At 40.2% G+C, this 1,153,433-nt stretch overlaps 7 protein-coding genes and 1 long non-coding RNA gene across 23 annotated transcripts; 6 read left to right on the top strand and 2 right to left on the bottom strand.

Moving 5' to 3' along the window:
• The first annotated feature begins 16,123 nt into the window (after window positions 1-16,123).
• On the top strand, window positions 16,124-116,733 carry fhdc2 (FH2 domain containing 2). Of its 5 annotated transcripts, XM_059977065.1 has the most exons (14): window positions 16,124-16,136; window positions 19,634-19,691; window positions 31,482-31,678; window positions 47,710-48,278; window positions 60,642-60,703; window positions 62,641-62,743; window positions 67,456-67,541; window positions 70,760-70,860; window positions 71,715-71,785; window positions 92,999-93,106; window positions 97,937-98,007; window positions 101,470-101,587; window positions 106,259-106,420; window positions 112,289-113,593. In XM_059977065.1, the coding sequence occupies exons 4-14, from the start codon at window positions 47,862-47,864 to the stop codon at window positions 113,588-113,590; spliced, it is 2,601 nt and encodes an 866-aa protein (XP_059833048.1). In that variant the 5' UTR covers window positions 16,124-16,136; window positions 19,634-19,691; window positions 31,482-31,678; window positions 47,710-47,861; the 3' UTR covers window positions 113,591-113,593. The 5 variants fall into 5 exon arrangements, with proteins under 5 accessions (XP_059833048.1, XP_059833049.1, XP_059833047.1 ...); XM_059977064.1 differs by lacking the exons at window positions 16,124-16,136; window positions 19,634-19,691; window positions 31,482-31,678 and adding an exon at window positions 40,884-41,103; XM_059977066.1 differs by lacking the exons at window positions 16,124-16,136; window positions 19,634-19,691; window positions 31,482-31,678; window positions 92,999-93,106 and adding an exon at window positions 40,883-41,103.
• On the bottom strand, window positions 115,324-140,939 carry LOC132398103 (uncharacterized). Its single transcript, XR_009513545.1, has 3 exons — window positions 140,814-140,939; window positions 124,599-124,645; window positions 115,324-115,400 (listed from the first exon to the last, which is right to left on the bottom strand). It is a non-coding gene; the product is annotated as an uncharacterized LOC132398103 (long non-coding RNA).
• On the top strand, window positions 140,519-144,628 carry LOC132398102 (rho-related GTP-binding protein RhoG-like). Of its 4 annotated transcripts, none has more exons than XM_059977073.1 (2): window positions 140,519-140,748; window positions 142,100-144,628. In XM_059977073.1, exon 2 carries the CDS (start codon window positions 142,126-142,128, stop codon window positions 142,699-142,701), a length of 576 nt encoding a protein of 191 aa, XP_059833056.1. In that variant the 5' UTR covers window positions 140,519-140,748; window positions 142,100-142,125; the 3' UTR covers window positions 142,702-144,628. The 4 variants fall into 4 exon arrangements, with proteins under 4 accessions (XP_059833056.1, XP_059833055.1, XP_059833058.1 ...); XM_059977072.1 differs by lacking the exon at window positions 140,519-140,748 and adding an exon at window positions 140,755-140,903; XM_059977075.1 differs by lacking the exon at window positions 140,519-140,748 and adding an exon at window positions 140,755-140,927.
• Window positions 144,629-162,568: 17,940 nt separating this feature from the next.
• taf1 (TAF1 RNA polymerase II, TATA box binding protein (TBP)-associated factor) lies at window positions 162,569-291,073 on the top strand. Of its 5 annotated transcripts, XM_059977058.1 has the most exons (42): window positions 162,609-162,701; window positions 162,772-163,651; window positions 164,210-164,343; window positions 181,752-181,879; window positions 183,442-183,550; window positions 184,645-184,761; window positions 188,585-188,701; window positions 189,590-189,918; window positions 196,980-197,195; window positions 199,540-199,782; window positions 203,644-203,872; window positions 205,346-205,468; window positions 207,221-207,388; window positions 208,644-208,771; window positions 209,869-209,976; window positions 227,085-227,258; window positions 232,532-232,705; window positions 234,180-234,284; window positions 239,841-240,041; window positions 240,293-240,434; window positions 240,554-240,684; window positions 244,531-244,611; window positions 246,672-246,821; window positions 249,074-249,193; window positions 252,724-252,899; window positions 254,717-254,958; window positions 255,691-255,904; window positions 256,993-257,158; window positions 260,050-260,261; window positions 261,516-261,624; window positions 262,485-262,583; window positions 263,242-263,419; window positions 264,332-264,399; window positions 271,507-271,629; window positions 271,730-271,822; window positions 271,912-271,996; window positions 272,468-272,535; window positions 273,730-273,846; window positions 278,254-278,385; window positions 278,481-278,631; window positions 286,639-286,816; window positions 289,403-291,073. In XM_059977058.1, the coding sequence occupies exons 4-42, from the start codon at window positions 181,766-181,768 to the stop codon at window positions 289,623-289,625; spliced, it is 5,913 nt and encodes a 1,970-aa protein (XP_059833041.1). In that variant the 5' UTR covers window positions 162,609-162,701; window positions 162,772-163,651; window positions 164,210-164,343; window positions 181,752-181,765; the 3' UTR covers window positions 289,626-291,073. The 5 variants fall into 5 exon arrangements, with proteins under 5 accessions (XP_059833043.1, XP_059833040.1, XP_059833042.1 ...); XM_059977060.1 differs by lacking the exon at window positions 162,772-163,651 and having other exon boundaries at window positions 162,569-162,701; window positions 278,254-278,358; XM_059977057.1 differs by lacking the exon at window positions 162,772-163,651 and having other exon boundaries at window positions 162,569-162,701.
• An 11,522-nt stretch (window positions 291,074-302,595) lies between these two features.
• Window positions 302,596-354,305, top strand: LOC132398096 (UDP-N-acetylglucosamine--peptide N-acetylglucosaminyltransferase 110 kDa subunit). Of its 3 annotated transcripts, none has more exons than XM_059977053.1 (22): window positions 302,599-303,026; window positions 306,395-306,545; window positions 306,802-307,045; window positions 308,902-308,970; window positions 312,107-312,223; window positions 314,347-314,426; window positions 317,260-317,455; window positions 318,908-319,048; window positions 324,801-324,901; window positions 327,017-327,170; window positions 327,343-327,444; window positions 328,126-328,305; window positions 330,958-331,116; window positions 332,226-332,315; window positions 333,120-333,245; window positions 341,109-341,279; window positions 341,771-341,887; window positions 343,020-343,187; window positions 343,560-343,712; window positions 345,724-345,985; window positions 350,602-350,725; window positions 352,312-354,305. In XM_059977053.1, exons 1-22 carry the CDS (start codon window positions 302,990-302,992, stop codon window positions 352,493-352,495), a joined length of 3,126 nt encoding a protein of 1,041 aa, XP_059833036.1. In that variant the 5' UTR covers window positions 302,599-302,989; the 3' UTR covers window positions 352,496-354,305. The 3 variants fall into 3 exon arrangements, with proteins under 3 accessions (XP_059833039.1, XP_059833036.1, XP_059833037.1); XM_059977054.1 differs by having other exon boundaries at window positions 302,606-303,026; window positions 345,724-345,976; XM_059977056.1 differs by lacking the exon at window positions 327,343-327,444 and having other exon boundaries at window positions 302,596-303,026.
• Window positions 354,306-370,016: 15,711 nt separating this feature from the next.
• gcna (germ cell nuclear acidic peptidase) lies at window positions 370,017-417,358 on the top strand. Its single transcript, XM_059977063.1, has 13 exons — window positions 370,017-370,058; window positions 370,814-370,926; window positions 374,986-375,271; window positions 380,019-380,076; window positions 384,399-384,457; window positions 385,618-385,687; window positions 390,244-390,329; window positions 391,135-391,515; window positions 392,912-393,110; window positions 393,720-393,855; window positions 402,281-402,416; window positions 410,769-410,973; window positions 415,447-417,358. The coding sequence occupies exons 2-13, from the start codon at window positions 370,840-370,842 to the stop codon at window positions 415,694-415,696; spliced, it is 1,953 nt and encodes a 650-aa protein (XP_059833046.1). The 5' UTR covers window positions 370,017-370,058; window positions 370,814-370,839; the 3' UTR covers window positions 415,697-417,358.
• Window positions 417,359-432,963: 15,605 nt separating this feature from the next.
• tex11 (testis expressed 11) lies at window positions 432,964-576,463 on the top strand. Its single transcript, XM_059976395.1, has 27 exons — window positions 432,964-433,063; window positions 444,802-444,923; window positions 448,282-448,366; window positions 449,265-449,344; window positions 468,173-468,292; window positions 471,273-471,353; window positions 476,745-476,830; window positions 484,371-484,428; window positions 486,139-486,234; window positions 488,004-488,085; window positions 489,032-489,107; window positions 498,809-498,960; window positions 500,455-500,540; window positions 502,400-502,537; window positions 513,257-513,359; window positions 519,900-520,024; window positions 523,025-523,110; window positions 526,831-526,961; window positions 542,662-542,748; window positions 550,499-550,569; window positions 551,466-551,582; window positions 561,821-561,899; window positions 562,850-562,999; window positions 568,157-568,265; window positions 570,928-571,048; window positions 572,841-573,008; window positions 576,392-576,463. The coding sequence occupies exons 1-27, from the start codon at window positions 432,964-432,966 to the stop codon at window positions 576,461-576,463; spliced, it is 2,781 nt and encodes a 926-aa protein (XP_059832378.1).
• A 5,985-nt stretch (window positions 576,464-582,448) lies between these two features.
• On the bottom strand, window positions 582,449-1,085,405 carry dlg3 (discs, large homolog 3 (Drosophila)). Of its 3 annotated transcripts, XM_059977050.1 has the most exons (22): window positions 1,085,349-1,085,405; window positions 986,557-986,721; window positions 845,562-845,615; window positions 830,400-830,450; window positions 825,003-825,127; window positions 818,505-818,674; window positions 811,065-811,201; window positions 810,043-810,187; window positions 808,340-808,490; window positions 719,435-719,591; window positions 710,297-710,399; window positions 658,392-658,506; window positions 647,434-647,610; window positions 631,611-631,686; window positions 626,270-626,372; window positions 620,414-620,455; window positions 619,568-619,618; window positions 600,785-600,886; window positions 598,138-598,310; window positions 593,883-593,992; window positions 591,606-591,697; window positions 582,449-587,038 (listed from the first exon to the last, which is right to left on the bottom strand). In XM_059977050.1, exons 2-22 carry the CDS (start codon window positions 986,647-986,649, stop codon window positions 586,932-586,934), a joined length of 2,334 nt encoding a protein of 777 aa, XP_059833033.1. In that variant the 5' UTR covers window positions 986,650-986,721; window positions 1,085,349-1,085,405; the 3' UTR covers window positions 582,449-586,931. The 3 variants fall into 3 exon arrangements, with proteins under 3 accessions (XP_059833033.1, XP_059833034.1, XP_059833035.1); XM_059977051.1 differs by lacking the exons at window positions 808,340-808,490; window positions 810,043-810,187; window positions 811,065-811,201; ... (4 more) ...; window positions 986,557-986,721; window positions 1,085,349-1,085,405 and adding an exon at window positions 803,025-803,129; XM_059977052.1 differs by lacking the exons at window positions 710,297-710,399; window positions 719,435-719,591; window positions 808,340-808,490; ... (6 more) ...; window positions 986,557-986,721; window positions 1,085,349-1,085,405 and adding an exon at window positions 680,726-681,250.
• Window positions 1,085,406-1,153,433: the final 68,028 nt, after the last annotated feature.

Genomic DNA, 1,153,433 nt, shown 5'->3' with positions numbered 1-1,153,433 from the left:
GGGATCTGCCAGAGAAGAGGAGATGAGGACTGGAGCAGATAGCCATAATCATTTTAAATGGCAGGGTAAATTTAAGGGGTCATATGATCTATCCCTGCAGCTATTTTCTATTGTTCTTTTTAATCATCCATCCAATGAATGTGTGCAATCCACTGCAGACACAGCTATATTAGTGATGAAAGTATGTTGACAGATGTATCATACTCTTGGATCTCTACACTGGTCATCTAGGTAGATGAGGTACCAAAAACTAGATGTCAGATACTCAAGTAGCAAGGTCAAAAGTTTAGGCCTTTCCTCATGGCTTATATATTTTGTCAAGACTACATGAGTGTACAGAGGGCACAAGTTTGGTGAACTAGTAATCTAGATGTCTCTGTTAGGTTGCTAACTGTTAGCCACACGCTCCAGCTCAGATTGGAAAACACACTTGCAATGTTTGCAATGCACCATATTCAGCATCATGCAATGTTGGTGAAAAGTGGCATCTTGATTTACAGTGCTCTCAACAAGTTTTAATCACTATTTATAAATTCTAATTGACAGTGTTATATGCCATTCAGCTAGGTCTAAAGTACAGAAACATACTACAACAAATCCAGAGTGGTTCAAATTATGGATACATTTATTCACTTGCAAGACGTTATCGTCTGGAAATAGCTTCAATCTTATATCTCAAACAAAGTACTTCTATACTTCTTACAAAGAACAGTAATTAATTCCATTCCATAACATTCCTCCATTATCTGCATGTTTATCTGGTTCCTGACATTTGTTCTTAAGAGGCTGTGTCATGTTTACCTCTGTTGTCAAAACATCCTCCCTCCATAAAACACACATTTTCCTGTCATAAAACATACACACAGAGGCACTTGTAAGCCTCCCATCCAAAACAGCAAACTGGGATTTCATAGGTTCTATTTTGACACATTACATTTTACAGAAGTTACAAGTTCATAAGGACTTAAAGGTTACAGATTTATTTCCATAACAGTGATAAGCCATTGACCAGGGCATGGCATTTGTCTTCAAGGTGTTAATGATCAACTGAAAATTATTATGTGAGTAAGTAAGACCATTATTAGCTGCTGCAGATAAACCCTTGTATGGGATAGTGGTGCACCATTTTGGCTGGAGTCACTCTCTAAAGATGACCCAGTATACTTCGTCTTGGCTGTCAGTGAACAAAACTAATCAAATTTCAATTGTTTATTCCCCTCCATAGATGCTGCCTGACTTCCTGAGTTCCCCCAGCAACGTGTGTATAACCTAAATTTCTATTGGTTTAGGTTTGTAAATGGACACCCTCTGCAAAAGGACATAAGACGTAACCACATCAATAGAGAACATCTAGAGTGGCAGAGCCAGAATCCATCCTGACTAACCCTGCTGCTGTTTTTAGAGATCATGTGCAGTCTCAGAGCAGCTAACCTTATCTCCTGTATTATTATGAAAACAAAAGATCACACTGAATAGCTTTGGCAAGCAGCCAATTCCCTTCAGCAGCATGAGTAAACCACCCCACTCATACAATCTTGGTGAGGTTGATAAAGGGAAGAAAGACATAATGGTCTTTTTTGTTCACAGCATTTCTTTTGCTGATGCCCGACTGAGATTGTATCAATTGTGAATCTCACAGATTTAAAACCATGCTGCATTCAGGGTAAATTACTTTGGCCAACATCTACATTCTGGTCAAGGCAACATGGTAAATTTCCCATTATGTTCACAAGACAAAGGTCTTGTAGTTGTTACACTCACTGCAGTCACTTAATTCCCACAGAATCATAGAATAACACAACACAAAAACAGGCTCTTTGGTCTAACTGGTGCATGCAGACCACAGTATTCTCTCACTCCCATTCTTCTGCCTTCTCCCTGTAACTTTTGACATTCTGACTCATGAAGAACTGATAACCTCCTCTTTAAATATACCCAATGACTTGGCTTCCACAGCCATCTGTGGCAATGAATTCCCCAATTTATTGCCTTCTCGCTAAAGAAATTCATCCTCATTGCTGTTCTAAAGCGATGTTCTGAGATGGTGCCCTCTGGTTCTAGGCTCCCCACTTTAGGACACCACTTCACATCCACGCTATTTAGGCTTCAATGAGATTTCCCCCTCATTCTTCTCATCTCCAGTGAATACAGGCCCTGAGCCATCAAATGCTCCTCGTACACTACCCTTTCATTCCTGGAATAATTCTCATCAACTTTCTTTGGACTCTTCCAATGACAGCATGTCTCTTCTTAGTTCAGGGGCCCAAAACTGCTCATGCACTAAGTGCAGTTTGGCCATTGTCTTATAAAGCCTCAGCATTACATCCTTGCATTTATCTTCATACTCTCAAAATGAATGTTAACATGAGATTTGCCTTCCTTACCACAGACTCAAACTGCAAGTTAATCTAGGGAATTCTGCATGTGGACTCCCAAGCCCCTTTGCACCTCTGACTTCTGAATTTTCTCCCCATTTAGAAAATGGTATACATCCTTACTCCTTCTACCAATGTGTATGACCATACACTTCCCTACACTGTATTCCATCTGTAATTTCTTTACCCATTCTCCTAATCTGGTTAAGTCCTTCTGCAAACCCCTCCTTCCTTAACACTACTTGCCCCTCCACCTACCTTCATGTTGTCCACACATTTAGCAATCAACACAAAAGCACAAATCTGTTTATAGTAAAGACAGATTCCTTTAGCATTTGTAATGCATTTCCTATAGCTCAGTTTGGAAGGTGCAGTGGTGAAGGCCTGGAGCTTGATTATCCATTCTGCATCAAGGCCAGTAGACCAGGAAAAAAAGGAAAAAAATGTTTTTAAAAAGTTATGTTCTCACTGATAGACCTTTTTATGCTGCACATCTACTTACAGTTGAACCTTTATGTTTAATTGTAAAATGATAGGTGCTGATAAAGAGCCAATAACATCATGAAGGATTCCACCAACCCTGCTCATGGACTGCCTGTTCCACTGCTTCAGGCAGGAGGCTATGTAACATCCACACCAGGACCAACAGACTCAAAAGACAGTTATTTTCCCCAAGCAGTAAGGCTTATCAACTCCTCCAACCACCATTATTTTATCATTTCCGATCAGTCACCTTATGTACAAACTTTCCTATGCCTTGCATCACTTTATGGGCTTACCTTATGTGTTTTTTGTGAATTTATTATTATTTTTGTGTTCTTTATCTCATTGTGGGGTTTTTTTGTGCTGCTTTGGTTCCAGACTGACAATTATTTCATTCTCCTTTACACTTGTGTACTGAAGATGGTATGAAGCAATCTTGAATCTTGAATATTAAATCTTAAATCTTGAATCACCACTGAACACAATATCAAACAGAAGCAGAAAACCAACTAGGATGAACCTGCCTGATCTTGATATACTAAACTAATTTGGGACAACACTTTTAAAAGTGACTGCTCCAAAGTCCATGGAAAGACAAAATCCCATTTTCCCACCAAGGATACCACTGTGTTTTGCAGAGCAACAATTGTGTTAGTTAGGATAAACTCACAAAAGATCTGGCAGCTGAGAACTAAGCATGAATCATCAACAGCAGGAACGTACATGACCACAATCTTTAACCCCAGTCATGCAAATTAAAGCTTTAAAACCAGGGCCTCTAAACCCCTTTGCAACTGGATCCTCAACTTCCTCGTCAGAAGACCACAGTCAGTATGGATCAGTGATAATATCTCCCCCTTACTGAGAATCAGCACTGGTGCAGCTCAAGGTTTCATGCTTAACCCTGTGGTCTGTGCTCACACTTGTGTGGCTAAGCACTATCAAGCACTATGTCATTTATTTATTTATTTTGTGACGTAACGAGAAATAGGCCCTTCTGGCCCATCGAGCTACACCGCCCAACAACCTCAATTTAGCTCTAACCTAATCATAGGACAATTTACAACGTCCAATTAACCTCTCTGGTTCATCTTTGGGCTGACTCTGGAAGACACGGAGAAAATGCAGGCATTCCATGGGAAAGGCATGGAGAGATTCCTCTCAGAGGATTCCAGGATTAAACTCTGAGCTCCGACACCCTGTGCTGTAATAGTGGTGCGCTAACCATTACACTACCATGGCGCCCAATCTATACTTGGCAGAATCCCAAATGATGAGGAGGAGGTGTACAGGAGTGAGATAGATCAGCTGGTTGAGTGGTGTCACAACAATCTTGCACTGAACATCAGCAAAGTCAAGGAATTTATTGGTGACATCAACAAGGAGGAAGTTTGGGGGATCAGTTCTCATTGAGGAGTCGGCATTGGAAAGGGTGAGCAGTTTCAAGTTCCTGGGCCCGACATATTGTTTCAATCACAGAAAAGGCATGACAGCAGCTCTACTTCATTAGGAGTTTCAAGGGATTCAACAGGTTACCAAAGACTCTCAGATTTCTATAGATATATGGTGGAGAGCACAATAATAAATTCCAAGATAGCCTGATACAGAGGCTCCAAAGCACACGATTACAGGAGACTGTAGATGATTGTAGACTCAGCCATCTCCATCACAGGAATAATCTTCCCCATCAACGAGAACACCTTCAAAAGTTGTATCTGTTACTGAGGACCCTCACCATTCAGGATATGCTCTGTTCTTGTTACTACCATCAGAGGAGAAGAACAGGAGCCTGAACATCTATGCTCATGATTCAGAAACTGCTTCTTCCCTTTAGCTATCAGATTGCTGAACAGTCCATGAATACTACCTGACTCTTCTATTTTTGTATTCATTTATTTATTTATTGTAATTTATAGTATTTTATGTCTTTACACTGTGCTGCTGCCATAAAATAACAGACTTCATGTTATCTAAGTCAGTAATAATAAATCTGATTTCATCTGGCAGCTCATTCCAGATCTTCACTACCCTCCATGCAAAGAAATCACATTTACCTTTCAGATCTCTTTTAAACCTTTTCCCTCTTTTCTTCTATCTGTGCCTTTTAGTTTTGGACTCCATACCCCATGTGAAAAGACAGTGACAGTCTTCTGTAACATGGCAACTACAACTGTACACAATACTCCGAGTGTGGCCTCACCATTAACTTAGATAACTGCAACATAATGTTCCTATTCCTAAACTTGATGCCCCAGCTAATGAATGCCAGCATGCTAAAACACCTTCTTCACTACCCTCCAGCCCCCTCCGGTCTTCTCCTATCATTTTGCATTCCCCCCTCCCCCCACTACTTTCAAATCTCTTACTATCTTTCCTTTCAGTTAGTCCTGACGAAGGGTCTCGGCCCGAAACGTCGACAGCACTTCTCCCTATGGATGCTGCCTGGCCTGCTGTGTTCCACCAGCATTTTGTGTGTGTTGTTCTTCACTACCCTGCCTACTTGTGCAACCTCTTTCGGTGAACTGACCACTGGTACTCCCAGATCCCTCTGTTCCACAGCATTCGTAGTGTTCTGCCATTCACTGTATAATTCATATCCCGACAAAATATATCACCTCTTATTTATCTAGGCTGAAATCCATTTACCATTGCTCAGCCCATTTCTGAACTGATCAAGATCACTTTATAATCCATTGTAACTTGCTTCACTATCAACAAGATCCCCTAATTTAGTATCATCAGCAAACCTACTAATCATGCAATATACAGTACATTCACATCCGAATAGTTTATATAAACAATGAATAACAGATATCCCCACATTGACTCCTAGGAACCCTACTAGTCACAGGCCTCCAGATACAGAATTGACCTTCAACCATCACCCTTTGCTTCCTATCATCGTACTAGTTCTAAATTTATCTCACTAGCTCCCCCTTAAATCCCATGTGACTTAATCTTCTCAATCAGCCTGCCATGCAGGACCTTTTCAAAAGCTTTACTAATGTTCATGCCCTACCTTCATCTATCCCCTTAACTCCAAAAGATTTGTCAGTCATCATTTCCCACACACAAAACCATGCTGACTGTTGTCTGAGCTAGGGGCTGTCATGATGTGAATATCACAAGGGCCAGGACTGGAACAGATGACTGCTGGATAGATCATCATATGATCTCCATGAGACTCATGATAGGGAGGAGGGTTCATAAGAAGCAGACCAGGCCAAGATTAAAGCTGAGGAGCCTACTGGACAATGCTACCCAACAGCATCTTCTGGCTTCGTGTGGAGAAAACCTCCAACAGCAATATCCAAGGGATATCGAAGAACACAGGAGTCTGCTTAAATCCACCCTCCTTGATACTTGCTGAAACATTCTTGGGTACAAGTCCAGAAAACATCAGGATTGGTTTGATGATCATGACATGGAGATAGAAAAGTTTATCTCCAAGAAAAGGAAATCCTTTTCTGTCCACCAGAATGACATCAGCAGCAAGGCCAAAAGAGAATCTTATCCCAGAGCCAAGGCAAATGTACAGCATAGGACGAAGGAGCTAAAAATTCTTAGTGTACGGAGAAAACCTTGGAAATTCAGAGACTACCAGACTCTGGTGACACAAGAGGCTTCGTCAGTACCACCAAAGCAGTCTATGGTCCAAGTTACTTCAGATTAAACTTCATGCAGTCAAATGTTGGAAGAACTAATGAATTGGAAGGATATTAACAATTGATGGAGAGAGCATTTTCAAGAACTTCTTAACCACAACAGCACTGTGGAACCAAAGTTTAGGAACCAACCCCTCCAGAGACCTGTGAGAGACAACATGAGGGAATCTCCCAGTATGAGAGAGGTCCATGATGCCATCAGGAGCCTGAAATACAATAAAGCCACTGGTCTTGATGAGATCCCGGCAGAGTTCCGTAAGGAAAGTGGACCAGCACTCCTGCAACACATACATGCCTTATTCCTTATTCTTGGAAAAATAGGATACTGCCTTCAGAGCTCAGGGATACTCTAATAGCAACCATACAGTATTCAGAAAGGGAGACAAGGCAGATTGTGGCAATTACAGAGGCATCTTCCTCCTATCAACAACAGGCAAAGGACTTGCATATATCCTTGTCAACCAACTCCTTGCACTATCTGAAGAAGTACTCCTTGAATACAGCCCCTCAGAAGAACACCTTACTCGACTTCAGTGATCACTCTACTAGTGCCAGGTTATTTGCATATCTGGACATATATCATTTCCTTCTGGAGAAGATGGCGCCGAGCTGCAATGTCCATTGAGATTGAGGCTCAGGTTTAGCTTTCGGTTTGCAAGGATGCTTTCAGGGAAGCGTGGGGAGTTAGGGGACAGGGTAGTGTTTAAGGACAGAGATTAGGAGAGTTAGCGATCAAGGGCAGTAAATGAAGAGTTATGGCAGGCACTAACATTTAGAAGGAGACGTAATGTAAAGATTGTTACACCTTGTGTATGTGAAGGATGTAAGAAATATAGTCAATGCAATACAATTCACTGGATTTTAGGACTGAGCACTCTGCAATAGAAGGTCAGTGTTCACCACAAATGGCTGTTGGGTCAACGGGCACTGAGCACAAAGACAAGTAATTCCTGTAGTCGATGACTGAGGTCAGCAGGCCGTGTGGATGAGGACTGGTGACGCCTCAGGTGGGCAAGTCCCGGGGTCAGAGTCTGTGTAAGTCCACAGTTTGAGACCCTGATTTCAAATATCAATGATCAGTAAGTCCTGGAGTCGATACCAAATGTTGAAGACTGAAGTCAGCAAGTCAGGAAGTTGAGGCCTGGTTATTGAAGCCCCTGGTTCACAGTGTCTGGAAGTTGGAGGCCCTATATCTGCAACTCAGGGGCCCAGTGGCATGTCTGGAAAGTGGAGGCCTGATGACTGTGACTCCATGAGCCCAGGTCAAGGACTGGAGATTAGAGGCCTGGAGGAGGTTGGGGGCCTATCAGTGTGTGAATGGGTGGAAGGGATGAAGCAAATTTGTTTTGCTGCCGTTGTCTTGGTTTGTTTCTGCCAATGTGCTGTTATTGGTGTTACTTGTTTTGCTGTGCTGGATATTGCGGGCATACTATATTGTGCCAGAATGTGTGGCGACACTTGTGGGCTGTCCCAGCACTTCCTTAGGGTGTGTTGGCTGTTAACACAAACAAAGCCTTTCACTGTTTCTTTGTACATGTGGCAAATAAATTAATCTGAATCTGAAGTTTTCCATAAACAGTCTACGTATCCGTTCATATATCATAACATACCATCCTGGTGTCTCTTCTACGGCCACAGAATCTCCTGTCTGTCCCCCTCATTGTGAACTCTTCTACCATTATGATAGCACCCTTCCCACTTAGCCTAAGAGCCAGTCACAATGGTAGAGATCTGACCACTGTGAAGAGCCCCTGAAAAAACATCCCTCTCAATAGCATCCAAAGAGATTCATGTGTTAGTGATGGGAATGGCCACAGGAAACCCTGCACTATCTGCCTATTCTAACAAGCGGTCACCCATCTATATGAAACCTGTACCCTTGATGTGCCCACTTTGGTAAAAGTCTCATTATACAAAATCAACCTAAATGAAAGATAAATATGACAAAACTATCCTCAGTTTTGAGGAGCACAAGACAGACAAACATCCAAATTGCACCATTTATTTTTTCCATCAAACCAGCACTGCAATCCCCATGGTGCCCATGGTTCCTAAGTCTGCTAACGAATACATGAGTTCCTTAACAAGGGCACAGACTGAAACACAGAAGTTAAACAAGCAGACAGAGCGACAATGCACAGACTTTCTAATAATCTGCATCCTTGTGTTGACAGATGTATGGTGGAAAATAATAGAAATTCTGGCACAGGAAAAACTTGCCTACTTTGCAATGTAAGCCAAAGTCAACAAAGAATTCTGAATATGATAGTGAGACTGTAAAGGCAAATTACATACTATTTGCCAAGACTTCAACCACAAATTAAATATAGCTGTATGGAAATCAATGAATTTGGGAACTCCCTGCAGTTTCTATTGTTTTAATAAAATATCTGGATTACAGGGATTTATTTGTGTACTTCAAGTCACCAAACAATTCAGTCAAGGGCCTGTGTTTGTGCAACTGAATATGAGAATTTCTAGTTAGAGTTTCCAGCTGACTGTGAAAATTTTAAAAAATGTAGATGTTGAGAATCTAAAACAAAACCTGACAAATGGCTCCATCCTGAAATGTTGAGTCTGTTTTTCTTCCCCCAGGTGCAGCCTGACCTGTTGAGTGTTTCCAGAAGTTTCTGTTTCTCACTGATAGGCTGCAAATTAGCAGGGTCACCTGCTTGCAAAAATTCTCAAGCAGTTATTTATCATTTTTTATTAATACATTTTAAAAGTTTGTGAATTCATAATGAGATGACAAGTAAAGTTTTAAATTCCAATGAAACACAGTCAAGTGTTGTCACTGTATTAACACTGGGACCTCGGCAGTGAAATTGGACACTGCAAGATCTCACAAGCATTATGAGTTTATTCTTATTGGTCGAGCTGACGATATTAATGGTTCCCTTTGCAAATTTGTTACTTAGTTCATTGATATATTGTGTATATTGGACTAAACACAGGGGAATTTCTGCAGCTCCTTTTAAAATAAAAATATCTTTGAATCCTTTACAGAAATGTGTCTGTCAAATGACTGAGCTGAAATCAGAATCAGAATCAGGTTTATTATCACTGGCAGGTGTGGTGAAATTTCTTAACTTAGCAGTAGCAGTTCAATGCAATACATAATATAGAAGAGGAAAAACATAATAATAAATAAATTGCAGTATACATATATTGAATAGATTAAAAATAATACCAAAACAGAAATAATATGTATTAAAAATGAGGTAGTGTTCAAGAGTTCAATGTTTATTTGAGGGGAGGAGAAGAAGCCGTTCCTGTATCACTGAGTGGGTGGCTTCAAGCTTCTGTACCTCTTACCTGATGGTAACAGTGAGAAAAGGGCATGCCCTGGGTGCTGGAGGTCCTCAATAATGGACGCTGCCTTTCTGAGAAGGCAACATCTCCAACAGTTCTGACACTGAGTCTACCTAGCTTACGGCTTGAAGTTTCTAGAAACTGACAGAAGTGTGCTTCCACTGATACAAGAAAGACATTGCCACCTGACCTGAGATTGCAGTGCTGACATATATATATGTCACAATATGTGTACTTGTGTGTTCATTAGTAAAATAATGAGACAAATAGAAGAGCTTTTGATTGTTTCTTGATTGTTGTATGTGATTTCTGCCTTTTGTCATCTGTTAAAATGGGATATTGATAAAGCTGCAGGGGTCCAGCCCCGTGGCCTTTTATGCAATATGGAGAATGAAGCTATCAATATGGCTACTTCAACCAGCTGGAATAAATCCACATTGTTTCAAAACTATGCAATGTTTGAACTTAAATTAGTGCACATAGCCAAGTTAATCACATCCAATTGCAAATTAGCAGTTGCTATTGTTGAAAAAAAGCATATGCAGTAGGATTCAGTTTTTTGGCATCCACTTTCATCAGGAAATTACATTCAAAATGACATTCAGTTTGAAGGGTTGAAGTTATCAGAGTGCCTGTTCATATTGACATACAATTATGATTATTAAAATATTGAGAAGATTAGATTTAATTTGTTTGGCACTTTTATTTAAGGATGTGTTAAAGTGCAATATATCATATTTGCATAAAGAATTGTATTAGATAGTTTATTTAACAGTATCTAACTTTGCAGGTTGTCATTACACTGGGTACACACCAAGTATAAATTTGTGAAAGAGGGAGATATTGCAGGTAAATAGGATTAGAAAAGATGTATGGAATAAATCTCAGAGTATTTCATCAATTAGTCTATGTAGTTACAGTCTAAATAAAGAGTTTGAATGTTTGATGATTCAATTTAAAGATATCTGAAATAAATCAGCCAACAATGAAATAGGAAGGAATTTGACAACATCTATTGCTGAAATATTGACATATTTGTGCAGAACAATGTCATTCTGACCATATCTAAATGTTTTAATTTCAGAAATTAAATTACTCAATTTGCCTGGTGGAACAGATTTATAGGCAATGTGATCTTTCCTGTCCTTTACATGCATTACTTATTGAATCATTGCAAGGATCACAGGAAGTAGCCAAACACAAAATGAAGGAGCTGCTTGCTGAACACATCTTGAAGATAATGGGTATTTCAAGGATACTAAGGGTTTCAAGATTATTAAGAGGGGAACAATGGTGAGGGAAAACTAATTTACAGGAACTGAGTGATAGTGAGGCCTAAACTGGAAAATAGAGATGGAGGAATTAACAGAGGTTAGTTATTGTAAGATTATGGAAGAATATATTGTTGGGAATCATGATATTTTAAAAGTGAACCAATGAGTGAGGATGAGGACGCCTTTGAATTTAGTGCATGTTAGGTTTTTGGAAGTTTGCTGTGTGATTCTTGAAAATACTGTGCCAAGACTATTGAAAAATTTGAGCAGAGAGACAGAAGGTACAGCGACATTGGAATAATCAAGCAACAGAGTTGCCCTTAGTGCTGAACTAAATTTGGCTTCTGAAGTTCAGCCAAGGATCCAACAAGATGACTTCATTACAAGGCATGAAATTCAGTATAAGCGAACAACTAGAGAGTTAATGGAAGATGATATGTTCACTGCCTTGTGGTATTTTTGACAATCTATCTTCCTAACTTTGCTTGTGCTCTGAATATCCACTACAATGTTAAACAGGATATTTGATGCCATGCTTTATATAAAATCTGGAATAGCATTATATAAATCTGGTATGGAATGTCACTGGTTGAACCTTAGGGTCATTGCACACTGTATAGGAATAGGCATTGGATGCATGCTGTACGATCCACTCAATTTCTGATAAATTATTAGCTTCTCACAGTGGAAACAAAGCCCAGGAAAAGAGTCAATGGGTTGAGCATAGAAATCAGTTTCAAGAAGTGAATTTTGTGCTGAAAGTAAGGCTCAGCAGGGTCCAATTATATTTCCTCTTTGTATCATTTGTATTCTTTGTTGCTTGTACGACTGAGTTGACAAGCTAAAGTATTATTTTTGGAAAAGAACGTGAAGATGCATGCAACGTTTCAAAAGAATAGAATAAGGAAGTTTATTTTTGGTTGACATGCACAGAATACTCCTATTAAATTGTATCACATAGATTTAATTTTGTGATATTCATCCCACAGTTCAAATCTAGCTACAATCAGGAACTATGGATAAATTGGTGTGGGTGGTCCAAAATCATCTCCAGCAGCTTTCACATGATCTCCCTGACCTGAATCCTAATATTTCTAATGATTTCATACTGCTCTCCTTTCTTTCTTAATTGATGAGTTTCTCAGCTATATTCATTAGGCTTTCCTGCTTCCGAACAGTGAGATTCACAAGACTGTTTGCTCGGGGGCCTTCTTCACTAACCTTCATCCGGCTCTTAAAATAAGTTCTAACTACCCCCTCATTTATAAATATTTTCACAGCACAGTTAATGAGCTCAGAAATATATTCTTCGCAGTCAGCTTGTAAACATTAATTACTTTTCAATAATTAAGTACAAAAATGTCATTATGAAGTCCTGAATTATCGTTATTACACTTACTAAATTACTGAGTAATTTGAAGAATAAATTACTAACCGCTACAGATGATGTCACCCTCTTGTCCAAATTATTATCCCTGATAGTCTTTATTTTTGTGCAGGAGTTGATAAGAATCCCAGCAGCAGCAATGATGTTAAGTTTTTGGTATGACATAATGTATTCCACTAACTGTGTTATGGAACACTGTAAGTACCCTTCTTCTTTTTGTTAATATAACTATCTCATGGTGTAATCTTCTGGAAACATGGGAAATTCTAAGATAATATTCAATCCTTATCAGTTTGTTTTTATACGGAAGGATAAAGAACCTTTATCATTGGGAATAGCTGCTCAACCACAGATGAAAGACTCTGGGGGCAGAATGTTCGACATTCACTCGTGTGGGGCAGACAGTGGAGAGGGTAAATCTCATTAATCAAGAGTAAGGAAGTGCACCCCAACCAAGGAAGGCCAGGCCATATAATAATAGCAACTTTATGATTCAGGTCAGGAGGTGGGGGTAACCATGTGAAAGCTTTAGGAAATGGACCACCCACAGTAGAGAGCCTTCAACTATTTTTGGATTTGGGTCTCATTTGTATTGTGATGCAAAGCAGTTCAGATATGACTAGGTTTTTGTGAGCACTTTTCTGTGGAGGGGTGGGGGAGTGATCGGGATGTCCAACAGCTCCATAGTGGAAAATGGAGGAAAGTTGTAAATGTGGAAAGGAACACCAGCCTGATCCCACGAATTGGTGTATTTCCACGAATTAGGATGGCTGAAAGCAAGTGTGAAAAGTTGGGGACATTTAGTTCAGGCCAGAGTAATGAATATTCATGTGGGCTGATTGCCTAAGTCTCAGCTAGCATGTAAAAAAAGATCCTTTGGGTGGAAACTTCTGTGGAAATTATTGAAGTACACCGAAACATTGCCAAAAATACTCAAATTCAGGTTCTTTAATGTTTCTCAAAGCTATTCAAACAATAATTGTTTTTCAGCAGAGGTTATAATTGTGATCCAATTTTCATTGATTAAAATTAATTTATTAATGATAACGGGAACTATGGACTTTTCAAAATAATAATAACTTTCTAGAATAGGGTGCTTATAATAAATAGAAGTAGGATATTTATATAGAAATAAAGTGTTCATAATATCCTGTCATCCCCTCAAAACTAATCAATAAGCTCCAAGACCTTGGCCTCAATAATTCCTTGTGCAATTGGATCCTCGATTTCCAAACTTGCAGATCCCACTCAGTTATACCTTCTCCACAATCACCATCAGCACTGGTGCACCACAAGGCTGTGTGCTTAGCCCCCTGCTCTACTTGCTTTATACTTACTACTGTGAGGCTAAGCAAAGCTCTGATGACATATTTAAGTTTGCTGATGACACCACTGTCATTGACTGAATCAAAGGTGGTGACGGATCCGCATATACTGTAGGAAGGAGAATGAAAATCTGGCTGAGTGCCACCATAACAACAACCTCACACTCAGCGTCAGTAAGGCCAGGGATCTGATTATTAACTACAGGAGGAGGAAAGCAGAGGTCCATGAACCAGTCCTCATCAGGGAATCAAAGATGGAGAGATTCAGAACATTGGCATTATCATTTCAGAGGATCTGTCCTGGGACCAACATGCAAGTGCCGTTACATTGAAGGAACAGCAGTGCCTCTACTTTCTTAGACATTCGTGCAGGTTTGGCATATAATCTAAAACTTGGACAAACTTCTATAGAGTATCCTGACTGGTTGCATCATGGCCTGGTATGGATGCACCAATGCCCAGGAACAGAAAAGTCTCAAAAAAGGTCGTGGATACAGCTCAGTTCATCACAGGTGAAGCCCTACCCATCCTTGAGCACATTTACAAGTAAAACTACTGCAACAGAAGCAACATCCATCCTCAAGGAGTCCCATCATCCAGCCTATGCTCTCTTCCTGCCACGACCATCGGGGAGGAGGTGCCACACCACCAGGTTCAGAAGCAGTTATTACTCTTCAACCATCAGGGTCCTTAACCAGCATATTTAACTCCTCTGACCTCGCCAAGGAACTGATGCCACAAGCGTTGGTGCTTCACTTTCAAGGACTCTGCAACTTGTGTTCTCAATACTATTTATTACAATTTTTATTATTATTTGTTTTTTCTTTGTATTTGCACAGCTTGTCTTCTCTTGCACATTAGTTGCTTGTCCATCTTTGTTGGAGTTTTTCATTGAAACCATTTCATTCAATTATTTTTCTGATAATCTCCAATGTCAGTATCCTTATCTTAAATCTTACTAGTTTTTACTCAGAAAGCTGTCATAGCAACTTTCGAGATGTATACACCGCAAAACAGCCGACTACTGACTTGATGAAAAAACTTCTAGTTTGTTTGTTGAAGTACTCACGCAATGTTCAAGCTATTATCTGTTAAAGAAAAACCGGAACATTGTATTTTGAAATTCAGTTGGACCGCAAGAGAAAGACAGCCATTTTTGATTTTCAGTCAGATTGAAGCATGTTTTCACAACCCTGTGCCATCTTTTTTTTCATTTGTGCCATCAAAACCATTATTGTTTTAGTTCATAAAGGAGAACACTATTTGAGCAATATCTCATGTTTATATAAGTAAAAAGTTATTCCTGATTATCAATATAGTGTTTAACCAGCCTTGGTAATTTAAAGAATGCTTACATGATATTAATCTTCTTACGTAATTTAAAACTTTGTTTACTGATGTTGTGTGGAATTTTTGAATATCTTGTATGTAAGTCTAGCTTCATATATTCCTAATTTCTTATGAATGTGTGAGTTATAGTCATCATAAGTTTGCTGCATTAAATACTAAGGGCATTTTTCTGTTCTCACTCAGTTTTACACTTATTCAACCATATATGTGAGGGCTGCCCAATAAAGCACCTGGAGCCTGGACACTATATCCTGACTCCTGTGTTCACTCGAGTGGACTCTGGCTTAGTGCTGAATTGTGCTGTATTTCCTAGTGTGTGCTTACTTCACACACAAGGGGAGCAGTACATACAGACTAGGTAGAATACAGACATAATATAGTATTCATATGTAAAACAATCAAACGTTCTAAGACCTTGGAATTGTACTACAGATCCTCCCCTTCCTGTCCCCTCATCAGCCACTGGGACTTTGAAGTATAGATTTGCAGAGAGTTTAAGGAAAGGTGGAAAAACAATAAGTTTGGTGTCATAAGAGACCTCAACTTCCTTAATATAAACTGGGAACTTCTCAGTGCAAGAGGTTCAGATGGTGCAGAATTTGTAAAGTGCATCTAGGAAGGTTTCTTCAATCAATAAGTTGATCGTCCAAAAAGAGGAAGGGCTGTTCTAGACCTGATGTTAGGTAATGGACCAGGCCAGGTGACCAACCTTACCAGTGGGTGAGCCGTCAGAGCATGATGGCCACAACTCCTGAAGTTCTAAGACAGCTATAAATAAGGATATGGACCTTGTGGGAGAGTATTAAATTGGAACTGAGCAAATTGGGCAGGAACTAACAAGAGTTAAATGGGAACAGCTGTGTTGGAGCAAGCTCACATCTGACATATGGAAAGTTTTTAAAAACTAACTGCACAGAGTACAAGACAAGTATATTCCAGTCAGTGTAAAGGACAAGGATGGCAGGGTAAGAGAACCTTGGATATTGAGAGAGGTAATGAATTTAATCTAGAAAAAAAAGGAAAAGTATGAAAAGTTTAGTAATCTAAGATCAAACAGAGCCATTGAGGATTATAACCCAGCCAGAAAAGAATTCAAGAAAGGAATTAGGAAAGCCAGGAGGGGCCCTGAAATGTCTTGACAAGTAGAATTAAAGAGAATCCCAAGGCATTCTATGCATACATCAAGAGCAAGAGGAGAGGGTAGGACAACTCAGAGATAAAGGGGAGAACATTTCCTTAGACGCAGAGAATATGGGTGTTGGCCTTAATGAGTACTTTACATCAGTGTTCACTAAGGAGGAACACATGGACGACAGGGAGATCAGTGCCAAGTGTATTGATATTCAAAGGCACTTCGAGGTAAGGGAGGAGGTAGTGTTGAGTTTCTTAAAGAGCATTAAGATTGGTAAGATCACAGGGGCTGATGGGATATAACCCAGGTTATTGAGAGAGGCAAGAACGAAGATTGCTGCAGCCTTGACCAATATCTTGGTGTCCTCTCTAGCCACAGGCAAGGTCCTGGAGGGCTGGCTAGTAGTTAGTGTTGTTCCATTATTTAAGGAATGAACCAGGGATAATCCTGGAAACCATAGACCAATGAGTCTCACATCATTGGTAGGGAAGTTACTGGCGAGAATTCTTAGGGATAGAATTTACAAGCATTTGCAAAGAGTGGCCTAATTAGGGAAAGTCAGCACAACTTTGTGCACCGTGAGTTATGTCTTAGAAACTTGATTGAGTTTTTTGTCAAGGTGACAAGGGTGAGTAATGAAGGCAGAGCTGTGGATGTTGTCTGCATGGATTTCAGTAAGACGTTTCTCAAGGTTCCTCATAGGAGGCTCATCTAAAAGATTAAGATGCATGGGATCCATGGTGAATTGGCCATCTGGATTCAGAACTGGCTTTCCCACAGAAGACAGAGGATAATGGTCGAAGGGAGCTCTGTGATTTGTGATGTTCTGTAGGGATCTGCACTGGGACCTCTACGGTTTGTGTTGTATATAAATGACCTCGATGAAAATGTAGATGGCGGGTTAGTAATCTTGCAGATGATACATAGATTGGTGGTGCTTTGGATAGTGTGGAAGACTGGCAAAGAATAGAGTGGGATATAAAGCAGCTGTAAGTATGGGCAGAGAAATGGCAGATGGAGGTTAACCTGGCCAAGTGTGAATTAGGTCAAATATAACTAGACAGGACACTGTTAAGGTCAGGGCCCTTGATAGTGCTATCTGAGGAACAATTTATTGAGTGATCAGTAGCATTGGTAGCTACTCAGATCCATTTTGAGGACTGCATCCTCTGTCTCAGTGAATATATAATCCTTTAGAAGCCAATATGCAAAAATCTGAAATTTTCTGTTGGGGAAATCAATGAAAATGATTCTGTGGTATCCTATACGAAATCCAAATTGAGTTCACTTTTGTACATTTCTCTGATTTAAATGATCCAAGATATTAGATAGTTAAAACATTAAGTAATTATCTTCAGTATGATTTCCTCAGAATATGTAGTTTTTATTTTGTTTCATATTGATAGATGACACCAGTGTTGGTGATCTTTGATCTCTGAGTGAGAACAGAAAATTATGAATAAATTTTGGCAGTCCACCTTCTGCAGTGGGAGCACTAAGGCAGAAAGATCTCAAAGCTGGCAGACACAGAGAGGTTAAAATGCAAACAGTAACTGTATAAAGCCAAGCAAGTTGTCCATGGAAGTGGAGTAATGATTTTCTGAATCCATTGTTTGTCACATCATGCAGTGACAAATGCCATTGATGGAAATAAGCAAATTCAAACTAAGCTTAACTGTCTGGAAATGAACAACATGTTTAATAATTTATAACAAGTATTTTTTTTATCAGTATTATCGTCCGAGAGATACAGAAGTGTATGTCTTTAAGATATGACAATCCAGTCCAAAACAGAAGGGGGCACTTTTGTTACATCCTGGGTGTCTGAACCAATTTCTTTAAAAAAATGATTAGCCAATTTACTGGAGCTACAGATGCCATTGAACCTGATAAATTAGCTGGAGCAGATCTGAATTTCCAATGGCTTTATTGATTTAATCTGGCAGACAAAGTACTTGATACTGTTCAGTTGCAAGTGTTCACTGAATTATTTGAATATGGCATTTCAAACTATAATTTAAAGAGGAGATTTGTGATACAAGTTATTTCCACATTAAAAAGATGTGATTTGATCTAAAGTTGTTTGGAAGAAACATTTAACGCATATCAAAAGCAGCCTTTGAGAAAGTGATGGTGAGTCATCTTCTTGGATCAATGCAGTCCCTCAGTAACAGAACCCTCAACCCTTGAGTAAGCAGATCCAGGATTTTGATACTGAAGAATAGTGAGTCACTCACCACAGAACCCACAGGCTCTGATCACATGATTTAATGGCTAGTCAGGGTTATAAACTGCATTGTCTTGATGGTGGAGGACTTGTGGTGGTAACGATGTTAAATGTCAAGGGAAAATGGTTAAGCAGACCTCTGTTGCTGGAGATGGATAGTTATTGGGCATGAATATTACTCACCATTTGTCAATGAATGCACAAATATATAAAAGCCCTGATTCAGGTAGAGATAAGCTGCTTTGTCATTTTAAGATTGATAAAAGAATTTTCCAGTCATTAGCAAAAACCCACATCTTCAGACATGATGGCTTGGAAGGTCAATGATGGTTAGTTCCTGACATTGCCCTGAGGAATTCTTGTGTTAATGCCCTCAGGATGGGACAATTAGCCTCCAACAAGCAAAGTTAACTTTCTTTGTGCTAGTCAGTGGAGTGTTTTTACCTTGAAATCCATTAATAATAACCTAGTATCACGAGTCAATCCAATATTGCTTGACTGTGAAGGACTGTCAAAATTACCTAGAGTAACACACATAAAATGCTGAAGGAACTCAGCAGGTCAGATAGCATCAATGGAGAGGAATAAACCATCAACAATTTGGGCCAAGATTCAATGTATATCAAACTTACCTTGCCTTTTGTTCCTGTTCTTTATTCCATGATTGAATTAAGACTGTAATAAGGACAGAGGTCAAGTAATTCTAGCAGAATCCAGGCTGAGCATCATTGAACTGGTTGTTATTATTAAGCAGCATTTGATGAAACCTATAGCAACATCATCCACCAATGTGCTGAAGAATTGCTGTTTTGGATTTGTCCTTTAATTCTGGACCCCCTCAGAAAATTTTCCACATTAGCGGGTGTCTATGTTGTAATAGCTTGGGTTCATCTGACACTGGCTTCAGAACATTAACATCAGAATTACAGTCAGCACGCCATTGACTATCATAACTTTACTATATTCAGGAGCCTCAGAGATTTCTTGATATTACTTGAACTGAACTGAATTGCCCGAAGACTGACTTCTGTGATAATGCAAAGTTCTTGAGAAAACTGTGATGTATTATTTCTGACTGGGTTCATGCTTTGTTGTTTTTCTAGGCTTTGGAAGAAAAGACTTGGCAGAAACAACTTCGGTTGCATCATCTATAATTTATTGGTAATCCCATAAAAATCCCTACATTTTTCTGTTATTTGGAGAAAAAGAAAAGAAAATCAGGAAAATTAAAAGAAATAGAAGAACAGCACCGATAGGAATGATCTACGAGCTGGCATGAATTTGATGAGCTAAGTGGTCTCCTTCAATGTCCTAAGAAAATGTAAGACTGTAATATGAGCAGACATTTAAAAAATTATAACTACCCTTACAATCTATCCCCCTTGGTTCAGTCCCTTCCCATCTAAATCAGCTACACTTCATATGCTTTTGATCTCAGTTTTGATCTTTTGGTTATCTAGATTGGTCTAAATCTTATCTGAATTTGATTAAATTCCAAGGAGTAAATAAGTTGTCTGCTTGGCCATTCTTCTGATCCCTAGCTTTCAAAGTGCTTGCAATCAGCATTGTCTTAGGTTGTGGATCTCAGGCCTCAATACTCCCATCAACAAGGCATTTCTTACACATCTATACATACCTGACATACAAAGTTTATCAAAAGGTACATAAATGCAGAAAACTGTGGCTGAGCACTTCACTGCTAAAGGTGAAAATTTGTGCTATTTTATTGTTGATGGTTAGACATTTTTCCACATACAATGTAAATGGACAAACTGATATTTGCAAGGCAGTTAAGGAAGCTTTATTTTATTGATCATTGGTAAAATAGCGCCATTAGGTAGTGACTGCATGCAGTTCGAATGGGAATTATCAAATATTCTAATATAGAACCATTACGGCTGAAATCTACAGACACAGCTATGGGTACTTCAGTAAGCAACATCATTTTAAGACTTCTAAAAAATCAAACGATCTCCAAAATTGATGGACCCTGGATGGCAGATTTGGGTCACAAGTGTAGTTCCCCTTCAAGAACCGGTAGCAGAAACACTGAGGACTCCCAACAATCATGCTGGTGAATGTACAGACTCTGGAAAATAAAACTGAAGATTTCGAAGAAAGATTGCCGTACCTGAGGGACATCAGGGATTGCCATGTACTTTGCTTCACAAAAACATGTTTATCCCCTGCCATTTCGGATGCAGTACTGTAGCTCAATGGCTTCATCATTCTCCACAAGGACAGGACAACTCAGTCTTTTAAAAGCAGAAGAGGTGAAATATGCTTTATGATTAACTCATGGTGGTGCACAACATGATGGGTCTGTCTCAGTCTGCTCACCAGATCTGGAACATCTAAAAGTCAAATGTTGTCTGTTTTATCTGGGGAGGGAGTTTTCCACCAGCATCCTGATAGTGATACACATTTCACCTCTGTCCGATGTCAGGCAGGCACTGGTGGAGCTGAAAACTTTAATCAGCAGACAGCACATCCTTTCATTGCTTGGGATTTCAACCAGGCTAACTTGAAGAAGTCTCTGAACAGCTACCACAAGCATATCACCTGTGGACCCAGAGGAGCCAACATGCTTAACCATTGTTATGTCACCGTCAAGAACGCTTACGGTACCATCCAATGCCTACTCTTTGCAAAGCCCAATCACCTGGCTGTACTACTCCCAGTGTATAGGCAGAGACTAAAGACTGCAGCAACAGTGGTGAGGACAAAGAAGATTTGATCAAGGGAGGCTGAGGAGCTCTTGCAGGACTGCTTTGAGTTGGTGGACTGGACAATATTCAGGGATTCATCTTCCAGTTTGAATGAATATGCCACAATTGTCAGCGACTTTATTAAGACCTGTGTGAATGAGTGTTTGTCTTTTAGAACATACAACACATACCCAAACTAAAAGCCATGGATGAACCAGGAGATTTGTGTTCTGCTGTAGGCTAGATCTGTGGTACTCTGGTGATCCAGAACTATACAAGAAGGCTATTTTAAGGGCGGCAAAAAAACAATTCCTATTGAAGTTAGAGACAGAATTGGATGCACATCAGCTCTAGCAGGATTTGCAAGCCATTACTTCCTATAAAGTGAAAGCTAACATCATGAGTGACTGTGATGCTTCACTCCCAGATGAGCTCAGCGCCTTTCATGCATGCTTTGAAAGGGAGAATAAAACAAGAGCTGTGCAAATCCCTGCAATGTCTGGTGACCCTGGGATCTCTGTCTCGGAGGCTCAAATCAGAATATCTTTCAAGAAGGTAAATGCTTGTAAGGCATCAGGCCCTGATGGAGAGCTTGCTATGGCTCTGAAAACCTGTGGCAACCAACTGGTGGAAGTGTTCAATAATAGCTTCAATCTTTCACTGCTGCAGTCAAAGGTTCGTACCTCCTTCTAAAGAGTGATAATCATACCAGAGCACAAGAAGAGAAGGATGAACTGCCTCAATGACTCTCACCCTGTTGCACTCACATCTACTGTGATGAAGTGCTTTGAGAAGTTGGTCATGGCTGGAATCAACTCCCGCCTAAGCAAGGACTGGACCCACTGCAATTTGCCTAACGCCACAACAGATCAGCAGTGGATGCAGTCTCACTGGCTCTCCATTTGGCCATGGATCATCCAGACAAAAATAGTACCTATGTCAGGTTGCTGTTTATTGTCTATTGCTCAGTGTTCAGCACATTTATGCCGTCAATACTAATCAACAAGCTCCAAAACCTGGACCTCTGTGCCTCCCTCTGCAACAGGATCATTGACTTCCTCACTGGGAGACCACAGTCTGTGCAGTTTGGAAGTAACATCTCCACCTCACTGACAATTAACACTGGCACACCTCAAGGATGTGTGCTCAGCCCACTGCTCTCCTCTCTCTACACCCATAATTGTGTAGCTAGCCATAGTACAAATGCCATTTATTAATTTGCCAACAATACAGTTATTGTTGGCAGATTTCAGATGATGACAAGGAGGTGAACAGGAGTGAGATATATCAGCTAGTTGAACGGTGTTGCAGTTAGAACAAAGAATTGATGTGGACTTAAGGAAGTGGAAGTCGAAGGAACGTATGCTAGTCCTCATTGAGGGATCAGAAATGTAAAAGGTGAGCAGTTCCAAGTTTCTAAGTGTAAATATCTTTGAGGATCTATCCTGGGGCCAACATATTGATGCAGTTACAAAGAAGGCTTGACAGTGGCTCTACTCATAATGAGTTTGAAGAGAATCAATATATCACCAAAGACACTTGCACATTTCTACAGATGTACTATGGAGAACATACCGGTTACATTACTGTCTGGTATGGAGGGGCCATTGCACAGAATCGGGAAAAGCTGCAGATAGTTTTAAACCCAGCCACCTCTATTATGAGCACTAGCCTCCCCTGTATCCAAGACACCTTCAAAAGGTGAAACCTTAAAAAGGTGGTATCCATCTGGACCCTCATCATCCAGGACATGCCATCCTCTCATTGCTACATCAGGGAGGAGGTACAGGAGCTTGAAGACACAAACTCAATGTTTCAGGAACAGCTTCTTCCTCTCTGCCGTCAAATTTCTGAATGGACAATGAGCCATGAACACTACCTCAGTTTTTATTCCCTCTCTTTTTCCACTACTTATTTAATTTTCTTATATACCCTTCTTATTGTAATTTATAGTTTTTATTATTATGTATTTCACAAATTTCACAACATCTCCCAGAAAAATTGAACCTGATTCTAATTCTGTTCTTTCTGAAAAAAAGAGCCACAGACTGAACAAAAACCAGCAGGAAACTAAGCTTGTTTGTAAAAACAGGCATTCATACCCAGCCAAATTGTAAAAAACTCATTCTCTTTTCCTTTTCACTTGTTTTCTGGATGTGACATAGTATAAAGCCATTCGAGAAAACCAGGTCTTAGACGTCATCCTGGGCAACAATACTACAAGCTTCAATATTCTTCTAATGAGCTGAAACATAAGGTCAAAGTTGTGAAGCATTGCCACTTAATCTGAGCACAATCAGCTTGCTGAAACTGGAGAAAGCAAGTTGTGAGAAATCACACAGCAGCAGTGTCTCCCATCGTGTACATGCGCAGATCAGCAGCTTATTCATCTTGGATTCATACACTGTTCACAGAACGTCTCAAATCTGGAAAGTTAGCAAATGTGTTCAAGCAGAATCAAGATTTTTTTAAAAATTAGTGTGTCAGAGCTGCAAATGAGATATTCCATTATAAAATAGATCGCTGATCATTATGTTTAAAACCAATGAAGTGGGATAGTCATGCTGGCTATGTTAAAAATAAAGAAAGTGTCATGTGTTAAGTCAACAATAAAATAAACAAGATGATTATTGATAATAAAAGCTGATTGAAAGCATAATTTTAAAATAACTGGTTCATATTAACAAATATTGAATAACTGAATCAACTTATTACACAAATACTGTTTTATTTGGGGAGAAATTAAACCAGTCAGTAAATAAATTACAAATAGAGGAAGATGGAATTCAGGTATGATCCAGTTGTTTTTTTTAAATTTGAATAGCCTTCAAATGCAGTCTTACAACTTTCCTCTTATGCTTGAAGTATCAGACGATGTAAATTTTGTTCTCACAGTCCAGCAGGGCTGTTATCAATGTAACATCTGCCCCTGCCCCAGACTGCTAAATTAAATCACTTCAATCAATGGAACACATTATTGCCAAACACTGGCACAGGTGATGGGCATATTTAGAAAATGTGCACTTGTCAAATAAAGGAGACGTTTGGAAGTACAAAGCAAACTCTTACAAATTTCGCTCTTGCCTTAGACATTTCCTCAAATCTGATTATTTTATAAGCACTCTGATTATCATATGCATATGATCTACACTTATTTTGTCTGGTATTCATTGCAATACTGTAAATCAAAGGCATAAACCAAAGAGTGTCCAACTGGGTTCTGAGTTGAATATTTGTAACTTTAGCATCTGCTACACATGTCACCACGTGCACTTCAATGATTAGGAAAATATGGTTAATCAAAGCTCGGTATAAATCACTAAGCTCTCATTCACAGCAATTAAATACGCAGAGAAAAACACAAACACACAATAATCTGCAGATGCTAGAAATCCATAGCAACACACACAATGATGTATTCTGAAGAAGGGCCTCATCCTGAAACATCGACTGTTTACTCTTTCCCATAGATGCTGCCCGGCCTGCTGAGTTCGTCCAGCATTTTGCGTGTGTTACTCAGAGAAAATGTTGTGATTGGCCAATTTGGTTCAATCAGTTCAAATTAACTTTATATAATAAAACAAAAGCAGTGACTGTCCAATAATTCCTAGATCAGTAATTCAATTTGCTTAACTTAAAATGACTTCCAAGTGATTTCCTGCAATTCAATTTTCTGAGTCGAGCAGAGAGATTACCATGAAGTTCCTGTTTAAATAAATCCAGGCATCTGGTCTCTCTGTGTGTTTCTGCTGGCAACAGGTCAGACGTGGGGATGTTCAATAATGTTACACAGTGTTTGATTCCATTCACAACTTCTCAGATAATGAAGCAGTTTGTGTTTGTATGCAGCAAGACCTGAACTAATTCAATGTGGATGATATTTTCTTTGGCACACTTTGCCAGGAAATGACCATTTCTAGGAGGAGATCTAGTTACCTCCCTTAAATAGTCAATGGCTTGACAATCACCAAATCCCCACCATCACATCTTGATCTGAATCTTAAAAGACCAGCTAAATAAGTATTGTGATTTAAAAAAGAAACTGCTACTAGGCATCCAATGCCCTTTGCTTCACTTTCTGGCTTCCCAAAGCCTTTGCACGACCTGCAAGTACCAGCTTAGGAGCATAATGGAGTCCATTCTATTTCCCTGGATGAGTTGAGTTCTGACCACTGTTAAGAAGCTTCATGCCAAGCAAAACTTAGTAGTTGATTAAATCTGTCCACCATTCTGCACATTAATTCTCTTCCACAATACAGTAACATTGACAGAATAGATACTGCAGCAGTACACCAAAGCATTTTCTATGCCAATCCTTCCTTTCCTCTCCGGGTCAAAACATTTTGACTGTGTCACTATTCTTGGTTACTCTTTAGTACAATGATCATAACCTTTCAAAAATACAGTGTCATATTTTCAAAAACAATTATGGGTAGGTACTAAATATGACTTTGCAACCAATAGCCACACCACATGAATAAATTTTAAAAAGCTGAATGAGCTGCCTGATAGACATGATTATTCATGATTAACAGGTTTGAAACAACCCACATGAGGTGTCAGCAGCAGCACTCAAAACCAAGTTGAAATGCACATTGGCCCATCATCTGGCTTATATAGTCTCTCATATAAAGGGAAGTTAATGTCTTGAAGAAACCCATGTTACAGAAGAGGAGGTACTGGATGTCTTAAACACATAAAGATAAATAATTCCCAAGAACCTGATCAAGTGTATCCTACAACACGTTTAAAGCTAGTGAAGAAACTGCAGGCCCCCTAGCAGATATATTTGTATCATCAATAGCCAGAAGTGAGGTGCCAGAGACTGGAAGGTTAGCTAATGCTGTAACTTTATTTGAGAAAGGCTGCAAGGAAAAGCCTGGAAATACAAAGCAATACGCCTAACACCAGTGGCAGGTATTTGGAGGGAATTCTAAGACATGGAATCTACATGCACTTGGAAAGTTAAGAGTTCCCTTTGTGCATGGGAACTCATGTCTCATGAAATTGATTGAGTTTGTGAAGATGTGACCCAGGAGATAGATGAGGGCAACATAGTATGGTGTTGGCTATGTGGATTTTAGCAAGGACCTTGACAAGGTTTTAAATGATAGGCTGGTCCAGAAGGTTCAATGCAAAGCATGCTAATTTTTTCTCAGACTGGAGGCCTATTACTGGTGGTGTGCCTCAGGGATTGGTTCTTGGTCACTATTTTTCACCATTTATATTAATATTTAAAATTAGAACATAGAATAGTGTGGTTAGTAAATTTATGGGTATTACTAAATTTAGTAATATAGTGGACAGTGTAGAAATTTATCTAAGTTTACAATTTACTAGGTCAGTGGGCCGAGGTATGGCAGATAGAGTTTAATTCAGATAAATGTGAGGTGTTGCAATTTGATAAGGAAAACAGGGAAAGACTTGCACCAAACCTTTGATTGTCTCTCAGTATATGTGAAAATAATAGACCGATTCCAATTCCAAACGTAGATCTTTGGGGAGTATAGAAAACAGAGGGACCAAGGGGCACAGGTACATAGATCTTTGAATGTGGCAACAGGAGGCAGGGTGATAAAGAAGACAATTGCCTTCCTCAGTCATGTTGAATACATCAGGATATCACTAAAATTGGTGGTGTAGTGGACAGTGAATAAAGATGTCTGTTTACAATGGGATCTTGATCAATGGAGGAATAGTCTCACTGAAGTACTGTGAGCAGTTTTGGCACTATGTCTAAGAAAAGATGAGCTTTCAGTGAGAGAGCTCAAAAGAAGTTCACAAAAATGATCCAAGTGGAAAGGCTTATCATATGAAGAGCTCTTGATAGCTCTCAGTCTGTATGCATTGAAATTCAGAAGAATGATGGGGGGGCTGTCATTGAAACCTATCGAATGTTGAAAGGCCTCGATAGAGTGAATGTTGAGAGGATGTTTCCTCTGATAGGGAAGTCGAATACCAGAGGGTGCAGCCTCTGAATAGAGAGACGTCCATTTAGAGTGGAGATGAGAAGGAATTTCTTTGGCCAGAGAGTGGTGAATTTGTGGATTTTGTTGCCACAAGTGATTGTGGAGGCCAAGCCACTGGGTATATTAAGGGTAGAGGTTGATAGATTCTTGATTGGTCAGGACATGAAGGGATATGGGGAGAAGGCAGGAGATTGGGGCTGAGTGGGCAGAAATGGTGGAGCAGACTGGATGGGCCAAATGGCCTAATTCTGCTTCTATATCTTATGTTCTTATAGTCTTATATTAAGTACAAGAGATGGGTCATCATATTACAGTTATACATGATGTTGGTAAGGTCACATTTATAGGCTGTGTACAGTTCTGGTTGCCCTTCTTCAGGAAGCCCATAATTAACCTTGAAAGAGTACAAAAAAGATTTATGAGCAGGACTGGAAGGTTTGAGTTATAAGGGGAGACTGTAAAGGCTCAGACTCTTTTGCTTTGGAGACCAGGAGGTTGAGGTGTGATCTAATCGAGGTTTATACAATCATGAGTGGCATAGATGTGAAGCACCTCTCTTTTCCAGGGAAGGGGAGTTCAAAACTAGAGGGCATAGCTTTAAAGTCAAAGGAGAAAGATTTAAAAGGAACCGGAGAAGCAATCTTTTCACGCAGGGGATAGTGCATACTGTAACTGGAATGAGCTGCCAGATGGCTTGATAGCAATTGTTACAAATATAACATTTAAAAGACATTTGCACAGGTACAGGATAAGAAAGGTTTAGACAGATATGGACCATACCCAGGCAAACATGACTAGCCCAGTTCGGCAGTTTAGTTAGTACTGGACAGATTGGGCTAAAGGGCCTGTTTCCATAGTGATTAGCTCTGTATGCTTTCCATGAGCAGAGAAAACAAGTTACTGTATTTCCCTCTGCATGATGTATGATGCAACCCTATTTTCCAAAGATTCTGCTCCTCATGTGACTGAACATGTTGTCCCTAAGTATGCCATTCTTTTAAATTTAGCTTGTGCTATAGTTTAAACTGACTGTCTATCACTTCCTGAACCATTGGGTATTGTTGGTTATTATCAACATCTCCTACACCTTCCTTCATTTAACACCACCTAAATCTTGTATAAATTCACTTATTGTGTACCTTGATAGGTATCCTTATTTCCCAGATTGGAGTTATCCAGAATCAGTGGTCATAATGTCAAAAGTCCAGCTGCTCTGGAGTGAGGTGAAAACAGCACAGTAGTGAAGCAGTTAGCACATCACTTTACTGAGCCAGTGAACTGGGTTCAATTCCTGCCAAGTTTGTACATTCTCCCTGTGACCACGTGGGTTTCCTTTGGGAGCTCTGGTTTCTTCCCACATTCCAAAGACCTGGGGATTCAGGTGGATAATGGGTCACATGAGTGTAATTGAGTGGCCCAATCTTGTTGGGCCAGGAGGGCATGTTACTGTTCTGTATCACTTAAAAGAGTCCATCTTATTGTATGAAGGATGACTAGTCTTATAATAGCACGGAGAAAAGCTGTTCTTGAACCTTGTGGTATGTGATTTCAGGCTTTTTTAATCTACTTCCTAATGGGAGAGGGGAGAAGAGAGAATGTCTGGGGTGGGGAGTTGTTGATTATGCTGGCTGCTTTACTGAGCAGGGGGAAGTGCAGACAGAGTCTTTGATGGGGAGACTGGTTTCCATGACGTGCTGAGCTGTGTCCACAACTCTCTGCAGTTTCTTGCGGCCACATGTAGAGCCAGCCATGGTGCATCAGGATATGTTCCTTTCTATGGTGTGTTTATAAAAGTTAGGGGACCTGCCCAATTCCTTCAGCCTCCTGAGGAAGCAGAGGCACTAGTAAGCTTTCTTGGCCATGGCATCAGTTGGTTGAACCTGGACAGGTTCATTCTCAACCTTCTTTACCACAGCATTCTGTAAACTTGTAAATGAGTAGAACAGAATCTGGCCTTGCAGTGGTGTGTGTACAGGGAGTAGTGTAGAGGCCTGTAGACACTGCCTTGTGAGTCAAAAGTGTTGAGGATAATTGTAGTGGGGGTGTTGCTGTCTATCTTACACTTTGTGTCTGTTGGTCAGCAAGTCAAGAGTCCCTTTGCAAAGGGTGGTGTTACGATGATAAGTGCTTAAGACATAGGAGCAGAATTAGGCCATTCAGCCCATCAGGATTGCTCTGCCTTCCCCGTGCACATGTGGGCTTCCTCCATATGCTACTGTTTTCTCCCACAGTCCAAAAATGTAGCAGTTAGAAGGTTAATAGGTCATTGTAAATTGTCCCATGATTAAGCTGAGATTAAATGGTAGGTTGCTGATATCACCGCTTGGAGGGTCAGAAGGGCGTACTCCATGCTGTATCTTTAAATAAATAAACCTCATTATGGTTGATTAATTATCCCTCTCAACCCCATTCTCCTCCCTTTACCATGTTACCTTTGATGTCCTGACTAGTAAAGAACTTATCAACTTCCACTTTAAATATACCCAGTGACTTGGCCTTCACATCCATCTGTGGCAAAGAATTCCACAAATTCACCAAATACCTCCTCATATCTGCTCTAAAAGGACATCCTTCTATTCTGAGTCTATGCCCACTGGACCTAGATTCTCCAATGCATGTCCAGTCTATCTAAATGTTCCAATATTCAATAAGTTTCAATGAGGTTTTCCCTTATTCTTCTAAACTCAAGTGAGTACAGGTCCAGAGCGATAAAAAAACTCCTCTTGTATTAACCCTTTCATTCCTGGGATATTCTCATGAATCTCCTCTGGACCCTCTCCAGGGCTAGCACATCCTTTCTTAATAAGGGGCCCAAAACTGCTCACGATGCTCTGTCAGTAATGGAGTCTAAGAGTTTGGAGATGCTTGGAATCGTGGGTGCTTAGGAGGATGATGGCACCTAACGGCGACTCTTTTGCCTGCATCTTCGGAAACAGCTCTATTTTTATCTTCGATATCTCTTTTTTTTCCCCTTTCAAGGTTCTTTTGAAGACCCTGACTTCGGTCAGGAGTTACACGCTGACTTAAATTCTTTGCAGAAATGGGACCGCTCTCAGGGCCTCACAACCGGCCGTTTTTCAATTTTCCCACAACACGGTTTCAGGGTCTCAGATTTTCATGGCTCTGGAGGCGGGCGGATTCCAGGCTGCTGCTACTGCCTGGTGTACTGTGGGAGTACATGGAAGATCGAAAGCAGTGAGCTGATTCCTGGCTGTGTGCCCAGAGACCCGAGTTCTTTGGGCACAGAGCTCAGAAAAAGTGACACAACTGACTTCTAACACCATAAATCAGCAAGTTGTTTTGTTATGTCTCCCCTCTCATTGTGAAATGGGGATACCTTGCTTTCCCTGATTATGGAGGGAGAGAGGGAGAGAGAGACACTGTGGTATGTCGAATACCAGGTGAATGAGTAGTCGTTGGGGTACTGCAAGTCTGTGTCTTTGCTGATGCTTTGTTGCACGCTTGAGTGTGCTCAGTGGGTGATGCTGATGCTTTTTTGATGGTGGGGGAGAGGGTCATTGCTTTGCTGCTGCTTGTGCATGGGAGGGGGGAGTTGGGGGGCTTTGGGGTTCTAACATTTAACTGCCATCCATTCTTTGGGGAACTCCTCTGTTTTCATGGATGTTTGCGAGGTAAAAGAATTTCAGGATGTATATTGTATACATTTCTCTGACATTAAACATACCTTTTGAACCTACTGAATTATAGTATTGAGGGTGGAGCTGTAGTCAACAAGCAATAGTCTAACGCAGGTTCCTTTACTGTCCTGATGCTACAGAGATGAGTGCAGGACCAGTGAGAAAGTGCTTGCCATAAACCTGTTCATGAGTAGGTAAATTGAAATGGGTCAAAATTGTCTGGGTGGGGCTGGAATTAAGACATGCCATGACCAGCCTCTTGAAGTACTTTAAAATGGATTTTGGTAACCACTATTAAGAAATCATTTCTGGAGGCAGTTTAGTACTTGACTGATCAAGAGTACAGAATCTTCAGGCAGCTGGCAGTATGAGCCAGTCATTTTGTATTCAGTGAAGTCAGAGTTGGGTGGCAAGGATCTCATGCTGAACAACCAGCAGGAAACTGAGATGATAAACCTTCACCTTGTGAGCCCGTCCAATTGCACTCTGGTTACTCATAGGACACAATGGCATAAATTAACTTTACACAGGAACTGTGAGTAAGTTTGGACCACAGTCTAATGTAGCATGCTTTATTAGCATTTCAAGTTATTAAATACTAATGCAAAATTTATAAAATTGCATATTCTTCAACAGTAATATACATAGGAATTTCCAGTCCCAGAGACTGAGACACAAGAGAAACAGACATTGACATCCAGCCTATACTAGAGATGGAGGGAGAAGCAAAGAGACAAAAACAAACAGGCAAAGATAAAGAAAAACAGACACAAGTGGGACAGAGGATAAAGCAGAAAACCTGACACAGAAAGAAGAACAAAGAAGGCCAATATGTAAGTTATTGAAGCTACTTACAATATTTGTTTCTAATTGACAGGAGATAAAAGCAGCAGCATAATATATGGGGATATTTTTACAGGGTATTCTGAGACTACTTTTGAAAGGAATAGATTCAATTTGAAAATAAAAAGATTTTGTTTTTCTGTGAATCGGAGGCTGAGATGAGCAAGATGTGTGTCATGACACTGGCAGACAGTCAAATCATGCTGAAAAGGATTATTTTTTGCTTGAGAATTCACAAGGATCAAGGCTGTTTTTATAGCCTTGCATGGACAGGATACTGATTCACCCTCACCAACTACAGAGTGGAATGTACTGACCTTATCGTTCTGCAAACCAATCAAAAATTAAAACACAGTTGCTACCAACTGATCCCAATCCAACAGCTTTGATGATATCATGGGATTATCAATAGGAGGAGTCAAAGATAAAAGTCCACACGAGGAACATTTGCAAGAAACACATTTAAGTTATGGTTAGTGCCTCTAGGGTGCTGGTGAGATCATCAGTTATCTGGTGCTGTAACTGTATTTGAACATGAAAGTAAAAGTGTTGGTGCAGGACGACTATTTGGGCTGTCATATGTGCCTTTCAGACTTGTTTTGTTTTACACATTACATTGCAATAAAAAGTCTTATTCACTTACGATATTTCAAAATCTGTCTGGATACTTTATATTGATTTATTGAATGAGCGTTTTAAGCATCTTTCATTCTCTTAAACTATTATTTCAAATTCAGTGTAATCGCTACTTGAGCATAAATGCTCTTTACTTTAATGTATCTGGTAAGAAAGTCCTTTCTTGTCTCTTTTATAAAGTTCACTGGTGGTAATTTGCCAATGACATGGAAGTAGGTGGGAGGACATGTTATGGTGCAGATATTTGGATTTTGCAACATGAAATAGATATGTAGGTTTAGTGAGTGGGTGCAAACTTTACAAGTGAAGTTTAATGTGGGAAAATGTGAGGTTTTTCTCTTCAGCAAATTGAATGAAGGCAAACTTTATCTAAATGGAAAAAAGTTGCAGATCAGCAAGGTACAAATGCATAAATCACAGAAGGTGAACAGGCAGGTATAGCATATGATTAGGAAGACAATGGCAATTTGTGAGTGGGTTGGAGTTTAGAAAGTGTTACAATTTTATGTGGAACTAGTGAGGCCACTCTAGGACTTCAGGGAATAGTTTTGATCTCCTTATTTAAGAGAGGATATACAGGAAGCTGTCTGAAGGTGATTCAGTAGGTTAATTCTTGGGATGAGAGTTCTATTCCATCTTGACTGGCTAATGAAACTAGACTTTTATTCTTTGGAGTTTACAGGAGAAGGGGTGAATTTATTGAAACATTTAAGATCCTTGGGGAGCATGCCAAAGTAGATGTCAAGATGTTTCCACTCGTGCAAAAACCTGAAACAAGGATAAGCACACAGATAACAGATGAGGAGCTCAAAACTTTTCTATCCATGTATGTGTCTGACTGCCTTTTAAATTATGTTAACATACCTGCTTCAATCATTTCTGGTAGTTCATTGCATATCCTGACCAGCCTCTGGATGAAAAAGTTGCCCTTCAGGTTCCCTTGAAATTTCTCCCCTCCCATATTAAACCCTGGGTAAAGGAAGAATGTGAAACTCTGGAATTCTCTACTATAGAGGATTTTAAAAATAAATTGATGTATTTCTGAAAGATTAGGCCTATAGAAAATTACATTCAAGAGGATGTGAGGCAAGAGGTAGATAATCCACAGCCATATTGAATGACGGGGCAGGTTGAGGGACTGAATGACTTGCTCCTCCTCCTATTCTCTTCTGATCTTGTAAGCTGACATTCCCCAACTTTAAGGGTAGTTTTAAATTCTTTTAATTTATTCATGAGTATAGATGTTACTAGCACAGACAGAATTTATTTCCCATCTTCAATTGCTCTTTCGAAGTTGATGGTGATTTGCCACCTTGGATCAACACTCTCCTCTTCATAATGACACTCCTAAAGTGCTGTTGGTTGATGATTGTTACAACATACAGCGAACTATGAAGAAAGGGCAGCAAGGTATTTCTACGTCAGGGTGCTGAGTGCCATGCTGAGAAATCTGCATCTGGTGTTGCTCCCACGTGCTTGCAGCCATCTCGTTTGGTGGTAGAGAGCCACAGTAGCATAGTGGTTAGCACAACGCTATTACAGCTCAGAGCATCGGAGTTCAGAGTTCAGTCCCAGTGTTCTCTGTAAGGAGCCTCTGTATGTCTTCCCTACAGAATACGTGGATTTTCTCAGTGTCCTCCGATTTCCTTCCACAATCCAAAGACATACCGGGTAAGTTAATTGGTCATTGTAAATTCTCTCTTGATTAAGTTCGGATTAAATCAGAGTGGCCAGTGATTGCTGGGTAGGGCAGCTCAAAGGGCTGGAAGGGCCTACTTTAAACTGTATCTCTAAATAAATAAAACAAGTAAATGGAGGCCACAGGTTGATATGTGCTGTCTGAAGATAACTGGAGAGAGCTTTGTAGTTTGTACAAACTGAAGCCATAGTGCACAGGGCTGCAGGGACTGAAAATTTAGATGATGCAAGGGATACCAACCAAATGAACAGCTTTGCATCACCAATGGAAGCACTAATGCCCGAGACTGGAAAAGGCTACAAAAAGTGATGGATAAAGCCCAGCCCACCACAGGAATAGCTCTCCCACTATTGAGGACTTCTACAAGGATCACTACTACAAGAAAGTAGCATCCATCATCAGGGACCCCCACCATCCAGGCTATGCTCTCTTCTAGTTGCTGCCATCAGGAAGGCAGTACAGGAACCTGAGGTCCCACACCACTGGGTTCAGGAACAGTTATTAATTTTCAACCATCAGACTCAGAATCAGAATTGGGTTTATATTCATCGTACGTGTCATAAAATTTGTTAACTTAGCAGCAGCAGTTCAACAATGCTCCTGAACCCATGTGGAAACTTCACTCACCTCAACACTGAGCTAATCACAGAACATAACCTATGAACTCACTTTCAAGGACTCTATAATTCATGCTCTCAATATTTTTTTTCTCAGCTCAAGCTGGTAGAACCTGAGGTAGGGGCATAGCCAAGCATGCTCATTGATCGATTGCTAGGAACTTGTGGTGTTTAGTATTGTGGCTTTCTGAAGATTTACATAGATATTACTGTGTAGTCCTAATTGTTTAATACTGTTGTGTAGTGCCTTTGGGATGGCACCAGTTGTAGATATTACTATCAGGACAATGTATACCATGTTTAAGTCTTTCAATTTCCTCATTTAGTTCAGCATATTTTTGTTGTTTTTCACTTAATTGATTTCTGTAAGTTATGTGTGTATGGAATGGCTGTATCTATTAAGTAAATTGTTCTTGCTTGTTTATCTTGTATTATTAGATCCAGACAGTTATTATGGATTGCCCTATTTGTAATAACTAATATAATCTGTGGTATTCTGATTCTAAAACTATTATTCTAAAATTATCATTTTTTATTGCATTTGCATAGTTTGTCTTATTTTGCACATTGGTTGCTTGTGTGTAGTTTTTCATTGATTCTACTATTTCTTTGTTCTACTGTGAGTATCGGCAAGAAAATCAATCTCAGGATAGCATATTGAGACATATATGTACTTTTGTAGCGGTGTGCTACACGCAGTGCTAAAATAACGACACGGAGTTGGTAAACTGCAGTCAAAGATAACTTTATTCAAACTACACAGCCTTGCTTTTAAACCTCCCTCAACCCACCCCCCCGTGGGCGCGGATGCTCCAAAAGACACGTACTCACAAACCCCCGTAGGCTATCTCCCTTAGCCGGAATGCTGGCTAATTGTGAGCCGGTTCGGATGTGTCAGGAAATGGATCGCCACACTTTGATAATAAATTTATTTTGCACTTTAAACTTTGATGTTTTGTCATGGATGGTCCTAACTTTTTGATACTAGTGCTGCATTCATCCACACAAAGGAAAATAATCTTTCATACTGCTTACTTTTAGCTATTGGAAAGACTTCAAGGAACCACAAGCTAGAAAAGAAAACACAAGAGAACCCACACCAGACCTCATGGAGGGACCAGAAGTAGAAAAAGTCAGCAGTTTCAAGTTCCAGGGTGTTAACATCTCTGAGGATCTATCCAGGGCCCAGCATATTGATGCAATTACAAAGAAGGAATGACAGTGGCGATATTTCTTTAGCCATTTGAAGACACCAAAGACACTCGCAAATTTCTACAGATGTATTATGCAGAGCATTCTAACTGGTTCCATCATCATCTAGTATGGAGGGGGGGTGTCTATTGCAGGGGATTGAAATAAGATGCAGAGAGTTGTAAATTTAGTCAGTTCCATTCTGGGCACTAGCCTCTGCAGTGTGCAGGGCATCTTCAAAGAGCAATACCTCAAAAAGTCAGTATCCATCATTGAGGACCCCCATCACCCAGGACATGCCTTGTTCTCATTGCTACTATCAGAAAGGAGATGCAGGAGCCTGAAGACACACACTCAGTAATTCAAGAACAGCTTCTTCCCCTCAGCCATCAAATTTCTGACTGGATATTGAACCCATGAACACTACCTCACTACATTTTTTTAAATTTTTGCACTACTTAATTGATTTAAACAAATATTATATATACTTACTGTTAATTGCAGTTTTTTTGCAATTATTATATATTGTATTGTACTGCTGATGCAAAGGCAACACATTTCACAACATATGCCAGTGATATCAAACCTGATTCTAACTCTGATTCTGATCACTATCTCAAATCAAGAGGCTGATGACTTTCTTAAGTTCATTGGTGATCCAATCACCAGTTTCATTTTCCTGCTTGCTTCCCATAACACTTGAGTCCTCTATTGCCCAAAAAAACTTTCTTGATGCAGCTTGCCCAGCCTCTGACACGCTGTGCAGGAATACCTCTCTGGTTCTCCAGTTAAATTGCTAATTTGCGATGACTAATTAGATAATAATGGTGAAGGGCTCAGCAGTGATTATCCATTGAACCTTGTGTAAGTGCCAAAGATTATCATTACCTGCACTTGCCTGGCATTAATGTTGCTGCCACTCATTCCTTGCTTCAAGAAAAAAACCTGCAGAAATTCCCAGCTCACAAGAACAAAGGTCCTCCTATCAATGGACCTTGGCATACTCCAACAAGTAAAGTGTTGTGAAGACACTTAACGTGTATGAATAAGTTGTTGCTACATGAAGATGAAATACGTGCAGCTTCTTCCCCTCTGCTATTCTATTCCTGAATGGACTTTGAAGCTTTGGACACTGCCTCACTTTTTTAAAAATACAGTGTTTCTGTTTTTGCACATTTTTAATAATCTATTCAATATACGTAATTGATTTACTTGTTTATTTATTATGTTTTATTTTATTTTTTAACATTATTATTATTTTCTCTCTCTGCTAGATTATGTATTGCATTGAAGTGCTGCTGCTAAGTTAACAAATTTCATGTCACATGCCGGTGATAATAAACCTGATTCTGAATCTTCTAAACATGGTGGTAGATATATTACCACTAGCTATCATTTTCACTGTCTCAGTAAAACAGCCAGTATAATCAAAGACCTCACCCATCCCGGTCTCTCTGTCTTCTTCCCACTCCTGTCAGGCAGAAGATACAAAACCATGAAACCATGTACCACCAGGCTCAAGGACAGCTTCTATCTGCTGCTATTAGACAATTGAATGTTCCCATTTTATGATAAGATGGACTCTTGACCTCAGAGTTCATGGCCTTGCACCTTATTGTCCTCCAGCACTGCATTTTCTCTGCATTATCTTATTGCTTTTCCTTTATACTATCTTGACATGCCAAACTGATGAAATTATGTGTATGGATAGAATGCAAAACAAAGTTGTTCACTATGACTTGGTGCATGTGATAATAATTTAACAATTTATTAAACTGAACAGCAACTGACCTGGGGATATGAATGGACAATAAACTGGACTGGTCAAAGAACACTGAAGCTGTCTACAAGAAGGGTCAGAGCCATCTCTATTTCCTGAGGAGACTGAGGTCCTTTAACACCTGCTGGACAATGCTGAGGATGTTCTACGAGGCTGTGGTAGCCAGTGCTGTCGTGTTTGCTGTTGTCTGCTGGGGCAGCAGGCTGAGGGTGTTGTGGGGATGGAACTGAACTCTCTGACGGTGGTGTCTGAAAAGAGGATGCTGTCCAAGTTGCATGCCATCTTGGACAATGACTCCCATCCACTCCATAATGTACTGGTTAGGCACAGGAGTATATTCAGCCAGAGACTCATTCCACCGAGATGTAACACTGAGCGTCATAGGACGTCATTCCTACCTGTGGCCATCAAACTTTACAACTCCTCCCTCGGAGTGTCAGACACCCTGAGCCAATAGGCTGATCCTGGATTTATTTCCACTTGGCATGATTAACTTATTAATATTTAAATATTTAGGGTTTATATTGCTATATTTCTTCACTATTTTTGGTTGGTACAACTGTAACAAAACCCAATTTCCCTCGGGATCAATAAAGTATGTCTTTCTGTCTGGTTCCAGGCTCTGGAAAATTTGTTCTTCTGTCATGGTCCGGTCTGTGAAGTCCACAATCTGGTTCACGGTTCGGCCCATTGTTCCTTATTCCAGGTTTTCCAGTTTTCCCTTGTTCTGTTGGGTGCTCTAACTGAGGCATCTGATTCTCATTTTGGGCTGGCTACATAAATAACTTCTGGGGTCAGCTTCATTTGCTGGACTGTTCCCTTCACCTTCCTCCTGAAGCCTTTCTGGTGTCCTTGCTGTCAAGTTCTACTGCAAGACTGGAGCCTTGCTGTGTCTAGAAAAGGAACTGTCTCTGTGTCCATGCCTTTGCTAGGTAGGTCTGGCTGTTTGCCGCTACCTTGTGTTGGGAACTGTCTCTGTGTCCACACCTTCGCTAGGCAGGTCAGGCCATTTGCCACTACCTTGTGTTGGGAACTGTCTCTCTGTGTTCTGTGTATGAAGCCCAGCCCTACGTCCAGCTCCCTAGGAGGGGTCCTGGCTCTGTGTTCCATGTCCCTGTATTCCTGCCTCTCTCAAGACCAAGGCTCCGTGTTGCTGCCTCTCTCAAGGCCAAGGCTCCGTGTTGCTGCCTCTCTCAAGACCAAGGCTCCAAGTTCCCACCCTGTGCAGGAGTTCCATGTCTAGTCTGACAGCCAAGCCTCAAAGAACCCAAGACCCATCTAGTCCTCTAGCCACGTCATGCCCTCACCTAGTTCTGGGGTCTGATCCTGAGTCAAGACCCAGGTTCTGGGTCCTTGTCCAGTCTCTGGCATGGAGTCCAAGCCCAGGCTCCTAGTTCCCAGTTCCTTGTCCTGGTCCTGCTTTCCTAGCCAAAGTCCTAGTCCAAGTCTGTGTTCCTGTACCAGCTCCTAGTCAGTGTCCTGTCCCATCCTTAACTCTAGTCCAGTCCAGTTCCAAGTACATCAGTGTCTGTGTCTTGCATTTGGGTCCGCTCCCAACACCCCCCCCCCCCATATGACATCTTCTGGCTTTTGAAGCAAAGCTTCTATCACCTGCCTCATTGATTGCATCTTTGCAAGCTGATCACATTGATCCAAAGAAGAATGGAATGCAACTCAACTTAAATCAAGGAAATCAATACGGGAGAAATGCCAGTGATATGTCTCAGTCATAATGGAGAGATAATGAAGAATGTTGGAACAAGTACAATATTTCCAATGAGATGTCATCATATCTCTACAGACATTGAACCTGGATTCGATCCTATATATCTATATTAGATCCTTGTATATAGATTACACTGAACCAGATATCAGCTGGACAAGGGAGATATGGTCTTCATTTATAAAGGTAGAAACTCAAACCGAGAAATAGCTGGATTTCCAGGGCACTTGACAATCAGTCACACAGGCATACACAGAAGCCATTGTATGCCTCCAAAATTTGGAAATTGATAAGCAGGATGCTATCATTGCTATGCACTATCATCAGCGACCTATTTGGTCAAATGAAAGAAAGATGGAGTGGATGGAACCCCAGCCCAAAAAGCAATCTGTGGATGGCGCAGCATCTGTGCAAAGAAGGGAACAGTGATCATTCTGAGTTGAAACTCTTCATCCCACTCCCATGAACGCTACCATGTTCTCCCGATGCCGGACAAAGGTCGCATCCTCGCCTCCAGTTCTGATGCAGGCTGTTGACCCAAAGCGCCGATAATTCCTTTCCTTCCCACAGATGCTGCTGAGTTCCACGAGCAGAATAAAATGAATATCGTTGACAAGTCAGCAGAAGGTGGTTGAGTGAAGGACATTCTTATGTGAAACTTCAACAGTGATATCCTGGGGCCGAGATTGAACCTAGCATCCTGAGTCCTGGGGAAATACACCTGTCCATCTCTAAAGCAAGGTGCCCCAAACTCTCCCTGTGGTTGTGCACAAAGTCTAATGCAAAAAAAAACTAGTCCTTCGCAAACATTTATTGCAACGTTCCCATATTAGCATTGTAATGTAAATAGATTATGTTTTCATATCTATCCCTGATATGAAATGCGAAACATCTTTTAAATCCTCCATGTCTAACATCCATGCTGATCTGGCAATGCTCCATTTGAAATTGGGCCAGACTTCACCGTAGTACCTCCAATATTATATTATTTTGATTAGCTTCTTGTTCCTTACTTCATTACCTGTCATCACGATATGCAACCGATATGATAAATGCATCATTATTGGAGTCTTCAAAAAAAGTAGTCGGCACATTGAAATGATTGTGTATTGATCCAAGTATCATGCTGATTTAGTTATTAATGCACCATCAATAACTCTCAGAGGCAGGAAGTGAATGATAGGCTTTTATTAGCAGCAAAAAGGGAGCCCAGTACATCTCGGAGACTGAGGGGGGAGCAGTGCCCCAATCGCCTTTATACAGGGGTCTGTGGGAGGAGGCTACAGGAGCAGTCGGCAGAGGGGTGTGTCCAGACAGGTATACACATAGTTTACCGCAGTTATACTTTTCATTCCAGTCCTTAGAAAATGTATGGGATTTGTCCGTTTATTTTCTCACTGGCCAGAGGACGGGTGTCATGTGTCGCTCTGAATCCCACTCATATTGATATTATCCCTTTCAAAATTGCCTTGATTTTAATCTCGGCTATGATCCCACCCTGTTCGCTAACTCCGGATCCCCGCGGACTACCGTCACAGAACCACCTGTAGTTGGACACTCCCACTTAATACGCCAAGTTCCCATTATCCCATGATTTGGACGATTGCACACTGCGTTCGTGCCCAGGGACAGCAGCGTTAAGCTTTCGAACCTTTGGAAAAGCAGGGACAGAAATTTCAGAGTAACCGGCATCGAGGCACTGGACCAGCGAACAGAGCATCAGAGATCGAGAAATCTGTACGGATCTGATTGCACTTCAGGAAAAAACAGTGAGTAAAGTTGGGGAGAGGGGCTGAGGGTGATTTAAGAAACAAATGTGAGTCTGTCCCCAGGCACAGTGGCTGGTATTTCCGCACTGCTGAAGGACATAGAGCGGCGCACCTCAGTCTCTAACGGGGATCAGGACCGACCGATGCGGGAAGTTTTCGAAGGGTCGTTCGCAACGTATGTGCTGTGCATGTAGTTCTGACATTTTATTTAGGAATAGTTGATCCGCTTTGTCTTGGAATTCTGCCTCAGGATGAAAGAGATAATTGTACACTGGCGCCCATCCAGAATCACAGAGTAACACATGAAACCTTCAATGTTAAAATCGAATTTATTTTGCTATTGTGCGTTCTTCAGTAGTCCCTTCCGACTTTTTTTTGTGTTTTATCGAACACTTGGCGCCACGACAGTTTTCTTATTCTGTCGAAGTTGTCAGAACTAAAAATCTCTTCTGACCAGTTATATCCCAGATATAATTTGCAGACAGTGCTGGATTTCTGGTGGTGTTAAACTTTGTGCTTAATTTTGTCTTGCAATCCAAATATAACTTCTCTTGGAAGGGTTATAAATATTTTAAATATAGAAATAAAAATATTTGTCCCTGTCCTGCAAAAAACGGCAATTATCCGGCAGGAAGGGAAATAGGCTGATAACCCTTTCGAAATATTTTGGTAAAGCTGTAAATAGTGGACAGAGGAATCTTTTTGAGATTGTTTGACTACTGTTATTATTGGCAATTGAAATGTCCAGCCCATTTTCCTCTTTTGACCTCGCTCTTTTGTGTTGGAAACTTAAAAAAAAATGAAGCTGTAGGGGAAAAAATCACACGCTGAAGAGCTGGTGAGCTTTGTTCGCTGAGATTAAATATCATGCTGTCAAATGGGGCTGATCAACAGCCTGGACTGAAGTTTATTAATTGAATATGGACTAGTACTCTTATCATTCCAATTTTCTGCTGTTACTACAGCTGAATCCACATTATATGCATCTGCACTATCTGAAAATGAATTAAACATTACTATTTGTTAGACCAAACAGGATCAATAATATTCAAAGAATGCCTGATCATAATGTCTACAGCATGAAGCATCCTCTTAGTTTTATTCTTGATGTATTCACACATGTAGAAGTTTATAAGTAGCTGATTAGACATTAATTAGAGCACTGTGAACAATTTCGGACACCACACATCAAATTATGCAAAGAACATAAATAAGAAAGTTGCCAGGGGTGAGAAACTTAAGTCATGAAAAGATTGAAAAAATATTAGGAGTGCTGTTTTTGGAACAGGGTCGTAAAAGAGGAGATGGTAAAATAAAAAAAAACATTTTGTCTGGTGAGTTGTGAGTAACCAGAGGTCATGCATTAACTCATTCGCTAACGCCGCAGTTTAAATATTTTGCACTTAGGATTTGGGAATTTCTAATTAAAACAGTAGTGAAAATTAATTCTACAATACATTTTAAAATGGAGTTGGGTGGGTATTTGAGGATATAAAGCTGAATGGATTATGGACAAAATCAGTAATATAGGAGGAAACACAATTGTTCAAAGGTTCCATTTAATATCAGAGAATGTATACAGTACACAATCTGAAATTCTTGTTCTTCGCAGACATCCACAGAAGCAGGAGAGTACCCCAAAGAACGAATGACAGTAAAACATTAGAGCCACAAATTCCCCTCTCCCCATCCCAGTACAAACAGCGAACATCAACCGTCCCTCTTCCCAGCAGCAAGCATTAACCATCCCCATCCCCCAGCAGAAAGCATCAACCGTCCCCCTCCCCAGCACAAAGCATCAACTGTTCCTCTTCCCAGCAGAAAGCATCAACCGTCCCCATCCTCCAGCAGAAAGCATCAACCATCCCCATCCCAGCATAAACAGCCGAAAGCATCAACCGTCCCCATCCCCCAGCAGAAAGCATCAACCATCCCCATCCCAGCACAAACAGTGGAAAGCATCAACTGTCCCCATCCTCCAGCAGAAAGCATCAACCATCCCCATCCCAGCACAAACAGTGGAAAGCATCAACTGTCCCCATCCTCCAGCAGAAAGCATCAACCATCCCCATCCCAGCATAAACAGCCGAAAGCATCAACCGTCCCCATCCCCCAGCAGAAAGCATCAACCATCCCCATCCCAGCACAAACAGTGGAAAGCATCAACTGTCCCCATCCTCCAGCAGAAAGCATCAACCATCCCCATCCCAGCACAAACAGTGGAAAGCATCAACTGTCCCCATCCTCCAGCAGAAAGCATCAACCATCCCCATCCGAGCACAAACAGCGGAAAGCATCAACCGTCCCCATCCCCCAGCAGAAAGCATCAACCATCCCCATCCCAGCACAAACAGTGGAAAGCATCAACTGTCCCCATCCTCCAGCAGAAAGCATCAACCATCCCCATCCGAGCACAAACAGCGGAAAGCATCAACCGTCCCCATCCCCCAGCAGAAAGCATCAACCATCCCCATCCCAGCACAAACAGTGGAAAGCATCAACCATCCCCATCCCCAGCAAAAAGCATCAACCGTCCCTCTTCCCAGCAGCAAGCATCAACCGTGTGGGGGTCTGGAATGCACTGCCTCGGAAGGTAGTGGAGGCCAGTTCTCTGGATGCTTTCAAGAAGGAGCTAGATAGGTATCTTTTGGATAGGGGAATCAAGGGATATGGGGACAAGGCGGGAACCGGGTATTGATAGTAGATGATCAGCCATGATCTCAAAATGGCGGTGCAGGCTCGAAGGGCTGAATGGTCTACTTCTGCACCTATTGTCTATTGTCCCTCTCCCCAGCAGAAACCATCAACTGTCCCTCTTCCCAGCAGAAAGCATCAACCATCCCCATCCCCCAGCAGAAAGCATCAACCGTCCCCCTCCCCAGCAGAAAGCATCAACCGTCCCCCTCCCCAGCACAAAGCATCAACTGTTCCTCTTCCCAGCAGAAAGCATCAACCATCCCCATCCTCCAGCAGAAAGCATCAACCGTCCCCCTCCCCAGCACAAAGCATCAACTGTTCCTCTTCCCAGCAGAAAGCATCAACCATCCCCATCCCAGCACAAACAGCGGAAAGCATCAACCGTCCCCATCCCCCAGCAGAAAGCATCAACCGTCCCCATCCCCCAGCAGAAAGCATCAACCATTCCCATCCCAGCACAAACAGTGGAAAGCATCAACTGTCCCCATCCCCCAGCAAAAAGCATTAACCATTCCCATCCCAACACAAACAGTGGAAAGCATTAACCATCCCCATCCCCCAGCAGAAAGCATTAACCATCCCCATCCCCCAGCAGAAAGCATCAACCATCCCCATCCCCAGCAGAAAGCATCAACCATCCCCATCCCAGCACAAACAGTGGAAAGCATCAACCATCCCCATCCCCAGCAAAAAGCATCAACCATCCCCATCCCAACACAAACAGCAGAAAGCATTAACCATCCCCATCCCCAGCAGAAAGCATCAACCATCCCCATCCCAGCACAAAGCATCAACTGTTCCTCTTCCCAGCACAAACAGTGGAAAGCATCAACCATCCCCATCCCAGCACAAACAGTGGAAAGCATCAACCATCCCCATCCCAGCACAAACAGTGGAAAGCATCAACCATCCCCATCCCCAGCAAAAAGCATCAACCATCCCCATCCCAGCACAAACAGTGGAAAGCATCAACCATCCCCATCCCCAGCAAAAAGCATCAACCATCCCCATCCCAGCACAAACAGTGGAAAGCATCAACCATCCCCATCCCAGCACAAACAGTGGAAAGCATCAACCATCCCCATCCCCAGCAAAAAGCATCAACCATCCCCATCCCAGCACAAACAGCGGAAAGCATCAACCGTCCCCATCCCCCAGCAGAAAGCATCAACCATCCCCATCCCAGCACAAACAGCGGAAAGCATCAACCGTCCCCATCCCCCAGCAGAAAGCATCAACCATCCCCATCCCAGCACAAACAGTGGAAAGCATCAACCGTCCCCATCCCCCAGCAGAAAGCATCAACCGTCCCTCTTCCCAGCAGAAAGCATCAACCGTCCCCATCCCAGCACAAACAGTGGAAAGCATCAACTGTCCCCATCCCCCAGCAGAAAGCATCAACCATCCCCATCCCCAGCACAAACAGTGGAAAGCATCAACTGTCCCCATCCCCCAGCAGAAAGCATCAACCATCCCCATCCCAGCACAAACAGTGGAAAGCATCAACTGTCCCCATCCCCCAGCAGAAAGCATCAACCGTCCCCATCCCCCAGCAGAAAGCATCAACCATCCCCATCCCCAGCAAAAAGCATTAACCATTCCCATCCCAACACAAACAGTGGAAAGCATTAACCATCCCCATCCCCCAGCAGAAAGCATCAACCATCCCCATCCCCCAGCAGAAAGCATCCCCCTCCCCAGTCGAAAGCATCAACCGTCCCCTTCCCCAGCAGAAAGCATCACACCAGCCACCCACTGAGCAAGCAATAGCAAAGCCTCCAAAGAGAGACCATGATCTGCTGTACAACAAAGACCAGTTGTTCACCCCACAATTCGACACGCCACAATCCCCCCTCCCGATAAAGGGACAGAGGCATGACACCCTTTCCACAGCGAGAAAGGAGACCAAAACCAAGCAGCCGCTAATTACAATGCTACAGTTTGCAACGTCACTTTTATTCCAAGTTCTCTGACTCGAGGATCAGCAGCAGACTCTCCCCCACCATCGAGAGAGAGAGAGAGGGGAGGGGGCCTCCAACAGCTGATCCACCGTTCGTGATCCTCCATTTCTCCCACAATACCTCAGTCAGCGAAAACAGCATAGAATTGGCCCGTCCACAGGGCTGCAGGACCTTGCCCCAAAGGCACACACATCTTCCAACCTGCATCCTTGGGTATCAATAAATGGCCAGTCATTCAACCTCAGGAGTGGGAACCTTCTCACTAGAGAACTGCAGTTTGTAGCTATCAATCATGGACTCTGACAGAACCCCATCCACCTTGAAAAGAAAAAAAGAGACATAAAAGGAAGAAATTAAGCTGTACTTGTACTTGAAAGGAGTCAGCATGGTTATAAGGGTTATATGGTCTCCTTGTGTTGGTGAATGTTTTTGTAATTACATGAAAATGCTGGTTAATCTTATGTCATATTAATCACTTTTACTTTGGAGTGCATTTTCTTAGGATGAGGTATGTTATAAGTTTCCTATTTTTTATTCTTTTTAGTTTATACAGAATTGCTGCTATTTTTGGAAATCTGTTATTCAATTTGAGCAGTTTTCTTTTCTCTTCAGGTTAATACCTGATATAATGTACATAAGGGACATCTTCAGCCTAGGAGTCTGAAACTCCATAAAAAGACTATGTCCTCAAAGCCAGTTGTCTAATAAAACACTCGTTATTTTAAAATAAACAATTGATAGCTGTAGATGATACCCAGTAGCCAAAGGTAATCTTTTTCTTCATTTCCACCACCTTCCTCAACAGAGACCCAGAGAAGGCATTTTTCCCTGCATCAACACACACCCACATACGGGTCCAAAGACCAGGAATGAGCTTTCTTCAATATTTTTCTGATCATTTTGTTAATTGCTTTCATTGCTATCATCAGTGTTCTCCTTCCCATGTATTAAAATGATAAGCCAACTGTTGGCTGTCGACCATTTTACCTCAAAATTCTTTGAGACGTAGTGCTTTCAGGTAGCATGAGACAGTCTTTACTTTATTAACAGACCATTAGCCACCGCGGCCATGTAGTAATTAATATTCTATTCAGGAGAACCACACAATTCAATTCTTTCCTAATCAAGTCATATAAACAACATGAAAAACCACTCCAGTTCTACAGACTATTAATCTTCACACAAGTGCCAGAAGAAATCAACAGAATACATGTGCCAATCAAGGCCCCATGTGGCAATGCATTAGATTTTATAAACAGGAAAGGCTTTCATTCAATGAATGAACAGTTGCCATGCAAAATCAGTCACCTTGGTACTGTTGAATACAGTCCACAATTTTCATATTTTGTTTCACTTCACAGAAATCTGTATTCCATCAGGCAAAGTTATTCCCAGGGGGAGGGAGTCCCCATTACATCATTGGTTTCTGTACATCTTCTGTGTCCCTTGCTTGATCAAGATCAGCTACGTATTGTCAAGGCAAAATCCTACTGTATTTAAAATAAGCAGAAATTACAATTGATACCTTTTACATTGAGAAATTACTCAGAGAAAAATGCATATCTATGTCCTCATTGGATTTATAATGGGGATGTTGCACATGCTGAGGGTTGGTAGACCAGCAGATTACTTTTGTTAAATCTGTTTTTTGAACATCTTGCTATAAGAAGTAGATGAGCAACAGAAATGTTATGGGAAATTCTACAAATTGGAAATGAATATGGCTTTCTGGTAATGTGGGTCAATGGTCCAACATTGCTTCTTATGTATGTGACTCACTAACTTAAAATAAAAACTGAAAATGTCAACAACAGTCCTGATGAACCAGGCAGACTCATAGACTTCGTAACTGGAAATGACTATTTTGTTCAGTGTGCATTTAAACAATAGATATACATAATCAGTAGCTGAACACTTGGCAAATGAACTTTCCTTTCTTTTATTGAAGGATGCAAACACAATAAATGAAGGACTGCAGAGAGCAGCTGGATAACAGAGGCTGCAGATGGATGTGTGCATGCAAAGTCGCTGAGTAATGTTCATCCTGGTGATGAAAACTGTCACATTCGTTGCTCCTCCTTATCAAGAGGCTGCATTTAGATGATGATGGATATGACAGTCGCTACAAAATGCACTGAAGCTATCAAACTGTGCCCAACACCATTTCCTCCTGTCCTTGATACCACTTCTGTGCCATTACCAAAAAGTGGCTTTCAGATGGCACCACCAGTTCCCCCATCTCCACCACCCCCACCCCCACCACTACCACTCTTGGAATCAACATCTCCCTCCCTTCTTCACAAGCCCAAACTGAAAAAAGTGAACTGGATCCCCATTCCGAAGGAGAGGATTTTAGGAAAAAATAACATCTGGACTGCAGATAAATATGATGATGACTTTCAGTTAGACACTTCAGTAATGAAGGACTTATTTGAGCAGGTGGTGAATGTATCATTGGAGGAGAAGAACATTCGAAGAAGTTTTAAAAGCAGCTGTCCATACCGTACCAGTGAAAGGGTAAGTTAGTTGGAAGCAAATCAGGTTATGTATCTGGAATTCAGATGCTGGAATCTAGAGCAAACTGCTGGAGGAACTTGGTAGGTCAAACAGGATCAATAGAGACATGGAGTTGGTTGATATTTCGGGTCATAATCCTGAATCAATCCTGAGTTTCTCCAGCAGTTTTTTTTAAAATTCCATGTTATGACTGTGACATGGTGAGAGAGGTGGGGTGACAAAATTAATTAACAAGAAAAACTCTGCAGATGTTGGAAATCCAAGCAACACACCTTTTTCATCAAATGATTGCAGGGATACAGTCCTGACCTCCTTCGACAGGTTTCACAAGTAGCCACGGAAGTATTAGGAATGAGACTGCAATTTTTTACCTGATTACTATGAAATGTTTTTTTGCTTTATGTATGATTGGCTATAGGTTTGCAAATTGAATTCAGATTTTCCTTCTCAGCCTCCTCAGCAATACATTCGCTCTTTGGCAGATCATCTCTGTAATATCTGAGTGAGACATCATAGAGACTGGTGGAAAGGGAGCCTTAAAAGGAAAACAAAGTACTTCATTCTCTTGCTCTGCTCCCTTTATAAAAATCCCACAGTGATCCACAAAGTGAGCTGGAAAGAGTAAAATGCAATGGATTTCGCAGCCTGATGTTGCAGAAATACAACCTATAGAATAATTTTATAGTAGCACTGTATTGAAAAATAATCTTGCTACTTCATTTAAGGTTCATATTTAGTGGGTGTGAACTAATTGCTTCCTGGAATTGATATATGCTAAAGGCAACATGTCTACTTTCTAAATACATCACTCAAATCAGAACAGGTGGAGTTTGAAAAAACAAGAACTTTGACCTGATTAAATCTGTTATTTTTAGACACATAATTTGTGGAGATAAATTTATCTCTGCCAACAACCAATTCTGTCTGATTTATTTCCCAATTGTTAGTCCCAATGCCAAAACTACATGATTATCAGACTATCATCAACATAGAATATCAGAATATTGGGTCCATCAAATCTTGGAAACAAGAACACAGACGAAGCCCATGTCAAATAAATCCTGTTTGCTTTACATTCACTGATATCAATTAGAATGTCACAAAGTAGGGTGATAATTTTCAAAGTGCCACATTTTGCAGTGAACAAATTCAAGATTAAATACTTAACAAGAATTACATCATCAAATATTGACTGGTGGAAATGCAATGCAACGGGCAGTTCTGAGCTTCATTACTTATCCCTCTGGCTTTCCAAGTTAAAAGTGAGATCACTTAGCCAACAGGGTTTGTTGATTTTTTGACAAAGGATGGCATGAAATGTAATTAATTCTGCAATAGGGACGCAAAGATGATAGTGGTTTTGTGAGAATTCAAATCTGAACCCTCCACCCCCCCAACCCCAACCCTCTAACCATCTTCATCCTAAACCACCTCAAGAAGAATTGCCCAAAGAAGGTGAATGCTAAGTTTACCCATATTTCTAGTGCTAGACAAGACACAGATTGGGATTGGGAAGACATCTCTGATGGAAATTACCTTCCCTGGGTCCATAGGTTCTGGCATCAGTAGGCCTTGTTTAAGTTGGCTTCAAGTTCCATTGTGTGCACATTGCTAGATGCACTGAATTTCCATAAGGTGAGGCATCACTTCTGGTTGACTACAGCAGAGCTTTATCCCTTCTCATGCGAATTCTAATGCATGTTCTACAAATCATCTAATGAGGAGAGGTTTTATAATTTAAACTTGTACCTGCCCAAGTTCAGGAGAACAAGAGAAGACTTGTTTGAAAATTTTAGATATTGAATGATCTTGAAAGGATGGATAAGGCAAGGACGTTTTCTCTTGTGGGAAAATCTAGAACAAAGAGCCACTGCAAAGAAAATGAGTTGACCATGTAAGAGAGAGATGGGATGATTTTATTTTTTTCTGAGGGTTGTGAGTCTTTGTAATTCTCTTCCTCAATGGTGGATCAGATCTAACATGGTGAGTTGCCTGGTTTTGCTACTAATTCAAATGTTTCTGTGTAGGTTGTGTGAAAATAGATCTTTGGAGTATTTTGCGAGATGTAATTCCATGAAAAAATACCTGAACAAAAACTTATAGAATAGTTGATTCCTGTACGTTTTGTAGTTAAATAGCTGTCTCTTGGGATTGTTGGTGTTAAATTGGATGGTGCTTTGTTTCATTGTGCCAAGTAAGGCACAATTTATTATTTTTTTCCAAGTATGATGTTAAAATAAAACATATGAACAAGAGAAGGCTGTACAGCCTTTCAAGTCTTTCAGTAATATCAACACTCACCTCAACTATATTTAATCACAAAGTCTGACTGCAGATAATTGAACCAGATTACCCACCCATTAATCATCCCATTCCATTTTGATTTCTGTTCAAGTTAATAACAGGAAAAATCAAGAAAGGAAACCAATGTGTTATTATCCCACTATATAGATTTTAAAAGAGTCTTGTTTTTAAATCTGGGTGATAGGTTGATTAAGGAGCAACAGTCATTCTTCCTGGAATTTAATGTTTTGTACTGTTTTCTTTTACCAATTCAGAGGCTTTATTATGATGCCTGCAGTCTACATTGCTGAACTTTCTTATAGATTATATGTTTAAATCCAAATTGAGCCCTTGATGTGAACACTTTAATAGGATGCTGCTATTAACTTAGCAAAATTGATTCTTGGCGCAGAGATAATGCTTTTCATTGGGGTCAGAACAATGTTTTATGCTTTTTATTCAACATTGAATGAGATATTAGTATGCATGGTGAATCAAATGTGAAACTGATTGGTAAACTAGTAGTAATATGAATCATGGATTTATGCAGAAGTCCTTAATCTAGAACTTTTATTGGCTAGTTACATGCAATTGGGTACTTAGTCTGTGTAAAGTGTACTTAAGGAAATTAGATGCTCTGTCACAACAAAGCACAAACTGAAGAGGGCAAACTGAGCCTATGCAATGACATCAATTTGTATGAATCGACCTCACTGTATAATGTATTAACTGCACACCTCATCATAGTAGTGTAAGTCCTTCATTCTACCTGATTGACAAATGATGGCAATTTCAACAACAGAAGCAAGACGTAAGCTGGTGTCTAAGACTTTCCCCTGTGCTACTTGGTGGGGGAGGGGCATTCATGCTCCAGCTTCCAACTTCCTCTCTGATTAGGTTTCATCATCTTCAGTCCTTTGTCACTTCTACCTACCACCTCCCAGTTTCTAGCACTATTTCCACTTTGTCCTCTCCTTCCCCCAACTACCTATCAGCCCTCTTCACCTGGATCTACCTATTGTTTGCTGGCACTGGTTCCACACCTTCCCTCCAAATTTTTTATACTGCTATCACTCTTTCAGTCCTGATGTAGGGTCTTGGTCTAAAATGTTAACAGTTCACTTCCCTGTAAATATGTTGCCTAACCTGCCGATTCCATCTAGCATCCTGTGTGTTGCTTAACCAAGCTGTGTTGGGGAATCTGACAATGAAAATCTTCAAGAATCCATTGATCTCCCTAAGCATGTTTCTATTTTTGTTTCATAACTAAAGAGGGCACCATTCCCTCTATCCCACACATTCCCTGTCTCTGCCAGTGTCTTTCATGATACCTTCCTCCCCACCCACACCTGTGCAATCACTACACCTCACTGACGTTCTGACCATTAGCCTGACCTTTATGATGCACTGATGTCCTCTATCGTCCCTTCTCAAAGGCCGTCGCTGTCAATTAACTATTTCTAAAAATTCTAATCACATGTTTGATGAGCTGGTATACTAATATCATATCTATTATGTACTCTGTCCATTTGCATTTTGTTCAGATCAATGCTAAGGAGTATCAAGCAGGGAAATAGTCCATTAACAACTATATTAGATCACAAGTTTAAAAGGCTAGCAGCTTTTTATCAAGGATTTCTCTCTATCTTACCATCAGTCATGATCCTAGATTTCCAGCCCCTGCTGCTTAAAAACATCCCCATTGCATGTTGCTACCTCCACCACACTTTACAATAGGGATTACCAGGCTGATAGGCAGTTTTAGATTTACACCGTACATACCATTTAGTGTGAGGTCAAAATGTTCCACTTTAGTCTCATCTGACCACAAGACCTCCCTCTACATCTTCTAAATGATGCTTTGCAAAGCCTTTGCAAGCAAGGAATTGCTTTTCTTTTTCAGCCAAGGTTTTTTCCTATCCACTCTTCCATAAACACCATTATTGTGCAAGGCGTTAGAGATTGTCGAGCAATGAACTTCATCTCCAGTTGCAGCCACTGGCTTCTGCAGCTCCCTCAGAGTGACTGTAGTCATCACAGTAGACTCTCCTACAAGTGCCATTCTTCTCCAGTGACTGAGTTTAGAGGGGCGGCCTGCCCTTGGTAGTGTGTCTGTGGTTTCATATCTTTTCCGCTTTTTCACAATGAACTGCATTGAGAAACAAAGTATCTTCAATGCCTTTAGTATGGTCTTGCACCCTTCCCCAGGCTTGTGCTTCTATATTATCATTTCCTTGATTTGTCTTGAACTTGGTTTGGTTTGTTGAAAATCCACAAAACTGTTGGACCTCACAGTGAGAGGGGGTATTTGCCTGGCACCAGGCCTTGAGCTTTTCCACCTTCTCTCTGTAGGCCATCTCATCTTCCCTTGAGGAGCTGTGTCTCCTCCTCACCACCTGATCATCTCCATGTCACCGTCCAATTTTTAACCAGGCTCACTGCTCATCTTCCTTTCCACCCTCACTGATAATCTTCCTTAGAGCCTTATTTCACTGCTCTCACCTTTATCAGGGTAGGAGATTATGGGTAGAGATTTAATATGTACGTGTAACTGTACACGTATAATTTGCCACTTCCATCCTCACCGTGCTATGGCCATTGTTTAAAACTGGCGTGGTCCCTCAAGCCCTGCCCTTTCATGAAGATAACCATTTCCAAGCCACCAATACAAGTTGCTGAGTTATAATAGGGGACATTTGCAATCATTAATACAGAGATTGTGTTGTTTACCAAAGGTGCAACACAAAAGGTACCAAAGAAATGTAAACCAGAGGTATTACATTTATTATTAAATTATTAACTACTGATCCCATTGGATTGTTCATAATGGATTAGTGCATAAAACCCCTTCTTTAAGTTATCCACTTTTTCACATCTTGGTATTGCTGCCATTTATTTCTCTTCATTGCTCCTGATTGAATAGTGACATCCTCTTTTTGAATGCACTGGAGCTGTGATCACAAGATTGTTAAGCAAGGATTTCCAAGATTTTGATCCGCTCTCGATGGAAGTTGATTAATGCACTTGCATTTTCATTCTATACATTTTCAATAGAAACTTAACTTTTTAGGAGGAGACTATTCATCACATTCCATCCATGCCAACCAAAAACTGAAGGCTCAAGTGACTGAACTCTGTAACAACAACAAGATGCTGGAGAAACTCATGGATCAGGCAGCGTCTATGGAGAGAAATGAAGACATCAACCATCGATTTCCTTCCACAGATGTTGCATTACATGCCGAGTTCTTCCAGCATCTTGCTTGCTGCAGCCATAAAGTGAGTTTGCATTGAAAATCAAAAATTGTAAGTGCTGAAAATTTGAGATAAAAAGATATGGAAAGGCTGGGTTATGGCAATGTGGCCAGATAAACAGAGTCAATGTTACAGGTGAAGAACCCTTTGATAGAACTGGGAAAGAGAGAGAATGAGATATTTCTAAGTCACAGTGGAAGTGGGACAAAATGAATAGGGCGAAGAGGACACCTCGGAAAGCCTAGGGATGCTGTGTGTGGGGATCGACTGGTTGTTCAGTTACTGAGTTAAGTTGAAAAGGAGAAACAAATAAAGGCTATGAGATGGTGGCAGTTGGAAAGTGTAAAAACAAGACGATGAAAAGTTGTTAATTACAGGGCTAGTAGATGCCTAATAGGAAACAATACCATGGCTGGATAAAATGTATAATTCTTATACAGACAAGGAAAGCAAGTTATCTGGAATTGTAAAATTCAATATTGAAAGGCTGCAATTTTCCCTGATGGTAGATGAGCTGCTGTTCCTCAAGCTCATGATCAGCATTATTGTAGGGCAGGGGACTACAGACAGGACAATGTGAGAGTGGGATTAAATAGGCAGAGATCAGGGAGTTCTGAGGGGGTCCTGCGGAGTGAAGTCAATCAGTATGTAGTTTCTCTAAAGAAGAGCACAATGTGAACATCAAATGCAGTAAAGTACTCAGCTTATTTCCAGTTCCCAGCTCCCAATCATGCATTCAAGTGTTTCTCTACATGCATAGTAAGAACACTTCTATCTTCACAATCTTTTCGGGAAGCATTTCAGACCCCATTACTCTTTGGGTGAATTTTTTTCTATTTTATTCCCCTTTACTGGGCACCCTGTTTGATCTTCTTATAATGTTGTACTACGCAATTAAATAACTGCACCATCCCCTTACTCTGCCTTTTCTCACACCTGTAATTCTCCAGCCTTAGAACTATTTGCATTTATCTCCTCTCTCACAGTACCACGTCCTTCTTTATGTGTCATGACCAGAATCTGAGCTACAACCCTGTAAGTGCTATGTATAATTCTAAAAGGATCTCCTTGCTCTTACATTTGTATCTTGCTCAATAATGGAAAGTAGTCCATATAAATTATTAATCACTTTACCTATTTATTCTACTATATTCAAAGCATTGTATCACAATGTGCTCTAAGATCCCTTAGTATCCTTTCATTTATCATGTAACCCTCACCTTGTTTTCCCTCTCCAAATGCATTCTCCACAGGGTGAATTCCATTTGCCACATTTGTGGCCACCTAATGAGAAAATTGATATCATCTTTTAGAACTTCCTCCCTCACTATCAACAAACTTGTCAGCTTTTATATAATCAAAGGGCCCACATTTAAGTATTTGTCAATATACTTGGTAAACATAAAGGATCTAATCCCAAGGCTTATGGATCCATACTGTACATTGCTTTCCAATTACAAAAAACTACAGAACTATTATTCTTTGCACTCTATCACTAAGGCCATTTTTAACCTAACTGTTGGATTTCATAGATTTTTATTTTCCAGATCAAATGCTTGGGATTTCATCAAATTGCAGGTAATGAATCCTATGGCAGAGGCTGTTGTAACTCATAACTCAATCTACCATACCAGACCCATTGGTTTATCTCAACTCAAACTATTTAGCATGGTTTTAGGTTTAAAATTCCACATTAACTCGATTAAAACTATAAGTAAATGGCTTTGATAATTATTCTTTTGGACATGTTCTCAATTTTAATCTGCAGATGAAACTACAGAACACATAAGAAAATGAACGTTGCGTTATGGTAGATTCTTAGTGGTCTATTTATTGCCCAAACCAGAAAGTGCCTGGTTATTGCCCAAGCCTAAATTAATTAGTTCCTTGGAACATGATCTCATTGTTTTTTGCCTTACATGTTTACCCACTTCATTATCCAGTAATATATTCTAAGCATTGCCTGTGCTTGGAGTTAAGAACTTTGTTAAAATCAGTTCCAAGTTTCATTTCACCTGCATGTTATTGCATTTGAAGATAGTAGTGCCCCAGTAAATACCATTTCACCAGCCTACTCATTTGCTATCCCTTTCTGTTCCACTTATCCACAGAAAACCTCCACCAACCAGTATCTGCTGTTTTCTGATCAATTGCTCGACCATTCAGAATGCTTAACATGAATTTTCATTATATTGAACTCAATCAATCATGTTGAGCTCTCATATGTATTTTTCAGAAGTTTAGTTACCCGACCTGATAAGGCTCGCTACAATCCATCAAGAAACTGAGTTCACTAAAAAAGAATGCTGGAAAAATTGAGCAAGTCAGATAGCACCTGTGGAAAAGAAGACCCTTTCTCAGAAAAGGGGAAAGAAACAAGTTAGTTTTAAGTTGCTGAGAGTGTGAGGGAAGATGCACAGGATGATGAGGTATCTCAAATGGTTGGGGCCAGGATTGCTAAGGCAAAGACTTATTAGTCATAAAGCTGATAGCTTAGAGAGGATTTTAAAAAAAAACACAAACTGCTGGAGGGCCTCAGCAGGTTGAGTAGGATCTGTGGGGAAAGAATCATGTTGATGTTTCAGGGAAGGTCGCCAGTCAGTCATAGTGCAGAATTTTGACCTGTTAAATAGAAAAGGGAAAGTGATGAGTCGGTTGTTGGTAGATTATAAATGGACAGTATAATGAGGGATGATGGGCTTAAAGAAGTCAGGTAAGGGAGGGAGAGGGAGAGGGGGAGGGGATGGGGATGTGAAAGTGGAGACAGGCTAGAGAGTGATAAGAAAATATTGGAACTAATTATCCTGTGGAAATGAAGGCTCGTGTTGAGAGCAAATGCAGTGCAGACAGAGAAGCTGAGGAAAAGTGATAGCCATCCTTGCAAGAGACAAGGTGGAGAGAGGTGTAGTCCAGATAGCTGTGGAGTCAGTGGGTTTATAGTAAATGGATAATCTGTCTCCTGAGATGGAGGCAGAAATGAGTGAGGTATTGGAAATGCTCCAAGTGAATATGAGAATGGGATTGAAGTTTGTTTAGAAGGAGATAAAATTAACGCATTTTGCAGGGGTGCAGAAAGCTGCTCTAATGCAGTTATCCATGTTATAGAAGAATTGTGGAGTGGTACCAAGACGCTTTGGAAGAAGGACTGTTGGACATACCCAACAAGAAGACCGGGTGTAGCAAATGCCCATGGCTACTCCTTTGATTTGTAGGAAGTGAGAGGAATCAAAATGGAAGTGGAGAGCAAAGTTAAGGTGATGAACAGTCAGTAACTCAGGATTACTCCTGCAGAACATGTGAAAACTTTCAAAAAGCATTCAGATTCCCCATTGTAGGGGAGATCACATTAAGAACACTGGATGCACTCAACTGGACTGGAGGAAGTACAAATGAATTGCTGTCTCACATATACAAGGTAAAACTGTTCGAGTTCCTAAATGGTAAGAAGTGATAATATAACAGATCAGGTGTTTGATCTGCTGTGGTTGCATGGGAAAGTGCTGTGAATGGGGCAGGGAGTTGTGAAGGGAACAGTCATCTTGGAATGCTGAAAGAGAAGAGGAAGGTATAACCAGTGATGAAATCTTCTCACCATGCCTCCCGTAAGGACTCTTTTCCATTCTTCTTGTTCCTCTGCTTTTATTGTATCAGCTCCATTAATAAGTCTTTCTGAACAGTTACCTCTGAGATGTCTACCTTACTATTATTCCCTCTTCCATAATTGGCAGAGCCCTTGTCTACATCTCATTGACGTATTTCTCACCCTGTGCCCCTGGACACCTTCAAGCCCACCAGTTTCCAGATTCAGCAGATCTCCTCTAAGATTTCTCTCTTGCATGAAACTTCACTGCCAGGCCTACATAACTGACCTTTCCCCTTGCAATTCCCTGGTTCACCAGCTGCTCTCCTTCTCATGACAACCTGTACAAGCAAGCCCAGGTGGACTAAATTCAGCTCCAGATACCTAAACAGTGAAGCAATAATTCTCCTGCAATTTTTCCAAACTAGTGTATTGCTTCAGTACTCTCTTGTACACAGGGGAAATCAAACCTAGTTATTACTGTAATGTCCTGGTTAAAATTTCTACTGCTGTGCTGTAGGTATTTTATATTAGCAGTTTCTGCAAAAGGTAGATGTAGATGTAGATTGTGTGTGTGTGTGTGTGTGTGTGTGTGTGTGTGTGTGTGTGTGTGTGTGTGTGTGTGTGTGTGTGTGTGTGTATGTGTGTGTGTGGAGAGACATCTCCAGCACGTGAGTAGGAGATACACCCATGAATACCCAGATTTGGAAGGTACTGCTTCCATCGTTGTGTGCACATTTAGACTACTTTAACTGCACCAGGCCTTTTAAGTTTTTCTTTCTTTTCTCTCTCTTGATAACTGTCTGATAAATCTGAGATTGGTAAATATACTTTCTTTATAATTTTATGCAGTATACGATCTGTTATTTCTTGCTTAATAATAATTTTGTATGGACAGTATTTACACAACATTCATTCCAATCAAATTTGATCAGAACTTCATTACATTCCTGTTTGATTGAACCCCAGGACATACCAACCCTGGACATATTTTGCCTATGAAAGGTGGCCTTTTCACCGCTGAATCCCATGGCTGTTGGCAGAGCCAGCCAACAAGCCGAGTTTGCTTACGAGCCCAGTGAGGGAGCTACACTACTTTCCAGAGACCACCTTTTAGTATTCAAGGGCAACCTTGCCATTATTTTAAATCTCTATTTCACCCACATTCAAATATTTCTGCTTATGACTGCCTGCATTGTTCCAATGAAGCCCAAATTAAGCTTGTATCTCATTTTACATCTAAGTATGTTGTAGCTTTTGTAATTTAATAATGAATTCCACTGTATGTTTAGTGGCGGAGTTTTGTTGAAGAGAAAGTTGATTTCTCTGTTTGTAACTGGCTGCCCAGTTTTCTCCCGCAGGTAACCATTTGTAATATTAACTTAGTTCTTTTCTTTCCACTGATACTGCCTGATATCATGGGCACTTGCAACCTACATTTCACGGTGTTTGTATGTCCCTTTGTCTATTTTCTCACTCTTCAGTTGTCTTATTAGTCCATCAACAAGATGGTTTTGTTCATTGTTTTTCGCCACAACCATTCCAGCCTGCCCTATCAGAGATAGTTCCTTAATACACATATAATATTGGAGGAATTCAACAGGCCAGGCAGCATCTATGGAAAAGAGACTGATGAAGGGCCTGAAGCATCAACTGCTTACTCATTTCCATAGATGCTGTCTGGCCTGTTGAGTAACTTTTGAGTGTGTTACTTTGATTTTCAGCGTCTGCAGGTTTTCTCTTGTTGGGGTTCGTTCCATAGTCACTGTGGAGCAAGTTTCACAGGGACAACAACCCATGTTGAAGCCTGACCTCAGGCCATTGTGGAGTTTGCATGTTCTCCATGTGAGTTTCCACTGGATGCTTCTGATTCCTCCCATGTCCCGAGGACTTGCAGCTTGACAGGCTAACTGGCAACTGTAAAGTAGGTGGGTGCTAAAGTATGGTGGGGTTGGGATGCTTAATGAGAATGTGAGCAGAATTAAAAATAAGATTAATGTAGGATTAGTGTAAAGAGCTATTTAAAGGTCACTGCATACTTGGTAGCTAATGGGGCCTGTTTGGGTGTTCTGTCTCTCGATGACTGATGTTATGAGTCCCTCTCCCACCCTTTTCCTGTTCTGTTGTATCTTTGTCATGAATAGTTAAATCTGGTTCTCTTTCTATAGATGGTGCTAGACCTACTGAGTTAACAGCTTTTATCATTCCCATTTTAGATTTCCAGCATCTGCAGCTTTTTGAGTTTCTTCAGCTGGGTCAGGGGATGTTTCTCAGGAGCCTTCTGAGGACGATACTCCCTCAGGGTGGGTGGTCCACGATTCACTCAGCAATGATAGTGGAATGGCAATTAAATAAGCCTGTAATCATACTGTAGCTTTCACATACTTAGAAAGTTGCAAAGTATTTAAGAAACAATGAATTACTTTGAAGTGTAGTCACCTTTGTAAACATATATAGAAACATAGAAATATATAAAACCTACAGCACAATACAGGCCCTTCGATCCACAAAGCTGTGCCGAACATGTCCTTACCTTAGAGCTACCTAGGCTTATCCGTAGCCCTCTATTTTTCTAGGCTCTATGTACCTATCCAGGAATCGCTTAAAAGACCCTATTGTTTCCGCCTCAACCACTGCCGCCGGCAGCCCATTCCACGCACTCACCACTCTCTGCGTAAAAAAAAAACTTACCCCTGATATCTCCTCTGTACCTACTTCCAAGCACCTTAAAAACCATGCCCTCTCTTGCTAGCCATTTCAGCCCTGGGAAAAAGCCTCTGACTATCCACATGATCAATGCCTCTCATTATCTTGTCACCTCTCATCCTCCATCGCTCCAAGGACAAAAGATCGAGTTCACTCAACCTACTCTCATAAGGCATGCTCCCCAATCCAGGCAACATCCTTGTAAAATCTCCTCAGGACCCTTTCTATGGTTTCCATGTCCTTCCTGTAGTGAGGTGACCAGAACCGAGCACAGTACTCCAAGCAGGGTCTGACCAGACTCCTATATAGCTGCAACATTACCTCTTGGCTCTTAAACTCAATCCCACGATTGATGAAGGCCAATAGCAACTATATTGCATTTTTTAAAACCCCATAAAGTAAAATAAAATAAAATATGGTTTTTCTCTTCCTCTTTCTGTTCTGCCCTTTTTAACTATTTTTCATTTTCACTATCTCTGTGATTGTCCCTTCTGGTATTTCTCATAGTGGCTACTGAATTTTTCTGTTTTTACTTGTAGATTTCTCTACTGGATTCCAGAAGAAGCATGAATGTGGGAATATTTCTAAAACAGTTCAAAAGGTAGGAAGAATTCAGATTGTAAGCCTATAAGATAGAGCAGCAGAAATAGGCTATTTGAGTCTGCTTTAGCATTCAAAGTTCAAAGTAAGTTTATTCTCTAAGTACATATATGACACTGTATACAATCCTGAGATTCACTTTCTTGCAGGCATAGTCAATAAATTCAAAAACCAGAATAGATTCAATGAATTCCATTCAGTTGAAGATATTTTTTTTCAACCCCATTCTTCCACCTTTATCCTTGTAATTTCTAGCACCCTTACTAATCAAGAATCTATCAATCTCCACCTTAAATATACCCAATGACTTGGCCTCCACAGCCCTCTGTGGCAATAAATTTCACATATTGTCCACCCACTGATTGAAGAAATTCCTCCTCAACTGAGTTTTAAGGGATATCTTTTTATTCTGATGCTGTACCCTTGGATCCTAGACCTTGCAACTAAAGGAAACATAACTTTTTCTGATTGCTGTTTGATGCCCATCTTGAGAATACTGTCAAGAGAGTTATCAAAATAACTTCCATTTTGCTGATCACATTAAGCTCTTTGGAGAAATGGTTTTCTAAAATTCAATTTTCTTCTGCACTGCATTCAATAATTGGCAAATGATTGTATTTTGCACTTAATGTTCCTTGTTAGGAAGAGAAGTAGTCCTGAAAAATTAGCTATTCTGCAGTAGCTGTAATCTATATTTCAGCCATCATTGATCCCATTCAACTCACCACACCCCACCTCTCCTCTATTATTTGCATTACCGGTTAGAACTTGGGTAAAGATCAACCTTCATAAGGGAAAGTTGCTACTTGACCCACATTAAGCTTTCTGTGGGCCTTATTAGAGGCCAAAAATAAATAATTGGTACTGTATAAGGCTTCAGACTTAAAACAAATGCTCTTTGAAACTCTTCAGAAATATTAAGAGGCATTTAGTCATGACCTGAAAAACCCCAGGTAAACTGAATAGTGTACACCAGAATATCACAGTGTTGGAACAAGGTATAGAAAATAATTTGCAAGGGAAACTGTGGTGAACTACATATACCTGTCTGGACATGCCCCCTGCTGACTGCTCCTGTGGCTCCTCCCACAGACCCCGGTATAAAGGCGATTGAGGCCTGAGCCTGGCCTCTCAGTCTCCAGGATGTAGTATGGTGGTCAACCACTGCTTGTTCCTTCTTCTAGTCAGTAAAAGCCGATATCTCACCTTTACACCTCAGAGAGAGTTATTGATGGTGCATCAGAAACAATATTGACAATGTAATTATTTCAGTATTTCTGGAATAAATTAGAACTTTCTATTCCAGATTTATGATCTGAATCAGCATGAAATAAATGTACTGCAAAGGTAACTTGAAACTCAATTCCTGAATCCCCATAATTTGGTTTCTAATTGATCAAACTGAACTGTAGAGTATTATTTTTTTTAAATATATAACCCTACTGTGTTCATTTGTGCCTTAGTTCTGGAATATTCAGGAGATAGGTAAATTCAGTTGGCACCCTGTTGGATATGTTGGCCAAATATTGAAATAGTCAAACATTATCTTCCACCTATGAACATTTTAAAATACTGAGAGTTCAGAAAAAACGTCTTCAACCTGGAACATTAGTAGTTTTCTTTCCTGAGGTTTTGCTGCATTTTTGGTTTTCATTGCCTTGATTTTCTCAGCCAGCTGGACAAAGGAAATTAAAATTTCTTAGCCCTGAAAACAAACATATATTATTAGAAAGAGTATTATTTGAATTTTCAGGAATGTTGTCTGTAAAAGTAGGAATAACTGTGAATTATAATAATTACTAAAGCATTACAATATCTTTCCCTTAATTTAAAGTCATGCTTAGTGTCAGTTGTGCTGCCGAAACCATTCAAGGGATTTTAATGTTACTTCTTGATATAAATAACATGGTACTGAGTTGATATTTTTTAACACCAAAGATCTGCACAAGAAATTGTAGAAGACATTAGACATGGAACAGCGAAAGGATATGGGTCTGAAGAATTAACTAAGCTGCTGAAACTATTGCCAGAAGCTGAAGAGGTAAATTCCTTTATTTTAGGGACTATGAATGCGGCACAAAGTTGATGGAAAAATTAATTAAAATCAACGTAATCCGGTCTGCCACGGACTTCAGTTGCAGCAATTTCTGAGAACCCTAAAGCAATTGTGAATCTCATCTCTGAAGCTCAGGTTAACAAAATCTAGCCAGAGCAGCTTGGCCTTTAAAGTGTTTTACTTAACTTATCAAAAATAAGTAGTTACTGCTCCAGAATCTATACTTCAGATGTTTTATATAATACAAACACGAGGAAATCTGCAGATGCTGGAAATTCAAACAACACAAACAAAATGCTGGTGGAAGTCCTCTTACTATCTTCCCTTTCAATTAGTCCTGATGAAGGGTCTCGGCCCAAAACGTCAACAGTGCTTCTCCTTATAGATGCTGCCTGGCCTGCTGTGTTTCACCAGCATTTTGTGTGTGTTGTTTTTATATAATACAGTTGGATTTAATGTAAAAGGTTTAATTTCATTTGTATAAGTTTTCTTCATAGTAGCAATTAGATGGTTAATGTATTGTAATTTCCTTTTGATTGGCAATGAGCTATGTGTGAATGTTATGATAAAAATTAGTCAAAATTTTGAATGGTTTGACAATGACCCCATGATCATCCATTGTTTTCCTCAAATTATCTACCTTCAGTGCTCATGCCCTTCATTTCTATCATAAATGCAATTGTTATAAAACTGAAGATTAAAATTCATACTTGTTTATAATTGCATACAAATTCTTCATATATTTGTATCTCAAGTGTTTTTTAAAACAAAAATGACATAATAATGAAAATATATACTAATAATGCCAAAAGTAATTTCTGGAAATATCATTCTTTCTTCCATGGTATCCAAAGAGGCAATGAAAATGCATTTCAAATTTTTGATCGTACTTTATTTGCATCTTTCAGAGACATCAATATTTCTCATTTCTTCTTTCTCCACCTTAAATTCTTCTTCAATTCTCGACACTCATTTTACTATGATTTCTCTCATGACCTCAAATGGAACTCCCATATTTCCTCTATTGTTTAATTTGCTACAAACAGTTGGGTTTCTGCCAAAGTTCTTGCCAAATTTCTTTTTTTCATTGATCAACTTTATAAAGCCCAAGTGTGAATGAGACTGCAGTGCTGTTATCCTGTCTGGGCAACATATTCCAGCATGTTCACTTCATTAACAAGATACAAAACAAGAACTTCCAATCTGATGGACAATACTTCTGCAACCACATCATTTTATTTTCTTCCTATTTTTCGACAGCTTTGCTGTGCTTATTATCAATGCTATCATTCTTACTGCCCCCATTCTTCATATTTCTGTTCCACACAATGTATTTTCTTGCTTATCTTCTTTAAGTATTAAAAACAAGATTAATCTGCAATTTTGACTTGTTCTTTTCTGAGCTCAAAACTGATGAACTATAATTCTCTCAGTGTTCCTATCCCCTTAAAATGTATTACAACTTGCATAACCAAATTACCACTTCTTGATTTAACTCACCTTCCTTTATTAACCCTACTTTGTCTTGCAGAATAAACATGGGTTCATCACCTACATTTCCTATCAAAAAGTAATATTCACTCAATTGATTTCTGAAAATATGTGATATTGGCTTACAACATTTCATGAAATCAATATAGTATGTTCTCATAGTTCTGATCTCCTGATAATGTTTATTTTGGAAAAAATAAGTGTCATGTTCAATAAAGTTTTCATCTGCACTACTTCAGCCAAATCACTTTCAAATTCTACTGTAGGTAGATGACTTGATTGCAATGATATTTTGCAAAAATAACTATCTTTGATTTCATGTCTGGTTTTGTATATACCATAAAGACTGTAGACACAAGGATATTAAGATGTTATAACCTATGTAATTGAGAGTCTTGTGATATGTTGACAGTCATCCTTTTAAATCTGTTCCATTGTTGGTTAAGAGCAAGAATCCTCCCCTTCTCTGTCCATTCTGAAAGCAGAGCTTGAGATCCTTATTTATAAACACAAGGACCCCTGCTGCAATATGGGGACCATTACATGCCATTCTTAGGAAATGAGTCTACATACTGTCGGTAGGTAGTTCAGGCAGCAAACAACAAGGTAAAATATTAATATATCTGAACTTAACAATTGTATAAGTATGGACAAGAATGCTATTGTAGCCTGTCAGGTCAGTACCAGTTCCCATGACCACACACCAGACTTCCAGATGTTGTCACTTCTTATAATCCAACTACCATAATCATTTCCACCTTTCAGGCTAGTTTATCTCTCTATGCATGGCCTTTGGGCTTTCTATTTCCAACATGATCCATGCACCCCCAGCCCTTTCCCACAATTTCAGTTGTTCCTTTTCCACCAATCTCCAGAACTTCTGCCATCTCCAATGGAATCCCATCACCAAACACATCTTTCCCTCCCCCACACTTTCCGCTTTCCTTTTCACAAGGATTGCTCCCTATGTGACTCCCTCTTCCATTCACCCCTCCCACAGGCAGGATGGAAGTTGGAGGCAAAGTGGATGAAGTCAACGAGTTCAGCATGGGTGCAGGAAGCAGCACCAATGCAGTCGTAAAAGTGCAGGACAGTCACCAGTGTAGCCTTGCAACATAGACTGTTCCATGTAGCCAACAAACAGGCAGGCGTAGCTGGGACCCATGTGAGAGCCCATGCTACACTTTTTGTTAGAAGGAAGTGGGAGGAGTCAAAGGAGAAATAATTTAGAGTGAGGACAAGTTCCGCTATGCGAAGGAGAGTGGTGGTGGAGGGGAACTGGTTAGTTTGGTGTCCAGAAAGAAACAGAGCTTTGATGCCTTCCTGGTGGGGGATGGAGGTGTATAGGGACTGAACATCCATAGTGAATATAAGATGATGTGGGCCAGGGAACTTGAAATCCTTGAAAAGCTGAAGAGCATGTGAGGTGTCAAGGATGTAGGTAAGAAGGGACTGAATCGGGGGGGATAAAACAGAGTCGAGGTATGCAGATATGAGTTCAGTGGGGCAGGAACAAACTGAAACAATATGTCTACCTGGACAAGTGGGTTTGTGGATCTTGGGTAGGAGGTGGAAACAGGAGGTACAGAGCACAGGAGATCACTAGAGCTACTAATGTCAGTGATGGTGTGGTCAACAATGACCTGGTGTTTCTTAGTGTTGTCCTGTTCAAGGGGTAAGTAAGCAGAAGTGTCTGAGATTTGTCACCAGGCCTCAGCAAGGTAGAGGTCAGTGTTCCAGACTACTATATAGGACCCTGGTCAGACCCCACTTAGAGTACTGTGCTCAGTTCTGGTCGCCTCAGTACAGGAAGGATGTGGAAATTATAGAAAGGGTGTAGAGGAGATTTACAAGGATATTGCTTGGATTGGGGAGTATGACTTACGAGAATAGGTTGAATGAACAGTCTTTTCTCCTTGGAGCGACAGAAGATGAGAGGTGACCTGATAGAGGTGTATAAGATGATGAGAGGCGTTGATCATGTGGATAGTCAGAGGCTTTTTCCCAGGGCTGAAATGGCTAACATGAGAGGGCACAGTTTTAAAGTGCTTGGAAGTAGGTACAGAGCAGATGTCAAGGGTAAGTTTTTTTTTTACGCAGAGAGTGGTGAGTGCGTGGAATGGGCTGCCGGCAATGGTGGTGGAGGCGGATATGATAGGGTCTTTTAGGAGACTCCTGAAAAGATACATTGAGCTTAGAAAAATAGAGGGCTATGGGTAACACTAGATAATTTCTAAAGTCAGTACATGTTCAGCACAGCATTGTGGTTTGAAGGGCCTATATTGTGCTGTAGGTTTCTATGTTTTACTACAGCACCCCCTTATCTGCAGGGAGGTGAGGTTAGGATTAGTGCGGAGAGAGTGGAGAGCAGAGTGTTCAGAAGGAATTGGAGAGGGAGTGGTGAAGTCAAGACAGTTGATGCTTCATCAGCAGTTGGCAATGAAAAGATCTAAATGATAAAGGCATTAGATAATGGGTGGCAGAGTGGCACAGAGTTGGCGTAATGCTATTACAGCCCCAGTGCAGTTAGCATGACACTATTACAACCCCAGTGCAGTTAGCGTGATGCTATTACAGCCCCAGTGACACAGGTTCAAATCCACTGCTGTCTGTAAGGAATTTGTACATTAATAAATGGTCACATGGGTGTACTTGGTGGTTTGGGTGCATTTGGCCATGAGGGCACATTACTGCGCTGAACCTCTAAAGAAAAAATAAATAAATATCTTAAAGGAGAGCAGAATAAGCAGATTTATGTAATACTTATATTTTAAGTAAATATTGGAAACCCAAAGTGAAAGATTGTTTCTAAATACAAAAAGAATTATGTAAATGAGGCTTTGGAAGCTGAAGAAAAAATACATGCGGCATTGACAAATATTGAAGTTACAATTAAGTCTTATTTTTCAGTGGAGTTCAGTGTTTTTTAAATAATAATATTGAATCATTTCTTTTCAGGTGAAGCACAAGAAGAATTTAATAAACATTAGATACCAAATGATTCAACATAAAATAAATACTTCATGGCAAGTTATCATTGGAATGTATTTATTCAGTCTAGATTGCAAAGATATATTTAGCCTGTTTGAACAATTGTGACTGCTTTGTGATACCATTGGCTCTAACTTCTCAGTTAAGTTGTACATCCAAAATCAAGGTGCAAGACTATAAAACGTGAGCCTTCATTTGAATTTCTACTGTTTCAGGTGAAACGTCTAAAAATGTTTCAAGGAGACCAATGTAAGCTGCCTGAGGCAGATCTCTTCATGTTGCTCCTGGTGAGAGTGCCAAGGTAGGAGAGTAATGTGCAGGGAAACAAAACACTTCATTGATATTCCTGGAAAAAGAGCTAATGTAAAGAATCTATTTACTAAGTGAGTGTATAATACAAAGCATAGTAAACAATGTGTTTATACCGCTGTTGTTTATCTACCTGGACCAAAATGATCCATTAGCCCACATCTCTTAACATGACTCAGATCTGAGGGGTATAAGCTGAATGAAACACAACTGAAGGCCCACTGTTAGTCACACATGCCCGGCTTACCACAAGTGATATTGCCTTCTTATTATGGAAACCAATAGCAGCTAAAGAACAATGCTAAAGAGCAATAACAATTGTGAACTCCTCACTTACAACAAAGACCACCTCTGTTAATGCCTCTCCTCATCTGGAATTTCCCCCTCACTGTCATCCTTTCTGCGACACCTTACATAGGTCAACTACATCTCCCCTTGTTACAAGTTAAAAATTGTTCACAATAACTTGTGCCCAACTTAATGTTTAACACTTTCCAAGGCAAGACAAAATTCGTCAGTCAGTACAGAATATCCGATATGTGATGGTGAATCTTAACTGTAATAAATCAGTTTGTAGTGAGTCATTAGATTATTCTGCAAGTTCTCCTATCTCAAAAGATGCTTTTGCTGCTGCTTGTGCTTTGGAGGGGGGAAGGTTGGGCTTTGGGGCTCTGACTTTTTCTGTCATTCATTCTTTGGGTTTTTTCTGTTTTGTGGATGTCTGCGAAGAGTAAGAATTTCAGGTTGTATGCTGTATTTATTCTCTGATATGAAATTGAACCATTAAGGTAGAAAAAAAATCACTGTGCCTCAATGACAGTGTACAAATTTTAGTTAGAGCAATACATAATCAGAAAGGTTGGGAAAATGTTAACACCCAGAAATTTACACTGTTGGACAAAATTACTAACATTTAATGTAGAAATATAAATACAAATTTACTTAATCTAACTATATAAGTACACATCTGGATACAGAATGATGTATTCAGTTAAACTTGCATGCCACACCCTTGGCTGATATGCCCTGAGAATGTGTTCAGCTGTACAAACGTTTGCTGCACTTCAAGATTTGTACCTATAGGAGGACAGATGCAGGATTTTGCAAAATAAAACTGTAAAAGGTTCAGAACCATATTATCGTGATAAAAAGAGGCCCATAGAGAATATTTGCAGGATGTGGTTTATGCTCCTACATTCAATTATTGAAGAGTTTGCCAGTACCACTTGAATTATCTTTAAACTCAGCATCAGCCGGAACTGTCTGAGGTGCAAAATGTTGTATTTGATTGTACTTATGTTGTCTGCAAGAATGCAGATGCAGTAACTGAAAGCTTTGATATTTTACTAGGTTATTAATGCAGTGTAATGGCTGCACTACAACCCTGTTCTTGGTTTAACTCAAATAATGATGATTGATAGATCAGGTTTACTTTTGTCCTGAACTGATTCGTTGATATCTATGAAATAAAGACATATATTGAACCAGAAAAAAAGAGGTAATTATGCATTATGTTTCCCTCTCTCCTTCACTCCACTTCCATCTCTGTCACTCCACTCTAAGAAGGGAGGAAGGCGAAAGACATGACATTATAGGCCCGTTTGTCTGACTTCAGTGATTGGCAAGATATCCATTATTAAAGATGATGTTTCAGGGTACTTGGAAATACATATTGTCATTTAAAGTAAAATTGGATAGGTATATGGACAGGAAAGGAATGGAGGGTTATGGGCTGAGTGCAGGTTGGTAGGACTAGGTGAGAGTAAGCGTTCAGCACGGACTAGAAGGGCCGAGATGGCCTGTTTCCGTGCTGTAGTTGTTATATGGTTCTATGGTTATATGACATAGGTCAAACTCAGCATGGTTTCCTTAATGAGAAATCTTGCCTAACAAATAGTTTGGAATTTTTTGAGGAGATAACAGGCAGGATAGACAAATGAGAGTCAGTGAATGTTGTTTACTTGGATTTTCAGAAGGCTTTTAACAAGGTGCACACATGAGGCTGCAAAACAAGATAAGAGCCCATGGTATTAGGAGGAAAATACTAGCATGGACAGAAGATTGTCTGACTAGCAGAAGGTAAAGAGTGGGAATAAAGGAGGATATTCTGGTTGGCTGTCGGTGATGCGTGCATTTCAGAAGGGCAATATTGGGTCTGCTACTTTTCCCAATATACGTTAGTAATCTGGATGATGCAACTCATGGCTTTGTGGCCTAGTTTGAAGATCTTGCAAAGGTAGGTGGAGGGGAAGTGAGTATTGAAGAAGCACAGAATCTACGGAAGGACTTGGACAGATTAGGAGAACTGGCAAAAGAGTGGCAGATAGAATATAGTGTAGGGAAGTATATGCTCATGCAGTTTGATAGAAGGAATAAAGGGGTATAGTATTTTCTAAACCATGAGTAAATTCAGAAATCTGAAGTGCAAAGGGGCTTTGGAGTCCAAGTGCAGGATTCCCAATGGTTAACTTGCAGGTTGAATCAGTAGAAAGGAAGGCAAGTGCAACTTTAGCATTCATTTCCAGAGAAAAGTAATATGAAGTCAACAACATGATACTGTGGCTTCATAACGTGAGAGTCATACCACATTCAGAGTAACATGAAGAGCTTTGGGTCCCATATCCAAGAAAGAATGTGCTTGCATTAGTGACGATCCACAGGAAGTTTATGAGAACAATCTTGGGAATGAACGGTTTGATGTATGAGGACCATTTGATGGCTGAACCTGTACTTCCTGGAACTTAGAAGAATGAGCAGGGATGTCATTGAAACTTGCTGAATTTTGAAAGACCTAGATAGAACGGAAGTGGAGCTGATGTTACCAATAGTGGGAGAATCCAGGACTGGGGGCACAACCTCAGGATAGAAGGATGTCCCTTTTAAAGTAGAGACAAGGAGAAATTTCTTTAGCCAAAGAGTGGTGAATCTGTGGAATTCATTGCTGTTCAGGCCAAGTCATTGGGTGTATTTAAAGTGAAGGCTGATAGGTTCTTGATTAGTACAGGTGTCAAGGGTTATAGGGAGAAGGCAGAAAAATGGGGTTAAGAGATAAAATAAATCAGTCAGGATCAAGTGGCAGAACAGACAATAGGTTGAATGGACTAATTGGGCTCCTGTGTCTTATCCTCTTATGGTCATTTGTTGCAAACCTTGGAGTTTCAGGGAATTTTCATTTTGATTAATTTGGTCTTTGTGAATATTATTTTTCAGCTACTACCTTCGTTTGGAAATTATGATACTTAAGGAAGAATTTGAGCCACAAGTAAAATTGCTTCTGACATCTGTTTGTACGTTGATGGAAGCTGCACAAGGTAAGATTCTGAAAAAGAGCTCTTCATGCATGTCTCTGCATGGAAACATATGCAGATAATTCATATCCTCACATTTATTATTAATATAGTGATTTATAAAATTATGAGGTATAGATAGGTTCACAAGGCAGAAGCTTTTTTTCAGGGCATGGGTTTAAGGTGAGGTGGGAAAGATATGAGGAGATCTGAGGGGTATGTTTTTCACAGAGGGTGTGGTGAATATCTGGAACACTGCCAGAGGAGGTTGTAGAAGCAGACACGATTACAACACCTAACTAGCTTTTGGATTGATACTTTGATGGGCCAAATGTGGGCAAACGTCATTGGCATGGGGAGGAGTTATTGTCCGTATGGATGTGCTGGTCTTTAAAGGCCTGTTTCTGTGTGGTACATTTCTATGATTCTATAGTTCACCACATTTAAAATAAACTTCAACTTTTCATCAACATTTTATGGATAGTACTATTTTGCAGACACAGCGGTGAAGTCAGATGTTCAACCAGGCAATCTACAGATGGGTGATTCTCAGAGGGATGTATTAACAATTCAGAGAAGAAATAAATACTAACCAAAACTATGCAAGAATCACCTATAAATATCAATTCTGAATTTTAGAATAGATTTCCAAAATGAGTATTTTCTTGATATGGTATTTCAATGACCTCTGTCAGAAATTCAGCCCTTCTGGACCACTCCCACACAAAGAAGGCTTACACCAAGATTCTGAAATGGTAAAACAGACAACATGCTTGAAAAGCATGTGCTGTTGGTGCATAAACTCTACCAATTGGTGTATTGTTGTTCACACGTATGAAAGAGTTCTGAATGTGCACGATGCTTTTGCTGTCTTGCAGAACTGCAGAATTGTAATGAATTGCATACTATATTGAGGTTGGTGTTGAAAGCTGGAAACTTCATGAATGCAGTAAGTATATCGATCAAAGTAAATCTAATAGAGTGGAATTCAAAATCAGCTTTTCATTAATTTGCTCACTGCCAAAACATTTTGTCATTCTTGTATCTGTCTCAAGATGATATCATGAAAATTCTAGGGCACCCAAAAAGGCTGTGTGCCCACTACAATCTTCAGTTGGTTTTTCTTCATAAAATATGCCTCCTTCCATTCTGCTTTTAGATTGCAATCTTCTGTGGCCATTTTGTTCAGGTCAGTGATATTAGGGCCTGATGATGGATGGTCAAGTGGTGAAGAGATATTTGGGCCTTTGATAGATGGTCAAAGAACCAGGTGGAATCCAGTGTAAGTGATCATAGTGTGGGCTACAGGTGGTTAGAACTAAAGGATGAAAAATATGAGGAACTTGACTGACTTTGGCTTCAATGCAAAATTTCTTCCCTGAAGACCAATTATGAAGCAGATGGACTTTTAGGATAATCCAGTAAGTTCCTACCCATCACTGTTCTCACCAGCTTTGTGTTTCAGCCTGACTGAAATAACTGCATTTTCTTCCTAAGTTTCCAAAGTGAGACTCAAATATTTCTTCACATGACTGATATCTAGATAATAACAAAATCACATTACCAACATAGTCTAATACCTAATCTCACTTCTCCAAAGGATCAATGGAGACACATAGTTGAACTGCCCAGAAAAAAAATTCTAGAAACATGAAACAGCCAAATCATTGATTGAAAAAATTAGTTTTATGTAGTAGAATTTCTAGGCAGATGAGTGTTTGAGATGTACAACTTGAAGGTCAATAGTGATTTGTATATGGCAGATCTGTTCTTTAGAAGGCAATTTGCAGGAAGATTCAGTTGCTGCAATTATAAGAATTGCCTGCATTAAGACTCAATTGCCGTATGTCTCACTGTGTGACTGAAACGAACACTCATTTTTTTCAAATTACAAAGCATCATAAAGTATCAAGACATAAATAAAACAAAGTAACTACAGTGGATTCCAGTTGATTGGGCTATTAGTTAATCAGGGCAGCTGCTCATGTGGAACAACTCTTAAAGAACAAAACTAAACAATTTTTAGTTTACTAAAAACTAAAACAATAACATAGCTGGCATTGCCTTTGTTTTTATTTAGGACACTATGCCACTTAATTGGTTCAAGAGATTGTTGCTGAACAGTATCTAACTAAAGTCAGTCAGGTGAACTTGTGGCTGTTAGACACTACACGGAGCATAGAGCAAACGGCTTTTAAACAGTGTCAATTATGTGTGCTTGTGTTCAAAAAGCAGTGATTTTTGTCGCTGATAATTGTCGAGAAATAAGTAGTACGATAATTTAGAATAGGTTTGCTCATTGCAGTTTCAAACATTTAGGCTTGGAGATGCCAGAAACAATTGGGATTGAAAATGAAACAATTCATAGTAAGAACTATGAAGAAATCAAAGGTATCGACAATAATCTTGAATTTTAAAAAATAAATGAACATTTGGAAAATGCAATTGTCTTGAAAACAATGTATGAAGTCAGTTCATGTCCTGCACTAGGTGTCGGCACTGATTTTGTTCATTTACAGTCTATCAAAAGAACATGCAGTATACACAGGATAAACTCCTCTGTTGACAACTGTTAGGAACTAATACACAGATTTATAGTACTGCAGTAGTATTGGTACTGGTCAACATTGTTCTGCATTTCATTTAAATACACAATTCATTACTAGTTAAATGGATAGTTCATATTTTTATACCTTTTTAACAAATACCATTAAACTTTCACAAAATGCTGGTGGAACGCAGCAGGCCAGGCAGCATCTATAGGGAGAAGCACTGTCGACGTTTTGGGCCACGACCCTTCGTCAAGACTAACTGAAAGGAGAGATACTAAGAGATTTGAAAGTAGGAGGGGGAGGGGAAAATGCGAAATGATAGGAGAAGACCAGAGGGGGTGGGGTGAAGCTGAGAGCCAGAAAGGTGATTGGCAAAAGGGATACAGAGCTAGAGAAGGGAAAGGATCATGGGACAGGAGGCCTCGGGAGAAAGAAAGGGGGAGGGGAGCACCAGAGGGAGATGGAGAACAGGCAGAGTGATGGGCAGAGAGGAAAGAAAAAAAGGAGGGGGAAAAAAAACTATATATATCAAGGATAGGGTAAGAAGGGGAGGAGGAGCATTAACGGAAGTTAGAGAAGTCAATGTTCATGCCATCAGGTTGGAGGTTACCGAGCCAGTATATAAGGAGTTGTTCCTCCAACCTGAGTGTGGCTTCATCTTGACAGTAGAGGAGGCCATGGATAGACATATCAGAATGGGAATGGGACGTGGAATTAAAATGTGTGGCCACTGGGAGATCCTGCTTTCTCTGGCAGACTGAGCGTAGGTGTTCCACGAAATGGTCTCCCAGTCTGAGTCGGGTCTCACCAATATATAAAAGGCCACACCGGGAACACCGGACTCAGTATACCACACCAGCTGACTCACAGGTGAAGTGTCGCCTCACCTGGTAGGACTGTCTGGGGCCCTGAATGGTGGTGAGGGAGGAAGTGTAAGGGCAGGTGTAGCACTTGTTCCACTTACAAGGATAAGTGCCAGGAGGGAGATCGGTGAGAAGGGATGGGGGGGGATGAATGGACTAGGGAGTCGCATAGGGAGCGATCCCTGTGGAAAGCAGAGGGGAGGGAGGGAAAGATGTGCTTGGTAGTGGGATCCCATTGGAGGTGGCAGAAGTTACGGAGAATTATACGTTGGATCTGGAGGCTGGTGGGGTGGTAGGTGAGGACAAGGGGGACCCTATCGCAAGTGGGATGGTGGGCAGATGGGGTGAGGGCAGATGTGTGGGAAATGGGGGAGATGCATTTGAGAGCAGAGTTGATGGTGGAAGAAGGGAAGCCCCTTCGTTTAAAAAAGGAAGACATCTCCTTCGTTCTGGAATGAAAAGCCTCATCCTGAGAGCAGATACGGCGGAGACGGAGGAATTGTGAGAAGTGGATAGCACTTTTGCAAGAGACAGGGTGGGAAGAGGAATAGTCCAGGTAGCTGTGAGAGTCTGTAGGCTTATAGTAGATATCAGTAGATATCTCCAGAGATGGAGACAGAAAGATGAAGAAAGGGGAGGGAGGTGTCAGAAATAGACCAGGTAAGTTTGAGGGCAGGGTGGAAATTGGAAGAAAAGTTAATGAAGTTGATGAGCTCAGCAGGGTATACTGCATCCGGTGTTCCCGGTGTGGCCCTTTATATATTGGTGAGACCCGACGCAGACTGGGAGACCGTTTCGCTGAACACCTACGATCTGTCCACCAGAGAAAGCAGGATCTCCCAGTGGCCACCCATTTTAATTCCATATCCCATTCCCATTCTGATATGTCTATCCATGGCCTCCTCTACTGTCAAGATGAAGCCACACTCAGGTTGGAGGAACAACTCCTTATATACTGGCTCGGTAACCTCCAACCTGATGGTATGAACATTGACTTCTCTAACTTCCGTTAATGCTCCTCCTCCCCTTCTTACCCTATCCTTGATATATATAGTTTCTTTTTCCCTCCCCTTTTTTTCCTTTCTCTCTCTGCCCATCACTCTGCCAGTTCTCCATCTCCCTCTGGTGCTCCCTTCCCCCTTTCTTTCTCCCTAGGCCTCCCGTCCCATGATCCTTTCCCATCTCTAGCTCTGTATCCCTTTTGCCAATCACCTTTCTGGCTCTCAGCTTCACCCCACCCCCTCCAGTCTTCTCCTATCATTTCACATTTTCCCCTCCCCCCTCCTACTTTCAAATCTCTTACTATCTTTCCTTTCAGTTAGTCCTGATGAACGGTCTCGGCCCGAAACTTCGACAGTGCTTCTCCCTATAGATGCTGCCTGGCCTGCTGCGTTCCACCAGCATTTTGTGTGTGTTGCTTGAATTTCCAGCATCTGCAGATTTCCTCATGTTTGACCATTAAACTTTGTCTAATTGAGTCAGCCACTTAATTGGATCATCCATTTAAACTGTGGCTGATCTATTATCTCAGTTCCACCTTCCTACAGCAACCACTTACCTCATGATTGCCCATTCATCCAACTTGTATATACTGGGGCCAAAATTTATTAGAAACTAACTTTAAACAGGCACTGCAATACTGTGGAATGGTATGTTTTTAATTCTGCAACAGGAAGCATTTCTAAAACATATAAGACTAAACTCATTAACCAAAGAATATCATCGGTGCTTCAGTTAATATAATTTTAATCACATCTCTTCTTCCTCAAAGAGTACAGCTCCAACGGCACTGACAGATGTGTAGTGGACAGTATTTTGATTGGTTGCATCACCACCTGGTGTGGAGGCTCTAATGTGCAGGATAGAACGAGGCGGCAGAGGGTCATTGGTTCAGTCGGCTCCATCACGGGCACTACCCTCCTCCCCATTGAAGGCATCTTCAAGAGGCAGTGCCTGAAGAAGGCAGTAGCCATCATTAAAGACACACACTATCCAAGACATTCCTGTTTCTCATTACCAGCATCAGGGAAAGAATCCTGAGAACCCACTCCCAGTGATTCAGAAACAACTTCTTCTCCTCTGCTCTCAGACTTTAAAATGGTCCCTAAACCCATGAATGAACAGTACCTTGTTATTTCTCTTTTCTACTATCTTGTTAAGTTATTTTTGTCTTTTTACTGTTGTGGCAAAATAACAAACTTCACAAAAACTCCGAAGCTCAAACTCATCAAAATCAAAGCAGCCATCTAGTTTCCCATCGCATGTATCACCTTCAAATTTACTGCTCCCCATTACAGACACAGTATGTGGTTTCTATAGGAAAGAGTGACTAGTAAAGGTTCCAGAACAGCACAAGAAAATTTCTTGTTCTGTCACCCTTAAAGACAAGGCCAAGATTCATTTGGATTCTCTCCAACACTTTGCAAAGTCACCTCCTAGTTGCAGACTGTGGATTTGGAATCATTTACCCTTATTGTTTACTGAAGCAAAATATCAAAGCTTCCCAATCAGTAGTATGTGGGAGTTACTTCATCTCAGGTACTGCAATAGGTCAGGAATAAGCCCCTCAGTGACGTAAAATCAGTGGAAGATGATTCTTATATCCTGATCACATTCCCCTGAGGCTGATCCAGTTCTTTCAATATCATCATTTTATCTCCGTTCATTTCTCCATCTACTTCGTCACAAATTCTGAAAGGATAATTTTTATACAAGCAATCAATAATAAACCATAACATCATATAAGCCCTAATTACTCAAGTGCAAATGTCTAGTTCTCATGTTCCATGGTCTTTTGTCGGCCATGCAGCTTATTGGAGGGATTTCCTTGGTGTCTGTAGACAGGCTGGTGGATGGCTGACATTTTGCAGTGTTGGACTTGGCAGGTGGAATAGCTGGTTAGTGGGCAACAATGAGGTTATTGGAGGAAAGAGCTTCAAAACTTAAGCACTCCCACTAGATAGTTTGGTAAACTGTTACAGGACAGATTATTGGAGCACCGTGAGGCTCTTTTGAAAATAGAAATCCAGTGTCCAGTTTCAGAAGTCTGAGCACTCTATGCCACATTTGGAAATTGGGGAGTTACCCCTCTGCTGCAGAGGAAGTTGAGGTCATGGCTATCAGATTCAGTTTCAGTTTATTGTCATTTAGAAACCACAAATGCAATGCAGTTAAAAAATGAGACAACGTTCCTCCAGAATGATATCACAAAAGCACATGACAAAACAGACTACACCAGAAAATCCACATAACGTTTGGCAATCCCCAATCCAGAGTCTGGAGAGGCTGCTGCGTATTAATATCGCGCTACTGTCTTAGCACGTTCCCCAGAAAGGAGCTCCAAAACCACCAGACAAAACAAGACCAAAAACTAAAGCTACAAGACCTGCACAAAACCACATAGTTACAACAGTGCATCGCTGGGCACATAAGTTTTGATGTGGAACTTCCCTACTGCGTAATAAAGGCTCCTGACTCCTCTCAGCCAAGTGCAAGGATGAAACTGACCACGTTTAATGCAGATTTTTTGAGCGGGCCTGAAAATAGTTCATTTCGGAATCAGGTTTATTATCTCCAGCATGTGTCATGAAATTTGTTAACTTAGCAGCAGCAGAACAATGTTGTACATTTATCTAAATGTGCAACCCTTAAACTGTAGAGGGTTTTTGTTAAAAAGTTTTTGTTAAAAGTTGAGTTGCAGGAGTATGACTTTGCTCTCCGGAAAGTTGACTGATTCAGGATTCTGTCTGTAAACTATCCCTTCCTCCAATGTGAAGTGCCAATATGTCAGGAATGAGAGGGTTATCATATGAGGAATGTTTGATGGCTTTGGGTCTGTACACACTGGAATTCAGAAGGATAAGGGGGGATCTCATTGAAACCTTTTGAATGTTAAAAGGCCTAGACAGAGTAGATGTGGAAAGGATGTTTCCCTTGGTGGGTGAGTCTAGGACAAGAGGGCACAGTCTCAGGATAGAGGGGCACCCTTTCAAATCAGTGATATGGAGAAAGTGTGGTGAATTTGTGGAATTTGTTGCCACATGCAGCTGTGGAGGCCAAGTCATTGGGTGTATTTAAGGCAGAGATTGATAGATTCTTGATTGGACATGGCATCAAAGGTTATGGGGAGAAAACCGGGAACTGGGGTTGAGGAGAAGATTTTAAAAAAGTATCAGCCCTGATTGAATGGAGAAGCAGGTTCGATAAGCCAGATGGCCTAATTCTGCTCCTATGTCTTATGGTCTTACATGAGTTAATGGTTAAGGGGGATGGAATTGCTACTTTGACATTTCTTCCTTCTCAGCAGTCTGATATGATCCAAATGATTTATCTCAGAAAGAAAGGTTCAACATTATGCCTATGATAAGCCAGGTTGCAAAGCAAAAGAAATGTGCTTAAATCATCTGCATCCTGAGCAGAGATTGAGATAAGGGAGAAAGTGAGATATGACAAGGAGAAATTTGTATGAGCAATACTCTTTCAAATCTTACATCTATTGTTAGCAAGGTGTTCATGGCAGCCAACTCCACAACTGCTAGCAAAAACAGGAAGCACACAGTATGTAGAACAGAGTCAGTGGCGAGAGAAACAGTTAACATTTCAGTCAAAATAAAAAAAACAAGATGTTTTAATTTACAGAGAGGGGGAGGAATGAGAGAACATGTTTCAATGTTGATCAAAGTTTCCAAGGTATCATTATTTTTAAACTGCCAGTTGTAGTCAGAAAATTTTTAAAAATCAACAGAATTACAACCATGTGTGAAAAGGGAGTGGCGACCTGAAATTGTTAAATTCCACATTAAATCCTCAGGACTGCAAAGTACTTAAACAAAAGGTGAATTTTAGAAACAATCACTTTACAGCAATTCTATCAATTCTAACAGCGACGAAGTCTATAGCACTGACTCTGGCTGTCTGGCTTAGGAGGGAAGGGGGAGAATGAGAAGTGCAGTAATGATAGGGGATTTCATAGAGGAACAGACAGGAGATTCTGTTGACGTGAAAGGTATTTTTTTAATCACAGGTGCCAAAGTAAGGGATGTCTGATTGAATCCACAGTATTATAAAGGGGAGGGCGAACAGCCAGAAGTGATGGTGCATATTGGTAGCAACGACATAGCTAAGAAATGGAAGGAGGTCCTGAAGAGAGAGCATAGGGAATTAGGTAGATAGCTAAAAAGCAGGACCTCCAGGGTAGTCATCTCTGGATTGTTGCCTGTGCCATGTGTCAGTGAGGGTAAGAATAAGATGATGTGACAGATGAATGCATGGGTGAGGAATCGGTGCAGGTGGCTGGGTTTCAGATTTCTGGATCATTGGGATCTCTCCTGGGAAAGGTATGACCTGTACATAAAGGAGATCAATATCCTTGCGGGTAGGTTTGCTAGAGCTGTTTGGGAGAGTTGAAACTAATTCGGCAGCCGGATGGGAACCAGAACGAGAAGGCTGAGGATGGAACAAACAGTATACAGGCAGATGCAGTATGTAATGAGACTGTGAGGATGGACAAGCTGATGACAGGGCAAAATTGCAATCAGTGAGATGAGTTGAATTGTGACCTGGGGGCAAAATCAAAAAAGCTGATGAACTCAAGACTGAAGGTGTTGTAATTGAATGCATGCAGTATCCGGGAAAAGGTAGAAGGTTTTGTAGCATATTTCAAGATTGGCTGGTCTGATATTGTGAGTCCATTGAGCCATGGCTGAAAGAGGATTATAGTTGGGAGCTTAAGTCAATCAAGTCACTCTTTATTGTCATTTCGACCATAACTGCTGGTACAGTACACAGTAAAAATGAGACAACATTTTTCAGGACCATGCTGCTACATGAAACAATACCAAAACTACCCTGAACTACATGGAAAAACAACACAGAAAAGAGAAACTACACTAGACTACAGACCTACCCAGGACTGCATAAAGTGCACAAAATGGTGCAGGCATTACAATAGATAATAGACAAGACAATAGGCGCAGTAGAGGACAGTAAGTTGGTGTCAGTCCAGTCTCTCGGTATTGAGGTGTCTGATAGCTTGGGGGAAGAAACTGTTACATAGTCTGGTCGTGAGAGCCCAAATGCTCTGGTGCCTTTTCCCAGATGGCAGGAGGGAGAAGAGTTTGTATGAGGGGTAAGTGGGGTCCTTCATAATGCTGTTTGTAGTGAGACTGAGGATGGACAAGCTGACGACAGGGCTTTTAACATCCAAGGATACACCTTGTTTCAAAAGGACAGATAGGTGGAGTTGACTCTGGTGATAAGAAATAAAATCAAATCCTTGGAAAGAGGGAACATAAGATTGGAAGATCTTTTTAGAATCCTTGTAGGTAGAGTTAAGAACCTGCAAGGGTAAAAAGACCCTGATGGTCTTTTTCTACTTGTACAGAAGCCTACAAGTAGTAGCCAGAATGTGGGATACAAATTACAATGGGAGATAGAAAAAGCATGTAAAAATAGTAATGGGAGATTTCCATGTGCAGGTGGATTGGGAAAATCAGGTTTGTGCTTGATTCCAAGAGAGGGAATTTGTGGACTGCTTACAAAATGGCTTTCTAGAGCAGCTTGTGGTTGAGTCTAGAAAGGCAATTCTAGATTGGGTGTTATGTAATGAACAAGATTTGATTAAGGAGCTTAAGGTAAAAGAACCAGTTATATTTGTGGTACTGGGAGGCCAAGTGGCTGTGAATAACACACATGAGAGGTAGAGTGGTCAGGAACTCATGCAGCTGTTTATTTTGCTTGTCAGGGAACTACCCATAACATCCTCTCACATTAAATTCAGTACGTAACACACAGGGAAGTTTGACAGCAACCTATAAGGTACAAAATACACATGAATACAAAACATATCATTCCTCCTTTTACTGAAGTTTTCTTCTCCTTCCCATACTTTCTAAACTGGGGAAAGAGGGTAAACTGCCTATGTTCCCAGATATGGAGATTATTCTGCCCCATGTGCTGAGGGCTAGTCACTAAACTAGAGATTCAATCTGCCTGGAGGCCGCCTGTACCGACCACCTGGAGATGACGACAAAGTCATTTTATCTTTTGATATTGTATGTATAGATCTTGGCTTGGGTACTGCATTGTCAGTAGGGGGCACCTCAGAAAACACTTGACCTTAATAGAGATTCTGCAGTCAATGTTTCAGAATCTTGTCACATTTCTGCCACTGGATCAGGATTTGTCAGTTTGTGTTGGTTTTAGTAGCCTTAGAGATGGACAAGAGCTTTTTCCAGATGGTGTGATTACTAATTTCCACTGTGTACGACACAGGATGAGCTTGTGCCACCATCATCGCAGGTATCCACATTGTTCCACAGATGTAGTTCTGGGCAAGTACTCTTTCTGCTGTTGTGAAACTTCTGTACTTTGCTTTGGCACATCTCTCTTTTTGGGTTTTCTGTTCATTTTGCACAATCTGGTTTGTGTTTGGGGTCTAAGCAGGTCAAGCAGGGTGCACAGAAGGTACAGGCATATTTGATATGCCCCCTTTAGCCACAGCTTCATCAATCTAAATCCTTATATCTGCAATCTTTTGCTGAATGCCCAGCTTTCCCACAACGGTAGCATTGGTCGCCAGCAAGGTGTCTTATTCTTCAAGTCAGTAGAAACTTTAGGAACTTGGGAAGATGTGCTTAATAGCTGTGTTTCTTAAGCTGTCATCTCCATAGATGTACTAATTTCAATTGCCTTCTGTAATGTATGTTTGTCTTCAGTAACCAAATATTTCTGAATTCCCTCACTATGCAGACCACACATGAGTCCATCACATAACGTATCATTTAGTGACTGCCCAAACTAACAGTGTTCAGACAGTTGATTCAGCACTGCCATAAACTGTGAAATAGATTCACCTTCCTCTTGCTTCCTTTTATGTAATCTGAACTTCTCAGCAATAATCAAATGTTTAGGTGAACAGTGGCCCTTTAAGACTTTAACGATGTCCTCATAAGGCTTATTGCCAGGCTCAGCAGGTTGCACTAGTCTGTGTAATGAATGAAATGTTTTTTGCACCCATCACAGTCAAAAAAATTGGAAAATGAATATCATCTGAAATTTGATTTGCCAGTGCAAAATATTGAAATCTTTCAGTATATGAACTTTATTGCTCTGTCGTTGCATCATAGGGCCCCGTATTTCCAAACATTATCGCCATTTTCAAACACAATCACGTTCCAGAAAAGTTAACACACAAAAAGCTGGAGGAACTCATCAGGTCAAGCAACATCTATGGAAAGGAGTACAGTCGGCATTTCGGGCCAAGACCCTTCATCAGGACTGGAGAGAAAAAGATGAGGGGTCAGAGTTAGAAGGGAGGGGAGGAAGAAACACAAGGTGATAGGTGAAACCGGGAGGGGAGGGGTGAAGTGAAGAACTGTGAACTTGATTGGTGAAAGAGATACAGGGCTGAAGAAGGAGAAATCTAATAGGAGAGGACAGAAGGCCATGGAACAAAGTAAAAAAGATGGAGGAGCACCAGAGGGAGACGATGGGCAGGCAGGGAGATAAGGTGAGAGAGGGAAAAGGGGATGGGGGATAGAGGAGGGGTGGACATTACCAGAAGTTCAAGAAATTGGAGGCTACCCAGACAAAATATACCTTGTTGCTCCTCCAACCTGTGTGTGACCTCATCACAGCAGTAGAGGAGGCCACGGATGGACGTATTGGAATGAGATTGTGAAGTTGTATTAAAATGGCTGTCCACTGGAAGATCCCACTTTTTCTGACAGACAGATCGTAGGTACATGGCGAAGCAATCTCCCAATCTACATCAGGTCTCACCAATATAAAGAGGCCACAGCAGGAGCACCAGATACAGTAGATGACTTCAACAGATTCACAGGTGAAGTGTCACCTCACCTGGAAGGACTGTTTCAGGTCCTGAATGGTAGTGAGGGAGGAAGTGTAAGGTCGAGTGTAGCACTTGTTCCGCATGCAAGCATAGGGAGCGATCCCTGTGGAAAGCAGTTGGAGTCATCTGTTGTTCACAGTGCTTTTGGTGTGGCCTCTTGAATAACAGGCAGGATAGACAAAAGAGAATTGGCAGATGTTGAGTACTTGGATTTTCAGAAGGCCTTTGACAAGATGCCACACGTGATGATACTTAACAAGTTAAGAGTCCATGGTATTAGAGGAAAAGGTACTAGCATGGCTGATTGGCAGGAGGCAGAGAGTGGGAATAAAGAAAGCCTCTACATTTTGGCTGAGAGTGGCCAATGGTGACCAGTGGTGCTCTGGATAATGTTGGGACTACTTCTTTTCATGTTATACATTAATAATTTGGATGACAGAATTGATAGTTTTGTGGCCAAGTTTGCAGGTGATATGAAGATGAGCAGGTAGACTGAGGAAACATTGAGTCTGCAGAAGGACTTGGACAGATTAGGAGAATGGGCAAAGAAGTGGCAGATGGAATATAGTGTTGGGAAGTGCATGGTCATGTACCTTGGTAGAAGGAATAAAAGTGTAGACTATTTTCTAAATGGGGAGAAAATTTAAAAATCAGAGGCACTAAGAGGACTCCGTTAGGGAGTCCTCATGCAGGGATAAAATTGGTCCCTTAGAGAATCAGGGTAGTCAGCTATGTGTGGAGCCGAGGGAAATGGGAGAGATTTTGAATGATTTCTTCTGTTCAGTCTTCACGAAGGAGAAAGATATTGAATTGTGTAAGGTGAGGGAAACAAGTAAGGAAGTTATGGAACCTATGACAATTAAAGAGGTGGAAGTACTGGCACTTTTAAGAAATTTAAAAGTGGATAAATCTCCGGTTCCTGACAGGATATTCCCCAGGACCTTGAGGGAAGTTTGTGTAGAGATAGCAGGAGCTCAGATGGAGATCTTTCAGATGTCATTAGAAACGGGGATTGTGCCGGAGGATTGGCATATTGCTCATGTGGTTCCATTGTTTAAAAAGCGTTCTAGAAGTAAGCCTAGCAATTATAGACCTGTCAGTTTGACATCAGTGGTGGGTAAATTAATGGAAGGTATTCTTAGAGATAGTATTTATAATTATCTGGATAGACAGGATCTGATTAGGAGTAGCCAGCATGGATTTGTGTGTGGAAGGTCATGTTTGACAAACCTTATTGAATTTTTTGAAGAAGTTACGAGGAATGTTGATGAGGGTAAGGCAGTGGATGTAGTTTATATGGACTTCAGCAAAGCCTTTGACAAAGTTCCACATGGAAGGTTAGTTAAGAAGGTTCAGTCATTAGGTATTAATGCTGGAGTAATAAAATGGATTCAACAGTGGCTAGATGGGAGATGCCAGAAAGTAGTGGTGCATAATTGTTTATCGGGATGGAGGCCGGTGACTAGCGGGGTGCCTCAGGGATCTGTTTTGGGCCCAATGTTGTTTGTAATATGATGATGGGGTGGTAACTTGGATTAGTAAGTATGCCGATGATACTAAGGTAGGAGGTGTTGTGGATAATGAGGTGGGTTTTCGAAGCTTGCAGGAAGATTTATGCTGGTTAGAAGAATGGGCTGAACATTGGCAGATGGAGTTTAATGCTGACAAGTGTGAGGTTCTACATTTTGGCAGGAATAATCCAAATAGAACATACAGGGTAAATGGTAGGGCATTGAGGAATGCAGTGGAACAGAGAGATCTAGGAATAACAGTGCATAGTTCTCTGAAGGTGGAGTCTCATGTAGATAGGGTGGTGAAGAAGGCTTTTGAAACGCTGGCCTTTATAAATCAGAGCATTGAGTACAGAAGTTGGGATGTAATGTTGAAATTGTACAAGGCATTGGTAAGGCCAAATTTAGAATATTGGGTACAGTTCTGGTCACCGAATTATAGGAAAGATATCAATAAATTAGAGAGAGTGCAGAGACGATTTACTAGGATGTTACCTGGGTTTCAGCACTTAAGTTACAGAGAAAGGTTGAACAAGTTAGCTCTCTATTCATTGGAGCGTAGGTTGAGGGGGCATTTGATCGAGGTATTTAAAATTTTGCGAGGGATAGATAGAGTTGACGTGAATAGGCTGTTTCCATTGAGAGTAGGGGAGATTCAAATGAGAGGACATGATTTGAGAGTTAGGGGGCAAAAGTTTAAGGGAAACACGAGGGGGTATTTCTTTACTCAGAGATTGATAGCTGTGTGGAATGAGCTTCCTGTAGAAGTAGTAGAGGCCAGTTCAGTTGAGTCATTTAAGGTAAAATTGGATAGGTATATGGACAGGAAAGGAGTGGAGGGTTATGGGCTGAGTGCGGGTAGCTGGGACTAGGTGAGATTAAGAGTTTGGCATGGACTAGGAGGGCCGAGATGGACTGTTTCCGTGCTGTGATTGTTATATGGTTATATGATTCTCTAATGGTTATCTTGCAGTTTGAGTTGGTGATAAGGAAGGCAAATGCAACGTTAGCTTTCTTTTTGAGAGGACTAGAATATAAAAGGAAGGATATAATGCTGAGGCTTTGTAAGGCATTGGTCAGACCACACTAGGAGTATTGTGAGCAGTCTAAGATGTGCTGACACTGGAGAGTGTCCAGAGGAGTTTGCCCCAGGAATGAAAAGAGTGTTTGATGCCTCTGGGCCTGTATTTGCCAGAATTTAGAAGAATGGAGGTGTTGAATACTGAGACCTATATAATGTGGATGTGGAGATGATGCCTTCCATTGTGGGGGAGTCCAGGACCAGAGAACCTAGTGTCAGAATAGATGAACATTCCTTTAGAAAAGAGACGGAGGAATGTCTTTAGCCAGAGAGTGGTGAGTCTGTGGAATTCATTGCCATCGATGGCTGGGGAGGCCAAATCACTAGGTATCTTTAAAATAGATATGTCATTTCTTTGGCAGTTTGAACGGGGCACGACTGCGCAAGCGTGTGAAGGTCAGCCTCTGAGATCAGCGGGAGAGTTTAAAAAGCGAGCAGATTAGCAGAGCGGGTGACGGAGTAGAGGGAGACAGAGTAGGAAGGCTTTGGCTTGAGAGGCTTCGGCAAGCAGAGGCTGAGGACGAGCTTGCTCCCAGTCGGGTAAGGCCGGGTAAGCTCCTCTAATAACTCTAATTAGCTTAGGAGTAGGTAATGGAGGCAGCAGTTAGGGCAGTCGAGTGCTCTGTTTGCAGTATGTGGGAAGTTAGGGCAAGCACAGCTTCCCTGATGACTACACCTGTAAAAGGTGCATCCAGCTGCAGCTCCTGACAAACCGAGTTAGGGAACTGGAGCTGGATGAACGTCAGATCATTCAGGAGGCAGAGGCAGAAATAGACAGGAGTTACAGGGAGATAGTCACCCCTAAGATTCAGGAGAGAGAAGGGGAAAAGACAGAATGAGCAGAGCATCCCTGTGGCCGTTCCCATCAATAATAAGTATACCGTTTTGGATACTGTTGGTGGGGACGACCTACCAGGGACAAGTTGTAGTCTCTGGCACCGAGACTGGACTGTCAGCTCAGAAGGGAAGGAGGGAAAAGAGGAGAGCAGTAGTGATAAAAGATTCGATAGTTAGGGGGACAGGTAGGAGGTTCTGTGGAAGAGATGGAGAATCCAGGATGGTCTGTTGCCTCCCTGGTGCCAGGATCCACGATATTTCAGATCAAGTTCTCAGTATTCTCAAGAGGGAAGGTGAGCAGCCAGATGTCGTGGTCCATGTAGGGACCAATGACATGGACAGGAAGAAGGAGGAGGTCCTGCAAAGAGAGTTTAGAAAGGTAGGTGCAAAGTTGAAGGACAGGACCTCCAGGGTTGTTAGGATTGTTACCTGTGCCACGTGCTAGTGAGGCCAAAAATAGGGAGATAATGCAACCCTGCTCCTGCTGCCTGCTCTGCTGGGTGAGAAGCTGACAGTGATGCAGGTGGATGCTTCCCTGGTGTCATGGATTATTGATCACCTGACTGGCAGACCACAGTACGTGCGCTTGCAACACTGTGTGTCACACAGAGTGGTCAGCAGCAGTGGGGCTCCACAGGGGACTGTCCTATCTCCCTTTCTCTTCACCATCTACACCTCGGACTTCAACGACTGCACAGAGTCTTGCCATCTTCAGAAGTTTTCTGAATACTCTGCCATAGTTGGATGCATCAGCAAGGGAGATAAGGCTGAGTACAGGGCTACGTTGGGAAACTTTGTCACATGGTGTGAGCAGAATCATCTGCAGCTTAATGTGAAAAAGACTAAGGAGCTGGTGGTAGACCTGAGGAGGGCTAAGGCACCGGTGACCCCTGTTTCCATCCAAGGGGTTGGTGTGGACATGGTGGAGGATTACAAATACATGGGGATACAAATTGACAATAAACTGGATGGTCAAAGAACACTGAGGCTGTCTACAAGAAGGGTCAGAGCCATCTCTATTTCCTGAGGAGACTGAGGTCCTTTAACATCTGCCGGACGATGCTGAGAATGTTCTATGAGTCTGTGGTGGCCAGTGCTATCATGTTTGCTGTTGTGTGCTGGGGCAGCAGGCTGAGGGTAGCAGACACCAACAGAATCAACAATCTGATTCGTAAGGCCAGTGATGTTGTGGGGGTGGACCTGGACTCTCTGACGGTGGTATCTGAGAAGAGGATGCTGTCCAAGTTGCATGCCATCTTGGACAATGACTCCCATCCACTCCATAATGTACTGGTTAGGCACAGGAGTACATTCAGCCAGAGACTCATTCCACCGAGATATAACACTGAGCGTCATAGGAAGTCATTCCTGTCTGTGGCCATCAAACTTTACAACTCCTCCCTCGGAGTGTCAGACACCCTGAGCCAATAGGCTGGTCCTGGACTTATTTCCACTTGGCATGATTAACCTATTATTATTTAATTATTTATGGATTTATATTGCTATATTTCTACACTAATCTTGGTTGACACAACTGTAACGAAACCAAATTTCCCTCAGGATCAATAAAGTATGTCTCTCTGTCTGACTGTAAATACATGGCTAAGGAGTTGATGCAGAAAGGAGAGCTTCATGTTTCTGGACAATTGGGCCTTGTTCCAAGGAGGTGGGACCTGTTCCGATGGGACGGGTTGCACCTGAACTGGAGAGGGACTAACATCCTTGCGGGAAGGTTTCTAGTGCTGCTCTGGGGGGGTTTAAACTATATTTGCAGGGAGAGGGAAACCAGAGTGTCAGAGCAGATAGTGAGGTGGAGAAGGATAAAAGTCATGCGAGAGCTGCAAGTATAGTTCATGGAGAAAAGCTAGATTTAGCATATAAAGAGGCTTTGAGGAACAAGAAACAGAATAAAGGGTGTAAAGGTAGAAGGGCTAAAATGAGTGTACTTCAATGCAAGAAGCATCAGGAACAAAGGTAATGAAGTGAGAGCTTGGATACATACATGGAATTATGATGTAGTGGCCATTACGGAGACTTGGCTGGCACCAAGGCAGGAATGGATTCTCAATATTCCTGGATTTCAGTTCTTTAAAAGGGATAGAGAGGGGGGGAAGGGGAGGAGGGGTGGCATTACTGGTCAGGGATACTATTACAGCTGCAGAAAGGGTGGGTAATGTAGCAGGATCCTCTTTTGAGTCAGTATGGGTAGAAGTCAGGAACAGGAAGGGAGCAGTTATTCTATTGGGAGTATTCTATAGGCCCCCTGGTAGCAGCAAAGATACCGAGGAGCAGATTGGGAGGCAGATTTTGGAAAGGTGCAAGAATAACAGGGTTGTTATCATGGGTGACTTTAATTTCCCTAATATTGATTGGCACCTGATTATTTCCAATGGTTTAGACAGGGCAAATTCCGTTAAGTTTGTCCAGGACGGGTTCCTGTCACAGTATGTTGGCAGGCCAACTTGGAGGAATGCCATACTAGATCTAGTATTAGGTAACGAACTGGGTCAGGTCACAGATCTGTCAGTGGGTGAGCATCTGGGGGACAGTGACCATCGCTCCCTGGCCTTTAACATTGTCATGGAAAAGGATAGAATCAGAGAGGACAGGAAAAGTTTTAATTGGGGAAGGGCAAATTATGAGGCTAGAACTTGCAGATGTGAATTGCAGGGAAATGTACTATGGACATGTGGTCGATGTTTAGGGATCTCTTGCAGGATGTTAGGGATAAATTTGTCCCGGTGAGGAAGATGAAGAATGGTAGGGTGAAGGAACCATGGGTGACAAGTGAAGTGGAGAATCTAGTCAGATGGAAGAAGGCAGCATACATGAGGTTTAGGAAGCAAGGATCAGATGAGCCTATTGAGGAATATAGGTTAGCAAGAAAGGAGCTTAGGAAGGGGCTGAGGAGAGCAAGAAGGGGGCATGAGAAAGCCTTGGCGAGTAGGGTAAAGGAAAACCCCAAGGCATTCTTCAATTATGTGAAGAACAAAAGGTTGACAGGAGTGAAGGTAGGACCGATTAGAGATAAAGGTGGGAAGATGTACCTGGAGGCTATGGAAGTGAGCGAGGTCCTCAATGAATACTTCTCTTCGGTATTCACCAATGAGAGGGAATTTGATGACGGTGAGGACAATATGGGTGAGGTTGGTTCTGAAGTATGTTGATGTTAAGGGAGAAGAGGTGTTGGAGTTGTTAAAATACTTTAGGACGGATAAGTTCTCGGGGCCTGATGGAATATTCCCCAGGCTGCTCCACGAGGCGAGGGAAGAGATTGCTGAGCCTCTGGCTAGGATCTTTATGGCCTCATTGTCTACAAGAATGGTGCTGGAGGATTGGAGGGAGGCAAATGTCCCCTTGTTTGAAAAAGATAGTAGGGATAGTTCGGGTAATTATAAACCAGTGAGTCTTACGTCTGTGGTGGGAAAGCTGTTGGAAAAGATTCTCAGAGATAGAATCTATGGGCATTTAGAGAATCATGGTCTGATCAGGGACAGACAGCATGGCTTTTTGAAGGGCAGATCGTGCCTAATAAGCCTGATAGAGTTCTTTGAGGAGGTGACCAGGCATATAGATGAGGGTAGTGCAGTGGATGCGATCTATATGGATCTTAGTAAGGCATTTGCCAAGGTACCACATTAGGCTTATTCAAAGTCAGAAGGCATGGGATCCAGGGAAGTTTGGCCAGGTGGATTCAGAATTGACTTGCCTGCAGAAAGCAGAGGGTCGTGGTGGAGGGAGTACATTCAGATTGGAGGGTTGTGACTAGTGGTGTCCCACAAGGATCAGTTCTGGGACCTCTACTTCTCGTGATTTTTATTAACAACATGGATGTGGGGGTGGAAGGCTGGGTTGGCAAGTTTGCAGATGACACAAAGGTTGGTGGTGTTGTGGATAGTGTAGAGGATTGTCGAAGATTGCAGAGAGACATTGATAGGATGCAGAAGTGGGCTGAGAAGTGGCAGATGGAGTTCAACCTGGAGGTAGTACACTTTGGAAGGACAAACTCCAAGGCAGAGTACAAAGTAAATGGCAGGATACTTGGGAATGTGGAGGAGCAGAGAGATCTGGGGGGTACATGTCCACAGATCGCTAAAAGTTGCCTCACAGGTAAATAGGGTAGTTAAGAAAGTTTATGGGGTGTTAGCTTTCATAAGTTGAGGGATAATGATACAGCTGTAAAAGTAGCTGGGTAATGATACAGCTGTATAAAACTCTGGTTAGGCCACACTTGGAGTACTGTGTCCAGTTCTGGTTGCCTCACTATAGGAAGGCTGTGGAAGCATTGGAAAGGGTACAGAGGAGATTTACCAGGCTGCTGCTTGGTTTAGAGAGTATGGATTATGATCAGAGATTAAGGGAGCTAGGGGTTTCTTCTCTGGAGAGAAGGAGGATGAGAGGAGACATGATAGAGGTATACAAGATATTATGAGGAATAGATAGAGTGGACAGCCAGCGCCTCTTCCCCAGGGCACCTCTGCTCAATACAAGAGGACATGGCTTTAAGATAAGGGGAGGAAAGTTCAAGCGGGATATTAGAGAAAGGTTTTTTACTCAGAGAGTGGTTGGTGTGTGGAATGCACTGTCTGAGTCAGTGGTGGAGGCAGATACACTAGTGAAATTTAAGAGACTACTAGAGAGGTATATGCAGGAATTTAAGGTGGAGGGTTATATGGGAGGCAGGGTTTAAGAGTTGGCAGGACATTGTGGGCCGAATGGCCTGCACTTGCTGTATTGTTCTATGTAGAGGTTGATAGGTTTTGGATTTATCAAGGTTTCAAAGGTTATGGGCAGAAAGCAGGAGAATGGGGTTAAGAGGATAATAAATCAGCCATAAAGAAATGATAGAGCAGACTTGATAGGCCGTGTGGCCTAATTCTGCTCCTATGTCTTATGGTCTTAGAAGGTGAGGTGCTGTTCATCAAGCTTGCCTTGAATATGCTGGAGCAAAATAGGGGACTGAAGGCAGAGATGTCAAAGTGTGAGTGGGATGGAGAATTGAAATCTTTGGTAACTAGAAGTCAGGATCTTTGATTTTTCATGATGGAAATAAGTTATTGGTTGTGATTCAGTCACCCCATTCTATGTTTATTTCCCTTGGACTGATGTAATGGAATATTGTGTGGAGTGTGCATTGATCTGTTGAAAATAAAACCTACACTCAGTCTCTAAATACATTGAGGACTTCCTGGTAATCATGCTGTTTTCAATCACATTCAGGCTTCCTGCTTCTAACAGTGTTACCACTTTACACAGCAGAATACTAACAAACCACACTGGTCCCTCGCTTAGCACTCAAGATGCACTCCCAGAATGACAGCACTAATGCAATCAGCTTTACTTCGAGAGAAGTGTTTTGCTCTGCTGGGAAGTGAGCATGAGTTTAATAATAAATCACTCATGGCTCAGTAACAAGAAGTTGTCTGTGATTTCTGGCCTTGGGCTGTCTAGGGAGAGCTGTGTGGCCACTCAGTGCTAAGCTGAGCTCATAGTTACATTCTGATCAACTTGGAGAGTATGGCCATTGCTGGGTATGATCAGCTACTCCATGCATTGACAAGCTGTCCATAGCATCACATTCTGATAGGTACGGAAATAAGGTCAGTGACGATCGCTGGACTGCGGAGAGCTGTAGTGAGAGGAATTTTAGGATCCAGACAGTGTATCAACCCATGGTGCAGATGCTGCCAGTCCACAATAATATCATGGTCAGAGTGCAGCCTGAGCTCCACATCTCAGATAAGACCATAAGATATAGGAGCAGAATTAGGCCATTTGGCCCATCACATCTGCTCCACCATTTCATCATGGCTCATACAATTTTCCTCGTAACCTCAATCTCCTGCCTTCTCCTCAATTCCCTTCATGCCCTGACCAATCAACAATATATCAACTTTTGCCTTAAATATACATAAAGACTTAGCCTCCACCGCTGCCTGTGGCAAAGAGTAAACAGATTCACCACTCTCTGGCTAATGATATTCCTTTTCATCTCCATTCTAAAAGGACGCCCCTCTATTCTGAGGCTGTGTCCTCTGGTCTTAGACTCTCTCACCATAGGAAACATCCTCTCCACATCCATTCTATCAAGGCCTTTCACCATTCAATAGTTTTCAAATGGGTCACCCCTCATTCTTCTGAATTTTAGTGAATACAGACCCAGAACCACCAGACATTGACACTGCTTTTCCCAGCCGTCCCAGCACCAGTTTGCTTGTCTTCTCTCCCTTAACTCTTGGGAGTGACTGGAGAGAGTTTGGCACCAGGATTCCATTTACTCAAGTACAAAGGGAGCCAGCAGGTATGTGTTCGTCCTGGAGGATCAATAGTGCTGTTAGAAATTATTACCCTGCGAATAGTGCTAATTGAGGTATCAGCGCTTTCCAACAGTTCTCAGTACAAAAGCAAATCACACAGGTTTTTTTGTCACCATTCACATTCCCCTATTGTCGTTATTCCATTTACAGGGAGGATATTCAGGAAATGCTGCAGGATTTCGCATTGCTTCGTTATTGAAACTCGCTGACATCAAAGCAAATAAACCTGGCATGAACCTAATGCACTTTGTGGCCATGGTGAGCATTCTAAAGTAAAAGAAGACCTTACTATAAATTCCTTCTACGTGTAAAGTTGGTTGTTTTGTTGCTGGCTTGGAAATGGAAATGCAATAAAAATAATAACTTCCCTTGTTTGAATGTCAGGAAAAAAGAACTGTTTCAACAAAATCTTGAATTTAATGGGTTTACTGAATTGTGTTGTTTGGATGAAACACAGTAGCAAATGCTTTATGATTACATCAACAGCTCAAGGAAAGCACTCTCATTTCCAAGTCAAGCAATTGTGAGTACAGGTCCCAACAGAGGCAGCACTGCCGGAATAAGTCTTCAATGAAGTTATGCAGAGTATAAATGGAATGAAAAGAATTCAAACGAATTTTACCAGATAATTTATATAAAATATTCAGTCTGTCAAAAAACTGCATGTTTCTAATCTGTAAAGGTTTAGACACAATGACCTCATTATCTGTTGATTTACTATCTGTGGACCTGCAAACTCACAAGGGCGGTCCCAGACCAGAGCTGCACCAGAAAGATTTGAAATGCCTCCAAAACAGCACAAGTGCATACAGAGATATTCTTCTGCCTGTGAGAGTTCTTTATTAAAACTAAGCCAGCTGCAAAGCCAGTGGAAGAATCACAGTTCTGTGCCTCTTCCCTGCTACCATGTTGCACCCAGACTCGTCTTTCTCTCGGCCTTCAGCTCCTCAATCAACAGCTGTTAACCCAGGAGAACAACCAGCAATTCACTCTACATCACCAATGCTTAAGACGGTGCTACCGAAGACATGTGACAGCCTACTGGTGGTTCGAAAGCAGAGGAATTTGATTAAAAATATTACTAATAAAACTTTTTGAAGAAAAATTATGGTGTATTATCACCGCAAACAATGAAGAGGTGAGAGAAGGCAAAGTGAATTCTCCAGATTCACCCTGCCGGTGCGCTGTAAAATGGGTTCACTTGGAACTGGAGCCATGCTGGTTGGAGTGGATGATTCGGAGAGGAGAAGACAGGACAGGGGATTTCCAATGCCCACCCTGCTAACCCGGGTACGAGGGTGGATCGCTCTAAGCACCGGGTTCATTTGGCAAGGTCAAGAGCTTCTTTGGCACAGAAACCCAGGTCCAAAGCGAATCATTAGGCAGCATGTTCTAAGCTCGGAGCGATTTGCCGCGGTGAGACCCAGGTCCTAACGTGAGGCACGGTACACTGCCAGCCCAGATAGACTGGAAGGCAAGGTGTTGGGCAAGGTTGGATCGCTCTGGGCGCCGAGCCGAATGGGAAGTCAGAAACGGCTTCCCAGGCAACGCCATCTAGGCGTGGAGTGATTCGCCGCAGCTGGGCTAAGTGCCAGTGTGAGGTTTGGACAATTTAAATGCCAGCCCTGATAGTCTGGGGGCTCCTCTCTCCACAATGCCAAAGCTGTGAGACTGCCCGGTTGCTGTGCTTCATGTCTGCGAATTTTGTGGTGATTTGCCCTGTTAACATGATGAAGTGAATACCAAGGCTTTGGGCTGCTCCAAGAATTTGCATCTAAGGATTCAGTTTGGTTTGGAATGCTGTTGTTGTTGCTCACTTCTATTGCTTATATGATTTGTTTTGCGTTTTTTTCTCTTTCTCTGTGAGCACAGGTGTTTGGTCTTATTTTTTAAATTGGATTCTTTTGGGTTCCTTCCTTTGTGTCTGCCGGCAAGCAAACAAATCTGCAACATTCTTTTATAATAAATACATTTGAATCTTTGAGTGCATGAAGAGTGCCTGAGCACCATCTTTCCCCTCAAAATACAACACTCAAGATTAAAAGTGTATATATTTTATTATAATTTTTTGTATTTTGTTGTTGAGATAAGGAATTTCTTTTGCCAGAGGGTGGTGAATTTATGGAATTCATTACCACAGACAACTATGGAAGCTTGGGTGTATTTAAAGCAGAAGTAGATAAGTTGTTGATTAGTAAGGGTGTTAAAGGTTACAGGGAGAAGGCAGGAGAATAGGGTTGAGAGGAATAATAAATCAACCATGATGGAATGGTTCTGTGGAATGGCTCTTCCACAGTTTATGATATAAAGAAAAGCTGCTCCAGTTCTTTGCTGACAGTGAATCAAAAAAACAGACATGCATAAGGAAAACAATGAAGATGGAAGATGTTCACAACTAGATAAAGTTCTCATAAAGTGGGTTAAATTCCATAGCGAAGGTGTAGAACCATTAGGAGAGATGGTGGAGGAACAAGTGAAATTATTTCATGAAGAATTCAGACTGGATTAGGAGTGTGATGACAGTGAAGGGTGGCATCAATGTTTCCAATCAGCCACATGGCATAAAACTTCATGCAGTGTGGGTGAAAAATGGTCAGCAGATAAAGAAGCAGCTGCTGAGTTTGCTAAGTTAGTTTCTGATGAAAATTTAAGTCCTGAGCAAGTCTATAATGCGAACGGAAAGGCCTTATATTGGCATTGTACTCCAAGGTGGACACTGACTACAGAGGATGCAGTATCAGCAACAAGTTATAAAGCATCAAAAGATCATGTCACTGTGTTGGGCTGCTCTAATGCTTTTATGTTTAAGGGAAAACCATAATACATTTTATTGAACTCCAAAACCTGAACACAAAGCGTGCTAAAAGCCCTTTATGAAATTCCGTCGTCACTTGAGACCCACCTCTTAAAGTAGACCCTAACTCAATGTTGGTGGCTGTGAATTATGAACATATCAACCAGTTACATTGCCCTAATACTGCTCTGCACATCTAAAAGCAGAATCCTTAGCAAAGAATAATGTTTACAGTATCTATCCACCACCTAATTGTACATCATTAATTCAACCCCTGGACAATAGGATATTATGCACTTTGAAGCCTAAATATCACTCTTTGTTTATAAAGTGGCTACAGAGTGCAGTTGACTCTGGCAAACCAGTACAGGAATTTATGAAATAAGTGTGAAGTGGTTCATTTTGGTAGGTCAAATTTGAAGACAGAATATAATATTAATGTTAAGAGACTTGGCAGTGTGGAGGATCAGCGAGATCTTGGGATCTGTGTCCATAGCTGCTGCTGCATTGTGTTGTTGTTAAGAAGGCATATGGTGTGGTGGCCTTCATCAAGAGTGGGATTAAGTTCAAGAGTTGTGAGGTAATGTTACAACTATGTAAGACCTTAGTTAGACCCCACTTGGATTACTATGTTCAGTTCCGGTCACCTCATTACAGGAAGGATGTAAAGAGAGTGCAGAGGAGATTTACAAGGATGTTGCCTGGATTGGACAGCGTGCCTTATGAGAATAGGTTGAGTGAACTCGACCTTTTCACCTTGATGCGATGGAGGATGAGAGGTGATCTGATAGAGGTGTATAATATGATGAGAGACATTGATCATGTGGACAACCAGAGGCTTTTTCCCAGGGCTGAAATGGCTAACATGAGAGGGCACAGTTTCAATGTGTTTGGATGTAGGTACAAGGGGAATGTCAGAGATAAGTTTTTCATATGGAGTGGTTGGTGCATGGAATGCACGGTCAGTGAAGGTGAAGTAGAGGCAGATAGAATAGGGTCTTTTAAAAGATTCTTGGATAGGTACATGGAGCTTAGAAAAATAGAGGGTCATGCGATTGGGAAATTCTAGGCAGCTTCTAGAGTAGGTTACATGGTTGGAACAACATTGTGGGCTGAAGGGCCTGTAATGTGCTGTAGATTTCTATGTTCTAGTTGCTTTCATTTGTTATTTCTTTTTTCTTTATTATCCAAGGGTAAGTTAATCATCGAGTAGGTTAGAGGTGTTAATTTAATTAATCCAAACCACCTGTGATTTGGCAAAATCACAAATCTGGCTCTCCACTCACTCTGGATTGGTGGTGGTCGACCTATAATTGACATAAATCAGCTCCTGATGAGATCTTCTGGGCCTTGAAGGGATCTTAACCAAAGTCTCAATCCTGTTGTTGTTCTATCATAAATCATTTGTCTACTAGCCTTTACATTTTTAGGCACTTGCGAAGGCTTTCTTCTCTTCGAAGCTCCCGGTCAAATTGTGGTCCAAAACTAATATCCTTTAATTTTAAGTGTTTCAATTTGTGGGATACATTGTGACTGCTTTACTTTGATGCATGTCATTTCACTTGAGTTATTTAAATTCTCCTTTTGGGAGGAAAATTTCATTTCAATGGCATCTGAACTTATAGTTTTATTTATCAGAATGGTAAGTTAAGGCATGAACCTCAAAGAGAAACATCAGCAATTCTACAGTCGGTAAGTACAGTCACTGGCCATTTTACTAGATACCTTCTATACCTAATAAAGTACCACTGAGTGTATAATGGGGTGGTTCTTTGATGGTTTTCCATCACGGAGCAAAAAAGGCAATTGCATCATTGCACATTACACTCCCTAATTACAAGTATCAAGTGTATGGAAAATAAGTTTTAACTGTGAGGTTGGCTTATTTTTTGCAGCCAGGTTATGCTTTTATTTTCAGCTACCGCAGCTTTTTTTTCTCACCAGTTCTCTTTGCAGGCTCCCTCTTCACTACTCATAAATAAGTCAACTTCAAGCACAAAATAACCCAATATATCTTTACTCAGAATATTAGTCCACGTAGCATAGATCAACTGCAGAACAAAATTTGAGTGGTACACTGTTGGTAGACACTAAAGTATGTTGAATTCCAGAGGCTGAAGTTTAAAATTTGCTATTTAAATTAATCACAAATACATTATATGCAAATGTGGGATTTTTTCAAATTTCTGTGGTTTGGAACAGAGTTCCTCACTCTGGTGAATTTGGGTCTCTTGACATCAGAACTGTGTTCCACCTCGTTCCATTGTAAGAATGATAATTTTTTTCTTCAACAGGAAGCAGGAAAAAAAGACAAAAACCTTCTCTCCTTCCCGGATAAACTGGAACACATTGGCGCAGCAGCTAGGTAAGATGAAATTCCTTCCCCACGGCCCTGCTTCAGATTGGCATGCAGTAATGAAGTCAGAATGCACAAACTTACAAATCTGACTCAACTAGTGAACACTAACATTTCTATATGAAATGCCTCTAATTTCCTCTGCCTGTAAATGTTTTGTCACTCGCTTTGTGGCTTTTGCTTTTATTGCACATTGATTGAATACAGTTGAATTAATTTTGCACTTTTGCACTGCTCTTCATGTGGCTGTGATCTCATATCAGGATTTCTTGCAGCTTTGTCAAGTCTTTCTCACAGACATAAGAGACTTATAGAATAATACAGCACTGAAATAGGCCCTTCAGTCCAACTCATCTATGTTGACTAAGGTGCCCTTTTAGGCTAGTCTCAGTCCCCTGCATTTGGCCTATTATAACCTTCTGAACTTTGCCTATCCATTTACATATCCAGTGCATGTAATACATGGCCACACATTAAAATCAAATATCTTTGTAAAATTCTGTAAAAACTTAGTAAAACTTAGTAAAAGTTTTGTCCTGCTGAAGGGTCTCAGCCCGAAATGTCGGCTGTACTCTTCTCCATAGATGGTGCCTGGCCTGCTGAGTTTCTCCAAATGTTGTGTGTGTTGCTTGATTTTCTCTTGTAAATTTTTGTTAGGCTGAATCCTGAAAACTTTTTATAATCCTTCTTCTCTGCTCTTTATCCTATCTGTGTGGAAATTTTGAGTGCTACAGTGTATCGTATTGTTCCTGTTTCATTATTGGGGCCTGCAATGATTTGGCAATAAAATAAGCTTACGTCATCCTTTGTTGAGCAATTTTCTCCCAGGGTAGTATGTTATGCAGTTAGATTTCTGGGCTTTTAGATATTATGCTGCATGGAGAACAATTAATAAATATTAACATATATCTAATCACTAGCCACATTTTTGTGAAGTTATACACTGCTAATTCGATATTGGAAATTGATTTTTTATTGTCACAGTGAAAAGTTTGGTTTTTCATGCCAATCAGATTGATCATTACAAACGTATCTATATCAAAGTAGTTCTAAAGGAAAGCAATAAGAGAATGCAGAGCAGAACGTAGTGTCACAATTACAGAGAAAGGGCAGTGTATGCACATAAATAAGGTGCAAGGTTCATGACGAGGTAGACTGAGAGATCAAGAGTTCATCTTTATTGTATAAGAGATCCATTCAAAAGACCTAACAGCAGCAGGATTGAAACTGTCCTTGAGCCTGGTGATGCATGTTTTCAAGCTTTTGCCTGAATCAAGGAAAAGAAGAGAAACTGGCCAGGGTGTGAGGGGTCCTCAATTGCTTTGGCTGCTTTCCTAAGGCAGCAGGAAATGTAGACAAATTCAATGCTGTATTAGTGAGGATTATAGAAGACTTCCCACATTTCCTTGGCCTTCTGAGGAACTAGAGGTACTGCTGTGCTTCATTGACCATGATATCCACATGGCTGGACTCAGGACGAGATGTTGGTAATATGTACACTGAGAAACTTGAAGCACTCAAACATCTCCACCTCAGTACATTGATATAAACTTCCCACTTCCTGAAGTCAATGACAAGCTCTTTTGTTTTGCAGACATTGAGGGACAGGTGGTTGTCTTCCTCCAAGAGCACCACAACCTTGTTGTGGTTTGGAGGCTTTTGTGCCTCATGACCCACAAAGCCATGTTGTTTGGAGTCATGGGTCATCCATGCCAATCAGGTCAAAAGGTAGAGGCTAGAAAAAGAGTGGTCCACCACTCTTCCAAGTTTGGGGGTTCAGCTCAGGACTAACAACCCTGACTAATAAAACAAAATTGATTTGGAAACAGCAATGAAGGATCCTTTTACATCTGAGTGTGATGGTATTCTTGAATCTCCATCTGGGACTGACAGTAGTGAAAATTTAGTAAAATGGAAGCTACTGCCATGATGAAGGAATCCCTGAACACTGCCAGAGATGGAGGACCTTCATTGTTGCCCTATTGCCCTGATGGGCATTAAGTGAGTTGTTGTCTTGATGTTGTGCCACTAGGCACTCCGAATCCACCCTGCATGCCATCTGTAATCATTTGGCATCTGGCTCACTATGTTGTCACCTGTGAGCTTGCAGGTGATAGAAACATAGAAAACCTACAGCACAATACAGGCCCTTCGGCCCACAAATCTGTACCGAACATGACCTTACCAAACAACCTAGGCTTACCTATAGCCCTCTATTTTTCTAAGCTCCATGTACCTATCCAAAAGTCTCTTAAAAGACCCTATCATTTCCACCTCCACCACCACTGCTGGCAGCCCATTCTACGCACTCACCTCTCTATGCATTTTTAAAAAAAAAACAACTTACCCCTGACATCTCCTCTGTACCTACTTCCAAGCACCTTAAAACCATGCCCTCTCGTGCAAGCTATTTCAGCCCTGGAAAAAGCCTCTGACTGTCCGCATGATCAATGCCTTTCATTATCTGGTATACCTCTGTCAGGTCACCTCTCATCCTCTGTCGCTCCAAGGAGAAAAGGCCGAGTTCACTCAACCTATTCTCATAAGGCATGCTCCCCAAACCAGTCAACATCCTTGTAAATCTCCTCTGCACCCTTTCTATGGTTTCCACATTCTTCCTGTAGTGAGGTAACCAGAAATGAGCACAGTACTCCAAGTGAGATCTGTCCAGGGTCCTACATAGCTGCAACATTACCCCTCGGCTTTTAAAATCAATCCCACAGTTGATGTTAAGCAAAATCTAACTACACAATTGTTAATGTATAGAGAGTAAAATAAGGCACTGAGGATACAGCCTTGCAGGTCACCAGAACTGAGAATAATCATGTGAAGTGCTGCTGCTTATCCTTACAGATTGCATTCTGTTAGTTAGGAGATCAAGGATCTAGTTGCATTGGGAGGTGCCAAGTCCTAGGTTTAGGAATTTATAGATAAGTTTGTGTGGAATTGTGGTATGAAAGGCAGTGCTGTAGTAAATTGGAGTCTAATGTAGGGGTTTTTGTTATCCAGATGCTCCATTATATTAGAATAACATTCCTATATAAAAAAGTTTTATTATTTTGGAAAGCAGAGTAAATTATTCCTTGATGATGACTGAGGATTTCAGCCAACAAGTCATCTATAATACTGATAGGATATTGACAGGACAAGAGAAAAGAGGATAATGTAAGCTAAGACTTGATTGGTTGACAGTAAATGATATTAGTATCAAGATCGACAGTTAATAATTATTAGTAATGAGTATAGAAAACCAGACACATTCAGCAGCTTCAATTCCAAGATGAAATCTGACAGAATTGTGATAAGGTGTGTAATATGGAGTGAACATTAAATTATTTGTTTGAGTAATGGAGTCTGAATTACATTTCAGCAAACTTAATGCATGAATACAAGAGCTCCAAAATGACAGTGTAATATTGAGAAAAAAACAGCAAAGTGAATTTGCTAACTTCTCACTCTTCAATATCCAAGATTATCTGAAGATGGGTTGACAGAAGAACTGAATAAACTGGAGGAAAGACTTGATTCTCTGCGGACAAATTTGCATGAAGATCCAGAGCTTGAAGTTCAGATGACATCATTCCTGCAGGTAGAGTTTGGTTAAGATTTTAATACAAATTAAATAAATATTTAATACAAGTTACAGAGTTAAACAGCACTACTGCACCAGAAGAGATCCTATGTCCCATCTAGTCCATGCCAGGCTATTATCTGCCTACTCCTATTGGCCTGCACCTGCACCTTAGCCCTCCACACCCCTCCCATCTACATACTCATCTGAAGCATTAAAATCGAACCTGCATCCACCACTCCCACTGTCAGCTCATTCCACACTCTCACCATCCTCTGAGTGAAATTTCCCCTCGGGTTCCTCTTAAGTTTTTCACCTTTCATAATTTTAATAAATAAATTAGCAATAAATATTGAGAACATGAGATGAAGGGTCCTTGAAAGTGATTCCATAGGTTGTGGGAACATTTTAAACATGGGGCAAACGAAGTTGAGTGAAGTTATCCCCTTTGTTTCAAGAGCCTGATGGCTGAGGGGTAATAACTGTTCCTGAACCTGGTGGAGTGAGTCCTGAAGCTCCTGGACCATCTTCCTGATGGCAGCAGCAAGATGGGAGCATGGCCTTGGGTGGTGTGGGTCACTGATGATGGATGCTGCTTTCCTGCAACAATACTTTCACTCTTAACCTATGTCCTCTAGTTCCAGTTTTACCCAACTTCAGTGGAAAAAGCCTGCTTGCATTCACCCCGTCTATCCTCTCATAATTTTGTATACCTCTATCAAGTCTACTCTCATTCATTTCTGACATTAAAATTAGCAGCATAGCATTTAGGTAAGTTTTGTTGCAATTACAAATTTTGGACTTTGTGCTTATCACAGTTTCTGGTTCTGGTCCATTTCTGGAAGGAAAGAAATGTTAGACTTTCATCTTATTTTTTTTAGTTTGGTTTTGAGTTATGGTTTATATCTCTGCTTATGCTGGGACCATTAAGAGTCAGCATATGCTAACTTTGTCAGATGAGGCAAGATATTGGGTTCAAACTCTGAAGTTAATCTCAAAGTTTTAATGGCCATTCTCTGACACTAATACACAAATTGCCATATTTGAACTCTCAATCTTTGGAGGCACCATAGCAATAGTACACACTCACATCCATTATTGTGATAGTAGTCACTAGCTTTGATCCTATGGATGAATGGCATTATAGTTACTGTTATATCAACAATTTCTATATTTGATATCATGATAAACAGACAGAGGAGTTGTGTTTTAAATACTATCTCTGTTTGGCTGCATCTCTTGAAAGGGTACCACTGGTCACAAATAAACAGTCAGGTTGTATAAATAATATGGTTGTTACAGAAAATATCCAGCTCTGGTGTATTTCCCCATGATTGTGTCAACAGTCCTTGAAATCAAATGAATTTTAAACTTTGATGTTTGGTAATCCTTGATTGTATTGTTAACATATGCAGCCTAAGAGATGTGATATGAAAGACAAAAGAAAAAGGTTTGCTGAAAGTCAACGTTATTCAATGCAATGCTTGTCCCATATTCTCTTCTGCTGTTATAGACTTTAGAAGTATGCACTCAGTGGCCACACCTGTACACCCACTCATTAATGCAAATATTTAGTCAGCCTATTGTGTGGCAGTGCCTCTCCCACTTATAGGAAACATCCTCTCCGCATCAACTCTATCAAGGTCTTTCACCATTCAATAAGTTTAGATGAGGTCACCCCTCATTTTTCTGAATTCAGTTATAAACTGCAATGATTGAATAATAACATCATTCCCATACAGTTTCATGTAAAGGTCCCTGAGAGGATATTGCCTTCAAAAATTCTAGCAAATATCAAGCTTTAGAACAATTCTATTCTTGTGGATTGATTCAATTAATTTAAATATTGAACTTTCCGTAACATGAATTCAAAGTGTTTCTTGTATTTTAACTTGTGGATAAATTTCACTTTAAACTTTAGGCTACATGCATCTGTGTAGCAAAGGAAAAGAAGCATTCATGGACACAGAGAAACTGCAAAAAGTGGTTTAAAAATTCAGTTTACCAATTAATAATGACTAAAGGTGTTTCTGCTCATCTAGCAGATTGATCTAGGAAAAAATCCTGTAGTCCTTCTATGGAATGTAATTGTTATATATTCGCAGGATATTTGTCTTCATTACTTCATCTAGAAGTTCATTATGTCTTACCACTCTAAATCATTTCCTTCTTTAACCACATCCACATTGTAATGTGAAATAATACTCCGAGACTCTTTCACTATTCTTGGCCATTTTGTTGATCTTTGAATCTGCTTTCTGATGCCTACTTCCAGTCCAGAAAACCTAAATGTCTCATGTTCTTCTCATTGCCTGAATGTTTCCTTGTTTCCTGGCACCCAGAAACAGCAGTATTCACAGTTTAATCAAAGCATTGTAAAGTTTGGTAATGACTTCCCTTGCCTTCTATTGTTTTGCTTTGCAGAAATAATTGTACAAGTTAACAATGTTATCTTTTTAGGCCCCTAGGTGTCTTTTACCTTCATTTTAAACCATTTAATGAACAAGGTGTTTTCTGTTCTGTCACTCAACTAGACAGAAGGGAAAGCTTACAATATGTGTGAAGGAAGTTGACTTGGTACTCAGGAGTATCACCCATGTGATCAGTTTTTACAATAACAGACACCTTGAGGCAATAATTTACTCAAAGCTATAGACAAATATCATTGAAACCACTCATTACTAGCTCTCGTTAACTCAGATAATTCTGTCAAAGGTGTCACTGGTTATTTTGAAATAACAGCCTGGTATTTATCAATATATTTCCCTGCAAGTAAAACAACCCCCAGTAGCTTGATTTAGATAGATAAATAGATAGATACTTTATTCATCCCCAAGGGGAAATTCAACATTTTTCCAGTGTCCCATACACTTATTGTAGCAAAACTAATTACATACAGTATTTAACTCAGTATAAATATATGCATCTAAAATCACCCTCCCAAAAAGCATTAATAAATAGCTTTTAAAAAGTTCTTAAATAGTTTACTAAAGTGCATTGAGTGGTAACTTAAGCTCAGTCCTAACCCCGGCACTTAACATGTCTTGCCCCTGGTGGTTGAATTGTAGAGCCGAATGGCGTTGGGGAGTAATGATCTCTTCATCCTGTCTGAGGAGCATTGCATTGACAGCAACCTGCCGCTGAAACTGCTTCTCTGTCTCTGGATGGTGCAATGCAGAGGATGTTCAGGGTTTTCCATGATTGACCGTAGCCTACTCAGCGCCCTCTGCTCTGCCACCGATGTCATACTCTCCAGTTCTGTGCCCGCAACAGAGCCCACCTTCCTTACCAGCTTATTAAGACGTGAGGCGTCCCTCTTCTTAATGCTGCCTCCCCAGCACACCACCACAAAGAAGAGGGCGCTCTCCACAACTGACCGATAGAACATCTTCAGCATCTCACTACAAACATTGAATGACGCCAGCCTTCTGAGGAAGTACAGTCGACTCTGTGCTTTCCTGCACAGGGCACCTGTGTTGGCAGTCCAGTCTAACTGCACTCCCAGATACTTGTAGGTCTTAACCTGCTCCACACATTCTCCATTAATGATCACTGGCTCCATATGAGGCCTAGGTCTCCTAAAGTCCACCACCATCTCCTTGGTCTTGGTGATATTGAGATACAGGTAGTTTGAGTTGCACCATACCACAAAGTCCTGTATCAGTTTCCTATACTCTTCCTCCTGACCATTCCTGACACACCCCACTATGGCCGTGTCATCAGCAAACTTCTGCACATGGCAGGACTCCGAGTTATATTGGAAGTCTGATGTGTACAGGGTGAACAGGACCAGAGAGAGCACGGTCCCCTGCGGCGCTCCTGTGCTGCTGACCACCGTGTCAGACCTACAGTCTCCCAAACGCACATACTGAGGTCTGTCTGTCAAGTAGTCCGTTATCCAAGCCACCATGTGTGAGTCTACTCCCATCTCCGTTAGTTTGTGCCTTAAGATCCTGGGCTGGATGGTGTTAAAGGCACTAGAGAAGTCCAGGAATGTAATCCTCACAGCACCACTGACCCTGTCCAGGTGAGAGAGGGATTTGTGCAGCAAGTACGTGATAGCATCCTCCACTCCCACCTTCTCCTGATACGCAAACTGAAGAGGATCCCGGGCGTGCCTGGTTTGTGGCCTCAGATTCTGTATTATCAGCCGCTCCATGGTCTTCATCACGTGTGACGTCAAAGCAACAGGTCTGAAGTCATTCATCTCCCTTGGTTGTGGTTTCTTCGGTACCGGGACATTACAGGATGTTTTCCACAGTCTGGGTACCCTTCTCTGCTCCAGGCTAATGTTGAAGATGCGCTGAAGGGGTTCTCCCAGCTCAGACGCACAGGCCCTCAGTAATCATGGGGATACTCCATCCGGTCCAACCGCCTTGCTGGTACAGATCTTCCTCAGTTGACCGTTCACCTGTGCAGCCGTAATCTTGGGCGTAATCTTTAGAATGGAACTCGAATGCCATTGAACCATCCCTCACTGTTCAACTACAAATTTTCGTCAGAGCCTCCATCTTTAAGTATCAGCATGCTATGCATTCTAATTCAGTCACTGTACACTGGCTGGATACTTTTTTAAAGGGCTTGTGCAATGTACTAAACCAAAATGGAAGAACTGAATATTAAAATGATCTGTTTATACAGTACTTCAGGTGACCTTTTTGTAAGCCTTTATTTGCCTTTCATCTACAGACTGCAAAGAAAGAACTGGAAGTGATATGGGAAAAAATTGAATTGTTCCAGAAGCTGAGAAAGTCCTTGGTAGAATATTTCTGTGAAGATGAAAAGTTTAAGCTGGAGGAATACTGCATTGTTCTCAAAAGCTTCTGTGAAAAATTCCTGAAGGCAATTCAGGTACTGTCAAGTATTCATAGAGTTAAATTAGTGTTATCGTTCACACTGTACAAGGTTATAATTATAAGTGGCATAATATTTATATCATTAGTTGAGAAACAGGTGGTGCACTCGTGTGCTGACCCTGTATAATATGTAGGAGGGAAGATCACGTGTATGGATGAAGTGAATGCCACACAGGAATCTCTGGGGCATTTACCAATACATTTAGCTGGAAACTCCAGCATTCATTTCCCCTCCTAAGGTGAGGTGATTTTTTTTGTTGTTGTTTAGGTCATCTCTCCTGAAGTCCACTGGGCCCTTTATACATACTTGGAGATTTGATACATCCCTGCTTATTAAGTGTATCATCTCCCAAGCTGAATTGCATTGGAGGCTGAGAGGCAGAGACTCAGTGTGCTCTCCCTAGCTGTGTTTTATCATGAGGGAATGGAATAATATTCCACTGTGGAACTAATAGAGATTCATGTTGATGCTATCCTCATCCTTCCCACCACATACTCATGAAATGTTGATCCCAGTGTCTTCGGTGTTTGCATACCACTGTCAGCATTTTGTGAGCATGTTAAAAAGTAATGACAGTAGAGCATTATCATAAACCCAGGACAAATTAACTGTTTGACTCACTTAAATAAATAAAGATGGTGAATGGAAATGTGATATTCCAGTTAAGAAGATACAGATTAATTAAAGATTAGGCAGGGATTATTAATGGTAAATTATATCTGACAAAGTTGATTGAGGGGTTGTGGTGAACTACATATACCTGTCTGGACACGCCCCCCTGCTGACTGCTCCTGTGGCTCCTCCCACAGACCCCTGTATAAAGGCGATTGGAGGCACTGCTCCTCCCTCAGACTCCAGGATGTTGTGTGGTGCTCTCTTGCTGCTGACAGTGCTTTCTTCCAGCTAATAAAAGCCTATCTTTCGCCTCACGTCTCCGAGAGTTATTGATGGTGCATGGGGGTCAAGAAGGATTAATGTGAATAGTGAATTTGATATAGTCTACATGGGTTTTAAACAAGACATAGTATAATGATTACAGAGGATAACTGTTCTTGGGTATTTTTTTTATAAAGTTGGAAGGCTTTTGCTAATGGAGTTCCACTGGACTATGTATCTTGATTTATCAGAAAATATGAATAGCTGAGTCATAAATGTGCGAATCAGGATAAAGAGAAGTGGGCCAAGGGACTGATTGTCTGATCAGTGGAAAATGAAGTAACAAATCAAATTCAGCCCCGAGAAGTGTGGGGTAATGTAAATTTGGAGAAGCAAAGACATAAACAAGAAATGGGAGAATACCAATGTCTATGGAGAAATGAAGGGATCATAGAGTTATGGTAGAAGAGTAGCAGGACGGGTCAATAAGATAGTTAAAAGGGCAATTGTATGCTTCTTTATTAGCAAAGGTGTAGAATATAAGAACAAGCAAGTTACAAAAAAAAACTGTATGCAATTCCAGTTAGGCCCAGCTTGAATATTGCATTCTATTCTGGTTACCCATCTTGAAATAAAAATGTGATTGTACTGGAGTGGGCACAGAGGATCGTTACAAGTACATAGCCAGGTGAGAAGTATTCTGGGGATTACCTGTGGTGGCTTTCTTTGGGAAAAGTGGAGGCTAAAGGGAGATTCAGTTGCAGAGAGAACCAGGAAGGACCTATTTCTATTAGCAGATGGGTTAAAGATCTGGGGTCATGAATTACATAGAACAATACAGCACTGGAGGAATAGGTCCTTTGCCCCACCATGTTGACAGTGATCATGATTCCAATCTAAACTAATCCCCTTGGCTTGTACATGGTCACTATCCCTCCATTCCATGCCTGTTCATGTGTATGTTTAAATGCCTCTTCAGCATTGCTGTCACATGTGCTTCTCCCTCCTCCCATGCGGTGCATGTAATATAAAAGAATTATATTACACTCTGAAGAGGTTGAAGCTTGGAAATTACTTTAGTGTACAAACATCTACTGGCGTGAAAATTCAGTCCCACTACTCCATGTTCCCACACATTGTTGCCATCCTCTAAAATGCACTCTTGAAACAGTTTTTGTTGGGACGACTCATCAGCTTCCCCTTGATGAGCCAGAGTGACTTTGACAGTATAATCATTGGAAATCATCATCGTCAACATAATTCGAAGTTTCATCCTCTTCAGTAATTTCTTGCTGTGGCATTTATCAGAATGAGAATCAGGTTTATTATCAGGAACAAATGTCGTGAAATTTTTAACCTTGCGGCAGCAATACAATACAATACCTTTGAGAAAAAAAAATGTGTTTATGTATATTAAATAGTTAAATTAAAATAAGTAGTGCAAAAACAGAATTTTTTAAAAAAGCAGTGAGGTAGTGTTCATGGATTCAATGTTCATTTTGAAATTGGATGGCAGAGCGGCAGAAGCTGTTCCTGAATTGTTGAGTGTATGCCTTTAGGCTTCTGTACTTCATTCTTGATGGTAACAATGAGAAGAGGGCATGCCCTGGGTGGTAGGGGTCCTTACTGATGGACACTGCCTTATGAGGCACCGCTCCTTGAATACTATAGAGACGAGTACCCATGATGGAGCTGACTAATTTTGCAACTTTCTGCAATTTTTAAATGGTGCAGTAGCACCCCCCCCCCCCCATACCAGTCAGTGATGCCCCCAGTCAGAATGCTCTCCACGGTACATCTACAAATATTTTCAAGTGCTTTCAGTAACAAACCAAATCTCCTCAAACTCCTAATGAAATATAGACACTACCTTGCCATCTTTATAGTTGCATTGATATGTTGTTAGGTCCTCAGAGATACTGACACCAAATTTGAAATTGCTCTCTCTCCACTTCTGGTTCTTCTATGAGGATTGGTTCATGTTCCTTCATATTACCCTTTCTGAAGTCCATAATCAGTTCTTTGGTCTTACCAATGTTGAGTGCAAGGTTGTTGCTATGACACCACCCAGCTAGTTGGTATATCTTGCTCCTGTACACACTCTCATCACGATCTGAGATTCTGCCAACAATGGTTGTATCATCACCAAACTTATAGATGGCATCTGAGCCACACAGTATGAATATAGAGAGTGTAGAGCAGTGAGATAAGCACACATCCCTGTGGTGTGCCAGTGTTGATTGTCAGCAAGGTGGAGATATTATCTCTAACCCACACAGGTTGTGGTCTTCTGGTCAATAAGTCGAGGATCTGACAGAAGGAGGTAAAAGGCCCAGGTTCTGTAGCTTTTTGATCAGGATTGTAGGAATGATGGTGTTAAACACTGACCTATAGTCAATGAACAACATCCTGACATAGATACTTGTATTGTCCAGGTGATGCAAGGCCACGTGGAGAGCCATTGAGCTTCTGTCTGCCATAGACCTATTATGGAGATAGGCAAATTGCAGTAGGTCCTAGTTCTTACTGAGATAGGAGTTGATTCTAGCTATGACCAACCTCTCAAAGCATTTCACTGTAGATGTGAATGCAACTGGATGATAGTCATTAAGGCAGCTCAGCCAGCTCTTCCTGGGTACTGGTACAATTGACGCCCTTTTCAAGTAAGTGGGAACTTTCGACTGTAGGAATGAGAGGTTGAAAATGTCTGAATACCTCTGCCAGTTGATTGGTACAAGTTTTCAGATTGTTTCAATTGTTTTCACTGAGGAGAATATAGGTAATATTGTTATTTCCAAATGCAATGGCAATGCACCAACATTGCTAAAGGGTTGTGTTACCAGTTACAGTATATTCATGCCAAATGTTCACACATAACACTGATTGTGTTTTGCAAGTTATTTTCATGTTTACAGATGAAAATCAGGATATGGCAGACTCCTCCCTGTCTAGAGCAAACTTCAAAACCATTTCTTTCCAAACTTTAAATACACATTTTATTCCTGCATCTTCAAACAAGGCATGGAAATTCTCACAAGGCCAGGAAACATTGTCCACAGTGTTCAGTGGAACAACCTTATTTACAGCAGTTTCAGAACGTGAAGTAGACCAGAGAAAGGGTAAAGAGAAGTGATGAACAGAAAAAGAAGATCGCGGCTACACTGAATGGAAAGTGAAAACCAGGATAAGTGCACTTTGGTAGTGGAGAGCAAAATGTGATCAATTTATCCATTTACCAAGTGCCACACAGAGATGTAAAGTGCCGCATTAATTTTGTTGGGTGGAGAGCAGGTGAGGTACAGAATCCTGTCTCAGAGAAGGATGTATGAAGTGGAAAGAAAAGAGTTACTGTGGAATATGAGAGGTGGAGAGGAATGCCAGGATCCCTTAATGAAATAACTTAGTCTGCCTTCCTAACTGGAGGCAGAGCGTGGAAGGGATGGGTTGAAGAGTGGGAGGTTTTAAAGATAAAATCAATTGATGAGAGAAAGAGTACCACTGATTACTCTAGGGTAGGTATTGGAGAAAAAGTTGGTTAATTTGGAAAGGACCATGGAAAATAATGTCAGCTTCAATGGAAAATCAACCTTCCCCATCTAACAAAAAACAACAAAAATAGAACAAATATTGGTAAAGGTGCATTGAAAAGTTCGATTTAATGCCCCTTAGCTAATCAAAACCAGGGCAAGAAGTTAAATGTGTTAAAAGTTTAAAAAGTTAAAAGAAGTTTAAAAAAAAAAGTTAAAAGAAATGCCAGCTATTTTTTACTTTGACACTACCTTCTAAACTATTTGATTTCTTCCCTCCTCAAGATCTGGTCACTGGAGAGTTGAAAGAGGTTGTGAAATGACAAAGAATGCATGGGCCAAATGATTTTGATTGAGGCATGGCACAGATCTGGCTAATTTGTTGAATGACATATCTTGTTTTCTTTTTCATTTTATTAAGATTTAAACAGTTTCTGTTGTGATGTGGAAGCATTTAAAATTAACCAGATCCATTCAGTTTTTAGTTGGAACGAAAACTTCTCTGATGGGAAATATACTCCACAACATTCAGAAGATGCATATATGTTCTGAAAATTCCCATCTCCATTAGTCAATAAGATTAGTTTTGAAACTTGTATTTGTTTTAATCAATCAGTTTCTTGACATCAGTAATTTGTTTCTTTCAGGATTGATTATAGAAAAAATATTAAAAACAAGTTGGTATTTTATAATAATATTCAATCATCTTTGAAAGTCCCAGCCATGCTAAACTGTACCAAACTTTCTGTGAATATCCCCTAAAATGCACCTTAGTTTTTAACCTAATTTGTGTTATTAGATTAGTTCTTTTCCTTGAATACAACTGAGGAAATGGTAAATCTATTTATGTCTTGCATAATTAGCCCATGTCTTACTGCCTTCTCAGCAAAATTACATCCTTTCATATGACTTAACCATACATTGGAGGTAATTTTTCTGATGTTAGGCATTTGTATTAGTATTTTAAAAATTGTTGACCAGAGCTTGCCAATTTTTAAAGTTGAAATATATCCAGGAACAGTGATGGTGTCAATAAGGATGGTGGAAAATGCTTTTTCCAAGAGTCTGCAAGATGAATTAAATTGATTATTCTTTTCTAAAGTAACTGTGTAGGATATAATGGAATCTTAGTAAAATGAAGACATACCTTCACAGTTGCAATTATTTATTTATTTGTATTTATAAGCCCTTCTGGCCCTCGAGTCACGCCACCAGCAATCCCCCGATTTAATCCTATCCTAATCACAGGACAATTTACAGTGACCAATTAACCTATATACTAATACGTCTTTGGACTGTGGGAGGAAACCAGAGCTCCCAGAGGAAACCCACTCTCTCACAGGGAGAACGTACAAACTCCTTACACACAGCAGTGAGGGTAATAGATTGGAATAGGAAAGGGACTCTTCTAAGTTTTTATTGCCAAACTCTTAACACTCATTGTTTGTACTTTCCTCAGGAGAATACAGATCGTGAAATTGCAGAACTGAGAAGGCAACAGAAGGAGCAGAAAAATGCAGAAAAACGGCACTCTGTAGCCATTTGTTCATCAATCGAGAATGAACTGGGTCAGGATGAACTGGAAAGGGCATTTATCAGAAACCTAAGACCTCAGAGTATGAGACGATGGGAATGCAAGTCTTTCAAACGTGACACTTTCTCAGATGCATATAGCATGAAAAAGCCATCCAGCTCTGGTGAAGTAACACAGGTAGAGCGAGAACGTGACACAAATAGCATAGTTAAAGACTACAATGATGAAGAACTAGGAAATCTCATGAGAAAGGTGACTGAGAAAGTGCTGAATCAACAGTTGGGACCCTGTGTGAAACAGCCAGTGAATCCTGTTCCAAAGAAAAGTATAACAATTCTAAACCAGGAACCTGAGACAAAGAAAGCATCAATCAAAACAGTGCAAGAACCTGAAGTACCACAGCAAGCTCTTCGGCTCGATAAGGATTATTCAAAGGTTAATTGCAGAACTGTGTGCAGCACTACAACCAAATTAAAACCTAATGACAATTTGTTGACAAAGTCTAATCCTAGTCACTGTTCAAAATGGAAGAGAGAGTCTTTGGAGCGAAGTAGAGAAGAAATCGCAGCTGCAAAGGGGAAGCAATCAAACCAGTCTTCACCCACTGCTAAAAGGACTTGTGGAGCAGAGACCAGTATTAATCAGAAGGTTCATTCTGTGAAGACAAGAGAACAGAAAGACACAGAGTTAAATAAAGATAATAGGGGAAGTTTGATTACAAACAGAAAAGGCAAAGTGAGCAACCCTGATGCCAATAAGATCTACCCAACACTAACTCAAGGGCAGAGGGGAATAACTTTGGGACATAAAGGACAGGTAGATGAAAAATTCTCTCCCAGGCCAACTCTAACACAAAGGAACTTACAAGCTCCAGTACAGAGACAACTGGGCACATTACCTCGAGGTATAAAGCAAATGAGTAGCATCAAAGAGAAGACATATCAGGCAGCTGTAAGAAATGGGAGAAAATCTATCCAAAGTCCAAAGGAAAAAAGTACCTCTTCTCAATCAACTTCCCCTATAACCGGTTCCAGAACTGTCCAAAGCCAATCAGAGACTGCAACTACAGCTCGCATGAATCCTCATGCCAAACAATCTATGCTACTCAAGAAACCAAACTCTGAGAAAGTTGTTATGGTAAATCACCAAACAGATTCTCTCACACACAAAGGAGCAATTCAACAGTGCAGACCTTTGAAAAAGAGTAGACAGCCAGTATGGCGGTGATGTGCGCCTATTGAGGCTTAGATGGTAATGCTGTATCTTGCAGTCAACTGAGCTACTCTGAATAATATTCTTATTAAGAATTTTCCTGTTATTTAATAAAACAGTTGAGATATTTATCATAAGGTTTGGTGCAATGTTGCCTGTAACTGGATACAATAAAAAATAGTGGAATGGCAAGTCATAAAAATGATTTGTTTTTCAGAAAACAAAAAAAAGGAAAGGCCTATTTTAGAAACTGCGAACAAGCCATTAATTCAGTTCCTTTTACTTTGTGCTGAAACAGGATTGCATGAATATTTTTTCTGATCTTGGAATAACAGATTGGATGTTTTTAAATGATTTGGCTAACTTCAGCTGGAAGGGAAACCGTATTTGAGCTGAGAGTGTGGAAGTGACTCTGACTGGCACTTCCTGTTATTTTCCAAATTTTTGATTCCCAAGACTTATTTCTTGGTCTGAAAGCTTTACATGTTCATAATTCCAATGTTAAGCGTAACAAAGCAAAAATGGTGCCAGTAAGTGCTGGATCATCACACGCATTAAGCACTTCAACTTTCAATAAGAAGTCCCCTTCTATCTAATTTTTCTTGGTAAGAATATAAATTTAAATGTTGACAGATGAACTTCAAGCAACATTACAGATGGACACAAAAATGATCAGACATTCCCCGATTCTCATCAATTCATACAGATTTTTAACTGTAGTCTCTAAATATTGTTGCTACAATATTCAGTTGCAAGCTACAACTACAAGCGGCTATCACAAGACTGAAATGAAGGACAATTTGGCTGTTAAGTCCAGAAGAGCTTTATGTAAGTGCCAGTTCACCCCACCCACCCTTTCTCCATAGCCTTGCAATTTCCTACTTTTCAGATTCTTGTCTAACTTCCTTTAAACAAGTGTTATGGACCTGAAACATTAATTTTGTTTTCCTTTCCAAATGCTGTTTGACATACTGAACACTACCAGTGTTTCTGTTTCCATATTTGGTTTTCAGCAACAGTAGTTATTTTTATTTTCCTTCTGAATACTACAATTGAAACTTCCTCCTGTAGCACTTTAACATTGCATACCAGGCATGACTATATCTTTCAACACATTAATTTTGATTCTTTTCTAATTATCTTCATTCAATGACGCCTGTTCTTGATGCTTTTCTGAAAACAAAAAATTCCCCTCTGTCTAATCTGAATATAAGCTTCATAACTCTCAATGAACCCTACATAACATCCTATTCTCCAAGACAAACCACTCCAGCTTTCCCAGTCTATTCACATATCTCATATCCTGCTTTTTCATAAATCTCTTCTATGCCTTCCAAAAAGCATTAAAGTTTTCCTTGATGTGTACCACCCAGAACTGGACATATTATTCCAGTTGTGTCCAGTTATGTTGGAACCAATGCTTTATAACAATTCACCATTGCTTCCTTGCTCCTGTACTCTACACCCTCATGCATGTATATATAGTCCATGATGTTGCATTTAATTTTAACCACTTTCTCAAATTGCGTTTCCATTTTCAGCAAATTATGTGCAGACTCTCCTGTACCCCTTTTTCAATTATGCTGTACATTGCTCTTGTCATACCTGTAACCAGATTTAACACTGTTTCCAAAGAAACAGGTGTCACCAAATGAAAGTAATTACAAAAGAATCAAAATCATTCTGAGGAAACATTTCCTCATGTCTGTTGGAAGCATTAAATTTCATCTGCCACCATCTTACTCATTTCAGCATTCTGGGCATATTTCCACCAAGTTTATGACAATCTTCTCACAGTTGACAGTGCCATGAAATTGTACATTATCTGCAAAAATTAAGAAATAAGTACATTACTGGAGAAAATACTACAAAAAATAGATTAATTTAAAGCTAAATATGATATTCATAGAATACTATATACGTTTTAGAAATGATAAATAAGCTTTTCTATGTTTTCTGAATTCAATAAATTATTGCTCATTGCAAAGTTTGACACCAATAGTATCAGTTAATATATTGCATTTGTTCACTTTGTTTTATAAGTTTTAAGAATTTAAGGGAATGTGGTCTTGAAAGTCTGTCATGTAATTAACCATTTTGTGTGTTATATGGTGGACTTTTATTGTTTTACTTAATACATTTCAAAGTTTGTGATTTCAAATCCTCTTTCTATACAACACACTAACATTTAGAGATGCCTAGATAAACATGTCCAATGCACGTTGACGAAACTTATTCACATATGCATGAACCATGCTGATTGGGCATCACGTAGAGAAGCAGGTATTCATTATGAATATGAATACTACTTAAACAAGAATCTTCCTAACCTGGTCTTAGCCCCTGAAATTGAATGCCAGAAACTAGTTCCGGGAAGGAACCTTTATGTTAAAAGCTAACCTACTGTAGGAGGTCTCCATCAACCCTAATCTCAATCACAACTTCCCACACCCATCATAGCTCAAACTTTCTTCACTACCTGATAATGAGTTTCATGATACTCCATATCATGATTTTCCTTCCCATTTCAGTTTATACTCAAACCCCAACCAACCTCTCCCCCAATCCATACTGATCGTCTACCCGCTACGTTCAACTAAAAATGTTTCTGTATGTTGGTGGAGCAAGCAGAGGAAAAGCTTTAGAGTACTTTAAACATGCAATGCCCTAGCCTATTTTAGCTTGGGCTTCATGCATAATAGAATTCCCACTGCCAGTTTCCAGTATAAAATGGTGCATTGGCTTTTCATGTACTGCATGTTTTACATACACTTCACAACGCAGGGATTTAGTAGTCCTGTAACCATTGTTATGCACTATTGAATTTATAAATAGAAAGTAAGAACAAAATCCTGCTGAAATTAAACAGATAACGTATGCCCAAGCTAATTAAAATGCAGCTTTCAATCCTTCTGCAATCAGAAGAAGCTATTTCATAGGAATACTATAGGTCAGGCAGAGGAGAGATGGTAGAGTTTGGATGGGTGAAAGCTGGTTGTAGATTATCAGATTTCTAACAAGGAAATTTTGGACATATACACTCTGGGCTTAGTCAGCAATTTGTAATTGTTGCATTTGCACTTTATTTAAAAGAATTTATAAAAATGTATTTAAAATTAATGTTTTGTTACTCAAATTAAAAGTGTATTTTCATGAATAATGAATTGATGAGTTTTGATGTGCTTTTCTCTGTAATGACTGTTCTGTGGCTGAGAGTGGTAATAGAGGGGGATGATAGTGTTTAAAGTTAATCAGACATCTATAAGAACAGCTTAAAGTTTTGGAAGTGAGACACTGAGCATTTTATGGGTGAAATTAATGAATGCAATAAATTAGCATGGAATATTATGAAGAATAATGTGCAGAAGCTCAAAAACAAAAAAAAAGTTGGTTTTCAGTTTCTGCCTCCAGCACTGATTGCATCCCTTTTAAAAGATTACACCATATTTCAACAATAATAACCAAAATCACTAGCATTTGCTCCATTTTTGTGATCACAATTTTATATTCAGCTTCAACAAAAGCTTCTTTCCCATGCCCATTTTCTCAGAGTCCCCAATATGTATAGCTGGGGTGCCTAAGACTTTTGCAAAGTACTGTATTTGTCAACATGGAGCAGAGGGCAAGTTTGTAAATCTGGTAGGAGCTGCTCCATGGGAGGGGTGTGGACAGATGACAGAAACAGAGTACCAAGGGCAGGGGGTGGTGCGAATGCAGACACACCCAGCCCCAAGACATCAGGTAAGGTCATTTGATTCCAGACAATTGGTTTATTGATCATTACAGAATGTCTCTCCGGTGCTTCCTGCTCCCTTCCCTCTCCCTTTTCCTTTTCCCAACCATGATTCTCTCCCTGCCTCCTTCCCACTCTCAGTCTGCAATAGAGACCTACATCAGAATCTGCTTTATCATCACTCATATATCATTAAATTTATTCTTTGTGGCAGCAGGAGAGTGTAATACATAAAGTTACTATAGTACTGTGCAAACGTCTTTGGCACCTTAGCCATATACTGTATATGTGCATAAGACTTCAGCACATATCACTTTGCTTTCTATTCTTGTCAGTTAAAATGGATGAGATTTGGCATGTATGCTAATGCCTCAACCCTGTTGCTGTCATCTCATTAGTATCCCCAGTGAAATAGTGTCCAGTGCAAGCCAACTTCAGACTCAGAACCCCTGCTTCAGACTCAATTCCTTTCCTGATGATTTCACCCCATTTCCCAAACACTAATTCCGTTTAACCCAAACTGCTTGCAGCCATTCACATTTACTATACTAGCAAATGATGCACCATCAGCTTTATTACAGTGCAAAAACATAAAAATCTATAAATTACAATCATAAATAGTTCAAAAAAGGAGTTATGGGGTAATGCTCATGGATTCGTGGATCATTCCAAAATCTGTTGATAGAGGGGAAGAAGCTGTTCTTAAAACTTTGAGCATGGGTCTTCAGGCTCATGTATCTCCTTCCTGATGGGAGTAATGAGATGGGGTATGTCCCAGATGGTGAAAGTCCATAATAATGGATGCCATCTTCTTAAAGATGTCTTTGATGGTGCCTGAGATGGAGTTGGTTGAGCCAATATAACTCTCTGTAACTTCTTGTGATCCTATGCATTGGAGGCTTCACCATAAGCTGTAATACAAACAGGCTCTCCACCATACATTGAAAGAAATTTGTAAGAGTCTTTGGTGATAGACCAAATTTGAAGCGTTTACCCAGCTCCATCATAACTCAGAGTAGTTGTGTTGCATTTACATTCTAGTCAGCTGCAGCTGTGGCAAAAACAAGGTTCCCTCCATTGTCCAGCCTTTGCTATCGATTGCTTTCATTCCATTTTATTATTGAAGATAAGCATATTTCATAAAACATCAGGTGAGCATTACTCCAATGAGATTGATTCATTTGCCCAGAATTTCACAGAGCACAAAACTGACAGATGCACACCGAGGATTCTTTCATTTGATTGCAATCCTATCCAAAGTACCAGTTAGGATCTGCCATGACAGTTTGTTTGGATGCACAACTTTCTAAATCTTTTTATTAATATTAATAATATGGACAGAATACAGATGATATATTGATAAAGAAATTACCAACATACACATTCCATTACATATGAAAAAAAACATACATAATAGTTACAATATAAATGAGTTTACCAAGACATAAGCCATAAGATATATGTATGGACATAGTAAATCTAAATATTTCATAATGTATAATATAAAAAAAACAGAAAAAAGAAAGAAAAAAAAACAAAAAAAATTTATATAATGCAGAACTAACTAATCTAATCTAATAACTATAGCTAATAAGTAATATAAAAGAAAAAAAAAACAAACAAAAGAGAAGGAAAAAAAAAGTGGGCTGTTTATAATATCTCACAAAAATAAGTATTCATCAATGCCGTCACTTCCGGTCCTCTCAAAATACATAAGCTAAAAGCTGGGAAATCAAATGTACTTGGCATAGGGTCATATTACATCATATGAAAATGTTGAATAAATGGTCTCCATAACTTTTCAAATTTAATAGAAGTCTCAAAAGTACCACTTCTAATTTTTTCTAAATTTAAACATAACATAGTTTGAGAGAACCAATTAAATACAGTGGGAGGATCAATTTCTTTCCAATTCAACAATATAGATCTTCTAGCCATCAAAGTTAGAAATGCAATCATTCGACGGGCTGAAGAAGATAAATGCTGTGAATCTAACATTGGTAAACCAAAAATTGCGGTAATAGGATGAGGTTGTAAATCAATATTCAAAACCGCAGATATAATATCAAAAATATCTTTCCAATATTTCTCCAAAAATGAACACGACCAAAACATGTGAGTTAAAGACGCAATTTCAGAATGACATCTATCACAAATAGGACTTATATGAGAGTAAAAATGAGCTAATTTATCCTTGAACATATGGGCCCTATGTACAACCTTAAATTGTATTAGTGAATGTTTGGCACATAACGATGATGTATTAGCTAATTGAAGAATTCTATCCCAATTCTCACTAGAAATACTAAAACTAAGCTCTCTTTCCCAATCCTGTTTAGTCTTATAAAGGGGCTCTGAATGTATCTTCATAATTATATTATAAAGTTTTGAAATAAGCCCTTTTTGAAAAGGGTCTAATTCAAATAAACTCTCCAAAGTATCTGAAGGCACAAAATTTGGAAACGTAGAGAGTACAGAACTTAAAAAATGTCTAATCTGTAAATATCTAAAAAAATGAAATCTCGGCAAGTTATATCTGTTGGATAATTGTTCAAAAGACATGAAACAATTATCTAAAAATAAATCAGAAAATCTTAGTAATCCCTTAGTTTTCCAAGCTGAATAAGCTTGATCTATAATGGAAGGGTGAAAAAAACAATTAGATACAATAGGACTATTTAAAACGAATTGAGTCAACTCAAAAAATCTCCGAAATTGAAACCATATACGCAATGTATGTTTAACTATCGGGTTGTCAATTCGTTTCGGCAATTTAGAAAGAGCAAAAGGGAGAGAAGTCCCTAAAATAGAACCCAAAGCATAAGCTGATACCGATTTAGTTTCTAAACTCACCCAACAAGGGCCAAAAGATCCACCCCCATCTTTCAACCAGCATAACAAATATCTAATATTAGCTGCCCAATAGTAAAATCTGAAATTAGGTAATGCTAACCCGCCTTCCTTTTTTGTCTTCTGTAAATATGTTTTACCTAACCTGGGATTATTATACTGCCATATATATGAAGAAATTTTAGAGTCAACATTAGTAAAAAAAGATTTCGGGATAAAAATTGGTATCGCTTGAAAAATATATAAAAACTTAGGTAAAATAACCATCTTAATAGCATTAATCCTGCCTATTAGAGATAGAGACAAAGGTGACCACCTAGTAAACAAACCTTTAATCTGATCAATTAAGGGTAAAAAATTAAATCCAAACAAATCTTTATGGTTCTTTGTGATTTTGATCCCTAAATAAGTAAAAGAGTCATTAACTAATTTAAAGGGTAAATTTCCATAAATTGGGACCCGTTTATTTAATGGAAACAATTCACTTTTATTAAGATTTAACTTATACCCAGAAAACTCACTAAATTGAGCCAATAATGATAAAACTGCTGGAATGGATTTCTCCGGGTTAGAAATGAATAGTAATAAATCATCTGCATACAAAGATAACTTATGAATATCTGTCCCACGATTAATACCCAAAATATCCTGTGATTGTCTGATGGCAATTGCCAAAGGTTCTAAGGCAATGTTAAATAGTAATGGACTAAGAGGACATCCCTGTCTAGTGCCCCGAAATAGGCGAAAAAAGGGAGATCTTTGATTATTGGTAACCACTGAGGCTACTGGAGTATGATAAATCAATTTAATCCATGATATAAATATCGGACTAAAATTAAACTTCTCCAACACATTAAATAAGTAAGGCCATTCAACTCTTTGGATGCACAACTTAACAAACAGAACTCGATATGGAGCCCCTGATAGGGCAGGGAAAATGATCCAATTGGTGTCAACAGCCTGCCGAGGATGCAAAGGATAACATGTTGTCAGCTACAAGCAATACTTATGATATTCTCCCCAAGGAAGATTTCTTTCAGCATTGCTCAGTAAAAGAAGCAGAAAGGATACTGAAGCATGTTAAAGAGATGGCGCATAGTTGCCTTTCATAGGCAGAGAAAGCAGGAGCAAACACTTCTAAAGCTGAATTTCCAAAATAAGCATTAAATTGACTGATATTTTTAAGCTACAGACTCTTAGCGATCTTTAGGAAGTTCTTGGAATAAGAAAGTATGACAGAGAAAGAGAAAAGCCATGTGCAGCAGGACAGATGTCATAAAGGAGGATGCTTTTTGCTGATTTCAAACTGGATAGAAGATTTTTTTATTCATTATGGAAGAATCAGCTCTGGAGAATCAATTTATTTTAGCCAGGTACCTGTTCTCATCTGCTGTCCTTTTGCTTTTATTAGTTTTTTTTTCTGATTTACCATTTGTGCAGTAAATCCACTCTTCGTTAGCCATCAGTTACTGCCTCAGGAAAGCTGAAGAGAATGCAGTTGAAGAGCAGATATAGCTCCTGATTGCCTGAGGGTCGTTAGCTCCCACAAGTAATCAGAGTTACTGAACGAAAACTGTGCTTTGATATTGAAACAGCATACATCCAGCTAAGTTTCAATAATTACTCCATACTTTACTAATAAAATGCTTAAATAGACAAGGATGGGTGGCTATACCTTTACCAGGCAATGTTGCAAAGAATTTTTAATTTAAAAGGAAGATATTTTTAAGGCATATTGTAATTTGTGATAATTTGACCCAATTCATTTGTTTTTGCTACAAACATCCTTAGAGGCAACTGCATTATTTTACTATAGTATTTGCTAGGGAATCATATTATTAAAGAGTATCTAAAAATCAATTCAGTCTACAATGTGTATGGAATACAAATTGAATAAGCTTTGTAAAGAAACTTTCTTAGGGGTGGTGTTTAAGCACACTTCACAGATTCCTGGAGTTAGAAAATACTGCCCTCAAAGACTGTTTCATAAGCAGGTGAGCTTCAAACATCGGTCAAAGCATTGCACACAAAGGAAAGACAAACATAAACATAAACAGAGACAGAAAGAAGTATTCACGCTATACATATAGGCACACCCAGGTGCATGGGTTGTTTTGGGGATAGTTTGTGTCACTGAATAACAGCAAGCTGTGGCATAGAAAACAGCACAAAATTTAAAATGTGGAAAATAATTTTTCTAAACATGGACGATATACCCTGGTACATAGTTGCAGTTTGAAAAGGGCTTATGTATTTCCTCAGAATGCACACCATATTAAATTTGATGATACTTAATGATTTCAAAGACAGTAAATAAGCAATTGTGCTCAAATCTCCTCCTCCTCCTTCTGAGGCAGATCAAGGAAAACTTGTTTCCATTCAAGTTTTGTGGAAAGTATGCCCAATGTGGAAACTCTTCCACAGACAGGGCAAGTGATGACAGAGGTTGAGTTTGTGAGATGGTACACTGCTCCAGCTGCTTAAGGAGGGCCTCTGTCTGTTCTGTTTGCATGACATCAACATTTTCTATACAGTCCTGAATGTGACCTCTACTTTGAGGGGTTGTGTGTGCGTCAGAGAACAAACTGATTAATTTTCTCAACCTGGCTGGTGATCTATTCCCACAGCAAAGCTTGAAGTAGAGCATCTGTCTGGTGTTGGGGATGTGAATGATGTAGCCCATTCTTATGTAGCCGAATGATATCTATTAATCCTCATTGCTGAAAATGTTGGTCTCAGAGAGGAAACTGACATTGATTTGCTTATCCTTCTGGTGACATTAGAGGATTTTGCAGACAGAATATTTGGAGTATTTTTTCTGGTGCCTTTAACTGCCTGCTCCAGATAGTCCAAAACTCAGAAGCATATACTGTAGGTGGCAGAGATTACTGCTGCCTGGTACATCATAAGTTTAATGCTGGGTCTGAGGTCTCAATCTTCCATATTGTGTCATTACTCAAAGAATTACAGCCCAAAATTATTTTAAATAAATATCTGATACTTCTTGCAGTCACATAGTTTCATCTCATTTTCCTTTTAAGAGTGCAATTAAGCTTATAAAGGTCCTAGTCAGTTATTCTGCTTTAAGTCTGGGAATGAACATCGATAGATCCCGTATCAGATACAAACGATTGAATAAGACAAACATACAGTTTCATCTTGAAAAAGACCTTTGGTCAACGATCAAACTACTAATAAATCAGCATGTGTCAAATCATTTGATGCATTTGCTTTTTTAGATTCATGTAATTGGTAAATGGATTAAATTCCTTTTTACATGTCAGTTAATTCCTTTGTTAGTATCGAATTTAGTCTTAAATCCATTTTCCCGTGTCATCATTAAGATTGTTCACCAACACCTACATTCTGCTCAGACTTCCACTCTAGATGCACAACCATAGATTATCATGGCTAAAGTGGTAGTATGACAGCAGCACTTACTCTCAAAATGAAATAATGCATTTTGAAAAGAAAACAACTGAAAATACTGCACATCTCCTAACATCAACCCCAAAGGTTCCCATTAAAAATTTAATTCTCAACCTGTCAAGCTGTGACAGGCAAGAAGTGGTGTTTAACAATTCTCCAGAATGTTGTATTTTGAACACAAGTAATGATCACAGGAGGGCAGGTGATGAGCATGTCTAAGGAAATCATGCATAAAATGATTACTTGTACAATTACTCAGGGTGTGTTTCTCAACTGTATCATCCAATTGTGCACAGTACTGGTTTCCAAATGCCCCAGGCATATTAAGTGCTCTGGGTAGTTTTTTCAAAGAAATAAAATTACCATCTTAAAATGCTTACATAGATTTTTTTTACTGAGTCAGATCAAATAGAATTGTTTTATTGTTGAGATAGTACCCTTGATTAAAATCTATAAAAGTGGCAGCTAACAAATTTGTGCATGGTGCCTGAATTGCTCAAGGTTCAGACTGTCTCCACAGCTTTTCAGAAAATTAGGTGAACATTATGCAAGTTCCAAACTCGTCAAATCCAGGCTCTGAACAAGTTAAGGAGAAATTCATACAGTACAGCATTGAGAAAAGGGCCAAGATAAGGACCTGGGTTAAATTCAGCAGTAAACTGCACCTGCAGCTGTAACCAAAGCCACTGATTTGATGCAAAATAATGGAACTAATCATCCATTTTAACCCCTTAAATTAAAAAAATGCAAAAGAACTACATTTCATTTAATCAGTGACCCTTCCTCAAATTAATGGCTCTAAGTAAAAATAAATAGAATCGCTGAATGTGAACAAAATTTTGTCAAAAATCTCAGAATAAAATAAAACATAAATTTTATGGTAACACTCTGACACTGGCTGAACATATAGTCTGCAGAACTGCTCTACATCCATTTACTAATTTCCTTCTGTCTCCGTCTTTCTTTTTCTGTTACTCTCAACTTCTTTTAATTTTTGACTGTCATTCTCACCTTTCCCTTTCTTTTTTGTAAGTTCCTTCTTTCTCCCATTACTCTTCCTGATTAAAAAAATAGAGAAGTATCAGAACAATGAATATTTGTGTGAATTAGCATCATGCCCTTGCCCATCACAAGCATCCTGAGCTAATGCTACAACTCATACTACAGAAATCATTCAATCTTTCTCATTCTTTTCATGGCAAGATAAAGACAGCTAAACATAACATGATAATTGGACACCAGAGATGAACTGAGATCCAAGAAGATAGTTGCTTATTTCAGTAAAAATGTACAGGTAACGTTTTGTTAATATTCTAAAATCATGAATAAACATTATCCCATAAATGTTTGATAAAGCCTTTAGCCCTAACCAGAGGACACGGATTCAAGCTCAGAGTTTTGGGTCAATTGATCTTTCAGACTGCAGTTTTGAAATAATTGTATTATTATATTTTCTTCTGCTTTTTGCTGCTGCACTTTTGTGCCAGAAGATTTCTGTGTAGATTTTCTCCCTTCCAGAAACAGTTGCCAAGCAAGAATGCAAATTGTGTTGGTTATACACTCAATTTACTGCAGTAAAGAAGATGCCCAAGTGCAACCTAAATATTGTGCAGAAATTGTGACGCTGATATTGCAGTTAAAGGTGAAATTAGTTCGAACACAAAGCCCAACGGCACAGTATCAATGAAACAAATGTAGATTTTAGATTGTGCTGATTTCTCAATGTGTGAAAACAGTACAAAAGAAAGGTTAAAAATACCACTGGGGCCTTAGGGTATGGACAAAAACAACGCAGGACAGGCTGACTGTGCCTCTGTAGAGGGGATTAAGACAAATAGAGACAAGTTAAAAGTAAATATGCATCGATATAAACACGGGTTTAAAAGCAGCAGCTGTTCTGAGTTTGAACAAAATCACAGAGATGGTAAGAAAAATAATCACATAAAAAGTGACTTGGGGAGGGGCCTAAAATTGAAGAAAGAGAACCAAAAAAAAGCAAAGCTGAAATAAAGTGATTGACAAGAAATGACATATGGGATTCATTTGGAGTACATAAAGAGCACCATGAACCAATAGAGGAAAGATGACCACTCCATGGAACAGAGATTGGGGTGAATCTGTTGAATCTAGCATGGAAATGTTGTCCACTGCTCTGAAGCTGGACTATTCAAATTTCAATATTGCATGTGAACTTCAAGCACTTGTAGATCAGGAGAGGGGCAAAGACATTAACCTAGAATAATGTGCCCTAGGAACTACTCTGAATCATATTAGCATGTCATCCCCATCTTACACTGAGAGGCAACATTTAGGGGGCACTGGCTGGAGGTAGCAATTACAAGGTAATGGTCAATGGGAAGTGCTCTGGCCTCACCTTGATCACATTCGTAACCAAGTCCAATAGTCACTATCTTGGCATAAATCTTTTTTCTCATCAATACCACTTCTGATCCACAATTAGAGACTCTCTGTACCACTTTGATTAGAGAATATAGACTTTCCTACTGAATACAAAATAATGAATGTTTTTGATTAGTGAGTGCAGTGTAGCACTAAAAGAACAGTGGAGCATTTTCCCAGGCATTACCCCACAACCTGTGAAAGAAACATCATATAAGTAAGGAATAATGGCAGTGAAAATATGAAGCTATTTTCACAGAAACAGTTCCCTAAGAGTTAATACTGAAAAAGGACAGATGACAAAGAATGTGGCAAATAGATGACAATGAATTAAACAATGAATTAAACAGAGGTTGATTGGAGCAGGGAGAAAATATAAGAATATCATTTTAACTGTATTTAGGAGAGAAAAGAGTATCAGGCTATTGAGCAGGAGACAAAAATACTGACATTATGAATGGGGATGATTGGAGAGTATGTGTATTGAACGTGTTGTTATTTGTGCATATTTGACAATCACTTTATACATTTGCACAGACAAAGAAGAAAACAGTGTACCTTTTAGGGATCTTCAAATTTCCCATATTTTATTCTGTGCACTCTGGAAATTATAAATAACAAATTCACAAACATACACATTGGTGATGAGGGGAAAAAATGAAACTTCCCGAAGTAGTGAAGTTGCTGTAGATACCAAATGACGTCACTCCTCTGGTGATCAAGCTGTAACACTAACATGCAGATTGGAAGTGATGGGGCTCAAGCATAGGATTGAATACACAGAATTAAAGGCCAGTAGAAAGGAGTTTTGAATATGTATTACAAGTGTGTAAAGAAAAGGCTATGAGATGACAATGTAAATTCAAAGTGATTGCATTAGGAGCCCAGGGGTCATCTAGTCCACATATTGGAAGGATGAAGATGTTTCTTCAGAGCAAACAATGTTCTCTTGTATACATACCAAAAATGGAGACGTACAAGATTTCAAGAAATAAATCTCACTGATAGAAATTAACTCAGACAAATAAGTCACTTTGGCTGAGCTTCTGGTGGCAAGCAAAATGTAAGTGGTTTAATTTGATTAGATGACTGAGAGGTTAAAGCATCATATTAACACAGTTTCCTCACAGATTGCAAAATCTACAAGTTTGAACCAGAAATTTATGGTCAAGAGCAGCTAGTTGAGCTTATATTGGCTTTGAAGAACTTGTTGCAACATTGCATTTTGGTGCCTTCTTAGACAAACTGGAAGTGAACAAGTTGTGGCTTAGCAGATGAGACTCAATCCAACCATTGAATGTGCAAGACCAAATGTTTGAACATGCCTGTAAGATAGTCATTTCAACACAGATTTTATAACCACAAACCATTGAACAGGCTACCAGGGACATTAAGTGGAAAAGCAGCAAAATCAAATTGAAATAAAAGTTACTGATCAGCATATCAAACTAGATGTCAATGATTGCTCAGTCAGTACGGATTGGCATCACTGTCAGCACAGACATGTTCTAAGTTGTATGGTCATATGGGCAGAGATATTTACAGAAGGAAATTGAGAAAGTATCATTAGCAAAAAAGCACAATGAATTTGAAGACATGCTGTTATCTGGTGAGATACTGAAAACACTATTGTAGGAGTGATATACAGCATCTATTTTCATCCAAAAGTGAGGGTACCCATTATGATAGCTGACCTACTGGGGCAAGTCTGGCTCAAAGAATAATGTGTTCAGTGTGAGCCAATCATATCTTGATCAAAATGCAGTATTGTTCAAAGATTAAGGGGCATGTGTATGACCCAGATGCCAAGCTAATCAATTGCAAATAATCTGATACTATTTGCATTGAAGTCTCAAAATGGAAATGACTTGAAGAAGCTAAAACAGAAAGTATGGTCAAAACTCAGAGATGGTAACTCTCATTTCTCTTTTGGCTTTGCACACACCACAAAGTGACTCAACCAAGCTGAGGGCATGGAACGATATCCTTTGCTGGATTTGTATGCTGAGTTGAGCATCGAGCTAGCAACTCGACCTCATAAAAAAGAAATTGCCTGCTACAGGAACATCGACAGCCTATGCTCTCTCATGAGGAAAGACAATTTCACTTTAGTTTCCAAAGCTGTCAAGCCGAGGAGTGATAGTGGGGACAAACTCCCACTACCTAAAAGTGATCCTCATGGCATGCACCTCAAATAGCCTCTGACAACCAAGTCCAACTCCTGGCCTTCTCGCATGGCTTAGCCTCTAAGCCCGGGCGGAACTGTTTCTACTGACAGGAGAAGGGGTGAAGGTGGGTCCTGATGCCTTAAAACTAGTGCTTCGGGTAGATGGAGCTCATAAGCCTGGGAAGGCAGTCCATCTAGAACATTAGAACACTACAGCATAATACAGGCCCTTCAGCCCTCCATGTTGTGCCAACCCATATATTCCTTTAAAAAATACTAAACCCACACTACCCCATAACCCTTTATTTTTCTTTCACCCATATGCCTGTCCAAGAGGCTCTTAAATACCCCAAATGTTTTAGCCTCCACCACCATCCCTGGCAAGTCATTCCAGGAGCCCACAACCCTCTGTGTAAAAAACTTACCCCTGATATCTCCCCCAAACTTCCTTCCCCTAACTTTTTATATCTGCCCTCTGGTGTTTGCTATTTGTGCCCTGGGAAACAGGTACTGGCTATCCACCCTATCTATGCCTCTCATAATCTTGTAGACCTCTATCTAGCCCCCTCTCATCCTTCTACACTCCAAAGAGAAAAGTCCCAGCTCTGCTAACCTTGCCTCATAAGACTTGTTTTCCAATCCAGGCAACATCCTGGAAATCTCCTCTGCACCCTCTCCATAGCTTCCACATCCTTCCTATAAGGAGTAGACAAGAACTGAACACAATACTCTAAGTGTGGTCTCACCAGAGATTTGTAGAGTTGCAACATGACCTCTCTACTTTTAAACTCAGTCCCCCTATTAATGAAGCCTAGCATCCCATAGGCCTTCTTAACTATCCTATCAGCATATACCTTGAGGGGTATATGGACTTGAACCCTAAGGTTCCTCTGTTCATCCACACTCTTAAGTAACCAACCATTAACCGCGTACTCAGCCTTCTGGTTTTTCCTTCCAAAATGCATTACCTCACATTTATCCGGATTGAACTCCATCTGCCACTTTTCTGCCCAACTGTGCATCCTGTCTATATCCTCTTGTAACCTCCGACAACCTACAGCTCCATCCACAACTCCTCCAATCTCCGTATCATCTGCAAACTTACTCACCCATCCTTCCACCTCTACATCCAGGTCATTTACAAAAATCACAAAAAGCAGGAGTCCCAGGACAGATCCTTGCAGCACTCCACTAGTCACTGACCTCCAGGCAGAATACTTTCCTTCCACTACTACCCTCTGCTTTCTTCTTGGAAGCCAATGTTTTTATCCAAACAGCCGAGGTTCCACTGATCCCATGCCTCATGACTTTCTGATTGAGTCTCTCATGGGGGATCTTGTCAAATGCCTTGCTAAAATCCATGTAGACCACATCTACCACCCTACTCTCATCAACTTCTTTTGTTACCTCTTCAAAAAACTCAATTAGGCTTGTGAGGCATAACCTTCCCTTCACAAAGCCATGTTGACTATCCTTGAGTAGATTGTACTTCTCCAAATGCTCGTAGATCCTATCCTTAAGAATCCTTTCCAATAGTTTGTGGACCACCAACGTAAGACTCATCGGTCTGTAGTTCCCAGGATTCTCCTATTACCTTTTTTAAACAATGGGACTACATTTGCCATTCTTCAATCCTCTGGCGCCTCCCCTGCAGCCAAGGAGGATTTAAAGATCATAGCTACTGCTCCAGTGATCTCTTCTCTCACTTCCCACAGCAACCTGGGGTATATTACATCCGATCCTGGGGACTTATCAATCTTGATGTTTTTAAGAAGATCCAACACTTCTTCCTTAATCTCCACATTATCCAGCACACAGGCCTGTTCTATTTCGACCTCACCCTGATCAAGGTCTTTTTCACTTGTGAAGACTGAAGCAAAGTATTCATTTAGGAACACCCCAACCTCCTCCGCCTTCTTTATCCTTTAGCGCCCCACCTTCATTCTTGTCATCCTTCTGTCCTTCGCATATGCATAGTACACCTTGGGGTTCTCCTTGATCCTACATGCCAAGGCCTTCTCATGACCCCTTCAAACTCTCCTAAGTCCTTTCTTTAGCTCCTTCCTGGCTACCCTATATTTCTCATGAGCCCCTCCTGCTTCCTATATCTAACATATGCTTCCTTCTTCCTCTTGACGAGTTGCCTCACATGTTTCGTCAGCCACGGTTCCCTTTTCCTACCATTTTTTCCTTGTCTCAGTGGGACAAACCTATCCTGAACCCAGCACAAGTGGTCCCTAAACTTCCTCCACATTACTTCTGTGCTTTCACCCTTAAACATCTGTTTCCAATTTACTCTCTCTAGTTCCTGTCTCATCCCTTCATACTTAGCCCTTCCCCAGTTAAGCACTTTCCCATTTTGTCTATTTTTATCCTTTTCCATAGCTATGCTGAACTTAAGGGAGTTGTGGTCACTCCCACCGAGAGGTCTGTCTCCTGACCGGGTTCATTACCCAGAACTAGATCCAGTATGGCCTCTCCTTGTCGGCCAGTCAGGAATCCTTCTTGATCACACCTGACAAATTCAGCCCCATCTATTCCCCTTGCAGTCAGGAGGTGCCAATCAATATGAGGGAAGTTGAAATCACTCATAACTACAACCATTCTAAAATCTGCCTGCTTATCTGCTCCTTGGTGTCCCAAGAGCTATTTGGGGGCCTACAGACTACTCCCAGCACAGTGATTGATCCTATTTCTGACTTCCATCCACACTGACTCAGTAGACACTCCCTCTGCAGCATTCTCCATTTCTATAGTCGTAATACTATCACTGACCAATAATGCTACTCCCCACCTCATTTTCTACCTCCCATCCTATTCCTTTCAAAACACCTAAACCCTGGTGCCTGCATCAGACAATCCTGCCCTTTCTCCAGCCAAGTTTCAGTAATGGCTACAACATCATAGTTCCACGTACTGATCCGTGCTCTAAGTTCATCCCCTTTATTCCTAATACTCCTAGTGTTGAAATAGACACATTTCAACCCCTCTAACTGGCTACATTTATGTTTTGCCCCCTGCCTGTCCTTCCTCACCAACTCCGAACATATAGCATCATGCCCTTGTCCTTCTACCCTAATCTCTGCACTCACATTCTGATTCCCACCCCCCACCAAACTAGTTTAAACGCTCCCCAACAGCTCTAGTAAACCTGCCTGCCAGGACACTGGTCCCTTTCCAGTTCAGGTGCATCCTTTCCTTTTTATACAGGTCAGACCCCAGAGGAAACCCCAATGATCCAGAAATCTGAACCCCTTCCCCCTGCACCAACTCTTCAGCCACACATTCATCTGCCATAACTTCCTGTTCCTACCCTCTCTGTTTCATGGCACAGGCAGCAATCCCAAGATTACCACCCTTGAGGTCCTGCTTTTTATCTTCTTTTCTAACTCCCTATATTCCTTCTTCAGGAACTCATCCCTACTCCTATCTATGTCACTGGTCTCCACACCTGGCTGCTCACCCTCTCTCCTGAGAATACTGAGAACTCAATCCAAGGTATCACAGACCCTGGCACCAGGGAGGCAACAGACCATCCGGGTTTCTCAATCTCTCTCACAGAACCTCATATCTGTCCCCCTAACTATCGAATCCTCTATCACTACTGCTCTCCTCTTTTCCCTCCTTCCTCTCTGAGCTAAGGGTCCAGTCTCGGTGCCAGAGACATGACCACTACAACTTGTCCCTGGTAGGTCATCCCCATCAACAGTATCCAAAACATATACTTGTTGGTGATGGGAATAGCCACGGGGGTGCTCTGCTCTTTCCGTCCATTCCCCTTCCCTCTCCTGACAGTCACCCAGTTACCTGTCTCCCTGAAACTCCGATCTATTATTACTGCCTCAGTCTCCCGAATGATCAAAAGTTCATCCAGCTCCAGCTCCAGTTCCCTAACTCGATTTGTCAGGAACTGCAGCTGGATGCACCTTTCACAGGTGTAGTCATCAAAGACAATTGTGCTGTCCCTGACTTTCCACAATCAGAGCACTGGACTGCCCTATCTACTGCCTCCATTACCAACTGCTAAGTTAATTAAATTAATTAAAGAAACTTACTCAGCCTTAACTCACCGGGAGCAAGCTCATCCACCACCTCTTCTCGTCAAAGCTCCATTCCTTCACTAGCTGCTCTGCTTGAGCTACCCCTCTTTTTATTTGTTTGAGCTTTTCAATTTTCGATTGCCCAATCAGCTGCTTTCTGCTGAGTCTGAACTATTCAAATCCTGATTGACTTGATTGCACAATCCAACTGCCAAAACCTCTCAAACCAAAGCCTCAAAGCTCCACTCCTTCACTGACCCACCCAGAGGGCCACCAAAGAGAGAGAAAACTCTGATTTCAAACCTCTGCTGCCTTGCGGCCATACCCACTTATGGGAAAGGCTTCGGGAGTAAACCCTGAGGACAAATCCGGAACTGGAGTCCCTAAGGCAGTCCGACGTTGTCTTCAACCTTGCTCTGGCAACTCCTGCGACGACACTGGTGCCAAGCTGTATCGGCCCTTGTCCTTCCCTTGGTGGCGTGGAGAGGGGAGACTTGCTACTTGGGAAACAGCCGGTCTTCCATACAACCTTGCCCAGGCCTGCACCCTGGAAACCATTCCAGGTGCAGATCCATGGTCTCACGAGACTAATGGATGCCACCATGCTGAGTTGGCCAGGACCAAGATCTTTCTCAAGTTAATTTAGCTTCTGACTTCATTAAATATAGATAAAGAAAGCCAGCATTAACTAATCATCAATGCCTGTAAGAGGACTTAGACATATGTGTTATCATTATTGATTGAAGTTTATCAACCAAAATATTTCATGCCACAATGAACAAGCTATTAAAGGGAATTCAATGCTATCTATACAACCAAAGAAGAGATAAATCTCTGAATGCCTGATGAGGTAATAAGGAGGCTACCTACCCTGTTTAAGAAAAGTAAATTATTTTTGTGAAGAAAGAGGTATTTTTCTTAGGTCTGAGGCTCAATAAAAATAGTCTACAACCCACTGCGAGAGTAAGGAATTCTGAGTGACTAAAGTCCGACATTTCTTTGGGATGCTCTGATTTCATGCCAGGTTTCTGTCAGACAAGCTGTTAAAGAAGATTGGAAAATGAGAATAAGGTAGGAACAACAGAAGGTATTCAGCTACTGTTAGTAAGGACTCAGCAGTTTATCTTTTTATTGGCATGTTGTGAGACCATCAGACCCACGAACCCTTGGGTGATTCCTCAGATTTGTTATAACAATAAGCCACTCTGCGGAGAGTAGCAGAAAGTCCCATTGTCTTTGTGTCATATGCATTAAATGAGAAATACATGCCCAGATAGAGAAAGAGGCATTAACAGTCTTATTTGGAAGTTCCACCAGTTTTTGATGGATGATTCAAGATTACCAGTCCATAACTGTAAGGAGAACAAAGTAATTGTTACTCTGGATCCAGTGTAGCACACAAAAAAACACACAAGGGATAAAGAACACAATAATAAAAAAAAACAACAAATATAAATACATAATATAGCTTATATACAGAACATTGAGTCCATAAAGTGATGCCAGGTACATACGGTGACTGTAGTGGTGGTGGGGTCGGTTAGTAGATGGAGGTGCTGAGCAGTCTTACTGCTTGGGGAAAGTCACTGTTTTTGAGTCTGGTGGTCTTAGTGTCGATACTACGTTGCCTCCTCCCTGATGGGAATGGGACAAACAGTCCATGAGCAGGGTGGGTGGCACAGCATCCACATTTGTTGGCTATTCTTGGACCCCCAAGATCATTATTTTCAAAATGAAGCTGTCACGATGTGCACCCGACCACTCCAGCTTCCAGCATTTAAACACTCTGAATCTCTAGAATATGGATAGCTGGCATGATCCCTTTAAATATTCAGGCTCGCCCCCCCACTAATCGGCAGCTACATTTGGCGCCAGGATTTTAATATTTAAAGAGCACCGAACTGAGGTTTGGTGGTCAATCATCAACTCTACTTTGGATTCTCATCTAGCATCTAGTTTAGAGCACTGTCCGCATTTCAGTCCTATATCATGTTTCACTTCTCATCTCAGATACTCCAGCACTTGGGTCCTTACCAACCTTGCCTAGGGCTCTTATCACAGAGGTCTTCCTGAATGCAATGGTTGGCTGTGCTTTTATTATAATATGACAATGACATTGTGTATGGAGCATCGAAACAAAATGTTACAGTAGGTGTGTTGTTTAAACTGTCATACAAAGCTGCTGGCAAAATACTTTAATGCAGACAGTTACAGTTGTGGAGATATTGAAATGGATGCAGAAGAATTTACTTTTAAAGCATGTATGCAGTTATATTTTGAGTGTCTGGACTCAAAAGACTAATGTTTGAATGGCAATATAAAGCTTTTCCACCATAGATGCTATGAAGATTCAATAATTCCAGGCCACATCAAATGAGGTCATAAAATATTTATATTGAGCTATGAAGAATAATAATAGAGAAACCTCACTGAGAACATCTGGGTATTGTTAAAATGAAGACAATAGCTCATTGCTTTTTCTGCTGGTCTGGCATAGAAAAAGATTTGGAAGAGCTTAACGAGTATGTATACAACTTATCACGAGTGTAAACCCAAGGGTGAGCACATAGCCTATCTTCACAGGGATAAGGATAACTTTTTTGTGTTCATGGACAGTTATTCAAGGTGGATTGATGTAAAGTGTGTAGGATCATGCAGCATTAGTAACATAGCAAAAGGAGCACTTAGATCCATTTAGGCAAAGCATGATCATCCTGGAAAGTTTATATCACATTATTATTCATAACTTTTGTTGTTTCAGTTTGAGAAATAGAGAGATACATCTCTTCACCTCTCCTTACTGTCCAGCCTCACATGAAGACTATAAGATATAGGAGCAGAATTAAGCCATTCAGCTCATCGAATCTGCTCACCATTCCATCATGACTGGTCCCGGATCCCACTCAACCCCATACACCTGCCTTCTTGTCATGTCCTTTGATGCCCTGACCAATTAGGAAATGATCAACTTCCACCTTAAACATACACATGGACTTGGCCTCCACTACAATATGTGGCAGAGCATTCCACAGATTGACCACTCTCCGGCCACTCTCTTCTGCCTTAACTCTGTTATAAAGGGTCACCCCTCAATTTTGAGGCTGCACCCTCTAGTTCTGGATACCCCCCACCATAGGAAACATCCTCTTCAGATCCACCTATGTAGCCCTTACAACATTCCGTAGGTTTCAATGAGATACCGCTTCCCCCCCCACCGCATTCTTCTAAATTCCAGTTAGTGCATGCCCAAAGCTGCCAAACACTCCTCATCACTCCCCTTCATTCCCAGAATCATCCTTGTAAACCTCCTCTGGTCTCTCAATGACAACACATCCTTTCTGATAATATGGGAGCCAAAGTTGCTGACGATAACCAAAGTGCAGCCCGGGTGTTTTATAAAGGCTCAGCATTATCTCCTTGCTTTTATATTCTATTCCCCTTGAAATAAATGCAAACGTTGCATTTGCCTTCTTTACCACAGACTCAACCTGTAAATTAACCTTCTGGGAGTCCTGCATGAGGACTCCTAAGTCTCTCTGCACCTCTGATGTTTGAATTTTCTCCCCATTTAGATAATAGTCTGCACTATTGTTCCTTTTACCAAAATGTATTATCATGCATTTCCCAACACTGTGTTCTATCTGCCACTTTTTTGCACATTCTTCCAATTTGTCTAAATCCTGCTGCAATTGCCCTGCTTCCTCAGAACTACCTATCCTTCCAGTTATCTTTGCATCATCTGCAAACTTTGTCACAAAGACATCAATTCCATTATCTAAATCATTGGCAAACAATGTGAAAAGTTGTGGTCCCAATACTGACCCCTGAGAAACACCACTAGTCACTGGCAGCCAACCAGGAAGGGCCACTTTTATTCCCACTCAATGCCTCCTGCCTGTCAGGCATTTCGTTATCCATGCCAGTATCTTTCCTGTGATGAAATAGGATTTTATCTTATTAAGCAGCCTCATGTGTCGCACCTTATCAAACGCCTTCTGAAAATCCAAGTAAATGACATCCATTATCTCTCCTTTGTCCACCCTGCTTGTTACTTCCTTGAAGAACTTGCACAGATTTGTCAGGCAAGATTTCCCTTTACAGAAACCATGCTGACTTTGACTTATTTTATCATTAGTCTTCAAGAACCCCAAAACCTCATTCTTGATTCTTTACCAACCACAGAGGTTAGGCTATCTGGCTATAATTTCTTTTACTTTGCCTTCCTCCCTTCCTAAAGAGTAGAGTGACATTTCAAATCTTCCAGTCTTCTGGGACCATTCCAGGATCAAGTGATTCTTGAAAGATCATAACCAATGTATACATTATCTCATCTGCAACCTCTCTCAGGACTCTGGTATGTAGACCATCTGGCCCAGGTGACTTATCCACTTTAAGACCTTTAAGCTTGCCTAGTACTTTTTCCTTTGTATAGCAATGGCACTCACTCCTGCTCCCTGCTGCTCACAGACCTCTGGCACACTGCTAGTGTCTTCTATAGTGAAGACAGATGCAAAGTACCCATTAAATTCATCTGCCATCTCTTTGTCCCCCAATACTACTTCACCAGCATCATTTTCCAGTGGTCCAATATCAACTCTCACCTCCCCTTTACTCCTCATATGGCTGAAGAAAACTTTTGATATCCTGCTTTATATTATTAGCTAGTCTGCCCTCATATTTCATCTTTTCCCTTCTTATAGCTTTTTTAGCTGCCTTGCAGATTTTAAAAGTTTCCCTATCATCCAACTTCCCACTCACTTTTGCTACCTTATATGCCCTTTCCTTGGCTTTTATGCTGTCCTTAACTTCCTTTGTCAGCCACGGTTGCCTACCCCTGCCATCTGAAAACTTCTTCCTCTATCCTGCGCCTTGTGAACTATTCCCAGAAACTTTAACCATTTCTGCTAGTAATCTCCTCCAATCCACCTGGGCAAGCTCCTTTCTCATATGTCTGTAATTCCCTTTATTCCATTATGATACAGATACATACAACTTCTGTTTCTCCCTCTCAAATTGCAGTATGAATTCAATCATCTTATGATCACTGTCTCCTAAGGGTTCCTTTACATTAAGCTCCCTAAGAAGATCTGGTTTATTACACAACTCCCATTCTAAGATAACCTTTCCCCAAGGCGGCTTAAGCACAAGCTGCTCTAAAAAGCCATCTCATTGGCATGCAACAAACTCCCTCTCTTGTGATCCAACATCAACCTGACTTTCCCAAACCCCTTGCAGATTGAAGTTCCCCATTACAATTGTGTCATTACCCTTATTACATGCCTTTTCCAGCTCTATTTGTAATCACAACCCCACTTCTTGCCTACTGTTTGGAGGTCTATGTATGATTGCCATAATGTTTTTTCACCTTGCAATTTCTTAACTCCACCCACAAAGATTCAACATTCTCTGACCCTCTGTCACCTCTTCCTAAAGACGTAATTCCATCTCTTACCAACAGAGCCACACCACTGCCTATGCCTTCCTGCCTGTCCTTTTGAAACAAAGTATATCCTTTGATGTTAAGCTCTCAACTATGGTCTTCTTTCAGCCACGACTCAATGATGCCCACAATGTCATATCAACCAATCTGTAATTATACCATGAGTTTATCCACCTTATTCTGAATACCACAGGCATTTAAATACAGCGCTTTCAGCCCTACATTCTTCGCCCTTTTGAATTTTGCCTCTGTGGTACAATTTAACTCTTTGTTCTGTCTGGACTTGTACCCAATCATTGGCTTGTCCTTCCTTACGTACACCTATCATTTACTTGTAAACCTGCTGGCTCATCTTCATCTCTATCATACTGGTTCCCCTCATATAAGTTTAAACCACTCCCAGCAGCTCTCGTAAATTTACTCAGTAGAATATTGGTTTCCTTCAGATTCTAGTGCAATCCATCCAGTTTGTACAGGTCCCACCAGCTCCAGAAGAGGTCCCAATTATCCAGAAATCTGAATCCCTGCCCCTTGCTCTAATTCTTCAGCCACACATTTATCTGCCACCTCATTCTATTCCTATCCTCACAGTCGCGTGGCACAGGCAGCAATCCCAAGATTACTACTTTTGAGGTCCTGCTTCTTAGCTTCCTTCCCAATTCTCAGGATTCTTTTATCAGGACCTCCTTCCTTTTTCTTTCTGTGTCATTGGTATCAATATGTACCACGACTTCTAGCTGCTCACCCTCCCTTTTCAGGATATTGTGGGCGTATCCAAAAACATCTCGGACCCTGGCAACTGAGAGGCAAACTACCATCCATGTTTCCTGTTCATGGCCATAGAATCGCCTGACTCTCCCCTTGAACGTAGAGCCCCCTATTACTGTTGCCTTCCTCTTCATTTCCCTTCCCTTCTGAAGAAGCTGCATTACAATATAAGCATTGGGAAGTAAACTAGATATCAAAATTAAGCATTGATCTACAACCTTTCTTCTGAACTAAAGATTAACATCTCTGCAGGGTATATACTGCACAGGAAATATTGGATGTGTCCGAGCCTTGTCCAGGATAAAAAGGTTGAGGAATAGCCAATGACAGAGTAAACAATATGACTCGAGCTACACAATGACAAAATTCAGATTGCATGATAAGGTTCATGTGCTGAGACCTCTAGGCAAGGGTTTGGAGAGACTGTGCAGATGTGCATTTTTTAGAATTAATATGTAGGGATTTAATTATTATTAATGAATTCCTCCCACACCTCATTGGTGCATCAGGTGGCACACTTGACGTTTCTATAGCATTTGTCTGTTTTTAGGAGATTGAGTTGCTAGCTCAATGCTGTACCCAACAAGGATGGAAAGCATGCAAGGAGCCGGCCAGGTTCGAACCCAGGAACACTCACCCCAAAGTCTGATTCAGATGCCACTACACCACCGGCCAGCTTATTTAGGGGTTTTAAGAGAGTTTCAAAATGGTTCATGAAGATGACTTTACATGACTGCCAGATACCCATGAGAGTAAGATGAAGATTATAAGTTTATATTCCAGAAGTAAATCCAACATTGGTAGAAGAGTTAACACAGGACATCATTGAAAAAAGCAGAATTGCCATGAATCCTGAAGTGAATACTTTGTCAATATCATATGTATCTAAAACCAACATAAGAAAAGCCATTGTGGTTGACAAGTTTGATAAGTTTGAAAGATCACAAAGTTAGCTAAATGTTGTAAATGTTGTGATTTTATTACCATATTTTTTTATTTTAAAGGACACAAGAAGTGTAATATGTTTAAATGTATGATATAACTTGTGACATTTTGATCACATGCATTATTATGTGCAAGTACACCATCTGAGAAGAATGTTAACTAAGTTTGACCTTTCAGAGTTTGCTGTGTTTCCTGCCTTTCATACTGCACACACTGCAAATTACTACTCTGAGAATTCACAATAGTTAATAAAGCGAGAGGAAATGTGTTTGTGGGAAGTTGGAAATGGTAGAGCGATTTTGTGAATTTGGTTGTCGGCCTAGATGTGGTGAAGTTACTACTTTCATAACCAAGACAAAATTTTTGTCCTTTATCTATTTAGAGGAATAATAATATATTAATTGTGATATTAACAAGAAGTGTGGTTAGTAAAGAGAGGACCTTGGTGCCCTGAGGGTTGAACACCTGAACCCCCAGAAAGAAATCCTTCCATGCCTTTATCCTGATTTCCATAGCTCACTTCCAGCACCTCTTTTGAAAATAGTTACAGTCCTCCAAATGCTGGTTTCTTGAATGTGTTTATCTTTCCTTCCACACTCTGAGTTGTGCCTTCAAAAGCTCTAGAATATCATTCCTCACACCTCTTAAAAATTTGACTTTATCATTCAATTTCAATTGTTTTTTACCTCTTCTGTCTCTCAGCTTTTAAGGTAATCATTATCTTGACAACATTGGTCTACACTATCTTACAACCTTTCCCCCTATTCTTTCTACCTCTTCCTGATCTGCAGCTGAAACCATTAAGAAAACTGCAGACGATGAAAATCTGAAATAAAAACAGAACAAACTGGGTGGTCTGCAACATATCAAAAAAGTTAACATTTTAAATCCCAGACCTTGATCTGACTGAAACATTAACTGTTTCTCTTTCTACAGAGATATAGTCTATTTCTCTCTGCATGGATTCTACATGACGCAAGTGTTTTTTTTTCCATTATTGGTTCTTTCATAGTGCCTCTAGAACTTTCTATACACATTGTTGTGGAGCAGACAATCTTTAAAAGGCTATTATTAAAACAATTATTGTCCATAAATTTAGATGTGTCATATCTGTTACAAATCTTATTTATCTTGGAATGTTTAATGTGCAATTAAGTACAAAGGATCATTGTTCCCTCTTCATATCACCATCCTCTCTTAAAGTAAGAGAACATAAAGCACACTCCTACTCGCAGCCAACTCTAAATGATATCATGTTGACTGTACGCCTGCGCCGCCAGCTCGCTGGGCGGCTCACCACACCTGCCTTATTGCGCAAGCGCGCCGGTTGCTGTTCGCACTACATTCCCCGGCAGGCCGTGTTCGAGAGTCCCGGATGAGGCCTGTCCCGGGTAGCTGGAGGTAAGTGTCTTCGGGTTTGTGGATTTCGGACGCTCCGCGGCGGGCTGGCCCGCTTACCCACTCACCCGCTCGTCGGGTGTCTGCTCCTGACCAAAGTCCCATTCTTGACGCCGGCATTGGGGGTATTATGCTGAAAGGGAACGGAACAAGTGAAGGTGCGTCGGTTCCGGGAACGGGAAGTAAGAAGTCGAAACTAAAGTTGGAGTGAGGGAAGGATGGTGGGACGGGAAGGGTTGGAGCGGGGGCGGGGGGGGAAGGTACGCTGGGGTGTGCCAAGTAACTTTGGCCCTATGTAGTTGGACGACTTGTGGACAACTTGAATATGGGAGGTTATGTCAAGTTTGGAAGAAGATAATTCAAGATTGTTTAATGTCATTTCCTGCACGCAAGTGTGAGGAGAACAAGATAATTGTTACTCCGGATCTGATCCAGCACAAAAAACAAGATAATAATTATAATAATAATAGTAAAACACGCAATATGTAATATAGTTTTATTGGGTGTGGCGAAGTTGCGGAGGAGGAGTTTACTGAATCAGGAGTGGGAGATAGATGAGATCTGAGGTAAGAGAAAGGGGTGGTGTAACAGAAAGAGAAAACCAAACTGGGTTGGCGGACAATGTTGATGGGTTGAGGATAAAAAGACAGGCAGTATTGTTTACCGAGATCGGCAGAAAGGGGAAGAAGGGAGAGAATACCTTTACTCAATTCTGAACTTTGTGTGGTTCTTTTGCTGCAGCTGTTTGTTGTGAAAGCTTTGTTCAATTATTTAGCTGGCCTGCTTATAATATGAATTTAAAAATTCGTGTTGGGGTATAACTATTAATGGTTCCTAATGCAAGTTATTGTCCATATGCTTCAAATACGTTAAACAGGGACCTGAGTGAAAAAAATCTGCTTGATTTCAGTTGATATTTATTGATCACCAAGTAATAGAAATCCATCAGGATTGATTCAGATAAATTTCAACTTACTGAAATTTGGTTCAGCAGTAGCCATTTTACGAATTGCAGATTTTCAAAGAATATGAATTGTATTCAAAATAATAATGAAATGAGAAATACTTCCAAATTCACCTGCTGTTCAAATAATAATGTAAAATTAACACGTCTCTGGTAAAACAAATGCAGTTTTCAGCTCTGATAGCTACATGTTTGAAAGTTTTAGTTCTCAGGAAATGGTCCACCATATTTGTCTTTGAATTTGTTGAACACCAAATCAACTGTCAGCAACTTTTGACTCCTAATTGCTTTGCAGCTGATTGTGATTGGATTGAAGCCAGTCAGAGTTGAGCTGAGTGATTGCTGGGTACTGTGGAGTTGTTTTAATGTCTGTTAATTTTTTGTTAACAGAGTGTGACCTTCATACTGTATGAATAATGCAGACTATAAAATGCGTGGTTGTTGGAGATGGTGCAGTTGGGAAGACCTGCCTTCTCATTAGTTACACAACAAATGCTTTTCCTGCAGAATATGTTCCCACTGTATTTGACAACTATAGTGCACAGATGACTGTTGATGGACGAACTGTAAGCCTGAACCTTTGGGATACAGCAGGGCAAGAAGAGTATGATCGTCTTCGCACTCTATCTTACCCACAGAGTAATGTTTTCATCATATGTTTTTCTGTTGCTAGCCCTTCTTCCTTTGCCAATGTTCGCCATAAATGGCAACCAGAAGTATTACACCACTGTCCAAATGTTCCCATACTGTTGGTTGGTACGAAGAAAGATTTAAGGAGTGATCCTGAAACCGTAAAAAAGCTCAAGGAGCAAAGCCTTTCCCCGACATCATTTCAACAGGGAGTAACCTTGGCTAAACAGATTAGAGCAGTCAAGTACCTGGAATGTTCAGCACTCAATCAGGAGGGCATCAGAGAGGTGTTTGTGGAGGCTGTGAGAGCAGTCCTTTATCCTCACAGAAAAAAGAAAAACAAAAATTGTGTACTTTTGTAGCCCGAATACATGAACATTGTGGTTGCACATAGATTGAAAGCCATGGATCGACTGTGTTTTGGATTGCATTGTGGTGTCACGCAAGGATCTTGCACAAAACAAGCTTGTATGACTGAAACTGGAAATTGTTGAAATGCTGCTTTTTTGGCTGGGTGTTATTTTTACAGAAATGCAGGCCTTTAATGAGATTTGATATAATGGCACTGGACTTTCTAGCTTGCAATTAAATGTCCTCTTGTTCCTGAGCTAAGCTAAATCGATTGCCTTCTAACAGCCACTTTAAAGATTTCAGATTCTTAACTCTGTTAAATTAATAGCTTTACTCACAACTATTTTTTTTAGATGTAATGGTTTAACAGCAAACTTGTTTTGATCACTTTAAACAAATGGCAATTTTTTTCTGCTGTTGCTCAGGTTTCAAATAGCTGATGCTGGCTTTCACAACTACATTGGTTAATAAGCAGAGCATATTTCACACATTGGCACTAGTACGAAATTATAAATGATCACAAGCATACATTTCAATGTAAAATCCTGAACTAATACTTACTACAGTTTACTGTTATAAAAATGAAACACATTCCTTGCTGTCTGCATTGGCACTGTCAAAAGACTTGGTGAAACATCTACCATTGCACCAAGTTTCACATTAATCAAAAAGCAACAAGCTTTAAATATCAGATTTCAAATGGGTGAAATTAAAATCACATTTTAATTCTATGCAACTAAATTTCCCAAATGCATTTTGGTACAAAGATATTCGTGGTGGTCTTCACTGGGTGTTGTAGGGTATTGTTCAGGAATTTTCGGTTGGTGACCATTTTCATACATGCAGCTCCAATCGCACACAAACAAATTAAGTTTGACCAATACTTATATTGCACAAGTGCAAGATCTGACAAGGTACGAATTCTAGAATCAACCTGCTACAGCGTGAATTTGCAGGTGTTTAAGCGCATTGCAGATGGTACTGACATAGGATGAAAGGGAAAATGAGAAATTACTGACATTTGCCAATGTGTGGGGGAAGATGGCTAATATGAATTATCTTAGATCAAGTCTGAACTGTTTGTATTGCATCACTTCTACATATGGTGGTACGTTTGGTGCACAATTCTTGTTCTTTGAGATAAACTCAGATGTGACTAACATAACATTAAATCTGGTAATTGTGGAACAGTGATATTCAGCTTGTATTAATTAATTTTTTGAGTTAAAATAATCTTTGTTTGTGTTGAGGGATTCTGTGATCTGTTTTTAGTTCCGTCTGTGGGATACCCTGTTGGCATCATTTAGCAGAAAGATGACCAAAAGTGAGCCAACCTGAATGTATCAGTGTAGGCAATTTAACTGTCTAACATTTTGTTTTTGGCATGCATGATCAAGGCAAGATAGGGCAAAACTGCTTTCTACATTAAGATTGCCAAATAAAGACCTGGAAAGCAGTTTGCTCCAAATACATTTCAAACTCTAACCTTAAATGTAACATTGAAATTCCGTTGTATGTTTAAAACAAAATTTAATTTATCCCATCTTCTACTCTAGAGGAAATTTGATGGTTTTTATTGCAGTATTGATGAAGCCTGTATTAGATTCTCATTTCAAAATGGCCCAGTCCTTTGTTTTACAAAGCTGTACATTTGGGATCCAGTAATTTAGTTTTGCTATCATTATTGATACAGTGATAGCTGTGAAGCAAGCACAAAGAAAAATGTTGCCAGTCTGAGTGGAATTAAAGAAGAAAATCCTATTTTTTTGGTTTTGTCATTATCATGCTTTTCACTACGCTGTAACCATGATGGGAAATGCTATTACTATGCACTAGAAACCTGAGTCATGTTTTTAGAAAAAAAATGTAAATTAGGACTGCATTGTTTTGAAATGATTTATTAAGAATTGTACTGCTGAAATAAAATTTAATTTTCATTCATAATTGAGTTGTGTAACTTTCTGAACTGTGGGTAACTACCTTATTTTAAAAATCTAAAATGTTTTATATTCAGCTGTTTGCATAATTGCAGCAGCTAATAGATTTTTTTTATCAGCCCATAGCAAATGACCTAATTTTACAAATTATTCACAACAAAATGCAATTACTGTGCCTTTGTTCCTGAATTTGTGATGTTGTCTTTCAGTTTTAGACAAAACCTCAATTTTGTGGTCACACTTGGATCAACTGTTTCAGATTCAATCAGATATTTAACTGCACTGCAAGTTTACTGATACATTGGAACTAAACCTACATCTGTTCTTTATCTGATAAATGGGGGCTTAACAATCTTGAAGTCTTACTCTCCTCAATCCTACTGTGAATTTCTAATTTTCACAACTTTTTTCTCTAACAGAAATATTAATAAAAACTTGTGAAAACAAACCCCATGTCAATGGAAATTTGGATTGATTCATTCCCATTTAAGGTTGCTTGTTCCTTATAAATAAAGTTACTAGCCAGCCACATGACTAATCACTTGCACTTTTGCTATGCAAACTATAGGCTTTATTTTGAAAGTACATTTGTTTTGTAGTTTGCCTTATGTACTAATCTGCCACTATAAAATTTAAGACTGCAATAAAAAATTATCTAAGTATTGTACAAATATATTCACCACTTAGATTAAAATGGTTGCAGGTTTATTATCAGTTTTGCAGTTTTCAATGCGAGTAATCAATGCAGTACTTGCCAGTGATGCTTGCCTCTCTAAGCATTATCAAACAAAGTTGCCTCAAGTGCGTCTTATTAAATAAGTATGGCTGTTGCATTTAGTGAATATTGGCCACCATGGTAGTGTAGCATTTAACGCGACATGAAGACAGTTGGGAGTTCAATTCTGACATTGTTCTATATGGAGTCTCGGTACATCCTCCCTGTGGAATGCATGGGTTTTCCCTGGGTGTTCTGGTTTCATTCCACAGTCCAAAGACGTACTGTGTAGGTTAATTGGTCATTGTAAATTGTCCCTGTGATTAGGTTAGGGTTAATCGTGGTTGTGGGGTTGCTAGGGTGATGTGGCTTGAAGAAACTTAAATCATTAATTTCATGGATGACTTTAATATTTTAAGATACTGATTCTAAAGAAAGAGATTAAAAATTGTTACATTAAATTGTGCTGCAACCCTTGACTACAAGAAAGTGAAATGTATGTAATTGCTTGGTACATTAACGGGGAGTTTGGTTAAAAACATGAGTGTAATTTCCTATGGAATATGTTTAAATTTTGATTACGTCCAATTTTTAAAATGCATGTGACAGCTCATTTTACATGTAAAAGGATTACATACAGGGAAGTGTTTTTTTTCATCTAAACAGGTGAGAAAAGTACGTACAGTTTGAAGCTGATAATGGGAAAGAAATGTCATCAACCTATTCTGGTACAGAATGTGATATCAACAAGTACTTGTGCAAAGCAACCCACATAAGAGTATTGCACTGAATGGATTTCAATGTTGTATCACTAAAAAGGGAAACTTCTATCTGTTTGGTCATTAAGGTTAGAAACTTTAATGCAGGATTGAAACCTATTTAATGATTGTAACTGTACATCTGTAACATGATAGTCAGGAAATAATATGCCTGATCACTATTTAAAGCCTCTGATACGGAATCTATTTTTAGGTGCTTTAATAAGGTCCCACCTAAGAGGTTAAGAGTGGAAATTTAAAGCAAATAGATAGTAAGAATTGATTGGCAGACAGGAAACAGAATAAAGGAGTCTGCTTCAAAAGGACAGGCACATTATTGGATGCAAGAGGAACAGTGCCTGGGAATATGTATATCAATAACTTGAATAAGGTTATTGTTTCAGTTTCAACTGCCTCAGGTTGCAGATGAATTGAAGCTGGGATGAGGTCAACTGAGTAAAGGGTGCGAAGAAGCCCAGTGTGAGTTACACAAGATAAATGTAAGTTCAAGTTTCGTTATCATTCAATCGTCAGGGCAAAGAGTATCAATAGCACAAAAATTAGGAAAATTGAGTGACATGGCCTGAAGACTGAAGTTGTGCTGGAGCCAGGTTTCTGCAAGAACAAGTATGCTACAGTTCCTCTGAGTCAGCTGCAGATGAATGCAATCTAGCATGTCTTCCAGGAAGCTAATGCTTCCGAGCCAGCATCGGTTCCAGCTCACCCACTGCAACCACCGTACTCTCCCACACTGCCTGTGGTGCCTCCTCCCCTGGATGGTTCTAATGAGTGATACTGGGGCATGAGGGACTGCTCCATGCAACAACCAAGATCACACAATTCCCTTGCTGTCAGTCTCGGCAATGAACTGCATCTGCGGTATTTTATATTACCAAAGTTTAACAGGATCTTGTGATAACAAAAATGTTTCAGACACATTTGTTCCACTTTCTAAACCTGGAAAGGCTGCTGCAGCCAAACATGCCACCATCTTACCAGAACAGGTTATCCGCTTTGCTTCTAAATATAGGAAAACATAAGAATGGCAATAGTTTGGGAAAAGAGAAGATGGAGGAAGCAGTTAGGAAGGCAAAAGATGTATTGGCTTTTGCTTCAAGAGCAAGAATGTCTGTTTATACCTGTACAGGACTTGGTGAGACCTCTACCTAAAATTTTGTGTTCTATGTTAGCATCCTTTCCATGGCACTAATCCTACAAAGATTTACTAAGATTGATCCTTGGGATGGAAGGACTGCTATCTGAAGAGAAATTGATCAGGTTTGATCCAAATTCACCACAGTATAGAAGAATAAAAATAATAGAAACCCATACAATTCTAGGAGTAGACACATGAGATATAGGGAGGATGTTCCCACTAGCTAAAGTGACCATAACTAGGGAACATAGCCTTGGGATATGGGGTATGTCATTTAAATTGAGAACAGGAAAAAGAACCTCATTCTCCAATACACAGCATTGTGGATAAAATGTTAACTTTCTTTAATCATAATAACTTACTTATAGAGCACTTTTCATGCAAATGATGTGGTTCAAAATGCTTTACAATGGGATAAAGTGCAAATATGAAAATAAAAGATAATATGTTAATTAAAAGCAGGGTTAAGTAAGTAGGTTTTGACCAGGTATTAAAAGTATCAATGGAGTCTGTATCACGTACAGGTATTGAGTTCCACTGTTTAGGAGCATTGTTCCAAAAAGCTGACCTGTGAGGTACTTCTTGAGGGAGATCGTTTAACAGACTGGCAGAGAAAGACCTGAGAGCTTGAGCAGGATTACAAAAACGAAAGCGATTCTGATGAACTCTGGTTCATTGAGGATCATTGAGAGCTTTAAAAACAAGTAAGGGAACTTTAAAATCAATTCTAATACATAAGCCAATGTAGAGTAGCTGGGATGGGAGTCAGATGCCCCCTCATCATGGTTTCAATTAAAAGTCCAGCACAGTGGCATTCTGAATGAGTTGAAATTTGTCAATAGGTTCCTTCAGAAACCAGTAAAAAAAAATGCATTGCAGTAAACACAGCCTTATACAGCGGGCAGCAGAGTGAGCCAGGAGCAGAGCGAAGGCTTAAGGCCTTTGGCTCAACAGGCTTATGCAGAAATGGGTGATGCAAGGTAGGTTTTGTTTTCAATTTTTCCTGTTATTTGAGGAAAGGGGGAATTATGAGTGTGAGGGCAGCTTGTTGTTCTCGGTGTCGGATGTGGGAGGTCCTGGAGTCTCCTTGCTTCCTGGACATCCATATCTGCGCTAGGTGCGCTGAGCTGCAGCTCCTAAGGGATCGTGTTAGGAAACTGGAGCTGCAGCTGGATGACCTTTGTCTGGTCAGAGACAGTGAGGAGTTGAAAGAGAGGAGTTACAGGCAGGTAGTCACAACAGGACCACGGGAGGCAGACAGGTGGGTCACAGTTAGGAGGGGGAAGGGGAAGAGTCAGGTACTAGAGAGTACCCCAGTGGCTGTAACCCTTGATGATAAGTACTCCTGTTTGACTACTGTTGGGGGGGGGGGGTGCAGAGAGACAGCCTGCCTGGGGAAAGCAACAGTGGCCATGCCTCCGGCACAGAGTCCGGCCCTGCAGCTCAAAAGGGTAGGGAAAGGAAGAGGAAGGCAGCAGTAATAGGGGACTCAATAGTTAGGGGGTCAGACAGGCGATTCTGTGGACTCAGTCAGGAGACCTGGATGGTAGTTTGCCTCCCTGGTGCCAAGGTCTAGGATGTTTCTGATCGTGTTCAAGATATCCTGAAGTGGGAGGGTGAGGAGCCAAAGGTCGTGGTACATATAGGTACCAATGACATAGGTAGGAAAAGGGGAGAGGTCCTGAAAGGAGAATATAGGGAGTTGAGAAGAAGGACTGCAAAGGTAGTAATCTTGGGATTACTTCCTGTGCCACGCGACAGAGTAGGAATGGAATGAGGTGGAAGATAAACGTGTGGCTGAGGGATTGGAGCGGGGGCAGGGATTCATGTGTCTGGATCATTGGGACCTCCTTTGGGGCAGATGTGACCTGTACAAAAAGGACGGGTTGCACTTGAATCCTAGGGGAACCAATATCCTGGTGGGGAGATTTGCTAAGGCTACTGGGGAGACTTTAAACTAGAATGGTTGGGGGGTGGGAATCAAATTGAAGAGACTTGGACAGAGGAGGTTAGTTCACAAATAGACAAAGCTGGTGGACAGTGTGTGAGGGAGGATAGGCAGGTGATAGAGAAGGGGAGCACTCGGACTGAAGATGGAGGGGAGAAGGAAGAAAAAGATAATGTTTTAATAAAGGGATAAACAGAGAGTAAGAGGTGGAGAATTTCTTAAATGCATCTATTTTAATGCTAGGAGCATTGTAAGAAAGGTGGATGAGCTTAGAGCATGGATTGATAACTGGAAATATGATGTTGTAGCTGTTAGTGAAACATGGTTGCAGGAGGGCTATGATTGGCAACTAAATGTTCCTGGATTTCATTGCTTCAGGTGTGATAGAATCAGAGGGGCAAGAGAGGAAAGTGTTGCATTGCTTGTCAGAGAAAATATTACAGCAGTGCTTTGGCAGGATAGATTAGAGGGCTCGTCTAGGGAGGCTCTTTGAGTGGAATTGAGGAATGGAAGAGGTGCAGTAACACTTATAGGGGTGTATTATAGACCACCTAATGGGGAGTGAGAATTGGAGGAGCAAATTTGTAAGGAGATAGCAGATATTTGTAGTAAGCACAAAGTTATGATTCTGGGAGATTTTAATTTTCCACACATAGACTGGGAAGCCCATTCTGTAAAAGGGCTGAATGGTTTGGAGTTCGTAAAATGTGTGCAGGATAGTTTTTTGCAGCAATACATAGAGGTACCAACTAGAGAAGAGGCAGTGTTGGATCTCCAGTTAGGGAATGAGATAGGTCAGGTGATGGAGGTAAGTCTTGGGGAGCACTTCGGGTCCAGTGATCACAATGCCATTAGTTTCAATATAATTATGGAGAAGGATAGGTCTGGACCCAGGGTTGAGATTTTTGATTGGAGAAAGGCTAATTTTGAGGAGATGTGAAAGGATTTAGAAGGAGTGGATTGGGACAATTTGATTTATGGGAAGGATGTAATAGAAAAATGGAAGTAATTTAAAGGTGAAATTTTGAGGGTACAGAATCTTTATGTTCCTGTTAGGTTGAAAGGAAATATTAGAAGTTTGAGAGAACCATTGTTTTCAAGGGATATTGGAAACTTGGTCTGGAAAAAGAGAGAGATCTACAATAGATATAGGCAGCATGGAGTAAATTAGGTGCTCGAGGAATATAAAGAATGTAAAAAGAATCTTTAGAAAGAAATTAGAAAAGCTAAAAAGATATGAGATTGCTTTGGCAAGTAAGGTGTAAATAAATCCGAAGGGTTTCTACAGTTATATTAATAGCAAGAGGATAGTGAGGGATAAAATTGGTCCCTTAGAGAATCAGAGTGGGCAGCTATGTGTGGAGCCTAAAGAGATGGGGGAGATTTTGAACAATTTCTTTTCTTCGGTATTCACTAAGGAGAAGGATTTAAATTGTATAAGGTAAGGGAAACAAGTGGGGTACTTATGGAAACTATGATAATTAAAGAAGAGGCAGTACTGGCGCTTGTAAAGAATATAAAAGTGGATAAATCTCCAGGTCCAGACAGGATATTCCCTTGGACCTTGAGGGAAGTTAGTGTAGAAAAAGCAGGGAAAATGACAGAAATATTTCAAATGTCATTAGAAAGGGGGATGGTGCTGGAGGATTAGCATATTGCTCATGTGTTTCCATTGTTTAAAAATGGTTCTAAGAGTTAACCTAGCAATTATCGGCCTGTGTTTGACATCAGTGGTGGGTAAATTAATGGAAAGTATTCTTAGAGATTGTATATATAATTATCTGGATAGACAGGGTCTGATTAGGAACAGTCAGCATGGATTTGTGCATGGAAGGTCATATTTGATAAATCTTATTGAATTTTTTTTGAAGAGGTTACTAGGAAAGTTGACGAGGGTAAAGCAGTGGATGTTGTCTATATGGACTTCAGTAAGGCCTTTGACAAGGTTCCACACAGAAGGTTAGTTAGGAAGGTTCAATGTTTGGGTATTAGTATTGAAGTAGTAAAATGGATTCAACTGTGGCTGGATGGGAGATGCCAGAGAGTAGTGGTAGATAACTGTTTGTCAGGTTGGAGGCTGGTGACTAGTGGTGTGCCTCAGGGATCTATTCTAGGTCCAATGCTGTTTGTCATATACATTAATGATCTGGATGATGGGGTGGTAAATTGGATTAGTAAGTATGCAGATGATACTAAGGTAGGTGGCGTTGTGGATAATGAAGTAGGTTTTCAAAGCTTGTGGAGAGATTTAGGCCAGTTAGAAGAGTGGGCTGAAAGATGGCAGTTGGAGTTTAATGCTGATAAGTGTGAGGTGCTACATTTTGGTAGGACTAATCAAACTAGGACATAGATGGTAAATGGTAGGGCATTGAGGAATGCAGTAGAACAGAGTGATCTAGGAATAATTGTGCATAGCTCCCTGAAGGTGGAATCTCATGTGGATAGGGTGGTGAAGAAAGCTTTTGGTATGCTGGCCTTTATAAATCAGAGCATTGAGTATAGGAGTTGGGATGTAATGTTAAAATTGTACAAGGCATTGGTGAGGCCAAATTTGGAGTATTGTGTACAGTTCTGGTCACCGAATTATAGGAAAGATGTCAACAAAATAGAGTACAAAGGAGATTTACTAGAATGTTATCTGGGTTTCAGCACTTAAGTTACAGAGAAAGGTTGAACAAGTTAGGTCTTTATTCTTTGAAGCGTAGAAAGTTGAGGGGGGACTTGATAGAGGTATTTAAAATTATGAGGAGGATAGGTAGAGTTGACATGGATAGGCTTTTTCCATTGAGAGTAGGGGAGGTTCAAACAAAAGGACATGAGTTGAGAGTTAAGGGGCAAAAGTTTAGGGGTAACACGAGGGGGAACTTCTTTACTCAGAGTGGTAACTGTGTGGAACGAACTTCCAGTAGAAGTGGTAGAGGCAGGTTCAATGTTGTCATTTTAAAAAAATTGAATAGGTATATGGACAGGATAGGAATGGAGGGTTATGGGCTGAGTGCAGGTCAGTGGGACTACGTGAGAGTAAGCGTTTGGCACAGACTAGAAGGGCCGAGATGGCCTGTTTCCGTGCTGTAATTGTTGTATGGTTATAATCCAATCTATTCGATATAAAGACATAAATTATTTTTTCAGCATTATTACATGACAGAAACAAATATTCTCTAAGTGTAGAAATTCTGTGGTCAGTTTCTTCAGATGGGATTTAGTTACTTCTGATTTTACAGGGGGAGCCAAATTCCCAAATGTATCAAAATGTTTATCTCTTTTGGCTTTGGGACTAACCAAAAGTGTTTCAATTTTATCTTCATTTGATGTTAGGAAATTATTGCTCATTCATTTTTGTTTATTGCAGCCATACCAGAATTCGAGGAAGGTAGGATGTTATCATCAGGCTCAACCGAGATATACAACTGTGTGTCATCCGCATAACTGTGAAAATTATGTTTATGCTTTCTAATGATGTCTCCTCAGGGGAGCACGAATAAGGAGAAAAGTAGGGACCAAGACAGCTTCCTGAGCAACACCAACAAGTACCTTGTATCTCAGGAAATTGGTCTCCAATACAGGCAGTTTTTTCCCACTCTGAGATATCAGCGAAACCAATTAAGAGCACTCCTGGAGAGGCCAGCCCAGGCAATCTTGAAGAATGTTGTGGTCATTTGTGACAAAAGCAGCATGTGGATCTAGGAGAGTTAGAAATGATATACTGTTGACATCAGTGCTGAACCTGAAGTCACTGACAATTTTGATAAGGGCCATCTCCATACCATGGTTTGCAGTAAAACCTGATTGAAATTTTTCCAGAATATTGTTCTCATTCAGAAAGATTTGATTTTGGCCTGTGGGTAACTAGTAACTCACTATCAAGATTTAACTTTTTAAGTTGAGCTTTGACAGCCGCAGTTCTGAAGGCATCTGGAATAACTCCAGTTTCAAAGGATGTGTTAATTTTTATAACAGATTTGAAAACACTATTAAAAGAGCCTTTAAAAATGTGATGGCAACAGGATCAAGCCAAAGAGGATGATTTACTCTTTGTTACAATCTTAGATCTGAATTGGAAATCCTTGTAAGTTGTGACATGGTTGCTGTCTTTTTGGGGTTGGCTATAGGGACTACTAATTTCTGTATCTATACTCTCCCTAATGGAAGTACTTTTGATTCAATTTAAAATATTGTGACTTCCTCAAATTTTGTGGCAGATGCTTGACTGAGAACATTGTATGGGGCAGGGTTCTACTGTTGGTTTATAGTCGAGAACAATATTAGACCATAAGACATAGGAGCAGAATTAGGCCATTCAGCCCATCAGCCTGCTCCGCCATTCCATCGTGGCTGATCCTGGATCCCACTCAACCCCAGACACTTGCCTTCTCGCCATATCCTTTGATGCCTTGACCAATCAGGAAACAATGAACTCCTGCCTTAAGTATAACCACGGACTTGGGCCTCCACAGCAGTCTATGGCAGAGCATTCCACCGATTTACTACTCTGGCTAAAAAATCCCTCTTTACTTCTGTTCTAAAGAGTCATCCCTCAATTTTGAGGCTGCGTCCTCTAGTTCTGGGTCCCCCCAGAGTAGGAAACATCTTCCCCATTCTTGAATCACTGCTATATCTGAAATAATCTTGGAAGAATGGACTCTTCTTGCAGAGCAGAATAGCAGTGTTAAAGTAGGCTTGCTTTTCCTTGAAAATATTATGGTGAACTTCTAGTCCATTTTACCTCCATTTTTTCTCAGCTAGTCTGCGTGATCTCTTGAGCTCTCTTTATCTACAGATGCTTCCTGATCTGGTGTTTTCAACATTGCTTTTTTTTCAAATTTCCAGTTTCTGCCATTTTTGATTACTATTTCAATGTACTGAAGTGGATGGTCTGCCATGATCATGAATGGTGGTGTAACCTCAAAGTGCTGAAACACCTATTTCTCTGTAATCATACAACTGCCACTTGAAATCCAGAAGGAAGTGTTGTGTCTATGCAATGTAATAAGCTCTAAAATTGATACTATTTTTAGGGACTTTCCAATTGATTACATTCCAAATCAGCTTGTAGCTGATGGATAACTGAAATACTATTTTGGCTCTTCAACCTAGTGATTTTTTTAGAATTGTTCAGTGAATGGCTGGATTAGTACAGCAGAGGATGTTTAATAAAATACAGGTCCATATAGAAGCACAAGTGATATGAAGGTGCCATGATCTAGTTTTCTGACAATGTAATTCCTGTCAATGGAAAAATCCAATTGCCTTTTTCCATTCACTTCACATAATTGTATCACTTACTTTTCAATCCATATCTATTTATTTATTCACTCACTCAGGGAAATGCACATTTCTAGTTATTCCATATATTTTTTGCAATCAAGAAGGCAATTAGAGTCAATCGCATTCACAATGGAATCTATCATCAGCAGACAATATATGGCAATCTATTCTATGATTGGAATGTTATCATCCTGAAGTATTAATGGTTGAGATTGCAAAATGGAAAGAAGGACTAATCACAGTCTGCCTGCTGGTGTCTTTGACCATTATCCATGTAATTTATCTAATCTGTTTACCAAATCAATATGGATTCAATTATGAAATCTAAAATATTTATAGGAAATGCAGAAATTACTCAGCAGTTCACTTAACATCTGTGGGGAGCAAAATGTAATGCCTTGAGTTTGATCTTTCTTCAAAATAAGCTTTTTGTTTTCCAAAAGTTGCAAATAAGAATTGAGATGGAGAGAACAAAGGTTGTGTCTCTGAGCAGGTATAAACAAAAGGAACTGAAGTAGTGAGATGAGAAAGGGTGGTGAAAGATTATTATGTGCGAATTATATGAAGGAGCTGTTAAAAACCATGGAGATAATGAAAATAGGGGTTATAAATGCTGCAGCTATGAGATACAAAACAATGGACTTGCCAGTTACTGTTAGGCTGTATCACACAATTTCTTCATTATTTTTCTCTTTTCTCATTCGTCTCCATCTATTTACGTTTCTTCCAGAGAGATTATTAAAAAAGCCTTTATCATTCTCTCTCAGATGACATCACCATTATTTGCATCATTTAGTCTCTACTGGTCTTGATTTTATCACAATCATTTGTTTTATACGTCCCTCCCCTCTCCCAGCAAACTAAAACAAGTTTGCATTTCTTAGTTTCGTAATTAAATGTCATTAACCTGAAATATTAATTGTTTCCCTCTGTCAGGATTTACTTGAGCTGCTGAATGTTTTAATTATTTTATGTATTTATCACATTATAGACCTTAAACTTGTAAAGAGTCACCTTTTGGTCAACCAAAAGAAAGTTGCCTTTTGTCCAGTTTGTCAAAAAATGTCGAGCCACTAATGATCTCATGCCTCGTTCACAGGAATACTGTTACAAAATGGAGAAAAATAATCATGGGAAAGACTGAGGGGAAAAATTGTATTGTAATATACACTATTCTTAAAATAAATTAATACTAGAACTTAGCTCGATATTAATATTCAATAAAGGTGTTAATATTTAATAAAGCTTTGGGACTATGATTTCACTTGAAAATTCAGTAAATTTATTAAAGTACATACCAAAAACAACCTGAGATTCATTTTCTTGCAGGCATTCACATTAAATACAAAGAAACCCAAGAGAATCAATGAAAGCAACGTGTACAACATGACCAGCAACTAATACACAAAAGACAACAAACTGCAAATACAAAAAAATATATACAGAACATGAGGTGATGAGTCCTTGACAGTGAGTCCATTGATTGTGGGAGAAGTTCAGTGTTGGGGTGAGTGAAGTTAGTCCCTCTGGTTATAGAGCCTGATTGTTGAGGGGTAATAACAGTTCCTGAACCTCGTGGTATGGCTCCAGAGGCTCCTGTACCTCCTTCCAGATGGCAGCAGTGAGAAGAGAGCATGGCCTGGATGGTTGGAGTCTTTGACGATGAATACCACTTTCCTGCAACTGTGCTCCTTGTAGATGTACTCAATGGTGGGGAGGGCTTTATCCACTTTTTTTTTTGTAGGTTTTTCCATACCAGAGAATGAGACAACCAGTCAATAAACCCCCCCACACATCTATAGAAGTTTGTCAAAGTTTTAGGTATCATGCAGAATCTTTGCAAACTTCAAAGGAAGTAGAGGTACTGCCATGCTTTCCTTGTAGTTGCAGGTCCTGGGACAGATCCTTTGAAATGATAACACTGAGGTTACTGACCCTGTCCACCTCTGATCATCTGATGAGGACTGGCTCATGGTCCTCTGATTTTCTTCTCCTGTGATCAACTAGCAACTCCTAGGACGTACTGTCACTGAGTAACAGATCATCGTTATGTCATCACTCAGCTAGATTTTCAATCTCCCTCCTATATGCTGATTTTTCACCACCTTTGATTCTGCCAACAATAGTGGCGTCATCAGCAAACTTAAGTAACACATTGGAGCTGTGCTTAGCTTTGCAGTCATACATATAAAGTGAGTAGCGCAGGGTCTAAGTACACAATCTTGTGTTGCACCTGTGCTGAAAGTGATATAGAGGAGATGTTGCTGCCAATCCGAACTAATGGGGGTCTGCAACTGAGAAAATCGAGGATCCAGTTGCACAAGGAGATATTAAGGCCTAGATATTGGAGCTTACAGATTTAGCTTTGAGGGGATGATAATATTGAATGCCAAGCTGTTGTCAGTAAAGAGCTTCCCAATGATCCATCTTCAGTGTCCAGATGTTCTCGGGTTGAGTGAAGAGCCTATGCTGTTGTTCTATTGAGGCAGCAGACAAAGTGGAGTGGATCCAAGTCACCCCTCCAGCAGGAGTTGATACGTTTCATCACCAACCTCTCAAAGTACTTAATGACGTGAGTGCTACTGTATGATAGTTATTGCAGCAGCTTACTATGTTGTTTGTGAGAACCAGTGTAATTGAAGCCTGCTTGAAGCAGGTGGGTACCTCACACTGCTAAAGTGAGAGCTTAAAAATATCAGTGAACACTCCAGTCAGTTGATCAGCACAGGTCTTCACTGCTCAACCTGTGCTAAATGCTTTCTGTAGATTCACCCTACAGAAGGATGCTCTCATATCAGCCTCAAAGACTAAAATCGCAGTGGCATTAGGGGCTGTGGGAGTGCCTCCATGCACTGTCAGTCAAAGTGAGCATAAAAGGCATTGAGCTCATCTGGGAGTGAAGCCCTGTTGTCACACATGTCACTTGATTTTACTCTGTAGGAGGTTGATAGCTTTCACTATCACAGCTATTGAGCACCCTTCTGTGATTCCATTTTGGTCCAGAATTTGCAATGAGATGCCCTGTTAGTGGTTGTACTGGATCGCTTGTATTTGATCGCCAGACCTGAATGCCACTGATCTGGCCCTCAATAGAAGGCAGATTTCTTGGTTCATCCTGCTGATTTTTGTTTATTGTATGCTGGAGGGTTAATTTTTAAATTAAAAAAAATCTGGAATCCCTGAGGCCTCTGTCAGTCAGAAATGACCACGGATATTGTGTATTAGCTGTCTAGATACACAAGCCTGGCCAGTACGATATGGAGAGCAAGCTGCTGCCCATGAAGCAAGCTCCCCCTCTCTACACATCTGAACCCAAAGGAATGGCAGGGACTGAAACAGTTTCTTACAGCAGCGTCGCAGGAGTTGCCAGTCAACATTGATCTCAATGTAGGACTGCCTTAAGGACCCCAGCTCCAGACTTCTCCATCAGGGTTTAGTCCTGAAGTCTTCCCTGTGAGTGGGTATAGCTGCAAGGCAGCGGAGGTTTAAAATCAGAGTTTTCCTTCTAGATCAGCTGCCAGCTACGGCTGCCGAACCCCATTTGCCCGATGCGAATGTTTTTAAGGTACCAGTAACCTGCCTTTGCCCTTTCTGTCAGTAGAAACAGTTCTGCCAGGCTTAGGAGCTAAGCCACACATGAAGGCCAGGAGCTGGACTTGGTTGTCAGAGGTTATTTGAGGCACACGCCATTGGGAGCATTTCACAGGTAATGGGAGCTTGTCCCCATTACCAGCCCAGGCTATAACAACCTTAAGGAACCTCTAGAATCCAAATCACAATTATTATCACCATCTTTTTTAACTTTTATCAGTACAGAGCAAAGGCACATAATTACTACAAACTGACAAATAATTAGTGTAAAATAATCAAGGATTGACAAGGTAGTTCAAGTCATGCTCGTGGACTGCTTGGAAATCTGATGGTGGAAGAGAAGCAGCTGTTTCTGAACTGCTAATTGAGACTTCAGTACCACCTCCCTGATTGCAGTAATAATGGGAGGGCTTGTCCTGGATGGTGAGTGACCTTGATGAATGCAGTTTTCTTGAGGCATCACCTCCTCAGCTTTTGAGGATGTCCTTGGTGGGGGGGAAGGTGGGATTGTACCTGTGATGGAATTGACTGAGTCTCTACAGCCTCTTGCAATCTTTTACATTGTAGTGATGTAACTAGTCCAAATGCTGACCTCCAAACATGTATAGAAATTTGCAAGAGTCTTTCTAAATTTCTCAAACTAATGAATTTGAGCCACTGTCATACCTTTTCTATGATTGCATAAATGTGTTCGGCCCAGGGCTGAGATGTTGACACTCATGTCCATGAAGCTGCTTACACTTTCAGTGAGGAAATGTCCACTTCTTGAATTCCTCAATCAATTCCTTGGTCTTACTGATATCGATTGTGAATCTGTTATTGCAACTTCATTCCACCAATATTTCACTCCTGTCTGTCTCCCTGATGCCATCTGATATTTTATCAACAATGGTGTCATGTGCTTAGCCACACATGTTGAGTGTAGAGAGAGATCAGTAGGTGAACCATGCCTCTTCTGAGTGTTGATTGACAGTGAGGAAAAGATGTTATCATTGGTCCATACGGACTGTGGGGTCCTGATGAGGAAGTTGATGATCCAATTACCGAGGGAAGTATAGAAACCGAGTTTTAGCAACTTGATGATTAGTACTGAGGATTGATGGTATTGAATGCCAAGCTGTAATTGAAAAACACTGGCATGGCCTGTTTTGCTGTTGTCTAGGTGCTCCAAAACAGAGTGAAGTGCTACTGAGTTTGCATCTGCTGTAAGCCTCTTTGGTTTATCTTTCTTTTGGGAGAGAAATTTGAAACCTTTACCCAAGGTGGCAAACATGTGACTCAGGGCCTACGGGAATGTGACTGACCCTAGCAAAGACACTTACTCAAGGTCAATTAGAGAACTACCAAGTTCCACCTTACCAATATAGTATATTTCCAAATATGAATATTTTTCAACTGGAACATTTCCTCATTGGGATTAATTTTTAGGCAGTTCACCAAATAATTCTCAAAAGTTGACCTCTCATTCTTCTACAGGTGAAAGATGTCTTTTATTTGAGGCTTCATTTAGAGCACAAATACACTGAAGATGCAGTAAACATCAAACTGCTAAAGCTTATAAGTTGCTTATCATGCCCTATTCCAGAATTTCCAGTGATTTAATAAAAGCTACAAACTTGCTATTTTAGAAATTTAAATATGTAGATTTCCCAGTTTGATTGCTAACATCTGTCTGTTCATAAGTATTTCAATGGAAAGGGATACCTTTTCCTCGTGGAACCTAGGGCAACTGTAACTTATGTTCCCTTATGTTCCCATCAACGACCCTTTGGTTTGTTTGCCACTTACCTATAATTAACCCATCATGTCTCTGGGATGTGGGAGGAAGTGAGGACTGGGTGGAAACCCATCCAGTCACGGGGACATGCAACTCTGCTCAGACAGCTCCAAAGGTCAGGATTGAACTTGGGTTACTGGAGCAATGTGAAAATGGCAGTAACTACTGTGCTGCTCACCTATCGTTTTGACCACATTTGTTTTTGGCTAATCTCCTTGGCGTTCCACTCTGCTTGAGAGCACCCAGACAACACTAAAACATATATTCTGCTGCTGTGTATTGATTGCAGCTCCATGTTCAACACCATCAGTATTAACAAACTTCAAAACCTGAGCCTCTGCAACGTGGATCATTGACTTCTTGATCAGAAGCCTACAGTCAGTGCAGATTAATAATGATATCACCTCGTCACTGGATCAACACAGATGTACATCAAGGATGCATGCTTACTCCATTGGTCGGCTCTATCTACACTTGTGATTTGTGGCTAAGCACAGTTCTAATGCCATCTATAATTTCACAGATGACACCACTCTTGTTGGTGAAACCTCAGATTGTGATGTGGTGTACAGGAATGAAATAGATCGCCCAGTTGAGAGGCATCGCAACAATGACCTCACAGCAAGATGAAGAATTGATTGTGGACTTCAGGAAAGGGAAGTCAGAAGTATGCATAAATGTCCTCATTGAAGGGTCAGCAATGGAAAGGGTGAGCAGCTTCAAGTGTCCGGGTGCCAAATTCTTGGAGGATATCTCCTAGGCCCAACACATTAATGCAATCAAGAAAGCACTCCAGAGGTTCTGCTTCGTGAAGAGTTTGGGGAGATTTGATAGCACACCACAGACTCTTGCAAATTTCTATAAAGCATTCTGATTAGTTGCGTTGCTGACTGGTATGGAGGCTCTGATGCAAGAATTGCAAGAAGTTATAGACATTGGCCAATTCCATCATGTGTACAAACCTCCCCACCATCAAGAACATTTTCCAGAGGCAGTGTTTCTACGAAAAGGCAGTTAGCACCAGTGAGTAGGATTCGATTCCAACTACGGTCTGTAAGGAGTTTGTACATTCTCTCTGTGACCATATGGTTTTCCTCCTGCTGCTCCTGTGTCCTCCCACATTCCAAGGACGGATGGATTAAGGTTATTAAGTTGTGGGCATGCTGCGTTGGAGCTAGAAACATGACGACACTTGTGGTCTCCACCCCCCCCCCCAGCACATTTGTGAACTATGTTGGTCTTTGACACAAATAACACATTCCACTGTGTTTTGATGTGCGTGTGACAAAATAAAGCTAACTGAAGCTAACTGTGTGGTCTCCTGTATATTGGCAAGACCCAGTATACACTGGGAGACTGCTTCACCAAGCAACCACGCTCGGTCCGCCAGAAAAGGAGTATCTCCCGGTGGCCATCCATTTTAATTCCACTTCCCGTTCCAACATGTCAGTCCATGGCCTCCTCTACTGTCGTGATGAGGCCACATTCAAGTTGAAGGAGCAACACCTTATATTCTGTCTAGGTAGCCTCCAACCTGATGGCATATACATTGATTTCTCTACTTCTGGTAATGCTCCCCTCTTCACCATTCTCCATTCCCTTTCTCTCTCACCTTATCGGCCCATCAGCTCCTTCTGGTGCTCCTCCCCCTTTTCTTTCTTCTGTGGCCTTCTGTCCTCTCCTATCAGATTCTCCCTTCTCCAGCCCTGTATCTCTTTCACCTATCAACTTCCCAGCTCTTCACCCTCCCAGTTCCACCTATCACCTTGTGCTTCCCCCTCCCTCCCACCCAGCTCTGACTCCTCATCTTTTTTTTCTTGCCCTGTTGAAGGGTCTCAGCCAGAAACGTTGACAGTACTTTTTTCCCTAGATGCTGCCTGGCTTACTGAGTTCCTCCAGCATCTTGTATGTGTTGTTTGGAATACCAGCATCTACACATTTTCTCTTGTTTCTAATTGTTAATTTTTTACTTGCACTATTTGTTGGCTATCCAACAATGACAGGAGACCTGTGCAGGAGTGTTTTAAAGAAGAAAATACATTGCACTGGGGCAGCTCCATTCACACGATTTTGGAAGTCTGGGTCCAGTGGTATGAGTCGTCATTATAAGCTTCTATGCCTTGACATCCCCTTCTCCATAAAGTGCTGTAATACTTCCTCCCTGGCCATTATGTATTGCTGTTGATCTCACTTGTTCAGTCCACTGGAGCTGACCTCACGTGCTCGGACAGGCATCTCCCTATCTCACTTGGGTATTGGCCTACCCGCTACTCTCACCTGCCTGTCAAATTTAGTTTGTAACTTACAGTAATTTTTATTCATTTATACTGTACTGTTAAAGCAACATATTTCACATTTCACTTGATTCTGTGTCTGGTTCAGTCGCAATGATTCTGTCCAATGTAGTTATTGGTTTGCGACACATTTGTGACACTATTGAGAATGTAAAGTGCCTCCGCAAACCCAAAATGTCGAAGGTTTCCAGTTTCCACAGATGCTGCCTAACCTGCTGAGTTGTTTCAGCCAGCACTTTTTGATTTCCAGCATCTGCAGTTGAGTTCTTGACTTTCACTTTGTCGGTCTGCGGACGGCGCTGTCGCCCATCGGATCGTCCGGGGTCTGCACATGTCGGGAGGGTGGTGGAGTGTGTCTGATCCTGGCGCAGAGCTGGAGGTGGCAACGTGATCCTCCGAGCCTGGAGGTGGCGCTGCCCTGTGGGCCTCGGTAGTCTGCCCGGATCCGAGCAGCCTCGGCTTTGGTTCGGGTGATACACTGATCCTCCGGGTCCAGCGGTGGCGATCCAGCTGGAGGTTGGCCGGCGTTTTTGCTGGACGTATCGGGGAAGGAGTCACGGGAGTGAGGTAAGACTGCGCTATACTTTGGTATCGGCGAGAGTGGTGCAAAATGTTTGAAATTGTTTTTGTGCCGCAGGCTGTTTGATAGACGCTGCAGGACTGGGTGAGGCCCGCGTTTGGGAATCGCTGGCGAGCCGAGGCGGCGTAAATGACACCACTCTACTTGAGGCGCCTTTGTAGGAGAGGAAGCAGAGAATGGGCCGGTGCAATCAGCAGCTGATGTTCTACTCTGAGCTGCAAAGAGCAGGGGATTCGAGCGAGGAAAGTTAATGATCCGACAGATGCTGCAGACAAGGGAGTTAACTGAGGAAACATTTAGGAACGTAATAAGTAGACTGTCTTTTGAAACTTTGATAGTAGGGGATTGGAAATTCATTTCGGAGTATATAGGATTCCAAGACTGCACATAAAGTATCGCTGTCTGAAACGGTATTCAAGATTGGGTTGATGAGGGAACCCGGTTTGGTAGGGGGTATGTTTCCGGTCTTTCCAATCAGTTGGATGAAGTTTGGACACCTATAAGCCTGGATGTTGCAGAAGCAATCTGACAATAAGGGCATGAAAAGTGACAATAAGGCAGTGAAACTTATCTGTACACATGAGTGAACTGATGTTTGTTGGGATGACTTGGCTGAATGCTAGCAGGTAGGTTTGGAAATAAAAGGACCAAGGACAGATCTTTCAGTGACATTGAAAATAATATTACAAGAGGGGCAAGAGAAGCAAGAGTTTTTGGCTGCATCTGAGTAGGGAAGAATGTAATCAGGGAATGCAGTTCCATTCATTCAGACAGTGGAGAACTCTTGGAGAAGAATGATGTCAATTTTGCCAAGGTTAATGTGAGATTGGATGGAACACTATGGTTGAGGTCAGAGTTCTAGTTTAGTTTCTTGTCATATGTAGCAAAGTTCGATGAAATTCCTTGTGTGAAGCTCGCATAATAAACAGTATACATGGTAAGTATTGTATACAACAATAAATAAAGTGAGTGTAAGGCAGCAGGGGATGTTGACCTTTAAATGCTTTAGGTGAAACAGAAAGGTGTGATTTGAGATATATAATCAGAATCAGGCTTATTGTCACTGACAGGTTCTTTTCAATTTTACCCTTCTCACCCTAAGCTTATGACGCCTAGTCTTGGATCCACCTATCTTGGGAAAAGACAGTTACCGTACACCTTACCTATGCCTCTCATAATTTAAACACCCCTATAAGGTTGTTTCTCTTTTCTCCCACAGTCTTAAAAAATAAAACTCTAGCCTGGCCAACCTCTCCTTATTAACTCAGAACTTTGAGTTCTGTTAACATTCTCGTAAACATGCCCCACATTCTTCCCAATTTAATCAATTTTTTTCTAGAACAGAGCAGTCAAAACAGTCCACAGCACTCCCAAGTGTGGCCTCAAAAATGGCTTGTATAACTGCAACATAATGTCTCAACTCCTATACTCAATGCTCCACTGATGAAGGCTAGCATGCTAAACACCTTTTCCACCCTCTTGTTGACCTACACAGGCAGGATACTGAAAACCTTTGCCAACCACCTGACAGGAGTGTTCAAGGACATCCTCAATCTGTCACTGCTGCTGTTGGAGGTTTCCATCTGCTTCAGAAGGGTCATAATCATACCAGTGCCCAAGAAGAGCAGGGTGAGTTGCCTCAATGACTATTGCCCATTTGCATCTATGATGATGAAGTGCTTTGAAAGGTTGGCTAGAATCAACACCTGCCTAAGGAAGGACCTGGACCCACTGCAATTTGCCTATCCCCACAATAGGTTTACAATGGATGCAATTTCACTAGATCTCCATTTGACCTTTGATCTTCTGGATCATAGCAATACCTACATCAGGCTGTTGTTTATTGATTACAGTTCAGTGTTCAACACAATCATAACCTCATTTCTAATCAAGAAGTTCTAGATACCAGGTCTCTATGCTTCCATCGGCAAATGGATCCTTGACTTCCTCACTGGGAGACCACAGTCAATGCAGATCGGAAATAACATCTGATGCATCTTAAGGTTCCATGCTTAGTCCACTGCTTTACTCTGTCTACACTCACAGCTGTGCGGCTAGGCATAGCTCAAATGCCAACTATAAATTTGCTGATGACACAACTATTGTTGGCAGGATATCAGATGATGACGTGAAGGCATACAGTCGTGAGATAGATCAGCTGGTTAAGTTGTGTCACAGCAACCTTGCACTCAGCATCATTAAGACCAAAGATTTGATTGTGGACTTCATAAAGAGGAAGGCAAGGGAACACATCGAGGGGTCAGAAGTGGAAAATGTGAGCAATTTCAAGTTCCTAGGTGTCAGCATCTCTGCAGATCTATCCTGGGCCCAACATATTGATGAAATTACAAAGCTAGCATTACAGATAAGGTTAATTGGTGTTTTTTTTAATTGGCTTGGATTAGAGGGGATGTCTTATAAGGCGACAATGGACAAGTGTGGCTTCCTTTGGAGTGGTGGAGGCTGAGGAGAGATCTGATGGAGGTTTATAAGAATATGAGAGGCATTGATAGACAGCCTGTATCCTTTTCCCAGGGTTGAAATGTCTGATGCTAGATTCAAGATTGCTTAATGTCATTTTCTGTACACAAGTGTAAGGAGAATTAATTAATTTTTACTCTGGATCTGCTGCAACACAAAAAAACACGAATGATAAAGAACATAATAATAATAATAATAAACACAATAAATATACATACATCAGATAGCTTATATGCAAACATTGCTTGTATTTCCAGAAAGTGAGACACGGTTGTATATAGGGTGATTGATAGGAAATAATAATAAAGTAGTTGTGGAATTGGTGGATGGAGGTGTTGATCAGTTTTACTGCTTGGGGAAAGTAACAGTTTTTTAGTTTGGTGCTCCTGGTATGTATGCAGCGTAACTGTCTTTCTGATGGGAGTGGGATAAACAGTCCATGATCAGGATGTGTAGGATCCTTCATGATCTTACTGGTGCTTTTCCAGCACCTTTCCATATACATGGCCTTGACGGTGTGTTGAGCAGATTTAACTACCCATTGTAGAGCCTTCCTCTCCACCATAGTACCTTTACCTTACCAACCAGTGGTTCAGCTTGTTAGGATGCTTTCCACTGCACATCTGTAGAATGACGTGAGTATGGATAAAAAGTCCAGCTCTCTTCAGCCTCCTCAGAAAGTAAAGGTGTTGGTGAGCTTTCCTGACTCTGTAGGATGTGTTCCGGAACCATGAGAGGTTGTGTGTAATGTGCGCTCCCAGGAATTTTGTACTTTTCACTGTTGTGTTGCTGATGTAAAGGGTGGCGTGAGTGGTGCAAGTTCTCCTGAAGTCGATAACCATCTCCTTTGTCTTGTTGATGTTACGAAAGAGGTTATTTGCCTTGCATCACACTTCTAGCTCTTCCACCTCCTCCCTGTAGGCCACCTCATCATTGTTGATGCTGAGCCCCACCACTGCTGTCACCAGTGAACCTGACGATGTGATTACTCGGATGTTCAGCTTTGCATGCACGTGTGAGCAGAGTGTATAGCAATCAGCTCAACACACAGCCCTGGGGGTCACCTGTATTGAGTATGATGGGGAGGGAAGAGCAGTTGTGCATCCTGACTCTCTGAGGTTTGTTAGGAAGCCCATCACCCAGTTGCACAGTGGTGTATTCAGACTGAGGAGTAGGAAGAGTTTATTCACCAAGGTGTGTGGGACAGTAGTGTTGGATATTGAACTGAAATCCAGAAACAGCATTCTGGCATAAGTGTCCTAGTTTTCTAGGTGTGTCAGGTGAATGATAGATGCTGTAGCATCTGCCATAGCACGGTTCAGTTGGTAAACATATTGGTGAGAGTCCAATGTGGTAGGAATGGAGCTTTTGATATGTGCCATTTTCAGACGTTCAGAGCACTTCATGAAGATTGGCACTAGTGCCACTCAGCAGTAGTTATTTAGTTCTGAAGGTGTAAGAGTTCTTTGGTACAGCGATGATGGTGGCTTATTTGAAAAGCATGTGGGGTCAGCAGCTTGAATGAGGTGAAATGTTGACAATGTCTGTGAAGTGGGCACACTAACTGAGTACTTGGCCTGGGGTGTTGTCATGTGCAACTACCTTTTGGGGGGGGGGGGTTGACTCTCTGCAGAGTCCTTCTCACATCTGCTGTTATTATAGAGAGGGGGTGCTCACCAGGAAGGAGGTATCTTTCACGGCCAGCATTGTGTTGCATGCCCCGAAGTGTGCATAAAAGTAGGTTAGAGCATCAGGGAGGGAGGAGTCACTGGTTCACTCGATGCAGTTATTCCTTGTGTTGTCAGTGATGCCCTTGATGCCCAGCCACATAAGCCACAGATCATTTTCAGACAGGTGTTCCTGAATATCTTGTGCATAGGTGGTCTTTACCCTCTTGTTGCCTAAGATGAAATTTCACCTGGCTGTTCTGAGAATTGTTCTGTCACTGGATTTGGAGGCAGCATCCAAAGCTCTTAGTAGGGAGCGCACCTCTGAAGTCAGCCAGGGCTTCTGGTTGGACCATAGAATGACCGTTTTTGAGGTACCTTCATTCTGTACAGCAAGTTTAAATAATTCAGAACTGAGAATAGGAATGGATACACCAGAGGCTTCTGGTTGGACCATTGAATGACCATTCTTGAGGTACCTTCATTCCGTACAGCAAGTTTAAATAATTCAGAACTGAGAATAGGAATGGATACACCAGAGGCATGTGACTAAGACCACATCTTAGTCATTGTGACAAAAACATATGATATCTTTACATATATATGGAAAAGGGAGAAGAACACAAGAGACATTAGGCAGTAAAGAACGTACAGTGAGTTTCGGTTAATTGGGCCATTGGCTAATTGGGACAAATGCTTATTTGGGACAATTCTTAAAGAATGAAAGCTAATTGAGAAAATAGGCAGGATTCTATTCGTTTATTTGGGGCACCGTGCCACTTAATTGGGACAGGAGGCTTGCTGAGCAGTTTCTAACTGGCATCAGTCACATGCACTTTTGTGGCCATTGGACACTACACTGTGCTTTCTGTTTTTAAATGGTGTCAGTTGCATGTGTTTGTGTTCAAAAAGCAGTGACTTTTGTTGCAATTAGTTGTTGGGAACAATTCAGAACGGTTTTGCTTTCTACGGTATCAAGCATTCAGGCTTGGAGATGCTAGAAATGTCTGGGAGGGAAAATGAAGCGATTTCACAACTTCAAGTTTGGAACTAGGATGAATTTGAAGGTATCAGCGATCGTCTTGAATATTCCAGTGAAAATAAAGATTTGGAGTATGCAGTTGTTCAAAATGTTTTACAAAGGTAGTTCATTATCTGCCCTCGGTGTCTGCACTGCTTTTCTTTATTTACATTCAATCAAAAGAACACAGCAACTTACACTGGATGAATATTTCTGTTGATAATTGTTAGGAACTAATATACAGTTTTATATACTCTAGTATTACTGGTAGTGCAGTAATTTGTGTTGTATTTCATTTGTACATAATTTGTTACTCAGTTAAATGGTATTTTATCCTTTTTAAAACTATTTCGATGAAATTTTGGTTAGCTGGGGCAGCCACTTAATTGGATTTGTAATCTGTTTTTGAGATTACAATGAGAGCTGTATTCAGCAGTAAGTGGTGTGGTTGAGTTTGCTAATACAGGCAGTCCCCAGGTTGCGTACGAGTTCTGTTCCTGAGCCCGTCTTTAAGTCGGATTTGTTCGTAAGTCGGAACAAGTACATACGGTATTATTTAGTGTCAGTTAGTCAAACGTTTGTCTTAGTATATACTATATGTTTTACCTTTCTATGCCTATAAAGAAACTTAAGAAACGTATGTATTCCAGTAATTAAACCACCGCATTGCTTAGTAATAATTGTAGCTTTCATCGGGGTAAGGCCTTTCACATGTTCCGTTATTCTCACTTTATCCTTTAAAATTGTTCTGGTCATTGACCAACTGTAGCCTAACGCTTCTCCAATGACCAATGGCGTTTCACCTCTTTCCAAACACTATTATTTCCACTTTATTTTCGATCTTCCCGTCAATGGAACAGAAACACTACGGGCAGCGGGTCCTGAGCCGCACCGGCTCCCGAGGTCTGCTGGTTCCTAAGGACCACTGCACTGAATTCCCCAGGTCCTAAATTCTACCGCAGTAAGACAGGTTAAAGGGGACAAGTGGGGGATGTGCTGGGTCTGGGTACTATATTTGATCCTCCACAATATTCTGCGTGGGAATTTAATCTGGAGGTGACTGTTTTTTTTTACGAGGTAGAGTTGCGCGCTTGACATTATCCCGGCACAGATGGTACGGGAGTCACTGGATCGACATCAACCTGGCACGGGAGCAGTCTGTCACTAAACTGAACTGGGGAACCTCTGTTCTCCAGCCTGGCGCTGATCTCACTGCGCCGCCAGCTGACAGGAACTGGGGGGCTGGGGTCAAGGTGAATCTTACTAAGGAAAATTTAAGCCAAATACAAAGTTACATGCTCAACACAGTGTCAACGGCAACGACTTAAAATGGCGGATGGCGTCGCGATCCAAAATGCGGGCGGAGTCCTCCTTCCTCAGTTCATAAGTACAAGTTGTCTGTAAGTCGGACGTTCGTAACTCGGGGACTACCTGTATAGATAAAACAGTTTTTCTATAGCTGAATTTTGGGAATAAGTAAGGCGGCCAAGTTGAGGGAATACTTGAGTCAGCACACTTGGAAAAGAGTTACCTCTTTTCTCAGAGTAACCTATACCACACAAGATTTCTCTCCCAGCTGTGGCAACAATGTTCCCAATGACATAGGAAGGGAAAGCAAAGATGTCCTGAAGAGTGAATTTAGAGAGCTAGACAGAAAGCTGAGAAGCAGGGCCTCCAGGTAATTTCTGGATTGCTACCTGTGTCGCTCGCCAGTGAGGGTAGAAACTGGATGATTTAGCAGATAAATGCGCGGCTGAAAAACTGGTACAGGGAGCAGGGCTTCAGGTTCTTGAATCAGTGGGATCTCGTCTGGGGGAGTTATGACCTGTACAAAAGGGCTAGGTTGCATCTGAACCCGAGGGGGACTAATATTTTCATGGGCAGGTTTGTTAGCGGTGTTGGGGAGGGTTTACACTAATTTGGCAGAGAGATGGGAACCAGAGTGAAGAGACTCAGGATAGGACAGATGGTAAAAAAGCAAAGATAGCGTGCAGTCAGACTGTTAGGAAGGGCAGGCAGATGATAGGACAAATTGCAGCCAGCAGGGTGAATATCAGTGCATTAGAGATGCAGAATCAAAAAGGGTGGCAAATACAGTATTCAAAGTGTTATATCTCAGTGCAGAGAGTATAAGAAATAAGATGGATGATCTTGTTGCACTTTTACAGATGGTTTGATATATTGTTGTGGCCATCTCTGAATCATGGCTGGATGGTTGTCGTTGGGAGCTGAATGTCCAAGGTTACACATTGTATTGGAGGGATAGGAAGGTAGGCAGAGGGGATGGTGTGGCTATGCTGGTAAAGAATGGTATCAAATCATTAGAAAGATGTTGAATCCTTGTGGGTTGAGTTAAGAAACTGCAAGGGTAATAGGAGGTTGATGGCAGTTTTTACAGGCTTCCAAACAGTAGCTGGGATGTGGACTACAGAATACAATGGGAAATAGAAAAGGTGTATCAAAGGGGCAATGTTATGGTAATGAGAGATCGTAACATATAGGTAGATTGGGAAAACCTGGTTGGTAATGGATCTCAAGAGAATGAATTGTTGAATGACTAAGGAATGGCTTTTTAGGCAGCTTGTCGTTGAGCCTACTAGGGAATCAGCTATACTGATTTGGGTATTATGTGATGAACCGAGGTGGCTAGGGAGCTTAAGGGAAAGGAACCTGTAGGAGACAGTGATCACAACTTGAGTTCAACTTGATGTAGCAGTATTTCAGTGGAGTAAAGGAAATTACATTGGAATGAGAGAGGAGTTGGCTAAAGTAAATTGGAAGGAGGTGATGGCAGGGATGATAGAGAGCAGCAATGGCTTGAGTTTTTGGGAAAAATGAGGAAGGTGCCAGATAGATGTATTCTAAAAACAAAGAATTACTCAAATGGCAAAATAGTACAACCGTAGTTAAGGGAAGTCAAAGCTAATGTAAAAGCAAAAGAGAGGGCATACAGCAAAACAAAAATTAGTGGGAGGATAAAAGATTGGGAATCTTTTAAAAACTTACAGAAAACAAGTAAAAGGATCATTAGGAATTTAAGGATGAAATATGAAAGCAAGCTAGCAAACAATATCAAGGTAGAAAGAAAAAGCTTTTGCAAGTGTATTAAAAAAGAGGAGAGATGAGAGTAGAAAAAGGACCACTAGAAAATGAGGCAGTTGAAATAACAACTGTGGAAGACACTAGCAGTGTGCCAGGTGTTGAAGGGTGTGGGGAAGAGAAGTGAATGCAATTACTATTACAAGGGAGAAGGTGCTCAGAAAGCAGAAAGACCTAATGGTACATATGTCACCCGGACCAGATGAACTGTACTCTATAGTTCTGAAAGAGGCAGTGGTAAAGATTGTAGAGATATTAGTAATGATCTTTCAAGGAGCATTGGACTCTGGCATGGTTCTAAAGGACTGGAAAATTGCAAATGTCACCCCACAAGGAGGGACGCGGCAGAAAGGAAATTATAGACTAGTAAGCCTGACCTCAGTGGTTGGGAAGATGTTAGAGTCAATTGTTAAGGATGAGGTAATACTTGATTACACAGGACAAGATAGTACAAAGTCAGCGTGGTTTCCTTCAGGGAAAATCCTGCCTAATGAACCTGTTGGAATTCTTTGAGGAGATTACAAATAGGATAGATCAAGGGGATGCAGTGGATGTTGTACATCTGGACTTTCAAAAGGCCTTTGACAATGTGCTACACAAGAGGCTGCTTACCAAGTTAAGAGCCCATGTTATTACAGGAAAGTTACTAACGTGGTTAGAGCATTGGCTGAGGCAGTGAGTGGGAATAAAAGTATCTTTTTATGGTTGGCTGCAAGTGACTAGAGGTGTTCCGCAGGGTGTAGTGTTCACTTTTTATTCTGTATATAAATGATTTAATTGATGGAATAGATGACTTTGTTGCCAAGTTTGCAGATGATCTGAAGATTGGTGGAGGGGCAGGTAGTGTTGAAGAAACAGATAGGATTTGGAAGGACTCAGACAGATTAGGAGAATGGGCAAGAAAGTGGCAAATGAAATACAATGTTGGAAAATGCATGACCATGCACTTTGATAGTAGAAATAAATGTATGGATAATTTTCTAAACGGAGAGAAAATCCAGGAATCTGAGATACAGAGGGACTTGGGAGCCCTTGTGCTGAACACCCTGAAAATTAAGTTGCAGATTGAGTCTGAGGTAAGAAAGGCAAATGCCATGTTAGCATTCATTTCAAGAGGTCTAGAATACAAGAGCAAGGATGTAATGCTGAGACTTTATAAGGCACTGGTGAGGCCTCACCTTGAGTATTGTGAACGGTTTTAGGCCTGTCATCTTAGAAAAGATGTGTTGGCATTGGAGAGGGTGCAGGGGAGGTTCATGAGGATGATTCCAGGAATGAAAGGGTTATCATAAGTGGAACTGTAACGTTCTCCTTCGCGTGTCGGTTTACTGCCCTTGTCGCTGGGCGGCGTCGCCTTGATGCTGGATTGAGCTGACATTGCAGCACTTGAAACACCTGATAATGCCGCTTTTTCACTGTAACGTTCTCCTTCGCGTGTCACGAACGCCGAATTTAACGTCGAGATAAACCAGTTAATAAGAACCAGATCGCAGTAAGATTAACCATTTACTGTTCACTCTTCACATTAACATATGGTGAAAACTGTTGATAAAACAATACAAGATTGATACAGTATTTGTTCCTTCCTTAATATCACATTTCAAGTGTAAATACTTGCAAAGGTGACTATAACTACATTACACTAAGGTGCAGTATACAGGGAGAGTTTACCTGCTCCATTGACTACTTTAAATACACTTCCATGCAAACTATCCGCGACTCTTTAACTAACGAAAGCATAAACATTATCTACCGTCGTTACTTCTAACAGGATCAGCATTAACATCTTAGTTCAATATATCGATTATCTATTAACTTACAGCGTTGCTCTCACTGTGATTTCTCATGCCTGCAAAACAACTTCTGCTCAGGTGAGCCTCGTGGTAAGCCCCCACCCTTGCGCTAATTTCAAACCGGTATTTTCCCACAAGACGCGGCGAACCGGATGTGACGTCATCGCATGCCGATATATTTTACATGCAATGAATATACTTTAAACACTTCTAATTCTAACTAGAAAATACTATTGAATGAATTACTAAGCGAAAATATTATAAACTAAATAACTGTCGTAAAGACAGCACAGGAACGTTTGATGGCTCTAGGTCTGTACTCGCTGGAATTCAGAAGGATGGGAGGATCTCATTGAAACCTTTCAAATGTTGAAAGGCCTAGTCAGAGTAGATGTGGACAGGATGTTTCCCATGGTGGGAGAGTCTAGGATAAGAGGGCACAGCATCAGGATAGAGAGGCACCTTTTCAAAACAGAGAGGTGGAGAAATTTCTTTAGCTAAATGGTGGTGAATTTGTGGAATTTATTGCTACATGCAGCTGTGGAAGCCAGGTTGTTGGGTGTATTTAAGGCAGAGATTGTTAGGTTCTTGATTGGCCACGACATTAAAGGTTACGGGGAGAAAGCTGAGGTGTGGGGCTGAGGAAGGGATAAAAGAATCAGCTATGATTGAATGGCGGAGAAGACTCGATGGGCCAAATGGCCTAATTCTGCTCCTCTCACAGTTTATTAATAATAGACAAACACAATCTGCCTAAACTAATAACACAGAAATGATTGTACTTTTCATGTCTTTATTTGAACACATTGTTTAATAATTCATAGTCCAGGCTGGAAAGAATATATGAACCCTTGTATTTAATAACTGATAGAACCTCCTAAAGTAGCAATAATCTCCACCAAACATTTCCTTTAGCTGCTGATCAGACTTGCACAATGGCGAAGAGAAATTTTAAATGATTCCTTTTTCCAAAACTGTTTCAGTTCATCAATATTCTGGGATATCTTGCATGAACGGCCCTCTTCAGGTCATTCCACAGCATCTCAATTGAGATAAGGTCTGGACTCCGACATTCCAAAACACAAATTATCATTTTTTAGGCCATTCTGTTGTTGATTTTCTCTTGTGTTTCAGATATTGTCTTATTGCATCATCCAACTTCTATTAAGTTTCAGGTGACTGACCGCTACCAACACATTCTCCTATAAAATGTCTTGATACAACTTTGAATTCATTGTTCCCTGAACAATTACAAGCTGTCCAGGCCCTGAGGTGGCAATGCAGTCTCATACCATAATGCGCCTTCCACCATGCTTCACACTTGGGAGGAGGTTTTGGTGTTGGTGGGCTGTACCCTTTTTCATCCAAACATAGTGATGTGCATTTCAGTCAAAAAAATTCAACATTTGCCTCATCTGTCCACAGAACATTATTCCAGAAGCATTGTGGAACATCCAGGTGGTCTTTTGCAAACTAGAGCCTTGTAGCAATGCTTTTTTTTTTGAAGATTGGTGGTTTCCTCCATGGTGTCCTTAAATGAACACAATTCACGTTCAGTGTTTTTCTTATAGCGGATACATGGTTTCTACATGTATTTTGCTGTTACCCTTTGGTTCTTTATTACCTCCTTCAGCATTGCACGTTATGCTGTTGGTGTGATCTTTGCATGATGCCCATTCCTACAGAGAGTAGCAACAGTACTGAGTTTCCTTCATTTGTAGGCAGTTTCTTTTACTGTGAACAGATGAACACTCAGATCTTTAGAAATGATTTTGTAGTCTTTTCCAGCTTCATGCATCTCTACAATTCTTCTAAGGTTTTCTGAAAGTTGTTTTGATTGAGCCATGGTGTGCATAAATGGATCTCTCTTGAGAAGAGCAGGCTCTGTCAGTAAAGTGGAAAAGCCGTTGCACTGAGATAGTTCTACTCTCTTGATCTCAGAAGTCCAATGGTTCAAAAAAGTCTCACAAACTGAAGTCTTCCTTGGTTGCAGTGGATGACCATGAAGTCTTCAGTGCCTTGTCATGTCCTTCACTCTTCCTTGGAATGTTGTAGTACCACCTTCCTGGCCATTGGATCTCGCTGTAGATCTCATCCTCCTAGTCAGTCGGAGCTGACGTTCGCATGCTAGAACAAGCATGTCCCTACCTCACTGGGATATGAAGCTGCTGGTTACCCTCACCTGGTTTAGCCTGGCTGTTGAAGCGGTGTACCAAAGTGTGGTCGCTGTCACATGCATCCTAGGTGACCTTTCTTTATGACTCGGAAATGATGCTTTTGGTTTTACTCTGGATAGTTTTACTTATGTTTGCAGCTGTTTGGATGCAGAAACTGAACCTTGTGCTATTAGAAATTACTATTACGGATGCAGAAATTAAAGGTGTTATTTCCTCTATGAATTCTGGGAAAGCACCAGGTCCGGATGGGTATACAGTGGAATTTTTAAAGTGTTTTTCCTCTACTCTTTCTCCTTGGTTATGCAAGGTTTTTGAAGAAACAGTTAGACTAGGTAAATTGCCACAATCTTTTTATAGAGCTTCCATTTCTTTAATATTGAAAAAAGATAAAGACCCTACTGATTGCGCATCCTATAGACCAATATCCTTATTGAATGTAGATTCCAAGATCTTTTCCACATTACTGGCGACCAGGCTGGAGAAGGTATTACCTCAAACTATCTCGGAGGATCAAACTGGTTTTATTAAAAATCGCTATTCTTTTTTCAATATTAGATTATTGAACATTGTTTATACTCCTTCACGCAGCACCTCAGAATGTGTCATTTCATTAGATGCGGAGAAAGCATTTGATAGAGTTGAATGACCATATTTATTTACTGTGCTTGAGAAGTTTAATTTTAGTCTGACATTTATATCCTGGATTAAATTGATATATCATACTCCAGTAGCCTTGGTTTTTACTAACAATCAAAGATCTCCCTTTTTTAGTTTATTTCGGTGTACCAGGCAAGGTTGTCCTCTTAGTCCATTATTATTTCATATTGCTATAGAACCTTTGGCAATTGCTATTAGAGAATCACCTAACATTTTTGGCATCACTCCTGGGATGGATATACATAAGTTATCATTATACGCAGATGACTTATTATTATATTTGTCTGATCCTGAGAAATCCATTCCTGCAGTTATATCACTGTTGGCTCAGTTTAGTAATTTTTCTGGGTATAAATTGAATCTTAATAAGAGTGAATTGTTCCCCTTAAATAGACAGGTTCCAATTTATGGAAATTTACCTTTTAAATTAGTTAATGACTTTTTTATATACTTAGGGATTAAAATTACAAAAAATCATAATGAGTTATTCAAGGTTAATTTTTTACCCTTAATCAGATTAAATGTTTGTTCACCAAATGATCACCATTGTCTTTATCTCTTATAGGTCAGATTAATGCTATTAAGATGATTTTTTTACCCAAGTTCTTATATATATTTCAAGCGGTACCAATTTTTATTCCAAAATCCTTTTTTGACAATGTTGATTCAAAAATCTCCTCATATATATGGCAGAACAAAAATCCCAGATTAGATCAAAGATATTTACAGAATGCAAGGAAGGAAGGTGGATTGGCATTGCCTAATTTTAGATTTTATTATTGGGCAATTAATATTTGATATTTGAAATATTGGTTAAGGGATTGGGATTTATCTCCTAGCCCTCATTGGGTAAATCTGGAAACTAAATCTGTACAAGGATTTTCATTGGGTTCTATTTTAGGGACTTCTCTTCCCTTTGCTCTTTCTGAATTGCATAAACGAATTGACAATCCGATAGTCAAACACACTTTACATATATGGTTTCAATTTCGCGAATTTTTTGGGTTGAATCAATTTGTTTTAACTATTCCTATTGTATCCAATTTATTTTCTCATCCTTCTATTATGGACCAAGCTTATTCAGCTTGGAAGACTAAAGGAATACTACGATTTTCTGATCTATTTTTGGATAATTGTTTTATGTCTTTTGAACAATTATCTAATAAATATAATTTGCCCAGATCTCTTTTTTTTTAGATATTTACAGATTAGGAATTTCTTAAACACTGTACTTCCTACCTTTCCAAATCTTGATTCTTCGGGTATTTTGGAGAAATTGTTAGAACTAAATCCTTTTCAGAAAGGTGTAATATCAAATGTTTACAATATAATTATGAAAATAATTCAGAGGCCTTTTATAAGCTTAAAAGTGATTGAGAAAGAGAACTTAACTTTATTATCCCTATTGAGAATTGGGATAAAATTCTTCAATTAGTTAATTTATCCTCTATATGTGCTAAACATTCATTGATGCAGTTTAAAGTTGTGCACAGGGCTCATATGTCCAAAGATAAATTGGCTTGTTTTTATTCCCATATAAATCCTATATGCGACAGATGTCATTCTGAGATAACTTCTTTAACTCATATGTTTTGGTCATGTCCACTTTTGAAAAAATATTGGAAAGACATTTTCGATATTATTTCTACGGTATTGAACACTGATTTACATCCACATCCTATTACTGCAATCTTTGGTTTACCAATGATGGGGTCAATCCATTTATCTTCTTCTGCTTGTCGGATGATTGAATTTTTTACATTAATGGCTAGAAGATCTATTTTGTTGAATTGGAAAGAAATTAATCCCCCTACCATATTTCATTGGTTTTCTCAAACTATGTTAAGTCTAAATTTGGAGAAAATTAGAAGTGTCGTATATGACCCTTCTATTAAATTTGAAAAGATTTGGAGGCCATGTATTCAATATTTTCACATGATGTAATTTGTTCCAATCCTATTTGTTTTTCCGGTTTTGATTTTATATATATATATGTTGAGAGGATCAGAGTCGGGGACACTGATGATTTTGTAATTTTTTTAACAGATACTATAAACAGCCACTTTTTTTCCTCCTTTTTTTTCTTAATAGTTTAGTTTTTCTTAGGGTATTAATTTTTTTTCTTTTTCTCTTTTCTGTTTTTTTTCCAACATGAATTACTTAGTTTTTTTGTCTCGTTTATATGATATTTGTATCATTCATGATTTGAGAAGGCAACTATTATTGCTTATGTATCCTTTTATGTTCATTTTAATTTTGTAAGTTTGTAATCCCATTATCTATGTACTAATCTTATCATGTTGATATTAATAAAAAGATTGAAAAAGAAAACCAATGTTTGACCTCTTTTAAGTTATGATTGAAAACCAACACCCTATGTTTGTGTTTCTTCCATCTAATCGTAATCTTACAATGGTGATTATTTTCTGCTGTCATCTCTTTTAACCTGTGGCACATTGGTTAGCATTATGCATGACTGCATCCATTTTCCACTTGTGTGTCTGAGCCATATTTTGAATTTGTCAGAAGACTGAGGTGCCATGGGTTGTCCAGTGTTGGAGTTCAATTCCGGTGCCACTTGTAAAGAGTTTGTACATTCTCCCTGTGACCACTTGGGTTTCCTCCAGGTGCTCCAGTGCCCAAGGAAAACATAGATGTACCAGTTAGTAAGTGAACTGGTCATTGGAAATTGACCTGTAATTAGGACTGTGTTAAGTAGGTGAGTTGCTAGACAGTCTGGCTTGTTGGGCTAAAAGGGCCTGTTCCACGCTGTATCTCTAAATAAGTAAAAATTTAAGGTGATTCTAGAACAGAAATGAATGTGCTTCTGCAAACTGAACAGAGCTTGTTGAAAAGAATCCATCCAGTGTCAGAGCTAAGTTTTCTGAATAGCATTTCAAGTTTCCTTAAAATGCATTTCTGGAACCCTTGGCAAAAGAGGACCTGGAGAATATATAAAAGGGATTTAACCCATCCTTATAAAAATAGACAACACTCACCTTTTACATAAATGTACTGGAAGCATATAGAGTTTTTAACAATCTTTGTACTTAATTCATTCTGCATGTTGCTCAAAGGATCCAATTATATACTAATTTGGATTTCTGATTTTATGATTGGAGAGTTGGATGTTCTTTTGATCTGTACCAGTGGTAAACAAAGTAATTAAAATTTTCTGTTACTTCCAGATTTAGGGATCTGAGGTGATGGAGAATAAAGTGAATAAATTTTAACTTGGGTCCTGCATAGTACATATTTAGGAAGGTATCATACTATGATAAATCATGGTCATAATTAGTATAGATATGTCCCTATGATTTGTTGTTTATGGAAATTCTTTTTTTTTTAATAATTTTTTATTGCATTTTTAAATGATTACAAAGTATGAAAAAACAATGTATATAACCCATACCCCCTCCCCTTAACCCCTCCCCCCTAACTGCCCCATAGAGAAAAAAAAAAGAAAGAAAGAAAGAAAGAAAGAATGCCTGGTGGTTGGAAGATCTCCACATGCTCCATGGAGTTCGTAATAATTTTAATATGTATATTTATTTCTTTCCCCTAATAACCAATTGTTTTAAGATGAAACAATAGATGCGTTTATGGAAATTCTTGAGAGAAACATTTATTTAGCATAAAACAGCAAGGGAAAATCGTGTACTTTGGGAGGCAGTGAAGTGGGAATGTGGTATTAGTATTTTAATTTAGGTCTAGAATTCCTCAAAGTAATATTAACGAAGTATGTATATGCCACCACCTAACACCTTGAAATCCATTTTCTTGCCGACATTGAATAGAATCAATGAAAAACTACACACAAAGTCTGACAGCCAACTAATGTGCAAGTGAAGACAAACTGTAAATACAAAAAATAATAAATAGTTAAGTAAATAATACTAAGAACATGAGTTGTAGATTCTTTGAAAGTGAGCCCATAGGCTTTCGGATCATTTCAGTGTTTCTGTGAGTGAAGTTATCTACGCTGGTTCAGGAGCCTGATTTTTGACATTTAGTAACTGTTCCTGAACCTGGCGGTGAGGGACTTGAAGCTCCCAGACCTCATTCCCTACGTCAACAGCAAGAAGTGAGGATGGCCTCGATGGTAGGAATCCATGATGATGGATGCTGCTTTTTTGTGGTAGCACTGCTTGTAGATATGCTCAATGCTGGGGAGGGCTTTTCCTGTGATAGACTGAGCTGTATCACTACTTTTTGCAGGCTTTTCCATTCTTGACCTTTGGTGCTTCCATACTAGAATGTGATGCAACCAATCGGGATACTCTCCACTGTGCATCTGTAGAAGTCTGTCAGAGTTTTAGATGACATACCAAATCTGTGCAAACTTCTAAGAAAGTAGAGGCGCTGTTGTGCCTTTTTGTAATGGCACTTTAAGGACAGATTCTGTGATATGATAACGCCAAGGAATTTAAAGTTACTGACCCTCTCCAGCTCTGATCCCCTAATGAAGACTGGCATATGGTTTCTTTCTCCTGTCATCAATGATCAGCTCTTTTGTCTTGCTGATGTTGAGTGAGAAGCTGCTGGTGTGCGACTATTCAACCAGATTTTCAATCTCCATCCTATATCCTAATTTGTCACCACCTTTGATTCAGCCAACAACTTTAGTGTCATCAGCAAGCTTAAATATGGTATTTACAGTCATAAGTATGAAGCAAGTTAAGTTGGGGGCTAAGCATATAGCCTTGTGGTACTCCTGTGCTGATTGTGATTGTGGAGGAGATGTTGTCGCCAATCCATACTGACTGGACTCTGCAAGTGAGGAAACCGAGGTTCCAGTTGCTCAATGAGGTATTGAGGTCTATGTCTTGGTGCTTATTGTTTAGTTTAATGGGGATGATAGTGTTGAATGTTGTGCTGTAAGCAATGAAGAGCATCCTGACGTATGCACCTTCACTTAAGTATTTTATGCATATTATTCTTGTAGAATAATATTGTCTCCTATCCTGCTATTCTGAAGCACTTCTGTAATGCTCACTGGATTAGGATATGTACATCTAAATGTTGATCATTTCTTCCTCCAGTTTTGAATGAGGTTGAAATCTGAGCTTTGGTTCAATTTCTTCCTGTTCACATCGACTGCCTATCAGAAGTCAGTGGAGATATATTTTTAACTTAGGTTTAGAAATGTCTTAAGGGACAGGTTAAAAGATCAATTTTATTCACCATATGCATTTAAATGTGTTAGAAGTTTGCTGTGGTGTATTGGTGTGACATGCAACAGGAAACAACAACGTTCAGCAATTATAAAGAATTATATTAAAAATAAAGTTGGAGGATGGATATGGAATTAATATGTGCATTAATACGTAGATACTAGCAGCGTGTGTTTATAATGTAAATAGCATTGTAAAAAAAGTGGTTTAAAATATTTACAACACAGTGCAGTGACTGAGGTAATAAGTGTGACAGAGGTCTCAGCTAGAATAGTTGATCTTATTAACTGCCTGGGGGGGAAGAAGATTTTAAGATTGCTTGAAGATTTTGTTTAAATAGCCCTATATTAGTTTCCAGTAGGGAAATTTTGGAAATGGCAGTTTGCTCAGTGGGTAATGTCCACAATGGGTTTTTTTCCTGTCCATTCATTGTTCTGGATATGTACAGATTTTGCAATGACAGTAGACTTCAGCCAATGACCTTTTCTACTGACTGACAGTTCGCTGTAGATTTTGTATATTGTGAGATTTATTCAGATTAGAATTTAGTTGTGATTGATCCTGTGATACCCTCACAGATGAAGAAAAAAGAGATTTATCAGTACAGTTAGTTATGCAATAACATCATAGATGTGTTCTTGAAAAGATTTTTGCCTTATAGAAAATCAAGTTTTGGTAGACAATTGTATCAATGGGGAAGATGGGAGCTTCAGACTCGCATAACGAAGTTATTTGTACTGCAGGATTTTCAGTGTTTTTTATTTGTTGTAAATTGGTTGTAAGTTTATTATGTTACTGCAGGCTAGAAATACTAAAGGCTGGATTTTATGTTGTTTAAAAGAGATTATTTGCGCAGGTATCAGTAGAAGTGGTTATTTGTTAATTTCCAGATGTTTCCTGCAGTGAAGCTAGCAGCCTGTGTTCTTAAGGTGGGGGTGTTTACATGTAAACTTTTTTCCCCCATTTAGGAAGACTCCTGAAAATGTCAGATTCAGACAGTGATGAAGATCATGAGCAGCCATTTTCTCTTACTGGGTTTCTGTTTGGAAATATCAATGAGGATGGACAATTGGAGGACGACAGTGTTCTTGACAAGGTACGCACTTCATCTGGAATAATCACTCTATCATTGCAGCATAGAATGTTTATAATAACAATTCCATATAAAGTACAGTCGGCCCTCCTTATCCGCGAATTCCGCATGCGCGAATTCAACCAACTGCGGATCGGGAAAACCGGGAAGTCCGCTCTCCAGCACTTGTTGTTTGAGCATGTACAGACGGTTTTTTTTATCATTATCTCCTAAACAATACAGTATAACAACTATTTACATAGCATTTACATTGTATTAGGTATTATAAGTAATCTAGAGATGATTTAAAGTACAGTATACGGAAGGATGTTCATAGGTTACCACAGATTGGGAATCGATAAAAAAACAAGTTAGTCAAAATGTTTGTCTTAGTATATAGTATATATTTTACCTTTCTATGCATATAAAACACTTAAGAAACATATGTATTTAAATAATTAAACCTCTGCATTGCTTAATAATAATTGTAGCTTTCATCGGGGCAGGGCCTTTCACATGCTCCATTATTCTCACTTTATCCTTTTAAATTGTTCCGATCGTTGACCGACTATAGCCTAATGCTTTTCCAATGACTGATGACGTGTCACCTCTTTCTAATCGCTTTATTATTTCCACTTTATTTTCAATCGTGATCGTTTTCTGGAACAAAAACACTGTGGGTGGCGGGTCCCAAGCTCCGCCAGGTCCTAAAGTCCACTGACTTGAGCATCCGCATTTTTTGGTATCTGTGGAGGATCCCAGAACCATTCCCCAGTGGATTAGGAGGGGCGACTGTATTCGTATATGTTGAAGGTTAAATCTACCAAAGTTATTACTATTTGATCCAATCTGGTGTTCATGTCATTAATTCTGTGCAATTAAATAACTTATGAATTATATGAGTAATTCCCACACTTCATTCACTTTTTACTCCTTGAGATCAGGCTGTTTCTTTTTTTCTATTCCATTATAAGCAGCTATGTATTGGCCATTAGGTCAATGCTTTTGAGAACTCCTTTACTGAGTACCATGTTTTTACTTTGTAAAATTATTTCAATTTTTGTACTCATCTATTCTGGACAAACTTTTCCCTTAGTGCTTATTATCTGCTTTTTGATCCATAAATCTTTACTCTGTCCAAAAAAAGAGCTTACAGAAACATATGTTCCAAAGGAACATATTAATAATGTAATTAATTTTGATGGTAACTACATTATTGGATAGAGCAATTTGAGGCTATAGAACATTGTTTTCAATTTGGAAATATCAACAAAAATCACCCAGTTGACACATGCTTGATGATTTTTTCTTTTTTTTACTGGTTTGGTTAAGGTCACTATTGCCACCAGCCCGCCACTTGCAGCTAAAGGAAGAACATAAAATTGAATTGGAGAAAACAGGATTAAACTTCTAAAGTTCTGTTGTTTTTCGAGTTCGATCATTCCCTTCATTACGTAATTATTTTCTCTTTCTGTACACTTTGTGGATCTAAAGGAACATCTTCATTTTATTGACGTAGCTGTGCAGGTAACTAGCAGAGGTGTATTTATTCAAGAAGGGCTAACATGTACACTGTCTGCTGTCAGGAGTCAAAAAAGCATCTCGATGGCTTGGGGACATTGGGCCTTGGAACCTTCATTAAGGAAATCACAGCCAATGAAGAGGAGTCCATTGAAGGGAACACCAATTCAGAAGGTGTGTAATGTATTCATGCTGTTACTAATGTCAAAGTAAACTCAAGGACTCTATTCCAATTTTTGTATGAAGATTTACTAACTTTGTCCATAATAAGACGTTTCATACTTTCTTTGCTTCTAATTTCACAAACACTCGCTTGTCCAAGGTTCTGGTCCTCATGTCCTATCCTGCAGTAGCTTGCCTGTTAATCTAATTTATGTTGCCCTACATTGTAAAATTTTCACCTTGCTTTTTGATAGCCCCTGCTTACTTTTGAACAAGGCCTTTTTAAGTTTGATATTTTGTGTACTTCACCATTTTATTAAAAATACACCTTCAATGTCTGGGCCATTAGTTATAGATCTTACTGCCATAGAATTCACTCTTAGAGTTACCACCTCTCCACCTCTTTTATCATGGTTAAGACACAATTCCTCATAACCTCTTGGTTTAACAACTATGAATGTCCTTCAAATGATGTTTCAAGCAAACAAGGATGCTACGTAAATGCCAGCCAGCATTCCAATCAAGTGTGTAAGTGATAGCTATTTGTGCTAAGCTCCTTGGATGCACAGCTATTACCAATTCAAATGGAAAAGCTTCCACTTAAGCTTTACACTTTAATTGAAAGTGATTGTCAATTTTTATCATTGAACCTGAGCTAAATTCTACTTTAATTAGGTTTACTTGCTACTGAAGCTCTCTTGCTTCCAGATTCCAACATTCTGGCATCGATCTTATAGAAATTACTATTCCTCTAACTCACACTGCCATTGTGACTTGCACCATCTCAACATTTTCATGCTCTTTAAAAAGAGTAGGACCCACTTCCTTTGATCCTTCTTCTTAACCATCTCACTTTGGCCTGCTGTTATTTTTTTGTGCTTCTGTGAATAGCCATGGCGCTGTATGTAATGTGGGAGAATACACAACAGACCAGAATAAGAGGAACAGCGTGTTCAATAAGTAAAGTGTATAATTTGAAACATTACCATGTTCTTAAGCAGATCCATAAAGAAGGCCAGAGCTGCTATGTGGTGGTGTCACTCTGGAGGAACTCAGCAAGTCATGCATTTATTTTAAGGAATTAATAATTATCTTGTTCTTTTTAGGTTGGATTCAAAGTAAAGATGATGCCATTGATTACTCAGATATTAATGAGGTAGCAGAGGATGAGACCCGCAGATATCGTCAAGTGATGGGGAATCTTCAGCCTCTCAGGAAAATGGGTAAATACGACATTTCTAAACATACATTAATAAATTAATGCATGGATAAGTGATTAGCTTTAATCAGCTTTAACTTGAACCGGTAAGGTGGTGGCGTGCTTGGACACAGCGGCCACAGAGTCCAGTCCAAGGTGCTTTTGTTCATCTTGTAAGTCTTTTTTACTATTGCAAGTTACTGTTGGATACTAAGAAGATCAAGTATTGAAGAACTATCCCTTCAGTGAGTTGCTCAATAGTAATGGAGTTGGACTTAATTGTATATCATTGTTGTGTTGTCACCTGGACTTGGGTACGTTTGTGCTGAGAAGATGCGTGGAGCAAGTGATTGTCTTGGATATTTCTATTGTGGTCGCAAGATCCTGTAAGCATTGATAATGTAGAATAAAGCAAGTCCAGATCACTGGTTCATTGGTGAGACCAACAGCGGACCTGCTGTGTTGTTGGTTGTGGCAAGGATGAGAGCTAGGCCGGGAGAGGAGGCACTGAGGCAATGCTGCTCTCTGGTGTTTGCACACTGCTGCCCTCCAGTGTTCACTTGGTGAAGAACTAGCTAGACCAGGTAACCATCAATCTAGTCATCCCATGCAGGGCAAACACAAGGAAATCTGCAGATGCTGGAAATTCAAGCAACACACACAAAATGCTGGTGGAATGCAGCAGTCCAGGCAGCATCTATAGGGAGAAGCACTGTCGACGTTTCGGGCCAAGACCGTTCGTCAGGACTAACACTGTCTTTCCTTTTCAGTTAGTCCTGATGAAGGGTCTCAGCCCGAAATGTTGACTGTACTTCTTCCTATAGATGCTGCATTCCATCAGCATTTTGTGTGTATCCCATACAGGGACTAAGGCTAGATTTTTTTTTCTTTGTGACTGTATATTTTTCTGAAATTATAGCCATATGTACTTTGTGCGGTGTGTTGTGTGCTTGTGGATATGTGTTTTGCACCTTAAGGCCCCAGAGAATCACTGTTTAGATTAGCTATGTTCATGTATGGTTGAATGATAAAATCTGAACAAACATAATGCTGATAATACACACAAATTAATATAGGACTGCCACCGTTTCAGTCTTATGAGATACAAGAGATACATGTTAAAGGATATACTTAGTTTTGGTTTGAATATCGGGATCTGATGACAAATACTTAAATATTTTACATTTCTTCAGATTTTTAAATTTATATTTTGGTAACGTGTTGGGGGGGAGGGGGGGGAATGAGTCCACTGGCAAATCAAGCAAACTAGAGGTATTGCCCATCTCTTTCTTTCTTTTTTCAGTCTTTTTATTGATTTTAAAGAAGTGTGTATACAAACAAGAGGAGAATATTTCTGGTATATATGTCAATAGCAGTACATACAGAAGGTAAAATAAACAATATCAGAATCACACATAGTGTTGATCTACAAAGTATGAACGATAAAAAATGTATAATCTTATCAATTTATAAAGAAAGGAAGGACTATTAGAAATTTTTATATAAAAGAAAAGAAAAAAAAACACTAGTAAACAGGAAAAAAAAAGGACTGGGCAGTCCAAGAGAAGAGAGACTCTCTGATCAAATCCTAGGTTCTGAAAAAATAACTGGGAGACAATCAGTACAAAACTCAAATCATCTGAAAATATTGAACAAAAGGTTGCCAGATTTCTTCAAATTTAAAGGAAGTATCCAATGTCCGACTTCTTATTTTCTCTAGACTTAAACAGGACGTGATAGAGGAAAGCCAATAAAAGGCAGCAGGAGGGTACGGGTCCTTCCATTTAAGTAAAATGGCTTTCCTAGCCAATAAGGTTGAAAAGGCCATCATCCGCTGAGCGAAAGCAGGAATGTATCCTGCTTCCGATGGAATAATCCCAAAAATAGCTGTAAATAAGTTTGGTTGTAAATCCAGATCCGCACTTTAGATAAGGTTTCAAAGACACCTTTTCAAAAATTCTCCAACTTTATGGAAGACCAGAGCATGTGAGTTAAAGTGGCCACCTGAGGATTACATCTATCACAAACAGGATTAATATTGGGAAAAATTCAGGCTAATTTATCCTTTGGCACATGTGCTCGATGCACTACCCCAGACTGTATCAAGGAATGACGGGCACAAATAGATGAAGTATTTACCAGATGGAAAATTTTACTCCATTGATGATTATCTGAAAGTAACTCTTGTAATTCCAATTCCCTGGCAGCTTTAATTTTTTCGTTAGATATCATTCATAAATTCAATAACCATTTATGAATTGTAGCTATTGATCCTTTTTGGAGTGTTTTAACCTGGAAGAGGAAATCTATTACATTAGATGGATAAGCGGAGGGATAATTTGGAAGCAAAGTACATAAAAAAGATTCTTAATTTGTAAATATCTAAAAAAGTGTACATTGGGGATAAATCAAATTTATCCGCTAGCTGAGTAAAAGACATTAAACAATCCCTTATATACAGTGCCCATCTCTAATTACGTTGGAGAAGGTGGCAATGAACTGCCTTCTTGAACCATCAAAATATTTCTGATGAAAATGCTCCCACAGTGAGTTTGAGTAGGAAATTGGGGGAATTAAATACAATGATGCTGAAGGGCTGGTGGTATGTTTCCAAATCATAATGTTGTGTGACTTGGAGATGATCTTGCTGCCCTTGTCTTCCTTGATGGGAGGTGAGATGAGTTTAAGAGGTGCTGTCCGTCAGAAGGTACACGTGCAGGTGCAGTAGGATGGTAGGAGGGTGTGGCTGTTCAGGATAATGGGTAGGATGCTTTGTAGAATCCAGAAAGTACCTTGTCTTGAATGGTATGACAAAAAATAGTGTGATGTGTAAGTATCACCCAATAACATGATCAATGATCGTTTCCATCACTTTGTAGATGACGGAGAACAGCTAGGGAAGTAATTGCATTGGATTTGTATTGCTGCCGAATTTCCACATTGTAGTGAGCTTCTTGAGAGTTGTTGGCACTGTATTCATCCAGGCAAATAGAGACAATTCCATTTGGTCCCTTACTTATCCTTGTAAATATTAGAAGAGCTTTTGGGTGTCAGTGGGTGAGTAGCTCATCCCAGTTTACCCAGCATCTGACCTGTAAGCAGTGAGTTAATTCAGAACTATTTAGTGATGCCAGAAACAGCCAGGTGTGAAAATGAAATTATTTCACTACTTCAACAAGTTAAGAATAACAAAGAATGAGAAGGTATTGACAATAATCTTGAATGTTGTAGTGAAAGTGAAAATTTAGAGGATACAGTGGTCAAAAGCATTGTATGAAAGTAGTCCATCATCTGCCCTAGGTGTCCGCACTGATTTTGTTCATTTACAGTCTATCAAAAATACAACAGTGTACGCTGAATGAATTCCTCTATCGATAACTATTAGGAACTAAGAGTTTTGTAGTAATGCAGTAGTATTGGTAGAGTTCTAATTTATTCTGTATTTAAGTACATACTTTGTAACTCAGTTAAATGGTAGCTTGTATTTTTTAAAAATGTCCATGAAACTTCAGCTAGGTGGGACTGCTGCTTAATTGGGCCAAGATGTGCTGGTCCCAGTTAACTGTAATCCACAGTAAATCAGGTAACTTCTGTAGAAAACAAAACAAAGAAATTCAGATTTTTTTGGGGTTCTGATGGAAGGCTATTAACCTATTTCTCTTAATTTAGGTGCCCAACATGTTGAATATTTCCAGCAATTGTTTTTATTTCATATTTATTGCATCAATTACATTTTTGGTTGTATTAAAAAGGTCTTAAATTCAGGCATTAAGTAGCTAGTTCAGTAAATCAGACCTGGACTCTATAATGGGAATTGTATACTAAAGGATTTCTCTTGCTGGCTGCAGAAGACGATGATGATGACTACGATGCAGACAATGAAGACATGGACTCAAAACTCATGCCACCTCCACCACCACCACCTCCATTAAGCAAAGATGAGGGTGGTTCACAGGAATCATGTGGTGAGTAGAAGTAAATAATTCCTTTAAAAGAGAGAGTAATGTTGGATGGTGGGGTGGAGATACATCTCCACCAAAGTAGGTGTAAGACACTTCTTCCCTCTGCTAGCCTGCAGGTCACCTTTGGGCAAGGTGTATCACCTGATTAGCCCCCCAATCAGGGTCACGTGAAACCATGGGAGCAAGTGGTGGATGGTCATATGAGCAACCGGTGCATATCACAAGTTCTGGTTTAGCAACCACTGACACCAGGCAGACAATCTCTGAAGAATATTGTTCATGGCTGGGGTCACCCATCTTGTAAAGGTGCTGCCCAGAAGAGGGCAATGGCAAGCCACTTCAGTAGAAAAATTTGCCAAGAACAATCACGGTTAAAGACTGTGATTGCCTACATCATACGATGCAGCACCAAATAATGATGATGATAAATCTAATGTAATCTAACTGACGCCATGAGATGCGAGGAACAATCAATCAATCAATGTAATGAAGGAAAAATAGGTAGGATGAGATTTTGAATTGGGTTCCATGACCATCTAAATTTCTTCAGTAATGTGAAACCAATGTGCATTATTTATAGTCAGTAATTAAAGAAGACCTTCCAAATAGCAATTTAACAAGTTCTATAACTGTGTGTAACCCTTCATCTAATTTACAGGAATTCTTGACAAATATGAATTCCCAGGACTGAATGCAGGATAATCCTTTTGAGATTGACTTTTTAAAAAAAATTAATGGGAAAAAAACATTTCTTCAACTTAGTATTGGTGTATATTAGCACTGTGATTGAAAATTGTCAATTGAAGGAGAGCACTGCATTGTGAACTGCCTACTGTAATAACACTGTGTTGTAGAATATCATTTGCTAATTTTTATCTTTTCTCCCCCTAGCAAATGGGGTAAATTCAGCAGTTCTCAGTTCCAGTACTGCCGGAGGATCTCGTGTTACTGATGGTCTTTTCCCTTGTCCAGTGGCTGATGAGAATGATGGGATCATTTTACCTTCCATAATTGCTCCTTCGTCGTCCTCGGAGAAGGTTGAGTTTAGTAGTTCCTCTGATTCAGAGTCTGAGACTGATCGGCATGATCCACGAATAAGGCAGAATGAATCTCAGAAGGAGGATAAGCTTACATTGCCACTGGCGGGAATCATGCAGCGTGATTCAACGAAGCAGTTGCCTAATGTCACTGAGCTCTTCCCAGAATTTCGACCAGGACAGGTGAAAAACTGTTCATTATGTTGTAAATTAAGTAGAAAATTTGAATTATATGTGTTGAAATACTTTGCTGCAGTATAGGGTCATTGGAGGAGAAAATTCCTCAGTTTGGGACTGTTGGGGAGCAATTCCTTAGTCTGAACTCATTACTGCTATGAATGTTTCCATATATCCACATAATAAATATACATAGCTCACTTTTGAAACACTAATAAAACTGGTATTTTACCTCAGAATCATGAAATATAGATTTATAAGAAGAGCATCACCTGGAATCTAATTAGCTATGTAGTTAAGCCAACACAAATTGATAAAGATCAAATTTGAAATTTTCTACATTTTATGACCATAAGTTAATTTAAACCTTGAGATAGTAATAATGAACACAAAATAAGAGCAGGAGTGGGCCACCAGGCTGCTCAAGCCTCTCCGACCAATCAATATAATCATGATTGATCTATGGTTGTCTGAACTCCACTTCTGTTCCAGTTCCCATAGTACACTATTCATTGATCTATTAAATATGTTTACACTTCCATCTTAAAATGTATCTAATGACATAGCCTCAACTATTGCAAGCAAAGAATTCCAGAGATTCAGTATCCTGTGAGAATAGGAACTTGCACAAACATCAGTTCTAAATGACTGGCCCCTTAGTATGTATCTATGCCTATGTTCATGACATTTCTGTTCATGAAAACATTTCATCATCTGCTTTGTCAAGGGCCCTTGGAATCCTGTAATTTTGAATAAAATCACCTCTCATTCTTTCAAATTCTGAGGAATACAGACCCAAACTGTCTTGTCTCTTGTTTGAACATTATTTCCACTCTAGGAATTAGGGTTTGGTGAATCATCTTTGGATTCCTGAAGTGGTACTTCATGCTATTTTACGTAGGGGGACGAAAACTGCATGGTATTTCAGGTGTGGCCTGCACAACTAAAATTTCCTTATTCTTAAATTCCAACTCCTTCACAATAATAACAAATATGTCATTTGCCTTGCTAACTACTTGTAGGATTGCCAGTTAACTATTTGTAATTCAAGCACTAGAACACATCTCTCTAAATTTTATTCCTTGCGGTCTCTCATCACTTAGTTCATTTGCGGTTTGTTTCCTCCTACCGAAGTGCATGACCTCACATTTCTCCTAACTCCCATTTGCAGATTCACAATCTATCTAAATTCTATTGGATAATCCCAATATTCTCTTCATAAAAAATATCCTTCCACCTTGTATTATGTTTGTTTTATTGGCAAAACTTGCGTTTTGTTTCCTCCAGGTGTTAATCTAAATAGTAAGTAATTGAGAGTTATCCCTGGGATACTCACTGGTTGCATCATTCCAACCTGAAAAGACCCCACTCATTCTAATTCATTTTTGTGACAATTTTCAATCCATGCTAACACAGTTACTCTAGTACCTTAGGCTCTTAATTTACCAGCCTGTTATGTGGCACATTGTCAAATCCCTTTTTGAAATCTAGATACACAACATCTATAAATTCCCTTCTATCAAATCTCCCTGTCACATCTTCAAGGAATTCAACCATATATGTGAAATATAATTTACCTTTCATAAAGCCATTCAGCTTTCCTTTATGATTAGTTAGTTCCATTTAACATCAGAGAATATATACAATATACAGCCTGAAATTCTTGTTCTTTGCAGATGTCCGCGAAAACAGGGTACCCCAAAGAATGAGTGACGGTAGAAACGTTAGAACCCCAAAGCCCTCCCTCACACACACACGAGCAACAACAAAGCATCAACCCTCCCCCTCCCCCATTTATTTCAGCAAAAAAAAAGCATCAGCACCCCCCACCCACCAAGCAAGCTTTAACAAAGCCTTCAAGAAAGACCATTATCTGTGGAACAACAAAAACTAATCATTCACCCAACAATTCAACATCCCTCCCCCCTCCCTCCCCCCCTCTCTCTCTCTCACTCACTCTCACACACACACACACACACACACACACACACACACACACACACACACACACACACACACACACACACACATGTGTCACACAGCAAGAGGGGAGACTAACAAGATAAAAATAAACAACTTGCTGATTTATGGTTTTGAAGACTGCCAGGTCGATTTTTTTCCCTTGAGTTCACTGACTCAAGAATTGACAACAAATACTCCCCCACAGAGAGAGTGATCTGAGTACAAAGTCCTCCGACAACTGATCCACTATTCCCCGTAATTTTTCATCTGCAACACTAAAGTATACTACTAATTTCGACAATTTAATGAGCATTTTCTGTTCAAGTAGCTGATGGTCACATCAGATATGATAGACTAACTCTTCTGAACTTCGGAAATGCAGCATTTACTCACTGTGTGCTGCCTTTCCTACACTGGGAACCCCTGCTTGCACGAGCTATGGGAGACTCATCTCTTACACTGCCACTACCTTGGAAGAAGCGCCGACAGTGAGGGAGAAGGGCCGGCGTCTTGGTGAGGCTGAGACGGGTTACAAATCGGCTGCTGCTCCCTAGCATACTCTTGGTTAACGTTCAGTTCCTGGACAATAATCTGTGCAAACTGAGAGCCAGAATCTCCTGTCAGATGGAAGGAAAGGAACGCAACGTTTTGTGCTCCGTGGAGACCTGGCTGATGGAGGAGATATCGGATCATGCGATTGAGCCCTTTGGGTTCTCCCTGTTCCAGGTGAATGGGTGTAAAAATCTCTCTGGGAAGAGTAAAGGAGCAAGGGTATGCTTCATGGTCAACAATACCTGGTGCAACCTCCAGAATGTGCATCCACGCAAATGCTTTTGTTCCCCAAACCTGGAATACCTGGTGCTGCTGTGCAGACCTCACTGGCTGCCTAAGGAGTTCATGGCTGTTATCATCACAGTGGTGTACATTCCTCTGCAGGCTGATACTCACCTGGCTCTCAAGGAACTGTACGAGACCATCCACAGACTGGTCTGCACACCCAGAGGCCGCCTTCATTGTCGCCAGTGACTTTAATTGAGCGTCACTGATGAAAATCCGAAGTTTTGTGTGCACCTGTGGAGATAAAACACTTAACCACTGTTACACTCCCTTCCACAATGCTTACAAAGCTCTCCTTCACCCAGCATTTGGAAAATAAGATCACTCTTCGAGCCTGCTTTTGCTGACATACAGGCAGAAGCTGAAAGAAGAGGCAGACATAGTTAAAACTGTCCACTGTTGGTCTGACCAATCAGCCTTCATGCTGCAGGACTGCTTCAATGACGTTGACTGAAATGTCTTCCATGATGAAGATGTCTTTGAGTTCATGGATGGAGTCACTTGCTTCATCCGGAAGTGCATCGACGATGTTGTTCCTCAGAAGTCGGTCAGGGTCTTCCTGAACCAGAAACCCTGGATCAATAATTCCGTGCGAGCAGCACTTACCACGTGACATAGAGCTTACATTGCTGGTAATCAGCAGGAGCTCCAGAAAAGCAGCTACAATCTGCGCAATGCTATCAAGGCTGCAAAACAACAATACAGGGACAAGACTGAGTCAAGATTCACAATGAATATCACACGTGACTTGTGGCGAGGGTTACATACCATCGCAGACTTCAAAACTAAACATACTGGTGCCGCCAACATCGCTGCCTGTCTCCCAGATGAACTGAATCGCTTTTATGCTCAGTTCAATGTCTCTTAACTCTGAGCCTCCGAGGAAAGCCACCGCTACAACCTGCTATCTGGTCATCTCTGAGGCTGAGGTACGCAGATGTTTCCAACAAGTGGACAGTCACAAGGCTGCAGGACCGGATGACATCCCAGGGTGAGTACTCAGGATGTGCGCAGCACAACTGGCAGGTGTGTTTACTGACATTTTTAATCTCCTTCTCCCAATGTAGAGTGGCTTTCTGCTTCAAATTATCCACCATTGTCCCTTTACCAAAAAAAAAGACCAAGGTAACATGCCTTAGTGACTGGCGTCCTGTCGCACTCACCTCAATAATAGGCAAATGCTTTGAGAGGCTAGTCAAGGACTACATCTGCAGCTTGCTACCACCCACACTGGACCCCCTACAATTCACCTACAGACACAGAGGATGCAATAGCCACTGCTCTACACATCTGGAGAAGAAGGATACTTATGTGAGAATGCTATTCTTGGACTACAGTTCAGCATTCAACACCATAGTTCTATCCAGGCTCGACAGGAAGCTCAGAGACCTCGGCCTTGACCCTGCCTCGTGCAGCTGGATCCTGGACCTCCTGTCACATCGCCAGCAGGTGGTAAGAGTGGGCTCCCTCACCTCCACCCCTCTGACTTTCAACACAGGAGCCCTCAGGAATGTGTACTAAGTCCCCTCCTTTACTCCCTGTATACCTATGACTGTGTCAGCACCCACAGCTCTAATTTGCTAATCAAATTTGCCAACGATACTACATTGATTGGCCTAATCTCAAACAATACAAGGTGGCCTACAGGGAAGAAGTCATCTCTCTGTCACAGTGGTGTCAAGAAAACAACCTCTCCCTCAGTGTCGCAAACACAAAGGAGCTGGTTGTGGATTACAGGAGGAATGGAGACGGGCTAACCCCTATCGATATCAATGGATCTGGGGTGGAGAAGGTAAACAGCTTTAAGTTCCTCGGCATCCACATCACTGAGGACCTCATGTCATCTATACACACCAGCTATGTGGTGAAAAATGCACAACAGTGCCTCTTTCACCTCAGACGGTTGAGGAAGTTTGGTATGGTCCCCGAAATCCTAAGAACTTTATACGGGCACAACTGGGAGCTTTCTGACTGGCTGCATCACTGCCAGGTATGGGAACTGTACCTCCCTTAATTGCAGGACTCTGCAGAGAGTGGTGCAGACAGCCCAGTGCATCTGTAGATGTGAACTTACCATGATTCAGGACGTTTACAAAGACAGGTGTGTAAAAAGGATCATTGGGGACCCGGGTCACCTCAACCACAAAGTGTTCCAGCTGCTACCATCTGGGACAGGCTCCAGGACAGCTTCTTCCACCAGGCCATCAGACTGATTAACTCACACTGATCTGAGTATATTTCTATGTTACATTGACTTTCCTATTTATTATAAATTACTATGATTGCACATTTAGAGGAAGACATAATGTAAAGATTTGTATTTCCTCAGGTATATGAAGGATGTAAGAAATAAAGTCAATTCAGTTCAATTCAATTCACTTCATTTGCATAGAATTCATTCACTGGCACAGAAGCGGCTCATCCCCAGGGCCACAAAACCTTGGACCCTGAAGGCACGCTTGTCTTCTCGTCCCCATCTTTGGTACATCGATCAATGGCTGGTCAGTGAGCTGCGAGAGTGAGAACCAAAGTTTGAATGCAGCTGTAGGTCAGTGTCTCTGACAGAACTCCATCCATCTTTAAAAGGAGAAAAAAGACATTGAAGGTAGAAATTATGCTGTTTCTACAGATGAGCTCAAAGAAGCCGCTGTCTAGCAACATCATAACTCTCCTTTTATTAACTCTAGCATCTTTCCAAAAAAAGGGTGTCAAGCTGTCTGGTTAATAGTTCTCTGCTTTCTGTCTTCCTCCCTTTTTGTGCAAGAAAGTCTCATTGGCTGCTTTCAAATGTTCTGATACCAACCTATAATTCAGTGAAGTTTGAAAATTTTTAACCAATGTGTCATCCAGATTTCCAATCACTTCCTTTAAAACACTTAGTTGCAGGCAGTCAGCCCTAGTGATCGCCTTGTTTTTAGCCCAGTGAACTTCTCTAATACTTTATCTTTTCTGTTTAGTCCTCTGTGTCATTTGAAATTAGTTCATTTGTTATCTGAGAAATATTTGCAGTGTTCTTCTATTTGTATTGATATAAAGGTGAAGTTGCTAAGATGGACTGAGAAAATAAGCTAAGCTTATTTATAAGCTGAATTGTTGCACATGTGCAAATAGCTCATCCACAACACTTAATGGAAATTTATCTTAATTAGAAAGAGTGATTCCATGAGAATGTGGCGTGTCTGTGATGAACAAAGGTCGAGGATAATAAATTGAAAACAGGGGAATACAAAGTGGCAAGAACCTAGCAGACAGTGGCATTCACCTTCAAATTGCATCTGGAATCCTGTCGTCACCACCTCCTAAGGGATCTTTAACCACAAGATCTCTTGTTAATCTTTCATTATTACTCATGTGGAATTAATATCCATTAATATTTTGAAATAAGGAAGAAATCACTAGGACACTGTAAATTAATGGTCCCTGATTATATATTTAACTGCACAGCTTATGGTTTCAATCACAGAGAATGCTGACTGCGTTCATTCTGACTAATGCCAGGTGAAATTTGCTTACATATTCATAAGTGCTGATTGGGTCACAACTTTTCAACATAAAATTCATTTGGATTTCTTAATGTCAGTTTCTGAATATAGGGGGAAAAAACATTTTTCAGGTGTTGCATCTTTTTACTTCCAATTATGCCGGTTAGTGGAACTTAACTTTTGCTTTCTCATTTAAATATATCACAGCAAATGTATGTGGCAAATCTTCCTAGATTTTGTCTGTTGCCTATGGCCCTTGTCTGCATTGACATGGTTGGGTACTTTGGATCAATTTAACTGGCATTTTGTATCTTTAGGTTGGAGTGTGAAATATGAGTGATGATTAGCCACTGCTGAATGATTTCTTTTACTCCACTGTAATCCTACGGAATTCTCTCAAGGCTGCTGTGCAGTCTCGGGTTGGAGAGTTGTGAGAAGCCAGGTGGATTTATAGTGGACTGGGTGCGGGCCAGGATTTGATTTGCTGAATACTGTGGCATTTTTTCAGTGACTTAGATTGGCAATTCATCTATTTTTTTCACCTATTTTTTGTACATTCAACACCTGAACCTCATTTGTCATTGTTGTGGCTCAACGATTTGTATTAGTGAGGTTTTACAACTGCTCACTCGTTCATATATGGGAACATAATGTTTCTCCAATGGATTATGCAGAGAAGTTTCAGTACTTTAGTCCAACTTCTGACAGCTTTTAAGATTTTTTTTCCGGTTTTTTTCTAGTGTTAATTGGGATATATAATCAAGATTGCTTTGCTTAACTTTGCAGGTGTTACGTTTTTTACGCCTGTTTGGACCTGGAAAGAATATTCCATCAGTCTGGCGGAGTGCTCGGAGGAAAAGGAAGAAGAAACACCGTGACCCACAGCCTGAGGCTCCGGCGCAGGAGGGAGATGGAGAAGAGGCAGCAAAGGAACCAAAATCTGGCTGGGAATATCACTATGCTGCCCCACCACCACCTGAGCAGTGCTTGTCTGATGATGAAGTATGTAATATTAATGATAAATAAATGCTATCATTTGGGAAACTATATTTTGAAACCTTCAATATAGTATGTGTCTATACTTGTACAATATTACAAAATCAACATATCAAATTCAAATCTGAATTGGATAAAAAAAATACCTTTTTGTGAAACATCACACATAGTTCTGTGCGATCATTGATATAGAAAACATTTTAACAATTCCATCCATCCTATCCTAAGTTACTTTATGCCTCTGAGATAAATAAATTCCAGAACAATGCAGCTCTCATACCAACAAATACCAGCCAATTACCACATGATAGCTCATAGGAATTTATATACTTGTACCTTGTTTTCAGCTTGAGGATATTCCAAAGTACATCACAGCATGAGAAATGGTGATGTAATCGATAGCTTAATACACTGTAGTAGTATTTTCTGAGCTATTGATGTTGGATGAGAGAGCAAGCAGTTATTCTGAGCATTTGTGTAAAATGACACTTCTGACAATATTGCACTTGCTCAGCTAGGTAAATGAATATTACTCGAGTTTGCTGTATGAATAAGCCAACAGTTTCCTAATTTATTTGACTTAGATTATCGATATAACATAAAAATTACAGGTTTGGTTATGGTAGATTTATTTTCCTTTCTTTTTCCTCATTCTTCCATGAGGGAAGCAAGAGCAATTGGTTTGTTTCAATATCCAAAGCAAATGCAGACTTCAGTACAACCAATTTGCGCAGCTTCGTAAGATGGTACAAATATCTTTCAATTCTTACATTTTGTGAGCCTGCCCAATATTAAAGATAAAACATCAAGGTTGAATTTTTTTTCTCATTTCCATTATTTATTCTTGCATTTTATTTTATTCTAGCAGTTTGAAAGAATAAAGTATAATTTACATGTGACAGCATGCTTGCCTTAATCAGATGGGATAGGGAGTATAAAAATTGGCAAGAAATATTGAAGCTGTACAGAACTTTGATTAGACCACATTTGGAATACTGTGTGTACTTCTGGATGTTACACTACAGGGAAGATGTGGGGGTTTTGAGTGAGTACTAAAATAGTTCATCAAGATGTTGCCTAAATTAGAGTGTAATTTTCATAAGGAAGGTTTGGGCAAACTTGGGTTGTTTATTCTTCGGCATCAGGCTGAGAGACAACCTGATAGTAGCTTGTAAAATTATGAGATGTAGATGGGGTAGATCATCAAGGTCTTTTTTCCCCAGAGTGGAAATGTCAAATACGAGAGGGCATAACCTTAAGGTTTAATGGGGGGGGTGGGGGGATGTTTAAATGAGGTTTACAAGGCATGATAGCATAGTGGTTAGCACAATCGCTTTACAGAGCCAGTGATCACTAATTGGGGTGTGATTCCTGCCACTGTCTGTAAGGGGTTAATACATTCTCTCTGACTGCATGGTGCTCCAGTTTCCACCCACATACCAAGGATATATAGGTTAGGGTTAGTAGGTTCCAGGCATCAGAAAAGTAGCAACACTTGCAGGCTACCCCAGCATGCTATTCAGTTGGTGCAAGACAACACATTTCACTGTATATTTTGAAAAGTAGTGAGAAACAAAGCTGATCTCTAAAGATTTTATGTAGATAGTGACAGGTGCAGGGAGGGAGCAGAAGTGGTTGCTGGAGACTATTTTGCTTGTTGCTTGGGTGAAGTTAATGGAGGTAGTTCCATGATAATGATAATGTTAAGTTCTTTACATTTAGATAAGGTGACAGGAGATAGGCTTATTGTAGAAGGAAGAATCTTGGCAGTCACATTTACTCTTTTGTCACGGAATTGAGGTCGATTTTATCGGACTGAGTGTTGGTATGAACAAGCCACATTCTTCAGCTACTAAGTCCAAGTAATAGTGTTCCCACACTCCTGTTCAGTTACGAATTCTAAATGAATATTGCTGGAGAGGGATACACCAAAGCATTGGGATTACATTGACTTTGATCAAGCCTAAGCAAAAGAAAAGTTAAGTTCAGGTGCTGTTTGAGTAAGTGCACTTTAACTCAAGTAGCACCTGAGTGCATGTACGATGTAAGAATTTGTACAAAGAAATTTAGGGGAGCATGGTTGTGAATTCAGAGGCAGGAAAAATGAGAATTAGAAATTGAGATTGAAATCACAGAGTAATGATATCGTTCAGTACAGAAGCGAATGAAGGAATAGAATGAGGGTTTTTGTTTTGAAGATTTTATTTGGGGCAGGAGAGTGAATTTCACTCAAAAAAAGTGTAAAGTGCTTGAAGGAACATGTTCTGATAATACTTTGGAAATATAATCTTTAACGTCATTTATTAATTCAGAATTACTTATAAAGCCATCTTTTGTTATAAACTTTCAGATTACAATGATGGCCCCTATTGAGTCCAAATTCTCTCAATCCACTGGTGATACTGATAATATAATGGACATGAGACCAAAAGTTGCAGAATGGCGCTATGGACCTGCACAACTCTGGTATGATATGCTGGGTGTGCCAGAGGATGGGGAAGGATTTGATTATGGCTTCAAATTGAAGCAAATAACAGAGCAAGAAGATATGCTGGAGGAAAAAATAACCTGCCAAGTAGAGGTACAGATACAGGTAAGTAATGCAGAAAAATGGTAAAAAGAAGTGAATTCTATCCATCATTTAATTTTGGATCATTGTCAAAACATGTTTATTTTATAATCTTTTGTCATTATGATTTTAATAATTACTATATCAATTTGATTTTTAAAACTTCACAAGTATAATTATAGGCTGTAGCTGTTTAATCTGGATCACAAGCTGCTTTAAGTGAAAGTACATTGATGATTCAATAAACTGATGCTCATTTGTTCACAACTGTCATGCTTTCCATTTTGTATATTTTAGTATACTCGTTGTGACTTTTGTCATCATCAGCCATTCCCTATTTTTATGTTACAGTCAACCTCGACCCCTAAATTGTTTATGTTTTTATATTCCTTGTGTGCTCCCTCAATCAGGGCTTGAGCTTCTTTACCTGCACTTCCAAGCCTTCCTGTGAGTGAGGTTGTTCATAACCCAACTCCCTTCTCTTTCTCCTAGATACACTTGCCTCTCATTTTGAGTCCCACTTCCAGACACTTGAGCACAGAACTTGTAATGACATCCTTGTACAGCACTTAGGAAATGTGCATATTGAGAGATAGCAACTTTTGACCAAGATCTATTTGTTATCTCAAAGAAATGTCAGAACAGCAAGGGGCTTCTCCATCTTTCTTGGCCAATATTTATCTGTCAATCAATACCCCAAGCAGTAAAGGAATACATCATCTGACATTTAGAATATTGCAAAACAGCTGTCACTTTTACTGTATTGTTGAAGTCATTCTCTTCATCCAGCATGTAAGATTTTGTTTTATTTCTCATCCTGCAATCCTCTTCATTGGACAGTGATTTTATAGATGTATGTATATGTGTGGTACTGTGCAAAAGTCTTAAGCACCCCAGATTTTAATATAAATTTCATTTTTCTCTTCTGCACTAGTGTGTAAGTCAAAAAGAACACATTTTAGATTTGCAAACCTCCATTTTCCAAAAAAATTAAATGTTACAAGAGCTTTTTTTATATTTTGTTGAAGAAAGCAACATATTAAGTAATCGACTACTTTTTATATAAAAACTTGATTACTTTGTTGGTATTTACCCAGTTGCATGATAACAACCAGGTGCAAATGACAAATAACATAGTGAGTTGCATGAACTAAAACAATTAACTGAAACAGAAACAGGTGTAGGAGGAATCAAACTGGGTGAAATACACCAAATTGAAAGGTGAGGGTGTAGCAGTTGTGACAGTTTAAGCTTCAAATCATTAATTCTTACATATTGGCAAGAGTGAGCATACCAGTAAGACACAAGGTGGTCATCCTGCATCAGCGAGGTTCCTCAAAGCAAAAATTTTGCTGTAGACGGGAGTTTCAAGATGTGCTGAATAAGCTCTTTGAAAAGAAAAATACAAAGAAATGAGTAAGGCTGAGGACCAAAAACATAGTGTCAGCCACGGAAACTAAGCGCAGCAGATGAGAGATACATTAAACTGATATCCCTTCTACATTGGAAGAAGTCAAGTACTGCTATCAACTTTGAACTCAGAGAAACCACTGCAACCCAAGTACACCCCTCTATAGTCCGGAAAAGTCTTGTTAGAAGTGGTCTTCATGGAATAGTTGCTGCGAAAAAGCTATTCTTCCAAAATGGAAAAGAAGCAGGAGACTCACCTATGCACAAAAACACAAGAACAGGAGTGCTGAACAATGGCAACAAGAGCTCTGGACTGACTGTCAACATTTGAAAAATTTTGCTCAAGCAGGAGGCAGTTTGTCCATTGAAGAGCTGGAAAGCGCTACATGGATGAGTGTCTGCAGCCAACTGTGAAGCACGGTGGAAGTTCTCTGCAGGTTTGGGGCTTCATTTCTGCAAATGGAGTTGGTGATCTAATTAGAATTAATGGAATTCTTGATGCTGAGAAATAGAAGCGGATTCTCATCCATCATGCAGAACTATCAGGGAGGCGTCTAATCGGTCCTAACTTCATTCTGCAGCACGACAGAGACCACAAACAAATGACCAAGGTAATGAAGAACTACCTTCAACAAAAAGAAGAACAAGGAATTCTGCAACAGATGGTATGGCCTTCACAGAGCCCGGATCTCAACATCATCAAGGCTATCTGACATTACCTGGAGAGACAGAATCAAGCGAGTATCCAAATCGGCAGACGAACTGTGGCAAGTTCTCTAAGAGGCTTGGATGACCTACCAGCTGATTTTCATATAAAACTGCATGACAGTGTACTAAAGGGAACTGATGCAGTTTTAAAGGCAAAGGGGGATCTCACTAAATATTTGATTTAATATTTTACTGTTTACTGCTCTTTGTAGTAAATTGTTGATATTTAGAAACATTTCTTTATTTTTGAAAGCATCTTTTTACATGTGCCTAAGACTTTTGCCTTATACTCCATGTATATGTATATGTGTATATGTATGTAATATATGTATTCAAAGTAAATTTTATATATATATATAATATAGTGTGTGTGTGTGTGTGTGTGTGTGTGTGTGTGTTACCTTATACAACCCAGAGATTCATTTTCTTGTGAGCACACTCGATAAGTCTATAATAGAATAATTACTATAACTGAATTAACGAAAGATTGCACCAACTTGGGTGTTTAACCAGTGTGCAAATAAACAACATACTGCAAATACAAAAATAAATAATAAACAAACAAATGTCAAGAACATGTGATAGAGTCCCTGAAAGTGAGTCCGTGGGTTGTAGAAACATATCAATGATGAGGTAAGTGAAGTTGAGTAAAGTTATCCTCTTTGGTTCAAGATGGCTAGTGGTGTGTCCTGATGGCAGCAGTGTAAAGAGAGTATGTCCTGGGTGTTGGGGGGCTTTTGATGATGGATGCTGCTTTCCTGTGACAACACTTAGTATAAATGTGCTCAATGGTGGTGGTGGTGGCTTTGCCAATGATGGACTGGGCTGTATCCATTACTTTTTGTAGAATTTTTCATTCAAGGGTATTTGGTTTTGCCATACCAGCCTGTGATGCAACCAGTCAATATAATCTTTAGTACACATGTATAGAGGTTTGTTAAAGTTTAGATTTCCTGTTGAATCTACACAAACTCCTAAGGAAGTAGAAGCACTGCTGTGCTTTCCTTGTAATTGCACTTGCACGCTGGGCCAGACAGGTCCTCTGAAATAAAAATGAGGAATTTAAAGTTGCTGACCCTCTCCACCTCTGATCCTCCAATGAGGACTGATTGTGGACCACTGGTTTCCTTCTCCTGAAGTCAACTAATCAGCTTCTTGGTCTTGTTAACATTGAGTAAGAGGTTACTGTTCTGGGACCACTCCGCCAGATTTTCAGTCTCCTGTTCTGGGACCACTCCGCCAGATTTTCAGTCTCCCTCCTATTTGCTGATTTGTCACCACCTTTAATTCGGCCTATGACAATGGTGTCATCAGCAAACCTGAATATGGCACTGGAAACTATTATTTAGATATATTGTGATTATTTCTGTTGGATCACATCAGTTTTCCTTGGTAATAGCACTAGAAAAACATGCCTTCAAGATCCCTGCTGGGCTGTAAATTTACGGCAGTAGAGGAGTAGCTGCTGATGATCTTTTGAATGATTTGATATTTCAAAGCTAAATCTATTGTTTAGTTCATTAAGTTTTTCACAGATCATATAAAAGCAGAGGATTGTCTTTGTAAGCATAGGCTTAAAATTAATTGGTCACTTATCTGTGTTGCAGGATTCACAGAAATCAAGCAAACACAATGCATTTTAAATATTTATTAACCATAAGATGATTCATAATGAATTATTATGTTGTTACTATAATTCTGTGGTAGCACCTTTTTGCATGGAATACTGTAATTGATATTGCTGAAATTTGTACATTATGGTCATAGGAGCCTTCTGAAGAGTTGGATAAGTTGGCAGATGAGAAGTTTGAAGATGAAATGGAGGCACTTCTGGATGAGCACTTTCTAATGGTCACTCAGCTGCCCTGGGAAGAGGACATTATTTGGAATGGAGAGGATGTCAAGCATAAGACTACAAAATCCCAGCGAGCTAGCCTGGCAGGCTGGCTGCCATCGAGCATGACTCGAAATGCCACTGCATACAATGCGCAACAAGGTAAGAATTCTGCCCCAGTCTGAAAATTTTATGGCAGTGAAGTCAACTTATCAGTGAATACTGAATTAACAGAATGCAATGGATCTTGTTTCCTTTCCTTTTAAATTTCACTGTTGCATTGCAAATATAAATATTCACATTAAGCTCAATAACCAGGACTCAATTCATAACAAAACTACATTCACTCAGTGGCCACCTAATAAAGTGACCACTGAGTGTATATTTGTGGTCTTCTGTTGCTGTAGCCATCCACTTCAAGGTTCGACGTGCTGTGTTTTGGAGATGCTACCACTATTGTCATGCTAGTTATTTGAGTTGCTGTCGCCTCCTGACAGCTTGAGCCAATCTGGCCATTCTCTTCAGACCCCTCTCAATAACAAAGGCATTTTCATCCACAGAGCTGTCACCTATTGGATTTTTTTAATGTTTAAACCATTCATTATTTACTCTCAAGACTTATGTGTGAAAATCCCAGTAGATTAGCAGTTTCTGAGATACTCAAACCATTCCATCTGGCACCAACCATCATTCCATAGTCAAATCAGTTAGATTACACTATTCCCCATTCTGATGTTTTGTCTAAACAACAGCTGAACTTCTTGAGCATGTCTGTATGCTTTTATGCATTGAGTTGCTGCCACATAATATTTGCATTATCAGAAAGGTAGGTGTACAAGTGTACCTAATAAAGTGGCCACTAAGTATAAACCAGCATTGTTGATGGAACACGAGGAAATTTGCAGATGCTGGAAATTCAAGCAACACACACAAAATGCTGGTGGAACGCAGCAGGCCAGGTAGCATCTATAGGAAGAAGCACTGTCGACATTTCGGGCTGAGACTCTTTCAGGACTAACTGAAAGAAAAGATAGTGAGAGATTTGAAAGTAGGAGGGGGTGGGGGAAATGCGAAATGATAGAAGACTGGAGTGGGTGGGGTGAAGCTGAGAGCCAGAAAGGTGATTGGCAAAAGGGATACAGAGCTGGAGAAGGGAAGGATCATGGGACGGGAGGCCTAGGGAGAAAGAAAGGGGGAGGGGAGCACCACAGGGAGATGGAGAACAGGCAGAGTGATGGGCAGAGAGAGGAAAAAAAGGGGGAGGAGGAAAAATAAATAAATCAGGGATGGGGTAAGAAGGGGCATTAACAAAAGTTAGAGAAGTCAATGTTCATGCTATCAGGTTGGAGGCTACCCAGACAGTATATAAGGTGTTGTTCCTCCAACCTGAGTGTGGCTTCATCTTGACAGTAGAGGAGACCATGGATAGACATATCAGAATGGGACATGGAATTAAAATGTGTGGCCACAGGGAGATCCTGCTTTCTCTGGCGGACAGAGCGTAGGTGTTCAATGAAACGGTCGATGGAATATTATTTTCCTTTTAGTTAATTGGTGGGTATATACTTTCAATGTTTACATTTCTGGAAATTGTTTACCTTCCAATATCATTTCATGCAATTTCATTTTTTTAAGGGCTCAATCGTGGTGGCACTTGGTTGTCGAATCCTGTGCCTCCTACTCCAGTGCAGAAAACGACAATACCAGGCCCTCCAATCCCAGCTAAAGGGAAGGACAAGCATGCACCAGAGCAGCACGGTACACCATCTCAGCAAATAGTATATGTGTTTTAATGGGGAATGAGAAGATCATTGACTAGAATTCTGCATGATTCACAGTGAAAGCAGCAGAACAAGGCAGAGTACTTGTAGAATGAGGCTGGGGATTAAGAGTTATCATTGGGAGGAATTGAGTATGGGATGTAAGTTAATACTTGAAATATATGGTGATGATGCATTGTGTAACTGGGGATTAAAATGGAAACAAATCTGGGAAACTATATTGTACAATGTGGGAATTACACTGAATCGTTCAAGGAATCGCTGAGGAATATTTTCGCTCCTTTGCCTTCAAGTACGATTCACTTGTAAAGGAAATAGATGCGTTCCTCAGAGGATCTAGCTGATTGAGCTCAAGCATCTTCAACTGCTTAATCAATGGATTTTCTTCCATTAAAAGGCAGAAATGGGACTGTTGGCTGATGAATAAGCAGTCTCCTGATCCGTTTATAATTTTGAATATTGAAATAGTCCTTGTCAATGAGGCACGAATTCCTGGCTGACATCCAGGCTTGAGCTGGTATGTCAAGTGTTCAGTTCACAATGGTGTCAAGCAATAACTTTCTCCAGCAAGAGCACTTTAACCCATCTCCAACTGGTATTTTCTGACATTATCACTGTCCAAACCATCAAGACCTGCAATCATTAGAAACTAAAATGAGCCAGCAAAAATAAATGTCCTAAATTGGGCTAAAGCAGATCAAAGGAAAGGCATTCTACAGCAAGTGGCCCATTTTTGCATTTACTAATATTTTTTTCCACTTGGAGAAGGCACATGGATGAAATTCATTGCATTGTTTTGATGAAATCTAGCTATAACAACACTTAAGTGCATTAAAATTCAGGGCAGACCATTCTGCTTATTGACACAACATCACTGGTAGACCAAAGCTATTTGTATGTTACCTATTGTAGTGGCTAGCTCTGACTTCACTGATCACACCTCCCAAACTTTCATTTTCCAATACTTTTGAGGGGTCTGGTGAATGTTGTAGTTTCTTTTTAGGTCAAACCTGTCATTCTATCAGCTCGAGGAAACAGAAATCTTGAAATTCCAAACCTAACAACATTCGCAAGATGAATTGCACTAGTTTAAGAAAATAGTTTTTTTTTTCTGGATAACTAGAATTGCTCAGCGATGCCTGTTTCTAAATTGGTAAAGAAAAGTATCTAATTTAAAAAGAAACAATAGTAGTGTATCCTGTATAAGAAGTGAATTATTTTGATAAATTCATAACACATCAAGTTAAATTGGGGAAAAGAATTGTGTAAGCAATTGACTTAAATCACCATTTCTATTTTTATTTATTGTTTCCTTGTTTCTTGTTTTTCACCTACATGATACTTGACTTGGATATACAGAAAATTTCTCCAAATGAACATTAGGCAAACTGAAATCATTTTCTCAGTCTCTTCTGCAAATTAATTTTACTGGCTTCAACTTCTTGTTGCTGACTGTACCTCAGCCATTGTCCAAGGTTGAACAACATGATTATTAAAACTTTGGTCCCCAAATTTTCAACATCACCAAGAATACCTAATTCGATCTCTGTAACTTCACATGTCTCTGCCTCAAATCATATGACTCTGAATTTGTACTTTTGTTACTTCTTGTTTTAATGATTTTGATTTCTTCAAAAGTTGATGTTTAATCTGTTATGTTGTATGATCAGGAGTGGGTGAAGCCTCAGAATCAGTGATTTAGTATTTGCTTTGCTGTTTCTTTTAACAGTTTCCCAAGAAGATGATAAGACTTGGTATTCTATCTTTCCAATTGACAATGAGGAGCTGGTGTATGGAAGGTGGGAGGATAACATCATCTGGGATGACCAAGCCATGGATAAAATTTTGGAACCACCAGTGTTGACTCTAGACCCAAACGATGAAAACATTATTCTTGGTATGTTCTAAAGGAAGCATTTTACAACTAAAGAAGAACAATACAGGATAGAAACTGCCATGTCAAATTATTTAAAAAATGTAAAGTTGGGAGGGAAAGATAATATAATTAGTAGAACTAGGACTGGGCTTTATGATCATTTGATCTTTTTTAATGGATCTTAGCTAATACATGTACTTGAGACTCTTTGATTCTCTTGATAACCAAGTTTATCAGTTCTCAGCCCTGAGCATTTTTAATTCTTTGAGATTGAAAGTCTAAATATTTGCATAATTTTGTTCATTCAGTTTTCTGGGTAAAAAGACAAGAAGATATGGGGAATTGAAAGTTCCTGGGTTTTATACTGTGGTGGGGAGCTAGGATGGCAAACGGTGCTGGTACTGGGTAGCCAAGCTAATGGTGGGTTGGCAGAAGGCTGCAGCTTGAGCTCAAAGGAAGAGAGGGCAACTGGGCTAATGTTTGGGAGTAGGGATGGAGGACCAGCAACTGGATGGACAGATGGTCAGGCAGATGATCAGTGGGGATAGGTGTCTGATTGAGCAAGAGATAAATGAAATTATGAAGTTAATGCACTGTTTTTCCTTGATAAGTGCAGAGTCAACACTTTGCAGAATTACTTAACAATGTAAGATAAAAATCAATGTTTAATATATAAAGTAAATTGGGCTACTCTTTTATATGGAAGTGAATGCCTAATTTTAAAAAAAAGTCAGGAAGCCTCTCTTCCAGTCTGCTGTTGAAGTGTCTCATATTGGTGTTGTGCTGCTTTCAGATGAGATGTTAGTCATGGATCCATCCTACCTTTTCAGGTGTGCCTTGCGCAAGTCACAGAGCAAAGTTGTCGTTCTCCTGGTTAATTGTTATTCAGCTGGCAGACTGAAATACTTTATTTACTAATTTATTTTGCCATCTTTGTGGGACCTTATTGTGAAATGAATTAACTGCCTTATATCCTTAAATTACTACAATAATGCTATAAACATATATTTAATTGGTTATGAATTACTTTTGGACTTCCTAATGTTTATGTATGTATTTCTTTGTGAGTCATAAGAGTAGAATATAAGTAGGATTTTGCTCAATACTTGGTGGTTAAATTATACATAATAGTGATCAGTAGTGGTGTGACAGTAGCTGCTTTCTGGTTTTAAACCATTAGAATCAACCATGCATAATGCAATGTTTTCTGTTTCATAATTAATGTCACAGCTAATTATTTTAGATGTACATTCATGACTTTTCTGCATTATTCCAGAAATTCCTGATGAGAAAGAGGAGATGACATCTAACTCTCCTTCCAAGGAAAATAAGAAAGAATCATCAGCTCGGAAGAGCAGGATCCTGTTAGGAAAAACTGGTGTCATCAAAGATGAACCACAGCAGGTTAGTAGGGTTGGGATAAAATCTTCTAATCAGATGATGGATGATGTAATAAAGTCCTGATTTCTGTTGTTAATAGTTTTTAGAATCTGCTATTGTACAATATAGTCCATTTTGCAATGTAAGATTCAGAGACCACAGCAGAATTCCAGCAGTCCTTTTTCATTACTTTTAAGTAATTTTGTGAGATCATAGTGACTTTACCTATAAACGTAAAATACACTTTAATAGTCTGTTATTGAGACTTGTGTAACTGGATTGTATAACAGAGGATATAACCACTCTTGCCTTCTTTCAAGGCTTTAGTGCTTATTACTGGATGACTAATCAAGAACAGTTTACAGGGAAGGATAGATATATCAATGTCAGAACTATTTGAACTATATTGTTCACAGCTCAGTCCTTTTGCACCATTTCAAATATATTTCTTCACCTGTATTTTGTCTTACCCCATTGTGAGCAATTATTTGTTTGCATTATTGTGATATGAACTTAATTAAGAAGTAAATGTAACTTTTGTATTCTGAGTGAAACGTGTGAGGGAACCTCTCGGTTAAATTCAGCCTAAAGATTTTTGATCACTCATGGGTGCTTAGAGTCTGAGTAGTGATAAATTCTACATTTCAACAAGCATAGAAGGATACCACAGTTGGCAAAAAGATGAGATTTTAGGTAAGGAGTGAAATGTATGCTTTTCTCAAGTTGGATATATTTTGCCAGCTGTTACCCAATGTGAAGTGAAATATTAGCATTTATTATCATGACTTGTGATCTGCGCATATGCAGTGGCAAATAACGTTTGCAGGTCTGTGTGCAGTCAACTATACATGTAGATTGCCTATATTTTTTGATAGAACATATAACAGTATAATACAGGAACAGACCCTGTGATCCCAATGTCTACACTGAATAAGATGCTGAATATTTGTATCTTATTTGTTGTATGTGTTTGTACTCCTTGCATTGTCAATGCCAATTAGGGCATAATTAAACTATATATACCTACAGTATGCATGTTCTTCCTCATTACACTGTATATTGAACTATTGCAATGGCATATAAGAATGTGCTTTCCTCAGTATCCCTTGTGTCTTTGGTAGAACATGTCACAACCAGAAGTCAAGGACCCTTGGAACCTTTCCAATGACGAGTTTTACTATCCCAAACAGCAAGGTTTGCGAGGGACGTTTGGAGGGAACATTATTCAGGTGAGTGGAGCTGGGTGTTTGTACTTCTCCTGAGTATGAGTTTTAGTTAGTCATACTCCAAATTTGGAAATCACAAATTGGTAAATATACACGGGAGGGAATTTAATGACTTTACAGTTAAGGTAGCCAGACAGTAATTAGGTATGGAATCCTGGCTGCCCTTTTACTCCAAGCATTGTTTACTCCAACAAATAGTAATTACTTGAGATTAGAAACCAAGCACAAATAGAATCCTCAGCCATTGATGTGTGAGAGTGAGTCAGCTCCTTGCAGTTTTACTCAGTGAAGTCACCAGTAGAAGATCATGTAGAACCAAAATCAAAACTACCTTAAGTACACAAGGTTTGTTCTGACAAAAGATTAATAAACTAGCCTTTTCTCCTCGAGTGTTGCTTTGTATATTTGCAATAATTTCAGTTTTTGTTTTAAAATTTATAATACAGTGGACTCCAATTAATTCATTTATCAGTTAGTTGGGACAATTCTTGAATAAAAACTAATCAGGAAAGTAGCAGCGATTCCTTGTTTATTTGGGACATAATGCTGCTTAATTGGGACTGGAGACTGTTGTTGGAACGATTTCTAAATAGCATCAATTACGTGATCTTATGTGACAGTTAGACAAGTGGCCGGCATTTACGTGTTTTTGGTTCAAAAAGCAGTGATTATTGTAACTGATAGGTAATGTGAAATAAGCAGTGAAACCACTTAGAATTATTTTGCTCACAATGATTTCAAGCATTCAGGCTTAGAGATGCCAGAAACAGCTGGAAGTAAAAATGAAACAATTTCTCTACTTCAACAAGTTAGGAACTATGAAAAATTTAAAGGTATTGATTGTCATCTTTAATGTTACAATGAAAATAAAGATTTGGAAGATGCAATCGTCGAAAGCATTGTATGAAAGCAATACGTTTTCTGCACTAATTTTGTTCATTTGAACTCAATCAAAAAATACGGCAGCATGTTGGTTGTCTGTCATGTGTGACAATGACAATGAAACCCTGTGTGGGAGAGATATTAAAGTGGAAAAGTCATTATACTAGGACAGTTCCACTCTCTTGACTTGGAAAGTCTGGGTCCAGTAGTACAAGAAGTTGTCACAAATTGGTGTCTTCCTTGGTTACAGTGGATAACCATGAATTCTTCTGTGCCTTATAATGTCTTTGCTGTCCTCGAAGCATTGCAGAACTGTTCTCTTGGCTGTTGGATCTCACTGTTGATCTCATCCACATACTTTGCCGGAGCTGACTTCACATACTAGGTCAGGCATGTCTCTATTTCACCAGGTTATGAGGCCCAGCAGCTACCTTACCTGGTTTAGCCTGCCTGTCAAAGTGGTGTACTGGGGTGAGGCCACTGTTGTATGGAAACAACTACTTGGAGCCACAGGTGAGAGCTGAGTGTCCAGTGAGTGAGTGAGTTGCCCCAGAGTGGACACAACAAGCCCCTTCACCAGAGGTGCTGCCCTTTCCTGGATACACTGCAGCATGTTCAGAGTTCAAAGTACATGTACGACACCATATGCAACCCTGAGATATGTTTTCTTGCAGACGTACACAGTAAATTCAAGGAACAGAATAGAATCGATGAAAGACTGCACCCAGCAGGACGGACAAACAACCAATGTGAAATAGGCAGCAGACTGTGCGAATATGAAGGAGAAAAAAATAAGCAATAAATACCAAGAACATGAGATGAAGAGCCCTTGAAAGTGAGTCCATAGGTTGAGGGAACAGTTCAGTGTTGGGCTGAGTGAAGTTATCCCCTTTGGTTCAAGAGTACAGTGGATGAGGCGTAATATCTGTTCCTGAACTTGTCCTGAGGCTCCTGGAACTTTTTTCTGATGGAAGCAGTGAGGAGAGAGCATGGCTTTGTGTGGTGGGGGTCCTTGATGATGGATGCTGCTTTCCTGCAATAACATTCCACGTGGATGTGCTCAGTGGTGGAGAGTCTTTACCCATGATGGACTGGGCCATTTCCATTACTTTTTGTAGGATTTTCCATTCAAGGGCAATTGGTGTTTACACACCAGGCAATGATGTAACCAGTCAATAAATTCCCCACCACCAAACTATAAAAGTTTGTCAAAGTTTTAGATACTATGCAGAATCTTCACAAACTTCCAAACGAGTAGAGGCATTGCTGGGTTTGCTTTGTAATTGCATTTCATGCTGGGCCCAGGACAGATCCTCTGAAATGTTAACATTGAGGAATTTAAAGTTAGTGACCCTCTCCACCTCTGATCTCCAGATGAGGACCTCGTGGTTGTCAGGTTTCCTCCTAAAGTCCTGTGGTCCACAGAGGTCTGTGTTGGGAGCGATTCTTTTTGTGTTATATGTCAGTAATTTGGAAGATGGAATTGATGGCTTTGTTCAAAGTTTGCAGATGATATAAAAGTAGCTGGTAGTTTTGAAGAAGTGGAGAGGCTACAGAAGGACTTACACAGATTAAGAGAATGGGCAAAGAAATGGCAGATGGAATCCAGTGCTGGGAAGTGCACCTTGGTAGAAGAAATGAAAGAGTTGACTGTTTTCTAAGTGGAGAGAAGGTACATAAGTGCAACGGACTTGGGAATCCTTGTGCAAAATTCCTTAAGAATTAATTTGCAGGTATCATCTGTGATGAGGAAGGCAAAAACAATGGTAGCATTCATTTCAAGGGGACTAGAATTTTAAAGCAAAGATGTAATGTTGCAACTTTTTAAAGCCTCACTTTATAAAGGTGAGGCCTCTTTTGGAGTATTGTGAGTAGTTTTGGGCCCCTTAGCTTAGAAAGGATGTACTGAAACCAGAGGGTTCAGAGGAGATTCATGAAAATGACTCCAGGATTGAATGGCTTGTCATGTGAAGAGCTACCAATAGCTTTGTGCTAAGATTCACTAGAATTCAGAAAAATGACAGGTGACCTCATTGAAACCTATCGAATGGTGAAAGGCCTTGATAGAGTGGGTGTGGAGAGGATGTTTCCTATGGTGGGAGAGCCTAAGGACAGATGGCACAGCCTCAGAATAGAGGAGTGTCCTTTGAGATGAGGAATTTCTTTAGCCAGGGAGTAGTGAATCTGTGCAATTCTTTACGTTAGGCAGCTATAGAGGCCAAGTCTTTATGTATATTTGAGGTTGATAGATTTTTGATTGGTCAGGGCATGAAGGGATATGGAGAGAAGGAAGGAGAATGAGATTCTTCTTTGTTTCCTCAACAGCCTTCTACCCGCATAGTCTCTGTTAATTGGAGGCCCAACTTATGCCATTGACAAATTGCTACTGTCTATTTACTTTTGAAGTCATACTGTTGTTTGAAGGCAATAAACTGAACAAGATTTCCAAGTGTTGTACCTCTCTTTTATAACCAGGTTCCTTACAATTAGAGGGAGGCTGGATACATGATCTTGTTTCCCAGAAAGCTACTAGTAAAAGTCCCCCTAACACCCAGACATCACGGGAGAGGGATCTGAAAGCCATTTTTATCCTATCGCCTAGTAATGAAAGGGTGGCCTCCTGTGATAGCAAATTAGTAGCTCTCGAAGACTGGGTGTTTTAGATTTTGATAATAAAGGAGCATAAGATACCAATAAGAACTTTGAAGCAACCAAGTCAACATACAATGAAAGTATGAAAAACATTTTTCTTGGATGTATAGATGATGCAGGATTAGAGGTTAGTATTGATGATGCTTGGAATATTGAACAGGACAACAAGATTGTGCTTGACTAATTAATCTTTGGAAAGTGGTTGTGGAAGGAAGTGTAATCCATGGCAACTTCAAGTTTAATTGTCATTCAACTCTACATGAGTACAGTTAAATGAAACAACATTACTCCAGGGCCAAGGTGCAACATACAGTAATAGTCATAGACTGCATAAACATATATATGTACTTATAAGAAAAGCAGTAAAATACAGTTTCACAAAAAATATATAGTCCAAGTCCCTGAGTCCATGAATGTGGCAGCAGTTTGCAGTTGATCCTAATACTGCTTGTCTTCCGCCAACTGGAGTTGGAACACTGGAGAAACAGCTCTGGTGCCACACCACACCACCTCCTGCACCAACTCAGATTCTCCCTCTTGGGTGGCTGCAAACAGGCAAGAGCACAGCTTGAGGCTGGTCTTCCGCTGAAAGAGCACTGGTGGACAGCACCAGCTCCAGCATGGACACTGCGCTACATCGACTCTGATCCCTCTCGACTGGATAGTTGCAAACAGGTGACATCATGGCTTGAAGCCTTATCCTCAATATGATCAAGGCCACACAGCTCCCCTGCCATCGTCTTGCCATTAGAACAATGACTCAGACTTGTAGCATTCCATGCTACCAATGTCCAACTTGGTCTTGCAATCACAAGAAAAGCAACTTAGATGAATCACTCACTATTAGTCTATACACTGCCTTCGTGCACCAGTTCTGATGCCTCTCTATAGCAGGCAGCTCCTTCAGTTTCTCTGCCAAAGAGCAACTCACTGATGGGGTAGACCTGTAATACTTTAAGTTCATAATATCATGCCATTGTAAAAAATATGTTTAGAAATGATAACACCTTTGATTGGCCCTGTAGAAGCCGCTCTGTGTCCAAACACTCTGCCATCTTATCAGAACCCTCTCAATCCCAGGCTAGGGTAAATGGTTACAGTAGAGACTGGGACATGGTCTGATAACCCAAGTAGTTGAACAGATGAGAAGTATGCTTGATGTGGTCATGAGAAGCCATTGCTAGAGATGTGTAGAAACAGATGGATAGTGATACATACGTTCACAGTAGAGTCAAACCAATTCAGGGTGATGGCATAATTTTCTGTTGGATGTCTATGAAAGGTCATGGTGGTTTAAGTTGCCGAATAACATTAGCCTGTTCAAAGTAATAGGTATAATCCATTTATATACTTGGCCAAAATGATCATGGTGCTGGAAAGAAAATCTGATGAGGAATTTTGAGCATGATTTTAGAAAGCAGAGACTTGAAGAACATCACAGTTGAGGAATGGGATACTTGTTTGGCAAAATGGGCGAGAAAATGGAGAGTTGAAGAAGAGTTTTGAAACAAACTAGGATTGTGCCAAAGGCAAAACAATTATAAATATGAAGAAACTTCTTGTTATTTTTTATCTGCAAAGACTGGGAAGCAGAACAAGGAAATAAGAAGCGATTCTTAAGTGAACAATGAATTTGGGGAAGGAGAAATGGTTGAAATAGTCCTATCATAGAGTGAGCTACATTGAGGACTGGAGTCAAAGTAGGTTATAATGTAAAGTGCAAACACAAGGAAATCTAGATGCTGGAAATTCAAGCAACACACACAAAATGCTGGAGGAATGCAGCAGGCCAGGCAGCATCTATAGGAAGAAGTACTGTCGACGTTTCGGGCTGAGACCCTTTGTCAGGACTAGCTGAAAGGAAAGATAGTAAGAGATTTGAAAGTAGGAGGGGGAGGGGGAAATGCGAAATGGTAGTAGAAGACTGGAGGGGGTGGAGTGAAGCTAAGAGTTGGAAAGGTGATAGGCAAAAGGGATACAAAGCTGGAGAAGGGAAAGGATCATGGGACGGGAGGCCTAGGGAGAAAGAAAGGGGGAGGGGAGCACCAGAGGGAGATGGAGAACAGGCAGAGTGATGGGCATAGAGAGAAAGGAAAAAAAAGGGGAGGGGGAAAAACTAAATATATCAGGGATAGGGTAAGAAGGGGAGGAGGGTCATTAGCGGAAGTTAGAGAAACCACCAGGTGGAGGCTACCCAAATGGTATGTAAGGTGTTGTTCCTCCAACCTGAGTGTGGCTTTATCTTGACAGTAGAGAAGGCCATGGATAGACATATCAGAATAGAGGTTTATGAGGAATGCAGAAGAGTGTCTGTCATGGAGTTGAGAAATCAGAGATCAGGACTCTCCAGGTGGATGAGTTCTGTGAGTTGGTGAGATCAGTGGAGTAAACAAGGATGAGAAAAAGGAGATTAATTGATAGAATAACATAAATAATTCAGGGGGTGGAGTTTCAAGATGGCGACATAAGCATCTGCCTTTTAGGCGCTCCTCATTCTTTAAACTATAATCACCCTTTAATCAAATATTTTCGAACTTAATCATATGAGTTGCTACTTCTGATTAACTTTTTTTTTCCTAAAACAATATTTGATCTAATCTTATCAAACTTAAAATGGCTACAAGCAAGAAATCGTCTAAAGATCCTTTATCCTTCGATATAATTTCTAACCTTCTGGATGCTAAACTTGCGGGTTTGGAAGGCAGGTTAGAAGGCAAATTGGAAAGTAAACTGGCAAGTTTGGAAAATAAGATTACCATGAAAATATCTGAACTTGAAGAAGTTATTAGATGGCTTGAAACTAAGCTTCAATCACAGGCATCAGATATTCAGCGGCATGAAGATAAGATCACGACTCTTGAAAAATCAATTTGTGAAAAAGCACGTACAATTGAAGTGCTGGAGAAGAAGATAGAGTCGACTGCTAAAACTATAGATCAGTATAAGTTTAAAATTACTGATCTCGAAAACCGATCTCGCAGACAATTTGCGTATCATCGGATTTCCCGAAAAAGTTGAGTCCGGTGATTTAACTGAATTTTTCTCTGAATTACTGTGGGAAATTTTTGGTGATGAAGGTTTGCATAATAAACCTGTTATCGACCGCGCTCACAGAGTTGCGAGATTTTCGGCTGTGACTACTAAACCACGAGCGGTGATTGTTCGCCTTCATTATCCTCGGGAGAAAGAGCTTTTAATTCGATTAGCTCATAAAAAAGGTGTGATTTCTCACAATAACAACACATTTTGAATTGTTGAAGATTATTCATTCGAAGTAATGAGAGCGAGAATCGCTTTTAAACCAGTGATGGCAGAGATTCACTCGATTGGACAAGCTTTAACATTTCCAGCGAATCTTAGAATTACGTTGAACGACAACAGTCAGCAATTTTTTAACACTCCGGAAAAAGCGAAGAAATTTGTTGAAGAATATCAATCTTCTAGTGCAACTTGAACTATGTGCTATGTTAAAGATTTTTCGGAGAGAAGATACCATTTCATTTTAAGTTTTAACCTAGGAAGCTGGGTTATAACTTTTTACCCTGACCTACGGGTCTGGTTTCTTTTTTTTACTGTCATCATTGTTTATAGATGCTCTTTTAATTTTTATAATATTTTTTCTTTTATTATTCTTTTTTCTGTTTCGGATATACACGTTTATATTTTGCAATAATGATTTACTTTTTTTTCAAGCTGTCGTTTCTTCTTCCCACAAGACTTCGCTTTCTGTAAGCATTTATCTGTTTGCCTATACTTAGAAATGGGACGAATGTTTTGGATTTTTTGATCTTTTTTTTATATATTGTAGTGTCTATTAAATCCTTTTTTTTAATCCTATTTTGATAACTTTTTTATTATTAAATTTTTTTAATAGATTGCTGAATTTATATCTATATTTTGTAATATGGCTTTTTTCAAAATGTCGTTTCTTCTTCCCATAAGTCTTTGCTTTTGAAACGTCATCTTTCTTGTATTTGAACATGGGATTTTTGTTAAAGGTATATTACACTTTCAAATTTTAATGTTTATACTTTCTTTTTATTAATGATTGTTTGTTTTATTATATTATTTTTTTCATTCTGACTGATATATATTTTCTTTTTGCAACCCTATATTTAAATCTGGGTGTTATATAGTTTTTTTTAAAAATCTTTTTATGGAGCTGCCATCTTGAAATGGGGGTAATGTTAGTGTTAGAGTATGCGCCTGCTGCTTGGCTTTTTTTCCAGGGGTGGGGGGAGGGGGTAGGGATCTTTTTTCACGCTTTTGCTTTTTATTTTTTTGCTTTTAGTTTATGGGCCGTCTTTAAATTATTAATATTGTTGAGGTGTCATGTTCTCTGGTTGCTCCTGAATCAATTTTCCTTCTTCCTGAATTATGGGTTATGTGTCTTTTTAACCTTTTATGATACACACAACTAATATTGGCATGATGGATAAATCTATTAACTTTATCTCTTGGAATACTAATGGTTTAAATCATCCGATTAAACGTAAAAAAATATTTAAAGTATTCCATAGATTGAATGCTAATATTATTTTTGCAGAGGAGACCCATATTAGGAGGGAGGATAATCAACGTTTTTTTAGGTTCTGGAAGGGTCAACAATTTCACTCGAATTGTACCGCCAAAATTAGGGGTGTGTCTATTTTTATAGACCCCTCAATTTCGTTTACACATCATGAAATTACCTCTGATCCACAGGGCAGATTTTTGTTGATAACTGGATCACTTTTTAATCGAAAAGTGGTTCTAGTTAATATTATGCTCCAAACTTTGACTGCCCTGAATTTTTTAAACGTTTATTTACTTCCCTTCCTAATCTAAATGAATATATGTTGATAATGGGTGGAGATTTTAATTGTTGTTTGAATCCTTCGATGGATAGATCTAAACCTATTCGAACTCTTCCGAATAGATCAGCCTTACTTATTAATTCTTTCATGGTTGATTCGGGAATTACTGAAATATGGCAGTTTTTGAACCCTAAAGATAAAGAATTTTCTTTTTTTTCACATGTATATCATAGTTATTCTAGAACTGATTATTTCCTTATTGATCATCGGTTATTAACGGATGTTATTGATTGTAAATATGATTCTATTACTATTTCGGATCACGCACCTTTGAAGTTATCTATTAAGATTTCGGACTTTTCCAATAATACGAGATCTTGGAGACTTAACGCTACTTTGCTTCAAGTCCCAGAATTTATCACCTACATAAAACAGCAAATTGACTTGTTTTTCTCAACAAACTATACTGAAGAAATTGACAGAGGAATACTTTGGGACTCTTTTAAAGCTTTTATCTGTGGACAAATTATCTCATATTCCGTTGGTAAAAGAAAACAAAGATATTTAGATATTGCTTTATTAGTGGATAAAATTAAGGAAATTGATAAGATTTATTCTGTGACTCCTACCAAAGAACTTTATAAGAAGAGAGTTGAGCTTCAAATGGAACATAGTTTATTATTATCTTCTTCAATTGAAAATCAATTAACTAGGACCAGGGCTCAATTCTATATTCATAGTGATCGAACTAGTAAACTGTTAGCTAATCAATTAAAAGCTATTTCAACTAAGCGACAAATTATTAAAATTCGTAAACAAGACGGTAATCTAACTACTGATCATAAAGAAATCAATAACACTTTTCAAGATTTTTATAAATCTTTATATCAATCAGAATTTGATCGTGACCTGTCCATGATGGATAATTTTTTTAACAATTTGAATATTCCTAAACTGACAGATGAAGATCGTAGCTTGTTCGATGCTCCCATCTCTATGGCCGAAATAGGAGAGGCTATCTCATCAATGAACTCAGGGAAAGCTCCTGGCCCTGATGGTTATATTGTAGAATTTTTAAAAACTTTTTCTTCTTTGCTTTCCCCTTGGTTATGTGAAATCTTTAATGATGCATTTGCTAAGAAGAGATTACCTCAATCTTTTTATGAAGCTACTATCGCTTTAATTCTTAAAAAAGATAAAGATCCTAATTTATGTGCATTTTATCGCCCTATATCATTATTAAATGTAGATTCTAAGATTCTTACAAAAATTTTAGCTATTAGATTAGAAAGGGTACTATCACAGATTATTTCAGAGGACCAAACTGGTTTCATTAGGAATCAGTATTCCTTTTTTAATGTCAGAAAATTGATTAATATAATTTATACTCCATCACCCACAACCCCAGAATGTATTATTTCATTAGATGCTGAAAAAGCTTTTGATAGAGTTGAATGGACATACTTATTTAATGTATTGAGAAATTTTAATTTTAGCCCTAATTTCATATCATGGATTAAATTAATATATTATAAACCTGTTGCTTCTGTTCTTACAAATAATTACAGATCCTCTTTTTTTCAATTATCTCGTGGTACGAGACAAGGTTGCCCATTAAGTCCTTTATTATTTAATATTGCATTAGAACCTTTAGCCATTGCTATTCGTGAATCTCCTAATATTTTTGGTATTACCCGTAATGAGAAGTTATACAAGTTATCACTTTATGCTGATGACTTGCTGTTATATATTTCTGATCCTGACAGATCTATTCCTGCTATTTTATCTTTGTTGGCTCAATTTGGTAGTTTTTCTGGTTATAAATTAAACTTGGATAAGAGCGAATTATTCCCCTTAAACGCGCAAACTTTATTGAATGACAGTTGTTACTGATAACTTTATCTATTTAGGTATAAAAATTACCAAGAAATATAAAGATTTAATTAGACTGAATTTCTTACCTATGCTTCATCAAATTCAACAACTTACTACAAGATGGTCTCCCTTATACTTATCATTAGTTGGTCGGATTAATGCTATTAAAATGATGATTTTACCAAAATTTTTATATTTATTTCAAGCCTTACCAATTTTTATTCCTAAATCTTTTTTTGACAACATTGATTCAAAAATTTCCTCATTTGTGTGGTAAAATAAAAACCCCAGGTTAAGTAAAAGGCAATTACAAAAATCTAAAAAAGATGGTGGTTTAGCTTTACCTAATTTTAGATTTTACTATTGGGCGAATAATATTCGTAACCTAATATATTGGAAATTAGATTTGGATTCACCATTGTGCCCACAGTGGGTAAATTTGGAATGTGATGAGGTAAAGGGATATTCTCTAATCTCCGTTCTTGGTTCTTTTCTTCCTACTGATTTAGTTAAATTCAATAAACAGATATCTAATCCTGTTATCAAACATACATTACGAATTTGGTTTCAATTTCGTAAGTTTTTTACTTTGAAAAACTTTGTTCTTGATAGCCCTATTTTACTTAATTTTTTTTTTCAAACCTTCCTTAACAGATCAAGCTTTTAGCATATGGAAAAAGAAAGGTATAAAATGTTTTCGTGATCTTTTTTTTTGAAGGTACTTTGATGTCTTTTGACCAACTTTCCAACAAATTTAAATTACCTAAATCTAACTTTTTCAGATATCTACAAATTAGAAATTTTTTACATAAAGTTCTACCATCTTTTCCCAATTCAACTTCAATGGATTTTCCAGATTTGATTTTTACCTTAAATCCTTGTCAGAAGGGATTAGTAGCTTTTATTTATAATATGATTATGAAGATACAACCAGAAATATCAGTTAGAATTAAACAAGAATGGGAAAAAGAACTTCGATATAATATATCAACAGATAAATGGGAAAAAATTTTACAAATGGTTAATTCCTCTTCTATATGTGCTAAACATGCCTTAATACAATTTAAAATTGTACATAGAGCTCATATGTCTAAAGATAAACTTGCTCGATTCTATTCTCATATTAACCCTCAATGTGACAGATGTCATTCAGAAGTGGCTTCATTGACCCATATGTTCTGATCATGTCCCCACTTTACATAATTATTGGAAGGACATATTTACTACCATTTCCTCAATTTGGAATATCAATTTGTGATGAGCTAGTGAAAAATTGCATTCTTAAAAACTGAATAGGTTAATCTTTTTGGAAGGGAACAATTTAGTATAATACAGGAAAAGACAGGAAAATAGAATTAGCACAGATAGTTCTGATTGAAGAATGAGCATTGATACTGGGTTGAAGGGCTGAATGCTTTCCTTTTCTGGTGTGATTTCTATTTTCCTAAGATGGAGATTTTGTAGAAGATCAGCTTAAGGAGAATCTTCAAATAAGTTCACCAATCATCACAAAGGAAGAAAATGGGATTATTGTTTATCCGGCAGGCAAGATAGCTGGGTAATAGTGGGACAGTGTAAAGAAGTAAAGCAGTTGAAAAGAAGGAAAAGGTTGATTAATGCACTGGGACAGTTCAGTTTATACGCAACAAAATAAAACATTACATTTATTTACGACCTTTGTGTAGAAAATTTTCCCAAGGTGTTTCAAAGACACAATATAAAATGACAATTGAGCCAAAAAGGGGACATTCGGAGCGATGATTAAGATTTGCTATGAGAGGTGGATTTAATAAAAAAAGAAAATTGACAGCGTGAAGAGGCTTCAGCAGAAATTTCCAGAACATTGAGCCCAGGTCAAATATGGATCCCAACAAAATATTGGGCTGATTTAAGTTTTTTTTGGGAGGTTTCAGGACTGGAAAAATTATAATGAAACACAAAGGGGTCAGCCATGGAAAATCTTCATATGAAGAATTGAGAAAACTTATAAAAACTTAAGAGCTTTGTACCATCTGCACATATCTGGAATCTGACCCAAAGTCTGAGGTTGATGTTGCCAAGGGGCAGCCTGTAATTGAGGAAGCTCAGGATGAATCTTTGGCTACAGTGAAAATAAGGCTCTTGCAGGTGAGGGTCTGATTGGAGTGATTTAAACAAGTTATTTGCAGAAAAGATGTGTACAGTTTTTCAAATTCAATGATGTTAAAGTACTGAAGAGTAAAAACCAGTTGGAAATGAGAGTGTAGTTATAACTTGGCGATAGAGGGAAATTATCAGACAGTTTTGATGAAGCTCCAGAAATGCTACTGAACAAGGTGATTATGGGAAGGATCCATTTGGTTGTAAAGAAAACAAAAGCTCTGTTGGAGCTAAGTAGTGAGTAATCAGAGCACAAGAGAATGATACTTGAGAGACAAAACATTGATGGATTTAGAACTTGTGTGGTGCTGGAGTCGTGAAGAAGAAAAAAAGAAATTAGTTTCTTTTTGCCTGGGACTAATGTATCAACAATCAGGAAAAGAAGAAGTTGTGCAGAATTAATAAATGATTATAAATCTTTTCAGGCAGATAGAGAGCTAAAGGCTGAGCAATAGATATGTGCACTGGAAGGAATTATTCCAGTATTGAAGTCAGAAGTAAAGGAAAGTGATGAGTAAGCATTATGAGGAAATAATTATGAAATCTATGCATGTGATTAAGACCCAGAGGGTAGAAATGCACCTGAACTAACAAGTTTAAGGACATTGTTAATGTAGGTGTAGGGCATCCTTGAGAGAAATGTTTAGAGAACACATGAACATAAACAGTGGTTTACAGAAGTGCTGAGGCTAGGGTGAGCTGAGGAGAAAATTAAAATTAAAAATTTCTCCAAGCAGGAGAAGTTGTGGACAACAAGATTAGTGGCATAGTGGACATCAGGGAAGGCTATCAAAGCATGCAGCATGATCTGGACCATCTGGAGAAATGGGCTGGAAAACAGCCCAAGCAGACAAATATGGGGTGTTGCAGTTTGAGAGGACAAATCAGAGGCCTTCATAAATATGGAGTGCAAGAGTAGAGATGTTATGTTGAAGTTGTATAAGACAGTGGTGTGGCCTAATTTGGAGTATTATGTGCAGTTCTGGTTACCTGCCTACAGGAAAGATATCAGTAGGATTGAAAGACTGCAGAGCAAGTTTACAAGAATGTTAACAGAATTTGAGTACCTGAATTATAGGGAGTGGTTCAGTGGTTCCACTTCATATCAGAGAAATGTATACAATATACAATTTAAAATTCTTGTTCTTCACAGACATACATGAAATCAGAAGAGCGCCCAAAAGAATGAGTGACAGTAAAAACATTAGAACCTTAAACCCCTCCCATTCCCCCCTCACACACAGTAGCAAGGCAATGACCCTCTCTCTCCCCCACTTCAGAAAAAAAGCATCTGCACCCTCCACCCACCAAGCAAGCTATAATGAAGCCCCCAACAAAGGCCATGATCTGCAGGATAACAAAAACTAATCCTTCACCCTGATGATTCGACATACTACAGGCTGTCTCTCTCACCACAATAATGGGACAGGTGTTACCGTTTCATAACGATAGGGGAGACATAAACAAAAGAAGTCACTGATTTGCAATGATAAAGTCTGCCGTGTTGCTTCCTCCCCCCCCCCCCCTCCCGAGTTCTCCAACTCAGAAATAAACTCTCTCCACCAATGAGAGAGAGCGATTTGCTGAGTACAGAAGCTCTGACAGTCAATCTGCTTTTCCTGGTGTTCCGTTTTCTCCTGCGACGCTTCATTCAGCAGCACCAGCATAGAGTTGGCTCATCCATAGGGCTGAGAAGCCTTGGAATCCCGAAGGCACGCTCGTCTTGTGGACCGCATCCTTGGAATATGGAAAAGTGATCAGTCATGAGACCCTGGGAGCAGGTTTCACCACTGCAAAGAATCGAAGCCTGAGTGTAACTGTAGGTCAGGGTCTCTGACAGAACCCTTGAAAGGGAAAAAGAGAGGCTTTAAAGGCAGAAATTAAGCTGTTTCCACAGATGATCTCCATGAAGCCGCTATGAAGCGCCACTGTTAAAATAGGCTTAGACTTTATTCCCCAGAGCGTAGCAGAATGAGGAGATTTGATAGGTGTATCAAATTGAGGAATTTATATTCCAGGATTTTTTTTTCATTGAGGTTGGATGAGAATAGAATTAGAGGTCATAAGTTAAGGGTGAAATGAAATATTTAAGGGGAACCTTGATTCAGAGGGTGGTGAGAGTGTGGAACGAGATCCCAGCGGAAGTGGTGGATACAGGTTGAATTTCAACATTTAAGAGAAATTTTTACAAGTGCATGGATAGGTGGGTTATAGAGGATTATTGTCCAGATGGAACTAGGCAGAGTCATACACGAGGAAATCTGCAGATGCTGGAAATTCAAACAATACACACAAAATGCTGGTGGAACACAGCAGGCCAGGCAGCACCTATAAGGAGAAGCACTGTGGACGTTTCGGGCCAAGACCCTTCATCAGGAGTCATAGGAGGCAGAGTCATAGTTTGGCATGGACTAGATGGGCCAAAGGGCTTGTTTCTGTGCTATGTTACCTTACAATTCAAAATTACTCTGAAGAGACTGAAGGAGCCTAACCTTCAACTTTTCTGAATCAAGTTTAAATTCACTTGCATATATCATGAAATTCTTTGTTTTGAGGCAGCAGTACAATGCGATATATAATAAAAAAACTAAATTACAATCAGATAATAAGTAAATAGTGGGGTAGTGTACATGGATTCATTATCTGTTCAGAGATCTGTTGGCAAAGGGGTAGAAACTGTTCCTAAAACATTGTGCAACTCCCTGGGTCGCCTCAGGCTCGCTCAGCTCATTCTCGTCTGGGGGAGCAGCCTTCGGCCCCGCCAAACTGGAACCCCCTTTACAATTGAGTGTGTGTCTTCAGCTCCTGTAACTCCTCCTTGATGGTAGCAATGAGAAGGTGGCATGTCCTGAGTGATGAGGATGCTTAATGATGGGTGCTGCCTTTTTGAGGCATCGCCTTTTGAAAATATTCTCGTTGCTGGGTTGGCTTGTACCAAGAGCTGGCTGAGTTTGCGTTTTCTGCAGCTTTTTCTGATCCTGTGTTATAGCCCCTCCATACCAGACAGTGAGACAGCCAGTTAACGTTGCTAGATCTCCTCAAGCTCTGAATGAAATGTAGCTGCTGTCATGCCGCCTTTGTAAATGCATCAAAATGTTGGGCTCAGGGTCGATCTTCAGAGATGTTGACACCCAGGAACTTGAAACTGTTCACCTTTCCACTGCTGATCCCTTGAGTAGAACTCGTGTGTGTTCCCTCAATTTCCCCCTTTTTGAAGTCCACAATCAGTTCCTTGGTCTTACTGACATTGAGTGCAAGGTTGTTGTTGTGACAAACTGATGTATCTTGCTCCTGCATGCCTCCATGTCACCATCTGAAGATTCTGCCAACAATAGACATCAGCAAATTTATAGATGGTGTTTGAGCTGTGCCTAGCCACACAGTCATGGGTGTAGAGAGAGTGGGGCAGTGGTCTAAGCACACATGTGCTGGTGATGATTTTCAGTGAGGAAATGTTATTTCCGGTTTGTACTGACTGTGGTCTCCCGATGAGGAAGTTGCAGCAGGAGCTAGGGAGGTACAGAGACCCAGGTTTTGGAACTTGTTGTTATGTACTTCTGTTGAACACTAGAACTATAATCAATAAGCAGCCTGACATAGGTATTGTTGTTGTCTATTTGGTCCAAGGCGAGTGGAGAGTCATTGAGGTTGCATCTGCTGTAGACCTATTGACCTATTTAGCAAAAGGCAAATTACTGCAGGACCAGGTCCTTGGTTAGGCAGAAGTTAATTCTAGCCCCTTGACCAGCCTCTCATAAGCACTTCACAGTAGATGTGAGTGCAACTAGGTGATGGACATTGAGGGAGCTCACCCTGCTCTTCTTGGGCACTGTTATGATTGCCACATTTTAGAAACAGGTAGGAATCACTGACCGCAGTAGTGAGAGATTGAAGATGAACTTGATTACTCCTGTCTGTTGATTGGCACAGGTTTTCAGTGTTCTACTAAGTGCATCATCACGGCCTTCTGCCTTGTAATGGTTCACCCTCTTGAAAGATTTTCTGACGTGGGACCCTGAGGCAGAGATCACTGAGTCATAACATGATGCAGAGATTTCCATAGGTGTAGTTTTATTCTCCCTTTCAAAGCATGCAAAAAGTTGTTAAATCATCACAGCCATTCATTGTTGGGTTGTGCCTTGTAGGAAGTACTGACCTGCAAACCCTGCCACAGCTGACGTACGTCTGATTCTGTCTCTAACTTCAATCGGAATTGTTTTTTGCTCTTAACATAGCCTTGCACATGTCATACCTTGTTTAGTTCTGGATCACTGCTCTTGAGTGCCACAGAGCTAGCATTTAGCAGATTGCTAATCTACTGCTTGATCCACTGCTTTTGGTATGGGAATGTCAGGGTCTTCTCGAAGGCACACTCATCCACATGGGTCTTGATGAAGTCAGTGACAGCTGTGGCGTATTAATTTAGTTTCAGAGATGAATCCCTGAATATTGTCCAGTGCTCCGATTCAACACAGCTCTGTAAGCACTCTTCTGCCTCCCTTTTGTTTTTTTTTTCATAACTGTTCCCAGAATAGTAATGGCAAAAAAGAACCAATAAAGTAATGCACCTAGAAATAGTTGGTGCCTGTTTGAAAGATGAGCTAAGTATCTAAAGAGTAAAATGTTTCTAAAGTTTTACTAACTTTTAAGAAGGTATAAAAATATGTATTTTCACGTCAGTTTCTTATTGCATTAATGGTATGTGATATGAAACATTGGAATGTGTTTATTTCTATTATAAAATTAATATATTGGTTTCTGTTGCAGCACTCTATCCCTGCTGTGGAACTCCGTCAGCCATTTTTCCCAACTCATATGGGCCCAATGAAACTCAGGCAGTACCATCGGCCATCACTGAAGAAGTATTCCTTTGGTGCTTTGTCACAGCCAGGACCTCATGCTGTGTATCCACTTTTAAAGCATATCAAAAAAAAAGCTAAGGTAAAGATCCTTGTTGATCATTTGATGTTTATTTTAATTTAATTTTCTTTTTTTTTATATGCATTGATAGCAGCGATTGGGGTCATTTTTTTATTTTCTAGTTCCACTCTGTTCTGTGTCCTTGTGTTTCATCTACCTGTATCTTTTTGGTTTTTGACCCTCCTATTTCCTTCACACAACATTCACACTCTTTTTCTGACCACTTCAGGTTCAGATTATTAAGTGGATAAGCATGTAACTTCCTTTGTTGATGAACTAACACCCATCTTCTACTTCATCCTGCATTTCTTGTCATTTTTCTAATAATACCCACCTCTATGTCCTTTCTCATATACAAAAAATCTCATCCAAACACTTGTCCAAGAGTAAACCTCATCAATGTTATCCCAGCCTGCTTCTCATTTCAGTAATCCCGATTGGACTTCCTGTTCTAGATAATCGACAGCAAGTCTTTACTCTTAGCTGAAAGGCTGCAGGATTTCTTCAGTCTTGGACATTTTATTGTTAATATCTGTCTGATTTGCTACAAGGCTTACTGACACTGACTCTGTAACTCTCGTTGAACTTGCCTTCTCTCCAAGTAGTTGCATGGTTCTCATTTTAATCTCTATTTCACTCTTCTCATGAATACTTCTCAGATAGGAAGGGCTTTGGCTCAAAATGTCAAACTGTTCATTTCCCTCCATGAAAGCTGCCTGAGCTGCTGAGTTCCTCCAGCAGAGTTTTTTACTTTGACTACTTTAAGTGACTTGTGTTTATTCACTCATTGGTGCCATCCTTAAATTTTTGTTTCAACTTATAGGAGTGAGCAAAATCTCTTTCTATTCATTTGCTTCCTGAGGCTTTGAGAAATGACTTAATTTTCTTGCATTTAAGTCTTCACTCATATCTTCAAATGCTCTTAGGGCTTGGCTGCAATGGTGTTGTTATGTCATCTTGTTACCTCCTGAGGTTTTGACTATTCACAAGTCTGCATAGATGGTAGATGGTTGTTTCTCTGATTTGAGTCTTGTGACTCTTGGTATGCCATGGGGATCTGTATTCTATGTTGCTTATCATCCATATTAATGATTTAGAAGATAATGTGGTAAACTGGATCATCAAATTTGTAGATGACACACCATAGTAGACAGTGAGGATGTCTATCAAAGCTTATAAAGTGATCTGGACTGAAAAAGGGCAGATGAAATTTAATGCAAACAAGTGAGATACTGCATTTTTGGAAGAACACTAGGGTAAGACTTACACAATGAAAGGTAAGCACTTAAGTGTGCAGTATAACAAAGAGACTTGGGAATACAGATTGATAATTCCTTGAAAATGGCATCACAGGTAGATAGAATGGTAAAGAGAGCTTTTGGCATGTTAATGTTCATAAATCAAGACATTGAGTATAGGAGTTGGGATGCTATGTTGATGTTGTATAAGACCTTGTTGAGGCCAAATTTAGAACTATAAGTGCAGTTCCGGTCACCACATTACAAGATACAAACAATAAGTTATTGAAGGTGATGGAAAATAATAGTTGTGAAAGATCTTCGGAAATGGAAGGAAGTATGCAGTAGAGTTCCTCGGGTGACACTGCTCAGGAAGCTACATAATTTCCAAATTTACAGATGACACAAAATCATCTCTGGGCTAGAGATTTACATAAATTCATCACCATCTCACTGAAACCAACTCACTTCCCTTATTCTGAAATTGCCTCCAAATCGTAGACTCTTTATTCACTGATAGGAATATCATATTATTTGTCAAGTTCTTGAAATTTGTATGTTGTTATCTTAGCTGAAACTTAAAGAAACCAGAAATAACATGAAGAAAATAAATTGCTGAATTAAGGTCAATAGTGCACTGCTAGGGCCAGCAATCGAGGCACATTTCAGCTGTAGCACTCTGAAGGGATATAGAAGAGTACCTGAAAGGAAAGGATTTGTAGAAATGTAGTAAGAGAGCAGTGGAGTGGAACTAACTGGACTGTTCTTGCATTGAGCTGATATGAATTTTTCTGTTCAAATGGCCTCTACACATTGAGGTAATTCTAGTAAAAATTAGGCTGAGATGGATCAGTGTTGATCATATTCAGTGGCAGAGCAGGTTCTAGAATGCCCAATTTGGCTCTTATGTAATTACTTAATTTCCCGAAATAATAGCCTTTTGGCAAACTTCTAATTTGGTTATCAACTGTGCTTTCTTCATTCTAATGTTCATCTGCATGCTCTTTTCAATTCCTGTTTCATTTAATATGCATTATCTATCGTGTATATTAATAGTACAGAGCAAGAACAGGCCCTTTGGCACACAATGTTGTGCTGAACCAATTAAATTAATAATCAAATGGCCAACTAAAATAATCTCTCATGCCTGCAGAATGACTGTCTCCTTCCATTTTCCACACATTCATGTGCCTATCTAAATGTCTCTTAAAAGTCTCTAATGTTTCTGTCTCTACCACCATCGTAGGCAACAAACTCCAGGCACCCACTACTCTGTGTTTAAAAACAAAACTTGCCCTTCATATTTACTTTGAAATTACCCCCTCTCACCTTAAATTCCACAGCTCTATCTTCATCAATCACTCTCATCACCACATCAAAAAACTCAAATCAAGTTAGTAAGACACGACTTGCACTGCACAAAGCCACGCTGGCTGTCCCTAATTACACCATGGTTTCCCAAATGCTCATTAATCCTATCCTTAAGAATTCTCTCCAGTAAATTCCTTGCCAGACATGAGACTCACTGATCTGTTGTTTTCCTAGTTGAATAATGGAACATTAGTTATTCGCCAGTTCTCTGGCTTTCCTGTGGAAAGAGGACACAGGTATTGGTCAAGGCCAAGCAATCTCTTCCCTTGCCTCACTTAATAACCTTAATATTCCATCAGGCCTGGGGACTTATCCACCTCAAAGCTCTTTAAGAGACCCAACATTCCCTCTCCTTTTCCTTGATGTGGTCTAACATATCAATACACTAAGCTCTGGTAAATACTGATGTAAAGTACTCATTAAGGACCTCATCCACACCCTTCACATTGAAGCTTATGTTCCCCCTTTGTCCTATCCTCTCTGTAATACTCCTCTTGCTCTTGATTTATGTATAGAATGCCTTAGGATTCTCTTTTGTCCTACTTGTCAAGGACTTTACTTGGCCCCTCCTGGCTTTCCTAATCCCTTTCTTGAGTTCTTTTCTGGCTTCTTTATAATTTTCAAGGGCTCTGTTTGATCCTTCCTTCCTAAGCTTTACATACATCTCCTTTTTCTTATTTACTAAATTCATTAGTTCTCTCAACATTCAAGGTTCTCTATTGTGCTAGCCTTGTCCTGACTTGAACACATCTGTCCTGTACTCTGTGCAGTTGATTTTTAAACACCCTACTCATTTCAGATGTGGACTTGCCCAAAAACAGCTGTTCCCAATTAATTCTCCCTAGTTCCTGACTTTTAACTTTTAACTTCTTCTTTTAACTTTTCCTCTTTTAACTCCAATTTCATACTCTTCCACAGGGGCCATACTTATCCTTATCTGTAGCTATCTTAAAACGGAAAGAGTTGTGGTCACTATTCCTTAACTGTTCACACACTTGAATAGTCGGTCACCTGGACAGACTCATTTCCCAACACCAGATCCAGTATGGCCCCTGTTCTTGTTGGACTACATACATATTAATTTATGAAACCTTCCTGGATGCACCTAACAAATTTTGCCTCACCTAAACCATCTGCACTTAAAAGATCCCAGTTTATATTAAGGAGGTTGAAGTCCCCCATGACAACAACCCTATTGTTTTTACACCTTTCCTTAATCTGCCTGCATATCTGTTCTTCAGTGTTCCAATGGTTATTTGGGAGGTCTGCAGTACAATCTCATCTGAGTGATTTCACCCTTCCTACTTTTGAGTTCTACCCATATAGACTGAGTGGATGTGCCCTCCATTATGTCTCCTCAGAGTGCAGCTGTGATATTGTTCCTGATTAGTAGAGCAACTCCTCCACCTCTTTTACTTCTCCCTCTTTCTTTATTAATACATCAGAACCCTGGAACATGAAGACATCTCTGTAATGACCACAACATCATGGTTCTGTGTACTGATCTGTGATCTAAGTTCATCACTTTTAGCCATAATATTGCTAGCATTAAAATACATGTGCTTCAAACCATCATTCCCATTATATCTACTACCTTGCTCCTGCTTGGTTTTTGCTGGCCCTGACATCTACCTTCCTCTCCATTTCTTTTTCTGATCTCATGCTCTGGCTCTCATCCACCTTCCAAACTAGTAGCTAATGTTTTCTGATATGGTGATGACACCAAAATCCTTGGAACAATCCACAGGAAATTTGGTGAATCACAAGGTATTGTAATAATATTTGATGTTGATGAATGCAAGTTAGTGTACAAAATTTCAAAATTAGCTGGTGAAGTTGTTTGCCCAGTCCAGAGTAAATGGACTTAGGGCTTTCTCAAAGGTGTACAGGTTTCCCCTGCTATCCAAAGGTAGAGCATTCCTATGAAACTGTTCATAAGCCGAAATGTCGTAAAGCGAAGAAGCAATTATCATTAATTTATATGGGAAAATTTTTTGCACGTTCTCAGACCCAAGAAATAACCTACCAAATCTTACCAAATAACACATAAAACCTAAAATAACACAACCATATAGTAAAAGCAGGAATTATATGATAAATATCCAACATATATAAAGTAGAAATATTGTATGTAAGGTGTTGTTTCACTTATCAAAATTGGGAAGACAGTGAGCCAAAATCAATTTGAAGGAAAAAAATCAGCACGTACACACATGCGCACACAACTGCTCGAACAAGGCTTCACGGTCATGGTAGTCTTTCCCGGGGTATACACACGTATAAGCCGGGTGCTTTTTTTTCGTAAAAGCGAAAATCCTCTTTGGTTAGCGAAATCAGGTACTAATGTAAGTCTTTCATCACAGCCAGCTGTCGTAAAGCAAATGTTCGAAAAATGGGGGCCACCTGTATAAGATTTGTTGTTGCAAGGTAAAAAAGTAAATCAAATGAAAAATGGAATTAGATTGAACTTTCATGGTTTGATAAATGGCTATCCAACTCTGGTGAGAGAAACCTGATCACATATGAAAGAAAAGGTTAACAGGAAATAAGGGAGAAGGATTCTTCTAAGTGCCAGCTTGCAGTGAATGCACATTTGTTTCATGGTTCTTTAAATTCTCTGTGATAATATGCTCAGTTAACTGCAGAATTGACCAGAATGATGTCCTCTTCTTGATTTACTCACAGATGCGTGAGCAAGAACGTCAGGCCTCTGGCGGTGGAGAAATGTTCTTCATGCGGACTCCACAAGATCTGACGGGTAAAGATGGAGACCTCATTCTTGCTGAGTATAGTGAAGAATACCCACCACTTATGATGCAAGTTGGCATGGCAACCAAAATCAAAAACTATTACAAACGAGTGAGTTAAAATTTATTAAGTTAATTCTTTAAGGAAACAACAGGGAGGATAGACAAAGGAGAGTCCTTAGATGTTGTTTACTTGGATTTTCAGAAGGTCTTTGACAAGTTACTATGTATGAGACTGCTAAACAAGATAAGAGCCCATGTTAGTACAGGAAAGATACTGGTATGAACAGAATAATGGCTGACTGACAGAAGGCAAAGAGTGGGAATGAAGGGGCCCTTTTCTGCTTAGTTGCTGGTAACTAGTGGTATTCCAAAGGGGTTGGTGTTGAGTCTGTTGCTTTTTGCATTATATGTTAATGATCTAGAATTGATGACTTTGTGGCCAGGTTTGCGGATAATACAAAGATATGTGGAGGGGCAGGTAGAGTTAAGAAAGCAGAGTCTGTAGAAGGACTCAGACAGATTACAAGAATGGGCAAAGAAGTGGCATATGGAATAAAGCATGGGGAAGTGTGTGGCCATGCACTTCTGTAGAAGGAATAAAGGCATAGACTATTTTCTAAGCAGTGAGCAAATTTAGAAATCAGAGGTGCAGAGGGACTTGGGAGTCATAGTGCTATGTTCCTTCAAGGCTGACTTGCAGGTTGAGTAGATAGTAAGCAAGGCAAATGCAGTGTTAGTATTCATTTCGAGTGGACTAGAATATAAAAGCAAGGATGTATTGCTGAAGGTTTGGTCAGACCACATTTGCAGCATTGAGCAGTTTTGGGTCCTGTATCGAAGAAAGGATGTACTGTAATTGAAGAGGGTCCAAAGGAGATTTACCAGAAAGATCCAGTGAATGAAATGGTTACCGTATGAGGAGCATTTGATGGCTCTGGACCTGTATTTGCTCAAATTCAGAAGATTGCTGGGGGGTGGGGGAGGTGGGGATCTTAGATCTGATTGAAACCTACCAAATATTGAAAGGCTAGATAGAGTGGACTTGGAGAGGATACTTTCAATGATAGGAGAGTCTAGGACCAGAGGGCACAGCCTTAGAATCGGAGGGCATCCCTTTAGAACAGAAATGGGTATGAGCCTCTTCAGTCAGAGTGTGGTAAGTCTGTGGAATTCATTGCACAGATGGCTATTGGGTAATTGGGTCATTGGGTAATTTTAAAGCAGCGGTTGGTAAGTTCTTGATTAGCAAGGTTGTTCAATGGTTATGGGGGGAAGGTAGGAGAATGGGTTTGAAAAGGAAAATAAATCAATCGTGATCAAATGACAGAGCAGACTCGATGGGCTGAATGGCTTAATTCTGCACCTATTATGGTCTGAATTCTTTTATAGGAAATATTCATTGCAATAAATTTATCATATCTGAGTAGTGTACAGATTTATGATTCAAACCAGTGTATAAATAAACAGTCCTTTCATTGAAGCTTCCAGTACATTTTAAATTACATTTAAGTGTTTGTATTTTTAACATTCTAAATCTGTTGTGTATTACTAATATTATTGGATTTTATTATTCTACAATACAGAAACCAGGCAAGGATCCTGGTGCACCTGACTGCAAATATGGAGAGACAGTTTATTGTCACACTTCTCCTTTCCTTGGATCTTTACATCCAGGCCAGTTATTGCAGGTAGGTATGATTCTGCATTAGGTTGAATGCAAAACAGAATATCAAGCAGTATTGAAACATTCTATAGTATACACTTAGCAGCCACTTTATTAGGTACACCTGCTCATTAATGCAAATATCTAATAAGTCAATCACATAGCAAGGACTCATTGCATAAGCATGCAGACATGGTTAAGAGGTTCAGTTGTTGTACCAATCAAACATCAGAATAGGGAATAAATGTGATTGAAGTGACTTCGGTCATAGATTGATTTTTATTGCCAGATGAGGTGGTTTGAATTTCTCAAAAAACTACTGATCCCCAGGGATTTTCACGCATGGCAGCCTCTAGAGTTTACAGCAAATGGCGTAACAAGAAACATCTAGTGGGCAGCAGTACTGATGGTGGATACCTAGGGAGTTCTCATCCATGATCCTCACCGGAGTTTACATACCACCTGCAGCCAAATATAATCAGGTGCGTGAGATACTACAAACAAGACACAATCCATCCCGGTGCATTTCAAATCATAGTCGGGGACTCCAGTGAGGTTTATTTGAAGAAATCCCTGCCAGATTACCATCAGCATATGACTTGTAGTACCAGAGGTCCCAACACATTAGACCACTGTTCCACTCAGCTAAGGAATGTCTACCATTTCATGCCCAGACCACATTTCGGGAAATCTGATCACTTGGCATACAGGCAGAGGCTAATGAGCAACGCTTCAGAGATTAGCACAACAAAGAGGTAGTTGCAGGAGGCAGCAGAGCAGCTGTGGGGTTGGTTTGAGTCGTGGACTAGTTTGTGTTCAAAGACTCCATTGTGGATTTGAATGAATACAGCATAGTTGTAACAGACTTTATAAAAATAGTTGTGGACAAGTGTGTCCGTATAAAATCATTCAGAGTCTTCCCTAACCAGAAGCCCTTGATGAACCCTGAGATTCACAATCTGCTGAGGCATTTAAATCTGGTGACCGGGACATAATTAGTGTAGGGGGGGGGGGGGACTCTGTCTGTGGAATTCATTGTTGGCATGTATCAGGTTACTACCATAACCCTTGTAAATGGTTCATAATAAGCCACTCCTCTTGCCACCTTGTTGATTTGCTTGGTTTCTATCAAATTCATTGGGATCTGGATCCCTGAAGGCTGCAGTACAATGTAGTGCAGCTACTAGTCTACAAGTTCAGATCAAATCATCTAAGAATAAGCCCACTTTAATGTTGACTTCTATTTTTCTCCACAGCCAATCTCCCCAGGCTGTTCTCCCAATTTGCCATCTGTAAAGAGCAGCTGGATTTTCTGATTGTTTAGTTTTATGTAGCATTATAGTGTAGAGCACAGGTAATCTATTCTCAGGGATATCAAGATACAATCCTTCAGAGGTACAAGGAATAACCGCACAGTTTACAGTGTGTTTGGTGTTCAAGTAAATTTGCAGGTTTCATCAATCAGATTTTCCCTATCTATTGCAATTGACTCAGACGGGTTCTATCATAGGAACTCTGGCTATCCCTACAGTCTGAATACTGTTGCTGCCTTTTGGTAATGTTACTTCAGATTGGTCAATTTAAAACTATGTGCTGCCTCTGGTCAGAGACAATTTATAAATGTTTGCACTGCCGGTAGGTTGTTCCCTTTCAGAGGTATCCCTGCGCTTGATTCCCAAGTATCTTTAAACCGTACTATAAAATCAGTAATAGTCTCCCCCTTCTTTCGCTGACATTTAGTTACTTCTCCAGAGTCCCTGTGTTGCCTGGCTCTTGTGAGTGGCAGTCATTCATTCCATCAGCGGTACTCCTATCACCATTCCCCTTGTTCCCTGGTGGAGGGGCCCATTCCCCTTGGTGCACCTTGGGAAAGCCTGTTCTAACTCCTGGCGTTGAAGTTCAGTAGGCTATCTTGAGCAATGCCTGAACTTCTCCAGGAAATGGATTAAAAATTTGGCACGTCTGGACCAACCAATTATGGAAGGATACTGGTTTGCTTTGTTAATCATGTTACATGCTTCAGCCGGGGTCTGCGGTTTAAGTATCAAGACATTCCTACCATTACGTAAGGAGCCTGGAACAGAGAATCTGAGCTATCTCTCAGCCCTTCCTTGGCTGTTGCTGTTGTTGCTCACAATGCTGGGACATCCCAACAGCCATTTCTAGGGGGTATTATTCAAGGATATAATCTGGTGCCTGAGGCAGTTGAAGCCAAGAGTCCTAATGTAGGCATCTTGGCCTTCTGCATAATTTGTTCTAACTCTTTTTTAGGTTTAACCTTCGGAGGCTTGTGCTGTTTAACCACCACTTCCCGTTTGTTAAACTCCACATAATATACTCTAGACCAAATCCTTACTACTCCACCCATCCTACTTCACGAGAAAAAGTTAGGGTACCTGCTATCTCCCATTTCTAACCAAACCTTGTCTGCAGGGGACCCTGAGGGAACCAACGGGTCACCTACGAGTTGTTTCATCGTCTTACACCTTTCAACCACCTTTTGGGTATTCTGATTTATGAGCACCTTTGTCAGAGGATTGGCAGGTATCAATTGGAGAGATCTCACCCCAGAGTCTTTTTCCTTGAGTTTTGCATTGAAACTTATTGTTGTTAGTACTCATCCTCCTTCTCCAGTTCCTGTTGAGACAATCTTTTAACTATACAGGATCTAATATTCCTAACAGGTAATATTTACAATCCCTGCTCCCAAATGGTTGGTCAACCATCTACCATACATTGAAGTCCCTCCTTTTAACTTTTAGTCTAAGTTTTAATCTCCCAGAGCTCTTAGTATCCCTCCTAATCCCCATCTTGTTCTTTTACTCAAACTCAGGGGTGGTCACTGGTTAGTATGGGACAGCTATGTTACCCGCCTCTGGCCTCAACCCCTCTCCCTCAAGCAAGTCTCATGGATGATTTTGTTCAGAATCTCATATCACAGGGATCCCATTCTTGTCGCCAATTTACTGTTGGAGAATTTTGTTGCCAATTTACTGTAAGAGACTTCACTCTATTATCAAACAGAAATAAAGACACAGATCTCAGTATATGGTTAACTCTTTAGTACATGATCACGGCAAGCTGTTCCACGGCTCTGGCAATGTCAGGATCCAACTTAAATGTATACAATAAATGCTGGGCAATAGGATCAGCGATTGGTCAGCGATTTCAGAAGCACGTGTTTGGTTTCAGCCATTCTGCAATTATTTCTGCACAGTGCACCAAGTTAGAACTGCATATCCACATTCACTTCCCCTAATAGCCATTCAGATTCGACAAAGATCAGTAATACCTCATTATTGGCATGACCTATTCTTAATGGGTAAACGTATTGAGACCTAGCACACTCAAGACAGAGTCTGCATCTTATCCTGTCACCTTCATGACCCAAATCTTGAGCAATACTTTGCTAGTCAAGATTGACAGCAAAATTTAATTCAAAATTGAGTTTTCTTCCACAGTTACCATGAGACTATCAATATAAGCCTTGTTTGCATTAACATTCTGAATAACTGGTTCTCCTCAGGCCCTATTTTACATAAGAATTTATTTTGGAGAATATCCTTTATTTTTAATGCTGTAGCATCTTGCCCATCAATTTTAGGATAGAATTTGGGGTTGATAGCTCATTAGGAGGAAGATTGTGTGCCCCAGTAACTTAGCGGATAGTGCAACACTGTTACAGCTTGGGGTGGTGGAGTTCAGTTTTAGCGCTGCCTGTAAGGGTTTGTTTATTCTCTCTATGACTGCATGGGTTTCCTTCATGTGCTCTGCGTTCCTTCCACTGTCCAAAGACTATCGATTAGTAGGTTAATTGCTCATTGTAAATTGTCCTGTGATGAGGGTTGGGTTATTAGCTAAAGAGCTGATGGAACAGGAAGCTCTTGGTATCCAATACTAGTGGTCACCAACCTTTTGAAGCGCAAGATTCCCTACCTCGGCCTTAGTGAAAGGCAAGATTGACCCCAAATCGATTAGTTACACACATGCGCACCACAGCAGAAAAGACCGGAAGTAAAGCCCCATAACCCGGAAGTAGAAATAATGTATGAACACCAGGGGTCACCACCCCTTTTTGCACCGCGGACCGGTTCAATATTGACAATATTCTTGCGGACTGGCCGGAGGGTGGGGGTGTTAAACACAACTGGAATACAGCGATACTCAAAGCAGGTTCCTTATGTCCAGTCTATTTTGCAATTTAGTTTTTGTGGCTCTCAGCACTTAGCTGCTATCCCGCTTGCTCATGTTTTTCCCACTGGAAAAAAAATAGGTTTGTTTTTAAATGCAGGGTGCTTGGACTCAGAGTACCGAAGCAGTTTTGAGTGCTTCATTGCCTCATTAGACAACCTCCTGCCCACCCACCACCAGACGCTTTGGCCAGGTGCAGCTGTTCCTGTACTGGGGCCACGGCTGTCGCAGTCCGGAGAGAGCAACCGACCGAGCAATGAGTGCAACAGGGTGCCCGCCCCCCCCCCCCCCCCCCCCCGTAGGATCTATTGGCCGACAAAAGTTTGGGTCGAGAGATGACTCTCAGTTGATCGCAGCGAGGTAGCTGCTCTGCTACTTACGAAAACCTGAGCCCGAATTAGATCGTCTGCGAATATTTTAACACCGGGTTCCCCACGAACATTCGGTGTGCTAAACAGGCTTAGAGGCGGCGCCCATCTGTCCATGCTCTAAGCTGGTAGCAACGGCACTTCTCGCTGGCCGTGTGACTAACCACATGCTGGCGCAAGAGTATCACTGCGTTTAGGCGACTGATGACCTCGCGTGGGTTCAAGTTCAACAATGGGCGTGACAAGGAATGAGGAAAGGTGCCGCTGACTCATATCGTTTCATATCGACAAATCATATCGTTTCCTTGCGGCCCAGTGGTTGGGGTCCACTGAAGTACACTGTGTAGTGTGTGGCAAGGGAGCTACACCCATGCGCACTGGGCAGAAAGAACGGAGCTAAAACCCCACAACCTGGAAACAATCTCTCAACAATATTTGTGAATTTATTTTTCTTTTTTTTTTCGGGATCTCCTGGGGAAGTCTCAAAGATCGACCAGTCGATCACGATGGACGGGTTGGCGACCACTTAAAGCAATTAAGTCTCTTTCAGCCCAGAACTGTTTAATCAGAAAAGTTCAACTCAGCAAGTAATGAGAGGCAAACTCATCAAAATAGAGACATCTTGTGTTGTTCCTGCAAATTCCCCACTGTAGAGGGATTCATAATTTACTGAACTTAGAGCCGTGAACGTTCAAGTGGAATTCATATTTGGATGATGTTGGGTGGGGGTTGGTCCTTGCAGTAAAGATTTACATGTTTAATTTTTTTCAGTTAAATAAATTGTTAAAAGAGTGAACTTGTAATCGGTAGTCTTTGGACAAATAACTTTGTGATTTGCCTCATTCTCTTTCCTTGTCCCTTCATTAGTCTCATTGTTATATATTTCTGAAGTTCAGAAATGTAAACCTTGTCATGAACATGAGGTCAGTAAGTTGTCAGTAAGCAAGGTCAAAACTAAACAAAGGTCTTTGAAGTAGAGCAAGATAATTTGATTTTCAATTGGCTGCTTTTTGTCTTGACAGGCATTTGAAAACAACCTCTTTCGCTGTCCAATATACCTACACAAAATGCCAGAAACAGATTTTTTGATAATACGAACTCGTCAGGGATATCATGTTAGAGAGCTGGTTGATATTTTTGTTGTAGGCCAGCAGTGTCCACTTTATGAAGTTCCTGGACCAAACTCAAAGCGTGCAAACACACATGTGCGAGACTTTCTTCAGGTAAGCATGGTGTTTAATTCTCAGAATTTTAATCTTATGACATTTTAAGGAGGCCACTTAGACTATTTAAGTCTAAGACTTAAGGCCATTTAAATCTGTGCCAGCTCTCACAGTATTCCCATCAGACCCATTTGCCCACTTATTTCCTAAACATATTTTATCTTAGATACCCATGAAATTATGGTTTGATGAATTTGTAAGTTTGTGCCCTTTATAAGATTGATGTATAATAGTTGCTAACGTTTTTTTAGGTATTTATTTACCGTCTTTTCTGGAAAAGTAAGGATCGCCCACGCCGAATACGCATGGAAGACATAAAAAAGGCATTTCCTTCCCACTCTGAGAGCAGCATCAGAAAGCGATTAAAATTGTGTGCTGACTTCAAGCGAACAGGTATAAACTCGTGAATATGCACTCATTACCAACTATGTACTGAAAAGAGGTTTTCTTTGTTACTTATAAACATACAGATGATCAGCTTAGTTATGTTATTTTAATCTGTATTTCTGAAGGGCTGGATTCAAACTGGTGGGTACTGAAACCAGACTTCCGATTACCCACTGAAGAAGAGATTCGAGCCATGGTATCTCCAGAGCAGTGCTGTGCATATTACAGCATGTTAGCAGCAGAGCAGCGTTTAAAGGTTAGATGGAGTAATGCAGCCTTGATTATGTTGAACTGAATGTACATGAGAAATATAACACTGATTATATTATAATAATATTTTGTACAACGTGGGATTTAAAATAATCTGATCCTGATTGAACTGTACCTCGATTATATATTACCTTATGGTATATGTATCAGAAACTCTATCTGGGTAGTAGTATAAGTTTACATTAGCTTTGCCATTTCAGGTCACATTAAATAAACTATTTCTTGAGAATTTAAAAGTTACTTCAGTGCCACGTTCATTAAAGATCTGCATCCCACATCCTTTTCTACTCTGAATGCGGATATTCAGATTTGAAGACATCACATTTCAGTTGATCTTGACTAACCTCTCACACTCTCGTCTCAATTCCCCTTTCCGGTGTAGGTAAAAGGCCAGAAATAGTTTAAGATCTGACAAAATCCTTCCTTGATTTTGCAGTCCTGATGTTTGCCCATCAAGCACTCAACCAGTATGTTCAAAGACAACTACTTTGGTTTTTGCTTGACTCACAATAGTCAAAGATTGTATTTTAATTTCATGTCTCATTGAAGTCAGAAACAAAGGAACATAGGGAAGGGATAATGAGAGAACAAATGAGTTAAGGAGAGGGGCTGGGAGGGAGGAATGTGCAGAGGCATGCAATTTCCAATATACCCTGAGTATCTAGAGCTGGTCTCTTTGAAAGCTGGAGTCTGCACTGTCTGACCATTGGATCTCTTTGTGCCATTAGTTAAGCATCAGTACTGTTAAAAGTTGTTTTCATTAAATCTACAGCTTTAATGATTCTGGGCTTTGTCACATCTTTTGTCTTGAAAATGACTTCTTGACTCTTCTTGAAATAATTTGAATTTCTTTAGTTCTTGTGCACCATCCATATAGCACTAGACACCTGCAAGTGTCTCTACAAAATTCTGTGAATAAGTATTCATCTTGGATCAGCTCACTCATCATGATAAGAGCTGGTGGAGAACAAGGAGTTGTCAAACATGGATTCCCAATCCAGGTTCTTTGCTCTATCCTTAAGCTATGAATTCTTCTATCCTAGCTCCAAAGTCTATTTACCTCTGGCCTCGTATTCTGCTGCCATTCCTTCATAGGGTCCACATTGTTGACTCTGCTTGTGAGCCCACTGGCAATACTATTAAGTGGCAGTATTTGCTGCTTAAGTCTGGATGTAATTGAATGTTTGGAAGCCATATTGTTTCTTAGTTTATTTTATGATATTTGTATTGTGTCTCCATTGAAATTTCAAATTGATCAGTAATACTTAATGACATAATTTAATATATTCTAATGTAATGCCCTGGTTAAGATTTTTACTGCTAGTACTGTAGGGTATTTCATTTAGTCGCTTTCTGTAAAAGTAGTGTGCCCTGCAGATAGCTTGTTTAAGTTTTCAGCTAAAGATAAGGGGCTACGACATTCAACTTAGGGATGTTGTCTCAGCCAATCAGAAAGGTGGAATTGGGAGAAGGTTCTTGAGAAAGCTGGGCGGAGAAAGATTGGGGACGGACGCTGGTAGTGTTAATGGTCTTTTTGCGGGAGCTGTGGAGGGAACAGAAAGGAAGATGTCTGAGGTTGCCGTGGGAAGGAGCATCCCTGTTGCACAAGGGGCTTTGTGCAAATGAACAGCTCCAAGGAGGAAGGACCATTGAGAGGGAGAGGGAATGTTGAGCAAAGTTCAGAATGTAGTGTGTGTTTTCACGCAGACCGTGAGTCCAGCACAAGGGTAAACACATAACTTCAAGATGAACTCCAATGATGTACACATTGAGACTGATTTACTGTCATGAGCCCTTTAGTTTTTTTCCCCTTTTCTTTTTCCTACTGACTTTGATAAATATACTTTCTTTATGATCTTAAGTGGTTTGTTATTTCTTACAGGCTGACAATTGTGTATGGGCAGTATTTACACAGCATTTGCTCAAATTGAGGTTTCTTTAATCGGAATATTATGATGTTCCTGTTCAAAGCTCAAATCATACTGACCCCAGACGTACATTGCTTATGAAAAGTGGCCTTCTCACCACCGAGTCCTGTGGTTTTGATACTAGCCCGATGAGGGAGCTGCACTAATATATGGGGAGATTCTCTCTCCTCAAGTGTGGCCAAAATCCTGTTGTAATAATTGTACATGAGTCTGATTTTGGAATGAATTTGGAATTGTTTCTAGAAAAGCTAATGCTTTCTTAACAACTGAATCTCGAATAATTTTGCATCATTCTTAGAAAGATCATGTTGCTGAAGTCTCAGGAAAGAAAGATGTAATTAAGATGTTTAATGTGTTAAAAAATGTAGAAAGGATGCAACTAAAAATACTAGTTTTAAAGTTGATAAGTCACCTTGTCTAGGTGAAATGCATCCTGGATTGTTGAAGGAAGGAAACGGGAAATTGTGGAGGCACTTCCAGATGTCTCATGGTATCTGGGTGGTGCATGACAACGGAAGAATTTCAAATTATTTCAAGGTGGGTGAAAAGATAAACCCAGTGACTATAGGCTAGTCAATTTAACCTTGGTGGCAGAGGAAGTTTTGGAAATAATAGTAAATTTGATAAGCTTGGATTAATTTGGGAAAATCAACATAAATTAGTTAAAGGCAGTCAAAGCTTAATTAATCTGACAATGCAGTTAATGAGATCTTAAATGCTGCAAAATGGGCTTTTCATCAAGGTTGAAGTCCGTGGATTAATATAGGCATTAACAGAATGGATAGTAAATTAGTTGAGACAGAGAACTAAAAGGAGTAAGGAAGGTTGTGTTTTGTATTGGACTAAATTGTATGGTGAAGTTTGCCAGAGATCTACTTTTTAATCAGATATTATTGGCTTTGATAGTGAACACAATTGAGAGCAAATGTCATGAGAATGAATGGACACGGCGCTTGAAATTTAATATTTAGTGCTAAATTTTAGTTGGATGAACAAGGAGGTGGTAAAAAAGTCCTGTTTCAGAACATGTATCTGGGTTATATGCTTGTCGATTGGGAAGTTGAAAAGGTTGTTTAAAAAAAACATAAATGCTGGTTTTATGAGTGGATCTACTGAGTATAAGAACAAGGCAGTCTTGATAAATCTTTTTATTTTGCCCACAGCTGGAGTTCCATATCTAGTTCTAGTTACCACTCCTTACAAAAGACCTGTAGGCTTTTGAAGGATGTTGGAGAAAATTTTAAAATGATTCTGCAGATATAGGACTCATGTTATTTGAATAGAGTGGAGAAGCTGTGTTCTTATTTGAACAGAGGAGATTCAGGGGTATTCGATAAAATAAGGAAAAGAGTGACAAATGGATAGAGGAAACTGTTCCCATTAGCAAAACAGTCAAGGATCAAGCAATATAAATTATATTTGTTGGGCAAAGTAACCAAAAGTGATGTGGAAAAAATATTTTATGTAGTAGATGGTCGAAGAGTAAACTGCTGAAGTGGATCATGGAGTAGATTCCAATATGGTGTTCAGAAGAGACTGGATACTTATCTTAAAGGAAAATGAAATGCATGTTATTGGGAATGTGGGGCTGGCAGTGGGGGTGAGGGAGTTATAGAGTGGGACGAGCTATTGCATTGAACCACTGTAGACTTTATATGATGAACAGCTTCCTTACATTTTATAACCTTTCCTGTGATTTCTTTGAACTTGAATCTGAACTTAGTGTTCCATTTAGATACTAATCAGACTAGCAGGCAAAATTCATTGCTCAATGTAAAGAACCTATGCTTTACTTCTAAAATAAATCTCTGTTGAAAGTAATTATTGAACTAGATCCAATAAACATATTCATTGAAGTTTGGTCAACCAAATTATGTTAAGTTCCTTGTATTCACTACTTGCAGGATGCTGGATATGGCGAAAAATCATTTTTTGCACCAGAAGAGGAGAATGAAGAAGAATTTCAGATGAAGATTGATGATGAGGTAACAAAGGAAAACAGCTCCTATTAAAGTAAAAATTCTCAGCTCCTGAAATTAGAATCTTGTACTTAATGCACGTGTTGAAACACCATTATAATTCCATGGAATTGAAGTATTATCTCATTAGATTCTTGGATTGCTAAACCTAATAGGTTAGATTGTATTTTGCCCCCCACTTCCACCTTTTTCTCTCCAGCTCATTCTCCTTACCCCCCCCCCATTCCTGTTATTCCCACAGTCACAATTAGTTTCTGTAGCCCCATAGCATAAACTGAGTTCTAGGCTTCAGTGTTACAGCTGTCCCACAGAATAAAATGATCATGTGGCAAGTAGGTGTCGGGATAATCACTTACATTTAAGAACAGTTGAAATGTAGGAGCAAACACAGGAACTACAATAGTTTTATATCCCTTTTTGATGTAAGGATTTTTAAAAAGTGACCCCCCCCCCCCCCAACTGTGCCTGACAAATAAATTAACAAGAGACTACAGGTGTTGGAATCTGGAGCAGCAAACTACCTGCTGGAGGAACTCAGTGGATTGAGTATTAAGATGCATGGTTTTGACCCAAAGTGTAGACGATTCCTTCCCTCACACTGTTGCTGTTGAACTTGCTGGTTTGTTCAAGCAGTTCGTTTTGTAGATCAAGGATAGAACTGGATCCTGAGAGATGTCATGTAAGAATGCCAGGCAAAATAGCAGGCTTAGTGATTAATTTAGATATTGGAAAAGAAAGATAAATAAATTGATTGAGAGCAAAAATAGAACCTGAAAGCAAACTTGCAGGGAAAATAGAAGTGTACTGTTGAAGTTTCTACAAATATTCAAAATAAGAAAAGTTACTGAAATTAACCATAGCTCCCCTACTTTTAGAAATGGGAGAATTCATAATTGTGAACAAAAAAAATAGAGGGGAAACTAATGTAATATTTTGGCCGTCTTCAGTAAAGGGGTTGCAAGTAACTTCCCAGAAATGTTGAAAAGCCCTAACTATAAACAAGGTGACAAAAGAAATAGTGCTGGAGAAATGAAATGTACCGAGGCCAATAAATGCCCAAAGACTGATCATTTGCATCCAAAAGTTTCAAAGGGGTTAACCATGGAAATGGTGGATGCACTGGGAATCAGTTTTATAAAATTTAATAGATTTTGGAATGGTTCCTGCAGAGCGGATGATGGCAAAGAGAAAGCAAAGAAAACACAAAACTAAAGACTGCTTAGATCATTAGTGGGAAAAATCTTGGCAGTTGTTTTAAAGGATGAGATAAAGGGCATACTTAAGGGAAAAAAAATCAACATGATTAGGTAAATTCAACAAGGATTTTGAGAATAGAAATTGTCCTTAACTATTTTATGGCAGTTGTTTGAAGATACAACTAGAAGAATAGATAAGGCAAAAATCATCTGCTGTGGTGTACCTAGATTTTCAGAAATCCTTCAGTAATGTGTCACATAAAAGGTTGGTGTGTAAAATGAAAATGCATGGAGTGGAAGGTAATTTATGGCATTCTCTTTGCCAGAAGGCTATGGAGACCAAGTGTCATAATATTAAAGAAGCTGACATGGTGTTGATGATAATGTCATGCAGTATGGCCTTCCATCCCACTGAATTCATGCTGGCAATCTAGTAGCCGTTTATCCTAATCCTATGCTCATCCCATTTTATTCTCCCCATATTCCCATCAATTCCCCCCATGTTCTCTAGTGACCCACACAGCTAGGTGGAATTTACAATGAATGATCAAAACTTTGGCCTGTAGAAGAAAACTGAAGACTTCTGAGGAAACCCATATGGTCACAGGAAGAATCAGCAAGCTCCTCACAGACAGCACCAGATGTTAGGTTGTTAGAATTTTCAGGTAGTAGTACTACTAGCTGTGCAATATTGCCACCTATGCCACTACACAACCATCATAGGTCCAGATGCAGGTAAATTTATCTGGTTATCATTACTTCAGTAAGGATGTATTGTTGTGGATTATAATCAAGCTGAGATCACTAATATCCGTTTTCATGATGTCTATATCCTTTTGCTGATATTTCCTTCTTATTGCCCTTTTGCAGGTCAGGACAGCACCTTGGAATACAACACGAGCATTCATTGCTGCAATGAAGGGCAAATGTCTACTGGAGGTTACTGGGGTTGCTGATCCTACTGGTTGTGGTGAAGGATTTTCCTATGTCAAGGTTCCTAACAAGCCACAGCAACAGAAGGTAATGCTGTTATACTCACTTTATTTCCAAATTTTCAAATAAAACCTTCAGCAGAGTTGATGCTAAATTTCATATGACATTGGCCAGAATTATGAGACTTAAATCAGTAACCTAATGTTATTATAAGATGTAAATTGATTTCATTTTGGTGTTTATAAGTGAAACCAAGTTATTGTTTGTTGGCAAGTAATATCAAGTGGAAAATTTCTAGGATTTAATTTTTGGATGCTAGGCATAAACGATTTTTTTAAATCAACATTAGTCTGCAATTTTTAGCTGTACAATTATAACTGGCCTTGTGCTTATTATGTGAGAAAGGAAGTTTGGAGATGGCATATGGTCAATGAATAGCTAAACAAGTGGGCTAGTCTATGGATTATACAGTGGCGTGCCGAAGTTCGGGCACCCCTGGTCAAAATTTCTGTTACTGTGAATAGCTAAGTTAGTAGAAGATGAACTGATCTCCAAAAGTCATAAAGTTAAAGATGAAACATTCTTTTCAACACTTCAAGCAAGATTAGTGCATTATTTTTGTTTTATATAATTTTAGAGTGTAAAAAAGGAAAAGGATACCATGCAAAAGTTTGGGCACCTCAAGACATTTGAGCTCTCAGATAACTTTTACCAAGGTCTCAGACCTTAATTAGCTTGTTAGGGCTATGGCTCGTCATAGTCATTGTTAGGAAAGGCCAGGTGATTCAAATTTCAAAGCTTTATAAATAACCCTGACTCCTCAAACCGTCCCAACACAAATATGACCTTCATGGAAGAGTCATCAGAAGAAAACCTTTCCCTTGTCCTCACCACAGAATTCAGCATCAGAAGTTTTCAAAGGAACATCTAAACAAGCCTGATGCATTTTGGAAGCAAGTCCTGTGGACTGATGAAGTTAATATAGAACTTTTTAGCCACAATGAGCTAAAAATATGCTTGGTGAAAAAAAGGGTGCAGAATTTCATGAAAAGAACACCTCTCCAACTGTTAAGCACAGGGGTGGATCAATCGTGCTTTGGGATTGTGTTGCAGCCAGTGGCACGGGGAACATTTCACTGGTAGAGGGAAGAATGAATTCAATTAAATACCAGCAAATTCTGGAAGCAAACATCACACCATCTGAAGATGAAAAGAGGATGGCTTCTACAACAGGATAATGATCCTAAACACACCTCAAAATCCACAATGGACTACCTCAAGAGGCGCGAGCTGAAGGTTTTGCCATGGCCTTCACAGTCCCCTGACCTAAACATCATCGAAAATCTGTGGATAGAGCTCAAAAGAGCAGTGCATGCAAGATGGCCCAAGAATCTCACAGAACTAGAAGGCTTTTGCAAGGAAGAATGGGCAAAAATCCCCCAAACACGAATTGACTCTTAGCTGGCTACAGAAAGTGTTAACAAGCTGTGATACTTGCCAAAGGGTGTGTTACTAAGTACTGACCATGCAAATTTTTGCTTCAGGCCCTTTTCCTTTTTTTGTTATTTTGAAACTGTAAAAGAGGGAAATAAAAAAAGTAATTTTGCTTAAAATGTTAAAAGAAATGTGTCATCTTTAACTTTATGCCTTTTGGAAATCAGGTCATCTTTTACTTGCTTAGCTATTCACAGTAACAGAAATTTTGACCAGGGGTGCCCAAGCGTTTGCATGCCCCTGTACCTATATGCTTCCAGCTGACTATATTGAGTAAATTAGATTGATAACTTGTGCTCAGAATGTGGCAAGTTTTTGCATCCAGGAATTCTCATGAAGAATTTTATTTATTTAAGTTTTTGATGCCAATGCAACAGTTGTTACTTTTTTGGACAGTGTTGAGAACTTTTTGTTACGAATCTTATGAACTTTGGATAATGGAGCATACTAACACAAAGAATTTGTTTAAAATTTATGTTAGTTATTTAATAAAATCTACTTTGCATGTGAGCAGACTTTGGAGGTGGATCCCAGTAATTGCCTTTAAACCCATAAATGTTGTGATGCAACATAAAACCAAAGGGTAGAATGAATTTAATGCTAGTAGAAAGTCTATATAGGATCCCACTGTTGATATCCAGTGCTGAGAGAAGGTCTGATTTGATTCCACCATAAATTAGGCATTATAGCACAGTGGTTACATAGCTATTGCAGCACCAACGACCCAGGTTCAGCTTTGCCGCAGTCTGTAAATACTATGTACATTTTCCCCTGGGTGCTGCTTTACTGCTTTAAATTTTATGAGTAAGTGCAAAGTATATTTTAAAATTTGACTTGATTTCCAGGATGACAATCAGCCTCAACCAGTGAAGAAGACAGTGACAGGAACAGATGCGGACCTGCGGCGACTATCTTTGAAAAATGCCAAACAGCTTCTTCGGAAGTTCGGAGTTCCTGAGGAAGAAGTAAGTTGTTCCATTGTACAATTTTACCAGGAATAAATCTTTCACTGTAACACATACAGAATGCTGGAGGAACTTAGCAGGTCAAGTAGCACCTATGGAAATAAATAAATAGTCAGCATTTCATGCCGAAACCTTTCATCAGAATTGGAAAAGAAAGAGGAAGAAGTCAGATTAAGATGATGGGTGGAAGGGAAGGAGTACAAACACAAAGGTGACAAATGAAACTAGGTAGTTGGGAGAGGGGGATGACGTAAGACACACACACACACACTACACATATATAAAATTTAATTAAATAAGTAGTGCAAAAAGAGAGCAAATAAAGTGTGCATGGGTTCATTGTCCATTCAGAAATCTGATGGCGGTGGAGAAGAAGCTGCTCCTGAAATATTGAATGTGCGTGTTAAGACTCCAGTACCTTCTCCTTGATGGTAGCAATGAGAAGGTGGCATGTCCTGGGTGATGGGGTCCTTATGATGGATAGCACCTTTTTGAGTCATCACCTTTTGAAGGTACGCCTCACTCAGGAGACTAGTGCACATGATGGCTGAGTTTCCAATTTTCTGTAGCTTTTTCTGATCCTGTGCATACCAGATGGTGATGCAACAACCAGTGAGAATGTTCTCCATGGTACAGTACAACTGTAGAAATTTGTGAGCGTCTTTGGTAACATACCAAGTCTTCTCAAATGCCTAATGAAATATATCCACTTATCCACTGTTGTTACTTCTTTGTAATTGCATCAGTATGTTGGGCCCAGGATAGATCTTCAGAAATGTTGATCCCCAGGAACTTGAATCTGCCCAACCTTTCCACTGCTGATCCCTCGATGAGGACTGGTGTGTGTTCCTTGACTTCTGCCTTCCTGAAGTCCACTGTTAATTCCTTAGTTTTAATGACGTTGGGGGCAAGGTTTTTGTTTCAACACCACTCAAACCAACTGATCTACAGTGGTGCTAGAAAGTTTGTGAACCCTGTAGAATTTTCTCTATTTCTGTGTATGTGTGTGTGTGTATATATATATATATATATATGACCCAAAATGTGATCAGATCTTCACCTAAGTCCTAAAACTAGATAAAGAGAACCCAATTAAAGAAATAACACAAAAACATTATTCTTGTTCATTTATTTATTGAGAAAAATGATCTAGTAATACATGTATTTGTTAGGAGAAGTATGTGAACTGTTGCTTTCAGTAACTGGTGTGACCACCTTGTACAGCAGTAACTTCAACCAAGCAGTTCCGGTAACTATTGTACAGTCCTGCACATCGGCTTGGAGGAACTTAGGCCATTCCTCCTTTCAAAACTGCTTCAACTGTGGGATGTTGTTGGGCTTCCTTGGTCCTTCCACAACATTTCTATAGGATTAAGGACAAGACTTTGACTCTGTCATTCCAAAACACAAATTTTCTCCTTTTTAAACCATTCTGTTGGTGATTTATTCTTATGTTTCGGTCTTGTTGAATTATCCAACTTCTATTAATCTTCAGGTGATGGACTGCTACCCTGACATTTTCCTGAAAGATATCTTTATACAATTTTGAATTCATTGTTCCCTCAACAATTGCAAGGTATCCAGACACTGAAGCAGCAAAGCAGCCCCAAACCATGATGTTCCTTTGATCATGCTTCACAGTTGGGGTAAGGTTTTGGTGTTGGTGTGCAGTGCCCTTTTTCCTCCAAACATAGCAATGTGCATTTCTGCCAAAAAGTTCAACTTTTGTCTCATTTGTCCACAGAACATTGTTCCAGAAGTGTTGTAGAACATCCAGCTGGTCTTTTGCAAAAGCAGTAGTTTCCCCCATTGTATCCTTCCATGAACACCATTTTTCTAATTCTTATAGTAGACAGAGGACAGACACTTTAGCAAGTTCTAGAGATTTCTGTATCTTTTGCTATTACCCTGTGTTCTTTTTCACCTCCTTCTGCATTGCATGTTGTGCTCCTGGTGTGATCTTTGTAGGATGCCCACTCCCAAGGAGAGTAACAACAATACAGAGTTTCCTTCATTTGTAGACAGTTTCTCTTACTGTGGACTGATGAACACTCAGGTCTTTAAAAATGCTTTTGTAACCTTTTCTAGCTTCATGCATCTTAGTAACCTGTGTGTGTCTTTTTTTATATGGTAGGGTACCTCTGCAACCCACACCTCCAATCTCATCTCATTGATTGGAACACCTGACTCCAAATAGCTTTTGTAGAAGACATTACCCCAGAGGTTCGCATACTTTTGCCAACAAATACATGAAATATTGGGTCATTTTTCTCAAAGAGATGAAGTGTGTTTTTTTTTGTGTTACTTATTTGATTGTGTTCTCTTTATCTAGTTTTAGGGCTTACATGATCACATTTTAGGTCGTATTTATGCAGAAGTAAAGGAAATCGTACAGGATTCACAAATTTTACAGCACCACTGTTTATGCCACTCCTGTACGCCTCCTCACCACTGTCTGAAATTCAGCCAACAATAGTTGTATCATTGGCAAATTTATAGATGGCAGTTGAACTGTGCCTAGCTATACAGTCATGGGTGTAGAGACAGTAGAGCAGTGGGATAAGCACGCATCTTTGAGGTTTGCCAGTGTTGATTGTCAGTGTGGAGGAAATGTTATTTCTGTTGCACACAGACTGTGGTCTCCTGATGTGGAAGTCAAGGATCCAGTTACAGAACGAGCACAGTGGCCCAGGTTTTGGAGTTTGTTGATTAGTACTGAGATTGTGTTGAACACTGAGATGTAATAAATAAACAGCAGTCTGACTTAGATATTGCTATTGTCTAGATGATCCAAGCCTGAGTCGAGAGCCAGTGAGATTGCATCTGTTTTAGAACTATTGTGATGATAGGCAAATTGCAGCAGGTCTGGGTCCTTACTTAGGCAGGAATTGATTCTGGCCACGACTAACCTCTTAGAGCACTTCATCACATTAGATATGAGTGCAACTGGGTGATTATCATTCTTCTTGGGCACTGGTATGATTGTTGCCCTTTCCAAATGCAGAAGGGAGAGATTAAAGATGTCCTTGAACATTCCCTTCAGTAGGTTGGCACAGGCTTTCAGTGCCCTATCAAGTACACCATCAGGTCCTGATACCTCATGAAAGATATGCTGACATCAGCCTCCGAGACAGAGATTACTGGGTCACCAGATGCTGCATGGATTTGCACAGCTGTAGTTTTATTCTCCCTTTTAAACCATACATGAAAGGCATTTAACTCTTTTAGGAGTGAATCATCACAGATGAGCTAGATGTGGAATATGATAGGAGAAAAGAGTCGAAAATTGGAGAAAGGGAAGGAGGGGTATTGGGGAGGTGATAGGCAGGTGAGGAGAAGAGAAGTCTCTCACTGGACTGCTTTGGAGCAGAGTGACAAGGATCTTTAGAAACTTACAGAAATCATTAATAAACTTGATTTGTTGGAATTATATCTTCTGTGTGAAATAAAAAAAACAGTATCATTATATGCAACAACTAAACAAATCTGAAACTTTTGATTAAAGCTGATGCTTTTATTTTTCTTGACAGATTAAAAAGCTTTCTCGATGGGAGGTCATTGATGTTGTGCGTACAATGTCAACAGAACAAGCCAGGTCAGGAGATACCCCCATGAGCAAATTTGCCCGTGGATCACGTTTTTCAGTGGCTGAACATCAGGAGCGATACAAGGAGGAGTGTCAACGCATTTTTGATCTTCAGAACAAGTAAGAAAGAATTCTTACTATTTTATATCTTCAGTGTTAACTTCCATCAAATATAAGTTGATGTTAGAATTGGTGTGTATATTGTTTGAAGACTCAAATTTTAAAGAAGTTTAATTCCCATTAAGTTTCACTGTTTTGAAGCCTTCCCACAGAATGTCACATCTAAAGAGGAAATATGATTGAATTGGATTTAGTTCAATAATATATTAAAATGTTCATTTATTTTTATCAAAAATATTGCTAAGTTATTGTTGCCAGTGCTAAATGTCCTATATCAGTTGATCTTTATCAATTAGCTAACACTTGAATTTAGCCATGGAACTAAAATGCACCTTGGTCAAGTTAAGGAAATAAATTAAGACATAGGAAAGCAACCCTTGTTTTTTTTTCTGATGAAGTTGTCAGTATACAACTTGTCCCTTAGACTGAATAGAGTCATAGAAAAGTACAACATGGAAACAGGTCCTTCAGCCCATCTTGTCCATGCTGAACCATTTAAACTGCCTAGTCCCATCGATCCGCATCCAGACCACAGTCCTGCATACCCCTGCCATTCGTGTACCTAACCAAGCTGCTCTTAAACATTGAAATTCAGTTAACATGCATCATTTGCATTGCAATAGTCATCCAGTCCTTTGTGAGTTGTATTTTTTCAGATGGCAATGTCATGTTTTCTTTGTGATTAATGACAATTGTTATTACTACTTGTTTTAACTCTTATACTGTACTACTTGTTAGTAATCAGTTTCCGCGTGTTAATGATTATGCCTTTGGATTTACAGTTTTTCTGCCAAAGATGGGTTTACTTTTATTTGTATCTTAAAATTAAAGCACAGACATTGGTTTAACCATCTGGAAACCTTATTCTGTCTTTGAACTTCAAACTGCACCAGAGTACTTTGCAATAACATTATTGTAAGAACCACATTTTATTTTCCAGCAAAAATTTGCAAAATGATCAGAAGACTGCAATATTGACTGCAATATTTTAGTTCTCAGTCAAATGTAATTCCATTTTTTCCAAAACTACTTTTAGATACTATGCTAAAGATCTCCATTGATGAGCATTTCAAATCTCAACATGGAATTAAATGCATACTTTTTCCAAGTGCTGCTCGCTGCATTTTAGATCTAAAATTTGATGCTGTTGACAGAACCTTGTCTTCCAAAGATCCGCTAAAGCTGAGGTCTAGGTGATTATTACTGAAGGATTATTGTTTTTAACCTGTTGGATTATTCCCTTTTTTCAAACTGAAAACATGTTCCTATCTGATAACTTTTTGAGCATTAAAGTGAATCATACTCTTAGTACATTTTCTAATGGTTGAAAAGTATGTCATTAAAAAGTAGAGTTAATGTAAAATTCATGTAAATGGGTGGTTGATGTGGATGGAATTGTTACTGTGTTGTAACTCCCTCTGACTTTAAGACTGTATTTAATGCAATGTGGTGGTTACATTTACTGTATGTGACTACCACATAGAAATGATGTGGGGCAGAGATCACCAGAGTTCCATATATTTGAAACCATTTTGTTAACCTAAACAGTTAACACCACAGTTAATTGCACTGAGAGCCCTACATTTGTTTGATTCCAAAATAACTACTCCATTCGGGTGCCAGCATTATTACACTGCATCTTCATGCTCATGCCAAACAAAAGATTTGGACTGACCTCCAGTTTCTCAGTACTACCTCTGAGCTGACTTCAAAGTTAGTTGAAGGTTAAGTTGTTTTACAGTTCTATTAATGGATTCAGCAGATGTTTTTTACCCAATTGACAATTCAGAATACTCAATTCTTCTGTTAATTTTTAGGGTCCTATCTTCAACTGAGGTTCTCTCAACAGACACAGACAGTAGCTCAGCAGAAGACAGTGATTTTGAGGAAATGGGAAAAAATATTGAAAACATGTTACAGAACAAGAAAACAAGCTCACAACTTTCTCGTGAGCGTGAGGAACAGGAACGTAAGGAACTGCAGAGGATGTTGATGGGAGAAGAAATGGGAAATGACAAAGACCGTGATAAAAAGGAGAAGAAAGACAGGAAAGGTTCATGTGAGTTACATTTGATATTGTTGCAGAAGAAGCAATGTTTTACTGATTGTTCCTTTAGCTTCTCATATGTGTGAATGACTGCTGGAATAAGAGGAACTAAAGGCAGAGTTGGACAGAAGAAGGAAATTATGCAGTGGCAGTATGTGAGGATAGATAATAAAAATTAGTATGGCATGTTAAGCTTTGAAGGGGTTCATGGCGCAAATGTTAATTGAACCTAAATAGTTATCTTTTTTTTTGAAAAACACTCAAAATTGCAGTGTCTGTTTTTCAGAATATGATTGTTTATAATATTGAGACAGATGAGCAAAACTGTATCCTTTTTTGGTGTGCGCAGTAAATTTTATAAATGTTGGAAAATAATCTTATTTTCAGTTTTATTCTGGTGTTGATTTTGTCCATTCATATTTTTTTCAACTCCAATTTAGATGACCATTCTCGATTATTCTGCAGTTTGCATTTTAAAACTGCATTTCCGTGCCATAATTGGCTCAGTTTAAGGGCCAGTCTAAGGAGGAACTAACTTAAAACAGCCAAATTTGTTTTATGTAGCATCAGAGTAAGTTGACTTTCATCTTGCTGAGTTTGGATCTGAGAAAGAGGATAGTTCAATGCAAAATCTAATAATCCACTCAGATCTACTGTCTATTATTTTATCTTTGGATTAAATATATTATTTTGTAACATTAAACAACCTGACATTTATCCAAATCCCTTTTTTTTGTCTTTTAGCATGCAGTACTCCAACCCCAGGGGTGTTTCATAAAGATGATGACACAGCCTCTGTTACCAGTCTTAACTCCTCAGCTACAGGACGACGGCTGAAGATCTATCGTACATTCCGTGATGAAGATGGGAAGGAGTACGTGAGATGTGAGACTGTCAGGAAAGCTGCTGTAATTGATGCATATGTTAGAATAAGGACCACAAAAGATGAAGACTTCATGTAAGTTGAATTTTATTTTATTATTACAATTATTTCTCCTCAGCTTGAACTGTACCTTAGTTGTACTTCATTATTCTGCATGAAGTTACGTAATATTTGAGGCTATATAATACTTGGTTTTCATTTTGCAGTGGAAATAATCAGAAGTGAAAATAATTCTTTGGATAGATTTGTAGCAAAGAGTAAACTAAAGGACAATTGGGGTGTTCAAAATCAGTTTATTGAAATATAATCTATGGAAGGAGATGATAAACTGAGATTCTCTTGATAGATGCAAAAGTGTTCTAGCCAATTATTTCATTCACCTAGGTGCAAGAAAAACATTTTTTTTGGTAATTTTCTGTTTTACTTTCAGGTTGCTTCATTAGCTGTAATGTTTGGGATGGCTTAACATTCTGAATTGTGCTTTGTAATTGAGGTTTCATTTTTCACTTTCTTTTTGTTAATCTTCTATCTCTCACTTGTAAAGCATTACTTCAAATCCACTGCAGTTACTGATCTGTACCTTATTGCTGTCCCTTTTGATAATCAGGTTTTGCCGAACTATAAATTGCCTGGAGATGAAATGTCAATTATTGGTAGAAAAACTAGTTGTAGAAATGTTCAAGTTTTCATATTTATGGAGATACTTTGAGGAAAGAGGTAGAATCTGCCATTGGGCAAATAAATGTCAGATTGAATTCTATACAGATAGATTTATCTGTTCATAAAGAAAAGATATCCCTTGTGTTCTCCAGCCTACCATCTGGCTTAACGTTTAGAATGAGAGAGACACATGAATATGAAAGAAGGGAGGAATATGGAATTGAGTGCAGGTAGAAGGGAGGTATTTCATTTGCTATGTTTGGCAGAGACATCATAGGCTGAAGGGCATTTACCTGTACTGTAAAATTCTATGTTCACATTAAGCAATTCAAAGAAAAATGTGGATGCATTCTTTTATTGGAATGGAGTGCAGTGTGGCTTAGATTCATTTTACTGTGGTCTAAGAAGGCAATGGATGAAGAGTAAAAAACATTGAAAATGGATGGAAAAATTATTCATTCTTCTTGCCTTTTTTTTACAATTTTGTGCTTATTTTTTGTTAGCCGCAAATTTGCACTGTTTGATGAACAACATCGTGAGGAAATGAGAAGAGAACGACGCAGAATTCAGGAGCAACTTAGGAGACTCAAAAGAAATCAGGAAAAAGAGAAATTAAAAGGACCTCCAGAAAAGAAACCCAAAAAAGTCAAAGAAAGGCCTGACCTTAAGGTAATTAATTTCAGAATAAACTCTGAATGGGGACTTCATCATCCAAAATCGAAGAGTGGCTTGGGTTCATCACTATTAACCAAGCTGGCTGAATCTAGGCATGATGTGAGCAAGGCACCATCAAGGGATAAAGCTATTGATTATCCTTGCCATTGACCTGTGCCATCTGTACCTGCCCATTGTTGCATTGGTTGGAGTGAGCCTTATACAGACTAAATCTTGTTTTAGATTTCAGGACATGATATTGTATGAGTTTCCCAAAATGTTAAATGAAATAGACTTAGAAAAAAATCTGGCAGCTTAAATGTGGGCATTCTTGAGGAACAGTGGACCGTCAACTGCAACAGAACTGTATTCAACCACAGTTTGTAACTATGAAGCCAGATGGTGGTGGTTTGTGAAACAGCTAATGAGACGAGTATCTCCAAGAATATTTCTATCTTTAAGGTGGTGGGGTTTAGCATATAAGTGCCAGTGTAAAGCTGAAGAACTTCAAGCAAACGGTGATGTTGTTGGCGATCAATAATTTCTAGCCATAAGACACAAGTGCAGGAGTTGCACTTAGACCTAACCATTCTCAGTTATTTCATCAATGAACTTTCTTCCTTCATAATGTCAGAAGTGAAAATAATCAGATTTTCAACGATTATTACAGCGTTTTCAGTTTTGTTCACTAGTCATTAGCAGTTGAAGCAGTTTGTACCTGCAGAAAAACTTAGACAAAGGCTACTAAGTGTCATGTGGTGTCTTTTCCAATGAGAGGGTCCATCCGCCCAAGATCATTACTGTGGTTAAATCTCACATCTGCATTCCGGGAGTCACCACTGACCTTAAACTCAGTTGAATCAGTTTCATAAAACCATGACTGCACCAGCAGGATATCCTGTAGTGAGTGGCTCAACTCCAAATATCCCCAGGGTTTTCCACCATTTACAAGGTGCTAAGAGCATGATGGAGTACATTTCACTTACTGAATCAGTTCAACACCATCTAGGACAAAGCACTTTCTTGATTGACACCCCATCAACCAATCCAAACATTAATTCTTTCTAACTTTGCACATAACCTGCAAATGTACTGCATTACATGTGCAGGAAATTCCAGCTGCACCTGCCAAATCTGTAACATCTACCACCAAGAAGTACAAAAGGAACACATTAGAATACAGCAACCTGCAGGTTCCCAGCAAGGCCACAGCCCATTGTGTTCTTTATTGTTGCTGGATTTACCTTGGCTATGGGAATGTATTGTAAATTATAAAAAAAAGCTGCCAATACTGGGAATCTAAAACATAAGCAGACCACGTTGAAATGCTCAGCAAGTCAAAAGAAAGAGAAACAGACTTAAGTGCTCAGCAGCTCAGTAGAAAGAGAAGCATCTAACATTTCAAGCTTAAGACCTTTCATTAGATGGAAACATAGAAAATCTACAGCACGATACAGGCCCTTTGGCCCACAATGCTGTGCCAAACATGTACTTACTTTAGAAATTATCTAGAGTTACCCATAGCCCAATATTTTTCTAAGCCCCATGTACCTATCTTCGAGTCTCTTAAAAGACCCTATGGTATCTGTCTCCACCACCGTTGCCAGCAGCCCATTCCATGCACTCACCACCCTCTGTGTAAAAAAAAACACACAACTTACCCCTGACATCTTCTCTATATCTACTTCCAAGCACCTTGCACCTTAAAACTATGTCCTCCTGTGCTAGCCATTTCAGGCATGGGAAATGACCATTCACATGATCAATACCTCTCATTATCTTGTACACCTCTAATAGGTCATCTATCATCTTCCATCGCTCTAAGGAGAAGAGGCCGAGTTCACACAACCTATTCTCATAAGGCATGCTCCCCAAGCCAGGCAATATCCTTGTAAATCTCCTCTGCACCCTTTCTATAGTTTCCACATCCAATGCTATGGAAGATCTAAGGCATCTTCTTAAGGACAGTCAGGGGTGGTCAATAAATGCTGGGGTTGTAGGTGATGCCCAGATACTGAAAACAAATGAATAAATACAGGGTATGCTATAGTTATTTTGCCTAGGCCACTTGGATAGTTTCTCTTAAACCAGCAAAATCTGCTACTAGGAAAGAAAAAGCAGAAAGTGAATGAGAACACCAATTCCTACAGGTTCCCCTGTAAATCGCACACAACCTTTCCTTTGATCACTTTCCAGGATCTGTTTGCCCAGTGATTGTCCCAGGATGTACTGTCAGTAGGATGAGATGGAATTGCATTCTGCATATGGTCTTCAGAGCACATGTGTTTTGTGGAGAATATTAAAAAATAACCTCTCCCTTTTGTATGCACATATATCTGATGTGTACTTGAAGGATAGAAGTACTATGATTAGAGCTAGTTTATAGATCATTTATGGAACTAAAATGTAATTTATGTAGGAAGAAGGTACAGGAGCCCCAGGTTCCACACCACCAGGTTCAGGGACAGTTGTTACCCCACAACCATTGGGCTCAAGTTATCAGAGGGGATAATTTCACTCAGCTTCACTCACCCCAATGCTGAATAGTTCCCATTAACTATGAACTCATTTTCAAGATCTCTTCATCTCATGTTCTTCATTTGTTGTTAATTTATTAATATTATTATTACTATTTATTTTTGTATTTGCACTGTTTGTTGTTTTTTATATGTTGGTTGTTTGTCCATCCTGTTGAGTGCAGCCTTTCATTGGTTCTGTTGTATTTCTTGTATTTACTGTAAATGCCTGCAAGAAAATGAATCTCAGAGTTGTATATGATATCATATATATACTTTGATAATAAGTTTACTTTGAACTTGAACTTTTTTGAATTTTATAAAAAACATTCACAGTTGGAAACTCAGTATGAAACTCAAGTCTCTCTTGTTTCTCTTACTTTCCAATAGTTAAAATGTGGTGCTTGTGGTGCCATTGGACACATGAGAACCAATAAGTTTTGTCCTTTGTATTACCAAACAAATGCTCCTCCAAGTAACCCTGTTGCTATGACTGAAGAACAAGAAGAGGAGCTTGAAAAGACTGTTATACCGAATGATAATGAGGAACTTATCAAAGTAGAAGGAACCAAAATCGTTCTTGGCAAACAGCTCATTGAGAGGTAAGTAAGAAGTTGTGATTTAACATGAAAGCAAGAGACGAATTCTATGTAGATCAAATCTTCCAAGGCAGTATTTACAAACAAAATTAAGTATTTAACAAAACTGTTTGTGGCAGCTTTGTGGACCTTGATTCAAGACTACAGGCCCTTTTTAAATCATGAAATGTACTTTAAAAGTGCTTTCACTTAATGAAATTTCTCACTCTCTTTCTTTCCAGATCACTTCCTCTGTTCAGTGCTCCCAGACCTAGGAGAGCCTTGTATCAGTGTTATATCCCGTTCCTTAAGACTGCACGTGGTCTCACTTTTTACTGTGTTCTAAGGCCCTGAACTCCATTTCAGATCTTTTGTGCCAGTACTTATGGTTGGTTAGGTGAACTTTGTATGGTCATGAGCATTATATTAGTTAATTATACTGCCAAAAAAATCACTTAAATAAAAATAGGAAACATTGGATGCAGTTACTAAATCAGAATCAGGTTAATTATCACCGGCATGTGACGTGAAATTTATTAACTTAGCCTCAGCAGTTCAATTCAATACATATTCTAGCAGAGAGAGAAAAATAATAATAAATAATATAAAACATTATAATAAGTAAATCAATTACATATATTGAATAGATTATTTAAAAATGTGCAAAAACACAAATACTGCATATTTTTTAAAAAGTGAGGTAGTGTCCATGGATAATGGATTAAATGTTAGCTTTGGATCAGAGCTATTGTTCTGCTTACTTTTTAAAATATTTCTATTAATGTCATTTGAATGCAGACATTCTGATTCCAGCGTTTTGAAGGTCATTTTAAATTATTTTTAAAACCTTTACCTTATCTTTTAAAATTACACCAGAATATTTCATTAGAAGAATTGTGTGTCTCTTCACATTCTTTAGTAGAGTGTTTCTAATAGTCATTATTTATGTTTAGGTGTATTCATAATGGAGAGGTTGGTAGATGTTCATGAAATCAAAGAAGTGGTTACTACAGAAAGTGGTGCATGTAGGTGAAAGCAGTTGTGACCTTGTTGAACTGTGGCCCAGGCACAGGGGCTGAATGGTCATCTTGTATTATTTGAACTTGTATTTTGCGCTTTCACAGTTGCACATGAAATATTTGTAAGTCTACTTTATACACTTGGTGATGTGCTTTAGCAAAGTTTTTTCTGACATCTAAATTGTGGCACAATTAATTTTGCATCTTGTTTTCTGAAGCTTATCCTTTCTCTAATATTATTTTATTCTCTGTCATTCAGTGCAGATGAAGTACGCAGGAAATCTTTGGTTCTCAAATTCCCCAAACAACAGCTTCCTCCAAAACGCCGCAGAAGGGTAGGAACTACCGTCCATTGTGATTACCTAAATGTAAGTGCTATTTTCACCTCTACTGCCTTCTGAAGTATAGCTAGTTTTGAAGCAATTACAGAATTATTTGAGGATTTAAAACAGCCTTAGAATAGCAGGTAAAATTACTGTAATTTCAATTCAAGCAATGAAACTATATTTCTTCAATATTCCTAATGGTTTGCTCTTAACACATTATTTATTGTTAGCCAAAATAGGAACTTTATGTGAATGTATTCAGAAAAAATATTTCATTTGCTGATTTAATCTGCTTCCCTTTACAGTAAAATAATTTGCTTTGGTTTTAGCATAGTTAACCTCAAAGCTTACAGTGGTCCTCAGTGAACAGATAGGTGAAGAATTTGGAAATGTGAATGAAAGTTTATTATCAGCATAGACTTTGAAGGGGATTTTAAAATTTTACATTGCCTCAAGTTAAGATCTGGGAAAATACTCAAATGCAATACTTTAGCCGAAGTGTCATTTAAAGTATGAAATGAGTAGCATACATGACAGGTGAATGAAGGAAAATGGCTGAGATAGAGTTGAAAGAAACATATGGAGTCAATTCAGACAAGCCCATTGAAGAGTTTTTGAATGAGGTACAGAATTTAAATTCAGAATATTTAATAGATTGAGCAGACAGTGAATACAATGGGTGAATTTATTATGCTTCGTGTCTGATGGACCATTGAGAGGTGCGGGGGAGAAGAATAGGAAGTCCAGTAATGATTTGAGTGGTGGTGCTGATGATGAGATCTGCAAGATGTGATGAACTGGTGAGAATTATTCAGGTACTATTTGATTTTTTTTTTCTTGGTTTTATTTAGAATTCTTGATATTGAAAAATACTGATTTTTGCTTTTACTTTCCCTTTTAAGAGACCTCACAAATCCATTCACAGAAGACGAACAGACCCAATGGTAACCTTGTCAAGCATACTGGAAGGAATTATCAATGACATGAGAGACCTAGTAAATGTGAGACTTCCAAGATATTATTTAATTTAACCTTAGCAGCAGGAAGGGCAAGCTGAAATATGAGGTCATTCACTTCAGACTGATCTGATGAAAGTTTTTTTTCCATTTGTTTAAATCTGTTATTGGCAGTTTGGTGAACTTTGATCCAGTTCCTTGTGGACTTGGATGTATTGCTCAAAAGGTTTAAAATTGATGATTGTAGATACTAGTTTGAGATCAGTGGTTCATAAAAATTGATCTTTGAGCCTTCTTGTGATAACATCCACTGTAAATACAACCCTTTGGACTATCTGTTAACCTGTTGCATGATACTGTAGTGATGTACTACATACAGAGCTAGAAACAATGACACACAGACGGTAAGTTGTTTCGAGATTAGTTTATCCAAACTTCGCGGCGCTGGCTTTTAATCCCTAGTTCCCACCCTCTCCGGGTGGAAATCACGCCAGAGGTGCATTACCAAAGTCTCTCCCCGTGCACAGGCTATTTGTGAGCCGGTTCGCCTGCGCAGAAAGTGGGTTGCCACAATACCATTCTATGCCAGTTTTCTTATTAAGTTTTAAGCAGCTGTATCAACAGATAATGTGTTAGTTCAGTTAAGAGAGACAATTTAATTTCATTGTATTCTTTATACTAATTTGTTCTCTTTCTTTGCCAGACTTATCCATTTCATACTCCAGTTAATGCAAAGGTTGTGAAAGATTATTATAAAATCATTACAAAACCAATGGACTTGCAGACCTTGAGAGAGAATGTCCGCAAAAGAATGTGCCATTCGCGGGAAGAGTTCCGAGAGCAAATAGAACTTATTGTTAAAAACTGTGCTACTTATAATGGTGAGAATTGTAACTTAATTTTAAATTCAAAACTGCAAATTGTATTCTAAAGTACTTGTGTTTCTAGATGTTTTCTAGAATTTGCTTATCTGCAATACTAAAATAGTAATATTAGTGGAGTAGTAATAAATAGTGGAATGGATGAACACACACAGAACAGTTGGAATTCAGTTTTGTAAAAACAAAAGTAAAATGAGAATGAGGAAAGGAAAATAACTTTAAACCGATATTTTATAAACAGACCAGAAGAGCAAAGTAATCCTGTACAGAATATACTTCATAAAAACTGGCAGTGCAATTAGATTGTATCATAAATGAATTGAATAGACCTCTTTAAAGTACAATGTTCAACTAATAAAGATCTTGGACCACGTTAGAAATAATTTGTCCATTTTTGGGGACTTGAGTAAATGAAGTACTTTAATAAATGTGAGATTTGTCTGCTAGGATTCTATGTCAGGAACTTGTTGTGAAGAAAGGGGTTAAATATTAAAGCCTTATACATTAGATTGAGATAGTTAAGTGATTATCATAAATATGATTATAACGGGTTGTATGGTATTTTTTCAACAGATTGATGAAACAGTAATATGAAGGTACACATTCTTTGTAGCATGGTAATTACACAGTTGAAATGCTAAAGCTTATTCTAGATATTCACTGAATGAAAATTAATTGCTTGAAAAGGAGACTACAAGAGGAGATACAAGTGGGAGATTTTACTTGAACTGTAATGTTTATGTGAAGACAACCTGAGACACAGACTTCAAGGGCTCATTAGAGATTTTATATGTTCGTGACTTGGTTAGTTTTGTGAGGAAGATACAATTGTGGGGTAGTAAACATCTTGGTATAATGCCACTGAAGCAATTTATGCAATGGTTCCACTAAGCACTAGGTTTATCTCTCCAGGTCCAAAGCATCCTCTGACCCAAATTGCCCAGAGTATGGTGGACCTTTGTGACATGAAATTCAAAGAGGTGAGTCATGATATTTCATAAAGCACAAAACTACAAATTCTGTAAATCTGAAATAAAAACAGAACATTTGAGAAATAGTCAGCAGGTTAGGGAGTATCTGAGAAGGAAGATCATAACTGGGAATGTTACAAACTGCTCTAATCTTTCTTAAGATTCACCTGAAATATTTATTCTGATCTCTGTCCATAAAATTTGCCTAAGCTGCTGAGTATTTTCAGCATATTCTGTTTTTATTTGAGATTTAGCACATCTACATTTAGTTATTCTGTATAATTTTTTTCCTCATTACAACCTAGCTGTGTGTTTGACCACCCCACCCCCACTTGTACTGTTTAAAATGAGAATGCTAAAATGTATAAAAGAGTGAGTTGAAATTGGAAGAATGTATGAGAGCTGTGCTCCATGTGTTAATTTTCTGAAGGAATCTTAGATTAGGGATTGATTTATTATTATCACATCTACCGAGTTATTGTGAAAAGCTTTTCTTGCATATTGTTTATATAGATCAGATCATTACACATTACATTGAGATAGAACAAGGTAAGATAATAACAATGCATAATAAAGTGTAATAGCTACAGCATAAGTCCAGTGCAGGGGAAACAATAAGGTGCAAGCTCATAATACGATAGATAGTGAGGTCAAGAGTACATCTTATTGTATTAGGAAACCATTTGATAGTCAAGTTACAACAGGGTAGAAGCTGCTCTTGAGCCCTTAGTACGTGCTTTTAGGCTTTTGTATCTTTTGCTTGATGGAGTGGGGGAAAGAGAGAATGTCTGCGGTGTGCAGGGTCTTTGATTATGCTGGTTGCTTCACTGAGGCAGCATGAACTGTAAGGAGACTCTACAGAAGGTTTCTGTGATTTGCTAAGGTGTATCCATTACGATCTGCAGTTTTTCTTTTCTGTTAGGCAGATTATCTTCACTGAAAACTATTTTTCATGTGCAGTTGATAAGAGGATTCTATAAGCGTGTGGAAGGCATTATAAAAGCTGTTGAACAAAATCTTTTAACCCTTTGAAAAACTCATTTGCACATCTCCCACCAAATGTTGTTATGAAGTATAATCACCATTAAAGATGGTCGTCAGTTTATGCTGATAAGGACGTTCATTTACAGAGCATTAGTGTAACCCTCAGGTCCTGTCGGCTACATAAGTCTAGGGAAGACTATCCCTGGCCCCACTAAACGTATGCAGTTGAGGTGCAAAACCTCCTGTTTGTGTGGATGCTGTGTAATGTGTTACCCTGTTACAAATCAGTTCCACAAAATAACGGATGATACATCATATGCAATTAAATGATTTAGCCTTAAAATTGTTAATTTGACTAAAGGGTTAGTAAAGTAAAATGAAAAGAAAAGGCCCTATTTTAATGAAACAGTGCACAAGTTGGAGCTCATGGTTTTCCTTCCACTGGTCCTCCATTGATTCCCTGGGCTTTTTTGACTCCCAGCCCCATTCCAAGTCCACTTCTTTCTGGTGTCTACAACCTCTCCTTTCTGGCACCTTCTCTCCCCATCTTCTGCCGAACAAATGACCTAGATCCTCAGATCCCAGAAGGCACACAGCCAGAAAAAACACTCCTCTCATTGGGCAGCTCACGTTCCAAAGTACCCGTTATCTCTAACCATAACCCAAACACTGCTACTACAGAAAGACCATTACATTAGCAGTGAAACCTTTCACAGGGTGTTACATTAGTTTTACTAATGGCGGATGATGATTGGACGATCAGATTATTATTTAAACGGTAAAAGATCGCAGCAGGCTGCTGTGCAGAAGGACTGCTTGGGAGTGCTTGTGCATGAATCGCAGAAGGTTGGCTTGCAGGTGCTGCAGGCTGAAGACGACAAATGGAATAGAAACACAGAAATATAGAAAACCTACAGCACAATACAGGTCCTTCGGCCACAAAGCTGTGCTGAACATTTCCTTACCTTACAACTACATAGGCTTACCCAAAGCCCTCTATTTTTCTAAGCTCCATGTATCCATCCAGGAGTCTCTCAAAAGACCCTATAGTTTCCGCATCTATCACCGCTGCCAGCAGCCCATTCCACGCATTCACCACTCTCTGCGTAAAACAACTTACCCCTGACATCTCCTCTGTACCTACTTCCAAGCCCCTTAAAACCATGTCCTCTCGTACTAGCCATTTCAGCCTTGGGAAAGAGCCTCAGACTATCCACAGGATCAATGCCGCTAAAATCTTGTACACCTCTATCAGGTCACCACTCATCCTCCATCTCTCCAAGGAGAAAAGGCCGAGTTCACTCAACCTATTCAATAAGGCATGCTTCCTAATCCAGGCAACATCCTTGTAAATCTCCTCTACACCCTTTCTATGATTTCCACGTCTTTCCTGTAGTGAGGTGGCCAGAACTCAGCACAGTACTCCAAGTGGGGTCTGACCAGGGTCCTATATATCTGCAGCATTACCTCTCAGCTCTTAAGCTCCATCCCACGATTGTTGAAGTCCTATGCACCGTATGCCTTCTTAAATACAGAGTCAACCTGCGTAGCAGCTTTGAGTGTCTTATGGACTTCGACCCCAAGATCCCCCTGATCCTCCGCACTGCCAAAAGTCTTGCCATTAATGCTATATTCTGTCATCATATTTGACCTACCAAAATGAGCCACCTCACACTTATCTGGGTTGAACTCCATTTACCACTTCTCAGCCCAGTTATGCATCCTTTCAATGTCCAACTGTAACCTCTGACAGCCCTCCACACTATCCACAACACCCCCACCCTTTGTGTCATCAGCATATTTACTAACCCATCCCTCCAATTCCACATCTAGGTCATTTCTAAAAATCACAAAGAGTAGGGGATCCCAGAACAGATCCCAGAGGCACACCACTGGTCACCGACCTCCATTTAGTATAGGAACAGTCTACAACCACTCTTTGCCTTCTGTGGGCAAGCCATTTCTGGATCATAAAACAATGTTCCCTTGGATTCCATACCTTCTTACTTTCTGAGTAAGCCTTGCATGGGGTACCTCATCAAATGCCTTGCTGAAATCCATATAGACTACATCTACGGCTCTACTTTCTTCAATGTGTTCAGTCACATCCTCAAAAAATTCAATCAGGCTCATAAGGCATGACCTGCCTTTGACAAAACCATGCTGACTATTCCTAATCATATTATACCTCTCCAAATGTTCATAAAGCCTGCCTCTCAGGATCTTCTCCATCAGCTCACCAACCACTGAAGTAAGACTCACTGGTCTATAATTTCCTGGGCTTTCTCTGCTCCCTTTCTGGAGTAAGGAAGCAACATCCGCAACCATCCAAACCTCCAGAACCTCTCCAATCCCCATTGATGATGGAAAGATCATCACCAGAGGCTCAGCAATCTCCTCCCTTGCTTCCCACAGTAGCCTGGGGTACATCTCATCTGGTCCCAGTGGCTTATCCAACTTGATGCTTTCCAAAAGCTCCAGCACATCCTCTTCCTTAATACCTACATGCTCAAGCTTTTCAGTCCACTGCAAGTCATTCCTACAATCGCCAAGATCCTTTTCCGTAGTGAATACTGAAGCAAAGTATTAATTAAGTACTTCTGCTATTTCCTCCGGTTCCATACACACTTTTCCACTGTCACACTTGATTGGTCCTATTCGCTCATATCTTATCCTCTTGCTCGTCACATAATTGTAGAATGCCTTGGGGTTTTCCTTAATCCTCTCCGTCAAGGCCTTTTCACAGCCCTTCTGGCTCGCCTAATTTCATTCTGAAGCTCCTTGCTGCTAGCCTTATAATCTTCTAGATCTCTATTATTACCTAGTTTTTTGAACCTTTCATAAGTTCTTTTCTTCTTGACTAGATTTACAACAGCCTTTGTACACCACAGTTCCTGTACTCTACCGTCCTTTCCCTGTCTCGTTGGAAGGTATCTACACAGAACCCCACGCACGTATCCCCTGAACATTTGCCACATTTCTTCCGTACATTTCCCTGAGAACATCTGTTTCCAATTTATGCTTCCAGGTTTCTGCCTGATAGCCTCATATTTTCCCTTCCTCCAATTAAATGTTTCTCTAACTTGTCTGTTCCTATCCCTCTCCAATGTTATAGTAAAGGAGCTAGAAAATGCTCTCCCACTGAGAGACCTTACACCTGACCAGGTTCATTTCCCAATACCAGATCAAGTACAGACTCTCTTCTTGTAGGCTTATTGTGTCAACCTTATGTTGACCTCAATTGCTAGAGGGATTGAATTTAGGAGCATGGAGGTTATACTGCAACTATACAAGGTACTGGTGAGGCCGCATCTGGAGTACTGCGTGCAGTTCTGGTCTCCTCACTTGAGGAAGGATATACTGGCTTTGGAGGTGGTGCAGTGGAGGTTCACCAGATTGATTCCAGAGATGAGAGGGTTAGACTACAAGGAGAGATTGAGTCACCTGAGACTGTACTCGCTGGAATTCAGAAGGATGAGAGGAGATCTTATAGAAACACATAAAATTATGAAAGGGATAGATAAGATAGAGACAGAAAAATTGTTTCCACTGGTAGGCGAGACTAGAACTTGGGGACATAGCCTCAAGATTCAGGTGAGTAAATTTAAGATGAGGAGGGACTGCTTTTCCCAAGGAGTGGTGAATCTGTGAAATTCTCTGCCTAATGAAGCAATAGACAACTGGTGCAGGAGTGGGCCATTCGACCCTTCAAGCCAGCACCGCTATTCAATGTGATCATGGCTGATCATCCACAATCAGTACCCTGTTCCTGCCCTCTCCCCATATCCCTTGACACCACTGTCTTTAAGACCTCTATCTAACTCTTTCTTGAAAGCATCCAGAGAATTGACCTTCACTGCCTTTTGAGGCAGTGCATTCCACAGATCCACAACCCTCTGGATGAAAAAGTTTTTCCTCAACTCCATTCTAAATGGCCTACCCCTTTTTCTTAAATTGTGGCCTCTGGTTCTGAACTCCCCCAACATCGGGAACATTTTTCCTGCCTCTAGCATGTCCAATCCCTTAATAATCTTATATGTTTCAATCAGATCCCTGCTTATCCTTCTAAATTCCAGTGTATACAAGCCGAGTCGCTCCAATCTTTCAACATATGACAGTCCCGCCATCCCGGCAATTAACCTCGTGAACCTACGCTGCACATCCTCAATAGCAAGAATGTCCTTCCTCAAATTTGGAGACCAAAACTGCACACAATACTCCAGGTGCGGTCTCACCAGGGCCCTTTACAACTGCAGAAGGACCTCTTTGCTTCTATACTCAACTCTTCTTGGTATGAAGGCCAACATGCCATTAGCTTTCTTCATTACCTGCTGTACCCACATGCTTACTTTCAGTGGCTGATGAACAAGGACACCTAAGTCTTGTTGTACTTCCCCTTTTCCTAAATTGACACCATTCAGATAGTAATCTGCTTTCCTGTTCTTGACACCAAAGTGGATAACCTCAGATTTATCCACATTAAACAGCATCTGCCCACTCACCCAACCTGTCCAAGTCACCCTGCATTCTCATAACACCCTCCTCACACTAGTCACTGCCTGTCATTCTGAAAGGGACCCATTAATCGCTACTCTTTGTTTCATGTCTGCCAAACAATTTTCTATCCATGTCAGTACCCTATCCCAATACCATGTGCTCTAATTTTGCCCACTAATCTCCTATGTGGGACCTTATCGAAGGCTTCCTGAAAGTCCAGGTACACTACATCCACTGGCTGTCCCTTGTCCATTTTCATAGCTGCATCCTCATAAAATTACAGAAGAGTAGTCAAGCATGATTCCCCCTTCGTAAATCCATACTGACTCGGACTGATCCTGTTACTGCTATCAAAATGTGCCGCAATTTCATCTTTTATAATTGACTCCAGCATCTTCCCTACCATTGATGTCTGGCTTAACTGGTCTATAATTCCCTGTTTTCTCTCTCCCTCTTTTCTTTAAAAAGTGGGATAGCATAAGCTACCCTCCAATCCACAGGAACTGATCCTGAATCTATAGCACATTGGGAAATGATTACCAATGCGTCCACGATTTCTAGAGCCACCTCCTACAGTACCCTGGGATGCAGACCATCAAGCCCTGGGGATTTATCAGCTTTCAGTCCCATCAACCTACCCAAAACCATTTTCTGACTAATGTGAATTTCCTTCAGTTCCTCCATTACCCTAGGTCCTCTGGCCACTATTACGTCTGGGAGATTGTTTGTGTCTTCCCTAGTGAAGACAGGTCCAAAGTACATGTTCAGCTCATCTGCCATTTCCTTGTTCCCTATAATAAATTCACCCATTTCTGTCTTCAAAGGCTCAGCTTTGGTCTTAACTGATTTTTTTCCTTTTCACATACCTAAAGAAGCTTTTACTATCCTCCTTTATATTCTTGGCTAGCTTACCTTCGTACCTCATCTTTTCTCCCTGTATTGCCTTTTTAGTTATCTTCTGTTGCTCTTTAAATTTTCCCAATCCTTTGGCTTCCCGCTCATCTTTGCTATGTTATATTTCTCTTTTTATACTGTTCTTGACTTCCCTCATCAGCCATGGTCGCCTCTTACTCCCCTTAGAATTTACTCCCTATTAAGCAGTGGAGGCTACCTCAGTAAATATATTTAAGACAAGTTTGGATAGATTTTTGCATGGTAGAGGAATTTGGGTTATGGAGAAAAGGCAGATAGGTGGAGATTGAGTCCATGGTCAGATCAGCCTTGATCTTATTGCATGGCCTACTCCTGCTCCTATTTCTTATGTTTTTATGTTCTTACGATAAATATTGGCCTGGAGCCCAAGGAGAGTTTCCATTTTTTAAAATTGCACCATGGATTTTGTTTTTAACATTTACCAGAGGTTACAGAGTGAACATTGGTGTGACTTCCCACTTGAAAGATAGCTGCTGACATTGTAGTACTTGTTTAATGCTGCATAGGATGATCAACCTACATTTAGAGTTCAAATCTCTGACACAGGGAGCATCTGTTCTGCTCCCTGCCTCCCTCCATTTCCCTCACCTACATGAATGAAGAGAGTCCATTAGAGTCAGGGATTCAAGCTTCGCCCTGACTCCCACTTCAAAAGTTGTTAAGTATACTTTACTGTAACAAATTTTTAACTGCATTCATTAGAAAGAAGATAAACTGGTCCGCCTGGAGAAAGCCATCAACCCTCTTCTGGATGATGATGACCAGGTTGCCTTCTCCTTCATATTGGATAACATTGTCACTCAAAAGATGATGGCAGTGGCAGATGTAAGTCAGAATGTTTATTTGTCTTTTGAAAAGAATACATTAAAATTAAATCATGAGAGTTTTTATGTGTATTGTTAACTATTCTCCTTCCCTCTGTCAGTCCTGGCCCTTCCATCATCCTGTTAATAAGAAGTTTGTTCCTGATTATTACAAAGTAATTACAAATCCAATGGACCTTGAAACATTGAGAAAGGTATGAAAATTAAACTGAAAATCTGTTGGAAGTAGCTATGTTAACTTTATGAATTGTCTAAATTATTTCATATGTTCTTGGCATTGCAGAATATTTCTAAACACAAGTATCAGAATCGCGACTCTTTCCTGCAAGATGTGGAACTTATTTTAACAAACAGCATCAAATATAATGGTAAATATATGACTTGTCTGTTCCTGACTCATTGCCAGTAATGCAGGTTCAATCCTGACACTGCTGTTTGTGTGGAGTTTCCCTGAGAGTTTGTGGATTTCTTCAGTTGGGTTTTCACCCACATCTGAAAAACGCTTGTTTGGATGGTGTAAATTGCCCCTAGTGTATAAGTGAGGGGTAGAATCTAGTGGGTGGTTGTTGGGAATGTGAGAGACAATAAAAATTTGTGTTATAATGGGTATTTAGTTGACAATGTTCTAGGGTCTAATTCTGTGATGCTTTTCTCCATATCTTTATGATGTAATATTTTCTATTTTTACTATGGAAATTTGTACATGAAATTGGACTAAGTGGTAAATAATAAAACTTTACCCATGATAGGTGGTAGTTCTATGGAAATTTTTGAGTTTGCTTGTTCAAGCTTGTTCAAAAACCATCAGTAGAACTTACTATTTCTCTTTTCACTTGCAGGCACAGATAGTCCATACACGAAAACGGGCCAGGAGATTGTGAGTGTCTGCCACCAAACGTTGGCTGAGGTAGAAATTTTCAAAAATCCTTCATTTAAAGCTTGGGTTCATTTTCAGAGTTCATAACTGAGTGGAATAAACATCAGTAAAATAATAAATAGATAGTATAAAAGTCATAACAGTTTTTTTAAAAAATCATTAATTGCATGGTTTATGGGTGGGACTTTATTGGTATTCTGTGTTTTTGGTTGTTTTAGATGTTCCCTTTGCAAATTTCATTCTTGTGATTTTCACTTTATGGGGTTCCAGATTTTTTCCCCCGTGTAGTATTCCTAAAAGGGAAAGTTTGGGGATTGTTTTACTATTGTAACATGTACCAAGATACAGCAGAAAAATTTTGTTTCCATGTACTCATAAAGATAATTTCAAAACATGAACAAGCCAGAACAAGGGAAAAATAAGAGGATGCAGAATATAGTGTTACAGTAACAGAGAAAGTAGACACAAAGGTGCAAGGTACATGATGAGGTAGATTGTGAGGTCAAGAGTTTTATAAGGATGTTGTCTTTGAGCTTGGTAGTGTGTTTTCAAGCTTTTATATTTTCTGCCCAACAGAGTGGGATAAAAAAAGAGAATGTCTGTGGTGTGAGGGAACTTCGATAATTCCTGAAGCAGCAGGAAGTGTAGACAAAGTCCTTTGTGGGGAAGTTGGTTTTCATGATGGGCTGGGTAGTGTCTGTTTGATAATCCTTGAAAAATACTTGAAACAACAAATATTAACAATATTCATAAGTAGGGCGCTCAAGTGAAGCTGATCTTTTTATGACCTCATTTATGTATGATTTGTTTTGTTTTGCATACTACAGGATATTTACAATTATTTTGAAATTAAGTTAACTCTCTGTAGTTTTCAAATAGAATTATTTGACTGAAATCTTTTGAGTGTTACCATATAAAATACTCAGAATTCACAATAATATCTGATATATGAAATATAAATCACAAAAAATCATAGAAGTTCAGAGGAATAAAACACATGCATGGCAATAACATGACAACTTTACCCCACATCATTAAGTCTCTTGATTCTGATGTGAAGTTGTAATTAGTAAATGCTGAGAACTCCCTTTTAATTGATGTAATTATTTTATAAATGCTATCGATTTGATACAAGTGAAATGGTTATAGTTGAGGTTAGATCTTCTATCACTGATCTTTGCATTTCTCTTTAATTTTTATTTTTCCATTCTTTAAAAACAATAGTATGATGAACATTTGACTCAACTGGAAAAAGATATTGCTTCTGCCAAGGAGGCTGCTCTCGATGCTGCAGAGTTTGATGGTCTTGATCCCCTGACCCCAGGGCCTCACACTCCTCAGGTCAGTCCTGAAACAAGCAGATGAATATAATATAACTCGAGTATGCATGGTATGAGACAATGGTTATAATGTTTCTCTCAACTTGGTTCATTCACAGTGTGTTATTGTTGTCATGGCAAGGTCAAGATGGGAAATATTTTGCCTGCTTTAGCTTTTCCGGTAGGCCTTTCAGCTGCAAGGTTTTTGTTCTGTTTTTGCAGTTCTACTACTTTTCAGAAAAATTGTGACCTTCACCAAGAATTCTGTAATAGCTTAAGTCCAAATACTGAAGTACTGTCATGGTTAGCACAATACTTTACAGTAGAGGTGACCCCGGATCAATTCCCACCACTGCCTGTAGGCAGTTACTACGTTCTCACCTTGACTGTGTGGCTTTCCTCTGAGCGCTCTGGTTTTCTTCCACAATCCAAAGACATACTGGTTGGTAGGTTAATTGGTCATTGTAAATTGTCCCGTGATTAGGCTCTGATTAAATTGGGCGTTGCTGAGCGTTGTGGCTCAAAGGACCTGTTCTGCACTGCGTCTCAATCAACCATTCAATAAACAAATGGATTCAGTTACAATTCTGGTATGATTTGAAATCTTCTAATAATTTTGAGAATAGTTCAAAACCAAGCTACATTTTTAAAAATGGTAGATTAAACTATTAAAGATCAGCATAGTTAAAATTTTCACCGAATCTTCAAATACTACTTAGCTGTTTCTAATTTTTCTAAAAACAGTTCTTTAATAAAATAATTTGTTTTATTTTGAAGTATATGATTATAATGGACAGAATCTAAATGTAAACAACAATTTAACTTGAATTAGGAATGAAAATGAGAAAGTAAGACCGTAAGATATAGGAACAGAATTAGGCTGTTTGGCCCATTGAGTCTGCACTGCCATTTCATCATGTCTGATCCATTTTCCCTTTTAGCTCCAATCTCCCTGTATGCCTCCATGCTCTACTAATCAAGAATCAACCACTGCCTTAAATGTAACCATTGACTCGGCCTTCACAGCTGTCTTTAAAAACCAAAATATATTGATTAGCTTATCTTCGTATTCCATCTTTTCCTTATTGCATTTTCAGTTGCTTTTTGATTCTCTAACTTCCCACTAACTTTTACTGTATAACTCTCTTTGGTTGTAATGTTGGCTTTGACTTCTGATGTTGTCTTTTTCTTTGGGATGTATGTATCCTATGTCTTCCGAATTGTTTCCAGAAATTTCAGCCATTGCTGCTCTGCCATCATCCCTGCTGATGTGCTTTTCCAATTTCTGGCTAACTCCTCTCTCATGCACCTGTAATTCTCTTTGCTCCATTGTGAAATGCATACATCTGAAAATATCTCCTCCTTAAATTTCAGGGTGAATTCTATCATATTATGATCACTTGTCACTCGTGTTACCTTACTTTAAGCTCTCTAATGAATTCCGGTTCATTGCACAGCACCAAATCCAGAATAGCTGATCAAGATTCAATATTCATTTATTATCAAAGAATACAAAAAATTATACAACCCTGAGATTTGCTTGCTCACAGGTAGCAACAAAGCAAGAAATCCAAAAGAACCCAATTAAAGAAAAAAATAATAAAAATAAAAGACCAACACATGATGCGCAAGAGAAGGAAAAAATATATAAAAATCATGCAAACAACAATGTTCTGAACCAAAATTGTCCTCCAATACGAATGCCAGAGTAGGCCCAAAGCCTCGCTTATCAGGTCATCATACTATTGGACACAGAGCACGGCAACCGGGGAGGTCTTCATAGCCTCAGCGCCATGGAGAGAGCAATTGAAATTGGTTCTTGTCTCAACCAACAACCTGTCTTTTCAGTCTTTCTGGATCAGTGTTGATGACCCAATGATGGGTCAGCAAGAGACTCCGAGCCCTGGAGAATGGAGTGAAGATTACGGAGAGCAAGTGAAATCGACTCGCCTCCAATCTGGGCTAGTGTTTAAATTGTCTAGACAGTGCACTGTACCTTACACTGGGACCCAACTTCAGCAAAAGGCTTTGGATCTAAACCACACTGTCCAGTGACTCGTTCCAGGCCCAGCCCAAAACCACTCTGAAGCTCTTTAGATCAGTTGGGCGCTCAGAGCAATCCAACCTCACACCTGGGCCAGTTCAACAGGCATCAGAACTTCTCTGCTCAGACCCCAACTTTTTTCCGCACCCAGAGCGATCCAACCTTGCACCTAGGCCAGTTGAATGAGCCATACATCTTCTCTACCCAGGCCCCAACTTATTTTGGCACCCAGAGTGATGCAACCTCGTACCTGGGCCAGCTGTCCAGGCATCAGAACTTCATCTGCAGCGATTCTGCAACACCCCATAAACTCACCTCACCATCGCTTGCCCCTTCAGTTTGCAGTGATAATTTAACACAACTTACAACAGAAAATGTATTTTTAGTGATGCTTTTTGTCAGATCCCCTAGTGGGCTCAACCACACGTTGCTCCAAAAAGCCATCTCGTAGGCAGTCTCCATGTTCCTGCTCTTAGGATCCAGCACCAACCTGATTTTCACAATCTATCTGCATTTCCCCGTGACTATTGTAACATTGTCCATTTGGCATGCATTTTCTAGCTCTTATTGTAATTTGTAGACCACATCTTTATTATTGTTTGGGGGTCTGTATTCAAGTCCCATTAGGGTGTTTTTAACCTTGCAGTTCCTTAGCTCTACCCACAAAGATTCTGCACCTTCTGATCCTGTATCACCTCTTTCTAATGATTTGACTTCGTTTTTCACCAACACAGCAACGCCAACCACTCTGTCTACTTGCCTGACCTTTTGATACTGTGTGTATCCTTGGACATTAAGCTCCCAGTTTATTCTCCTTTCAGTCATGATTCAGTGAAGCCCACAACATCATACATGCCAATCTGTAACTGTGTTACAAGTTCATCTACCTTACTCCATATACTGTATGCATTCAAATAAAACAACTTAAGTCCTGTATTCACCCATTTCAATTTTGTCTGTCTTCTACGTTGCAACTGATCCTGTTGACTGCAGTTTTGTTCCGTCATCTGCCTCTTCTTGCTAGCAGTCTCACTGCACACTGCCTCTGTTTGTAAACCAACCAAGCCAAGCTCAGCATTATCACTCTGGTTCCCATTCCCCTGCCAAATTGGTTCAAATCCTCCCCAACAGCTCTAGCAAACCTGCCCATAAGGATATAACCTGTCCTTATGCACCAGTTTGTCAGCCATGTATTCATCTGTCAACTTACCCTATTTTTGCCCTCACTGGCACATGGCACAGTGAGCAATCTAGAGGTTGCTACCCTGGATGTCCTTTTTTTTTTTAGCTTTCTAGCTCTCTATAAGACCATAAAATATAGGAGCAGAAGTAGGCCATTTAGCCTATCATGTCTGCTCTGTCATTCAATCACGGGCTGATCCAATTCTTCCAGTATCCCCACTCCCCGGCCTTCTCCCCATACCCTTTGATGCCAGGGCTAATTAAGAACCTATCTATTTCTGCCTTAAATGCACCTGGTGACTTGGCCTCCACAGCAGCTCATGGCAACGAATTCCACAGATTTCTCTGTGTCTCTGTTCTAAATGGATGTCCTTCAACCCTGAAGTCATGTCCTAGACTCCCCTGCCATGGGAAATTTGCCATATCTAATCTGTTGAGGCCTTTTAACATCTGGAATGTTTCTGTGAGATGCCTCCTCATTCTCCTGAACTCCAGGGAATACAGCCAGACATTCCTTGTATGGTAACCCTTTCATTCCTGGGATCATTCTCGTGAGTCTCCCTTCAGGACCTCCTCATCTTTCCTACCTATGTCATTGGTGCCAATATGTACCAAGACTTCTGGCTGCTCATCCTCCCCCTTTAGAATGCTGTAGACCCAACCCGAGATATCCCCGACCTTGGCACCTGGGAAGCAACATACCATCTCGGTGTGTCTATTGTGCCCACAGAATCTTGCCACTGTTTCTCTGATGATTGAATCTCCTGTCAGCACCACAGTCCTTTTCTCCTCTGTTCTCCAGTGAGCCGGTCACTGCAGCTCCAATGTTAACTAATGCCAAGTACAGATAAAGTACTGAAATTAACCAATGAGAAGTATGGATAGAGTGCACTCAGTCACATTTCTGTGTTTTAAGTTGCAAAAACATTATAGATATTTCTAATGCAGACTCTTTAAATATTTACAGCATCACCTTGAAGGAAAGTTAATGAGGTTGGATTTAGAAATTCTTAAAGGCAGGATTTCAATCTGTTGTTTATTAGTCAAAATTGATAATTTTTTGCAGACTTATATTTCCGTCATCAAAGCTGAAGTTTCTTCATTAAAATAATCTCTTCAACCAAAGAAATTTAACTTCCTTTGCATTGACTTGAGACTTTCCTATCAGTATGTCAAGTTTCACTTAATGTGTTTGTTTTGTAGGGACACTGCCGTGAGGGTAGGGCAAGGACAGGTGAAGAGGAATCTGATGTGGATGTTGAAGGTTTTGAGGAAGACGATGATGGCAAACCAAAAACACCTGCACCAGCAAGTGACTTTTACCATCCTTTGCATGTAATATTTCATTATAACTGTGAATGTTTCATTTGACTTTGTATTACATTTTGTATATTTCTCATGTAACCGTAAATATTTTCTGCCTGTATTAGGAAGTAACTGAGGGAATATGTGAAATGGAAGATGAGGATGAGATCTCTGTGCCACAGCGTCAGGCAAGTGTATTATATGAAGATTTACTGATGTCCGACGGAGAAGATGAGGATCATAGTGAAGAGGAAGAAGGTGACAATCCATTCTCCTGTAAGTTAGTTACTCCTTGCTCTTCTTTACTGTTTTGACAATTTGAAGCTTTTTGCCATTTGGGGAGTACAGAGACACAGATAGTGGAGCTGCTGTCCCAGAACTCCTGCAGTCTAGTTTCCGTGCAAACGTTCAGTATTGCCTGCATGGAGTTTTGATATTCTCTCTTTGACTGTGTGGATATTGCACTTCTGTCCCACATTCCAAGAACTTTCAGACTGGGAGATTAATTCCTGACTGTAAATTGTCCCTAGTGTGTAGGTGAGTGGTGGAATTTAGGAGTTAAAGGGAATGTAATACAATTAGTATAAATGGGTGTTACAAATTCTGGGCTGAAGGGATGATTTCCCTGCTGTAAGATGCTATGACCTTGATTTTATAATAACAAATATGGCCACACATGAAAATAGATAATTAGTGCCATATTTAAATTGCTCAGTTCTGACCACTGATGTCAGACTACGATTGCAATGTACTGGATCACTGGCCCCACTGAACTTGAGTCTTGAAAAGTCACCAACCAGTCCTGGTCTCTCTAACAACCTTCTCTTCTAATTAGCCAATTAGTTAATTGAACTAAATTATATTTACCACAGGTTTCTACATCTTGTCTGCAGTTCTGCACAATTAATTTTCTTAATGAAAATAAGTCCCTGGTTCCATAGGGCCAGAACCTTCTTGAGAGTATTTTTAGTCTATCTGTTTTAGAAAATGGAATGTGGAACAGTACAGGACAAAAACAGGCCTTTCAGCCCACTAGGTTGTGCTGAACAAATAAATTAGTAATCAAATGGCCAACTCTCTGCTTTGTCTACACAATGTCCATATCCTTCCATGTTCCTCACATTCATGTGCCTATTTAAATGCCTCTTAAAAGTCTACTGTATCTGGCTCTATCACCAGCCCAGTTAGCACATTCCAGACACCTACCATTCTCTGTGTATTTTTAAAAAAATCCTTACCCTCACATCTACTTTAAAATTATCCCCTCTCACTTTAACTGCATACCTTCTGGTTTTAAGCATTTCAACCCTAGGGAAAAGATACTGTCTGTCCACTTTATCGATGCCTCTCATAATCTTATAAACCTTAATCAGATCTCCCCTCAGCCTCCACCACTCCAGAGAAAACAATCCAAGTTTGTCCAACCTCTCGTTATAGCATGTGCCCTATAATCCAGGCAGCCTTCTGAAAAGCATCTTCTGCACCCTCTCCAAAGCTTCAACATCCTTCCTATAACGGGGTGACCAGATCTGTATGTAATATTCCAGGTGCAGCCTAACCAGAGTTTTATAAACCTACAACATAATTTCCTGATTTTTGCACTTTGTGCCTCAACTAGCAAAGGCAAGCATGCCATATACTTACTTAACCCTCTTATCAAATATGTACCTGCTTTCAGGGAGCTATGAACTCAGATCCCAAGATCCCTGCACTCCTCAGGTCCTTGCCTTAAAGCAGTACTGTCTCTTTACATTGCACCTATCAAAGTGCATCACTTGACATTTTGCTGAGTTAAACTCCGTCTGCCATTTCTCTGCCAATATCTACATCTGATCGATATCCTGCTGCGTTCTTTGCCAGTTATCTGTGCAATCAACACCTTCAATCTTCATATCATCTGCAAACTTACTAACCCACCCATTTAAATGTAACCCTCTCACCAGGGCTTGTATACAAACTTGGCCAATTAGCTAACACTGCTAATAGCCACATGACTCAGTGATGAGAAGGCCACCTTTCATAAACAATATACGTCTAGGGTTGGTATGATTTGGGGTGAAACCAAGCTGGAAAGTTGGGATGTTCTGATTAAGGAGCATTGATTGCAGAGAATGCTGTGTAAATACTGCTCACACACAATTATCAGTTGTCAGGAAATGACAGAATGTACACCAGTATAAAATTATAAAGAAAATATATTTACCAATTTTTCAACTTTATATTGAACAGTTAATAGGAAAAAAATGATAAAAAGGGCCCAGTCTAAATGTGCACATAAACATTGGAGCTCATTTCTTTAGTAGCTGGGCGAATCACGTTGTTTACAACACTGAATCCCCATCACCAGTCGCACAACCTCCCTTCGTCTCACAAAGCACTCCTTGCATTAGGGTCTCCCCTTGGGATGGGACTCTCCAGGGGCTTTCCCTGGTACTCTTCTCTCTGCTCCTCCCACCAAAAGACCCCGTACTGACTACTGTCCTCCGGAAATCTCTTACTGCCCAGCTCTCTTGAACCTTCTCTCACATCCCACTGGGTAGAAAGTTACAACATGTACCCAGATAGTCCTGATCGGCTGACTCAACATTCCTAAGTTGGGCAACATGGCTCCTTACTTTTAGCTGAAGCCAAAACACTCTTACTAGCAGGACACACTGCTTTACAGAAAGCTGCTAAAATAAAAATACCTCCCAGCATAGCAGTAGAAGTCTTACCCAGGGCATTGCATACATTTTTATCCAGGTCATTTATATTCATCTCAGAAAGTAGAGGTCTCAGTAAAGATCCCTGCCAGAACACCACTAACTGCAAACCTCCAGCTCGAGTCAGTCTCTTCGACCACTACCCTCTGTCTTCTGTGAGCAAGTAAGTTCTGAATCCAAACGTCTAATTCACCATTGATCCTGTGCATATTCAAGTTTAAATTCAGTTTATTGTCATTCAGCTGTGCACATGTATACCACCAAATTGAGCAATATTTCTCTGGACCAAGGTGCACAACACAGTACATTCAACTCACACACTTAAAATAATATTACCATAAATAAATTAACAAATAATAGGTGCATCTATCATATAAGTTTAAAAAGTAAACAGTATAGCATTAGTGGTGTTTCATATGAGATGAGACATGGGTGGTGGCAGGGAGTTCACTAGTCTTATGGCCAGGGGAAGAAGCTGCTTCTCCTAACTATTCTTGTCTTAATTCTATAAGACCTCCTGCCTAATAGTAGGGTGTCAGAGAGATTGTTGGCCTGATGGAAGGGATCATTGACAATGCTAAGCACCCTGTACACACACAGCACTCCTGATAAATATCTTGATGGGTTGGACAGAGACCCAGTGATCCTCTCAGCAGTCCTTGCAGTCTTTTGTAGGGACTTATGGTCAGATGCTTGGCAATTTCTGTACCAGATGGTGATGCAGCTAGCCAGAACACTCTCAATGGTACTTCTTTAAAAATTGGTTAAAGTGGGAGGGGGGAGTGGTGAGTCTAACTCACCTCAATCTCCTCAGGAAGTGGAGATGCTGCCATGCTTTCTTGACTAAAGAGGTGGTGTTGAGTTACCAGGAGAGAAGCATAATTTGATTAGACAGTATGGCTTTGTAAGGTGCAGGTCACGCCTTACAAGCCTGACCGAATTCTCTGAAGATGTGACAAAGTACATTGATGAAAGTAGAGCACTGGTTGTGGGGAGTGCCAGTGCTCAACAGGATGGAATTAGAAGTGGTTCTGCCTGCACAGACTGTGGCCTTATTGTCAAGAGATCGAGGTTCCAATTTCAGAGAGAGGTGTTGCGACCTAGTAAGGACAGTTTACCTACCAGCTCTGAGGGATGATCATATTTAATGCTGAGGAGAAGTTAATCAACAGCATCCTGGCATACGAGGCGCCATTTTCCAGATGGGACACGATGGAGTGGAGTTAAGAGGCTATGGCATCATCACTGGACCGATTTGAGTGATACGTGAACTGAAAGTGTTCAGTGTAGCAGGAAGACAATCTTTAATGTGATCCTTAACTAGCCACTCAAAGCATTTTATTGTTGAGGTCAGTGCCACTGGATGGTAGTTGTTGAGACAGGGTACTGTTGCCCTTTGGGCACCAGGTTGATGGTGGCCACCTTGAAGCTTGACGGTACAGTGGACTGTACCAGAGAGACGATGAAAAGCTCTGTTAGAAACACAGTTAACTGGGCTGCATAATCCTCAGTGTGTGATCAGGCTCTGCAGCTTTATGTGGGGTGACCCTGGCTCGGGTCTTCCTCAGACAGCTTCAGCCAGTCAGAGTGCCTGCTCCCTGGGGGTGGGGAGGGAGGCCTTCCTTACTGGCACATTGTTCTCTGCATCAACCAAGTGTAAAAGACATTCACCCAATCAGGAAGAGATGCGTCACTGTTGTTAATGCTCAGGGTGGACTTGTACTCAGCTTTGGACTGAATGCCTTGTCACATGCACCTCATATCTCTGCTGTCACAGAAATGGCTGTATATTCTCTGAGAGTAATCCTGTTTGCCTTTCTAATTGCATCCACAGTTCTATTTTCATCAACCACCCTTGTCAACTCGTGAAAAAATTTAATAAAGTTAGTAAAACACGACTTGCCCTGCACAAACCCATGCTGGTCCTCCTTAATTAGCCCATGACTTTGTAAATGCTCATGCATCCTATCCCTAACAAACTTCAATAAATCCCCTACCACTGATGTGAGACTCACCTGTTGATAGTTTCCAGGATTATCCCTGGTTCCCTTCTTGAATAATGGAACAACATTAGCTACCTGCCAGTCCTCCGGGACCTCACCTGTAACGAGAGAGGATGCAAAGATAAAGTGAGTCAGTTCAGATAAAGATAAAGTAGAATCAGTTCAGAGTTGAGTGTAACTCTCCATGCTGGATGGTTCTTCCTACACCTGGACAACTATGCCCCGTTGTAGGAGTGAGAAGAGAGCATAGCCGAGGTGGTGGGGTTCCTTGATGATGGATGCTGCTTTCTTGTGGCAGCGCTTCATGTAAATGTGCTCACTGTTGGGGAGGGCTTTGCCTGTGATGAACTGCACTATATCCACAACTTACTTTTGTGTAGACATTTCAGTTCCTGGCTATTGGTATTTTCATAGCAGGCCATAATACAACTAACCAGATACTTTCCTCTGTGATTCTATAGAAGTCTGTCAAAGTTTCAGCTGACATGCTGAATCTATGCATACTTCTAAGAAAGTAGAGGTGCTACCATGCCTCCTTCATGATGGCATTTACGTGCTAGTCCCAGGAGGGGTCCAATGATATGATAGTGCCAAGGAATTTGAAGCTACTGACCCTCTGCTCTGATCCTCTAATGTCAACTGGCTCAGAGCTCCAGTTTCGTCCTCCTGTGGTTGATAATCCACTGTTTTGTTTTGCTGGACTTTGAGTGAGAAGTTGTTGTTGTGGCACCATTCTACCTTTTATATCCAATTCATCCCCACCTTTGATTCAGCCAACAACAGAGGTGTCGTCAGCATGTTGTTCTTCAATAGTCAGATTAGACAGAGCATTGAGTTTAGGAATATAGACATTGTTGCAGTTATTTGAGTTGTTGCTGAGACTGCACTTGAGGTTTTGTGTACAGTTTTGGCCACACAGTTTTAGAAAAGATGGTGTCAAGCTGAAGACAGTGCAGAAGAGATTTATGAAGATTCTAGATGGGCTAGAGAGTCTGAGTAATAGGGAGAGGTTAGTCATGCTGTATCTATATTCCTTGGAGGGTAAGAGACTGAGGTGTGACATCATAGAAATTAATAAAATCAGAAGCGACGTGGGTAAGGTAGACAGACATAGTCTTTTACCTGTGGTTAGGGAGTCCAAATCCAGAGGGCATAGGTACAGGATAGGAGGGGACTGGTTGAAAAGTGACCTGAGAAGTAACTTCTTTACACAGATGGTAGTGAGTACCTGGAATGAACTGCCAGAGGAAGTGGTTGAGGCGGATACTATTGCAATATTTAAGAGGCATTTGCATGGTGGGGGTTGGAGGGTTATATGCCAGAAATGGGCTGTTGGAACTAGCAGGGAGAGTGCTGTGGTCATCATGAATAGATTGGGCCAAAGGACCTATTTTCATGCCATGTAATTGAATAATGCTTAATGCAGCTCACTTGACTGATCCCTACACCTAATTTGTAAGTTCATTGCAGCTTTCATGCCCTTATGATGGTGCTTATTTAAGTTTAAAACACCATTCTTCTCTTCCCCAAAGTGAATGTAAAATTCAATCATGTAATCACTGCCTCTGAGAGGTACTTTTGCTATGAGGGATGCTCCGAGGAATTAGTTGTCCAGTATAGCTCAGTCTCTGGGCGGTTCCGGAATATGCTGTTCTAAGAATCAGTTCTGTACTCTATAAACAATACTCTATTTACTCCTTACCTGGGCTACCCTTGTGTGTCTATTTTCTTTTTGGTCTTTCTGTAGGTTTAAATTCCTTTGTATTATAGCTTTAACTTATTGACAACCCCGTTTATTTCTTCCTTTACAATCTGTTCTACAATATGGTTACCATTCCAGAAGTGATTTTTTTTGTGTATTTAAGAATTGAAAATTGTAACTATATGATGTTTTTGAGTGGAGGTACAAACTAAAAAATCCCTTAAATCCCTTTTCTATTTTGTCCCTACCATTTATTTAGCTGCAATTTAATTCCTTTCATATCTGTCAAATCCCCATCCATCTACACTCAGTTAGACCAGTAACCTACAAACCAACTTGCTTTTGGAATTATGTTGCTTAATTTATAAAGCAAGACAGTTATTTCAATTGCCTTTACTCTATTCTTTGTCAGAGCTACCTCAACCCCTTTATTATTTTGCCTCTCTCTACAAGTTAAATAATTCCTGAGTCTAGTCACTTTTCAACCATGTCATTAAAATGGTTGGCAGATGGTACCCATTAATTTCTATTTGTTTCTTTAATTTATATTCATTGGAGTGTACATTTAAACAAAAAGATCAGTTTAATCCTTTTGTCTTTGCTTACTCTGCCTCCAGTTCCAAATACACTCGTGTTTCTATGTCCCTCTTGACAAACTCTGGTTATTAGTACCCAATTTGGTATCCTGTACAAAGACTTCATGTCGTCTGATCAATTCATACTATGCTGAAATGGGTCTTTCCACCAATGAGTGTGCGACAAACCTCAATAGACATTGACGTAAATCCTACACTAATTACATTTTATTCCTGCTATATCTATCAAAACTACATCCAAGATTCTATCCCTCATCTACACTTGAGACAATTTCCAGTTGTCAATTAGCCTGTGATCACACACGTCTTTAGCAGTGGGCGGAAACCTGACTACCTGAAGAAACCCAGCCAGGAAAATGTGCAGATTCCACATGGATGGTACTGGAGGTCAACTGGATTCAATAGTTACTAATTACACCATTGGTCCACACCGCTTTGTCCCCACTCTATAACTACCTTCCTCCCTCCCCCTCCTCTGCAAGATTCAGATGTAAGTCTTGTTCACAGCTGTAATTTATTTTGTTAGGACTGTTTCCCAGGACTGCTTCTAGTGTCTATGAATTCAAATCAATTTCTTCACAGGAATTTCACTTCTCAAAGTGAAATATATTATCCTTGCCACCTGTTTTGGTTTCCTGTAAGGAACTTTCTGTTTCCTTCACATTGATCTCAAAGTTCAAACTTCAAAGTAAATTTATTATCAAAATACATATATATCGCCACATACAATCCTGATGATCATTTTCTTCATGTTTGGTGTTAATTTTGGTTGTCCTCTGCTTTGTAAAGATTTAGATTCTTCCTTGCATGAAAATAATTAACCATTTCAGTAAATTATTTATTTCAGTCATTTATGTATATCCTGTCAGGACTATAGGTACGTGGACTGGTCAGAATACATAGGACATATTGTTACCGCTGCATCATGTCAACTTATGGGCAATATGGCAGGCACACTAGATTTTGCAAATTTCCTATTTGATCAGCAAATTGAATTGCCTTGTACTTTTTATAAATGGAGTTTATCCATTTGACATATAGAGTTGACATATGGAGTTTATCCATATGACATATATCATTATGTCACATGCATTTCAGCTACAGCAGAGTTGTTTCCTGGTGCCATGGGCTTGACTGGAATACTGAAGTATCTTAAAAGATTCAAAGCACATTTATTATCAAAGAAAGTATAAATTTACCTTGAAATTTATAGGCAGTCTTTGTTGGTTCAGCAATAAATAACATTGTCCACTTATCAAATTGTTCATTGTTTTACACAGCCATTCAACTTAGTGAGAGTGGCAGTGACTCTGAAGTTGAAACAACTGCTATGCGACCAAAAAAACTTCATCTGATACCAGAGAATACACGTATGGGAATGGAAAATGAGGAGAGCCTAATGTCTTATGAAGGAGATGGTGGTGAGACTTCTCAGATCATGGAAGACAGTAATATAAGGTATATTGTAATTTATTTATTTATTATTATTTTTCTTTCCAAATTATGTATTGCATTGAACTACTGCTCCTAAGTTAACAAATTTCATGTCACATACCAGTGATAATAAAGCTGGTTCTGAGTTTGATAAAATGTTGATTTTTACAAATCACCTTTATCAGCTATGATTATGAAATTTTTGTTTGCTTTCTATAACCTGTTTTGGCTGCAAAGCATATCCTTTTTCTTTTCTAAAACTGTTTGATTTATAATTATGATTCAACTTGTTGGTTCAACTAAAAAAGTCATTAAGAAGGTAAAGATGGAATACGAAAGTAAGCTAACCAATAATAATTAAAGTGGATACCAAAAGTTTCTTCAGATACATAAAGTGTAAAAGAGAGGCGAGAATGGATATTGGACCGCTGGAAAACGATGCTGGTGATGGGAGCCAACAAAATAGAAGACAAACTGAATAAGTATTTTGCATCAGTCCTCATGGTGGCAATTCCAGGTGTCAGGGGTCATGACGTATGTGAAGTTACAATACATAAAGAGAAAGCTCTTGGAGAAATTGAAAGGTCTGAAGGTAGATAAGTCACTTGAACTAGATGGTGTACACCCCAGAGTTCTGTCTGAAAGAAGTGGCTTAAGACATTGTGGTGGCATTACTAAAGAATCGTTCAAGAATCACTAGATCCTGGAATGGTTCCAGAAGACTGGAAAATTGCAAATGTCACTTCACGGTTCAAGAAGGGAGAGAAAGTTAGTTTGACCTCAGTGGTTGGGAAGATGTTAGAGTCGATTAATATGGATGAGTTCTCAGGGTACTTGGAGGCTGAAGTCAGCATGGTTTCCTCAAAGGAAAACCTTGCCAGACAAATCTGTTGGAATTCTTTGAAGAAATAACAAGCCGGATTGACGATGGAGAATGAATTGATGTTGTGTACTTGGATTTTCAGAAGGCCTTTGACAAGATGCCGCACATGAGGCTGCTTAACAATCTACGAGCCTGTGGTATTACAGGAAAGATTCTAGCATGGATAAAGTAGTGGCTGATTGACAGGAGGCAAAGAGTTGGAATAAAGGGAACCTTTTGGCTGCCAGTGACTAGTGGTGTTCCACAGGGGTCTATGTTGGGTCTGATTCTTTTTACATTATATGTCATCAATTTGGATGATGGAATTTTATGACTTTGTTGCAAAATTTGCAGACAATATAAAGATAGGTGGAGGGGTAGGTAGTTTTGAAGAAGTAGAGAGGCTACAGAAACACTTGACAAATTAGGAGAATGGGCAAAGAAAGGGCTGATAGAATACAATCTCGGAAGGGTATTTTCATGCACTTTGGTAGAAGAAATGAAAGGGTTGACTGTTTTCTAAATGGACAGAAAATACAAAAAATGAGGTGCAAGGGGACTTGGGAGTCCTTGCACAGGATTCCCTAAAGGTTAATTTGCATGTTGAGTGTGGTGAGGAGGGCAAATGTAATACTAGCATTCAAGATGAATAAATAGAATATAAAACCAAGGATGTAATGTTGAGGCTTATAAAGCAGTGGTGAGGCCTCACTTGGAGTATTATGAGCAGGATTGGGGCCCCTTATCTTAGAGAGAATGTACTGAAACTGGAGAGGGTCCAAAGGAGTTTCACGAAAATGATTCCAGGATTGAATGGCTTGTCATATGGAGAGCGTTTGATGGCTCTGGGCCTGTATTCACTGAAATTCAGAAGAATGAGGGTGAACGGTGAAAGGCCTTGATAGAGTGAATGTGGTGAGGATGGTGGGAGAGTCTTAAGACCAGAGGACACAGCCTCAGAATAGAGGGGCATCCTTTTAGATTGGAGATGACGATTTTCTTTAGCCAGAGAGTAGTGAAACTATGGAATTCTTTGTCACAAGCAGCTGTGGAGGCCTAGTCTTCATGTAAATATAAGGCAAAGGTTGATAGATTCTTGATTGGTCAGGGCATGATGGGATACAGGGAGAAGTCAGGAGATTGGATCAGCCATGGTGAAATGGCAGTGCAGACTATGGGTTAAATGGCATAATTGTGCTCCTGTATCTTACGGTCCTATGGATGATGAACTTAAGCAACACATTTGAAATTTTAATAGAAACTATGGAGTAGAATACGGGGAGTTGATTGTCTCAGAGTTGACTATAATGATTAAAACTGGAACAGATGATTTATTTGCCCTGCTAAATACTAAAAAGGCTATGGAAAGATTTGAAAGTAATAGTAGCAGAGAAAATGAGTGGAGGGATGGGTTGAAATTGCTTTAGAGAATAAGTTTTGTAGAGTTATTTGAGTATTTACCTGCTTTCTTCGGCATTTGCCTAGAAAACAAGTAGACTGCACAGTAAAATGTAGATATTGAAAGGTAAGGTGAGTTTTACATGTTTCAGAAGAAAGAATGCAGGAAATGTAATCGTGCTTTTTGACTGGAAAAAATATATTTATCAAATGACTGCACCTCTAATTTAAGACAGAAATATGGCCATTATGTAACTTGATTGGTTTACATAATTTCATTTTTTATTTCATCCTGGTTCAATTAAACTAGTTTTCCCTGAAAAATGAATGCAACTTTTATTTTTCTCTAGCTATGAAAGTTACGAAGAAACTGACCTGAAGTCAAATACTCGTGACACAACCTTTAGCAGTGGAGGATGTGATTATGAATTGTCAGAAGAGGAGGATGATGATGAACAAAGGCATGGGCCAAGTGTTCTTAATGAGGTTCAGCTGAGTGAAGATGAGGAAGATAGTGAAGAATTTCATTCAATTGGAGGGGACAGTGATGTGGACTCGGATATCGAAGGCTGATCATTACATTTTGCAGGACGAGCTGCATCAGCTCCACCCAGTGTTGCTATCACTGCAATGAAGGCAGACTTCATTGAATAATGTCAGTAATAACATCACAGATTTCACACTGGATTACTTAAGAACATACGAGCAGTTTTTCGCTATATTCCTACAATAAACTTTTACTATGATTAGGAATCTTCTGTAAAGTTATGAAGAAATACCAAGTCTACTAACAAATTGTGCTTAGTATCAAAACACATGAAACTCTGTATATAAGCTGGTTCCTGGAATATGTACAAAGATTGTATGTAAAAAAAAACCACGAGTTTAGGAATTTTTATTCTCTGTTCATGAGGGAGCCCTAAAAAATGTTTGCTATTAGTGAACATATATCACAGACTTCATTATTACTGCTTTAAAAGCTTGTTTTTAACAGACTTCTCTGGCAGGAAACAATATTTGTACCTAAGTGATAGCAATGTTATGCTTCTGAATTTACAGCCCTTGATATAATTGCATCTGTTTGTAATGCCTACTTTAAATTTGGTCTTTTTGTTATTACACTACCCTTTATAATGAACAAGTAAAAGCTTGGCCTAGTCCCAAAATGAATACAATACCTCATGATCTGATGAATATACAGATGGATTGACTTCTGCCTATTATGGACATTTTGAATATTGTCCATCCAGTGTTATGTTAATTCAAAGCTATAGCCAAGAGGGAAATGTATAGTAAATGAAAATGGAAAACCGGGGAGATTTAAAAATGGAACTCCAACTGTCACCCTCCCCACCCTTGATTCAAAATTCAAAGAACTGTTGGTAATGAAGTGAAAAAGCTTAAAGCCTTAAGTAATTTTAAAGTTAGATTTCTTTTGCTGGAAGGATGCCCACATAATGAAAATTTTGTTGAATAGTATCCATTTGTACTTGTCTTGAGTGGTTAACTGAGAACATTGGTCTTTGGAAAATATGTTGATCTTTCTGTACAAATGTGTTTTTAGATTAATTTCTATTTATCATGGTTCTATCCCAGTAGCTTGTTGTAAATACTCCCTTCTGCAGTTCTAAACCATATTAAGTCATTGACACCATTGTGTTTTTGTGGATTTTGTTTGGTAAGCTGATTCAGTATTCTGTACTAAACTTTCCTGTTCTTGATCTAGGTATTTTAAATTAGGAATTCATTTCCTTGACACCTAGTCAGTGAACCACTGAAACTCTCGTATCACTCCTGCATAAGAACTAACTTGACCATGATAAAAATCGCAGTGAAATATTTTGTGAGCATTTAGTATTGGAATTCTTCTGTGGAATTACCACTTGGTTATGCTCTGCAGTTTGGTTGGTACTCCAGAAACTGTACAAATGGGTCAGTACCCTTGGGTTGGAGAATTTTGGCATAAAAGGTATCATGATTTGTATTTTACAAATACGATTAAAGAAAAATATTTATTGTTACATTTTATGATGTACATGTTGCAATTTTGTAAAATCTTCTTGTAAATGGCCACATGCAGTTTTCCATTAAAATATCAGCTTCTGGTACTTAATTTTATTTTCAAATAGAACTGGTGTGTCATGAACGTCTCAGGAGAAGTTGTATTCTCAAAGTGGTTGTTGCTTTTGTTTTGAATTCAGTTTTCAGAAGCAAGTAACAAACACAATGTCAAAAATCCTTTTTCTCTGTATACAGGTTACTTTTATTTGGGAGAGAGATTTTTTAATTTCATTATTATTCCTCAGACATTACTGTACATATATTTTGAGTTTTCATTGTTTAATAAATTCAATTGAGTATTTTACTTTGCTAAATCAATTGTACCACCATTTACTTTCTTACTTTGAAAGTAAATGCTATATACCAGCATTTACAATAGTGTTAGCATATAAGTATTTTGTACTGATTTATGGAGAAAGAGGATTTAAGAATAAAATTGGGTATTCAAGAGACAGGGGCAGGAGCTGGAAGTCAGAGCATTCTGCAGTCAAAGGCTTTCAATTGTCGAAGACAGAGGTTGGTTTGGCAGGTACTGAGGATGAAGACCAGTCAAAGGCCAAGGTCAGTGGGCCCCGAGGACAAGAGTTGGTGAGCCTGCAGGTCAACAAGTCCTGGGGTTGGAGACCTGTGTAAGTACAGAAGTCAAAGTCCCATGATCAGAGCGTCCTGGATCTAAATACAAAAGTTGAAGTTCTGAGGTTGAAATCCAGAGACTGACGTTTGTCAGAGGCCTGATGTTTTTTAGTCCAGGAGAGGTACTGGAGGTTGAAGGCAGCCTGCCCTAGATTTGTAGGCCTGTCTGTGTGTGTGAGTGAGTGGGTGGTTTGCAGATTGGGAAAGGGGTTTGATTTGCTATGATTATGTTTCAGTTGCTGCTTGTGTTAATTCTATGAGAACAATGTTGGCGTGCTGTGTTTGCACTGGAATGTGTAGTGACATTTGTGGGCTGCCTCCAGCACATTCTTAGGTTGCAAAGGATCCATTTCACTGAATGTTTTGAAGTACATGTAATAAATACATGTAATAAATCTGAAAGATAGCAAATATTTCTGTACTCTTAGCTTTTGAATTAGTTTACAGTTTTCACTTCCATTTTCTTCAGTTATTGGGTACATTTTTTTTAATTGAATTTTCAAATAGGTTACAGAAGGAAAAAAAAATTATTTAAAAAATTTATCAACCCTTCCCCCCTCCCCTTAACCCCTCCCCCCTAACATATCCCTGTAGAAGGAGAAAAAAAGGGAGAAGAAAAAAGAAAGAAAGAAAGAATGCCTGGATATCAGAAGATCCCCACATGCTCCACGGAGTTCATAATAGCTTTAGTATATATATTTATTTATTTCCCCAGATAACCAATAATTTTATCTTCAGAGCACCTATATATTTAATCCTATCTTTTGTAAATTAGGGCACCAAATTTTCAGAAATATTTCATATTTCTTAAATTATAAGTAATTTTTTCAAGTGAATGTAGCTGAAAATTTCATTCTTCCAACGATCTATACTTAAGTATGAATCCGATTTCCAAGTAACTGCAATAGCCTTTTTGGCTACTGCCAATGCAATTTTTATGAATTCTTTCTGATATTTATTCAGTTTGGATTTTGGTTTTATCCCTTCAATATCGCCTAGTAAAAATAATGTTGAATTATGTGGAAGTTGTGTTCCAATAATTTGTTCCAATAAAATTCTTAAGTTTGTCCAAAAAGGTTGAATTTTAAAACAAGACCAAGTAGAGTGTAAAAAAGTACCAATTTCTTGATTACATCAGAAACATTGATCAGATAAATTTGGGTTTAATTTATTTTTTGTGGTGTAATATATATAACTGATGTAAAAAATTATATTGCACTAATCTTAACCGGACATTTATTGTATTTGTCATACTATCAAGACATAATCTTGACCAATTTGTTTCTTCAATTTTAATATTCAAGTCACTTTCCCATTTTTGTCTTGACTTATGGACTCCTTGTTTAATTGCCTGTTTTTGAATCAAGTTATACATATAAGAAATAATTTTTTTAATCTTTTCTTTTTGAATTAAAGTTTCTATTTCATTAGATTTCGGCAATAACATTGTTTGACCTAATTTTTCTCTTAAATAAGCTCTGAGTTGGAAGTAACAAAAAAGAGTATTGTTTGATACTTTATATTTATTCGTTAATTGATCAAATGACATTAATATACCTCCTTCAAAACAATCTCCTATATATCTAATCCCTTTTTGAAACCAATTATGTAAAAGTTAATTATCCATTGTAAAAGGAATAAGTCTATTTTGAATTAAAGATCTCTTTGCTAATAAAGATTTTTGTCTCATAATCAACATTTATCTTATTCCATAAGTCAATCAAATGTTTTAATATAGGAGATTCTTTCTTTTCCCGTATCCATTTAGATTCCCACTTACATATAAAATCTTCTGGTATATTTTCTCCAATTTTATCTAATTTTATTCTAATCCATGCCGGTTTATCTTCATCAAAAAAAGATGCAATAAATCTAAGTTGATTTGTTTTATAATAATTCTTAAAGTTTGGAAGTTGTAACCCAACTAGGTCAAATTTCCATGTCAATTTTTCCAATGATATTCTTGACATCTTACCTTTCCAAAGGAACTTCCTCACACATTTATTTAACTCTTGAAAAAACTTCTGTGGTAATTGTTTTGTTAGTGTTTGGAATAAATATTGTAATCTAGGGAATATATTCATTTTTACAGCGTTTACTCTGCCTGCTAATGTTATTGGTAACGTCATCCATTTATCAAGATCTTGAATTTTTTTCAATAATGGTAAATAATTTAATTTATATAAATTCTTTATATCATTATCAACTCTTACACCTAAATATTTTATACCATTTATCGGCCATCTAAATTGAGTTATTAGTCAACGTTGACTATCATCTCCTTTAGTAAGGGGTAGAATTTCACTTTTATCCCAATTTATTTTGTAGCCTGTTATTTTCCCATATTCTTCCAATCTAGAAGATAATTTACGCAGCGAATACAATGGGTTTGTTAAATAAAGCAAAATATTGTCAGCAAATAAATCAATCTTATATTCTTCCTGGTTAACTCTGAAACCCATAATATCTGGGTCCATTCTAATTAATTCAGCTAATGGTTCTATCGCCAACACAAATAAAGCAGGTGATAATGGACAACCTTGTCTAGTTGACCTTGTTAACTGAAATGATGTTGAAATTTGACCATTTGTCACTACTTTAGCTTTGGGATTAGTATTTAAGGTCTTAATCCATTTTATAAAAGATACTCCTAATCCATATTTTTCCAATACCTTAAATAAAAAATCCCATTCCAATCTATGAAATGTTTTTTCTGCATCTAAGGCAACTGCCACACTCATTTCCTCCCTCTTTTGTGCCAAATGAATTATGCTAAGTAAATGAGTTACATTATCTGCCGATTGTCTATTTTTGATAAATCCTGTTTGATCCATATGTATTAATTTTGGTAAGTATTTAGATAATCTATCAGATAAAATTTTTGCTATTATTTTATAGTCAGTATTCAACAAAGAAATAGGTCTATATGATGTTGGTTTTAAAAGATCTCTTTTTTTGGCAATACTATTAAAATAGCTGTCGAAAATGATTCTGGAAGTTTATGCGTTCTTTCTGCTTGGTATATTAACTCCATAAAAGGAGGAATTAGTAAATCTTTAAACTTTATATAAAATTTGGGCAGAAAACCATCTTCTCCTGGGGATTTATTACTCTGAAGTGATCCTAGAGCTTCTTCGACCTCTTTTAATGTAAAAGGCACATCTAATCCCTTCTGTTCTTCCGAATTCAATTTTGGAAGAGTTATTTGTGATAAAAACCTTTCTATCTCAACATTATCATTTTGTGATTCTGATTGATACAGTTCAGAATAAAAATTCTTAAAAGTTTCATTACTTTCTAAAGGTTTATAGGTACTTTTATTTATTTCTGTTCTAATTGCGTTTATCGTTTTCGAAATCTGGTCTGTTTTTAACTGCCAAGCAAGAATCTTGTGTGATCTTTCACCTAGTTCATAATATCTCTGTTTAGGTCTCATAATTGCTTTTTCTGTTTGATATGTCTGAAGTGTATTATATTGTAACTTCTTGTTAACAAGTTGTCTTTGTTTTTCTTGTCATATATCTTTGAGATTCTTTTTCTAATTTTGTGATCTCTTTTTCCAATTGATCTATTTCTACCATATATTCCTTCTTAATTTTAGAAGTATAACTTATTATCTGACCTCTCAAATATGTCTTCATTGCTTTCCAAACTATAAATTTATCATCAACTGAATGTAAATTTGTATCTAAAAAAAAACTGAATCTGATTTTTCATGAAATCACAAAAATCGATGCTTTAATAATATTGAATTAAATCTCCATCTGTAAATCAATTCCTCTTTATCCATCATTATCATTGTCAAGGGGGAATGATCTGACAATATTCTTGTTTTATATTCCATATTTTTCACTCTGTCTTGAATATTTGTTGATTATAGAAAAAAAATCTATCCTTGAATAAGTTTTATGTCTATTTGAATAAAATGAGTAATCTCTTTTGGATGAATTCTTCTCCATATATAAATCAAATTTAAATCTTTCATCAATGATAAAGTTAATTTTGCTACTTTTGATTTTGTAACAACCTTTGTTGATCTATCTAAAACTGGGTCTAGACAAAAATTAAAATCTCCACCTATTAATATTTTGTCATGTGCATCAGCCAAATTCAAAAAGATTTCTTGTATAAATTTTACATCATTTTCATTTGGTGCATAAATATTCATAAGAGTCCATAGTTCTGAAAACATTTGACAATGTATAATTACATATTTCCCCGCAGAATCAATTAACACATTTTGTATTTTAATTGGTAAAGTTTTATTAAACAAAATTGCAACTCCCCTTGCCTTTGAATTAAATGAAGCTGCAATAACATTTCCGACCCAATCTCTCTTTAATTTCTGATGTTCTATCTCTGTTAAGTGTGTTTCTTGTAAAAAATATTTTCATATTCTCAATGTAATGTTAAAATTATTTTTCTTTTCACCGGTCCATTAAGCCCATTAACATTAAAACTTTAAAAATTCAGTAAATTAGTCATTATTTTTAACGGGGTTACTCCAATCTATAGTAATACCTAACCTTTCAACTTTCGTAGTACCTTGGGGAATCTTTTTAAAATTCTCCATGTTGCTATGTGTCTCCCCTTCCCCCCCCCCCAATTGTCCAGGCAAAGAAAGAAAGATAAAAGGAAAATAGATTATAAAGAAAAAAATAAGAAAATACCCCCCTACTAATGTTGTGAATTAAAAAATACACATTAACCCCCTCCGTTGTACGAGTCATGGCAATCGCCATGATTACACACGTGAGTCCTGTAGCAATCGATCCGAAGTTCCCCCAGCTCCCCCGTAACATAAAAAAGTATATATAAGAAAAGAAAAATGATATCACTACTCTTGATAAATATTTCTCAAATTTTTACCTTTCTCCCCCTGGATCATATAATTAAGAATATATTTAAATATTTTTCTGTCCTTAAACATCCATCAACTCCATTCACTGTCCCTGTCTTCATTTTTAATCCATTTCACTTTTAAATCTTTGGCTGTGGTTAACGAATATTTGGGAGTTCTTGTGCAAATTCTTCCGCATCCCGATAATCAGTAAAAAATCTTTTTCCGTCATCCAAAATAATTATCAGGGTTGCCAGGTGGCGCAATATAAGTTTATAACCTTTTTATTGGATACATTATTGAAGTTTATTATTTTTGTAATTTTTTTTATTGAAGTTCATCATCAAACAAATATTTCCATAAGATGTATTTCAGACATTGTATATATATGTATAATCATATAACCATATAACAATTACAGCACGGAAACAGGCCATCTTGGCCCTTCTAGTCCATGTTGAACACTTACTCTCACTTAATCCCACTGACACGTACTCAGCCCATAACCCTCCATTCCTTTCCTGTCCATATACCTATCCAATTTTGCTCTAAATGACAATACCGAACCTGCCTCTACCATCTGTCAATATATGTCACAAATCTCCACATAGTATTTATCTGAGGTATACACTTACAGAAAAGAGTGGAAAGAAAAAACAAGTAAAAGGAAAAAACTATGTACAAGTAGGGAGTGATCTTTTTTTTATTGATCTGATTTGTGAGAATAAAATCAGGCCTGTGAGGCATTATGTAGTTAAACCATTTTTCTCAGTGTGAATCAAATTGTTCCAGTTTATGATTAACAGATGCTGTTATCTTCTCCAGTTTGTAAATGTCCATTGTAATTTCCACCCAGGCATTTAAAGTTGGGCTTTCCTGTGATAACCATTTCCAAGTAAGAGTCTTTTTACCAGCCACCAACAGTATATTCATTAAATATTTATCTCTTTTCAACTATTCTTGAGGAATATGCACAAAATATACGTTCTTACTCTCTAAAGGTGTTTCACATTTAAAGATGTCTTGTAGGGCATTGTGTATCTCCCTCCAATAGTCTTTGATAACAGGGCAGTCCTAAAAAATATGATAATGATTTGCATTTTGTTTTCCACAATTTCTCCAGCAAACAGGGAGGTGACTATCATAATGGGATTTCTGAGAGAGTGTAATAAAATATCTTATCAAGTTTTTCCATTCGAACTCCCTCCATTTCTGTGAACTGGTACACTTCCATTGATACCTCCATATTATTGTCCATTCTTCCTCAGATATAATTATCGCTCCTTCCTTCTCCCATTTTGTTTTAATGTATGAAGTCAGACATGTTTTAAGATTTGACAAACCCTTATACATGCTTGAAATGATTCTACTACTGTTATCTGAATTATATGCTTTTCTAAATAGCTCTATCAAGCGTGTACTTGCCTTGGTTACATTTTTAAGTGTCCTATTAACATATTGTCACATCTGTAAATACTGATAAAAATCTTATTATTGAAGTTTAAAGCAATGAAGAAGACTTATGTTAATTCTTGGTGTAGCTAATAGAAGGAATTAGCTGGAGGGTAAGACAGTGAGGCTGAGTGGTAGTAGATTAGAAGTTTAAAATACTACACAAAAACAAACCAAATTGGATTTGTAAGTACAAAGCTGATGATTGAGTAGAATGTAATGTTGCCAGTCTGGCTTTAGAAAAGAGTAGGATCCCAGTAGGATATTGATGTTGAATATAAAAGTCAGGAAAGACTGACTGTATTTGGGGATATGAGGGATTGTTTTAGAAGCAAATATTTTGTTGTTAGTTCCTTAGACCCAATATTGTTCACTAAAAGCAAGAATGACGAAGTGGGACTGAGCAGGGTAGGGGATTCTGGAATAACTGAGATTTTGAGTACAGGTGATAGAGCTTTGGATTTGCTGTGAGATATTCTTATGCATGCAAGATTCAGAAAATTTATCATACAGGGCAAAGAATGAAGTGGGTCTTTGCAATGGGGAGAGGACACCAATTCAATCTGTGGTCAAATAATTCACCTGGGTTGTGGCCTTTGGCCTGGGGAGCCAGGGCAAGGTTACAGAGTTTATGGGAAATGTACAGTTGTATCTTCTCAATACTTAATTTAGGTAAAACGTTATCTTTAAAACAAATGTGAAAGGGTTGATCGATGAAGGCACGGTAGAGTTTACTGATCTGATCTATGGAAGGTGGCTACCTCGGATATTACCTAGAGATAAGATGAGGAAGAGGTCAAGGCCAAGGACAGATTCTTATGACAATCAATAGAACACTCCTTACTGTCTATGTGTGACCAAGCTTCCAAATCCCTGTCAATTTTCAACTCGTTTTATTTACACTGTTCCAAAGAAGTTCAGGTACAACACAGCTGAATAGGTCACATTTTCAACTTTGGGAATGCAGAATTCAATTCAACCATTTCAGGTAATTAGTAATTGCAGATTTTTGTCATTCCTTGTAATTTAAGATATTATTCATCTTGCTGTACATTGCTGTACCTGTTGTACTCACCAACATCTTTACTATAACTTGCAGCTGGATCCATATCTTCCGTTATTAACCTTAATCAACTTTGCCATTCCCTTACACCCTCCTTCACTCCCACACACTGTATCTCAAAACTTGTTTTCTTCAGCTTTGTCTTATTAAAAGATCATTAACAAACATGAACTCCTCTTGTAGAAATGTAGCTTGATTTACTGAATACTGAAGTGCTTACTTTGAGGTCAATATTTTGCCAGGACTTTGACTTCATTATCCTTAATGATGACATTAACTGCCTTTTCAAAGTTAGTATAAATCAGATTAACTGTATATTTAGATTTATATAATTATGATATGTACAAATTTCATCTTAATCAGAGATTGGTAATTTCTCCAGTTCCCAAATTGTTGGGGGACCTTGACAAAAGAAATGTTGTTCTTCTTTTTATTTTTCTGAAAGCTAGCAATGTATGATTTGAAAGGAACAGTTTCTGAATGAATATAACTTTAGAGATCATAGCAAGATCACATGCAATATTGTACCTGCTTTCATTTAGCGACCTGTTACTCTTTATTTTTCTATTTACTATGAATATTGAATATTTTTGCACATACTCATGCATTTAAATATCAGTTTTCTTGGGATGTCTGGCAAGCTAAGTGCCCTTGCTTCATTAATGTCAAACCAAAATAATTTGATACGTACACCATTGTCTTATTTTCATTAATGATTTTCACATAATTTAAGTATAGTCATCTTTTGTTCTTTGTACCTCACTAAGTTATCAGGTACAGTACTGTATTATTTCAGTTGTATGTTGCCTTCGCTTTAGGGTAGAAGTTGATTCCATATTTTATTCTCACTCACTTACCTAATTGTTAGTTTGTTCATAAACTGATTATCCCAGGTTAAAGTCAACCAAATCAGCCATGTAGCTGTTTTTCATATTTCTTCATTAAAGCACAAAACGAAATTCAGTCAAACTGATGTCACAATTTGATGTGAAAATAAACTATCGGGTTGTTAACTGCAATGTTCTTGTTAAATATTAAATTTAATATGTCAGCTGCTTTGATTCTTGGATATTATTGGAAAACAAAAACAATTGAAAATAGTTACTTTACTCAATCTACATGCAAGTTACAGTACAACATTCAAACCACTTTGCTTTAATTTCTGTATTAGTATTTTTTCACAGCTGCAACCAGAGCTTAATGCAAAGTTTTTAAGTTTGTGTTGAATTCTCCTAACCTGATGTATCAACAAGTAAATCTGTTTTTAATCAATAATACGAACAACAGAAGATACCACTTAGAATAGTGAAACTGGCAGAGGGGACAGGAATGGTAAATAGCCCAACATTCTGACACTTAAAATATCAAGCAAAGTGGACCACAAGTCAAGCTATAAGTAAACATTGGTAAGTAATTTCTGGATAGTCATAGTATCTCTTTTTGTGTGTTGTATATTTTCTGGCATTATTTATTACATGCAGTGCTTCTGATGTGACTTTCTCTTCACAGATTGGGCAACCACTTTTTCAAGCACAGTCACTGTGTCTGCTGGGGCTGTCCTGTCTAAATCTCCTGGTTGCCAGCCATTTTAATTCTGCTCCCCATTACCACAGTATCATAGGTCCATAGCCATCTATTTTGCCAAGATGAGGTTAAACACTAATTAGAGGAACCACCTTCTATTCCACGTGAGTATTCTATAATCTGGTGGCATGAACACTGAACACTCCAACCTCAGGTAAACTCCTCTCCCCACCCCATCCCTCTTTCCTCCTGATTTTTACAGTCTCTTTCCTCCACCCACCAAACTCCATCTGCCCTCTCTATATTCCATGCTCTACCTTCCTCTACCATCAGATTACACTTTTTTCAGCTGTTTGTCACTTTCACTTCAACTTCTGGCCCTACTTCTACTCCCCTCCTCACAATCACTTCCCCCTTCCTCCATCTGCCTATCACCCCTTCCCCACCCAAACTCCCTCACCTGGATCCAACTCATGCCTGCCAACTTTTACTCCAGCCCTTCACCTTTTTTTACTAGCTATCTTTCAGTTCAGATGAAGGATCTCAAACCCATAGTGTTGTTTCCACATAGGCTCCCTGACCTGTTGAGTTCCCACAGCTTTTAAAGTATGAGTATTCCAGATTTCTTGTGTCACCCTGGAATCTTAGCATTTGCTGTCAGAAGTTACCCATTTCAGCATCTGCGTTCCAAATAAATAATTAATGCGTTTACAAAAGTAGTGTTCTTACTCTTTAATTTGATATTAATGTCATTTACTTTTCTACAACTCTAAAATCAATGGTGGCACAGGGCAATCTACAAAAAAAAAGTATGATTTCTGTTTCAAAGAAACTCGTCCTTTTAGCCCTCTTCCATGTGACTGTCGTCTGACCTTCCCTAACTCCATTTTGCATGCCTTTGATTTGAATTGTTCTGCACCTGTCCAAATGGCTTTGAAACATAATCGTATCTACCTGCACCAGTGGCTTGTTCCAGTTAACCACCGCCCTCTGTAGAAAAAATTACCCTGCAAGTTATTTCTAAAAAAAAAGTGCCATTTTTCTTTGCAGATGAACTATAACGGTTCTGGATAAAATGAACTTGCAGATACTGGAAATCCAAAATAAAACCAGAAAATTTTGTAAATCTTATTAGGTCTGCCAGCATGTTTTAGAAGGCGAACCGAGTTAAACGTTTCATGTCGAAGCCATTCATTCGAGATTTTTATACATAGAAGAAAATCTTCAACTGTAAATATTGTTTCTCCTTCCACAGTTGGTGTCTGGCCGGCTGAATATTTACAGAATATTTTCCCCCAATACTTTCCAGGCAGAATTAGTAAAAATTTTATTGCTTCCAAATACCTCCCTCCCCAAGTCAAGAATTGTTTGCATTTCGCCAGTGTGTGTACGTGCGTGTGTTTGGGGAGCGGGGGAGGGTAGGGAAGTGATAGTGGTTGGAAGTGAATGTTTTGTTCTTCCATCAAACCAAGTTAATCCTTTCGGACACGAGATGAAGGGTGTCGACCTTCATCTCGAGAACCCTATCGATATAGGGTTTCCCCTATGCTGCCTGATCCGCTGAATTCCTTCAGCGCTTTGTATGTTGACTGTTCCCTCTGAGATCACAATACTCCTGTTAAAGCCCTTAACCCTGGACTTCCACGCCAATCGGCTTTCGTTTCAAAAATCACCAATTGGTTTATTTTTCAGAAAACTACCAGAACGTTTTGATATACAAACGAAACATCCATTATTTTCTATCCGACGCCTAGCTCCACCACAACACGGCCCCAACGAGACAAACATTCTGGACTTTTCCACGGAATCCACACAATCGCCTCTGTTGCGCATGCGATTCCTGCAGCGTCGCATTGCTGCCGCGCAGTAGTACAACATGGTGAAGCGGTGAGCAACCAGGCGGAACTGACACGCTTCAATTGCCTAGCCCGTCCGCGGAAAAAAGTTAACGAATTTCGATCTCTATTAAACTGTCACGGGACGAGGAATGGCATTTCGTAGATCATCACCAGCGGACAAGACGAAGTAGTTGGAGTGGCGGCGTCATTGTTCGGCGGGCGCGGGGGACTTTTTGCTGTGAAAATAGTGCGGGCGAATCCGGCCGCCATCTCTCCGCGAAGGGAAGGCGGACTCGGAGCCGCGTCGCGTTGCTCTTGTTGATGGTCGCAGGGTGGAAACGTGAAGTGGGAGCGGGCGGATCGTCTTCACTCGCCCCTTGTAACGGAGAGTGGAGGAAAGCAGGGATCGCTGTGTGCTCGTTGGGCTCGAGGCTTCGGGCGTAACCTCGAATCGGGACCGGGAGTGGAAGGAAGAGACTCGCCGTAGTGGAAACGGCCCGGAGTGAGTTAAACGAGCAACAGGAAGATGGCGGCGTCGGTCGGCGGTGTGGCTGACAGCACAGGTGGGAAAGCCCATGGGGAACTGGGCGATGTTTTCCTCGTACTGATCTCTATGAAATAATCAGAAGTCTTGTATCGGTGCTGCATTTCATTGGGGGTGTCAGCTATAGTTTATTAGAGTAATCTTCAAGGAAGCGGGGATACTTACCAGCAGAGAAATAGGCCTAAGGACTGCATTGAAAGTAACATGATACATTTATAGACCCAGGCATTGGTGTTGTGAACGTGTAAACTGTTTCGAAAAAGTGTCTACTTCTCTACCGTTTAGAGGAGTTTAAGTAAATGTAGGTGGTACAAAACCCCATGAGGTAGCAAGGGAATCTGGGTTGGTGAATAAGGTGAGCTGGTGTGTTTTATGAAATTGCGGGTATCCACAGCTCAGTACGAGAATATTTGTAGATTTACAGCTCTAGGTAAATTCTATGAACCAGAAACTTAATTTGGTCAAATGTTTTAATAGATGGAAGGAGAATAATGAATTTGGAAGACGCTACTTGAAGTATCTTTGGGGGAAATTGGATTGATTCAGAAGTATGTTTGTTTCTTAAGGGCTACTGGAGTTTTGGATATTACTATTGAATGTTGCCAAATAGCTCTTTGAGCCGACTTTGCCTTCAGTAAAATCATGATTGATCTGATTGTACTTTCAACTCTGCGGTCCTGCCTACCCTTGGAGTTCTTTCAGCTCCTTGTTTATCATGAATCTATATACTCCATAAAACTATATAATAATACAAGTTGGACTGTTAGACCATTAGACGTAGGAGCAGAAATAGGCCATTCAGCCTGTCGAGTCTCCTCCGCCATTCCATCGTGGCTGATCCTGAATCCCACTCAACCCCATACACCTGCCTTCTCGCCTCGTCCTTTGATGCCCTGTCCGATCAGGGAATGATCATCTTCCGTCTGAAATATATGCACCGATTTGGCTTCCACCGCAGTTTGTGGCAGAGCATTCCACCCTGGCTAAAGTCATTTAAAAAAAATTACTGCTCTCTGGCTAAAGTCATTAGGAGCTGAGATAACAAGTCCAAAGTAAATTTATTATCAAGGAGAGTAGAAGATGAAAAGCTGCAAATAAAAAAAGTAATAATAAATAGGCAATAAATACTGCAAACATGAGATTAGTCCTTGAAAGTGAGTTGTGGAAATATTTCAATGAAGGGGCAAATGAAATTGAGCTCAAGAGCCTGATAGTTGAGGGGTAGTAACTTCATGAACCTGGTAATGTGAGTCCTAAGGTTCCTGTAGCCTTTCCGGATGGCAGCTGTGAGAAGACTGAGATTGTACATGAGAGAAGTCTGCACTTAGCAGAAACAGTAAAATGATTTCGGAGCTCATCATCATTTTAAATGTTTCTTTAAGTTTGTGGGTGAATGTTTCATTCTAACTTTTAGCAGTCCCAGATAGTTGTCTGGGAGTTTGTGGGAGTAGGTTGGGGTATGAACTAATGAATTTTGTGGCAGAAACTAGACTGCTTTGATCATCCCAGTTAGTGGGAAGCAAAATTATTGTGGCTTTATAAGACTGAAGAAAGGAAAAAATTAAAGCAGATTTTCCCAATTGAATGACAGGATGGTTAATGGAGAAGAGTGTGATTAAGTATATAAATTTCCTAAGAAAAAGGGAACGTCTTGTTTGTGTAGTAATTTTAAAATATTGTAGATACTTGCACAAGATGGCTTCCTCATAGCACTATGCATGATATATGAAATACTGTGTCAGTAACAATGTCACAGTAATGTTTTAATATGGTATAATCCTCAAATGCCTCATTACAGCTCTTGAATTGATTTAGAATCTTGATGATTGCACTTAAACATAACTGGCCTAATTCTGTAATTTTGTTTATGCATACCAAATCTATTTTAAAGATTCTTATCTATGTGAAAGCCTGATTCTTCCCAAGGCTATTGTTATACTTCCTTGGAATTGGCATTCTTCTAGAATAAAACTATCAGGGACCAAGACCAAGCTTGCTTTTGTGTACCCTGTGTGATATTTTAAAGGAGGAAATGGGTTCAGAAATAAGTGGATATATTTTTGCTTCATTAGTAATCTGGCCACTAAAGACTGAACTAACTTTTTGGTGTGGAATTCCTTTATGTCATAAGTTACTGTTGTGGGAGTTTTCAGGGATTTTGTGATAATAGTAACATTCATTGGGTTAGTATAATTAGGTTATTTCAAATACTTTATCAGAGATATTGGGCTACTTGTATGAATTATGATTGTAACTAAAAATTGGGCTTTTCCAAAATTCTATGAATCTTAATTTTGTATTTGGCATATTTTAGAGATTTTGAGCTCATTTGGTGGTTACAACTTAGTATATTATTTTAAAAATAGATTTAAGCTAATTTGTTGAGGGGAAATAGCTTTCATCTCCTGTCAGTATTGGGTTTTACTGCAGCAAAAATATTGGACCAAAATTATTCTTATCAATTTACTGATTCTCTGCCGTTTACCTCCTGAAGGCTGAAATTAGTTAATCACTTATCACCTTTGTGTGAACATCAAGTTGCTATTTATTTGCTCCATGATGAATGCTACTGATTTTGCTCCAACATTTGCTTTTTCTGGGTCAAAGTATTTCTTTGGAGTGAATTGGCCCAACCTATTAATAAATCATACTTCGGCTTTGTGACTTAAAATCTTTGATTAAATGTCTATGTTGCTTTGTATGCCCCTAGTGGAGCAGTTCTCCATCAGTTTCACTCTGGCATTTTCTCAGCTAGGTTCTTAATGGGAATATTGTTTTTTCTCCAATACTACATTTTCCTCAATAGGTTGAACCAACTTGTTAATAATAGTGTAGAGCATTGATTCTTGCATTACAAGTAACTGACTTGCCATGATAATGGTATGAACAAAAAGTGAAACCAGTTTATTCATTTAGAGATTAGCAATTAGAATAACCACGCCAAAGAATGTATTCACCTTTTTGAATCTGTGCTACATGTAATAGCAACTGAACCCATTCTTCCTGTAACCCCAAATTCCTTCCTTTCAGAAGCTTATCAGGTCCCTTTTTATATGTTATTGTACTATTGGAGTATATCTTGCAGCCTAACAGCTTGCTGTCATATTTTTTAAAGTCATTATTTTGACAATTGCCTTTATTCTACATCTCCTTTGTTTGCCAATGAACAGTTCACTCTTTGACCTGAAATATCGATAATTTCTTTCCTTCCACAAATGCTGCATGACCTGGTTTCTTTCAGCACGTTGTTGCTTTACAATCCTCTGGCTTGTTTCATATGCCAGTCCTGTCCTTGGGCTTAAATATAAACTTTAAAGTAAGAACCAGCTTGTTTTTCCTTTCATTTTGCATATCATTCCAGAATTGACAAATGTGCATTCGTTTCAGGTCTGGCAGAGTTGGCACATCGTGAGTACCAAGCAGGAGATTTTGAGGCAGCTGAGAGGCACTGTATGCAGCTTTGGAGACAAGAGCCTGACAATACTGGTGTGTTGCTGCTTCTCTCTTCCATTCATTTTCAATGTCGCAGACTGGACAGGTAAGTTACAACATGTACATATTTCCATTTCAGAAGCCCTTCAGGGCTTTTTCAATCTGGAATGTAGAACAAAATTCTGTAACCGTTAACACTGTAATATAGTCAAAGTAAAATTTGCTATTTTGCATTTTTAGGATAAACTTGTTGGCAAATGAGTTCAATGATGACCATATAAACTGCATCTGATAGGAGGGGATCTGTGGGTATAGTCATGAAAACTCTGACTCTGAAAACTCTGGAATTCTTTTCATTTTAGGTCTGCACACTTTAGCACTCTGGCTATTAAACAGAACCCGATGTTGGCTGAGGCCTACTCCAATTTGGGGAATGTCTATAAAGAGCGAGGCCAACTTCAGGAGGCTATTGAGCATTATCGACATGCTCTCCGGCTAAAACCAGACTTCATCGATGGATACATCAATCTGGCAGCAGCATTGGTTGCAGCAGGTGATATGGAGGGAGCCGTACAAGCCTATGTATCTGCTTTGCAGTACAACCCTGTAAGTTAGCACGTGCTTTTTGGTTATGCAGTAACTTAATCACATTCATTTCAGTTTATCATGCAAGTGTAGTAAACTGCCACATTTTTTTATAAAGAAAGATATATCGATAAGCATGATAGAATGATGTACATTTGAGCTTGAGAGAAAGTGACTTGTGAATGACAGCAGATTTTGGAAAAGAGTTGACAAAAGAATATTGAATGACAATGGAGACCAAAAGTGAGTGCAGAAGTAATATTGTTGGTAGTTCATGCTCATAGGTTTCAGGAAGTTAGTGCTAAAAATGAACTGAAGCAATTTTAGAAATTGGAGATTTTTAAATGCAGGTTTAAAAGATGTTTGAAATGCAGTTTTTATTTTACTACTGCATATAGAACTTACTTTATCCTAATCATTTCCTGTAGCCTGAGATTATGAATGCTTGTCTCCATGAGAGGAGAATGTTAGTACATTTGCAGAGTCAATTTTGAACATCAAACTGTTCAATAGATACATTTAATGCCAGAGAAATGTATACAATATATATCTTGAAATTCTTTTTCTTCATAAACTTCCACAAAAACAGAGGAGTGCCCCAAAGAATGAATGAGAGTTAAACATTGGAGCCCTGGACACCCCCCCCCCCCCCCCCCAAATGTATAAGCAGCAGCTAGGCAATTACCCCACCACCAACAAAAAAGCATTGGTGCACTCAAGCGTGCAGCAGAGCATCAATAAAGACACAGACTTGCAGTAGCCCATAAATTACTCGATTAGCTAGTAATTCAACATACCACAAGCAGTCCCCCCCCCCCCAATAAAGGAAAAAGGGCAGAGCAAGAAGGAAGACGTAACAAACAACTCGCTGATTTATGATGTTAAAAGTCTGTTGCGTCACTTTTGCCAAGCTCTGCACCCAGAGAGTTGGCCCCAGAAAAGCTCAGGTCTCTGAACACACAGCAAATGGGAGCTAACCCACTGCTCCCAATATTCCGTGTTTTCCCATGACGCCTCGGGAGCACCGGCTTAAAATCAGCCCATCTCCAGAGCCATGAAAATCCGGTGCCCTGAAGGCCCACTAGTCTTCTAGGCTGCATCATTGGGATATCAAAAAGCAGCTGGTCGTGAGATCCTGAGAGTGGATCCCATTCCCACAAAGAACCAAAGTCAGAGTGTAACTCCAGGTCAGCGTCTTCAAGAGAACCTTGAAAAAGAGCTGTTGAAGATGCAAGCAAAGGAGTCGCTGTTTAGTGCCATCATAACTTTGCTCCACCCCTCATCATTGTTATTGAAACATAATTAGCAGGGTTGACTAACTGCAAGACTTAAATTCATTAAATAGAAATGTACTGTTGTAAATCTTGTTGTTTTAATACAGCATATCATTGAATATGAGGAAAGCAAAGATCACTTGCAGTTTAGTGACTCTCTGTCGGTGCTGTCCATAATATCCACATGTGAATAACCTCATGGTCAGAAAATAAGTATTTCCAAAGCCATCTATTTGTCCTTCTTAGTGGAGCAGTAGGATTCTGGAGGGAGCTAAACTGATGTGTTGCAGTTTTATAACCTGGTAATTAAGGCCTACCTTGTTCAGTTAATGTATTCAAAAATATGAAACTGGAACCATTACACAGGATATATTGATTTTAAGTGTTTGTGCAAAAGTGTCTTAACTAAATAATACACAGATTGAAGGTTCTGATTGCAAATATTGCATGTAGATTGTCGGCAAATTGGTAGAATGTTCGGAAAAGGTCTGGATGGAACAAAGGATCATACAATTTGGAAGTGTTTTTTGAAGAAACATTAGTAAATTGTGATTTGGGTAGTCATTTTCATGAATTGTGAATAAACCTGTTACTCTTTTGCAGGATTTATATTGTGTTCGTAGTGACCTAGGGAATCTCCTTAAAGCCCTTGGTCGCTTAGAAGAAGCTAAGGTATGTGTTTTTGTTGGTATTTGGACCATATTGCAAAGATTAAATTCCTCACGGTTCATGATAGCAATCTATTATTCTGACTGGTTAGAAACATTGACTGGATAGTGCTCAAGAAAAAACACTTAGATACACACTTTAGCACCAGAGATGACCAGAACATTCTGACTGAACAAGGATAGGAAGAAAGTAAGACTGAAGGCGCTTCTTGAAAAGATTGGCTGAAATGGTCTGACTTGGTGTAGACTGTTTCATCCGATTTTTTAGTTCTGTCTATTACTGAGACAGATGTTATGTACTTCACTATATCCTCCCCTAGTGCAGACCATCAATGTGAATGGGAAGAAAGGCTGCATTAGTGCTTCCTGAAGTTGCCAATTAAGTCTGCAAATTTTGAGTTTTGTAGTTTATTTTTCGCTGCTGGTTTGGTCTTGATAGGTGAACCGATATACCAGATTTGCTCAGTTAATAAGGTGGCTTCTAGCAGTTGATTTTTTTTTTCTCTGATATGGTTTAGTTACGGGTTCAAAGTGGTGTTAATCACCCGTGTTTTAAAGTCTCATTGTTAATGTATGTGTATACAGATATATGTAAATTTTACTTATATGTATGTGTGTATACATACATAATTGTAACCTTTTTGGAGCGTTAAAAGCCACCTTATGAAAAGCCACTGAGGGGCAAAGAATGTGAGGAGAAAGGGACCTTGTCCAGAGTCCCTCGACCTGCCATTCTGTGTCCCGCGCGCTTGCAAAGTGGAGTGTCTGCGCAGCGTAGCTGTCCATTTGACTTTGTGTATGTGTGCTTATTGGGGGGGAGGAGGGAGGGTTTGTATACAGGGGATGAAAGATCATTGGGGTAAAGAGAATTTCAGCCCACAGGCCGTTGAATGGAGAGCTAACATTCAGTGCATTCCACTGCAGCTTCAATCTATATAAAGTGAGACTGCGCTTGCTCCTGGATGCTGACTTCTTTATTTCAGCGGTGGAAGGTTATAGTTAGCAATTTCGTATGATGAAATATAAAAATGAGATTTAATTTCAAGGTCTGATCGGTACATTTAAAAGACGAAACCAGCAGATTTGCAGAATAGTTGGGTTCTAAATTAGAATTAACTCTTGTAATAAATGATGGCCCTTTCTTCCTTGAATTTGAGACTGTCTGGCACATAAAGGGGTCTACATATATTTTTGTTTTATTTTCTATATTTTTGTTGGGTGACTCGAAATAACCTGACTCATGTTTCACAAAATTGGTGCTGTGATAATGTCATTATCAGATGCAGTTATATATTACAGCACTTCACGTGCATGACCTGAATCTGAACATTTGGACTACATTTGAGTATAAATGTGAAATTGCATCTGTTTCTTTTCTTTCAGAAGATTGCATTTTAGAACAAATCCAGGAATATGTTGTTGGATTCTTTACTAACTATTTTGTCTTTCTTATTTGTCTTTTTCGTTTTCATGATTGATATTATACATAGAAGGTTTCAGGCGGGTGAAAGCTCTCCCCTGTAGGTGCCTCGCTGACCGGAGCTCGAGGCCTGGATCTAGGGGTGACACCGTCTGCTCTTCCCACCATCGACTACCTTGAAAATGAGATGAAATAATGGTAACGGGTTTGTAGCACTGCCACAAACAATTTGCCTCCATGCCTGAGTTCTTCTGTCTCGTGGCTTCCAAAAAGTGTCTAAATAATTAAGTATTTTATATTTACTTTTATAAAATGGGAAAATTGTAATTTGGAAGAAAGAATTTTCAACTTGATACATGTTTTAAAAGTAGCCACTGTCTTAGAAAAAAATTAGTTTTAAAAAGTAAAATTGGCAATAGCTCTACAAAGTACCAGTAATGCTTCTAACTACTGATTTTGTTAATTTCTTTCCTCTTTGTTTGGTTTGCAGCGTTCTGCTCTACTGATAATGCGCTGTGAGCCTGCAGTGACGCATAGGCTGCGCCGCGATGCGCCTGCGTGCGCCAGCGTTATTCAGTGGATGGTTGGCTGAGTGTTTTACCTTAGATAGTTCTGAATGAGATAAGGTGTCCAGGTTGTTTTTGGTCCCAGTTAATCCTTAAGAGAATCAAACACAATTAATGTCTGCAGTGTGGCTTTGAACAGCTACCAAAATAAAGCGGTGTACTTTTATTTTAATTTTCTATTTCTTCTATGAGCTAGCTCATTTTATTTTAGTGCTCTTGAAATGGTAATATTTAGTTTTAATATTTGGATTTCATGTTAATTTATTTCTTGGGTTCAATAAAATTGGAGTTATGTAGTCTACTCATGCCCGGGCAAGTTAGCACCTGCATCTCTAGTGATTCCTTTGTTGCCATGCAGGAGGTAAGAGGTGCTACGGACTACCTATGGTAAAATCTCAGTTAGCTATTTACCTTTCTGCAGTTTTGCGCATGCGCATGCGGTGCGCTGTGCTGCATTTTATTTTTTTAATTATTTTTTTTCCCAAATCGGCGCCTGCGAATTGCTGGTGTTGCCGCTGCAACTTGTTGCAGAGCCGTGCATGGCACACTGGCAAGAGCGCTTTGCATTACAGGGACCTTTTATCCTCATCCTGCACTGTCATTTGAGGTTGTGCACTTCATTCTGCAATATATTTTTACATATACTGGCAGTCTTTTTCTAATACTCTCAAATTTGCTTGTTAATGTGTATGATGTAAACCTTTCAAAATCCTTCGTAAAATGAATATTGCTATCAGTGAAGCTTAAATTGATTAAAGTGCTAAAATTTAATGTCAAAAACACTGCATTTTTTTGGGTGCAGTAGTGCTGAAATTAGGCCGTTGAAGTTTTTTTTTGTAGAGAACTGTGCAAAAGTCGTAACGTAATCTAGTTGTGGAAGAAGTTGAAGTGGAAGAGTCAAATATTATTCAACACTACATAACTGAAAAATGCCTGGCTGTATGTGGGTTGAGGTTTTTTTTTGCGCATGCACTCATGGGGCCAGTGAGCGAATTCAGCGCTAGCCTTTGCTGCAGGTTCACTTTTGTCTGGTTTAAGAATGAATACTAATAAAGTTGTTTTCCCTCTTTTCAATCTTTGTTACAAATTTCCCATCCCATCTTTCTGGTTCCCTCCTCCCTGCCCTTGCCTTTGTTTCAATTAAACTAATTAAGGCTTGTTACCTGAAAGCGATTGAAACTCAGCCCAACTTCGCTGTTGCCTGGAGTAATCTTGGGTGTGTGTTTAATGCCCAGGGAGAAATCTGGCTAGCTATACACCATTTTGAAAAGGTAATTGATTACTTTTTGTCTTGCCACTCTTGTGTCTTCCATCTTAGAAGCTGTTTTGAAACTTACTCATGAGCTGGTTGCATTGCACTGAAAGATGAGCACAGATGCCTATGTTAGGTTGATCATACAGTTTGTCTTGTAGAAGAGGCTCCTTTCATCAGTTTTTTTGACTATAGAGTAATAATTTTGGCAACTTACATATTTAAAAAGTTAATCAGAACGTATTTTGCAAAGTTTTTATATTGGAAGCACCTGTCCTTTGGTCAATGATTAAATTAGTAAGTATTAATGATAGCATCTTCTGAAGGATTGTACAAAAAATAAGAGGTGGTTCTTTAGAGGGCATTGTCTGATAATCAGAACTTTTCAAAAGGGGATGTATTTGAAAACATCTTAAAATGGTATGGTGGTGTGGGTTTAGGTAGGGGGTTCCAGAGTTGGCAGCTTACTGAAAGTACAGCTGGCAGTCACTATTAACTGTGGGGAGAATTGACAGTCTGGAAGAGTACAGGTGGGACTTTCAGAGTTGGATGAAATTCAAAGCTCAGCAATTATTTCAGAATAAAGGGAAAAATATTAACATTTAAGGCACTGCTTTCCAGTTTGTACAGGTGGTGTGTCAAACTGCACTGAAATTCAATTTTATTTTTGTATAGACATGCATGTGCAGGGTATAAGTGCATGATAATTAGCTTTATACAGCAAAACAAGAGAAGACAAAATGTTAACTTACACCTGTGCAAAATAAGTATCACAATGCTAGTAGAAGGGGTACAAGATAGTGTTAAGTTGCTGTTTCTTCAAAGAATAATTGAAGGGAGCATGAAATATGTGCGTATTCCATATATCCCAAGGGTATAGACATTTGAATTTGAGGGATACAGTCTTGTAAATGGCCAAAATGAGTCAACTTAGAGGAACAAAACAAAAACCTTTGTAGATCAGGCATCATCGTTGGGAGAGAGAATTTTAGGTTCATGCTGTTTAATCAGAATTGAGAATAGTTGAGAATTGGCGGGTGTATAACATTGAGAAGTGTGTGGGGTGCACAATATGTATGGACTAGGGATTACTGTGCATTATTTCTGGGTGAGAGAGAAAAACAAGGCAAAGGGTAGTTTTGCTATTGCATGGTAAATTGCTATGGGAAGCTATGCTGATAGAAATGGGGAGGGGGGTGAGTGTGCTTGTTAATATGATTGTATTGGAAATGTTAGAAGTTGAATCTTGTGTGCAGGTGAGTGAAGGAAAATCTTAGCCTGGTTCTGGGAGGAAAAACGGGTGAGCAGAAATGTGGTAAGGTGTAAAGGTGGTGTCATATGTGGTAGTGGCTAATTCTTTTGGGGAAAGTAAAACATATCTGAACACTAGTATGGAAGGTGGTGTCATGGGGTTAAATCAGATGAAGAGAATAGAATTGCCTTTGCAAGAAATTTGATGGTAGAAAATACTTCAGAGCTTGTTCCTTACCTCTTAGATATTGGTAAGTATTATTCCCGAAGTAGTGTGGACAAATTTCCAGGGCTGTAAAGAAATGTTCACACATCCATTTCCTCCCATGTAACAACAGTGTGTGCTTAAGATATAATGAAGTTACTGAGCTTTACTGTTGAAAGCAAAGTTGTAGAATTTATTCTTAGTGTTTGTTTCTCAGTATAAAAAGAACTCTTTATTAAAAAGCACAGTGCTAAATGTCTCAGTGCACTGCAAAACATTCTTCTGATGTTATATCAGCAGATGTTTTTAAGAACTCAGTTTATTTTTCTAGTCTCTTCTGTTTCTGATTTTTTTTTTGTTAATTGGCTTTGTGAACAGTTTGTACGGTCTTCTGTAACACGTCCGATGAAACTACCTCTTTAAACCACAGTCTTCAATTTCATTTTTTAATTTAGTTCTGGGTAAATCTTACTGTGGCTCAGAGAAGTAAGCAATGCTGGGTAAATCTGTCAGCCACACATGCTTATAAATGCAATGTAAACAGCATATTTCTGTCAGTAGGTGCAATGGAAAGTTTGTGTCTTAACTGAGTTCAGTATTTGTTACTTAAGTATTTGAAGTTCAGAGTTTGGACTACAGGAGCATATCATAGATTTATATTTAAGAATTTTTTAATTCAATTCCAGGCTGTTACCTTGGATCCAAACTTTTTGGACGCCTACATCAATTTAGGAAATGTCTTAAAGGAGGCGCGCATTTTTGATAGGTGAGCAAAAAAATATCTAAATTAAAGTTACCCTAAAGGTAATGGCAGGCAGTGATTGCTTATGGTCATCATTGTGTTGGTGTTCTTTTGAAATTTGACTTAATTATTAAGTTGCTGGTACTTTAATAGTTTTACATTTTACTCTTTATTCCTGCCACCCAACTCCCCAGGACTTACTACTGAAGAGTGAAAATATGTTAGGAATGCTCTGGAATCCTCCATGTCAATACCTGTTTTTACTTGAAACTGAGTTTCAATGTCATTTGAGAGTAGTTTAGCTACTTCTATTTAAAAGTAATGTAGTAACATAAATGTACATATCCAGTTTATTTGGAATGCCAGGTGTTACAGTTTTCAATCTAAATATTCTCCTTTCAGCCCAGTTGATTGCAGGTCATTAGGTGATAATTGTTCTGGCTGAACTGCAATCACTTGAGTGTCAATTGAGTAGCAAGGTGGATGTTACATCATATATTTCTGCCACTACTTTTTTCTGCCCATTTGGAGTTTACAGTTTTTAGTGACATTTAGACAGATGTATGTGTGGGCAAGGCATTTAAAGATGTGGGTCTAATACAGGTAAATGAGATTCGTGTAGATGGACGTAGAGGTTGACATGAACCTAATGAGCCATTATGCCTGTTTCTGGACTCAGTGACTGCATTAAGCTACATTTTATGATGCTTAGTGGTTAAGAGCAAAATTATTTTGACCAGTAATAAGCAAGACCCTAGAAATTGGAGTACAGCAATGGGTGTCCTTGTGAGTCACAAGCTGAACCATTGAGTTTAAGGACAGTTGAATAGTAGATAAACAGAATTCTATTGCATGTAGAAATTCAGGTTGTATGGATTATACAAAAATTGAAGTAGTGAATGGTTCACATTTATTTGAAACGTAAATCAAGCAAATACAGGCGGTCCCCGTTTTTCGAACGTTCGCGTTATAACAGCTTGCTGTTATGAAAGGCCTACATTAGTACCTGTTTTCACTAACCAAAGAGGATTTTCGCTTTTACGAAAAAAGACACCTGCTTTATACGTGTGTTCACCCCAAGAACGACTACCACAACCGTGAAGCCTTGTGCAGCCAGTTGTGTGCATATGTATGTATGTGCACATGCGTATACGTGCAGATTTTTTTTCCTCCAAATCAGTTTTGGTTCGCTGTCTTCCCGATTTTGATAAATGAAACTACACTGTACATACAATATTGCTACTTATATAGGCTGTGTATTTATTGTATCATTCCTGCTTTTACTATATGTTTGTGTTATTTTAGGTTTTATGTGTTATTTGGTGATTTGATAGGCTATTTTTTGGGTCTGGGAATGCTAAAAAAAATTTCCCATATAAACTAATGGTAATTGCTTCTTCACTTCACGACATTCTGGCTGACAAATGGTTTCATAGGAATGCTCTACCTTTGGATAATGGGGGAAACCTATATACAAGAAAACTGGGTACAGTGCTGTATCTTGGAGATGATTCAGATAAAGTTACTGAAAATTGCCAGGAGTTCATTAAAGAATTTTCCTAACTACTACAAATTTGGGTTTCATGTTTGCTTGGTGTCTCCTAGTCTGCACTTAGTTTGTCGCCTCAGCCGGTTATGAAGTGAAATTTTGTGGTATTTATTCAGCTCTTACCTGCCATTTTTGCTCCATGGTTAAATCTATTGAAGGGATAAGTCTTATCTGTTCTTAAGGAGAGTGAAGACTTGAAGTGTTCATGAGTAATATTGTCTGTGTAACTTCTTGACCTTCACCATTTTGTTTAGATAATGTTAGATTTTCATCTTTAATAACTTTTAATTCTATTGTTCAACAAAGGAGATTCTGAGTTCCAGAAGGGAAATGTCAAATATTAGATGAGGTAGGGTTAAGATGGGTGGCAGGGGTGGGGTGCAGTTTTGAAAAGATTTGTGAGGCAGGTTATTTTGACAGGTCGCAGGTTCCTATATCATACAGCAAGGGGAGGGAGATGGTAGAAGCTGTGAGCATATTGACATTTAAGAAGCATTTTGATAGACGTATGGACATGCTGAGAATTGGGTGATATAGATCATATATACAGGCAGTTGCCACAGACCTTGTGGGCTGAAGGTTTTGTTGCTTACTATATGGTTCTTTGTATAACATGTGCCAGATCTTTGCTCACTCAATCCGTTTATATCTCTCTTTCTGGGCTCCACGTGTTTGTTCTCTTTGCAATTTAACAGCATTTCTCTGTTGTTTTAACCCAGAAGTTTATAAATAAATGTTTGAATTTTGGGGGCATTTGTAATTTGAAATATTTTGATAGTTGCCAACTAGGCTGGATGGCATGTCTTAGATAGCTGTTTGTATTTTTACATTTGTTCAAGGTGCTGGACATCAGCATTTGAGATTCTAAGTGGTGTTTGGCATGAAGTTTTATTATATATTGTGATACAGCGCAGAATAGGCCTTACCGGCCCTTCAAGCCACACTGCCCAGGAACCCTTGATTTAACCTTGCACTATTAATCATGGGACAGTTCACATTGACTAACCACTGTGACTGTGGGAGGAAACGTGCAGTCATGGTGAGAACTCCTTAAAGACATGCTAGAATTAAACCTAGGTTGCTGGTACTGTAAAGCTTTGTGCTAACTATTATGTTACTATGCCACCCAGGGTGCAGCTGTTAAAAAGTAAGTTATTTCTTACCATAGTTGTGAGTGAGCAGCTAGTTACTGATATCAAATCCTGATCTAGGTTATCCTTCAGTGTATGTACCAATGGCACTAAAATAATTAACTTATAAAATGGATTGGGGTTCTGTTGCTTATCGTGTTTTTTTTTCTTTCACTAGGGCTGTGGCTGCATACTTGCGAGCTCTAAGTCTAAGTCCCAATCATGCAGTGGTCCATGGAAACCTGGCTTGTGTCTATTATGAACAAGGATTGATAGATCTTGCTATTGATACATACAGAAGAGCTATAGAGCTACAGCCTCACTTTCCAGATGCCTACTGCAATCTTGCCAATGCACTAAAGGAGAAAGGAAATGTAAGCATTTGAGACAAGTGTAATGTTGTTGGCTGTATGTATACAAAACAGTTTTCAGCAACTTTCAACTTCAAATTGCAAATTTAGATTTTTTTTATTGCATGGCATTAATGAATAATGCATCTGCCATATAATACAAAATGAGCAGATGGGATGAATTCTTTAGCTGAAAGCAAATGGAAAAAAATACACTGAAGGAATGGTGTAGATAATGAAAAGGTTCCTTTTATTTACAGTAGTTCTATATTCCTATTTCAGAATTCCCTCATTTTTGCTAAGTCAAAGCTAGTCTGATATTTGATTTTTTTTTTAAACTGCATGTTCCTATCTGATTTAAATAATCCTCAAGGCCTTGAATGTGTTTCATCCTTTGCTTCTGGGCTAGTACTCTCAATATTTGCACCCCCACGATAAGAGACCTCTGTTCATAATCTTTAAATAACCACTGCTTTGAATTGTGATCCCTTAGTTGTAGGATGTGACTGCTCCCCATCCTCTCCTATCCACTTCTACAAAACAAACTGCTAAACATCCATGATCTTAATGAGTAGAATGTTTTCCTCATAGTTTTGTTTGGATCCATTCTGTCCAATCTACAGTGACTCCTTTATTTGGGACTCAAACCCTATTTGTTTCTATTGCACCCCTCCTAAGGGAAAAGTGTAACATATCTCAAGACCAAATATCATTGGTGATTAGCCAGAATCCTGAGGCAGTTTAATTTAATTAGCTGGTATCTGAAGGATGCCCAAATTTCTGTGTAGACGACATATGGTCTTGTGCAATTTTTTTTATTTGTTTTGCCAAAGTTGTTAATTTCATATTTTCTTTTATTATTCTACATTTGCAAACCTTGTCTATGAACCTTTAATGGATTTCCTTGCAACTTGCTTTTCCATTTGCTCTATGTAAAACAAACAAGTGAATAATATGGTTTGTAAACATTTAAGACTTCAGTTTTAAGATGATTCTAAGATTAAAAAATTTAAAACTGCATGTGCTGGATATCAAATAAAAATACTAGAATTGCTTTGCAAATCAGGGAACATCTAAAAGGAAAAATGGGGGTTAACATTATAGGTCAAAGACCTTTTGTCAGGAGTCCAAGTATCCGGTGGCCCCAAAACATAGACTTTCCGTGGGTGTTTGATCTGAAAGTTGAAGATTGCTGTATCCTTTTACTTAGTCTATCCATCAGTCCTTGATCCTATGAACCCTTATCTTATATGCAGAATCCAATTGAATGCTCTTTGGATATCCAGAGATGCTCTTTATTGGCTCCCTTGTATGTTCTGTTAATTGTATGAAAAGATACTTAGTGAACTTTTTTTTTCAGAAAAAGCACACTGACTGCATAATCACACAACACTTTTCAACTTGGTATTTTATAGCTTCATTTCAATTCTCTGTTCCTCATAATTATTACTTGGCTGACCAAATCTTCTGTGGCAGGTTGCTGAGGCAGAAGAATGCTACAACACTGCCCTCCGCCTCTGTCCCACCCATGCTGACTCTCTCAACAATTTGGCTAACATCAAAAGGGAACAGGGAAACATTGAGGAAGCTGTGCGGTTGTATCGAAAGGCTCTGGAGGTAAGTTGGAAAGGGAGAAATCTGTGTACTCTGTATTTGGTATAGTATTTCTAATCATATCAGAATGACGCTTCCTTGTATATAATAGTTGATTCTGGATTTGTGGAATTCTTTGCACTTTTTTTTTTCTCTGTCACCACACAAAATAAGGAGCAGAGCTTAACCAGCAGATCCTTCCAAGCCTGCTCCGCCATTATATGATAATAGCGGAGCTGTGTGGGCCTCAGCCTCTTTTCTGTGCAAGTTCCCCAGTATTGCTACTATTTCGTATCAAATATTTATCCACCTGTAGCGGTGTGCTACAAGCAGCGCTAAAATTACGACACGGAGTCGGTAACTGCAGTCGAAGGAAAAACTTTATTCGAAAACTTCAGCCTCACTTTTAAGCCTCTGTCAACCGGCCCCCCATGGCGAAGAGGCTCCAAAGCTCTGTGCTCGCAAACCCCCGTAGGCTATCTAATTGTGAGTCGGTTCGCATACGCTAGGAAATGAGCCGCCACATAACCCCCCCCCCAGAACCGGCGATACACCCCCCAATGTCCACAGCCTGGGCCAGAACCTGCTTGGGAGGTCGGCCTCTGCGCCGAGGCGCCGGAAACTCGGCCGGTTGCGCCAGGTCCACATGGGCCGGCTTGAGGCGGTCCACCGTGAAAACCTCCTCCTTCCCCCCAACGTCCAGCACGAACGTGGACCCGTTGTTCCGGAGCACCGTAAACGGCCCCTCGTATGGCCGCTGCAGCGGCGGCCGATGCCCGCCCCTTCGTACAAACACAAACTTACAGTTCCGTAGGTCTTTGGGTACGCAGGTCGGGTGCCGCCCATGCTGTGAAGTGGGTATGGGGGCCAGGTTACCGAGCTTCTCGCGAAGTCTGCCCAGGACTGCTGCGGGAGCTTCCTCTTGCCCCCTTGGGGCTGGTAGGAACTCCCCGGGGACGGCCAGGGGCGCGCCGTATACCAACTCGGCCGACGAGGCGTGCAGGTCGTCCTTGGGCGCTGTGCGAATGCCGAGTAGGACCCAGGGAAGCTCGTCCGCCCAGTTGGCTCCTCGCAGGCGGGCCATGAGGGCCGACTTCAGGTGACGGTGGAAACGCTCCACTAGCCCGTTCGACTGTGGGTGGTAGGCAGTGGTGTGGTGCAGCTGAGTCCCCAAAAGGCTGGCCATAGCTGACCACAGGCTGGAGGTGAACTGGGCGCCTCTGTCGGAGGTAATGTGGGCTGGTACACCAAAGCGGGATATCCAGGTGGCGAGCAGGGCTCGGGCGCAAGATTCGGAGGTGGTGTCGGTGAGCGGGACCGCCTCTGGCCATCTTGTGAACCGGTCCACGATAGTCAGGAGGTAACGCGCTCCGCGCGACACTGGCAGGGGGCCCACGATATCCACATGAATGTGGTCGAAACGCCGGTGGGCGGGATGGAACTGCTGCGGTGGGGCTTTGGTGTGCCGCTGCACCTTGGCCGTCTGGCAGTGCATGCACGTTCTGGCCCATTCACTGACCTGTTTGCGGAGTCCGTGCCAAACGAACCTGCTGGAAACCATCCGGACAGTTGTCCGGATGGAGGGATGCGCCAAGTTATGAATGGAGTCGAAAACACGTCGCCGCCAGGCTGCGGGGATGACCGGACGGGGCCGGCCGGTGGCGACGTCACAGAGTAGGGTCCTCTCACCTGGGCCCACGGGGAAGTCCTGGAGCTGCAAACCAGAGACTGCAGTCCTGTAACTCGGAATCTCCTCATCTACCTGCTGTGCCTCTGCCAGTGCCTCAAAGTCTACCCCTTGGGAAAGGGCATGAACGGTAGGGCGAGAGAGCGCATCCGCCACGACATTGTCCTTACCCGAGACGTGCCGGACATCCGTTGTGTATTCAGAGATGTAGGACAGGTGGCGTTGCTGGCGGGATGACCAGGGGTCGGATGCTTTCGTAAACGCAAAGGTAAGCGGTTTGTGGTCCGTGAACGCGGTGAAGGGCCGGCCTTCTAGGAAGTACCTGAAATGCCGGATTGCCAGGTAGAGCGCCAACAGTTCCCGGTCAAAAGCACTGTACTTGAGCTCGGGTGGCCGCAGGTGTTTGCTGAAAAACGCCAGGGGTTGCCAGCGACCTGCGATGAGTTGCTCCAGCACCCCACCGACTGCCGTGTTTGATGCGTCCACTGTGAGGGCGGTAGGGGTGTCCATTCTGGGATGTACTAGCATTGCGGCGTCAGCCAAAGCTTCCTTCGTTTGAACGAAAGCGGCGGCGGACTCCTCGTCCCAGGTAATGTTCTTGCTCGGACCCGACATCAGGGCGAACAGGGGGCGCATGATCCGGGCAGCTGAAGGGAGGAAGCGGCGGTAGAAATTGACCATACCTACGAATTCCTGAAGGCCTTTGATCGTGGTGGGTCGGGGGAAGTGGCGGACCGCATCTACCTTAGCGGGCAGAGGGGTTGCCCCGTCTTTAGTAATCCTGTGGCCCAGGAAGTCAATGGTATCAAGTCCGAACTGGCATTTGGCAGGGTTGATTGTAAGACCGTACTCACTCAGTCGGGCGCAGAGTTGACGGAGGTGGGACAGATGCTCCTGACGACTGCCGCTGGCTATGAGGATGTCATCCAAATAGATGAACGCGAAGTCCAGGTCCCGTCCCACCGCGTCCATTAACCGCTGGAACGTCTGTGCGGCATTCTTCAGGCCGAACGGCATGCGGAGGAACTCGAAGAGGCCAAACGGGGTGATGAGAGCCGTTTTGGGGACGTCGTCAGGATGCATCGGGATTTGATGGTACCCTCGGACAAGGTCGACCTTGGAGAAGATCCAGGCGCCGTGCAGGTTTGCCGCAAAGTCCTGAATGTGCGGCACAGGGTAGCGGTCCGGTGTGGTAGCCTCGTTCAGCCTGCGGTAGTCGCCGCACGGTCTCCAGCCCCCCGTCGCTTTGGGCACCATGTGCAGGGGGGAAGCCCAGGGGCTGTCGGACCGCCGGATGATCCCCAATTCCTCCATTCTCTGGAACTCCTCCTTCGCCAGTCGGAGCTTGTCCGGGGGAAGCCGCCGAGCACGGGCATGGAGGGGTGGTCCCTGTGTCGGGATGTGGTGCTGTACGCCGTGCCTGGGCATGGCTGCTGTGAACTGCGGTGCCAGAACCGATGGGAACTCCGCCAGGACCCTGGTGAAGTTGTTGTCGGACAGCGTGATGGAGCCGAGGTGAGGGGCTGGTAACTGGGCCGCGCCCAGGGAGAACGTCTGAAAGGTCTCGGCGTGTACCAGTCTCTTCCTGGGCAGGTCAACCAGCAGGCTGTGAGCTCGCAAAAAATCCGCACCCAGAAGCGGTTGGGCTACGGCGGCCAGTGTGAAGTCCCACGTGAACTGGCTGGGGCCGAACTGTAGCTGCACCTGACGGGTGCCATAGGTCCTTACTGTGCTGCCATTCACGGCCCTCAGGGGGGGACCCGGTGCCCTGCTGCGGGTGTCGTAACCCGTCGGAGGTAAAACGCTGACCTCAGCCCCAGTATCGACCAAAAAGCGGCGTCCCGACCTGCTATCCCACACATACAGGAGGCTATCCCGATGGCCAGCCGCCGTAGCCATCAGCGGCGGCTGGCCCTGGCGTTTCCCGGGAACTTGCAGGGCGGGCGGCAACGGCGGGCTTCTGCGCCCCACCGCTGGTGGTAGAAGCACCAGTGGTCATTGGGCCGGGGGTTAGTGGGCTCTGCTGCCGGGCCTGGACTGGTTTGCTGCCGGGAGCATGGCTGGGAGATCTGTGCGATGGACGCCCCGCTCACCTGTTTGGCGTTCCACAGCAAGTCCGCCCGGGCTGCCACCTTCCGGGGGTCACTGAAATCCGCTTCGGACAGCAGCAGGCGTATGTCCTCGGGCAGCTGCTCCAGGAATGCCTGCTCAAACATGAGGCCTGTGTGTCCCTCGGCCAGAGACAACATCTCATTCATTAAAGCCGATGGAGGTCTGTCGCCCAAGCCATCCAGGTGCAGTAAACGGGCAGCCCGCTCGCGCCGTGAGAGTCCGAAAGTCCTGAGGAGCAGAGCTTTGAATTCCGTGTACTTGCCGTCTGCCGGGGGCGACTGTACGAACTCCGCGACCTGGGCAGCTGTGTCCTGGTCGAGGGAGCCCACCACGTAGTAGTAGTGGGTGTCTTCTGAGGTGATCCGGCGAACGTGGAATTGGGCTTCGGCTTGCTGGAACCATAGGTCCGGGCGCTGTGTCCAGAAACCCGGCAGTTTCAACGAAACCGCATGAACAGAGGCGGCGTCGGTCATTTCTGGTCCAAAAATCGTTTGGACCGTCGGGGTCACCAATTGTAGCGGTGTGCTACAAGCAGCGCTAAAATTACGACACGGAGTCGGTAACTGCAGTCGAAGGAAAAACTTTATTCGAAAACTTCAGCCTCACTTTTAAGCCTCTGTCAACCGGCCCCCCATGGCGAAGAGGCTCCAAAGCTCTGTGCTCGCAAACCCCCGTAGGCTATCTAATTGTGAGTCGGTTCGCATACGCTAGGAAATGAGCCGCCACACACCTTTAGTTTAAGCACTTCTGATATAGCATTTGTATCCCACTGGTGCTGAGAACTGCTTAGATTCACCTACACTGAGAAGAAATTTCAGTGCATCTTAAGTGTCTGTTCCTTTGCAATTATGGCCTTTTAATCGAGACTCTCCCACTTTCTGACATCTATCCTGTGAAGTTCCCTTGTAATTTTAGGTTAGAATGAGGTCGTCCCTTTTTGTTTTAAGTGCACGATAATACAGACCCAAACTATTTTGTGTCTGTATGGGATAACCCTCTCATCTCAGAAACAACCCGTTGCATTTCCTTTGTACTGCCTGCAATGTTACTCTATTTTGAGGTAAGGTGACCAAATTGTATGCAGGCTATGTTGAGGTTTTGGTAATGCCCTCTCTACAATTGCAATAAAACCTCTTGTTTTTACATTCCCATCCCATTATAATAAGGCCAAACTGCTATATGTCTTAATTTGTTGGATCTGGTTGCTCCCTTTTGTGATTCATATATATAGTAGAATACCTAAATCCCTTTGCTCGTTTGCAGTCTTTTAGATAATCTAATGGTTTCTCTTGCTGGGGCACATAACTTTACACTCCCATTTGCCAGTCATCTGCCCACTTAAACTCAAATTGAAGAATCACAGTATCTTGATCATAACGTGCACTAGCACCTACTTTTATATTATTGGCGAAACTTGTTCACTGTTCCTTCAACCAGATCATGAACGTAAACTGTAAACAACTTTAGGCCAAGAACTGGTCGCTGCGGTACTCCACTAGTTACTTCCTTCTAGTTTGAAAAGGGGTTATTTATTCCAACTCTCATCTAACTATTCATGTAAAGAAACGGAAGCATTTTTTTTTACAGTTGCTTGATAATCAGTTGAATTTAAGATCAATGAGGGAAAAATGAACTAAGTTTGTCCATAATCTTATGACAGAATAGTATTAAGGAATTAGGTCTACTTTTGATTTGGTGATGCTGAACAAAGGTAATGCCACTTTTTATTGATTACTTGCTCCCTTGCTCTCTGAAATACATGCGCCCTAATAATGGTTGTGAAAACAATCTAAAATTGAAAGCAAAGATGAACAAAATACTACTGTATGTCTGCACTACTTTTGAGGTTCTTTGATTTGTGGGTTTGTCATTTTGCTTTTTTGAGCTTTTCTAATTGCACTGTATTTGTAATTTATACAATTATGGAAAATATTTAAATGAAAACTGAATCATTGTAATTTTTTTGGGATATCATAGGTATTTCCAGAATTCGCAGCTGCCCATTCAAACCTAGCCAGTGTACTACAGCAGCAAGGAAAGCTGCAGGAAGCTTTAATGCACTATAAGGAGGCTATCAGGTATTTCTTTGCATAAGATGCCCAGCATTATGCATCAGATATATTTTCCTGATCTCAGCTGCATTTTATGAATTGATGATTGAAGAATATTAGAGTATTTTTGCACTGAACAATTGGAGTTTATCAGTGAATATCCATGGATGTGGGAAACAGTGTCATAACACAATATATAGATATGATTTAAATTTGTTTATGTAAAACATATATATTTTAGTGCCAACTTTTTGAGCCATTTTGAGAATTACTGATTTTCTGGAGCTCATTGATTATGTAGCTCAGGAAAATGTAGTGAACATTGTATTCAAGAATTGGGCTAAATATTTGTTAACACGAGGAATATGGGGAGAAGGTGGGAATGAGGACTGAGGTGTATAATGAGCTCTTGATATCACATTGAATGGTGAGCAAATGCTTGATAATGTAAGGCATAAAATTTAGTCCAAAATGGAAGTATAACTGCAATTTATAAATTTAAAACGTTGAAATTTTATTCTGGTGGCTCTAATAATTGTAAAGTGTAATTTGAGTAATAATTATTCCATAAGTGGGGACAGAAAGCGGAGTTGGGTCAGATTTGGATATAGAGACTGGGATGTGAGGGAATTAGAGGAGAGGCTGGAGTCGAGGTTGGAGTCTAAGCTTCTACTCCACGTTTGAAGGCCAGCGATATGAATGTGATCAGATGATGTGCTGGCAGACCAGTGAGAAGAAGGCTGGTGGTGGTTTGTCACTTGCTGTGTTCTGTGTTGTTCTGCTGGGCTTGGTGGGCATCCTATATTGCTGCTGGATTGTGTGGTGGCACTTATAAGCTGTTTCCAGCATATACTTGCGTGTTGATTGTTATGTTACGTACCCCGTAAGTGGGTCACTTACCAGCAAAGATAGAGAGGTCCGTTGAAGTCTGATGGTACTATTTTTAACAGTATTTATTGATTTAAAAAAATACACAAGAATAATATCAATGCAAACATACAGATAATATACGTCGTCAATACTAAATCTAAAAGCACGGGTATAATAATAATAATCAATAAGAAATTTATCGTTTTCTAGGGGATAATGTATTGTCCGATGGAAATATAAAAGTCAATTTAGTTCATTCAAGCTGCAGCTTTCTGGTTTGAGAGAAAGACGGGTTAAAACTTGCCCAATCCTTTTATGATGTCAATCCTTCGAGAGTCGTTGGGAGTTGATTTCCCCGTTGTTAGCTAAAAACCGTTCTTCCATGGTCAAGGCACACCGATTCCGGGGCAAATGGAAACAGACGCACGTGGCCTTCCCACCGGCTTTTACTATTACGGGATCACTAGCGTTTCTTCTGGTGCGTCTGAGGGGCTGTTCCCACAGACCCTCTTTTATCCTGACTCACAGGGTCTCAGATGTCAATCAGGTTGGGATGATGCAATCTCTCCACCAACCCCCCCCCCCCCGGTTCATTGCCTGGGGCTTCGATGCATCGTACAGGATGCAATACATAAGTCCGTCTCCAAGAGACAATAGCCGGTATCAATGGGTCCGCCTTTTGGAGGCCAGGACACATTCCAATTCTTTGTGGATTCTGCACGTCTTTCTCTCATTTCCTGGGTCTCCTGAACTGACTTAATAGTGATCTTGCGATTCTCACAAAGGAGGGGGCTACCCCGCACCCTTCAGCCCCTCAGAGCGGTGGTACATTCGTAACAGTTAATACAAATGATTCATTTCACCATATGTTTTGGTGTGCATTTAGTGATAAATCTGAATCTGAAATAACTGTCTGCAGCCTCAAAGTGGAATATAATTGAGCCAGATGTAAATTGAGAAAAAAGATAAGGAATGCTTAATTTGTTTAATTCCCAACCTAATCTACATTGTGCAATATCAAACCTAGATTAATTCAAGGAACTAAAGTTAATGGAAAAGTTAAACTTTGTTCTCAATATGCAGAGTATTTTAATCAGCAAAGCATTTTCCTTTAAACCTATTAATGTATTCATTAGAACTTTTTAATTATCTATGAATTTCAGTTTTCTAGTGCTCTTTTTATTCGTATGTATGAGGTTTGCATTGGTCTGAATTACTCTGTTAAGTTTGTTGTTCAGCTATTGGTAATGATTACTATCTTCAATTTGCCAGAATCAGCCCAACCTTTGCTGATGCTTACTCAAACATGGGGAACACACTCAAGGAAATGCAAGATGTACAGGGTGCCTTGCAGTGTTACACCCGTGCAATACAGATAAATCCTGCATTTGCTGATGCTCACAGCAACCTAGCTTCCATTCACAAGGTAGTAACTTGATCTTCTTCCTGATTGAAGAAATTTGCTAGATTCTAATCTAACCTGCTGAATCCAAATATTGGATTAAAAAAACTAAGAATACTTGTAATTGTCTAAAAAATTATTTTTAGTGGGCATATTGCTACAGATTTTTAAGCCCATATTTCCCTTTTTATTGTAGGATTCTGGTAATATTCCAGAAGCAATTGCTTCCTACAGAACTGCCCTGAAGCTGAAGCCAGATTTTCCAGATGCCTATTGCAATCTGGCACACTGCTTACAGGTAACTGATATCACATGAAAAGAGAGCAAATGTAGTGAAGCATTTGCATTGACATAACATAGAAGGTGTCTACATTGTGTTCCTTTTTCTCAGCCCAGCATCTGTTCTTTAATTTTCTATGAATATATATTTCCCATTGTAGATAATTATAAGATGCCTCAGTTCACTGAAAAGTAATGTTGAATTATAATGATGAAAAAATGGTTATTTCTGTCTATAACAGAAGTTCCCAACCTAGGGTTGATGTCATGGACCAATACCATTAACCTTGCTTAATGGTACTGGTCCATGACATAAAAAGGGTTGGGAACCCCTGGTCTATAAACAAAAATTTAGAACTCACTTTGATGCATGGTAGAAGACTCTGCACCCCCTTTCATGTACACATTATTTAAAATCTTGGAACAAAACAAACTAACTTCCCAATAATGAAGTGCAAGTAATTTTAAATGAATTAATGGCATTGTTTTGTTGTTAGAGAGCTTTATCTGATAAAAAGAAAGGCAGCATAAACAGTGTATTCAAATTATTATAAGTTGCCTATTGATGTTCTAGTAGTCTGGAAAGTTACTGTCTTTGGGTACGCTTCATGTTGAATTCTGGTATATATTCCTTGAGATTTTATTATTCAAAATAGAATTCTATATCAACTATTAAGTTAATTCTGGCATTTTCTCTCAGATTGTATGTGACTGGACAGATTATGATGAGCGAATGAAGAAACTAGTCAGTATTGTTGCTGATCAGCTGGAGAAAAATAGGTTGCCATCTGTTCATCCACACCACAGCATGTTGTACCCGCTGACCCATGCCTTCCGTAAAGCCATAGCTGAACGACATGGAAACCTTTGTCTTGACAAGGTACTTTTTAAAATTATGGCTATTTGTGTAGAATATTCATCTTTCGAATTTTCATCCTAGGGTGCTCATTATGGGACATACAGAATCTGGTTGGCCCCAGGCAATGACATCTGATTGCAGGCGTGTGTATATATTCATGAGCTGCTAAGTCTTATCTATGTATTCTTCTTCCTCTGAATGGTATAACTGTATTCTCCTTTTTTCTCTTTTCTCCCTCACCCCCTCTTAGTAATTGTTTTTTTCTCTTTGCAGTTTGATGTGCTTTTAATGCTATTCGGTGTAATGCTATAGAGTGATAGTTATATTGAGTGATTGTGTTTTCTGACTTGTGAGCAAAATGAATTTGAAAGCATTTGTTTTAGGAAAAAGAAGGGACCATTTGATGTCTGGGGCTCTTACACCTGCTCTAAAATTTAATAAAATCTTGCTTTAGCCTCGGTGCTACTATCATGCACTAGCCCCAAGTACCAGTATTCACTCAATCTTTCTAAAATAAGTCAGTCTTTTTTTAAATGCACATAGTGACTGAGCTTCCGGTGCCATCTTCAGTTTACCAACTCCCAAGTTAAGAAATTCAACCTTATTTGTCCTGTATGACATATCCATTACTTTAATTTCAGGCATGCCTGCCAAATGAGATGTCAATTGTGTCTATCCTGTCAAGGTTCATAAAACTTTGTAAGCTTCAATGAGATCATCTCTTATGGTTTTTGATCTTGAGAGTAAAGACCCTGTCATTTTGCTTAACCTTGTGACAAATCTTTAGTCTCAAAAATCTCTAGCGAATCTTAATTGGACTTCAATTTTTAAAAAAATAGAAGCCTTTGTTTTCTACCAATAACGTGTTTCTCCAGCATTGTTTTTCGTCTTCCATTTACTTGATCATCTGCTTGGCCTTTTTGTATTAATCTGTCCTTTCTTTGTCTTGCCCTGTATGAGGTTCTTCGCATACTCACCACCCACAAGGCCATTTAGCTTGGTCAGTAATTGTGATTGCATTATACTTGATCCATTCATTGCAAATTATTGCTATAGACCATGAACAAGAGTTCTCCAACATTATTAACTACCATATCCTACTGTATTCAATCTTTCAACTCATGACCTGTTTAGTCTTACTATTTTCATTCAGTTTTAGTCTGCTTTGTTTGATTCATTAATCATTTGAAATATTGATCATGATGGCCACTGCTGATGCATTAGGACAAATGGAAAGTGTGGTGCAGCTTCTTGTTTGGAAACACATTAAAATCTTAATCATTTCCTCAGCTCTTGAGTTCTGCTTGGCCTGCACGGTTTAGTCTTGTCAGTTCATGGATGCTATTGCCCTGGAAGGGTTGTACTGGCAGTCTACAGAGTCAAGGCCATGACTCTTAGCAGGGGTGGTGACACCATAACTTGGGGCGCTGTGATGTAAACTCCTTACTCTTGAAAAGCTAGTTTCCATTTCCCTGGCAACTTTAAATTCTATGTTTATGAAAAAAACACAGGATATGTGCAGTGTAACAGCCTGAGAAGATAAACTCTGCATGGCCCAGCAGCAGTATTCATAATTCTTAGCAATTTCTTCAGGATTCCACCTGCAAATATGCGGGCAACCCTTCCTATACCCGTCCTGCCGAAGGGTCTCAGCCCGAAAGGTTTGACTGTACTTTGTTCCATCGGTGCTGCCTGGCCTGCTGAGTTCCTCCCCAGCATTTTGTGTGTGTTCCTAGCTATACTAAATTTGTTGCAGCTTTTGACTTTGTGAACTTTAGAGGAGCTTTGAAAGATAGGTTTGGACAAAGACATGTCGGGGACATCACGTGATGACGTAGGGTCGAGACGTTGGGAGCCCAGCTCCGTCATAAAAAGTAATGAAATAAGGTTTAAATGAAGAAGAGTTAACAAATATCTATTAGAAACTATTTATAAGTAATTCAGGATTATATTTTGATATGGCTCCTAAACTGAAACAGAAGAAAGCTACTACTTCGAAGACTCCGCAAATCGGCGGGGAAAAAGGCAAAGCCTCGGACTCAAGTTGGATCTCCTCCCGGCGAAGTGCATTGCACTTCCGATGATGCGGGACCAGAAGTTGCAGCAATGTTGGGGGTCTTTAAGAAGAAACGGCAAGAACAACGCATGCGCGGAAGTGCGCATGAACAGATGTTAACAAAACTACAAATCCCAACTACGGCTGGAAGTGGATCGGAAGTAGAAATAGACTCTTTGGGAGATTCAGAGGGAGAAGAGGAAAGATAGGTTTGATACAGGACCTTGAACTGAAGCAGAATGATAGCTTTGAGAACTGGCATGCAGCAGGCATTCAGTAGTAGAGGACAATTTAAAAATAACTGCCTCCTTTGCTTTCAGTGTTTGTGATTAGATTCTGAATGCTGAAGATTTATCTTTCAAATGGTGGTGTTATTGTTGTTATTCAGTTCCTCTTCACATTTTGTAATCTTCAAACTCTTGAGAAATGTGTTATTGACACAAAAGGCAGCCAGATGAGGTTGATTAAATTAGAGTTGTTTAGTGCAGTTTACCATCAGCTGCTCTTGGTTTTATGGCATCTGCTTAATATCCCTTACCCCTTTCCCAATTCGAAAAAAAAAGTTGTGCTTTGGGTGATACTTAGCTATATTCTATGCTTGTGGCTTTTATTTGCAGATCAATGTGCTTCACAAACCACCATACGAACATCCGAAAGATTTAAAGGCTAGTAATGGCCGTCTGAAAATTGGTTTCGTGAGCTCAGATTTTGGGAACCATCCTACATCTCATCTAATGCAGTCAATCCCTGGAATGCATAATTCTGAAAAATTTGAGGTAATTTGATTTTCTGAATGATTTTTAATTGCAAAATTATAGAATTAAAACTTTGTAATAGTTTCGCAGCATGCATGATTTGGTCTTGTTGCATAATGAAGCTGTTCTGTTGCAGTTAAATTTAATCGTCAAGCATTTAATGTATGATGGCATCTTAAAATAATTCCATCAAATAGCCTGAAATATTTATAATTGAAATGTTGTTCTCTTTTGGAGTAGTGGAAATTTTGTGGTGACTACTGTATATTACAGTATGAAAGGGGAGCATTTTGATTATCTTTCTTGAGGTGCTGTTTTCAACTGGCTAATTAAGAGGATGATGAGTGAGATGACAGAAGGGTGAATAAAGCATCCCGATAAATAACAGTCAATTTAGTGCAAATGATTGTTCTGTTGCAGATAGCTGTTCACAAGAACCCATATGAACTTTGTTGGCTGGGGGGCGGAATAAATATGCAGAGATTGTTGGTTAAAGTTTACCATTGATCATTTAGGCCCACCTGATTTTGTATCCATTTTTGGTCAATAAATATTTACAATTTTGCCATCAAAGTTAACAGTTGACATCAATTGTGTTATTTGGAAGAATTCTTGGACTTTTCCTGACTTAATATGGCTCTTTTTTTAAGATTTCATATCAATAACTTAAATAATCCCTTCAATTTACAAACTAATGTTGGTGCTTTAATTAACTGAAAATGTCTTAAAGTGTTCTCTTGATCGATCCAGTTAGACTTGGGTAATTCTCAACGCAAGTAAGGCTAATTTATTGATCTGAGATTTGCTCTCTATGACAGATGCAAAGCTTCAGTATTTTCGATCTAAATAGGAGTTCCTGATTTGAGAGTTTTGTTCTCAATCTTGTGTATTTTTAGCATGTTCTTGTCACCTAGATATACCAAACTGATAGCCGAAGTTAATTCAAAGTTGGGCGTTGAAGTAAGTGGTGAACTATTCATAAGCTTATCCGTCTATCAGAATATCAGGTTTGCAGGTTAGACGTAGTATCATGAGAAATGTAGTTTGCTGTACCTTCCTAGAATTATATTTTCATGCATCAGTGGTGTGCATTAGTTTATTTTTGTGTATCTTCTCTCTCTATTGAATAGGTATTTTGCTATGCACTGAGTTCTGATGATGGTACTAATTTTCGTGTGAAGGTCGTTGCTGAAGCTAATAATTTTGTTGACCTATCCCAGGTAAGAGGCAGTGGGATGTGCAGGTAACAACGTGTAGGAATTTCAGTGTATTCAGTTCAGATATAATGCAGCATTTGTGCTCTTAAACCTAACATTATAAAAAGTCATGTTATAGCGTAACAGGTTATAGTTGGCTTCAAAGCTCAGATTTTAAACAGGGATTCCCAGGTTGTGATTGTGCTAAAACCACTGTAATCTTTATAATCTATAACTTGGATTATAGCCAAGTTGTGTTAAGGAAATGTGATAGAAAATGTATAAATGTGGGAAAAATAAAGAGAACAAAATGTGAGAGACGGCAATAATGTTAACTTTTATTTTTAGTCTCTCATTAATGTGGGCCATTGAGGTTTGGATATGACATCATAGTATCAATTGACTTGGTAGTTACAGTCAATTCTTTACTTTGTCATCTCCTATCTAGTCTGAAGTTGTCATGAATGCAGTACTGCCGTGTTTTTCATCTGCAAGGTATTTCCTCTGATGTTCTGCATTGAGGAGCTGCAGCAGCCAGGTCTCGTCCTGAACTGGCTCATTAATGTAAACCCTTAACCTTTACTCCATATCCAATAAATTGTTGCACTTTTAACTCAGTACCTCCTTGAACACCCCTGCTACCTTTATCATAAACTTTCACTCCTCAAATAGCATACTTTTTAAACCCTTAATCGTTCCATGAACGTTGTTCATTTCATAAGTGATGTTGCCCTTTACTGTTGAATAATGGCCTATCCCAGGCCATTAAAATGCAGAATTAAAGATTGTTTTGAACTTGTATTCAGTGTTTTTCTTGGCATTTTACAGATCCCTTGCAATGGCAAGGCAGCAGATCGTATCCATCAGGATGGAATTCACATTCTTGTTAATATGAATGGATATACTAAAGGAGCACGAAATGAGCTTTTTGCTTTACGGCCAGCTCCTATACAGGTCTGAAACTTGCACAATGTTTTTTTTTAACTCTGACATCGGAACATAGAACAGTATAGCACAGTAGAAACAATTTGGCCAACAATGTTGTACCAGCCTTTTAACCTACTCCAAGATCAGTCTAACTTCCACTCCATTTTTCTTTCATCCAATCTGACAGTCTTAAATGTGCCTCTTCCACCACCTATGGTGATATAGTGACAGGGGATTCGATTGTAAGGGGAATAGATAGGCGTTTCTGCAGCTGCAAACGAGACTCCAGGATGGTACATTGCCTCCCTAGTGCAAGGGTCAAGGATGTCTCTGAGCTGGCTGCAGGATATTTTGGAACGGGAGGGCGAACAGCCAGTGGTCGTGGTGCACAGAGGTACCAACGATATAGGTAAAAAACAGGATGAGGTCCTGCAAGGTGAATTTAGGGAGTTAGGAGATAAACTAAAAAGTAGGACCACAAAGGTAATAATCTCTGGATTACTACCAGTGCCATGTGCTAGTCAGAGTAGAAATAGGAGGATATTTCAGATGAATACGTGGCTTGAAAAATGGAGCAAGGGGGAGGGATTCAAATTTCTGGGGCATTGGAACCAGTTCTGGGGGAGGTGGGACCGGTATAAACAGGACGGTCTGCACCTGGGCTGGACTGGAACCAATGTCCTAGGGGGAGTGTTTGCTACTGCTGTTCAGGGGGCTTTAAACTAATGTGGCAGGGGGATGGGAACAAGTGCAGAGAGACAGAGGGGTGTAAAATGAGGGTAGAAGCAAAAAGTAGTAAGGTGACAAGTTAAAGTGGCAGGCAGGCAAATCCAGGGCAAAAAGCAAAAAGAGCCAGTTTTCAACATAATTGTATAAGGGCTAAGAGTGTTGTAAAAATAAGCCTGAAGGCTTTGTATGTCAATGCGAGGAGCATTCGTAACAAGGTGGATGAATTGAATGTGCAGATAGTTATTAATGAATATGATATAGTTGGGATCACAGAGACATTGCTCCAGGGTGACCAAGGATGGGAGCTCAACATCCAGGCATGTTCAATATTCAGGAGGAATAGACATGAAAGAAAAGGAGGTGGGGTAGCATTGCTGGTTAGAGAGGAGATTAACGCAATAGAAAGGAAGGACATTGGCCTGAGGATGTGGAATCAATATGGGTAGAGCTGCATAACACTAAGGGGCAGAAAACACTGGTGGGAGTTGTGTACAGGCCACCTAACAGTAGTAGTGAGGTTGGGGATGGCATTAAACAGGAAATTAGAAATGTGTGCAATCAAGGATCAGTAGTTATAATGGGTGACTTCAATCTAAATATAGATTGGGTGAACCAAATTGTTAAGGGTGCTGAGGAAGAGGATTTCTTGGAATGTATGCGGGATGGTTTTCTGAACCAACATGTCAAGGAACCACCTAGAGAGCAGGCCATTCTAGATTGGGTATTGAGCAATGAGGAAGGGTTAGTTAGCAATCTTGTCATGCAAAGCCCCTTGGTTAAGAGAGAGCATAATATGGTGGAATTCTTCATTAAGATGGAGAGTGACATAGTTAATTCAGAAACAAAGGTTCTGAACTTAAAGAAGGGTAACCTTGAAGGTATGAGACGTGAATTAGCTAAGATAGACTGGCAAATGATACTTCAAGGGTTGACGGTGGATATGCAATGGCAAGCATTTAAAGATCGCATGGATGAACTACAACAATTGTTCATCCCAGTTTGGCAAAAGAATAAACCAGGAAAGGTAGTGCACCCGTGGCTGACAAGGGAAATTAGGGATAGTATCAAGTCCAAAGAAGAAACATATAAATTAACAAAAGAAAATGCAGCACACCTGAGGACTGGGAAAAATTCAGAGACCAGCAGGGGAGGACAAAAGGCTTAAATAGGAAAGGGAAAAAAGATTGAGAGAAAGCTGGCAGGGAACATAAAATCTGACTGTAAAAGCTTTTATAGATACGTGAAAAGAAGAAGATTGGTCAAGACAAATATAGGTCCTTTACGGTCAGAAACAGGTGAATTGATCATGGGGAACAAAGACATGGCAGACCAATTGAATAACTACTTTGGTTCTGTCTTCACTAAGGAGGACATAAATAATCTTATGGAAATAGTAAGGGACCGAGGGTCTAGTGAGATGGAGGAACTGAGGGAAATACATGTTAATAGGGAAGTGGTGTTAGGTAAATTGAAGGGATTAAAGGCAGATAAATCCCCAGGGCCAGATGGTCTGCATCCCAGAGTGCTTAAGGAAGTAGCCCAAGAAATAGTGGATGCATTAGTGATGATTTTTCAAAACTCCTTAGATTCTGGATTAGTTCCTGAGGATTGGAGGGTGGCTAATGTAACCCCACTTTCTAAAAAAGGAGGGAGAGAGAAACCAGGGAATTATAGACCGGTTAGTCTGACATTGCTGATGGGGAAAATGCTAGAGTCGGTTATCAAAGATGTGATAACAGCACATTTGGAAAGAGGTGAAATCATTGGACAAAGTCAGCATGGATTTGTGAAAGGAAAATCATGTCTGATGAATCTTACAGAATTTTTTGAAGATGTAACTAGTAGAGTGGATAGGGTATATTTGGATTTTCAAAAGGCTTTTGACAAGGTCCCACACAGGAGATTAGTGTGCAAACTTAAAGCACACGGTATTGGGGGTATGGTATTGATGTGGATAGAGAATTGGTTGGTAGACAGGAAGCAAAGAGTGGGAGTAAACGGGACCTTTTCAGAATGGCAGGCAGTGACTAGTGGGGTACTGCAAGGCTCAGTGCTGGGACCCCAGTTGTTTACAATATATATTAATGATTTAGACGAGGGAATTAAATGCAGCATCGCCAAGTTTGCGGATGACACAAAGCTGGGCGGCGGTGTTAGCTGTGAGGAGGATGCTAAGAGGATGCAGGGTGACTTGGATAGATTAGGTGAGTGGGCAAATTCATGGCAGATGTAATTTAATGTGGATAAATGTGAGGTTATCCACTTTGGTTGCAAGAACAGGAAAACAGATTATTATCTGAACGGTGGCCGATTAGGAAAAGGGGAGATGCAACAAGATCTGGGTGTCATTGTACACCAGTCATTGAAGGTGGGCATGCAGGTGGTGAAAAAGCAAATGGTATGTTGGTATTCATAGCAAAAGGATTTGAGTACAGGAGCAGGGAGGTTCTACTGCAGTTGTACAAGGCCTTGGTGAGACCGCACCTAGAATATTGTGTGCAGTTCTGGTCCCCTAATCTGAGGAAAGACATTCTTGCCATAGAGGGAGTACAGAGAAGGTTCACCAGATTGATTTCTGGGATGGCTGGACTTTCGTATGAAGAAAGACTGGATTGACTAGGCTTATACTCACTGGAATTTAGAAGATTGAGGGGAGATCTTATTGAAACGTATAAAATTCTAAAGGGATTGGACAGGCTAGATGCAGGAAGATTGTTTCTGATGTTGGGGGGGTCACAGTTTAAGGATAAAGGGGAAGCCTTTTAAGACCGAGATAAGGAAAAACTTCTTCACACACGGAGTGGTGAATCTGTGGAATTCTCTGCCACAGGAAACAGTTGAAGCCGGTTCATTGGCTATATTTAATAGGAAGTTAGATATGGCCCTTGTGGCTAAAGGGATCAAGGGGTATGGAGAGAAAGCAGGTACAAGGTTCTGAGTTGGATTATCAGCCATGATCATACTGAATGGCAGTGCAGGCTCAAAGGGCTGAATGGCCTACTCCTGCACCTATTTTCTATGTTTCACCTCACCAATGTGTTCAATATACCTGCTATTCTCTGCTTAATTTTTTTTTAAAACTACCTCTAACGTCCCTCGCTGTGCTGTCTTCCAGTCACCTTAAAGGTATGTCTTCTCAAATTAGCTATTACCACCCTGGGGAAAAAACACCGGCTGTGCATCTTATCTTATACACCTCTTGTCAAGCCACCTCTCATCCTCCTTAGCTCCAAAAACTCCTAGCTCCTTCAACCTTTCCTCATAAAAAATGTTCTCTAATTCAGGCAGTATCCTATTAAATCTCCTTTGTACCCGCTCTAAGCCTTCCACATCCTTCCTACATTAGGTGATCCAAACTTAACACAATACTCCCAAGTGCAGTCTAACCAGAGTTTTATGCAGCTGCAACATTACCTTGTGGCTTCTGAACTTAATCACCTGAATAATAAAGGCTAGTATACCGTACAGTGGCATGCAAAAGCTTGGGCACCCCGGTCAACATTTCTGTTACTGTGAATAGTTAAGTGAGTAGAAGATAAACTGATCTCTAAAAGTCATAAAGTTAAAGATGAAACATTCTTTTCAATATTTTAAGCAAGATTAGTCTATTATTTTTGTTTTATACAATTTTAGAGGGGGGGGGGGAGAAAAAGGAAAGCACCGTGCAAATGTTTGGGCACCCCAAGATATTTGAGCTCTCCTTAATTAGCTTGTTAGGACTGTTCACAGTCATCATTAGGAAAGGCCGGGTGATGCAAATTTCAAAGCTTTATAAATAACCCTGACTCCTCAATCCCTGTCCCAACAATCAGCAGCCATGGGCTCCTCTAAGCAGCTGCCTAGCTCTCTGAAAATTAAAATAAATGATGCCCACAAAGCAGGAGAAGGCTAGCAGAAGATGGCAAAGCGTTTTCAGGTCGCTGTTTCCTCAGTTTATAATGTAATTAAGAAATGGTAGTTAACAGGAACAGTGGAGGTCAAGTTGAGTTCTGGAAAATCGAGAAAACTGCTCGTAGGATTGCTAGAAATGCAAATCAAAACTCCCGTTTGACTGCAAAAGACCTTCAGGAAGATTTAGCAGACTCTGGAGTGGTGGTGCACTGTTCTATTGTGCAGCGACACCTGCACAAATATGACCTTCATGGAAGAAAACCTTTCCCTCATCCTCACCACAGAATTCAGCGTCAGAAGTTTGCAAAGGAACATCTAAATAAGCCTGATGCATTTTAGAAGCAAGTCCTGTGGACTGATGAAGTTAAAATAGAACTTCTTGGCCGCAATGAGCAAAGGTATGTTTGTAGAAAAAAAAGGGTGCAGAATTTCATGAAAAGAACACCTCTCCAACTGTTAAGCACGGGGGATCAATCATGTTTTGGGCTTGTGTTGCAGCCAGTGGCACGAGGAACATTTCACTGGTAGAGGGAAAAATGAATTCAATTAAATACCAGCAAATTCTGGAAGCAAACATCACACAGTCTGTAAGAAAGCTGAAGATGAAAAGAGGATGGCTTCTACAACAGGATAACAATCCTAAACACACTTCAAAATCCACAATGGGCTACCTGAAGAGGCGCAAACTGAAGGTTTTGCCATGGCCCCACATCCCCCAACCCAAACATCGAAAATCTCAATAGACCTCAATAGAGCAGTGGATGCAAGACAGCCCAAGTATCTCACAGAACTAGAAGGCTTTTGCAAGGAAGAATGGGCAAAAATCCCCCAAACAAGAATTGAAAGATTCTTAACTGGCTACAGAAAGTGTTTACAAACTGTGATGCTTGCTAAAGGAGGTGTTACTAAGTACTAACCATGCAGGGTGCCCAAACTTTTGCTTTGGGCCCTTTTCCTTTTTTGTTATTTTGAAACTGTAAAAGATGGAAATTAAAAAGTAATCTTAAAATGTTGAAGAAATGTGTCATCTTTAACTTTTTGTTTATTAAATTTTTAGAAAATTACAAAGAATAAATGTAATGATAAAATAGTAAGAGAGAATCTTTATGCGTTTTGGAAATCAGGTAATCTTTTACTCGCTTAGCTATTCACAGTAACAGAAATTTTGACGGGGGTGCCCAAACTTTTGCATGTCACTCTGTCTTAACCACGCTATCAACTCATATGGCAACTTTATGGGATTGGTGTAATTGGACCCCAGGATACCTCTGTTCCTCCACATTGCTGAAAATCCTACCATTAATCTTGTAGTTTGCCTTAAATCTGATGTTCCAATGTGTATAACTTAACATTTTTCTGGATTGAACTCCATCTGAGACTTCTCAGTCCAGCTTTGATTGCAGCCAGTGTCCAATTGTGACCTATGACAACCTTCTACACTAGCCACACCACCACTAACCTTCATGTCATTTGTAAACTGTAACTAATCTACTGTTCCACTTCCTCATCTAAGTCAATATTTAAAATGTCACAAAGAAAAAGGGTGCCATGACAGATCCCTATGAAACACCACTAGTAACCAACCTTCATATGCTTCATTCTGTGGACAGGCTACACATTGTTGAAGACGCTGTCTGCGTAATTAGGCATTAGACAAGGTCTGATAAAAGGAAGTTAGGTTTGAGTGGAGTGGTCATTGTGTGTGTGTGTTTGTGGGCTGGTATTCAGGCATTGACTCAGATTCTTCGGTGCTGAGAGACCATTTGGAGTATTGTGTTCAGTTCTGGTCACCTACCTGCAGGAAAGATATCAGTAAGATTAATGAAGTCCAGAGAAATTTTATATGGATGCTGCCAGGACTTTAGGACCTCAGTTATTGAGAAAGGTTGAATAGGTTAGGACTCTTCCCTTGAGCTTAGGAAAATGAGGGGAGATTTGATAGTAATATACAAAATAGAAGGGTACATAAGGTAAATTCAAGCAGGCTCTTTCCATTGAGATTAGAACTAGAGGTTGTGGGTTAAGGGTTGAAAGTGAATTGTTTAAGGGATATATGAAAGGTGGAGGGGTGAGTGTGTGAAACAAGCTGCCAGGGGAAGTGGTAAATGTGGGCTTGATTGCAACACGTAAGGTAAATTTGGATAGCTACCTGAATGGTAGGGGAATGGAGGGAAATGATATAGGTGCAGATCAATGGGATTAAGCAGATTAATTGTTCAGCACAGACTAGATGGCCTTGAAGGGCCTGTTTCTGTGCTATGGTGCTGTATACAGTGCAATTCTGAATCCATACAGCCAAGTTTCCCTTGATCCCATGCATCTGGAGTTTCTAAATGTACCTACCTTGGGAAACAAAAGTTTAATACCTTAGTAAAATCCTTGTATATCACATCCACTGCTGTACCTTTAATTACTTTTGTCATCATGCTCTAAAGTTAATCAGGGTCATGAGATGGCCTGCCTCTCGCAAAGCCCTATCCCTAATCAAACTACTCTTTTCCAAATGCTCATAAATCCTGTCTGTAAGAATTCTTTCCAATTGATCGTCTACTCACTGGTCTGTGATTCCCAGGATTATCTCCCTATTCATGAACAAATGAATGACTTTTGCCATCCTCCAATCCTCTGGCACTACTCTTGTTGGACTATTACTACCTCATCCTTAGATTTTCTATTCTTTTATTAAGATTTTCCTGTTCGCATCCAGCTTCATCTGTGGGTGCCTAATCATTTACGGTTGAGATAAATATATTTCATTGCTAATAGATATAAAGAGCCAGTGGAAAAGTGAATGAGGTAGAGGATCAGATAATATTGAATGAACAGACTGGAATGGCCCAGTGTCCTGGTATGTCTTGTGTTCTTAGTATCTGAATCTTAAGAATTAGTCACATAAATATTAACACTGATGTTAATTGCCATGGTACACTTCGTGGACTAAATTCTGTCATGTTGATTTTACTTCTGACATGCATTGAACTATTGCTGCAGAAAAAATGATTTGATATTATCATCATCACTAAGGTGGCTTGTTTACTATTTAGAAAAATATTGCTATTTCATGCTTTTTTTCTATATATAATTAGGACACCATAGCATTTTAATGTGTTTTATTGAATCCACAGTATTTTGATTTTTGTGCTTGAACTGGCATTCTCTTTAAAATAGTGACTTTTGTACTTAGTACTCTGGTTTGATTTATTTTTGACATATTGAATTCATAATTTAGAATGGTCAGTCATGTACTGAAATACATTATTGTTTCCCCAGGCAATGTGGCTTGGTTATCCTGGAACAAGTGGAGCACCATTCATGGATTATATTATCACTGACAAGGAAACATCTCCACTTGAGCTAGCAGAGCAGTACTCTGAGAAGCTAGCCTACATGCCCAACACCTTCTTTATTGGAGATCATGCCAATATGTTCCCACACCTTAAGGTAATGCATAGATCTTTCCTATCAATGTTAATGCCATAGTATGAATTATTTGCCTTGTATGAATGGATGGAGGCCATTTTGGCGCATAAGTCACATTGCTCCAGCTCACATTGTCCCTGCTGACATGATCATAAGGAAACTCCACACAGTATCAGAGGTCGGGATTGAAAGCAGATCAATGGAGTTATGAGCTGCTCCTGTGCTGTCCCAGCAGAATAGAGGCAAATTGGTTTTAACTCTTGATTATTCTTAGTTTGCAACATTTTCAGTTCACCATGTGGCTTGTCTTTAATCTTGCTGTTTTGTATGTATTTTTGGAAGGTTGGTACCAAAATTGTACAGCACCCCAGTAAGCTCTTTGTCCCACCACATCCATACCAAGTAACAAGTAATTGCATTTGCATTTCTCTTGCATCTCCATCGACACATTCCACCTTCATTTATCCTGCCAACCTTGTAAACAAAATGCTAACAATTTTTTTTTGTTTTAGAAAAAGGCCGTTATTGACTTCAAATCAAATGGGCACATATATGATAATAGGATTGTTCTTAATGGTATTGATCTGAAAGCATTTCTGGACAGCCTACCTGACGTCAAAGTAGTCAAGGTAAGAAATTGAAATCAGCATATAGATTGTGTTGAACGGGTATATGTCCATGCTTTACTGAGCTGAATTAAATTTATCTAGTAATAGGGATTTTCAGTGATTTTTGTTAATAGTGTCAACCTAGGAGTGGGCCACCCTTTAATGATGTATGAAACCTGCATGGATTTTCAACTTCCAGTAAATCATACCACTACGTTCCACATTCTTGTATCAGAAAATGGAAGATTGTGTTGAAGATCATTAAAGCATTACAGGCCCTGATGTTAAATATAGTGGCAAAGTGATGAGATTTCCAACTGATTTCAGAGAGACATGTTCAGAAAGATTAGGTATCTGAGGGGTATTTTATCTGGCTAAAATTATTCTTGCATCAAACAATTCTTTCAACTCTGCTCATTTTCTTCAAGCAAAAATGTAGCTATGGGAGCTCGTTAAGGCCTATGCCACATCTGCATTAGTTACTTGAAAGGGTTTGTTTTATTTCTATTTGCATATCCTTGCTCAACTTTTTTGGTATGTTGGTGTTTCTTGCAGTTGCAAAAATTTCATTCCTGCACTCCTTTTAAGTATGATCCTTCTGCGTCTCCCTATTGATGTATTTATTTTTCCATAAGACATAGGTGCAGGTTTAGGACTTTCTGCTCATTGAGTCTATTCCGCCATTCAATCATGGCAGATTTATTTTCCTACTCAACACCATTCTCCATGTAACCTAATTAAGAACCTATCAACCTTTGCTTGAAATATACTTAATGACTTGGCCTTCACTGTTGTCTGTGGTAATGAACACAGAATTTGGTGCTGAATTTAACAATTCTGGGTCACCTTTTATTTTCTCTCAAAGTATGGCATTATTTTTTTTTCTTCTGTTGCATGCTCCTGGTTTCTCAAGTAAAGCATTGGCAGCTTCTATTTGTACTCCATCAAAGACATTCCCTTGGTCTGACATTGCACTCACCAACTTCAGATGTACTTGATGTCTCACTTGTTGACATTGTTTATCACCCCAGAAGTGCTGTTTGACCTGAAGAGTATTTCCAGTTTATTATTTTGGATTATAAACACCTGCAGATTTTTGTTTTTGTTCTTAAGACCCCACTTTTGTAACTAATGCCTTCCAATCTGTTTACAGCTAAAGTGCCCTGATGGTGGGGACAACTCTGACACAAATTCTGCACTTTCAATGCCTGTTGTTCCTATGAACACTGCGGCTGAAGCCATTATCAACATGATCAACCAGGGGCAAATTCAGGTTACAATCAATAATTTTACAGTCAGCAATGGACTGGCAACAACTCAAGTAAGTGATGGTGTGGATATTTTGGAAAGGTGGGGAAGGGGTAACATTTAAAAAGTAAATGAGTAAAATTTCCATGCAGCTGTAGAGCTGGGGTGGAAGAAGCTTGGAGGAAATGAAACTGTCAGTAACATAAACAATATCTGGTCTTTTGGTATAAAGCTAAGATGTGTTTAAATGGACATGAGCCCCTGTTTATTTATCATAGAGCTGCTTAGTGAATCAATGATATTTGTTTTGGGTTAAATGGGGCTATTTTAGTGTTGGCAAATTTCAGTTTGCAGAAGTATGTTTGTATTTTTCTGATTATGGTGATGGCTTTCTGAATGAAACATAGCTGTTCTGTTAATTTGCAAGAATTTTGTCTTTCGTTAGATTAACAACAAGGCAGCAACTGGAGAGGAGGTTCCCCGAACAATTATTGTTACAACACGCTCTCAGTATGGCTTACCTGAAGATGCCATTGTTTATTGTAACTTCAACCAGCTGTATAAGATTGATCCAGCTACTCTTCAAATGTGGGCCAGTGTAAGTATTACTTACAACAGCCTATCATTGTAATTTGTTTTATTTGTGAAAGTTGGATCAGTTGTTTTGTGCTTAAAAGGGAAAATTAAATTTAGAGTGGTGAAAGAAAATGCACTTGCAAATCTGGTTATCAGTTGTTCCAGTCATGAAATGAATTGTCAAAGAAGGTTGAATATTGGCATTTTTTCCAAAGTGGTCAAATACAAAGTAGTCCACATTTGTTTAGATATATTAAGGTGGGAACTTTTGAGTTTTGGATTTTGAAAGTATCAGTGTAGTTTTCTCTTCTTGTTACATTGATCAGTAAAATTACGTCTGATGTTTTCTGTTTGCCACCTCATTGCATAATTCCCTTGATGTCCAAAAGATCAATTCAATTGTCATTTAGCCAGACATGAACACTGCAAAATGAGACAGCATTAATACAGGGTCAAGATGCAAAGACACATTACCAAAAGTCATACACAATTACATAATAAGAGTCATGATGCAACGGCTTGATGTATACAAGTCAACAAACACATATACATATATACAAACACATATACATATACATTTATGTGTCGTTCAGACACCCCAGCCCACTGATATCATCTGTCGACTGGCTTCCGCTCACTGGATGGGGCTTTGAGGTCCAGTGCTCGCATATACAAACACATATAGATTAGTAAAAACTCAAGCAGACAAATATATATGTATATAGTTCAGACACCCTTAGTCCGTTTTAAATTTTCAGTTAACCACAACTCTGCTATGCCGCCCCTGGTGGAGCATGATGGCCCAGATGCCTGTCCTTCAACAGCTGAAAAGCAAGTGACCCTGCAGCTTGAGGCTCAAGTCCACAGAGTGCCATTTTAAAAATCAGCAGTTGGCACAACAGAGCTTTTCTTCTACCAATTACAACTCCTTATCACTGAGGACTAGGCCCCCTCCATCTGCCCCTGCTCACTTCTGACAAATCAGTGAATGGGACTTGTGGCATAGCAGATTAAGAATGTCCAAAGGGATCACTATTTGATTGTAAGCTTCCATTGACTCAGGAAGCAACACATTGCTCAGCTTCTTCATTATCTCCACTAGTGAGCTGCTCACTGATGGTGAAGACCTGCAGTACTTTGAGTTCTTAATGTATAACAGGATCTTATGAAAATTAGATGTACGTTTAAGTAGAATGGTAGCATCTTTTGTTGATCCCAAAGAATCTACTGCAACCTGTAGCATTGACATCTTGCCGGATAACATCTTGTAGACAAGTTGACATTTGACATAGTAGATTTATGCATGGCACATGAGTGCTCACAATCTTCAGAAGTAGAAAAGATTTTTAATTTAATTTTTTAATATAAGAGATTTCTCAGACCAGTTTTAAATGTTCAGCTGTTTACCAGTAAAAATCATGTGAGCTTATATTTATTTTTACTCAATTACTGTGAACAAAGTTGGGCATCTAGTTCCTGACTTTGTGTCATCCATGATTTATTCTCTTGATAATTTGTTGAAAGGACTACTTTTCAGATCTTGTTGCTGGCATTGTTCCTCCTTTGTGAAGGTCAAAGATATTTTATGATTAATTGTGATTAATCTAGTAAGCAATTACCTTAGATAAATTGTAAATAATTCAGATATATTAATAAATAGATTTTATTCCATGTCTGCCTCTGAGGAAAAATGTGTATGCAGCAATATATCTGGGAAGCAATTTTGCATTGAATGGTAATTGTGTAACTTGAAATTGGTAATCTCTACCTGTTTGTGTCTGCTTTGCTAACTAAGCTGCAGAAGTTATCACCCAGAACATTTTGCTTCAGGGAACAGTTTAAGGTTAATTTTGCTTTCGTAACTCTTTATAGTTTAATGAGTGCAGATCTTAAGATGGATGCTAATATACAATAGCTTAACGTGTACATGCAGGATGAAAGTTTGTAGATATGTTCTAGTTTTGAGAGCACTTTTTTCCTTCACAGAAATGAAGGTATGGAAAAAAAATTCACAATGTTGTCTTACTCTACAGATACTAAAGCGGGTTCCTAATAGTGTACTGTGGCTCCTTCGATTTCCTGCAGTTGGAGAACCCAACATTCAGCAATATGCCCAGAATATGGGTCTGTCTGCTAACCGTATTATCTTTTCACCTGTTGCTCCAAAAGAAGAACATGTCAGGCGAGGACAGCTGGCTGACGTGTGTCTTGACACTCCACTTTGTAATGGTCACACCACTGGAATGGATGTGCTCTGGGCTGGAACACCAATGGTGACAATGCCGGGTATATGCAGTTATGTTTCTATCTTTTGAAGCCATAATTATTGGACAAATGATTTGTGTTGAGGGATTCTGAACTTAAGTATCTTTCTTCTGTTCTTTTAAGTACCTCACTCTTGTTGTGTGATGTCATCTGGCTAATATTTTTTGGATGAGAGGATTCTTTATTGAATTAATAATTCTATTATATTCTCCAACGTTAAAATTGTTAGTCAGGGAAATGTCCATTTTGCCTTCACTGAAATGGTATTCTTGCAAAGTATAGTCTTTGGGTGGCTTTGGACTGGATGATATAGTTAGGTAAATTAACTTCTATTACACTGCCTGTGTTTTGCTATGGTATGATTATCAAGGACATTTTTAAATTTTATCAACCTATTCATTTTGTGATGCAAGTTAAATGATAATTACCATTGTGTGTTGGAAAGCTTATTACCACATAATGTAAAAATATTAACATAAGTTTTTCAATCCAGGATATTGAAAATGATAGTAATAAATTGTTAAAGCATTGTCCATAATTTTTGCCAAATACAGAGTCTTGAAATGTTAAGTCAGAGAGAAAATGTTGCTCCTTTTTTTTTAAAAAAAAGGTGGTTGAGGGAAACCAGCTGTCGTAAGGTAGCTTGTATAATTCCAACTGAGTGGAAACATGAAGGGTATTATTAGGTTTAAAATGTTAGAACATTTGGAGCAACTGGGTTTCTTGCTCAGGGTAGGTCATCAGGTGTAGCTAAATACTTCTAAGGAAGGCTTGTTTTGCAGAGAAAACTTTTGAAAAGGGGCACAAAGTTGGAAGTAGACTTTAGATCTGGTTTTGAAGAAGGGATGCTATAGATGAATTGATAGTAACTCTGTAAGCATTAAATTTTCACCATCTTGGTTCAAGGAATACTATCAAGGTAAATTACACAGATAGAAAAAGGAATGTACATAGAGATTAGGATTAGAAAGGTGGTACAGGAAATGGAATTAAAGTAGTTTAAATGTGAATTCTTTCTGTTCAGAGAGACAAAGATGAATTTAAGATTCTTGCAGTAACAACATTATAGCTGTTCACATTGGGCATGTTTGTGTAATAACCCTATCAAGCAAGTTTAGGGGCTGACATTGATATTTGTGAGGCAACACAGAATGCTGGAGGAACTCAGCAGACCAGACAGCATCTATGGAAAAGGTAGACTGCATTTTGGGCCGAGACCCTTCATTGGAACTGAAAAGAAAGGAGAAGTCAGAGTAAGAACGTGGGGAGGGAGGGAGAGAGATGTTCAAGGTGATAAGTGAAACTGGGGGAGGGGTGAAGTAAAGAGCTGGAAAGTTGATTGTCAAAAGAGATAAAGGGCTGGAGAAGGGTTGAATCTAATAGGAGAGGATAGAAGACCATGGAAGAAAGAGGAGGAACATCGGGGGGGGGGGGGTGATGGGCAGGTAAAGAGATACAGTTGGGAGGGAGACAGGAATGGTGAAGGGGAGGAGTAATGAACTTTAGCCCTTTATCTCTTTCACCAAACAACTTCCCAGCTGTTTACTTCACCCCCTCCCCATCTCCCGGTTTCACCTATCACCTTGTGCTGCTACTTCTCTCTCACTCCCTCCCTTTCTCCTTCTCACTCTCCCCCCCCCCCTCCCTCCCCTCTGTCCCCCCCCCACCTTCTAACTTTGACTTCTTTCCAGTCTGATGAAGGGTCTCTGCCCATAGATGTTTTACTCTTTTCCATAGATATTGCCTGGACGGTTGAGTTCCTTCAGCATTTTGTGTATGTGTTGCTTTGATATTTGTGATATCTTTATGTAACTATTGTTCAGAAAAGAGCAGTTCGTTCTTTCTTTTTAAATCTTTTTATTAATTTTCAAACAGAACATAGAAAAAGAACAAATACAGAGAGCTTGAGGGTACATAATTAATAAGGCTGGAACACAAATGCAAACAGTTGATAACACAGATATAATAACCTCCCGAACTTGTACTGTATTTGCCTTTTTTAAAAAAACCAAAAAACTGACAGCAACTAACCTAACCAACCTGGGCTATTGTATCATATCAGATATACACAGTAGTGTCAATAACTCCGCACCTCTATCCAAATAACAGAGTGGTAAAAAAGGTTCGGGAAAGGTCAGTTTAGCTCATGTGAAAATGTTGAATAAATTTGACTGAAGGGTCAAAAATGATGCATCTGATTTTTTCTAAACTCAGACAAGATACAGTTTGGGAAAATCATTGAAATGTACTTGGAGGATTAATTTCTTTCCAGTTCGAGAGCGGTTCTATTTCAGTTTCTTGTTGCAAATGTTCTACATATGATAATCTTATGACTGCTTTGTGTTTGATTTAGTATCTTAATTTGCAGATGTCATTTCTGGGGAAAGATTAGACATAATAGTGCAGTATTGTGCAGAAGTGTTTGGCACCCTAGATTTTTTTTATATAAGTTTTGTTTTAGATGGTTTTGTCTTCTACATTAGTGTCAGTAGAAAAGAACAAATTTTAATTTCCAAATGTTAATTTTCCAAGAAATAAAATGTTTTGTTAAAGTAACATTAAGCAATAGACCAGTTTTCAAATAAAAACTTGATTACTTTGTAGCTAGATAGCCCAGTGCATGACTAAACAAAGATAACAACCACGTGCTAATGATCAATGACAGAATGAGGTGAATAAAATAAACTAACTTACTGAAACATAAATATTTAAGAAATCTTAACAAACAGGCATGGCAGGTGTGATACTTTAGCCGTCAAATTATTAATTCTTACACCATGGCAAGAATGAGCAAAGCAACAAGACCGTTATCCTGCATCACCAAGGTCCCTCCAAGCAGAAATTTTATAGCAGACAGGAGTTTCAAGATGAGCTGTCCAAGCTCTTATGAAGAAGCACAACGAAAGGGCAAGGTTGAGGAACAGAAATGCAGTGGTTGGCCATGGAAACTGAGTGCAGCATTCATGGGATACACCAAACTGATGTCTCTTCTAAATCTAAAGTAGTTCAGCACTGTTATCAGCTCTGAATACACAGAAACCACTGGAACCAAAAACACCCCTCTGCAGTCTGGAGAAGTCTTGTCAGAAGTGGTCTTCATGGAAGAGTTGCTGCCAAATAGCCATTCCTCTGAAGTAGAAACAAAACCAAGAGACTCACCTATGCATAAAAACACAAAGACTGGAGTGTTGACTGATGGCAGCAAGTGCTCTGAGCTGTTGAGACAAAATTTGAAATTTTTGACTCAAACAGGAGGTAGTTTGTCAGTAGAAGAGCTGGAGAGCACTGCATGGATGAGTGCCTACAGCCAAAAGTGAAACATGGCAGAGTTTCCCTGTGGGTTTGGGTCTGCATTTCTGCAAATGGAGTTGGTGATCTGGTCAGAATTAATGGTATCTTCAATGCTGAGAAGTGCAAGCAGATTCTCATCCATCACACAACATAATCAGAGAGGCGTCACAACTTCATTCTGCAGCAAGTCAATGATCCCAAAGATATAACCAAGGTCATAAAGAACTATCTTCAGCAAAAAGAAGAACAAGGATTTCTGCAGCAAATGGTATAGCCTCCACAGAGTCCTGATCTCAACATCATTGAGGCTGTCTTGTGAAAACCTGGGGAGAGAGAGAAGTAAGCAAGATATCCAAAGTCTACAGAAGAACTGTAGCAACTTCTCCAAGATGCTTAGAACAACCTACCAGCCAATTTTCTTGTAAAACTGCATTGTGGTTTTAAAAGCAAGGGTGGTCACACCAGATACTGATTTTTATTGTTTTTTTCTCCTAATTACTGCCCTTTATAGTAATTTTTTGATAATTAGTAACTTTTCATTATTTTTGGAAGGATTTTCCCTTTACAGAGTTGTTTTGTGTGCCTGTAACTTTTACACAATACTGTAATTTGTCACTCTCCTTTTTGTTCACATATTGATCTCATTTCCAGATCATTATTTAATCCTAGTATGTTCTTTAGTGCAACTTGTTATATTTGGGTAATCAAAGTAAAGTGAGCAGTCTATGTACCTAATTGCAGGAAATTTGTTAGCAGTCAGCTGTCCATTTTCATTTAACCACTCTAAAGCAAGCTTTGTCTTGAATGGATAAATGTGCCAGTAGCTTGCCTCAATTCCCTTTGCAATATCCACGTAGCATAGAGTTTGCTAGAGGTAAATGACATTGTGGACCTTTGCGAGAACAAGGTCCATTGAGAAAGATGTTGAACACAAAACCATTTTAATAGTGCTTAAGTCTTATTTCAGCTGGCAAGGTTGTCAAAAATATAAATGCCTCAAATCCAGGACTATTGAAAAATACTAAATATTGGGAATGTTTCTTTAAATTACTTCTAAAAATAATTAAAAGTTAAGCAAACTTAATTATATTAACAAACAGGAATAATACTACAACTGTTTATCTCTATTACATGAATAGTCATTGGACCTTTTCCAAGTCTGAATAGCCGTTGGCCTGTTTGGGGCTCTTGCATTCCTTCAGGTATTATACTTCTGGACCTTTCGCATAGGGAAACGCTGACCAATCAATGCGAAACTATCTGCATTTCTTGGGGAAGGTCTTACCTTAAAATCCTTGAAGAAAGGCACATGTTTGTTAATGCATGCATGAATTATTTTTTTTCCCTTCTTGCAGGGGAAACACTAGCATCTCGTGTTGCTGCCTCACAATTGACATGCTTGGGATGTCCAGAATTGATAGCAAAGACTAGACAAGAATATGAGGATATTGCTGCCACGTTGGGCACAGATATGGAATAGTATGTTCTCATTTTCTCTTTTTTGTGGGGGGGTGCCTATTAATGTTTTATTGGTGCATATCTCCTGTTAGTACTTGTTACCTTAAGTAACAAGCTTGGAGAGTGCTAACTTGCAATTTGTGAATAAATTAGTTTAGTATGGTGCTGGCTCTACTGCTTCACCTTAGAAATTAATCATTCAAAGATTTCATGGTCATTAATGTTTACCATATTTAACATGTTTAACTTATTAACATTTAAAGGGACAGTTTCATGATCTGACAGTAGTCTCTTTAAAGTAATGTTAGCAACAATTATTGGAGTACAAACACAAGAGATTCTGCAGATACTGGAAATCCAGAGTAACATACAGAAAATGGGGGAACTCATTTAAACAGCAATGAAGGATGTTGGTCCAAACATTGACTGTTTATTCTTTTCCATAGCCTGTTGAGGTTTTTTTAAAAATGTAAACTGTTGTAGGGAACAACTGACAATTTGACCTGAAAAGGCTGCCACCAAAAGCATATCTTATCCAGGAGAGCAGGACTATGGAAATATTACCCTGCGTTTCTTTTTCTCTGTTGGCTCCTTTCAAGTGACGGCAGCTGTTGATCAGGAAGAAGTTACCTGTCAATCTTTGTATTTTTGTTCTGTAAACCATCCCTTTTACTTTGCACTGTTATTTTTTGTCATTGTATTTTCCTGCTGACTAGACTTGCTTTTGTTCCTTTCTTTGTAACTTACACCCTTTTAAATGTTTTAATTTTCATCAGAACCAGAAAGTTTATTTTGAAATATTAATTCAGTCATTCTTTCCAGAAATGCTCTTGAACTTTTAAATATTTCTAGTGTTGAACATCTTTATCCCTATATCAGTCTAGCATTCTCTCAACATAGCAATGCATATCTCTATAACTAATAACCACATCTAAAAGGGCAGTAGATAAATATTTTCAAACACAAATATACCCCATCTGTAGAGATGCCTGAAATTAATTTGATTTGTGCTGTACTTCATAAATTTGCTAAATTACTACTAAAGATGTGCTACTTAGATTATATTTTGTTGTAATAAAACAGCTTTCCTGATACCAAAAAACTGAAATTTGATAATGGTTTCCCATTTCATCGAAAGACTTAACAATATTGGAACACCAGCTTAATTTTAGGATATAGCTGAGAATCCTGGATTGGAAATGAACAGACCATAGACTTCCATTAATTTTAGAATGATCTGCTAGTGTAAAACAGATCTAAGTTTGAAATCTCACAATGGAAAATTAAGGACTCGACCTATTTTGTACTGGATGTCAATTGTAGTTGAGATGCTCATTACTTAACTTAAAAAGATGTATCGCTTAGATATACAAGATTATCAGATTGTGGGTATACCTACCCACAATCTGATAAGTGGGATAACATAATACTTTATAGAGAGGGCTCCTATTTTGTCATTAAATTATCTGGTTCTTCAGTGCATTTTGTTCAGCTGCCAAGTGCAGGAAGTGGATAGAACGTTTGGCAGATTATAGGAGCTGCAATGTTTGAATGTAGAGAGCTTTAATTTGTGAGCCTGACACCATTTTTACAATGTTTTTGTACAGTCTAAAGAAGATCCGTGGAAAGGTGTGGAAGCAAAGAGTGACCAGCCCATTGTTCAACACCAAGCAATATACTATGGATTTAGAGCGTCTGTACTTGCAAATGTGGGAACATTATGCAGCAAGCAATAAACCAGACCACATAATCAAGCCATTTAAAGCTATGGAGACAAATGAAACTGCGTAAACATGCTCCATTTGTAAAGTATGGCGAATGAACATGAGAAGACCACGCTGCACTCTTGGCTCCAAGACTTCCTTTGCAATGATTGTTTTAGATTTTTAAAATGAGAAATTCTGGCAATAATGGAATTTCATACCAACGCAGAGTGACTGAAGATTGGAGCCAGTTCATTGGAAGAATCTTTTTTTTTATTTGAACTGAACTGTGAAAACAGAATTGGCCCAAACATACCCTGTGCAGAAATGCAACTTATTTAAATTGAGTAGTGGTATTCTAGTGGATGAAAATGAAAATATTTGTAATATTTAATTAAGACTTCAGACTTGTGATTTGATGTTAAAAATCTGATATTAGCAACTCGTTGCTTTACAAATGGATGGCAGAGGCTTCCTTTTGAATGTCAGAAGGAAAAGGCCTGATGGTCAGATAAGTTTATTAAGGCCTTATATTAACACTTTAAAGAGGTGGCATTATGTTTTTACCTGTCTGTCAAATTATTTTTATACACCATAGGCTCCCTTTCATGGTAGCCTTTGTGCTCTTTGCCTTGCAGGCTTCTTGGTTGCAAAATCTGTGTTTGTGTTGAAAATTTGCTTTCAATATGAAAAGGAAGTGTGCCAAATGAACAATTTAACTTTGTTGCTATTTGCTCCAGGTCTTCAAATATTTGTAGCCGGATTACCAGTTGTCCTATGGTGGCTCCCATATGCATTTGGATGAATTTAATTGTGTCAGACACAAACTCAAATGCTGCAATGAAATGCATTTCCTTATCTGTCCCATAAATTTGAATGAAGCTGTAGTATGCGTTTCTTTGCATGACCATGCAGATGTAATAATTATATGGAGTAGCAGTGCAAGAGCTGTCGCTGAGGTCTGAAATGAAGTTTTGAAGACTGACCCAGTGCAGGAACCATTTGGAATAATTAAAAGCAGTTAATCGGGAGAGTGGTTGTTCTTCTGCCTCACTGAATGGACTCAATTTGATTTTTGTAGGATCATTTGTGAAGGGCTAAGGATTAGCCCCCAGGTAAGTATTTCATCTGTTATTAATATTATGTAGATTTAGCAGCATTCTACAGTTCTCTCATTTTACATGTTCGATTGGTGGAAAAGCTTTGTGGGTGTATTTGGGAGATTTTCTTTTGCTCTGAGTTTACATGTTCTTAAGTATAACCAAACTTTTCAGAGTTTATTCTCAGGTCTGCATCAAGAGTTACTTCAACTTGAGGCTTCATCACTTCAACTTGATGGTTAATTGATTTGCTGGGAGATGGGAGAAACCATGATTGTAAATGTTAACCTTAGAGTCTCCCTCTTGTTGCTCATCCAAAAGTTTCATAAAATAATATTAAACAGAGTCCAGTTAGTTTAATATATAATGAAACCAGATTTTAGTAGCTGGAATTCCCAAGCACCTTTTAGTGGGGAGAGGGATAATGTCTGGTTCATAATGTTTAGTGGATTGATAACTTTATTTAACAAAAATAAACAGTGATACGGTTTGTACTGAAGCTGAGAGATATGACAACATATACGGGTGAGCATATTCTAAAAAGTCATTCACTTGGGTATGAAGTAATAATACGCACCAGAGGTGGTTATTTTTACTTGTAGATTTTTTTTAAAGATCCCTTTGATTATCAGCTATTTTAACATGCATCTTATTCATATTTTCTTGCTAAAAAGACTTCCTCCAATTTTGGAATTGTTTGCATTTCGGGCTGTTTAAGTATGAAGCTGTAAGTACATGTGATTGAGAATCTTATGTATCTGAATACAATAAATAATAAAGCAGTTGAATGCTTCTCCAGATGCCTTCGATTTCTTTATTGTTATTTATATGTGTGATCTTTGTCACTGACAAATTTTTAATTGCAATCGGTTTTTAAATAGTTACCCATTTATACTGTTAAAATATTTGGCAGGTAAACTCATAAAAATTTCTGCCACTTCAGCTGTGAAATTTGCTAAGCTGCTTTTTCTGCAAAATTTTTCTACTATACTTTACAAGGGACTCTGATGATAGTTAAAGTGTCCATGTACATTGAGTACACAAACAAGTAACCAATAGAAATTTTGTTACAAAAATTGATTGTCATATCTATGTGCCTATTAAAATGTTGCCATTTCAGATTAATAAAGTACCTGCACCAGAAATTAAGTGAACTCAAAACTTCATCTAAAAGTCGATTCTGCAACTGAGATTGTAAATGAAATGGTTCAGTTATGGACATTTGCCATAGCATCTGGCTTGAGGGTGATTATGATTGATTGGGATCAAATATGAAAAATTTGGTGTTTCCAGTGTTTGGAGGAGGTATGTGCTAAGTTAATGGATGTGTAATGAAAAAGGTATTCTTAAAAGCATAAGGTGTGTATGTGGCAACTAATCCTATGTTTTCAGAAGCCATTGCCAAGGACACAAATGTATTGCTATTGGTTTATTGTCACATGGACCAAGATAGCAGGAAAACTTGCCCTGCTTATTATTTGTACAGATCAAATCGTTAAATGGTACACTGAGCTAGAACACCTATGTCAGGATGTTGTTCATTGACTATAGCTCAGCGTTTTAACACCATCATTCCCGCAGTCCTAATCGATAAGCTATAGAACCTGGGCCTCTGTACCTCCCTCTGCAGTTGGATCCTCCATTTACTTAACCGGAAGACCACAGTCTTTGCAGATTAGTAATAATATCTCGTCATCACTGATGTTCAACACTGGCACACTTCTGGGATGTGTGCTTAGCCCACTGCTCTACTCTCAGTATACTCACGACTGTGGCTAGGTGAGCTCAAATTCCATTTACAAATTTGCTAATAATACAACCATTGTTGGCAGTGTTACAAAAGATGAACAACTCTGATGGAGCAGAAGGGTAAAGAATTGCCCATGTCCCCATCTCCCCTGGGAGAATTACAAACCGTTACTGTTGCCAGGCTGCTGATGAGAGAGAAAGAGATGGAACAAAAACATACTGGGACTGGAATATTTGCTTCAGACAAGGGAGAGAGACCATATTATGACTCCTGTAAGATGTATGAGGCTGGAGAGGGCTGTTTACTTGGTACTATTCTGTTCATTAAAATTCCTCAGTGGACAGCTGGAGTGGGCTGGTTTGATGGGCTAAGCCATTCAAAACTGATCGACACCTGAGACCCTGTGAGTAGGGATAAAAGTGAGGTCTGGGGAGACACCCCTGAGATGCACCAAGAGACACACTAGTGAGCACTGCTCAAGTGTTGGAACCCACGAGAAAGTGTGGGGCATCGGAGACTGAACGAAGGATCGGTCAATTTTAACTCAGTGTTTTTAGCGAGGCGGGTGGGGGCTTGTGTGTGTGTCCACCCTTGCCTGGGTGACAAGTCCACCATAGAAAAATGGTCTAGCTAAAGGACAAAGGGGGCATACCTGAATGGCCACAACAACACATCGATGGATCAAGAACGTAAAGGAAGGTTTGACTGGCTGTCACTGTTCGCTCTCTCTCCCCAACAATTACCTCAGCCTGTATGAACTGAATTGAACTTTGTATTCACATATGACAATTCATTATTCCCTAGACATCGATAGAGCTTGTTTATTATTGATTATTATTATATCCACCCTTTTGCTAACGTGTATTATCTGTATATTTGCATTGTTGATATTAATTTGTATATTTTACTAATAAACACTTTTGAAAATAGTACCAGACTCCAACGGACACTTCTAACTTTGCTGGTAAGACACCCAGTTACGGGGTACGTAGCAAATTGGGGCGTCATCTCGAGATTTGATACCAAATTGGGGGGGCCAGTGAAGCGGGCTATAAGTCCATTATTTGATCTGGTTGCGTGGGTAACCAGACAGGAAACCAGCAGAGATGGACATTGTCAAATTTTTAAAAGACCCAACTGCAGGGGCATTAGAGGTTGCCAGGAAGGCTGACTTGGTGAATATTGCAAAAGGTTTAAATCTCCCAGAGGTGAAATCAATGAAAAAGTGGGAGATACAGAGGGCCATAGCCCAGTATTATATATCCAAGGATGTGTTCACACCTGATGCATTGAACCTGTTCCCTGAAAAGAAATCAGTTGTTGGGGTGGCTCACTTAGAGATGGAAAAAATAAGGTTGGAGATGGAGAAGAGGAAAATGGGAGTATGAGATCCTGCTAAAGGAGTTGGAGGCGAAAGGAAGAGCTGAGTTGGTTGAGAAGGAGAAGCAGAGGGAGCATGAGCTTAGGTTAAAACAGCTGGAAGCAGAGGAGGAAGAAAGGAAAGCTGAAAGGAGGATGGAGGAAGCTGAAAAACAACGGCAGTTCGAGAGAGAAAAATAGCAACGTGGGTAGTGGGGCAGACCGAGAGGAGAAGTTTAATATTAGTAGGGAGTTTAGGTTAGTACCTCTGTTGGAGGAGACGGATGTTGATAGTTACTACTTGCATTTTGAAAAGGTGGCAGTGAATCAGAAGTGGCCCAGAGATCAGTGTGTGGCGTTGTTACAAAGTGCATTAAAAAGTAAGGCTCAACGGGCATATGTGGCATTGTCCATGGACGAGTCTGAGGATTATGAGGAAGTCAAAGAGGCTATCCTTCGGGCCTATGAGTTGGTACCTGAAGCATATAGACAAAAGTTCAGAGATTTAAAGAAACTGGAATCAGAGGTATGCAGAGTTTGCCTATGAAAAGGGTGTGTTCGTGGATCGTTGGTGTGTTGCAGAAAAGGTGGAGGAGGATTTCCATCGTTACAGAGAATTAATTCTGATTGAGGAATTTAAAGGTTGTGTTTAGGATAATATCAGGATGTATCTGAACGAGAAGCCGAATAAGTCTATATCAGAATTTGCCAGGTTCGCAGATGAATATGCCCTAACCCACAAGACAAAAGTTTTCCTCAAATAAGAGTTACCAGAAAGGCAGTAGGGACGGTAAAGAAAGCCCGCCGGCTAAGGTAGAGAATAAGCCGGGAGCTAGTGGGAAGGGTAAGGAGGACAAGCAGGCTGGCAGGAAAGTTCCTGGCTTGACCTGTTATAATTGTGGCAAGGTTGGTCATATTGCATCTAAGTGCTTTGCTCCGAAGAAAGAGACAGGAAAAGGGAAAGCGGCAGTCCCTACAGGGTGTATTGAGTCGATCAGCAAATCAACGAGGAAGGTAAAGTTAGATAGAGTACGAGAGGGGCGTGAGAAATTAATTTCGGAGGGGATGGTGTCTGTGAAAGAAGGAGAGACCCCAGTTCCAGTGAGAATCTGGAGAGATACTGGGACTGACCAGTCATTGATCCTAACTAAGTAAGATGCTAGATTTTGGTCCTGAGACTGGAGACGTAGTTTTAAGAGGTTTAGGAAAAGGGGCAGAAGCTGTGCCTTTGCATGGGATCATTTTAAAATGTGACCTGGTATCTGGACCAGTCGAAGTAAGGGTGCGGTCAGAATTACAGACGGCATGGATGTCTTTCTTGGTAATAATTTAGCAGGTGGTGACGTGGGTGCAGCAGTGAAATTGATGAGCAAGCCTGTGAGTGCTGAGGACCGGCCCCTAGATTCTAAGATCTATCCTGCATGCGCAATCACTCACAGCATGTCGAGCAAGAGGACAGTTTAAATGAGTCCAGTGTTGATTAGGCTGAGACGTTTTTACCGACCCTGTACCAAGAGGGGTTAGGAGATGGTAAAATGGAGAAGGGTGAGATGGAGGAGAGGAGGGAGACCTACTCTTAGCTAGGAGGGAATTTATAGAGGCTCAGAGTAACAATGAGAAACAGATAAGGCAGTTAGAAGGTCCAGGGTTGGACAAGGATGATCTGTCTGGCTTGACAGAGCAGTTTGAAGTTGAAAAATTTAAATGTGTTCCAGATAATGATGTAAGAGCAGTCCTAGCTGAAAAGGATGCCATTACCTTGAAGGAGTCTGCTGGGTTAGCAGATGAAGTTGTTTTAACCCGCAGGGTTGAGTTTACTCAGGATGGGAGTTGCCCAGGGAATTTGAAAAAGGGACTAGTATTGAAAGCCTGGAAGAGGTAGAAGTCTCATTTGAGTGTGTTCAGGATGTGAAGGATGTGGATGCACGTGATACTGAACCTAGTAATGAAACTCAGGAAAAGTCTGAGTTATCTGATTTAGTTGAAAAGGAATGCAGTTCTTTTGGGTCAGATGGACTTGGTTTAGTGAAGAAAGGGTTAACCTTGGTACCAGTGGAGAGTGAGAATTCTCAGTTGTTTGTGTTAGAAGGTGTGTTAAAAGTTAGTGAGGAGGTGAAAGCTGGTGATATGAATATTATTGAAGGAGAAGGGAAAGGTGTTGTTCCTAAATTGAAGAAAATTTAAAGTCTGAATTGGTTTTAGAAGCAGTAACCATGCTGAAGGAACAATGGCTTGTTAACAAGATGCCTGTGAATCAATTCCAGTTTATTTTGGAACTTAAAGGTAAACAACTTGCAGATGTTAAACTGAAAACTAATAGAATGAAGGGTCCTGAAAATAAAATTAATGACTTGCTCAAAAATAAAGAATTGTGTGGAAGTTCAGAAAATAGGCTTAGTTTGAAAAACATTGGTGATAAGATAACTCCTATGAAAGGAGTATGTGAAAGCCTATTCCACACTGGTGAGCAAGTTAACCATGTGAGAGTTAAATGGAAAAGGGGCAAAGTTTGACAAAATGCCACTTTGAATAACAGGATCTGGTTTTGAGGGAATTTGACAAAGCATGTAAATAATAAAGACAACACCATGGAAGATTGAATGTTGAGTTTAAAAAGTAAAATAGAGATTAGGATTTGCACAAACTTTTGTAATGTACCGTATTATAACCACACGTATTGGTTCACATTTTGTAATATACACTTAAGCTAAAATCACAACCCTTTTGCTGACGAAAGAGAAAAAATAGGTGATTATTAAATTGGAGTCTGATGCTACAAGAGTTTGATATTCAGATACAACATATTAAAGGAAGTGACAATGTAATCGCTGACTGTTAAGATGCTAAGTGAAGGTATATCTATATTGCTTTATAGTTGCTTTATAGTTCTGTATTTTTGCTAAACTCTGTAATCCTGTAAAATGCTGTACTAGTTAATTTTCCCCTATGGTGAAAATTCCTAGAAGGATGGGCGTGTTACGAAGGATGAACAACTTTGATGGGCAGAAGGGTATAGAGTTGCCCATATCCCCCTCCCCTGGGAGAATTACAAACCGTTACTGTTGCCAGGCTGCTAATGAGAGAGAAAGATGGAACAAAAACATACTGGGACTGGAACATTTGTTTCAGACAAGGGAGAGATAACACAAGGGGGGGAAGATCATATCATGACTCCTGTAAGACATACGAGGCCAGAGAGGGCTGTTTACTTGGTACTATACTGTTCATTAAAATTCCTCAGTGGGCTAGTTTGATGGGCTAAGCCATTCAAAACTGATTGACACCTGAATAGTCATACCTGAATGGCCGCAACAACACATCGACGGATCAAGAACGTAAAGGAAGGTTTGGCTGGCTGTCACTGAACAGCTTCTTCCCCTCTGCCACTCAACTCCTAAATGGACATTGAACACTACCTCACTTCTTTTTACCCAAATTAAACTGTTTTTGTCAGTAAATGCTTTGCAGCATTCAAGCTTTACAATGTCGTGCATTTGTCATGGACTCATCCATTACAAATCTTTCATCATTTGAGAGTTTAACAACACATTGTCCTAGTCCGGGGGTCGGCAACCCGCGGCTCCCGAGCCATTTGTGGCTCTTTCACCTCTGTGCTGCGGCTCCCTGTGGCTTTGGGAAATAATTGGTCAGTATTTAATTAAAATGTATTTTATGTTAGTTTGTTAGTTTTGAAATGTAATTCTAAATTTGAAGATTATGGTGATCTTGTACAATCTAAGTGTGGCGACACATTTCCTGGCACATCCGAAACGGCTCACAATTAGCCAGCATTCCGGCTAAGGGAGATAGCCTACGGGGGTTTGTGAGTACGCGTCTTTTGCAGCATCTGCGTCCATGGGGGCTGGGTTGAGGGAGGCTTAAAAGCAAGGCTGTTTAGTTCGAATAAAGTTATTCGACTGCAGTTTACTGACTGCGTGAGCACACCGCTACAACGTGTTTTTATCGCTGGCTGTCCAGAGGGGAGGTGCTGAAATGCTTTGTCGCGTGTCTGGAAGAAGTGAAAACTTTCCTGGGCAGCAAAGGGCTCACCTTTCCTGAGCTGGAACAGCCAGAGTGGCTGGAAAAGCTACACTTCATGGTAGACATGACAGCGCACCTGAACACACTGAAAACAGCTCTTCAGGGGTAAGGACTTACAGCCCTACACATGTTGGAGGATGTTTTGGCATTCGAGCGCAAGTTGACAGTGCTTGCCAGAGATTTACAGAAAGGCACATTGTCTCACTTCCCCAATTGGAGAGAGTTCAAACAAGGTCACGACATGATAAATTCGGAGTATTTACATTCTGCAATCATCGCAATGCAAACATCGTTTGGGAAACGCTTCTGTGAGTTCAGAGAGGAAAAAAACACATTATCCTTCCCGGTCACTCCCCTAAGCATCGATCCATCCCTACCGAATACGACTGCATTGTCAGGTGTGAGTCAACCTGGCCAAGTATGATAAATATTTTAATTGCCTATTATTTTACGTATATTCATATGTTTTCATTGTTCAGTGAAATACTCCTTTTATTTTTCAGGTTGACAGCTGGCTGATGTTATTTTTGGTTTGCTGCTGGCGGCAAATTTAAGTTTAGCGTTTTTCATAAACACAAGAAGGACTCAAATAGACGTTGAGTATTTTACTTAAAAGTAACCTTCAACCCAACATCTTATTTTTGGAGTTCAAAATGTTTTTGTTGCATGCAGAAATGTAATTTCGTTTTCTCTGCAGGAGCTCATCAATTTCATAAATGCAACACATTATAGTTTGTTTATACATAGCATAAAGGCAAAACAAAACGTTGTATGCAGTGTTATTTCATTTTAAATGTCAAACGGGTTTTGCGGCTCCCAGTGTTTTCTTTTCTGTGGGAAACGGGTCCAAGTGGCTCTTTCAGTGGTAAAGGTTGCTGACCCCTGGTCTAGTGTGTTGGGACCTCTGGTGCTACAGATTATTTGCTGATACTAATTGGGCAGTGATATCTTCAAAGCAAGCTTGATTGAAATCCCAGACTATAATGTGAAATTCAGAGGGTGGACTGTTTGGTGTTGGCACCATGCAGTATCTCAAGTGCTTGATTGTAGTCAACTGCTGGTGGTGTGTAAACTGCAGTTGGGATCATGGAGAACTCTCTTGGTAAATAGGTGTTCAAGGTTAGGACAGCAAAGTACGTCAAAAACACCACATTGGAACACCATACTGTTTATCATCAAATACATACCTCAGCCTTTTTGCCTTTTTCAAATAAGCAGCTCAGTACATCCTGTGTATCAAGAAGCCTTCAGATCTGGTGTATTCTAAGTAAGCTAAAACTCAGTAAAACACAGAGCACAACAATCCCTCATTTCCCAAAGATAGGGCAATCTTGCCCTTCGGTCCTCAATTTTGTTGTTCAGCAACCGCTCGTTTACCAACAATATGTTGTGTGTGTGTGTGTGTGTGGGGTGGGGGGGTCTCATCCCTCTGCATACCAGCCCAGCTTGGAGTACATCCCCTTCTGTCTCTCATCCAGCAAGGGCAATGAATTTTCATCAACATAAAGGTACACAATGGTACTTTTCATGTCTTTATTGAACACATTGCTTAATCATTCACAGTCCAGGCTGGATAAAGTATGGGAACTCTTGTAATGAATAACCGGTACAACCTCCCTTAGCAGCAATAACCTTCACCAAACATTTCCTGTAGCCGCTGATCAGACTTTCACAATGTGGATAAGGGATTTTAGACCATTCCTTCATACAAAACTGCTTCAGTTCATCAATATCCTGGGATACCTTGCATGAACCACCCTCTTCAGGTCATGCCACTGCATCTCCATGCATCTCCATCGAGCTAAAGTCTGGACTCTGACTCGACTCAGCCATTCCAAAACATGAATCGTCTTCTTTTTGCGCCATTCTCTTGTTGATTTATTCATGTTTTGGATCGTTGTCTTGTTTCATCATCCAACTTTTATTAAGCTTCAGATGATGGACCACTTCTCTGACATTCTCCTGTAAAATATCAGTACAATTTTTAATTCATTGTTCCCTCAATGATTGAATTTGAATTGAATTGACTATTTCTTACATCCTTCACATAATTGAGTAAAAATCGTTACATTATGTCTCTGTCTACTTGTACAATGTGCAATCATAGTAATTTATAATAAATAGAACAGTCAATATAACATAGAATACACTCAAATCAGCGTGATTTATTCAGTCTGATGGCCTGGTGGAAAAAGCTGTCCCGGAGCCTGTTGGTCCTGGCTTTTATGCTGTGGTACCACTTCCCAGATGGTAGCAGCTAGAATAGATTGTGGTTGGGGTAACTAAGTCCCCAATGATCCTATGGACCCTTTTTACACACCTGTCTTTGTAACTGTCCTGAATCATGGGAAGTTCACAACTATAGATTGCGCTGGGCTGTCCACACCACTCTCTACACAGTCTTGTGATGAAGGGAGGTACAGTTCCCATACCAGGCAGTGATGCAACCAGTCAGAATGCTCTCAGTTGTGCCCTATAGAAAGTTCTTAGGATTTGGAGACCCATACCAAAACTTCTTCAACCGTCTGCAGTGAAAGAGGTGCTGTCGTGTTGTTTTCACCACACAACTGCTGTGTACAGACCACACAAGGTCCTTGGAGATATGGATGCCAAGGAATCCGCAACATGATGTTTACCCTCTCAGACCCAGATCCATTGATCTGCTATCCAGGCCCTGAGGCAGCAAAGCAGCCCCAAGCCATGATGCTCCTTTTGCTATGCTTCACAGTTGGGATGAGATTCTGGTGCTGGTGCGCAGAGCCCTTTTTCCTCCAAACAGCAATGTGCATTTCTGCCAAAAAGTTCATCTTTTGTCTTATCTGTCGACAAAACAATGTCTCAGAAGCATTGTGGAACATCCAGGGTTTTTTTTTTGCAAACTTGAGATGTGCAGCAGTTTTTATTTGGAGAGCAGTGGTTTCCTGCATGTTGTCCTTCTATGAACACCATTCTTAGTCAGTTTTTGTTATATGGAAACATGAACAGAGACTTTAGCAAGTTCTAGAGATTTCTGCAGATCTTTTGTTATTACCCTTGGGTTCTTGCACCTCCTTCAGCATTTATGTTGTGCTCTTGGTGTGGTCTTTGCAGGACACCCACTTGTAGGAAGAGCAGCAACAGTACTGAGTTTCCTCCATTTGCAGCCAAGTTTCTCTTACTGTGGACTGACGAACACTCAAGACTTTAGAAATGCTTTTTTAGCCTTTTCCAGTGTCATGCATCTCTACAATTCTTCTAAAGTCCTCCGAAAGTTGATTTGATCAAGGCATGGTGCACAGAAACTCATCTTTCTTGAGAAGAGCAGGCTCTGTCAGTAACCTGAATGCATGATTATTTTAATAAAGGCACCTCTACAACCCACACCTCCAATACTTTGTCATTATTCGAAACACCTGACTCCAAATAGTTTTTGTAGAAGGTATTACCCCAGAAATTTACATACTTCTTTTAAACCTAGACTGTGATTGTTTAAATGGTGTACTCAGTACTGATGAGAAGTACAATTGTTTGTGTTTAGTTTAGGCCGATTGTGTTTGTCAATTATTGTGACTTGGATGAAGATCAGACATTTTATGAGTAATTAATGCAGAAAACCAGGTACTTCAGGTTTAATATTACTGGCATGTGTCAAGAAACTTGTTATCCTAACGGCAATAGTACAATATATGGATAATACATTACAAAAAAAATCAATTAATTATATATCTATATTAAATAGTTAAATTAAAAAATGCAAAAACAGTGATATTAGAAAAAGTGAGGTAACACATACAGGACATGAAAGAACAACCAGTCCATTATCTTTGAGAACAATCAGGCAGACTTGGAGAATGTAACAGAAGTGCTGTCTGGAGAGGGACGTATCCCAGGATTCCCTACAGGACATCAAGCAAAAAGTGCAGGACAAGTACAGATACTGTGAGTCGGAGGAAGATGTTGCTGCAGCACATGCACGAAGGCTATGAGAAAGATCTCTGGGAGTATATCGAGGACTGAGGCTCATCTTACAATGAACTGTCAACCCATCAGCAATAGAGTGCTGATGCAAATAAAAGTGGGCGGCACAGGCCCTTGCAGACACTGCTGGAGTTCTACCCTACATTTTGTTAATGTAAAGTTTAAGTAAATTATATTGTAATAAAAAAGTAGATAAAACCACTATGTACAGCAGTATTGTAAGTGGATGAAAGGCGTGACACACTAAAAGCCCTCCAGCTTTAATCTGTAATGTAGCTACATTCTGAAAGTGGAACCATTTTCTGTTTTCTTTCATTTATTCATTCTCTGTGTGTAGTAATTGAACTGAAACTGTTTTGAGCTGGCTTCTCTTTCCCAGATATACATTAATGTATATAGGTTCCTTGTTTCTAAATGTTGACCGCCTAACTAGACCATTGTTATACTAAGATGAGGAATATCTATTGTTCCATGCCCAGTCTGCATTTTGGGAAATTGGTCACTTGGTTGTCCTCCTCTTATCTGCATACTTTTTTAAAAAAACTTTAATCCTTTTCGCTCCTTATGGAACAGACAGAGGTTAAACAGCAAGGCTCCAGATATTAGAACAATAAAGAGGTGGTCACAGGAGGTTGAGTGGCTATGGGATTGCTTCAAATTGGTGGACTGGGTTGTTTTCTTCAAGGACTCCTCCGTAGATCTCAGTGAATACACCCCAGTTGTCATGGGCTTTATATAAAAACAGTTGTAGATGAGTGTGTCACCTCAGAGTTACTCAGTCTTCTCCAACCAGAAGCCCTGGATGAACCATAAGGCTGAGTGCTTAGCCCCCTTGTTTTAACTTAAGACTGTGTGGCTAAGCACAGCTCCAATGCTGTATTTAATTTTGCTTATGACACCATTGTTGGCCAAATCAAAGGTGGTGATCAATCTGCATGTAGGAGGGAGATTGAAAATCTGGCAGAGTGGAGCCACAACAACATCCTCTTATTCAATATCAGCAAGTCCAAGGACATGATTATTGCCTTCAGTAAGTGCATAGCAGCACCTCTACTTATGAGTTTGTGAAGATTTGGCATGACATTTAAAACTTTTACTGTTTTCTATAGATGTGTACTGGAGAGTATATTGATGAGCTGAATTGCAGCCTGGTATGGAAACACCAATGCCCTTGAACAGGATATCCTACAAAAAGTAGTGGATATGGCCCAATCCATCCCCACAGTTGAGCACATCTATATGGAGTGCTGTCGCATGAAAGCATCATCCATCATCACGGACCCCCACCACCCACATTTGCTCTCCTGGCTGTTGCCATCAGGAAGAAGGTACAGGAGCCTCAGGACTCTTGCCACCATGTTCAGGAATAGTTATTACCCTTGAAACATCAGGCTCTTGAACCAGAGGAGATAACTTCACTTGCCCCATTACTGAACTGTTCACACAACCTATAGACTCAATGTCAAGGATGCTTCATCTCATGTTCAATTTATTGGTGATTTACTTATGATTAATTTGTCTTTTATATTTGCAGAGTTTGTCCAGCAGCCCCCAATTTAACCCTAGCCTAATGACAGAACAATTTACTGTAACCAATTAATCTACCAATCGTTACACCTTTGGACTGTGGGATTAAACAGGAACAGCTAGAGGAAACCCAGGTGGATATGAGTAGAATGTAGAAATTCCCTACAGACAGTAGTGGGAATTGAATCCAGGTCACTGGTACTGTAAAACATGCTAACCACTTCACTACCTTTCTGTCTGATGGGAGAGTGTAGTAAATGTCTGGGTGGGTGGTTCTTTGATTATGCTGGATGCTTGACTGAGACAGCAAGAAGTTTAGACAGTCCATAGAGGGGAAGCTGTTTACTGTGATGTGCTGAGCTGTGTTCTCAACCCAATACCTTCACTTATTCTTGGTGCAGGAAATAGGGCAAGAAAAGGTCACCATTATGTCACCAAATGAATCAGTAAAAAATATATATATTTTTGGTTATTTTTCTGTCAACATATGGACATAATTTGGAACAAGTGAAATGTAATACTGTAGTGCCTTGAAACAGCATTTAGCTCCCACAACTATTTTGCCTCAAAATTGTGACGCTGAAAAAGTATTCATCCCCTTTGTAATTATTATGCTAGCTTTCCTCAGATTGAATACCATATATTGCTTAACCAACTCACCCAATTTGTTGATGTAGAAAATTGGAGGATCACTTGAATAAATGCCCCCCCCCCCCCCCCCGTAAGGTCCAACTGTATGGTAGATTTTCAACAGACCAAATCAAAATGAAGTCAAAAAAGCAGTCAAGGCAATTCAGGGAAATAATAATAGAGAAGCACAAAATTGGGGAAGGGTTCAAGACCATCTCAAAGACATGAGGGAGCTGCAGAAATCAGTGTCTGCAACTGGAGATGAAGTTCATGGCCCCACAATCTCTAAAAGCCTTGCATAAAAAAGGGTTTTTTAAGGAATAACAAGGAAGAAGCCCTGGCTAAAGAAGGATATCCTTGCCTGTAAAGACTTCGTAAAGTGTCACTTAGAAGATACAATGAAGATGTAGAAGAAGGGTTTGTGGCTGGATGAGACTAAAGTGGAGCTTTTTGACATCAATATTTAATGGTATGTTTGGTGTAAATCTAATACTGTGCAATAAGCCATGAAACACCATCAACATGTCCCTCTCAGCAGCAGGGACTGGAAATCTAGTCAGGATTGATGGGACAATTGATGTTAAGTACAGAGAGTTCCTGAATAAAAACTTGCTAGCCTCTGCCAGAAAGATTAAACTGGGGAGGAAGTTTGTCTTTCAGCAGGACAAAGACCCAAAGCACACTATCAGAGCAACTATGGAGTGGCTTCAAATGAAGAAAATTGATGTCCTTGAGTGGCACAGTCAGATCTTGACCTTAACCCAATCAAATATCTCTTGCAAGACCTCAAGACTGCTGTACAGCACTGCTCCTTTACTTTAAGGATACTTTAAGATAACATTGTTTAGGAGTATTCTGGAGTTAAGTGAATAGGGCAGATGTTAATTCAAACAAGAACCAGGTTCAGTTCTTATTGTGAATGTAACTAAGTTCAGGAAGCTTGCAATTAGTCTTAATTCATTTTGTAAATTTCAAGCAATAAATTGAAGCTAAAAACACAGGCTGTTCCACAGACAATGAGGTTGTGTTAATTGTCTTGCATCAAACCAGGCAACATGTTATTTGCATCATTGTGACTTGAGTGCAGGTTGGCAGATCAGACAAATGTTATTAGTTAGCACATCAAATATGGTCACAGGTATAGGCAATCAATTGTGTTTGTGTACTTATCAATTTTGAGTGTCTGGAATTTCTGCCTATGTTTTTAGACGATTTGTGTGAATTACTTTCTGACAATGGGGTTCAAACATTCAGAGACATCTGTTGCTGTAGATATGTAATTCAAAGGAAGCATTATTAACCCAAAATATTAAAGAAAATGTAATTGCAACTATTGAAACTCTAAGAGTTACTGTTATCTTGGATATTAAGGGGTACCTTTACAGAGAGTGTCTCTGTGAGAATCCCAGATTTTTATGACAAATAAAGACTTCTATCTCATCAGTTTCAGTTTTTCTCTGGTGACTTTGATCACAGTTACAACAGTATTACAGTCATCAAATGTACCTAAAAATATTACTTGTTCCTTTGCTGGTCCTTTGTTCAGGTGCATGATTAAAGGACCAGCAGTACTTTGTGGATATAATTTCTCCATGTACCATTTGTGAAAAAAGGAAGATTGGAGATTTTATATTAGGTTGCAATGGATGGTTAAGAACTGGTTAACCTGAAGTGCAGAATTGATATCCGAGTGTAGCTAGTGATGTCAGCAAATGTTGGGATCGTGAAGGGAAACTGAGTGGTAACTAATTTTGAGAACACATTTAGGACTACAAAAATTTGGAAAGATTAGTGAAACTTTTGTTTAACTGTTTTTCTGTGCCAGTGCTCCATGTAGATGTGCTCAATGGTGGGGAGAGCTTTACCAGTGATGGACTGCACTGTATCCATGACTTGGCAGGATTAAGAGCATTGATGTTTCTATACCAGGCTGTGACGTATCCAATCAATATACTCTCCATCACACATCTATAGAAGTGGCAGGTTACCACATTCTTCTTGGGCACCAATATAATTGAAGCCTGCTTGAAGGAAGATGGTGGAGAGTTGTTTTTCTCCAGATTGAAGGCCTGTGACCAGTGATATGCTGCAGGGATGTGTGTTGGATTGTGTTTACCAAATACATTAATGATTGGGTTGTGAACTTGGGTGGTATGATTAATAAGTCTGCATATGATGTTAATACTGATGGGAAAATGGAGAGTGAAGCAAGTTGTCTAAGGCTGTAATAAGATATAAGGAAATTAGGAAAATGGACAAGCAAGTTGCAGGTGGCATTTAAATCAGACAACTTTAAGGCTAGGGTGTATATAGAAGATGGTAGGATCCAAGAACTTTTTGTTGAAAAGAACAATGGGATGGATTATGGCTCCCTGGAAGTAGCAATAGGTACACTAGTGTAAACAGTATTAAATGTTAGGTATTTACTACAAAATAAAAAATATTTGGCTAGGGTTGAAAAACGTGGAAAGGAAATCTGGATCTCAAGCAGGTAAATGGGATCTGTTTAGAAAAGAATCTTGCTTGGGTTGCAAGTCTTTTTCCAAGCTGGCAAATCATCTGGCAATTCATTACTACAATTTTGCAACACTAATTGTGTTCTTTCTTATAGGCATTATGTATTAATTTCAGTGAATTCCGCTTGTATGTTATGTGCCCCAAGTAGCAACTAAATTTTTCATTGCACTTGTACTCGTGCTAATGAGTAGCTCAACTTTGAACCTAGTCCAGATGACAGAACATAAAACAGTATAGCACAGGGCTTTCAGCCCATAATGTTGCGCTGAATTAATTAGTGCAGACAGAAGAGATTAGGCTACTCTATCGATATCATGCACCTCCGTGTGTCTAAGAGCCTCTTAAATGCATCTACTGCCTGAATCTGCCTACACAAACAATCCCAGCAGAGCATTCCAGATAGCCATGGCTCCGCAGAGGGCTGTACACTCAATCACCTCCATCACGGGCCCTATCCTCCCCACCATCGAGGTCATTTTTAAAAGGCGGTGCCATATGAAAGCGGCATCAATCATTAAGGACTCTCACCATTTGAGACATACCTCTCCTCTATACTCCCGTGAGGGGGCGGTTTTGGAGCCTGAAGCTGTAATTTAAACGCCTAGCGTCAGTCATTGATGCCCCTCCCCGTGTTGTGACCTCTGCCGTGTGGGCGCCTCGTTCTGGCGCCAGAATTCAAACTCGCCGACGGTTACGGGAACAGTCTCCTTTTTATTTTGGTCTTGGAGCAAGGCTCGGCGTGGCACGGTTTTCAGATTCTTGGTGTGCGGGTAAGAGTGAGCTGGTTCTGAGTCTGAGATTGACAGAACTCATGAATCCTTTGCAGCTCAAACAACGTTCGTCCGGAGACTGCCATTTTTGCGGGCTTCTGTCCCATTCTCTGAGTGACTCACTGAAACAGAATATGTTGCAAGCACTCAATTTGCTCAAACTGCTGAAAATTTCCAGCCGATTTTGTTCTGTCAGATTTCCAGCATCTGCATTTGCTGGGTTTTCATTTCACTGTAGTAGTTCAGGTTTTGATTTGGTTCCATGGGAAACCCATGAACTCTACTTCACTACCTTTTTTCTCTTTTATTTTGTCACTACTTATTTAATTCAACTTTATATATATATATATATATATATATATATATATATATATATATATATATATACACACACACACTGTAATTCACAGGTTTTAGTATTGTATATTGCTGCCGTATAACAGTGATATTAAACCTGATTCTGATCTTGAAATAACCCTGCATCTGGGCATTAGCTCTGAGTTAGCCTTTTCCCCGATGCTGCAAATTATCTCCCGGTAGTACTGGCTGTTGTAAGTTCGGAGTTTGTCCATTTATTCTTTCCAGCATTACGTATTTATATTTTCACCGTTCTGTAGTGGAAATATACATCCGGCAACATAATTCTAACGCCTGGTGTCCAAGAAATATCTTTGATAATTTAGCAGTCTGCATTTGTTTTGCTTAATATTTCTATGAAGATGAACGTGTTAGTGATTTTTGGATTTTAACCATAGATCTTGCAGCTGATCATTGACTTGGGATGGATGAAACATGTGGCTTGTTCCAGCGCTTAGCTGATCGACTTGGTTGGTCTAAATATGATGACCTGGATGTCCTGGAAACAGAGGTAAAACTGAAGTCAAAACTGCCTTTGAGGTTGTCTCCTTATCCTCTATATTATTTATACATGGAGCCATTAGACAGCTTGTAATAAATGTTTATATTGTAAGTGATTTAATTAAAAGCCATGAATATTCTATAATAAAAGTCAATCAAATTTAAACAACTTTTCACCTAGTTTTCCCCTAATGGTGTAAAATGAGAAGGCAGTCCCTTTTAGAACAGGACTGCACAAAGGTTTGCACTTAATAACACTTAATAAGAGTTGTGGAAATCTGGAAAGGATTCTGAACTTCCACAAGGGGAAAAATGCGGAAGCAGGATCAGTTAGAAATTCTAAATCTAAGTTCCATTTTGTCAAAGATATTACAGCCACTGAAGGAAGAGTTCCAAACCCATATTTTTCCACGTGTATGACCTCATAAGAGACTGCATAATTTTAGTAAGATAGTCTTGCTCTTTTTTTTTCAAATTCTCAAATCATTTGTCTTTGTCCTTTCAATGTCAAACTTTCAATGATTTATTTACAAGGACACCCAAGTTACCCGACAAGAGTCTTTCATGTGCATGTTTCTCCTTTCAAAGATGCTGCCTCATAGGTTTTTTTTCAGCACTTTATTTCATCTTGTGGGGTCTTTTAATGTTGATTGTTTTCAATCTCTTTTTTTTTTGACAAAACTTATTTTCTACTGAAGTGGTGACTTGCATTTTTCCATAGGATATTCAGGAATATGAGAGCTACAGAGGCCCACGTTTAATCCTGTCCTCTGCAGTATAGAATAAACAGTGTTTAGGATGCTTTCCAACCAGAGTCACAGAGTTTGGCATCAACACATGTTGTTTGTCCTCTCTTGGGCATCAGGTCATGGTGTTCAGCTGGAGATAGTTGTGGCATCATCCAGTACCTTTCTTAATTCAGCTTTATATGGCTTCACTGCAGGGGATGTGGTGGCTTGCAAATTGTAGATGAATCTAATCAAGTTGCAGTTGTTTCAGCCAGTCATGCATTCACAATGCTGGTCCTTACGTTTTTACCATATGCAAGCTTGTTGGTTGTTACACAGTCAGCCCTCCTTATCCGCGAGGGATTGGGTCAGGAACCCCTTGCGGATACCAAAATTCGTAGCTGCTGAAGTCCCTTATTCAACTTGTCTCAATGTGGTGGACCTTAGGAGCCAGTTGAACTCCAGACCTTATTTAACCTGGCTCAGTGCGGTGGACATTAGGACCCAGCGGCAGAGATCTGAATCCGCAGTGTTTCTGTTCACGAAAATAATCACGATAACAATTGAAAATAAAGTGGAAATAATAAAGCTTTTGGAAAGGGGTGAAATGCCATCGGTCATTAGAAAAGTGTTAGGCTACGTCAGTCAATGATCGGACCAATTTTAAGGATAAAGTGAGAAAGGCTGTGCCTCAATGAAAGCTACAATTATTACTAAACAACGCAGTGGTTTAATTATTGGGTTTGGGGGTTTCGGGTTTTTGATCCTCCACATCAACCCGCCACGGTGGAGAGCTCATTGATAGCGATCTGTCACTAGATCGAACTCTGGAACTTCCTGAGCCTGGCGCTGAAACGTGCGTTCTTAAGTGTTTTATATGCACAGAAAGGTAAAATATATACTATATACAGATGCAAACGTTTGACTAACTGACGCTAACTAATACTGGATGTACCTGTTCCGACTTACTTAGCAAGAGAACTTCTGATTTTTTTCGATCCCGATCCACGATAACCTACGCACATCCTCCAGTATACTTTAAATCATCTCTAGGTTACTTATAATACCTAATACAATGTAAATGCTATGTAAAATAGTTGTTATACTGCATTGTTTAGGGAATAATGACAAGAAAAAAAGTCTGTACATGACATGCTCGAACAACAAGTGCTGGAAGAGTACTTCCGGGTTTTCGTGATTCGCAGTTAGTTGAATTCAAGGATGCGGAATTCGCAAAATCCAAAGGCGGACTGTATTTCACTGTCAAGAATGTCATTCCGTCAGCAATTATCTTTTAAATACCGTCAGTAATCAAATACCGTCAGTATAAGTTCTTAGTTCTCCAGACTTCAGTTTGGTATCTTTGAAATGCAGTTCAAGCTCATTTTGTGGAATGACTGAAACAGGTGAGCCAGTGTCCAATTCCATTTTAATTAATTTGCCGTTTAATTCTGGAATAATCCATATTGCTTGTCTATTGCTAATTTTCACACTGTAAATCTCAAGGCCACACAATCCTATGTTACTCTCATCAGTATCAGATTTTCATCAACAGCATGCAGATTAGTGCTCTCTTTGAAACTGCAACTTGATTTTATAGCTTTTTCCTCTTCCTTGAGTAGTCCATTTATTTTTGTCTGCCCAACATATTTCTTGTATGTCTTTGCCTTTAAATCTGCATTTGTTTGATGTATGTGAGCGCCTGCCACAATGGTAACACAATTTGTGCAGCTGGGCAGTTTTCATTTCAGATGTTGCAATTTTGTTCGTGCTCACTTTCGTTCCTGGCTGCTACTCAAATGAGCCTCTGTCTGCAGTTCCCATTGAAACAGCGATTTCCACTGTTCTTTTAAATGTAATTGTGCTTCAGTTAGCCAGTCTCTTAGTGTATCATTAAGCTCATTACCAAACTGACAATGCTCAGACAATCTCTGTAATTCAGCTACATATGTTGAAATGAATTCCCCTTCATTTTGATTCTGCTTATGAAACCTAGAGTTCTGCTTTATATAATTCCACATAGTTCAGATTTTCACAGAAAACTTTTTATATGCTAGCCATTCACTTAACACCAATTTAATTAAGCTCAACATAGGCCCATGTTTGTTCCTTTTTTTTGTGATTAATTTCAATCAAGACCCTGGAAAATGTTTATTTCATTTTCTTGCAGGCTAATATAGTTAGTCCCACTTGCAAAATAGCTGAATTGCTTTGCAAGAAGGAAGGAATCAATGAACTAGTTCTGTTGCACCTATGCTGGTTGAAATATGACGATATTGTTTTGTTTTTATTTTGAAGAGATTGTTTTAGAAAGCTACCTCCTGCCACTGATTAATCTCTCATATTCTCCCAACACCGTTACTTGTGCCTTTTTCATCACTTTGCCTGATTATAAACCTTATGAAATTCCTGGAAAACTCCTATAGATTCATGCAGTATGTAAGCTGGCCTTTCAGCCTAACTTGTTCATGCTAATCAATATAAGCTAAGTCCATTTGCCTGGGTTTGGCTCATATTCTTTTAAACCTTTCCTATTCATACGTCTGTCCAAATGTTTCTTTAATGTCGTAGTTATTCCTGCATCTGCCACTTTCTCTGGCAACTTGTTCCACCTAGTCATTACCCTGGGGGGGAAAAGCCTGCTTCTCAGATCCCTTGTATATCTTCCCGCTCCCACTTTAAATCTATGTCTATGAGTTTTAAACTCTCCTTCCCTGGGATAAACATTTAGAAAATCATGTCCAGACCCCTTTGTTCTAAGGAAAACAATCTCTGTGTAACTCAGTCCAAGCAACATCTTTATGAATCTTTTCTGTACCTTCTCGCTTCATCACATCCTTTCTATAATATTTCACAAGCATTGCACATGATATTCCAAGTGCATTCTAGACAATGTTTTGTACAACTGTAACATGATGTCCCAATTCCTGTATCAATGCCATGGCCATCAAAGGCAAGCACACCATTCTTTGCCTTCACCACCCTGTTGCTACTTTTCGGAAATTATGTAATTGGACCCCTAGATCTCTATTTAATGACATTCCTCTGGACCCCAACATTCACAGTGTGTGTCCTGGCCAGGTTGAACTTCCCAGTAATATAGTGTCCATTAATTTATTTTGGAATTTAATTTCTAGGTTGAAAACATTCTATAATTTTTAAAGTTTTTTTTGACTTGGGTCAGTTGGAGACAGGTCTGTTTATAGAGATTATTTAGTTGTAAGCATGAGAGGCAATTTAGGAGTGAGCTCAAAACAGATTAATCTATTGGTTTTTATGAAGCAATTGATATAAGAATATGTCAAAATTGTTTTTGAGTGTTATGCTGTTCTGCTTCACAGCTTCAGCAAAAAATTGCGAAATCCAAACAGCAAGATCATGGTAAAGATACTTCAATCAGCCTGCCATCAGAATCTAGGGAGAGCCCAAATATCTCTGATTCATGTGTGTGCAAGTTGACACTTTCTAGCTCGGAGGATGTGGCTGAATCACGCACAAGAGTATTTTTGGATAACGGACACAAAGAACATGACAAATGTGCATTGACTAAGAAAATGCTTGAACTGCCTCAAATTCACAGTGGAAATGAAGCTGACTTTGACTCCAATGATGACAGTTTTGAGATTTGTAAGTATGAAGTTGTGGTTTAGTGCTGATTTTTGCTTTATTGTGATTTGCTTGTGCCAAGTATTGAGAAACACTGAATTACATAATGTAGAACATAGAAATTTACAGCACATTACAGGCCCTTCGGCCCACAATGTTGAGCCACCATCTAATCTACTCTAGAAACTGCCTAGAATTTCCCTAGTGCATAGCCCTCTTTTTCTAAGCTCCATGTACCTATCTAAGAGACTCTTAAAAGGCACTATCGTGTCCGCTTCCACCGCTGCCGCTGGAAGTGCATTCCACGCATCCACCACTCTTAACCCGACATCCCCTCGGTACCTATTTCCAGGCATCTTAAAACTATGCCCCCTTGTGTTAGCCAGTTTAGCCCTGAGAAAAAGCCTCTGGCTATCCATACAATCAATGCCTCTCATCATCTTACACACCTCTATCAGGTCACCTCTCATCCTCCGTCGCTCCAAGGAGAAAAGGTGAAGTACAGTTAACCAATTACATTTTTAAAATCTTGAGCACACACATTGATAGAGTTTTTTTCTAGAAGTATGCCATTGCATGGGACAAATATATGCAGGCAGTTATAAATGTGGACCTGGGAATTTACAAAGTATGAATATTTGACTGATTATATATACCTGTTTGATTTAATCTACCAGCTGTATTCTCTGTCCTGCCTACTTCTTTGTTTTGGAGATATAGTGCCACAGGTGATGAATAATTAAAGTTCTAGAGCTTTAATTTTTGGTGTTTCAAACAGCAACCAATCAGAGATTGAAAGTGTTAGAAGACGTAGCTCGCTCAGGTTCACCGTTGAGTACATAAGGTATCAAGTTATGGCAGTTTGGTGTTTTGAACAGTGGCCAATCGGCGATTGGGATTGATCAACAAGAACAAATTAAAATAGGGCGGGAGCAAGCTGAACAGCCAAGGTTGGAGCGGTTATTTGAGGATTTAGCTCTTCGAGGCTTGAGTGAGAGAAAGTGAAAAGCTGTAGCTAGATTCTCCCTGCAACCCCCCCCCCCCAGTTTATTTATTGTTTTACCTTCTTTACTTGTGGGGATGACAGGCAGGATAGTTGAATGCTCCTCTTGCAGGATGTGGTAATGCAGGGAGACCTTCAGTGTTACACCCAAGGCGCAGGACATAGGAAGCTAGGGTGATAGTCAGGAAAGGGAAAGAGGCTGAATTGCCAGTGTGGAGTACCTCTGGCCAACCCCTCAACAACAGGTATACCACTTTGGATACTGTTGGTGGGGGTGATCTAGCAGAGGAAGGTCACGGTGGTCAGTTCTCTGGCACTGAGTCTGGTCCTGTGACTCAGAAGAGGAGTGGGGGTGAGGAGGCGAGCTATAGTCATAGGGGATTCATTAGTTAAGGGAACAGAAAGGAGGGTCTGTGGATAAGAACGAATTTCCCATATCATACTGTACTTCCCGGGTGCCTCAGTCCAGGACATCTTTGACTGAATCCTCATCATTCTTAAGTGAGAGGGTGAACAGTCCATGTAGGTACCAATGATATCAGTAGGGCGACAAGGTTCTGCAAGGAAGTTCAAGGGTGCCAAGTTAAAGATTTAGAAATAAAATTTAAAAATTAAAGAGTTGGGTGCTAAATTAAAGGATAGGGCCTCCAGGATTGAGATCTCAGGATTGCTACCCATCCGACTTGGAAGGGAGGCCAGAAATAGGAAAATTACATAGTTTAACATGTGGCTAAGGAATTGATGTAGGAGGGAGTTGCATCAGATTGTTGGATCCTTGAGCTCTCTTCCAAGGAAGGTGGAATTTGTACAGAAGAGATGGTTTGCACCTGAATTAGAAGAGGACAAATATCATAGCAGGAAGGTGTGGTGCTGGGAGGGGGTTGCTTGTTTTAAACTACAGTTGCAGAGAGATGGGATCCATTGTGCCAGAACAGATGGTAGAGGGGTTGCGGAACTGGCTGTTATGACCTCAGACAAAATTGGGAATCAAAACATTGAGCATTGTGTGACTAATATCTTGAGCTGCATAAATTTCAGTGCAAGAAGTATCATAGCAAAAGCAGATGAGTCAGGGCATGGGTCATCATATGGAATTATGATATTGTACCCATTAGTGAAACTTGTTTGCAGGAGGTGTAGGACTGGCAGCTCAATATTTTGGGGTTCTGTTGTTTTAGACATGACTGAGTGGGAGGGATTAAAGGAGGAGGGGTGGCGTTAGTAGTTAGGGAACTATCAAGATAGACTGGAGAACTTGTCTAGCGAGGTGTCATCTGTGGAATTGAGGAATAAGAAAGGTTAATGGTTAAAGGTTAATAGCCACGTTAATGAGGCTATATTACAGACTACCCAACAGTCCATGAGATTTAGAGGAACAAATTTGTAGAGATCACAGACTGCTGCAAGAAACATAAGGTGGTTATAGTCAGAGATTTTAACTTCCCACATATTGATTGGGGCTCCCATACTGTAAATGGAGTAGAGTTTGTCAAATGCATTCAGGAAAGTTTCCGTAAGCAGTACATACAAGTTCCAATGAGAGAATGTGTGATACTTGATCTGCTATTGCAGAATGAGAGAGCAGGTGACACAAGTTTGTGTAGGAGAGCACTTTGCATCTAGTGATCATAATGCCATTAGTTTTAAAGTAAATATCCAAAAATATAAGTCTGGTCTGTGGGTTGAGATTCTTAATTGGTGAAATTTTGAAATTATCAGAAAGGATCTGGCAGGTGTGTATTGGGATAGGCTGTTTTCTGGCAAAGGTGCTCGTTGTAAATGGGAGGCCTTCAAAAGTGAAAGTTTGAGAGTACAAAGCTTGTTTGTGCCTGTCAGAATAAAAGGTAAAGATAACTGGTTTAGAGGCCTTGATTTTCGAGAGATATTGAGGCCCTGGTTAAGAAAAAAGTGTATAACAGGTACAGGCAGGTAGGTAGGAAAAAATGAGGTATGTAAGGAGTATAAAAAATGCAAAAGAACACTTAAAGAAATCAGGAAGGCTAAAAGAAGGCATGAGGTTGCCCTAGCAGAAAAGTGAAGGAGAATCCTAAGGGATTGTTGAGAGTAATTGATTGTAAGGGACAAACTTGGTTCTGCAGTAGATCAGAATGGTAATCCATGTGTGGAGCCAAAAGAGATAGGGGAGAGACCTTAATTTTTTTGCATCTGTATTTACTCAAGAGATGGAGACAGAGTCTATAGAAGTAAGGCAAAGCAGCAACAAGGTCCTGGACCCTATACAGATTACAGAGGAGGAGGTGTTTGCTGTCTTGAGGCAAATCAGAATGGATATATCCCCAAGGCCTGACAAGGTGTTCCCTTGGATTCTGTGGGAGGCAGTTGCAGAAATTGCAGAGGCCCTAGCAGAGATAGTTAAACCATCCTTCGTGACTGGTGAGGTACCAGAGGACTGGCGGATAGCTAATGTTCTATTGTTTAAGGAAGGCTCTAAAAATAAACCAGAAAATTGTAAGCCATTGAACCTGACATCAGTAGTGGGAAAGTTATTTGAAGGTATTCTAAGGGACAGGATATATGAGTATTTGGATAGACAGGGACTGATTAGGGATAGTCAGCATGGCTTTGTGCATGGTAGTTTGTGTCTAACCAATCTTGGAGTTTTTCGAGGTAGTATCCATGAAAGTTGAATGCAAAGTAGTGAACATTGTCTACATGGAGTTTAGCAAGGCCTTTAACAGGGTCCCGCATAGGATTGGATTAGATACTTTGTTAGGCCCAACCAGGGTAGTTCTTGCACAGTGAGTGGTTGTACACTGAGAAGTCCTGTAGAATAAACTGTCTGGGAGTACAGGCCAGTAATTCATTAAAAGTGGTGTCACTGGTAGATGGGTTTTAAAGAAAGCTTTTGGTACATTGGCCTTCATAAATCAATGTATTGAGAACTAGAGATGGGATGTTATGTTGAAGCTGTACAAGTCATTGCTGAGGCCTAATTTGGTGTATTGTGCGCAGTTTGGTCACCTTGTTTACAGGAAAGATGTAAACAAGGTTAAAAGAGTACAGAGACAATTTACAAGGATGCTGCTGTGACTGGAGGACCTGAGTTATAAGAAATGATTAACTAGATTAGGACTTTATTCCTTGGAGCGTAGAAGATTGAGGGGAGATTTGATAGAGGTATACAAAATTGAGGGGTATAGATAGGGTAAATACAAGCAGGGTTTTTCCACTGAGGTTGAATGGGCTACAACTAGAGATCATGGGTTAAGAGTGAAAGGTGAAAGGTTTAAAGAGAATATGAAGAAAAACTTCACTCAGGTTTGTGAGTGTGGGCAACGAGCTGCCAGCACAAGTGGTGCATGTGAGTTTGATTTTAACGTTTAAGAGAAGTTTGGATAGATGTATGGATGGTAGGGGAATGGAGGGCTATGGTTCAGGTCCAGGTTGATGGGACTAGACTGTTTAAATGGTCTGGCACAGACTAGATGGGCCAAAGGATCTTTTCTGTGCTGTACTTTTCTATGACTCTCGTGAGTATTTTTCCTACTTGTGCCTCTCTACCACCCCAAACTCAATTGGATTGATTGAAATGTAACTGATTTACTGCATGTTTGAAAGAATGATTGTAAATGAAAGACATTGGTCTCCATTTTAAGACATCTTTGGTGTACAGCACTATTTGAATGGTGTATGTGAGTTTAAAGAAAGTGGATCTGGAAAAGATTTTAACTGTAGAGCTATGTATGTGATTTTTTTTTTAAAAAGTCAAGTTTATTGTTTACATTTTTGCATAATTTCTTTTAGCTTTGACACAGAAGTTAGACTTCAAAGCAAACAAGCCCTCAAGATTCCAGAATAAAAGGTATGAGTATACACAAGACTTTGCTTCAATAAAACACAAAGTTAAATAATGCTGGTACTGGGAATCAAAAATAGTGCTGGAAATACCAAACAAATCGGGTGGTTTTTGGGGAGATGGAAACTGAGATGATGTTTCATCATAATTGGAAGAATTATAGGTGAGCAGGTTTCAAGGTGGCAAAGTTTGGGTGTGGTAGGGAGGAGGAAAGGGGAAAGCAAGTTTGTAAAGGGGTAGAAAGCAGGAGAGATCAGATACTTAAAATAGTAGAAATGAGTGACAATAGTTAGGAAACAAAGCTGCTCTGGAGAAGGCGGAAGGATAATTTATGCAGGATCGTTTTCTGAATTATACTACAAAATTAGTGGAAGAAATTTCAATCCAATTGATTGAAATCCAACGGCTTTTCTGAACTATTGCATTGGTGATTTTGTTGAGCATATTCCCATATACTAATTAAAACACAAATGCCCATTTTGGAAGAAATATTGCATTTTGTTGAGCTGCTACTCACCTGTTTTTCTGTGTTTCTTAAAAATAAATACAACTTGATTTGGTCATGGACAGGATACAGAGGTATTCTGTCTTAATGATAGTAGAGTTTCTTAAGATGAGATATATAATGGAGCACAGTTAGGCCATTTGGCCCATTGAGTCTGCTCCACCATTTCATCATGGTTGATCCATTTTCCCTCTCAGTCCCAAACTCCTGCCTTCTCCCCATATCTCTTTATAACCTGCCCAATCAAGAATCTATCAACTTTTACCTTAAATATACTTAAAAACTTGGCTTCCACCTCCAAATTCCATAGATTCATCTCTCTGTCTAAAAGGACACCTATCTATTCTGAGGCTGTATCCTCTGATCTTGTGCTCTCCCACAATAGGAAACATCCTCTCTACAGCCACTCTGAGGCCTTTCTTCATTTGATCGGTTTCAATTGGGTCACCACTCAGTCTTTTGAATTCCAGTGAATATAGGCCCAGAACTATCAAATGCCCTTCATATAACAAGCCATCCAATCCTGGGATAATTTTCGTGAACCTTCTTCAGTGTCAGTGCATCCTTCCTAAGATAAGGGGCCTAAAGCTGCTCAAAATATCCAAGTAACACCTCACCAATGCTTTGTATAGCCTCAGTATTGCATTGTTCCTTTTATATTCTAGTCCTCTTGAAATGAATGCTAATATTACATTTGCCTTCCTCATCACCGACTCAACCTGCAGATTAACCTTTAGGGAATCCTGCACAAAGATTTTCAAATCCCTTTGCACCTCAGATTTTTGAATTTTCTGTCCATTAGAAAATAGTCTACCTTTTCATTTCTTTCTACCTATGTGCATGACTATACACTTCCCGACACTGCATTCCATCTGTCACTTTAACCATTTTCCTATTCTGTCTTGGTCCTTCTGCAGCCTCTACTTTCTCAAAACTACCTGCCCTTCTACCTATTTTTGTATCATCCTCAAACTTTGCAACAAAGCCATTAATTTTGTCATCCAAGTCATATAACATAAAAAGAATCGGTCCCAACACAGATCCCCGTGGAACACCACTAGTCATTGGCAGCCAACCAGAAAGGTTCTCTTTTTTCCCACTCTTTGCCTCCTGCCAATCAGCCATGACTATGCTAATATCTTTCCTGTAATACCATGGGCTTTTAACTTGTTAAGCAGCCTCATGTAGCTTCTGAATATCCAAGTACATAAACAGTGATCTAGGAATAATGGTACATAGTTCCTGAAGGTGGAATCTCATGTGGATAGGGTGGTGAAGAAAGCTTTTGGTATGCTGGCCTTTATAAATCAGAGCATTGAGTTTAGGAGTTGGGATGTAATGTTAATATTGTACAAGGCATTGGTAAGGCCGAATGTGGGGTATTGTGTACAGTTCTGGTCACCGAATTATAGGAAAAATGTCAACAAAATAGAGAGAGTACAGAGAAGATTTACTAGAATGTTACCTGGGTTTCAGCACGTAAGTTACAGGGAAAGGTTGAACAAGTTAGGTCTTTATTCTTTGAAGCGTAGAAGGTTGAGGGGGACTTGATGGAGGTATTTAAAATTATGAGGGGGATAGATAAAGTTGACGTGGATAGGTTTGTTCCATTGAGAGTAGGGGAGATTCAAACAAGAGGACATGAGTTGAGAGTTAGGGGGCAAAAGTTTAGGGGTAATACGGGGAGGAACTTCTTTACTCAGAGAGTGGTAGCTGTGTGGAACGAGCTGCCAGTAGAAGTGGTAGAGGCAGGTTCGGTATTGTCATTTAAAGTAAAATTGGATAGGTATATGGACAGGAAAGGAATGGGGGGTTATGGGCTGAGTGTGGGTCAGTGGGACTAGGTGAGAGTAAGCGTTCGGTGTGGACTAGAAGGGCCGAGATGGCCTGTTTCCATGCTGTAATGGTTATATGGTTATATAACATACACCGATTCTCCGTCATCTATCCTGCTTGTTGAATTCCAACAGATATGTCAGGCAAGATTTTCCCTTGAGGAAACCATGCTGACTATGGCCTATTTTAAAACGTGCCTCCAAATACCCCAACACGCCATCCTTAACAATCGACTCCAACATCTTTTGAACCACTGTCAGACTAACTGTCCTATAGTTTCCTTTCTTCTGTCTCTCTCCCTTCTTGAAGAGTGGAGTGACATTTGTAATTTTCCAGTCTTCCAGAACTATTCCAGAATCTAGTGATTCTTAGAAGATCTTGAACTTCCACCATACAGCTAGTGTAACAGCTTCCCAATCCTCTAACTTCCCATTAATTTTTGCTCTATCTTATGTCCTCTCTTTGGCTCTTATGTTGGTTTTGATGTCTCATTAGCCAAAGTTGTGTCATCTTGCCTTTCAGAATACTTCTTCCTCTTTGGGATGTAGACATCCTGTGCTTTCTAAATTGCTTTCAGAAATTCCAGACGTTGCTACTCTACCCTCATCCCTGCCAGTGTTCTTTTCCAATCTTGGTCAACTCCTCTCTCATGCCTGTGTAATTCTCTTTACACCACTATGATATTGATACATCTGACTTTAGCTGCTTCTCCTCAAATTTCAGGGTGAATTCAATCATATTATGGTCACTTGCCCCTAAGGTTATTTTACCTTAATTTCTCTACTTAATTCTGGTTCATTGCAGAACACCCAATTCAGAATAGCTGATCCCTTAGTGGGCTCAACCATGAGCTGCTCCAAAAACCCATCTTGGCATTCTAGAAATTTCTCCTCTTGGAATCCAGCACCAACATGATTTTCCCAATCTACCTGTATATTGACATATTAATGAAAGAGCTCTTCCATTAAGATTAATAAATTTAATGGGATTGCCAAAAGAGTGGTTCAGTGGTTATGCTAAGTATTATAACCCCCAGTTACCTTGACTATACCTCTTCCCATTGTGCCCCTTGTTATTTGTAAAGATTCTATTTCCTTCTCTCAGTTTCTGTGCCTCTGTTTACTTATGTTCTCAAGATGATGCTTTTCATTTCAGAATATTTGAGATGTCCTCTTTCTCACTAATCCAGATTTGCTTTTGCTTCCACCACTGTTGATACTGCCCTCACCCACATTTCCATTTTCCGCACAACTACCCTTACCCCATCTCCCCAATGGACTCCATCCTGGCACTTGCACTGCATCCGTGACAATTGTTACACCTGTCCCTGCAGCTCATCCTTCACCACAATTCAGCAAAATAAGCAGTCCTTTTGTATGAGGCAGCACTTCCCCTGTGGGTTTGTTGGTATCTTTTGTTGCATCCAATGCTTCCAGTGAAGCCTCCTTTACATCAGGGAGGCCAGTCATAGACTGGGATACTGCTTTGTTCGAGAACCTTTATGCCATCTGTCGCAACAGCCAGGATCCCCTGGTGGCCACCTCTTTCAACTTGACTTCCTATTCCTATAGTGTTCATGGACCTCTCTACTGTTATCATGAGGCCAGACTCTGGTTGGATGATTTGCACCTCATATTCTGTCCAGCTAGTCTTCCATTTGATGCACTAACATTGATTTTCCTAACTTTAAGTATGCAGCCTCTTCTGTTTTCCTGCCCAATTTTTTTTTCATATTTTGTTTCTTTCCCTCCAGTCTGGTGGTTCCTTCACCTTTCTCATCTCCTATGCAATCATGAGCTCCCTCTGCTTCTGTCCCCTTTTCCATTTGCAATGAAGGGTCTTGGCCTAAAACATCAACTGTTTATTTCCCTCCATAGATGCAACCTGATCTGCTGAGTTCCTCCAGGATTTTGTGTGTGTTGCTTGGTATAATAAATTCTATTTTATGGCTTTAGAATGACAGTTGTTTTCTTTGTTTTATCATCAGATCTGACAATATTCCTGAGTTGAGCTCTGATTCTAGTGGGGATGAAGAGTTTGAAAAATGTGAGTTGTATCTTAAATGTATTTTAATTTCCTCTTCAAATTCAGCAATGGAGTTTGCAAATATTTACACAGGGCACACCAAGACTGAGTATGACACATTTTATTTGTATAATGTGATTGAGAAATGTATTTTGACTTGCACCTCAAAAGCACATGTATGGATGCTCAGTGTCAATTTATATGCTGGATCCTTTTCTCCCTTTGTGATCTGCTAGTTAGCTGAGTTTAGAAGGTGCTTTTGCATTGTGACCTATGTATAGTACCTAGGAGGAAAAAGTGAAATATTGAAGAGCCTTTATCGATTTAACTTTGCTCAATGCACCTTTCTAACTCTCTCAGTAATATAGTCAGTGACTTTTTGAATGTGCCAAAAAAGATAAATCAGAGATTAGATGTTAAATTTTACCAATTTGTGTTAGTGTTATTCATTCAAATAATTTTAATATAAAGTAATGAATTTTGAAAAGAAATCCAGGAATGGCTGAAAGCAGTCGATGTGGTAGAGCAAGAAGATTCAAAGGCATTGCCTTTTGGGTCATTCTAAGGAAATTGAGGGGCATTATGTTGCTTTTTAAAATTACGATGTAGACTATAAGGCAATATAATTTGTACATCATATTACTTTAGATGAGCTGGCCAGTGATGATTTAAATGTGTATATATAATATTTTTAAAATTTACATTTAGATATGTAATATATTCCATGAACAAAAATATATTATAATATATCTTAAATATTTATAAATATATACTGTTATGTGTGTGTGTATATATATATAAATGTTATATTTACATATATATAAATTTAGCTTCATCAGGCTGATCCTATGCAGCTATGAGAAGAGAAGGAATATAAATTAAAATTTGATTTAATTTACTTTCTATTGGGTAAAGAACATGGAAGTAAAACAATTATATTAGCTTGATGGAGGTTTTCCTTCAACAGATGAATAACTACTTTATTGTAGAAGTTCACTTTGAGATAATTGTTTTGTGTTAAATCTTCTAAGATCAGTCATTGCATTTTGTTGGTGAATGTTGATGCTTGGGTTTTTCTCTATATTGTTGCTGCAATCCAGATTTTGTGCAATGCAGGATTATTTGATGAGTTTATAATTAGTTGGAAGAGATCCGCTTTATTAATAATATTTCTCCATCAGTTCTAATATCGGTAAAAAAGCCGCATTCAAAATCACAGAAGTACAGAACTTTAAAGGAAAATGACGACAGGTAAGTTCCTGAAAATAGAAATTGCAGATCGCCAGAAATAATTGTAGAACACCAAGCTAAGATAAAGCACATTTGTCTCCTTTAATAGAAATGTGTGCACTTAAGTTGGGTGCAGTCCACATTCCACTTTTTGTTTCCCAGTTCTGTGGTCACTGGCTGTTTTTTTCCCCAAATGGTCACCAACGATGTAAAAGGTTTTCTTTGTTAAATATTACAGTTGTGCTTTTCTTACATTTTGTATATGATATGAATAAATTCCACAGAAACATCAGAGGATTAGATTTCACTGGTTTTAATATTAAACATGATAGGCATTTAATTCATTGATAAGAGTGAGGTAATAATATGAGCAGAAAATAAGTCATTGTGATCTAAGAGCACTGAGCAGTTTGGAGACCTTCTGTCAGAACTGGAGTGCCTGTAAACCTTGTCTTACCGACACAGACACAAATTCCTTTTCTTAAATTACTAGTTAGGTATAACTGGTCAACTGTCCTCCCCCCCCCCCCCCCCTTATCTATTCATATGGATCCTATCTATCATAGGATAAATCCATTTTAACATAGCAAGGCATTTAGTAGGAATAATATAAAACAACCTGACCACATAGACATGCTAAGACAGGGTGACCAAATTTTGATTCATATTTAAGCTGAGTCTCAATGCTGGAAAAAGGCTTAATTCCAAACCATGAGGGCTTACCCAGTGAGGGATGGGTTGTAAATGTTGGATTGATCAAATTGGTGAATGATAGAGGGTAGACATGAAGGAATTTTATTGTTGTTGTAGAGAGGAGCAAGGCCATGAAGGAATTTGAAAACAAGATTGATAATTTTAAAGTTGAAGTAATGTTTAACTGGAGTTTATTGCAGGTGATCAACAGAGGGGTGGAAAAAAATAACAGAATCTTGTACAGTTAGAACATGTTAGAAGACATTTGAGGTGACCTCAACTTTGCAATGCAACAAACTAAAACAGTGAAATGTAGAGATAAAAGATATCTATTATGTTTCGCCTGCAAATTTATAAGCTAGGGATAGTTGGAAATAGAGCCGGTTTAGTCATGATATGAACTCAAAATGTGAAGCTTGCTGCTTAAGTGTTAAATGTTTTTTTTAAAAACTTTTTTATTGAGTTTTCAAATAATTACAGAAATAAAAGAAAATATGAGAGAGAAAAAAAATATATACCCTACCCCCCTCCCCTTAACCCCTCCTCCTTAACATCCCTATATAAAAAAGAAAGAAAGAAAGGAAAAAAAAGAAAGAATGCCTGGATATTGAAAGATCCCCACATGCTCCATGGAGTTCGTAATAACTTTAGTATATATATTTATTTCTTTCCTCAAATAACCAATTATTTCATCTTCGGAGCACCTATATATTTAATCCTGTCTTTTGTAAATAAAGGTGCCAAATTTTCAAAAATGTTTTATATTTATCTCTTAAATTGTAAGTAATTTTTTCAAGTGGAATACAGCCATAAATTTCCTTCTTCCAACGATCTATACTTAAGTATGTATCCGATTTCCAAGTAACTGCAATAGCCTTTTTGGCTACTGCCAATGCAATTTTTATAAATTCTTTCTGATATTTATTCAATTTGGGTTTCGGTTTTATCCCTTCAATATCGCCTAGTAAAAATAATATTGGATTATGTGGAAGTTGTGTTCCAATAATTTGTTCCAATAAAACTCTTAAATTTGTCCAAGAAGGTTGAATTTTAGAACACGACCAAGTAGAATGTAAAAAAGTACCGATATCTTGTTTACATCGGAAACACTGATCAGATAAATTTGGGTTTAATTTATTTATTTTTTGTGGTGTAATATATAATTGATGTAAAAAATTATATTACACTAATCTTAACCGGACATTTATTGTATTTGTCATACTATCAAGACATAGTCTTGACCAATTTGTTTCTTCAATTTTAATATTCAAGTCACTTTCCCATTTTTGTCTTGACTTATGGACTCCTTGTTTAATTGCCTGTTTTTGAATCAAGTTATACATATAAGAAATAATTTTTTTAATCTTTCCTTTTTGAATTAAAGTTTCTATTTCATTAGATTTTGGCAATAACATTGTTTGACCTAATTTTTCTCTTAAATAAGCTCTTAGTTGGAAGTAACAAAAAAGAGTATTGTTTGATACTTTATATTTATTCTTTAATTGATCAAATGACATTAATATACCTCCTTCAAAACAATCTCCTATAAATCTAATCCCTTTTTGAAACCAATTATATAAAAGTTGATTATCCATTGTAAAAGGAATAAGTCTATTTTGAATTAAAGATCTCTTTGCTAATAAAGATTTCTTTGTCTCATCATCAACATTTATCTTATTCCATAAGTCAATCAAATGTTTTAATATAGGAGATTCTTTCTTTTCCCGTATCCATTTAGATTCCCATTTATATATAAAATCTTCTGGTGTATTTTCTCCTATTTTATCTAGTTCTATTCTAATCCATGCCGGTTTATCTTTCTCAAAAAAAGATGCAATAAATCTAAGTTGGTTTGCTTTATAATAATTCTTAAAATTTGGAAATTGTAACCCTCCTAGATCAAATTTCCATGTCAATTTTTCCAACGATATTCTTGACATCTTACCTTTCCAAAGAAACTTCCTCACATATTTGTTTAACTCTTGAAAAAACTTCTGAGGTAGTTGTATTGGTAATGATTGAAATAGGTATTGTAGTCTAGGGAATATATTCATTTTTATGGTATTTACTCTACCTACTAATGTTATTGGTAATATCATCCATTTATTAAGATCCTTGAATTTTTTTCAGTAATGGTAAGTAATTTAATTTATACAAGTTCTTTATATCATTATCAACTCTTATACCTAAATATTTTATACCATTTGTTGGCCATCTAAATTGAGTTATTAATCGACATTGACTATAATCTCCTTTAGTAAGAGGTAAAATTTCACTTTTATCCCAATTTATTTTATCTGATATTTTCCCATATTCTTCTAATCTATAGAATAATTTACGCAACGAGTGCAATGGGTTTGTTAAATAAAGCAGAACATCATTAGCAAATAAGTTAATCTTATATTCTTCCTGATTAACTCTAAAACCCTTAATATCTGGGTCCATTCTAATTAATTCAGCTAATGGTTCTATCGCCAACACAAATAAGGCAGGTGATAATGGACAACCTTGCCTAGTTGACCTTGTTAGCTGAAATGGTGTTGAAATTTGACCATTTGTCACTACTTTAGCTTTGGGATTAATATTTAAGGTTTTAATCCATTTTATAAAAGATACTCCTAATCCATATTTTTCCAATATTTTAAATAAAAAATCCCATTCCAATCTATCAAATGCTTTTTCTGCATCCAAAGCAACTGCCACACTCACTCCCTCTTTTGTGCTAAATGAATTATACTAAATAAAGTGTTAAATGTTTAACTTGGTTATGGTATTGCTCATTCCCAGTTTCTTGTTAGAGAGAAAGGGTTAGCGCAAGCAGATAGAGGATCAAAATTGTGAGGGAGACCTAAAATTTATTAGAGGAAGTCCCTGATCACCTGGTATGGAATATCAAGCAAGTGATAAGACAATTTTAAGAAGGAAGGGATTGTATGGTAAATGATAAAGCAATAAATGAGGCTTAAACTTCAAATTTCTATATGACTTTAGGCTTATTACTTAGCATTTTCTGCTTTAATTTGCATCCCAGGCTTCTACGTAACTCGTTATGATCCCATATTTTTGAATTTGCAGGAACAGTATATAAAATAAAATCTTAAAATATATAGTTTCATATGATTCTTTGTGGAAAGTTATTGTAAGTTTGTCTAGAACAGTTGATTTTAAGTAAGGTAGCTCCCAAAATCATACTGATCAATTTGTTGGTATTGGGGGGGGGGGGGGGGTGGTTGGTTGGTTGGTAAGTGGTATTATTGAATGACATTATTTAGACAAAGAGCTTATTCACTCCATTAAATTCATCCTTATGATCTAACTTTTCTCCCATATTCTCCCATTCTAACAGATTTAACATTGTGAATGTTGAGTTATTTTAATATTTGCTATTCCCAGCACACTTATGATATACCGTATGGATATAGTATATCTGTTTTCTATTACCTTTTAAAAATGTTACAGCTTTTTGCAGAAATTGTATGTCCTTTTATTCAAATTCTCCAATTATGTATCAAAGATTAAAATAGCAAAATGTGCTTGAGATCACTGGGATGAGTCTATATTGTGCTGAACAATCTTACTTAAGTTTTTCTCTTCAATGGTTTCTAAGGCAGGAGATTTTAATAAAGTTGAGCCGATGAGAAATTGCATATTCTTAGCAAGAAAATCTAGGACCTAATCATGCATGAGAATGGAAGTCAAAAAGAGATGGATTTTTTTCCCCTGCTGGTGCTGTTTCCTCAGTGTCAAATGATATTTGAGGAGTGATTAGTGGTTATTATTAAAGTTCAACATTGTATTCTGACATCAGGACATCTGACTGCAGGTTTAGTAACTTCATTTTATGCTCCTCATTTTCTAAATAGTAATAACATTTTCTTCTACAGCCTGAATGATTTTATAGTGAGTGACTCATCTCTGGATGAATTGCCTATAAAGAAGATTGTGGAACTTGAAGACACTGCTGATACTGGCAAGTACCTTATACATTCCTGTTTTTTTAATTGAGTAATTTTTGATGTATAAATAATTAAATCTCTGGTCAGAAAACTTAGTTTTATTTGTTGGTAAACCATCCAATGGAAAGGTGGGTAGCATGCTTTCTACATATATTAAATTATTTTTAATATTTATACAGTCACACACAGAGAAGGATGCAACATGGAAATGGGCCCTTTGACCCACTAAGTCTGCACCAATTTTACATTAATCCCTCACATTCCCATCAACTCTTCTGTCAGATTCTATCACTCACCTGCAGAAAGGGGTAATTGTTAGTGGCAAATTAACCTACCAACTCTCTTGTCTGCAGTGTATGGGAGGAAACGAGCACTTTGAAATTCACAACACCTGAGATCCAGGTTGAATCTGGGTTTCTGGCACTGTGAAGCAGTGGCTTTAATTGGTATGTCACTATGCCACCCCCAATTTCATTTTTCCTTTTGACCATGTAACAAGTACAGCTCCAAGCTAATTTCAGTATTGTATCCAAATCTGCATGTGACTTAATTTTTCTATATTGGAGGCAAACTGATCCATCAATTAACTATAAAGTCATCTATGGAAAGAAAATCACTATCTGCTTAAAAAAGAATTGTAAGGAAAGGGCAGGATTTGCAATTTTATGTTAAGTATTTATAATTAAAAATTATTTGTTGGACTTTCATTTTTGAAGGGCTTGTTTGTTTCAAGGACATTTTGGAAAATGTGAAAGAAATTTGAGCAAGCTCTGCATTTGGTTTATTTATTTCATGTTAATATTTTCACTTCTTTTCTAGAATTACATGAACAAAGCTGTAAGCCAGGAACTAAATATTTTAAGGAACAAGTATCTAGTGTATCCTCTGTAGCAAGATCAATGTCACCAGTGTTGAACAGCAGTATAGAGGATTTTGTTTTTGAAAACACACAAAGAGTTCCCACTTTGGATGGACAGAAAATGAAGTCTAAGCAGCTCAGTTCTCACACTTGGGACAGAGGATCTCTGCAATCAGATGATAGTTCCTCATACCATTCTGTGCACTCCAAGAGGTTAAACCACATCTCAATTTCGTCAGATACTTCAACTGATGAGTTTGAGTCTCTAATCGAAAGAATAAAGATCAAAACTCCAGCTACAGCTTCAAGTATAATGAATGGGAAGAGAATGGCTGTTACTGGTGAGCTCTCATTTATTTCAATTTCTTACCAGTGGCCCAACTGCCAACAATATACCAATAAAATATGACCATATATCAGTTCAATCTCTTCCAACAGCTGTAATTTACCAGTCTAGTCATAAACCTCCTCAGCACATTTCCCCAGTGCAATCTAACTAGAAACTTACTCAAACTTTGGCATTGTTCGTAGTTAGAGCATAACATTTAATACCTTAGCTGATAATGCAGAGCATTCTGTTTTCTTTAACTATACTTTTTATCACCCTGTTGTGGTGCCCTTTTGAGAATGTGTGGACTTGCAATTTTGTTCCTCCACACCAAGCTCTGCTTGTATTGCTGGATTATCTACATTGTGTATGTTGTTATTTGAGTTTGATCTGTTTATTGTATGCGACATTTATCTTTTTAACCTATGGGATTTTTGTATCGTTCAGAACTTCTCCCCCCTGGCTTGTCTGGCTACGAATTCCATGGTCTGGATGTAAACCATTCCTTTATCATTGTAGTCAAAATCAAATTCACTTTTTTGTTTATAGATTGATTCCACCTTGGTCTCACTTGTTCATTATTATTAATGCTTACATGATCCTGATGTTTGCCCACCACTGAAGCTCTAATATCTGGCCTGTAATTGTTTGGTTTATCCTCCTCTTTTAAATAAATAATACAATTTTAATGGTCATCTAATCCTCTGACACCACTGCTGTAGCCAGGGAAGCTTTTAAAAAATCTGGATTCTGCACTTTTTTCCTGTGCCTTTTAGTTTATCTATATCAGAGGGATGGACACTGATTTGCTAGCTGAAGGACAAAAGGTGGCAAGCAGAAGGCCATTTCTTTGCTTGTATTTGACCTGATGCCATGAGGCTTCGAGTCCTGAGTTGAATGCTAGATATCTATCTTGTTTGTCACTGTATGATTACCTCTTTTGGGTCTGTCTTGCTAGATCCTAGGATGTACTTGGGGATAATGATGGAGTTTGGTTGGCTCTTTGTCTGTTAGCAGTATTTCTGTATATAAAACTATGATAGGCTATTTCTTGTCTAATGTGTACAGTTCTTTCAGTTAAATGATTTCTGATGTACAGAAGGGCTTTTCAAAGTGCAGGTAATGACTATTGTTTGAATTCTACGGCAGTGGCAGGTGTTCTGTCTGGGTTTGTTCTTGAGTTTGAAAGGGCAGTAATATCACACTTGACTATTTCAGAGTGCTCCAAAGTCATCCTTAAGCAAATACAGATCCAATTAGATAACAATGGCAGATTAGCTGCTGGGTTCTATTTTAGGCTAAGTGGTGGTATATTTTTAAAAGCAAGAGCAACTGAAGAAGATCTGAATTTTATGGGTAGGAATTGTTTATTTTGTTTCATTAATATTTTTTGTTAATCTTTTGTTTAGAGCCAGTGAAACAAAAAAACAAAAGTAAAATACAGGGAATTAAACCCAAACCTGAAGAAAAAAATGTTGTTCCGGTCTTTATCCAGCCAACTAAACCAAAGAAAGGTGTTCTATCTGATTCTACTTCCCTGAATCAAGTGCCAGACTTCAAAATTTCTGGTCTATCTGAATCACAATCCCAACATGGAGTTAGGCGCAAGTAAGTAAATAGGTAATTAAATTTTGGTCTCATTGTTTCTCTTGTTGCTTTCATTTCCCTTAACGTTATGATTTGTGTCCATCTGAGAGGTGAAAGGAGATGGGAGCACCTTGGCACTAGAAGTGCTCTTCTATATTGTTGCCCTCAAGTTTTCAGTTTAGCTCTCGAACAATGACGGCTACTTAGAATAGAGAGACATATTACACATTTCATGTTACTTATGCCATTTGCTTCCTTCCTCACTTTGATGCATCTACTCTAAATTATTTCCCTTCCACTGAAGTTTTGTATTCAGTCTTAAATGCTCGTTAAATGAAGGCTATGTAGAAAGGAAGGATATAGGTTATCTTAGTATAGCACAATATCATGGGTCAAAGGGCCTGTCTGTGCTGTAATTTTCTATATTTGATATTTCTTGCTCAAATTATTTATTTCTATTTGTATTCTTTAGCAAAGTATAATGATTATTTCTTGACTAAAAATTTGCAAATTCTATTTTCTTCATAGAGCTTTCTGTGTAATTGAAAGTGAACACATTTTAGAATTCTTTTTCATACTGAATAATTTAATTTGACTTAAATTCCTTGGTGTTTATTTTCATCTCATCAGGTGTAAGGCACCAGGCTGTTTCCTTCAGGAACTGAATCTGAGTTCATCGAAATACGTAAAAAATTTCAAGCGCCATCGAGAGGAATTAACACAAGAACTCTATAATTTATACAATAAGACAGTCTTTCAACAAAAGGTAATTTTTTAAAAAACATTATTGGCTGGCTACTCATTGAGATGTGAAAACAAATGGAAATGGTTTTCTGTTTTGGAATTTTTTATTTATTAAATTTTTAAGAGAATTACATAAAATGAATAGAATATTAGAATAGTGAAAAATTAATATTGGCCCCCCCCCTTAGATCCCTATCTGAAAAAAAGAAAGAAAAAAGATAGAAAGATTGCCTGGATATCGGAGGATCCCCACATGCTCCATGGAGTTAAAAATAACTTCAATTTTTATTTTCCCCAAATAGCTTATAATTTTATCTTCAAAGTACCTATATATTTAATCCTATCTTTTGTAGATAGGGGTGCCAAATTTTCAAAAATATATCATATTCATTTCTTAAATTATAAGTAATTTGTTCAAGTGGAATGCAGCTATATATTTCATTATTCCAACAATCCATAGTTAAATATGAATCTGATTTCCAAGTATGCAATAGCTTTTTTGGCTACTGCTAATGCAATTTTTATAATTTTTTTCTGATATTTATTCAATTTAGGTTTCGATATTATCCCTTCAATATCACCTAATAAAAATAACATTGGGCTATGTGGGAGTTGTATTCCAATAATTTGTTCCAGTAAAAGTCTTAAATTTATCCAAAAAGGTTGAATTTTAGAACAGGCCCAAGTAGAATGTAAAAAGGTACCAATTTCTTGATTACATCGAAAACATTGGTCAGATAAATTTGAATTAAATCTATTTATTTTCTGTGGTGTTATATATAATTGATGTAAAAAATTATATTGTACTAATCTGTCGGACATTTATGTATTTATCATACTATCAAGACATAGTCTTGACCAATTTTTTTCATCAATTTTAATATTCAAATCAGTTTCCCATTTTTGTCTTGATTTATGGATTCCTGGTTTAATTGTCTGGTTTTGAATCAAATTATACATACAAGATGTAATTTTTTTAAATTTTACCTTTTTGAATTAAGCTTTCTATTTCATTAGGTTTTGGCATTAACATTGTTTGACCCAGTTTATCTCGTAAATAGGCCTTTAGTTGAAAATAACAGAAAAGAGTGTTATTTGATATTTTATATTTATTTTTTAATTGATCAAACGACATCAATATACCTCCTTCAAAACAGTCACCTATATATCTGATCCCTTTTTGAAACCAGTTATGTAAAAGTTGATTATCCATTGTGAAAGGAATAAGCCTATTTTGAATTAAAGTTCTTTTTGCTAATAAGAATTTCTTTATTTCATCATCTATATTTACCTTATTACATAAATCAATCAAATGTCTTAATATAAGAGATTCTTTCTTTTCCCGTATCCATTTGGATTCCCATTTATATATAAAATCTTCTGGTATATTTTCTCCTATCTTATCTAGTTCTATTCTAATCCATGCCGGTTTTTCTTCATCAAAAAAAGATGCAATAAATCTAAGTTGATTTGCTTTGTAATAATTCTTAAAATTTGGAAGTTGTAACCCTCCTAAATCAAATTTACATGTCAATTTTTCCAATGATATTCTTTCCTTTCCAAAGAAACTTCCTCACACATTTATTCAATTCTTGAAAAAACTTAGAAGGCAGTTGTATTGGTAATGTTTTGAATAAATATTGTAATCTAGGAAATATATTCATTTTTACAGCATTAACTCTACCTATTAATGTAATTGGTAACATCATCCATTTATCAAGAGCTTCTTTTACTTTTTTCAATAATGGCAAATAATTTAGTTTATATAAATTCTTTATATCATTATCGACTTTTATACCTAAATATTTTATACCATTTGTTGGTCATCTAAATTGAGTTACTAGTCGACGTTGACTATAATCTCCTTTGGTAAGGGGTAAAATTTCACTTTTATCCCAGTTTACTTTATACCCTGATATTTTCCCATATTCTTCCAATCTAAAAGATAATTTTTGCAACGATCGCAATGGGTTTGTTAAATAAATCAGAACATCATCAGCAAATAAATTAATTTTATATTCTTCTTGGTTAACTCTGAAGCCCACAATATTGACATGTAAGTCTGTTCTAATTATTTCAGCTAATGGTTCTATTGTAGCGGTGTGCTACATGCAGCGCTAAAATTACGACAAGGAGTCGGTAACTGCAGTCGAAGGATAAAACTTTATTCGAAATCCTCAGCCTCACTTTTAAGCCTCCCTCAACCTGCCCCCCGTGGTGCAGAGGCTCCAAAGCTCTGTGCTCGCAAACCCCCGTAGGCTATCTAATTGTGAGCCGGTTCGGATGTGCCAGGAAATGGGTCGCCACATACCCCCCCCCCCAGAACCGGCGATACACCCCCCAATGTCCACAGTCTGGGCCGGAACCTGCTTGGGAGGTCGGCCTCTGCACCGAGATGCCGGAAACTCGGCCGGTTGCACCAGGTCCACATGGGCCGGTTTGAGGCAGTCCACCGTGAAAACCTCCTCTTTCCCCCCAACGTCCAGCACGAACGTGGACCCATTGTTCCGGAGCACCATAAACGGCCCCTCGTATGGCCGCTGCAGCGGTGGCCGATGCCCGCCCCTTCGTACAAACACAAACTTACAGTTCTGCAGGTCTTTGGGTACGCAGGTCGGGTTCCGCCCGTGCTGTGAAGTGGGTATGGGGGCCAGGTTACCGAGCTTCTTGTGTAGTCTGCCCAGGACTGCTGCGGGATCTTCCTCTTGCCCCCGTGGGGCTGGTAGGAACTCCCCGGGGACGACCAGGGGCGCGATGTATACCAACTCGGCCGACGAGGCGTGCAGGTCGTCCTTGGGCGCTGTGCGGATGCCGAGTAGGACCCAGGGAAGCTCGTCTGCCCAGTTGGCTCCTCGCAGGCGGGCCATGAGGGCCGACTTCAGGTGATGGTGGAAACGCTCCACTAGCCCGTTCGACTGTGGGTGGTAGGCAGTTGTGTGGTGCAGCTGAGTCCCCAAAAGTCTGGCCATAGCTGACCACAGGCTGGAGGTGAACTGGGCGCCTCTGTCGGAGGTAATGTGGGCCGGTACACCAAAGCGACACTGGCAGGGGGCCCACGATATCCACATGAATGTGGTCGAAACGCCGGTGGGCGGGATGGAACTGCTGTGGTGGGGCTTTGGTGTGCCGCTGCACCTTGGCCGTCTGGCAGTGCATGCACATTTTGGCCCATTCACTGACCTGTTTGCGGAGTCCGTGCCAAACGAACCTGCTGGAAACCATCCGGACAGTCGTCCGGATGGAGGAATGCACCAAGTTATGAATGGAGTCGAAAACATGGCGCCGCCAGGCTGTCGGGACGACGGGATAGGGCTGGCCGGTGGCGACGTCACAGAGTAGGGTCCTCTCATCTGGGCCTACGGGGAGGTCCTTCAGCTGCAAACCGGAGACTGCGGTTCTGTAACTTGGAATCTCCTCATCTGCCTGCTGTGCCTCTGCCAGTGCCTCAAAGTCTACCCCTTGGGAAAGGGCATGAATGGTAGGGCGAGAGAGCGCATCCGCCACGACATTGTCCTTACCCGAGACGTGCCGGACATCCGTTGTGTACTCAGAGATGTAGGACAGGTGGCGTTGCTGGCGGGACGACCAGGGGTCGGACGCTTTCGTAAACGCAAAGGTAAGCGGTTTGTGGTCCGTGAACGCGGTGAAGGGCCGACCTTCTAGGAAGTACCTGAAGTGCCGGATTGCCAGGTAGAGCGCCAACAGTTCCCAGTCGAAAGCACTGTACTTGAGCTCGGGTGGCCGCAGGTGTTTGCTGAAAAACGCCAGGAGTTGCCAGTGACCTGCGATGAGTTGCTCCAGCACCCCACCGACTGCCGTGTTAGATGCGTCCACTGTGAGGGCGGTAGGGGCGTCCATTCTGGGATGTACTAGCATTGCGGCGTTCGCCAAAGCTTCCTTCGTTTGAACGAAAGTGGCGGCGGACTCCTCGTCCCAGGTAATGTCCTTGCTCGGACCCGACATCAGGGCGAACAGGGAGCGCATGATCCGGGCAGCTGAAGGGAGGAAGTGGTGGTAGGAATTGACCATACCTACGAATTCCTGAAGGCCTTTGAGCGTGGTGGGTCGGGGGAAGTGGCGGACCGCATCTACCTTAGCGGGCAGAGGGGTTGCCCCGTCTTTAGTAATCCTGTGGCCCAGGAAGTCAATGGTATCGAGGCCGAACTGGCATTTGGCGGGGTTGATTGTAAGACCGTACTCACTCAGTCGGGCGCAGAGTTGACGGAGGTGGGACAGATGCTCCTGACGACTGCTGCTGGCTATGAGGATGTCGTCCAAATAGATGAACGCGAAGTCCAGGTCCCATCCCACCGCGTCCATTAACTGCTGGAACGTCTGTGCGGCATTCTTCAGACCGAATGGCATGCGGAGGAACTCGAAAAGGCCAAACGGGGTGATGAGAGCTGTTTTGGGGACGTCGTCAGGATGCATCGGGATTTGATGGTACCCTTGGATGAGGTCTACCTTGGAGAAGATCCGTGCGCCGTGCAGGTTTGCTGCAAAGTCCTGAATGTGCGGCACAGGGTAGCGGTCCGGTGTGGTAGCCTCGTTCAGCCAGCGGTAGTTGCTGCATGGTCTCCAGCCTCCCGTCGCTTTGGACACCATGTGCAGGGGGGAGGACCATGGGCTGTCGGACCGCCGGATGAGCCCCAATTCCTTCATCCTCTGGAACTCCTCCTTCGCCAGTTGGAGCTTGTCCGGGGGATGCCGCCGAGCGTGGGCGTGGAGGGGTGGTCCCTGGGTCGGGATCTGGTGCTGTACGCCGTGTCGGGGCATGGCCGCTGTGAACTGCAGTGCCAGAACCGATGGGAAATCCGCCAGGACCCTGGTGAAGTCGTTGTCGGACAGCGTGATGGAGCCGAGGTGAGGGGCTGGCAACTGGGCTGCACCCAGGGAGAACGTCTGAAAGGTCTCGGCGTGTACCAGTCTCTTCCTGGGCAGGTCGACCAGTAGGCTGTGAGCCCGCAAAAAATCCGCACCCAGAAGCGGTTGGGCTACGGCGGCCAGTGTAAAGTCCCACGTGAACTGGCTGGAGCCGAACTGTAGCTGCACCTGACGGGTGCCATAGGTCCTTACTGTGCTGCCGTTCACGGCCCTCAGGGGGGGCCCCGGTGCCCTGCTGCGGGTGTTGTAACTTGTAGGAGGTAAAACGCTGATCTCGGCACCAGTGTCGACCAAAAACCAAAAAACGATGGCCAGCCGCCGTAGCCATCAGTGGCGGCTGGCCCTGGCGTTTCCCGGGAACTTGCAGGGCGGGCGACAACGGCGGGCTTCTGTGCCCCACCGCTGGTGGTAGAAGCACCAGCGTTCATTGAGCCGGGGGTTGGCGGGCTCTGTGGCCGGGCCTGGACTGGTTTGCTGCTGGGAGCGTGGCTGGGAGATCTGTGCGATGGACGCCCCGCTCACCTTTTTGGCGTTCCACAGCAAGTCCGCCTGGGCTGCCACCTTCCGGGGGTCACTGAAATCGGCGTCGGACAGCAGCAGATGTATGTCCTCGGGCAGCTGCTCCAGGAATGCCTGCTCAAACATGAGGCAGGGTGTGTGTCCGTCGGCCAGAGACAACATCTCGTTCATTAAAGCCGAAGGAGGTCTGTCGCCCAAGCCATCCAGGTGCAGTAAACGGGCAGCCCACTCGCGCCGTGAGAGTCCAAAAGTCCTGAGGAGCAGGTCTTTGAATTCCGTGTACTTGCCGTCTGCCGGGGGCGACTGTACGAACTCCGCGACCTGGGCCGCTGTGTCCTGGTCGAGGGAGCTCACCACGTAGTAGTAGCGGGTGTCTTCTGAGGTGATCTGGCGAACGTGGAATTGGACTTCGGCTTGCTGAAACCATAGGTTCGGTCGCTGTGTCCAGAAACCCGGCAGTTTCAACAAAACCACATGAACAGAGGCGGCGTCGGTCATTTCTGGTCCGAAAATCGTTTGGACCGTCGGGGTCACCAGTTGTAGCGGTGTGCTACATGCAGCGCTAAAATTACGACACGGAGTCGGTAACTGCAGTCGAAGGAAAAAACTTTATTCGAAATCCTCAGCCTCACTTTTAAGCCTCCCTCAACCTGCCCCCCCGTGGCGCAGAGGCTCCAAAGCTCTGTGCTCGCAAACCCCCGTTGGCTATCTAATTGTGAGCCGGTTCGGATGTGCCAGGAAATGGGTCGCCACACTATCACCAATACAAATAGGGCAGGTGATAATGGGCAGCCTTGTCTAGTTGACCTTGTTAAGAGAAATGATGTTGAAATTTGACCATTTATCACTACTTTAGCTTGAGGACTAATATTTAAGGTTTTAATCCATTCTATAAAAGATTTTCCTAACTCATATTTTTCCAATACCTTAAATAAAAAATCCCATTCCAATCTATCAAATGCTTTTTCTGCATCCAAAGCAACTGCCACACTAATTTCCTCTCTTTTTTTGTGCCGGATGAATTATGCTAAGTAACCGAGTTACATTATCTGTCGATTGTCTATTTTTAATAAAGACTGTTTGATCCATATGTATTAATTTTGGTAAATATTTAGATATTCTATTAGATAAAATTTTTGCTATTATTTTATAATCTGTATTCAACAAAGAGATAGGCCTATATGATGTTGGTTTTAAAGGATCTCTATCTTTTTTTGGCAATACTATTATGATCGATGTCGAAAAAGATTGTGGGAGTTTATGCGTTCTTTCCACTTGATATATTAACTCCATAAAAGGAGGTATTAATAAATCTTTAATTTTTTTTTATAAAATTCAGGCGGAAAACCATCTTCTCCTGGGGATTTATTACTCTGAAGTGATCCTAGAGCTTCTTCGACCTCTTTTAATGTAAAAGGCATATCTAATCCCTTCTGTTCTTCCGAATTCAATTTTGGAAGAGTTATTTGTGATAAAAACCTTTCTACCTCGACATTGTCTTTTTGTGATTCTGATTGATACAGTTCAGAATAAAAATTCTTAAAAGTTTCATTAATTTCTAAAGGTTTATAAGTAATCTTATTTGCACTTGTTCTAATTTCATTTATTGTTTTAGAAGCCTGTTCTGTTTTCAGCTGCCAAGCAAGAATTTTGTGTGATCTTTCACCTAATTCGTAGTATCTCTGTTTAGTTCTCATAATTACTTTTTCTGTTCGATACATCTGGAGTGTATTATATTGTAATTTTTTTATTGACAAGTTGTTTTTCGTTTTTCTTCTGTCGTATATCATTGGGATTCTTTTCCTAATTTTGTAATCTCTTTTTCTAATTGATCTATTTCTACCATATATTCCTTCTTAATTTTAGATGTATAACTTATTATCTGACTCCTCAAATATGCTTTCATTCGTTCCCATAATACAAATTTATCCTCAACTGAATGTGAATTTGTATCCAAAAAAAATTGGATCTGTTTTTTCATAAAATCACAAAAATCTTGATGTTTTAATTAAATTGAATTAAATCTCCATCTATAAATCAATTCCTTCTTATCCATTATTATCATTGTCATTATCAAGGGGGAATGATCTGACAGTATTCTTGCTTTATATTCCACACTTTTCACTCTTTCCTGACTATTCTTTGATAATAGGAAAAAATCAATCCTTGAATAAGTTTTATGTCTATTTGAATAGAATGAATAATCTTTCTCTTGGATTAATTTTTCTCCATATATCAATCAGATTTAAGTCTTTCATTAATGATAAAGTTAACTTTATTATTTTTGATTTTGTAACAGCTTTAGTTGACCTATCTAGAACTGAGTCTAAACAAAAGTTAAAATCTCCACCTATTAATATTTTATCATGTGCATCAGCCAAATTCAAAAACTACTTGTATGAATTTTGCATCATTTTCATTTGGTGCATAAATATTCATAAGAGTCCATAATTCCAAAAAGATTTGACAATGTATAATCACATATCTCCCCACAGAATCAATTAATACATTTTGTATTTTAATTGGTAAGGTTTTATTAACCAAAATTGCAACTCCCCTTGATTTTGAATTAAATGAAGCTGCAATAACACTTCCAACCCAACCTCTCTTTAATTTCTGATGCTCTGTCTCTGTTAAATGTGTTTCCTGCAAAAAAGCTATATCTCCTTTCTTTTTCTTAATATATGTTAAACTCTTTTTCTTTTCACAGGTCCATTAAGCCCATTAACATTAAAACTTAAAAAATTAAGTAAATTAGTCATTCATACTACCTTGGGGAATCTCTTTAAAATTCTCCATGTTGCTATGTGTCTCCCCAATCGTCCAAGCAAAAAAAAGAAAAATAGAAAAAAGATAATTGATATAGAGAAAAAATAGTACAAAGTAAAAAATTAAGCGCCATCGAGAGGAATTAACACAAGAACTCTATAATTTATACAATAAGACAGTCTTTCAACAAAAGGTAATTTTTTTTAAAAAAACAGTATTGGCTGGCTACTCATTGAGATGTGAAAACAAATGGAAATGGGTTTCTGTTCTTACAGCTTCCAGAGAAAATGGAAATCATCTGGAATAAAAACATGCGAAAAACAGCTGGGTATTGTGTAACTGGAAGGAAACGGGATGCTTTGCAACGCTATGCTAGAATTGAGTTATCAGAGAAAGTGTGTGACTCGGCTGGTGAGTGTAAAGCAAAATATGATAGGATCAATGTGCTTTTTTGATTTTCTAGTGTTTGCTTGGAAGTAAATCCTTCAGTCCAACTGGTTCACGCTGACCAGATTCCCATCCAAGATAATGTTATTTGTTCATGTTTGGCCCATAACCCTCTAAATCCATGTAGAATTGCATGAGAAACTTGGTGAACCTTTTGCAATTACCTAGTTTTCTGCATTAATTACTCATAAAATGTCTGATCTTCATCTAAGTCACAATAATTGACAAACACAATCTGCCTAAACTAATAATGCACAATTGTACTTTTCATATCTTTACTGTACACATTGCTTAATCATTCAGTTTATACTGAAAAGATATGGGAACCCTTGTATTTAGTAACTTCCTTTAGTGGCAATAACCTCCACCAAACATTTCCAGTAGCTGCTGATCAGACTTACTCAATGGCAAGGAGGAATTTTAGACCATTCCTCCATATAAAATTGTTTCAGTTCATCAATATTTCTGTGGGACACCTTGCATGCTCGGTCCTCTTTAAGTCATGCCACCGCATCTTAATTGGGTTAAGGTCTGGATTCCGACTTGGCCATTTGAAAACCCTTATCTTCCCTTTAAATAATTCTCTTGTTGATTTACTCCTGTGTTTCGGGTCATTGTCTTGTTGCAATATCCAACTTCTTTTAAGTTTCAGGTGATGGACTGCTGCCCTGACATTCTCCTGTAAAATGACTTGATGCAATTTTGAATTCATTTTTCCCTCAACAAGCTATCCAGGCACTGAGGTAGCAAAGCATTCTCAAACCATGTAACACACACAAAATGCAAGAGGAATCAGCAGGCCAGGCAGCATCTAGGATACGTACAATCAACGTTTCCGGCTGAAACCCTTCGGCAGGACTCATTTCCTAGATGCACTCTTTTCCTAGGTAATCCCTGGCCTGTTGGATTCCTCCAGCATTTTGTGTGTGTTGCTTGGATTTCCAGCATCTGCAGATTTTCTTGTTTGTGATAGGCCCAAACAATGATGCGCCTTCCAATGTTCACAGTTGGGATGAGGCTTTGGTGCTGGTGTGCAGTGTCCTTTTTCCTTTAAATGTAGCAATATGCATTTCTGCAAAAATGTTTAACTTTTGTCTCATTTGTCCACAGAGCATTGTCCCAGAAGCATTGTTGAATATCCAGGTTTTTATCCTGCAAACTTGACATGCAGCAATGTGTTTTTTAATGGAGAACAGTGGTTTCTTCTGTGGTGTCCTTCTATGAACAACATGCTTGTTCAGTGTTTTTCTTATAGTGGACACGTGAACTGAGACTTCAGCAAGTTTTAGCAATTACTATAGGTTTTTCCTGTTCTGCTTGGGTTCTTTTTCACCTCTTTCAGCACTGCACGTTGTGCTCTAGGTGTGATCTTTACAGGATGCCCACTCCTAGGGACAGTAGCAACAACACCAAATTTCCTCCATTTGTAGACAATTTCTCATACTGTGGACTAATGAGCACTTAGATCTTTAGAAATGCTTTCGTAGCCTTTTTTAGCCATGCATCCCTACAATTATTCTTCTAAGGTCCTTTGAAAGTTGTTTTGATTAAGGCATGGTGCACATAAACAGATCTTTCTTGAGAAAGGCAGGCTCTATCAGTAAACTGCCTTTGTGAGTATTTTTTTTATAGGGCGGGACACATCTACAACCTACACCTCCAATCTCATCTTATTGATTGGAACACTTAACTCCAAATAGCTTTTGTAGAAGGCATTAGCTTAGAGGTTCACATACTTTTTTGAACCTAGTCTGTGGTTATTTAAACGGTGTACTCAGTATAATGAGAGTAAGTCCTATTTTTTTTTGTGTGTTCTTAGTTTAGGCAGATTGTGTTTGTCCATTATTGTGACTTAGATGAAGATCAGACCATGTTTTAAGAGTAATGCAGAAAATCAGGTAATTGCAAATGATTCAGAAACTTTTTCTTGCAACTGTATCTGTCCAAATGCCTTTCAAATGTTATTTTACTTAACTACTTGCTCTGGCAGTTCATTCCATATACAGACCATCTTCTGGGAGTTGGTCCTCAAGTTCTTGATAAAGCTCTCCCCCCTCATCTTTGAACCTATACCCTCTAGTTCTTGATTCCACAATCTTGGGAAAAAGACTGTGCATTCAACTTATCTATGCCCCCCTTATGGCCTTGTGCACCTTTATCTATCACCTCTTGTTAGCTTCCAATCCACATTTTTTTTTTGGTTAGCACCTAATTTCATGACACACACAAAACATCAATTTTGATTGACATTGAACATAAATTTACAAAGCAATTGGAAAGAAATACAGTATCATCTGGACAAAGCTATCTGAAGAACTATTCCATTGTTATCTAAACTTATTATTAAATAATAACTCTGACAGATCTAGACCATTAGCAGTTAATATCTGTCTTTCCCTCTGCGCTTTTGTTCTTTTTGGATTTTGTTGTGTTACGAACCCTGTAACGGGGTCACTTACCAGCAAAGAAAGAGAGGTCCGTTGAAGTCTGATGGTACTATTTTTAACAGTATTTATTAGTAAAAATACACAAAAATAATGCAAACATACAGATAATATAAGTCTTCAATACTAAATCTACAAGTGCAGGTATAATAATAATCAATAAGAAATAAGCTCTATTGTTGTCTGGGGATAATGTATTGTCCAATGGAAATATAAAAGTCACTCAGTTCATTCAGGCTGCAGCCTTTGGTTGGAGTCAAGAGAGAGATTTTAGAAACTTGCCAGCTTTTCCTTTTTATGATGTCGATCCTTCGAGAGTTCCGTTGGTGTAGCCGGTCCTTTAGCTAAGCCGTTCTTCCGTGGTAAGCCCGCCAATTCCTAGGCAAAGAAAAAGGACGCACGCGAGCCCCACCGGCTGTCGCTATTAAACGCTGTCACGGGATTTCTAGCGTTTCTCCTGGTGCGTCTAAAAGGGTTGTTCCCCAGACCCTCTTTTATCCTTACTCATGGGGTCTCAGATGTCAATCAGGTTGGGATGATGCAATCCCTCAACCAGCCCACTCTGGTCATTCCCTGAGGGCTTCAATGAATAGTACAGTACTCAATACACAATTCTGTCTCCAAGAGACAATGGCCGTTATCCGTGGCTTTGTCTCGCTGAGGCCAGAACACATTCCAAACCCTGTGTATTCTGGACGTCTCTCTCTCTCACTTCCTGGGTCCCAGACCCGACTTAATAGCGATCTTGCGATTCTCGAAAAGAAGGGGGCTACTTTGTACCCTTCGGCCCCTCAGAGTTGTGGCACATTCGTAACACCCCCTTCCTTCAAAGCGTTTTTACCATCGGTAAAAACGAAGTAATACAGAGTCTTACAGGATTTCAGAATCTAACACAATACAAAAGTTTTTTTTCACTACAGAGTAATACAGTTATACATTCAATTCAGCATCTAAACAGTTAACGATTACATCGTCACTTCCTTTAATACCTTAACATCTTGTACCTTACTAAAGCCTTGTAGCAACAGACTTCAATTTAATAACCACCTTTTTTTTTATTTCTTCAGCAAACAAAAACTAAAGAGTTGTGATCTTAGCTTACGTGTATACTACAAAAGTTCATGCAAATACTAATCTTTATTGCTACTTCCAAACTTAACAGTCAATCTTCCATGGGGGTTGTCTTTATTATTCACATGCTTTGTCGAAATCCCTTCAAACCGGATCCTGCTATTTAAAATGGCAGCCCGTCAACCCTCGCCCCTTTTCCAGTTAATTCCCACGTGGTGAGCTTGTGCACCAGTGGGGACTAGGCTTTCACCTGCGCCTTTCATAGGAGTTATTTTTTTAACAATGTGTTCCAAACTTAGACCATTTTCTGAATTTCCACACAATTCTTTAATTTTAAGCAAGTTGCTAGTTTTTTCTTCAGGACCCTTCATGCAATTAGTTTTCAATTTAAGATCTGCAAGCGATCCTTCTTTGTTCAAACAGCATTTTGAATTCTGCTTTTTCACACCACATTCTTGAATAACAATAGCGTGTGGGTCACCTTTACATTCCAAATCAACCTGTAATTGATTCGCAGGCACTGCGTTACCAAGCCATTGTCTCTGTAGCCTGGTTGCTGCTTCTGACATCAATCCAGACTTTAAAATTTCTTCATTCAATTTTGGAACTGCACTTTTCCCTTGTCCTTCAATAATAATATTCACCTCACCACCTTTTATCTCCTCACTAACTTTTAACACACCTTCGAGCACAAACAACTGGGAATTCTCACTTCCCACTATTACCAAGGTTAACCCTTTTTCCACTGAACCAAGTCCATCTGACCCACAAGGACTGCATTCCTTTTCAACTGAATCAAATACCTCAGACTTTTTCTGAGCTCCATTACTAGGTTCAGTACCACGTGCATCCACATCTTGGACACACTCTTCCAGCCTCTTCCAGGCTTTCAATACCTGTACCCTTTTCAAATTCTAAATTCCCCTGATCCTCCCAGCTGCTCTCTGGGCAACTCCCTTCCGGAGTAAACTCAACCCCGCGGGCTGAAACAACCTCATCTGCCAACCCAGCAGACTTCTTCAAGGTAATGGCATCCTTTTCATCTAGGACTGCCCTCATTTCATTATTGGGAACACCTTTAGAATTTTCAACTTCTTCAAACAGTTCTGCCAAACCAGACAGATCATCCATGTCCAACTCTGGACCTTTTAACAACTTTATCTGTTTCTCATCTTTACTTCGTGCCTCTATAAATTTTCTCCTGGCTAAGGGCAGGTTTACCTCCTCTCCCTTACTCTTTTTCACTTTCCTATTCTCCGTTTTTCCACCCTCTAAACCCTTGTGGTACAGGGTCGGTAAAAACGTCTCGGCCAAATCGATACTGGCCTGATTTTAAACTGGTCTCGTTCTCAGCTGCCTTTCTCGACATGCTGCTAGTGATTGCGCATGCGGGATAGATCTTGGAGTCTAGGGGCGGGACCTCAACACTCACAGGCTGGCTCGTCAGCTTCATTGCTGACCAAACCTTACCACTGGCTAAATTGTTACCAAGAAGGACGTCCACGTCAGTTCTCGGGAATTCTGATCGCACTCCTATTTCAACTGGTCCAGATACCAGATCACAATTTATAATGATCCTATGCAAGGGCACCGCTTCTGTCCCTTTTCCTATTCCTCTCAAAGTTACTATTCCCGTCTTGCTCCCAAAATCCAGTACCTTACTGCTAATCAATGACAGTTCAGCTCCCATGTCTCTCCAGATCCACACTGGAACTGGTGTGTCTCCCTTTCTCACAGACACGGTTCCTTTTGAAATACATTTCTCAGACCCTTCTCGTACTCTGTCTACCTGGGGCTCTCTTGTCGATTTACTAATTACCACAGCACATCCTATAGGGACTGCTGCTTTCCATTTTCCTGTCTCCTTCCTCGGAGCAAGGCACTTAGATGCAATATGTCCCCCCTTTCCACAATTAAAACAGGTCAAGCCAGGAACTCTCCTGCCGTCTTGCCTCTCCTCCTCAATCTTACCACTAGCGCCCGGTGGGACCTCTGCCTCAGCCGGCGGGCTTTCTCTACCGTTCCCATGGTCTCTCTGGTAAATTTTATTTGAGGAAAACTTTGTCTTGTGGGTTAGGGCATATTCATCTGCGAACCTAGCAAATTCGGAGATGGACTTATTCGACTTCTCATTCAAATACATCCGGATATCATCCGAAACACAACCTTTAAATTCCTCAATCAGAATTAACTCCCTGAGACGCCAAAAATCTTCTTCCACTATTTCTCGAGCACACCCTTCTCATAGGCAAACTCTGCATACGTCTGATTCCACCCTTTCTTTAAATTTCTGAACTTTTGTCTATAGGCTTCAGGTACCAATTCATAGTTCCAAAGAATGGCCTCCTTTATTTTCTCATAATTCTCAGACTCTTCCTCCTCCATGGACAACGCTGTATATGCTCGTTGTGCCTTCCCTTTTAACACACTTTGTAACAACGCCACCCACTGCTCTTTGGGCCACTTCTGATTCACTGCCACCTTTTCAAAACGCAAGAAATAACTATCAACATCCGTTTCCTCGAACGGAGGTACTAACCTCAATTCCCGACTAACATTAAACCGCTCCTCTCGGTCTGACCCTTGAACTCTTCGCTCTTGCCTTAACTTCTCCATATCCAAGTCATGTTGCCTCTGTTTCTCTTTTTCAGCTGCTTCCAGCTGTTTTAACTGAATTTCATGCTCCCTTTGTTTCTCAGCTCTTTCCTGCTCTTTTTCCTTCTCGGCCCTTTCTTTTTCCTTCTCAGCTGCTTCCAGCTGCTTTAATTTAATTTCATGTTCCAACCTTAATTTCTCCAACTCTAACTGAGCCATGCCACTAGTGGGTACCTTTTCAGGGATATTTTCCAATACCTCAGCCGAAAACACATTCTTCACAATATAATACTGAGTTATGGCCCTCCGCACCTCCCGCTTTTTCATTGACAACCTCACCTCTGCGAGGTTTAGTCCTTTAGCAATATCAAGTCCGACTTTGTGGCCGCCTCTAGTGCCTCCAGAGTCGGGTTTTCTATGAATTCCTCCACGTCCATCTTTGCTGGTTTCCCGTCTGGCTACCCGCGCAACCAGACCCACGTTTGGACTTAAGCCCGATTCACTGGCCGTCCAATTTGGTATCAAATCCCGAGACAAGATCCCACTTTGTTACGAACCCCATAACTGGGTCACTTACCAGCAAAGATAGAGAGGTCTGTTGAAGTCTGATGGTACTATTTTTAACAGTATTTATTAGTAAAACTACACAAAAATAATATCAATGCAAACATACAGATAATATACGTCGTCAATACTAAATCTACAAGTGCGGGTATAATAATAATCAATAAGAAATAAGCTCTATTGTTGTCTGGGGATAATGTATTGTCCAATGGAAATATAAAAGTCACTCAGTTCATTCAGGCTGCAGCCTTTGGTTGGAGTCAAGAGAGAGATTTTAGAAACTTGCCAGCTTTTCCTTTTTATGATGTCGATCCTTCGAGAGTTCCGTTGGTGTAGCCGGTCCTTTAGCTAAGCCGTTCTTCCGTGGTAAGCCCGCCAATTCCTAGGCAAAGAAAAAGGACGCACGCGAGCCCCACCGGCTGTCGCTATTAAACGCTGTCACGGGATTTCTAGCGTTTCTCCTGGTGCGTCTAAAAGGGTTGTTCCCCAGACCCTCTTTTATCCTTACTCATGGGGTCTCAGATGTCAATCAGGTTGGGATGATGCAATCCCTCAACCAGCCCACTCTGGTCATTCCCTGAGGGCTTCAATGAATAGTACAGTACCCAATACACAATTCCATCTCCAAGAGACAATGGCCATTATCCGTGGCTTTGTCTCGCTGAGGCCAGGACACATTCCAAACCCTGTGTATTCTGGATGTCTCTCTCTAATTTCCTGGGTCCCAGACCCGAATTAATAGCGATCTTGTGATTCTTGAAAAGGAGGGGGCTACTTTGTACCCTTCAGCCCCTCAGAGTTGTGGCACATTCGTAACAGTTGTATTGATTTTATAGGCCGTATGATTGAAAGGAATGCATGTATGTAATTTAAACATTTAATATAAATGTTCATATTTTTCTCCATTAGTATGAATTGATTACAGTTTGGCTTGATAGCAGACATGTATGCCATCAAATCATATCAACTAAGCAAGAATTTGCACTGGATTGCTGTTGCTATCTGAGAATCTTCATTTGGAATTGTAGTGGTGGTGTTTTTTTTTAACCTGTTATGCTTTTGATTTAGCTGAGTTGCCACAAATGCTAAGCCGAAATTAAGCTTTGCCATATAGAAGAGAAAGTGTTTGAGACAAATGATAACTTACTGTTTCTCTTTATTTTCCAGATGGTTACAATTAGGTTATTTTGACTAAGTTATTGATAGGAACAGGTCCTTTGAGGAAGAAAAAGAGCAGGTGTGAATTGAACAGTTCTGTTCACTGGAGTGCAAATGTTATCATTTACTTGTCTCCACTTTCCTGATGTTCCTTTTTTAAATGACATCATGGCCTCTAAAACATTTTTAGAACAGCTTGTTAGGCTGCACCCATCTTTGTTAATATTGTCCTGGATGCATGTTGGAGGAAGTCATTGGTCAGTGTTACATATGTGCGCAAATTTCCACAGTAATGGCTGTAAATGGATAAGCACGTTAAAAATTTATTGCAGAGGAATTTTGTATCTGAATCAATTTACCATTTTGAATGCTTTCAAACTTGTATTCTTGAACTACTAAACATAAGAATTCGTATATACTTAATGTGCATTGAAAATGATATAATTTTATTCGTGGAATGTTTTCTTTTTTTTTTGCTTTGCAGAACGTCTCAGGGACACACTCATCCATGAGCTGTGCCATGCTGCTACCTGGCTTATTAATAATGTTCGTGATGGTCATGGACCCATATGGAAATTTTATGCACAGAAATCTATATTGATCCATCCCGAGTTACCGATGGTGAAGCGGTGTCACACTTACGAAATAAATTACAAATACACCTATCAGTGTAGCAGGTGTAAGAACACGTGAGTCTGCAAAAAGTTTCCTTTTAGTTTAGTATTCTCTGAATGTTTGTTAGAATATGATATACAAATAATCACTGGCAAATACTTGATTGAACAGATGAGAACAGTCTTCAAGTCAAGTCACTTTTTATTGTCATTTCGACCATAACTGCTAGTACAGTACACAGTAAAAATGAGGCAACGTTTTTCAGGACCATGGTGCTACATAAAACTGTACAAAAACTACACTGAACTATGTAAAAACAACACTGGAAAAAAAAAACTACACTAGACTACAGACCTACCTAGGACTGCATAAAGTGCACAAAACAGTGCAGGCATTACAATAAATAATAAACAAGACAATAGGCACAGTAGACGGCAGTAAATTGGTGTTAGTCCAGGCTCTTGGTATTGAGAAGTCTGATGGCTTGGGAGAAGAAACTGTTACATAGTCTAGTCGTGAGACCCCGAATGCTTTGGTGCCTTTTCCCAGATGGCAGGAGGGTGAAGAGTTTGTATGAAGGGTGTGTGGGGTGCTTCATAATGCTGTTTGCTTTGCGGATGCAGTGTTAATGTCTGTAATGGCCGGAAGAGAGACCCCGATGATCTCAGCTGACCTCACTATCCGCTGCAGGGTCTTGTGATCTGAGATGGTGCAATTTCCCTACCAGGTAGTGATGCAGCTACTCAGGATACTCTCAATACAACCCCTGTAGAATGTGATGAGGATGGGGTGTGGGCGATGGACTTTCCTTAGCCTTGGCAGAAAGTAGAGACGCTGCTGGGTTTTCTTTGCTCTGGAGCTAGTGCTGAGGGACCAGGTGAGATTCTCCGCCAGGTGAACCCCAAGAAAGTCTTAGACTTTAGTTGCAGTTTGAAGTGCATTAAGTGGTCTTTGAAATATAAGAAAGTGGTCTTCTTACTTCAGTAAGTTGATGGAAAAGATCCTGAGAGGCAGGATTTATGAATATTTGGAGAGGCATACTATGATTAGGAATAGTTAACATGGTTTTGTCAAAGGCAGGTCATGCCTGAGGAGCCTGATTGAATTTTTTGAGGATGTGACTAAACACATTGATGAAGGTAGAGCAGTAGATGTAGTGTGTATGGATTTCAGCAAGGCATTTAATAAGGTACCCCATGCAAGTATAATTGAGAAAGTCAGGAGGCATGGGATGCAAGAGGTCCTTGCTTTGTGGATCCAGATTGGTTTACCCACAGAAGGCAAAGAGTGGTTATAGATGAGTCATATTCTGCATGGAGGTGGTGTGCCTCAGGGATCTGTTCTGGGACCCCTTTGTGATTTTTATAAATGACCTGGATGAGGAAGTGGAGAGATGGTTTAAGAAATTGCTGATGACACAAAGGTTGGGGATGTTGTGGATAGTGTGGATAGCTGTCAGAGGTTACAGTGGGACATTGATAGGATGCAAAACTTGGCTGAGAAGTGGCAGATGGAATACAACTCAGATAAGTATGAGGTGGTTCATTTTGGTAGGTCAAATATGATGGCAGAACATAGTATTAATGGTAAGACTTGGCAGTGTAGAGGAGCAGAGGGAACTTGGGGTCTGAGTCCATATGACACTCAAAGCTACTGCGCAGGTTGACTCTGTGGTTAAAAAGGCATATGGTGCATTGGCCTTCATCAACTGTGGGATTGAGTTTAAGAGCCGAGAGGTAATGTTACAGCTATATTGGACCCTGGTCAGACCCCACTTGGAGTACTGTGCTCAGTTCTGGTCACCTCACTACAGGAAGGTTGTGGAAACTATGGAAAGGGTTCAGAGGAGATTTACAAGGATGTTGCCTGGATTGAGAAGCGTGCCTTATGAGAATAGGTTGAGTGATCTTGGCCTTTTCTCCTTGGAGGGATGGAGGATGAGAGGTGACCTGATAGAGGTGTATAAGATGATGAGAGGCATTGATCGTGTGGCTAGTCAGAGGCTTTTTCCCAGGGCTTAAATGGCTAATACGTGAGGACACAGTTTTAAGGTGCTTGAAAGCAGGTACAGAGGAGATGTCAAGGGTAAGTTTTTTACGCAGAGAGTGATGAGTGTGTGGAATGGGGTTACGGTGGCGGATAGGTGAACAGATCTCTTGATAGTATTGTTCATGAGACCATCATTTTCCCCTTACTTTACAATAATCAGCATGATCTCACCACCTCTTCACCTATAACTTACTCATCATCACCTTATAATATGGATTATCAGAGTTGAACTGCATGGAAACAAGCCATTAGCACTCTACATCCACTTCAACCACTGGGCGTGCATTAATTACATCTTGCAGTACCTGACCCAAAGCCTTTTCTGCAGGGTGATTCAAATGCTTCTCTAAGCACTTCTTAAAAGCTGTCAGTCACAGCTTCCACCATTCTCTCAAGCAGTGTATTTCAGGTTCTCTTCATTCTCTGGTTGAAAAGGGTCCCCATCAGATCCTCTCCAAATCTCTTGCCCGTTTACGCTGAATTTATTTTATATGCACTTGATGTAGGGAAAGTTTCCTGCAGTATACCCTTTTATACTCTTAATAATGTAATATATGCACCTTCATCTTAACCTCCTCTACTCCAGTGAAAACAGGCCTTGTCTCTCCTCATAACAAATATGCTCCTTTCGAGGCAATAGAATGTCCTTTGCAGCCTATCTACGTCAAATTACATCATTCCTTTTGTGTGGTGACCAGATCTGCAAGCTGTATTCCAACTGAGGTCTGTTACGAACCCCGTAACTGGGTTACTTACCAGCAAAGATAGAGACGTCCGTTGGAGTCTGATCATACTATTTTTAACAGTATTTATTAGTAAAAATACACAAAAGTAATATCAATGCAAATATACAGATAATATACGTCGTCAATACTAAACCTAAAAGTGCAGGGATAATAATCAATAAGAAACAAGCTCTATCGTTGTCTTGGGGATAATGAATTGTCCGATGAAAATCTAAAGTTCGCTTTAGTTCACACAGGCTGCAGCCGTTTTTTCGTCGCTGTGTTGTAATTGTTGGAGAGAGAGAGAAATAGAGAAAAACTTGCCGCCTTTCCTTTATGATTTCGATCCGTCAGGTGTCTCGTTGTCGTGGCCGTTCAAGTGTGACCTCTACTTTAGCTAAACCGTTCTTCCGTGATGAGTCCGCCACCCCGGCAAGGGAGGACGCACACGAGCTCCCACCGGCTTTTGCTATAAAATGCTGTCACTGGATTTCTAGCGTTTCTCCTGATGCGTCTAAAGGGGTTGTTCCCCAGACCCGTCTTTTATCCTCACTCACGGGGTCTCAGATGTCAATCAGGTTGGGATGATGCAATCCCTCAACCAGACCACTCTGGTTGTCCCCTGAGGGGTTTCAATGAATTGTACAGTACTCAATACACAATTCCTTCTCCAAGAGACAATAGCAGTTGTCAGTGGTTCCGTTCCGCTTATGTCAGGAGACATTCCAAACCTTGTGTATTCTGCGCCTCTCTCTCATTTCCTGGGTCTCAGACCCGAAATAATAGCGATCTTGCGATTCTCAAAAAGGAGGGGGCGACTTTGTACCCTTCGGCTCCTCAGAGTTGCTCCACCTTCGTAACAGGTCTAATCAATATTTTATAAAGTTGGAGTAGAACCTTCCTGTTCTTGCATTTGCTGCTCCAACTATTTAAAGCTGATGATGCAAATGCCTTGCTGACCACATTATCTATTTCTGTTGCCGTCTTCAAGGATCTTTACATTTGATCCTGTGAATAATCAGAAAGACAATTAAAACACTTTTTCATTGGATAAAATTAATCTGTATGTAAATAGTTGTATATAATTCTTGCATTTTTCGGCCCATAATTTTGTTCCAACCTTTTAACCTACTCTATTTTCCCTCTGACATAGCCCTCCATTTTTCTATCATCCATGTGCCTGTCTGAGTTTCTTAACTGCCCCTAATGTATCTGCCTCTACCACCTACCCTGGATCCACCACTCTCTAAAGAACTCATCTCCGGCATTGCCCTTATACATTCCTCCAATCAACCCAAAATTTTGCCACCTTGTATTAGCCATTAGTAACTTCTTGTATAGTCAATGTAAGGGTGTAGAGCATTATAAAAGATTGTTTCATATTTTTACTGTAAATGAGGCATTGATAAGAAAGATAGTTGGCATTGTTTTTGATACTTCTATCATGGGAGAAAATAGTTTTTCTAAAGAGAGTCTTATGGGAATTGATTTTAACTGTACTTGATGCCTGGAGCTTGTTGCTTAGAGAAGATGGTGGAGTCAGATACGATCACTAAGTTTAAAAGAAGTTTTTTGGGCACTTAAGTAGGCAAGGCATAGAAGGACACAAAACTAGTGCAGCAATTGCAATTAGTATAGGTTGGCAAACGGCTCAGCATGAATGCCATAGCCGAAGAGCCTGTTTCTGTGTTGTACAGCTCTGTCACTGTGATTTAAGTTAATGCTGAAACTGCTCTGCTACATGTGCTATGTAATCATTTTTTTTCTCCACAGGATTGGCCGTCACTCCAAGTCACTGGACACGCAACGTTTTGTTTGCGCCATATGTAACAGTCCCCTTGAGCTTTTATCAAATTCTGTTAATTATAGCACTCCTGCAAAAAGGGAGTTAGCACCATTTGCTAAGTTTGTGAAAGAGAACTATAGTTCAACCAAGAAGGAAAATGAAAGGCTTAAACATGCAGAGATTATGCGGAAATTGAGTGTAGACTTTGGGAAAAAAGCTCAGATTTCTGACTTATAAGATCTCCTTCATAAAATAAGTAGCATTTCATCTTTTTGTTGAAGGTTTGTATCCTATTTTCTAAGACAATAATTAGAAATATGGAAGCTAATTTTCTGTGTTCTAACCAAAAATAAGTTGCATCAGGTATGTTTACCTTCCACAAAACAAAATAATATTAGAAATATTAAGTATTTCCATTCCAATGTAACGTCAGTCACAATTGATGATACTGATGAAGGTAATTTGAAAGGTCCAATTGAATTTATTGATTATGAAAATTCTGAATTTTTTCATTATGGAATAGCTAAGATATGGATAATTGATAAATTTGTGAATGATGAACAAGGGTTAGTTGAATGCTTATTTCTTGATTTAAATATTGGATGTCTCATTGCTTTGGTCCTGGTATCAAACTGATTAAATTGGTGTAAATCCATGCAGTGGTAAGAATCTTTGGAAATAACAAGGTTTTGGCTATTGCATACATTGCTGTAATTGTGTATAAATTTGAGTCTTTTGCAGTAATAAATTTTGAACATATTTCAGTTACATTGAAAAGTTAAAGAGGGGTTCCCCTGCAGCTATGTTATGTTAAAGAGAATGTTTTTGATCAGCAAGCTTTTGTTTCCTGGTGCTATTCTTTATCACAAAATGCACACCCTCACCAAAAGAAGACTTAGATGTCTCATTCCACATTTTTATGTCCTGCATTTGTTTTAAAACTTCCTATGAAGTACTAATGTCCTGGGACTATTTTTTTTTTAAATTCTATTTGCCTGACAAAGTCAATTGCTGATTGTGGAAAGAACTCTTAAATCAGGAAATACTCAATAAAATGAATTTTATTCATAAATCACTACTCAAAAACAGTGCAATCACTGTATTAGCACAGGCAAACAGTTATGTGTACAAACTAATGCACTATAGGTTATTCATTTTAAACCACCTGTATTATACTGAGCCAACTTTTGTAATTTTTCCTTTAGTTTTGATCGCAAAATGGCCGTTATTTATTGATCTTTTTATAAACCTTCAGTAAATGGCAGAAAACATTTTTTTCAGAACAAGGGACTAAAATGTTGTTCTTGTACAATGTCACTTGTAACTTTTAAGAACTGTTGTGCAGATGTAGTTTCCAGGATATTGACTCTGATGAAAGTGTCCCCTTTCTGGCACTTTATGCAAGAGCAGCAAACCGGTTAGTCCAATATAAATGGCAACAATTAAAACATTTGAAATGTTAAGGAATAGATCATTTCTATAACAGAATGTAGCCTTATAAACATATTCATTTCAAAACGACTCTTTCTGATTAAAAGTTATGTGCCTGAAATAAGCAAATGAAGGCACTAGTCTAGAAAATGTTGCAGAAATTTGATTTGCTTATCCATTATTGTAAAGAAAGTAATTTCCCTGTAGGAATTCATATTGATTTGTTCTCAAGAGTTTCTACAAATTGATTCATTTTAATTACATTGAATTGAGTAAATGACATTATTAAGCTTAAAATGTGACATTTGGCCAGTTGAAAGGGAAGTAGAATTGAATATATTGGACCATGATCTGTGAGGTTTTTAACTAATGAGATTATGCCTTTAGTAAAGTTAGTAATTACAATTCTGTTCTATCCTAATGGATTATGCTTAGTCTATGATAATTGTGTATTAGGGTTAGCTGTGGAAAATGTAACCTGATTGTGTTAAATAAAGTTTGATTACCAAGAATGCTGCTTTCTTCCTTTATTACTAAATCTGTCTGAAAGTATTTTGTTTGTGAAATTGGAGTTGAAAATCAATGAGATTTACTTGAGAAAGGGATGTAGAATTGCTTTGTCAGAATCTGTATGAAAACCTTAAAGAATAGTATTTGTAGGCCATCAGGTATTGGGAATTTCTGGAAAGTTCAAATATTATGTATCTTTTTAAAAAAGAGAACAATATTGGTTGATTTCTCCCCCCCCCCCCCCAGTACGGTGGAGTGGCTATAAACATCTATTATTAAAATAGGAAAGGCATGCAGGACTGTTTTCTAGATTAACAATATATTGATACCTTGTACAATGGAGAAACATATATATATTAGTTTTGGGGAGATGTGGATAGAGAAATAATAATGGAAACAGCATTAATTTTAATAAACTCCTCGTTGTGAGATGGAGTGATGAAAATTTTAATAGTAGAAACGCTCCAGCGTGCCATGCGGTTTATTGGGGCACATGGGGACCAGTACATTTTGGGCCAAGTAAGCAGCTTCATGGAAATAGTTAAAAGGTATAAAAAGGTCAAACTGCCATTTAACTGATAAATTGTGTATTTAAATTATATACAGTAAAAGTTAGAACACTACCAATAGCATTCCAAATACTATAAAACTATATTACTACTTAATCGACGGAATGTACGCTGCCGTTTTTTAATTGTGAATTAATGACATCAAAAGCCTAGCCAGGTGGCTACACATCGAGGAAATGGAAGTCATCCAAAGAACAAGGGACAGATCTGAATGGGAAAACCATGGTTACCAGTGTCCCCATAGGATATGGTACCTAGACAGGCAGAATGAAATCGGCGCCTAGTGCAATTAATGGATTGCCTTTCTGCACAAAATTATCAAAAGTCACTGTTTTTGAATTGGTTTGTTCGCCCCAAATGGATAACACGCATATGCAAATGATGCTCTTTAAAAACTTCAATGCACGGCGCACAAAATACTGGAGTCACGGTCTAGTTTCTAATGGCCACACAACTGCACACGACCGACGCTAGTAAGAAACTGCAAGTCTCCTGTTCCAATTTAAGTGGCACAGCGTCCCAAATAAACGAAGGGAATCCCGGCTGTTTTCTTAATTAGCTTTTGATCTTAAAGATTTGTTCCTAATGAGCGGCTGCCCGATTAACTGATGGCCCAATTGTCCGGAATCCATTGTATTTAAATAATTTTATTCCAGTGGATAAAGGATACATCTCAAATCATTACGCAGGGACTCCATACTAAACGATGACTAACCCTTGCCTCCATAGATGAATTCTAAAGGAGGCGGACGGATAAAACGGCTGCGTTCTCACGCTAGTTTGGTTTCGGCTAGTTTTATTGCGCCGAGCTCAATGATTGCTTTGTGTCCTAATTTACTGGTAGCCTGGATGACTATCCTCCATAAACGCAGCCCTGCTGCTTTTACGAGTTAAAAATTATGTCACAGATCAACAAGGTTCACATTTCGAATGAACTATGTGGCTTCACTTTCCATACGACGTCCGAGTTCCGACACCGGACCGGGCCGGACCGGACCGGACCGGACCGGACCGGGCAAGGCCGCGCGAGCGAGCGAGCGACGATGACGCGTCACGGCGGTTCCCGCGCTCAAAGGCGCGAGGCTTCGTCCTTTTCCACGGATTGACTGAGGCGTCAGCGCGAGTGCCAAGCTTTTCCCTTCTCTTTGAACAGTTCTAATGTAACTAATGCTCCCCTTTTATATTCCCGTTTAAACAATTCCCCTGGTACTACTTGTAAAGTATTAGATCTTGTCGAGTTGTAATGAAAGGTTACACGTTTGGACATTGGATAAGGTGAGATTCCAAGTTTTGCATGTAAGACTATCAATCTCTTTATTTGAATGAATATTTTTCCTGAAATCCTCTAAACTATTTGAGGATTTCCAGTAAGTTAAGCAAACGACATACCTTATTTGCAAACGAGACTGCAGAGAGGGATTTAATGGCTAAAAAAATACAAGTAGGCCTGGGCCATTCAGCCTCTTGTGTCTTTTTAGCAATTGGTTAAGATTATGACTGACTTTTTACTTCAACTCCACTTACCTCACCCCTAACTCGCAAATCTGTAATAACTATTAATATCCAAAAATCTACCGAACTTTGAAATACAGTATAGTGCAGTGGACGTGTGGAGCCCAGACCCTTCAGCAGGACTGGAGGGAAAAAGATGAGTAGAAGATTTAAAAGGTGAGGGAAGGATTTTAAATCTTCTCTACTCCTTTATCTCTAGTCCTCCTGAAGGGTGACTGCCGTACTTATTTCCATAGATGCTGCCTGGTATGCCTCCAACATTTTGTGTGTGTTGCTTACATTTCCAGCATCTGCAGATTTTCTTTGAAATGTATTTGGTAACTAACTGTCAACAGTTAGGTTGAGAATTTCAAAGATTCGACAGCCTCTGGGTAAAGAGACATTTTTCCACTCCTCCATTTATTCCTCTCATCCTAGACACCATGGAACACCTTCAACTCCACATCTATTCTCTCAAGCCCTGTAACAATTTTATATGAGTCTGCAAATCATTTTTCTAAACCCTGAAGACATAGAGTCAGTCTACTGGGATAAATTGTGTATTTCAGAAATAAAACTGGTGAGCTTTTTTTATTCTCACTGTTACGAAACCCAGGAACTGGGTCACTTACCAGCAAAGATAGAGGTCAGTTGAAGTCTGATGGTACTATTTTTGAAAGTATTTATTGATAAAGGGCACAAAAATAAGATTAATGCAAACATACAGATAATATATGTCGTCAATACTAAATCTAAAGCACGGATATAATAATAACCAATAAGAAATAGCTCTATCGTTGTCTAGGGGATAGTGTATTGTCTGATGGAAAGATAACAGTCACTGTTAGTTCGTTCACGCTGCAGCGTTTTGGGTTTAAGAGAGTGGCGGTTTAAAACTTGCCCCAGGTCTTTTAGGATGCCAATCCGTTGAGTCAGGGGAGTGGGTTTCCCCGTTGTTAGCTAAAAGCCGTTTTCCATGGTTCCAGCCACCAATTCCAGCAACGGAACTGAACACATGTGGCTTCCTTCAGATGACTTCCTGCTGTTACGTGGTCGCTTAACGTTTCTTCTGGTGCGTCTGAGGGACTGTTCCTACAGACCCTCTTTTATCCTGACTCGCAGGGTCGTAGATGTCAATCAGGTTGGGGGTGTGCACTCTCTCCCTCAACCAGCCCACTTTGCCTGAGGGCGTTCACGTAGTATAGTAGCTCAATCCACAAATTGGTCTCCAAGAGACAATGGTCATGTCCCGTAGCTTTACATCGCCGGGGAAACGAGACAGTCTGCACGTCTCTTCTCCCATTTCCTGGGCCCCTTGACCCAACCCAACAGTGATCTTGTGATTCTCACAAAGGAGGGGGCTACAGGGGGGGACGTCACGTGATGACGTAGGATCGAGACGCTGGAACCCAGCCCTCCCGTAAAAAAGTTAATAAATTAATGTTTAAGTGAAGAAAAGTTAATTAATACTTTTTTAAGGTTACTTATAAACTACTCCAGATTGTTTTAAGCTATGCCTCATAAACAGAGGACGAAGAAAACTGCTACCGCGAAGACTGCTCAAGTTGGAACAGAATCAAGGCCTACTTCTACCGAAGAACCGCGGACTCAGGTACAATACACCACCGGTGAAACAGAAAAGGAGACTGCGGCAGCATCGGCCATTTCTAAAGGGAAAGATCAACGAGAACTGCGCAAGCGTAAAGGAACGAGCATGCGCAAAAGAGAGCAACCAGAACTACAAATCCCAGCAACGACTGAAACCGACAGTGAAAGTGAGTCTGAGAGAGAGGCGGACTCTCTGGAAAAATCAGACGAAGATCGAGAAGATGAAAGTTCCTCTGAAAATACAAAAAAGACTTTGAGGCAAATAATGCTTAGATTTCTAAAATTAGAAAAAGTAATTAAAAGTAACCAAAAAGTAATTACAGAAAAAATAACAAATATGGAGGCTATGTTTGATAAAATGACAAAGAAACAAGAAAAAATGGAAAAGAAAATTATAGATTTGGACGTCAGAATGGAAGAAATGGAGGGAAGAATGAAGAGGATGGAAGATGATAATGATGCCTGGACATCAGAAAGAAAACAACTCGTGGGAAAAATTGATAAACTTGAAAATTTTAGTAGACGCAACAATATTAAAATTGTTGGACTTAAAGAAGGTACCGAAGGAGAAGACCCAATAAATTTTTTTCAAAAATGGATTCCTGAAAAATTGGAAATGGGAGAAGAAACTTTAATTGAGATTGAAAGGGCGCACAGAGCTTTAAGACCAAGATCTCAAGATGATCAAAATCCGCGATCAATTTTGATAAGATGTTTAAGATACCAGGATAAAGAAAAGATTTTGAGGGCGGCTGCCCAGGGTGCTAAAAGAAGAAAAGGTCCGTTGATGATAGCTGAGAAACCAGTTCTTTTTTATCCTGATATAAGTTATAACCTTTTGAAGAGAAAGAAAGAATTTAACCCAGTTAAAAAGGTTTTGTGGGAAAAAGGTTATAAGTTTTCAATGCGTCACCCAGCAACACTGATAATTTTTTTGGAGGAAGGAAAAAGATTTTTTTCTGATTATCAAGATGCGGAGGTGTTTGCACAAAGACTTCCATCTCTTCGTTGAATAAAAGCAGAGATTTCTAAATGTAATGGTTAAAGACGAAGACAGAGAAAGTAAATGGAACTGATGGACATTTAAGGATGATATAAGGGAGAAAAGTAATATTTTAGAAATATTAATTGAGAATAGTATGTTTTTTTTATATATATATATTTTTCACGTTGCGGGGGGGCTGGGGAGCTTTGAATCGGTTGCTATGGGATTCACGTGTGTAATCATGGCGATTGCCATGACCCGTACAATAGAGGGGGGTAATGTTGTGTTTCTTTTCTTTCACAACATTAGTAGGGGGGTATTTTGTTTTTTTCTTTATTTTCTATTTTTCTTCTATTCTTTTGCCTGGATGATTGGTGGGGACACACATAGCAACATGGAGACTTCTAAAAAGATTTCCCAGGACATAATGAAAGTTGAAAGATTAGGTATTATTATAGATTGGAGTAACATAAATAAAAATAATGACTAATTTATTGAATTTTTTAAGTTTTAATGTTAATGGGCTTAATGGACCAATAAAAAGAAAAAGAATTTTAACATACATTAAAAAAATGAAAATAGATATAGCTTTCTTACAAGAAACTCATTTAACGGATATAGAACATCAGAAATTAAAAAGAGACTGGGTTGGAAATGTTATTGCAGCTTCATTTAACTCAAAGGCAAGAGGAGTTGCAATTTTGGTTAATAAAAATTTACCAATTAAAATACAAAATGTATTAATTGATTCGGCAGGAAGATATTTAATTATACATTGTCAAATTTTTTCAGAACTATGGACTCTTTTGAATATTTATGCACCAAATGAAAATGATGTAAAATTTATACAGGAGGTCTTTTTGAATTTGGCTAATGCACATGATAAAATATTAATAGGTGGAGATTTTAATTTTTGTTTAGATCCAGTTTTAGATAGATCAACAAAGGCTATTACAAAATTAAAAGTAGCAAAATTAACTCTATCATTGATGAAAGATCTAAATTTGATTGATATATGGAGAAGAATCAATCCAAAAGAAAGGGATTATTCATTTTATTCAAATAGACATAAAACATATTCAAGGATAGATTTTTTCCTGTTATCAACAAATATTCAAGATAGAGTGAAAAACATGGAATATAAAGCAAGAATATTGTCTGATCACTCTCCTTTAATAATGACAATGATAATGATAGATAAAGAGGAATCAATTTATAGATGGAGATTTAATTCAATTTTACTAAAACGTCAAGATTTTTGTGATTTTATGAAAAAGCAGATTCAGTTCTTTTTAGATACAAATTTACATTCAGTTGATGATAAATTTATATTGTGGGAAGCAATGAAAGCATATTTGAGAGGTCAGATAATAAGTTATACTTCTAAAATTAAGAAGGAATATATGATAGAAATAGATCAATTGGAAAAAGAGATTATAAAATTAGAAAAAGAATCTCAAAGAAATATGACAGAAGAAAAACGAAGACAACTTATTAATAAGAAGTTAAAATATAATACACTCCAGACATATCGAACAGAAAAAGCAATTATGAGAACTAAACAGAGATATTATGAATTAGGTGAAAGATCACATAAAGTTCTTGCTTGGCAGTTAAAAACAGATCAGATTTCTAAAACAATAAATGCAATTCGAACAAAAGTGAATGAAATTACTTATAAACCTCTAGAAATTAATGAGGCTTTTAAGAATTTTTATTCTGAGTTGTATAAATCAGAATCAAAGAATGATGATGTTAAGATAGAAGAATTTTTATCACAAATAACTCTTCCAAAATTAAATACAGAAGAACAGAAGGGATTAGGTATGTCTTTTACATTGAAAGAAGTTGAAGAAGCTTTGGGATCACTTCAAAGTAATAAATCTCCAGGAGAAGATGGTTTTCCACCTGAATTTTATAAAAAGTTTAAAGATTTATTAATTCCTCCATTTATGGAGTTAATATATCAGGCGGAAAGAACGCATAAACTTCCAGAATCTTTTTCAACAGCTATTTTAATAGTATTGCCAAAAAAAGACAGAGACCTTTTAAAACCAGCATCATAATAGACCTATTTCTTTATTAAACACTGATTATAAAATAATAGCAAAAGTCTTATCTAATAGATTATCTAAATGCTTACCAAAATTAGTGCATATGGATCAAACAGGATTTATCAAAAATAGACAATCGGCAGATAATGTAACTCGGTTATTTAGTATAATCCATTTAGCACAAAAGAGGGAGGAAATGAGTGTGGCGGTTGCTTTAGATGCAGAGAAAGCATTTGATAGATTGGAATGGGATTTTTTATTTAAGGTATTGGAAAAATATGGATTAGGAACATCATTTATAAAATGGATTAAAACCTTAAATACTAATCCCAAAGCTAAAGTAGTGACAAATGGTCAAATTTCAACATCATTTCAGTTAACAAGATCAACTCGGCAAGGTTGCCCACTATCACCTGCTTTGTTTGTGTTGGCAATAGAACCACTAGCTGAATTAATCAGAATGGACCCAGATATTAAGGGTTTCAGAGTTAATCAGGAAGAATACAAGATTAACTTATTTGCTGATGATGTTCTAATTTATTTAACAGATCCATTACATTCACTACGCAAATTATCTTATAGACTAGAAGAATATGGGAAAATATCGGGTTATAAAATAAATTGGGATAAAAGTGAAATTTTACCTCTTACTAAAGGAGATTATAATCAATGTCGATTAATAACTCAATTTAGATGGCCAGCAAATGGTATAAAATATTTAGGTATAAGAGTTGATAATGATATAAAAAACTTATACAAATTAAATTACTTACCACTTTTGAAAAAAATTCAGGAAGATCTTGAAAAATGGATGGCATTACCAATAACATTAGTAGGTAGAGTAAATACTATAAAAATGAATATATTCCCTAGATTACAATATTTATTTCAATCATTACCAATACAATTACCCCAGAAGTTTTTTCAAGAGTTAAACAAATATCTGAGGAAATTCCTCTGGAAAGGTAAGATGTCCAGAATATCGTTGGAAAAATTGACATGGAAATTTGATCTAGGAGGATTACAACTTCCAAATTTTAAGAATTATTATAAAGCAAATCAACTTAGATTTATTGCATCTTTTTTCGAGAAAGATAAACCGGCATGGATTAGAATAGAATTAGATAAAATAGGAGAAAATGTACCAGAAGATTTTATATACAAATGGGAATCTAAATGGATACGGGAAAAGAAAGAATCTTCTATATTAAAACATTTGATTGATTTATGGAATAAGATAAATGTTGATGATGAGATAAAAAAATCTTTATTAGCAAAGAGATCTTTAATTCAAAATAGACTTATTCCTTTCACAATGGACAACCAACTTTTATATAATTGGATTCAAAATGGGATTAGATATATAGGGAATTATTTTGAAGGAGGTATATTAATGTCATTTGAACAATTAAAGAATAAATATAAAATATCAAACAACACTTTATTTTGTTACTTTCAATTAAGGGCTTATTTAAGAGAAAAATTAGGTCAAACAATGTTATTGCCGAAATCTAATGAAATAGAAATTTTAATTCAAAAAGGAAATATCAAAAAATTTATATCTTGCATGTATAATTTGATTCAAAGACAGGTAATTAAGCAAGGAGTCCATAAGTCAAGACAAAAATGGGAAAGTGATTTGAATATTAAAATTGAAGAAACAAATTGGTCAAGACTATGTCTTGACAGTATGACAAATACAATAAATGTTCGGTTAAGATTAGTGCAGTATAATTTTCTACATCAATTATATATTACACCACAAAAAATAAAAAAATTTAATCCAAATTTATCGGATCAGTGTTTCCGATGTAACCAGGAAATTGGTACTTTTTTACATTCGACATGGTCTTGCTCTAAAATTCAACCTTTTTGGACAAATTTAAGACTTTTACTGGAACAAATTACAGGAACACAATTTCCTCATAATCCAATATTATTTTTACTAGGTGATATTGAAGGGATAAAACCGAAACTCAAACTAAATAAGTATCAGAAAGAATTTATAAAAATTGCACTGGCAGTAGCCAAAAAAGCTATTGCAGTTACTTGGAAATCGGATACACATTTAATATAGATTCTTGGAAGAAAGAAATCTATGGTTGTATTCCATTAGAAAAAATTACTTATAATTTAAGAGATAAATATGAAACATTTTTGAAAATTTGGAGCCCTTATTTACAAAAGACAGGATTAAATATATAGATGCTTTGAAGATGAAACAATTGGTTATTAGGGGAAAGAAATAAATATACATATTAAAATTATTACGAATTCCATGGAGCATGTGGAGATCTTCCAACCACCAGGCATTCTTTCTTTCTTTCTTTCTTTTTTTTTCTATAGGGCTGTTAGGGGGGAGGGGTTAAGGGGAGGGGGTATGGGTTATATACATTGTTTTTTCATACCTTGTAATCATTTAAAAATGCAATAAAAAAAGTTTAAAAAAAAAAGGAGGGGGCTACAGACATAACACCCCCTTTCTTCAGCGCGTTTTTTACCATCGGAAAAAAACGAAGTAATACAGAGTCTTACAGGGTGTTAGAATCTAACACAACACCAAAGTTTTTTTTTCTACAGAGTACTACAGTTATACATTCAATTCAGTATCTAAACAGTTAATGATTACAGTGTCACTTTCTTTAATTTTTTAACATCTTGTACCGTACTAGTCTTGTAGCATCAGACTTAAATTTAATAACCACCTATTTTATTTTTTTTCCTCAGCAACAAAACTAAGGAGGTGTGATCTTAGCTTACGTGCATTGACAAAAGTTTATGTAAATACTAATCTTTTGGTCATTTTCAAACTGAACAGGCAGGCTTCCAAGGGGGTTGTCTTTATTATTCACAGGCTTTGTCGAAATCCCGTACAACCGGCTTTGCTATTTAAAAATGGTGTCCCCCTGAACCGTCGCCTCTTTTCCGGGGAGTTCCCACGTGGGGAGCTTGGGTAATGTGGCGAGATATAGGAATTATTTTATCAACACCGTGTCCCAAACTTAGACCGTCTTCTGAATTTCCACCCAACTCTTTAATTTTACACAGGTAGCTAGCCCTCTCGTCGGGACCCTTCAGGCTTTGTGTTTTTAGTTCGACCACTTTGCTCAAGCAGCATTTCAAATTCTGGCTTTTCACACCACATTCTGGAATAACAATAGCGTGGGGGGCCACATCATCTCCCGGCTTAATCGGTAAGCGATCGGCAGGGTTTAAAATTTTTTCATTCGATTTGGGAACTACAGATTTCCCGTTTCCTTCAATGATAATATTTATCTCCCCATTTTTGAACTCCGCATTAACTTTCAACACACCTTCGAACACAAACACCTGGGAACTCTCACTTCCCAAGGTTAACCCTTTCTTTACTGAACCAAGTCTATCTGACCCACGAGGACGGCAGTCTCATTTCACTGAATCAAATACCTCAGACTTTTTCTGCGCTCCGTTGCTAGGTTCAGTACCATGTGCATCCTCATCTTGGACACACTCAAAGCCTGGCCTCTTCCAGGCTTTCAATACCCGTACCTTTTTCAAATTCTAAGTTCTCCCGATCCTCCCAGGTACTCTCTGGGCAACTCCCTTCCGGAGTAAACCCAACCCCACGGGCTGAAACAACCTCATCTGCCAACCCAGCAGACTTCTTCAAGGCAAGGGCACCCTTTTCATCTAGGACTGCCCTCATTATTGGGAACACCTTTAGAATTTTCAACTTCTTCAAACAGTTCTGCCAAATCAGACAGATCATCCCTGTCCAACTCTGGACCTCTTAACCGCTCTATCGGTTCCTCATCTTTATTCCCTGCCTCTAGGACCTTTCTCCTCGCTAAGGGCAGATCTACCTCCGCTTCCTTACCCTCTTTCACTTTGCTACTCTTCGTTTTACCACCCTCTAAACCCTCGTGGTGTAGGGTCAGTAGAAACGTCTCGGCCAAATCGAAACAGGTCGGATTTAAACAGCTCTCATTCTCAGCTGCCTTTCTGGACATGCTGTGAGTGACCGCCCATGCAGGATAGATCTTGGAATCTAGGGGCGGGGCCACAACACTCACCAGCCAGCGTGTCGGCATCACGGCTGCCCAAACCTTACCACCTGCTAAATTGTTACTGAGAAGGACGTCCGCGTCAGTTCTCGGGAATTCTGATCGCACCCCTATTTCAACTGGTCCAGATACCAGCTCACAATCCATAATGACCTTATGTAAGGGCACCATTTCTGTCCCTTTACTATTCCCTTCACAGCTACCATTCTCGTCTGGCGACCAAGCTCTAGTTCCTTACTGCTGATCAACGACAGCTCAGCCCCTGTGTCTCTCCAGATCCGTACGGGAACTGGTGTGTCCTCCTCCCTCTCAGACACGGTTCCGTGTGACAGACAAGTCTCAGACCCTTCTCGTACTCTGTCTACCCGGGACTCTCTTGTCGATTTACTGATTACCATGGCACATCCGATAGGGACTGCTGCTTTCCCTTTTCCTGTCTCTTTCTGCTGAGCAAAGCACCGAGATGCAATATGCCCCCCCTTCCACAATTAAAACAAGTCAAGCCCGGAAATCTCTGGCTGTCTGGCCTTTCCCCTTCAACCTTACCACTAGCTCCCGGCGGGACCTCTGCCTCAGCCGGCGGACTTTCTCGATCATTCCCACGGTCTCTCTGGGAACTTTTATTTGAGGAAGACTTTGTCTTGTGGGTTAGGGCATATTCATCTGCGAACCTAGCTAATTCCGAGATGGACTTATGCGGCTTCTCATTCAAATACGTCTGGATATCCTCCGAAACACAACTTTTAAATTTCTCAATCAGAATTAACTCCTTGAGACGCCCATAATCCTCTTCCACTCTCTCTGCGGTGCACCACCGGTCCCTTCTCATAGGCAAACTCGGTATACGTCTGATTGCACCCTTTCTTTAAATTTCTAAACTTTTGTCCGTACGCCTCAGGTACTAGCTCATAACTCCGGAGAATGGCCACCTTTACTTTGTCATAACTCTCCTCCTCTCCCTCCTCTATGGCCAACACCATATATGCCCGCTGTGCCTTCCCCTTTAAGACACTCTGTAACAGTGCCACCCACTGACCTCTGGGCCACTTCTGATTCACTGCCACCTTTTCAAAAAGCAAGAAATAACTATCAACATCTGCCCCCTCGAACGGAGGTACTAGCCTCAACTCTCGACCAACATTGAACCGCTCCTCTCGGTCTGACCCCGGAACTCGTGGCCCCTGCCGTAACTTCTCCATCTCCAAGTCATGTTTCCTCTGTTCCTCTTTCTCAGCTGCTTCCAGCTGTTTTAACCTCATTTCATGCTCTCGTTTCTCCTCTAACTCCTTCAGCTGGAGTGCATGCTCCCTCTCTTTCTCTCTCTCGGCCCTTTCCCTCTCTCTCTCTCTCTCTCTCTCTCTCTGTCTCTCTCTCTCTCTCTCTCTCTCGGCTGCCTCCAGCTGCTTTAACTGAAGTGCATGTTCCAACTTTAATTTCTCCAACTCTAACTGAGCCGTCCCACTAGCTGGTACCTCTTCAGGGATATTTTCCAATACCTCATCTGTAAACACATTCTTCCCAATATAATACTGAGTTATTGCCCTTTGCACCTCCCGCTTTTTCATTGACAACCTCACCCCTATGAGGTTTAACTCCTTCACCAAACTTATTAAGTCTGATTTGGTGGCCGCCTTTAGCGCCTCCAGAGTCAGGTTTTCTATAAATTCACCCACATCTATCTTTGCTGGTTTCCCCTTTGGCTACCCGCGTAACCAGATCCAAGTGTGGACTTACAAGCCCGATTTGCTGGCCTCCCAATTTGGTGTCAAATCCCGAGACGAGAACCCCAATTTTGTTACGAAATAGAGAGGTTCGTTGAAGTCTGATGGTACTATGTTTGAAAGTATTTATTGATAAAGGGCACAAAAATAAGATTAATGCAAACATACAGATAATATACGTCATCAATACTAAATCTAAAGCGCGGGTATAATAATAACCTATAAGAAATAGCTCTATCGTTGTCTTGGGGATAGTGTATTGTCCGATGGAAAGATAACAGTCACTGTTAGTTCGTTCACGCTGCAGCGTTTTGGGTTTAAGAGAGCGGCGGTTTAAAACTTGCCCAGGTCTTTTAGGATGCCAATCCGTTGAGTCAGGGGAGTGGGTTTCCCCGTTGTTAGCTAAAAGCCGTTTTCCGTGGTTCCAGCCACCAATTCTAGCAACGGAACTGAACGCACGTGGCCTCCTTCAGATGACTTCCTGCTGTTACGTGGTCGCTTAACGTTTTTTCTGGTGCGTCTGAGGGACTGTTCCTACAGACCCTCTTTTATCCTGACTCGCAGGGTCGTAGATGTCAATCAGGTTGGGGGTGTGCACTCTCTCCCTCAACCAGCCCACTTTGCCTGAGGACGTTCACGTAGCATAGTATCTCAATCCACAAATTGGTCTCCAAGAGACAATGGCCATATCCCATAGCTTTGCATCGCCGGGGAAACAAGACAGTCTGCACGTCTCTTCTCCCATTTCCTGGGCCCCTTGACCCAACTCAACAGTGAATTTGTGATTCTCACAAAGGAGGGGACTACGGTCGTAACATCACCTTATTATTTTTATATCCTCCCCTTGTTATGGGGAACAGTTCTGTACATTTTTTCCAGGTGTAGTTTCACCAGGACTCTAAAATTACAATAAAACTCATCTTTTGTAATAAAGATGATATATTTATTACATCTTTCATCTTGAAATAAAAACCAGCATACTAATTCATAATTGTTTTTCTATTTTTATTCAATAAAAACAGAAGACCTTATTTTTCTACATTGTACATCTGCACCTAATTATTATGCCTTATCCTGTAACAATACTGCATCTTGAACTGTTATACTTGCAATCAAGCCTAATGCATTTGGAGTTCATTATCTCCTGTCCTCTTAAATGGAGAAGCTAAACATAGATTCAGTGACGGCTTTAGTGAAGCACTTGCATTCAATACGGAAGGTATTCCTTAGCTTCCTGTAGCCTGCCAGTTTAATTTTCTAAACTACTTGCACTAGATTGAGGAACTAGATTGCATTTTCCATCCAGGCCATATTGAATTCTTTAACTTTTGATAAGTCTCTCTCTCTCTCTCTCTCTCTCTCTCTCTCTCTCTCTCCCCCCCTCCCTCCCTCCCCCCCCTCTCTCTCCCCCCCTCTCCCCCTCCCCCTCTCTCCCTCTCTCCCCCTCCCCCTCTCTCCCTCTCTCCCCCTCCCCCTCCCTCCCTCCCCTGTAGCAGGTTATCTGTTTCCATTTGCATAGCTTCATTAATACGATCAACACCTCTCTCTAAAACTGGATTGTAGACTTTTTGATAGAAAGTCCATATTCTCTAGCTAGAATTCTCTAGCTCCATCACACTAAAAACCAGTGCTGTTCAGGGCTGCGTGCTCAGCTGCGGCTGTAAACGCTGCTAACACATGACTGAACTGCTAGATTCACTTTAAACTGAATCATCAAGTTCATTATTGTCACAAGAGCAGTTGCCTTCATTAACGATGACATGACGAGATGTCATGCGAGGAGGTAGAGTGACTGGTAAAGTGGTGTGAGCACAATGACTTGAGTCTCAACACAGATAAGACCAAAGAGATGATTATGGACTTTAGGAGAGAGCTCAGAACACCAAGTTTCTGGAAGTGCATATAACAGACATTCTCACCTGGTTCCTCAACACCATCTCTTTGGTCAAGAAAGCCCAGCGGTGTCTCCACTTCTTAAGGAGAGTGAAGCGCCCCCCCCCCGCTCCCTGTTCTAGCCAAGTTTTATTGGAGCACTATTGAGAGCATCCTGCATCACTGTCTGGTATGGGAATGGGAAGGCATTTGATTGCAAGTCCCAACCAAGAATTGCAAGGATTACTGAGAGGATCATCAGGGTCCCTCTTCAAACCATCGGAGATATTTATAAGGAGCATTGCATATGCAGGGTCCAAAGCACTGCCAATGATGCTTCCCATCCGTTTAACAATTTCTTTGACCTCCTGTCATCAGGCAGAAAGCACCATAACATTAGGACAAGAACTGTTCAGATAGGAAGCAGCTTCTACCCCCCTTCCCCCCAGGCTGTAAGACAGCAACCACCCAGCTCTCATCATGTGTGAAGTACCAATAGCATTCTGTTTACTTTTTAATTTCTTGCAAGTGCACATTATTATTTGTCAATTCATTTGTGGTACTATTTGTGTTATCTTTGCAAGTATATGTTCTGTGTTCACCTTGGTCTGGAGGAACATTGTTTCGTTTGGCATTATACATATGTACGGTTGAATGACAACAAATTAAGCTTGCACTTGATCTGCTGAACATGTGTCATAGCACTATGCTCTAACAATAAATTCTGATCATCTGCTCTTTCCTTCCCCCCCACTGCATGCTCACCTCCCATTCACCCACCTTCCCCCTCCTGTCTTCAGTCCAAGCTCTCCCCCTCCCAGCTCCCCTTCCTGCCTCTCTCCCCTAAGGTTGCCTCCTAAGCGGTCATTTGGCTCATATCTCTTTAGATCTTTCCTATCCATGTACCTTTCCAAGTAATTTAGTGTTGCTAATGTACCTGCCCCAAACTCTTTTTCTGGTGCTCTTTCCATATATTGATCACTTTCTGAGTGAAAGGTTGCTCTTCAGGTACTCCACACTCATGTTAAACCTGAGCCTGAGTTTTTGATTCCATAACTCTGGGAAAAAGACAGTGCATTCACCCTGTCTATGCCCCTCATAATCTTATAGACTTCTCTGATCATTCCTCCTTCTCCTATGATCCAAAGGAAAATAGTCCCAACCAGCTCAATCTCTCTCAATAACACAGTCCCTTGAGTTTCAGCAACATCAGGTTTAAGATGGCGCTCGTGAAGCCCAGCAACTACTTACTGGTGGCAAACAAAACAAAGAGTACAACTAAGTACTTTATTAATGACACTTTTTCTTGTAAAGTTTATGGTAAACAATCACCCTGAACAATGGAAAGGTGATGCTGAGTCAATGTTCAAAGCCAAGTCGGGGACAATAGAGTGGAACAGAGAAGAGGCGGATTCGAGGCCTGTCCACCTAAACTGAGAGCGAGGTTTGATTGATCTAAGCATCAGGTAAAGGTTGGGTATGGGCTGAAATGTAGGGGCAAGTTCCAGGCCCAGAGCATATTGATGCTACTGGGTCCGAGTTCAGTGCAAGGAATGATCTGATGTTTGAATGATTTAAAAGCCGGATGTTTGAAAAGGCAGGGTGTTGGGACAAGAGGCAAGGATCAGGCCTCTTCTGTTTGCTGCTCTGTAACGTTTACTCAGCTCTGTGTTGAACTGAGGCTGTGGCCTGCTCCGGCTGCTCTGGACTCTGTGCCTATGGACTTTCTTTTGTTCTGAATGCTACTTGCTTATTTTTTTTATTGCTTGCATTATTTTTTTCCCTCTGCACATTGAGTGTTTGATGGTCTTTTTATGAATGGGTTCTTTTGGGTTTCTTTGTTTTCTGTAAGGAGACAAATCTCAAGTTTGAACTTTGAAATCTACTCTGTGTCTTTAGAGCTTAATGACATCTTTCCTAGAGCTGGATGATGAAAATTGAATGCAATACTCTAGGTGTAGCCTCAGCAACATCCTGTGAATCATAGGGTATCCCAATTTATGGGGACATTAGAGACTACAAATGTAATGTGGAACAGGATCTCAATCTGAAATGTTATCTCCATGGATGCTTTACTCACTGATTTCCTCCAGCAATTTTTTTTTTTTGCAGCCTACAATTTCTGATTTCATTGAAAGATTAAAAACAGCTGACTGAATGATGAAGCTACCAAAATTTGAAATGAGGAAGAATGCGTTATTGTTCAATTTTAAAAATCTTGTATGTTTATTGAATTGCCTAATGTTATTTTACAGCTATGTAATGGTGCACTACTTAACAATGGATATTTTCATTTTAGAACGAAATGGATATAAACTTGATATTCACAGAGATAAAAGGTAAACTATTTAAAGTATATATTTTTGCAGACATCCTTTTATTTTCTTGCATGAATAATGCACGAATAGCACCCGAATGTAATGATTTTGTGTTGGAACAGACAATAGTTCTTTCAAATGCTCTAAATTAATCAATGGGTTCACTGTTTTATTTAAATTCTAGAAATGGTTTGTGGCCGAGTTTGTAAAATTAGCATTATGTTAGTGTTTGTTTTACAGAGGACATGCATTTGGCTGACATGGTTCAGACTGTTTTGTTGCTAGCAATGTATTACAGTTTTTCTTGATGTGCTGTTGTCATTCATGGTTATCATTGCCTTTGATACCTCAAGATTTGACTGTTATAAAGATCCTCTGGCATCTTCCCATCTTGTACCTCATGTACAGTAGAGTATATCCAAAACCTTGCTGCCTGTTTCTTAATAAAATCCTATTCATCCATTGCCTTTGTGCTTGCTGATCACAATGGCTTCTAGTCCATGATGCCTCATTCTTAATTTTCATTTTTATTTGCAAATTCCATTACCATTCCCCTTGCTCATAACTTTCACCAATTCTACAAGATCTGTGTTTTCCAATCTGGGTTCCTTTGACTCCCTGAATTGCTGCCCTGTGAATAAATGAACCCAAGGTTCTGGTCACTTTTTCATGTATGGATGATGCCAAATATTGTTTGATAAATACAGTAGATTCCAATTAATTGGGACATGTTGGGACCAGTATATTTTGGCCCAATTAAAAGGCTGCTCCAGTTAGCAGAAGTTTCATGGAAACAGTTGAAAGGCATAAAAAGACAAACTACCATTTAACTGAGTAACAAATTATGCATTTGGATGAAACTTGCAACAAATTAGAACAGTACTAATGCTATTACAGTATTATAGAACTGTAATAGTTCCTAATAGTTATTGACGGAAGAATTTCTATCTGCTTTGAATGTAAGTGATCAAAATCAGTGGAGATACTTAGTGCAGATAATGGACTGCCTTCATTGCCTTCCTGCATGAAGTCAAAATAAAATGAAAATGGTCAAAAATCACTGCTTTTTGAATTGGCACCCATTGGCCCAAATGGATGACATTACACAAGCACATGCAACTGACGATACTTAAGAGCTGTTCACTCTGTAATGTCTAACAGCTGTTTCTGGCATCTACAAGCCTGAATGAGTGAACAAAACCATTCTGAATTGACTTACTGCTTATTTATCTTCAACTGTCAGTGACAAAAATCACTGCTTTTTGAACACAGACACACACACCTGATGCTATTTAAAAACTGTTCACCCTAAGCGCAGCATAGAGTCTAATGGCCACATAAATGTATGCAGCTGATGCTAGTTAGAAACTTGATCTAGTGCTTTCCAGGCATATATGACAAATCAGCTCTTCTTAGGCTTCAATCTGGGTATAGTTATAGATTATAACTGATCTTCTGATAACAAACTCTGCCATCTTCTTCAGGAATGATGCCTGATTTTAAATACCACTGGACTAGAATGCCCAGGCTTCATCCCTGAAGAAGATGGCAGAGTTTGTCTTTTCTTTCTAAATCTTTTTATTAATATTAGTAATGTGGACAGAATACAAATGATATATTGATAAAGAAATTACCAATATATAAATTCCATTACATTTGAAAAAAAACATACATAATAGTTACAATATAAATGAGTTTACCAAAACATAAGCCATAAAATATATGTATGAACATAGTAAGTCTAAATATTTCATAGTATATGGTATAAAGAAAACAGAAAAAAGAAAAAAAAAACAAAAAAAATATAATGCCAAACTAGCTAATCTAATCTAATAACTAATAACTAATATAGAAAAAAAAGAAGCAAAAAAGAGAAAAAAAAGGGGGTTGTTTATAATATCTCACAAAAATAAGTATTCATCAATGCCGTCACTTCCGGTCCTCTCAAAATCCATAAGCTAAAAGCTGGGAAATCAAATGAACTTGGCATAGGGTCATATTACATCATATGAAAATGTTGAATAAATGGTCTCCATAACTTTTTAAATTTAATAGGTCTCAAAAGTACCACTTCTAATTTTTTCTAAATTTAAACATAACATAGTTTGAGAGAACCAATTAAATACAGTGGGAGGATTAATTTCTTTCCAATTCAACAATATAGATCTTCTAGCCATCAGAGTTAGAAATGCAATCATTCGACGGGCAGAAGAAGATAAATGCAGTGAGTCTAAGATTGGTAAACCAAAAATTGCGGTAATAGGATGAGGTTGTAAATCGATATTCAAAACCGCAGAAATAATATCAAAAATATCTTTCCAATATTTCTCCAAAAATGAACAAGACCAAAACGTATAAGTTAAAGACGCAATTTCAGACTGACATCTATCACAAATAGGACTAATATGAGAGTAAAAATGAGCTAATTTATCCTTGGACATATGGGCCCTATGTACGACCTTAAATTGTATTAGTGAATGTTTGGCACATAACGATGATGTATTAACTAATTGAAGAATTCTATCCCAATTCTCACTAGAAATACTAAGACTAAGCTCTCTTTCCCAATCCTTTTTAGTCTTATAAAGAGGCTCTGAACGTATCTTCATAATTATATTATAAAGTTTTGAAATAAGCCCTTTTTGAAAAGGGTCTAATTCAAATAAACTCTCCAAAATATCTGAAGGCAGAAAATTTGGAAACGTAGAGTACAGAACTTAAAAAATGTCTAATCTGTAAATATCTAAAAAAATGAAATCTAGGCAAGTTATATTTGTTGGATAATTGCTCAAAAGACATGAAACAATTATCTAAAAATAAAACAGAAAATCTTAGTAATCCCTTAGTTTTCCAAGCCAAATAAGCTTGATCTATAATGGAAGGGTGAAAAAAACAATTAGATACAATAGGACTATTTAAAATGAATTGAGTCAATCCAAAAAATCTCCGAAATTGAAACCATATACGCAAAGTATGTTTAACTATCGGGTTGTCAATTCGTTTCGACAATTTAGAAAGAGAAGTCCCTAAAATAGAACCCAGAGCATAAGCTGATACCGATTTAGTTTCTAAACTCACCCAACAAGGGCCAAAAGATCCACCTCCATCTTTCAACCAACATAACAAATATCTAATATTAACTGCCCAATAGTAAAATCTGAAATTAGGTAATGCTAACCCGCCTTCCTTTTTTGTCTCTGTAAATATGTTTTACCTAACCTGGGATTTTTATTCTGCCATATATATGAAGAAATTTTAGAGTCAACATTAGTAAAAAAAGATTTCGGGATAAAAATTGTTATCGCTTGAAAAATATATAAAAACTTAGGTAAAATAACCATCTTAATAGCATTAATCCTACCTATTAGGGATAAAGATAAAGGTGACCACTTAGTAAACAAATCTTTAATCTGATCAATTAAGGGTAAAAAATTAAATCTAAATAAATCTTTATGGTTTTTTGTGATTTTGATCCCTAAATAAGTAAAAGAGTCATTAACTAATTTAAAAGGTAAATTTCCATAAATTGGGACCCGTTTATTCAAAGGAAACAATTTACTTTTATTAAGATTTAACTTATACCCAGAAAACTCACCAAATTGACCCAATAATGATAAAACTGCTGGAATGGATTTCTCCAGGTTAGAAATGAATAGTAATAAGTCATCTGCATACAAAGATAACATGAATATCTGTCCCACGATTAATTCCCAAAATATCCTGTGATTGTCTGATGGCAATTGCCAAAGGTTCTAAGGCAATGTTAAATAGTAATGGACTAAGAGGACATCCTTGTCTAGTGCCCCAAAATAAGCGAAAAAAGGGAGATCTTTGATTATTGGTAAACACTGAGGCTACTGGAGTATGATAAATTAATTTAATCCATGATATAAATATCGGACTAAAATTAAACTTCTCCAACACATTAAATAAGTAAGGCCATTCAACTCTATCAAATGCTTTCTCCGCATCTAATGAAATCACGCATTCTGAAGTGTTATGTGAGGGAGTATAAACAATATTCAACAATCTCCTAATGTTAAAAAAAGAATAACGATTTTTAATAAAACCACTTTGATCATCTGAAATAATTTTGGGTAATACCTTCTCCATTCTAGATGCCAGTAACTTGGAAAAAATCTTGGAGTCTACATTCAATAAAGATATAGGTCTATAAGAAGCACAGTTAGTAGGGTCTTTATCTTTCTTCAATATTAAAGAAATGGAAGCTCTATAAAAAGATTGTGGCAAATTCCCCAATCTAATGGCTTCCTCAAAAACCTTACCTAACCAAGGGGAAAGAGTAGATGGCAGAGTTTGTCATTGAAACATTGGTTATAATTAATACCTGTACCTGGCTTGAAGCCTGAGAAGAGTTTATTAGTTCGAAACTGTTTGGCAATGGACTTTTGAACCCATTAATTGGTGAAGTGTCCCAACTAAACAAAGGGATTTCTGGCTATTTTCTCAATTAGTTTTTGTTAGAAACATAGAAAACCTATGGCACAATACAGGCCCTTCTGCCCACAAAGCTGTGCTGAACATGTCCTTACCTTAGAAATTTCCTAGAGTTACCTATAGCCTTCTATTTTTCTAAGCTCCATGTACCTATCCAGCATAGGGTCTCTTAAAAGATCCTATTGTATCCGCCTCCATCAACGTTGCCGGCAGCGGTTTAAGTGTACTTTAAGAGTTGTCCCAAATAAGTGGCTGGCCAATTAACTGATGGCCCAATTAACTGGAATACAATATATTTCTGTGCAACATCTTGGTAACCTTGTATTAAAAGTATTATGTAAATGAAAACACAAAATGCTGGCAGAACTCAGCAGGCCAGACAGCATCACTACCTCCTCCCATAGATGCTGTCTGGCCTACTGAGTTCTGCCAGCATTTTGTGTTTTTATTTATTTTCAGCATCTGCAGATTCACTCGTGTTGCCTTCTGTAAATGAAAGTTGCTTTTCATGGATGTGAAGTTACAAAATAAATGGTTATAATGAACTGTGTTAAAAGCTGTGGAAAGCTGCGTCATGTTAAATCTGTATTGGTGGAAAGATTTCCAGTTCAGGTTATGTAACAGATTTAGATTTGACTTCTCCATCGCTGACTCAGCAAACTTTTAAAACTAGGTAATCAGCATGTTCCACCTGTTTCTAGAACATTGTGTATGCTTTAGAATATCTAGAGGAATAAATACTCTGTTCCATATAAAGCAGCTTTATTAAAACCACTCTTGGACATGTTTTTGGTGTTTTTCTTAGAGTTTTTAAATGCTGGCAAGGGCATAGTTGAGCCTAATGGAAGCTCTATTAATAAAGGTTTGATACCACAATGATGTTAGTGCTTCGGCATTGCACATTGAAAATGCTTTGAATTTATGGAAAAATTTGTGTACGCTGAAATTAAATTCTTGGATCAATTCTTTTCTGAGGAAGATTATATATACAGTAAATAAGAGCAGAGAATACAGCGGGCAATGCATGGATTAGATAATGTCTATAAAGATAATAATGAATCTAATGTGGTTTTAGTCATAGAAAGTAAAAGGATATGCTGCATTATAAGGAATGGTGAATTCTGCTACATAATGAAATAAAACTATTACACCATTAATTAATTTCTGAGAAGATTAGTGACCATAAAACATGAGCAGAATTTATGCACTAAAATCATAGAACACTACAGCACAGAAATAGGTGCTTTGGCCCGTCTAGTCCATGCTAAACTACTAATCTTTCTAATCCTATCAAATTACACTCAGACCATAGCCTTCCATATCCCTTCCATCCATGTACCTGTTCAAATTTCTCTTAAATATTGCAATTGAGCCTGTATCCACCATTGCTGCTGGTAGCTTATTTCACACTTTCACACAGCCACTGAGTGAACAAGTACCCCTTAAGTATTTCCCCTTTCCCCCTTAACTTATGACTTCTAGTTCTAGTCTCACCCAACCTCAGCAGTAAAAGGCTGCTTGCATTTATCCTATCTATACCCTTCATAATTTTGTATACCTCTATCAGATCTCCCCTCATTCTCCTACGCTCCAGGGAATAAAGTCCTAACCTATTCAACCTTTCCTTCTAGCTCATATCCTCAAGTCCTGGCAACCTCCTTGTAATTTTTTCTGTGCTCTTTCAACCTTATTGATACCTTTCCTTTTCTTAGTTAACCAGAATTGCACACAATACTCCCAAGTTAGGTCGTGCCAGTGTCTTACACAGCTTCATCATAACATCCCAACTCTTGTACTCCATACTTCAATTTATGAAGGCCAATGTGCCAGTAGCTTTCTTTTTGACCCTTTTTACCTCTGACAATAATGGATTAATGATCTGTGTTCCCAGTTCCCTCTGTTCAACCACACTCCTCAGTGCCCTACCATTCACTGTACAAGTCCTACAAACAATGGACGCAGCACCAATTACTGCATGACACTAATACTCACAGGCCTCCAGAGAGGCAACTACTACCACTCTCTTGTCTTCTCCCATGAAACCAATATCTAATCCAATTTACTACCTCATCCTGAATGCCAAGTGACTGAACCTTCTTGACTAGTTTCCCTTGTGGGACCTTGTCAAAATGCCCATGTTGACAACAACCACTGCTTTACCTTCATCCACTTTCTTGATAACTTCCTTGAAAAGCAATAAGATTGATTAGACCATACACAAAGCCATTCTGACTACCCTTAATCAGTCCATGTCGATCCAAATACTTGTGTGTCTGGTCCCTTACAATATCTTCCAATAACTTTCCCACAACTGATGTCAAACTCACCGGACAATAATTTCCTGGTTTCTGTTTAGAGCCTTTTTAAAACAACAGAGCAACATTGGGTATCCTCCAATCCTGTGGTACCTCTGCCCTTGTGGGGGTTATGGATTATTCTGATTGTTAAAAGTTGCTTCCGTCATGATTTGTTGGTTTAGGATCTGCAGCTGCTTTTCAAATATCCCACGTATAAAATAGCACATAGAAGAGGCTTGCTTTCTATTCCTTTGTTTAAGGCAAAGAGTGCAGATAATGATTGGGAAGGTATGTCCTGCACATGCCTTCAACTAAGTATATTTGTTGAATATTCAGCTTTGTAGTGTCTGTAATTTGGGGAACATGAATACTTGGTTGAATTTTTGCTGTTTATAAATAAATGATTAATGTACTTATTCACAGTTAGTGTTTTCTGTAGTATCTCACCAGACCCACAAACCCAATTCAATTTTACAACCTCTCCTGTCGCAAAGGATTTTTAAAATACTCTATCTGCAAGGACCCTGGCAATTTCTGCACTTGCCTCCTATAGGGTCCGAGGGAATACCTTTGTCAGGCCCAGGGTGCCTCAGGGTGGCAACCACCTCCTCCTCTGTAATCTGTACAGGGTACGTGAAGTTGATGCCACTTTGCTTCACTTCTATAGGCTCTGTATCCATTTCCTGAGAGAATACATTCAAAGAATGCATTTCAGATCTCTACCATCTGTTTTGGTTGCACAAATGGATTACCATTCTGTCTTCCAGAGGACCAATTTTGTCCTTTGCGATACTTTTGCTCTTAACATATCTGAAGAATCCCTTTGGATTCTCCTTCATCTTGTCTGCTAGAGCAATTTCATGCCTTCTTTTAGCTTTCCTGATTTCTTGTACTCCATAAGCACCGTGTTTGTTTCTATCTGCCGATACCTGCTCTGTACCTCCTTTTTTCCCCCTCTTAATCAGGTCCTCAATATCTTTTTGAAAACCAGGGTTCTCTACACTTGTTATCTTTACCTTTTATTCTGTCAGGCACAAACAAGCCTTGTATTCTCCAAATTTCGTTTTTGGCCTCCCACTTTCCAAGTACACCTTTCCCAGAAAACAACCTGTCCTAATCCACACTTTCCAGATCATTTCTGATACCATCAAAATTGACCTGTCTCCAACTTAGAATCTCAACCTGTGACCCAGGCCTATCATTTTGCATATTTGCTTTGAAACTAATGGCTTGTGATCACTGGATGTAAAGTGTTCCCTTACACAAACTTCTGTCACCTGCCCTGTCTCATTCCCTAATAGCAGACCCAGTCTCACATGTTCTGTCATTGGGACTTCTATGTACTGATGAAGGAAACTTTCCTGCATACATTTGTAATATTTTTGCTCTTAACATATCTGAAGAATCCCTTTGGATTCTCCTTCACCTTGTCTGCTAGAGTGGCTTCATCCCTTTTTTTAGCCTTCCTGATTTCTTTCTTAAGTGTTCTCTTGTATTTCTTGTACTCCATAAGCACCTCATTTGACAAACTCTATCCCATCTAGTTTTTTTTTACAGTATGGGATTCCTAGTCATTATATGGAAAATTAAAATCACCCTGCAAAGTTATCTTTCTTGCAAGTCTGCGATCTCTTTACAGATTTGTTCCTGTAAATCCCTAGGACTGTTTGGTGATCTGTAATATAGCCACATTAATGTGGTCATGCCTTTCTTATTTCTCAGGTCCACCCATAAAGCCTCACTAATTGTGATCTCTTATCTGTCCTGACGGAAGACTACCATGACAGTTTCTCTGACTAGTTATGCCACCTCTCCTCCTTTAATCCCTCCTGCTATGTCATGCCTAAAACCCTGGAATATTGAGTTGCCGGTCCTGCCCGTCCTGCAACCAAGTCTCACTAATAGCTACAGCGTCATAGTTCCAGGTGCTGATCCATACCCTGAGTTCATCCGCCTTTCCTACGATATTTTTTGCATTGAACTATATGCAGCTCAGGGCATTAGTTGCACAATGCTGAACCTTTTGATTCTTGACTTTTTATCTGTGGTTTTACCAACATCTGCCTCCACAACCTCTTTATTAACTGTTCTGGCACTCTCATTCCCATCTCCCTGCGACTGTAGTTTAAACCCTACCCCGTGCAGCATTAACAAATCTTCCTTGCAAGGATATTAGGCCCCCTCCATTTGAGGTGCAAACCATCCCTTCTTTACAGGTTCTACCTTCCCTGGAAGAGAGCCCAATGCTTGAAAAATCTTATGCCTTCCTTCCTACACCATTTCCTTAGCCATGTGTTATATTATATAATTTTCCTATTTCTGGCCTTGCTAGTATGTGGCGTGGGTACTAATCCTGAGATCTTGCCTTTTAACTTAGCACCTAACTCCCTATGCAGAACCCCATCACTCATCCTACAACATACCATCCAGGAATCTCGTTCTCGCCCACAGAACCTCCTGTCTGTTCCCCTAACGGATCCCCTATCACTACAGCATGCCTCTTCTCCCCCCCACCCTTGGAGTCACAGAGCCGGATATTCTTTAAATATCAAGTGATCTAACTTACATAGATTTTCTAGGATGGAGAATTCCAAAGATCAGAATCAGAATCAAGTTTAATATCGCTGGCGTATGTCATGAAATTTGTTGTGTGGCAGCAGTACATTACAATGCATAACAATAAAAACTGTAAATTACAATAAGTATATTAATAAAGTTATATTAAATAAGTAGTGTAAAAAGTAGTGAGGTAGTGTTCAGGTTGAATATCCATTCACAAATCTGATTGCAGATGGGGAAGAAGCTATTCCTGAATCGTTGAGTATGTGTCTTCAGGCTCCTGTACCACCTTCTGATGGTAGCAATGACAAGAGGGCATGTCCTGGATGTTGGGGAGGCTAATGCTCATGATGAAGCTGAGTGCGTTTACAACTTTCTGTAGCATATTTTGATCCTGTGCGTTGCTTCCCCCCTCCCCCCATATCAGACAGTGATGCAACCAGTTAGAATGCCCTCCACAATACATCTGTAGAAATTTGTGAGTATCTGGGGATATACCAAATCTCCTCAAACTCCTAATGAAGTATAGCTGCTGTCATGCTTTCCTTGTAATTGCATCGATATGTTGGGCCCAGGGTAGATCCTCAGAGATGTTGACACCCCAGAACTTGAAGTTGTTCATCCTTTCCGCTTTTGATCCCTTAATGAAGACTGGTGTGTATTCTCTCATCTTATCCTTTCTGAAATTCTGCCAACAATAGTTGTGTCTCCAGTAAATTCATAGATGACATTTGAGCTGTTCCTAGCCACACAGTCATGGGTATAAGACAGAGTTGAGCAGTGGGCTAACCACACGTCCTTGAGATGTGCCACAGTTGATTACAAGGCGGCAATATTATTTCGGATCTGCATAGACTGGTCTTCTGTTGAGGACATCAAGGATCCAGTTGCAGAGGGAGGTACAGTGGCCCAGGTTTCAGGCTCTTTGATTAGAACTGTGGGAATGATTCTGTTAAATGATTTGCCACTTTCCGCAAGAAGTAGTACCAACATACCTCTATTTTCTATGATCTTTCCAGGTATTCTGCCACAGGATCTTCTTTAGATAGTTGAGGGTTTAATCTACTTCTTGAAAATTTAATACAAAAAGTTGACACCATAATGCTGTATGAAGTGGATTTTACTTTAAAGGTGCCATCATTTGGATGAAATTTTAAAATTAATTCGCACTGGCTGGTTTAAGTTGACATAAAATATTCAAAAGCTCTATTTTGGAAAAGTGTAGGGGAATCCTGGTAAATATCTATCCCTCAATCAGTATCACACATAATAAATTAATGGTCTTCATCACATTGTCATTTTGCGGGCTTACAGCACTGTCATTTTAGAAATATATCTTAGAAATATATTGTTGGTTGGAAAATACTGACATGTCTTGGGGAAAGGGACATTATAACTGAAAAAAAGCTTTTGATTTTTTTTAAAGGATTTGCTGAAGAGCTTTTGAGAAATCAGTTAGTTGGAAGTATAGAGGAAGCGATTGACACACTGTTTGATAAAGTTGCAGTTTTGAATGAAGTAGAAAACAACAAAATCAAGGATGCACAGGTTTGTAAAAGCACTTGATAACTTTGCCCAGAAGTTTCATTTGTTTTTCTTTTAGAGATGATTTAGATCAAACATTTATCCTGACCGTTCTTGGAGAAATAAATGCCAGTTACTTAATTTATAATTAGATATTATGTAAGTAGTACTACATTTTAGATACAGGGAAACCAACTGTCTATAAAAATGAGATAAGTGCCCTTTAAAGATTATGGAATTGATTTAATACTAGTGGGAAAATAAAACTTGGAAGGAAAGGATCAGACCAATTGTAGGCTGTTTATAATATGAAATATTTGTATGTTATGAATGGGACATATGATGGGTTTGGACTTCATCAATGAAATAAAATATGCAGGATGATGAGATAAGGGAGGAATATATTGGTATTCTAGATATTTATACGGATGAGGTGTTGGCCGTATTGAAAAATGTTAAGGTGGCATGACGATATCTACCCTAGGAAACTGAGTGAAACAAGGGAAGAGATTGCTCAGGCTTTGGCAAAGATCTTTGTATCCTCAGTAGCCAAGGGCATTCTGTCATGAGGCCAGAGAATAGCTAATATTCCTTTGCTTAATAACGGGGACAGACTAGGAAATTATAGGCATGTGAACCTGCCTTTAGTAGGGAAATTATGGGAGAAGATTCTTAGGGACAAGATTTTCTTGCATTTGAAGAAGTATAGACTTCTGAGTGATAGTCAGCATGGCTTTGTGTAAGGGAGGTCTTGTCTTGCAAATTTGATTGAATTTTTCCAGGAAGTGATGAAGGATGATTGATGAGGATAGGGCAGTGGGTGCTGTCCATCTGGACTTCAGTAGATCATTTGACAAGATCCCTCATGGTAGGCTGGTCCAGATTAATTTACATTGGATCCATAGTGCATAGCAAATTGGATCCAGAATTTCCTAGATCCTATAAAACAAAGGTAGTAATTGAGGTTTTTTTTTCTTGACCCATGAACAGTAGTGTTCCACAAGGATCAGTGCAAGGACTTTGCTGTTTGTAATATAAATTATTTGGGTAAATATGTAGGTGGTCTGATGAGTAAATTTACAGATGACATGAACACTTGTGGAATTGTGGATAGCAAGGATAGTTGGCAAGGATATAGATCATTTGAAAATTTGGGAGGAAAAATGGAAGATGTAGCTTAATTTAGACAAGTGTGAGGTAATGCATTTTGAGAACATAATCAGTAAATAGCAAGATTATTATGAGCATTGTTGAACAATGAATGATGTGGCGGTTTAAATCCAAATGAGCCAACACAAAGTGACAACATTGTGTTTAGGATGGTAAAGAGTGTGTATGGCATGCTTACCTATTGTTGCAACATTAAGTATAAAAATTAGCAAATCGTGTTGCAGCCACATAAAACTTTCATTCAGTTACATTTGGAATATTTACAATTCCGGTTGCCACAGTACAGGAAGGAAGTTGGGTCTTTGGAGCAAGTATAGAGAAGCTGTAAAAAGTTGGATAAACATTGATTATTTTGTCTGGAGTGTTGGAGGCTGAGAGCAATTATAAAGTTATGTAAAATTATGATAGGAATAAATAAGGTGGATAGTCTTTTTCCCAGAGTGGAAATATCAAATAATCTTAGTGCATAGATAAAAAGTGAGAGAAGGGAAGTTTAATAGTATTTTACAGAGTTTTTTTTAAACATAGGTGGTAGGTGCTTGGAACACACTGCCAGGGCGGTGTTACAATAGCAGCTTATCAGAGGCAATGAACGGACGCATGAACAGGCAGGGAATGGGGGAACCATGTGCAAGCAGATAGGTTTAGTTTAGAAAGGTGACATAGTGAGCCAAAGTGCCTGTTACCAAAAGAACATAAGATTCTAAAATAAATACATGTTCGACACAGCATTGTGGGCCAAAGGGCTTGTAGTGCTGCAAGTTTTCTGTATAGGAGCAGATTTAGGTCATTGGGCCCATTGAGACTGCTCTGGCATTTCATCATGGCTGATCCATTTTTCCCTTCATCCCCAGTCCCCTGCCTTCCCCCCAAATCCTTTCATGCCCTTACTAATCAAGAATCTATCAAACTGCCTTAAATATACATATAGACTTGGCCCCCATAGTTGCCTTTTGCAAATAATTCCACAGATTCACCACTCTCTGGCTAAAGAAATTCCTCCCTTCTCTGTTCTAAAAGAATGTTCCTTACTTTGAGGCTGTGTCCTCTGGTCTTAGTCTCTCCCACCATAGGAAACATCCTCTCCATATCCACTCTATCAAGGCTTTTCACCATTCGATAGGTTTCAATGAGGTCACCCCTCATTCTTCTGAATTCTAGTGAATGCAGGCCCAGTGCCACCAAACGCCTTTCACACGACAGACCATTCAATCCTGGAATTATTTTCATGAACCTCCTTTGACCCTCCCCTATTTCAGCACGGTTTCAGTTAATGTGCTGTTGGGTGGCGGGGTGGAGGTATATCTCTACCAAAGGAGGTGTGAGGCTCTCCTTCCCTCTGCTAACCTGCAGGTCACCCTTGGGCAATGTGTATCACCTGTTTAGCCCCTAGATCAGGGTCATGTGAAGCCCTGAGATCAGTTGGTGGATGATTGTATGAGCGCCCAGTGTATATCACAAGTCCTGGTTATGTGATCTCCAAAGAGTATTGATAATGGTTGGGATCACCTGTCTTGTAAAATGCTGCCCAGGAGAAGGGAATGGCAAACTACTTCTGTAAAAAAAAAAATTTGCCAGGAGCAATCATGGTCACGGAAATACCATAATTGCCTATGTCATACACTTGGCACATAACGAACAAAAAAACTGTGCTGTACTATTTAATGTAAATAGTATTTTGTCCATGTACTGATTTTTTTTGCAAAATTCTTTGAAAATAAATATTACAATATTGATTATATTGCAGAACATCAGAGTACCTGGCTTATTGTAATTATCAGTTAAATTTTCTGAGTGAATACTGAATCTCAACTGTCTTTTTGATTCCCTACCATCAGACAGGAGGTACCATAATATTAATATAAGGACTGTTGGGATGGGAAACAGCTTCTTGCCCCAGGCCGTAAGATTACTGAACTCCCTGCCATCACCCAGGTCTCATTGCGTATGAAGCCCCAGTAGTGTTACAATGTTCACTTTTTAACTTGTGTCATAAATGCACCTTAATATTTGTTAATTTACTTGTGATAGTATTACTTTATGTGTTGTGTGTAAGTTATATGTACTGTGTTGTGTGCCTTGATCCGGAGGAATGTTTTGTTTGGTGGTATAATGTGTACGGTTGAATGACAATAAACTTGAACTTGAATAGTAAATAATCAAAATGCAAGTTCTTAGAATAGTCATAAAATATTTTGTTCTTTTAATAAAGGTGGAAGAGTATGCTATTAATCTGTGGAACTGGGCAGTAACTAAAAGACTGGAATCTTCAATTAATGATGAACAGAGAACAAAACGTGAGTATTTGATTCCATTGCTATATATTTAATTCTCTTTATTTTTCTTTTACTATTGGTTTAGTGCAACCTATCACTAGCTGGCCTGCTCTCACTTGTGCTAGTTGCTTTTTATGCAAATAATTTTGCAATTTTCTTTGTTGTAAGCCTCAGTGCTTCTGGTTACTAATATCAGGCTTACTTATCTACAATTCACTATTTTCTCTATTTTTGGATATTGATATTTGATTTTCCACCTTAAAATGTACTGATGGAAGACTGCTCATTTTGAGTAGATTTTCTTGTTCCTGCAATTTAAGATCAAAGTGGGATGAGGTGGCTAAGCCATGCGTAATGGTAACTACCCCTCTCATGAATTCCACTTGTGATTCACTGCTGATTGAAATACAGTCATGGGCTGGACTTGATGCTTGCTCAGACACTTTTTATTTACTAACTAAACTTCTGCTGCTCAGTTTTTGTGTAGTTGTTTTGCCCTTTTTCTCCTCCTATGCTTCTATCTCACCAAAGATTCTGCTCCCTGATGTCAGTGAATCTGATTTTGGTGCAAATGTATGAATCATAGCTTATATATAACTTGGTCTAGTTTTGCTGAGCAATTTTACACTCAAATTATTTATTTCAAGTACATTGGAATTTTCAGTTATTTTGGTAAATACAGACTTGGAGCTTTGACCCTAAAATAATTTTTCTTTAATCTAAAATTGGAGTTGAAATAATTGTGTAATTTATTGCTTTTGACCGTTATACCTGATGCTATGATACGGGGTACAGACCTCTTAAGTTGCAGCATAAATGCAATGTTAGTGAAGTTTTCTTGAAGCTTGAAAATGGAGTAGAATACTGAAAGATCAGGCATGATGTCTAACTATATGTCTGTGAACTTTTTATTTTTCAGTGCGTCATGTGGCCTGCAAGCTTGCCTATTTGAGTGATTGTGCTGATCCCACTGCAGTATCACTGCAAAGACAAATACTGGTGAGTTTTAAATACATTTAATAGATTGTTAGATATTTTTATAAATAGAATATGCTTGATTATATAGTAACTTCAGATTGATCATTTATTTTTCTATCTTATGTGGGCAAATCGACAAGGGAGAGCCAGTGGATGTAGTGTACCTGGACTTCCATAAAGCTTTTGATAAAGTCCCACATAGGGGATTAGTGGGCAAAATTAGGGCACATGGTATTGGGGGCAGAGTACTGACATAGATTGAAAATTGGCTGACTGACAGGAAACAAAGAGTAGTGATTAACGGGTCCCTTTTGGAATGACAGGCTGTGACCAGTGGGGTACCACAAGGTTCAGTGCTGGAAATAATATAGATTTAATGTCCCTTTTATTGTACTTTCTCCCTTTAAATCCATCATTTTAGTGATCTTTCACCAGCTTCTGAAAAATCTTCCAATCTGCAGGCCCCCAGCCACTTTTTGCAACTTCACAAAAATACATTTTTTGCCCAATCTAGTACCATCTTTCTGTGGTTAGCTAAGAATGAATCATATTCTCCATGAACTTTTTTACTTCTTGATGGAATGCAGAGGCATTCCAAGATTTGCGAACGTTCTATTTGTAATTTTTTACAATCATTCATCTGACTCTTTAGGTATGTGCCCTATACTTTTTCTGTAACCAGTGTTCCTAGTATATTCAATCCTTTGGTTCTCAGGATAGTGAGTTGTTTCTAATGCTTTCAGGATGTAATTACACATAATTTATGCATTGTATTAGAGTTTATTTTGCTCTTAACCTTGTTCTGCTGTTACAGAATGTTGAAACTTAAACTAAATTTATAGGAATTACTGAGGTGCTCCAGGACACATTATAGTTTCTCACTCTGATCCTATTAAATTAATAGTAAGGCTCAGTGTGCACAGCTTGCTTCTTATAACAACACATTACTACCTGGTTTTAGCATCCATCCACATGCTTTTGGTCTGGTCAGTCAAATTTCTGTTTGAAAGATTTGAAGTATTCCATGGATGCCGATGGATAGGGAGCCAATAGAGGGAGTATTTACCCAGCTTTTGAAAACATTTAAAAAGTCACATTAGTGAGAGTCATGAGTGATCATAATTCAGCTACTGGCATTGTGCTACCATCACTAATTCATCTACCACTATGCACATGGTATTATTAAATCTGTAATCCCAATGGTCACCAGTACAGGTTTCCCCCAATATTTGAAGGTAGAGCATTCCTGTGAAATGGTTCGTAAGCTGGAATGTTGTAAAGTGAAGAAGCAATTACCATTTATTTATATGGGAAAAATTTGTGAGCATTCGCAGACCCAAAAAAATAACCTACCAAATCATGCCAATAATGCATAAAATCTAAAATAACAGTAACATATAGTAAAAGCAGGAATGATCTGATAAATACACAGCTTGTATAATGTAGGAACACTTTCCTGCAATTATTGTAGCACCGTCCACCGTGGCGAAAATCTCACGCAAGCGCTCTTGGCAGCACTTGTGGCGAAAACACACGGTGCAAGTGCTTGCGGCAGAAATGCACAGCACAAGTGCTCCCAGCAGAAGCACTCTTTCCAGTAACCTTTAAACTACGAAGCTTCCAAATAACACATAAAAATACACAGCCTATATAAAGTAGAAATAATGTACGTCCAGTGTAGTTTCACTTACCAGAATCGGGAAGAGAGTGAGCACACTGATGATGGTGTGTTAGGCTGAGTTGTTGGAGGTTGGGGTGATGGGAGACTAGGGTATCATCTCATCGTCATCTGCTTCCATCAGGGCAGGCAGGTCACCTTCTTCTATATCTGCCTGCCTCGATGTCGGAAGGTTGAGTTTCGTCGTCTGCTGTGGCTGATGTGGAAGGCTTGAAAAACGACAGTGTGCTTGACTGCTTAGCCTCGCACATTTTTCTATCATACACTTCTTTGTAAGCACTCAAACCATCCTGCAAATATGCCCTAAACCTACATACCCTTTCAAAATTAAAGTCATACTTTTCTGCAATCATTGCAGCATTGTCAATCGCAGCAAAAATCTTACTGAATTGCTTCCTGTTCAGTTCCTGGACGACTTCACTTTCGCTACTGCTTTCGGCTTCAACTGTTATCCTTTCCTCTTCATCAGCTCTTCATCTCTCAGTTCTTGGTCATGGGATGCCAAAACCTCTTCAACATCATCTTCATCAACTTCCACAAACCCTTAGCCAAACTCACTATATTCTTAGTTTGTCCACCACAATCAAAACACTTAATTATTTCTAGTTTTACGCTAAGTGTAACACCATTATGCGCTCTTTTAGGCTTTTCTGATACTTGGAACTCATCTTGCTAATGGATGTACAAAATAAATCGACATAAAGCACAGATGCTCACAGGCACGTGTTTAAGCAATGCCAGCTAGAATGCAGTTCTGGGGGAGGAACTTGGCTGCTCAGTGCATGCGCTGCCTTTTTTCATAACAGTGAAAACACCTTTTTGCAAAAACTGGTTACTAATGAATGTCTTTTGTAACAGCGAGTTGTCGTAAAGTGAACGTTCGAAAAACGGGGGACACCTGTATAGCTGTTTCTGTTAAGGCTGCCTTAATGTTAGCAGGCAGAGAACCTATCAATAACACAAGTAGCAGTCTTCAACCATTTTCAATTTATCCTATGAGAGTTTCCAGTTCTCCTAGACTGCAATCAGTAAGGATGGGTAGTTACATCACTACCATGATTATTGTTGATGCTTGTGCCTCACAAGGTTGCATCATCAGCCCCCTGCTCTACTCTCTATGCATTAATGACTGCCTGGTCAGATTCTTCTCTAACTCCATCTACATGTTTGTAGATGATATCTCAACTAATTATGAGTCAGAGTAAAGGAAGGAAATAGAGAGCCTAGTAACATGGTGTCATGACAAGAATCTTTCCCTGAATGTCACCAAAAGAAAAGATCTGGTCATTGACTTCAGGAAGGGAAGGGATGAGGTTTGGGGTTGGTGCACAATCTTTTGTTTACCTCCACAGTGGTGAACTTGAAGAGCTTCAAGTTCCTAAAAGTGACGTCACCAATAGCCTGTTCTGATGAAACCTCATTGTTGCCACAGCCAAGAAAGCTCGTCAGCTTATACTTCCTCAGGAGGATCAAGAAATTTGTCACGTCACCTTTGATTATCCTCTTCAGATGTGTCACAGCTTGGTATGGCAATTGCTCTGCTGATGACTGCAAGAAACTGGAGAGTTGTTGACACAGCTTGGCACATTAGAGAAGCTAGCCTCCTCTCCTTTTACTGTATCTGTACTTCTCACTGCCTTGGTAAAGCAGCCAGCGTAATTAAATATCCCACCCATCCCAGATATTCTCTCTTCTTTCCCCCTCCCATTGGGCAGAAGATACAAGAGTGTGAAAGCACATACCACCAGGCTGAAAGCACAACTTCTATCTCGCTCCAGTAAGATTATTGTATTGTTCCCTGATATCATAAAATGGGCTCTTGACCATGCATGTCTACCTCATTATGACCTTGCACCTTACTGTCTACCTGCACTACATTTTCTCTGTAACTCTAATACTTTTTTCTGAACTCTTATTGTTTTACGTTGTATTACCTCAATGCACTGTTGTAATGAAGTAAACTGTATGAATGATATGCAAGACATTTTTCACTGTAACTTGGTACATTTGACAATAAGAAACTAATTTACCGATTTACTCCTGTGACTTGTAATTAAGCACACAACTTCATAGTGCTACATTCTTCATTTCACTTACCTGTTTTAAGTTTACTCTTATTATTGAACTTTATTTAACTTAAAGCTCTGCCTGTAGCCTTTGTTTTTTCATTCAACAGAGCATTTGTTTCAGCCTGATTTAAACAAAACCCTCACAATAGTCCAACTCCACTATTCTTCAAGGTTGGTGCCAGTGCTCCTAAATTGAAAACTATTTCTTATGTGCCAGTTTTGAGCTGTGTGTTCAACACTTTTCATCTATGTATGCCATGCTAATTTGTGGGAGGCTAAATCTGTGATTAAAGGATTATTGTCCTGGCTGTTCTGCTCATTAATTTAAATCCTAGCTCATATTCCCTCAGTAGAGTCATATTCTTTATTTAGCTCATGGCATATGTTATTTTGTGGTCCAATGAAACTGGATGTCCCTCTCTCTTTGGCCTTCATCATTCTTTACAGGCCAGAGAAGTTGCCCTTAAATGACAATGATATACATATATATGATTTCACATGCAAGACTCAGGACCTTAATTTGTGCACTAATACTTCTTCCCAATAGGTCAAGAACTTTGGCTGCCCATCCAAAAGCCCCAGACATATTGACTGACTGGAATCCAAGCGTACACAAAGGTCTTGGTTAATTGATGCCATTTTAGGACTGTTCCTTGTATATCAGGCCCCCTTTAAAATTAGCTGTCACGCATTTATAAATAGTTCAATAGTAGACTAACTTACAGATGGATTACATAAAGAATAATTATTACTTTCTATTCCAGATGTTCACAAAAACTGGGCGAAGCTGGCTAGACTGTAGGAAGCCACTGTTGGCAAATGGATTTCTGGACTTAGCTGTGACAGTATTTTACTTTTTTTAATAACCTTAATTGAATACATAGTTTTATCTATAGAAATATTTAATTACTAGTATACTATACTATAAATGTAATTTGGTTAATAATTTTGAAGTAGCATAATATGGATTTGAAATAACATAGAGGATTGTACTTATTATTTACCATGTTGACATTATACTTATGTGATGACTTGTTTTTCTTTAATTTTCAGTTTACTTTCATTTGGTAAAGATGTTTCAGAGTAAGCTTAGCTATAGATACAGTGTTCCATTAAAATTTCCAAAAGTAGGAGTTCTGATTTAGTGGCTAGTATTGTCATGGGGAATTAACTGTACTGGAGGCAGTACCAGGTTACAGCCAAGGAACTATTATGGTTCTTGCTATTTGTGGTAGAAATAATGAACAAATTGTCATGCTTCTGTTTTCATAGTTTGGGGTGAATCTGCAACCCTATAAACTAAAGCTTAACAATTTAGGCATGACAGGTGGAAGGGAAATCAATGGTTTTGATTGGAGTTAAGAAAACATTTTCTTTAGGGTGTCACCAGCAACTCGTAGCTTAAGCTGGATAGAACAGTCCTTGTCTCCTTTAATGTTGTTTCCTAAACAACATTAAAATTGAAAGTGATAGAAAACCTGAGGCATATAATCTATTTAAAACAGTGAGGAAACAAATGTGTTTGAGCTGCATAGGATGGAAAGTCTACAACAGGTTTGAAATCTCTTGTAAACAACACAGCTGCTTTTGGTACTTTCTAAGATTTGCATCTGTGTGAAAGAAAGTAATAAAGGAAAATGAAAGTTAGAGAGGGAGTCCTGGGAGAGAGATGTCAATATAATTAAGTGGGTGAAGACCAAAGTTGTTTATGTGACACAGTGCCTTCTGTGTCATCTAAGAAAGGAATCTGGAAGAATGTAAATAAAGGAAGAAAAATTAGGGTAGTTGCAGAGGAGAAAAAAGCATCAATGATGCTAGACAGTTTCTGGAAATCTGAAATAGAAGATGTTGGAAATCCTAAATAGATTAGATGGCATCTGTAGGGCAAGAAATGCGTTAGTGTTACAGGCTAATGATGCTAATAGGGCTCTGAAATATGTCGACTTTTATTTGCCCTAGTTCTGCTCTCATCTCCTTTTTCTCCCAGCCAGAAGGAGAGGGTTTCCCTTTTTCTTGTTATCCACTATCATCTTCTATAATTTCCACCATCGCTACTTGTATTCTATGACAAGCATACTTTAAAGGGGCATGACACCCCCACCCCCAATTCGCCCTTCTATTTTCTGCAAATACTGCTGTTCTTTCCAAAACAGCGAGAAGATGAAACATCTTACCTTTAAGCTTATGCCTTCTCACCATCTAGTAGTCAAACAATTCTAGCTGAAACAATAATTTACTTAGTCATGAAGCATGAAATCAGTTCTTTGTAGCTCATTACGTCCATGCTGGTCACCTGGTACCTATTTATGCATCTCATTTTCTGAAGCAGATTCCTTGGCTTTTGTGCTTCCTTTACTGTTGTATAGGTATCTGCATTCACCAGTCCCTTAGGTATTGTGTTTTAGATGTCAACAATCATGTGAGTGGGAAAAAAATTCATCCTCAAATCCCTTCTAAATGTCCTGCCGCTTAATTTAAATGTATGCCCTCTATTGCTTGGTGGTGCAATAATATCAGCACCAGACTCCGGAGCGAAGGTTCCCAAGTTCGAATCCACGTCGGGTTGAGTGTCGAGCTAGCAACTCAGCCTCGTAAAAACAAGAATAGCTTGCTATGGAAGACTGTGTCCCAATAGCTCCACTGCTGAGTTAAGGGCAATTCTTTTTCTTCTCCTTCCTCTATTATAGGTATTACTGACAAGGGAAAAATTTCTACCATGATAATGCCCCTTAATTTTATATATCACAATTAGGTCTTCCCTCAGTCTGAGTGAAACAAATCAGTATCTCCAGTTTATCCTCATAGGAAAAGTTGTTCATCCCAAGTAAAATTGTGATGAATCTCACCTGTACCTTCTCCAGTATAATCATATTCTTCCTGTGATGTGATGACCGGAACTGTACTCAGTACTCCAGCTGTGGCCTAATACATGTTTTATGAGATAGCACCATGACCTCCCTGGCCTTATATTCAGTACTCCAAATAATAATGGCTAGATTCTTATCACCTGTTGTGCTGCCTTCAAAGATCCTTACACATGTTCCACTGTGCCTCAGTACGTCCTAGATTGCATTTTTCAAGATTAAATTACACTTTTCTCTGCCTTTCTTAATAACTCGTCAATATTGTCCTGAAACTGAAGGTTATCCCTCTCACCAACAACACCTCCACCATTCTTCATGAGATCTATGAACATACTAATGTAACTCCTACATTCACATTTAGATTGTTAAAAATATCAATACACCATTGGTTGTGGGCTTCCAATGACTGAAACAACCCTTGACTATTACAGATAGCCTCAGTCACGAAGCCAATTACAAATACAAATTGCCTGGATCTCATTAATCAGTCGTCCTTTTAGGATCTTGCAAATCTCTTATTAAAGTTAACATAAACAACATCAATTGCACAAATGTATTCAGTCATCGTCCACAAAAATCAGATTAGTCAGAAATGATCTGTTCCTTACCATCATACTCACAGTGCCACATCAATGCAGTCTTCATGCTTTCCATTAGCATTCCTACCACCGATATTACACTGCCCTATAATTAACATGTTAGATTCATGATATCTTTCTTGTATAAGGTATATTCTATGCCTTTGTGGCCGGAGAAAATTTGAAGATTTTGTCAGATGTCCAGCAATCCTTTTCCTGACTTCAGTAGCAACTATTGGACACATCCTATCAAGCCCTGGGAATTTATACATTGTCAAGTCTTTTAAGACATCTTGATGGCAATTCATTTTAGAGTTTCACATTCATTCTCCCTGAATTCTCCAACTTCATTGACCTTCTTTCTCTGCAGTAAAATCAAATGTATCCTGTGTACATATTTCCTCTTTGGTCCCTCATGGGCATTATTTTTTCCTGGTTACCTCCTAGCACTTGGTATACTTGTGCTATTTTGGGCTTCCCATCATCCTCAGAAATCCTTTATGAAATAACCCCTACATATTCTGTAGTTGTGATGACAAACCTTCACGAAAATGGCTTGGGTCTAAATGCTGGAGTATCTGAGGCTGGGATCAAGATGCAGTCTTAAACGGGATCAAGAATGTGAGCTAAATGAAATCGTTGGTAAGCTTACGATTGAGCACTGAACCTATGTTCAGGTGTTCCTTAAATACTGACTTCTTGGTGCCCAAAACATAATTATCAATTATGTTTTGGGCACCAATGTCCTAAGCCCTTATAGAGGCCATGTTAGCTATCCGTACTCCGGAGAGTTAGAGCGCTTAATTCTCAGAAGCTGGCGTGGTTGGGAGCATCTTGTAACAGAAACCCCTCCCCTATGGGCAACTCCTGTCAGCCCTGGTTGCTTGAAGAGGCAGTGATGGTATAACCGGATATATTTGTGGATGAGAGCTAGATCTGGTACCCAGCATCTTTTCTCCAGTCTGAATCCCTCCCAATCCACTAGACATTGCCAAACACCTCAAAAAGTATGTGAGTTCAAAAGACTTTTCACCCTGAAAATCTGTACCCTCTTGATAAACCTGGGTGATGGTGGGGCTGAGGGGTTGGTGCAGACAGGTTTTAATTTAGATATGTGGAAGGTGGAGTTGATCTTTAGGGTCATGGGAAGCTGCATGGTGTAAGCCACCGGTTATACTTTCCTCATGATCTTAAAGGGACCAATGAACTTGGATGCCAACTTTCTAGATTCCATTTGGAGAGGCAAATCATGAGTGGGCAGCCAGACCTGTTGCCCAGGCTGTAGAATGGATTCCAGACTTCTTCAGTTTGCCTTGGTCTTCGCTGTCTGGTAGAGGCCAGCAAAATCTCTCTTTCTTTCATTAATTTCTTCTTGCAGTGTTGAACAAGATCTTCTGTTGCAGGGACCCCAACTTCAGCTTCTTGTTCTGGAAAGAGAAGCAGAGGATGACCAAGCTGGCACTCGAACGGTGACATCCCATGCACTGAATCTGTAAGATATTGTGAGTGATCTCTGCCCATGTCAATGGTCATCAGGTCTTTCCGAGTCTGGCATCTCAGGCTATGCTATAAATCTTGGTTGGTCCGCTCCATCTGGCTGTTGGACTGTGGGTGAAACTTGGAGTAAAGGCTTGCTGTTTCCCCTATCAGTTTACAGAAAGCCTTTGTGAGATCTGGATCATGATTTGAAACAATGTGCATTGGAAATCCGTGGATGAACTTGGCCATCTCTGCAATGGAAGGTAGCTTCTCCAAGGCAATGAACTTACAGGCTTTTGAAAACCAATTGACAAGCACCATGATGACTGACTTCCTTTGGATGGTGGGAGACCTGTAGCAAAGTTCATGGAGATGTGTGCCCAATGTCTTTTTGGAGTGGGTAGAAGGTGGAGGAGCCCTTGAGGACGGGTATGGTACACCTTGTTCCGGCCGGCCACGTTGCATCCCTACACATACTGCCGAACCTCTCTAATCATTCCAGGCCACCAGTACCTCCTCTTGATAAGCTCGTGGGTCCTAGCAATCCCTGGGTGTATGGTCATTCTTGACTGATATCCCCATTGCAGTTCCTGGGACTGGATGAACAGCCAGCCTGGAGAACTGTTCTCAGGAATCTCCCTTTGCGCTGGGACCTTGTGAACAAGAGTGTCGATTCCCCTATGAATTGGCGCTACCACCCTAGCTTGGGGTAAAATGGTAGTAGGCGGCTCCTCTCATTCTGGTTCGTCAAACTAGTGGAATAGAGCATCAGGCTTTTGGTTCTTAAACTCCAGTCAATAGGTCAGGATGAAAATAAACTAACTTAACCGCAAGAAACTCCCGATTCTCAATGCTACAGTTCCTCTGCTGGTGGTAGCCATCTGGAGAAGAATGCACATGAGTGTAATTTACCTTCCGAAGGTGATCGTTGAGACAAGACGGAATCTACTCTGATGTCTGAAAGGTTCCTCCTCCACGATGAAGAGAAGGTCTGGATTATGAAAAACCAAGATGGGAGCTGAAGTAAACTACTGCTTAAGCTCTGCAAAAGCAGTGCCTGCTTCTGTAGTCCCAACAGAGGGGCTCATGGATTTCTTATTCATGGCCATCAGCAGAGCTTTCACTGAGCTGAATTTCCTGATGATCTTCCAGTAGAGGTTAGTGAACCCCAGGAACTGTTGGACCTGTTAGAGATTGGGTAGTGGTGGCTAGTGTCTGATTGCCTGCATCTTGGTAGGATCCATCTTGAGATTACCATTAGAGGTTATGAAACCCAAAAATGAAACAGTTGTCATATGAAACTTGGACTTCTCCAACTTGAGATAAAGTCCATGGTCTAGTAACCTCTTTACTAGAGGTAAGCGACGTGCTTGATGGACTTTGAGAAGATTAGATATCATACAAGTAGACTTAAGAAATACTTATGGAGAGTATTCCGGAGTATGTCATTTATAAAGGCTTGGAAAACGGCTGGGGCATTTGCGAAGCCCAAGGGCATAACCTGGTACTCATAGTGCCCTGTCAGTGTGTTGAATGCTGTCTTCATCCATTCATAGCCCCAGGTTCATGAGGATGATTGGGAATGAAGGGGTTAATATGAGCATTTGGCATCTTTGGGCCTGTACTCACTGGAATTTGGAAGAATGCGAGGGGATCTTATTGAAACCTACCGAAAGTTGAGAGGTCTAAATGAGGTGGATATGGAGAAGATGTTTCTTTTGGTGGGGAATCCAGAACCAGAGGGTACAGCCCCAAAATTGAGGGGTGACCTTTTAGAACAGAGGTAAGGGGGAATTTTTTTAACCAGAAAGTAATGAGTCTGTGGAATACTCTGTTGCAGATTGCGATGGAGGCCAAGTCTGTGGGTGTATTTAAGGCAGAAGTTGATAGTTTCCTGATTGGTCAGGACATGGCAAGAAGGCAGGTGTATGGGGTTGAGTGAGATCTGGGATCCTGGGATTCCATGATGGAACGGCGTGGCAGACCCAGTGGGCTAAATGCCTGAGTTCTCCTATGTCTTATGGCCCTCCCTGATTCAGACCAGATTGTAAGCACTTCGGAGGTCTAACTTTGTGAATACCTGTGCCCATTGGAGTATCTTGAAAGCATATTCATAAGAGGAAGGGGTAGGGATTCTTGGTCATAATGCTGTTTAATCCTCTGTAATCAATGCACAGCCACAGGCTTCCATCTTTCTTTTGTACGAAGAAGAAACTTGCACCAGTGGGTGAGGTGGAGGGCTGAATGAGGCCTGTGGCAAAAACTTCCTTTATATACTCCATGGTGTTTTTCTCTGGGCCTGAGAGCATGTACAAACAACCCTACAAAGGACAATTACCAGGCAGCAGGTCTGTGGCACCCTTATAGAGTCGGTGCAGTGGAAGAGTTGAGGCCTTTCCCCTGCTGAAGATCTCTAAGCCCTTGTAAACAAAGGAGATTTCAACCAGTTTGGGTGCTGCTATCTACTGCGAACCTATGTTCGAAGACAGCTCCTGAGACTTTGCTGTTAGGGGTGATTTGATGGGCTTCAGAGTCCTCTCTCCAAGCTCACAAAGTTCATCAGTGGAAACAGTGACCAAATCAAAGTTTGACTCCCTGCCTGTATCCACATGCTGTGGCAGCAAAGCGTTACAAAGGGTTCTTGCATCCATGGGAATAGGCCTCAAGGATCAGCATAAAAGGAGTCTTTCTCTTCCTTGAGGCTTGGCAGCTGGTTCCCTTCAGCTTAGTGGTAAGTCTCCCAGACTGCTCAGGCATTTCCTTGGTCTTCTGACCTAGAAATTTCCTCTCTTTAGTTCCTGTGGGATTCTGACTAAACTGTGTCGGGACTCGCACTCTCCATTGGCCAGAACCGGCTTGTCCGCTCTTGAGGACTGGACTAGATCTCCAGAAAGTCTCAGGTTCTCTTGCACTGAAGCCTATAGGTCGTTGATCACTAGAGAGTCTGCGTGTCGGAACACCATGCTGTAAACAAAGCCTCTTAAAATGATTGGACGAAGCAATGATTATTCCCTCCCTACAGTCCATGGATGGGTTATCCTGAGACAGCCAAGGGTACCCAAGGATCAGGATTATGAGTGGAGAGTTAATAATGTAGAAACTACATGATTCCCTTTCCTCATCTTTAATTCCACAGTGTGTTGCTGAATCTGCCCAGAACCTAGCAGTCAGCTGTCCAAGAACTTGCAGGCAAGGACTGGCTCATCTTGCAGTGGTATTTTGAAATGATGGGCGTTTTCTAATCCACAAATTTACACATTGCCCACGAGCCCACCAAAACCTTCATCTGCCTGAGGTTCTTACCCTGGGTGAACTCCAAAACTGCAGCCACTTGGGGAATTGCTAAGCCATCCAATGTCGGGAGGACTGTGATGGTAGCAGACACGTGGGATTGGGCATAGTGACTGCTACCATCACAGCCCTGACGACACTGGACAGTCACAGCGGACAATAGTCTATCATACCCTACTGGGTCCATGTTGGCTCAATTGTAATGTGATGAGAGTCCTTGATGAAGATGGCTTGGACCCATATTCTGGAGTATCTGAGGCTGGGATTGAGTCACGGTCTTAAATGGGATCAAGAAACTAAGCACAAAAACAAACAATAAATGAGATCATTGGTAGGCTTACGATTGAGCACTGAACCTATGTTCAGGTGTTCCTTAAATACTCAATTCTTGGTGGCCAAAACATGATTATCAATTAATAGGAATGTCCTAAGCCCTTAAAGAGGCCGCACCAGCTATCCATACTCTGGAGATTTAGAGCATTTAAATCCCGGAAGCCGGCATGCTTGGGAATGTCCCATAACTGTAGTGGTGTCCAACCTCTCCCTTTATCTAATTCTCAATATCCTTTGACATCAAGGGCATTTGTTTGCCTTACTTTCATCATGAAGAAAACATGTTGGCTTTAAACTTGGTGCTTTAGTTTTCCGTGGCTCCCACTGGACACATGTAGACTTATCTGCAAGTAACTACTCTCAGTCCATTGTTGCCAAATCCTGTCTCATCATGGTGAAAGGGTCTTCTCCCAATTTAGAGCCCTTAGGTTTCATTGTATGTTCAAATTTCTCCTTAACCATTTTAAAACTTAGACAAGGAAATCTGGAGATGCTGGAAATTCAAGCAACAATATTTATAACATCTTTTCTGAAGCTAATTATGGAGAACTATCGCCATAGACGGTGAGGAGGCAGGAAGAGGTGAGGCTAGTCCAGGGGATGAGCCATGCTGGGGTACTGAGAGTTTGAGTCAGGGTCGCAGGTTGTGTTTGTATTGCTGCTGGAGATGGAGTGAGTGATTTGGAGAGGAGTTGAGGCAGAAAATTTCAATGCCTGTCCACCTAACCTGGGTGTGAGGTTGGATCACTTCAAGTGTCGAGCTGACTTGCAGAGACCGAGAATAGTTTTGGGCTAGGTAGCCCAAGCATGTTGTGGCACCAGGGTCCAGGTCCTAGAGCGAGGCACTACCTGGTGTTTGGACAATTTAAATGCCAACACAGGTGGACTGGAAGCCCGAGTGTACCCTGAGGGAATGGAGGCAAAGTTTGGGCTGATCTTGCTTGCTGTCCTGTGAATGTTCATTCCTTTCTCTGAAGCGCCAAGGCTGTGAACGTCCAGCTGCTCTGTTTTTACCCTGCTGCTTGGGCCTACTCTGGCTGCTCTGGGAGTTGATCTGGGACTCAATCTGGTTTGGAATGCTGTTGGTTTGCTTCTATTGTTTGCATGATCTTATTTTTCCCCCCTCTCTTTCTCTGCACAGTGGCTTTAGTCTTTTTTTAAATTGGGTTATTTGGGTTTCTTGCTTTCTTGCCTGTAAGCAGACAAATTTCAAGGTGCGTAATTTATACATTCTTTGATAATAAATGTGCTTTGAATCTTTGAATCAGATTTGATATCATAGCATATGTCGTGTAATTTGTTGTTTTGAGGCAGCAGTACATTACAGAGTGTAATAATAAAAAAATTATGTAGAACCATAGAACACTACAGCACAGTACAGGCCCTTCAGCCCTCCATGTTGTGCCGACCCGTGTAATCCTTAAAAAAATGTACTAATCCCACACTACCCCATAACCCTCCATTTTTCTTTCATCCATGTGCCTGTCCAAGAGGCTCTTAAATACCCCAAATTTTTTTGCCTCCACCACCATCCCTGGCAAGTCATTCCAGGCACTCACAAACTTCTGTGTTTAAAAAAAACAAAAACAAAAAAAAACTTAGCCCTGATGTCTCCCCTAAACTTCCCTCCCTTAATTTTGTACATATGCCCTCTGGTGTTTGCTATTGGTGCCCTGGGAAACAGGTACTGACTATCCACCCTATCTATGCATCTCATAATCTTGTAGACCTCTATCAAGTTCCCTCTCATTCTTCTACGCTCCAAAGAAAAAAGCCCCAGCTCTGCAAACCTTGCTTCATATGACTTGTTCTCCAAACCAGGCAATATCCTGGTAAATCTTCTCTGCACTCTCTCCATAGCTTCCACATCCTTCCTATAATGAGGTGACCAGAATTGAACACAATACTCTAAGTGCGGTCTCAACAAAGATTTGTAGAGTTGCAATATGACCTCTCTACTCTTGAACTCAATCCCCCTGTTAATGAAGCCTAGCATCCCATAGGCCTTCTTAACTACCCTATCAACCTGTGCAGCGACCTTGAGGGATGTATGGATTTGAACCCTAAGGTCCCTTTGTTCATCCACACTCTTAAGTAACTGACCATTAATCCTGTACAGAGTCTTCTGGTTTGTCCTTCCAAAATGCATCACCTCACACTTGTCCGGATTGAACTCCATCTGCCATTTTTCTGTCCAACTGTGCATCCTGTCTATATCCTCTTGTAACCTTCGACAACCTACAGCTCCATCCACAACTCCTCCAATTTTCATGTCATCCGCAAACTCACTCACCCATCCTTCTCTTCCACCTCTGCATCCAGGTCATTTATAAAATTCACAAATAGCAGTGGTCCCAGGACAGATTCCTGCGGCACTCCACTAGTCATCAACCTAATTTAATAAAATAGATAAATAAGTAATTCAAAAGGAGAGGAAAAATATTAATAAGGTAATCATCATGGATTCATTGTCCATTGAGAAATCTGATGATGGAGGGGGAGAAGCTGTTCCTGAAACATTGAGTGTATGTCTTCAGGCTCCTGTACCACCTCCTTGATGGCACCAATGAGAAGAGTAAATATCCTGGATGACGGAGGTCCTTAATGATGGATGCTGTCTTTTTGAGGCATCGTCTTTTCAAGGTGTCCTTGATACGGGTAGCCTAGTGCCTATGATGGAGCTGGCTGGCTGACTTTACAACCTTGTGCAGCTTTTCCCGATCCTGTGCAATGGCCCCTCTGTACCAAATGGTGATGCAACCAGATAGAATTCCCTCCATGTTACATTGGTAGAAATTTACAAGTGTCTTTCGTGACATACCAAGTCCGAATTCTTTGGTGCCTTTTCCCAGACGGCAGGAGGGAGAAGAGTTTGTATGAGGGGTGCGTGGGCTCCTTAATAATGCTGTTTGCTTTGCGGATGCAGTGTGTAGTGTAAATGTCCGTAATGGGAAGAGAGACACCGATGATCTTCTCAGCTGACCTCACCATCCACTGCAGGGTTTTGCGATCTGAGATGGTGCAATTTCTGAACTAGGTAGTGATGCAGCTGCTCAGGATGCTCTCAATACATCTCCTGTAGTATGTGGTGAGGATGGGGGGTGGGAGATGGACTTTCCTCAGCCTTGACAGAAAGTAGAGATGCTGCTGGGCTTTCTTTGCTATGGAGATGGTGTTGAGGGACCAAGTGAGATTCTCCACCAGGTGAACACCAAGAAATTTGGTGCTCTGAACGATCTCTACTGAGGAGGCGTCGATGTTCAGCAGAGAGTGGTCGCTCCGTGCCCTTCTGAAGTCAACAACCATCTCTTTTGTTTTGTTCACATTCAGAGACAGGTTGTTGGCTTTGCACCAGTCCACTAACCGCTGTACCTTCTCTCTGTAAGCTGACTCATCGTTCTTGCTGATGAGACCCACCACGGTTGTGTCAACGGCGATCTTGATAATATGGTTTAAGCTGTGTCTTACAGCATAGTCATGGGTAAGCAGAGTGAACAGCAGTGGACTGAGCACACAGCCCTGGGGGGCCCCCGTGCTCAGTGTGATGGTGTCGGAGATGCTGCTCCCGATCGGGACTGACTGAGCTCTCCCAGTTAGGAAGTCTAGGATCCAGCTGCAGAGGGAGGTGTTCAGGCCCAGTAGGCTCAGTTTTCCAATCAGTTTCTGAAGGATGATTGTGTTGAATGCTGAACTGAATTCTATGAACAGCTTTTGAATGTACGTGTCTTTTTTGTCCAGGTGGGTTAGGGCCAGATGGCAATGGCGTCGTCCGTTGAGCGGTTGGGACGGTACGCAAATTGCAGGGGGTCCAGTGAGGGGGGCAGCAGGGTCTTGATATGTCTCATGACGAGCCTCTCAAAACGCTTCATGATGATGGACATGAGTGCAACGGGACAGTAGTATTTAGGCAGGACACTGAAGACTTATTTGGCACGGGGATGATGATGGTGGTGGCCTTGAAGCACATTGGAACAGTGGTGCTGCTCAGGGAGATGTTGAAGAATTATGTGCTGGATGCAGATGCTGGAATGGTGGTAGGTGAAGACAAGAGGAACCCTATCGGTGGGGTGCTGGGAGGATTGGGTAAGAGCAGACATTCATGAAATGGAAGAAATGTGGTTGAGGGCAGTGTTGATGGTGAAGGAAGGAAAGCTCCTATTTTTGAGAAAGGAGGACATCTCCTTCATTCTAGAATGAAAGCCTCATCTTGAGAGCAGAAAAAAGGGGATGGCATGTTTACAAGTAATGGATGGGGAGAGGTATAGCCTGGGTAGCTATGAGAGTCTTTGGGTTTATAATAGACATCTGTGGATAAGCTGTTTTCAGAGATAGAGTCAGAGATCAAGAAAGGGGAGGGAGGTGTTGGAAATTTGAGGGCAGGGTGGAAATTGGAGGCAAAGTGGATGAAGGCAACGAGTTCAGCATGGGTGCAGGAAGCAGCACCAAATGAAGTTGTTGCTGTAGCATAGGAGAAGTGCAGGATGATACACCAGTGTAGGCTTGGAACATAGACAGTTCCACGTAGTTGACAATTAGGAAGTCATATTGGGACCCATGCGAGTTCAGTAGTCTGGTTTGGGGTCCTTTGGTGGGAGTTGCAGAGTGGGACAGAAGGGATGATGCTGCAAAATGCTGTTGGAAGGAGAGCCCTACATTGTAATAAAGGCCAATGATTAAATTGGTCCTTGGTTGATCATGAGTTAGCAAGCTTTACAGGGATTGGGTTAGGTGGGGTATCAATCTGAGCCAAATCTGTCTTAGTTTTAATAGAGGGAGTATAGTGAGGGCGTTGAGGAGGAATAGTAGTTAATCATCCTGCTCCCGGGAGGCAGGTGTTCCAATAATTGGAAAGGAAAAAAAATTATGAAATGCTAGAAATGTGAAATACAAACAAAAATGCTGGTGATAGTTAACAGGTCAGATAGTGAAAAGAGAAACAGAACTAAAGTTTCAGATCATTAACTTTTTATCAAAACCTGAAAAGTGAGAAAACAACATTTGTAGCAAGATAAAGAGGAGAAGAAAAAAAAAATTCTCCTTGAAAGGGAGTTGGAAGTGGGAATCAGAGTTGTCCAGGTGATGCAATTATTTTAATTGCTGTTTAAGAAGCAAATCTGGAAGCGTGTAAAACAGGAAGATCAACAAGTGCAGTTACAGAGATGTTTTGTTTATGTTTGATTTACTATATGAAAGTTTCCACACATAATTGTGGGGTTTAAAAGTAGAATATTGGAAATATTTAGCGTGTATTCTGATAAAAGGTAATCAACTTGAAGTAATAACATAGGTTCTCCTTCCACAAATACTTCTTGTCATAAAACAACACACACAAAATCTTGGTAGTACTCAGCAGGCCAGGCAGCATTTATGGCAAAGAGCAAATAGATTACATTTTAAAGAGACAGCAGGGTAATGGAATGAGAGGTGATGTGAGGGAGTGGTTACCAGAAGTTAGAGAACTTGATGTCATCAGGTTGGAGACCATCTGAAGTGTTACTCCTCCAATTTGTATCTGGCTGCAAAGTGACATTAGATGTGTTCGTGGACAGACATGTCAATTTGAGAATGTTAAGTAGAAATAAAATGGATGGCCACTGGGAGATCCTGGCTGTTGCAGCGAATGGGGCAAAGGTGCCTGACGAAGTGATCCCTTAGGTCTCACTGATGTAGAGGAGGCCACACTGGGTGTCTAGTCATTTCCTGACAAGATATCCCACCATACACTTATCTCTGCAACTGTTGTAAGTGTTACAGCTGTCCCTCACCCACATTCAGCCTTTCAGAGCCAAAGTAATAAGGGAAAAGAAAATGGGGGGGGGGGATGGGGGGACATGCCCACCACCTGTGCCTTCCTTGTTTCAAACCTCCTTTGCTTTATTCCATGAGACAACACTTCTGCAATCCTTTTTTCATGCCCATGTTATTTCTTCATGGCTTTTTATATCTGAAGTTCTCTTAACTTTGCTCTAGATGGCAATCTAATTCTACAAGAGAGTAGGCCATTTTATCTGGAAAAATAAAGGTATTTTACTTTTAGCACTGGCAAACAGGGCATTGTTGACCTGATTCGTGATATAATAACAGCAGATTGAAATGTGAAATCAGTCCCCTTCAGAGCTCCTGATGCATAAAGTTGAATGGTATGGTTATTCTGTGCTCTTAGCTCTGGTTATTTGGCCACTTACTGAGGGAGGCTGCACTGAGATTTGCATCTCACTGCAATCTGCTGCTGATGTCCAAAGTTTCTTTTTAGTTAGTGCTGACAAGCAAATTACATTGTTGCCTCAAATTTCAAAGTTCATTTACTTTGATCCTGACTACTATTATTTTGATGTTGATTGATTTTAGAGTTGGCTAGTGATTAGACTAACTGCCAGAAATGATTTTCAAGCTTGCTGTATGAAAAATAAATTAAAAAAAAAATATATATCTATGGTTAGGGATTTTCTCGCAGATTCAATAACATGAGTACTTAAAAAAACTTTCTATTACTTGTGCATTAAGAAAGTTAATAACAATGTGCATCTTTTTTTCCCTTCTGTCTGTATGATCTCCAGAGTTCGGAAAAGTTATATGCGAAACTAATAGCTGGATCTGATGGCATTTCAGATGTAAATATTCTTAAGAATGATGTGGAAAAGGACCTTTTCAAAGTGCATTCCTATCAGGCAGAATCAGTATGTCAAAATCTTGAGACACTAAATTAAGATTAGAAGAGTTAACAATTTATATAATATGTCATTATTTCCAGTTGAACATTTTGGTTTTATCAAAATTATTTCCAGGTGATATACTGGAAACATTTGTAGCTTCTTGACAAGTATGTTAAACTAACAACAATGATTTCTGATCATCCTGTTTTCATATAAACACTTGTAAAATGTGGCATGATAACCTTAACAATGCTTTTGGTGAATATTCTGCATAACAATTAACAATTGTTTCACATTGTGGTGAAAATGTACACCTGCTCAAGCAGCAATTGGGTCATAGTGGATCCTTCACTTGCAGCACCTGCCAGAGAGGTACACAGATTTTAGGCTGAACAAGAGAGCGTAGAGAATTTTCCTTTTCATGTCATCTCGTAGGTGCCAAAACTTTAGACAATAAAGAAAGCTAAGACAAAATATGTGAGTGTCTGAATTTGGCACAGTCTTAGAAGCATAATAACAGTAACAACAAGTAAAAACTAAAGCTGTGTATCTTTGAAATTTCTGAGCACTTAATTTTATAATGAGGCCTTGTACCCATTTTTAATCAAAGTGCTTGTTAGTCAACATCCAAATGCATTTAAACCCATTGATGCACATATTAATAATACTCTTCCACGTGCATCTATTAATAATACTCTTGCCAACCTTGGAGAAATCTAAGGTATCTTTCTGAGTTTCTGTATTTTTTGGTGGGTTTCTGGAATAGATTCTATCATATCACCCCAGTTTGTTACAGTAGTGAGATGAAAGTTGTCTTTAATAAAACAAGACTAAAATCTTAATAAGAGAAAAGATGACTAATGTTGCATGGAATCCCAACCTTGTGCATGACTTCTAACATGTGGAGAGATGCACTCAGTGGCATTAGGTACACCAGCTTGTTAATGTAAATGTCAGTTGGCAGCAACTCAGTGCATAAGAGCATGAAAGTCAAGAGGTTCAATTGTTCAGACCAAACATCAGAATGAGGAAGAAATGTGATCTAAGTAACTTCGACTATTGAATCACCATTGGTACCAGATGGGTATCTCAGAAACTACTGATCTCTTGGGATTTTTATGCACAACAGTTTCTAGAGTTTACAGAGTGTGATAAACTAAAAGCATCCAGTAAACAACAGTTCTGTGGGCGAAAACATCTTGTTAATGAAAGAGGCAGAGGAGAATGGCCAGACTGTTTCAAGCTGATTGGAAGGTGACAGTAACTCAAATAACCATGTGTTATAACAGTGGTGTGCAGAAGGGCAACTTTGAATGCATAGTACATTGAACCTTGAAGGGAATAGGCTACAGCAGCAGAAGGTCACACCAGTTCTACTTATTTACCAAATAAAATGGTCACTGAGTATATACCATTAGTTTATAGAATAGTTTAATTGTAACTATAGAAGGAAGATGGATGAAATATACAGAGATAGCTCAATTAATATCCAAGAAACTTACCACCTCTGGAATGAAAGAAATAAAATTATTTTGTTTCACTAAAGATACTACTTACTGTAAATTCTGGTGTATAAGCCAAGAATTTGGCCCTAAATTTTGGTCCTAAAATTAGGGGGTCGGCTTATACAGAGGGTGCCAACTTTGGAAAAACGAATACATGGAAGACAGGTCGTATTTATTGGCTGTTTTTGAGTCAAATTGGTTCCACTGTCGACGCATAAATTCTTTGCTTTGTTTAAACTCACATCTAGTGGCAGGGACACGGACATCAAACCACCGGGGATGACTGCAGTGTCCATATTTTCAGCATTCAGTGCTGCTTTTGTCTCACCTGACAAGTGTGCTTTGAATATGTCCCAGACAAGTAGTGACTTTTCCTTCCTGATACCTTCGGACCTTGATACCATACCTCTTTAACCCACTTCAAGCAACTCGCTTTGTCCATCCAGTAGCGTTCTTGAACATAAACAACACCCCGCAGGAATTTTCTGAGCAATCTTTGTTTTTTGTCTCAACACAAGATCATGTCTATTCATAAATCGGCTGCACCAAATTCGCGTAGCTTTTAAATTTTCACTGACCTCACGGTGTTTTTCAGCCCATTTCAACACTTGCACTCAAATCATTTCTCTGTTAACCATGTATCCAGACGATCACTGGTGATTCACCCACTAAAACTTTTTCTTCCAGTTCTGGCCACTGGCATATTTTCTTGCAATTTGCACATTTTGTCTTTGGCATTTCCCTCAGCGTGTCCTCTGCCTTTCTCCACTCTCTCACTCTCTCTCATTTACACTAAACTTCTTAACAGCTGCAGAATTATTCGTTCCTTTAGCAAAATCAACAACCTACAGCTTGAAGCCAGCATCATATTGCATTTGTTTTAATCTTTTGTACATGGTGGTCGCAAACTCAATACTGAGTACACATACTGATCCCGCCACCTCATGTTACATTTTAACGAGATTGTGATGGGCGCTAAATGGTTTCATGGGGGTTACATTTTAGAGGGTTTTTTTCCATTGGAAACCTAATCGAAAATTTCCCTCCTTGATTTATTTATTAAGAATTCGCTGATAACACTGTAGGCCTGTTTTCTTAGCAGGTACTGGTTCACAATATTTCCTGGTTCCAGATCCGGCAAAGCTGAGTACCATCATGTGAGATCTTGTGATCTTAGCTGGTTAAGTCAAAAACCTCTTCAAAAAGGGTCGGCTTATACAAAGGTAACATGAAAACGGTCACTTTTTTAACCTTGAAAATGGGGGATCGGTTTCTACTCCAGGTCGGCTTATACTCTGGAATATACGGTACATTGAATTATAATTCATAATTCAGTTGCACTGATCTTCTCAGTTCACTGGCTCTCTTAGTGCTGAATGATTTCTGCTTAAGGAGGAAGAATCTTGACTTTAATATGGTGAATCTGTAAATAGTGTCATGCAAACCAGTGTTCTATTTTGATTTATAGATTCTATTGACTTTTCCTTCTTTATCATTAGGCTATGATTCAGTGTGAACATAAGAATGCAGTAACTTATATCCAGCGCTGTAAAGATATGCTGCTCAGAATGCCTAAAGAGGTTTGTTAGTGCAATTTATATGTATATAATAATTATGGTTACTGAAAAATGCAGATTGTGGCCATGGTGAAATGGAGTATTCATTGGATATTGATTTTAACTCATCCTTGGGTTGTCATATTTGATTCAGAGTTGAGTCATCAGTATAACTAACGTAATAGAACATAGGCCACTGCACAGGTAATTCAACCCACGATTTTGTGGCAATGTTGATGCTTATTTGTCTTCTTCCTGCATTTCTTCATATTCATGTATCTGTCTAGAAGCCTCTTAAACACCACCAAACTGCCTGCTTGGAGGACTGGTAACCCATTCTAGGCACCTATCTGCATAAGAAATAGTGCCCCTTACATTACTTTTAATTTTCCCCCTCTGATCATAAAAGTATGTCCTCTGGTGTTTGACATTTCTACCATGGAGTAAAGGTTCTGACGGTCTACCTTATCTATGCTGCTCATAATTTTAAAAACCTCTTTTCGGTCTCCCATGAGGCTCAGACACTAAGGTGAACAACCCAGGTTTTTCCAACCTGTCCTTATGGCCCGTAACCTCAAATCCAGGCACCTTCTTCTACCAGTTTCATTTGGAAAGCTCCTACACCTTTTCCACAATCTCCAAATCCTTTCTAAAACCATAGAGTGTGGAGTGACTGAAGCTTCTTTATTCTTATAATCAGCACCCCCACCAGTAAAAGCAAGTGTTCCATATACTGTATCTTCCTTACCATCTTACCTAGTTGCATAGCCACTTTCAGTGAACAATAGACCTGGACCCTAAGATCCCATTGTAGCTTAATGCAATTAAGGGACCTCCCATTAACTGTATACTTTCTCCTTTCATTTGATCTCCCACCTCACACTTGCCTATATTAAATTCCAGCAGCAATTTCTCCTTTCATATCTTTAACTGATATTGACTGTATCCTTTGATAGTCCTTTGCAGTCTGCATAATTCCACCAATCTTTGTGCTACCCTCACCATCTAAAATGTTTTCATCCAATATGCTGTATGTATACAGTGGTCTTAACACCAATCCTGGTCATGGTCTTCAAGCTTCCACACTGTATCTCTGTTTTCTATGCAAGTTCTGAAACCAAGCTTGCAATTCACTCCAGATCTCATGCATTTTTATCTTCTGAATCAACCTACCATGAGGAACCTTATCAAATGTCTTAACCTCATCAAGCACCTTTGTCATCTTAAAAAAAATTCACTCAAGTTTGTAAGGCATGACCTGCCCCATATAAAGCCTGCTGACTGTTGCTAAGCAGGCCATACCTTTTCAAATATGCATAAATCCTGTCCCTCAGTGTCCCCTCCAGTAGCTTCCCTACCATTAATATGAGGCTTAATGGCCCATAGTCACCTAGATTACCCCTATTTCCCTTCTTGAATAAAGACACAACATTTGCTACTCTCCAGGACCTTGCCTGTTGCTAATGAGGACACAAAGATCCTTGTCAAAGCCCAGCAATCTCCTTACTTCTTTCAATATTCTGGTATAAATACCATCAGGCCTTGGGGTCGTACCCACTCTGATGCTTTTCAGAATGTCCAGCATAATCTCCTCTTCCATCTCAGAATGTCCCAGAGTATTAGCATGCCCCACTCTGTTCTCACTATACTAATGTAAAGTACTCATTTAGTATCTCAGCCACTTGCTCTGACTCCAAGCACAAATTTCTTTCTTTATTCCCGGGTGGACCTCTTCTTTCCTTAGATATCCTCTAATTCTTAATATTAAACTGCATTAGAATTATCCTTAATTCTACTCTCCAAAGACATTTCATTGACCCCTTTGCCTTTTTAATTGGTTACTTGAGCACTTTCTTGCTATCTTTATATTCCACAAGGGTCCAGTATGATTTTAGCTTCCTAAATCTAATGTAAGATTCCTTCTTCTTCCTGACTAAATTTAAGACCTCTTGGTTTCCTCTCTTACCATCTTTGTCTTTGTTCTTGCTTATTTTTATCCTTTTAAAGATTGAATTTTATTCTTACTCATAACTATTTTAAAACATAATGAGCTGTGGTCACTATTCCCAAAATGTTCATACCTATCAGGTGTGTAATCTGGCCTGCCTCATTCCCCAGAACTAGGACTAATATGTTCTCTCCTCTCGTTGCATTTTCTCCATGTACTGTTTCAAGAGCCCCTCTTGGATGCACTGAAAAAAATCCTGTCTCATTTAAACTTCTGGTATTAAGGAAGTTCCAGTCAATACCAGGGAAGTTAAAGACCCCATTATGACAAACCTATTGTTTATGGGTCTTTCTATAATTTGTCTACATACTTATTTCTCCATTTTTCAGTGGCTGTTTGGAGGCCTACAGTGTAATCCCATCAGCATAATTGTACCTAGCTATTTCTTGAATTCCATCAAAATTGCCTCTGTGGATGAGCCCTCCATTATCTCCTCTCTAGATATTGCTGTGACAGTCTCCTTTATCAGTAATGCAACCCCTGTACCTCTTTTACCTCCTCCTCTATTACATATTAAACAATGAAACTCAGGAACATTGAGCAGTCAGTCTTGTCCCTCATGCATCCAGCTGTATATACTGTACTGGCAACAACATTGTAACTTCATGTGCTGATCCAGGCTCTTTAGTTCATTGGCCTTACCCATAATACTTCTAGCATTGAAATAAATGCATTTTAGTCCATCAGACTTACTATGTTTATTAGCCAGCATTTCCAGCATCTGAAGAATCTCTTGTATTTATGTTTATTAGCCTGTCCCTTGTTGTTCTTCTTTTCAGTCTTATCTGTCATAACATCTTTGTTGCCCTGCTATCGCCATTCTATTTTAAACAACCTCCCTCCTCCCACTGAAAAGCACTATCAAACCTCCCAGTAAGGCTATTGGTTCCCCAATCTTGCGTTTGTACACTTCCCACCTGCTCTGAAAGAAAGCCTGATGATCTATAAAACTGAAACCCTACTTCCTGCAGTAGTTCGTCAGCCACATATTAAACTGCACTGTATATCAATTTCTCACCACACAGATATATAACATGGGCAGTAATCCTGAGATTACAATCCTGGAAGTCCTGTTGTTTAACTTTCTGCCTAGATTCCTAAAATCATAAAGCCAAACATATGTAATATTCGATGTTGGGGACGTCCAGAACGAGGGGTCACAGTTTAAGGATAAAGGGGAAGCCTTTTAGGACCGAGATGAGGAAAAACTTCTTCACACAGAGAGTGGTGAATCTGTGGAATTCTCTACCACAGGAAACAGTTGAGGCCGGTTCATTGGCTATATTTAAGAGGAAGTTAGATATGGCCCTTGTGGCTAAAGGGATCAGGGGGTATGGAGAAAAACTAGGTACAGGGTTCTGAGTTGGATGATCAGCCATGATCATACTGAATGGCGGTGCGGGCTAGAAGGACTGAATGGCCTACTCCTGCACCTATTTTCTGTGTTTCTATGTAATGAAGGACCTTTGACCTGAAATAGTAACTCAATTTCTTTCTGCAGAATATGGCTTAATTGCTGAGTTTATTTTCTCAGACCTATAAGAAATGCATACATATACGATCTTATAACAAAATTATGAATTTTGTCATCATATTGTGTGGAAATAACTTGCAAGGGACATGTATTTCCTATATTCTTGTCTCATACACAGAGCCTTTTTAAAAAACATTACATTATTTAGTTTGCACACAGATTTAATAGTTTTGATTTCAATCCTGCATAATAAATGTTGTTACAAGACCAAAGACTTAGCTTTATTCAGAATCCTAATTGTAAAAACAACATACACTTGCATCTTGCACAGCATACTGCCCATTAAAATGCAAGGTGATCTCTCTGGGTCAGACTTGTGGTTTTACTTTGTTCTTTGAGTGCCAGAATTGGAATTGGAGTGTTTTTTCTAAGCCCTCCCTGTGATTCTGGATTCTCATGCTTTTCCTGCGTTCAGTAAGGTGTAAAATCTCTGTTATTCCCTCTGTTCTCCTCTATTGGAATGTCCCGTGGTTTGATAATCCAGTCCAAGTTTGTCCCATTCCATTCAGCTTAATCCTGATGCAACTGGACTATTGGTTGCCACAGTATTTCCTCCAATTTCCACTTCACCAATTGTGAAGGATTGTAATTATTAGCACTGAGAGACTCAGTACAAAGGATTGTGGAATTAGTTGCTCCTGACTGTTCATGCAGATAGCACATTTTCTTGGCTGTTTCTTCACTTAACTACTATTTTACTCTGTTAACCTAACCCTTTGATTGTCACTTATTATCAGAGCGTCGAGCTCTTCTGCCCATTTTTGAGGCATTGGATGCTGTTGAAGATGTCTTAGTGTGGACATATATTCTGTATCTCTACAACAAGATGGACACATCACAATCGATTGGGTCTCCATGATCCAGTCCCGTTCCTCAGCACATGAGTGTTTTGCCATTATGCTCAACGCTTGAGTCCAGCATTGCAGCACAAATGCCAGCATCTTTTAACTCTACTCTGTGTTTGGCCATGTGTGCACAAATCGCCACAACACTACTACTGAAAATAAACCTGACCCAGGTCATTGTTTCAGGTAGTTAACCTGATTTCTAACCTCCGTAGCAATTTTTTTTTGAAATGACAGAAACTAACAAAATGTCAGTTTTTAAATTGTATCTTGCATATTGTTCTAGATCTCATGCAGGAGAAACAAAGTTGTCAAGTACAGCCAAAACTAACTAAATGGAACTGCACCACCCAAACAAGTTAAATTTAAAGACAAGATAAATAAAATGTCTACTTGTGGATTTTCATCTGTAGTTTTGACAAATGTTCAGAAAACATTTCAAATGATAGTCATGACAATATGAAGTTACGTTGTGAAATGTAGACATCTCTTTCTCCCTTATTGGGGGGGGGAAGAGAGGGCGAGCCTGTGGTATGTCGTATACCGGGTGAATGCATAGTTTTGAGTACTGCAAGTCTTGTGTCTTTGCTGTTGCTTTTGCTTCATGCTTGAGTGCTCAGTGGTGGCTGCTAATCTTTTTTTTGCCGGTGGGGGGAGGGAGGATCGTTGCTTGCTGCCGCTTACGCATGGGAGGGAGGGGACCTGGGCGGACTTTGGGGTTCTAACATTTAGCTCTGATTCATTCTTTGGGGCACTCCTCTGTTTTCATTGATGGTTGTGAAGGGAAAAGCATTTCAGGATGTATATTGTATACATTTGTCTGACATTAAATGTGCCATTGAAACCTTTGAAGCAAAATTAGTTTCATATATCTGATGGAATAATTATCAAATTTAGTTTCTAAATCATTTATTATTAATTTTAAAGGGCAGAAAGCCACATTGTTGATTTACAGATGCTTGCTCCAAATCACGACGCATATTTTAAAATTTACTATTCTTCACCATTTGTTACCTCCTTTTGTTTAGACAGGTTATTTGTCCCTGCTGTGTTATAATTTTGGAGTAGAAACTTATCAGCAGAAAAAGTATGAAGAAAGTGCTTTCTGGTTGAGGTAAGGTCAATTTATTTAAAGCAGTTTAAACACTCTATAATTCTGTAGCTCGGCAACTTCAGTGGTGTTTTGAATCTCATTCAGGTCCATTTTAATTAATTGTAATTATGATCCAAGATCAACTAAGATCTGTACCGATCTGCAGGTACAGTCGGCCCTCCTTATCCACAGATTCCGTATGCAGAGTTAACCAACCACGGATCGGGAAAACCCGGAAGTTCTCTTTCCAGCACTCGTTGTTGGAGCAAGTACAGACTACTTTTTCTTGTCATTATTCCCTAAACAATACAGTATAGCAACTATTTACTTAGCATTAACATTGTAATTGGTATTATAAGTAATCTAGAAATGTCTTAAAAGTACAGGCAGTCCCCGGGTTATGAATGAGTTCATTCCTGAGTCCATCTTTAAGTTGGATTTGAAGTCAGAACAGGTACATCTGGTATCATTTAGCGTCAGTTAGTCAAAGGTTTTTCTTAGTATATAGCACATATTTTACCTTTCTATGCATATAAAACACTTAAGAAACACACATATTTCAATAATTAAACCACTGCGTTGCTTAGTAATAATTGTAGCTTTCATTGGGGCAGGGCCTTTCACATGCTCCATTAAAGTTGTTCCGATCATTGACCGACTGTAGCCTAACGCTTTTCCAATGACCGATGGTGTTTCAACTCTTTCCGATCGCTTTATTACTTCCACCTTATTTTCAATCGTGATCGTGATTATTTTTGTGAACAGAAACACTGCGGATTCAGAGCTGCACCGCTTGGTCCTAATGTCCACCGCATTGAGCCATGTTAGATAAAGTCCAGGGTTCCGCTGGGTCCTAAAGACCATCGCACTACGACAGGTTAAATAAGGGACTTGAGCATCCGCAGGGGGTCTCGGAACCAATCCCCCGTGGATAAGAAGGGCCGACTGTAATTAACCTAGCAATGGAATATTTACATTTCTGACTTGGGGAGTCTTGGGTTATGGAAAGTTTTTGAAACTTCGCTTAATCTGGGAGTGTCTGTACATAAAAGAACAATTGCTCTGCTCATAGAGTAATTTTTGTGCTCAGATTTTCTCTGGTCTGGTTTTAGTCAAGTCCCAAGGGTCCTGGAGTTTCAACCAGTAATTTTGATGGATTCTTAAACAAGATTTATTTGATAAAGTTATTAACTTTAACCCTTCTCTAAAAATAGCAACATAAGAAGCATGATCAAGGGTAAACTAGTTTTGCCATTGGGAAAAACGTGACTGAGTGTTTTCCCCTTATCCTTTGATTATTCCACTGCTCCAAAGTCCATCAGTCTAAATTCTATGTGTACTCAGATAATCAAAAACTACAGTGAAACCCTGTTATAATGCGACCCTTCATCAGGACTAACAGGAAAAAGAGATAGTAAGAGATTTGAAAGTGGGAGTGGGAGGGAGAGACCCAAAATGATAGGAGAAGACAGGAGGGGGAGGGATGAAGTCATGAGCTGGGAAGTTGATTGACAAAAGGGATACAAGGCTGGAGAAGGGGGAGTATGGATTGACATGGACATGGAGTCCAGTGACTCATTGTGTTATATTCGAATTCGCGTTAAATTGGGGTGTGTAAAATTGGGGTTTCACTGTACCTGTGATTGAAATTCCTAAACTTGTACTCCTCTGATAGAAGTGATTTCTTCTCATCCTAGTTTTAGGAAATTGATGGCTGACCTTGAGATCATTATCCTTGATAGTAGCGTATCCAGAGAAATAAAAGAGTCTCTCAGCATCCATGTTTACATATACTGTAGGAATGTAAACTCCCCTTGGGCTTCCAACCTGATACAGGTTTTGACTTTAACTGATGTTTTGCTAATAAACTCTACCATCTTCATTAGGGATGATGCCTGGGCTGTCTTGTCCAGTGATATTTAAACCCCCATCATCTGTCCATCCTGATTGGTTAGTTCTCATCCAATCAGGTTTATGTCTCACCATAAACGAGAAAATCTGCAGATGCTGGAAATCCAATCAACACACACAAAATGCTGAAGGAACTCAGCAGGCCAGTCAGCATCTATGGAAAGGATACAGTCGATGTTTTGGGCTGAGACTCTTTATCGGGGTTGAAAAAAAATGAGGAGTCAGAGTAAGAAAGTGGGGGAGGGGAGAAAGAACCACAAGGTAATAGGTGAAACTGAGAGGGGGGGGGGGTGAAGTAAAAAAGCTGGCAAGTTGATTGATAAAAGAGATATAGGGTTGGAGAAGGGGTAATTTGATAGGAGAGGACAGACGGCCATGGAAAAAAGAAAAGGGGAAGGAGCATCAAAGGGAGGTGATGGGCAGGTAAGGAGATGAGGTATGAAAGGGAAATGGGAATGGGGAATGTTGAAGGAGATTACTGGAGATTCGAGAAATCGATGTTCATGCCATCAGGTCAGAGGCTATCCAGAAGAAATATGTGTTTCTCCTCCAACCTGAGTATGGCCTCATCACGAAGTAGAGGAGGCCATGAATCGGAATGGAAAGTGGAATTAAAAGGGGTGGTCATTGGGAGATCTGGCAGAGTGTTGGTGCTTGGCAAAGCGGTCTTCCAATTTACTCCAGGTCTCATTAATTTACAGGAAGCCTCACCAGTAGTACTGGATAAAGTAGATGACCCCAACAGACTCATAGGTGAAGTGTTGCCTCACCTGGAAGGACTGTTCCGGGCCCAGAATGGTAGTGAGGGAGGAGGTGTAGGGGCAAGTGTAGCGCTTGTTCCAGTCTCAAGGATAACTGGAGAGAGTTCAGTGGGGAGAGATGAATGGACAAGAAAGTTGCATGGGAAGCGATCCCTGAGGAAAGCAGAAACTGGGAGTGAGGGAAAGGTGTGCTTGGTGGTGGGATCCCACTGAAGCTGGCGGAAGTTACGGAGAGTTATGTGCTGGATGCAGAGGCTGGTGGGATGGTAGGTGAGGACAAGAGGAACCTTATCTCTGGTGGGAGGATGGGGTGAGGACAGCCATGCATGAAATGGAAGAAATACGGTTGATGGCAACATTGATGGTGGAGGAAGGGGAGCCCCTTTCTTTGAAGAAGGAGGACATCTCTTTAGTTCTGGAATGAAAAGCTTCATCCTGAGAGCAGATGTGGGAGAGAAAGAGGAATTGAGAGAAGGCGATGACATTTTTGCAAGTAACAGGGTGGGAAGAGGTATTATCCAGGTAGCTGTGAGAATCAGTGGGTTTATAATAAATGTCAGTAGATAAGCTGTCTCCAGAGGCAGAGAGATTGAGATAGGAGAGGGAGGTGTTGGATATGGACTAGGTAAATTTGAGGGCAGGGTGGAAGTTAGAGGCAATGTTGAAGCAGCACCAAAGTAGTTGTTGATGTGTAGGAAAAGTTAGGGAGTGATACTGGTGTAGGCTTGGAACATAGGCTGTTCCACATAACCGACTAAAAGGCAGGCATACGTAGCTGGGAATCATGTGGCAGGCAAGCTTGTGGCTTGAAGGAAGTGGGAGGAGAAATTATTGAGAGTGAGGACAAGTTCTGTCAGCTGGAGAAGAATGGTGGTGGACTCCCAGCTATTCCTGCCTGTTTGTTGGCCAAAAGTGTAGCCATGGGCACTCACATGGGTCCCAGCTGTGCCTATCTTATTGTTGGCTATTGGAAATAAAACTAAAGGAAAAGAATTTTAACAAAGATGAAGGTCTTGCTCTAAGTAAGAACTGGAATTCGATTGTAAACAAGTGGAAACCTGATTGAATGAGGACTAACCAATCAGGTGGGACAGACAACGGATGTATAAATACCACTGATCTAGATGTGTCCAGGCATCATCCCTGATGAAGGTGGCAAAGTTTGTCATTGAAACGTAAATTAAAATTGATACCTGCACCCGGTTGGAAGCACGAGAAGAGTTTATTCATCATATGTGCTGGGAAAGCCCTAGATACTTTTTCACTGTAGGAACTTTATATATTTTATATAATCAACTTCTATTCTTCTAAACCCCATGCACAGTCTTTGTCAATATATTACTCCCAATTCCACAGGGTGAGTTACATGTAAAGAATTTCAGTGGATCTTTCCCTGCTCATCCTATAACTGAAAGGTTTACTAAACAAAAAAAAGCTAAATAGGGTTTCTGATTGCAGGCAGAGTAAGAATGACAGTGCAGAAATAACCCCAAGAAAAATCTGCAATGTCCTTAGAAAAATTGAGTAATTTTACAATTATTGAAGGCCTTTATAAAATGTTATAAATGTGCAGTGATTCAGTAGACACAGACTATACCAAACACAGTTACAGTATACAACATAACTTCTAGCTTGCATCATACACTGGGGTGCACTCTTCAGTTACCTGATGAAGTAATTATAGCTTTTGGCCAGGGGCAGATGTTGTCAGGTGGTGCCCTACCTTCATAAAGTGTTTTGAACCTTAACCACTAGACTCTCCAGCTGGCAGATAGCAGAGGTGGCCAAGTCACTGCCCATTTGCTCCTGACTTCCAGCTCAACTTCTGTCACCTGCTCCATACCCAGCAAGAGGCTCTTTCTGTTTCCACCCCCATCCTGTGAACTGTTTGGTTGGTTCTTGATGGCAACCTTCATGCTGACCTTGCTGGGAACTCTCTACAGCCGATCTCCATGGGGAATAGCCATGTCTGCCATCCTTTGTCCCTGCTCTCCTTGACTAAGGGCTGGTACTTTAAGGCCTTCCTCTTGTGAGCCTCCTCCAATCCTTCCTCCCGTGGTGCAGTGAACTCCACCAGGATGATTTTCTTGTCTTTGGTGGACCACAGTACAGTGTCTAGTCGAAGTGTGGTTTTCACCACTTCTGGGAACTGCAACTTCCTTCCCACATTGACCATCATCTCCCTTGATTTGGCAGTTTGCAGCAGATTAGATTTAGGCCTCTTTATTATGACTGATGTGGCCTTCTCCTTGATGAAGGTGACTGCCCCGTTTGGCTCTCTACCAGCTGGTCTCTTTTAACACCATTCCCACTCCAGTCTGTCAGCAAGGAATAGCAAGATCTTGTTGAGGTGCCACCAATACCTTCCTTGAGTTAAAGCTGTTTTGCCTCCTGACAGTATGTGTGCCAATGAACCCTACTGACCACAAAGCTTGCATATAGGGTCCCTTCCCAGCCCCTGTGTATGCAGCTGTGATGGTGTAGGGAGAGTGTCATACATGGACAGCAGAAGGAAAGAAATGTGGAAGGGCCCCAGTCTCCAAAGCTCTATCCAAGTAATCTTGCATTCGACCAGATCACATTTTGTCCAGGCGCACTGTAAACCCCCCCCCAACTCCACTGCCTTCGATAACTGTGTTTTGTCTTTGAGGTTCTGTACCTCTGCCTGGACTATGTCACACCTATCCCTTGCACTTGCACTCCACCATTGTTAGAAGTATGCAGAGCTGAGGTCTTGCTGACACAGTTATGTGTTGCTGATGATCTCTCTCAATTGCAGGGAGCTCACTGCCTGGTCTGTGGCTGAGTTGACAGCCCACTTTCGGTCCAATCTTGTTGTAACTCTTGCTTGATTTTTTATTAGCTTGCCACCAGAGCAGCTCAATGTAAACTCGACTCTACACTTTGCAACCTTGAACTCCTCCAGTACTGAATACAACAGGACTATAGCTGGCCTCATTTTATGTGGAACCCCATTAAAGAAAAAACATGGAGGGGGTGTATCCCCTGCCACCTCCTCAGGTACTTGTTAACTTTCCTCTCGATGCCTTCTACAGTGGTCATGGGGAACTCGTACATCATAAAAACCAGAGCAGCCTTGATAGAAGACCAGGTTGGTGCAACCATGTCTTAAATTTACCAGGGAGTCCAGTTTTGTCGATCTTCTTCAGCCACTCTTCAGTCTGCTTTACAGTGTTGATGATGTTGGCACTATCTGTCACTGTTGCATTAAATCACTTTCTAAGGCACTTTACTGGGTTGTCCTCTGTGGATGGAATAACTTCTCCCTGTATTTGAAGACTGATCATGCTGGTAACCTTGCCCTTTTTGATGGCAACCTCTTTGCCAGTTATAAAGCATGAAAACCTGTGAGCAGTATTTTATGCTGGGGCCTGGCAATTGAAGCACACATAGCACATTTTTCTATTCTGCCCTTAAGTATAATGAGATATCCTGTATCTTGTCCACCACCCCACACGATCTGTCTTTGATTCCATGGAATCCAGAATATTAATCTCAATCTTGAATGTACTCAGTGAGAGGGTATCCAGAGATTCCTAAACAGTTTCAGAATAATGAGTTCTCTAAGGTTATCTAGCCAGAGAAACACACTCAAGATTTATCCCATCATCCCTTTTCAGAAACTGATTTCCTCTGATTTCACAATCTCATTCCTTTCATTTGTACGTTCAAGTTCAATTATCATTCAACCATACATTAAAACAGCCAAACAAAACTGTTTCTCTGCCCAAGGTGCAAAACACAGCACACAACATACAGCACATATAGATATGATGCCAGAAAAACATCCAGTCACAAAAATATATATAGCCCAAGTCCCTGGGTGGCATAGCATATAGATGGTGCATGAGATGTTGTCCTGGTCCAGCTTGTCTTCCAGCGACCAAACACTGAAGGGTAGCACCAATGGAGGGGCCAGCTTTCAACCCACTTTGGATTCCAGTGCAACCAAAGAGGACTGCTCTTGCCTTCGGTGTCTCTTCTCCTGGGTGGCTCCAAAAGGCGACAGCACGGCATGAGGGCCAGCTACGCACAACAACCGGGGCAACAGTTACCCCGCTGTGGCCTCGCCAGTGCACCAAACTTGCAGTTTCTTACATTACCAATGTCCAGCAATGTCTTGTGATCACTATAAAAATGTCCAAGACAATCATTTGCTCTGACTGTTGGAATGTATATGGCCTCCGCAGAACAACAGTATGCAGCAGGTCTACTACGTGACAACACGATAAGGCAGCTCCATCACTATTGAATGACTCGCTGATGGGGTTGACCTGCAGAAGCTGATGTACTGAGTATCCAACAGTGTATTGTAATTGTAAAAAAAAAGACATTAACGGTGAACAATTATACCTTTGGTTGGACGCGGAGAGGCTGCTGCGACCAAATGTGCCACCACCTTACAGGAATAACATTTCTCACTGTCATTTTCAGTTAAATTGTACTGATCAGAGCACTGATTGTCTGTCTTATACATTTGAAATAATCAAAATGGACCTTTGAAGAGGGTGTGCTGTTACAGTATAATTTCCCTCACCAGAGCCTTCAACTTGATGCATCATTTCATAGTGTCAATTTGTTTCTTTTTGGAGATTTATAATGTGATAGACTGGAAATGCATTTTTCTTGCAATTAATGGAAGTATGGATTGTCGGTTACTCAGTAATTGCCAACTTTTGCACCTAAGTCAAAATACATACAATTCTATTTGATAACTTTGGCTCTTTCATATACACACAAACTTATTTTACTGCAAGAATATGGTTGACTGGGTGATGCCATGCAAAGTATTCAAAGGAAAATGTGATCCTGTTGGTTAGAATTTTTAACAGTGTTAAAGTTACTAAAGGTGTGTTTTCAACTACCAGTCAGAGCTATGACATCGGGAAAATGGATGAAAGATATTCACCAGGTTCTCCTGTGCAGGTATGTACAGATTTCATGTTCATTATGTTACACAGGAATATAGGGTGCAAGAACTTATGGTCCTAAAGTCTGTCCAAAATCCATCAATTTCTATCGTATAAACACCAAATGACTGAGGATACTATAATCTGCTTAACTAGACAATTACATCAGAATTAGCTCTTTATTTTAAGTTTCATATTTTTATCTGCACTTAATTTTTTCATCCCCTATTGTCCAAAAATCAATTCCAATATTAAAATGCACTCAACAACCAATTATGTCCACAGGCCTATCGGGAATAGAATCTGCTCATTTTCTCTTAAGAAACTCCATCTGGTAAATCTTTGTACCAACACTGCTAAGCATAAATGTCTTTCTTTATGTAAAGATTAAAATTGTAGATGATATTTCAAGTGCCACCAAATATGGCTTATAGCCTCCTTAGATTCAATATAAAGCCTTCATTATTTCAGCATTTCAAAACCACATCCATAAAAGGCTAAAGTGATTTTTGTCTTATTAACTGTTTGCTGTATCACATGTTAATTTTCTTACTTTGCATTGAAGGATCCTTGAACCTTGTGTTATGCCATACATGACTAAATGTCATGTTAGAGGTAATGGGATAAAAAATAGTCTTGCAGGCACTTACATTAATACACCATGACCACAGCTGCTTTTTCTTTCCCTCTCTTATATAATTTGGTTTCACAAGAAACTGAAGTTTAGAAGTAGAGTACAAATTGAGTTTGAAGTAATTTATTTCAAAGTACATAAATGTCACTATATACAACCTTGAGATTCATTTTCTTGCAGGCAATCACAGTAAGTACAAGAAACGCAATAGTATCAATGAATGACTACACCCAATAAGTCAAACAACAGATGTACAAAAAAAACAACAAACTCTGCAAATACAAGAAGGAAGGAAAAATAAATAACCAATAAATATTAAGAGCATGAGATGAAGGATCCTTGAAAGTGAGTCCATAGGGAACAGCTTGGTGATGGGGCGAGTGAAATTGAGTGGAGTTATCCCCTCTGGTTCAGTAGCCTGATCGTTGAGCAGTAATAAATGTTCCTGAACCTGGTGGTGTGGGTCCTGAGGCTCCTGTATTTCCTACCTGATGGCAGCAGTGAGAAGAGAGCATGGCCTAGATGGTGGGAGTCCTTGATCATGGTTGCTGCTTTCCTGCAACAGTCCTCCCTGTAGGTATTCTTAATGGTGGGGATGGTTTTGCTTAATATGGACTAGGCCGTATCTACTACCTTTTGTAGGCTTTTCCGTAAAAGTGCATGGGTACTTCCATAAACAGACAGTGATGCAGCCAGTCAATATACTCTTCACCACACATCTATAGAAGTTTGTCAGAATTTTAGATGACATGCCAATTCTTTGCAGACTTCTGTGAAAGTAGAGGTGCCACCATGCTTTCTTTGTAATGGCTCTTACACACTGGACCCAGCACAGATCCTCTGAAATGATAACACCGAGGAATTTAAAGTTGCTGACCCTCTCTATCTCTGAACCCCAGATAAGGACTGGCTCATGGACCTCCAGTTTTCTCCTCCTAAGGTCAATAATCATCTCGTTAGTACCTTAACAAATACTGTATTATGCATTTAGTGAATTGCTGAATTGATGGCTTTCTACTCCATTGTATTAAGGATTGCAAACAACATGAAGAATATTATTTATAACTGACGACTGACATTTCTCTATTTTAGGCGAAGGTTTTGCGTTTGTTGGCTAATGTTTATCTGGAGTGGGATATCAAGCAACACCAGGAGAGAGCTCTTGATGCGGTCATTTTGGCAAATGAAGTAAAGCATTCTATGCAATTTTGTAGGCACTCTTTTAGAGATGACGAAAAATTACTTTAGCTAGAGAGTAGTGAATCTGTGGAATTCATTACCACAGATGGCTGTGGAGGTCATGTCCTTGGGTGTATTTAAAGCAGAGGTTTATAAGTTCTTGACTAGTAAGGGCATCAGAGATTATGGGGAGAAGGCGGGAGAATGGGGTTAAGAGGGAAAATAAACCAATGATCAAATGGTGGAGCAGACTCGATGGGCCGAATAGTCTAATTCTAACTTGTATGTCTTATAGTCTTACCATATGGTATGTCTGTTAATTTAGCATAAATAACTCTGTTTTCAATTGTGAAATGTTATCTTCCTGTTCACAGCCTTTCTCAGAGTTAGAAGTATCTTTTGCATTGAATTCCTTTCCTGCAGTGCGCATGCTATTATTATACTCATTGTATGTGCAATTGGATAAATTTTGGTAATCTGTATTATCAATTTTTCAGCAGCTAGGAGCTCCATCTTTCACCTCTTCATTTTCTTCATTATAAGCTCCCATTACAGCACTGAGAAACTTGGGTTCATCTACTGTTTGGATGCCAACAGAACCCTTTTCAATGTCAATTTAACAAACGCAGTTGTTTTTGACTCCAGTCATCTCTTCAGCATTTGGAGTTGGATGAGCTAAAATAGCTAGGTACTAACTAATCTTAAAGTACCTCAAATAAAAACACAAAATGCTGGCAGAACTCAGCAGGCCAGACAGCATCTATGGGAGGAGGTAGTGAAGACGTTTCAGGCCGAAACCCTTCATCAGGAGTGAAGTAACATGGGATGTTCGGGGGGGGGGGGGTAAGAAGTGGGGGGAGGGATGAAGTATCCTATTGTTTTTAAAATCATAGATTGCTGTAATTTTCATCCAAAATAGCAAAGCCTTGGTGTCTTGTCTCCATTTCTGTTTCCAAAAAGATTTTTTGTACCTCCATTACATTGACAGGCTTCTCTGCGTTCTTATCCCCTATGGGTAGCAATCTTTTGCATGGATGTTTTGACTTGTTTTTCTTTTTAGTTTCTCTTTGATTTCCTCCAAGGCTTCACATTTTCAACTCACTAAAATAACATAGTGTAATTTAAAACTGTGTCTGCACTAAGACTTGCTCCTTATCTTTCCAACTTCTTTTATCAGCGTAAGTGCAGTGAATTTACTTAGTGTACTCCTCTTGTTTTTTGCAATATGGCCTCAGCCCAAGACGTTTATTTTTACCTCTTTTGCTTTAACTTTTTAACATTGACCGTCTTTCCTTTAGCTATTATATTTTCACTATTTTTCGAACAACACCCCTGCTTTGTTACTAAAATCAATGTTTTCTATTCAGAAAACTCTTGCACTTTGAAAATAAACAGCATTAACGGAACACAAGGTGTTGTTGATTATAATTATAAAGATTTGAAATCTGTTTGAACCAGGAATATTTACTCAGGAAATCTTCAAGGAAGAATAAAATACGAAAAGTATGAAGAGTTATATTTGGGGACAAAGCTGGATGCTCTGCATGGCTGCATGTTTGATTTAGACATGCCCGGGAGGATTTTCAAAAGAGTGAGACATGGTTTGCTGGAAGTTTTGAGATCCAGAGTGCATCATTACTAGATTTAGGACACTTGAAATGTGACCAGTCTAAAATGTAGCAAAAAAATGATGATGAATGGAAAATAATTAATCAGAAAATAAGAGGAAAAGAATGTGCTGTTTACTGATGAGGATTTCTGGTTACTTAATCCAATAGGAAAATCCCCATCCAGCTGGATTGTTCTTAAAGATAAAAATCCTTTTAAGTTGTACCTTTCCTGATGAAACTGTCTTTACAGGTAAGAAACAGAAATTTTATTATGGTAATGTTAGAAATTTGTGTATCCAGTAATCATGTCAGGCACACTCTTGTTCGTACTGAGGATATCTCCTACATCGTCTTGGTGCTATTTCACAAAGCTTTGAAACTTCCTTGAAGATTGCCCACTTCCAGATGTAGGTTGATCCTTACTTAGCATTGAGAAACAGGATTTTTTCAAAATACACAAGACAAGTTGTGGTGAGAAGCTAAGTTCTTGCTGGTTAAGGGGACATTAAAAATTCTCTCTACTTGTGTTTATAAGTGCAGCTTAGAAGATTTTGAAAAGTGCTTTCTACTTTGTCCTATAAATGAAGTACCAAAGACAGTGACAAAGCTTTAACTCATTAAGAACAAACCAAGCCACCATGCTTTGGCTGCATTGTGTGCTCTGTTGAAAATGGATGGCAACTACAGTATTCTTCAATACTCCTTTCCTGACTCGTACCTTCTTAAGAGGCTGGAGTAGTTGCTGTTTAATCACTTTAAAACTAGCAATCTGAATTCTAAGTCCCACATCATTTGTGTTTGGGAATGTATGCTCTTGTTCCTGTGACTGCTGATTCACAATGATGGAACTGTCTTCCATAGTAGCACTACCTAAGATCCTTCACAAATAGTACTGTAATAGTCTAGGGAGATAATTCCTTCACATTTTTGATGGAATTTATATGTGATAAATACCTACCAGTTTTGAGTAATAATAAAACAGAAAAACCCAAATCCTTGAATGACAGTTCCTGTGTTGCCATTCCTGTTAATAACCATCTCATTGTCACACTGCCCTAAACAAAATATGAAATTCATCCAGTGTATCAAAGCAGAGTAAATAAATTCCAAACATTTTGACATAACTTGGTTTAAAAGTTTTGACATCTCCTGATACTAATTGGTCTTTTTGTTTGCCATTTTTGCATTTATGTTAGCTGTCAGAGATCTCCTTGGAAAAGTATCACTTACTGTTTGTCTTGAAGCTGCGAAGCTACTAATGGAACATGACCGGTCAGTGCAATTCACTTGCTGCTACAGCATTTGTAAAAATGATGCAGTAGATTTTTGATTTTGCCTACATTTTGAGAATTGTTTGGGTTGTGTAAAGAATATGTGATATTCATGTTACTGTTTCCTTTCTGCTCTCAACCTTGGTGATAATATTAACACTGAAAAATTGGGGGTGCTATGGAGCCATGAACCAAGATGGCAACTTAACGTGGAGGCTCCGTACAATCTTGCACTAAACAACTTTAAAACCCTAAGTTATACCAACTGAACTTGGGCTATGTCAAAAATGACTACGCTCAAGGGCTGTGATACCTTCACCTGAAAACGTGACTCCAAAAAATTTAAAATCAACACTTCATCAACGAAGCAAGATGAGGAAGTTTCGAGCAGCTTGGCGGAGCTAACGGCGGTGCTAGATGAACTAAAGTTACTTCGCTCTGAATTTGGAGGATTTGAATCCAAACTGGACAGTATAGATGACCTATCTTTCCTTTCGGTTAGTCCTGACGAAGGGTCTTGGCCCGAAACGTTGACAGCGCTTCTCCCTATAGATGCTGCCTGGCCTGCTGTGTTCTACCAGCATTTTGTCTGTGTTGTTTGAATTTCCAGCATCTGCAGATTTCCTCGTGTTTGCAGTATAGATGACCGCCTGGTTAAGATGACCAGCTCTGTCGTTGCCTTGGAAAACAATATGTTGGAGGTGAAGCAAAATGTTGCTTCTAATACCAAGCAGATGGTAGAGGCTGAAAACCAAATAATGGTGGCAGAGGAGCACGTGGAAAAAGAACAAAGCTGAACTAACCAATGCCGTGAAACAAATCGCCTAACAGGAATCCAAGACTGAAGACCTGGAGAATTGGAGTCCAAGGAAAATCTTGCAGTTGTTTGGCCTCCGAGAGGGCGCTGAAGGAAACCAACCACTGCTGGAATTCATACAAAACATGCTACTGTGCTGGCTGGAGCTGGACACTGACAGATCCTTCATCCTAGAAAGAGTTCACCGAATTCTAGCACTGTTGAAACCAAACCAGAACAGAGTGGTTCTCATTCAGTTTCTGAAATTTCAAGATCAAGAGTTTGTTTTCTGCTCCATTAAACAGGGTAATATTACGTATGAGGGAAACAAGCTTTACTTCGCTCAAGACCTCTCAGCTGAGACCATACAACAGTGAAATGAGTTTAACATGGTCAAAAGAGAGTTCATCGAAAAAAGAACTTTCTGCGGATTTCAACATAATCCATGCAAGATGAGCGTCCTCCACAATGGGAAAATACACCTGTTTTCATCACCAAAAGAGGTGGAAGATTTCCATCGAGAACACGCCTGCGGGGTCTGATTAAGGTGGTAGTGAGATTTGTTTACTTCCATACCCATGAGCATCAGGTGATACTGATTGCTTAAGAGGTATAAGCCTACACTGAATCCCAGAAGACATCTTTTTTCTCTTTTTCTTTTACTAGAACAACCACTTTAGCCTATTCTATTCTTGAAAAGATACTGTATTTAAGAGGTTGTTTATACCACCAGAATAGCTTTATTATTTTGCCTATTGTTATTGTTTACCATATTTTTGTTTGTTGAAACCTTAATTCTGTTGAGATGGGACTCCATGGACCTGAATGAACATTTGTAATAGGCAATATTGGCATACAGTTCAGTGGCTGCTTTGATTTTATTTCTATGCTAAATGGGTTGAATATATAATGTTCTAAGATATAATAAGGTGTGTGGTTGATGGACACCACTAGTTGACTATGGAGTTAGGTTTGCAAAGTTTACTGCTCCTCCATAGAATGGATCAGCACAAGCTGTACATTTCTTTGTTTTGAGTAAGGGAGGGGGAATTCAAGAGGTCAAATGTCTATATGTGTAAATGTATATGTGTTTTTTGTTTTTCTATATGTATGTCGTGCACCCAACACAGCAGTATTATTTCTTACTCCTTTTCCTGGTATAACTGACATTATATAACATATAACTTATATATCATATAACTTTATATGGAACAGATGAGCACTCAGAATATCTTTAACATAAAAGTCATGGGCTGGAATGTTAGGGGACTAAAGAAGTTAACCAAACTGAAACAGGTTATGAATAGGATCAAACAGCTTAAGTCCAAAATAATTTTTCTTCAAGAAACCCATCTGACAGTTTCAGATATTAAACTGGTACGGAATAGATGGCCTGGCCAAGTAATATATGCAACAAACAACAACTATGCTAGCGGTGTATTTATTCTTATTCATAGAATGATACCATTTCACATTATGAAGACAATCCAAGACTCAACTGGAAAGTATGTTATTGTGCAAGGTAATATCCTCTCTTTCACATTAAACCTAGTTGGTATATATGGCCCAAATGAGGACAATTCTAAATTTCTTTGAAGATTTCTTCCTTACTTTGTCCTCTTCACACGGCTTTTATATCATTGGAAGAGACTTTAATTGCAATTTAAACCCAGTAATGGATTGCTCTGCAGGCTGTGATACCTATAACGCACAAACTAGAAAATTACTAAAACAATACATTGTGAATATAAATTTGGTTGAAGTATGGAGAGAACAAAATCCTGGCAAAATAGAATACTCTTGCCATTCAAGTATTTGTAAATCTCGTTTTCATATTGATTATTTTCTTGTCTCAAGAGAGCTCTTATCAAAGATTAAAAGTTGCTGGTATGATAGCATAGTAATAAGCCACCATGCTGCTATTTCATTAAGTATTTATATAGAGAAATTTATTCACATGCCCCCTAACTGGTGATTTCAGGTGAGATGGCTACAAAATCCAGACTTTGTTAAATTTGTGGGAACTAAGGTAGTTATTTTGAGTTAAATACAGATCAAACTAGTGCCAGCATGAGATGGGAGGCGTTCAAGGCATATATTAGAGGAGAAAACATCAGTTATACAAGCTCCAAGTCCAAACAACAAAAAATAGAGATGGAAACTTTGGAAAAACAAATTAAATCTTTAGAGATAGAACTAAATGAAAGGGATGATCGAACAAAACAAAGAGATCTGTTACTTTTGAGAACCAAATACAATAAATTATCTGCTGATAAAGCTGCAAAAAGTTTAATGTGGTTGAAACAATCTTACTACAATCAAGGAGAAAAAGCTGGGAAACTTTTGGCATGGAGAATTTAAAAAAATACAGATAGTCTGAAAGAGCAATTAACAGTATAATAACCTCTTCAGGAAGCCTAACAGTAGACCTATTGGAAATTAGTAACAGTTTTGGAGAATTTTATGAACAGTTATATAGATCAGACTGCTCCCAAGCCTCAGAAGAATGGGACATATTTCTTGATCAGTTTCAATTCTAGACACTTGACAGAAGATGCAAAAAAGAAGTTAGATAGAATTTTAACAATTGAAGAGTTATCACAGGCTATCCAAAATATTAACAGTGGTAAAGACCCAGGGCCTGACAGCCTACCAATCGAATTCTAAAAAAACATTTCAAGAAAAATTACCAGGCCCACTCTTAAATATGTATGACAAATCTTATTGGAATGGAACTCTCTTACCCTCTTTAAGACTGGCAATGATAACATTGATCTTGAAGACAGGCAAATCTCCTACAGAATGTTCCTCATTTAGACCGATAAGTCTGATTGGATGGGACACAAAAATACTTTGTAAAGCCTTAGCAAGAAGATTGGATCCTTATATCCCACATTTAGTTCATAATCATCAGAATGGTTTTGTGCAAAAATGCCAAGGACTCCATAATATTAGAAGAGTTCTTAACATAATTCATGAAAAATTTGATGCTAAAGATACAGCAGTATTATCACTGGATGCTTGGCAGGCCTTTGATAGAATAGAATGGCCATATTTATTTAATGTATTGCCTAGATTTGGATTGGAAAGACCTTCCTAAAATAAATCAGATTTTATATACAAACCCAATAGCCTGTGTCTTAGCAAATAGTATAGTGTGGCAGCCCCCACACGCAGGATTCGAACCACCATCGGGAGCCGCGGGCAGACAAAGGCCGGTGTTTGGTCCACGCTGAGACGTTCCAGACTTTCCAGCTTAGAGAAGCCAAGCTACTGACCCTCCACTTGGATTCTGTGACCCTCTCGGGTAACAAATTTGCCAGGGTGTTGGTGGAATTCCCCTAAATAGTCACCCCACAGTTCTCCACAGCCGACCCCAAGCATGGCGTGCAGCACCACATTCCCATGCAAGGACCGCTGCTGCACACCAGAGCTCACAGGCTCCCACCCAACAAGCTCCACCTTGCCATGGAGGAGTTCCGTAACCGACTTGGCACAGTTCCCCTACTGGACAAGGTCCAGGCCATCTGCCAGTTCCCCAAGCCCAGCACGGTCAAGGGCCTGCAGGAGTTTGTAGGGATGGTCAGCTTTTATCATCGGTTTGTGCTGGCGGCAGCATGCCGCACCACGAGACCCTTGTTCAGCCTGATGGCCGGCAAGGCCAAAGAAGTGGCATGGGACGTGGAGTCCATGGACGCGTTCAAGCAGGCCAAGGAGGCACTAGCAAAACCGGTCCTCGTGGTGCACCTGAGAGTTGATGTATCCTTGGCACTCACATCACGACGCTTCCGACTCGGCAGTCAGCGGAGTCCTGGAGCAGCTCGTCGAGGACCAGTGGTGACCACTCACTTTCTTCAGCTGGCACCTACGGCCACTGGGGGTGAAGTACAGCACTTTAGACAGAGAGCTGCTAGCGCTCTACCAGGCTGTCCGGCACTTCCAGTACTTCCTCGAGGGAAGGGAGTTCACTGTGTTTCTGGACCACAAACCCCACACCTTCACACTGGCCAAGGTATTGGACCCATGGTTGGCTCAGCAGCAGAGGCACCTGTCCTTTATTTCAGAATTCACCATGGACGTCCGCCACATCGCAGGGAAGAACAACGTAGTCACTGACACTCTGTTTCGCCCCTGCCTCCACTCAGTAGGCATATTGTCCTCAGGAATAGACTACACAGCACAGCGATCGGACACCGAGATCCCGGCTTACCGCACCGCCGTTTTGGAACTCCAGTTGGAGGACCCCTCCATCGGCCCGGCAGCAGATCGACTCCTGTGCGACGTGTCTACCGGCAAACCCCAACCTGTGGTACTAGCAGCTTGGAGGTGCCGGGTGTTCGACATGCTGCACGACCTGGCCCACCCATCCATCCGGGCGTCCATCAAGCTGGTAGTGGACAGATTCATCTGGCACGGTTTGCGCAAACAGGTCAGACACTGGGCCAGGACCTGTGTACACTGCCAGACCGCCAAAGTCCAGCGACACGTGAAGGCTCCCCTCCAGTAGTTCCAGCCGACGCACAGGAGGTTCCAACACATCCACGTGGACTTCGTTGGCCCCCTGCCAGTTTCCCAGGCTGCCAGGTATATCCTTACCATGGTAGACATGTTCACCAGATGGCTGAAAGCCATACTGCTCACAGACACATCCACTGAGTCCTGCACCAGGATGCTCATTGCAAGCTGGATTGCCAGTGTAACACTTAACCAACAGGCTGGTATATGTCTAGGGGAAAAGGAGATCCAGCCACACACCAATCCCACCTCCCGTACACGCAGGTGCTGTGAGAACCAAGTTTATGCCTCGCGCCCGCACACAGTATCAATTTCACACCAGATACCGTTATGAAATACACTTTAAAGAGTTTACTAAAACTGAAAGAGTACTAGGCAATACAATATAAATGAAAGAAAAGAAAAAGCAAAAGGCGCCAACTTATCAAAGTTCAGTCAGTTTGGAGCACATCGTTGGAGCTCAACCATCGAACCATTCAACCCCTCATCACTTGCCTCCGACCTTCATGTCTTTGCACCTGGGATCACCCCTGGTGGTCAACCAAGCAGTGCAGCGCACGTCCACCTTCCTCGGTGTCTTCCTCCCGACTCTCTTGAAAACCCGCGACCCCCCCCCCCCCAAGTTCCCAGCCTCACAAGACAAAATAACATTCCCCATTGGTTAACAAATGAATACAATCCCCATATCAGCAAGTCTAAAGCTAAACAACTGCGAGTCGAGAGAAACACTTATCAGACAAAGAAGCATTCCTACTCTTGACAAACCAAAGAAGCCATTTTGAGTCACATACACAAGACATTGTACACCAGGTTCGGCCTCCCAACGGACATCACCTCCGACAGAGGGGCGCAGTTCATGTCTGGTTTGTGGACAGCACTGGCGCAGCTCCTGGGAACCCAGCTGCATCACACCACAGCGTATCATTCCCAGTCCAACGGTTTGGTAGAGCGATTTCACCGGCATCTCAAGTCGGCCCTGATGGCGCACCTCAGGGGCCCCAACTGGACAGATGAGCTTCCCTGGGTCCTACTGGGCATCCGCACAGCCCCCAAGAAGGACCCGGACACCTCCTTGACGGAATTAGTCTACGGCATCCCCCTGACGGTCCCAGGTGAGTTCGTACCAGAGGCCCGATGTTCGGAAGAAACTCCAGCAGCGGTGCTACTGAGGCTGCGGGACAAGGTAGGGACCCTGGCAATGGTCCTGACCTCCAGGCATGGTCCCAAGTCATCCTTCACCCCTAAAGATCTCCGAGACTGTGAGTATGTTTTTATTCGCAGGGTTATGCACAGATCACTTCTACAGTGGCCATACGAGGGACCCTTCAAGGTGATCTGGCACAACAGGACCACGTGTGTTGTGGAGGTGGGTGGCCGGGAAGAGACTCTTACAGTGGACCACCTCAAACCAGTGCACTTGGACATTGAGCAACCAGTGAGGGTACCCTCACTGTGCTGGCAAGGCTGGCCACCTAGGCAAGCCACACAGACTGGGGGCTCCACTTCCCTGATGGAAGTTTCTTGTGGGGGGATGGTGTGGCAGCCTGCACATGTGGGACTTGAACTGCCATCGGGAGTTGCGGGCAGACGTGCGGTAGCGCATTTCGAACTACCCACTCGGGGTGGACCTTCTGGGAACAGCCTGACGTCACATCCACCCTGGGGGTCGCAGGGGCCCATGGGAGGGGAGATTTAAGCACGTGATTTTGAATCAGTAAAGGCATTCTGAGTTCAGCTCTCTCTGCCTCTGTGCTTCTTTAGTAGCGCATTGCGTGCAACTACAATAGTTTCTAAACCAGTCATCTCGGAGCGATCTACTCGCCAGGGATGCCCTTTGTCATCGATGTTGTTTATACTGGCCATGGAATCCCTGGCTATGGCAATAAGAACAGAGACAGGCCTGTCGGGCATCCAGCTAGGAGAACAGGAACATAGAATATCCTTATATGCTAATGATGTGATTCTATTTTTAACAAATTTATCCATTAATATTCCAAATTTAATGCAACAGGTTGAATTGTTTGGGCATTTTTCTGGTTATAACATTAACAACTCGAAATCATCGATACTATTTTTGAACAAAGAAGAAAGACTGAAACCAGTCATAAAAACCCCATTTATAAATGCAAAGGAGGGTTTTACCTACCTTGGTGTCAGAATTACCCCTGAAGTTAAAACAATTGTCCCAACAAACTATGACCCACTGGTGGACGAAGTGAAAGAGACATTGGTTGGCCATATAAACATGATCAAAATTAATATATTACCAAAATTTCTATACCTTTTTCAAACACTTCCTCTCCCACTACCAAAATAATTTTTTGATGACCTTAATAATATTCATAGTAAATTCATTTGGAATAATAAAAAATTTAGACTGAAACTTAGGCTGCTATACTTGCCTTATGAAAGGGGAGGGCTGCAGCTCCCCAACCTGAAATGGTATTATTGGTCTGCTCAGTTACATTTTGCAGTGTTTTATTTCTCAATGGATGCCCTTCCAGCCTGGGTGAATACTGAACAGGCATCAATACCAAACCTCCCATTATCTCTACACTGCAGACCCAAGAAATCTGAAAAGACCAACCGAGAACCCTTTCCTCAAAAATACTATTGACATCTGGTATAAAGCACATCAGCATATTAAAGATACTCCTCCCATCGCTCCGTTCTTCCCAATAAGGGGCAATACATACTTCAGGGCAGGAAGAGCAGATGGTGCTTTCAGAATCTGGGCAGACAAAGGTGTGCAGAAAATAGAGGACCTTTATGTGAATGGTAATCTTATTACATTTGATCAATTGTATCAGACATACTATATTCCTAAAAAATACTTTTTAAAATATTTGCAACTGAGACATTTCATATTATCAGAATATAAGCATTTAATATCTGAACCACCACAATCATATTTTGAGAATCTTACACTTCTAAACCAAAAGGGGAGAAGTCAGATTTTTTATTCTATACAGCTTTGATATCATATGATAAGGAGTCCACCATTGACAGGCTGGAGGCATGGAGACTGAATGTTCAAGAGGACATACAAGAAACTGAGTGGGAAATGGCATGCTTAAAAGCCCAAAAACAATCAATCAATACAAGAATGAAACTATTACAATACAAATGATTAATGAGAACTTACATTTCCCTGGTCAAACTGAACCGTTGGGCCCCTGGCATCCTGGACACTTGTGTTAAATGTTTAGAAGAAAAGGGTACTCTGTTTCACTGTGTATGGGACTGTCCTGAATTTAAAAAAAATACTGGAAAATAGTCGTTCAGACAATATCGAGATTGTGGGAGTAAAGGTGCCTCACCATGCAAAAATGTGTGTACCAGGTATATATCCAAAGAACTTTACTGTTAGTCCAAAACAGTCAACTTTAATTGGCTTTGGACTCCTACAGGCCAGGAGGATGATAGCTTTATCTTGGAGATAAATGGATATACCTTCAATAGATGTATGGGTGAAGGAGATGGCATCTTGTATTATATTGAAGAGACTGACTTACATAACCAGGAGAAGGACAGGAGAATTTGAAAATGCGTGGAAACCTTTTTTGGAGTTTCTTGGACATCAAGGTGCATGGTCATTTTGAAATAGCTGTGTGTTGTTCAGTACTTCTACAGTTTTTTTTCTGATGTGTTTTATTTCTTTATTAAATATGTGAAGTATGTGAAATGTGAATTCTCCTTTGATGATTGTGAAAAACAAGGACATATTTCATTATTTAGTTTAATTATTATTTGTATATGTGGTATATTATAAAATTCGATAAAATATTGTTTTAAAAACACTGAAAAATCAACTTAAGATATATATATATATATATATATATATATATATATATTCCTAACTGGAAGACTTATTTATTATTTCCACATTTTCTGGTCAGATTTGTTTGAAATTTTGCTAGTACAAATCATTGGGTTTACCTTTATGTTTTCCTTGTTATACATCTATTTTGCATTTTTTTGATGAACCAGTCTCATTTGTAACTTTTCCTAATGACTTAAATTTGTAATGACCCGGAAAATTTTAAGCAAACTGAAATGAAGTTTCATATGATTATACATTTTCAAAAATTGTTCTAGAAAATTCTAGCAGGAGTAAGCTTGCAAAAGTTAATTCAGCATTGGCCCATTTTAAAAATTCTTGCTGAAATGGGTAAAAGTTATTTAAACAGTCCACCTCTCATTATTAAAGACAATTTTTCTTGATTTATTTTTGGCCAGTTGCAAGCATGCAACTGGTGCTTGTAATTAAAAGATGATTTCATGGTTTAGAGATTTTCTTGGTACTAGGTAGTAATAAATTTACAAAATATTTATTGCTGAATCCACACATAAAGTGTTGACTTAATAACTAATGCATTATATTTCAACAGAGATGTGCTGTCCTTTGAATTTTTGACAATTCTGTCCAAGCAGTTTGAAACCCATCATGACATTGGGGAGATTTTACTGGTGCATTTTATGCAACTTTTGCAGAAAGGCAAAGAGGTCCTTGCCAAGCAAAAAATAGAAGACATTATAGCAGGTATGAGAAAAGTCAATTAGGACTTCTCATTGTAGCAGTATTGGGTAGGATATGTAGGATTCCATCTTCCACTTCCTTCAAACAAAAGGGGTAGCCATGGGCACTTGTATTGGGTCCCAGCTATGCTTGTCTGTTTGTCAGCTACATGGGACAGTCTATGTTCCAAGCCTACACTGATGACCATCCCACACTTTTCTTATGCTACATCGATGACTGCATTGGTGTTCCTTCCTGCACCCATGCTGAACTCGTTGATTTTGTCCACTTTGCCTCCAACTTCCACCCTGCCCTCAAATTCACCTGGTCCATTTCTGACACTTCCCTTCCTCGATCTCACTGTCTGTATCTCTGGAGACAGCTTGTCCACCAATGTCTATTGTAAACCAATGGAGTCTCACAGATATCTGGACTATACCTCATCCCAACCCGCTACTTGTAAAAATACCATCCCCTTCTCTTAATTCTACCTTCTCCATCGCATCTGCCCTCAGGATGAGGCTTTTCATTCTAGATTGAAGGAGATATCCTCCTTTTCCAAAGAGAGGATTTCCCTGCTTCCACGATTAATGTTGCTCTCAACTGCATTTCTTCCATTTCATGCATGTCTGCTCTTACCCCATCCTCCCTCCTCCCTACTAGGGATAGAATTCCTCTTTCCTCACTTACCACCCTATTAAACCCCACATCCAGCACATAATTCTCTGAAACATCTGCCACCTCCAACTGGATCCCACCACTGAACACATCTTTCCATCCCCCACCATTCCTGCTTTCTGCAGGGTTCGCTCCCTTTGCAACTCCCTTGTCCGTTTGTCCTTCCCCACTGATCTCCCTCTTGCACTTATCCTTGCAAGCAGAGCAAATACTACACCTGTCCCTACACCTTCTCCCTTACTACCATTCAGGGCCCCAAACAGTCCTTCCAGGTGAGGTGACACTTCACCTGTGAGTCTGTTGGAGTCTTATATTGTGTCAATGCTCCTGCTGTGGCCTCCGGTATATTGGTGAGAGAGACCCAACATAGATTGGAAGACTGCATTGCCAAGCATCTGTGCTCCATCCACCAGAAGAAAGGGTATCTCCCAGTGGCTTCCCATTTTAATTCCGCTTCCCATTCCCATATGTCCACCCATGGCCTTCTACACTATCATGATAAGGCCACATTTAGGTTGGAGGAGCAACACCTTATATTCTGTTTGGATACCCTCCAACCTGATGGCATGAACATCGATTTTTTTAAAACTTCCAGTAATAATCAAATTATTATTTTGAAATGTTTCATCAAGAAAATTCCACTGAAGTTAGTTTAATTTAGATGCCTCATTATCTTTTAGTAGACTTTATAATTAAATGTATTTCTAATAAAGTGTATGGCATGGACCAGTTGGACTGAAGTACTTGTTTTTGTGTTGCTTGACTCTGTGAATCTGTGTTCCAATAACTAAGTCTTCCTGTTTATTTTCTTGTGGTTAATTCTTTTAATCACAATTTTAGGTCATTACACAGGCAAAAGGCTTTCTTCAGAAATTCTGACTCAGTTTCACATTGTTCTTTGGGAAAGAGCTGCCAAGTATTTTGAGGTGAGACATACTAAAGCTCTCATGAAATCCTACCAAAAGTTATGAGATGCAATTTAGACCTGGGTCCCTGAAGGCCGAATTCAGCTTTTTATTACATTCACATTTAGTGATGTCTAATATTTTTACCATTGAGGTCCTTATAAATTGTCCTCGAGCATTCAATTGATACTTTATTTATCAGTTTCTAGAGTAAAAATTCTGCTTTGTGAACAATTGATAAAATGACAATAATTGCAAATAGGACCCCTTTAAATTTTTTTTCTCTCTCTCTTGACTTCTGACTGTAACTCACTTCTGTGTGAGCAAATACAGAATCTCCCTTTACACCTTAAAAATTGGGTGTTGTCAATCCACCATGTCATAGAAATTTATGGCAGTGAAGATGGCCATGTATTTCCCGTAGGGCAAAGATGGACTTTAGATTAATCCCACCCACAGTTAGCATTGTTTTTGATGACTGAATATCTTTAGAAATGCATAAGCTATTTCTTGTTAGATTGAACACAGTACTCTGTTTCCTAGCAAGTTAGAAATCCAAAAGCCATTAAAATACCCAAGTTAATGCACAGGTGCAGATGAATGAGCTTTTTAAAAAGCTTTGTAAAGGCTCACAGATGTGTACAATTAGCTGTAGCACTGGTAATTCTGTAATTTGGTGACAGTTGCGAGTTTTGCAGAGATTTATGCTTGCTGTGTTACGTGCTTTAAACTTGTGCAAAAGATTGTGAAAAATTTCTTCAACATCACAAGACCACAAGTTCCATCTACTTGATGCAAATGTCCAAGTCCAGAAGTTGTGCTGTTTTTATTTTACCAAATATTATCAGATATGAAGATGATGACCATTATATTGCATGAAAAAGTTTGTCTACAATAGAGCGATGATAATTCACCTCTATTTCTGGGGTGGAGATTACAGTATGGATTATATAAATGCTTCTATTGTACTTGTGGCCCCATGTCAGTTGTATAGTCTAATTCAACAAAATTCTAGAACTAGTATCTTATAAATATGCTGCTTAAAAATACTTCTTGTAGTCCTCCATGATTAGATCTGATCTTACTCCTATAGTTTTAGGACAGATGGACTTTACTGCATATCATGTTTTGAAAGTTTTTACTTTATGACTGCTATAGGAAAAAATGGCCAGTAATGATCAATACCAGTAATGGAGCTTCTGTTTATTATAAATTTCCAGTTATTAAATATTAAAATAATATTTTTGAATATTTGATATACTTTTAGTTGGAGAGGAAAGAGGGGCAGAGGGAGACTGAGGATGGTGAAGCACATGCCAAAGCCTTTATTTGATTGGGCTACCTTGTTCTGCACATTTTTCACATTTTCTGATAATTGTAAATGCAAAAGATGCACTTAATTGACTTAAGCCCATGATTTAGTGTATGAACTAACTCTCTTAGCATGAGGGTCTGAGTGGAATATATAGCTGTAAAACTATAGTATAAACATGTCAAAGTTGGGAGCATAAAACATCTTGCAAATTTCTATGAACATAAAAAAAACTCTTCAACACAAGGAAAAACAGGTGGTTACAACTTGTTAGTGGTTTGTAATTATAGAAAGTGTGGTTCACTCTACTCAATTCATTAAACCTCTGAAGTTGAGTAGCCAGCAGGAGGGTTGAGATAGAGGACTAACTGCCAGCCTTTTTTCTGCTTTAGTGTACCTGGATGGTTCCTTGTTCACGTTATTCCTTGCTTGTATTGCAAAGAGTGTTACCCTGTATCCTAATTGTGACATAAGTACAACTGGAAGTTCTGAAAAATCCAGACATCTTTTAAGTTTTGAAGAGTCAGGAATCATAGTACTTAGCAAGTTTTTGCTCCCAAATTTTTAGGTGCAGAACTATACTGAGGCACTTCAATGGTACAGTTATTCATTAAGTTTTTTCTCTGCTGGGCAAATGGATCTGAATCTAGCTAGACTACAAAGAAACAGGGCATCATGCTATCTGCATCTGAATCAGAAGGAAAAGGTAATTTTATTCTATATTGCTCTTTTCTTATGAGTTGGTGGGAGTGGGTAGGAGAAGCTATAGCAATGTTTGTATGAGCAGTTTTTTGTGGCCCCAGTCATAATATTTTCTCTTGCTATATTGGATAATGATATGAAGATATGCAGATGATGACCATTATATTGCATGAAAAAGAGTTTGTCAACAATAGAGCGATGATAATTCACCTCTATTTCTGGGACGGAGATAATAGAATGGATTAAGTATGATGTGACCATTCAATTTAATATAGAGAGTACTCTTTGCTGCTTGCTAATTATAATGATGACTGAGCAGAAAATAGTGCCATTGATCACAAACATAAGTAGTAGGCTTAATATCATTTCTTGGTAGCTATACTTAAATGTAGACTACGCAGCTTAAATTTCAACAGCTCTTTTAAAAGAGGAATTGATGTTTGCTGGATCTGCTCATATAATTTGAAATTCTTTATGGCAACAATGATTAACGAGGACAGAGTTCTACAAATTCAAGTTTTATGGTGCTACAGAGAAGGTGATACAGAAGTGGAGAGTTATTTTGCCAGCTTATGCCAAACTGGACATCTACAATTCTTCTACAGTCTGCATTCACCCATGCCAAATGTAAGTTCTGCACAGCAATTGGATCTTGGAGCCTAATGAGGAAGCCCCAGCCTCTAATGGTGGTAAACTGGAAGCAGAGCTTTGCCTCCTAAACCTCAAGGAAAACAGTGGGGTCTTGGATCACCAATTTGACCTGATGCAGAATTGGATTGCCAGTGTTTTGGTTTCCCCTGTTCCACCTGCATGATAGACCCTACAGAGGTGATAGAAATGTGATATACAGGTGGAAAGAAGTAACCTTGGACTACCTGGTGAATAACAGCAGTATATTTTCTAGTTGGTTGAAGTTCACTGCAGCTATAGTTTGCTGGTGGTAGTAAGAATAAATGTTCAAATGAATCACTGCTTTGTCCTGCATGGCATTCATTTTCATATGCTGTTGGAGTTACATTAATTATTGCAGTTTGGGAGTTTCAATTAAGCCTTTGAAGATTGTAGAAAAGCTTTGGAGTATTAAAATTTGACTCAGTGACTGAAGCAGAACCAGCCATTGAGCTAATTTGCTCCTATGTTCTATGTCTTACACTTCTGAAGCCATGATGTGTATCTGCCCTGTTCATTTGAGTTTCTTAGTTAATGATGATCCCAGGATGTAACAATGAGGTTTAAGTGGCAAAATGCAATTGAGTGTTAGTGGTAGGTGATTACTTTCATGTTTGATTGTGTTTTGCTGGGTACTTTTGTGGCATCAGTGCAACTGCCAATTCTCTTTCTAGTTCTTGTTTAGCTCTTTCTAGATGCTGATTTGGAATGCTTTGTTTTATAATGAAATGTGAATGGAATGATACATTACTCACTCATCACAGCCTATTGTTGATAGGCCTAGGAACTTTGCATAGTTCTTAATTGTTACTGTATTTCATGTCTTGTGTGGCAGCTGAGTGTAGAGTGCAAATATAAAAATTGTTAACATTCTCCATACAGTGCTGTTTTATTAATGAAAATCACAAAATTGCTGTTACTGAAAATGTGAAACACTCAACAGGTTAAGTGGCAAATGTAGAAGAGGAACAATTAACATTTGTAATCAAAGATCCATTTTTTCCTTTAACCTATCTCATGAAGGGATGATGATGTAAAATGTTAATGATATTTTATGCTCTATACAAAATAAGCTTACTCTCAAGCTCACAGACAGTTGATCAGTCAGTCAGGTACTGGTATGGCAAGATGGGAGAACTACTGTTCACAATTATCTAGGACTCCACTAATTGTAGGGTGGTCAATTGGGAGATTCCCCAAAAAAATTCTCAGTAGCATATAATATTGTTATACAGTAAATGATTTAATTAATCAAATGACTGAATAAACAAAACTCATTTGAAATGGCAAGGTTATGGATTTATTTCCCAGTATTTTGGGTGTTGAATTAGGTTAAATTTTACATTTTTTTATTAAAGCTGAATATTTATTGTATTGTAGCAATGTACTACATACAGAGCTAGAGATGACACACAGTCGGTAAGTCATTTTGAGACTAGTTTTTTCGAACTTCGTGGTGCTGGCATTTAATCCCTAGTGCCTGCCCTCTCTGGGCGGAAATGACGTCAGAGGTGCACTACCAAAGTCCCCACGTGCTGGCTATTTGTGAGCCAGTTCGCCTGTGCAGAAAGTGGGTCGCCACAGTATTACTTTACATTTATTTAGCCATGTGCAATGATCCGGAAGTGATACAAAAGCTTAAGGTTAAGCAACCTATAGGGAACAGTGATCACAATTTGATCAAGTTCACTTTGAAATTTGAGAAGGAGTAACTAAATTGCAGTGTGTGGTATTTCAGTGGAGTGTCGGTATTTCAGTGGAATTAAGGAAATACAAGCGCATGAGAGGGGAGCTGACCAAAGTTGACTGGAAAGGGACACTAGCAGGAAGGTCAGCAGAGCAGCGATGGATGTAGTTTCTGTGAAAAATGAGGGAACGCAAGACATATATTTTCCAAATTAGACAAAATTTTTGAATGGAAGAAGGACACTACCGTGGCTGACAAGTGAAGTCAGAGCCAAAATAAAAGCAAAAGAGAGGGCATACAGGAAAGCCAAAGATAGAGGATTGGGAAGCTTTTAAAAACTTGCAGAAGAAAACTAGGAAGGTCATTAGGAAGGAAAAAATGAATTATGAAGGGAAGCAGGTGACTAATATTAAAGAAGATACTAAAAGCATTAAGTATATAAAGAGACTTGAGGGTAGATATAAGACCAATAGAAAATGATGCTGGAAATATAGTAATGAGAGATGCAGAGATGGTAGAGGAACTGAATGCGTATTTTGCATCAGTCTTCACAGTGGAAGACTTCTGCAGTATACCGGACATTTTAGAGTGTCAGGGAAGTGAAGTATGTGCAGTGAAAATTACGACTGAGCAGGTGCTCAGGAAGCTTAATAGTCTGAGGGTGGATAAATCTCCTGGTCCTGATGGAATGCACCCTTGTTCTGAAGAAAGTAGCTGGAAAGATTGCGGAGGCATTAGCAATGATCTTTCAAGAATCATTAGATTCTGGCATTCTACCGGATGACTGGAAAATTGCAAATGTTACTCAACTATTTAAGTGGGGTTGGAGGCAGCAAAAAGGAAACTATAGACCTGTTAGCCTGACATCAGTGGTGGGGAAGTTGTTGGAATCAACTGTTAGGGATGAGATTATGGAGTACCTGGAGGCACATGACAAGATAGGTCAAAGAAAGCATGGTTTCCTGAAAGGAAAATCCTGCCTGAGAAGCCTACTGAATTTTTTTGAGGAAGTTTCAAGCAGGATAGACAAAGGAGATGCACTGGATGTGGTGTACTTGGATTTTCAGAAGGCCTTTGACAAGGTGCCACACATGAGGGTTGGTGTTGGGACTGCTGCATTTTACGATGTATGTCAGTGATTTGGTCTATGCGATTAATGGATTTGTGGCTAACTTTGCTGATGATACAAAGATAGGTGGAGGAGTGGGTAGTGTTGAGGAAACAGGGAGCCTGCAGAGAGACTTCGATAGTTTAGGGGAATGGGTGAAGAAGTGGCAAATAAAAGACAATGTTGGAAAGTGTATGGTCATGCACTTTGGTGAAGAAATAAATGGGCAGACACTTATTTAGATGGGGAGAGAATTCAAAGTGCCAAGATACAAAGTGACTTGGGAATCATTGTGCAGGATACCCTAAAGGTTAACCTCCAGGTTGAGTCACTGGTGAAGAAGGCAAATGCAATGTTGGTATTAATTTCTAAAGGTGTAGAACATAGGTGTAGAGCAGGGGTGTGATGTTGAGGCTCTGTCAGGCACTCGTGAGAGCACACTTGGAGTAATTTGTACAAATTTGGGCTCCTTATTTTTGAAAGGATATACTGGCATTGGAGAGGGTTCAGAGAAGATTTATGAGAATGATTTCTGGAATGAAAGAGCTACTATATGAGGAATGTCTGGCAGCTCTTGGGTTGTATTCCCTGGAGTTCAGGAGAATGAAGGGGGATCTCAAAAAAACATTCTGAGTGTTAAAATTAAATATGGCAAAGTTATTTCCTGTTATAGATCTAGGACAAGAGGGCACGATTTCAGAATTGAAGAATATCTTTTCTTTTTATTGTTATCCAAAATACAAGAGTACATCAAAGTAAGTAACACTTACAATGTCTGAAAAGAGGAAAAAACAATATTAAGGATTGAAAAATATGGTGACACAAAAAAAAGAAGAAAAGAAAAAAAAATCTACTAAAGCAAGAAAAAAGTGAGAAAAAAAGACCCATCAGGTATTCAAACCCAGAGCCATGCATCATACAAAAAACTTCTAAATATAAACATCAAACCGCCTGCAAAAAAAAACAAAACAAAATTTACAATTGGATTGTGGAGAAAATCTCTCAATTAACTCAATTGGTGATAACGAGCAAATGAACCCCATCTTTTCTCAAAATTAAACATAGGTTCGAAGGTTTGACTTCTAATTTTCCCCAAACTAAGACATAACATCACTTGAGAGAACCATTGTGTCAGAGTGGGAGCCAACGTATCCTTCCACTTCAACAAAAAGGCCCTCCTAGCTATAAATGTAACAACTGCAATAACATGTTAGTCAGACAAAGAAATACCATGAATATTTTGAGGTATTATTTCCAAAGAGCACAGTTAATTTATTAAGTTGTAAATTAATTTTAAATGCTTTAGAAATTGTAGAAAAAACGGACTTCCAGAACTGTTCCAATACAGAACAAGACCAAAACGTGTGTCAGTGTAGCTGTCTCAGTTTTACATTGATCTCAATAGCTATCAACATTAGGAAAGATTTTAGACAATCTCTCCTTTGTCAAATAATAACAATGTACAATATTAAATTGAATCAATGAATGGCTAGCACAAATCGAGGAAGAGTTAACTAACTTCAAGATCCTCATCCAGTCCTCTGTTATAAAAGTCAAATTAAGTTCCTTTTCCCAATCTTGTTTAATCTTAAAGAAAGGGCACTTATCCCATTGTAATAATAAATTATAGATTCTTCCAATGGAACCCTTCATCAAAGGGTTCATACTCATAATAGTATCTAACAGGTCGGTCTCTAATATGCAAGGAAAATTACTTAAATATTTTTGTAAGAAATGTCTAACTTGAAGGTATTGTAAGAAGTGTGAATATGAAAGAGAGGATTTATCAACTAATTGTTCAAAAGACATCAGTCTATCTTCTTTAAATAGATCCAAAAAAGAACTAATAGTTTTATTTTTCCAAAATAAAAAAATTGGATCACTCAAAGACTATTAAAACAATATTAAACAATTAAAAACATTAAAAACAATATTAAACTATTAAAAATAGTTTTGATAAATTAAACTACAAAGTTTAAATTTTTTAAGATTTAAAAAAATTATGGAACTGGAGCCAAATTTGTAAAGAATACTTAATCACAGGGTATAAATTTAAATTAGCAACTTTAGCTAATTATATAGGTAGAGCAGCTCCCAATAACGAAGTTAAATAAAACTTACACAGCTTTCAATTCCAAATTTACCCAAATTGTCTGCTCATACTTATCAACCTAGTATAACCAAAAGGACATATATTGCACATTAACAGCCCAGTAATACATTCTTAAATTAGCCAAAGCAAGACCTCTGTCCTTTTTCAATTTTTAAGTGAAATATTTCCATTCGACTCGATCAAATGCTTTTTCAGCATCCAAAGAGACGACGCATTGTGGAGTTTAAAAAGAGGATGAATATATAATATTAAATAACCTCTGAACATTTGAAAAGGAACAACGACCCTTTATAAATCCGGTTTGATCTTTAAAAATAATTTTACCCAAAATATTTTCTAACCGATTGGCCATTATCTTTGACAGGATCTTAGCATCAACATTCAATAATGAAATAGGTCTATATGAAGCACAATCAGTAGGATCTTTACTCCTTTTAAGAATTAAAGAAATAGAAGCCTCATTAAAAAGTAGAGGGTAAATCACCTTTCACAAAAGAGTCCTTAAGCATTTCCAACATATACAGAGAAAGCAATTTTCCAGATTTTTTTTATAGAATTCTACAGATAGCCATCAAGTCCAGGGGCCTTACCAGATTGCATTGGAAAAAATAGCTTTATAAATTTCGGCTTCAGTAATTTGAGCATCAAGAGTTTTTTGATCCTCAACAGAAATTTGAGGAAAAGCAATTTTTTGTAAAAAAGCATTCATTTTAGAAGAATCCACTGGAAATTGAGATTTATAAAGTTTAGTATAAAAATCTTGAAAAATCTTATTAATTTCTTCATATTGCCAAGCCAGAGTGCCATCTTTCCTATGGATTTTCAAAATTTGCCTTTTGGCTCTGTCCGTTTTTACTTGAGATGCAAGCAGTTTGTATATTTTTATTTACAAACATATAAAATTGACTTTTTAGCTTAAGCAAGTTGCCTTCAATAGGATGAGTTAATAATAAATTATATTGTGACTTAAGTTCCACCCTTTGTTTAACTAAGTCAATATTAGGGGAAATTGCATAAATATTATCTAAATCTTTAATTTGTTTTGAAATCTTATCTAATTCTACTTTAGTCAGTTTTTTAAGCTTAGCTGAATAAGAAATAATCTGACCACGTAAAAATGCTTTAAATGTATCCCATATAATTAATTTAGACATACCCCCTTTATCATTAAAAAGAAAACATTCTGGATTTCAATAAAACTAACAAAGTCAGAATTTTGCAGTAATGTTTGGGATAGGCACCAAGGTGGGCGGGCAAGGATGACATCACCGAATTCAAAAGACAGTCTCAAAGGCGCATGATCAGATGTAGCAATAGCGTCATATTCACAATTCTTAATGCTAGGCAAGAGGTGAGGGTCGACTATAATATAATCAATCCTCGAATATTTTCTATAAATATGTAAGAAAAAAGAATATTCTCTGTCATCAGGGTGTAAATATAACCATAGTTCAATCAATCCAAAATCGGTCAAAAAGGAATTAGTAAGTGATACAGAGCAATTTGGAAGTGGCTGATTGGTTGAGCTCTTGTCAATCAAGGGATTTAAATCCCTTAAAGTTAAAATCCCCGCCCATTATCAACATATATTCATTTAAATCAGGCAATAGAGCAAATACATTTTTAAAAATCGAGGATCATCTAAGTTAGGACCATAAAAATTGACCAAAACAACTTTTCTATTACAAATGACTCCTTTAACAATTAAAAATCTACCATTAAAATCTGACTTAATATCTTCTTGAAGGAACAAAATATTGGATTTAATAAAAATAGACATCCCTTTAGTTTTACTTTGAGAGGTAGAGTGAAATTGCAAACCATTCCATGATCCAAAAAATCTGTTTTTGATCTCCTGCTCTGATATGTGTCTCTTGGGCAAAAATCAGGCTGGATTTGATTAATGATTTTAAAAGTCTTTCTTCATCTGACAGGATGATTCCAACCATGTACATTCCAACCTATTACATTTATCCGTTTAAATACCATGCTATAATTTTATTCTACTTTACACATGCGCAGAGCACATACCAATACGGGATGATCAAAAATGGTGGCGATGAAGAATATAACCACATAATCCGGAACCACTCAGTGGGAAAAACCCCCTAACTCTAACCCCACCCCTCCCCCCACAGCTCAGAAAAAAGCAAGCACCTTATGATAGAAAACAAAGCCTAGACTGCTCTGTCTGTCAAAATTTTAAAAGGTTCTCTGCCCTGCCCCTGGTTTAAAAAAAAGATGAAATCCACTGATCTTGTAAGAGAAACGAGAAAGTCTCAACAGAGAAAAGTGTTTACATTACAGCATCTACTAACTATCCCATGTTTACAGTTAATCTTTTTTAAACAAGAGAAAACCAAAAAAATTATTATCTCTTAAAAAGAAAAACCAGCGCCATCTTAAATTTAACATTAGATCCCCTACAAAAGCTTCAGTTATAAGACGTTATAATATTCTGTTACGTAAAAAAACATACTAATATCTTTTTAAAAAATTAAAAAGATAAACAGTTAAGACCTAAAATAAATTACCTAGAGAAACCAAGCATAGTATTTAATAACAAATCAACACAAATTTAAAAAAAGCTTAAAAAAAGTAAGAAGAAACGTTAATAGCATATTTAACCCAACTAAATTTTCAAAACTACCAACTAATAATATTATATGAATAATTGAAGCCTTCACTAAGTATATATAACAAAGAAAGTAACCCCATTAGTAGGAAAAACTACCAGTTAGTTAATTAAGAAAGAAACAAAAAAAACATTAAATCAGATATTAGATTAAAGGAGTAAGTCCTCTTATCTTCTATTTCTCAGTCGAATGTCCAAATAACCATTTAAACAGTCATACTTGAACCATGATTTTTCTTTCCAAAACAAACTGATGATATATAATGAACAAGTTCCCTGATGTTCATAAATCAGCCTTCATAAATCTTCTTTTGGAAATGTTCATGCAGATAACCAAACAACCTTCCAGACAGTTCAATCGGCAGTTACAGCAGGTATAGTTTGAACAAACGTCAGTGGCACTTTGTTATCAAAAAAAACATACGAGGAGGAGAATTAGGAGGAAAAACTTTCTTTCTTGTTGGGTGACGCAAGGAAGGAAACAATTTCTTTTCATATGCCTGTTTCATTACCAGAGCAAATTTTGATCTTTGCTCCATTACCTCTTTCGGATAATCTTCATAGAAACGGAGCTCAGATTACTCAAATCTGAAAACTCTGCTTTCTTGCCTGTCGCATTATTTGATCCTTAATCTTAAACTGATGAAAACAGACCAAAATAGAGTGTTGTTTATCTTGTTGTCTCGAAGTAAGCAATCTATGTACTCTTTATAGTAGGCAGCTGCGATTGTATAGTAAGAAATAAGGTCAAAAAAACCTACCAAAGTAAACAGTTAAGTTTCCATTTTCAATTCCTTCCTGCAGCCCAACAATTCGTATATTCCTTAGGTGAGACCTAGCTTCTAGGTCTATAATCTTATTTCGATATTTTTCCAAACAAGTTGTAGTTTCAAGCACTTTTTGCTTAGTTTCCTTCAATTCCTCTTCACGTGTAATAACTTGAGTTTCCAGATCTTTAAGTTTTCCTAGAAATGACATCATTTCATTACTGTTCTTTTCCAGTTGGTCTTTAATTGAATTCAGTATTTGAACCATATCTTCGGCCCACAATGGCATTTCATCAGATCTTTCCTTTTGCATCTTTCCTTCTCCGTTGCCTTTATCACTAGGTTCAGACAAGTTCTTCCCACTCCTCAAAGACATACTGTTCCCCTTCAAGAATCAGCAACTAAAAATCTTAAATCTGAAGTTTAAACTAGAGGGGAAGGGAAGAAAGCTAGGAGCAGCACAGAAACTGCTGTTACTCCATTCACAGACAGGTGCAGTCTCCTAAGGATATCCATTTAGAACAGAGATGTGGAGAAATTACTTTTAGTCTGAGGGTGGTAGGTCTGTGGAATTTGTCGCCATGAGTGACTGTAGTGGCCATGTCATTGGGTGTATTTAAAGCAGAGATAGATAGGTTCTTGATTACCCAGACAATCAAAGGGTATGGGGAGAAGGCGGGGGAGTGGGAATGACTGAAAGAATTGGATCAGCCCATGATTGAATGACTGAGCAGACTCGATGGGCCAAATGGCCACCTTATGCTCCTATATTTTATGGTCTTATTTACTTTTTTCTCTGAAGCTTAAATTCATTATTCTAAATTATTTTGTTCATTAACTCTGTCCTCATTGACAAATGCTAGTAAATTTGAAGAATTGATGGTAAGTGATTAGATATATAGAGTTTTTTAATTTGTTCAACTTATCTTTCTTAAATATTGGAGTGAAAATAGCAATTTTTCAATTTAATAGAAGAGTTCTTGAATTGAATGAGGTTTAGTAGATCATTACAAAATGCCTTATTTTCTCAGCCAAATATTTTAACAGTCTGGCATGAGAACCATCCGATCCTGGTGATTTGTTGATAATATAGTTGTTCCATGCAAATCACATTAATTGAATGTAATTACAGGCAATTCTAAAAGGTATCCGGACAGGTACAAAGTTAAGAGAGCATTGCAGGGATATCAACCACGCAGAGACAGATGAGCCTAGCTGAGATGGCATGGACAAGTTAAGCCAAAGGCCCTTTCTGTTTATGATTCCTGTGTACATATTTCTATCCTTTACAGGGTTCCCAATGTACGATGTAGTATAAAATTTGTTCTTGTGGAATTACTGTTTTTAAAAAAAAGTAACAAAAAACTTTTTTTCAACTCTCATTTCTTGATGTTTGAGCAGATACAGCTTCATGTTACAAAAATTATGATATAGTTTTCTAGGAACAAATCACATTCTCCATAAAGCAGGAGTTGGCTGTAGTTCTTTGTATAGATATGCTTCTGATTTTTTTTTGTTACACTCTTTATTCAGTCAGTGTTAAAACAGTACCTTTCATGAATAAGATTATTACTAGAACAAATATCTTATTAAGAAATGGCCTCCAAATAAAGCATTATTTGACTGCTTTGGAACAATACATCTGTTAACTTTGTGAATTAGTTGAGTTAAGCAATCTTGAATTTGAGTTTACATTTTACATTTCTACAGATTTAAAAAGTCTCCTCAAATTTCTTATTTTTAGGCAAAAGAGGCCATAAAAGAAGCAGAACAAATTGATCCTGATAATATCTTCACACAGTTCAGTGTCTACAAAATTGCTATTTTGGAAGATGATGTACAAAAAGGTAATTGTAAGAACTGAAAAATATTGGAGATACTTAATAGGTCAGTCAGCTTACAAATACAGAGAGGCAGAATTAGTGCTTCAGGTTACCATTGGGTATGGCTTGGAGGAACCTGTCAGTGGTGGTGATCTGATGTCCACCTCGACAATAGAGATGGTGATTTGAGAGGTGTGTTGAAGTAGCCTCATACTAGTTCCAATTGATGTTCAGCAGACTACCCTTCCATTGCAGAAAAAAGGCTAGGAACCTGGGCAGGTTAAATTCTCCTGAATTGGCTCTAACTGGCTTCTCCTTTCCCTTCCAGCACCCCATTTCTTTTCCCTTCCATCACTTCAACCCACATGTTCCTAACCTAAGCAACTACTCTTGCCTACCTACATCTCAGTATTCTAAATCAAATTTATTATCACTGTCTTATGTGACGTGAAATTTATTTTGTGGCAGCAGTATAGTGCAAAGACATAAAATAATTTTAAGTTACAAAAAGTATAGTCCAAAAGAGGAATATGTGTTCATAGGTTCATGGTAGAGAGGAAGAATCTGTTTCTGAATAATTGAGTGGGTTTTTGAGCGGCTGTTACAGGTACAAACCCTCAATAATAATGATCAGTTAGGCGCAGAGAGAAACTCTATTTACTGCTCTTTGTATATTTCAATTATTGTAGTTCTGTTTTTATTTTCCCCCTCTTAAATCCATTATCTTAATCTGTTCCTTTTTTAGTCTTCCAATGTCCATAGTCTGCAACTGCCTTTTTGATTGCATCACCTTGTTTTTCTAACTTAATAGTTTCTTATTCCCTTACAGGATAATTTTGAGTGAGCGTTCACCTTTACTACTCTGTTTTCTTTTACCCTCACACATATTCCACGGTTGATTCTTCTGTCACCATCCTGTTTAAGCGGGGAACCATCTACAAAAAAATAAATAAATAGGGTTTATGTATTTGTTCTTATGTATTGCTTTGCCTTATCTCCTTCCATCTCCCCACTTTATGTTTTGATACAAATGGTCCCTTGGGATTATTTGCTATCATATGCTGACACCTGTGCAGTTCTCCAGGACAATGAAGATTAACTGTGAAAAAGGTAAAATTTTTAATACCCTTACAACTACATCTCAATCCTGCAGTGTCAGGACTGACTGACTAAGTAATTTTAATTCAAACATCCAGCAGCAGCTAGATAAATGAGAGCTTTAAAGTGGTAAGGGAGTTTATGCTGAACTGTGGTTTGGACTTGCCCAGTATTTAAATTGAACTTTCATTTGTAATTTACATGACAAATACAATGACAAGACAAATACTACATGACATCAAACTATTTTCTACAGAAATGCAAACTCAAAATCACTATCAGAATCAACATAAGGTTTAATATCACTGGCATATGTCATGAAATTTGTAGTTTTGTGGCAGAAGTACATTGCAGTACATAATAATTTTAAAAACAATTACCATAAGAAATAAATATATAAATTAAATTACATAAGTAGTGCAAAAAGAGAGCAAAAAATATCTTGTGAACTGGTGTTCATGGGTTCATTGCCTATTCAGAAATCTGACAGCAGAGGGGACGAAGCTGTTCTTGAAATATTGAGTGTTTCAGGCTACTGTGCATTCTCCTTAATGGTAACAATAAGAAGATGGCTTGTCCTGAATGATTGGAGTCCTTAATGATGGATACCACCTTGTCAAGGCATCACCTTTTGAAGATTGTTCTTAATGCTGGAAAGGCTGGTGCACGTGATGGAGCTGGTTGAGTTTACAACTTTCTGCAGTATATTCTGATCCTGTGCAGTGACCCCTCGGCTCTCCACAGTACATATGTAGAAACTTGCAAGAATCTTTATTGACGTACCAAGTCACCTTAGATTCCTATTGGAGTATTTCCACTGTCATACCTTCTTTGTAATTGCATTAATATGTTGGACCCAGGATGGATCTTCAGAGAGTTGACACCCAGGAACTTAAAGTTGCTGACCCTCTTTACTGCTAATCCCTTGATGAGGACTGCTCTGTATTCCCTTGACTTTTCCTTCCTGAAGTTCACAAGCAATTCCTTGGTCTTGCTGATGCTGAGTGCATCAGCAACCACTCAACCAGTTGGACAGTGAGCATTGTTAATGATGGGTAATACCTTCTTGAGGGACTGCCACCTGAAGATGTACTCGATGTTGGAGAGGGACATTCCTGTAATAGAGGAGTTGAACTGTAAGATTAAATGCACTGCAGCTCAGAAACAAGCCCTTCAGCCCATCCAGTCCAAGTCCAGCTGCTTTACTTCCTAGTCCCATCTACCCACACCCAGTCCATGGTCCTCTGTATCTCTCTGATCCATGTACCTATAGAAACTTCTCTTAAATGTCTCAGGCCATTGACCTTTTATTTCTGAATTCTATCTTTTGCTTTTTTGACTTTAGAAAGTGTTTGTTATACTGTTAGGAATTAAAAGACCTTTAGAAAAGTTTTGTTCCTTTTCCAAGGAGCTTGACACACCCAATACCTGCCAGTTAACCAGTGTTGTGGAGTCATTTGCTTAGAAATTGTGTCGTGCAATATCGTGCACTATGCGGTACAATTTCTGTGAAAAAGAAGGCATAGTTAAAATTCATGTTCTCAGCTTCTATTCTAGATCCTTCATTTGTACATTGTACTGTCATGTGGAAGTTCCCAGAACCATGTTTCTGGGATTTCTACTGCATGTATAGATTGCACCTTATGTGTGGACTGCTTATGTTCATGCGAACCTTCATAGCATCTGTTAACCTGCTGAACAGTTTCCAAGCCTGCTCTTAGAATCTGAATCAGGTAGATCTCCTCTACATAACTGCTTAATTTCTTGTTTCTACAACCTCTTCTGACCACTCATCCCACTTATCAATTTGCTATTAAACCTGACTGTGCACCTACAAGCACTGACTATTCATCACTCCTCCAAACTCCCGAACTGGTAACTGCATCTCTGCTTTATCTACTGAATTAGCCCTCTCACCTTAGACCAAATGAATCCTGGTAGCTGGTTCTCACGGGAATTTTCAAGCAGTCTTGATCTCTTCATTTACTGAATGGGTTACCGTGTTTTCTGATTCCCCGTCATTCAGCCTTTGCTAACTGCCAACTTGGGCTTCCATTTCCTAGCGAGTATCATACCCTCTCTTCATTCTTGCCTTAGACTTAATCTAATTAGCTTCAGGGTGTGTGCAAAGGAAAGATTCTTGCGCAAAAACATTTTGGTAGTTTACATGCCATGGGCCTTAAGTGCAGCTAAATTTCATGTCAGCAGATCCACAGATTGTTTGTTGTCCCACTGCATTGTGAATGAGCCAGCAATGGAATACCAGTCACTTCTAGAACCATTGACCTATTGTTAAAATTTCATGGAGGAAAGTAAATTGGATTGCAGAAGAGAAAGAGATCTAGGGGAACAAGAGATAGATAAACATCTATGCAATGTAAAAGCAAGGAAGCTAGTTACATAGAAATAGAAACAGGAAAGCCTACAACACAAAACAGGCCCTTTGGCCCACAATGCTGTGTCAAACATGTAGAAATTACTTTGGGTTACCCATAGCCCTCTATTTTTCTAAGTTCTGTGTACCTATCCAGGAGTCTCTGAAAAAATCCTATTGTATCTGCCTCCACCACTGTCGCCGACAGCCCATTCCATGCACTCACCACTCTCTGCATAAAAGAACTTACCCCTGACATCTTCTCTATACCTACTTCCAAGCACCTTAAAACTATGTCCTCCTGTGCTAGCCATTTCAGGCATAGGAAATGACCTTTCACACGATCAATACCTCTCATTATCTTGTACACCTCTAACAGGTCATCTATCATCTTCCATTGCTCTAAGGAGAAGAGGCCAAGTTCACACAACCTATTCTCATAGGGCATGCTTCCCAAGCCAGGCAATATCCTTGTAAATCTCCTCTGCACCCTTTCTATAGTTTCCACATCCAATGCTATGGAATTTGCAATGCAATGCTTTTTCCAAGCACCTTAAAAGTGTGTCCTCTAGTGTTAGTCATTTCAGCCCTGGGAAAAAGCATCTGACTATCCACACGATCAATGCCTCTCATCATCTTATACTCCTCTATAAAACCACCTTTCATCTTCTTATCACTCCAAGGAGAAAAGGCCAAGTTTACTCAACTTATTCTCATAAGGGATGCTTACCAATTCAGGCAACATCCTTGTAAGTCTCCTCTGCACCCTTTCTATGGTTTCCATGTCCTTCCTGTAGTGAGGTGACCAGAATTGAACACAGTACTCCAAGTGGGGTCTGACCAGGGTCCTGTTTAGCTGTAACATTACCTGTTGGCTCTTGAACTCAATCTCACGGTTGATGAAGGCCAATACACCATATGCCTTCTTAACCACACAGTCAACCTGCACAGCAGCTTTGAGTGTCCTATGGACTCAGCCCCCAAGATCCTTCTGATCCTCCACACTGCCAAGAGTCTTGCCGCTAACGCTATATCCTGCCATCATATTTGACCTACCAAAATGAACCACCTCACACTTATCTAGGTTGAACTTCATCTGCCACTTCTCAGCCCAGTTTTCCATCCTATTGATGTCCTGCTGTCACCTCTGACAGCCCTCCACACTATCGACAACACCCCGAACCTTTGAATCATCAGCAAATTTACTAACCTGTCCCTCCACTTTCTCATCCAGGTCACTTATAAAAGTCACAAAGAGAAGGGGTCCCAGAACAGATCCCTCAGGCACTCCACTGTTCACCAACCTCCCGACCTCTATGCAGAATATGACCCGTCTACAACCACTCTTTGCCTTCTATGTGCAAGCCAGTTCTGGATCCACAAGGCATGGTCCTCTTGGATCCCATGCCTTACTTTCTCAATAATCCTTGCATGGGGTACCTTATCAAATACCTTGCTGAAATTCATATACACTACATCTATTGCTCTATGTTCATCAATGTGTTTAGACACATCCTCAAAGAAATCAATCAGGCTCCTAAGGCACAATTTGCCTTTTACTGACTATTCCTAATCATATCATGCCTCTCCAAACGTTCATAAGTCTTGCCTCTCAGGATCTTCATCAACGGACCAACCACTGAAGTAAGACTCACTGGTCTATAATTCCTGGGCTATCTCTACTCCCTTACTTGAATAAGGGGACAACATCTGCAACCCTGCAATCCTCTGGAATTTCTCCTGTCCCAATTGATGATGCAAAGATCATTGCCAGAGGCTCAGCAATCTCCTCCCTCGCTTCCCACAGTAGCCTGGGGTATATCTCATCTGGTCCCGGTGATTTATCCAACTTGATGTTTTCCAAAAGCTCCAACACATCCTCTTTCTTAATGTCTATATGCTGAAGCTTCTCAGTCCACCGTAAGTCATCTCTAAAATCGCCAAGGTCCTTTTCCATAGTGAATACTGAAGCAAAGTACACATTAAGTACTTCTGCTGTTTCCTCCGGTTCCATACATACTTTTCCATTGTCACACTTGATTGGTCCTATTCTCTCACGTCTTATCCTCTTGCTCTTCACATACTTGTAGAATGCCTTGGGATTTTTCTTAATCCTGCTCTCCAAGGCCTTGTCATGGCCCCTTTTGACTCTCCTAATTTCATTCTTAAGCTCTTTCCTGCTCGCCTTATAACTTTTTAAATATCTATCATTTCCTGGTTTTTTTGAACCTTTTGTAAGCTTTTCTTCTTGACTAGATTTTCAACTGCCTTTGTACACCATGGTTCCTGTACCTTACCATCCTTTCCTTGTCTCATTGGAATGCACCTGTGCAGAACACCATGCAAATATCCCCTGAACATTTGCCACATTTCTTGGGTACATTTCCCTGAGAACATCTGTTTCCAATTTATGCTTCCAAGTTCCTGCCTGATAACTTCTATTTTCCCTTACTTCCATTAAACTCTTTCCTAACTTGTCTGTTCCTGTCCCTCTCCAATGCTATGGTGTAAAGGAGATAGAATTGTCATCACTATCTCCAAAATGCTCTCCCATTGAGAGACCTGACATCCGACCAGGTTCATTTTCCAATACCAGATCAAGTACAGCTTCTCCTCTTATAGGCTTATCTACATACTGTGTCAAGAAACCTTCCTGAACACACCTAACGAGCTCCACCCCATCTAAACTCCTCAGTCTATCCTTGACATCCCTGTTACAATTGGGTGGTCTATAAAAAACACCCAGTAGAGTTATTGACCCCTTCCTGTTTCTAATTTTCACCCACAGAGACTCAGTAGACAATCCCTTCATGACTTTCTCCTTTTCTGAAACTAGTTAGTTACCATTCTTTACTAGAATTGCATGGTTTAGGGAACGTTTGTTTGAGATTGAAGGGTAAATGAAGGATGAGAATTTCTAGAACTAACAAGGAAATTCAATTATTTTTTTAATGTAAGTAATTTTTATATATATTTCCCATAGGCTAATGCAGAAAAAAGTATGTATTGTTTAATAATGGAGTTATTTCAAAGAAATGATATAAAATATGAATAGAAAGACATAAGTTTTGAACATTTCTATTATGCTTTAGCTGTGCAAGCGATTAAAATCATTGGGAAACTTGCAGAAAAACCAGAAGGATGCGAGGATAAGATGTTAACTGACAGAATCCCAGTGACTGATATTTTGAGTCTTGCTGCACAAGTTGCTCTAGAGGTAAAGAAGATTAGTTTTGTAAGATCAGAATATTCAACAAAAAATGCACTACGTGATGTAAATGATGCCCATTTGCAAAGTTCAGAACTGCTACTACTGGATGACTGACATACTTCTAAATTCTGTACACTGTGCATCAAAGTAACGTAACATTGTGGAATATATTACAATTGATACATCTGATTGATATAAAGAATGTGAGGGCTTATCTAATGGATGTCTGTAAAATTATGAAGTTTTTTGATGCAATTGATGCAGCGAAAATAGTGTGGGGAAGAGTATAGATCATCAAAAAATCCACTTGGTAATTCCGAGGAAATGTGTTTATCTAAAGAATGGTAAGAATGCATAGTTTACTACCAAATGTAGCAATTGAATTAATACTGGAGATACACTGTACTTGAGGAAAGCTTGGACAAGCATCTGATAGTAGGGAATATAGTGTTGAACTGATAGAATTGAATAATTGAAGTATAGAAGAGAGTACACCTTACACTCATCCATAAAACCAAAGTTCTCTCTATTGACATTAAAGTTTCATGCAGAAACCCTGGAAAACATGCACCGCATCTTTGTTGCCGCTTTTTGACAAAGGCAAACATTAATGGCGAATAGTCATTGTCTTCAAAATGCCAGCACAGCTTTTGGTAGCTTGGCTATTCCACTATTACTTTTCAGATCTGCGACCACTACCACTAAGGAGGGCAGAGGCAACAGATGCATTGGACCACCTCCACCTGCAGAGCAACATGTTTTTAAACATATTGCTCGCCCTGCATTGTCATTGTCTCTATATTTGGCAATTCTCTGCTCAATAACCTGCAGAAATACTTCAACCAGAAAGATTGTAAGGGTTCTAGTTGGTGACTCATCACCCCCTTCTCAAAGATAGTTAGGGATGGGCGATAGATTGCCAATGACACCTAGATAACAAAAAAAAAGAATAAAATAATCACTATTGTAAAAGTTTAATAGCTTTGTGGTTTGAGAAAATTAATTATTTGCAGTTTATGTAGGAATATTCTCCAGTGTCTCAGAACTTTTGTAGCTTATCAAGTACTTTGCAGATGAAATCTTGAAGCTAACATTCATGTGTCTGCCTGATGAAAGCTAATGCATCTGTAAATGCATCTCTCCCACTTCCCGCACATTGCCCTCACCCCATCCACCCGCTACCCCACTCGGGATAGGGTTCCCCTTGTCCTCACCTACCACCCCACCAGCCTCCAGGTCCAACGTATAATTCTCTGTAACTTCCGCCACCTCCAACGGGATCCCACTACCAAGCACATCTTTCCCTCCCCCCCTTTCTGCTTTCCGCGGGGATCGCTTTCTACGCACCTCCCTTGTCCAGTCGTTCCCCCACCCCCCCCATCCCTTCCCACTGATCTCCCTCCTGGCACTTATCCTTGTAAGTGGAACAAGTGCTACACCTGCCCTTACACTTACTCCGTCACCACCATTCAGGGCCCCAGACAGTCCTTCCAGGTGAAGCGACACTTCACCTGTGAGTCGGCTGGTGTGGTATACTGCATCCTGTGCTCCCGGTGTGGCCTTTTATATATTGGTGAGACCTGATGCAGACTGGGAGACCATTTCACTGAACACCTACGCTCGGTCCACCAGAGAAAGCAAGATCTCCCAGTGGCTACACATTTTAATTTCACATCCCATTCCTATTCTGATATGTCTATCCATAGCCTCCTCTACTGTCAAGATGAAGCCACACTCAGGTTGGAGGAACAACTTATATACTGGCTGGGTGGCCTCCAACCTGATGGCGTGAACATTGACGTCTCTATCTTCCGTTAATGCCCCTCCTCCCCTTCTTACCCCATCCCTGACATATTTAGTTGTTTGGTTTTTTTCTCTCTCTCTGCCCATCACTCTATCTGTTCTCCATCTCCCTCTGGTGCTCCCCTCCCCCTTTCTTTCTCCCGAGGCCTCCCGTCCCATGATCCTTTCCTTTCTCCAGCTCTGTATCACTTTTGCCAATCACCTTCCCAGCTCTTAGCTTCATCCCACCCCCTCCGGCCTTCTCCTATCATTTCGCATTTCTTCTTCCCCCCATTACTTTCAAATCTCTTAGTATCTTTTCTTTTGGTTAGTCCTGATGAAGGGTCTTGGCCCGAAACATTGACAGTGCTTCTCCTTATAGATGCTGCCTGGCCTGCTGTGTTCCACCAGCATGTTGTGTGTGTTGTTTGAGTTTCCAGCATCTGAAGATTTCCTTGTGTTTGCATCTTTAAATGTTACTTACTTAAAAGAGATGTCTGAAATGTCTTTAGTCTTCTGCAATATCTGTTCATACACATATGTTTCATTTACTCATATTGGCCTTAACTCTTTCTCTGTTTTCTAGAAGGGGTAAGATGGCAATGAAATGGAGATTACCACTCAATCTGTCAGGCTTTGTTTTCCTGACACCCCACACCTTATTTCATCTGTCATTTTCTGCCCATTCTCCTAATCTGCCCCAGTCCTTCCGCAGTCTTCCTCGACATTACTTATCCCTTCACCTATCTTTAGATCATCCACAAACTTGGCCACAAAGCCATCAATTCCCTCATCCAGAGCATTAACAAATAATGTGAAAAATAGCTGACCTGTCATCAACAGCCTAATCCTAGATTTAAGCAAGCAGTAGTTCGTCACCCAGTTTGAACATGAGTGTTACTGGTGATTCTTATCATATGTAAAGGGATAACTATATGCATTCTTTTCAACTTGGTCCCAAGTGGAATTTAATGTGTGTGCACTTTAGTGTTTCCCAAGTTTAATCACTACAACAGAAGACAAATTTCTATCCTTTAAACTTTTGTAGACAAATTCCAACTGTGTCCTTATTAATTTCAGCAAAAATCCCAATGATGTAAGTATTGTTTTAAAAAAAAGTTGAGAATGAAAGTTCTTAATTGATTTCCTGTTAAAACAATCTGAATACATTTTGTGATGACTTAATATTTTAATATGTGATTAATGACACTTGTATGTGTTTAGAATGAGCAGGATGATGCTGCCAGAAAAGCTTTTGAGTATCTGTGTGAATATTCCCAAGACAGTACTCAGTTATTCACAGCTCTCAGGTACAGAACTAGCATTGATGTGATGTAGTAAATCAGGTTTCTTATTGGTTAATCAGAAGAATCAATTTACCTTTACAACTATATCTGAGTGGTGACATTGCCCCCCTCCGTCCTGCCGCCTCCCCGATTCAGTGCTTCAACTCAATTTTAAATTTAAAAATTTTCTCCTGTTCGTTCTTTACCTTTGGTACATAGAGTAGAAAGGTTTCAATGTCTTCTCTGTTGGAAATTTTCACCAAGAAAATTCTGACTGGTTGTCCATGTATTGCTCTCTGTTACACTGGAGTACTCACAGAATATGACATCATTTGAAATTCACATGAAGCCATCTGCAGCTGACACAAGGTGTCTGTATATAATTGTTAAAAACAACATGACTTTGCATCTTGAGCATTTCTTCCCCCCCATGCCAACATAAGAAAGATTATGATAAACATCCATATACTTTAAGTTTCTCTGTTAGGTTTACTATTAAACTTGGGTCATGTTTGTTTATTCAAATAGAAGCAAAAATTTTGGAAGCTACTGTAGAAAAAAGTAGGGAGGTTCATCTACCCTGGCTGATGTTCACACACACTTCAGTATCAAGAGTATTTGGTACTGAACTATCCCTGAAACTAATTGCAGTGTCCTGGAGGTCATCGTGCATGACTACTGTTTTTATCTAATCGAAATTAAGAGGATGGCTCTTCACTTGTTGGTGCTTTCCATATTAGGCATCAGTCTGTGGAGAAACGATGTGGGCTTGGAAATTCAGTTATCTCTTGCCTTTCTCTTCAGCGATATTTGTCTGAAAATTACTCATCATTGAATGCTTTCATTTGCAAATTACCCTTGGATCATTGATGAAATTTCACTGTGAACATTTAGAGAGGAGTGTTATTTCCTGTGCTATGACCCTTCGCCTCTGTTGTTTGTAATATCTGCTTTTGGTCACTCCTGAAAATAACGTGCTTTCCAAGTGATACTTACTAAAAGTGGTGCTGTTTAAAGAGGAATTCCTTTTTGGAGATCCCTGACTTTGATCCTGGCCCCAAAATCTGAGCCCCACATCCCCTCCCCCAAGTCTTAGTCTTTGATAACTAGTCATCACCAACTCTCAAACTCTGATCTTCAGAAATCTTCCAACCATCAATCTGAGGTTTTGAGCCTTAAACAATGGATACCTCTGACATCCTGATAAACAGAGGGAGAACCCTCCCCCAAGACCTCTGCATTGACTTTCAAATGTGCACTTTTCCTAGTAATCCTGCAGGGTGCTCTGGTGCATATGAATTCTAGGCATTGTGTATTAAAGTCTATGAATGAAAGAACAGAAATAGGAGCTGACGTAAGCCATGTGTTCCTCGAGCCTGCTCCACTTCTAGCTAATTTAAAGTTGCCCTGAGGTCCTCTTTCCTTCTTGTTCCCTGAAAACTAAAGACCAAGATACTTGTCTGTTGTGACATTGATCAAAGTCACCATAGTGACATTGAAGCTGGTGATATAGAAGTCTTTATTCAGCACAGTTAACAGGCATCATTCTGGAGACATTCTTGGTAGAGGCTTACAAACCCAAAGGTGCATCACATTTTTATACCCTTAGGATTGATGGCAGCAACATGTAATTCAATGAAATTTCCAGTAATTATGATGACATACGATGCTTTGGGTTGACAAATGGTTTCTTTGAGATATATAGTGGAAGTGCATTGTACTTCATAAGTCACCTCTGAAGTTCCAAATGCCTTTGGGAGAACCTAATTAACACAAATATTCTAAAATATTTTCGATGACAGAGAGCCAGGCACCCAGAAATAATGTTGTCAGGGCTGTCTCTAAGTACATAAAATTGATACAATAAGTACACAAAAACTATTGATAGTCTATCCCTGTAACCATACTTAATAAACTAAGTGACAAAATCCAACTGGTCTGCCAGCTTGCACTCAAGACACAACAGTGATTTATTAAAAGCCAATTAACACAATACCATTGTTTTAATGTTTTGCTCTTGCATTTTCAATCTCTTAGTCTGTGGGACAACCTGTGCTTTTTATTTCAATTTACTGCTTGCAATTTATACAAAAAAAGACTGAAGGCTTGTTGCAAGCTTCCTGAACAAACTTACATTCATAGTAAGAACTAAAGCCAGGTTCTTGTTTGAATTAAAATCAGCTATTTTCACATAGCTCTTGAATACCCCTTAAAATTGTCTATAATGGTCTTGAATAAATTCAATAGTTCATCCTCCGCAGCTCTCTGCCATAGACAATTCTTTAGATTGATGATCATTTAAATATGAAATCCCTGTTCTTAAATGGCTGACCTCTTATTTCAAGTTGGAAGAATATATTTGAGATTTTAGACAATGTTTATGTGCTGTAATTTTGAAGTAATTTAATTTTTTTTAAACAATTTATTTTAAGCAGAAGTTTAATTCACCTCGTGCCATCTATTTCAGACACAGAGGATAAAAACGTAAGGTAACTTACCTGCATCTGTATTCTGAATATTGCTCTGATCCAATGATACTGTTTTTCTTCAAGTGCCTTTCAAGGTTGTTACTGGTGGGGTGAATGCAGTTTTGAATACTTCCCAGGATATTATTTTGAATTTCTTGCCCCTGAGACCTGATTACAGTATCTTGGAGATCATTTTGCAGAACTTTATTTGGAGTAATCCAAAGTTAAAACTACGATTACTTCTCTTCTCATTCATGCTTTCCACCTCATGGCACTGTGCAGCAGATTTTTGCAATGCTTGCTGTGAACAATGTGATCATTGATAAAAGATGTAGAAATTTTCCCATGCTGGTTCACATTAATTTTAGGCATTAATAGGAATTTGAATCAAGATTTTTAGATTTTTGTTGTTGATCTGACCACTGAAATTCTTGATAGTAATAACTAGAGCAAACTAACCAAAGTAAAATAGCTGTTCCTTGAAAGCCCTACTTCTATCCCAACCCTAGGCTCTAGCATTATGGTGAAGTTTCTTATATGCTTTCCTTCTTACCAGTGTAAGAAGGTGAGTGGGTAAGAATTAAAATTTGACCAAATCTTAAAGGGTGTCCTTAATATGTTTCATGGTTATTGGGGAAGACCCTGGTTTCCATTGGTCCTTCTGCCTTCCCCACTGTAGTTGATTAGCAAAATCACTCATCTGCATTTGTGTATATCCAACAGATGTTTTCTCTGTACCAGTTCTGTGACTAAAGAAATATTTCCATGTACATTTTAATATTAATGTGGATTTCCAAATCAGTATAGTGTATGACTTGAAGGGGAGCTTGCAGGTGAAGGTAGTTTTCCCATGTGCTTGCTGACCTTGTCCTCCTTAATAGAAGAGTTTACAGATTTGAGTTGCTGTGACAGTAAATCAAATCAAGTAATTGCAATGTATTGTGTTGATGATACACAGTAGCAGCCAATGCTGGTAGTGGAGGGATTGAATGTTAATTCCAAAGACATGGATTGATTTATCCTGGCAGCACACACAAAATGCTGGAGAAACTCAGCAGGCCAGGCAGTATCTATGGAAAAAAGTGCTTCGTTGACTTTACTTTTTTCCATGGATGCTGCTTGGCCTGCTAAGTTCCTCCAGCATTTTATGTGCGTTGCTCAGATTTCCAGCATCTGCAGATTTTATCCTGTTTGTGATTTGTCCTGGATGGGATCAACTATCTTAATCTAGCTAAGTGGAGAATATTCCTTCACATTCTTGATTTGTGCCTTTTAGATGGTGGGAGATTTTGATGTGCCTTTGGTGTGTATTTAAGAACTTTATCGTTGAGTTTCCGCTCATGGGTGATGTTGAACACACTGTCACCTTTATTGAATGTGATACTGGCCAGGCCTTACTGCATGTTGGTATAGATTGTTTAATTTACTGAGTTGCAAGTAGAGTTAAACATTATGTGATCATCAGCAAATACCTGTAGTTGTTACTTTATAGTGGAAGAAAGGTCATTCATGAAGCAGCTCAGGATGGTTGCACAAAGATCATCACCTTAAGGAGCTGCTGGAGGGATGACTAAATCTGGGATTATTGATTTTATAGTTCCACAATTAGTTTCCTTTCTGCAAAAGATATGGCTTCAACCATCAGAGTGATGCTGAATGATTTCAGTTTTCCCAAGCCCCCTTTATACCACATTCAGTCAAATGTTACCATGATTTCAATTGCAGGCACCTTCATGTTACCTCTGGAATTTGACTTCTTCATCTATCTTTGTTTGAAGTTTGTGTTGAGGTATGGAGCAGGGTGGTCCTGGTGCAATGCAACTGTAAACACCTGTGCAACCTCCTCTGCTGGCTGTTGATATACATTGTGTACCTAGAAATTGTGATGGGAGAGCCTGGTACATAATCATAACATGCCTTCTTAAAAATCCTTACAAATTATGTAATGGTGTTGCTTGACTAATCTGCAGGATTGCTCTTCGAACTTAAATATAAGTTCCCAGATGTTTGTGAGGAGCAAATTTGCCATGGCCATATTTGGTGCCTATTGATCAGGTGGTCCATTTGGTTTTATTTCTCCATTTCAATCTAGTGGCTGTGGTACAGCCCAGTAGGTGGATATTTAAGAGCCAACTTTATTGGGCTCCACTATATAAAAATGGCAAATTTCTTCCCCTGAAGGATATGGGAGAACCAGATGGTCTTTTGTGACAATACGGTAGTTTTTGTGGTGGTCTTTATTAAAAATCATATTTTCCAACTTGTAGATCATTAATTGAACTTAAATTTCACAGATGGTATTTTATAAGAAACAGGGCTGTTTTGCCAAGTACACTTGCTTGAGATTACTGATTTACTTCACCAGGGAACTTTGCGATATTGTTGTACAGTGATAATTTTTATAAAGGTGAATAATTGAGGATTTTGATCTTAATGATACTTAATGATACTACCTTATGATACTAAGGTAGGTGGCGTGGATAATGAAGTAGGTTTTCAAAGTTTGCAGAGAGATTTAGGCCAGTTAAAAGAGTGGGCTGAACGATGGCAGATGGAGTTTAATGCTGATAAGTGTGAGGTGCTACATTTTGGTAGGAATTATCCAAATAGGACATACATGGTAAATGGTAGGGCATTGAAGAATGCAGTAGAACAGAGTGATCTAGGAATAATGGTGCATAGTTTGCTGAAGGTGGAATCTCATGTGGATAGGGTGGTGAAGAAAGCTTTTGAACATAAAGGTGGTGATGTTAGCCTTTATAAATCAGAGCATTGAGTATAGGAGTTGGGATGTAATGTTAAAATTGTACACGGCATTGGTAAGGCCGAATTTGGAGTATTGTGTACAGTTCTGGTCACCGAATTATAGGAAAGATGTCAACAAAATAGAGAGCATACAGAGAAGATTTACTAGAATGTTACCTGGGTTTCAGAACCTAAGTTACAGGGAAAGGTTGAACAAGTTAGGTCTTTATTCTTTGGAGCATAGAGGGTTGAGGGGGGGACTTGATAGAGGTATTTAAAGTTATGAGGAGGATAGATAGGGTTGATGTGGATAGGCTTTTTCCATTGAGAGTAGAGGAGATTCAAACAAGAGACATGAGTTGAGAGTTAGGGTGCAAAAGTTTAAGGGTAACATGAGGGGGAACTTCTTTACTCAGAGAGTGGTAGCTTTGTGGAATGAGCTTCCAGTAGAAGTGGTTAGAGGCAGGTTTGGTATTGTCATTTAAAGTAAAATTGGATAGGTATATGGACAGGAAAGGAATGGAGGGTTATGGGCTGAGTGCGGGTCAGTGGGATTAGGTGAGAGTAAGCGTTCGGCAGGGGCTAGAAGGGCCGAGATGGCCTGTAATTGTTTGTAACCCTTACCCAACAGGCTGGTATATGTCTAGGGGAATAAGGAGCTCCAGCCACTCACCAACCCACCTCCCGTACACGCAGGTGCTGTGAGAATCGAGCTTTATGCCTCGCGTCCGCCAACAGTATCAAACCCACAACAAATACCGTTATGACATACACTTTAAAGAGTTTACTAAAATTAAAAGAGTAGTAGGCAATACAATATATATATATATATATATATACAAGGAAAAAAACAAAAGGCGCCAACTTATCAAAGTTCAGTCTGTTTAGTGCACTCGTTGGAGCTCAATCAACGAACCAATCGACCCATCCGGCCGTCGCACCTGGGACCACCCCGGTGGTCTTATGAGCAGTCCAGCACACGTCCACCTTCCTCGGCCTCCTCCTCCCACCAAAAACCCGTGAAAACCCCTCCTCCAAGTTCCCAGCATCACAAGACACAATAACATTCCCCATTGATTAACAAATGAATACAATTACCATATCAGCCATTCTAAAGTGAAACAACGGCGAGAGAAACACTTATCCGACAAAGAAGCATTCCTACTTGTAACAAACCAAAGAGGCCATTTTGAGTAACATACACAGAACATTGTACATTCTCTCCCCACCAGCAAATGTCATGCCCTCATGGCATTACTAGAGTTCCCCAAAGCTTCTTGCAACACACAAAACCCAACCCAGGTGCAGAAAGCAGTGACATAACTACCCAGAGCAGTAGAAATCACACTCGGTTCTCTTGGTACCACATATGTCAACCGCTCCGGGGGGCGCCTAATCCTCTGAGATCTCCATACCCCTTCTGCCCCACTGGGCTCCCTCGTCACCTGCGAACCCACTGTCTCGGACACCCCAGGTCTACCTGACAGACCCGCACCCCCTTCCTCACAGGGGTCCTCCCTCACCTGAGATCTCTCCGGCTCACGCTCGGGTTCTACCCTTTCTCCCACCAATGTAGGCTGCCTCTCCATCTGACTCTCAAGACCTTCCCTCCTCTCACCCAATTCAGTATGGGAAGGGCCAGGAGCCTCCTCTCCTGGTACTGGAGCACCAGCAAATGGGAACAGGGCCCACTCATCTGAGTCGTCCTCCTCTGAATCGGTAGCCATTCCCGGGTGAGGGACCCGTCCCCGCTCTTCAGCAGCGGGCTCTTCCCGTTCTCCGCGCCCTCGCAGAGTCCTTGTACCTGGCATAACCTCCCACTCGGGCTCCTTATCCACCTGCACCGCTTGACCCAGTGGCAGCAGGTGATTCCTATGGAGTAACTTGATAGGCCCTTTTCCATCCTCAGGTTTCACCCGGTAAACTGGCAGGTTCGGCATCTGGCTCTCTATTACATAGGGGTTGGCCGCCCATCGATCTGCCAACTTGTGCTAACCAGGGAGTCCCAAATTCCGTAAAAGGACCCGGTCGCCCGGTAATAATTGTACAAACTTCACCTTTCGATCATACCGCATCTTATTCCTCTGATTTTGTTTGGTAGCCGCCGCCTCGGCCAACTCATACGCCCGCTGTAACTCCCTCTTCATGTCGGACACGTACTTTAGATGGGATTTCCTGGGAAATTCACCCACTCCACCTCCAAAACACACATCAATGGGCAAACTCGCTTCCCGCCCGAACATCAGATAATAGGGCGAATACCCTGTAGCATCATTGCGAGTACAATTGTAACAGTGAACCAATTGTCCAATATGACGACTCCACCTGCTTTTCTGCCCAATCTCCAGCGTCCCGAGCATATCCAACAGGGTCCTGTTGAATCTCTCTGGCTGAGGATCTCCCTGTGGGTGGTAAGGGGTAGTCCTGGATTTCTCAACCCCAAGCATAGTCAGTAATTCCTGGATAAGGCGGCTCTCAAAGTCCCGCCCCTGATCACTATGGATTCGCCTGGGAAGGCCGTAATGCACAAAATACTTCTCCCATAACACCTTCGCCACTGTCATCGTCTTCTGATCCTTGGTGGGAAATGCCTGAGCATAGCGAGTGTAATGATCGGTGATGACTAAGACATTTGCGGTGTTGCTGGTGTCAGGCTCAATCGACAGGAAATCCATACATACCAGGTCCAGAGGTCCCGCACTCTGCAAGTGCGACAGTGGAGCCGCCGACGCTGGCAGGGTCTTCCTCTGGATGCAACGACGGCATCCCCTACAGTATTCTTCGACGTCCCCCCTCATCTGGGGCCAGTAGAACCGGTCTTTGAGTAATCCATATGTCTTTTTCACCCCCAAGTGTCCAGAATCATCATGTAAGGCCTGGAGTACAGCCTAGCGATACTCCTCCGGCAGGACCAGTTGCCAACCGCAGGGTTGGTCCGGAGGCATCGTTACCCGGTACAAGATTTTGTTCTTTGACTTCAACTGAGACCACTCCTTCAACAACAGAGGCATGCATGGGTGTTTTGCCTTCTCAGCCAACGCCCCATCCCCCTTCTCGACCACTCTCCACACTGTGCCAATGCCCGGGTCATTTTGCTGAGTAGTTGCCACTTTCCCCGGACTCAGTTCCGGCAACTGTTTAGTCCCCAGTGCGGTCAGGCCACAGTAAACTAGGGGTATGGCGTCGTCAAAAACCCCCAAATGGTCCACGGCTCGTTCCAGCCTCCCTCTTCCCTCGGCCTTCACGGTGATAGCAAACTGACACATCGCCTTCACTCCAGGGGCAGGGACACTCTCCCACTCCTCGTCCCTCTCCTCCTCCCCCCGGCTCCCGACGAGACAATGCATCGGCATCGACATTCTTGCTTCCGGGGAGGTACCTCAGGCTGAAATCATATACCGACAAGGCCGCCAGCCACCGATGTCCTGTGGCATCCAGCTTCGCCGAAGTCAAAATATAAGTGAGAGGATTGTTATCCGTTCTCACCTCAAACTTGGCTCCGTACAGGTAATCGCCCAGCTTGTCCACCACCGCCCACTTCAGCGCCAGGAACTCCAACTTGTGAGTGGGATAGTTCCTCTCTGATGGCAACAAGCTTCGGCTGACAAAGGCTACCGGTCTCAATGCTTTGCCATGCTCCTGGTACAGAACAGCCCCGAGACCCTCTCGGCTGGCATCCGTGTGCAGCACATATGGCTTCTGGGGATCGGCAAAAGCCAACACCGGGGCCTGGGTCAGTGCCCTTTTCAAAGATCGGAACGCCTCTTCACATTGATCATCCCATTTCGAGCCAAAAGGTTCCGCCGGGTTCCAGTATCCTCCAGCGTCCTGCCTCTGGTTCCCCGTCCTCTTCTTCCCCACTGGGGGATAGCCACACAACAGCTGAGTCAACGGGTGACACACTTTGGCGTATCCTTTCACAAATCGCCGGTAATACCCACAGAACCCCAAAAATGAGCGCAGAGCACCCACTTTCTGGGGTCTCGGCCAGGTGGTCATGGCCTCTATCTTGGTTGGATCAGTAGCCACTCCCTCTCGCGAAATGATATGGCCAATGTAGTTAACCGACGACTTGCAGAACTGGCATTTGTCCAGGGAAAGCTTCAACCCTTCTTCATTAAGCCGGCCCAACACCTTCAACAGCCTCTCCTCATGTTCCTCCAAAGTCGACCCAAACACTATCAAATCGTCCAGGTACACCAGCACCTCCAACAGATTCATATTCCCCACAGTTCTCTCCATGAGCCTCTGGAAGGTGGCTGGGGCTCCAGATATGCCTTGGGGCATACATTCAAACTGAAAGAACCCCAGCGGGCAGATAAAAGCGGTCTTCTCTTTATCGGCCGCACTCATCGGGATCTGGTAATACCCACTTCTTAAATCCAGCACAGTGAACCACTTCGCACCGCTCAGGCAGGCCAATGCATCCTCGACTCTTGGGACAGTATATTGATCAGGGACAGTTCGCCGATTCAACGTCCTGTAGTCAACACACATGCACACACGCCCATTCTTCTTCCGTGCCGCCACTATTGGGGACGCATAAGGACTTCGAGACTCAGCTATGATTCCGGCCTCCTTCAACTTGCACAAGTGCTGTCGCACGTCTTCAACATCTGCCGGAGCCAGCCGCCAGGATCTCTCTCGGAACGGGGTGTCCTCCGTCACCCGGATGGTGTGGCGAGTGCTTTTGGCGCAGCCAACATCAAACTCGCCCCGAGAAAAAAAAGTTTCCATCTTCAGCATCTTCTCCACTAGCCGGTGTTTCCACTCCGGCGACACAGGGGAATCCCTGAAGTTAAAGGCTTCAGCGGTCAGCTCCCTTCGATGCTCCGATCCCTCCCCGTTAGGGGTCCTCACTGGTGCGCTGGACATTACAGTCACCGGGAACAGATGTGCCAGCGGCATTCCCCTCTTAAAGGTGATTTCTCTTGCCGTGGTGTTCCTGACACTTATAGCTATACGCCTTGCATGTACCACCCCTGGACTCTGCACTTCGGGCCTCACCAGCGCCCCTGCCGGAAATCGTGTCTCCCCTTCAAGATCGTCTAGGGCGTCTACTAACAGGGCTTCTCCCGTCGGCACTCCTGGGAATCTGGGGGTCCCCATCACTAGGGCTACCTCCCCGGGTCGGATCACCTTGGGCCTTGCCTGTGTACACCACACCATCCCTCGTTTACACTCCGGGTCCAGCCCTTGGAGGCAACCCCTTCTGCGAACACTGCTCGAAACACTGGATACACCGAGAGGGTCTCCAGAAAGTCTTCCCCCCCTTTCTCCTTACAAGCTCCCAGGAGCCGTCGCACAACTGGGGAGTTAGTCCCCACCAGGAGGGCAGCACCACCGGTTTCCACCGGGTCAGGACACACCAACACCAACGTCTCAATAGCTTCCGACACTCCCACATCGCCCTCCGAGAACTCCACTCTCACCGATAGGTACCCATCGTACGGGTAGTCATCCTCGCTCACACCCCAAATCTTCAGGGCGTCAAATGGGGTTACGGGCAAATGCTTTAGATATTGATTGTAGAAAGACCGGTACAATAAGGTCACCTGCGATCCCGTATCAAGAACAGCTTTTGCGTAAATTCCCTCTATCCGTAGACCCACACTGGCACGGGGTCCTACCAGCCCATAGAGGCATGGGCACCCGGTGGTCCCCTGGCTGATCTCTGGGAACGTGTTCCTCCAGAGGCTCCAGTCCGTTCCCTCACTGAGCCTCTCCTAAGTTTCCCGACACCTCTCCCTTTATAGTCATAGGGGGGCTTGTCCTCCGCGGGACTCCTTGTCTCTCACAATCCCACCTAAAGTGTCCCTCCTCTCCACAGCTATAGCACACCCTCGGCCTTCCACAGTCCCGCCTGAAATGCCCCTCTTTCCCACAGTTAAAGCACACGCTGCCTGCCGCCCCTCTTCTCCCAGGATGGCTCCTGCTCCCAATCCACTGCACTGATCGCCCCTGAGAGTAGGTATCTCCCCTGTCCTTCCCCTCCAAAGGGGGTTCCCTACTCCCCGGGGGATTGTCATTCCTCCACCCAGCCACCACTTCCTGTATCGCTGAGGATCGCTCCCGTAGGCCGTGCCCCTTTTCCGCCCCAACTCTCTCTCTTCCTGTCGCACCTCTCTAATCAGTTGCCCGAAGGATGGAGGGGGACCTTTCCTATAAGCCTGCCGGATAGTCCACGCCACCTTGTCCTCCTCCAGAGAGCCACTGAATAGCTGACTCATCCTCACGCTAGCCACGTCAGTCGCCTTCACTACCCCCTGGCTCCGCAGCCCTGAGAGCATCCCCTCCATCCTAAATATGTACTCGGAGAGCTTTTCCCCTCTCCATTGTGCCAGGCGTTGGAACTGCTGGTATACAGGCTGGTATATGTCTAGGGGAATAAGGAGATCCAGCCACTCACCAACCCACCTCCGGTACACACAGGTGCTGTGAGAATTGAGTTTTATGCCTCGCGCCCGCCAACAGTATCAAACCCACAACAAATACCGTTATGACATACACTTTAAAGAGTTTACTAAAATTAAAAGAGTAGTAGGCAATACAATATATATATATATATACACAAGGAAAAAAACAAAAGGCGCCAACTTATCAAAGTTCAGTCTGTTTAGTGCACTTGTTGGAGCTCAATCAACGAACCAATCGACCCATCCGGCCATCTCACCTGGGACCACCCCAGTAGTCTTACGAGCAGTCCAGCACATGTCCACCTTCCTCGGCGTCTTCCTCGGCCTCCTCCTCCCACCAAAAACCTGCGAAAACCCCTCCCCCAAGTTCCTAGCATCACAAGACACAATAACATTCCCCATTGATTAACAAATGAATACAATTACCATATCAGCCATTCTAAAGTGAAACAACGGGGAGAGAAACACTTATCCGACAAAGAAGCATTCCTACTTGTAACAAACCAAAGAGGCCATTTTGAGTAACATACACAAGACATTGTACATGTTATATGGTTAATATCACGCAGTGGTGGTGAAAAAGACTCCACAATTCTTTGAAGGGAGATCTAGAAATGTAACAAAGTATTTCAGCATCTCAAATGATTAGAAGACAGACTCTAGGAGATAGGAATGTAGTGAAGGGAGATCTTAGGACTGAAGCATTAGTAATAGAGTGAACTGGGAGTGATTTTTCAGTGTTTGAAGCAGTGTTTACAACCCTATTAATCTGGGAGCTTGGAGGAAGACTGAAAGCAGGTTAAGGACTACATGAATACGTAATTATTCAATTTTGTATAAGAATTTAATGATAAAGACGTCACAACTGAGTTACAGTATGTGATTTTTCTACTCCATAAAACTGAACTTTATTGATGGAGACAAGAATGTGCTAAAATTACGCAATAAAAATATAAGAATTAGGAGCAGAGTAGGACATTTTGCCCTTTGAGTTTCCTTTGACATTTATCACAGTTCTGTATATCTAATTAGTCTTTCTTACACTATACCTATAAATCATGATTCTCTTTAAATCCAGAAATTTATCTATCTCTGTTTTGAGTGAACTCAATGACTGAAGCACTGTAGATTGAGAAGTCTAAAGGTTCACTTCTCTTGAAGTGAAGAATGTTCTCCTTATCTCAGTCCTTACTGGCTTACTCTTTATACTGAAACTGTGATTACTGGTTCTTGACTCTTCAGCCAGGGAGGCATCTTTCTTGTAGAGTAATTTTGGAAGCTTCAATGAAATTTCTCATTCTTCTAAATGCTATAGAATCCAGACCTGGTCATATTTTGGAGCTAAAGCATATATAGGTAGATTCCTACTCTTTAATCCTCCATTTATGGTACCTAATCATAAATATTTATTTTGGCAGATATGAACGACTGGACACCCTGTTAACATATTTAAACCTAGGTGGGTACAGTTATTTTGTGTTCAGAGGTTATTACATATACATTGTAATTTTTCAGCCATTTAAATTAAATTATTAAATGTAATATTAGTAGATGAACACAACACCTTATAACAAAAACACTGATGTGCTTTTTAATCAGGGCGTTTGGCTGTTCAGTACTTAATATTGAAAAGTATACATTAACAAATTTAAATGGTCCATTACAGTAAGCATCTTTTACTATAACTTTATAGACTGTACATTTTACATGATGTTTTGAACTCCTTTGCCAGTGAGAGTAAGAATAGCTTGATGTGGCCGTTGAATGCATGACTGAGGAAATGGTGCAGAGGACAGGGTTTCAAAATTCAGGATCATTGGGCACTCTTCAGGGGAAGGTACAAAAAGAGTGGGTTACACCTGAACACGAGGGGTCCAATATCCTTACGGGAAGGTTTGCTAGAGTTTTTGGGGAGGGTTTAAGCTGATTTTGGAGGAAGATGGAAACTGGAGTGATAGGGCTGAGGATGTGGCAGTTGGTATGCAAGTATATGCAATGTGTAATGAGTTTGTGAGGAATGACGAGCAGTTGATAGGGCAAAATTGCAGTCATTTGGCGGGGTTGAAGTGTAACATGGGGGCAGAATTGAAAAGGATGATGAATATAGGACTGAAGATGTTATATTTGAACATATGTAGTATACAGAATAAGGTAAGTCATCCAGCACAGTTAGAGATTGGCAGGATTGACATTGTGGCAGACAGAAGATCACAGTTGAAAGCTTAACATCCAAGGATACACATTGTATCAAAAGGATAGGCAGGTAGACAAAGGGGGTGGGGTTGGTAAAAGCCTGTCGGTAAAAAATGAAATCAAATCCTTAGAAAGAGGTGACATAGGATCAGAAGATCTAGAATCCTTGTGGGTTGAGTCTAAAAACTGCAGGGTTAAAAGGCCCTGATGGGAATTATATATTGGCCTCCAAACAGTAGCCAGGATGTAGGATACAAATTTCAACAGGAGATAGAAAAGTCATTTAAAAAGGCACTGTTATAATCATGGGGGATTTCAATATGTAGTTTGATTGAGAAAATTAGGTTGGTGTTTGATGCACCATCAGTAACTCACTCTGAGACGTAACGCGAGATATCGGCTTTTATTGACTGGACGAAGGAACAAGCAGTGAGTGACCACAATACTACATCCTGGAGACTGAGAGGCCGGGCTCAGGCCTTGATCGCCTTTATACAGGGGTCTGTGGGAGGAGCCACAGGAGCAGTCAGCAGGGGGCGTGTCCAGACAGGTATATGTAGTTCACCACAGTGTTGGATCCTAAGCGAGGGAATTTGTAGAATGCCAGCAAGTTACCTTTTTAGAGCAGCTTGTCACTGAGCCCACTAGGGAATAGGCAATTCTAGATTGGATGTTGTGTAATGAACAAAATTTGATTTGACAACATAAGGTATAGAAACCCTTAGGATGCAGTGAACATAATATGACAGAATTTATCCTGCAGTTTGAGAGAGAGAGGCTAAAGTCAATATATCATTATTACAGTGGAGTGAGGGGAATTACAGAAGTATGAAAGAGGAGCTGGCAGGGGTGATGGCAGAACATCAGTAGCTGGAGTTTCTGGGAGCAGGATAGATCCATCCTAAAGGTGAAGAAATATTTTACAGGGTTTATGATGCAACTACGAGGGAAGTCAAAGATAGCATAAAAGCAAAAGGGAGACATATAACAAAAATTAGTGGGCAGGTAGAGGATTGGGAAGCTTTTCAAAAACAATATAAGGCAGCTAAAAAGCTGGCAATAATATGAAAGAGGATATATAACCTTATAACAATTACAGCACAGAAACGGGGCATCTCGGCCCTTCTAGTCTGTGCTGAACGCTTACTCTCACCTAATCCCACTGACCCGTACTCAGCCCATGACCTCCATTCCTTTCCTGTCCATAAAAGATACCAAAAGTGTTTTTTTCCCCGGATATATAAAGAGTAAAAGAGATGAGAGGGAAATGACGCTGGAGAGGTAGTAATGGGGGACAAAGAAAGGATAGACGAACTTAAGTATTTTGTGTCAGTATTCACTGTGGAAGACTTTAGTAGTATGCCTGAAATTCAACAGTACCTTAAGGGTAAATCTTGCCTGACAAATCTGTTGGAATTCTTTGAATATCAGGATAGACAAAGGAAAGTCAGTGAACTTGGCTTGCTTGGATTTTCAAAAGGCCTTTAACAAGGTGCCACACATGAGGCTGCTTAACAAGATAAGAACCCATGGTATGACAGGAAAGATATTAGCATGGCTAGCAGATTGGCTTACTGGCAGGAGGCAAAGAATGGAAATAAAGGGGGCCTTTTCTGGCTGGCTGCCAGTGACTAGTGTGCTAGAGGGATTAGTGTTGGGTCCACTTCTTTTCATGTTATCTGTCAATGATTTGGATAACAAAATTGATGGCTTTGTGAATAAGTTTGCAGATGATACAAAGGTAGGTGGAGAGGCAGGTAGTGTTGAAGAAACTGAGTCTGCAGAGGGACTTGGACAAATTGAGAGAATGGACAAAGAAATGGCATATAGAGTAGAGAAGTGTAAGGTCATGTACTTTGGTAGAAGGACTAACTGCATAGACAATATTTTCTAAATTTTTCTATTCTATTTTCTAAATACAGACAAAAAACATTGATGAAATTTTTAAGATTTTCTTTGCTGTACTGTATTCCATTACATCCCTCAATTAGTAAATAAAATCAGAAGTATGTGACTTTCAATTTTCATTCTAAATATTCATAGTGTGCATGTTACAAGAAAAACATTAAAAGTGCATGCAGTTTTCAGGCTGTGTAAAAATTTCATTCTCAGAGCAAAGTTGGTCACCACATCTGTAAAAAAAAATTAGAGGGAACATTGGCAAACCACAATAGGAGTATTGTGAGGAGGCTTGGGCTGCATATCTGATAAAAGATATGCTGCTGTTGGAGAAGGTCTGGAGGAGTTTGATGAGAATGATTCTGGGAATAAAAGGGTTAATGTATGAGGCATGTTTGATGGCTCTGGGCCTGTACTTGCTGGGGTTTAGAAGAATGAGGGAGGATCACATTGAAACCTATCAGACCTAGATACCGTGGATATGGAGAGGCTGTTCCTGTAGTGGTGAAGTCCAGGATCAGAAAGCACAGCCTCAGAATAGAGGGACATCCATTTAGAACAGAGATGAGGAGGAAATTTATTAGGCAGAGTCTATGGAATTCCTTGCCACAGATGGCTATAGAGATCACATCATTGGGTATATTTAAAAAGGAGGTTGGTAGGATCCTTATTAGTTACAGCCTCAAAGGTTATGGGGAGAAGGCTGAAGAATGGGTTTGAGAGGGACAATAAATCAGCCACGATGGACTGGCAGAACAGGTTCGATGGGCTGATTGGCGGAATTCTGCTCCTTTGTCTTATGGTCGTATGATCACAAAACCCACATAGGAAATGTGGTGTCTGCATGAATTGTCAGGAGCAACTAATTCCTTTATACTGACTGTCTCAGTACTAATAATTACAGTACTTCACAATTGGTAAAATGGAAAATGGAGGAAATATTAAAAAAAGACACACAAAGTCTGCATGCTGATAGACCCTGCTCTTCTCAAGAAAGATCAGTTTGATCAAGGCATCTATACCATGCCTTGATCAAAACAACTTTCAGAGGACCTTAGAAGAAGAATTTTAGGGACACATGAAGCTGGAAAAGGCTACAAAAACACTTCCAAAGAACCAAGTTCATCAGTCCACAGTAAGAGAAACTGTCTACAAATGGAGGAAACTCAGCAGTGTTGCTACTCTCCCTAGAAGTGGGCATCCTGCAAAGATCACACCAAGAGCACAACGTACAATGCTGAAGGAGGTGAAAAAGAACCCAAAGGTAACAGCAAAAGACATGCAGCGTTCTCTAGAACTTGCTAAAGTCTTTGTTCACGTGTCCACTATAAGAAAAATACTGAACAGGAATGGTGTTCACGGAAGGACACCATGCAGGAAACCACAGATCTCCAAAATCCACTGCTGCATGTCTCAAGTTTGCAGATCATCACCTGGGTGTTCTACAACACTTCTAGGAAAATGTTCTGTGGACAGATGAAACAAATTTGAACTTCTTGTCAGAAATGCACATTGCTATGTTTGGAGGGAAAAAGACATTTTGCAACAAAACCAAAACCTCATTCCAACTGTGAAGCATAGTGGAAGGAGCATCATGGTTTGGGGCTACTTTAGAGCTTCAGAGCCTGGACAGCTTGTAATTTTTGAGGGAACAATGAATTCAAAATTGTATCAAAACATTTTACAGGAGGCTATGAGGGTAGAATCTGTCACCTGAAGCTTAATAGGAGTTAGATAAAGCAAATTCCTCCAAGCCAATATGCAGGACTGGAAACATTTGGTTGAAATTATTGTTGGACAAGGAGAACACACCAGCTACTGAAAGCAAAGGTTCACATACTCTTTCCAACTAATACATGTAAAGTTGGATCATTTTTCTCAATAAATAAATAAATAAATAAGCAAGTATAATGTTTTTTGTGTTATTTATTTAATGGGTTCTCTTTATGTAGTTTTAGGACATGTGAAGATCTGATCACATATTAGGTCATATTTATGCAGAAATAGAGAAAATTCTACAGGGTTTGCAAACTTCCTAGCACGACTGTATATGTCACTATATGCTACCTTGAGTTTCATTTTATTGCAGGCATTCATAGTTGAACAAAGAAATACAATGGAAATAATGAAAAACTATACACAATGAAAGACTGACAAACAATCAATGTACAAAAGAAGACAAACTGCAAATAGAAAAAAATGCTTAAAATATGAATTGTAGAGTGCTGGGAAGTGAGACCATAGGTAGTGGAAATAGTTTAGAGTTGAGGTGAGTGAAATTATCCACACTGGTTCAAGAACCTGATGGTTGAAGGGTGATAACTGTTCCTGAACCTGGTGGTGTAGGTGGTATAGCTCCTGTACCTCCCTTTCATTGGTGGCAGTGAGAAGGGAGCATGGCTTGGATGATAGGAGTCCTTGATGATGATGCTTCCTTGTGGCTCTGCTGTTTGTAGATGTGCCCAACAAATGATGGTTTCCCGTGATGTTTCACATCGCATGTCTTGATATCCTAATTTTGATATCCAAGGTTACCTGAAAATTGCTGGACAATTGTTGAGCACTTAGGTGCTCACTCAACAAGGCACAACTTCCTGGACACTGAGAACAGTTCAGACAGCCATTGGAAATGGCCACTGTGAAATAGATCAGCTGATAGATCTGTCTTTGAAATTCAAAAACACTTGGAACCCATTAGGGAAATAATAATTAAAACTTGAAATTGCTGTTTACTATTTAACTTCCTTGGCAGTCCCTTGGGATTAAGAGTGACTTCAGTAGAAGGACAAGCTTTTCACTGTTCCTTTGTACATGTGACAATAATAAACCAATTCCAATTCCATTAATCGAGCACCAGAAAACAACATTATCCTTACAAAATCATGATACAACAAGCAAACTGATGTCTGCCTCCTCTCCCATTCCAATCACTTCTGCCGAAGGGTCTCATCCCAAAACATTGACTGTACTCTTTTTTTCATAGATGCTGCCCGGCCTGCTGAGTTTCTCCAGCATTTTGGGTGTGTTGCTTGGATTTACAGCATCTGTAGAATTTCTCTTGTTTCCAGTTCCAGTGTGATTTTTGAGCTGGCTAAAAGGCTAATGTGGGACTCTCCCACAATTAAAACAAATTGTAGCTGATAGTCAGTTACTTGAGTTGCTTGTGCAAGGCTATGTGTAGTCCCAAAGTATGACCTTGGTGTTCTCAGTATCATCCTGAGTGCTACTTCTCTACTTCGACAGTGTGGGCCAGAAATCCCAGGAGTCACTGAGGATATTACATTCCTTTTTGAAGGCTTTGAGTGTAACCTTGAAACTTTCCCCTGGTTCACCTGATAGTTTATTCCCATGATGGAATTTGAAAAATAATGTATTTTTCAGAAGTTGGGTGCCAGACAGGTAAACAACAAATCCTGGCCTTGCATAGCTGACTGGGTGCAACTAAGACCTCAGTGCTGGGAATCATCGATCTGGGAGAGGAGGCTGACATCAGTTCGCTTGTTGTTTCATGATTTTGTAAAGATAATGTTGATGCTGTGTTCTTGGTAGTCACTGGGCAGTGATTGATGTTGCCTTGTAGACCTTGAGTTTTGTGGCAAATGTGATGTCTTAATCTTCAAGAACCCTTTTTCACAATCATTCAGAGTCACTGTTGGAACATGAAGGTGGTGATGTATTTCATCATGCGTTGGCTATCTTCGCCCATTGATGTTTCCAGAGACATGGGAAATCATCTGTGTTTTTCACAGTCTCACATAAAAACGTACACTGCAAAGCTCAATTTGAAACATTGGAAATAACTTAAATAATGCTGTACTCTAGCTTTTTGACACTTGATTTTATTTTCATTGTAGCTCATAAGAAACTGATAAGTCATTTAGCGGAAGGGAAGCTGAGTGTTGAGCTGAAAAGTAGTGAAGCCAATTGGTTTCGAAAAATAGGTGAGAATGTATTGATTAATATTAAATGTGTAGCTTCAAATATTGGTGAAATACCACTGTCCAAGGCAGCAGCCTTTGATACTTTAACTGACTTTTTCTTTTCCAGTGCATTTCCTGGATTTTAGGCACAGCATTGAATTGTTACAAAGTCCATTCACTTAATGTTACACTTAGTGGTAAATAATCTCAGTTCATATGAACTACCAAAGTTCAAAGTACTTATTATCAAAGTACAGAAATGTCACCATATAAACTCTGAGATTCATTTTCTTATGGAAATTCTCAAATCCTATAACCACAATAGAGTCAATGAAAGACTACATCAACAGGATTAACAATCAGTGAGCAAAAGACAACAAACTGTGCAAATACAAAAATAAAGAAATAATAATAATGATACTACTAATAAATGAATAAGCCATAAATATCGAGAACATGAGATGAAGAATCCTTGAAAGTGAATCCATACATTTTAGGGACAGTTCAATCATGGACAGGTTAAGTTGACACTGAAGTTATCCCCTCTGGTTCAAGAGCCTAATGGCTGAGGGGTAGTACTCTTCTTGAATCTGGTGGTGTAAGTTCTGAGGCTCCTGTACCTTCCTGATGACAGCAGCAAGAAGAGGGTGTGACTTGAGTGGTGGGGGTCCCTGATAATGCAGCTGTCTTGCAACTTGTTGATGTGATCATTAGTGGGGAGGGCTTCATCCATGATGGATTGGGCCATATCCACTACATTTTGTAGGATTTTCTGTTCAAGGGCATTGGTGTTTCCATATCAGGTTGGGATGCAGCTGGTCAATATACTGTCCATCACACATCTAGAGAAGTTTGTCAGAGTTTTGGATGTCATGCTGAGTCTTCACAAGCTTCTAAGGAAGTTGAGATGCTGCCATGTTTTCTTTGTAATTGCACTTGCATGCTGGGTTCAGGACATATCCTCTGAAATTACAACACCAAGGAATTCAAAGTTGCTGACCCTCTCCACCTCTGATTTCCCCCGATGAGGACTGGCTCAAAGACCTCATGTTTCCTCCTCTTGAATTCAATAATCAGCTCCTTGGTCTTGCTGACATTCAGTTAGAGATTGTTGTGGTGCCAGCACTCAGCCAGATTTTTAGTCTTCCTCCTATATTCTGATTCGTCACTACTTTTGATTTGGCTTATGCCCTCCTTAAGCCCTCCCCACTAATGATCACATCATTTGGCTCATCAACAAACCTAAATATGGCATTGGAGCTGTGCTTAGCTATACAGTCATTAACATAAAGTGAGTGAAGCAGGGGGCTAAGCACTCAGTCTTTTGCTGCACCGGTGCTGATGGAGATTGTGGAGAAAATGTTGCCAATCCGAACTGACTGGGGTCTGCAAGTGAGGAAATCGAGGATACATTGCACAAGGAAGTATTGAGGCCAAGGTCTTGAAGTTTATAGATTAGTTTTGAGGGGTTGACATTATTGAATGCTGAGCTACAGTAGATAAAGTGCATCCTGATGTATGCATTTTTACAGTCCAGTTGTTCAGGGTTGAGCGAAGAGCCAATGAAATGACATCTGCTGTGGACCTGTTGTTCTGGTAGGCAAATTGGAGCAGATCCAGTCACTTCTGAGGCAAGGATTGAACTGTTTCATCACCAACCTTTCAAAACACTTCATTGTTGTGCATGTAGGTGCTACTGGACGATAGTCATTGAGGCAGGTTATCAAGTCCTTCTTAGGCACTGATATAATTGAAGCCTGCTTGAAGCAGGTGGATACCTCAGACTGCCTAAGTGAGAGGTTATAGATTTGAGTGACCACTCAGGCCAGTTGATCAGCACAGGTCTTTAGTACTTAGCCAGATACCCCATCTGGGTTAGGTGCTTTCCTTGGTGTTTGTGATGGTTCCTCTATGTTTTGACTGTCAAAGCAAACATAGAAGGCATTGACCTCATCTGGAAACAAAGCCCTGTTGACACCTATGTTGTTTGATTTAATTTTGTAAGAGATGATTGCATTCAAGCCCTGCAATGGCTGTTGAGCATCCTTTATGGTTTTAAGTTTAATTTGGAATAGCTATTTTGGTTGTGAGATGGCTTTTTGGAGATCTTACCTGGATCTCTTGTAACTTGAATGCCTCTGTTTTGGCTCTCAGTAGGTTGTGGATCTCATGGTTCAGGGCTTCTGGTTGGCGAAGACTAAATAATTCTGTGGGAGCACACTCATCTACAACTGCTTTTAGAAAGTTATGACAGCCGTGATGTATTCATTCAGATCTGTTGATGAGTTTTTGAACATGGCCTAGTCCACTGACTTGAACCAATCCCGTAACTGCTTCATTGCCTTCCTTGACCACCTCTTTGTTGTCCTAATCTCTGGAGCCTGGCTCTTTAGCCTCTGCCTGTATGCAGGTAGAAGTACAGCCAAGTGATCAGGCATATACCAAACATTGGTGGATGCACAGGAAACAAAATTCTCTTCTGATTGCTAAAATTCTACATGCAAATACCACTGCTTGTACTTACATGTTCAGGTCTATTGATGTTAATGGAAGTGAATGGATTGGATGTGAATTTATCTGTTGAACTTTGGTGACCAAAGCTTAATTTCTTCCCATTAGTATTTAGCATATGCCGCTTTTAAATACAAATTTCCTCCCATATCCTATGAAACTTCTATGGAATATGTGCATCTTGTGTGTCCACATTCAAGAATAATATGCACTATTTTGTATGTTGTATCAGCCACTTCTGTTGTACAGCACAGAAATGGGCCTTTCAGTCTAACTTATCTGCACTGACTGTGATGCCTGTCTACATTTATCCCATTTGTCTATGTAAGATTCACTAGTTCAAAGTACATTTATTATCAAAATATGTACACTATGTACAGCCTTGAGATTCTTCTCCTTACAAGCAGCCACAAAGCAAAGAAACCCAATAGAACCCATTTTTAAAAAGACCATCAAACACCCAGTATGGGGAAAAAAAGAATAAATTGTTCAAACAATAAAAAGTAAGTAAATAACATTCAGAACTAAAGTTTATGAAAGTGAGTTGACAGCCATGAAGCTAGTCATCACTACATCTGGTCAAGGAGCCTGTTAGTTGCAGGCTGTAGCTTTAGTTCAGCACAGAGATGAATAAACTTTGCCAAGCAGCAAGCTGAACACCATGTATCATTTGCTTCTGGCCAAAACTCCCTGATCTTGTCAATCTGGCCCAGCATTTAAATCAGCCAAAAACTGGCTCATTCTTCACTCTTGGACCTGGAGCTTGCTGCTTCACTGGACCCTGCCACCTTGATTCAGCCCATACCCAACCTTTCCAATCTGGCTAGCGCTTATATTGGTCAGATGTCAGCTTACTCCTTGCTTTTGGGCCCAGGCCCTGTTGCCTCGAATCTGCCTTGCCTTAGCTGGAATCAGGAAGAATACCAAAATACATGAGAGACTCAGTGGACCAGGCTGCATCTGTGGAGAGAAATCATTGCCATCGTGGCTACCCCTTGAAGTCGAGGATGATCGTCTTCATTCCATTGATCTATTTATAGGCTCTCAAGTGGCTTATGAATCCAGTCTTGGCTTTGAAAGTTCTTCCGCATTCAGGATAGGTAGTTCCAGATGGCGGATTGGGCTTTGGTTGTTGCTGCCTCTCTTTTCATTTTCTTCTCTTCTAGTTCTGCACATCTGTTGGCTTCAAAAGTTGCTGTTCCTTCTCGGATGATGGCTTGCCAGAGTTTCCTGTCCTTGGCATTGGTTTCCCAATTGTTAATGTCAATGTTACATTTCTTCATGTTGGCTTTTAAGACGTCTTTGAATCTCTTCTGTTATCTGCCTCTTTTAGTTTGCCTTCTTTAAGCTGGGAGTAGAAGACTTGTTTCGGTAGACGTTTGTCTTTCATCCGAACAACATGACCACTCCACTTTAGTTGGTTCTTGATGACATAGGCTTCATTGCTTGTGTTTTTGCTTCATTTAGCATGCTGATGTTGGTTCTATCTTCCCAGCTGGTATTTAAGGTGTTTTGAAGACAGCATTGATGGAACCTTTTAAGTGCCTTCAGATGTTGTCAGTATGTTGTCCAGGCTTCTGATGCATACAGGAGCGTTGGGATCTCCACTGCTTTGTACACTAACATATCTTGGTGTCTGTTTGGATGTCATGAAAGACTCTTGTTCAGAGACGTCCAAGAACTGTTACCAGCGCATTTAAGATGATGTTGGATCTCGTCATTAAGGTCGACGTTGGAGGAGAGGTGACTTCCAAGGTATGGAAAGTGGCCCACATTTTCCAGGGTTGTTTCACCAAGTTGAATTGATGGTTCTATCCAATTTGTCTCGTTGAGGGTTGGTAGATGGTCTGAGTCTTCTTGGAATTGATGGTAAATCCAAGTTTCGTGTATGCATAGTTGAAGGCAGTCAGAATCTTTTGTAGGTGGTTTTCTGAAAGAGCTGCAACACTATTGTCATCTGCATATTGGAACTCGATGAGGGAACTCGTGGATGTCTTGTTTTTGGACTTGAGACGGGCAAGATTGAAAAGTCTGCCATCTGTTCAGTAGACAATTTCGATTCCTGGGGGTAGGTGCTCCTTGATGATGTGGATGATTGTTTCAGTGAAGATGGTAAACAAAGTTGGGGCAATCAGTTTTACTCCTGATCTGACTTGTAAAGGCTCATAGTTACTATTGTTGACCATGACTGTGGCAATCGTGGAGGAGTCTCAGGATTCGAATGTACTTTTCAGGGCATCTGTAGGTGGATAGGACATCCCATAGGAGTTCCCTTGATACCAAGTCAAAGCTTTGATGAGGTTGATGAATGCCATGTACAAGGGTTGAAGTTCACAAGATTTTCATTGTAGTTGTTGCATTGTGAAGATCGTGCTGAATGCTCCACATGATGGTCTAAAACCGGCTTGTGTCTCCGGAAGGATCTTCTTGGCTAAAGGCTTGAGCCCATTGTTCATGATGTGGGTGAGGATCTTTCCTGCTGTTGCTAACAGGGAGATTCCAGGATAGTTTCTGCATTCAGATCGATCGCCTTTCCTTTTGTAGATGGTAACGATTGCTGAGTCTAAAGTCTGCTGGTACGTCTTCATTTATTCAGATCTTGATAAGAAGTTGATGCAGTTGGTAGTGAAGCGGGTTACCTCCAATTTTGTAGACCTCGGCTGGTAATCCATCAAGTCTAGCAGCCTTGTTGTTTTACAAGATTTTGATAGCTTCCTTGACTTGAAGTGTTGATATTTTGCTTAGGGAGTCGTCAACGGGCTGTTTTGGAATGTTGTTAATCACATCCCTGTCAAATGAGACGGTTCGATTTAGAAGATCTTCAAAGTGCTCCCTCCATCTAGAATTGATGTCAGCATTGCTCTTCAAGATGGTTGAACCAGCTTTGCTTTTGAGAGGGGCTTGATCATGAGTGGATGGACCAAAAATAGCTTTAGTTGCATTGAAAAAGCCTCGAGTGTCGTTGGTATCTGCTAGTTGTTGGATTTCCTAAGCTTTCTTCCTCCACCATTGGTTTTTCAAGTTTCGGGTGCCCTTCTGGACTGCAGCCTTGCATTCCTGATAGCGTTTCCTTTTGGTAGCTGATTGTTGGTCATTTTGTAAGGTGATGAAAGCTTTTCTCTCTTCGTTGATGAGTTGTTGGAGTAGTTTGTCATTATTATCGAAACAATCCTGATGTTTTTTTGTCTTGAACCCAGTTGCTTCTTTGCAGGAGGTGATGATAGCGTTTTTCAATTGATTCCAGCATTCTTCTACAGGTGGTGGGATTTGTTGAGGCAGTTGTTCTTGAAGATTTTGTTGGAATTTCTGTACATGGTTGGTGCTTTGAAGGATGTCAACATTGAATTTCTTAATTGTGTTCTGTTTTTGGTGTTTCCTTTTGGGCCAATTCTTCATTCTCATGGTGGACAAGATGAGTTGATGGTCTGTCTAGCACTTGTCGGCACCATTAACAGCTCTTGTCATCAGTACATCTTGTTGGTCCCAAGATCATACGATGATGTAGTTGATGAGGTGCCAGTGTTTGGAGCATGGATGCTGCCAGGAGACTTTGTGCCTGTTTTTCTGGCGAAATAGGGTGTTTGTAATCACCAGGTTGTGTTCAGCACATTTGTTGAGGAGGAGTGTTCCACTGGCGTTGACCTTGCCAACTCCTTCCTTGCTTATTATTTCAGTCCAAAGCCTATGATCTTTCCTGACTCTGGCATTGAAGTCTCCCAAGAGCATGATCTTGTCATTGTTGGGAACAGAGGAAAGGACGTCGTCAATTTGGGCATAGAAGTTCATCTTTACTTCATCTTCTGCATCCAGATTTGGTGCATAGGCACTGATGATGGTGGCATGTTGGTTCTTGACGAGCTGGATTCGCGGAGTCATGAGACGTTTGTTGATTCCCAGTGGTTGCTCTGTCAGCTTATGAAGTAGGCTGTTTCGGATGGCAAAACCTACCTCATGGATCCTTGGTTGTTCAGGATCAAGTCCTTTCCAGAAAAAGGTGTATTGACCTTGCTCTTCCTTTTGTTGCCATTCTCCAGCTCTGCAGGTTTCACTCAGAGCAACAATGTCAAAGTTGAATTTTTGGAGTTTCCAGGCAACAAAGGCAGTCCTCCTCTCTGGTCAGTCTGAATTTGGGTTATCCATCAGAGTTTGTATATTCCACGTTTCAAATTTCATAGTTCCACTTCTTGATGTTTTTCAACTGCATGATGGTGATCCCTCTGGTCGCAGCTTTCCAGACAGGATGGGGTGAAGCAGACTATATTTAGGGCACCTTTTTTAGCCCCTTCCCAGTTCAGGGTGAGCAGAGTGGATCCTAAATAGAGCTGCTCAGACATGAATACTACCAAACAACTTTACTGCTTCTATCCAAAGTTGAGCGACTGAATCAAATATTCATCGCTTTCATGCCGGCTCTTGACTAGGAGCTTCCTGCCATCACATTGCCTGCTCCCATCGCTCTCCCCAGATAGTCAAAAAACTTGAAGGTGTGGCCCACAGAGCAAAGACGCTTGTGTGTGTATTTGTTTAATGTGTACTTGATGTTGAACTCCCAAGAAGCACATGATACTTCACAGATCAGCCAACTGATTCCAATGGCATGGAAACCATGATGATTGGAGCTGATGGATTTGTTGCAGCCTTCATCCACCCTCACAGCCATTGAGTTCGAAGTAACTTCATCCGCCTGTTTCACCGTTGCGGTCTTAGTTGGATTGTTCTTTGTCAGGGACTTTACCTTGACTTTACTTCCATGGGTGATCCTACCAAGAGCATAGGTCCAGGTGGTATTGCTCTCGGGAACTCAGGACCACACAAGCTTCTCCACCACGACAAGGTGACAATCCATGGAGAAGAGGAGAGAAATAGGTAATCAATGTTTTGGATAAAACCCTCCATCTGGTCTGGAGATTGTAATTTTCTATTTTCTATTGTGTTTTTATGGTATCCATGAAGTTAGTGCATCTGGCAACATGCATCAGAATAACATACTCTTTAGGCTTATTGTAAAACAATTAATGTTTGTGAGAATATGGTAAAATAACACACATACAACAGCTTTTGTTTAACTTCAGCCCTTTTACCCATAGAACTATGAGCAGTTTAGTGAGTATGTAATAGGAAGACCTGGAAGAGTTTCTCAAATAAAAAATATATGAACTTTAATCTATGACATGATAGCAGTCTTTTAAAAGTTACAGTAACAAACCAAAACTGAATTAAAAACATTGTAGATAATATCAATGTGATTTATGTTTATAAGCATGGAATTCGGCTCTACAGTGTGAAGACTGCCCAGCTAAAATGAGAGAATTCTTCACTCTTTCTTTCCAGGTGTGTACTGTGTCTTGAGCATTTTATAGCATTCCTTTCAGCAGGGTACATTTTCTGATTACTGTATAAATATTTTACTAATCTTTTAAAAATAAGGAATTAGTGTTCGCAAAGTGGATTTACATATATATATAAAACTTTAAAAATCCTAATTTAATAGGATGTGGATGTCACTGGTAATGTTAGTATTTTTATCCATCCCTGATCACTTCTGTGGTGGATAAAGTTTTAAAAGAAAAAGATGAAGTTAACAAATTTTCTTTATTAGCAAATTGGGTTCATCCAACACATATCCATTGTCTTTGTTTCAATGTTGTCTCCATGACTTAATTGCAGTACTTGTGTATATGTTATTAGAAATACCAGAAGCCCAATCTATTAACATAGCATAACTAGTTCAGTAGTTGGTCTTTAAGGAGTAATATAGTATAGAACCATTTGATTGTGAGTCTGTAGTTAAGATAGATATTCCAAATGTATAATTTGAAATGCTCTTAATTTTCATAATGACATATAGAGCATGGTAATTTTCTGGGCATGCAGACCTTGAGCTGCCTTTACTCTGTAGGCATCAGCTCCCAATAATGTAGGTACAATCTGTCACCTTTTTGCTGCAGAAATTGTTGCACAGGTCAGGTCCAGTGTTGCACAGGAATCAAGTTTTTGTGCCAAAGAACCTGGGTGAGCACTTGAACCCAAAATCTACTGAGTGAAGATGAAAGCTGAGCTTAGTTGATTAAGATCTGATTACAAGATCTGATCTCATGTCAGTTGAAGTAAAAAGCACAGATTTGTTTCTGTCCCTTTTGACTCCAATACCAGAACTATATTTTTAATATAGATATAGATAATTTTATTATAGATATATAATAAAATTAAAGTGTATTTGCGGTTAGTTTTCACAGATGCTATCAATTGATAAGACCATTTTGGTTGCACAAAAGACTTGTTTACTAATGGCGGCAGCGGCTAGTTTGGAGATTGGTCGAAAAGCAACAATTACTTCGGAGCAGGTGATGCAGCTTATGTTTGTCAATATCAACTCAGTTTCATGAGATATAAAAGTAAAAACAGGTATTTTGGCCCACCAAATCTACTAAGCTATTTAATCGCAGCTGATATTTTTTTTCAATCACATTCTCACTCCTCCTCCCTGTGACCCTTACACCTTATATATGTAATGCCCTGGTTAGGATTTCTACTGTATGCTGTAGGTATTTCATTTTAGCAGTTCTTTGCAAAAGCAGTGTGTCCTGCTGGTAGAATATTTTGGTTTCAATTAAGATAAGAAACCCTTCTATTCAACTTAGGAATGTTGTGTCAGCCAAACAGGAAGGTGGGATTTGGAGAAAGTTCTGGAGAGCACGGGTCTGAGAGAGATTTGTAACGGAAAGTAGTCTGGTTTGAGAACTTTTTGGCAGAGGCTGCAGAGCGGGACAGAAGGGAAGATACCACGAATGCCGTGGGAAGGAGAGTCCACATTGCAAGAAGTGCTTTGTGCAGACAAATAGCTGCAAGGAGGAAGGCCGATACTCCTGAGAGCGAGAGCCAGTTTGTTCGAGGTTGACTTCAAGGGAAGTTTGGACTGTGTCTGATGCTTTCACACAGACAGTGGGTTTGGTACTGAGAGTAACAGCTATACCCAGCTTTTGGAAGAGATGAGCTCCAACGGTCATGTGTATATTTAGACTGGTTTAACTGTAATGGCCTTTTTTCTTTTCTTTCTCTTACTAACTGTTTGATAAAGCTGAAATTAAATATATGCTTTCTTTATAATTTTATGTGGTGTTATGATCTGTTACCTCTTGCTGACCAATAGTTGTGTATGTACACAGCATTCACTCAAATCAAGGTTTCTTTAATTGGAACATCATGATGTTACTGTTTGATTAAACCCCAAATTATCTTGACCCTAGATGTACATTGTTTATGAAAGGTGGCCTTCTCACTGCTGAGTCATGAGGCTGTTAACAGAGTTAGCTTTTGGGCCAAGTTAGGCCCATTGAGGGGTAACATTTGTGAGGACCATTGTCTTGGAATTTCTAGCATGCTCTGTGACTGCTTTTTTGGAATTGATTAAGCGGTTTGTTTGTTTAAGCCTGTGTTTAAACTAATGTTGGGGAATGTGATTAAAGTATTTTATTATGGGCATTGCAGGGATTAAGGTTTGGTGCAATTCAAAGAGGTTATCCACAAATGATGCTTGTGTTCTGAGCAGGGTAGATATCCGAAGTCCCGATGAACTGTTACTCCAGAGTGCTGAATTCTGTAAAAGTGTTGGGAAAAGTTATGACGATTAAATGGCATTTTGACCAGTCAGCTGGTAAGGATGTCACGTTAGACCATACTAGCAGTGACGTGACTAAAGTAGTGCTGACTGATACATTAGGAGATCCTGAAGAGGTGGGAACATGGGCAGGTCTATAGAGAGGTGGGGTGAAGGTACCTAAGGGTAAAGACTTTAAAGACCAGTTGTTCTAGTTTCTGTGAAGTAAGGGAAAAGAGTTGCCTAATGTGAAAGGTCTAGTAGATCTTTCAGAGGCTGGCTTAAATTCTGAGCTGGTTTTGGCTATTACAGCGCTGGTTAATAAATTCCAAAGTGCACCTCTGGAGAGCCATGTTGATTGTAGACTGGAAGTATTCTCTGGAGTCAAGCCCACATTCAGTGGGAAGGAAGAATATAAAGCTAGGTCTGAGCAGACATCTCAGTTACTTGGATCAATGGCAGTGCTGAGATAATATGAAAAAACAGAGACTGGTAGAGAGTTTAAAGGGTCTGGCAGCTGATACAGTGATGTTCCTATAGACCGAAAACCCATTAGCCACATCAGCTAATTACTCGCAAGATCTAGAAGATGCTTTTGGCACAGCTGAAAGTTCAGCCAAACTTAGGATGAATTTTAGGTACACATTCTTGGAGGAAGGAGAGAAGCTACCTGCCCATTTTTCCAGTTTGGAGAAACTGCTGCTTTGACTGTGTCACAAAGGAGGCATTCAACTGTCAGAGAAATTGTGAAGAGCGTGCTGTCAGTTGACATGATTATTCTACGTATTCAAATGACCAGCAAGATGCACCCTCCTCCATCTTTTACTGAGTTACTCAGAGAAGTTAGAGTGGAGGAAAATATGATTCAGAAGTGGAACATTTTTAAAAGCCGAGTAGTGTCTTCACTGGTACCCTCTGCTGCTAAAGTGAACCCTGATGCCACAGAGATAAAGCTTTTGAGGAGTAAGGTGGAAAACTTTTGAGCTGAGCTGATTTGATGATTGCTAATATTTCAGCTAAATGTGATACATATGTTGGGAAACCCTACACACCTGCAGGACTTACAACGCAGAGGAATGTTGTTACAAAAAGTCTCTTGACTGTTATTTTCTGTTATAACCGTGGAGAAGATGGACCTTTCAAGCCAGGCTGTGAGGGACAGGAAAATCTTTGAAAAGTAAGTCAGCGGATAAAAGAGAAGAGACCAAATCATGGAGGGACCCAGTAAAGGAAGGGGCTGGCACCTTGGAGAGGATACGTTTTAATCAGTGTATCAAGGGAAATACTAGAGCAGAAAACACTATTTCTGAAGGGTTAATGGGACTAAGCTGTGATATTTGAAGGTTTGTGATATGGTTTGAAGGTGCTTATGCTAGAGCCGTACTTGACACAGGTCCTCAAGTTACTTTGCTTTATAGATCCTTTTACAACTGGTATTTGATACATTTACCATTACTGTACACCTGATTTTCATCAGAGACTGAAATAAGTACAGTGGTGTCACTATCACAGGTTGCCAGTTTGTTGGTCTGTTCTTGTGTGATACTTCTTTCCCTTGTCAATTAGAACCGTTATTTCTAAGTTCAGCTCCAGTTTCAAGATAGTCCCTGTAAATCCCGTCTCCTTGTCAAGATTCCTCCGGTTTGCTGTTCTACATTCACGTCTATGCTAGTGTCCCCCACTCAGTCGACGTACCGGTGTCCTGCACTTCGGTTCTCCTCAGTTGCTCTGTGCAACAGAACAAGCTGGCCATAGTGAACCCAGTGGACACGAATCCCCTGCAACAAGCCCTCGCCAGCCAGGGCTCCCTGCTGGGCTTGCACGATCAGCTGCTCCAGGATGGAGAACCCCCCGTTCCCTGTCAGTGAACGTAAGAAAGGTCAGTGAACAGGTCGACCGAGTATCCGCCCATCTCACCTCGTCGACTCTGGGAACTCTGTCTGACCAGCCCAGACAGCCTGTAGTTGCGACACCCGATGCATCAACAACACATCTGCTAAGAGAGCCACACATACCTGAACCAGAACCCGCTGGAGATCTGGGGAAGTGCCGGGCCTTTCCACTGCAATGCTCCTTGGTGTTCGAGCATTAGCCATCCACATACGCCATGGACCAATCAAAAATAGCTTACATTATGGGGTTGTTGCGGGGAAATGTCTTAGCATGGGCCATTGTGATTTGGGATAATCGGCCTGAGACCTGCTCTTCCTTCCCCACCTTCATCTCAGAAATAAGGAAGATTTTTGACCATCCCATCCGGGATAAAGATGCCACTAAGCCCTCCGTCAAGGCTCACGCAGTGTTGCCAAATACTCCATGGAGTTCTGGGCGCTAGCTGCTCACTCGGGCTGGAATGATGAGGCGCTACAGGGGGTATTTCGGCAAGGCTTCTGTGACAAGGTAAAGGACAAATTGGCGGCTAGGGATGACACTAACAGCTTGGATTCAGTGATCTCCCTAGCCACTAGGCTGGACAACTGACTCCAAGAATGTCAGAGAGAGAGAACTGGCCATCCTACTCCTTTGGCCACCCCACAGCACGCTTTACCATCTACTCCCAGCCCTAACCTCTCTCCTTCTCCCGTTCCTAGATTAGCACCCGGCCCGGCTGTTTTCACCACCCCAGGAGAGGAACTAATGCAGCTGGGACGGAGCCATCTTTCTCCCACAGAGTAATTCTGGAGATTCAGAGCAAGGGACTGTTTCTATTGTGGTCAGTCTGGCCATTTTCGTGCTACCTGTTCCCTTCGGACAAAAGGGAGGGCTCACCAGTAGAAAGGAGGATCCGGTGAGTCAGACAACATTCCTTTCTGTCCCTCAAACCCGGATGCAGATCCAAGCTACTGTAAGCGACAACCAACAGTCCCTGTCCTGTCCTTGTCTGCCTTGATAGACTCCAGTGCTGAGGGGAATCTGTTGGATGAAAACATAGCTTCCCAGGCAGGAGTTCCTTAGGAGCTATTGAGTACCCCTCTGGAAGCCCAGGCACTGGACGAAAGACTTCTGGCCAGAGTCACTCATCGTATACCACTTCTGTCTTTGGTTCTCTTTGGGAACCATCGGGAACAGGTACAATTTAACCTTATTTCCTCTCCTCAAGCTCCGATAATTCTTGGGTACCCCTGGTTAAGCCACCATAATCCTTACATTGATTGGTCCACCGGGAAGATAGCCAGCGGGAGTGTGTTCTGTCACTCCACTTGTCTACAGTCGGCCCTTTCCCCTGCAAGAACCACCACAACCTCATCTGCTGTTGAATCTGAGGTGGACTCAGCATTCGCGGAACTAAAGAGGCGTTTCATGTATGCTCCTGTTCTGATTCAACCGGACCCCTCCTGTCAGTTCATTGTGGAGGTTGATGCCTCCGACTCTGGGGTAGGAGCGGTACTGTCCCAACGTTCGGGCCTGGATGAGAAACTACATCCCTGTGCTGCCTTCTCTCACCGACTGTCTCCTGCTGAACAAAATTACAACATGGGGAACCGGGAGTTACTGGCAGTCAAACTGGCATTGGAAGAATGGAGGCACTGGTTGGAGGGGGCAAAACACCCGTTCATCATCTGCAGAGACCACAAGAACCTTGAATATATCCAGACCGCCAAACAGCTGAATTCCTGCCAAGCTCATTGGGTATTATTTTTTGGCCAGTTCAGGTTTACCTTCATCTATCATCTGGGGTCCAAGGACGGGAAGCCCAGTGCTATCTCCCGTCAATACGTTTCTGAGAAGGACCTTCCCAACCCCGAGACTATCCTTCCACCATCCTGTGTAGTGGCTGCCTTCACCTGGGAGATCGAGTCCAGAGTCAAAGAGGCCCAACAGACTCAACCTGACCCAGGTATCGGACCTCCCAATCGCCTCTTTGTACCCGATTCTGTTCGATCGCAGGTTCTCCAGTGGGGGCACAGTTCTTGTTTCACCTGCTATCCCGGAATCGATCGGACTCTGACCCTCCTGAAGAGACATTTCTGGTGGCCCTCCATGGATGCGGACACCCTTTCCTGTGTCTCTGCATGTTCCGTCTGCGCCCATGGAAAAGCCTCCCATCGGCCGCCTGCAGAATTACTTTGTCTCCTACCTGGCCCTGATTGTCCATGGTCACACATTGCTCTAGGTTTCGTCACTGGCCTATACCCTTCTCATGGAAACACTGCTGTACTCACTGTGGTGGAATGTTTACGGTCTCCAGTACCTGGTCGACTGGGAGGGTATGGCCCGGAAGAACGTTCCTGGATTCCCTGATCCTTCATCCTGGACCCTTCTCTCATCCGGGGCCCCTTTGAGGGAAGTGTACTGTCATGGTTCCAGTTGGCTGTTCCCTTTTAACGCTCCTTTCTCCCTAATTTCAGTCATTAGATTTCCAATTGCTGCCAGTTTACTTAATTATAGTACACCTGGTTTTCATCAGAGACTGTGAAATAAGTACGATGGCGTCACTATCACAGGTTGCCCGTTTGTTGGTCTATTCTCATGTGATACTTTGTTCCCTTGTCCGATTAGAACCGTTAGTTCTAAGTTCAGCTCCAGTTTCAAGATAGTCCCTGTAAACCCAGTCTCTTTGTCAAGATTCCTCTGGTTTGCTGTTCTAAGTTCACGTCTATGCCAGCATCCCCATTTCTGTCGACATGCCAGTGTCCTGCACTTGGGTTTTCCTCAGTCGCCCTGTGCAATAGGTTACTTGTTGAAACTAGAGTTTTCGGAAGCAGATGTTGAAGTATCTGAGACTATTGACAGTGTTGGTCTGCCCAGATCTGGTCCAAAAGGGTGGAGCTTCCATTCTTGTAGGAATAAATACTTCCATTATAAGAAGGCTCATGGGAGCATGCAAGGAAAGAAACGGAGAGAACATTTTGAAAACCTTGTCCATTTGCCCGGAGTTCAGAGATGCTTTTGAGAAGATGCACATTCCTCCTAACTTGAATGATGAGCAGTAATGAGGAACTGTGGAGTACATCCAGTCTAAATCTTTTATATTACGCCCTGGAAGAGTAGCTAGAGTGACAGAAACCCTCAAATATGCTGGAGTTCCCAACACCTCAAGTATCCAGGTGGATGCTCCCAATGATCAGGAAGAAGAGTCACGCTTACCTGCAGGAGGTGAGACGAGAAATGCAGAAATTTTCAGCTGACTACACAAACAGGATGATGGTGATTATCAGGAGCACCTCAGGAAGAGATGTTATCTTCAGATATGGGATGCTGATTTACCCCTCTTTTCCCTGTGACGGTAGTGTCTAGTTTTCAGGGAGAAATGGAAGAGAAGCAGTCTCCTGGATCAAGGAAGTTGAAGTCATGCAACTTTGGTGACTCACTGATACCCAAGGAATGGAAAGGAGATTAACTGAGAAGATGTCTTTTCTACTGATGAGTTTAATGTTGTTTGCTCCAAAAGTACTTGCTATACTATGATTGAAGGCACCCCTTTCCGAGAAGTTGAAGATGTTCAGCAGTACCTGCTTAAACTGGAGAAAGCTAAATTCTGTCATGGGACAGGGGGACCTGAGCTACCGGAAGTAGCATATCCCAGCATGGAGGTGGATATGACACTATGTTTCCCAGGTGCATCCTCTGCCAGCCTAGCTAGCGGTTTCCCGACTCTGAGACCTCCTTATCTCATTTTCAGCTTCTCCAGCTTCAGTCAGTCCTTGTGACCTTTTCTTTCTACTAAAGGACGCCTCCCCTTGCCTATCACTTATATCTTCAGGCAGCTCAGGTCCCCCTGTCCCATGATAGAACTTAGCTTCCTTCAGTTAGGAAACCCCTAGCTAGACTGGCAGAAGATGTGCCTGAGAAACAAAATGTTATATCCATTTCCATGCTGGGATATGCTACTTCCATTTACAAATGGATGGGGGTCCTAAAACCACAAATTCACTTGAATACTATTTTATTTATAACTGTTTAATAAGTTCCACAGTCATGAGGTCATGACTGTTTTTGGTGGGGGGGGGGGAGAGCGTAATGCCTTGGTTAAGATTTCTACTGTATTCTGGGTATTTCATTTAGCAGTTTTCTGCAAAAGCAGTGTGTCCTGCTGGTAGAATGTTTTGGTTTTGGCTAAGATATGAAACCCTGCTGTTCAACTTAGGAGTGTTGTGTCAGCCAGTCGGGATGGTGGGATCTGGAGAAAGTACTAGAGGGAGCAAGGCGGAGAGAGATTTGTGACAGACAGTAGTCTGGTTTGGGGTCTTTTTGGCGGGAGCTGGGGAGCAGGTCAGAAGGTCAGATGCTGCAGAATGCCATGGGAAGGGGAGTCCCCGTTAGAAGAAGTGCTTTGTGCAAATAAATCACTCTGCGGAGGAGGACCAGTACTCCTGAGAGAGAGAGAAAGAGAGAGACAGTTTGATCATGATGGACTTCAAAGGAACTTTGGATCGTAACTGGTGCTTTTACGCAGACCATGATTTCAGCACCATGTATGACGGTTATACCCAGCTTTTGGAAGAGGTGAGCTCCAACGGTCACATGCACATTTAAACTGGTTTAACTGTATTGGGCCCTTTTCCTCTTTTCTTCTATTTCTCTTACTAACTTCAATAAGGCTGAAATGTATATGTATACTTTATCATTTATTGCGGTGTGTTTGTTGCCGGCTGATAATTGTTTATGGGTAGTATTTACACAGCATTTGCTCAAATTGAGGTTTCTTTAATTGGAACACCACGACGCTCTTGTTTGGTTGAACCGCAAATCATACTGACTCCTGACGTATGTAGTTTATGAAAGCTAGCCTTCTCACTGCTATGTCAGGTGGCTGTTAGCAGAGTTAGCTATTGAGCCAAGTTTGCATATGAGCCTGATAGAGGTTTACATACAGTTTTTAATTGAAAATTATATAAACTCATATCAACCAAATTAAATGACCACCTCAATAGATGCCAAAGTATATTACATTGATTTTACAGAAATTTAATAACTACCCTCTCTAACTGAAGCTCTATATAAATGATTTCAAAGTGTAACTTAAAAATTTGCAGATGACACAAAATTGTGGTTAATATAGTGTCAGACTGTGAGATAATGCAGGAAGTTGTTAACATGGGTAGTTGTGTAAATAGCATTGTGGGTAATTATAGTGAATAAGTCATGCAGCACAGAGTAGGCTTTTTAGCTTGCCATATTTCTACTAAACTTCAGGTACCCATCTACACTATTTCATTTTCCAGCACTTGACTGATAACCTATGCCTTGATCAGTTGTGTGGACATTTGCACTATTAATAAATATGAGGAATTCTGCCTCACCACCCATCCTATCAAGCCTTGAATTCCAGATTCCAGTCACTGAGTGAGGAAAGAAATGTTCCTCTGAACGCCTTTCTACCCATTACCTTAAACTTCTTACCTTTACAATATCCCTCATAGTTTTCTATACCTCAATCAGATCTCAACCTGAACTTAGCTTGCTATTCTTTTGTTATTTTAACAGTACATCAACACTTGACTATGATTTAACTTATTAGGAAAAATAGATTCCTTCTGCTTCATCTGGTGAGATTTCCCAGTGAAACAGAGTACTCCATCCTGACACTGCATTATTAGACAAGCTTCAGTTCACTTTGTTATCCTAGCACAGGGGTGGGCAAACTTTTTGACTTGAGGGCCACAAAGGGTTCTAAAATTTGACAGGGGGGCAGGACCAGGAGCAGATGGACGGAGTGTTTTGGTAATACACCTCAAAAGAGAAAATAAAATATCATAGGATATGTAGAAAACATGTGCTTTAATTTCAATTGAAAATGAACAAATGCATTACAACAAAATATCTGTCTTTGAAGTCCCATGGTATTTAGCTATTTATTGAAATGACTTTTAAAACACTGAAAATTAAATGAATAAAATACAGCTTTTTTAATAGTAACAGTTATTATTTTAAAGCACTGAAAATTCTGTTATCCTTCAAGATATTATCATCATCACTCTCCTCCTGACTGTCTTTATTTCAAAAACGGTAGGAGATGCAGGTCTACTTGTCCTGCTCCTTCTTATTCAATTGTCCCCTGTGCCAAAACTCAGCAACGACCCGCACAATGACAAAGCAGGGAGAGCGCGCCGGTATGCGGAGCTCTGTGCTCGCAAATCCCCGCAGGCTATTTCTCTTAGCCGGAACGCTGGCTAATTGTGAGCCGGTTCGGATGTGCCAGGAAATGGGTCGCCACAAGGTCACAAAGTAAAGCGCAAATGTGGAGTAATATGCTGCACCTCAACAAAGGTCAATGTATATAGAGTGCGTCATCTATTGGGAAAACGCCAGAACTACGGGGAGAAAATGTTAACAAGGTTTATTAATATAATTTCATCAAGTTCTGCGGGCCGGATTAAAAAGCTTAACGGGCTGCATATGGCCCGCGGGCCGTAGTTTGCCCATGCCTGTCCTAGCACTTGGCTGGAGCAGGAATCCCAAGGTTTTAGTGTCTTGTGTTTATAATCTGTAATGTACTGTCTAAATTTATAGCTTACCTTTGTTTTTATCTTCTAGGATCTTGTGTCTTTCCTTACATAAGGAAGCTTTTACAAGACAGGATACATGTGCTTTGGAAATATGTTGTTTATTCCTCTGGGGTTCCAGTTAGTCTCTGAGTATATTCAAAATTGATAGATTATTATATATTAAGGCCATTAAGGAATATTATTTTAGTGCACTGTGTTAGAAGATGTTGCCATAATCTTATTTAATGGTGGAGTAGGCACAAGGTGCTAACTGTCCTAATAGTGCTTTTATTTCTTGTATTCTTATGACAGCTGCTTGTAAATGTATATTTATCCATAGCCTCAAATTGTTATGGTTTAGCTATCAATTAATTATTGTGAGTTCATGAAGATCTCACTATTGCGCACACAGCAACCCGACTAGAACATATGATGATGTACAATTTGGCAATTACACAGTATGAAATAAGTTTATAAAATATTTCTTTCTCCCAAGTTAAAACACTCGAAATTTCTACACATTCCCTAGCATTTCAGTATTGTTTTCATCTCTTAGATTGGAAGTCTGACTCAAGCAAGGGAAGATATTAAAGTTTGTTGGGAGATTTGGGCAACATTAAAATCCACAACTGCAGGTTAGTGATTAAGGATAACTTGAATCTGTTTGAATGAATCGGCATCATTTGTACCTACACTGTCATTAGAGACTAGGTTAGTATTTCTGAATCCCATAATTTAATTAATTTTACTTCAAAATTCTAAATGTAGGTGAAAAAGTTGCATTCAAAATTATAGTTCTCTTGCTTATACATGAAAATTATAAGTATTGATAGGCATTAATGGATAGCCCAGAATGTGGAGCAAATAGTTTTCATGAAAGTTACTCCCTGGGAATAGTTTTATATTGTTTGATTGGTTCCCATGTGAACAGTTCTTTAAAAATCCTGTGGAGATCCTGCATTACCTTGACCTGCACACACTGTATCTAATTTTCAAGTTTAATAGAAAACATGGCATAAACTGTCATCTTCTCTTTGTAGATGAGAATCTGTTGGAGTGGATTATTTTCCTGTTATTAAACCTCTGCTATCAAGCTTCATTCATTCCAGTAATTTCAAAAAGATGAAGAATGGGTGAATTCTACAACAGGCAAACAATCTATTCTGTCAGAGCACCACTCACAATAAAGAACAATTTACCTAAGAGTCACTTTTAAGCCATATTTCATAAGAACGTTGCAGTATCTAACCTTCAAGGAGCATATTGAAATCTCAATGAGAAACAATGAAAAAAATCCATTTTTCTTAACTAAATGGAACATGTGGAAAAGTACTTGAACATGTTCAATGCCCCTTGCTTCCAGTACGATAATATCTGTTGTGTATTCCTTATTGAGAATTTCTGGTGCACAGATTGCAGTTTTTTTCTGTTCAATTAAACAGTTTTGCTTTAATTTTTTAATGTTCATCATTAGAGCATCATTACAGTGAAACTGTTTAAAGCAATGTTCTGTGAATATTAAAGTTAATATTTTAAACAGTACGAATCAACCATTTTGTTGTGCTATCAATCACTCTCTCTGCAGGAGACTTCTCAAAAGATCCTACAGAGACTCTACTACTACTTTATGAATTTGAAGCCAGGGCTAAATTAAATGATCCTGAATTAGAACATGTACTAGAGAGAGTCTTACATCTACAGCAATTAGAACCTAAAACACTGGAAACTCTGGCAGGTAGGTGTTAAACATTTTAGCAAGAAAACATACCGCTGGAGAAATTCATAGCTCAGGCAGCGTTTGTGGAGGCAGAGGGTTGGTCAATGAGACCCTGCATCAAGACCTGTATAGGGTCATGACACGAAATGTTGACCCATTCTTCTTCCTCCAAACTTTAGATGCACTGAATTCCTCCAGGAGTTTTTTTTTGCTTCAGATTCTGCATCTGTAGTCTTGTGTTTCAGTTAGCTTTTTAGCTGTGGTCATAAGCTGTGCAAGTAACATTTGGATACGATGTTAGCTGTTCATTTTCAGGCTAGAATTGTTGCAAAGGTAACAATTCAGTGCAACTGTAATAGTGTCAGCTACATGTAGCGTTTTATTTTCAGAAACATAGAAAACAGGTGCAGGAGTAGGCCATTTGGCCCTTCGAGCTTGCACCGCCATTCAGTATGATCATGGCTGATCATCCAACTCAGAACCCTGTACCTGCTTTCTCTCCATACCCCTGATCCCTTTAGCCACAAGGGCCATATCTAACTTCCTCTTAAATATAGCCAATGAACCAGCCTCGACTGTTTCCTGTGGCAGAGAATTCCACAGATTCACCACTCTCTGTGTAAAGAAGTTCTTCCTCATCTCGGTTCTAAAAGGCTTTCCCTTTATCCTTAAACTGTGACCCCTCGTTCTTTCCCAACATCAGAAACAATCTTCCTGCATCTAGCCTGTCCAATCCCTTTAGAATTATATACGTTTCAATAAGATCCCCCCTCAATCTTGTAAATTCCAGTGAGTATAAGCCTAGTCGATCCAGTCTTTCTTCATATGAAAGTCCTGCCATCCCAGGAATCAATCTGGTGAACCTTCTCTGTACTCCCTCTATGGCAAGAATGTCTTTCCTCAGATTAGGGGACCAAAACTGCACACAATATTCTAGGTGTGGTCTTACCAAGGCCTTGTACAACTGCAGTAGAACCTCCCTGCTCCTGCACTCAAATTCTTTTGCTATGAATGCCAACATACCATTAACCTTTTTCACCGCCTGTTGTACCTGCATGCCCACCTTCAATGACTGGTGTACAATGACACCCAGGTCTCGTTTCTTCTCCCCTTTTCCTAATCAGCCACCGTCCAGATAATAATCTGTTTTTCTGTTCTTGCAACCAAAGTGGATAACCTCACATTTATCCACATTAAATTGCATCTGCCATGAATTTGCCCACTCACCTTAACCTATCCAAGTCACCCTGCATCCTCTTAGCATCCTCCTCACAGCTAACACCGCCGCCCAGCTTTGTGTCATCTGCAAACTTGGAGATGCTGCATTTAATTCCCTCGTCTAAATCATTAATATATATTGTAAACAACTGGGGTCCCAGCACTGAGCCTTGCAGTACCCCACTAGTCACTGCCTGCCATTCTGAAAAGGTCCCGTTTACTCCCACTCTTTGCTTCCTGTCTGCCAACCAATTCTCTATCCACATCAATACCATACCCCCAATACCGTATGCTTTAAGTTTGCTCACTAATCTCCTGTGTGGGACCTTGTCAAAAGCCTTTTGAAAATCAAATATACCACATCCACTGGCTCTCCCCTATCCACTCTACTAGTTACATCTTCAAAAAATTCTATAAGATTTGTCAGACATGATTTTCCTTTCACAAATCTATGCTGACTTTGTCCGATGATTTCACCTCTTTCCAAATGTGCTGTTATCACATCTTTGATAACCGACTCTAGCATTTTCCCCACCACCGATGTCAGACTAATCGGTCTATAATTCCCCGGTTTCTCTCTCCCTCCTTTTTTAAAAAGTGGAGTTACATTAGCCATCCTCCAATCCTCAGGAACTAATCCAGAATCTAAGGAGTTTTGAAAAATTATCACTAATACATCCACTATTTCTTGGGCTATTTCCTTAAGCACTCTGGGATGCAGACCATCTGGCCCTGGGGATTTATCTGCCTTTAATCCCTTCAATTTAACTAACACCATTTCCCTACTAACATGTATTTCCCTCAGTTCCTCCATCTCACTAGACCCTCGGTCCCTTACTATTTCCGGAAGATTATTTATGTCCTCCTTAGTGAAGACAGAACCAAAGTAGTTGTTCAATTGGTCTGCCATGTCTTTGTTCCCTATGATCAATTTCACCTGTTTCTGACTGTAAAGGACCTACATATGTCTTGACCAATCTTTTTCTTTTCACATATCTATAAAAGCTTTTACAGTCAGTTTTTATGTCCCCTGCTGGCTTTCTCTCATAATCTTTTTTCCCTTTCCTAATTAAGCCCTTTGTCCTCCTCTGCTGGTCTCTGAATTCCTCCCAGTCCTCAGGTGTGCTGCTTTTCCTTTGCTAATTTATATGTTTCTTCTTTGGACTTGATACTATCCCTAATTTCCCTTGTCAGCCACGGGTGCACTACCTTCCCTGGTTTATTCTTTTGCCAAACTGGGATGAACAATTATTGTAGTTCATCCATGCGATCTTTAAATGCTTGCCATTGCATATCCACCGTCAACCCTTGAAGTATCATTTGTCAGTTTATCTTAGCTAATTCACGTCTCATACCTTCAAAGTTACCCTTCTTTAAGTTCAGAACCTTTGTTTCTGAATTATCTATGTCACTCTCCACCTTAATGAAGAATTCCACCATATTATGGTCACTCTTACCCAAGGGGCCTCGCATGACAAGATTGCTAACTACCCCTTCCTCATTGCTCAATGCTCAATCTAGAATGGCCTGCTCTCTAGTTGGTTCCTCGACATGTTGGTTCAGAAAACCATCCCGCATACATTCCAAGAAATCCTCTTCCTCAGCACCCTTACCAATTTGGTTCACCCAATCGATATGTAGATTGAAGTCACCCATTATAACTACTGTTCCTTTATTGCATGCATTTCTAATTTCCTGTTTAATGCCATCCCCAACCTCACTACTACTGTTAGCTGGCCTGTACACAACTCCCACCAGCGTTTTCTGCCCCTTAGTGTTATGCAGCTCTACCCATATCAATTCCACATCCTCCAGGCTAATGTCCTTCCTTTCTATTGCGTTAATCTCCTCTCCAACCAGCAATGCTACCCCACCTCCTTTTCTTTCCTGTCTATCTCTCCTGAATATTGAATATCCTTGGATGTTAAGCTCCCATCCTTGGTCACCCTGGAGCCATGTCTCTGTGATCCCAACTATATCATATTCATTAATAACTATCTGCACATTCAATTCATCCACCTTGTTACGAATGCTCCTTGCATTGACACACAAAGCCTCCAGACTTTAGTCCTTATACAATTATGTTGAAAAGTGGCTCTTTTTGCTTTTTGCCCTGGATTTGCCTGCCAGCCACTTTTACTTTTCACCTTACTACTTGTTGCTTCTACCTTCATTTTACACCACTCTGCCTCTCTGCACTTGAATCTGAAATCTGAAAATAGCTGTTTGTTGGGGCTATTTCTAGTTGTCACATTATTCCTAATCAGACATTACTTTGCAAAAAATATTTATCTAGTTAACAGCTCCCTTGTTCAGAGTAATCCAGTTTATGGAAGTTTCTATGAGGCAAGCCATCTGCAGTATAATTTGAATGTTGTCTGGATCAGACTGTTAAAAGGTTATGACTCTTGTAATTACACAGGAAATGATTACTGTCATCGTTCTTCTATTTTATTCAGCGATTGTCTACCCTTGATAGACATAGTGGTCTGCAAATTAAGTTGTGCCTGCAGGAAAATGTTTTGATCTTTATTAAAATTAAGTTATTACCACTTAACAGACCCTTGTGAATTTTTTAACAGGTTTATGTTGTTGTGAAATAATATTTGAATTTTAATATTATAAGCATTTCACAGTTGTTTGGGAATGTAAGAATCCCACTGAAATTTTCTGCTGTTTTAGCTGAGGAATTAAGGGGGATGTTTGCCGCCTCCAACGGAATCCTTCCATGAAGCACATCATTCCCTCCTGTCTCCCCCCCCCCCACTTAGTGTTCTATAGGAATCTGTTCTTTGCAATACTCCCTTGTCCACTCATCCCTCCCCACTGATTTCTCTCTTGATACTTATTCCTGCAGGTGTGATAATTGTCACTTGCCCCAACACCACCTCCCTCACCATCATTTAGTGCCCCAAATAGTCCTTACAGGTGAGATGACACTTCTACTGTATATGGTGCTCCTGGTATGGCTCCTGTACATTGGTAAGACTCATTGCAGATAGGATGCATTGGTCTGTCACAAGAGGTCAAGTATCCCATTGGCCATGCATTTCATTTTGAGTTCCCATTCCCTTTCTGACTTGTCTGTTCATCTCTCCTGCCATTATGAGGACTTAACTCACGTTGGAGGAGAAGCAGCTCATAATCTGTTTGACTAGACTCCAACCTGATGGCATGAACATTGAATGCCTTAATCAAGCATCCAGTAATCTCTTCCCCCCTCTCTTTATCATTCTTTTTCTATTCCCCATTCTACTTACTTCTCCATCTCCTCACTTTTCCATCACCTCCCTCTGGTTACTCTCTTCCTTCCATGGTCCACTAGACTTCCTTTCAGATTCTTTCTTCTTTAGTTCTATCTCTTCCACCTCTCCCCTCCCAGCTTCTCACTTTCATATTTTTAAATTATTTAATATTATTTTATTTCACCTTTTCTTCCACCCACCCATCCTCCTCATGTGGTGTCACTTATAACCTGCCAGGTTGTACTTTCCACACCCCTCACTTCTTATTCTGGATTCTTCCCCCTTCCTTTCCAGTCCTGACAAAAGGTCTTGACCTGAAACATCAACAGTGAATTCCTGTCCTTAGGTCTGCATGTTCCTCCAGCATTTGGTGTGTTGTTATAACTCATTACATTTTATGTGTTTTGATGGCATGGATGAATAAAGCTTTGGATTTGATTTTCCCTCTTTCTATAAATGGCAGATCTGTTGATTATCTATGGTTCAATTAGAAAACTTGCAGTACAATGCCTTTAGAAACAAAATATTTGAATTTATATTCATAATTTGCTTATATTTTATTTTTGTGCTATGAAAAGATATTGCTTATTTAATACTACTACAATTTCAAAGGATTTGGTCTAGCCACAGAATGACCATCTGAGTAAATGATTTTGTATAACAATTTACTACATGGAGGATAATAGAATTTTTATTCTCTTGTAAACTGAAGCTTTATCCATGGAATCTCCTGCTCATTACCCATCATTCTGTAAAAAGGCATTGAAGATTGCTTTATCTCTTCAAAAGAAGCAACCTTGTATGGATGTAATACGATGCAGGTCAGTAATAAAGTCAGAGAGGCTTGTAAAACCACTTGTTCAGATAAATTTTATCTTCTTCCAGGAATTTATGAGCATTGCTTCTTGTTTCACATTGCTGTTGTCAGTATCCATTTGGTAACAAACTTGCATGGAAACCACCTGTCAGAAATTATTGTTGTGACATGAAAAGTTTTATTGAGTGGCTGCAGTACTAATGGCATTGATTGCTATAAAGAGAAAAAAAAATCAAGTTTTCAGCATAGCTCACTAATCAAAATAGATAATCTTACATACAACACCGGAAAGCAGTTCAGGGCAGTATTTTAATCACTCTTAATTTTTTATCCTTTATGTGTGCAATTCAACATTGTAGCATGCTTTACATTACTATTGATATTGAATTGGGTGGTATATGTGCACCCAAATTATATTGAATATATACCAGTGGCATCAATCTTTATGTAAAGTTCATCTGATATTTGCCATGCATTGTTGGATTGTATATATGCAGCTCAGTATGCACAAGAAGTCTTATCTCAACCATAAAAAGAAGTTTGTGCCTGTGCCATTTCAAGATGTTGTTGATTAAGATGCTAGCCGGAGATTAGAGATAACAAACCTTTATTTGATCACACAAGCATGCTGGGGGTTCTAGTGAGAAGTTCCTTCAAGAGTCATAGGATATAGTACTTTCTGCAGATGTCCAACATTATTACAACTTTACCTGCTGGGCAAATCCGACAATCCTTCTTTTTAGCAACACATGACAGAAAAAGAAGTCATTCACCCTCTAACTTCCTCCATTAATCTATTTAACCAGGCAACCCATCGCAGTGCAGCCTTCACCTTATCCTAGCACAATTCTTTACCATTTCCCTTTACTAGCAATATTTTACGTTAGTGCAAGTACCAACTCTTCGATGCTAGGTAAAACAGAACACAGCAAAATTTACTGCTTCATGAAATTGTTTGTTATATTGTAGAGTTATATTAGATTTATTAAGGCACTCAAAATTGAAAAACATTTTCTCTGCTATGAAATATGATGCTTCTTGTATTAGCATATACTTCATTGCATTTGTTCTGCCCATGTAACAGCATGCCTTATAGAATCATCAATCTTGGTTACAAAGGATTGGCCTCATTATGAATTAATTATCTGGGTAAATTTCCCCTAGTCATGAGGCTCATATGATGGATTTTTTTCCAAAACAGTTTTCAATATATATTTACAAAAAAAAGACATGGTGAATAGTATATTACTGAAATTTCAAGGAATTACAGTTTTCTTACTAAAAGTGATTAGTGTATCTTTTGAGTTTTTATTTCGGTTAGTCTTCTGTTAACTGCATTTTGTACCTTGACCATTGGGTGGATTGGATATTTACTTGGTTCCTTTGGTAAAGTTAGCTGTTTAAGCTTCCTAAGTAAAACTCATTGACCTTGTGCCTGTATAATGTGACAAAGATAGGATTGAAGTGTGAAGACAAATGCCAGCAAGTGTACCTTTCATCATTTTTAATTACAGAAGACTGGCCTCTTAAATTATCTGCATATATTACTTCAAGTCTTGAGATGACCTGATGCAGTATGTATGTATCCATCATGTTTGATGATACAAAGCTGGGTATTAATATGAATTATGAGGAGAATGTAAGCAAACCAGTTGAATGGGCGAGGATATGACTGGAGATCTCCCATACACTGCCAACAGTCTCATATTCTCCTTATCCTGCACTGCTCATTTCTACCTCTTACCCAAGATCCACGATCCTGACTGTCCAGGTAGGCCTATTGTTTCTGCCAGCACCTACCCCACTGTACTCATGAACATATACCTCGACTCCATGTACTTCCTTTTGGCTCATTCTCTTCCCAATTACACCTGTGATACTCATATGCTCTTAATCACTTCAATCAAGATAGGGTTTTATAAAACAACTTAGTACACAGTCTGTCTCCAAAGATGGTGACATAAAGATTGAGAAAAGGGAGGTGTCAGAGTACATTTTAGGCAGGGTGGAAATTGGAGGCAAAATTCAGTTTGGGTGTAAAAAGCAGCACCAATGCAGTTGTCAGTCTAGAGTAGAATACCCTGATCGTCTCATTTTCACTATGGTTGCCTGCTCTACACTTCTACTTCCCATCAGGAAGAAAAGAAAGTCTGTAGTTACTCTTTCACCTCACAACATCAGCCTTTTGTCATTTAATTACTACTCATAAGTAAATTTATTACTAAGTACATATATGTCAAGATATGCTACCTTGAGATTTATTTGCTTGAAATTACAGTAGAACAGGTAAATACAACAAAATCAGTGAAATACTACACACTAACAAAGACTGACAAGCAACTAATGTGCAAATGAAGGCAAACTATGCAAAATAAATAAATAATACTGAGGTCATGGGTTGTAGAGTCCTTGAAAGTGAGTCCATAGGTTGTGGAATCAGTTCGGTGTTGAGGTAAGTGAAGTTATCCATTTTGGTTCAGGAGCTTGATGGTTAAAGGCTAACAACTGCTGTATTTCTTCTCAATGGCAGCAGCGAGAAGAGAGCATGGCCTGGCTGGTGGGGATCCTTGAAGGTCCACCATTTCACAAACCATTCCTTTTTTTAAATCCTCCTTTTAATGTCTGTAGATTGCATAAAGGATTTGCAATTTTTTTTTTCCACACAGCAAGATTCTACACAGTCTGATCCAGATCTCACTCCCAACAAGAGTGACTGAAATTGAACCTTGGATTCTGGAGGAAGTCTGGTCTTTCTATGAGGAAGCATTAATAATTATTGAGAGTTCGGTGAGTAATTGGGATGATTATGGAAAAGACATAAGGTGGTTGGGGGAGGGGGGGTGGAAATCCTTTGCTGAAGACATATTTACAGAAATCCAAAGCCAGAACAATGAGTTTGGAATAGATCAGAGGAACATCAAATTTCCAAGAAATAGCTAACTCCTAAACCTCTCAACACAATTTCTTTGAGTTTGATGCACACTAGATGCCTGTGTGAAGCGTCAAAATGAGTCAATGGTAAGATAATATTGATAGCATTCATTTGGTTATAAATAGCTCAATAACCATATTATATACTTGATGCTTGGTTTATCATAGCTGGGAGGGGGTAGTGGTGATGCATCTCAAATAGCCTCTGACAACCATGTGCTACTTCTGGCCTTCATGTTTGGCTTAGCTACTAAGCCTGGTGGAACTAACAAAAGGGGCAAAGGTGGGTTAATGGCACCTTAAACTAGCCAATCCAGGCAGATGGAACTTGCCAGCCGTGATTGGCTGCTCATCTAGGAGAAGGAAGACTGATGTCAAACTTCCACTACCTTGTGGCTGTACCCACTCATGAGGAAGGCTTTGGGAGTAAACCCAAGGGAAAAATCTGGAGCTGGAATCGCTAAGGCATCCTACATTGAGTTCAGTGCTGACTGGCAACTCCTTCAACACCACTGGTGCTGAAGTGTATCAGTCTCTGCCGTTTCTTTGGATTCATTAGCTGCATGGAGAGGGGAGGCCTGCTGCATGGGTAACAGCTTGTTCTTTATATTGTACTGCCCTGGCTTGTGTATTGACTTAGACAGCTAAGACGCAACATCCATGGTCAACCCTGACCAACTGAGGCCAAGAATAAGAGCATTCCTATTTTGTTGTATTTAGATTAGATTAGATTAGATTCAACTTTATTGACATTGTGCCGAGTACAGATACAAAGCCAAATGAAATGCAATTAGCATCTAACAAGAAGTACAAAGAATAGTGTTATTTACAAAATAACTGTGAATAAAAATTAAGTGCTACAGCACACAAATATAAAAGTACTGAGACTACAATACGGGTGCAATATTGCTTAGTGCTGTGATGTGAGGTTCAGCAGAGTCTCAGCCTCAGGGAAGAAACTCTTCCTGTGCCTGCTGGCACGGGAGCAGAGGCACCTGTAGCACATACCAGATGGGAGGAGAGTAAAAAGTCCATGGTTGGGCTGAGATGCATCCTTGATAATGCTTTTTGCCCTGCCCAGGCAGCTTTTATGGTAGATGTTCTCAACGGTGGGCAATTGGGTGCCGATAATCCGGTGGGCAATTTTCACCACACGCTGGAGTGCTTTGCAGTCTGATATGGGACAATTGCCATACCACACTGAGGTGGAGTTGGTGAGTATGCTCTCAATGTTACAGCAGTAAAAGTCTGTTAGTATCCTGGGTCAGAGGTGAGTTTTCTTGATGCTCCGCGGGAAATAGGCGCTGTTGCGCCTTTTTGATCAAGTTGGAGGAGTGCAGGGTCTAGGTGAGATCCTTGGAAATGTTGACACCAAGGAATTTGAAGCTTGATACACGCCCCACTACACCTCCATTGATGTAGATGGGGATGGGAGTGTGGCTCCTAGCATGCCTGAAGTCCACAATGATCTTGCAAATGTATTGCAAATTGTGGAAACAATATGCAATGCATCCTTGAAATTTTAGTAGTATTAAGATGAAAGTATTGACATTTATCATGAGGAAGAATGGACTTGCTGATTGAAATTTGAATTTATTGTCTGGTGAGATAAATTTGGGCTTACTATCTTATAGAATTTTCTGTGTAGCAGGAGGAATACCCAGAGATTGAGATCCTGTGGCTGATGACTCGAGCTTGGAACACTGGAGCTTGCTTACATAGTTTTGCAAAATATTCTGAAGCAGAACAATGGTGTGGCCTTGGAATGCGTTTTCTGAAATATCTGGGTTCTCTCAGGACCAGCTATGAAAGTCAGGTAAAAGCAATGTCAAACAGATGGAATTGCTCAATTTTGTACTAAATTACATAATTAAATTGTAATAAAATATAGAATTAATAGAAGACATGAGTAGCAGAGGAGAAATGTAGAATGGTGTTCCAAAACATGCCAGTGGTATTCCCAATAGACTTGGCAGTAATGTAATTAACAAACAAGAGAAAACCTGCAGATGCTGGAAATCCAAGCAACACACACAAAATGCTGGGGGGAACTCAGCAGGCCATGCAGCATCTTACATTGCAGCAGAGTACATTCAACGTTTTGGGCCGAGACCGATCAGCAGGATCTGCTGAAGGGTACCAGACCAAAGTGTTAATTGTTCTCTTTTCCATAGATGCTGTCTGGCCTGCTGAGTTCCTCCAGTGTTTTGTGAGTACTGTAATTGACACTTTTTTTGTATCTGTCTTGAGAGCATCGATAATCAAACTTAAGGAATTGGGAGTCACACATGACAAACCAGTTGGGGTTATTTAACTAAGCACTTGGGTGATTGTAGCATTGTCATTAGTGAAACTCCACATAACAAAGATATTTTTCAACCACTATACTTTGCTTCTTCTGAGCCAATTTTAGATACCATTTATTACTCTCCCTTGGACCCCACGGGATTTTATTGTTTGATCTTGTTGAAAAGCTCATGAAATCTATGTACCCTATATTAAAAACACTATTCTCATCAATCCTTCATGTGACTCAAAAAATTTAACTGTTAATCAGACATAAACTTTCCTTAACAAATCAATTCTGATTGACCTTGTTCGGAGTGCACTTTTTTAGAAACAAATGTTTATATTGTACCTCAGAATTGATTCTACTAGGTTGCCCACCACTGAAGTTACACCATCTGGTTTCGTTTACTTGGTTTAGACTTTTCTCCCATTTTAACTAATAATTTCCTTCTTACTCATCTATTGACCCACCCACTAAAGTTACCTTGCAGTCTTTTACAAATGGTAATTCTCTAAATACTTCTTTTACAAGATAGTTGTACAATGCAGATCCTGCCTATCATGTCCATGTTAATCTCTTTGTTCATCTGTACTAATCCCATATCTTTCTGTATATCACCTATTTTAGTGCCTGTTTAAATGATTCAGCCATTTTTTTCTGGCAGTCAATTCCAGATATCAACCACTCTTGCCAAATGTTTTACCGAATTTCATATAAGCAGTACCTTCTGCCTAAACATCATCAGTCTTCTTAGCCATTGATGTCTTCCTCTCATTTCTGAAAATAGCCACAAACTACTTATTGTGAACTCTCCCTGTATGAACCATCTCCCCACACAGGTTATGTCTGATAGTTATCTTTTGGTGCATAATGTAGTTATAAAATCAAGATTTTTTTCTGAATTTTGTACTTGAATTGTGCACTTTGTCTCTTCCTCAAAGCTTTATGCTGTATTAAATTTTAGATGTATGGCATACAGTATATATCCTTTTCTCATTATTTCTCATTATATCCTTGTCCTTTATCCGCCTTATTATGCTGGAGTATTTGGATTTGGACATCCCACATTTCATTATTCTCAATGAACTTGCTATCCTTAAGTAATGCATTCAAGTGATTTACAATATTGACCTGTTATTACAGTTTGCAAATAATGAGCAACAGGGACTATAGTCATGCAAATGAGTAGGTAGCAACAGATGCAGGTTAATCACACAGGCATTCGATGTGCCTGCCAATTCAACCAGTAGTTATTAGATATTCATTGTCACAGTTTTCTTTATTACATAAATAAATTCAGATCATGTTATTCAATATCATTGTTTCTCCTCAAGACAGGTACATTTTCTCTTCACAAGATATTTGTTTTCCTAAAGGAAGTATACTATTCTGGGAATTAATTAAGGACATCATTTTAATCTTTCCCGTCAACCTTTTCTCAAAGATTTGTCTGGAATTAACATTTCATTGATGCGTTTTCCTCTTTTTGAAAGCTAATATTTCAGTTCAATGTGTCTTTGGTTTATTCCATAGCTGTTAGTGCTCATGGCTCAGCAAGGCCCAGAACCTTTTTTGATCAAAATAACTAAATTAATGATTGATTAAGTTAGAAGTGCTGAAGAAGGACTTGCTACATGATCTATGATAAATTTTCTTGAATTTTTTTGAAAAGTGGTGTTTTCAATCATGTTATTAACCACTAAAGCTTGTTTGACATGGGAGCATTGATTTCTCCAGGAGTGTAATCTTGTGTCCAAAGTCCTTGTATATGAGTCATGGTTTCAGAAACAGTGGGAAAAGATCTGTTTGTTCTCCCTTTTCATTGTTTTATATATATGTGGATCAAATTTAGAAATATAGGCAGTCTCTTTAAACTTCACTGTTCACTGGAAAAATAAAGTTGACGGGTTGACCCTGGGCATAGTAGTTTTGTCTGAAGTCATCAGGGACAAAGGATAATATTTATTAGGTGTATTTTATTTAAAAACCACCTTGTATGTTTGTTTTGTGCTCAGGCTACACTGATGGTGATTTTGACAATCAGTTATTTTTTACAGTCACTTACCCCAGAGTATATTGCACGGTAGCATAGTAGTTAGCACAAAATTTTACAGCACAGGTGAGTCGTGTTCACATCCCACTGGTGCCTGTAATTACTTTGTATGTTCTCCTGTGACTGCATGGGTTTCCTCCCACAGTCTAAGGATGTACCGGTTGGTAGGTTAATTGGTTATCATAAATTGTCCTGTGATTTGGCTAGGGTTAAGTCGGGACTTGCTGGATGGCATGTCTCAAAGGGCAGGAAAGGCCTATTCCACACTGTATCTCAATAAATTTTTTAAAATGTAATAGGCAAATTTTGGAATGGCTTTTGGTGAGTTCTAGATCAGGTGTTACTTTGGTTTGGAGTGAGAGGACAATTATAGGCTCTAATCTAAGGAATACAATCTTGTGTTCCCATGCCTCTCCCTTCCATTTTTGGTTTCTGCAGTAATTGTAGGTGCAAGCAATTTTAGATGACTGACAAGCTTTAGTTAAATGCAGATTTAAACAAATTATAATTCCTTGAAATCCACCAGTAGAACAGCTGAGAGATGAAGAACTTCTGACTACCTATTGTCATCTTAGCTTTTGGAGTTAAGTAACTACTTAAAATACTTTCTTACTCATGGCATGTAGTGTATCACTAGTTTGGAACCTGTTGGGGTTATGCTGTGATGAGGAGGAGGGATGCTGAGGGCACCTCAGGAGCTGAAGTGTGTTGTAGATAGTAATAACAGTATTTTAATTTGAAACTGTAAATAGTCCTGAGTATTGCATATAGGTTTCTGTTGTAATATAGTCATTGTATAATCTTTGTATATAAGAAAGGTAAACCAGTATGGCACATTACTTAATTGTTTCAACAGATGATGGGGCTCTACAGTGAAATTTTGGATAGAATGGATAGAGAAAAGAAGATCCTCCCTGTTGAAGAGTAACAGAATTTCATTTACTTGACATGGGTATTTCAAGAAAGTAGAATGATGGTTCTTTAGAATAGTGACTCTATTTAACTTACCTATTCAGTGTTGTTTTTCCAAAAAAATGTCCATGTTCATTTAGTTTTATATTTGTTTCAATATAGTGGGTAAGACCAATGAAAATAAACATTAGAAGGAGATACAGGTCGACTACCCCTTATCCAAAATGCTTGGGGCTTGGAAGTGTTTTGGATTTTTTCAGATTTTGGAATATATAATGAGATAGCTTGGGATCACCATCATTTCCTTTCCAACTCTGAATTTATATGCTACTGGTCTTTGTCCTACACTTGTTCATCACCCATACCGAATGTACTTAACAGTAAAAATTATTACATACCACTAATATTATAATAATATGTGTGCAAGGTAACAAAAGCAGCACAGCAACATCAGGAGAGAATACCTGATTTAGGTGCTGAACAACAATAAACGATGGCAGGCTTTCAGTCTCCACGTGATCAGACGCTTTTAAAATTTAATGCCATGCCTTTTCTTAAATTTCTGCAACCAGCCTGCTGAGTATTCACAATTACCTTTAATTTTCAGTTCTCATGATAGATCTTTATTTCATGATCATTAAGCTGCATATGTTCACTCTGAAGCTGTTGAATCGACTCTTTCCATACATGATCAAGATATTCATTTTTCACTTTATGCAGTGTATTTCCATTAACTTCTGTTCATTACATAGTTTAAGTCACTTCTCAGAATTGTTTGTGATGTGCGGAGACCTGCAAGATGCCTAGAAGCCTTCCCAGTGTCTTGTGGAATTTTCCATTTGTGATGCCATGTCAGTGCTCAAAAAAAAATTCAGATTTTGAATAAGGGGTACTCAACCTGTATTTGGTTATTTTGTAATTTATTTGAATTTCATTGGAGTATTATGAATAAGCAATATTCAATCACAAACTACATAACAAGATTAGTATTTTAGGGATAGTTATCCATGTTCTGGATTGCAAAATTAAAATTTGTGAATATCATTCAGTTTCCAAATATGCATTAAGAAGAATGTTTACAAAACATTTGGAAACTAATTAGAATGGTAACCTGTCATTTGTTAAGCTTTTAAATGTTTTGTAGCTTAACTGTCAGGAGTGTGAGATGAATGTTATAGATTACATTGCATGAACAGCCACATATTTTAAATAAACAGAGGTTTTCCATTGATTGAATGACAGCTGTTTCAATATTAGTTATCACTATTTAAAAATCATTCCTAGTTTTTAACCCGCATTGAAAGAAATATGGTGGTAAGACCAATGAAGAAAATATTAGGGAGAGATCACAAGAAAATCTGCAGATGCTGGTAATTCAAGCAACACACACAAAATGCTGGTGGAACACAGCAGGCCAGGCAGCATCTATAGGAAATAGTACAGTCGACATTTCAGGCTGAGGCCCTTCATCAGGACATCCTGACAGAATTATTTATTTATTTTTGTTTGCAGAGTTTGTCTTCTGCATATTGATAGTCTTTGTGTGTAGTTTTAAAAAAATTAGTTATGCTGTATTTATTTGTTCTACTGTGAATGCCTACAAGAAAATGGATCTTGGAGTACTATATGGGTGACATATATATACACCTTGATAATGACTTTACATTGAACTTTGAACAATGGTTTTGCCCTTCTGGAATATTTTGCAATAAATTGTGAGTGTTTTTATAGCATGATAAATATTAAGTGTAGAGTTGTCCGTTCTATGTTTGTGTTTGAACACAAACAGTTCAAAGTGCATCATTTCATTTGCTTTGCAGGTTATGGTAAGGGTACTGTCACTGCACTGATCAGTTTGTAAGTATAGAGTTGTCCATTCTCTTCCCAGAATCAGAAACTGTATCTGGATCTAATGTGTTGAGCATGCAATCAAAATGGCTTGTGCAACAAAGCTGATTAAATGTCATTAGGATCTTAGTGCTGGGAACTCTGGCATGGAAGTGGACTCGAGTGTTGGTTTGCTTATCCATCCAGTAGATGTGAAAGCTTTTGTTGTGATATCCAGAGCCGTGAACTGCTTGATGTGAATTGGTGGAATGTTTTTTTCTGAATAATACAATGTAGATTTTACCATTTTGAAGTAAAGGGCTGCGAATCCAGATCTGGGCAGTTTGCAGGGGAAAACTTCGTGAGTGATGTTGCGGAGAGTCCACATACATAACCATTAATATGGAGCTATGGAGAACTAGTTCCTTTTCTATGCAGGTCTGTTGTGTACTCAGTTATTGGGAATGCTATATTTTATGAGTGCGAAAGCCTCTACAAGGGCCTATACAATTGCAACAATTCCTTATTTAGGTTTTCATGCAGTATCCTGACTCTTGTCACTTAACATACCACTTAAATTCTCAGCTTTTCTGTTATATGCAAAGCAGATAACCTCCTTTCTACAAATTATATTGCACAAACTATGTCCTCTCCTCTCACTTAGCTTGCTTATATATCCTTGAAGCCTCTTCATGTTGATTTCATTGATATAGATTGTGAAAAATTAGGGCCCAACCACCGATCCTTTGATATTATATCAATTCAGCCTGCCAACCAGAGAATGCTTTTATTTACTTCCACTCTTTACTTTCTTTCTGAATGGCAGTTCTCAATCCACATCAGTACTATTACCCCTAATTCCCATTTCTCTAATCTTGATAATCACTTATGCTTTTGGACTTTCATCATATACTTTCTGAAAATCCAAACACACCATTGTCACTGGTTCCCCTTATTTCTTCTATGTACATCCTCACAGAACTCTAGATTTATCAAAACTGATCTTCCTTTCATACATCCATGTTGACTGTGCTCAATCCTTTTAAAGTTGTTATTACATCCTTCAATAAATATTCCAACTTTTTTTTGTACACGATATAACAATTGATTGTGAAAGAGGGAGGTTGGGCTAAGTAAGGAAAATATGATAATGCTACCTGAAATATAAAATAGCTTTAGAAAGATCGAGATATTAAATAATTAATATTTTGAGCAATTGATTTTGAAAGTATAAGCATGAACTCTTGTGATTTTTTTAAAAAAAAACTCGTCTACTTCATGGCTTATATCTAATTTTGCACTCTATGTAAAGCTCAGTCCTCAAAGGTTCTGCTCTCTGTATGCTTAATTAATCCATCCTCTTCTGCTTCCTGACCTGCACTGATTCCAGGCAATAATTCATTTTTAAAGATCTTATTCTCATTTTCAAATCCTTTCCTAAAAATATAAACTCTTCCAGTCCTACAGCACTCACTCTGGATCCCTCCCATTCTAAGCACCTGCACAGCATTTTAAGCACTAAATCACTGTCTTCAGTTGCAGTTCTTCATGGATTTTCACCAGATTCTTCTGTTACACTGGGTATCACCAAAGGATTTGGTTATTTATTCTAATATTCCTTCCACAGGTTAGTGTGATATTTTACTTGATAACACTTCATGTGTTTGTATTTCATTGATAAGATATAGGAACAGAATTAGGCCATTTGGCCCATCGAGTTTCATCTGCCATTTTATCATGGCTGTTCCAATTTTCCTCTCGGCCCTAATCTCCTGTCTTCTCCCTGTATCGACCAATCAAGAATCTATCATACTCTGCCTAAATATACATAAAGACTTGGCTTCCACAGCTGCTTATGGCAAAGAGTTCCACAGATTTACCACCCTCTGGCTAGACATATTCCTCCTTATATATTAAAAAAGGATGCCCCTCTGTTCTGAAGCTGTGTCCTCTGGTCTTAGACTCTACCACCATAGGAAACATCTTCTCCATATCCATTCTATCAAGGTCTTTCACCATTCAATAGGTTTCAATGCAGTCACCCCTTATTCTTCTGAATTCAGGCCCAGAACCAACAGACACTCTTCATGTGACAAGCTATTTTTGGAATCATTTTTGTTAATCTCCTTTGAACCCTCTCCAGTTTCAGCACATCCTTTCTAAGATAAAGGCCCAAAACTGCTCACAAAACTCCAAGTGAGGCCTCACCAGTGCTTTATAAAGTTTCAACATTCCATCTTTGCTTTTATATTCTAGTCTTTTTGAAATGAATGCTAACATCCTATTTGCCTTCCTCACCACAGACTCAACCTGCAAATTTAGATTTGCATCTAATTTTTTTGTACTTTTTCTCTATTTAGAAAATAGACTTATAGCAAGGTCCATGACCACAATGTATTCCATCTGCCATTTCTTTGCCCATTCTCCTAACCTGTCAAAGTCCTTCTGTGGCCTCTTTACTTCCTCAAAACTACCTGCCCTTCCACCCATCTTCATATCATCTGCAAACTTTGCAACAAAGCCGTCAATTCCTTCATCCAAATCATTGACATATAAAGTGAAAAGAATTTGTCCTAACACAGACACTTTTGAAGCACCACTAGTCACCGGCTACCAGGCAGAAAAGCCTCACTATTCTCACTCTGCCTCCTCTAGAATCTGTCCTCGAATACCATGGCCTCGTAGCTTGAAGCAGCTTCATGTGTGGTGCCTTGTCAGAGGCCGGCTGAAAATCCAAGTACACATCAATGGATTCTTTGTCTATCCTGCTTGTTACTTCTTCAAAGAATTCCAACAGATTTGTCAGGCAAGATTATCCCTTGAGGAAACCATGTTGACTATGGTCTATTTTATCACGTCCCTCCAAGTACCCTGAGACCTCATCCTTCTTAATCAACATCTTCCCAACCACTGAGGTGAGAGTAACTGGCCTATAATTTGCTTTCTTCTGCCTCTCTCCCTTCTTGAAGAGTGGGGTGACATTTGCCATTTTCCAGTCTTCTGGAACCATTTCATACTTGAAAAATGACTAAATAGAAAGTAATTTGATCCACAGACCTGATTTATTTCTCCAGTTTACTCTCTCAAAAATACTAATTTGTTAAGACACAGGTCTGTGATTGCATTCTTTTTCAGATACCTTGTTAATATTGAAATGCTACAACATGAATCCCTTCAACTTACATTGAGGCCATTTTGATGGGAAGTTATCACAAAGTAGTCTTGACTATGCCAGTATCTACTATATGTGCACTTAATAGCGATAATTATTATGTATGCTGTCTATAGCAAGATATTTTATTTGCCTTCTAGACCTAAAGTACTGACTCTTAGTGTTCTTGTTGCAATCAGCTGCCTCATTGCAAAGAACATTTTGTTACTAACTACAGGATTCTTTAGAGTGTATTCTCTTTTCCACAACTAGTAAATAGGGTATCCATTTTTAAAATTACTGCAACAGGGAACCTTATATCAGTCTTATAATTAGATGATAAATCTTACTATTAAATCATGGTTTTGGTATTTGGATTTACCTACCATAAAGCAACATCAAATGTCCTTTTCATACGTGTAGTATTCACAAAATAAAATTGGATTAAGATATTCATTACACTAATGGCTGCATAGCAGCAGCCTTAGACCAAGAGAAAGTGGTTACAGCTTCCTCTGTATTATGGATTCTGTCTTGGGTAGGATAGAGAATGGTAAAGGAGGAACACAATTATTTGTGCAAGTAATAAACTTAAATAACACTGGATTCATTAATCTTTGGGGATGTTTTGAAATTAAAGACAACCACAGTTTAATTTGATTTTGATCAAAGTAAACAGGTTTTATTTTTTATAGCCAGAGCCATTTTGTTTTAAATAATATGGAATAAAACATTGTTTCTTTCAATTTGCCACTATTCCAATAACTGGAACCCTAAAATTATTCCACACAGTGTAATCAGGGAATGTTATGGATTAACGGGTTTATAAAAACTCTTCTACAGCTGTAGCCAGGAGACTTCTCATCATAATTCCTGGATTACTTTCCAACTACTTGCATATAACTGCAGAGCTGGAGACAGAATGGCTTCATTATAATGTACTACATGTGATTCCCAACCAGAGCTATATTTTCGTAAATGGAAGATATGTATGTTTATGACACAAGGATCAAAATCCAATGCTGCAGACCATTTTCGGCAGCTTTTATTTTGCTGGGCATAAAATGAATACATAACAACTAAAGGCAAAATTTAATTTACCTGCGTTTTGGATTGCCAATCAGAACATAAGTCTGCGTATTGAATGATCTGCAGGCAAGCCCCTGCAGGTCATCCTCAGTACCATATTCAAATATATGCACGTGTAGCACGCTAATCCATTTGACTATTAATTTGTCAATTAATGCTAATGATGTGATTCCACCTGGATACCACGTGAATTTTCATTACTACAAAGACTAAATGTAAGTAATATATCACAGGTACTAAGAAGAGTAGATGATCTTTTGTCTACATAGTTCTTTCAAACTCTCAGTAATTTAAAAAAAATCTGGTCTGCTAGTAATATTCATTGCTTTTTCCATTATTTCCAGTGGCATGATTGCTTAGATCAAATGTATTCACATATTTATTTCATGCCCATATGACCTATTATGCTGTAACTATACTAGTAACATTCTCTATACAGTATTTTCCCCAATTCCAACCTAAATAACATAATGACAAATAGCAATAGAGAATTGTTACTTAGTGAGTGTGCAGACATCATATTGATATAAGCATTTCACTGCTGAGTTCATATGATTAAATTTTTCTTCCAAATTCTCCCTCATAATTTAAAGTCTGAGAATGCTTTGACTGTGTAGAATTTAGCCCTTTGAAGCAATCGTCACAAACTTTAGACTGGCTCTAGAACTATTTAGCAGGGATGAAATCACTAACATCTTTCTAATAGCTACAGACTATGGAAATTGTTTATTGGAAATTTGCCAAATAAACCAATCCCAATGTATGTCTTGATAAATGATAATGATAACATTTTCTGTTTTAAAAAAATCCTTGCAATCATGCTTAAACACCAGTTAAAACAATTTACTGCCCCTTGGAATTGTATTGCAAACTTTTTAAAATAAACTTTACAGCTTGTACTTACTGTGTGGTGCACGTAAGAATGTCCAGCTTCATAACTTCAGTCAGAAAACATTTTCCTCAATTTATCTTATAATAATTTTGGGTTAGTATTTCCAGACATGGAAATACTAACTGAAAAAGACATTCTCTTTTAAAGACTAGAATTTCCCTCCCCCCATTCCATCTTATACCATGTACTGTGAATAGCAAACAATTAAAAACAGCTAGCCCTCTCATTACCCTAAAATTTATTTTTAACTTTTACTATGATACTTATTTTTCTTGTTTTAAGCATTCTCTATCCACAATCTTCAGTTGCCTTGCTGGACTAATATGTGCAGGCTGATTTCTAATATGTATAACTGGACAAGAATCATCAACTGGAACTGGACAGCAGGTATACGGCACAATTTAGCTTAGAAATTAGACTAATTCCATTTTAAAAAACAGTTAATACTTTTCTTAAAACAATGCACAAAGAAATTTTAAAGACCTTAACACAGTGCAACTTCTAGAACTTAGTACTTGCATTACAAACCTGGCTGCAGAATGAGGTTTTGGATAGTAAAAGTGTAGAAGAGTCAATTACCACTGAATTTAGTAACCATTATATTGACAATTTGAGGACCAAATATTTTGCACAATAGAAGTCACCAGGAGAACCTCCAGCCTGGCCTGTAATATGCAGAAAAATGATAATGCAGGGGTTATAACATTTAAAATAACCAGTGAAATGCAACTTTTACATTGTTTTAATGTGACAAAATAATTTTAAAACATGTTGCTCAGATAAATTAACACAGGCTACAAATATTTTAAAAGTAAAATGACTACTAATTTCATTGATTGAGATAGCAAAATTTAAAACTTTTATTTAAAGGAAAATGAATTGGGATAAATAAGCAGAATCACTAGAAGTCCAAGCACAGGGCTTATTTTAACTAGCCACTGGGTGGAATCAACTTACACTCAGTGCAAATCAAAGGTCCCTAATTTCAGAGTTCTGATTCTAACACTAAACTTTTGGATTTTTCCATTGGACAAATTGCATTTCACTTCACTGAGATCTACCACATTGGCATCTAGTATTTTTTTTAAACATTTTGTTGATCACTATGTATTAGTGATTGGGCAGAGTTAATCACTTAATAATATTGTGCAGTTGTCAACTGTGAAAATATAGTTATAACTGAGTTAAAAAACTAGGCGCAGTAGTTGAAAACTGTATACTATTTAATGATGCTGCTTGGTTGCTGGTTTACTTTGGGAAATTTTGTGATAGAAGTAAAATATTCACCCCACCAGAAAAAAAATAGGAAAAATGGATAGGAGTTCATCTGCAATATATTGGTAAGTATCCTTCCACTGCGTGCAAGTCAGCATTCCAATCTATGTCATTCCTATTACTATATACAATAATTGCCTAATTAGATAGGCACACAAACCGCATTCTAGTGGACATGGTTTAGGCCAATTATCAAAGTTACTTCACTGAAAACCCTGAGAATTAAAAATGTTTAATTAAAAATAAAATATCATAGCCCGTTATCTGCAAACCTGGAAGGAAGCAAAACCCAACCACAAAAGTGGAACATTTGAAAGATATTCCTGTGGTACAATTAAGAAGGGAATGAATCCAATGCAGAATGGCCTTCAGTGTTACAACATAGGCACTTGATCTCCCTTTCTGCCCATAACTATGAATCATTTACTACACATTGGTCTAAGCCTGTCATTACATGAAGTTGGACTAAATGAAATGGAAGCCAGCAAGGCTTCCTTTCAGTCAATTCAGCGATGTATCCTATTTACTATCCATTTTGTTGCTGTGTGAACTGTTCTAATTACCATTAGAAGATGAATTTTATATTATAGGTAACAACAGCTGAACATAAAATGGTAGTCCACATGAAAGGCCTGGTATAACTGCACTTATGTGTTGACACAGTCATCTTGTGGGGATATCTACTGGTTAATTACTTTGTTGATCAAAGTTTCAGCTTGATTATTTACACTAGAAATGTATAATTAAGAGTTTACATGCAATGTTGATATCTTATGGATTGCAGCAGTCGTTATTGTGATTAAGTTTAAAACCAATGTCTGTGACAGACAGGAGTCAGTCATATGTTCCAAAGATAGATAAACCTAACAAATTGCAAGGGGAAGTATGGCAGCTGTAGAGTTTTATGAACTCTCAAATTTGCTTTTCTATTTAAAATGATTGCCATGCCCAAATGTGCATCTAATTCATGGGACTGGCATGTATTTAGAATTTATAATTGTATTTCAAACATCAATAACTTGTCTTCATCACGAGTAACATTACTGTCTCCTGCTTACATCCCACCCCAATAAAATACCAAAACTTTTCTGCGTAAAAATAGGCATAGCGCTTTAAGAAGAATGCACTCAAATCTGCCCAATTTAAATGCCAGTTCAAAAAAAAATCTAAGACTACCTTTGAACAAAGCCAAACTGACAATCCTTCATGCTTTATGGTTAAACAACTGCCCAGTTGTTTACACAGAATTTCTAATAGGTTGTTCTAATTTTACTCTGGAGAACTTCAAAACAGAAGTTCCATCTTTGTTCCCTTACCAGAGAACTTTGTGCAACAATTGTATATAAATACATTAAAAGAACAAAGTACTCACATTGTGTATCAACAAAAAAAAGGTAGATTAGATCTATGATCGTATTTGTAAAATTATTTTGAGTTTGGTAGTGATATAGAAGATGGGCTTCCAGACCACTACAAATTCAAATTAAATCCAGTTGATTTCACAAAAGGGCATTCTGGACAAAGACACAATTTTCTTCCATTTCATTCATACAAAGCCATGTGTGAATAGCAGTCAGAGCAACTTACAATTTCTTTATCATCTGTCAGCTTTTACTCAAATAACTTTATAAAAAAAAACAGCAAAAAATGTAAAATGTCCATGCAGACAACCATATTTTGATGTGTAAAACAATGTGCAATTTAATATGTTGAAAATTATCATGTTATATTTTCATCTAAAGTACCACAATGATTTAAATTCTAGTATTCACTCTGTTCCTCCTCCTCCTGAGGTGAGGAATTGTATACAATTTGTGTCTTTAAAAGCACTGCTATGAGTAATCACAGAGGAGTAGAGTGGTTTCTTTTCTCCTTTCAAACCCATCTGCATTAGGAAATTTCAGAAAGATCATTTTTGAGGAATGGTACTGATAACCCTGTGAACACTGGTTCTTTAAAACCACAGCTTAGTCCATATGAAACTGTCGTAGCTGATCTTCAGGTAATACAAACATACAAAGTCAATGCAATCCTGGTCCCGTTTCCTGAAGATGTTCTTTAAAATACTCAGGTGTGCATTTCCATGTTGTTGATGGAATTCCATAAAAACCATGCAGTATGGAAACAGCCACAGCGACGGTGAGGATTCATAATAACATAATGAGAAAGATAAAACTTGATATGCAACATATCTTAAAAGGGGGATACATTTCCCCCATCAACATCTTCTCTCTAAACATTGGGATATGCTTAGAGTTTTTCAGATGAAGGAATCCAGATGTACGGACCAGACTGTTCTTCAATGACTTGCTTAATTTTGTTGTATATCTCCTCTAATGAATCTCCCTGTACAATGGCTGTAGAAAACAAAAATTGCAACACTATAAAATGCAAAGTACTGTAATGTCAGCAAAAATTAGAAAGGAATGTATGAACAGAAAGCAGGAGGAAAATATATAAAATAATGCAGAGAAAGTAAGTATCCGGAATAATGAACTATAATTGAATCCAGGAACAGATTAAACAAAACACTCAAAGGGCTGGGTGAGATTTAAACAGCAGCAGAGAAAAATATTCTGGCATTTATTCTTCCACAGGACACTGGTTTTAATTTTATCATTCCCACATTCCTAAATTTACTTTTTCTTCAATGACTCTAGCCTAATTTTTAAATTATGACAATTCTTTAAAATTTCTTCAACTTAGTTCCAATTAACCTTAAATCTATGCAACATATTCTTAACACTTTAAGCACCAGAATACTGATCGTTTATTTTGTCCCATTCCTTCTAAATTTTAAACAACACAAAATTACTTTGGAGTTTCCAGTGTAGAAACAGAAAATCTACAGCCCCTTTGACCCACAAAGCTGTGCTGAACATGTCCTTACCCGTGAAATTACCAAGGGTTACCTTTAGCTCTCTATTTTTCTGAGCTCCATGTACCTGTCCAGGAGTCTCTTAAAAGACCCTATCGTATCCGCCTCCACCACCATCACTAGCAGCCCATTCCATGCACTCACCACTCTCTGCGTAAAAAACTTGCCCCTGACATTTCCTCTGTACCTACTTCCAAGCACCTTAAAACTGTGCCCTCTCGTGCTAGCCATTTCAGCCCTGGGAAAAAGCCTCTGATCATGTGGATAGTCAATGCCTCTCCTCATCTTTTGTGCCTCTATCAGGTCACCTCTCATCCTCCATCACACCAAGGAGAAAAGGCCAAGATCACTCAACCTATTCTCATAAGGCATGCTCCCCAATCGAGGCAACATCCTTGTAAATCTCCTCTGCACCTTTTCTATGGTTTCCACATCCTTCCTGTAGTGAGGTGACCAAAACTGAGCACAGTACTCCAAGTGGGGTCTGACCAGGGTCCTATATAGCTATAACATTACCTCTTGGCTCTTAAACTTATTCCCATGATTGATGAAGGCCAATGCACCATATGCGCCTTCTTAACCACAGAGTCAACCTGCGCAGCAGCTTTGAGTGGCCTATGGATTTGGACCCCAAGATCCCTTTGATCCTCCACACTGCTAAGTGTCTTACCATTAATACTATATTCTGCCATCATATTTGACCTACCAAAATGAACCACCTCACACTTATCTGGATTGAACTCCATCTGCCACTTTTCAGCCCAGTTTTGCATCCTAATGTCCTGCTGTAACCTCTGACAGCCCTCTACACAACACCCCCAACCTTTGTGTCATCAGCAAATTTACTAACCCATTCCTCCACTTCCTCATCCAAGTCATTTATAAAAATCACAAAGAGTAGTGGTCCCAGAACAGATCCCCGAGGCACACCACTGGTCACTGACCTCCATGCAGAATATGACTTGTCTACAACCACTCTTTGCCTTCTATGGGCAAGCCAGTTCTGGATCCACAAAGTATCCCCTTGGATCCCATGCCTCCTTACTTTCTCAATAAGTCTTTCATGGGGTACATTGTCAAGTGCCTTGCTGAAATCCATACACACTACATCTACTGCTCTTCCTTCACCGATGTGTTTAGTTACATCCTCAATAAATTCAATCAAGCTCATAAGGCATGACCTGCCTTTCACAAAGCAATGCTGACTATTCCTCATCATATTATGCCTCTCCAAATCTTCATAAATCGTCCCTCTCAGGACCTTCTCCATCAACTTACCAACCACTAAAATAAGACTCACTGGTCTATAATTTCCTGGGCTATCTCTACTCTATTTCTTGAATAAGGGAACAACATACACAACTCTCCAATACTCCAGAACCTTTCCTGTCCCCATTGATCGTGCAAAGATCGTCACCAGAAGCTCAGCAATCTCCTCCCTCACCTCCCACAGTAGCCTGGGGTACATCTCGTACAGTCTCGGTCTCTTATCCAACTTGATGCTTTCTAAAAGCTCCTGCACATCCTCTTTCTTAATATCTACATGCTCAAGCTTTTCAGTCCGCTGTAAGTCATCACTACAATCACCAAGATCCTTTTCCATAGTGAATACCGAAGCAAACTACTCATTAAGTACCTCTGCTATCTCCTCCGGTTCCATACACACTTTTCCATTGTCACACTTGATTGGTCCTATTCTCTCATGTCTTATCCTCTTGCTCTTCACATATTTGTAGAATGCCATTGGGTTTCCTCAGTCCTGTCTGCCAAAGCTTTCTCATGGCCTCTATGGCTCTCCTAATTTCTTTCTTAAGCTCGTTCCTGCTAGCCTTATAATTTTCTAGATCTCTATCATTACCTAGTTTTTTGAACCTTTCATAAGCTCCTCTTCTTCTTGACCAGATTTACAACAGCCTTTGTACAGCACAGTTCCCATATCTACCATCCTTCCCGTCTCATTGGAACGTACCTATGCAGAACTCCACACAAATATTCCCTGAACATTTGCCACATTTCCCCGAGAACATCTGTTCCCAATTTATGCTGCCAAGTTCCTGCATGATAGCCTCATAGTTTACTCCATTTAAACGCTTTCTATCCTATCCCTCTCCAATGCTATGGTAAAGGAGCATTGTGATCACTATCTCCAAAATGCTCTCCCACTGAGAGATCTGATACATGACCAGGTTCATTTCCCAATAGCAGATCAAGTACAGCCTCTCCTCTTGTAGGCTTATCTACATATTGTGTCAAGAAACCTTCCTGAATGCACCTAACAAACTTTACCCCATCCAAACCCCTCACTCTAGGGACATGCCAATCGATATTTGGGAAACTAAAATCTCCCACCATGCCAACCCTGTTATTATCAAACCATTCCAGAATCTGTCTCCCTATCTGCTCCCTGACATCCCTGTTACGATTGGCTGGTCTATAAAAAACACCTAAGTAGAGTCATTGATCCCTTAACTTCAACCCACAGAGACTCCGTAGACAATCACTCCATGATTTCCTCTTTTTCTGCAGCCGTGACACTATCTCCGATCAAGGCTGTAATGCCACCGCATCATAGCTCCAAGTACTCAAAGCTCATCCGCTTTGTTCATAATACTCCTAGACACTTCTCAAACCATCGGTCTGAGTGTGTCCCTTATCTATCACCTGCCTATCCTCCCTCTCGCACTGTCTCCAAGATTTCACTATTTGTGAGCCAACCGCCTCTTTGTCTCTTCAGTTCGGTTCCTACCTCCCCAGCAATCCTAGTTTAAGCTCTCCATGATAACCTTAACAAACCTCCCCACCAGGATATTAGTCCCCCTGGGATTTAGGTGCAACCTGTCCTTTTTGTAGAGGTCACTCCTGCCCCAAAAGAGGTCCCAATGATCCAGAAATCTGAATCCCTGCCCCCTGCTCCAATCCTTCAGCCATGCATTTACCTTCCACCTCACTCTACTCCTATACTGTCGTGTGGCACAGGCAGTAATCACGAGATTACTACCTTTGTGGTCCTGCTTCTCAACTTCCTTCCTAGCTCCCTGTAGTCTGCTTTCAGGACCTCCACCCTTTTCCTACCTATGTCGTTGGTACCACGACCTTTGGCTGTTCTCCTTCCCACTTCAGGATATCGTGGATGTGATCAGAAACAACCCGGAGCCTGGGACCTGGGAGGCAAACTACCATCCGTTCATCTTTCCTGCATCCACAGAATCGCCTGTCTGACCCTTAACTATAGAGTCCCCTATTGCTGCTGCCACCCTCTTCCTTTTCCTACCCTTCTGAACCATAGTGCCAGAGGCGCGGCCAGTGTTACTCCCTCCAGGTAGGCCGCGCCCCCCCCCCCCCCCAGTACTCAAGCTGGAGTATTTATTGTCAAGGGGTACAACCACAGGGGTGCTCTCTAGCCTCCGACTCCTGACCTTTCCTCTCCTGTTAATCTACTTGTATGTCTCCCGAGGCCCTAGTGACTACCTGCCTATAGATCTTCTCTAATCACCTCTTCACTTTCCCTGACTAGGTCATTGAGCTGCATCTCCTGTTCCTTAACACTGAAATTATAACAATCCAATTTTTCATATTTGTTATTTCCTGTATAAGCTGACAAACTTTTTTTTTCTGGTATATACCTGCTGTATTACCTCAACAGTCTTACTGGATTGTGAAGCCTAAAACTGCAGTCTTGTCTTTCTAAATCTTTTAATACTTAAAGTTCACCAATGCATTGGTTATATTCAATCATGTTAAATTGAAATTTGGCAAGAGAAAGGGGATTATTTGCCTTCCATTCTAAAGGAAAGGAAGTCCTTCACTTTCAAGAAACAAATTTCTCTTTGCTGTTTTGTTGTAACAGTAATCTTCTTGGAACATCAAATGGAAATTTGGATTAAAAATTAGGTGTAAAAATTAGGAAATTAGGTGTAAAATTTAATAATTTTTTGCACTTTTGTACATTTTCCTTATTGTTTAACTTTTATCTATAAAAATGCTTGTATGTTTGATCTTTCATTAATGATTTAAAAAAACAGTAAAATTGCAAGGAGTGCACCAACCTGTGAAATACTCCCCAAATTCCTGCTCCAGCTTCAATGCTTTCTCAAAAGTTTTGTTTGCCTGTTCTTCAGTTTGTCGTTTATTCATTTCCCTATTGAAATAAAAACTCAATACTGAACTCTTGAATCTTTAACATTTGAAGGTTACTTGAATGGTTTTGAAATATCAAAAACTTGTTCAACAAGGCATTGTTCTGAAAAATTGATTTTGCTTGGAAAATGGCAAATACTGGGCAGACAAGTGCTTCTTTGTGGAGCAAGTAACCATGAGTAATTCATATTGGAACCAAGAATTAGTACCAAACAAAAATCACATGATTCACCAAATGTTTTGGAGAAAGAAAACAAATCTATAGAGCTACAGCTAAAAGTAGAGGACCTTGTACTTTACAAAAGTAAGAGGAGCGCTTAACAAAAAAGTGGAATATGTTGGAAATAATCAACATGGCTGCTAGCAAAGGTAAAGAGATAAAAGAGTCAACCTGAGACCATTAAGTGATTTTCTCCCATAGACGCAGCCTCATCTGTTGAATATTTTCTGATTTTTGTATTTTTAAGGTTGTCAGCACTTACAGTACTTTGATTCTGTACCAGAAAACAGTAAGGATCGAAGTAATACAATTGATTGCAATATTTCCCAGGTGTATTTTAACATACAGATTAACTATATTTGTCACCACCTGGACAAGGCTGAGGGGCAGTTAATGCCAAATGTTGATTAGCTTGCTATATATAATATTTTAAGAACTTCAGTTTCCAAAAATGCTGTCCCCTCCCACCTGCTCCCCAATCAGTTCACATCTGGGCTAGATCCATCATAACCAAGTCACATATAAAAGTGAAATTTGTTTTACGGCAGCAGAACATTGCAAAGACACAAAATCACTATAAATTACAAAATAAATATATCGAGCAAAAAAAAATTAGCATTAATTGATTCCTAGGCCATTCAGAAATCTAATGGCAGTGGGGAAGCAGTTAGTTCTAAATTATTGAGTGTATATAAAACCTCTAAAGGCCTCTGCTGCCTATACCTCAGAAATTCATTGAGCAATATGTTAAGTGTTGCACTTCAAGTGTAGAATTAGTACTGGAGCACTTACGGCATGTTACATATGCCAGGTTTGAAACTGGAATTGAATGTAACTAAGCAGACTGGAATCTCAGTTCAAGGGAAATTTTTCTTTCCTTGCTGTGAGGATCAGTTGGTTGGAAGGAAACCTGCTGACATTTGAGTGAATGCCATTTACAGATGCAGTCAGTGACATCCCAGGTGGTCCTAATTACTACTCACTTAAAGCAATCAAAAATATTCATCTGTGCAGACTCATTTGTCGTCAGAAATTTCTAGTAGCTACCATATGTCTCTTAAGTAACTACATCTCAAATGAGGAAGGAATGAAGAATGTTTATTTTAAGCAAAACTGAAAGCCTTACCAAAGAATGTATAATATATATTAGCTCCAATTCCTTCAGCAACACACAAAAAATGCTGGAGTAACTCAGCAAGCCAGGCAGCATCCATGAAGGGGAACAAACAGTCACAATTTTGGACAGACCCTGCATAAGGACTGGAAAGGAAGGGGGCAGAAGCCAGAATAGGAAGAGTACAAGCAGACCAGGTGGGGAGGGGGAATGAAACAATAAACTGGGGTAAGTTGAAAAGGTAAAGGGCCAAAGAAGAAATCTGATAGGAGAGGACAGTGGACCATGGAAGAAGGGGATTCAGGGGACGGTGATGGGCAGGTGAGAAGATCAGGTGTGAGCACAACCAGATGAGGTGGGGGGGAAAGGGGGAAGAAATGACCATTTCGGAGAAATCGATGCTTATACCATCAGGTTGGAAGCTACCCAGATGAAATATTTGGTGTTGCTCTTCCAACCTGAGTTTAGCCTCCTCATGGCATTAGAAGAGACCATGTCCTAATGGAGGGCCTTGGCCCAAAACGTCACCTGTTTATTCTCCATGGATGCCGCCTGACTTGTTGAGTTTCTCCAGCAACTGCAGAAACTCTTGTGTTTCTTATTAAGAAATTTCATATTAAGGAATACCAAGGCATGAAGAAAGACCTTAAGGAACAAGAAGTAACTGAACTTCATCCATCAACAGTGGCGAAATGGAGGCTTCACATGTTAAGACATCATCGAAGAATATAGTTCAAAAAATCCTACCCGCGTGTCTTTGACCATTTTACTCATTGGAACCAGATAAATGAAACTTAGACACTGGAATTAAAATAGCCTTTCTTGAAGCCAGAGACAAAACTACATACTTACATGAGGGATTGAACAGATTTTGGTTTGATGAAAATAGCAATAGAATAAAGTAGTGCAAGCTGTAACCTCTTAATTGCATTCCCAGACACATCAAGGATGCAGTGTTTTCCCTGTACAGAAGAAAATTATAACCTCAATTATGTAAACTCAATGAAATGGGTTGCAATTCAAAAATTAAGATCACACTATGAAAGTAAAGCTAGATTAAAGTGATAAGCACTATATTGTTCCACTCAGTTAAATTTGTGCATCCTGATGATGAGTTCTAAAATCAAAAATAATTATGAGGATCACAAGGACTAAATGTAATAAGTTTCTTGCATAAAAACTTGCATGATTTCAAATGAATACTTTACTTAATACGAGCATTGAAATTAAAGAGGAAGAATTGCCATATTCTAGTTGATAAACAGAGTCCGTTAAGTGACTGATAAATATAATTGCAGGTTTCATAAAGAAGCAAGGGATGGAATGATACGTGTCTGACAATCATTTTTTGATTCTGTTGGCCACAGGGATGATGCCGAATGATAATTCATGTTGTATCTTTGTTTACAACAAGAAAAACAACAGAACCAAATTGTCACAGGTCTGTTAGTGGCCAATTTATTCCAAAAATACTGGGGCTACAGAAACTAGTATATACAGGCGAAGGTTAAATAAGGACAGTCAACGTGGATTTAAAAAGCAATGGACATAAAATACTAGAGGAACTCAGCAACACCTCACATTTTGTCTGGTAGCTTCCAATCTAATGGCACAAACATGATTTCTCCAACTCCTGATAATTTCTCCTCTCTCTTTCCACTCCCCATTCTGACTGCCTTCTCACACTTTTTCTTCTCCTAACTTGACCAACACCAGCTTCAGGTCCTCCTCCTTCCCTTTCTTCCATGATCTATTTCCATTAATTAGATTACTTCTATTATACCCCTTCCATCCATCCCTTACCCCCAACCTTCTTTTCCATTTCTGATAAAGGGTCTTAAACTGAAACATAAATTGAATATGTACTCCCCTCCATAGATGCTGCCTGACTTGGAGATTCTCCAGCATTTTGTCTGTGTTCCTTAAAATTTCCAGCATCTACAGAATCTCTTGTTTGGATTTAAGGATGCAGGGTTATATTTTATTAATGATTTAATAAGGATGGCCAATGCAGGGAGCACTTTTAAAGTGCAGTCTACAGGAACCTTAAGATGGAACTTGACGAAGTCTTACAACGGATATTGATTGGGAAAGCAAAAACCTATAATCTGCATTGAAAAGTGTGAAGTAGATCCAAAAAATTGGAAAAAGGTTAACTTTTCAGCAGGAGGTTTAGTGACTTAAAGGGCTATGTTCATTGCACCTCTACAGTACTCTACCAGGCTATGACCATTTTAGGATGTTACTGACTTGGGTTCACATGTGATAATTTGCCAATGATACCAAAATTGCCATATTGTTGGTAATGAGGAATAAAATTCTAGAGTGCAGGCAAATATTAATCAATGTAACTAATTCTGAAAAAAAAAAGCAAGGAAATAAATTTGACAGGCTAGCAGGAAAGGGCAAAATTTGGGGGATCTGAGCAGGTCAAAGTCATTGCTGAGTTCCTCTGCATTTTTGTGCATGTTGCTCAAGATTTATACCATTTACAGAATCTCTTGTGTTTAAGAGAATACATTGTTGATAAATGGTAAAACTGCATTGAAGTATAGAAAAACACTTGTGTTGAGGTATGTCTCCACACCTAAGTGCAGCAAGATAAGTAGTTATGATAGTTAAGTTGGCATTTGGGGAATCTTGCTTTTATTAGTTGATACACAGAATAAGAAAAGCGGAGTTATGCTAGTAGTGTAGAAGGTACTAAAATAGTGTGCAGTTCTGGTCACAACAGTACAAAAGTAATCAGACTGAAGGGTTCATTGAAAATTTATGTGGATGTTACTGAAGCATTAATGTGAAGACACTGATGACATGGGGATTGTGTAGTAAATAATGAGATAAAAGTGAAAGAGCTATTTCCTTGGCTGAGATCATAATTAGGTGACATAAAACTTCTAACTGAATTAAAGGAAATAAATATTATTGCCAGGGTGATTGGGTTCTGGGGCTCACTGCCTGAATGAACAGTGTCAGCAAGGACCATTATTCCATTTAAAGGTACCTAGATGTTCTTGAAGAGCTATAACCAGGGTACAGACCAAAAGCTGGGAAGTGGGAATTACATGGTCTAGTTTTGACCGACACAGATGTCAGCTGAATTGATTCCTGTGCCATTCATTTCTATGATTGCGTTCAAGGCATAGAATCCATGTGTTTACTCCAACCTTGCTCCACAGCCAAAGTAAGATCTAGAAGCATGTGAAGCTTGCTTCTTACTTGGCTCCATAACATCATAAATAAGAGACTGAATCTCGGACTTCTTTTTGATCAGCATGTAGATCAACTTGGAAATCTCAACAATGGAAGACTAGCAGGAAAATAACAGTAAAGCTCAGCAGACGATAATAAAGAATGATATGAGCTTTGCTCTCAAGTATTTTAGTGCAGCGGGCTCTGATAACTGAAGCTTTTGATGGAGGTGTCCAGAATGTCAAAGGGTAGGATAAAAGGAACAGAGTGCCACTTCATGATTGGTAGCATATTTGATAGTCACAATGACAGACCTTTTTAACTAAACAGATTGATGAAGGTAGAGCAGTGGATGTGGTGTATATGAATTTCAGTAAGGCATTTGATAAGGCTGCCCATGCACGGCCCCTTCAGAAAGTAAGGAGGCATGGGATCCAAGGACACCCTGGTTTGTGGATCCAGAATTGGCTTGCTAATAGAAGGCAAAGGGTGGCTATAGATGGATTGTATTCAGTGTGTTCTACAGGGATTTGTTCTGGGACCTCTCGTCCTTGTGATTTTTATAAGTGACCTGGATGAAGAAGTAGAAGGGTGAGTTAGTAAATTTGCTGATGACACAAAGGTTGGGGATAGTCTGGAGGGTTGTCAGAGGTTAAAGCGGGATATCGATAGAATGAAGAGTGGCAGATGGACTTCAGTCCACATAAGTGTGAAGTGGTTCATTTTGGTAGGTCCAATTTGAAGAGAGAATATAATATAAATATTAAGACTCTTGGCAGCGTGGGGGATCTGAAAGATTCTTGGTTTGTCGATAAGACATTCAAAGCTGCTGAGCAGGTTGACGGTATTAAAGTGTATGCTGTGTTGGCATTTGTCAACTGTGGGATTGAGTTCAAGAGCTGTGAGGTAATGTTACAGCTATACAAGACCTTGGTCAGACCCCATTTGGAGTACTGTGTTCATTTCTGGTCACCTCACTACAGGAAGGATGTGGATACTATAGAGAGAGTGCAGTGGAGACTTAAAGGGATGTTGCCTGGATTGGAGGGAGTACCTTATAAGAAAATAGCTCCCTTTCTTCTTGGAGCTACGAATGATGAGAGGTGACTTGATAGAGGTGTATAAGATGAGGAGCATTGATCGTGTGGATCGCCAGAGGCTTTTTCCCAGGGCTGTAAGGGTAACATGAGGGGACATAGTTTCAAGGTGCTTGGAAATAGGTACCGAGGGGATGTCAGAGGTAAGATTTTTCACACGGAGAGTGATGGGTGTGTGGAATACACTGCTGGCAGCGGTGGTGGAAGCGGATACCACAGGGTCTTTTAAGAGCCTCTTGGGTACAGGGAGCTTAGAAAAATAGAGGGCTATGCACTAGGGAAATTCTAGGCAGTTTCTAGAGTAGGTTACATGGTTGGCACAACATTGTATTTGTTGTGTAAGGGCCTGTAAATATGTTGTAGATTTCTATGTTCTATGTTTTGTTTTATACAGGCAATTTACATTTTGAACATTCTGAGACATCAGGAAGTACATTTTTAGTGAAAATAATGTCCTGTGGTGATAATTTTAATTGATACCAGGTGTATAATAGCATATAATTCTGTTTTTGGTCCAGTAGGTTTCCTTGGGACAATTGATGTTGTTTCTACTGACAGTATTGGACACATATGCAAGCTTAATTCCAATTCTTTTTGCTGTACCTTTAACTCAACATTACTTTTTTTTGGTTCACTGCCAAAGTGAATCTGCACTGGTATAGTGAATTGAATTTATCTGAACACAAATTAAGACCTTCCATCTGAGAGTACTCCATGCAATTTTCCTTGTAGTTGGTGGCATTAGCTTTATGACTAAATTCCAATTGCAAGTTAGCAATGACAAAAAAAATATTGTGGTTACACTCAACCGTACTCACTCTCTCAGCTACAGCTCTAACAGACTGAATGCTTGTCCCATAAAGATTGTCATTATATTGCCCAGCTTCAATGAACTTATTATCCTGAATGTCTTTCTCCATTTGCTCTCGGGAGGTTACAAAATGGTAATCTTGCCCATCAATTTCATTTTCACGTCTTGATCTGGTGGTGTCTGGTGGAAGTAAAACAGCTGCTGATTACATTAATTTCTGTTATGAATGACATAAAATACAGATAAATGAATCAGGCTATTTGAACCAATATGCCCATGCCAGTAGCAACCCTGCTCCCAAGTCCCCTCTTACACTTCCTCATCCAAGTTTCAATGTAACTATTTCTTTCTCATGTACTAAATTTGGCACTGAGTAAGTGGCAGATTTAAAGTAGTATCCTATCTGAGAGGAAGATAGAGGACTAGGTCGGATTTAGGAGGTGCAAAAAAGCTGCTGGAAGAACTCAGAAAGTCAGGCAGCATCAGTGGAGGCAATTATGTTTCAATTCAAGACCTGACATCAAGACTGAGCATAAAAAAGTGAAAGGGATGGGTGAGACAAGAGCTGGCAAGTGATAATTAGATCCAGGTGAGGGCAGGTTTGGGTAAAGATGGAATTTCAGAATTCACAATCACTAATGATAAATTAACTAAATTTGGAGATGTACTTGTGGTCATAACTAAGGACACGTTTATCTCTAAGCTTTATGCCTCCAAGTGCTGTCTGAAAGAGAGGGTAAAAAACAATGGATTTTATATATATATATATATAGAGGTGCCGCTTATATATCAAATTGGAATGGGAGAACACAGGACAATAAAACTAAATAGATTTTTTCCCTTCTATATAATCAGATTACGGTTAATTGGGCCATCAGGTAATTGGGGTAGTCACTTATTTGGGATGACTCTTAAAGAACAAAAACAAAACAAATTGAGAAAATAGCTGAGATTCCCTTCATTTACTTAGATAACTATGCCACTGAACTTGGACAGACCATTTCTGAACAGTTTTTAAACTAGCATCAGTTGCGTGTGTCTGTGTTCAAAAAGCAGTGATTTTTGCCACATATAGTTGGCAAGAAATAAACAATAGGACAATTCAGAAATGTCTTGCTCACTGTGGTTTCAAATATTCAGGCTTGGACATGCCGGAAATGGCAGCAAGTGAAAATGAAACGATTTTACTACTTCAACAAGTTAAAAACTACAGAGAATTACAAGGCATCACCAGCTTTGTATGAAGATAATTCACCTGCACTGATTTTGTTCATTTACCATCAAATGTACACAACACAGATGAACTCCCCCATCGATAAGTATTAGGAACTAATAAAATTCTGTAGTACTGCAGTAGTATTGGTAGTGTTCTAATTTGTTCTGTATGTCATTTAAATCATAATTTTCTAAATGGGAAGAAAATCCATAGATCTAAGATGCAAAGGGACTTGGGAGTCTGTGCAGAACACTCAAAGGTTAACTTACACATTGATTTGGTGCTGAGTAAGGCAAATGCAATGTTAGCATTCATTTCAAGGGGTTTAGAATACAAGATCAGATTTGTGATACTGAGGCTTTATAAGGCACTGGGGAGGTCTCACCTTGAATATTGTGAACAATTTTGGGCTCCTCATCTAAAAGATGTGCTGGCATTGGAGAGGGTTCAGAGGAGGTTCACAAGGATGATTCTGGGAATGAAAAGGTTATCATACGAGGAACGTTTGATGGCTCTGGGTCTGGAATTTAGAAGGATGGGGGGGGGGTGATCTCATTGAAACCTTTTGAAAGCTGAAAACCCTGGACAGAGTAGGTGTGGAAAGGACATTTCCCATAGTGGGGGAATCCAGAACAAGATGGCATAGCCTCAGGATAGAGGGGCATCCATTTAAAACAGAGATGCGGATACATTTCTTTAGCCAGAGGGTGGTGAATTTGTGGAATGTGGAGGATAGGTCATTGGGTAAATTTACGGTGGAAAATGATAGATTCTTGATTGGACACTGCATCAAAGGTTACAGGAAGAAGTGGGGCTGAGGAGGGGAAAAAGTATCAGCCATGACTGAATGGCAGAGCAGACTCAATGTGTCAAATGGCCTATGTCTTTTGGTCTTATAATTTGTAATTTGTTATTCAGGTTGTCTCTTTTTTAATACCTTTTTAACTATTTCCATGAAACTTCAGCTAATTGTGGCAGCAGCTTAAGTGGGACAAACACACTCGTCCTAATGCAAATCCCAGTAAGTTACATTGACAAATAGTATCAGAATTTGGCCACTAGAGGTCCTTCATTAAACACTATTCAGTTGACTGATGTGTGCATTTTGGGATATTTTCTCTGCTGCTTTAGTGTCGGGACAGAAAGGTTCTTAAAACTTTTTATTATAAGATTCGTTTCATCTGAAGCATGGTGGCAAACCAACTGACTGCAACAACTTTCAATAATTACTTAGTCTTTTGAGTAGATTTGTACATTCATAATATATGAATAAAGGAATTATATTTCTCTCAAATTTAGATTTCAACCTATCTATGGTCAAGGAATAGAAAACCAATTCTTCTTTAAGACTAAGAGTCCAAAACTGGAAAGTTCCAGGATAACAAATACAAAAGTTAGTTTAACAGTCCTTATAAGTTAAGAATTCAGAAGTACTCACGAGGTACACAGGAACCAAACTTATTTGGGAATTCAGAGATCAGGTCATCATTGATTCTGTCCTTCATTGGTCCCAGAATTATTATTGGTCGAGCATAATGAACTGAAATTTTAAAAACATGAACAGAGAACAACATTTATATAAAAGAATGTGATCAAGCAGCCCATGTTCCATATACACCATGTAAATAATCTGCAGCAAGATTTTTATGTAAAACTTTCACAAAGCTGCAACCTCTATTATAATGACAAGGACTGGAGTTATATAGAAACACCACTACTTCCAAGTTCCTCTCCAACCAGCACAAATTTGTTCATTACATCACAGAAGAGGACAGTGAGGCTTTGAGAGGAAGTGTGGCGGCGTCCATTTTCAAATTGTCCAATTGCATCTCAGATCAGAGTTCTGAGAGGCGGGACTGCGCAGGCGCGTGAAGGAGGCCTGGGAAGGCGGGTAGATATAAAAAGGAGAAGACTGAGTGAGGTAGTTCTCTTTTGGAAGAGGACAGCGAGGCTTTGAGAGGAAGTGCGGCAGCGGCCATTTTCAAATTGTCCAATTGCGTCTCAGATCGGAGTTCTGAGAGGCGGGACTGCGCAGGCGCGTGAAGGAGGCCTGGGAAGGCGGGAAGATATAAAAAGGAGAAGACTGAGTGAGGTAGTTCTCTTTTGGAAGAGGACAGCGAGGCTTTGAGAGGAAGTGCGGCAGCGGCCATTTTCAAATTGTCCAATTGCGTCTCAGATCGGAGTTCTGAGGCGGGACTGCGCAGGCATGTGAAGGAGGCCTGGGAAGGCGGGAAGATATAAAAAGAACGCAGCCTTAAGAAGAGGGCAGCTTCGTTTGCGGGCAGCGGAGTGCGCCGGGAGCAGAGTGTAGGGCTTGGGCTCAGGGGGCTTAGGCGGAAGAGGGCACAGTAGGCTTATCTTTTAGTTCTTGTTATTTTTCAGTTTTTCGGGAAGTATGAGTGTGAGGGCAGCTTGTTGTTCTCGTTGTCGGATGTGGGAGGTCCTGGAGTCTCCGAGCCTCCCGGAGGTCCACTTCTGCGCCAGGTGCACCGAACTGCAGCTCCTGAGGGACCGAGTTAGGGAACTGGAGCTGCAGCTCGATGACCTTCGCCTGGTCAGGGAGAGTGAGGAGGTGATTGAGAGGAGTTGCAGGCAGGTGGTCACTCCGGGGCCACGGGAGGCAGATAGGTGGGTCACGGTCAGGAAGGGGAAGAGGCAGGTACTAGAGAGTAACCCAGTGGCTGTACCCCTTGACAATAAGTACTCATGTTTGAGTACTGTTGGGGGGGACAGCCTACCTGGAGGAAGTGACAGTGGCCGGGTCTCCGGCACAGAGGATGGCCCTGTAGCTCAGAAGGGTAGGTATAGAAGAAAGAGGACCATAGTAATAGGGGACTCAATAGTCAGGGGCTCAGACAGGCGGTTCTGTGGAGGTGATCGGGAGTCCCGGATGGTAATTTGCCTCCCTGGTGCTAGGGTTCAGGACGTTTCTGATCGCGTCCAAGATATCCTGAAGTGGGAGGGTGAGGAGCCAGAGGTCGTGGTACATGTAGGTACCAATGACATAGGTAGGAAAGGGGAAGAGGTCCTGAAACGAGAGTATAGGGAGTTAGGAAGGCTGTTAAGAAGAAGGACCGCAAAGGTAGTAATCTCGGGATTACTGCCTGTGCCACGCGACAGTGAGAGTAGAAATGGAATTAGGTGGAGGATGAATGCGTGGCTGTGGGATTGGAGCAGGGGGCAGGGATTCAAGTTTCTGGATCATTGGGACCTCTTCTGGGGCAGGCGTGACCTGTTCAAGAAGAACGGGTTACACTTGAATCCTGGGGGGACCAATATCCTAGCGGGGAGGTTTGCTAGGGCTACAGGGCAGACTTTAAACTAGTAAGATGGGGGGGGGTGGGAATCAATTTGAGGAAACTATGGGAGAGGAGGTTAGTTCACCAGTAGAGCAAGTAAAGAGACAGTGTGTGAGGGAGGAAAGGCAGGTGATGGAGAAGGGATGCGCTCAGCCGAAGATGCAGGGGAGAAGAAAGAAAAGGATAATAAATTTGAATGCATTGTTAGGGATGAAAAGAGAGGAGGAGGTGGAGAGTATCTTAAATGTATCTATTTTAATGCTAGGAGCATTGTAAGAAAGGTGGATGAGCTTAAAGCGTGGATTGATACCTGGAATTATGATGTTGTAGCTATTAGTGAAACATGGTTGCAGGAAGGGTGTGATTAGCAACTAAATATTCCTGGATTTAGTTGCTTCAGGTGTGATAGAGTAGGAGGGGCCAGAGGAGGAGGTGTTGCATTGCTTGTCCGAGAAAATCTTATGGCGGTGCTTTGGAAGGATAGATTAGAGAGCTCCTCTAGGGAGGCTATTTGGGTGGAATTGAGGAATGGGAAAGGTGTAGTAACACTGATGGGAGTGTATTATAGGTCACCTAATGGGGAGCGTGAGTTGGAAGAGCAAATGTGTAAGGAGATAGCAGATATTTGTAGTAAACACAAGGTGGTGATTGTGGGAGATTTTAATTTTCCACACGTAGACTGGGAAGCTCATTCTGTAAAAGGGCTGGATGGTTTAGAGTTTGTGAAATGTGTGCAGGATAGTTTTTTTGCAACAATACATAGAAGTACCGACTAGAGATGGGGCAGTGTTGGATCTCCTGTTAGGGAATGCGATAGGTCAGCTGACAGATGTACGTGTTGGGGAGCACTTTGGGTTCAGTGATCACAATAGCATTAGCTTCAATATAATTATGGAGAAGGACAGGACTGGACCTAGAGTTGAGATTTTTGATTGGAGAAAGGCCAACTTTGAGGAGATGCAAAGGGATTTAGCGAGAGTGGATTGGGTCAAGTTGTTTTATGGGAAGGATGTAATAGAGAAATGGAGGTCATTTAAGGGTGAAATTATGAGGGTACAGAATCTTTATGTTCCTGTTAGATTGAAAGGAAAGGTTAAAGGTTTGAAAGCACCATGGTTTTCAAGGGATATTAGAAATTTGGTTCGGAAAAAGAGGGATGTCTACAATAGATATAGGCAGCATGGAGTAAAGGAATTGCTCGAGGAATACAAAGAATGTAAAAGGAATCTTAAGAAAGAGATTAGAAAAGCTAAAAGAAGATACGAGGTTGGTTTGGCAAATAAGGTGAAAGTAAATCCGAAAGGTTTCTACAGTTATATTAAAAGCAAGAGGATAGTGAGGGATAAAATTGGCCCCTTAGAGAATCAGAGTGGTCAGCTATGTGTGGAGCCGAGGGAGATGGGAGAGATTTTGAATGATCTTTTCAGTATTCACTAAGGAGAAGGATATTAAATTGAGTAAGGTGTGGGAAACAAGTAAGGAAGTTATGGAACCTATGACAATTAAAGAGGTGGAAGTACTGGCGCTTTTAAGAAATTTAAAAGTGGATAAATCTCCGGGTCCTGACAGGATATTCCCCAGGACCTTGAGGGAAGTTTGTGTAGAAATAGCAGGAGCTCTGACGGAGATCTTTAAGATGTCATTAGAAATGGGGATTGTGCCGGAGGATTGGCGTATTGCTCATGTGGTTCCTTTGTTTAAAAAGGGTTCTAGAAGTAAGCCTAGCAATTATAGACCTGTCAGTTTGACATCAGTGGTGGGTAAATTAATGGAAAGTATTCTTAGAGATAGTATTAATAATTATCTGGAGAGACAGGATCTGATTAGGAGTAGCCAGCATGGATTTGTGCATGGAAGGTCATGTTTGACAAACCTTACTGAATTTTTTGAAGAAGTTACGAGGAATGTCGACGAGGGTAAGGCAGTGGATGTAGTCTATATGGACTTCAGCAAAGCCTTTGACAAAGTTCCACATGGAAGGTTAGTTAAGAAGGTTCAGTCGTTAGGTATTAATGCTGGAGTAATAAAATGGATTCAACAGTGGCTAGATGGGAGATGCCAGAGAGTAGTGGTAGATAATTGTTTATCGGGATGGAGGCCGGTGACTAGCGGGGTGCCTCAGGGATCTGTTTTGGGCCCAATGTTGTTTGTAATATACATAAATGATCTGGATGATGGGGTGGTAAATTGGATTAGTAAGTATGTCGATGATACTAAGGTAGGAGGTGTTGTGGATAATGAGGTGGGTTTTCAAAGCTTGCACGGAGATTTATGCCGGTTAGAAGAATGGGCTGAACGTTGGCAGATGGAGTTTAATGCTGAGAAGTGTGAGGTTCTACATTTTGGCAGGAATAATCCAAATAGAACATACAGGGTAAATGGTAGGGCATTGAGGAATGCAGAGGAACAGAGAGATCTAGGAATAACAGTGCATAGTTCCCTGAAGGTGGAGTATCATGTAGATAGGGTGGTGAAGAAGGCTTTTGGAACACTGGCCTTTATAAATCAAAGCATTGAGTACAGAAGTTGGGATGTAATGTTAAAATTGTACAAGGCATTGGTAAGGCCAAATTTGGAATATTGTGTGCAGTTCTGGTCACCGAATTATAGGAAAGATATCAATAAATTAGAGAGTGCAGAGACGATTTACTAGGATGTTACCTGGGTTTCAGCACTTAAGTTACAGAGAAAGGTTGAACAAGTTAGGTCTCTATCCATTGGAGCGTAGAAGGTTGAGGGGGGATTTGATCGAGGTATTTTAAATTTTGAGAGGGATAGATAGAGTTGACATGAATAGGCTGTTTCCATTGAGAGTAGGGGAGATTCAAACGAGAGGACATGATTTGAGAGTTAGGGGGCAGAAGTTTAAGGGAAACACGACGGGGTATTTCTTTACTCAGAGAGTGATAGCTGTGTGGAATGAGCTTCCTGTAGAAGTAGTAGAGGCCAGTTCAGTTGTGTCATTTAAGGTAAAATTGGATAGGTATATGGACAGGAAAGGAGTGGAGGGTTATGGGCTGAGTGCGGGTAGGTGGGACTAGGTGAGATTAAGAGTTCGGCACGGACTAGGAGGGCCAAGATGGCCTGTTTCCGTGCTGTGATTGTTATATGTTTATATGGTTAAACTATTCAAGTTGTACCAACCCTTAAGCACCATTTATGCTAATCCAATTATATTCTCACACTGGCAACAGATGCTGCTCAAATTCTTCCACAACCTCTTCCAATTGGGGCAATTCACACCGACCAATTTGACCTACCCAAGTCTACAACTTTATGATGTGGGAGGGAAGTGAAGAGAACTCACATTCACAGGGAAGATGTGCAATCTCCTCAAGATACAGCACTTTATGCCAGAATCACCCTGTGGTGGTTGGAGCTATGATGCATCATCTCTACACACTGCAACTCTGTACCACCAATGGTACCTAGCATTTCCAAGCAGTCTCTCATCCACATACCAACCTGGCCTAAGTCTGCTTAGCTTCTGAGATTTGAAAAGATCAAGCACTTTTATTTTTGGCTAATATGACTTTCATTATTGGTCAAAACTTCTCATCAAAAAAAAAGTAGCGGTTGAAGGAAAAAGCTGCTGATCATCTCCTTAGCACAACTAGGGTAGGACAATAAATACCAGTTTTGTCAAAGGTGCTCACAGCCCAAATCTATTCTTTTTTTTAAAAGGCTTCTTCTAGTGAGAATTCTGCAAGCATCACAGGGACTATAACTGGCTTACTTAAAGCAGTACTTATTGAATAAATCATGTAATTAATGTCAAAGAACATGAATTACAAGTTGTTGTTGTGCTCCTGGAATATCAGCTAGTGCTCTGATGCACAAATACAAGGTCGATTCCCTCAGTGGCAGTGAGGAATGCAAATTCAAGTAATGAAGTAAAAGCTAGATTTCTTTTAAAAAGGGCACAACACTAACTATGAAACTACTTGATTGTCATCAAGGTTCAACTGGTTAACAAATTCCTTCAGGAAATGAAATCTGCCATCCTTGTGTGGAGTAGAGTATAATATGCAACACCAGTTCCACCAACCTGGTTTACATAAGTTCAAGTTTATTGTCATCTGTACATATATACAACCATATAAAACAATGTTCCTCTGGACCACGGTGTACCCACGTAAATATATCATACACAGCACAGGTAAACAGCAAAGTCTGTTGTACTAGTGACAAGACCCCGATGGTGGCAGGGCATTCATAAGATAGATAGATCGTTTATTAATCCCAAAGGAAATTAGTGTCACAGGAGCATTACAAGTGCACAGATATAGAAATAGTAGAAGAAAACAAAGAAGGAATAAAAATACAAGTTACCACAAACAGTCTAACTGGAGGGATTCATCACTCCCCCAGCTATAGGTTGACTCAGGGCCTAATGGCCCAGGGTAAGAATGACCTCATATAACACACTTCGGAGCAGCGCAGTTGTCTTAGTCTATTACTAAAAGTGCTCTGTTCAGCCAAGGTGGCATTGGAGGATGAGAAACCTTGCCTAGATTTTCCGTAGAGTCCTTAGTTCTACCACAGTGTCCAATTTGACTCCTAAAACAGAGCCAGCCTTTCTAATCAGTTTATTGAGCCTGTTAGCATCACCCATGTTGATGCCATTGCCCCATCACACTAGCACATAGAAGATTGTACTGGCAACAACAGACTGGTAGAACGTGGGAAGGAGAGGCCTGCATACTCCAAAGGACCTCAGTCTCCTCGGGAAGTAGAGGTGACTCTGGTCCCTCTCGGACACAACCTCTGCTTTGTGCTCCACTCAAGTCTGACATCATTACAGAGACTGAGGGGAGAAACTTACCTAGTCTGGCAGCCCCAGTCCTGATGCTTCTGTACCTTTTTTTCTGATGGTAGTTGGTCTAAGATTGTAGAATAGGTGGTAGCGATACTCAACAATGCTCTGGGCCATTCGCCAACATCACTCCTGGTAAATGTCACAAACAGGAAGAGGAGAACCTGATGAACCACTCGCTGGTTTTTACCATCCTCTGTAGGGTCTTGTAGTCTGATGCTCTGCAGCCTCTGCACCACACAATGTTGCAGCCAGGCAGGACACTCTCAATGGTGCTTCTGTAGAAAGTTGTTAGAAGGGGTGCAGAGATCCTTGCACGCCTCAATTTCCTTAGAAAGTGTAGACACTGCTGTGCTTTCTTGACTAGTGAGCTGGTGTTCTACTTCCAGGTCAGATCATCTGTACTGTGCACATCAAGGAACTTTGGACCTTTCACCATCTCCAAGGCAAAGCCATTACGTGCAATGGAGAGTAGTAAACCTGTGCTTTCCAGAAGTCCATAATCATCTCTTTGGTCTTATCCACATTGAGGCTGAAGATTGTTGTTCTCACAGCATTTGACAAGCTGCTGTACCTCCGCTTTGTCTGCCGACTCATTGTTAGTGATGAAGCCAACCACTGCTGCATCATCAGCGAACTTGATGATACAATTTGAGCTGAATTTGGCAGTGCAGTCGTGAGTCAGCAGTGTGAATAGCAGTGGACTGAGCACGCAACCATCAGGGTCACCAGTGCTCAGCGTGATGGAACTGCCAGCTCAGACTGACTGAGGTCTTTCCGTCAAGAAGTCCAAGATCCAGTTACACAGAGGGGTGTTGAGTCCCAACAAGGATAGTCTACCCACCAGCCTGAGGGATGATCATGTTAAATGCCGAGCTGGTATCGATGGACAACATCCTGGCATGAGGGTTTGTTTTCTAGGTGGGACAGGATGGGGTGACGGGCTGAGGCAATGGCATCATCAGTGCACCAGTTCTAGTGGTAGGTGAACTGGAAAAGGTCCAATGAAGCTGGAAGGCAGGATTTTATAGCATCCACTACCAGCCACTCAAAGCGCTTCATGATTGGTGTCAGTAATCATTTAGGCCCTCTTGGGCACCTGAATGATGTTGGTTGCCTTAAAGCCTGCAAGGACAATGGACAGTTTCAGAGAAATATTAAAGATGTCCGTTAAGACCTTTGGCTGGGTGGGCTGCCTACTCCCTCAGCACCTGACCAGGTACGTTGTGCGGCCTTGCAGCTTTGCATGGGTATACCCTGGCTGGGGCTCACCTCACCTTGGGTGTGGCCAGAAAGGGCGCCTGTTCCTCAGGAAGAGCAGGGGCTACCCTTGATGTCACATCATTTAATTGGTCAATCGTGCATGAAAAGCACTCAGCCTATCAAGAAGGGAGGCATCGCTGTCATTGACACAGAAGGTGGACTTGAAATCGACTATGGTTTGTAGATCTTGCCACATGCACTGCATGTCCTGGTGTCACAAAAGTGTCTGTGGATTTCTCCTGTGCACTCATGTTTTGCCCAGCCTTCCCTGTCCCCTGGTCTGAAGGCAGTGTCCTGATCCCTAAGCAGTGCACAAACTTCTGCAGTCCGCCAGAGTTTCTTGTTTACCTTGACAGTGTAGTGTTTAATCACGGTTAAAGTCCTCAATACATTTTCTTATGTAGCTAGTCACCGATTCTGCATATTCATCAATGTTGACATGATGATCATAGGTAGCTGCCTCCCTGAATATGCTCCAGTCTGTTATTTCAAAGCAGTCCTGCAGCACAAAGATGTCACCTTGTGGCCCGGTCCTGATCTTACTGTGAACTGGTTTGACTTGTTTAACCAGTTGTCAATGCAGAGATAGCAAAATGGATTATGTGCTATGAATATCCAAGGTGAAGGTGGGGTTGGCTTTGTAGGGTCCACCAGTGTTGGAATAACCAGATTTAATACATTCTCTCCTTTGGTTGCAAAGTTGACATGCTGGTAGGAATTTGGCAGGACTGCTTTTAAGTTGTCATGACTGAAGTCACCAGGAACAACGAAAACACCATCAGGTTGAGTGGCTTCAAGTTTGCATATCTTACTGCAGAGCTCCTGCAGCACTAACACGGGGACGTAAACAGCAATAATCACAATAGCAGGAAACTCTCTCGGTAAGTAGAAGGGCCTGCTCTTCACCATTATAAGCTTTACCTGCAGCGAGCAGTATGCCATTACTATCAAGGTATTTATACACCGGTCCTTATTGATGTAGAGATAAAGACCTCTCATACTGGTCTTATCGGAGGTTACAGCATTTCTGTCCACCTGAAAGGAGATTAGGTCTTCTAGCTGGATGATTGAGTCTGGAATGGTGTCTTGAAGCCACATTGCTGTCAGGACAACTGCAACAGTCACTCATCTCCCACTGGTTCAGATGCAGATACACGAAATCCAGTTTATCTTCCAGCAAATGGACGTACACTACTAGAATAGACAGGAGTGTGGGCCTGGAGGGATCAATTTTATGTCTCATTTTAATACCAGTGTGCTGACTGCACATCTGTGTTCATGCCCACTGCTTCCCCGAGTGGCTGTAGTAGAGTGTGGCACGGAGCAAGAGCCCACTCCCTGCATTAGTCTGTAACTGCGCAACACCTTCGTATTCTGCTTGTTAATGAACTAGCTTCACAGATTTTAGTATTCTTCATGTTCAGCAGCGTTTTTTATCTGCCTACATAGTTAGGAAGTGACGCTAAGTGCTGGCATTGTGAAAAAGAAATTAAAACATTTCTTCAAGGACTTATCAAAAGATAAGGCTTCTTTATTCTACAAAAACAGGATTTTTAGACTCAACAACATGAAATGAGCTAATATTGCTGAAGGAGTTCAGTGCAATATCTTTGGGGGAAAGGAACTGTCAATGTTTTAGGTTGAGACTCTGCATCAGAAGTTCCTGTCATGATAACCTGGAAATGTATGCTGTGAAATTCTCTGCTGGGTGATGTCATAGAACTTTTAGTCGGGTAACCTCCCTTTCTTTTCTCATCAATTTGTACAAATGTTCTTGTTTGCAGCATTGTGTCTTCTCTTAAACAACATTGCAAGCAAACTTTACATTCAAGCTAGTTTAAAATCAGTGCAAATGCAGATGGCCTTGAAGTTATTGACTTCCTGCACCAATTGTGCTGACTTCATTGATTTATGTAAAAAGACATTAAAGAACATTGAGGCTTCAGTGAGGGAGGAGTGGACAGTTTTGCTTCATTTTTCTTATTTCTTATTGCACAGTCAGAGTAGCGGAGATGCCAGGCAGGATAGTGGAATTCTCCTCTTGCATGGAGTGGGAAGGCAGCATCTCTGATGACAATGCTTGCAAGAAGTGCATCTAGCTGCAGCTTCTTTCAGATATGTTAAGGATAAATTCTGGATCATCCAGGAGGCTGAGAAGTTGATCAACAGGATATACAGGAAGCTGCAGGATTTAGGTAACTGGATGAATCTTGGTACAGGGAAAGGGGATAGGTAGTTAGTGCAGAGTACCCCTGTGGTCATTCCCCTCAACAAAAGTTATATTGTTTTGGGGGGGGGGGGGTAATGGCTTGCAGAGGGAAGTCCCAGCTGTCAAGCCTCTGGCACTAAGTCTGGCTCAGAAGAGAAAGGGGAAAAGAAGCAAATTGTAGTGATAGGGGATTCATTGGTTCAGGGAACAGACAGAGTGTTCAGGGAACAAGAACAAGAATCCTAGATGGTCTGTTGCCTTTCAGATGTCAGTCTGCAGAATTCTTAAGTCGGAGAGTAAACAGGGTGGGTTTTGGTCTACATCAATATTAATGACATGTGTAGGAAGGCTGATGAGATCCTGAAAAGTGAGTTCAGGAAGTTAGGTGCTAAGTTAAAGGACAGGATTATGACCCTGGGATTGCTATCGATGCTATGTGCTAGTGATGCTAGAAACAGGAAGATCATACAGTTTAACACATGGCTAAGAAGATAGTGCAGGAGGGGAGGCTTCTAATTTACGGATTACTGGAGTTGCAGGGGGATGGGAACAAGAGTGGTTGCTGGGAATGATGTCGTTAAGCATACATAGCTAGGAGTCAATGCAAGGAGTATTGTAGGAAAGGCTTAGGGGACCTAAGAATCAAGAGACAGGATCTGATGAAGGGTCTTGGCCTGAAACGTCGACTGTTCTTCTCCCTATAGATGCTGCCTGGCCTGCTGCATTTTGTGTGTATTGCTTGAATTTCCAGCATCTGCAGATTTCCTCGTGTTATGCTGAAGTTGTATAAGACATTGACGAGGCCTAACTTGGAGTATTGTGTGCAGCTTTGGTCACCTACCTACAGGAGAGATGGCAATAAGAATGAAAGAGTGCAGTGAAAATATACAAGGATGTTGCCCAGACTTGAGGACCTGAGTTAAAGGGAAAGGGTGACTAGGTTATGAATTTATTCCCTTGGGCGTAGAAAAATGAGGGGAGATTTGGTAGAGGTACACAGCATTATGAGGGGTACGTACAAGCAGTATTTTTTCTAAGGAGGTTGGGTGAGACAACAACTAGACACCATGGCTTAAGGGTGAAAGGTGAAATGTTCAAGGGAAACATGGGGGGGGGGGAACCTCTTCACTCAGTGGATGATGAGAGTTGGAATGAGCTGTCAGTGATGCGGGCTTCAACTTAAGTGAAATTTGGATAGGTACGTCGATCTTATGAGTATTGAAGGTTATGGTCTGGGTGCAGGTCAATGGGATTAGGCAGACTAACATTTCAGTATGGACTAGATCAGCTGATGGGCCTGTTTTAGTGCTGTAGTGTTCTAGACTCTGTGACATTATCACCTGACGAAGTGATTCCTATCAAAAACTGTACTAGTTGTCTATTTTTGCAGCCATTCACTTGCAAGGTAAAAAAAAAATCAATTTTCAATGCATTTTGCTCACTGATAGATAAAGATGATGAGATTGATGCCAGCAATAAACAGGTGGTACCTGTGTAAGGACATGCATAACAACAAGGTAAGTGAATACTAATTTGCTTTGTAACGGAGAAGCTTTTGAACATAGTAATCAATGAAAATATTAACAGGCAGCTGGAGAAGGCAGATTTAATAAAAACTGTAAAGACAAATCATGCTTTTAACTAACCTGGTTAAAATGTGGTAATAGAAAATTAGAGATGGTATTATCCTTATGGATGTTTAGTAAGGACTTAACAAAGGGTCAGCAACTTTAAATTTGTTGGTACAATCATTTCAGAGAATCTGTCCTGGGTCGAGCATGCAACCGCCATTATGAAGAAAGCACAGCAGCACCTCTACTTTCTTAGAAGTTTGCAAATATCCGGCATCTCATCTAAGTTTGACAGTGCAGTGGACAGTACATTGATTGGTTGCATCATGGCCTGCTATGGAAACACCAATGTGATTGAACGGAAATGCCTACAGAAATAGTGATTGCAGCCCAGTACATCATATGAAAAGCTCTCCCCACCACTGAGCACATCTACACAGAGCACTGTCACAGGAAAGCTGCATCCATTATCAATGATCCCCACCATCCAGGCCATGTTCTTGCTACTGTCATCAAGGTGGTACAGGAGCCTCAGGACCCATATCACTCGCCCCATCACTGAACTGCGTCTACAACTTCACTCTCAAGGACTCATGTTTGACATTAATTGCTTGCTTGCTTGTTTGTTTGTTTGTTTGTTTATCTATCAATTAATTAATTGTTTCTTTTTGTATTTGCAGCTTGCTGTCTTTTACACATAGGTGGTTTGTACATACTGTTCACTGTGGTCTTTCATTGATTCTATTGTTTCTTGTATTTACTGTGATTGCCTGCAAGAAAATGAATCTTGGAGTTGTATAATGTGACACATATGTACATTGATACTAATTTTACTTTATACTTTGAAGTCCCACTTAAAAGGCTTTTTAACCAAACTGATATTCATGGTTTGAAAGGGTCTGTGGTAACATCGCTATAAAATATTAAAATTGCTTAAGAACAGAAATTAGGGGATAGAGGTAGGTGATTGTATTCCCTAGTGGACAGTTTGTGTTTCCCAGGGATCACTGCTGAGACCATTGCACGTTTGATATGTACTGATCATTGGACATTGGTGAGCAAGGTAAAGATTCAGAGATTTGTAAATGTAACAAATTTGGAGATGTAGTAAACAGTGGAGGCCAGTAATAGATTGCAAGGAAACAGTGATAAACTATCAGAGTAGGCAAACTGCTGCAGATAAAATTTATTACAGGGAAATGTGAATTGATATATTTTGGGAGAAAGAACAAGGGGAACTAATATAGACCACAAAGCATTGTCCTAAAGATTGTATAGGAATAGAGGGATCTGACCCACTTAAGGTGTACAGCCAAGTTCATAAAATAAGGAATACTGGACCTCATACGAGTATGTACACATTGGATCTTTAGAAAATATTGGATAGGCCACCGGTCAGGTATTGGATAAAATAATCCATTTCTGATGGATAATCCATTTCTTTGTAGTGTGGAAAAGATATAGTTGGGACTGACAGGAATGTTCTAATAGGGACAGAATCAATGAACTGCACTCAGCAGCATCTTCTATACAGGGTCTATTCTATTCTGATTCTAGGTTAGAATCAGAGAGTAAGGCAGTCAAGAAACAGGCCATTTGGCCCATCTCAACAATGCCAACCGAGTTGTCTAATTGAGCTAGTTCATTTTCCCCTATTTGGCCCATATCACTCTAAATCGGGCTTTGGCTCAAGACTTCAGTGAGAAAAGGCTAAATTGAGGTTCCTATTTCTTTCTGTATTACTAACTAGCTAGAGCAGAGAGTGAATCCCAAGACAGTGCTGTCCTCCTCTTGCAGGACGTGGCAGACTTTCAGTGTTCCCGATCAGTACGTCTGTGAGAAATGCATCTGGGTGTAGCTCCTTACAGACTGCGTTAGGGAACTGGAGCTGGATCACCAGAGGGTCATTCTGCAGGCAGTCACATTTAAGTTGCAGGAGCCAGGTAGCTTGGTGACTGTCTGAAAAGGAAAATGAAATAGGCAGATAGTGCAGAGTACCCCTGAGGCCATTCCCTTCAATAACAGTATACTACTTTGGATAACACTGGGGTGACCAACCCGGAAGAAGCTACGGGGACCAGGCCATCCGAACTGAGTCTGGCTCTGTGGCTCAGAAGGGAAGGTGATGGTGAAGGGGAAGTGAATGAGATATCCAGATGATACATTGCCTCCCAGATGCCAGGGTCATGGACATCACAGATTTAGTCACAGAATTCTTAAGGGGAGGGTAAGCAGCCAGATGGTATGGTACATATTTGTTTCAATGACGTAGGTGGGAAAAGGGATGAGGTCCTGAAGAACAAATACAAGCAGATAGGTTGTTGTTGCTGCTGTTGTCATTAAGAGCTATTGAGTCATCGCCGACTCATGGCGATTCTATGGATAGTTGCACTGAATTAATTTTGATCCTTGCAAAGGCAGTTCAATGTAGATAATGTTGTGTTCATAGCTGTCCTTATTGCGTCCATCTATCTGATCAGTGGCCTTCCTTCTTCCACCTTGCCAAGCATGGTATCCTTTCCCAGGGAGGTGTTACTTCTCATGATGTGCCCAAAGTACGATAGGTGGAGTCTTGCCATTTGAGCATCCAGCGAGTCTCGATTTGATCTTGTTAAAGATCAATTCATTTGTTCTGTGAGAAGTCCACAAGTTGTGTAATATTTTTCTCCAGTAACACAGTTAAAAGGCATCAATACTCTTCCAATCCTTTCTCACCCACATAATGTCATTGAGAACACCATTGCCTGTACAAGTCAAATCTTCGTATGTAGAGATAGATTCCTGTTCCCAAGGATCTTCTCTAAATCCTTTAGGGCTACTCTGCCAAGGGCAATTCTTCATTGGATTTCTTGACTGCCTACCACTTTGGTATTAATTATTGATCAAAGTAAAGTGAAACTGTCAACCACTTCAATTTCCTCTCCATTGAGACTGAAATCGGTAGTACTGCCAGTCATCATAGTCTTTTCCAGTTAAGGTGCAGACCCATCTTGAGGCTATGTTCCTTGATGTTGGTTTGCAGTTATTTCAGATCTTTTTCGTTTTCAGCCAGCTTTGTACTGTCATCAGCATAATGAAGATTATTGATGATACTGCCACCAACTCTCCCCCCTTAATTCTTCTCATATACTCCTGCCTCTTTGAAGATTTGTCTGGCATAGAAATTAAATAGACAGGGAGAGAGAGTACAGCCTTGTCGTACCCCCTTAAAGATCCTGAAACATTTTGTTTCTCCTTATTGCATTTGAACTGCAGTTTCTTGATTGGTATAAAGATTGCGCTAAGGATGATCAAACGTTCTGGTACAGCCTTATGTCTTAATGTGACCCATAGTTTGTCATGTTCGACACAATTGACGGCATTGCTGTAGTCAATAAAGCACATATAGATGTTCCTCTTGTATTCTTTTGTCTTTGAGAATCCACCTCACATCTGCAATGATGCCCCTTGTTCCCCTTCCTTTCCTGAAACCAGCTTGCACTGATAAGGTTGAAGCCTTTTCAGAACGATCTTCAGTAAAATCTTGCTGGCACAAGGAATGAGGGTGATGATACGATAATTTCCACACTCTGCCAGATCATCTTTCTTTAATATTGGCAAAAATACTGATCTCCTCAATTCACTTGGCCATGATGTTGTCTTCCCGATCAGCCGGCAGAGTGTCCTCAATTTTGCAACAGTTACATCTGATTGCTGTAGTACTTCAATTGGAATTCCATCAATGCCAGGTGCTTTGGTCTTTAGTCCGGCTTTTAATGCTGCTTCAACTTCTTCCTTCATCACTCTCGGCTCCTGATTGTAAGATATAGGATCCAGTTGATCTTTCTGGTACAGTATAATGACTCATAGTTGTTGATCTTCTCAGATTCATTGAGCATGGCACCTTGTGCATCTTTCAGCATTTACACACGAGGCTGGAATTTTCCCTTCAGATCTTCTGTTTCTACTTCTTCACCTGTTATTGTAGTTTATTTTGTCTCGCTTAGCAGAAGATTGGAAAGCTCGATCGAGAACTGAAACTGCTACCTTTTTTCCCTTAGCTTTGCCTTCTCTTATTTCCTGTGTGATTTTCAGAGATTCTTCACTCATCTATATTGGTCTCTTCTGCATTTTCACCTTATGCAGTCTTTTCACACTCTTTTGTGCAGAGCATTCTTAATACTTTCCCATAATCCCTGTTCTATTGTTACGACGGTGCCCCAACTCTGAAGGGTACAAAGTAACCCCCTTCTTTTTGAGAATCGCAAGATCGCTATTAATTCAGGTCAGGAGACCCAGGAAATGAGAAAGACACACAGAATCCACAAGGGGTTTGGAATGCCCAGGCTCCTCAGCGATACAAAGCCATGGAAAACGGCCATTGTCTCTTGGAGACAGAATTGTGTATTGAGTACTGTACTATTTATTTGAAGCCCTCAGGGAATGATCAAAGTGGGCTGGTTGAGGGATGGCATCATTCCAACCTGATTGACATCTGAGACTCCGTGAGTAAGGATAAAAGAAGGTCTGGGGAACAACCCCTTTAGACGCACCAGGAGAAACGCTAGAAATCCCGTGACAGTGTTTAATAGCGACAGCTGGTGGAGGGCCCATGTGTGTCCTTTCCCGTTGCCCCGGGATTGAGGCCTTACCACGGAAGACGGCTTAGCTAAAGAAGAGATCACCACTGACGACATTTCGAAGGATCGACATCATAAAAAGGAAAAGCTGGCAAGTTCTAAAAATCTGTCTTTCTCCAACCAAAGGCTGCAGTCTGAATGAACTAAAGTGACTTTTATATTTCCATTGGACAATACATTATCCCCTAGACAACGACAGAGCTATTTCTTATTGATTATTATTATATCCGCGCTTTTAGATTTAGTATTGACGACGTATATTATCTGTATGTTGGCATTGATATTATTTTTCTATATTTTTATCAATAAACACTGTTAAAAATAGTACCATCAGACTTCAACGGACCTCTCTATCTTTGCTGGTAATTGACCCAGTTACGGGGTACGTAACACTATTGGTTGTGTTTAGAGCAGCAAAACGATTGTTCAGGCCACCTTTGAACTCTGGTAGAATATTTTGGTACTCTGGTGAAAGGCTTTTGCTTTCTCAGCTTTACTTTGAACTTACGTATCAGTAGTTGCTGGTCTGAGCCACAGTCAGCTCCAGGTTTTGTTTTAGTCAACATCACAGAACTTTTCCATCGCTGAGATCCGCAGATATAATCTATTTGGTTTGTGTGTAATCCAAGGGAGAGGTCCAAGTGTACTGTCTGCGCTTGTGTTGTTGGAATAACGTGTTTGAGATGAACAAGTTGTTGGTTTTGCAGAAGTCAGCTAAATGCTGTCCAGCATCATTTCTGGTACCCAGTCCTTATTTCCCCGACTTCTTGCCCATTCTTTCCACTCTCAACTTTTGTTTTCCAGGAGATCGGTAGGAAACTGAAAGACAGGACCTGAAGTATAGCAATCTCTGGATTTCTACCTGCACCATGTGCCAGAGAGGGCAAGATTAGGATGATCTGGCAGTTGAATGTGTGGCTGAAGAATTGGTGCACTGGGGCAGGGTTTCAGATTTGTGGATCATTTGAGATCTCTTCGGAGGAATGATATCTCTTTCAAATCCTTTCCTGCTCACCTTTGCACAAAAGTTGGATTATCTTATGGACAGACAGTATATCCTATAAAGGGGAAATGGCATACGTACATATAAACAACTGCATTGTGTTTATTTTCATGGAAGAAAAACTGGAGTCCAAGATCTAGTGAAAATGGGGAATATAAGACTAAGAATTGCTAAATTTCAAGGACTTGAAGATCTACCCCCCCCCACCAAAAGTTTTCTAAGTGCTGGGTACAGGGATAATGAATGCTTTCGTTATTGTCCTTGAAAGTCCATGATTCTGGAAGTGACCTGATGGTTTGGAAGGTAGGAACTCTAATCCTACTCTTTTAAGAAAGGGGAAGAGGGAATATATGGAACTACTGATCATATTAACCAAATGACAGGGAAATGCTGGGATTTTAAATGTAGGTAAGAGTGTAACAACAGAACACAGAAAAATAATAGGATTAAGGTGACAGCATGGATTTAAGAAACAAAAATTACAATCTCTAAGAGATTACATTATTGGAGATGTCAGAGTAGAAATAATAAAAAAGAGTTCCTTCTTGTGGAATCTAATTCTTTCTTTAAACAAGGTTCTTGATAAAGTCCCAGATGGGAGGCTGTTCAACAAGCTTTTTAAAAAAAACACATCATTGACACATGGTGGATAACACTGGGCAAAAAATAAGATAGAAAGCAAAGCTTGCTCATAAGCCTTCTTGCCAAGGCATAAAAGGCTACAGATCAAGCACTGGCAAATGGGATTAATATTGATCGGTATTTGATGGTCAGCGTGGTCTATAGGACTGTATGCAATAAAATGTGGAAGAATGAAAAGTTATTCACTTTGGTGCACTAAGCAGAAAAGCAGAGTCTTTTGCTCTGAAATGATAATCAATTGGTAATATGTTGATACTTAAAACAATCCAGGTGCATCAAGCAAGAAGGAAGAGAAATGTTATTTTGGCCTTTATTAAGAATACGTATGAGCATTAAAGTAAGAACATCTCACTTTAGTTATATAGGACCTGTGTGAGATCACATCAGGAGTTATGTGTATAGTTCCTGCAAAAGAAAACAGGCTCTAGTTTATCAGGAAAGCAGTAACTATTCTAGCTTTTTCCAGCAAAACTGAAGTGCTAAGGACAGGGCAGCATTTTGACAAAGTCCACAATGGTTGTTTTCCAGGCTAGGTCAAAAGATTACTGAAAATTCATTTTGAGAACATAATTAAGAATAACAATTGCTCACCAGCCTAGTTGTCTTTGAGGGGGTGGTGAGAATCTGTCTTCTAGAGCCACTGTAGGCTTATCAACACTCTTATTTAATTATCACAAAACTTATCAGATTTAAAACTGCACTCCATCTTGCTAGTTCTTAAGTAGAGCTATTTCAACTCATCCCACTCCTTTTGATGCAGAGTATTAAGAATTCGAACATCCAAAAATGATCTACTTACTCTCCAGGCGTGTTACTGCTTCATAGGATAGAACAGTGTCATCTTGACCCTCTGAAATAAGGAAAAAAAAGAAAGCATTATAAACAGCTGACATCATTTTCACCAGTTTGTCATCCCCGCTCATCCTTTTCCCATTCATCAATTTCTTACACACAAGAATCTTAAGCTTTCCACCCACTCAAGTATTTGGAACAGGAAAGGATTGCTCATAGAGTTGCCCCTGAGAATTCATCATTTGAGTGAAGATTAGAGCTCTATGGGTGAAGTCTCTGCTAAATGTGTAATATATGGCAAATTGTGAAGTAAGTTAAAAGCAGTAAACAGCATCATCTTGAATTTCAGGTATTTCGGGTTAGAAATACTGATCCAACCAGGTAACTTGCATTTGTCAGCTGTCCATTTGAAAGCCCCGTCTCTCTTCAACACTAATTACTTTAAATGAAAACTTTTTACAGAAACAGACAACCTGCTGGAGGAACTCAATGGGTCGAGCAGCACCTTGGTGGTGGTGGGGGCGGTGGGGGGGGGGGGGGGAATTGTCAGCTACAGGTCAAAATCCTACATATTCAAGATGGCGCCAAGCTGTGATATCCATTGAGGTCGTGGCTCAGGCTTAGTTGATTATTTAGGTTTGTAGGGATGGTTTTGAGGACGGTGCGGGGAGTTATGGGTTAGATTAATGTTTAAGGACAGGGCTGAGAGAGAGTCAAAGGTAAGGGGCAATAAGTGAAGAGTTGCATAAGGCAGTGTGTATCCTGAATTTCTGGACTGGCTACATCGCCTAAGAAGACTATGGATATAAATTAACTCCAATAAGGGGTTGAACAATAGATGAAGAATACTTACTGGAGCTGCTTTCACTGTCACTGGTGTTGGATGTCATACACTCTGTAAAATGAAAAGGAATGTGCTAGAGCTGCAAGTTATAAAGGAGGAAACAACAGATGGACCAATTGTCTTTGTAATAGAATTGTGACTACAATGCACCATGGTAGCTTCCTGCACAATGCTCACACTGAATATTTTCATGTGGGCTTAATGAACATGCTGATCAAAGATCAACACCTGTCTCTCAATGTTGCAAGACTCTGTTGGCCCTTGGCAGCTCTATCCTGATGTCAGTAATGGGCCCCAAATGTGAAAAAAATGATCCTGGCTATTCCTAGCCATAGTGTGAGGATACGGAACAGGCACTTTTCATTACCGAAGGCTGATGGCTCAGTACAGAAGTTTTTTTAAAATCTAGAGTGGTGGGTGCATGGAATGCCCTGCCAGGGTGGTGGTAGTGACAGATATATCAGGGACATTTAAGAGATAGGCACATGGGTGATGGAGGGAATGAGGGAATAGTTATATTGATCTTACAGTAGATCGTGACCAGAAGGACCTGTACTGTGCTGTAGTGTTCTATGTTTTAAAATTCAGCTTCATCTGTAATCACATCCACAGTCACATGAAGTTAATTTCACTCCTGTCTATCTTTCTCAGTTAGCTGTTGGCATTTCTTCGGCAGTTTGAACTGGACACGACTGCACGAGTGAGTGAAGGTCGGTCCCTGAGGCAGCGGGAGAGTTTAAAAAACAAGCAGATTAATGGAGCGGGCGACAGGAGTAGTGGGAGACAGAGTAGGAAGGCTTTGGCTTAAGAGACTTCGGCAAGCAGAGGCTGAGGACCAGCTTGCTCCCACTGAGGTAAGGCCGGGTAAGCTCCTTTAATTAATCTAATTAGCTTAGGAGTAGGTAATGGAGGCAGCAGTTAGGGCAGTCGAGTGCTCTGTTTGCAGTATGTGGGAAGTCAGGGCGAGCCAAGCTGTCCCTGATGACTACACCTGCAAAAGGTGCATCCAGATGCAGCTCCTGATAAACCATGTTAGGGAACTGGAGCCGGAGCTGGATGAACTTCAGATCATTCAGGAGGCAGAAATAGACAGGAAGATAGTGACCCCTGAAAGTCAGGAGACAGGTAGCTGGGTGACTGTCAGGAGAGGGAAGGGGAATAGACAGGAAGAGCAGAGCACCCCTGTGGCTGTTCCCATCAACAATAAGTATACTGTTTTGGATACTGTTGGTGGGGATGACCTACCAGGGACAAGTTGCAGTGGTTGCGTCTCTTGCATCGAGACTGGACCCTCAGCTCAGAAGGGAAGGAGGGCAAAGAGCAGAGCAGTAGTGATAGGGGATTCGATAGTTAGGGGGACAGATAAGAGGTTCTGTGGAAGAGATCAAGAATCCCGGACAGTCTGTTGCCTCCCTGGTGCCAGGGTCCGTGATAACTCAGATCGAGTTCTCAGTATTCTCAAGAGGGAGGGTGAGCAGCCAGATGTCGTGGTCCATGTAGGGACCAATGATTTGGATAGGAAGGAGAATGTCATGCAAAGAGAATTTAGGGACTTAGGTGCAAAGTTGAAGGACAGGACTTACAAGGTTGCAATCTCAGGATTACTACCCATACCACGTGTTAGTGAGGCCAGAAATAGGGAGATAATGCAGCTAAATACATGGCTAAGGAGGGTGCAGGAGGGAGGGCTTCATGTTTCTGGACAATTGGGTCTTGTTCCAGGGAAGGTGGGACCTGTTCCAACGGGACGGGTTGCACCTGAACTGGAGGGGGACTAACATCCTTACAGGAAGATTTGCTCGTGCTGCTCCGGGGGGTTTGAACTAGATTTGCAGGGAGAGGGGAACCAGAGTGTCTGAGCAGATGGTGAGGTGCAGGAGGATAAAGGTCATGCAAGAGCTGCAAGTATAGTGCATGGAGTAAAGCCAGATCTAACATACAAGGAGGCTTTGAGGAAAGAGAAACAGAATAAAGGGAATAAGGGTAGTAAGGTAGATGGGCTAAAGTGCGTGTACTTCAATGCAAGAAGCATCAGGAACAAAGGTGATGAACTGAAAGCTTGGATACATACATGGAATTATGACGTAGTGGCCATTACAAAGACTTGGCTGGCACCAGGGCAGGAATGGATTCTCAATATTCCTGGATTTCAGTGCTTTAAAAGGGATAGAGAAGGGGGGAAAAGGGGAAGAGGTGTTACTATTACTGGCCAGGCATTACTGGTCAGGGATACTATTACAGCTACAGAAAGGGTGGGTAATGTAGCAGGATCCTCTTGAGTCAGTATGGGTAGAAGTCAGGAACAGGAAGGGAGCAGTTACTCTACTGGAGGTATTCTATAGGCCCCCTGGTAGCAGCAGAGATACCGAGGAGCAGATTGGGAGGCAGATATTAGAAAGGTACAAAATTAACAGGGTTGTTATCATGGGTGACTTTAACATCCCTAATATTGATTGGCACCTGATTAGTTCCAATGGTTTAGACTGGGCAGAGTTTGTTAAGTGTGTCCAGGATGGATTCCTGTCACAGTATGTTGACAGGCTGACTAGGAGGAATGCCATACTAGATCTACTATTAGGTAACGAACCGGGTCAGGTCACAGATCTCTCAGTGGGTGAGCATCTGGGGGACAGTGACCACCGCTCCCTGGCCTTCAACATTTTCATGGAAAAGGATAGATTTAGAGAGGACAGGCAAATTTTTAATTGGGGAAGGGCAAATTGAGAGGCTATCAGGCTATAACTTGCGGGTGTGAATTGGGATGATATTTTTGCCGGGAAATGTACTATGGACATGCGGTCGATGTTTAGGGATCACTTGCAAGATGCTAGGGATAAATTTGTCCCAGTGAGGAAGATAAAGAATGGTAGGGTGAAGGAACCATGGGTGGCAAGTGAGGTGGAAAAAGGCAGCATACGTGAGGTTTAGGAAGCAAGGATCAGATGGGTCTATTGAGGAATATAGCAAGAAAGGAGCTTAAGAAGGGGCTGAGGAGAGCAAGAAGGGGGCATGAGAAGGCCTTGGCGAGTAGGGTAAAGGAAAACCCCAAGTCATTCTTCAATTATGTGAAGAACAAAAGGATGACAGGAGTGAAAGTAGGACCAATTAGAGAGAAAGGTGGGAAGATGTGCCTGGAGGCTGTGGAAGTGAGCAAGGTCCTCAATGAATACTTCTCTTAGGTATTCACCAATGAGAGGGAACTTGATGACAGTGAGGACAATATGAGTGAGGTTGATGTTCTGGAGCATGTTGATATTAAGGGAGAAGAGGTATTGGAGTTGTTAAAATACATTCCGAAGGATAAGTCCCCTGACAGAATATTCCCCAGGCTGCTCCGCAAGATGAAGGAAGAGATTGCTGAGCCTCTGCTCTAGCCTCTGGCTAGGATCTTTATGTCCTCATTGTCCAAGGGAATGATACCGGAGGATTGGAGGGAGGCGAATGTTGTCCCCTTGTTCAAAAAAGGTAGTAGGGATAGTCCGGGTAATTATAGACCAGTGAGCCTTACGTCTGTGGTAGGAAAGCTTTTGGAAAAGATTCTTAGAGATAGAATTTGTGGGCATTTAGAGAATCATGGTCTGATCAGGGACAGTCAGCATGGCTTTTTGAAGGGCAGATCGCATCTAACAAGTCTGATAGAGTTCTTTGAGGAGGTGACCAGGCATGTAGATGTATGTAGTGTAGTGGATGTGATCTACATGGATTTCAGTAAGGGATTTGACAAGGTACCACAGTATTCAGAAAGTCAGAAGGCATGGGATCCAGGGAAGTTTGGCCAAGTAGATTCAGAATTGGCTTGCCTGCAGAAAGCAGAGGGTTGTGGTGGAGGGAGTACATTCAGTTTGGAGGGTTGTGACTAGTGGTGTCCCACAAGGATCGGTTCTGGGACCTTTACTTTTCGTGATTTTTATTAACAACATGGATGTGGGGGTGGAAGGGTGGGTTGGCAAGTTTGCAGACGACACAAAGGTTGGTGGTGGTGTGGATAGTGTAGAGGATTGTCTAGGATTGCGGAGAGACATTGATAGGATGCAGAAGTGTGCTGAGAAGTGGCAGATGGAGTTCAACCCAGAGAAGTGTGAGGTGGTACACTTCGGAAGGACGAACTCCAAGGTAGAGTACAAAGGAAACGGCAGGATACTTGGAAGTGTGGAGGAGCAGAGGGATCTGGGGGTACATGTCCACAAATCCCTGAAAGTTGCCTCACAGGTAGATAGGATAGTTAAGAAAACTTATGGAGTGTTAGCTTTCATAAGTCGAGGGATAGAGTTTAAGAGTCGCGAGGTAATGATGCAGCTCTATAAAACTGGTTCGGCCACACTTGGAGTACTGTGTCCAGTTCTGGTCACCTCACTACAGGAAGGATGTGGAAGCATTGGAAAGGGTACAGAGGAGATTTACCAGGATGCTGCCTGGTTTAGAGAGTGTGCATTATGATCAGAGATTAAGGGAGCTAGGGCTTTACTCTTTGGAGAGAAGGGGGATGACAGGAGACATGATAGAGGTGTACAAGATATTAAGTGGAATAGATGGTGTGGACAGCAAGCGCCTCTTCCCCAGGACACCACTGCTCAATAAAAGAGGACATGGGCTTTAAGGTAAGGGGAGGGAAGTTCAAGGGGGATTTTAGAGAAAGGTTTTTTAACTCAAAGAGTGGCTGGTGCATGGAATGCACTGCCGGAGTCAGTGATGGAGGCAGATTCACCGGTGAAATTTAAGAGAATATTAGACAGGTATATGGAGGAATTTAAGGTGGAGAGTTATATGGGAGGCAGGGAATAAGGGTTGGGACAACATTGTGGGCCAAAGGCCTGTACTGTGCTGTACTGTTCTATGTTCTATCCAACAATGACTCTTCCTTGGTTAGCTCCACTTTCAACCCAAAGAGAACTGGTTGACTCATCCAGCACATGCAAGTACCCACAGCAAGTATTCTGCCAACATGAATACCCATGAAACCCAAAACAGTAACTTGTTCAATCTTCAGTTTTTGTTATGTAAATTGCAGACAACTATACATCACAAGAACTTATATTTTTAATCAGTATATATTTTGCAAATAAACCCCAAGTACACTGTAATGTGTTATGTGATCTAGGTAGCATTAATATGTATACAGTCCAATTGTTCCATGGAGTATTTATGGTATAACTGAAAAGCAAAAAAAAATTTCAACTAGCTCAAATTATAAAAATGTATCTACATATTGAAGATGATATGATGAAGGAAAACCTGACCTGGCATTGGGAGAGTTAATAAAATCACTTGAGGTGACAGTGGAAGTGAGAAAATGAAGTGTAGTATTAGCACAGATTTTCAAACTTTGATGTTTGTGATGTTTACATTCACAAATGCTAGTCTCACTTACTCAGGTTCTTCATCCCGTAATAGTCATCACTCAATCCAGGGAACTCCTGGATCCAACCACCGGATAGCAAAAAATTAGAAATAGTACAGAAACAGAGATACAGAAACAGAGGAAAGCAGTCAATTAACAGCTGGACCTGCAGTGAGAGAGCAGAATAGAGACAGCTATCGGGACCACTGCAGCTAGTGATATGAATGTCAGTAGCCTTAACTGGTATACAATTGCAAGGATGTCAAATTGAAGTTGTGTTGATGTCGAAACAGATTGCACATTGTCTATGTGCTGACAACGTTTGCAAACTGTTTAATAAAATAAAGCATTCATTTAATTTGCAGAAAATGTGCTTATCTGCTCATTGTCACATTTTGCAAAGCTATACTCAAGTGTGGAACTGCTGGGGCCCCGATCAGTACACTGGAACCATAGAATAGGCATGTAACATTAATGGTTAAAGCACACTCTAATCAGAATTCATGTAAACCTACACAGTTACTTACGGTCATGGTCACCTGCGTGCTCCTGCACAATATTCTCTTTGCTCTTGTAGAAGGCAAGCTTTCGAGACAAGAGGAAGCTCTTTTTACGCTTGGTTCTCGATGACTGTGAAGGAGAAGAGGATGGAGGACACAGGAGGACAAATGGATGTATCATTCATGCAAAACATGTTGTAAATATGGATAAGCAGTGACGTGGTAAGCCACCTGCCAGAAACAAGTGTATTTGACTTCTGTACCATCCCATTTCCTATAGATAGCCATTCAGGCAGGTAAGATCAATGTTCCCTATTACCAATTAATGCTTTAGTACTGAAAGATTGATTAAGACCCAAAACATACGTTCACCTTTCATTTCCAGCATCTCACTTAGGTAAAGACTACACTGAAACTAGTGCCCACGTAATGCTTATGACATTTGCATATAGTGAATGGTGTATTCCTGATGTTGTATGCTTACAACTAGGATCTGCGGCCAATTTGAAGAGTTCCAAATGCAAACAAATAGAACAGCCCAGCACATATTGACTATTATTTTCCAACCATAGCCAGATAATTAGCAATGCTCAGGCTCTAATAAATACATATCCCCAAATCATTTAAATGCTTCAGGTCATGTGCTGTCTCAAAAAATCTTCTAAATTAAACCTTTGCAAAAACAAAGGGAATTTCAATACCAGTAAATTTTTGATTACTGAATATAATGACTACATTTTAAAATAGAGTAAAAAGGACAATAACATTTTTAACCAATATTTTGGTATTACTGATCTCCTTCACTGTGGAGAGATCTCAACCAATTCAGTGCCAATTCAATCCAGGAACCTACACAGGAACCCTTTATCTGCCCCAACCATACCCAGTCCAACTATTGGATTTACAGAAGTCAACAATCGCATGTGGTATCCACAGGAAAAGTATGTTTTTATCTCATCTTAAAGTCACTGCATCACCAGGTTTACAAGATTTAAAAAGGGAAATGTTTGAAATGATAACATTATAGAAAAAAAGTAACAGATGGAACCATTCCAGACCAACCATAAGTTTAAGCAATTGAGTAGCATTGCATTAATTATGTTGTACTGAGCAGACCTGAACAAAAGACAGGCGTGGCTGGTTGCAAACTTTGCCTTTCTAGCTAGCCCGAGTCTCTTAACTGTCACCAAGTCACAGAAGGACCTGCAACTATAGGAGCTCATCGGTCTTTTTCATACACTTGGCAGGAGCATCAGAAGCTGGAATGCGGGTTGATTATAACTTAATGAGCTAATGTACCATTTCCCCCCACCCCACCCCAGGACAATATTTATAAAAGCTAAGAGATGCAAATAGCTCTACCAACCTTACTCCAACGACAGGAATAAATCCTTCTAGGTTTTATCACTAACCAAGAGGGATGCTCCCATTACACTGTAACAACAGTCCACTAAGAGAACCTGTCCCCGCCCCCCCCCCCCCCCCCCCCAGATAGCCAAGTTTGTACATATGCCTCACCTGTCCAAAGGGAATATCTCACATTTGGTACCAAACAGAAAACCCCATAAAATGAGAACACTCCCCTCCTTGTCTATGATAAAACAATGAACAAGACAATTTGATTAGGTTTTCTTGTAAACCACTGTACAGTAATAAAAACTGATATCTGTTTTGATTTACAGTAATGTTGGAAAATACTGAGGTTAGTTCATATCTATGGGCAGATAAGCAAAAGGCATTTTGTCTACAATTCTCCAAAAAACATGCTGATTAATTACAATATTTTCTGCTTTTATTCAGATTTCCTTAAAATATTTTATTCTTGCAAATTTATTGTGTTGGTCTGGAATGAAACATAAACTTTAAAATTATATTGCAATAAAAATCCTCAAAATTCAGGTGCATCAGAAGACAATATTGGAAATCGTGACTACTACATGACATGCAGGCATGAGCATAAGATGGATGGGAATGTGTTACCAGCAAGAATCTATTAACATGAGATTCTGCTGTTTTCCTGTTAGCTATAAATATTTGAAGAGCTTAGAGCCACCAAACACCATTATCAACAACTTGCATTTACATTCTATCTTTAACATGAGGAAAACATCTCAAGGTACTTTACAGTGACAAAATCAGACAATGGATGCAATAACAAATGAGAAGACATGGATGTGGGAGGGGTAAGGCAGTTTGAGATGACAGTGAGCAAAGGGAATAGGAGATGGGGAAGCAGAGGCATTTACAGGCACTAGGACCCAGTTAGCACATCCTACAGCCAACAATGGGGGTTTGCAAAGGAGATGGAGGAAGGAATGGGGAAAAATAGTTCTCTTGGAAGTTTTACTGGGGAAGGGTGGGAAATTCTAGAGCTGGAGATGGTTAGTCATAAAAGGAGGATGCAAATTTTAACCTTTGGGCACCCTAGGACCAGGAGTTGGTTTGAAGGCAGTGAATGACACACAACTTGCTATTTCTAAACAAAAACCTCTTTTTTCAAAAAAGGCAAAAGTCACATTAGCCAGGGATTGCAAAACCACATGTCCATGTACAGAGCTAGAATAATCATTGTGTTGCTTTTTGCAACTCAATCTATGCTAAAGAACTGTAATCACTATTTACATTGGTTTCAAAATGAGGGTAATATAATTGATTTTGGAAACTGTGTACCAAATAGTCATATACCATATTTTTTGGAAGCTTCAAGCTTGTACCTGAACTTCATTTGAAAGATGACCGTAGATTTTAGATAGAGCAATGATAATGGCTGAAAAATCATTACCATATCTAGTTCCGAAAGATATCTCAAAGTTAAGAGGAAAGTAGTCATAACAAAATGGTCATACATATGCAGGCTTAAATACACATGAACATCTTAAAATATCAAAATGGTTGACAGAAACTTTCAGCTTCTGCAGTGTTTGAAGAGATGAAGAAAAACAAAAGCCAGCACAGAGATAAAAAAAATTCAGAGGAAGTGATAGAGGCATGGAACTCTCAACCAAGTGTGATAGCTGTTAAATGTGGTTAAACTGTTGTATAAGGGTATTCATAACTCCAGAGGCAGCACTATCAAAACTACACAGCATTACAAGACACAGGAACTGAGCAGCAGCAAAGAGCACAATTAGGAAATTTGCATATAAAAGATCCCATTATACAGGACATACCATTGTCTGTCACTTTTATCAACCCCATGCCAAGAAGGCATACACTTTACAATTTTATGTATGCCTAGCATGATGCATTCCCACTGAGACACGAGTTGGTTAAGTGAAGTAGGTGTGCCACCTTCATACGGGTTTGAGTTTCTACCTCTCTTCAAAGGTGTCTCTATCTCTACAGGGTAGATCTCAATTGGAGGAAATTCACAGCATTGTATGAAAAACTTCCTTTCAGCTACTTTAAATTTCAGTTCATCTGATGCTTTAATTTCAGAATAATTGTTTTCACTAATAACTGATTCCACCTTATCTCTGCATTCTCAATCTCCATGCAAGGACAGATTTTCAAGCTTTTATTACTTTCCCTCTTATGCATACCCTTAACAATAACCATGAAAAACATTCAGCACTGTATCTGGATTCTAAGCCTTTCAGTCTCATGAATTCTTTTCCAGTTCAAAACCCTTTCAGTTTCAAAATCTAACACGAAAATAATTTTAAATGTGAAAATTCTGCAGATGCTGGAAATCTAAAGCAACACACAGAAAATGCTGGAGGAACTCAGCAGGTCAGGCAGCATCTATGGAAATGAACAAACAGTCAATGTTTCAGGCACAGATTCTCCTTCAGGACTGGAAAGGAAGGGGGAAGTTTTTCCTTAAAAGGTTGCTTAATTGCCATTTGCTTTTGATTTTAAGTATCTATGCACCACTATTTCAAAGGCATTTTGTTTGTGCAAGTTGTTTGATCTATTATATCCAATAGACATTATTAAATCTTTAGCCATTTATCTGTGGAATACAAGTTTATAAGCACAAATGTGAGAAGATTCTATACCCACAGATGATATAATTTATTGTAAAGTATTGAAATTAAAAATCCCAGCAGTCAAAATGCTACTCAATGTTAGTCTAAGTGAATTGGAGTATTAGAGATAAGCTTGATTGGCCAGATAGAGTTGATTGCGAGAGGGTCAATATATTTGTCAATTAAGGTTAGTCCAAGGTGGTACAGGCCCTCTCCATTCAGTTGCTCTTACCTTGTGATTAACTATCTTAAGTTCCACTTGCTATAATTGTTTGTTCATAAATCTCTTTATTCTGGGAGAATTGTTTTTAATCTTGACTTTGGCTCAGATGAAATTGTTGGAAAAAGAGCCTGCACTGAGAATTACAGACTGGAAGAATGATTTTTAATAAGTGCCTATGAGAATTAATTAATGAATAAATAAAAGTGTACATGTGAATGGGTATATCCGAGAAGCATGCAAGGCCAGGCACTACAATGAAGGATTGTGAGAATGTGGATAAATGTGAGCACCTGTTGGCATAGTCATGTTTCACTGATGTCAGGCTAATGATTTATTTTCTCTTAGGTCTCAACAGCTCAATAACTAGATACCACAACAGAGCACTTTCTGCTTCCAATTTCAAACTGTTTAATTGCATTTCCGAAATTAGAGGTTTCACTTGTGGTGGTAAAGCAAAAGATAGGAGGACTGAATCCAAGTGGGAGCAAGGAACCGTGTGTCAAATCCAAGTGGGAGCAAGGAACCGTGTGTCAAATCCAAGTGGGAGCAAGGGACCATGTGTCAAATCCAAGGGGGAGCAAGGGACCGTGTGTCAAATCCAAGTGGGAGCAAGGGACCATGTGTCAAATGCAAATGGGAGCAAGGGACCGTGTGTCAAATCCAAGTAGGAGCAAGGGACCGTGTGTCAAATGCAAATAGGAGCAAGGGACCGTGTGTCAAATCCAAGGAGGAGCATGGGACAACTCAGAGGGGTCACAGACTGGTAAAAGGGGAGCAAGGCATTTTATCATGAAGAAGCAATGCATTCATTACATCTTCCGTCAGGTGAGGCTAGTTAATCCATGTTTACTGCCACATAAGGCTAGATGCAGTCACCCACAGAGGTGGCTTCAACTTGTCCCATCTGCAAGATTATGCTAACACTTGCTCATTTCATCCGTAAATCACAAGCAGATGAACAAGTAGTGAAAATTCAAACTAACTTTGCAAACCTTGTGGAACATTATCAACCGATCTTTCAATTACATTTAGAACTATTTTAATAACTAGGAGATTAATGCAACATTGATAGATCCAGGAGATGGCAGCATTCAATCTAGCAAAAATGGGTCCCAAATTTCTTACATTTCTCATATGCTGGTTGTCTGTGTTTGTGTTCTTTTATTCAACTTACCCCTTTCATTTCAATTACTCCAGGACGGGCATGGAATTTTACCGTTTTTAATCTTGCCCTCTCTTTTTTCTCAACTCTAAGAAATAAAAACACAAAATATCAGATATCTGTAAGAGGAACCTGATTACACATAATTACTTAAGCCAAGAACACTTCCTAACTGTCTCAATGGCACGGAAAAATCTGCAATGTAAAATTTCAGCTCTTGGAATTCGACAATATTGAACCATTTAGCATTCTTACCAGTATGCTGCAAGGACGTGCATTTTTTTTAAAAGGCATATGCTAAGCATATGAAATAAAACCCAAAAGTGCTAGAAACAGTCATGATGTTAAGTAGCATCTGTGGAAAAAGAGAAATGACAATGGGACTGTCACCTGAAACGTTAATCTATTTCCATTTCCACAGAGCAGCCTGACTACCTAAGTGCAAGACCAATTCACTTGATTCAGAAATGCACAACAAAAAGGCACATATATTTGTTTACATTGCACTTTAATTCTGCAAGCTTTTCTACCGTTCGTGAAGAATGTTGCTATGAGATGCAAGAGAGTACTAGGGCCATAACAGATTTTTAATATTTTTTTTATAGTTGAGGTGCCAGATGAATGGAGGACAGCATATGTGAGGCCTTTATACAAGAAAGAAACAAAGATGGGCTGAAGCTGGTGGGGAACATAGCACAGAACAGCCCACAGTGTTGTGCCAAATCAATTAAATCCGTAATCAAATAGCCAACTAATCTCTTCTACCAATGCAATGACTATGTCCTTCCATTTAACTCACATTCATGTGCCTATCTAAATTATTCTTAAAAGTCCTTAATGTACCTACCTCTGCCACCACCGGTACTGCACCCACTACCCACCGGTACTGCACCCACTACTCTCCATGTAACAAACTTGCTCCTCACATCTTTTTTTGAAAATACCCCCCTCACCTTAGGTGCAAGCCTTCTAGTACTAGACATCTCAATGCTGGGGAAAAGATACAGTCTGCCTATCTGTGCCTCAAAATTTTATAAATCTCTTTCAGATCTCCCCTCACCCTCTGCCACTCCAGAATAAAGCTGCAATACAACTTCCTGACTCCATACCTCCATTAATAAGGCAAGCATGCCATATGTCTTCCTAACCACCTAGTCAATCAGTGTGGTCAGTTTCAGGGAGCTATGGACTTGGACCCCAAGATCCCTCTGCTAATTAGAGGAATCATTACTCTCTTTACATTTGACTATCAAAGGTGCAACACATTTGGCTGGGTTAAACGTCATCTGCTATTTCTCTACGCATGTCTGCAACTGATCTATTTCCCACTGTATTCTTTACCAGTCTTCTGTGCTATCCATTACATGACTAATCTTCATATCATTTGCAAACATACGAACCCACCCATCCACATTCTCATCCAGTTAATTTATATACATCTCAAACAGCAGGGGTCCCAGTACAGATCCCTGTGAAACACCACTAATCACAGACCTAAGTCCCTTTGACCTTACCCTGTCTTATATAGGCAAGCCAATTATGAATCCAAACAGCCAGTTCAAATTATTGAAACTTACTTGGGGAAAATAAATCCCAAAGGACAGGATTAAATACACTAGGACAGGCAGAAATTAGTCAATGACAGTCAGCATTGCTTTGTAAGGGGCAGATTCTATTAGACCCATTGACTGAACTTTTCAAAGAGGTAACTGATGAGAGCAATGAAGTTGATGTAGTCTACATGGACCTCTGCAGGGCCTTTGGCAAGGTCTGAAATGGGTCTATACTTTTTCTGTAACAGGAACACTTCACTCCACATTCTGTTATTGTTTTTCCCTTGTACGACCTCAGTGCACTGTTGTAATAAAATGATCTGTATTCATGACATGCAAAACAAAACCTTTTGAATGTTCCGTGGTACACATGGCAATAATAAACCAATTCATGAAAAGCTTAAAAACCATCAGGGCAAGATGGCAAACTGGTCCCAGGATTTGCTTGATAACAGGATGTTTTTTTTGCATTAATAGACTACTAGTCAAAGGCTTCCATTGGAAATGGTGATGGGACCCTCTTGTTTGTTGTATACATTAATCATCATGATGTGAATTTAGGAGTTATGATTAGTACATTTGCTAATGAAATTAAAATAAATGTTTTTGTAAATACTGAGGGTTGTGGTCTTGGGTAGAACATCGGCAGCAAAAATTTAATTCTAATAAATGTAACACCTTGGTTAAGCTTTTACCACTAATGCTGTAGGATATTTCATATAATAGTTTTCTGATGAAGCAGTATTTTCTGCTGGTGGTGTTTGAGTTATTGTTAAAGATAAGGGGTTGTGATGTTCAGCTTAGGAATGGTCAGCCAATCAGGATGGTGGAATTGAGAGGAGGTGCCAGAGAAACCTGGGGGGGGGGGGGAAGAGAAAGAGGTTTTGTGACTGACATTAAAGGGGTTAAGGGTTTTTTCTCGGTGGGAGATGGAGAGAACTAGTGATAGGATTTGATCCAACAGGAATACACGGTTCGATGGTGTCCGAGACGGATAGTTCTATCAGTGATCAGTGAATAGGAGTTGGCACTGTGAGTACATGGACACCTTCAGCTTTAGGAAGATCTGAGCTCCAACTTTGTGCACTTTTGACTATTTTAATTATAATGGGCCCTTTTATTTGTTTTCCTTTATCTCCCCCTTTCTTCTTTAGTAACTGTTTGTGACATTCATAAATACACTTTTTTAATAATTCTATGCAATGTACAATCTGTTATTTCTTGCTAAAGGGCAATTGCAAGTGGGCAGCATTTACACAGTATTCTCTCAGATTAGGGTGCAGGTAGGGGGTTGAAACACCCCGGCTCTTTTGGTATGGTGGAACCCAAGTCACATCGACCCCAGTCACACATTTGGGAGTATGAATAAAGGTAGGACAATGAACTGTGGGATCTTGGTGTGCATGGCCAAGGATCCCTGAAAATGGCAAGATGTGTAAGAAACCACCTTGGATACTTATCTTCATTTGCCAGGACACAGAATGTAATGACAGAGTTTAAGTTACAATTGCGAAACATCGATTTGAACAGAGTTGAACTATTGTGTGCATTTCTGGTCACCTCACCACAGGAAGTATGTGATTGCCTAGAGAGAACACAGGGGAGATTGAACAGAATTTTCAGTTTTGAAGAGAGACTGAATTGGCTACTTTTGTTTTCCTTTGGGCTGAAGAAACTGAGTGGTGACCTGACTAAGATAAACAATTTGATGAGGTGCTTAGATTGGGGAGATATTAAGAAACTTAAAGCATCTAAGTTAATGGTCACTAAGAGATGAGGAAAAGAATGGGTATCAGAAGAGATCCCCTCATGATATCAGAATGATAAGCTAACATTTACTCTGAGGTGTATCAGAGCGGAGAGGTTTAAGCTAAGTGCTCTGAAGTTTAGTGGGGACTGGGAAGAAACTTTTCCCATCATAGTTGGAAGCTAGAATGTACTCCCTGAATATCGATAGTCAGTGTGGATTCAGTGAGTCTGTGACTGATGAGGCAGTGGAAAAAGTATTCTTACTACAAGTACCAGGTTGAGCACTCAAATTACCAAGGCAAAGGAGACCAGAGGGCAAGTACTGAGAAGTGTGATTAGTATTCGGTGAACTGATGGGCCTGTTTTCTGTGACTGTATAACCATTAGACAGAACAGATAAACTAAGTCACAATTAATAATAATAAATAATAGTAATAAATACTTCATTGATCCCAAGTGGGAAAGACTTTTATTACAACAGCAACATTTAAAAACACTTAGCAGAGTGCAGACTTAATAATAAAGTACAGAATAATAATATACCCAATAATAATTTATCGATGTGCCACAATGTGTGATAATAATTTACAAAATAATAAAACAGATACCATTCTATGATGATGTGTTTTCCTTTTGCACAGAGATGAACTGTTGTTACAGGAGCTACTGAATCTAACTCGTTTCATAAACACACCACAATGATTCTTTGAAGAAATACAGTCTGAGGTTACATGAAACAGGGATGCAGAAATCACAGAAGCTCTGATAGGTACAAATCCATCATATAAGGTGGCCGAAAAATTGTATAAAAGGAGGTGGAAAAACTTGAATATGGAATCAAAAGGAGGGTAATAAAATGAATTTCAAAGCTGTCCAGAAGCAAGGAGACTGTCTGGGAGTAAAGGCTACTGCATCTATCTAATTAGAAGAGATGGTATCCTATGGGACCTTGTTCCGGGACTAATTTTTTTCTTCATTCCGAAAACCAGGAATTGAGGAATGGAATGCCTCCATTTATCACTTTAAATAATGGATGAACAGTGGAGAACAACTTGATATTAGTAATAAGGGTCATAGTTCTGTGATCACAAGTCACCAGAACATTTCTTATGTACTCCCTTGTGTGCGTGTCTGCTTATGGTTAAGTGCAGAGCCTATTCGTGGTACATAGCTTTTCACCTTAAGTGTCCTGGGCTCTTGGCAAACTTGTCAGGTAATTAAAATGCTCTGTCCTCTCCATTTAATGTTATCTTTTTGTAACATGTGGTAAGGTTTCACTAATGTAATGGCTTCTCTGTAATGTTCCATTGCTAAGATAATGGTTTCTCTGTAGCAGAAATGTCTGGGTTATGACTAGAGAAAATGGGGCAAGTTAGCCAATGAGTACGATGCTGTTTTTCCTTCTGTGTCTGGGAGCCGGGAATTCATGGTCTTTTGCTGGGGAGAAATGAAGAGAGAAGACACAAATGGAGAAAGTTGGTAGACTGCTGGACGGAGCGGACTTGGAACGAACGAGCACGCACGCACACACACTCGCCATTTGTTTGCTAGTGGAATAAAGTGTACCTTAGAAGTAATTACACTCATGCTGATTTTTGTTGACACTCCTACAACTCTTACTTTTTCCTCTGTAGGGAAGATTTGGCTTCCTGTCAGGTAAACCTGTATTTTCCCAGTGGGTCTTCTGTTAAACCATTTATTGCTGCCTTTACCCATGTCAACACTCCGATGATCCCATCCTGTTTCATTGACCTTCCTATTCAGTATGTCTGTTGTGAGCAAATCTATCCTGCCCCATTCAACACTCCTAACCCTAACTCCAAAAACAATTTGAACATCTTCACACAGCCATTCTCAGTACCTTCCTTCAGAATATCCATTTGTTTAAAAACAAGAGCGACACAGAAGATGTTGGAGGCAACATCTGTCGAGGGAAATGGACAGTTGATGTTTTGGGTGAAGATCCTTCTTCAGGACCAGAAAGAAAGAGTGGAGTTAACTTGAGTAAAAAATATAGAGAGAAGGGATGGAACAAGAACTGGTAGGTGATAGGTGGATCTAGGTCAGAGGGAAATGATTGGCAGGTGAGGGACGGAGAGAGTGGGAATGATGGAACACACTGGGAGAAGATAGGTGGATGCAAAAAAGAATTGAAGAAGATCAAACCTGATAGGACTAAAGGGAAGGAGGCAAGGGGGGAGGATCTGATTGGTGGAATGTGTGTACGATGAGCAAATTTAGCGGGTGAGTGTGGGAAAGAGATAAGATAATGAGGTTGGTGGGATAAAGGGAAATAAAGGGGGTAGATGTAAGTGTGTACCAGAAGTTAGAGAAATTAATATTCATGCCATCAGGTTGGAGATTGCCAAGACAAAGGTTCTGTTCTTCTAATCTGCATGCAGCCTCAGAATGGTAGTGCAGGAGATTATGGACAAACACGTCAGGGTAGAAATGGGAAGTGGAATTAAAATGGCTGGCCACCCAGGAGATCTTGGTTACTTTGACAGAGAAACTGAAGGTCCTTGGCAAAGTGATTCCCTTTATTCTGCATTTGGTCTCACTGATGTAGAGGAGGACACTCCAGGAGCACCAAATGCAATAAGTGACACTGATGGATTAAGATGTGAAGGATTCCTTCACCTGGAAGGATAATTTAGAGCTCTGAATAGTAATGAGGGAATAGGTGTAGGGATGTGTGTAACAGTTATTGTGGTTGCATAGATAAATGCCAGAAGGAAGATCATTGTGGTGGGATGAGCAGACAGAGGAATTATAGGAAAGAGAGCAATCCCTCTAGAAAGCAAAGCGGAAAGAAGGATAAGATGAACCTGGTGTTAGCATCCCCGTGTGGGGAGATGTATAAGATGAGAGCTACAGCCATGGGGGACTGAATAAAGGAGGGCACCTTGGACATCCTTAAGTGGAATGCCTCATCACAGGAAAGAAGGGAAATGCATCCTTGCAAGTGACCGAGTGGGAAGAGATGTAGCTGAGGTAACTCAGGGTGTTAGTGGATTTATAGAAGATGTTAATGGATTATCCTTCTCCCAAGTGGACCAAGTGGATTTCAGGCAGGGATGTTATTTATAGACAATAGACAGTAGGTGCAGGAGTAGGCCATTCGGCCCTTCTAGCCAGCACAGCAATTCACTGTGATCATGGCTGATCATACACAATCAGTACCCCGTTCCTGCCCTCTCCCCATATCCCTTGACCCCACTATCTATAAGAGCTCTATCTAATTCTCTCTTGAATGCATCCAGAGACTTGGCCTCCACTGCCTTCTGGGGCAAAGCATTCCACATATCCACCACTTACTGGGTGAAAAAGTTTTTCCGCATTTCTGTTCTAAATGGCTTATCCCTTATTCTTAAACTGTGGCCTCTAGTTCTGGACTCACCCATCAGCAGGAACATGCTTCCTGCCTCCAGTGTGTCCAATCCCTTAATAATCTTATATTTTCAATCAGATCTCCTCTCATCCTTCTAAATTCCAGTGTATATAAGCCCAGTCGCTCCAATCTTTAAACATATGACAGACCCGCCATTCCGGGAATTAACCTTGTGAACCTACGCTGCACTCCCTCAATAGCAAGAATGTCCTTCCTCAAATTTGGAGACCAAAACTGCACACAATACTCCAGGTGGGGTCTCATCAGGGCCCCGTACAGCTGCAGAAGGACCTCTTTACTCCTATACTCAATTCCTCTTGTTATAAAAGCCAACATGCCATTAGCTTTCTTCACTGCCTGCTGTACCTGCATGCTTGCTTTCAATGACTGATGTACAAGAACACCTAGATCTCGTTGTACTTCCTCTTTTCCTAACTTGACTCCATTTAGATAGTAATCTGCCTTCCTGTTCTTGCCACCAAAGTGGATAACCTCACATTTATGCACATTAAACTGCATCTGCCATACATTTGCCCACTCACCCAACCTGTCCAAGTCACCCTGCATTCTCATAACATCCTCCTGACATTTCACACTGCCACCCAGCTTTGTGTCACCAGCAAATTTGTTAATGTTACTTTTAATCCCTTCATCCAAATCATTAATGTATATTGTAAACAGCTGCGGTCCCAGCACCGAACCTTGCGGTACCCCACTGGTCACAGCCTGCCATTCTGAAAGGGTCCCGTTAATCACTACTCTTTGTTTCCTGTCAGCCAGCCAATTTTCAATCCATGACAGTACTCTGCCCCCAATACCATGTGCCCTAATTTTGCCCACTAATCTCCTATGTGGGACTTTACCAAAAGCTTTCTGGAAGTCCAGGTACACTACATCCACTGGCTCTCCGTTGTCCATTTTCATAGTTACATCCTCAAAAAACTCCAGAAGATTAGTCAAGCATGATTTTCCCTTCATCAGTCCATGCTGACTCGGACTGATCCTCCTACTACTATCCAAATGTGTCGTAATTTCCTCTTTTATAATTGACTCCAGCATCTTGCCCACCACTGACGTCAGGCTAACCTGTCTATAATTCCCTGTTTTCTCTCTCCCTCCTTTCTTGAAAAGTGGGACAACATTAGCCACCTTCCAATCAGCAGGAACTGTTCCTGAATCTATAGAACATTGGAAAATGATTACCAATGCGTCCACGATTTCTAGAGCCACCTCTTTAAGTACCCTGGGATGCAGACCATCAGGTCCCAGGGACTTATCAGCCTTCAGACTCAACAGTCTATCCAACACCATTTCTTGCCTAATATAAATTTCCTTCAGTTCATCCTTTACCCTAGTTCCTTTGGCCACTATTACATCTGGGAGATTATTTGTGTCTTCCCTAGTGAAGACAGATCCAAAGTACTGTTCAACTCATCTGCCATTTCCTTGTTCCCCATAATAAATTCACCCGTTTCTGTCTTCAATGGCCCAATTTTGGTCTTAACTATTTTTTTGCTATTCAGATACCTAAAGAAGCTTTTACTATCCTCCTTTATATTCTTGGCTATCGAAGGAGGTCGATGGTGGATGAACAGCCTTATCAGTGAGCTCCAACGCTGCACATTAGATTGTTTCATGAGAGTGGGCCCTTTTTCTTTTTTTTTACTAACCATATAGTCAAATTAGGAATTATAAAGCTCAATCATTTAAATTACATATTGTACACTGTTTGTTATTTCATGGTACTGCTTTGTAAGAAGGGACACATGGTACAGCATCCACCCAAATGAGATTTCTCAAGTTTGGCTGGGCCAGCGGCTATCATCCCCTATATTAAGCTGCTAGCCAAGGTGAGAGTTACATTGTCATAAGGGAAAGTGTCAAACAGTTCACAGTCAACTGCTCTTTTCACATATAAAGTGCAGATGCTCTTGTTTGACAAATGTCTCATCCCAAAGCCTGAAAAGAATATATTGTGAAAGCTCAGTGCTGCTTTGACCTTCAGGTTTAACCAGCCTGGAGGCTGCTTGGAAGTCAAATTCGCAGCGGTTGGTAAAGCCAAGTCTGTGTGTTTGCAGTGAAGCAGAGCTGACAAAGAAAGACCTCTGCTATGGAGGTGTCACATTCTATAAAGACTGGTGCTCAATCGAATAATGAAACTTGTAAATGTGTTGATGTCTGAAATTGCCAATTTTGGCTATGTGCAATCTGCCTTTTACCTGGTTAACACGACAGTGGAAAGAGTGAAAAAGATTTCCACTTCCACAACCGTGTTGGCAGCAAACTAATTCAGAAATAATCATCAGCTCCTCAGAAAAAAATGCTTAACATGAGTAAAGCATAAACAAACGGCAAGAAATTAGTATACAGAAAGTTCAGTGCCAAAATAGCAAATGCACAAAACAACATTTCAATACTAACAACCATGTTTTAATGAAAAAAAACTGGCCATAATAGTCAAGCAGATTGTACAAGGGTGAAAAAAGACCTACTCATAATCAAATGAGGATTCAAACTATATCTCATGACTCTTGAATGAGACTAAGTTTATAGTCAAAATACAAGGTGTGCTTGTCTAAAGTGGACTCTGCTTTCGGTCATAAAATTATTTACAGTAATTTGGAATCCCTACAAGATGGTGCTTTCTGTTTACGCATGATACACACCACTAACAAAGCCATAGGTCACCAATTTTATCATTAGAACTGCATAAAATTTGCAGCTCTCTTTAAAAAAAAGGAAACAAGACATTTTGGACCCATTCTTTTTTTTAATATAAATTTTTTTATTGAATCTTCAAATAGATTACAGAAAGAAAAAAAAATTATCAACCCACCCCCCCAACATATCCCTATAGAAAAAAAAGAGAAGAAAAAAGAAAGAAAGAATGCCTGGATATCAAAAGATCCCCACATGCTCCATGGAGTTCATAATAGCTTTAATATGAATATCTATTTACAAAAGATAGGATTAAATATATAGGTGCTCCGAAGATAAAATTATTGGTTATCTGGGGAAAGAAATAAATATACTATTTTGGACCCATTCTTGATGAACATTTCTTACAAACAATATATTCTTGGGCAATTTGAGGTTAGAGCTGAACTAAACCATTTTAAAAAGTTTTTGCTTAATGATAATCAAATGTTAAACCATTACAGTCTATTCATTAACATTGAGCAAGATGGAGAAATCATTTTTTAAATGAAGTAACAGGAAACATTGAAAACATTAGGCCAAATTCACAAGAAAATTATCATATTCACTGAGAAAAAATAAGACAAAATTATTGCAGAATTTAGGAGGGAAATATTAGAACAAGATGATGTAAAAGTTGGTTAGAAGTAAATTGAGGGGTGGAAAATTGTATCACCAGTTGTATATCTTAGAGCCAAGGGTACTCATGGTAGAATAAAGAGAATAGGATCTCTGACTGCCAGGGTTGGAGGAATCAAATGTTTTTGAAGGACATTGCATAGCTTGGGATTTTACTGAGGTAGGAAACAATCATATATGAAGAAAAAAAAACTGGAATTCCTATCTCTCTTTAAAGTTGGAATGAACAATGTTGTTGCAAATAATGTCTCAGCCTTAAATCCTGCCAGAGAAGTAGATAGAATCACAATCCAAGAAGGGAATTTGAGTTCCTTGTTACGTAATGCCTAATGGGATTGAAAACGAGGGAGTAGCATGACCAGAGGAATGTTAAAAGACAGGAAACATAAAACAGGAGTAAACAGTTGTCAATTTCAGGTTGGTAGGCTATTTACTGGTTATCTGCCACAGGGACCAGTACTGGGCTCTCTGCCAAGGACAATCTGTGTCAGTGGCTTAGATGAAATGAAAGAATACAAGTCTGTTGCTTACATAAAGCCAGGTAGGAAAACAAACTTTGAAGATGAATATAGAACATTACAGCACCGTTCTGACCCTTCATCCCACAATGTTGTGCTGTCCTGTATAAACCTCCTCCATGATTTTATTTTTCTTATTTTCATGTATCTACCAAGATTTTTAATGACATTTCCTGTACACAAGTGTAAAGGAGAATGAAATAATTGTTACTCTGGATCTGATGCAGCCCATAAAAAACCCCCCACAGAAGATATAAAGAACATAATAATAATAATAATAATAAGCACACAATAAATATAAATACATCAGACAGCTTATATACAAATATTGATTGCAAGTCCGTACGTGAGATATGGCTATACATAAGGTGACGGATAGGAAATAATAAAGTAGTGGTGGAGTTAGTGGATGGAAGTATTGATCAGTCTTGGGGAAAGCACTGTTTTTGAGTTTGGTAGTCCTGGCGTGGATACTGCCCAAGCACGAAGAGAGAACCTGCTGATGTTGGATATTACCCGATGATGGGAGTGGGCCAAACTGTCCATGAGCAGGGTGTATGTGATTTCTCATGATGTTAGTGGCCCGTTTCTGGCATCTTTCTGTATTTACGCCCTTGATCTTTGGGATTGCTTTTGGAAGTTAGACCTGTACAAAAGGGACAAGTTACACCTGAACCTGAGCAGGACCAATATTATTCTGGGCAGTTTGCAAGAACCGTGGAGGAGAGTTTAAACTAATTTTGGCAGGAAACAAAAAGTGGGAATAATGGAAGCCTTTTCTGATTAGCAGCTTGTGACTAGTAGTACTCTGCTGGAGTTGGTACTGGACCTGCCTTTTTTTTTTAATCTGTTGTGTGTCAATGATTTGGATGACAGAATTGATGACTTTGTAGCTAAGCTTGTGGATGATATGAAGATAAGTGAAGGGGCAGGTAGTGTTGAGGAAACAGGGAGGCTGCAGGACAAACAGATTAGGAGAATGGGCAAAGTGGCAGATGGAATACAGTGTTGGGAGGTATATGATCACACACTTTGGTAGAAGGAACAAAAGCGTAGACCATTTTCTAAATAGATAAAATTCAAAAATCTGATGTGCCAATGGATTTGGAGTCCTCGTGCAGGACTCCCTATAAGTTAACTTGCAGGATGAGTCAGTGCTGAGAAAGACACATGCAATTTTAGCAGTCATTTTGTGAGGACTAGAATATTAAAACAAGGATGTAATGCTGAGGCTTTATAACGCAATGGCAAGGCTTCACTTAGAATAATGTGAGCAGTTTTGGGTCCCTTATCTATGAAACGATGTGCTAACATTGAAGAGGGAGTTCACGAAAATGTTCTGGGAAAGAAAGGCTTACTGTGTGAGGAGCGTTTGATGACTCTGGGCCTGTACTCGCTGGTATGAGGGGGGATCTCAACGAAACCTATTGAATGTTGAAAGGCCTAGACAGAGTGGATGTGGAGAGGATGTTTCTTATACTGCGGGAGTCTAGGATCAGAGGGCACAACCTCAGAAAAGGAGGATGTCAATTTAGAACGGAGGAGGAGGAGAAACTTCTATAGTCAGAGTGTGGCGATTCTGTAAAATTCATTGCCACAGCTGGCTGTGGAGGCCAGATCATTATTAAAAGGCAAAGGCTGATGGATTGTTGATAAATCAGGGCGAGAAAGATTGTGGGGAGATGGCAGGAGAATGAAGTTGAGAAGAAAGTAGATCAACCCTGATCAAATGACGAGCAGACTCAATGGGCCAAATAGCCTAACTCTGATCTTAAGTCTTATGAAGGGTTGGCTGGTGCCAGTGATGGTTGGGCAGTTTTGACTACCGACTGTACAGCCTTACTGTCCACCACAGTGATGCAGCTTGTTAGGATTCTCTTTACTTCACATTTGGAGAAGAAGTGACATGAATGTGCAAAGTTCAGCTATCTTCAGCCATCTCAGAAAGAAGTGGCATTGGTGAGATTTCTTGTCTGTGTAGGATGTATTCTGCGACCATGTGGTGTGCACTCCCAGGAGTTTGAAATTGCTTGCAGTTTCCCGTGTTGCTGATGTAAAAGGTGGGGTGTAAGCGGTACAAGTTCTCTTGAAGTCAGTAACAATCTCCTTTGTTTTGTTGAAATTACGGAAGAGTTTGTTTGTAATCTACGACAACCTTCTACATCATTCACAATACCTGCAGTCTTCATGTCATCTGCAAACTTACTAACCCAAATCCACTCTTCCACTACTTCAACCAACTCATTTTACAAAAGCCACAAGAGCAGCGGTCCCAGAACAGATACCTGCAGGACACCACTTCTCACCGACCTCCATCTACTACCGTTCTCTGCTTTCTGTGAGCAAGTCAATTCTGAATCGATGCAGCAAAGTTTCCCTGCCTCATGACCCTTGTCAAATGTCTTTCTAAAATCCGTATACTCTACCTTCATAAATTTGTTTTGCCACCTCCTCAAAACTCTCCATCAGGATCATGAGCCAAGATGATGGAAAGCCATGCTGACTAACCCTAATAAGGTTATGCTTCTCAAAATGCTCAGAAATACTCTCCCTAAATTCCTGTCTTTTAGTTTGGCCATCAATGACATAAAACTTGATGGTAATAATGCCCAGGATTATCCCCATTACATTTCCTGAACAACAGAGCAAGTTTTGCCATGCTTCAATCCATCATCATGCCTCAGCAATCTCTCCGCTTGCTTCCCATAGTAACCTGGATCCTATTCTATCCAGCCTGTGGACTTAACTATCCCGATCTTTTCTGAAGCTCCAGCATTACCCTTTTCTTAACTTTAACATGCTGTAGTGCACTTGTCTGCTCTATGCTGACCACACATTCATCAAGATTCCCCTCCCTGGTGATCACTGTAGCAAAATATTCATTAGGATCCTATTCTATCTCCTCTGTCTCTAGGCATATTTCCCCCTTTATCCCTAGGCGGTCCTACCCTCTCTTTTCATGTGTTCTTCACATAAATGCAGTCTTCCTTAATTCTACTTGCTAAGGCCTTCTCATGTCCCCTTCCAGCTCCAAAGTCCCTTCTTAAGCTCCTTTCTGGTCACCTTATAATTCTCAAGAGCCCCGTCTAATTTTTGCTTCCTAGAGCTTAAGTAAGTTTCCTCTTGACTAAATATTCCACCTCTCGTATCAAACATTGTTCCTCCACACCATCATCCTTTCCCCATCTCAGTGGGACAAATATATCCAGGACCCAATGCCATTACTCCCTGAAAACCTCCATATTCCTGTTGTACAATTCTCTGAGAAAATCTGTTTGCAATTTATACTCCCAAGTTCTTACCTAATACCATCCTAATTAGCCCTCTCCCAATTAAATACTTTCCCATATTGTCTTGCCTATTGCTCTGCTAAAGGTCAGAAGATGTGGTGATTGTCTTTGAAATGCTCATCCACTCAGGGGTCTGTCACCTGACCAGATTAACTGTGCAGATACTAGAAAGGTATTTCTAGTACTCGGACTTAGAAATGTAGCTCTTTACTGATGTAGCCAGGCAAGAGAGTGAACAAGGCAGCAGCAGATGGAAAATGATGTAGGAAAATATAGTACTTTTGACTTAGCTAGGATGAGAAGAAATCAAACGGCAGCAGTAAAAACTGATGATAATATAAGCAATTAGACTAAAATCCAAAGAGGAGTTAGACAGGGATGTGTTGCCTCACTGGAATTATTTAATATCTATAGGAAATGATTCTCAAGAGAAATAGAAGACATAGATGGAATAAAAATTGGAGGTGTTAACATTAACAATATAAGATATGCAGACGATACCACTCTAACAGCAAGTGGTGCAGAAGACCTACAAATCCTCCTAGACAAAGTAGTTCAAACCAAGTGCAGATTTTGGTCTAACCATCAACTGTTAAAAAAACCAAATGTGTGGTAATATCGAAACAACAGGATACTCCCAACTGCCAACTGTACATTGATAACCAAGAGACTGAACAAAAGACCAGCTTTAATTACCTTGGTAGCTTTATATCAAAAGATGCTAAAAGTAAAATAGAAATAAAAAGAAGAATTGCCTTTGCCAAAACCAACTTCCAAAACATTAAACCCATCTTTATCAACAGACACATTTCTATGGCAACAAGGCTTAGGCTACTAAAATGTTACATCTGGTCAATCTTGCTGTATGCTTCTGAAACACAAGAACTCCAAAGAAACTTAGAAGCAACAGAAATGTGGTTTCTTAGAAGAATGCTGAAAATATCATATAGAGATAGGGTAACTAATGAGACAGTACTCTAACGTGCCCATTCAATAAGATCTTTAATGAGAACATTAAATGAGAGGAAATTCCTGGGCTGTGTTATCAGAAAGGGGAAACAGAATGCCTTACATTACAGGGCCGTATGCCTGGGAAATGCGGAAGAGGCAGGCAAAGAAGAAAATACATGGACACTGTGAGAGAACTAACAAATCTAAATATGTGAGGTATCATTGACGCAGCGAGGGATCATTCAATGTGGAGAGCCATGATTGCCCAAGTGTGTAACACGCAAGGCACATGAAAAAGGACGAGAAGAAAAAGAGAAAATGTTTTAACTGTGAGGAACTGGTACTTGTTAGCACACAAGCCATGTCAAAAAAAGAACCAACATGCAGAAATAATAGACTACTAAAAGGACAATTTATATGGTCTTTATTGCAAGGAGGTTGGAATGAAAGAAAAAAAATATTGCGCAGTTGGACATTGCCTTCTTGAATCATGGAGAAGCGTGCAGATGTTGCCCGTGCTACAGAAAGAATACATTTACCTCAAGAGGTAATGCAACACAGCTTCAGTACAGGAATTTCTGGCACGAGGGAATAGAGCAGGATAAGATAGCCTGCGATATGCCAGTACTCAGTGGAGTGTAGAAGAATGGTCAGAAAAGTAAGGGGAATTCTGCAATCCTGCTCTAGTGAGAAGCACTGCTCATCAAGATTGCTTTCTGGCAACTGCAAAGGCAAGTTATTATTTGTTCTCAGAAGATACTCTTTATCTCAAAGTTATAAATGCCAAAATTTTGGATCCTTTTCAGAGCTGAGAATAATAGAATTTTTGGACACTTAGGAAATGGCACAAGGAAACTGGACACCAAGTGGGCAGTTCTGACTACTGAGTGATGGAAAAGACTCAAGGAACCACAAGCTCTACTCTTGACAATATTATATCCTGTTTGCACAGATTTGATAGCTTTACTGCCCTTTCAAAAAATGTGAAGCAAATTGAAAAATCATGTGACTCAATTCACTGACATTTCAGCAGAAGTTATCACTTACCGTTTCTTGCTGGGAATGACACCAATCTGCTCACTTTCACCGTGAGGTGTAACAAGTCGTGCTTGCCACCATTCATCATCAGAGGCATTAATGACATGTAAAATATCACCATAGAAGAAGCTCAGTCCTTGGCTCGGCAGACAACTGTCCTTGGTTCTATCATAGTCAAAGAGAGCTCTAAAAAGAAAGATAAAAGAATTACAAGTTCAGAAAAGATACAGGGAATTATGCAATGCTCACTGAGGAAATTAGCCAAAACCTATAAATGTAGAGTAATAGTACACCTTGTAACTCTGTCCATGGACTCGAGTTCAACCCCAATGAACAATAACTAACGATATCCACCAGTCTTTATGAGCCAAGATCAACAAGGAAACATTCTCCAAAGCCTTCAATAGAGAAAAAATGCACCGAAGCAAGATTCAGAGCAGGAAAGATGCAGAGAAACAACCATGACTACCGGTCTCACCCCATCCTGTCTACCCTAACCCTGCACCCTCACTAGAATTAAGCATTTCCAGCTGGGAACAACACCTATATGAAGCCTTTCCCAAACAAAGTATGTCATAGATCACCATTAATCACCAAACTATAAATTCTAATATACTTAGTAATAACTTGCTTCTGCAATCCTGGCGAGTACTGCTCCTCACTGGAAGAACTGGACTACAGAATTTCCCTCTGAGCTGTATGTTCATACAAGCACAACATGGGGTAGATCAAAATAAAGCTCCCTCTGGAAACTGCATCAAGTATTTTAGATTAATTACAGTACAACTATGGATACAAAACAAAATGTCAGATAACACCAATGTGACCTTTTTTCCTGAGAATTACTACTGAGGAATGTTACAGGATGAGAAGGAAACAAATTCATTAAGCTTGGGAAATAAGTCTGGAAGACAGGAAGTTGTTCAGCCTTTCCAACTTGTTCTATTGCTCAAGTACGTTCCCATTTACCTTTATCCTATTTAAGGGTGAAAGGTGATATATTTAAGGGGAACCTGAGGGGTTAACTTCACTCAGAGGGTGGAGGGACTGTGGAATGAGCTGCCAGTGAAAGTGGTAAATACCAATTCAACTGCAACATTTAAAACAAGTTTGGATTCATGCATGAATGGGAGGACTGCAGGTTGATGGGACCAGGCACAATAACAATTTGGCATGGACTAGATACGTCAAAAGGCCTGCTTATTCCTGTGCTGTAGAGCTCTACAACTCCAGCACCCCTGAACAGATGAGATCTAATTCTACGAGGGAATTTCCAGTTAATTCCAGACATGCTACACCAAGAACAAATCATCTTTGCCACATAACACTGAATTGCAGCGCCCCTTTAGATCATATTACAGGAATCTTAATGTTTAAAATGCAAGGTTTTTTATTCAGCTTTGCTCATGATTAATCCATTCAGCCCTTACAATTCTGTGCTGGAACCCTTGTAAAGACCTGTTTTCTGAGTTATGATGGTCAGAATCGAACACAATGGCCCAAAGGAGTCTAATCATACTTCCAAGTGTCAGTTATAAAATGTCCACAATTTTGAACGCCATCGGCCAGGAACTAAAAGTTTTCATTTTAGAAATATTGTGTAGGCAGAGGGGATTAGTTAGGTTGCCCATTTGATTACAAATTTCATTGGATCAGCACAGCACTGTGGGCCAAAGGGCCTGTTCCTGAGCTGTACTATTCTACGTTCTAAGTACATTTGTACCCATCCACTAATTTTGGGTGATTTTTGTACTTGAACCCTTAATTATGTTTAGTTCTTTATTTCCTAGCTTTGTATGACTTAGAAAAATAGAGTCGTAGAGATGTACGGTATGTAAACAGGCCCTTGTGCCCACTGAAACATCAACCACTCACTTTCATTCAACCTACATTAGCACCTTTGTCTTTTCATTACATATTGCACCCATCTACACCCAAAGGGTAACTTACAGTGACTAATCTTATGTAGGAGGAAGCCAGCTTAACTGGAGGAAACCTGAAAGCTGACAGGGAGAACTGGCACATTCCACACAGGCACAACTGAGGTCAGGACTGCACCTGGGTTTCTGGCACCACTGTGCGATGGTGAATACTCTGATCCATTCTTCTTGCCGGGATCAATAGTTTCCTGAGATGGAACACTATTTGCCATTACATTGCCATTTAATCATAAGACCATAAGAAATCGAAGCAGGAGTAGGCAAAGCGCTTCCATGATCTTATTAAGTATCACGGGTGTCCACAAACATTTCACAATGAAAAATTCCAAGATTCACATGACCTAAGTGACAAAATTTCTCATCAGATCCTGAAGTTCTAAATGGATAACACTGAAATGGAGATTATACTCAAGGTCAGGACACATTGCTTACCTAACTGCACTGACAAACTCATTCTTAACTACAAAGGGTATTTGTCAATCTTAAATCAATATCTTGTCATAGCTCAGTACTCTCATTCCAAGAATCAACCAAATGAACCTTTGTTACATTGTTCTTTTGCAAGTTTTAGCTCTGATCTACTTAAATATACAGTACAACTCTTCATTTCTTCATCTGTTTTCGATAGACATAGCAAAAAGAAAAAAAATTCCAAGTGTGAGATAGAACCACAGTGGCATCACAGTCACATAAGAATAGTCCACACTTTGAATACCACCTACTGTTTAATTCAGTAAAATATGTATACAGGTGCTTTTAAGAACAAATGGACTCTGAAAGCCTGTAAACAGGTTATGAATTTATGCTTTACAACATTTCACTCCAGAAAGAAATTGTGCTTAAGAAGTCTGAAGAGCTGATTCCTACATTTAAAAAGATCAAAGCAAACCCATGGAACCAGAGATTTATTAAGTTGTCATGGATATTATGAATTCCTGAGTTAAAGATATCAGAGAGAACTGCCTAGGAAGTGAACATAATAAAAAATGGCACAAATTTCAAAACAGAAGGCCACATTTTATCAACCATTGTATTTTTAAGTTAACAGACAGAGTAGGCAAAGGTAGCACACAAGATACAATGCATAAGAATGGTCAAAATCCTTTAACAGATATATCAGTATTATGGGCCCTTAGGAGGTCATATGATTAGTTAGCTGGACACAACACAGAAAACAGAAGGCAATAAAGGAAGTAGTTCAGACACAAAAGGTGGGAAGCTATATTAACAAAGAAACCGGATTCACTATTTTTGTACATCAGGGATTAGAGCACGGTTTGAAAATTTGGCAAGGAGTAAGACGACAAGTTATAAATAAACTAATAAAATTGCAAAATAGCAAGATTATAAAAGATCAACTTAGAAAAATGTTAAGGGGTTATGTTTTAGCAAGAAAAATAAGGAAATACATTCCAGATCTATACAAGAAAAAAGGGGGTGGAGTTTCAAGATGGCGACGTAAGCATCTGCCTTTTAGGCGCTCTTTATTTTTTTAACTATAATCACCCTTTAATTAGACCTTTTCGAACTTAATCATATGAGTTGCTACCTTTGATTGACCCTTTTTTCCTAAAATAATAGTTGATCTAATCTTGTCAAACCTAAAATGGCTACAAGTAAGAAATCGGCTAAGGATCCTTTATCCATCGACGCAATTGTTGGTCTTTTGGACACTAAACTGGATGTTAGATTTGCGGCTATGGAAAGTAAATTGGACAATAAACTGGATGCTAAATTTGCGGCTCTGGAAGGCAGACTAGAAGGTAAATTGGACAGTAAACTGTTAAGTTTGGAAAGGAGGATTACTTCGAAAATATCCGATCTTGAAGGAGTTGTTAAATCGCTTGAAACTAAGTTTCAGTCGCAGGCGTTAGAGGTTCAACAGCATGGAAATAAGATCGCGACTCTTGAACAATCAATTTGTGAAAAAGCACGTACAATTGAAGTGTTAGAGAAGAAGATAGAGTCGACTGCTAAAACTTTAGATCAGTACAAGTTTAAAATTACTGATCTTGAAAATCGTTCTCGCAGACAGAATTTGCGCATCATCGGAATTCCCGAAAAAGTTGAGTCCGGTGATTTAACTGAATTTTTCTCTAAATTACTGTGGGAAATTTTCGGTGGTGAAGGTTTGAAAAATGAACCTGTTATTGACCGCGCTCATAGAGTTGCGAGGCTTTCGTCTGTGTCTGATAAACCACGAGCGGTGATTGTTCGCCTTCATTATCCTCGTGAGAAAGAGCTTCTAATTCGATTAGCTCGTAAAAAAGGTATGATCTCCTACAGAAATTATTCATTTCGAATAGTTGAAGACTACTCGTATGAAGTTATGAAAGCCAGGATCGCTTTTAAACCAGTGATGGCAGAGATTCATTCGCTTGGTTTTAAACAAGCTTTAATGTATCCAGCGAAACTTAGAATGGTGCTGCCCGACAACAGTCTACACTTTTTTATCACTCCTGAAGAAGCGAAGAAATTTGTTGAAGAATATCGATCCTCTAGTGCAACTTGAACTATGAGTTACATTGAAGATTTTTTTTTGGAGAGAGGATGTTATTTCATTTTAAGTTTTAACCCTGGAAGTTGGGTTATAACTTCTTATTTTGAACTATGGGTCTGGGTCTTTTTTTTTACTATTATTATCGCTTATAGATGCTGTTTTAATCTTTATAATATCCTTTTTTTATATACGTTTGTATTTTGTAATAATGAATTATTTTTTTCAAAATGTCGTTTCTTCTTCCCATAAGTCTTTACTTTTTATAAGCGTTTATTTGCTTGCCTGTATTTAGAAATGGAACAAAGGTTTTGAATTCTTTTTCTTTAGTTTTTTTTTTAAATATGTTGTAGTGTCTGTTAAATCTTTTTTTTATATAAAAATATTCTATTTTGATAACTTTTTTTACTATATTTTCTCATTAGATTGCTGAATTTATATTCATATTTTGTAATATGGCTTTCTCAAAATGTCGTTTCTTCTTCCCATAAGTCTTGGCTTGTGAAACGTCATCTTTGTATCTGAATATGGAAATTCTTTTTTAAAGGTGTATCACATTTTTAAACTTTAATGTGCATTTTTTTTTATTAATGATCTTTCTGGTTTTACTATTTTAGTTTTTTTTTTGATTTGTCTGATATGGGTGTGTATGTGTATGTATATATATATATATATATATATATATGTAGGTATATATATATATATATATTTTTTTTTTGCAACTCTATATTTTAATTGGGGTGTTATATAGTTTTTTCTTAAAAAATTTTCTTATGGAGCTGCCATCTTGAAATGGGGGTAATATTAGTATTAGTTTATGCGCCTGCCGCTTGGCTTTCTTTCAAAGGGTGGGGGGAGGGGGGAGGGATCTTTTTTCATGCTTTTGCTTTTTATTTTTTTGCTTTTAGTTTATGGGCTGACTTTAAATTGTTAATATTGTTGAGGTGTCAGGATCTCCGGTTGCTCCTGAATCAATTTTCCTTCTTCCTAAATTGTGGGTTATGTGTTTTTTTAACCTTTTATGATACACACAATTAATATTGGTATGATGGATAAATCTATTAACTTTATCTCGTGGAATACTAATGGTTTAAATCATCCGATTAAACGTAAAAAAATATTTAAAGTATTCCATAGATTGAACGCTAATATTATTTTTGCACAGGAGACCCACATTAGGAGGGAGGATAATCAACGTTTTTTTAGGTTCTGGAAAGGTCAACAATTTCACTCAAATTGTACCGCTAAAATTAGGGGTGTGTCTATTTTTATAGACGCCTCAATTTCGTTTACACATTATGAAATTATTTCTGATCCACAGGGTAGATTTTTGTTGATAACTGGTTCACTTTTTAATCGGAAAGTTGTTTTAGTTAATATTTATGCTCCAAACTTTGATTGTCCTGAATTTTTTAAACGGTTATTTACTTCTCTTCCTAATTTGAATGAATATATGTTGATTATGGGTGGAGACTTTAATTGTTGTTTGAATCCTTCGATGGATAGATCTAAACCTATTCGAACTCTTCCGAATAGATCAGCTTTACTTATTAATTCTTTTATGGTTGATTCTGGAATTACTGAAATATGGCGGTTTTTGAACCCTAAAGGTAAAGAATTTTCTTTTTTTTCACATGTATATCATAGTTATTCTAGAATTGATTACTTTCTTATTGATCATCGTTTATTAACAGATGTTATTGATTGTAAATACGATTCTATTGCTATTTCGGATCATGCACCTCTGAAGTTATCTATCAAGATTTCGGATTCTTCTATCAATACTAGATCTTGGAGACTTAATGCTACTTTACTTCAAGATCCAGAATTTATTACCTTCATAAAACAACAAATTGACTTATTTTTTTCAACAAACTATAATGAAGAGATTGATAAAGGAATACTTTGGGACTCTTTCAAGGCTTTTATTCGTGGACAAATTATTTCATATTCCGCTGGTAAAAGAAAACAAAGATATTCAGATATAGCTTTATTGGTGGATAAAATTAAAGAAATTGATAAGATTTATTCTGTTACTCCTACCAAAGAACTTTATAAGAAGAGAGTTGAGCTTCAAATGGAACATAGTTTATTATTATCTTCTTCAATTGAGAATCAATTAATTAAGACTAGGGCTCAATTTTATATTCATAGTGATCGAACTGGTAAATTGTTAGCTAATCAATTAAAAGCTATTTCGACTAAGCGACAAATTATTAAAATTCGTAAACAAGACGGTAATTTAACTACTGATTATAAAGAAATCAATAACACTTTTCAAGATTTTTATAAATCTTTATATCAATCAGAATTTGACGGTGACCGGTTTACGATGGATAATTTTTTTAATAATTTGAATATTCCTAAACTGATAGATGAAGATTGTAGCTTGCTTGATGCTCCTATTTCTATGGATGAAATAAGAGAGGCTATCTCATCAATGAATTCAGGGAAAGCTCCTGGTCCTGATGGTTTTATTGTAGAATTTTTTAAAACTTTTTCTTTATTGCTTTCTCCTTGGCTATGTGAAATCTTTAATGATGCGTTTGTTAAGAAGAGATTACCTCAATCGTTTTATGAAGCTACTATCTCTCTAATTCTTAAAAAAGATAAAGATCCTACCTTATGTGCATCTTATCGCCCTATATCATTATTAAATGTAGACTCTAAGATTCTTACAAAAATTTTAGCCATTAGATTAGAAAAGGTATTACCACAGATTATTTCAGAAGATCAAACTGGTTTTATTAGGAATCGATATTCCTTCTTTAATATTAGAAAATTGATTAACATAATTTATACTTCATCACCTACAACCCCAGAATGTGTTATCTCATTAGATGCTGAAAAAGCCTTTGATAGAGTTGAATGGACATATTTATTTAATGCATTGAGAAACTTTAATTTTAGTCCTAATTTTATATCATGGATTAAATTAATATATTATAAACCTGTTGCTTCTGTTCTTACAAATAATTATAGATCCTCTTTTTTTCAATTATCTCGTGGTACGAGACAAGGTTGTCCTTTAAGTCCTTTATTATTTAATATTGCATTAGAACCTTTAGCTATTGCTATTCGTGAGTCTCCTAATATTTTTGGTATTACCCGTAATGAGAAGTTATACAAATTATCGCTTTATGCTGATGATTTGTTGTTATATATTTCTAATCCTAGTAGGTCTATTCCTGCTATTTTATCCTTGTTGGCTCAATTTGGTAGTTTTTCTGGTTATAAGTTAAACTTAGATAAGAGTGAGTTATTCCCTTTAAACGCGCAAACTTTATTGAGTGATAGGATGCCATTTAAAGTTGTTACTGATAACTTTATCTATTTAGGTATAAAAATCACCAAGAAATATAAAGATTTATTTGGACTGAATTTTTTACCTATGCTTTATCAAATTCAGCAACTTACTACTAGATGGTCTCCCTTATTTTTATCATTAGTTGGTCGGATTAATGCTATTAAAATGATGATTTTACCGAAATTTTTATATTTATTCCAAGCTTTACCAATTTTTATTCCTAAATCTTTTTTTGATAATATTGATTCAAAGATTTCCTCATTTGTTTGGCAAAATAAAAATCCTAGGTTAAGCAAAAGGCAATTACAAAAGTCTAAAAAAGATGGTGGTCTAGCTTTACCTAACTTTAGATTTTATTATTGGGCGAATAATATTCGTAACCTAATGTACTGGAAACTAGATTTGGATTCACCTGTGTGCCCACAGTGGGTAAATTTGGAATGTAGTGAGGTTAAGGGATATTCTATATTTTCCGTTCTTGGTTCTTTTCTTCCTATTGATTTAGCCAAATTCAATAAACAGATATCTAACCCTGTTGTTAAACATACACTACGAATTTGGTTTCAATTTCGCAAATTCTTTAATCTGAAAAACTTTGCTTTGGACAGCCCTATTTTATGTAATTTTTTTTTTAAACCTTCATTGACAGATCAAGCTTTTAGTATATGGAAAAGGAAAGGTATAAAATGTTTTCGTGATCTTTTTTTTGAAGGTACTTTGATGTCCTTTGATCAACTATCCAACAAATTTGAATTACCTAAATCTAATTTTTTTAGATACTTACAAATTAGAAATTTCTTACATAAAATTCTTCCATCTTTTCCTAATTCAACTCCATCGGATTTTTCAGATTTGATTTCTACTTTTAATCCTTGTCAGAAGGGATTAGTAGCTTTTATTTATAACATGATTATGAAGATACAGCCAGAAATATCGGATAGAATTAGACAAGAATGGGAAAAAGAACTTCGATGTAATATATCAACAGATAAATGGGAAAAAATTTTACAAATGGTTAATTCCTCCTCTATTTGTGCTAAACATGCTTTAATACAATTTAAAATTGTACATAGAGCTTATATGTCTAAAGATAAACTTGCCCGATTTTATTCGCATATCAATCCTCAATGTGACAGATGTCACTTAGAAGTGGCTTCATTGACTCACATGTTTTGGACATGTCCCACTTTACATAACTATTGGAAGGACATTTTTGATGTCATTTCCTCAGTATGGAATATCGATTTACAACCCCATTTTATTACTGCAATTTTCGGTATACCAAATGAAGATGGCAATCAACTTTCCCCTTCAATCAGACGAATGATTGCCTTTGTAACATTAATTGCCAGAAGGTCTATATTACAAAACTGGAAAGAAGTAAATCCTCCTACTACATTTCAGTGGCTCTCCCAAACTATTTCTTATTTGAGTTTGGAAAAAATCAGAAGCACTATCTTTGATTCTTCAATTAAATTTGAAGAAACCTGGGGACCATTTATTCGACACTTTCATATGAATTAATTTGGCTTATTTCAGATCCTTTTCTCTACTTATACTTGTTCAGGTATGGAGTTCTGGAGTTCTTTTCTTGACACCTTTATATATTTATAAAGTGTTATTATTGCCCATGTTAGTGTTAGTTTAGTATTTTTTTTCATTATATATTTTTTCTCATATATAATTTCAATTTTTTTTTTTTCTCTTTTTTCGACGATTATTTTTGTTTTTCATATATATTTACATAGACTTGATTGATTTATGCACCTTTTGTTGATGGATGTTTTAATAGGATATTATTATCCTATTACTAATGTAATCTCAAGTTTATTGAATCTGTAATCTATTCATTATTTTGTGTTGTTTTTTTTTTATATATGAAATTTAATAAAAAGATTGAAAAAGAAAAGAAAGAAAAAAGTAGTGGTTAGATGCACAAATTGATGAATGTGCTAATATAAACTAGTAATGTCACATACAAAACAGTGAGGTTCATAATACCGAAAAACAATTATGTCAGATTAAATTTACTATGGTTAGACTATGAATAGATAGATTATAAAGTATAATATTATGTAAAAATAAATTGCAAAAAATACCAGGAAAATACAAGGAATAACACCAAACCTGAGAAGTTACACCTTTTGGGAAAGGAATGAATAACTGGGCCTCTTCTCCAAAAGAAGTTTGACATAATAAAAATTAACATGATCAAAAACTTGATGTAGTACAGAAAGTGAAGATGATACCAATGCACTGGTAAACAAAATAGGGACCCTAAATACTCAAAGGCAAATAGGAATTCATTTTACTAGAGTAAAATGAGAATAAATTTTACTAGAGTGATAATTAAAATATAAAATTTGTTATAACAATGAGTTAATTATTTTGAAGAGATGCTTGATAAAGGTACAAAAAATAGAACAAAATGTTACTGGATTAGACAGAAACTGGGAGAAAGTTATCCTACTACAACTACACTCATTTAGTCTACTTGCGCATTTCTATGTTATTGAACATTTACAATGAATTGAGACAGTCCCAAAGATGAGTGTTGTCACAGAGGTTGGCAGAATTCAGAAAATATAGGATTAGAAGATAAGCTCAGAAACTTGAGAAGTCAGTCCTCAAAAACCTGGCTCAACCTTGGACATTGGCCTTGGGAACAAATGAGTTGGGTAGTTATCAAATTATTTTGGCAGGTACATAAAACAATGGAATTGACCTTCTAAACACCTAATTGGGTAATTAAAGATTGATTTTTTTTAACTTTAGCCTGTATGTGTCTATTAAACACTAAAACTGCTCTTATAGACCTCAAATTTCTTCAGTTGAATCTCGTAATGGGAAGTTCTAATAGTTAAAATAGTTAAGTAATTTGACTAAAGCCATGTTACAAATACATTTATCAATACCTCAATGATTTATAGCTAGATTTTATTTCATGACACAAATGATAACACAGGCACATAAAATAACTGAGAATTCATAGGAAAAAAAATTCCCCATTTAATAAAGTCTTACCATCTTTATAAAATAGGCTCCCAAATAGGCCTATTATTATGACAATGCATAGCATTCAATGCTAGCAGCAACACAAATCTACAAGATAAATGATCAGCTAGTGCTTTTATTGATTAGTGGTTACTAAGAGCATTATCCATTGGGATCCTTCAAGTATATCCAAGGGAAATTAACTACCTTCACTGTACACAGAACTTACCGGACATAAAGTGATCGTTTTTCACTAGTCCGCAGGGAGCCAGATCCAGAACTCATACTGCTGTTCATCATCTGTTCCCTAAGGTCATGGATTTTGGACTCAAAGCGACTGTACTCTGCATTAAATGAAAAAAAAAGAATGAATCACGTATGTCTTTGTAGTAGAACAGAGGCAACTTGAACTTGTTGGGCCAGAGGGCAGAATATTTAAAAACTACAGTCTCCTCACTGGGACTTTGCTCCTAAATTCAATTAACTCTATATTGAAGGCAGCTGAGTCATTGCCAAAAGATAAGAAAGTCAACCACAGTTAAAATATTTTCATGATGTTGGAACAATATTACAGATGCCAGCCTGCAGCAGCTAATTCCCCCAAGTAGAAACATCAGTGCCAGCTTTATTGTTTTACTTGTTTTCAAAATGTGGCCTTTGTTGACAGTTTACTGTCCACCTCCACATGGCCGAGAAGTGGTATGCCACCTTCTTGAACGACTGAATTACTTTTGGTGAAGGTACTTCCACAGTGCTATTGACAGAGGGCTCCAGCACATCGGTGGGCTGGCGATGAATGACTCGCCGTACATTTCCAAACGAGGACGGAAAAGCAACCCACAGGCTGCAGTGGTCTTTGGACTTGGAAGTGGAGGCTGCAGCTTTGGCAGGAGCTGTCAAAGCAGACCTGGGCAGACTTTGAAACTGACGCAGACTTTCAGCTGCTGAGCTGTGCTGATGGAGGAAGTGAATGTTGAGAGCACACTGCTCCCTATTCACAGGGGAAAGACCCTGTAGTGTCAGGTGCAGAATACCAGGTATCTGATGTGCTCTTATAGCCTCAATATTACACAGCTGATACAACTGAGTTTCCGGTCAGCAGTGACCCAAAGGGTATTGTTGTTGGACATTTGGTGATGGTAACGTCACTGAACATAAAGTAGTTAGACAATGGCCCAAGCATGGAGGTGGGAAGCCCGGAGGCCTGTCCTGGAGTTGGAGGACTATCTGTGTGTGTGGGTGGGTGGATGGGAGACATGAAAGGGGCTTGTTTTGCTGCTGTTGTGTTGTGTTCTGTGTTGTTCTTCCGAGCATCGTGGGCAAGCTATGTTGACGCCAGAATGTGTAGCGACACTTGTGGGTTGCTCTCAGTACATTCTCAGGTTGCCTTTGTTTGTTCATGAAAATGACAGATTTCACTGCATGTTTCTGTGTACATGTGATAAATAAAACTGAATCTTTGATAGAGATTCCAGTACTGGGGCAGGACTGGAAGGGAAGGGGGAAGGTGCCAGAATAAAAAGCTGTGGGTAGGGGAAGGAGGTCTAGTTAGGTGATAGTCCTGAGGAAGGGTCTCTGCCCAAAATGTTGAATGTTTATTAATTTCCATAGATGCTGCCTGACCTGTTGAATTCCTCTAGCATTTTGTGCATTTTTCTCTTATGTGAGAAGCCTCAGAAAGTGAGTACAAATGAAAATCATCAACAAAACATTTTTAGCTTAGTTGAACTACTAAAAAGCAGCAGCATCATTATACAATTAAATGAATTATATTCAATAAAAGTAAATTTTATGATTTTCCAAATTCTAAGTGATACAAGTAGTCTGAAATTATACTTGCGTTCAGCTTCAAGCCGTCTATCATAACCAGGAAAAAAATTCCTGAGGAAGCAACACTTCGAAAAAATATGTTGTCCATCGTTATCAGTGAAGGAGTGCCACCCGGTAATGTCAAACAATTACTTCTACTACTTAGCCGATGAATGATAGCAGATTGACTGAGTTGTAATTAGATGAATTGGAATTGTCCTTTTTTGTTAATAAGAAATATCAGGGCAAGTTTCCACAATATTGGGTAGAAATCAGTGTTGTATGTGGAACAATCAGTTCTGAAGTGCTCTTTTGCACCACAGCTGGAATGCTTCTTGGTTTTATGGCCTTTGCTGTATTTAGTGCTCAGTATCATGTGCAGTGAATCCATTTGGCTTGAAACAGGCAACAGTGTTTATGGAGACCTCAGGAGCAACTAGAAATGCATTACCTGTTTGGCACTTCTCACAGAATGTTGCAATCTTGTCTGCAGCATTCATTTGGGCATGCTCTTTGAACCTTGTCCCTCCCATTTACTGCTTTACTGCATGCCACCATTCTCGACCACGTGGTAAAACTTTGATCTTATCTTTTGATTGGGAGATGGCTTAGCTCCATCCATTGCATGCCTGTTCATTTTCTGGGCAATAGTGCAACGTTGGATATGTGTAATGGTCTCTGTTGCAGCTTTGTTGAAATGGCATCTCATCAAATCAGCATGCCCTTCAGCATGTCACTTGAGTCAGAGTTAGGGATACACTGAGCCATGAGGTTACAGTTTGCAATGACCTCTGCAGGTACTGCCTGATAGATGCCTAGTTTTGAGTAGCCAGATCTGAGATTATCCCACTTGGCGTGTCTGCAGTTCCAGGCATCAGCATGGTAACCAGGCAGTTTTCTTACCCATGTTTGACCTGATGCCATGAGGCCTTCTGAAATATGAAGTCAATATTAAGCATTCCAAGAGCTACTCCCTCTGGCTTGTCTACCACATGATGGGACAAGGTATTCCCTAGGAATGTCTATAACTTATACTTTTATGAATACATCATCTCATGTTGCACTATTACTTGACTAGATTGTTAGGCAGCTCTCCAAATTTAATCACCAGCTTGCAAATTTAACTGGGCTGGGAGCAACTTTGTTGTGTCTGTTGATTCTAGGTGCTCTCCATCTGGTTTAATTCCTTCTGTTTAAATGTTGTAGACTTGGTGCCATTTCAAAGGCATTTGAAAATTAACCACATGTGGTGTGGGTCTAAAGACTGGGTAATGATGGCATATTTCCTCCTTTGAAGGATATTAGTATCCTGTCCAGTGTCCATAATTAGGATAAACAGAAACTGGAAAGGAACAGGATATTGGTCTTCACCACATTGATCGGAGTACTTTGGTTAATCGAGCATTAATTCTAATTCCCCAATCCTGACTTAATCAATGCCCAAATAGTATACATCAGCTTATGATTATGCTCCAGTGAGAAGCTTCATTCATTAGAAGCAAATGAAAGGAACTGTGTTGGGGGGTGGGGGGGGGGGGGGAAGATGCTGGTCACCACTACATAATTTTGTCATTTCATAAAATCCATTTTGTGGTAACGGATACATAATGTCCTAAAGAATCAAACTCTGCAGCCATGATCAGACGATATGAGTGTGTGCACATATCCATACAGATTTCTTTCACTCACTCAGGCACCTCGGTAACATACTTGTTATTTCAAAAAGCTGTAGAAATATTTGCAACTTTCCTCGTAGGGAATCGGAACAATCAGTTAGCTTTTCTACAGCCATCAGCAGTCTACACTGGCTGAAGAGGGAGGGACAACATCTGATACACTTAGTTTACTGATTTACATGCTGCGGGCAGGGAAGGCAAATTAAGGAATTCAGGGGATTTTCAGAGGATCTCAATAGCTGGAATTAAACACAAATTGGGAGGGGAATCCTTGCAGGTCTTTTCATACACCAATTCTGCAACTTATTCCAGTGTGCAGTCCATCCCATTAATGCAAAATATAATTCCTTCTTTCTCTTTATATTAATAACCCTCCTCACTGATATCAGCTTTCTAAACTTGGTCAGCCTTAATATAGCTTTAACTTACCTCACTGCTTATATTTGCTTACATTTGTTTATATTTATGAATTAATTTTATGAGCTGCCAGGGAAACAGTGTATTAAATGCATTTTTTGCTAGCTGTTACATGAACAGTCCTTTTTAGAAAGTAAAAGCACATGCATTCGTATGGTAACTTCCACAACTTCATGACATACAAGAGCATTTCATAGCCTCTGTGGTAATCCAGAAATTAGTCAGTCAACTTGTACACAATAATTTCCCACAAAGAGCAATTTGTTAATGACAAGGAGAGTTTTGTGTTGAATGATTAATCTGTTGGCAAAAAAAAACACCAGGAAAAAGGTTGGTGTAGTTCTTTGTCTTGTGGTATTTGTTATGCCTGGTTGACACAGATGGAAGCAGGACCTCTGTTTCATAACTCATTGAAGTTCTAGCCAAGAAATGCACCATAGTGTCAGCTGACATTTTGCGTTCCAAGTCCCTGAGCAGGGCCCTGAACCTGGAACTTTTTGACCGAGAGACACAAGGGCAACCAGTTGAGACAGATATCCACAGAATCATACAGTTCACCAAAACTAAAGAGTAACCCTTCCCTCCCACATGCTTCCATTTTCTATCATCCATGTGCCCACCTAAGAGCCTCTTAAATACCCATGATTAGTCCCACCTTCAATCTAGTCACCCTCTGGTTCATCACATATGTATAAACATAAATTGGGAGGGGAATCCTTGCAGGTCTTTCCATACACCAATTCTGCAACTTATTCCAGTGTTCCCCTGGGGTTTTCCTTAATTTACCCAGCCAAGGTGTTCTTATGTCTCCCTCTAGCTTCTCCAAAGTCTATTCTAAAGGCTACCTTGCACGTCTTTGGAGCCTTGACTTACCTTTACATCCTAAACATTAAGTATGCTTCCTTCTTTCTCTTTACACTTCTCTTGTCAACCATGGTTTCTACACACTATCAACCTTTTCTTACCTTATCTGGACAAAGCTATCCAGAACCCCATGCAAGTGCTTCCTAAACAACCTCCACATTTCTATGTTCCTGTTGTAAATTTCCCCGTTCCCAATTTATGCTCTCAAGTTCCTGCCTAACAGCATCATAATTAGCCTTCCACCACTTAAATACTTTTCAATACCATCTATTCCTAATAGTGTCCAAGGTTATGCTAAAGGTCAGGAGTTGTGGTCACTGTCTCAGAAATGCAACCCCACCCCACCCCTGTCTCCTATGAAAAATCTAAACCCAGGATTATCCAGCAGCCATTCCTGGCCTTGTGACATCTAAGTCTCTGTAATAGCTACAAAATTGTAGTTCCACATACTGATCCATGCTCTAAGCTCATCATCCTTGTTCCTGATACTTCTTGCAGTAAACACAATTCAATCTATCCAACATACTGCATTTATGCCCCATCCATTTCTTACTGACATATTGAACCTATCTGTACACCAACTGCCCCATCTGCTAACCTATTACTCCGATTCTCATCCTCCTACCAAATCAATTGCTCTAGCAAACCCACCCGCAAGTACATTGATACCTCAAGTTCATATGTAACCCATCCCTTTTTAATGGCCATAGCTTCAGCAGAAGAGATCCACAAATATGAAACCCTGCCTCCTACACCCATTCTTCAACCACAAATTCATTTTCAATATCATCCTATTCTTCCTCTCACTGGCATGTGCACAGACAACAATCCAAAAATTACTCCCCTTGAACTTCTGTTTTTTAGCTTGTTTCCTAGCTCCCTATATTCACTCTTTTCCTAACTATGTCACTGGTACCAATATATACCATGACTTCTGGGATGCTCCTCCTTCCCTTAATGCTGTGGACCCAACCCAAGATCTCCTTGACCCTGGCACCTGGGAGGCAACATGCCATCTGGGAGTCTCTTTCATGTCCACAAACTCTCCTCTCTGTTCCCCTAACATCACTGTTCTTCTCTTCACTCCCTTCCATTTAGGGCCAGACTCAGTACCAGAGCCCAGGGTGTTGCAGCTTTTCCCTGGTAGGCCATTCCACATCATCATCATCCCCCCCCTCCCATAGTATCCAAAACAATATCATTATTATTTAGGGGAACTGCCACAGGGGTACTTTGCACAGTCTACCTATTCCATTTCCCTCTCCTGATGGCTACCTGCCTTCTGCACTTAGGTGTGGCTGCATCCCATCAGAGCTTGTCTATCAACCTCTCATTCTCCTGAATGATCTGCAGATTATCCAACTTCAGTTCGTTAAGGTAGTTGGTAACGAGCTGCAACCAGATACACTTCTCACAGGTATAGTCATCAGGAACGCTGGAGATCTCCTAGACTTCCCACATTGTACAAGAGGAGCACAGGCATTGCCCTGAGACCCATTCCCACTGCTCTACCTATGCAATAGTTGGATACCTTATTGATCCCAAAGGAAATTACAGTGTCACAGTAACATTACAAGAGCACAGATACACAAATATTAGAAGAGAAATAAGAAAGAATTAAAAAAATTATCTCAAACATTCTAACAGGAAGAGGTCATCACTCCCCCGGCTAAAGGTCGACTCATTATAAAGCCTAATGGCCAAGGACAAGTATGACTTCATATAGCGCTCTGTGGTGCAGCGCAGTTGTCTTAGTCTAAAAGTTCTCTTTGGTTCAAACACGGTGGCATGCAGAGGATGAGAAACATTGTTCTGAATTGGCAGGTTTTTTCTGTAGGGTCCTTTGTTCTACCCACAGCCTCTGTGTCTAGTTTGACTACTGTAACAGAGCCAGACTTTCTAATCAGTTTGTTGAGCCTCTTGGCATCACCCATGTTGATGCCATTGCCCCAGCACGTCGGTGTTTAGATGGTGTCAACAGACAGGTAGAACATGTGAAAGAGAGGCCTGCATACTCCAAAGGACCTCAGGAAGCAGAGGTGACTCTGGCCCTCTTGTACACAGCCTCTGTGTTGGAGCTCCACTCAAGTCTGTCATCCAGGTGCGCCCCCAGATACTTGTAGGTCCTCACCACATTCATGTCCTCACCATCAATAGTAACAGGGAGCAGTGCAGGCTTAGTCTTCCTAAAGTCCGTCACCATCTCTTTTGTCTTACTGATGTTGAGATGCAGATGATTCAGGTTGCACCATTTGACAAAGTCTTCCACCAGGGCCCTGCATTCATTCTCCATTTACACACCCAACTATTGTTCTGTCATCAGAGAAATTCTGCAGATGACATGCTCAGTGCTGTATCTAAAGTCTGAGGTATACAGGGTAAACAGGAAGGAAGCCACTACAGTCCCCTGTGGAGCACCACTGCTGCTTTTAGCAATGTCTAGCACTCAGCCCTGAAGCTGCGCAAACTGTGGTCTGCCAGTTAGCTAGGCCATTATCCAGGATACACTGCAAGTGCCAACCTGCATTGAATGAGCTTTTTGCCCAGCAATGAAGGCTGTATGGTATTGAAGGCACTTGAGAAATCAAAAAACATGATCTTTACGGTGCTGCCCTACAATAATAAACAAGGAGAAACTTGACAGAAACCTCAGCCTAGCCTCTGCCCCTCTATCCAAAGCCTTGGTTCTCCACTCTAACCCTGTAGCTTGGAACTTCACTATCTCTTATTTTAAACCCATTGTCCTATTTTAAGGCCTCCTCATTCATGACACCTTAACCAATAGAAACAACTTCACTGCAACTATCCTGTTAAACAATGGAAGAATTTCTGTACGCTTCAGTGAGATCATCTCTCATTATTAACCGGATTCACTTTTCCCTCATATAATATACTTGTCACCCTGGAATACAAGAGCAAACTAACCATTTTGGGTCAAGACCTTCATCATCCAGACAGAGGACCTCCACCCAAAATGTCAGCTGTCCACTTCCCTCCACACTTTTACCTGATCTCCTGAATCCCTCCTGAAGTTTGTTTGTTTTGCTCCAGATTCTAGCATCTACAAGCTCTAATCACCATAGGAATTTAATCTGCTGAATTTTCAATGAATTAGCTCTCTGTATCTTCTCCGAGGCAGGCAGACAATATTCCCGATGCAATCTGACTACAGCCCTGCTTAGAGCTTTACTTTTGCTCCAATTAAGGCCAACATACAAATCATCATCTGAAATTCTTGCTGTACCTGGTTTTAACTTTGTGATTGGTGTGCAAGGGCACAAAGACCCAACAAAACAAAAAAAAAAATAGTTTCCTAGTAGATGATAAACATCTGTGGCCAGACAAGGCTTCATTATATTAACTGCTCCCTCCAAAACAACGTTTCCATCTCTAAGCATACCAATCATCAGCTTTCTGGATGCAAAGTATTCAAAACATAGCTGCAATGTGTGACAATATTCAAGACATCACAATGAACATGTTCAAATATTCACCAGCTGAATCCTTGTTGTGTCCTCAATCTGCAACTAGCAGGAAAACTGCGTATGGGAGATTTCATAATCGCTCAACATCCCCGAGTTCTACAGCCAACAAAGCATTTTGGAAAGAGATGCAGCCAAATGTCACAGGGAGTTTCCACAGAATGAAGTCCCAGTGGAAAACTTAATGAATGGACCATTTGTCACCCCCTGTAAAAAGCCTTGCAAGCTTTTGCAGATCCAGAGCTTCCAAATGCTGTGACCTTGTTGCCACAGTTGTTCAATGAAACATAGATTACTGCTCAGGCTGTGCAACCAAAGGCCAGGCCCTAGCCGTTAACTGTTTCCCAATATCTGTAAAAGAGTTCTTAAAAATAATAAATTCATTTAAAAACTCATTAAACCAGTGATAATTAAAACTTCACAGAATTAAGATTAGTAGCTCCAATCAAATATAGGAGACCCCCACTTTACAGGATTGCGTGAGGGGGTGAAGGGGTGTTGCTCTTATAGAAAACAGGCCATATCATGATTTCCCATAATACAAAGCCAGGTTATCTGCATTGTTGTCCAACAAATTCCCTGAAAGCCCACCTTGTTTTGTTCCATTTGTCAAATTTTTCAACAGTTGTTTGTGAATTCTGTAAGAGTGGACTTTCATAATCCACTTGGCCGTAACACAGAGTTCCCTTAACTGGAGCATCAATAGATGTTCCGCTGCTGAAAATGAATCTGACTTCTGAGCTCCATAACTTATGGTGCTCAATAGTAAATACAGGGTGACGGTACACATTTGATGTTCAACACATTCATGATTACTGTGTAGCAGCACACAGGCCTGGAATTTCAGGATGCATTGACATACACACTGCAAGTGACCAGCAGTTCATATTGGGTTCATCAGCAGTCTGTCAGCATCTTCATCAATGGCCTGGGCATTGTTCTTCTCAGAGTACTTTGAAATACAAACCCCATTTCCAGAAAAGTTGGGATATTTTCCAAAATGCAATAAAAACAAAAATCTGTGATTTGTTAATTCACATGAACCTTTATTTAACTACAAAAGTACAAAGAAAAGATTTTCAATAGTTTTACTGACCAACTTAATTGTGTTTTGTAAATATTCACAAATTTAGAATTTGATGGCTGCAACACACTCAGCAAAAGTTGGGACACAGGCATGTTTACCATTGTATTACATCACCTTTCCTTTTAATAACACTTTTTAATCGTTTTGGAACTGAGGATACTAATTATAGTAGATTTGCAATTGGAAATTTTGTCCATTCTTGCGTGATATAAGACTTCAGCTGCTCAACAGTCCGTGGTCTCCGTTGTCTGATTCTCCTCTTCATGATGCGCCATACATTTTCAATAGGAGATAGATCTGGACTGGCAGCAGGCCAGTCAAGCACACGCACTCTGTGTCTACAAAGCCACACTGTTGTAGCCCATGCAGAACGTGGTCTGCCATTGTCCTGCTGAAATAAGCATGGACGTCTCGGGAAGAGACGTCGCCTTGATGGCAACATATGTCTCTCTAAAATCCTAATATACGCGTCAGAGTCAATGGTACCTTCACATACATGCAACTCTCCCATGCCGTGGGCACTGATGCACCCCCATACCATCACAGATGCTGGCTTTGGCACCTCTTGCTGATAACAAGCAGGATGGTGGTTTTCATCTTTGGCACAGAGAACTCAACGCCCGTTTTTTCCAAAAACTAGCTGAAATGTGGACTCATCTGACCACAGCACACGGTTTCACAGTCTTTCGGTCCATCTGAGATGAGCTTGGGCCCAGAGAACTCACCGGTGTTTCTGCATAGAGTTGATGTATGGCTTCCTCCTTGCGTAATACAGTTTCAAGTTGCATTTCTGGATGCAGCGACAGACTGTGTTAAGTGACAATGGTTTTCCGAAGTACTCCCGAGCTCAGCTGGCTATAATTGTCACAGTAGTATGATGGTTTCTTAGGCAGTGCCGCCTGAGGGCTCAAAGATCACGTGCACTCAACAGCGGTTTCCGACCTTGCCCTTTATGCACTGAGACGTCTCTGAATCTTTTCACAATATTATGTACTGCAGATGTGGAAAGACCTAAATTCTCTGCAATCTTGCGTTGGGAAATGTTCCTTTTGAACTGACTTAACAATTCTGTCTCGAATTTTGGCACAAAGGGGTGAGCCACGACCCATCCTTGCTTGCAAAGACTGAGCCTTTGATGGATGCTACTTTTATACCCGGTCATGATACCTCACCTGCTACCAATTAGCCTGCTTAATGTGGAGTCTCCCAAACCGGTGTTACTTGAATATTCTGTGCACTTTTCAATCTTATTTTAACTCTGTCCTAACTTTTGTTGAGTGTATTGCAGCCATCAAATTCTAAATTTGTGTATATTTACAAAATACAATTAAGTTGGTCAGTAAAACCATTGAAAATCTTTTCTTTGTACTTTTGTCAGTTAAATAAAGGTTCACGTGAATTAACATATCACAGATTTTTGTTTTCATTGCATTTTGGAAAATATCCCAACTTTTCTGGAAATGGGGTTTGTATATCCATATCCAAAATCTGCAATGACTCCTCAGTATTATATTGAAGAATATTACAATTCAAAACCTTGTAATGCTCTAAGTTAATGGCAAGAACCTCAAACAGCATGAGAAATAAAAGTAATATATCAAGTTGAAATCAAGAACATTATCATGCAGCAGGGATTACAATTAACAACTTTAGGACGCAGCATGATTTATAACAGAGATCAGAGTAAAGCACAGCTTGATTAATAACAAAATTTACTACAGTGAGAGTTAGACCTTGGGGCCACATAGTAGGAGATCATGAAACAATGCAAAGAGATAATAAAACTCCTCTGCTATCAGATTCTTTCATTTCCAGCTCTTTACCTTTCCGACCCACCTGCCTTCACCTTCTAGCTATCCTTCTACCACCACCTCACCCCCCCACCTTTTTATTCTGGCATTTCACCCTTCCTTTCCAGTCCTGAAGAAGGATTTCAGCCCGAAATATTGACTGTCGGTTAATTTCCACGGATGCTGCCTGACCTGCTGAGTTCCTCCTTGTTTTGGGCATGCTGGAAATCCAAAGCAGCATCTGCAGAACTTGTTGTGTAAGCAATGCAGGTGTCTTATTACGAGATTGATTTTTAAAAACCAGATTCTTGTGAAAGGAAGTCTTATATTTAAATTCTGAATTTTAAATGCTAATTTATTTTCAAAAGTCTTTTCAAAATATACATTATAAAAAATTTCAACGTAGGAAATGGCCATTTGTCCTGTCACACTTACACAGGTTCTTCAAAAGAAGTGTCAATTTAAAGTGTACCCATGCTCTTTTTAAAAAAATAAAACCCTGTAAATTATTTAGCTACGTTTCCCATTGCCGTTTGGAAGTCCTTAAGGAATCTTACTGTCAAGTTGCCTTTTTAGATCATCTGTTCCGGATCTTGACCACCCTTTACATGAAAAACTTTTTCTCTATTTTCCAAATTATTTTGCCAATTACTTTGTCATCAACCTATTTGTCAGAGGAAACAGATTTCTCAGTACTGTCCATATCCAACCTGTCCACACAAATTAAGTCCCTTATTCTTGTCATCATCCTGGTGAGATATTCTGTCTTCTCCAAGGCCAACACCCTTTCACAAATGTGTCCAAAATTGTAAGCAGTGTTGAGGATCAGCCAATGGTATCTAGGGACAAGGAATAACTTGCATATTTTTGCATTTAAAGCTCCAAGATACACAGCCAAGTATTTTAGATATCTTTCTTATTCAATATATCTGCTAGCCCTGTCACCTTCAAAACATTTGACAATATTTTTATCCTGCATTTAGATGTTTCCAATTTTGTGTTCTCCCCCGCCCCCCCCCCCCCCCCCCAACCTCCAATGTCCATATCTCAGACTATTCTGATTCAATTTCTGGTTGAAAAAAGATTATAACTGGGAGGTAACATCCAAGGTTACACATCATATCAAAAGGACAGGCAGGTGTGCAGAGTGGACTTTAGGTTAAAAACAAGAAATAAAATCCTTAGAAAGAAGAGACAGAGTCAGAATATGTAGAATCCTTGTGGGCAGAGATGAGAAACTACAAGGGGAAAAAAAGATAGGAGTTATATACATGCCTCCAAATAGTAGCCAGAAAGTACAACAGGAATTGTAAAATTATAAAAAGGGAAATTTTATTATGGCCATGGGGGATTTCAATGTGCAGGTAAATTCGGAAAAACAGGTTGATTCTGAATCCCAAGAGAAGTAATTTATAAAATGGCTATGAAATTAATTTTTAAAACAGCTTGTGGCCAAGCCCGCTTGGGAAAAGGGAATTCAGGACTAGGTGCTGTACAATGAACCAGATAGGTAGCTTAACGTAAAGGAAACCTTAGGAGACAGTGATCATAATATAATTCACCCTGCAGTTTAAGAGAGAGAAGCTAAAATCAAATGTATCAGGATTACAGCTGAGTAAAGGTAACCACAGAGGCATGAGAGAAGAGCTGGCTGAAGTTGATTGGAAGGGGACACTAGCAGGGATGACAGCAGAGCAGCAATGGCTGGAGTATCTGGGAGTATTTCAGAAGACGCAGAACCAGATCATCCTAAAGGCGACACATTCTAAAGTGAGGCTGAGATGAGCTTGGCTGGCATGGGAAGTCAAGGACAGCATGAAAGCAAATGAGAATGAATAGTATATAACAAAAAGACACACCGAAAGACACTAACGGTATTGCAGAAATTCAGGAGTGTAGGGGGCAGAAGTGATTGTAGTACTTATTGATAAAAGATAAGGTGCTTGGGAAGTTGAAAGGTCAAAGATAGGTAAGTTATATGAACCAGATGGACAGTACCTCAAGGTTCTGAAAGAAGTAGATGAAGAGTTTGTGGAAGCATTAGTAACAATCTTGCAAGAATGACTAGATCCTAGAATAGTTCTGGAGGTCTGCAAAATCATAAATGACATTCCACTCTTCAAGAAAGGACAGACGCAAAAGACAGCAAATTATAGTTCAGTTAGCCTGACTTCAGATAGTCAAGTGTATAACCGCTCCTCAACACCCTGAACACAAGTGCCCTAAGTGTGCTAAGCCCATTGCTGTACACCCTACTCACACCTGACTGCACGACCAAACACCTGAGCAATCACATTGTCAAGTTCACCAATGACAAGACAGTAGTGGGGCTCATCATCAACAATGATGAGACGGCCTACATAGAGGAGGTGGAAGAGCATAAGGCACCCATGGATGATGAGGGAAGTCAAAGGCAGTACAAAAGCAAGAGAGGGCACACAATATAGTGAAAATCAGTGAGAAGCTAGAAGATTAAGAAGCTTTTAATAATCAACTAAGTAAGCCATAGAGAGAAAAGATACAATATGGTAATCTAGCCAATAATACAAAAGAGAATACCAAAGGTTTTTCAGATATATAAAGAGTAAAAGAGAGATGAGAGTGGGTATCAGACTGCTGGACAATGACACTGGAGAGATAGCAATGGGGGATGAACTTAATTATTTGCACCAGTCTAAACTGTGGAAGACACCAGCGATATGCCAGAAATTTGAGTGAAGGGGGCAGAAGGTGTGTGCATTTGCTATTACTAAAAAGGTGCTTGAGAAGCAGAAAAGTTTGAAGATAGATAAGTCACCTGCACCAGATGTACTACATCCCAGGGCTTGGAAAGAGGTCGCTGAAGAGATTGTGAAGGTACAGTAGTGACTGTGATAGATTTTGGAAAGTTCTGGAGGACTGGAGATCTGCAAATGCCACACCACTCTTTGAGAGTGAGACAAATAACAGGAAGTTATAGGCCAGATGTTGGAGTCCATTACAAAGGATGAATTTTCAGGGTACTTGAGGCACATGCTAAAATAGTCTGAATACAGCATGGTTTCCTTCAGGGGGAATCTTGCCTAACAAATCTGTTTGAATTCTTTGAGGAAATAACAGGTAGGATAGACAAAGGAGAGTCAGTGGGTGTTGCTTATTTGGATTTTCAGCAAGCCTTTGACAAAGTACCACACATAAGGCAGCTAAACAGATGACAGCCTATGGTAAAATCACAGGAAAGATACTGGCATGGGCTTTTTTTTTGATTGGCCGCTGGTGACTAGTGGTGTTCCACACAGGTCAGTGTGGAACCACACTGGTCCACTATTCACGTTATATGCTAATGATCTGGACGATGTTTGCAAATGATATGCAGATCAGTGGAAGGGCAACAACACACACAAAATGCTGGGGGAACACATCAGGCCAGGCAGCATCTATAGGGAGAAGTACAGTCGACATTTCGGGCCAAGACCTCTCGTCAGGGCTAACTGAAAGATGAGATAGTAAGAGATTTGCAAGTGGGAAGGGGAGGGGGAGCTGTGTAATCCTTTCCCTTCTCCAGCTGTGTATTCCTTTTGCCAATCAACTTTCCAGCTCTTAGCTTCATCCCTCCCCCTCCTGTCTTCTCCTATCATTTCAGATCTCCCCCCTCAAATCTCTTGCTATCGTTTCTTTCAGTTAGTCCTGACAAAAGGTCTCTGCCTGAAACACTGATTGTACTTCTTCCTATAGATGCTGCCTGGCCTGCTGCGTTCCACCAGCATTTTGTGTGTGTTGCTTGATTTCCTGGTGGAAGGGCAGATAGTGTTGAGGAAGCTAGGGGTCTGCAGAAGGCCTCAGATAGATTATGTAAGGGGGTTTCTTATCAGTGTGAGGGGGTTTCTTATCAGTGTGAGGGGGTTTCTTATCAGTGTGAGGGGGTTTCTTATCAGTGTGAGGGGGTTTCTTCTTTTTTCTGTTACTGCATATGTTAATCAAAATGGCTTCTTTGTTTTGTTAAAAGTAGGAATGGTTCTTTGTTATGCTAATTGCTTTCTCTCACAGTTTGTTTGGGTTTAGAGTTGCTGATAATGAGAATTATATTCATTTGTTAACCAATTGGGATTAATGCTATTCTCTCTTCTGGGTCTGTAAGCTATTGTTGGCAGGGATTTGGGGAGTCAGCGCGAGGGGGTGAGAGAGAGAGGACGTGATGCTGTAAACTGGGCGATGGATTGGACCCCAAGCGGGGGTCCGAGGCCAGGAGGTTCAGCGAGGAGAGGAGACGAGGACAGACGTGCTTGGTTGATCACTTCGGGTGGTCCTGAGCTACCAGTCGAGGAGTTCGGAGGGGATCAAATGGCGGCCAGAAGACTTCTAGTCTGGAAGTCAAATGCCGCAGCTGGGGGGGCTTACCATATCTGTGGCAGGAGACTGGTGGAAAGTTTTCAGGGTATCTTCTTTGGCAAGGGGGGCAGATAAATTGCTTGCGGTGCTGGGGGATCTGTCAAAGGGATCAGATCCTCCCTCAGTTGTTCAGCTGATCTGAGAGGTGTCGGGACTTAGGGGAGGCCCACTGGGGGAACGGCTTGGGGTCTCTGGTGGAGCACGTTCCCAGCAATGTACCAAGGAACTCCCGAAAGGAACAGACTCTATTCTTGAAGGCTTAGAGGGACCATGCACTCAGGTGTTGTTACGGATGGATGGAAGCCACGCTAAAGCCATCCTCGACACCGGGGCACCGGTCAAGTTGCTGTACAGTTTGTTTTATAACCAGTATTTGAAGCATTTACCCTTGACAAGATTGAGGGCACTACAGATTTGAGGTACCAGTGCCAGTGATTATCCAGACGACGGTTATTGGTCAGTGAAAATGGAGTTTGTGGAGGCCAGTGTGGGAGTGACTGAGGCTCGTGAATCATTAATGCTGACATGTCCAGACACTGTTGAGATGAGCAGCGTTGCGATTCTGGAGGTAACCAACACCCTGCTGGTGGGCTTGGGGGCCTGCCAGGAGAAGGCTGGTGAGAGCTGTTTGGAGGCATTGTCGATGCACCCAAAGTTTCGAGCTGCTTGTGCGGACGTGGGTAGCAGCGTTGGGCCGGTACCGAATTCAAACGAGAGCCAGTGGTGGTACGGCCTGGGGGAAGTATCTGAGGGTGAGACCCTCTTAGTGGACACCCCAAAATCCCACAAGGGAAGGGAGTTGACCGCTGAAGACACCTCAATGAGAGTCGTGCAAGACATAGGCAGCGTGTGTGTGGATTATAGTGCGCTGAAGAGGCGCACTGTCAGTGACCAGAATACGGACCTGAGGGCCGAAGAGGCGAAGGCCTGTCTGAGTGGTGTGAAGTGATTTAAGGTGCTGGATTTGAGAAGCGAATGTGCCTGATCCCGATGAGTGAGGCTGACAAGGAGAAGATGACCGTCATAGGTACCCTAGGATACTTCTGGTCCAAAAAGATGCCACAGGGCATATCCGGAGCCCTTGCAACCTTCCCACAGGGCATGTGGAAGACCATGGGAGATGTGGAGGTACTTGGAGTTTTGGCATATGTGGATGATCTCCTGGTATTTGGATTTGCCTCGGAGGAATATGAAGCAAGGCTGTTGCAGGAGTGGCTGAGAACTGAAGAGTTAAAGCTTTCTCTGGACATGTGCCAGGTCTGGCGAAGGTCGCAGCACATGAATGACTTCTCTACGGGGTCAAGTTTGAAGTGATGACAGAGAGACTGAATTTCCTGCAGAGACTGGAGAAAGTGATCCAGAACCAGTTGGAAGACGTACAAGTTGGGGAAGACAAAGCAAATTGTCTGACTAAGGGTAAGCGAAAGCCAAGAGCCCAGAGAGGGGCATTTGAGGAGGTGAAGCAATTGCGGACAGATCTCGGAAGAGGGAACCTGAAGATGACCATCGACAGTCTAATCGAAGTGGAAAACCTGAAAGTTGACTGGGAAGAAGTCATTAGGAAGAAAAAGCTGGAGATAAGTGCAGTGAATACTGAACTGGAGGCTGACCAATCTTTAACTGCTGCTTTTCAGGTCGGCGTGGAAGAAGCTGGTGGAGATGGCCGGGAAGCACGAGTCAGAACTGCTGAGACTCTGGCGAGAGTTGGAGGGACCAGAGAAGAAGTTGATCTCTTGATTGCAGGAGGCTGAAGAGGCTGCAGAAGCAGTTCAGGCCATGTGTTTCCGTTTGGAAAACAGCAAACAGCAGCTACCGATTGCAGAAATGAGGAAGAATATGGATTCGAAGGATAATGCGCTGGATGTGTGTTACATGCTGCCTTTTGCTAATTTCCCCTCGATTGACGAAGAGACCTTTGGCCCTTCTCCCATTGAGTCAGGTGTAGAGGGCAGGGTTAGCTGTGGCTAGCAGGGGGCTCAGAATTGCAGTGGGGGCATGAGTGAGAGATTGAGAGATGAGATGGCATGCGGACCCGAGGTATCCACGCCTGAAGGGTTTAGGTGAGGGGGTACGGAGGTCTCAGAGGGTTATAGAACTCCCATTTAGGTTGACCTATGTAGCGACTGAGGAACAGGGCGTGAGGTCTACTGTTTGGGGAGCAATGTCACTGTTGTGCTGGATTAGGTTTTGTGTTTGCAGGAAGGGTTGGCGAGTTAGTAGTCATGAGGACATGACTAAATTTGGTGGGGGGAGAGAGTAAGGTGGTTTCTTCTTTCTTTGTTACTCCGTATGTTAATCGAATTGGCTTCTTTGTTTTGTTAAAAGTAGGAATGCTTCTTTGTTATGATAAGTGCTTTCTCTCTCTGTTTGTTTGGGTTTAGAGTTGCTGATAACTAGAATCGTATTTATTTGTTAACCAATTGGGATTAATGCTATTCTGGGTCTGTAAACTATTGCTGGTGGGGATTTGGGGAGTCGGTGCGAGGGGGTAAGAGAGAGAGGACACGATGCTGTAAACTGGGCGACGGATTGGACCCCGAGCGGGGGTCCGAGGCCAGGAGGTTCGGCAAGGAGAGGAGACAAGGACAGATCACTTCGGGTGGTCCTGAGCTACGAGTCAAGGAGTTTGGAAGGGATCGAATGGTGGCCAGAAGACTTTGTTAATTGAGCTCCAATGGTTGTGCACAAGGTGGTTTGGACCTTGATAAGCTTGGTGCCTTTTCTTTATTTTCTTTTCCTTCATATATACTGTATCGTTATTAATCACTTAGTTCTAGTAAGATCTATAAAGTGTAATCATTTATTTGCATATGGTGTACTGTCTGTTATTTGGCGAGGTGGGGACATCACACAGCATCCACACAAGCTGATTATCCAGTTTGGTGGGGCCGAAGGCTGCTCCCTCTAGACGGAAACGAGCTGAGCGAGCCTGAGGCCAGGAGGCTACAATTAGGAGAAGAGGCAAAAGAGTGGCAAATTGAATACAGTGCAGGGAAATATACAGTAGAAATAAAAGCATTGACTATTTTCTAAAAATGGGAACAAAATTCAAAAGTCCAAGTTCACCATTCCCTCAAGGTTAACACACAGGTTGAGTCAATACTAAGGAAGGCAAATGTAATGTTAACATTCATTTTGAGAGGACTAGAACATAAAAGCAAGGCTGTAATGTTAGGCTTTATAAGGCATTGATTGGTCAGACCACATTTGGAGTACTGAGATCAGTCTTAGGCCCCTTTAAGGATGTGCTAGCACTGCAGAGTGTCCAGAGGTGGTTTAGAGGGTTACACAAATGATCCCAGGAATGAAAGGGTTAATGTAAAGATGCATTTGATAGGTCTGGGCCTATACTTGCTGGAGTTCAGTGGAATTGGGGAGGGAAGAAAGAGAATCTCATTGAAACATAGCAAACACTGGAACTATTAGATACGGAGTTAAAATGGAGAGGACGCTGCCAGTAGTGGGAGAGTCTAAGACCAAACATACACTCACAAACAAAGGATATCCTTTTAGAAGAGAGATGAGGATGAATTTCTTTAGACAGTGGGTGGTGAATTGGTGAAATTCACTGTCACAGATGGTTGTGGAAGCCAAGCCATTGGGTACATTTAAAGCAGAGGTTGACAGGTTTTTGATTAGTAAAGGCATGAAAGGCTATGGAGAAAAGCCAGAAGAATGGAGTTGAGGGGAAAATAAATCAGCCATAACTGAATGGAGGAGCAGATTTGAAGGGTCGAATGGCTGAATTCTGCTTCTATGTCTAACTGTCTTAAATTAGAACTGTCTTGTAGCCTCCCATTTCACAAATCCCCCTTGGAAATCTGTCAATATTTTTACCACTTTCTAGTGTGTCACATTTTGAGTCAACCACAGTAATCCAATCCAGACTCTCAATACTAAGGTAGAAGACATTTGTACATATTGGACTAAATACTGCCTGGGAAAACAATGCACTCTTCTCTCTGGTCAGAGAAAAATCCAGTTACCTCTCCCTCTCCAGGGGTTCCCAAACATTTTTTATGCCACGGACCAACACCATTAAGCAAGGAGGCCATGAACCCCAAGTTGGGGACCCCTGCTCTTACCACCACAGCCAATTGCAAACTGAAATTACCACTGCCAAGTAACATGGAGGTTTACTGCAAATCTGCCTTGAAATTTTTCCTTTGTCTTAAGTGTTCAATGGCATAACTACAACACATCATTCTTCACTTTTGAAACTCAGTTCCATTGAAGTCCATGGAATGGTTTCTGAAAGCAGAGAACAACTTGGAGCAGCCTCTCTGCCAGGCATTTAATGGCGGCAACCACTGGCACATCTGCCCCTCTGAATATATCTCGACTTCACTACCTTCATTAGTACTTTCTACTGCATCAATGATCTTAATTAGGTCTGTTGCTATAATTTTCCATGGTTACTCTCCCATTTTTATCCAGATTTCCCTTTGAGAATACTTTGTTTTCCACTACTTTTCCCATCTCCAATATTAAACTGACACCCTGTCATTACTCAGGCATATCCTTTTAATGGAAACATCTATTTATCAGAGTCCTCGGTTATCACTTCCCTACACAAGGATGACCAAAGGATTGCTCTATAGCCACCTTTGATACAACCTTTACTAGGTGACTGATTTGAAAGATAGCTGATAGATTTGGCACTGAAGTTCCCCAGACCGATGACAATAAATGCTTTTTAAGACCATATCAGCAAAAGTAACAGCTGCCTCATTAACTAGGTGCTGTTCTAATGTAGATCCTCTCCTGTAGCTGTAAACAGAGGGAAATTAAAACAGGAACATTCAGTTATTTTAAAATGGAAACCTGTTGGGTAAAGCTTAGGAAGGTTAAACTTTAAACTATACAATAATTACTCATCCTTCATATACAGGTGTAGTGGCAGTAAGACTGGCACTGAAATTGGCGGCGCATCTTGAAGCTGCAGAGAAATCCAGAAGCTATTGCCAGTGTTTCCCTGCTCCTCTCCTTAGTGTTTGGTTTTGCAACCTTCCCCACCTTAATGAACCGATGATTTACTTTCACTGCAAAACTACCTTGAAAATTCATCTTTTTGCATGTGACTCCTTGAAGATTAATCATAATCACGTCTTAACAGATCTACATTTCCAATGGATACATTTTCATTCAGCTAACTAAAATATACATAGCTTGTTTTTTTTAAAAAAAAGTATTTTGATTTTTGTTTTAATCCCATGGGAGGGCCTCAGCCATTCTTTCACTTTTCTATTAAAATTACAAAATTTGAATGGTATAAACTGCATATTATTTCCAGGCTACTGAAATGGTGCTAAATTAGCTTGACAACATCCACTGATGATGGACTCCAATGATGCCCTTGATCTGATTCTTGACAATAACATGTCAAAAGACCAAGTCCATGCGTGAGACGAATGGCACTTTTTGAACAGCTTTCTTTAGGATTTGCAAATTCTGGTATAATTCTTTCCAAGTAAGATAACTCACTGACAAAGGCAGGGATAACACTGCATTGCATCAAACTTAATTGTAGAGATGAATCTAGGAGAGTCCAGTTACAATGACTACTATGCATGTTTGCTTACTAGGGCATAAAACAAATTGATCACCCAACTTGATTTTACTAAGAATTTTCATCCTTCATCTTAAAACAATATTCCAAAGACACAAAAAAATGTCTGTTGCACAACAGCACTCCCTCCTTTGTGAACTAAATTTGAAGTTTTCAGTGAAAATGACAACGTCCTGTTTAGTTCATAAAGAAGTGTTCTGTTGTATGGAGATGCTGAAGAAAGGCCTTGATCCAAAAAGTCCATTGTTCAGTTCCCTTCAAATATGCTGCCTCACCTGCTGAGCATTTTGAGAGCCACTGTATAAATGCACTATCCCAAGTAGAAATATATTCTAAAATGTAGCCACTTCCAAAAGTGTTATAACCAAGATCATACAATGTGCCAGAGCTTGACAGAGTCCTACAGTACAGCATTTAATAACAAATCACCCACCAACCTTCCTCATCACCTATCACCTTTTAGCTTGAACTCATTCCCCTACCTTCTTCCAGTCCTGATGAAGGGACTTGGCCCAAAACATCCGCTCCTCATTTCTCTCCTTAGATGCTGCCTGGCCTGCTGAGTTCTTCCAGCATTTTGTGCATGTTATATTTGTAGAATCTCGTGTTTATAACAAATCGTGTGCCTTAACCCTCAGTCTCTGCTGCAGAACTAAAACTAAAATAACAATGCAGCTGGATAAACGATAGCTTTGACAACTGTAGACAAGACTGATAAATCTCAGGTACTATCAAACATTCACTGAACTACAAACACACGGTATCACAGATAACATTAATACTAAGAATGGCAGCAAGTAAATTCGCAGTCAATGAACTCTTCAACGATTAGAAACAGAATAGAGGACATCTCCACAGATACTGACTGAACAGCTGTGTATTTCCAGCATTTCCAGTTTGATTTTATTTTAAAACTTCTCCAGTATTTTTACCGTGCACCACCTCGCTCGCTTGCACACGTGTTTAGGCATTTTTCCTTTCTTTGGCTGCGGCCGTGATTTCGTTTTTGTTTGCATCAGAGCGCAAGGCAGGACACTCAGGTGATTCTCGCAATCCTCAGGTAAACGGCGGACAGTTAGCGTTCTGGAAACTCAGCAGAACCCCGACACTTACACCCTCGGCACTTACAACAGCCTGGCATCCAGTATCTGCCCCAAAACCGTGCCGCCAAACCTACCCGGGACCGCTTGGAAAAGTACTGTGAAGTTCATTAGAAATCGCATTAAGTTGCACTAAAATGTGATGCAGGAACAGAGTCAAACAGTACAGTGCATTAGTTTTCAAATCTAGAGTCTTTGTAGCGCTTTTGGTCAATGACACGTCTTTAATGTTTCCAGGGCACCGCCGAAACCTCCTTAACACATCTCGTGGTCAATTCCTTTCAGGAGGTAAATCCCTAAAACAAAGGCCCCAGCAGCTGCTGCAGAATTAAACATTTCTAAAAAGGACCCTCAGCCTTCGTATCACACCTCCCCCACGGGATCAGTGAGAAAACACCCACCTCTTCAAGTGTCAGCTGTGGTTACTGTGGAACTGTCTGTAAGTTTGAATTGCACTGGTGCAGCAGCATGGGATGATGAAGAGACTCCCACATCCACGCACACATCAGCCCAGATTGGGCTCCCACTTTCTGCGATCACTTCCTCTTCCCTCCCCCTCCAGGCCGCCAGCGGCTGGAATTTGAGCTGTTCAGGGAAGGATAAAAGCTGGCTGCTCGCGACTTTGTACTGGCTCGGCTTTGACCTGCCCTCTATAAGCTTGCAGTGACGCAAACAGCGCTTAGAGATTTCGTCGGATGCAGACAAAGTCCAGTTGAAGGTTGAGCAACCCCACTGCTTGGAGGCAGGGGCGCAGCCGCCGTTCTCACCGGCGTCCACACCAGTGTAATCCCTGTGGAAGCAAAGCAGTTCCACAAAGTGGTAATAGATGGCCGAAACTCTTCCCAGCGTACAGGTTAGGTGAACAAGGCGAGGCCACACAAATCAATCATTAACTTTCTTGCTCGGTGAGGTTCAAACTGGTTTATGAAAACCAAAGAGTAAAACACAACCTTGCTCGACACAGCCAGCCAATAGAATCTGTGCCGTGTGACTTATTAGCATAAAGAGCCCCGCCCATATCAGCAAGCCTCCTATTACTAACAATTCGTAGCGGTGCATTGATTTCTGCTTTTAAAATATTCCGTAGTTCCTTTTAACAACCGCAACTCTAGTTATGTACCTTACAGAGCCCTGTGTGTTTACAGATAAAATACAAGCACATAAGAATATGGGAATTGAGAGCAAGCGCCAGCCACCTGGCCCTTCAATTCTCTTCTGTCATTCAGGTTCATGGTTAATCTTCTACCTCACCTGGGAAAATTTTTAAAAAATGGAGGATGCCTGAAATCTAAAAGTAAAAGAAGTAGATTCTGGAAATTCTCAGCAAGTCAAGCAGAATCTGAAAGAAAGTTAATATTTCAGGCCGATAACTCTATAAACACTGTTTTATGCACCAAAGTAAATTGTATTCGTATTGACATTGGTTTATTATTGTCACGTGCACTAAGACACAGTGTAAAGCTTGTCTTGCATTCTTTTTATACAGATCGAATCATTCCACAATTCAATGAGTTAGAATAAAGGTAAACCAATAATACAGAATAAATTGTAAGAACTACCAAAAGAATGCATTGCAGGTAAATAATAAAGTACAAGATCTTAAAGATCGTGAGGCCAACTGTCCAACTAGTCCATTTTTCAAGAGGTGTGTCCAAGAGTCTGATGACAATGGGATAGAAGCTGTCCTTGTGCCTGGTGGTATGTGCTTTCAAATTTTTTTGTATCTTCTGCCCGATGCCAGAGGAAATGTCTGGGGAGGGTGGGGTCTTTGATTATGTTGACTGCTTTACTGAGGTTGCCAGAAGTATAGACAGACTCCACAGAGGGAAGGCTGCTTCCTGTGTTTTGCCGAGCAGTGTCATTATGCCATTATGCATCCAGACAGATTGCTTTATATCATGCATCAGCAAAAATTGGTAAGAGACAATGGGGTCATGCCAAATCCCTTTAGACTCCAGAAGAAGTGGAGGTGTTGGTGTGCTTCCTTGGCCATGTCATCAACTTGGTTGGACTAGGAACAGCTATTAGTGATGTTCACACCTAGGAATTCAAAGGTCTCGATCTTGTTGATCCTTTCCAGCAATATGTAATTATTCTTCCTCAGCTCTATTTTCCTGCACTTTCCTATACTCCTTTATTCCCTTTCAAAGTTTCAATGAGTCCTTCTCTCATTCTTCTAAACTCTGAAGAATATAGGTTTAACCTTGATAATCTTCCTCCATCACGTCTCCCGTATTTCACACACCTCTGCCCTCACCCCATCCCCCTGCCAGCCCACCAGGGATAGAATCCCCCTGGTCCTCACCTATCACCTTACCAGCCTACAGATCCAACGTATAATCCTCCCGTTACCTCCTACGGGATCCCACCACCAGACACATCTTCCCCTCCCCCCCACTGTTGGCTTTCCACAGGGATCGCTCCCTACGCTACTCCCTTGTCCATTCATCCCCTCCCCCATCCCTCCCCACCGACCTCCCTCCAGGCACTTATCCCTGCAAACGGAAGAAGTGCTACACCTGCCCCCACACTTCTTCCCTCACCACCATCCTAGGCCCCTGACAGTCCTTTCAGGTGAGGCACCACTTCACCTGCGAGTCAACTGGGGTGATATACTGTATCCAGTGCTCCCGATGTGGCCATTTATACATTGGGAAGACCCACCGCAGACTGGAAGACCATTTCGCCGAACACCGGTGCTCAGTCCTCCAGCAGTGGCGGGATCTCCCTGTGGCCACACACTTCAATTCCACAGACCACTCCCGCTCCGATATGTCTGTCCATGGCCTCCTCTACCATCAAGATGAGGCCACACCCAGGTCGATGGAGCAATACCTTATCTCCCGCCTAGGTAGCCTCCTTCCTGCTGGCATGAACATTCAACTCACAGACCTCCATTGATACCCATGTCCCCCCCTTACCCCATCCCCATCTATAATTTTAGTCTGGTTCTCTTTCTCTCTCTTCCACCCTCCCACTATAATCTCTCCCCAGCCCTACCTTTCTTTCTCTTTTATTTCCTATAATTCTCCACGTTCCCCCTAGCCCATTTCCCTTCAGCCTATCACTTCCCAGCTCTCTACTTCATCCCTCCCCCCACTTCTTACCCCGCCTCGACCATCCCACATTACTTCACTTCTGATGAAGGGTTTCAGCCCGAAACGTCACCACTACCTCCTCCCATAGATGCTGTCTGGCCTGCTGAGTTCTGCCAGCATTTTGTGTTTTTAATCTTTCTTCAGATCGCATACTGGCCATCCCAAGGACTAGTCTTCACAGAACTCCTTCTATGGTGAGTAGAACCTTCTTTAGATAGCAAAACAGCACTCATTACTTAAGGAGCAAAGAGATGTACAGTGCAGTGATATTCTTCATTCTTGTAACCTAGTCATCTTGCCTTCTCACAAAAAGAGTTTTGCCAACGGTCTGCTGCAACCATATATTTGCTTTCAGTAATTTTCTTAGAAGGATATTTAGATCCCTTTGAAATTTGAATTTCTCAAAACACCATTTAAAAAAAAAAATTTGCCCTGCTACCTACCAGTTTTCCCCATCTGGTCCCAGTTTCATAAACACAAGGGATCTGCAGATGCTGTAAATCTTGAGCAACACATACAAAATCCTGGAGGAACTCAGCACGTTAGGCAGCATCAGATCCTGATGAAGGGTCTCAGCCCAAAACGTTGACTGTTTATTTCCCTCGGCAGATGCTGCCTAACCTGCTGAGTTCCTCCATAATTGTGTGTGTGTTGGTCCTGACTTCATCTGCACTTCACCTTTCCCCTATGTGATCATCCGTTACCAGATTTCAGGATTTTGTGATCCTGTTTATCACCTTATAAAGCTTCCTCCACCTTCATCTTACCCAACTCCCTCCTGATTCCAGCTTCCTCCTTTCTACTGTCTGCTTCCTTCAGGTCTCCTCCCACCATGACCTGGCTTGATATGCCCACACTCTTCAATACCTACCCACCAATCTCTGACCTTTCTCACACTCCTGCCAGCTGTCTCCACTCTCAATCCTGATGCAGGGTTTTGACCTAAAACACGGACAATTCCTTTCCCCCAGAAGATGCTGTTTGACCCATTAAGTTCATCCAGCAGATTGCATATTATTCACCCAGGTAGATAGTCTCTCCTTTTTCAACGTTATGTTCTATGTACCATATCTTCCTATTTACATACTTGTTCCTGCTCACTATCAAATCTAATTTTGTAGCATCAGCAAACTTAGAGATGTAACATTTGGTCCTTCAGGAAAATCATTAGTATAGATTGTGAATAGATAGAAGCCTGGCACTAATCCTACTGTAAATCATTTGCCAACCTGAGAAAGATCCATTTATTATCACTCTTCAAATTCTTTTTTATTGGTCTCAATCCATATCAGTATATAACCTCCAATTTCACATGAACTAACTTTGTTGACAAATTTCTTCGTAGGACCTTATAGAAAGGCCATAAGATACGGGGATAGGCTATTTGGCCCATCAAATTTGCTCCACTATTCAATTATGGTTGAGTTTTTATCAACCCCATTCTCCTGCCTTCTCCCTGTAACAGCCTATCAAGAACCTATCAATCTCTGCCTTAAAGGTACACAATATTGTGGGCTCCACAGCCCTCTATAGTAATTAATTTCACCCTTCTAAAGAGCTAAAATTACCATATCTGCTGGGTCCATTTAATCTATTTAACTAGTCACATCCTCAACAAATTCCAGCAGATAAATCAACTCTTTTCCCTTTCATAATTTTTTGCTGACTCTGTTAAATCCAACTTTTCCTGTTCAGGTGTTCTGCCATTACATGCTCTATTATAAACTCCAGCAAGCTGATGCTAGATTAACAGGATAGCAGTTTTATTTCCTCTCTCCCTCCTTTCTTGAATATTGGGGTATGATTTGCTACCATTCACTTGCAGGACCCATTCTGGCATCCAAAGCATTTTAAAAGATGCTATCTAAGGCATGCACCAACTTGATGCCAACTCTTTCAAAATTCTGTTATGTAGTTCATCAGGTCCTTTGAATTTATCAACTTCATCAATTTCTTTAGTGCTTTTATTTTTAACAATACCTCAACCTTGCTAGACTCTTGACTCCTGGTATTTTTGGTAGATTTGCATTCCCAGGTTTAACTGAAATCTTTTCTTCTGCAGGCATTGTGCTTACGAATCACTGAAATAAGATTTCGGGTAGTTTGTCAAAATCCAAGTTAATCAAGGTCTGTTGCACTACAGCCATATTCAATCTGGATTTAAGCTCATAAGGTCTGAGAAAAGAACTTTTTGCAGGGTCTGACGTCTTTCTACTATGGAGTCAGGCCAGTACACATTAATCTGGAGGTATACTATCATTTTGTATTGCTGCAAATATTTATAAGTGGGAATAAAGTTACTGAAAGTATTCAACTACTGCTAGTGGCTGGCAGAAAAGTAATTAAGTTATGTTTTTTTGAATGTTGCAGTCAGTTTGAAGGATAAAAAGGCTTGCTTGTGCTTCGATTTTGTGTATTCTTAAAGAAAATGGCACAAAATTACAAAATGGATGATTTTATCATTGGCTGTTTGCCTCAATCTGTGGGGCAATTAAATACACCTGCAGATGTCTGGTGTTATCCCTGTAAGGTAAAAAATCAGAAAGACAATTTCTGAGAAGCTTATCTCCTAAAATTAGTGTGTGCTTCTTGTTACTGCACTGGTTTGATGAGAATGACTAGAAGATCCATGATCACATTAACCACATGTATAATGCATTTAAAATCAGAAATTATACTATTCCTAAGGAGAAAATGGACAGTTACAGGCACCTGAAGGCTGAGGTCCAAAAAAAACCCGATAAAAATAAGATGGTTGGAAATTTCCGCAGACGTACAATGGAGAGCATTCGGACCAGTTGCATCACAGCCTAGTATGGAGCTTCCAATGCACAGGATCGCAAGAGTCTGCAGAAGCTTGTTGATTCAGCCAGTTTCCCCCACTGGAATAATCCTCCCTGCCTTTGAAGTTATCTTAAATAAGTGATGCCTCAGGGAGACAGCATCCTTTATTAAAGACCTGCACCACTCAGGGCATGCCCTTCTTCATGCTGGGGAGGAGATACAGGAGCCCTGGCAGCCCACACTCAATATTTTAGGAACAGCTTCTTCCCCTCTGCTATCACAATACTGGTTAGTCCATGAACCAATGAAATGTACTTGGTTATTCGTCTTCTGCACTATTTATTTATTTTGTAATTTATAGTATTTTATATGTTTTGCTCTGTATGGCTGCCAAACGACAACAAATTTCATGACAAATGTCAATGATAATAAAACCCTATTCTGATTTTTTCTGATTCTGATCCTTCCAAGTACTTCACTGATAACATGACACACAGTCATTCTTCAGCTTTGGCAAGGTTGTCTCATGACCTAAACATCCAGATCCTGCTTAAGAGACAAGAAAGGAGGTAAACTTACCAGGACAGAGAGGCAGTCAGCACCTGATAGAAAAAAGACTTCCTCAACTCTAACTCTGCTTGACTACAGAGATTAGTCACCTATATAAGTCTACAATAAAAATGTGTTTCAAAGATGATTTTAAAATGAAATTGAAAATGCATGATAAGAATATATTTGCTGGACTATGGGGAGAACACAGAGGAACCAATTTGATTGAACAGCTCTACAAGGAAGGTGCAGACTTGATGGGCTGAATGGCATCATTCTCTATCATAATGACAATTTGGCACAATTGAAATGGGACGTTTGCTGACTCAATGGTTGATTCTAGGGCCCATAACACAGACCTAGTGTGCTGGGACTAGAACCAGGTGCCCTGTGATCACATGGGACAAGAGAATGACATCATACTATAGTACCTATTTAAATAAACATCCAGCTCTCTGACACTCAGTTCAAGACATGCTGGGACTATCGTAGAGTTAAGAGGTTGATCATTAACACTGACAGTCCTCAAAGGGCTATTTACAAATTGTAGAAAATTAACAAGCATGATTACAGTATAGGTACCCAAATGCTTCCTGTTCACACAGTTTCAAACTACTATCTTACAGCGTATGAAGACTGGCAGCACTGCGTGTGATTCAGAGTACAAGAGTATCTCTTAGCTCCCTTTAGTCTGCTCACCAATATCACACAGCTAGCACAACACAGAAGTGTTTACTATATAACTAAAAATAAACTGGTGAGGAGGAACAAGTGGAGGCAGGGATGGAAGAATATTTACCTGCATCTAGATTGTCGCATGTTCCATCCATGTCTAATCTAAAATCTATACTGTTAAGTTCCTCAGATCATTACATGTCATCTTCAAAGTCAATTCACAGAACTAGATGATAGACTCAAGCAAGGAATCTTCTGTATTTGTGTGAACATGCATCCTCTCCCCAAAAATCTGTTGAAGAGTATTGGTATAGGCTTACTATTGACACATGTATCAAGGTACAGTGAAAACCTTGTCTTTCATACTGTTCGTAAAGATCAAATCATTTACACAATGCATTGAGCTGGGAAAAGGTAAAATAAAACAATACAAAATAGAAAGTGTGAAAGCTACCTGGAGAGTGCAGTGCAGGCAAACGATAAAGTGCAAGATGAAAGCTGAAGCTGATAGATGCTGGCAGTAAGTGTTATGGAATCATAAAGGATGTAGGTTATGTTTGCCAGAATATAGATGAATGGCAGAAATAATGTGAGAGGGTGAGTAGTCTACTCCTGTTTTTTAATGTTTCTCTGACAAATGTATTTGTTATAGGTTAATTTTTCCTCCCAGTTATGTTTGACCCATTTGTTTTTGTGGTAATAATATTTGTGTCTATAACACCCAAATTTGCACAAGCATTTTTCTTCATAACTCTGGCCCAAAATTTGTTTCATGAAGAGTTCTCTTCCCGTGCAGCAAGCTTTCTGGTGTTTAAAATGGATAATAAGGTCAGTGATTTATGCCATGACCAACATAGCCTATTGAGAAAATACCATGGATTGGCCGGGGGACCAACAAAGCATGATATGAACTGAATCAACATTTACCTCATCTGCCTTTGTTCCATGTCTCCAATGTGATACCAGTATTAAAGAAGACTAGCTCATGTAGTTGCATACTAGTGAGGAAAGACGAAGAGCTGACATTAAAGTTAACTCTTAAGCTTAATTCCATTCTCAGCACTTCAGTGATCTGGATTTAGGACTCGAAGGTGTGATGATTTATACATCTGCCAATAGAAGGCAAAAGATCTTAAGTAAAAACAAAAGTTGCAAGAGAATATGGGTAAGAAGGTGATGACAATAAGTGAAACAGCAAAGAAGACTTTACTTGATTGCTCATGCCTATTTAATTAGCTGTATTTCATTGTTGTTTTCCCTGTGAATTCTCGAGTACTTATCAATTCCCTTCTGAAAGCTATTATTGAATCTCCTCTCAGCACTTGTTGCAGTAGTTCATTCTAGTTCACAAATCCCTCAGTAAGCTAACTGTTTCCTCATTGAAAATCAAGAAAACTGCAGGTGCTGGAAATACTCAACAGGCCAGGCAGCACCTGTGGAGTAAACACTATTTAGGTCAATGGACCTTCATCAGAACTGTTTCATCATGTTGCCCGTTACTATTTTCTAAGGATGTTAAAATTGTATTCTCTAGTTAGTTTTCAGTCACAGGAAACAGTTTATTTGATTTACCTGGAAGCATGGAAACATAGTGCAGACGGCACAGCAGCATTGTGGTCAATGCACTGCGTTACAAAGGCAGCATATAAGGTTCAGGTTTGCTTCCCGTCGCTGTCTACAAGGAGTTTATACATTCTCCCTGTGACCACATGGGTTTCCTCCAAGTGCTCCAGTTACCTCCCACATTCCGAAGGTGCATGGCCTAGAGTTAGTGAATTGTGGGCATGTTATGTTGGTGCTGACTGCCCAGCACAATACTCACTGATTTGACACAAGCTGTATGTTTCAATGTATATGTGACAAACGAAGCTTATCTTTTGTCTTTATCTCTGTCAAGCTTCCTCACTCTAGGAAGAGCAAATCCAGCTTCTGCACACAACTGGCTCCTCTCACATCGGTACCCTTCATCCAGCACTCCAAAGCCCTGGCAGCTTTCCTGATCTGTAGTGCTCAAAGTGAACTAGCTGAGAGAGTACTGGTACTTAATGAAAGACTGAACATCATTTTCCTACTTTTGAACTTCATGACTATTAATTTCATGATTTCCATAAGCTTTTTAAACAGCCTCTTTAGTGGTTTTTCTATCTTCAATATGGATACCACAGATCTCTTCTGTTCCTTTAATGATTTATATCAAAGTACAAGCATTAAAGAGATTGATGTAATATATTCTGGAAAATGAACAGCTGCAAAGATGCTCTTGAAAGGCTGGAAGACATGGGATTTTGAACACCTCCATTTTCCTTCACAAGACATTAGAAGTAGCAGCATGTGGATTTAAAAAAAGTGAAATTTTATGATAAGACATTTAGAAATACTTATTAATAAAGATGTAATGATGAATCTATGCAAAATTTTAAGATGACCACAGCTGGTGCGTGTGTTGCTTTTATCTCCACATTGGGATATATAGTTTGAGATGAAAATGTAGCACAAATTCACTGGTTGCTTCCAGATATGAGGGAATACAAATTATAAAGAAAGATTTATTAAATTGAGGTTACAGGAAATAAGTGGTAGTTTAATCTGTGCTTAAAATGGGGAGTCCATAAATACAGGCTGTGCTTGATCAAGATGAAAAAGTACATTTTACTGTATTTGTTGTTGTCATGTGGTCACCACTAGCCAATCAGCTCTAAACTGACCATTTATTTGCTGACTTCAGGGATTAGTTTAGAGTCAACCGCATTGATGGATCCAGATTCGCAGATTAGCCAAACAGGCATACATGGAAGATTTCCTTCCCTTAACTGTTATCAGTGGTCTTACAACAGCCCAGGAGTTACCCTTTTAACTCCAAAGGCACTTAATTACTTAGATTTCAGTTATAATGGAAAGATTTGAACAAATTTTAGATTTTTAGATATTTAGAAGCTCTGCCAGAGCTTGTATTCAAAACAGAGAACTAAAAGGGAAATTAGAAAAAGTGAAACAGAACAAAAACATTGGATTAGGAAAGATGCTTATGAAATTGCCCCCTAACACTCCTAATCCTTTGATGACCAGCAAAACCTGTCTCAGCCACCCACCACACCCACAGCGCATGGCAAATTCACCCTCTAACACTCCTACTCTTCTCTAATGACCAGCAAAATCCATCCCAACCAAGCAGCTGATCCATACTACAGCTCCACTGCACCCAGCAAATTCTGCCCAACACTCCAAAAGGAAAACTGGAGGAACTGCAAGACCCATTTCTTATCCATTCCCATGTAATTTTAACATAACAAATTTAAATAAAATTTTATGATAAATGGAACCATGTGCTTAATATAAAGCTTTGAGAATTCAATGTCCAGGTTCTGCAAAGGACTTTCAGAAATGGTAAAGCCAGCCCTCAACTCTTCACACCATGAAAGCTGTTATATTTACGTATGCTGATAATATATGGATTATTTAAAAATTCTGTTCAAAATACTCACCCCCCCCCCCTCCGTCAGACAGCCCCCTGTCCCTTCATCCCTTCTCTATTCCCTGGTGAATAGTCCATGCAACACAAGACCATAAGAGATAGGAGCAGAATTAGACCATTTGGCCCATCGAGTCTTCTCCACCATTTCATCATGGCTGATCCATTTTCCCTCTCAGCCCCAATTTCTTGCTTTCTTCTTGAATCCCTTCATGCCCTGACCTATCAAGAATCTATCAACCTCTGCCTTAAATATGCATACAGACTTGGCCTCTACACCTGTCTGTGGCAAAGAATTCCACAGATTCACCAATTTCTGGCTAAATAAATTCCTCCTCATCTCCATTCTAAACAAGCGCCCCTCTATTCTGAGGCTGTCCCACAATAGGAAACATCCTCTCCACATCCACTCTGCCAAGGCCTTTTCTGTTCTACTGGTTTTAATGAGGTCATCCCTCATTCTTCTGAATTCCAGTGAATTCAGGCCCAACACCATCAAATACTCTTCATATGACAAGCTGTTCAAACCTGGAATCATTTTTGTGAACCTCCTTTAAGACCTCACCAGTTTCAGCACATCTTTTCTAAGATAAGAGGCCCAAAACTGCTCACAAAACTCCCAGTGCTTTATAAAGTCTCAACATTACATCATTGCTTTTATATTCTAGCCCTCCAGGAATGAATGCGAAAATCGCATTTGCCTTCCTCACCACAGACTCAACCTTCAAATTAACCTTCAGGGGATCCTGGACAAGTTCCAAGGGACTCACAAGTCCACTTACACCTCATTTTTATTGTATTTTCTTTTCATTTAGAAAATAGCCAACCCTTTTGTTTCTTCTGCCAAAGTGCATGACCATACACTTCCCAACAATGTATTTATTTCTTTGCTCATTCTCCCAATCTGTCGAAGTCCTTCTGCAGCTACTCTACTTCAAAACTACCTGCCCCCCAACCTATCTTTGTATCACCTTCAGACCTTGTAACAAAGCTATCAATTCCTTCACCAAATAATTAACACATAACGTAAAAAGAATCAGTTCCGACACAGTCCCCTGTGGAACACCACTGGTCATCAGCAGCCAACCAGAAAAAGTTCCCTTTATTCCCACTCTTTGCCTCCTGCTAGTCAGCCACAGCTTTTTCCATGTCAGAATCTTTCCTGTAATACCATGAGCTCATAGCTTGTTAAGCAGCCACATGTGAGACACCTCATCAAAGGCCTTCTGAAAATCCAAATACAGAAAACAATTGATTCTCTTTTGTCTATGCTGCATGTTATTTCTTCAAAGAATTCCAACAAATTTGTCAGGCAAGATTTTCCCCTCGAGGAAACCACGCTGGCTACGGCCTATTTTATCATGTATCTTCAAGTACTCCAAAACCACATCCTTAATAAATCAACTCCAACCATTGAGATCAGACTAACTGGCCTATGGTCTTCTTCTGTATTCTCCTTTCTTGAAGAGTAGAGTGAATTTGCAATTTTCCAGACTTCTGGAACCTTCCCAGAATCTAGTGATTCTTGAAAGATCATTACTAATGCCTGCACAATCTATTCAGCCACCTCTATCAGAACCCTGGAGTGTACACCATCTGGTCCAGGTGACGTATCTACCTTCAGACTTTTCAGTTTCCCAAGAACCTTCTCCCTAGTAATGGTAACTGCACACACTTGATGACCCGACACTTGAAACTGTCACCATACTGCTAGTCTTCCACAGTGAAGACTGATGCAAAATATTTATTCAGTTCATCCGCCATTTCATTGTCTCCCATTACTACCTCCAGCATCATTTTTCAGTGTTTTAATATCCACTCTCACCTCTCATTTACACTTTATATATCGGAAGAAATGTTTGCTATCCTCATTAATATTATTGGTATTGGCTAGCTTTCTTTACCTTCTCAATGACATTTTTAGTTGTCTTCTGTTGGTATTTGAAACTTTCCCAGTCCTCTAACTTCCCACTAATTTTTGCTGTATTATATGTCCTCTCTTTGGCTTTGATGTTGTCTTTGACTTCTCTTATTAGCCATGGATGTGTCATCTTGCCTTTACAATACTTCCTCCTCTTTGAGATGTATATATCCTGTGCCTTCTGAATTGCTTCCAGAAATTCCAGTCATTGTTGCTCTGCCATCATCCCTGCCAGTGTTTATTTCCAATCAATTCTGGCCGTTTCCTTTCTCATGCCTCTGTAATTCCCTTTACTTCACTATAATATGGATACATCTGACTTCAGCTTTTCCTTCTTAAAATTTGGGGTAAATTCGATCTTATTATTATCACTTGCTCCAAGGATTCTTTTACCTTAAGCCCTCTAATCAATTCTGGATCATTGCACAGCACAAATCCAGAATAGCTGGTCCTCTAGTGGGCTAAACCACGAGTGGCTCTGAAGAGCCTCTCATAGGCATTCTAGAAATTCCCCCTCCTGGAATCCAGCACCAAACTGATTTTTCCAATCTACCTGCATATTGAAATCCCCCATGACTATTGTAACATTGACCTTTTGGCATGCATTTTCTATCTCCTGTTGTAATTTGTAGATTAACTGTTTGGAGGTCTGTATACAACTCCTTTTGGGGAGTTTTTACCTTTGCAGTTCCTTAGTTCCACGATGATACAACACACTTCGACCCTGTGTCACCTCTTTCTAAGGAATTGATCTCCTATTTTACCAACAGAGCAACACCACCCCCTCTGCCTTCCTGCCTGTTCTTTCGATACAATCCTTAGATGTTAAACTCCCAGCTATAATCTTCTTTCAGCCACATTTCAACAACATCATACATGCAAGCTGTAACTGTGCCTTATTCCGTATACTGTGCAAATATAACACCTTCAGTCCTTTATGTGCCGTTTTCAATTTTGTCTACCTTTTACGTTGCAACTCATCCTGTTGACTGCAATTTTGCCCTTCAGCATCTCCTTGTTCAGAATCTCATTACACATTGCTCCAATTCCCTCATCTTCAGCATTATCACTCCGGTTCCCATTTCCCTGCCAAAACCCACTCAAATAACTAGCAAACCTGACTGCAAGGATATTGGACCACCTTGTAACCTGTCCCTTTTGTACAGGACATGCCTTCCCCAGAAGAGATCCCAATGATCCATAAATCTGAACCCCTGCCCCCTGAACCAGTTCCTCAGCCACACATTCACCTGCCAAATCATCCTATTGTTACCCTCACTGGCTCGTGGCACAGGCAGCAATCCAGAGATTACTACCCTGGAGGTCCTGTTGTTCAGCTTTCTATGCAGCTTGCTAAAATCTCGCTTCAGACCTCCTCACCTTGTCTACCTATGTCACTGGTGCCAATATGATGCTCACCCTCTCCCTTGAGAATGCCACGGACCTGATGCAATGCATCCCTGACCCTGGCACCATGGAGGCAAGATACCATCTGGATGTCTCTATCACACCCACAGAACCTCATCTCTGTTCCTCTGACTACAGAATCTCCTATCAGCCCTGCAATCCTTTCAGCTCTCTGCTCTACTGAGCCATAGCAGCAGCCTCAGTGCCAGAGACCCAGTGACTGTGGCTCCTCGCCCCCCCCCCACCCCCTACCCCCCACAAATGTACTCTGCACTGGCTGTGCATTTCCCCTCCTCCTCCTGACAGTCACCCAGTTACCTGTCTCCTGCAACCAAGGGGAGACTGCTCCCTGTAGCTCCTGTCTATCACCTCCTCACTCTCCTGTATGAGTTGAAGGTCAGTGAGCTGCAGCTCCAGTTCCTTAATACGATTTCTCAGAAGCTGAAACTCAATGTATCTAGTGCAGATGTGTTTATCTGGGAGACCAGAAGCCTCCCATACAGTAGCTGGGATGTGGACCTCAGACTGCAATGGGAATAGAAAAGGCGTATCAAAAGGGCAATGTTATGATATCATAGGAGATTTCAACATGCAGGTCACTTGGGAAAATCAAGTTGGTAATGGACCTCAAAAGAATGAGTTTGCTGAATGCCTACGAGATGCCTTTTTAGAGCAGTTCGTTGTTAGCCTAAAGGGGATCAGCTATACCGGATTGTAATGAATGGGAGGTGGTTCAGGAACTTAAGGTAAAAGAGCCCTTAGGAGGCAGTGATCACAATATGATTGAGTTCAAATTGAAACTTGACAGATAGAAAGTAAAGTCTGACATAGCAGTATTTCAATGACGTAGAGGAAGTTGCAGTGACATGAGAGAGGAGTTGGCCAGGGTAATCGGGAGGAGCGGCTGGCAGGGATAAAAGTTGAGCAGCAATGGTGGGAGTTTCTGGGAAAAATCAGGAAGGTGCAGGATATATGTATTCCAAAAACAAAGAAATACTTTAATTGCAAAATAGTACAACTGTGGCTGACAAGGGAAGTCAAAGCTAATGGAAAAGCAAAAGAGAGAGCATACAAAGAAGCAAAATTAGAGGGAAGACAGAGGATTGGGAAGCTTTTAAAAACCTACAGAGAGCAACTAACTGAATCATTTGGAGGGAAACGTTGAAATATGAAAGCAAGCTAGCAAATAATATTACAGTGGATAGTAAAAGCTTTTTCATTATGTGAAAAAAAGAGATGAGAGTGGATATAGGACTGCTAGAAAATGAGGCTGGAGAAATAATAACGGGGACATGGAGATGGCAGATAAACTAAATGAGTATTTTGCATCAGCCTTCATTGTGGAAGACAGTAGAGTGTGCCGGATATTGAACAGCGCAAGGAAAGAGAAGTAAGTGCAATTACTATTACTAGGAGGTGCTTAAAAAGCTGAAACACCTAAGGATACATAGGTCACCCAGACCAGATGAACTGAACCCTCTTCTCAGCCCAGTAACCTCTGACAACCCTGCAGACCATCCACAGCACCCCCAACCTTTGTATCGTCAGCAAACTTACTAACCCATCCTACCACTTCCTCATTCAGGTCATTTATAAAAATCACAAAGAGGTCCCAGAACAGATCCCTGTGGAACACCTCTGGCCATGGTCCTCCATGCAGAATACAAATCATCCACAATCATTCTTTGCCTTCTGTGGTCAAACCAATTCTGAATCCACAAAGCAAGGTCTCCTTGGATCCCGTGTCTCATTACTTTCTGAATGAGCCTTGCATGGGGTACCTTATCAAATGCCTTACTGAAATCCATATACACTACATCCACTAATCTACCTTCATCAATATGTTTTGTTACATCCTCAAATAACTCAATCAGCTTCATAAGGCATAACCTGCCCTTGACAAAGCCATGCTGATTATCCCTAATCAGATTATGTCTCTCCAAATGCTCATAAATCCTGCCTCTCAGAATCTTCTCCAACACCTTCCCAATCACTGATGTCAGACTCACTGATCTTTAACTTCCTCAGTTATCTCTACTCTCTTTCTTGAACAAGGGAACAATATTTGCAACCTTCCAATCCTCGGGTACTTCTCTCACCAAGATCATTGCCAGAGGCTCAGCAAAATCCTATCTCACTTCTCACAGTAGCATGGGATATATCTCGTCCAGTCTCAGTGACTTATCTAACTTAATACCTTTCAAAAGCTCCAGCATATCCTCTTTCTTAGTGTCTATACACTCAAGCGTTTCAGTCTGCTTTAAGCTATTCCCACAATTGCTAAGGTCCTTGTCCCTGGTGAATACTGAAGAATTTATTAAGTACCTCTGCTACCTCCTCTGGCTCCACACACATTTCCACTTTCACTCCTAATTGGTCCTATTCTCACACGGCTCATCCTCTTGTTCTTCACATGCTTGTAGAATACTTTGGGGTTTTCCTTAGTCCTGCTGCCAAGGCCTACTCATGGCCCCTTCTTGTTCTCCGAATTTCATTCTTGAGCTCCTTCCTGGCACCTTTATAATTTTCTAGAGCTCTAACAGTAGCTAGTTTCTTGAACCTTTCATAAGCTTTTCTTTTCTTCTTAACTAGATTTTCTAAATCCTTCGTACATCCTAGTGGATATAATAGGGTCTTTTAAGAGACTCCAGGATAGCTACATGGAGCTTAGAAAAATAGAGGGCCATGAGTAACTCTAGGTAATTTATAAAGAAAGTACATGTTCAGCATAGCATTGTGGGTCAAAGGGCCTGTATTGTGCTGTAGGTTTTCTATGTTTCTACCATGGTCCTTTAACTCTACCATCCTTTCCCTCCCTTAATGGAACTTACGCATGTAGAATGCCATGCAAATGTTCCCTGAACATTTACCACATTTCTGCTATGCATTTCCATGAGAACATTTACTCTCATGTTCCTGCCTAATAGCATATTTTCCCCACCCCAATTATATGTTTTCCCAAATTGTCTGCTCCTATCCCTCTCTAGCAATAGAATTGTGATCACTACCTCTAAAATGTTCCCCCACCGACAGATCTGACACCTAGCCAGGTTCATTTCCCAATACCAGATCAAGTACAGCCTCTAGTTGGCTTATCTCCATATTGCATCAGGAAACCTTCCTGAAGACACCTAACCAATCCACCCCATCCAAACCCCTTGCTCTGTGGAGATGCCAGTCAATATTAGGAAAGTTAAAATCACCCATCTCAACAACCCTTTTACTATTGCACCGTTCCAGAATTTGCCTCCTTACTAAAGGAGTAAGGACTTACTAAAATGTCTCTGTTACTATTGGGGTATCTATAAAAAACATCCAGTAGAGTTATAGCCCCTTCCTGTTTCTGACTTTCACCCACAAAGACTCAGTAGACAATCCCTCCATGAGTTCCTCCTTTTCTGCAGATGTGATACTATCCCTGGTTAGCACTGCCACTCCCCCACCTCTCTTGCCTCCCTCCCTGTCCTTTTTGAAACATCTAAATTATGGCACACTCAGCAGCCATTCCTGCCTGAAGCATCCACGTCTCTGTAATGGCCACAACATCATAGTTCCTGCTCAACAGGACTTCCTGCTATGGGCTGGTAGGTCCACCTTCTGTACTTAAATCATCTGAAGTGGGAATGTTAATGTGTTACATGATCCTGTGATTAGAAATCAGCCAAAGTGGAAAACTATACCCATTTTGTGTTTCGCCACTTTAACTTGCTCACTGATATTCAAATCTTGAGTTGAATCTGCCAAACATGACCAATTTATTTAGAAACACAATTGGAAATCTGCATTCAGCAAAAACACCCCATCTGTCTAGATTCTAGATTCGAGATTGTTGCTTGTCATTTCCAGTACACAAATGTAATGGAGAATGAAATAGTTGTTATACCAGATTTGATGCAGCACAAACAAAAGACAGTAAGATGAGGAACACAATAAATATAAATACACAAAATAGCTTACATACATAGATTGATTGTGTGTCCATAAAGTCTAAGGACGGAATACTTAGTTTATCCTGGAAACAGTTTATTGGAGTAAAGATAAAATGAGAACGATTGTCCCAATATTTTAATGGATCTGTAATGGACAATGTTGGAAATTGGCTGTAACCGATGTGAATGAGTTTGTATCAGAAACTCAGAGACATAGCTCATTCAAACGTTACATAACCATGGTCAAAGCCTTAACAATATAATACAACTACATCCTTTAAGGCATTATTTCCAAACAAAAACTTTCCCTCACAAGCAGAATGTAGTAGCAGTGAAAACACTAGGTACAGTAAGTGCCCCTATACTGAACAGGAACTTCAGCAACTCTTCCTGAGAGGAGATGTTATTCCTCACAGAGTAAGTACAAGAGAAGTGGCTCAATCCATTTGGGACTGAATATTTTTGAAAACTTCAGGTGCCATCTGTATGGAGTGAAGTTGTTTAATTATCTATCATCTGTCACAATTACAAATGTAAATGTGCTAGCTCTTCAGATCAGATCTGTTGGGTATTAGATCACTTAGCATTTTGTGGTGGTGCACCTGAGTTCAGTGTAACTGGAACAGCTTCTGTTAAAGGCACATTTGCAGAACTTGTAACTAAAACAATAAATCCATATTAACCACTAATCTGATAACTTCCTCTGGCAAACTGGTGGGTTCAAAACTAAACCTGATTTCCCTGATATGGTATCACAAAAGGTTTCCAGCATACACATGTCTGGCACATATCAATGATGCTCATATTTTATATTTCACAACTAGTGTTTGAACTTTATGCTTATAGTAACACACACAAAATGCCGAAGGAACTCAGCAGGTCAGGCAGCACCTATGGAAAGTAATAAAGATTCGATGTTTCAGGCCGAGAGCATTCATCAGGACTAGAAAGAATGGGAAAGAAGCCACAATAAGAAGATGGGGGTGGGGTGGGGGGTAGGATAAGGAGTGAGAAGCTGGTTGGTGATAATTGTAAAAGGCAAAGGGCTGAAAAAGGAAGAATCCAATTGGAGATGAAAGTGGACCATGGGAAAAAGGGAAGGGGGCAGGCTGCACGGTGAGGTGGTAGGCAGGTAAGGAGAAGAAAAGAATGAGAGAGGAGTCAGAATGGAGAATGGAAGAAGAGAGAAGGGGCAGCGGGAGAAATTGCTGGCAATTGGCATGAATATCGATTCCTCCTTCAGGCTGGAGGCTACCCAGACAGAATATGAAATGTTGCTGCTCCAACCTGACAATGATCTTGGCAGTAGAGGAGGCCATGAACCAACATGTCAGTATAGGAATAGGGATTGGACTTAAAATGTTTGGCCACTGCTCGACAAAGTTGTGCCACCGATGTGGAGGAGGCCTCACTGAGAGAATCACATAAAGTAGATGAACCCACCCGGAAGGACCATTTTGGGCTCTGAACAGTAGTGAGGGAGGAAGTGAATGAGTAGGTGTAGCAATTTTTCCACTTGCATGGATATATGTCAGGAAGGAGATCAGTAGGGAGGGACGAATGGACAAGGGATTCACAGAGAGCGTGACCCCTGTGGAAATGAGAGAATTGGGGAGGAGGGAGGTAAAGATGTATTTGATGATAGGATTCTAAGGGTAGAAGCTGTAAAGAAAGGTGCACTAGATCTGGAGGCTCATGGGGTGGGAGGTATGGACAAGAGGAACTTTACACCTGTTAAGGCGACGGGAAGATGGGGTGAGGGCCGATTTTCAGGAATTGGGGGAGATGTGGTGTGGGCAGCAAAAGTTGTGGAGAGGGAAATCCCATTCTTTGAGGAAAGAGGAAGTCTCCTCTCCTATTGGATTCCTACTCTTCAGCCTTTGCCTTTTCCACCTGACACCTCCCAACTTCTCATTTCACCCACCCCCTCTCACCCTACCTGCCTACCCCCTCATATGGTTTCCTCCATCATCATCTAGCTTGTACTCCCTCCCCTCCCCCGACCTTTTTATTTTGATTTTCCTCCTTTCTTTCTAGTCCTGATGAAGGGTCTCGGCACGAAACATTGATTCAAAGAGAACTGGATTTTTACATCTCTAAAATGAAAAGATGTAGAGCAGCTTTGATAGGACAATTTTAAATTACGTAAGGTTCGGATAAGCTACGTTTGGGTATACTCTGCTATTGTGTACAGAGTTTAAGCACAGAGGATCATGAAGGCAAAAGAATATAGTAAAAAGGGGAGGAAGGTGCAGAGAACAGATTGCAAACACCAGGTGATAGAGCAAGAAAGCTTATTAGATTTTAAGAAGGAACTAATTAGATTCTTGTCAACAATTGGGTTTGAGGATAATTAGAAATGCACCCAGGGAATACCTATGGAAAGATGAGCAAAAGGTTTTCGCCTGCTTGAAACTTTTATCTTGTAAATTGAGCACCAGAGGGCCACCTGGTGGGAGGCAAGAAGACTACAGCAATTACGCTCCAGGTTCTATTGTTCGTTATATCGAAAGGGAATGCTCCAGAGTGTCTAAAATGAAAACAGCCATTACATTAGCACAACAGTTTCACAGGTAACACCTGTGGTTACGTAGAATGCACCAATACCAGCACAATGAGAAATGTAATGTTGACAAACGATCTCCTGGAGAGTTACAAGGTTGGACATCAGTAAATAAAGCACAGTATGCAAAGAAACCAGCGGGATTTCTGCCCCAATTAGCTAAAAATACTTATCTATAAACATATGAAAAAGGACAAGAAAAGACCACAGTGCCTAAAAATGGCTACCCCACCTGTTAGCTAATGCCATTATGTAGATCCACTACTCAACCACAAGAATTACAAACACTGGGCAGGCAAAGAAAAAGAAAAAATGTGGTCGTTTTCAGAAAACATAACATGTGCAACAATGAAGTAAATCTATCTAATTCAGGACTGGCATTTAGCTTATAATGTTCTTGGTTTTCAGTGCTGTAACATGTTCTCTTTGGTTATTGATTCATTATCATTTATTCAGCCAGCGTGCCACTTGTCACACACCATGAATTACAAGATCTATAAGAATCCTTGCAGCACTGGTTAGTCAGAACATTCAGCAATATTACTGTAGTAAGAAGCTGCGTTAATCCTTTCAGCATGTACGTTTCTCACAAAATCCATATTGTCATGCCAATGGTGGCTGGAGATTTGACCTTGGGGAAAATAGTAAGGAGACTTAACCTGCTGCTGTGCATTTCTAAGCAGTCAGCTGCAGTGAAGCTCAGGCAGTATGCCCCCTATCAAGTCCTCTAGAAATTCTACTCCATTGTTGAATTTTCTAATCACATTCTTCATCCAACATCTGATCATCTCTTTGTCCACAACTTGAAGCTCATGCCAACTGATCCTGGCTGCATTATTTATCCGTCTGATCATCCTACAAATCCAAACTGATCTTCCCTCCTCCAACTCTCAAATATTGTTCCACCTCTCCCAATGATGCCTTCACCCATCTCATGCTTTCCCCACAAAACTATTCAATTATCTGCCTGTTCAAAATCCACAGTTCAACTCACCTAATACTTGCTCCACTCCTTCTACAATAACAGGTGTTAGTGGGCAAAGGACTTTGTGGAAACAACGTATACAAAGGCTATTCTATCATATATGATGTCTTGGGCCCTTTGGTAATAGAAATAGCTGCTGTAGTGACTCCCCTCATAACACAATCTTAAAGTGTCTCTTCAGGTGCTGTATCATTTCTAGCACATAAACTGCATTAAATGTAGATTCCAAGTCATTCATATTTTCCCAGTAAAAGTTTCTCCATCTATTCCCTGTCATCAATTAAAATTCTATTCCTGCAATATAATCCTTCTTTCTGTTCGATTTACTCATGGAAGATAAATTACTCCTTTACATACATTGCACAGACATGGGCTGGTATTATATTAACCCCCTTGATTGTTAGTGCTGTGCTAATGGATGTTGTTCATTTGAATATTCGGCACACTTTCATTTCACCTTGTACATGTTACACAATAGAACAGTAAATTTTCCAATGAACTTGGTGTTTAAAAGAAGCAGACATAATACAAGACCATGACTCTGGCCACTAACTCACTATGTTATGACCTCTGATATTATGGATCCCAAACCTGGCTCCAGCACTACACTTGGTCCATAGACTGGATTCCAGCTCTGGCAGCAGATACCACTTCCCTCTGGATCTCTGGCTTACACTCTAAACTAATTAGTGAGCCAAATGCTGGATCGTAAAGATTTAGGTTATTGGAGTTTTATTGGGCGTTCACTTCAGCTATCCTTATGCAGTTCACATCTCACCTAGAGTGGACGTGAAGCATGCACTCAATACACTATAACTCAGTGATCAACAGCCCTGAAATGGGATATGATGAGACCCTCTTCATCATTACCACTAACTTCTACAAGGGCAATTTCAGAAGTGTGTTGGAGAAGAGAGTCTGTTATGAAAACATTAACGGCACTGCTCCAGTCCCATTGCTATATACACATCAAAACTGCTTGCAACCAACCTTTCACCGATGGTAATATAGCATCAGGGTAGTGTAGTGGTTAGCGTAATGTTTTACAGCACCAGTAATCGTGATTGGGAATCAATTCCTGCTGCTGTATGTTCTCCCCATGACTGTGTAGGCTTCTTCCCACATTCCAGAGACTTATGCGTTAGGGTTAGTAAATTGTGGGCACGCTATGCTGATGTTGGAAGCATGTCAACACTTGTGAGCTGCCACAAGTGCATCCTCAGACTGCGCTGTGAGGATGTGCTGGTCATTACTGCAAAACGATGCATTTCACTCTAAGTTTCATTGTTTTGATGTAAATGTGACAAATAAAGCTAATGTTTCTCTTTGGTAAATTAGTCTACCAGACTGTGCTCCTTCTCGCTGTATATAAACAGAGGCTGAAACCTGAGGATCTGGTACAGAAAGTTGCTTAGTGCTGGTCTGAGGAACAGATGACCTTCTACATTACTATTTTCAGTCAGTAGACTGATCTATAGTCAAAGACTCAGCAGCCAATCTAGATGAGTATGTCACCACCATCAGAGAATTTACTGGGTAAAAAATGGTCAGTCTAAGTGTTCCCAAACTAGAAATTATGGATAAATCAGGAGCTCCACTTACTACTGAATTCCAGGAATTAGGAAATCCTGACCTGTACAATAAATCAAGTCATGAAATTCATAAAACTATTAGTTAAGCCAAGAGACAACACCTGTCTGAAATTAAGTCTCACACCAGCTGTCCCATGTGGTAGACCTTACATGCTATAACAGGCTGCAAAACAAAATCAGACACCATCGTCAACAACAATGCATCCCCTCCTGATGAGCTTTCTGTGTCTTGTGCATGTTTTGAACAGAAAGGAAAAGGGAATGTCACCACTCTCACCAACAGCCTTCAATGCACCTGTACCCACAGTCACAAGGTTAAGTTTCCAGAATCAAATATCTCCAATAGCCTGAACTAGTCCAACCATGGACGTAGACATCAAAGCCAAGAAAGTTCACCAGTGCCTCTCCTTCCTCACGAGGCTAAAAAAAATTTGGCACATCTTCTTTGATACTAACCAATTTTTACAAAAAGCAACCTTACCAAAATCACCATGGCTTTGTACAGCAATTGCTGTTCTGCCTGAGACTGCAAGAAACTGCAGAGAGTTGTGGACATCACCAGCATCTCATGGGAACCAGCCTCTCCTCTGTGGACTTTGTATTCTTCTTGTTGCCTCGGTAAAGTCACCAACATGTTCAAAGACCCCACCCTAGACATTCTTTTTCTCCCCACCTTCCACTGAGCAGAACATAAAAAGACCAAAAGCATGTACCGCTAGGCTCAAAGATAGCTTCTATCGTCCTGTTCTAAGATTATTCAATAATCCCCTAGGAGTCCTGATAAAGGGCCTTGAACCCCCTTTAGTATTGGACATTTTAACCCTGGGAAAAAGATACTGCCTGTTAACCTTATCTATGCCTCTCATAATCTTAAAAACCTCTATCAGGTCAAGAGAAAATGACCCATGTTTGTCCAACTCCTCCTTACAGCACAGGCCCACTAATACAGGTAACCTCCTGGTGAATCTCATCAGTGTCCTTTTCGAAGCCTCAGCATTCTTCCCGTAATAGGCTAATGAGAATTGAACGTAATAATCTGGATGCGGCCTAACTAGAGTTCTGTAAATCTGTAACATAGCTTCCCAACTCTTGAACTCAATTTCTTGACTAAAAAAGGCAAGAATGCCACATGTCTTCTTTACTATCCTTTCAACCTGTGTAGCCACTTTCAGAGAGCTATGGACTTGGACTTGCTGGACATCAACACTGTTAAGGGCCTTGCAATTAGCAATGTATTATCCATTTGCATTTGATCTCTCAGAAGGTATTATCTCAATGTATTATCCATTTGCATTTGATCTCTCTTCATATTTAGCCAAGTTAAGCTCCAGTTGCCATTTCTCTGCACACATCTGCAACTAATCTATATCCCATGGTACCCATTGGTAACTATCAACATTATCCACAACACAACCAATCTTTGTAATGTCTGCAAACTTACTAAAGTACCCATTTACATTTTCATGCTGGTTAATATACATATATAGAGGAATGGATACAAGGAATAAAAAGGTGTAGAGAGGGAGAAAAATACAAGCTGGTAACTGTTAGGTGAGAGGGGAAGTAGGTGAGTGTGGGACTGTGGATGAAGTAAGATGCTGAGAGGTGATAGGTGCAAAAGGTAAAAGTCTGAAGTAATATAATAGGAGAGGACAATGGACTATAGAATAAAGGGAAGGAGGAGGGGAACAGAGGGCAGTGATGGGAAGCTGAGGAAAAGAGGAGTGAGGGGGCAACCAGAATGGGGAATGGAAAAAGGGAGAGACAGGGGAAAGGAGAGTAATTACTGACAGTTAGAGAAATTGATGCTCATGCCAGTAGTTTGGAGGCTAACCAGACACAATAGCCCTCACAAAACCATGCTGACTGTCCCTGATTAGGCCATGCTTTTCCAAATGCTTATAAATCCTATGTCTAAGAATATTCTCTAGTAACTTTCCTACCAATGATGTGAGACGATCTGGACTATAGCTTCCATGATTATCCCTATTTCCCTGATTGAAGAATGGATCAACATTATCTATTCGCTATCCATCCTCACCTGTGATCAGAGGTAATTCTTTCTTTCTTTCTTTTTGTATTTGCACAATTTGTTGTCTTTTGCCCACTGGTTGAACACCCAGTCGGTGTGGTCTTTCATTGATTCTGTTATGGCTATTATTCTATTATGGATTTATTGAGTATGTCTGCAAGAAATGAATCTCAGGATTGTATATGGTGACACAATTTACTTTGAACTTTGAGAGGACATGAAGTTATTGGTCAAGGCTGCAGAAATGTCATCACTTGCCTCTCTCAATAATCTGGGGTATATCTCATCAGACCCTGGGACCTATCAATCTTAATGTTTTATAAGGGACCAATTGCTATGTCCTTCTTTATCTCAAAATGCCTAATTCTCTTGCAACTTACTGTGCTCTTAGTTAATACTCTGCTGCAAGGTCCATACTTATCCTTATCTATAGATATCTTAATACTTAAGCAATTACGATCATTGTTCCTTAACTGTTCTTCAACTGAAAGCTCATTTCTAACTAGGCTCATTACCCAGCACCAGGTCCAATATGTTCCTCTCTCAACCAAGTCTTTGTTATGGCCACAACATCATAGTTCCACGTCCTTATCCATGCTCTAAGTTTGTCACCCTTACCCAAAATACTCCTAGCATTACAGTACACACAGTTCAACCCATCTGTTCCGTTGTGTCTATTTCCATGGTCCTGCCTGTTCATACTGGTCATGTCATTTACCCTCCTCTCAATCTCTCAGCTTCCTGACCTAGTGCTCTGGTTCCCATCCAAGTGCCTAACTAGTTTAATCTCTTCCCCACCCCTCCCCCCATCTCCCATGTCCAGGATATTGGTTCTGCTGCAAATGAGACACATCACATCCCTCTTGTACAGGTTACCACTACCCCAGATGATATTCCTCTGATCCAAGAACCTTAAATATTGTCTCCTGCATCACTTCCTCAGCCACATATTCATCTGTTGTAAATTACCATTTCGACCCTGTCTAGCACTTGGCACCAAAGTAATCCATGATTACCATCTTAGAGGCCCTGCTTTTCAGCTGCTTTCCTAACTCACTATCTTCACTGCACAGGACCTCTTCCCCCTTTCTACCTGAGCCATTGGTGCCAATGTGCACTATGACTTCTGGTTGCTCCCCTACCCCCAAGCCCCCTTTGAGAATGTTTTGCAGCTGCTCTGAGATAGCGTCATCCCTGGCAACACACCTTCCTGACATCTCTTTCATTGTCACAGAATCTCACTATTACTCTGCCTCAGTTTACCCTTTCCTGATGAGCCTTGGAGTTGATGACAATGCCACTGACCTGGCTGCTCTGACATGAGGTAGGAATGGCTAGCAGAGGTCCTCAATAGTCTCTTACCTCTCCTGGAATTCACCCACCTATCTGCAGCCTGTACCTGAGGTTTGACCCATCACTAAAACACTTCTCTGTGGTCCTATCAGTATCCCAGATGATTCTAAGTACGTCATCCAACATGGTGCTGTTAATTGTCAGTCTGCTGGGAGGTGTGTACAGATCTATCTTTGGTTCTAATATTTGTAGACAGGGTCACTGGGTACATCACAGGCACTGGAGTTGCCTTGATCTCCTACATCCAGCAGGAGGAGCACACCACAGCCCTAACTGACATAGCAGTTCCTTTAATGGGAACAGTAACTCTAAAGAAAACCTCACCTGCACCTACCTGCTGAGCCTCTTCTCACTGAAGCCCCCTGGACTAAAGCCTTAGCACTTACAGTATACTCAACCATGGCACTTACACCTCAAATACAACCACTCCCAGAACTGGCAGCTCTGCAATGGTTGCTCTGACAACGCCTGCTTTCCTTTTACACTTGCAAAAAACATCTGTACACGCGACCTCTTAACGAAAAGCAGGTTTCAAAAAGCTGCTGGTTTCACTTCTCTGATCCTCTGGATAAATAAAGCAAATGGACTGATGTGGTGAAATGATCTGTATGGATGGCATGCAAAGTTTCAGTGCATGTGGCAATAATAAGCCAATTTTCCAGTTTAATTTACCAATTCAGTTTAAAGTTTTTTATTACCAGATGCTACAGCTCTTTTTTCCCCCTCATTTTGTCTAGTAATATTAGAACCAAAGGATAGATCTATACACACCTTCCAGCAGATTGACAGCTAACACCATCCATTTATTAGCATAGCAAGAAACTACAAGCTACAAGGAATTTTTCACCACTGCTGATCTAGTGAAGTGCAACTTATTTACAATGTGCAAAAGCAGGATAATGTTTCTCCTGAAAAGATTTATTCTAGATGAACCAAAACTTTATTTAATGTTAATAGAGACAGATTGTAAACTATGCTAAAACACAGGTTAAAAAAAAGAACTGCTCTTTAAGTACTCAAGTGTACTTTTGCAAAGCAATTGGAAAGAACTGGCTTACAGTTTTACCTGAGATACAACCAAAGTTAGTATCTGTGGGTATTATGCTGGCATGATTCTAATGGTTTTGGTGCTATGCTGGTTAAAAACATTTAATTAAATGAATCTGATACAGTAAAACTCCAAAAATCTGCAATCCTGGATCTTGATAATGCGAGATCAGCGGATTTTCTGGATTATTATGTATTATTCCTATTAACACCCAGGTACTTTTATTTTACTTTCGTAACATACTACACAGCGTGTATTAAATGTTCTAGCAAGCCCAATGAATTAAAAGGAAATGACAAATACACAAGAGGTAGAGATCTCTGCTCCAGCTGCAAACCCCAATCTTGGCACTGGCCGTGAACTGAACTAATGGTTCATAGTGAGTAAGCCATATGCCAGACCAGAAGGACTTCTGAAAATTAGACGCCAGATAATTGGAGTTTTATTGTAAACAGCAAGCTGGTTTAATAATGAATATCACAGAAAGGAAGTGAAATTCCCATCCTAGTCTGTTCAGATTCATCTGCAATTCCAATCCACCAAACATGTTTAACCCCTGATGCAACTCCCTTGGGGCAAGAAGAGATATTGCGATAAGTGCAAGTGCCAGACAGGAAGCTGCAGACTGCTTTTTATTTCGATACACTTGGATACCTAATAGGATTGGGTTGCAGAGAAGCAAGTAGTGGGGCAGCATGGTAGCATAACGCTTAGTGACAATTGTAAGTTGGGGTTCAATTCCCATCATTGTCTGTAAGGAGTTTGTATATTCTCCACACAATCGTGTGGATTTCCTCTGCGTGCTCTGTTTTCTTCCCACATTCAAAAGGGGTACAAGTTGGGGCTAGTAAGTTGTGGGTATGCTATGTTGGTGCCAGAAACATGGTGACACTTGCCAGTTGCTCCCAGCACATACTCGAACTGTGTTGGTTGCTAATGCAAATGACACTTTCACTGTATGTCTTGATGTACATGTGACAATCAAGCTAATCTTTAATTTTTATGTAATTGGCATTGAACATTTACAATGGGTAACATTTTATGGCCAGGAGAATGATAGCTTTAAATTAATAATTCCTGAAATTGCCATTCAAAATATTGAATTTCAAACTTGCCACAGACACAAATCTCGAACCCTTTATGTCAGATTAACACCTCCTTTAATATAGCACTTTATATCTTACTATAGCCCAGCCCTCCACCCACCAAACGCCACCCTTCATCCCTACCTCCAGCTATTTCATAGTCGAGAAGGGAACCATGCTTTTCCTTATGGGTGATGTTGGTGCACTCTTCTACACCTCTCTCTCTGATCTCCACTCTTGTTAAAGATTCAACGGATTATCCAAGGGAAGGTAAGAGATCCACCACACATCCTGACCAGCTTTGTTTGCCATTTAACATCACAAAAATAATTAACCGTACATGTGATTGCTTTTGTTCTCTACAAAACAGTGCTGTGTGCATTTCAGTAACATCAATGATGTCCCAGTAAAGTAATTCTCTCTATTTGAAGTGTTTGGAATTTTTCTTGAGGAATGAACAAGATCCCCATATGAGCAAGAATAAAATTGGTGCTCTGTCAGTTCCAGTTTTCACCTGATCATGCCAATCTCTGATTATTTCAAATAATGTATTTATTTGATATTTATTCACCAATAAATAATGGTATTATTTTGTATTTTTGGCAGAGAAGTCAAATGACCTTTCCCCTGAGTTTCCTGTGTTGCGATCACTATTGTTTCCATAGCTCTCTGGGGCCTCCCAGAGGCAGTAAATATTGGGCCATTTGTAAAGGAGAACAGGACAAGCATTAATATAGCATCTTTCCTTGCCTCAATCATTCCAAAACATTTTACTACTAGCAAACTACTCAGGAAGTTTAGGTACTATTATAAGACAGAATGGCCAAGAACCTCTTATCAATATACTCAGAAATGCAACAATTTCCCACTTTCTTTCTTGAATACGCAGATTAATATCTTGAAAAAGTATACAAATACATTGATATTGCCTTCGGAAACTTCTACAGCTGTACAGTTTAATCTGGGGCATTTTCTTATTCAATCACAATAATTAAACAATACTGCAAGTTTGAAATGAGTCTCAGATGCTGGAAAACCAAGCAACACACACAAAATGCTGGAGGAACTCAGCAGGTCAGGCATCATCTATGGAAAAGGGTAATCAGTTGACTTTTTGTACCAAGACCCTTCAGCAGGACAGGTCTGTTTGATGCTGTTTGATGAGTCCATGGCCAGATCAGCCATGATCTTATTGAAGGGCAGAGCAGGCTCGATAGGCCAGATGGCCCACTCCTGCTCCTGTTCCTTGTGTTCTTATGAAATGTCGACTGCTTACTCTTTTCCATAGATGCTGCCTGCTCAGTTCTTCCAGCATTTTCTGTGTTGACTTCATATTAGATATCTACATATTGCTACATATTGTTTAAATATCTATGTGTTAAAACTGACAATATAAGATGCAACAGAAATAAAGCTGGTGCAGCAATGCAGCACATTAAAAGTCTTACATGAAGTCAACTGCCCCAATCGACATGTGCTTACCTTCAGGTCGGTACTGAGCTACGATAGTCACAGTCTGACCAGCTCTTTTCAGCGCAGCTGCTGCCTGCTCATGTGTAGCACTCCGTAGATTAACACCATTTACCTGAAATAAACAGGCAGAATTATCTAAAACATACCCAAGACAGTCAAGTTCCCATTCAATTGATGGAACCCTGCAGCAATAATGTAAATCTAACATATTAGTGAAGTATTATCTTGTCTCAGGTCTATAGATACGATGCTTCTCAAATTAGAATTTAGTTAATTATTTAAAAAATAAATTTCTTTCTCTTTGCAGGACTGTCCTAACTTCCCTTCGGCTTCAGGAAAAATAAAATGTGCCAGGGAGGAGAAGAGCTTGCTGAACAGTAGCTTGGGATATTGATGTAATAATGAATTACTAACAAAGTAAGAAGATACCCTGATGGGCAATATTATAGGAAAGGCACACTTGGGGAGCGTAACTTCCAAAAACATTTTAAGCAGTAGATGGATTTTAGTCGAGTATGAATAACAGACCACTCTTAGTTCTGGAATAAATGTAGGAATGGGGAGGGAGGAGAACTAGAGAGGAAACACAATAATCTCAGACAGAACTGTTACCATAGCAACTCCATCCTAATTCTGAATCACAAATGGTCAAAGCAGCTGGCAGCCTCTCTGCAACATGCGTAATGGTTAGTGCCTTGAAATAGAAATCTTACAGAGAAGTATCAAAGGCAGGGATGCACTTGTTAGCGGTGCAGAACTGACGCACAGGACATTTTGTTTGTAGAATGCAGACAAGTTAACTGCCTCCATCTGAAAGGCATTGTTGTGTTCCTCCAGAGCCCTCTGCCAGATATGGGTCGATGAGGAACAACTGAGTCATCTACACTTTAATCAAAGTACTATAATTGTAAAGGCAAGGTCTGTTAATAATCCATGATATGCAAACAATATGAAACAACAGAAGGGAAAGCCTTTTAGTATGTGTAGAAGTGACCACTATGACAAAATTTCATATTCATGGTGAGGAAATCCTCCGTTATATTGTTTGGCTCCTCTATACGTTAGAATCAGAGCAGATCCAAAACTTCACAGCTGGACATTAATATTGTAATCTCATACATCACAGAGAGCAGAATGCTTATTTCATGACAATTTGTAAATTCATGGCCTGTGAAGACATTGATTTAATGAGAAATACACAACAACATGCTTGAGGTGTCAATGACCTTATGTAAAATCAAGGTGCTAACCTGCTGAAGCCTTTACATAGGATAATATGTACAGTAAGTGGAAGATGTATTAGGATATGGGGAGAACTAATCAACCATACAATTAGAAGAACAGATCAGTTCCGAAAAGGATTTTCCCTTTCATAGATATAGACTGACCTGCAGAATGTTTTCAGCATTTTCTGTTTTAGATTTCCAGTAGATTTTTGATTTTCAGGTAAGATCAAGGATCTGAAGGTCATGCCCAATCCAGTTTGTGAATGGTGATGGACGACTAAAAAGAGAGGGTCCCATGAAAAACCAATATTGAGGACTGGATTTTCCTCTCAGCCATTTTCTTATGAGTCCAATGTACCAGCCCATATAGACTTCCTTTCAATTCTGTATTTTAGGCTGAAGATGACTACAAATTCTGCAGTCTTGTCTTTTACACTCATATGCTAGAAATGTACTGATGAGAAAGTGGCTCACATAATCTATGCAAGTCTCAGCAACACAAGAATTGGGAAGAAATTTGTTACTTTTACCCTGCAGTCATCTTGAGTAAATATTATCCTTCCTTTGATGTGTCTTACCTTCCTCATTATCACTGAAGTCAGTTTTCAACCAAATTGATTTGTTCTAACTTGTATAAAGAAATGGTTGATAACAAAGGTTATGGGTACTAAGGACTTGTATCGTTGGCTAAATACTTCTAGTTTTGGTATCTACCTGATATAGTGCAGGATTACACAGATACATTTAGTCAACAAATAGACAAATCCAATCTAGTCAATTATTGCCCAATTGTCTTCTTTCAATCAACAAAATAGCGAATGGAGATTTATTACAGTGCTTCTATCAGGACTTATTTAGTAATAACATGCTCTGATTCTAAATCTGGATTTTGCCAGGATCATTTGGCTCTAGACCAAAGCAGGCTTGGTCCAAACACAGCAAAGGAGCTGAATTCCAAAAGTAAGATGACAACCTTTGGTAACAGGATATCACAGAACTTAAGTAGCATCCAGGAGTCGCCATTAAATGGGGGCAAAACTCTTCACTGGGTAGAGTAATAACTTTTCTTTGTTTCATGTCCTTTTTATGATCACAAGACAATGCTGTACTCCAAGAACTTCGGGTACTGCAGGTCTACCCATCGGTGACCTGCTCGTTGGCAGAAGAGCTGGACTGGATGCAGACCGTGTTGTTGCCAGCAGGAGATGGTGCATGAAGGTGGCATGCAGTGTAACCATGGGTGATTGTCTTGGGCGTTTCTCTTGAGATCACAAGACTGTTGGACAATGATAACGTAAGGTGCCGCAGGCCAGTTTCCCTTGTTTGGCGGCAGGGCAGCTGAGTGACCTCAGTTGTAGGGAGGACTAGGTCTCAAGCTGCTGGAAGCCATGTAGTGTGGCGTCTCTGCTCGGTTGGGGGGGTGGGGTGGACTGGCCTCTCCCATCAGCACTGCCCTCTAGTGTTCGATCGGTTGAATGACAGGCTGGATTGCAAGCATATATTTGTCTGAGCACTACCGAGAACTACACCATCAATTTGCAGGACATATCACTCAGGGACTTAGGCTATGTATGGTTTTTTTTTTAGCATGACTATGTTTTTTTTTGCTCGCTATCTTGAATGTGCTGTGTATGTTTTGCACCTTGGCCCCAGAGGAACACTGTTTTGTTTGGCTGTGTTCACGTATGGTTGAATGATAATTAAACTTGAATTTGATTTGATTTGATTGATCTAGCATGAAGGTAGTCCTGGTTATAAGAGCCTAATCATTCCAGCTGCTGTCCTTGAACCAACCATTTTCAGCAACTTATTCCAGAAGTACAGATGTTCACAAATGTATGCTCTGTGATCAGCTTTATCTGGAGCTCCTTTGAAAACAAAGCATTCCTGCACAACATTCAAGCATGAACATGTGGCAAATAACATTTTGTGTCACAAAATGGCAGACAAAAGTGAATCCAACTTCGTCCCCAAGACATTTATTGGCATTCCAATTTCTAAGCTCCCAATTTCAATGTCAAAAGTCACCATTGACTAAAAATGTATCTGGACTAAACACAAAAAATAGTTTGGCTACAAGAGCAAGATGGAGACGAGGTATTTATGATCTATGACTCATCTCTTGATTTCCCCAAAGTGCTTCCATCATTGACTGGGCAAAATTCAGGAATGTAATGGAATACCTTTTAGACACCTAGATAAGGGTACTTTAAATGAAGCAAAAGAGATGCTTAATTGACATACAATCCACCTCTCACATATTCAGTCTCTTCACTACTAGTGCAATGTGGTTATTGACGCACTGCAGCAAATAAACTTATTCTCCTTAGGCAGTATTTTGTGATTGTGGGTGACTGGCTTTCTCAATTGGTGTAAGGTTTCTGAGTTGGCTAATGAGGCAAGTGTGGGAACTGCACTCTTCCAAAGGGCAGGAGGTAACTGACTGAACAGACAGGCTGGTAGTTTGTGAGAAGGTCCTTCTGCCACTTAAATAAAGCTTCTAAGCACTGTCAAAACATAACCTGGAGGTTCTCAGTGCATCCTTGAATGATGCTTTTTCTTTTTGAGTAGTCATGGGCAAAAGGTTCTCAGGAATCTGTGGGATGCTGCATTTCTTCAAAGCTTCTCCAACAATACTTCCAAAAACACTGCCCAGAAAGGCAATCAGCACATTGAAGCATTAGCACTTGCAAGTTATACACAGTCCTCCATTCCTTCACTGCTACTGGTAAAATCCTGGAACTTCCTTTTTAATCAAGCTATTCATCACACAGAAGATTATGAACCGCATCCTTTTCAAGCGAAATTAGGGATGGAAAGTAAGTGTTGGTTTTATTAGTGATGTCCACATTCTGTGATTGCATAAATGAAACAATGTCAGAACCAATAATTTGGTTAACAACAAGAGTCATCTTGCACGTAATTATGTAGGCCTAAAGATGCAAAAGATTTCTGTGAGTATTTGTTTCAATAAGTATGGAATATAAACAATAAGAAATGAAATCCCACCCATTTCCAGCACATACAATTAGCATCGTGCTTCCTCCAATGGCCAATCAAAGTAAAGCTCATTCAGGTAAGACCAGGTCAAGAATCACATCTGTTAAAATAGAACATAGAATAGTACAGCACATTACAGGCCCTTCGGCCCACAATGTTGTGCCGACCCTCAAACCCTGCCTCCCATATAACCCCCCACCTTAAATTCCTCCATATTCCTGTCTAGTGGGTCTCTTAAATTTCACTAGTGTATCTGCCTCCACCACTGACTCAGGCAGTGCATTTCACGCACCAACCACTCTCCGAGTGAAAAACCTTCCTCTAATATCCCCCTTGAACTTCCCTCCCCTTACCTTAAAGCCATGTCCTCTTGTACTGAGCGGTGGTGTCCTGGGGAAGAGGTGCTGGCTGTCCACTCAGTCTATTCCTCTTAATATTTTGTACACCTCTATCATGTCTCCTCTCATCCTCCTTCTCTCCAAAGAGTAAAGCCCTAGCTCCCTTAATCTCTGATCATAATCCATACTCTCTAAACCAGGCAGCATCCTGATAAATCTCCTCTGTACCCTTTCCAATGCTTCCACATCCTTCCTATAGTGAGGTGACCAGAACTGGACACAGTATTCCATGTGCGGCCGAACCAAAGTTTTATAGAGCTGCATCATTACCCCACGACTCTTAAACTCTGTCCCTTGACTTATGAAAGCTAACACCCCATAAGCTTTCTTAACTACCCTATCTACCTGTTAGGCAACTTTCAGGGATCTGTGGACATGTACCCCCAGATCCCTCTGCTCCTCCACACTTCCAAGTATCCTGCCATTTACTTTGTACTCTGCCTTGGAGTTTATCCTTCCAAAGTGTACCACCTCACACTTCTCCTGGTTGAACTCCATCTGCCACTTCTCAGCCTATTTCTGCATCCTATCAATGTCTCTCTGCAATCTTCGACAATCCTTTGCTCTATCCACAACACCACCAACCTTTGTGTCATCTGCAAACTTGCCAACTCACCCTTCTACCCCCACATCCAGGTCATTAATAAAAATCACAAAAAGTAGAGGTCCCAGAACAGATCCTTGTGGGACACCACGAGTCACAACCCTCCAATTTGAATGTACTCCCTCCACCACGACCCTCTGCCTTCTGTAGGCAAGCCAATTCTGAATCCACTTGGCCAAACTTCCCTGGATCCCAAGCCTTCTGACTTTCTGAATAAGCCTACCATGTGGAACCTTGTCAAATGCCTTACTAAAATCCATGTAGATCACATCCACTGCACTACCCTCATCTATATGCCTGGTCACCTCCTCAAAGAACTCTATCAGGCTTGCTAGGCATGATCTGCCCTTCACAAAGCCACGCTGACTGTCCCTGATCAGACCATGACTGCCTAAATGCCCATAGATCTTATCTCTGAGAATCTTTTCCAACAGCTTTCCCACCACAGACGTAAGGCTCACTGGTCTGTAATTACCTGGACTATCCCTACTACCTTTTTTGAACAAGGGGACAACATTCGCCTCCCTCCAATCCTCCGGTACTATTCCCATGGACAATGAGGACAAAAAGATCCTAGCCAGAGGTTCAGTAGTCTCTTCCCTTGCCTCGTGGAGCAGCCTGGGGAATATTCTGCCCTAATATATTTTAACAACTCCAACACCTCCTCTCCCTTAATATCAACATGCTCCAGAACATCAACCTCATTCATATTGTCCTCACCGTCATCAAGTTCCCTCTCAGTGGTGAATACCGAAGAGAAGTATTCATTGAGGACCTCGCTCACTTCCACAGCCTCCAGGCACATCTTCCCACTTTTATCTCTAATTGGTCCTACCTTTACTCCTGTCATCCTTTTGTTCTTCACATAATTGAAGAATGCCTTGGGGTTTTCCTTTACCCTACTTGCCAAGGCCTTCTCATGCCCCCTTCTTGCTCTTCTCAGCCCCTTCTTAAGCTCCTTTCTTGCTACCCTACATTCCTCAATAGACCCATCTGATCCTTGCTTCCTAAACCTCGTGTATGCTGCCTTCTTCCACCTGACTAGATTTTCCACTTCACTTGTCACCCATGGTTCCTTCACCCTACCCTTCTTTATCTTCCTCACCGGGACAAATTTATCCCTAACATCCTGCAAGATATCCTTAAACATCGACCACATGTCCATAGTACATTTCCCTGAAAAAACATCATCCCAGTTCACACCCGCAAGTTCTAGCCTTAAAGCCTCATAATTTGGCCTTCCCCAATTAAAAATATTCCTGTCCTCTCTGATTCTATCTTTTTCCATGATAATGCTAAAGATCAGGGAGCAGTGATCACTGTCCCCCAGATGCTCACCCACTGAGAGATCTGTGACCTGACCCGGTTCGTTACCTAATACTAGATCTAGTATGGCATTCCCCCTAGTCAGCCTGTCAACATACTGTGACAGGAATCCATCCTGGACACACTTAACAAACGCTGCCCCATCTAAACCCTTGGAACTAATCAAGTGCCAATCAATATTGGGGAAGTTAAAGTCACTCATGATAACAACCCTGTTATTTTTGCACCTTTCCAAAATCTGCCTCCCAATCTGCTCCTCGGTATCTCTGCTGCTACCGGGGGCCTATAGAATACCCCCAGTAGAGTAACTGCTCCCTTCCTGTTCCTGACTTCCACCCATACTGACTCAAAAGAGGATCCTGCTACATTACCCACTCTTCCTGTAGCTGTAATAGTACCCCTGACCAGTAATGCCACCCCTCCTCCCCTTCTCCCCCCTCTCTATCCCTTTTAAAGAACTGAAATCCAGGAATATTGAGAATCCATTCCTTCCCTGGTGCCAGCCAAGTCTCTGTAATGGCCACTACATCATAATTCCATGTATGTATCCAAGCTCTCAGTTCATCACCTTTGTTCCTGATGCTTCTTGCATTGAAGTACACACACTTTAGCCCTTCTACCTTACTACCTTTATACCCTTTATTCTGCTGCTCTTTCCTCAAAGCCTCTCTATATGTTAAGTCTGGCTTTACTCCGTGCACTTTTTTCACTGCTCTATCGCTCCGGGTCGCATCCCCCTTGCAAATTAGTTTAAACCCTCCCGAACCATGCTAGCAAACCTACCAGCAAGGATGTTGCTCCCCCTTGAGTTCAGGTGCAACCCATCCAATCTGTACAGGTCCCACCTTCCCCAGAAGAGATCCCAATGGTCCAAAAATCTAAAACCCTGCCCCCTGCACCAACTCCTCAGCCATGCATTCAACTGCCATCTCCTCCAATTCTTACCATCACTGTCACGTAGCACTGGGAGAAATCCTGAGAACACCACCCTTGAGGTCCTGTTCTTCAGCCTTCTGCCTAGTTCCTGAAACTCACACTTCAGGACCTTATCCCTTTTCCTGCCTATGTTATTGGTCCCAACATGTATCACGACTTCTGGTTGCTTTCCCTCTCGTACCAGGATGTCATGCACCTGGTCAGAGACATTACGGATCCTGGCACCCAGGAGGCAACAAACCATGCGGATTTCCTTCTCCCGTCCACAAAATCTCCTGTCTGCTCCCCTGACTATAGAGTCTCCAATGATGACAGCTCTCCTCTTCTCCGTCCCATCCTTCTGCATCACAGGGTCAGACTCAGTGCCAGAGGCCCTGCCACCGTGGCTCACACCTGGTCGGTCGTCCTCACCAACAGCATCCAGGACATTAAACTTATTATTCAGGGGAGTGGCTACAGGGGTGCTGGGCACTACCTGTCTACTCTCCTTCGCTTCCCCCCTCGGACTGTCACCCAACGACCTGCTTCCGGCAGCCTAGGTGTGACTACCTCCCTGTAGCTCTCATCTATGACTGCCTCATTCTCCCTTATGAGTCGAAGGTCATCCAGCTGCTGCTCCAGATTCCTCACACAGTCTTCCAGATCGCCCAGCCGTAAGCGCTTCTGGCAGATGTGACTCTGCGGGAGAGGGGAGTTCCCCCAAGACTGCCACATCTCACAGGAGAGGCACATCACCATCTCAGGAGACATTGTAAAGGCTAACTGGGAACAAGCTCTTCCTCTGCCTCTTCTCGTTGAAGCCTCTCGAGTCAAAGCCTCAAATCTCCACTCACTCACTGGCCGCTTTCCAGAATGCAGATAGAAGTTCTCCTTTCAATGATCCTCCAGCAAGCATTCCAGGATTAAAGAGAACACTAGGTTTATCAGCGCAGAGTATAAAGCCCTCTTTTATGGACTACTACGCGGCTGTTCCATGTGAAGGTGCCTTGACATGTTTTAAGGTGGTCTTCATCATTTAGAGGTAAGCCATCTAAACATATAGCTTTCCTCTCTATCATGAAGGGTCCATTTTTAACAGCTGAATTAAGTTGTCTTCATTACCCAGGAAAAATAGGTTGAACTATTCACTCCTCTCCTCCCAACCTCACCCACTGTGCAGCAGCACTTCTCTGATATGGGCATGCCATCTTAGAAACAGCTGCTTTTCACCTGCTATCAGATTTCTGAATGGTTCACTGACACTACTTCATTATTTTGTTTTCACTATTTACCTATTTCGTAATTTATAGTGATTACAAGACTTTGCCCTTTTCTACTGCTGTAAAACAAGAAGTTTCACAACAGTGAAAATCAGTGATAATAAACCTGATTCTGATCCCTTCCTGAGGGTCAGGGCGCAAAACAGCCCCAGAGGAGTGGGTACAATTGAAACTTGATCTGAGACTTTGTTCTACCCTTCCACATTGTTATCTCACCCCTAATGCCTGGCAAAACTCTACTAATTTCATATTCTATTCATCTTTAGAGAGACAAAATTAGTTTCAGTAAGCCAGTTTGTTTCAATGATATTTCATCCAAGCATAACTGCTCCATTTGACAGCACTTTACTGATACTGAGGATATTTTCTCAACTTCAATGAAAGTGGTTATTACTCACAGATAATATCCGATCTCCCCTTCGCAGCTCTCCACTGAGGTCCGCTGGTCCACCCGCCAGAATGAACGAAACAAAGATCCCTTCACCATCTTCGCCACCGACGATGTTAAAGCCTAAACCCGTTGATCCTTTGTGGAGAACAATCTTTCTTGGCTCTCTGTAAAACAGTGTCAGAAAGAAGCCAATTAACCAAACAATTCGATAAACCCAAAATTCTGATTCTGTTCATTCCATGGACATTAATATATTGTAGGTGCAGCCACATAAAAAGACTTGGCAATTTAATTAAGCATGTTCAATGACATGAATTCTGAAATTGAGGAAATTCTCAATTCAACAGATGAGGAACTGAGGATTTGCATCATTGCTAATGTGTACAGAATAAATTCAGTCTACAGGAAATGGGGGAAACTTCAAATAATCCATAAGACCAACCCGCATTCAATCTAAATGAATGGCTTCAGAGACTGTACCTTTTGCTTATTTATTTCAATCATTTAGTCATTCTGGTAACCCACTAGAAGCACTTACCAAAATGCTAGAAACTGACACATTGTTCTTGATCCAACTAAAATATCTAGGGATCTGACGCTCACCATGAAGCACTAAGTGACCGGAACTCTGTCCACCTTAGATAATCTAAGTCCATGAATACTTGCTCATCAGAAAGGAAGGCTGTGCCACCTCTGAAGGTCATCAGGGAGTAAGCATTCATTATAGGCATGCCGTTGTCTCCTGTCATGAGGTTTCAATCTACTTTGACTGGCTAGCCATGGCCAAAGAGTCATTTCCAGTCACGTTGTGCTGCTGTTTGCAGAGGGTCACCACTGAGGTACTCACTAAATGGATGTCTCACAACAAAAATGGAAAACAAATCTAAATCAGTCTACTCTCAAACATCAGCAAAATAATGGAGACTATCCACCAACACAAATTTTGCCGTGACAACATTGGCTTCTGACCTCATCGCAGTCCTGGTCCAAACATAAACCAAAGAGTTAAGTCTTTGAGATGAAATTAAAGCGACTCTTGGTATCAAAGGAACACCTGAGGAAGTATGCGGGCACCATGCTGGTGTGATGTTATTACAACTCAGGGTGTTGAAGCTCAGAGTTCAATTCTGATGCCATCCTTCCTGTAAGCTTCCTCCTGGCGCTTTGCTTTCCTCCCACATTCCAAAGACATACCAATCTGAAGGTTAATTGGTCATTGTAAATTACCCTGTGATTAGGCTATGATTAAATTGGTGGGTTGCTGGACAATGCAGCTCACAAGGCCAGAAGGGCCTATTCCATGCTGTATATCTAAATAAAAAATAATTAAATCAAGATGCCTTGAACAACAAACTGGTCAATGTGCCTCATTGGTAAAATACTCCACTGGTCAGAGTCATACTTTGCACAAATAAAAATAATCTTGGTTGTCAAGGTCAATTATCCTAGGCCCAGGGTATCACTACATGAGTTCAAGGTAGCATCCTAGCCCAAACTACATTTAGCTATTTCATTAATGACCCTTCTTCCTACGTAAAGTTGGAAGTGGGGATTTTGCGGATGGTTACACGCCATTCAATTGCAACACTTCAGCAAATGGAACAGTCCTTTCCAGAATGATGCAAAACTTTGAAGGCAATCGCACATTGATGAAGAAATGGAAAGAGAAACGAAATAAGGTAGCATGACAAACTCAAACTGGCACCCTTGACATTGCTGAGTGTTCCAAAATCAATATTCTGAGGGCTATCATTGACCAGTAACTCAACAGGACCAGCCATATATACAGTATATTCTATATCAGAGAGAGGGTACTTCTTGAGATGAGTGGCTTGACTGTGACTCCCCAAGACCTTTCTACCACGTTACAGTCAAAGCTGACTTTAATGTCATATGCACTAGTAAAATGCACAGGTGCAATGAAAAACATATTTGCAGCAACATCACAGACACATAGCAACGTATTAGCAATCACAAGAAAACATGTTAAATATAAATGATACACAACTTTTTTTCTGAAATAAGAAAGAACACAATCTGAAACCCATAATAACATACTCTGAATTTGCCTGGATTAATGCAGCACCAATAACCCTCAAGCAAGGCCATACAGGAAAATTCACTTCACCGAAAGTGAGCCATTAACTGCCCTAAACATTCATTCCCACCACGACTAGCACACCATGGATGCTGAGGGTACCATTTACAAAATGTAGCACGGATGCTCGCCTTTGCGAATTTGCTTTCCAAACTTGCAACTTCTACAATCAAGAAGGATAAAGAAACACCACCGCCTGGAGATTTACCTCCATGTCACATAGGAAGTATATTGCCTTCCCTTCATCATTGCGGGGTCTAAATCTTGGCACACCCTACCCAACCGCATTGCGGGAGTACAGTATCTTCACCAAAAGAGCTGCAGTAGTTTAAGTATGCAGCTCACCACCACCTACTCAAGGGCAATTAGGGATTGCTAATAAATGTTATGACTAAATTTGATCTATCAACCAATCAATCAATAAATAGAGAGTGAAAGTGAGTGAGAGAGAAAGAAAGAAAGAAATAGAGAAAAAAGAAAGATGGAATGATATAAAGAAAGATATTAAGAAGGAAAGAAATGCTGAAGGAAATACTCCCTGGTCATTGGAATTTAAAAGGTATTTGAGCAATTTGCAATTAGTGTTGAAGGTGACCAGTTAGGTTTCCCAATTTTCGTAGGATGTTTCTTTAAATATCAAGAAAGACAATAAGTAAACACAAGATGCCTCTGCTTCTACAGAGTTTATTCCATCAGTGTTACACTTCCAGTTTACTGTACAGTTGGAAATGAGTGTTAGCAAACAATGAAGGAATATAGTCAATGCCTGAAGTTATGAAAAGGTCTAGTCTGGAATATTAAAGTATATTGTACCCACCCAATTTTCATAATTAATGCGACTTCTCCTGAAAATAATCAGAATCTGCTCTGGGCAAAACTAATATTATGCTTCTAAAGCCTCATGGTCCAACTTCCTTTTGCAAAGTACTTCAATTGCAAGATTGGACAGATAAAAATAACTAGATAATTAACAGAGAAGAAAGCTGCAAAGAATTCATTTCCAAAGGTTTTAAAAAGATGTGAGATAAAGAACTTCAGAAACTGTTTCAAAGGTTGATCAACATAGCTGAGGAGTCTCTTAACGATATTGGAATGGAATGAAACTCAGGGTCAGAAGTAGAGAGCAAGAATTTATCTTTCTAAATTCTTTTCTACTGCCCTAACTCTGATCCCATCCCATTCCACCAGTGCCAAGGCAAACAGTGGCTGGTAAAACCAAACATCTATTTGCTATCTCTCACTGTGGAACTTCGTGAACTTGAAAGAGCAGGTACTAATGTTGTATAGAATCTATAAATGTTCTCTCACATTCAAAGCAGAAACTCTGACAGGTTTCTGCCATGGTTACAAATGAAGACCATCTTTGATCCTGATCTCAGAAATTTCTTCAATTGTTACCAAGTTTAAAACCAATGTGCTTGCTTTTACTTGGCTATCATTTTGCTCCATGCAACAAGCACCACCTTTCACTGCAAGACTACTTTCAGTACCTGCAGTGCACTCTAGAGCACTGATATGCACAATGCTTTTTTTCTGTAAAATATGCACACACAGGGAAAATGGATAAAACATATACAGTACACTGTCCTCATTTAAAGTTCTATAGAGCTGAGAAAAAGCAGTGGCAAAATCATATAAGTAGGAGGGAAAGAATGAACAGCAAAGAGAATTTTGGAGTGTCATAATGTAAAGTTAAAACTTCGCAGGAGTAGCTTGCAAAGAGCATGGTTGATGCAGAAGGTGGTCAGAAAGAAAGACAAATAAATGTGATTAAGGGAATGGACCCTGACCTTTATCAGACTGTCAGATGACAGAATCAGATATGAATGGAACAACCTACAGCTTTTAGTAATATTTCCTTGCCTTCTCCTGTGGCTTTCCAAATGCAGTGACATTTTTAACAAATACAATGCTGAAAAGTGAAGCCATAGCAGTCGGGCAAACTAGCAGTGCAAGATTCGTTATCAGCTTTGCACATCTGCCACAAAGCTTTACAGTCATTATATCATACTTGAACGTTTGTTTTCTGCTCCTTTCACCTTGATACAACGGTCAGAATCAGCTCTGAATCATGCACCCTACATACAGAGCACATAATCTAAGTCTACACTTAACAACTTCCAAGTGCCTTGATAAGCACTACTAGTGGCATAGCCTACCAAGCTACAGATTAAGAGCTCGGAGTTAATATAAAGGCCACTTTTGTCGAGAACAGACCTGATGGCATCCTTCTGCATTACAATAGACTCTGCAAAGCCAAAGATCCAATATTATATTTTGTTTCATTCACATTTAAGCAAGAAAAAAATTAGCACAATTTATTACACCATACAAAGAAAAGCAGTCACAGTTTTCCAGTGTCCTGACCAATCCTTCAACCAATGCCACTAAAACCAATGATCTAGTCTAGTATCTCAGGGTAATTGTAGAACATTGCTGTGAGCAAACTAGCTGTCATGATTCCCCACATTAAAATGGTAACTTCTCTTCAAAAGTATTTCTTTGGATGTGAAATAGCTTCGAAGGGTATAAAGGCGGCAAGTTGTTTTTTAAACATCAGATCTTCTCACACTGTCAGAATCTGCAGTGCACCAACTGGTTTTACAAGTATTTGTGTGGAAATTATGGATGATAAATCAGAATAAATATGATCACTCATTGACATCAATACTTCATACTGTGTTGCAAAATAACTCCTAGTTTGACATTCTAAACCCCCAAAATGAATACAATGTACTAGGATGACAATGTACCTATAAAAACAGGCACTGGCCTTCTGATGTTTGAATAACCCTCTCATATTAATTGCAACACCAATTTCATGTTCTCAGATTACTATAATATTTTGGTGCCCTGTCAGTAACTGTTATGTTGTTCATTGGCTAGAGGCATCAGCAAGCACTTTGAGTATCTAGCTATAGTTGGTATTAGTCAATGCTTAATGAACCTGTTAAACCGGAGGTGTATTGTAGCTGGAACAAGTTGTGGCAAGTGAACTGGGAAATACCATGTGCTGTGGGGTGAGTTCCAAAGACTAGCCACTGTTTCATAAAGTATATAATGGCATTGAAGAAATGGCCACAATCAGGAATGCATCTTCAAATATTATCCAATGCATTATACCACCAGGCTTAGAAACTGCTTAATTCTTCACACTCATCTATCAACAAATCCTATTAATGAGCTCTCTTGCTGAATTCTCACTTCATAGAAGCATCTTCCCATACATTGTATTGTTGTAAGCCTCACCTCAATGTCTTGCAGCCTCCATTCACTACCAGCTAATTTTCACCATGAAGTGCAAAGCAATGAAACAGATTGCATCACATTTACTAGCACACTCACTCTCTCCCGCAGGGCAAGATCACAAAAAAAGAGGCCGAGACTAAGTGAATGGGTTCAGCTGTAACTGCAAGCCCAATTCCTGCTTGGAAGAGAAGCACTACTTTAGCAAGAAAATGATCCACTACATCAGACTTCTTTTTTAACATGTCATCATGTTCTCTTTGCACCAAAGTTGTTGTCAGAGGATAGCCGTGCCATTCTGCAGCCATTCTTTAAGTTGCCAAGCTGTCTCAGCCAATTGTCAGAGAATGAAACCTTATGCCCTCTCCCAGTAAATTCTCCATTTATATACTGATCATGGTCACATACCACCTGGATGCTAATGGAGTGGAATGTACCCATGATACAGGGCAATGAGACATTCAGCACCCACAAAGCACCCTGCATGGAGTTAACTGGACCCTGAACATTGGGATGGGGGTGGGGGTGGGGGCTGCAATCCTGCCGAAGTCTTTGGCAAGAGAGTAATAGTGAACAAAGTGTCACAATGCATACTTGACATCCACTAGGAATGTAATCCTAACCCTGCTCCAGTTACAGTTCTGATTGCATGCACTTGACAGTTCTGATTGCATGCACTTGGCGGTTCTTAAAGAGGATTTCCTTGCCAAAGTGCAAACATCTGATACATTGTGCCTTGCTGAGATCGTGTACTTTGTGCAGATGTGGGCTCCTGCTGAAGAGCCTTTTCTACTTCCTTCACCTTCTTCTGGCAGCAGCTCCTCTGGGTACCCTCTGCTCCTTCTCCCAGTACTGCTCCTAGTAAGAGAAATGTCTACTAATATGGTATGTCCTGTGGTAACTGTTCTCTGCAGAACCCTTTAAGTTAGCACTTGGCAAATCACTCCCTGCAGACTTCTGCAAATGGGAACATTTGTTAAAAAAATGTCCAATACTCAAAGAAGTGAACAACTGAAAAGATCAGTCACCAACTAATTAGTTGCTATTTAATTTAAGTAGACCTTTTGGGGGTGCTTCCTGTTGAATAGATAGGGTAGTAGCTGGAGAGTTGGGTTCCAAGATGGCACTGTTGAGGTTGTTAAAAGATGTTACCATCAGCTGTGCACATTTTTGGGCATCAGTAATGGCCCCATCAACATCTGTCTAATATTATTTAACCCATAAATACTTACCCATACTACGCACCTCCAGTGGTACTTGTCACCCAAAAATAGTGTTAACTAACCCAACTTCTTTCAATAAACACAAGAGATTCTACAGATGGTGAAAAATCTAGAGCAACACCCACAAAATGCTGGAGAAATTCAGCAACTCAGGCAGCATCTATGGAGGGGCAAAAAAAAGATAATGTTTCAGGCCAAGATCTTTTATCAGGACTAGAATGGAAGAAGGCAGAAGCCAGAAAAATGAAGGTGAGGGGAGATGAAGACGTTTAAGTGAGCAGGTGATAGGTGAGACCAGGTGGGGGGGAAAGTGGAGGTGGGAGAAGAAGATGGAGTAAGCTGCAGGGCAGTGACGGTGGTGTGTAGAATCCTTACAGAGAAACAGTAGGAGAAGTAGTCAATCGACTGCAGGTACCTGGGATTCCTGCTGGTCCCAAAATGGGAGGGAGGCCTGGAAATGGAGCCAGAAGCTACACGATTTGATTGACTTTTTCTCTCATCACTTCTCCCTCTGAATTCAATGTGCCACCTTCACCACCATGTGGTTTACCTCATCCACCTCCCCACCCACTGACCTTCCTCCTCACTTGGTCTCACCTACCACCTGCCAAATTACACTCCTCCCCCTCCACTCTTTTACAATGTGGGTGGTCGCGTGAAACATCAACTATTTATTCCTCTCCAGAAATGTTGCCTGATTTGCAAAATTTCTCTCCGGGTATCTTTTTGGAAATTACATAGTCATGCAAATTTTATTATTTATCAGTCATTCCAAGAAAACCAACTTTGCTGAGTAACAATATCTTGGAGAAAGAATCATGGAGTTGTGTTTGTGTCTGTGTCTGTGTTGTGAGCCAGACAGTGTAGTCAAAGGTTTTAAAAAGTCAGGATCAGAATCAACTTTATTAATTATCATGTCTTACATGGTGTGAAATTTGTTGTTTTGCAGCAACAGTATGTGGAAAGACATTAATTTATTTTAAGTTACAAAATGAATAAAGAAATAATGAGAGAGTGTTCATGGACCATCCAGAAATCTAATGGCAGAGGGGAAGAAGCTGCTTCTGAATCAGTGAGCTTTAGTCTTCAGGACCCTACACCTCATCCCAGATGGTAGTAACGAGAAGAGGGCATACCTTGAATGGTGAGGATCAAAAATGAAGGACACTGCCTCCTTGATGATGTCCTCAATAGCGGGGGGGGGGGGGGGTTCACATGTTATGGGGCTGACTGAGTCTAAAACCCTCTCCAGCCTCTTGTAATCCTGTGCATTGGAGCTTCCTTACCAGGCTGTAATGATGTGTTAGCTGTGCTTAGTCACAAACCCATGCGCAGAGAGTGTAGAGCAGTGGGCTAAGCAAGTATCCTTGGCGTGTGCCTGTGTTGATTGTCATTCAGGAGGCAAAGTTATCACCAATTCATACTAACTGTGGTCTCCCACTGAAGAAGTGAAGAATTCAGATGCTGAGGGAGATAGAGGCCCAGGTTTAGAACTTTGATCATTAATACTGAGAGGATGACAGTATTGAACATCGAGCTGTAATTGATACACACCACCTTGATGTATGCTTTGCTGTTGTCTAGGTGCTCCAAAACCGAGAGATCCAATGAGACTGTGTCCACTGTTGGCCTGATGTGGTGGTTGGCAATTGCAGAGGGTCCAGATCCATAATCAGGCAGGAGTTAATCCTAACCACAACCAAACTCTTCAAACACTTCATTATGTAGAGTTGACTGCTCCTGATCTGCAGTCATAGCTCACCCTATTCTACTTGGGCACTGGTATGAACACTTCCCTCAGACTGCAGAAGTGAGAGATTCAAGATGTCCTTGGCCAGTTAGTTAGCACAGGTTTTCTGCCAAGTATATCACTGGGGCCTGACAGTTTGTGAGGGTTCACGCTCTTCAAGTATGTTCAGCCATTGGTCTCGGAGACAGAGATCACAGTGTTGCCAGCTGCTGTGGGGATTTGCACAGATGTAGTTTTGTTCTCCCTTTCAAGTGTATATAAAAGGCATTGAGGTCACTAGGGAGTGAAGTATCACAGCCATCTATGCCTTTGTATTGCTATTCATGCTGTTTGAGTACACTGCAACTGGGAAAAGAAATGTTGGCTTCCCCCCCCCCCCCCCCCCCCCGCCAACATTCTATGCTGAACACACACCCTTTTTTAAGGTGAGCACAGTAATAGTGAGACTGGTGGGAGTTCCACAGCACAAGGCATCATAACCAGTGGTGCCTACCCCTACCTTCACCTTCCTAACTTTAGACTGAATCAACATTAATCAAAACGGAGCTCAGTGTTACAAATAGGTAATGATTATTTTGACTTTCATGATTCAACCCATATTGAGGAAGTGAGACACCAACCCTTTTATTAAAAGAATAACTTCTTTCTGACAATAGTGTAAAAGGGTGGCAGCCATATTATTTCAGAGAGCCACATGAAGAATTCTGTCGTCGTCTCACCTGATGCTAATAATTTAGACATATATTCAGGGTTGTATATTTGTACCATAATTTCAATCCTGTTTTTGCAGCTGGCAATTCAGCTACAAGGAGAGCACCCCATATCGGGATTGGTCTTTCTTCCACCATTCTTGTAGCAAGTACTATTGAGCTGCCAGGTTTCACTCACTGCGGCATACTCAAATAATTGTGGGCTCTAAGGTTCACAAAAACATGAGTGTGACACAGTGACACAGCAAACAGAGCCACTGTCTCCATTACATACCAGAGAATCCAGAGGAAACCCAGTTAGGTCACAGGGAGAACATGCAAACACGGACAACACCCAAGCTCCCTTGTGATCTGAGGTAGAGGCTCTATTACCTGCTTCACAGTGCCCTGTTGTGTACTTTTTCTAATTTATTTCAGAAACCTAACAGTTTCATGTGACTATCAGTATGCTTCTTGCAGTGCTTATGAAATGATCTTATACAACTGGTGAACAATATGTGTGGTGATGAACATGTCATATTGTGTGAGTGCTAAATAAAAACAGAAATCATTAGAAATTTAGGTTGATGAAAATCTGAAAGAAAAGACAACTTAATAGAGTCTTAGAAACACACAACAGAATTCTGAAATGATGCCTTAAACATAAAACGTGACTCCTGATACTTCTCATGTCTGCTGACAGACATCAACAATTTACCTTTGTATTTCAGATATCCAGCATATACTTTATATTTTACATGGATGAACATTTGATAGAAGTACTACTGTCTCTGATTTCAGTGAGTGCCATTCTTTTTCCCATAACAATACCAAGTGCAAGTGGCATCCAAATTGCTAACAGTCATTTCCATCAGAAGCAATTCTGATAACTTTACTAGTTCTACTTAGCATATTGAAAAATGTTAGAAAACACATTCCTGTGTCTATTTACTTCCAAACCAATTTAAAAATACAGATCGCACACCCATCCCTATGATGATGTTATTTTTATACAATGTGGAGAACTGTTTTCATAATGAGCAGATGGCAATGAAAAATATAAAATGCCGGGTGAATTAAACAGTGCAAAGTGGTCAGGATCATTCAACGATTTTAGCAGAGCTCTGAATGGACGAAGTAGAGGAGGTCTCAAGAATCTCACCAACTGCCTCCCATCACTTCAGCACTGACAGAATACAACACCATTAACATTCCTTCCTTATGGCACATCAGGAGATGGTGGTAACAAGGGAGATGAGGGAATTTTTTTCTTTGATTATGTGCCGGTAGTTCATTCAAGCCCAACAGCAGTCTCACCAGTGGTTGTAGTGGTGGCTGGGGTGACGTTGGAACAGGGAGTCTCTGGGAGAGCTCACTGCCCAAACATTTCATTAATTGCCACCATGAGCCCGTATAACAAAGGTGCATTTGCAGAGGGGAATGCAGACCATATGTCAGTGTCACTCATCATTTGTGTATTTATTAGCCATGGAGCTATCTATTTTATTTCTATTTTAGTTCTTCTATCAGACATAGCTAAATATAATTTAATGGCCTAAATATTGTTTGGATTCTGTAATGAAACTTCTCAAGGACTTCTCATACTCAGGAAATTAACCTGGCTTAAACAAACTGCTGATAGGTCTACATTTACAGTTCAAAATGCCACATGTCCTTGGGGAACTGGAGAGTGGGCAGTTCAAAGTAAATGTATTATCCAAGTACATATAGGTCACCATATAAAACCCTGGGATTATTTTTCTTGCAGGCATACTCAATAAATCCAAGAACCATAGTAGAATCACTGGAAGACTGCACCCAACAGGGCAGACAAACAACCAATGTGCAAGAGATAACATACTGTGCAAACACGAAAGAGAAATAATAACAATAATGAATGTGCCTGGTTATGCCCATACCTCAGGTTTTACCAGCTTGAGCTGAGAAAAGATAAATAATAATAAATAAGCCATAAATATTGAGATCATGAGATAAAAAGACTTGATAGTGAATCCATAGGTAGTGGGGACAGTTCAGTGATGGGCCAGGTGAAGTTGGATGAAGGTATCTCCACTGGCTCAAGAGCCTGATGGTTGAGGGTTAATAACTGTTCATGAACCTGGTGGTGTGAGTTCTGAGGCTTCCTTCCTGAGGGCAACAGTGAGAAGAGAGCATGACCTAGATGGTTGGGGCCCCTGATGATGGATGCAGTTTTCCGGCAACAGCGTTTCACATAAATGTGCTCGATGGAGGGGAGAGCTCTTCCCTGATGGTCTGCGCTGTATCCACTACTTTTTTTGTAAGGTTTTCCATTCAAGAGTATTGGTGCTTTCATACCGGTTAGTATACTCTCCACCACACATCTGTAGAAGTTTGTCAAGGTTTTAGACGTCACGCCGAAAGTTTGCAAACTTCTAAGGAAGTAGAGGTGCTGCCATGCTTTCTTCATGATTGCAGTTATATACTTGGCTCAGGACAGGTCCTATGAAATGATAACACCAAGGAACTTAAAGCTTCTGGCCCTCTCCATCTTTGATCCCCCACAAGGACCGGCTCCTGACCTTCAATTTCCTCCTCCTGAAGTCAATAATCAGCTTCGTGGTCTGGCTGACACTGAGTGAGAAGCTGTTGTTGTGGCACCACTCAGCCAGATTGTCAATCTCCCTCTGTATGCTGATTCATCACCACCTTCGATCCGGCCAATGACAGTGGTGGCATCAACAAACTTAAATACAGGCATTGAAGCTGGGCTTAGCTACATAGTTATAACTGAAAAGCAAGTAGAGCCAGGAGCTAAGCACACAGCCTTGTGGTGCACCTCTGCTGATGGAGATTGTGGAGGAGATGTTGTTGCCAATATGAACTGACTGGGGTCTGCAAGTGAGGAAACTGAGGATCCAATTGCACAAGGATGTATTGAGGCCTAGGTCTTGAAGCTTATTGATCAATTTTGAAGGGTGATAGTATTGAATGCTGAGCTGTATTCAGGAAAGAGCATCCTGATGTTTGCATTTTTGCTGTCCAAGTATTCCAGGATTGAGTGATATGGCATCTGCTGTGGACAAGTTGCTCCAGCAGGCAAATTGGAGTAGATCCAAGTTGCTTCTCAGGCAGGAGCTGACATGTTTCATGACCAACATGAAAATCATAAGCATGTTCAAGGAACAATGAAGTGAGTCTGTAAGATGAGATGGAAGGAACTGGTGAAAGATAGCTAACACATTAATTTGGGGAATCTAATGTCTCCTTCTCAGTTTCCAAACCACTGTGGTTTCTAAAAGCTAATTACAGGCAAGTCACACTATTTTTGAAATAAATTACAGGAAATGTCCCTTGTCTCCAACAAAAAAGGAAATAACATTGCAATCTGATACCCTGATACCTTCAACTGCTCCCCTTCAGGTTTCTGCTTATTTGTCCCAAGTATCATTTCCCTTGCAACCTCAGATTACCTCTCTACATTATGTTAGTTCATTCTACATTTTAAGAAGAAAATGTGAGTTTTATGTTCAGTCTTTCAGATGAGACAAAGGTTGGTGGTTCAGTGGACAGCGTAGAAGGTTGTTGTAGGTGATTGAAACATTGATAGGATAAAGAGTTGAGATGAGAAGTGGCAGATGGGGTTCAGTCAGGAAAAGTGTGAAGCGATACGCTTTGGAATGTCAAATTCGAAGGCAGAGTACAAGGTTAATGGCAGGATTCTCAGCAGTGTACATGATCAGAGTGATCTTGGGGTCCACATCTATAGATCTCACAAAGTTGCTGTGCAGGTTGATAGAGCAGTAAAGAAGGTATATAGTGTGTTGGCCTTCATCAGTTGAGGGACTGAGCCCCCTCCTGGGAGTTCGCATCACAGGTGACCACACCTGCTCTTTTAATACTACCTCACTGAACAAGAAAGCACAACAGTGCCTCCACTTTCTAAGGTGATTAAGGCAAGCGAGGCACCTTCCCCTCTCCCCATCTTAACTGAAATTTATAGGAGCACCATTGACAGCATCCTGACAAGTTGCATCTCCATCTTGTATGGGTGCAGCCAAGCATTGGACTGGAAGTCCCTACAAATGACTGTGAAAACAGCTGAGAGGATCACCCTACCATCCATCAGGGACCTTTATCAGGAGCACTGTGTACACAGGGCCCTTAGGATTATTAAGGACCCCACCCATCCATCAAGCATCGTCTTTGACTTTCTACTATCAGACAGGAGACTCCAATGCAGAAAAATAAGAACGGTCAGGATGGGAAACAGTTTCTTCCCTCAGGCCATTAGGCTTCTGAACTCCCTGCTGCATCATATTTGAAGTGTCACTGGTTAATCTGATCCGCACCTTACAATGTTTAATTTATGCACTTTAGTTTGTTAATTATGCATGACACATCTGTAAGTTTTATCCTTGCCTTCAAGGATAATGTGTTATGTGTACTACTATGCTTTACACCCTGGCTTGGACCAAATTGTCTCATTTCTATACACATTATCTGGTTATATATTTTATATATGTGGATATAGTTAAACAACAATAAACTTGACTTGACTTGAAGAGCAGTGAGGTAATGTTGCAGCTCTATATAACTCTGGTTACACCACACTTGGAATACTGTGTCAAGACCTGGTTGCCTCATTATAGGAAGGATATGAAAACTCCAGAGAACGCAGAGGAAATTTACCAGGATGCTGCCTGGATTAGAGAGCAAGCTTTAGAGAACTAGGGCTTTTCTCTGGAGCAAAGGAAGATGAGCAGTGACTTGATAGAGGTGTACACCATGATAAGAGGCACAGATAGAGTGGAGAGCCAATAAGTTTTTCCCAGGGCAGAAATGGCTAAAATACGAGGGCATAATTTTAAGGTTCAAGTTTCCAATTATACTTATTATTAAAGTATGTATACAATATACAACCTTGAGATTTGTCTCCTTACAAGCTGCCACAAAGCAAAGAAACCAAATAGAACCATTAAAAAAGACTGTCAAACACCCAATGTGCAGAGAAAAATCTTGCAAATATAAAAGTAATCAAATTACAATCAGAACTGAAGTTCATGAAATTGGTCCATAGCCAGGAAGCCAGTCATTACTGCAGGCTGCAGCCTCAGTTTGGTGTGGAGACAAGTAAATCTGCTGAGCTGCAAGCTGAATGCAGTCCCATCCCTCTCCTCTGGCACTGACACCCTGACCTCTTCAATCTAGACCGGAGCTTAAATCAGCCGAGCCTCAGGCCGATCCTTGCTCTTGGACCTGGGCCTTGCTGCTTCAATATGCTCTTGGGCCTGGGTGCCATCGTCCCAATTCAACCCATAGCAACCAAACCTTTCCAATCTTGCTCCACACTCTAATTGGCCAAACAGCAGGTCGTTCCTTGCTCTTGGACCTGGGCCCTGTTGCTTCGAAACATTCTCAGGCCTGGGCTCTACCAGCTCAATTCTGCCCATAGCTGATCTTTCCAAACTGGCCTGGCACCAAACAGCGGGTTGTAGCGGTGTGCTACATGCAGCGCTAAAATTACGACATGGGGTCGGTAACCGCAGTCGAAGGAAAAAACTTTATTCGAAATCTTCAGCCTCACTTTTAAGCCTCCCTCAACCGGCCCCCCATGGCGCAGAGGCTCCAAAGCTCTGTGCTCGCAAACCCCTGTAGGCTATCTAATTGTGAGTCGGTTCGGATGTGCCATGAAATGGGTCGCCACATAGTCATTCCTTGCTCTTGTGCTCAGGCCCCACCACCTAGACTGTGCCTCTGCCACTTCAAATTGCCTCCAAGCCTGCTCACTCCCTGCTCTCAGACCTGGGCCCCACTTCCTTGTCTCGGCCTGAACCCACCACTCGGCAACCATCCTGCACCTTCAATACTTCAGTCCACAATGCAAAAATGCCAGGTCATCCGAGTGGTACATCAGCTCAACCCCGTAAGGGAAGTTAAGGCTGATTAATACTTGTGCGTACGGGCTGTACTGCAGCCTATGCAGTAGCCCTGATATTAACTTCTGCGTCGCTCTCTGCCGTAGCAAGCATGCGTTGGTGTGTGCCAAAATACTAGTTGGCAGGGGGTTTCTGTGCCACTGTGTTGAGTTTCTTCGTGAGAGACATGGACGAGGAAATGCATTTCAAACATTTTCGCACGTCGGCAGGTAGATTTGATGATTTGGTTCATCTATTTCGTATCGGGGTACGGACAGCCTATAGACATGGTGGAGAAGAAGCAAACGGAAATGTGTAAGAGAAAATGCGATGCTACCAAGCGGACCAATCACAGCTGCTGCGGTCTGCATCACCACAACGCGTGAGTAACTTTTCCGGAGAGGTGCACGTTGCCCTACTACGTAGGGTACAGCGTAGGTAAGCCGTAGGGTACATGACACTTACGGCGTAGATACGATGCACAAGTATAAATCAGCCTTTACAGTCTATTGATTAGAGTGAGCATTTCAGAGAAAAAGAGCAATTAATTAAGCAGTTTGTAGTTAATAGCTTTGTTTGCTGCCATCAAGTTATTGCTGTGCTTCACCAGCGCCATCTTAAACCAGAAGGTGATTGAAGGCAAGTAAGGGGGGGTGTCAGAGGTAGGTTCTTTTTATACAGAGTGGTAGATGTGTGGAACACACTGCTAGGTGTGGTGACAGAGGCAGACACACTCGGGACATTTAACATTCTCTTAGGCACATGGATGGACAAAAACTGGAGGGCTTTGTGGTAGGGAAAGGTTAGATTGATCTTAAAGTAGGTTTGAGGTTCGGCACACCATTGTGGGCTGAATGGCCTGCATTGCGCTGTACTGTTCTAAGTTTTATGTTCTCTATTCTTTCCTCATAATTCTGTTACCAGATTCTAGAGATCAGGGCGTGGCCTTGCTCTGCAATGGCATTTGAAGGTTTATTTGTCAATCAATTTTTAAAATGAGGTAAAAAGGTAAATTGCATGATGATCAGACTAATCGGAATTGCTGAACATTGATCAGTGGTTATATGTCACAGCATGGCAGGCTTTGCCAGAATAGTCGAGGCAGACATTATAATGTTTTTTCCAAGGAAAGTCAAGTCGAGTCGGCCCCAAGGCCACCCTGCACACTGAAACAGCTTTGATGTAGCAACTGCTCTGAAACTCACCATCACGAATATAGATACACTTCTATAGTTGCACAGTAGAGAGTATCCTGCTGGGTTTGGAAACATAAATGCCCAGGACTAGAAAGTGGTGGATGCAGCTCAGTCCGTCACAGGCAAAGCCCTCTCACTACTAACTACATTTACATGGAGTGCTGACACAAGAAAGCAGCAGAAAGATCCCCACCATCCGGACCATGCCTTCATCTCAATACTACCATCACGAAGAGGTACAGAATCCATAGGTCCCATGCCACCAGGTTCAGGAACAGGCATTAACTGTGGAGAACTTCATTAACTATCATTTTGTAATTCAAGTCCTCAGCTTTGTTCTTATTTGAACAGTCTGTCATCTTTTGGTTGTTGTCAGTCTTTGCCAGTTTATGTATTTTCTTTTAAAATTCCACTTCATTTCCTTTTTTCCTTTAAATACCAGCAAGAAGATTTATCTCAATGCAGTATATTGTAACATATATGTACTTTAAGAATAAATTTACAACATAGAACATCGAAGAGTACAGTACAGTAACAGGCCTTACAGCCCACAATGTTCTGTCAGATCAGTTGAATTAGTAATTAAATGGGTAACTAAACTAAACCTTCTGCCGACAACATGTCCATATTCTTCCATTTTCCTTGCATTCATTTGCCTATGTGAACATCTCTTAAAAGTCCCTAATGTTTCTGACTCTACCCCCATTCTAGACAGTGCATTCCAGGCACCCATCACTCTGTCCCTCACATCTCCTTTTAATTTACTCCCTCTCACCTCTGGTAATTTACTCCCTCTCACCTCTGTAGTCACCTCAGGTAACTACATATACCTGTCTGGACACGCCCCTCTGCTGATTGCTCCTGTGGCTCCTCCCACAGTCACCTGTATAAAGGCGATTGGAGGCACTGCTCCTCCCTCAGTCTCCGATATGCTGTGCTCCCTTTTGCTGCTAATAAAAGCCTATCGTTCACCTCCCGTCTCTGAGAGTTATTGATAGTGCATCAATCACATGTCCTCTAATCTAGGCAACATCCTGGTAAACTCCTTTTGCATCTTCTCCAAAGCCTCGACACCCTTCTTATAATGGGATGACCAGAACTGTATGCAATATTTTAGATATGGCCAAATTAGAGTTTTATGAAGTTGTAACATAACTTACTGACTTCTGAACGCAATGCCTTGTCTAATAAAGGCAATCGAAGCAAGAGGCTGAGAATGAAGGAGTGAAGGATTCTCGGAGAGAAGTCATTTATTTTACACTGCTCAGGGAAAAGAGGCTAGACTGCGGAGGCATGTGGCGTAGAGCACCAAAGGTTTAAAAAAAAAGACCACCATATAGAGCGGGCAATGGAGTGAGAGGTAGCAGAGTGGGACGGCTTCGGTGTGAACAGGCAGAGGAGAGGGTAGGTTCCGGTAAGTTTTGTTTTGTTCATTTAGAGTAGAGAGAATGCCAGGCAGGATGTTGGAATGCTCCTCTTGCAAGATGTGGGAAGTCAGGGAAACCTCCGGTATCCTTGACAACGACACCTGCAAGAAGTGCATCCAGCTGCAGCTCCTAACAAACCATATTAGGGAACTGGAGCAGGAGCTGGATGACCTCTGGATCATTCAGGAGAATGAGGAGTTTATAGATAGTAGCTTCAGGGAGGTAGTTACGCCAAAGGAGCAGTGCACAGGTAATTGGGTTACCGTCAGGCAAGGGAAGGGGAAAGGGCAAGCAGAGCATGGCTCCCCTGTGGCTATACCCCTCAACACCAAGTATACCAATTTGGATACTGTTGGGGGGGGGGGGGGGGAATGACTTATCTGGGACAAGCTGCGGCAGCCAGATCTCTGGCACTGAAGCTGGTTCTGCAGTGCAGAAGGGAGGGGGGGAAGAAGAGGAGAGCGGTAGTGATAGGGGACTCGATAGTTAGAGGTGCAGACAGGAGGTTCTGTGGTCATGACGGAGTCTCCCGGATGGTTTGTTGCCTCCCGGGTGCCAGGGTCAGGGATGTCTCTGATCGTGTGCACAGTATTCTGAAATGGGAGGGTGAGCAGCCAGATGTTATGGTACACATCAGTACCAATGACGTAGGAAGAAAGAGTGAGGAGGTCCTGAAGAGTGAGTATAGAGAGCTTGGTTGGAAGTTAAAAAGCAGGACTTCGAGGGTAGTAATCTCAGGATGGCTACCTGTGCCACGTGCCAGTGAGGGTAAGAATAGGATGCTCTGGAGGATGAACACGTGGCTGAGGAACTGGTGTAGGGGCAGGAGTGGCAGCTTAATGTTCCAGGGTTCCGACGTTTCAGACGTGATAGAGATAGAGGAATGAAGGGTGGGAGGTGGGTGGCATTGCTAATAAGGGAAAATGTTACAGCAGTGCTCAGGCAGGACAAATTAGAGGGCCTGTCTACCGAGATCATATGGGTGGAGCTGAGAAACAGGAAAGGTATGACCACATTAATGGGGTTGTATTATAGACCACCCAATAGTCAGTGAGAATTGGAGGAGCAAATCTGCAGAGAGATAGCAGACAACTGCAGGAAACATAAAGTTGTGATAGTAGCGGATTTTAATTTTTCACATACTGATTGGGACTCCCATACTGTTAAAGGTCTAGACAGGTTAGAGTTTGTAAAATGTGTTCAGGAAAGTTTTCTAAATCAATATATAGAGGTACCAACTAGAGGGGATGCAATATTAGATCTCCTATTAGGAAACGAGTTAGGACAGGTGACGGAAGTGTGTGTAGCGGAACACTTTGGTTTCAGTGACCATAACACCATTAGTTTCAACTTGATCATGGATAAAGATAGATCTGGTCCTAGGGTTGAGGTTGAAGAAATGATAAAGGATTTAAAAAGCGTGGTTTGGGACAGGTTGTTCACTGGCAAGGATGTGATTGATAAGTGGGAGGCCTTCAAAGGAGAAATTTTGAGAGTGCAGAGTTTGTATGTTCCTGTCAGGATTAAAGGCAAAATGAATAAGAATAAGGAACCTTGGTTCTCAAGGGATATTGGAACTCTGTTAAAGAAGAAGAGAGAGATGTATGACATATATGGGAAACAGGGAGCAAATAAGCTGCTTGAGGAGTATAAAAAGTGCAAAAAATACTTAGGAAATAAATCAGGAGGGCTAAAAGAAGACATGAGGAAGCTTTGGCAATCAAGGTGAAGGATAATCCAAAGAGCTTCTACAGGTATATTAAGAGCAAAAGGATAGTAAGGGATAAAATTGGTCCTCCTGAAGATCAGAGTGGTCAGTTACGTATGGAACCAAAAGAAATGGGGAATATCTATATTTACTAAGGAAACTAGCATGGAGTCAAGGGAAATAAGGCAAACAGGTAGTGAGGTCATGGAACCTATACAGATTGAAGAAGAGGAGGTGCTTGCTATCTTGAGGCAAATCAGAGTAGATAAATCCCCAGAACCTGACAGGGTATTCCCTCAGACCTTGAAGGAGACTTGTATTGAAATTGCAGGTGCCCTGGCAGATACATTTAAAATGTCGGTATCTATGGGTGATTGGAGGATAGCTCATGTTGTTCTGTTGTTTAAAAAAGGCTCTAACAGTAATCCAGGAAATTATAGGCCGATAGGTTTGACGTCAGTAGTAGGTAAATTATTGGAAAGAGTACTAAGAGATAGGATCTACAAGTACTTGGATAGACAGGGACTTAATAGGGAGAGTCAACATGGCTTTTTGCATGGTAGGTCATGTTTAACAACTCTATTACAGTTTTGTGAGGAGGTTACCAGGAAAGTGGATGAAGGGAAGGCAGTGGATGTTGTCTACATGGACTTCAGTAAGGTCTTTGACAAGGTCCCGCATGGGAGGTTAGTCAGGAAAATTAAGTCGCTAGGTATACATGGTGAGGTAGTAAATTGGGTTAGACTTTGGCTCAATGGGAGAAGACAGAAAGTGGTAGTGGAGAATTACTTCTCTGAGTCGAGGCCTGTGACTACTGGTGTGCCACAGGGATCAGTGCTGGGTCCATTGTTATTTGTCATCTGTATCAATGATCTGGATGATTATGTGGTAAATTGGATCAGCAAATTTGCTTATGATACAAAGATTGGAGGTGTAGTGGACAGTGAGGAAGGTTTTCAAAGCTTGCAGAGGGATTTGGACCAGCTGGGAAAATGGGCTGAAAAATTGCAGATGGAGTTTAATGCAGACAAGTGTGAGGTATTGCACTTTGGAAGGACAAACCAAGGTAGAACATACAAGGTAAATGGTAGGGCACTGAGGAGTGCAGTAGAACAGAGGGATCTGGGAATACAGATACAAAATTCCTTAAAAGTGGTGTCACAGGTAGATAGGGTTGTAAAGAGAGCTTTTGGTACTGTTACGTCCGTAGCCCCCTCCTTTGTGAGAATCGCAAGATCACTGTTGGGTTGGGTCAAGGGGCCCAGGAAATGGGATAAGAGATGTGCAGGCTGGCTCGTTTCCCCGGCAATGTAAAGCTACGGGACGTAGCCATTGTCTCTTGGAGACCAATTTGTGGATTGAGCTTCTATACTACGTGAACGCCCTCAGGCAAAGTGGGCTGGTTGAGGGAGAGAGGGCACACCCCCAACCTGATTGACATCTACGACCCTGCGAGTCAGGATAAAAGAGGGTCTGTAGGAACAGTCCCTCAGACGCACCAGAAGAAACATTAAGTGACCATGTAACAGCAGGAAGTCATCGGAAGGAGGCCACGTGCATTCAATTCCGTCGCTGGAATTGGTGGCTGGAACCATGGAAAACAGCTTTTAGCTAACAACGGGGGAATCCGCTCCCCTGACTCAACGGATTGGCATCATAAAAGACCCGGGCAAGTTTAAACCGCATCACTCTTAAACCCAACAATGCTGCAGCTTGAACGAACTGATAGTGACTGTTATCTTTCCATCGGACAATACACTATCCCCTAGACAACGATAGAGCTATTTCTTATTGGTTATTATTATACCCGCACTTTAGATTTAGTATTGATGACGTATATTATCTGTCTGTTTCCATTAATCTTATTTTTGTGCCCTTTATCAATAAATACTTTTAAAAATAGTACATCAGACTTCAAAGGACCTCTCTATCTTTGCTGGTAAGTGATCCAGTTACGGGATTTCGTAACAGTACATTTGCCTTTATAAATCAAAGTACTGAGTATAAGAGTTGGAATGTTATGGTGAGGTTATATAAGGCATTGGTGAGGCCGAATTTGGAGTATTGTGTGCAGTTTTGGTCACCAAATTACAGGATGGATATTAATAAGGTTGAAAGAGTGCAGAGAAGGTTTATAAGGATGTTGCCAGGACTTGAGAAACTGAGTTACAGAGAAGGTTGAATAGGTTAGGACTTTATTCCCTGGAGCGTAGAAGAATGAGGGGAGATTTGATAGAGGTATATAAAATTATGATGGGTATAGATAGAGTGAATGGAAGCAGGCTTTTTCCACTGAGGCTAGGGGAGAAAAAAACCAGAGGTCATGGGTTAAGGGTGAAGGGGGAAAAGTTTAAAAGGAACATTAGGGGGTGGGGTTTCTTCACACAGAAGGTGGTGGGAGTGTGGAATCAGCTGCCAGATAAAGTGGTAAATACAGGCTTAATTTTAACATTTAAGAAAACTTGGACAGGTACATGGATGAGAGGTATATGGAGGGATATGGTCCAGGTGCAGGTCAGTGGGATTAGGCAGAAAAATGGTTTGGCACAGCCAAAAGGCCTGTTTCTGTGCTGTAATGTTATATGGTTCTATGGTTCTAATCACGCCATAAGCCTTCTTAACCACCCTATCAACTTGTGTAGCCACTTTCAGGGAGCTATGGACTTGGACCCCAAAATCCCTCTGCTCATCAGCACTGTTAAGTGAAGGTCCTATCAGCAGTTGCCATTAAGTTGCCCCAACTCAACAAAGGACAAGTAAACAATGCTAATTTGAATTTTTCTATGGCCACTTGGCTCCAAAATTTGTCACAGTATTGGTCCAAACATGGATCTTAATTCCAGATATAAGATAGGGGTGATTGCTCTTGACACTAAGATAGCATTTGACTGGAATCCTAATCAAACTGAAGTCAACGGACATTAAGTAGAAAACAGTTGAGGAATCAGAGTTGTACTTCACACAGTGAAGATAGTTGTAGTTATTAGAGGTCACTCATGTCACTCCCAGACATCACTATAGACATATCAGCTAGACACAACTCTTGTTGGCAGAACTTCAGATGGTGACGAGAATACAAGAAGGCCAAGTTAAATTTACCATTAATACTTATCCAGCTGATAGCAACATTAATTTAATTTCAAACACGGTGACAAACATAAAGATGTTGACTGGGCATTGTACATCAGTCTCTCCACATACAATACTTCTGCAAAGTGTTGGTGCACAGAAGGCATAATTGTTAGACAAGGAACATACCACTGAGCATTAATCCTAATATGTCAGTTTATGGTTCATGTAGCATCTAACCGCCTTGTTAAGTCAAGCCAATCTTTCATAGCTGGAAGTTATTTTGGTCTAGAAATTGTTCTGCAGGAGGACAACACAGTACAGTTTTAATAGGGAAAACACTGCAATGAAAATCTTGGATTTCTTGGGTCCACTTTGTCTATAATATCACATCCAGTTCCTATGTTGTCTGAGGAGTTGGAACTCAGAGCTGCCCAGATGCACACTGAATGAACAACACCACCCAAACAGTGCTCTGATGCTACTTCTGTAAGTTTAACCTGTGCAGGAGTTACTCATGCAGAAACATACCTGCTTCTTTGTAAAACATACCTACAGTACCTGATTGGGTCCCGGGCTGTGGGATTAGGAGCACACCCCAAGTGGAAACAAACAGTTACCATCCATGACAGCGATCCCCAATCTATGCTTTAACCTCACATCCCTACCCTCACATACTCAAAATCAGGGACCTTGCCCTTCCCTACACCATCTTAATGCAAGGCCACAACACAAAACAGTAATTATCCCTTTGCCTCCCGCTGGCCCATTGAGTTCCTTCAGCAGTTTCTGTTTTGCTCTAGATTACAGGATCTGCATCTCTTGTCTCTTTAGTTCCTCTGCTAATTACTATCTGATCATATCACTTCTGCCCTCCCTCATTCCCCAATCACTAGCCTGCTCTTCACCCCTTATCAGCAGCCAATGCCACTTCTCCCAATGATCCAGGCTGATTCTTGAGGTTCCACAGGCATCTGACTCCTTGCTTTCTGGGCCTCTCTCCACCATAATTTTCTCTCCTCCAGAACTCTATCAACTCAGCTACAATTTTTCTTTTGAGTCAAGGAAAGACCATGAGTAACACACACAAAACACTAAAGGAACTCAGCAGGCCAGGCAGCATCTAGGAAAAGAGTACAGTCGATGCTTCAGGCCAAACCCTTCAGCAGAACATGAGCACGTGACGTGTGTGAATCCAAAAATACGGCACACAGTTGTGAACTGTAAATGTTTGCAAGCAAGGGTTAACAAAGCAAAATGCTTGTGGGTCTGCTGTTCTCTGCCAAATTAACATGGCTTTCCAGATGCTGTAGAATTAAGTCAGAGGATTTACTTCTGCTTCTCTCTACAAGGATAAAGATAAAGCCTGTAAGAGGTAACATAGAACATAGACGACAAGATAAAGCTCCATTCTGTTCCCTCTCCAGAAGCTGTGAAATAATATGGTGTCAAATTCTGTTAGAACAGCTACTTGTTTCCTCTTATGTCCAAATATGAACAGAAGTAAGTGGTATGATGCAAATTAAAATAGGGCAGTTAGGAATATGAGAGGTATGGCCTATGGCGTGTAAAATAAGTGTTAACAGCGACCGTAAAAAAACTTCACCCCAGCCTGTCTCTCTTCACTGTTAATGATTCTTTGGTCTTGGCAACATCCAAATAAATCTTTTTTTTCATCACTTCATTTCTCTAATGTGGTGAAGTGATTAGCACTTTAGTATGGCTTAATTGGAAATTTATACTTTTGAATAACTAGGAAAGGAATATATGCCATTTGCCCTCCCAACTTCAACATTGATTTCTTTGCTGTTCTGCATCTTTCAGTGCCATATCATATCTAATCTTTTCTATCTTCTTACTTGTTCTTGAAATGCATTAACACATTTGAACTCCATCAGCCACTTCTCTGCCTTCCTTTTCTTTATCAATAAGCTTTCTGCCTCACCATCAAACACACCACCAATGTTCCACTTCATCTAAAAGTTTGAATATTGTAAACATTAAAGGTGCTGAATCAAAGGTGATGATGAATCAACATACAGGAGGGAGACTGAAAATCTGGCTGAGTGGTGCCGTAACAACAACCTCTTAGGGTAGTGTAGTGCTGAGTACAACACTTCACAGTACCAGTGACCTGGGTTCATTTCCCACTGCTACCTACGAGGAGTTTTTATGTTCTCCCCGTGACTGCGTGGGTTCCCTGCAGGTGCTCTGGTTTCCTCCCACAGTCCAAAAACGTACTGCTTGGAAGGTTAGTTGGTCATTGTAGTTGTCCTGTGATTAGTCTGGGGGTTGCTGGGCAATACAGCTGGAAAGGCCAGAAGGCCTAGTCTGCACTGTTGGTTAATAAATAAGTAAATAAACAAGAAGCTAATTATTGACTTCAGGAGAAGGAAACCAGAGGCCCATGAGCCAGTCCTCTTTGAAGGATCAAAGGTGGAGAGGGCAAGAAACTTTAAATTTCTTGCTGTCATTTCAGAGGGCCCAGCACGTAAGTGTAATTATGAAGAAAACACAACAGCGCATCTACTCCTTAGGAGTTTGCAGAGATTCAGCATGACACTTAAAACCTTGACTAACTGCAATAGGTGTGTAGTGGATAATATACTGACTGGCTGCAACATAGCCTGGTATGGAAACAGCAATGCCCTTGAACAAAAAATCCTACGAAAGTTTGTTTTACAGTCCAGTCTGTCACGGGTAAAGCAGCACCCCACCACTCAGTCCAAGCTCTCTTCTCGCTGCTGTCATCAGGAAGAATATACAGGAGCCTCAGGCCCCACACCACCTGATTCAGGAACAGTTATTACCCTACACCCATCAGGCTCTCAAACCAAAGGCGATCACTTCACTCAACATCACTTGCACCATCATTGAAATGATCCCACAACCAATGGACTCACTTTCAAGGACTCTTCATCTCATGTTCTTGATATTTATTGCTTATTTATTTGTTATTATTATTTCTTTCTTTATGCACTTGCAGTTTGTTGTCGTTGGCACATTGGTTGAACGCCCAAGTTGGTGTGGTCTTTCATTGATTCTGCTATGATTATTATTCTATAGATTTATTGAGTATGCCTGCAAGAAAATGGATCTCAGGGTTGTATATAGTGACATATATGTACAATCATAATAAATTTAGCTTGAACTTTGAACAGGAGAAAACATTTGCAGAACCACAATGCAAACTGCTTTACAATTACAAAAGCAGTTTCCTATTGACTATTCCTTCCTGTATCGGCATGAGATCCATCTTGTCACTTCCATTTGGATCCATGGGCTTTTATTTTCCTGATCAGTTTGTCATTTGAGAGACCAATAAAAAATTGTTAAAATCCTACAAACCATATCTAACAATTTACTCTCATCAAAACTATACATGTTCCTTTCAACGGGCAATCCTTCGGATTGTACTATTTAAACCCTGGTTAGCTCTATCTGCACCTCTGAAATCAGTGCAGTGTGGCTCCAGTATTCTATTTTTGTCAGGTTAGCTGTGGAACTAAATTGCATTCTGGGATAGAAGAAACCCTGACACACACAGCAGGAAGGTAGCACTTGATTCTCTAGTGCATGCTGCACACTATTTTGTGTGTATATGCTTCTGTGTATATCCTACTCTGCAGCACCAGACAGTGACACATAGGTAAAACAATCTCAATAATCACTCCACAATCTGTTCTCATTCACACACTTATGACTACAGTTACAATGGTACTAAACAACATTTTACAATCACTAAACAAAGGAAGTTAAATTTTTGTCAGTTGCAACGGAAGGAGAAAAAGTTTAAATTTATGTAAACAGAACAGAGAGCAAAGATAGGGCAGGTATATTTTGAAACAGAGAAGTGGGTATACGAGGGGTGATTGAAAAGTTTGTGGCCTACGGTAGAAGGAGTCAATTTTAGAAAACCTAGCACATTTATTTTTCAACATAGTCCCCTCCTAACTTTACACATATAGTCCAGCAGTTATGGAGCAGGGGTGATTGATAATTTTGTGACCTAAAGTAGAAGGAGATGAGTTATACAGCTCTTGTTACATGCACATGCAGTTCAACTCTTTAAGTGATTATGCAGAAAGTTTGAAGTTAATAACATCAGGGTGATTGATAAGTTCGTGGCCTAAGGTAGAAGGAGATGAGTTATTAACTTCAAACTTTCTGTATGACCACTCAAAGAGTTGACCTGCATGTGTATGTAATGACAGCTGTATAATTCACCTCCTTCTACCTGAGGTCATAAACTTATCAATCACCCATACAGTGGACACTTTCTGGAGGTCCAAGATCCATATGCTCCACGACCGCTGGACTAAGTGTGTAAATGTAGGAGGGGACTATGTTGAAAAATAAATGTGCTAGGTTTTCTAAAATTGACTCCTTCTACATTAGGCCACGAACTTATCAATCACCCCTCATACTCTCAAAAATCCAATCCATTAAGTTCTGTATATCATTTGAAAATAATTCAGAATGAAGAACATCCCACTAATACAACTTGAAGGAAATAATAATTTATAGAGAAAATTATTATTAATAGAGTTATAAAGACTGCAAATAGTCAAAATGAATTAGAAGGCTTCAGTAAAAACAAAATCTGTCTGTGAATGAGTGGACCAAGCTACAGCATAAGAATAATACAGAGCAAACAGCCAAGGACAGTTAACTGAAATATGCAAGAATCTAGGTGTTTAATAATGGAACAATAAAGCTGATAATGCACAAGCAACAAATAATTTGGTCGGTGCGACTTTGCTGCCATGTAAGGACTGAAACAATGAGTTACAAGGCAGATAGGCATGGGAATATGAAGCAATAACTTGTATGAGAAAACAATTGTGAAGGGATATTGGAGAAAAACTGATATTTTTTTTATTGACAGAGGTCATGGATGCTGACGGTAATTTTGAAAATGAGAAGGACCAGTTCCTGAAGAGACAATATTAGTTTGCATGGGAGTTGGGTGTTCAGGGACTAGTGGGAACTGGTTTCATTGAGCTAAGGATAGGTCTCATGCAGGGCCACAATCAGTCCTTCCAGGTGAAGGCGATAGTTCATCTTTGAGTTTCTTGGGGCCTCTACTGTGTCCAGTGCTCCTGGAGTGGCCTCCTGTATATTGGTGAGACCTGATGTAGATTGGGAGACCACTTCACCGATCCCCTATACTCCATCTGACAGAAAAAGCGGCCACCCATTTTAATTCTACTTCCCATGCCCTGTCCAACATGTCAGACCACAGCCTCCTCTACTGGTGCAATGATGCCACACTCAAATTGGAGGAACAACTGTCTGGATAGCCTCCAACCCGATGACATGAACATTGATTTCTCTAAATTCTGGTAATGCCCCCACCCCCCTTCACCCTTCCCCATTACTGTTCCCTCTATCATTACCTCCTGACCTGCCCATCACCTTTGTCTGGTGTTCGTCCCCCTTCTATTTCTTCCATGTCCTTCTGTCCTTTCCTATTAGATTCCTCCTTCTCCAGCTCTTTATTTCTTTCACCAGTCGATTTCCAAGCTCTTTACATCACCCCTCCCCCTCTCCTGGTTTCACCTACCACCTACTACATTGAATTTCTTCCTCCCCTCTCCCACTTTCATGCTCTCACTTCTCATCTTTTTTCTCAAGTCTTGATGAAGGGTTTCAGCCTGAAACATTGCCTGGTTACTCTTTCCCCTCAATGCTGCTTGGTCTATTGATTTCCTCCAGTATTTTGTGTGTGACACTTTTAACAAGAAGGTTTTGTTTACACAGAGTTGATAGCTACCTGGAATAGGCAGTTAGGTGCTGTGGTGGAAGTAGGTAGGATATTAGTAGCTTCTAAGTGGTTGTTAGATAGAAACATAAATATGCAGAGAATGGAGGGGTTAGATTTTGTACAGCCAAAAGAGGTTTAATTTAATTTGGCAAGATGTTCAGTGTAGACATCAGGGTCTGTTCATGTGCTGTAGTGTTCTGAATTTTATTTTCTAATGGGAAATGGGAGAAGCATAGAACATAGAAATCTACAGCACATTGCAGGCCCTTCAGCCCACAATGTTGTGCTGACCTTGTAACATGGTCTAGAAACTACCTAGAATTACCCTACTGCATAGCCCTCTATTTTTCTCAGCTCCATTGTACCAATCTAAGAGTCTTTTAAAAGACCCTATTGTATCTGCCTCCACCACTGTTGCCGGCAGTGCATTCCATGCACCCATCACTCTCTGTGTGAAAAACTTATCCCTGACATCCCGTCTGTACCTTCTTCCAAGCACCTTAAAACTATACCCCCTGGGAAAAAGGCTCTGGCTGTCCACGTGATCAGTGCCTTTCATCATCTTAAACACCTCTCTCAGGTCACCGCTCATCCTCCATCACTCCAAGGAGAAAAGGTCAAGTACACTCAACCTATTCGCATAAGGTACGCCTTCCAATCCAGGCAACATCCTCTTCGATCTTCTCTGCACTCTCTCTATAGCAGCCACATTCTTCCTGGAGTGAGGTGACCAGAACTGAACACAGTACTCCAAGTGCAGTCTGATCAAGGTCTTAGGGAGCTGTAATATTTCCTCATGGCTCTTGGAACTCAAACCTACGGTTGATGAATGCCAACACACCATACGCCTTCGAAACAACACTGTCAACCAGCGCAGCAGCTTTGAGTGTCCTATGGACAAGGACCCTAAGGACTGATCCTCCACACTGCCAAGACTACCCACAGACTATCCACAACACCCCAACCTTTGTATTATCAGCAAACTTACTAACCCACCCTTCTACTTCTTCATTCAGGTCATATATAAAAATCTCAAAGAGAAGGGGTCCCAGAACAGATCCCTGCAGAACACCACTGGTCACCGACCTCCATGCACAATACAAAACATCGACAGCTACCTTTTGCCAATTCTGGATTCACAATGCAAGATCTCCTTGGATCACGTGCCTCATTACTTTCTGAATGAACTTTGCACTTATTAAATCCCTTACTGAAATCCATATACACTACATCCACTGCTCTACCTTCAACAATGTGTTTTGTTACATCCTAAAAGAGTTCAATCAGGCTCGTAAAGCATGACCTGCCTTAACAAAGCCATGCTGACTATTCCCTATTAGATTATGTCTCTCCAAATGCTCATAAATCCTGCCTCTCAGGATCTTCAACAACTTGCCCACCACTGAAATAAGACTCACTGGTCTATAATTTCCTAGGTTATTTCTACTCCTTTTCTTGAACAAGGGAACAGCATTTGCAACCTTCCAATCCTCCGGTACTTCTCCCATCCTGATTGATGATGCAAATTTCATCACAAGAGACTCAGCAATTTCCTCTCTCACTTCCCACAGTAGTCTGGGGTACATCTCATCCAGTCCCAGTAACTTATATAACTTAATGCTTTTCATAAGCTCCAGCACATCCTCTTTCTTAGTGTCTATACACTGAAGCATTTCAGTCTGTTGTAAGTCATCTCTACAATTGCCAAGGTCCCTTTCCCTCGTGAATACTGAAGCAAAGTATTCATTAAATACCTCCGCTACCTCCTCCACAAGTTTCCACTATCGGATCTGATTGGTCCTATTCTCACATAAATCATCCTCTTGCTCTTCACATGCTTGTAGAATACCTTGGGGTTTTCCTTAGTCTTGCTCGCCAAGGCCTTCTCATGGCCCTTTCTAGCTTTCCTAAGTTCATTCTTAAGCTCCTTCCTGGCACCCTTGTAATTTTCTAGATCTTTAATAGTACCTAGTTTCTTGAACCTTTCATAAGCCTTTCTTTTCTTCTTAACTAGATTTTCCACATCCTTTGTACACTATGGTTTTCAACCTCAGCATCCTTTCCCTGCCTCAATGGAACCACAGTTGCCAAATTTCTACTGTGCACTTCTCTGAAAACACCAGCTCCCAATTTTTGCTCCCAAGTTCCTGCCTAATAGAATCACATTTTCCCCTACCCCAATTAAACATTTTCCCAAAATGGTAGCTCTTATCCCTCTCCAGCACTACGGTAAAGGAGATAGAGTTGTGATCACCACCTCCAAAATGCTCTCGTACAGCCTCTCCTCTAATTGGCTTATTGCATTTGGAAACCCTCCTGAACACACCTAACAAACTCCACCCCAACTAAACCCCCTGCTCTAAGGAGATGCCAGTCAATCTAAGTCCCTTGATCTCAGGAGATGCCAGGCAACTGAACATAATGAACCCCTTATGTTATGGTAAGAGAAACAGAAATTTTAGGTTGTTGTTGGTGATGAAGTAATGGAACCCACAGTTATCCGCTCTCTCTGTTGCTTAAGTGATCTTATTGAAAAGTTTGAAATTCTTTTGGGGCTTCACACAATGGATATGGAGTTAATGTTACTCTTAGCTGATTTTGTCTAAAACCAGTGGTCACAGTCTCAAATTATAAGTTTCAGGTAAATGTTTTAAATTCTTGGTCTAAAAGGCCTCTGGGGGCTCAGTCACTGATTTTGTCTTTATCCAAGCAGAGCTGGTCAAACTGGTTTTGAATCAGTTTCTGTCCCTTAGATTTAGGAAGTGAGGATGGACCTTTCACTGCTTAGCCTGAAAACAAAAGGGTTTGATAAATCAAGTCTAATGGTGGGGGACAGATGTTTCGGGGGGGGGGGGGTATAAACAGTATTAACATGGAGCTAGCCTGTAAACAAGGTTACTTCATCAATGACTGAATGGAAGCAATAAGAGGTATTTGAAAATGGTCCAAAGACCTAGAGAAAAGATCCTGGGTGATGTGAAATGTAGAGCAGGAGGTCTAGCCATGGTCATCCTGGTTTTACCCTATCAGAAAAATCCCCACTCCCACCCTCCCTGTAGCTTTACAAACTTTTTCAGAAATAGGATCAGAATTAGAGTCAAGTTTATGGTCACATACATAAGTAATGAAATTTGTTGCTGTATGGCAGCAATGCAGTGCAGGCATAACTATGAGTTATAATAAATGAATAGAGAAAAAAAGGAATAGTGAGGTGGTATTGGTGAGGCAGTGTTTCAGTTATAACAAAGGCTGCATGGCTTCCTCATAAAGGTAGCATGTCCTTGATACATAAAAATCAGCACTACCTTTTTTACCTCAGAATCAGCATCAGATTCAGAATTATCATCACAGATTTACTTGATGTGAAATTTATTGTTTTGTGGCAGCAGTACAATGCCAATACATAAAAAAGACTATCAATTGCAAAGAGTAAGAATAACGAGGTAGAGTTGATGGTTTCATGGACCATTGAGGAGTCTAATGGCAGAGGGGAAGAAGCTGTTCCTAAATCACTGAGTGTACATCTTCAGTCTCCTGTACCACCTCCCAGACGGCAGTAATGAGAAGAGGATTAGGTCTTCAATTTAGGTTTGCAGAAATAGTAATGCTCAGAGTAACTAAAATTCGATAATGTGCCTACTACTGAATCTTGCCATCAGCATGATTCCATCTTTTAGTAATGCCATCCGCAATAAAATTCAGGAAGCTTGAAATACTAGACATGTAATTGACTCAAAACATAAAAGCTCTGCATTAATGAATTTTCTTCCTTTGCTCTCCTCTGTATCAGACAGTTTCTGATTCTATTTAAATATTTTATTGTCTTTAGATTTTGTAGCTTTAACAGACACAAAGCAGTATTCAGTTGATCACAGAATCAGAACAATTTTTGCAGCGAGAGCAGGCAGGAGTTGAAATGTGCAAAGCAAGGAGAAAAATGCCCCACAGTGCCTTATCTGAATATACAATCATATGCAGTTCTGTTTTGTGTTCTGAACAAAATGTGAAACCCATTGAGAATATCATATTATTCCGGTGCCCTTGCAGAATAAAACAAAACAACTTCTATGAATAAAAACAAGTATCAGATTTGCTTTTGATTCTGAATCCCTTGTGCCAGAGGTTTTTGAAATCTGGCAGGTCATCAGAAAAGCTACTACCATCGCCGTTCGCCCCACTTCCTCCCATTACATGATCCTCCATCAGGAAATATTTTTACATAGGTTGATCAATGTAATTCCCTTAAAAATCATTTGCATGTGAAGGCATTTTTGACACACGCTTGAAGATAATTTTGTCTTTAACAACATTTTCAAACTTAGATGTTACAGCAACAAGATCATTCATGGAGTTTTTTTTGTAAAAATAATATGCAAACATGGCATGTTCAAACCTCTTAGAAATTAGAGTCAACATTCTCTACAACTTTTAAACAAAGTAATGTACTTCAAGTGCATGCAAAATCATGCACTAATCCTGCTATTATTTTAAGTTATTGACCAAGCATATATCCTTTGTAAATTCTTAGACTGCATGTAGGGATGTGCATATACAATAAAATATATGTTGCTGTTCAACAGATGTGAATCAAACCAAATATTTCTTTGAGTGAAAATATATTCACTTGAGAAAAATGCTACATTACCTTCCAACATATACGTTTCTTTGTGCTTTTGGAAATCCTTGCCACTTCACTGCTGGATTTCGTGGGATTGTCATGGATGAAGATACATTGACGGTGAACATGGCCATTTACTGAATCCTGTCTCTGGTGCTCTTGTTCCTTTCTGTGCTTTCCTTTGCTGTGTGTATGGTATGTCATGAATGTGTTTGCAAGCTCCACACATAGCAGCCTTATCCAAGCTCATGTTTAGAAAAATGTCATGACATTTAATTGCTCCATAACTCTCTGCACCTCGAACAGCCTCCGAAAGCCACTGCTAAATTAAAGGCAGTTCTGACTTTTTTTTCCCTGCAGCACAAATTAATTTAAATCATGGGTTCCAGTGACAGGATTTGATAAGTGCTGGGAATAGGCATAACAAAATCTTCCGCTCAATACTGAGGGGAGATTGATGGATAGCAATCACGGTTACATTATTGAACAAATGGACCTCCTGGTATTAGCAAATTAAGAATTGAAATCACTGTCAGAAACTAATAAATAAAGAAGCTGGAAATGTTACCACCAAGTTGCAGTTCTATTCTAACAAAGGAGTACAGTGAAAGAACAGAAAAACTACACCAGATATTTCTGTGAGTTGGAAGATGTGATTCTTCCATCTATCTACTCTTTAAAAAGCAAGAAGTACAGAGGGTGTGGAAACAAGTCTTTGCTATTGTGAGAGAAACATAACCTTAAGCTAGGTGGTTTTTAGCACATCTTTAGGCACAGTTTACCAGACAGAAACAATTTCCCTGCTTCCTCAGACACATTTCCAGTGATGGTCTGGATCTCCAAACACTAAAGGCTCTGAAATTTTAACAGTGTAAGAAGGTAGAAGTCCAGCATTTAGTTCTCAATTGTTAAGTAAGTTGTGGCGCCCACACTTCTGATAAAAATATCTACATGCTAACAAAAACTCATTGATGCCAATGAATAGAAATTCTTTGGCTAAATTCTAAGATTCATAACACAAGAGCCAAACATGTCAGAAGGGCATTTTAGAGTAGATACTGAGATAAACTTTTATAATCTCAATAATAGCTTGCTACCAGAAAGACCCGAAGTTTTAGTTTTAATTGGTCTTCTGTTAATATATTTTGCTTTTCCATTTTGAAGTTCCTGCCACTCAATTTGTGCACAATAAGTTCCCATAAAAAGCAATCTGATAATGACCAGATGGTCCATTTAAAAAATATTAATAAGTGCACCAAGAATAACTTTCCAGCTCTGCTTTAAGATACTTGGGATTTTTTATATCAATCTGAAAGATAAGTCTTTTGTATAATAACTCAATCAAAAGACATTGCAGCACTCTCTCACGACTAGACTGGATTAGATTGGAGTCTGGTACCTTCTAAGTCAGAGAGCAGCTTGCCATAACTTGAGTCACAACCAATCGAAGAATCAAACTGCAGAGCATCCCAATCCTCTCTCACATATTCAGACTAGTTCCAGAAAAAATTATTTAAATTTTATTTAAATATATCCCTTCAGATAGAAACAAGCACACATTCTTTAATGTAGACACTTTCAAATATCTTGTTACCGAAAACCCTACAGATTTTATCAAGCACTGGAATAAGGATCAGAAAGTCACTATAACACTTACATTCCTGGCCAGGGATTACAATGGGGGAGGGGCAAATTCTTCCAGATAACCGGCTTGATGCCCATTCCTCAAATTACGTTTGACAGCTCAGTTAAATTGGTTACATACCAGGCAGAAGCCAAACAAATGGTTAAGTAGGGTATTATCATTTATCTGACTACAGCAATTCTGAAAGCTTGGAACTATAGATTACACCCCATATTTATACTGATTGTCAAACCTCAGCTCCATATGAATAAAAAATTCTCGTAATAGCCAATTAATATTGTTGCAAAGAGCCCCTGTTTTACATGGGAGCAGTATAGCTGGGCTTACAACTACCAGTGAGTGAACATTACAATTGCATCTATTCTGAACCTAATAGAGTGCTATAGAGCCACTCATACACTCAGGATGATGGAAAGCACATCACAACTAATCAATTACTGGTAGTGGAACTGGAATTGGTTTGTGATTATCACAGGTACCAAGATACAGTGAAAACCTTGTCTTGCATACAGATTAATTCATTACACAGTGCATTGAGATAGAATATGGTAAAACAAAGTGTAAAAGGTACCAAAAGAGTATAGTGCAGGTGAACGATAAAGTGCAAGATCACAACGAGATAGAACGTGCGGCTCTGATTCTCTTGTCAAACATGAGGTTTGTTCAAGGGCTCGATGGTGGTGGGATAGAGGGTGGTCCATGAGCCGGAAGGTAATGTGCTTTACTGAGATGGAAAGGTATAGACATCTCATTACATCATAGACATCTCATAGACATCACAGAGGGGAGGCTCATTCCTGTGATTTGCTGAGCTGCCTCTGCTGTTTCTTGTGGCCAGGAGCAGGGCAGTTGCTGTATCAAAGCTTTATGCATCCAGAAAGATTGCTTTCTATGATGCTTTGATAAAAATTGATTACAGTTGATGGGGAAAGAGAGAGAAGGAAGCGGTAGTGATAGGGGACTCAATAGTGAGGGGAACAGACATGACATTCTGTGGATGTGAATAGGACACCTAGATGGTACATTGCCTCCCAGGTACCAGGGTCAGGGACATCTCAAATTGCATCCACAACATCTTGGAGAAGGAGGAAGAGCAGCCAGATGACTAGGTACATATTGGTACCAATGACATAGGAAGGAAAAGCAAAGAGGTCCTGAAAAGAGATTTTAGGGAGCTATGCAGAAAGCTGAGAAGCAGGACCTCCCGGGTAGTAATTTCTGGATTGTTCCCTGTGCCTCGCACCAGTGAGGGTAGAAACAAGATGACTTGGCAGATAAATATATGGCTGAGAAGCTGATGCAGGGGCAGGGCTTCAGATTCTTGGATAACTAGGATCTCTTCTGGGGGAGGTATGACCTGTCCAGAAGGCATGGGGGTGGGAACTGGAGTGATGGGACTCAGGAGAAGACAGATGGTAAAAAAGCAAAGATAGTGTGCAGTCAGACTGTCAGGAAGGGCAGGCAGGTGATGGGAACACAGCCAAGAGGGTGAGTATCAGTACACTAGGGATGCAAAGTCAAAAAGGGTAGCAAATACGGTACTCAAATTGTTGTATCTCAATGCGCTGAGCATAAGAAAAAAGGTGGGTGATCTTGTTGCACTATTCCAGATTGTCTGGTATGATGTTGTGGCCACCACTGAATCGTAGCTGAAAGATGACAGTAGTTGGGAACTGAATGTCCAGGGTTACATGTTATATCAGAGGGATAGGAAGGTAGGCAAAAGGGGTGGTGTGGCTCTACTGGTAATGTCTACTTGACAGACAGACCTCAGTATGTGCGGTTGGGAGACTGTAGGTCTGACACGGTGGTCAGCAGCACAGGAGCGCCGCAGGGGACCGTGCTCTCTCTGGTCCTGTTCACCCTGTACATATCAGACTTCCAATATAACTCGGAGTCCTGCCATGTGCAGAAGTTCGCTGATGACACGGCCATAGTGGGGTGTGTCAGGAATGGTCAGGAGGAAGAGTATAGGAAACAGATACAGGTCTTTGTGATATGGTGCAACTCAAACTACCTGTGTCTCAATATCACCAAGACCAAGGAGATGGTGGTGGACTTTAGGAGACCTAGGCCTCATATGGAGCCAGTGATCATTAATGGAGAATGTGTGGAGCAGGTTAAGACCTACAAGTATCTGGGAGTGCAGTTACACGAGAAGCTAGACTGGACTGCCAACACAGATGCCCTGTGCAGGAAAGCACCAAGTCGACTGTACTTCCTCAGAAGGCTGGCGTCATTCAATGTTTGTAGTGAGATGCTGAAGATGTTCTATCGGTCAGTTGTGGAGAGCGCCCTCTTCTTTGTGGTGGTGTGCTGGGGAGGCAGCATTAAGAAGAGGGACGTTTCACGTCTTAATAAGCTGGTAAGGAAGGCGGGCTCTGTCGTGGGCACAGAACTGGAGAGTATGACATTGGTGGCAGAGCGGAGGGTGCTGAGTAGGCTACGGTCAATCATGGAAAACCCTGAACATCCTCTGCACAGCACCATCCAGAGACGGAGAAGCAGCTTCAGCGGCAGGTTGCTGTCAATGCAATGCTCCTCAGACAGGATGAAGAGATCATTACTCCCCAACGCCATTTGGCTCTACAATTCAACCACCAGGGGCAAGACATGTTAAAGTGCCGGGGTTAGGACTGAGCTTAAGTTACCACTCAATGCACTTTAGTAAACTATTTAAGAACTTTTTAAAAGCTATTTATTAATGCTTTTTGGGAGGGTGATTTTAGATGCATATCATATTTATACTGAGTTAAATACTGTATGTAATTAGTTTTGCTATAATAAGTGTATGGGACACTGGAAAAATGTTGAATTTCCCCTTGGGGATGAATAAAGTATCTATCTATCTAAGAATGGCATCAAATCTGTAGAAAGATGTGACATAGGATTGGAAGATGTTGAATCCTTGTGGGTTAAGTTAAGAAATTGCAAGGGTAGAAGGACCCCGATGGCAGTTGTATACAGGCCTCCCAACAGTGGCTGGGAGGTGGACCACAGATTATAATAGGAAATAGAAAAGGTGTGTCAAAAGGGCAATGTTATGATAGTCATGGGAGATTTTAACATACAAGTTGATTGGAAAAATCGGGTTGGTAAGGGATCTCAAGAGAGTGAGTTTGAATGCCTAAGAAATGATTTTTTAGGATAGTTTGTCATTGAGCCTACTAGGGGATCAGCTATACTGGATTGGGTGCTGTGTAATGAACCAGAGGCGATTATGGAGCTTAAGGTAAAAGAACCCTTAGGAACCAGTGATCACAGTATGATTGTGTTCAACTTGAAATTTGATAGGCAGAAAGTCGAGTCTGACGTAATAGTATTTCAGTAGAGGAAGGGAAATTACAGTAGTATGAGAGAGGAATTGGCCAAAGTAAACTGAAAGGAGCTGCTGGCAGGGATGTCAGCAGAGCAGCAATTGCATGCGTTTCTGGAAAAAATGAGGAAGGTGCAGGACATGTGTATTCCAAAAGAGAAGAAAAACTCAAATGGTACAATAGTACAACTGTGGCTGACAAGGGAAGTCAAAGCTAATGTAAAAACAAAACAGAGGGCATACAACAAAGCAAGAATTAGTCAGAAGATAGAGGATTCGGAAGTTTTTAAAAACCTACAGAGAGCAACTAAAAGAATCATTAGAAGGGAACAAGTTGAAATATGAAGCAAGCTAGCAAATAATATCAAATTGCATAATAAAAGCTTTTTCAAGTATGTAAAAATAAAAGAGAGATGAGAGTGGCTATAGGACTGCTGGAAAATGAGACAGGGGAAATACTAACGGGGGACAAAGAGATGGCAGATGAACTAAATAAGGATTTTGCATTAGCCTTCACTATGGAAGACACTAGCAATATGCCAGATGTTGTAGTTAATGGAGGAAGAGAAGTGGGTGCATTTACTGTTACAAGGGAGAAGATGCTCAAAAAGCTGAAAGACCTAAAGGTACATAAGTCACGCAGACCAGATTAACTGCACCCTAGGATTCTGAAAGAGGTAGCGTTAGAGATTCTGGTGGCATTAGAAATGATCTTTCAAAAATCATTGGACTCTGGGGTGGTGCCAGAGGACAGAAAAATTGCAAATGTCACTCCACTCTTTATGAAAGAAGGGTGGCAGCATAAAGGAAATGAAAGATCAGTTTGCCTGACCTCAGTGATTGGGAAGATGTTAGAATCAATTGTTAAGGATGAGGTGATGGAGAACCTGGTGACACAGGATAAGAAAGTATAAGGTCAGCATGGTTTCCTTAAGGGAAAATCCTGCCTGATGAATCTTTTGGAATTCTTTGAGGAGATTACAAGTAGGATAGATCAAGGGGATGCAGTGGATGTTACATATTTGGACTTTCAGAAGGCCTTTGACAAGGTGCCACACATGAGGCTGCTTATCAAGTTAGGAGCCCATGGTATTACAGGAGAGTTATTAAGATGGTTAGAGCATTGACTGATTGGAAGAAGCCAACAAGTGGCAATAAAAGGATCCTTGTTTAGTTGGCTGTCAGTGACCAGCAGTGTTCTGAAGGTGTCGGTGTTGGGACCACTTCGTTTTCTGATGCATATAAATGATTGAGCTGATGAAATAGATGGCTTTGTTGCCAAGTTGACAGATGATACAAAGATTGGTGGAGGGGCAGGTACTGTTGAGGAAACAGGTAGGATGCAGAAGGACTCAGGCAGATTAGGAGAATGGGCAAGAAAGTGGCAAATGAAATATAATGTTGGAAATGCATGGTCACGCACTTCGGTAGTAGAAATAAATGTGCAGACTATTTTCTAAACAGGGAGAAAATCCAAAAATCTGAGATGCAGAGGGACTTTGGAGTACTTGCGTAGAACACCCTAAATGTTAACTTGCAGGTTGACTCAGTGGTGAGGAAGGCAAATGCAATGTTAGCATTCATTTCAAGAGTTTTAGAAGACAAGAGCAGAGATATAATGCTCAGGCTTTCTAAGGCACTGGTGAGGCCTCACCTGGAGTATTGTGTAAAGTTTTGGGCTCCTTATCTTAGAAAAGAAGTGCTTGCATTGGAAAGGGTCAAGAGGATTTTCACAAGGGTGATTCCAGGAATGAAAGGGTTATCATATGAAGAATGTTTAATAGCTCTGGGTCTGTTCTTGTCGGAATTTTGAAGGATGAAGGAGGAATTCAGTGAAACCTTTCGAATATTGAAAGGACTAGACAGAGTAAATGTGAAAAGGATGCTTCCTATGGTGGGAGAGTCTAGGACGAGAGGGCACAAAACAAATTCATTCAAAACAGAGATGCAAACAAATTTCTTTATTTGTGGAATTTGTTGCCACCTGCAGCTGTGGAGGCCAGGTCACTGGGTGTATTTAAGGCAGAGGTTGATAGGTTCTTGACGGCATCAAAAGTTACGGGGAGAAGGCCGGATAATGGGGTTGAGGAGGAGAAAAAAAGGATCAGCCATGATTGAATGGCGGAGCAGACTTGATGGGCCAAATAGCCTAATTCTGCTCCTATGGCTTATGGACATGCTAACTTTTTTTAGCCTCCTAGGTACAGGCACGGGTGGGCCTTCTTGGATATGACATCAACGTGGCTGGGATGGGACAGGCTAGTGGCAACGTTCACACCTAGGAACTTGAAGCTCTCAATGGTATCGTCCAATGGTAATAATTGTTACTACAGTGGAAAATCTGCAAGGCAATATGGGACTGAAAAGGTATTAAAATATAGACTGGGATATAAATGTTACGCAGGAAGCAGAAGAAGTGCTCTGATATATTTTGAATCCTTTAAATATCCATTAAATCCTTTAAATGCACTGGAAAAAGATGATGAGCTTCAAGCTAACACTTCTTACTGTGTAGCATTCATACTACACTGCTAATGAGATCATGTGCTGCAATTGTTGAATGAGGCTTGAATGCAGTCCAACTGATACAGAAGTCACAGTGCAACTTTTAAAGTGCAACTCTCTTCACAGCACTGTGGAGAGAACCCAGGGTTTCTTGGGTATACCAGTATACCAGAAATCCTTGTTTCTCTCCACTGTGCTCTCAACGTTGCCTTGTTGTGCACAATTTCGGCTTTCAGAAAGGGCCAGAATTGAGACTCTTGAGTCACAAACAGAAGAAGAATCTGAGAGGGAAGATCCTGAAATGAGAATTTAGTCCTGGAGTCACAGAGCAAGGAAACAGGCCCTTTGGTCCAACTTGCTATACCAACTCTTTAGCCTATCAAGATAGTCCTGTCTGCCCACATTTGGCCCACAGCTCTCTAAATGCTTCCTGTCCTTGTATTTATCCAGATGACTTTTAAATGCAGTGGATGTGCTGCCACAACTACTACTTCTGGCAGTTCACTCCAAATAAGCACCATCCATCCTTTGTGTGAAGAAGCTGACCCTCAGGTCCTGTTTAAACCTTTTGTCTTTGACCTTAAACCCATGTTCTCTTGTTTTTAGCATACCTTCCTTGGAAAAAAGACTATGTACTTTCACCTGTTCAGGCCCCTCATGATCCATATACCTTTATCATGTGATCTCTCAAACTCCTATTTTATAGGGAATAAAGTCATAGTCAACGCAATCTCTCCTTGTAATTCTTGCCCCCAAATCTGGGCCACATCCTGGTTCAAAGTTCAAAGTAAAGTTGTTATCAAAATATGTATATTTCACCATATGCTACCTTGAGATTAATTTTCTTGCAGGCATGCTTAGTAGAATGGAGAAACACAATACATTCAATGAAAAACTACACACAAACAAATACTAATACATACAAAATCTATGGAAAGGAATGAACAGCCAACGTTTTGAGCTGAGACCTTTTATCAGGACTGGAAAGGAAGGGGGAAGAAGCCAGAATGTGGAGGGAGGGGAAAGGTGTACAAGCTATAAGGTGATACATGAAGCCAGTTGAGGGGGAGGAAGAAATAAGGTGGAATATGGGAGGTAATAGGTGGCACAGGTAAAAGGCTGAAGAAGAAGGAATCTAAAAGGGGAGCACAGTGAACCATAGGAGAAAGGGAAGGAGGAGAGCAACAGAGGGCAGTGATAGGCAGGTGAGGAGAAGTAAGAGGGGGAATGGAAGAAGAGGGATGGCGGAAGAGGTAAAATGATCAGAAGTTTGAGAAATCGATGTTCATGCCATCAGGTTGGAGGCTACCCTGACAGAATATAAGGCTTTGCTCCTCCAATCTGAGAGTGCCCTCATTGTGGCAGTAGAGGAGGCCATGGACAAACATGTTGGAATGATAATGGTGATAGGAATTAAAATGTTTGGCCACTGGGAAATCCTATTTGTTGCAAACAAAGACTGTCAAACAACCAATGAAGCAAAAGGAGCTAAACTGTAGAAGAAATATATAATAATACTAAGAACATGTTGCAGTGTCCTTGAAAGAGAGTCCATAGGTTCAGGCTCCTGATAGGCGCCTGGAAGAGAGACCATATTACTCCTATCCTGGCCTTCCTCCATTGGCTGCCAGTACAGTTCAGAATTGATTTTAAGATTCTCCTGTTTGTTTATAAAGCCCTAAATGGGATTCTCCCCCCCCACCCCCCGGCCACTATATCACAAACCTTCTAACGCCTTATTCTACTTCTAGGTCCCTCAGGTCAGCTGACTTGGGTCTCCTAGCTGTCCTGCAATCTAAACTTAAGCTCAGGGTGACCATGTCTTTGATATTGCAGCCCCTAGATTGTGGAACGGCATTCCCCTACCTATCCGATCTGCCCCCTCCATCGACTCTTTTAAATCCAGGCTCAAAACTTATTTTTATTCACTGGCATTTTTGAATCCTCCTGATGTGGCTGATTTTTGGCTTGTGCCTTGGCCCTTGTGTTGTTTCTTTTGTGCCTATAAGCTGTTTGCCTTGTTGGTTATGTCTGTGTTTCTTGTACTTGTGATTTTAGCTATCGGCTCTGATCTGTACAGCACTTTGGTCAATGTGGTTGTTTTTAAATGTACTATATAAATAAATTTGTCTTGACTTGACTTGACATAGGTTGTGCAATCAGTTCAGAGTTGAAGTGAGGGACGTTCAGGAGCTTGATAGTTCAAGGGTAATAACTGTTCCTGAACTTGAAGGTGTGGGACCTAAGTCTCCAATACTTCTTTCTTGATGGCAGCAGCGAGAAGACAGCTTGACCTGGATGATAGGGGGTCCATGATGGTGTGGGCTCTTGTGACAGTGCTCATTGTAGATGTGCTCAATGGTAGAAAGGGCTTTGCCTGTGATGGACTGGACTGAGTTCACCAATTTTCTGTTCTTGGGCATTGCTGTTTCCATAGCAGACCACGATGCAAAACCAGTCAAGGTACTCTCCATTGTACATCTATAGAAGTTCGTCAAAGTTTTAGATGACATGGCAAATCTGCACAAACTTCTAAGAAAGTAGAGGAGCTGTTATGCCATTTTTGTAATGGCAGTTATGTGTTGGTCCCAGGAGAAATCCTCAGAAATAATAACACCAAAGAATTTAGTGCTGCTGACCTTTTCCACCTCTGATGCCCCAATGTGGACTGGCTCATGGACCAGTCTGAGGTTCCCAATTGCACCAAGCAGGCTTCAATTATACCAGTCTCTACGAAGAACATGGTAACCTACTTGATGATTATTGTCAAGTAGTACTTAGCTTCCACACCACCAAGTGCAGGAGCTTTGATCCCACACCATCAGGTTCAATTCCCTTTCAACCATCAGACCCCTAAACCAGCATGGATAACTTCATTCACCTTAACTCTGAACTGATTCCAATGACTACCGAGGCCTATGGACTCATTTTCAAGAACTCTACAACTTATGTTCCTACTATTATTTGTTTGTTTGTTTATTTACTTGTACTTGCATGGGTCTTCTTTTTCACATCAGCTCTCCGTCAGTCTTTGTGTGTAGTTTCTCATTTATTCTGTTGCATTTCTTTATTCTGTGAATGGGAGGCAGGGTGGAGATATGTCTCTACCAATGGAGGTGTAAAAAGACCCTTCCCTCCGCTAGCCTGCAGGTCACCCTTGGGCAAGGTGTAGCACCTGCTTAGGGTCAAATGAAGCAATGGGAGCAGGTGTTGGTTAGTCATATGAGCAGCTGGTGCATATCACAAGTCCTGGTTATGCAGTCACTGATGCCAGGCAGACAATCTCTTAAGTATATTGATAATGGCTGTAAATACACTGCCCAGAGAGGGCCATGGCAAACCACTTCTGTAGAAACATTTGCCGAGAGCAATCGTGGAAAGACTATGATCACCCACGGCATATGACACAGCACATGATGATGATGATTGTGAATGCCTGCAAGAAAATGAATCTCCAGGTAGTATATAGTGACATACAGTATAAGTACTTTAATAATAAATTTACTTTGAACTTTGACATTGTAAGTGTAATAGTGCCATGAACTATTTCCAACATAGCATAATTAAATCACAAGATATGTGCCTTTACTGACAAAATAAAAAAACACATCCATTTTTATACTTAGATAATTAGAACTATACAATTCTCTGTTTCAACTGCCAATAAACTGAAACACTTCTGAAATTCTCAGTGTAAGTAATCTGGATAAGAAACAAAAAATGTTTGTAAGACATTTTCTGTATAGGTTTCCCTGCACTGCTTCAAAGGCTGTATCTTTCCTAAGATCAGCTAGTTTCAATATTTCAAATAGAAACAATACCTTATCCTGCAACAATAATTTAAACTTTAACTAGATACCTGTTTGCTTAAATTGAACGATGCCTTCATTACCAATAAGATAGTTTAGCAACAAAGATGTCAGCCACATGGCATGACGACTGTTCCTTGCAGCTTTAATTCAGCACTGGCAGCTAATGAAAATAAAACTCTGCGGTTCAATTTGTATCAGGAAATCTCTCTCTCGGTAAGAGGTCTTTTATGGTAATATGTATATCTTAGCACTCTGCTTTAGTTACAGTCAACACTGTCACTAAGAGGCTGTGCAGCCCTTCTCTGAAACATTGGTGGAACTGGTGATAAGATCTGAAGTAAGTGCAAACTAAGTAAAGCTGAATGTGTAGCACGATGCATTCTGCTGGATAGGGCATACAACACAAGCTCTGGTTTTCATTTCAAATGCAGCATCATTGAGTCAGATGATTCAGTTTCCACTTCTAGTCACCTCTTCACTGCCGCCTTTTATATTAGGCATGCACACACTTGTGCTCAGATTAGTTTCACAGGAATTTTTTTTCAATTATAGGAAATCTTGCCGCAGACTTAGCACTTGTTGCATTCCTGTGCCCAATTTGAGTGAACCATTTTAAGTGCAGCAGAACATCAATAGATATTTTTGTTCTTGTCCCTCTGTTAATAGCCTCAGTGAGCTGAAAAGGTTTTCTAAAGGGCAGATACAGAAAGGGCAGTGGGATATACAGTGGTAGTGTGGAGACATCAGGAAACACCTTCCAAACTGAGGTGAAGCCGGAGGTGAGTTGAATCAGAAAACAGATTTTGGGAGATGGATCAGGACAGGCAGTTTGAGGTGTGAAACAAAAACAGAAACTAATGGAAACACAGCACAGGCAGCATCCGTGGAAAGAGAAACATTGCAGGTCAATTACTTTTCATCAGAATCAAAATCAGGTGTAAAGGGGGTTTCTTTTTTTTTCTTTGTTATCTGTTGGGAAAGGGTTTCCTTTTGTTAACTAGCAGGAATGCTAATTTACTGATAACGAGAATGGTATTCCTTTGTAAACCAAATGGGGATTAATGTTCTTTCTTCTGAGTCTGTAAGCTTTTGTTGACGGGCTTTTGGGCAGATCGGCGCGAGGGGGTCGAGAGAGAGGACGCAATGCTCTAAGCTGGGCGAGGATCGGACCCCAAAGGGGGGTCCGAGGCCGGGAGATTCTCAGAGGGGGGGGGAATGAAGCTAGATGTGCTTGGTTGACCACTCGGAGGGTCCTGAGCTGTTTGGAGAGTCGAGGAGTTCGGAGGGTCCTGAGCTGCGAGTCGAGGAGTTTGGAGGGGATCGAATGGTGGCCAGAAGACTTCAGTAATTGAGCTCCAACGGTTGTGCACGAAGTGGTTTGGACTTTGATAAGTTTGGCGCCTTTTCTTTAATTTTCTCTTCATATATACTGTATCGTTATTAATCACTTAGTTATAGTAACCTTCATAAATTGTACTCATTTAATCGCATATGGTGTACTGTCTGGTTTTGGGCGAGGCGGGGACATCACACAGCATCCACACCAGCTGATTACCCAGTTTGGCGGGGACGAAGGCTGCTCCCCCTAGACAAGAACGAGCTGAGCGAGCCTGAGGCGACCCAGGGAGTTACACAGGTTTATTACCTCTGACATGTTTCATGAAATTTGTTGTTTTGTGGCAGCAGTGCAATGCAAAACATAAAAATTACAAGCTACAAAAAATAAATAATGCAAAAAAAGGAATACTGAGGCAGTGTTCATGGGTACAATGGACCATTCAGAAATCAGATGGCAGAAAGGAAGAAGCTATTCTTAAAAAATTGGATGTTGGTCTTCTGGCTTCTATACCTCCTCCCTGATGGTTATAACAAGAGGAGAGCCTGTCTTGGATGGTGAGGGTTCGTAATGATGAATGCTGCCTTCTTGAAGCATTGTCCTCAATAGTGATGAGGACTGTGCTTGTGATGGAGCTGGCTGAGTCTACCAGTCTCTGCAGCTTCTTTCAACCCTGTGCTTTGGAGCCTCCACACCAGGCAGTGAAGCAATGAGTCAGAATGTACTCCACTGTACATATGCATAAATTTGCAAGAGTCTTTGATGTAACACCGAATCTCCTCAAACTCCTAATGAAGTATTGCCACAAGCCTTCTTCATGAATACATCAATACTTTGGATAGATCCTCTGAGATGTTGACAGCCAACAACTTGAATCTGGTCACACTTTACACTGCTGACTCCTCAATGCCGCCCCTTCTGAAGTCTGCAATCAATTCTTTGTTCTTACCGATGTTGAAGTGCAAGGATGTTGTTGCGACAGTCTAGCCAGCTGGTTGGCACAGGCTTTCAGTACTTTGCCAGATACGCTGTCATGGCATGACACCTTGCAACTATTCACCCTCTTAAAGAATGTCCTGCCGTCGGCCTCCAAGACAGATACCAGAAGCTACCAGAATTTGCACACGTGTTCTCCCTTTCAAAGTGTACATAAATGGCATTGTGCACATCAGTAAGAGAAGCATTTATGCTGTTAGATTTTGCCTTAGGAAGTAATGGCACACAAACACCACCACAGAGGTCGTGCATCTGATTGTGTCTCTAACTTCGTATGGAATTCCCTTTCCGCTCTCACAATGGCCTTCTGGTGGATTTACCTGGACTTTTGGTAGAGTTCTAAATTACTGGTCTTGAATATCAGATCGACAGTAGCTGTCAGCAGAAAACAAACCCTTTGGTTCATCTAGGGTTTCAGGTTTGGGTATGTTCTTGAAGGCACACACTCATGCACAGAGATCTTTATGTAGGCAGCTACAGCTGTGGCATATTAATTCAGATCTGAAGATAAATCCTTAAATATGGTCCAGTTAACTGATTCAAAGCAATCCTGTAAATGCTCCTCTACCTCTTTGACCATACCTTTGTGGACCTCACCAATGGTACTGCAGTCTTCAGTCTGCCTTTATGTTGGGAGTAGAAGTACAGCCAAATTTCAAAGTAAATTCATTATCAAACTATGCATATGTCAACATATACTACCTTGAGATTCATTTTCTTGCAGGCAAGCAAATACAATGGAATCAATGACAAATGACACACAAACACTAATAAGCAACTAATGTGCAAAAGAGAAACTGTGCAAGCACGCACAAAACCAATAAATAAATAAATAATGCTGATAACATGAGATGAAGGGTCCTTGAAAGTGAATTCATAATTGTGGAATCAGTTCAGTGTTGAGATGACTTAAGTTATCCACTATGGTTCAGAACCCTAATAGTTGAAGAGCAATAACTGTTTTTGAACCTAGTGGTGTGGAACCAAAGGCTCCACTACCTCCTTCCGAATGTTGGCACAAGTGGAGAGCATGACCTGGATGATGGGGTCTTTGATGATAGATGCTGCTGTCTTGTGACATTGCTCCTTGCAGATGTGCTCAATGGAGTGGAGGGCTTTTCTTATCATAGATTGGACAGTATCCACCAGTGTTTGTAGGCGTTTCCACACTTGGACATTGGTGTTTCCATACCTGGCCATGGTGCGTCCAGTTGAGATACTCTGCAAGGTGCATCTATGTAAGTTTGTCAGAATCTTGGAGGACATGCTGAACCTGCACACACTTCTAAGAAAATAGAGGTACTGCTTTGCTTTCTTTGTAATGGCATTTCTGTAATGGACAGATCATTTGAAATGCTAACACCAAGGAATTTAAACTTACTGACCCTTTACATCTCCACATCCCTAATGAAGACTGGTCTTCCATTCGTTTCTTCCTTCTGTATTCAATAGCCAGCTCTTTGGTTTTGCTGATGTTGAGTGAGAGTTTGTTGTTGTGGCGCAATTCAACCAGATCTTCAGTCTCCTTCCTCTTTGCCAATTAACCACCACTGTTGATTCAGCCAACAGTGATGTTATCAACAAACGTAAATTTGGTACTACAAGTGCACTTAACCTCACAGTCATATGAATAAAGTGAGTAGAGCAGGGGCTAAGCAGACAGCAATGTGGTGTACATGTGCTGATGGAGATTGTGGAGGAAAAGTTGGAGGAGATCCGAACTGACTGGGGTCTGTAAGTGAGGAAATCGAGGATCCCGTTGTCCAAGGAGGTATTGAGGCTAAGGTCCTTGTGCTTATTGATTACTTTCCAGGGGATGACAGCATTGAATGTTGAGTTGTAGTCAACAAAGAGTATCCTGACGTCCTCATCCTCACTGTCCAGATGTTCCAGAGCTAAGAGAAGAGCCAAATAAATGGCAGCTGCTGTTGAACTATTGTGACAGTAGGCAAATTGGAGCTGATCCAAGTCATTCCTCAGGAAGGAGTTGGTATGCTTCATGACTAGATCAGTGGACCTACCAAAGTGCGGGCGGGATGGAACAGTAAGCGTTCTTGACGCAGGTGTTACAGTGATCAAGAGAGTGGCTCCTCTAGTCTAGGAGGTGACACACTGGTGGCAGTTTGTCAGATACTTCTTCAGTTGCAAAGAAGGAGGGTTAGGATTAATAGGACAAAGGAAGTATTTCTGAGTACTGTCAGTGGTCCCGGAGCATCACTTGTACAGGTTATCCAGTCAGTGAGGGAAGGGAGAGATAGAGTGAGAGAATGAGATAGAGAGAGAGAGAGAGAGAGAGAATGAGATAGAGAGAGATAGAGAGAGAGAGATAGAGAGAGAGAGAGAGAGAGAGAGACAGAGACAGAGAGATAGTTGGCTTCCAGCAGTTATGACCCATTCTAATGCAGGCAGACAAAATGATTACCTTCAGTTATAGAAAAAGTTACTAGGTCCCAGAGGCTACAACACACCCAAGTAGAGAAGGAGGCTCTGTTCCTCAAGTTGTTTACAGGGTAGTATGCAAAAATGGGAAGAACTGGAAGGAGAATTTAGTCAGCCAGAAGCACTATGCCATTGAACCCAGGATGCTTGGGAAGAAAGGATCAGGAGCAGTAGTTTGGAGAATGGGAATAATAACTTGGAATTAGCAGTTAAAAATCTCATCAATACAGGCCAATCGAACAAAGGGACGCAACACGCACAGAATGCTGTACGAACCCAGCAGGCCAGGCAGCATCTATGGAAAGGGTACAGTCAACTTTTTGGGCCAAGACCCTTCATCAGGACTGGTTAAAAAAAGATGAGGAGTCAGAGTAAGAAAGTGGGGGGAGGGGAGCAAGAACCACGAGGTGATAGGTGAAACCTGAAACTGGGGGGGCGCGTGGGGGAAGGTGAAGTAAAGAACTGGGAAGTTGATTAGTAAAAGAGATACAGGGGGCTGGAGAAGAGGGAATCTGATTGGGGAGGACATAAGGCCATGGAAGAAAGAAAAGGGGGAGAAGCACCAGAGGAAGGTGATGGGCAGATTGGGCAATAAGGTCATGGGAAATGGGAATGAGGAATGATGGGGGGGGGCGCATTACCAGAAGTTTGAGAACTCGATCTTCATGCCATCAGGTTGGATGCTACCCAGACGGAATATAAGGTGTTGCTCCTCTATGGTTGCGATGATTTGAGGGATGGATTAGGACTGATATTTAGGGCATTGGATCAGCAGTTCAACTGCTCAAAGATCAACGAGAAGAAAATGTTGCTGGAAGTGAAAGTAGCAGAGTTTGTCATTGAAACCTCAGTGAAAATTGTCACCTGGACCTGGCTGGGTGAAATTGTTGGTGGAAATGACAAACAGCTTCTGGAATAGGGTGGATCATGAGTTCTGGACTGATGAGAAGAGATGCTGAGTGCAGTATACGAGGTGGAAGAAAAGTAGGGTGAATATAGTATGCCCATAAAGGAAGTAGTCTGAGAGTGCCCAGTCATAGTCAAATCAGAACACAAGGTTGATTCATGTCTGAAGTATTTGGTTGAATAACTGTGTTGACTTGAAATGTCCCAGAACAAGTTAAATCATAGTTCATTTCAGATAAATAAAAATCAACTTTTGTTGCAAAATATTGAAAAGACTTGCACTGAGCATTTGAGTTTCCAACAGATGTTCTTACTTTAAACTATACCATCCAAAACAGATCAACTGGTCATTTATTTTGTTTTCTGTTTGTTAGTTCCAGCCTCTGAGTTACCAGTCATGCCCGCATACATAATCAAACCAATTACATTTCAAAATGATTTAACTGGGCACAAAAGTACTTTGGTTTGCCCATAAGAGTTATGAATCATAACAGTTTTATTTTGTTAGGAATAACCTACAACTAAATATGTAGATGTTGAAACTGGAGGATAAGAACAAATTGCATAGGCCATATCCAAAGCAACATCGGCTTGAACATCCTCATATTACGAAAATAAAATTTGTATTAATATCAAAAGAAAATATCTGGGACTTGTTAATAATCTAGCATCTGCACTAAATTCTACAATTCAGATTTGGATGGAATTATATTCTCCTGGAATTCCAGCAACAGTTCTACTATAAGAATTGATACAAATAAGAAGATAATGTTTACATAGCAATGTTCTGCAAGTGTAGTCAGTTATATAACACTAAGCATATGGCTGTCATTAGGACTACATTACAGTAAAATAAAAGGATCTAGTGCTTTCTGGTGAATATGACACATACAGTCTTCTCCAGTTTCCAGCTGGGTCCAGGTAACAGTTTTCACTGATGTTTCGATAACAAACTCTGCCACCTTCATTGGGGTGATGTCTAGGTTTACCGAGTCCAGTGGTATATATACTCAACTCCCATCGTCTGTCCCTCTTGATTGGTTAGTCTTCAACCAAACAGGTTTCCACTGTCCCACCTTGTTTAAAGTCATATTCCAGTTCTTACTTAGAGCGAGACTTTTAGAGAATAGACAATAGGTGCAGAAGTAGACCATTCGGCCCCTCGAGTCTGCACCGCCATTCTGAGATCATGGCTGATCATTCACTATCAATACCCAGTCCCTGCCTTGTCCCCATATCCCTTGATTCCCCTATCCATCAGATATCTATCTAGCTCCTTCTTGAAAGCATCCAGGGAATTGGCCTCCACTGCCTTCTGAGGCAGTGCATTCCACACCTCCACTCTCTGGGAGAAGAAATTTTTCCTCTACTCTGTTTTAAATAACTGACCTCTTATTCTCAATCCATGCCCTCTGGTACTGGACTCTCCCAACATCTGGAACATATTTCCTGCCTCAATCCTATCAAATCCTTTAATTATCTTAAACGTTTCAATCAGATCCCCTCTCAATCTCCTCAATTCCAGTGTGTACAAGCCCAATCTCTCCAATCTCTCTGCGTAAGACAGCCCTGCCATCCCAGGAATCAACCTAGTGAATCTACGCTGCACTTCCTCAATTGCCAGAATGTCCTTCCTTAAACCTGGAGACCAAAACTGTACACAATATTCCAGGTATGGTCTCACCAGGGCCCTGTACAAATGCAAAAGGACATCCTTGCTCTTGTACTCAATTCCCCTTGTAATAAAGGCCAACATTCCATTTGCCCTCTTCACTGCCTGTTGCACTTGCTCATTCACCTTCATTGACTGATGAATTAGGACTCCTAGGTCTCTTTGCATTTCTCCCTTACCTAACTCTACACCGTTCAGACAATACTCTGCCCTCTTGTTCCTGCTTCCAAAGTGGATAACTTCACATTTATTTTCATTGAATGACATCTGCCAAGTATCTGCCCACTCACCCAGCCTATCCAAGTCTCCCTGTATTCTCCTAACGTCCTCATCGCATGTCACACTGCCACCCAGTTTAGTATCATCAGCAAACTTGCTGATATAGTTTTCAATGCCCTCATCTAAATCGTTGACATAAATCGTAAAGAGCTGGGGTCCCAATACAGAGCCCTGTGGTACCCCACTAGTCACCTCCAGCCTTTTGTCTTTGTTGAAATTATTATTCTCTTAAAATAGATAACAAAAAGAACCAATCTAAAAGTTTAGTATCATCAGAGAGCAGTAGGTGTTTTGGGCTTCCTTACAACTTCCAAATTACTATAATATACGTGTAAAGTCTTCTCAGGCTTTCAACCGGGTCGAGATGTCGATTTTAATTGATGTTTCGATGACAAACTCCACCATTATTTCAATGGCTTCCTTCACCAGGTGGTCCCAAAAGCCATAGGCAAGGCACAATAGTTCTGTGCTGTTGAAGTCAATCCTATTGCCATTGCGAATGCAATGTGCTACTACTGCCAATTTCTCTGGGCAGCCCAATCGGATTCACCTCCTGTGCTCCCTGATGTGGGTTTTTACCTGTCTGTGGTGCCCTGTCTGTCTGTCTGGCTCTGCATTCACAGGGAATCCTGCAAATTCCAGGTGTCCTAAGTCCCAGGTCATCTTTGACCCACACAAGCTGGGATTTGAGCTTCCTTATGGAAAAACCAGGAAATCTAACAATGAGGAGGAACCCGTCACTATCACCTGTCTTCCCTATATTTCCACAGTTTCTGGAAGGATCACCAGGATCCTGAAGGAAAACCAGATAAATACTCTCCAAAAACTCGTAAGGAAATTCAAATCCCAGTTTATGTGAGTCAAAGATTGAAGACGAACCAATCAGGAGGGCCAGAGGACAGGAGTTGAAGATATATACCATCAGACTAGACATGCCATCATCTAGAAGATGATGGAGTTGGTCATCGAAACATCAATTAAAATCGACACCTGGACGTGGTTGAAAGCCTGAGAAGAATTTATATGTATATTATAGTAATTTGGAAGTTGTAAGTAAGCCCAAAACACCTACTGCTCTCTGACGATACTAAACTTTTAAATTGGTTCTATTTTGTTATCTATTTTAAGGGTGTTCTCTATTAAGGTTAATAGAAAAAGATAATTAGTAAAGAAATGCAGGTTCTTTTTGGTTTCTATATGAAGCATCCTTTCAGGTCATAAGGAAATATGAAAGATATGAGGTTTATCTGCCAGTTAGAGAGAACTGAGGTTGTAACCATGCTGATTCCATTTGGGGCATGGAATTCAAAATACCTTCAAAAGTCCTGTCCAACAGGTGTTGTTGTTGGGCAGCCCAGAATAATAGGCTTCTTGAACGTGCTAAATTGTCAGGCTGGGTTTTACTTCCAGACAATCTGATTGAGTGATTTCAGATAGGAAGTTTGTTCCGTAAGGAAGTGCAAGCCCAGATTCAGCTGGTAGGTATACCAGGGGTGGGGAGAGAGATTTTGTTGGGATGGGGGTGAGGTGAAGCAGTTCAGGTTGATGTATGTAGGGGAGGGGGGGGGGGAGGAGGTGGTACTTAGTATTTTAAGCAACAATGGGTCTACACCACAAGGAACTGTGGGCAGGCGGACCCAACCGTAAGAGAAAACTTTGAACTGAAGCGATGGGGAGGGTTAGCAGGAACTTTTGATTAAAAGCGAAGAGCTTGTGAGTGTGGCGCTGATTAGGGGAGGGCATGAGTAGGGTGATCTCTGTTATGGACAATAGTCTAGTTGTGGTCCAACAGTAACTTGGGGTAGTAAATATTGTTTGTGGAATCTGATGGTAATAATGGACTACTGAAAGGGGAAACAGTCATTTCAAGGTCCACTGGCTGCCTGAGATATGCCTGCTTGTCCTGGCAAAGAGCAGAGATTTAAAGGTACTCCTTTTAGAGAATTCAGCCTTAGCAGCTGCTTTCATCTGCTGAGTTTCCCAGAGTTTGGGTAAACTAAACCACTTGTTGAAAAGCTGAATTATCCACAAACTGCATTCACTATAAAAATATGATGGGATTGTCTAAAAGCCAGTCTGAAATGGCAGGCGAGTGCAAGAAATAAGACACCTTATTTCCAGTGGGACAGTGCCAGTCTTGCACATTGCCCAAAATTTTGCCCTGCAGCAATTAGATGTGGGACTATTCCTTAAAAGATAGCCACATTGTAGAAATACACATTTCAATTGCCATGGAGTAGACAGAAGCTGCATAGAGGAGAGAGACCCCATTTCCACAATGACTCAAAGAGACATTCCAGTCCTGGTTATTGAGATACATGTTCAATGTATCAAGGGAGCTTTATGTGACTGATGATGTCATTTGGTGTGCAACTGGTGCCAAGAATTACTTAGTCTGATTTCATTTTGGGTGTGATGATATACCCCTATCTCTACTCTAGGAAAATTGAAAATGGACTTCAAGACCCCTGTTTCTATAGCTTTATAGAGCCTAATATCTGTTAAAGATAAGAAATGTAATCTTACAATAAATATTAAGCAACCAACTCACTTCGGTGAGCAAGTTCAAGTTCCCAAAATTAAGTTTATTGTCATTCAACCATATCCACATATACCACCAAGCGAAACAAAGTTCCTCTGGACCAAGATGGACAACACACCACAAATAACTCACAAACAACAAATAAGACAAGGAGACATAAGACATAGGAAAAAATAAACAGTATAACACTACTGACACTTCATTAGTGATGAGACCTGGGTGGTGGCAGAGAGTCTAAAAACCTGGGGGAAGAAGTTCTTCCCCATCTGAACAGTCCTTGTTCTAATACTACGGTACCTCTTGCCTGACAGCAGGGGGTCAAGGGGATTGTTGGACAGATGGGAGGGATTATTGACCATGCTAAGGGCCCTGCAGATTACAAGATTAATGATCCATCTGTCTTCTTGATTTCTTTGCAATCAGAAGTAGGTGAATTCAGGTTAGATTCTGTTCTTGTTGCATTTTAACTACAACCTCAGTCACGTTTTGGTGAGTTAAGATACCCAAAAGTTTCAGATCCTCTCGTGAGGCCTGAGTTCAACTTGGTATTTAGTTGTAGAAAATGTGAATCTCTTTTAACATGATTTTCATCAAAACACCAACACAATGATAGGTTGCCCACATTGGGAAGTGCAACCACATGTTGAGTTGAGCTTGATCCGATGTTAAAAACAGGGTTAAAAAAACAACAGAATGAAAGGGGTTCAGTATGCAGGTACATGGGGAGAGATATTTGTTTTGTTTTTGATAATGTGAAGTAGCAAAGACAATTGAAAGACATTCTGTGATATAGTTCATTGACCTCTTTACACCGTCAGTATCCAGCAATCTGATTGCGTTCAAACTATTTTTAGAAAATCATCATGCTGATTTAGTCATTATGGTTAACAGTCATTGCCTCAAGATCTAAGATTTTCTATGAATATAATAGAATTTAATTTGGAGACTATTATAATAGATTGTCAAAGTGAGGTTAAGGGAAGGTACTTTGCATTTTACTGACCACTTTTTAAATGGAGCTCTAAACATTGATCATTAGTAATTCGAACTACTCTGTACCACATATTTGCTTTAGCGTGATAGGCTGCAAGTCTGTGACAAAGGAGAAACAAGGAGTTTATTTATGATGTAAATCTAATTATACAATGTTGGCTTCATGAATTTTTATTTCTTCAGTTTGCTTTCAGCTTTCAGTCTAGGAAGTAAGCTAGAGTCAGACAGAGCCAGCAGTATTCATTTTAAGAAAAGATCCATATTAGTGGAAATAAGATAATACTAAATTAGTAATAATTCCAAACATAATCAAAATTTTTCTCCACAACGAGCATTCATGGCAGATTCTCACTTTTAAAATCATATCCTAATGGAAATGCCTGATTTTTTGAAGTGAATTTTTCATTTCATTGAGATGTCAATGTTGGATAAGTTTTCAGTTTTGGATTATTATTTGTAAATTGTGTGCGACAGCACTAGATCACTTTAAAAAGTATGATCATGGATAACAACAACAACTGGCAAAATGGGACTGACGGAGTTTCTGAGCTTCACATTCCTCCCTCTATTCCCCTTCTGCCTTTGTTATTCACAGCCAGATTGATTGATCTACACGTTTCCTAATCAGTAATGCAGGAGTAAGTCGTGGTGGTGGTGGTATTAACTTGCTGTTCAAATGCAATTTAGTGTTTATAGCTAATAAGAAGCTTTCACTACAATGCTGGCTAATGTGGGAACCAAACGTTTATTACATTTTTGTTCGGTTTCCCCTCAGCAAAGAAAAATTGCTGACTTTATCAACAGATTTGATACAAGGCTAGATCACATGCAATGTTGCATTGATGTGAAACAAATTAACTTTATGTGACCAATTTGAACACTGATCATTGCCTGATCATTTTGTTTTAAATGTACTTCCCTCACAATAGAAGGTAGGTGTGGAGCAAATAAAGTTAATTCAAATGCCCAGATATTACTCTCACTGTAGCCATGCTCCTGAAGTAATTCAGTGAACCATTTGGGAAATGGTACTGTATTTATGCTGCTCCCTCTTCACAAATTGCAAAGGAAATATATCGATGTCAAGTTGTTTGGTTGAAATGTGCTAATTTGCTGCACTGTTGAAGGTCTAGGAACCATAGTTCTGTAACACTCATCTTTGCACTTTTTAATTGTTAATTACTGCATTGTTCTGAATTGAAGAGTGAAGGCATGCTCGTTTTTAACAGCAGGCTACACTGTAGCCATGTTGCAGGTATTAATCAGCACATCAATGTCTGTGGGGCACAAGCAGCTTGCATACGTTGAAGCTTTTGAAGCAGTGTTAGTGGCGGCTGAAGATACAGGTTCAGTACCCCTTATCCGAAATGCTTGGGGCCGGAAGTGTTTCAGGTTTGGGATTTTTTTGGGACTTTGGAATATACAATGAGATAGCTTGGGATTGCCAACGTTTCTGACTCTGAATTTAGGTGCTACCGGTAAGAAGTCTTTGTCTTACATTTGCTCATCACACATATGTATTTAACAGAGAAAATTATTACATACCATTAATGTAATGTGTGAAGGGTAACAGAAACAGCACAGCAGCTTCGGGAGACAAGACCTGAATCGGCTGTTGTACAACAACTAAGGCAGGCTTCCAGTCTCCACCCAAAATACCGTGTTTTCATTCAAACGTTACAGTACACTGCATCTGTATATTATTTTTTTTTAGGTTTTATGTAAGGTATAAGAACAATCAGCATTGCAGACATCTCCCGGGGTAAATTTTCATCAGCAATGATCTCAGCAAACTTAATGAATTCCTCTGCTGCTTCGTGATCAGCAGACGCTTTATGAATTTAATGCCATGTTTTGTTCTTAAATTTCTGCAACCACTCTGCAGAACATTCACAATTACTTTCAATTTTCAGTTCATTGTGATAGAACTTTGCTTGTTTCATGATCAGCATACCATTCAGCAGCATATTTTTTAAAAAAAAACTTTTATTTTATTAAGATACAGCATGGAATAGGGCCTTCTGCTCCTTCGAGCCTCGCTGCCCAGCAATCCCACAGCTTAATCCAAGCGTAATCATGGGATAATTTACAATGACAATCAGCCTACCAATTGATACGTCTTTGGACTGCGGGAGCAAACTGGAGCACCTGGAGGAAAGCCACACGGTCATGAGCAGAATGTACAAACTCCTTACAGGTAGTGTGAGAAATGAACCCGGGTCATCCTGCACAGTGAAGCGTTGAGCTCACCCCTATAGTTCACTCAGACATTTACGAATCGACTCTTTCAATACATGATCAAGATATTAGTTTTTCACTTTATGCAGTGTTTTTCTATTTTTCATTAACTTCTGTTCGTTACATATGTGAGGTCACTTCTCAGAACTGTCCACGGTGCATAGAAACCTGCACTTTGCCTGGGAACCTTCCCAGCGCCTTGTGGAATTTTCGATTTGTGACATTATGTCAGCAATAAAAAAAAGTCAGATTTTGGAGGCTTTTGGATTTTGGTATTTTGGATAAGGGGTACTCAACCTGTTCTATCTACTCCCTGGCTGACACGATTACAAGCAAAACCAATTGTCAAGCAAGGATACGTGTTACAAAATTTACTGTCACATGGGAAATGCAGATGGTTCAAGTTGGCCACTTTGTTTGATCACCATGCTTTTAAACAGGTTGAGACCTAGTCAATACAGGAAGAATCACTAAGATCAGATTGTGATGCAGGAGAAAGAGTGAACATGTGAATGGAAGCACCAGCAGCTGATACCATAAGCACAGAAGACACCACACAGAACAATCAGCAATAAAAATAATTTTAAAATTACAACATGGAGAAGGGAATTTGGTCTCAGTAACTTTGTCACAAAACAGTTCTGGATTAGCATAACCTCTTTTTCTACGATTATTTCCATAACTTTAAGTATTCTTCTTCCTTGTCTATCTAATTAAATACTAAGTTTAAATTAGTTTCAATAGTCACTTGCCATTTCTTTTAATAATCCCTTTCATCAAAACTTCCAGCTAACCTCACACTTTTTGACAACTGTGCTGCTCCAAGGAGTGCTATATGAAGTCATTCCTACCCTCTGAGTCAACCTAAAGCGGTGAAGTGATGATTTCCCGACCATTAGATTGTTTGAGGTACTGTAACTTTTTTTATCCTTTCTTACTTCTCTTCTAATATTTGTATATCTGCACACTTGTAACGCAGTTATTGGAGTCAGTCCTATTTACGATCATCAATCTTGATAAATGCGTTCAAAGCTTATTTTTATGCAAAATAGGACTGACTCCAATAACTGTGTTTGAACCGTGCCACCAACTACATTTCATCAGTAGAGTATATCTATTTATTCTGTCCATTTGCGATGCCTTTATCCTTGTCATTATACTGTTCTTATGGAATAGACTTCAAATTGTGCAAAAATGGTCCAGGCATTGCAAATAGTCACATATTTAGGTAATGAGGTCCTATATATCTAACAGCTTCTTCAAAAAAAATTGTCAGGTTAGGCATTTGCAGATTTCTTTCTGCAATGCTTCTCTATGCTCCTGAATGCTCATGATAATTCCTCTCCCGGCGAACAACATCTGCGTGAAGTGCATCTGGCTGCAGCTCCTTGAAGACTGTGTTAGGGATCTGGAACAGCAACTGGATGACCTTCAGCTTGTACAGGAGAGCGAGGATATAATTGGTCAAAGTTACAGGGAAATAGTCGCCACAAAGTTGCAGGGGGTGAGTAGTTGGGTGGCTGTGAGGAGAAATGGAAATAGGGAGTAAGAGCAGACACCCCTGTGGCCATTCCCCTCAAAAACAAGTACAGTATACCACTTTGGATACTTCTGTGGGGGATCACCTCCTGGGAGAATGCCATGGCAACCAGGTTACAGGCATTAACAATGGGTCCGTGGTGCAAAAGGGAAAGAAAGAAAAGAAGGGAGTGGTAGTGATAGGAGACTCGATAGTGAGGGAACAGACAGGAGATTCTGTAGACGTGAACGGGACACCCGGATGGTATGTTGCCTCCCAGGTGTCAGGGTCAGGGATGTCTCAGATCACGTCCACAACATTTTGGAGAGGGAAGGGGATCAGCCAGATGTCTTGGTACAAAGAGGTCCTGAAAAGAGAATATAGAGAGCTAGGTAGAAACCTGAGAAGCAGGACCTTCCGGGTAGTAATTTCTGCATTGCTGCCTGTGCCACGCACCAGTGAGGGTAGAAACAGGATGATTCGGCAGATAAATGCCTGGCTGAGAAGCTGGTGCAGGAGGCAGGGCTTCAGGTTCTTGGATCATTAGGATCTTATGACCTATTCAAAAGTGACTGGTTGCACCTGAACCTGAGGAGGGCCAATATTCTTACCAACAGGTTTGTTAGAGCTTTTGGGGAGGGTTTAAACTAACTTGGCAGGGGGTGGCAACCAGAGTGAAGGGACTTGGGATAGGGTGGATGGTTAAAAAAAGTAAAGATAGCATGCAGTTAGACTGTCAGGAAGGGCAGGCAGGTGATGGGACTTAGGTGCAGCCAACAGGTTGAGTATCAAATCATTAGCGATGCAAAATCAGAAAGGATAGTGAATACGGTACTCAAGATGTATCTAAATGCGCGCAGTATAAGAAATAAGGTGGATGATCTTGTTACAATATTAAAGATTGCCAGGTATGATGTTGAGGTCATCAATGGATTGTGGCTGAAGGATGGTTGTAGTTAGGAGATGAATGTCCAAGATTACACATTATATCAGAGGGATAGGAAGGTAGGCAGAGAGGGTGGTGTGGCTCTACTGGTAAAGAATGGCATCAAATCAGTAGACAGATGGGACATAGGATCAGAAGATGTTGAATGCTTGAGGGTTGATTTAAGAAACTGCAAAGGTAAAAGGATGTTGATGGCAGTTATATACAGGTCTCGCAACTGTGGCTGGGAGGTGGACCACAGATTTCAACAGGAAATAGAAAAGGCAAGTCAAAAGGGCAATGTTGTGGTAGTCATGGGAGATTTTGACATGCAGGTTAATTGAGAAAACCAAGTTGGTAATGGATCTCAAGAGAGTGAGTTTTTTGAGTGCCTAAGAGATAGCTTTTTTGAGTAGTTTGTCATTGAGCCCACTCGGGGATCAGCTATACTGGATTGGGTGCTGTGTAATGAACTAGAGGCCATTATGGAGCTTAAGGTAAAAGAACCCTTAGGAACCAGTGATCACAATATGATTGTGTTCAACTTGAAATCTGATAGGGAGAAAGTAAAGTCTAATGTAGCAGTATTTCAGTGGAGGAAGGGAAATGGTATGAGAGAGGAGTTGGCCAAAGTAAATTAGAAGGAGCTGCTGGCAGGGATGTCAGCAGAGCAGCAATGGTGTGCATTTCTGTGAAAAATTATGAAGGTGCAGAACATGTGTATTCCAAAAAAGAAGAAATACTCAAATGGCAAAATAGTATAACCGTGGCTAACAGGGGATGTCAAAACTATTGTGAAAGCAAAAGAAAGGACATACAACAAAGCAAGAATTAGTGGGAAGATAGTTGGGAAGTTTTTAAAAAATCTACAGGGAGCAACTAAAAAAATCATTAGATGGGGAAAAAAATAAAATATGAAAGTGAGCTAGCAAATAATATCAAAGTGGATAGTTAAAGTTTTTTCAAGTATGTTAAAAAGAGAAATGAGAGTGGATATAGGACCGCTGGAAAGTGAGGCAGGAGAAATACTAAAGGGGGACAAGGAGATGACTGATGAACTAAATGAGTATTTTGCGTCAGTCTTCACTTTGGAGTACACTAGCAGTATGCCTGCTGTTGTGTGTGAAGGAAGAGAAGTAAGTGCAGTTACTGTTACAAGAGAAAAGTGCTCAAAAAGCAGAAAGATCTAAAGGTACTTAACTCACCCAGACCAGGTGAACTGCACCCTAGGGTTCTGACAAAGGTAGTGTTAGAGATTCTGGCAGCATTAGAAATGATCCTTCAAAAATCATTGGACTCTGGGATGGTGCCAGAGGACAGGAAAACTCCAAATGTTATCCACTCTTTAAGTAAGGAGGATAAGGAGGAAGGCAGCAGAAAGGAAATTATAGACCAGTTAGCCTGACCTCAGTGGTTGGGAAGACGTCAGAGACAATTGTTAAGGATGAGGAGATGGAGTACTTGATGACACAGGACAAGATAAAACAAAGTCAGCAAGGCTTCCTTCAGGGGAAATCCTTTCTGACGAAACTATTGGAATTCTTTGAGGAGATTACAAGTAGAATAGATAAAGGGGATGCAATGGATGTTGTACATCTGGACTTTCAGAAGGCCTTTGACAAGGTGTCACACATAAGGCTGCTTACCAAGTTAGGAGCCCATGGTATTACAGGAAAGTTACTAGCAAGGTTAGAGCATTGACTGATTGGTAGGAGGCAGCAAGTAGGAATAAAAAGATCCTTTTCTGGTTGGCTGCCAGTGACTAGTGGTGTTCTGCAGGGGTCAGTGTTGTGACCACTTCTATTTATGCTGTATATAAATGATATAGATGATGGAATAGATGGCTTTGTTGCCAAATTTGCAAATGATACAAAAATTGGTGGAGGGGCAGGTAGTGTTGAGGAAACAGGTAGGATACAGAAGGACTCAGTCAGATTACGAGAATAGGCAAGAAAGTGGCAAATGAAATACAATGTTGCAAAATGCATGGTCAGGCACTTTGATAGTAGAAATAAATGTGTGGACTATTTTTCAAACGGGGAGAAAATCCAACAATCTAAGATGCAAAGGGACTTGGGAGTCCTTGTGCAGAAGGTTAAATTCTTGAAGGTTAAATTGCAGGTTGAATCGGTGGTGAGGAATGCAAATGCATGTTAGCATTAATTTCAAGAGTTCTGGAATACAAGAGCAAGGATGTGATGCTGAGGCTTTATAAGGCACTGGTGAGGCCTCACCTTGAATATTGTGAACAGTTTTGGGCCCCTCATCTTAGAAAAGATGTGCTTGCATTGGAGAAGGTCCAGAGGAAGTTCACAAGGATGATTCCTGGAATGAAAGGGTTATCATACAAGAAATGTTTGATGGCTCTGGGTCTGTAATTCAGAAAGATGAGGGGGGATTTCATCAAAACCTTTCGAATACTGAAAGGAGTATACAGAGTAGATGTGGAAAGGATGCTTCCCATGGTGGGAGAGTCTAGGACAAGAGGGCACAGCTCAGGTTAGAGGGACGCCTTTTCAAAACAGAGATGTGGAGAAATTTCTTTAGCCAAAGGGTGGTAAATTTGTGGAATTGTTGCCACAGGCAACTGTGAAGGCCAGGTCTTTGGGTGTACTTAAGGCAGAGACAGATAGGTTCTCAATTGGACATGGCATCAAAGGTTATGGGGAGAAGGCCGGAAACTGGGGTTGAGGAGGAGATTAAAAAGAAAGCATCAGCCATGATTGAATGGCGGAGCCGATTCAATGGGCCAGATGGCCTAATTCTACTCCTATGTCTTATGGTCTTATAATATCTCATCTGTAAATTATACATATGGCTGAAATTGAATGCATCAACGTGGATATAACATTGCTGAAACTGAATTCAATTTAAATACCTCTGAAATGCCATGGAGGTGGTCTTCCAATAAACTAGATACTCCTTTAAGCATGTGGTCTTATATACATATTACGTCATTTCCTTTGTACAGCAAATTTGATTTTTAAAAATGTAAATGTGAATTTAAGATAATGTTTACATGCTTAGCCTTGCTATCCGTGCATTATTTACTTCACTAAATCTTCCCATTCTTTTGTAAGCATCGAGGCTTAACATGCTCGCAGTCAACTGACTTGCAACATCATTTCTTTGGCCAGAGACATTATCTTAAATCATTGGTATGGTGCCATTAATCTAATTAAAGGGAACAACATTGACACATACATATCGAAAATCCAGAGGTGTCATACAATGTTGATGATACTATACAGAGTTAAGAAAAGTCAAATCGTAATTTGTGTGCTCTTTCTATAATGCTGCAAAGGGGAATTAACTGTTGGCTTATGAAAGTAATCAGTATCAGTGGGCGGGGGGGGGGGGGGGGGAGTTAACTTCCTTCTTTTTCAGCTAGTGTAGATCCAAAACACTTACCGAATCCCAAAGTAACTCTCCACTCATGTGTGTTTTGTTGGCTTTACTGGCAGCTAGAGATCAAATTCCAGATTAGTCCAAAAAGTCATGTAAGGATGACACTGAGGAAATGGTGGTAAAGTGACCAAACGTAGAAGATCCATCTGTACCAACTGATGGTCATTTTAATATAAGCAGAGCACAAACCTGGCAATCTGAGCTCTTCTCCAAATTCCAGCTCTCCAAGTCATCCTTACTCTCAAGTACTGATAAATTGTCCATCAGTTATATCATTACACAGGTCATCTCCATACCTTACTACTCCTCACTGCATGCAGAAACTATCTAAGAACATCAATGCTACAATGCACACCAATTAATATTTTGCAGCTTTAAGGCAAACTAACTCACCCACATCACTACATTGGCCTCACAGCAGTACACTGTGTATTACATGAGTAAAGTTCTTACTACTAAGAAGCAGCATATTACCAATCCCAAGTCATAAATGCTTCAGAGAATTTTTGAGCAGATATACAAGGATTTTGTTGGGACTGGAAAACTTTAGGAGTTTGAAAAAATTCGATTAGGTGCAATGGTTAGTTTTGGAACAAGGAAGTTGATGGGAGACATAGCTGGGATGCATTGAACCATGCAAAGCACTGACAGTAGAATTAGAATTAGAATTTTATTTCTTACATTCATCTCACAACGTGAGGGAGTAAAAAACCTTTATGTTGCTTCTCTGTTGCTATGTAAGTAAGGGAAATGTGGGAGGATATTGCCCAAACAATAAGATTGTATACATATTTGTTTTGTATACACATATGCACAGTCAGATATGTAATCAGATCAATGTGTATTGATAATTCTGATGGCCTGCTGAAAGAAGCTGTCCCATAGCCTGTGGGTCTTGGCCTTAATGCTGCTGTACCATTTATCAAACAGAAGCCGCTGAAACAGTTTGTGGCTGGGGTGGCTGGAGTCCCTGATGATCCGCCAGGCTCTTTTACTTACTTACTTACTTAACTTTACTTTTATCGTCACCAAACAATTGATACTAGAGCGTACAATCATCACAGCGATATTTGATTCTGCGCTTCGCGCTCCCTGAAGTACAAATCAAAGTAAATATAATAAAAATTTAAATTATAAATCATAATTAGAAAATAGAAAAGGGAAAGTAAGGTCCGGATATTTGGAAGGTACGGCCCAGATCCGGGTCAGGATCCGTTCAGCAGTCTTATCACATTCAGAAAGAAGCTGTTCCCAAATCTGGCACCTGCTGCTGTAAATGTCCCCAACAGAGGAAAGTTCACATCCACAGATGCGCTGAGCTGTCTGCACCATTCTCTGCAGTGCCTCGCGATTGAGGGGAGTACAGTTCCCATATTAGGCTGTGACGCAGCCAGTCAGGATGCTCTCAATGGTGCCCCTGTTGAAACTCCTGAGGATTTGAGGACTCGTACCAAACTTCTTCAGCTGTCTAAGGTAAAAGAGGCACTGTTGTGCTTTTTTCACCACACAACCAGTATGTATAGTATAAATACAGAGGACTATAAGAGGTCAAAAACATTTCACTCAGATTTTGGTGGTCTAAGTTTCACTGTCTGAGAGGGTTGTAGAGGCAGGAGCCACCATTATATTGTTCTTGAACAGACAGGACCATTGATCAAATATTAGAAGGTAGGATTAGGATAGTTAACTCTTTTTTGAACAACTTATGATAGATTAAATAACTTTCTGCTATATTATATGTTTTCTGTGATTCTGTTCTGTGATGTGAGCCTATGGAAGAAGAGACAGGAAGATCTGATTATGGCAATGACTCTCAACACTGACAACTGGGTGTTTCAATTGATATCTGTCGGAAACAGTCTTATTTCTTGTCAAATTTACTACCTGTTCTAAGACTCCTCACTTTATCCACTATTCCAAAGAACAACAACTTTTGCCAAGAATTTTATATAAATCTGACAGCTCAGAATTTAGATAAATGATTTTTGTGCATGTGAATGTGAATTTGAAGACCACAAACTAGCCATTTCTGGTATACAGAGACTGCGCTCATTTTACTAGTACTGGTAGCAGATGGTATCATTTACTTGAAATGCGCAACTAAAATCACTTTTATTTTTGTTCTGCATATGTATAGTTACAAATTAGGAAAAAATATATTTGCAAAGTAAAAGCAGTTAAGGTCATTCCATTTAGTATTTTAATGTTATGAGGGAATATGTGAAAACTGGCAGAAGTTTGATTCAGCAAGACTGGTTCCATTTTATGCTAGAATTGTTAAATTTAATTATTACAAAGTTTAAAATAAAACAAATAAAATAGTGAAGATGAAGATTTCTGTATTTTATGACTAGCAGAATAGATTAAATGAACTCCTGGGGTACTGTTCCGATGGCTGCAGAAAACACAAAGTTATTCTACACAATGTGCTACTATACATGTCAAAGGAACGTTGCATGCTGTACTAAAGCACGTAGCCAAAGGGCTGTGTACAGCGTTCATACACAAAACCAAGAGGCACCATACAATGATGAGCAACATATTGTCATGGAGCGTTATACGCTTCATCACAACACATGTTTACAGAATCATATCTAATCAAGTAACTATTAACAAGCTAAGAAGCAGGAGGCAAGAAAATCCTACAGAAGGACAAATAAATTCTGCAGTTCTTGGGCATTTTCATTCTTTTCGTAGAATATGCATCATTCCAGCAGAACAAAATGCTGGAAAAGATGAGAATCCATGGAACAAGAAAGGGACATTCAACTCATTCAACATAGCAGAAAGAGTTGACAGCAAATCCCAGCTCTCAGTGAAACACCTCCGGAGGCTATGCCAGCAATATCTCAAAGTTTATCCACATTTTAGATGACATGCCAAATCTTCATATACTTCTAAGAAAGTAGAGGTGCTGTCATGCCCTTTTTTTGTAATGTACATTTTGGACCCAAATGCTTGCAGTGATACTGAATTATTTTGTCAACTGGGTTCTCAATTTTATTCCAGGCATTGACTGCTATTGCACCGTTCTCGTACCGACTCTCAGCATGTATCTGGACATCTTCCTGGTTCTTTGTAGATATGGTGCATCTCTTCCACTTTTCACCTCCTTTATCAAAGCTATCTGAAAATCCGGCACACATACTTGCTTTGCCATTTTTCATGGTTTTTCACATCAGTCACTTCAAGCACAAATGACAACTCCTGCTGCAGCTACAATGAGTCTGTCTCCGTTTGAGTAGTCAAGCTAGCATTCACAGGCGCTAAGCATTCTCAATGTTGACACATCCACATATTGAACAATGCAGTTAGCACAGGCTGAATGCAGTAGTCATTTAAATAAGCAAATGGAACTCAGTTGGCTTGCTGCCTGCATAGTATTCAGCAGGTGTGGATTAACTCTGTGTGCTGATCACCACATCCATTTTGAGCTGTGAATGAATTCATCCTCACCAATGATCCTCAACATAACCAGGATCTGCAAGGCACAAGTAGATACCAGGATCTGGAGTGACAAACAAACCGCTGGAGGAACTCAGCAAGTTGAGCAATATTTATGGGTGGGGAAGTGGTGGGCAGGGTGAGGAATCAAAGTCAATATTAGTTACCAATATTCAATTATAAATATTTATCAACTGAACATTCAATATTCAATCATCAATGGAGAGGGTCAGCAACTTTAAATTGCTTGGTGTTATCATTTCAGAGGATCTGTCCTCATCTCAGCACATAAGTGCAATTACGAAGAAAGCACGGCAGCACTTCTACTTCTATAGAAGTTTGTGAAGATTCCACAAGGCCTCTAAAACTTTGACAAGCTCCTTTCGATGTGTGGTGGATAGTATATTGACAGGTTGCACTATGACCTGGTATGGAAACACCAACGCCCTTGAACAGAAAAGCCTGCAAAAAGTAGTGAACATGGCCCAGCCCTCACCACCACTGAATACATCTACACAGAACACTGCCGCAGGAAAGTAGCATCAGTCATACTCTCTTCTCGCTGCTGCCATCAGGAAAAAGACGCGGGAGCCTCTGAACCCACAACACCAAATTCAGGAACAGTTATTAACCCTCAAACATCAGGCTTTTGAACCTGTGGGGAAAATTTCTCTCAACTTCATTCACCCCATCACTGAACTGTTCCCACAACCTATGTACTCACTCTCAAGGACTCTGCATCTCTTGCTTTTGATATTTATTGTTTATTTATTTATTATTATTATTTCTTTTTCTCTTGTACTTGCACAGTTGGCTTTATTTTGCACATTGTTTGTTTGTCCGTTCTGTCTGGTGCGGTCTTTCTATTACATTTCTTGGACTTAATGAATTTGACTGCAAGAAAATGAATTGCAGGGTTGTGTATGGTGACATATATGCATTTTAATAATAAATTTATTTTGTCTTTGAGATTCTTGGAGTGTGGTAGCAAATTATGCGTTCCAAACATTGATAAAGCGAGTAATTGGTTTATAAGGATTCTTCACACTGATCTCCTCCAAGCTGACCTACTATGCCTGTTGTCAGGGACATCATGACCAGTGTTGAGAGAGTAGATGATACATTGCTGTTCACTTAATGGACAGAAGATTCACTGGGCTTCAGCATCTTCTCATTTTTCTCAGATTTTCCCCATTAAGCAAGACATGTGTTGGCATTATTGTAGCATTGAAAAGTACCAGGTTTGTTTAGTCTATGTTAAAGTAGCCAGGAGTTAACAACAGTGAATATGGTAGCCAGAAATTTGTTAGGAATTTTATAGGCAGGACTAAGCAGTGTTGTGAATCTGTAAGAACTGTAGAAGGGAGGCAAAGTGGGCAGTCTGGATGGAACTATATTACGTTTTCATGTGATTGTGACTGCCTTACAACTAGAAAGATTTTTTTCCTGCATTTGCTGGGGAAGATTCAGCCTACAGTGGTAAAATAGGGTATCCTAGTGAATGTGCTGTGGTAACATTCCAGCTGAATACTTAAGTTGGACTGACATATAACAGAGAGAGACATGTCACTACTGCAGTATGCTGGAGACAGGAGCAAAATACAAGCTGCTGAAGGAACTCTGTGGGTTAGACAGTATCTGTAAAGGGAAATTAACAGTTGACATTTTGGGTTGACACCCTTCATTTGGACTTACAATGTGACTTTGGATCTGACTTAGACTGGGGTTTAGTCCACAGAATTAGATTTTTAAAATAAACTAAATTCTAATGTAGTCTGCTACATTAAAATTAATCCTGATTTTACTGCATTTATCCCTGTTTTGCATACTCTGTTTGGGGATCATTTTAAAATTTTTCCTTTGACATACTGCTTTGCAGATGACTGATTTATCCTGTGCTAATCAAATATATGGAAGAGAATGCTTTGACAATACACTACCACCCACACTAGTAATAGTGCATGGCACGATAAGATCTGCAAACTATTCAGGTCACTAATCTGCTTCAGTTACTTAGAACACTTTGGTTATAATCACTAAACACAGTGGCCAAAAATGTAATGATGTGCCAAACACCGCACTGCACTTTCTTTGAGTTGTTAGCAAGCTGAAGCTGAAGATAACACAGGATAATTGTAACCAGGTGACCGTTGAATATCCATTTTTTTATTGTTAAAGTACACTTATATATTCACCTTGGTAACACTAAAATAGCTGCCTGTGCCTGTAAGAGAAAACAGTGATGTCATTTTGCATGGGTGGAGTAGAACAAAGAGTTGCCACGTTCTAGAAAGGACAACGTTCGAATGCTTTTTCCAGGTTTGGTGAGGAAAGGTGAATAATATTTGATAATATCCATGTAAATTTGTTTATACTTGTTTGTAAATCTAGAATATCAGTAATTTGACGTGTTTTACATGTGGATGCTTTAGATTTTTGCGAGTAAATTGATCAGCACTGGATAGCGAGATTGTGAAGTTCCTTAATTGGCCTACTAGGTTAGTTTTTTAGTAATTCAACTAAAAGGCAATATATTGTAAAAGTTTATTTGTCTGTCTTTATTGTTTCATGACCAAATGTGAATGTAACAGAGTAATGTGAATGTGTTAATCTCTGTTCACGTAGTGTAAGCGAGGAGAACTCATTTCAAGGTCTAACCTAGATGTGTTTGGAAGCTAAGCACGTGTGTGCCAAATGTGAGTACATCTCTTAGTTAAGATGAGATGTATTTATTCATATTTTTGATGTTGTGTATAAGGTACAGGGTTGGTGGGATTCTAACATTATTTGTATTGTTTATTTTTAGAATTGCCACTACCATATTGGTTTTGTATATTTTGTTTTAGTTATTTTAATACTGCACACATAACAAGGGTGTGGTCTGAAGTTAAATGAGATTGTAATAGTGGGTACTGTTTTAATTTATTTTGTTGTTTTTATTTTGATACTCTCTTTCTGCAATAAAACATCTAAAACAGATAAAGGAATTTAAGACTCAAAAAAGTATTTGTTGTCCTGCATGTGTATTTTTCCCCAGGCTACAAAATAATAGTGCCATTCAGAATCAGAATCTGCTTTATGATCACTGGCATATGTTGTGAAATTCGTTGTTTTTCAGCAGCAGTGCAGAACAAGACATAAAAGTGATTGTGTTGCTAAAAATAAATAAATCGTGCAAAAAAAGGAATTATGAGTTAATGTTCATTGGCCATTCAGAGATATGATGGCTGTGGAGAAGAAGCTGTTCTAAAATATTGAGCGAGACTTTTGCACATCCTCTCTGATGTTGGTACTGAGAAGAGGACTAGAGTATTGTAATGAGCTTCTTTTACTTCTGGGAAACATCCCTTACCCAATACATCCCGCCAACATTAATCTGATTCATCATTTGTGATAAACCTATAGATATGTAGTGGAGAGTATACTGACTTGTTACTGCAATGCTTTTGGAAAAAAAGGCCTAAAAAAAAGTAATGGATACAGTACAGTCTATCATTGGTAAAGCCCTCCCCACCATTGATCACATCTACAAAGAATGCAACGTCCCTCATCAACGACCCCCAGCATCCAAGCCATGTTCCCTTCTTGCTGCTGCCATCAGGAAGGAGGGACAGGAGTATCAAGAGCCACATCACCAGGTTCTGGATCAGTTAATACCCCTCAACCATCAGGCTCTTGAAACACAGGGGATAACTTCGCTTTTCCCAACAGTAAACTGATTCAACGCACTATCGACTGTAACCATTGGACTGTAACCTACCCAAACAGAATACAGATTCAGCCAATTTCAAGCATTTCATCTCATGTTCTCTATTTATTTATTATTATAATCATTATTTTTGCTTTTTATATTCGCAGTTCGTTGCTTTTTACACATTGGTTGTTTGACATTTGTGTGATGTTTTTCATTGATTCTATTGTGTTTCTTGAATTTACTGTGAATGCCTGCAAGAAAATCATTCTCATGGTGCTATATGGTGACATACATGTACTTTGATAATAAATTTACTTTGAACTTTGAGCATTTCATATGCCATATTTTATCTGCTGTACCAAAGGAAACTGATATTCCTCAAGTAAAAACATATCACTCATCTTGTGAATTTTTTCTGCACTCCATGGGTGACTCCTTCTCCCCAAGTACAACACTTTTGATTACAATCAACCTTTGGAATGGCTGAGTCCTGCAAACAGCTCACATCTCCGAGCCTGCATGCTCAAGATTATCCTCCTTCATTAAGTAATTGGAATATGAAATGTTAAAAAAATTACAAAGCCCTCGTCAATTGTGAGACCTGCCAGGAAATAAAAAGACAGAAAGAGTATGTCCTGGTTGCATTCCCCTTTCCTTTTCATCAGGTTCATTCTGATGCTTTTCGCCAACCACTTCTGCTCATCACTTGTTCACTGGGGGCTTTCGCAAACCCTACCAAGTGGCACTGTAGTGTAGCAGTTAGCACAGTGACCCAGGTTCAATTGCTCCGCTGTCCGTCAAGAGTTTGTACGTTCTCCCTGTGACCATGCGGGTTTCCACTGGGTGCTCCGGTTTCCTCCCACATTGCAAAGGCATTCGGGACGGTAGGTTAATTGGTCACATGGATGTAATTAGGCAGCACAGACTCACTGAGCCATTTGGGCCTGTTACCATGAGGTATATCTCTAAAATAAAACAATAATAAGATCCAAAAGGATGTGTAGCATGCAGCACAGTCCACTGTGCTGTGTAGCTACCAACACATTGTTTCAGCGCATGAAGGGCCAGCCCTGTCATGTGTTTGTAAGGCTCCCATTATTTTCACGTTATCCGTGTGCACAGATTGGCCACTGGAATAAAAAGACCCACAAAATCAGCAAATTCAACCTGCTTCTGACTGACTGATAGTTGCTAAGTTACAGCAGCTCAGTACAACTAGCTGATGAATATGGAATGGTAGCACCATCACTGTTGCTAGGATACTGGGTGACAACTTTCACTTGCTGTCTTGGGCCTCACAAAAATGTGAGGAAGTGGAGTCCCTCTTTGTCTTAAAAAGAGGGCAGAATGGCCTTGCAGCGCCCACAAAACAGCCAGCAGTTCTGACAAGGTTGTATTCCCTCTCTTCACAAAGCTCTCCAGAAGAAGAGGAGGAAATGCCAAATTCCCGTGAATAACGGAAATAGAGTCTTCATTCACTGGTTTTTTACTGTCACTGAGGTACAATGAAAACCTTTGCATGCCATCCATACAGATCATTTCATCACATCACTACATGAAGGTGCTACAAGGGGAAAACAGTAACAAGGCACAGGATAAAGTGTTACAGTTATAGAGAAAGTACAGTGAATACATCTTGGAGTTATAGAACTTAGACATAAAAGAGCAAAATTATTATAATAAAAGTAATAAGTAGATCAGCAGACAGCAGCTTGCCATGAGTCGCCATACTCGGAGCCATCTAGCTAAAGTTATACAATGGTGTTTGCATTTTGAAAATATCTTCCAACTCTAGCCTGAAAGGTACCAGATATGTAAATGTTGATGGTCTCAATGACCATAACAGCTATTGGCGATGCAGTTCTTGCTTGTATGAGACTGTAGCTGTGGATTCAGCAGTGAGGTCCAATTGTATGTAAATGCCATACATAAATGAGCATTTTGCGCATGTGAAGTAATTACGTTTACACATAACAAGCAAACGTGTTGGCTATTGTCAGTCTGCAGTGAAGTGCACACATGTATTCTTGAAGTTCCTTGAGTTTCTCACTGTTGATGGAAACTTTTAGCACTATAATGTCATCTCACAGACCATCTCCACATAATGGTCAACTACTGCGAGATTGATTGTCAGCTCAAAAATCCTTTGAAGTGTGTCCTGATCATTGCTAATTGATGGCTCTGAGTTACAGAACTCAAAACTTTGCATCCATGGATGAGAGAATGGCTCTGCCATTGACTTTCTTCCAGGGTGCAGTATGAATCACAATTAAAATGAACAGACAGAAACACTAATAACAGGAGAATTTAATGCATAGAAGTGACAAGCATAGAATACAGAACCTTTGAGTGTAGCAGTATCATCACTGAGGCAAGAAATGGGGGGGGGGGGAAATGGCAGACAAAGCACATACAGAATATATTAACAGCCTAGGAATTGTACAATTGGGCATGCATGGTCCTCATTGTATATATGGCCAGAATGACGATGTTCATCACACTAAGCGTATGCTCACATTAAAAAGGAACTAGTTAATGTTCTAAGAGAATGTGGGAAAGTGGAGGTGTGAGTAGTGACACAGTCATGGGTATACAGAGAGTAAAGAAGGGGGCTTAGTACACAACCTGAGGGCAATTGTGTTGAGAGTCAGAGGGGCGGAGGTGAGAGAGCCCACTCTTACCACCTGCCTTATTCACCCCCTCGGAAGTTTTTATGCGTTATGTTTTACAACACTGAATCACAGTTGATGTAATTTGGCTTTTTTGACACTGATCCACAGTGTCAAAGTAAAAACAAATTTCTACAAATTGGTCTAAATTTATAACAATTAATAAACACAAAATAATTGACTGCATAATTACTCACTCTTTTCAAATTAGCATTTAATAGATGCACCTTTGGCAGCAATTACAGCCTTGAGTCTGCGTGAGCCTTGAGCCTTGAGTCTCTTATCAGCTTTACATATCTAGACACTGCAATTTTTGACCATTCTTCTTTACAAAACTGGTTAAGCTCTGTCAGATTGCATGGGGATCATGAGTGAACAGCCCTTTTTAAGACCAGCCACAAATTCTCAATTGGATTGAGGTCTGGACTCTGACTTGGCCACTCCAGGACATCAACATTGTTGTTTTTAAGCCATTCCTGTCTTGCTGGAAAACAAATCTTCTCCCAAGTCGCAGTTTTCCTGCAAACTGCATCAGGTTTTCCTCCAGGATTTCCCTGTATTTTGCTGCATTCATTTTACCCTCTACCTTCACAAGTCTTCCAGGGCCTGCTGCAGTGAAGCATTTCCACAGCATGATGCAGCCACCACCACGCTTCATGAAAGGGATGGTGTGTTTTCGATGATGTGCAGTGTTTGACTTATTCCAAACATAGCCTTTAGTCTGATAGCCAAAAAGCTCAATTTTAGTTTCATTAGACCATAAAACCTTCTTCTAGCTGACTTCATAGTCTCCCACATGTCTTCTGGAAAACTCTAGCCAAGAATTCATGTGAGTTTTTTTCAGCAGTGGCTTTCTCTTTGCCACTCTCCCATAAAGCTGTGACTGGTGAAGCACCCGGGCAACAGTTGTCGTATACGCAGTCTCTCCCATCTCAGCCAATGGAACTTGTAACTCCTCCAGAGTTGTCTTGGTGGCCCCTCTTCTTGAACGGTCACTCAGTTTTTGAAGTTGGCCTGCCCTAGGCAAATTTATAGCTGTGCCATATTTTTCCATTGACTAACAGTACTCCAAGGGAAATTCAGTGACTTGGAAAATTTCTTGTACCCATCTCCTGACTTGTGCTTTTCAAAAACCTTTTTGCAGAGTTGCTCAGAGTATTCTTTTGTCCTCACACTGTAGTTTTTGCCAGGATACTGACCACCAGCAGTTGGCCATTCCTGATAAAGAAGCAGCAGCTGAATGACCTTTGGCTTGTGCCGGACAGTGCGGAGTTAATCGATCGGAGTTACAGGGGAGTAGTCACCCCGAAGTTGCAGGAGAAATGGAAATGTGAATAGGCCGCTAGCTCAGAGCAACCCTTTGGCCATTCCCCTCAATAATAAGTATAGCACTTTGGATACTGTTGTGGGGTATGACCTCGTAGGGGAATGCCACAGAGACCAGGCCACTGGCATTGAACATAGATCCGTGCTGCAGAAGGGATAGAGGAAGAGAGGAGCAGTAGTGATAGGGGACTCAACAGTCAGGGAAACAAACAGGGTATTCTGTGGATGTGAGCAGGATATCTGAATGGTATGTTGCCTCCCTGGTACCAGGGCCAGGGACGTCTCGGATAGTGTTTACTGCATTTTGGAGAGGGAGGGAGAGCAGCCAGATGTCTTGGTACATATTGGTACCAATGACATAGGAAGGAAAAGCAAAGACATCCTGAAAAGAGAATTTAGAGAGCGAGGTTGAAAGCTGAGAAGCAGGACATCCAGGGTAGTAAGGGTTGAGGGTTGAAACAGGATGATTTGGCAGAATAATATGTGGCTGATAAGCTGGTGCGGGGGCAGGGCTTCAGGTTCTTGGATCATTGGGATCTCTTCTGGGGGAGGTATGACCTGTTCAAAAGTGACGGGTTGCACCTGAACATGAGGGGGACCAATATTCTCGCGGGCAGGTTTGTTAGGTTTGTAGGGGAGGGTTTCAACTAATTTAGCAGGGGTGTGGGAACCAGTGAAGGAACTCAGGATAGGACGATGGCAAAAACCAAAGATAGCATGCAGTCAGACTGTCAGGAAGGGCAGGCAAATGAATGGGACAGAATTGCAGCCAGCAGGGTCAGGATCAGTGCATTAGGGATGCAGAATGAGAAAGAGTAGCAAACACAGTACTCAAAGTGTTATATCTCAATGCAGGGAATATAAGAAATAAGGTGGAGATCTTGTTACACTGTTACAGATTGTCAGGTATGATCACTGAATCATGGTTGTACCTCGGAGTTAAGTGTCCAAAGTTACACTTTGCTTTGGAGGGACAGGAAGGAAGGCAGCAGGGGCGGCGTGGCTCTGAGAATGACATCTCAAAGAAGACACCATCAATAGAAGATGAGACATAGGATTGGAAGATGTTGAGTCCTTGTGGTTTGAATTACAAAACTGCAAGAGCAAGAGGAATCTAATGGCTGTTATACACAGCCCTTGAAACTGTAGTTGGGATGTGGACCACAGATGACAACAGGAAATAGAAAAGGCCTATCAAAAAGGTAGAGTTATGATAGTCATGGGAGATTTCAACATGCAGGTCGATTGGGAAAATCAAGTTGATAATGGATCTCAAGAGAGTGAGTTTGTTGAATGCCTATGAGATGGCTTTTTAGGGCAGTATGTCAATGAGCCCACTAGGGAATCAGCTGTACTTAACTGGGTGTTATGTAATGAACCAGAAGTGATAAGGGAGCATAAGGTAAAGGAACACTTAAGAGATGTGATCAGAATATGATAGAGTTCAACTTGAAGTTTGATAGAGAGAAAGTAAGTCTGACTTAGCTGTATTTCAGTGAAGTAAAGGAAATTACAGTGGCTTGAGAGAGGAGCGGACAAAGCCATTTGGAAGGAGATGCTGGCAGAGGTGACTGCAGAACAGCAATGGCGTGAGTTTCTGGGAAAATGAAGACCTTAGAGGATAAATGTAGTACAAAAACAAACAAATACCCAAATGGCAAAACAGAATATCCGTGGCTGACAAGGGAAGTTAATGTAAAAGCAAAAGAGAGAGCATACAACAAAGCAAAATTTAGTGAGAAGACAGAGGATTCGTAAGCTTGAAAAAATCTACGGAGAGCAACTAAAAGACTCATTAGGAGGGAAGAGATGAAATATGAAAGCAAGCTAGCAAACAACATCAAAGTGGAGAGTAAAAGCTTTTTCAAGTATGTAAAAAATAAAAGAAAGATGACAGTGGATATAGGACCCTACATAATGAGGCTGGAGAAATAGCAACAGGGGACAAGGAGATGGCAGATGAACTAAATGCATATTTTGCATCAGTCTTCACTGTGGAAGATGCTAGCAGTGTGCCAGCTGTTGAACGGTGTGAGAAAAGAGAAGTGAGTGCAGTTATTATTACAAGGGAGAAAGTGCTCAAAAGGCTGAAAGACCTGATGGTACATACTTCACCTGGGCCAGATGAATTGAGGTGTCGGTAGAGATTGGAATCTGGCATGTGCCAGAGGACCAGAATTGTCACTTCATTCTTTAAGAAAGGAGGAAGGCAGCAGAAAGGAAATTATAGACCAGTTAGCCTGACCTCAGTGGTTGGGAAGACGTTGGAGTCAATTGTTAAGGATGAGGTTATGGAGTACTTGGTAACATAGGACAAGATAGGACAAAGTCAGCATGGTTTCCTTAAGGGAAACTCCTGCCTGATGAACCTGTTGGAATTCTTTGAGGAGATTATATGTTGGATAGATAAAGGAGATGTAGTGGATGATTTATATTTAGACTTTCAGAAAGCCTTTGACAAGGTGCTACACATGAGGCTACTTATCCAGAGCCAATGGTATTGCAGGAAAATTACTGGCATGGTTAAAGCATTGGCTGATTGGTAGGAGGCAGCAAGTGGGAATAAAAGGATCTTTTTCTGGGTGGTTGCTAGTGACTAGTGGTGTTCCACAAGGGTCAGATTTGGGACCACTTCTTTTTCTGCCATATATCAATGATTTAGATGATGGAATAAATGGCTTTGTTTCCAATTTTGCAGATGGTATGAAGATTGGTGGAAGGCCGGGTAGTATTGCAGAAACAGGTAGGCTGCAGAAGGACTTGGACAGATTAGAAGAATGGACAAGAAAGTGGCAAATGCAATATAATGTTGGAAAATGCATGGTCATGCACTTCGGTTGAAGAAATAAATGCATGGACTATTTTCTAAATGGGGAGAAAGTACAGAAATCTGAGATGCCAAGGGACTTAGGAGTCCTTGTGCAGAACGCCCTGAAGGTTAACTTGCAGGTAAAGTCGGTGGTGAGAAAGGCAAATGCAATGTTACCATTGATTTCTAGAATACAAGAGCAGGGATGTGATGCTGGGGCTTTAGAAAGGCACTGGTGAGGCCTCACCTTAAGCATTGTCAATAGTTTTGTGCTACTTATCTAAGAAAAGATGTGCTGGCACTGAAGAGAGTTCAGAGGAATTTTCTCAAGGATGATTCCAGGAATGAAAAGGTTAAACATACGAGGAACATTTGATGGTTCTGGGTCTGTACTCGCTGGAATTTAGAAGGATGGTGGGGATCTCACTGAAATCTTTCGAATGTTGAAAGGCCTTGACAGGGTAGATGAGGAAAGGGTGGTGGGAGAGTCTAAGACAAGAGGGCACAGCCTCAGGTTAGAGGGGCGCCCTTTCAAAACAGAGATGCCGAGCAATTTCTTTAGCCAAAGGGTGGTGAACTTGTGGAATTTGTTGGGTGTATTCAAGGCAGAGCTTCATAGGTTCTTAATTGGACATGGCATCAAAGGTTACAGGGAGGCGGCCGTTGAGTAGGGCTGAAGAGTTGGGGGAGGGGAAGGATCAGTCATGATTGAATGGTGGAGAAGTCTCAATGTGCCAAATTGCCTATTTCTGCTCCTATGTCTTATGGTATTTTTACTACAATCAATTGAAATATCTTGACTGCACACAGCTGATCTCTATTTAAGTAATTGTGTGACTTCCAAAACCAATTGGCTACCCTAGTGATGATTTGGTGTGACATTTATTGTTGTTTTGTATGTCAGGTGCTTTTCTCTTCATACTTTTAACTGGCTTTTGTCTAGCCACTCCTTCAATTTGTGGCCACAGCGATGGACAGCGGCAATACTGTAAAACCATCTCAGATCTTGGTGAGAGGGCATGTTTGGACCAGGTGGAGGACGTCTTGGGTTGGGGCACCACAGGTGCAAGCTGGGGTTTGCTGATAGCCCCATTGGTGTAGTCATATTAAAGAGACTGAATACTTATGCAATCAATTATTCTGGGCTTTATATTTGTAATTAATTTAGATCACTTTATAGAGATCTGTTTTCACTTTGACATGAAAGTCTTTTTCTGTTGATCAGCATCAAAACAAGTCAACTTAAATCCACTTTGATTCAATGTTGTAAAGCAATAAAACATGAAAACTTCTGGGGGGGTGGGTGAATACTTTTTATAGACACTGTAACTAGAGCACTGCCACCAATCATGTAGTGTAGGAAAAAAAACTCACAGGAAAGTTATAAGAGTGAGTCTGCAAAACATCAAAACTGGTTCAGCAAGTGTCTTAGCATAAATACACAAAAGAATCTTTCCTCTAATGCCTAATTGCAATACATTTTTCAGTTGGCAAATGACAAGTTCTGCAAGGCAGAGGTATTGATAATGTAAGCAAGGCAGTGAGGAAAATACTTTTCATTTTGTAGAGGAGGTTCTCAAGCAACTTCATCACTAAACCTGAAACTTAAATAGAGTAAAGGTGTCTTTGTTCAAGTAGTAATAGCATTAAAGAAGAATGCCAAATATTCACAACTTATTAAGGACAAAATCATTGTAAAAATTAAGAACTATGAAAATATGACTGAACAAAGAGCCATTCTTAGATATAATTCAATATTTTAGAAGTTTAGCAACGCTTACAATACTATCTATATGTAACATAATAAGAAGTTTGTGTGTGGTGCCTCACACTATGGTGTAGTTATATAGTTGTATGGTGTATGTTATAACATGGATAACAGAAACACAGAAACATAGAAAAGCTACAGCACAATACAGGCCCTTCAGCTCACAAAGCTGTGCCAAACATGTCCTTACCTGAGAAATTACCTAGGGATACCTAAAGCCCTTTATTTTTCTGAGCTCCATATACCTGTCCAGGAGTCTCTTAAAAGACCCTATCGTATCCGCCTCCACCACCGTCACCAGCAGCCCATTTCATGCACTCACCACTCTCTGCGTAAAAAACTTACCCCTGATATCTCCTCTGTATCTACTTCAAAGTACCTTAAAACTGTCCCCTCTCGTGCTAGCCATTTCAGCTTCGAGATAAAACCTCTGACTATCCACACGGTCAAAGCCTCTCATCATCTCGTTCACCTCTATCAGGTCACCTCTCATCCTCTGTCGCTCCAAGGAAAAAAGGCTGAGTTCCCTCAACCTATTCTCATAAGGCATGCTCCCCAATCCCGGCAACATCCTTGTAAATCTCTTCCGCATCCTTTCAATGGTTTCCACATCCTTCCAGTAGTGAGCCGATCAGAACTGAGCACAGTACTCCAAGTGGGTCTGACCAGGGTCCTATACAGCCACAACATTACTTCTCAGCTCCTGAACTCAATCCTACGATTGATGAAGGCCAATGCACCGTATGCTTTCATAGCCATAGAGTCAATCTGCGCAGCAGCCTTAAGTTTCCTATGGACTCGGACCACAAGATCCCTCTGATCCTCCAAACTGCCAAGAGTCTTTACCTTTAATACTAATATTCTGTCGTCATATTTGACCAACCAAAGTGAAACACCTCACACTTATTTGGGTTGAACTCCATCTGCCACTTCTCAGCTCAGTTTCGTGTCCTATCAATGTCCCGCTGTAACCTCTGACAGTCCGCCACACTATCTACTACAGTCCTCAAACTATCCAACCTTTGTGTCATCAGCAAATTTACTACCCATCCCTCCACTTCCTCATCCAGGTCATTTATAAAAATCATGAAGAGTAGGGGTCCCAGAACAGATCCCTGAGGCACACCACCGGTCACCAACCTCCATGCAAAATATGACCCGTCTACAAACACTCTTTGCCCTCTGTGGGCAAGCCAGTTCTGGATCCACAAAGCAATTTCCCCTTGGATCCCATGCCTCCTTACTTTCTCAATAAGCCTTGCATGGGGTACCTTGTCAAATGCCTTACTGAAATCCATATACACTTCATCTACTGCTCTTCCTTCATCAATGTGTTCATAAATCCTGCCTCTCAGGATCTTCTCCATCAATTTACCAACCACTGAAATAAGACTCACCGGTCTATAATTTCCTGGGCTATCTCTACTGCCTTTCTTGAATAACAGAACAACATCCGCAACCCTCCAATCCTCCAGAACCTCTCCCATCTCCATTGATGATGCAAAGATCATCGCCAGGGGCTCAGCAATCTCCTTCCTCGCCTCCCACAGTACCCTGGGGTACATCTCGTCCAGTCCCAGTGACTTATCCAATTTGATTTCCAAAAGCTCCCGTACATCGTCTTTCTTAATATCTACATGCTCAAGCTTTTCAGTCTGTTGTAAATGTTTAGGATAATGCTTAAGGGAGGCTAATAGCATTTGTGTTTTGCACTCTAGAAAGAAAGTGAGAAAAGGAATCACATGCTATCACATAGCAATCTCAATTCACATTATATCTGTTTGAAAGGTGCAAGAATCATTGATGATTCATTAATTTTCTCATACCATCCAGTCTCTTTTGGCCAAATCTTCGAAGAGATAAATTTTCCAAGATTGTTCATGTCTAGTTATGAATAATCATTTAGCTAACTTCCTATTCAAGCAACGCATCACATTTCACCACAGAATTCACACTAGATCAGCTGCAGCTGTACCATAGACCTCAATGTGTTTGAGTTCAATGTAGCTGAGCTGAGAAGAGAGAATGCAGAGACAACTGTTGGAACAGGAGCAAAATCATGATTCATAAACCCATCATGAAGAGGCAAAGACAATTTTAGACAATACAAGACAGTAAGAGGCTTGAGACTAACAAAATACATACGGACATGGAGAAGTGAGAGATTGGTCAGACTTTACAAGTGTGTAGGATATGCTGAAGAATATTTTGTGCAAATTGGTGAAAAGTCAGAAGAGTCCATGATTTTCAAATGATTGCAGTAAGAGATTTTTGAGAACTCACTGAGGAAATATGTGATGATGGGCTATTTTCAGGTGGATATTGACTAGCTACTGAAGTGGAGACATATCAATAGTGAATTAAGTCAGGGTGTCAGAAATTCATCAGATCAAGAAGTAACTACTGTACAATGGCAGAGAAAATGCAGTTAAGAATGTCCAACCATCTGAGGAAGCCAGTTAACAGACCAAATCTTGTAATTGCTGCTTATCTGTGAAACACTTCCTCAAAGGGGGCAAACAATGTAGTATACTTAAATGTAAATAGGTAAATGAGTGAAGTTTAAATGTGACATAATGGCATAACATATGTGCGTGTAAGCACATGTGTTAGTTGTACATAGTCTCCAATAATACACTGCTATTGCATGTTCTGCAGCTCCTGGTGTTGCATAGTGATTATCAGAGGTAGCACTTGGCAGGAGTGTGACTAGTTTAGATATTTCCTCCAATTACAGTAAGAAAATATCTCTAAAGAACTGGCTGATATAGAACAAGGAGCAGCAAGGCACTGCAGCAGACCCTCCACCCCACAGTATCTCTGCTGAACACATTGCCAAAGTAAATCTGCAGATGATCCACATCCCTCTATTCCCTACTTATTCATGTTTCTAAAGCTTTATAAATGCCACTATCTTATCAGCTTCCACCACTACCCATGGCAGCCCAGACCATCTCACACCTCGTTCTTTTCTGAGGTTCAGTCTGAAGAATTGCTCCCTAAATATGTCCTGTGGATTCCAGATTTTCATCCATTTTCAGCATCTTCTCCTGTTCATTATCCTCTCTGCTCATCTTCAAAAGACATTGTATACTTTTAGATGTGTGCAAATGTTTTGAAAATGTCATTCACCATCTCCATGGAACTTCGCAATTTGAATCAAGTATTGGAAACACCTGAAGGGTTTAGAATTGTCACAACAGCCAGAAGGAAAAAAAAACATTAACTAGCAGATGACCTCTAAATTGCCTGTTCTTTCATAAAAAGGCCTGGCACTGGGAGTGCGGGTGGCTAGGGAATTTGGGGGAGGTACGGTGTTAGTAGCAGGGAAGAGTTGACTGAATAGGAAACTTTCCTGATGTTGTACGCACTAATCAAGTGAGGTCATCGGAAATTAAAGGCTGGAGAACTGATATCCAAAATGCAGCATTGGGGTCAGATCAACACTCCACAACCTTTGATTGGACTACCTAGCAAACTAGTGGTGGATGGACGCCAATGTGCAGTATTATCCTCACGAACATGGTGTCCACTGCATGTTCTTATATGTTATGCAGATGACACTTTGGAGTTTACAGATACTCGTAACACCCAAGGGCTGAACACCAACAAAACAATATCTCATCTATCATAGATTAACATGAGTTAATGGTTAATTTAAAAAAAAAATCAGTTTCATACATTTCCTTTGTATGATATCACTGTACATCCATTCAACATTCATGCCAACATCATGGTGCTTTAAAGACTTAAGAGGCCGCTGACGCAGGAATTTGGAGCAAATAACAATCTGCTGGAGGTACTCATTGGACCCAGCAGCATCTGTGGGGGGAAAGGAACTCTGCATCAGCCCTGCGATATACAGTTTCTGAAGGAAAAAGTTCCTTTTCAATTTAATTTCTCTCTCACTCTCCAAAATTCAGCCCACTAGTTTGTTAGCTTCAAGTTTGACTTCAGCTGCACAGGAGTAAATTTTACATGCAACAAATAAATTTTGCCCAAGTGCAAATATATTAGAATACCAGAAATACATTGAAATAAATGAAGAGAAACTCTAGGTAGATTGACTGCCTGTCTCTAGTAAATGCCAGCTGTGCATAAGGCCCAGGGGTACTGCAAGGCCTTGCGAGGGTTACATTATACAATCTTGAGTGAAGTGCTAAATCTCCATGGCATTACAGGATGCTCCAATAACGTTGTTTCAAAACTTAGATTCACTGGTCATCCTTCCACAATTCTACAGTTCAAGGTGCTTGAAATTTCACACAATATTACAAATGTTGACATCCAAGTGTTACAGGATTACAGCTACAGGTTTTGATTTAAATTGCACTCCCTCAAGCTACTTTATAATGCTAACTTTTGTATTGGAGAAGATATTGCTAAATATTACAGTTGTTTAGATTCTGAGCACTGGATCTCAGAGTGGTGCTATCAAGTAGTGCTTCCTAGTAGCGACTGACAAGCACCTTTTATGCCTTGCTAGTTTCTGTATAGAGTGCCGCCCATAGGTTTGGAAACCTGCAGGCTGCTCCATAACCAGGAAGTACATTCTTAAAGGTGCAAATTAGCTAATCTGCTATTGCTGTACTTCATCTTTACCACATTTGTAAGCCTCAGACAACATACTATTCACTGAAGAATATCACAAAATATCCTAGTACTCACACAGCCCCTTGGTATTGAATATCTTGAGACATAATTGCTCCGGTTTCCAGCCCACACCCTGAACTTGATTATAACTTCTGTAGCACAGTGGTTATTGCATAATCCATCACTCCACCTACAGGCACACAGCAATCCAATCCTATACCATGCTGGCTAGAACACCTAAATGCAGTGGCCGAGAGATATGAAAGAATATTTAAATTCATCAGTGGAGATGGGAGGGGATTAAGGTCGTCGTGAGAGGGTGGGGTGGCAAGAGAGAGAGAAAGAGGAAGGGAGAGGGAGGAGGAAAGGGAGAGGGAGAAGGAAAGAGAGAGAGATACAGAGAGACATGTAATATCTTGATGCAGGGTTGGAAGAAGAACAAGGGATTATACTTTTCTGAACACTTAAATAAAGGTATATGATTAGCTGTCTGGTTTCCACAAAAACTCTACCATTATGTTCAGGACTTTCATTAAGGTAGCTTAGGTGCTCACCTGAAGCAGCAGGAAAAACCAAGTAAGTATCTAAAGTAGTGTTGCAGTTTAATATAAAACACAGATGCAGACACACAAATCTGTACTTTACGTGTTACTACTTAGCTTAACTTGCACAAACCTGGTTTAGCACAATTTAAAGCAACACTCATCTGTAAGTACTCAGAATATGAACCATAGTTATGTTGGCTGGATTATTACTTTGGTGAATTGTACTGCTCTGGAAACTGCTGTCATCCTGCTTTAATCTGCTTCAAGCATTTTAAGACTTTTTCCCAGTTTATAAGGGCTCCACACACTTAAAGAACTGCTCTTCCTTTCTGGTTCTGGAATAGAGCAGTCTGGGCTTGGAAAGTAATGTGTGTGCAGGCAGTAGCATCCTGAACCACGAGGAGCCTGCAATGACCACTGCATTCCTACATGCTTTCAGCTGGCAAGACACGGACTTTGAGAATGTGAGCAAAATGGTCTACCAGTATTGCCTTGGACTCTTTCCAGATTATAGCAGGCAGCATCAATCCTTAAGGACCCCTATCACCCAGAACATGACTTCTTCACATTGTTACTATCAAGGAGGAGGTACAGGAGCCTGAAGATACACACCCAATGTTTCAGCCATCTAATATCTGAATGGACAATGAACCCATGTACACTACCTTAATATTCCCTCCCCCCATACTTTCTGCACTACTTATTTATTTTGTTTCTTTTTTATTTATCTTATTATAATTTATAGTTTTTATTATTATGTATTGCAATATACAGTTGCCGCAAAACAACAAATTCCACGGTATATGCCAGTGATATTAAGCCTGATTCTGATTAATTTATCAATAAGTTGTTGACACTTTTTTTTGCCAAGGCAGGTAAAGTTATAAATATTCCTGATGGCCACTGTTATATTTTGTAACACCATGTGGTGGTGTGACAATGTATGTCATTCACGTACTTTTTACATATAACCTGTAATCATTATGTAAACAACAACAAATATAAAATCAAACAATATATTTATAATATTATTTAAATATTACTGAAATATTAAATGCACTCCAGCCACCTACAGCCAGCAGTAAATGGCTAGTTATCCTGCCACAAATGCAAGCTTCCCCAAGTTCATACCTTGACTGACCACAGCCATACATGATTACAACACATAACATTAAGACAGCTCCTATGGCTATCCTAATCTCCTTGGTGTCTAATCACCATCAGCTCAACACAGAAATGCATAACAATTTCCCAGAGAGTCACCAAATGACTATAATCCAGAGCCTTCCATCCCTGAATGACTTTGATGTGGCAAGTCAAAATCTGCTTCTTGATTTTATGGCTGGGGTTCAACTTACTTTTAGCCAATGAGCATGGAGTTTATAGTGTCATGGTGAGGCGAAGAGAAAGACCCCAAAGCCAGCCTTTGATTTACCACAGAGCAAGGAGGTCTTTAGTCATCTGACGTGGAGGATTTTGACAAGAGTAAGAATGGAGCGACAGCTGTTGGCTACCTGCAGTCAAAGCTTATTGGCATCAGATGATTAACCAACACTGCAGTTGATCTAATCCTTCCTCTAAGGTCTAAACCAATACTTTCAACTATTTGCAGCCGTCCTTTTGTGCGAGACTTATGTTGCCTCTGCAGCTTCAGCATGGCTCATGGAAGCCTCTGATATTTAAATCAGAACCCCAGAAGTATTTATTTGTGGTAAGCGCTCTACAGGTGCCCAACAGCAGGCTTTTGGAATATTGCCAGATACTGGTTGACATGGAGACAAGAGGGGAGATGTGCTCACAGCTTGTTTCATTGAGATTGCAGGCTGGCAGGCAGAAGAAGCAAGCTGTGAATAGGAAGGGAGCTGGTCATAAACAAAACCTGTCAAGTTCTGGTGTGGGGCCTGAAGTGAAGATGTAATTTGAAAGAGGAGGATTGCCCCATTGTAATTGAGAAGTGTGATTGGAAAATATCAGAAACGTTAGGAGGCAGAGCAAGTGCTGTGATGAAAGAAGAGTAAAAGGGGAGTACAACATCCTCATTTACTGTCACATATAGCCACTGATAACACCACAGAACTAATCTAATGGTAGGCCTCGACAAAAGGCATTAGTACAATTAAACTCAACACAGAGTGCAGTGACAAATCAGGCAGTCAGATTCACTAGCATCTCACCTCTAGAATGTTCTGAACTTACAAGTTACAGTGGACATTCATGGTAGTGGAAGATGTGCTGAAGAACAAAGTGCAGGTGGGCACCATTTCCTCACTAAACCACCAGCAACATAATATACACTGTCTAATATGTTTTAGTGTTTTGATCTGATTTTTAAACTGATACATTTCCCAAAGTCTCATGCTGTCAGTATGCCAGTGCATTTCAATAGCTGAGGGGTAGATTTTAATATTGGACAGTTTCTGAGCAGTGGGTGAATGGAGTAAGTCAACGTCCTACATGATGTCAGGATGGAGAAGTCCAAGTCAAGCCAAGCCAAGTTTCAAAACCACCAGTAAGTCAGCCAACATTCCCAGCAGTTGGAGGGCTAGAATTTTTTTTACGGCCCTATGGTAAAAAGTGTGTTTGCTGCAGTTTAAATATTTGGGCTTAGAGTCTGTTTCAGGCACAAGTAACCATGTTTGATAGCTCAGCAAAACAAATCTTAAAACTATTAAAACATTTATCTTTTAATTTATATTATTGGCCTTTAATTTCATCATACCAATTAAATATTGTTTAAATATGTATAGTTACATTTTTATGCAATTATATATTTGTTTGTTTACTTTATTTATAAGTATTTAAATGTATCTTAACACTATTTAATTGTTTCTGATAACCTGAGTCATTTAGAAAGTTTCATAGGCCTCAAAGGGCCAGTGGGCTTTAAGGTTTCACTGACATAGACCATTCTATGTCATTCTACAATCCAATCCATGGGATTGCGACAGCTTGGCTTGGATATGGGGAGGGCAATACAGTGCATTGACCAAGTCAAAACCAATCCATTATTCCAGAAGTAGAGGAGTTAACGGGACAGTAAAACTTCAGCTTAGACTTTACATGAGTCTCTAAAGAGAGGAATGTACACCACTTTGCAAACTGCTCAATTTAAATTCCAACACCATAAACAAGATGACATGTTACATGATGGCCCATTACTAATATCAGGCAAAAAAATCCCTATAAGGTTCCTGCTTGATATATAGACACATAAGAAGGAACTAAGTCTTTGATGACATAAGCCTTCTTTCTCATTCCTCTTTTCAGCAAATGTCTTCTTTCCATGAGCTTCTTTTAGATAGATATCTGATGGATAGGGGAATAGGAGCTAGATAGATATCTGATGGATAGGGGAATAGGAGCTAGATAGATATCTGATGGATAGGGGAATAGGAGCTAGATAGATATCTGATGGATAGGGGAATAGGAGCTAGATAGATATCTGATGGATAGGGGAATAGGAGCTAGATAGATATCTGATGGATAGGGGAATAGGAGCTAGATAGATATCTGATGGATAGGGGAATAGGAGCTAGATAGATATCTGATAGATAGGGGAATAGGAGCTAGATAGATATCTGATGGATAGGGGAATAGGAGCTAGATAGATAACTGATGGATAGGGGAATAGGAGCTAGATAGATATCTGATGGATAGGGGAATAGGAGCTAGATAGATATCTGATGGGGAATCAAGGGATATGGGGACAAGGCAGGGACTGGGTATTGATAGAGAATGATCAGCCATGATCTCAGAATGGCGGTGCAGACTCGAGGGGCCGAATGGTCTACTTCTGCACCTATTGTCTATAGTATGAAAGAGCAAGTATCAGCGTTGAGGGGAAGGACGCATCTAAACTGTTGGCCTCATGAGGCCAGTGCCTTAAAGAACATGCGAGGCCAGTAAGTAGACTCATGGGTGGAGGTCCTCCTTTCTAAGGAATTATTCTTATGCTTTCAATTTTTGTCTGTCATTCATTTACTCACTTAAACATACCTGATGACACTCCAACATTACATCCCACCACGTCTTACACACAAACTCTGCTTCTCTGCTATCATTCTAAAATACTTTTGTTCCAATCCACAAGATGACAAAGATTAGAAATGGCATAATCCAATATCCTGTACACCCTTGTATTAATTATGGCTTAAAACGTCAGAGGATAACTTCCTAGGAAATGTAACAAATTCTGTTGGCATAACTTGAATAAGTCCATTAAAAAAAAGTCTGTTAGTAGCAGTGCAATGAATATTTCTTCATATGTGACATTTCCAGTCAAAAGTTAACAGCCAAGGAGGAAAAAAAATTATGAGTCGTGTCCTCACCTTCACCTTATGTTTGACGGTAACAAGATTTAACAAGAACACATTGCACTTTTTTGAAGCCTTTTGCTAATTATGATGCAAATATTTGAGAGATAAGTCCACATATTGTTCAAAATTATATTTAAGACTGAAATTCTGTTTTTTATAAATCAATTCCCGGATCCTAGTCTCTAAGACAATATGGCATTTATTCTCTTTTGTGGTAATAATTCATGTGCTACTTTGTTCTTTCTTAATCAGCAGTTAATCCATTCCACATCTCTCAATTCTTTTCATCTTATGGTCCAAACTGTAATCATGCAACCTCAAACATTGAAAAATAACATTTAAATTTTAATCCATTGGACCGTAAAATAAAATTGACAATATATTTTCTTTGGAAATCATTTTTTCCATTAAGAATGGCCAAGTAATCTGAACCTTCTATGGAATTTGTTCAAAGAAAAATTATGGTCTCCACTTACAATTGTAAGGCTACAGACTAGCATGCTATTGCACTGTTTTAACAGGGACTGACCTTGTGAAGTCGTCATCTCCCATGACATGCCGAGGAACTGGAGAATAGCGGCCTGACGTGATTGCTGGCAGTGGATATGTGGGTTTGCTCTCAACTCCACCCATATAACTCATACCAGTGTTCACATGATTCTCTGTGAGGGTTGAAAATGCTGCAACGTAAAGATAAATGCATTGAATTAGCAAAGAACAACAGAGCCAAAATAAATGTGACTTTTTACATGTTGCCCTATAGCAGTGTATTGGAGCAGCAAAATGGTTGTTTTGAATTTGGAAATGGCATCTCCTTACTCCACACTAAGCTTATTTTGCAGATGTTAGTCATGTTCAATTGATAGGACTTTCACTGAATCATAAAATTGTGGAATTAATTCCCATTTAGGCACTCAAGCATGTTGATATCCAAGAGAATTACTAAAAGATTTCTATATTATGATGTGATGTCTTTCGGATATGATACTAAACTAATCTGCTATCCAAAACTGATATAAATGATCTAATGACAGTTTTTTCAAGAAGAGCATGGCACAAATTCTGAGTGTCCTATTCAACACTTATTCCTCAATCAACACCATTGAAAAGAGTTATCTATTCATTATCGCACTGCTATCTGTGGGAACTTGTTATGCACAAATTTGCCAGCATATTTTCAACAATTTAACAGTGACTGCATATTAAATTGGCTACAACATATCCCATGGTTCAAAGGTGATGTACAAATACAAGCACCTATTTTTTTCCTTCATCTATCAGAGGCCAGACAGTGAGAAAGGTGACCAGCCACGAATTATATCAGGCTAAAGGTAGCCCAGGATGGGAATCAGGAAACTATATACCAAGTGATGATATGTTAGAATGTGATGTAGGTCAGACAGGGGAATGCGTCAGGGTGTAGTGTCTTGGAAAAGATGAAATCCAGCATGAATGTGCAGTGGATTTGGCAGCACACCCATGTTCTATTCCATCTCCATAAATCAAAGGAAAATGGCTAGATGCTTCATGCACCAGGCAGAGAAATCTAGATTCAGATCTGACTAAAGATTGGGGGCTGATTTGTATTCTAGCTGGTTTTGCGGCAAGTAGGTAGTAATCTACATTCAGTCCTCACCCATTGCTTCATAAATGGCGTGAAAATATTGCCAGGATCCATGCAGACTACATGAACTAAGTTTGACTAAGTTTAAATCCCCACTGCCTGAGTTCCTACTGAAGTTGGAAAGCTGGAGACACAACTCAGGAGTTGGGCAGCATCTGTAGAGGCAGAGGAATTGCCAATGTTTAGGACTGAGACCATGCATGGGAATCCTGACATAAGGTGTTGAACCAAATGATGAACATCTCTTTGCCTTGATGGATGCTGTCTGACCCAATGACAGAAAGCTGCTTGGCCCATCTTTGATAATTTTGGTTATATAGATACTGCTATCCTCTCTTGTGCACAGTAGTACTCTAAGATCAGGTATAACTCAGAAATGAGTGTCAGCAATCATGTGAGAATGTGGCTTCATTTGTCTCCTCCACTTTGCATGTGTTCATGGGTTACACGCTCATGGAGGCAGTCTTCCAATCACAGACATGAAATTAACAAGGGACAGGAAACTAGCCTCTTCAGAATTTCCACACAAAGACTATATTGTGCATATTTTCCTCTCTCACTTTGACAAAAATAATGCCAATGCAAATGATAAAACAGTAAATACTTACTGCTAGCATAGTCAGGAGGTGCATATACATCATTAAGGTGACTGCCACCAGGTTTAGCAACTTTCAAATAGACCATATCTGAAGTGTTCTTGAGAGCTGCCACAGCTTCTTCATGCCGCACCTCCTGCAGGCTGATATTATTGACCTGTCCAGAACAAAAAGTGAGCTTTGAAAATTTCCTCCACCCAATCCTGCATCACCCCAATTCACACTTCCACCTCCGTCTGTGCTAACATTTTGTGAGATATGCAATTAGCTCCATTTCCCTGATCATGCAAAAATGCTCAGCAAACTTTCAGTTTTGAAAGCAATGGTCAAATCTGCTTTCACTGCCTTTAGAAACAGGACATTCAAGATGTTTACATTTATTTTTTTTTAAATCTTATTTCCTCTCTGGTCTTGTGCCAATTGACCCCTTTAACTACTGAGGTCCATGGAAATAATTTCTCCAAAGTACTCTTTCAAAATTGCCATAAAGTTTTGAATATTTCTATTAAATCTTCCAAGCCTTCTTTACTCTAACAGAACAATCCCAGTTTCTTTAATTTTAATTCTTAAATGAAGTTCTTTATCTGCAGTACAGTTCCAATGAAGGTTTTCTAGAATCTGTGCTAAGCCAGTATTCTTCCTAAACAGCGCTTCTCAGAACTTGACGGAATACCCCAACTGATCCCCAGCTACTGATTTCTAAAAGTATAGAATCAGCATTTGCATTTGCACATTTTACCTCCATAACCAAAACTAAGGATAGTATGTGCTATTTTTATAAACAGCCTTCTTACCACGTCTGGCCACCTGCAGAATTTTGAGTATTTAAGCCCCAGATCTCACTGTCATTGCACCCACACTAGAATTGTATCACTGACTTTATTCTCCTTCTGCTCATTCTCCTTCCAAAATGTTTCATTCCTCTGAATTTGCTTTCTCGAGATGTAGTTTACTTGTAAAATATATTTAGGTTCACATTTGTTAAGAACAAAGTAATTAAAAACAGTGAAGTTTTTCAGACGTAGAAAACTTACGGCAAGTAGCCGATCTCCTGTTTGCAGTCTACCATCTTTCTGGGCTGCTCCACCTTCAATGATTTTGGTTATATAGATACTGTTATCTCCAGGAATGTGCTGATTTCCAATCCCTCCAGCAATACTGAAACCTAGGCCTAGGGGAATAACATTAATTACTTATTTGCAGTATAATGCTCAAAAAGAGGCCATCTGAGATTCAGACCATGATAAACAGAGTGTTGAATTATTGTTTAGACTGCTAGGGACCAATAGTCTCTTGTACATGATCGGTTTTAAAAGCATCACAATTGTCATAACCCTGCAGTTCATAAAATTTGGCTAATACAATAAAGATTTCTGGAAGTTAAGGACACTATCCATGAACACAAGTAAATTCATAGAGTAATTGAGAAAAAGATATGAGAAGAAGTCCATTTCATCCTTGACACTCTAATGAAGGTCTTAATCAGCAATTCCATTCCCAAATTACTTTACTGTTTGCCCTTGCAATCCTTGAACGTGATTCTTACCTCCATAATCAGCTGCACCACTTATTTTTTTAGTGATCATTGAGTCTACTCTTTTCCCACCCACCCCAATTCAACCAATGAGATCTGATCAATCTCCCAAAAGGCCATGATTTATAAATCAGGGTATTTTGTATCAAGGTTGTACTTCAAGGGTTAGAGATATGGAAACAAAATGTTCACAGTTGGTTGTCATGCAACATTCTAGCTCCTGTCCCGAAAGCAGATCCAACCTATCATTCTTGACTTGCCAGGAGCATCACTGAAATATGTTAATGAGCCAGTTGTACAATATTTTGCAAATTATCTGATGATTGCAATCCTTACACTTTGCTAATTGTCTTTTGCCTCCTGAGAGATTTTTTTAAAAGTGTGGCTTCATTAAGGATTGCCAATAAGACGCCTTTTAATGGAAATTGTTCTTAACTCACTACTTATTCTTAGACTTAAAGAAAACAACTTATTAGCAAAACTAATGAACTGGACACTCAATTGACATTTTTTTCATATACCTCTCTTGTTTTAAGTTTAACATTTTGAAATATTCCTAGAAGACAGACTGACAGACATCTCAGTTCAAAGTAAATTTATTATCAAAGTACACTATTTCACCACATACAAGCCTCCGATCCATCTTCTTGTAGGCATTCACAGTAAATGCAAAGAAACACAATAGAATCCATGAAAAACCACACACAAGATGGACAAACAACCAAAGTGAAAAAGACAACAAACTGTGCAAATACAAAATTAAAAAAAGCAATAAATAACAAGAACCTGAGATGAAGAGTGCTTGAAAGTGAGCCCATACGAAACAATTCAGTGTTGGGGCGAGTGAAGTTATCTCCTCTGGTTCAAGGGACTGATAGCTAAGAGTGATAACTGTTCCTGAACCTTGTGGTGTGGATCCAGAAGCTCCTGTACCTTCTTGCTGATGATCTGGGTGATGGGGTCCTTGATGATTGATGCTGCTTTCCTATGACAGACCTCCGTACAGATGTGCTTAATGGTGGGAATGGCTTTACCCAGTATATTCTGGGCCAAAGCCACTATTTTTCATAGGATTTTCCATTAAAACTTATAGAACATAGAACATAGAGTAGTACAGCACAGTACAGGCCCTTCGGCCCACAATGTTGTGCCGACCCTCAAACCCTGCCTCCCATATAACCCCCCCTCCTTAAATTCCTCCATATACCTGTCTTATTGGTGTTTTCATACCAGGCTGTGAAATAAGCAGTCAGTATATAGAAGTTAAGCAAAGTTTTGGATGACATGCCAAACCTTCACAAACTTCTAAGAAAGTAAAAGCATTGCTATGCTTTCTTTTTAATAGCACTTACATGCTGGACAAAGGACAGGTCGTCTGAAATGCTAATGCAGAGGAATTCAATGTTGCTGACACTCTCCACTTCTGATCCACCAATGAGGACTGGCTCATGGATCTCCAGTTTCCATTATGGTCAATAATCATCTCCTTAGTCTTTCTGACATTGATGAAGAGGTTGTTGTGGCACCACTCAGCCAGAATTTCAGTCTCCTTCCTATATTCATCACCAGCTTTGACTTGGCCAACAACAGTGGTGTCATCAGCAAACTTATATATGGCTTTAGAGCTGCGCTTAGCCTCACAGTCACAAGTCTAAAGCACATACAGCAGGGGATAAGCACACCACTTGATGGTTATACTGTATGTGCTGATGGTGATATTTATAGAGAAGACTTCTTCTATAGTCTTCTTCTCTGAGAAGACTATAAAAATAATTACCTACATTTAAATAAGGAACAGTTTAGAAGAATGGCAATAAATATTCTTTAAATATGCAATATCTCTGCATTTTCTTACATCCATTTTGTCCAGTCTGGGGACTTTCTTTACTGCTTCACTAGCACAGCAGTGGCCTGAAGATGACTGCACGAAGATGGAAAAAGCTTTTTATGATGTCTAAATGAACAGGAGATGCACTATTATGCCCTCCCATTATGGTACTCGAGAATGTCAAGATTTATTGCACATCAAAATTGCATCAATGGCATGTAACTTGTTCTTATGAGTGTTGTCGCAGGGGGCTAAATAATGGTGGAGAGCAGTTAATACATGATGGGCATCAACCTTTCTCTTCACTTTTCATAGATCAGCAGAAATCTTAGATAATCATTGGGATTATTCTTCTCAAGGTCATTGCTTTGTTGATGATTGCACGTGGGAAGAGGGAGTAAGGAGGCTTTGGGGCTCTAATGTTTTAACTGTCATTCATTCTTTGGGGCACTCTTCTGTTTTTGTGGATGTCTGAGAAGAAAAAGAATGTCTGGATGCACATTGTATACATTTCTCTGACATTAAATGGGACTTACTGAACTCATCCCACTCCATTCCAAACAAAAGTCTGATCACTCTCCTGCTAAAAGGTAAGTGACTAAGCATTTAAGAATAAATCACTTTGTATTAGGCTGCAATTTTAGGGTTATATTCACCTCACAAGCTTCCCATCCGTCTGCCAGTCAGTCACCCCCTGCACCCGGTGGAAGAATCTGCAATTACTTAGTCACCACACAACCCACAAAAAAAGAGTGGAAGCATGCTTAATCTTCAGATCTGAGGGAAAGCCTGAGAATATGAGATGATCTCTTTTTTTAAATTTTTTGTTTTGTCACTGTTTTTCTTCCTAACATAACCTTATACTTGGACTACTGATCAGTCCAGTTCCTCCAATATTTTCTTAGCTTTGTAAATTTTTAAGCAAACGTCTTGAGTTTGTCTGTAAACATATAAACACCTTTAGCCCCTCAAAATTTCATGCATTGAAGACTTTTGCTGCCCATTTAGCTATGTCACAAATTTTTACGCTGAGGAATAGAATGCAAAGCTTGCAGTTGATGTTAGCAAGATTTCAAATGGAATATGACTCATCATCTGTCAGTAACTAGACCAGAAGATATGCTCTTTGTAGCTCATGGCGATCTTAGATCTTAGACATAATGGTATAGCTCTGCTTCTCTCTGTCAGTCCATTATTATCCGATTGGTTTCAAGATCAAGGAAGACAGGTCTCATCTGTGGCATAGCTACATAGACCTCCCTCCCCCCCATGCTACTTAAAATATATCAACTGTATGCCCAAAATTAACAACTGACTTAATGTTTAAGAGCTACCTCTACTTGATTCTGCAACTGGAAGCATTTCTTCATTCATTTCGAAATAAGACCATAAAATGTAGGAGGAAAATTAGGCCATTCATCCCATTGAGTCCGCTCTGCCATTTCATCATGGCTGATCCTGGTTCCCATTCAACCTCATACACCTGCCCTCTCACCATATCCTTTGATGTCCTGGCCAATTAGGAATATATCAACCTCTGCTTAAAATACATCTATGGACGTGGCCTTAACCGCTGTCTGTGGCACAGCGTTCTACAGATTCACCACCCTATGGCTAAAAAAATTCCTCCTTACCTCTGCTCTAAAAGGTCACCCATCAATTTTGAGGCTGTGCCCTCTAATTCTGGATACCCCCACCAGAGGAATCCTCCTCTCCGCATCTACCCTATCTAGTCCTTTCAACATTTGGTAGGTTTCAATGAGATCCCCATGCATTCTTCTAAATTCCATTGAGTACAGGCCCAAAGTTGCCAAACACTCCCCATGTGTTAACCCCTTCATTCCTGGCGGCATCATCCTCATGAACCTCCTCTGGACTCTCCAATGACAAAGCATCCTTTCTCAGAATAGGGGTCTAAAACTATTGACAATACTTCAAGTGCGGCCTGACTAATGTCTTATAAAGATTCAGCATTATCTCCTTATTTGTATATTCTATTCCCCTTGAAATAAATGCCAACATTGCATTTGCCTTCTGTACCACAGACTCAACCTGTAAATTAACCTTCTGGAGTCTTGCAAGAGGACCTCTAAGTCCCCTTGCTCCTCTGATGTTTGAATTTTATCCCCATGTAGATAATAGTCTGCACTACTGATCCTTTTACCAAAATGCATTATTGTACATTTCCCAACACTGTATTCCATCTGCCACTTTTTTGCCCATTCTTCCAATTTGTATAAGCCCTGCCGCAATCACAATGCTTCCTCAGCACCACCTACCCCTCCATCTATCTTCGTATCATCTGCAAAATTTCGGCAAAGCCATCAATTCCATTATCTAAATCATTGACAAATAATGTGAAAAGTTGTGGTCCCAATACTGACCCCTGAGGAACACCACTAGTCACTGGAAGCCAATCAGAAAAGATCCCCTTTATTCCCACTTGCAGCCTCCTGCCTGTCAGCCATTCCTCTATTCATGCCAGTATATTTCCTGTAACACTTTAGGATTTTATCTTGTTAATCAACCTCATGTGAGGCAACTTCTGAAAATCTCAGTTAACGACATCCACTGCCTCTCCTTTGTTCACCCTGCTTGTTACTTCTTCGACAAATTCCAACAGATTTGTCAGGCAAGATTTCCCTTTACAGAAACCATACTGACTTTGACTTACTTTATCATTAATCTCCAAGTACCCTGAAACTTCACCCTTAATAATAGACTCGAACACTTTCCCAACCACCGAGGTTAGACTAACTGGCCTATAATTTCCTCTCTTTTACCTTTCTCCTTTCTTAAAGAGTGGAGTTACATTTGCAATTTTCCAGTCCTCTGAGACCACGTCAGAATCAAGTGTTTCTTTAAAGATCATGACCGATGCATCTGTTATCTCTTCAGCAACTCTTTCAGGACTCTGGGATGTAGTCCATCTGATCCATGTGACTAACCCACCTTTCAATTTGCCTTGCACCTTTTCCTTTGTAATCGCAATGACACCTACTCCTGCTCCCTGACACTCACGGACCTCTGGCATACAGCTAGTATCTTCCACAGTAAAGAAGGAAGTAAAGTACTTATTAAGTTCATCTGCCATTCACCTCACCAGCATCATTTTCCAGTGGTCCAATAGCAACTCTCATCTCCCTTTTACTCATATTTATTTAATGGAAAAAAAATTAGTATCTTGTTTTATATTATCAGCTGGTTTGCCCTAATATTTAATCTTTTCCTTCTTACAGCTTTTTTCATTGCCTTTTGTTGGATTTTAAAAGTTTCCCAATCATCCAACTCCCCACTCATTTTTGCTACATTATTTGCCCTTTTCATGACCCTTATGCATTCCTTAACTTCCCTTCTCAGCCACAGTTGCCTAGCCCTGCCATTTGAGAACTTCTCCTTCTGTGGGATATATCTATCCCTTGCCTTGTGAACTAGTTTCAGAAGCTTCAGCCACCTCTACTCTGCCATCATCCTCGCCAGTATCCCCTCCAATCCACCTGGGCAAGCTCCTCTCTTATGCCTCTGTAATTCCTTTTATTCCATTGCAGTATTGATTCATGTGACTTATGCTTCTCCCTCTCAAGTTGCAGAAGTACCCATTCCAGTCCTCAAGCTATGCCTTCAGTCTCAAATTCCCCAAAGAACTGGAACAGTAGAAATACAAATCATCCCTTCTCAGAATCTAAACAAAATTTCATCACATCACTTCAGAACTTCCAAATTTCAAGGGAAAACAAAGCCAGTTTATGTAATCTCACTACAGAAATTAAGGAATCAACTTTGGGTTAAGTTACCATTGAACAATACAGAAGTAGAGCAAAGGCCATAACAGTAGGGAATCCACCAAGTTAGAGCTAGAGGTAAATCATGGAGGAGAGGGCTGGAAGATGCTTAATAACAACAATATATCATCTGAGTCTTAACTGCTTGCCGCACCTGCCTGTTAACTTTCAACAACTCATGTACAAGGGCAATCAAGTTTCTAAACATTTAAAATACTCTATCTCAGCAATTTTTCTACTGATGGATAACCTCATGTTCTGATGTAGGCTACCCCTCATGCCATGACGATGTGCAATCACTCAGCTTATCTATATCCCCTTGAAACCTTTCTGCATCTACTCACATTCTTATTTAATATCTTGCATATTTTACATTTCGTCTCCTCGTGCCAAACTGATATAACCTATGATCAGTAAAAATCCACTTGGTGCTGATGGTCAACTTGAAAAAGAACCCATTTATTCCTACCTCTTAAAATTTGATAGCATGTCACCCTTAACTTCATGTGCTCTCAACTTGTTCACCAATCTCCTTAGTACTTAGTCCTTAGTATTCCTGGACAATTTTCTCATCACACTCCAACTCAATCTACATGGTTTGAACATCCTATCAATCTACAGAATTTTGGATAATGATAACCAGGGCATTCTCTATTCCTATATCCATTCCTTTCAGAACTCCAGGACTGAGAATGTCTATACATTATGTACTATGAGAGCAGGAGTCCCCAGGCACTGTAAATTGTTGGCACTAGGCGCTTTATATTGCAGAACTGAGAGCAGAAAATATTGGAAACACTCAGCTGGTTAGCTAACTTTTAAGGTCAAGCACCCTTCATGAAATCATGGCTGCAGCTACCCAGACACTATCAACTATCAAGGTGAGGAACCTTCAGCTGCTGAGTACTACTGAAATGGATATGCTCAGCCACTGTGTATTACAGGGATTGAAACTGCCTGGACACAATGCAAGCTGGAAGTACCCATCAATTTTGTATTAGAGTCTGAGATTGCCAGGCCTTCTGTATTAATAATACAGGAGAAATGCAGGTGTTACTACAGGGACTGAGGATGATTGCGTTGCTAAGAATATGGAAGCCCAGGTGCTATTCGTGTTAGTGAAGCAGGGAACAATGAGCTACTATTTATGTTATGTGTGCAAAATTCATTCTTAGTATTTTGAAGCAAGTCCAACGCTATAATATCATTGAGCAGGTTCTGCAAGTAGGGCTAACTACATTTCTCCAGGGACTCTACTATAGTAAAATAACAAGGAAGCCATGTTTTGAGTTTTCAAGATGATGAATAGTCAGTAATAACATACTTTTACCTTTGGGTCCTTTTAAAAGATTCACTTCTAATATAGCCTCTGTAGCTGGCTGCCTTCTGCGGACTAAGAGTCGGACAACAGGTCCTGCATCTTTCAGTGCCTCCACTGCTTTACTGTGAACAACTTCAGAGACATCCACATCATTGACTCGTAGCACGCAGTCATTGACCCTAAAACACAAACAACAATCAATAACGTCGACTGAGTAAACATTCCTCATGAGTTGTGCTGATTCACCTGCCCCTAAATTATAAGAGCTAACTGTGAAAATATTTGGCAGGAATGTTATTTGACAGTGCTGGTCATGATACAGAAATGGGCTGAGGGGACGAAAATTAAAAAGCACAGACACAATCAAGATTAGAAGATGTGGAAAAAGTTTTCCAGGTTAAAGCAAATCAGAACAGCATGTACTGATTTATCAAAGACAGTGAATTCTTAGTATTTCGTTGAGTTTATAATAGTCATAGAGTTATACAACGCAGAAACAGGCCCTTCAGCCTTTATTTATGCAAACTGATCAGGATATCTTTTCACATTAGTCCCACATGTCAGAGTTTGGCCCATATCCCTGTCCAAATGTCTTTTAGACATTGTAATTGTGTCCACTTCTACAGCTTCTTCTTCCATAAAACCAACCAAACTCTACACCCACTGGCCGCTTTAGGAGATACACCTGCTTGCCTGCTTATTAATGCAAATATATAATCAGCCAATCATATGGCAGCAACTCAATGCATAAAGGCATGCAGACATGGTCAAAAGGTTCAGTTGTTGTTCAGACCAAACATTAGCATGGGTAAGAAGTGTGATTTAAGTGAACTTATTGCTTATTTGTTATTATTATTGTTTTATTTTTGTATTTACACTTTGTTTCCTTTTGCACAGTGGTTGTTTATTCATCTGTCGTGTGAGGTTTCTCATTGATTCTATTGTGCTTCTCTCTACTTATTCTGAATGTCCACAAGGAAATGAATCGTAGAATAGTGTATGGTGACACAGATGCACTTTGGTAATAAATCTACTTTGAACTTTGACCATGGAATGATCGTTGGTGTCAAAAGGAGTGGTTTGAGTATTTTGGAAATTGCTGATCACCAGGGATTGTTTGGAGTTTACAAGAAAGGTGTGAAAAACAAAAAAAACATCCAGTGGGCGGCAGTTCTCTGGGCGAAAATGTCTTGTTAATGAGAGAGGCCAGAAGAGAAAAGCTAGACTGGTTGAAGGTGACAGAAACTCAAGTAACCATGCATTTCAACAGTGGTGTGCAATGGAGTATCTCTGAATCCACAACCTGTCAAACAGTGACATGTATGGGCTACAGCCCACTTTATTAATTCTTCTAGTTCATCTAGTTTTAGATTCCATAAAACCATAAGGTACAGGAGCAGAATCTGGCCATTTGGACCACCGAGTCTACTTCTCCATTAAATCATGGCTGATTTATTTTCCCCCTCAACCCCAATCTCCTACTTTCTCCCTGTAACTTTTGACACTTACGCTAATCAAGAACCTACCAACCTCCGCTTTAAATATACCCAATGACTTTATCTCCAAAATTATCTGTTTTCTCACTTCAAAACATAAAACCTAATTGAAAGGAATATAAGAGAGTTGGGAGATAACTCATGTTCATTTGTTTTTACTTTAAGCAAGGTGAGCACGCATGATGTGCTGGCATAATGAGATATGCCATTTACTTACTTTTACATATAACCTGTAATGCCTTACAAACAATGCTTAATCAAACAATATATTTACAATATTATTTGACTATTACTGAAATATTAAATACATAGCATATATAGACATCCACAGCATAGTAAATTTTAAATTGCCATTATCAGGTCTACAGAACTAATTGCAGTAGAGGTTCTTTTTACTCTTGTGGGATAACATAAGCTAACAGCTTTCCTGACAAGGGGGTCACTCTGTTTGGCAGGTGAGACTTGTGGCTAAGAAACAATCTCAGGTTCTGGGGCCTCCTCCATGACGGTTGTGGGAGCTGACTCTGGCACTGCAGGAAATTGTTCTGACAGCTCTGGATACCGTTCATTTTCTTGGCTTTTCTCTCTGGATCTTCTTTAATCTTTGCTTCCCTCCAGTCCCAGTTTGTTTCCCTCTATTTATCCCACCCTCGATTCCTTGCTCAGTTGTGCTCCCCTTCTTTATCCTTGGTTCTGTCACGATTCCTGTCGTGGTCTCACTCATGGTCCTGATCCTTTTCATGCTCTCATTCCCACCCTTTTTCTTTCTCACATTCCTTCTCTTTTTCACACCTTTCTCTTTCTCGCCCACATTCTTTCTCTATCTCCTCTTCTTTTCAACTATTTGTCTTTCTTTTTCTCACCTTCTTTTCTCTTCTAGTTTCTTGTGTCTCTGAATTTTGTAATTTCTCAAGAAATCAGGTGTCGTCTATCCTCTTCCATTTCCACAGCTCTTATGTCATCCATTGACATGTCCTTCATGTCCTAAAAGGTTATGTCCTTCATAGACTCCTTTCTTTTTGGCCATGTCACTCAAGCACAAAGGTTTATTATTAATATTTTAATATATTATTGTAACTGTATGTTTTTCTGTTCTCATAATTATATGCACTATACGTGCTGTGTGTGACTGTTGGTACTGCATATTGCCACAGAGAAACACTGTTTTAGAAAACATAGAAGCACAGAAAACCTACAACATAATACAGGCCCTTCGGCCCACATAGCTGTGCCAAACATGTCCCTACCTTAGAACTACCTAGGCTTTACCCATAGCCCTCTATTTTTCTAAGCTCCATGTAGCCATCCTGGAGTCTCTTAAAAGACCCTATTGTTTCCACCTCCACCACCACTGCTGGCAGCCCATTCCACACTCTCACCATTCTCTACGTAGAAAAACTTAAACCTGACATCTCCTCTGTACCTACTTCCAAGCACCTTAAAACCATGCCCTCTTGTGTTAGCCATTTCAGCCCTGGGGAAAAGCCTCTGACTATCCACACAATCAATGCCTCTCCTTATCTTGTACACCTCTATCAGGTCACCTCTCATCCTCTGTCTCTCCAAGGAGAAAAGGCTGAGTTCACTGAACTTATTCTTATAAGGCATGCTCCCCAATCCAGGCAACATCCTTGTAAATCTCCTCTGCACCCTTTTTATGGTTTCTACGTCCTTCTTATAGTGAGGCGACCAGAATTGAGCTCAGTACTCCAAGTGGGGTCTGACCAGGGTCCTATATATCTGCAACATTACCTCTTGGCTCTTAAACTCAATCCCATGATTGATGAAGGCCAATGCACTGTATGCCTTCTCAATCACAGAGTCAACCTGCGCAGCAGCTGTTTTTGTTAGGCTGTATTCCTGCATATAGTCAAATGACAATTAAACTTGAAAGTGGACTCTCTTACCTACACGAAACGATTCTAAGCAAATATACCACTGAGCTGCTAATCCTAACACTCCCTCAAATGAATATATTTACTTACAATGGCATATATGTAGTAACTATACAGATTTGTTTGGAGTTTGATTTAGATACCATTGCTCCAATATATATTTCAAAGTAGCTATAAGTTACTGCAAAAAAAATAAAATGCTGATATATAACAGCTCACACAAATCAACAGGAAACAACAAAAGAGTCAGATTGTTCATTTTATATATACACAGTGCCTATAAAAAGTATTCACCCCGCCTTGGAAGTTTTCATGTTTTATTGTCTTACAACAATGAATCTCCATGGATTTAATTTGGCTTCTTTGACATTAGTCAACAGAAAAATACTCATGTCAAAATGAAAACAGTTCTCTATGAAGTGATCTAAATTAACTACAAATAAAAAAACACAATATAATTGATTGTGTATGTATTCACCCCCCCCCCCCTTAATATGACACACCAAATCATCCCTGGCGCAGCCAATTAGTTTTAGAAGTCACATAATTAGTTAAGTGGTGATCTGTTTTTGGAGACGTGTGTGCAGTCAAGGTGTTTCAATTGATTGTAATAAAAATACACCTGTACAGTATCTGAAAGGTCCAACTGCTGGTGAGTCAGTATCCTGGCAAAAATACACCATGGAGACAAAAGGAAAACTCCAAGCTACTACGTGAAAAGGTTATTGAACAGCTCAAGTCAAGAGATGGATACTAGAAAACTTCCAAGTCACTGAATATCCTTTGGAGTACAATTAAGTCAATCATCAAGAAATGGAAAGAATATGGCACAGCTGTAAATCTGCCTAGAGCAGGCCATCCTCAATAACTAAGTGACCGTACAAGAAGGTGACTAGTGAGGGAGGTCACCAAGAGTCCTATGACAACTCTGGAAAAGCTACAAGCTTCATGGCTGAGATGTGAGAGACTGCACATATAACTATTGTGCAGGTCCTTCAGCAGTCACAGCTTTATGGGAGAGTGGCAAAGAGAAAGCCACTGTTGAAGAAAAAACTCACATGAAATCTTGGCTAGAGTTTGCCAGAAAGCAAGTGGGAGACTCTGAAGTCAGCTAGAAGAAGGGTCAATGGTCTCATGAAACCAAATTTGAGCTTTTTGGCCATCAGACTAAACATTATGTCTGGCGTAAGCTAAATACCACACATCATCAAAAGCACATCATTCCTACCATGAAGCATGGTGGCAGCTGCATCAAGCTGTGGGGATGCTCCACTGCAGCAGACCCTGGAAGGCTTTTGAAGGTGGAGGGTAAAATTAATGCAGCAAAATACAAGGAAATCAAGGAGGAAAACCTGATGCAGTCTACAAGAGAACTGTGACTTGGGAAAAGAGTTGTCTTCCAGTAAGGTAATAACCCCAAGCATAAAGTCAAAGCTACAGAGGAATGGCTTAAAAGCAACAAAGTTAATGTCCTGTAGTGACCAAGTCAGATCCCAGACCTCAATCCAATTGAGAATTTGTGGCCGGACTTGAAAAAGGCTGTTCACTCACAATCCCCATGCAATTTGACAGAGCTCGAGTTGTTCTGCAAATAAGAATGGGGGAAAATTGCAGTGCAAAGCTGATAGATACATATTCAAAGACTCAAAGCCGTAATTGCTGCCAAAGTGCATTTACTAAATACTGACTTGAAAGGGGTGAGTAATTATTTTGTGTTTAATGATTGTACTATATTTAGACCAAATTGTAGACATTTGTTTTCATTTTGACACAGGAGTCTTTTCTGTTGATCATTGTCAAAAAAGCCAAATAAAATCCACTGTGATGCAATGTTGTAAAACAACAAACACAAAAACTTCCAAGGGGAGTGAATATTTAAAATAGTGGGGTAGTGTTCATGAGTTCAATGTCCATTCAGAAATCTGATGGCGATGTGGAAGGTGCTGTCCCTGAAAAACTGAGTGTGTATCTTCAGGCTCCTGTACCTTCTCCTTGATGGTAGCAAAGAGAAGAGGGCATGTCCCAGCTGATGGGGTCCTTAATGATGGATGTTGCCCTTTTGAGGCATCGACTTTTGAAGGTGCCCTTGATGCTGGGGAGGCTAGTTCCCATGCTGAAGGTGGCTATCTTTGCAACTTTTTTCAATTCTACGCAATGGCCCTTCCATACCAGACAGTGATGGAATCAGTTAGAATGCTCTGCCTGGTACATCTGTAGAAATCTGCAAGTCTTTGGTGACATATTAAGTCTCCTCAAAGTCCTAATGAAATATAGCTGATGTTGTGCCTTATTTATAATTGCATCAATATATTGTGCCCAGGATAGATCTTCTGAGGTGTTGACACCCAGAATCTTGAAACTGCTCACCCTTTCCACTTCTGATCCCTCAAAGAGGAATGGTGTGTGTCCCCTGATTTCCGCTTTCAGAAGTCCACAATCAATTCCTTGGTTTTACTGACATTCAGTGCAAGGTTGTTGTTGCAGCACCATTCAACTAACAAGTCTATCTCCCTCCTGTATGCCTCCTCAACACCATCTGAATTTCTGCCAACAGCAGTTATGTCATCAGCACGTTTATAGATAGCATTTGAGCTGTGCCTAGCCACACAGTTGTGGGTGTAGAGAGAATAGAGCAGTGGGCTAAACAGACAATCTTGAGTAAACATGCATCCTGGTGGAGTAACTTAAAGAGTAATTACCTGGCAAACCAGAAACACCAATAAAGCATGAAATCTAACTGGACTTAGGATGCACTCTGAGAGAATGAGAACACAAGTATTGGAAGATACAGTAACTCTAAAGCAGTAACTGTTGAAACATATTAAGAACAGTATTTGCCAAAATGAGTAATGCAGAGAATTAGCACTCTTTTGTGTGCTGACAGACTATGCTCCATCACTTCAGATGGATCATCCTGAGCATGCCAATGAACATTATGATTGTATCCTGCCATATTCAGCTTTCAGCTTCAAGTCCTTGATGAAATACAAAGGTGAAACACAGAAAGCTGATCACCAGTAGTAGGAGCACCTCACAATACAGCAACAAGCGTGATGGCTTACTGAACAATACATATTATTGAACAGTTCCTTCTTTGAAAGTTACTTATTAGTTACCCAAGTCGTCCATCCATAGCAGCAGCCCCACCAGGGATGATCTTCGTAATAAAGATCCCTGGATCGTCTGGAATATGAGGATTGTCGATTCCTCCAGCGATGCTAAACCCCAGGCCTGAATTTCCCTGCAAGGACAGAAATTTGTCAATTTTTAAATCAATCAAAGCTCAAAGAATCAATAAGCTGGTAAAATTAAACTCAGTTCCTGATTACCATGGCCAGCTGAGCCTCAGTTTTCAATTAATGGCATCAGACTGAAGTCTTCTGTAAATTTAATATGACCCAGTCCTCAGTAGCAAAAGATAAGTGGAAAACCTGCTCTATTATACTAGACTGAAGCTTGGGCCACATCAACAAATTGTTGAAACATTGGCTCTCCTTTACTGCAATTTGGACCAGTCCTAGATTATTTATACGGGCACTCTTACTTCATCAGACACATTCGTGTTCACAGAAACTTGATCTTACCAAATATCGATTAGAAAAGGTTATAGCCAAAGATTCTCACTCATGCAATTACGTTGAAATCATTTATTTTATTTTGAATTAGTGATACGTGAAAATTTTTAACATGAACAAACTCCAGAAAAAATACAGCAAATGTGTTTAGAAAAAAAGCTATAAGTTTGCTACATAATTATCAATGATCAGAAATATAAATGAATGTCTTTGTTATTTTGCATTAACCAAAATATCTGTAATTATGTAACCTGTGTTGTCAAGCTCCTACGTGCTTTGAAGGTTCTCTTTGCAGCAATAAGTAAAAAGGGCGCCTGAGGACCAAGTTGCGTCAGCACTGGAGCTGCTATATAAATCAATAGCACTGAAATGAGCTGACTATGAGATGAATAATTTTATTTCAAGGATTGCAAAGTATCACGTTCAAGATCACTTTTGGTTGCAATATAGCAGAAGGGCTGCAATATAACTTTCTCTAATATTAATCCTTTAAAATATGTTTTGATGTAGACCCAGAAATTGTGCACTCTCCATGAGATCTACACTTTTTACCTTTTGTATGTAGAGCGTATCTTCATGATATCTAATGCGAGACAATTTCTGAAGTGCCTATTGGATATTCTAAATTACTAAATGGCATCAAATGCTTTTTAAATCACTTAATTTATTACAATATTGGATTAGAAAGGAGACTGATTTTCCTGAAGAATTCCACTGACCATCCAGGGAAGCTAATAGAGTATTTTAAACACTGTATTTTGCAGTTAGATATTTTTAGCTTTATTAATTGGACTTTAATTGACATAACAGACAGACAGACAGACATACTTTATTGATCCTGAGGGAAATTGGGTTTCGTTACAACCGCACCAACCAAGAATAGTGAAGAAATATAGCAATATAAAACCATAAATAATTAAATAATAATGTTAATCATGCCAAATGGAAATAAGTCCAGGACCAGCCTATTGGCTCAGGGTGTCTGACACTCCGAGGGAGGAGTTGTAAAGTTTGATGGCCACAGGTAGGAATGACTTCCTGTGACGCTCAGTGTTACATCTCAGTGGAATGAGTCTCTGGCTGAATGTACTCCTGCGCCTAACCAGTACACGATGGAGTGGATGGCAGACATTGTCCAAGATGGCATGCAACTTGCATAGCATCCTCTTTTCACACACCACCGTCAGAGAGTCCAGTTGCACCCCCACAACATCACTGGCCTCACGAATGAGTTTGTTGATTCTGTTGGTATCTGCTACCGTCAGCCTGCTGCCCCAGCACACAACAGCAAAGATGATAGCACTGGCCACCACAGACTTGTAGAACATCCTCAGTATCATCCAGCAGATGTTAAAGGACCTCAGTCTCCTCAGGAAATAGAGATGGCTCTGACCCTTCTTGTAGACAGCCTCAGTGTTCTTTGACCAGTCCAGTTTATTGTCCATTCGTATCCCCAGGTATTTGTAATCCTCCACTATGTCCACACTGACCCCTTGGATGGAAACAGGGGTCACTAGTGCCTTAGCCCTCCTCAGGTCCACCACCAGCTCCTTAGTCTTTTTCCCATTAAGCTGCAGATGACTCTGCTCGCACCATGTGACAAAGTTTCCCACCGTAGCCCTGTATTCAGCCTCATCTCCCTTGCTGATGCATCCAACTATGGCAGAGCCATCAGAAAACTTCTGAAGATGGCAAGACTCTGTGTTGTAGTTGAAGTCTGAGTACATAAAAACAGGAATAAGGAAAGCCTTTGCAGAACAGTGTCAGCATCTTATTGACCATTCACTCTCAGACACTCTATTCCAGATACCTTTATAACCTCTTTCTTTAAAAGAGAATTGGTCTGAATTTACTGCTTTTCCTGGAACCCATGATGTTTGTAACTGGGTCAAGTTTTATGCCCAATGTACAAGTGAAGCTGTCAGCTCTGTATAATGACTGTAATTTTCATTATTTTAAAATTCTATTCCATTCACTAGAAATTCAATTGTACAACACTGCTTTTTCAATATTATGTAATTTTTTTTTCATGACTGTAATACAATGACAATCAGTAAGGGACCATTTTGAGTGATTATTCCCGATGCAAGGCTTGGAGAAATTGATTTAATTTGTGGAGGGAGACTGCCTCATTGAGCAGGTCTGGGACAACATGGTCCTAATCCAGCACCATGCATCTGGAATATAAATGTAATGGGCTAAACAGCCTAGATCTCAGTCATGACAAATGGACATTGCATATTTGCTCAGTATATGGCCAGTATGTATGTATGAGCATGGGTGTGTTGATTAAACTGACAATACGCCTTTGAATGAAGAAGGTGACCACACATAATTGGGAGCTAGAAAGGGAATTAGCTTGTGCTCTTTGGAGAAGCATTGTGGGAGGCTGGGAATAAGAAGAACATGGAATTGGAATATCCTGGCTCAGATGGAATCATAGGGTGGTGGCCACAGACCAGGATCTGGGGGGCTACTTGGAAACAAAAAAAACTGGCAGCATTAACATGTGGTAGAGATGCATGTATATTGTAGATCTGTGCGATTCGGCTACATCCTACTGGTTTATCATGTAAAGACCATGATGTTATCATCACCGTTATAACACTTGAATTGAATAATCACTATGTTTTATGTATATTAATTCTGGGCAACAACGTTTATTAGTCATGAAAGTATCATTTTTATTAACCATTTAACATTTAGGGGGGAAAAAAAGTGTAATTTGAGAATTAAACTTAAGAGCCTACTGAAAATGTGAAAACACTTGTAGATCCATCATGCTGAGCACTGGTGCCCCCAGGACTGCGTGCTCAACCCACTGCTGGCATGACCATACTGCTGGATCCAGTTCAAACTGAATCATCAAGTTCACTGATAATACAATGGTGTTTGGCCTCATCAACAACAACCAACCACGAGATGGCGTGCAGAGAGGAGGTAAAGCAGCTGGTAGAATGGTGCAAACACAACAACTCAGTGTGGACAAGACCGAAGAGATGATTGTGGACTTTAGGAAGATGCAGGCTGGCCACTCCTCACTGTACATAAATGGCTCCTCTGTGGAGAGAGTTAAGATTCCCAAGTTTCTGGGAGTGCACAATACGCCTCTTCTGCAGTCAAGAAATCTCCACTTCCTGGGGTGAGTGTTTCCCCACACCCCCAACCTATTCCAATCAATGTTTGCAGAGGCACCATCAATCTGTTCCGACTAGCTGCATTGCCATCTGGTACAGGAATTGCAATGTGTCTGACTGCAAGTCCCTACAAAGGTTTGCGAGGGTCTGTCTTTCACCCCTCAGAGATATTTATCAGGAGTGCTGTGTAACAATGCCTTTAGCACCATCAGTGATCTCTCCCGTCTGTCCAACAATATCTTTGACCTGCTACCATTAGGCTGAAGGTTACATAGTAGAAGGACAATGAGTGCTAGGATGGGAAACAGCTTCATCCCCAGATTACAGAACTCCCCGCCACCACCCAGCCCTCGTCACATAGGAAGCGTCAGTGGCATTATACTGCTTACTTTTTCAACGTGTTAAAAATGCATCTTTTTATTTGTTATTTTATTTGTGGTAATATCACTTTGTGTGTTGTGTGTGAGTTTTATGTACCCTGTTGTACACCTTGGTCCAGAGGGACGTTGTCTTGTTTGGCAGTTTACATGTATACAGTACAAAGACAATAAACTTGAACTTGAATTTTGCCAAAAATCTAATGTTGAGACTTGAAGAAAATAACCATTCTGAATATTTGGGGATGCCGAGTGTAGAGATTCAATAATAAATGTATGGGTTATTTACGCCCCAGCTTCTCTAAGCAGCAGCTTTTGCATATGTGAGCACTTAATAAGTTAAAGCCCTTCACGAGACACAATTTTCCTTTTGCTCTTGGAAATAACTCATTAATTTCTGCAGGTGAGTCTTTCCAGACACAGTGGCATTTAGCCAATTTTATAAAGATACATTGTGTTTCCTCCTGCAGAACCTTTTTCAGTTTGCACTCAGAGCTGTAAATCTACTGTTTATACACAGAGGCAAGGACATTCTCTGAATTCTAAACACTGGCTGAAGGGTTGAGATTTTACTTGCTTTGTCACTAAATCTGACATTTAGAAACTGAACAATAGATCTAGTCTCCACTATGCTATGAGCTCTTCCTTTTGGGGCTGTAATAAAGGGATACTAAAGGGTCTATTTCCCTTGTCAAAAATCAATAGGTCTGCAAATAAATGCATGTGGCTATATTGATTACATCCAAGGGTCAGAAAAATGCTTCCATCTATCAATGAAAACACATATTATTGGTCACTATGTCATAATGATTGTGCAATTTCATTTACTAGAGAAGCAGTATTGAAGAAAACAGATCTGGAGCAGGAAAAGGTCGCAGTGCATCATGTATCTAAACACAACTCTACAAAATATTGTCCATGTTTAATCTCTTTAATTATAATGTTACAATTGAATCAGTATATTTATCTAGAACATGATTCAATCAATCAGTCAATGGAAGACTGAAACTAAGGGACTGTTTTTAATCTAGACTGGAATTTTGTAGTTTTTTTTTATCCCTGAAATTAATTTTTAAATCATGTTCTATTTCCATTTAGATTCAAGGTCTGAACTTCAGAGTGCCACTCGGCCCTCAGAGCAGCAACAGTTCCTGTCTGTTTATCAGTTAATGGCTACATTTCTGGAAAGATGCTTTAGGCAGTGTTACCTGTCTGCAAAACCCTGCAGGGTAAAACTGGGAATATCTGGGAACTGCCAGGTATCTTTAACTGTAGAATTGCAGAATTTTAACTGGTCATCTTTAACTGCAGAATTTTGTTAAATGTCTGCTGGATAGGAAGGGTTAGACCTTACAATGATCCCAGTTGAAAGAAATGTAACAATTATTATCTAATCACTTGATGAGTCAAGTTACACTACTCACACGTTCCAGGATAATTTCTTCATATTTGTACATCCCATCACTTCCATTAGCCTGGGAAAGAATTCAATAAATAAGTTTCATTATTTCAAACAATTAACCATATTTCTTAAATGCTTTGTTTTGAATAAATTAGTCTTGCATCTGCTAAGAAAGTCAGAATGCAAGGGAAAGGAGAAGATACCGTTAAAGTTAATTTCTTTCATTACAAGAAACTCTTGGCCTGATGTACCTAAGAGTCACAAGAGCAGAATAAAACAGGAGGCAACCTGGCCCCTCAAGTCTGCTCACCTACAATATGACCATAGCTCATGTTCTTTAAAAATCCATGACTCATGTTTTTTTTAAAATCTTCAGCAATTTAGCCTCCACTAGCCTCTTGAGTGCAAAATTTCTGAGGTTTACCCCCTCTGTGAGAAGAAATTCTTTACACAGTTTGAACCTTGTTCCCTTCAAAACTCCTCTGCCCACATCCTAACTGTGATTACTGACCTAATGACTTCCAATGAATCAACACCATGTTTTTAAAAATTGTCACTTTCGAATCCATCTGTGGTCTTGCTGTTTATAGTCACTGCAATCTGCTCAGTGTCTCTCTATTTGTGCCCTTCCAATTCTGGTGTCCTGAATACTCCTGTTACACCATGGGTGGGAGAGCCTTTGGTTTCCATGGCCATAGCCATTGTGGGCTGGGTTTTTTTCAATAGTATGGTTTAGAACACAACATCGGAAAAAGAAGCAAGAATAAACCTTGTGAGTTATGGTATCTGTTCAACCAAATCAATAGCTTCATTGTTGATCTTTTAGTCAATGCTATTTTCATACACTAATCCTACACTCCTTGATTTCCTCAATAGACAAAAAAACTACTAATATTTACTTTGAACATATTCTATGACCCTAAAGCTGAGCTAAGGGCACCGTTGGAGGTGAGGCAGTCAGGCCAAGCAGAAACTAACATCTTCCCGTGAATCTCATTGTGACTGACTTTCCACAGCTCTACTGCAAAAAGAATTCAAAGAATTCCAAGAATTCACTTGTCTCTTCTAATCTCCATCCTGAACAGTGAACCACATATTTGTGAGACTCAAGAACTCAGGTCCAAGGTTAGCCACACCAGGATAAGCTACGTCCTTGTACTTAACCTTTCTGGTCCCAGATGCATTTCGTAATTTTCAATTATCTCAGCCTTTTCCTATAGATGACAAGATTTGATTATCCACAAGGTGCCTTGCTAGTCAGAGCAAGACCACCTTTCCCCTTTCTGTGCTTTATAACGCATAATATTTGTCATCATCTGTGTGTTTAACATTCCTTAAATGTTAGTCTTTGCTTATTTATTACTTTTTTCATATATTTCTCCAGGCCACCACAGCTTGAAACAATGCATATTTCATACATAAATAGTTTACTGATTTCAGACTGAACTACTTTCAATAATATTCTGTCATATGAAAATTCTACCTTAAAGGACCTTTAATCCTAAATCATTAATAAACCCTTTCTCATCTCACAATAATAGGTCTGTTGCTTCTTCAACATAACATTCTAGAAAACATTCTCATATGCACTCTATTAAATCATACACTACCTTAATACTACTAATTTTGTTTGTGCAGTCAATATTTAGATTAAAGTCCCATTATTGTTATTAAATTACGATTTAATTTCCTGATTAATGCAGTGTCCTATGTTAGCAGTATTGTTTGGCAGTTGATCATTAAGAATACAGAGATATGTGACTTCACATTGACCTAAATGACTTTACCTTGGTTAAATTAATTGTAACAGTCAGAATAAACTTTGCAAGTTAATGTTGGGATAGCAGTAGGAGAAAGAAATCAATACAGCACTTTAAAAGAAGCAGTTAGCACTTATCCAGGTGAAAAGCTTTACATAAAGAAATGAACTAGAACCTTCAAGCTTCTGAAATTTTCTGTAGTGGTAGAATTATTCAAAATAAGACAAAGGGAAATACAGTATATTATAATGATGTAGAGTACTATGTTGTTGTACTATTTACCGGTAGATATGAGTTTGTGTTCTATCAAGATATCCAGAGAATTTAAATTCAACCATGTAATTCACAGAGATTCTGTATCACTAACAGTGATTGTGAAACTGTGAGACTGAAGTAAAAAAAAACATCTGATTCACTATATGGGCTAGTCTTTTGTGACTTAATTTCCCTATGAAATACCATAACATGCCATTTAGTTTATAGACATGGAGGGACATGCAATAAATGCTCAACAATACCCATATCCCGTGGCAGTGACAGAAGGAAGCTAATCTAAGGTATGCTGCAAGCTTACATTGCAAGAAATTGGCTTTGGCAATGGTGCCACCTACAGTGATCCCAGATGGCTACTTAATAATTTAATAACACCACTAAGTAAGCCAAAGTGCAAGGAAACCACCACAGCTTGAAACAATGCATATTTCAAATTTACAGTGACCTTGACCTTGAATGATGAGCATTCTCTTTATCTTTCTTGAAATATTAATAAGATACAAAACAAAATCTTAACATCTCTTTCCTTTCCTTCTGCTGAAAATGTTTTTTTGCTCATAACGTAGAAATGAATGACAAGGTTTGTATCAACTTGCATTGCCATACCAACTGTCACATGCATTAAATAATATATCTTAAATCCTTTATTGTATTTCAGAACAAAGGATGTTTACACTTCCACTTTCCCTTTAAAGGTAAAAATATTGCAGAATCATCAAAAAAGAACAACCAAACAAAGGTACAGTCCCATCTTCTGATCTTCTATTCCTCACAAAAAGGACTGAGCAAGGTGAAGGGAGAAACTGAGAGAAAGAGGAAGGGCTAGGTAGAAAATTTCTCCTTTCATGTCTCCTTAGTTCCTGGCTCAAATGAGTTTAGTCATTGCATCACATGAAGGTTCTCTATTCTAAGATTACCAAAAGCATTGAGTGATTTATTTCTTGGCTTTCTCTGTCCTTTATTTTGTTGTTACAGACCAGAAAGTGTTCGTGAAACATCATCTCTTTATTCTACTATCTTTCCAACAGATCACTCCCTTCCTTCCAAACTCCAGTGTACTGACAAGAAGTGTGGAAACTATAGACTGGCTACATAAAGGAGCGAGAAGAGCTGAGGCCAAGCTGAGGAGCTAGTTGCAGCTGTCTTCAGAGTCAGGAGATATCCAGTGCAAGTGAGATGTCACCTGAGGCGGGTAACAGTCATTTGCCATTTAAAAACCATCACACAAATGTTCAGGTGCTGGGGCTGATAACTCAGAATGTGCTGTGCATGGTGGGTTTTAGGAGTTCACTCCATTATTTATAGTCCTATGTATGCAATAAAGGCAATCCTACAATGCCATGCTATGAAAAAGCATTTGCAGCTGATTATCATTCACTGGAGCAATGAGGAACTGTGGTTAACCAAGAAGTACTTGCTTTTGGCATCACAAATGGATGGTTTAGTCTCTGGAACTACTTAAACTGATTGGTATTACTTGGTATTACAATCATGCTCAAGAAGAAACAGCTCAATGTGAGTCACTTACAGATGGTAGAAGTTTTCTTGGAAAAGTGGTACCTGCATTTGGGGAAAGATGGCTTGTGATATTTGAAATCTACATGGAAAGATGGTTGCCCTGAAAATATGATCCAGCTTGCAATGCAGAATTAATGTTTAATGTTCATACTGGGATGACTCTGGAAAGCTGGGCTCTTGGTTTAAGGAAGTAAGTAGATACACAAGGAAATTGCAGCCTTACCAAGCACACTTAATTGGTAAGGTTGATATGTTGCTACTTTGGCAAGTAAAGACCGGTATATGGAAATCTCTAGATACTCCTGTAGAATAGTCAGTCAATTCAACTTCCCTTAGAACCTGTAAAACAGTATATGTCTAAGGAAGGAAATAATCAACGAGGGGAGGTACTTTCTGCTAATGAAACACCTAAAACCTACCAGAGAAATCAAATCAGGTAAGAATTACAGGTAGATCAGTGAAGTTAAGATCAAAATCCTACATTCTATTTAAAAACAGGTACTGAATGAGCCACATTGATCGGGAATTTGTCATAAATTGCAAAATTGTGTTGATTGCAAAAAAAGACTGTTATTAAAGATTAAAGATATTAACTTTATTTGTCATATATACATCAAAACACAGAAAAGTACAGTGAAATAAGTTGTTTGTGCCAAATCAAATCAGCAAGGATAGTGCGGCCATGCTTCAGGTGGCAACATATCACGCCCACAACTCGCTCACCCTACCTGTACGTATTTGGAATGTGGGAGGAAACCGGAGCACCTGGGTGGAAACACAGCTGGTCACAGAGAAAACATATAAACTCCTTACAGACAGCGGTGGGAATTTAACCCTAATTGGTTATCAGTGGCGCTATAATTGTGTTTCACTAACTGCTACGCTGCTAAACTGCTCCTTTCATATTCTGCAAATATCTTAAATGCTTCCTGCCAATGAAATCTTTTCTACGTGAAGCCACAGATCCAATGCAGGCAAACCATTAGGCAGCTCCAGATAGTAACAGGAGATCCAGAATATAGAAACTAAAAGCAGTGCCACATTCCATCAGTACTTTACTTGGCTTGAGTGGTCAGGTGAGTGGAGTGGAGCTCGACATCAGTGTCCCGCATCTGATGTGAGAACACTCTCACTGCACTGAAGCACAGATCAATCAGCAAAGAAACACTCAGCAGTGTACAACACTGAAGCTGTCATGCTGAAACTGTTGGCTCAGATACTCCTTCTGGTTACTGAAGCACAAAGGAATTATTAATCTCTGGAAGAGGGGCAGCGAAGTGTAACAAGGCTGATCTCTGGAACACAGGAAGGACTGTGAGAAAGCTCAAGATTCCCAGACTCGAAGAAAGTGTAACAAAATAGGACTTTACAGGTGTCCATGAGATGTGAAGTGGAATGCTATTTCAAAAGGGGCCAAGTAAGCAGAACAAGCATTATAAAAATAACTTGGTAAAGGCTAAGTCTAATGTGATTGTTCAATTCTTCACACAAAACATAATTAATAACAGACATTTCCAACTGGATAAGATTAAATATCTAGGCCAAGGCCTATAAATTGTTCAGCACCAAAAGAGTGACATTAAGCTGTCTGTGAATGTGACACTGGTACAGGTGCTACATCTTTCATTGATATTCTTCTATACTATTCTATTACAATGCACTCAACCTACACATTAGGGTAAGGGGAAAAATAGGCTTTTTGCTTAGATTTGATAGAACATTTAGAACATTACAGCACAGAAACAGGCCTTTTGGCCCTTCTTGGATATTATAGTAAATGAAAAATTGTATTATGGCACAGAATTTATAAACCCGTAATCTTAAGACCTTTTTTTCCTGATGGAAAGAGACTAAAATCGCAGTAATATTAGGTTCTCCAGGTCAACAATGATTTGGTGAGACTTCAGTGTGTGGTTGGACAACATGTGTGACCTTTGACCCAGGAAGGCACCCTGAAATGAAAATATTGTGCCTATTATGTCAATCACACTGTAGTGGGAATTAAACATGTTCTGTACTAACTGCCAACTTAAACACAGAAAAAAACAGACGCCACACATGACTTAGGTCAGAGGAAAATTGCAAGGTCCTTAATAAATATTTTGCTTCAGTGTTCACTGGAGAGAAGAACCTTGACTAATGTGATGTCAGCATGGAACAAGCTAATATGCTGGAACACGTTAATGCTAAGAAAGACCATGCGCTTTTGAAATACAATAGGATAGGTAAGTCCCCATGGTCGGAAGGGATATACCCCTGATTACTATAGGAAGTGAGAGAAGAGATTGCTGCACTTTTGGCAATGACCTTTGTGTCTTCACTGGCTATATGAGTAGTACTAGAAAATTGGAGGGTGGCAAATGTTACTCCTTTGTTCAAAACAGTTAATTACGGTCAGTGTGTTTTTTGTCAGTGGTGGGGAACTATTGGAAAGGATTCTTAGTGACAGGATTTATGAGCATTTGGAGAAGCATAGTATGATTAGGCATAATTAGCATGGCTTTAAGAGGGACAGGTCGTGCCTCAGGAGCCTGCTTGAATTACTGGAGGAAATGACAAAGTAAATTGATGAAGATAGATCGGTGGATGTAGTGTGTATTGATTTTAGTAAGGCATTTGACAAGGTTTCCCATGGCAGGCTCATTTAGAAAGTGAGGAGGCATGGGATCCAGAGAAATTTGACTCTGTTGGTTCAGAATTGGCTTGCCTATAGAAGGTGGAGGGTGGTAGCAGATGGAGCATATTCTATATGGAGGTCAGTGAACAGTCATTTTCCATGGGGATCTGTTCAGGGACCCCTGACGTTTGTGACTTTTATAAGAGACTTGAATGAGGAAGTGAAAGGGTGGGTTCGTCAGTTTGCAAATAACACGTAGGTTGGTGGTATTGTGGAAAGTGTAGGTTGTCGCAGGTTACAAAAAGACATTAATAGGACATAGAACTGGGCTGAAAAGTGGAAGATGGAGTTCACTCCTGAAAAGTGTGAAGCAATGTACTTTAGAAGATCAAACTTGAAGGCAAAGTACAAGGTTAATGGCAAGATTCTTAACTGAGAAACAGAGTCCATATGCTCCATCTTCAAAGTCATTACACAAGTTGATAGGGTAGTTAAGAAATTATATGGTGTGCTAGCCTTTAAACGTTGGAGGATTGAGTACATGTGCTGGGAGGTAATGTTGCAGCTCTGTAAAACTTTGGTTAGACCTCACTGGGAGTAGTGTGTTCAGTTTTGGTCAACTCATTATAGGAAGGATGTGGAGAGGGTGAAGAAGATCTAACTAGATTTCTACCTGGATAAAAGAGCTAAAAGAGCATGTGTTATGAGGATAAGTTAAATGAGTGAGGGTTTTCCCATTTGAATTGAAGGAAATTGAGAGGGGACTTGATAGAAGTGTATAAGACGATAAGAGGCATTGAGAGAGTAGACAGCCAGAACTTTTATCCTAGAGCAGAAATGGCTAGTATGAGAGGCCATAATTTTAAGGTGACTGGAGTGCAGCGTTGTGGGAGTGTCAGAAATAGTTTGTTTGTAAACAGGGAGTGCTAGGTTTGTGGAACATGCTGGATTATGGTAGAGGCAGATATATTAAAGACATTTAAGATTTAGATAGACACATGGATGAAAGAAAAATGGCGTGTTATGCAAACGGGAAGTATTAGATCGACCTTGGTATAGATTGAAATATTGGCACAACGTCATGAGCAGAAGGAGCAGTACTGTTCTATGTTCTATATGTATCAATATATCTCCACATTCAGTGTCCGTGTACAGTAGATTCAGGTTAATTGGTCCATCAGGGCAGACGCTTATTTGGGACAACTTTTAAAGAATAAAAACAATGAGAAAATGGTTGGGATTCCCTTCATTTATTTGGGACACTGTGGCACTTAATTGTGACAGGAGGCAGTCGCCAAACAGTTTCTAAATAGAATCAGTTGCATGAACATGTGTGGCTGTTAGACACTACACCGTGCTTAGCATCATTTGTGTGTGTGTTCAAAAAGCAGTGATCTTTGTCACCAGTTGTGGGCAAGAAATAAGCATTAAGACATTTTAGAATTGATTTTCTTACTGCGATTTCAATCAGTCAGGCTTGGAGATGCCAGACACAGCCAGCAGTAAAAATGAAACAATTTCAACAAGTCAGGCTCTATGAAGAATTTTAAGGTGTCAATAATCATCTTGATTGTTCACGTCATTGAGTCGTGGCTGAAAGAAGGCCCTAGGAGAGTACATCAAAGGACGTACTTGGTATCAAAAGGACAATCAGAAGGGCATAGGTAGCGGTGTGGCTCTGTTGGTAAGAGATGGAATTACATCTTTAGAAAGAGGTGGCATGGGTCAGAGGATACTGAATTTTTGCGGGTGGAGTTAAGAAACTGCAAGGGTTAAAAAAAAACATTAAGGGAATCATATAGGCCTCCAAATGGTAGCCAAGGTGTGTGATTGAGATTGCAAAGGGAGCTGGGAAAGGCATGTAATAAGGGTAATGTCACAGTTGTAATGGGGTCTTCAATATGTAAGGGGATTGGGAAAATCAGGCTGGCATTGAACCTCAAGAGAGGGTATTTGTTGAATGTCTATGAGATGGCTTTTTAGAGCAGCTTGTGCTTGAGCCTACTCAGGTAAAGGCTATTTTAGATTGGGAGCTTAACATAAATGAACTCTTAGATTGCAGTGATCATATGATTGAATTCATATTGCAATTTAACATATGAGCAGTGCTTGGCAGCTTTGGGCCTGTACTCACTGAAATTTAGATGAACGTATTGGAATCTCTTTGAATCCTACCGAACATTGAAAAGGGAGGATAAGGTGGATGAGGAGCAGATGTTTCCTATGGTGGGGGTATTTAGAACCAGAGAGGACAGCCTCAAAATTGAGAGATGACCTTTTAGAACAGAGGTAAGGAGGATTTTCTTTTAGCCAGAGAGTAATGCAACTATGGAATACTCTGCCACAGACTGCAATGGAGGCCAAGTCCGTGGGTATACTTAAAGCAGAAGTTGATAGTTTCCTGATTGGTCAGGACATCAAAGGATATGGCAAGAAGGCAGTTATATCAGGGTTGAGTGGGATCTGGGATCAGCCATGATGGAATGGTGGAGCAGACTTGATAGGTTGAATAGCCTAATTCTGCTCCTATATCTTACGGTCTTATGTAACAATGAAAATGAAGATTTAGAGGACGAAATAATCAAAATCATTATGAAAGCAGTCCATTATCTGCACTAGGTGTCTGTGGTCATTTTGTTCATTTACAGTCAATCAAAAGAATATGGCAGCAGGTTGGTTGTCCATCTTATCCAACAATGACAGTGAAAGCTGTGCGTGAGAGTTTTTAAAATGAAAAAGCCATTGCATTGTGCCGATTTCTGAAGTCGGGGTCTGGTGGTATGAGTAGACATGAACTGGGGTCTTCCTTGGTTACAGTGGATGTGTCTTATCATGCCTTTGTTCTCCTTTCTTGGTCTTTGGATATCAATGTTGCACTCATCCACCAGTCTACCAGAGCCTATTTCACATGATACAAAAGACATATCCTTATTTCACTAGGTTATGAGGCCTGCCAGCTACCTTCATCTGGTTTAGCCCACCCGTTGAAGTGCTATACTGGGGAGAGGCTGCTGTCCCGTACAGACAGCTACTTGGAGTCACAGGTGAGTGCTGAATGTCCCGTGGAGACCAAAGGTGTGTCCATACATGCAGCAAACACCAGGTGAATTTCTCTGTTGTAACTAATAGGAACCAATACACAGTAGGCATTGATATCGGTATCAAATTATAAGTATTGTTGCTTGAGGGGGCAGCAAGACTGAGATCCAATGAGAAGCTATAGAGAATGGAGTTTCTAAAATAGAACAGTGATAGTGGCTGACTGGGTTGTAACAGATGCAATGGCAAGCTTGAGTGATACAAGCAGACTCATCCATTTGCTCTGTACATGGAAAGAGGAACAACAGGATTGCTGAGGACCAAGGTGAGGACACAGAATGGGAAAAGACAGTCATGCACAACAAGAGGAAGGCAATGTTGTTGCTGGTACTGAGGTCAGAGAGAGGAAATGCTGCCAAATTACAGATACGGTGATATCATAATGAAAGCCTTTCATAGACTTTCTCCTGTGTCAAAAGATCTGAAAGCCACATATTTGGTGTGAGCACCATGTGCCATCATAACAACCATCCACCACCTGCTCCCTTGGCTTCACGTGACCCTGACTGGGGGGAGGAGGTGCAGGTGGGTTGCTACACTTTGCCCAAGGGTGACCTGCAGGTTAGCAGAGTGAAGGAGCACCTTACACCTCCTTTGGTAGAGATGTATCTCCACCCTGCCACACTGTGCCTATATAAAGAGCATTTTAAATGCCTCTATCATATTTGTCACTACTAATACCACCATCAGGCACCTACTATTCTCTTTGTAAAATAAATTGCCTAGCACTTCTTTTCATTTCATTTCATAGCTTGTCACACCAGGCAGTAAGCCACTCTTGTCTGGCGCGTGGTGTCAGGATTGGTCTCCTTTCAGATTAACTGGTCACAGTATAAATGTTCCTGACTTGACCCTTGCTTTTTACGAGGCCGAGTGGCTAGTTCAGCGCTCAGCCCGGCACAGATGGAGAGCGTGCCTGGGGGGGGGGGTTGAGCTTGGGAGCCTTCACTTCTGAATTCCGGTGCTGATGCCATTGCGCCACCAGCTGGCCAGCACTTCTTTGAGCAACACACACAAAATGCTGGAGGAACTCAGCAGGCCAGGCAGTATCTATGGAAAAAAAGTACAGTTGATGTTTCGGGTTGAAGCCCTTCGACAGTAAGGCTTTCCCTCTTTTGTGTGGTGCACAGATTTCCAGCATCTGCAGATTTCTTTCAGCTCTTCTTTGAGTTTAGCCCCTCACCTTAAATGCAGGCCCTCTCGTATTAGAAATTTTGGCCCTGGGAAGAAGATACCAGCGGTCTACTCTATCTATTCCTCTCACAACCTTTTAAACCTCTAACATGTCTCTCCTCAGACTTCATGGCTCCAGAGTACATAGGAGAGACTTGCGCTTCTCATTTTGGATAGCGGTAACTGAGAGGGAGCAGTGATTTTATCAGCTTATAAATGATAACCAATTGCACTGTATAAATAGATTCAGAAAACTTTTCAATTAAACTGAGACAAAGAACTTAAAGGTCAGAGTATTAAATTAGTGAAAAGCAAATTTAGCACTGATGCAGGATCGAGGACAGCAAATCATTAGGATGGTGCTGGTAAAACCCTTGGATTGTTGAAGAAGCAATCGGATAATGTACACAAGAGGATTTGAGAGCTTTAAAAAGTCCACAAACAGTGCTGTACATTTGGAATGAACTGCCAGAAATAGTGGTTGAGGTGGGCAATTTGTCAACATTTAATTGCCATCCAGATAAGTACATGGATAGGAAATGTTTAGAGGGCTACAGGCCAAACACAGGTTGATGGGACTGGGCAATGGGCAGCACAGTCAGCATAGACAAATTGGGTCAAAGGGCCGGTTTCCATGCTCTATGACTCTATAAATATAAGATTCTGCAGATGCTGGAAATCTAGAGGAACACATACATAACCCTGGAGGGATTCAGCAGGTCAAGCAGCATCTATGGAGAGGAATGTACGGTTGATATTTTGGGATGAGACACTTTATCAGGATCCTGTACTAGGGAAAGCTCAACTACTACCAGTGGAATTATGATCCTTTCTTGGATGTGAGTTATAGCCTCTGAATTCAGAACAACTTTCTCCTACCGTTAGCTCCACATGATCTCCACTTACATCATAAAAACTAACACGAAGAAAAACCAATGCCGAAAGCCATTTTTCTGTATTCCTAGACACAAAGCATGAGTGAGTGCAATTAACACCTTCAAAGACCTGTCAGGATGTAGGGATGCATAATGCACCTCTTATCTCTCCTGCATGATTCATTAATTAATTTTCAGCTGTAAAATGGCACTTAAGGTCTCAAGCATCAGTAAGCCCTATGACTGATATTTAGTGAGTACATTATTTACAAAGGCCAGCAAGGTCAAAACATATTGATTGAGCCTTAACACTGATTGCTTAAATATTGTAGTTAAGGTTGTTCCCAGAAAAAAAATCAGACTCCATTGGCACTCCTTACTCTTTATTCTTAATAGACCCTGTGTCTTGGTAAAAGGGTCAGAGGTCAGTGTAGTGTAAAAAAAAATGGTAACTTGTGAAAGATACTTACCTTTCAGCCTGTTCAAGGGGCAGTCTGCCCAGCATCTTGCCCATCCTTAAGCTTATCATTTTTCTCACCAAGTTTAAGAAATAGTTACCGTGTTGCATCACAGGTCCTCATGCACCCACTTCCAAGTGCAGACCTCAGCTAAGGTGGATGACGAAGGGGGAATGTGCCATTCTAACCATTATGGAAACATGCCTGAAGGAAACACAGGAATGTTCCAGGCTACAAGTGCTTAAGGCAGAAGAGAGGTGGAGGAAAGTTGGGGGGGAGGCAGATTTTCATTTTTGACGAAGGGGAATGTCACTGTGGTAGTCAGAGTTGGTATTACTGAAGGATTATCCAGTGAGGCTTTATGGGTGGAGCTGAGAAATAAGAAGGGATGATCACATCACTGGGATTGTATTATAGGCCTCAAATGGACCACTGGGAAAAAATATGCAGGAAGATTGTGCAGGTTTGTTAAAATAATAGGGATGTCATAGCAGGGGATTTCAACTTTCTGAACATACACTGGGATTGTTATGGGCTTAGATGGGGTGGAATTTGTTAAGTGCTGACAGGAAAGTTTTATTGGGTAATATGTAGAGGGCCCTACTTGGGAGAGGGAAATGCTCAACCTACTCTTGGGTAATAGGCCAGGACGTGATTGAGGTAAAGTGGGAGAGAACTTTGGGAATAGTGACCATAGTGCTAATCGTTTTAATATGGTTACAGAAAGGGGCAGACTGATCAATAGGTTAAAGTTCTAAACTGGGGCAATGCAAATTTTGACAGTATGAAACAGGAGCTTGCAAATATTGAAGGTGTTTTTCCTTGAGAAAGGGACCACCGGCAAGTGGAATGTTAATAAAGGTGAGGTAGTGAGAGCTCAAAGTTTGCACATTCTTTTTAGAGGCAACTCGAGCAAACCAGTGCTACTGCTGGCAACCACATGGGTAGTTATCCTATAGGATGCACCCTCTGATGAATCCAGTAATAATATTCAGAAAAGTCGAAGAAATGTCTTTGATCCTTTATTAGCAACTGGCAAAACATACAATCTTGAAGTGATGAAACTTATGAAACTAAAACTAACAACATTAAATGTACTTAGGTGGACTTAAACAAAGTTAAGTGATTTCAAAGATAATTAAGTGAAGTTAGGTAGAGTTAAGTGTTCAACTAAAGATATGACACACAATAATCCTCAGCTCTAAACTTCCCAGAACAAAGCATGAATATGTTACTTATTCCCTTCACTTTTACCACAAACCCACCCACATATCTAGCTACCATAATAAACATAATAAATGCACAACACAGAATACAAAGCAGATAGAAAACAGATGAATGACTCCTTTATTCTGTTAGAGTGAAGGACAAGGCTGGTAGGAGTAGGGAATCCTGAATGACGAGGGACATTAAGACTCTGGCCAGGGAAAAAGAGGCATGCATCAGGTATGAATAGCTGAGATTAAGTGAGTGGCAAGGTACCGCAGTGTTTAGAGTAAAACTATTACAGTGCTGGTGACACGGGTTCAATTCTCCTGTTCTCTGTACGTACATACTCCCTTTGATTATGTGGGTTTCCTCCGGGTGCTCTGATTTCTTCCCACATTCTAACAATGTACGGGTTAGAAGGTTAATTGGTCACATCAGTGTAATTGGGTGGTGCAGGCTCATAGGGCTGGAAGGGCCAGTTACTATGCTGTATCGCTAAATAAATACAAATAAAATAAGTGAATCCCTGGAGGAAGAATGTACTCAAGAAGGAAATCAGGAGGTCAAAGGAGGCACATGATAACTTTGGCAGAAAAGATTATGGAAAATTTAAAGAAAATGCATAACTATATAAGGGGAAAAAAGTAACTGGAGAAAGAATTGTGCCCCTCAAAAACCAAAGGGGGACTTCCTTTGTGTGGAGCTGTAGGAGATGGGCTAGGTCCTCAATAAATACTTTTTCTCTATTTTATCATGGAGAGAGACATGAAGATTTTGGGAATAGGGAGAGTAAATGTGAAGGTCTTGGGGATAGTTTGCAATTCAGTAGTGGGTCCAGGATGTCTTAAAAGGTATGAAGGTAGATAAATCTCCAGCTTTATCCAAGAACGCTGTAGGGGTTTAGGGAAGAAATTGTGGGAGCTCTGGTTAAGATACATGCATCATCATTAACCACTGGTGAGGTGCACTAACCAGCACACTATCATGTGTGTAAAAGTATTTATGAACCTTATTGATAAAAACACAAAATGTTGGCAGAACTCAGCAGGCCAGACAGCATCTATGGGAGGAGGTAGTGACGATGTTTTGGGCCGAAACCCTTCATCAGGAGCATCTGCAGATTCACTCGTGTTGCCTATGAACCTTATTGAGTTCTTTTGACGATGCTGAAGACACGGTGGTAGATGTGGTTTATGTGACCTTTGGTAAAGCATTTGTTACAGTTCCACATTACAGGCTGCTCTGGATGGTTAAATCACATGGAATACATGGAGAATTGGCTAATTGGATACACAATGAGCCTGATGGAAGAAAGCAGAGGGTGATGGTCGAAGGTAGTTTCTCAGGTTGGAAGCCTAGTGGTGTGCCTTGACTATCATGCTGGGCCCATCGTTATTTGTCATCTATGTCAAACATTTGGATAAGAAGATGTAGGCACGATTAGTAAGCCTGAGCAATGAAGAAAATGGTCAAAATGACAGGGAGATCTTGATCAGCTGAACAAGTAGGCCGAGGAACAGCAAATGACGTACAGTTTGGATTAAGGGAAAGGTGTTGTAGCTCAGAAAGTGAAATCCTGTAGGATGGTTGGTCAGGTACATGAATTGGAAGGCCAAACACTGGCAAATGTGCTTAGCTTGGATGTGGCATTTTGGTTGCATGGAGCCACTGGACCAAAGCACTTGTTTTGATATTGTATGACTATGACTCAGTCTTCTTTGACCCTTTATACACCTGCTAAATTCTGTTCAAATTGGGTATATATACATGCTCTCCAATTGGATTTCCCTACGATTGTGACAGGCAGTTTCACTTTAGTATCTGAAGCATTTAATACTGGGCATTGTGATTTCTGTTCTGCACCATTTTATTGTCACTTTTCTAAAGCAGCAGCTGCTGAATAACGGCATAGATCTTCAGAGGATCATGTTCTGGGGTGCTAATGGAATCAATTGTTCTAGGGACACAACTTGTGAAAATCATTAAGCATTCAGTGCAAAGATTTAGATCAACAGGGCTTGACCTTGCTGCAGATTACAGCACTCACTGCAGTATCATCACAAAGACAATTTGTTAGTGCTGCTGTGAACACAATGTGAAGAAAATGTTTGATTAGACCTCAAGACATTCCCAGTTGCAGTTACTCCATTTCCATCTTTTCATGGCGAACTGTAAACAATAAGGACATTTTAAAGTACTTACATAAGGTCCACTATCCAGGGAATCAGCATTCACAATAATGGGAGGAGGGTTTGCCTGCAAAAATACAACACAAAATTTGGCTTTACTATAAATGACTGTCAGTTTATAGAACTCTTATTAATTATCTAAACAAGTCATGATTTTGGTGTAGTGGATAAAGCTAAAAGACATAGCAAGTGAGAAAGTAACCCACAACCAAAGAGGCACTGACCTAACCAAGGTCACTTTCACGCACTGACCAGCAACCAGGTTTAGAGAACTATGGGAAATATTTGGAGGCAGATAAACTGCTCCAACTTTCATGCACTAACGGTGAATCATGCCAACAAAATCTTTCAACAAATGAACACCCCATGTTTAAGAAACATTGTTGAACGTTACAATTCTATAACAGACAGTACATTGAATAGCAAACTGAACCCGAACTGATAGGCAGCACAATGATATAGCAGTTCATTTCGCTACTTCACCACCTCCACAGAACCAATCATCCAGTGGTGTCCTTGTGGAACTTGTATGCTATTCCTACAATTAAGTAGGGTTGCCCACGATCGTGCAGTTTCCTGTCATACACTGGTTGTTAGGTTAACTGGTTACTGTAAATTTCTCTTGGTGTAATAAGGTAAAAATAAGATCAGGGAGTGCTTGGGGAAAGTTGATAGGGGTGCAAGAAATAAATTGGGGTCAGTGTAAATAGCACTGGAAAGTTGTGGATGTGGTAGGCCAAATTAAAGTACCAAATGGTCCCTGGAGCCTGAATAATCTGACCTATAACCTTTTCCTCAACATCTTTGACTTTTTTGTAGGCCAAATACCTACTGGGATACTGGGAAAACCAGTACTCCCACCGCAACTGAGCCTCAAATACAATTAGCATTTGGATCCTGCTTAGAATCAGATTCAGAATCATTGCCTGATCTTTTTAAAAAAGGCCAATGTCTTTAAATCCTATAGTTTTAAATTTCAGACAGCTAATTTGGGACAGTAACTTCTCCATTTTAATCTAGGGGAAGTTAAAATCAAACTATTCAAATTTGACTACAGCCTGATAGAAGTGCATATTGCATAATCAAGGCTTGTTAATTTGTCTAGTTTCAGTACAATGATAATTTCATGCTAATATAACCTTCATGTTGCAGATGCTGCCTTCAAGAAATAGAAATACAGTCGGCCCTCCTTATCCGCAAGGGATTGGTTCCGGGACCCCTCGCGGATACCAAAAAACGCAGATGCTCAAGTCCCTTATTCAACCCGTCTCAGTGCAGTGGACATTAGGACCTGGCGGCGGAGCTCTGAATCCGCAGTGTTTCTGTTCACGAAAATAATCACAATCACGATTGAAAATAAAATGGAAATAATAAAGCGACCGGAAAAAGGTGGAACGCCATCGGTCATTGGAAAAATGATCAAAACAATTTTAAAGGATAAATTGAGAAAGGTCCTGTCCCGATGAAAGGTACAATTATTACTAAGCAAGACAGTGGTTTAATTATTGGGTTTTGGGTTTTTGGTCCTCCACATCAACCAGGCAGGAAAGGAGAGTGCGCTTGGAGGTGGTCTGTCACTGGATTGAACTCAGGAACTTCCTGAGCCCAACGCTGAAACACATGTTCTTAAGTATTTTATATGCATAGAAAGGTAAAATATATACTATATACTAAGACAAACGTATGACTAACTGACGCTAAATAATACCGGATGTACCTGTTCCGACTTACATAGTAAGAGAACTTCCGACTTTTTTCGATCCCGATCCACGGTAATCTACGCACATCCTCCAGTATACTTTAAATCATCCCTAGATTAGTTATAATACCTAATACAATCTGAATGCTATGTAGACTAGTTGTTATACTGCATTAAGGAATAATGACAAGAAAAAAAAGTCTATACATGCTCAAATACCAAGTGCTGGAAGAGCACTTCCGGGTTTTCTCGATTCGCGGTTGGTTGAATTCGTGCATGTGGAACTCGCGGATAAGGATGGCCAACTGTAATAGTTAACAATGGAAATAATAGTTAAAGATGTTTACCTTTCTTTCCCATGTTTTCTCACCTACATGACATTGTAATTTTTCAGAAAAACAGAGTGCACCCGTTTCCTGCATTTGAAATCCTGTTACTGCCTTTAAAGTTGAATAGATGGTCCTTTCCTTTTGCTGTTTAGGCTGTGCGTTTTGAAGTGTTGTATTGCACAATCATGTAAATTTATTTCCTCTACCTTAACCTATCCTTTTCTTTGACTGCCCTTTTGTAGCATTATCTGTTCTGTTGTTTGAAAAATGAGAAGTGCTCCATTTCTAAGTGGAGTTATCTCTCACAGAGACAAGCAAAAAAATTACATAGAATCATAGGTGGAATCCTAAAAAAGACTCATCACCTTGCACACAATTCCCAGCTGAGAAGATGTGTGACCTAATGTATTACCTCTGTCAGCATCTCTCTGTAAAGTTCCCTATAGAGTGTGAGAAAACAGTCATAACAGCTTTAAACACTAAAATACTTTCAGTTCCCACAGGTTTAACTTCAGAGTTTCCTTAAAGCTCTGGTCTAGAATTGACCATGTGAGGAATCATAGCTGTAAACCTTGCCCTACCAGCTTGGTGAAGCAATCCTCTTGTTTTTCAGTCATTTACCTTATTCAAGTAGGGATCAATGGAAAAGTGAAAATCAATCTTCTAGATCTGCTGCTACAGTCCTTCTGGAGTTGTTGGCTATGGAGTTCCAGGATTTAGAAATAGTGACAGAGCAGGAATGGCCAAACTGGTGCAGGACATGAAATGGGAACTGAAGGTGGCGGTATTCTTGCTGATAGAGGTTACAGGTTTAGAATGCCATTGGAAAAGTTTGAGCAGATGATTGTGGTATATTCTGAAGTTAGTATGCACTGCAGTACAATCCTCTGTTATCAGATGGAATTAATGTTCGGTATATTAGATAGGATGCCTTGTTCAAGATGATGCCAAGGTTATGGACTATTGTTTGAGCATATCTCAACCAAGCAACTGAGCAAAATTCTGTCACATTCCTGACTTCTTCCTCAGCAGAGATATTGCTAATGAATGTTAAGCTCAGCGATTAAACTCACTGCTACTGGGGACAATAAGTGCTCTATAACAGATTAACCGTACTTTTAGAATTTCCTTTCATGTATGTTAGCAACAGGCAACACCTCTATTGCTGTTCATAAGTTGTTTATACCAATTACAAGCTCACGTACATTAAAAATTGATTGTACTCCACTATCAATCACTAACAATAGCTTCCACATTCATTAATAGATACCTTGACATCTTTCACTAGTTCATTCATTAATAATAGATGATTATTAATCTGCATTATTAATGATCACTAACAACACTAATGTCCAAGATGGCATTCACTAATCAACGCTTTCTGTCATTCTACTTTACTGATGTCTCTGATGTTCTGGAAGGTCTCCTCTGTAGGCTTTATATGGTTTGCATTGTAACTTATCTAAATTATTCAGTTCAGGAGATAATGCTTTTATTGAACTTAATTGATTTTCCTGAATTTTGAAAAATGTCTAGTCATGACATCATTAGCAAACTAATAATTGCATAAACAAAATCATCTTTTTATTCATAGTTTTAATCTATTTACAACACAATATATATTTCTAAAAATAATGAAATGCACTGTAATAGCAAGTTTGATCTTTATTTATATATCTATGTCTTTATGACCTTTCTCCAATCTGTTTCTCCAGTTTGATTCAGACTCCTTCCAAACATTCTTCTGATTGTGTGTGTTTTGCGAATCTCTCCTTTTCCTCCTGCTTCATCATTGGTACAAGAGCCTTTGGCTACTCCAGTCTTGCTGTTTTGGAACATCCTTTCCAAATATCACCATCTTTTTAGGACCACTCTCTACAATTAACATTTTGATCCTACCTCCTTATCTTAGTAAACTTCTTACGAAAGTCAAAATAACTGACTGCTTGGATAGGGGTATGGAACTGAAGCAAACTTGGGTTATGGTTTGGACTAATGTCATGACAACAAAGATTTATAAATAAGGGCAAAACTTGGTGTCATAAATGCATTTCATAAATTTTAACAAATATCCTATTTTGAGAGATGTATGTGTTATAAATAGTTTAAGACTATAAATAAATAACTAAATTTGAGGTTGTGCAATAATCATTTTGCAAATTGAGCCATTTTTGAATATATTGTTTAGTTAACACATTTACTGCAAAGCTGGTTTGTTGGACTGTGACAATATTTATTTAGAAATTACTTAGACCAATACAGAAAGAGGCCATTTAGTTCATGCCAGTTCCCAGTAGAAGACTCCCATCAATCCCATTTCCTGCCTCAGGTTCCTCCTTCTCTCTCTCATGCCCTTCAACTTTCTTAGATTCTTTTGCCACTAACCTGCACTAAGTGATAACTTACAGTGGCTAATGAACTTCTCAGTGTCTTTGGAAAGTGAGAGAAACCAGAGTACCCAACAGAAGCCTGTGTAATCGTTGGGAGAGTGTTGAAACTCCATACAGGGAGCACCCAAGGTCACGGTCAAGCATGGGTCTCTGGAAGTGCAAGGCAGCAGCGGTTACTGCTGTGCTATCATGATGTCCTCTCAGGCACCTCAGTAGATCCCTACTATTTTCTCCTGGAAGAGAATTATTAAAGAGAATAGGGTTCAAAATAAAGGGGCAAAAAGAGGAATTAACAATAGAATTCTGGATAATAAATAATATTAGCAAAGAGTTTGCAATAGGATAAACCTTTTTACCTCAGGAATGATTTCTGTAGCCTTATGCTGTGAGCAATGCGTGCACCTACATCTGCGGCCTACACTTCAGATCTCAAGATCATAGAGCTGGAGCTGATAAGAGTGCCATACAATATAGTGGTAATTGCTTGGGGAGTGTGGGTATGAACATTCCAAACCTCAGAGATTACTGCATCACAAATGCAAATTCACATCATCTTTTGACGGTCACAAGGTCGTGTAATTATAGCTTCTGCTTTTCTTTCCAGATTGTCTTGTCATTATATGCTTTTAAAAAGACAGCAAGAACCTCCCACAACTAACCCTACCTGATGTGGGATGCCAACAGAATGAATTTATTCCCAACCTCTTGAGTTATTTAACCCATCCAGCACCAAGGTCTAGATATGCATTCCAATACATTTTCCCATACTGTATCTATCAAGTTCAAAAAAGTAAAAATTATTGAAGGAAGGCAGACATCTAGCAAATATCCAGTGGAAACAATGAAGCCTTAATTTTGCCACTTAGTGCTTTAATTGTGGAAATATGCAGATTTTACAAATCAGTCCTTTTTTAACCAATAATTTAAGCAGTCCAAGGTGTATCCTGTGTAGGTAATTTTGTAGTCAATATAGCAGTTTCTTGAAATGAATAATGCTGAGAGATCTCCATACATATTAAAAATTAGGATCTGCATTTATGTATCCATGTACATTAAATCCATTTCAAAATTTCTGAAGGAAATACATAATGGAAAAGGTGCAGGAGCATAAGGAAATGATGCCTTATTGAAGAAAACAGCAAATAAGGATAAAAGGGGAAGGGAGAGAGAGAAAGGCAAGGCAAAAAAAGAATGAAGAGAATTTTGCCTTAGCCTGAGCCATAGTGTAAAGGACAGATAAGAGGAAAAAGGAAATCCATTTTAAATCCAAACCCACATTTTTTAAAATTTTACATTCATGGAAGTAAAAATAGAATAAATCTTTACAAATACTATAAGTTTGCTATTCTCCTTTTTCACCACTGCACATATAAAAATTAACCCCAGTTTCAGTGAGAAATCACAGTTAGAAAAGGCAGAAATCAAAATATATTTGTTAGAATGAAAGAAAGAAGGCTTGAATAAGAGTAATGGAGACCATTCTGCTGAAGCAAATGACCAAATGAGAGATCACAGAGATGGCATATTAAATCGTTCGGAATGCCATGTACTCAACTCCCCAAATTTCAAAAGCAAAAATTTCTGATGGAGAAATAGCTCTAATTACTTAGTACAATCTCATTGTAACAGTGTGATCCTATATAACAATTTTCAAACAAAAATTTGAAAACGTTAAGGAAGAAAATTGGGAGAAACGAGATCCTAATGCCAAAATGACTGCAGAGCATTTCAATTCTCCCAAGCTTTTGTTCCTCTTAAAAAGAAGAGAAATCTGGGGATCACAGTAAGATTCTGGGATTACAAGTCCTAGCACTTGAACCCTAATATTAGCCTTGGAAATTAATTCATTTGCACCTGTTTTTCTTCTGCAGATCCTGCACAATTGTTTGACCTGGCTTTTATTGTACTAGTTAACATTTCCAAATGAATTCTAGCCAGTTTGACAACTAATACCGGCATACTTGTGTGCAATTTACTCTAATGACACACAAATTGAAGTGCTCTGGGGTCACTTGTAGCATTTGAGTGATCCAGAGGTACCCATATATACTTTAGATTACTGTGCCTTGCTTCCCTGCATTTTCTCTAACCTTTCAGCAGCATTTAATGCAGCTTTCCTGGAAGATATGGCTTTAATCTCTATTGTGTTTCCTAGTGATTACTGTGCCAAAGACATGGCAGCTGAATACATTTCATCTAGCTGTTGTTAGGAACTGTGTGGGTCCCATTTTGGTTTATGATTCTAGATGTAAACCACACTGGCGGTTTTTAACATATACTTAGCCATTTTCATCCTTTTGTACAATTGATCAATTTGATGTTACAGCTGTACAGAGTACATATTCAGAACACTAAAAAAGAGAAAAAATATAATGTTTAGGCAATCTGAATTCCTCTTTCCTTTACTGTAACAGAGACATGGCATGTACATTTTAAATGGGTAATCATGTCTACCACCACAATTAAGAGAAAATCTCCAGACCAGCATGATATGATAGTGATCCATAGTGTAATTACAGGCTGTAGGAGTTCACTCATGAGTATGTGGAGACGAGCCTCAATGAATATGTAATGAAGTTTTCCATAAACTGTATCTGGCATTTTGCACCTCAATGGGTTGTGGCTGCATCCATGAATCAATTAAATACTGTATGAAAAACTATGATTGCCATGAAATTCACCTTGAGATGTACAGCATGGCAGAAACAATCAGAACAACCTCCAGAGTAAGTATTTGGACCTGTGCTGGTAGTACATGAGCCTTTTTTACTTTGTGATGAATATTGAAAAGCATGGCATTCAGGTCTTAGCTGCTTTTCTCTGTTTGTCCACCAGTTTATCCATTCTCCTCTGACTATGTATACCCGGACATGGTTTTCCAAAATCAAGACATTCTCTGATACCATAGAACATAGAAATCTACAGCACATTACAGGTCCTTCAGCCCACAATGTTGTGCCAACCAAGTAACCTACTCTAGAGACTGCCTAGAATTACTCTACCGCATAGCCCTCTATTTTTCTAAGCTCCCTGTACCTATCTAAAAGTTTCTTAAAAGACCCTATTGTATCCACCTCTGCCACCATCACTGGCGCGTGCGTTCCACACACCTAACACTCTCTCTATGAAAAATTTACCCTGACATCCTCTCTGTACTTAATTCCAAGCACCTTGAAACTATGCCCCCTCATGTTAGCCATTTCATCCCTGAGAAAAGGTCTCTGGCTATCCACATGATCAATGCCTCTCGTCATCTTATACACCTCTATCAGGTCACCTCTCATCCTCTGTCGCTCCAAGGAAAAGAGGCCAAGTTCAGTCAATCTATTCTCATAAGGCATGCTCTCCAATTCAGGCAACATCATTGTAAATCTCTTTTACGCTCTCTCTATAGTATCCATATATTTTTGTAGTGAGGTAACCGGAACTGAAAACAGCCAAGTCCAGTAGCCATTAATCAAAGCTAGTAGGCTTTTCAGGCATGAGGAGCCATATTGTCAATCTTACTATGTCCTTATTTGAAGTAGGCCCCAAATGTAATACCTAATTGCCCTCTCAATCAAATAACTCAATGCAAGCCAGGAATCAAATTCTAATGCTGCTCTGTATGGCTGAACCATTGACTAGCTTGAATATCAGAAACAAAAATAGTGAATGATGGATAGAGTCAGCAAGTCAGGCAAAATCTGTGTGAGAGCAATGAAGTGATGACTTTTCAATCATTTTATTTATTTATTTATTTTACTTTACTTTTCAACTATTATTATTTCTGATCTCTGAGATCTATATACATGCTTTTGCTTTTTATTTATAATCAGAAGGTTGAGCACCTAAATTCCTCATTCCCTACTGAAAGCTGACCTGACTTCATTGAATCAGCTAATGATAGCAATGTCAGCAGGAACACCCAGGACTGCAGATGGACCTTGGGCATCCATGGTTGGAGCCATAGTGTGATACAACATTGAAACAGGTCTTTCAGCACACTGACCACCAACCACACATTTACACTAAACCCACATTGATCTTATTTTTAAATTCTCCCCATATGATCAACTCTCCTGCACACTTGGGGCAACTTACAGTGGCCAACATGTCTTTTGAGACATGGGCAGAAACTGGTGCACCCAGAGGAGACCCACATGGTTACAGGGAGAAAGTGCATATTTTACACAGACAGCACTCAAGGGCAAGATTAAACCCAGGTACTGCACTGGGGAAACTGCATGGCTTAACCATTAACTAGCTTGAATATCAGAAGTAGAAACAGAATGCTGGATAGACTCAGCAAGTATTTCTGGCAATAGGAAGAAGTTTTGTACAACACAGAACTCTGGAGAATGGGTGGGAAATAAATATAAGACCATAAGAAATAGGAGCAGAAGTTGGCCATCTGACCCATTGAGCCTGCTCTGTCATTCAGTAAGATCATGGCTGATCTGGCCATGGACTCATCTCCACCTACCTGCATTTTCCCCATAACCCTCAATTCCCCTACTATGCAAAAATCTATCCAACTTCGTCTTAAATATGTTTACTAAGGTAGCCTCCACTGCTTCATTGGGCAAAGAATTTTTTTTATTATTTTGCTCCATTATTAACTTAGCATTCGGAATCCTCTGGCACTTCAGTATATTAACCAATCCATTTCCCAAAACATAATTTAAAGAGAATGGCTGGTCATTTACCTGACCAACGACTGTGGGATCTAGCTGTGTGTGAAGTAACTGCCATACTTCAATGTATTACTTCAATAGCTATACATCAAAAGTTTTTCATTAATTGTGAAACAATCTGAAAAGCTTTGAGGACAATGTATTACTGTGGTTATTTGTTTATCAGGGAAGGCTTATGTCCTTTCCAGACAGCAGTTTCACTGCAACAAGAAGCAGAACATCAACTCAGCAGGGACCATGGATGTTAAGTGTCAGAAAAAAGTTAATCACAGCAGATAAAGGATAACAGGAGATAGTCATAACTGATAGAGAAGCACATTTGAAAACCTTCTTTCCATCCACCATTACAGTCTCCTTGTTGAAATGTACCAGTGATATGTAGGAGAAGGCAGAAAACCCTTCACGTTTTTCGCCAGTGTTCCTTGACTCATGCCAAACTTGCAAGGAAGCAGTGAAAGACTCAGCTGACACGCGTCTTATTTCTAGCACCTGCTCTCACCCACAATGAACACTGCTTCTGATGCCTGGGTTGTGTGCGATGTGACGCATGCTGAGAACTTTCATTAACCACCCCCTTAAAGGGGAAATCACCATAGTTCTGCTATATCTCGAGCATGTATTAGTAGAAGAACAAAATTCATTGGTGATTTTCTATGAAAAAATCATAGAAATTTTTTTTTATATGACACCTTTCCTAAGGGAAAGGTATCTTTCCCTTAGACACCAAGGGAAAGCATTCTTACCCTGCTCTCATGACTACACCCCTCCCCCACCTGATACCACCACAGTGGGCTTCACAGCTGAAATGTCTCCACCCAAGCAAGGCTGCAGGCCCGGATGGTGTCAGGCTCAGGGTGCTCAAAGCCTGTGCCCCCCGAGCTATGTACTTCACCATGTCTTCAACCTCAGCCTGAGTCTCCAGAGGGTTCCCGTGATGTGCCTCGTCCCTGCGCCAAAGACGCTGCGCCCCAGTGGCTCCAAAGACTACAGACCGGTGGCATTGACCTCCCACATCATGAAGACCCTGGAGAAACTTGTTCTGGAGCAGCTCCGGCCTGTGGTTAGGCCACACTTAGACCCCCTCCAGTTCACCTACCAGCCCCAACTAGGGGTTGAGGATGCCATCATCTACCTGCTGAACTGTGTCTACCTGGACAAGCCAGCAAGCACTGTGAGGGTCATGTTTTTTGACTTTTTCAGTGCCATCCGCCCTGTTCTGCTGGGTGAGAAGCTGACAGTGATGCAGGTGGATGCTTCCCTGGTGTCATGGATTATTGATCACCTGACTGGCAGAATGTGCGCTTGTATGTGTGGTCAGCAGCACTGGGGCTCCACAGGGGACTGTCCTGTCTCCCTTTCTCTTCACCACCTACATCTCGGACTTCAATTACTGCACAGAGTCTTGCCATCTTCAGAAGTTTTCTGATGACTCTGCCATAGTTGGATGCATCAGCAAGGGAGATGAGGCTGAGTACAGGGCTACGGTGGGAAACTTTGTCACATGGTGTGAGCAGAATCATCTGCAGCTTAATGTGAAAAAGGCTAAGGAGCTAGTGGTGGACCTGAGGAGGGCCAAGGCACTGGTGACCCCTGTTTCCATCAAAAGGGTCAGTGTGGACATGGTGGAGGATTACAAGTACCTGGGGATATGAATTGACAATAAACTGGACTGGTCAAAGAACTCTGAGGCTGTCTACAAGAAGGGTCAGAGCCATCTCTATTTCCTGAAGAGACTGAGATCCTTTAACATCTGCCGGATGATGCTGAGGATGTTCTACAAGTCTGTGGTGGCCAGTGCTATCATGTTTGTTGTTGTGTGCTGGGGCAGCAGGCTGAGGGTAGCAGACACCAACAGAATCAACAAACTCATTTGCAAGGCCAGTGATGTTGTGGGGGTGGAATTGGACTCTCTGACAGTGGTATCTGATAAGAGAATGCTGGGAAAGTTGCATGTCATCTTGGACAATGCCTCCCATCCACTCCATGTACTGGTTAGTCACAGTAGTACATTCAGCCAGAGACTCATTCCACCGAGATGTAACACTGAGCGTCGTAGGAAGTCATTCCCGCCTGTGGCCATCAAACTTTACAACTCCTCCCTCGGAGTGTCAGACACTCTGAGCCAATAGGCTGGTCCTGGACTTACTTCCACTTGGCATAATTTACTTATTATCGTTTAATTATTTCTGGTTTTATTTTTCTATATTTCTACTCTATTCTTGGTTGGTGCAACTGTAATAAAACCCAATTTCCCTCCGGATCAATAAAGTATATCTGTCTGTCTATCTGTCTATATCATTTTCTTAGTCAGATGAACTGTGCTGATATATTGGTTAAAGGCAGGGATTGCCTTTAAAAAGGAATAGCACAATATTTCCCAAATGGAGGCCTGAACATGTAATTGAGGAATTTCTGGCTAATCACACTCATCTGGCAGTGAATTGCTAAATTATTTGTGTTTGCTATAATGTATTTAGTTATTTAAAAACACTTTAGCTTTTAATTTTTTTAATTGATTTAGTTTATTAACATCATTATTAAATTATTTTATTGTAACATGGCACTTAATAGTTTTTGGATGCTTCTGACAGCTTTAACAGATAGGAAACCTTAGGCATAATTCTGTCAGTGGTTTCCTCCGAAGACTGTGACAATCTTGTTTTGACCTGTGCTTATGACTGGATTATGTTAAACAAGGTCTTTGTGTCTGCAGGCCTCATTTACAGTGTTAAGGACAGATAAAGAGACTATGGAACAGAAGCAAAACAGCAGTGAGTTCATGAAATGTCTTTGGGTTACAGAAGAGCAGGTGCTTGCTGTCTTGAGACAAATTAGAGTGCAATAGTCCCCAGAGTCTGATGACGTGTCCACTTGGACCCTGTGGGAGGCCAGTGCAGATATTGCAGGGGCACTGGCAGAGGTACTTAAAACATTCTTAGTCACAGATGATGAACCATAGGACTGGAGGATAGCAAATGTTATTCCATTATTCAAGAAAGGCTCTAAAAATAAGCTGGGAAATTATAGGCCGGTGTGCCTTGTAAAGGGGAAATTATTGGAAGGTAGTCTAAGAGACTGGTTATATAAGTATTTGATTAGATATGATCTGATTAGGGATGGTCAACACAGCTTTGTGCATGGGAGGTCTTTGTCTAACCAATCTTCTAGAGTTTTTTTTTGGGGGGGGGTGTTGGCAGGATATTTGATGAAGGAAAGGTAGTGGCTTTTATCTACATGGAGTTTAGCAAGGTCTCTGACAAAGTCCTGCATGGGAGGGTGGTCAAGAAGGTTCAATTACTAGGCATTCAAGATGAAATAGGAAATTGGATTCAACATTGGCTTTGGGAGAGGAAGCAAAGAATTATAGTAGATGGTTGCCTCTCTGACTGCAGGCATGTGACTAGTAGTGAGCCGCAGGGATCAGAGCTGGGTCCATTGTTGTCTGACATCTATACTAATGATGTACTAGTGGTAAACCGGATCCGCAAATTTGCAGATGTCACCAAGTGGACAGCAAGGACGGCTATCAGAGCTTGCAGCAGCATCTGGACCAGCTGGAAAAATGGGCTGAAGATGGCAGCTGAGATTTAATTCAGACAATTGTGAGATGTTGCAACTTGGGAGGACAAACCAGGGTAGCACTTACATATTGAGCACTAGGGCACTGAGGAGTGTAGTAGAACAGAGGGATCTGTGAATACAAATTCACAATTCCTTGAAAATGCTGTCACAAGTAAATAGGGTCATAATGATTGCTTTTGGCACATTGGCCTTCATAGATCAAAATACTGAGTACAGGAGATGGGATGTTAATTTGAAGTTGTACAAGACGTTGCTGAGGCCTAATTTGGAGTATGGTGTTCAGTTCTGGCCACCTACCTATAGGAAAGATATCAATAAGATTGATAGGGTAAAGAAAAAATTTACAGGCGTGTTACTGGGTCTTGTGAACCTGAGTTACGGGGGAAGTTCAATAGATTAGAATTTTATTCCCTGCAACATAGGAGAATGAGGGGAGATTTGATAGAGATACACAAAACAATGAGGGGTATAGATAGGTTAATTGCAAGCAAGCCTTTTCCATTAAGATTGGGTGAGACTAGAACTAGAGGTCATGGGTTAAGAATGAAAGATGACATATTTAAGAGGAACCTGAGGGGAGCTTCTTCACTGGCGGTGGTGAGAATGTGAAACAAACTGCCAATGGAAATGGTGGCTGCGGGTTTGATTTGAGCACTTCAGAGAAATTTGGATACATACATGGGTGGGACGTGTATGGAGGGCTATGTTCCAAGCATGGGTTGATGGGACAAGGCAGAATAACAGTTCAGCATAGACCAGGTGGACCCAAATGCCTGCTTCTCTGTAGTGCCCCATCACTCTGTGACAACTTCAATGGCAAACACATTATTGTGGGTAGCTCTAATGCACATGTGAGCCTCTCTAGTACTGGCTAGAGCACACACAGCTACTCTGTTGACCTGGCTGCAAAGACGCCATCTAACAGAGCCAATCTACACTTACGATACCTGATAAGCCAGGACTCCATTCTACACTTCTCCACTTTCCCTTCCTGTGCAATAAACCAACTTAACAATTTGTTTCCTGGGATGGGCTAGCATCCTATTCACGGGAGGGCTCAATGGGATAGCTATGAAGAAGAGGTTTCTCGCAGCTTGGGTACTTATAATGGGGGGGGGGGAGGAGTCACAATTTCAATATAAGTGGTAAGACATTTTGGTTTATTTAGGGCTGAGACCAGAAGAAACTTCCCCATTAAAACAATGGTGAACGTTTGATACTCTCTATCCTGAAGAACCATACAAGTTCAATCAATAAAGACTGAAATCAATAGATCTTTGGATATCAGAGAAATCAAGAAATGTCAGGATAATTGAGGAAAATGCTACTCTTCAAGGGGCCAAGTGGCCCAGTTCTGTTTGAGTTTCTTGAATTCTTATACAGTGGATTCCAGTTAGTTAGGCATCAGTAAATCAGAGCAGCCACTTACTTGAGACAACTCTTTAACAACATAAACTAATCAAGAGAATAGCCAGGACTCTCTTCGTTTATTTGGGACACTATGTCACTTAATTGGGGCAGGAGACTGTTGCTGAACTGTTTCTAACTAGTGTCAGATGCATGCACTTGTATGGCTATTAGACAAAAGCAGTAATTTTTGTCACTGATAGTTTGCAAAAACTTAGCAGAAAGACAATTCAAAACTGTTTTGCTCACTGCGGTTTCAAGCTTTCAGTCTTGGAGATGACAGAAATACGCGTGAGTGAAAAGGAAATAATTTAACTATTACAACATGTTAGGCACTATGAAGAATTTTAAGGAGTCAATAATCATCTTGAATGTCACAAGAAAACTAAAGACTTGTAGGATGCAATCATCGATGGCATTGTATGAAGTCTGTCCATAACTGCACGAGGTGTCTGCACTGATTTTGTTCATTTACAGTCAGTCAAAGGAATGCATCAGCAGACACAGGGAGCATTCCCCTGTTGATAACCATTAGGAATTAATACAATTTTATAGTCCTGTAGTAGTATTGATAGTGTTATAATTTGTTCTGTATTTCACTTAAATACACAATTTGTTACTCAGTTAATGAATAATTTGTCCTTTTTATATCTTTTTAACTATTTTTGTGAACCTTCAGCTAATTGGGCCAAAGTGTACCTTTGCTGATGAGTCCACTGTATATCCTTCGTCGTATCATCAAATATCTAGGTTTGTCCATTTTCACATAGACTGCAAGTGCACACATCCATAATAGCAAAAATATCCAGTCTAAGCACCACAAGGATACTGTTACCATCAAGATATATTTTGATATAGATAGATATTATGCATACTGTTAAAAATATCAGACCGTTTATGGAAATCTAAAGCTAAAAGTATTAGGATTGCAATGTATAGTGCCTGAACTCAATGTATAAAGATCCAATCATCATTTGCAAATATTATCAAAAACAATTAAGTGCTTGAAAGAATTTAATAAGTTATTATTTTTTAATGTTAAGTCAACTGAAAACACTTACATAATTAAAAACATCAAAGCAAACAAATTATTATAGAATCTAAATTACCTTGATTTTACCTTTCTTTCTCTTAGTCCCAGCTTGAAAACACTGCACTAATTCTAACTAACCAGAGGAACTACAGTGAGATTCTCCACCTCTCAGGAACCCCAGCTCCACCATGAGACTAAACCCCCTTTCCTTTTTCCACACAATCCCATGGACAGAGCAGTGACAAACTGCGTCAGCAAGTTTGGGACTTCAACAATCGGAGATAGTTGCTGAAGTCATTAACTTGTTGGTCTTTGTTACGTAAATGCAGTTAATGTGTTATTATGGACAATTGTTAATAGAGACACTTTGGCCAATATGGGCTTCAAACTGCAAACATTAGATTTGTACTATAGTTAGTGTATGATAGCTTAAGGAACTGCAGAGCAGTATTCATTCTTTTGGGGCCATTTTTAAAATTCACTCATATCCTTGTGCATATTTGTACGGTAATGTCACTGCCAAAATGAGCCAAATGGTTTTTGTAAAACAGTGTTCAACTCTGATTAACTTGAAAAGTAGTCACTTCAGGGGACTTAGTGATTTCAGTTTTGACATGATACCTTCTTTTCTCCACTGAGATAGTAAATGTTCACAGCTAATAATCAAACTCCGGTTAGTAAGGTAAAACAATTTTTTTAAACTGGTGAGGCTAGATATCTAAAATAAAACACACCAATTGTAGAATTGTCAAAAGATTCTACAAGTCAGGCTTCACCTGTGGGAAGAGAAACAGAGTTAACATTTCAGGTTGAAGATTCATTGTCAGAACTGGGAAGGACACAAAAAAACCATTTGTTGAACTGCAGGGTTGTTGGGGGAGGGACTATCCTTAAAAGAGTGTGAGCCATGGGATAAACTGTAACCCAGGTTATCTGGTCAATGAGTGAATGGGAGCAGATGGAGAGTGAGAAGGTAGACAAAAGAATGCTCACCAAAGAATGTAGGAGTTGCAGGAAGTCAATGCTGGCAAGTAAGGCTATGCATGCCCTCACCCTACAGAGGAAAAAAGTGGGTAAAATACGCACAGGAGTCCACAGGTTGGAGGGAGTAGAAATGCAAAATCAAGCTGACAGACAACAGGAAGTTCATGGAGCCCCTGTGGAAGAGATGGAAGTATTCTGACATGCAATCACCCAATCTGCATTTAATTACTCCAGTGTAGAGCAGATCACATTATGAGCAGTGCTCTAGAATGGAAGAAGCTCAAGTGAATTCTACATCATCTGGAAAGATGTTTTGGGTTCCTCGATGGTGGGAAGGGAAAAGGTGAAAGGATATGTGATGCATGACCTGTGATTGTAAGGGGAAATGCCATAAGAAGAGGGTGGTTGATGTGAATGGAAGAATGGGCCCCTGTAAGTCTGATTGTTCCTCATATCCTACAAAAAAAGGCAATGTTTTGACCAATGTGAATAACCATTCTTACACTTCTAACAAACCCCAAGTTCAGTTTTATCCTATTAGGACATCCCCTTCCCCATTTTTCCTTCATTTCTTTCCATCCTTCAAGCTTCTGACAAAGGGTCTTAACCCGGAGGCTTTAGCTCTGTTTTCCTTTCACAGATATTCTCTTCCTGCTGTGTACTTCCAACATTTTCTGTCTGTTTTATTTCAACAATATGTAATTCATATAATCAGTCAAAGCATATCCCTTTTGTGACATTAGAAATATAGGCTTAGAAATCAAGCTTGATAAGGTTAATGGACATATGAGGTCCATAACAATCAAATGAAATAAACAGGCTAACAACTATATTAAGATAGCTGAAAGAGAATGCTTTAAGAATGTACCAAGTGTTTGTTACAGTAATCAACAATAACTTCTACGCCACAGAGACAGAATTTAATATCATTCATGTTTTTGTTAAAAAAATGCAGCCCTTAACTCAGACCATTAAAACAGTATAGTATGATGTACAGACTGTTTTCCAAGATATTAGTGGGATCACAACCTCCTAAAATGACCATTATTTAAAAATTGCTGTTGAGTCTGGCAGACAAACAACATGGTTGCCTGGCTGAGCACACACTGCTGAAATCTCCCATAATAACGTCCCATAAATGACTTGATCGGCATCACAGATTTTTCCACAGATTGTGCTTGACATGCTGAGTGATTCCACCGAATGTTAGTATCGAGCCCAAAGATTTTATTGCAAGTGTAAGAAAGATGTGGTCTTATGTGTGAACTGTGTAGGATAGGCAGTGAGGCATTTGAATTCTGTGGGACAGTCAGGCAAATAAAAAATAAATTGTGACCCTTTAAATAGTATAATTCCATAGGAATTTTGAACCTGGAGATCTTATGAATGAACAATGATCATTATCTTTCAAACCAGTGAGGCTGGAGATCACTCTGGACAGTGGAAAATACATATTACTATGGTGAATTTCATGCAAAAATCATATTGCAATCATTGACAAAAATCATGATGAAAATTCAGGGGGCAATTTCTTGCTTGGCATTAAGATGATGTGGCCACAATTTTACTCTACTCCAGGTTAAACTTATTTTCACCTGCACAGCACTGTTTATTTCTGGCCTAGAAGAATACATTTCTCAGCCATAACCACAAATGGGCATTAATGACCTGAAGTTTCATGCAATCCGCTGTGCTCATTTGGGCCAGTACCTCATTGTCTGCTCATCTATTTGCACCAACATTTGGAAGAACAGCTCTTATGCATAACATCAAAGAAGCCATGTAACTATGAAAATGGACAAGGGAGAGCCAATGGATGTAGTGTATCTGGACTTCCAGAACGCTTTTGATAAAGTCCCACATAGGAGATTAGTGGGCAAAATTAGGGCACATGGTATTGGGGGCAGAGTACTGACATGGATTGAAAATTGGCTGGCTGACAGGAAACATTGAGTAGTGATTAACAGGTCCCTTTCGGAATGGCAGGCTGTGACCAGTGGGGTACCGCAAGGTTTGGTGCTAGGACTGTAGCTGTTTACAATATACATTAATGATTTAGATGAAGGGATTAAAAGTAATATTAGCAAATTTGCTGATGACACAAAGCTGGGTGGCAGTGTGAAATGTCAGGAGGATGTTATGAGAATGCAGGTTGACTTGGACAGGTTGGGTGAGTGGGCAAATGTATGGCAGATGCAGTTTAATGTGGATAAATGTGAGGTTATCCACATTGGTGGCAAGAACAGGAAGGCAGATTACTATCTAAATGGAGTCAAGTTAGGAAAAGGGGAAATACAATGAGATCTAGGTGTTCTTGTACATCAGTCAATGAAAGCAAGCATGCAAGTACAGCAGGCAGTGAAGAAAGCTAATGGCATGCTGGCTTTTATAACAAGAGGAATTGAGTAGAGGAGTAAAGAAGTCCTTCTGCAGCTGTACAGGGCCCTGGTGAGACCCCACCTAGAGTATTGTGTGCAGTTTTCGTCTCCAAATTTGAGGAAGGACATTCTTGCAATTGAGGGAGTGCAGCGTAGGTTCACAAGGTTAATTCCTGGAATGGCGGGACTGTCATATGTTGAAAGATTGGAGCGACTGGGCTTGTATACACTGGAATTTAGAAAGATAAGAGGGGACCTGATTGAAACATATAAGATTATTAAGGGATTGGACACACTGGAGGCAGGAAGCATGTTCCCGCTGATGGGTGAGTCCAGAACTAGAGGCCACATTTTAAGAATAAGGGGTAGGCCACTTAGAACAGAGATGCGGAAAAACTTTCTCGCCCAGAGAGTGGTGGATATGTGGAATGCTCTGCCCCAGAAGGCAGTGGAGGCCAAGTCTCTGGATGCATTCAAGAGAGAGTTAGATAGAGCTCTTATAGATAGTGGGGTCAAGGGATATGGGGAGAGGGCAGGAATGGGGTACTGATTGTGTATGATCAGCTATGATCATAGTGAATGGCAGTGCTGGCTAGAAGGGCCGAATGGCCTACTCCTGCACCTACTGTCTATTGTCTATTGCCATGCACATTAAATTTATGAAAAATGCTGGAATGATTAGAGATTAGGTTGAACACTTCAAAAATAATCTTGTAACAGGCTGGAAACAGAAGGTAAATAACAGTGTGCTTGGGTTAGTCGATTAAGTCAACTACCTTGAAATCCCATGGGTATTTTGTGTCATTTTTCTTGAATGCCAAAGCAGCTAACAGACCAGGCAAATAACAGACAAGGGCATAAAACGTAAATATAAACACAGTACCCAGAATTACAATAAACTAGACTTAAAAATCCCTGTCAGTCAAAAGCTGCACACCAATGACAGCTTGCAGCATGTCCACAGGAGCTAACTTCCAAGGAAAAAAAGCTCTCATTCCATGTGGAGGAAGATGCAGACAGAGTGCCTATTGTCTCACCTCCATGACTACAGACATATAAGTGCTACAATTAATTCAACGACATGACCAGGTTATGCAAGGTAAACCTGTCCTCCTGAGATTAGATTCAGCCAATTCATTCATTCAACATAATGGCAAGAAATAGTCCACAGTACTAAATATAGTAAAGGCTTATGAGACCAGACCACATCTCAGATGTAGTATTGAAAATCTGTGTTCCAGAAATAACACAGACCCGACAAAGCTGCTGGAGTCCAATTGCAGTTAAAGCATCTGCTTGCCAATGTTAAAATTTGGCCAGTTTTGTCCAGAAGAATCAGGACAAATCCAGTCTAGCCGATTACCAACTACAGTAATCAGTCTACTTTGAATCATTAGCAAAATGAGTGAAGGTGCTTTTGACAGTTCTAACACGTAGAATTTACTCATTAATCAGAATCAGGTTTAATAGTACCACCATATGTTGTGAAATGTGTTAATTTTATGGCAGGAGTACAGTGAAATATAATGATAAATAAATATCAAAAAATTAATTTCAGTTTAGAATATACATGTCTATTAAATAGTTAAGTTAAAATGAGCAGTGCAAAAAGTAACAGAAATAAAAATGCAGTGAGGTAGTGTTCATGAGCTCAATGAGAGGGGAAGAAGCTCTTCCAAAATTGCTTAGTGTGTGTCTTCAGGCTTCTGTACCTCCTCCTTCATGACGGTAACATTGAGAAGCGGGCATGTCCTGGCTGGTGGGGGTCCTTAATGATGGACACCACTTTCCTAAGACACCACTCCTTGATGATTCCTTGAAGTCTGCAGAGGCTAGCACCCATCATGCAGCTGATTTTACAAGCTGCTGCAACTTACTTCAATCTTGTGCAGTAGCCCCACCCCCACCAGAAGGCGTTGTAACCTGTCAGAATGCTCTCCTCAGTACATAGGAACATAGAAACATAGAAAACCTACAGCACAATACAGGCTCTTCAGCCCACAATGCTGTGCCAAACATGTACTTACTAAGAAATTATCTAAGGTTACCAATAACCCTCTATTTTTCTAAGTTCCATGTACCTATCTCTTAAAAGACCCTATCATATCCGCCTCCACCACCATCGCTGGCAGCTCATTCCACGCACTCACCACTCTCTGCATAAAAACCTTACCATGACATCTGCTCTGTACCTACTTCCAAGTACCTTAAAACTGTGCCCTCTCTTGTTAGCCATTTCAGCCCTGGGAAAAAGCCTCTGACTAGCCACACAATCAATGCCTCTCATCATCTTATACACCTCTATCAGGTCACCATTCATCCTCCGCCACTCCAAGAAGAAAAGGCCAACTTCACACAACCTATTCTCATAAGGCATGCTCCCCAATCCAGGCAACATCCTTGTAAATCTCCTCTGGACCCTTTCTATGGTTTCCACAGCCTTCCTATAATGAGGCAACCAGAACTGAGCACAGTACTCTAAGTGGGGTCTGACCAGGGTCCTATAAAGCTGCAATATTACCTCTTGGCTCCTAAACTCCATCTCATGATTGATGAAGGCCAATGCACTGTATGCTTTCTTAACCACAAGGTAAACCTGCACAGCAACTTTGAGTGTCCTGTGGACTCAGACCCCAAGATCCCTCTGATTCTTCGTACTGCCAAGAGTCTTACCATTAATACTATATTCTGTCATTATATTTGACCTACCAAAACGAACCACCTCATACTTATCTGGGTTGAACACCATTTGCCACTTCTCAGCCCAATTTTGCATCCTATCAGTGTCCCGCTGTAACCTCTGACAGCCTTCCACACTATCCACAACACTTCCAACCTTTGTGTCATCAGCAAATTTACTAGCTCATCCCTCCACTTCCTCATCCAGGTCATTCATAAACTTCACAAAGAGAAGGGGTCCCAGAACAGATTCCTGAGGCACCCCACTGGTCACCGACCTCCATGCAGAATATGACCCATCTACAACCACTCTTTGTCTTCTGTGGGCAAGCCAATTCTGGATCCACAAAACAAGGTCCCCGTGGATCCCATGCCTCCTTACTTTCTCAATAAGCCTTGCATGGGGTATCTTATCAAATGCCTTGCTGAAATCTACTGCTTTAACATTTGTAGAAGTTTTCAGGTGGTTTAGTTGACAAACCAAATCTCCTCAAACTCCCCATTAAATATAGCCATTGTCTTATTTTCTTTATAGCTGCATCAATGTTGTGTCCAGGTTAGGTCCTCAGAGCTATTGAGACCCAGTAACTTGAAGTTGCTCACTCTCTCCACTTCTGATCCCTCTATGAGAATAACATGCTCATCCATGTTTGTGTTTCCAGGACTACATAGATTCATAAGCTAGTATGTCCAAATGTGGATGAAAGTGTGGAATTTGAGGACCCACTTGCAAGGAATTTGACTGTGTGTGGCATTAAAGAACACTGGTAAATTAACTTAATGAACATTGGAAGAAATCTTTCTGAAGATAGGGAACTTTTTGTACATTTATTAATTCCAGTTGCAATTGCTGCATTCTTCCACAGCAATAAACACACTTCAAACTTTCTGCCATCCATTAATCTTGAACCTTTCCCTCTAATTTCCAAAGCCCAATTATTAATATAGCTGAGAATATTTATAGTCTACAAAATTACTGATGCCTCTGGCAAACTGCCTTTCATTTTAACCAATACTCCCTATTTCTGTTTTGTACATATCTTGCTATACATCCTGCCAGCTGTCCCAAAGCTCCACAAGGTCTGATCTGTAATGAATCTTCTCTGTAGAAATTTATCAAAAGCTTTTGAAAATTCAAATTAGTTACAAAAAATCACTTACATTGCCTGTTCTTTCTGTGACTTCTTTAACTAATTCTCCAAGACTGATCAAGCTTTACTTCCCTTTGCAAAGTTGTCATGACCACTGTTTATTATAGCTGGTTATTGTTGTCACATTCATGATTAAGATAGTGCTGCTAATGTACAGATTCTGTTACTTCTCTTTCCACAAATATTTAGCTCACTGCCCTGTAGTTTTATTTTTTTTTCCTGTGTGTTTCAATATAGAAATTATATTAACAGTCTGTCAGTCCTCTGGCAGTATTATATTTCCTAATGAATTTTTATGATTGACTAATAGGCCCTTTCCCTAACCTCTCTTAATGTCATGAGCACAATCTATCCCAGACTTTATCCTCTTTGTGCTTGGTTGGTTATTAACATTCTTTTCCCTTTTTGTCATGGAAGTTGAACTATTATTTTTATCTGGTCAACCTCATTAAAACATTTAGTATGCTGGGAGGCAATTCAATATTTTTGCAATTTCATGGGGTACAACAGTGATGTTATGATCTATGACTACAAATGCATATCTTTGGACCTTCAATAATTGCCTCTGGAGATAACGCTGGCACCACTGACAGTGCTGGACGAAGGAATTGTACAGTTGCCATGGCAACAGGCACTGATGTACATGATTCTATTTTCAAGGTTCTAGACCATCTGCATTTTTATGGCACTGCTGCCCTTTATATGAATAGAAATAAATTGGTAGTAGGAGGACATCGGGCACAAGTATGCAGTCAGACTGGTCCTGCACAGTCAATTTGCTCAAACACAGATGTTTTCCTCACTGCTCTGTGACTCACTATAATGGTGGCTTGCCACACTGCAAAAACTGAGAGCTCTTTCTCTTTCCTTTTAAATGACAATATTGAATTTACTGGTCCTGGAAAACAGCACACCTATGATATGATTGATGTAGGTACGCCCTTACATTTGAGAGATGACCTATCATAAGAAAGTTTGATGAAGTTTACCCAGTATTGGATTGGATATTTAAGACCAGTTGCAATTATGTACATTCTGTCCAGGTTAATTTTGGCAATCTTAACCTGCAAAGTTAGAGATCTTCAGATATATGCTTTTCCCAATATTTTCTACTTCTAACTTCGTATGTAATGAAGTACAGCCATGCCTGGAGCCTTGGTTGCAATTTTATTCATTATTATACAATAACAATATCCAAACATCATGGGCAGCAGGGTGGCATGACTAGCAGAGCTGCAGCTTTACTGTTTCAGTGACTCTGGTTCAATCCCAACCTCTGGTGTCAACTATAGTATGCACATTCTCCGTGATCACATAAGTTCCATTGGGAACCACTGGCATCCCAGCTTCCTTCTAAAGTTTAAAGATTTGTGGAGTGTTAGGCTAACTGGCCGCTATGAAGTAGGCGTGTAATAGAATCTGGGGAATGTGATTTCTCTCTGAGCTGGCATAGACTCAACAGGCCAAACTGGTTTCCTATGTCATAAGGAAATATGGATATTATCTGAAATCAAACAGGAAAGGTCCATCAAATTGAGATCTTACTGCAGATGAGCATAGGAGAACGTAAACAAAGTGGAGTTGCTAAATAAGTTTGAATTGGAAAGATATATTTGAAAAGTGTTCAAAACGGAAAAAAAATTAATAAACCACAACTATCCTTTTGCAAATGTTTTCATATATGACAACAATAGTCTTTGTTGTCATATATGAAAACATTTGCCATTATAAAAGGATAGCTGGCATCATGTTATTTCTGACAATACACAGATATTGCTAAATATACAGAATGGATTTCTAACAGAGTCTGTGAGGCATAAGACAGCAAAAGAAACTAAAAGATCCATTGGATAGATGATAAAGAAGGCAAGCAATGAAGAGCCCTGCCTCCACTTTAACTGAGTTGGAAAGCACTCCTCTATGCCAAAGAGATATTAAAATCTGGGCAATTTTTATGGCTTGACTTTATTACCAAGCTGCCTGCTGTTCAACCAACCAACATGGTCAAGGGCTTATTGCCCTACCTTAAACCAAACTGGCTGAAAGAACTAACCTACACCCTGGTTTCAAGGTCTGCCAAACATTCTTTTTTTAAATTTAACTCAGGCAACATGCAATTACTAAATTCATGAAAGTGAAGTAATTTCCAGTAATCTTCAGAGTTAAATGCTTTTCTGATTTTAGTGCAACCTACATCTATTAATGTTGTATTTTATGGCTTAAAATTGCTTGGTAAACCACTTTCTGTTCATGATTTATGTTGTGTGAAACCCCTGATGAGATTACCACCTCATAATCATTTTATAGTGTACATACCTCCAGGACATTGATTTATTGCATTACTACAATTAACACATCAGATGCAGAGGTTCCCTTATAAGCTGTAGTGCAAAAGTTAAACAATTCAGCAATGTCATCCAGATATGTAATATCGTTCAAGTACATGCTGAACAATATTATTCTTTACAATATACAAAGCTGGATTTCAAAGGGAGAACAATAATTTGTTTTAACATCATTTTCAGCCCTCGAGTCAAATGCACATTAAAAATCTCAGGTGAAATCACAGATGCCTTTGTTTCTATACAGGATTATCAAATCTATTTTAACTCAAGAATTAAGAAATGCTAATACACCTTAAATAGTAAGATTTTAAAAGGAGCAGAGATTCATAGAAAAGTAAATAATACCCTTGCTTTTGTACGCATAGACAGAGGTAAACAAAGAGTTAATAATGAATTTGTACAAAACTGATCATTTTGAAATATTGTGCCTGCTTTTGTTAACTCTGCTGGCAGAAGTTTAAACAAAATGGAAAAAGTGATACAGACTTTTAAGAGGAATAAAGGAACATTAATAAAAAAGGTAACAATTAGAGCTTTATTCATTGAAGCTCAGAGGTTAAGGGATCTAATTAAGATCTGATTAAACTCCTTAAGATAGTAAATAGTGATATAATCCTGCTTTGTAATAAATTGTTTTCACAGCTGGTCAGAAGTTGGGGCAGTAACTTGCTAAGCTAATCAAGAAGGTCTTAAACCTTTTTATCCCATGGTCCAATACCATTAAGCAAGGAGTCTGTGGGCCCCAGGTTGGGAACCCCTGCCTTAAAGGATGTTAACAAAGCATTTTAACACATTATGTCAGCTTCTTCATCATAAAACATTGTTCAGAGTCTATAAATTATGTTCTTCAGTTTGGTTTATCCAGAGATTATAAAGCACTACTGTATATAATTGCACACATTTCTTTTTTCGCAAATACCAGTAACTTTTTAAAAGGAAGACATTTTGCAAAATTATCATTACAAATCATGAAACACACACAAAATGCTGGAGGAACTCAGCAGGCCAGGCAGCATCTGTGGCAAAAAAGTACAGTTGACGTTTTGGGCCAAGTTCTTCCAGCATTTCATGTGTGTCGCTTGGATTTCCAGCATCTGTAGATTTTCTCTTGTTTGTAATTTGATTACAAATCATGAACTTGTTTATAGTGTATTTTATGTCCTAGCAATACTTTATTGATAAACTTCCCAGAACCTTGGCAAATAAAGACAAGAAGCACAGATGAACAGATCAAATCAACTTTAAGACAACATGCTAATACACCAAATGATTCTAAGAAATGAAGAGGTGTATTTCTTTAATACCTGCCTACTACCTAATCACACTGTGTGGGGAGTACCAATTAATAGAAGAATACTGAAGTTATTGTCACCTGACTCCCACTGTTTATGTCGTTGTAAAGGGTGTGGACATAGGAGATACTTAACACTTCATCTTTGAAACAAGGGAGGCATCACCCAATATTTAGAGGGGCCACGCTATTTAACACTAAATTCCACAATTTATCTGAAGTCCCCTTCATAGTTTAATCTAGTACTTCAGTGCAGCACTGCAGGAGTTTTACACAGACAGTGGCACTATTTTTCAGGTAAGTACTTAACCACCGTTCCGTCCTTCCCTGTGAAATAATCCCATGGAACAATTTGAAGAAAAGCACAGGAATTCTCCTGGTCTTGGGACCAAACTAATATTTTTTTATTAAACAAAATATACTTTATTCAAAAATAAAATTATATATAATAAACCATTCAATGACTTTCATTCCTTTACAACTGCTTCCATTACAGTCTTTACATTTTCACTTTTCTCGCCACCCACGTAGCACTCTGTTATTCCATATTTACATTCCCTTGTTGAGGGGTATACACCCCGCCCCCTCCTCAACTCCCATGGGAGAAGAACCCTATACTGTGGTCCTTCCCCACTGGACCCTTGCGGTGGCTGCACCAAGTTTGAGTGCGTCCCTCAGCACGTACTCCTGCAGCCTAGAACGTGCCAGTCGGCAGCATTCCCTCATGGACATCTCCATCAAGTTTCCGGCTGACCAAAGAGCGTCTTTCACCGAGTTGATGATCTGCCAGCAGCACCGGATGTTGGGCTCCGTGTGCATCCCGGGAACAGCCCGTAAATCAGAGAGTCCTCTGTTACGAAGCTGCTGGGGATGAACCTCGACACTGTCCCTTCCATCCTCCTCCACACCTTCTCTAAGGACCCACAGTGTACAAAGAGGTGGGTCACCGACTCTTCCTCACTGCAGTCCTCCCATGGGCAGAGGGGTGTGGAGACAATATTCTGGGTGTACAGGAGGGATCGGACTGGGGAGGGCCCCTCTCACCGCCAGCCAGGCGAGGTCTTGGTGCCTGTTGGTGAGGTCTGGCGATGAGGCATTTTGCCAGATGAACTGGACAATCTGCTCAGGGAACAATCCCACTGTGTCCATCTCGTCCTTCTCCTGCAGTGCCTGCAGGACCTTACATGCTGACCACTTCCTGATGGTTCTGTGGTCAAAGGCATTGACCTGAATGAACTTCTCTATGAAGGACAGGTAAGGCGGCAATGACCAGCTGACAGGGGTATTGCGCGGTAAAGGGGCCAGACCCATTCTTCATAGCCAGGGCGACAGGTAGAACCTGGGCACATAGTGGTACTTGGTGCCCACGTAACTGGGATCCACACACAACCTGATGCAGCCACACACGAAGCTGGCCATCAGGGTGAGGGTGACACTGGGGATGTTTTTGCCCCCGTTGTCCAGGGACTTGTGCATGGTGAACCAAACTAATATAGGTATCAGTTTATTTACCTAATGCTTTTTGTCACATTTGTTTTCGGCATTGGATGACACTGTAGCGTAGCAGTTAGAGGAACACTTTACAGTGCCAGCGTCCCGTGTTCAATTCCTGCTGTGTGGATTTTGGATGTTCTCCCCATGACCGTCTGGGTTTCATCCAGGTGCTCCGGTTTCCAGCCACATCCCAAAGACATACTGGTTAGTAGGTTAATTGGTCAGATGAGTATGGCATGGGCTTGTTGGGCCAAAACAGCTTGTTACAATGAGATCTCTAAATTACAAATATTCATTGGCTTTAATGCACTTTGAAACATCATCTGAAACTGAAAGCAACATACAGTTGGGAGATATATCTTTATTTAAAATTCCTTTTTTTGTAAGCACATAAATTGCTAAGTATCTAATTAGTGCAAGTCTGCACAAAGGTGTAGTAAGTGAATATTCACCACACAACAAAAGACTTTCAAAACGCCTGAAGGCATTTCAAATATAAATGCTGGAAATACTAGTTAATTATACAGTTGTCTTACAGGAAAGTCAGAGAAGGTTAAACAGACTGTCCTACAGTTTACAAAGGGGGCATGACAGATGCTGCAACAGATTTGTTGCTGTGAGTTCTTTCTGTGAAAGGTAAGTGTACTGTATCTAATATTTCAGTAATATTTGAGTAATATTGTAAATATTTTGTTTTAGCATTCTTTCTTTACACAATTCTTTAGGGGTTATATGTAAAGTTAAATGAAAGGTGTATGCCATTACGCCACCACGTCGTAGGTGTGCGCCTCACTTAACATAAAAACAAAACTAAGATGCACATCTCCTGGTTCTGTTAATTAGTTTTATGGTTTGGTGTTACAAAACATAACAGTGTTAAGGAGGTCTTTTTAAAATGAATCTAAGTTGACTAGCTCCCTATTGAAGCACAGTGAGGCATAAGAGATTTTTTTTTCAAAAGTGCAGCGTGCTTTCTTCGCAAGAGAGAAGAGGGTTGAGTTAAAAAATGGCAGAAAACAGTCAAATTCACAGGTTCAGGGAATAATAATCATAAATTAAGAAAAGCAGAAATGGCTGGCTACATCGGAAAGATAGGTGCATTCAATTGCATTAAAAAAATTGGCTGGTGTATACTGAATGGATTGAGTAGTATTTCAAAGCAAATGAAATAGCTGATGAGAAACAAGTGTCAGTTTTGCTGAGGGTAATAGGTGTAGAGCATACAGTTTGTTTAGAAGTTTAACTGCTTCTACAAAACCAGCCAAAATGAGATTTGTTGATATCATGAAAGTAGTGCAGGAATATTTAGAACCAAAATCATTGTTGATTACAGATCGTTTTAGGTTTTAGAAATAGAATCAAAAGTAAGGGCAGTCCATTTCAGTGTATATGGCTACATTGAAATGATTATCTGAAATGATGAAACGATTATTGAACATTCAGTGATGGGCTTGATGCACTGAGAGATCATTTAGTTTGTGGAATCTTACATATTCAAAATATTCAAAAATGGATCCTCACTGAAGCACAACTCATATTTAAAACCAATGTATCAAAGGAAACCGCACAGACAGAATTGAGTTGCAGTCAGGAATGAAGTGAGCATGAACAAAATTGCAATGTTTAAATAGAAATCTGCCTGGCAAAACAAATTGTGTTACTATTGTGGTAGGGACTCACTTAGGCCAGATCAATGCAGGTTTAAAGGCAGCTTGCAGATTAACGAAGAACACTATTCTACATGCTGTTGAAGAAAAACCTGATAATGATGAGAGATAATGACGGGACTTGAGATTTATAATGTGAAAAATACAGGAAACAAGCAACATGGCTACACTAGAAGTGAACAGCAAATTAATTAAAATGGAACTGGACATTGGCTTGGCTTAGCTGTTTCAGACATTCTACAAAATGAGTTTGAATGGCATTTCAGTGATGCATTATATTATACATTATACACAATTTACACAGGAGAAAAAATTAACTCCTATGGGAATGACATTTGTAACAGTGAAATGCAACTCCCAATGAGCCACATTGGGCTTGTATGTGGTAAAAACAGAAGGGCCATCATTATGGGGGCATGGTTGGCTGGGGCAACTACAACTAGACTGGTAATCCATCCACCATTTGCATGCCGCAGAAAACAATAAAACAAGAAAACTTCTGGATGGGGGAGGGTAAATACTTTTTATAGGTATTGCACCTGTGCCACCACTTTCAATGAATTATGGACCTGTATTCCCAGATCTGTTAATTTTACCACATTCCTCAGTGCCCTGCCATTCACTGTGTAAGACCCACCCCTGATTGGTCCTACTGAAGAGCAACACTTCGCACCTGACTGCATTAAATTCCACCTGCCATTTTTCAGCCCATTTTTCCAGCTGATCCAGATCCCATTGCATACGCTGATAGTCTTCCTCACTGTCCACTAAAACCCCAATCTTGGTATCAGTGTCAGGAAGTGTATGGTCATGCATTTTGGTAGGAGGAATGAAAGGATTGACTATTTTCTAAATGGAGAGAAAATACAAAAAAAAACCGGAGGTGCAAAGGGACTTAGGAATCCCTGTGCAGGATTCCCTAAAGATTAATTTGCAGGTTCAGTCTGTGGTGAGGAAGGCAAATGTGATGTTAGTTTTCATTTCAAAAGAACTAGGATATAAAAGAAAGGATGTAATGTTGAAACTTTATAAAGCAATGGTGAGGCCTCACTTGGAGTATTGTGAGTAGTTTTGGGCCTCTTATCTCAGAAAGGATGTGCTGAAACTCGAGAGGGTTCAAAGGAGATTTATAAAAATGATTCCAGCACTCAGTCCTTCCAGGTGAGGCGACACTTCACCTGTGAGTCAGCTGGTGTGGTATACTGCGTCCGGTGCTCCCGGTGTGGCCTTTTATATATTGGTGAGACCCGACGCAGACTGGGAGACCGCTTCGCTGAACACCTACGCTCGGTCCGCCAGAGAAAGCAGGATCTCCCAGTGGCCACACATTTTAATTCCACATCCCATTTCCATTCTGATACGTCTATCCATGGCCTCCTCTACTGTCAAGATGAAGCCACACTCAGGTTGGAGGAACAACACCTTATATACTGGCTGGGTAGCCTCCAACCTGATGGCATGAACATTGACTTCTCTAATTTCCGTTAATGCCCCTCCTCCCCTTCTTACCCCATCCCTGACATATTTCGTTGTTTTTTTCCCTTCTCTCTCTGCCCATCACTCTGCCTGTTCTCCATCTCCCTCTGGTGCTTCACCCCCTTTCTTTCTCCCGAGACCTCCCGTCCCATGATCCTTTCCCTTCTCCAGCTCTGTATCACTTTTGCCAATCACCTTTCCAGCTCTTAGCTTCATCCTACTCCCTCTGGTCTTCTATCATTTCACATTTCCCCCTCCCCCCACTACTTTCAAATCTCTTAGTATCTCTCCTTTCAGTTAGTCCCGATGAAGGGTCTCGGCCCAAAACATCGACAGTGCTTCTCCTTATAGATGCTGCCTGGCCTGCTGTGTTCCACCAGCATTTTGTGTGTGTTGTTTGAATTTTCAGCATCAGCTGATATCCTCGTGTTTGCTCCAGCATTGAATGGATTGTCACATGAAGTGTGTTTGATGACTCTGGGCCTGGGTCTGTATGCACTAGAATTCAGAAGAATGAAGGACATTAGTGGCACCACGCTTAACCTTTTGATTCCTTGTCAGAGGTCTAAACAATTTCTGTCTCCACAGCCTCTCCACTATCTGTTCACATCCCTCTGCAACTCTTACTTAGATGTCCCCTCCCCCATGTAGCACCAGCAAACTTTCCCATTAGGATATTAGTCCCCCTCCAGTTCAGCTGCAAACAGTCTCTCCTGTACAAGTCCCATCTTCCCTGGAAGAGAGCCAAATGATCCAGAAATCTGAAGCCCCCCACCAACGCCTTCACCACGTGTTAAACTGTAGGATTTTCCTTTTTCTGGCCTCATTGGCACATGGCACAGGTAGCAAACCTGAGATCACAACCCTGGAGGTCCTGCCCTGTAACTTAGCACTTAACTCCCTGAACTGACTTTTCAGAACTTGTCACTCTTCCTACCTATGTCATTAGTACCTACATAGACTACAACCTTTGACCGCTTACCCTCCCACTTAGCAATGCTGAGGACTTGATCTGAGATGTCCTGGACCCTGGCATCCAGGAGGCAAAATACCATCCAGGAATCTCACTCTATCCACTGAACCCCCTTTCTGTTCCCCTAACTCTATATGCCCTTTCTCAGTAGCTCACCTCTTCTCTCACCCCTGAAAGTAGATCAATACACGCTTGCCCAGAATAGGGGTTTGCAAACCTTTCTGGAAGGAAACAGTTCAGGAAAGTGGACTTAGCTGAAGCCTACCTTCACATGGAACTGAAAGAAGAGACCAAAGTTTTTCTCACCATAAGCACTCAAAAAGGGCTTTATCGCGATAATAAGCTTATTTTTGGAGTAGCATCAGCATAAGCATTCTGGCAGAAAGCCATAGACCAGGTGCTGCAAGGCTGCCCAGACACTCAAGTGTTACCTCGATGACATCATTGTTGGATAGATAGATAGATACAAAGTGTCCTCCCCTTTACAAAGGTAGAACGTTCCTATGAAACCCTTCTTAAGCCAAAATGGTGTAAAGTGAAGAACCATTAATTTATATGGGAAAAATTTTCGTAAAAGTGAAAATCCTCTTTGTAGTACAAACGTCGACAGCGCTTCTCCCTATAGACGCTGCCTGGCCTGCTGCGTTCCACCAGCATTTTGTGTGTGTTGTTGTACTAATATAGGTCTTTTGCAAAAGCGAAGTGACGTCAAGCGAACATTCGTAAAGCAGGGAACACCTGTAGATAAGATACTTCATTGATCCCAAAGGAAATTACAGCGTCACAGTAGCATTACAAGTGCACAGATACTTGTAACGGTAAAGGTACCCCAGGTACTTATAGGTATTGGTAAGGATGATAAGGAACATCTCTAAAATCTCAAGGAAGTGTTAAAAAGATTAGAAGATGATGGGTTCAGAGCACAAAGCAGTAGGTGTGAGTTCTTTAAACCAAGCATCACTTACTGTGGTCACACCACTGATGCACAAGAATTACAGATGTTTACTAAGAATATTCAAGTAGTGATAGATGCCCCAAGGACAAGTTGCAGTTGCAGTTGGCCATTTTTAGAATTTGTCAATTACTGAAACAGGTTCCTGCCAAATCTGGCTACTATTCACTTCCCCTTGAACTCATTACTGTGAATCAGAAGGCAATGTCAACAGACAAAGCAGTGTGAGTTTATTTTCCAAAAAAACAAAGGAAATAATGATGACAGACACTGTACTCACACATTATGAACCACATTTTCTAGTGAAACTTGAATATGACACTTCACCTTATGGTATAGGTGCAGTCACGTCGCATATTATGAATGATAGAAGTGACTGCCCAAAGCTATTGCATCTCATTCCCTTACCGCTGCAGAGGAGAATTATGCACAGATTGACAGAGAGGCCCAGAGTCTGGTTTGGTAAAATGTTTCAACCAGTACTTGTATGGGAGAGAGTTTGCCCTCATTACTGATCATTAATAACTAGGTCCATTTACATTCACAGACAGGTATTCCACTAACAGCAGCAGCATAAATGCACAGTTGGGCTCTGTCTCTTGGAGGAAACAACTACAAAATTGAATTCAAGAGGATGACTAATCATGGAAATGCTGATGGATTGTGTTTGGAAAAGGGAATGCCAGAAAAAAAATTACAAAATCAGGACACTCCTCTTGATGTATTCTCCCTAATGTATATAGCACAGTGTGTGTGTGTGTGTGTGTGTATAGATAGATATATACACACATACATGTGTTGTGAAGCAATCTATATTGAGTTGGGGTTTGTAGCTAAGCAGTGAGGAGTGTTGTGTATTTAATATTTCAATAATCAGTGTAATATTGTAAATATATTGTTTGATTAAGCATTCTTGGTTGTTTACATAATTCATTACAGGTTATATGTAAAAGTATGTGAATGGCATGTCACAATGCCATATACGCGCGCCTTGCTTAAAGTTAAAAATAAAAGTAAGACATGCATCTCCTGGCTCCATATTTTTCTTTCAATGATTTTTATGTTTTGGAGTTACAAAACACAGCAAGAAGGATCATGCAAAATTCAAGAGAAAACATCTGATGGGTTGTCTTAGTAAAATCAGATTTAATTTAAACTGAGGTCTACACCTGCGAGTAAATGTTGTAAACACTCATCAGATCTGGCCACATCTGTGGAACAAGAAAAAGAGTTAATTCAAGATTCAAGATTGGAAGTAATTTGGAAGATGTGTTGATGGTTGGGCTGAGTTTTTCTCCAATTTACTTGCAAATGTTTCATACCCATGTGAGGAGACATCGTTAGTGGGCACTGACAATATCTCATTGCAGGGTAACAAAATGTTTGTAAGGAAATTGCCAAGACCAGATTCAAGATCCTGTCATTTCCTGTTAGCAAGTGTAAAGGAGAATGAAATAATTGTTATTCCAGATCCGATATAGCACAAAAATAAAACACGAAAGATAAAGAACACAATAAATATAAATACATAAGATAGCTTATATAAATTTATTGTATCTAGGTAGAGTGACACTCAGATATACATAAGGTGGCTGACAAGAAATAATAAAGTAGTGGTGGAGGTGTTGATCAGCCTTTCTGATTGAGGAAAGTAATTGATTTTGAGTCTGCTGGTCTTGGCATGGATGCTATGTAGCCTTCTCCCAGATGAGAGCGGGGCAAATAATCCATGAACAGGGTAAATGGGATCCTTCATGATGTTACTGGCCCTTTTCCAGCACCTTTCTTTATATATGTCTGAGATGGCAGGTAGGCTGGTGTCTGTGATACCTTGGGCAGTTTTGACTGCCTGCTGTTGAGCCTTCCTGACAGCCACAGTGCAGTTTTCACACCAAACAGCTCATCAAATGCTCTCTACCATGCATCTATGGAATGACGTGAGTGTGGATGTGTGTAGTTCAGCCTCCTCAGAAAGCAGAGGTATTGGTGAGCTTTCAGGACTGTGTAGGATGTGTTGTAGGACCATGACAGACTGTGAGTGATGTGCACTCTGAGAAGTTTGAAGCTGCTTGCAGTTGCAATTTTTTGTGAATGGATTTCCTACCCTCTATTTCTTCTTAAATCTGCAAATATATTAAGTTTTTATTATTAATAATTACATGGTACCCTATAAATGGTATAAGGCCTGATTTCAATATGTTACTAGAACAAGACATGGAATTTATAGATTCTAGTAGCTGAATCTGTCACCCACATCTGATTTTAAGCTGTTGTATGCAGAACTGAGCTGCTGTTCATCATCTACTAACCTGTGGCTGAGTCTGAATAAATTACTTCTTCATCACTCAACTGAATTGTGTTCTATCCAACTCTTCTCCAGGGAGAACAATCAGGCCGAGTCCACACGGCATGGTTACAGCCGTCTCCTCAGAGAGTTATTGCCTTCTAATTTACTGCTGGGATCTTATTACATTGGTGTGAATTCTTGTTACTTTATAGATACTCAATCACCTGATGTCTGAGTTTCAGTTCTAAATCCTTTGTGGTGACTACACTGTGCCAAATTCAGGTCACTCTTCCACAATGCCCATGGATGCTCTGGCGGGGATTTCACACCAAACTGAATGATGCATGTCAAACATTGCAGATTGTACTTAATTACTTAGTTTTAAAATGTGTCATTTGTCAGGAAAGAGGAAGTTGCTGTGACACACACAGAGAATGTACATTTCTGTAGTTTTGTTTCTTGCTGCCTATTATATTCATCATAGAATCATTTATCTTTCTACTCTGTGGAGATGGACATCAGTGATAAGGTGTCATACATTGACTATCCCAATTGCTCATGAGGATTTGATATTTCTCTCGAGTCATCGTAGTGGCAATGGTTCTCTCCAAACTATACAAGATTATAACAAGGATATAAAGGAACAGAGAAGTGTGTGACTTGGAAGGAAGTCACACACTTTCAGATCATTGGGCTCCAGATAAAGTGGGACAATGTACAGAAAACCACAGCTGCCACTAGTTAGATTGCTTGTGCTGCCCGGGGGTTGGGGATTTTAAACTAAAGTTGCAAGGGATGGGAACCAGAGCACTAGGACAGATAGTGGAGTAGTTGTGGAGAAAGGTGTTGTTAAGCCTACATATAAAGTCAGGAAACAAAATGTGGAATGAGGTGGGACTAATGTTCTCAGCTGCGTATATTTCAATGCAAGGAATATTGTAGGAAAGGCAGATGAGCTTAGGGCAATGAATCAGAAGATGGAATTATTATGTTGTAGCCATTGGTAAGACTTGGTTGCAGGAGGGGACGACAGGCAGCTCAGTGGTTTGGGATTCCATTGTTCCAGACATGATAGAGAACGAGGGATTAAAGGGAGAGAGGGTGACATTACTAGTAAAAGTTATGTCACGGCAGTACTCAGTCAGAACAGACTGGAGAGCCCATCTAGTGAAACTTTATGGGTAGATATGAGAAATAAGAAACATTTGACCACACTAATGGGATTATAATAAGGACTATCCAACAATCCATGGAATTTAGAGGAGCAATTTTGTAGAGAGATCACAGACTGAAGCAAGAAAAATAAGCTTGTGATAGTAGGTGATTTTAACTTTCCAAATATTGACTGTGACTTCCATACTGTAAAAGGGCTGGATGGGAAAGAGTTTGTCAGCTGTGTTCAGGGAAGTTTCCTCAATCATAACATAGAAGTCCAAATGAAAGTGTGATAATAGATCTCATATTAGGGCATGATATAGGGCAGGTGACAGACGTTTGTGCAGGGGAGCTCTTTGCATCTAGTGATCATAATGCCATTAATTTCAAGGCAATTATGGAAAAGGACAGGTCTGGTCCTTGGGTTGAGATTCTAACTTGATGCACTGGCAAAGGCGTACTTGGTCAGTGGAAGGCCTTTAAAAATGAAATTTTGAGAGTACAAAGCTTGTATGTGCCTGTCAGAATAAAAGACAAGGATAACAGGTTTAGGGAACCTTAGTTTTCATGAAATATTGAGGCCCTGGTTAAAAAAGGAGGTGCATTGCTGGTATAGGCAGGAAGGAACAAAGGAAGTACTTGAAGAGCTTAAGAAATGCAAGAGAACACTTAAGGAAATCAGGAGGGCTGAAAGAAGAGATTGCTCTAGCAGACAAATTAAAGGAGAATCCTAAGGGCTTCTACAGATATGTTAAGAGCAAAAGGAGAGCAAGGGATGAAATTGGTCCTCTGTAAGATCAAAGTGATAATCTATGTGTGGATCTGAAAGAGATAGGGAAATCTTAAATAGATTTTTTGCATCTGTACATACTCAGGCAGCAGAAAGACAGAGTATTTATGGAATTGAGGTAAGGCAGCAGAAAGATCATGGATGCTATACAGATTACAGAGGAGAATGTGTTTGATGTCCTGAGGTGAATCAGGGTCGACAAATCCCCATGGCCTGAAAAAGTGTTCCCTCAGATCCTGTGAAAGGCCAGTGTAGAAAATACAGGGGCTTTAGCAAAGATATTTAAAACATCCTCATCCACTAGTGAGGTGCCAGAGTATTGGAGGATAGCTAATGTTGTTCTGCTGCTTAAGAAAGTCTCAAAAATTAATCCAGGAAATTATAGATTAGTGAGCCTGACTTCAAGAGTGGGAAGGTTATTGGAAGGTACAATTCTAAGGGACCGGATATGCATGCATGGATTCAACCAACAGCGGATCAGGAAAATCCGGAAGTTCTCTCTCCAGCACTCGTTGTTTGAGCATGTACAGACTTTTTTTTTCTTGTCATTATTCCCTAAACAATGCAGTATAACAACTATTTACATAGCATTTACACTGTATTAGGTATTATAAGTAATCTAGAGATTAATTAAAATATAAGGGAGGATGTGCATAGGTTACCGCGGATCGGGAATCGAAAAAAAACCGTAAGTTCTCTAAATCGAAACAGGTATCGTACATCCGGTATTATTTAGCGTCAGTTAGTCAAATGCTTGTCTTAGTATATAGTATATATTTTACCTTTCTATGCATATAAAACACTTAAGAAATGTATGTATTCCAATAATTAAACTAGTGCGTTGGTTATTAATAATTGTAGCTTTCACCAATGCATGGCCTTTCACATGCTCCATTATTCTCACTTTATCCTTTAAAATTATTCCGATCATTGACTGACTGTAGCCTAATGCTTTTCCAATGACCGATGGCATTTCACCTCTTTTTGATCGCTTTATTATTTCCACTTTATTTTCAATCATGATCATTTTCCGTCAATGGAACAGAAACACTGCAGGTAGTGGGTCCTGAGCTCTGCCGAGTCCTAAAGTCCACTGCACTGAGTCAGGTTAAATAAGGTCTGGAGCTCTGCCGGGTCTTAAAGTCCACCGCACTAAGACAGGTTAAATAAGGGACTTGAGCATCCATGTTTCTTGGTATCCGCGGGGGGTCCTGGAACCAATCCCCTGCGGGTAAGGAGGACTGACTGTATTTGTACACACAGGGACTGATTAGAGATAGTCACCTTGCCTTTGTACAGGGTAGGCCAGGGGTCGGCAACGTTTACCACTGAAAGAGCCAATATGGACCCATTTCCCACAGAAAAGAAAACACTGGGAGCCACAAAACCCGTTTGACATTTAAAATGAAATAACACTGCATACAACGGTTTTTTTTGCCTTTATGCTATGTATAAACAAATTATAATGTGTTGCATTTATGAAATTGATGAACTCCTGCAGAGAAAACGAAATTACATTTCTGCATGCAACAAAAACATTTTGAACTCCGAAAAAAAGACGTTGGGTTGAAGGTTACTCCATAGTTAGCCTACCTTGGATCGAAGAATTAAAAGAAAGTGCACACTGGCGGGTGTCAGGCATTGGCAGTGGTGATGTATATTAATAGTGATAAAAAACACGTTGTAGCGGTGTAGCGCTACACGCAGTGCTAAAATAAAGACACTGCAGTGAAAGGTAACTTTATTCGAACTAAACAGCCTTGATTTAAAGCCTCCCTCAACCCGTCCCCGTGGGCACGGATGCTCCAAAAGACACGTACTCACAAACCCCCGTAGGCTATCTCCCTTAGCTGGAACGGTGGCTAATTGTGAGCTGGTTCGGATGTGCCAGGAAATGGGGTCTCCACAACGTTTTTAGATTGTACAAGATCACCATAATCTTCAAATTTCGAATTACATTTCAAAAACTAACAAACTACGGGGAGCCGCAGCACAGAGATCAAAGAGCCGCATGCGGCTCCGGAGCCGCGAGTTGCCGACCCTTGGGGTAGGCCATGTCTAACCAATATTCTGGAGATTTTAAGAGGAAGTTACCAGGAAAGTTGATGAAGACAAGGCAGTGGATTTTGTCGACATGGACTTTACCAAGGCCTTTGACAAGTACCCGCGTGGGAGGTCAGCCAAGAAAACTGTCACTTGGCATTCAGTATGAGATAGTAAATTGAATTAGGCATTGGCTTTGAGGGAGAAGTCAGAAAGTAGTAATAGATAGTTGCCTCTCTGACTGGAGCCTGTGACTAGTGGAGTGCCACAGGGATCATTGCTGGGTCCATTGTCGTTTGTCATCTATATGTATGATCTGAATGATAATGTGGTTAACTGGATCGGCAAGATTGGGGGGGTAGTCGATAACAAGGAGAATCATTAAAGCTTGGCATCTGAACAAGCTGGTAAAATAGGCTGAAAAATGGCAGATATGGAATTTAATGCAGACAAGCTTGAGGTGTACTTGGAAGGACCAAACTGGATCCCTCTGCGCAGTGAGCAGCAGGACACTGTGGTGCGTGGTAGAACAGAAGGTTCTGGGAATACAGATCCATCATTCCTGGAAAGTGGCATCAGCCGTCGGCAGGGTCATAAACAAACTTTTGACACATCGGCCTTCATAAATCAATGTATTGAGTACAGGAGATGGGATGTTATGTTGAAATTGTTTAAGATTTTGGTGAGGTCAAATTTAGAGTATCATGTGCAGTCTTGGTCACCTGCCTATAGGAAAGATGTAAATAAGGTTGAAAGAGTACAGAGAAAATTTACAAGAATGTTGCCGGGACTTGAGGACCTGAGTTCTAGGGAAACGCTGAATAGATTAGGACTTAATTTCCCAGAATGTGGAAGATTGCGGAGAGATTTGACAGAGGTGTACACAATCATGAGGGGTATGGATAGGGTAAGTGCAAGCAGGCGTTTTCCACTGAGGATGGGCGAGTCTACAATTAGAGGTCATGGGTTAAAGGTGAAAGGTGAAATTTTAAGGGGAACATGAGGGGGAACTTCTCCAAAGGATAATGATATTGTGAAATGAACTGTCAGCGCAATTGGTGGATGCTGGTATAATTTCAACATAAAAAAGAAATTTGAATAGGAATAAGGATGGCAGCAATATGGAGAACTATGGTTCAGTAGCAGGTTGATGGGACTAGGGAGATTAACGGTTTGCTATGGACTAGGTGGGCCAAAGGCCTACTTCTGTGCCATAGGATTCTATGACTCTATAGCAATCATTAGCAGACTGTACTACATATGAGCTTATTAAAAAACTTTGATGAAAATTTATAGGTTGTTCAGCTGTGGACATAGCTCTGATGATCTCCTGCTGCCATTCCTGAGGATTCAGATGAAATGTCTTCACTTTGGTTCTTCAGTCAGTGGAAAGTTTCCCTGATTGTCCGTGATTTTGCTTGGACTGCACTCATCGGTTCCATTGTTGGTTTAATGTTGGCATGATGATAATGGCAGCTATTTCTACCCTTTGGCATTCAGTACTCATACTTGGACCAAGGTTTTAATTAAGTCTGGCAGTATTGTCTTGGCAGGACCTAAACTAAAGATTAGTGTGTAGGGTAATTCACTGAATAGTTCAATCATTTTATTTATGTATGTGTACAGTCTGATAGAAAAGTAATTGTCCAACTTAGTGTTGTTTGTTTTTTGAAATAGATAGGGAATACTGTATTTCAAGAAAAGCAGATTAACTTGAACTGTACCTAGTTCTGGTGCATAGATCTTCAGCACTGATGGGATATTGTTATGAAAGATACCTTCTGCTTTTTCACTGTACTTGATACTTTTCAATAACCCAGGGAATGAAACAAATTGACTGAATAGTACTTGATGACGCACCATCAGAAGATCACAACACTTCTTCTGCTTAAGCTGGTTCTGCCACCACTGAAAAAAGAATTTTCATAGGTTCTTTCCTCTGCTTGTGTGGCTTAACTGTCCTCTGCTGGATAGGTCATTCTTGCAGAGCTATTGCCAGAATGACAAATTGTTGTTGATTTCACAGTTTGGTATCCAAGTCATACACCTCTTCAGCTTCACCAGATAAACTGTTGCTCCAAGCATGATAAGTGAGCAGGCCACAAACTCATACTTCGTCATGGATTGAAACTGGAAGACCAGTGATGTCCCTAGTTAGACAGAGTCCTGTGAATATCCAGTTTTTACAAAAGGTAAATCTGTTTTTGATCTACCATACTTAACAAAAGGGTGAAGATTGCATAATGGAAGTTGTTCTTAGTAAGAAGATGGCTTATTTCTGTGGGACAACTGTGTGCATTTGCTTCTTCCAGTACATTTCTAGCTGTCAGAAATGTCAGTATCTATTTCTTTAGGAAAGATGGATGCTAAGACTACAATTATGATATCCTCAGACATATAAACAGATTGATATTGATATTGATATTCAACAGATTGATTCCTGGGATGGCAGGACTTTCATATGAAGGAAGACTGGATCGACTAGGCTTATACTCGCTGGAATTTAGAAGATTGAAGGGGGATCTTATTGAAATGTATAAAATTCTAAAGGGATTGGACAGACTAGATGCAGGAAGATTGTTTCCGATGTTGGGGAAGTCCAGAACAAGGGGTCACAGTTTAAGGATAAAGGGGAAACCTTTTAGGACCGAGATGAGGAAAAACTTCTTCATACAGAGAGTGGTGAATCTGTGGAATTCTCTGCCACAAGAAACAGTTGAGGCCAGTTCATTGGCTATATTTAAGAGGAAGTTAGATATGGCCTTTGTGGCTAAAGGGATCGGGGGTATGGAGAGAAAGCACGTACAGGGTTCTGAGTTGGATGATCAGCCATGATCATACTGAATGGTGCAGGCTCGAAGGGCCAAATAGCCTACCCCTGCACCTATTTTCTATGCTTCTATGTTTTTTCTTTATAAGCTAACAGCCAATCAACAGGAATGATTTTTAACACTTCAGATCTTTAGGGGTCCAGTCCACCATGCACTTGCAAAAACTAAAGCAGGCCTGCTGTTGGGAGGCTGTAACTTTTATTTAGATTAGTTTACTTGGGCAATTCTACTATAAATGCAAACATAAAAATTCATTGTGGAATAAAGATAACCCACAGCACGATGAGGAATTTAGTTTTGTTGACACCTAATGCACAATACACTTGCTTTCAATATGCATCCCTAAACATGTCCACGTGGACAGAATAGAGAGGAAGAGTGAGAGTTCAGATTGTTTCTGTTCTCTCATCTGCATCGGCTGTATCAATATGTATCAGACTAAGGATGCAGCCAGAGATCATCTCGACTTGTATAGCTCAGTTCAAAGCAATTTATGAGGTTACCTACTAAATCACATGGGAGAACAATTTGAATTGTTCGGCTAATTTTTCAATATGCCAGTCAAATGGTACCTAAGTTGTTTCACTTCTGCATGCAAAGGTGTCTGGAATGATAGTTTAGTACACTGCTGACAGAGCTCTGCATTGCCTGCAGTGCCTGTCTTTTGAATGGGTTGTCAAATCCCAGCTGTTCAGATGGATAGGGAAAATATTGCAGTGATTTATTTTATATATATACACACACATACAGTTTCCATAAACAGTATTCACCACCCTTGAAAGTTTTCATGTTTTATTGTTTTACAACATTGAATCACAGTGGATTTAATTTGGCCTTTTTGACACTGATCAACAGAAAAAGACTCTTCCATGTCAAAGTGAAAACAGATCTCAACAAAGCGATCTAAATTAATTACAAATATAAAACACTAAATAATTGATTGCATAAGTATTCACCCCTCCTTCCTTTAATATGACACACCAAATCATCACTGGTGCAGCCAATTGTTTTTTGAAGTCACATAATTAGTTAAATAGAGACATGTGTACAGTCAAGGTGTTCCAACTGATTGCAGTAAAAATACACCTGTCTCTGGAAGGTCCAACTGCTGGTGTGTCAGTATCCTGGCAAAAACTACACTATGGAGACAAAAGAACACTCTAAGCAACTCCACGAGAAGGTTATTGAAAAGCACAAGTCAGGAAATGGATACAAGAAAACTTCCAAATTACTGAATATCTCTTAAAGTACAGCTAAGTCGATCATCAAGAAATGGAAAGAATATGGCACAGCTGTAAACCTATCTAGAGCAGGCCATCCTCAAAAACTGAGTGACTGTGCAAGAAGGGGACTAGTGAGGGAGGCCATCAAGAGACCTATGACAACTCTGGAGAAGTTACAGGCTTCAGTAACTGATATAGGAGAGACTGCATCCAGTGATTGCTCTCTAGGTGCTTCACCAGTTGCAGCTTTATGGGAGAATGGCAAAGAAAAAGCCACTGTTGAAAAAAAAAACTCAAATTAAATCTCAGCTAGAGTTTGCCAGAATGCATATGGGAGACTCTGAAGTCAGCTGGAAGAAGGTACTATGGTCTGATGAAACCAAAATTGAGTTTTTTGACCAACAGACCATCCCGACCATGAAGCATGGCGGTGGCTGCATCATGCTTTGGGGATGTTTCACTGTAGCAGGCCCTGAAGGCTTGTGAACGTAGAGGGTAAAATAATCCTGGGAGTTTTGTTTTCCAGTAAGACAGTGACCCCAAGCATAAAGACAAAGCTACACAGGAATGGCTTAAAAACAACAAAGTTTACGTCTTCGAGTAGCCAAGTCAGAGACCAGACCTTAGTCCAACTGAGAATTTGTGGCTCGATTTGAAAAGGGCTGTTCACTCATAATCCCCATGGAATCCGACAGCTTGTGCAGTTTTGTAAGGAAGGATGGGGAAAAATTGCATTGTCCATATGTGGCAGAGCTGATGGAGACTTATCCACACAGACTCAAGGCTGTAATTGCTGCCAAAGGTACATCTACTAAATACTGACTTAAATTGAACGATAGTGTCGGTCATGAAAGCAAATTTGCACAAGAACCATCACTGCTGCAAGTGCCCAGAGTGCTATGAGGCGACCAGGATGGCAGCTCTCCGACGTATGTAATCAATTATCTTGTGTTTTATATTTTAGTTAATTTAGATCACTTTGTGGAGATCTATGATATAAAACAGTCTTTCTTTGTTGATCAGTGTCAAAAAAGCCTAATTAAATCCTCTGTGGTTCAATGATGTAAAACAATAAAACATGAAAACTTCTGGGGGGGGGGGTGTGAATATTTTTTATAGGCACTGTATATTACCTCACAGAAAAACAAAGCTATCCAGCTCATGTTGGTCCATGTCCACTCTCAGCAAGCAATTCCATTCATCCCATTTCCCTTATTTATTCCAATTTATTCTGTCGCTATTTCTATCAAGTCCCCTTTAATTTTTTTTCCATTATCCTACACCAAGCAACGTTTTATAGTAGTCAATTAACTTTGTGCGTCATTGGTATGTGGGAGGGAATTGGATCAAACCCACTTAGTCACAGAAATGCAACCTCAACCCTGACAACATCCAGGTCAGAAATGAACTCAGGTCACCAGAACAGCAAAGCAGCAGCCTTAACTGCTATGCCACCAGACTTACCTATTTACAACGAGTATTCAATAAATAACAAGGTGTTCATCCAGTGAACCAACCAACCTCTATTCATCAACCAAAGATACCAAATAAAATTAGTTACTTGTTCCAAGTACTATGTGTAAACTAGCTGCTGTGATTTACTACAAGTAACTACATAGCAAAGTTATTTGGTTAGAACACAGCATTTGACCACAGACAAACTTTTCATCTCCTTATCTATTTTGCCAGTCATTGAGAGTTGCTAAGAATTTCTGTTCCTTTGATAAGGTTTTAATATATATTATAAAATCTGATAAACTTTACAACTGCTACCAGCATTTTTAACACTGCAACTGAGTACAGACCAACCTAATGTTAAAGGCATCCTTTAATAAACGTGTGTAAAAAGTGGTCCTTAATTTTTTATGTTAAATTTGTGATATAATTACACAAATGTGTTAAACCCCACTTCTGAAATGAATACCAGAAGCATGGCGCAACATGCATATATTGCTTCTGCATATCCTATAGTTCATAACGCATAAAATACATTTTTGACCCCCATTTCATCAAGAAGAAGCCTTCTTACACAAAGTGTGGACAAGGAACTTACTACTAACTCTACATAAAGCACTATTTGAAAGAAGGATGTTGACGCTTTCAATATTAATGAAAAGAGAGATGGATAAATAGTTCAAAAGGAAGTTTTCCAGGTGGACGTATAAAAGTAAAAAGTGGGGCACATTGCAGAGCTCTTTGATAAATCCAGTACAGATATAATGGGGCTCTTCTGTTATATGTTTCCATAAACCTTACACCAAAACAAGGTTTGCTAGTAAGACTGACTAGAGAAGATGCGTGAGAGAAATTCACCTTTGGTCACAGATGCTGTCTGCAAGCATTAATATCAGCAAATAGTTTGAGTCACCTCCCCAAACTGAGTACCAAAATTCTTAGATTTTACTAGAACATACAGCTTAGGGTCTTGCATGATTTCCTTAGAAGCCAAAGATGATTTTTCTTCCTTTCCATGTGTTTATTAAAAAGATGACAGGCAGTGTATTCTTCAAATGGAACCCCATTTGCTGAATGCTTAAAACATTATGACTTGCAATATGCTTATCAAGACAGTTGTTAGCTATGGAGTCATTCATGTTTACTTACATCATATATTACTTTTAAGTGTAAACAATTTCAATATCAGCTTCATCCTTACTCAATGACTTAAAATAAAACCAGAAAATGCTGGAAATGCTCAACAGGTAAGGCAGTGTATGTACAGAAGCAACATTAATATTTTAAGTCAATGACCTTTCATTGGAATTAGGATTAACACAGAAATCAATCAGTAACAGATGTACTCTCAGGTTCCTTTGTTTTGTGCTTCAGCAGCACGTTAGTCGCCAGTTCATGGAAAAGACAGCAAAAGACTCATTTTCCATATGCAGTTCAGTTTAGCTAGCAAAGAATTAAAGCTTATTAATAGCAGTCTCCATTTTGGATCTAGCAGGATCTTCTGTAAGAGAGCACTCATTTGAGTTAGGGCTTGGATTTTGTGTGTATGATGTGCTCAGCAGTGACGTCATACACATCACAGATGAGCGACTCCACGTCTCACATCAGAGCTATGCCGTCTTTTATTTTTCAAGAACTCAGGATGCTGCATATTTATTTTAAAGTGGGCTGTGCTGAAAATGTACAGGGTGATTGACACAAAAGGTCAAATTGTAGTTGGTGCATTGAATAGACGATCATGGCATTACTGAACTATAAGCAGAAGCAGTGTTCAAAGCAGTAACGTTGATTATCCATTGCATTGTTCCCCATTTCCTGCAGGATGGTGCAGCCCTGCACAAACACTATATTAGATGTAAGTCTAATATAATCAGCAGTGTTGGTAGTTTGGGGGAGGGGAAATGAAATGACACCCAAAGCCTATAATCTAATCAGATAAAAATAGTTGGATATGAAATACACTGTAAATATCAATGAAGCATACGCAACTATATCAAAATCAGCTGAAATTACAGCAAAAACAATCTTGCTCAGAATTTTTTGCATAAATTCAACAGGCTACACACATATATTTATGTACATATCCATACCGTAACATGTTTTCAATAAGAAGCTAGTGTATCCTAGCAGCAGCCCCAACGAAAACCTTTTCAGGCACTTGCTGTTAATAGCTCCTATTCGTATTGCATTGTGAATGATTTTTCAGTCTCCATTTTATTTCTGACTCCATAGAGTTTACTATATCTTCCTTTTGCACTGATTAGAATTAAAATATGAAATAAATTAGAACTGGACTCCAGTTATTTTCCTGAAAAATCACTGAACCATACTAGTGGGTTATATAAAAAGGACAAATGAGAACACAAAATCAAAATCAAAATTAAACCAAAGCCCCCTGATGATTTACAATCAGCTTCTGCATACCATTACACCATCTACATAATAAAAATCCATTCTAACCATTTACTACAAATGTTCACACACCGACTGAAGTCACATATAACAGATTGTGTTATAAAAACCATTCAAGCAGATAAATACAGCAAACCCTTGTGCTGCAGCAGGCAGCAGCCCTCAGTGTACAGATCTCAAAAGGGACTGAATATCACTTTCCATACCTGTTCGTACCAGTCACGTGTAGAACAAGTACACTCCGGCCACCATCCCCCACTATTGCCATTCACCTTAGGTACGCTCTTATTTTGGCTTTTAATCGGCCCACTATCACGGGAGGTTGGGATGAGCTTGGTTTTATTCCTGCCGGCAGCTGCTGTTGAAGATGGCAGTGTCTGGGAACTGAAGCCACCATATCCATACGGTTCGTGCTGCCATTCAGTGTAGTTCTGTGGTTCCATACGTCGGAGAGCTGCCATCCTGGTCGCCTCATAGCACTCTGGGCACTTGCAGCAGTGATGGTTCTTGTGCAAATTTGCTTTCATGACCGACACTATCGTTCAATTAAAATTTTATTATTTTCCACCCTTGGAGTCAGAATGAAAAAAAAATCAAATGCTTCCTTTTAATTTTCAATCCAGAAGGAAATAGTCCCTGTTCTTTGTCTCTTCTTTTTCCTGCTTCTTGCTGTTAATGGCAGACCTTGTCAGCGGAGGCGAATGCTGGAACTGCAGAGCGCTCGATGTTGGCTAGTGTAAGACTTGAGGATGCGAGCATCCTTCCAGCAACCTTATCTCAGGCAGCACCAATCGATATGCAGCGCAGGATTGCATTCAGATACCCAGCTCTGTCAGCAGCAGCATCCATAACTTGTATTACTTCAGTGCATCCAGCTGCTAAAAATCTGGTAAATTTACTCTGAGAAATTGCAGCACCGATATTCAGCTGCATTATGATGATGACTCTGGGGACTACAAGTGTTGCCCCGAATGCCTTGGTTGTTATGAGAAACCATCTGCACAGACGAATATGTTGTGATGGGTAACTCGGGACTCGATTAGTAAATCCTAACCACTCAGCATCAGGACCTTTTAACTGCTTGCTACAGCTATTGTAATGATATGACAGATGAAGAGAGAGAGAGTGGGATCTTATTCTAAACAAAATGACAAAAATCTCTCTCACGACTAATTCCCTAAAGGTAGAAATTTTGAATCAGCACGTTCCCTGAATTCTCATGTGTGAGCTATCAGCTGCCTGGCTAGGCTAATTTTATTCAGAAACGCCACATTTGTTTGTTCATAAATCTCTTTTTTTTTAAATACAAGGTGACTAGTTGCCAATGGATTTTAATGAACATTACATACATGTTAAACATACAGTAGGATAATATTGTCTATTCAAAAAGTTAAATAATTACCTCATTTTATGTCAGTCCTGGTGATCTTTTTCCCATTGACTTCAACAGGAGTCAAAATTGGCAATGTTTTGGATTTGTTATCAGTTGATTTGGATTTTATAGTAACCAAAAATTACTCCAAGAAAACTAAAGATGAATAATTTGTTAAATTAAACTTAGTTATATTTTGAGGATTTATAGTAGCTAATGCAGACTGAGTACAATTAGCCTTTCTTCAAAATGAAAATCAAGATTAATTCATGCTTTCTTATTTATATTTTTACCATATGTCCATTTCTTAAAGTAAATTAAACAAAGAAAAACACTTCAAAGGCAAGAAAAATCTTTAATTACTAAAAGCTAAAACCTTCTAAGGATTACTATATAACTTGTAGTCAGATGTCAATGCAAGTTTGGTATTTTTCATCGTCTCTGTATTGTGAGCAAAAATTATATTCAAACTACTCTTAGGTTAATTGTTTTATATTGTAGTTTTCTATGTAAAGGAGTATCATTAAGGAAAACACCATGATTGCTTTTGCAAAAGTCACCATGTGTACAATATTTATCAAAATAAGTTTGCAAGTTCAAAATTAAAAATAAATCTTGTTTTCCATCAGGGAACAAGGAAATGGTCTGCTTCATTTTGACCAAGTCAATCTAAGTAACCAAATATGATGTATAGGATTGACATCTGCCAATTTAAGTGTGTAGAATGATTGTTAATGAAAAATTTAGCAGATATCTGACTTTCAGATTAGCACCAATGCTAATAATGTTCCCTCTGAAATCACATAGCAAGTTATTTTGTTTCAAGGGTAATTTCAGATGAACAATAAATGCTGGCTTGTCCTGCAATGTCTACAAACTGATAAAAATAACAAATTGCAAGGTGCAAATGAAAGTGGCAAAAATGCTTACATCAAAATTAATCAATAGCTACTTATTAAGGAGAAAGAAGCTTCATGGGTTAGATGGAATGTTTAAGCGAATTGGCAAAAAGATGCCAAGACCATAAGACATATGAGCACAATTAGGCCATTTGGCCCATCGAGTTTGTTCTGCCAATCAGAGCTTCTTTCTTAATCTCATTCTCCTGAGTTCTCCCTGCAGCCTTTGACTCCGTTCCTATTCAAGAGCCTATCAATCTCTGCTTTAAATATACCCAATGACTTGGCCATCAAAGCCATCTGTGGCCATGAATTCCACAGATTTATCATCCTCTGGCTCAAGAAATTACCTTGCAAGAGCAATTGAATGCAAAAAAATGATAAATGAAATATAAATTGGAAAAATGAGGAGATCATCTACTTTCATTGAAAAAAATAGAAAAGTGGAGTATTTTATGAATGCAGACATATGAATTAGAAGCAGGAGTGGGCCACTCAGTCTTTCAAGCCTGCTTCACATTTTAATAAGATTGTAATCTCAACTTCACATTGTCATCTACCTGCAGTAACATATCTGCCCTTCGCTCATCAATCTTCTGAGAAGAAAATAAAATGCCTCATCTAAACAGTGGGGTTCTCTTACAAGAGCAAACATCATTTAAATTCAACCTGTTAAGTAGCCTCTTATGAGTTCAGCCCAGTATTTTCCTTTTTTTTTATTCTAGCAGATACAAAATTAGCCCATCCAACTTTTATTAGACAACAAAATCATTGCAGATATTAGTCCATTAAACCTTTTCTGAACTGCTTCCAATGCATTAATATTCTTCCTTCAATAAGGACACTGGTATTGTACACAGTATTTCATATGTGGGTGCACCAGCACCCTTTATAGCATATTTTTGCATTTAATTGCCCAAACAATAAAAGACAAAATTCTAAACCCAAGAGATTCTGCAGATGCTGGAGATCCAGAGCAACACACACACAAAATGCTAAAGGAACTCAGCAGGTCAAGCAGCATCTATGGAGAGGAATAAGCAGTTGATGTTTCAGGTCAAGACTCTTCATCAGAACTGGAAAAGAAGGGGAATAAGAAGATGGCTTGGGGGGGTAGGGAAAGGAGTACAAGATGGCAAGTAATAGGTGAAACCAGGTTAGGGGGAATGGTAGGTAGGAGAGGCTGGTAGGGAATGAAGTCAGAAACTGCGAGTTGATAGGTCAAAGAGGTAAACGGGCTGTTAGCTTTCATAATTACTCACTGGATACACCTACCAGCCTTTTACAGATCATGCTCTGGGGCTCCCAGATCTCCCTGTATGTCAGTGCTCTCCAATCTCTTACCATTTAGTTAACCTATTAAAGTGATACTGGTTAAAATGGAGAATTAAGATGCCTTTGGAATGGATAATTAACAATGGGTTAAGTTAGCCAATGAATGCTTCCAGAGAGAGAATGAATGAAAAAAAGAAACAGAGCAGCTGAGCTGATCCATAAAAGCAGTGACGAACGTTCCTGGTCTAATTTTTCTTACTGCTACTGACAATTCTAATGTTCTTATGTAAGTATATCTAAATTGAATAATTGTCTGTTGCTATGGCAACTATTCAGGCCTGCCACGGAAGGTAGCACATTAATATACATCTGGAGATGTCTGTAACCATGACATGTGTCTCCTAAAATTGATGTTTCTAATTGTTTGAAGCTTAGATGCATTTGTGCGCAGTTGGACTAGGATAGCAATGGCAAGCCACAGATCTACTTCAAAAACCTGATTTCAGCAGCTGAGGGTAATCGCCACAAGAATTCTGCATTTACATGGATGATAGAAATGAAAGACTATTTCCTTTGGCAGGGATAATGATGTCTATTGTACTTTTACTGATTGCTTCCTCTGCAGACTATTTTAAATGACACAGAATGCTGGCTGCAGCCATAACATTCCACAGCAGTTGCTCCAGTCATAATGTTGCAGAAGACTGACAAGCAGGCCACATCTCAGGCTGTTGTGAATCATGAAGCCTAGAAAGAAGCAGGCCTTTTTAACCAGACTACTATATTGTATATTCAACTTTTATACATGAGAGAGTGCCTTCACTTAGGCAGATATGCTTGCAGTTTCTTTCAAATGTTCACTCTGTTCATCAAGTGCTCCCTATTTTACTCAATCCTATTTACATTCTTTTTAGGAAACTCAACCAGAAGAAATCCTCATGAAATACATATTATCTTGAAGAAATTCTCCTAGCGTAAAAAGCAAAATGAATTATATCCTGTCTTTCACCTGTGTTGGCTCAACGCAAAATTTCATTGTTGCTTGGAACAGTAAAAACCTTTGTACTACAGGGCTAACTTATATTGCTAAATTAAGTGCATGGGCTCATCATTTCCTAATGAAATTTTCCTAGGGCATGGTTGCTTTTTGCCAGAAGAGTTTAATCAATGAATAACCTTTCATATCATCTTAATGTTATATGGATAAATTGGGCAAAGGTGTCATGAATTTCATTATTTTGTACACAAATGCCAAGATAACTCAGTAAAATTCAGTTTAATGTGTTAGATGAGCTTTAATATCATACAGTTAATGATTTATTTTGTAGAACATCTGTGGAAGTGGCTTACATAATACATCAGACGTAGGGCCATTTCTGGAGGATTTTCCCATTCACCTGCTATGGCAGAAGAGCCATTAAATAATGAGAGAAAAAGGCAAAATGCATTTACACCACATTTGTTCCCAGGATAAGGCTTTACTTTCCTGTCCTCCTTCTTGAAAGAATAGGGTTTCCCCTTGTCCACCATTGATGCTCCCTCACCTTCACCATTTCCTAGACATCTGTGCTCACCCCAACTTCCCACCACCCTACCAGTGATAGAGTTGCTCTTGTCCTTACCTATCACCCCATCAGCCTCCACAACTTCTGTCATCTCCAAAGGGATCCTACCATCAAATACATCTTTTCCGACCCCCTTCTCTTCACTTTCTGTAGGAATTGCTCCCTCCATGATTATTTGTCCATTCATCCCTTCCACCACCCATACCTGCAAGTGGCCAAAGTGCTACACCTGCCCATTCACCTCCTCTCTCACCCCCATTCAGTGACCCAGACAGCACTTCAAGGTGAGGCAACACTTCAACTGTGAATCTCCCGGGGTCGTTTACTGTATCTAGTGCTCCCGACACGGCCTCCTATACATTGGTAAGACCTGTTATCAATTAGGAAGCTGCTTTGTCGAGCACATCCGCTCCATTTTACAAAAGTAAAACTTCCTGGTAGCCCAACCTTTAAATTCAGATTCCCATTCTATTTCCAACACGTCAATCCATGGCCACCGTCAGGGTGCAGAAGCAACACCTTCTCTTCCTTCTGGCTAGCCTCCAACCCGATGGAATGAAGACCAATTTCTCCTTCCGTTAAAACAAAATTTTCTTTCCTCTTCTTCTATTCTCACGCTGGCTTCTTACCTCTTCTTGCCTAGCTATCTTGTCCCACTGGTGCCACTACCCCTTCCCTTTCTTCTATGGTCCACACTCCTCTCCAATCAGATTTCTTCCTTTCCAGCCTTTTACCTTTCCTACCCACCTCACTTCACCTATCCCCTTCTAGCTATCCTCTTTCCCTTCCCCCCGTCTATCCATATAAGAGAGTACCTTCCCTCTTCCTTTCCAGTCCTGAATCATTGACTGTAGGCTCATTTCCATGGATGCTGCCTGACCTGCAGAGTTCCTCCAGCATTTTCTGTCAGTTGCTATGGATTGCCAGCATCTGTAGAATTTCTTGTGTTCATGCATTTACACCATTTTTAAAGAACTTTCTTAGTTCTCCATCATAGTCATGAGAGATACAATTTATTTGTATAAGGTATCAACTATTGATCTTTTTTTTTTGCTAGAAATTGAGAATCGTTATGTCAAAAGAAATGTTTATGACATTTCCAGGAAGTGTTCTCCAGTTTTACATGGGAGATGGCCTGGGCTTTGAACCACTGAACAGAAGTGTAATATATATGGCTTCATAAGGGGAATGGGGACTACCCCAGAGGGCAGACCAATTGAATGGGAAATTGAAATTGCTAGCAGGGACTCAAGCCACTGGAAAATAAAATCTTGGATGAGCCAATGTACCTAGGGACATAGGAGTCTTGAGGGCAACAATCCCATCATCTGTGGTGTCTAGATGATATCAGGGTGAGCATGGCAATTGGGATATTGTAGGGTGATTGAGGTCTGCTAGACCTGGGTGATCAGGGAAAGGAGGACAGTATGATCAGTGGATGAGGAAAGTCCTCATCTGTGTGGGTGAACACAGCTAGGTGGAATGCTGAAGAGAGATGAGGTAAGTAAAGGAACTTCCTTGACTGATGTTCAGGGAACTGAGTCCTGCTTAATAAGCAGTGCTATAAATACATGGTTGTTTTTGGGAATGCCTAACGATAGGTGCATCTTAGAACAATCTGACCTAATTTCTTGGGCAACACTAGTGTAATTCATGACAGGAAGTGCCCAGTCAAATTCCTGGATTGGCATTATTCCACCTGGCAAGCCTATTTTACTCCAGAAATAACAATTATTCATAAACAAACATTTAAATAAAGTGTCTTGTGTGTAACTTTCCAGGCCTTTCTTTGTACCTGAAAACCTTTTAAAGACAAAAATAATTATTTATAGAAATTAAATAAGGGATAAGAAACACAAGATAAACAGATGCTCATGACCTTAAAATAAATCTAACTGAAAAATTAAATTCATGTACTCTTTGACCCCGATTTATCTAGCCAACTATAGTCTGAAGAGAATTAAGTATAAAAAGTGCATCCTTAATGCATTGCATACTTGTCCTTTAGTATTTTTAAAGTCAAAGTCGAACTTCATAGAAATGTGCTCCTGCTCGCTCACTCTTTCCATGCCGACCATCAAGTACCTATCTATTAATCCCATTTTCCAGCATTTGCCCTTTATGACTCGTTAAGTGAAGTGCTTGTATAGATATTTCTTAACGTTATAAATCTTTCTGCTTCCACCACCACGTCAGGTAGTGCGTTGCACATTCCAACCATCTTGTGAGTGAAGTTTTTTCTCAGATCATCTCTACAACTCTCATCTGTCGCTTCAAAGCTATGCTCTCTGGTATTTAGAAGGCTCTGCATGGGAGAAACTTATTTAGCGATTGCTCCATCTAAGATATACAAAATAACGAAGGATATCTTAATCAGATCCCACTTCAGTTTCCTGTACTCTAAGGAAAAATAAACACAGCCCAAGTAATGTCTTCTTATATCTGAAACAGTGCATTCTGGATGGCGAATTTTCTCTGCACCCTTTGCAATGCAACTGCATGCTTCCTGGTGACCAGAAAGGCACACAGCAGTGGCCTAACAACAATTTATGAAGTTATGCCATAACCTCTCTGCTTTTATTTTCTATTCCATTCCACAGCTGATGGATTTTGTATGTCTTCCTATCACTTTCTCTACCTGTGTCGCCATCTTCAGGGATCCTTGGACATAGAACATAGAACACTACAGCACAGTACAGGCCCTTCAAACCACGATGATGTGTCAACCTTTTATCCTACTCAAAGATCAATCCAACCCTTCCTTCCTACATCCAGTGGCTGTCCATTTTTATATCATCCATGTACCTATCCTGGAGTTTCTTAAATGCCCTTTATGCATTTCCCTCTACCAATTCCCCTGGCAGGGAATTGCACATACTCACTACTCTCTGTAAAAAAAAAGAACAAATCACCTCTGACATTTCCCTCTACATTTCTCCAAACATCTTATGCCCCCCTGCTCTGGGAAAAAGTCTCTGGCTATTCACTCAATCTATCAGCTTCTGCAACTCTATCAAGTCACCACTCAATATTCTTCACTCCAAAGAGAAAAGCCCTACCTCGTTCAACCTATTTGCATTCTCTAATCCAGGTACCGTCCTGGTAAATCTCTTTTGCACCATCTCTAAAGCTTGTTTATCCTTCTTATTCACCAAAATTGTTGTGTCCTCAATACACACTATTATTCAATATGCTTGTCATAAGCATGTCTTCCCAAAGTATATCACCCCACTCATCAGAATTTAATTACTACCAGCCCTTGCTCTGACCAAAGTTCAAAGTATATACATCACTTTATACAACCCCAAGAAACATTTTCTTGTGGGCATTCACAATAAACACAATAGAATCAATGAAAGACCATACTCAGTAGGATGGACAAACAGCCAATGTTCAAAAAAAAACAAGCTGTGCAAATACAAAAAGAAGGAAAAATAACAATAATAAATAAATAAGCAATAAATATTGAGAACACGTGATGAAGAGACCTTGAAAGTGAGTCTTTAGGTGGTGGGAACAGTTCAGTGATGGGGCAAGTGAAGCTGAGTGAAGTTAACCCCTCTAGTTCAAGACCCTGATGAGTTGACAGGCAATGACTGTTTCTGAATCGGGTGGTGTGGGTCCTGAGGCTCCTCTACTTTCTTCCTAATAGCAGCAGTGAGAAGGGAGCATTAATCAACCAACATATCCTGTATCCTTACATTACCCTCCTCACTATGAGCACTATTGATTTTTGTGCCATCTGTTAACTAATTATACCTCCAATAGTCACATCCAAATTATTAATGTAAATAAGAAATAGTCAGAGTCCCTTCGGTAATCCCTGTGGTACACCAGTGGTCTCAGACATGTAGTCACATAAGCGACCTCACACCTCCTACAACCAAGCTAATTTTGAACCCAATTGGCTCTAAAGCTTTGGACCAATCTCCATTACATAACTGAGGCCTATATGCCATACATCAAACCACTACTCTCATCAATGCACTTAGTTAAATCTTCAATGAAATTGGCTGTATAGAATATACCCCAAACAGGATCCGAATCAGGATCAGATCACTGGAGCCTCCATATAGCAGTGATGCAACCAATCATAGTGCTCTCAGTTGTACATCTACAGAAATTTTCAAGAGTCTTTGATGACAGACCAGCTCTCCCCAAACTCCTTAACAACTTTTAACAAGGCCATGCTGAGTACATTTGATTATTCAAGTACAGATTAGTCCAATCCTTGAGATATTATTCCAATAACTTCTTTAATACTAACACTAGATTCACTGGTCAATAATTACCTGATCTGTCCCTGTGACTCTTCTTAAATAAAGGTACTGAATTCATTGTCCTGCAGTCATGTCACCATCTTTCTTCCTGAATTCTCCAACCACAATACAGTGAATATTTTGAATACAGATAAGGATGAACTAAATGAGTATTTTGCATTAGCCTTCAATGTGGAAAACACTAGCAGTGTGCCAGATGTTGTACTGTGAGAAGGATGAAAAGTAAATGTAGTTACTATTACAAGAAGAAGGTGCTCAAAAAGCTGAACGACCAAAGGGTACATAAGTCAACTTAGGATTACATAGACATAGAAATCTACAGCACATTACAGGCCTTCGGCCCATAATGTTGTGCCAACCATGTAACCTACTCTAGAAATTGCCCAGAATTACCCTACTGCTTAGTCCTCTATTTCTCTAAGCTCCAAGTACCTACCTAAGAGTCTCCTAAAAGACTCTATTGTATACGCCTCCACCACTGTCATTGTCTCTGTGTAAAAAACCTACCTCTAACATCCTTCTGGTACCTATCTCCAAGCATCTTAAAAATATGCCTCCTCATGTTGGCCATTTCAGCCCTGGGGAAAAAGAGCTCTGACTATCCACACGATCAATGCATTCCATCATCTTACACACCTCTATCAGGTCACCTCTCATGCTCTGTCGCTCCAAGGAGAAAAGGGCAAGTTTACTCAATCTATTCTCGTAAGGCACGCTCTTCAGTCCAGGTAACGTCCTTGTAAATCTCCTTTGCACTCTTTCTATAGTATCCACATCCTTCCTGTAGTGAGGTGACCAGAAATGAACACAGTACTCCAAGTGGGGTCTGCCAAGGACTTACATAGCTGTAACATTACTCACGGCTCTTGAACTCAATTCCACGGACCCCAAAATCATGCTAATCCTCCACATTGCCAAGAGTCTTACCATTAATACTATATTCTGTCTTCAAATTTGATCAACTAAAATGAACCACCTCAGTTGGGTTGAACGCCATTTGCCACTTCTCAGCCCAGTTCTGCATCCTATTGATGTCCTGCTGTAACCTCTGACAACCCTCCAGACTATACCAATCTTTGAGTCATCAGCAAACTTACTAACCCACCCTTTTACTTCTTCATCCAGGTCATCTATTAAAATCATAAAGAGGAGGGATCCCAGAACAGATATCTGAGGAACACTACTGGTCACCGACCTCCATACAGAATACAAAACATCTACAACCACCCTTTGCCTTCTGTGGGCAAGTCAATTCTGAATCCACAAAGCAAGGTCCCCTTGGATCCCATGCCTCCTTACTTTCTGAATGAGCCTTGCATGGGGAATCTTATCAAATGTGTTATTGAAATCCATATACACTACATCCACTGCTCTAACGTGATCAATGTGTATTGTTCGTACAGCACAACCTGCCCTTGACAAAGCTATACTGACTATCCCTAATCAGATTATATCTCTCCAAATGTTCATAAATCCTGCCTCTCAGGTCTTCTCCAACAACTTGCCCACCACTGAAGTAAGACTCATTGGTCTATAATTTCCTACGTTATCTCTACCCCCTTTCTTTTACAAGGGAACAGCTTTTGCAACCCTCCAATCCTGCAGTATTTCTTCTGTCCTCATTGATGATGCAAAGATCACTGCCAGAGGCTCAGCAATCTCCTTCCTCACTTCCCACAGTAGCCTGGGGTATATCTCATCCAATCCCAGTGACTATCTAATTTAATACTTTTCAAAAGCTCAAGCACATCCTCTTTCCTAATGTCTATATATGCAGTCATTTCAGTCCAATGTAAGTCATCCCTGCAATTGTAGTGTTAGAGATTGCGGAAGCAGTAGTAATGATGTTTCAAAAAGCATTGTACTCTAGCATGTTGCCATGGGACTGAAAAATTACAAATGTCACTCCACTCTTTAAGAAAGGAGGAAGGCAGCAGAAAAGAAATCATAGACCAGTTAGCCTGACCTCAGTGGCTGGGAAGATGTTGGAGTCAATTGTTAAGGATGAGGTGATGGGGTACTTGGTGACACAGGACAAGACAGGACAAAGTCAGCATGGTTTCCTTCAGGGAAAATCTTGCCTGACGAACCTGGTGGAATTCTTTGAGATTACAAGTAGGATAGTTAAAGAGGATGCAGTGGATGTTGTATATCTGGACTTTCCGAAGGCCTTTGACAAGGTATCACACACAAGGCTGCTTACTAACATGACTAGAGCATTGGTTGATTGGTAGGGGGCAGTGAGTGGGCTAAAAGGATCCTTATCTGGTTGACTACCAGTGACTAGAGGTGTTCTGCTGGGTCAGTGTTGTGATCGTTTCTTTTTATGCTGTATATCAATGATTTAGATGATGGAATAGATGGCTTTTTTACCAAGTTTGCAGATGATACAAAGATTGGTGGAGGAAACAGGCTGCAGAAGGACTTATGTAGATTGGGATAATGGGCAAGAAAGTGGCAAATGAAACATAATGTTGGAAAATGCATGATCATGCACTTAGGTAGAAGAAATAAATGTGCAGACTATTTTCTAAATAGGGTGAAAATACAGAAATCTGAGATGCCAAGGGACTTGGGAGTCCTTGTGCAGAGCACCCTGAAGGTTAACTTGCAGGTTGAGTTGGTGGTGAGGAAGGCAAGTGCAATGTGAGCATTAATTTCAAGAGGGCTAGAATAGAAGAGCAGGGGTGTAAAGCTGAGGCTTTATAAAGTACTGGTGAGACTGCACCTTGAGTATTGTGAACAGTTTTGGGCTCCACCTTTAAGAAAAGATGTGCTGGCACTGAAGAGGGTCCAGAGGCGGATCACAAAGATGATCCCGGGAATGAAAGGGATATAATACAAGGACAATTTGATGGCTCTGGGTCTGTACTGACTGGAATTTAGAATGATGAGGGAGGATTTCATTGAAAACTTTTGAATGTTTAAAGGCCTAGACAGAGTAGATTTGGAAAGGATGTTTCCGTGGTGGGGAGTCTAGGACAAGAGGGCACAGCCTCAGAGTAGAGGGGCATCCATTTAAAACAGAGTGTAGAAAAATTTCTTTATCCCGAGGGTGGTGAATTTGTGAAATTTGTTACCACAGGCATCTGTGGAGGCCAGGTCACTGGGTGTATTTAAGGCAGTGATTAATAGGTTCTTGATTGTCATTAAGGGTTATGGGGAGAAGGCCGGTTAATATTGAAGAGGGGGAAAAAGGAATACCATGACTGAATAGTGGAGCAGACTTGATGAGCCAAATGGCCCCATTCTGCTCCTATGTATTATGATCTTATGTTATTCATTTACGATTTTACCAACATCCTCAGGCCCTATGCACAGATTGCCTAATGTTTCCTTCAATGCTTCAGGATTTCCTTTGATTTTTTTCTTTCAATAATATTTTGTGTTCTATTTACTGTTAGCTATTTTATACTGTGCAAGTTTCCTATTTTTGTATGGTGGAATATTTAATGAATGTACTTTGATGGGCTTCTGCATGAAAATGAAGCACAATTCCATTTTAAATATGGCAGATTTATTTTCCAGTGGCTGAGAAGGAGATGAATGCTAGTGCTGCGCAGTATTAAGGCCTTTAATGACAGTATTTATGATCCCTGGACAGGAGTGCATTTCCTTCTTCTGGCATATCCTCTCATCTTCGGTGCAATGGCTGATGGTGACTCTCCTCTGCAATGACCCTAATGAGTCCAAACTCCACTAGTCTCATAGGTAACCTCTCCTTGCTGGGATGGTGCTCAATCTCCCCATTTTTCTATGTCTATTCAGCAATCCCACACTGCTCTTACAAGTGATGGTGATTCATCACTTTTCCACTGAGGCCTCCTGCCATTAGTTTCTACCCACTAGCTGGTCAATGGAACCACTTGGTTGACAGTAAGGTGGGGAATGCACTAAAGTTGCTCCATTAAATCTAGCAGAAACTCCAGGTCCAAGCCTTGCCAATTCCTCACAGCCCCTGTAGCATTCAGGGCCTTTGCTACTCTCTTTTCTCTTTATGCAGATAGCCACCAGTAAAATTTAAGATCAAGTTCCAATTGACTTGGTACTTCTCTTAGGCAAGTAAAGTGTGTCAAAATATGGACTGTTTCCAAAGTCATCAATCTAGCTTTATCTCTAGATGTATGCAATTTGGAGGGATCAGTGCTGCGACCTCTATATATAAATGACTTGGATGAAAACGCAGATGGGCTGATTACTTAGTATGCAGATGACATGAAAATTGGTGGAGTTCTGATTAGTGAAGAAGGTTGTCAGAAGACAAAGTAGAATATCGATCAATTGGAAATCTGGGTGCAGATAGCATTTAAGTGGGCACGTGTGAGGTGTTGCTCTTTGGAAAATCAAATGTAAGAGGAAAGGGCATTCATCCATATACATCTTTCCTACTAGTTCCTTTCATGCACCTTTCCCCCTCCTGTTGGCCTTCAGCCAACACAATTATCAGGTTGATCTTCCCCTTCTATATCCAGTTAGCTGCTAATTAAGTACAGGAATAGGCCATTCAGCCCACCATTTCTGTGCTGACCATGATGCCAATTTGCAACTAATCTTGTCTGCCTGCTCATGGTCTATTCTCCTCCATCCAGTGATAGTTCATGTGCCTGCTTAAACACCTGTTGTGTTAATATCAGGATTATTAGAAGCACAGATAAACAGAGTGACCTTGGGGTGCAAATCCTTAGCTCCCTAGAAGTGGCAACACAAGAAGATGGGGTGGAAAATAAGGCATGTAGTGTATTTGCCTTCATTGGTCAAGAAATTGTGTATGAAAGTTAGGACATCGTGTTGCAGCTGCGTAAAAAATTAGCTAGAGTACATTTGGAATATTCTGTGCAGTCCTGGTTGCCATGTTATAGGAAGTACGTGAAGGCTTTGGAGGGTTTTGGGGTGGGGGGGGAGGTAAGCAGAAGATGTTAATTGGGATGTTGTTTGGATTAGTGATGCACCATCAATAACTCACACTGAGACGTAAGGCGAGATATCGGCTTTTATTGACTGGAAGAAGGAACCAGGAGTGAGTGTCTATCATACAATGTCCTGGAGACTGAGGCCGAGCGTCAGGCCTCAGATCTCCTTTATACAGGGGCCTGTGGGAGGAGCCACAGGAGCAGTCAGCAGGGGGCTTGTCCAGACAGGCACATAGTTCACCACATTCACCCCCCCTTCGTTTGAAAGAGTCCTCATGTGGCGAAGTTTCTTACAAGTCAAGTCTATCAGGTGGTCGAATCTGTCGCTGCGATCTACGTAGCACCGGCTGTGATCGCATAGATGCCGGCAACATTGGTGATTGCACAGGGGACGGAGGTTGCGCTTGTTCTTGCCCACTAGGCGCCGGTGATCCCTCATGCATGTGCGAGGCGCCTGGTATAAATGCGTACGAAACGCCCGGTATACAAGTGTCGTGAGGAGTCTGTGTAGGGCCTGGTGAGCACGGTGTCACCTCTGGTGCAGGGTTCATAGTTACCGGAGAGCCTTCAGGGTAGTGTTCTGCTGCACCTGCGGGTGCCAGGTCGCGGATGGAGACCGTGTCCTCCCGCCCATCAGGTAAGACCACGTAAGCATACTGGGGGTTCGCATGTAGAAGGTGAACCCTCTCTACCAGCAGGGAGTATTTATTGCTCCTCACATGTTTCCGGAGCAGCACTGGCCCCGGGGACGTCAGCCAAACTGGTAGGGCGGGGTCTGAGGAGTCCACGGAACCGGCGGGGAATCGCGCGACTGGACAGTGTCGGCGTTATGCAGCGCAGCTTCTAGAGCGTTGGCCGTCTCTATCGCCGAGCTTAAGGTAAGGTCGGCATTTTCCAGCAGCCGCTGGCGCATGTACACTGACCTCAGTCCCGTCACAAAGGCGCCTCGCACCAGCAGCTCCGCATGTTGTTCTGCCATGAGCGTCTTGCAGTCACAAGCTCGGACGAGTGTCTGTAGTGCTCGGAGAAACTCAGCGCACGATTCGCCAGGCCGCTGTTGCCGGGTAGCTAAGCGATGTCTTGCGTAGACGGTGTTCACCGGCCGCAGGTACTGTCTTTTGAGGGCGTCCAGTGCCCCATCGTAGGTCGGCAGGTCCCGGATAATGGAGTAAACTTTGGGGGTGACCCTCGAGAGTAGGATTCTGTGCATAACGGCGGGTTCAGTCGCACGAAGCTCCGCCAAGTACAATAGGAAGCATGCAAGCCAGAGTTCAAAAGCGAGAGCTGCGTCAGGGTCTTGAGGGTCCAAATCCAACCGGTCCGGACGCAAAACAGGTTCCATGTTTTAAAACTTCCAGTCAATAAAATTGATGCACCATCAATAACTCACACTGAGACGTAAGGCGAGATATCGGCTTTTATTGACTGGAAGAAGGAACCAGGAGTGAGTGTCTATCATACAATGTCCTGGAGACTGAGGCCGAGCGTCAGGCCTCAGATCTCCTTTATACAGGGGCCTGTGGGAGGAGCCACAGGAGCAGTCAGCAGGGGGCGTGTCCAGACAGGCACATAGTTCACCACAAGGAGAGGTGGGATTACTTTTCTCCAGAGCTGAGATGTGACCTGATAGAATTATCTAAAAATTGTAAAAGGCATAGAAGATGATGTAGATATAGTCTGGTTCTCAGGGTGGAAATGTCAAATACTAATGGCAAAGAATCACAGAGCCACAGAGTAATGCACAGACACAGGCCCCCATGGCCCAGTCAGTGCATGATGGCCAGGGTACCCAGTCAGCTAGTCCCTGTTTCCTGTGTTAGGCATACTCCTTTTCTATGTCCTGCCCTCCATGTATTTATCCAAATGATTCTCAAATGATGCTATCACACCTGTCTTAACCACTTCCCTTGGCAGCTGATTATATTCTAAAAGATGTAGCTTTAAGGTGAGGAGGAGGGGGAGTTTAAAAGAGATTTGCTAAGCAACCTATTTTACATCGGGATTGATCGGTACTTGAAAAGTGCTGGCGGGAGGTGGTAGAGGCAAATATGATAGCAACATTTAAAAGGCATTTAGAGAGGCATATGAACAAGCAGAGGATGGAGGGTATATAGACCACATATAGACAGATGGGATTAGTTTAAATTGGCATAATGGTATGGACACAGTGGGCTGAAGAGGCTGTTTCAGTGCTTAATTGGTAGCTTACTGCTTGTAGAAGGAGCAGAACCTGATATTATGTTGGCTAAAGGTCAAGGGGAGGGGGGAAGGTGCATGAAAGAAATACGAAGAAATCAGGAGGGGAGGATGTATATGGATGAAAGCCCTGCAGCTTTTACACTGAACATCCCTCTCTTCAAAATCCTATTTCTGGAAAGTAAAAGCTTTATACTTATCTATCAGAAAACACTGTGCAGTTCCTTTGAGGATTGCAAAAAAAAATGGCTGTTGTGGTGAATTTTCACAGGCAAAACCCACAAACAGATGTTTTGAAATTAACAAGACAATAAAAATGTGACAGCAGGAAATCAAAGTTTACAGATTTATAAACTTTGTAAAGTCTCAGTGTGATGTCAATCAATCTTCCCCTGGCATTATATATGTCAAATTGGAGAGCATGTTGGTTTGATGAATGAGTGAAAACAAGCTCTAAGTGAATGTCGTGTTAATAGATGAACTTGGCTGAAAGTCTGGATTTAGTAAGCAATTTTGATCCTAATTGCTGATTACCATAATTTGCTTGAACTTGCCTGGGGTGAGAAATCTGAAAGGTTAGTACTTGAGTTCTGATTAAATGCAATTTTCATGAAGAATATTTGTGGGTACCACTTATCTATTTCCATTGAAGGCAGCTGGTGCATGACTTGACACCCAGTGGAACATTTCTGCAAGAGTAAGAGGCCAAAGGAAAGGGTTCACAAGTTCTGGATAATGGTGAATCTTAGTAAAGTGGGACAAGAGAAGGAGAGATGCCCAGAAGAGGTAGGATGGGAGAGGGGTAGGAGGATGGGGGGTGGGGTTTATTTTGCCCCACAAAAGGTCCCTTCTCTTCATGTAGAGGAAAAGTAAATGATAATGAAAAGTCAATAAGCACATATTGTAGTAATAGGAGACCTAATAGTGAGGGGGACAAACGGGAGATTCTGTGGCCACAGAAGAGACACCAGGATGTGACTCTGAGTAGGAGTAAGTCAATGGATAAAACAGTAGTCAGTGAGAACATGTATGGTAAACATGATACACACAGTAAGGGCAGGGAAAGGAATACAATGGATTCTGGTTAATTGGGACACATGTGGTCAAGTACATTTTGATCCAATTAAGTGGCTGCTCACGGAAATAATTGAAAGATTTAAAAAAGACACATTACTGTTTAACTGAGAACTAATTTATGTATTTAAATGAAATATAGAAAAATTAGAACATGACCAATAGCTCTACAGTACTCTAAAATTGTGTATTAGTTCCTAATAGTTATCAACAGAGGAATTCATCTGCTATTTTGATTGACTAAATGAACAAAATCAGCGGAGACACCGAGTACAGATAATGGACTGCTTTCATTCAATGCTTTAGACAACTGCATCCTCCAAATTTTCATTTTGATTGTAAAATTCAAAATGATTTATTGATATTTTCATAGTTCCTAACTTGTTGAACTAGTAAAATAATTTCATTTTCACTCCCAGCCATTTCTGCCATTTCCAAGCCTGAATGCTAGAAACTGCGGTGAGCAAAACAGTTCTGAATTGTCTTACTGCTTATTTCTTGCTAACAATGAGTGACAGAAATCAATGCTTTTTGAACACAAATACACAAAACTGACACTATTTAAATACTGACTGCTCTAAGAACGGTACAATGTCTAAAGGCCACACAAGTGCACGCACTGCACTAACTAGAAACTGTTCAGCAATAGTCTCCTGACCCAATTAAGCAGCATGGTGTCCCAAATAAATAAATGGAATTCTGGCAATTTTCTCAATTTATTGTTTGTTCTTAAAGGGTCGTCCCACATAAATTACTGCAATTGTACTCAGTTAATCACAAATGGAGTGACAAATGGATTTCAATACAGATAGTGAGATAATGCACTTTGGAAAGCCAAACCAGAGTAGGAATTCGAATAATGTTAGGGCACTAGGAGAACAGGTGCATAGATTGTTGAAGACAGCATCACAGATAGAAAATTTAGAGAAAACGGTGTTTAGCACACTGGCTTTCAACAGCCAGGGCACTGAATCTTAAGGTTGGGACATGATGTTGCTGTTCTTTCAGTCATTGGTGAGGCTGCACTTGGAGTTGTGTGTTTTGATCAACTTGTTATAAAAAAGAAGTAGTTAAAATGGAAAGCATGCTGAAAAGATGTACAATAAGGCCATAAGGTGTAGGAGAATTAGGCCATTCGGTCCATCGAGTCTACTGCACCATTTCATCATGGCTGATCTAATTTCCCTCCCAGCCCCAATCCCATGCTTTCTCCCCATATCCCTTCATGCCCTGACTAATCAAGAATCTATCAACCTCTGTCTTAAATAATAAATAAAGACTTGGCCTCCGTAGCTGCCTGTGGCAAAGAATTCCACAGATTCACCACCCTCTGGCTAAAGAAATGCCTCCCCATCTCTGTTCTAAAAGGACATCCCTCCATTCTGAGGCTGTCCTTTGGTCTTAGACTCTCCCATCATAGGAAACACCGTCTCCATATCCACTCCATCAAGGCCTTTCACCATTTCATAGGTTTCAATATGTAGACACCCCTCATTCTTCTGAATTCCAGCGAATGCAGGGCCAGAGCCATCAAATGCTCTTCATATGACAAACCATTCAATCCTGGAATAATTTTTCTGAACCTCTTTTGAACTATCTCTAGTTTCAGCACATCCTTTCTAAGATAAAAGGTCCAAAACTGCTCACAATACTCCAAGTGAGGCCTCACCAATGCTTTATAAAGTCTCAACATTACATCCTTGCTTTTATATTCTCATCCTCTTGAAATGACTGCTAACATTGCATTTGCCTTACTCTCCACAGACTCAACCTATGAATTAACCTTTGGGTGATCCTGCACAAAGTCTCCAAAGTACCTTTGCACCTCAGGTTTTTGTATTTCCTCTCTATTTAGAAAATAGTTAACCCTTTTGTTTCTTCTACCAAAGTGCATGGCCATACACTTCCTGACACTGTATTCCATCCGCCATCTCTTTGCCCATTCTCCTAATTCCCCTAAGTCCTTCTTTAGCTCTTCTAATTCCTCAAAACTATTTGCCCCTCTCCTATCTTCATATCATCTGCAAACTTTTCAACAAAGCCATCAATTCCAGCATCTAAATCATTGACATATGACATACAAAGAATTGGTCCCAACACAGACCCCTGTGGAACACCACTAGTCACTGGCAGTCAATCAGAAAAGGCTCCCTTTATTCCTACTCTTTGCCTCCGGCCAATCAGCCACTGCTTTATCCATGCTCGATTCTTTCCTGTAATACTATGGGCTCATAGCTTGTTAAGCAGCCTCATGTGTGGTATTTTGTCAAAGGCCTTCAGAAATTCCAAGTACACCACATCAATTGATTTTCATTTGATTGCTAACTCCATCAGATTTGTCAGAATGAATTCAATCATATCATGATCACTTTCTCCCAAGGGTACTTTTACCTTAAGATCTCTAAACACTTCTGATTCATTGGACAGCACCCAGTCCAGAACAGCTGATCCTTTAGTGGGCTCAACCATGAGCTGATCTAAAAAGCCATCTTGTAGGCATTCTAGAAATTCCCCCTCCTGGAATCCAGCACCAGCCTGATTTTCCCAACCTACCTGCAAATTGAAATCCCCCATGTACCACTGCCATTTTGGCTTGCTTTTCTATCTACAGTTATAATTTGTAATTTACAAGGTTGTGTCTAGAACTATTGGCCTTGAGCTATAGAGAGAGGTTGCCTGGCTAGGTTTTTATACAGTACCTTGTAATGCCAGAGAATGAGAGGCAACTTTATAAAAATGATTAAAATTATTAGAGTGGCCAGTTAGATGATAGGCCAGGTGGTCTGAGCTCAGTGGCTGGGAAGACATTGGAGTGGATTATTAAGGACGTGGTTTCAGAGGCACATGATAAAATAGACTGAAGTCAGCATAGTTTCCTTGAGGGAAAATCTTGCCTGACAAATCTGTTGGAATTCTTTGAAGAAATATCATGCAGGATAGACAAAAGAAAATTGGTGATTGTTGTGTACTTGGGTTTTCTAAAGGCCTTTGACAAAGTGCCACACGTGAGGCTGCTCAACAAGTTAAGAGCCTATGGTATTATAGGAAAGAAACTAGTATGGATAGAACATTGGTTGATTAGCAGGAGGCAAAGGGTGGGAATAAAGGGAGCCTTTTTTGATAGGCTGCTGTTGACTAGGGGTGTTAGGACCACTTCTTTTTACTTTATATGTCATTGGTTTGAATGATGGAATTGATGGCTTTGTGGCCAAGTTTGTGGATGATAAGAAGATAGGTAGAGGGGTAGATATTCTTCAGGAAGTAGAGCAGTTACAGAAGGATTTCCACAGATTAGAAGAATGGGCAAAGAAGTGATGGAATACAGTGTCAGGAGTGTATGGTTATGTGCTCTGGTAGAACAAATAAAAGCATAAACTATTCTCTAAATGGAGAGAAAATTCAAAAATCATAAATGCAAAGGGACTTGTGAAGTCCTCATGCAGGATTCCCTAAAAGCTGAGTTGGTGCTGAGGAAGGCGAATAAAATGTTAGCATTCATATGAGAGGTCTAGAATACAAAAACAAGGATCTAATGTTGCGTCTTTATAAGGAACTGGTGAGGCCTCACTTGGAGCACTGAGAGCAGTTTTGGGCCCATATCTAAGAAAGGATGTGCTGATATTGGAGAGAGTTCAAGGAGGTCCACAAAAATGATACCGGGATTGAAAGGCTTATCGTATCAGAACTGGCTCTGGGGCAGTACTCAGTGGAATTCAGAAGAACTAGGAAGGATCTTTTTGAAACCTATTTAATGTTGAATGGCCTGATAGAGTGATTGTGGAGAGGATGTTTCCTATGGTGGTAGACCAGAAGACACAGCTTCAGATCAGAGGGATGTCCATTTAGAATGGAGATGAGGAGGAATTTCTTAAGCCACAGGGTGTTAAATCTGTGGAATGCATTGCCACAGGCAGTTGTGGAGTCTAGGTGACTGGGTATATTTAAAGCAGAGGTTGATAAATTCTTCATTAGTCAGGGCTTGAAGGGATACGGGGAGAAGGCGAGAGACTGAGACTGAGGCTGAGGGGGAAATGGATCAGCCATGATGAAATGGCGAAGCAGACTCAATGGGTCTAATGGCCAAATTCTGTTCCCTATACCTTATTGTCTTATAAAGTGGATGGTAGATAAAATGGTCTTTTCCCCAGAAATGGGGAGATCAAAACAATGGGGCGTAAATTTAGAGAGCACAAAAATTATAAAGGATCTGAAAGGCAACATTTTCATGCAGAAGGTGGTGAGTATATGGAATGAGGTGCCAGAGGAGGAGGTTGAGGCAGGTAAATTATTATTTAAAAAGCATTTAGAGAAGTGTGACTTGGAGGGATATACGCTGAACACAGTAAATTGGGACGAGCAGCGTGGGTACATTTGTAGGAATGGATTTGTTAGGTCAAAGTGTCTGTATCTGTGCTGTATTGCTCTATGACTCTTCTCACCTCCTCCTAGTGATACCCACAAGGTGAAACAGTACATCAACTTCTCTTTTTGGGTGATGTTTTGGGGAAATTTCAGGTGTATATGGAAGACTCTGAGAAACAAGAGGGAATATGAGAGAGGACTCCATCAACTGCAGTAGATGGGAAGCCAGGTTTACTGAAAAGGACATTTCAGATGTCCTGAAATGGAAGGTCTCATCTTGAGAGCAGAATTGGCAGAGAGGGAGAAAGTGACAGAAGTGGATCCTTACAAAATTATGTTGGAAGTTGTGTAGTGCAGGTAGCTGTGGGAGTCAGTGGGTTTATTGTGAATCTCAGTGGGATTATTTGAGATGTAGATTCAGAGATTCAGAAAATAAAGAGGAGTATCAGAAATGGTACTGGTGAATTTGACAGTGGGGTGGAACCTACTAGTAATGGTGAAAAAAATTGAAAAGTTCCTCATGGGTACAGGAAACAGCATCAATGCAGTTGACAATTAATCGAGAAAATATTTGAAGGATATAGACCATAGAACAGTACAGCACAGAAACTGGCCCTTTGCCCCACAATGTCCTGCCAAACCAAAGAAATTAATAATCAAATAGCCAAGTAAACTAATCCCTTATGCCTGCACAATGCCAATATCCCTGCATTTTCCTCACATTCATGTTTCTATCTAAAGGTCTCTTAAGAGTCACTACTGTATCCACCTATCTGTCTCTGTGACCACCCCAGGCAACACATTCCAGGCACCTACCAATCTCTGAAAAACAAAACTTGCCTCTCACTGGACAGGAGAACAAGGATACTCTTATGAAGCATCAGGTGCCTAGAGTTGAGTGAGCTTCTGATCCTTTGTGGAAATCAGAAAAAGTGAGAATGACTGGTTGAAAGAGTGGATCTGACAAAGGATGATGAATAGTTGCTTTCTTCTACAACTTCTAGTTGCCTTCTACAACTAGGAAAGTGAGAGCTGGATTGTGTGAGAGAAAGTGAAAGAACCAGAAGGAAGCAATGCACGGGGACAGAGGGAAAACTGTAAGGAAAAGCGGTTATTTGAATGCACATATCTGAGGTTCTGGTGGGGTCTGAACAGGAGGTCTGGAAATGGAACAGAAGCCAAGCCTGACAACATGGCAGTAAAGACAAGCGTTAAGGAAGGACATATGGTTATGGCAGTCAGTCTTAGTAAGAGCAGAAGAGCACTAGAGAACACAGGGAGTAAATATTATTTTCATATGTGCTGAGTACAGTGAAAAACTTGTTCATAAGGATCAGTTTGTTACAAAAGTGCATTACAGGGGAGCAATGAAAGAGGGTCTCACAGAAATCCCAACAAAGGAAGAAGATTACTTCAAAGTCGGTACACCTTCAAGGGACTTTGAAGTAGAGTAGTAAAATGGAGAGACAAGGGACTTGGATATACATATCTTCTTCAGTCCTGATCCTAAAAAATTCCCAAGATTCATAATGATCTGAGTAAAAATATTTTCTTTTCGCCTCACTCACAAATGACTTATCTTTTCTCTTCCCCAGAGACAGTAAGCTTTGGTTTTGCACCTTCAAGCCCGTGGAAACAAATTCTCAGTATTTTCTAAGCCATGCCCAACATGTTTTATATGTTTCAGTCTTATTCTTCTGAATGTAGATAAAATAGTTCCATGCCTATCAATCCATTTGACAGTGCAAAGAAATCATCTCATTAGTTTTCCTATTGCTATCTCCTGAACATTATTTACCTCTTGCTGCTACCAGATACTTGATGGAGGGCTATAGGTGATTTAGCATTTTACAGGGAGACCTCAAATTATGGCAAACTACAATCCATTTGGTAAGTGTAGACAAATTGGCAGATCTCTCTACATTTTTTGGTCCAGTCATTTTTACTACCACCATCCCATCACATTCATTGTCGTTTGAATTCCCTTAGGCTATTTCTTTTTCTGATACCATCTTTCATCCTGTCAATGTCCTTTCTCTAGGGATCGACTGATTGTGAGCCAGATGATAATTTCTAAACACTACTTTTAATTGATTTTAGTTTGGAGGCGCTAACAGGATGGAACCACATGGATCTAAAACTAGGCTTCTTTACAGGGAGTTAGAAGTGCGGGTTGATTTGTCCTGAAATTAACCGTTTGTCACTGGCCCCAGTATTGTGCCTCAGGATGAACTGGCGCTGGTGCCTGCGTCATGGAACAGGCTGAGGAACGTTGTTTCAGCCAGAGTCAGGGCACCGATTGCATCTCATGTGAAAAAAGAATGCTGCAGAGAGAAAAACAGCAGTGAGTGGGCTCATTACAAGGAGGTGGTGTTAGCTTTCTGGCTGTTTCCATAGCATCAGAGGGTTGATGGCAATGGAGTCGCAGGAATCCATCTGATTTATGTTTGGTAGGTGGGCAAAGCATGTACTCACAGAAAATGCGAGGGCGGTGAAAGCTACTTGAAACAGTACCATAAGATTATGTGTTGAGATGTTTGGCAATAGCATGATCTCAAGGGCAACAGGGTGCATACTGTTAATGAGGTCATGAACAAACCTGGCTGGATTTAACATTAGTTTTCATGTGGGAATAAGGGTCAATTCTGAATCTGGAAACTTATGTTTGTCAGTTAAATATACCTGCCATAGGATGGAAGTTAATCTTCTTTCAGAAATAAAGAACATTTCTATTTGTCAGTGGGGACATGGATTGGGAAATTCTGCCAGTCCTCTGAGATCTTCAATTTAAATTAAAGACAAATCCAGTAATTTGATATTTAAAAAAACACAGTAACAAAAATTCAAATGGATACTTTACAAGGAGAATATATTTACATCTGCCTGAATGGTGTGAAGCAGGGTGCCATCACTTGGATCTGTTCAATGATCCTAGTACATATTAAGTATCGTATTGAAAAAAAGCATCAGCTAGCCACAGTGTAGCTGCATAATTAATCAGCAATCCATGTTTGTAAAACCAGCATATTATCTCTCCTCAAAGGCCTACAACAAATTCCCTACAAAATAAGATATTTCCACTGTCCTAAGGTTAGGTTTTTATGAACCCAAAATATGCGATTTTAAACAATCAGAGTAACCAAATTTTTAACATGCAGCTGCTGTGCATAGACAGGAGGCAGTTTGAATATTAAACAGCAATCAGACAGAAAAAGATCAAACACTCAGTAATCTCTGATCATTCCAATCCAACCACAGCTTGCAAACACAGACACGTGTACAACACCTCCATGCACAGGCGACCCGCTGTTAACATTGTAGCCTACTACTAGCAACAGAATAGGACATACATTTTCAGAGGCAAAGGGAGAAATACAAGGCTGATCTGAGAAGAATACACAGTGTGTGTGTGTGTATGAGAGAGAGAGAGAGAGAGAGAGAGAGAATGAGAATCAGGCTCAGAAATTAATTGCATCAAAGAATAGGCTTGCATTGGGGGAGGGGTGTTTGTGTGGTCACAGTGACCATTGTGCATTGGCGGTGCCAGCTCATTATCATAAGTCAGACATGCAGCCAGCACTACACACAGTGCTGATTGACTGTGCTTCTGTTTTTAGGGGTGGAATCTTTGGCTTGACTGACCCCACTTAGGTTCTTGGGTACAACCTTTTTTTAAATCAATGGCACTTAATGATTTGGAGGCTAGGCCATACATCTCAGGAACAGCAAGACAGATACCTAATTCATCAATAGGAATGACTTGATCAGGGTAAAAGTACAGTGGATTGCGGGTTATTTGGTCAATCAGCTAATCAGGGCAGCCATTTACTTGGGACAATTCCTGAAGAACACAATCAAGAAAACAGCCACAATTCCCTTCATTTATTTCAGACACTATGTGCATAATTGTAACAGAAGGCTGTTGCCTAAGTTTCTAACAGTCATTAGTCGTATCCACGTGTGTGGCCGTTAAACACTTCACCAAACTTAGAGTGAACAGTCTCTAAATCGTGCCAGCTGCACGTGTTTATGTTCAAAAACCAGTGATGTTTGTCACAAATGGTAAGAAATATGCAGTAAGACAATTCGGAACTGTTTTGCTCACTGCGATTCCAAGTATTCAGGCTTGGAGATGCCAGACATGACCAGGAGTAAACTATTTCACTACTTCAAGAACTATGAAGAATGTGAAGGTATCTACAATCATCTTGAATGTTACAATGAAAATGAATACGTACAGTATTTGAAGGATACCATTGTCAAAAGCATTGCATGAAGGCAGTCCATTATCTGCACTCGGTGTCTGCAATGATTTTCTTCATTTACAGTCAATCAAAAGAAAATGGCAGCATACAGTGGATGAATTCCTCCTTTGATAACTATTATGAACTACAGTTTTATAGTATTGTAGTATTATTGGTAATGTTCTAATTTGTTCTGTATTTTATTTAAGTACATAATTTGTTACTCAGTTATATGGCAGTTTGTCTTTTTTTAAACCTTTTTAACTATTTCCATGAAACTTTGGCTAATTGGAGCAGCTGCTTAATTGGGCCAAAATGTACTGGTCCTGATGAGCCCCAATTAACCAGAATCCACTGTAGTAGGAACGTACCTCTGTCAAGTCTTCAAACCTGGAAAATGTTCGATGGCATTACCATTCATTACATCTTGACCTACTCCTCTACCACACAACTTGCATAATCTCTACAAACTTGCTGCCATTCGGCTTTGTCTCGTCACTGGAACACACTCCATGCCACCTCATTTGTTCTTTTCCCATTCAGTTATGAGCTGTCAGCATCATTGGCAAGACCGGCATTTGTTGTCAATGCCGAGTTGCCTTAGAGAAGACTGGCGAGTGCCCGCTTTGAAATGCAGTTGTACTACCTTTTGGTAGTAAGCCTGGGAATTTTATTCAACAGGGCTGAAGGAATGATAATAAACTGAGTCTGGAAAGTGTGTGGCTTGGAAGAGGTGATGAATAGTAGTGTTGCCAAAACTAGGCACTTTTACTCTTGTAGGTAGGACAGGTTATGGGTTTGGGAGATGTTGTTGAGACATAGCTAGTAGCCATAGGATGCATGTTTGTGGTGGGTAGGACACTAAGAAAGCTGATTTACTTCTAAATGATATCAATTTCGCTAAATGTTATTGTATCTGCTCTCACCAAAGCAGGTGTAGAAGTCATTGAAGCTGGTGCAAAAGCTTGTTGAAAACATATGTAGAATATTCAGCTTCTGAAATGCACTAGTAATATTAATTTCATGGTTGATTTAACCTGTTGGGTCAGTGGTAACTCTTAAGACTACTGATGCTGGGAGAATCTAATGATAGAAATGCCATCAAACCCCACAGAAAGCATTCAACTGTCTCCTGTTAGAAATGGTCACATGGCACTTGTCTGATGCAAATGTTACATGGCACTTGCCAGAATATCCTTGATTATTGTAGAAATTTACAACCTTCACCTTTTCTGCCACAGCAACCTCATGTCTTCTTTTAGCCCTCCTGATTTCCTTCTTAAGTGCTTTCTTGCATTTCTTATGTAGTCCTCGTAGTCCTCAAGTACCTCATTTGTTCTTGCCTACCTATAACTGATATGTGCCCCCTTTTTAAAAATCTTAACTAGGGCCTCAATATCTCTTAAAAACCAAGGATCCCCAAACATGTTATCTTTGCCTTTTATTCTAACAGGAACATATAAACTCTGCTTCCTCAAAATTTCTCTTTCAAAGGCCTCCCACTTACCAAGTACATCTAAAAAAAAACTTGTCCGAATCCACACTTGCCAGCTCCCTTACCATCAAAATTAGCCTTTCTCCAAAAAAGGACCTCAACCCAAGGACATTTATTTTGGAAATGGCATTATGATCACTAGATGTAAAGTGTTCCCCTACACAAACTTCTGTCATCTGCCCTGTCTCATTTCCTGATAGGAGATCTATGGCACAGTAGATCTGCGATTAGGGAGCACCTAACAGCCACTCTAGAGTAGCGGTTAGTGCGATGCCATTACAGCTCAAGGCGTCGGAGTTCAGAGATCAAATCTGGTGTCTTTTGTAAGGACTTTGTATGTTCTTTGCATGGAATGCATGCGTTTTCTCTGGATGCTCTAGTTTCCTCCCACATTGCAAAGATGTATTAGTTAGTAGGTTAATTGGTCATTGTAAATTGTGGGTGTTGCTGGGTGGCATAGCTTGTAGGGCAGGAAAGGCCTATTTCATGTTGTAGCTCAAAATAAATAAATAAATCTAATATCACACACACTCTCTCTAATTGGGACTTCTATGTACTGATTAAGGAAACTTTCCTGAACACATTTGATAAACACTTTCCTATCCAGCTCTTTTACAGTATGGGAATCCAAGTCTATATTATATGTGCAAAGTTAAAATCACCAACCAACACAACATTATGTTTCTTGCAACAGTCTGCAATCTCTCTACAAATTTGTTTCTCTAAATCCTGCAGATTTTTGGGTGGTCTATAATATAATGACATTAACATGGTCATACCTTTCTTATTCCTCCATTCTACCCATAAAGCCTCACTAGACCAGCTTTCCAGTCGATCCTGACATTTTCCCTAATAAGTAATACCATCCCTCCCCCTTTAATGCCTCCTGCTGTCACTTCTAAAACAGAACCTCTGAACATTGAGCAGTTAGTTCTACCTCTCTTGCAACAAAGTCTCACTAATGGCTACAACATCATAATTCCATGTGTTGATCCACGCCCTAAGCTCATATTCCTTTCCTACAAAACTTTTTGCATTGAAATATACGCAGCTCAGAACATTTGTTCCACCATGTTCAACATTTTGATTCCTTACTTTGTATGAAGTCTTAACAACATCTTTCTCCTTAACTACTCCACTATCTGTTCTGGCGCTCTGGTTCCAGAAGTGTTTTCTTCCAAAACCCCAGTGAGTTCAATTTTATTATTGCTCTTCAGTGCTACATTTTAGAGCCAATCAATTTCACTCACCTTTGGAATTCATCTTGGACAATCACTGTATCATGAACTATACAGCATGAAAACAGGCCATTTGGCCAGCTTGTCAGTGGCAACTAATGGGAAGCTTCCTATATTAATCTCTCCTCCCAGCACTTGCTCCTTAGTCATTTCTACAGCAGTGACTCAAGTGCTCATCTGGACAATTTCTAAATGCTGCCAATGACCAGCTTCAACTGCTGCCTAAATTAGTGTGTTCTAGGTACTCACTACTCTCTGGGTGAAGAAGGCCCCTCTCGTGGCCTCTCTAAATCTCTTCCCCCTTACTCTAAATCTATGCTCTTTTGTTTTATCTACAGTACTTCCAGTCTGGGAAAAAGTTTCCAAGAGACTACTCTATCCATATCTCTCATAATGTTGTATGCCTCAATCATGTTCCCTCTTCTCCACTTTCTCTTCAGAAGTGAATGACTCCATCCTAGACAACGTCCTGGTTCTGTGTCTTCTGCATCCTCTCCAATGCTGTCACATCTTTCCTGGAACTTGCTCAGCAGAACTACACTAGTACTCTAACTGCAGTCTAGCCAAGATTTAAAAACGTTGAAGCATAATCTACCTACTTTTGAATTCAAAGGGTCAGGAGGAATCTGTGGAGGGAAATTAACAGTTGATGTTTAGGGTTGAAACCCTTCATCTGGACTGAAAGGGTAGAGGGCAGATAACCAGCATAAAAGAGGTGAAGGGAAGAGGTAGAGACAGGAAGGTTGATCAAGATGAGCTGGGGTTATTGGCAGACTGAAGAGTGGAAACAGGCACACAGGCTAGGGAGTGTTAGGTGGAAGCAACAAAGGGCATTCATATGTGGAGTTCTGGTCGCTATCTCCAAAATGAAACTCACTGTCACTCCATCCACTTGTCAAGCAGCAATCCAGGAACAGATAAAGGGGTAAAGATGGAATTTGACAGGAGGGGAGAGTGGACGATGGGAGAAAGAAAGAGGAGGGGCACCAGAAGGAAGTGATGGGCAGGTGAAGAGAGAAGAGAGGATACACAAAAATTCCATCCTCTTTGAGCCTTAACACTAAGGCAATCACAGTTAATATGAAAGAAATTGAAATCTGCCAGCACAATAGCCCTATTTTTATTATTTCTTTCAGATCTTCCTAACATCTGCTCCTGTATCTCCTGTTGATTGACAAGTTGTCTATAATACAAGTGACAGAAGTTTGAGCACTGGAGAGGATGCAGAAGAGATTCACCAGGATATTCTGAAATCTCCATATGGCATAGATGGAGAAGCCTTTGGAATATCCTATCACAAATAATGAAGTAAAGCAATCTTTGACTGACAGTGCAACAATTCCTTTCCTTTTACCCCCTCTGTCTCATCTGAAAATTCAATACCCTGACATTCTGAGCTGCCAGTCCTGCTTTTCTGTTAACTATTCACAATAATGGCAACAATCTCAAAGACATCAGTGTTAAATAAAGTTTTGAATTCATGTACTTCACTAGTTATACTCTTTGCATTAAAAATGATGCAATTTAGCTTTGAATTCCCTTGATGAGCACTTACTCGATTTACATACTGGACTTACTATTTTTCCTGTAGATGATTCTATCTTTAAATCCGGACAATTACTCTGATTCTTCTTTCCCAGTTAACTCAGTTTAAACTTCCCAAATATTACTTGATCTGCCAGCAAGGATGTTGGTTCCACCCTGGTTAAGGTGTAACCTATCTTGCTTGTATCACCTTCCTCAGAAATAGTCTCAATAATTGAGGAACCTAAAACCTAGTCTTCTGCACTAACACATCAGCCACACATTATTCTGATCCCTTCCTTTGTTCATATTTGCCTTTAGTATGGAGCTGAATAATCACATAGATCCCAATAAAACAGACCAGGAAGTGAAAATGCTGGAGTACTCAGCAAATCAGGCAGCAACTATGGAGCAGAATAAACAGTTGACATTTCGGGCCAAGACCCTTCATCTGGACTGGAAAAGAATGGGGATGAAGCCAGAAAAAGATGGAGCGAGGGGAAGGAGTACAAGCTGGCAAGTGATAGGTTTAACCAGGTGAGGGTAATAGTAGGTTGGTGAAGGAGGGGGGAATGGAGTGAGGAGCTGGGTGATGATGGGTGGAACTGATGAAGGGCTGAAGATGAAACTTGACAGGAGGGGAGAGTGGATGATGGGAGAAAGAAAGAGGAGAGCAAGAATGAAGAATGGAAATGAAGAATGCAGACTGGCGAGGGGGATACATTGCCAGAAGTTAAGAGAAATTGACATTCTTGCCATCAGGCTGGAAACCACCAGGACTGAAAATAAGGCGTTGCTCCTCCAACCTGCTGGTGGCAGTAGAGCCCATGGACTCCAAGGAGTGAACTTCTTTCTTGCCTCCACCTATTTCCATTTTTCTTCCCTAATCAACTTGGTTATTTTTATAGTATACTAATATGCTTGTAATTGGTCTGATTAGAGTTGTTACACGCACATTGCAACTCGTACTCCCATTACTTTATGCAATCTTCCCTTCACCACACCTCATTTATTCCACACAAGATATAAATTTGATGACCATTACAGACACTGCCTCAAGGCTCCTCTCAGCATCCTCACTGATTACTCCCTTTTTGTAGAAGGTCATGAACAATATGCAACAGGAAGCAGTGAACTGAGGAGGCCGAGCCTGCTCCGATTTACTGTTCACAGTACAAATACTAAGACTGCTGCCTATGACAGAGAGGAGAGCGTTGTGAGTGGTAATGCTGGAAGAGATGTCACAAAGGATTTTATTTTTACACCTTGCCTCTTTTCTCCTCTTATTTCAGTCTCACTCTACACACTCTGCATAACAAACAGCAGCTACATTTAGCACCCACTCATCTCTTTTTGCTTTCCCTTCACGTTTGCTCTTATCCTTTATTTTTGGCAAGGAACAGCATCACTTGCTCTGACTGCATCAAGCACCAGTTCAAATCCTATCACCACACCTAGTCTTTCTCACTGCTGCTCTTTAAAATCCAATCAAAAGGCAGACCTTCTTCCCCACCATGATGACTATGAAGCTGTCCTGAAGACACAGGTGCATCATGGTACTAGAAACATCAGCAATAACACCCCCAGGTTAACCTTTAGCATAAGATGAAAACAAATTAACAAGTATAATATTGAGAGAAATAGATTTCTTGTATCTTAACATTCAGGGCTGGCTGAGCTCTTGAAATGTCACCGCCAGGGGGCTCTTACGTACTGTTAGCTACATGCAGTGGGTCGCCAATACTGTCCCATTTCATCAAAAGTAACCAGTCCCTGTACATTAAATTTTTAGGCCTGAGAGGAGGAGAGAGATCAAGCAAGACACTGGATTAAATAATAAGAATTGCCTAATGAGTGCCTGATATTAACAATATCAGAGAACATCAAGCAAAGACAGAGTAGAAAGCTCAATTGACAAAAACAGAAAGAAATGGAATGAAAGCTAAGGACAAGCAAAGAGATATAGAGGGATAAAGACAAAAACATGGAAGAGGAAGAAGGGAAGTTATACATTCCAAAGGATGAGTGAAGTAGACAGAATGGTGAGAAAGTAAAATAATGGAGCTACAGAAAGCCTGGAAAATAAAATTTAAATTGGGTTCAAGGTTTATGCAAGATCTAAAAGGAAAGGAAATGACTAGATTAATAAAAGGTTTATACGTATATGTTGCTTTCTTTGAAACCAAAGTTGTTTACATTCTTTATCAACAAGTCAATTTCATTAGTTTGAAAAGAAAAAGATTCACTATTCTGAATGTTAATACACAAGAAATACAAAGAACACAGTTGTAATGACACTTTATTAAAGAAAGGTCAAGCTTGATGATTCCTATATACCTTTAGCATTTCCTGGTGGCTTTTCCATATCTTCCAATCACCTCCTCTCTCTCCAATAACTTCCCTCCCATTCATCTGTAACCTTATAGTTTTGCTAAATCCACTTCATCTCAGGGTAAGTGTCTGACTTGAATGTCCAATGTAAATACGGATGGGGCCTAATATTGAGAATGCCTAAAGCTTGACAGTTCTTTCAAATGCATTTTTTCTTGGACACAATTTCATCAGGAGGTCAACACTTTTGTTTGACTTCAAACTGTCCCCTAACACTGTCTTGGGGTACGCGATGTACAACCTTTACAATACCATGTACAATATTGTGCAAGAGTTTTCAGCACATATATATAGCAAGGGTGCCCAAGACTTTTGCACAGTACTGTAGTAATTTTATGTATTGCACTGTACTGCTACCACACAAAAAAAATCATTTTAATGACATATGTGAGTGATAATAAAACTGATTCTGAAATGGGTCTCTATGGAAAGCATAGAAATCCTACAGCAAAAATACAGACCCTTTGGCCCACAAAACTGTGCCGAACATGTCCTTACCTAAGAAATTACCTAGGACTACCCATAGCCCTCTATTTTTCTGAGCTCCATATACCTGTCCAGGAGTCTCTTAAAGAAACTATCGTATCTGCCTCCGCCACCATTCCCAGCAGCCCATTCCATGCACTCACCACTCTCTGCGTAAAAAACTTACCCCTGACGTCTGCTCTATACCTACTTCCAAGCACCTGGAAACTATGGCCTCACGTGTTAGCTGTTTCAGCCCTGGGAAAAAGCCTCTGACTATCCACATGATCAATGCCTCCCATCATTTTATACACCTCTATCGGGTCACCTCTCAACCTCTGTCGCTCCAAGCAGAAAAGGCTGAGTTCACCCAACCCATTCTCATAAGGTATGCTCCCCAATCCGGCAACCTCTTGGTAAATCTCCTCTGCACCCTTTCTATGGTCTCCACATCCTTCCTGTAGTGAGGCAACCAGAACTGAGCACAGTACTCCAAGTGGGGTCTGACCAGGGTCCTATATATCTGCAACATTACCTCTCAGCTCCTAAACTCAATCCCACGATTGATGAAGGCCAATGCACCATATGCTTTCTTAACCACAGAGTCAACCTGCGCAGCAGCTTTGAGTGTCCTATGGACTCAGACCCCAAGATATTTCTGATCCTCCACACTGCCAAGAGTCTTATCATTAATACTATATTCTGTCATCATATTTACCTACCAAAATGAACCACCTCACACTTATCTGGGTTGAAATCCATCTGCCACTTCTCAGCCCAGTTTTGCGTCCTATTAATGTCCCGCTGTAACCTCTGACAGCAGCTCCAACCTTTGTGTCACCAGCAAACTTACTAACCTATCCCTCCACTTCCTCATCCAGGTCATTTATAAAAATCACAAAGAGTAGGGGTCCCAGAACAGATCCCTGAGGCACACCACTGGTCACCAACCTCCATTTAGAATATGAACCGTCTACAACCACTCTTTGCAAGCCAGTTCTGGATTTACAGAGCAATGTCTCCTTGGATCCCATACCTCCTTACTTTCTTGCATGGGGTACCTTGTCAAATGCCTTGCTGAAATCCATATACACTACATCTACTGCTCTATCTTCATCAATGTGTTTAGACACATCCTAAAAAATTCAATCAGGCTCGTAAGGCATGACCTGCCTTTGACAAAGCCATGCTGACTATTCCAGATCATACTATGCTTCTCCAAATGTTCATAAATCCTGCATCTCAGGATCTTCTCCATCAACTTACCGACCACTGAAGTAAGACTCACTGGTCTATAATTTCCTGGGCTATCTCTACTCTCTTTTTGAATAATGGAACAACATTTGTAACCCTCCAATCCTCTGGAACCTCTCCCGTCCCCAGTGATGATGCAAAGATCATCACCAGAGGCTCAACAATCTCTTCCCTCACCTCCCAACTGTAGCCTGGGGTACATCTCATCCTGTCCCGGTGACTTATCTGACTTGATGCTTTCCAAAAGCTCCAGCACATCATCTTTCTTAATATCTATACGCTTAAGCTCTTCAGTCTACTGTAAGTCATCCCTACAACTGCCAAGATCCTTTTCCTTAGTGAATACTGAAGCAACATACTCATTACGAGCTCTGCTATCTCCTCTGGTTCTATACACACTTTTCCAACGTCACACTTGATCGGTCCTATTCTCTCACATCTTATCCTCTTGCTCTTCACATACTTGTAGAATGCCTTGGGGTTTTCCTTAATCCTGTCCGCCAAAGATTTCTCATGGCTCCTTCTGGCTCTCCTAATTTCTTTCTGAAGCTCCTTCCTGCTGGCCTTATAATCTTCTGGATCTCTATCATTCCCTAGTTTTTTGAAACTTTCGTAAGGACCTTTGAACTTTTCCCATTGTGGACTAAGATTGGGAAGTGTACAAGGAATGGGAAATCATGGTTAGGAAAAGGGGAAGGAAGAGGGGATGGAGTGGAAAACACCAGAGAGACATTCTGAAATGATCAATAAACCAATTGTCCTTGACCTTGCTTGATGTCTCAGGGCTGGGTATATCTGCACCCATTTCATCCCCCACCCTGGCACTCCTCCTCAGCTACCCCTCCCGCAACACTCCACCCTTGCCATTCCCATCACCTTTGCTCCTACCAGAACTACAAACTCACTCTCCACACCAAAATAATAAATACAGTACGGTGCAAAAGTCTCAGACACCCTATACGTACACCTAAGACTTTTTCACAGTACTCTATTTCTCACTATCACTCTCCTTTTAAACATATTTGCCTAAAAATTGGATGTTGGGCATTTTGGTGCATCAAATGGATATATGTAGAAGGCTGACTAACTGAAAATAGAAATTATATTAAGAATTTAGGGATATTGTTGTTTTAAGACATGTTTATCAGATTCACTTCCCTTTCAAGAACTTTGAACCCCGACTGGTTTGGTGTACTGACAGCAGCTGCTCACTAGACAGCAACTGCCACATCATTTAGTCACTGAGCTGGGGGAAATTGTATTAGAGTTATAAAAAATATTGCTCTCTGGAAATCACATCCCCTCCGTGGAGAGATAAATGGAGGACTGTTGTGGAAAATGGGGGAATGTATAAATGGGTAACACACACAAAATAGGGAAACATCGACCGTGCTCTTTTCCATAGATGCTGCCTAGCCTGCTGAGCTCCTCCGGTATTTTGCATGTGTCGCTTAGATTTCCAGCATCTGCAGATTTTCTCTTGTTTGTGAAGGTATAAATGGGAATGGTAGGTGTGCATGGATCTTTCGGGAGCTTTAAGTGAGCTCAGTGGTGGCCTGTGATCGATGGGTGGACCCTAGCCATTATATTCAGTTGTGAGCTGTCTATGGGTTAAGAGATCTGTGAACTACATCTGTAGATTCACAAAAGGCCTAGTCTTTACCAATTTTCTTAAACTAAATTATTTGAGAATTTATTGAATGTAAAGATGATATTCTGTAGACATGTTAAATCAAGCACGTTTTATTACATTCAGTTTGATGTCCACCTTGTCCTATTGTGAATGACTATACTTAAGAGGACTATGAGCCGCAACATTTTTTACCATTTTCTGTCATTATTTAATTAAAATGAGCCATGAATATTAAGATATCATCACGCACAGTACATGAAACTAAGATGAAATACATGAATGTTGACAGAAAGCGAATGGCACAACTTTCTAATAGTTGGGACTTGAACAAGAAACAGTCGCAAACACTTCAAAGCTTGAGAAATGTACATTTAATTTGCTTTTTACTGCATGTAAAATTTCTAGGCATTTGATTAGGCACAAGGAGTGTGACGTACAGCCACACGATATGCAAGTAATACACGGCAGCTGAAATAAGAACTGAAAACACAGAACGTTAAGCAGCATCTGTGGAAAAGAAAACAGAATGTAAGACCGTTCATCAGAACTGGCAACTGATATGGAATATCATCCAGTTCTGAGGAGGAATCTTTGACCTCCCACAGGTTACCTGGCCTGCCAAGTGTTTTCAGTTTTTCTTTTTATTTCAATTTCCAGCATCTGTCTTTTTTTATGATTTACAGTACATTTATTGCATGGTTGCTGCATTACCTTCTTAAGACAGCCTATGAGAAGAGAACCCTTTTTGGCTTTAGTTGATCTTAAGAGTTGCTGTCTAGATATAAAGAACACAGAGGTATCATCAGCACTTGATGGGTTTGGACACGGCAGGGAATCAGACAGTCCCACGCTGATCTGCTTTGATAGATAGAGAAATAGGGAGTGCCCATTGATGTATGGCAGCTTTGAATAGATTTTTTTTGCCATAAAGTCCTTGTAATGTCAGATTGGTTCCCAAAATTATTTTGAATATCAGTGTTTAAATTTTTCTGTATGGTTATATTGGGATTAAAAGAGTAACTGCACAGACTGAAAGAATTTAATCTAATTCATGATCTATTACTATTCCAGGCTCTTTTGCTTCAAATGTTGGCAGAGCACAAAGTTACTCTGAACCAACTATGGCTAATCTTGGTAACTCTCACCACAAGTCAGACTTGAGGTATTCTGACAGTACGAAGAGTCTTAGCTCAGAGAACAGACCTCTGAACATCCCTCCCAAAACCTTTTTTCTCTCACATTTGTCCTTCATATTCATTAAAGGGTACCTCAAATAATGACTTTGATCGTTTGTCCTTATGTGAACGTATCAAAATCTGCTCCATGATACTTCTCTGAAGTGTCTTCGAACACATCACTATCTAAAACCTGCAAGTTTCATTCTGCAGTAATACTATAATTGTCTGCAAAGTTGCTAGAGCCATTCTTCAATACTATCAAAACTCATTCCATCCCCACCTTCAAAACTGTTTCTAAATACGTACCCTTCCTTACACCAATTACACCCACTTGCTTGTCTACTATCCTCCACACGTACCCTGGACTTTGAAAGGGAAAAAAAAACAAACGCTGAAATTTAAATATGCAGCCTGAAAAGTATATGTACTAATAATCAAGACAACACTCAATGTTTTCAAATACTAACATGCACTGAAAATGCAGAATGGATCCCTTAAATAGAGGTTAAAAATCCTACAGTTTCGTAATATATAAACAAGTTCTGATGGGATCCATCCCAGGCTGCAGTGGTAGACAAGGGAAAGGAATGCCAAGGTTCTGGTTGAGATTTTTCAATTTTTGCTGGAGAAACATGAGGTATCATATGACGATGAACATCAAACATGGTCCCCCCCCCCCCTTTCATTATTGGATGGCTAGTGGCATCCAGTAGTGTCCAACAAGAATCACTGTTGGGATCCTTGTTGTTTGTAAAATATGTGAATAACTACGATATGGATATGATTGTGTGCATATGACAGAAGCTCACTGGATGAGTTAGGTTGAATGTTGTTCAGTTGCAGCTTTCGTCAGACTGCTTAGAGCAGTTGGAGCTGTGGCTGGACAACTTTCCAACAAAAAAATTAAGAACTTTCACCACCCATGCTGGTGATAATAAACCTGATTCCAATTCTGGACTCACTATGAAGCATCGCAGTTGATGAATAGAGAGACCTTTGGGGTCTCGTTCAGTTTCCAGCGATTTTCTATGCTGTACAGTTCTATGAACAATGAAACCTAGTTTCAAGTTTTTTGATAGTTTGCATTCCTATAATTTGCCTCATGTATATATGCATTTATTTTGGTGAAGATACCATGGAAATAATATTTTTATTCTTGTTGAAGTAGTCTTATACAGAAAGCCAAACAAGATCATATGAAATTCTTGTCTGGTACCAAGTGTTTCTGTTTTTAATGCAGCTGTGCCCATATTCTTTTTGCAGAAGTTGAGTCATTACAGAAGATTTGGTGGAATGGACATGCAGCTATTAACTATTCTGATTCCCCCAGGCAAGCTTGTGATTCCTTTCCAATTTAGCAACTATCCTTCCAATTAATTCTGCTGTTGTCATACAGTGGCACAGTTAGTTGGGTTGCTGCTCCACAGCACTAGTGATGTGACTCTGTTCGGGCGGAGTTTGCGTTATCATCCTGTGACCCTTCCTTACACCAATTCTCAGAGCCATCTCTATTTCCTGAGAAGACTAAGGTCCTTTAACATCTGCCGGCGATGCTGAGGATGTTCTACGAGGCTGTGGTGGCCAGTGCTGTCATGTTTGCTGTTGTATGCTGGGGCAGCAGGCTGAGGGTGGCAGACACCAACAGAATTAACAAACTTATTCGTAAGGCCTGTGATGTTGTGGGGGTGGAACTGGACTCTCTGACGGTGGTGTCTGAAAAGAGGATGCTGTCCAAGTTGCATGCCATCTTGGACAATGACTCCCATCCACTCCATAATGTACTGGTTAAGCACAGAAGTACATTCAACCAGAGACTCATTCCACCGAGATGTAACATTGAGCATCATAGGAAGTCATTCCTACTTGCGGCCATCAAACTTTACAACTCCTCCCCTGGAGTGTCAGACACCCTGAGGCTGATCAGGGCTGGTCCTGGACTTATTTCCACTTGGTATGATTAACTTATTATTTGATTATTTATGGTTTTATATTGCTATATTTCTTCACTATTCTTGGTTGGTGCGGCTGTAATAAACACAATTTCCATCGGGATTAATAAAGTATGTCTGTCTGTGACTGTGCATGTTTCCTCTGGGTTCTTGTGTTTTCTTCCACATCCCAAAGATGTGTGGATGGGGAGGCTCAATGTTCACAGTAAATTGCTCTTGTCATGTATGTAAGTGGTAGAACCTGTGAGGAGCTAAAAAGAAAGTGGCAAGAATAAAAAATGGGATTAACATAGGATTAGTATAAATAGGCAGTTTATGGTTGACATGGAATTAGTGGGCCAAAGGCATTTTCTTAATTGCTGCTTCTCTGATTCTGTAGCACTGGGACATTTCTAAGTGCTGTTTGGTGACTTTCTTGTTATCAGAGAGTATTTTGACTCCTTGGAGTAAGCTAGTTCAGAGCCAGCTCATTTTCTGAAAAAGGAAGGGCCAAAGAGTTTCCTGCTGGATACTGAGGAGCATTTCTACTTCTTTTGGAAGTACGAAATAACTTTAAATGTCCCACCATTCCTCTTCTTCTGTATATCCACATGACACGTGTTCCATTGTCTCTAAATCAGGCATTGAATTCCAATTTGCATATTGAAAGTACACGATTGGCCTGTGGAAAATCTATGGACAGCCAAAGTTCTGATAGAAGAACTGGGTCATTAGGTTATTTCCCATCATTTTGTTGCCAGCTGTCTCAGAGAAAGTTCACAGAGTCATGATTGTCACCATTGCTCTGCAATAAAGAGCATTCTTCATTCTTCTATTCCACTGCACAATAATGGAAACATTTTGCCTTAGAACCATAGAACATTACAGCACAGAAACAGGCCTTTTGGCCCTTCTTGGCTGTGCTAAACCATTTTCCTGCCTAGTCCCACTGACCCGCACCTGGGCCATATCCCTCCAAACGCCTCTCATCCATATACCTGTCCAAGTTTTTCTTAAATGTCAAAAGTGAGCCCGCATTCACCACTTCATCTAGCAGCTCATTCCACACTCCCACCACTCTATGCGTGAAGAAGACCCCTCCCAATGCTCCCTTTAAACTTTTCCCCCTTCACCCTTAACCCATGACCTCTGGTTTTGTCCTCCCCTGGCCTCAGTGGAAAAAGCCTGCTTGCATTCACTCTATCTATACCCATCATAATTTTATACACCTCTATCAAATCACCCCTCATTCTCCTACGCTCCAGGGAGTAAAATACTAACCTATTCAACCTTTCTCTGTAACTCAGTTTCTCAAGACCCGGCAACATCCTTGTAATCCTTCTCTGCACTCTTTCAACCTTATTAATATCTTTCCTGTAATTAGGTGACCAAAACTTTAAGGTGAAATGTGTTAGTTACTTAATGAAAGGAAGTGTTAGTGCTGAACAACTGTGCAAGTCTAACACTTGCTTTCACCATCAATACATCGTCTCATCAAATATTTCAAGATTAGTAATGGTGTGAACTACCTTAAAAATTACAAAGTCCCCAGCACTCTGTATTATCAGCCATCTCTGAGATTTCTATGAGTGAAGTTGACATTTCAATGGTAATCTGAGTTATGATGCTCTTGATTGTAACCAAATTGAGACCCAGTCACTATTATTCCTCCCCAAAAGTATTGAAAATATGAATAGAACACCAGCAGAAAAAAGTAATAGTGTGCTGATTAGCACATTAGAAAACTTAAGTAGATACTCGAACTAGTTGAAAATTGAAGGGTTTCAGAATAAATTTGGATAAAGTTGATTCAATGCTGTGTGAAACATAATGATTCCTGAGATATTGGCACTTTAGAAATGTCAAGTCAAAGCAACTGACAAGTTAAGGTTGAATAATGTAGAATGTAAGATTTTGATAGATTTTCTGAGGTTTTCACTTTACACTGCTCCCCTTCAGAAATTTAATGGGTTATTTAAAGTGGATAAAATAACCTTTTCCAGCTGTATACTTTGATTTTAAATTTGTAAAACCATTTTGTTTATAACCTTTAGAAACCAAAGAGAGAAAAATGGAAGAAAAATTTACACAAGTAACTCCAAATAAAAATGGTGCTGAGCAGTTGCAAATCATAATAAATAGCAGAACAGCAATTTTGCACATATTTTTGGACGCTTTAGTACCCATCCTGAAATTTGACTCTCACATCTTGATGGAATTTTCACCCGTCAGAACTTTTTTTGAGTGTAAACTTCTGCAGTTCACATCAAAAGCAGTGCAACATACAAAACCACAGAGAACATCCTATCTTATCATTCCATCATGGCTTGGTATGGCTACTGCTCAGCAAAAAAAGCAGCAGAGTTGTAGGCACAGCTCAGAACATCATGGAAACCAGTCTCCCCTTCATGGATTCTGACTATAACTAACTGCCTTCATAATGCAGCCAACATAATCAAATACCTCACCCACAATAAATATTCTCTCATCAACCTCCCCTCCTCCCCACCACCCTGTTGTTCAAAGAGTGTGTGTGTGCGTTTGTATGTGTTCCTTGTATATGTGCTCAATGGTAGGGAGGGCTTACCCATGATGGGCTGGGCTGAACCTACTACCTTTTTCAGGCTTTGGGTTTCCTTAACAGGTCACAATGTAACCAGTCAATATACTCCCCACCGTGCATCTGTAGAAGTTTATCAAAGTTTTAGATGGCATGCTGAATCTTCTCAAACTTCTAAGGAAGTAGAGGTGCTACTGTGCCTTCTTTGTAATGGTACTTGTGTGCTGGACCCAATGGGCAGAAGATTCTAGAGCCTGAAAAAATGCACAAACAGGCTCAAAAATAGCTTCTATCCTGCTGTGGTAAAACTATTGAATAGTCCTTTTGTATGATATGATTGACTTTTTGCCTTACAATCTGCCTCATTATTGCCTTGCACCATATTGTCTTTCTGCATTGCACTTTGTCCATAATTTTAACACCTTGTCCTGCATTCTGTTAGACAGACAGACATACTTTATTGATCCCAAGGGAAATTGGGTTTCATTACAGCCACACCAACCAAGAATAGTGAATAATAATATAGCAATATAGTAATAATATAGCAATATAAAACCATAAATAATTAAATAATAATAAGTTAATCATGCCAAGTGGAAATAAGTCCAGGACCAGACTATTGGCTCAGAGTGTCTGACACTCTGAGGAAGGAGTTGTAAAGTTTGATGGCCACAGGTAGGAATGACTTCCTATGACTTTCAGTGTTACATCTCGGTGGAATGAGTCTCTGGCTGAATATACTCCTATGCCTAACCAGTACATTATGGAGTGGATGGCAGACATTGTCCAAGATGGCATGCAACTTGGACAGCATCCTCTTTTCCGACACCACCGTCAGAGAGTCCAGTTCCACTCCCACAACATCACTGGCCTTACGAATGAGTTTGTTGATTCTGTTGGTGTCTGCTACCCTCAGCCTGCTGCCCCAGCTCACAACAGCAAACATGATAGCACTGGCCACCACAGCCTCGTAGAACATCCTCAGCATCATCCAGCAGATGTTAAAGGACCTCAGTCTCCTCAGGAAATAGAGACAGCTCTGACCCTTCTTGTAGGCAGCCTCAGAGTTCGTTGACCATCCAGTTTATTGTCAATTTGTATCCCCAGGTATTTGTAATCCTCCACTATGTCCACACTGACCCCTTGGATGGAAACAGGGGTCACCGGTACCTTAGCCCTCCTCAGGTCCACCACCAGCTCTTTAGTCTTTTTCACATTAAGCTGCAGATGATTCTGCTCGCACCATGTGACAAAGTTTCCCACCGTCGCCCTGTATTCAGCCTCATCTCCCTTGCTGATGCATCCAACTATGGCAGAGACATCAGAAAACTTCTGAAGATGGCAAGACACTGTGTTATAGTTGAAGTCCGAGGTGTAGATGGTGAAGAGAAAGGGAGACAGGACAGTCCCCTGTGGAGCCCCAGTGCTGCTGACCACTCTGTCTGACACACAGTGTTGCAAGCGCACGTACTGTGGTCTGCCAGTCAGGTGATCAATAATCCATGACACCAGGGAAGCATCCACCTGCATCACTGTCAGCTTCTCACCCAGCAGAGCAGGGCGGATGGTGTTGAACGCACTGGAGAAGTCAAAAAACATGACCCTCACAGTGCTCGCCGGCTTGTCCAGGTGGGCGTAGACACGGTCCAGCAGGTAGACGATGGCATCCTCAACTGTTTTCTCTTGCACTGTATGACCCAATTCATTGATGTAATGAAATGAGCTGTATGCATGGTATACAGAACAATGTTTTTCACTGTACCTTGGTACATGTGACAATAATAAACAAATTTACCAAAACTTGTTTGTAGAATGTTTGTAATTTTACCTGGAAAAGTAATGTTGTTTACTCAGACACAAGCTGCTTTAACTGAACCCTACCTCCCATGAAACTGCGCTATTTAAAGAGCCAAAACTCAAAACCGCGTTATTTGTCATTATTAGTTCCTTGGTTCCTTAAATGAAATTTCACATCTTGACCGTTTCGCCCATGGTGGTTCATGGTCATTCTATGCTTCCTATCACAAGATGCTTCCAGTCTGCTGGTTCTAATCTCTGATCCGTCTCATAGTCTATTGTGCACTTATAAGGTAATTCTAAATTAATAATCATAGAATGGAGACTTCATCTACATTTTCTTTAGTCTACTGAAACAACTAGAGCATGAAAATGATCCAAAAGTGCAGACATTCAATAACTGACCTAATGTCCTTATAGAGGTCTCACTGGAATCTTCCTAACATGAGGGACTGGCAGTGAACAGGAGGGTCTCCAATGAATCCTTCTAAAAGAACATATTTCTTGAAATACCTCTTTATAAGCTTATTCAGGTTCCCCTAGTTTCCCTTAGTAATATACCCCCCCCCCCCCACCCCTGCCGTCTTTTACTTGCCTTTTTGGCTTTTCGAACCACGCTGCCCAGTAATCCCCCAATTTAATCCTAGCCTAATCAAGGGACAATTTATAATGGCCAATAAACCTACCAACTGGTTTTGGACTGTGGGAGGAAACCAATGCACCTGGAGAAAACACGTGTGATCACAGGGAGAGGGCACAAACTCCTTACAGCAGTGGTGGGAATTGAACCTGTGTCACCTGTACTGTAAAGCATTGCGCTATCCACTACACAACCGTGCTGCCCCACTTGTAGCTGGTAAAAAGAAATCTTTTAGGAGTTAATTGTAAAAAATGTACATTCAATGTTTTATTGTGAAAACTACAAGAACACCTGACTGACAATAGTTGTTTCAGCATGTTTGCTATGATATGGATAGCAATTCTGCTTAACTGAGCTCTGGCCTTAGTTTTATGCTACAATTTTGCTTCTTTAATTGTATTTCACGTCCTGTTATTGATGACATACATTATCCATTTTATCTTTGGAAATCAAGGAGCCATATGCAAATAATGTAATTGCCAGGTACTACTTAACCCCTTTTTAAGATCTGGATTTGAGTCCTGCTGAAGGGTTTTGGGCCCGAAACATCGACTGTACTTTTTTCCATAGATGCTGCCTGGCCTGTTGAGTTCCTCCAGCTTTGTGTGTGTGTGTGTGTGTGTGTGTGTGTGTGTGTGTGTGTGTGTGTGTGTGTGTGTGTGTGTGTGTGTGTGTGTGTGTGTGTGTGTGTGTGTGTGTGTGTGTGTGTGTGTGTGTGTGTGTGTGTGTGTGTGTGTGTGTGTGTGTTGCATGGATTTCCAGCATCTGCAGATTTTCTCTTGTTTGTGATCTGAATTTGATCTCTTGACTTATGGACTTAACTGAGTTTCCCAGATTCATCTCAGTGCTGCCTGTTAATAACAGAAATGTCGCTTATTCAATGTAACCCAACAATACTGTTTGCTTCTGTTCGAATTAAAGTTGCTGCTCTTTAAGTGAACTTTCATTAACAACATCAGGTGACTCAGGGCACTTTTTTAACATTTGGAAAACGACATGGACCAATTTCTGTACCAAATTAATCAGTCTGCTTCAATAACAAAGATTTCCATTTTAACCTGCTATATTGTCAAATCCATTCAATGTTTCACATTGAAAACAAAATTAATCAGAGACCCCCATCCACCCCAGACATCCTCACTTCTGACCCCTCCCATCGTGCAAAAGATACAAAAGCCTAAAAGCATCTATCACCAAGCTCAAGGACTGCTTCTGTCCCACTGTTAAAGGGTAAAGAATGGTTCCCTGGATAATAAAATGGACTCTTGTCCTCAACCTACCTTGTTATGACTTTGCACCTTACTGCCTACCTATGCTACACTTTTCTCTGTACTGTAGCACTTTATTCTGCATTTTGATATTGTTTCACCTTCTGCTACTTCAAAGGGCTGTTGTATCGAATTGATCTGTAAGATCAGTATGCAAGGCAAGCTGTTCACTGTACCTCTGTACATGTGACAATAAAAGAAGTTACCAATTAATCCCATCCCGTGCTAAATCCAATAATTTTACTTTCTTTGTTGATTGCTCCCACTGTTCGTTTTACCTTTGGCTCATGAGCTCTTGGCCGACATCATAAGTGGACGATACTGTAATGAGTTGTTTAAAATGTGCATGGTGGCTGAAGCAGTCGCTGGCAGGCATTCTTAAGACATTAAAGAATTGGAGAATGTAGGAAAAGTGGTGCTGTAACTATGACTCTTATGCAGGAGTTAGTGAGAATAAAACTGGGTTGTTTGATGACAGTGACCCCCTCCCCACCCCGCAAATCCCTGTTGCTGAGGAATTGGAAGAATGTGATGACAATTTTCAGGATCTGAACTGCTTTGAGAGTTTGAGGTACAGCAGCATAACTCCAAGGACCCAGTTTCAAGCCTGATCTCAGATTCTGCCTAAACGGAGCTTGTGTGTTCTCCGTGTGATCATGTGGGTTTCCTGCAGAGGTTCTGGTTTCCTCCCGCATCTCAAGACGTGCTGTTAGCTGTTAGTCAATTAGCCACTGTAAATCCTGCATGTGTAGACGAGTGGTAAAATCTGGGGAGAGCTGAAGAGGATGTGGAGAGAGTAAGAAATTATATCAATATTAGTATAAAATGGGTGGTTGATGGTCAAAGCAGACTTGATGGGTTGAAAGCTCTGTTTCAATACTACTCTGTGATTTTATTGAACAAGAAGTCAATTCATTCACATGTAGTTAAGCTCAGTGACAACGCTTTCAAATGCCATATACGTACTCCCAATTGCAGCATCAGCCTCATCGACTCCTTAATGCTCCACACACCCAGCAATTACTTACCAGCAATTTGTTTTAATCAAAGTTCATAAGTAACATTTGTCGGTCACCTCAGATATCCTATACAACACTGCAGCACATCTCACAGCATGGACACTCTGCCAGCTATTCCAACAATCCTCACTCAAACGTCTAGCATAGGTCCATGGCATAGTTCCTTGTCTTGCAACATAAGCAGAAGAATAATGGGAGGCAGGAGCAGATGACAAGTAGGGCACGGACACAATTGTATAATTTTGTTCTCATTGAAAAGATAGTTTTCAACATCACTACAGGAGATTTTGCTGTGACCATGACTACTATTAGGGCTGAAGTGACAGAAGAGGATGATCACTTCATATTAAGGGGGAGCTTCTTCCCTCTTCATTTCCATAAGCTATAGGAGCAGAATTAGGCCATTTGGCCCATCGAGTCTGCTCCACCATTTCATCACGGCTGATTCAATTTTCCTCGCAGCCTCAGTCTCCTGTTTCTCCCATATTCCTTCATGCCCTGACCAATCAACAAGTATCAACTTCTGCATTAAATATGCATAAAGACTTGGCCTCAACAGCTGCCTGTGGCAAAGAGTTCCACAGATTCACCACTCTCTGGCTAAAGAAATTCCTCTGCATCTCCGTAAAGGACGCCCTCTGATCTTACACTCTCCCAACTCTTCTGCCTCCTGCTACCTGGCAAAAGGTACGGAAGCATTCGGGCTCTCACGACCAGACTGTGCAACAGTTTCTTCCCCCAAGCCATCAGGCTCCTCAATACTCAGAGTCTAGACTGACATCTACATCATTTATTATTATATTGTAATTTACCCTCTATATTGTCTTGTTTATTAATTATTGTACTGCCTTGCACTGTCACTGTTCTGTGCACTTTATGTAGTCCTGTACAGATCTGTAGTCTAGTGCAGTTTTTTAATGTTGTTTTATGTAGTCTAGTGTAGCCTTGTGCTGTCTAGTGTAGTTTTGTGTTTCATGTAGCACCAGGGTCCTGGAGGAACGTTGTTTCATTTTTACTGTGTACTGTACCAGCAGTTTGTGGTCGAAATGACAATAAACTTGACTTGACTTGAACAGAGGAAACATCCTTTCCACATCCACTCTAAGAAGGCCTTTCACCATTTGATAGTTTCAATAAAGTCACCCCTCACTATTCTGAATTCGAATGAATACAGGCCCAGAACCATCAAATATTCTTCATATGACAAGCCATTCAACCCTGCAATCATTTTTGTGAACTCCTTTGAACCCTCTTCAGTTTCAGCACATTCCTTTTTAAAGGGGCCCAAAACTGCTCACAAAACCCCAAGTGAGGCCTCACCAGTGCTTTATAAAGTCTCAACATTACATCCTTTCTAGCCCTGATGAAGGATCTCAACCCAAAATGATGACTCTTTGTTCCTTTCCATAGAAACTGACTGACTTGCTCCTCCAGCATTTTGTGTGTGTTTCTAGCTACTATAGAATTTCTTGTTCCTCATATCAAATCTGCTTTCTTGCTCCTCACCCTCTGTCAACCTGCATCTTCTTCTAATTTCCAAAATGTAGCTGGTGTAAACGTGCAGTTTATTGGTGTTATTAAAATCAATCATTAATAGAACAATTTCAATGTTTAGTTTTTTTTAAAATTTAGATATAACACAGAATAGGCCCTTCCTGTCTTTCGAGCTGTGCTGCACAGGAGCCCCTGACAATACTAATTTAATCTTATCCTAATCATGGGACAATTTACAATGACCGGCTAACCTTCCTGGTATGTCTTTGGACCATGGGAGGACACCAGAGCACATGGAGAAAACCCAGGCAATTCACATGGAGAATGGACAGAGACACAGAGAACGCTGGAGTTTGCTCTGAACTCTGCCATCAGAGCTGTAATATCATGCTAGCTGCTATACTGCTGTGTCACCCACAACAGAAGGTCATCGCACTCAAAAATTACTTCTGTTTTTACAATTTGCTGACTTTTTTCTTGCAGTATCTCAATATTCTGCACTATCTCAATAAATAAATAGATAGATCGATAAATAAACGACAAGGTACTCCTTGAAGACTCAGTGAGTTCTGAATTAGATTTTTAGTCCTTCTGTACTTAGAAGGGGAGGCAAAGTGCTGTGGTATTACCACTGGATTATTAGTCTAGACATGGCAGAGTGGCTAGTGTTGAGGTGGCTTGGATCATCAGAGTTGGGCGAGGTAAGTATCTGATAACTTTCTTCTTCATGCTTCATTCCTCATTCGTTAGGGCAGTTAGAGCAGCAAGTATGGCTCCAGGGGCTGTGTTGTGTGAGATGTGCGAATTCTGGAAAACCTCCAGCCTCCCGGATAACCACATCGAGCTGCAGCTCCTCAGAGAACATGTTAAGAAACTGAAACTGCAGTTTGCTGACCTGTGGCTCATACTGGAGACTGAGGAAGTGGCAGATAGGAGCTACAGTGAGGTAGTCACCCTTAGGCTGCAGGAGGCATGTAACTGTCAGGGGAAGGAAAGAAAATGCACAGCAGGTACGGAGTACCCCTGTGGTCATTTCTCTCAATAAGTACGAGGGGTGATTGATAAGTTTGTGACCTATGGTAGAAGGAGTCAATTGTAGAAAACCTAGCACATTTATTTTTCCTACATTTATACACTTAGTCCAGCGGTCATGGAGCATACAGATCCCTTCTTTGTAGAAGTTGGCATCTTAGACCTCCAGAAGTGGTCCACAGCAGGGGTGATTGATAAGTTCATGGCCTATGGTAGAAGGAGATGTTCTGCATAATCACATCTGCACACATCTGTTGAACTGCACACACATGTACTGAGAGCTGTATAACTCATCTCCTTCTACCTTGGGACACAAACATCAATCACCCCTGCTGTGGACCACCTGGAGGTCCAAGACGCTCTTGTTACATGCACGTGCAGTTCAACTCTTTGAGTGATAATGCAGAAAGTTTGAAGTTAATAACTCAACTCCTTCTACCTTAGGCCACAAACTTATCAATCACCCCTGCTGTGGACCACTTCTACAAAGAAGGGCTCTGTATGCTCCATGACCGTTGAACTAAGTGTGTACATGTAGGAGGGGACTATGTTGAAAACTAAATGTGCTAGGTTTTCTAAAATTGACTCCTTCTATCTTGGTAAATATTGGCACTAATGACATAGGTAGGAAAGGTGAGGAGGTCCGGAAGAGAGATTTTAGGCATCTAGGTAGAAAACTGGAAAAACAGGACCTCCAGTGTAATAAGCGCTAGATTGCTGCTTGTGCCACGCGCCAGTGAGGGCAAGAATAGAATAATGTGGCAGTGAATGCATAGCTGAGGAATTGGTGCAGGGGGCAGAGGTTCAGGTTTCTGGATCATTGACTGGGATCTCTTCTGGGGAATGAAGGAGCTGTAGAAAAGAGACAGGCTACACCTGAACCCAAGGGGGACCAATATCCTTGTGGGCAAGTTTGCTGAAGTTGCTTGGGAGGGTTTCAACTAAGTTGGCAGGGGAATGGAAACCAGAGTGATAGGGCTGAGGATGGGTAGTTGAGACAGTAGAGGCAGCGTGCAGTGAGACAGCTAGCAAGGACAGGCCGATGATAGTGCAAAATTGCAGTCATCAGGTCAAATTGTAATGTAAAAGGAGGACAAAATTGAAAAGAGTGATGAATACAGGACTGAATGTGTTATACTTGAATGCACACAGTTTACAGAATAAGGTTGATAAACTTGTAACACATTTACAGATTGGCATGTATAATGTTGTGGGCAAGGCATTTTAGAGTTGCTCATGGTTGAGCCCACTAGAGGATCAGTTATTCTGGATTGGGTGTCGTGCAGTGAACTGAAATTGATTAGAGAACTTAAGGTAAAGAAACACTAAGGTAATTTATGATAGAATTCACCCTACAATTTGAGGAGAAGCTGAAGTCAGATGTACCAGTATTACAGTGGAGTAAAGGGAATTACAGAGGCATGAGAGAGGAGCTAGTCAAATTTGAATGGAAGGGAATCCTAGCAGGGATGACAGCAGAGCAGCAATGGGAGCAATTCGGAAGGCACAGAATAGATGCATCCCAAAGAAGAAGCAGTATTCTAAAGGCCAGATGACACAACCGTGGCTAACAAGAGAAGTCAAAGCCAACATAAAGCTATAAAATAGAGAGTATATAATGGAGCAAAAATTATTAGTAAGTTAAAGGATTGGGATGATTTAAAAATCAACAGAAGGCAACTAAAAAATCATAAACATAAAGAAGGAAAAGATGGAATATGAAGGTAAGCTAGCCAATAATATCAAAGAGCATTCCAAATGTTTCTTCAGATATATAAAGTGTAAAAGAGAGGAGAGAGGAGATATCAGACGACTGAAAAATGATGCTGGAGAGGTAGTAATGGGGAACAAGGAAATAGCAGAAGAACTAAGTAAGTATTTTGCACCAGTCTTCACTGTGGAAGACACTAGCAGTATGCTGGAAGTTCGAGAGTGTCAGGGGCAGAAGTGAGTGAAGTTGCAATTGCTAAGGAGAAGGTGCTTGGGAAACTGAAAGGTCTGAAGGTAGATAAGACATTTGGACCAGATGGTCTACACCCCAGGATTCTGAAAGAGGTAGCTTAAGAGATTGTGGAGACATTAGTAATGACCTTTCAGCAAACAATAGATTCTGGCATCATTCCAGAGGACTGGAAAATTGCAAATGTCATTCCACTCTTCAAGAAGGGAGGGGGCGGAAGAAAGAAAATTGTAGGCCAGTTAGTCGGACCTCAATGGTTGGGAAGATCAAGCACACACACAAAATGCTGGTGGAATGCAGCAGGCCAGGTAGCATTTATAGGAAGAAGTACAGTCGACGTTTCGGGCTGAGACCCTTCACCGACTGTACTTCTTCTTATAGATGCTGCCTGGCCTGCTGTGTTCCAACTGCATTTTGTGTGTGTTGTTTGAATTTCCAGCATCTGCAGATTTCCTCATGTTTTGGTTGGGAAGATGTTGGAGTCGATTGTTAAGAATGTGGTTTAAGAGTACTTGAAGGCACATGATAAAACAGGCCAATGTCAGCATGGTTTCCTTGAAGAAAAATCTCGCCTGAGAAATCTGTTGGAAATCCTTGAAGAAATATCAAGCAGGGTACACAAAGGGGAATTGCTGGATGTTGTGTACTTGGATTTTCAAAAGGCCTTTGACAAGATGCCACACATCAGGCTGCTTAATGAATGCCCACGGTATTCTAGAAATCGTGGACGCATTGGTAATCATTTTCCAATGTTTTATAGATTCAGGAACAGTTCCTGCTGATTGGAGGGTGGCTGATGTTGTCCCACTTTTCAAGAAAGGAGGGAGAGAGAAAACAGGGAATTATAGACCGGTTAGCCTGATGTCAGTGGTGGGAAAGATGCTGGAGTCAATTATAAAAGGGGAAATTACGACACATTTGGATAGAAGTAGAAGGATCAGTCTGAGTGAGCATGGATTTATGAAGGGAAAATCATGCTTGACTAATCTTCTGGAGTTTTTTGAGGATGTAACTATGAAAATGGACAAGGGAGAGCCAGTGGATGTAGTGCACCTGGACTTCCAGAAAGCTTTTGATAAAGTCCCACATAGGAGATTAGTGGGCAAAATTAGGGCACATGGTATTGGGGGCAGAGCACTGACATGGATTGAAAATTGGCTGGCTGACAGGAAACAAAGAGTAGCAAGTAACAGGTCCCTTTCGGAATGGCAGGCTGGGACCAGTGGGGTACTGCAAGGTTCGGTGCTGAGACTGCAGCTGTTTACAATATACATTAATGATTTAGATGAAGGGATTAAAAGTAACATTAGCAAATTTGCTGATGACACAAAGCTGGGTGGCAGTGTGAAATGTCAGGAGGATGTTATGAGAATGCAGGGTGACTTGGACAGGTTGGGTGAGTGGACAAATGTATGGCAGATGCAGTTTAATGTGGATAAATGTGAGGTTATCCACATTGGTGGCAAGAACAGGAAGGCAGATTACTATCTAAATGGAGTCAAGTTAGGAAAAGGGGAAGTACAATGAGATCTAGGTGTTCTTGTACATCAGTCATTGAAAGCAAGCATGCAGGTACAGCAGGCAGTGAAGAAAGCTAATGGCATGTTGGCTTTTATAACAAGAGGAATTGAGTATAGGAGTAAAGAGGTCCTTCTGCAGCTGTACAGGGCCCTGGTGAGACCCCAGTTGGAGTATTGTGTGCAGTTTTGGTCTCCAAATTTGAGGAAGGACATTCTTGCAATTGAGGGAGTGCAGCGTAGGTTCACAAGGTTAATTCCCGGAATGGCGGGACTGTCATATGTTGAAAGGTTGGAGCGACTGGGCTTGTATACATTGGAATTTAGAAGGATGAGAGGGGATCTGATTGAAGCATATAAGATTATTAAGGGATTGGACACACTGGAGGCAGGAAGCATGTTCCCGCTGATGGGTGAGTCCAGAACTAGAGGCCACAGCTTAAGAATAAGGGGTAGGCCATTTAGAACAGAGGTGCGGAAAAACTTTTTCATCCAGAGAGTGGTGGACATGTGGAATGCTCTGCCCCAGAAGGCAGTGGAGGCCAAGTCTCTGGATGTATTCAAGAGAGAGTTAGATAGAGGTCTTATAGATAGCGGGGTCAAGGGATATGGGGAGAGGGCAGGAACGGGGTACTGATTGTGTATGATCAGCCATGATCACAGTGAATGGCAGTGCTGGCTAGAAGGGCTGAATGGCCTACTCCTGCACCTATTGTCTATTGTATTACAGGAAAGATACTAGCATGGACAGAGCATTGGCTGATTGGCAGCAGGCAATGATTGGGAATAAAGGGAACCTTTTCTGGTTGGCTGTCAGTATCTAGTGGTGTTCTACAGGGGTCAGTGTTAGTATCACTTCTTTTTAAGTTATATGTCTATGATTTCGATGAAGGAATTGATGCCTTTGTGACCAGGTTTGCAAATGATATGATGGTTGGTGTGGGAGGAGTAGGTTTGAGGAAGTAGAGAGTCTACAAAGGGACTTAGACAGATTTAGAAGAATTGGCAGATAGAATGCAATGTCAGGAAGTGTATGGTCATGCACTTCAGTTTTAGTGTAGACTGCTTTCTAAATGGAGAGAAAATTCAAAAATCTGAGATACAAAGGTACTTGGGAGTCCTCGTGCAGGATTCCCTGAAGGTTAGTTTGCACATTGAGTTGGCGGTGAGAAAACAATGTTGGATTAATTTTGAGTGGTCTAGAATATCAAAGCAAGGATGTAATGTTGAGGCTTCATAAGGCGCTGGTGAGAACTCACTTGCAGTATTGAGAGTAGTTTTGGGTTCCTTATCTAAGAAAGAATGTGCTGACATGGAAGAGGTTTTAAAGGAGGTTCATGAAAATGATTCCATCATTGAAAGGCTTATCACATAAGAAGTATTTGACGCCTCTGGTTCTGTACTCTCTGGAATTCAGAAGAATCAGAGAGGATGTCATTGAAGCCTATCGAATGTTGAAAAGTCTTGTTAGAGTGGATGTGTAGAGGATGTTTCTTATAGTGGGGGAGTATAAGACCAGAGGACAGAGCCTCAGAATAGAGGGACACCCATTTAGAAGGGAGATGAGGAGGAATTTCTTTAGCCAGGGAGTGGTTATTCTGTGGAATTTGTTTCCGCAGATGGCTGTGGAGGCCAAGTGATTGTGTATATTTAAGGCAAAGTTGATAGATCCTTGATTAGTCAGAGCACGGCGGGATATGGGGTGGGAGGGGGAAGTGTAGAAGACTGGGGCTGATAGCGAACTGAATCAGCAATGATGAAATGGCAGAACAAATTCGAAGGGCTCAATGTTCTAATTCTGATCCTATATCTTGTGTTCTTACGGTCTTATCCCTGGCAAAATCCTGGAGATTTAAGTAGAATCCTGTTATGGCAGACAGTAACAAATTTGATTTCAAATTTTAAAAGTCTGATGATGTCCATAAACCATTGTTGATGGTTGTAATGTCGTTTCAGGAAGGAAATCAGCTACATTTACCTGGTTTGGCCTACATGTGATGCTAGACCCACAGCAATCTGGTTGACTCTTAGCTGCCATCTCAAGAGGGCTAAATTGTGGTGGTTGGAAGACACCAAAATTGGGCAGGTCACTAGGAATAGAACTAGTCACTGGAAATCACAATGACTAAACTGGGAGCTACTGCCAAAAATGATAGCGCTTTCTTGCAGACCCATCAAGCAACAGCCTTAAATATTCATTCTCACAGAATCATAGATTTCACTGAATATGCTAGATACAACCATTTCTGTCCCTGGGTTTGGCTCGTCCTCCAGACAAAGGAAGGAGGACTTCACAGTATTTGCAATTATCATTTCTGGAGTCTAATTTGATTTCAGGTGACCCACTCATTTGAGTTTCTTCTGACTTTCTAGCTGCTTGGTACAATTCAATAGCTTGCAAGGCTATTCTGGGGGGCATCTAGGAGTCAATCACATTGCTGCGGGTCAGGAGTCGTGTGGGCTGAAATATCAATCCTGCTCCACGTGTAACACCACTTCGAGGAAGCGCTGAGAGTGACAAAGGCACAAAATGCACTCCAGCCGGGGAACCTCACTGTCTGTCATGAGGAAGAACTGCATGGTACCACAGCAAGTAACTGAGCTGATCAGCTGCTGAAAGACACTGCTGCTAGATTGGGTCTTCAGCAGGTACTGGAGGAACCAAAAGATAAAACTTATTTGACTTTATAGTCATCAATAAATCTGTCACAGATGCATCTGCCCATCTGTATTGGTGTAGGAGTGACTACAACATTGTTCTTGCGGAGACGAAATCTCAGCTTCACAATGAAGGTACACTTGATCATTGGGTGTGGTGCTATCAGCATGCTGAACAGGGCAGACTACGACCAAATTTAGCAACTCCTGGCTTGGCATCCATGAGACACTTTGAGGCTGTCAGCAGCAGCAGCATTGTACTCACCAACCACAATCTGCAATTTCATAGTTAGGCTTATTCCCTGCTTTACCAACACTGTCAAACCAGAAGGTCCACCCTGGAACAATGGCATCAGATGTCATAGGACCTGGTTTCAACATTGTTGATTCCCAGAGCAGTTGGTGAGGAGAACTCTCCAGTTTGAATCAACAGATTTTGCTGTTGTGTAAGATGACTTACCAGGAGCAGCACCAGGCATATCTCAGAACAAGGGATCAACCTGGTAAAGCTACACACTAGGACCACCTACACCCCAGGACCACTTGTATGCAACATAATATAAACAGCATGCAATAGACATAACTAAGGGATTCTACAATTAATAGATTATCATAGCTAAACTCTGCAGTCCTGTCACATCCAATTGTGTATGGTGATAAACAATTTAATAACTCACTGGAGCAGGGGGCTCCATAAATATATCAATTCTCAACAATTCGGAGCCCAGTGCAAAAGAGAAAGCTAAATCTCTTGTAATAATCTTTAACCAGATGTGCCAAGTGATTGACCCATTCTAACCTCCTCCAGTGGACCCCTAGCTAGATGGATGCCAGTCTCCAGCCAATCTGGTTCACTCTGCTTGATATCAAGGAAGAGCTAAAGGTTCTGGATACAGCAAAGTAGGGTTTCTACAATATTCAGGCAATAGTATTGAAAATTTGTGCTCTGGAATTTGTAATGCCCTTTGCTAAGGTGTCTCAGTATAGCTGCACAGTACCAAATACACAACAATGTGTAAAATTGCCCAGTTTTGTCCTATCCAAAAAAAGCAGGACAACTCTAATCTGGTCAGTTTCTGCCCCATTAGTCATGCTCAAACAAGTTGAGGTTTATGCTGTTGTTTAGAGATAGAGACCTAGTTTCAATCCTGATCTCGAATGTTCCCTGTGTGAAATGTCTGCTTTCTTTCCCTTGATCTCTGCTAAGTATTCCAGTTCACCCCAAACATACATTGGTAGGCTAATTGACTGGTGTAAATAGCCTCTTATTTTATCACCAATAGGCAAAAAATCAAAGGGAACTCATTTCTTATGTGAGAGGCATACAGTAAAATCAAAAGAGAAACAATGGGAGTGAAAAAATTATTTTGGGGGGGGCACTGTGGACTTGATGGGCCAAATGGTCTTTTGTGTTATAGTTAGGAAGAAAATCAGCGAAAATCAAAAAAATCAGTGAGATAGGCTTTCTGAAACTTAGGTGGAAGCCTCAATACCCCAGTGTGTCCACATACATTGGCCATTAGAGATATCATGGGCTATTTTATTATATTCTAATTTAACTGCTTGTTAATTCTAAGCATTATATATTGCATTCTATGAAAGAATATTTTCAATAAATATTCAAACCTGAAATTGCACACACACCAGTTTGGAAAAACCAAAGGCTGTTGGGGTAGAATAAAACTCCAGAGGTACAACATAACTCAACAAGGGAGTTGTGGCAAAACTGCACAACTCCGACTTTAGGCTTTTACATTAATTCCAGCTTCATATGTTTTGCCTTAATTGCATCTGGACTAAAGCATAACACGTTAGTAATGACATCACCATTTTCTGTCTGGGGGAGTTACCAACTTCCCATGCAGTCCAAAGGGAAGAGAAAAGTGACAACTGAGGATTTGAATCTATTTTCGGTTTAAAAGAATATTAGATGGGGTGGGGTGGGGGATTGCACAGCAACAGAAATGATTGTTCATGGTTTGACTAATAATTATCTCTGTTGGTAACTTCCACTGGAAGACACATTTAGAAAATCAGCACGAAATGAAATAAAAATCTTTCTGAAATGGTTGCAACCTTTTCTCACCATTCGTACAAAGGTTGCTGATCTTCATTTGCATGAGATTAGAGCATATTTACTTGTCTGTAAAATAAATATTAAATCACTGGAAGCTGCAAAAATTCAGAATGGTGGAATATCAGAACAAGCATGATCATGATTCAAATAAAAGATCTATCTGGAAGTGCTCCTGTGTGATCAGTGGATACCCTACCTCTACATTTTTGCCTCCAGTCCAACGTTAAAAAAAAGCTAAATGAATGAATACTGGAGGACAGGAGCCCAGAAGGTTGGGGCTGGAGAACAGTCCATGTGTTCTTGGTTTTCAGCATTGTTCCACTGACCCTCAATACAAATCTGAAGAGCAGTATTACATCTCTCCTCTAGGCTTTCTAGATTCAATACTGAACATAATAATTTCAGATGATCATCACTTACAGCTATTTTTATCAAATTTCCTGCATTTGCATAATTTTCTTCTGCAAGATGGAGACATAAGAGGCTGCAAATGCTGGTACCAGGAGCAAAAAATAAACAGCTGGAGAAATGCAGTGGGCCAGACAGCATCAGTTGAGGCGATGGATGGTCAATGTTTCAAGTAGAATTCCTGTATAAGGACTGCAGGATTAGATGATTCATGTTTTCTTCTTCAGTATGCCTTTAACTTCAATACATGTTATTTCAGCTTGCATCGTTACCCTTTTGTCATTTAATCTTCAACCTTCCAACCTGAATAAAACTTCGCTTATGTTCTCACCTTCCCTCTTCTGTTCACTGCATCTTAAAATCGTCCTTGGCCTTCTACAATATATCTCAAGTCTGAAAAACAGCACCTCATTTTATAACCATATAACATATAACAATTACAGCATGGAAACGGGCTATCTCGGCCCTTCTAGTCCGTGCCGAACACATATAAGAGATCATCATTCTGCATGTATCCGTGGAATCGATAACTAGCTTACTCACAGCTCACCATGCTTTTAAGTATTATGTTATTTGTGGATTTGAAAAGTGTACACTGAACACTCAAGTCCAAAGCATTAATATACTGTATATATAAAAAAAACAAAGCCCCAATTACATGTGGAACTCCACAGTGCATTTTCCTATGTAAAAAAAACTTCAATTCCACATGACTTAACCACCATTGAGTACATCTACATGGAGCCTTGTTGCAGGAAAGCAGCATCCATCATTGGGGATGCCCACCCCTCAGGCGATGCTCTCCCCTCACTGCTGTCATCGGGAAGAAGGTACAGGAGCCATAGGGTTCACACCACCATGTTCAGGAACAGTTATTACCCCTCAACCATCTGGCTCTTGAACCAAAAGGATAGCTTCATTCAACTTCACTTGCTCCATCACTGAGCTGACTCCACAAGCCATGGACCCACTATCAAGGACTCTTCATCTCATGTTCTCTATATTTATTGCTTATTATTTATTTATATTATTTCTTTCTTTTTCTATTTGACCATTTTGTTGTCTTTTTCCATTGCTTGAAAGCCCAAGCTGGTGTAGTTTTTCATTGATTCCATTATAGTCATTATTCAAGTCTGGATTTATTGAGTATGCCCATGAGAAAATGAATCTCAAGTTAGTATATGATGACATACTTTGATAATAAATTTATGTTGATTGTTGGACTAATTTTCTATATATGTATTTTATTCCATTGGTTTCAATCTTCCTGATAACGCTATCATGTGACTCTTTATTCAATGCCTTTAGGCATGGTAATCAGAATCAAAATCAGGTTTATTAACACCGGCATGTGACATAAAATTTACTAACTTAGTTGCAGCAGTTCAATGCAATACATAATCTACATGTGTAATAATAATATACATATATTATTAATATATGTATTTTATATATAATAGAATATTGTAATATTTAATATATCATAATATACATACATTATTAACAATAAGTAAATCTTATTCAGTGTACTTTATACAGTATACATATATTGAATAATTAAAAATCATGCAAAAACATAGGTATTATATATTAAAAAGAAGTGAGCTAGTGTCCAAGGGTTCAAAAGCAACACGAGTGAATCTTCAGATGCTGGAAATAAATAAATCACAAGATGCTGGCAGAACTCAGCAGGCCAGTCAGCATCAATGGGAGGAGGTAGTGATGACATTTCGGGCCGAAACTCTTCATCAGGAGTGGAGGGTTTCGGCCCGAGACATCGTCACTACCTCCTCCCACAGATGCTGTCTGGCCTGCTGAGTTCTGCTGGCATTTTGTGTTTTTATTTTGTCCAAGGGTTCAATGTCCTTTTAGGAGGATGGTAGAGGGGAAGAAACTGTTCCTGAATCCCTGAGCGTGTGCCTTCAAGGCTTCTGTACCTGCTACCTGATGGTAACAGTGAGAAAAGGGCATGTCCTGGGTGCTGGTGATCCATAGTAGTGGATGCCTTTCTGAAACACCACTCCTTGAAGATGTCCTGGGTACTTTGTTAACTAGTACCTAAGATGGAGCTGACTAAATTTACAACCCTTTGCAGCTTCTTTTGGTCCTGTGCAGTAGCCCCCCCCCCCCCATACGAGACAGTGTTGCAACCTGTCAGAATGCTCTCCATTGTACATCTATAGAAGTTTTTGAGTGTATTTGTTGACATACCAAATCTCTTCAAACTCCTAATAAAGTATAGCTGCTATCTTGCCTTCTTTATAACTGAATTAATATGTTGGGATAGGTTAGATCCTCGGAGATCTTGACACCTAGGAACTTGAAACAGCTCACTTCTGATCCCTCTATGAGGATTGGTATGTGTTCCTTGGTCTGACCCTTCCAAAAGTCCACAATCAGCTCTTTCGTCTTACTGACGTTGAGTGCCAGGTTGGTGCTATGGCACCACTCCACCAGTTGACATATCTCACTCCTGTATGGAAGATTATCAGACGGAAGACTAAACAATAAATACGAGTGAATCTGCAGATGCTGGAAATAAATAAAAACACAAAATGCTGGCAGAACTCAACAAGCCAGACAGCATCTATGGGAGGAGGTAGTGATGACATTTCGGGCCGAAACCCTTCATCAGGTGTGCCCTGGGTTCTCCTGATGAAGAGTTTCGGCCCGAGACATCGTCACTACCTCCTCCCATAGATGCTGTCTGGCCTGCTGAGTTCTGCCAGCATTTTGTGTTTTTAAACAATAACCACTTTTGTTTAATCTTCCATCTGGTATTCCATCAAAAATATCTTATTGACACAACTTGCCTTTATCAAATCCAAGTTGCCTTTCTCTGGATTTTAGCATATGAACCATCTACATTATCTCCGTTTCAGTGAGTAGTTAAGTCCTCATTATGAAAGCCACCATCTCTCACAGTCAGGCATTCCTAGTGTTTTTGGACTGACTGAAATATATGGGGTCGCATTTGAACCCATGATCTCCTTACTCAAGGTGATAATAAGATTTATTCTTTGTGGGTGGAGTTAAACTATAATGGTAAAAAAACATTATGGGAATCATATACAGGCCTTCAAATAGTGGCCAAGATGTGGGGTTGAGTTTGCAAAGGAGCTGGAAAAGGAATATAATAAGGGTAATGTCACAATTGTAATGGGGTCTTCAACATGCAAAGGGATTGTGAAAATCTGGTCGGTGTTGATGACATGGCTTTTTAGAGCAGATTGTGTCTGAGCCTACTCGGGGAAAGGCCATCTTTGTGTAATAAAGGAAAGGGCACACAAGGTAGCAAAAATGAATGAGAAGACAGGTGATTGGGATGCTTTTTTAAAATCCAACAAAAGGCAACTAAGAAAACTATAAGAAGGGAAAAGAGGAAATATGAGTGCAAACTAGCCAATAGCATAAAGCAGGATACAAAAGGCTTCTTCAGTTATATAGTAAAAAGGAGGTGAAAGTTTATACTGGATCACTTGAAAATGATGCTGGTGAGTTGAAATGGGGGACAAAGAAATGTCAGATGAATTAATGTGTGGTTTTGCTTCTGTCTTCACTGCAGAAGACACTAGCAGTGTACTAGAGGTCTGTGAGTGTAAGGAAGCAAGAGTGAGTGCCTTTGCTATTACAAAAGAAAAAATGCTAGACAAGCTCAAACGTCTTCACATGGGTAAGTCACCTGGACCAAATGGACTACATCCTAGAGTCCTAAGGGAGGCTGCTGAAGAGATAACAGATGCATTGGACATGACCTTTCAATAATCACTTGATTCTGGCATGGTCCCAGAGGACTGGAAAATTGCAAATGTTACTCTACAGTTTAAGAAGGGAGGAAGGCCAAAGAAAAGAAATTATAGGCCAGTTAGCCTAACCTCAGTGGTTGGGAAAGTGTTGGAGTCTATATTAAGGGTGAAGTTTCAGGTTAGTTGGAGACTAATTATAAAACAAATCAATGGTTTCTGTAAAGGGAAATCTTGCCTGACAAATCTGTTAGAGATCTTCAAGGAAGTAACAAGCAAAGTGGACAAAGGAGAGACAGTGGATGTTATTTATTTGGATTTTCAGAAGGCGTTTGATAAGGTGAGGCTGATTTAACATGAGGCTGCTTTAACAAGATAAAATCCTATGGTGCTACAAGAAAGATTCTGGCATGGATAACAGAATGGCTTACAGACAGGAGGCAGTAAGTGGGAATAAAGTGGGCCTTTTCTGGTTGGTTGCCAGTGACAAGTGGTGTTCCTCTGGGACTTTTCACATTGTTTGTCAATGATTTAGATATTGGAATTGATGGCTTTGTGGCAAAGTTTGTGGATAATACAAAGATAGGTGGAGGGGTAGGTAGTGCTGAGGAAGCAATGTGATTGCAGCAGGACTTCAACAAATTGGAAGAATGAGCAAAAAAGTGGCAGTGCTGGGAAATGTATGATAATGCATTTTGACAAAAGGAATAATAGTGCAGACTATCAACTAAATGGGGAGAAGGTCAAACATCAGAGGTGCAGAGAGACTTATGAATCCTCGTGTGAGACTCTCAGAAAGTTAATTTACAGGTTGAGTCTGTAGAAAAGAATGCAAATGCAATTTTGGCATTTATTTCAATGGGAATTGAATATAAAGCAAGGAGTTAATGCTGAGGTTTTATAGCACTAGTCAGGCTGCACTTGAGGTATTGTCAACAGTCCTAGGCCCCATATCTGAGAAAGGATGAGGAGCATTTGGCAGCTTTGAGGCTGTGCTCACTGGAATTTAAAAGAATGTGGGAGGATCTCATTGAAACTTAGTCAATGTTGAAAGGACAAGATAGGGTGAACATGGAGAAGATGCTTCCTATGGTGGGTTTATCCAGAACTAGAGGGCTCTGCCTCAAAATTGAGGGGCAACCTTTTAGAATGGAGGCAAGGAGGAATTTTTTTAGCCAGGGAGTGGTGAATCTGTGGAACGCTCTGCCACAGACTGTAATGGAGGCCAAGTCCATTGGTATATTTAAAGGGGAAGTTGATAGTTTCCTGATCAGTCGGGGCATCAAAGGATATGGCAAGAAGGTATGGGGTTGTGTGGGATCCATAATCAGCCATGATGGAATGGCGGAGCAGTATCAATGGGCTGAGTGGCCTATTTCTACTCCTATGTCTTATGATCTTATGCATTATAGTCATCCAAGAATGGAAATTCACCCCTACAAAAATTTCACTCCAATGGAACCAATGAGGGCTGAAAAATAATTGCAAAATGCAAAAGACACCATAAACTTTATTAATATTTTTGTTTTTACTGTGGGGCAACTGATTTGGATATGATGTCAGTACACTGATTGGTTTAACAGTCAAAACCGAATACTTCTTTTCCCATGCTCTCTCCAATTTGAGGACTTGTGAACAGAGTACATTCCTGCTACGTTCTTCACCTGAAATGCATCTTCTCTGATGTACTGCAAAGTGGGGAGCCGCGATAACCATACCCTGCTCCTTAAAGTAATTCCCGTCTTTACTCCACTTCCAGTAAGTCACTGTGCTTTAAGCCTTTACCCTGCTGAATTCCTTCTGCACCACATCTCCCCCCAAAACCTGATCCTGAAATCCCATCCCTTATCCTGACAGCCAAAATACTTTTCTCATCCATGAGCCTTGCACATTGAGGATGAAAGGTGCAGTAGCATTACCTTCATTCGTCTGCTGAAATGTCCGTGGACTGGAGAGATTATAAATCATCAGCTCCAGGGAATCTTATAGCCTCCAGCTCCATTAGTTTGCATAATAATAATTCTCTAGAGATGTCAAAGTATTTCACCAATAATCTGTATTTTTTCATAGCATCTTCTACCATAAGGAGTGATGCAAAATATCCTGAATTCATCCTAATCTTCAGACCTACAACTAATTTTTATCAGCTTGTGTATTTTCTCTTTCAACTTAATAACTTCTCTGTTTAGCTATTGTTGATCCATCTCCTCTTAGAATCCTTGGTCCTCATAGATTTATGCTTTTGCTCAGTCAGAAATCAAACATTATGAGGGGGGGGGGGGTGGGAGTATAAAAAAAAAATCAAACATTACTGCGAGAACAGTTTCCCTTTTCTTTGATTTTGTTTTACCTCTATCAAAATGGACTCTACATTTTCTATGCCTGAAACTCCTCTCATAACTGTACACATTTAATCTCTTTTTACCACTTTTTCCTTACTGAATATCCTTTCTAAAAGCTAAAATTGTTGCATTTCTATCTTTGATTTCCTTGTAACCATGTCTCCACGATGACTATCAGACTATGTGTGTCTCTATTTTTTCAGTTAATTCATTGGTTTTGGTTCGACTGCTACTTAATTGTAGATGTAGAGCTTGTAAATATGTCTCTTTATTGCCTTCCCTAACATCTACCCCATCGTATTCGTAAGGCTCTATTTATCTCATGCCCGTCTTTTCCCATGAGCATTTCATTGGATATTTTAGCAAGCTGTACCCCTACTTTTTGTGAGTGTTCACCTTGAAACTCCAATTTATTCTGCTGGAGAGGGAAAGGTGGTATAAACATATAAACTGCCTGACTCCAGGAAAACAGCAGTCAAACGAAAGTGAGCTGCATACAGAAAAACCTGAGCCAATTTATCATAATAACCATTTCATCATGAAATAATTGTTAACATGATCTACCCAGTTAAGTCACTCTTATTCAAAATTTCCACGAGAGAATGGGAAACAATTGATTCAATTCCCAGACTTATGTAACGAAGTAGTAACGGCAAAACATTCAGTATGATGAAGTGCCGTAAGCTAGATAAGTTCAAAATGAGTAAACTGAGAGTATGAAGGGGTGTCTCAAAGAAATTTTTCATTCTAACTGCATTACAACTGTAGAATAAATTAGAAGGGGGAACGCTTTTGAAGCAGCCTGTCAGAAAATGTTCAAGAGAAATGAACATGATTCCCACAATAAGGAAAAGGGACTGAGTTACAAAGGGCAAGCTCAATCCCTAAAAAGGGGACAGATGCATTGTGCTATATGCATTTCCCTTTGTGTATATCTAGTTAAGTATGCTGTTGTGTCAAGAGGCATCAGTGTTCTGTGCTGTATAATTAAAACCTTTCTGGCATACTGAATTCATAATCCAATCAAACAGCTTGGACTGAACAAGGTCCCATTTCATTCACAGAAAACTCCACGAATCATCAGCTCTGATTAGCTTATCTCCCCCTCTTGGTAAAAAGTTGAATTGTCTTGTAAACAACTGTGAATTCTAAGAGCCCAATAATGCAATTTTACCCAATGCCACAATGATTGTGAATTTCTGATTGCTTTGGTTCAGTAAATACATCAAGTGACTTCCATCTGACCACAGAAATTTTCTGCAATTCATTTCAAAATAATTCCTCCAAACACAAATGGCAAATTGGAATTAAGCAAGAGGTTTTTGCTATCACTACTGATTGACCCAGTAATTATAAGGAACAGTGGAGTTTGAATACTACTTCTGATTATCCATTCATTTTCTTTGAGTTACATTGTCCTTTAAGCATTAAGGATATTAGCAAAAAAAATCTGTATTGTGGGGAATTGAGTTTTTTTCTTTCTATGTTTCAAGGTGTGAAAAATGAGACAGGAAACCAGCTGTATTGACAGAATGTTAATATGCTGAAAGCTTAGGAACAGGTTGTACATTAAAATTCACCAATAAAACTGTTCCAGATTTGAGAATTAGTGAAAAATAAATATGTATACACAATATAAATCTGTTGCTTATTTCAAATCCAATACTCAAGCATGATTAGAAACACATTCCCATTCATTAAATTCACAAAATGTCAAAGATCCATGATCTCAGAAAGATGGAAATTTTCAGTGACTTCATCTCCCATCATCAAATGACAAAGGTGCCACATTTCACAACTATGGTACTTCTAAAATAAGGAAAAATTGTGCATTTCCCAAACTTGTGAGAAACCAAAATAAGTCGGTATATAAATGCATGAAACTGAGAAGTTTCTATATTGGTAAAAGAGGGAGAGGAGCCATAAACCGACTAAACAAAAAAAACTTCACACCAAATAATAGCCAAGTTTTCAGAAGATTAAAAAAACAGCATATATTGAACCACATTTGCCACATTTAACTTGGAGCTTCAAATATAAAGATATGCCCATTGCTTTGGCATCTACTGTAGCCCCTTGCAGTTCTTAGGACCTGCTTAAAGATAAATAATTATAGTTTTTCATGGACCTTTCTAATACTATTGGAAAGTCTGATAAAACTATTTTCTAAGAGTTCCATGAATGAGAATAATGGGAGCAATGATGCATTTCAAAGATAGAGTTGTCAAAAAAGCAAAGCTCAAGATAAATTATATGAGATGAAAAATGGAGTATGAAAGGAAGGCTGCAGAAATATGAGTGACAGGATAATTATCTATAAAAAGTATTTTTATTTTTCTTGCTTATTTGTGAATAACAAAGAAATATGGGTAGAAATTAGCCTTAATCAAGACACACATTTCGGATACAAATTCAATTCCACCTAATTTTGATTTTCACTGTGGAGTAAAGGATCCATTTGGAGATGAAACAGTCAGAATCACACAGAAGAAACAACGGGAAGTGGGAGAGCTTACATGGATAGCATTAAAATTAATCATACTATCTGCTACAGCAGGATTCCAAACATTTATAATGAATAAATGCTGGAATTTATTCAACAACCTGGTTTGTTCTATTGTACAATAACTGCTTTAATAATCTGTACTACATGAACAAAATGTGAATTTATTCATGTAACAATCTTGCTGCATATTCTGGGCATAATGCCTGGAATCTCATCCTTGGATGGGAGCTCTCAACAGGCCATATAGTAATAACATCACATTCTACTCTGTGAGCAAAATCAAGTTCTCAATAGGGTGGTACTGCTACAATATTTCAGAAACAATACTCTTGACAGGGCACGAAGTTCTAGCTATAAACATTTATGCCACTGTTCCACGGGTCCAGATGGTCTGCATCTGAGGGTTCTAAAAGAGGTGGCTCAGGAAATTGCAGATGCATTGGTAATCATTTTCCAATGTTCCTTAGATTCAGGATCAGTTCCTGAAGATTGGAGAGTGGCTAATGTTATCCCACTTTTCAAGAAGGGAGGGAAGGAGAAAACGGAGAACTATCGCCCTGTTAGCCTAACGTCAGTCGTGGGGAAGATGCTTGAGTCCATTATTAAGGACGAAATAGTGGCACACCTTGATGGCAGTAATAGGATTAGGCCGAGCCAGCATGGATTTACCAAGGGCAAATCATGCTTGACTAATCTGTTGGAGTTTTTTGAGGGTGTAACAAGGATGTTAGACGAGGGTAAGCCAGTGGATGTTGTGTACCTAGATTTTCAGAAGGCATTCGATAAGGTGCCACATAGGAGAGTGGTGAGTAAAATCAGAGCTCATGGCATTGGGGGCAGGGTTTCAACATGGATAGAAAACTGGTTGGCAAATAGAAAGCAAAGGGTAGCAGTGAATGGGTGTTTCTCGGACTGGCTGGAGGTGACTAGTGGGGTACCACAGGGCTCTGTATTGGGACCACAGCTCTTTAAGATTTATGTCAACGATTTAGATGAGGGCATTGAAAACTATATCAGCAAGTTTGCTGATGATACTAAACTGGGTGGCAGTGTGACATGCGAAGAGGACATTAGGAGAATACAGGGAGACTTGGATAGGCTGGGTGAGTGGGCAGATACTTGGCAGATGTCATTCAAAGTGAATAAATGTGAAGTTATCCACTTTGGAAGCAGGAACAAGAGGGCAGAGTATTGTCTGAACAGTGTAGAGTTAGGTAAGGGAGAAATGCAAAGTGACCTGGGAGTCCTAGTTCATCAGTCAATGAAGGTGAATGAGCAAGTGCAACAGGCAGTGAAGAGGGCAAATGGAATGTTGGCCTTTATTACAAGGGGAATTGAGTACAAGAGCAAGGATGTCCTTTTGCATTTGTACAGGGCCCTGGTGAGACCACACCTGGAATATTGTGTACAGTTTTGGTCTCCAGGCTTAAGGAAGGACATTCTGGCAATTGAGGAAGTGCAGCGTAGATTCACTAGGTAGATTCCTGGGATGGCAGGGCTGTCTTACGCAGAGAGATTGGAGAGATTGGGCTTGTACACACTGGAATTGAGGAGATTGAGAGGGGATCTGATTGAAACGTTTAAGATAATTAAAGGATTTGATAGGATTGAGGCAGGAAATATGTTCCAGATGTTGGGAGAGTCCAGTACCAGAGGGCATGGATTGAGAATAAGAGGTCAGTTATTTAAAACAGAGTTGAGGAAGAACTTCTTCTCCCAGAGAGTTGTGGAGGTGTGGAATGCACTGCCTCGAAAGACGATAGAGGCCAATTCTCTGGATGCTTTCAAGAAGGAGCTAGATAGATATCTGATGGATAGGGGAATCAAGGGATATGGGGACAAGGCAGGGACTGGGTATTGATAGTGAATGATCAGCCATGATCTCAGAATGGCAGTGCAGACTCGAGGGGCTGAATGGTCTACTTCTGCACCTATTGTCTATTGTCTATTGTTCTTTCTTATTTAGGTGCATTATGCACACTTCCTGTTTCAGGTAGGAAGGCTGAGATAATTTGGTGATATCATTTTGCTGATATCTGTCACTTGTGGATACTTACATAAATTATTTGGATTTCCAATAGGATAATTAACTTATTTTTAGATATTAGTTCGGAGTTGTGCTTTCCATTAGATTCTTCCCTGAACAATTGTATGCTACTAATGCCATTGCTTGTTAATTAGGACCTCAGTACTGGGACACCGGATTCCCACAGCAAATGCTCTTTTCTGAGCTTTGTCACAGGAAGAGATTACCAGAAGACCATGATCAAAATTCAAGGAAAATTTCACAACCTCCTTTAAAAATTGTATTTTCCCCATTTATATGGAGAGTTGTAGAGTTATAAAGTATGGAAATAGTCCCTTTAATTGAACGAATCCATGATTCCTGTGAATCCTTGACAGAGTGTGGAGAAACATTTGGAGTAACACTGACAACTTTGAGTCTTTGGATCCCAGTTCAAACAGTAGAAGGAGCACACCACCTCACACATTAATCATCCACTTGCTCTGGTAGGCACATCCTAACCCATCTATAGAAGAGTCTACAAGCTATGCATTACCCTCAACACTCACCTCCGAATCTACAAGAGTGAATGAAAGCAAAGGAAAGTGAGTGAGAGGAGAGGAAGGAGGATGAGAAGAAAAACAAAGACTGTATTATAAGATACACGAGGAGCTGGGCGCATGTATGATTAGAAAACCCCTGCATAGTACTACCACTTTGGTAGCAGTGGAAATGTTTGGGTGATCCTAGAAGTCTGAGTATTCTGCTAGCAGGACATCATATCAATATCCTAACCCTCAAAGCAGTACTAGATAAAATACAAGTGTGGAGAATGACTTGGAAAATGTTGACAGTGAATGCAAAAGCATTGGTAGAATAAATACAGGAATAAATGTGGATGACTGACATGGATACCATTCTGACCTCTTAGATTCCACAGCATGGAAATGACCCTTTCAGCCTAATTCATTATGACTAACTATGTTGCCCAACAAGCTAGTCTCATCTCTCCATGTTTGGCCTGTAGTTCTATAAACCTCTCCAATCAAATTACTAATCTAGATTGCTTTTATGTGTTGCTAATGCACCCATCTGACCACTTTTTCTGCAAGCTTATTCCAAATTTGCACAACCAAGCTGCCCCAACGCCTTTTTTAAACTTCTCAGCTCTAATCTTAGACCTGTGCTCTCATGTTTTTGGCATCCCCTTCCTGAGAAGAAGACTATGTGTTTTCAGCATGTCAATGCCACTCATGATCTCATATAACTCTCAGGTCACCCCTTAGTCTCGTACATTCCAGAGAATAGAGTCTGATTCTATGCAATCTCTTCTTGTAACTCCGTCCAGATAACATCCTGGTAAATCTCCTCTACACTCTTTCTAGATTTATAACATCTTTCCTATAAAAGGATGACTAAAACTCCACCTAATGCTCCAACTGTGTCCCCACCAATGTCCTACATAACAACAACATTCATAGCTTCTCTAGTCAATGCCCTGAATGATGAAGGCCCGCATGCTAAACATCTTCGTCACGACCCTATCTACCTGTGATTCTGCTTTCAGTGAAATATGCACTGAATATCCAGATTCCTCTCTCCTATGACAATCCCCAGAGCCCTGCAATTCACTGTACAAGTCTTACTCTGGTTTGAGCTCCCAAAATGCAATATCTCACATTTATCTATATTAAAAGCCATTTGTCAGTTCTCATCCACTATCAAGTTTAATGATATATTTCTTAGTCAAAACAACAATCAAAGAATCCAAAGAGGACAGTGTTCTTACAAGACATGCCCCTTTATTCTTGATGGTAGAGGTTACAGGGTTGTTAACTGAAATGCTCTTTATAGATGGTACATACCACTGCCACTGCACACCAATGTTAGAGTGTAGATTGGGGACAGGGCATATATTAAGTGGATGGTTTTGTCCTGAAGGAGTGAAGTATAAAAGGTATGATTCCCATCAGTAGAAAGCCAATGATACTTAGTGATGCCCTCAGTGAAGTGTTGCCTGTTGTCAAGGATGGTAATTCCCAAGCAACACATGCAAAATGCTGCAGGAACTCAGTGGGCAGCATCTACAGAAAAGAGAAGAGTCGATGTTTTGGGACGAGACCCTTCATGAGTCCTGATGAAGGGTCTGAACCCGAAATGTCGACTCTTTACTCTTTTCCACAGAGACTGCCTAGCCTGCTGGGTTCCTCAAGCATCTTGTGTGTGTTGCTTTGGATTTCTAGCATCTGCAGATTTTCTTGTGTTGGTAATTCCCAAGTTAGTTCTGGAACTCATTTCTCTACAGAACAAAGATATGGTAAGGTCTGGAGCCAAGTTGGTATGAAAGGCTCCAAATTAAAGATAGGTGAGCAGCTTTTAATGAACATAGAAGGTGATAGAAGCATATGTATGGATAAGCATATTTATGAACCCAGCTGCTGTTTTACACCACCCTGCATTCCGTCAGGCAATGTTCAATACAGGCAATTTGATAACACGCACTACCAAGGTTCACATAAAACCAATGACCATCTGGTAATTGCTGGAATGTGTCAAGAACCTTAACAATTATATACAGTCATAATAAAAAAACAAATAATGACCTACAAGCTTTTATTTATGATCAGCCCAGAGTGGGACCTGGGACCAGTCAACAAATTTAACCTTTGAAAATAAACTGACAGAAATTAAAGGTCATACACACTTCCTGATACGTTAGGGACTGAACCCAAGGAGCATGGAATCCACCTGGCTTTGCTGGACTGAGTCATGGGAGATTAAATATTCTGCCCAAATGCCAGCACCCAACTGGCAGATTTGCAAAGTAAGTGATAGGAGAGGCTGCAGCAGGTATTGGTCAGGTAAAACAGTGGAGCAGCAGTCTCACATGGGCATGTATTTAGCAGGGGATGGCTGAGGTGCAGGATCTGGAAAAGAACTTCTGTTCATCCTGACTTGATAAACTAAGTAAAAGTTCAAAAGCTTACTCTTCTGTTGGACTCTTCCCATGGGCTTGACCTTGGTGGAAATGCCAGTCCTGCTTCCGTCCTCAGCACCTGAGCAACCTTTGTACCACCAGCATTTTTAAAGAAGGATCCTGCTGACTGCTGCCAGATGGCCTTCATTCTGTCCAGATGAGCAGGGTAAAATTAGAGCCTGTGAAGCTGATGTGGGGTGCCAACAAGTAGTTCTGTGAACAACTTCAACTTCCCGCTTACCTGCGTTTCATTAGGTAGACTGTATTAAAATTCCTTATGAATGCTTTTCCTTGAGACTCTGCATCCTTTTCTTAATTGCGTAATCTGCTTGCTCACCAGAGAGCAAGGCAGCAGAGGGTAACTGCTTCTATAACACTGCTACTGCTGTTCAAAATCTGTTGCTAAATGGTGTACGGAAGCAATTCACAGACTGCTTTCCCTTTGATTTTCCCTTCCACCATAGCAGATGCCTCCCCACATCAACATGGCTAAGAACGGCAATTGAAAAGCCTGGGGAAACTGGCAGGATGCCACACAGTAATGGTCTGCTCTGCTCAGACACCACACCATTCCTTCTTTCTCTTCCCACACAAAGGTTGGTAGCCACAAAACAAGATACAACCACTATTGTAAAGAGTAGATAAATTAAAAGTATATATGTTAGAAAACGAATGAGACAAGAGTTGGAAACAAACAATATGTCATGTTGGGTTTGACTGAGAAGGACAGGATAGATTTTGAGAAGGAATCCTTCTTTATAATTGGCACAATCAAATCATTATCAGGAGAATTACATGGGAAAAAGGATGAGCAAAAAGACAGTTTGATAGTTCATAAGTAAATTTTAAATTGAAGGAAGAGTAAATTATTGCTTTATTTTAAAAAGAGGACAATCTGAGTTACATCAAAGGCAAAAGATGAGTTGGACATGATTGTATAACTGGAAAACAAACCAGTGCTTGGAATCAGCATAAAACTTCAAAGAACTCAATTAAGAAGCAATGGTTTGGGTATACCAATTCTGTGTTCCAAAAACCAGGGGAATGTTGGCAGAACAAACTGAATGAATGAGGACAATAATATTATAAATGGGCATGGCAGGCTGATAGGAAAATGATAAAGGATAGCAATGGAAATTTTGACTCAGAGTTGGAAGAATTTTTCATGTGTCATGTGGGATGGAAACTTCAAGAAATAATCAAGAGGATATAACAGGCAGTTTCACTTCATATCTATTCTGTCTTTTTGCTGTTCAATTATATCAGAGCTAACTGGTGCTTCAAATCTACTTATCTGGCTCTGTCTATATCCATTGATACTCTTCCTCTATCTCAGTCTCGAGAATTTCAATTGCCCCAGCTTCTGTAAATTGGCATTGAATTCCTGTAGAAAGATCATGCATTGTGCAGAATTGAGATTTATTTAGTTGCATATGTTATTCTTAAAGAAATTACAGATTCAAGTGGACATTTAGGGAGGACAGCTAATAGAAAATATTATTTAAGGGCTAGTTTTCACCCTGATTAACTCACAGCTAGATTTTCTTCCTATAAAGAGTTAAGAATTATCTGATGAGTTTTCAAGAAAGAAAAATAAGATAAATGTGAGCACAGCATTGTCCTTCCTTTATTCAGATTAGTGATGTACTGCTGGCAATCTCTGTGTGACTCGGTCAAAACAATGTACACTGAGAGACAGATTCAAGTGCTCGGGATCATTTATCAGTCCCCCTGTGTTTCTTCACGCGTTACGGAGAGGTAGTTAATTCAACAGCAGGCCAGCATAAGGCTGAAGTATTTTTGTCTTTACAAATTGTTATCAACCTGCCAGGAACCATGTACAAACAGAACACAAAAGGACTGTTCAATCTCTTAAATTAAAGACTGCATAAAGGCAGCCCTTTGTTAGTCTTCAAAATAGAAGCAGTTCTTTGCTGCTTCTCATTTACACACACAATGAATAACTCTGAATGAAAGGTCTAAGCTATAATTACAGTCTTGTGTCAGTCTTCAATATTTCAGCTCTGCTGAGCCTTGCTTTTTGCATATTGCAAAACACATCACCATATGCTTAGCTTCTTTATTTCTTTGTTTGGACTATTTGACAGCTTTGCAAGGGTCCTCAGCAGTTGCGTTCTTAATCAGTAACAAGTTATTACTTCTACTTTAGAGGGATTAATACAGGAGCAAACTGGAATCTCAAATGACATGATGTTCAGCTGCAAGATTGAGACTGGCCGATGTATCATCCTGCTGAGATATTTTTACATTGATCTGCATTAAGTAGCTCGATTCCACCAGTAGTTGAATTGCAATTATACAACTGGAAAGGGCTTTGTCAAAAAGTCAACAAGTAAAGCAGATACATAACTGTTCTTTAGTAGCATTTTCTGGTTCTCATCTTTTATCCACATCAATCACTCATCTGTTTTAAAAATACATTTATTCTCTCCATCCCTGATTACCCGATCATACTCATGATTCTGACAACTGTATTTTTTATTGTACAGATTTCACTGTAATTCAACCAGATAACGCAGTCTGATCTCAAACATCAGAATCTAGCAAATCAAAGCAATATACAAACTTGACTGCATCATATTCACTCTGCAATGGCTTTGAGTTTATTTGCAGCATGCACTGAAACTTATCCTGACCTTTCATCTGTCTCTGCAGAAACATCAGGGTATGTGCTACTATGCAAAAGTCTTAGCCAACCTAGCTGTATAACTATAAGTAAGGTTTCTATACAGTACTGTATATAGAAAGGATGCAATAACCATGCTGTTTTTTTCCTTCAGTCTCATCTCTCAAAATCACTTTCTTCCATCTCAACTCTGTGGGGAGGGGTTTTCAGTTCGAAGCAGGTTCTATTAGATTATTTGACTCCCAACAAGCATCATTAGGAGGTTTTCAGTGATTGTAACTGACACTTGTTTAAATGCCCCAGAAAAGTCCACAAAAATTAATGTCTATCTGTTTGCCAACAACTCTGTCAGGGAAGAGAGTCCAAGAAGGAAATTACTATACATGCAGTGGCCACTTTTTTAGATCCTTCCTGTATCTAATGAAGTGGCCACTGAGTGTATGTGTGTGGTCTTCTGCTGCTGTTGATTTTTCTGCTCAGACCCAGGTTAAATCTACTCACAGCCTGATGATTACCTTACCACCAACGCTGAAAAAGTTTTAATGAACAGAATGTCTATACCTGTGGTGAGCAGTCCCACTAAAACATGAAGACAGGGAAAGAGGTTCCTAGCATTTCCAAACAGTAACCCCTCACTCCCATCAGAAATGTCTCAACCTTATCATAGACAGAGACAAAGTCTTCTTCCACACTCTGTTGGAATTTTTTTATCAGCACAATTATTCTCTACTGTTTTCACATTGTGTCAATGTTTATACTGAACCTTCACATCTGAACTTGGGTTAAGGTCATTTTGGTCATTCCAGGATGATACATGATTCCTGTTAGTTCTGGATGCCTTCAACAAAAAAAAAGTAACAGCTTACATTTGATTAATGCTGTTCATGTTTAGAAAATCCCAATCTGTTTTAGAGGAGTGTCATCAGACAAATTTTGAGGCATAAAGGGTCATTAGGTGTACAAATCAGATAAATATGTTGTTCTTGAAGGGTTAGAGGAAATCCAGAGATGGATTGACTGAGATAAGGAAGAACTGGAACAAAATGAAAAGTATTGATTTGAATCAGTATCTTTCTCTCCTCAAATGCCGTCTGAATTGGTGAGTACTTCCAGCAATTTCAATTTTTATTTCACATTTCCAGCATCCAAAATATTTTGCTTTATCATCAAATATTAAATGAACATTTTTTTTCCAGACCTGATAAGGCTCCCATTCTGTTTAATTTAGTGCACTTGTCAGTAATTGACAACAACGAAAAGCAATTCTAGGGTTATGAAAATACACATCCATGCAAATACACCTACTTATGTTTGATGTTCTTGAGGAGATTGAGGGAGCTAAAAGAGGAAGAAGAATTGCACTCTTAATCAGGAAACATATCACAGGTGCCTCAAAGGAGCCAATATCAAGAATCATCAACTGAGTCTATGTGAATAGAACTGAAAAGTAAGAAAGCTGCAATCACTCTTGTGGGATTTTACTACGGATACCCCAATAGTCACTGGGTCATTGAGAAATACATATGCAGGAGGACTAAAACGACTGGGTTGTTATCGTGGGTGACTTCACTTTCCTATTATATACTGGAACCTCCTTAGTGCAAGTTTGTTAGATGGAATATAATTTGTTAGGTGCATTCAAAAAGGTTTTTATAAATCGTCGTGGATAGTCTAACTAGAGGGGGAGCCATATTAGATCTTATACTGGAATATATATCAAGAGCAAAAGGGTAACTAGAGAGAGGGTAGAATCACTCCAAGATAAAGAAGGAAGTATGTGTGTTTGGAGGCAGAGAATGAGAGAGATCCTAAAAGAATCAGTATTCACAAAGGAGAAGGAATGTGCAGGATAGTGAGATCAGTGTTGAGCTTAATAACGCACAGAGGAACTTTGAGATAAACAAAGAGGTATTGCTAGGTTTCTTGAAGAACTTTACAATCAAGTCCCTAAGACATGATGGGATGGACCCCAGGATATTCAGAGAGGCAAATCATAAGATTGCTGGGTCCTTAGCCAAGATCTTTGTGTCCTATCTAGCCACAGACATGGTCCTGGAAAAATGGCGAGCAGCTGTTGTACCTTGATTCAAAAAGAGCAATATGGATAATCCTGGAATTTATAAACAGATATGTCTTATCACAGTGGTCAGGAAGCTATTGGGAAGATTTCTCAGGGATAGGATGGCCTTATTAAGGACAATCAGCATTGCTTTGTGTGAGGCAGATCTTATCTTACTAACTTGATTGAGTTTTTCAAAGTGGTAATGAAGGTAATCAATGAAGGTAGAGTGTTGGATGTTATCCACATGTAAAGTATTCAACAACATTCCTCAATGTATGTTCATCCATATTATTAAGATGCATGGGACTTGCCTGTTTGTATTCAGAATTGGCTTGTATATAGAAGGCAGAGGTTAGTAGTCGATGGAATTGGAATTGGTTTATTATTCTCATACTTACTAAGGTACAGTGAGAAGCGTACCTTTCATAACGCTCATTCTCATTACATAGTGCATTCAAATAGAAAAGGGTAAAGCAATGGCTGAATGCAGAATGAAGTGCAACAGCTACAGAGAAATTGAAATGTAGATAGACAATAAAGTGTGAAGTTATAATGAGGTTGATGTCAGGACAAGGGTTTATTTTATTGCACTATGGAACCTTCAAGAATCTTATAGCAGCAGGGTAGAAACTCTCCTTAAGCCTGGTGGTACATGCCATCAGGATTTTGCATCTCCTATACAATGGAAGAGGGGAGAACAGAGAATGTTTGGGGTGAATAGATGATTGCCTTACTGAGGCAGCAAGAAGTATAGATAAAATCCATACAGGGACGGTTGATTTCCATGATGTACTGAGCTGTCCACAACTCTGCAGTTTCTTGAAGTCACAGACAGAACAGTTAACATGCCAAACCATAGCGCATCCAGGTAGGAAGCATTATCCTATCCTATAATGCATCAATAAAAATTGGCAAGGTTGATGGGGACATGCCAAATTCCTTCAGCCTCTTGAAGAAGCTGAGGCATTATTGAGCTTCATTGGATATGGTGTCTACATGGTTTAACCAGGATAGGCTATTGGTGATGTTCATTCCTGGGAACTTGAAGCTCCAACCCTCTCAGCCTTAGCACTACTGACGAAGATGACAGCATATGCAACACCCTCCTTCCAGAAGTCAATGACCAGCTCTTTTCTTTTCTGTCTTACTGTACCTAGTGTAGTAAATGGCTGTTGTGTGTTCTGCATGTCAGATGTTGGAGTCCCAGAAGACTCTGAGTCTCCCATGGAACTACATCTGCGTGAAGTGCATCCGGCTGTAGCTCCTTGAAGACTGTTAGGGATCTGGAGTAGCAGCGAGATTACCTTTGGCTTGTACGGGACAGTGAGGAATTAATCGATCAGAATTACAGGGAAGTAGTCACCCCAAACTTGCAGGAGAAATGGAAATGTGAATAGGCATTTAGGTAAGAGCAACCCTGTGGCCATTCCCCTCAATAATAAGTATACTGTTTTGGATAATGTTGTGGAGGTGACCAACCAGGGGAATGCCATGGAGACCAGGTTACTGACACTGAGCATAGGTACGTGGTACAGACAGGAAAGAGGGAGCAGACAGGAGTGTTAGTGACAGGAGACTCAATAGTCGGAGGAACAGACAGGTGATTCTGTGGATGTGAATGGAATACCCAAATTGTATGTTGCTTCCTAGGTGCCAGGGTTAGTGACGTCTTGGATTGCGTCCACAGCATTTTGGAGGGGGAAGGAGAGTAACCAGATGTTTTGGTACATATTGGTACCAATGACATAGGAAGGAAAAGCAAAGAGGTCCTGAAAAGAGAATTTAGAGAGCCTGGTAGAAAGCTGAGAAGTAGGACCTCCTGAGTAGTAATTCCTGGATTGCCGCCAGTGAGGGTGGAAACAGGATGCTTTGGCAAATTAATGCATTGATGAGAAGCTGGTGCAGGAGGCAGGGCTTCAGATTGCTGGATTATTGGGATCACTTCTGGGGGAGGTATGGCCTGTTCAAAAGTAGCAGGTTGCACCTGAACTCAAGGGGAACCAATATTCTCATGGGCAGGTTTGTTAGATCTTTTGGGAGGGCTTCAACTAACTTGGTGTGGGGGTGGAAGGCAGTGGGAAGCATAGTGCAGGGACTCGGGAAAGGATGGATGGTAAAATAGCATGCGATCAGACTGTCAGGAAGGGCAGGCAGATGATAGGACATAATTGCAGCCAGCAGGATGAGTATCAGTGTATTAACGAAGCAGACTCAAAAAAGGTAGCAAATATAGTTCTCGAAGTATTATATCTCAATGCACAGAGTATTATGGTTGATCTTGTTGCACTATTACAAATTGTCAGGTATGATATTGTGGCCATCACTGAATCACGGCAGAAGGATGGTTGTAGTTGGGAGCAACGGAGGGATAGGAAGCTGGACAGAGGTGGTGGTATAACTGTACTGGTCAAGAATGACATCAAATCAGTAAAAAGATGTGATATAGGATCCTTGTGGTTAAGTTAAGAAACAGAAAGGGTAAAAGGACGCTGATGGCAGTTATATACAGGCTTCCCAACAGTAGCTGGGATGTGGATCACAGATTACAACAGAAAACAGAAAAGGTGTGTCAAAAGGATAATGTTATAATAGTCATGGGAGATTTCAAGATGCAGGTTGATTGGGAAAATTAGGTTGGTAATGGATCTCAAGAGAGTGAGTTTGTTGAATGCCTATGAGATGGCTTTTCAGAGCAATTTGTCATTGAGCCTACTAGGGGATCAGCTCTGAGGGGTGATTGATGTCTGTGGCCTAAGGTAGGAGTCTCCTCCTACATTTACACACTTAGTCCAGAGATCATGGAGCATACGTATCTTGGACGTCCAGAAAGTGTCCGCAGATGGGTGATTGATAAGTTTGTGGCCTAAGGTAGAAGGAGATGAGTTATACAGCTCTCCTTACATACACATGCAGGTCAACTCTGAGTGATTATGCAGAAAGTTTGAAGTTAATAACTCATCTTCTTCTACCTTAGGCCACAAATTTATCAATCACCCCAATGAGTTATTAAACACTGGACTAAGTGTGTAAATGTAGGAGAGGACTATGTTAAAAAATAAATGTGCTAGGTTTTCTAAAGTTGACTCCTTCTACCTTAGGCTATGAACATATCAATCACCCCTCGTATACTGGATTAGGTGTTATGAAATGAACTGGAGGTGATTCGGGAGCTCAAGGTAAAAGAACCCTTAGGAGGCAGTGATCACAAGATGATTGAGCTCAACTTGAAATTTGATAGACAGAAAGTGAAGTCTGACATAGCAGAATTTCAATGGAGTAAAGGAAATTACAGTGGTATGAGAGAGGAGTTGGCCAAAAGTAAATTGGAAGGAGATGCTGGCAGAGATGACGGCAGAGCAGCAATGGTGTGAGTTTCTGGGAAGAATGAGGAAGGAGCAGGATAGATGATAAAACAAAGGAATACTCAAATGGCAAAATATTACCAACTGTGTTGACAAGGAAATCAAAGCTAATATAAAAGCAAAAGCTTTTACAACAAAGCAAAAATTAGTGGGAAGACAGGATTGGGAAGCTCTTAAAACCCTACAGAACAACTAAAAGAATCATTAGGAAAGAAAAGATGAAATATGAAATCAAGGTACCAAACAATATCAAAATAGATAGTAAAAGCTTTTTCAAGTATGTAAAAGAATAAAAGAGAGATGAGAGTGGATATAGGACCACCAGAAAATGAGGCTAGAGAAATAATAACAGGGGCTAAGGGGAATGTCAGATGAACTAAATGAGTATTTTGCATCAGTGTTCACTGTGGAAGACACTAACAGTGTGCCAGATGTTGAAGGATGTTAAGTAAGAGAAGTGAGTGCAGTTAGTATTACAAGGGAGATGATGCTCAAAAAAACTGAAAGACCATCTCGAAAGATGAACTGTACCCCAGAGCTCTGAAAAAGATAGCAGTAGAGATTGTGGACGCATTAGTATTGATCTTTCAAAAATCATTTGATTCTGGCATGGTGCCAGAGGACTGGAAAATTGCAAATGTCACCCCACTCTTTAAGAAAGAAGGAAGGCAGCAGAAAGTAAATTATAGTCCAGTTAGCCTGACCTCAGTGGTTGGGAAGATGTTGGAGCAATTATTAAGGATAAGGTTATGGAGTACTTGGTGACCCAGGACGCATAGGCAAAGTCAGCATGGTTTACTCAAAGGAAAATTATGCCTGACGAACCAGTTGGAATTCTTTGACGACATTACATATAGGTTAGATAAAAGAATGCAGTGGATGTTGTATATTTGGGCTTTCAGAATGCCTTTCACAATGTGCTACACATGAAGCTGTTTACAAGTTAAGAGCCCGTGGCATAGGAAAGTTACTGGCATAGTTGAAGCATTGGTTGATTGGTTAGAGGCAGCATGTGGGAATAAAATGATCCTTTTCTGGTTGGCTGCCAGTGACAAGTGGTGTTCCGCAGAGGTCGGTGTTGGGACCACTCCTTTTTATGTTGTATATCAATGAGTTAGCTGATGGATTAGATGGCTTTGATGCCAAGTTTACAGATAAGACGAAGATTGGTGGAGGGGCAGGTAGTGTTATAGAAAAAGGTAGGCTACAGAAGGACTCACACAGATTAGGAGAATGGGCAAGAAAGTGGCAAATGAAATACAATGTTGGAAAATGCATGGTCATGCACTTTGGTAGTAGAAATAAATGTGCAGACTGTTTTCTAGATAGGGAGAAAATCCAAAAATTTGAGATGCAAAGGGACTTGGGAGTCCTTGTGTAGAACATTCTAAAGGTTAATTTGCAGGTAGAGTCAGTGGTGAGGAAGGCAAATGTGATGTTAGCATTCATTTCAAGAGTTCTAGAATACAAGAGCAGGGACGAAATGCTGAGGCTTATGAGGCCTCACCTTGAGTATTGTGAACAGTTTTGGCCTCATCTAAAAGATGTGTTGGCATTGGAGAGGGTTCAGAAGAGGTTCACAGGAATGATTCTGGGAATGAAAGGGTTATCCTACAAGAAACATTTGATAGCTTCCAGTCTGTACTCACTAGAATTTAGAAGGATGGGGGGGAATCTCACTAAAATATTTCGAATGCTGAAAGGCTAGACAGAGTAGATCTGGAAAGAATGTTACTTATGGTGGGGGAGTCTAGGCCAAAAGGGCACAGGCCTCAGGATAGAGGGATGTCCATTTAAAACAGAGATGCAGAGAAATTTCTTTCAACAGACGGTGGTGAATTTGTGGAATTTGTTACCACAGACAGCTGTGGAGGCCCAGTTGATAGGTGTACAGTGCCTATGAAGATTATTCACCGCACAGTGGATTTAATTTGGCTTTTTTTTGACACTGATCAATAGAAAAAGACTCTTTCATGTCAAAATGAAAACAGATCTCCAAAAAGTGATCCAAGTTAATTACAAATATAAAACACAAAATAATTGTTGCTGTAAGTATTCACACCCTTCAAATCAGTGTTTAGTAGATGCACCTTTGGCAGCAGTTACAGACACAAGGCTGTGTGGATAGAACTCGATCAGCTTTGCACATCTGGACACTGCAATTTTTCCCCATTCTTCTTTACAAAACTATTCAATCAGTCAGATTGCATGGGGTTCATGAGTGAACAGCCCTTTTCAAATTCAGCCACAAATTCTCAATTTGATTGAGGTCTATACTCTGATTTGGCCACTCCAGGATATTAACTTTGTTGTTTTTAAGCCATTCCTGTGTAACTTTGGTTTTATGCTTGGGGTCATTGCCTTGCTGGAAAACAAATCTCCCAAGTCACAATTCTCTTGCAGACTGCATCAGGTTTTCCTCCAGGATTTCTCTGTATTTGACTGCATTCATTTTACCCTCTCACTTCACAAGCCTTCCAGGGTCTGCTGCAGTGAAGCATCCCCACAGCTTGATGCACCATGCTTCGCAGTCAGGATGGTGTGTCTTTGATACTGGTCAAAAATCTCAACTTTGGTTTCATCAGACCATGGAACCTTCTTCCCACATGCCTCCTGGCAAACTATAGCCAAGATTTCATGGAGTTTTTTGCAACAGTGGCTTTCTCTTTGCCACTCACCCCAAAGCCATGACAAATGAAGCACCCAGGCAACAGTTGTATGCACAGTCTCTCTCAGCTCAGCCGCTAAAACTTGTAACTCTTCCAGAGCTGTCACAAGCCTCTTGGTGGCCTCCCTCACTAGTCCCCTTCTTGCACAGTCACTCAGTTTCTGAGGACAGCCTGCTCTAGGCAGATTTATAGCTGTGCCATATTTTTTCCATTTCTTGATTATTGCCATAATTGTACTCCAAGAGATATACAGTAACTTGGAAATTTTCTTGTATCCATCTCCTGACTTGTGCTTTTCAATAACCTTTTCACGCAGTTGCTTGGAGTGTTCTTTTGTCTCCATGGTGTAGTTTTTGCCAGGATACTGAATCACCAGCAGTTGGACATTCCAGATACAGATGCATATTCACTACAATCAATTGAAACACCTTGACTACACACAGGTGATCTTCATTTAACTAACTATGTGACCTCCAAAACCAATTGGCTGCATCAGTGATGATTTGGTGTGTCACATTAAAGGGAGTGAATACTTATACAATCAATTATTTAGTGTTTTATATTTGTAATTAATTTAGATCACTTTGTAGAGATCTGTTTTCCTTTTGATACAAAAGTGTCTTTTTCTGTTGATCAGTGTGAAAAAAGCATATTAAATCCATTGTGATTCAATGTTGTAAAGCAATAAAATGTGAAAACTTACAAGGAGGGGAGAACACTTTTCATAAACATTGTATTTAAGGCAGAGCTTGATAGGTTCTTGATTGGACAAGGCAGCAAAGGTTACAGGGAGAAGGCTAGCGAGCGAGGCTGAGGAGTGGGTAAAAAAGGATCAGCCGTGACTGAATGGCGGAGCAGACACAATGGGCCAAATGGCCTAATCCTGCTCCTATGTCTTATGGACTTTTGCTTTGCTGGCATTGAGGGTAAGTTTGTTCTTCGCAAGTCTCTTCCTGTATTCTGACTCATTGGTATTTGAGATGTGTCCCACCACAGTGGTATCATCTACAAATATTTAGATGTAGTTAGAATAGAAACTTGCCAGGAAACACAACCTTATGAAGTAACAGTGATGAGAATTGTTCTAGCAGAAGTGTTACTGTGACTAATAGTGTTTTGTAGGGATCCATCCTGGGACTTCTGCTGTTTGTGATATGAGATTTGGATGAAAGTGTGGGTGAATGGATTAATAACCTTGCAAATAGTCACAAAGTTTGTAGATTGTGCAGAAGATTGCCAAGGGATACAGCTGGAGGGAGATCAGTTGCAGATATGGGTGGAAAATGGCAGGTGGAATTTAGCCTGGGTAAGTGTGAGGTGTTGCACTTTAGGAGATCAAATGTAAAGTGAAAGGACATAGTCAATGACTGGACATTAACATCATTGATATACAAGGACAGTTTCTACCCCACTGTTTTCAGATTCTTGAATGGTTCCCTAGCAAAATAAAATACTCTTGGACTCACATCTACCTCATTATGATCTCACACCTTATTATCCATCTGCACTTCAATTTCTCTGTAGCTGTTGCACTTCATTCTGCATTCAGTTATTTCTTTACCCTGCTTATTGCTTCTCCAAGACCACCCTAAAAGTGATTGCACAAGTTGATAGAAAGAGCACAGCATGCTTGCCTTCATTAGTCAAGGCAATGAGTTCAAGATTCAGTTAGTAATATCAAAGATTAGATTAAAGATTAGCTTTGTGTTGTTACGGATTCAGCAACAATAAATATGTAAGTGAGGCAGGGTTTTTTTTGATAACAAATAAAACATTTATTAAACACTGAAAAACAAACCCCCAAAAGTAAACAAACCACCAACGTAACCGGAAATCAGCTGCTGTGCGGCAGCTTAAACAGTTCTTAAAGGAATAAAGTGAAAACAGTTCTTAAAGCGATGTTGCAAAAACAGTTCTTCAAAGTAGTACTGCAAAAGTTCAAAATGCTTACAGTCCATTAAAGGAGAGACTTTTTAGACGATTTAAATTCTCTTTCACGTCATGTTGTTGCGGTTCCCAGTCGAAATATACTTTTCCCGGAGAATTTATGAAGATGAAAATGAAACGGCTTAAAGGCACTGACCTTTCCTTTACAAAACTGTACCCAACCCTTTCTGCTATTATTCACAGGGGTTACCATGGGGACAGCCAACAAATTCCTTCCGAATGAGGATCAAACAAGGTCGAACCTGTTTCACCGTCGAAATCGACTTTCCTCGATCTTTTAGCTCCCGAACTCCGATCTTCACTCTCCACTGATTTTTTAACAGGCAGTATTATAAAGAAACTGCCGGCAATGACCTTTTAAACTTTAGGCATTAAATAAAACTCCACCTTTCAACCAAACTGCATCATAATATTGGACCACACAGTAGCATAAAGTCAAAATGGCAAATCCAGCTACTAACTGCCCCTCCTCACAGGGAGGGGTCATCCTTTTATACCCTGTAATAAAACCTGTCACATGACCTCTACTGGTGGGAAAATGACGTCACTTCACCATCACAAGACCACTACCTTAAGTCCAGTATAGCTTCAACACCACTGTCACGTGACAAGTACAAGATACCCACGAGTACGTAACAGTGTCAAATCAGCGAGAACTGTTGCTGGGCAGTCCACAAGGTTGATGTAGCAGGCCACAGCTTACTAACCTTAACCATACATCTTTGAAACATGGGAGAAGACAGTAGCACCCACAGGAAACACATGCAAGTTACAGGTAGAACTTTCAAACTCTGTACAGTGGGGACCGGCTCCCCTCCCACCCCCAGTCTTGCTGCTAGCGCTGTAAAACGCTGCGCTACTGTGCAGTTATGTTGCACCTTTATAAAACCCTGGTTAGGCTGCCTCTGGAGTGTTGCATTCAGTTCTGTTTGTCCCATTATAGGAAGAATATGAAGGCTCTGGAGAGGGTGCAGTACAGGTTTACTACGATGCTGCCTGCCTGCATTAAAGGACATGTGCTATTAGTAAAGGAGGGCAAACTAAGATTGTTTTCTCTAGACTTGTGGAGGGGAGACCTGATGGAGGTTTATAAAATTATGAGAGACATAGATAGACAGCTGGTACCTGTTCCACCAGTGTTGAATTGTCTAATAACGTCTAAGACGTGCAGGACAGATTTTCTTACACAGAGACTGGAGGGTGCCTGGAATGCACTGCTGGTGGAGACAGATAGATTAGAGATATTTAAAATGATCTTAGGTAGGCATATGAACATGCACAGAGTGGGAGATATGAACCATGTGTGGTTTACTTTTATTAGGTATTATTTTCTTAATTAGCTTGGCACAGCATTGTGGGCTGAAGGGCGGGATTGGGTTGCGCTGCTGTATTCTCTATGCCATATAAAAATGGACTTAGCTGCATGTACGTAACCACAAAAAAGCTAAGAAATCATCCCACATTGTTTCAGCCATTGAAATGATATTGTGTGCAAGTCTAACGATGACTATGAAAGCCACAGAAAGACTTCAAATGCCAAGTTCACAGAATGTCACATTTTCATGTACAATGTCAACTTGCAGCTGATGCTGTCAATTACTGGTACAGTCAATTTGAAAGGGCAGTCCCCTATTGATGTTCATTCAGTTCTCAGCATGAATAATTGCACGAGCATACTTTGAAGTCAGGTTTTAAATGGACATACGACAAGACAATCAACAGTCCTCCAGCTATGGCAGGGTAGCGCTATTGAATAAATAGATGCTGCAACATTGTGAGATAGTGTGGGAGTGCTGCCATGAAGAAAAAGGGAACTAGAAAGGCCGTTAACGAAGCAACACACATAAAATGCTGGTGGAACACAGCAGACCAGGCAGCAACTATAGGGAGAAGTACAGTTGACGTTTCGGGCCGAGACCCTTCATCAGGACTAACTAAAGAGATTTGAAAGTAGGAGGGGGAGGGGGAAATCCGAAATGATAGGAGAAGACTGCAGGGGGTGGGATGACGCTAAGAGGGAGAAGGAGGACAGGCAAGGAGTGATTGTGAGAGGGGCAGAGAAAGAAAAAAAAGGGAGAGAGTAAGAAGTGGGAGGGAAATAAATAAATAAGGGATGGGGTAAAAAGGGGAGAAGGGGCATTAATGGAAGTTAGAGAAATCAATGTTTATGCCATCAGGTTGGAGGCTACCCAGACAGAATATAAGGTGTTGTTCCTCCAACCTGAGTGCGGCTTCATCTTGACAGTAGAGGAGGCCATGGATAGACGTATCAGAATGGGAATGGGGTGTGGAATTAAAATGTGTGGCCACTGGGATATCCCGCTTTCTCAGGCGGACAGAGTGTAGGTGTTCAGTGAAATGGTCTCCCAGTCTGCGTCGGGTCTTACCAAAATATAAAAGGCCACACCAGGAGCTCCGGATGCAGTATACCACACCAGCCGACTCACAGGTGAAGTGTTGCCTCACCTGGAAGGACTGTCTGGGCCCCTGAATGGGTGGTGAGAAGTGTAAGGGCAGGTGTAGCACTTGGTCCGCTTACATGGATAACTGCCAGGAGGGAGATCGGTGGGAAGGGATGGGGTGAACGAATGGACAAGGGAGTTGTGTAGGGAGCGATTCCTGTGGAAAGTAGAAGGGGGGGGGAGGAAAGATGGGCTTGGTAGTGGGATCCCGTTGGAGGTGGCTGAACGAAGAAGTATATGTTGGACCTAGAGGCTGGTGGGGTGGTAGGTGAGGACAAGGGGAACCCTATCCTGAGTGGGGTGGCGGGAGGATGGGGTGAGAGCAGATGTGCGTGAAATGGAAGAGATGCGTTTGAGAGCAGAATTGATGGTGGAGGAAGGGAAGCCTCTTTGAATTTGAAATGTTTTATAAATCAGAAATCCTTTGTGAGCTTTAAGTATGTTAAGAACTATTTGTCTAAATTTAAATCATTAAAAATAAAGTAAACTGTGTTTATGCTATCTCATTAGATGGAATTATCTCTTCTTTGGTAGGGAGAGGGGTTCCCCCACTACTCAAGCAGTGAGTATTGGCAGTTAGACCTCTCAACAGAGACTAGACAGGCAAGTAAGCTAGCCTTGAAAAGCAGGTGGATATAGTAAAATGTCCCTTTAGTGAGGGTACCCATAGAACCTGTATGATATAAGACTTAAAATCTCCTTTGGGCTGAGGGCTTTGTGGACAGTGTACCTAAAACCATCACACTAAGAGGTCAGTATGAACAAATAATGCAGTTTAAGTGTTCATCCTTTAATAATATGGCCGCTGGGGAAATAAGGCTAGTAAAATCTATTTGTTTGTGAGTAAATATGAAATTCTACCATGGGATTTTTAGAATCCCATGAGCATGTTTCTTAGAAGCTGTGTGAACAAATTTCTAGCTTAGGATTTGGTGACCTGCAAGTACAAATAGGTCTGCACACTATGATATCATTGCAAAAACTGAAGCATGATTATAGACCTAGACAATTAATATTTCAGGACAAAAGGTGTTTAGAGAATATATGGCACAGTTTCAAAAGATGTCCAGAAACAGGGGAGTCTGGATAAAAGTGCTTAAATCCTTTGAAGAGAAAGGGCTTGATAAAAGAGCTGTTAGTAAGCATACCTATTGTAAACACTGGTTAGGTTTCAGCCGAGAAGATTTCTAGTTGCTGTACTTGAAGAGAAACATATATTTACTAGAGTCTTTCCAGGAATGAGAGATTTCAGATGAAGGTTAGAAGGGAGAAAATGGAGTTGTTTTCCTTGGAACAAAGATCCAAGGAGATTTAATAAGAGCATAGACAATAGAACAGACTTAGATAGAGTAAATAGAGGGAAACTGTTCTCATTAGTTGATGATCCAAGACTAGGGCATAGGTTGTTAATATTTGAAAAAGATACAAGGGCAATGTGACGAATTTTTTTCCCACCCAAACGGTATTATAATCCAAAACACAGTGCATAAAAGAGTAGTGGAATCTGAATCAATCAGTGCCTTCAGTAGGGAAAACTGTAATGGCACTTGAGGAAGTACGCATTACAACATTATGGATAGAGATGGGAGAATGGGACTTATGAGCTTATTCTAGAAACACTCAGTATAGACTAGTTGACCAAATGGCTTCCATCGTAATGCAGGAATTCTGTGGTCTATGTCTTTCAGCTGATAAATTAAACCAAGGTGGAAAGAAAGATCCCAAAGAGCAGAGGTTTTGCTCCTCAAATTAGATATATTTACCCCGAAACAAACCGTCTGATCCTTTTCACACTGTTGTTGAGGTGTGAAATGCTTTAAAATGCTTTCAGACATGCAAGGAGCTTTTAAGACAATATAAATGCAAAGTTTTTTCATAACTTTCTTTGATAAGATTCCCAGACAGCCTGGAAAAGTTATCAGGTATCAACATAAACACCCTTGTAGCTTAGTCCTGGTTTATTTCTGTCATTGTCTATGACAAGAGGATTACCTCTTTGCTCTTTTCTGAAATACTTCTCAGGATTGCAAGGTTTCATTCTCTAGAAGTAAGTGACCAGTAATCTTACAAGGTCACAGTATAATACTGTTCACCATCAACGCTTTTGATTTTAATTCAAATGATTAGACAATATTATTTAACATTCATATTGTTTTGTTAATTGCTGCCTCTTGCTATTTGAGCACAAGAATGACATATCAATTGATAATCTATGTATTTTCCAACTTCTACTACAAGTAATTGAATCACAGCCTTGTAGTACTGCTACTTTCTGCAGTTCTTTATCGATATTGAACTTACTTTCCATTGCCAATAAAAATGGATAACTCTTTTAAGCTTAATTTATAACAGTTAGTTCCACCAAATCTAGAATAGTCAAAATGCAGCAAATCTATCATATTTTGAGGATGTAATTCATGCCATTTATGTAGACCAGAAACAAGAGATCCTGAACAACAATAGGCAAGCACCAGTTCTTTTATTATAATATTTAGCAATGACAGAATGTGTAATCAATAGAATTTTCAATGGAAACATACCAATTATACATTGTGCAAGGAATCTTAGATGCAGTACAAAAGGAAAATAATAGATGTCATGAAATTTGTCTTCAAAGGAGGCTTAGAAAGGGAAATAATTAGATAGGGTAACTAATCAAAACAAGAATCATACTATCTGTTAATATTGAAAAGCAGATTGCTTCAGATCAACCTCTGATGATATTATCTGGGAACTAGTGATACTAATTCTGGCAACCGTGTGTCATTTAGATCACACAATGTTAAAAACACTATATGATGGAAAAGATTTGCAGTATGATAACAAGAATGATTACAGTCCTCAAGAAAATGAAATATTAAAAAAACACATGGGGATCTGAAATTACTTTCATGTGATAAAACATGCAGTAATATTACAGGAGGGTTGTATGAGGAGAATTATCTACTTTGCTTTGTTAATTGTAAGCACTTCTAGATATGCCCATAAAGTTCAGAAATATTTTGTAAGGGTTACATCATGTATTTCTCAAAGAGTTAGTGCAACAATCTATCCATGAATGGACACATTGTCAATTTATGCTGATTTCACTGGAAAAGCCAGCAGGTTATTGTGCCATGTGCCATTGCTTAGGTCTAAGCAATGTCAGTTCATGATGAAGAAAACAACAGAACATACATACATTATCACAATATGAAAAGGTTAAAAGCAAATCTTTCAGTCAAGAAGTGTAGAGAAGGCTTGACCCAAAAGCAGAGCAACAATGATGATTTAGCAGTACAAACTGTTTTACTAATAAAGTAGTTTTACACTCTACTGGGTATTTTTTATAGGCCACCCAATAGTAACAGAGACATCAAGGAGCAGATAGGGAAACAGATTCGGGAAGGGTGCAATAATAACAGTATTGTTGTGGTGGGAGATGTTAATATCCCAAATATTGATTGGCATCTCCTTAGAGCAAGGGGTTTAGATGGGGTAGAGTTTGTTAGGTGTGTTCAAGGTGGTTTCTTGACACAATATGTGGATAAGTCTACAAAAGGAGAGGACGTACCTGATCTGGTATTGGGAAATGAACCTGGTCAAGTGTCAGATCTCTCAGTGGGAGATAGTGATCACATTTCTATCTCATTTACCATATCTTTGGTGAGGATAGGGACAGACAAGTTAGGAAAGCGTTTAATTGGAGTAAGGGAAAATATTAAGCTATCAGGCAGGAACTTGGAAACATAATTTGGAAACATGTTCTGAGGGAAACCTACAGAAGAAATGTGGCAAATGTTCAGGAGATATTTGTGTGGAGTTCTGCATAGGTACATTCCAATGAAACGGGAAAAGGATGGTAGGGTACAGGAACCATGGTGTACAAAGCTGTTGTAAGTTTAGTCAAGAAGAAAAGAAGAGCTTAAGAAAGGTTCAAAAATAGGTAATAATAGAGATCTAGAGGATTATATGGCTAGCAGAAGGAACAAGAATGAAATTAGGAGAGCCAGAAGGCCCCATGGGAAGGCTATGGTGGACAGGAATAAGGAAAATCCCAAGGCATTCTACAAGTATGTGAAGAGCAAGAGGATAAGACGTGAGAGAATACAACCTATCAATTGTGACAGTGGAAAAGGGTATATAAAACCGGAGGAGATAGCAGAGGTTCTTAAGGAATACTTTGCTTCAGTTTTCACTACGAGAAAGAACCTTGGTGATTGTAGGAATGACTTGCAGCGGACTGAATAGATTGAGCATGTAGATATTAAGGAAGCAGATGTGCTGGAGCTTTTGGAAAGGATTAAGTTGGATAAGTCACCAGGACCGGATGAGCTGTACACAAGGCTACTGTGGGAGGTGAGGGAGGGGATTACTGAGCCTCTGGCAATGATCTTTGATCATCAATGAGGACAGGAGAGGTTCTGGGAGATTGGAGGGTTGTGGATATTGTTCCATTATTCAAGAAAGGGAGTAGAGGTAGCCCAGGAAATTATAGACCAGTGAGTCTTACTTCAGTGGTTGTTAAGATGTTGGAAAGGATCCTGAGAGGCAGGATTTATGTATATTTGGAGAGGCATAATATGATTAGGAATAGTCAGCATGGCTTTGTCAAAGGCAGGTCCTGCCTTATGAGCTTGATTGAATTTTTTGAGGATGTGACTAAACACATTGATGAAGGTAGAGCAGTAGATGTAAGGTATATGGATTTCAGCAAGGCATTTGATAAGGAACCCCATGCAAGGCTTATTGAGAATGTAAGGAGGCACGGGATCCAAGGGGACATTGTATTGTGGATCCAAAACTGGCTTGCCCACAGAAGGCAAAGAGTGGTTGTAGATAGGTCATGTTCTGCATGGAGGTCAGTGACCAGTGGTGTGTCTCAGGGATCTGTTCTGGGACCCCTACTCTTTGTGACTTTTTTAAATGACCTGGATGAGGAAGTGGAGGGATGGGTTAGTCAATTTGCTGATGACACAAAGGTTGGGGGTGTTGTGGATAGTGTGGAGGGCTGACAGAGGTTACAAAAGGACATTGATAGGATGCTGAGAAGTGGCAGATGGACTTCAATCCAGATAAGTGTGAGGTGGTTCATTTTGGTAGGTCAACTATGATGGCAGAATATAGTATTAATGGTAAGACTCTTGGCAGTGTGGAGGATCAGAGGGATCTTGGGGTCCAAGTCCAAAGGACACTCAAAGCTGCTGCACAGGTTGACTCTGTGGTTAAAAAGGCATACAGTGCATTGGCCTTCATCAATCATTGGATTGAGTTTAGGAGCCAAGAGGTAATGTTGCAGCTATATAGGACCCTGGTCAGATCCCACTTGGAGTACTGTGCTTAGTTCTGGTCACCTCACTATATGAAGGATGTTGAAAACATAGCGAGGATGCAAAGGAGATTTACGAGGATGTTGCCTGGATTGGGGAGCATGCCTTATGAGAATGGGTTGGGTCAACTTGGCCTTTTCTCCTTGAAGTGACAGAGGATGAGAGGTGACCTGATAGAGGTGTACAAGATGATGATCGTGTGGATAGTCAGAGGCTTTTTCCCAGGGCTGAAATGGCTATCACAAGAGGGCCACACAGTTTTAAGGTGCTTGGAAGTCGGTACAGAAAAGATGTCAGGGGTAAGATTTTTTACACAGAGAGTGGTGACTGCGTGGAATGGGCTGTCGGCAATGGTGGTGGTGGTGGATACGATAGGGTCTTCTAAGAGACTCCTGGATAGGTACATGGAGCTTAGAAAAACAGAGGGATATGAGTAATCTGAGGTAATTTCTACAGTAAGGGCATGTTTGGCACAACTTTGTGAGCGGAAGGGCCTGTATTGTGCTGTAGGTTTTCTGTGTTTCTAGAACTGCAAAACAACAATCCACAAAGGGTCACAAAACAAGGGAGACTAGATACGTAACACAACAAGGCAACTGAAGCCTAGGAGCAACCTGCTGAGGAGTGAACAAGGGCTGGGGATGGGAGCTGGGTTTAAGTGGAAGTGACAAGGTGGAAACAAGTGGAAGATGATTCCTGTTGCCGGGTGGAGACCGGGAGGTGCCTGCCTGTGCAGGCCTGACACCTTTTATGTAGCATGTAATCAACGTGCGGGTGGAAATGCCGGTGAATATTGTAAAATCAAAATACACGGACTGGATAGATTTACGTTGCAAGTTTACAGAATGAATGATATATGGATTAATTTTTTGGGGATCCATACTGCCGGCAGGAGCTTGCTCATGGTCAGTGTGTTTACAATAATTACTGGTTCTACGCCTGTGCGTCATTTTTGAATGTACATTACATGTGAGATCATAGCAGTGGTAAAAGGGATTTTTAAGTTATATGTAGGCTGGGTTAATGACAAAGATTACAGGGGCCTTCCTTGGTACTGTATATTTATACCCAACACAGAAATGCCTACGTAACCTTAACCAGGCACATTCTTGTATGTAGTTTGTCTTAAGCCTTGTGTATGTTGAAGTAATACATACTATTAATAGATGATTGGAAAAGACAACAGGATAGACAATATTGCTGGTGACTTACTAACTATGAATGTAAATTCTGCTGCTTTTTTAAACATAGACAATCCATAAGGAAATGGATTTTTCAATTTGTATACAGGGGCAGTCCCTAAACAACACCATTGCACCTTTATGGCTTTTGAAGGAAACCATCAAGGTTACCAATTTTAACTATTGTCTTCTTGGTTATCAATTTTAATTCTTTTATGTACCCTCGTTATTATATTCTTCAGCAAGTCTACTTCAAGCAAAACAAAGGTTAGTGAATATGGGTTAGAAATAACCAATAATAAGTCAGCATTACAGGATTGTAATCTGGACAATATTACCTGATCTCAGGCTTTCTGAGCAACAGTGTTCTCCCATGCAAAGATTTGCTTGTCAGTTATTAGTCTGCAATCAGGTAGCTATTTTACTTTATTTCTGAATGGCATTAAGTTTCCATATTCAAAAGCAAGTATCACATTTTGTAAATCCAAAATAATCTAAACTTAAATTGCTAAAAATATATGGTCAAAGATTAAAATGCAGAATAATCGGCGTGTTGCTGTAGCTTGTAATGTAAGATTCTATGGCATGGACTGTAATGATAGCCAGTGGCTTTTTTTCCCAGGGCTGAAATGGCTGGCACAAGGAGGGAGGCACAGTTTTAAGGCACTTGGAGGTAGGTACAGAGGGGATGTCAGGGATAAGTTTTGCACACAGAGAGTGGTGGGTGCATTGAATGCACTATTGGTGACAGTGGTCATGGCGGACACAATAGGGTCTTTTAAGCTACTCTTAGATAGGTACAGGGAGCTTAGAAAAATAGAGGGCTATGCGGTAGGGTAATTCTAGGCAGTCTCTAGAGTATGTTACATGGTTGGCACAACATTGTGGGCTGAAGGGCCTGTAATGTGCTGTAGATTTCTATGTTCTATGATTCCATTTCCCTGTTAATGTCCTTGACAAATTTTGGTGAGTAACAAACAGGTTTTTATTTTGAATTCATTAATTTAATAAGGCAATTGTTACTCTAGTGTGATTGTGTAAAGGTTTGTAAAGCTCTCTCTATATATTGAGTGACAAAGAATGGCCAGTGATATACAGCATAGAAAGACTTAAGGAAATGACTAATATGCTCCAAGAAACAACACAATTTCACATTGTAGCAAATACTATCCTGATATTCCATCAGTAAATTGTCTAATTTCAATCACAAATTGGAAACCAGGTCAAGACTGTAATATAATATTTTATTAACGATTTAAAAGGCTGCTCTGCACCTGTATCAAAGCAAGTATTCTCTAATGTACTGTATCACCATATTTCACATTATCCTCTGACATTTGATAATACCACTTATAAACAGAAAGGAATAAATGACACTGACCTGTGGATAGGATGTATACACCTGCGATACATAGCTGCAGACGTTTCGAACTTCAGATATCCTTTTCTCTTTGATCTGTATGAGCTGTGGCATATCTTTGATGCTATTCTGGTTAAAGTGATGATGATTGAACAGCACTTTATCTTCATTTTGATGATTACATCTCTACACAAGAATATAGAAAATGGAACTTGATGACTAGCTTCAGTGAGTACAATACACATAAAGAAAAAATAAGTCTATACTGAGATCCTAAAATACATTTACAGCAATACTTTTGAACAAAAATAGTGAATATTCAAGAGAAAATACAGTGGCCTTCATTTTCTGAAGATTAGTGTGAAATTTAAACCATTTTCTGGAGTCTATACATGGCTAGGACATTTATTTTTCAGTCCTCTTTTATCTTGCTGTGTGAAAAGAAAACATGCACTTCTGACTTGCACTGTTTATGTGGAGTTTTGGAGGAAAAACCAATGCTGCACTGACTCCCAGTTACGTCAGATGCAAAATTAGTCTCTCATGTTTACTAACTTCTCATGCTTGGTATTGTATCTGTGCAAGCACTGTAACATAGAGAACAGAGGCAAAGAGACACTAGAGAGAAGAGAGTGATGCCTACAAACAAGAACCTATTAGAACCAGATAAGAGGGGCTTGAAATTTAAAACTGAATTACTTGAAGGTCTTAATGTCATGTGGAGATTGCTTGAATGCTATTGGAATTGATTATCATACTTGTAAAAAGATTCTCACATCAAATAACTTGGAAGCTACAAGAACTTAGGATCTTTGTATATACATTACATGACTGAGAATCAGTCATATATGCATACTCAATGACATTTGTTTAAGTATACAGTAATAGCTCAATGTCACTACCAACACCTTTCTTCACCTTCCACTATCACTAAATTGCCTCTTAGCTTGTCTATCTCGTACTGAGAAGAATGAATCAATTGTCTTCTGTCACCAACCATGTCTCTCTCCCTGGAAAAGAGCTTCAGTCGAACCATACTGTTGTGACCTCAGTGTCATATTTGACCTTGCCATGAACTTCCAAAAATATAGCTATGTATCTATCTCATCTTCAAGTCTACTTAGTCCCACCCTTAGTCCTTATTGGATGGGATTAGTTTGGATTAGCATCACAGTGGTCACAGACACTCTGGGCCAAAGGGTCTGTTCATATCCTATACTATTCTATGTAACTTTATCCCTGATATGGGCTATTAGTTAAATTCTTACTCCTGCTATTGTTTCCTTTAGATCAGAGACTCTTAACCTATTTTTAATGCCTTGGACCTCTTTGGCAATCCAGTGAAGGCTATGAGCTTAATGTATTTAAATGTATGAAATAAATACATAGGATTACAAAATAAACCAATTATAGTGAAATAGTTATCAAAATATTTCAAAGACTAGATTTGTGATATATGTGCTTCTTTTATTAATGCATTAAATAACACGACTGCATTCAATTTTATTTTTAAAGACATATCAGTGTGAAGGCTGTTGTTGCTTAGCTTGAATAAGACTAACAAACTGTGCTGTGGTCTTTGAGAAAGCAACACGCATGTCATGTTGGACATCCAATTGATTATATTTTTTTTGTTTAGAAGGAAAAAGATTGCAGATCCAGAGTTTGACCTTAATGCCATCAAGATGGAAATAACTTCTCAAAGTTCTGAAGTGTTTCGAGGTGCTTGTAGATGCTTCTCTTCAAATAAATTGACAGAGAATTTTGTATCTCAACTGCATCTTGGTAAAGCATTTCTTCCAGCATTTGAAAGTTTGCAGCTATTGGCCTCTACTCTCTTCTTCCATACTGGCAGCTCTGCCAAGAAAGTGTGTAATTTTTCAGTAACATCCATAATGGTGACTTCAGGACCTTGAACTGAAAGATTTATTTTCATTCATTTGGTTAAAAATATATGCCAGGTAAGTCAACTCATGGATACAATCATTCTTTTCAAATTGTTCCAAGAGTGGGTTCTCTTTTTCTTTCAGAAAGAGTTTTAACTTCTGTCCTTATTTCAAACAAGCACTTCAAGACTTGTTCTCTTAGAATCCAGTGAACTTCTGTGTGGTAGAGAAGCTCTTCATATTCTCCACCCATTTATTGAAAGTCTTAAAATTGTGATTATTCAGAGACCTGGTTCTAATAAAATTAATGACTTTTATGGCTGTTTACAACACTTCTACAGGTTTGTTGGAAGGGCGTGTTTTTTACATAAATATGCACTGGAAACAATCAGTGACGATGACATGAGGAGATTCTATTTTCACTGAAGTAGCAAAATCAGATGTATTACCCATCGCAAGAGCTCCATCTGTGCAGAGTATGAAGTTTGTCAAAATTTTGTTTCGCAAAAAAACTTCCTCTTTCCAAAATCTCAACAGCCTATATAGTTTGCAAAAAGGACTCACAAAATAAAAATTCTTCTTTGATGGCATCAGCATGCACATAACAAACAAAAACAAGCAGCTGACTACATCGAGAGATGCCTGCAGTTTCATCCAGTTGCACATACTGAATGGGAATTGTAAGGCTGCAAATTCCTCAGTGATCTACTTCAAAATGTTAAAATATCAATTATTCTAAACCATATCGTATTACTTGATAAGGGAAACACTTCCAGTTTCTTCCTCTGTTCCAGCCCACAAGCCAGTTCGACCATTTCCAGCGCATGTGGCTTTAATAAAGTCTCTCCGATACAGTGTGGCTCCTTCTGTTTGGAAATCCAGTAAGAACCTTTATAGGGTGCTTCAAGAGAAGATTTTTTGTGAAATGACAAATCCACATTTTGGAACTGTCCCACAGAAAAAAATCCACATCTTTAGATGCACTTTCAGTTTTGCTGGCTTTATACTGCCATTCGCAAGAATTTTTCTGCACAAAAAACTCTGGATTTTGTGTCCCATCGTGTCCATTAATGCAAGTGAAACCGTATATAATAGACAGTTTTCATTATACCTCCATTTCTTCAACATTTCTACTTAAAATGGGTCTGCAAAAAATTATAAAATGTATTGTTAAAATAATATTTTAAAAATATAGACGGGGTTGGGATTGGAGAAGAGAGCCAATTTCGTTTGCTCTCCCATGATGATCACTCCTCCCTCCGTAGTTCTGAGGCTATGAAGACTGCCTTGGCTGCTGTGCTCTATACCTGCTAGTATGATGAACTGATACCAAGGCTTTGGGCCTACTCTGTGTTGATTTAGATCTGAGGACTCAATGTTGTTGATCACTGCTATTGTTTGCATGATTTGTGCTTTTTTTTCTTTTTCTCTGTACATCAGGTGTTGGTCTTTATTTTATTTTTTTAAATGGGTTTTTTTTTCAGATTTTTTGCTTTGTGGCTGCCTGTAAGCAAACAAATCTCAAGGTTGTATAATTTATACATTCTTTGATAATAAATGTACTTTCAAACTTTGAAATATTTGATTCAATTGACATTTTTTGAAACTCAATATTTTTGTATGGTTTTTAAGTAATTTGTTTGATAAATCTGCAAAGAAATAAATAATCTGGAAATCAATTAAGTGAAGTTTGAGACTTCCAAAAAATTGGTATGCCATTATGTAAAATAAGGCAGGTTTTACAATTTATCCAAAGTTTTAACACTTCTAATGGCTTTTAGATACTTGGATAGACACACGGATCACAGCAATAGCTCGAACATTGTGTCTTTCCTGGAATTCAGCTATTGTTATGTATGGAGTTGTGTGATATTAGATTACAAAAGGCCATGCGGCCTTATGGAGAGTTAAGAATTCTTACATGAACTGTCCAGTTTTGCAAAACTTTAAGAAATGATAAAAATGGCTCACCCCCTTCTACGCATTGACCAACAAAAATTGTAGATAAGGAATAATGAGCAATGTAGACGTTGGGTCACAAGTGTGAGAACACACAACTTCACCATTTTGTGGCTGAATAACTACTACATGCAGGGCTGCCTGATAGTTGGCCAGCCACATCGCACGAGCATTTGCAGAGAGGAAGTCTGACTACTTTTGATCTAGTGGCGGGTCTAATAATTACCATAATTTTGAGGTGGTGATATCAAAATAAGCAACATTTTAAGATATTTGTAACAACTGTAATATGATATAAAAATGTCAGTGATTTCTATGAGTGACCAAGTCACAGGTACTGCTAATACTACTGTGGTTTGTTACTTACATTTGTAATTGAAGGAAATGCTAAATTTCAGTTAGAGGTTAGTGTAAATAAAGATGTAAATTTTTTCCCATCCAAGTTCACGGACCCCATGTTGGGAACCCCTGCTTTGGATGACTTTCTGTAAGCTTTGGATAAAATTTTCTTGTCCGCCTCTTAGAACTCAGTACATCCTTAATTTTAAAAAACACTTTAACACTCATTTTCAAATCCCACCATGTCCTTGTCCTCCTTGATTTTGAAATCCCTTCCATACTTTCAATCCTTTGTCATAACAGTGCTCCCCCAATGTTGGCCTCACATTTGCCCTAGATTTTATTTGCTTCATCTTTGGCATGAACGCTATCATCTAAACTCAACAAGTATCACCCTAAATCTTTTGCTCCTCCCTTTCATTTTTTTTACATCAGGCTCCTTATAAATTACCACTTTATTTTTGGCCAGTTATGTTCTTTTGCAGCTCAGTTTCAGATTTAAGTAACTTTCCTGCAATGCTTTATTAGATTAAGGATGTTACATTAATACACATTTTCATTGTTGTCCATGTAAAAATAGATCCATGCAAACAAAAAGCTCTTTAAAGATTCTTTCTCGCTGTTAACTACTTCAATGGAATAAAAATGAAGGAAAATGGGGCCACAGTAGGCAATGACAAAATATAATCAGATCTAGAGTCTGCATTCATGCAGCAAGCTTAACTGGAATTCTGCGTCATCCCATTAAAGCCTTAGCAAGCTTAACATTTAGCCTTGGTATTCAGGAATAAATGTTATAATTCAATAATACTTTGGTTAATTCATAAAAGGTGACGCGATTATGTAATTCTCCTTAGGCAAATTTCACTTACTGTTGTGTATTTAATATTTCAGTAGTATTTGAGTAATATTGTAAGTATATTGTTTGACTAAGCATTCTTGTTCATTTAAATAATTCATTACAGGTTATATGTAAAAATAAGTGAATTGCAAACATCATGACACCACCACATGATACGTGTGTGCTCGCTTAAAGTAAAAGCACAAGTTAGACCCCATTCTCTTGGGCTCCCATACTGTCATTGCAATTAGTTTTTAAAGTTTTGAATTTAGAAAGCATGACAGTAGTGACAAGGTATTTTTAAAATGAATCCAAGATAACTACTTAACAGTTGAAATGCAGTGACATGTTTGAGTTTTTTTTAAGAGCAACAAGAAACGGTCGAATTTTTAAAAGAAGCGGTGCAGTATGCTCCAGTTTAAAAAAGGCAGAAAATGGAAGAATTCACAGGTTCACAAACGGTGAATACTATTGGAATATAAAAGTATAAATTTTGCTGTGTAACCAAAACTATGAAGTCAGTTTTGAAGCTTGCTATTTGCTATGCATGTACCCAATTTAGTAAGAGAATGAAATCTTAAGAATGTAGAGGACATTGGTGTGTTAATGAGAAGTAGCTAAAGAGATGTAGATTAGAACATAATTAAGTCACATAATCCTAGGACTACTATTTGCTATTCATGTATCCTAAAATTGTAGAAGACAATGGTGTGTTAATGAGAGGCAGCTAAGAGATGTAGATTAGGACATGATTAAGTCAATGGGACATATGTGTGGTACGTGTGAAACTGGACCAGGAGATTGATATAAAAAATGCTGTGTCCGGGGATCAGTGGGCAATCAGCGACTAGCTCAATGACTGTCTCAGCTTTGATTTGCAAATTAAAGTTTAACCCTTCTTGAAGAATATTCTGCGTCTCTTGGTCATTTCTGGGGCACGAGAAACCACAACAATACCAGGCGATAATAATCATCAAAAAGAGCAAAATGGCTTGCTATATTAGAATTGGTGCGTTTAATTATACAAAAGATTATTGGATTTTGTATACTGAACAAATTGAGTAGTATTTTAATGCAAGTAAAATAGCCAATCAGAAATGAGCACCAATTTCCTTGCGTGTATTTGATTTAAAGGCATACAGTTTGCTTAAGAGTTTGACCAAACAAGTCAAAATGAGCTTTGTTGACATCATGAAAGTAATGCAAGAACATTTAGAACTGATGCCTTTGTTAATTGCATAATTCTTTAGATTCCATAAATGGAATTAGAAGGAAGGGGTGTCTATTTCAGCATATGTGGTTCTATTGAAGATATTGTCTGAACATTGTCATTTTAATGATGGGCTTAATTATGCACTGAGACATTGTCACTGAGCCTTACTTCCCTACCATGTAAAAATCTTTACAACCTTGTCTTAAATATATTTACTGAGTAGCCTCCACTGCTTCATTGGGCAGAGAATTTCACAAATTCACCCTCTCTGAGAAAAGTAGTTACTCCTTATTTCTGTCCTAAATCTACTCCCCTGAATATTTATGCTATGTCTCCTACTTCTGGTCTCACCTACCAGTGGAAATAACTTTCCTGCCTCTTCTTAAATATTGCTTTTATAATTTTTTATGTTTCTGTAAGATCTCCTCTCATTCTTCTGAGTTCCACTGAGTATAGTCCCAGGTGACTCAAACTCTCCTCATAATCTAACCCCTTCATCCCTGGAATCAACCTGGTGAACCTCCCCTGCACTGCCTCCAAAGCCAGTATCCTCTTCCTCAAGTAGGGAGACCAGAACTACATGCAGTACTCCAGGTGTGGCCTCACCAATACCCTGTGCAGTTTCCCTGTATAGTTGCCCAGTTACCCTGTACCCTGTATCGTTGTCTCAGCCAATCATGCCCCCACAATGCAAATCCTTCTGTTTTTACCACATACATGTTCAATGTGGCTTGCTGGTTGGTTTATTTCACTGTCACGAATGTCATTCCAACAGGAGATACCTTTTCTGCAGTATAGGTTCTTAGTTAGATGTCTGCAGGTTTCAGTTTAGTATCTTTGAAATGCCGAACCAGTATCCAATTCCATTTTAATTAATTTGCTGTTCACTTCTGGCGTAAACGATGAATTGTCTGTTATTAGTTTTCATCTTGAAAGTCTCAAGAATACCCAGTCCTGTGTCACTCTCATCATTATCAGATTTTTCATCAGGAGCATGCATATTAGTGCTCTTTTTGAAACTGCAACTTGGCGTTTAATCTTTTTCTCTTCTCTGTGCAGTCCACTTATTTTTCTTTTTTGAAAATGCTCTTTGTATGTATCCAACTTTGTTGCATTTTCTCCAAATTTTGCCTTTAAACCTGCATTGGTCTGGTGTACGTGAGCTCCCATCACAATTTGTTCAGCCAGGCCAGTTCCAGTTCAGCCATTGCAATTTTGTTCATATTCACTTACATTCCTGACTGCAACTCAATTGCATATCTGTCTGCAGTTTATAGTGAAACAGTGATTTCAACTGCTCTTTTAAATGTCAGGTTAGGAACCGTTTTTGCATGCTTTCTTGGAAGACTCCGCAAACTATATGATCTTTCAATGCATCAGTAAGCCCAGGACTGAACTGACAATGCACAGACAATCTCTTCAATTCAGCCAACATACACTGAAATTGACTCCACCCTTTCTGGTTCTGCTGATGAAACCTAAAGCTTTCTGCAATTTACAATGACTTCACTTCTAAATGTTCCTGCATCACTTTCACAATATCAAACAGATCATTTCATATGGTTTAGTTGGAGCAGTTAAACTTCAAAGCAAATTGTATGCCTTTAAACTCAATGACTTAGCAAAATTGGTACTTGATTCTTATTGGCTAATCCATTTTCCTCAAAATACTGTTTTGAGTGTTTCAAGAGGCTCGTCAAGAGGCATATCAAGACCCTGCTGCCCCCCTCACTGGACCCCCTGCAGTTTGCGTACCATCCCAACCGTTCAACAGATGACGCCATTGCCATCACCCTCCACCTGGCCCTAACCACCTGGACAAAAAAGACACATATGTTCGAATGCTGTTCATAGACTTCAGTTCAGCATTCAACAATCATTCCTCAGAAACTGATTGGAAAGTTGAGCCTGCTAGGCCTGAACACCTCCCTCTGCAACTGGATACTATACTTTCTGACTAGGAGACCTCAGCCAGTCGAGATTGGGAGCATCATCTCCAACACCATCACACTGAGTACAGGGGCCCCCCAGGGCTGTGTGCTCAGTCCACTGCTGTTCACTCTGCTTACCCATGACTATGCTGTAACTCACAGCTCGAAACACATCATCAAGTTCGCCGATGACATGACCATGGTGGGTGTCATCAGCTAGAACTATGAGTCAGTATACAGAGAGGAGGTGCAGCAGCTAACGGACTGGTGCAGAGCCAACAACCTGTCTCTGAATGTGAACAAAACAAAAGAGATAGTTGTTCACTTCAGTAGGGCACAGAGCAACCACTCTCTGCTGAACATCAACAGCTCCTCTGTAGAGATCATTAAGAGCATGAAATTTCTTGGTGTTCACCTGGCCGAGAATCTCACCTGGTCCCTCAACACCAGCTCCATAGCAAAGAAAGCCCAGCAACGTCTCTACTTTCTGCGAAGGCTGAGAAAAGTCCACCTCCCACCCTCCATCCTCATCACATTCCACAGGGGTTGCATTGAGAGCGTCCTGAGCAGCTGCATCACTGCCTGGTTCGGAAATTGCACCATCTCGGGTCACTACCTGTAGCAGGTAGTGAGGTCAGCTGAGAAGATCGGGGTCTCTCTTTCCGCCATTACAGATATTTACACCACACGCTGCATCTGCAAAGCAAACAGCATTATGAAGGACCTCACGCACCCCTCATACAAACTCTTCTCCCTCCTACCATCTGGGAAAAAGGAACCAAAGCATTCAGGCTCTCATGACCAGACTGTGTAACAGTTTCTTCCCTCAAGCCATCAAGACTCCTCAATACCCAGAGTCTGGACTGACACCAACTTACTGCCCTCTACTGTGCCTATTGTCTTGTTTATTATTTATTGTAATGCCTGCACTATTTTGTGCACTTTATGCAGTCCTGGGTAGGTCTGTAGTCTAGTGTAGTTTTTGTTTTGTTTCATGTAGGTCCTGAAAAACACTGTCTCGTTTTTATTGTGTACTGTACCAGCAGTTATGGTCGAAATGACAATAAGAAGTGACTTGACTTGACAATTTGCTCAATATATAAAATACTGTTATCTGTTGTGTAATCAAACATGTCTAACTTTCTGATGTAACTAGCCATTTCTGCTCCTTTTCTTATGATTAGTATCGCCTGGCCAGTACTCACTGAATACTTACATTTACTGCTTTTTTAAAAAACTCGACTGTCTCTACACATGCTGCACGCCACTGTTTTTGACTCGCCACTCCATGCTGTGCTTTTATTTTTTAATTCAAATGTCGCTGTGTTTCAACAGGCCAGTAGCCATTTCAGATCTGTTTCAAAATACTTCATCACCACTGTTATGTTTTGTTACACTAAACATGTGCTTGGAAGTAGGTACAGTGGTGACATCATGGTTAAGTTTTTTTTACATAGAGAGTGGTGAGTGCATGGAATGGGCTGCCGACGACAGTGGTGGAAGCAGATATGATAGGGTCTTTTAAGAGACTCCTGGATAGGTACATGGAGCTTAGAAAAATAGAGGGCTTTGGGTAACCCTCGGTAATTTCTAAGGTAAGGACATGTTTGGCACAGTTTTGTGGGCTGAAAGGCCTGTATTGTTCTGTAGGTTTTCTATGTTTTCTATGTTTAAACTGATTCAAAGGAAGACATAGCAGTCCGAAATATGTCTAACCTCTTGTTTTACTTCAAACAAGGTGCACACCTATCACATGGTAGCGTGATGAAGTATGCAATTCATGTACTTATACATATAACCCACAATACTTTTCAATATGGTTTCATATTTGGTATCTGGCCTGAGTTTTACGAATTCATCTCAACAGATTAACAATGAATCCCTACAACTGTGTTCCTCAGAGAGAAACTCAGCCCAGAGCCTCTTATTATTACCAAAATGAAAGGGAGAATAAAGCTGCACACCACAACATCGGAACATCCTTCAACCCTCAACAAGGCAACAGGCTCCTGTTGTGTACCTGGCAGGGTACTGTGCCAATCAACTGGCTGGCGTATACGAAGACATCTTCAACCTCTTAATGCTGAATTCAGAGGCAACCACCAGCTTCAAAACGACATCAATCATCAAAATCAGAATCAGGTTTAATATCACCAGCATATGTCCTGAAATTTGTTCGCTTTGCGGCAACAATACAATGCTATACATGAAAAATATAGAAACAAATTGAAAGAAAGTAATTATATATGTATAGTAAATAGATATGTTAAAATAAGTAGTGCAAAAACAAATATTAAAAAAAGTAATGAGGCAGTGTTCATGTTCATAGGCTCAATGTCCATTTAGAAGTCAATGACAGAGGGGAAGAAGCTGTTCCTGAATCACTGTGTGTGTCTTCAGACTCCTGTACCTCCTTCCTGATGGTAACAATGAGAAGAGGGCAGGTCCTGGGTGGTGGAGGTCCTTTAACGATGGACACTGCCTTCCTGAGGCACCGCTACTTTAAGATGTCTTGGATAATATGGAGGCAAGCACCCATGATGGAACTGACTAATTTTACAACTTTCTACAACTTACAGACAGTCCCTGAGTTACAAACATCTGACTTACGAACAACTTATATTTATGAACTGAGGAAGAAGATCCCCGTCCACCATTTTAAGTCGGATCACGACACTGTCCACCATTTTAAGTCATTGTCATTGACACTGTATTGAGTGTGTAACTTTGTATTTGGCTTAAATTTTTCTTAGCAAGATTCACCATGACCCCTCCCCCTTTTCCAGTCAGCACTGCCCCCACTTGTCCCATTTAACCTGTCTCAATCTGTGGACTTTAGGACCCGGGGAATTCAGTCTGGTGGACTTTAGGACCCGGGAGAACTCACTGCTGCTGAATCCGCAGTGTTTCTGTTCCGTTGACGGAAAATGATCACGATTGAAAATAAAGTGGAAATAATAAAACAATCGGAAAGAGATGAAATGCCATCGGTCATTGGAAAAGCATTAGGCTACAGTTGGTCAACGATCAGAATAATTTTAAAGGATAAAGTGAGAATAATGGAGCATGTGAAAGGCCATGCCTCGATGAAATCTACAATTATTACCCAGCAATGCGGTGGTTTAATTATTGAAATACATACATTTCTTAAGTGTTTTATAAGCATAAAAAGGTAAAATGTGTACTATATACTAAGACAAACGTTTGACTGACACTATATAATACCGGATGCATCTGTTCCAACTTGCATACAAATCCGAATTAAAGACAGACTCAGGAACGGAACTCATTCATAACCTGGGGATTGCCTGTACTTCAATCCTGTGCAGTAGCCCCCCCACCCCCACATCAAGTGGTGATGAAGCCAGTCACAATGCTCTCCACGGTAACCTGTAGAACTTTGAGCGTCTTTGGTGACAAACTAAATCCCCTCAAACTCCTGATGACAAAATAAAGCTGCTGTCTTGTCTTCTTTATAGCTGCATCAATATGTTGTGACCAGAATAGGTCTTCAGAGATATTGACACCCAGGAACTTGAAATTTCTCATCCTTTCCATTTCTGATTCTTCGAGGACTGGTTTGTTTCCCACGTTTTACCCTTTCTGAAGTTCACAATCAAATCTTTGGTCTTACTAATGTTGAGTGAACAATTGTTGCTACGACACCACTCAACTAGCTCGTAGATCTTGCTCCTGTACACCCTCTGAGATTCTGCCAACAATGGTTATATCTTCAGCAAACTTGTAGGTGGCATTTGGACTATGCCTAGCCACACAGTCAGGGTTATAGAGAGAGCAAAGCAGTGGCCTAAGCACACATCCTTGAGGTGTGTCAGTGTTGACTGTCAGTGAGGTGGAGCTGTTTTTTTCCAATTGGGACATACCGGTGTCCTAGTAATTCGGATGAACTGCTTCAATGACAATCACCCAGTAGCACTCACATCTATTGTGATGAAGTGCTTTAAGTCATGGCTAAAATTAAGTCTTACCCCAGCAAGCATCTGAACCCACTAAAATTTGCCTATTGCCACTACAGTTCTGCAGTGGCTGCAATCTCATTGGCTCTCCACTTGGCTTTGGACCATCTTGACAATAGCAATGTCAATGTCAAGCTGCTGTTTATTGACTAGATGTCATCGTTCAACACCATTAGCCTGCAGTACTAATTAACAACCTGGGTCTCTCTGTACCTCCCTCTGCAAATGCACTCGCGACTTCCTCATCAGAGACCAAACAGTTAGTGCACATTGTCTGGTTGAGTGATGTACCAACAACAATTACTGTGTATTATTTTTACACTGTGTAGAATCTTTTGACTGGTTACATCACTGCCTGGTATAAAAGTTCCAATGCACAGGATCAAAATAGGCTGCAGAGGGTAGTGGACTTAGCCAATTTCATCATGGGTACAAACCTCCTCACCATCATAACCATCTTCAAAAAGCAATGCTTCATGAAGGTGGCATCCTCTGGAACATACCGTCCTCTCATTAATACAGCAGGGAGGAGGTACGGGAGCCTGAAGGCACACACTCAAATCTTTAGGAACAGCTTCTTTTCCTCTGCCACCAGATTTCTGAATGGTCCATGAACACTGCCTCACTATTTCTGGTTTGCTCTATTAATTTGTTTTTTTATATTGTAATATATTGTATTTTTTATCTTGCACTGTGCTGCTGCCACTAAACAACAAATTTCATGATGCTTATTAGTGATAATAAACCTGGTTTAGATTCTGATGAGGCTTCTGTTGGAAGTGTACACTTGTGTAAAGATGTGAGGAAATTAGGTAAGGTGATAAACATGAATGACATTTGGACACCACACTTTCACTATTCATTTGCAGAATTGATGTTGAGTGTTAATTGTAATAGGGATGTAGAAAAGTGAGAGGTGCTGGTTGAGTGGTTGCGCAGCAGCCATCTTGCACTCAATGTCAGTAAGACCAAGTAATTGATTGAGAACTCCAGGAAAGGTAAGTCCAGGGAACTCACACCAGTCCTCACTGAGGGATCAGAAGTGTCAAGGGAGAAAAGTTTCAAGTTCATGGGTGTCACATCTCTGAAAATCTATCAAGGGTCCAACATTATTGGTCAATTACAAAGATGGCATGACAGAGGCTATATTTCATTTGGAGTTTCAGTAGAATTAGTATGTTGAATGGAGAGCATTCAGATTGCATCAGCATCGATAATGGAGGGGCCACTACACAGAATAGGATAAAGCTGCAGAGAGCTGTAAACTCAGCCAGCTCCATCATGGTCACTAGACTCCCAAGCATCTAGGACACCTTCAAAAGGCAATACCTCAAAAAGGCAGCATCCATCATTACAGATCCCCATGACCCAAAACATGCCCTCTTCTCATTGCTATCGTCAAGGAGGAGGCACAGGAGATTGAAGACACACACTCAATGTTTTAGGAACAGCTTCTTCCCCTCCACCATCAGATTTCTAAATGGACAATGAACCCAAAAGCACTTCAATATTTTTTCCTTCTCCTTTTGCACTACTTATTAAATTTATTTTTTATATATACTTCTTATTGTAATTTATAGTTTTTATTACTTTGTATTGGAACATACTGCTGCCACAAAACAACAAATTTCACAACATATACCAGTGATATTAACTCTGACTCTGATTAGGAAATTAAATGAATCACTAAAAGTACAGTGTGAGAAATAATGGCTTTGTTTCCTTGACGTGGACACTAATAGTAGGGTGATCCCTCCTCAGAACTGAAGGGCATCTCTTTAGAACAGAGATGTGGAGGAGTTTTTTTTAGCCAGAGGGTGGTGAATCTGTGGAATTCATTACCAGAGACAGGTATAGAGGCTAAGAGGGGGTTGATAGATTCTTGATTACTCAAGGTGTCAAAGGTTACAGGGTAAAGGCAGGAGAATGGGGTTAAGAAATAAAATAAATCAGACATGATTGAATGGTGGAACAGAAACAATGGGGCAAATGGCCTATTCAGATCTTACATCTTACAACCTTATGATCTTATGGTAAGGGCGATAGTCGTGTCCAATTGAACCGGGCTTGAGCAAATGTCCTAGTGATTGAATAACTAGGGAAATATTTGGTCTAAAACGTAACGTAGAAGGATGAACATGACTACAATAAATATTTCTGGATATTTAAGTTTTAGAAAGGTAGTAAGTTAACATTTCGGGTTGAGATCCTGCAGCAGGATAGAGGGAAGGAGATGCCTGATAGTGCACAAACCTGAGAAAATCTGCCTCTGCTGGAGATCCAAAGTAACACACAAAAAATGCTAAAGGAACACAGCAGGCCAGGCAGCATCTATGGAAAGTACTAAACAGTTGACGTTTTGGGCCAAGACAATTCATCAGGACACGTGAAGAGTCTTGGCCTGAAATGTTGACTGTTTAGTCTTTTCAATAGGTTGCCTGGTCCGCTGAGTTTCTCCAGCATTTTTTGTGTGTTGCAACCTAATAATCCACCCCTGCACACATTCACCCATCCACCCAGCTTCCTTCTCCCTTTGTTCATTTGTCCCATCTGCTTCTTGCTTCATCCAGAGGCATCTGTCAATCATCCCCTCATCACCTGGTTCGACCGATCACCTACCAGCCTCCGCCACTACCTGCTGGACATTGTCAATCTTTCCTCTACCTTCTAAGACCTGGATGTAGGATCATGGCCCAATATATCAATTTATAGCTTTTGCCTCTGGTGAATTGTTTCAACATTGTTGTAATCATGTTAAATCATTTGTAATAAAGCAATGTAACAGCAGGGGCATAAAACATCAGTGAGAGGTGTTGCCAGATGCCACACTGGTGGTGATAATTGGGGCATAGTGTAACATGGGGAAGTAGCTTCACATCAAGTAAAATACAGGCAGTGAAAACCAAATCAGAAATGAAACTAGGAAACAAATTCATGTAGTGTAAATAAGGTATTGCCTTGACCAGTATTTTGAGGAACCAACAAAGCACTTCTGTAGTATTTTATAGTAAGAATGAAAGAGATTTAGCTCTATCCAAAACCATAGTCTGAAACCTTAACAAAACCCTATCTAAAGATCAGCATTAGAATCAGAATCAGATTTATAATCACTGACATATATTGTGAAATTTGTTGTTATATGGCAGCAGTACAGAGCAATAGATTAAATTGCTATAAATCAGAATAAGAATATTTAAAATGTAAATAAACAGGGCAAAAAGAGAGCAAAATAGTGAAGTCTCTTGGTTATGGTAAATTCAGAAAGTGCACAGTTATGGTAAATTACAAAGACAAATAATGGTTCTTTATTGGGCAGAATCAATTTTACTGAGCTGAGAAGCGATATGGGTAAACCAGGCTAGAGAGAAGGCAAGTCTATGTCAGAGCAGGCATTCAACGGGGAGTTATTGATGAGACCATAAGAACAGAATTACACCATTTGGCCCATTGAATCTTATTCACTATTCAATCATAGCTGACTTGTTTTCCCTCAACACCATTCCTTTGCCTTCTCCCCATAACTATTGACACCTGTACTTAAGTCCCAATCAACCGCCACCTTAAATATACCTAGTGATTTGGCCTCCACGGGTGTCTGTGGCAATGAATTCCACAGATTCACTACCTTCTGGCTTATGAAATCACTCATCATGTCTGTTCTAAAGGAACGTCCTTCTACTCTGAAGCTATGCCCTCTGGTGCTAGACCCTCCTGCTATTGGAAAATCCACTCTATCTCCATCTTTCGGAGATGTCCATTCCCATTAAGCAAAAGAGATGGGAGGGATGCAGAGTGAAGAGGAGGTGATTCCAGATCTCTTTCTTATAGATAACCAAGTTATACAAAAAAAGAAAGAGAAAAAAAGGAAATTAGAAAGACAAAGAGAGCATAAAAATTCTGGCAGTTAACATCAAGAAAATTTCAAAGTACTTTTAGAGATACAAGCATACAATATGTTTCTTAATGAATGATTGCCATTTGTGATCAGAAAGGATATGGAGTGGGTGGGAAGGTGTCAGGTTATATGATATAAACTTAGTTATAAAAGAGCAAGAATAATGGATCTGATAAATGCAGAAATGAAATATAATATGATTGTCTTCAGGTTGTCATTAAAATTAAATAAATCAACCTGTACAAAATATATTATGAGCTGCAAGGGAGGAAATAATGACTGCTATTACCATCATTAACTTGGAGTGGGACACAATTACTCCAGATTAGTACATCATTACATTCCTGCTTCCAGTGATTGTTCAATGACAGCAAGCTGACACCTTCACAAATGAGCAACCTGGACAATGGGAAATACTCTTAAATTGTACAGGTTCAGAAGACAGAAATGTGGTTAAAAGATCTTTAATGGGTTTCACAAAAAAAAATTCATATCTCAAGTTTCTGAGAAGTCAAAAATATTGAACTGTATAATATTTTAGTAACATTACTTAACAGGTTAATTGAACTTAATTGTTGAATATGTAAACTTTAGATATTTTGCTTCACTCAAAACTTATTTTGAACATCAGAGATTTCAGTTCATTAGGCCTAAGTGGCACTGTTTTTATTTGACTGGAACAACACAAACTGTGAATGCTAAGTAAACATTTACACCTCTGCACAAAGATACCCTTAAGAGAAAATTTAACTCATAACTGTGAAAAAAAATGTTCATGGCTGTGAAGTGAGATCATAGGTAATATTTACAAATGTAACTTGTGTAAAGTATGTATTGAGTACCAGTTGATAAAAAAACATACAAAGAAAAATTCAAGTAAAAACAAAAGCGTACTAAATATAGTGGAATTATTTTTATAGTGTTCAGATGAAATTGCAGGATCTCAATACAAAAATCTTGTCCTGGATTGCAGCAGACTTCTGCCCAAAATCAATAGCCAGAGTCCCTGCACTCTTGTGTTGCCCTGGATTGAATAAAGAGATCCAGCTCACTGGATTGCGAACTTGCGTTCAACAGCAATGCCCACACAATCATAATATTGTGTAGAATCCCCATCCTTGGTCTCAAAACTGGAAATCTCCAACAACAATGAGAGGGCCTACAGAAAGGAGGTGGAGGAGTTCAAAGCCTGGTAACAGACAAAAACACCTCTTCCTCAAAGTCAAGAAGATAAAGGAGATAATTATTGACTTCAAGGAGAACTTACACCACTCACATTTCTCTTTCCATCAAAGGCATAGGATTGGAAACTGTAAGCAATTTCAAACTCCTGGGAGTGCACATCACACACCACCTCTCATGCTCCCAGAACACATCCTACACAGTCAAGAAAGTTCACCAACACCTCTACTTTCTGAGTAGGCTGAAGAGAGCTGAACTATGCACATCAATATTCAACGAGTTTCTACAGATGTGCAGTAGAGAGTATCCTAACATGCTGCATCACTGCATGGTACAGAAAATGTACTACAGTGGACAGAAGGGCTATACAACAGGTAGTCAAAACTGCCTAACACATCACTGGCACCAGACCACCCACTATCAAAGACATGTATACAGAAAGATGCTGGAAAAAGACCAGCAATATCATGAAGGATCCCACCCATCCTGCTCATGGACCGTTGGTCCCACTATCATCGGGAAAGAGACAATGTAACATCCTCACCAGGAGAAGCAAACTCAAAAACTTTACCCAAGCAATATGCGACGAGGGTTCCTGATGAGGATGGTTTGGATCCAAATGCTAGAGTACCTGAGGCGAAGATCAAGGCACAGTTTCAAACTGGATCGAGAATCTGAGCACAAAACAAACACTAGTCAAAATCATGAGTAGGCTTACAATTGAGCACTGAACTTCAGTTCAGGTGCTCCAAAAATGCTCAATCCTTGGCACCCAATACATGATTGCTGATCAGTGGAACTGTCCTGAATCGTTAAAGAGGCTGCACCAGCTATCTGTACTCTGGGGAGTTAGAGCATTTAAACTGCAGAAGCTGGCACGGATCAGTGTGTGAGATAGCAAGTCCCTCTCTCCTATAGCCGACTCCTGACGGCCCTGGCTGCTTGAAGAGATAATGACTGTTGTCATGGATGAGAGCCAGATCTGAGATGTCTCGTTCAGGCACCCAGCATCTCTGCTCTGGTCTGAATCCTTCCCAGTTCACGAGATATTGCTGAACACCTCGACCAGTAAGTAAGTCCGAATTGCTTCTTACATTGATAACCTGTTCCCCATCAACAAACCTTGGTGGCAGCGATGTGGGGCTAACAGGCTTTAACTTGGAAACATGGAAAGTGAAACTGATCTTGAGGATCTTGGGGAGCTGCAAGAGGTATGCCACTGGGTTTACTTTCGAGAATCCTGAAGGGTCCAATGAACTTGGGTGAACTTGGTTCCTGGACTTCACTCGGAGAAACAAATCCTGAGTCCACAGCCAGACCTGTTGCCCAGGCTGAAAATCAGGTCCCTGTCTTCTCTTGTGGTTAGCCTTTAGCTTCTACCCGGAAGGCGGAAGAAACAAAATCTCTCTTCCCCTCGTCCATCTCTCATTACAGCGCCAGATGAGATTTTCAGCCGCAGGTACTCCAACTTCTGCCTCCTGCTCAGGGAAGAGCGGTGGAGAATACCCAAACTGGCATTCAAAAGGAGACATCCCATGTACTAATTGCCGTAAAGCATTGTGGGCGACCTCTGCCCACATCAAATTGTTGCTCCACTTGCTTGATCTTTCAGAGGCCAGGCATCTGAGGGGACATTCCACATCTTAGTTAACCCGCTCTGTCTGGCCATTGGACTGTGGTTGAAAGCCAGAGGAAATACTCACTGTTTCCCTAATCAGTTTGCAAAACAACCCCCCAGAAACATGCTACGACTTGTGGACTGTGATCCGACACAATATCCATTGGAAAACCATGGATCCTGAAGAACTGCTGCAGGACAATCTTGGCTGTCTCTGCCACAGATGGAAGGTGATGAATTTGCAGGGCTTCAAAAACAATCCAGAATTACAATGATAACAGTCTTCTGCTTGGAAGCAGAAAGATCCATGACAAAGTCCACGGAGATATGGGGCCATGGTTTCCAAACAGGCAAAGGGTGAAGGACTCCTTGAGGTTTGGTGCAAGGTTTCCTGTTCCAGATGCACAACTCTCATTCCAGTACGTACTGACGGACCTCCTTCACCATCCCAGTCAATGAATATCTTCTCTTAATGACTCCATGGCCCTGGCAATTCCTTGGTGGGATGCCAATCTCCATGCTTGTCCCCTTTGAAGAACCTGAGAACCTATGGGACTAGGAACAATCAGCTGGCCTGGAGGGCCATTCTGAGGAGTGTCTCCTTGCCCCTGGTCCTTGTGAACAAGTGTATTGATCCCCCAATGAATTGGCACTATCACCTTGGCTTGGGGCAAAATGATGGTACGCCACTTTTCTCGTTCAGGTTCATCGAACTGACAGGACAAGGCATCTGGCCTCTGGTTCTTAGATCCCGGTCGATAGGTCAGGATAAAATTAAAATGGTTAAAGAAGAGACCATCTGCCCTGCCTGGAATTCAGTTTCTTGGCCTCCTAAATATAAGCCAGGTTCTTGTCCATACAATAAAAGGGTTCTTGACCCCCTTGAGCCAGTGACGCTGTTCCTCCATAGCCCATGTGACCATGAGCAGTTCTCTACTCATATAACCATATAACAATTACAGCATGAAAACAGGCCATCTCAGCCCTTCTAGTCCGTGCCAAATGCTTACTCTCACCTAGTCCCACCTGTCTGCACTCAGCCCATAGCCCTCCGTTCCTTTCCTGTCTATATACCTATCCAATTTTTTTTAATGACAAAATCGAACCTGCCTCTACCACTTCTACCGGAAGCTCGTTCCACACAGCTACCACTCTCTGCTTAAAGAAGTTCCCCCTCGTGTTACCCCTAAACTTTTGGCCCTTAACTCTCAACTCAATTCCCAGTGATGGAGGTGTACTTATGGAGAGCATCCCAGAGCGCATCGTTTGTAAAGGCCCAGAAAACTGCTGGCGCATTCACAAGGCCAAAAGGGTATGACCAGATACTCATAGTGTCCTGTCGGTGTGTTGAATGCTGTCTTTCACTCATCACCCTCCTTTATGCAAACCAGGTTGTACACACTCCACAAGTCCAGTTTCGAGATTTCTCTTACTCCTTGGAGAATCTTGAAAGCAGTGTTCGTGAGTGGAAGGGGGTAATGATTCTCGACTGTTATGTGATTCAGCCCTCTAAAATCAATGCAAGGCCACAGACTCCAACCTCCTTTTGTTCGAAGAAGCCAGTGCTGGGTAAAGAGGTGGCGGGGGGGCAAATGAATCCCAGGGCACTAGCCTCCTTAATATACTCCTCCACTGTGCTTCTCTCTTAGTCTGTGAGCGCATATAATTGACCCAATGGAGGACACGTATTTGGCAATAGATCTATTGCACAGTTGTAGGGTCGATGCTGTGGAAGAGTTGAGGCTTTTGCCTTACTGAAGACCTCTTCCAAATGTGTGTAGACGGGAGAGATTGCTACTGGCTTGGGCACTGCATGGATGTCTGAACTAACCTCCAATACGACTCCTGAGAGGATTACAGGGGTGTTTCGGCAGGCTCTGGAGTCTCCCCCATAGGTCCACTAGTGTCTTTAGTGAAAACAGAAGCCAAATCACAGTCCAAGTCCTTTTCTGTCTCCTCATTGTCAGTGAGACGTGACAAATGGTCGTTGTGCTCCTGGGACTAAGTTCCAAGGATCTCAGTCTTTGGGCCTTGCCCTTAGCTTAGCTGCTAGAGTTCCATGCTGTTTGGGTACCTCCCTTGTTTGCTCCTGAACCAGAGGTCTTGTTCCAGCACACCCCTGATTGGACCGGCAGAAAACTATTGGCTGTAGCCGGATTGTCTTCACTTAAAGGTAGGACTGGGTTTCTTGAAGGCTCCAGGTTACTTTGAGCAGAGGTCTATCCCCTGTTGTTTGTTGGTCTCAAGAGAGTCTGGGGTTTGGAACACCAAACCGAAAACAAACCCTCTCACTGCTGGACCAAGCACTGATTCTCCCTTTTCTCTAGTCCATGGATAGCTTCTGCTGAGACACCCAAGGATACCCGAGGATCAGGGGTATGAGTGGAGAGCCAATGATGTAGAAACTAATGTCTTCCACATGATCACTATCCTCATTTGTCACACCACAGGCTGTTGTTGGATCTGCCCAGAACCTAGAGGGGGGCCGTCCAAAATAGCTGCAGGCAAGGACTGACTCAATTCTCACAGTCCAGGAAATTCCCTGCTGCTTCAAAGTCCCAAAAAGCATTCACCTCATATCAGTTCATACCCCAGGAGTTCTATGCCCTCAGCATAACACCAAAATCTGTGAGGTCAGGGGTGGCAGCTGCCACCATCACAGTTCTCCCAACACATGCAGCTTTGGACATCTGGCCCGAGGGTGACCTGCTTCCCCACAGTAATGGCGGCAACCTTGACTCCAACACTGAAACCTCTAATTGGCAGAGATTCTTAAGCAGCTGATTTTCATGGGCTCAAAAGGATCCTGAGCATGAGACAGGGTCCGGCATCAGGGGGATGAAACTATGATGCACTGAGACAGCACTCAGGCTAGCCCTCTTCAACCTCTTGATGAAGTCCCACTTGCACTCTGCCAGATAATTATCAAGATAAATGGGTTGGTCGATCAGGACCTCTAAGTCCTCAGCCGGTTCTCCCAAGGTGAGGGCATCCTTTGGTTCATCTTGGAGTCCATGCTGGTATAGCGTTGTCTAGGCCTGTTTGCATAGTCCGATGCTGCACTTCCACCATGTTGAATCTTCATCAGGTGTTCTTGGCTGGCTCTGGCAGAGTGATGAATCACCTTCTTCATGGTGGCCATGAATTCCTCTAAATCCAAGCAAATTTCAGACCTGCATTCCCAATGCATGGAGGACCAGGCCAAGGCATTCCAATCAAAAGAGAGTTAATGAAAGCCACCGTTCTGTGCTCCGAAAGGTACTGGGATGGCTGAAGTTCAAACACTAATGGGAGTTGGATAGGAAGCCACAGCAAGGACCCGGGTCAACGTTAAATCTCTCCGAGGTTGGAAGATGAACTGTCTCTGCAGATGCGACCGACAGCCTCACCCGAGCTACTTTGGCTTCCCTCCTGCAATAATTGGTACATGGCAACCTGGAGGTCATTAATCTCCATGCACTGTGGCTGGCCACAGCTGACAAAAGGCTCCAATATCCCGCTGGGTCCATATTAGCTCGATCGTAAAGTGACGAGAGTCCTTGACAAGGATGGCTTGGATGCAAATGCAGGAGCATACGAGGCTGGGATCAGGAGACAGTTTCCAATAGAAACTGAGAACAAAACAAATGCTAGATGAAAACCTGATTAGGCTAACAATTGAGCATTGAACCTCAGTTCAGGTGCTTCTTAAACACTCAATCCTTGGCGCCCAAAACTAATTGCCAATTAGTGGAACTGTTCTGTATCTTTAAGGGGCCATACCAGCTATCCATATTCTGGAGAGTTAAAGAGTATAAACCTCAGAAGCTGGCATGGGTGGGTGCGTGTCGTAACATAGTAAAGCTGATGAACATCTCCAGCAGCTAACCAACCCCTCCACATTGCCCATCACCAGTACTTACCATTTCCAGTCAGAGCCACCTTACATACAGGCACCCCTGTACCGACTGTCACTTTATGCACATACAATTAATCTTTAAATGCATATATAAGCTATCTCATGTATTTATATTTATTGTGTGTTTTTATTATGTACTTTGTCTTAGTATGAATTTCTTTTGTGTTGCCTCAGATCTGGAGTAACATTATTTTGTTCTCTTTTATACTTGTGCGCTGGAAATTACATTAAACAGTCTTGAATCTTGAAAGAATCATTTTACAACATTTAAAATGAGGTTTGTGTCATTAAGAGATGAAGAGGTTGGTGATAGTGAAGAGGCAAGGGCTGCTGCAGTTATGAGGGGTGACAATCAGCAGTGGGGCTTGCTTGATGGGTCAGCAGAATGCACAAAATGGCTCTTACATTCTAATGCATTTCTATTGCATCGGTGGGTTTCTGAGCCCTGGGAAATCCAAATGGCAGATGTTCAAACAAAAATAGGATGAAAATTGCATTGAGGAAATCCAAGTTAAATACACATGTAATGCCAAAGAAGGAGAGGGGATACACATATTTCCAATGCAGAATAATGCTAGCCCCTGAATTTCAGTTGGTAATCCTTGATCCAGCCCTTAGAGACTGCACCTTAGGGCTGGATGAAGGATTACCAACTTACTACTGCAACCATCACTTCAGAGAACTCACCAAACTGTTTCTTTCTCTTAAAAGGATTAACTGCATGCTTTATTGATTCAATCACATCCACCTTAGTGTTTAAACTAGTTTAAACACAAGAGACTGCAGATGCTGGAAATCTTGAGCACCACAAACAAATGCTGGAGGAACTCAGCAAGTCAGGCAGTATCTACGGAGGGGAATAAACAGCTGACATTTTGAGCCAAGATCCTTCATCAGCAGTGCAATGGCAGGAGGAAATTAGCTGATACTGATAGGAAGGTTCAGGGATTAAACATTTCAATGAGTGTAGATCTTGATCATTATCTATTTGTGTCCATCTATTGGTTATCACGTTTTGTATTAAACTCTGCCATTCCATAAGCTTCACTTCTACTTTTATCACTCCAAACAATGATCCCAAATTAAAGACAGGAAGTGTATTTTTTGGTTTTCTAGCAACTGAGCTCAATTAAAGATAGCTAAAATCAAGGATCTTGACCAAGAATGATTACTGTTCATTCCCCTCCACAGATGCTCCCTGACCCACCAGCTTCTCCAGCCAGTAGTTAGTTGCTCCAGATTCCAGCATCTGCACTCTCTTCAGTCTCCATAAAGACATCGTTAGTTGTTTCATTTATTCACATTAATGTCAACATCTTACAAAACTATAAAATTTTTCTTTAAACGTTCTACAATTATCAAGAATACAGTGTGAGTTCTGCTCCACTGTACAGGAGGAGTTGCTCCTCAGGCAACATATTCTTGAGCAACTTACTATGCTGCAATAAATCGACTGATTCCTACAGTAATGAAGAGCAAGTTCCTACTTACAAATACTTTGTTAAATATATACATTCTGTAAATTATCCATAGTGTAAAATAAGCAAGGTAAGTGTTTTATACTTAAATTGATTGTTTAAGTTCAGCCAAGGTATGAAAAACATTCCACATCACCTAGTTGGATACTCCACAGTGATGTTATTGCAAAGAGAGGTACAATAGCACAGAAATCAGCAGACATTGCTTAAGTCTTCACTGTAGCCAGCCTTTTCTCTGTTTAGTAATTCACAGCAACCATAAAAATCAGCCTTGATAATATTTCCCATTTCAAATGGTAGCTTCTTACTTCGGCAGGGAACTGCAAAAATTTACTGAAAACAATCTGTCTTCCAAGATAAGAAGATAAGACCTAGGAGCAGAATTAGGCCACTCAGCCCATCCAGTGTGCTCCAGCATTCCAAAATGGCTATTTTTTATGGTTTTCAACCCCATTTTCCTGCCTTCTCACCATTAACTTTGATGCCCAGACAAATCAACCCCACTTTAAATATACTCAATGACTTGGCCTTCCCAACCCTCCTTGGCGATGAATTCCACCTATTCACCACCTTCCAGCTGAAGAAATTCTTTCTCATCTCTGTTCTGAAGGAATGTCCCTCTACTCTAAGGCTGTACCCTCTAGTCCTGGACTTACCCACTATATGAAACATCATTTTCACATCCACCCATCTTGATCTTTCAATATTTGATACGTTTCAACAAGATCCCCCCTTGCTCTTCTAAACTCCAGTCAGCACAGGCCCAGAACCATTAACACATCCTTGATTTTATATTCTAGTCCTCTCAAAATGAATGCTAACATTGCATTTGCCTTACCACTGACTCAACCTGCAAATTAGCCTATAGGGAATCCTGCACTGGAACTCCCAAGTCCCTTTGTACTTCTGATTTTTGAATTTTCTTCACATTTAGAAAATAGTCTACATCTCTATTCCTTCTACCAAAGTGCATACCATACAGTTCCCTATACCATATTCCATTTGCCAAATCTCTGCCCATTCTCCCAATCTATCCAAGTCCTTCTGTAGACTCCCTGCTTCCTCAACACTACTTTCCCCTCCACCTATCTTTCTGTCATCTGTAAATTAGGCCATAAAGATATCAATTCTCTCAGCCAAATCATTGGCATATAGAAAAGAAATGATCCCAATACCGACTCCTTCGGAACATCATTCATCACCGGCAGTCAACTAGAATAGGCCCTCCCTTTATTCTGATACTTTGCCTCCTGTCAGTCGGCCAATCTACTATCTATAAGAGCACCTGTCCTGTAGTACCATGGGCTCTTAGCTTGTTGAGCAGCCTAATGTATGGCACTTTGTCAAAGGTCTTCTGAAAATCCAAGAAAATAGTATCCACTGATTCTCCTTTGTCCATCTTGCTTGTTATTCCCCACCTTGTTCCTTACTCCTTTGTAAAAGCCTGGAGTGTCATTTGCAATTTTCCAGTCATCTGAAACCATTCCAGAATTTAGTGGTTCTTGAAAGACTTTTGCTCCACAATCCCTTCAGCTATCTCCCAGAGCCCTGGGGTGTAGTTTATCTGGCCCTGTTGACTTATCTATCTTCAAATGTTTCATCTTCTCAAGCTGAAACTCAGAGGGGCTGATGGCTTCGAGTTGCTTCCCTCAGAGGGGCTGATGAGTTCGAATACTTCTCTCAGAGGGGCCACTGGGTCCCGATGCTGCTGGAGATGTTATCGAAATTCTGAGATTTATGGATTGGACTGTAGTTCAAACTAACTGGTTCATATTGGCCTCTTTCAGTTCTATGTTCTTTTTCATGATTTGGCCCATTCTTTGGGTGATTGGTAGTCTAGGGTTTGGGGTTTGATATTCTTGCTGCTGTTTCTTCTTGTGAGTGATGTTAGTTTTTTGCAAGAGAAGGATTGGGACTGTTTGGGGCTTGTGAGTTTTTGTTTCTTTTTCTTTTTGTGTGAGGGGGAGATTGATATCCCTCTTTCAACTACTTATACGATTTTCTGTATTTTATGGCTATCTGGAGAAGACAAATCCTAGACAAATTCTGCATACATACTTTGATAATAAGAACTTTTGAACCCTTGGACCTTTTTGAACCTTCTCCTTAGTAATAGTAACTACACTCACTTCTGCCCCCGACACTCAAATTCCTGGTGTATTGCTAGTGTCTTCCACAGTAAAGACCTATGCAAAGTCATTTTCCAGTGGTCCAATATTCACTCTTCTTCTCTTTTATTATTGATATATTTGAACAAAACTTTGGTATCCTCTTTCATATCATTGGCTAGCTTACCTTCATCTTTCATCTTTTCTCTCCTTATGGTTTTTCTTAATTGTCTTCTGGTGGTTTTTAAAATCTTCTCAATCTACTAACCTCCCACTAATTTTTACTATATCATATACCCTCTCTTTTGTTTTTATGCTGCCTTTCACTTCCCTTGTCAGTCTTGGTTGCCTCATCCTCCCTTTAGAATATTTCTTCAACTTTGGGATATTTCTATCCTGCACCTTCATAATTGCTCCCAGCAACCCCAGCCATCGTTGTTCTGCCATCATCCTTGCTAGAGTCTCCTTCCAATCAACTTTGTCTTGCTCCACTCTCATGCCCTTGTAATTCCCTTTACTCCATCTGACTTTAACTTCTCCCTCTCAAATTGCAGGGTGAATTCTATCATATTATGATTAATGCTTCCTAAGGGTTCCTTGAGTTTATACTCTCTAATCCAATCTCATTCATTACACAACAGCCAATCCAGAAAAGCCTTTCCCCTAGTGGGCTCAATCACAAGCTGTCCTAAAGAGCCATCTTGTAGGTGTTCTACAAACTCCCTCACTTGGCATCCAGCACCAAACCGATGTTCCAAATCTACCTGCATATTGAAATCTCCAATGACTATCATGACATTGCCCTTATTACATGCCCTTTTATTTCTAATTGAAATTTATTTCCCAGATCCTGGCTACTGTCCAAGGGCTTGTATATAATTCCCATCAGGGTCTTTTTACCTTTGCAGTTTCTTAACTCTACCTACAAGGACTCTACATCTTCTATGTCACCAGTTTCTGAGAACTTGGTTTCATTTTTTACCAACAAAACCACTCCAAACCCTCTGCCTACCTCCCTGATCTTTTACTATAATGTATATCCTTGGATTTTAAGCTCCCAACTATGATCTTCTTTCAGCCATATCTCAGTGATGCCTGTAATATTATACCTGTTGATCATCTACCTTATTCTGTATACTGTATGTATTTAAATATTACACCTTCAGTGCTGTATTCATCACCCTTTTTGATTTTGCATCCATGTTACACTTCAACTCATCCCACTGACTGCAATTTTGCTCTATCACCTTCCTGTCCTTCCTCACATTCTCAATACATACTACATTGTAGAGGGGACTGAGTATAGCGTAGCAAAATTTGCTGAATATACTAAACTGAGTGAAAAAGCAAATTGTACAGAGAATGTGGAGAGTCTGCAGAGGGATATAGATAGGTTAAGTGAGGGGGCCAAGGTCTGGCAGATGGAATACAACATTGGTAAATGTGAGATTATCCATTTAGGAAGGAATAATAAAAGAACAGATTATTATTTAAATGGTGAAAGATTGTAGCATGCTGTTGTGCCATGCAGAGGGACTTGGGAGTGCTTGTGCATGAATCGCAAAAAGTTGGCTTGCAGGTACAACAGGTTAAAGAACACTGAGGCTGTCTACAAGAAGGATCAGAGCTGTCTCTATTTCCTGAGGAGACTGAGGTCCTTTAACATCTGCCGGATGATGCTGAGGATGTTCTACGAGGCTGTGGTGGCCAGTGCTATCATGTTTGCTGTTGTGTGCTGGGGCAGCAGGCTGAGGGTAGCAGACACCAACAGAATCAACAAACACATTCATAAGGCCAGTGATGTTGTGGGAGTGGAACTGGACTCTCTGACAGTGGTGTCTGAAAAGAGGATGCCATCCAAGTTGCATGCCATCTTGGACAATGACTCCCATCCACTCCATAATGTACTGGTTAGGCACAGGAGTACATTCAGCCAGAGACTCATTCCACCGAGATGTAACACTGAGCGTCATAGGATGTCATTCCTGTCTGTGGCCATAAAACTTTACAACTCCTCCCTTGGAGTGTCAGGCACCCTGAGCCAATAGGCTAGTCCTGGACTTATTTCCACTTGGCATAATTGACCTATTATTATTTAATTATTTATGGTTTTATATTGCTATATTTCTTCACTATTCTTGGTTGGTGCGGCTGTAACGAAACCCAATTTCACTCGGGATCAATAAAGTATGTCTGTCTGTTATTAAGAAGGCAAACGGAATGCTGGCCTTCATTGCGAGAGGGATTGAATTCAAGAACAGGGAGGTCATGCTGCAACTATACAGGGTACTGGTGAGGCCGCAGCTGGAGTACTGTGTGCAGTTCTGGTCTCCATACTTGAGGAAGGATATACTGGCCTTGGAGGCAGTGCAGAGGAGGTTCACTCGGTTGATTCCAGAGATGAAGGGGTTAACCTATGAGGAGCGATTGAGTCACCTGGGACTATACTCTCTGGAATTAAGAAGAATGAGAGGGGATCTCATAGAAACATACAAAATTTTGAAATGGGTAGATAAGATAGAAGTAGGAAAGTTGTTTCCATTGGTTGGTGTGACTAGAACTAGGGAACATTGCCTCAAGATTTAGGGGAGAAGATTTAGGACGGAGATGAGGAGAAACTGTTTTTCCCAGAGAGTGGTGAATCTGTGGAATTCTCTGACCAGGGAAGTAGTTGAGGCTTCATCACTAAATATATTTAAGATACAGTTAAATAGATTTTTACATAGTAGGGGAATTAAGGGTTATTGGGAAAAGGCAGGTAGATGGAGCTGAGTTTACGGACAGATCAGCCATGATCTTATTGAATAGCGGAGCAGGCTTCATGGGCCAGATGGTCTACTCCTGCTCCTATTTCTTATGTTCTTATCTACTTGTACACCAACTGCCCCACCCTCAGGTCCCTGTCATTGTCTTTTCTCTCATCTGCCTTCTAGGAAAAGGTACAGAACTTTGAAAGCGTGGACATCCAGGTTTAAGAACATTTACATTCCACACTAAATAACCTGATTTAATCTAACCTAGGTGGTTGTACATGTACTGTACATCCAGATACTATCTCATTAATGATGTGTGTGTCTGTGTGTTTGTGTGTGTATTAAGTGTGTATGTGTGCTTGTGTGTGTTGATTGGGTGTGAGTGTGCAATATGTGTACATGTGTGCATATCTGCTTGGCAATAGGCATGAGAATTTTCCGAATTTATATCTGAAAGATACTTTTCAGATGAAATAGAACAGCACTGTTTCCCTTGTAATGTTTCATTAAATATTCTGACATTTTATTGACAATACAAGTCAAATAAAAAAGATGGAATACCCTTTATAGTGCAGTAGCTACAGTATGTATAATTACTCTGACCATAGAAATCCCTCCTCTACCACAGAAGTTTGATTCCTCCTGTTCTGCACTCAGTAATGAAAATGTTTTTGAATGTCCAAAATTCAGATTGCACTGTGTCCTAGCAGCTGCAGAGACCTTTATTCTTTTATTAAAGTGAAAGAGCGGGAAATAACATTCTGAAGGAGGCTTCAAGAAACATCAAAAAGAAGACAAAACAAAGAAATTCAACATGAATATGCAGGCATTTAAGGTCTTCAGTTACCCATCCATAATGGATAAAAAGATTCTGAAGCAGAATAATTGAATAAGAGATTAAGAGTAACAAAGGTAAACAGAGATATTTTCAAGGAATGACGTAAATTTAGTCTTCTGTGTCTTTAGTTAAATGCTGAGAATATTCACAAGGTAGAAAGACTTTGTTAATGTAGTTCAAAGATCAGAATATGAAGTAGTTATTTCCTAGTCATTTACTTCAATGAAAAGATGAAAGTCTTTTCTACAGATGCTGGGATACAATGCAATGTGAATTTTGGACAATAAAGAATCTATGAAAAGTTACAAGTTTAGTGAAATTCCTTTGATCTTAGAATCTGCCATTGGGTAAGATCTGCAATCTCATCCCCCCTTTCCCTTGGAATGCCCTGAAAGTATACGAGTGAACACAAGTTTCTAACAGCTATGAGCTAGAATTTAAAATTCTGTGGGTAGCAGAATGACTTATGTAACAAACTGTAAGGCTTCACTGCTAATGCAATGGCTTCTCTGTAGCAGCAATGTTTGGGTTATGACTAGAGATAACGAGGCATGCTAGCCAATGAGCAGGATTTTGTTCTTTCTCGTGTGTTTGGGAGCCGGGGAGAGATGAGGAGAGAAGACATGAATGGAGAGAGTTGGTAGATCTCGGACGGAGTGGACTTGGAGTGAGGGTCTGAATATCAGTGACGATCAGAGGAGGTCCATGGTGGATAAACGGCCTCTATCAGTGAGCTCCAACCTTGCGCATTAGACCATTTCATGAAAATGGGCCTTTTTTCTTTTTTTGTTTTCTTTACTAACCATATCGTCAAATTAAGAATTATAAAGCTCAATCATTTAATCACAAATTCTGTACTGCTTGTTATTTCATGATACTGATTTGTAACAGGGAACACCGCGCAGCATCCACCTAAATGAGATTTCTTAGCTTTGGCTGGGCTGGGGGGCTACCATCCCCTATGTTCAGCCACTAGCCGAAGCCAGAGTTATACTTAGAAAGGAAAATTTTAACCCTACATACCCAACAAGATTAGGAAAAGAAAGAAGTTCAAAAGAAGCATCTTATTTCCCGTTCCATTGTCACCAGTTCCCAATGTTAACCGACTGTTTTTGATTGTATTGTGCTCATATCCGTATGGACAATGTACTTCCTTCACTCCTCTAAGTAATTCTTTTTCCAAATAATTACTTGACCTTTACAGATCTCTTTGATTTCCCATGTTGCCTATAGCTTTTTGGCATTCAATTGAAAGAAGTCACCTTGAATATTTACTGTTAAACTAACTCCACCATAAGGAATTCATCTTTAAAATCACCGTGATTGCGTTGCTGATGATGTTTAACACTCCATTTCCAAGCCTCTTTAACAATAAATCACTCTATCTGAACATATGCTGCTGTGAGGATCCACTTCAATTTAACCCAAACTCTTATTCTCATTCCTCATTTTGTTCACTCTCTTCCACTGGACATTGTAATAGATGGCCTAAGAATGATAGACCTTCACAGTAAATATCAGTGACATGACTGCTTTCTTTAGAATATTCACTCACTTGACCAGAAGATGATCTGCCAATAAAGTTCTCTCTGCCGCACAGGTCAGGGTTGAATGTATGGATAAATAGGTGGATATTTCTGTGATTGTTTCACTTCTTTTTAAAGCATACTGCTCTTCCAGCAGAGTAGAGTCTGCAGTAGAGAAGATTGCACATAGGAGGTGGAGGAACATTGGATGGTGGCTGGAGATACGCCTCTACCAAAGGAGATGTAAGGCCCTCATTCCCTCCGCTAGCCTGCAGGTCACCCTTGGGCAAGTTATAGTACCAGCTTACCCCCCTTGAGAGCAGGTGGTGGATGGTCATATGAGTAGTTGGTGCATATCATAAGCCCTGGTTATGTAACCTCTGACACCTGTTAATCTCTGAAGAGTATTGGTAATGGCTCTGGTCACCCGTCTTGTAAAGGCACTGCCCAGAAAAAGGTAATGGGAAACCACTTCTGTAGAAAAATTTGCCAAGAACAATCATGATCATGGAAAGACCATAATCTCCTGTGTCATACGATACAGCACATAATGAACGAACAAAGTGGAGGGATGAGCTCAAAAAGCTTTTCTCTTTCATGTTCTGATAAATTAAATGAATAAGCCAGCTCTGAATTGTGAATAACAAGGTGCTGTATCACAGATGTTCTTGCATAATTCAGGCATCTGAATGGCTCATTAAGTTAAATGTTTATCTCTTTGTTCAAATTAATCAATTTAATTTCTGTTAACTGGGATGAGCACCTTCTCACTTGGTAAACCCTAACAAGTCAATCATATTAACACAGGCAACAATGTAAGCTTTGGGATTAACAATTTAATTGGCATTTTTTATAAATTCACTCACTAAGACCTATAAAAATACAACAGCTCGCTCACATGGTTGCTCATAGGTTTAGGACATAGACACACATGAGGAAGGACATGGAAATTCTAAGCATTTTTAAAAAATGTATACAAGTGTTGCAAAGATTTTAAATTAGCAAGTATATAATTGTTTCTCATTGTTGCAGTCAGGGTTATAACATGCTCCTAATTTAGGCAAAAGAGAAAGATACCAAAATTCAGATATCAATGGTCCAAACCTGTGAGCTCGACAAAGCACTGATTCTGTAAGAGGCTTAATACTTTGTTAGAACTTCTGATGACTGGCAAAGACCTGAGCTTTCTGATTGCTTGTGCAACACATCTGCCAATTAATACTGGAGACACAAGAGACTGCAGATGCTGGGAAAAAAGAAAACTGCTGGAGGGACTCAACTGGTCAAATAACATCTGTGAAGGAAAAAGGATGGAATGTAAGGTGCTGTTCTTGGAGTTTGCATTTGGCAAAAACATGAGAAACAGTGTTGAAATGATATACAATTGGATGTGCAATTAATCATTTCAAAGCCTCCCCATTTCCACACCGACATGTCTGATGTCAGTCTTCTCCACAATGAGGTTGAATGCAAATTTGTCAAGCAACATCTGATATTTCACTTGAGCAGCATACAACTGAATGGAACAAACACTGAATTTTCTAATTTCAGGTAATCTGCACCTCCAACGTTCCTTTCCCACTCCCATCAGTCCACCTAGATTCACATTCTCTCTTTTCCTTTTCTGTTTCCATCACCAGCACCTATGAGTCTCCATCTCTAATCACTCCTATTTCCACCAGGTTCCATCTGCCTATCATACCTCCCTTATCTGGTTCTATTTGTCCCCTTCCAGCCTCTGTTTTTAGATCTCCCCCCGCCCTTACTCCTGTTGTCACCAGGCTCTATTTGTTTTTTTTTACTATCAGTTTCCACCTATCAACCACCAATCTCTGTCTCTCAACTTCCCTCTCCCCAGAGTGCTGATGAAAGATCTTGAAATGCTGACCACTCATTTCTCCTCCCTGCTACGTATGCCCAGAGCAAGGACAACAATGGAACACTACGATTAAACTTGTTACTGTGTCATGTTAGTAACGGTACATGCAAATTACAGCATGGGAGTGACAAACCAGGACCACCAAGGTGAAAAACATACAAACTCAAAACAGCACATGTGGCTAATTGATCTGAAACAGTTCACTCCTCCTTCCCACATGGCACCATCTGCACTTCATAGCAAAGCCAAGGTCCAACTAGTTCACCACTGTCAAAACTCTCAAATTATTTCTAAATAGGATCCAAAAGCTATTGAAAATCTTTTAGCATGATATTAGAAAACTAACGTGAAGAATTCGGAATCAGGTTTAATATCACAGGCATGCTTGTTAACTTAAGGGAGAGAGGGACAGGGATTGGGAGATATATAATATATATATAGAAATCAACCCATCTTTAAAGTCTGCTCATACTTAGAGCAGTTACCCTATACGTTTGTCCATTGAGAAGCACATTGCATTATAAACAAAGGTACCTGAAACATTTTTCAAATCTAAACCATATTAAAAAATAATTATTTAAAAGAAACATAAAAATGAAAGTATTAGTATTAGTATTAGTAAACAACTAAAATATTAAATGCATTTAAATCAACTAAGGGAACTACATGTGCCTATCCTCATTTCTACACAGTTGTTACCAGTTTACTTGATGGACACTTGGATGTCATGTTCTAACTTGCATGTGTTTAGCTGGCAGATTTATCTGTCTGCACTAAAATACTGAGAAATCTATCGAAGTTGCTGCCTTCCTGTTAAGTCGGGAAGGAGCACACAGCCAGAGAGTAGTTGACACAGATTCAACAATTGACTGAATAGAGGCTCTACTCTAGCACCTATGATTGGAAATTCCCTCTAAGCAGATAAAACTCAGCATTCTGTAAGCAACTAATAGCATTTCTCGGTATCACAGCCAACAATTTCAGGACCCCTCGACGATCTTGGAAGCTATGAACTTGCTAGCCAAGTTCCTAAACATTTCAGCCTGCTCCACTAGTAGACTGTGCAGACTCCATCGGTGAAGCATGAACTTGCTAGGTTTTACAAAACATTTAAACTGGGAAAATCTGCTTGTATATCCTTTGCCAGATAGGACCCATAAGCCCATTCAGTTTAAAGATAAGATACAAGTTTTTAAATTGTTTTTATTTTCTATAATATTTTATTTATTTAAAATAGTTCAAGTGTTCTAGACAGCTCAGCAAATCAGGAACAGCTTCTTCCCCTCTGCCATCCGATTCCTAAATGCATATTGAACCCATGAACACCACCTCATTTTTTAAAAGGTATTTCTGTTTCTTTGCATTATTTGTAATTTAACTATTTAATATACATATATATTTACTGTAATTGATTTACTTTTATCTATATTATCATGTATTACATTGTACAACTGCAATGTTAACAAATTTCACAACATACGCCGATGATATTAAACCCAACTCTGAATTCTATCATGTTAATTTTCTAATATAATGCTAAAAGATTTTCAATAGTTTTTAAATCCTATTTAGAGATAAATTGAGAGCTTTTATGGGGTGGACTACTTGGACCTTGGCTTTGTTATGTATCAAACATTTTCTTGATGGTTTTGTCAGAAGAATATACTCCAGCCCATTCCTGTGACTGGATTAGGTTGCTCAAGGTCTTGCTGTATGTTAGACCTTGCAAACTGGGATGCAGGTTCTCCTGATCAGCAAGTTCTTTCACAAAAGTAAGATTATGTTACATGTAGAACAATGTAGAACAGTGGCAAACTGCACCGAACAATGTCAAGTTACAAAGTCAGCCATGATAAAATTAATTACCAACTTTATTTACAAATGATATTGTTACACAGTGCAAGGCACACCCAGTGCGGTGTCTTAACCTCCTAGTAAGCAGGAGATAGTCAAAGCAGGCAGCAACCTAACTGGCCTTGCCCATTCCTCACAATATTTTAATTCTTTGGCCTTTTCACAGCAGCCACATGACAATTCTACCCAAATCTGATGTGAAACCATGCTTGCTGGCTTGTGGGCAGGCTGGAATTAGTTGTCAGAGTTTGTTATTTAAATAGTTAGGTGGGAGTATCAAGAGACTCGAAACAGAGATGATCAAGGTTTCCTTGTGACCTAAGATTTATCTATTTACTCTAAGCTCTTACGGGAGCATTCCTTCTTAAAAATTCTAGGATTATGGGACAGATACCACATTGGTTTCCTTTCAGATGGAGTCAAGTTTCTTTATGAGTCATATTCAATGGTCCTCAATAGCCAAGCAATTAAATTATAAACATTCTGCCACTCAAGGTCTGTGACAGCAATCTCTTAGCTCCCTTTATAGCCATTTGCAGCTATTCACAGTAGAAATTGCGGACCACAATATTAAAGCTACCTCCTAAGAGATCCAATGACCTGGGTTCAATATCAAACTGTCTGTGTACAGTCTGCACACTCTCATGTGACTACATTGCCTTCCTTTCGGTATTCCAGCTTCTTGCCACATCACAAAGATACGCAGGTTGATTGGTTAATTGGCTACTATAAAATGAATTGAGGGTAGTAGGGGGGATGGATGGGAAGGTGGGGAGAACAAAATGGGATTAGAATAGGATTAAACTAAACGAGTGCTTGCTGGCCAGTAGATTTGGTGGACTGACAGGCTGTTGTCAACCCTATAACTCTGAGTTACCACAGAATTTCTGAAAAGAGTTTACATACTTACATGCATTACTATTTCAAAAGGTAATAAGGGTCAGAACAAACCTAATAAATTCTGAATTAAGGAAGTGAAACAATTGCCTGCCTTGCCACAAAACCAACAACCATTTCTGCACAGTGCTGAGTTTCTCCTCAACAAGAGAACACAGTCAGCTAAAGAAATGTGTTTAAAATGCCTCTGAGTTATGCAACTAAATATTTTTCCAAAGGGCATCATCAAACTGGGATTTGGTAGTATGTTTCCCAATGGCCTGCACTGTTCATCTGGTGACATCTTGGTAAGAGAAAAATTTAAATTCAATTAATTAAATAAATCTAGAGTAATATAAAAACTGATACATGAAACGATGACTCACAACAGTCCTGTGCAACAGCCTAGTAAGTCTCACTTCAGGGGCAATTAATGACGACCAACAATGATGCCAGTCTTAACAGCAATGCCCATATTTCATCAATAAACATACAAAAATCTAGATCAATCATCCATCAATAGCTTGCAACAAACACTCACAAGTACATCATTCTGGCTGTTTAATGAACTGAAGAACCTGAGTGTTTCTATTGTTAACTACATTCCTGCATTGTCCTTCAATGTTCACTGAGGTTTGTAGCTAATGAAATAGCAAAGTGGCCATATTGACATTCATCAGGACGTCCAGGTACAAATAGGAATCAATAAAAAGAAACCAATGCTTTCTTAGTCTCTCTTAAAGTCCTGGAATGTATATACAGTACATAAGCTATCTTATGTATTTATATTTATTGGGCATTTTTATTATTGTGTTCTTTATTTTATTGTGTTACTTTTGTGCTGCATTCAATCCTGAGTTACAACTATTTAATTCTCCTTTACACTTACGTTCTGGCATTAAACAATCTCAAATCTTGTAAATGTTTTCTCTGATCCTGAGAGGGTGTAATATATTGCACACATTACCTTTAATGATTACATTGGTGCTATTAATAATGTGAGAGCACTGTAAGGTTAAGACAAATTGCAGAACCTTATCACTTTGCTACTTTATTTCTGGGAGAAAATCCTGACTATGCTTGCCTTGCTTGTTGCATTTGTGCACTGCAGATTAACTCATAATGCTTGTATTCCCTGTGGCATCTCTAGAAAGAATTTGGGCATCATATTAGCCTTGTGTGCCAGTGGCACTGTTGAGGTGGTCTTTCAGTTAGACAGAATGAGCGATCATTGCTTCGTGAGTTGCTGTGACCTGAGCCCACGAGTACAGCTTCCTTCTGTCATTCCCAGCTTGAAGTGCCACAGCCCAGTGGGACAAGGTTGCATGAATAAGATGAATGTGAGCAGACTACCACTGGAATTTACAACCAATCCTATTTTAACTGCTTGTCTATGTGTATATATAAATCCAGGTTTTAAATTTTAGCACAGTTAATTGCCAAGCTATGTAAATACCAATAAATTCAGTTTTCATAGAGACACAGACAAATGCAATTAAGGTTTGCTTCAAATAGAAACGTTGCCAGTTTACCTTAAAATACTGAAGAGGCAGCAGGTGATCAAATAGCCCAGCAGAATGTTAACTTCATATCTAAAGCACTGAGCATTGTAGCGGAAGTTATGCTACAGAGATATGAAACTCTGGTTTGACCGCATCTGGAGAACTGTGAGCACTTCTGAACACTGCACTTTGGGAAGGATAGACTAACCTTTTGTTTATACCGAAGAGCAGCAACTGACAATATATTAAAATTTATAAAATTAAGTGCAGTCTACAGACTCCTGTAAATTGAAATTGTTTCATGAAACTTTCATTTAAGTATTCAGTCGTCATATTAACTGTCAACATCAGGTGACATGGGATGCTGATGCGTGATTCCAGAAGGCCTTTAGGATTTAGCATTTCAGTCTGGTTAGAGATGTACTTTTGATGATGGCAGTCACACAATATCATTACCACAGCTATTAGTCCTTTCAAATGTCCTGTCATTGAATATCCGGTAAGGTGCTGCTGAGGTCAGAGCTAGATTCAGATGAGTTTATTGCCATATTCACTCGAGTGCAATGCAACTCTCTGCTTGCCTGAAGCTTATCGAGTAAATGCCTGGTAATAATAAATACAGCAATAAGACATCAGTTAAATGGTGTAGAGTATAGTAGTACAAACTGAAGTAGTGTAAACCATCCCCTTCCCTGTGGTGCTCCCATGTTCTTGGGATTCATGTTATATTATGTTCATAGATTCTTCAATCTATCTCTTTAAATCGTGTCACTTTGGTCTTGCTTTTTGTATTACTTCATTGCAATTCTGTACTTTGCATTATTCTGTTGTTCTATGTTTGTGCTTTACTTATTGTTGTATTTTTATTAACTATACACTGTTTAGCAAATTTATACATGGATCAGCAAATTTGCTGATGATACAAAGATTGGAGGTGCAGTGAACAGTGAGGAGGGTTTTCAAAGCTTGCAAAGGGATTTGGACCAGCTGGAAAAATGGCAGATGGAGTTTAATACAGACAAGTGTGAGGTATTGCACTTTGGAAGGACAAACCAAGGTAGAACATACAAGGTAAATGGTAGGGCACTGGTGAGTGCAGTAGAACAGAAGGATCTGGGAATACAGATACAAAATTCCCTGAAAGTGGCATCACAGGTAGATAGGGTTGTGTGCTGCCTTTATGGCAGGTACTTAGTTTATAATATTTTTGCTTAGTAATTCATTTGTTAGCATTCTAGTTAAATTTAGGATTGTTTGGGGTTGTCTGTGAGAGATCGCGGCATGTGATGACGTCACATCCGGTTTTGCCGCGTCCTGTGGGAAAATACCGGTTTGGAAAAACGGAAAGGGGGGGGGGGGGTCGAGATGTGTGAGCAAGCGCCAGCAAAGTTTTCTCTATGCACCAGAAACATTGTGAAAGCAACGCTGTGAGTTATGAGATAATTGATATGTTGAATTAAAATGTTAGCGCCGATCCCGTTAAAAGTAACGACGGCCGATAATGTTTATGCTTTCGTTGGTTAAAGAGTTGCGGATAGTTTGCGTTGAAGTGTATTTAAAGCAGTCAATAGCGTAGGTAGATTCTGACTGTATGCTGCACTTTAATGTAATGTAGTTGTTGTAGTTTTACTTTTGCAAGTATTTACGATGTAATTGTAATATCAAGAAGGAAACAAATGCTGTATAAATCTTGTATTGTTTTGTCAACAGTTTTCACCATACGTCAATGTGGAAGAGTGAACAGTAAACGGTTAATCTTACTGTGATCCTGTCGTTATTGACAAAGGTTTATCTCGGTGTTTAGCTCGTCATTCCGTTACACCCAAGCGAGAACACTACAGGTTGTAAAGAGAGCTTTTGGTACATTGGCCTTTATAAATCAAAGTATTGAGTATAAGAGTTGGAATGTTATGGTGAGGTTGTATGAGGCATTGGTGAGGCCACATTTGGAGTATTGTGTGCAGTTTTGCTCACCAAATTACTGGAAGGATACTAATAAGGTTGCAAGAGTGCAGAGAAGGTTTATAAGGATGTTGCCAGGACTTGAGAAACTGAGTTACAGAGAAAGGTTGAATAGGTTAGGACTTTATTCCCTGGAGCGTAGGAGAATGAGGGGAGATTTGATAGAGGTGTATAAAATTATGATGGGTGTAGATAAAGTTAATGCAAGCAGGCTTTTTTCCACTGGGCTAGGGGAGAAAAAAACCAGAGGACATGGGTTAAGGGTGAAGGGGAAAAAGTTTAAAGGGAACATTAGGGGAGGCTTCTTCACACAGAGAGTGGTGGGAGTGTGGAATGAGCTGCCAGATGAAGTGGTAAATGCGGGCTCACTTTTAACAGTTAAGAAAAACTTGGACGGGTACATGGATGAGAGGTGTATGGAGGGATATGGTCTAGATGGAGGTCAGTGGGACTAGACAGAAAAATGGTTCAGCACAGCCAAGAAGGGCCAAAAGGCCTGTTTCTGTGCTGTAATGTTCTATGGTTCTATGGTTTAGTCTGGGAGTTCAGTGAGCAAGGAATTTAATTGTACCCCAGTGTATATAACAATAAATCTATCTGCTCTGACCTAACATTCAATAGAATGTCACAGAATTGAAGAAGGCCATTTAATCCGTCACACATAAGTATATATGTTGCTGATTGTACTCAAGAGTTTAGATTTATCTTTGATGAGCTTTAGATGTGAACTGTTACACGAGAGAGATGTGAATTATACTACTGTTAATAGAGCCAGAGTTTGTACTGACATCCAGAGAAATGCAATATCCCTTATCCTGGTTGTTTCTGAGTGATATTCTCTCACAATTATGAATGTTTTGCAAGACCTTTTCCAAAATGGAGCATCCAGTCTGATGTGACTACTGTGTATTTTGTTTTGAAGTTGTCTGTGACCAAAGAATTTCATATCAAGAGTTTCCGAAGAGAATCTGGCAATCAAATCTTAACTGATTTTCATGACATCTAGCAATTTGAAGATCTGCTTTGAGTAACTGGGATGCCTCAAGGATGAATGGTTACTCTGGGATGAGGGCGAACAATATTCACAAGAATTATATCTGCACAGTACTGTATTTGTCAACGTGAAGCAGACAGCAAGTTTGTAAACCTGATAGGTACAAAGTATTTTAGGAATGGTGAGGGTGGAATGCCACAGGAGGTGGGTGGGACAGGTGGCAGAGGAGTGCCAGCAGGGGGGCTGCAGCGGGTGCAGACAAACCCAGCCCTGAGACACCAAACAATTGGTAGATTGATCATTGCAGAATGTCTCTGGTGTTTTCCACTCCGTTCCTTCTCCCTTTGCCTTTTCCCAGCCATGATTCCCCTCTCCCTGCCCCCTTCTCACTCTCAGTCCACAACAGAGACCCATATCAGAATCAGATTTATCATCTCTCACATACGTCATGAAATTTGTTTTTTTTTACAGCAGCAGTATAGAGCAATGCATAAAATTAGTACAATACTGTGCGAAAGTCTTAGGCACCCTAGCTATGTATACCAGCCAAAGATATTTGCACAGTAATGTGCAATGACAGATTCACAAACTATAAGCATATGGCATGTATTAATAGTATCTATCAGCTGGGAAATCCAGTCCAAGGGAGCAAACTCTAACTTTAGATTTGGGGCTTTTTAAAGGGAAGCAACTCTACAGAAATCTGGTAGATTTTCAGCAAATGCAACTGGTATGGGGTAGTCTTTTCAGAGCTCCTGCAGTTTGTTTGATCTATGCTAGGTAAATAATTAATTTTAAGTAAAAAATTGATGGCAATTTTTTTGCTCAAAAGATGCTGAGAGATGCAAAATGAGACAGGTACCCATGTCACAGAATGGTCGGTATGTCATTGGATAACACAACAGGATATTGCTCTCACGCTGGCTCTGACCCTCATGGAAGTAATAAATTGAGAGGGAAAGCAGTTGCTGGGGAAGAAATGGACAGCCCAGCATAAGTGTACAATTTTTTTTTAGGGGAAGCAAGAGGATTCCTCTGTGAAAATCAAGTCTTGGGTAGCCAATATGTAGGAGTCTTTCATACTACAGTAAAGAGCGATTGTCAGATAAATGTTTCATTTAAGTATCATCTAAAGGGTACAAAGAAGTTTTCATTGTCAAGCCCAGGCAACAGAGGATCAGATTCCAGGGAACACGGATCTGTTTCTCTCACTTGTGTGCTGCAGGGTGTGATCCACTGCCCAACCATCTCCACGCATCTCGTCAATGACTTTCCTTCAGTCAGAAGTTCAGAAGTAGGGAAGTCCGCTGACAAGTGCACAATATTCAACACCATTCACAACTCCTCAGATAATGAAACAAACTACGTCCAAATGCAGCAGGATCTGGACAATTTCTGCCGTGGGCTGATGGGTAGCAAATAACATTCAACACACCCAAGTGCCAGGCAATTGCAATATCCAACAAGAGAACAAACAGCTACTACCCCCTGGCATTCTATGGTATTACCATCACAGAAGCCTTCAATATCCTAGGCATTACAGAGCCGTGAGAAGGAAGTTGGCCAGAATTGATTGGAAAAGAACAGTGGCGGGATTGACTGTAGAGCAGCAATCGCTGGAATTTCTGAAAGCAATTTGGAAGGCGCAGGATATATAAACATCCCAAAGAGGAAGAAGTATTCAAATGGAAAGGTGACACATCCGTGGCTAACAAGAGAAGTCCAAGCCAAAGAGAGTGCATATAATAGAGGAAAAAGTAATGGGAAGTTAGAGGATTGGGAAGCTTTTAGAAACCAACTGAAGGCAACTAAAAAAATGTTATTATGAAGGTAAAGATGGAATATGAAAGTAAGCTAGCCAATAATATGAAAGAAGATGCCAAAACCTTCTTCAGATAGGTGAGAGTGGATATCAGACCACTGGAAAATGATGCTGGGAGGGAGTCATGAACTGGTGGATGAACTGAATAAGTATTTTGCATCAGTCTTCACTGTGGAAGACACTCGCAGTTTGGTAGAAGTTCCAGGTGTCAGGAGTCATGAAGTGTGTGAGGTCGCCATAACTTAGAGAGAAGGTTCTTGGGAAACTGAAAGCTCTGAAGGAAGATAAGTCAGATGGACTAGATGGTGTACACCCCAAAGATCAGAAAGAGGTGCCTGAAGAGATCATGGAGGCATTAGTAATGATCTTTCAAGAATACTAGGTTCTGGAATGGTTCTGGAAGACTGGAAAATTGCAAATGTCACTCCACACTTCGAGAAGGGAGGGAGGCAGAAGAAAGAAGACCAGTTAGTCTGACCTCAGTGGTTGGGAAGATATTATTAAGGATTGGGTCTCAGGGTTACTTGGAGGCACATGATAAAATAAGTCATAGTCAGCATGGCTTCCTTAAGGGAAAATCTTGCCTGACGAAACTGTTGGAATTCTGTGAAGTAACAAGTGGGATAGACAAAGGAGAATTGATTGATATTGCATACGTGGTTTTGACAAGGTGCCACGCATGAGGCTGCTTAACAAGGCACGAGCTCATGGTATTATAGGAAAGTTTCTAGCATGAATAAAGCAATGGCTGATTTGCAGGAGGCAAAGAGTGGGAATAAAAAGAGCCTTTTCTGACTGGCTGCCGGTGACTAGTGGTGTTTCACTGGAGTCTGTGTTGGCATGAATTATTTTTACATTATATGTCAATGATTTGGATGATGGAATTGATGGCTTTGTTGCAAAATTTGCAGACGATATGAAGATAGCTGGAGGGGAAGGTAGTTTTGAGGAAGTAGGGAGGCTGCAGAAGGACTTCAACAGATTAGGAGAATGGGCAAAGAAAGGGCAGATGGAATACAGTGTCGAGAAGTGTATGGTCTTGCACTTTGGTAGAAGAAATGAAAGGAGTAACCATTTTCTAAATGGAGAGAAAATATAAAAAACCAAGATATGAAATGAGTCCTTGTGTAGATTTCCCTAAAGGTTACTTTGCAGGTTAAGTCTGTGGTGAGGAAGGTAAAGGCAATGTTAGCATTCATTTCAAGAGGGCTAGAATATAAAAGCAAGGATGGAATGTTGGAACTTTATGAAGCACTGGTGAGGCCACACTTGGAGTATTGTGAGCAGTTTTGGACTCCTTCACGGTGTGCTGAAATGGGACAGGGTTCAAAGGAGGTTCCCGAAAAAGATTCCAGGATTGAATGGCTTGTCATATGAAGAGTTTCTGATGGTTCTGGGCCTGCATTCACTAGGATTAAGTAGAATGAGGAGTGACCTCATTGAAATCTATTGAATGGTGAAAGGTCTTGATAGAATTGATGTGGAGAGGATATTTCCTATGGTGGGAGAGGCTAAGACCAGAGGACACAGCCTCAGAATAGAGTGGCATCCTTTTAGTATGGAGATGAGGAGGAATTTCTTTAGCCAGAGAGGGGTGAATAAGTGGAATTCTTTGTCACAGGCAGCTGTGGAAGCCAAGTCTTTACGTATATTTAAGGCAGAGGTTGATAGAATTCTTGATTGTTCGGGGGATGAAGGGATACAGGGAGAAGGCAGGAGATTGGGGCTAAGAGGAAAATTGGATTGGCTATGACGAAATGGCAGAGTAAACTCAATGGGCCAAATGGCCTAATTCTGCTTCTGTATCTTATGGTTTTACCATTAAGCAGAAACTGAACTGGAGTAGCAATGTAAATAATGTGGCTACAGGAACAAGTCTGAGGCGAGGAATCCTGCAGCAAGTAACTCATCTCCTAATTGCAATGATGAGGCCACTCAGAGGGTGCAAAGGCAGCTCCTCACATTCCATCTGGGTATCCTCCAACCTGATGGCTGAATATTGATTTTTCCTTCTGTGTAACATTTTCTCCCTCCCCCTTCCCTCTTCTTCTATTCCCCACTCTAGCCTCTTACCACTTTTTCTTACCTCCCTATTACTTCCTCTAATGCCCCACCTTTTCCTCTTTCTCCCATTGGTCCACTCTCCTCTCCTATCAGATTCCTTCTTCTCTTGTATTTTACCTTTACCTTTCCCACCTATCATACTTCATCTATCACCTTTTAGCTAGTCCTCCTTCCTCACTCCCCCGTCCCCACCACTGTTAACTTTGGCATTTTCTCCCTTCCTTTCCGGTCCTGAAGAAGGGTCTTGGCCCTAAACATTGGCAGTTTATTCAATTCCATAGATGCTGCCTGATCCGCTGCCTTCCTCCAACATTTTGTGTGTGTGTAACTTCCCAGCATGTGTGCCATCTACAACCCTCAAGTCAGGAGTGTGGTGGGAATACCCTCTGATTGTCAGGATGAGTACAGCACCCCAACCAAAACTATTTATTCACCCCAGTGTCAACACAGAGTGGCACAGAAGTTTGTACCGTCTACTCTACAGGATATACTGTAACAACTCACCAAGACTCCAAGCACCTCCACCTGGAAGCTGTCCACTAAGCCACACACCATCCCAGCTTGGAAATCTATTACCATTCCATCATTACTGGGTTAAAGTTCTACCTAACAACATTGTATGCATGCAAACACACTTTGAGGACTGCAGTGATTTAAGAAGGCAGCTTGCCATCGCCTTCTCAAGGGCAACTAGAGATGGGCAAATAATTGCCTGAGTCTGCCTGCCAAACTCTCATCCCTTGAGTAAGTAATAAAGTAGAATATTACAGAATCTTGAGAAATTCAGAATCAAACACTCTTGCGGCTTTTGCTTATTAGCCATTGTGGAAACTACAGATGAATTTTCCAAAAAATTTTACTGTGACTCACCAACTTCCTCAAATTTGTTTCTAATTAAACTATTACTTTTTATAGATTTTCATGGTTAAGCTAAAATAAGTTGAATTATTGGAACAGAGGAATATAGATCTGCTTCAGAGACAACTAAAAGTAGCAAGACAAGCAGACAAAGACTCAAAGAAAACAAATGGGAGACTTGCCTATAGTTCTCAGAATTGATCAGAAATAATGTCATAATAGGCCTGGTGGGTGAAGAGTGGGCATCTGAGAGAATGTGGAGAGACAGACCCACTGGGTAGAGAGCAGGAGTCTGGGAGAGTAGGGGTACAGTGGCCCCAGTCACCAACAACTTCTGGCTGTAGCAAAGTGTGACATCACAAGAGAACAGACAGAAGACTGGCCAAGGGATTTAAATCAAGGAATGTTAGTACAGTTAAGAAATGCATGTTTGAAATAATTACACACAAATTAATTGATTAAATGGGACACAAAAGCTGGCAGGTGATGTATTTTAGCTAACAAAAATGTGATATCTGGTAAAAGTCATTATAGTTAACATCGACCACATATAGAGCAACTGTTGGATGCTTGAGGAACTTCAGCTTCAAAGTTCAAAGTAAATTTATTATCAAAGTACATTTAAGTCACCATATACAGTCCTGAGATTCATTTTCTTGTGGGCATACTCAATAAATCCAATAACCATAATAGAATCAACGCAAGACCACACCAACAGGGCAGACAACCAGTGTGCAAAAGAGAACAAGCTGTGCAAATACAGAAAGAAAAAAGCAATAGTAAGTAAATTCACAATAAACATCAAAATCATGAAATGAAGAGTCCTTGAAAGTGAGTCCATAGGTTGTGGCAACATTTCAGTGATGGGGCAAGTGAAATTGAGTGAAGTTATCTCCTTTGGTTCAACAGCCTGAAGATTGAGCGGTAATAACTGTTCCTGAACCTGGTGGTGTGGTGGGGTGGACTTTACCCATGATGGACTGGGCCATATCCACTAATTTTTATAAGATTTTCCATTCAATGGTATTGGTGTATCCATACCAGGCTGTGATGCAGCCAGTCAATATTCTGTCCATCAAACATCTATGTGAGTTTCACCAACAAGAGAAAATCTGCAGATGCTGGAAATCAAAGTGATGCACACAAAATTCTGGAGGAACTCAGCAGGACAGGCAGCCAGGAAGAGAATTAGGAAAGCCAGGAAGGGCCATGAAAAGCCCATTGTCAAGTAGAATTAATGAAAATGCCAAGGTATTCTATACATACATTAGGAGCAAGAGGGTAAACAAGGAGAGGGAGGAAACATGCAAGGATAAAGGGGGGAACATTTGCTTGGATATGAAGAATGTAGGTGAGGTCCTAATGAATACTTTATATCAACACTTACCAAGGAGAAGGACATGGAGGGTAAGGAGATCAGTGCAGAGAACATTAATATTAATAAGGCACTTTGAAGAAAATGAGGAGGGAGTTTTAAAGACTATTCAGGTGGATAAATCCCCAGGGCCTGATGCGATATACCCCCAGTTATTGAGGAGGCAATATTACTGGGACCTTGACCAATATCTTTGTGTCCTCTTTAGCCATAGGTGAGGTCCTAGAAGACTAGTGAATAGCAAACGTTGTTCCATTTGCTGGAAACCACTATCTTTTTTAATAATACTTTTTATAAAATTTGTATTTTTGTTTGTTTGATTGTATTCTAAAATAAACTGAAATCTTGAAATTAAGACTGCTTTCTATTTTTGACTCCCAGAAGAACCTTAAGGATCAGAAATTAAACAGAGATCCAACACATTGTTCAACAAGGAAATCAGAAATAATCCTGGCAACTATAGGCCAGTGAGTCTCACATCAGTGGTAGGAACATTACTGGAGAGAATTTTTACAGATAGGATCTATGAGCATTTGGAAAACCATGGCCTAAGTAGGGAGAGCCAGCATGGCTTTGTGCAGGGTAAGTCCTGTCTTACTAACTTGATAGATCTTCTTAATGATGTGATGATGATGAGCTATGGATATTGCCTACATGGATCTTAGTGAGGCGTTTGACAAGGTACTCATGGCAGGCTCATCCAGAAGATTAAGATGCATGGGATCAATGGTGAATTGGTTATTTGGATTCAGGACTGGCTTGCCCATATAATAAGAGGATGGTGGTTGAAGGGACTTAGCTCTAGCTGGAGGACTGTGATTAGTGGTATTCCACAGGGATCTGCTGTTTGTGATCTATGTTAATGATCTGGATGAAAATGTAATAAATGGTAAGTAAATGTAGCTGGTAAGTTTGCAGGTGCTACGATTGGTGGCATTGTGGATAGCATGGATCACTGGCAAAGAATACAACAGGATATAGATCTGTTGCAGATATGGGCAGAGAAATTGTTAATTAAGTTTAACTTGGCCAAATGTGAAGTGTTGTACCTTGGTTGATCAAATGTAAAGCGATAGTACATTGTTATGGGCAAGATCCTTAGCAGTGTTGATGAGCAGTTGGATATTAGGGTCTAAGTTCATAGCTCCCTGAAAGTGGCTACACAGGTTGATAGGGTAGTTAAGAAGACATGTGGCACGATTGCCTTTGTTATTTGAAGGACTAAGATCAATAGCCAGGCAACATCTGGAGAACTGCATACAGTTTTGGTCACCCCATTTTAGGAAGGATCTTGAGACTTTGGAGAGGGTGCAGAAGATTTATAGACCAAAAGACATAGGTGCAGAATTAGGCCATTTGGCCCATCAAGCCTGCTCTGCCATTCAATCATGGCTGATCCTTTGTTTCCTTCCTCAGCCCCACTCCCTGGCCTTCTCCCCGTAAACTTGGATGCCATGGCCAATGAAGAAACTATCAATCTCTACCTTAAACGCATTGAATGACACAGCTTCCACAGCTGTCTCTGGTAACAAATTCCACAAATCCACCACCCTCTGGCTAAGGAAATTTCTCTGTATCTCTGTTTTAAATGGACACCCCTCTATCTTGATGCTAGACTCCCCCATCATGGAAAACATACTCTGTCTAGGCCTTTCAACGTTTGAAAGATTTCAATGAGATCCCCCCTCATCCTTCTATATTCCAGCTAGTACACAGCCAGAGCCATGAAACATTCCTCATATGATAACCTTTTCATTCACGGAATCATCCTTCTGAACCTCCTCTAAAACCTCTTGATGCACCATCAATAACTCACACTGAGACGTAAGGCGAGATATCGGCTTTTATTGACTGGAAGAAGGAACCAGGAGTGAGTGTCTATCATACAATGTCCTGGAGACTGAGGCCGAGCGTCAGGCCTCAGACCTCCTTTATACAGGGCCTGTGGGAGGAACCACAGGAGCAGTCAGCAGGGGCGTGTCCCGACAGGCACATAGTTCACCACACCTCTCCAATGCCAGCACATCTTTTCTTAGATAAGGAACTCAAAATTGTTCACAGTACTCAAGGTGAGGCCTCACCAGTGCCCAATAAAGCCTCAGCATCACATCCCTGCTCCTGTAGTTCTAGACCTCTTGAAATGAATGCTCACATTGCACTTGCCTTCCTCACCACCACCTCAACCTGCAAGTTAACCTTTAGCGTGTCTGCACAAGGACTCCCAAGTCCCTCTGCATCTCAGATTTTTGGATTTTCTCCCCGTTTAGAAAATAGACTGCACATTTATTTCTTCTAGCAAAGTGCATGACCATGCATTTTCCATCACTGTATTTCATGCCCTCCACCAATCTTCGTATCATCTGTAAACTTGGCAACAAAGTTTATTCCATCATCTAAATCACTGATATACAGCATTAAACGAATTGGTCCCAACACTGACCCCCGCATGACACCACTAGTCACTAGCAGCTATCTAAAAAAAGGTTCCTTTGGTTCCCACTCACTACCTCCTATCAGTCAGCCAATGCTCCAACCATGCCAGTGAAACACACCAGTTTCCTTGGCAGCGTAAGTCTAGGAATGACAACTTCCGGCCCCGCCAAACTCACGAGATTGAGGTGCACTTGATCCAACCCCAAACCTCAATCTGTGTGGATGCTGCATCATTTGCTACCCTGTTATGAATTAGTGCCACAAAATAACAGACAGTACACTGCATATGATTGAAGGAATTACATTTATGAATCTTAACTGAAGGGTTAGTAAAGAATAACAAAAAGGGCCCATTCCAATTAAACAGTCAAATGTGCACAAGTTGGAACTCATCTTGAACTTCTCTGTCACTCACATGCTGGGCTCTCGGTCAACATGAAAACACACACCACCTTCCGAATGTCGCTTACAATCTCTCTCAAACAAACGGGTCTCCCACCGGTCATTTGCTATGACTGGTTCTCCCCAGTGTCTTCTCTCTTCACCTCCTCTCAAACAAAAAAAGAACTCAAGCTCAACCTTATTGTCCCTCACCAAGAAAACCTCCAACTAATTGGTTCCACATCCACATCATCCCTTATCTTCAACAATAACCCAAACAGACTGGAAGCAGAAAAGCAGCTCTCACAGAGCTGCTAAATAATACCTTCAGCATAACAGTAAAGATGTGAACCTGGGCATTACTCCAGTAACTTTCCTGCAATACCATGGAATCTTAACTTGGTAAGTAGCCTTTTGTATGGCACCTTGTCAAAGGCCTTCTGAAAATCCAAATATACAACATCCACTGTATCCCCTTTATCTATCCTACTGGTAATCTCGTCAAAGAATTCCAACAGGTTCATCAAGCAAGATTTTCCTTTAAGAAAACCATGTTGCCTTTGTCATACCTTGTCCTGTGCCATCAGGTACTTCAGAATCACATCCTTAACAAATGACCCCAGCATCTTCCTAACCATTGAGATCAGGCTAACTGATCTATAATTTCCTTTCTGCTACCTCTCTCCTTTCTTAAAGAGTGGAGTGACATTTGCAATTTTCCTGTCCTCCAGAACTGTGCCAGAGTCCAATGAATCTTCAAAGATCATTACTAGTACCACCACAAGCTCTACCGCTACCTACTTCAGAACCCTAGGGTGCAGTTCATCTGGTCTGGGCAACTTATGCACCTTTAAGTCTTTTAGCACCTTCTTCCTGGTAATATTAACTGCACCTACTTCTCTTCCTGCACACCCTTCAACATCTGGCACACTGTTATTGTCTTCCACAATGAAGACTGATACAAAATTCTCATTTAGTTCATCTGTCATCCCCTTGTCCTCTGTTATTATTTCTCCGACTTACCAGAATGTTGCCGAGATTAGAGGGCATCTGCTATTACAAAAGGCTGGATAAACTTGGGTTGTTTTTGTTGGAGCGGTGGAAGCTGAGGGCAGATCTGATAGAGGTTTATATGACATTTAAAGACATAGCTAGAGTAGACAGAGAATATATTTTTCCCAGGATTGAAATGTTTTCTACCACAGGGGGCACTTAAGCTGAGAAGGGGTCATTTTAAAGGAGATAAGCCAACCAGAGGAGAGGCTGTACTTGATCTGGTATTGGGAAATGATCCTGGTCAGGTGTTAGATCTCTCAGCGGGAGAGCATTTTGGAGGTGGTGATCACAATTCTATCTTCTTTACCATAGCGCAGGAGAGGGATAGGAGCAGACAATTTGGGAAAACATTTAATTGAGGAAGCTATTAGGCAGGAACATAAATTTAGAGCAGATGTTCTCAGGGAAATGCACGGCAGAAATGTGACATATTTGTATGGCATTTTGCATAGATTTGTTCCACTGAGGCGGGGAAAGGATGATAGGGTAAAAGAACCAGAGTGTACAAAAGATGTGGAAAATCTAGTTAAGAAGAAAAGAAAAGCTTATGAAAAGTTCATGGAACTAGGTATTGACAGAGTTCTAGAAAGTTACAAGGTTACAGGGATGGAGCTTAAGAATGAAATTAGGAGAGCTAGAAGGGGCCATGAGTAGGCCTTGGCAAGTAGGATTAAAGAAAATCCCAAGTCATTCTACAAGTATGTAAAGAACAAGAAGATGATTCGTGTGAGAATAGGACCAATCAGCTCCAATAGTGGAAATGAGTGCATGGAGTCGGATGAGGTAGAAGAGATACTTATTGAATACTTTGCTTCAGTATTCACCAGTGAACAGGACCTTGGCAATTGTGGACATGACTTACAGCGGACTGAAATGCTTGAGCTTATGGACATTAAGAAAGATGATGTACTGGAGCTTTTGACAAGCATTAAGTTTCTGGGACAGGACGAGACATGCCCTAGAGGTTACTGTGGGAAGTGAGAGAGGAGATTGTTGAGCTTCTGGCAATGATCTTTGCATCATCAAAGGGACAAGAGATGTACCGGAGGATTGAAGGGTTGCAAATGTTGTTCTCTTGTTCAAGAAAGGGAGTAGAGCTAACTAAGGAAATTATAGGCCAGTGAGTCTTGATTCAGTGGTGTGCAAGTTGTTGGTGAAAATCCTGAATGGCAGGATTTATGAGCATTTGGAGAGACATAATCTGAATAGGGATAGTCAGCATGGCTTTGTCAAGGGCAGGTCATGCCTTATGAGCCTGATTGTATTTTTTTAAGATGTAACAAAACACATTGATGAAGGTAGAACAGGGGATGTAGTGTATATGGATTTCAGCAAGGCATTTTCTAAGGTTCACCATGCAAGACTCCTTCAGAAAGTAAGGAGGCATGGGATCTATTGAAACCTTGCTTTGTAGGTTTAGAATTGGCTTGCCCACAGAAGGCAAAGGATGGTTGTAGATGGTTTGTATTCTGCATGGAGGTCGGTGACCAATGGTGTTTCTCAGGGATCTGTTCTGGGACCCCTCCTCTTTGTGATTTTAATAAATGATCTGGATGAGGAAATGGAGGAAAGGGTTAGTAAGTTCGCTGATGACACAAAGGTTGGAGGTGTTGTGGATAGTCTGCAGCATTGTCAGAGGTTACAGTGAGACATTGATAGGATGCAGGACTGGGCTGAGAAGTGGCAGATGGAGTTCAACCCAGATAAATGTGAAGTGGTTCATTTTGGTAGGTCACATTTGAAGACAAAATATAGTATTAATGGTAAGACTCTTGGTAGTGTGCAGAATCAGAGAGATCTTGGGGTCCGTGTCCACAGGACACTCAAAGCTGCTGTGACAAATTTGACAAGTTTGAGAAGGCGTATGGTGTGTTGGCCTTCATCAATCGTGGGATTGCGTTCAAGAGCCATGAGGTAATGGTACAGTATACGAGACATGGTCAGACCCCACTTGGAGTACTGTGCTCATTTCTGGTCGCCTCATTACAGGAAGGATGTGAATACTATAGAAAGAGTGCAGAGGAGATTTACAAGGATTTTGCCTGGATTGGATTGGTTGTGGGTAACTATGCTCAGTATTGCTCTACTAAACTGTGAATGGAAAAGAAAGAAATGGCAGCATATTTAAACAAATACTTTGCACCAATCTTCATGATGATGGACACTGCAAACATCACAATTATAATAGCTGAGCTAGTTTCAAAAAGGAAAGAACTACCCACATAATGACACACAAATTATTGAAAAAAAACTTATGGGAATAAAGGCAGACAAGTCAGCAGGACCCAATGTCCTGCAAACAAAGGTTTTAAAGTAAGTGACTATAGAAATTACAGAGCCTGGATAATGTTAGGCAAAAAATATCCTGTTTAGGAAAGGTACCCATGGATTGGAAAAACATGAATGTGACACTCTTGTTCAAGAAGAGGAAGAGAAAATGGGAAACTCTGGGGCTGTTAGCTTTTTGGGAAGATACTGGAGGCTACATCTAAGGAAAAACTAGCTAGTCACCTTGAAAAGCTTAATGCAATCAAACCAAGTCAACATTGTTTAATGAAATGGAAATCAAGTTTGACCAATATCTTAAAGTGCTTTGAGAGCTAAACAAGTAAAGCTAATAGAGAGGAATCTGTAGATATTGTACAATTGTACAAATGTACAACTGTACAATTGGAATTCCAGTGGGCATTTGATAACATACCACATACATAAGCTGAGAGGTTCAAGAAGGAAAGCTGTTAAAATTGATTGGATAACCATTCTTCAATCCAAGACAGAACTTTGGAATAAATAAATTATTGGTAGAATGCCTCAAATAGCCCTCCATTATTTGTTATTTATATTAATATGTTGGAGGAGAGGGATTTGTTAAAGGAGTTATGTATTTGCTGATGGCACAAAAATATAGGTGGGAGGGCATGTTACAAAGATGATACTTGGATTCTGCAACAGGAAATAGGTAGAATGAGTAGGTGACACTTGGCAAATGAAGATTCATGTAGGGAAGTGTGAGGTCATGTATTTCAGTGGGAGAAATCAAAAATCAAAAGGCAAACTATAGAGAAAGCAGATGAGTGAAGTACAGAGTGGGTCCAGACTTTTTTTTTATTTAAAACATAAAGAGTTAGCATGTGGATACAGAAAATAATGACCAGCAGTATATTGGCCTTTACTATTTGAGAAACTGAGATGAAGTATTACTGGTGATTTTGCATCTGGTATACTATATACAGTTTTATTACCCTTAAAGAAAGATTTATTGACCATCTGGAAGAGATTCACAATGTTAATTCTTGGAATAAGAAGGCTGCCGAATCTTGAATGGCTAAAAAAGTTAATTCTGTCCTTTTATGTTTATAGGAATGCAAGATGACACGAGTAGGCAGATGTTAAGATGTCTGCAGTAGTAGGAGAGTCTCAAACCAGGAGCCAATGCTACTAAATAAGTGTACAGTCATTTAAATCTGAAGTACATAGGAATTTCATCTCACAGAGTGAATCTCTGGAATTCTCCACCCTAAAGGGTTGCAAAGGCTAGATCACTGAAGGATTTAAACAGGAAGTAGGTGTATTATTGAAAGATTTGAGTATTAATGGCTCCTTGAAACTGTCAAACAAGAGTCAGGGCAGATCAGCAATGACCCTACTGAATAACTGGGGGGGGGGGGCACTTAAGGAACCAGCCAAGTGTCCTCCTCCTATTCCTGTCTTGTTCTGTATATTGTGTGCCACAAATGTGTAAAGCACCAGTTAGGCCACAAGTAGAGTACCATAGACTTACAAGTATATTGCTTGATATGGAAGTTTCATCTTGAAGAAAGAGTGGAAGAACTCAAAATTGTTTTCTTTGGAATAAGGAAGATTGGGGAAAATTTTAACGAAAGTCTATAAAGGGATTGATCAAAGGGAAGAATCAACTTAGGAAGAATCAATTCAGCTTGGTGAATGCTACTAAGTGACAGGTAACTGGCATCCATTATTTGAAAGAACAGTTGAAGCATAAACACATTAATAAACCTTAGTATGAGGACTTGATGGGCCATAATCTACAAAATTATAGATTAAGAACTGAGAAGTTGAATTAATTTCAATAGTTCCTTTCTTCTTGGCATGAAAGTGATGATGAGCATCTCTACAGAAAATTTCTATGATACTTTGACTCAGTTCTCATTATTAGTAATTTGTAAGAGGTAAGATTTTACAATGCATTGAAATTCTTTTACAGCAACATTATAAGTGCTGTAATTTGCCAGTTTCTGAATTAAATTAGAGCATTGTTACAGACTTTTACATCAAAACCTTGAGGCATGAGAATTCCCACTCTGTTAATTAGTACATGTGATTAGCACAGTCATCTTCTTCCCAGAGTCACTGCAATTTTGGGGAGATCAATTTTCAGTGCCATAATGGTAGAAGAGCATCGACTGGCAGAGGCTACAAAAGTACTCTCTTACTATTGCCCTCTGAGCTGAGGTCCATTTACGTTGATATTTTAAAAACAGAATATGCTAGAAATACTCAGGAGGTCAGTCCACATCTGTGGGAAGAGAAACAGTGTTAAAACTGTTGAAGTTTTAATTAAGCACAGCTTCTCTTCCCATGGGTATGGCCTGATCCACTGAGGACATTCTACTTTAATTTTACATTTCCAACATCTGCAGTTTTTTTTTTACATATTTGCACTTATATTTTGTTGCTTTTTAGTTTCTGGCACATTCAAACGATCTCCACAGAAAATAACATGCCAATATAACTGGCATGCTAAATGTACAAATTTTGTTGTAATTATTATTTGAGAAAATGTATGTCACGGTCATAGAGGACGCTTGATTAGAATGGAAATGCTACAAGTAGAACTCAATGGTAAAACTACTCTTCTGAATGAACACTGGTGCTCTTTCAGTTGGACTGAGTTCCTGGCAAATAAATATTTGATTTGGGATTTTGTTCTGTAACCAGTAGCTGAGGATACAGACAGTTCTGTTTAACATTCTGCAATATTACAGGAAAGCATTAAGGTTCAGCAACACTGTTGGCTTGTCTGACTTTACAACAATTGGACTCCACTCAACCCTGCTGCAGCTGGGGCCTGCTTAAATGCACTTTGTGCCAATGAACAGCATGCTATTCTATAAGTAATATTGGCTCTTATTACACTAGAAAACCTTTTGACATAAACTCAAAGAAGAACGTCCTAATTAAGTTGAAACCCAAAAGAAACTATAGTAAATCATAGGGCTAAATAAGAAGGTTATAAAAAAAGAGTAACTGTGGGAGGTGTGATGTACAGGTTGGGGGAGTTGTTAAATGGAAGCATGTAGGCATCAGTGCTTGTAACCTTGCTGCATCTAATATCCCTTCATCGCCTGAATATTAAAATTAAATATAAACTTGTCAATATTTTTGATGAAGTTAAAGTAAGGATGGAAACAATAAATTCCATTTCTAAACAGGTAATGTATTTGCCAGACAAATGTCAAATGAACTTCAATCTTGACTAACAGGTATCCTGTTCTATAATTAATCAAATAGTACTGAATTACAATGATGTGCAAATTATGATAGTTTATTCTGCTGCTAAAATACAGGATTATTTAAGTGGCAGGTCCCAAAAGGAACACAAAAATGAATCAAGATAAATTATTTGTGAAGGAAGCTTGTGGAATAGACTGCTTGTTCAGTCTCAAAAACCACCATAAAATTAACTTTTCTGAAGTACTGTTAAACGTTATACTACTCCTCTTCACTCTGACATTACATGTTTCAGAGTTACTCACTGCCTCCTAATTTTTAACTGCTCATTTGATGCCAAAAATCTTCACCTTGGTATTGTTAACTCTCGACCTGATAACTCCACTGTAATCCTGGCCAGTTTCCAAATTTCGCCTACTCATCTCAAATTATGCACTCTAAATGCTGTTTCCCCATCACATTGCATGCTAACCTATATTGCATCTTGGTTGAGTACTGCCCTAATTTTAAAATACGCATGATGTTACAAATCAGCTTTTATTTTTTCTATAATCTCTTCTATCCTCATCACCATACTGGTTACAGCCAAACCACCTCTAATTATTGCCTCTGCTCCTCCATTGACCACCATGCCTTCATTTGCTGGGTCCCCAAGCTCTGGTATTCACTCCTTAAACCTCTCTTCTTCTTTTTCCTACTTGAACATAATCCACAAGTCTACTCCCATCAGCAAACCGTTGGTCATCTGTCTTAAGTAATGGTTCAGATGCCTTTCAGGATGCTTTCCTATGAAATATAGCACCATGTGCAGTAACACACACAAAACTCAGCAGGCCAGGCAGCATCTATGAAAAAAAGTACAGTTGATGTTTCAGGCCGAAACACCTCAGCAGGACTGGAGAAAAGAAGCTGAGGAGTAGATTTAAAAGATGGGGGGAGGGGTGAGGGACCCACCAGGTGATAGGTGAAACCTGGACAGAGAGGGATAAAGTAAAGATCTGGGAAGTTGATTGGTTAGAGAGGAAAAGGGGGATGGGAAATGGAGAAGTGTGGGGGAGGGGGGGAGTTTGGGGGGACATTACCGGAAGTTTGAGAGATCAATGTTCCTACCATTAGGTTGGAGGCTACCCAAGTGGAACATAAGGTGTAGTTCATCCAACCTAAGTGTGGCTTCATCATAATAGTGGAGGAGGACATGGATGGACATATTGGAATGGGAATGAGAAGTGGAATTAAAATGGTTGGCCACTGGGAGATCCTGCTTGTTCTGGCAGACAGAGCGTAGATGTTCAGCAAAGTGATCTCCCAATCTATGTCAGCTCTCACTGATGTACAGGAGGTCACACCAGGGGAACTGAACCCAGTAAAGGACCGCAACAGACTCACAGGAGAAGTGTTGCCTCATCTAGAAGGGCTGTTTAAGACCCTGGATGGTTTTGAGGGAGGAGGTGTAGGGAAAGGTGTAGCACTTGTTCTACTTGCAAGGATAAGTGCCAGGAGTGCCATCTTAATTGCTGTCTGCCTACCTGCCTGTCCTTTCAATACAATGTGTATCCTTGGATGTTAAGCTCACAAATTCCTGTATGATCTTCTTTCAGCCATGACTCAGTGATGCCCACAGGGTCGTACCTGCCAATGCGCTACAAGATTTGGTCATTTCTTCGGCAGTTTGAACAGGGCACGACTGCACAAGCGCATGAACGTCGGTCTGTGAGACAGCGGCGGAGTTTCAAAAGTGAGCAGATTGAGAGGGGGAAGGTCATTTCTTCAGCAGTTCGAGCAGGGCACAACCGTGCAAGCGCATGAAGGTTGGCCTGTGAGATAGCGGGAGACTTTAAAAAGCGAGCAGATTAACGGAGCGGTTGTCGGAGGAGTGGACGACGTTGTAGTGGGAGACAGAGTAGGAAGGCTTTGGCTCGAGAGGCTTCGGTGAGCAGAGGCTGAGGACAAGCTTGATCCCAGTGAGGTAAGGCCGGGTAAGCTCCTTTAATTAATCTAATTAACTTAGAAGTAAGTAATGGAGGCAACAGTTAGGGCAGTCGAGTGCTCCATTTGCAGTATGTGGGAAGTCAGGGTGAGCACATTTGTCCCTGATGACTACACCTACAAAAGGTGCATCCAGCTGCAGCTCCTGACAAACCGAGTTAGGGAACTGGAGCTGGAGCTGGATGAACTTAGGATCATTTATGAGGCAGAGGCAGAAATAGACAGGAGTTTCAGGGAGATAGTCACCCATAAAAGTCAGGAGACATGTAGCTGCGTGACTGTCAGGAGAGGGAAGGGGAATAGACAGGAAGAGCAGAGCACCTCTGTGGCCATTCCCATCAATAGTAAGAATACCATTTTGGATAATATTGGTGGAGACAGGGACAAGTTGTAGCGGTCGTGTCTCTGGCACCGAGACTGGACTCTCAGCTCAGAAGGGAAGGAGGGAAAAGAGGAGAGCAGTAGTGAAAGGGGATTTGATAGTTAGGGGGACTGATAAGAGGTTCTGTGGGAGAGATTGACAATCCCAGATGGTCTGTTGCCTCCCTGGTGCCAGAGTCTGCGATATCTCAGATCGAGTTCTTCATATTCTCAAGAGGGAGGGTGAGCAGCCAGATGTTGTGGTCCATGTAGGGACCAGTGACGTGCATAGGATGAAGGAGAAGGTCCTGCAAAGAGAGTTTAGGGAGTTAGGCACAAAGTTGAAGGAAAGGATCTCCAGCGTTGCCGTCTCAGGATTGCTACCCGTGCCACGTACTAGTGAGGCCAGAAATAGGAAGATAATGCAGCTAAATATGTGGCTAAGGAGTTGGTGCAGGAAGGAGGGCTTCATGTTTCTGGACAATTGGGCTTTGTTCCAGGGAAGGTGGGACCTGATCCGACGGGATGGGTTGCACCTGAACTGGAGGGGGACTAATATCATTGTGGGAAGGTTTGCTACTGGTGCTCTGGGGGGGGGGGGGTTTAAACTAGATTTGCAGGGGGAGGGGAACCACAGTGTTAGAGCAGATAGTGAGGTGGAGGGGGATAAAGGTCATGCGAGAGCTGTAAGTATTGTGCATGGAGTAAAGCCAGATCTAACATATAAAGAGGTTTTGAGGAAAGAGAAGCAGGATAAAGGGTGTAAAGGTAGTAAAGTACAAGGGCTAAAGTGCGTGTACTTCAAAGCAAGAAGCATTATCAGGAACTAACTGAGAGCTTGGATACATACATGGAATTATGATGTAGTGGCCATTACAGAGACTTGGCTGGCACCAGGGCAGGAAAGGATTCTCAATATTCCTGGATTTCAGTGTTTTAAAAGGGATAGAGAGGGGGGAAAAGGAGAGGAGGGGTGGTATTACTGGTCAAGGATACTATTACAGCTACAGAAAGGGTGGGTAATGTAGCAGGACCTTCGTTTGAGTCAGTATGGGTGGAAGTCAGGAATGGGAAGGGAGCAGTTACTCTATTGGGAGTATTCTATAGGCCCCCTGGTAGCAGCAGAGATACCAAGGAGCAGATTGGGAGGCAGATTTTGGAAAGGTGCAAAAATAACAGGGTTGTTATCATGGGTGACTTTACATTCCCTAATATTGATTGGCACCTGATTAGTTCCAATGGTTTAGATGGGGCAGAGTTTGTTAAGTGTGTCCAGGATGGATTCCTGTCACAGTATGTTGACAGGCCAACTAGGGGGAATGCCATACTAGATCTAGTATTAGGTAATGAACCGGGTCAGGTCACAGATCTCTCAGTGGGTGAGCATCTGGGGCACAGTGACCACCATTCCCTGGCCTTCAGTATTATCATGGAAAAGGACAGAATCAGAGAGGACAGGAAAATTTTTAATTGGGGAAGGGCAAATTCTGAGGCTATAAGGCTAGAATTGCAGGTGTGAATTGGGATAATGTTTTTGCAGGGAAATGTACTATGGATATGTGGTCAACATTTAGGGATCTCTTGCAGGATGTGAGGGATAAATTTGTCCCAGTTAGGAAGGTAAAGAATGGTAGGGTGAAGGAACCATGGGTGACAAGTGAGGTGGAGAATCTAGTCAGGTGGAAGAAGGCAGCATACATGAGGTTTAGGAAGCAAGGATCAGATGGGGCTATTGAGGAATATAGGGTAGCAAGAAAGGAGCTTAAGAAGGGGCTGAGGAGAGCAAGGAGGGGGCATGAGAAGGCCTTGGCAAGTAGGGTAAAGGAAAACATCGAGACATTCTTCAATTATGTGAAGAACAAAAGGATGACAGAAGTGAAGGTAGGACTGATTAGAGATAAAGGTGGGAAGATGTGCCTGGAGGCTGTTGAAGTGAGCAAGGTCCTCAATGACTACTTTTCTTTGGTATTCACCAATGAGAGGGAACTTGATGACAGTGAGGACAATATGAGTGAGATTGAAGTTCTGGAGCATGTTGATATTAAGGGAGAGGAGGTGTTGGAGTTGTTAAAATACATTAGGATGGATAAGTCCCCAGGGCCTGAAGGAATATTCCCCAGGCTGCTCCACGAGGCGAAGGAAGAGATTGCTGAGCCTCTGGATGGTACCAGAGGATTGGAGGGAGGAGAACGTTGTCCCCTTGTTCAAAAAAGGTAGTAGGGATAGTCCGGATAATTATAGACCATTGAGCCTTAACGTCTGTGGTGGGAAAGCTGTTTGAAAGTATTATTATGAGATAGGATCTATGGGCATTTAGAGAATCATTGTCTGATCAGGGACAGTCAGCATGACTTTGTGAAGGGCAGATCATGTCTAACAAGCCTGTTAGATTTCTTTGAGGAGGTGACTAGGCATATAGATGAGGGTAGCGCTGTGGATGTGACCTGCTTGGCTTTTAGTAAGGCATTTGACAAGGTTCCACATGGTAGGCTTATTCTGAAAGTCAGAAGGCATGGGATACAGGGAAGTTTGGCCAGGTGGATTCGGAATTGGCTTGCCTGCAGAAAGCAGAGGGTTGTGGTGGAGGGAGTACATTAGGATTGGGGGGTTGTGACTAGTGGTGTCCCACAAGGATCAGTTCTGGGATCCCTACTTCTCATGGTTTTTATTAACGACCTGGATGTAGGGGTAGAAAGATGGGTTGGCAAGTTTGCAGACAACACAAAGTTTGGTGGTGCTGTAGATAGTGTAGAGGATTGTCGAAGATTGCAGAGAGAAATTGATAGGATGCAGAAGTGGGCTGAGAAGTGGCAGATGGAGTTCAACCCAGAGAAGTGTGATGTGGTACATTTTGGAAGGACAAACTCCAAGACAGAGTACAAACTAAATGGCAGGATACTTGGTAGTTTGAAGGAGCAGAGGGATCTGGTGGTACATGTTCACAGGTCCCTGAAAGTTGCCTCACAGGTAGATAGGGTAGTTAAGAAAGCTTATGGGGTGTTAGCTTTCATAAGTCACAAGGTAATGATGCAGCTCTTTAAAACTCTGGTTAGGCCACACTAAGAGTATTGTGTCCAGTTCTGGTTGCCTCACTATAGGAAGGATGTGGAAGCATTGGAAAGGATACAGAGGAGATTTACCAGGATGCTGCCTAGTTTAGAGAGTATGCACTATGATCAGATATTAAGGGAGCTGGGGCTTTACTCTTTGGAGAGAAGGAGGATGAGAGGAGTCATGATAGAGGTATACAAGATATTAAGTGGAATAGATAGAGTGGACAGCCAGCGCCTCTTCCCCAGAGCACCACTGCTCAATATAAGAGGACATGGCTTTAAGGGAAGGGGTAGGAAGTTCAAGGGAGATTTTAGAGGAAGGTTTTTTACTCAGAGAGTGGTTGGTGCGTGGAATGCACTGTCTGAGTCTGTGGTGGAGGCAGATACAATAGTGAAATTTAAGAGACTGCTGGACAGGTATATGGAGGAATTTAAGGTGGGGGACATATGGCAGGCAGGGATTAAGGGTCAGCACAACATTGTGGGCTGAAGGGCCTGTACTGTGCTGTACTATTCTATTCTATCTTCTCAGATTATCTATCTTATTTTGCATACTGTGCACATTGAAATATAACACCTTCAGTGCTGTATTCATCACCCTTTTCAATTTTGCCCCCATGTTACACTACAACTCATCCCACTGACAATTTTGCCCAATTATCTGCCTGTCCTTTCTCACAGTCTCACAATATATTGCATCTACTTGCATATCATCTATCTTATCCTCAGCCGTATCACTGTAATTCCCATCCCCCTGCTCCAGCAAACCTGAAGCTCCCAATTGTCTCGCAAAGAACTGTGCAGACAAAAATTGACAGAGGTGGCAACTTACTATCAGCATACTAGAAGCATGGGTAGCAGATCCAATGTGTATCTGGTAGGTAAAAAGGCATCTGAATCACTAAAAGAGAAGCATATCAAGTGTGAGAAAGATAGAAATTAAGAGCTGACAGGGAAGAAGCAGCTTCCTACGATGGGGGAGAGCGCTGTAGATTAGGATGGAGGGTGAGCAGTAGAGGGGGTAGAAGGGAGAGGGGAACATAGAAGTGGAACCACAGAGAAACTATGTGCTAGGCAGTATATTATACCACTTCTCTGCCCTTCAACTAGATAATGCCTTCAATGCCAGGTCTCTAATTCCACTTAATCTTCTGGAAACCAAATGCCTTGGAATCCTTTATACGGCTGGGTGCTATAATAGTTAGAGTTGTCTGGACGAATTGACATAAGCCTGACTGCTTTGCTCCTCAGTGTTTATCTTTGGATCTTGGAATAATCAATTTAATTATGTTATTCATATGCAGGTATTCCAATCCTATTACAACTGCAGCATTTGTATTCTTTGATCAATCCCCTCAACATATGGTTGTGTCAGCAATTTATCTGAATACAATTAAAACATTTGGTCTTCAGGCAGTCTCTGAGGCGCAAGAAAATGTTTAATTTAAAAGATTCATGTCCACATCAAAGCACTTCAAGGTAATTTACATATGAATTATTTTAAAAATATGCTCTGCCTATCAAGCATTCCACGCAAATGACTTTATCGCCATATGAGCACATGGAACAAAATAAACCTTAATTATGAAAGCCATGTAGTAAGTCATCTTTGAAAGGCACAGCCTACAAAAATGCTTATAAATTGCCAAAATCCCTTATTAATGGCTGTTCTGGTGATAGAGTAATAATAGCTTTGTAATTGTACTGATTCAGCAAAATGCATTTTACAAGAACAGAAATAAAACAGAAAATTCCAGAAACACTTAGCAGATCAGCTACGTCTGTGGGGTGAGGAGATGAGCTCATGCTTCAGTTGAAGACCCTTTGTCAAACTGGGAAGGAGAGGAAAGAAGCTGATTATGCTGCAGGGAGGGCAGTGGAGGGAGATATTTCTATTAAAACTGGGCTGACCATGGGAATAAAGAGTAAGCAAGGCCAGTGACTGAATGGGAGCAGTTGGCAAGCGAGAACACAGGCAAAACAATATAGGAGTTGAAAAATACAAAGCGAGAAAATAGCAACACACACAAAATGCTGGTGGAACGCAGCAGGCCAGGCAGCATCTATAGGGAGAAGTACAGTCAACGTTTCGGGCCGAGACCCTTCATCAGGAATAACTGAAAGAAAAGATCGTAAGAGATTTGAAAGTAGGAGGGGGAGGGGGAGATCCAAAATGATAGGAGAAGACAGGAGGGGGAGGGATGAAGCTAAGAGTTGGGAAGCTGATTGGCAAAAGGGATACAGAGCTGGAGAAGGGAGAGGATCATGGGACCGGAGGCCTCGGGAGAAAGAAAGGAGGGGGAGCAGAAATATATGCTGGGCAGATCAGACTGGGCGTGTCCTGCTTCTCTAAATTGAAAAAGAATATAATCAATATGAGCCAGTATCACAGATAATGACTGATACAAACAAAGTATTTAAGGTATCTGAAGTCATAGAATTCAATATTAAACCCAGAAGCTGCAATGTGCCTGAACTGAAGATAACTTTTTATTCTTTAAGAACTTGTGTTGAATCTCAGTGTAACAGGGCAAATTTTCTGCTTTTATTCTAGATTTCCAGGATCTGCATCTTTTAAGAAAAAATCATTTCCCATTCAGTTTTGTTCAGTGAATCAGCCCAATGAATTTTAAAAAATCAGAATTTCTTCCTAAGTAAACAACTAAATTCCAAAAGAACCCGTTCCTCTTTGCATTAGAAATCTGTTCTATTGCAGCAAAAAAGTACTGTGAGGTCCGATGGCCGGTCATGCACCTTCTGATGACATAATGATGACAATTTGCTTGCATGTGATTTCTGTGCCCCAACACGTAATCCTTGCGTGGGTTATTAATTGCAAATCATCATATGAAATTAAAATTGTAGCAGAAGGTGCAGGCATCCAGGTTGTTCCTTGAATGTAAACCCGTAACCTTGAATGTTTCTGGGCATTATTTATTGTTGATACAGCCCATCTACTGAACTGTGATTAATAAGAACAGGAATGATACAACCATGATTGAATGACAAATGTCAGGTCTTGCAAGTGAACACACTTTTGGTTTATTATCCTTGGCTGTGCCAGTTATGAATGATTGAAGATCCTTGTATTAGAATGCTGAAATTAACCAGCATTGCCTTCTCCTGAATGAAATGCTACAAATTAGAACAGCTAGTTCCAGGACTTTCAAGCATTTATCCAAAACAACACAGCCCTCAATCTTCATCCTTCAGGGTCTTACCAAGTTAACATCAGGGTATGTATTTAATCAAGCCTAAAATCATGTACAGCTATCAGTGAGGTCATATATATAATAATCAATAAAGCAATAATTCCATTATTTTTGCCTGAGCAACAAAATAACACATGGTGTTTGTTGATTTTTTCAAAAACATAATCTATGATAAAGACAGACCAACAAAATGTCAATTGCTCCAATCATTCTGTACATTAATCATCAGAATCCATATAATATTCGCTGTGATTTCAAAGCCAGTTGAAAGAAAAACACAACACATAACTCCTTTCTATCCACAGTTCTATTACAATTGATCATAAGATAGTTCCAGGAAATATTAATGACCATTAACTAACATTCTTGTAGGAAAACAGGTGGTAAATTTTAGGAGATAATAACAGACAACTTAAATTATATTAAAACAAGCTGAAGGAAAACACGACTAAAGTTTAAGAAAGCTTAAGTATTACTAAAATTGAGAAAGGACCTCTTAAATTTTGGGTGCAAGAAATTGGATCATGGCAGTGCCCAAATTCTGGGTGCCACAAATGACACTAAGGATCAAAGCCACTGCCTAGTATACACGCACTGTTGTCATGAAATTGCTTGACTCAATTTTGACAGACAATGGATATTCAGAATAGCAATCTGCTGGAAAGGTGGTTGCATTTCTCAAATGAACAAAAGCGTAATAACCCTTATAGATCTTGACAAAAATAAATTGTGGTGTAAATCAGATGCAAGTCACGAGGACTGGTTTGGGTTTATGGAAATGATCATTGCCAATGGATGGACCCACAACGTTGGCACTTGCTGTTCCAGTAATAGTCAGCACATTGTCTCTGCTGAGGCAGCGCATCAGGCATCTCTGTTTACCAGAAGCCCCTGATGCTCTGATCGGATGCTTCCTTGAGCTGTGAAAGACAGGAAAATATTTTAGTGAACGCCACATGATGTTCTTGGCTCTGCAGTTGTGTTTGCTAAATTGCTGGCAGCATGTGAAAGCTGAGAAAATATGGGTGTGAGACTTGAATCTGAGGTTCTGAAAGTATGGTCAAGCTATGTATTTTACTGATGAGTTTTTATGGATGACTGGTGGGGATCTCGTGCATGGAGCAGTATTTTGGGGGGCAGTGCTTCCGTTGATACAATATGGCAATTAATATGCTTTCACTGACGCCAAAGTATTTCCAGTGCTTATGGAATCATAACCCAGTCAAAATTCCATAAAAATCATCGTCACTCCTTGGAATCACATTTCACCTTCTGCTGGGGAATGTGGGTTTGCTTTAAGTTGTAGTTGCCAGTCATGATATTAGCCCTCTGTTGAGCAATGCAGCCAATGATCAGACATCCTCCACTCCCCATCCTACTCCTCTTTGAATTTAACCCTACCTCTGTTCCTACTTGTTCTAACTCTGTCTACTTAATGTAATCAAACATATCTACACTCCTTCATGCTGGCCCTTGGATTGGCCTCTTCAATCCTCACCTACTTTTCCTCAATGTTCCTTTAAAGGAAAATTGCAATGTAATATTGGCTAGATCTTTACAGCAGGTATTTTTGGGGAGTCCTGGGTAAACCAAGAACATAATAAAGGAGCTTTCCCAAACTGTATAATTGCAAGGGCAACCTAAAAAAAATGCTTTTCCAGAAAGGCGTATGACCTGCATGAGAGCACTCCACCTGTCCTAACATCAATCCCTGTATGTGACAACCTTGCCAAGTTCCTGCTCAGGTTAGCTATTAATTAATCTGTAAAACAGATTGAACTATCATACTATACCATTCAAAGCATCAAAACACCAAGAGTTATCCCTGCACTTTGGACACCAAAGCACCCCTAACACTAACTTCAGGTGCAATGCTATGTGCTAGAACAATAGATCACTTTAGAGGGCATTTGCTGATAACCACTGCACTAATGAACAGATATTTGTACATCATACAGCTGACTTTTCAAACTGATCTAACACCTGCATCACATTCTGGAATATAATTTCTATCGCCTATTCCTACTCCAGTCTCCACCTTTCAAATACAAGAGACTATCGGCTCATGTTACAACAGCTGTCTTCTCCAGTCCCTCCCCTTCCTCACAACTATATTCATGTACAACTAAGCATTTCTTAATCCACCTGCAATTCTAGGCTGATTGTTCTGAGGATGAGGTACATTACAGGATTTCAGGAGCAGGAATGAGGTGCTGCTAAAGTAAAGGCCCATGATTTCTGTTCTCCCAGATCTGTGGATGCACGGCCTGCTCATAATCATTCTAGCAGGTGCCTTGAACTGCCTGTTGGGTTCAGCTATTAAGGAAGGCATACCTGGTTGCTTCCGTTACCAGGAATGGTATCCTGAGATCACATTTATTTCTGCATCCCAGTCCCTGGAAGCCTCTTTCATAATGAGTGAACATCTTAAGATTGAGCAAGGAAAGAGAAGTATCCGATTTTGAAAATTTTGAAGAACATAATAGTGAGCTGAAACTGGAGTGAATATTAGTCATTGTTTTCTTTCACTTACAACAGATCAACCTACAGTGGAATTCAATACTGCTCTGTGCCAAGTAATAATCACCCTTCTGAAAAAACTAATTCCTATGCACAAGGAGAGAAGAATGAATCAAAATCCTTCGGAATAAATTAAGTAACAAACCATTTGATGAGTTTTCCAAATGCCTTTTTTGGAAAACTTATCAAATGGTTTGTTACTTAATTTGAATAAAAATGGAGCGCCCTCCTGCATAGTCTGTTAACATACAAATGAACCCATACAAAATTCTTTTCCCTGAAACACATTACTGTCCTTGTGAAATCTCAGGTGATCTGGAATAGATCCTCCATCGTGTATTATGCTGATGGTAACTAATCAAAAAAAACAAAAAGGGCAAATAAAGAATGTAGGAGGATATGGGGAAAGGAAGAGACACTCACAAACATGGTCTCATCCAAATTCTTATTCACATTTTTGAAAATAATGTCCAGAAACTTTTGTGAGTTCTTTTTGGCATTTTAATCTATTGTAGTTTTCAGCTATTAACCGAGTCAATAAAACCAGGAAGAAAATCACTGAACCTATTGTGTTTAACTAAAAGCACCTGTCAACCAGCTGTAAGAGTCACTGGCCATATCTCCCTGATGTTTCATCACAGTCATGTTAATATGGAACACTGAAATTCAAGCCACCACCCTCACCAATGCAATAAATACCACTTTGTCACTGTACCCAAGCTAATCAAAGAAACAACAATAGGTGAAGCATCTATGGAGCTCCTAACCTAGGTCAGAGATGTTGATTGTAGACTTCTGATGGAATGGCTCCCCAGCGCTAACAATTTACTATAATCAAGACCAGGACACAATCAGAGTCCGTACTGGATATACGAGAGGAACGTTCTAAGGCGTTTTTCTCTGTGCTGCCCAAGGAGCTCCCTACCCTGGTAAACTGCCACGTATTGATGGCTGCTATATATTGCATGCTATATCAGAGATAGCCTGCATATGGATGGAGCAAAGGAGCCCAGGTTTTAACAAAGATACATTAAGGAGGAGGGCGGCACAGTAGTGTAGCAGTTAGTGCATCTCTTTACAGTGCCAGCTGTAAGACTGGTGTTCGATTCCCACCACTGTCTGTAAGGAGCTTATACTTTCTCCCTGTGACATGCGGGTTTCCACCAGGTGCTCCAGTTTCCTCCTACAGTTGCAAATACGCACAGTTAGGGTTAGGATTTGTAAGTTGTGGGCATGCTATCTATGTTGGTGCTAGATACATGGTGATACTTGCAGGCTGCCCAGTACAATCCTCGCTGATATGATTTGATGCAAACGATGCATTTCACAGTACATCTGAATGTTTCAATGTACATTTGACAGTTAAATAAAACGTAAGACCATAAGATATAGGAGCAGAGTTAGGCTTTTTGGCCCATCAAGTCTGCTCTGCCACTTCATCATGGCTGATTAAATTTTCTTCTCAGCTCCAATCTTCCGTGTTCCCCCCCCCCCCCCCCCCCGATATCCTTCATGCCCTGATCAATCGAGAATCTATCAATCTCTGTCTTAAATATACATTAAGTCTTGGCTTCCACAACTGTCTTTGCCTTAGGCAACAAATTCCAATGATTCACCACTCTCTAGCTAAAGAAATTCCTCCTCATCTCCGGTCTAAAAGGATACCTCTCTAATCTGAGGCTTCGGAATGTGGGTTAGGAATACAAGAGAAAAGAGCTCATTTGATAATTCCCATGATTTGCAAAATCTATTGGGAGACAGCAAGTACTACTCAGCTACTACTAACACAAAATCAATCCATGAAAGCTGTTGACACAATACAGGGACACTGTAATCTCTGAGGCATGGAAGTTACAGCCAACACTGTCAATGGTCAAAGAATGCATCATGTTCAACAATCTCTTCGAAAGTATTATTGATTGTTTCCCATGCAGCTTATAACAACAGATTGTTCAACAGATAAAAACATGTTTAACTTCAAATATCCTTAGAGTGACATGTTTTCTTTAATTCAGTTTGCTCTGCAAACCTTGTCATGTGCCATCTGTAAGCTGTTTCCAACTGATGGAAAGCAGCAATCCAAGAGTGTGAGATTGCGCTTTGCCAGTATTTGAGGATTCAGCTTGAGCTTTGTTCACCTTCTTTACATTCACTGAGAGCATAACACAGTGCAGTGGGGGTGATACAGAATGCCTTTGTCACCACTTTGCAACAATTAGGAGCAGAATTCTTTGCTGCACTGCAGTGGCAACTAAGTGTTAGAATTCCAAGTATGTTCAGTACTGTTTCAACTAAGAGATCATGTATCCTCGTACATCTAGGCAGAACCAGCAGGCACTGTTTCAACTAGAAAATACAAATATGGCACTTGAATTTTACTGGTGCAGTAACAAGGACATAAATTGTGATCATGCAGAGAACAATTTAATGCAGTACATTGTAAAATTCAGAATTTCAACACAGCTCCTAGTTGAGGTATTGTTAAAATCACCTCTGTCTGTATTATCTATCTGCAGTCCTGCATGAAATAAAAACACAGGCAGCACATGCCAAATTTTATCACAGTGTTTCTGGTTCTAAAGGAAGTAAATATTGTAACTGGGATGAATGACCTCAATTACAATATTTAAAACTTCCATTAATTTGTTGTTTAGTAATATCTTAGTACTACACATATATTTTAATCTTTTTTATACAGGCATATGTATGGATAGAAGTAAAGTGCATGCAGTGATTCGTTGATGCTTTTGTTCAGCAGTGGTTCTTAGTCAAGTATAGTTCTGGTAAAGGAACTCTTTTTCTTCTATTCTATACAATTTACAGCTTAAATAGTTCCAATGTTTTAAAACTGATAGATCCTGTTGATGCTATAAAGAAAGTTATTTTTCCATTTCTGCCTTACTGGTTTAATTCAGAAGTTTAATAGCTTATTTTTGTACTCCTGGAACAAGGGGTGAATGAACGGTGAAGACCTGTGACTCGCTCTGCCACGATAGAAACTAGGGTGGAGTTATTTCTTATACCATTTTGTTCCCATTGACCTCACATTTGAACACTGCTGGTTTTGACAGGCAACTGCTAAACCACTGAGGCAAGGGCAAACTCTGCTTTGTCAAGGCTTGTGGAAGATTAGATGGGATCTTGTCCATCTTCCCTCTTGAAACGTCTTACTACGCCAAGGATCGTGCTCCGCATGCACTCCCTCTCACCTTATACTCCTTAAAGTAAATTTTTGGCACTTAGATAATTCTCAAGAGACAAATCCCCCAGGGCCCGAACCTTAGATATCAAATCCTTATATTTTCAGCCATCCAACAGTCACCATTGTCCAAAATTAACCCTTAAATATATCCATCGTTATTCCAATATGTTTCCCGAGATTGTCTAGCACTTAAACACTATCTAGCAACAAGAAACCACATCAGCAGCCCAAGAGAAATTTGTTCTTAGAATCACTGAAGAGTTTGGCAGCAATGTGACTGAGCTATGAGCAGTCTGAATATGCCTTCTTATGTACCTATGAACCTACAATCCAAGTAGGTCTCTGGACATACATTATTCATTCTCCAATCTTTACTGACCTTGACATGATAACTTTATAGAGAGCACTCATGGTAGTTTATTCCTGTTTTGAAGTAGTGTTTGAAGAAAGAAAACTATTTTTCATTTAAAACTCTATTGCCTTTGCAAAAGCTTCCAAGTTTGTATTTCACTTTATTTAGCTAACTGTTTAATTGACCAGACCTGAGCAGAGTGCTGTTTTGCATTTTGAGATCCAGTAGAAGACAACACCAAAGCAACACACACAAAATGCTGGACAAACTTAGCAGATCAGGGAGCATCTATGGAAACAAAAAGTCGACATTAAGGACTGAGACCCTTCTTCAGGATCAAAAAGAAAGGGGGAAGACCATAAGACATAGAAGCAGAATTAGGCCAGTCAGTCCATTGAGTCTGCTCCGTCATTCCATCATGATCCCAGATCCCATTCAACCCCAAACACCTGCCTTCTTGCCAAATCCTTTGATGCCCTGACCGATCAGGAACTTATCATCTTCTGCCTTAAATATATGGATGGACATGGACCCCAGCAGAGTCTGTGGCAGAGCATTCCACAGATTCACCACACTCCGGCTAAAAAAAATTCCTCCTTACCTCTGTTCTAAAGGGTCATCCCTCAATTTTGAGGCTGTGCCCCCCAATTCCGGATACCCCACCATAGGAAACCTCCTCTCCACATCTACCCTATCTAATCCTTTCAACATTCGGTAGGTTTCAATGAGATCCCCATGCACTCTTCTAAATTCTAAGTGAGCACAGGCCCAAAGCTGCCAAACGCTCCTCATATATTAAGCCCTTCATTCCTGCTATCATCCTCATGAAACTCCTCTGGACTCTCTCCAATGACAACACATCCCTTTTGAGATATGGGGCCCAAAACTGTTGACAATACTCCAAAGTGTGGCCTGACTGGTGTCTTCTTTCTTTTTCAATCTTTTTATTAAATTTCATATATAAAAAAAACAACACATGATAATGAATAGATTACAAATTCAATAAACTTGAAATTACATTAATAATAGGATAATAATATCCTATTAAACATCAATCAACTAAAGGTACATAAATCAATCAAGTCTATATAAATATATATGAAAAAAAAACAAAAATAATCATCAAAAAAGAAAAAAAAATTTGAAAATATATAGAAGAAAATATATATTGAAAAAAAATACTAAACTAAACTAACATGGGCAATAATAACAGTTTATAAATATATGATAGTGTCAAGAAAAAACTCCGGAACTCCATACCTGAACAAGGATAAGTAGAGAAAAGGATCTGAAAAAGGCCAAATTAATTCATATGAAAATGTCGAATAAATGGTCCCCAGGTTTCTTCAAATTTAATTGAAGAATCAAAAATAGTGCTTCTAATTTTTTCCAAACTCAGATAGGAAATAGTTTGGGAGAACCACTGAGATGTGGTAGGAGGATTTACTTCTTTCCAGTTTTGTAGTATAGACCTTCTGGCAATTAATGTTACAAAGGCAATCATTCGTCTGATTGAAGGGGAAAACTGATTACCATCTTCATTTGGTATACCAAAAATTGCAGTAATAAAATGGGGTTGTAAATCGATATTCCATACTGAGGAAATAACATCAAAAATGTCCTTCCAATAGTTGTGTAAAGTGGGACGTGCCCAAAACATGTGGGTCAATGAAGCCACTTCTAAGTGACATCTGTCACATTGAGGGTTGATATGCGAGTAAAATTGAGCAAGCTTATCTTTAGACATATAAGCTCTATGTACAATTTTAAATTGTATTAAAGCATGTTTAGCACAAATAGAAGAGGAATTAACCGTTTGTAAAATTTTTTCCCATTTATCTGTTGATATATTATATCGAAGTTCTTTTTCCCATTCTTGTTTAATTCTATCCGATATTTCTGGCTGTATCTTCATAATCATGTTATAAATAAAAGCTACTAATCCCTTCTGGCAAGGATTAAAAGTAAAAATCAAATCTGAAAAATCCGATGGAGTTGAATTAGGAAAAGATGGGAGAATTTTATGTAAGAAATTTCTAATTTGTAAGTATCTAAAAAAATTAGATTTAAGTAATTTAAATTTGTTAGAAAGTTGATCAAAAGACATCAAAGTACCTTCAAAAAAAAGATCACGAAAACATTTTATACCTTTCCTTTTCCATATGCTAAAAGCTTGATCTGTCAGTGAAGGTTTGAAAAGAAAATTACATAAAATAGGGCTGTCCAGAACAAAGTTTTTCAGATTAAAGAATTTGCGAAATTGAAACCAAATTCGTAGTGTATGTTTGACAACAGGGTTAGATATCTGTTTATTGAATTTAGCTAAATCAATAGGAAGAAAAGAACCAAGAACGGAAAATATAGAATATCCCTTTACCTCACTACATTCCAAATTTACCCACTGTGGGCACACAGGTGAATCCAAATCTAGTTTCCAGTACATTAGGTTACGAATATTATTCGCCCAATAATAAAATCTAAAGTTAGGTAAAGCTAGACCACCATCTTTTTTAGATTTTTGTAATTGCCTTTTGCTTAACCTAGGGTTTTTATTTTGTCACACAAATGAGGAAATTTTTGAATCAATATTATCAAAAAAAGATTTAGGAATGAAAATTGGTAAAGCTTGAAATAAATATAAAAATTTCGGTAAAATCATCATTTTAATAGCATTAATCCGACCAACTAATGATAAAAATAAGGGAGACCATCTTGTAGTAAGTTGTTGAATTTGATGAAGCATAGGTATAAAATTCAGTCCAAATAAATCTTTATATTTCTTGGTGATTTTTATACCTAAATAGATAAAGTTATCAGTAACAACTTTAAATAGCATCCTGTCATTCAATAAGGTTTGCGCGTTTAAAGGGAATAACTCACTCTTATCTAAGTTTAACTTATAACCAGAAAAACTACCAAATTGAGCCAACAAGGATAAAATAGCAGGAATAGACCTATTAGGATTAGAAATATATAACAACAAATCATCAGCATAAAGTGATAATTTGTATAACTTCTCATTACGGATGATACCAAAAATATTAGGAGACTCACGAATAGCAATAGCTAAAGGTTCTAATGCAATATTAAATAATAAAGGACTTAAAGGACAACCTTGTCTCGTACCACGAGATAATTGAAAAAAAGAGGATCTATAATTATTTGTAAGAACAGAAGCAACAGGTTTATAATATATTAATTTAATCCATGATATAAAATTAGGACTAAAATTAAAGTTTCTCAATGCATTAAATAAATATGTCCATTCAACTCTATCAAAGGCTTTTTCAGCATCTAATGAGATAACACATTCTGGGGTTGTAGGTGATGAAGTATGAATTATGTTAATCAATTTTCTAATATTAAAAAAGGAATACCGATTCCTAATAAAACCAGTTTGATCTTCTGAAATAATCTGCGGTAGTACCTTTTCTAATCTAATGGCTAAAATTTTTGTAAGAATCTTAGAGTCTACATTTAATAATGATATAGGGCGATAAGATGCACATAAAGTAGGATCTTTATCTTTTTTAAGAATTAGAAAAATAGTAGCTTCATAAAAAGATTGAGGTAATCTCTTCTTAACAAACGCATCATTAAAGATTTCACATAGCCAAGGAGAAAGCAATAAAGAAAAAGTTTTAAAAAATTCTACAATAAAACCATCAGGACCAGGAGCTTTCCCTGAATTCATTGATGAGATAGCCTCTCTTATTTCATCCATAGAGATAGGAGCATCAAGCAAGCTACAATCTTCATCTATCAGTTTAGGAATATTCAAGTTATTAAAAAAATTATCCATCATAAACCGGTCACCGTCAAATTCTGATTGATATAAAGATTTATAAAAATCTTGAAAAGTGTTATTGATTTCTTTATAATCAGTAGTTAAATTACCGTCTTGTTTACGAATTTTAATAATTTGTCGCTTAGTCAAAATAGCTTTTAATTGATTAGCTAACAATTTACCAGTTCGATCACTATGAATATAAAATTGAGCCCTGGTCTTAATTAATTGATTCTCAATTGAAGAAGATAATAATAAACTATGTTCCATTTGAAGCTCAACTCTCTTCTTATAAAGTTCTTTGGTAGGAGTAACGGAATAAATCTTATCAATTTCTTTAATTTTATCCACCAATAAAGCTATATCTGAATATCTTTGTTTTCTTTTACCAGCGGAATATGAAATAATTTGTCCACGAATAAAAGCCTTGAAAGAGTCCCAAAGTATTCCTCTATCAATCTCTTCAGTATAGTTTGTTGAAAAAAATAAGTCAATTTGTTGTTTTATGAAGGTAATAAATTCTGGATCTTGAAGCAAAGTAGCATTAAGTCTCCAAGATCTAGTATTGATAGAAGAGTCCGGAATCTTGATAGATAACTTCAAAGACTGGTGTCTTATAAAAGCTGAACATTATCTCCTTGCTTTTATATTCTGTTCCCCTTGAAATAAATGTCAACATTGCATCTGCCTTCTTTACTGCAGACCCAACCTGTAAATTAACCTTCTGGAAGTCTTGGATGAGGACTCCTAAGTCCTTCTGCAGCTCTTTTGTTTGAACCTCCTTCCCATTTAGATAATAGTCCGCACTATTGTTCATTTTGCCAAAGTGTATTATCATACAATTCCCAGCACTGTATTCCATCTGCCACTATTTGCCCATTCTTCCAAGTTGTCTAAATCCTGCTGCAATTGCATTGTTTCCTCAACACTACCTACCCCTCCACCTATCTTCATATCATCCTATAACTTTGCCTCAAAGCCATCAATTCCATTAAACAAATCATTGACAAACAATGTGAAAAGTTGTGGTCCCAATACTGACTCCTGAGAAACACCACTAGTCAGCGGCAGCCAACCAGAAAAGGCCCCTTTTATTCCCACTCACTGTCTCCTGCCTGTCTGCTATACTGCTGGTATCTTTTCTGTAACACCATAGGATTTTATCTTGTTAAGCAGCCTCATGTGTGGCACCTTGAAGTAAATGACATCCACTGCTTTTCCTATGTCCACCCTACTTGTTACTTCCTTGAAGAACTCTAACAGATTTGTCAGGCAAGATTTCCCTTCACAGAAACCATGCTGATTTTGACATTTTATCATTAGTCTCCAAGTACCCCAAAACCTTATCTTTAATAATACCCTCCCAACACTTTTCCAAGCAATGAGGTTCGGCTAATGGTCCTATAATTTCCTTTCTTTTGCCTTCCTCCCTTCTTAAAAGGTGGAGTGTCATTTACAAACTTCCAGTCCTCCAGGACCATGCCAGAATCAAGTGATTCTTGAAAGATCATGACTGATGCATCCATTATCTCTTCAGCAACCTCTCTTAGGACTCTGGGATGTAGTCCATCTGGTCCAGGTGACTTATCCACCTTAAGACCTTTGAGTTTGCCTGGCACTTTTCCCTTTGTAATAGCAATGGCACTCACTCCTGCTTCCTGACACTCATGAACCTCTGGCAAACTGCTAGTGTCTTCCACAGTGAACACTGATGCAAAGTACCCATTAAGTTCATCTGCCATTTCTTTGCTCCCCATTACTACCTCACCAGCAATATTTTCCAGTGGTCCCTTATCAACTCTCACTTCCCTTTCCCTCTTTATATAAGCAAAAAAACCTTTGGTATCCTATTAATGGCTAGCCTGCTCTCATATTTCATCTTTTCCCTTCTTATAAGCTTTCTTAGTTGTCTTTTGTTGGATTTTAAAAGCTTCCCAATCATCCAACTTCCCATTCACTTTTGCTACCTTATATACCCTTTTCTTGGATTTTATGCAGTCTTTGACTTCCTTTGTCAGCCACAGTTGCCTACTCTTGCCATTTGAGAACAACTTTTTCAGTGGGACATATCTAACCTGCAGCCAGAAACTTCAGCCATCTCTGCTCTATCATAATCCCCGCTAGTACACTCCTCCAATCCACCTGGGCAAGCTCTTCTCTCATGTCTCTGTAATTCCTTTTATTCCATTGCAATATGCATATATGTGCCTTATGCTTCTCCCTCTCAAAGTACAGTATAAATTCAATCATATTATGATCAATGCCTGTAAAGGGTTCTTTTACGTTAAGCTCCCTATTGAGGGCTGGATTATTACACAACTCCCAATCTAAGATAGGTTTTCCCCAAGTAGGCTCAAGCACAAGCTATTCTAAAAAGCCATCTCATGGCATTCAAGAGGCCTGATCATTGAGGGTGTTTAAGGAGGAGATTGATAGGTATCTGATTAGTCAGGGTATCAAGGGATATGGGGAAAAAGCCGGAAATTGGAACTAGATGGGAGAATAGTCTAGCTCATGGTAGAGGGGAGGAGCAGACTCGATGGGCCGAATGGCCTGCTTCAACTCCTTCGTCTTGTGATCTTGTGATCATTCAACAAATCCCCTCTCTTGCAATCCGACACCACCTTGATTTTCCCAAACACCTTGCATATTGAAGTCCCCCATTATAATTGTGTCATTGCCCTTATTACATGCCCTTATTTCCAGCTCCCTTTGCAATCTTATCCACACATCCTGGCTACTATTTGGATGCTATATATGATTCCCATAATGGCTTTTTTACCCTTGCAGCTTCTGAACTCCACCCACAAAGATTTGACATTCTCTGATCCTATGTCACCTCCTTCTAAAGATGTAATTCCATCTCTAACCAACACAGCCACACCACCGCCTAAGCCGGGGGTCGGCAACCCGTGGCTCCGGAGCCACATGTGGCTCTTTTACGTCTGTGCTGCGGCTCCCTGTTGCTTTGGGAAATAATTGGTCAGTATTTAATTAAAATGTATTTTATGTTAGTTTGTTAGTTTTTGAAATGTAATTCTAAATTTGAAGATTATGGTGATCTTGTACAATCTAAATAAGACGTTGTGGCGACATTGGAACTGGCTCACAATTAGCCAGCGTTCAGGCTAAGGGAGATAGCCTACGGGGGTTTGTGAGTACGTGTCTTTTGCAGCATCCGCGCCCATGGGGGGCGGGTTGAGGGAGGCTTAAAAGCAAGGCTGTTTAGTTCGAATAAAGCTATCTTTGACTGCAGTTTACTGACTGTGTGTAGCACACCGCTACAACGTGTTTTTATCGCTGGCTGTCCAGAGGGGAGGTGCTGAAACGCTTTGTCGCGTGTCTGGAAGAAGTGAAAACTTTCCTGGGCAGCAAAGGGCTCAACTTTCCTGAGCTGGAACAGCCAGAGTGGCTGGAAAAGCTACACTTCATGGTAGACATGACAGCGCACCTGAACATGCTGAACACAGCTCTTCAGGGGAAAGGACGTACAGCCCTGCACATGTTGGAGGATGTTTTGGCATTCGAGCGCAAGTTGACAGTGCTTGCCAGAGATTTACAGAAAGGCACATTGTCTCACTTCCCCAATTTGAGAGAGTTCAAACGAGGTCACGACATGATAAATTCGGAGTATTTACATTCTGCAATCATCGCAATGCAAACATCGTTTGGGAAACGCTTCTGTGAGTTCAGAGAGGAAAAAAACACATTATCCTTCCCGGTCACTCCCCTAAGCATCGATCCATCCCTACTGAATACGACTGCATTGTCAGGTGTGAGTCAATCTGACCAAGTATGATAAATATTTTAATTGCCTATTATTTTACGTATATTCATATGTTTTCATTGTTCAGTGAAATAGTCCTTTTATTTTTCAGGTTGACAGCTGGCTGACATTATTTTTGGTTTGCTGCTGGCGGCAAATTTAAGTTTGGCGTTTTTCATAAATACAAGAAGGACTCAAATAGACGTTGAGTATTTTACTTAAAAGTAACCTTCAACCCAACGTCTTTTTTTCGGAGTTCAAAATGTTTTTGTTGCATGCAGAAATGTAATTTCGTTTTCTCTGCAGGAGTTCATCAATTTCATAAATGCAACACATTATAGTTTGTTTCTACATAGCATAAAGGCAAAACAAAACATTGTATGCAGTGTTATTTCATTTTAAATGTCAAACGGGTTTTGCGGCTCCCAGTGTTTTCTTTTCTGTGGGAAACGGGTCCAAGTGGCTCTTTCAGTGGTAAAGGTTGCTGACCCCTGGCCTAAGCCTTCCTGCCTGTCCTTTTGATACAAAGTACATCCTTTGATGTTGAGCTCCCAATTATGGCATTCTTTCAGCCATGACTCAGTGATGCCCAAAACATCTTACCGACCAATCTCTAATTGCGCCTCAAGTTTGTCCGCCTTATTCCCAATGCTGCGTGCATTTAAATACAGCAGCTTTAGTCCAGCAAGCCGCCATGCACACAATAACAATGTTATCAATACTTCAGACTACTACTAAACAGTTTTGTGATTTCATTTCATTTGCAACTATTTGGATCTGCCAGGTGTAAAATATTTGTAATTTTCTGAAGATTTTACATTCATCAAAAAAGAAAGTAATAACAAATGCAACAGAAGACCAAGCATCAGAGATAATTAGTTTCAGAGGCATGTTTCAAATAATAGATAAAAGTATGGACTACTAAAATAGCAATACATGTTATGGTAATTCCCCTATTAGCAAAGTCCTGAAGTTAATCTCAATTACAGGTATCAGCAGTCTATAGATCAAGAAAATCCATAACTCTGTCAAATTGCAATCTACCACACTTATTGCTACTTCGACAGCTGTATGTTGCTATTCAGCAGCTTTTCTAGTCATTCTTTTTGTTGTCATTTCAACAATGTACTGCTGGAAAGAGTAATGAAATGTTGTGATCTGTATTTTTTTACTTCTTAAACACACTTCTTCAAATATTCGTTGAGTAGTTATGTGCGGTCTATTCACAAATAAACATACAGAATGATTTCAACTCAAGTTTATTATCATTTAACTGTATGCACATATACAGTCAAACAAGACAACATTTCTCTGAGCCAGGCTGTAATACAAAACAGCTGTGAAAGGAAGGATAAAATCCACAGATGGATTATGCATAAATAAACAAAGTGCATAAATTAAATATTGTAAGGTACAGAACAGATTAACCAGTGACAATTGAAATATGATGCAACTGGGAGTTCAGAAGCCTAATGGCCTGAGGGAAGAAACAGTTTCCCATCCTGACCGTTCTTGTTTTTCTGCATCACTCTCCTGTCCGATGGTAGAAAGTCAAAGATGATGTTGGATGGATGGTGGGGCCTTACATATGCAGTGCTCCTGACAAATATCTAGTATTAAGTTCCAAAGAAAGGCTATCAATCATTAATATTAATTCTGCTTTTCTCTCTCTTCACACAGATGCTTCTGACCTACTGGGTAGTTTCAACGTTTTCTCCTTTTTATTTCAGGTTTGCAGTTCCTTGCTGTAGGGTCACTGTTTTTTTTTATTGGGAAGAAGTCTATGGATATAATTTTGCTAAAAACATAGAATCAAATTATTTGCAATCTCTCTCGCATCAAAACCAATTTATTTTATTTATATATTTAGAGATATGACAAGCTCGCACTGCCCAATTACACCCATAGCTACCTGTAAATCTTTGGAATGTGGGAAGAAACCAGAGCACCCAGAGAAAACCCATGCAGTCACAGGGAGGATGTACAAACTCCTCAAGGACAGTGTTGGGAATTGAACCCAGGTTGCTGGTGTTGTAAAGCGATGTCAAGCTATTATGCCGCTCAATTCTTAAGAATGATAGTCTGTGTGGTACTGCTTATCCCTTTTTATTTGTTAATTTCCATCTCTACATTATTAAACACATCAGAAGAGCCATATAGACCAACAGAAGAGGATTTCTGTTTAACCAGCATAAAAGGTATTTCTACTATGTATAAGATTTCTGTAGCTACCAAGTATTATAAGCTTGTAATTATTATACTGCCCCCTTCCATTCAGGTCTGATGATGACAAGGCCCATTCGTCTGGAAGTTTCCTTTATGATTTGCATTTTTGCAATCTCAGTCTATTTTCCATATTGCATGGATTAATTGCACAAAATCTCCCACACTTTAGCACAAACCAGTAGTCAGTTCAGTCCTAATATACTGGCACAAAGAATGGCTGCTGTTTATCTGTCAAAACATAGATTTCTCTGGTCAGATTCTGGCCACTGCTAATATTTAGAAAGAATAGAGAAAAGTTTATTCCAGTCAGGAATGTTCTTAGTTCGAACTAAACAGGCAAGTATTTTCTCTTTATTTTCTCAATATGAACAAAAGAACATGAGTATAGAAATCAGTTGTCAGACATTTCGTCTTCCAAAATTATTCTACCATTCACTGAGGACTTAGCTGATGTGTGGCTTACCAAGATAGATGTGGATTTTCCCCATATCATTTAATACTTTTAATTAACAAACATGTGTTCACCTCAGATTTCAAATTTGTAACTGACTTAGCATTAACTTCAATGTGCAGAACCACGTTCCCTGCTTGTCTTCGTATTCTAGTTCTGTAGGTATAAAAATAGCATTTCTTTGGCTTATCTGACTTTGTTTTGGGAGATTACTTGCTATTTTAATAACTTACATATTCAGATCTATGAATCTCCTGTCCTCCAATTCTTCAGGTATCACAGTTTAGAAAGTATACTCGCCTAAAAATTCTTTAGAATCTGGAAATCTGTATTAGATTCTAGAAAACAAATCTTGTATATTTTATATGAATAAGGAGACTGTTCTTTGCTTGCTCCAGGATTGCAGAGAGGGTGCATTGATACACAGACATCAAAGATTAGCTTTTGACATCAGTAGGGAAGATCACAATTGCCCTGCTGAGGATGATCAAGTTTAGTGTTTAGGAGTACAGGAGTAAAGGGCTTGTGGAAGAGCCACCACAAGAGAAAAGATTTCACTTGTAGAAGACTTATGCAATGTTAGTTCCCAGTGTCAGACTCTATGTACTGGAGCCTAAATAAAAGAAAGCCTTCAATATAATGTGAAGGCTTGCTCTGCTGCACTTGCCTGGATGCATTCCGGTAGTGCACAGACGCAGTGAAGACTGGAAGGAGGACTACCAGAGGCAAAAGTGCATTAAGTAAATGTTTGAACATGCTTTCATTTATTGAAGACGTTTTGTTGGGTAGCGAAAATGAATGTTGCAACAAAAACTCTTAGCATCTTCCCTATCCTTTTGTTTCATATAAAGGATGACTATATATTTTTCTACTGTTACACATTTGGACAATTTCATCTATTTTATTAATATTTTTACATATCTTATGGAATATGCTATTTCCATTAATACCACTAACAGTACATCTTACTGTGTCACCAGAAAATTTAGATTTGTGACTCTCTATCCATAACTTGACTATAAATATGATGAAGATTTGCAGTTGCAGTGAAAACCCTAGTGGAATGTTACTAGAGATATACTGTCAATCAGAGTACCCACTCTTTATTTATTTTATCACTTGCTGCTCTATTTCCTAAGCATTTCATTTCAATGATCATCTTCAATTCTACAAGTCCATCTTTAGTTTATTGTCTGTCTGAAATCACTTCCTATAAGATTTTCTTCTGTGTTTTTAAGTTACCCCTTCAAAAAAAAATCAATCTGCTTTACCCAGCATGACATTGCTCTTACTCAAAAAATGAACATATTTATAATATTCACTCATGCATCAATTGCGCATTCTAATTTCTGGGTAACAATATAATGTGAAGGCTTGCTCTGCTGCACATACCTGGATACATTCATGTAGTGCACAGATGCAATGAAGACTGCAAGGAGGACTACCAGAGGCATATTCTAACTTCCCTCTCTTTTTTTCTCCCCAACTAGGAGTTGAGGATGCCATCATCTACCTGCTGAATCGTGTCTATGCCCACCTGGACAAGCCGGCGAGCACTGTGAGGGTCATGTTTTTTGACTTCTCCAATGTGTTCAACACCATCCACACTGCTCTGCTGGGTGAGAAGCTGACAGTGATGCAGGTGGATGCTTCCCTGGTGTCATGGATTATTGATCACCTGACCGGCAGACCACAGTACGTGCGCTTGCAACACTGTGTGTCACACAGAGTGGTCAGCAGCACTGGGGCTCCACAGGGGACTGTCCTGTCTCCTTTTCTCTTCACCATCTACACCTCGGACTTCAACGACTGCACAGAGTCTTGCCATCTTCAGAAGTTTTCTGATGACTCTGCCATAGTTGGATGCATCAGCAAGGGAGATGAGGCTGAGTACAGGGCTACAGTGGGAAACTTTGTCACATGGTGTGAGCAGAATCATCTGCAGCTTAATGTGAAAAAGACTAAGGGAGCTAGTCGTGGACCTGAGGAGGGCTAAGGCACCGGTGACACCTGTTTCCATCCAAAGGGTCAGTGTGGTCATGGTGGAGGATTACAAGTACCTGGGGATACAAACTGACAATAGACTGGACTGGTCAAAGAACACTGAGACTGTCTACAAGAAGGGTCAGAGCTGTCTCTACTTCCTGAGGAGACTGAGGTCCTTTAACATCTGCCGGACAATGCTGAAGATGTTCTACGAGGTTGTGGTGGCCAGTGCTATCATGTTTGCTGTTGTGTGCTGGGGCAGCAGACACCCACAGAATCAACAAACTAATTTGTAAGGCCAGTGATGTTGTGGGGGTGGAACTGGACTCTCTTACAGTGGTGTCTGAAAAGAGGATGCTGACAAGTTGCATGCCATCTTGGACAATGTCTCCCATCCACTCCATAATGTACTGGTTAGGCACAGGAGTACATTCAGCCAGAGACTCATTCCACTGAGATATAACACTGAGTGTCATAGGAAGTCATTCCTGCCTGCGGCCATCAAACGTTACAACTCCTCCCTCGGAGTGTCAGACACCCTGAGCCAATAGGCTGGTCCTGGACTTATTTCCACTTGGCATGATTAACTTATTATTATTTAATTCTTTATGGGTTTATATTGCTATATTCCTTCACTATTCTTGGTTGGTGTGACTGTAACGAAACCCAATTTCCCTCAGGATCAACAAAGTATGTCTGTCTGTCTGTCTCCCCTCCCCCTTTTTTTCTCCCAAGGCGTCCCGACCCATGATCCTTTCCCTTCTCCAGCTGTGTATCCCTTTTGTCAAACACCTTTCCAGCTCTTAGCTTCACCCCTCCCCTCCTGTCTTCTCCTATCATTTCGCATTTCCCCCTCCCACTTTCAAATCCCTTACTATCTTTTCTTTTAGTTAGTCCTGACAAAGGGTCTCAGCCCTAAACGTCGACTGTACTTCTTCCTATAGATGCTGCCTGGCCTGCTGCATTCCACTAGCACTTTGGGTGTGCTGTTTCAATTTCCAGCATCTGCAGATTTCCTCATGTCTGGGTAACAAACGTTAGATTATAAGTACAAAAGATTCTGTAGATGCTGGAAATCCAGAGCAATACATGCTGGAGGAACTCAGTAGGTCAGGCAGCATCAATGGAAATGAATAAATAGTCAACATCTCGGGCCAAGACCCAACTTCAGACATCAGATTAAAAGGCATTTAACTCTCACACAACCTTTTCCTAGATAAAAGAGTGATGTGTGAGCTTCTGATCTATAGAAATGTTTCAGGAATCAGAAGAAGCTTAGAAAATTACACTAAGGGTACATGCATTGTCCACAACTCATTCATTTAAGATCCAGTGATGGAAACCACCTTGTCCTTGGAGGTTGTCTCTAAAGTGTTATTTTCTTCATTATTTTATCTTGCCATTATTATCAGTGAGATTCCTGGGACATTCAGTTTACTAAGATGTTTCACAACTGTAAGTCCTGTAGTTTTTCTACTTGTTGCCTTATTTTCATGTAAAATATGACAGTGCTAGTTTTTAAAGAACACTTATTGCTTCTGACCACTCCTCTTCTCCTAACATACCTTTAAGAATTATTTGGCATTGTTTTGAATAACCTTGCAAATCATATTTTGTGTTCCCATTTTGTAACTTTTACTCTCCATAAAAGTGTTTGTTCTCCCCCAGTCACCAAGATTTGGCATAAGGATTTTTTATGGTTTAATTTAATGCTGCTAATTAACTCATTTAAACTTTAGACATGGAAAGTTATTGGCCTTCAAGGATTCAAATTAATTCTCTCTCAAATTACATTACAAAGGGATTCAATGGGCCAAATGGTGTTTTTCTGTACAGTATTGGTATGAGAATTTATTCTTATGTTCTTCTTTGAAGCAGCAATATGTGCTGTCAATGGGCTAAATGGTGTATAAGACCATAAGACAAAGGAGTAGAATTATGCCATTCAGCCTATTGAGTCTGCTCTGCCATTCCATCAAGGCTGATCACAGATCCCACTCAACCCCATACACCTGCTTTCTTGCCATATCCTTTAATGCCCTGACAAATCAGGAAACTATCAGTTTCCGCCTTAAATATACCCACGGACTTGGCTTCCACAGCAGTCTCTGGCACAGCATTCCACAGATTCACTACCCTCTGGCTAAAAAAATTCCTCCTTACCTCTGTTCTAAAAGGTCGCCCCTCAATCTTGAGTTTGTACCCTCCAGTTCTGGATACCAGCACCACAGAAAACATCCTGTCCCCCTCCATCTGATCTAGTCCTTTCAATATTTGGTAGGTTTCAATGAGATCCTCTTGCAATCTTCTAAATTCTGGTGAGTACGGGTCCAAAGCTCTCAAATACTCCTCTTATGTTAACCCCTTCATTTCTGGAATCATGCTTGTGAACCTCCTCTGGACTTTCTCCAATGACAACAGACCCCTTCTGAGATATGGGGCCCAAAACTGTTGACAATATTCCAAGTGCGGCCAATATTCCAAGTGTCTTATAAAGGCTTAGCATTATCTCCTTTCTTTTATATTTTGTTCCCCTTGTAATAAATGCCAACATTACACTTGCCTTCTTTACCACAGACTCAATCTGTAAATTTTCTGGGAGTCTTGCACGAGGACTCCGAAGTCCCTCGGCAGCTCTGATGTTTGAACCTTCTCCCCATTTTGATAATAGTCTGCACTACTGTTCCTTTAAATAAAATGCATTATCATACATTTCCCAACACTGTACTCCATCTGCTATTTTTTTGCCCATTCTTCCAATTTGTCTAAGTCCTGCTGCAATTGCATTGCTTCCTCAGCACTACCTGTCCCTCCATCTATCTTTGTATCATCTGCAAACTTTCCCACAAAGCCATTAATTCCATTGTCTAAATCATTAACAAACAATGTAACAGTAGTGACCACTGGTCACGAGCAGCCAAACAGAAAAGGCCCCTTTTATTCCCACTCGCTGCTGCCTGCCTGTCAGCCATTCTGCTATCTATGCCAGTATCCTTCCTGTAATGCCATAGGATTTTATCCTGTTAAGGAGCCTCATGTGTGGCACCTTACCAAATGCCTTCTGAAAATCCAAGTAAATGAAATCGACCACCTCTCCTTTGTCCATTCTACTTGTTACTTCCTTGAAGAACTCTAACAGATGTGTCAGGTAAGATTTCCCTTCATAGAAACCATGCTGACTTTGACTTATTTTATCATTTATCTCCGAGTACCCTGATACATCAACCTTAATAATAGACTTCAACACTTTCCCAACCACGGAGATTAGGCTAACTGACCTATAATTTCCTTTCTTTTGCATCCCTACATTCTTAAAGTGTGGAGTGATATTTGCAATTTTCCAGTCCACCGGGACTATGCCAGGATTAAGTGATTCATGAAAGTTCATGACCAGTGCATCCCTTTTCCCTTCAGCAACCTCCCTCAGGACTCTGGTATGTAGTCCATCCTGTCAGGTGACTTATCCACATTAAAACCTTTGAGTTTGCCTCGCACGTTTTCTTTTGTAATAGCAATGGCACTCACTCCTGCTCCCTGTCACTCTTGGACCTCTGGCACACTGCAAGTATCTTTCACAGTGAAGATTGATGCAAAGTACCCAGAAGTTCATCTGCCGTTTCTTTGCTCCCCCCATTACTACCTCACTATCAACATTTTCCTGCGGTCTAATATCAACTCTCACCTCCCTTTTAATCTTCACATAACTGAAAAAAATCTTTGTGTATTCTGCCTTATATTATTGGTTAGTTTACCCTCATATTTCATCTTTTCCCTTGTTATAGCTTTCTTAGTTGCCTTTTGTAGGATTTTAAAAGCTTCCCAATCATCCAACTTCCCATTCACTTTTGTTACCTTTTATGCCCTTTCCTTCACTTTTATGCAATTCTTAACTTCCCTTGTCAGCCATGGTTGCCTGCCCCTGCCATTTGAGAATAACTTCTTCTGTGGGACATGCCTATGCTGCGCCTTGTGAACTATTCCCAGAAACTTCAGCCACCTCTGCTCTGCCGTCATCCTCGCCAGTATCCTCCTCCAGTCCACCTGGGAAAGCCCCTTTATCATGCCTCTGTCATTCCCTTTATTCTATCGCAATACTATTACATGTGACTTATGGTTCTCCCGCTCAAGTTGCAGTATGAATTCAATCATATTATGATTCCTGTCTCCTAAAGGTTTCTTTACATTAAGCTCCCTAACAAGTTCTGGGTTATTACACAACACCCAATCTAAGATGGCTCAGGCACAGCCTGCTCTAAAAAGCCATCTTACAGGCACTTAACAAATTCCCTCTCTGCGATCCAACACTGACCTGAATTTCCCAATCCCCTTGCATACTGAACACCCTCATTACAATTGTGACATTACGCTCATCACATGTTTCTACCAACTCCCTTTGCAATCTCAACCCCAAATTTTGGCTGTATTTTGGAGGCCTATATATGATTCCCAAAATGTTTTTTACACTTGCAGTTTCTGACCTCCACCCACAAAGATTCAACATTCTCTGACTCTATGCCACCTCTGTCTAAAGATGTAATTCCATCTCTTACCAACATAGCCACACCACCAACTATGCCTTCCTGCCTGCCCTTTTGATACAAAGTATATCCTTTGATGTACTATCCTAATGCCTTCTTTCAGCCACGACTCAGTGATGCCCACAACATCATTACAACCAGACTCTAATTGTACCAAAAGTTTGTCCACCTTATTCTGAATGTCACATGCATTTAAATACTGCACCTTCAGTCCTGCATTCTTCATCCTTAAAAATTTTGCCTCTGTGGTACAATGTAATTCTTTGCTCTGTCTGCATTTTGTACCCCATTATTGGCTTGCCTTTCCTTACATTCATGTTACATCCATCATCTACTTGTAAACCTGCTGGTTCATCTTCAGCTCTGTCATGCTGGTTCCGATCCCACTGCCATGAAAGTTTAAGTCATTCCTAACAGCTCCAGTAAACCTGCCCCCCAGGATATTGGTCTCCCTTAGATTCAAGTGTAACCCATCCCTTTTGTACAGTTCACACCTGTCCCAGAAGAGGTCCCAATTATCCAGAAATCTGAATCCCTGCCCCCTGCTCCAATTCTTTAGCCACGCATTTATCTACCACCTCACTCTATTTCTATACTGTCGCGTGACACAGGCAGCAATCCCAAGATTACTACCCTTGAGGTCCTGCATCTCAGCTTCCTTCCTAGCTTCCTGTATTCTTTTTCAGGATTTCCTCCCTTTTTCTATCTATGTCATTGGTATCAATATGTACTACAACTTCTGGCTGCTCACCCTCCCTCTTCAGGATATGTGGACACGTCCAGAAACTTGGCGGACCCTGGCACCTGCGAGGCAAACTACTATCCGTGTTTCTTCATCATGTCTACAGAATTGCCTATTTGTCCTCTTCTGTACACATTGGACTGATTTGCAGAAGGCATTTCATAAGGTGCTGCATAATTGTGAAAAGTAAAAATTCATGTCTGAAAAGTAATTAATTGTTATGGATCAAAGTTTTACCAGCTAACAGCAAATAGAAAGTAGGCACATTTTGGTGAAAGTAAATAATTGCTGATGCTGGAAATCTAAAATAACAGAGAATACTAAAATTACTCAACAGGTCAGGTTGCATCTGCGGGAAGAAAAGCAGTCAGCATTTCAGGTTGTCTCCTTCATCAGAACTGAAAAGGAGACCAAAGAAACCTGTAAAGCAGCTTGCAAATATATTTTTTCTCTCAATTGGTAAGATGTAATACGTGGTCTGCCTCAGGAATCATATCAATTTCACAAAACCACATTGAACTGTGCCCGGTTGTCTTGAATTATTCTAAGAGCCCTGCTATAACATGTTTAATAATAGCTTCCAAAATGTCCTGATGTGGCCTGTAATTTGCTCTTTCTGTCACCTATTTGAATAAAGATGTTGCCCAACTCTGTGCAATTTTGGAGAAATAAAAGCAATACTTCAACTAGCCCACTAAGCTCATCTTTTAAAACCCAAGGGCCCTTCCACGTTTTTTTCCAATGAAATGTTTAACATAAAATTGTTATTCTAAACATTAACTTTACAGTTCTAGTAATTTTTGAATATTAGTAATTTAGTTTTTATCAAAATCGTCCAGTTCACAATTGACAGCATGACTTTTATCTGCAGACTATGAATGATGATTTGAAAAATATTATGCCAAGTTAAAGATCAATTTATGATAATATCTTTGAATTTGGAGGTATATATTGACAAGTAATGTGACCCAATTTTACAAAAGTGAAAAACTAAATCAAAATTATCCACTCAGTCTTAGAATGCTTTGAATACTACTACACACAGATTTCTATAAAAGGCCATAAAATGAAGGTCGACAGTGAAGTTGCACTTTTCCAGTTACCTTTTAAGGTAAAGCTCTCAAGATGAAATCTTACTGCTCTCATTGGCAAGAAGTCAATGGCTAAGTACTCATATCCTTCTTTAAAAGATGACATTGCAGGCACCTGTTTTTACTCATTTGCTATTTATATTGTTCAGTCATGAACAATGCTTTTGTAACAGATGATGCTTTTGTATCATGAACATCCAACGTGAATTTGACTCAGAGCAGAGCAAAGCAAAACGAAAATGTTTGGAGTGTTACTCCCAGATCACTACTCATGTCCTTACCACATAATGTGTCATGGGATTCAAAATGTTGCAAATCTGAGTGATGGCAAACAATTAAAGGAAGTCCCGTTCAATTTAGAATAGCTGGGAGTGTAGTCTGGGGATTTTCTCTGCAATCTGATGAGAATATTGCACCATATGCAAATCACCTAAAGTGAGCCTTCTGCCGATTACCACTTCTACTTAAAATATCGAATCAAGAATTTTAAATAAAGATAGAAGCCTGGAACACTATTTATTCTGCTGCCGATCAGTATTTTCCCAAAACCTGACCCTGTACATCAATGCAATTAAAGGCAACGTATTTCAGAATTAACCATGGAGCAATCAGTAGACGTTGTACGATAGGTGGGGTTAATCTAAGACACAGTGGTAATATGATAGATTACTAACTTGCACTATTCCCCAGTGAGTGCAATTTTTAAAATCTTTCTTGCAGAGGTTAATTTCGTCTGAGAAATTATTGCTATCACATCTAAGTGCATCATCCATCTTCCTTCTTTAATTGTTCTACTTCACACACAGGACTTACAGTACTCATTCTCGGTCTGCTGCCTGAGAATAACAAAAATAAATAAAACTACATTTATACATGATCTTAATTGTCAAAATGTGACAATTTCTAGAAACGAAACCCATTTATCTATTAAACCTACTAACCTATTAAATATACTTAATAAGTTTATACCGGTAACATTCTAAACATCAATTTGGGTTAAATAAGAAATGCTGCCCTTAATACTTATATTTAATATTCCCAATAGCAGAGTAACTGGAAATGGAGACAACAGTTAATTTACTGGTACAAGTGATTAACTAAAATCCAATAATAGAGCATTCCTTGATATGACACTGGACTATGAGCAGAAAATGCCTACACAAGTCCAATTTACAGAGTTTGCAATCCAAGCTGAGATAAAATTAGATTTGTGGTTGGCTGCTCATTTCATGCAAGTCATGAATCAAATGCTTGATTGTAAATGAACAAAATATTCTAAGTTATGTGCTATGGAATCTTATAGTATGACATACCAAATGGAGTTAATGGTACAAAATGGGGCACATACCTCATATTCACTGCTTACAGCCACCATTGCCCAAATCCAACCAGCTTCAACTCCTTACAGCATTGACCCTTTTGAAGCTAAATAATTAGGACTTGTGTGATGTGTGGGCCTCAAACAACATAATTGGACCTCAGGTACTAATCAGAACTTGGTCCTCTATGAAACCCCTCTGGAAAGCTATGAAATGGTCAAGTTGTTTTCCAGCAATGTGTTCTGACAAAGTTATCTAGCTTTTTTCCAATGCTTCTGAGTGTCTCTGGCATTCACAAATTAAATAGTAATAAAAAATTATTAACATTTAAGAGCGATTTAAAACATAATTATATACAGGTAGTCCCCGAGTTACGAATGTCCGACTTACGGACAACTTGTACTTACAAACCAAGGAAGGAGAATGCTGTCCGACATTTTAAGTCAGATCGCAACACCATCCGCCATTTTAAGTCGTTGCCATTGACACTATGTTGAGTGTTTAACTTTGTATTTGGCTTAAATTTTCCTTAGTAAGATTCACCCTGACCCCGCCACAACCCCCCCACCCCCATTCCAGTCAGCACTGGGCTAGAGGGCTAGAGAACGGAGGTTCCCGAGTTTGATTTAGTGAGAGGCCGCTTCTGTGCCAGGTTGATGTCGATCCAGTGACTCCCGTACCATCCGTGCCGGGTTGGTGTTGAGCTTGCCACTCGACATCGTAAAAAAAAAGCACTGCCACCTCCAGTTTAAATTCCCACACGGAATATTGTGGAGGATCAAGTACCCAAACCCAGCACAGCCCCCACTTGTCCCATTTAGCCTTTCGCAATGCGGTGGAGTTTAGGACCCAGGGAATTCAATGCAGTGGTCCTTAGGACCCAGCGGAGCTTGGGACCCGCCGCCCACAGTGTTTCTGTTCCATTGACCGGAAGCGATCTCGATTGAAAATAAAGTGGAAATAATAAATAATTTGGAAAGAGGTGAAATGCCATTGGTCATTGGAAAAGCATTAGGCTACAGTCAATCAACGATCGGAACAATTTTAAAGGAGAATGGATAAAGTAAGAATAATGGAGCATGTGAAAGGCCCTGCCCCGATGAAAGCTACAATTATTACTAAGCAACGCAGTGGTTTAATTATTGGAATACATACATTTCTTAAGTGTTTTATACACATAGTAAGGTAAAATATGTACTATATACTAAGACAAACGTTTGACTAACTGATGCTAAATAATACCAGATATACCTGTTCCGACTTACATACAAATCCGACTTAAAGACAGACTCAGGAACGGAACTCTTATGTAACCCGGGGACTGCCTATAATTAAAATTTTAGAGCAAATGCAGGTAAATTTAACTTAGTATATTCTCACATTTCCTCTTTGAAGCTATACATTCAAATGAATTGACTTAAGGATATGACAGCAGGTTCCCAGCATTGGTGCTGGGAAATCTCAGCAAGCTCCTGTCACAATTTTGGACTTCACGTGGAGGCCAGTAACAGAGTGCAGACAGGGAGTTGTTGATGGAGCTCAGTGAGCCAGTCAGTGAATCAGCAAAACTTGCAGGTGCCTCTGGGGGTAAATGCCAAGCTAAATGTGAGCCACTGTTCCCATAAGTGCCACTCAGTGATGGCAGTTAGCAATGATGCAGACTCACACTTCAATCGGGATTCACCATGGTCCCACACACAATAAAACTTTGCAGATCAGAGAACACTATAAGATTATGATCTTTTATTCAAACCATATCCAATAAAGCTGTTGCACTCTTTCAATTTTGACTACATGGCTTATTAATATTCTTTTTCTATACTTTTCCAGCAACAACGATGAGGCGGCCTGCAGAGAGGAGGTGGAAGAGTTCAAAGCCTGGTGCCATGCAAAAAACCTCTTTCTCAGTGTCGACAAGACAAACGAGATAACTTTAACTTTGGGAGAACTCACACTACTTTTTACATCAGCGGCCCAGCAGTGGAAACTGCAAGCAGTTTCAAACTCCTGGGACTGCACGTCTTGCACAACCTCCTATGGCTGCAGAGCACATTCTACACAATCAGGAATGCTCACCAACACCTCCAATTTTCTAGGACTCTGGAAAGAGCTGGACTACGCACATCTATACTCATATAATTTTACAGACGCGCAATAGGGAGTATCCTAACACGCTCTATTATCATACAGAGACTGGACTGCGGCAGACTGGAATGCACTACAATGGGTAGTCAAAATAACCAATGCATCATCAGCTCCAGCCTACTGCCATCCAGGGCATAATATCGAAAAAGGTGTCAGAAAAACACCAGTTACATCCCAAAGGATCCCACCCACCCTGCTCATGGATTGTTTGCTCCACTCCTATTAGGGAGGATGCTACATAGCATCCACACCAGGAGCACTAAAAACAGTTACTTTCCCAAAGCAATTAGGCTGATCAATACCTCCACTGACTAACCACCCCTCTATACCTGCATCCACCACTACTTTATAATTTCCTGTCAGCTACCTAATATATATACACTCCTGTGTCTAACATCACTTCATGGACATACAATCAATCTATATAAATATCAACTACCTTATATATTTATAGTTTTTGTGTTTTATTAATATTGTGGTTTCTTTTTGTGCTGTATCGGATCTGGAATACCAATTATTTCATTCTTTTTTACACTTGTGTACTGGGAATGACATTAAACAATCTTGAATTTTGAATCAATATTTCAGTCTGAAGATTAGAGTTCACAAAGTCAATGCAGCACTTCAATTTTTTATCTATTTGCTCTAGTGTCAGCACTTCCTTTCACTCTTGTTCCTAGTTTTCTGTTTCGAAGTTGGTCATGGGATTAAAAGAAACTGCAGAATAGGCCGTTTGCAAGTTGCATAAAGGGTCAATATTTCCATCGAACAATGTAATAACATTGGGTAGTAATATTCAATATTTACTGCACAATATTGATGAGTACTAACTCACTGAAAAATAATAGGTCTCTAGAGGAAAATAAACCTACCAAATTTCATTCCTTCCATTTTGGACCACCTACAGGTCGTAAAGTATACAGCATCCCAGAAAATAATAAGTTTAAAGATCAATACATTCATATGCATTCTGACTATATACCTATCATTACTCTGTTTGAGAAGTAGAACAGGCTCTTCTACCAAACTCAGCTAGGAACGCATTCTTAAAGCAGAAATCTGAACTGGGGAAAAAAAAATTACAGGTCTCACTTTACGTCCAATCTCTCCCTCTCCCTCACTCTCACTCTCTCTCCTCTTTCTCTCTTTCTTGTCATTCTAGATGAGAGTCAGTAATATTGGATGAAAGGAACGTAATTCAGACCATTCATCTATCTATTGTCTCCAGAAAATTTGACTGCTTTCATCATTTCCTGTTTCTGTAGTGCCTGTAGGTCCTTCAGTTGCAGCTTGCAAAGGCAAACAGTAAAGGTGGTGCTATCAATAGAACATCATTATTGAAGTGGTAAACTCTGAACCAACAACAACATATGGTGCAATATATCAAATCATAACACAAAGTGCACTCATTTCTTACACTATATCATTTCCCCTTTGAAAAATAATAATCTGCCCAAACCATCAATTACATTCAGTCAGTTAACTTTGTATATCAATATACAGTTAGAAACTCAACGGCTGTAAATACTGTGTCACTTGATCTCTTGATCTCGTCATTCACTCATCTCTTAATAGCGAGCTGCACTTAATACCTCTGAAATACCTCTTCCAGGTACTTTTAACCCTAATTGGAAGACAATCCAAAGTGTCTTCAAAAACAGTATATCTGGACTCCTGCCTTATTCTGTAATTGTTTCATAACTGGATATATTACATATTTTGACCACCATCTAATAAATAACATCCGCATAATTTCTGCATTAGACATAACATAGAGGCTAATAATTCTTATTGATAAGTATTCATAGTATTTGATTGATTATTTGATGCTATGAACTCAGTTACAGCATGAAAATTTTGTTGCTTCTTCAGGCTCTCTAACCTGCACCTCTGCTTTTGAATCGTCTGATGTTCTATCTCTCACTCTGATTTTCTGCAGGTATTGGACCTTTCCCCGTACCAGCTGTGTGTCTGAAGTCACGAGGTCAGCTCCACTGACTTGCTTCCTGGATGGTTTCCAGGTTCACAAGTCTGCCAAGGCTGTTTTCAGTTTGTTTTGACAAAACCTGACTATAATGTTTTCGGCTGATGTTAATGAATCGATATTTGTTGTGACATAACCACATTGGATCCTCAGTGCATTTGAATTGCTGACACGACACAAGTAGTCCCCTTTTGAAGCATCCAGCTCAATCTCCACTTGACTCAGGACAATCAGCAATGTTGTAATAAAAAAAACCTAGTAGAAACTGACCTCTTCCCCGGAGCTCACACAGTCTCACCACCTCCATCAATATTATCCATGCCTGATTACGCCTCTATAATTTCAGTTATGCAGAACTTTTTGATTCTCATCTTGTTTGCGGTTGTCCTGAAACTTCAGCCTGATACATGCTAACCTGACAGGCTGGTGCCCCTTCCTTTCAATTGCTTTCCACAGAGATTTAAAATAGCCCCAGTGTTTTGAGACTGCCAAGTCTTCCTTCAAATGACCCTGTTGACATGGGCAACTCATAGTGAACTGGAGGCACAAGAGACTGGAGATTCCTGAACCCGGAGCAACAGACAATCTTCGGGGGAATTCAGTGGGTCAAGGAGCATTCGTGGGGTTGGGAAAGCAAATGTCAAAGCTTCATGTTGAAACCCTGCATCATAATAAACTTTCCTTCACTTGCAAACATGAGAAAATCTGCAGATGCTGGAAATCCAAACACACACACAAAATGCTGGAGGAACTCAGCAGACCAGACAGCATCCCTGAGTCCTAAAGAAGGGTCTCAACACAATTCCACAAGCATTTTGTGTGTTGCTTTTTTTCACTTGGCCTGATCAGAAACTAAAATTTTCATCCTGGTTTGTATTATCTCTCACTGTCAATGAAATACTGCTTTCCACAACTATGTTGTTGGAGCCTCAGCTTGAAATTCTGGTTTGCTGCTTTTGAAAACTTCTTGGCTCTCTCAAGCCCACCTAATCAGTGGTTTGTTTGTTCACTGTGGTGAACTACATATACCTGTCTGGACACGCCCCCTGCTGACTGCTCCTGTGGCTCCTCCCACAGACCCCGGTATAAAGGCGATTGAGGTCTGAGCCCGGCCTCTCTGTCTCCAGGATGTAGTATGGTGGTCACTCACTGCTTGTTCCTTCTTCCAGTCAATAAAAGCTGATATCTCGCCTTTACGTCTCAGAGTGAGTTATTGATGGTGCATCAGCCACTGAACTCACTCATGTGACTGGCTGAAGTACCTCCTCATCGCTCAACGCTCTTATCCTCCGAGTCAATCCGAGTGATTCAGCATAATAAATTACCATGATTACTAACTCTGAGCCATGAAAAGTAACTGGACTCAACTGACTCTGGCAGCAACCAAACAGTACACATTCCCCACAACTCAAAGGATCCCTGCTGATTTCATTTGAAATCATTTGCTTCCCTCAAAGGAATCATTTTGCAACAAAAGACTAAATTGTCTCTTGTGCTTCGGAATAGTGCCCTTGAGCAAAGGTGCCTTACAGTTTTAAATATCCACCCGGCAGTGCTCTAGCAACACACACGAAATGCTAGAGAAACACAGCAGGCAAGCAGCATCTATGGAAAACAGTGCAGTCGACGTTTCGGGCCGAGACCCTTCAGCAGAACTGGTGAAAAAAAGATGAGGAGTAGAATTAAAAGGTGGGGGGAGGGAGGGGAGGTAGATAGGTGGAACAGTGGGGGAGGAGGGGTGAAGTAAAGAGCTGGGAAGTTGATTGGTGAAAGATACAGAGCAGGAGAAGGGGGAACAAAAGGCCATGGAGAAAAAGGTGAGAGTAGTGCTAGAGAGAGGTGATGGACATGCACCATATTCTGTCTGGGTAACAACACCTTATATGAAGTCTAACTGAAGGTATGAACATCGATTTCTTGAACTTCTAGTAATGCCCCCCCTTCACCATTCCCTATTCCCCTTCCCCTCTTACTTTATCTCCATATCTCCTTGCCTCCCATTGCCTCCCTCTGGTGCTCCTCCCCTCTTTGCTTTCTTCCGTGGTCTTCTGTCTTCTTCTAAATCTGCTCACTTGCCTGTGCAGATACTGTACTTTGGGATCCTGCAATATCCAATCTAATAGGTCTGGCTATCACAGTCTCCTGCCATTCCTTCTGCAAGATTGCGCATTCACCAATTGTTCCCTCTGCTCATTGGATGCATGTGTCACTGCTGGCTGTGGGGGATCAGAATGATCCTTCAAGATTTTCACTGTCCTTGCCTCAGACTTTTTTACCTTTCTGCCATTGGACTAAACGTTATCTTAGAATCAGAATCAGGTTTATTATCACTGGCATGTTGTATTGTGCCAGTAGTATATTGCTATAATAATTAGCTATAATATTGCTACAATAAAAACTATAAATTATGATACAAAGTGTCCTTCATTTATATCAAAAAAAGAAAACAAATTAAATAAATAATACAAAATGAGCGGGGAAAATATCGAGGTAGTATTCAAGGATTCATTGTCAATGAGAAGAGGGCAAGTCCTGGGTGATGGGGGTCCTTAATGATGGATGCCATTGTTTGAGGCACCATCTATTAAAGGTTCTCTGGATGCTGGGGAGGTTAGTGGATGGAGCTGACTGTTTACAACTTTCTGCAGCTTTTTCCAATCCTTTGTGATGGTGATGCAACCAGTTAGATTGTTTTCCATGGTACATCTGTAGAAACTTGCAAGTGTCTGGTGACATACCAAGTCTCTTCAAGCTCCTAATGAAATAAAGCCACTGTCATGCCATCTTTGCAATTGCATCAACGTATTGGGTCCAGGATAGATCTTCAGAGACATTAATAACCAGGAAGGTAAAATTGCTCATCCCTTTCACTCCTGATCCCTCAAATTCCTCTTCCTGAAGTCCTCCATTAATTCCTTGGCATTTGAACTGTGCCTAACCACACAATCGTGGGCGTAGAGAGAATAAAGCAACTGGCTAAGCATCCTTGAGATGCACCTCTGTTAACTGTCAGCAAGTAGGAGATGTTATTTCCATTCGCACAGACTGCCGGCTTCCAGTGAAGAAGTCAAGGATCCAGATGCAGAGGGAGGTACAGAGGCCCAGGTTTTGGAGCTTGTTAATTAGTTCTTAGGATTTGATGGTGAACGCTGAGCTGTAGTCAATAAACAGCAGCCTGACGTAGGTGTTACTATTGTCCCAGCGATCCAATGCTGAGTGGAGAGCTGGTAAGATTGCATCTGTTGTAGACCTACTCTGGTGATAGGCAAATTGCAGCAGGTCCAGGTCCTGGCTTAGGCAGGAGTTGATTCCTGCCATGACTAACCTCTCAAAGCACTTCATCACAGTAGGTCTGACTCCACTGGGCAATAGTTGTTAAGACTATTAATATGACTGTCACCCTTTTGCAGCAGGAAGGAGCCTCCAACTATAGAAGATGCCCTTGGTCACTGCTGTCAGTTGGGTTGGCACAGGTTTTCAGAGCTCTGCCAGTGTACCACCACAACCTGACACCTTGCAAGGGTTCACCCTCTTGAAAGATGTTCTGTCATCAACCTCTGAGACAGAGATCACAGGGTCAGCAGATGCAGCAGGGATTTGAATAGATGTAGTTGTATTCTCCCTTTCAAAGCATGATCATCTCATTAACAGTATTGTAGCTGTGCTGCACTGTTCAGTATACTCTCCCAGGACCACTCCGTTATCTCCACCTTCATGAACTGTTCCACTTGTTCCCTATATAAGATGCCACTCATACATACTACATTGCTATCTGCAGATATCACTGCTCAGCTTAGAGAGCTTCAAGCTCTAACTTTGTACAAGATCACAATACTGGTACTCCCTCAAGTATTCACACTGAAAAATAAATGACTGTATAGAACATGTCGACTCTTCAGAGTTTCTGCTTGCAAAGGCAAGTATCAGCTATCTACCAAATACCCTTTAATGAAGGTGATAAAACTCTCAACAAATGGCTATGTCTTGTATAATAGTCTATCAAAATCATAACAGATGGTGTACTCAAGGTTCAAGGTACACTGAACTTATGTAAGCTGTAATTTCTCTTTTTGATTTCCAACATCTATCATTTTGCACTGATGGAGACAACTAAATAGCTCACCTCTGGATTGAGAAATCCAATGGTTGTCCCTGATGACGTCCTCAGCAAGTCAGCTGACAACTGACTGTTTGCTACAGACTTCTGGTCAGTAAGTGCAGCAACTAAGGTCACTTCATAAAATTCCTTAATGTCTGTGGAAATAAAAACAGACAATATAAATCAAAGATGAAAGTTTAACTTACTAGTGTTTTTCTCAGTTTAAACCTACACCAAAACTGCTGAACCAGAACTAAAACTGTATTCTACCAGCAATGTAACGTGTCCCCAAAACCAGTCACCCCCCCGGTGAATGCATGTAACATAGTAATTCTGGAATTTTTGGTGATTCTACTCTTTCCTTTTGATAATTTGTCTTGGAAAAGGGTGGTTGGCATTTATTAAATGCTTTTCCTTCACTATATAGCCGAACACAACTCAAAAGTAAAAAAATAACACCCTCCCTAACACCACAATGATAACACAAGTATTATTTAACAATTTCCAGTGTACTTGATGATTGAAATCTACTTTTGATTTTGAGTACAGGCCTTCTGTACAAATCTGTACCATTTCAAACTCATGAGCTTTCTTCTGTCAGTTACCCCCTCAAATGCTCCGTTAAATCCTTTGCAGCATAACTCACGTGCATGTTCACCCATTGGGCGATGGTATTTCATTCTCAATATTCAACCAGATGCAAATCACAGCTATAAACTAAGTTCTAAATTATGCAACATAACAACATCTAAGGTAGCATCCAGGATATTAAACCAAGGGGCAATGTATCTTCATCTTCATTCCCTTGTTCCTCTACTACAAGCTGGCAAGTTCTCAACTATTTTGAGAAAAGGAGAATGGTAGAACTGTGTGGAGAGAAGAGAGAGAGGGGGAGAGAGGGGGAGAGAGGGGGAGAGAGGGGGAGGGGGGGAGAGAGAGAGAGAGATGTGAAGTATGTAAATCAGATGAGATCTTAGGATGCAAGGACAGTTAGGTCTGATCACATCAGAATCTCTTATAGTGCCATGTTCATCACTGACTTCAGTTTTGTAATATCCACTCCAATTATAATAAGCACCACCTGCTTATCATAAGAAGCACCATATAATAAGCATGGGTTAAGGTGAACCAACTGCACCTGTTCTTCAATCAACTGCTGTTTGCAAAAGTATGGATTTTCTTGTCCCTCAAGAGAGATGGGGATGTATAAATGAATGTTACATATGTGTGCTTTGGTAATGGAGTTGTTATGGATGAATAGCCTGAGGCTTGCAACAGCGCTAGATGCCTTACTGAGTGAAGCAGACTGAGAATATTGAAATTAAACAGTGGTAGGTTGGTACATTGAGCATTTGGTGTAATGTTGCATTCGAAGATACTTTCACTGATTTTGACCAAGGTGTATAGGGTCATTCAACATTTTGCATTAGTGCATCCATGTCCTGTGGACTTTTACCAGCATTAACTCTCATTGCCCCTCCTTCCAAATACACTCTCAAGTAGGTGTCTGGAGGCCGCTATGGATCACTGGCCTCTATTTTTAAGAATTCTAATAAATTTGTCAAGCACTGGTTTCCTTTCAAAAAACCATGTTGAACTCTGCTTGACTGTGATTTTATGATTTTCTAAATATGCTAGCACTGTTTCCTTAATAATGGGTTCCAGCATTAACTTACTAACTAATATATTTCTGAGTACAGCTCTCTACCTCTCTGTTTGCATCAACATTAGCAAGAGCCCTTAACATCCCACCTCCGCTCCCCAGCCACCAGCACTCTGATCAAATCTCACCACTGAAATACATCTATCCACAGCAATCAAGGACACACTTTACTGCCTCTCATTCTCATTCCAAACACGACTTTACCTGCTGCAGCAACCCTTGCTTGCTGCCTTCACAGTATCCACTGATAGCATTCTGTTAGCAATTTCAGGATCCGAATCTGCTCTTGTGACTTGTTCTTCAGTTTACATTCCAGTCACCTACATCCAGTCAACACAGAGACCCTCCCTTTCTCTCTCAGTATTACAGGCAGAGAGGCCCTGAATGTCAAGTCTTGGTTTTAGAAGCCACTAGTTGGAATCATAACCAGCACAGAGGAAGATGAAGGTGATAGTGGGAGGTCATCATTGTCAGCAACACAGTGCACCTCTGCAGGAACTCCTCAAAGTTGTGTCCTTGAGGAAGGTCAGAAGTGGGACTGTTTGCTGATAACTGTGTAACGATAAGCACCATTTGCAACTTCACAGATAGTGAAGCAGTCCAACTCAAATACAAAGTCAAAATCAAGTTTATTGTCATATACACAAGAACATGTTTGCACAGGTGCAATGAAACACTTACATTTCATTGGTGCTATATTAGTGAATTGAGGTAAAAAATTGCTTGCAGAATTTAATGCATCTGATACAACGCACTTACATGGGCATTGCCCATCTAAAGATGAATGATGCTCAGCATACGGCAATGACAATACATTGCATGTTTGACATCATTGTTGCAATATTCGAGCATGGAGATTGGACTAGTTTGGGTTTCAAGAAACTGGCCCTAAGGAATGAAAGCAGGTCTATAAGTGCTCAGTGGAATCCAGCACAGAACATCAATAAGATTTAAGTCTCATGTAACGTGGAGTACTTAAACATTTTGCAAGCAAGTATTACAGATCTTTTTACTGGCGTGACTAGCTATTTTGATCTTCTCCTTGGATACTCATTTTGGAACTGGAAATATGAGGTGCTCATTCATATTTCTTTCCTGAAAGTCTTCACACCACTTCACTGGAAGTTAACTCATTCTCTCCAGTAGCAGCTCCAAATGAGTACTGCCACTGTCAAAGTGTTAGTCATGGCAATAGATTGTGCAGAAGACATCACTTCATATGCACCTTCCCAATATACAGTATGCACAGCTAATGGCCCACTTACACGCATCAAGACATGCATGAAAATCGCTCCCCTGTGCTCAGAGGCATTCAGTCATCATAGACTCAAAGTCACAAAACAAGCTCTTTACCCCAGCAGGCCAATGCTGACCATCAGTTACCCATTTGCACCAATCCCATTTTCAGCACATAGCCCATTGTCTTCTGTGCACTGGCAATCCAAGTGCTCTCTTAGATAAACCTCCCAGTACTGCGCCACAACGACTGGGACTGGGTCCACTGTAGCTCAACTTTTATATTAATGATATGGATGAGATTATACAGTAGGTGGCATGATTAGTAAGTTTGTACATGACACCAAAATTGGCAGTATGATGGACACTGAAGAAGTTTACTTAAGATTGCACCGTGATCTTGATCAACCGGTCCAATGGTCCGAGGAATGGCAAATGAATATATACAGATAAATGTGAGGTGTTGTATTTGACAAATCATGACAAGATAACACAGAAAATAGTAGGGCCTTGAAGACTGCTATAGAACACAAAGACCTAGGGATGCAGGTACTTAGTTCCTTGAAAATGGCAACACAAATAAGCAGGATGATAAAGAAAATGTTTAGTATGTTTACCTTCATAAATCAGGATACTGAGTACATGAGTTTGAAAATAATGTTCTAACAATCCAAGTTTGTCCAACCTCTCCTTATAACTAATACACTCTAATCCAAACAGCTTCCAGGTAAAATAGAGATGTAAGAGAATGCAGATGCTGGAATTCGGAGCAACACAAAAGAAATTTATGGAACCCATGGAGAAAAATGGACAGTCAAAGTTTCAATCCGAAACACTGACTCTCCATCACTATCCATGACTTCCTGACTTTTATTCTCTTTGCCCCTTGTGATGAAGGCAAGCATACCGTACACTTTTTTTTAACCACTCAACTTTTGTTGCCACTTTCAGGGAGGTATAGACTTGGGCCACAAGATTCTCCTGCACATCAATGCTCTTAAAGGTCCTGCCATTATTTGCATAGTTTCCCATTACATTTGACCTCACCAAGTGCAACACCTCACATTTACTTGGATTAAACTCCATCTACCATTTTCCTGCCTATAACTGTAACTGATCTACATCATGCTGTATTCTTTATCAATCTTCTCCATTGTCTGTAACTCCATCCATTTTATGTTGCCTGCAAATTTACTAACCAACCCATCTACACTACTGCCCAAGTCACTTATATATATCACGAACAACAAAGGTCCCACCACTGATCCCTGTGGAATGCCACTGATCACAGACCTCCAGCCAGAATAATACCACTCACTGTCTTCTATGAACAAGCCAATTCTGAATCTATACCTTCTTCATCACTTTATCTGCCAGTACTGCCATTGTCAAGGATCCATGATTTTGTACATCAAGGTCTGTTTCTCAATGTCTCCCAAGTTCCTGACATTGTAAAGTCCTAACTCACTTTTTCTATGCATTTCTGTGCAAAATAATCACAAGATCCCTATTTATACCAGAGGGATTCACTGGGCATTACAACTGTTCTCATTAGATTCCATTGCTCTGATTCCTTGGCACCACTAAGCTAATTATTATGTCTTCAAATCAAATATAAGCTGAGCAGAGTCTTTCATTTTTGAATTTAGCTTTCTGATAGTTTAACTACTGCATCGTTTCACCTGCTCTTACACTAACTCAGTAGAGAATTACTATCTTCACCAAAAGTGTTATTTGAAAGGGCTGCAGAGCTGCATGAAGTCAGCATGATAAAGCCCATAAGATATAGGATCAGAATTTGTTCATCGAGTCTGCTCTGCCATTCCCTCATAGCTAATTTATTATTCCTCTCATCTCCGTACTCCTGCCTTCTCCTCATAACTTTTGACACCCTTACTAATCAATAATCTAAACACTGTACACCCAATGACTTGGCCTTCACAGCCAGGTATGGCAGCAAGGTTTACCACACTTTGACTAAAAAAGTTTATCCTCATTTCTAGCCTAAAGGGATATCCTTCTATTTTGAGACTGTACCCTCTGTCCTAGAGTCCCCCACAATAAGAAAGCTATGTTCTAATACAAATGATACTCCAAAAGCAAATAATAATAAATGCACAAGAAATCCAGGTCAATTCTCTTATGCTTTATAAAATGAAAAATTGAATTTTTACTTTCACTCCACAAAAAGAAGCTTAATTGCATTGTCGGGCTCTTCTAGTGCTGGGGGAATGAATAGAAGATGGAGTACAACCAAAGGTTGATTCAGGAAATAAAACAGAAATATTACTCTTATTACTTCTGGAAATTGGAAGTAGAAATGTCTCATGAAATCACAATGCTCTCTCAATATGTATGAAAATTTGCTGATATCAGTTGACTGCATTCATAGTAAGCTAAATTACTTTTTGGTCAAGTCACAAATAAGGTGCTGTCTGAGTCAGTATTGCCTACTCATATTTTCCCACTGTGTATTCCCAAAGGGAACAATGTCAGGTAAATGCAATATTATGGGTCAGAACTCTCTAAGTTTCAGCACACACTTGGTTTCTTAAACACATGAATAACTGCTAATTTCAGTTAATACCACCTCAAAACATCTTACTTGGAAATGAAACAGTTAAGTGCAACATGTGCATGGGAAAAGCCACTTGCCTCCTAATTGGATTGTTTGGTGCCATGGTTTTGAGAGGTGCAGGAATCGATTTCAATGAAAATTTCAAGGAAAATTAGCTCTTGCTAAAAAAAAGGATGCATGTACAAGCTGCAAAGTCTATGATTTTCCTTCCTAGTCCTCTCTGTATTAGACATGTTAAACTAAGGAGCAACCTGCACTGCGCAATTGCATCCAATGCAATGCATTGCATGTGTGGACTCAGTGTCCAGGACTTCGCCAGATACTCATCTGCCAGCCTGAACCCTACTCCATTTGCCCTCAATCAGGCCCTATCGCAATCACCATGGTCTTCAGCCACTTACACAATCTTCCATTGCACACAATATTTTAGCTTCATTGATATCACTGAACTAATTAATGAGAATTTATAAAGCACAAGAGCTTTTGCAGACGCTGGAAATCCAGAGCAACACACACAAAATGCTGGATGCAGTCCTGATGAAGGGTCTTGGCTTGAAATGTCGACTCTTTATTCCTTTTCAAAGATACTACATGACCTGCCAAGCTCTTCCAGCATTTTGTTGATGAGAAATTAGTAGCATTCATTAACCCTTTAATCTCAAAGTTGTTTCATGTGTTCTTTTCACTGACATGTACCTGGCCCAATTTAAAGTTTTATGAGCTTATTTTTTAGACCTTTACTTTGGACATCAGCCATCTTTAAATGTGAAATACCCTTAGAAAGTAAGATTTGTTATATATATATATGATTATGTGATATATATGTACAATGTCTGAAATACATCTTATGGAAATGTTTGTTTGATGATGAACAATAAAAAAAATTTTCAAAAGTAAGACCATATACTTTGGGTATATACCTCAAGAATGGTTGAAAAGAGATAGGTATTTAATGAATATACTGCTGGTGGCTGGTAAAAAGACTCTAACCAGGAGATGGTTATTACAGGAGAGCCCAAATTTAAATACATGGATGGAAATTACAATGGACATTTACAAAATGGAGAAGATAACAGCATCTGTTAATCATAAGTTGGAACAATTTGATTCATACTGGGAAAAATGGTTTAACTACATAACACCTCATAGGCCTGATTTTATTCTCACAAATCAATGAATATGTTGTATATAAAAAAAATCACTCCCTACTTGTACATAATTTTCTCCTTTTGCTTGTTCTTTCTTTCCTCCCTTTTCTATAAGTGTGTACCTCAGATAAATATTATGTGGAGATTTGTACCATATATGACAATATGATATATATGTACAATGTCTGAAATACATCTTATGGAAATATTTATTTGATGATGAACTTCAATAAAAAAAAACAAATTACAAAAGAAAAGAAAAGAAATTCCAGTTGCTTTGAAAATGATGGCAGATGAAAATTCTGGACTTCTGGACCTCATAAATTTGGGCATATGAATTGATATCATGGAGAAAATTAACAAACAGAAAAATGACAATTAATAGCAGGTTATTTTGCATATCTCAGAATCAGAATTAATGTCACTAAGCATATGTCATGAAATTTGTTAACTTAATGGCAGCAGCACAATGCAATACATGATACAGGACTAGAATATAAAGGCAAAGATGTAACGCTGACAGTTTATAAAGCACTGCTGAAGCCTCACTTGGAGCATTGTGAGCAGTTTTGGGCCTCTTATCATAGAAATGATGTGCTTAAGCTGGAATGTGTTCAAAGGAGGTTCACGAAAGTGATTCCAGAATTGAATATTGGTCATATGAAAGGGGTTTAATGGCTCTGGGCCTGTATTGACTGGAATTCAGAAGAATGAGGGGTGACCTCATTGAAACCTATTGAATGGTGAAAGGCCTTGATAGAGTTGGTGTGGAGAGGATGTTTCCTATGGTGGGGGTCTAAGACCACAGCCTCAAAATAGAGGGGTATCCTTTTAGAATGGAGATGAAGAGGAATTTCCTCAGGAGATGGTGGTAAATCTGTAGAATTCTATGCCACAGGCAGCTGTGAGCCAAGTCTGTATGTATTTTTAAAGCAAATGTTGATAGATTCTTGATTGGTCAAGAAATGAAGGGATATGGGGAGAAGGTAGAAGATTGGGGCTGAGAGGACAATTGGATCATCCATAATGAAATGGTGGAGCAGACTTGATGGGCCAAATGGCCTAATTCTGCTCCTATATCTCATAGTTTGAAAAATATAGAAAAAAATTCATCAATTACAATAAGTATATGTATGTATATTAAATAGTTTAAAACACTGCAAAAACTGGGAAAAAAAGCTGAGGTAATGTTTATGGATTCAATGTTCATTTGGAAATCAGATGGCAGAGGGGCAGAAGCTGTTCCTGAATTGCTGACATCTTACACAATGCTCTCAATAAGTCAACTTAAAAAGGCCAATGGCAGCTGACATTTACGTACAACGTCAGTTGAGCTCCAATAAACCGATAGAAGAGCTCAATGGCTTAGAATTAGTGAGTAAATATTTGAAAATTCTGCAAAACAAATTGGTACATTTCATCCACATTAAATCCATGTTCCAATACCAGTATGACTGTGATTCTGCATCACTAGATTAATGTCTATTAATATTCTCCTGTCTATTTACAAGGTTACATAGATCAAGAAATCTACAGTACAAACACAAAGTTTGATGATTGAAATAACTGATAGTTTCTCTGTTCGGCGCTGTTGTTTTCCTTTCTATTGCCTTTATTTATTGTTCTTTGATGTTCCCTTCTTCTTCAATATAACTATTTGTGAATCTCTCTCTCTCTCTCTCTCCCCCCCCCCCATCCATCCATCCATCAGGATACAGCACGGAGTAGACCCTTTGAGCAACCCCCAATTTAACCTTAGCCTAAAATCATGGAACAGTTTACAATGTCCAATTAATCTACCAATTAGTATGTCTTTGGACTGTGGAAGGAAACTGGAGCACCCAAAGGAAACCCGTGTGGTCTCAGGGAAGATGTACAAACTCCTTACAGACAGTGGCAAGAATTGAACCTGGTACTGCAAAGCATTGTGCTAACCACTACCCATATCCGTTCTACAGGTGTCAGCCAGCTAGGATTAAACAGCAAAATTTTAATTTTTACAGAGACCAGATACTCAGATTATTGTTTGTGCTCACTGGAGGATGCTTGCAGAATAAATGCTCACTTGCTCATTCCTGTCATTTCTCACAGCATTATGGCCCAGAGAAGTTCAGGAATTACATCAGGGGTAAGAATATTGAAAATTAATGCTACTTTCCTCCTGACTTTAACTTTGGACAAGCAATTTATTGCAACATTGGCAAAACAGGGATCACCAATTTTGGTAGCAGTGCTGCTGAGAAAATAAAACAAAACTTTAGTCATATTTTAGAAACCTAGTATTACTTGGAAGATGTATTAAACATCATACGTTCATTCAATACACAAAGCCTAACCCTTCTGATGTGATGTACTGGCATCTACCGCCACCTTGTGGAGAAAAGATGTAATACTACCACAGTGCACGTTTTGAAACGTCTCAGACGACCAAAGTTCCAAAGTATGCACATGAAAACGTCTTATAGGTGAAAAAACATCTTAGAAGCATTATCTACAAAATCTGAGACTGAGCAACAGAAGCGTTTTTAAGACCAAATGACCAAGAGTTTAGTGAAGTAAATTTTAAAGAGGGCATCAAGAGTAAGAGAGGTAAAAGGTCAGAAACCTTCAGAAAGGGAGATCTAGAACCAACCGGTACCTGATGATACTGCCATCAACAATGGAGTAATCATATCCACGGAAACTCAAGAAGTCAGAATTAGAGAGATGCAGATGTATTGTTAGGTTATGAATTTGGATTAAATTAGATTAAAATGGTTGGTAGAATCTCAGATGGTGATGAGGGGGCGTACAGGAGCAAGGTATGCCAACTAGTGGAGTGGTGTCGCAGCAACAACCTGGCACTTAACGTCAGTAAGACAAAAGAGCTGATTGTGGACTTCAGGAAGGGTAAGATGAAGGAACACATACCAATTCTCATAGAAAGATCAGAAGTGGAGAGAGTGAGCAGTTTCAAGCTCCTGGGTGCCAAGATCTCTGAGGACCTAGCCTGGTCCCAAAATAACAATGCAGTTATAAAGAAGGCAATTCAGCGACTATACTTCATTAGGAAATTGAAGAGATTTGGTATGTCAACAAATACACTCAAAAACTTCTATAGATATACCATGGAGAGCATTCTGACAGGCTGCATCACTGTCCGGTATGGGAGGGTGGGGCTATTGCACAGGACTGGAAGAAGCTGCAGAGGGTTGTAAATTTAGTCAGCTCCATCTTGGGTATTAGCCCTCAAAGTACCCAGGACATCTTTAAGAAGCGGTGTCTCAGAAAGGCAGTGTCCATTATTAAGGACCTCCAGCACCCAGGGCATGCCATTTTCTCACTGTTACCATCAGGTAGGAGGTACAGAAGCCTGAAGGCACACACTCAGCAATTCAGGAACAGCTCCTTCCCCTCAGCCATCTGATTCCTAAATGGACATTAAATCTTTGAACATTACCTCACTTTTTTAATATATATTTTATTTGTTTTTTGCATGATTTTAATCTATTCAATATACATATACTGTAATTGTTTAATTAATTAATTAATTTCTTCTGTATTATGTATGCATTGACCTGCAGCTGCTAAGTAACAAATTTTACAACACATGCCAGTTGGGGGTGATGGGGGAATGGGGTGAGGAGGATTGCTAGGCAATGTGTTTGGAAACAAAAATGACATTGAAAATTAGCACTAATTAACCCGCAAACAAAGGTCAGCAAGCACCATGGTGATGAATGAACAGGGAGCTCATAAAAGGGTGGAAGTGGGTCAGTGTTTCATATGATCTGGAGTTTACGAAGGTTAAAGCAATGGAACCCTTCCAGATGTGCAATGTAATAGTCACATCAATAGTTACAAAACAATGGATGAGAGTTTCAGATCTGCTTAGGCAAAGGCATGGGGGCATCAAGTGTATCAATATGGAAAGATGCTGATTTAATGAGCCATGTTGCATGCCGTTTGAAACTCATTTGAACACAATAAGCCAAAAGCTCAACTTACTACGCAACTTAAAATATAGCTTTCCGCAGAACCAGTGAGCAAGTCCAAGACACAATAGATTTTATCTCTTTTAAAACAAAAAGCCTGTCAAAAAACCACTTTGGAACTAAAAGTGGCAAAGGTTAATTAGAATTGTGAAAGCAAGACAGAGACAATGATTAATTGTCCAGCAACATAAATCAAGTTACCCTGACACTTTTTTCTTTAAATTCTACGGTTTAGACTTTTAAAACACTGTGGCTTGAAAAAATCTTGATTTATGTGTTTAGTTTTTCTGGCTCTTTATGATATTGAAGCAGACAAGAGGCTTGACTGATATTCCAGCATGCACGAAGAAAAATCTGATATTTTAAAATCTGCAGTAGACCACACAGTAAAATATATGCTCAAAAACATTCCTCGTAAAAGCCCATTCAATTGTAGGCTTGTGGTGGACTAATGAGCCTCTGGGTTGGCAGGCCACCCTGAGAAAATAAACAACAATAAGGCCAAAACTACAGGCAAGTCTGGGACTTGGTCAGGTGTCTATTTGAAGTGGAAGCTTCGGCAACGGTGGAACATCATGCGGCAAAGAGGGACATGGGTTGGAGGATATTTTGTAGTGAGAGTCTGCTGACAGGGTTCTAGAGGTAGTTTTGGAATTCAGGGGCAGCAGTGGTGGTATTGTTGGTTGATGGGGTGATGCACCATCAATAACTCTCTGAGACGTGAGGCGAGATATCGGCTTTTATTGACTGGAAGAAAGAACAAGCAGCAATTGACCACCATGCTACATCCAGGAGACTGAGAGGCAGGGCTCAGGCCCCAATCGCCTTTATACTGGGGTCAGTGGGAGGAGCCACAGCAGCAGTCAGCAGGGGGGGGGGGGCGTGTCCAGACAGGTATATGTAGTTCACCACATGGGGTGATGAGGTTGGAGGTTGGGTTGGGTAAGGGGCCTAGTGCCTGAAAGAGATAGGGTGAGTAATTTCAGTTTTAAGTCATATTGAAACATGCCTGAAGCTCTGCTTCTGTATGTGGAATGCAGATAGCAAGGATCATGCATGTTAGTTTGAGGATTGTAAAAGTGGTGGCAGACTTGCTTGGACCCCATGTGTTCTTGTGCATTGGAACAGTAAAGGCAAACGATCCAGAACAGAAGTGGCAAACTGTGAAATCATATGAAAACCCTGTTTTTCAGGGAAATTTTATTCTTTCCAGAAAATGGATCATGGAGCATACAGTGACATGCAAAAGTTTGGGCACCCCTGGTCAAAATTTCTGTTACTGTGAATAGCTAAGCGAGTAAAAGATGACCTGATTTCCAAAAGGCATAAAGTTAAAGATGACACATTTCTTTAATATTTTAAGCAAGATTACTTTCTTATTTCCATCTTTTACAGTTTCAAAATAACAAAAAAGGTAAAGGGCCCGAAGCAAAAGTTTGAGCACCCACATGGTCAATACTTAGTAACACTCCCTTTGCAAGTATCACAGTTTGTAAATGCTTTCAGTAGCCAGCTAAGAGTCTTTCAATACTTGTTTGGAGGATTTTCGCCCATTCTTCCTTGCAAAAGGCTTCTAGTTCTGTGAGATTCTTGGGCCGTCTTGCATGCATTGCTCTTTTGAGGTCTATCCACAGATTTTCGATGATGTTTAGGTTGGGGGACTGTGAGGGCCATGGCAAGACCTTCAGCTTGAACCTCTTGAGGTAGACCATTGTGGATTTTGAGGTGTTTAGGATCATTATCCTGTTGTAGAAGCCATCTTCATCTTCAGCTGTTTTACAGACAATGTGATGTTTGCTTCCAGAATTTGCTGGTATTTAAATGAATTAATTATTCCCTCTACCAGTGAAATGATCCCCATGCAACTGGCTACAACACAAGCCCAAAGCATGATCGATCCACCCCCGTGCTTAACAGTTAGAGGGGTGTTCTTTTCATGAAATTCTGCATCTTTTTTTCTCCAAACATATCTTTGCTCATTGTGGGCAAAAAGTTCTATTTTAATTTCATCAGTCCACAGGACTTGTTTCCAAAATGCATCAGGCATTTTGATGTTAGATGTTCCTTTGCAAACTTCTAACGCTGAATTTTGTGGTGAGGACACAGGAAAGGTTTTCTTCTGATGACTCTTCCATGAAGGTCATATTTGTGCAGGTGTCGCTGCACAGTAGAACAGTGCACCACCACTCCAGAGTCTGCTAAATCTTCCTGAAGGTCTTTTGCAGTCAAACAGGGGTTCTGATTTGCATTTCTAGCAATCCTACGAGCAGTTCTCTCAAAGTTTTCTTGGTCTTCCAGAACTCAACTTGAACTCCACCATTCCCGTTAACTGCCATTTCTTAATTACATTACAATCTGAGGAAATGGCTACCTGAAAATGCTTTGCTATCTTCTTATAGCCTTCTCCTGCTTTGTGGGTATCATTTATTTTAATTTTCAAAGTGCTAGGCAGCTGCTTAGAGGAGTCCATGGCTGCTGATTGTTGGGACAAGGTTTGAGGAGTCAGGGTATTTACAAAGCTTTGAAATTTGCATCACCTGGCCTTTCCTAACGATGACTGTGAACAAGCCATAGCCCTAACAAGATGATTAAGTTCTGAGACCTTGGTAAAAGTTATCTGAGAGCTCAAATCTCTTGGGGTGCCCAAACTTTTGCATGGCGCTCCTTTCCTTTACAAAACAAAAATAATACACTAAACTTGCTTAAAATGTTGAAAAGGATGTTTCATCTTTAACTTTATGACTTTTGGAGATCAGTTCATCTTCTACTCACTTAACTATTCACAGTAACAGAAATTTTGACCAGGGGTACGCAAACTTTTGCATGTCACTGTACAAAAAGATGGCACTCTTTGACAGAATTTCTTGGCATGCAAAAGAAATTTGCATACCTTTTACCTATACCTTATAAGGTATACCTTATACCTTTTCTTATTAATACCAATATATTATGTATTCATACATATACCATATTTTATAAAATATTTGTCTCTTACTTTGATATAATCATAATTAAAATTGTTAGTCTTCACAGTGTGCAATATATTAGGTTAAAAGGTATTTGTTATTTTATGGAAAGGAAATTTCAGAGGTATTTAAAGAAGAGGTATTTAAAGGATATTTATCTGCATTACTCCAGTTTTGTTTCTGGAAAAACAGAGGTAAATCAATGATAATCAGCATGGTTTTGTTATGGAAAAATCCTGTCCAAATTTGAATGGATTTTTCATAGAATAAATTTTTGGATTTCAACCAACCTTTTTAATTGCTGTCATCTCTACAAACGGCTTGGCATGTGAAAGAAAATTTGGAGCGGCATGGTAGAGCAGCGGTTAGCAAAGTGCTGTTATAGTGCCAGCTACTTGGGTTTAATTCCTATCACCGTCTGTAAGGTGCTTGGGTTCTCCTCGTGACTGTGTGGGTTACCTCCAGGTGCTCTGGTTTCCTCCTACATTCCATTAACATACAGGCTAGCAGGTTAATCGATCACACAGGTGTAACTGGGCAACAGGGTTTCGTTGGGCCAGAAGGGCCTGTTACTGTGCTGAATCTTTAAATTAAGATGATAGTAGACATATTGATAGCTAGGTAAATGAATGGAAAAGCAAGACTGAATCAAGGCAGATGCAAGCCAATCTTATGAATCACCTCACACAAGGAATGACTATAGTGACTCTGTACTCCACTGATTTCAATTCAAGTAAATCTACCTTGAAAATTGCTTATGGGGAACTGCTTATTCCAGTACCACATAAGTAAAAATGTACTTTTTACTCAGTGAAATATGGTAGACTCTTGCTACTCCACTAGAAGCAACTGGCCAACATGAAAATCCTGAAAAAGGCTTTTGCGTTCCTATCTTGCTTATTCTTAACCAATCTTACAATCCCTACAGCTCTTATTTTATGTAAAAAGCTTTCTATATGATAGTATAAAACCCTGATAAATTACTTCTACTAGTTCATTATCCAACCTGTCAGCTAGATGCTTTAAACTATCAGATTTATTTAGCATGATGCTTCCTTTGAGAAGACATGCTGATTCGACGTAAAGTTTTAAACCCTTATTACCATGTTCTTAATTAATTTTAAGTAGTGATGTCTGACTTCCATATTGCTAAGTCTGTTATAGAATCCAGAGAATTTTAACGCACCAACATCTTTACAGCCCCTTCTTCCAAACACATTTGTTTCCCCAGTATTTTTTCTTTATTACACTGGCAAGCGCATGGATGTCAGCCAGTGAGAACAGCGAGAAGAATTTAAAAGGAGACAGCTTTATAGTGCCAGTGTCATAGGAGTGGGCGCCGAATTAGAGGAAGACAGAGGCGGAAGGCTCTGGCTAAATGGGGTTTAGACGTTAACAGGTCGAAGTGAGGTAGGTTGCTTGTGTAGAATACAGAAGTATGTGTGTGAGGCCGGTGTACTGTGCTCAGTTTCAGATGTGGGAAGTCCAGGAGAATCCCAGTCTCCCGGACAGCCACATCTGTGCTAGGTGCATCGAGCTGCAGCTCCTTAGGGACTGCATTAGGGAATTGGAGATGCAGCTCGATGACCTTCATCTGGTCAGGGAGAGCGAGGAGGTGATAGATAGCAGCTATAGGCAGGAAGTCACACCAGGGCCTCAGGAGACAGATAAGTGGGTAACAGTCAGGAGAGGGAAGGGCAGGAGTCAGATGCTAGAGAGTAGCTCTGTGGGGTGGCTGTACCACTTGACAATAAGTACTCCTGCTTGAGTACTGTTGGAAGGGGGATGGGTGGACAGCCTACCTTGGGGAAGCAACAGTGGCCGTGCCTCTGGCACAGAGTCTGGCCCTGTGGCTCAGAAGGGTAGGGAAAGGAAGATGGCAGCAGTGATAGTGGACTCTATAGTTAGCGGTTCAGACAGGAGATTCTATGGACGCAGGAAAGAAGCATGGATGGTAGTTTGCCTCCCAGTTGCCAAGGTCTGGGATGTTTCTGATCATGTCCACAATATCCTGAAGTGGGAAGGAGAACAGCCAGTGGTCGTGTTACATATTGGTACCAACAACATAGCCAGGAAAAGGGAAGAGGTCACAAAAGCAGCCTACAGGGAGTTAGGAAGGAAGTTGAGAAGCAGGACCACAAAGGTAGTAATCTCGAGATTACTGTGTGCGTCATGTGACAATGAATATAGGGATAGAGTGAGGTGCAGCATAAATACGTGGCTGAGGGATTGGAGCAGGGGGCAGGGACTCAGATTTCTGAATCATTGGGACTTCTTTTAGGTTAGGAGTGAGCTGTACAAAAAGGACGGGTTGCACTTGAATCCCAGAGGGACCAATATACTGGCAGGAAGGTTTGCTAAGGCTATTGGGGAGAGTTTAAACTAGAATTGAAGGGGGGTGGGAACAGAACTGAAGAAACAGAGGAAGAGGTGGTTGGCTCACAGATGCAGAAAGCTTGGAGACAGTGTGAGAGGTGACAGAGAATGGACGTGCTCAGACTAATAGTTTGAGATGTGTCTATTTTAATGCAATTAGTATTATGAACAAAGCTTAAGAGCATGGATCGGTACTTGGAGCTGTGATGTTGTGGTCATTACAGAGATTTGGATAGCTCAGGGGCAGGAATGGTTACTTAGAGTGCCAGGCTTTAGATGTTTCAGAAAGGACAGGGAGGGAGGCAGAAGAAGTGGGGGTGTGATACTGTTGATCAGAGATAGTGTCGCGGCTGCAGAAAAGGAGGAAGACATGGAGGGATTGTCTACAGAGTCCCAGTGGGTGGAAATTAGGAACAGGAAGGGGTCAATAACTCTACTGGGTGTTTTTATAGACCACCCAATAGTAAAAGGAACATCAAGGAGCAGACAGGGAGACAGATTCTGGAAAGGTGTAATAATTACAGGATTGTTGTGGTGGGAGATTTTACTTTCCCAAATATCGATTGAGCGAGGGGTTGAGATGGGGTGGAGTTTGTTAGGTGTGTTCAGGAAGGTTTCTTGACACAATATGTAGATAATCCTACAAGAGGAGAGGCTGTACTTGATCTGCTATTGAGAAATGAACCTGGTCAGGTGTCAGATCTCTCAGTGGGAGAGTATTTTGAAGATAGTGATCACAATCCTTTACCACAGCATTGGAGAGGGACAGGAACAGACAAGTTAGGAAAGCATTAAATTGAGGTAAGGGGAAATATGAGGTTATCAGGCAGGAAAGTGGAAGCATAAATTGGGAACGGATGTTCTCAGAGAAATATGTTGAAGAAATGTTGCAAATGTTCAGGGGATACTTGCATGGAGTTCTGCATAGGTATGTTCCAATGAGACAGAGAAAGGATGGTAGGGTACAGGAACTGTGGTGTACAAAGGCTGTTGTAAATCCAATCAAGAAGACGAGCTTACCAAAGGTTCAAAAAACCAGGTAATGATAGAGATCTAGAAGATTATTAAGCTAGCAGGAAGGAGCTTAAGAAAGAAATTAGGAGAGCCAGAAGGGGCCATCAGACATGATTAAGGAAAATCCCAAGGCATTCTACAAGTATGTGAAGAGCAAGAGGATAAGATGTGAGAGAATAGGACCAATCAAGTGTGACAGTGGAAAAGTGCGTATGGAACCGGAAGAGATAGCAGAGGTACTCAATGAGTACTTTGCGTCAGTATTCACTACAGAAAAGGATTGTGGTGATTGTAGGGATGAATTACAGCGGACTGAAAAGCTTGAGCATGTAGATATTAAGTGGATGTGCTGGAGCTTTTGGAAAGCATCAAGTTGAATTAGTCTCCGGGACAGATGAGATGTATCCCAGGCTACAGTGGCAGGCAAGGGAGGAGATTGCTGAGCCTCTGGTGATGATCATTGCATCATTAATGAGAGAGGTTCCAGAGGATTGGAGGGTTGCAGATGTTGTCCCATTATTCAAGAAAGAGAGTAGAGATAGCCCAGGAAATTATAGACCAGTGAGTCTTACTTCAGTGGTTGGTAAGTTGATGGAGAAGAGAGGCAGGATTTATGAACATTTGGAGAGGCATAATATGATTAGGAATAGTCATCATGGCTTTGTGACGGGCAGATTGTGCCTTATGAGCCTGATTGGACTTTTTGAGGATGTGACTAAACACATTGATGAAGGAAGAGCTGTAGATGTAGTGTATATGGATTTCAGCAAGGCATTTGATAAGCTACTCCATGCAAGGCTTATTGAGAAAGTAAGGAGGTATGGGACCCAAGGGGACATTGCTTTGTGGATCCAGAACTGGCTTGCCTACAGAAGGCAAAGAGAGGTTGTAGATGGGTCATATTCGGCATGGAGGTCGGTGGCCAGTGGTGTGCCTCAGGGAATCTGTTCTGGGAGCCCTACTCTTTGTGATTTTTATAAATGACCTGGATGAGGAAGTGGAGGGATGGGTTAGTAAATTTGCTGATGATACAAAGGTGGAGGTGTTGTGCATAGTGTGGAGGTCTGTCAGAGGTTACAGTGGGACATTGCTAGGATGCAAAACTGGGCTGAGAAGTGGCAGATGGAGTTCAACCCAGATAAGTGTGAGTTGGTTCATTCCGGTTGGTCAAATATGATGACAGAATATAGTATTAATGGTAAGACTCTTGGCAGTGTGAAGGATCAGAGGGATCTTGGGGTCCAAGTCCACTGGACACTCAAAGCTGCTGCGCAGGCTGACTCTGTGGTTAAGAAAGCATACAGTGCTTTGGCCTTCATCAATTGTGGGACTGTTTAGTAGCCAAGAGATAATGTTGCAGCTAAATAGGACTCTGGTCAGACCCCACTTGGAGTACTGTGCTTAGTTCTGGTCACCACACTACAGGAAGGATGTGGAAACCATATAAAGGGTGCAGAGGAGATTTAAAAGGATGTTGCCTGGACTGGGGAGCATGCCTTATGAGAATAGGTTGAGTGAACTTGGCCTTTTTTTCTTGGAGCGACAGAGGATCAGAGGTGACCTGATAGAGGTGTATAAGATGATGAGAGGCATTGATCGTGTGAATAATCAGAGGCTTTTTCCAGGGCTGAGATGGCTAGCACAAGAGGGCATAGTTTTAAGATGCTTGGAAGTAGGTACAGAGGAGATATCAGGGGTATTTTTTTTAAACAGAGAGTGGGGAGTGTGTGGAATGGGCTGCCGGCAATGGTGGTGGAGGTGGCACTGATAGGGTCGTTTAATTGACTCCTGGACAGGTACATGGAGCTTAGAAAAATAGGGGGGTATGGATAACCCTAGGTAAGGACATGTTCAGCACAGCTTTGTGGACCAAAGGGCCTTTATTGTGCTATAGGTTTTCTATGTTCCTAAAGAACTGAAAATTAATATCAGTGTCCTTGGCTACTGGTTCTGCTCCATTTATTATATTCTCTGTACTGAGAGAAGTTCCTTCCACTGATACATTTGGCTGCTTTAAGAATGGGAAGTTCACCAGGATTTCCCAAATTCTACTCAAAAATTGGGTGACCTCAACTGGAGAAGAACCCCCATTAGGCCTTACTATAATTCCTATCTCTCCTTGAAGTTGCAGCATGTCTTTAAAACCTGCTTTCTATTCTGTGACTTTACACTGGAATCTTCCCTTGCTCATACGGAGGTGTGATAATCCATTGCTTTTACTTCACACACTTCCGATCATTTATTATTGAAAGACTAGTCCCTTTCATTCTAAGTAACTATAAATGAAATCATAATGCTTCTACTAGTGAACATATCATGTTGATAGTTTCATAACTGCATACAATTGGAATGTTATTTAACTCATAATTTTCTGTCATAATGCTGCACAGCTACAATACTCTTTTCATTACCTAATGCATTATAGATCTATAGCAAAGAACATTATAAAGTTAGACAATATTGAACTCTGTACAAAACTACATTACTAAATAATCTTGGTATACTTTCTACACTGAAGACAGATTTTATGGCAGATCATTGTAGTCATGTTCATAAAAGAGGTAAACAACATAGAACAAAGGCAGGAGAAGAATGCTTCAACAGATAATATCTTTAACAGTGTCCACTCAGTCTTTTTCCCAGAAGCATATATACTGCAATATTCATGTGTACTTTTTGTTTGGATAAACATAAATAACAATGATTGCTTTCTTCTTGGTTTGTAAACCCTGAATTCATTTAGTTTGCTGAGAATCTGGATGTTTGCCAGCCTCTTTAGTAAATATTCTGGAGACCTTCATTTCAGTTCCAACCAGAACCAGTTTGCCAGCTATCATCTAAAGGTTATCTCAGTACAGATTTTGCATTGGAAGCAGAAAGCCTTGAGCTATCCCTGATCAATAGCATATATTGTTGAAATATTGCCTTGAGGCTGCTGCTCTATGAGGGCAACACATTCAGAGCAAAACTGTATAAAACCCTCAACACAGTACTTCACTTTGCTAACTTTCTCTGTCCTTTCACTTATCTGCAAATGTCCTCAGTATTATGAACTGAGACAGAAGGAACTAGTAAACTGTCCTGATCTGGCCTGCTCCTTGGTTCAAGCTATACCAAGCTCTGTTCCAGTTGTAGATTACTTTCCCAGTTGTAGATGTTGATAACTTTTTCAAAGAAAGTATTTTGCTTTCCATTCTCATTCTAAAAGGCCTCTGATATCTCATTTCTCAAGCTATTTTCTGCCCAACCCATATAGTGATACAGAGGATGTCTCTGCAAGAGCAATTCGGCAAGTAACTTATGTCACGTTTCCAATTACGATTACAATTTTTTATGGCTTGTTTACAACTATGAAGATTTTAGAAAGAACAACTAAACAGAAAACCTTTGCAGTAGCAGAACCTGAGGGTATCCAGGATAAATATTTGAAAGAGAACAATATTGTTATGAAGTGCAAAAAGAGCTGGGACAGATCTTTGAATAGTTTCATCACAGAACAACAGGCCCCTTGGCCCATAATGTCTGTGCCAAACACGATGCTGAATTAAACTAAATACCTTTGCCCATACATAGTATGATGGTGCCAGTGATCATCGGCAATGTTCTGTGGACCACAGGAAATTGTTTCAGAATTTCTCTTAAATATAGCTCCTATGAATTACTTTAACTGCAATCTGCAGCATGTTACTTCCCTCCAAACAAATGACTTCTAAATCAACTCAATGATCTTGATATCTCAAGATTGACTGTTTGGTCCTGTACCAGTCAGATGCACCACCTTTAAGGTTCATCGCTATGGCCGAAAGCAAGGCAGGGTGGGAGATCTCCAAGCCAGGCTGAAACGCAGAGGGATGAGGACTCCTCTACCCAGCATCTTGTTGGCAAATATGCAGACGCTAGAGAATAAAATTAAGGACATGAGGACAAAACTGCTTTATTGCAGAGAACTGAGAGACTGTTCCAGTGGATATTTTATTGAAACGTTGCTTTCTTCAGGCACATCAGATTCAGCAGTCAAACAGAAGAATTCTTGATTCACAGAATGGACTGAACTGCTGATTTGGGAAAAGCAAAAGGAGGAGGTACGTCTTTTATGAGAAAGTCGTAAGTGCTCCAACGTGGTGGTTTTATCGAACTTGTGTTCCCCAAACTTGAACACCTAATGATCAAATGCCATCTGTTCTATATACCAAGGGAATTCTCCAACATTATCCGGACCACAGTTTACATACCACCAACAGCCGATTATAATCAAACATTCCCAACACTGCATGATGTTGAATTTAAACAAGAAACAACCCATCCCAATGCATTTCAAATCATAGTTCAAGACTTTAACCAGGCTTGTTTGAAGAAAATCCTGCCCAATTACCACCAGCATATAACCGATAGCACCAGAGCTCTCAACATACTAGACCACCATTGCACTAAGTTAAGGAATGCCTACCATTCCTTGCCCAGACCGCATTACGGGAAACCTGATCACTTGGCTTCCTGCTTCTACCTGCAACCATGCTGGGGCTAAAGTGCAAAGCTCCAGAGATTAGCACAACAAAGGCATGGTCACAGGAGGCAGTTACAGTTACAGGATGCTTTGAGTCAGTGGAAAGAGAGTGTTCAAGCACTCATCTAAAGAGCTGAATGAATACACCATGGTTGTAATGGATTTTATCAAAACAGCTGCAGAGGAAGTGTGTCCCTACTAAATCATTCAGTTTTTGTCAATTATAACTTCTTTACCAAACTTGAATCAACGAGGGACGCTCAACAGCTGTGGCAAGAGTTAAATGCTATCACCTCATGACCTTCATTTGCAGGTTAACTACAAGATCACAAGACAAAGGAGCAGAAGTAGGCCATTCGGCCCATCGAGTCTGCTCCGCCATTCCACCATGAGCTAAACTATTCTCCCATCTAGTTCCAATTTCCGGCTTTTTTCCCCATGACCCTTGATACCCTAACTAATTAGATACCTGTCAATCTCCTCCTTAAAAACCCTCAATGATTTGGCCTCCACGGCTGTACGTGGCAACGAATTCCATAAATCCACAACCCTCTGGCTAAAAAAATTTCTCCTCATCTCTGTTTTAAATGGGTACCCTCTAATTCTAAGACTGTGAGCACTTGTCCTGGACTCACCCACCATGGGAAACAGCCTTTCCACATCTACTCTGTCCAACCCTTTCAACATTCAAAATGTTTCTATGAGATCCCCTCTCACTCTTCTATACTCTTAATTAGTGCTTGCTTTGAACAAAACATGGAGGAATCATCATGAAATCCCACATTGCCTAATGATTCTATGATTTCAGTCTCTGAAGCTAACATGCCAGTAGCCTTCAGGAGGGTGAACCCACTAAAAGCATCCAGACCAGACGTACAAAAAACCTGGCCATGTACAACAGACCTGCGCTAATCAACTGGCTGGTGTGTTCACAGAGATCTTTGCGTATTCACAAAGCTCTCACTTCAGCAGTATATGATTCACATCTGCTTCAAGCAGGGTGCTATTATACTGGAGTCCAAGAAGTGTGTGGAGACCTGCCTTAATGACTATGACCCAGTCGCACTTACATCCACAGTGATGAAGTGTTTTGAGAGGCTGGTGATGAAACATATCAGCTCCGTCTGAGTGGTGACATGGATCCACTGGATTTGCCTACTGGAGCAACAGGTCCACAATAGACACCATCTCATTGGTTCTTCACTTAATCCTGGAACATCTGGACAGCAAGGATGCATATATCAGGATGCTCTTTATCGACGACAGCTCAGCATTCAATACCATCATCCTCTCAAAACTAATCAATAAGCTCCAAGCCCTTAACCTCAATAACTCCTTGTGCAATTGGATCCTGGATTTCCTCACTTGGAGACCCCAGCCAGTTTGGATTGACAACAACATCTCCTCCACAGTCTCCATCAGCACAGGTGCACCACAAGGCTGTGTGCTAAGCCCCCTGCTCTACTCACTTTACACTTACGACTGTGTAACTGAGCGCAGCTCCAAAGCCATATTCAAGCCCATGACACCACTGTCGTGGGCTGAATCAAAGGTGGTGATAAATCAGCATATAGAAGGGAGACTGAAAATCTGGCTGAGTGGTGTAATAACAAACACCTCTCTCTCAATGTTGTTAAGATGAAGGAACTGATTGTAGACTGCAGGGGAGGCAAGCCAGAAGTCTATAAGCCAGTCCTCATCGGAGGATCAGAGGTGGAGAGAGTCAGAAGCTTTGAATTCCTAGATGTTACTATTTCAGTGCAATTTTGAAGAAAGCAGAGTAGTGCCTCTACTTCCTTAGGAGTTTGTGGAGATTCACATGACATCCAAAACTTTGACAAAATTCTATAGATGGGTAGTGGAGAATATATTGACTGGCTGCCTCACAGCCTGGTATGGAAACATCAATGCCCTTGAATGGAAAATCCTACAAAAAATAGTGTATTCGACCCAGTACATCATGAGTACAACCCTCCGCACCATGGAGCAAATCTACATGAAGCGCTGTTGTAGGAGGGCAGCGTCCATCATCAGGGATTCCCACCACCCAGGCTATGCCCTCTTCTCACTGCTGAAGAAGGTACAAAAACCTCGGGACTCGAACCGTCAGATTCAGGAACAGTTACTACCCCTCAAACATCAGGTTCTTGACCAAAGTAGATAATTCCACTCAACCTCACTTGCCCCATCTTTGAAATGTTTCCACAACTAATGGACTCACTTTCAAGGACTCTTCAACTCATGTTCTTGTTATTTATTGCTGTTTAACTTTATTTGCATGTTCACAGTTTGTTGTCTTTTGCACTCTGGTTGATCTTTCATTGATCCTGTTATAGTTACATTTGTTGAGCATGCCCAGCAGAAAATGAATCATAGAGTAGTATATGGTGACATATATACATTTTGATAATAACATTTACTTAGAACTTTGATACATAAGCCTCCATTCCCTGCATATTCATGTCTCAGATGGTAATGCTTCACATCCTTGAGGGTAGTTGATGAACTTGGTGGGCTAAATAGCCTCCAGTTTTCAGAATCAGAATCATAAACTGACATAGATCATAAACTGTGTTGTTTTGCAGCACAATATAGTGCAAGACATAAAAAATGCCACAAGTTACAAGAGTAAATAAATAAATGAGGAATAACAAGGTAGTGTTAATTGGTTCATGGAATATTCAGAAATCTGTTCCTAAAGCCTTGAGTGTGAGTCTTCAGGCTTCTGTACCTCCTTCCTGATGGCAGTACTGAGAAGAGGGCATGCCCTGGGTGGTGAGGGCCTTAATGATGTATGCTACCTTCTCGAAGCACCGCCACTTGAAAATATCTTCAATATTGGGGAGGCTTGTGCCCATGATGGATGTAGCTGAGTCTATAATCCTCTGCAGCCTCTTTCAATCCCGCGTATTGGAACCTCCACACCAAGTGGTGATGCAACCACAGCACATCTGCAGAAATTTGCTAGAATATTTGGTGACATACCAAATCTCTTCAAATTCCTAGTATAGCCACTGCTGTGCCATCTTCATGATTGCATCAATATTCTGGGCCAAGGATAGATTCCCTGAGATGTTGATATCCAGGGACTTCAAGCTGCTCACCCTTTCCGCTACTGGCCCTGCAATGAGGATTGGTGCGTGATCTCCAGCCTTCTCCTTCTGAATGTTCATGATCAATTCCTTGATCTCGCTGACATTCAGTGCAAGGTTGTTTTGTAACACCAGTCAACCAGCCAATCTATCTCATTACTATACACCTCCTTGTTGTCAACTGTGATTCTGCCAATAACAGTGATGGCATTGGTGAAATTATCAGTGGTGTTTGAACTGAGCCCAGCCCCACAGTCATGAGTGTAGTGGGAGTACAGCAGTGGGCTAAGCATGCATCCTGGAGGTGGGTCTGTGTGTTGAAAGTCTGCGAGGAGAATTGCTGTGCAATGCAATCATTCAATGAAGTTCACAGCAGAGATACGTACATTGAGAGCACACACAGTCTGATACTAATGAATATACATCTCCTATATACACGTTCTCATTGAAAGGGTTCAAATATTGTCCCCAGTCTTACCCCATACCTTATTTATCTGCCAAGATTACATCTAGTGTTGTTGCACTATTTTGCATAATCAGGAAACAGTTCTCAGACTTGAAAGTATTAAAGTACCAATAATTTATTCTCACATTGTGCTACATCTGTCTGATTGCAAGTATTGCATAGACAGTATGATCAAGTTGGAGATTGAGATGAACCTACATATAGGGACACCGAAGACACAGCTGCAAACATTGTTACCTCAGAGGCTACAATGCTGATCCTGCTTTCTTAATGAGCGATCTACCAAGCAGGGGTGACTTGAGGGACAATAGCCTCATCCATCCCACCCAGTCTTGTTCCTGCTACTAAGTTCTCCCTGAGCCTCATTAGTGCAGCAGAAATATTAAGTCAATGACATGCTAAGTACATCTTAAAAGCCTTTGGCATTGGGCTTGGAATTCTGCCAAAGTGAAAGTTTTGACTGAAGTAACAGCAGGAGAGTCAAAAAAAACATTACGGAAAATATTGATTCCCCAGTCTTTAAGAGGAACCTGAGATTTAATGAGAGGAAATTTAAATGCAGACATATGTGTGTCCTGCAATTCTGTAGCAGAACAGCCAGGAATTTTCCAATCAGCATTTTGTGTGGGGGCAGCAGGAAGGCCAGTGAACTTCCAGTCACAATTTTCAGAGCAGTTTAAGAATTCGAGATCTCAGAGCACAAAGTTGAAATTGCAGCTTAATTATGTGTCTATGGTCACCAGGGTCGAGCAATATAATCACCATAAGATTATACAAAGTACCAATCCTTGAGCTAATTCTGTCACAACCACGGACTCTACTGCAGGGTCTATGAGCCTCCACAGGCAGGCTGCCCAACAGATTTGGCAATTGTGCTCATGAATATGCACATGTCAGCTAATTACTATTTCGTTATGGTGTACTTAACTCCTTTCTTTTCTTTGGAGTGGTTGTCCAGACTTGTACAAAGCACAGCAATGTTACACTGCCTGCTTTCACTCAGCCTTGTCTGAGAAAGTGGACTATCGAGCCGACTGATGCTGAAGACTAGCAGTATTTGTTTTACATTTAGATATTCCTTTCAGCTACGGTGTTAGCATCTAATTTCCCATTTGAGAAATTTTGTTAATGGCCCTGTTTGGCCTAGCATTTATAGTTTTCTTTTCCCTTAAAATGCTGTTCGCATTGAAGTTCCTGTTGTTCTCCAGACCTTGGTTAACAATATGCACAGAGACATGTAGAACCAGTTTGTTTTTGTGTACTTAGATGACATTCCCATTCTTACCAGGAACATATCTACCACATCCGCAGAGCTTTCAGATGGCTCCTCAAATATAATCTGTACACCAAGCCAGAGAAATGTGAGGTCCATAAAGATCAGGTGTTGTTTCTGGGCTATAAACTTACCCTATCCAGTATTCAAATGGACAGGTAGTAACAGAGTGGTCCAAACCATCTACAGTCAAACAGATACGGCAAACTTTATGGGATTTGCAAACTTTAATCGTTGCTTCATCTGGAATTTGGGCTCTATCACGGCTCCCATAAATGAACTCACTAGGAGGATTCCATGGAACAGACAATGCCAACCAAGCATTTTTGGAGTTAAAGCAGCATTTCACCACTGCCCCCCCCCCCCCATGCTGCAACACCCAGACCCATCAGCTTCTGTGAATGTTTCAGGTTAAAACTTCATATCACGACTGAGCAGAAATGTAGGATGACCGGTATAGAGAGGAGAAGGGAAGCGGTGAGAAAGGTTTCTGAGGCATTTGGTGGACTGTGGAAAGGCCACTGTATCTTCACGAAGTTCTCTTAGCTTCTTCAATGGGGGAGTTCTTCAATATCTTTGCAGATATTATGTTAAAACTAACTCATGCACATTACACATAACAGCAGTTCCACTTTACCACATGCAAGGAGAATGCTTTGGATAATTGCTCAAAAGACATGAAACAATTGTTTAAAAATAAATCAGAAAATCTTAGTAATCCCTTAGTTTTCCAAGCCAAATAAGCTTGATCTATAATGGAAGGGTGAAAAAAACAATTAGATACAATAGGACTATTTAAAACGAATTGTGTCAACCCAAAAAATCTCCGAAATTGAAACCATATACGCAAAGTATGTTTAACTATCGGGTTGTCAATTCGTTTCGACAATTTAGAAAGAGCAAAAGGGAGAGAAGTCCCTAAAATAGAACCCAGAGCATAAGCTGATACAGATTTAGTTTCTAAACTCACCCAACAAGGGCCAAAAGATCCACCCCCATCTTTCAACCAACTTAACAAATATCTAATATTAACTGCCCAATAGTAAAATCTGAAATTAGGTAATGCTAACCCGCCTTCCTTTTTTGTCTTCTGTAAATATATTTTACCTAACCTGGGATTTTTATTCTGCCATATATATGAAGAAATTTTTGAGTCAACATTAGTAAAAAAAGATTTCGGGATAAAAATTGGTATCGCTTGAAAAATATATAAAAACTTAGGTAAAATAACCATCTTAATAGCATTAATCCTACCTATTAGGGATAAAGATAAAGGTGACCACTTAGTAAACAAACCTTTAATCTGATCAATTAAGGGTAAAAAATTAAATCTAAATAAATCTTTATGGTTTTTTGTGATTTTGATCCCTAAATAAGTAAAAGAATCATTAACTAATTTAAAAGGTAAATTTCCATAAATTGGGACCCGTTTATTCAAAGGAAACAATTCACTTTTATTAAGATTTAACTTATACCCAGAAAACTCACTAAATTGAGCCAATAATGATAAAACTGCTGGGATGGATTTCTCTGGGTTAGAAATGAATAGTAATAAATCATCTGCATACAAAGATAACTTATGAATGTCTGTCCCACAATTAATACCCAAAATATCCTGTGATTGTCTGATGGCAATTGCCAAAGGTTCTAAGGCAATGTTAAATAGTAATGGACTAAGAGGACATCCTTGTCTAGTGCCCCGAAATAGGCGAAAAAAGGGAGATCTTTGATCTTTGATCTTTTGAGCAATTATCCAACAAATATAACTTGCCTAGATTTCATTTTTTTAGATATTTACAGATTAGACATTTTTTAAGTTCTGTACTCCCTACGTTTCCAAATTTTGTGCCTTCAGATATCTTGGAGAGTTTATTTGAATTAGACCCTTTTCAAAAAGGGCTTATTTCAAAACTTTATAATATAATTATGAAGATACGTTCAGAGCCTCTTTATAAGACTAAAAAGGATTGGGAAAGAGAGCTTAGTCTTATTGTTTCTAGTGAGAATTGGGATAGAATTCTTCAATTAGTTAATACATCATCGTTATGTGCCAAACATTCATCAATACAATTTAAGGTCATACATAGGGCCCATATGTCCAAGGATAAATTAGCTCATTTTTACTCTCATATTAGTCCTATTTGTGATAGATGTCAATCTGAAATTGCGTCTTTAACTCATATGTTTTGGTCTTGTTCATTTTTGGAGAAATATTGGAAAGATATTTTTGATATTATTTCTGCAGTTTTGAATATTGATTTACAACCTCATCCTATTACTGCAATTTTTGGCTTACCAATGTTAGACTCATTGCATTTATCTTCTTCTGCCCGTCGAATGATTGCATTTCTAACTCTGATGGCAAGAAGATCTATATTGTTGAATTAGAAGGAAATTAATCCTCCCACTGTATTTAATTGGTTCTCTCAAACTATGTTATGTTTAAATTTAGAAAAAATTAGAAGTGGTACTTTTGAGACTTCTATTAAATTTGAAAAGTTGTGGAGACCATTTATTCAACATTTTCATATGATGTAATATGACCCTGTGTCAAGTTCATTTGATTTCCCAGCTTTTAGCTTATGTATGTTGAGAGGACCAGAAGTGACAGCATTGATGAATACTTATTTTTGTGAGATATTATAAACAGCCTTTTTTCTCTCTCTCTTTTTTTTGCTTCCTTTTTCTTCTATATTAGTTATTAGTTATTAGATTAGTAGATTAGCTAGTTTTGCATTATATATATTTTCTTCTTTCTTTTTTCTGTTTTTTATATCATATATTATGAAATATTTAGACTTACCATGTTCATACATATATTTTATGGCTTATGTCTTGGTAAACTCATTTATATTGTAACTATTATGTATGTTTTTTTCATATGTAATGGAATTTGTATGTTGGTAATTTCTTTATCAATATATCATTTGTATTCTGTCCATATTACTAATAATAATAAAAAGATTTAGAAAGAAAGAAAGGAGAATGCTTTGGTACCTCTGATGGCACTGCTCTCTCTAAGCTGCATGGGTGCATGGCCATGCAGTAACTAAAATGCTCCTGTGCACATAGGCTTTGTTGCTGCACACATGGAGTTATCTTTTATATAATGTTAATATCATTTTTAAATCTATTTTAATATAATTGTGAAATACCTGTAATTATGTGTTAATGAATATAATCAAGAAATTTTCTAAATAATGAACATACCACAATCTTTATTTTGAAACATTTTAGAGCTTCAATGTATTTATATTGTCAGTGTTTTAAATTGCAACACTGGTACAAATTATAACAATAAACACAGAATGGAAGTTGGTAGCTCATTGTTAATAAATCCTTGGCCTACTGAATTAAATTAATCTGGACAGTTTTTAAAGGCAATGAGTTTGTAATAAAGACAGAAGAGAAAAATTTTATGACGTGAAAGATTTTCTTTGTTGTACTGTATTTGTTTATACCTTCAATTAATAAATAATCTCAAAAGATGGTGATTTTTCAATTTTCATTCTAAACATTTCAAACCCCTTTTTACTGGGCACCTCTAGAGATGTGGCTCATTAGGCCCTTGCTAACATCCACTGGACTCAATGGTGAGAAAACCACCTTTCTCAAACTCCATACGTCTAAGGTTGGTATAACTTAGGTACCAAAACCGGGAAGCTGGGATGTCTAGACCACCTAAGTCCCGATCTGCGTGAATACTGTGTAAATACTGCCCCCATGCAATTAGCCGTTGGAAAGCAATAACAGATCATACACTGCATACAATTATCAATGTAACCCCCTGGGTCGCCTCAGGCTGGCTCAGCTCGTTTCGTCTAGAGGGAGCAGCCTTCGGCCCCGCCAATCTGGGTAATCAGCTGGAGTGGACGCTGTGTGATGTCCCCGCCTCGCCCAAAAACAGACAGTACACCATAAGCGATTAAATGAGTACAATTTATAAAGGTTACTATAACTAAGTGATTAATAGCAATACAGTATATATGAAGAGAAAAAAAATAAAGAAAAGGTGCCAAACTTATCAAAGTCCAAACCACTTCGTGCACAACCGTTGGAGCTCAATTACTGAAGTCTTCTGGCCACCATTCGATCCCCTCCGAACTCCTCGACTCGCAGCTCAGGACCCTCCGAGTGGTCAACCAAAAACATCTAGCTTCATTCCCCCTCCTCGGAGTACCTCCCGCCTCGGACCCCCACTTGGGGTTCGATCCTCGCCCAACTTACAGCATTGCGTCCTCTCTCTCGACCCCCTCGCGCCGATCTGCCCAAAAGCCCGTCAACAAAAGCTTACAGACTCAGAAGAAAGAACATTAATCCCCATTTGGTTTACAAAGGAATACCATTCTCGTTATCAGTAAATTAGCATTCCTGCTAGTTAACAAAAGGAAACCCTTTTCCAACAGTAACAAAGGAAAAAGAAGAAACCCCCTTTACATAAAGAAAGTATATTTACAAATGTCAACTTCATCAAACAGTCAGTAGGTTAAAAAAGTTAAAAAACAAATTTAAAGGGCCTTTACCGTTAACGCAGTCCAAATGTGCACATAAGTTGGAGCTCCATCTTCAAGTTGTTTGTAACTTGTGTGCTGGACCCACAGTCTGTCTGAAAGCACACACCACCCTCCAAATGTCGCACGAACTCCATCTCAAACAAATGGGCTTCCCCCATGGTCCTTCCTCCTTGAAGCCATTCATCTGCACCAAGCACCTTGTCCAAAACGGATGGCATCATCAGCCATCCTTCCTGTGGTGAACTATGTGCCTGTCTGGACACGCCCCCTGCTGACTGCTCCTGTGGCTCCTCCCACAGGCCTCTGTATAAAGGCGATCTGAGGCCTGACGCTCGGCCTCAGTCTCCAGGACATTGTATGATAGACACTCACTCCTGGTTCCTTCTTCCAGTCAATAAAAGCCGATATCTCGCCTTACGTCTCAGTGTGAGCTATTGATGGTGCATCACTTCCTCCTGTCTTCTCTCAGCTCCCACCAAAAAAGACCTCAACCCACACCAGTGTCTGTCACAAAAGCCCCTCTGCCCAGCAGTCTCTGGAACCTTCTCCCAATTCCACCATCCTGACTGGCTGACACAGCATTCCTAAGTTAAACAACATAGCCTCTTATCCTTAGCTCAAACCCAAACATGCTAAAAAGTGAGCAGACTGCTCTTACAAAATTGCTAAAATGAAATACCTACAGCATAGCAGTAAAAATCTTAACCAGGGTGTTATACATTCATGGTATGCATATTAGAAAAAAATGCCATGCAGTTTTCAGGCTGTGTAAAAATTTCCTACTCATGACAATGGTTGGTCCACACAGCAGTAAAAAAATTAGATGGAATGTTGTCTGGCGGACTACTAATGTCTCAGAATTTCTACTTGATGAATTAAATATATCTTCTGGCTTCAAATGGCTGCTGTATTCTTGGAAGATATAGACATGGTTGTCTTGGAGGTCCAACAGCATATCCATGGCTTAAAAACAGAAGTTAATGGATAATGGATTGCAGGAGTATCTGCAATACAATGAAAACTATAATGCGTGTGTGTAGAATCTTCACGGATGCCAGTAACAATGATGTTCCAAAGCCTCAAACACCACCTCTGACTGACAGTCATAAAGACCATATCACTGCTAATAGATATCAAGGCCTTGGGGATAGACAGTATTCTTGCTGAGGTTTTAAAGTTCAATATGAAGGAATTTAGGCATGATTTCATCATCTACATCTGGGAGGAGAAGGTATCTCAGAGATGCTCCAATCAGGACCACTTTAATAAAAGAGTCAAATACAACTGCCGTAACCACAGACTGCCACAGGTAAATCAATGACATGAACCTGCTTAACTGTCTCCTCGTGGTGGTTGAAGAACTGCTCACTGAATCACAGTATATGGTGCACATGATCATCACACTAATGCACCAACTTCAAAAAAAGTACTGGGAGTAACACCAAATGTGACCCCTTTCAACCTTATGGAAGCCCTTGACTTCATCTACTAGAAGAACCTGTGGAGCACTTGCTTCAAATATAACTGCTTGAAAACCTTCTCCTCCAAACCAACGAGTCCTTCACTGTGAGCAGTTGGGCCTTACAACTTACACTTGCAAGGCAGATGTCCTTTAACAAGATATCCCTGCTGCACAACACCATACTCTGACAATAAGGGAAAACCATGGAAAATGAAGTGCAATTGCTGTATCATCTCTCAGCAAAGGCAGACAGTAACAACTTTCACCACTGTCTGCTCAAATGAGGGAAAGTATGTTTGAAGATCAAGATGTCAAAACTGGCAAGAAACACTTGGCTTGTATTTCTGCTTACTCCTGAACTATCTACAGTAAACATCTCAAAGCCCTGGAAGCATAACACAAACATTGCTTCTGCAAACTCCTCCAAATCTACTGGAAGGATACGAAGGTTAGTGCCTTCTCTCAGCTCAACAGCCGTGATGAACTGACTAACCTTCCTTCATATGCCTGACACTGGAGTCCTGAAACAGACACTTTACTCTGAGCACTGGGAAGACAATTGCAGGCAGTCTAAGGAAAAGGTTCACAAGTTCATTTATTATTATCAATTCATGTATCCAGATAAAACTCTGAAAGTTGTATTTCTCCAGATAGCCACGAGACAAAGAAAGAGCATGGAAGTCATTCAAAGGGAAACATCAACCCCCCCCCCCCTCCACCTCCATACAATAAAGAATGGCATCCCGGTCATTAATTCATCCAAACCACACTCCCCTGCACAAAACAGAACAGGTGCTTTGACCCCCAAAAAACAACTGCTCCCCCAGACAAAAAACTAACAGAACATCAACCCGTAAACACCCTGCCTTCACACAAGACAGAAAAGGAACAGGCGACAAAAAAGAGTACAGAAACTGTAAGTCTGGAAAAGTCCACAGGTCATAAATACAATAGTCCAATGCATAAACACAAAACCAAGATACCATCCTCCGATATCGAAAGGGAGGGACACCCAACGAGGCAGGAAAGCCAACCCACCTGCCACAGTCAGCCACTCACGGACTCCTTCTCCAACAGCGATCAAAAGATAGGCACTGAAACTCTCGTTCACCTTCTGCATTTGCCTCGATGTCTCAGTCTTCCTTGATGCCTTAGTCAGTGATTAACAGTGAAACAGAGTCGAACATCGGCTTGCATCCCATCTTGAAGTTTCTTTGCATTGAGGTCATCCGAATATGTGCTCGTTTTCTGGAATCTTCTCAGAGCCTGCAAAGTGCTGGATCACTCAAACAATCTCCAAGCTGTAAATCACAGGCTCTAACAGTCCCAGAAACACATTTAAGGTGAAAAACAGATTTAAAAGAAGTGAGAAAGCTGTTTCTGTAAGCTATCTGGAAGACGTCGACCAAGGGAGCATTGCATGCTGGCGCCACCTTGACCAAAAAAAAGTTTCAATGCTATACTGAAAGACTTCTGGAAAATGTGCAATATTCCCAATGTTTTTTTTAAGTCTGCATTTGCAGCCTATGAGAGGAGAAGGAGCAATAGGAATTATACTGAAAATTTAGATCATAGAGTCACAGCAATACAATTCGGATGCATGCTATAGGTGTGCATAGATTGGGAGCACAAGAAAGTCCAGCAAAATGACAGAAGGAGAGCACCACATCATGAACTACCCAGCTACCTGCAGATGAGACAATGGCCCCAACAATCACCTCAGAATCCAAGATCAACAGAGTGGATATTCATTATCCTGATCCTGAGGACTGTCTACACAGGGGTTAATTGATTATCCCACACCAAGTGTCTGTGATTTACAAACCCCATTTCCAGAAAAGTTGGGATATTTTCCAAAATGCAATGAAAATAAAAATCTATGATATGTTAATTCACGTGAACCTTTATTAACTGACAAAAGTACAAAGAAAAGATTTTCAATGGTTTTACTGACCGCCTCTGGCCACCTCATGAACTGGTCCAACATAGTTAGGAGGTACCGCGCTCCTCGGGACACTGGTAGGGGGCTCATGATATCCACATGAATGTGGTCGAACCTCTGGCGGGTGGGTTCGAACTGCTGCGGCGGGGCTTTAGTGTGCCGCTGCACCTTGGCTGTTTGGCACTGCGCGCACGTTCTGGCCCATTCACTGACCTGCTTGCGAAGTCCGTGCCATGTGAACTTGCCGGAGAGCAGCCTTCTAAGAAGTACCTGAAATGCCGGATTGCCCGATACAGTGTCAACAGCTCCCAGTCAAAAGCACTGTACATGAGTTTGGGTGGTCGTAGGTGCTTGCTGAAGAATACCAGGGGTTGCCAGTGCCCTTCGATGAGCTGCTCCAGCACCCCACTGACTGCTGTGTCGGATGCGTCCACTGTGAGGGCAGTCAGAACGTCCGTTCTGGAGTGCACCAGCATCGCGGCATCTGCCAAGGCTTCCTTGGCTTTAACGAAAGCGGTAGCGGCCTCCTCGTCACAAGTAATGTCCTTGCCTTTACCCGACATCAGGGTGTACAAACAGCGCATGGTACGGGCTGCTGAGGGGAGGAAACGGTGGTAGAAGTTCACCATACCAACGAACTCCTGCAGGCCTTTGACCGTGTTGGGCCGGAGAAAGTGGCGGATTGCGTCTACCTTGGCGGGCAGAGGTGTTGCTCCGTCTTTGGTAATCCTGTGGCCCAGGAAGTCAATGGTATCGAGACCAAACTGGCATTTGGCCAAGTTGATTGTCAGGCCGAAATAGAGCTGGTGGAGGTGGGACAGATGCTCCTGACGACTACTGCTGGCTATAAGGATGTTGTCCAAATAGATGAACGCAAAGTCCAGGTCGCGTCCCACCGCATCCATTAGCCACTGGAATGTCTGTGCGGCATTCTTCAGGCCGAATGGGGTGATGAGTGCTGTTTTGGGGATGTCTTCAGGGTGCACTGGGATTTGATGGTATCCCCGGACAAGGTCTACTTTGGAAAAGATTCTTGCCCCGTGCAAAGTCCTGTATGTGCAGCACAGGGTAGGGGTCTGGAGTTGTAGCCTCGTTCAGTCTGCGGTAGTCACCGCATGGTCTCCAACCCCCGGCTGCTTTGGGCACCATGTGCAGGGGGGGAGGCCCATCGGCTGTCGGACCACCGTACGATCCCCAATTTCTCCATCCTCTGGAACTCCTCCTTCGCCAGGGAGAGCTTTTCCAGGGGGAGCCTTTGTGCGCAAGAATGGAGGGGTGGTCCCTTGGTCGGGATGTGGTGCTGAACCCCATGTCTGGACATGGCTGCCATGAACTGCGGTGCCAGAATCGATGGAAAGTCCGCTAGGATTCTGGCGAATTCGTTGTCCGACAGTGTGATGGAGTCCAGGTGTAGGGCCGGCAACTTGGCTTCACCCAGGGAGAAACTCTGGAAAGTCTCGGCATGTACCAGTCTTTTCCCTTGCAAGTCGACCAGCAGGCTGTGAGCTCGCAAGAAGTCCGCCCCCAGGAGTGGTTGGGCCACCGCGGCCAGTGTGAAGTCCCACGTGAACCGGCTGGCGCCGAACTGCAGCTGCGCTGTGCGGGTGCCATAGGTCTGTATCGTGCTGCCGTTTGCGGCCCTCAGGGTGGGTCCTGGCTTCCTGTTGCGGGTGTTGTACCCCGTCGGGGGCAAGATGCTGATTTCCGCTCCGGTGTCGACCAAGAAGTGGCGTCCTGACTGTTTGTCCCAGACGTACAAGAGGCTGGCACCATAGTCATTAGTGGCAGCTGGCCCTGACCCTGGCCCTGGCCCTTGCAGGGCAGGTGACAATGGTGGGCTTTTGTGCCCCACCGCTGGTGGTAGAAACACCACTGTTCACAGTCCTCCTCACTCCTGCCTCTATGTTGTGTTCGCCCCCCTGTCTGACCTGGTCTGATCCGCTGTTGGGTGTGTGGCCTGTTAATCTGACCGATGGACACCACGCTCTCCCTCTTGGCTTTCCACAGCACGTCAGCCCGGGCTGAAATCTGCGTCGGCCAGCAGATGTATGTCCTCAGGCAGTTGCTCTAGGAACGCTTGCTCAAACATGAGGCAGGGCTTGTCTCCGTCGGCCTGGGCCAGCATCTCGTTCAACTGTCCAGGTGAAGCAGGCGGGCACCCCGCTCATGCTGTGAGAGGCCAAAGGTCTCAATGAGCAGCACCCTGAATGCTTCATATTTGCCTTCTTCCAGGGGCGACTGTATGAAATCCGCAACCTGGGTGGCCGACTCCTGGTCAAAGGCGCTCACCACATGGTAGTAACGCGTGGAATCAGAAGATATCTGCCGTATCTGGAACTGGGCTTCTGCCTGGCTAAACCACATGAGTGGTCTCAGCGTCCAGAAAGTCAGCAGTTTTAGCGAAACTGCATTAACAGATGAAGAGTCGGTCATCTTTGGTCCAAATCCTGTTTGGACCGTCGGGGTCACCAATGTAGCGATGTGCTACACACAGCGCTGAAATAACAACACGCAGTCGATAATTCATTTCGAGACTAGTTTATTCAAACTTCGCGGTGCTGGCATTTAATCCCTAGCGCCCGCCCTCTCCGGGCGGAAAATAACGTCAGAGGTGCATTATTAAAGTCTACCCCGTGCGCTCTTTGTGAGCCAGTTCGCCTACACAGAAAGTGGGTTGCCACACACCACCAATTAAGGTAATTGGCAGATGTCGTCTGATACTGCCTGAAACTACTGATGGTGTCAATTGTCAAACAAGTGAATATGTACACAGTAACAGCAACAGCAACGTAGGCAGTAACAGAATTTTAGAATTCTTCGAATAATTTCCCTATTTCAGTTTGGAAGTCAGGCCAACACTGCATTTGCAACCAAAGTATTGGTACCTGGCTCTCACTGATTAGCGTGCCACTTTATTAGTCTTAGTATTACTCTGGAATCTAGCCTATACAGCAATGAATTATTCTATTTGTTTGTGAGCAGACAAGCACAATAGTAAGGCATGTTAGAAATCCCCAGTAACAACTAATTTTTTCACATGGCTAGGCTCATAGACCAAATAGCACAAAATCTCTTCAGCACTTCTTCACTACTAAGCTAACTTCTGCTTGCTTTGCTACTAAGTCATAAGTATCTGCGTGCTATATTTGATTGTATGATATTATGATCATATGAAGAACATAAACCTTTCCGCTATTAACTTTAAAATGTTGAGTTTCCCTAACACGAGTTATTTTATCTACAGGTTTGAACACCAATGTGCAAGAGACCACTGGTGGAGTAGAAAAGTGAAGGCTGCTTTTTCTTGAGCCCAGATTCCCCATTCCCCAAATCATAACCTACTGCCTCCATTCCACCTCCAGCAATGCTCAGCTGTAAGCTGAAAGCTACTTTGATAAATACTGTGCCCATGTAAGTTTGTTTCCTATGAGTGCATTTGATATAGGAAGTATTGGGATTATTCCTCTATCTAACACTAATTAAAGTTGTCACATTACTGAGGTCACAAATTCCTGCAGAATTAACTGGAATATAATTATAATCACTTCAGAGTAGGATAACTTTAAAGTGATAGAATTCAACAATTGCTGCAATAAATGACTACGTTTCATTAGAAATTAAACATTTAAACAGCCCAATAATTAAGATGCTTGATACTCTGAAAATTTGTTTGTAAATTAGTAAAGCTACTCAAAATGAAACACCACAACAATCATTGCAGATTTTTTAGATTAGAATTGTTAAAAACAAATTTTCCAAATTCTGTAAGCCGAATTTCTCTCTGCTTTTAATGCTGAAACATTTCCCTTGACATGAATTATGTATAATTCACGATATGCTGCACATGATGTACATCAGCTACCATGTATGATAAAATCTTCTATCAAGAGAGAATTAAAGTGAAAACTTAATTGAGTTCAATTTACAGATTTCACCCAGATAAACATTCTTCTGTGAAAAGGAATTTCTTCAACTTACTGCTTGTTCATGAAGGTTTAATTTATATTTTTCTCTTACTGCTTCTATTAATAATTAATGTGCTCTGAAAGCTAAAGTAAAACATTTTTGTCCATTAGCTCTATTTATTGATCTTTTTACCCTCCACAGCTGTCTTCCTTACATGATATTTTTCATTTTAAACATTTCATTTAAGAAACTACTTTCACATGCGCTGGGTTAGAGAAGTGAAAATTGCCCCCTGTGAGACCTTTGAAACCAGAAGAAGCTAAAATGATGCGGTGTAGAAGATCAGCATCAACAGAGTCATCCTGAACACCAGACCCTTTGCACTATTACCTATATAAGTGATACACTTTTCGAAGTTGCATGAGGGCAAAGTAAAAAGGTACAGCTCTGAGAGTGTTGGCTTTCAATGCCAACCACCCATAGCAAGTTGTGGGGAGAAAATGGATCATTTTTGAGACTGGCAGGGACACCATTTCACAAATTAGACAATGTGAATGACGGACACCTGAAACAAAGAATGGTATGGTTCAAGTCTTCCTCCTCATTCTCAAAGAAATTAAAAATCCTCACCTCTGCTATTAGGAATTTTGGAAAAATAACAAAAGATTTCAAGGTTACCTTTAGTAGCAAATCTCTAAATAGCAGTTTAATTCAGACAGCCCACATAGCTTGTGAGCAAACTGACTTCACTGCCAGTTGAAGACCACATGATTTCTGAAGTACCTGTACACATTTAAATAGACTGGCGATGTCAAACATGGGCTGCCTGTAATGCATGGATGACTGTGTTGTGGTTTTCCAATGACCATTTAGGAAGTGTTGACTGAATTTAATTCCAATTTAACTTCCAATTTATTACAAGGCACATAAAGACACGCTGAGTGATAGAATTTCAGGCCCATTAAATTTCACTTAAGTAACTGAAATGCCTAGCATCATTCGGGAATAGATTTGCAATCCCATGAAGACCATCTGGCTTTGCCAACAGCTGAGTCTGCTTTAAAACCTTTTGTGTTTTCCGACTTCTAATACCACTCCAAATTTTTAAAGACTTTTTTCACATTTATCTGGGTGCCAAAAAAAATCAATTTACTCTCTTTTTTCTGTTGCCTTTTAACACAAAATTTAGAAACTTTAAAACATTCTTGCCGTCCTTCACAAAGTATACTCCTGCGTTTGAATGGTAGGCTTTTCCAAGTAAATGCTCTTCATAGACACATATAGACAACTCCTTTAGCCCATTGATTTCCTGCTGCCCATCAGTCACTTACACTAATCTTGCATTAACGGCATTTGCTTTATTCTCCCCACTATCTCATCAGCTCGCTCGATAATACCACACATCCAAACACTGGCCAATTAACCTATCAGCTCTCATGATGTTGGGATGTGCAACAATACTGGAGTATACAGAGGAAACACACAGTCACAGGAAGAACATACACACCCAAGATAAGAACTAAACCTGAATATCTGCATCTGTTAGAGAGTGGTTCTAACAGATGCAGCACTGTACTGCCCCAAGTTAGATAATACTTACCCTGTTAGTTACTATCTTTCATTTACACCTTCCATACGTGACTTGTGGTGAGGGCTGCATACCATCATAGACTTCAAAGCCAAACGTTGTGGTGCCGCCAACATCGCGGCCTCTCTCCCAGATGAGCTCAATCGCTTTTATGCTCAGTTCAATGTTGCTCACTCTGAGCCTCCGAGGAAAGCCACCGCGACAACCTGCTATCTGGTCATCTCTGAGGCTGAGGTACGCAGATTTTTCCAATGAGTGGGCAGTCGCAAGGCTGTGGGACCGGACGGCATCCCAGGGTGGGGACTCAGGATGTGTGCAGCACAACTGGCAGATGTGTTTACTGACATTTTTAATCTGTCCCTCTCCCAGTGTAGAGTGTCCTGCTTCAAATTATCCAGTATTGTCCCTGTGCCAAAACAGACCAAGGTAACATGCCTGAATGACTGGCGTCCTGTCGCACTCACCTCAATAATAAGCAAATGCTTTGAGAGGTTGTTCAAGGATTACATCTGCAGCTTGCTACCACGCAAACTGGACCCCTTACAATTCACCTACCAACACAACCCATCAACAGATGACACAATAGCCACTGCTCTACACACTGTCTTTACACATCTGGAGAAGAAGGATGCTTATGTGAGAATGTTGTTCTTGGACTACAGTTCAGCATTCAACACCATAATTCCATCCAGACTTGACAACAAGCTCAGAGACCTTGGCCTTGATCCTGCCTCGTGCAGATGGATCCTGGATTTCCTGTAAGTTCGCCAGCAGGTGGTAAGAGTGGTCTCCCTCACTTCCACCTCTCTGACTCTCAATACAGGAGCCCCTCAGAGCTGTGTATTGAGTCCCCTCCTTTACTCTGTGTACACCCATGACTGTGTCGCATCTACAGCTCTAATCTATTAATTAAATTTGCTGACAAATAAATCAAATATCTCAAACAAATAATGAAGTGACCTACAGGGAAGAAGTCATCTCTCTGACACAGTGGTGTCAAGAAAACAACCTCTCCCTTATTGTTGTAAATACAAAGGAGCTGGTTGTGAATTACAGGAGGAATGGAGACAGGCTAACCCCTAATGACATCAATGGATCTGAGGTTGGGAGGGTGAACAGTTTTAAGTTCCTCAGCATATACATCACCAAAGACCTCTTGTGGTCTGTGCACAACAGTACCTCTTTCACCTCAGTCAGTTGAGGAACTTTGGTATGGGCCCCCAGATCCTAAGAAGTTTCTACAGGAACACAATTGAAAACATCCTGACTGGCTGCATCACTGCCTGGTATTGGAAATGTACCTCCCTTAATCGCAAGACTCTGTAGAGAGTGGTGCAGACTGCCCAGCACATCTGTGGTTGTGAACTTCTCATAATTCAGGACACTTACAATGGCAGGTGTATAAAAAGGGCCCGTGAGATCATTGGGGACCTGAGTCACCCCAATTACAATCTATTGCAGCTGCTACCATCTGGGAAATGGTACCGCAGCATAAAAGCCAGGACCAACAGGCTCCAGGGACAGCTTCTTCCACCAGGCCATCAGACTGATTAACTCACGCTGATTTGAGTGTATTCTATGTTACATTGACTGTTCTATTTATTATAAATTATTATGATTGCACATTTAGATGGAGACATAATGTAAAGATTTTTACTCCTCATTTATGTGAGGAATGTAAGAAATAAAGTCAATTCAATTCAAATCCTAACATAAAATCCTACAAAACATAATGGATACAGCCAAATCCATTACGGGTAAAGCTTCCCCCCCCCCCCCCATGGAGAAAATCTACATAGAGCACTCAGAAAGCAGCAACAGTAATTAAGGAACCCCACCATCCAGATCATGCTCTCTTCTCGTTGCTGCCTCAAGACTCACACCACCAGGTTCAGGAACAGATATTAACCCTCAACCATCAGCCTCTTGAACCAGTGGGGATAACTTCACTCATCTTCACTTGTCCCATCAATCTACTCTTCCACCAACCTATAGACCCACTTTGAGGAACTCTTCACGTCATGCTCTCAATACTTATTGCTTAGTTGTTTATTATTGTTATTGTTTTCACATGTCTTTGCACAGTTTGTTACCCTTTGCACATTGTTTGTATGTCTGTCCTGTTGGGTGTGGTCTTCCATTGATTCTATTTTGTTTCTTAGATTTATAGAGTATGACCGCAAGAAAACAAATCTCAGGGTTGTCTACAGTGATTTGTATGTACCTTGATAATAAATTTACTTCGAACTTTACTTCAGTCCTTTTCTTAATTACAGTAAATACATCCAACCACCCAATGGTTCACCCTCTGATCTGCAGCACTTGAAAGAACCTGCCAATTAAAGACACACAATCACTGTTCCTTTGAGAAGCTATCTGCTGTTTGGAAGTATATTTCATTTATATATTTACATATGCAGTGGAATATTTAATAACATCATTATAGTAAACTATCAGTTCTGCATGTCTAATACAGCAGAACAATCTATTACATCAAAAGTAAGCTAATGTCACAACGTGCATTCAGTTCCATGATACAGCAATTAAAGGAAGCTGTGTAAAATCCAGTTAATCATTACACTTGGCAATAATACAAATCATTTCACTTCTTAAATGATCCATACTTGGCAGAGTTATTTTTGACTCCCTTGGCTAATATGACCGCCATTACAACATAAATTCTCTTTTCTCTCTGGTTGTTCTACCTGCATTTTCTGCTGTGTTGTACTTGGCCATTCAAACCCATAATTAAGCTGGTGTGATAAATGAAAGAAACCAGGTAGAAGAGGCACCAAAAAATTCTCAGTTGCTAAGTGCTCCTGATTGAATGCGACTGACTCCAATTGGCTCTGATTCTTGATGAACGTACCATTACAAAGATGAGCCATGGGTAAGTCAGCTGATAAAAAAAATGCCACCATCTACTGATCATCCTGGTTATGCACAAAGCAGACATGGAAATGTACAGAGAGAGCATTGTTGTAAATAGGTTTGACTTCCAGAATTCACTAGCCAATAACACTGTGGAAGTTACCATGGCCTTCTCAAGAGTGATTAGGCAAGGGCGATAAATGCAATGCCAGCCACAGCCATGTGCCAAAACACATAGTTAGAATAAACTTTGGATGACAAGACTCAGAGATACATCAATTTGCCCCAAAGATACTTTGGATCTTTCTGTGAACATCCAAAAAAAACTGCAGATGATGAAAATCCAAAATAAAAGCAGGCAACACTGAAAATACTCAACATGTCAGACTGCATCTGAAGGAAAAGATGCAAATCTAACATTACAGGTCAAAGATCCTTTGTCAAAACAGAGTAGGACCAATTGGGATGATATTGAGAAGCTTGATTCTGTACATTAAACAAAGGGTTTTCTGGCACATTTGAAACACAGGAGATTCTGTAGATGCCAGAAATCTTGAGCAACACACACAAAATACTGGAGGAACTCACCGAGTCAGGCAGTATCTATAGATGATGCCTGATTTGCTGAATGTTTCCAGCATTTTGTGATGTTCTGGCATATCATTTTTGCTTTGGATCTTTTTGTCACGGTAGTTATGCCTGCAGGACTACCCTATAAATCAGTTTTATATTTAAAAAATACCCATCCACATCATTAATATAATGCACAGGAAAGCTGGAGATTCTCAGATTCTAATGGCTCTCAAACACCATTTACTATACAGGCTTCTATCGTTCACAGTTGCTTTCCATTATCATTCTTTCCTATCCTACTAAGTGTTTCCAAATTTCTCAAAGTAAAGCAAGCAAGCACACATGGAGCCAGCTTTTCATACACAACCCAGTTATTACCCAAGTCATTCTTCAAGCTTGAATATTCCCCACATTATAGAAACGGTCCAAAATAACTCCAACATACTGTAGTAATATTTTCAGTTAACTTTTTAAGTTCTTTATTTCTTTTTAAGAGGTATGTTGTAAACTAATCAACAAAAGTTTAATAATACTGTAGTTATACTTGCCTATGTTATTTTCAAGGTCTATGTACCAAGGCAAGATTTTACTAACTGCTGATGGATGTATAGCATTGTCAGACTGAGTTGAATGTTACTAGAGTGAACAATCTTCTGTAATATCTTTGGTACCATTGCTGATGAGCATAGTATATATTTATTTTCTTCATTTTTCCCACTCTATTTTTATATTGTTCACTCAGTTGCTATTAATATCAGCAATAGTTCATTTGATAGCCTTGCAAGTCAGGAGGCTCAGGATTCTAGACTCACCATCATGCATGAGATTTTAAGCCAAGGCCCTTTCTATCAAATGGATGTAAAAGATCCCAAGGGATTATTCCCAAGAAGAGCTGAGGATTTATTCCTCTTACTCTGATCAAAACTTATTCCTCGATCAACATTTTCAAAGTAGATTGTGGTATGTGTGGTATGGTCATCTGACGGATGAGAATCTCTTGTTCTTTCCTTAGGCAAATTATTGGGATTGAGGTTTACTACTTCCTCCTTACGTCTGTGGATTCTAAGGTGGCTGATAAATCCAATGCTGGAATCACAGTCTCTTCCATGGATGGGACAGAGGTGACCTTTGTCAAAGTGGAAGGTAGCTGGTGAGGTGCAACCTTCCTTCTGTTACTTAAGCAAAACTTTGTGTGTGCATCTAATGTATACACACCAGTTTCTCAATGATTTCTTATATTAAGCAGATATGACCCTGAGATTACCAAGAATCACTCAGAACGCTTCTATTTTTTTTAATACTACTTTAGGAATAACAGTGGATTCCACTTAGATGGGCCATCAGTTTATTGGGGCAGCCACTTATTTGGGATCATTCTTGAAGGACAAAGCTAATTGAGAAAATAATCTGAATTCCCTTTGTTTACTTGGGAATTAATTGGGGTAGGAGACTATTGCCGAACATTTGCTAACTAGTGGCAGTCGTGCACATCTTGTGACCGTTAGACACTACACCGTATTGAAAGCGAACAGTTTTTAAATAGCGTCACTTGCATGTTTGTATTCAAAAAGCAGTGATCTTTATCACTGATAGTTAGCAAGTAATAAACAGTAAAATAATTCAGAACTGTTTAGCTCTCTGCGATTTTAAGCATTCAGGCATGGAGATGCTAGAAACAGCTGGGAGCAAAAATGAAGCAATTTTATTATTTCAACAAATTTAAGAAACTATGAAGAATTTGAAGATCTGACAATCATCTTCAATGCTATAATTAAAATGAATATTTGGAGGATGCAACCATCGAAAGCATTGTTTGCAATCCATTATCTGCACCAGGTATCTGTGATGCTTTTGTTCACTTACAGTCAACTTAAAGAACATCAGTGTACACTGAATGAATTCCTTTGTTGATAACCATTTGGAACTAATACACAGTTTCTTAGTATTGTAGTAGTTTTGGTAGTGTTCTAATTTATTCTGTATTTCCTTTAAACACATAATTTGTTACTCTGTTAAATAGTAGTTTGTCTTTTTTATGCCTTTTTAACAATTTCCATGAAGCTTCGCTAATTGAGGCAGCTGCTTAATTGGGTCAAAATGTATTGGTCCCAATATGTCCCAATTAATTAAAATTCACTTGTATTGAATTTTTTTCTCCAGTCTGCCTGGTAAACGCTTTCTGTGACATTGCATTGAAAGTGAGTCTGCTATTGGATAGTTGAATCACATAGTGCACCTAATGTAGGCAGCTGAGTGTACTTGGCACCATAAGGCTGGGCACTTTGCCCTGGGCGAGGACTCTGATATTGTTTTGCATATTCTCCCACTGAATTTGGAGGACCTTATCAGTAGTTCCCTTCTGGTGCCAGAAGCAGGTTGGAAGGCAGGGATCACTGCTACCCAAAAGAGCATGAATCTATGTCACACTTCATACTCAATATCCCTTTCCTCAATTCACCAAAATGTGCGCTGATACATTGAATACAGTAATAAACTTACATATGCATTTCATTATCAATATCATTATGAAAGAAAACTGCAGAATTAATTGAATTGGATTGAATTGAATTTTTTTTTTGTCATTTAGAAACCACAACTGCAATGCATTTAAAAAAATGAAACAACGTTCCTCCAGTATAATATCACAAGAGCACATGACAAAACAGACTACACCAGAAAATCCACATAACATTTGGCAATCCCCAAATCCAGAGTCCAGCGAGGCTGCTGCATATTAATATTGCACTACCATCTTACCGCGTTCCCCAAAAAGGAGCTCCAAACTCACCAAACAAAACAAGACTACCCAGACACACCAAGTCAGGAGACCAACTCTACCACCCAACAAATCAAAAACTAAAGCTACAAGACCTACAGAAAAACACATAGTTACAACATATAGTTACAACAGTGCAAACAATACAATAATTGCTAAAAAAAAATCCATGGGCACAGTAAAAATAGTCCAAAGATGTTAAAAGACTATAAGTTTGAAAGAAACCACCACACAGCTTCCACAAGACTTACACACTGGCAACTTCAATCTTCCAGATAAATAAAATGCTGTGCTTACAGAAGGTTTGAAAAGAATTAATACATTCATAACTATATTTAAATTCTAATTGAAAATAAAACTCAAACTTGAAAGAGAAGTGTTACCTAATAGTGCTTGGAATAAATCACTATTGAAAATGTTGGTAACTTTGCCAATCACTGCTCGAAGCTGCCCTTCTTCGGAATCTGGAAGATTCCTGCAGTATTCCCTCAGTAGTTGCACTGCACGCTCAGTATCTACAAAAACATCAAAGGGACATTCTGGCTTATTCCATTTTTCAACATAAAGACAACATTTGTTTGATGAATATTTTGTTAAAATAATAAGCTTTTAATACATCTTTATAATAGAAGGGTGAATAGGATAATATTCATTCTACCTAATGATCCTAGGATTTCCATGAAAATGTTGCATTAAAGGGAAGTTCTTAAGTCAATAGTGTGTTTCCTATTACTTCCAAGGTAAAAATTCTGGTTGCATTCCAGACTCATGGATCAATCAAAAACACCAAAACATTTAAAGATACATTAGCAGAAGATTCCAAACAATATAATTTCTTAATAATATCTTAAATTAAGATAACAAAAGACAATGTATATAATGTGCCTTTACAAAGTACTTAACAAATGAAAAGTACAAGATCCTGTACTCGTTACAGTTTAGAAGAATGAAGGGTAATCGCATTGAAACCTTTTGAATATTGAAAGGCCCAGATAAATGGACCTGGAGAGGATGTTTCCTATAGTAACGAAGCCTAGGACCAGAGGGCACAGCCTCATAGCTGAAGGACATTCCTTTGAAACAGAGATGAGGAGGAATTTCTTTAGCCAGAAGGTGGTGAATATGCAGAGGCAACTCATTGGGTCTATTTAAAGTGAAGGTTGACAGGTTCTTGATTAGTGTCAAAGGTTATGATAAGACAGCAGGAGAATGGGAATGACAAGGTAATAAATCTGCCATGATGAAATGGCAGAGCAGACTCAGACTTGGAATCAGAATCAGAATCAGGTTTATTAACACCGGCAGTGACATGAAATTTGTTAACTTAGTAGCAGCAGTTCAATGCAATACATCATCTAGCAGAGAGAGAGAGAGAGAGAGAGAGAGAGAGAGAGAGAGAGAGGAAAAAAATAACAAATAAACAAGTAAATCAATTACGTATATTGAATAGATTATTAAAAATGTGCAAAAACAGAAATACTGTATATTTTTAAAAAAGTGAGGTAATGTCAAAAGCTTCAAAGTCCATTTAGGAATCAGAGAGGAAGAAGTTGTTCCTGAATCGCTGAGTGTGTGCCTTCAGGCTTCTGTACCTCCTACCTGATGGTAACAGTGAGAAAAGGGCATGCCCTGGGTGCTGGAGGTCTTTAATAATGTACGCTGCCTTTCTGAGACACCACTTCCTAAAGACGACCTGGGTACTTTATAGGCTAGTACCCAACCAAGATGGAGCCGACTAGGTTTACAACCTTCTGTAGCTTCTTTCGGTCCTGTGCAGTAGCCCCTCCATACCAGACGGTGATGCAGCCTGTCAGAATGCTCTCCACGGTGCAACTACAGAAGTTTTTGTTGACATGCCAAATCGCTTCAAACTCCTAATAAAGCACAGCTGCTTCTTTATGACTACATCAGCATGCTGGGACCAGGTTAGATCCTCAGAGAGCTTGACATCCAGAAACTTGAAACTGCTCACTCTCTCCACTTCTGATCCCTCTGTGAGGATTGGTATGTGTTCTTTCGTCTTACTCTTCCTGAAGTCCACAATCAGCTCTTTCGTCTTACTGACGTTGAGTGCCAGGTTGTTGCTGCAGCACCATTCCAACAGCTGGTATATCTCACTCCTGTATGCCCTCTCGTCACCACCTGAGATTCTACCAACAATGGTTGTATCATCAGCAAATTTGTAGATGGTGTTGAGCTATGCCTAGCCACACAGTCATGTGTATATAGAGAGTAGAGCTGTGGGCTAAGCACACACCCGAGGTGCGCCAGTGTTGATCGTCAGTGAAGAGGACATGTTATCACCAATCCGCATAGACTTTGATCTTCCAGTTAGGAAGCCAAGTATCCAATTTCAGAGGGAGGTACAGAGGCCCGGTTCTGCAACTTCTCAATTAGGATTGTGGGAATGATGGTATTAAATGCTAAGCTCGAGCCTGATGAGCAGCATCCTGAATAGCTCCTTTGTCTTAAAGTCTTAAGAATCTTGACAGTGTGGGCACATAATCTTGAGGGAGATCTATAACTAGATTGTCTAGACAGTTATTGTCTGGGGCTCACACAGAGATAAGGAAATTATTGCTCCCTTCCCCAAATGGTTTTTGAGGTTTTAGTCTCTTCTTTGAGGTAGAATGTTGCTAAGGCTGGGGGTGAAAAATTACTGTGAAAAGATGGAAATGCAGAGATGAGGTAGCAATCAGATCAGCTAATAAGGTATTGAATGATAAATCTCCTTATAGCAAGACATAGCACTATCTATTTTGCAGCATCATCAAAATCATTGCTCCTTACTGTTATTGTCACCTATGAAGAAAACCCTTGCTTTCTCAAAAATGCTACATGGATATTGTCAACATTTTCTTGCTGATAACTGGAATTCCAGGACTATTATTTGTAATGAGCAAGGCTCTGTTGTCATGCCTTCTCCTCACATAATATTGCTAAATAAAAATGGAGAGAAATTATATGATTACATTGTGGAAAAGCAGTAATGTCATTGAGGGCTTCTGGTAGAGTTTCACATCAGGACACTCGGTCTCTCTGAGTCGTAGATAATGAATGATTTAAGATTACAGTTTCCTAAGGAGAAGAGCAAAGCATTCTTTGGCTTCCTTGAAGCTAAGAGAACTTTCCCATCCCTTGGGATTAATGTGCTGAAATAATTCATTCATGTTAAACACTTGTTTAGGAGGGTAGCCGTCTTCAGATTTTCTGCCAGCAAAGTAATGTACATCATCTGACCTCAAGACAAACATCATGCAGATTTGCACTCTTATTAAAACATTAAATTGGTCCATGGTGAACCTTGAACAGATGGATAGTTTCAGAAGATCCAGCACCTACTCTTCGTCTTTCAAGTCCACCCAAATTGCTCGTGCTTTTCCTAGATTTTCAATTCACTTAAGGGATCATGGGGATCTTCTCATCACATGCTTAGCCCTTTGCCCACTGCTTCCACTTTAACAACTTTGTTTTTTTATAGCACATGATGCACTTTCAGTTATTTCAGAATAACTGTTATTTTGAGTTGTTAAACGTTATTTATATTCATGAACCTTTGAAAAATTGAGAACTAGACTAATTGAGGACCAACTGACCTGAGCATCAATCGCATTGTAACAAAAATTTGTGAGGTAAACAAGGTGTAGTTATTTACAAATGTTCAATTTACAAATTTTATTACAACATGATCTTTAAATTATGAAGGATTTTCTTTTGCCGTTATGAACGGTGTTCCATTCTTGGTGCATAGGAATACATTGTACTGAGATGCACATAATGCATTTTACCTGATCTTATGAATTTATGAAATTTTGCTTAATAAAGAATATTCCAGGAATGCAGCCTTTTGTAGACTCAGGAGTGGCTTCAGGTGTCCAAAGGATGTCACTGGATAGGTGTTATGAGGACGCTTCCCCAGTGGAACAATCCAGAACTATGAGTCAACATTTCTGGTCAAGATGAGTAATTTCTTCTCTGAGATTTCTGAATTCTCTTGCACACAGGGCAGTACAGGCCGAGTCAATAAAGCCTCAGAAACTAAAGTAGATTTCAAAACTGAGGTAGATTTTCAGGCTATAGTGCAATCAAGTGTTGTGGGGTTGGGCAGTTGTTCAGCCAGTAATCCTATATATTGGTGGAGAAGGCTGTTCCTACTTCTGTTCTTTAAGGCCTTTCTTGTTACAGCAATGATGAAGTCCTTGACAAGTTGGGATAATCCTTGGCAATTGGGAGGCCAAATGATGGAAAACATTAATATACAGAGAGAGCTCAGAGTGCATATCCGTAACTCCCTGAAGGTGATGAAACAATAGGGTGGTGAAAAATGTATACAGTTTCTTCATCAGTTCAGGTGCTAAAGTTATGTGGCAACTGTATAAAATTTTGGTTAGCCCACATTTGTGTGCAGCCTGGCCACCACATTACAGGAAGATGTGTAAGCTTAGGGGAGGACGCAGAAAAAGTTCACCAGCATATTGCTTATATTACAGAGTATTAGTAAGAAGAAGTTGGACAAATTTGGATGTTTTCTCTGGACTGTTGAGGATGATAGAAGTATACAATATTATGAATAGTATAGACAGGGTAGATAGAGACATTTTCCCAGGGTGGAAATGTCAAGTACAAGAGGGCACTATTTTAAAGAGAAAGGGGGAAAGTTTAAAGGAGATTTACATGGCTTTTTTTTACATAGACAGTGGTAGTGCTCCAAAGGGAAGTGGTAGAAGCAGATACAACTACGGCATTTATAAGGCATTTAGACAGATGCATCAATAAGCAGAGCATTGAAGGATATGGACCACATGTAGCTAAAATGCATCAATGGCCAAAATGCTTCCTCCTGTGATCTACACATGTTCCATGTTCTAATGTTCCAATTTTTAAATCAGAACATACAATTTGGGAAAAAAACCACATCAGCTTGCATCAACCACCTTCCCCCCTCTCCTTGCAAAAAAAGACAGACCTGTAAATTTGTGGCACTTTGCTTTTTATTTATATCACAAAAATATATTTAACTTCTGGATAATGTGGGAAAAATTGAGAACAGTCACATCACATTCAGGTTAAAAATACGAGGGTGCTCATGACAGATTGTGTTAGCAACCCTCTTAATGAGATAACACACCTATACAGGAAGTTCTAGCCAGCAATTCACAGAAAAAAACCTTCAGTACATGTGAAGGTATATATGCAAATCGATAAAGTATGTTGACTGTGAATCCAACTCAATCTACTTTAACAGCCTTTGAACATAGAACATACAGCATAGTACAATCTGTTTGGCCCATGATGTTGTGCAGACTTTATAACCTACACTTAGATTAATCTGACCCCTTCTACATAGCCCTCCATTTTTCTATCATCATGTGCCTATCTAAGAGTTACTTAAATGTCCCTAATGTATCAGCTACCAGAGCTCAGGAGAATGAAAATGAGGCTGGATAGCAAAATCTCCATGGTGCTAAACTTTTTCAGTTGTCACTTCAAAATCCATTTCCACTGTCACACCAAGGTCACCCAGAAAGTAGTATACCGAAATGGCCTCCTTCGATGCTGCAAGTATGGAAGCATTCTGAACTGTTTTCTACATTGTAAGAGGCATTCCACTTAAATATTTGTTCAGCCATTCTTAATTTAACTAATAATCTAAGAGCAGCAGTGTATAATCAGGTTACAAAGATGTATTTAGACAAATTCTGAATGAGTATCCCACATTTCTATCTGTACATTCTGTAATGCACAGTGAGAATAACACCATGATCTTTACACATCTGGATTCTCTGCTATACTGTATTCTTACTTGCTACCACTATAGTGGAATCCAATTTTAAGCTCTCCAATTTCCTTATTCTCTTCTTAGCAACCATGATTTATGCACAGTTCAAACTAAGCTACATTTTCATTTAAGTAATGTTTCAGGAAATTATTAATGCTTCTCACCTAGTTTCTGATATAGTGTTAAATGTTCTGAGACGTTCCTTACAAAACACTCAATGCAGATATTTATTTTGGAACATCATTTTACGTGAATACCATGTTTGTACATGGCCTTTTCTTAAAGACTTATCAAAGGCCAAATTTCAAAGTAAATTTGTAATCAAAGTTCATACATTTCGCCACATACAATGTTGAAATTCAGTATCTTGCGAACACACACTGTAAATCCAAAAAACACAACGTAGGACCACACGCAACAGGATGGACAAACAACCAATGTGCAAAAGATAACAAACTGTGCAAATACAAAAGAAAACATAATAAATAACAAATAAATAAGCAATAAATATCGAGAACATGAGAGAAAGAATCATTGAAAGTGAGTCTAGAATCAGGTCTATTATCACCGACATCTGTTGTGAAATTGTTAACTTAGTAGCAACAGTTCAGTACAATATATAATAATATAGATGAGTGAATAAATAAATAAACTACAGTATATGTATATTGAATAGATTAAAAATCATACAAAAGCAGAAATAATATATATTTAAAAAATGAGGTAGGGTTCACAGGATCAATGTCCATTTAGGAATCAGATGGCAGAGGGGAAGAAGCTGTTCCAGATTCGCTGTGTGTGTGTATGCCTCAGGATTCTATACCTCCTAGCTGATGGTAACAATGAGAAAAGGACATGCCCTGGGTACTGGGGGTCCTTAATAATAGCCACTGCCTTTCTGAGACACCACTCCTTGAAGATACCCTGGGTACTTTGTAGGCTAATACCCAAGATGGAGCCAACTAAATTTATTACTTTCTGCAACTTTTTTCAGTCCTGTGCAATAGTCCCTATCCTCCCAACCCCCCACACCAGACAATGATTCAGCCAGTCAGAATGCTCTCCACAGTACATCTACAGAAGTTCTAGAGTGTTTTTGTTGACATACCAAATCTCTTCAAACTCCTAATGAAGTACAGTCGGCTGTCTTGCCTTCTTTACAACTGCATTGATATGTTGGGATCTTGTTAGGTCTTCAGAGATCTTAACACCCAGGAACTTGAAACTGCCCACACTTTCCACCTCTGATCCCTCTGTAAGGATTGGTATGTGTTCCTTCATCTTACCCTTCCTGAAGTCCACAATCAGCTCTTTCATCTTACTGACGTTGAGTGCAAGGTTGTTGCTGTGACACCATTCCACTAGTTGTTATATCTTGCTCCTATACGCTCTCTTGTCTCCATCTGAGATTGTATCAATTATGGTTGTATCATCAGCAAATTTATAGATGGCACTTGAGCTATGCCTAGCCACACAGTCATGGGTGTAGAGAGAGAAGAGCAGTTGGCTAAGCACACAGTGCACCAGTGTCGATCATCAGCAAGGAGGAGATATTATTACCAATACACACAGACTGTGGTCTTCTGGTGAGGAAGTCAAGGAACCAATTGCAGAAGGAGATACAGAGACCCAGGTTATGTAACTTGTCAATCAGGATTGCTGGAATGATAGTGTTAAATGCTGAGCTATAGTCAATGAACAGTATCCTGATAGGTTTTGTATTGTCCAGGTGGTCTAAGGCTGTGTGAAGAGCCAGTGAGACTGCGACTGCTGTTGTCCTATTGTGGTGATAGGCAAATTGCAGTGGGTCCAGGTCCTTGCTGAGGCAGGAGTTCAGTATAGTCAAGACCACCCTCTCAAAGCATTTCATCACTGTAGATGTGAGTGCTACTGGGCAGCTTACATTGTTCTTTTTAAGCACTGATATAATTGTTGCCTTTTGAAGCAAGTGGGAACTTCCACCCATAGTAGTGAGAGGCTTGAACATTCTCAAAGGCTGCGTGAAGTTCAGTGCTGGGGCGAGAGAAGTTCAGTGATGTAACCCCTCTGGTTGAAGGGTAATAACAGTTTCTGAACCCTGTGATGTGGGCCCTGGGATTCCTGTATTTTCTTCCTGATGCTAGCAGCTAGAAGAGAACATGGCCTGGGTGACAGGGGTCCTCATTGATGGACGTTGCCTTCCTGCATTAGCACTCCATATAAATGTGCTCAAAGGTGGAGAGAGCTTTACCTGTGACGGGACTGGGCCAAATCCACTACTATTCATAGGATTGCCCCTTTGTGTTTTCATACCACCCTGTGATACAACCAGTCAAAATATTCTCCACCACACACATATAGAATTTGTCAAGATTTCAGATGCCCTGCTGAATTTTTGCAAACTTCTATGGAAGTACAGGTGCTGCCTTGTTTCCTTGACAATGGGACTTACATGCTGGACTAGGACAAATCGCCCGGAATGCTAACACTGAACAATTTAAAGTTGCTGACCCTCTCCACCTCTGATCCCCTGATGACAACTGGCTCATAGGCCTCTGGTTTCCTTCTTTTGAAGTCAATAATCAGTTCCTTGGTCTTGGTGATTCTGAGTGAGAGGTTGTTGTTGTGGCACCACACACTCAGATTTTCAATCTCCCTTTTATATGTTGATTTTGGCCAGCTTTTCATTTGGCCGACAACAGTGGTGTTATCAACAAACTTAAATATGGCATTTGTTACATAACCCCATAAGTGGGTCACTTACCAGCAAAGATAGAGAGGTCCGTTGAAGTCGGATGGTACTATTTTTAACAGTATTTATTGATAAGGGGGCACTAAAATAAGATCAATGCAAACTTACAGATAATATACGTCATCAATACTAAATCTAAAAGCACAGGTATAATAATAATCAATAAGAAATAGCTCTATCATTGTCTAGGGGATAATGTATTGTCCAATGGAAATATAAAAGTCACGGTTAGTTCGTTCAAGCTGCAGCGTTTTGGGTTTGAGAGAGAGAGAGAGAGAGAGAGAGAGAGACGGGTTAAACTTGCCCAGGTCTTTTATGATGCCAATCCTTTGAGTCGTGGGGAGTTTGTTTCCCCGTTGTTACTAAAAGCCGTTTTCCATGGTACAAGCCACCAGTTCCAGGCAAACGGAACCAAACGCACATGGCCTCCTTCCAATGGCTTCCGCTATTACGGGATCACTAGCATTTCTTCTGGTGTGTCTGAGGGGCTGTTCCCACAGACCCTCTTTTATCCTGACTCACAGGGTTGCAGATGTCAATCAGGTTGGGGGTGATGCAATCCCTCCACCAACCAGCCCACTTTGCCTGAGGGCTTCCACGTAGCACAGTATTTCAATCCACAAGTTCGTCTTCAAGAGACAATGGCCGTGTCCCGTAGCTTTATACTGCCGGGGGAACAAGACATTCCACACGTCTCTCTCCCATTTCCTGGGTCTCCTGACCCAACCCAATAGTGATCTTGCGATTCTCACAAAGGAGGGGGCTACAGACGTAACACATTAGAGCTGTGCTTAGCTTCACAGACATAAATATAAAGTAGAGCAGGGGTCTAAGAACACAGCCTTGTAGTGCACCTGTGCTATTGGAGACTGTGGAGGACATGTTGTTGCCAATTGAACTGATTGGGGTCTGCAAGCGAGGAAATCATTTGCACAAACACGTGTTGAGACCAAGGTCTTGAAGTTTATTTATTAGTTCTGAAGGAATGATGGTATTGAATGCCAAGTTGTAGTCGATGAAGAGCATCCTGATGTATGCATCTTTGCTGCCCTGATGTTCCAGGTTTGAGTGAAGAGCCAATGAAATGGCATCTGCTGATGACCTGTTGTGACACAAGGCAAACTGGAACAGATCCAAGTTGCTTCTCAGGCAGGAGTTGATAAGTTTCATCACCAACCTTTCAAAGCACTTCATCACAGTGGATGTAAGTGCTACTGGACAATAGTCACTGAGACAGGCTACCATCTTCTTCACAGGCACCGGTATAATTGAAGCCTGCTTGAAGCAGACTACGTCAGACTACTGAAGCAAGAGGTTTGAAGATATCTGTGAACAATTCAACCAGTTGATCAGCACAGGCCTTTAATACTTGGCCAGGTACCCCATTTAGGTCAGATGCTTTCCGTGGATTCACCCTCCTGAAGGATGCTCACACATAGGCCTCAGAGACTGAAGTCACAGGAACATCAGTCAAAGTAAGCACAGAAGGCATTGAGCTCATCTGGTAGCAAAGCCTTGGTGTCACCTAAGTCATTTTGTTTCACTTAGTAAGAGTAATGGAAATGAATGCCAACAGTCTTTGTATCATGTTCCCTTACCACTGCACAGAAAAATTATTCAAAGATTGACAGAGAGGCCTTGAATCTGGTTTGGGATACAAAACATTTCTTCCCGTACTTGTATTGGAGAGTGTTTACCCTCATTGCTGATCATCAACCCCCAGTACCAATTTTCAATCCACAGAAGTCTGTTCCATTAATAGCAGCAGCAGGAATGCAGAGATGGGCTCTCATTCTTAGATGTCACAATTACAAGCAAAACCCCTTTCTACTGGGCGTCTCTGGAAATGAGGCTCTTTAGCCCCTCTCTAACAGCCACAGGACTCCACGGCGAGAACCCACCTTTCTTAGGCTTCACAGGTCTAAGGGGTATACAACTTTGGTCCCACCAAATCCATGAGGTTGGAAAGTTTCTTCCACCCAAACCCTGGTTTGTGTATTCACTGCCCCCAGCAATCACCCATCGGCAAGTAACAGATCGTTCACTGCATACAATTATAAAGTATATACAAGAATGTTAACTTAAGCAAAAAGTTATTCAAGGAAAGGAAAAAAACAAAACAATTATACATATGCAGTGAAGCTCAAATCTTCCAGAAGCCATTGTTTTCAATGTACACACTACACCAACTCCTATTCACCACTTCCCAATAAAAGTTCCCCTCTTGTGTTCCACTGGATCGCATGCTCCTACCAGATGGAATTCTACAGCCAGTTCTCTCGATCTCCTTCTCTCTTCATCTCCCACAGAACAAAGACCTCAACCCACCTCAGTGTTCATCACAAAAAACTGCTCCCCTGTGTTCTCTAGAACCCTCTTCCCATTCTGCTCTCCTGACTGGATGATACACATTCCTAAGCAATCCTTATTTTTAACAGTATCCCAAACATTGCCAGCAGAACACACTGCTTCTACAGAAAGACCAAATACGATAGACAAAATAGTAACGAGGAGGAGGTGTTCAATGGACTGGAAAAGTGTGAATAAATCAAGAAGGAAAGACAGCACAGGAGAGAATTAAAATAAAGACAGTTTATAAATGGATAAGAATTTAACTTCAGGCAATGTGGAGACAATTTGAGATGGGGAGATGAATAGAGGACTGAAAATATCACATGAATGCACACATATGAAACAATCTAGTTGCGCTTATAGCATTGTTAGAAATTGGGTAACACAGCAATAGCTGAAAGAGGATCACAGCTAAAAGAAAACACTAAGAAACATATTGAAATGTCAGGCAGGTGGGCAGAGAGGGAGGGGTGGCTCTGCTGGTGAAAAACAAAATCAGATCTTAGGAAGGAGTAACATGGGATCAGAAGGTGTAGAATACATATGGGCAGAGTTTTAAAAAAGGCAAAGATAAAAAGATCCAGATAGGAGTTAAATGGAGGTCTGATTTGTAGCCAGGATGTGGGGTACAAGTTACAACAAGAGAAAGGAAAGGAATGTAAAAAAGGTAATGTTATGGAGGGCACGGGGTCTTCAATACACAAGTAACATTAGGAAAAATTAGGCTGACATTAGATTTCTAGAGAAGAAACTTGTAAATTGTTAGAGCAGCTTGTGGTTAAGCCCACCAGGGAAAATGCAATCTGGATTGGGTGTTGTGTAATGAACCAAATTTGATTAGAGAGCTTAAGGGAAAGGAAACTTTAAGAGACAGTAATCATACTATGATAGAATTCACCACGCAGTTAGCGAGGGAGAAGCTAAAATTAAATGTATGAGAATTACAATTGAGTATAAGTGACTACAGAAGCTGGCCCATGTTGATGGAAAGGGACACTAGCAGCGATGACAGTAATGTAGCAATGGAAGGATTTTCTAGGAGTAATTTGGAAGAGACAGGGTCATTTTATTCCAAAGCAGAAGCATTCTAAAGGGTGGATGAGGCAACCCAGGCTGACAAGGGATGTCAAAGCAGTATAAGAGCAAGAGAGGGCAGACAATTCAGCAAAAAATAGTGGGAAGCTAGATGATTGAGAAGTTTTTACAAACCAATAGAAGGCAGCTCAAAAAAGCAATGGGGAGAAAAGATGAAATACAAAGTTAAACTAGCTAATAATAAAAAAGATTATACCAAAAGTTCTTTTTCATTTCTGATATAAAAAAAGTAAAAGAGAGATGAAAGTGGACATTGTATTGGTGGAAAATAATGCTGGAAATAGTAATAAAGAAAAAAGAAATAGTGGACAAATCTTAAGTATTTTGCATCAATTTTCACTGTGAAAAATACCAGCAATATTTCAGAATTTCTTTAGCCAGAATCTATGGAATTCATTGCAACTTACAGCTATAGAGGCCAAGTCATTGGAAATATTTAAAGCAGAGATTGATAGGTTCTCGATAAGTACGGGTGCCAAATGTTACAGTGAGAAGGCAGGAGAATGGGATTGAGAATGAAAATAAATCAACCCCGCTTGAAATGCAGAGCAGACCTGATGGGCTGCATGGCGTAATTCTGTTCCTGTGTTTCATGATCTTACAGCTTAATATACAGCATCCAAAGAAACAAAGTCAGAACAATAAGAGTATTCCTAGGCTGATGTGGAAAAAACTTCAGGGAAGGAAATGAGAAACACATGTTTACAGTGCAGAAAATATTCACCTTTCATTGCCACATGCATTTCATTTATTTATTTAGAAATCAAAACATCTCCAAACAAATCCCAATTGAAACAGAAGCATATCTATAGTCACAGAAATCTCCTTTTCACCTTACACTTTACGTCTTTAACCTCTTAATCATGTTACTTATGACATCGTAACCTCCTTAACTTTCATCAGAATTCAAACATTAAGTAAAAGCAGAAAATGCTAGAACTAGTCAGAAAGTAAGTCCAACAGCATCTGTACTAAGAAAGAAAGCTAACAAGTTAGTTAACAAAAAGTTCATCTGAAGGAAGAATGATGGAGGTGGGGGGGGAAGAGATCTGTGATGGGGTGCAAGGCTGGGAAAATTAAATATCAAAGCTATGATTACGCAAGGCAAAAGTGGATGGGACAAGTGAAAGTACAACAAATGAGTGTAGGGAAAGTGCAAATGGGAATTCTAGAAATATTATTGAAAGTTGTTATGCCCATTGTTGAATGCAGAAGGCCCAGTTAATGAAACTTGCTCCTAAAACAATCTTAAGATAAGCTTTATTTCTGATATGCAGATCAAAATATACAGTGAAATACATTGTTTGCGTTGTGGCGACCCACTTTCTGCACAGGCGAACCGGCTCACAAATAGCCAGCGCGCGGTGGGAGACTTTGGTAATGCACCTCTGACATCATTTCCGCCCAGAGAGGGCGGGCACTAGGGATTAAATGCCAGTGCTGCGAAGTTTGAATAAACTAATCTTGAAACGACTTACCGACTGCGTGTCGTTATTTCAGTGCTATGTGTAGCACATCGCTACACTGGTGACCCCGACGGTCCAAACTGGATTTGGACCAAAGATGACCGACTCTTCATCTGTTCATGCAGTTTCGCTAAAACTGCTGACTTTCTGGACGCTGCGATCACGCGTGTGGTTTAGCCAAGCAGAAGCCCAGTTCCAGATTCAGCAGATATCCTCTGATTCCATGCGTTACTACCATGTGGTGAGCGCCCTTGACCAAGAGACGGCCACCCAAGTTCTGGATTTCATACAGTCGCCCCCGGAAGAAGGCAAATATGAAGCATTCAAAGCGCTGCTCATTGGGACCTTTGGCCTCTCACGGCATGAGCGGGGTGCCCGCCTGCTTCACCTGGACAGTTTGGGAGACAGACTGCCATCAGCATTGATGAACGAGATGCTGGCCCTGGCCGACGGACACAAGCCCTGCCTCATGTTCGAGCAAGCGTTCCTAGAACAACTGCCCGAGGATATACACCTGCTGCTGGTCGACGCAGATTTCAGTGACCCCTGGAAGGTGGCAGCCCGGGCAGACGTACTGTGGTAAGCCAAGAGGGAGAGCGTGGCGTCCGTTGGTCAGATTACCAGGCCATGCGCAACAGCGGACCAGACCAGGCCCAGGAGGGGGGCGCACACAACACAGAGGCAGGAGTGAGGAGGCCAGTGAACAGTGGTGTTTCTACCACCAGCGGTGGGGCACAAAAGCCCGCCGTTGTCGCCCGCCCTGCAAGGGCCAGGGCCAGCTGCCGCTAATGACTATGGCGGCTGGCCACCTGGACAGCCTCTTGTACGTCTGGGACAAACAGTCGGGACACTGCTTCTTGGTCGACACTGAAGCGGAGATCAGCGTCTTGCCCCCGACAGGGTACGACACCCGCAACAGGAAGCCAGGACCCACCCTGAGGGCCGCAAACGGCAGCACAATACGGACCTACGACACCTGCACAGTGCAGCTGCAGTTCGGTGCCAGCCGATTCACATGGGACTTCACACTGGCTGTGGTGGCCCAACCACTCCTGGGGGCAGACTTCTTGTGAGCTCACAGCCTGCTGGTCGACTTGCAAGGGAAAAGACTGGTACGTGCCGAGACTTTCCAGATTTTCTCCCAGGGTGAAGCCAAGATGCCGGCCCCACACCTGGACTCCATAATGCTGTCGGACAACAAATTCACCAGAATCCTGGCAGACTTTCCATCGATTCTGGCACCACAGTTCATGGCAGCCATGGCCAGATACGGGGTACAGCACCACATTCCGACCCAGGAACCACCCCTCCACGCCGGCGCACGAAAGCTCCCCCTGGAAAAGGAGGAGTTCAAGAGGATGGAGGAATTGGGGATCGTATGGAGGTCCGACAGCTCATGGGCCTCCCCCCTGCACATGGTGCCCAAAGCAGCCGGGGGTTGGAGACCATGCAGTGACTACCGCAGACTGAACGAGGCTACAACACCGGACCGCTACCCTGTGCTGCACATACAGGACTTTGCAACAAACCTGCACGTGGCAAGAATCTTTTCCAAAGTAGACCTCATCCAGGGATACCATCAAATCCCGGTGCACCCTGAAGACATCCCCAAAACAGCACTCATCACCCTGTTCAGCCTGTTTGAGTTCCTCCGAATGCCGTTCGACCTGAAGAATGCCGCACAGACGCTCCAGTGGCTAATGGACATGGTGGGACATGACCTGGACTTTGCGTTCATCTATTTGGACGACATCCTTATAGCCAGCAGTTGTCGTCAGGAGCATCTGTCCCACCTCCGCCAGCTCTACCCCTGCCTGAGTGATTTCGGCCTGACAATCAACCTGGCCAAATGCCAGTTTGGTCTCGATACCATCGACTTCCTGGGCCACAGGATTACCAAAGACGGGGCAACACCTCTGCCCGCCAAGGTAGACACGATCCACAACTTTGCCCGGCCCAACACGGTCAAAGGCCAGCAGGAGTTCGTTGGTATGGTGAACTTCTACCACCGTTTCCTCCCCTCAGCAGCCCGAATCATGCTCCCTTTGTACACCCTGATGTCGGTTAAAGGCAAGGACATTACTTGGGACGAGGAGGCCACGGACGCTTTCGTTAAAGCCAAGGAAGCCTTGGCAGATGCCGCGATGCTGGTGCACCCCAGAACAGACGTTCCAACCGCCCTCACAGTGGACGCATCTAACACAGCAGTCAGTGGGGTGCTGGAGCAGCTCATCGAGGGGCGCTGGCAACCCTGGCATTCTTCAGCAAGCACCTACGACCACCCAAACTCATGTACAGTGCTTTTGACTGGGAGCTGTTGACACTGTATCGGGCAATCCGGCATTTCAGGTACTTCTTAGAAGGCTGCTCTCCGGCAAGTTCACATGGCACGGACTTCGCAAGCAGGTCAGTGAATGGGCCAGAACGTGCGCGCAGTGCCAAACAGCCAAGGTGCAGCGGCACACTAAAGCCCCGCCGCAGCAGTTCGAACCCACCCGCCAGAGGTTCGACCACATTCATGTGGATATCATGAGCCCCCTACCAGTGTCCCGAGGAGCGCGGTACCTCCTAACTATGTTGGACCAGTTCATGAGGTGGCCAGAGGCGGTCCCACTCACCGACATATCTGCCGATTCCTGCGCCCGAGCACTGATCGCAACCTGGGTAGCACGCTTCGGGGTACCGGCCCACATTACCTCCAACAGAGGCGCCCAGTTCACCTCCAGCCTGTGGTCAGCTGTGGCCAGCCTGTTGGAAAAACAGCTACACCACACGACTGCCTGCCACCCACAGTCGAACGGACTGGTGGAATGCTTCCGCCGTCACTTGAAGTCGGCTCTTGTGGCCCGCCTGAGAGGACCTAACTGGGTGGATGAGCTTCCTGGGTCCTGCTTGGAATCTGTACAGCGCCCAAAGAGTATCTGCACACCTCGTCGGCCGAGTTGGTGTACGGCACACCCCTGGTCATCCCAGGAGAGTTCATACCAGCCCCAAGGGGGCAAGAGGAAGAACCCACAGCAGTCCTGGACAGGCTACGCAAAAGGCTTTGCAACCTTTCTCCCGCACCAACTTCATAGCACAGACAGACCCAGACCCATGTACCCAAAGATCTGCAGAACTGTAAGTTTGTGTTTGTACAAAGGGGCGGACACCGGGCTACAGCGTCCGTACGAGGGGCCGTTCAAGGTGATCAACAACAATGGGTCCACATATGTTCTGGACATTGGGGGGAGAGAGGAAATTTTCACGGTGGACCAACTCAGACCAGCCCATGTGGACTTAGCGCAGCCGGTCGAGGTTCAGGCACCGCAGTGCAGAGGCTGACCTCCCAAACAGAGGCTGATTCAGACTGTGGACATTGGGGGGTGTATTGCCTGTTCTGGGGGGGGGAGGGTTATGTGGCAACCCACTTTCTGTGCAGGCGAACCGGCTCACAAATAGCCAGCGCGCGGGGGGAGACTTTGGTAATGCACCTCTAATGTCATTTCCGCCCGGAGAGGGCAGGTGCTAGGGATTAAATGCCAGCACCACGAAGTTTGAATAAACTAGTCTCAAAACGACTTACCGACCGCGTGTTGTTATTTCAGTGCTGTGTGTAGCACATCGTTACAGCGTCAATGAAAAACACAGTCCAAGGATTGTGCTGGGAGATGCTCACAAGTTTATTTCTTTTTGGAAACAGTGTAGGAACTTGAATAAGGTCATAGTGGGAATAGAATGCTCAATTTCAGAAACAAGCAGTAAAAACAAAACTGGAAGACATGTAAATTTAGCAGGAATGTTCTTCAAAGTAATTACCCCAATGAGCATTTGATCTCCATAATGTAATGGAGACTACAATGGGATAGTGAAAATAATATAGGAAATTGAAAGGAGTAGAGGTAAATTGCTCTCAAATGAAAGTGCAGTTTGAAGCCCCGGACAGTGCAAGAGATAAAAAGAAAAGACTGCGCTGTAACTTTACATGGAGTAGTGAAGATAAAGTCATTGAAGTCTGTGGAGTCAACCAGTATGTCTCTGAGAATATATCCAGCATATGATGCTTTGATATTAGCTTTCCAATATGTATACAACTTGAGGTGTATGGTATTAAATGTTTTATTTGAAAATCTAACACTTCTTTGAAGAATTTAATAATCAAGAAACACAAACAGAAATGTTGCTGAGTGATCAACATCACCTTTGCTTCATGACTGGTGATCCAGAACTATACACGCTTGACCTACAGCAGGATATTTTAAAAGTGAATAAAACAATTCTGTTTGAAGTTAGAGATGGAATCAGATGCACGCCAGCTCTCGCAGGGTCTGCAGGCCATCACTTTCTACAAAGAGAAATCTATCATCATGGATGGCTGTGAAACTTCACTTCCAGATGTGCTCAGTGCCTTCTGTGCATGCCTTGAAATGGAAAGTAAAACTACACCTGTGAGAAACCCTGCAGCATTTGGTGACCCTGTGATCACTGTCTCGGAGGCCAATGTCAGAACACCTTTCATGAGGATGAACCCTCACAAGGGGTCAGGCCCAGATGGTGTACAATAGTAGGGCACTGAAAACCTGTGCCAGCTAACTAGCTGAAGTATTCAAGGATAATTTCAATCTCTCAATTGCTGCAGCCGAAGGATTCCACCTGCTTCAAAAGGGTGACAATCATACCAGCACCCAAGAAGAGCAGGGTGAGTTGCCTCAATGATTATCACCCAGTGGCACTCACATCTACTGTGATGAAATGCTTTGAGAGAATGGTCCAGGCCAGAATCATCTCTTGCTTAAGCAAGGACCTAGACAGCATACAATTTGCCTATCACCACAACAGGTCTACAGCAGATGCAATCTCAGTGGTTCTCCACTCAGCATTCTGGAGATAGCAATACCTACTTTATTGTTTACAGTTCAGTGTTCAACACAAACGTACCCTCAGTACTAATCAACAAGCTCCAAAACCTGGGGCTCTATACTCCACTCTGCAACTAGATCCTTGACTTCCTCACTGAGAGAACTCACACAAGTTCTCATCAAGGGATCAACTGTGTAAAGTGTCAGCAGTTTCAAGTTTCTGGGTATCAATCTCTCTGAAGACCGATCCGGGGTCCAACATATTGATGAAGTTACAAAGGCACGACAGTGGCTATATTTCATCAGGGGTTTAAGAAAACTTGGTATGTCATAAAAGACTCTTGCAAATTTCTGCAGATGTACTGTGGAGAGCATTCTAACTGGTTACATCACCATCTGGAGGGGAAAATGCACAGTATCGGAAAAAGCTGTAGAAAGTTGCAAACTCAAGCAGGTCAATCATGGACACTAACCTCCCCAGCATCAAGGACATCTTCAACAGGTAATGCCTCAAAAAAATAGCATCTTTCATTAAGGACCCCTGTCACCCAGGACATGGCTCCTTCCCATGGCTACCATCAAGGAGGAGGTACAGGAGTCTGACGAAATAGACTCAACATTTTAGGAACAGCTCCTTTCCCTTGCCACTAGATTTTTCAAAGGACAATGAACACACGTGCACTACCTCACTTTTTAATTTTTTTGTGCTTTTTTGCACTACATATTTAATTTAAAATGTTAAATTTCTTATCACAATTTATAGTTTTTATTACTTTGTATTGGAATGTACTGCTGCCACAAAACAACAAATTTCACAACATATGTCAGTGATATTAAACCTGATTCTGATTGCTTCTTTCTACATGCACAATCTATTCTACAAAAAGATTACACAGTGATCTTAATTAAATAGACCTTGACCAATAAGGTTCAATAAATCAGCCTCAAGTCAATGAACCACAATAGTCCACATTAACCTCTCTCCAACTTCCCACGTTCAAGATCCAACATTGCTTAATGCCATTTCCTGCACACAAGTGTAAAGGAGAATGAAATAATTGTTACTCCAGATTCTATGCAGCTCAAAATAAAACAAAGATAATTAATAATAAAAGCTCAATAAATATAAATATATAAATTATATACATAGATTGATTGAATATCCATAAAGCTCAACACAGAAGAAGCTCTACATAAGGTGACTGACTGGAAACAATAAAGTTGTGGTGGTTGGGTGTGTGGAGGAGTGGGCTAGTGGGTGGAGATGTTGATCTGCATTACTGCTTGGGGAAAGTAACTGTTGATTGATGCCGGAGCTCCTGGCAGGGATGCTACCTAGCCTCCTCCCTGATGGGAGTAGGACTGTTAAGGGGACAGAAACGGAAACTTTTCTTTATCTGCTTTTGGCAAATAGAAAATTTAAATAAAAAGCATGACAGTGTGTAATATTGTCATTCTTTTGAATTGTACTAAATCAACCTATATAAGCAATTTTTATGGATGAATGGGAAATTTAGCCAGACATTCTTGACCACTACTGAGGGATTATTAAACCGATAGAGATGCGAAATTCGGGTGGAACACTAAACCGAGATCTGACTTTTTCTTGGGTGGAATTTAAACACTCCGTGGCATTATTACTTAGTCCATGGACTAAAGTTTATTGCCCTCGGCAATATTTTATTTTCAACATTTTAAAAAAGAGCAACAGTTCCTTCGTGCTTTAATTGGTTACCCTTTCGTATATTTCAATGCGTATTTTTAAAAAATACTTCATTAGCTGCAAACGGCTTTGGAGTATCCTTAACTTGCTTAATATACAAGTTTAATTTTCACCCACGTCAGTTCCACTTGAAGTGCGCCAGCTGCCTGCTCAGGGCGCTTTTACACAAAACATATTTGTGCAGGCTGCTGAAAAATTACCCGGGACCACATGGGATTTCAAAGAAGGGGTCTGAACACTACTAAACTTCGGCGACTCTCAAGGGCTTTGCATTGCTTGTTGTTCCTTCGCCCTCCCACATGTTGACATCCAGATGAAACTTCTCCATCGATTCCGCCCCGAAGCATTGTCCAGCACAGAGCGTGCACACCTACCTCTGCTCAAGTCTGAAAAGCAATAATTTAAAAACACACCAGATAGTGGAATCACAGTCTCGGTGTGTGAAACCACATGGGTGCTCCGTAATTCCGATGCCAAACACAAGGCAGTGTTGGTTAGAAGATTTCAACCCAAGCCCGATATTCTGTTTCGTTTTCATGAGGTAAAAAAAGTACAACAAACTCTTCAGCTACACCGGGGTTCCCATCTTATCTCATATAACAAAGCATGCGTGGCAAGGAGAGCATTACGACAGGTATTATATAAGGATGCTGCACTCTACCTCGTCTATGAACCGTCGTCGAATCGCAATCCCTCGGCGGCTCTCGACGATTCGGTTGCCCCATCATCGCCAGCGAACAACTGCGAGCCCAGCCACTCAGTCCGCTGGGTTGGTGGACTGACTGCTCCCTGCTAACGCGCCGCTGCCGTCTCCTCGCTGCTCCGAATGGCGCTGCTTCGCCTGGGCTGGCCTCGTAGTTATTCAGTGATCTGGCGAGCCCGCAAAACAGAATCCGACTCGGAAAAATCAGGCCAGTCACAAGGCAGAAAGAGGTGAAAGAAACGAAAATGAATAGAGATGTTAAAGGAGCGGTATATCTAGGGAAGTCTCTATTCAGAGGCACAAATTGGGAGATGAAGCATGTAATAAACAGGATTAGTAGAAAAATATTTATGAAATTGAAAGAAACAACAAACAGTGAGAGGGAGAGAACGGTACTCTCTCGTCAGATTAAGTAGTTGAGGAGGTAGTATAGATTCAATTAACAAGGGGCAGAAATATACTTTGATAGTGTGAGACCGTGAGATAAGTTTTGAAGCATAAACAACAAAACGGGCTGTAAAATTACTTGTAAAATAAATTAGTCAGGAAGTTTCCGTAAAGATATGCAAAGACAGTGGGTAATGAAATAAACTGAGATTGCTAAGTATAAGTGTCAGAAGGACATGTATGAAAGAAAAGGATTTAATGGCAACAAATAAACCTCAGACTGAACGATCCAAAAGTGTGTCATTGTCTCCATGGAGAACACTGATTCTTGGGTTTTGTAAGGATTTTCATTCCCAGTGTATCAAGCCACCTTAGAAGATGAAATATCAGTACACAACAATTAAGTCAATTCACAGTGCAAAATGAAATAGTAAATTTCTTTACAATCTCACACAAACTCTTACTAATAAGTAAAAACATTGCTAATGGGAAGAGGGAGGAATTCAGTTGTCTCTCCTAATATTGGATGACCAAAGGGCAGTAGTGAAGATCAGACTTGGTCCAGACAGTATGATGCTGAGCTCAGTGTAGACTAGATGGACTGAAGGGTCTGTTTGCATGTCCTACCAAAATAAATCCTGAAAGGCCTTAGCCTGAAACATCAATACTCTTTTCCATAGATGCTGCCTGGCCTGCTGAGTTCCTCTGGCATTTTTTGTGTGTTGCCTGGACTTACAGCATCTACTGATTTTCTCTTATTTAAAAATCTTGCAGCCTAGTTGAAAAATTAATTGGAAAAAGTAGCCATTTACATCCCTTATAAATCTTTCCCCTCACATCCTAAACATGCCCACTATCTTTGACTATCCTGAGGAAAAGATTGTTACCATCCACTGTATCCATGCTTCTCATAATTTTAAGCATTTTTGTAAGGTTGCCCCTCATTCTCCCCCGTTGCAAGGAATAAAGACCTATCCTGGCTAATCTCTCCCCATAACTGAAGCTGTTGAGTCCTGCCAACATCCTCAAAATTGTTTTCTGCATTCTTTTCCTCTAACTGCATCACCAAAACTGTGCACAGTACTCTAAGTGCAGCCTCAACAAAGACAGGCA

Source organism: Hypanus sabinus, chromosome 8 (assembly GCF_030144855.1).
Source record: "Hypanus sabinus isolate sHypSab1 chromosome 8, sHypSab1.hap1, whole genome shotgun sequence".
In the NCBI taxonomy this organism is placed as follows: domain Eukaryota; kingdom Metazoa; phylum Chordata; class Chondrichthyes; order Myliobatiformes; family Dasyatidae; genus Hypanus; species Hypanus sabinus.
Note: the sequence above shows the minus strand (reverse complement) of the source record. Positions and strands in the feature narration are given on the sequence as shown.

What these genes read in the sequence shown, in the direction of transcription:
- fhdc2 (XM_059977065.1), top strand. Translation starts at nt 47,862, where the DNA reads ATGATGATGGATATGACAGTCGCTACAAAATGCACTGAAGCTATCAAA. An exon ending in TTTCTAAAACAGTTCAAAAG is followed by an intron (nt 60,704 to 62,640) that starts GTAGGAAGAATT and finishes TTAACACCAAAG; the next exon opens with ATCTGCACAAGAAATTGTAG. An exon ending in CACATTGGCGCAGCAGCTAG is followed by an intron (nt 98,008 to 101,469) that starts GTAAGATGAAAT and finishes TCAATATCCAAG; the next exon opens with ATTATCTGAAGATGGGTTGA.
- LOC132398102 (XM_059977073.1), top strand. Translation starts at nt 142,126, where the DNA reads ATGCAGACTATAAAATGCGTGGTTGTTGGAGATGGTGCAGTTGGGAAG.
- taf1 (XM_059977057.1), top strand. Translation starts at nt 181,766, where the DNA reads ATGTCAGATTCAGACAGTGATGAAGATCATGAGCAGCCATTTTCTCTT. An exon ending in CAGAATTTCGACCAGGACAG is followed by an intron (nt 189,919 to 196,979) that starts GTGAAAAACTGT and finishes TTAACTTTGCAG; the next exon opens with GTGTTACGTTTTTTACGCCT. An exon ending in GAAAGACAGGAAAGGTTCAT is followed by an intron (nt 254,959 to 255,690) that starts GTGAGTTACATT and finishes TTTGTCTTTTAG; the next exon opens with CATGCAGTACTCCAACCCCA.
- LOC132398096 (XM_059977053.1), top strand. Translation starts at nt 302,990, where the DNA reads ATGGCGGCGTCGGTCGGCGGTGTGGCTGACAGCACAG. An exon ending in GAGGCGCGCATTTTTGATAG is followed by an intron (nt 314,427 to 317,259) that starts GTGAGCAAAAAA and finishes TTCTTTCACTAG; the next exon opens with GGCTGTGGCTGCATACTTGC. An exon ending in ACCTAGCTTCCATTCACAAG is followed by an intron (nt 327,171 to 327,342) that starts GTAGTAACTTGA and finishes TTTTTATTGTAG; the next exon opens with GATTCTGGTAATATTCCAGA.
- gcna (XM_059977063.1), top strand. Translation starts at nt 370,840, where the DNA reads ATGGATGAAACATGTGGCTTGTTCCAGCGCTTAGCTGATCGACTTGGT. An exon ending in GGATGAAGAGTTTGAAAAAT is followed by an intron (nt 384,458 to 385,617) that starts GTGAGTTGTATC and finishes TTTCTCCATCAG; the next exon opens with TTCTAATATCGGTAAAAAAG. An exon ending in TGAAGACACTGCTGATACTG is followed by an intron (nt 390,330 to 391,134) that starts GCAAGTACCTTA and finishes CTTCTTTTCTAG; the next exon opens with AATTACATGAACAAAGCTGT.
- tex11 (XM_059976395.1), top strand. Translation starts at nt 432,964, where the DNA reads ATGGCGCTCGTGAAGCCCAGCAACTACTTACTGGTGGCAAACAAAACA. An exon ending in TGATGAAACTGTCTTTACAG is followed by an intron (nt 488,086 to 489,031) that starts GTAAGAAACAGA and finishes CATTTATGTTAG; the next exon opens with CTGTCAGAGATCTCCTTGGA. An exon ending in GGAAGATGATGTACAAAAAG is followed by an intron (nt 513,360 to 519,899) that starts GTAATTGTAAGA and finishes ATTATGCTTTAG; the next exon opens with CTGTGCAAGCGATTAAAATC.
- dlg3 (XM_059977050.1), bottom strand. Translation starts at nt 986,649, where the DNA reads ATGCCACAGCTCATACAGATCAAAGAGAAAAGGATATCTGAAGTTCGA. An exon ending in CAGGAGATCGGCTACTTGCC is followed by an intron (nt 810,188 to 811,064) that starts GTAAGTTTTCTA and finishes TGTTCTGGACAG; the next exon opens with GTCAATAATATCAGCCTGCA. An exon ending in AGCAGTAACACGCCTGGAGA is followed by an intron (nt 600,887 to 619,567) that starts GTAAGTAGATCA and finishes TTAAAATTTCAG; the next exon opens with TTCATTATGCTCGACCAATA.